At 39.3% G+C, this 1,153,433-nt stretch overlaps 7 protein-coding genes across 22 annotated transcripts; 3 read left to right on the top strand and 4 right to left on the bottom strand.

The window, feature by feature from the left end:
- Positions 1-130,732: 130,732 nt before the first annotated feature.
- On the bottom strand, positions 130,733-147,927 carry TRMT44 (tRNA methyltransferase 44 homolog). Its single transcript, XM_059470989.1, has 11 exons — positions 147,511-147,927; positions 145,219-145,336; positions 144,155-144,374; positions 142,909-142,977; positions 140,611-140,718; positions 139,159-139,230; positions 136,393-136,499; positions 135,573-135,756; positions 134,535-134,925; positions 133,590-133,706; positions 130,733-131,159 (listed from the first exon to the last, which is right to left on the bottom strand). The coding sequence occupies exons 1-11, from the start codon at positions 147,911-147,913 to the stop codon at positions 130,927-130,929; spliced, it is 2,022 nt and encodes a 673-aa protein (XP_059326972.1). The 5' UTR covers positions 147,914-147,927; the 3' UTR covers positions 130,733-130,926.
- ACOX3 (acyl-CoA oxidase 3, pristanoyl) lies at positions 147,835-179,746 on the top strand. Of its 3 annotated transcripts, none has more exons than XM_059470986.1 (18): positions 147,835-148,004; positions 150,207-150,373; positions 151,798-152,031; positions 153,023-153,094; positions 153,832-153,921; positions 154,378-154,521; positions 155,382-155,470; positions 165,101-165,197; positions 165,613-165,795; positions 167,091-167,213; positions 168,849-168,969; positions 169,437-169,556; positions 170,541-170,654; positions 172,008-172,123; positions 174,698-174,872; positions 175,355-175,422; positions 176,095-176,181; positions 179,329-179,746. In XM_059470986.1, exons 2-18 carry the CDS (start codon positions 150,218-150,220, stop codon positions 179,446-179,448), a joined length of 2,109 nt encoding a protein of 702 aa, XP_059326969.1. In that variant the 5' UTR covers positions 147,835-148,004; positions 150,207-150,217; the 3' UTR covers positions 179,449-179,746. The 3 variants fall into 3 exon arrangements, with proteins under 3 accessions (XP_059326969.1, XP_059326970.1, XP_059326971.1); XM_059470987.1 differs by lacking the exon at positions 147,835-148,004 and adding an exon at positions 148,158-148,271; XM_059470988.1 differs by lacking the exon at positions 147,835-148,004 and having other exon boundaries at positions 150,277-150,373; positions 151,803-152,031.
- A 52,796-nt stretch (positions 179,747-232,542) lies between these two features.
- On the bottom strand, positions 232,543-257,877 carry HTRA3 (HtrA serine peptidase 3). The gene is made up of 9 exons (XM_059470957.1): positions 257,159-257,877; positions 249,046-249,145; positions 247,033-247,255; positions 246,210-246,404; positions 243,573-243,605; positions 242,782-242,896; positions 236,470-236,518; positions 234,753-234,848; positions 232,543-233,505 (listed from the first exon to the last, which is right to left on the bottom strand). The coding sequence occupies exons 1-9, from the start codon at positions 257,580-257,582 to the stop codon at positions 233,340-233,342; spliced, it is 1,401 nt and encodes a 466-aa protein (XP_059326940.1). The 5' UTR covers positions 257,583-257,877; the 3' UTR covers positions 232,543-233,339.
- Positions 257,878-288,681: 30,804 nt separating this feature from the next.
- On the bottom strand, positions 288,682-320,649 carry SH3TC1 (SH3 domain and tetratricopeptide repeats 1). Of its 5 annotated transcripts, none has more exons than XM_059471354.1 (18): positions 320,481-320,649; positions 311,420-311,665; positions 309,079-309,153; positions 306,814-306,941; positions 304,270-304,375; positions 303,944-304,087; positions 303,120-303,294; positions 302,730-302,803; positions 301,720-301,915; positions 300,631-300,758; positions 297,965-298,006; positions 294,750-296,435; positions 294,198-294,378; positions 292,214-292,364; positions 291,008-291,130; positions 290,575-290,725; positions 289,498-289,694; positions 288,682-289,278 (listed from the first exon to the last, which is right to left on the bottom strand). In XM_059471354.1, exons 2-18 carry the CDS (start codon positions 311,619-311,621, stop codon positions 289,048-289,050), a joined length of 3,990 nt encoding a protein of 1,329 aa, XP_059327337.1. In that variant the 5' UTR covers positions 311,622-311,665; positions 320,481-320,649; the 3' UTR covers positions 288,682-289,047. The 5 variants fall into 5 exon arrangements, 3 of the variants coding, with proteins under 3 accessions (XP_059327337.1, XP_059327338.1, XP_059327339.1); XM_059471355.1 differs by lacking the exon at positions 320,481-320,649 and adding an exon at positions 316,906-317,034; XR_009418405.1 differs by lacking the exon at positions 288,682-289,278 and having other exon boundaries at positions 289,503-289,694; positions 291,046-291,130.
- Positions 320,650-329,173: 8,524 nt separating this feature from the next.
- On the top strand, positions 329,174-459,655 carry ABLIM2 (actin binding LIM protein family member 2). Of its 9 annotated transcripts, none has more exons than XM_059469939.1 (22): positions 329,174-329,325; positions 365,417-365,560; positions 377,296-377,479; positions 387,377-387,492; positions 391,303-391,429; positions 393,504-393,597; positions 408,789-408,876; positions 411,493-411,551; positions 414,577-414,654; positions 419,229-419,375; positions 421,227-421,259; positions 423,842-423,962; positions 425,648-425,746; positions 431,124-431,225; positions 432,538-432,591; positions 436,079-436,131; positions 436,740-436,872; positions 442,289-442,347; positions 444,286-444,340; positions 445,648-445,712; positions 445,884-445,964; positions 457,908-459,655. In XM_059469939.1, the coding sequence occupies exons 1-22, from the start codon at positions 329,310-329,312 to the stop codon at positions 458,019-458,021; spliced, it is 2,022 nt and encodes a 673-aa protein (XP_059325922.1). In that variant the 5' UTR covers positions 329,174-329,309; the 3' UTR covers positions 458,022-459,655. The 9 variants fall into 9 exon arrangements, with proteins under 9 accessions (XP_059325922.1, XP_059325923.1, XP_059325926.1 ...); XM_059469938.1 differs by lacking the exon at positions 329,174-329,325 and adding an exon at positions 357,629-357,817; XM_059469940.1 differs by lacking the exon at positions 421,227-421,259.
- A 9,948-nt stretch (positions 459,656-469,603) lies between these two features.
- AFAP1 (actin filament associated protein 1) lies at positions 469,604-584,615 on the top strand. 2 transcript variants are annotated; one of them, XM_059469935.1, is made up of 18 exons: positions 469,604-469,742; positions 521,239-521,367; positions 526,414-526,511; positions 540,720-540,828; positions 543,410-543,621; positions 546,638-546,817; positions 556,038-556,130; positions 557,615-557,699; positions 561,312-561,461; positions 564,655-564,866; positions 566,537-566,682; positions 570,119-570,236; positions 571,636-571,893; positions 573,717-573,831; positions 575,085-575,249; positions 575,818-576,008; positions 576,729-576,890; positions 581,239-584,615. In XM_059469935.1, exons 2-18 carry the CDS (start codon positions 521,241-521,243, stop codon positions 581,263-581,265), a joined length of 2,448 nt encoding a protein of 815 aa, XP_059325918.1. In that variant the 5' UTR covers positions 469,604-469,742; positions 521,239-521,240; the 3' UTR covers positions 581,266-584,615. The 2 variants fall into 2 exon arrangements, with proteins under 2 accessions (XP_059325918.1, XP_059325919.1); XM_059469936.1 differs by lacking the exon at positions 571,636-571,893.
- A 5,426-nt stretch (positions 584,616-590,041) lies between these two features.
- Positions 590,042-1,126,270, bottom strand: SORCS2 (sortilin related VPS10 domain containing receptor 2). The gene is made up of 29 exons (XM_059470167.1): positions 1,126,250-1,126,270; positions 1,125,923-1,126,009; positions 952,012-952,079; positions 821,736-821,835; positions 699,345-699,509; positions 694,580-694,653; positions 684,837-684,901; positions 682,283-682,401; positions 679,004-679,093; positions 669,021-669,200; positions 663,711-663,857; positions 662,253-662,355; positions 653,098-653,174; positions 645,988-646,079; positions 644,411-644,518; positions 631,919-632,039; positions 630,510-630,643; positions 629,810-629,938; positions 627,895-628,066; positions 625,289-625,475; positions 621,310-621,443; positions 620,046-620,169; positions 618,223-618,335; positions 616,485-616,610; positions 611,800-611,899; positions 610,193-610,295; positions 601,663-601,820; positions 599,495-599,574; positions 590,042-599,156 (listed from the first exon to the last, which is right to left on the bottom strand). Exons 1-29 carry the CDS (start codon positions 1,126,268-1,126,270, stop codon positions 599,133-599,135), a joined length of 3,201 nt encoding a protein of 1,066 aa, XP_059326150.1. The 3' UTR covers positions 590,042-599,132.
- Between the last annotated feature and the right edge of the window lie 27,163 nt (positions 1,126,271-1,153,433).

Here is a 1,153,433-nt window from a genome sequence, read left to right as displayed (position 1 = left end):
GCTTTGCTGCACTCCCAGTGCAGTGCCCAGCTCCATGGCTTTGCATGTGGCCTGGCCATTTCAGGGCAGCCCTGTCTGCCCTTCAGCAGCCACTTTGCAATGCCCAGTCCCTGTAAGCCTTACTGGAGACAGAGTAGGTTCTCCCAGCCATAAAATGATGCCAAGTCTCTACTCAGCTGCAGACACAGATTCAGACCCTTGCCAGTTTTTAACTGTCCTTATCTCAGTACTTCTCCAGGTGTTGGAAAAAGCTCCAGGCTGTTCTTCTCCAAGGGTAGATGGAGCTACTGCCCAGCCAAATACCATCCCCAGCCTGCATTACAAGGCTTCCCTGAGATCAAAGTGAACAGCAGGACTGAAAATACAAATATGATCGCATTAAGCAATGTGAAGAAAGACTGCTGAGATCAAATCTAGTCCTGCAGTGAGCACGAAGCCTGCCCCATTCAGGGGTTGTGGGATTTCACACAGGTACTCCGCTTACTGCTGGCTGCTGCTCCATGTCTCCAGCAGGGCTGGAGCTGAAGCCACTCCGTGAGCAGAGGCTGTGTGGGCTGAGCACAGAGTGACTTCCTTAGGAGCTACTCCCTGATGCTCTGAAATCAGCAATTTCAGCTTGGACCAGCCATCCATAATAACCACTGCATAGGTGCATCCTGGAGTCACCCTGCTCCATAATTTTATTTAGGATGTGGTTCCAAAGCCAAGTGAGAGAGGAGGGTGGAAAAGTGATGTCTAATTTTGGTCCTTCTGGAAAATACCCTCTCAGTACACAGACTTGCTATTCCCAGTTGATAGGATGAGCTTCTGGGACAAAATACTCAGATTGAGTTGGAATATGGAATATGTTCAAGTAATTACTTGAAAATTATCTTTAGCAGTCGTTTCCTGTTAGGTGCTCTGCATGGAGGCTCTCAGCACCCTGAAGGGAGAAAATCCCCTCTTGTCTCTGGGTGTACCCCCCATCAGCTGATGCTAGCCTAAAACTGCCCCTAGATTTCAATGCCAACATGTTTCCCACCAAGCCTTACTCATTAAAATCTCATCCCTTCTCTTTTTGACCACACTTGAGACACAGAGCTAACAGACAGAAAAGGATACTATTTATAACACATAGTATTGTATGGTTAATTTAAAAATGGCATTTGTCAGCAAAAGCAGTAATTTTTTCAAGATGCTCACACAGGGCTCATGAACAAATAACCCCCAAAATTACAGGCCTATAAACCTCACTTTGACTCAAGTAACTTGACAGTGTTCACTGCAGAACTATTTGGGGATGGCTATTTAAACACAGCAAGCAGTTCATTATCATTTGTGTTTTCCTGCTAAGCTTTCACTCTTTTGTTCAACCCACTTCAGCCCCCGATTGAGACATTCACAAACCTGCCAGGTCACTCCTGCTTATCTTTCCCATGACACCCCCGTCTCCCAACGAGCCCAGGGCCATGTCAGTGCATTTCCACATAAAGCAATTCTTCTGGCTGAGCGGAGGCATTTCCCCCGCGCCTCCTTTCAGGGATGGCCGGCCCCGGTTTCAGCGCAGACAGTGTGACAGATGCAGGGTGCATTTCCCAAGCAGAAAAGAGGTGGAGGCTGCGGGATGAATGTTAAATGTACCATGCTCCCAACATAAAAACAGACCAAACATGCTGACGAGATTTGTACCAACGCTTTACTTTCTCCGCTGGTCAAAGGTTCAGGCACTTATAATAGTTTCCCAAGGCACGTTGACTGTGACAGATTTTAAAGAAGAGACTCCTGAAGGAGTTCAAGGCGTAAATTGAATTACAGTATGCTTGGCCTGCGGTTGCTAGGGAGATCCCAGACCCGAGGAGAAAGTTCCTGGTGATTTTTCACTGTTGTTTGAAGGCTGTGAAATTAAGGCTTTGTGCGGTGCTCACCAAGACAAGGCTGTGCTTGGCGTTCACCACTGACATCAAGCTGGATTGGCCTGGAGGGGGCAAATTTTTATGAAACAGATATGACAAAGCAGCATTTTGATCAAGTCATCGCTCTCTTTTAAAAGGGCCACTCTCACTTTTATTCGCACTGGGTGATGGACATTCCTATTTAAACACTTTCAGCTGCAGAGGCCTGAAGCTCAGAGCAGGATCCCAGGCTGCCCTGAGCTCTGGGAAGGTTAGGGAGTGGGATCAGGGCTTCAGGGCTAATCCCATTACCTCTGGCATGGGTGGAAGCGAATTCCCAGCATTGAATACACCAAACTTTAAGAGAATCCATGTCTGGCACTGGGTTTTGCAGCCTGTGTCTATTTTCAGCTCATTTCATGGGCTTGAGCTTTTGCAGGATTCAGGAGGAATGAATTTTAGCTCTTTGAGGTTACACAGGCAGGGCGGAGCCCTCAGAGAAGACAAGGATTTTTTCCCAGGAGAGCTGGAGGCCAAAAGCTTGGGCAGAGCCACCTGCAATGCCGTGAACACTGTCTTCTGCTTGCACTCAGCCACTCATGACCATCACCTGTGCTTAGACAAGTTTTCCATGGCCTGGAAAGCCACAGAAAGCATTATCAAAGGTCAGCTTTGGCAGCTTTGGTTGCGCCTGCAGAGCAGGTGCTGAAGAAAAGTCAGGGGTAAACAAGTGAGAGGCTGAGATCCCAGGGCCACTCCCAGCAAGCCCAAATGTCCTGGGCTCAGCAGGACATCCTGAAGATTTCTCAGCTCTATATGCAAAGCTGAATGATGTCAAATCATGGATGCAAGATTCTTTCCTGTGACCCTCTCAAAAGGTAACAAAGAGAAGAGGACAAAAATGGAACAGGAGACTTACAGAGCTGAGCCTGCTGCTCCTGCTCTCATGGCAGGGATGCTGTTTGGGAGAAGGACTGACTGTCCATAGATTCAGACTTGTCCTTCCCCTTTCCTTCCCAGGCAGCTTTGTGTCTCCTCATGGCCCTGCACTGTTCCTGGAGCCAAGAGAGCCTTTGCCAGCTGTGGAACACCAGGAGCCTTTTCCTTGGAGAGGAGTCACTTTAGCTGGGAAAGAGTGCCTGCTTAGGGTAAGGTGATGCCACCCAGGGCCACACCTGGATGGTCTGGTAAGGCAGCACTGTGAAACCATCAGACTAGTTGTAATGTCAGATGACTTTGCCCAGCTTAAGCAGCCCCAGTCAGCATAGCAGGTAGCAGCTACAAATACTGGGAAAAGAGTTAGGATGAAAATTAAACAGCAGAATTAAAGTAAATGAGGGATAATTTTAATAAATCTGGCTGGAAAGTTTATTTGCTTCAGTTTCCCCTAAATCGCTTTGTCTCCATCCCCTTACCCCATCCCAGAGGGACTGATGCTGCCCCTTAGCTAACAACCATTTGGCATGTTCTTGGTATTTGAAGCCCAGCTGGACTTGTCTTCATTTTATAAAATAGTGGGGGAACTTTACAAACACAAAAACCCTCCCAGACTGAATCCCTCTACTTCTTTTGTGCTTGCTGTGCACAAAAATGTCATCTCTGTTTGCAGAGAGGAGCTGAGTGAGTTAAGTATGGACGGGGAGAGCTTATGTTCACTCCAGCACTGTTTGCTCTGAAACATTATGAAATGCAGATTAATGTCTTAGCACAAGAAAGTTCAGATGAGATCCTGTGATTATGCCTTCTCAAAAAAAATTTTTTTTTTTAAAAAAACAAATAAAAAACACACTGAACAAAAAATCAAAGAAGGAATCTAGTATGAGAGGGAAAACCCTTCCCTCCCCCAATAATTCCATATTTTGAGAAGTTGAACCTGCAGTAGAAGGAAGAAGGCTTAGTGGAACTGAAGGCAGCGGACAGAGATCTTTCCCTGGATAAAACACAGTGGCACACCGGGAAGCTGCCTCCTGAACACACTCAGGGAAGGCAGAGTTTGGGTTTCACTGAGGTCCTGGCTTGCCAGCACCCTCAGCCCTGCCGTGTTCCTTGTTGCAGTCATTAGCAACTCCAACAGGATGCAATAGACACAATAAACCAGGCATTGTTCTTGACCAAAAATCCAGACTCTCCTGCAGAAGTCACCCCTTGGAACTTGCTGAGGCAAAAGCAGGTGAGTGTGTTCAAATACTGCTTTTGAAAAAATACTTCAGCAGGTCTTCCAGAGAAATCCCCATTTCTGCCTTTCAAGATGCTTCAGGGAAGGTATAGGTTGGATATTAGGAAATTTTTTTTACCGAAAGAATAATAAAGTACTGGAATGGTCTTCCCAGGGAGATGGTAGAATCACCATCTCTGGATGTGTTTAAAAAAAGACTGGACTTGGTGCTATAGTCTGATTGAGAGGTTAGATGATCAACGATCTTAGAGGTTTCTTCCAACCTCATTATTCTGTGATTCTGTGAAATGTAGAGAGTTCTTACCAGGATAGATTGATGTTGATAATGGGAATTTCACCAGCAAATCCATAATCACCATTTTATTTTTTCATCTTTCCATGGCTGTATGCCTTCCTCTGGCTGCAATGTCTCTATCAGCACCAAACCCTATTGAGATGTCTTACACTGCCTCTGAGTTTGCTCCTGAGCCAAGCCTCGTCAGCACTGGTTCCACGTTATCTGCTGCAGATCTCAAAAGTAAGGGTACTTTAAGACCTGTGAGTGGTTAAAACTTTACTGTGGAAGCATACAAAATGATGTTTTTTAGGCAAGTACATATGCATACATATTTATATTTATCTCCCTATGTGTGTATGTTTAAAATTTTAATAATTGAAAATGTTTTGCTTCTTTTTGTTTCTAATCAAAAACCCAGAAAAATGCAGTGAATTTTTCAGGGAAAGTCCTTCCCCAGTCTAACATCTCTACTAATGAGCAGTTCCCAGGCACAGCAGATTCCTCACCTCCAGTGGAGGAAGGCAGCACAGGCAGAGGACAAAGGCAGTGTTGGGGTCTCTAGCTGGTCACTGTGACTCCGAGAAACGTTAAAAAGTCTCTTTTCCCCACCTGGCAGTCAAAAAAGGAGTCAGAGCTCTTTATTTCTCAGTCTCAGGGTTGTTTATTGTTTCTAATCTATAAAATATTTTCTCCTGCCCTGCTGAGGTCAGCTCAGCAGGACAGACAGAGGCAGTGGAGCAGTGCTGTGTCTTTGTACTAAAAACTACATGTACAATATTTACAATTACTTTCCAATACCTATCACCTGTATTAGACTGTAAGCTTCTACTCTAAACTGATCTAAAAGTGCCACCGTCACAGCAGAAGATGGAGGCCAAGAAGAAGAAGGAGAAAGGCTGGACACGCCCAGATCCCTCCATCTTGCCCCCTGAACCCCCATTCTAGAAACCCCAAAATCTACTTTTCCACCCTGTGATAAATTCACTGTCATTCTACTTAAACTGTTGTGGCTTGCAGATCTTCATATAAGGTTGGTAACTTTTTCCATGGGTCATAATCAAACCCACAGGCATCTTGGGCTCTGTGCCAGGGTCTCTGGGCCCCCTGGCAGGGGTCTTGGCTGCTCAGGGCAGCCAGAGGGATGTCCTGGGTCCTGACAAGGCAGGAGCTGCAGTGTGTGGCCAAGAGCCTCCCTGGCACCTCAGGCCCCAGGCCACGCTCACTGTCAGGGCAAGACTTTTCCTGTGAGTGTCACACACTGCTCCAGACACCGTGACCTGCACTGGTTGCTGCTCCTGTAATATCAACTCCTTGGAGGTGAAATGCTGCCCACCTGGCTGCTGCAATCCTCCAGCAAACCTCTGCTTTTGGCCTCCCCCTTGCACAGGTGGAGAGGGATCCCGTTACCTGCCTCTGGGAACGGCTTGTGGCAGAGGTTCTCAGTGGCGCAACACTTTTATCTCTGTTCCATTAATTTCTAATCTGTCCCTTTCCACCCTCTGCTCCCCCTCCCCCCAGTGTAACCCTGGATAGAGAAACAGCTGCAAATACAGAAGGGATGTGCTCTTGTCTCTTAAAAGACAATTCTCATTCAGTTTCTCTTTTAGTTGAGGTGCTGTTGGTAAGTGAGACAGATGCCACTTATTTGTGTTTTCTGATCCAAGGCATGCTGGGGAAAAAGGAATCACTTCCACTCATTCCCACACACACTGGACAAGTGGCAATACCTACAGCTTCATCTCTTTACACACTCCTTAACTCCCATCATTTGTTTTTCCAAATCACTGAGCTAGTCCATGAAAAAAAATAAAGAATACTATACAATGCTCCAGGGTTTCTATATTTTTCCTTTGGGCATCTTTATCTAGAATTTAAAAGCCATTATTAAGTAATGCTTTCATTTTATTTTATGTTTTAAAATAATGAAGGCTAATAAAATTGATTTCCAAAACCATTCAGTTTTAAATGTAATAAATCAAGCTGTAGAGATACTGTGTGCACGTCTGCATATGCCAAATGCAACTCAAATGAATACATTGATGTTTTACACTATTATAAAATGTGGTTTTATATTTTTTAATGCCAGCTTGATTAATTGGTCCCCTAACTGAACATTCAGGCTGCTACTGTGACGAAATGCTTTGTGGGTTGACTGGGCGATGGATTATTGTAAAGAGCTGAATAATTAACTCTATTGGGAGTCTTATATCAGGCACTGGGGCTCCAACCAAGCCATGAGGACTTGCTGTTAGAAATGAACCAAATGCCAGGGGGTAAATTCATACCTGGTGTAATCCACTACTCAGCCCACTGGAGTTACTGCAGGAAGGGGTTTTACTTGTGCCTTATGTTTTCACTTGCAGGGTGCAAAGGTTAAGGCTGTCAGGCCAGGCTGTTTGAAAGTTTAATGAGTAAGTATTATCACTGTTTGCAGAGTCATTCTTCAAATGTTTTCAACATAAAACAGTTTATTAAATGTCTGGCAGACTTTCACTGAGAAATGCCAAGATGTGAATTCTCCCCTTCCTCACTGTTATTTTAATACTTAGCACCTCTGCAAGCAAGGGGAGAGAAAGAGAAGGAAATCCCCAAAATAAATAAAGCCAGATATACAAAATACAGCTGCTTAGAACTCCAGGAGGGATCCAGGCCCCATCATGGAAGTTTGGGAAGGGCTGTGTGGACCAGGAGTCAGTCGGTGTCACCAGCCTGGAAGGGTCACACAGGCTCCACAATAAGGCACCTCCCTACTTCAGATAACCACTGTGAGCTCTGCAGTGGGTCATTCTCCTTCCCATTACCTTTCCCAGCATTTCCCTGACATATTTCAAGCTTAAGGACAGCTCTGGCCTGGCCTGTGTGATGCATTCCCTGAGCTGATGGCACCAATGAAACCAGCCTTGTCCCCACCAAAGGATGGGGATGCTGCATTCTGTACCTGGCATTGCCAAAAAGGCCTTCACAATGATTTCTGAGATGCCAGCAACCTGAACTAGGCACTGGCCCCTCACTGGATAAAGAAAACAAATATTGTTTCCCAGCAACAAGCACTGATTTAAACTTTGAAGAGCTTGTGGAAGAGAGAGAAGATGTCTCTATATCTCTAAATGATTCCCGGAAGGAGAGGAATCCAAAAGACAGAACTGTAATGAAGAACAGTGGGAAGAAATGAAAGAGACCTTGGAGAAGACTGAAATCTATTTCACAGGTGTTGTTTTATTGTGTTGGAGAAGCATTTCTCCTAAAAAAAGAAAAGACAGAATAGCACAGAGACATTTAAAGTTTATGACTGCAGCAGAGTAAAGAACGTGGGCCAGAAACTACACCTAAGTTAAGGCATTGCTCCCAGTGCTGGAAACAAGAAGAGGAGAAAAAGGAGGTGGGATGGATACTTTGGATACCTTGTGCATGCTGTGGAGTGAAGCAACCTGCTCATGATCTCCTGAATGGAGGAGAGGGGCGTTAGTAGGTGATTCCTAGAGAAAATGAGACAGCAGCAATGCTGGGGGCCAGCAGGCAGGAGTGGACAGCCAGGCAGAGCAGAGAAGGCAGCAGGTACAGAATCCCCTCAGTGAGGATCCCACACAATAAAAAACAACCAGATGAGACAGAGATTGGCTCTGTGTCTGCACCACTGTGTCCATGTCCTTCCTGTGGTGTCTCCAGTTCCCAGGATGAAAATCTCAACACAGAGATGTAAATAACTCTTCTGCTCAAGGAGAAGAGGTTTCTCCCTAGATGAGGGGTGCAGAGTGGCCTCAGGGTTTTTTTCATTTGTAATATCTTTGACTTCATGAGGACATAATTCTCCAGGCTGAAGCTCAGCTCCCCAAGGCACTGCTGACATCTGACATGCTGCTGCGCGCTGCAAACTGCACCCAAGGATTGGCATTCCACTAGTGCAAGAATTTGGTCAGAACTCTGGCGTTCAGACAATATGCTAACAAGTACCCTTCCTTTTTAAATGAGAAACATGAGATTGAAGGGTTTTTCCATATATTGGTCCTCCAATGATTTTGTCAGGACCGCTCAGCAAAGAGGGCAAAGTGAGCGCCCCAGGGATTCAAAGATTTGTTTTTGCTTAAAAAAAAAACCAACAAACCACCAAAAACCCAAACCCTTTCAAAATTAAGAAAAAAGCTTCCAGACATAGGAAAGAAGTAATGTGGAACAACATGCATTTCCAGATTTCTGATGCAGCTTTCACTTCTGTGTGGAGCACTGTGTGGCAGCTAGAGCCACACTTTGGAGTGAGTTCTCTTTAAAGGCAAGAGAATTTAAAGGGTGGAGACTTTAAAGGACCCCACTTGGGTGGGGGTCTTAATCTACAGTGTTTGTAGATTAAGACCCCCACCCAAAACTTTACATAATAGCTTGCTGCAGGAGATAAATAAAAATGTACAAGTGAAAGACTGGATGCTACAGGGAGATGTCATTGCTGGGCTCATTGAGAACACAGAGAGTTGGAGCTTTGTAGTAACTTTGCTGGATGCATCTGAGACATAAAAGAAAGCAATGATTTCTCATCCAAAAGAGATGAGAAGAGGAAAAGATGTAAAGGGAGAGACAATTCATATTTCTCAGAAACATGAGTCATTAGGGAAATATCATCTTCCTCTGTGAGAATAAATTATTGTGCAGTAAACATATGCTACTGCTTGTTGTACTGGAAAAAATAGAAAGCATCTACTACTTTTTGTGGTTATCAAGTTAAAATGGATAAGGAAAATGAATCATCTTCATAGCCACTCTTCCAGTTATGTCCTGAAAGCACAGATATCCATATGATGTTCTCAAAATGAAAGAGAAATTTAATTTAGAGGGATTATTTAATAATTCTGCCAATGCCCAAGCAGCAAGAAAGAATGAAGAAGGTAGGATATTTGATTACTTGTCTAGCCTACACCATGCCAGATAGAATATTTTTCCCACAACAAGTCCCCAGGGTCAAAATCTATTGACTTACATTGATGTATGTACAGAGGAAGTCTGAGAGGTACATGGATTTTCTCCCAGATTGTGCATGTCCCATCCCTGGAAGTGTTCAAGGTTGGATGGGGCTCTGAGGATCACAATCTAAGGGGTGGTGTCCCTGCTCAGGGCAGGGAGACTGGAATTAGATGGTCTTTAAGGTCCCTTCCAACCCAAAACATTCTGTGGCATGCACAGGGCTGATAAAGATCACAGGGCACTCTGAATCGCCATCAGGAATGCTGGGAGCCAAGAAAAACCTGGAGGTTTAGCACTTAAGGAGAGCACAGTGCAACTTCTTTTCCTTTCAGTGGATACCACAGATGCACCTTACCTTGAACAGGGAGATTGTTCATTAAAATTTTCCTCAGATTGCAGAAAATACAATAATAATATCTGTCCTTTCATTTTTTTTCTCTACGGGTTAAAATTTTGAGAGGAAAGAAGATATCTAGGGAGATTTATTTCAAATATTAGGGTGGGATGTTCACTTTAACTGAAAGACCCAAACCCCAAAATTATTGCAAATGTTGCCATTAGGAAGGGCATCTAATTCCTGAGGAGTTAAGCACAGACTGCTTGGGAAAATCTGGATTTCCTTGGCTATCAGACTGGTTATCTAAGCAGCATCCAGCCATCATTTAGTAACAACTCAGACACATGAAAGTTGATTGGTGTATATCACATTTTGCCTTCACAATATGCAAATATCTTATATGCAAATATCAAATAAGCATTCATATGTATACATACAAATTACTGTGAGTAACAAGCACAGATGTTTGACTTATAGATTCCCAGGTTGATATGATTATCTCATGTAAATGAACATTATTCAGAGTGTATTCCCCATCCCAAATGTGAAGATTTACATTTGGAGTCACTCTTGTGAAACCAGGGGCCTTTCTCTTATTTACATTCCCTGTAGCCATGAGTGGCACAGAGGAGAGAAAAATGAGATGCAAATCTCAGCTCATTTCACTGCTGTGTGGATGCAAGTGCCACATGCTCTGTTATGTGGAGTGAAAGTGCTCCAACATCATCCTGCCTTATCAGAGCTCCTACAAACACGGGATTTATGAGCTGCACATTAAGGCCCATGATTTATGATCCTTTCTCTGCTCAGGTTTGCTGCTTTGCCCCAGGGACTGTATCTGTGTCCATAGGCACTTTCTAAGATTTCTGTGCACCACCTAAACAAAATGCCCTTTCATGAGGCCAAAAACATCACATCAGGAAAGCAACTGTATTTCTTTCACAACCATTTAAGCTCCCTCAGCTCTCCGAGGCTCAGTAGCAGCTTCTGGAAAATACTTAGCCCTGTGTATAGCAGAGTGATAAATTAATATAGAAATGCTCTTTCAATTTAGAACTGCCCATGTTTCTGTCACTGGCCACAGGGCACCCTGACAGGAGCACAAGGCCTCTCTGTGTCACCATCCTAAATGCAAAGTAGGTAAACTCTGGTGCAGGCTCTTTTCCAGCTATGTAGCAGCTTTTTCCTTTTATTCACTCTTGAAGTGGCATTTTGATGCACTCAATATGTGTTCAGTGCAGTCCAGGAGAAAAAAAAATCAAGGAAATACCAACTCCCACAGGTTCTTCTGTTTTCATGCAATAGCACGCTCTAAATGGACCAAAGAATTAATCAGCATCTGTAGGAGAACTGCACCTCACTCGAGTTTCCTTGGACAGAAATTAAAGAGCTGGCAGAGAAAGGAACCTCTATCATATTTTCACCTACCACTATATGTAAAGTGGGATTTTATTGGCATGTGTGCTGCAGCTCAGACTGTTTCAACAAGGCAACTGGGAAATCAGCATTTTAACATTAATAGCCATTACCACTGCTTTGAAATTGTATCTGTGTTCTGTGGGATGTGCCTGCCATAGACAAAGATGGAAGAAACTCAGAAAAAAAATACATGCTCAGCAGAAAAAAAGATCAGGATAAAGATGGGGTTTTTTTCTGCCACTAAGCTCTGATGCACCTTTTTGGTTGAAAGGGAGAAATATAAATAAATTTATTCTAAAATATGATCATCTATCTGGTCACTAGCCCAGTTTTCCAGTGCCTTATATTTATAGCCTGACTTACAAGCTATTTGTGTCTTTTTCATTAAAAATGCCCCAGCTTCTAGGGGCCAAATCCTTGACTAATAAAAATTACAATGATGATAAAAAGTTAATGATGTGCTCATTTTATTTATAGATTGCACCCCTATTCCCCATCACTTGTTCATTTTGGGCAGCATCCAGAATTGCACTCAGGGACCTAAAATGAAGCTAAAGAAGAGTTTCAGCTCCTGTTCTAATAAGAACAATCCAAACCCAATAATCTGAAAGGATTTAGTTACTTTAATGGCCTTTAGTTTTCTGATGAAAATATTCTTAAGCTGTTTTTTAAGGCAAAGGTGGGTCTAGAGATTGTGTTCTTCTATCTTCACTACCTGAGTGCTGTAACTAATAGTAGTAACAAAAAGGTGAGCAGAGGAGAAAGGACCAAATATCTCTCCACAGAAAACAGGGATCCTGCCACCTGCACTGAAATTATTTGAACTTGGTGCTTGCCCAAAGAAAAATTTCAGACTCTGAATTTTTATTTCATGTAGAGACAAAATGGTAGCCTTTAATTATGAGCTACTTCAGGATTAATGGTTTTTTTCCTTTCTATTAGCTCAGATATTCCCCCACCTACTCCCAGCAAACCTCTAGGCAGTAGAAATGCAGGGTTCACTCAATATCCCATGTTTTATCATTTCCAGGTGCCACAGCTCTAAATACCCAAATGCCTACATTTCCTCTTTAGAAATGCCTGCAGAAACAGGGACCTGAGAAGGTGAGGTCCAGCTCTGCTGCAGAAATCCCAGCCAGATACAAGTTAGCCTGCACTGGTTTAATTTTAACAAATATATAAATAAGCTTTTCCTTCTCTGACAGACTGAAAGCTTTTGTTCTAGTCCAGCAAGGACAAGGAATTCCCACCATTGTTTCATGGTTCCCCCTTCTTTCTTCTTTTCAAGTCCATTTTTCAAAAAGTAATTTTGAAATGTTCTGGGAAATGTAGGGGGTAGTAATGCTAATCTATCATCCTCTTCTGATAACATTTAATTAAAAACCACAGCTATTAGTCATCTGCTACCCCACCACCAGGGCTGACCTGACAATATCCTAACGCACTGGTGAAAGAAAAATGGAGAAGATTCTTTTTCATTTTATTTTATTGTACCAGCAGGGGAGCACAACATATAATTTAAGGGAGGGCAAAGGCAGATTCTTCTGCCAGTTTCTCAGGAAGTTAATCCAGCATTTTTTTAAATGAGGGGTTTTTCTGCTGTTGTTTGTTAAATGTTGTTGGTAAAAAAAAAAATAAATCTAAACCGGGAACAGCTACCATGGAAGAAAGCTCTTATGTGACCAAAGCTGTCATCCTCCCAACAGAACATCTATAACCAATATCTTCAGCCTCTGCAAGGGTTAGACTTTTCCCTCAGTGGAATGGGAAGCCAGGAATTATCAGGTTTAATTGTAAGAGAGAATATTTCTGAGACCAAATTGTTAAGTTGCCCATGGACTGGTGCCATCTAGACTCAGCTTGGCCCATCTGTCTCTTCGAATACTTGAAGATGCCTTTGCTGAACCAGAGTCAAATGGCTGATGATGGAAACAGCTGAATCCTTGAAGACAGGCTCAGTGGTCCCCTCCTGGTGCTGGAACTCCCATTCCTGTCACCCATCCTGCTATCTGGGTCTAGCTTGAGGCTGCTATAAAAAGAAATTCTAGGTTTACTTTTCTCACACAATTGCCAGCCCAGCCCAGTGTTCAGCTTTCAAGAAGAAGCAAAAACAGCCAGCACAGCCTGGCCACAACCACACATCCCCTGGAAGAATCTCCCTGCAATAGCTGGAATGGGAATGGGCAGCTACCTACAATTACTTTCATTATGAATCAAGCTTGGGCTCAGGCTGCTCATTTGTAACCCATCATTAGGAGCAGATTTCACAGCCTGCACTGTCTGAGCCCTCAGCCCTTACAAAAATACAATGGAAGATCCTGACAGAGGCAAAGCCCTTGGTTCTCAAACACTGCACAAAGGTACCAGGCTGAAGTGTGAGGCTCACCTGTGCTTCCCGAATTGCCAGAGGAGCTTCATGAACAGCAGAACTTGGTTTCCTAAGTCTAGCCATCATACAACCAGTGCATGTAAATAAATGTGAGCTCTGAGCAATTCCAGCCTTTCCTTCTCTCTCAGGTGAGGTTTCCCTGATGTGTTCTAAAATCGCGTTCCTGCTACTAATTTCTTCTCTGATGAGAAAATTATGAGGATCTTCTCTACAGAAACATAATTTTAAAGGAAACTTCTAATGATACCTTGATACCGTCACAAACATGTCAAGCATTGGCTGAAGCGAGCAAGAGGATTCAAAAGTTATTAGTGATTAAAAGGGATTCAAAGAGGTAAAAACAGATGAGTTAAATATTAAAAAAATCATCCACAGAAGGGGATGGTGGTGACACTGCAGGGTTTTCCAGGGAGCCAGGAAGAGTATAGTTTTTTGTATTTCTATTTTGACCAAGTCTAAAATCACAGCAACAGACAGCTCAACTTGTGTGAGAGTCATTAACCCACAAACCAAAAAATGCCCTTCTTCCCTCTACTGATGCTGCTGAGAAAGGCAAGATTACAGCAAGAGCACACCTCAGGAATGGGTCTCTGAGCTGGTGTCACACCTTTGGCTCCAGTGCAGACACACTGAAAAGGCTTTGGAGGCTCTGTGGGGTCTTGTCCAGCCCTTGGCATGAGGAGTGCAGGGCAAAGGCAATTCCTGCACTCAAGCACATCAAAATGGGGGCCTTGACTTTGCTTTGTCCCTTTAGGACTCCAAGCTCCTATGAAAACATTTCCACCTGTGGAAAATCTTCCACCAAAGATTTTGTTTAAATGCAAAATACTAAGATTTGAATGTGCAAATTGTTTTCCTGTGTAGAAAAAGACATAATCACACATCTAGCATTTTCAATTTGCAGTCTTCAGCTGTAAGTGCATCAAACCTTTATGGACATGAAGCAAAGGCTTAAAGTTCGCAGATATCCTATTATGGCCACATAATTCTGGCAACATGTTGGTTTTCAGAGATACTTCATTATTATTTAACCAACTCCCAGTCTTAAATGGGAAAAAGGTGAAGAGATGTTCTGTGTTTATTTCTCTTCTTCATTTGTTAGAGTGTGTGGTTTGGTTTGGTTAAGAAAGTAGCTATAATGAGATGAGACCACAGACCACTGGTTAAAGAGCTAAGAATAATCATGCTAATGTTTTATTCATGTGGGAATGTTAATTCAGATGCAGCTGTAATTACAGTGCCATCATCATCTAGTGGCCTGGAAGCACAAATGTTCTTCCTGACATGTGGAATAATGGAAACTAACTCGGTACAAATGCTGCTGACCAATACCCAGACAGAATTTACACTCATCTCATGGCCCCTGGGGTGCTCTTCCAAAAGGCATCAGTCACTGTCACTCACACAAACTGCTGAAGGCAGAGCTGCATTTTTCTCCATCTCCAGGCTTAAAACAGATCACACAGCATCCCAGGATGGAAAACAAATAAACAGGCAGCTAACCTCAAAGTCCTCAGTGACACCACAACAAATGTTGGGAGCAAAATTTGGATGTTGGGGAGGTTTCTTTGTGCCCACCTTTGCTTGGAGAGAGTGTGGTGCTGACAAGGATGCTGGGCAGCAGGAGCTGGGCTTTCACAGCTGTGTGCACTGTCCTGTGGGCAGCCCTGGCACATGGAATCCCTTCTGCTGGATGGCAGGGCTGGAATTTGGCTGCACCTGGTATAACCTCTCCTCCCTTGAGAGCAGCTCTGAGCAGCACAACAGGCAGGAGCTGCTTGGCATCATTCTTTCTCTGCAGCTGATTTTTCATAAATAGCAAGAAAGCAAGGAGCAGAAAATCCTCTATTGTTTGCCCCTGTCTTGGCATTAAACTGAGAATTAAATTAAATTTTACATTAGCCTTCAATATTTTGGAGGATGTACTTCTGCTTTCCTGAAGACCTGGCTTAAACTGTGGCTGAAATCGAGAAGATTCTGTGTAATGAAGAATGTACCAAACTCCAAAATCTCTGTGAAACTTCCTTTTCTCACTGGTGCTGCAAAAAGCTCCTGACAACCATCAGCTTTCTGTCAGGTTTATTTTGTTATAAACCATTTTGAACCAAAACTTTTTAATTTCACATTTACTCTCCATGTCTTAAAAATGCGTGTAGATCATAGCATTTCTGGGAGTGATTTTCTTTTTACTCCATGTCCATGATTCAGTAAAAATTATTAAATTTTTCAACAAAACATACTCACAGTGTTTCAGGGGGGGAAGGTCCAAGTTTTAAATGTTGTGCATCACAAAATTTTGGAGCCAGGCAGAGAGGTCAGGTTTACACTGGAACAGCTTTCAAGAGCTGGTTGAGACCCATCTGCAATTAAAGCACTCCCAGCTGTTTGGAAAAACATATTTTCATTCTACTAGAGATGTCAACATATCTAAATTACGCTCTGTATGTAATGGAAATAGTAATCAAAATTCTAAAATAATAACAATAATCCCAAACCAGAATGTCATCTCAGGAGCATAAAAACAAACAAAACCACCCACAAAAAATGTCCTAAATAAAAAAAAAAAAAAAAAGGATCTGAATTTCTGAAAGTAAAAACAGCATTTTGCAGCAATGGTAAGCCCCAAACAAATTTTTGTTAAAAATGCCACAATTCAGAAAACCTGAGGATGTTGTTTGAAATAGAGTTCCCCAAAGAAAAGCTTGTATGCTCACAACACTCTCTAGTATTTCCTCCACAGGACACCAGCCTGGCACTGCTCCGTGGTCCAGCAGGAACATTTTGATGAGAGGTGTTTCAGCCAGTTTGATGGGGTGTGCAAGGGAAGGGCTCCTCTGTGTATTGGCTGCTCCATTAGTATTTGCTGGTCACCTGCTGTGCCTGGAGACTTTGTTCTTTGGGTGGACAGGAAAGCCATGGTCATTTGGTTGTCACTGCAGATTTTGTGCCTAACAGTTGCAGTGTTTAATTGTCTTAATTTCTCAGGAGTAGAGAGCCAATACTCAATGCATCCAGTCAAAGAAAATAATTATTATAGCTCTTGTCAGTCACAGGGTGTGTCAAATAGGAGCTACGGCTCTCATGGCTCTCCTAAAACTGGTGTTGAGGAGGGGGAGGCAGTAGCTCTGGTCTTTACTGCAAATTAACCACAATGGAGAGCCTCTGGAACAGGCAAAAAATATTATATAACAGGAGGATGTTTAGCTGGGGCCTTGCTATGCAAAGGCAAACATTTTGACTGAATTCTTTCATATGTGCATTCAATAAATTATAATCAGTGTGTTACATTTTTTGGCACAACAAAACTTCTAATTGTGCTTTAGATTTTGTTTAGGTGGAGAACATAGTCCTTCCTTAGAGGCTTCCAGGAGACCCTGAGATGTTCAGTTCTTCTTTCCTTTAGCACTGCTGCCCTCACGTCTCTGTTGAAGGGCATGCACCTCCTTCCCCACATTGCCTTGATCAATACACTGACTCTCTTTCAAAACAGCCTTCCCTACTTTGAGGAAACTCTGATTTCTATTACAAGACCCCAAAGTGTTCAGGAGAATCATACCCCTGGTTATTTCACAGAATCTGAGAACAGTCTGAGTTGGAACAGGCCCAGAAGGATCACCAACGCCACCCCAAGAGTGCAAAGAGATGCAGAAAGTGAGGGATGGCTTGGGGGTAGCCATTTCTGAAGGTAAGCCAGAAGACAGCCCAGGCAAGGGAAATGCAGCTCTGCCTGGGCAGACAAACTCTCATCCATAGCCTAAATATTACCCAGATTTAATGTTTTCTGATTCTTTTGGCAGGTGGGTTGACTGTTCTGATATTTTGAAGGAAGACATGCATGTGAGATCTTGGACCTGATGGTGAGTGCTACACTGTGATCACACTGCGCTAAAACCCAAAAAAAAGGTTCATCTCACCTGCCATCATGGGGAATTAACACTGTCAGGGCAGTTTGAGGGTGAAGAACAGCTCACAAGAGGCACTTGAATGTGAAGTACATCTACTTTTGAGGAAAAGCAATAGCTTCTGTTAGCCTGATATTGGGGACAGCCCATCTGGCATGGTTGGTCAGTGGAGGGGGAAGTGGTCAGGGCACAGCATGGCTTGATAAAGAGCTTGATGCTTTAATGAATGCTGAATAATTATTTTTTCCCTCATTTACCCTTTGGACTTGCAGACCCTAAAATCCTCTTGGTTGTGTTGGATCTTTCCTCAACAACTTTGACTGAACCAGCCAGCATGGACCTTTCTCCTTCCAGACCAATGTGGGACACCCATGCAAAGGCACAGTTAGCTGCTGGGTTTCCAGCAAATCCTTCAGATTGGGAAGGTTCAGATAACAGCTTTAGGCACAAACAGCTCCAGCAGCTCCATTTTTGCTCTTTGAATATACAATGCACTTATGTTGACCTTGCTGATCTAGTGAGAAGAGAAGTGAATTATTTTCTTTTATTTTTTGCTGAGTTTTATGTATCATTATGTCAAAAGGGAAAATTACAGCAGAAGAGAGTCCTGAGCAATATCCAGAGGTACAAAATTCTGTGATTTCAGCTGTTCTACTGCTGGAATTTGCTTCCACGCCTTACACACAAATAGCATCAACCCCCTCATGTAATTCCCCACCCCACATGGGAGCTCAGGTTCCAGATGTACTCAGCTTGGCACAGTTAAGCCCTCACCATTTACTCCTTTCTTGGCTCAAGCAGCTGGGAAGGCCTGGACCTGTCCTTGTCATGAGTCAGAGCATTCACAGGGTTTTCATGTTACATCAAATAACTCTGTAGTGACTCCAGTTTGGTGAGACAAGCTGGGTTCAGAGGAACTCACACCAACAGCTGCACCCTACATGGATGTGCAGCTAGAATAGAACAGAAACTTTCGCCTGGGAAGGACCTACCATGACCATCTAGCCCCACTGACCAGTTCAGGGCTGATCAAAAATTAAATTACTTTATTAAGGGCATTGTCTAAATGCCCCAATTACTGACAGGCCTGGGGCATTGGCCACCTCTTTGGAAAGCCTGTTCCAGTGTTTGACCAGCACCATGGTAAAGAAATGATTCCTAACGCTCAGGCTGAGCCTCCCCTGGTACAGCTTTGAACGATTCCCTCTTGTTACTGCATCCCAGGAAGAAGAGCTCAGCACCTTCCTCTCCACTTGCCCTCCACAGGAAGGTTTAGAGACCAATATACCTATATATATATATATAACTATAACTACAATTAAATAGGCACTTATTTTTTTCAGCACTAGATGGATTTTTTTTTTTGTCCAAATAGAAACATTTCACTCTGACTATTAAAAAATCTTTTATGGCTGTCTATCTCCCAGTGATACCTCCATGCAATGCAAAAAGGTAAGAGCTAGTGATGGGAACTGAAGTAAAAGAGTGAAGGCTGAGCTCTGAGTAGAAGGGCCTGCCTGCAGCATCCCTTTTCTGAGAGCAGGAGGAGAGATATCCTGTGCAATTCAATGTCTACAGTGTCTTGTAAATCTGCCACAAGGAGCTCTGTGTCCCAGTCCCTCACAGCAGCGTCCCAGTCCCTCCCTCAGCATCCCATCATCCCAACTCCTGTAACAAATGATGATCCCATTTCTCTCTCACACCAACAGAGCCAGTGTCAAAATCCTCCTGGCTATTCTCAGGCCCTTTCTACAGAGCTAATGCATTAACACAACTATTTCTTGCTTCTTTCATTTTCCCAATTTCTCTCCTGTTTTTAATTAAACACTCCCTGGTTGTGAAAGTGGGGCAGGGTTTCTTTGCCTTTCTGTAAAAAAGCCCACCAAGAAAGTTTCCTTAATCTCTCACCAGTGTAAAATAAGCTTTCATTATGCCAACGAGAAAGCTTCAAAGTTTTAATTAATTTCTCTGCTTACAGAAGCATAACAATATTAGTCATGTTGGCCTATAAATTGTAGCGACCAGTGTGGATTTTTAATTAAATTAATGTCATTACTTTCAGAGGCATTAAATATATTCCACCACATGTACTATTCACTCAATACTTCTCCTCCTTGACTCCCCCTCAATTCTTTGTGGCCTACATAGGTGGGTTGAAATCTGGGCGCAGCAGAGGAGCTTACCAGCCAACCACTTATAAATCAACAGCCATGTTTGGAAAAGGTATTCTTTCAGAGAGGCAGGACTTATTCATTTACCCTGCAACCCAAATGAAACAAGAAACCACAGGGATATGGGGGTAGTGGAGGAATGAATGTGCCCACATATAAAATACACTCCTTGCTGTCTGTGATTTGTGAAATATTGTACAAACACAACTTTGGTTTGCTATTGTAGCAATTTACTGGTGCTTAATAAAACATTATTTTGTGTGATGATGTCTATAACAATTCATAGGCTCATTTAATCATGGAAATGGAGGGCTCAAAGGAACCTTGAGAGATCAATTACATCCCCTGGTCCTCTCTGGAGCTATAATAAATAATAGCAACACAAGAAGCAAAACCAAAGTGTGTAGAGAGAGTGGGCATGGTTTAGAGTTTGGGCTCCTTCTGTCTTAGAAGTTATCACAGATAAATCGGCCTTGGAAAATAAATTTTCTTATTTGCCACATGCTTTAGTTCAGCTGTAACTCATACCAGATGAATTAAAGCTTGACTAATAATTCTGATGTTCTTCTTACTGAGGTCTTGAGAGTGTGTACTTAATGACTAAAATGTGTTTATTTAAAAATGACATAGCAGAGCCATGACAGCCTTTTGTAAACTCCAACAACCAGTCTGTTTTGCTGCCTGCAGTTCAAATAAAGAAATTGCCTTCCAAAGCAGACAATAACCTTTGGTCTCTGCAGCACATCCCAGAGAAGAAATGACTTTACATTGCATACATACAGCCCCACCACACCATGGACTCATCTAAATCAACAACTGCTGAGCTGTTTTGGTCAGAGGTGCTATGGCCTGATGCAGTTCTTCCAGTAATTTCATACTGGGAGCACAATTTCTTTATGTGTGACTAGCTGTGGCCACATTTCTCTTCACAGAGAAAAGCAAGGCATGACTCCCCAAGAATATTTCTGTTTTTCCTTTCTCTGAGGTTCAGAGAATGTGAAACCTAGAAATATTCTTGGGAAGTGGTGCCTTGCTTTTCTCTGTGAAGAGAAATGTGGCTACAACTGGCTGCTGAGGACACAGGTTTGTGTGTTTGCTGAGCCTGGGGCACGTCCCTGCAAGGGGGGGACCAGTGCTCTGCAGGGGCTGCACTCCTGCCCTCTCCCCACATCTAAAACGTGCAAAAGGAGAACTGTTCCCTGAACCCAAAGGAAAGTGCCAGAAACCACCTGGGGAGGACACAGCCTGTGGACAGAGCCAGGGAGGTCACCAGATCTTGGGTGACTCAGGTCTGTGCCAGTGCAAAATGTGGATGTAGATGTAGAGATGGAAAAGGATGTGGATACAGATACTCATATGCTATCATACCATGGGGGTTTTGTTGTTATAAAAGAATTATGAAGATGACTCCTAATTGTTCCCTTAGCCTGTGTGTCACTAGGCTCCCAGAACCAGCTGAAGTGCTGCATTTCCTCTGTTGGTACATGAGCCCAGCCTGCACTGCCTGGAAGGAGCACTGACAGGGACCCCAGGGTCTCTGGGGAGGAAAGAAAGGCACTCTCCATCCTACAACCAACAGTGTGATGCACCAGCAGCAGTTTTGCTTTCTGTCCAGGCAGAAACAACTCCCCCAAGTCTCCTCCATACTTTATTTCCTGAGCTGGGTTTCTTCCCAGCATCTGGAGGGGACTTAGCTGCTCCAGTCTGTCAGCAAGGAGCCAAGAAACTTTTGCTGACCAAGCCAGCAAAGTGACCACACTCCAGCTCTTCCAGGAGCTAAGCAGGACTCAGAAGTCTTGGGGTAGAAACTTTCTTGTGGATAGGTGTAGGAATTAGAGGGTACTTTAATATTCTCCAGCTCACTGCACATTTAAGCATGATTTGCACTCTTCCCAGCCCAGGTGTATGAGGCTCCTGGCTTTGAAGATCATTTACTGTGATAAGCAAATAAATAAAATATTTGTTCTGGAGAAAGGCTGACAGCTAGTGTAGTAGTGACCTCATCCACCTGAAAGTGCATGAGGAATCAGCTGGGTCTGCCTCTCTCTGTATATTCAGATGTTAAAAACTGGAAAAGCAGCTTCAGCTAGAGAATCCAGGAACAACTTCCCAGCAGGGTAATAGAAAACAGGAACAACTTCTCAGTGAGACAACAGTTCTCACCAGGAGTGAGGTAGGCTCAGACCAGAGCAGTTTCTCTGTTAAACACCCAAGAGGAGTCAAACATTGGGCATGATGGAGAAAGGGGGGTGAAGATAGATTTTTTTTCTTTTTTTTTTGTGAAGCTTTTTCTTTACTTCTGTTTATCTGAGTGAGTGCAACATTTGGGTTTGGGTTTTTGTTTTTTTTAACCTTTCATCGTCTTCCTCAAAGCCAAAATGTCCCCAGAAAATCTTTCAAATTTCAAAAACATTGCTTTAGTGATGAGGCCAAAGGGACCCTAAGCAGAGGACAGGACTTGATTTTCACTGCCTTTTGTCCTGAAATTGCCATGTTACTCTGGCAAAATATCTCTGCACAACAACACTAAGCCATAAATTATCTAGCAATGCTGTGTACAAATCTATGCAGAAGTTTAATGGCAGGACCATGAGGGAAAGGTAGGTTTGCTGAAAGAATCAAACCAACATTCATAAGGCCAAACAAAATCAGGACAGAGCAAGACTTGGTATGGAGTGTGGAGAAACAGCTGCTGACCCAGCCTGTGTGTTACATATCTATCACCTATTGCTGACACACTGTGCGTCATAAAGCACTGCAGAGGTGAAAAAATGTGCTTATCTGTGAGCAGAAGTTCTGGGCTTGCTTGACTCTGAGAACAGCCCTGTGATGGCCATCCTGCTAAAAGAGAGGTGGCCACCATTAGCAGCTCAGGATTCCAGATTTTGACTTGTGTCAAAAATGAAAAAACAGGCACAGAGCTTAAAGGGATGGATTTGCTGGAGTACTGCACCATATTTGAATGGTGATCTTTGAGGCTGTGAATCCTGACATTGCTCTGGTACAGAAGGATGCAATCCAGCAGCAGGTATGGTAGAACTAGGATATATTGTAGTTTTCCCATGGAAATAAGAGTACAACTAAATTATGATTTTCTTTTGGGGAACAAAGCCATTGGCATGGTAGAGGCAAACCATTAACCTCAGCAAAATAAGGCAAAAAACCTAATCCAGTTTAAGCCCACGGACAGCCCATCTCAAGGCACCTACAAACTACAACAAACAGTAAAGTCCCCCTAATGAGAGTTATATTTGCAGAGTTCGGGTCAAATTATAAAACTGTGACCTGGACTTTGGCTGAAACTTCAGAGTTCAGGAGTTTTCATAACAAAGGTTTTACTTCATTTTGACATTGCATGTGAAATGTGAAGCAGGAGATATTCTTGAGAAAATATTGAGTAAAAGAAATGTTTTCCAGACAGACATCAGTTAAAAAAAACCAAACAAACCAGCAAGTATTAATTTTCAGTATTATTTTTCATGTTAAAATATTAAAATTAAATTATTAATTAGTATTCATATTCAGACAGATATAAAAATATGCTAAATGATTAAAAATTAATAAAAATATGCTAAAATGTGCTCAATTTTTTCAAAATAATCTTTAGTACAAACATTTTAGAGAAAGCAAGGACTTTTCATAATACCATTAATTTAAGTGAAAGTTCAAATTCCTGTTGGATAAGGAGGAATGTGAATTGTTGAACTCAGTGGAGAAGCCTTGGTAGATCAGGAAGGATTAGCTGTCTGAAGGGATGTCTGCACTGCAGCACAGAAAGGAATCAGATGAGATTAAGGAAAATTTACCTGCAAGGTCTCGGTTTGAGGGAACAACCATACACTTGTGTCTAACAAGTAGAAAGAAAAAATGGGACTCTAAATTAGGTCAGGTAACATCTGAACGCAAAAATCCTTTCACTCTAACTATTTTTTGGCTGTGCAGATCAGGCAGTATTTTGTTTGGCTGAGTCAAGAGCTGAGATGACTACTGACATAGGAATAAATAAATCAACAGGGGCTTGACACCGTTTTCAGCTTGACCAATTTAACTCAAGACCAGTTGTTCTGAAATTATTCAAGTTCTTTCAACACACAAATGCTAAATGAGATTAGACCTGGGGTGTTCAGCACCAGAGAGGAGCCTCTGTCTGCTAAATATAATGATTCAATCCTTTATGTAACCAGGAGGTAAAGAGGGCCCACAGCTTCATTATGTCCCTGGACAGGAAACAAGGCTCAAAGAAGCAGATCTGGGACTCCTGGTATAAAATGTTGGGCAATAATGAATTGCATCTTTCAGGTGTAGTCATTGGTAACAGCCAGTGGGTTTGAGGTCATTAAAGGAGGCAGTGGAAGAAAAGAGGAGATTTGTGTAGAAAGTTTAGTAACATGATCTCAGATCAGATTAGCTGCTGACACGGAAAATTATCTCCGTGAGCTGCTTTAGATAAGTGGTGAAGGAAATGAAAAAATTCAGAGAGTGTCTGCTGAAAGCCAAGGGTGGCACACCCCCATGCCCTGGTGTAAGAGAGAAGGGAACAGGATTCTGGGCTTCATCTCCAAAGAGCTTTATTTACACAGCACTGGTTACAGCCATAGCCCCATGAAGGCTGTGAGTTTATGGAAACTGGGGCAGTGCAGGTTATAAACGAAAAAGCACTGAGGGCAAGGCTTGTTCCCTCCTCCCAGGTGATATTTTGCAGCCTGATGTTGTGAATTTCATCCATGCCTTGTCAATGTTCTTACACTGCCAGATGATAGGAAGCATCCACATTACAAATGGGAAGCAGGCCCTAAATTCCAGAAATGAGAACTGTGGGGGTTTTTGTTCTGAATGCCACAGTAGTTGGTAATATGGAATTATGTAAATTCATGCTGATTAGAATGATTTGCTGTACATACATATATTCGGAATTTAAGAAATAAAGTATTTGAGGAATCAGGAGGCTGACTTTCCTGAGAGAGCAGAGACTGAGGCTGGGGGAATCCAGTCCCACAGATATTTTACTGGGATGATTTTTTTTTTTCCAGTCTTTCACATGTTTCCCATGTAAGGAACTTTGCCTTTTATCTAAGAAATTGCTTCCATGCTTTTCTTGGTTTTTCCTTGTGTCTTTTTTTACCTAAATTCATCACACAGACATAATACTTTCTTCAAAACACTTAAGAGCAGCAGTGCATTCCATCCAGTGTCTTCTTTGAAATGAGCTGTCACCATTTGCTTTGTGGCATAAAAGTCTGTCTAGGGTGAGCTGTTATCACCTCTGGTTCCTTTCCACTGCTGGCCAGGTCCTCAGCCCTGTACAATGAAATCAATGACCTCTCATCCAGGTTTCTGACCAGCTGTCTCCCCTCAGATCTGTTTTAAAAGAAAAATGTGCCACCAGCACCCACAGACAAACTAATCACCACCAGGAGTCTTTTTGTCCAAGGAATCATCTGCCTTGTGGGGAAAGGGTTTCCCCAACCTACAAAGAAGGTATCTGAGGGTTATGAGGCAGATCAATGTGTTGGTAAATCACAAATTTAGCTGTGCAGAGGCTACACTGAGGAGGCCTTTGCCACAGGGCTCTGGCCTGCAGGAAGGGTTCCCCAGCCTGCCCTAAAAAGGCTGCTATGAGGAGCCTCATATCTGGGGATATGAGCCAAGTATGATAAATACAGTGAGCAGGAGCTGTGGGGAGCCTGGAGGATTAACATGAACAATTCCATTCCATTGCAAATACCCTTAATGACAGAGCAGCATTAGGCCATGCTGAGCTCAGGGCTTTGTGGGACAGGGCAATGACAGCAGGAGCTCAGCTCAGGCTACCTGGGAAAACTTTCTAGGATGGAGATTAGATTGCTGTCCTACCACAGCTACAGGGACAGAGCAGCCACAAAATTTCAGTTTTTTCTGAGTTCCAGGGTTCATGGCTGCCTCATTCTGACCTAACAGTGAGAGAAATTGCCTTTTATTTTAACTTACCACACAGTCTTTTGAGCACCTCCACAACAAAGTAGTGAACAGCTTTCACAGTGTCTCTGCTTACATGAAAAACTTTGAGAGATCAGTAAAAATCATTAAAAACTTAATGATGTTACTGATCCCTCAGTCACTCCAGTGCTCATGCTGAATGCCCCTTTACAGCCTGCTAGTGAACACAAAGGAAATTAAAGTTCACTTGAGCAATTGTGGTTTGTTTGTTTGTTAACAATTAGAAGAATATTTATTTATTAGCTAAAAACTTGGAACATTCAAAAAATCTGAGGCGTTTCTAGGTGTGTGATCATTATGAGGGAAAAGTCAGCTGTGTAAAATAAAACCACAGCATACAGCCAGTTGTTGATAATTATTGCTGTCTGTCAAATAGGGTTCTTGGCACAGGTTTTGCACTCAGGTCAGCACTGCTGTGGTATTAACAAGAATGTTATCTGGGCATACAAAGATACCTCTGCATTTAGGTGGAGCTGTAATTGTTATGACTTCATGAAACAACAAAGATAAGCAAAGATCACTGAGCTCCACTCTAGGTGCAGAAAGCATTCAAACTATTGAAATATTTTTGTGCTCTCCCCTTCTAATTCACGCCAAAAGATGAAGTCTATTTGTCAATGCTTTAGAGGGTTATAAGAGATCTTTCTTCAGTCAGTTTTGCACATCTTTTGCCTAGCCCAGAGACCTAGTGGGAAAGTTCTCTTATCACCACAAAAATAGAAGCTGTCATGCTTGAGAAGAAAAGCTGGCTAGCAGCTGTGAATATGAATGTATTTTTTCATTTAGCTTTTCTGCTTCAAAGTTGAGCATTAAAGGTGTAATGATACTTCCTTTGAGACAGGTTGTGATAAAATTAAAGGGATCACACCTGTATATAGTTAACTGTCACATACACAACAAATCAACCTTCAGTCATGGATGCAGAGCCAGGTCTGCATCACAGATTGAACAGCAAATTGTTCTTCAGTTTTAACACACAATCCTTGAATCCAAGAATTTTGAAATGAGGTCTGTAGCACAGGAGGTCTTGCTCTTATACAGCGAAAATTTAACCAGCTAGTTCTTCACCAAGGTTTCACCATCCCAAGCTAAAAATATGCTTTTCCAGTAACCTGGATCTAGATAAGCTCTTCCTCCAATGTGTTTAAAAGACATCTGAATTGATATTTTTAAAAAATTATTATATGCCTGTATACCTCAAATGTTGTAGGACATTAATTTCAGAAAAAGAGTTTTGGTTAGCACAGTTGTAAGTTGCCTTACTAAAGTTTTCCTTTACCTGTGTGATAAGGTCTCACACCTCACAATCACCGTCCTGGACCTCTCAGCAATGCAAGGAGTGTCATTCTCATATTGCAAAGTGTCCTCTGGTGACCAGGGGTGAAATGAGGCAGCTCTAGCAAGGTCAGCACCATCTCAGGAGGGAGTTACTGTGCCATCAAAGGTCTGGGGGCTAAGGCAGAACCCTGCCCGAAGTTCATTTGGTCTGGGCCTGACCCGCACAATTCTATAGCAACATCAGGGTACTGCACTGCCTAGCATGATTTTCCTCATATTCCTACCAAATTCAAATTTCTGTAGGCCTTTTCAGACATCTAATTTCATTCTTGTTGAAGTTTCTGGGCTACATCATGTAGTTATCAATGCCTTTGTTTTCTTCTAAAAGGCCAGTAAAAACAAAACAAAACAAAACAATAAATATTGAGATAGTGTGACCTAAATGCTAAATTCCAGGATGTTTACTAATTATTTTAGTATCTCTTGAGATACAATCCACTGAGGAGAGGACAGTGTCTGTTGCTGACTTGGGTCAAACTCTAGAAGACTTTTGAAAGCTGCCTGTTAATGACTCACTTCCTTCCATCGAAATGAGGAATTGTAATTGCAGTTGTGCTACAGTGACATGACTTTTAGGTCAAAAATTTAAAGAAGTTAAAACATTGGAACTGCCAGACAAGAGCTCATCCAGACCACTAGAGGAAAATCAAACATTTCTGAGCTCGTGGGGAAAACAATGAACACAACAATATCCTGTTTTTACATGCATTTGATTAAGAAGATGCCCTTACAGAATTCACTAATACTGAGTTCTATAAATCTTGGTAGGCTAGGAGAATTCTGTAGAATGCCAAAAAGCAGTGTCCATATTAAAAATGAGACTGCAGTAAGTCACAACCTACCATCAATGAATACAGCTGGTGCTTCCAAAAATGTTTTCAATACAAGAATAAAAGCTCCTACACTATCTAGTAAACCACAGATCCTAAACCTTTCCTGCATTTGCAGGCATGTCTCAGCTGTAACTCAAAGCAGAAAGCATTGAATTAGTGAAGGAAAATCTGACATTTAAAGTATTTAATAAAAATGGCAGCAAAGCAGAAAGTGGTGAATGATGCCTCATGTGTGAGCTAATTGAGGCTACAAGTTAAAATAGAATCCCTAAATGAGATTCCTGCAAGGAGCAACCAGAAAAAACCAAAACCAACAGAACATTTACAGGGATTTGATACATTTATGGCTAACATTATATAAGGCTGCAGTCCTTGTCAGCTGGAGCTGAACTCTGCTGGAGCACTTCCAGTCCTATAAGCCATGTTCCCATGGTCCAAATTTACTGGAGGATGCATCCCACTTCTTTCCAGTGAAGTTACCCAAAGCCATGTAGGCTCCAGGCTCTGATAAGTGTCTGTGACACAACTTCTCTTCCTGCTGCACTATCTCTTTGAACTGTCCTTTGGCTCAGCATCCTGCCACTGGCTCTGACGGAAAACAAGGAAACCAGACTCTCAATCCATGCATGTCAGTTTGCAGTTTACAGCTACCTGCTGTGAAGGTTCTTCCCCACTCCCAGCCTCAGACAAGGCTCAAGTTTCCCACTGTCATTGTGTTATCATAAATATTCAATGGAAAACACTGATAGTAAATATCCCTGGAAAAAGGAGCTCCTTGTTCCCTGGAATAAGGAGCTAAGGGCCTGTGCAAGGTAACCTCTACCCCTCAGAAACCTGTCCCCAGTTTTCTCCTCTTGTTTTCAGACAGATCTATTTCAACCACAGCTCCACATTTCTTCTTGCTTTGCTTGTTCCAGGGTGTCAGAAGATAAAAAGCTTTGGCACTTTGACATTATATTCAACAGCAAAGTTACCAGAGCACTGTAGTGGTGAGAAAAATTTGATCGCAACCTGCTTGGAAGGATGAGATCAAACACAATGTGATAGTGTTGTAGTAATGGAATAGAATGGTCATAGAGTGTTTGAGAAGATAACTGGAAACACATATCAGCAAGCTTTTTTAAATGAATAGTTGTACTGCTTATCAAATTGCAGTTGGATTATTACTCTGGTGCCACTGCCAGTGCAGTGGTTGGTGCAGTACAAACAAGGGGTGCAAAGACAGCCATGTCCTCAAACAATTTACAACTGGCACAACAAATGTAGGCCCAGAACTGGGTTATGCTGTAAAATGATGGAAGCCAGCAGCAACATGACACAAATAATAATTTAGGGAAATTATCTTTGCTGTTTTGGGGGGTTCTCCTGGATTAAAGGACTGTGTCAAGAAAAGGGTGTTTTTGAATGTGTGACTACAGAAGAGTTCCTCAGGAAATATTGACTAGAAAGTGACAGAGAGCCCAGGAGACCTCAGCACCAGTGGGGCATGTGCTGAATGAAATGCTGAGGGGGCTCTAGAAGGATTCTAGAGATGTAATTCAAGAGACATCTTAAAAGATATTTGTCAATTGCTCCAAGGAGATGCAATTGTGTCCATCCACACACATGTTCAGGAACCAACACAAAGTCAGGAACCACTGCTGTATCCCATAAAAGCTGATTTGTGGTAGGTGGGACTCCTGTCGTCATGGCTAGAAAGACTGAGCATTCCAGGATGCCCATGGGGGCTCTCCAGTGGCCTAAATGCCATTTGGGATACCATTCTGATCCTCTTTGTAGGGTTGTATCTTGGATCAGCTGGACTAAATCCAGAGCAAACCCAAGGAGCTAAACTAATTTTCCTTAGTCAAAGCATCTTGTCAAGCTTAGTAACAGACATAACGAGTTGAAATTTTAATTCCACAGGCAAGAGAATTAATATTTGTCTGGACAAAATCTTTTTATATGCTCCAGATCAGTAGGATTTGGAAGTGACACCGCCACCACTTTCCAATTTCAGGCTGACAGCATATCCCAGTATCATGTCAGAGGAAACAAGAGTATGCTCAGAAAGAGCTCAAATCTCTCGTGCAGAGGAAACTGCTGAAAATAAATGTTAAAACATCAGACACATCTGGACCCAATCCATAAGCAAACTTTCCCTTGAATTTGAACTTGGATTCAAAGAATAGAGGGCGGGGAGGGAAGCTATAAAGCCTCCTGTGATGTGACAAGTGGGGGCTGTTTCATTAAGGTGATGCTGTGCTTTTAATTAGATAGTCATTTCATTTGGCTCTAAAGTGTCAAGTATAATTAATATGACATTGGTAATCATTACTCCATGGTAATCTTGGGAGTTGAAATTTTTTTTTTCATTGTTCAAAGATCACACACTGCTCTGATGGAAGTGGGATGATCCTTTTGCTACCAGTCTGGAAAATCTCTGGTTTCTGTGCTTGTGTCTTGCCCTATTGTCTATATTTTCTTCCTTTACTAAGGAAGGGATTTGCTATCAAAGGTTTTTCAAACTTCTGTGTTGCAATATCCTGATTGCCACAGGAAACCCAAGGATAGGCACAGGCAACCAAGTGTCTGACTATCTACCTAGAGATGCAAACATTTGATTACAGGTGCTGAGTGGCATAACTTTAACATGTGCACACACACAAATACACTGTGGCACCAGCAGGATGCAATATTGTCACTGTAGTGGATCACAGCTGTGCCCACCCCTGCATGGTCATATTGTGGTTAAAAGGAGTTTTCACCTATGATTTTTATACTACATTTTCCTGAAACATGAGTCTTTTCTTTCTTCTCCACAGAAGAAGTCAAATACTGGGTTTTTTTCCCCAATCTCTCCGCATTAATTCAGGCTTTACTCCTTCATCCTTCTGCGCAGATGCCTCCAGCTGTGCAACAAGAACTCACATTTTGGTTTTTATCCAGTATAACATCCTCAGCCACCAAATTAGAACATCATTACTGACCTGGAGACCTTAAAAGCAAGTTTTGCTGTAGTACTTCTCATGCCATTGCCTTCTAATTGCTTAACTTTGTGTGGCTGAGCGTGGAACAGTCAGCAAGCTGTTCCCATCAAGGGGACCCCTGGGTGCGCTCTGTTGTGACCATTGAGGCCCAAACCTCCTCAGAAAACCATGATTTGGGCTTTCTTCCTGGGATATCTCTTGTCCAGCTTCTTAAGGATGTCACTGAGTACAGGCTTCCCACTGTTCTTCCAGTGCTTCATTAACATAAACCCATCTTCAACAGTGTGATGAATCGTAGAGTCCGTGAGATTGCGCAGTGCGGAGCAAGGCAATCGAAGAAACACAGACCTTCCTAAAGGGCTTATTAAACACAAACAACTGTGCCTGGCAGGCAGACCCACACTGTGAGCCAAGGCTTGCTCTCCTGCCCAAGTCCCAGTGTTGTTTTTTCTACCAGGGACCCCAAGGCCTGTGGCCTCTTTGCACAGCCTGCAAGGACATCAAGGGGCTGAGCCCCAGGCTGCTGGCAAGCACGGGATTGCAGCGGCTGCTCGGGCAAGTCAGGCATTTCCTATTTTCTGTAGAGATATGCTAAATCTAAACATTTCAAAACAAATACAAGAACTGAAGCCTCTTCTCCTCGTGGCACAACAGGATGCTCTTCCACTGTTTATCTTGGTTGAGCACAGGAAGCTGTGTTGTAGGGAAGCACTGGTGCAGATACAGCTTGTTAGGGTGTTGTATATTTGCCCAAAATGTCTGGAGAGGATTCAGAGTAATCTGCAGACATTCTTCCAGATAGATGTGTTCCTCAGGCCTGGTGTGAGTCATGGAGCACTGACCTGCTGGGGTTGGAAAGAGATTAAATAATTTACAGTAAAAGCCATTCTGGTCTTTGTAGCTACGTGCACATGCAGACCTGCCTCATCTCAAAGCACCAGAGAGGACTCATGAGATCTTCAAAAATTATGAGAGCTCTGATTATAGCAGGCACTGAGGAGATTGTGGTTCTCCTCAAGGTTCAACAGGACTAAGTGTTTCCATTTGAAGCACAAGATTAGGACCAGAGGGTGCTGCTGTTAGTGCAGGCACAGGCACAGAAGCACGTTCCTCTGATTCAGGAGTAAATTGACTTAGTTATGGTAGCTGAGGCAGGCTATCCTCACCCAGCAAATGTGAATTATTGCCATCCAGCTCAACCCACAGTGGAAGGAGTTTCAGATAAATTACATTCCTTCACATTAGCCATGGAGGGGGAGCATACACCCTGACAGTTACTACATCTCAGCTGACGCCTAAGCCTAAACAGGATTTAAGTTGCAATACAAGTTGTCTGTGGATCTTCCAGCAAGCCAAAGACCCCAAATACCAGCTGCTGGGAGAAATGGTTACTCTCCACTTGCTTATCAATATATCACTGTCACATGTGCCTGAGCCCAACCCAAGCTTAGGCAAGGAGCACAGACCCATGGCATGCACACAGCAGATCCAGAAACTTGCTCCAGACCTACCCCTTCCTGATGCTGGGGCACCAGGACCTGAGGTAGATGAATGTTGCTGCTTTTCACTTGTTCATCATTTTTGCTTAGAAACAAGAGCCAACTGGGCCAGCACCCATGCACTTTAGTAATCTACCTCTGACAGCTCTGAATACTTGAAAGACCTAAAGTTGTGGTGAAGACAGAAGGAAGAAAAACCTACAGACGTCTGATTTCTAACATTTTAAAAGGGTACAGTAAGTTTTGAAGCTCTAGGTTTCTAGGTTCCACAAAATCCTTTTTATCATTAATTCTAACTGGATAGTCTGGTTAGACTATATATTTAAGTCCTGCCCAGTATTTTGGCAGAAGCTTGAGGATAGTTTTCATTTTATCCCAATTAACTCAGACTACCTTAGTTATGGAAAACTGGAAGCCAGCCAAGTTTTCACCACATGAGTTATTTGGTAACTTCAAGAAATAATTTTATTAATAGCTTTTGTGGCTCTGTGTGTGCAACATCTGGGCACATGTAAGTGTTAACAATCACTCAAATTTGCTTCTCTGCTGAAGAAACTGAAACCATCTCAATATGTCCAAACAAGCTCACCTTACTCTTCTATTCCCTTTCCAGTTCTCATACAAACAAGGTCATTATCATTGCCACCGACTCAGAAAAACAAATTAAAACAAAGATGTAGAAAATAGATTAAAAACCACCTCCCTTTCATAATTCAATGCCACAAGAGTCTAAAATAAGCTCATAAATAAGTGTTTGAGGGATTGTTTGTTCTGTTCAAACAACACAATGGTTTTGCGGTACTTCACAATTCTGTCTTGGTATCTTGTTTACCAGGAGATGGCTCTTTTCCTACTCATCAGCTGGGCTAAGAATGGAAAGGAAATAATCCATAATAAAAATTAAGTGTGCTCTCAGCTGCCAAGTACTCTTAAGTTCATCTGGGTCCACCACCTGGATAGCTTGGCTGAGAGCTGTGCCCAAGGTCACATCACTGAAGGTGTGTGGCCAGTGGTGATGCTTTAGAGGGGAAATGATGGTCCCTCTTGATGGCTAACTGTGATGCAAGTCATAGTAGAACCTTCCAACCAATCCTGCAAATTAACAGTATTTTTAAATTAACATTTTCACTACTTAAGAATCCATTAAAAATATTTTCTTTTCAAGACTGAATGCAGGGAATAAGACAAAAATTACTTGCCTAATTAAATGTCCACTTTCAGAGGCCCCTTTATATTTAAGGGAAATAGCAGGAAGACAATTCAAGGTAAAGCTTATCTGAGGGCTCTGAATTCCCACTTGTTCAAACATTCATTTTTCATCAGACTATGCCTTTTATGACTAAAGAAGGTAGTCTGCACATCCCACAGGGGAACAATACTGTGGCTCTCATCATATATTTTCAAACTTCACTGAGACATGCTCTCTTTGCTGGCCTTGCCACAAAAGTGTTTTGACCTTATAAAAATTACCAGCATTAATTATATGACAATGTGTTTATGCCTTCCTCATTATTTTATGAGGACATTGCATTGGGACATCAGGAGAAGGAATTTAATCACAGGGATTTATTAATATATTAAATTAGTTTCCTAGAAGTTCTAGTAATAGTAGAAGTCATAACAATCCCAGACAGTCTGATGGTGCAGTGTCACAAGCACAATACTAATTCTCTGAGATACTGTGGGAAATGACCTTCACCTGGTGGCTTCTCACAACAGCACTGTCAGTGGAATGCTGACTCTTGAGAACACCATACACTCTGCAGAAAATGTATTTGCTCTTTAATGTTAATTCAAACGCAGATTTGGCTGCACTGTCAAGGCTAATGTTGGAGCTTATTAATTTATTCCAACTGGCAAGGGATGGAGCACATTGGTACTGTTTGAACACAGGGCTCACCTTCATCAGCCCAGGCTGTCCCACCTACCTTCAGGATGCCATTTCATCAGTCTCTTAAATATCCTCTCCCTTATTTGTTAGATCCACGTTACTGTCTTCAGTACTAGCTGAAGTGCCTTTCTAAAATGGGCTGAATGGAACATGCCTCCTTCTCCTGAGTGATTTTAAACAAACTTCTGCTGGACACTCTGGGCTCCTCTGCTTAGCAAGATGAAAGCAGAGAACCAAGTTTATGTTTAGAAGTAAAGCACCACAGATAGCATAAAGCTTTCAACTGATGGCTCAGTAGAGAAACTCTTCCACTGTCATGCCCTGCCCATGATGCCCATCTCTGGTGGCTCAGCAGCCAAGTTCTCCTCAGCTCATCTTCTCAGTGATTTCTTCCCATCAGGATATAAATAAACCTCTTAATTTGGGCTGTCCAAGTTCAGCAGTACTTTCCAGTGGTAGGAGGACACAGGCAGAAGATGCTCAGCTTGCTGACACCTTTCAGACACACAGACTGCCATCATGCAGTGAAGGAACTTTCTCTGAGGTGTTACACAGATCTGGTACAGGGGCCCCAAACCCTTGCACTGCACCTCAGAGCAGGGGCAGAGCAGACTCTACTCCCTACCACTTATTCATGCAGAACAGATGCAGTTTTCCCAGCAGGAAGGTTTGTACAAATGGCCCATTCTGCACATAAACTTAATGGTTTGGGGCTCTCTCCGTGCATCCACAGCTGAATGTATGAACTATAGTTCTGTGAAGTTTTCAGTTTGTTTTGGGCTTCTTTAAGATGAAAACAAGATACACACAGTAATTGGGACATGACAGAGACAGCACCATTCCAAAATAAACAGCTTGGGAAAGAGCCTGTAGTCAATCACTATGCCATAAACCACAGGCAAATAAAAGAGGAAGACTAAACAGCAGAAGAGTTTTCTTTCAAATTCTCCTCAGTTTTCTAGCAGTTTCTTTGCCTTGGGATCAGCCAGCCTTGATTTTCTCTCTACTCACAAGCCCCCAGAAGCACCTTTGAGGAATTCCTACAGGGGAGTGTTGACAGAAGTTCAGTCACTATCCGCCTTACTGGGATGTCTTCTCCTCCACAGCAGTTAACCAGCAACGTTGGCTTCCAATACATTCCAATAATAAAATTAGTATTTTATTGCCTCACCTTTTTCCTCAGCAGATTCTCCATTTTTTTCTTTATTTATCTGTGTTTCAAGCACAGTGGGGGTGTGATGATGATGATGATGATGATGATGATAATAATAATAATAATAATAATAATGCTATTATTGCTATTGTTTTATTACATTGGTGAGTGGATTATTATTGTTATCATTATTATTGGTTTTGGTTTTGTTGTTTGTTTGGGTTTGTTTGGTTTTTTTTTTTCCTTCTAAATCCTTGCACAGGATTTAGAAATAATAATAATTTGCCTCCATTCCCTGTGTCTCTAAGTAGGCTCTAAGCTTGCACACAACTGGGTGGTGACCTGTGGCTCCAAAGCCTCCTAACCACAATATACTGTGTTCATAAACAAAGTTCACCGGATGTTCAGCATCCAGCTTGCAGGAAACTCTGCCAAGTCTGTGAGCACTAAATGCTGAACTAATAGTGAACTTTCATAGAGCAGGTCATGTAATAAACTTCCATGAATTACAGATATAAGCTGCTATAAATTGCTCTGCGGCAGGTTCCAAGCAATGTTTTTGCTGTTCTTTCACTAAAGCTGCAGGAAATCCTTAGAAAGAAGAACCAAAAAAGATGTGATCTACCTTCAAAACTTGCAGCCTTGTTGCATAGTTGCTAGCCCATGTCAGTCACACAATGCAAAAAGTAAAGTCACTTTTTGCAATACTGATCCAGGAAAATTTTGTTAATCCTGTACATAAATTGGAACAAAATTTCAGAGTGTAGATATTTCTCTGAAGAAAGGGAAAAAATAGTCAGGATTTTTTTCAACATTCAAGGACCTTGGCCCTAGACCGCAGTTGTCCACCTCCAGCAGGCGTAAGGAGCTCTCAGCTGCTCTGAGTAGCAAGTCAAACAAAGCAACAGATTTGTATAACACCAAGTTATTTTACAAATCCAGCCATGAAATTCCTTGTCCCTTGGGTCTCCCACCCTTTGATCAACCCCAGACTCACAGGAAAGAGCAGCTTTAAAAATTAAGTGAACACAGCCATAAGTTACTCTCTTCTCTTCTTCTGTTCTCTCCTTGCCTTTCCCCACTTTCCTGCCCTAACAGATTTTTTCTGCCAGTGACCTCCACAGATGTTTGCCACTGGGAATGTGACACCCTCCATCCACCTCACTGGGATGTCTACTCCTCCACGTTGGCTTCCAGTACATTCCAGTAATAAAATTAGTGTTTTATTACCAGTATCTTTTCCTGGGAAGCAGTTCTGTGTGCTACAGGCTGATGGATGGAATCCTGCATTCTGATTAAAATCCAGGAATGTGGTACAGGCCAGGAATGTGATACATGGGCATCAACACACAAACCTGCCAATGAGGCAGCTTGGGAAGTTCAGCAGCCTGGGAAGTGATGTAGCTTCTAATTATGATTTCCAAATTTCTTTAGCCTGTTGTCTTGAACTAGTCCATGTAAAATCTTCATTAGGGTTAAGTATTGTGATGTGTAACTTTGAGACACTGATGCCTTTTTCTGAACAAGTCATTAATGCACAGCCCCTCAGGGTGATGAGTTCCCATAGTTTTCACTAATATCAACAGAATTTGAAGGAATTTGATGCTTTCTGCAACATTTATGACTAGGGTCCAACATCTGGAAGAGATGTCCCATCCCAACTATGTGTGATATCAATGGCTCCTGATACTAAAAATTTTCCTGGATAACCAAAAGGAGAAAATCTCAGCACAGCCAAAGGTCTGTTTATCATTTTCCCCTTGCAAATTGCAGCCATACTTTGACTGTGTCTGCTGAAGCCTCTTACCTTTTTTTTCCCCTTGCCTGGTGACACTCACTATCATCTATTATGGGGAACATCATTCGCTCTGTTTCAATTCATGGGACATCCTTCTGTGACAAGTATGAGGCTAAGAAATTTTGTGAAAATACAACCACAATCTGTTGAGGAGGAAAGTTGATATTTGGGAGCCAGAAAGGAGAGAGGACAGAATGTGTTCAGTCAGCAGGTCCCACAGGGACTGAGAGTCCCTTTGAGGAACTCCATCCTGTCTTGTGTCTTTTCCAGGCAATTAATTTTTCAGGAGTTGAAGAGGTTAAAATACCTCTAATAATGAAACAGGTAAAAGGTAATGAAGGTCATGGAAGGTCACAAAAGACCAAAATCCTTTATTTACCCCCTGCAACAGGGCAGGATTTCTCCCCAACAATCAGGTCACAGGCTCCAACCTTCTCCCATGGGAATCACCTCCACAGAAGAAGAGTTGTGTGACTCCCTGCCCTGCCAACTCTTCCCTCTGTGAAGTGAAGAATTGAATGTACCAGCCCATGAGGTACCCACCAAGCATTAGCAAACCCCTTCCATGCTGACCTGTCAACAGGAATCACAAGAACTAACTCTTCCTTTATTCTCACTACACACAGTGTGTGTGTAATGAGAATACAACTGGCATTTTCCAGGCTATAAGACAAATATATTCTTAGAATGAGGTCCATGCACAAAGTATTTAGGCATTAAAGTATGTATAGAGATATAACTCTCTTCTTATTCATTTCTGGAATTGTTGGCAGAAAAACTGCAGTGTTCTTCAGCTGATCTGGAGAAATGAAAGAGTAGTTCACGCAGTCATTACAGAGCAAACTGTGGGTGTTAAATTTCTAGGAAAAATAATAATAAATTGCTAGGAAAGTGTGGAAGAGTGCTTTGAAAGACATAAGTTTCTCATTTTGATATCTCTGCGGTAAAGGCATGGACAGAGGCCCTGGGTATGAATGTGATTTCTCCATGGAAGAGCTGGATCCAGCACTTTGCTCAGGTCTTGGGAAGCAGCAAACACAGGTGTAGGAAGGCACAAAGACTGAACATCAGTCATGGCTGTGCTCTTAGGAGATCTCATTACCATTTAGAAAACAGGACTGCAAGAGGGGAGGAGCAAAGAGCTGGGCTCTAGGTGTGGTAAGTCACATCTTTGCTAACAGGGTCAGAGATAACACATCACATACATCTTTTTATAGGCCTCACACATGTATACAGGTGTGGGATCTCAGCACATCAGTCCTGATGTGCAGAGTCACCGAGATAACCCTTGGGGGGGCTCGGAGGTCCTGGAATGTTGCCAGAAGTGTCTGGTGGCTGGACTTTGATCCTGCACAGGAGACAACACCTGTATGAGGATGGGAGGATCTCACGAGGATGAATGGTGAAGAGATAGGTTAATTATAGTGTGAAACACAGGTTTTAGAATTTTGGTACAGGGGGGCCTAGAGAAGTAAGATGGAGGAATTGGGGCGTGTCCTGTCCTTCTTCTTCTTCTTCTTGGCCTCCATCTTCTGTGGTGGTGGTGGCACTTTGGGATTGGTTCTTACTAAAAGTGCACTGGTTAATAAGGGTGAAAGGTATTGGGGAAAATAGGTAAATATCTTATACGTAGCTTTGGGTATAAAGATAAGTGACCGCCCCGAGAGCCCTCAGTGTGCTCATGGCTGGCGTGCTGTGCAGACCTCTGTCGGGCCAAGAGAAAATCTTGTAGATAAAAAAACTAATAAACACTGAAGACCGAGAAAAAACCTGAAGGCTCTTTTCGTCCTTTGGAGCGCGGGCTGTCCAAGGCCATCCCGAGCCTTTCCAGGCCATAAAAAACAGCCAAGAACAGGACAAGTGGCATCTGCTGTGTGGGCTGCTCCCACCAAGCGGGGGGGTATTAGCCCTGAAGAGCTGAGAGGGCAGCTCCGGATTTGGACGAATTCCCAGGAGAGCACTGATATACAGGCCTGTTCCAGAACTCACTGAAATCACTGGGACCCTCTCCACCGACATCAACAAGCTCCAGATCCAGCCCATAAAGAAGTGCAGCAAGACTGCAGCCATATGGGATTATTTCTGAGCCATAGTAGTAAGAGATATGGCAGAAAAATGTTGGCTTGTTTTTATGTTGGTAAACTTAACAGTCTTGGCAGGTTCAGCAAGAGCCCAGATTCTAAGCTAAACTCTCATCCTCAGAGGTGGCTGCTTAGGGGGAAGACCATGGAGAGGGCAGTGTGGGCAGGCCAGCATTGCTACTGCCTGTTTTCTACCTGTCCTGTGGACATACAGAGCTCTCCATCCACATCTGAAGCCTGAAAGCTAAAAATTCCCTGTGTCCAAACAAACCCATGGGAAAGGACATACTGAGCTAGATAAATTACAGTTATGAAATACAAGTATTTAATTAAATCTTGTCTGGCTGTATTTTGTACCCTTCCAAAAAAAAAAAAAGGAAAAAAAAAGTCCTACTTCAAAACTAATTTGGAACTGACTGCCTATGTTATAATTTATTAGAAACTCTGTTGTCATCACTTCAGTTCATAGAAAGGAAAAATAAGAACAGCAACAGCTTTCATCAGTCCCCATCTAAAAAACAAAAACAACTGCGCTTTAAAGAAAAAAATTAAATACAGTGGTATAGCTAAGTCCAAGTTTGTGGTAACTGCAGGGACGTCAAGCAGGTCAGCCAAGGTGGAGAAAGGTGGGTCAGGTTAGCAGAGGGCAGACGGGTTTCCTGGTGCCCTCCCACTGGTGGCCTGGCAGCCCTGGAGCCCCTCCTGAGCCTCCTTTGGCTCCAGCTGAGACAGGGCATCTCCTGACTCTCTGCCAGCAGCTGCATGCCTGCAGGAAGGTGCACAAAACAGAGGCTGAGGACAATAAAAACGTGTGGGGCAGTTGCAGGGTTGTGCCACAGCGCAGGCTCTTTGAGATGTGATTCATCTGTGACTTGCAGCAAATGCCTTTTGGGATCCTGACTGCTCCCCATCCAGATTCACGACTGAAAGGTAACTCCTCTACTCTCCCATCCGTCCCATCTAGGAATTACAGAAATATAGAGCAATTTGACTTGGAAAGGGCATTTAAAAATTCATCCAGTTCAACCACCCCACCACAGGCTGGGACACCTCCCAGTGGACCAATTTCCTCCAAGTCCCATCCAACCTCACCTTGAACACCTTCAGGAATGAGTCATCCACAGCTTCTCTGGGCAATCTCTTCCAGTGTTTTACACCCTTATTGTAAAAAGAATTCTTCCTTTTATCTAATCTAGATCAACCCTCCTTCAGTTTAAAACCATTACCCCGTGTCCTTGTAAGAAGTTTATTTACATTTCATATTTTTCTCTTAGCAGCCATTTGTTCAGGACATGCAAGAACAGCAGCCAAGGCTTGTGAATGGAAGTTATAACATATTTAAATAATAAGAAAGATGTCAAGGGCAAAAACACACTCTGGCTGTTTCACAAAGTAGTTCCTAAAACCTGCACTGCCCAGCAGATTTTCCTAAGCATCAGACTGACAGCTGAGGGGCAATAGAGGCAGGGCAGCAGGGCTGGTGGCTGTTCTTGCTGTGAAAGGGCAGCTCCATGCCAGGTAACTTTCTTGGAGTGGCTCTCTGGACATTTTCTGCCTGATTTCAGCCAGCTGGTGAACTGTTAAAGAGAAATGTCAGCACACACCATTCCCCCACCAAGGCTCTGCTCAGCTTGAGCTGTGTTAGAAAACCTTGCTCTCGTCTTCCTGTTGAAATGCCATCTCATTTTCAGTCCTTTATCAGTGGCCAGAGTTTATGCAGCTTCGCTTCCTTTCAGAAGCACTGTCATGCATGGTCCCTGTTTCACATGTGTGTGGTCACTAGATGGGTCAATAGATTGTTTATTCAAACCAAATGGTTCACATGTAACAGGATATTCTTCAGTCCCTTGCATGCAAAAATAGCAGTAGAGGTCATGCTGCTTTTACTGTTTCTTTTCTTCTCTGCAAATACCAATGACATTGAGAAGAGCAAAATGGTAGTTTTCAATGATTTTATCTGCACAGGGAGAATGTATTCCCTGTGATGGATACCTAATCCTGAATTTTATTAACCACTTTTCTAAGGCTACCATTTGCAAAACAGATATAGATTGTTATGGCGATCCTGCTCCTTTCCTGTGCAAGGCTGCATGTGTGAGGAACTAGGAGTTTAACTAGATCCTGAGATTTTGAGATGCTTTTAAATATGGAAGCTGTCTCCCAACATTCTGACCTTTTACAAAATATGTAATTTTGGGTCCTACACAAAAATTTTAAGTGAAGATTACTTCTGGTTAAAAAAAACCAAACAACTGTATCCAACTGGAAAAAATACCCACTCTGAAAACTCAAACAAGATTAAGCCTCTTGTTTAAGACACCATATAGATATGATAGCAGAAAGGTTGTGGTGCAAGAAGGTGGTACTCTAAGAGAAGTAAATAGGTAAGAAAGAAGCACCAGGAACCTCCTCTGATAAAGAACAAACGTACAACAGGGTCAGTTGACTCTCACAGAGAGAGAGAAGTGCTAAACCTCAGTCTCCAAGGCCAGTGTACTAACCACAGACAATCCTTCCATATTAAAAAAAGGATTATTTTTTACTATTGGAAGCTGTTCTTTTTATCCTATTGGTGTTTAAGAACTGAATGTTTTGTTAACCATTAATTTTGGATGAGTTTGCCATCTGAAATCTTATAACATTTACAGTAGTTTTTGGAGATTTCCCTTGTTGGACCATTCATACAAATAGATATATCTTATTCGCTCCTTGGCTTCTTTCTGTGTTTGTTTTGGCTACCAGCACACTTACAAGAAGAGTAAGGGAAACCTTTCCAAAAAATTAGCACACTTAGTTATGAGAGAGTTGAAAACTTACCATGCCTTTGCAAAGTGTGAGTGACAGAGAGAATTCCTTTGTTAATTATTTTTCCTAGGCCCAGAGGAAGCAAAATATTTGAGAGAAAAATCCCAAATCTTTTTACCATATCCAAAATACGGTGAAATTGAAACAGGAGAGGGCTGCACACAGTGGTGTAAAGTGCCAGCCTCGTGGGCAGCACCAAAACTCATTCAACACTTGAAAAAAAGATTTTCTTTATTTGGAGGCCAAGCAAAACAGCAATGAATTTCCCCACAGACACACACATTTACTTTGCTTTCATCTGACAAACACAGGTCAGTGTATTTGCATCCGAAATATTTTTTTTAGGAGACTCAGTACTTCTTTTTTACTTTGCTTATGGCAAAACACATGAAAATATCCAGTGGAGGAAAGGTCTAAACAAGTCCAAAGTTCTACTTAAAGCAAAATTGATTTGTAGCCTGTATAGGCATCACATTGGATATTTCATTTATTCATTGTCTCTATGAAGAACATTGTTGGAAGCTGAACTGGGATCTTCTTTACAACACCTATTTCACTTATTTTCCATTGGATATTTGTTTTGTTAGCCCAGATGTCCCACCAGAATTCTTGGGGTGCCTGACTCCATCACTTGTCTCCAAGTCACCAACCAGTTTCTGTATCAGGCTCATGGACATATCTCCTTTGTTACCCTGAAGGCTGAAATCAAAACTGAATGGGATCTGCCCCACAAAACTTCCAGCTGCCTTCTCAGATATTTCATTAAATACACTGGTCCAAACTGTGTTTTGTTGGGAACAGTCTGGGTCAGTTTTGGCGACTTTGGGTTGACTTGGCCTCTTGAGATGAGGTTGCAATGAAAGAATCCTGAGTCATGAGTACATACAGAGTGACCCTCACCATGAGATGTCCTCCCACCCACGGTGCCTCCAATGTCCCACAGTGCCTTAAACCTGCTGCAGGAGCTGGGCCATAGAAAATCTTCTCTTTATCCTGACAGCTAAGCTTTAGTTTAGCAGGACAAATCAGTCACAGTTCTACACAGCCTGTAGGGATTGCTCTTGGCTCATCTCCTTCTGCATTCAAAAGGTTCCAGATGCTGGATAACTGCAGACAAAGGTTTGAACTTCTTCAGACATCTCCTCTGAAATGCCCCAACACTCACCCACCTCCTTGCATAGCTTGTGGCCTTGGTGTTCTGTCCCTAAGGACAGCAAATCTGGCCTTGAAATGAACTTCCAGGAAGCCCTCAAACAATATTGAAGACAAAAACACCCAGTACTTGTGGTCTAGTGTTTACCAAGGGCTTGCCCTTGAGTCCTTGATCTATTCCCACAATGGCTGAGTTTTCCATGCGGTCACCTACCCAAGTTTTACGTGCTCCAAAGCTGCTTTGCTCCTTGGCACAAACAAAATGAGTTTGGTTCATCCTGGGATGGAAAGATGAAAAAATTGAACTGTTTTCAGCCAGGGGAAATCTCACCATCCTCCTCACATGCGAAGTGGGCCTGGAGCATCCCTTCCTCCCTTCAGGTTTGGGTTTAGGACTGCAAGCCCAGCACCAGGGAGTCAGGTTAGATGGAAGCAAACTCTCCACAGGGCATGAATTATCCTTTTTGATTTTAATTTTTGATCTATGAGAAGCCAGCCATAACTTTCTGCATACTCTATCTACGAACGTTACACTGCATGGTTCCCACCAGAAACAGACTCCTTTACCAGTACTTTTAATAAATTTCGGGATCTTTAAATCAAGTCCATATGAATGGTACGTAGAATCTGATCCTCAAATACCCATGTGTATTAATTAACTTCTTATTTTAATAAAAAGAATCCTCATTTAAGCTACGGGAAATTGCAGTGTGTGCATGTATGTGATCCTTGCATCCACACTGCTTTTTTGGATATGTTTACCTTGTACACACACTCATCCAAAATTAAGTTAATGATCCCAGTCTGCCCCTCAGGACTCTGCAGATGGCAGAGACCAGCCATAAACAGTTTCTCTGAGAAAGTACTAGAAATCTCTTGAAAAAGGAGGAAGGATAAAAATATAATTAGGGTAAATATTATTATTCTGTGCTGCAGAAGGAGAGTAAGAGAACAAAAGAAGAAATAGCTCCATTACAGGTTTTTTGCAGGTTACTACCTGCAGCCAGTGAATCTTCTGCAGTTTCCTTTCAAGACAGTTCATCCCCACACTGGTTTATCCCACAGAAAGAAAGGTGCAAAAAAGAAAATAAATGTTGTAATACAGAGGAAATTCCTACAGCAGGAATACTGGTGAGATGACAACTGCTCTTTTCAGCACATCGTTTGGTTTTAGATTGTCCAACTTTTCAAAAAGGGAAAGGGTAGAATTTCCCACCTCATCATGACAATTATAAAGTTAAAATAAATATTTCTCTAAAAATGTGCACACAGAAAACATTTCTTTTGCAGCCTTGAGTTAGTTTGTTTGTTTGTTTAGGGTATTTACTGGTTACAAATGTGAGTCTTCAAGATACCTGAAGCACTATGTAAATCTGTTGCTAAACAGATCAAGAAACCTGTCTGCTTTGATGTGCACAGTAATGTCTAGAGGAAAAAAATAGAAGGCAACTGGATTTGGCTTCTTGACTGTGGCACCCTCATACACAGTCCATCTAATTTAGTCTTTGTTTCATTTTGGAAGCAGGTTCTTCCCAAGCAGTGTAAAGGCAGGTCAAGCTTTGAGGGAGGTCAATAGTTTACAAAATCTCAAATGATGTTTTTTCTTTAAGTATGTTTTATTCTTCAATTTATGAATCAAAGTCCTGGTATTTGCAATGTGGTGGTTAACCTCTATCACCCGCCTTTATGATTGTGAATTCTATGCTGGACCATGAATCCATCATGTTTTATTGAGAAGGAGACAGTCTTGCATTTTAAAATGTGCAATAATGATCTTTGACTTGTCCTTTTGATTTGGGTTAGCTAGCAAAACTGGAGGAATGTTTATGATTAAGGGAACTTATAAATCAGAGAGAAAGGAGACAAATTCGTTGGTTATTGGTTACAGGAACTCTGAACTTCTGAAGCTGTTTTTTAAATTTTTTTTCTTTTAAGTAGTCAAGTAAGATCTATAAGGGTGTCTAAATAAAAAAGACATTTCACATTGTAGATTCACTGAGATAAACCCCATATCTGAATTAGCCACATCAACTTCAGCTTACATTTATCTTCAGGAGAAAGCCTAGTCTTGGCTTGTTTGTTTCTGCACTTATCTCAAGCATCTCTCTTGTATTTGAGCTCTTCTACAGAACATAAACAGAAATCATAAACTACAGAGTGAGCATATAAATCTCCCCTCCCTGTGGAAAAGTCCTCAGCAACTCCTGTACTATGCAGTCTTTAAATTTTCCAACAAGTTTTGTTTGGCTAAAACAACTCTTTCAGAAAGTCATCCAGCTTTAATTTAAGACATTGAGAAATGAAAGGATCTATCAATCTTTCCATGGTTCACTGGAACGGTTAATCAACCTTGCAGTTAGAATGTGCCTTATTTCCAATTTGGAATTGCCTTGTTCTAGCTTCCTGCCCCAAACAGGCAGCACATTCTTCCTGAAGAAAAACAATTAATTACACACTACAGTGAAATCTTCTTTCAACTTTCCTGATAAATTGAAATAAGGAACTTGAGTTCACTGAGGGGCTCACTGCACAGCATTTCCTGCAATCATCAAATCATTTAGGTTTGGGATTTTTGTTTGTTGTTTGGTTGGTTGGTTTGTATTGCGTATTTTTCTCTGCACCTGCTCCAGTGTTCAAGGAGGATTTTGAAAGGGCACACACCACAGCTGGATGAATTTCTCTTCCAGGCTGGGATGGAAATGTAGCACTCCCTAGTGCCATGTGGAGGTTGAGTTATTTTCCAGCATCACTGCCTCCTCCCACACCATGTATGACAGTGGGTGCCATCCTCTACAAATATTGATATTGGGTCTCTGCTCTCACTGACATGGATTTTCCTTAATCTGTTTCATGAATAATCCCAGCTCTCCACCTTTCCTTGGCATTTGCAAGAAGTAGACTCAACAAATAGCAAATAAATGACTTTAAGATAACCTGTTTCCCTCTTTTTTAAAGCACCTCTCTGGAATAACACTTTGAAAAGCTTAGAGATGGGACAGTCTTTGCTGTTCTACTGTGCTGTTTTCTGCAAACACTTTTCACTTTTTCTGCAGCACTTAGGAGCCTCAGCCAAGCACCAGAGCTCCATTTTCTTTCTTTGGGTTGGTGCAGATTTTTGAGATGGAAATTGGGGCTGAGGAGATGAGTCTGTAGTGTGAGCTCTTCCCTGATTTGAGGCTACTCCATTGTAGTACCAGGAAAAGGAAAAGTTAACTTGGTTGTCTGCTTCCAAAGATTTTTCATAGCAAGAGAGACTTCATATGCAGCCACTCAGACTGCCAAGGTGGGATGAATCCCTCCTCTTATCAATTTTGGGTGCCTTTGTGGTAGACGTCAACAACTGAGCTGTCTGTGTATTCACTGGACAGAGAGGCATTTTTAGGGTGTTGTTCATCTAGCCCCTATTGAACATTTCAGTATAATGTGAATCACACCTCCTAAGAGATTCTTTATCTCTGTTAACTATGAAGAATATTCCTGCACATTAACTCACATAAAACCCTCCACAGTCAGGCAAAATTAAGTCCACAAACTCCAACCAGCCCCTGATGAGCAAATAATTTTCTATTTGCACTCAGAAATAATATATTAATTAGGCAAATACTTTGTTTAAACATACTAGTAGCAGAAATGTCAGTCTGATTTCTTTGTCAGTGATAGCAGCAGGGAGAGAAAAAGGAAAAAGAAACCTTCAGACTTGTGCTGTATCCAAACACAGGAGTTCCCCTTTATATCTTGGACATGTCTTAGCAGAGTATCATGTTTTAGGGCTTACACAGACTCAGGTATCGGACATGTGTTCCAGCTTTGTAAAGGGTAATTTGATACGGTGTCAGCCCTGTGTTATCATTCGGCTCACTGGCATGTTAAGCCTCATTCATGTAGAGCTATTGAGGAGAGAGACAAAATCAATATATCTGTACAGTGATGAAGATGCCAAGCCAGAAACTGTGAGCCACTGACATCTGCCTTACAGGGAACTGTTACAGCAAAATGTGTGCCCAGATATTTGGGATATTCAAAGAAAATTGGACATTGTGACTAATAAAACCACAATCAGGAGCAAAAAATATCTACTTCTACTATAATGGTTTTTATGTTTCTCAGCTGGATACAGAAATCCGAAGTGTATCCAGCTCTTGCTGTCTGGAGTGAAATCTGCAGGATCTGGTTTTACTGTAAAGTCCCTCCACCTGCCTGGGCACAGCAGGGCTGAGATTGTGGGGTGGTCAATGGCCAGGGGAAGACAGAAGTGGATTTTCCATCCAACTGCTCCCTTGCAAGGACTTTTATACAGTCTGGACTGTACCCACTCTGTGAAAGTCTGGATGATAAATAACCTGTGAAAGATGCATCCAAGACATCTAAAAAAGCCCTGCAGATATTGGACAGAGATATATCCTATTAATTGTGTCTCTGTCCCATACATGAAAACATTTGCAACCGTAGAATCCCTGACCAAATCCAGCTCACCCTTCCAATACTTGAATGGTGTGAGGACACTCAGAGTCTGGAAACCAAGGTTCTGTTCTTGCCCTTGCCTCAAATTCCTTCCTCCTCTGAGCAGTGCCCTTATTGCCAGCTTCAAACTAACTCGAATGGGAAGCAGCATCCTTTTATCCAGTAGGAGTTCTGCCATTATGTACAAAAATGAAAGATTTCTGTGAACATGTGGGAATGAGTAAACATGACATTATAACCTAAGGGCTCTATGTGGGAGAGCAAGACTGTGATGTTGACATTGCTCAAAAGATCATTTCTGTGTTTTGTGGAATGTAATGTAAAATACTTGAACTCAACATCAAGTGAGTCTTGGAACACTCACCCCACTGGTCAGAGCCAGGCTCATCCATGTTCTCTCTGGTCTCATAAATCTTTTGCTTCTTGCAATAACTCCCCAAGTTAAACATTCATCTCTCCTATTGTAAATGCATGGCCACTGACAAAGGAAGGAATTATGAGGAGGACTCCATCTTATCAGAAGGCTAATTTATTACTTTATTATACTATATTATATTAAAGAATACTATACTATACTAAAGAATATAGAGAGGATACTAATAGAATGCTAAAAAGATAATAATGAAAACTCCTGACTCTTTCCAGAGTCCTGAAACAGCTTGGCCCTGATTGGCCAAAGAATCAAAACAACTCACAGCAGAATCCAATGAAACAATAACCTGTGGGTAAACAATCTCCAAACACATTCCACGTGAGCACAACACAGGAGAAGCAAATGAGATAAATGAGATTAGAATTGTTTTCCTTTTCTCTGAGGCCTCTTGCTGCCTTTCATCTTCCCAGGAGAAAAACTCTGGGTGGAGGAATCATGTTCAGAATATGTGAATGCCACACTCTTCTCCCTCCTGAAAAAGTTACAACCTCAGTGCTATGGAGAGGATTCTTACACCATGAGGAGGACTCTGAAGTGAATGCCACCCTGTCCCATGATGTTCTGACAGAAACATCTCTCCTGTTTCTCTGAGAGAAACAGTCTCTCCTTATTTCTTGAAAGAAAGGACACAGAGGACCCTTTGGGGGAGGATTCAAGGCTGTGTCTTCCAAAGGACAGATAGAATCTTATCAGAATTGTGGACCCAGGCATAAACCCTACAGAAGAGATGTTTAAGGTGCATTCCTGACAGTGTTATTTACTGGGGGTAATTGAGGATCTCTGTCTGGAGAACATGGGTCACAGGCAATGGCTGAGATTCCTTCACTCTGGAATATTGGGCTCAGAATGGTGCCAGTGTCCCTCTGCACCCAGATTTGGACTTCAGGAGCAAAAGCAATTGCCCAACCCATTGGGCTGTTCTCAACAGGCTGGTAATAGGGGCCATTACTGTGCCCACAAATTAGCTTTGCCTTTTTTTCCTGCCAAGCTCAAGGAGCCTTTTGGTACAGACAGCTCTGTCACACTGTACAAAACATTCTTTTATCAGAAAAGAACCCAAGTGTCATTCTTTCCATTGCAAACTCCTTCCTCCCTCTAACCCATCCCTGAAAAAAGGATTCTTACTAGCAATAAAGTGCAAATTCAGTGTAGAAGGTTATTTCTTCTTTTATTCTGCATGAGGGAAAAAAGCCCAAATAATATGGCAAATACATTCCAAAAATAATATGGCAAATTTTCTAGGAGAGCCAAGGGACAACCTGTTCCAGTGAGAAATATAATAATAATAATAATAATAATAATAATAATAATAATAATAATAATAGTAGTAGTAGTAGTAGTAGTAGTAGTAGTAGTAGTAGTAGTAGTAGACAGGTCTCTTAAATTTCTTTTAAAGAGATTGCCTAATATTAGGGTAAATGAAGCAAACTACACTCCAGGGCTGTTTGAGGGGTACTCAACATCCTTTTTTCCTCAGGAAGAGGTTGATTATGGCATCTTTCCAGCCTCAGTGCTACACATGAAGAAGCTTCCCTGTGTGCCACATGTAGAAGAAAATATTTTATAACTTTGAGACAGTTCTCAGCCTCATGCCAGAAAACAAGTTTATCCAGTAAGGAATTAGGGAGACACAAGGTTCATGTAAAGTCTCTTCTGGCCTGTCTCTCCTTAAAAGAAACAAAAAAAAACCACCAAAACCCCTCCCCCCCCAAAAAAAAACACAAATAAAAAAACCCCCAACAACAGCAAAAAAAACAACAAGCAACCCAGTTTTCACAGACAATTTATTTTTCACAGGCATAAACTTTGAGATATATGGGTTTTTTCAAACCAAATTAGTCTAACAAGGACTATATCAGCTCTGATGCTTTGCTGACAAAATTGTGTACAATTACAAGCCAAAGACTTGGTCCAGATGTAGAGCACATGAAAGTTTAAATATATCTGAAACTCTTGGAAAATCAAGACTGTCCTTAAGACTGGCTGAACTGCAGCTCTTCTATTTCTCTGCAGCAGAAACCTAAAATACCAGCCATGAGGTTGTTTTTCCACCTTTAAACTGTGTTTGGATCAAAAATGTTGTTTCACCCTTGTGTACAAAAGGGAGAAGTTGTTGCAGAGAAAGACCCCAGGACAGCTTTCAGCAGCAGGGTGGCTTTTTACTGCACACACAGAACCAAGAGCATTTCACACAGATAAAATGAGCAGAATAGTGAAACTAGTACTCACAAAACCAATCAACTTTTCAGCAGTTTTTAAATTTGAAACAAATATGTGCATTATTTGAGAGGAACTGAAAGAAAAGAAATGGACAAAAAGTTCTTCTCCCTTGAAATAATGAATAAGTAGTGATTTGTCAATAAAGGTTTTTTTCAGTAGAGAGAAAATCCAGGAGGCAGCATTTAACCTGTTTTCTCTCAGGCACCTTCAAAGTCTGTAGAGTAATCCTGAAAACCAGTTGGTAGGCCAGGGCAAAGTGACAGCCTTTGGGGAACCAGCTGATGTTATTGTATGCTCTGCTTCATGGTTTAGAATTAATTGCAACTGGGGGATGGAAAAAAAATCCTGAAGCCTAAAGTGGTTTTGCAAATTCATAAGGAAGTATTTTTCTTTGAATAATAGTGTTATTATAAAGCTATGATCTTTCTATTTTTTAAATGAACCCTTTATTTTCTTTCAAATTTCTGGTACTTGTGGCCAGGGGCTGTCTGGTGCTCTCATCTTGTGGGCAGTTGCTGGCTGGAAGCAGCATAATTTCTGTAATTACCTCTTTCACTGAAACAGTTCTGAGCACTCCAGAAATGCCTTCAAGTATTTGATCATCTGCATCAAAAGTTGGAGGGACAGCTAATGGCTGATGGTTGTTCCTAAATGCTGGAAAAGGCCAAGCTCATTTGAAAACTTCTTTTTAAACATCCCAGTGCATCTTACATTGCCAAAACCAAGTTTGCTGTCTTGTCTGTGCATAACAGAAAATGGTGCTGAGCTTTACTGCCTTGTAAATACTGATGATGAACCTCAGAAAAAGTCAGGTGAAGGTTGCTGCTCTCCACTTTCCACCATAAAACGTTCCCTGTGGAGATTTCTAGAGATTTTTTATGCAAGACTGAATCTCTCCAGCATTCTCCAGGGTAAACAGATAATCTCCTCCTAGCTCTCTAAAAGTGGGGGAACCAGCCAACACCAGGGCTTCCCTCACAGTCCCAGGAAGGGATGAGTAGCTCCAGAAGGAGATTCAGGAACCCCAGATGAGCATCCAGGGCAGGTGGGTGTTTCCCTGTCCTTTGGCAGCACAGGGCCCTGTGTCCCATCCAACACTCATCCCTCATTCAGGTCCAAAATGAGAATTAGCTTAACTCATCTGAGGCAAAACAAGGAGTTTAGGAGGACAAATCCTTAGGTTTGTGTTGGCGATGGAGTCTCAAGGGAAGACGGACAAAAATCCAAATTTTGTATTTACAAGCTGTAGTTCCCAAAGAGAGACTGGGTTGAATCACCTACCACATTATTGGGGTGTTATCTATGGCAAGGGCTGCATCCACAATCTTTTATTCCTAAGAACTTCTTCTTTGGCCACATTATTACAGAGAGTAGCCAAAATTCAAGATTAGTAATCTTGCTATTGGCCTCAACAGAACAAATATTTAATTTCCTTTTTCTTTTCACACTGAGCTGCATGCCAATCTGATTTCTGGCAGAAATACATGTCAAAGGAATTGTTTGTTCTGTGTCCCCCTGGATCACACTCACAGAGCCCAGCTCTGCCCCACATTCCCTGAGATAAGCCCAAGGACAAGGCAGGTCCTATGGCAGCTCTGGAATCACCCGCGTGCAGCTTGGCCAGGGGTGGGCACCAGGCACATCAGCTGGATGCTGCCAGAGAAACCAGAAACTGGATCTTATAGAATTGTTTAGGTTGGAAAAGACCCCTGAGATCAGCAAGTCCAACTGCTCAGCTAGCACTGCCACGTCCATCACTAAACCATGTCCCTAGGAGACACAAATTCTGATTTCTCTTCCCTTCCCTCATGCTGGTTTTGATGCAGTCTGTAGAAGAACTGTTGACATGTTTGATACTCCCATCCCTCCATCAGATCTGGTAGAAGTGAGTTTGAGTTACTGAAAAGGCTAAACCAACAAGCAGGTACCAGCAGACACAATTCACACCTCCCTACAAAACCACACTAAATGGACATATTTGTCATTTACTGAACAGCAGAAAAGAGCTGAGCCCTGCAAAACAGAGAGAAGAAACCACAGGAACCACCACAGAGCTTCGCACTTCTTCCTGAAGTGCTGAGAGCAGCCACTTCCCAGGGATGATTCAGGGGCTCAGGTCAGACCAGCACAGGGCACAGCAGCAGGGGCAGGAGGATCATGTGGTAAAATGAAAAAAACTAATGATTCAAAGTCTTTCAGCTTGGTCATTGGACCGATAGGAAACTTTCCAATAGGAAAACCTAACTTTTTCTCTCACTAATAGATAAAAATTGGAGAAGTGCTTAATATCAACAATAACATTAATTCCTTGCTGAAGTGGTGACCCTGTGAGCTTGGATTGTGGACATTGATCGGAGGAGCTGAGGGACATTTCTGTTTTGTCCTAAGCAAATTTTCCCATCATTAATAATGGATGCAGAAGAGCTGATATCCTGGGTATTTTGCCCTATTTTTTAAGACACGATGCTTGAAATAAACCCTGTTTTAAATGGGAACTTATTCTTTTCTAGGAAAAGCAAATTCTGTTTGCCTGGGTATTCCCTGAAGTAGTACCCAGTGTAGGGCTATTTTCCATCACTGGTTATAAGGGTCAGCCCGAAAAGGCAGCAGAAAGGGTCCTTTTCTGGCCACCTCCCGGCTCTACATAGCACATCAAATGGGTGTTCACAAGAAAAAATATATTTCCTAATTACTTGCTGGGGTCAAAACCAAGAAATAAATATTTTTACAGTTTTAACCTGTGATTGTTCATCCCTTTGGTCCTTGTCTCAAGCAAAGACCACCCTCTCCTGAAGCTTGAAAAGTCTTGTTTTCCCTGATGTTAGGAAACACTGAGACATTCCCATGCACTGCATTTTTTGTATCTCAGCTGTCTGAGCTGTTGATCAATGCTGTCCCTCTGCTGCTCTTGCTCCTTTAAGAGCCCTTGTCCTTGGAAGTCAAATCCAAGAATCTTAATTCAAGTTCTCCGGAGTCTAAAGTGGTGATACACCAATTAACCAAGCAGCACTAATTGGGAGATGGTGCCAAGGCACTCAAAGGAGAGCTGGGGAAGTACATGCCACGAATCAAGACTGTGCTCTCATTCTTTGAGTTGCTGTTAGCTAGAATTAAAAAAAAAACACCAAAAAAAAAAAAAAAAAAAAAAAAAAACACCAAAAAAAAAAAAAAAAAAACAAAAACAAAAAACAAACAAACAAAAAAAAAAAAACCAAAGTAACAAAATCAGTGAAGGGTATTCCTTTTCTCTTTTTACTTGAGAGGCTTAGTTGCTTTTTAAAAAATAACAAAAACAATATACATTTAATATTTTGCATAAAATTACATAAATTCCTTAAGGGTGTGCTTTGCTTCTCCTATAATTTGGTAATCATTACACCTTTAAACAAAAAACAATTAGGACTAGCTTGCCCTGAAGCTGGATCACAAATGATTTTCTAACACCTTACAAGAAAAAACTCAACATTTTCAAAGGAGACATCTATAAATGCCATTTGAATTTCCATTGTCCATCAGTGAAATACTCAAAAAAACATTTCTTTGAGTCATGTCTAAGAGGAAAAAGTAAATATAACTCAAGACTTTCACCTTCCAAAGAAGAATCTACTTTGATTCTCCCCAAATAAATTTTTCCAGAGATTTTTCTGCATGAAAAGAAAATCTTTGTTTCCTTACCTTGCCTTGCCATGCTTTCCCTGTTGAAGCAGGACATTCTTCTCCCATGACAGCAAAATTTACCATTGGAATATGGATTTATTTTTCCAAGCAAACTGAACTTTTTGATGCCACTGAATGTAAAATCTCCTCAGCCTGAGTTCTGAAGTTCCAACACTCTGTCTCAGCTGGACTGGAGAGCCGGAGCACATGGCTGGGCTGTAGAAGAATTAAATCAGGGTGAATCTCTGCTTAACTTTCAGGGACTCCAGCTTCAAATGCCTCAATACAGGGTTTGTGCAGACTAGCCAGACAACTTGCCTTCTGGCTCTGATCTAAAGGTTGAAAAAATCACAAAAGCACAAAAAAAAAAATTATTAGACTCCTGAGATGGCCAAAATTATGGCATTCTTGTCAAATCAGTTTGTGCCATTATTATCCTGACCCCTTGATCTACATATATGAGGTTTTCACTACATCAATCCCAGCTTCTGCAACCTTGATAATTCATGTGAGGGCTATTTTGGGAACCTTTAAAATCTCATACAGGACATGAGGGATTCCATTTTACAGACTAAATTTCCCTTCATTGAAAGAGATCTCTCCCATTAAAAAAAGGATGCACTGCTTAAGGAACATTTAGAAAACTTGTCCCTCAAAGCCGTTGTTGCAGGCAACGTCTGAGAATTGTGAGCACCTACATGAAGGGCATGAACCAACATTGAAGGAACTCTCTGAGATCCTCAAATTAAGGCAGTGGTGAGGATACAGCAACAGCAAGTTGCTAATTGTGAGATGGTTTTGTTTAAATGCCCTGACAGCCCAAGGGGCTAATGGACTGGCTGCCTGTGGCAGGGCAGGGATAGCTTCTCCCTGTCTGGGAGATCACAGTGCTCTGAAATACCCTTCCTTCCTACAGAGATGAAAGGCAGCCTGGATGAACAGCCAATTTATCAGGCATACAGTGCTCAAACATAGCCCATTTATCTCCTTCTAAGTGTTTTGCTTCTCCCACCACTCAGCCCAGTGAGATAAAGTCAGTGGTCAGAGGGATGCTGTGGTAGGTGCAAGAAAGCATTCAATTATCCATTGTGAACATCCCATTCCTCTCCACAGACTGAAGTGGCATTTTTCTAAAATATCATGGAAATCAATAGGATTTATGCACTTACAACATTTCAGGAAAACCCACAGGATGTGTCTGATTTTCTTTTCCTGCGGTATGCCTTCACCTACCACCTTGCTGCCAGTGGGGCTCCTGCTGGTGCACACAGGGGCAGGGAGAGGATCCAGGGCTGCGCTGGGGCTGTGTGTGCATCAAAGGGGAGGTGGATCAGCACATCAGGCTGCAGAACATCAGCACCAAGTTTCTTTGGCCTCCTGGGTGCTGTGCATTGGCAGAGCTGAAAGTTGATACTTTTGGCTTATTGCTAAAGTTGCAACCAAAGTGAGTTTAATTTCACATTTGCTGCTAGGAATGTGCAACTGGCTACTCTGCACTCCAGTGATGAGTGTGCTTAATTGTCCATGTGTCCATTAATGGGGACTTGCATTCATAGCTCACACAGCTGCCTTTGTACATGTATAAAGCCTACATAAAACTGTAGCCACACCTATCCAAAAAAATCTGTGTTTCTAAACAAACATGCATAAGAATAAAAAACAAAATCAGTGCTCACACAGAGAACTGAAAAGATAAATGGTCATGAACAGATAACGTCTTGCTCTATGCATGATGGACGTCAGGAATAAAAAGCTGTTTGCAGCCTTTCCCTTTCTAGCAACGCTCCATGCACTGAAGAACAGTCAGAGGTTTTGCCAATGTTCAGCAGGATGCAAACAGTCCTTCACAGCAGTTTCATACTTATATACACCTGTATGACCTCCATGTCTTTAGAACAGTGTGACATTTCAGACTCTGATAAGGTTGTGTCTCACTGCAGCCCCTAGATACTTTACTGTGTAATCATTTTTTGTTGTATTGGTTAGGACAATTACCTATGCCAAGGTGGGGTGTCTTGTCCTTCCTGATTTGCTCCTTTCGTTTTCCAGCTCCTTTACTTTTTTTTAGAGTTTCTGTCTCTAATTTTTAAAATAATTTTAAATGCCAACACTGTCCTCCATAGAAAATACTACAATTTTCTTCCAAGCCTAGCTAATTTTGGTGTTCTATCTCTTTATATCTGTTCTATATCTTTATATTCTGTTGCCTCAGGAGGCCACTTAGTGCATCCTCCAATTAGAGGGCAAGCCATTTTTATTACTTGTTTTCTGAATAAATACTTCCAGTCCATGTTTACCCAGTGATGGACATTTTCATTTTACCTCTCCTCCCCTGGGCTCCCAGTGATAATGGTGGATTCTGGCATATGCCAGACACTGCTCTCCTTCACCCAAAACCCCTCTTGTTTTCTAACCAAAAAGGGGATAAATTCTTTAACCTGAACAGCCATTGAACATAAGCAGCTGCTATTGTTCATTTTCAATGGAATGACTACACCTCAGCATGAATATTAAAGTCACCATAAAAATAACACAGGGAATAACTGAGGAACTTCCAGTCAAAAAGATTTTGACAGAAATGGGAAGAAAAAACAAAAAAACCACATCCCATACCAGAATATATCTCATCAGGCAAGTCAGAGGAGGCAGACTGACTAAATTAACCCAGACAAAAGAGGCAAGTGGTTGTCCCTTACATTACTAGGTCCTGGTACCACCGTGTTTGGATGCATCCCAAATTTTTGGCTCACTGCAGGCAAGATATCCTCTGCATCTGGTCTCCATTACACAGAAGGCGTCAGGAGGAGGTGAGGTCTGCCATGGCTTCTTATTTGGAGCTCTTGTTGCTTGGTAGTACAAACAGTGGGCTATTAAAAAAGCCAAATGCTGATATTTCCACAGTGCTTGTAACACAAGCTCCAGTTTGCTGCAGTTTGGTCACAGCGGTTTACGCACAGAGCCGCACGCATTTAAATGTAATATTTATTAAACTTACTGCAGTTTATTCTGGGACATGACTACAGCCCAGTTTATTCTGGCTGGGCCTGGGAGCCTGAGTTGGGTTTGGAAGTGCCATGTCCTGCCATGTGCACCCGCAGAGCAGGAGCAATCTGCTCTGAATTAGCAGCCCACTTATTTTATTGTGCTTGGCCTGGCCCTGCTACCCCGCGACCCTGAGCGAGAAAAGAGATAACATGACTGGATAAAACATAAGAATCTTTAGGAATAAGGGAAGAAGTATCAGCCCTCTGAGCCTAACCCCAGCCCAGGGTGTATTTCCTTTGTTTCCTGGATGCCTGTGATAGGTAGGCTGCGGGAGCAGCACTGTGCACCTGTATTTTGGCTGGCAATGAGCTCTTCTTCCCCCACACCAGGGAGCTGCTGGCCCTGCAGGCACAGCACCCGTCACCCACTCAAGGTGCACACTTCCAAAACGGTGTGAAATGCCTCTCTCAGCCTCTCCAGGGCCCCAGAATGCCGCTTTCTGTGGGATACAAACTGAACCAAAGTTGGAGCTAAAATCTTGTAACCATTTTCCACAGGGAATCTGGACATAGTGCCCAGCTGGGAAAAGGCCCTTTTGTATAGATTTGCTGAGTAAAGAAATTGCCTTGGGATGTTCTAAGCACATGTAATTATTATTATTTTTATCATACAAAAGACTCATATTCCATGATAAAAATCCACAATTGTTAACTTGCAATTGAAATTATGCACGTTCATTGGCCTTATTTCCATCAGCTGCAGGAACAGGAACATCCATTTCTTTTTTTTTTTTGTTTGTTTGTTTGTTTGTTTTTTGTTCTTCATAGAAAAAAATCAGTCAAAATCAGGAAAAAAAAATCAATCAAAAATCAGGAAAGATACTTTCCCACAACTATTAACAGGGAACTCTGCACATCATTTCTGATAGTGCAAGTTCTCAGAACAGTGAAGAGAAAGTAAAGGCTGAGGAAGAGAAGAATGGAGAAAAATTATTTGGTTCCAAACCTAAAGGAGAAGTGGCTTTCCTGCCCTTTCAAATTAGCACAAGCCTGCTTAGAATTTTTTCAGTAAAATGAAACAATTGAGAACAGGTTGAGCTAAGCCCTAGATATGTCCATCATCTTGTAGTTAAGCTCATTTAACTCCAGATATTTCACTTTATTGCTTGTGAGGATGTGGGGGACAGGAGCTCATTCCTAAAAGGTTCTGTGCTTCAGAGCCTTCTACTGCTGTTCTTACATAGATCATCTCTTAACACATCAGCACAGGATGCTGGGGATCTCATTTAATAAATTGCTGAAACACTCTTACTTAAGTTTTATTTTAACCTGATTATAATTTGATCAAATTCTCCTTAGCTTCTTTTAGAAAATGGAGTTGTGAAACATTTTCATTTTATTAAAAAAGAAGTTTCTGGTGATACAGAAAATTTCCATTCTGGTTTTGATTTCTTTATTTCTCAGTGGTTTACCCCTTTCCTCCTCACCCTATAAAAATGGAAGCCTTTATCTTAGATCCAATAAGACTCCAAACAAAGCATTTAATATTGTTTTTAATGCCTATGAAATCATATTTCTCACTACATTTTGCAAATAAATCAGAAGGGTCTCAAGAGCAGTTCAGAACAATTTCATTATTTTCTCCATGTCTTTCACTCATATTCTGATGGTGTTGGTGGGAAAATGTGTCCTGCTCTTCATTCTGTTTGTGGAATATAATCAAGGACCCCAAAAACAAAGCACTTAAAAAATGCCACTTCTGCTTAAAGCACACCACCACTTCTGGTTTTAAGTTGAAGAGAAACATTTATTTGGGCATTTAAATCTACTGAGAGCCCCAAAGATTGGGTTTTTTCTCCCCAGATTAGAAATGGCATGTGTGTATTTTCCCTCCTTTTATCTCTTTATCTGCTGCACCTCCAAACACAGTCCAGCAGAGTGGATCCAGCCCCACCAGCCTCAGTGTCCTTCCTGGACAGGGCTGTCATTGGCCAGCTCTCATTGGAGGAATCCTGAAAGGAAAATTCAGGTGACACATCTAATTTTGGGCAGCAACACTGAGACAGGTGTGTGGCACTTGCAGCCACAGCCAGGAAAGAGGATTTCACAGCAATCTGCCACAGGAATGCTGGTCCCTCCCAAGAGCAGGAGGTGTCTGCTCCCATGGGGTCTCTAGGATGATGTAAATATCTATTGGGGATATTTTTGCCCCCAATGAGGGGGAGAGAATGATGCATCTGAGTCCATCTTATCAGAAGGCTAATTAATTACTTTGTTATATTATATTATTCTATATTATATTGCACTATATTACATTACATCTAAACTGAATCTGCCAAGCACTCAACTCTGCACAGAACCTCATGACTGTCAGACCACAGTCCTGACACACACACAAATAGGCCCTGAAAGGCCAAGGAAACAAAACTCCATCACTTTGGGTAAACAGTCTCCATATTGCGTTCTAACTTTTGCACAAACACAGGCACAGCAAATGAGATAAGAATTGTTTTTCCTTTCTCTGAGGTTCAGGGAATGTGAAACCCAGGAATATTCTTGGGAAGAATTGTGCCTTGCATTTCTCTGTGAAGAGAAATGTGGCCACATGTACCTTCTCCTTGTGCTTTTCTAGCATGTTATGTGAGAGGCAGGGCCGGCTCGAGCTAGAAAGGGCAACATAAATGTTACCCAGAGAGCTGGGATGAGCTGCCCTTCCACAAACACTGCTGATTGCCAGCAGCTATCAGCTGGAGATAGCTCTGCCGGGAGAGGTTGCTTCAGCAGCTCTAAACCAGGCTCTCTCTCTCTAAACAGGCTGGTGTTAAAGCATGTAATTTTCTTGTCAGGGGTTCTGTATTTGCTGTAGGCTCACAGGCAGTGCTGCCTCTGTTTGCTCAGCCTTGCTGTCTCCAGTCAAGGGAAGGCCCACCTGAGGGGTGTGGGGTAGGACACATATGGGAGAGCTCCTAAATCCAAGGAGGAGCAAGTGACAACCTTTGCTGTAGTTCTGTGAACATCCTTTCACAGTTCTGGGGTGGAAGAAGTGAGCCCAGTTCTCTGGAAGATCTGGAGGCCCAAGCCCTGCTTCACCACTGTGACCTTGTGAGGTGTTTTAAGGCCAAATCCTCAGCAATGCCCCAGTTCCCATTGCCTTTGTGCATTACAGCCTGGTTTCCTCCAGCTCTCTGCTGGGGTTTTCCCTCCAGTTTCACACCAGAAGAGCTGTATTTCCCTGGTCTCCCCCATTGTAATGCTAACAGGCTGGCTGTTGGAGAGCAGAGGCTGTGCCAGCCAGGGAGGAGGGCCAGCACTGCCCCAGGGAAGGCACAGCAGAGCAGGCTGCATTTGGGGTCTCAGCATAGATATACAGAGATGCTTCTGCCAACAGCAGCACAGGCTGGTGCTCAAGGAAAGCTGCTCTTCCCAAAAAAAAACAAAAAAAACCAAAAAAAACCCCAAAAAACCCCAGGCATTGTTATGTCCCAGGAAGGGGTGAGAGGGGTCTCTCCTGTCCTGGTGTTCTTCAAGTACCAGTTTAAGCTCCATTGCATTCACCAGCAACTTCTGGAAATAATGGGATTTCCTGGAATGTGGACAAAAAGTCCTTGAAATAAAGGGAGCCCTGGAGTGAGGACAGAGGCTGGGGCACCCTGGGATGGAGATGACTCAGTCACAAAGGGCTTTTTGATTATGAGCAAAGCACCCAAGACCAAGTAGTTCCAGGTCCACAAGACTCCAAAATCCCTCAGAGAAGATCCCAGGTGACAAACCATCAGTGTTTGCAGCACACTGGCTTCCCAGCCCTGCACATCCCAGCTTTGCAGCCCAGCTGCTCCCAGGCTGAGGGGCTGCATGAAATTCGCCCTGAGAAGATAACTCTCTCTGGAATTAGGGTATTTTTCTGTTATTTTCTTTTTTAATCACATGGAAAATATTCCCAGCTCACCACCACCTCCGAGCTGTGGCAGCCTCGCCTGAGGCCACCTCTCAAGCCAATGGGGTGACACGGGCTGCAAGGCTGGGAAGACAGTGCTGCCAAGCCTCCTTTGGAAGCAGCCCTTGTCGGTTTTCCCTTTCAAGCTCTTTTGTGGAAAATCCTTAAGGCGCTGAGAAAAAGGCCCTTTCTCAAAACAGCTTTTGCAGGCAGCCTGGGAGAGCAGAGAGCTCAGCCCATGGGAGAGCAGGGAGCTCAGCCCATGGGGGCCAGCAGGCTGCTGGAGGGGGCCACCACTGCCCAGGGCAGGCCTGGGGACAAGGACCAGCCATGAGCAGAGCATGGGCAGGGGTGGGTGATGTCTCAGCCCTCACACAAAGGATTTATTCTTCCTTCTTCCCCAGACGGAGAAGATGTTCCCTTGTCACCCTCAGAATTAGCAGCAGGACTTGCTGGGTTAGGACCCACAGAAAATGTCCCCTGTATTTAACACCTTCCCTGCCTCATTACAGTAGGTGGTTTACACTGATACCCATGGAAGCCCAATGCTTGGCACCCTGGTTAACAGAGCAATTGAATGAGGAGAAGAGCAGCTCACTCTCCCAGATGAAAAATTATCTGCTGTACAAGGTTTGCACCTTCTGCTACCTTTCTTTTTAATGTTAAAACCTAACTTTTTATTTTTTAGGCACAACCAGCATTTAAATGACAAGTTTAGTAATGGTAACTGAAAGTGCCACGATGTCTCTCTGCTTCAGATTCCAGATTGCAACACCTGCTGAGACCAGACTCTGCCAAAACTGTGAGCTCAAATGCTGCAGGATGCTCAGGCTGAGCTCCCTAAACCATCCCAGCTCCATCTATAACCTCTGAGCTTGAATTTAAACCCCATTAAAGACCAAACAGCCTCCCTCTGCCCAACCAAGGTAGCACTTCAAAAGGCTCAGGTGGCAAGAAAATGTATTCAGGCCTCTGAGTTGTTTTATGAAGAGCTTACACTTTTAGCACAGAATCATAAAATGCTTTATAGTCAAATTAATGAATGTGCTATAAATTTGGGAAAGCTGCAGACACCATTCAGATGGAGAAGTAAGCAATACACAGCCTGCTTTAAGTTCCACATTGATTAGAAATAATACAGGAGATACATTTACCTTTACAAGAAGTAAAGGCAGTGAGTATAGCAAAACATGGATAAATGACAGCCCAGCCTAATGCCAGCACAAAGGGCAGTGAAGCACATCCTGCTCTGTGCTGTAGGAATATCAAGGGCACTCTCACCAGCATTCCTTTTTGTTTCAAGGTAGTTAGTGAAGGGGAGGGGAAAAATCAACAGCAATAAATGAGTTGTTGCAACCTGCCCTTTCTGCTCCAGTGATTTCCTGGTTTTGTAAACAGGAAATGCTGCACAACTTGGTGAGGACTGGCTGTGATAATGCTGAAGAGTGATCAGACAGTCAGCCACGAAACCGCGACGCTGTCTGCTGAGGAAAACCCACAAGCTGTCAAGAAAGCTGTGGGATGTTTTGTGACACAATCTGTCAATTATCCAAGGTGAATGCCTTTATAGATGGATTTCTTTTCCTGTGGTAATTCCATGCCTCCTCAGTCTTACAGTAAGCCACCTGGCCAGTGTGAATATGCACGGTAATTTCAAGGTAATATATTATTCTGTATAATAAAAACAAGTCATCTGGTTGTTTTTAGTGAAGTTGTCTAAGCCTGTTCCCATGGGCTTCCCACCTCCCAGGGAGAACTTGAAATCTGCTCTGTTTCATCATCACTTTTGTGTAATTTCCTACTGAGATGAGTGGCACCAAGACAACTTCCAGACGTGGTTATTTGTTCTCCTTGACCTAAGTGACTGCTGTTTTCTAAGTCATTTGCAGTGTCAGTCCTGGGATTTGACACTTGGTCTTCTCCAGTTGGGGATCATAATGTTGTATCTTTCATTCAAGCTCCTTATTAATTTTTTGGAGGCAGTTACAATGGAGCTGTTCCTAAAATTAGTTCCTTACCAACACTTAATTCTGCAAATCAGGCCAATTTCACCAATGTCACATAACTTGATAATTCAGTTTACATCAAGTAAAAAAATTTTCCCTGGACCACCTACCTTAATTCTATACAGTGTTTAACAACAATGACTGCTTGTAGGTTTGGTTTTTCACCCATACCTAAGGATGCTTTAACACACTCTGCTTCCAGCTGTTCCTATAACCTGCAGAGATAGACTGAGAACAGCTTGCAACTCCAAATATTTCCCTCCTTTGAATTCTGTCCATTTTTTCCTTGTTGGTTCCCCCTTCAAAGTAAACAGTTCCATGAAAATTTAAGCAATCTTGAATGAGGTCTTTGCAGTGACCTTATGGCTTAGAAGCAGATGAACCCAGAGCTCATTGGGCAATAATTTCCTATTGTTCATATACAATCTCAGCCTGAAAATGGGATGTGTGTTCCTAAAGCCAGCTTCTGCTCTGGTTGAGCAATGTGTTGTCAGGCCCCTCTTTCAGCAGCTGTCATCTGTAAGCTCAAGCATAAACTCAGATGACCTGAGCAGTTCAGCTCTTCTGGGTTACCAGGAGTCCCACAGCCTAAATAAGGCACCACAAAAATGTCTGAAAGCGAGTCTGGAGATGTCTTGAAGTCTTGTGCCACCTGGAAGGCTGTTGGTCCACCCTTGCTCTCTGTGGAAGTTTGCATTTCCATGTGCCTTATTACATTGCAGCACAGCTGAAGCTTCTAAAATTCTGGGTAAAAGCTCTTCAAATAACACATAAGGTGCTCCTCTTTTATCACCACTGCCCCAGGGATGACCCTGTAGGGCTGTACATCATGGAAGAGCTACTCCTTTACTCCGCCCTTTGCAGAGGAAACTTTTGGGTGGAGAAGAGCAGGACCCAATCCCTGAAGGCAGTGTCCTGAATCAGATCACCATGTTCTGAGAATTCACAGAAACACAGAATCACTGGGTTGGAAGAGACCTGCAAGATCATTGAGTCCAACCCAAGCCCCAACACCTCAACTAAACCCTGGCACCAAGTGCCACATCCAGTCTTTTTTTAAACACATCCAGGGATGGTGACTCCAACACTTCCCCGGGCAGACCATTCCAGAACTTTATCACTGTTGCTGTGAAAACTTCTTTCTAATATCCAACCTATATTTCCCTTGACACAGCTTTAGACTGTGTCCTCTGCTTCTGTCAGAGCTGCCTGGTGAAAGAGACCAACCCCACCTGACTACAGCCACCTTTCAGGAGTTGTAGAGAGTGATAAGGTCATCCCTGAGTCTCCTTTTGTCCAGGCGAAACAATCCCATCTCCCTCAGTCATTCCTCACAGGGCTTGTGTTCCAAGCCCTTCACCAGCCTAATTGCACTTGGTGGTGATCTTTCCACCACCTTCATCTCTCATTTTCATCCAGAGATATTTCCCCACTTCATCAAGGACATGGTAGAGGAGCAGAGAAAAGTGGGGAAACCTGTTGTTGCCAGCACGAAAATTCCAGCCAGTGCCTTTTTGTCACCACTTCCTCCCTAATCCCTGCAGCTCTCCTCCCCTCTGTATTGAGGGGACAACCTTGTGTTTGCAGATGCCAAGGAGCCTCAACGCAAGGAGCAATAACAAGCACATCCCTTTTTTTGGCAGCCTCTGGAGGCTACCTGAGTCCCTTCACAGGGCAGGGCTGGTGAGTGGTGAGCCCAGAGCAAACATCTCAGCACTGAAGCACGTCGAGCTGGGAGGTGTTTGGCTCCCAGTCAGGAGATGAAGCTTCCCAGCAGTGCCTGGACAAACACACTATAGTAAAGCAAGCGATCCTGACGAGGGGGAGAAATGATGCATCTGACTCCATCTCATCAGAGGACTTTATTATACGATATTGTTTTATTCTATATTGCATCTATATTTTATTCTACTTTACAACTAAACTGAATCAGCCAAGCACTCAACTGTAGGAGTGTCGGGGGGTAGGACGGTTGGGACGGATGGAGATGAGAGATCTCTGCAGCCAGGTCTGGCACTTGTGGTTCATTGCAAAGGGCCTGGGTGCAGGGCCCTGCTGGGAGCTGCCAGCCGCAGCTCGGAGCAGGCCCGAGAGAAGAGAGGGGGAGAGAGGATGAGAGGGAGAGAGAGGATGAGAGGATAAGAGAGTAAAAAGGTAAGAGTGAGGTTCCCATTACAATACAATAAATCTTCTTCTGTGTTGAATATTCTAATTCTCACTAGCCAATCTAGTACAAGATACAAATCCTATAGCATTTACATACAGCCTATAAGAATCATTACATCACCATACCGTGTTACATTTTAGCACCTCAAACCTACTCTTTGGACCCCTTCTGGCAAGGTGGTAGGGTCTGCTCTGACCCTCTGCAAGCAGAGGGTATTGTTTCATCAAAAGGGGATTACCTTCAGCTGGCCACACCATTGTTTTCCAGTTGTTCAGTAACTAAGGTATCTCAAAGCTTGCTTTCATTCAATCTCACTTATAGTTTATATATTCTCAAAATCTTTTGCCAAGCAATAATATTTATAAGGCTTTCCTGTTTCATCTTCCCCAACACTCAACTGCACTCAACTGCACAGTCTTGTGACTGTCTGACAGTCTGCACACACACTTGGCCCTGAAAGGCCAAGGAAACAAAACACCATCTCTCTGGGTAAACAGTCTCCACACTGCATTTTATTTTGGCACAACACAGGAGCAGCAAATGAGATTGGAATTGTTTTGTTCATTCTTTTCTCTGCTTCTCCCAGGTTCAGAGAATGTGAATCCCACAAACACCTATCCAGAGCTAGGTGTGCTCCCTCAGGAACACTTCCACAGCCCTGGCTGGATTGACAGTCCTGACATAGCCCTACAGGGCTGGACGAGCTGATAAGGATCTCCAGAGTGTCAGGAAAGAGCCCGAGTGAGTCAGCAGGAAGGTAGGACTGCATACAGGGCCTCTGGCCATGACTTGTTGAACTCTCACCCACCAAGCGAGTGGGAGTGTTTTCTTATTGTTTCTAATGAGTTTTGGATCAAGGTTTTATCACAAGGAAAAGAAAATAAATAATGTCGATTATAAAACGCTCTCCTCCCCGGCTTCAATTTTTAACATGATTTAAGAGCGCCCAAGGGAAAACACTTAATCCCAAACCCGTTTTGGATTTGTATTTTAGGAACGTGCAGGAAAGTTATGTGATGCAGCATGTATTGAGCTCCTGGCAATTCAGAGGCAGACTTTCAAAGGTGGAGTGAAGCTGGGCACATGAATTCCTTCAGCCAGAGCAGGAGAAATACTTGCATGTCCTGTGCACCTCAATGTGGAGTCAACAAGATGTAAGAGAATGTAAGAGAATCTCCTTTTTTCCATAATATGTATGAGAATCCACAGCACAGATTTATCAATGGCAATTACTTAATTCTCTGGAAGTTAACTCAGAGAAATTTCAACACAGGAGTATCGAGGGTGGGGAAATGTGAAATCGTCATGATTCCCAAGAAGCTGTCATGCAATTGCAATTTCAGTCCACCCAAACTGATTGAGATAAATGAATTTCAAATGCAGCCATCTGGTTTAATGGTACAGCCTAAACAAATGACTCGGTGTGCTCCCAGAGCATCAAAGTCAGCAGCCTGTTGGGTGCTGCAAAATTTTATGATGTAAAGAAAATTGAAAACAAAAGCACTCTGGAGATCAAAGATGACCCTGAGGCTGATGGACATCCATATATATATATTTAGCATCCATAGGAAACAGGACCCCAAAGGAGCCAGAGGGCTCATCTGGCCCATCTGCCTTCCCCAGGACAGGGCCTGACTCCCCTGCACTGTCCTGAAAAGCTGCAGAGAAGAAACCCCTTGAAACACTTTGCAAGTGTCTTTGCTCAGCCACAAAGAGCTGTCTTTTCCTCAGTAAGCTTGCTTCAAGGGAATACAACACTCCCTACCCAAAACTCCTGTCTGCACGTGCAAAAATGAATCTTTGTGAGGGGAGGATGCTGCCACACTCTCATTGCTCATCGAGCCCATCTGCAGCAGGAGTGCAATCAGTTCTGCCTCCAACAACACAGGAGACAGAAGGGAACCCCAGCAGTGACCCCAGGTCAGGGGGGAAGGATCAAGTGAAGTAAGCAGATGAGATGACCAATATTAAAAGACACTGAGATGTTATTGTAGTGGTAGAATTACTTAGGAATTCACAGTGACACTGGGAAAGCAGTTGAAATGAGGAGACACTAAATTTGTGATGGGCCCAAATTAAAGCCCAGTGCTGGGGATGAGGAATTCTGCTGCTGCTCTCAGCTGGGTTTGGGTGAAGTGTCCCAGTCTTAGATTAACATGGGGAAATTCAGCTGCACAAGACTGAGATCAGTATGGTAAAAAATTCTTGGTTACAGTGTGCCACATCTTTCGCCGTCCTGAGCTTCAGTGGTTCTGGTCTCCCTAACACTCTGTGGAGTACAAGCTAAAAAATATTTGTGTATTAGCATAATTTTAGCAACATGCTTCATGTGATCCTTGGCAGAAGCAGAGCAAATGAAAACCTCACTGAAACTAGGGACAAAGACCCTATTGACTCCCCCATCATCTGCCTCAAACCACAATTCTTCCCCAGCTATGGGATTCCACAGCACCTCCTGGACTAATGCAGATAGTCCCCTCTTAGAATTTTTATTATTTCTGATGTTTTTTTTCTACACTGACACATGCTATATTGACCAAAAAAAAGAGCTAAAGAGTGTATATTTTTAAATGCCCTATAGGGACAGGCTGTATTTTTTATGTGGAGTTTATGTGGTTTGGATCAAAAATCAATGAGGCAAGTGGTTTTGAAATCAGAAAAATTACTATGTTGCCTTAAAAATTACATCTTTCCCATCTTTAAAAATGTGCTTGTTTCTCTTCATTGTTTTCTAGTTTTTCCCTTCTGAGGGTATAAAAAAAATTGATGTGAGATATAAAGATATATCGTCCCAGAAGGACACTATTTTCTTTGGTTTTTAACTTGGTCTATATTTACCTCTTTGGTGAATATGGGTGAGCACTGAACTCAGCCACAAGTCAGTACAGCTTTATGCTGGCAACTCACTGTAACATGCTTTGAATTAAGTAACTGAAGGTTTTCTTTTATTTCCTGCAATGCAAATTCAGGGGGAAGGAATGGTTAAATCAGAACAATGAAGTTAGTCTGGAACCACTTCAAAAACAAATTAAAATACTTTATGTCAGGAGCACCTTCAAATTCCTTCACTAGCTGCTGACATATTTGCAAACAGAGATGCTATTTTAGGAGGGTGTGATCATAATTCAGCCCAGTAAAGGAAGATATTCCCCATTTCTTAGCATCAGTTACTAACACAGCACAAAATGACAGGATAAGGGCACAGTCAGTTCAAAGGTGCCCCTTTCCTCTGCAGAGAGGTGGGGCAGAGCTGCAGGTAGGGACCTGGCTGCCTTGGGGTTGGCATTTTGAAATCAGCACTGGCAGAAGACAGCCCATCACAGGAGGAGCAGAGCAGCTTACACTGCATGAGGCAGCTGGCACTTGAACAAAAGACCTTGCATTTTGTGGCTGGTGGGAAGAGCACTGGTGTGAAGTGGATGTGTGGTGACTCCAAAAGTTGTGACACAGCTGCCTGCAGTGGCCCTAAGTCCTCCTGTGGTCCAGATCCATCCATCACTGTAGTGCAATCCATTATGGATCCTATGGCATAATCTGGATCACAAGGAGCTCTCAGGATGTTTACCATCAGGTGTTCCATATTAGTGAATCAAGGAAGAGTAGATTTAGATTGGCTATTTGGAATAAATTCTTTACTGTGAGAATGGTGAGGCCCTGGCACAGGCTGCCCAGAGAACCTGAGGATGTCCCATCCCTGCAAGTGTCCATGGCCAGGCTGGATGGGGCTCTGAGCAACCTGGTTTAGTGAAAGATGTCCCTGACCATGGCAGAGGAGCTGGAACTGGATGATATTTAAGGTCCCTTCCAACCCAAACTATTCTGGGATTCTATGACTCTGTGATTTATTTTTTTAATATCATCTTTTATGGCTTATACCTTTGGGCAACTTTTAGTAATTTTTTTCAATGAAGTTGAGATTTTCATGTAATTGTTTACCTGCCATTCCTCAAATTTTAAAGGAAACAACACATGAATGTTGCGTGATTCATAAGAAAGGCATCAGAACTGGCAAACAGATTTCAGACACATCAATCACCCTATCAAATACTGGGATTTATCAGCAAGATCAGGGCACAGCAAGCAGTGACAAACCATGACAAGCAGGAGTTTGGTATGAAAACAGCTCACAACACAAATTCCAAGAAGTAGAGAAATTATATGATGCAAACTCCCTGTTTGTGGTAGTAAACACGTAGCAATCACTTCCATTAGCACTGAAACAGTTTCCAGCCCCAGGAGGACAAAGCACTTGGTAGCTCGATTCATTTCTCCCAAAAAGCTTCAGCCTGCTCCTGCCAAACAGCCCTTGGCTGAACACGGCCCCTGAACAGATACAATCAGAACAGGCCCTTATTGTATCCCAGGGCTGAAAGGCCAGCTCCAGAGATGAAAAGCAATTAATCTTGAATGCCTGTTTGTACAGTAACTCTCCCCCTTCCCACCTCCTGGCTCTGATAAGTGGCTTTGTGTGGAGCAGACAGGAGCACCTTTCACACAGCCCATCAGCCCCACAGTCCCTCCTGGCAGCCCTTGGACCAGGAAAAAGAGTGGTTTAGCATTGAACTCCATGGCCAGGGGCTGGTGGCAGCTGCTGGGGCTGGCCAGGACCTCTACCACTTCCACAGCATGGCCAGCAAGGCAGAGGAAGGCTCCTGGCTCCTTTTCAAGGCCCCAAGATTGCTAATGACAATTCAGACATTGAAGTGGTCCCTGACAGCAGCAGGCAGCTCTCAGGCCAGCAGGTTTCCTCTGTGGCAGTGGGATGCATTTATATTTTAGTATGAGCTGTGCATGTTTCCACATGAGGACAAAAATTGCCCATGGGCACAGAGATACTGAGGGAAGTGTCTTGCAGTCTCAGGTCTGCAACTTCTAAATTTCTCTCCAAAAGCAGATGAGTCTTCTGGGACATCATCATCATCATCATCATCATCATCATCATCATCATCATCATCATCATCATCATCATCATCATCCATCTTCTATACTGTGCCTGCTGCTGCAAGCTTTGGCCAGGGCAGCCACCAGACCTAATCTACTCTTTATCACTGCTCCAGGACCAGTGGGTGGAATTGTTTTTCCTTGTATCTCTCTGCATCCACATTACTTTTGTCAGGATCTCAGGTTTTTGGCTTTACAGGGACAGATCCACCCTAAGGTGTGGCCTCTGGGTATCCAGCAATAGCCTATCATAAGGCAAGAGAGGGAACCACACTAAAAGCATACTTTTTGAGGCTTTTGACCTTCATCACTCTAAGGCTTGGACCCAGGAAGAAAGGAGGGCTGGAATTGGCCTTTGTATGCCTTACACAAGAACGAGAGTTAGAGGTAAGGATTTCATGGCTCAGATTTTCCACAAATATTTCTCATTTCTGAATTCTCTGCATTTTTTCCCAGAGGTCTAATCTGAGTCACCAAATATATGTATCCACAGTCTACATTTGTCTTACAAGTGCCCAGAATAAAAATCCAGTAAGGAGGGCAGAAGACAGTAAAATTAACCAGGGCAGAAGCCCTTTAACCCACCAATCAGACTGCATCTAAAATATTTAAAAGATAATAAATAATATATATCCTTGCTAGGTGAGTTCTCTTTGGCCAATGGAAGGGATGTAAGCAGCACCCTCCTTACAGATTCTGCAAATTCTTCACTTCAGCAATGATAAATATCGATGGGCTTGTGGATTTTTTCACCTTTCTATTTGCTGATGACAAATTTTTGAGGAAGGTCATTTAGCCACCATCTGGATTTAAAGTGATTTGAGTGTGAAATGGATGAAACTTGCTGTTCCTGAGAGTTTACATCTCCAGCTATCATTTGTCTATCATTTATATATATATTTGTATCATTTATATATCATCTCCAGCCAGATTTCTTGCCTCCATATAAAGGAAAGTCAGATGCAATGGTGAGATATTCCAGGTGAGACTCTCTATGGTCTACCTGTCCAAGAAATTGCATTTTGAAAGGGGTTTACAGCCAACCATGGATAGGAATAGTTCTGCCTCTGAATCATGTATTTCCAGTTAGTCCTTCAAGCTGTGTGGTAGAGTCCACTGTTGTCTGAAATCACTTATTTCGTGCCTTTAGACTGAGCCCTCTTGAGCACCACAGAAGCTGTCAGACCTGCATGAGCTGTCAGACTAGCATTCCTCTTCCACAGAGACTGGACACCCCAGGTCTCTGGGGCTTTGTGCCTGGAGATGGCCCTGGCCTTAGCAAGGGAGTGGTCTGTGATGACAGCCTCTCATCAGTTCACAGCCTGGGAGCATGAAGGGAAGGTTCTCACCTCTCTGCTCCTTTCTATTGAAGAGTTTTTAATACCCATCAAAGAAACATGTCTCCTCCTGCTCTACACCGTCCCCAGGACATGCTTTTCCCAGAGGACACTCCCATTTGCATTTTTCTTCTGTTCATATCATTTTTTCAGCAAAACAAAGAAACAAAAACTCAGAAGGCTGCAAAGTCATGTCTGTAAATCTCCTTTCAGGATCAGATTGCTTCCAACAACTTTTTCACTCTGACTTCACTATCTCTGATTCACAGTTCCTGCAGCACTGCTTTGGGCTGGCCTTCAGCAGAGTCACTCCCATGACTGGCTGATAAAACTTCGCTGAAGCCATTGGAACCCAAGTAACCCCAAACCAGAGGAATGGGGGAAATGTGGGGGAAATGGATTCTGCTTCCCTTAGTAGCTGTACATTTTAGGGGGCAGGTGAGCCAGTCTTCCTAAAGCAAGTTTTTTTGCATCTCCTATGGGGAGAGAGAGGAAGGTGCTTAGGAATTCCATGAGGTGAGGGTCTGCCCAGCCAAGAGGGAGCTGGCTTCACTAACTCTGCAGAGACATTTTCACCCAGTGTAGGAGGATCATTCCTCAACATGCCTTAGGCAGGTGGACTGGATTCCTCCACCAGCACTTCAAATGATTGCAGAATTAATTATATGTGTGGCTCCTTCCAGCCAACAAATATTACCAGGAATCACTGAATCCTATTTTATTTCTGTCCCCAAGATACGAATGGGAACTTTTCCACCAGATCTTAAGCGTTTTATATCCCCATAACCACCACTGTTATTTCTCTAAGATTTTGAACTACAACATCACTTGCTGTCAGCTCTCCAAAATTTTACTACCACCTGCAAGCCCCAGCAAATCCCAGCCACAACTGCCTTTCACAACATCTGTCTACGCATCAGTGAAACCTACAGCTTGTAAAGAGCAGATGCAGCTCAGTACAGGCAGATGAGACATCTGAGCAGTGCCCAGGGGCTCTGCCATTTCCAAACTGCCTGGTTTCCCTTTCCAAGAACTTGTCTCTTCTGCACATTCCCTCTGCGTGGGTCGGCTCGGGGATGGATGGCTTCCAGCTCCTGTGGAAAACAAAGGACAGGCACATCTGGCAGAGAAGCTGCCAGACACTCATAAATCATGGCTGATCATGGTGTTGCTGTGTCGTGCCACAAGGATGCCTTTGAAGAGCTGTACCCAGCTAGGATTTGATAAACCCAGCACTGCTTCTGTCCCTCATGAGCAGCAACGGCTGCTTTAGTGCCTCGCAAGAGCTGTGGCTTGCACAGCACGGAATGATCCAGCTTTCCCCATCCTCCCTCCCTTGGGATGGACTTCCCACCAGGCAGGAGAGGTGCTCTCCCCACCCACCGCCATAAAACATGTGAGGTATCAAAAGAAATCAAGACACCAGCCACACCAACAAACACTGGGGCCTTCTGGTGTCTCTGATGCTCATTTTTCTGCTGCTTGGGCAAACAAACCACCCTTGCTCACTGGTTGAAAATCAGTGGCCTATTCTGTAAAATGCTGAAAGAAATGAAATATGTCAACAAGACATTTCCACCACACCTTCTGAGCTGGGACTGTCTCTGTAGAGTCCAAAGGGCTGAAGGCAGGAGGTGGCCCATGTTTAGCACAGACCTTCTGAAGAAGGGACACCTCATCGGCCACCTAAATTTGATCTATACTAGAGAAAGATAAATATATAAATAAATAAATAAATTTCAAGCTTTGCTCTTACAGAAGTATAAAGCTCCATCTGTCTGCCTTTTGTAGATTGATGTCAAAGATTTCTCTTGAAATGGTACTGGTGTTTCTCTGTCTTGTACCCCAACCACATTCTGTGCATGGCTGGTCAAAAATGAGGAAGAATTCAGTGAAAAAATGCACAAGTTCCTCCTGGGTTTTCTTGGAAGGAAATTCAAAATTCATTATAAATGTTGCCAATAATTGGAAATTGGAAATATTGGAATCAGCAGTCACACCCATAGATTTTTCTCTGCCTGAGAAGGAATAATTTTTGTTGTGCATAATGGTGAGAAGAGTGGGTCAATGAAGAGTAAAGAAGAGTCAGGAAATAAAAGATGAATAAATAAAGTTCATTCTCATGATTCAGGCATAGAATCATTTCCATCATTGGAATGGAAACCAACAGATGTGAATCAATATCAACTGCACTAAAAATTTACTGGGTAACTGAGGGACACCATAATCCATTCACCATCATCCTTTGTAGCCTTTAGAAATACATTTTGTTACCCCTTTCCTTACTGAATTTCTCTCTGAAAAATTTATTGATTATAAGATACTCAGGACCTGAAAAATTTAGACATAAACATTTCCTAGGGCTGGGTACTGATGTTGAGACAATCATGATAGCTATGAAACCAGAACATGCACAAAATTCAAGGGCTTTTTGGCAAACAAAATACCTTTTCTTTTTTTTCTGACCCTGGTGTAGCAAGTTCTGAGGTGGTGTGGTCTCTCACTGGCTTTATATCTGTTTTCAGTGGTCTAGTAGTGGCAAAACAGATACAAAATTCAAAGTGTCTGTTCCTTTCATCTCCACCATGTCTCTGCTGATATAACACCATTGATTGCAGAAATGTTTCCCAGAGTTGCATCCAGAGCAGAGAGAACTGGAAATGTTCCACATTTTATCTGAAACAAACAGCTGTCATTATTTCTCTTTACAGCACTTGCCTTTCTCCTAGATTAACACAATAAATGTCATGGGGTGGTGACCCCCAGACCTTCCCTTCACACATGAGTTTTCCACCCCATTTAGCTCCCTGAGTTGTTTATATTTTTATTCACAGTCAGTAAGCAAATATATATGGATAAACTGTATTTTCCTCTGCACCAAGTTGTATTTGAGACATTGGAGTGTTGTACCTTGCCCAAGACAAGGATGTTAAAAATACAGACATTAAGAATGGCTGCTCTGTTCTGGGATACTGAATCCCAGTGCTGCAGCTTTCCAGGTTTTATAGACCATGTGGGATGTGGTTAAGATCAAAGATTTCGACTTTTTCCCCCAAAAAGCCAATAGTGGCAGGTTTCCATAGAGATGTAAGAGAAAATTCTAAAAAAATTTAAAAGTGGAAATCCTCCGGGTTGGATCTGACCCTTGCAGTCACTCCTCTGCTGCAAAGCAAAGTTCTACAGCTTGGCTGAGCAGCACTAGAGGAACCACTCAGCCATATGGTCTAATTATGGCTTTTGTGTGTACTTTCCATGTACAAATGACTTTCAGGATTGCTGTCAGGGACAAGCAGCACACTGCACTGTAGTGGTGCCAGTTGTCATAATTTCATTATGTTTTGTCACAGCTGGCATCCTTCCCAACCATCAGCTCTTTGACTCGGCCGATGGAGCGAGGATCTCGCTTCCACCAAACCCGCGTCTCTGCCTCCAGGCTGGCAGATCAAAGCTTGCAAGCACGACCTGATGGCAGCTCCAGAGGGACAGCTCAGACATAGGGACAAAGACACACAGCTAAGTTTTCTGCAGGGTGGCACATTTTCTGGGCTCACCCTGTGGCATGCAGTGCTGCTGCACACACATGCATCGTCGCAGGAAATGGCCTGCTGGGGCAGCGTGCAAGGCTGCATGTGTGTGCACAAACACACCCTCCACCCTGCTCCTGCAGCTTCAGTGTCCACAATGCCTGACTTTTCAGCTCCTGGAAACAGCTCTGGATGGCTGACAAGAAAGGGGTTTCCATTGGAACATTTTTTAATTATAAGTGCTGATTCCAATCAACTGGCTAATTTGGGACTAATTTTTTTTTTCAATGTGTGGCTTTCACAAAGATATTAAAAAACTGGGCTAAACTTTATTTTTATGCTTTCAAAGGAAACCTTTATACAGTTTTGCTTTCAATGCTTTGCAACAGATGGGGTGATTTATCCTCTGGAGCTGCCTAACTTTAGATGGAGTATGAAAAGAGCTTGTCTTCAAAGTAATTAAGTTAAATTAAATTATTCTCACTTTAAACAGATTAACTGAAATTAAATCTTTCTCACTCTGTAGCTACATTTAGATAATTCTTAAGACATATTAAAGCCTAAACCATAACACGACATATAAACCAGGGCAAGTACTTTGTCACAACCTCTTTTGTAAACAAAATGAAAATTTCATTCAAGTCAGTTAAATGAATATTGGTATTTTGGTTTGCCTGCAGAACAGAAGAATCAGAAGAATCATCTCAGCATGCAGCCCCTTTCTTTCCATGGCTATTGGCTCTGTGCTTCCATGCAATAGAGTACTAGGTAAAAAGGCAAGATTGAAATCCATTTCCTTTAACAGACAAGCCTGACATCTGGTTGTATTTTCCAGAAATTTTTGATCAGTAGGAAAATAAGTTGGAGAAGCCATCAGTATTCTGAACAACTAAAGGTCTTTTCCACTGGGCTGTGTATCTGTAATTAGCTCAGAAGCAAGGAGCTCAGATCTGAGCAGAGATGATGCAGCCAGAAAACTTGCAGTACACATTCCCCATGCAACAAGATCTAACATCTGAAGAGAGAATCAAATTTTTCTGTGAGTGTTGAACTGCAGCAGTTGGTCATGGATGGCCACAGGGCACTGGTCGCATCCAATACTGCACCCTGTACAGCCAGAGACACCTCCCTCCACAATACAAACACAGATTTTTGTGCCTCAACACACAGCATGGGCTCAGACATTTTGCTCCTGGAAGTGGCCCTAAATGTTACAGATGCAAAACTCTCTGCACTGAATTTCTCTGGAGCCAGAGGTTGCTCCCTGTCCTGGGTACCACTGACAGTAGAGATTAACGTTTATTGAGAGGCTGACATCTATCTTCATGGCACATTAAAATAATCTCTCCCTTTCTACTGCTCAGTAAATGGAGAAATCTTTGATGGAAAATAGCATTTAGGATTGATTACACAGTGTCAGTTGGTTGGGATTTTTTTTCTTCATTTTCAAGTACATAGCTTTAAATTCCAAACCAAAGCATCATTTGTGAACAAAAAAAAAAAAAAAAAAAAAAAAAAGTGTTATTCTGTCTGAGGTTCATTTTGAAAATCTGAGAACTTGGTCCTTTCTCCAGCACATGACTTTCAAAATTACTGTGCAACCTAGATTAGTACTTGCATTGTAATAGGATTTTATTTCTCAATGAGAACAGAGAACAGCTGGCAACTGTCCAGCCAGTTCTAATTACTCCTGCTTCATGTGGCTATGGAGGAATTCAAGCCTGCACATCCTATCTGTGCTGTCTGTCATTACCAAAGTTTAATGCCATTTATCTTTCTACTGTTTATTCACAGCCTATGCTCAATAAGCAGCAGTGAGCAGACCGGCAGGAGGAGCGTGTTTCCATTGGCATTCCTTGGGAAGAGTGTTTTGTTATTCAAAGCTTCTGATGCTGTTCTCACTGTTTGTTCTGCTTCAAAGCTGAATTGCCTGACAAGGATTTCTTCTGCTATGTATTACGTGTGTCATTACTCCCCAAAACAAATGCCAGGTTATAAGATATAAAGTAGAAATCCTAATGTGGCCTGTGATACTGCAAAATTCCTCTGCTTTCCTTAGCAATTAAGACTTTTAGGATCCAAGATGGATGGTGTACAGTTTCCTTTCATCTTCATCTCCTTGTTAAATTGTGCATGGAAACAACCTTGCTTCCTGTTCCTCTGTGAAATGAAACATTGATCAACACTCCTCAGTTAACAATTTGTAAATTGTTTCTTAACCTTCAGTAAGGTCCAAGCTTGGGTTTAAAGCACAAGGAAAAGAAAAGCAGAACTCAGCTCAGTTTCTGCCCAAGATATGTCCTCTGATGCAGCCCAAGTCTCTGTACCTGTTTCCAAATGTCTGAAACATGGATAAGTATTAGATCAAGATCAAGGACAAGGAAAACATGAAACTGAGCTTTTCCTGGCTCTTTCCAATGCAGAAACATCAACATTTCAGTGAGATGGCAAGGCTTGAGGCACATCTAAGGCTCACTGATCTCCTAAGACTTGGTAAACTTCAGCTCCCGATGTTGATATGCTGCTCTATGAGCTGTGAAAGAGCTGCTGAGGAAATGTACAGTTCCTTTTCAAACCACAAACTGATCATAAATAAAAGTTTCAGTCTTATAAAAGGCAATTTAAGGATACTGCCTACTGTCTCAGATGCTGTGCAGTAGTTTCTCAAACTGCAAGCCTAAACCATCAGGAGGCTGGAAGAGGAGGGCAAAGTATAGAAAAGGATTAAGAGAGTTATAACACAGTGGCTTATCTAAATTTTCAAGCATTTAATGAGTATTAGTGCATTAATCATTAAAAAACAACAAAAAAAGAGAATAACTTCAGGAGAAGAAAACCCAAGACAAGTAAACAGTAATAGATCTGACTTCATGCCGTTCAGAGAAGTGGGGCAGCTGAGTTCATCATTCGCTGGTTTCCACAGCTCCTGAGTTATGAGACAAATCAGGTGGTGATGGAAACTTCTGAGCTCAAGAGTGATATGTGGAGAGTCCACAATAAGTAGATCCCCTCCTGATAGAAGAACAATCAATGACCACATGAAAATACCAGGTTCTGACACTGTTAGACTTTGGAGCTCCTTGACACTTGGTGCTCTGGAAATCAGACATTTGTCTGGGTTCAAAGAAGCCACTGGGCAAACTCATGGAAGAAGAAGCAACACAGAGATATGAAATACAAAAGGTAATTTGTAGTTAAGCTGCAAACCAGTGATAGGAAGGGAATTATTTTTGACAAGCACACTGTATTTGCAATTTTCATACACTCTTCCCCAAATCAGTAAGACACAGGCTCCTAGCCTGAGAGGATCAGCTCCTCCAACAAATTACAACCTCTTTTTCACCTCTGTACTTCCTCAGAGTGGGGGGGTGAGAGTTTGCATGTCCAGATGGGAATTATCCAGCTCCTGTCCTTCACTCCAAGATGATTACACGAGCAATTAGAGGTATTTAGCAGTTCTTGGGTAGCGTAAAGACTTTCACACATGCAGAGGAAACAGCTGCTGCTGCTCTGGAGGGAAGGAGCAAGATGATGCCAGCAGCAGACAGAGGAGCTGCTGTTGCTAACAAGCAGAGTGCACCTGAGCGAGGACACAGCTGAGCTGCATCCAGAAAGGAACTGAAGGCAGGTGTGTGCCTGGGAGAGGCTGAAGCAGCTCCTGACTGCAAAAACTAAACAAAGGTATTGTTTCATGGAGGAGTTATCACAGGAAAGAGGGGAGGTCTCCGTGCAGGGTCATGTTTTTACTCAGGACCACATCTACAGGAGCTGCTGATCACTGTGAAGTGCCTGAGCCATTGCACATCTTCATTGGACCAGAATTCAGCACAGCAGTATTTAATTTCTGATTTTAGCATGGCCTTTTGGTTTTGTGTCACTGAGTTGCTCAATATTTTGAGGCTACAATTTTCATGGGAGAAAATCAGTTGGAATTTTCATATGAGAAAATCTGCTGGAAAACATGTGGTGTGGTGCTCTGACTACAAAAATTACATGTCCCTTGTACTAAGTTTTGGCTGTCAATATAGGTGCAGTGTCCAGCGCAGCAGGGGCTAAACTTTATTTGGCACTGTTTGCCCCTGCTGCAATAATAAAGCAAATTTCCTAGGTAAATAGCTTCTCATAGTTAGGGTATATTTGGGTGGTTTTTAATTGCCCCTTTCATTTTATTGTGGAAGATGAATTTTAATTGTTTTTTAATATGAATGTGCCTGTAAAAACCAACAGCCTAAGGAATGACAAGCAAATTATACCTATATCTTGTCTATGTTTTAAGCCTTTCTGTTCCCATTTGACAATCTTTGCAAAACCTTTTCCTCCCACACAGGAAAGAGAGGTTTTCAGCTCCTCAGAGGCTCAGGCTTCTCAAGAGCTGTGCACCTGGGTAAGATATAGTTTATATACAGCACATGCATTTCCAGCATCTCCCAGGACCTTTTCCCTGTGGTCATCAGGGATCTCATAAGAAATGTACATGTGCATGCTCTGAGCTGCCAACAGGCTGAGCATGGGGGGAGAGACTTTAAAAGAAATTAAAGTGTTCCTTCAAGAGACCTCAGTCTGACTTTGGGTTACACTGAACTAAATCACAAGGTGCTCCTGCAAAATCACTCCCTGTGAAATGAATCTACAAATTGGAGAAAAAAAATTGGGCCTCCACAACAGTAGACCCTAATGGGTTTAAGAAAATGCAGTGGAATTGTGTTAATGGCCTGCTTGGGCCTCGTGGCTCTGTATGGGAATTCTCTGCAATTCCATCACTCACACTAATGAAGGCACCATATCCCAAACCCTTCTGTAGCCAGAGACTTCTGCCAACCAAGTGTTAGGCTCATCCCAGAGCTAAATTCATAATGTTTTCTTTTTGTTGTTTGCTTGTTTGTTTGGGTTTTTTTCAAGGGAATTGCCTTGAGCTGATCTGATCCTTATCTCATATTGATACCAATTTCTTTCTTCCAGTAAGGTCGCTCCTGGCAGGTGTGGGGTGAGGGAATGCCAAACCAGCTCCTACATGGGTTGGGTGAAATTCCAGGCTCTTGGCACCTGAGAGATTTAGAATCAAGGGAGGCAAAATGTTAGAAATTACATGTTGGAACAGGAAATAAACATCTTGGGTTGTATCCAATCACAAAAATGTCATAGGTAGCTGGTCCATCAGGGAATCAAGGACAAAAACTGAGCCCTGAAGTCCACCAAGTACTGAGATTCTTCATCTATTGCATGAAACAGGAAATTAGCCTTGAGGGAAATTTGCAGAATTATTAACTGTTTTGTTTAGGGGAAAACCTGTTGGATATCTATCCATCTCCTTTGCTGTGTGCTGTTCTTATGCTTGCATGAAAACATTCACGCTGTGGTCATGTCAAGAGCTCAGCTCATCCATTCCCATCTAGTGCAGGATAACATGGTCTGGTAGCTGCTGCAGTCAAGAAGGTATTTTGAAAACTAAAGTAAAAGGCAGCCTGCTCTCCCCACAAGGCTTTCTGTCTGGATTTGCAGACAGATGCTGGAGAAGATGCAGGAAGTTGCCTCTCTGTGTTTCTTTCCCAACTGCCATGTCAAGAGTTGGGGCTTTCCACCCCTGCTCTTGGAGCAGCCTCTTGCCCTGGGAGGAGTCCCCGGCTGTCAGTGGCAATAATCATGCAGAGAAACAGGGCAACATCTGGCCTGATGTTTTACAAGTCATGCATTTTTGCATCGCTCAAGCTGTCAGACAACAGAAGAACAGAGAATCAGCCTACTACAGCCAAAACTCTGCAGTTTCTGTTAAAATGGCTGCATTACAAATAACACTTGGTCATCCTCAAGCAGTCTCTGAGATGTTAATGCTTCATGTAGTTACTTGGAGGAGAACAGGGATAAATCTACTCTTTAGCCTGGGAGGAAACATTAATTGCTATTTCCTGTGGTAAAGCCAGCCTGACTGGGCCCCAAAAGGCTGAGTAACTCAGGAAATATGGTTAATAGTTGTACTGGTGAATGGGCATCGTGGGTGTCATGACATTACCCAAGGCATTTGCCTACCCATATATAACTGTAAAACAATCCCCTAGCAAAAAAACACCCCTTCTTAATATTATTCTGCTTCTCTGCCCATAAAAATGCTATAAGGCTTTTGAATTTGGCCTGCAGAGCAGAGAAAACTGGTAGCAAGTGCCCCAGATAATGGCACATCATTATGCAGACTTTATTTCTCCAAGTATTTTAGAGAGGGTTAGCACAGACAGGGAAATTCAGCTCCATCCCTTCCTTTGGTTGCACAACTCCAGTGACTTGAAGTCAGCTCTCAGCCCTGGGAAAGTGCCTGCTTTAAATGAGTCCAGCAGAGCTTTATTAAGGCTCCATTCATGCTCATTTACTTCATGCAAACTGTCACTATTTGTCAGCAGCTGCTGCTCGTACAGGACGTTCATCAGGTTCAAGTAGGCAGCAAAAAAATGAGTTTCTTCTATCAAATCTGGCTCTTTGAAGCTGTGTGAAACACAGTTGTTGCCACCTCAGGGAGCTTGGAGCAGCCACATCAACATCCTAAAGCTCAGCCAAGCCTGGGGAGGGCTGTGCTGAGGTCCTGCAGGGCCAGTGGTGCTGTTGGTCACAGCAAGGCCATGTCACCTCCTCCAGCCCCACCGGGCACAGCCCCCAGCACTGCTCTGCTCAGCCCCTAATCCCTTCCTGGCCCCAGCAGGTCACCTGCAGCCTCAGTAGGGCTGACCCTGTCCCAGCAAGGAGCTGAAATGCCTCAAAGCAGCAGTGGTTGCTGCAGTAGGTTTCACAGGCTGAGGGTGAGAGACTCAGGGCTGCTGAGGTTTGCTGTGTGCATTTACCCAGAGCTGCTGTGGATGCTCTGTCCCTGAAAAGACTCAAGGACAGGGCTTTGAGCAACCTGGTTTAGTGGAAGATGTCCCTGCCCATGGCAGAGGGGTGGAATGAGATATCTTGAAGGTCCCTTCCAACCCAAATAATTCCGTGATCCTGTTATTGATTACCAGCTTGTTCTGATGTGCCTCTCCGCCGGCTGTTCAATGATCACAGTCAGGGCTCCATTGAGCCAGACTTTATCACCAGGGACAAGATTAAACAACCATTCCTACTTTATTGCTAGCCTTTATCTTCTTTGCCCTGATGACAAAGCAATACTAATATTTTCCTAATAGTACTGCCCAAATACAAGTAAGGTTTGCCAGCCAGACACAAAATTAACATCTCTGTCCCTCCCCATCCACCCAGCTGCCCAATTGCTTCAGCAGCTGTTTCAAAGCCCATGTGGAAGCACAAAGATCCCAGCAGCAAGGGGGTGTAAGGGACTTTAATGTGGAGATGTTTATCTCTGCCTGCATCTACGGAGCATCTCTGGGCCAGGCAGAGCATGGCAGCAGGGAAAGAGGCAGTGTCGGGGGGTCACTGCACTAACTCCTTACAGCACTTCTTAGGATAAAAATGAAATGTGGGATTGATTAGAGTATAAATCTTCCAGCAAAACTGGCCAGAAAGGGAAGCTGTAGCAGATGGGTCCTTAAATTCACCACTGAATCCTGGCTGCTGTGCAGAGCTCATCTCTCAGTTGCTGCCAAGATCCCTGCAGACACCAGGGGCTGTGCAGACCTTACAGGTGTCTGTCTGTCTTCCAGAGCTGACAGAACACTGTGATCTGTGCAGCACAAAAGCATGAATCTCACCCAGCCATTGTGCACCAGTTTCTCCCCTAAGCAAAGCCTTGAATAGGTTCCCAAGGTCAGAATTATTTGGATGGGAGTCCCATAGAGTAAACCCAGAAAATAGAAAAAAAAGGCAAGAGGAACTCTGTCCCTGAATCAATGCTTCTGCAGTTGCCCTGCACAGCATTAACTTGTAGACCAGCAGGCTGCCAGAAGTGACAACTTTCCTAAGAGATTTAAAACCAGAGTTCCTTCTGACAGCTTAATCCCTTGCATGTATATAGCACTTCACATGCCCAAATATTAACTGATTCATGGTTAATTAACTCGTGGTTATAAATTTTCCCTGGCACTTTTTGCAAGACTCAGGATGTAAATGTTAAACCAAGTGTCCCAGGCAAATTGCAGCACTGTAAGAAAAATAATAGAGCAGATCATCACCTGGTCTGGTGCAGTTATGTAGATTTACTCGAGCTCGGGGCCTGACACAATTGCTCTTGAATTCATTACAGCAAACTGCAATGAATGAAGTGCAGAGCTCCTTCCTGTACTGAACTCCAGTAATTAATTCCCTGCTAACATGGGGGACATGGTGTACAACAGAAAGTTCACATTTATTCAGATGAGCATTATGACATTGTCATGGAGGAGCTGAGGAAGACAAGGTGTTTCAAGGCAATGGAATTGATGGAGTATTGCAAAAGATAATCTCTGTATGAAAGCTGATGTTCATAGCACAGCCTACTCCTTTGCCTGAGCAGCACCCAAGCAAAGGGAAATTTTACCCTAAAAGAAACTCTGCAGGGTAGCTCCTTCACCTCTCTGCATTTCCCAGAGCTGGTGAGACATTTCATTAAAGCTCAGGTCAGCTGCCCAGTGGCCTCTGAGAGGGAACACAAACATCCTTAGCTGCCTTCCTGAGAGGGTTGGGAACATACCTCCTTCCTCTTCCATCTTGCTCCATGCTCAAAGTCTTTGGGGGCCCTCAAAAATTTTCCTCAGAGCTAGTTTCCCTTTGAGGAGTGCTAATCCTGGGAAACCAAAATTATAAGGATTCTCAATCCATGATTTTTGACCTGGTGAGGAAAGTTTTCAGAAATATTAGACACCTACATGTGATGGTGTTCACAGAGATCTTAGGTTGAGGGAAGAGATGAGGATCTGACTCCGTGTTTGAGAAGGCTTGATTTTATGATATATATTATATTAAAACTATACTAAAAGAATAGGAGAAAGGATTTTATCAGAAGGTTAGCTAAGAATAGAATAATAAAGAATGATAACAATGTCTCTGTCTCGGACTCTCTGTCTGAGCCAGCTGGACTGTGATTGGCCATTAATTAGAAACAACCACATGAGACCAATCACAGATCCACCTGTTGCATTCCACAGCAGCAGACAACCATTGTTACATTTTGTTCCTGAGGCCTCAGCTTCTCAGAAGGAAAAATCCTAAGGAAAGGATTTTTCATAAAAAATGTCTGCGACACCTACACACAAACAAGCATCTCCTTCTGAGTCTCTGTATGCATATCAGCCACATTTTGGCTTACAGCTCTACACTACTAAGCCTAATATTTAATGAACCTAATAAACATTTTGCGGCAGTTCAGTGGTTTCCCTTCCAAGAAGAACTTGTGGAGGGCTCTGATTAGTACCTCTGGCTGCTCCTGGCATCTAGCCTCTCTGTAGAGTGTTGCTGCACTAAACTTAAAGCCCTTCTTCTGTGGAGAAAAAGCATAAAGAAATATGGTACAAATAATGAATGGTACAGACATCTATACTCTCCAGAAGTGCAAAGGCATAAGTATAAGACAAAACAAAGGCTTTTACAGAAGAAATCCCTTCTTTTTCTGGATGATGTTACTAACCTGAGGAACCTGTTGTGTGATTTTACAAATTAAGGCACAAAGAGATTTGAGGTGGGGAAAAAGGATTCTGATATTTTTATGGCATGAGGAAGCATCTAGCATTCTGAGAAATGAAATTGTATCAGCTAAGTACCAGCTAAGATATGTCAGGAAGAAACACATTGTCAGGGCAGCTTGTTCCATAGGACAGTCCCATGTCAGAGAAAAAGAATTCTTCCTGGGCATGGGAGAAGGGTGAACAAGTCAGGCAAAAGGAATGGAACTGCACTTAAACCACCTAATGGAGCATGTTTGTGTTCTCAAGTGCCCAATGAAGCGTGAGGCCCCAGTGCAGCCTATCAACAAGGGCATTCACAGAACTGCTTCTCTCCAGCCCACAGCTTATTCTCACTTGTAAGAGCTCAATACTTTTGAAATTTCTGCCTTTCAGTTAGGTTTAGTTGAAGTCAGCTTGTGAGTTCCAAACTAGTAAGGGAACAAACCTGCTAAAAACCACACATGTGCACCACCCAACGTGCTGTGTGATGGCACCAGTCCTGTTCTGTCACCACAGTAAGAAGGGATGCAAGCATAGGAACATCACTCCTTTGACCCCTTCCCAAAACTGTGACCCAAATTTACAGTAGCATTTTACACTTGGGTTCCCAGAGGGCATTTGGGGCCGTGTTCAGAACCAGGACCAGGGTGGCAGGCAGGGCCCAGACAGCTTCTGATGTTCCAGGGTACAGGCTGGGAGCACAAGAGAGACACAGGGGCACAAGAGAAACACATTCCCTCTCTCCTTTTGCACATGAGTGTTACTTTAAACAAACAATTTGAAGGTGAGGTGTTGCAGACAACTTTTATAAAAAATCCTTTCCTTAGGATTTTTTCCTCCTGAGAAGCTGACAGGCCTCAGGAACAAAATGTAAATGATGATTATCTGCTGCTGTGGGATGCAACAGGTGGATCTTTGTTTGGCCCATCTTGGACGTTTATAATTAAGGGCCAATTACAGCCCACCTAGCTTGGCTCTCTATCCAAGCCACAAACCTTTGTTATTCATTCCTTTCTATTCTTAGCTTAGCTAGCCTTCTGAGGAGAACTTTTTCTTCTATTCTTTTAGTATAGTTTTAATGTAATATATATCATAAAATAATAAATCAAGCCTTCTCAAACATGGAGTCAAATCCTCGTCTCTTCCCTCAACCTGAGACCCCTGTGAACACCGTCACAGTGAGTGACTTCAGTAACTCCTCAGATCCCTGAGAAGAATATTTTGGCCCTGTGTGCTCAAGGGACAGAGACTGTGGTTGCCAAACCCCAGCACTCCTCTTGCCATGCTGCAGGGACAAACCCCTGAAGCTCCTTCCCCACCACCCTCCCAAACCAGGTGTGCCAGCCTCCACCCCATCCACTGGAGCCATCACTCAGTGATTTGTGATGTACTGAAACGCAGTTTATGTTGCAGAAAGCTCTAATACAGCCCTGGAAAGCAGTTAAGGGAGAGCTGCAGATGAGTGTGAAGGGGTTTGCTCCACAAGCAGATGTCCTCTTGGCAGGGACACCCCCAACCTCTCTGCTCCACCTCGGAGACACGGCCAGGAGAGCGACAGCCCCGCTCCTGAGCAGCCAGGCTGATTTTTATGAGACCTTTCCCCGGAAATAAGAATCATGGTGAGGAGAGGAGATCTTCCCCTGCGGCTGCTGGTGTGGATTATGGAGCTGGCAGCAGCAGGAAGGCATTAAGGAAAGCTCCCAGCAATGGGTGAGTTTTAAAATGAAAGCTGGCTCAGTGTTAATGCACAAGTAATGTGTCCCAGCTGCCTTCAATAAAACAGCCAGCTGAAACTCAGCATCATAATAAACGGAGCAGGGATTTCACAAACATCCTGGCTGCTCAGAAAGAGACTGACTTTTCTTCTCCTTTTTTTTTTTAAAGTATTTTTTTTCCCCTCAGAGCTTGATTAAACATTTCCTGTTTTCAGCTTTCCAGAAAGGTCCTCATGAGCTTTCCCCTGCTGCTCTCATGCTGGCAGCTTCATTTTTCAAGGCTTTCTCCTGGTCCTGGTGTGACATAGAAATGGGAGGATTTGTGTGGACCTGGTGTCTGGGCAAGAAATGCCTCTGCTGCAGCTGCATCCCCGTCATGTTTGATGCCATCCCTGCAGGCACAGGGTGGCACAATGCTGAGGGCAGCCCCATACCTGTGGTCTCACAAGACCCCAGGGAGAAGCCTTATGACCTGTCACTTCCTATTTGCAGACAAGGTGAGGAGAAAGCTGTCCACAGCTGGGAAATAAACCTTGGATTTCTGCTTTTGCTGCTGATCCAGGCAAAGTCACCCTAAGGCTGGACGATCAGAGCTGATTGAAGGTCAATAGCTCACAGAGGAACAAGCCCCTGAAGCAGAACCTGATGAAGCACCTGGGCTGGGTTTCATCCCATTGAACTCAAGCCAGCCAGTGGAGCAAAATAGGCACCTTTGGGAACTATTAATTTGAGTTTCTTTATACTAATTTGATTTTCTTTTAAAAATTAAATTTAAAACATCCTACGAGCATGCAGACATGACCAGGTGCCTCTTACTTGTCCACAGCCAAACCTTGCATGCAGCCCAAGCCTGGAGGAGGGGAGGAGATTCTCCTGGCCATGCCAGTCGTTTTGATCATCCAGGGCCTCTACAGCTCCTTGCACAAACTCCTCTAAATCAGGGAATTGGAAGAAATAATGTGCTTTTTCTCAATTTTTTTCCCTCCAACTCTAAAAACCCATCACAGCTTGTCACCAATGAAGGATGGAGGCAGCCTTGAAATTCTCCCACCCTACCTCTGCCTAGCCAGGGAGCAGGACAAGACTCCTGACCTCCAGCTGAGGTACACTGGCATCTTGCCAGCCTATAAAATCAAGGTTCACCAATTAACTTTCAGTAGTGGAGGTTCTGGCTAGAAGTACTCAGCTCTAATCCCAGATAATGTGTGACAACTTTCAGTGTGCTCATTCCAAGTGTTGAATGGCCTTCAGTGTTTCCTACAGCTCTGTAATATATGCCACAAACTCACAGATCTTTTCTGTGGTACAGAAGAGAGAAAATTCTCAAAATGCTAACTGCAGCAGAAATAGAAACATCTCCTCATCATCTCCTGGTTTTAGTGGTATGTGTCTGAATATCTCTAAAATTCCAGCTTCACCTATTGTTTAGAAATGCCTGTGATTTCTGTGTTGTTTTCTTGACAGCCAGCTAGGAATCCCCTTGTGATTTGGAATTTCACTTCATCTTGCCTTAACTTTCCCCATCTGACAAAGGTGTTGCCAGGATCAATTAATAGTCTAAGGTAGTGATTAATGAGTTGATATTACAAAACATGCCGGATGTTGAGGATTTTTGGGGAAATTTGGAGAGCAGCATTCCTAAGGAGCTTGTCTGAGCTTGACCTGTCTTGATCATAAAATCTTCATGTATTTTCCACAACATGGAAATGTTCTCTCATGTTCACTTTTGGTAAGAGGCTGGTGAATGGTGAGGCCGTCAGTTGATGCTTCTGGCTACCCATAAATTTCTGCAGGATTTGTAACATTCTGAGAGAAGTTCCAAGGAAACAGATTAATTTTCTTTCCCCCGCAGTCTTATTTTACTTTGAATCCTCAGCATTTTCTTTTCCTAAAACAAGGTATCAAAATATCTTGGATGGAATTTTTCAATGCATACTGTGAAACACCTTGCCAAAAAACATTCACTTCAAATGGTATTTGTTTGGAGTACCTGAGTTTTCTTTCAGCCTCAGGAATTCTGCTTAGCACAACTCCATAATGTTTCAAAATGGAAACAAAATGGCATTGAAATTTATCAGCCATATGCAGTGCTTTTTTAGACTTTGTGCATTAATCTTGGTTAACTGAAAATAAGTTTTTCTGGAGTTTTCTCAAATTTTTCTACTTGTGTTAGTTGTTTTTTCTTCTTCTATATGATCTTTTTATCCTCTCAGAAGTTTTCAGAAAGGTTACTTCATGTTGTGATCAGAGTGTATCATTTTTCTTGCCTATTATCAATATTTCTAAAATAAGTGTTAGTGAATTATTTTACATTTTCATGGGTTTTCTTCCAAACACAAATACAGTCATTCTACAGAAGTATTCTAGAACAGCTCATGCTCTTCATGATCCTGTAACCTATGCAATAGACCAACCCTCAAATGTAGGAAAAAGAGGTATTGCAACAAACTGATAAATTTTTTTTGACATCTCTTTATTTCAAAAACATAATGTTCTTTAGGGAAAAGGAAAAAAATAATAAGAAGAAAACCTTCTTTGGAAATTTTCCCTTTCAAAATTTAAAGACAATGCTCTTTCTCACAGTGGGAGCTGCTTCCATTTGAGGACTAAAGAAAATAAATATTTTTCCTGTTTCAAAAAGTATGGTGGAGAAAAGAGTGAACTCAGTATTTGTCTCTATCTTAGTGGTCTTATTACACACAATCAAAATTAAATACAAAATCAAGAATCAGAACTCATCCTCTCCATTTTAATTATGTCACAAGGTATAAGTTATCTTCACAATTGAGAGAGAATTTCTCATGAAAGTAAGTCCTGGACAAAAATGACCTAACCTTAAAATTCAATGCTGTCCCAGAAGGAAAGTTAAGTTTTGCTAAGCTCAAACTTTTAGAGATCTGCCAATCAAGCTTTGCTGCAATCACTGCTTTGCTCTGCAAATTGCCATTGAACTCACTTCTCAGACCTCAGACAAAATTGTCACAGTCATACAGTGTGCACCCCAAACCCAGCCTGCCCAGAACAGGTGGACAAATTGACCTTTTCAACAGTTGAGTCTTTTCATTTTCTGTTTCTAAAGCCTAGAGTTAAATACTGGTCTCAACAAAACAACCTTGAAAGAAGCCTTGGGACAGCACAACCTGTGTCTGCTGCGCAGCCATGATGAAAAGGGAACAAGCCTCTATTGTGCCTGATGCAGCCCCTTCCCCCAGGACTGCTGGTTTGACTCACAAAGCCAGGATAAAGGAAAGAGGCTGTTATTATCCTCTGCCACATCTCCATTTTTTGGGCTGAGAACCAGGGCAGGAGGTGCCATGACTTATTCTTGGGCACACACCCAAAGCCTGTGCCAGCAATGGTATTTAACCCAGCTCTTTGTCCCTGGCCAATGTTTTATCAATAACACCCATTTTTCCCTCCATAGATTTTTTTTTTTTTTCAAACAAATACACATGTTCAGGATATCCCTGCTCTTTTTCCATGGCACATCATCCCTGTCAGCCATTCCTTGGCACCTGCCCAACCAGCGTGGCCATCATTTGTTTGCAGCTTCATCCCTCAGAGCACCATGTCATTGTCACGGTGCCCCACTGACATCAAATGTCCCAGCCAAGATGGAGGCTGGTTGGGTTGTTTTACACATCACCTAAATTACATTTTGGTAAAATAAACCATTGCATAAAGTGAAAACTTTTCTAATACAGTTGACATACAACCAGATTTAGGTACAGCATGTCCTTGGCCGTGGATAAGCAGCTGCTGTTCACACAAGTCATCATTTCTGGGCAGGAGGAGACAACTCCCCATGGCACCAAACCATCATTCTTGGAAGAAAGAGCTATTTGTGATTGGGACAGACAAGCTGCCTTTGCCAGGTTGGAGATGACTCTGGTATGGGCACACCCAGCTCATTCAAAGTGAAGTGTATCAGCATCAATCTCTAGTGGAGACCTGCTTTGGCAGAGCCAGAGATTAAGCTGATGTCTCCCAACCCTGTAATAAATAAAGACAGACATGAGTGTTGTGAGTACTTGATCATTTTGATGATTTAACCAAGTTTTTATTGTAGGAGAGGCTGCTAATTTTAACCCCATCCATATTAATTAATAGTCAAACATGGTTTCTTTCCAGATTCTCCAGCAGTCTAAGTAGAAAACCTCACACATGTTTTCAGGAAATTAGGTGATTGTTTTGAAAATTCCACATTCATTTGTGTTTCTTGTGCCTTTAGGGACAGTGTGTTGGGCTGTGGAGGACAGCCCACCTCCATCAGCAGGGGCAGAAGGCATGGACAAGGCAATGTCCCTCATGTCACCCATATTTAGCCAGGGCCACGGCCTGCCCCAGGAGTACGAGTCATGGGCACTGTACCAGCAACAACAATACCATGGACAGAATCTGGCTTCAATATCTAGGATAAAAACTTCAAGTAGGCCCTCCTGCAGACTCTCAGATTGACTTTACCTGATGTACCTAGCCACAAGGCCTTTTATTTTAATTTCTTTGCATGGTTGCGCACTTCCTAAGAGTTGTGCCAGAAGTGGGAGTAAGGAGACATTTCACACAATGGTGCCCTCAGAGCACTTCCAGCCATCAGCACAAGGGAGGGCAGGAAATCTTACCAGAAGCCCAGTTTTTTCAGAATGGAAGTGTTTGGATAAATACTGACTGCTTTGAGGTTTAACCACTCTGGAGAAAAATGGGGAAAACAGGGATGGAAATGGCCTCTAAGATCATCCAGGCTCATTTGTCTGCCAGGACAGGGTTATGCCTCTTCTCCACTCTCTCCAGCCCTGGCATAAAATTTCTTGCCAAGGAACCAACCTGCTCATTTTGGTAAGGCAGGAGAAGTCCTCATCCTGTCAAGGAGGGCAGTTACTCAAAGCAGGGGTTTTATGCCTTTGAGGCAGCAATTAGTACTGGCAGTCCAGGCTCAGAATCACATCACATGGTTATTTTCTTCTGGAAAAGGATTCATGTTTTATTTGTTTTCTTCTTCATTTTATACCCAAATGAAACCAGTGCCAATTGAACCAAGATGCCTTTTCTATTACTTCACCATTTCCATCTCTTTTCTTTTCCCTCTGCATGTTGCTGGGAAATCATTATCATGTCCTCATGGGGAAAGATTAACACCTCACTTTACTAGCAGTCACCCCAAATTTTCCTTTCTCAATTTTCTCATTGCTCCTGCATGTACCTCCACAAGAGGTACAAGTTGTAAAGAGAGAAACATTCTTTTCCTCCCTGAAAGCAGTCCAAATTAACATTTCCCTTTTGTCTATATAATCCATTGTCCAAAATTTAGGTCAGATTCTCAGCCAGTATAAAGCTCACAAATTCATACTCTCTATAATTTTATGGCAGCTGAGAATTGATGTAAAATGCATCTAAGCAAAAAAAAATTAGCCTCTGTTTTCAGACTGTCCTGGCTACACAAACCAGTCATTTCCATTATTGCTGGAAGAATCCCTCAGGTGGGATGGGCAGAGACTTTCAGAAAACAGGTTATTGTATATATTCATATAATCTTTACACATCTGCAGTAAAACAAGATGTTACTCCATCCAGGCTAAAAAGCTCTAGGTTAAAAGCACAAGTAATCACTCTCTCAGAAATGTGGGTTTTGTCATGACAGCTTTTGTAGCCACATTAATCTTTACAAACTACAAGGCCATTGACACCTTCCAAAAGCATTTCCTGCCCTGCTGTCTCAAATCTCACACAGTTCTGCTTGCAGTGGAAGCCCTGCAATGAGCATGTGCACCAAAAGTTCTGAGGGGTGAATAAGACATACAAGAAATATGGAAGCCAGGAAACATGATGGATAAAACAGGCTGGATTTTCATCGCTGGTGGCCACAACAACAGCCATAGAAAGTGTAACAAGAACGGTGTTTCCAGGAGGATGTGAGGTTATGGATCCAGCAATATCCATAAATGCTCTCCAGTATGACCACAAATTAGCTAAACTGCTCTATTTTCCACACTGCTCAGCTAAACAGCTTAAATTGGACCCTCTCAAAGGCTGAAAGGAATCAATTTCATCCTAAACAATTCCAAGGCCAACCTGACCAAAGCCTTTGATTCATGCCAGTTAAATCAAAAAAAGTCAGTGGTTATTGTTCAATATTCACCAGAGTGAAGAGCAATGGCTGCACTCACCTTGTCCTCCCCCTGCAGAGGTGACTGGGATTGCTCAGGGGTGAGGAGCAATCCCTGGCTCTGCCCCCTGTTCCCAGCTCCATCTCACTGCAGCTCTGCACCTTCTCCTTACCTGGAAGCCATTACCTCCCAGGTCTGCCCTCCCCTTCCAGGGGCCACTCTGCAGAGAATATTGCTGACCAGTTCCTGGTATGTTCTTTCATCTGATGAAAGAGCTTATTTAAACAGAAATCTGAACATTGCTGCTCTGCCAGGCACTGGCTGAAAATATGTTAGTAGATGCTTTGTCATGAGCAAATCCAGACCAGAGTTTCCCTCTAGGTTCCTCGAGTTCCAGTTATGAAGTCCTCAGTTTTCAGCCAGGTAGGTAAAAATGTTTCCCATTTTTACAGATGGGGGAACTGTGGTGGAGCAGAGAGTGTAAGAAACGCGCCCAAGATCAACAATGATATTTTTTTGTGGCAGAGTGAAGAGTCAAGCTCAGATCTCCTGCCATGCAGTGGGGGTACTTTCACCACAACACCGCCCTCCTTCCTTTGCAAGCCTGCTAGAGCTGGGTTAAGGGACAACACTCCAAACCCAGTGGCACCAGCCACCCCACAGAGAGAAAAACAGTGCCCAGGGTCAGCGTCTGGATTGCTAAAATGCGCAAGTGAGACACATCACACACATCCCCTGCAGAAAGACAAGCACATGGTCACGGCTGGAGCTTCCCACCACCATCTAAGGCATGAACAACTAACATTTGTCTGCAAAGAAAACTACAGGGAGCTCATGGAAACCACCTTCAAACGGTCCTGTCATTCAGCTCAGGGCCTGAAAGATCAGACCACCCACTCCAGCACAGGAGTTATGTGCCATGTACCTGGTGATCAGTGGGGAAGGAATTAATTTCACCCAATACGGATGCCTACGAGGTAGAGCTGGCCACCCTCAGGTTCTTCAATAAATTATCTTTAAGGAGACACTTGTCTGACCTACTCTAAAGCTCTATTTTAAGATTAGTTATAACCTGGATATTAAAAAAAAATCCCAGAAAACACAGCCCCAGAGTCTGGCATAGATGAATCTATGCCATGCATCTACTTTTGATCCCATGTATCTCACTCAGCATGAAAAATGGGAATAAACTAAAATTGAAGTAGAATTCTTTCAAAAACCTGTGAATTGATGCTTAGTCCAAAGTGGCTTTATTTGACATACATATGTATTTCATGTGTGTGTAAATGCAGTGTAATTTACACCAAAATATTTGGCCACAGTAGAGAGCTGATAGTTTTCATCATGGGAACTGTTTCCATTATGAAAGATGGAAATTGAGTGGTTTTGACTCAGTCCTGTTTATCAGCAGAGTACGGTCATGTTCTTATTTTTCCCTGGGCATAATGGGAATCAAAAAGTAAAGAGCCTCTCCCTGTCTTCTTGGTCTCTTCTTCTGGTCATGTCTACACCCAAAACATCCTCTTTGTGGTCAGTTGGGGTTATGTGCACAGCTGATTCTGGCAGCTTGGGGCTTTCTGTTACTATCTCCTCTCTCCTTCTCTGGTGTTTCTGGCACATTTGCTTATACATACTCAGAATTCAACTAAAACAATACCCTGACTCCAGATTTGCCTTCTGCTGCCAGTGAAACACCACAGGCAGTAAATCTGGGTTTCTGAAGGGCCTCTGTACAGTTTCTGCTTTGGTAAACAACTTCTGTTACTTAATCTCAGACCTATCTGCCCCGAGTGGAGGATGGCTACAATAGCCAGAAATTCAGTGACATTTTGCAGAAGTAGCCAGACACGGGTGAAACAAGCAGCAGGGTTTGTCCCTTTCAGCTCAGTCCCCTCCTGAGTGATCCTGGACAGACCCTACTTTCAATCCCTTCCTATTTTGCCAGATTTAACTGTGTGGGCTGAAATGTTATGCTCTGAATATCTGCTGCACACTAAAAGTTTTGAGCCAATTTGAGACAAAACATTTCAGGAGATTTCGTGCGCAAGACAAGGGAAAAATACATTCCTTTGCCCACGTTCAGGAAGCTGTTTCACAAAGAGAGAGACTGAGGAAATGTGGTTTCACTCCAACACGCAGGCTGGGCTGGTAACTCAACCCCCCTGCAAGTACCCCTGTTCCCCCCATGTCCTCTGACCTGTTCCCCCTGGACAATGAGCAAAACACACCAGGGCTGTCCTGAGCCACCTGCCTGTGGACAGACTGGCCATGACAAAATTTGGCCTCTTTTCACCTTTTTCAGAGCACTCACATGCATCTCAATTCTCTGCTCAGCCATGAAGTTTCAAAGAACTTGCAGGACCTTGATTCTATTGGAATTCTTCCTTCTTCTCTCAAAATCAGTTTGCAATTAGCCAAGTGATTTAAAAAATGAACACAGATGGGCAGAGGGAACGATCACATCTTTTCACAGCAAAAGAATGATCCTTCTTTTTACAAAGGTTAATATTTTTATTGGACCTTTATTAGTGGCATTACCAACTCTGCTTATAGCCCATTTAATATATATTCTGTGTATTAATGTGTACCTAAACACTGTGGAGAAATGAAAATTCACAAAGAACCTAATCCAAAGCTTTCCAGGCTTCCCTGTGCTGCTTTTGCTAGAAAAACTCTTCCTCTTCCTCTTCCTCTTCCTCTTCCTCTTCCTCTTCCTCTTCCTCTTCCTCTTCCTCTTCCTCTTCCTCTTCCTCTTCCTCTTCCTCTTCCTCTTCCTCCTCCTCCTCCTCCTCCTCCTCCTTCTTCTTCCTCTTCTTCTCTTTTGGTCATCTGACTGCATCTGATCTTTTTCAGCAGTGCATGAAAATGAAAAAGGTCAATGAGAGTCTACTTGAAGAAATGTTATCTAAAATATTAAATGCTTGGTAGGTTAGGAGAGAAATGTTAGTGGTCACTGCCCAGATCAGAACAAGATTTCCTGTGTAAAACACCAGCTAAATGATATCTTTAGGGCACTCACAGAGGACACACCAGTTGAAAAGGATTTTTGACCATTTCTCTGATGTGACCCTTTGGATTCAGTTCAGGTAAATAAAGTGCCATGGAAAATGTGTATTGGGCACTCTTTCCCTTGCACTATTTGTAAGGGATGTCAAGAAGACAACAAATCCCAGCCAGTCATCCAACTAGGCTAATGAGCCACAGAATCACTCTATGCAAACCCATTGTTCTGCACACACTATTTTGGCTGACAAAATACCAGCAAATTAGTGCTGAAACTCTTAGACATCAGAGCTGCAGGGTTATTATCAATTCTTCTTCCACCAGCCCTTCCTCCATGGCAAGAAGGAACACACAGGCAGCCCTTTTCATGTGTCCCAAAGTGTCTGGGATGCCCATTAAAATGAACAATTCATTCTCCTGGTGTTGCATGAAGAAGTCCCCGCTCCTTGGTGACTGCAAAAACTCCCTGAATACAAGAACATGCATGTAATTACCAGCAGCTCTAAGGTTAGCATAAATCAAAGTGAGAAGTCAGCTGCCAGGGGCACTTCAGAAGCAATGCCCACGTCTCAAATGGGGCTGAGCTAAAGCAGCAACCCCATCCAAGTCCCTGAATGGGCCATGCTGGCACAAAGCTACATTATCCCACAAGCTGCACCTGCTTCTGGAGCTGCTCTATCAGCAGCAAACAGAGGTGCCACCTGGCAAGATGGCATTTCCTGAAGCCTGCAGTGACGAGGCAAAAAAACAACAAACTTCCCAACAAGCAGATGGTGCCCACAGAAATGGGAGTTATATGGAGACAACAAAGGGCATTACAGCAACCACTAACAGCTCCCAGCCCTCCCTAAAGTGTCACACACATCCTTAGTGGGTGGTAAAGACAGGCCTAAATTCAGGTGCCTTCCCTCCCAGGAAAAAAGGATCTTGTTTTTCAAGTTCATTGCTCCTCAAACTGTATGAAAAAGATTAGAATCACAAAGACCCACTGAACAGTGTCTGTCCCTCAGCATAAAGACAGCAAAAATTAAAACCCAAGGGCTGACAGTGCTAGAAACAGGCCATCTGCAAAGGGATGTAAATGTGACTGTGCCCCCAAGTCATGGCTTACGGTCTTGGAAAGCTAAAACATGCTGACTGAAAGCACGCAATTAGTGCCAAGAAGAATATAAAGTATGGGGATACAAGCAGTGGGGAGGTGGTCAAATTTGCAAGAAGAAAACAAAAGCTTGTTTATCCCAATGAATTAATTGCAAAACATGGAAGAAACAAACAATCAGAGGTGCCTCTGCCATGGGTTGTTGATTCTGAGGGTGTCCAGCTCCAGTTGCAGCCACCAGTTACAGAACAAAGGGCCTAAAAGGAGAATTGCTTCCTGACACACAAGCATTATGCCTTGAAACATAAGAGTTTATGTCTTTCCCATAGCCATTGTTTACGTAGTGTTTAAAATGTTATTGTTATAATGCTGGATAGTCCTGTGTTCTGCTGAAATATCTCATCCTTTTTCCCATACAGCCAATTATTTCTTCAGTCACGACCCTTGAGATTTCACAATAGTGTTGAAATAGTAATTGCATCTCAAGGATCTGAAAGAGGTTTGCAAGTCATGGACAAGATCCTGTCTCCCTTGTCAGGAGATGCCCCAAGTTCATTCTGGAGCTTCCAAAGGTGCAGTGATCTTGGAGACTGAAGTTACCTTTCCAGCTTAAAAGTCAATATCAGCTCATAGGTGGCAAGATACATCAGAAATCCCTGGACCACCATCCTGAAGAAGCAAACCATTACTTTTCCACTCCTATTAGGGTCATTTCTCTACAGTCCAGTGGGATTCCCTGCCCCACACCAAACACTTGCAGGCTGTGGTTCCAGGTCATTTATGGAGCCAAAACAGTGGCAGACACAGCTCAGCATTGTTCACCTCTTGATCCAATTTCCTGAACTTTAGTAGATCCTTTAGGAATATGGCAAAGGATTGTCTTCCTTTTTTTATGTTCTAGAGAAGGAAAACATCTCAATAGGAAAATCTGGAGCAGCTTCGCCTGTTCCAAAGACTGCAGGTCTATGTTTGTGATGGTGGTGTCTGTTCAGAGGAGTCACCCTCCCTTCCTCAGGCAGGAGCTCTTTTCTCCCTGGTATCGCTTTTGTGCAATTGGAGAGGAGCAAGGAGACCCAGATCCCCTCCCCACGGACCATGTCACATATTTTGCATCTTGGAATATTATTTTTTTGCCCAGTTTGCTTGTAACCCTGAGAAATGCCAAACTGGGGGAAACAATTCCAAAATAAATCTGGAGAGCTGATAGGCTGAGTCTGGGTGAGCAGTGCAGGCAGTGTCACTCTGGTGATGGCTGTGTGCTGTGCAGGGGAGGGACAGTAAACCCCTGCAGTCCAGCACTCTGGTGGCACTTTGTGTTGCCCTTGTCTGATCACTCATTTTCCAGCCCATTCTGGCCACTGGACACTCATTTTGGTTGTGTCTTGTCTTGTCTGGTGTTTGGCTCTGTCCCAGACACAGACACATCTTCCCTGAAACAATACAAGTGAAACATCTGTGCCATCCTCTCCACAGGCATTAGCTAACCCCATCCCACACTCATCTGGATAGAAAACCCAACACTGAAGCATTGCTCTTCCCAAAAGAACACCAAAGTTTTCTGTATCAAATTCCTCCTGGGGAAGTTTCACATCCTTCCAGAACAACTGCAGAGTGCTGAAATCTCAGTCTGACCAGCAGGTGAGCATCTCACCCAGCGTTTGAGATTCTCTTCAGGCAGGGCTAAACTTAAAGGTAGCCTTTGTCTTCTTTTTTTTTTTCCACTTAGGTCATGGTGTTGCTGTGTTGCATGTTCCCACTGTTGCTGTGTTTTAACTGCAGAAGGTTCAGCTGTTAGTCCCTGTTGTGAGACCAGGGTGGGTGACACAGCACAAGTTAACAAAAACAAGAAGCAGAAAGATGCACAAGTGGAGAGATGAAGATGAAAACAAAACAATTCAAACAAGAAGTGCTTGAAATGACAAAAAAAAAAATCAATCCATGCCTGTAGGGAAAAAAAAATAAGACTTAAAGACAGAAAATTTGGCACAAGGGCAAACACAGAATTATCACATTCCCCAAAATGGATCACAATGCCAGATGCAATGCAGAAATAGTTCAAATCCAGAACATGGCTTTCCAGTGCCTATCTATTTCTGGGATAATCAGTACCATGGGGGAAAGGGAAATAGAAACACTATAAAGTTTATCTAAGGGATGGAAACACACCCAGCATACTATGTGAGAGAAGAAAATATGCTATCATCCAGCATGTGTCCTGCAGGAATGGCCACAGGCCCGGGCTGGGATCAAGGTCTGTGGAGCTGAGCTGCCTGAGTGCACATGGAGAAGCTGAAGTGAAAATACTCTCTCACCATCTGCTCTGACATCATCTGAGCAGAACACATAAAGAACTGGTGGTTTAGAGTTTACCCCAGACAACTCAGAAATGATCAAAAAGTCTCCCATAATCCATAAAACAAAACTCAGCAAACATTTTCATGTTTTGCCACCTTCCTTTGAAGTACATAACAGAAGATAAAATGCTTCAGCCTCAGCTGATCTAAAAACTTACTGAGGTCAAGTAAAATGTTCTTATTTGCTACGACTGGAGAATTAGGTTTCTAAAACTTGTTCATCTGCTCCAAAGATGTTGGAAACCAGATATAAAGTGTCTTGCTGGAGTTTTGGGCACAGGCTGTAAGAAAGAAGAGTTTACACTTCACATAATCCAAACAACTGAGCCAGATAGCAAGAGAGAGGGGAAGAGAAACAGAGAGAACACCAGACCAAGATTTCAGGAGTGGCTAACAGCTTTGAGTGCCGTAGCTTGTGCCAACTCCTGACTCTGCTGGCTGGACCTTAACTAAAATTCACTGCCTAAAATTCACTAATCTAAAATTCACTGCCTCTGCTTTTCAGAGCCCAGCTCAAACTGCCTCGATTTTACAGCATCATGACCTCTTTGGAGAAGGAATTGCCTTCCATTCTGAATGGGACACCTTCTATCTATTTAGAGACCAATAACATAGATGTAACTCCAACTTCCCTTGCAGCTGATGAAGAGAAAGAGACTTTCTCAGAAGATCAGCTTTAGCTGACTACTTCATGATATCCCACTCTACAGAAACTGTATTTTCTGTATTGTTTCCTTTGTCTACATCTCTGATGTGGCACCCACCCCATAAACTTCAGCAGTTGGCCACCTTAATCCCAGCCTGTGTGTCCCTGTCTCTATTTCAAGGAGTCCAGATTCCAGTCAGAATCTCAATATACAACAATAACACAAGTAATGTTACATACATCTAAACACCCTGAGAAACTGGGATCATAGCCACCAGTTATTTAGGGACTCAGTTCCTAACCTGCTCCATGGCAGGGAAACCACTGGGAGTCAGGGACCTAAATGCCTCAAGATCCAAATTCCAGACTTACTGGAAGTGGAAGGGCAATGACCTTTACTCACCCTTCAAGGGCTTCAGCAGAGTTGTTGTGGTTTAATGCTCCCTCTAACATCCACTGCTGTTAATCTGCTGACCTCAGGGGTCCTGGGATGCAGCCCACATTTGGGGCAGGATGACAATTGCTCTGTTTCTGGTTCCCAAGAGCCAGCCTATAATCAGAAACTGGCAAACCCCAGAGAGGCCAGTGTGCCATCCAAAAAGTTCACATTAGGGCCAGGAACTGGGATCCAAATCTGCTGAGACCAAGCAGGGTTTCTTACCATGGCAGGGCAGAAAGTGCTGGTAACAAGAGGCATTTTGTGGTGTTTCACTCTGAGCCCCAACTGGAGCCAAGGAGAGCACATACCATCTGCAGATGTACTTTAGAGTGCAATGAACCATTTTTTTTAACTACAAGCTGGAGTGAAAAAAAAAAAAAAAGGCTGGGAAAAGGCTCTGGATTGTCACTTGCATCTATTCAAATATAGCTAGCCAGTCACTAATGACAACCTACATTGAGACATGTCCAAAACACAAACCAACCCTTTGATGGAGGTTTTTAAAAGTCTGAATAATAGAGGTTTGGGTTTGGTTTGGTTTTTTTTCTTCTCCTGTCTTTCTTTTCCCTTCAGTTTTTCAGGGTCCCTGGATCAGAAGCAGGAGTGCCAAGATGCAGGGGGAGCTGCCCATCCTGCCAGGTTCCCTCAAAGCAATGAATGCTGCTATTCTTCCTGTCCCACAGCAGGCTTTCTCCAAGGTCTCTGCCTGCTTTAATGCCCTGCTCTGAGCACGGGCCCCTCCCTGGTGATCAGTGCAAGTCTGCCATGGGCAAACTGGTAGACCTGGAATTAAACATCAGCTTGCAGGGCACAGAGCCCTTCTTGTGCAGCTGACCTGACGTGTTTTGGGGGAATTTAAGCCCTTCAGATTTGCTCGGTGTGTCCAAATAGTCGTTGAAATATTTCTATCTAGATAAAGGAATCTAAAAATTGTCTTTTCACTTTATGAACTTGTCTCGTCTCTTCACACCTTGACTAGCACCTCTCAAACTTCCAGCACAGAGGGACCTTGATTAAAGCTATTGCAGGTTGGGACAATTCACTGCATGCAGGCTTGGATTTTTCTCTCTGCTGACAAATCTTCAGTCCAGCAAGAAAGAAATGGCACGTCTAGAAATACCTGAGGATTTCTCATTTTGCTTTTCATGCTTTGATGGAGGTACAATTCAGGGAAACACAGAATTTCCACATTTTGTGTGAGGGTCCTGGATGTGAGTGGAGCCCAAAGTCATGCTCCTGACAGTGGTTCCACAGGCCCCCAGTGAAATCAGAGAAAGCCAAAATCTTCCCCTTTGTGGGCTTCTAGAGAATGAGGATCGCTTTCAGATCTCACCTGAATTTGGAGGTGGAAACCAGAAGCCAGGCAGACGGGAGGTGTAGGGTGGTCATTGAGAGCCAGCTCTGCCTGTGACTGCCCTGCTGGGATCCTCTTGGAATTTCCACTGCCCAGGCTGTTTTCTGTAATCGTGTGAGGGAACACAAACAGACACAACAGACATCCTGGCTGGCCTGATAAGATTGAGCAAATGCCTAAACATCTTCATTCCAAGAGATACACCAAAATGGCAGAGTTTTTCTTCTCCTTCTTCTTTATACCCCTCCCCTGATTCTGAGTATGAAAAGCTAAACAGAAAGCCTCTGTTATTTCTAGATATTTCTCATTTAAACCTTTTCACTACACTAGCTAGGAAAAGCTGCAAAAGTGCCCTAGATAGTCAGAGATAATTGAGCCACTGAGTGCAGTTCATTGAACCACACTGAGCTAAGGAACCAATTACAGTCTGACCTGCTGAAGAGTCTTTTCATCGCTATCATTTTAATTCCACTCTTCCTTTTAATTAAACAGTTTATTTTCCAGCATAAAGAGGAAATCCCAAAGGCCATTACTTGGGAATTGTCAAGTAATTATTGTCTTGCAAAGTCTATTCCTGGACACTTGAGGAATTATTATAGCTCTATACTATCTAGTGAATGTTTGTAGACCCATTTGTAGAACAATTATAAGTTTCTAGGAAGGTCCTATGGGCCTAAAGAAAGGCCTGCATGGACACCAGATCATTTTCAATCAGTAATAACTGGACTTCAGGCAGATCAGGACTAAGCCTACTGGGTTTTTTCCTGAGAGTAGAGAGCTTTTCTCCTTCAGCTTTCCATACCTGTCAATATCTCATCAAGGATCCTAGCACTTAAAATGGCATTTGGGTAGCTACAATTAATAACACTAACATAAATCATTCTGGTAGATATAAAATTACTCAGGGACTTATAAAAAACTCCCTAAAGCTGGAAAACAATGTTGCACCAGCCAGGTAAAGACTTAGAAATATTGTCCATCCAGCAGATGTTCATCAATTCTGGTCAACATGGTAAATGTGCCTTCTCCTCACATCTAGATGTGGGTAATGGCTGTAAGTTCAGACAAGCAGAGCTTTGGTATAAAAAGCCATTGGAGTCCTGGCAATTCAATGAGAGGTTTTTCATTCCACTCTGTATTGCTTCTATGTGTGTTGTTCTCCTTGCTTTTGGTTAGCACACTTAAAAGAACTGCAGAATAACCTCTGGTTATTAAAATTAATTAAAATTAATTAATTAAGTAAAATTAATCCAGAGGAAGTCAAATGGCTGATGAAGAAAACTGTGCAAGTCTGCCAAGGCAGCAGATCTCCTTGAGCACTGCAAATCAAAATCAAGAATCAAGGAGCTTATTGGGGACAAGAGAGGCATGGCATGAATGAAATCCAAACAAAGGGTACATAGGAACATTTAGGTGTAAAGGGTACACAGGAAAATTTAGGTGTTAGGCACAGGAGACAATAAATCATAGCTGTACTTACATAATTTTGGTAATCCCAAAAGAACTCAAGATTACAGATTATATATGGAGATATTTCCACCTTCCTCAGCCTACATTATGACAAGAGAGAATAAGAGAATCACTGGGACCAGAAGTAGAGAAAAGAATTGCACCCAGCTGAAACTAGGGAAAACCTTGCTACCAAATCATTGAAAAGGGCTGGAAACAATCCCAGGAGTCATGTCCCACATTCAGCCCTGTGGAGAAGGACTTGGGATGCTGGTGGAGGAGATGCTGGACATGACCCAGCACTGGGAGCCCAGAAAGCCAAACATGTCCTGGGCTGCATCAAGAGTTCCATGGGCAGCAGGGGAGGGAGGGAATCCTGCCCCTCTGCTCTGCTCTGGTGAGAGCTCACCTGCAGCGCTGCACCCAGCCCTGGGATCCCCAGCATAACAGGTACCTGTGAGAACAGGTCCACAGGAATACCAGGAAAATTATCAGGGGGCTGGAGCACTTTCCCATAAGGAAAGGCTGAAAGTGTTGGGGTAGTTCAGGCTGGAGCAGAGAAGGCTTCAAGGACCCTTTATTGTGACCTTCCAGTACTTAATGGGGCTTATAAGAAAGGTGGGGACAGAAGTTTCAGCATGGCCTGTTGCAGTAACACAAGAGGTTGTGGTTTTAATCTGACAGAGGGCAGATTTAGACTGGACACAGGGATGATATTTTTCACTGTGAGGGTGATAAAACACTGGAATATGTTGGCCGCAGAGTTAGCTGATAATTAATTCCTGAAAATATTCAACATCGGGTTGAGCGGGGTTCTGGGCAATATAATCCAGTTGAAGGTATCCGTGTTTTAAAGGTCCCTGCCAACCCAAAGCATTCCATAGTTCTATGACATCAAGATTTAATCTATTCCCACAGATCTCCATGGTAGATCCCACAGCTAATCCTGCTGATGCTTCACTGCCTTTCCTACTATTCCTAATGTCTAAATTGTTTTTCTCCTCTAATATATGCTCATTGCTTCCTGTCTTAGCTTCATATAAAGACAATATATGATTAGGAAACCAAACTCTGAGGTCTTCATAGTTCTGAATTCTGGAGTGCCAGACAACCTAGATCTGATTTTTTTTTTTTGGTAGCCACAAGTTAAGCTAAACATGGGATCTAAATGTCTCCACTTGCTCTCAAGGGAATGCAGATCCAGGATCTCAGGCTGGGAGGAAGCAGTCAAGCAACAGAGAAATTTTACTTGTCTTTATTCTAACAGAAGCCACTGTGAAAATGTGAGTAAACTGCACCTTTGATTTTATATTGCCTAAGAGAACAAGAAATACAGACTGGTTCAGAAGTACAAGGCTTCAGTGGAAGGGACAAAATCCTCAGCAAATATATCCCAGGTCCTCAAACAAGAGATTGCTAGCAGGAAAGAGGAGAGGTGGGCAGGTGAGGTGCTGAAGCCTCTCTATGAGGCCTGGGACTTCTCCCAGCTCAGCCAGAACACCCTTTGGCAAATATTTCAGGGCCTCAGAAAAGGTGAGATACCTGCTTAGCCCTCTATAAAGAGTGGAACAGGGGTGGGAAGAAGGCTGCTCCATTCAGCTGCCTCTTGCAGTTCCCTGGCAGAGCCCTGGCCTGGCCCTTCTTGGTCTGTTCTATGATTTGGCTCCATGGATAATGACAGCAAATGACATTTTGATAGCATTTCTAACTTTAGCTTCTTTCTGAGGTCTTGTTGAGAAATCTGCCCTTTTGCTGCTTCACCAGTTCAACTCCTCTGTGAACTATGAACCCCCAAATTATGAAATCACAGACAGTACAAGAGGAAGCTCAGGAACCAGCAGAGGCATTTTGGCTGCCCCAGCAGAGAGCTGTTGAACCAGCAGCTAATCCTTTTAATAATTTCTCACCACTTCATTTACTGATGCAAGCAGAGTGTCTGTGTGGTCACCAGGGTAGGATCTCAGGCTGTGCACTTCAGAGAGCCTGTGAAAACACACTGGGTTAGCCTGCTTAAAACCCCACTTCCAGGCTGGAGAGAGAGAGACAGAGAGACATCCCATGCCATCATCAGGTCATCTATAGTGAAGGAGACAAAAGTGGTAGTTGTGCCTGTCTGGGAAGGTTTGGTGATGAATTCTAACTCACACAAAAACATTCCTCTGTTTTGGTGATGGATGCCCAGCACATAAGTCAAGGCAAAGTTTGCTCTGCTTGTGTAATCCAAACTTCTCAACTTCCGCCTTGTATTTTGGCCTCTGCTTCATCCTCCAAGCTGGGAATGCTCCTTCAGGAATGCAAGAAGACTTGAAATGGTGACAATGGCCCCAGGGCTGCAAGGCTGTGGCTGTGTTGGTCAGATGGGGTGGGTTCACTCAGCTCTTGGGCTGAATTCAGCAGTCACTGAGTCCAGACAAAGTCAGCAGTCACTGAGTCCAGACAAAGCACGAGTCCCAGCTCGACCTCAGCACACAGCCAGGCCGGGAGAAGTGAACCAGGAGGATTTGGAAAGGAGTAAGTGAAGGATGGAACCAGTTCTTCACCTCTGTTTGCAGATGTTGCCACTTCAGTTGATTCATCAGGTACCAGAGCATCTCTCTGGTGTCTGCTCCTCCCACTCCATCACCATGGACAAGTGCATCAGCCAGTTTTTCCCTCCAGCTCCTGCCAGGACTACTAAAATCAGCAAGATGTCCCACCTTTCCACAGTGTCTCAGATATGTCCTCTGGAAAAGTGACAGGACCCTCAGTGCTTTATTGATTCTTCTGCTTCACTTTACCTTTGATACTTCCACTCATGAAAGGAGTTTGGGCAGGGCACAGATTGGGTTCACTCCCCCAGCAGGTGCCTGTCTCTCCCCCTGACCAATACTGAAAGTGTGATGGGCAATTTGGGGCACTTATTGCCCAGGTTTTCTGCCCCACTCCCTCTACAGAGAGGCTGCTGTGCTGCTAAAGCTGCACCCTGAGACTGGGCTGTGTGAACCTGGCCCTTCACCAGCACTGTCTGGAGGATGTGATGCTCCCTCCAGTCTTTGAAATAAGAAAGAAATTTTTGAGCTTCTCTGCAGTGGCCTGCATACCAACCCACTTCACTCCCAGGGCAGTAAAACAGAGCGATCTGCACCTTTCACCTCAGCCCTCTGCTTTTCATTTTCCCCTTTAATCACAAGCAGACTTCAGCTATCAAGTGTGAAAGTTTAGCAGACCCAGAGACCCCTGCAGAGGAGGAGATCCAACCTCAATGGGAAATTCATTTTGTGCCTGCTGATATACCTGATCCCTGGCTTGAAAAGGGGATTTGCTGAATGTTTTACCCTCATAGAGAGAAAGAAAGAGGGAAGATTTACACTCACAGGAAGGTAGTTAAGCAAATACCAGCAGTACTGCAGACAGTCTCCCCCTACTTCAGGAATAAAAAGCACCTTCTGTATGATAAAAAGAAACACAAACCACAAAGAAAAATGTGCATGGTGACTGATTCACCCAGCTCAGTGCCAGCTGACCTCTGCTCATTCTCTGATGTGTTCTGCTTTTGCAAAGCTCCCTGCACTGTGAAAAAAGAATAGCTTCAGCTCCCACAGGATGGGTCCCAGTAGCTTAAAGCCCAGCGGCAGGAGGAGATGAGGGAGGAACAGGTATGCACACTGACTGTAGGTGTGGATTCTCATGAAGGTTTCTCACAGGGGGATCTGTGGGATATTTGGGAAAGGTCTCCAGCTGAAGGATGCACATGGATAGCCAGTGAAACCTCCAAGGGGCAGTGGGTGCCTCAAAGCCAACTCTAATACAAGGAATGAGGCAGAGTGCAGCAGGAGCAGCTCCCCAGGTGGGACAGTCTCTTCTGGAGTTGTTTCCATCACTCTGTGGACTGCTCAGCCTGTCAGGCTGGAGTAGGATGAGGTGTGCATGGAGGAACAGGTCTGCTCTGAATGCACCAGAGCACACTGGGGAAGCCAAAGAAACAGGGAGCAGATTCCTCAATGCCTGAGGGAGGAACAGTTATATTAAAATACTTTTTTTAAAGATTCTTTCACAGCCATCAGTGTCAGCTTTGCTTCCTCCACTCTTATTTATTTTAGTGACTTTATACAGCTCCAAACACTGTTCAGCTGAGCTTGTCCATACACAGAGGATGAAAACACATTGTCAGGGCAAAGCACTTGAGCCCAACCTCCAGCATGCACACCCAGTGCCTGTGAGAGTGGGGGGAGCCGAGGGGCTGTCCTGGAGAAGGCTTGTGTGAGCAAGAATTTGGGGACTCTCCATTCATCCCCCAACCTTCTGGTCCCTTAGGAAAACCTCACAGACAGCAATAGCTGCTACTACTTGTCTCCTCTCACCATGCCTGGCAGCATCCCATGCACTCACCTTTTGAAGTGTGTTCCCAAGGCTGTGTTGGCCATGTCAGTCATCCCCCTCCCCTGGGCTCTTTGAATTTGTTGACAAATTTTTCGTGCTCAGCATACCAATATCTCACTGCCTGCATCCAGCTGAGAAGCCACCTCTCCATTCCTCTTGTTCTTGTAACGTGCACGTTGCTCTGATGCTTGAACTGTTTAATATTTTTGTGCTTGGGGAGCGCACCGAAACTCAAATTGTAGCATGAAAACCAATCTCCAGCAGTGTATCTGTGTGACTTCTATTAATCTCCTCTGAAATGTCTCCCTTCTCTGAACCATTAGTTAACATTAACTGTCCAGAAGTCAGTCAAGATTAGAGTCTTACCATCTTAATACTTATTTTTGCACAAAAGAGCAACTAGTTCTTGGGTATCAAATAGAAAAAATGTAGGAAAAAGAAGGAAGTGACGTGAAAGGGACTTGACACAACCACTTTTCTCACTCTCTGCATCATGGCAGCAATGGGCTCAGGATGTGTGTGAAGCTGCTGTCAGCAGACACAAGCTCCTCAGGATCACTCATTTATCAGATCCATTCTGGCCCTACCACACCTGAGCTGAGGATGAAACCTCCCCATGCACAGGGGATTTTAGAGAATTTTAATTATTCTATGCTGAAGTTTTAGTTATTTTGTGCTTCTTCTAGCATTAAGGTACTTTTGTACCATAATATTGACACCATGGCTACGCAGGCACTGTAGTACATATTGCATTAAAATAACATCACATGGTGCATTTTAATGGGGATCAAGGATGAGAAAAGTTTTAACACTTTGGTAATTCTGTGCCTCAAGTTATTTTGCCATGCAGTGAAACAATCCCACATGAGTCCATATTTTTTCTGTCTGACATTTCCTTCAGTAAAATGGTCCCAACAACCAAAGGGATTGGAACAGACAGGAGTAAGCTCATCCCTGGTGTAGATGGAAAGGATTATTCTAGTAAGCTGAAGTGGTTGGAGTGAGAGGGCATTTCTACTGAATTTGCTGTTCAGGCTAATAAAAGAGCTGAAGCTTCACTTCAGTTGTTGTCAAATTGCACTGTTCCTGTGTGATGTGCAGCTCCCAAGCCAGCACCTCCCCTGCACAGAATGGCACTTGTGACAACTGTGTTTGCCTGCTCCTCTGCAGAGACAAGACAAATGGCTTGTCTGCAGCCAAACAGCTTTGTCACCTGCTGACACCATGGTCATGAGGGGACGCTGCTCTGCCACTTCAGGAAGGCAGGCTGCAGTTTGCTGGGGACAGGGGATGCTGTGGACACCGACATGGAAGGTGTCACCATGAGCCTGAGTTAGGGGCAGAGGCTTGCAGCAGCTATTGCTCCTCCAAAAGAGATTTTCTGACTTGTCTCCTTGACTTGGACACATCACTTTCCCAGCTTTTCCCCCAGATAAGCTGTCCTTGCAGTGGTCATTTCCTCAGGAACCTGAGGAGAGGCTGCTCCCCATCAGCCTGCAGGGGAGGGCCCACACCAGCTGTGCCTTCTGCAGCCACCCCAGTCCCTTCACAGGGCACACACCCAAAACCACTTGCTCAGATTACCACAGGATTCACCCACACATCCCAAATTAGACACACAGGAAGGATGGCAATTTTCAAGAGAATCTGCGTGTGCAAGTGGATTCAAAGTCACTTGGAAATGTCACTTCTCTGGACTTGGGGTGGTGTGAGGCCACAGCCCCCCCAAACATACAAAAATCCTTAAGTTCATGTCCCTCTGTGTCTCCCCATGAACCACATTGTAAATACTGTGCTTATACCTTGCCAGTACCTGGGACTTGTTCTGATACATAACATTTTCCTTTCCAAGGACAAACAACAAACAGGTTTCTAGAGCGCTGGAAATGCTGGGAAATAGTCTGTGCTCAAGATAACAGTCCTCTTGTGTTGAGGGCCAGCCAGCCTAAATTGCTCCCTTGGCCGGGAAACACTCACTGGCACTGGATAGCTCTGATCCTGGAAGAGTGGCAAAAGCAGGGAAATTGCTTTTCCCTGCTTCCCTAGGTAACATCAATGCACCCTAATACCACAGACACCCCCAGACTTATCCCCCTCAGAGGAGCACCTGCACACTCCAAACACAGCAAAGATGCAGAAGTTTGAGTGGGATATCAAGAGCTGGAGATGCCATGGCTCTGTTACATACATGCTATTTGCTGCATGGAGTAAAAGGAGTTTCTGCTGCTGAGTTTCAGAGTCCCTGGCTGATGGGAAAGGCATATGCTGGAGCAAAAGGTCACATCTCAACTTAGTAATTTTTGTGGACATTGAGGCAGAGCAAAAATTAAAGTTTGGACCTCAAACTGGGAATCTCAGGAGGCAGACAGAATAAACCTGCCAAAAAATGCCCATTGCTTGTAAAGCCCAGCCTGGTGTTAATCTCTTGCCAAACAAGGTAGCAATAAATTTACCAGCCATGTTAGTGGAGCTGGGCATCAGGGAGGAGAAGGAGCCAGGGCTGGCGAGCACCTTGCTGGCCAAAGGCAGTGCTCCCTCAGACCTCACTGAATGTGAATTCTGCCACTGTGCAAGGCTTGAAATATCAATGTTTCCTGACATCCCACGCTCCTATTAAAAATAAACCGAAAAGGTTCCCAACAAAGCACCACATTTTATATATGCCAGGAAGAAAATGAATTAAAAATGCATATCTTTGTTTCTTCCTGACAGTATCACATTGATTCAAAGCAACAATCAGCACTCTGCAAAGAGGTGCCTGTAACCACACAAGGAGGAGGAGGTTTTGTTCCCCAGCCTTGGACTATGCTCCCTGACAATCTGGACTTCCACACACATCTCCCTCCCCACCATGGGGAAATCTCAAGGCCTATTTGTGTGCAATGACTCTTGAAGGAAGAAAGCTCTTTAAACCATCCCTGACACTGTGGAAAAACCAGGAAACTTTAATTAAGGGAGCAAAAACAAAAAACCACCCAGAAGGCATTTTTGTACTTACTTTCACTAAGTGCAAAAACGAACTTCACAGGAATTTAATCCCACAGGAATTTCCAATATTTTCGTATTTGTTTCCCTTATGACTGGGGACAAAATGTTGAAATATCAAAGCATTTTCATAGGATGAAATGTTCTGGGAAGCAGCGTTTTTTACGTCATTGTGACGTGCTTCAGGCTTGAACTTGCACCTGGCTGAGCTGCCCAGCCATCCCCATGCCAGTGCCTTGTGGTACCAGGCTCCTTTTCTGACCAACTCAAGACATCCAGGGATTCCCACCCAGCATACATCACCAGGTCCCATGGCACCACATGGAAATACAACAAGGCAGAAAGCAGTAGTGCAGCACAGAATTCCTAATCCAGGCCATGGCCTGGTCCGTGTAGGAGAAGGGGCAATCAGATCTCATTCTGTGAGAGCTGAGCGTGCAGAAATGGTCAACACAGCTGAGCCCAAATGTTTCATTTCAGCACTGTTGGCCTTGTTTATTTTTTAGCATAAATGATGGACAATTCTTAGCCAGCAGTATCAGTTCATTGGTCTGTCAGCACTCCAGGGACATCCCCACCTCACACTGCACCCCTGTTGTCTTCCCTGGGACACAGATGGGGGCAGATGGGGCTGTGGTATCCAGCATTGGGAATGTCTGTCCACATCAGCATGTCCTTGGCCTGGATCCATTCTGGGGGCTGGATCTGCCCATCTATTCTCTCCATCACCATCTTCAAAACATCAGGCTCTCCCACTTAGTCTGTCCTCCTCTGGTGGTCATTTGTCCCAGCCCTGCCCTCAGAGTTTTCTAGAGGAGATCAAGGTCAGAGCAGCAGCCAGAGCCATCAGGAACAAAGTCACCTTTGGAAGGAAGGGGGAAAAGCCTCCTTCTCAACACAGAGCTGTAACAAAAATTCCCAGCAGGACAAGAGCCCTTGTGCCTTTTTTTGCTGGCCAGTCTCAGCATCAGGTTTTCCCTCACCTGAAAAGGATGGCAGAACTGATCGTGAGCTTTAATTTTTCAAACATGTCTGGCCTAAAAACTGCTATTGTACATTTTCCACTTCTGATACTTTCTCACATATTGTTTTGTGCTCTCCAACTGTTGCCTTTCTGGGAATTCAGGTGATGTGTGGCTTTTGCAGGCATTTCTTTGCCTAACTTCATTTTCCCAGACATTTTTGGTATCAAGAAAAATAAGTCCCACTCCACACACACACTTTTTCTTTCAAACCTCAGTTTCTCCTGGAGCAAGTGTGAATCAGTAGCTGGCCAGGACCACACACAGCTCTTCTAATATCCCAGTCTGAAGAACAAGAAGGGGATGGAGGAGACAACCAGCAGACTGTGCAGAAAGGAAGGAGAAGGAATTCAGCCATCAAAAGGAATGGACTGTGCCTGTTGTGGGCTTAATGAACAAAGAGAATTTCTTATGTGCTCCATCAGATCATTTCCACTAAGACATGACAAAGTTTAAGATTCAGACAGTGGAAGATTTTATTTATGAAAAGACTGGGCAAGATGTCTGTTGGAGCAAGTATCAGCTGATATTGATTGGGAGGAGGCCTTTATCTCTCATAACACTACATTAATTCAAACCAGTTCAGATTTCCTCAGACTATGGTGGCAAACTCAGGCTGCTACAAGAACCAGGAGTGTTCATGAGACCAGACTCATCTGACCAGACCTAAATCCCAGAGATAATGTAGCCTGGTGAGAAAGCACCTGAATTATTGATGGGGTAGTTTGTTGATGGTCCCACTGGTATATCATCTGCCATTCAGATGTCTGATCCCACTTCAGTCCAGGACTTCAACCCTTTTGCTTGCCTGAGTACCAAGAAGCCTGAGTCCTGTGTGCAGGAAAAAGCTGGAGCACATGGCTTCTTTCTAGCCAAGCATCAAGGAAATCACAAATCTGCAACTCTCCAGGAACCTTAATAATGCACAACTTAGATAAGCTGGGACAGACCCTGACATTTTGCACCTTCAAATCCATCTGAGAGACCCCCAGTAGGAGCTGATGAGGAGTCACTCCATGTGGGGAATAATTTGCTGGTGACAGAGAAATCAAATAGACTACTTCTGACTCCTGCAACAGCATTAAAAAATATATACTTGTGGCATAAGGTTCAGGGATTTTGTCTCAAAAAAACTCATCTCAGTTTATTTGAAGAAGACACCAGAGATCCAAATGATGCTTCTCAAAGTATGTGGTTCCTAAGGACTGTAGGAATCAGAATTTCCAGATGCAACGTGCCATCACAAACTCCAAGAAAAAATGTCCACACACACTTACAGACAGGGACAAGGACAACTGCATCCTGAGCCACCCTGCCTGCTGGCTGCTGGCTCCAGCTTTGGGGGGATGCCCTTTGGTACCCAGTCATGCAGAGAAGGGTTCCATGCTGGCTTTCACATCAGGTAAAATCCCTCCTGTGGTCTGCTCCCTCGCTACACTTTTCCAGGGTAATTTTGCCTCTCACATTTTTTAGTCTATCCATAACTAAATTTTTTTCTATGCAGTTGTTTCCTATGTCTGCTCCCAGACCTTGCCACCTCCTCTCCTCCGACAATGCTGAGCACCTTCTTTGATACTCCATGCTAAATGAATTCTTGCCCTGGAGACTTAAAAGGGCGCTAGAAAAAATATTTCCTCATATTGTTTTTTGGGACTGCCACTTTTCAGAGGTGCTGCCTCCACCACTGTAGGAAAGGTGAGTCTGAAATGAGGAGCACCTTGCTTGCAGAGGCAACACTGAGAAGGAAGAACAGCACAGATGGAGGAGGAGTGGGGAGACCCCACGGAAATGCTGCCTGATGGTTGAAGGTGGCACCAGTACCTCAAAGCAGCAACTTGCACAGGTCAATGGCAGCATTTGTAAGAAAACCATTTTCCTGTGCATTTATCACCTCTGGGTCCAGAACTGTAGGAGATGGCCACAGTATTACAGCCAAGCAGAACAGAACATTCTCTTATAACTTTAAAAGTGGAGCCCTTTGACTCAAATATCTCTTTATCCTTTATGTCTATATCTATATTTATATATATATTCATTTATTTATTTATATATATTTATATCTATATCATCTGCAAAACTGGAGGTCAGTGTGCAACAGCATCTACTCACAGGTGGGTTCACTCTCTCTGTATCTTCAACAACAAAAAATTTTAAAAAATAAATTCCCAGCACAGGCACACAGAAGTACCAGAACTAATTTTCCAACAGATGCAAGAGACTGTCAGCTAATGTAGGAAATTAAATGTTTAAGGAAATTATAGAATGAAAATATTAACTCTTGAATGGGAGCCAAAAAATACAAATTCTATCATTTATCAAAAAAAACTCCCAAAATGGGCCTGAAATGGTGTGGGGAGAGCTGAATGAAAGGCTATATTCAGGCAGCAGCACTGTTTGGCTTACTTTTTGGACCTTTTCCCTTTATTGATGCTGTTGGGAGGTGCTCATTCCAAAACCTCTAATGCTGCCGTGTTCTGGGATGAGTTACTAAAAGCAGCCATTCTTCCACATATGAAAACATTTGATTATTTGCATGTTCGGTGTCTTTAATGCCTCTTTTGTGCCTCTGTTTTTTTTGTGGGGGGAGAAAGATGAGGGATCTTGAATTTCAGCAGTATTCTGATATAAACTTCCTCTGAGAGAAGGAAGGCAAAGAAGAAAAAGTCTTAGCAAGGCTGAAATGGAGTTGAGGCGGGCATGAATTTGCTTCTTGATTTGCTGGAAGGGTCTGATGAAGGTGTTATTCAGGGCCTGTGCAGTGCTGCCAGCCCCAAAGCAAAGACTCAGCTCTGAAGCTGAAGCATTACCTAGCATTCCTTGAGCCATGTGACAGAAAATGCCCAATCTGAACCGTCCCAAGCCGCTGCTGTGGTGGCACAAATTCCAGCACAGTGCCCAGGACAGATGAAGGGCTCAGAAAGCTGCTCCTCAAGCATCTCCACATAGAAAGGGGGGTACTTTCTGTGTGAGGGGTGAGGGTATGCAGTGCTGGGCATGAATTTGGGGCTGAAAACCTCCTGGCAAGTCAAGTCCAAGCTTCTCTGTGGCCATCTTGGCTCTCTTTTGCATGAGCTAGAAGGTTACAGGAAAGCTGGAGGCACCTGGCCAGCCACAGACATGTTACCAGCATCAGGAAATACTTTAAATACTATCCAAGTGACCTGTGAAACTCATTACTACAGGGCATTACCAGGAGCCTGGGAATAAACAGATCATGGCTTGCTCCTTAGAAACAGTCTGGTGTTGGGGACATCCTCCCCTTCTGTAAATGCAGGCTAGATCTTGGCTAAAACTGCTGCTGAGCTTTGCTGTGGAGAGGGCTAAGAGCTCACAAATGGCCAGTGGAGAAGTGGTAATTCATTATGCCATGGTACTTCAACTGCTTGTGATTTTCCTCCCATACACAACAAACCTAGCAGGAATCCAAAAGAGAATGCCTTGCTATTATGGCTAACAAGATTAGCTAGTCACAAGAGCCAGAATTAAACAAACAACAAAAGAAGATGTTTGGATGAAATAAAGTTCCTCAGTGTTTAAAGCAGTGAATGGGGATTAGGAAGATGTTTCTCTGAAGTGCAGCTATTCCTGAACCCCTGAGGTGTGCTCCATCTCCTTCCAGAGCCTCCAGCCCAGGAGGAATACTGGCATGGGCAAAGCTTCACCTCAGGCAGGCAGGGTCTGCAGGGGACAGCCAAAGGACAGTGCCCTGATGAATCCCACAGTGATCCATGATCACTCCACAGTCTCTCTGCGTCCCATTTTTGACTGACCAGTGCTTGGCCTTGGAGCTCAGGATTTATCTGTCAAGGTGCTCCTGCAGCTCTGAACCATCCCGGTTTTCTCAGTCCCTCTGACTTGCTCATTTTACACTGCTTTTATTGGGGCTTTTATCATCGGAGAACGAAGATCGCAGCTTTGCTTTCCCGGGACAGCAGCACCATCTAGAGCCTCCTGTGACATGTGCAGTCCCCATCTGCCTGCGGGAACACCTTCCAGCCACAGCTGAGAAATACAAGAGACAAAAATAATATGCAGGTGTTAGGGTGGGAAAGAGAATGTGGCAGGCTGAACTACTCTGGGGCTAGTAAAGCTAATGTACAGTCATATACAGCTGGTGTATTGCACTAAAACCAGGGAGGTAGGCTTTGTACTGTTGGAGGCAAAAGGGGGGTGATTTGTAGCTGTAATCTCGTTCTCAGGTAGCACTGTTATGTATTTGGAGAAAAAAAAGCTCTTCAGGGGTGTATGATCCTTGTATACTGCTTCCATGATGTAAAACAGGGAAACAAGTGGGGCAGAGTTGTAAAAGCAGCTGGTGACAGAGCCAGGGCTGCCGCCTGTGGCCAATGCTCTCCATTTCCCAGCCAACAGGGGGGTCATTGCTGCTTTTCCAGAGGCAAACAGACTCTGCCTGCAGCATCCTAAAAACACCCACCCAGCCCAGATGGCACAGTTCCTCCATGCACCTGGGCATGCAGGGCTGCTCTGCAGTGCTTCCAAGGGCCACTCAAGGGGCCAACTTATATCCTGCAGCAGAACACCTTGGGAAATCAAGATGTGCCAGTGGAAGAGTGTCACCACATTTCTCTTCACAGAGAAAAGCAAGGCACATCTTCCCAAGAATATCTCTGGGTTTCACATTCTCTGAACCTCAGAGAAAGAAAAAACAATTCTTATCTCATTTACTGCTCCTGTGTTGTTCTCAAGTGGAATGCATTGTGGAAGATTGTTTACCTGAAGGGAATTGATTATTGGATTCTGGTGTGAGTGTGTTAATTCACTGACCAATTGAACCCAGGTGAGTGTCAGGACTGTGAGCTGACAGTCACGAGATGCTGTGGAGATTCTGTGCAGTTGAGTGCTTGGCAGATTCAGTTTACATGTAATATAGTGTAATATAGTATAGAAGAATATAGTATAATAATCAATTAGCCTTCTGATAAGATGGAGTCCTCCTTGTCATTTTTCTCCTTCATTGGGAGCAAAAATATGCACTATAGAAGAGAGCCTGAGAAACCCAGGTCTCTGGGCCATTCACTTCAGAGCTGGGCTCCATGATCCTTGTGGGTGTTCTCCAACTCAGAATATTCTGTGAAATTCAATAGGAAGGGATTTGTAAGACAAAGCTCTGAGATATTGCTGGCAAGCAGAGTCTGCCCCACGCTCACAGAGGAGAGCAAAAGTGAGAAAAACACTTCTCACATCTATCTTCTGGTATGGGGGAAAACCCTGCCTCAGGACCCATCACTTCAAATTCCCTGGGCTGGCCTCTGAAGGACTTGGATGGACAGGGAACTCAGTACCCTAAACATCAGTGTGGGATAATGTGTGCTTCCCCAAAATGATCTGGAAATGTCATTTCCTCAAATCTGGGTTAGCCAGACTTGAGGTTGGTGCAGGAAAGGATGGTCCTGCATGGCCCCAGTGCTAAAGCCACCACTGAGGAGGTTACATCAGCTGTGCACATCTGCACTGTGGTACACATAGAAACGTGGGAGGAAGAGCTGGGTACACCAGAAAAAATGGAACAGGCTGTCCTAACCTAGCCTCTCTGTTTTTGCGATCAATCTGTGTTTTGTTTTGCTGCTACAGAGGCCATGGAACAGTGAACACAAGGAACAGACAAATTTCTCCCTCTCCTCTGCAGAGAGCAGTACCTGCTCTACTGGCAGCAGCTGAGCCAGGCCCCACCAGCATTCATTGCACAGAGGTTCTGGAGAACAGATTGAACCTTGTGGCTACATCCATCCTAGAATCCCAGCTGGAAAAATAGTTCCAGGAGTGTCCTTGGCCTCCCACAGGATGCTGGGGCACAACAATGCAGCATGGGCCAGGAACTGCTTTTCCAAGAGGTAGCATGGATGGAAACCTTTTCTCCTCCTGAAGAATTGTTTTAATCACTTTAAAAAGTGTTTATTAAAAAAAAAGTGGTTGTATGGAACGTGGTTATATGCAGTAGGATACCCCAGTTGGGTACCCAGGAGCAGCAGGACACAAGTCCCAAAGCCACAACTGCAAAAACCCCTGGCAGGAGGGAACAGAGATTTCCCAGGAGATGCTGATGTGTCTGATCTCCTTCACTGCCTCTCTCCCTGAGTAACAAAGGACTGTATGGGAATAAATCAGCATATTAATGGGATGCTAATTGCAGCTGAATCTGGGATGGACTCAAATTTACACGTTCCTTTAAATTATGAATTCTACAACCCAGTTTGAACTGCAGTTGGAACAATTAATGAGAACAACTACTATTTTAAAGATCAACCATCTTTTCAGTGGCTTTGATATTCATATTAAAATAAAAGTCAGCTAACAGGACAGATCCCCATTTCAACATCACAGCATAAAGCAAAGCACCTCACTTACAGTGCAGTAAGTGTGAAAGTGTGCCTTTTTAACAAGAGGCAGAAATACAATTCTGTTCCCATTTCTCCTTGGCTAAACAACCTGCAGGGATGTGTAACTGGAATTTCAATGCCTGTGTGCAGTGACCACGTTCTTGAAGTGTCTGTAACTACAAGCCCTACATATCAGTAGATAGATAGATAGATAGATAGATAGATAGATAGATAGATAGATAGATAGATAGATAGGCAGACAGAGTGTTTGTGTGTGAGAGTGTTCGTGTGCATATGCTATTTTCTTCCCATTCCTCCCTGTGCAGAGGAGTCAGGGTTATACCTGTAATAACAGGTTATTACCTGTTATCCTATTCCAATTTCCCCAGCCCAGAATGGTTTCACAGTGGGGTTTAAACATCTTTCTTTTCTTTTTAGGTGGCTAAATGAAGTCTAAAATAACTGAAGCATTCCCTCACACCCACAGAGCCCTCAGCCTTGCCTTGCCTCTGCCCCCACTGAAGCCAGTGTGAGTAAACCAGTGTCAAAGACCACTCCCTGGTGGAAGCCTGTCTCAGGAGGGGATGATCTACAGGCACAGTCATGAAGGTTAAATATTTCTCACAGGACTCTCCTGAGGGCAGGAGGAGAGGTGAGATACCAGGTTCTGCATCTTCCCCACCGGATTCCAAGGTCTGCTCATTTTCTCCCTCAGAATAAGTTCCCAGCCCCCACGGTGTCCTGCAGAAGTGAGCTCCAAACACCACACCAGCACTTGTCACTCAGTCCACTACTTTGTATGAATGACCCCCAGCCTTTGGTTATCTAATGCAACCTAGTGTCCAGTCTGCCTTCTCTTGTCAGGCAATTCTCCTGCCAGGAGGTTTTTCCTCCCCTTTATTTTATTATGGTTATGGTCACATTCTCCAGACTGAGGGTGAACCCCACTGGAGACCACTCAAGCCACCTGAGTCTCATCCGCATTATGCCCACGCATGGTATCTGAACCTGCATTAGCTGAGTAGTTCTTGAACTGGAGATATTTCCAGTGACAGAGAACCTGTGATAGTCCTTGGAAATAATGGGATGACGACTCCAGCACTTCCCTAGGCAGCCCATTTCAATGCTTGACCACCGTTTCAGTGAAGAATTTTTTCTTAATACCCAATCTAAACCTCCCCTAGCACAACTGGAATCCATTTCAAACACCAACACACAAAAATATTGTCACATAAGCCTTTGCTGCTGAAGCTTTCCTCATGGCTATTGGCATTTCTGCAAGAGAAAACAACAGTGTGGAAGCCCAGAGCACCAGGAATATTTCTCTGCCCTGACCCTCAGGGGAGCACTGACTCTGACCCTCATTCACGGAGAAAGTTTCCTAGACTTCAAGATAGACTGGAATCCACAAAAAGTGTGAAATAAATTATAGAGAGCAGTGTAGGTGTATCACTTGGGGAGAAATTTAGGGTTTGGGATTTTTACTGATAAGAAATAATAAACACTTGAGTCTGAACAAGAACTACCATCTCAAGTGCCTTCAATACAGACCCAGAGAAACCAACAACTAGTACTGCCACACACCAGGAATACAAACAGGCTCCCATTTAATTTAATGCAGAAGCAGAGCTTTAAACCAATGGCACTATGCAGCATACAAAAAAAACTCAAAAAGCTGAAGATCCTAAAAAAAAATTTAGCCAGCCCCAAGCCTACACAGCAAAGCACCATGGGATTTTATGTCCATATAAACATTTACCAAAGAGGCATAGAAGCAAGTGCCTAAATTATGGTACAGGCCAAGAGAAATATGACAAAAATATGTGAAAGTCAATGGAAACACACTGGGGATGGAGGGCTCATTGGCTGCTCCCTAAGAAATGGTTTCTTGTGTTTTCAAACATGCCTAAGAAGGAGCCAAAGAAAACCTGTGGGTTCTCCTAAAGAAAACCAATGAGAGTAAATGTCTCTCCTTGGTGCTCTCACACAAGAAGAATTTTGCATTCAATGCCCTGGGATAAATTTTTCACATCAGGTGTGTCCTTCACTCTTGGGCCAGCAGATGTCCAGCCAGGCTGCCTCAGGAACCAGCCAGACCCTCCTCCAGGTTGTGTCCAAACAATTCCTAGGTGAAGGTTTTGAAGGAGCTGCTGCTGGGCACAGGAGCAATGGGTCTCTACTGGGCCATAAACTCACCCCAGCTCCTCTGCTCTCCTGGCCAGGCTCAGTGGAGGCACCAGGGGCTATCCTGGAGCTGTGCATCCACTGATGGCTTTGCTGGAGCTCTCACTGCACTCGTGTGGACATTGGGCATTCCCGGGCTTCTCCCAGGTGCATCAACCTGTGTGTATGTGGGATATAATGATGTGGGTCAGACCAGAGGTGCTCTGGGGCAGTGTGCTGGCAACAAAGCAAACCAGTGCCAGAGCTTCTGGGAGTGATTTCTGGAGAAACAAACCCAAACAAAACTAATTTCAGACCAAGGTGGAAGCAAGCACAATGTATGTAATGGGCTGGTGATGGGATAAAGGGGAGCAAACAAAAATGCAATTAATTTACAGCCTCACTGTGATAACAAGCATGTGAATTGAGGCATTGGATAATGATGTTCCCCAGGAATGCAAAAGCTAAAGAGTCATTTGATGAACACTGAAACTCCATCAATGGGAAGAATGAAAAAAGAATACAATGCTTTGGAGTTTGGTTTTATTGCTGAGGGTTTTTGTGGGTTTTTTTTTCACTTGAAACCAAGGAATGAAGGACAGAATAGAGATTTCTGCTCCACAGCTGAGAACTTTGGCATCTACATAGAAACCCGGACGCACAAATGCTTCCTGACTCAAGAGAGAGCTCTCTGTGGGACCCAAGATTTTCAGGAGGAATTACTGCAGACACGAAGCTAGACCTGCAAACAGGAAGGCCATCCAAAATGTCCAGGGAGAGGAAGTGATCCACAAACACTGGAGCTGAGCAAGGACACAGCTTCAAGTAAAGGGAGATTGGGAGTGGGGAAATCATCTATTGCAGGGCAGTGCAGGGATGTAGAAAAATGAAAATATACTTACATTTTGGACACCAGAGCAGGGGGAAAGAGTTGTACTTTGTGTGCCCAGGTAGTCCTACTTGCCAGAAGTCAAGCCAGGAAAAAAAAGCTGATTTTGTGAGTCCTTGGAACCCTCCAGTATAATGCCAGCTGTTTGAGCAGGGCTCAAGGCTGGGTGGAATTAGACAGGGCCAGAGGATGATTTTCCCCTCAATGTAAAGATGCTTTTACTCCAGGACAGGATAAATCAGTGGAGAGGCTGTCCTGAACTGTGGCTCTGAAGTGCTGCCTCCCCCATGGAGCAGAGCAGAGCAGGCTAAACTGGTGTCCCTGGCATCCCAGGCACTGGGATAAGAGCATGCACCCTAAAGAAAAGGTAAATGTGAAGCATCTGAAGGCTGACAGCTTCTTGAACATATCCTCAGAGGTAAATCTCAAAGAGGTGTCACAGAGACAGTCTGGACCCAGCTGAGGTAGTGCTAAGCAGGAGGCCAGCCCCAAACTACTGAAACACCAACCAAGGACCAAAATGGGGAAAGGCATAAGGATAAAACAGCCACCAGCCCCCATGGAGTCAGGTGAGGTGAGGGAAGAACTCTTGGATGGTTCCAGTCCTTTGGTGTAGGAGCGTCGGGGGGTAGGACGGTTGGGACGGATGGAGATGAGAGATCTCTGCAGCCAGGTCTGGCACTTGTGGTTCATTGCAAAGGGCCTGGGTGCAGGGCCCTGCTGGGAGCTGCCAGCCGCAGCTCGGAGCAGGCCCGAGAGAGGAGAGGGGGAGAGAGGATGAGAGGGAGAGAGAGGATGAGAGGACAAGAGAGTAAAAGCGTAAGAGAGCGAGGTTCCCGTTACAATACAATAAATCTTCTTCTGTGTTCGATATTCTATTTCTCACTAACCAATCTAGTACAAGATACAAATCCTATAGCATTTACATACAGTCTACAAGAATCATTACTTACCATACTGTGTTACATTTTAAACCCTAAAAACTACTCTTTGGACCCCTTCTGCCAAGGCAGTAGGGTCTGCTCTGAGCCTTGGACCTGTCTGCAAGCACAAGGTATTGTTTCATCAAAAGGGGATTACCTTCAGCTGGCCACACCATTTTTTTCCAATTGTTCAGTAACTAAGGTATCTCAAAGCTTGCTTTCATTTCAATCTCACTTATAGTTTCTATATTCTCAAAATCTTTTGCCAGGCAATAATATTTATAAGGCTTTCCTGTTTCATCTACCTCAACACTTTGGCTTCATGAATAACACCTAACTCCCCATCACTCCAAACTCCAGTCATGATCCTGTCCAACACAAGTAGCCCAACATCCCAGGAGCTGCTCCTCAGCTCCCCTCCTCCCCTTCCCAGAGGTGTCTTCTCCAGGACACCTCCCAGACCCCCCATTCCAGAGCACACAAGCCCAAAACTGGGCGCCAGTCTCCCAGGGGCCCCAGCTGAGCAGCAGCACTGCAGTGCTCTCCCTGCAGCAGGGTAGCCCAGCCTTTGCCCCTGGTGGCACACACCAGCCCCAGCCCCTGGCACACCTCAGGCAGCCCCTTGCTGGATGGCTCAGAGTGCTTTAAAGCATATTCAGCTTTTAGATTTGACAGTGGCTTGCTATGCACATTACAGTATAAAGGATTTTATTTGTTCCCATTGTTGCAGTGTTTATTTCCCCAAAATCTTTTAATAGTGGGCTTTTGACAAAGTGTTTCCCCAGCAGTGGGAACTACATACACAGCCCAAAGCAAACACTTGCAAGATAAACATCCTTCACATCCCAGGCTGGTCCTAACCCCTTGGAGCTTGCCATTACCTCCCTTGGAGCAATTCAGCACAACTTAATCAAAGTTAAAAATTATATTGTGTGATTTTATTTTTTGTACTTGCTCAGCAAGCTTTTATTGGCAGCTGCTGCCAGGATCTGGGACTCTGCCAAGTTCCCTGGTTATATTGCTCCAGTGTGGACAAACAAAGAAGGCCTATTTAAAAGTTTCTTGGACATAAATAAGGTAAAAACTACAAAATAAAAAACAATGTGTAATTATTTGTTTCCTTTGTGAAGGGCCTCCTTCAGAGTCCTTTGAAATCAGTTCTGGTTTCCACCTACTAAAGTCACCCAAGGGATTAATGTAATATTAATAGGCATTCCTGAACCAGAATGTTACAACCAGAGGCCAAAATACCAACTTAAGCTCATTGCCTTTCCCAGTAACATTTGCCACTTCTAAACAGAACCCAAAAAACTTCATAACTTTGTATTTAAATTATTTAAGCATAATTGCACTAATTCAGAATTCTATAGTAATTAAATATTAAGGCCCCTGTCAACAACGCATGCCTTTAGAAGCCTGTGTTGATGTCCCCAGCTTTGGCATTTCTGCAGGAGTGCTGCCACATTCCCATGTCATTTTGCAGGTAATGATCACTCCTGTGTAAGAGACACTGTGCAAATGTCACCTTGCTAAGGTCACTGCCATGGCTCCTTCAGCAGTTAAAATGTCAGAAACACAAAGGCACTGCTGAATCCAAAGCCTGAAATTCATCCCTTTGCACAGCACAGCCCCTCACCCCATACCCTCTACAAGAGGAAGAGGTGCAGGGAGGACAGGAGAGAGGGAAAAGCAGGGAGAGGGACAGAGAGGTAGAGGAGAGAAGGAGAAAAGAGAGAAAAAAATATCTCCATTTAACAGGGCTATTTGGCAGTATTTTGGAAGCCAAAGTGCCTCCTGTCAACAACACACACAATGTGCTCTTGAAAAACCAGAAAAGTGCATGTAGTTCCTTGGCAATTGGAAATAATAATCAATATAGGAACAAACAGATTTTGGAGCATATGTTTTTGAACTCCCTAGAAACTGCAGCTTTTCTATTTTTTTTTTTTCCAGGTCACCAATTTATTATGCAGAGGCAGTTGCTTGCTAGTGTGCACAGTCCTGAGTCACAATAAAGAATAAGGAAAAAAACCACCCCTCTCTCTCAGCAGAAAAGTCTGACAGCAATAAAGGGCTTAAAAAACAAACTTCTTGTTTCCTCACCAGTGGCTTCAAAAAGGAGATTAGGGAGTACATAAAATCCCTGTTTTGCTTTTCCCTCTCACTCAGCAAGTTTGCATCTGAGAGAGCCTCTTAAAACCCATTTAAGAAGTTCCAAGTTTGAAATTCCAAGTCTAAGTAAAATTCAGGTCATTTGCAAGAATTTCTTGGTCTCTGGAAACATCTGAATTCTCACCTGTAATAGAACGTAGGAGCTGAGGTGTCTGCCTTCTGTGCTGGACCATCATCTTCCCCACCTTGACTGGGGAGGCCCTTGTGCTACCTGTGGACATCAGAAATGTCACCCTGCTCCCAGCTGGGAGCTGCCAGGAGCTGCCTCTGCCCGTGGACAAATTGCACTTTGGGCAGCCTCAGGAACATGGGCACAAGAGCTGGAAACCCTTCCTGCTGCACTTTGGCTTCCTCCACTCCTGGAGACAGAGACAGCCCAGCACCTGCAGTGTCTGTGCCAGGGACATGAGCCAGAGCACACAGGGGCTTGTTCTGTGCCTCATAAAGATGCTGCTGTCTTATTCCAGCAAGGTGGGTTTGCTTCCCCTTATTCCTGTGCAAGGAGATGTTGGCTCTTCCTTGCTTTTGTCAGGATGGATGTGACTTGGGCTAGGGTGAAGGGGAAGAATTGAGACTTTACCTCACAGAGCTCACTATTGCTGAGATGATGTTGGTTTCTGTTGGTGCCAACTCAGTCCCCCAGGTTTTGCAGCGGGAATAAAGCAAGTGGACAGTGCACAGTTTGACAGTCAAGGGAAAACCCCTTGACTCCTTCACACAGCCAGCTGTAGATGGTATGGAAATGCTGCCTTGTAATATACTCTGCCTTGTCTTGATTGTCACAAATTCTCAGTTCAGATCCCTCTCAGCACTCCTATGTGGACCTGGAGACACACTCACTGCTAATCCAGGGACCCACAGCCCTGCCTGGGACACATCAGAGGACCTGGAGCTCAACTTGGCACATCCAGGTAATTTCTCCAGCTGTCTTCATAATGTTTGAAGCCCTTACCTTTATATTCTACTGATTGTTAATCAAACCAAAACAGAAGCTGTAGTTGGTTTTGTGTGCAAGATTGCAGTTGTAAATACTTTCATCAAATACTTCAAAATCTTCTAGATTTCAAAGCCACAAATCAACACAAAATCCCAAAGTCAAAGCCATGAAAATGCAGGCAGGCAATATGCCCGTATTCCCTTGCGGAAAGGATGTTGCATTTTTCTCCTGCTTTTGCATAACCAGGGAGATTGGTTTTGGCATATTTTGGTCCTTTGCACTGCACCTGATATAATCCCGGGCCATTTTCTTAGAGTCATTAAATTTCCCAAATTTTCTTTTTTTCTCCTTCAATTGCAATTCCTTTGATGGTATCTCCATTCCAGCCTGTGTGTAAGTCCTTCTTTTCTATTTTGGCCTTCAGTGGGGATCAATTTTGGCAAGCTTTGCTGCATGTGCCTGCACTTGATGGCGTATGGCCTGCCTGCATTTTGATGGCTTTAACTTTGGGAAAGATATTTTTCTTTTTTTTGTTTTGTTATTAAGTATCCATGCCATTCCCTCATATCTTCCCTGCTAAGTTGTGTCCTCCTCTGTGACTTTTTCCACTGCTTCTGCAACCTCTGTGAGCTTAGTTTTGGCATGTTTTGGTCCTTTGCAATGCTGCTCATTTCCTTACAGCCTATTTTTTGAAGAGACTAAAACTCCCAATTTTGCTGGTTTTTGAGTTTTTATTCAATTGCATTTCATTTGATCCTATCACCTTTCAGAGTGTTTGTAGGCCTTTGTTTTTGGACTCGCAAGATTCCTTTTCCCTTCCTGAAAGGAAATTTCATTTCCTTTCGGGAGTGGCAAAGGAATCTTGCGATTTCAATGGGAACCAATAGAGGACTCTTTGGTGCGTGTCCCTGCGCTTGATGGCATGCCATGCCTTTTGATGGTGGAAAGTAAATGCATTTCTCCTAGGAAGGCTGCACTCTCAAAGGAAAGGAATAAACATGATGTACTGACAAAGACATACATCTTGAAAAGTCTCTGATCTCTCAATATTTTGTACCTTAGAAAAGGGTAAGCAATTTTCCTTTCTTCTCCCGGCTCCTTTTTTCCACTGGATTAGAAACTTCTAACCCTAAACAAAAATCAAAGCAAAGCGAAAAGCTTTAATTTCACAACAGTTGTATCTCTTTGTAGATAATGTAAATTAACAGCAAGCCTACTTCCCTTTTTGCTTATTCATGGCAGGCTTTCCTGAAGGAGTATTTGGATTTTGGTGCAGTGTCTGGCTAGCTGTCAGACAAGTAGCCTGACTGGCAGCTTGAAGGAAGGTGTTTGCTCAGCTTGACAGGTGAATCCAGCTTCAGCAGCCAAGTGCTGCTGCCTTGGCATCCCCCCACAGCCCCCAACATCAGAGCAAGTCTGGCTGCACAGCTCTGAGCCAAGCACAGGAGGGCTCACAGAGAAACTAATGCAGGTGGATCCACTGATCTCCGAACAAAAATTTGCTGTGATGCCCCTGCCACGGAGGGAATCGAAGCTACACTCACCTACTTAGAGCTGCTAAAACCTGTTAAATTAAAATTGCAGAGGGAAGAGAGGAGCTGTCCTGCAATTGCTAAGCAGTTTTCATCTGGTAGTATTGCAAGAGCACCCAGTTAGAACAGGCCTAGAGCAGTGCTCCTGAGAAGGTAAATGAGCACTAACACACACACTGGAGTTGTGTGTTCACTGAAACCTGTGCCAGCACACAGAGCCCACCAGGAAACACTGCCATGGGAGCACAGAGCTGCTGCACCAGCTCCCACAAGAGAAGTGTGCCAATGCCTCAAAGAAAAACTGTAAGATGCTACTCACAGTTTCAGCACAACAGCAGAAAATCTTGATTGTGGAAACTATTCCTTGTGCTAATGTGTCAGCATTACATTCTGCGTGAATTCCCAATTAACCACAATTTTTGTATGAAAATACACTTTCAGTTATATAAAACAAAGTAATGAGCAATAAGAAAACATATTGTCTAACATCAGTTGATGCCAAATGTTTAGACATTTTAGTGGATACCTGCCTCATTATTTGTTTTAGCTGTGACTTGCTAGGATTGTTACAGATTTTATATTTCATCTCTGTTGATTCTCAAATATCTACCATTACTCTGTCCTAAGCAAGGCTATTGATTGCTCAGTCTTGTCTATTTTATAAAATAAAGCAAGATTCTTGTTCATAAAAATATGGTAAGATCTCCAAAGATAAAGAGTTAAGGGAGATGTATCTTACTAGGCTTGAGCTGTGTGTGTGCAAACCTCATGAAGTTCAACAAGTACAGTCTATTCAAACTAGCATTTAAAACTTAAAATCTGAACAAAAAAACCCCAAAACCCACAAGAAGCAGCCTAATTTTATTACAAAGCATAGCTAGAAACCTGTATTTACTGTCAGCAAGCTGTAAGACTTCCTCTAGAAATTGTTCTAAATCTGGGCTAATAATTTGAGTACTGACAGTAATATTGTAAACAGACAACCCAAATAATACACACAGAGAAAATTTTCTGGTTTGAGGTGTATTAAAAAATCAACTGTTCTACTGAGGCTATACATATATATCCCATAAATAACAATATAGTCTTGGAATTTGCTGTCAATTAGAGATGAGCAAATAAATACAATCCTTTACTGATGTTTAAGGGCAAAGGCAAACACATATTTCTTTGTTATTGAATTTAGAATATTTCTTCAGCCTTAATGGGACTGCAGCTAATCTACAGATGGAAAGACAAAATCTCTAAATCCCAGAATTCTTAATTGCAATCTGACATCTAACTTCTCTTTATACTCTCACTCACATGAGATATCTACACAGCAAGTATTTAGCCTCTGTAAAATAGGCTTCAAATAAAGCTGAATTAACTAATGGGTAGTGATGGTAAAAAACTAAAGAGTATAATGACAGCATCACATGAACAATTGAAACTTTATGCTTGAATTCCTTGTGGAGCAAGATTTTTTTATAGAGTTGAGCTGATTCTTACTCCACGTAGTATTTCATCCATTGCCAAAGCTGGATTAATGCCATTTTAAGGCTGTGGATTACATAGGAAGCAACAAGATAGAGAATTTACATAAAACAGAGCCACTTTATGCTTTCAGCAGTTACTTTCACATACAAATGTGGAATTATATACGGTTGGCATTTGGATGCAAAAAATGTTCTCTTCCCATTTCTGCAAATGACAGGGAAGTTTCTGTAATTCCAGGAGACTTGCTGGCTGGCTCTCCACCTGCAAGGATGCCACACATGGCAGGGAACAGCCCTCGCACATCTGTACCAGAGCTGAATGCTGGTGAGTTCAGAAACAAAGCCTATGTGCAACAGCAGCTGTTTCAGTTCTCATAGCATTGCACAAATAAAAATAGTTTTAAAACTAGTTCACTAGTCTTATCATGCATATATTTGCAACTTCAATGAGTCAAGCACATATTTCATTCCTCTTTTAGTGTAAAGAAGGAAAAAAAGCCTCAAAACCAACCTTTTTTTCCAGCTTCTTAACCATGACTTCCTCCAAGCCTACCTAAAAGGCCCCACATGCAAGCTCAGGAAATCTCCCTTTTCAAGTAAACACATCCTACACCAAGGTGCATTATCAGGGTAGACACCTATGACTGGAAAATAACTCAAAGTCTGTTTTTCCTTTTTGCACCATTTGGAAACAATCTCCATCTGGAGACAGCATAAACTTAATTTTACAGGGGTCTCCTCCTCAACAAACACACCAGTATGTTTACCACAATAAATAAGCATCTTGAGATTCTTCTTACTCTGCACATAGCCAAACAAAGGCTAACTCAGGCAACCTCATCCTTTGACCACGCTCAAGTTCACACAATTTCCTCTCTTTTCTCAACTCTTTCCCTCTCAATAGACAAAAACCTTTTCTGATTCTTACAACAGTAACTACTCTATCAGTTGTGTTCCCTTTCTGTGCTGCCCTCTTTCATGGCAGTTCCAGTTTCCTTGGGTTATTCTATTCTTTCCCTTAGTCCAATAACCTTCACTGAACAGCATTCAATGTGCTCCTTTAGGTAATTCACCTCAGGGTACTTCTTTTTTCCTGAAAGGCACAAATTCCGTACTGTCTGTAACACAGCACTGATAAGAGCTGAACTGAGGATGTGATACCCAACACATCACTGCAAACCAGAGCTATGGGAAAGGCTCAGAGCCCACCACAGCTCCTGGCAGTGGTAGGACAGCTACCTGTAGTACTTAGCATATTGGATAACGTGGTACATGATCCATCAGCAAGATGCTGCTGCAATTATCAGGGTCATTGTGATCTAGCAAGTGCTGCTTCTTTCAAGATCAGAAGAAAAATGCAAAGGAAAAAAGGATAATATGCAGCACTTCAGTCAGTTCTTTGGTCCTATCCTGCCAAGAGATTTGGAGCCTGTTTCATCTTCATGCCATGGAGTGCACCCTGCTGCTTGAAGCTAGGGTCCATGGAACTGTTTTGAAAAGTGTTTATGGTGTAATTTTTCATTTTTCCTCTGCTTTGTATTCAATTGTTTCCTTCCTTTCTTGTCCAGATTCTCTGAGGTCTTACAGAGTCCTCACATGGCTTATTCACTCTTAACCCTAGATCTCACTGCACTCACTTTCTGTGTCATTGCACCCACCTCCACATTTCTTCTTTAGCAACTTTCTTCTGTAACCTTCATCTTGCCTTTCTTCAGTAGGTTTTTGCAATCAAAGTCTTGTCTCAGTAGTTCAGATGAGTTTCCACACTATCACTGTACCAAGAACACAAGTCCTTGTCAAAACTTGTACAGCACATATTGAACTTTACAAGTACTTAACAGGTATGAGCTATGACACCAGTTCAATGACTGCCACTGAGTAGTAATTAGGTTCACTGGTAAGTTGATAGAATCATAGAATTGGGAAAGATCTCTAAGGTCATTGACTCCAAGCATTTACCCAGCACTGTCAGTTCACCACCCTGTCCCTAAATGCCACACCTACATGTCTTTTAAACACCTCCAGGTGTGGTAGAGTGATTCCACCCTTTCCCTGGGCAGCCTGTTGCAATGCTTGACAAGTCCTTTGGTTTTTCCTCATATCCAATCTAAACCTCCCCTGGCACAAATTGAAGTAATTTTCTTTCAAGCTGTCGCTTGTTACTTGGGAGTATGATCCCTACCTGGCTACAACCTCCTTTCAGGCTGTAGAGACTAATAAGAGCTCTCTGAGCTTCTTTTTCACCAGACTAACAAGCCTCAGTTTCTCAGTTGCCCCTCACAGGACATATTCTCTACACCCTTCATCAGCTTCAGTATTCTTCTTAGGATGTGCATTTAAAAGTTAAACCTTTTAAAGAACATATTCTACCAAAGGTGCTAAAAGTTGCTCAAGGTGCTAAGTATTCCTTTGATATCTGATACACAGAAACCTCATCATCCTAATATTATTAAACAGATTTTCTACTTTTACTTCTTACTTTGAAAATAAGTAAAGGCCAGGTTGGATGAGGCTTTGAGAAATCTGTGAAAGATGTTCCTGCCCATGGCAGGGGAGTAGATGATCTTTAAGGTTGCTTACAACACAACTCTTTCTATGCATCTATGACAGTGTGGCCTACAAACCCTTAATAACCTACATCTACATCTGAAGACTTCCACAGTAATTTCCCAGAAAATTCTTCTTGCAAACCAATTACTTTGAATCAAAATAAAATGCAAGGAAAGGACTATGAAGGGTATTCTATATTATTACTGCATAGTAATTTGGAAAGGAAGCTATCAAGCCATGAAAGAGTGAAATCTCTCTCATTTCTGATTCCCAGACTCCCAAGAGCCACTATGAATTATAACAAACCATAAATCCTCCTGTTGAGGAACACATTCAGTGCAGGTAGCAAGGTGAGCAGCTGCAGTGTGAACTGCAGGCTGAGCTCTGAGTGGTGGGAGCCCCAGGCAAGAGGCTGAGAAATGCCACCCTCCACATAGGAAAGGGCCTGGGGACCTGTGGCAGCATTGGACACTCAGAGATGAGGCACGAGCTGAGGATCCCCAGACTTTGTGTGCTGAGCCTGTGAGGGTATAAAAACCCAGGGGTTCCTTTGTACAAAGTCCCTCATCAGAGGCAGCAGCTTGAGCTGTTTTGTTGTTGCACAAAGTTTAAATTATTTTAAGGATTGAGACCTGTGCCATGGGAATCCTGGGGCCAGGGAGTGAAGGAACCTTGTCTGACTGTGTGAGCGTGGGGGATGTAGGGAGACAAGCAGGATAACCCTGGGCTCACTGGAGCTGCCTGCTGTGAAGGGGCTTCAGCCCCAGCTCAGGTGCTGCAGGTGTGGCTGCCAGAGTGGCACTCTGGACAGAGAAGTTTCTCTAAGACTCTTTGAAAATGTGGAACAAAACAGGCTAATTTTCAGGGCTTGAAAATGCTGCATCATGTACTTTTGATCTGATTAAGGATCACGAGGAGTTTCCCAGGAAATTAAGTTTTTAAACTTTTCTACTTATATAAATGCAAGCTAGACAAGCTGTATATCCAAAAATATATATGTACTTTACTATACCTATTAGCTGTTAATAAAAAAATAAAGAATTAGAAATACAGGAGAACTTGTAAACCAACTGCAAAATAAGATGCACAGAAATGAGGAAAATCGCTATATATTGTACAGATGTTCACACACTAGGCAGTCCCAAAGTCAATCATAAATTCTCTTATGTACATAAATCTAAACACAAGTTGCAACATTTTATTACTGTATATGTTTTTTTTTCTTAATCATCTGAGACTGCCTTAGCTCCTCAGTCCCATGGGCATATGGGCAAGCTTCAGAAGGTAAAGAACAACCATCAGGATGATGAATGAAAAACCAACAGAGGCGTGTTTTAAATGCTTCAGCTGAAAGGCGCCGCTTCACTTCAGGTTTAGTTTTACTTGGTGGTTTCTCTTTCCTCCAGTCACGAATATGAACTCTCCCATTCAGAACTAAGATTTAAAAACAAACAAAAATCCAGCTGTTAATAGACATCCATAGTAATTATACTGGAAAAAATTGTAGTGACATTCTGTGAATAAAAAACATTCTACAAATGGATCACTCAGGCAAAACCAGATGAGCCATTTGCACAGAAACAGAAAAGTAACAACAAATCACTACAAAGACAATGCAGACACAGTAAAAAGAAGACTTGATTGATTTCCCTGAGAGATGTTTCATTGCGATGCTGAATAGTTTGAGGCACCTTTGCATCATCTTTGTAGACAATTTTTAGCTCATTTTAAATATAGCATTTGGGATCATTGAGAGTAAAATCATCTGAACTTAGATTGCAAGTTCTAACAAAAGAAGTTTTAACTTCAAGAACTGTAATTCTTCCCATGTTTTTAACTTTATGATTCCACATCTAAAATGTGATTACCAGCAAGTGTCTTCTGCTACTTTCACAGTTCACTGACCCAAAAACACACTGCACCAAGGAGATGACAAGTCTAATCCTTCACGTGAACCAGCACTCAGTTATCACTGGTTAATAAGGATTCAGCACTTTGGGTTTTTTAAATTCATTTGCTGTGTTAGGACCATGAACTGCACACATACACACTTGTGAATCTCTGTCAACTCCTTAAATGAGTAAACAAAACAGATGAAAGGAAGTTAGCCAGAGAGGAAGAAAACGACAGATGACAAACAACAGTAAAAATGAAGAGGGAAGAATCTGCCACTTTTAAGTTGCCATGTTCTACTTTCATATACTGCTTCAATCACACCTTCTCTCTCAGACACTTGTAGCTTGGGATAGTTAACCAATACCATTCTGCATTCTGATCATTGCTATTCAAAAAGTGACAAGTCCAGTGGAAGTTGAATATCACACAGTCTGCCCTTGATGAATTAATGTCTCCAGGTTCCCTTGTGATACACAGACAGGTCTGAACTCATACTAAGCCAATCAAGAAGCAATTTCAGCTGAGCTTCCTCACAAAAGAAGAAGAAAAATTAACAGGTATTTATTATCAAACATAATTTTTTCCTAGAAAATCAGTCTTGTATTGGACAAGATACCTGATCTAAAGAAACTGCCACTGATCAATTATTCTAAGACCCACTTTCTGTTTGGTGTGTGTGTACATCCATCCACTTCCATGTTTTAAAAGAAAAAAAAAATCAGTAAAGATGGCAAAAGAGCTGTAGCTATGTTCTTCTCTGTCCTCCTGGGCAGGAGCAATGTCCTTGGAGACCACCAGAAGTTTCTTGTTATGGTGACATGCAACTAAGGGAGCAATCAAGTGGTCTCTCCCCAGGCCCTGTGACATAAATTACTGAGATGGTCTGACTTAATCCCAGTCTTTTCTTCATATGTAATGTGCACACAGCCTCCAAGCCAGTTTAAGATGCTCATTCCATTTACAATGTAACACATTGCAAAACCTATTTCAGCTATTCCTAATGATAGGAAACCAAATTCAGACATATAAAAAACTCCATGTGACCAACTCTTTTTAATGGATGGTAACTCAGGAGGATTCTATCAGCCAAGTGTACACAAATATTTAGTGGATGCTAAACTTGCTTAAGCTGACCACTGGCAACAAACAGGTTGCATACTCAGGATTACTTTCCATGGATTAGTTCATCAGTATTTTACAGGAGACACGGAATTGTTAGGACATAACACATTTTGAAATTTGAAGCAGCTTTAATACTGATAAAACCTTGAACATCTCGTATTACTGCAAAGCTACATTTTAGTTTTGCAAAACTTCACACTCACAAAAAAGCCCCAAAGCACAAATGACACAAAAACACACTGTCACCACACATTACAACAGGGGAAAAAAAAGCCAAACCCAAAAAACTGCTATAAACAAACTCAGCCAGCCATGGAGACTTGCTACTGAGTTCTTTCTGCCATGCTACCACAAACTACACAAACACAAGCTTTATAAACACATCAAGCCTCACAATTACAGGTTCTTAGGGAGGCTGATTTTGCTTCATGTCAGCATTTACACTTTGGGGCTTGGTGTGGTCAGACTAAGCCTCAGCTAAATGCTTTAGTAATATTGCTCTGTATTTGACAGCCTCAAAACCATCAATACTTCATAGGAAGAAACAAGAATAAAAGGTCAAAGAATAGCATCAAATCAGCCACCTAAACTAAAGGCTTGTCTTTTCAGATACAGTCAGTGCAGAACACTTTGCTGATAGATGCCTTACCAATCTCAATTCATAAGAGCTTTACTAACAATATCTTGGAGCAATGGACACAAAGAATATGCAGTTTTCTGCAAAGATACAAAAAGCAGTTAAAAAAACCACCACCACAGTAATTTTTCAGTTAAGTTTAACTGCATATAGAAGAGATAAAATAAATAATTAAGGAGAAGAAAAACCAAAACTCAAAACTCCTTTACCTTCAAATACTTGATGATTGTTCTTGAGTAGTGTCTGCAGGCCTCCATATTCACTTTTCAGCTTTTTTAAAACCTCTTTATCCAAGTGTTCTGCCACTTCTCTCAAGGAAAGGCTTTCTGCAATAAAAAGTGGTAGAATTATTAAAAACTTCTCTATAAAACCTTAATACAATTCAACTTCTATATAAGGTAATGATTATGAGCAGAGTGTCAGAATTATCTACCAGGACTGCAGCAACTTTTTTCTCACAATATGATGTATGGAATATATTTTACATGCATATTGTAAAACAGCAGCTTTCATTTTACAGGACTCAGGTCAGAATTTCCACAGTAAGACACACTTTTTATTTGCTCTGCTTTTTTTACAGTAGCATGTAACCCTCATTGCAATAAGAAGTGTTTATAAGCATGTAGTTACAAGACCCAGTCAGTAACATATGACATACTACAGTGAGTAAATTATAAAAACAGATGGAAGAAAATGGAAAGATGGTAGTAGTCAGATAACTGACTGCTTATACAATTAACAGCAGCTTAACATTCTTTTTGTTCCTAAAACTAAACTAAAAATTCCAAATCTTGTTGTAACCTAATGACACTTTGAAGGACTTCTTACAAACTCTTACAGAAGTATAGCGAATTATTATGTTAATATTCTAAACCATAATATTCTCCCTAAATAGGGTAGAGTTGTGGGTTTAGCTGGGTTTGGTTTAATAAAAATCAATTCTATAATAGTATTTAAGTGTAAACCAGGAAAAAAACTCAAACCAATCTCAAAATATTCTTCTACATGCAATAAAACATAGTGGGAAAAAAGCACCTCTGATTGCTACTGTATTGTTCCCAGTGTTTCCTAAAAATCTATTCAAAAACTTGTAAACTTGCTGGAAAAGACATGTTCTGCCATCTAAAGATAGTGTAAAGGAAAGATAACCTCACCTCCTTGATTCCAAGTATTCATATTTCCACCCTGTTTATCAGAACATGATTTATGGGGGGCTGCATTTAACAGCAAGTTTGCCACATTGAGAACCACTTCATCTACAAAGTCCCGAGGGAGTGAAGCACAATTTCTGACTTGTTCTACTTTTCCTCTGGGTTGAAATCCAGGCATCCAAATTGTACCAGCTGTCTCAGTCTCATCTTCAGGAGGTTCTGAGCCTGCTTCTTTGCACAGACCACCAGAGTGATGCTCATGGTTAAATCCAAGCCTTCTGTCACACGTGGCCACAGCACAGGTCCGACGACTGTTAATAAACTGTGTTATCTGCTCGTCAATCAGAGCACGCTCTGCAGCTGGATAGGTCCTGCTTTTCCCTACAAAACTGACCTATTTTGGCAGAAACAAGTAAATCACCAGCAGAGTCCTGTACTTACACCCAGCCCCACAAACTCCACATGTTTATGCAAGTTTCTCACTACTAAAATAAAATCCAATACCAGCTCAATGCTCAGTAACACCTGAGGGGTTTTTAATTCCAGTCTTTGAATATTGGTGTCCCAGAAGAAATCCAGTAAACAAATCATAATCCATCATGCTATAAAATCACACAGCAAAAATATTGTTCCTGACCCTCAGATTATTTAAAGCTGGACACCTCTTCCCACTCAGAACATTTCAATTTAAATTTCACCGGACAAGAAAAAAAGCAATAAGTACAAAAAAGTAGGACAGGCCGCTAGAAAAATTAAGGCAAAAAATTAGGTTTTAAGTTTTCCATCATATAGAGTGACATAAGAGAAAATCATGAAACATTTCATTTTTTCCTGTTGTTTTTTCTTTTTTATAGGGACTGTACCTATAACATTAAGAGTGTAATTCCCAACAAACAATGAGTATTTTTAATCTCTTTTCAGAGCATATTGTATCAAGTAATGAAGCTGACTATAGTCTTATCTTACAACAATAACAATGAACAAACATCCATACGCTTCAAATAGAGCAGATTTAAGAAAAAAGACAGAGGCCAAAATTACCCTTTTTGTTGATGGAATTCTAAGGCAATCTTCTTCCACATGAAAGCCACATACAAATCCCACTTGGGCAACAAAATCAAGATATTCTCTGTACTGAGTTTTCTTGCATTGTCTTCGGCTGTATTTTCCATGGAAATCAAAGAAGCAGCATGGCAGCACGAAGTAACAACAGGAATAGGAAGACCTACAAGAAGGATAACAAACTGCTGAAGAGTAAGTTACTTCAGAAAACACAAAAAATTTAACAAACAACCTATCAAGTGAAAGCAACAATGGAATTTTTATTAAATACAGAGCTTCATGAAGTAATATTTATAACTTCCTTTTTCAATCAAAAGATTAATTTAGTCACAAATACCATTTCACAAAGTATTTGATGCAGCAACCTACTTTGCCAACTTAGTTTGCAGAAGTAAAACTAAATTACTTTTGCTGGTTGTAAAGAGCACAACAGCATGAGGGAAGGCAGAACCATTAGCTTGTATTTACAAGAAAAAAAAACACAACAAAAGACAATCAACAGCTTCATATAGGAGGAATAAAGAACAGGTTTGGTTTTTGAATTTCAAAAGCAAAATACTGCACTGAATTCTATGAGAAAGTAAATACTGCATCTGCACTTCTCCACAGAAACGCTTTGTAAAAATAATCAACTTGCATCAAAAGCAGCCAGTCTTAAAAGAACAACTGGTGTGGAACCAAAGCTGACAGTTTTTATCAAGCCTACATATGTAATTATGGGTGGGGAATGTTTGGGTTTTTTCTGCCTGTTTGTTTTTTTAATTCCTTCCATCCCACTCCCCTCCCTCTGCAAAAATACCTAGCTGCAATTACAGGTATCCACGGTGTTAATTCATCTGAATGGTTTCCTATGAGCCAGTCAGTGTCTGGAAAGAGATGACTGTCACCTGGAATGATTGTAGCTTCCTAAAAAACAGAACAACACAGCAAGTGAATCCTCTTACAGGTTTCTTTAAAGCATTTTATTTAAAGCACTAAGCAATAATATCAAGTAATACCAGCTGACAAATACAAGGTGAGTGAGCACCACAGACACCAACAATGTTTTCCTCAGTTAGCAATTTTTTATAGCTACAGAGAAGCAATTAAGCAAAAACCACCCACAAAACATGGGTCAGCAAAACAGTAGAATAGCAACTCTGATTAAGATATCTGGCACTTAAATATATATAAACAAAATATCATACACTAAATTATGATTGCTTGCCAATCTCTTTCTATCACTTGTATGCCTGAATTCAGTTTGTCAGAGAGACACTTAATTTGCTGTCTTGCAGCCTGTAGGACTCACACAGCAATTAATTAGAACACAGCTTCATTGTTATTTTCTCCTCCTTCACAGATGCTGCCCAAATCAAATCCTAGTATACAGAACACCACTCTTCACATGCTATCATTCACATATAATAAAACAATAACAAACAAAAGAAACCAAGAGGATGAATTCTTCATGCAGGCTAAATTCAAATGCTCCACACTGGCTATAATGTTTATGCCTCACAAATACATTTTCTCACTTTGAACTAAGTTCAGAAGAGAAAGTACTGAAAGATGTTGACACCATTAAAGTAGCCACTCTTTCCTAAAAATATGCATGAACATTAAAATAATTATTGGGCAAATCTGAAAAAAGTTTTAGATTTGAATTTCCACAGTCCTTTAGGCAAAGTTCTAGAATATAGAAAAGATATGTTCTCTTTAAGTTCTCTTTATAAAGTTCTCTCTAAAAAAACATATCTTTTCTCTTTATATAGAAAAGATATGTTTTAAGAGCTTAGAATTCACATGTACACGTGAATTTCACATGTAAAGAATAAAATAAAACAAAACCACTAATTAGGTAATTTCAGACTATCTTGGTTACTTTCTAAATCCCTCTTAAGGACCAATATGGTGATTGTTCACTTAAAATTGTTCTCTTTAAATACTACAGCTCATTTTTAGATATGTATAAACATTTCTAGATAATGAATGTAACGAGTTTTTTTGGCAGATTACTGGATGTTAAATTACCAAGGCTTTGGTAAGTGTTTTCTTAAGGTTGATTAAACACAATGCTCATACTTTATATTTCAGTTTTGATCATTCAATTTAGGCATAGTATGGATTATCAGTGCCCCACTGCCCATTCTGACAGCCACTCCTAATCACATTTGTATTCACCGTGTCTGACAGCAGTTTGGAAGCACAGAGTGCCACCTGTTACATCCATTTAGGTTGTTAGAACTGTACTGAACCACACAGGTGGCAACATCTACCCTGCAACTCTGCTGTAATTAAAGATCAAACCAAAATTAGCTTCAGGGGTAACAACAGGCCGTGGGCAGGTGCTTTTTCCTTCTGTGGCTCCTGTGGCTACATGAGCCTTGCAAAATCCTTTCACCCTTCCTGTTCCTGGTCTATCTCCTTCCAGCATCAATCATCACTTTCTTCAGCATATATTTTATAGTTTCTTTCTTTCTAGGCAGAAATAGGAACATGTAACACAAAGAGACAATGCTGTTCATCATGATCAGATGTTACTTAGTAGAGTACAACAGGAATGATGGAGCACCACAGATTGATGGTCTGGGTTGCCTGTTGAAGCTTTTCAGGAAGATCTGCTTGCAGACTGCAGTAAAGGAATATGGCAGTTTTGGCAACTTGTACCCAAAATAGCAGGGTGGCAAAGAGAAGGCTACACAACACTGAAATCTGTGACCTCCCATCTGTGAAAACTGAGGTTCTTTCCTAATTTAATGAGCTAGCATCCTCATTGTTGAATGAACAACTCATAATATATTGAATGAACTTTAAATAACATTACTAGAGAATAACTACAGATGGAAAATTATTTTACTGTCTTGGTAGATGACAATTTTGACAGAACAGAGCAAGAAATTTTAGACCTGCAGAACAAAAACCAGGAACACCTCACCTCTCAAGGGCAACTGCTCATTGGCACCACACTTTAATGAGTATCATATTAATAATGCTTGGAATCAAAGTGAATGTTCCTGCATTCAAATTGTTCATAAAAATGATAACATGAAACTTGAAATATAATCCCTTTTGCAGACACATTTTGTTCATTTTTGAAGACTTTTATTGCAATTATTTATGTTGCCTCCTTTGAGGTTCAACAACAATTTTTCCCCCAAATCAGAACATAGTACTAGAAGGTGAGAATCACTTTCAACCAATTATCCCAAATTTTGAGTGGTTTTATTATCTTTTATGAACTAGTGGTGCAAACAAAGCTGCTTAATACTGATCATCTGGTAAACAGAAAGCTTGTTTCATGGTGTGCATGTCTGTACGAAATCATGCCAGTGGTTCTTGGCTGAGAAACAAGCAAGTTGCAAAGATGCAAGGGTACAATACAATATTCTTCTCATACTTTTCTCCCTTTACAACTTACTCCACCTCCAAGGGATATGGCTAGCAGCATAACAAACCCATGGGTCCCTTTAGACAACTGTGTGTAACCAGTATGCTTCCTTACACTTGCATCAATACATCCTGAAACAATGAACAAATGAATAAATGTACAGATCAGTAAGACTGACATACATTTGCATAATACCTCTAAATGTGTCCCTGGTCCATACATGTCCCATATTTTTCTTCTCCTCACATCAATTCCTCTTCCTGGATGCTGAAATATTTGAACAAAAATACTCTTAAGTACTACTTTTTTCAGAAATTTCAAATAGGTTTAGTAAATGTACATAGTAACTTCAAACATTTCATTCATGTTAAAATTTAGACACATAACAAAAGCCAGCTTTGCCATTTCATCTGAATACTTTTATTCCCTTTCTTCCCTTTGAAATATGAAGGGAATAACTAGGAAACCTTAAGAATATATCTGGTTCAATATTTTACCTGGGCACACCTACTGAGACTGTTCTTGAAAATCTCTATCTCTACAAATGTAAAAACAGAGGTGTTGATTTTTGGTTTGTTTGTTTTTAAAACATCAAAGCCTTTCACAAGTTGAGTACTGCAGCATCCACAGAGCTCAAAGAAAAATGCTACTCTAAGCAGTCCCTAGTGGAGAACCACCTTTCAGCTACTGAAACCCAAACAGTTTTTTCCCCCATCTGATTTAAAGGGAAGAGGAAATAGACTGGAAACTAAAACAAGAAATGAAGAATGTGTAGTATTTGAAATCCAAGAATCTCATGCAGAACTAAGAAAAATCAATTACTAAAAAAAGTCTCATAAAACTCTCATACATGATTTTTGGACAGTCAATGTTTGTCAGCGCTGAAGGAATGACTGATTGATTGAAAAATCCACATGGAAAACAGCAGCTTATGTTACACAAAAGTTTTCTGGCCACACAAGAATAGAAACTTTGTCCTAGGAGAACTTGGAACATTTCCCTACTCCCCCACTGATGTCTCCCTAATAAGAGATATTCATTTCCTCTATAAATTTCCCCATGTTGCCCAAAAGTGGAAAATGCAATTTTCTGAAACAGACAGACCCACCTTCAATGGGTTTTGTTTAGTTTCACTGTTCTGTCATTGCTATTTCAGAAACCGTGCCTCAACAAACTGAATTATGCTGTTGCTACATTTTTAACCCAAAAAGTACAGTATGCTGTTAGGCATTTTTAATTAAGAAATCTCAGGACTGCTTTCAAAGATACAGAAAAACATTTTGTGACATCACAAGTAGAATTCAGTTTGGATAAAAATAAGTTCATGAACACATCTTGTGAGAGGTATGTTGAAATTTCACATTCCTTTCTGCATAACTAAAGTACTCCATTACATTTTCTTTTTCCTTTTACTTTCTTACCTGAGAAAAAATAGCCCTCAATTTAAATTAAATACACTAACTAAGATAAATAAATGAATAATCTAATCCTCTGGTAGGATTTTCTGTTAGTAACTAGAGTGACAAAACCCAGTTTTAGCAACATGAATTAATTTATTTTGGCTATTTGCATGCCAAATAAAAGGAAAGCATAACAAGAATACTGACACTAGTTTTTAATAATTATTTTTAAAATCATTCTATTTACCCCTTCGTTGTTTAGAATATGAACCAGCAAACCATTTCCACATCCAAGATCTACAAATGACTGCTTTTTGGTCAATCCTTTTTCTTTTCTCTCTTCTTCCCAAAGAATCTAAGAAGAGTAAACAAAACATATTAGGCTTCTGCTCTCAAGTTTCCCTATAAGAAACCTTATCGAACGTTATTTGAGATGAAAAAGGAAACCTGGAAATGCAGATTTGACAGAAAATGTTCACTGCACTCACAGGTAAAATAAATTTAGAGAAAAAAAAGGAAAACCTAAAAAAACCCCAAAACAAAACAAAAAAAAAACCACCAAAACAGAAACCCACTGTTTATAGAGTGAAAGAAGAATTATTTTGCATAATATCAATAATTTTCTAAATGCTAAGCACATCCTCCACTCTGTTTTGAGTAATCAGGAGTTGAAATTAATCAGGGCTTTACAACTCTGGGCTAGAATGAACATAAATGTAAAATAAATTGCTGAAACAATGGATGCAAGAGCAGAACAGTGGAAAGCAAGGGAAATATCAAGTAAACTTCATCAGTGTCTCTGCAAGAACACCACAGATGCATTTATATCCACTGTATTAAAGAAAGTATTGATGGCAGAGCTGAAAATAAACCCCAAAATATTCTTTGTAATCACTTAGTGATATACTGGTACATGTAACATCCCTTTTACTGAACAAAGCAACAGTGTTACCTAGCAAGGTAACTGCCCCAAATTCTACACCAGCTAAGGGACCCCAAAGCATTTAAGAAATTCTAGTCCCTGATCTGTACATAAGTAGGTACTTTTACACAGATATATAATCCATAATTAATAAGTGGCTGTTTTTCTGCAGAATATGGATTAACCTTCACCATTCTCCAACTCTTTTTTCTTCAATGAGAAGTTAGAGATCACACATTTGTAACTCTGCACTCTGATTTTTCACTATGACTACCAAAAATCTTGAAGAGTACTTAACTATGAAAATAAGTATTTGTAACATTGTCAGTTTTGCTAGAAGGAAAAAAGCTCAAGATAAACACAGTCTGCTAATCTCATGGATTATGGTTTTAGATTGACCAATCATTGCACTGTGGCACTCTAGGCAGTATGCAGAAATCCCTAATTACCTCCTTCACAGATCCTACCTATGCCCCAATTCCTGCAGAGGTTTTCACAACACAACAGCCATGCCCTTGGCCATGCTCCTGCATAGTGAGTGATGTCAATATGATTGGAAAATAAAATGAGGTCACATGCAGATGCCATTAACCCATAAAAACTTTACACTGGACCTACTTTTCCTTAGAAAATCACCTGTGTAATGTACTTCTTAACAATGACTTTCATATACCATCAAATAATACCTGAACATTTTGCAGCAGGTTAGGTAATTAATACCATACTTTAAGTTTTCATTTACATAAGCTGCATATTGAATGACTTTAATAACTCTCTGAAAACTACTGCTATATTAGCCAAAACACAACCACTGTAAACCAACAATTACATGTATAAAAATGCTATCACTCTAGAATTTTCTTGTGGCTACAACTGAACTCCTAATTTTCAACACTGAATATTAAAATGGTGGTAAAAATGGTAAAGATGAGTCTATTATATAGCTCTTTCCACAAGCCAGTATCTAAGGTTGAATGTTAAACACCTAATTAACAAAATTAAATAGTCCTCAATGAGTACTATAAATGAGCTAACTTACTCAGAAATACTGATTTAGGTAAGATGCTACAAGTATAGTTCAAATATAGACATGTTCTTACCATACCCTGGATGGAAAACAAAAATATGTGCCTGCCTTTTAAAAACCTGATGTTTCTAAGAATTGCAGGTGGCAGAATTTACATAGAATCTCCAGCAGATAGATGCTTGAGAAAATTACACCAAGCATTTATCTGCACTTCTAGCATCTGCAGTTGACCTTATTACACTTGAAGATGGGATTTGAGCTGAAATTTTATAGAGAAAAGGCATAGCAGTAAAAAACACTACGTATTTATTTGTTCATAATATCAAATGAACAAGTAATAGAAAAATTTATAAAACAATCAATCCTAATCTCCAATTGATTCAATTTATCACTTCTACAATAGTGTTTTTGACTTTTTCACTAAGAAAGAAATAAATCTTGTGTATGTAGATGACAAATTTCCTGTGAGAGAAGACTGCAGATCTTCATATTTACCAAGAAGTTTTTGTTTACCTCTAAAATTATCTTCTTTAGAGAGGTTCTATTATCATGAAATATAACCTTACAGCATATTATTAGGTAAAGCAGTTCCCTACCAGTAAGTAAGTGGCAATAGCAACATCTTCATAGACAAATTTCTCAGGATCTGTCACTTCAGGCCACACCTTCAGGAAAAAAAAAATAGAATAAAAAAATAGATAAAAATTTATTTTCTGCATCATCTGAAATAACCTTAAAAATGTTGAGACACAGCAATTTGGATATTTATTCACTTCAGTATGTTTCTGGACTTCTGGACAGAACTTCAGGACTTTCTGAACAGATTTTGGACTTTAACCTCATTAAAATATACCCAGAGAACATAAAGACTGTTTGATTCAACCAAACAATAAAGTTTCTATGAATATTTTGGCTCCTCATGTGCAGGTCACAAGTAAACAGCTGCATGTGTTCTGTAACAGACCATGTATCTTTTGCTTAACTTTCTCACAGAAAAAAAAAATCTTATCTACACCTCTGCAACACTGAGAACATGAACATTTGTAAATTTCTTTTCACAAGGAAAAGACATGGAATTATCCTGGCACAACAGAACATGAAGAATCAAAATCTGAAGTAGGAAGATAGAAAGTTGAAGTATTATTCCTAAGTGTTACTTTGTAAACAAAGAATTGAAACAATAACTAAAATGCTCAACAGCAGCAATTCTACTACAGAACTCAAGACTGAATTGTTGCCTTACCCAAAACTCTAATTCTCCTCTGCTTTGTTTCTTCCTGTTAGTACAGAAATATTAACAGTAAAACATTTCAGCATTTTCACTGTATGTTTTACAAAAGCATTGACCAATTTTTTTGCAGCTAGAGCCAAGTTTGCAAGAATACAGACATTACTTCATACAGCACTCTGTTGCTCTTCAGGATCTCCAGGATAAGAAAAAAAAAATTACAACACTGCTCCTCTAATTCAAACACATATTAAGATAGTATCAAAAGGTTTTGGGGAAGGAGGTGTTTTATTTATGCCTTTTAAAATGTGGATTTCTATTTATTCCACTGACCTACTTCTTCCTTTTTATCACAAGTGATACATCCAAAATATCCAAATATTTATTGTGAATTTGGCTTTAAATCCTGCTTTTCCAATTAAGTTTGTGCAAGTACTGAACTGTTGTATTCTCTATATATGCCTAAAAAAAACCCCAAAAGACAAAACCGAAAAACATACATTATAATTAAATTGCTTCTTTAATTAAAAAAAAAAAAATTGAAATAAGCAGCTTCATTACACAAAGAAAAAAAAAATAAGGACAACATTACTGCATTTACTGCTTAAACTTACCTTTACCATCTCTTTGTACTTTTCTTTGAGGTCCTGATAAACCTTGCTGTATTTTGCTACTGAAATGAGTGAGAGTGTACTTTTAAACTCACTAGGTTTTTGCTCCACAGACCATTTAGCCAGTTTGGACAAAAGTTCATTTCCAAGCCATGCTAGTTTGGGGTACACAATTCCATCTGAAAACCAATCTTCTGGAAATGGAGCTACAACAGATACAGACCTTAAAAACAAACAAACAACTTAGTATAAATACAGCATTTCATTATTTCAGCTATCTCAAGGACAGAGAAAACAAGGATGAAGTTGAGAAAATCAGCAGATCAGGGATATAAAACTAGACTGGAGAATAAGTAAATATGTAGAGAAATAACAAACCAATGAAATTACTGAATAATGGAACAGTTTCCTCTGAATTTTGTTAGCTCCCAATTCAAAGATAGTACATAAGAGTCCAGCCTGCATTTAACACAATAAATGAGGACTCACAGATGATGAGCAACCTGACCTCACAAGACAGCCAAACACTACACAATGAAAGTCAACTTTTCAAATTCCTGAAAAATAACAGGCAAAATTAAGAGAAAAATATACCCATTGTCACAACTCATTATTTTCATCATCTCTAACATTATTCAGATTTTATTAGAGCATCCCTGGATGCTCAGGACCAAAGTGACTGGTCCACATTTCAATGACTAAAGCTCAGGCATTTACAGCAACTGTGGTTTGACCCTCCCCTTACTGACACCCACAGACCCTTTCTCACAGCCACTGCTGCAGGCACTGTTACATCCTTGTGATCACAAGAGGCATATTTTTTCTAAATCACACAAAGGTACAGTCAATCTTTACATTCAAAGGTGAAACAAGTTTGTTTTACATTATTCTGGGTATTGTACATGTTTCTTTTTAGAGAACACTGTGCACTCACATCACACCACTACTGTAATTTACTAATCAAGCAGAAAATTATAAAATCTAAATTGCCTACATAGCAATACTAAACCATTGTGTGACTCTTGCAATAACTTCTTGTTTGCTTCCTCTCCTCACCCCACACTTACCATTCCTCATCTTTTATGTGTTTAAGTTGAATTTGATAGATATTGGACTTTTTAACGAGGTATTTTCCTTCACTGTTTTCCTCCAAAGGCAGAAAGGTCACAGTTCCATTGTAAACATCTGAAAAGATATGCAAATAAGGGTTTATTATTCCATGGTGCAGCACCAAAATGAACTTCTGCCTGCAAACCACTGAGGCAAGATCTAAAACAACAGAGAAAGGAGCACAATGCCAGGAATAGATCTGTTTCTTGGTGTTCCTGACTTCTGAAACTACTGGATGATTTGAATTCTCCAAATTTAGCATTCTATGGCATGATGCTCCCAAAATATCAAGGGCTGACCAGGAGTATTCATTTTCATCACACCTATTTTAATAAAGTAAAAACTAAACAATAAGATTTTTCTAGTATATTAATATCCCACAGCAAGTCCAGAGTCCTGGGAAGCAGGTGTATATGCAGTATTACTTCCTCTAAAAATTAAAAAAAATCTTTTTAGCTATTATTTACCCAGGGTGACTTTTTCAGACTAACTTCCTAAGTTCTCAGTTTTGAAAACGTCTTTTTAATTACATCAAAACAAATCTTCTTGCAAGTAAAAATGCTACACTGGCTACATAATCAATTTTCAATAGACTCCAAAATTTTCTGAGTTAGACAAGAAAGAATTAATTAGCAATAGAGTAAATGTTAAGTCTTGCTATCTCATCTCATCCTCAGCAATACCACTTCTAAAATATTTTAATTAAAAATAATTTTAAAACATTAAAAATATAAAAAAAAATAATTTAAATCTCTTAGGCTTTCTCTATGCTCTATAGGTGCAGCTCAGGAGCATCTTCCCTTAGCATCAAAAGAAAAAATAAATCAAAACTGCAACATATAATATTTTTTTTAAAGGCACCTATTTTTTGAAGGCATCAGGTAAGAATCAAAGGCCTCAAGAACATCCCAAGTGTGCCCCATAAATGACTATCAGTCTTTTTGACTTGTAAGTTGAGCTGGACTTCTTTTTCTTTCTGGACTTCTGATTCTTTCCAAAACACTACTACTAGAATTTAATCCATACAACAGCTTTCCAAAATTTATCTAAAAATGGTGTCAAGTTCTACCCTATGCAAGTTTGTTTATATTAGCAGGATTTATTGGGGCATTTTACCATCATACAGAGAAAAATCACCACAAAGCAAAACAAAAACAAACAAAAAACCCTCACACATACAAAAACATTAAAAAAAAACCCAACAAAAACCAACAAATCGAGATTCTTTCTGAATGTGAAAAACACTAATGACTTGTTTTTAAATTTTTAAAAGTTTAATAGTAATAAAATGGTTATAAAAATAGCAGTATAATTAGAGTAATAATAATTTGGATAATCTGGATTAGGACAATATGAGACAACAGAAACAAACGGTTACGGACATCTGGGTACCTTTTTCTGGGCAATCTAAGCCCAAAAAAGGACCCCCGTTAACAGAGGATTAACCCTTAAAAACAATAATTTGTTACATATTTATACACATCATACATGATGCATAAATTCTATTCAAACAAAGGATTTTGTCTGGTCAGCATCAACTTTTTCCTCTTAATCTTAACGGCATCTTCATGTTTGAGAAAAGCAGGAAGAAGTTAATTTCTTCTGATAAAAGAGCAATAAATTCTCTTTCTCTGAAAGATTCAGGTGTCTTGTGGCTGCTATTTCGCTGCGAGTCCTTTCTTCAAAGAAAAGTATCATCTTACATAATATAATTTCTATTTTAACATTATAACTCTATTTAACACATTACTAAAAAATTAATACAGCATAATTTTCTAACATAACACATATAACATTCATTTTAATATTTGTGAAAAGCCAATCATAAAGTACGCATCCTTCACATTAAGCAATACTAAACATGAAGAAAGTCGATACAGACACTCCTACTTGGCCAGGCAGCTGTCACAGCAGCCTGCTCTGTTCAGAAATTCCGCATTTCCCAACACTCCAGTCACCCCTGGCAAAGCTGTCATTAGGCCTGCACTATGAGCGTGGGCAGCAGCTCCTGAGTGCCACAGCTCCCTGGCCTCTCTAATTTGCATGTCAATGCTGAAATTTTAATGCTTCCTGGCGCAACAACGAAAGGTAAAAAATAAACCCTAGGTACACGACAGGGACAAAAGTCCACCGTCGTTCCCACAAACAGGGGGAAAAGTGGGCGTTTCTCTCATGTGCGAGACAATCTCTGAGGGGACAGGTGCGCGACAGCCCCAGCCCCTCACAGCCCCCAGCGCCGCCCCGCTCACCGTGCACCGCCAGCTCCCGGGCCGGGGGCGCGGCGGGGCGGCCCCGGGGCAGCAGCGTCCTCAGCACGGCGCGGAGCTCGCCGGGCCCGCCCCAGGCCACGAGGGGCGGCGGCAGCGCCAGCTGGCCCCGCACCTCCCTCCAGAGCCGGCCCAGCTCCGCGGCCCCCGCCGTTCGCCCCTCCTGCCCGCCGTCGCCCCCGCTTGCCCCCGCAGTGACGATGGAGGGCGATATCTCCCCGCCCTCGCCGAGCGGCACCGTCCCCTCCGCCTGGACAGCGGCGCCGCTCAGTCTCCTGTTGGCCACCTGCGGCTTCTCCAGCCACACGCGCACGGCCGCCCAGAAGCCGCGGGGCAGCGCGGCGCCGCCGGGGTCCCGCACGGCCGCCGTCCCCACCGGCCCCATCCGCCGCCCGCTGCCGCCGCCGCGCCAGGAGGCGGAGCGCGTCGCAGGCTGCTCTCGTCAGTTCCCGAGGCGGAGACGGCGCCGGCCGCAGGTACGTACCGCGTCCCCTGGCCCCCGCCTGTGGCTCTGAGGCTCCGAGTGCCGCAAGAGACCGCTGCGGTGCCGTCCTGCGGCTGAAAACGCGAGGAGCTGCCAGCAGGGCGTGAGGCTGGAGGGTCGTCACGGCATGTGCTGCTCTGTTTAGGGACGGTCTGTGCCGCTGTGACAGCTGCGTGAAAACGCTCCGGAGGGCAAACTCCACACCGGGACGGCTGACTGACACCGGACAGTCAGCCCGGCCCATTAGGGAGACAGCTCGGTACACCATTTTTAGCAAATAACAGCACATTGTGTGGTCTGGGTTTGCCCTGTCTGAGCAGAAGCCGTGCCCCGCCGTGAGTTCGGGCCGCTCGAACAGCGGCCGTGCCGTGAGCCCGCACGGGAAGCGGTTCGTGCCCTGCCCGGGGGTGTCCTGCTCTGGGCCCCTGCCAGCAGCAGATTGCTCGGAAATGCAGAGCCGCTAGAAAAGAAAATAAAGTAAAACACCGGTTATATAATCTCTTAGCCGTGAGGGTACAGTATCATTATTCTTGACAGCTACCAAGTGTCTGAGCTGTGTCATTATTACGTGAGATAGTTGAGGATAGTACCCTGCAAACTGTCCTTTGCCCTCTGATTTGTGACCCGTGTTTGGTGCCCGGGTGTGAATTTGAATTACTAGCAGGAGCGCTTTCCATGGAAAAAGGTTTCCAACCCAACATTTTGCAGTGAAACTGCAGCAGTTCTTTTAAAATTGAAAATAATGTGGTTTTTACTTCCACCTTCAAACACGTTTCAAAATTTCAGAGCAAGGCTGAAATTAACGCTGAAGTTATTCTTTAGGACAGCCCGTTGTTACTTTCTTATTGCAACTACCTGTTTTGGTTTCTTAATTAGGTTTTGAAACTGTTGACTTGGAGCCAAATTATATTAAACCATTGCATGAAGTCAGAAAATTTATAGTATATTTTATGTACAGAACGCTTTTTTAAATTAACTCTTAGGTTTTCTCATTTGGGTAATATTGCTGATTTGCAATGTAGATAAAGTTAGATGCAATAGCTGCAATATTGCAATGTAATTTTTTCTCTTTTATGAGTGAAAAGCCTATTTTCCAATTACAAGTGTAAAGTCTATTACAAGTGTAGTATCTGTTTATTTGGCTGGAGGTTGAAACACTTTCTCAATGTCCTTTTTGTTATTTTTTATTTTCTTTCTTTCCAAACCTGTTCTGAGTACTGGAGCTGCCTGCATCTTCCTAGAACTGATTTGGAAGTCACATGCAGAAATACTATCCTGCTGTTCCCTTCTACTGTGTTTGTACTGTTCAGAGCTAGAGCATGACCTCCATAAAAGAATAAGGTTGAAAGAAAAGAGAGGTATCAAGGAGATATATCAAGATGATGGAGGGGGGAAAGGGGTTGAAAAGGCAGACTGCTGAAGTAGTTTCTGTACTTCATTATATTCAAAGTTTGTAGTGAGCCCTTGGCCAGCCCTGGGCCAGGATGTCCTGCCTGTACCTTTGAGCTGCTTCTTTCAGCCAGTCTTTCGGCTGCCCTGTCCGATGGTTTCTGCTCCCCCCAGGCACAGCAGAGATCTCTGCCGTGTGTGATGGCAGGGATCGCTGGAGTGCCCTGAGCAGCAGAGGGCTCTCCAGCACCAGCTTCTGGAAGCCGCAGAGGATCAGCCTCTATTTCTTTGGGCCAGGTTCTAATGAAAGGCACAATTCTCCTCTCTCTCCCGAACCAGTGCAGTTGTACCTCCTGACAGGGAAATCTTGCAGGGTCTGTGCAGTTCTGTAGTGCTCTTGCCTGACCCATAGATGCACACAAAGTTGCCAGCAGACTTCATGGGGCCTTACTGCATTTGCTGTTTAAGACATGTTATTTTCTCACTTTTATCACCCCCTTTCTTAATACACAATATGGTGATAACCAGTGTTGTCCCTGTTTCATTTTTAGCTCATATTTTAACAACAAAGATGATGTAATTCGTTTACATTGGGTCAAAGGCATTTTTTCTTTTTCTTTGTATCAAGCCAGCTGAATTAGAAAAGGGGAAGGACAAGATTTTAGTTGCCTCTGCAGTGCTGTACTCATACATTTAAACAAATCCATGGATTTAATTAAACAACTCTTTTAATTTCTTTTTATAACTAAAAAGGCGATATCTGTGGTGCTTCAGTTTGTGTTTTATCTTTTCTCATTTGCTGCAGTTTAGCTAACAATGAATCAGAAAGAAATGACTGGCAACCAAAACTCACGGGATAATTTGCTGGCAGATTTCCCTCAAGGCCCCCTTTCCAGATACCGTAAGAAAGCTTCCTTCAACTGGAAGGAGATGGCACTTTTCATAGATGGTGAAGATGTCATCCAGCTGAAGGTAAACTTGGCAAGAATTGTAAGCATGTTTTAATTGTGCAGATATCAGTAGAACTAAGTATGGTTTTTTTTAAAGGGAGTATAGTTAATAATGCTCTGTAAATATGGAGCCTGAAGGAATTTGATTTGCACAGCTAATTTTCAGAACAGAGCTGAATTTTTAAGCAATCTATTCTGCTGTGTCATAAGACATTTAATTACAGAACATCAGTACAGGGGAGAACAGCAGGTGCTACATTTCAGAATTTGAGTGTTCATTTCAAATTGAGAAATAACTATATTCTACCATATTTCTTTACTGTTTGCTTTAAATCATAGATCATGTGATTTTGCAAGGCACTTATGCAGAGCTAAGTTCAAGCCACCATCAAACAGTATTTCTGTCTTACTTTGACCTAATATCCAATGTTCTGTGCTTGCATTAATGTTTATGTGGCATTACAATTGGAGATTAGCATGTGAACCTTGCTGAAAGCTAATCCTACCAAGCAGCACAAGAGATGGTGTGGAAATGCATGACTTGGAGATATAGGAGGAGAAAGAACTAGCTTTCTGAAGGTGGTGTAGATTTAAGTAATCTTGAATCTTCACCATAATTATAAAAATCCTAGCAGGTAGATCAGAGAAATTAGAAAGGCCTGGTTTTGTCTGGCTGGTGTGTGTTACAGCAGAGATAAAACCTGAAGTGTTCTGTGTCTGGAGTTTCAAAGCTGTGTGGGCATGTAGAGATGTTTACACAGAGAAAGGGAATGACTGCCTTTCAAAGGAAAGCACAGAAAGTCTGGGTTTCTTCCTTCTTATTAAGAATTATTAAGAATTATAATACAATTAAGAAGGTGTGGATGTGTTGAAGACACAGGTCTGGGATAAATAATGCCATAATATATTACCTACTACAGAAAGGATCCAAATTACAACGTTAAAAGATGCACAACCCCACATTGAAGGGCTGCATATGGTGGTTCCATTAAATGGAGCCTTTTTTTACTTTCATCTGGGAGCAGAGCAATTGTGGTGGCCTAATGGTTTTAACATCATGGCATATTTCTAACTGACTGTAAGCCCTGGAGTTTTACCTTTATCCTCAGACTGAGGGACTTTTGCCTCTTGGATTCTGCCAGCAGCTTCATGTATTGAGATAGTGAAGCTGCTACACAAAGCAAGTAAGTTTTACCATACTGTTCTTGTAGATTCAGAGTGAATCACTTCATGGTGAAGGAGATGTCATAAAATTTAGCTGCATGAGCTGTATATATGACAGATAATTTAAATATATTTCCAAATTCTCTGGAAATTTTGCTTTTTAAGTTTGTACCTTGCAGCAAACAATTGTAGTTTGAGACCCAGTGTTACTTTGAAGGAAGTTAACAGGTTTTGTTAATGGTTTTAGGTCAATATTCTCATGTCAGTTTTTTCCTCTCCAAGAACAGAATCTTCTCTGCTCTGGAAAATGATCCTCTCTTCGCACATCATCCTGGAGAGGATTTGTGCCGTGAGAGGTACCAGGAGCTGACCTTCCTGCGCTGTAAAAAGCTCTTTGAGTACGAGTTCCTCACTCAGCAAGAAGCGATGGCGGACCCATTAAGGCTCTTTCATATGGTGATCTTTATAGGAATGTATGATTGGTCTCTGTGTCTCAAGTTTTTCTTACATTCTGGTGTAAGTACAGTTCAATGGCTATAGTAGTGTATGTTTGAATTTAAGTAACTTCTAATACCATAATTCTGTTGCTTTGTGCCTATTTTATTAAAACTTGATCTTTTCCTCATCCTTTCTTTTCAAGAATGGTATTAACTGTTTAGAACAGTTAGAGAGCTCTGGGTAATCTTTGTTGTTAAATCCCTGTCTCCACTGGAATCCCACCTGGAAAGTAAAGTTGAACAGTACAGACAGAGATACAGAAAAAAAAAATTTATGCTTTCTTTTGTTTACTCCTCTGCTTCCTCTTTAGGGTAGCCAAAGAACTTGGTTGTTGGTGGCTGTGTGTTTGCTAAAGATTTGCAGGTATCAGAAACTTACCTGCTTGAGCCCCAGTGTCTTACTGAAGGGCAGAATCCAGAAGGGATGGAAAGCAGTTTAAAATTTCTCACTGGCAGCAGTGGCTGAATTCTGTTAATCAGTTGTTTCCCAGATGGGTCTCTCACAAAGAATGCTCAACATAGCTGGTCAAATATTATCAGTTTAATAAATTAATTAATATTACTATTCACACAGCTGGGGACCATCTAGGAATTAGAGTTTTGTTATGTGAATATCTATGTAGGAAAACTGAAGGCAGCTTTCAAATCAGCATTTTTGTTTCATCCTGAAGCACCTACTTTCAGCTCCCAATCTGTTTGCAGTAAAATGAACTAAAATAGTCTTTAAGTTTTCCTTTGCTCAAGGGAATATCACTAAGGACAAATGGAAAGCATTTCTAAGCAATTGCAATGAAGGCTTGAACCAGTTAGAGCTGGGACAAGTTCAGTCATCTGTAAAGGGGCCTTGACATGCAAATCCTGACTTACCTCTCCCAGCTATAGTCTAATTATAGTTTACTATGCAGCCCACTTTCCCTGGTCTCTTTACTGGACATCACTATTAAAAGTCATGTGCAACTTGTGCTTTTCATCACAGGGCACTGATTTAATTCATTATTCTGTTTTTACAGTCATTTGCAGGTTCAATTATGAGTGCTTCTAAGAGACTTGCATACGTTTTGGAACAAGCTTATAGCATGGAGGTAATTTTTTCTAATAATTTGTGAGAAATGGACACTATTACAGCTGTGTTTGCACTATTTGCAGTTTTAGTGTTATTTCTGATCTCTTTACATACCTAGGTACCTCTAAATAGCAAAAGAAAAGGCCATGGAGCAGATTCAAGCATTGAACTCTGACTGTCCTTACTACTAGCTCATAAACCACTTCCTGATATGTTTTTGACTATCTAAGTTAACATGCAGAGAAAATTTGGGAACTTTTCCCTAAAGGCAGTATAGATAACATTACACCAGTTCAGGCTCTGTCCAGAGTCATTTAAGACTATCCTACTAGGATACTCTTAACCTTGATGTGTTGCCATAAAAATTCCCTTCTAATGCTATAAAATGGAAAATGTCTTAATGCCAAAGAAACACCACATGGAGTTCCTTGGGGACTTGGGACCAAGCACTCTGCAGAATAAATGCAGCCTGATACAGAAGGTGCCAATCCTAAACATTTTCTCCAGTCTAGGCCATGTGGGCAGCATTTACTGTCTGGCCAGACCCTCTGATTTTGCAAGATAAATATTTTGATTGCACTTTAACTGAGCCTTGTGCTTCTTTTGTTGCTCTTTATCACTTCCTGTTTTGTTTTAGTTTGGGTTTTTTTGCCAAGTTAGTCTCTAATAGCTGAATTTGAACTCATTTGAAAGCCTTGCTGTTTCAATTAATGTAATAAAGTGGTCTTGAACTGTGCCCTCTGTCTCCTAATTTAGATTTTTGGTTGTTTTGCTCTGACTGAACTCAGCCACGGATCTAACACCAAAGGCTTGCGGACTACAGCCACGTTTGATCCCAGCACTCAGGTTAGTCCTTGCTGCACACTGTCAGCCAGGCTGCCTTTCCATACTAACTGTGTGAGAAGGAGTTGGTCCCTGCACAGGCTTCAGCTCTCACAGCTGAGACAGCTCTCAGTTCTTTACTTGAACTCACAGCTCAGTTTAACCTAAGATCTAGGAAATGCTTCCCAGTCCATTAATCTGCCTTTTTTTTTTAAACTCCTTAAATAAGCAATTAAAAAAGTTGAGTTTCAGTCTTTACAATGAGATAATGAGCTTTTCGAGCTCTAATTTTTTTCCCTTACTACATGTGTTCTCTCTAAAGTTGAACATGATAAGAGAGATTTCAGGTGCTGGAGTGCAGTATAGAATAAATCCTGGCAGTTAATGGATGTTTTCAGAACATTGCCAGGGTGGTGAAAAAAAAATCTGTGACCTGATTTTTATTATTTATATAATTTTCTTTTTATTTGCTCATTACAGGAATTTGTCATCAATACACCTGATTTTGAAGCTGCAAAGTTCTGGGTTGGTAATTTGGGGAAACATGCCACTCATGCAGTTTTGTATGCCCAGCTCTATACTCCTGATGGACAGTGCCAAGGATTGCATCCCTTTATTGTACAGGTAGGGTAGAAATATTGTTAATAATTTTATTCTTTTGAGGAAGAGTGGGTTCCAATTAAAGACTTATTATGCTGTTATTTATACCTGACCAGCAGATTCTTTATTTAATACCTTTGCATTTTATAGGAATTGTAACCAGGATACTTTTTTTAAATGTTCACTGATTTTATGAAGGTTGTAGAGCTGGTTTTATACTCCCAGTTTTCTGCAACACCTTCAGAAAATATAGAAGAGCTGAAAAGTCTCCAGATGATATTGGTACTTGTATAGATAGAACTCATCTGTGTCATATGAAGTCCTGAAACTCTTGTACAGGACTTAAGATGATTTATGTGTGCCAGTGCTTCATGCTGATCTACATGAAATCTGCAAACTTCTACCACAGAAATAATTTTATAGAATTAAAGGCATCAGAAAATATGTAGAAAATATATTGGTGTAGTACAAAACTTGTACATAGTAAAATGTACTAGACTAGCTGCAGACTGAACAAAGTTTATTACAGAATTGTAATATTTCAGAGCTGATTGTTACATAAAAATTCCGATGGTTTCTGCTTTGTCTGTTTCTGAAGGAGGTTTCAGTGGTAATCTGATGAGAGCAGTCATCATTGTTAAGTGATATTTAAAACAGTGATGTAATTAATGTCATATTCCAAATTAATTTTCATTAAAGTATCTGTGTCCTGAATGAGAGGATGCATAAGTACAAGCTATATGCAGGATTATGTGCTTGAAAGAAACAGTCTCTTTATCATTAATATCAGGGTACAAGTTGGGAATATTTTCAACCTTGGAAAAATTCAGTCAATAGCTTTCATTACTCTGTTACTGAAATGTTTTTGTTTCACTTCTGTACAGATTCGAGACACAAAAACTCTCCTACCAATGCCAGGTGTGATGGTAGGAGATGTAGGAAAGAAAATTGGGCTGAATGGGTTGGATAACGGGTAAGTCAATACATTTGAAAGAGAAAACATCCTAGGTTATGTCATACTGCAGTGGTGCAAAGATCCCCTGGATCTATTCTGTCCTTACTCCTGAAATGTTCACTAGTGGTTTAAAATTGTTGATATTTCTGAAAAAAAAACCCAGATTGAAAGATCTTGATTTTCAGTATTTTCTGTCTGAATATTAGCAGCCTTTCAGCCTTTCTCACTCTTTAAAATGTGAAGTGCTCCTGGTATTTTGTGAATATCCCCAGGTAGTCTTGCAGTTACAGACTCTTCAACAATAATAATGGAAAAAAATCTAGTAAGTTCTGGGTAAAGAACTTTAGCAGCTTCTGCACAGATCTGGATGTAAGACTTTAATTATTTTTTCTGTTGATTTCCAGCCCACAGGAAGGCTAATGGTGGTCCCCAGATAAGGTTTATTTTCAGTAAAGATTACGATAAATGAGACTAAAGAGAGAAACTATGTCTCTTGTTTAAACCGTGGGATTTCTAGATTGCAGCCAAGAAATAGAATGCTAGTTATTTTCTTCTGTATTGTGTGTGTACAGTTGAAATAAAATCGTACCTGGCTCCATTTCTTAGTCATGGACTCCAAGGGCCTTTCTGTGTCTGCTTTAATAACCAAAGGTGTTTGATGGGGAGGAGATAAGTGAGAAAACAAAGGTATATTTCTGCATTACAACAGTCATTACGTAAAAGTTATTTAAACTGTTAGATTAGTTACATAGCTCTGTATAAAGACATAAACTTTAAATGGCAAAGAAAGGTTTCACTTCCTTATGCCTCAAATTTAATTCTTTCTGTTGATTCAGTTTGTTACAGATTTTTCTATTGTCCTTCAAAGCAGATCATTGCAGTAAACACAGTATAGACATCTGAAAGTATCCTGGTTTCAAATATTATGGCATTGACTGTATTTCCAGAATGTTGTAGGAATTTTATGGTTATTTAGCTCATTATCATTGATTCTCTGTTTCCTGGAAGAAATAAATTTTAAAGACCTGAAACAACCCAAAATTAATTTGTAGAGGAAAACTGTAAGAAAGACTTGGAAAACAGGGATATTTAAGGTTTGGTGGGTATTTTTTTTCTGCTTCTGCATTACAGACTAGTAGCCACCAGATGGCACAGCAGCATGGGCCTGAGTAATCTAAATGTTAATCAACTTCATATTTCTATAGAAGTATTTAAATTCTGCTGTTCATTCTTATATTGCAATATGGATTTATGTGCAGCACGGGAATGAAGAGTATGCTTGATATGTGACTTTAAATGTACATCATTTTAAATCCTTTTCTCCATTATCTACTGGAAAAAAATAGAGTATTTATTCAAATACAGATAACAACTGATAAAATTTGAAATTATAATCCATAAAATGCTCTTTAAGTGAGATACCAGTGACTCTCTATCTTAATGTCAGATAAAGTCCCTTATCTATCATATGTCATTTCAAGCAGTCATAGAGCATTCCTGTTTACTTTGTATATGTTGTTTTAAGAAAATTATTAGTTCAAACAGTAGTGCCCAAAGAACCCCAGTCATGGATATAGATCTCTTAAATATGCATTAAGATAGTCCCTGCATTAGAAACCTTAAGACAGCACTTGCAGATTAAGAAAGAAGTATGAGGGAGCCCAAGCTTACCCATAGATACCCCTCATTTAGCTAAAAACTCCAGTGTCCTGTGTTCCTAAACTACTTTAGCTGCTTTGTTTTTTGGAGAGGTCTAAGACTGCAGGCAGGCCAACATTGTTGTCAAGAACCAGGGAACCAAGTTTTGTTCTGCAATGTTCCTGCACACACTGAGAAGTCAGAAGTGTCAGGGCTTGGAGATATCAGCTCTCAGAGGCACATGAAGGTCTGGCTGGGGACTGGAGAGGAAGTTCTGCATTTGTGTGCAGAGACAGCAAGCCATGCCACCCTAGAAAATGAACTCTTGGTTGCATGATCTGCAAAATGCCAGGATTCACAGGGAGATATTTCACCACATACACCTTGTCAAGGTATTCTCCTTGTCCATTTAGCAATCTTACACCCTCATTTGTCTCAGAGAAAGCACAGGCTGGTGTAAGTCTCCACTACGTGTGCTGCCAGGTTATTTTGAATGTGTCGGTGAAGTCTGGTTCAGCTACCATGAGCACTTAGTAAATCAGGTCTGTTTCCATGTAGTTACACTCAGGATGTGTGGTCACAGTGGAGATCAGAGTCCGACATCTCTGACAGATGTTTGCTTTTGTTCCTGTGCTTCAAGAAATTTATGCTAATAATTTTCAGTATGGATACAGGGAGTTTAGTTCTTGAATGTTAATGAAGGTCATGGGGAAGAAATTCCAGAGCCTCCTTAGAAAATGCAAGTTTGAAGAAAACAGAGTAGTAAGAAAACAGAGTAGTTGATTGTAGTTGTCCATTCTGGCTTTGAAAAACAGTTATTGTCTTGGGTTATTTGGCTGAAAGCTGGTTTCCTGCTCATGCAGAGTATAATTTTTTTAGTAAGAGAAAGAATGTCAGAAATAATGTGGAAGTTTTTGCAGTGTGAATCCATTTCTAAAATTATCTTTCCAAGTAATTCTCATACTTTCATAATGTGGATGTCCAAAAATCACATGGTGTTTGCAGGTCTTTGTAACTTTAGCTGCCCTGACAAAAAAAGACAAAAACACTGTAAAATATTTTGAAATATTTTTTTTCTCTAGGAAATTTACAATAATTTCTGTAATCAATGCATAAAGGGATAAAAATAGAACTCTATTTTTTCTTATGGAAAGGATAAATTGGGCTTGTGTTTTGTTACTGCAGTTAAATCAGACTGCCACCAGGGGATGTAAATGCTTCAGTCTTTATTTTATAATATTAAAATGTCCACCCGTTGCCAGTGCTCTGGCAGTCTTTGAAATATGCTGCTCACTGAGGACCCAAAATGGTAGTAGCTGAGGGAAAAAAAAAACCTACTGAAAAGATCCCTGAGTATTTGGGATTTCAGGAGCCTTTCAGTAAAATGCGTGACAGGCATAAGGAGTGGAGGGGTGGCACACACATAAAACAAGAGCTGGGCTATGTGTTGATGTGCATTTCTGTTTCCTTCCTTTGATGTGTTTTTTTTTTTTTTGGTGGTGGATTTTTTTTGTTTGTTTGTTTGGGGTTTTTTGAGGGGGCAGGGTGGGGAAGGATGTACCTTGGGTACTGGAACATTGCCCAGATTGCCCATTAACTCAGTGCACATCAGTAAATGACACTGAATTGGTGGTGAACCATTTTCATGTCCAGTTATAACAAGCAGCAAATTTCTGCTTTCCCCTCTCCAGAGATGGAAATGATGCCCAACTGTATCTGCATGAGGAAGAATGAAAATCAGCTATAATTGTATTTCTGAAGTAGTGCTTACCATGCCTCTCTTTGAAAAACATGTTCTGAGCTCATTCAGCTGTGTCCACTGATAACATGTATGCAGTCTGTTAAGCAGATAAAACCCTTTGTAAGGGAAGAACTAGAGAAATGAAATTGTCATTTTACCTTAAGCCTTTGTAGGGGAGGAAAGGGTCTTTCTAGAGGAAGAATTGTTAACTGGATCTAATGATAATTGGGGGCTTGGGAAAACTGATGTGGTTTATTGGCTGTTTAACAGCCTTTCATGTACAATTAAAATGTAATCAATCTTTACACACATACAACACACTGAGATGTTCAGCATATTCTCTAGCAATCAACGAGGCCAAATTTAGTGTTCTGGATACTGAAAACAAAACAGAATGCCCAAGAAGATATGAGTAAAGGGGATTTATTTGATAGAAAAGCAATAAATCGCATAAAAGAATCCTTCTGGGAAGAGGTGGCTCAGAAAGCCCTCACTATAATTCCTTATATATTTACAAAGATGGGATATATCACATGACTTCCAAACCTTTACCAGTTGCATTTAAATGGTTAATTCATACTTTATTTCTTCATTCCTATTTCAGCATTACTGCCAATAGTACATTATGATGCTGCTATTACTAGTTTAAGGACAGAACAATCAGTCTAGTCCTTTTTGTCTTCTACTACTTATCCTCTTAATGCTCATTTAGATTTTGCAACTGTTGCAGTTATTTCACCAGGAAGATAGGAGCTATAATACATGGTTGAAGCCTAAATAGTCTTTGGAACTTCATCTTTTAATCTGGAACAGTAGTTCAGTGAAGATATCCATAATCAGCTTCTTTGGTTATTTGCTTCTACTTCCACACTACCTTTTTCTTTCTGCTTGATGAACATTTATGTAGCTGTAGGGGAACTGGAACTGCATGAAAACTAATGAAAAAACCCTACCAGTTTTTGTAGTCTTCAGTCAGATAATTTGTCAGGTTTGATTCACTGCAAGACCTTAGGAGTGGCTGTTTTGGTACAGGAAAAAGAACAGCGATGTAAGAAATCAAGTCTAAAAATCAGTCCTTCTTCCCAAATAAACAAGCTTGGGCTTGTTTAATATTTTTATTGACTTACAGCCGTTCACCCAAGTATCAAACAGTTGTGATAGCAATAGCAATGAAGTGGCTATAGATGAAAAAAGAATGTTCAAATGCTTGTGCCTGTATTTACGTTATCTGAATACACCATGAACACTTCAGTCCTTGTGAAAAGTGCCACTTTCACAGTTAAAACTGTGTATTTTGCAAACACATCTTGCATGTTTACAGTTTAAGTTAAAGCTGTGCTTTTTGCAGCAGAATCATTGACATTTCCCTGCTTTGCCCTCCTCCTGTCGTTTCTGCAGTCAAAGTTGGACACTATGTGAGTATATACAGTGTTACTGGGCTGTGGTCACATTGCTGCAGAGTGCTGCCTTATGCCCTCATTTTTGTCATGTTCATGTGCCTCAAAATTCTACAGCAATAGCTGCTTCACACTGAAAGGCACTTGATGTGGGTGAAAATGGGGAAATGTAGACTTAAATCTGGTCACACATTTGTTTTTTGATGCACAGAAATACAGCCTCACATCTGCAGTGAACTTCAACCAGCCATTTTTGTTCCTTAGCAGAGCTCTGTCAGCTCTTGACAGCTGCAAGAGTCTGCTCATCCAGAGTTCCTCACAACATGAGCTGGACTGTAAGAACTTAAAGTGAGTGAGTCTTTGTGTGCCTGTGAAGTCCATTAGGTTAGGATTAGGAGGCCTATAAACTATGTTGTTTTATCATTGTTATTGAGCATTACTGTACAGGGCTGCATTCTTACATTACAGCCTTGATTGTAGAAAATAAAACTAAAATACTGCCACACAATTTCACTCTAAGAGTAACTATTCTCAGCTCTAACCTTTCTGTGAGTTCAGTCTAGAATATGTGGCAGTTTTCTTTTCTTCTGCAAGTTTTTAATCAAACCTCTGAAATGTTACTCTTCCCAAGGTTTAGTGTATCCCATAAACAGCCCTGATATCAACTGACTCACAGCCTTCCAATACCATTCACCTGGTTTCTGTTTCTGGCTGGAAGTCTGGCATTAGAGATGATTGCACCATCTCTAAGGTAGTCAGTAACAGAAGCTGGCAGAAAAGGATTTTAGTGAGTCTGAAGTTCACCAAAGCATGTTTGAGCTATTTGTACTATAGGTAACAGTTTATTACTTTAGTACTGGCAAAAGGAGCTTGTAGCTTTTCCAGCTGCTCCTCTTTTATCAGCTTTGCTGCAGACCAGATGAATTACTATTGCGTGATTTAAAGTCAGTGAGATTAACTTAGTTTGAAATGTTCCCTAAACTACTGGCCAAGGAACCCAAACAAGAATGCTGCTATTGGAATGGCACTTTCCTCTGCTCAGCTGCTCTTGGTAGAAATCTATGTGACACAGGTTTTTTTTATCTGTGGTAAAAAATGTGTCTACAGGATGCAAAATTGCACATTGCTGTAGAGGCCTGTGATATCTATTGAAAGTGACAGCTGTCTGTCTGTCTTGCTGAGAGGCCTTAATCCCAGTCACGCTATCTGCTGTGCTGAAGAGGCCCTAAGTAGGGCAGCTTTTAAACCTCTGGTCTTGTCATCACTGTGTGAAATTTAGCCATTTTCCAAACTTGCTGGTACATGATATCCCCATGACTGTGTATACAGTTCCATTATTGTAAGATATTTCTTCAATTCTTTAAGGAGATTTTTCCCCTAAATGCGTTGACAGATGTGAGCCAAGTCCATGCTTCTAGGCTAATAACCATTAAAAATGTGATCATTGACTTCATTAAGTCTTACTATTTATTTTTAATATGTTCCAATATCAAGTTCCAATTGGCCAGTATGTCTAACAATTCCCAATAGCGAAGTTCTTGGAGAAGGAGCATAACAGCAGTTGGCAGCAATCTCACAAAGTCACTTAACCCACCAGTCCTGTGAGGTTCTGCTTTTATTTTCAACACTTGTGCTTATAGGCAAAATATCTTATTCCTTTACACATGGAAATTTGCTGTTGAATTTTTAATTGCTAGTTCTGCTGCTCTGCTTTGCTTCTTAAAGTCTTTGCCATCTGATATGTATATCCATATATTTTTATATAATATTATCTGTAATGGATAATATCAAGGGAAAAAATCTAAACTTTAAAAACCTGTTACTTGAATTCATTTTGATTTTAAGAAAATAAGCTACCATATAATGAGAGCTACCATATAATGAGAGGAAATTCAATATTCTGGTTCACTAGCTGTGGGTGAAGTTATTAAAGAAGGGTGTGCTTGTACTTTTTAATCATAATAATTTTAGGTCATCTTTTATGTGGTACAGAATTAGCTTCCTTATATTTGTGTCAGACAGATTATAATAAAACTTTCTTGAACGTTTTTCACTCTTTCCAACAGAAGACTTCCCTTAGATTTAACTGTTTGGGATTGTATTACAGCAAGTGAAAGTGGATAAAATCGTTTAGGTCATTTTGGGAGCTGTTTTGTTCAGCACACATCTGTCACATGTTTATTATGAGTAGGCTTGGAATTCCTGAAAGTAGGCAATTGGTATGTAGGTTTAGAAAGCAGTAGCTTTCAGTTTGCTTTTTATAAACACTTGAGTCTCAAGCACAGGTCAATATAAAAAAATTTCTACAACTGCACAACTTGGCTTAGTGAATACGCACTACAGTGTAAAACACAACACGTAAGAGGGGATAATTTGCCATTTTATTAATTGTCCTTGTCTCCCAGGTAACAAATGACAGAACAAAAGGAAGTGTCCTCAAGTGCTACCAGGCAAGGTTTAGGTTAGATGCTGGGAAAAATTTCTTCACTGGAAGAGTGTTAAGACATTGAGATGGGCTGCCCAGGGAAAAAAGGTGGAGTCATCATCCCTGGAAGGGTTCAGAAGATGTGTGAATGTCACACTTGGGGACGTGGTTCAGTGGTGAACATAGTACTGCTGGGGAAATGGTTGGACTCTGATATTGAAGGTGTTTTCCAGCCTAATGATTCTATGAATGCTGCCATGAAATCTTACCATTCATCACAATCAAGGCTAAGCATGTTCCAGATATGTATTTGCAGAGAGAAAGCCTAAGAACTGGAGCCCTTTGAAATATGGTCTAATATGTGCCCCAAAGATTGCATCATCTCTCTGTTATGTCAACTCTTCCTATAGTCTGGCTTATAATTCCAGTTTTTATCACCCATTCAATAGCTTTTTAAAATAATATTTCATTGCTTCCTTCCATGCATCCCTTCCTGCTTGGGAGGGATCCTTATAAACATCCATGGAGCTGTCTTAATTTCATCACTCTGATTTTTAAAATTCTCATTTGACTTAATGGCTTGTAAAAAATGATGAGCTGCTGGTGTGCTGTGACTGGCAGGCATCCTGTCAGGGAAATATTCTTCAGTAATTAGTGTCTGCTTCACTGTTTGAACATAGTTGTAGCTTCCTACCTTATGCTTGGATTGTAAGATCCTAGGAGGAAGCACCTTCTTGGAATTCTGTGGGTGGACAGCAACTGTGAAAAATGAGTATAAACTAGAAACCTAAACCTTGCCACACACACACTTCTGTAATTAAAGTAATGAGTAATAATAATTTAAAAGCTCAAGTTCTTTCTAAGGTTCATGCTATTGCTTAAAAATATTGGTTGTTGTACAGTTTTAGTTGTGATTCTTTTTGGGTTTTAGGGAGCAGAGAATGTGAATTTCGCCAAAAGATCTTTCTGGAAAGATATTTTGTAGTTTCAATGATATGAAAAAAAAATTAACATAGATGGAAATCAGATTTTTGGAAAATCTGAATTTGCTTCTATTACTAAGTAGTGTAGTCTCACTGAAATTGGCATTTAACAAAGCATTTATTGGAGTTGTTGAGGCAGCTGGTGCTTGGCTGCCTTGGCTTAGGATAGCACACCTTTCTCTGTGTCTAAGTCTGAAAATACTCTGTATCTCCAAGGCTGAATAAATTCAGTATTCAGATATGTTTCCTTGGAAACAACTCATAATTTAAAAGCACATGCAGCAATGCAGCCCTTATGTAATTTATTAATGTGAAAGACCTGGCTCTCGTGAGCCATATTAAACAGATCAGCCTTTATTGGCAGGAAAAAGGAATTTTCTTTGATTACAAATACAGCTTTTCAAGTGCTATTAGATAGTGAGATATTTGTGAGTGGGGTTGGTACCGCTGCTATTGTGCCAAATTGTGCTGCCCATTTGGATGAAAAAATTCAATCACTTTCTTCCTGAAGAATATGAATACTCAGGACATTCTCCCTATCTTAAGAACTTCCATCCTCATTGCTGCTAGAGTGCTGCAATTTAGAAGGGGTTATGCTGCTCTTCCTTTTCTAAGATACCACATTTCAGGGAATAGAATTCCTAACTTGAGTTTAAACAAAGGAAAATTTTCCTTTCAGTTCCTTCTCAGAGCACTATTTCAGCTATGTCCTTATTTGTATTGCAGTAGAATGAGTGATCCTCACTGGTCTATATTTTAGACTCATAAAAATATATAGTGTCTCTATTCCAAAGCAGTCTCCAGACTGGAATAAACAACACCTCAGTTAAGAATACAGTTCTGCAGAGTTGTTTGAGGCAGGGAATTATTTGGAATGAGAATGGCCCAGTCCTGTTCTAGGTGGCAGAAGGAAGTGGTGCATCTTCCCAAGCCTTTTAACTGCTGAGATTCCAACCTAGCCAACCTAAGTCATGCAGCCTGAGAATTCAGTTCAGCTTTCTGAGGTGTCAGTGAAAGTACCTGTCAAACTGCCTGTGTACAAGGTCTCTGATAAGTAACTTTACTTGTGCCTTCCCTCAACCAGAATACATTACTTATCCTTCCATTCTTTTTTACTTCTTTCCTTACAAAGCTGCTGAAATGGTCTCCTACAGTCAATGAAGGGGGTTTTGTTGGTTTTGTAATCATCATCTTTTTAAAACAAAAGATCAAAAATCAGAAGAGTTATAACAAATAATTTCTCTTCTTGAATTTATTGTACTGCTCTGAGTCTGAAAGTCTTTTTTGTCCCAGGCATACTTCCCTAAAATTGCCTATTTGGCCTGATGGGCTCTGTTTTCAGTTCACTGATATGCCTGAGATAATTTTGCAATCCCCTCTTTCTTGTGACCTTTTTTCTGTAATACAAACACCTCAGACTATGTAGACATAGATTTTATACTGTTTGTGTATTTGTTTAAACAGATTTGCCATGTTCCACAATGTCAGGATACCAAAAGAAAACATCCTGAATATAGCTGGAGATGTCACAGCTGAGGGGAAGTACTCAAGTTCTATCAAGGTATGAAACAAGATCTTGTTTCATTAAATATACAAAGGTATAAGTAGGTTGAGAAACTGTGCAATGGGCCTCTTATGTTAGGAAGACCTGAACTTAAGAAGGCTGTTGGCAATTTCACATGAGGTATGAATGTTGTTTTTTTAATTTAATTTCAGAGATGTCTCAACTCACCTTGCTGACCTTACTGAACTTTGTGGTTTCTGCATGACCCCACTGATCCCAAAGAGTTTAGAGTTTGACTGTGTTCAGGCAAGACTATTCTGAGTCTCACCTGAATGCCTCATCTGAACGAGTCAGGAGACAAAATTGACAAAATTGACAAAATTGCTTCTTCTCATGCTACCAAGTTGCATCTTTGTGGGGGTAAAATGAAATGTTAGCCTCAGCATTCATTCTGTGCCTTCTATTCATTCAGGAGGTTAAAGAACGTTTCAGTGCAGCTCTGGGATCCTTGTCCAGTGGCAGAATTATGATCACAGGACTTTCCACAACCAACTTAAAGCTTGCCTTGGCAATAGCCATTCGCTTCTCAGCAGCTCGCCGTCAGTTTGGACCCACTGAGGATGAAGAAATACCTGTCCTTGAATACCAAACACAGGTAAACACTTTGGAATTCTATCTACAGACTTCTATGTAATGAGACTCACATTCAGAGCTACTGCAGATCACAGTACGGACTCTGAAGTTAGTGAAATTAAAGTTGTCTCTGTGTCACCTGAAGCATCATTCCAGTACAGCTGTGGGGGTTCATTCCAGCTCAAAACCTTCTCCTGGCATGACCAGGCTTTTAGAACAAGTTCTGGAAGAGCAAAACCAAAAAAAAAAAAATTCATGTTTTCTCTGAAGTAGCTGGAAGCATTTGTCTTCTAAAGTAGTAACCTTGTAAGAGAAAGGCTGTCTTACATACACATGCAAAAGTACTGCAGATGTAGAAAGTAGAAAGTAGCATTTGTTTCAAAATATCTGTGCTTCTTTTGTTTCTATGCTGTTTCTCATTTGTAGCCTGTGTGCTTTAAAAGTATAGAACTCAATAACATTCATTGTGGAAAATTCTCAAGCTAATAGTGATTTAAGAGGATTATAACCAAGGTTTACCTGCAGTTGATGCTAATGAGAAACACTTTTTGCTCTGAAAAAAATAAAACAACTGTATGTAGAATAACTGGGAAACCTCAGATCTGCTGAATGACAGAGGTTATTATATAAAAAATAGCGAAAACAAACCTGCCCAGTTGGTCCTTGCAGTGTGGGTGCCTTTTTCCAGGTCGACACTTATCTTGCAATGTTGAAACATTTCTTTGAATTTCTGAAAACTGGTGGAAGGTGCCTTCCTTCCACTATTTCTGGAAAAGCCAGGGTCTGCTTTCCACTGTTCTTTGAGTCTCTCAGTTTCTCCCAGTTTTGGCTTGTTCTGTGTGTTCCGCTTGCTGAAACTCTCATTCCCTTCTTCCTTTACAGCAAAGACTTTCAAGCAGCTTTTCTTTTCCTTCATGAGCCCCATGAAATGGTTACAACCTCTGTATGTTTGTACTGAGGAAACTTATGAATCATGACTGACCCTGACATGCCAGACATTATATAAACACATGGCAAGAGTATGTCTTTGGTCCCCAAAGCTTCAGTGAACTTTTTCCCTGGTTTAAAAGAATGCTTATCACAAATTCATGAAATGTGAGAACTAAAACAATATAACTTGTATAAAGAGAACAATAACCACCTATAACATAATTAAATGTAATTAAATTATATTTTAGGTGGTTGTTGTTCTCTTCTCTATTAAGCAGATTTCCATTTAGAACACAGTAAAAATTAGCGAGTTGGTTCAATATAATAACTATTAAAAACATATATCAATTTGTAATCAAATCAATTTAATTCTTTTTTTTTTTCCAGCAATGGCGTCTTTTACCTTATCTGGCTGCTGCATATGCCTTAGATTATTTCTCAAAGTCCCTGTTTGGGAACTTTGTAGAGTTTTTTGCAGGTGTTCTGGCAAAGGACAGGAATCAGAGACAGGTGAGATGTTTACATATTTCCTCTTCACTGAGTTCTTACTATAATAATCTGGGAATTGTTCAATGGAAGACCAATTTAGAAGTCTTATGCTTTCTTGTGATCAGGAATGATAGAGCAATGTGTCACAAATATAGGGCATTTAAAGTACTGATTGAAGTTGCATTAGAAAAGCATTCAGATTAGTTTTGATGGAGTGATTAAAATTTTATTGATTTCTGTGGGATTGAAGGTTGTGTTCTCTTGCAGAATTTTTTATCATAAATATATTATGATATTGTAAATTCTGCTTATAACTGTTGTAAATGATTATACAGGGAGCACATATCAAAGTGAAAATTTCTGAAAATATCTTAATTCCTGCACAGACTCTCTGAGTCAAACTCTGCACAGACTTGAGTTTGAAATTCAAATTCATGCATTAAAATAAATATTTTTAGTGAAAAAAGTTGACTTCTGAGCCATAGTACTGAATTTTTCATCCACAGTCAGCCCACTGGAAGTCATCCCTTTACAGAAGAAATAGTTTTATCTATGAGTCTCTGTGCAAGGACTGATTCTTATCAAATTAACTGCAGTATTGTGTTTTTACAGCATATAAATTTTATATATTTTTATAACTTTTGGCAATAAAACATTTTAAGGCCTACGTACTGCTGTGTATTGATCAAGTCTTTCTTAAGTCCTCAAGTTTTTTCAGCTAAAGCTCACTAAATAATTTGTACTAATGGTAGTGTAGAGTATTTTAATTTCTCCTCTTTCCACAAAACACAGAAGAATCTATTTGACTCGGGTTTGATATCGGGTTTTTACCTGATACTTCATCTCTAGATGTCTGCAGTGCAGTCACTAATCTTAGGGGAAACAGTGGCTATCAGGAAAAAGTCATGATAGGAAAGAATCTTGCTGTTAAGATTTTTAAGAATGTACTTCTTATGAATTCCTTTTGTTTTACAGGAGATCTTAAAACACACAACATCAATCAGGGAGGTGCTCTTAAATAAGCTTTGGTTGTATCAAGCCCCTATGTCCAGAAACCAGAATTCTAAATGCATTTTCAAAAGAAGGTCAACAGAGTTAGTGTAAATTCAGGCCATTATGATTCTCTGGAGTCTCTGAGGGTGTACATAAAAATTTTCCTCCTCTTTGCAAAACTGATGCTTAAAAGATCAGTGAGAACTGTGTAAGGCAATAAACTTTATAACTATCCTATTGCTGGCTAGGGAGAGAGATACTGCTTATGTCACAGAGGGAATAGAAGCTTTTTCCGGACAGGCCGCCCTCAACCACCTGCTTCTCCGTGTTTGGGAGAGAAAGCTTGGCAGGTGGTGAATTAACTCACTCAGTGCTGTGCCTGCTGGTACAGCTGAGCTAAGATGCACCCATGTGCCCATTACCTGACACAAATTATTGCTGTCTCATGTAGGAAAGTTGGTGCTGAAGGTTCCTCAGTTGTGGCAGGGTTTTTCCGTGTCACCAAAGAATATGCTTTGCACTTACATAGATCTCAGAGACTTTTTTGTCTGTATTGCCAGTTATTGTTCATTATAAAGCAGTACATGCATCTATGGCTTTAGCTGGTCACCAGCTTAATTTCTATGAAAGTTATTCCTCATTTATAATTTGTTTTTCACAAAGGCTGATTTGGGACGTGAGATTCATGCTTTATCTGCTGCCAGCAAATCGCTGGCATCTTGGACTGCTCAGCAGGCAGCCCAGGAGTGCCGAGAAGCTTGTGGAGGGCATGGTTACCTTGCCAGTAAGTTACAGACACTGCATGCACTGATCAGAAAGAGAATGGTTATTTTGATGTGTTCTTTGACTGCTGTTGTGCTGTGATTTCTGAATTTTAGCAATGTGTTTAGAAAGTATTTTATCCTCATATACATATTTTTAAATGTTATTTCATACTTGAAGTCATAAAAAAAATCCCTAAACCCATACAGGATCTGCATCAGCATTTAGACATACTGTACAAGTAATTCAGTCTCAGTTTCAAATCTAAAGATGCAGACTTTATAGATGAAAATTTCTCTTGTAAGTTTAATGCAGCACTTTTCTAAAATCTTTACTGTACAAGGTAATCAGTGAATTTTCAAGCTCATCTGTTTGTAACAGTAGTTTTACTTACAAGAATAGACAGAATTTGTGACAGAATAATTATTTAATCTCTCTTAGCTTCTACTAATATGTTGCAATATACTGAACTGTGCACTTGTTCTTAAGTGAATCGTCTGGGTGAAATCCGAAATGACAATGATCCAAACTGCACATATGAGGGAGATAACAATGTCCTGCTTCAGCAAACCAGCAACTACTTAATGAGCTGGATGAATTGCATAAGAGGTATGTTTTCATTGTGGAATCTTAGTGCACCTAACAGTGTGTGGCTAATGGAATTAGGAGGTATTTTCATACTGAAAGCAATTTACAGTCATTTAATAATTTTGTGGAACATAAATAATGTGCTTCAGACTCCCATCATATGGTACATTCACAATACAGAAATATTTGCTGCAAGAAATATTCTTTCTCCTGTCTTGCAGCAGCTAACTAGATGTTTTGCCATCCCTAATCAGGTTAAGCCATATCTTACTCCCTGAGAAGTGCAGTTTAGTTCAACTGAATTACCTCAGCACTGCATCCTGGTCTGAAGAGCTGTCTATCTACATGGGCAGAGAATCATGGCCTTTGGTTTTAAACTAGAAGATGAGAGATTCAGATTAGATGTTAGGAAGAAATTCTTCTCTGCAAGGGTGATGAGACACTGGCACAAGTTGATTAGAGCAGTTGTGGATGCCCATCCCTGGAACTGCTCAAGGCCAGGCTGGATAGGGCTTGGAGCAACCTGATCTAGTGCCCTTGTCCAGGATGGGAGGGTTAGAACAAGATGATGTTGAAGGTTCCTTCCAGCCCAAACCATTCTATGATTCTGTGACTCTGTATTGGTAAAGTCATCATAAGTCTGTTTATTGTACTTGGAACAGTTCATATCACCTGACTTGGTAGCAATGTCCATCACCACATCTTGGAGTTCTCTAGATTTTGTTTCAGTTTTCCAGCAGTGAGTTTCACTAGCATCTTACAGAGCTGGAGAGCTCAGCAGTTGGAGTTGAATCTTATGGAGAATAATTACAGGCAGTGATGTCAGGTTTTTCCACAGTTGTCTACCAGTCCTCTTTTGGCTGGACCAGGCCATAATAAAATAAGTATTATGGTCTAATTGCATTTGGCCTGTCAAGTGTATGCATGGCTTTGTAATAGGCTTTTAGTTCCAAAAAGTCTGATTTCTTTTCTCATAAATCATTTTTATTTTCTCTGGTATTTCAGATAAAGCTCCTTTTGAATCCCCTTTGGGAACAATAAACTTTTTGCAAGACTACCATCATATTCTTGGCTGGAAATTCACAGCCATTAGTGTTGAAGATTGCATGGACTCCTCAGGTAGGCTTCTGCTGTTATTAGACTGATTCTAGAACTTTAAATTCCTTTCCAATGGAAAGGATCCAGAGATTTGAGATTCAACCTCTGCTGCTTATTAGATATTTGTCATATTTGCTGACATTTCTTGTATTACATGCATTTTTATTTACTAAGAACATAGTTTGCATTTCAAAATACATTCTATTTCCCCCAAATTCATTTCTGGAATGGAGGATAACATCAGATATTATTTTTTCTCTTTTGTTCCCTTAAAATAGCATCTCTGAGTTAGGGTTTTTCGCTACTTTATTGCTGTTTTCTGGTTCTAAGGGGATTGATTGCCACTATCTTCTATCACTAAAATAGCTTATTTTAGAAAACCATACAAGGGATTTACAAGCATGTTGAAAAGGCATGAAGTTCATCTGCTTTTGACAGGTGCTTTTTGTTGTGTAGTGAAAAATTAGTAATGGTGGAAAAAGAGTTTCCTGTAGTTTTCCTGATTTACTCTGCTATAATCAAGTCAAGTATGACATGAGATGCTGTTCCCATTTGTGTATCACTGAGCCCAGATTGGCCCTTGGACACAAAAGTTAAAAAGAATACCAAAACCTAATGAGAGCAACAGCACATGTTCTCTCCTCTCATGCAATACCTACTGAACCAGACCATAGTTAAAAATGTCTGAATCTGTTTCTTGATCCATTCTGTTACAAACTGGACTGTTAATCTAAATGCCTTAATTTAGGCAGCATGTGAACACTGCCTATGCCATAAGGTATCCTCTACATGAAATCTTCAGCTAAGAAATAAGCTGGATTCATGCAAGGACCTCATGCTGAATAACTTTTTACCTTAATAGTTCTAGGCTGCTCTTAGAAATATGACACAATTATGTACAAAGCTAGTCATTTAAATATGATTACATTCAGCCACCAGTGAAAACAGTGTTGCAAGTCACATGCTTCCTGTAATTGTGGAGTGTCTTCTGTTCTTGTATTCTCAGAAGAGACTTTGTACCTTGCAGGCCTAAGTCTTCATATGGGGAAAAAAAAAAGCAGCAAAAAATTTATTTAAGTAAGAAGTGTAAACCGAGCTGTGGATACACCTTGTCTTCCAGCTTGGGATCAGTTTGAAGTAGTGTATAGCCAGACATGATTATGTCTTCAACTGTACCCTCACAATCTGACTGTTGTCCCCAGATATTTATTGTATCTACATTAATGGAAAAAGTGACATGTCAATGGATTGATTAATTGATGGTTTGACTTTTCATCTCAAGTAACAAAATCTGGGGCTGGCAATAGAATTTTCATGTGACTTTTTGCATCAAAACTGTGAATGTTAAAAATTTTGCTTTTTTCTTTTTCATAGTTCCTTTAGCAGCTTATAAATGGTTGGTTTGCTACCTGCTCCGAGAAAGTGACCTAAAAATGAATAAGGAGAAGCAGGCTGGACAAAGTGATTTTGAGGCAAAAAACAACTGTCAGGTAATACTTAAAAATCTTTCTTATTTTATTCATTTCTTTTCATCCAAGTCTTTCAGTTTCTGTTAGTTTTATCTTCTTCTGCCATAAAGTACAATTTCCTGAACCATAAAGCAGCAAGTCAGATAACTAATACTTAATACTTATAAAACTTAATACCTGACCATGTGCATTGCACAGAACATGATAGCATGAGGACAGTTACCATCAGCAGAAATCTTCCAGGATATATTCAGGATATATTTCCCTTCAGAAAAGTTGCAGGCATGTGCTGTGTGATGTCTGCAATTTTGATAGCACAACTTCTGAAGACTAAATCTGTTAGTATTAAATACACTGCAGCATGTGATTATTACTTCTCCATCTGCACTTGTGGCCAAATACATAGTGTAGGAAAGAATCTTGCTCTGGCAGGTAGGTAAACTAGATGACCTAATAGGTCTTTTTCATCTCTAATTCCTATAGTGCAAAGTACTCATGAAAGATACCAGACTGACAGCATTGGAACCTGAAAAGGAAACATTGACAATTTACATATAGCAGATCCACTCTCTTACCAGAGAGTTATAACAGCTAGGAATGGCTTAACTCCAAATTTCAGTATTTATCCCCAAGCTCACCAGATTCCTCTACTACCTCCATGAGAAAAATTGGCTCACATCCAAGGAATGAGCACTTGTCATTTGTCACTGAGAAAGGTCAGTTCCCTGAAGATGGTTGGTGTCATTTACTTTATCTGCAAAGCTAAAAAACAGCAGGAAGGAATAGTCAACATTCAACTCTGCACCTAGAAAGTCCCAGCCCGGCTTCAACAGGGGATGATCTATGTGAAACCACTAATAGGGGGGAGAAAAATCTTTCCTGCTTTTACCCTAGAAGCAGCTTATAGAGAAATTCTTCAGGGTCAAATCCAGACTGGGAATTGCCAGAAACTCCAGGCTGATTGCCTGTCAGTTAGCCAGGTTTTGGTGAAGCTGGTGTTTGGGCCAGTGCATTAGAATGGTGAGCTCAGAAGTATGAAGATTTTCTTATCTATTATATTTAAAATTCAAAGAGGTTCAGGCACACAACTGCTTTTGGGATAGGTGTTGGTATGCTTTAGGTCATTAGTTTTTCTTTTCTACCTACAATTCATTCTCAGGACAGCAGGACTTTTTATTTTAAATGTCATGCCTCAAAAACATTTGAAAATTATTTACAAGCTGTGCTTTGAAGACATATATATATTAGATTTAAAACTTTCTGGGCATGAAGAAACACTTTTCTGTCAGCCCAGTGGTTGACTAATACAAAATATTTGTTCATGCGATGGGGGATCTGGAAGAGATTCCTAGCCTATCCCTAGGTTATTTTGGTTTGGGCTCAGCTTGATAGAAACAGTAGAGAAGTGTAAGCAATGGGAAAGAGGAAAATAGAATTATAGGGGAGAACAATAGGAAAACAATTATTAATGTTTCATTTGGGATGTTAAGATGCATTTCATTCTGACTAGGGAATTAGCATATCTCAAAAATACCTCTAGTAAGGGGTCAGTCCTCCTTAATGCTGCAGAGACTAGAGGATGTGTATTTTGCTGTAAATAATAATTTATAAATGTTTTTGAGCTTGGACGTAAGTGTGCCACTGGGCAGCTGCTGTTTAGAGAGACAGTGATCTTTGGAATATGCTTTCTTTACAGGCTGCAGTGGATCTAAATGCAAGGGTATTGCAAGTATTTAAAAGAAAATAATTAAAACTAATCAACTGATTCTACATGGAAAAAATTAAACACCTAAACCTTAACAAAACAAACTTAAAACAATCATGAGTTACATCATTGCAGCAAGTCAGCCAGGACAGGAATGGCATCATATTCCCCTGCTGTTCACCAGTTAGAATGTTGTCAGTCAGTAATCTATTCCATGGCAGCACATATAGCAAAGCTGAAGTATATAAGTGAAAGAAGTGTTCCTGTGTAAGTACATACAATCACTTAAGGTTATGTACTTTGCATTAACAGTAACTGGTGACTTGTCTTTCTCATCAGATAGTTGGGAAGGACTAGTTGAATAGTTCCTTCAAAACATACTGCAATCTATTGCACTCCATCTACAGAATCCACTCATGCTGACATGATCAGATTTTTGTTTATTATTTGAAGGGACTTTAATAATTTTTCAATAGGAAGATTTGTATCCTCTTTATAAAACTCTGGATCATATTAAATAAATATAAGCCTACCTTTTTCTTCTTAGATTCACGTAGGTTTCTTAGCAATCCTAAAATCAGCAGACCTGATTTTACATTGTCTTCTCTCTCATGTAACTTCTTGATCCCATAAAGCCTGGCTGAAACTGCCAAATTAAACTGGTAATAGGCATCAATCTTACCTCTAATAGGCATTTCATGAGACATTCCATAACTAACCTTTGCACAGACATTGTGGAAAGTGTTTTCTCCTACTGTTAAAATTTCTCCAACTAGATCATCACACTGAATCAGTAGAACTCCACTAACTTCACCAATGCCATTCTGCACAGGCTGAGGGCTGGTTCTTTGTGTTTTGTTCCTCAGTGTTTTTCTCCCCTGTCTCCTCAGGTGTACTACTGTCGGTCTCTGGCTCTGGCTTTCATTGAGCAGACAGCCTTACAGCGCTTCCACGACTACAGCCACGATCCCAGTGTCCCAGCAGCTCTGCAGCCAGTGCTGAGGCATCTCAGTGCTCTCTATGGGCTCTGGTCCTTGAGTAAACACCTGGCTGTGCTCTACCAAGGTGAGGTCAGCTCCCTGAATGTGCTGTGCATGTCACTTTTATAAAAAGTACAAAAAATATTCCCTGGACAGGGCAGAGAATCCTAGTGATGATTTATGTTACAGCATTTTCTTACTGCTTGTTTAATACAGAACAGTCATTCCTGACCAAATTTTCAGGAGCAGGAATCTGCAGTGAAAAATTAACCCGAAAGTCTCTCTCTTACCTCAGAGATGATGGAGAGATAAGAGATTTTGCTGTGATCCAGTGCTTGTGTGACAGGATGAGGGATAGGCAGCAAGATGCTGTAGTGCAGTTCATTCTGCAAAAGGCTCTGCATAGCTTAGATTAAGAGTTCTGTAGTCAGCTCATTAATGAAAGACTATCAGTTCAATTACACAGGTGCAGTTACTTACTCTTGACTACTGAACTCATGAACTTGGCAAAAAGTTCTTAGCAATGTAATCTTAACTAGTATAAGCTTCTCTGTGAATATGTTTAAGGTGGCTATGCTTCGGGGGAACAACCTGGGAAATTTATTCAGGACGCTATTCTGAAGCTCTGTTACAGGGTAAGCCTGTTTATTGTGATTAAATATAGAGTATATAAACACTAAAAATGAGATACATAGCTTACAGTCAGCAGATTATTCTGTACTTCATGGAGTAAGTTAGCATGGTTTCTGAATAATTTTCTGTAAAGTTTAGCAACTCACTCACCCTGAATCTAGTCTTAATTTATTTCAATAAATGGAAAACAATATGTCCTACCAAACAACACCATAGCATTTGTGGCCTTGCAATCTTCATTGGAAAGCCAGTGAAATATTTCAGTGCAGTTCTTTTTATTTAATTTCTGAGTGAGTTTGTGGGGTTTTTTCCTTAACACTAAAGCTTTCTAAACTGCAACATATTCTTTGCAGGTCAGCAAAACTTCAAAGAAGAATCTGGTCATTATATTTTTAAAGTCCAATATGATATGTGTTTATATGTGTAAACAACACCATATTGGTTAAAATGTGTTTAAAACCCCCTATGTAAAGGAGGAAAACATTTGAAATACAGTCTTTTTTGGCAGTTACCATGGGAGTGAAAGAAATTGAAATAAATCTAGGCTACTAATTGTGGATTTCTCTTAAATTATCAAAGCTGGTACTTTATGAAAGTAATTTTTATACTGCTCTGTAGTTCAGCCATAGACAACTGCAGAAGTTGTCAAATGTGTCTCTCTTGGTTTTAAACAGTTGAAAGATGATGCAGTTGCCCTGGTTGATGCCTTTGCTCCTTCTGACTTCATTCTCAATTCTGCCATTGGTAAAGCAAGTGGAGAGGTAAGAAAACCCATTGTAAAATTTGTAACTTTATTCATAAAGAAGATTATTGCCTGTAATTAGCCTTAACATATTCAAGACATTTCACAAGTACAAAAGAAAAGAAAGACAATTTTTCAGTGGAAAATACTACCAGAGTTAAATTGATGTCAGCAGAAGATGAACTTTTTCATTTAGTGGAGATACGCTTCAGTGGGAGACTTGTATTGCTGTATTTTGCTGTTGTGGGCATCTGTGCACTCAAATGATAAAGGGCTGAGAGAAATTTTTTGGTGTAGTTACACAAAGCTAGAGTTAAGAGCATAAGAAGGGCCATACTGGATTCACTTCACAGAATACTCTGTGGCTGACAGGGATGGATGGCCAAAGAGAACACTGGGAAACAGATGAAAAAGTGAGGTGTTCTTTTCCTGATGTCTCAGCTGTTGGCAGTTTAAGAGATGTCTTATGCCACAGGTTCTGTTTGTATCATTCTGTTTAGTAGCCACAGATGTAGCTATTCTCCATTTTCTCCCATCCATTTTCAAATTCAGCTGTCGTTTGGTTTTTATCACATCATCATTTCTACAATTTAATTATGATTGCTGTTAGAAAATACGTCCTAGTCCCAGTCCATATCTATTTACCATCTATGGGAGCCTTTTCATTCCTCTGACAGACCTTGTTTTCCTTCTCTGTGTATTTTCTGCTTCTGCCATATCATTTCTGAAGTGGCATGACCACATCTATAAGCAGGACTCGGGGTGTAGGTGCACCATGGAGTTGGCTACAACAGCTCCTGGTCTCTCCCTTCCTTTTTTTTTTTTTTTTTTTTTTTTTACATATTTCAAGATCTGTCTTTATTCCAAAATCTCAGCAAACCAAAATTCTTGCTTACTGAGCCAAACCTACTCATCAGGGCTGAGCTGTGGGATAACTATTCTGCAGAGACCAGTGTCACAGCACAGTAATTTGGGTTGGTGTGGATGGATGCTGCAGACAATCCCTGGAGCCTGGGGAGCCTGCCAGGATGTTTGACAGGAATGCTGCATCAGACTCCGTGGATTTCAGTGTTTCGTGTAAATTCTTGTCTGAAGTTGCCCCTTGTTCCCATGGTGATCCAGCAATACAGAGGGCAGAACAGATGTTTCTAAGCTGACCTAACACAATGTTTACTTTGTTAGCAGTCTCTACAAATGAGGCAGGAAAGGCTGGCTCTACCTATCCAGCCATCTCCTAGAGGGCTTTAATCATCACTGGAAACTTTGTTTCCATTTCTATGTCGTTTTTTGAGGGTTAAATTAATGCAAGAGGTCATGGGAGGGAAGCTCCAAAAGTAACTCTTCAGAAAAAGAACATAGTTTGTTAGAATGTTAAGAGTATCTGTGTTGGCCAAAAGCCCATTTAACACATTTTTCTGTCCCTAGCAGAAGTTGTGAGCAGATGCTATAGGCAGAAATATAAAATATGGTACAAGTACACAGTGATCCATTCCTAGAATAGTATCCCCTCTCTAGCAGTCACCTGGAGATTTCTTATCAGTAGCTGATAAAGCTGTCATGATGGATTTGGCTGGCTCTTCATTGGGTACCTCTTAGCTCTTGCAAATGCAGAAGCCATAGAGACTTATTAATATTAGATACTAATATTAGGAGTATATGAGAAATGCATGTAGGAATCTAAACAATTCCTTACGTACTTACTTTTTTATAAATTCATTGAATCATCGAGAAAGTAATTTTAATCAGTGCTATTCAACCCATGTTCCATAAAATTCAGGAAGGTTTTCTGAATTGCCTGTAAGTCTGTGATTTTCAACTTGTGTAAATATTTTCAACTGAAATTCACAGAAGGCTGCCAATCCCTCACTCAAAATACTTATTAAGGATCATTGTCTCCTGGCTGTCTATGTTTAATCCTCTATTCAATGATTGCTTTGCACCTTCTAAGAACCAATGCAAACATTTTAGTAAAAATTACAGTATTTTAAAGAATAGATTATCCAAGGATAACAAAAAGGAGAATTTAATTCAGGATAAATTGTGTTGTGCTGCAGTGGAGTGCCTTGCGCTGTAAGCCACAGATCATAGTTAGAGCTGAGGAAAGGTTTCAAATTTTTTTATAGGCAGCTTTAAGCCCTAAAGAATTCAAATTCTCTTTAAATGGAACTTTTGATGGTGTGGATAATTTCTTCATAAGAGTGAATCTTTATTTCTCCATAAAAGTGAATCTTAATCTCAGCCTAAGTCTGTGAAGGTATTGCCACATTTATTTCAGGATTAATTAAGACTTGTTAGACAATATTTAATCAAAATTAGAATGGAATAAGTAGTTAACATTAGCCCATGTAATCAAGGTAAAATATATCAAATATTAAATATATTTCAATATTTATTTAACTCATCCCAGATATTTAGGATCACAGCATCTTTTGATGAAGAAAAATGGCATTTCACTTTACCTCACTGACTACTTTTATACTACATTATTATTTTGTTACACTGTTCTATCTTACTACTGAAAATATATTCTTTCTTTCCTGGTTTTCCTATAAAGTTATTTAAAGTTTTAAGCTTTTGTTAATTATGAATTAACAAATATTGTTAAAATTCTACTTTTGCAAAATTTTCTTCTTTTTAACCCTGCTGCAAAAAAATTACAAATTAGTAAAATGACAAATAAGCAATCTGCTCTTGAGAGAAGAATTTCTTATGCTCAAATCAAACATTTCACACTGGGAAAGAAGTTCTGTTCCTTTCCAGAAGTGTGTTCAAACAAAGATAACAGCAGCTGTCCATGAGTGCTTTCAGACACAGCCCTCAGGTTTGGACAGAACAAAGATTGGCTTAATCTAATCTTGTTTCCAAATTTCTACCTTTGATAGTACAACTCCTGTCAAGTTGAAAACCAGAGATAATAAAGATTTCTGGTTTCCTGCTCTTATGCAAGGATGGTCTAAATGATTTACACAGAAATCTGATGTTTACAGTACTTTGAAATTTTGTGGTTATTGTTCTGTTTGTTCTTGCCTGTACATAATTATTCACATTTGTTATCTAGAAATTCAATTAAAATCTCATTTCAACCAGTAATTTAACTTAATAATTTATCTTGCAGATGTTTTGTTTCTTCTCTGTGCATTAATCCTTTTTTATTATTATTTTACAGTTATACAAAAATATGTGGGGAGAGATCCTTCAAGGCAACAAAGTTCTGAACAGACCTTCATGGTGGGCAGAATTTTGCATGAATAAACCTGTTATAGGCAGGCTGAGGTCAAGATTGTAAATCAAACAGCTTTTAAGAGTCTGGATGGGCCTGAGATGGATACCTTGTGACAAACATCAGGAGGAAATGAGGCCATATGAATGATGAAAATTGAAGGGATTTTCACCAGGAGGTGCCAGTTATTTTAAAACTTTGAAATCAAGTCCAACTTGATCTGAGGGACTGTTAACATAATAATGACAAGATCAAGAGCAACACACCTGCACGCTATACATATTTACTTAATTAAATTTTAAAAAATGAAGATTTATTTTAATCATTGATTTGCAAAGTTTATATTAAAAAGATTTTCCAATCACTCTCTTGTTGATATTTTCATATTACAGAAGGTAAATAATAAAAAAAAAAAAAATTTCCACCAGGGATTATGAATAAGCTGATAAAGGCAAAAAAAAATTAGGACAGTCTGGACAAAACCTGTACTGACTGTGATTATAGTGAGAGAACATTGGGAGAGCATCTTTCCCTCTACTCCCCTGTCCTCAGATTGCAGAGAACCAAGCTGTATTGCTTTTCAGAAGACCAGAAGGGAAGAGGTCAGGACAAGCAATGGTTTCAGTGTCAGCAGAGGCAGGTGTCTGTCCTTGGGGGCACAGGATGACTCTGGGAGCTCGCTGGCTGCCCCAGTTCTGAGGAACCAAACACTAATGTGGCAGTGTGGAAAGATGGCTCTGATTAGTGCCACACCCTGTGTTGTCTCAGCTCAGAAGTGGGAAATTGGAACCAATCACACTGTTAGCTTTGAGCTGAAAGGAATGTTCTTTCAGTAAAGATAACTTCTTAGCCAGACTCAGAGCAGACTTAAATGTTAGTAATTTTACCACGTCAAGTTCAAGGTCAATTAAAAATGATCACCCTCAACACACTTCAGTTTAGAAACAAAAAAGCCAAAGAAAAAGTCTGAAATTCTATGGCTGTTCTTTATAGTCCCATTGGAAAAATGGATAAAAGCTATCCTGTTAAACTGTATTTTTTTTTCCTTAATTTCTTTTTCTTCACCAGATATAGTCAGTGTTGCCTGTGGTTTTTCTGCCTCTATTCTTTCTGCTTTTCTAATGAGGTTCCTTAGCTCAGGATGTCCTGATAGAAGCTCTTTTTCTTGCAATTGAACTGTAGGGAAGTTTAACCTTCTTTGCTGATAAAAACAACCCAGTATAAAGTGTTCATTTTCTTTGAACTGTTTTGGCTCTTTTAATAAAGTCCAATAGGTGGCATCATCCTATGGAATAAAAAATAGATCAATACAGCTAAACACCTATCATTAGATGTTATGGAGTCATGGGGTGTCATGATTATCTTTAGGAATTTTCCATATCAATGGGGCATCCAACAAGTGTCTCAGAAGGAAAGAGGCAGAGCTTGTAATTCCCAGTATCTAATGTGAACACCAGGAACTCTGGCAGTGAAAAAGGCAAATGGAGAAGAGATGCCATGCTGCATTAAATGTAGTAGCATTGATCTGTCAGTCCCCATTCTGCACTATCAATGCTGATCAGCAGCATTGTTCTGCTGTCCTACATGTGTGTGATTTCACCATCACCTCTGAGCTCTCCATAAGTGACTCAGTCTTTTCTTGCCTCCTTCCTCACAGCTGGGAAACAGCTGTGTGTAAATCTTGTGTATAAACTGTAAGTCTGTTTATGAGGCCTTGGTAGCCCAGAAAAAAGCACAAAGGTGTTTGGCATATAACTTAAGCCAGCTTCATCCCAATAAAAAAAAAAAAAAAAAACACAGCAAAAGTGTGTCACAGTAGCAGAGACCTGGAGACCTGGTGAACCACAAGGATACTCACCAAGCACATGACAAGATAAACAGACATCCTGTAAAAATATATCCCTAAGCCCTTCCTGCTAATCTTCTTTATTATGACTATTCTGGCAACAGCCAAACTCCCTGATACAAGCTGTGCCTCTCTCTGATGATAGGGACTGTACAAACTGGCAGGAAAAAGTGCTGTTTGTTCTGAAAAGCTCCTAACTTCAACTAGAGCCAGCACAGCAGAGGCTGCACCAGCAAGGACCTGATTATGGGCAGGCAAAGTGGGGTACTCAGTAAAATAGCACGGTTATGGACCCTAAATATGAAATGTCACAGCCTGCAGTAAGCTTAGAGCCTCATGGGACTGTTGGGTACCTGGCTGATTGCAGGAGTTACAGACCTGAGCACCAAAGCTGAAATAAGTACAAGCACTGTGAGGCCTTGGGCATTCACTCTTTAAAAAATCCTGCATCCCCAGCCACTGGGTGCTGGTGGCTGCTCACCAGGGCTGTTTGCAAGCTCAGTGCAGGTGTTCAGCAGCTGTCAGGATTTGCATGCTGCAGCAAAGTCTGTCGCTCTTTACTCTGACACCCAGTACAAAGCCATGGTGCAGTGAAGGCAGGCTCATTCTGTGGGCCAGAGCCACTCTGCACTCAACATTACCAAAAGTAGTACTTCCTGTATGAATACCTGGGTAACTGTGATCAGGTTTGACTATGAATTTCTGATCTGTATTTTTAGCCAGATCTGTATAATCAAATGAGAAGAATTTCCTCTGAAGTCAACAGCCAAAGGTTCCAGAGATCTTCTATGTCCAGCTTCTCAGAGCAGGAGAATTTGTAGCTTTGAACTTGCAGAGCTGAAGCATGGAAAGAGAGAGATGTCATGAAATTTGGCATCTGGTTATCTACTAAATCATAGGGCAATAATTCAACAACTACCACAAGATGTCATTATTATATGCAGTTTCTTCCTCTTTGTAGAACATTAAATAAAAGAGGCCTCTGGCAGAACAGAGAAGTCATTTCCCTCCCATTTCAAATGCCAAATAAAGTTGGATGTGTCATTTTATCTTGGTTGGGGAGCTCGGTCAAATTCAGTCAAATAGCTCCAGTCCAAAAGAATTTGGCCTCGGGGATCCATCCTTTTAAGCTGCCACGTGAAGGCACCAGAGAGCTGAATCCAAATAGGCCTGGAAGAGCCTTAAAACTGCTTCCCCAGAACCCTGTGCCCTGCTCCTCTCCTGGAGAGTGGCAGTGTTCTGCTTTGTGACCACCTACCTGCCCAGGGTATTTCAAACCAGGTATGTCTTCTGTGTGCTGATGTGACTCAAAGCAAAAAGGTTTTAACAGAAAGACTGAAATTGTTTACGTGTGCTAGAACACTGAATGCACAGGTCTCCCTTGCTGATGTGGCAAGATAAATCCATGAATATTTCACATCACCTTCTCAGGAGTGGTAGTTTCAGGAGGAGTGCTTTCTGGGTCAGGTGGAAGCCGTGCCATGCTTTACATCTGTGGATGTGGATTCAGAAGTGCTTGTTTTGTGCAGGAATGAGTAGACTCATATGCTGCTCTTTCTGTCTGAAAGCCTCCTTCCCACTGTAATTAATGATTTATCACACATTCTGCAGGGATGCAACTTCCTCTTCTGTTTGCCTTTGTTCATATATTTTCTTTACTGAGTTAATGTGTTTTCAAACACAAGTGCTGAGGTCACATCAGCCCATGCTACCAGCATGAGCAGTCTGTCTCTCTGTTCCAGCCATATGGACATCACAGGGTGTCCTTTGCTAGCACCACACCTTCACTGGCCTCAAGGGTTTGTTATTCCCACTTCTCATTAGCCTGAGATCACAGTGAGATCATTTTAGCTCGGTTCAGCGGCCTGAGGAGCAGCACAGGCCAGGGGAGCTGCTGCATGAGGCATCCATGTGATGGTCTGAGCTGAGGCACACGCTGCAGCCAGGTGGGGTCAGCTGGATCCCAGCAGGCTGCACACACCACTGGCACTGGCTACCCAAACACAAAGCTTCCCTCTTATCCAAGAAAGTCAAGTCACAGGTTAATGAGATACAGCAGAGCACTTCACATCAGTTCCTTTCAAGGCAAAGAGAGAGGTAAATGCTGAGAACAGCAGTTCTGCTGACTACCTTGCCTTGTTTTATTCTCAAATGTTTGCAGCCTGGTTGTGATTGTTCAGCATTGCCTCAGCATGAATCTCTCTTGAATAAATTCAAGCTCTATTAGGAGTTTCATCAGTGTCACATAATTTATAATTATTTGTCACATAATAGACTAGTAAGTGCATGGCTAGAAGAATTCCCAGTGTATTTCCTGAAGGCAATTTCCACATTTTTACATTTTTTGTTTGGTCAGTCTTAGTGTAGAGCATCTACTGAGCTTTCCATCAGTCTCCAAAGACACAGCACCATTGGGCATTGCCTGCCTTCACCTGCCCATGTTCTTCCATCCTCCTGCCCTTCCCAACTCATTTCATTTGTCATCGTCTCTCTACTCAGAGCTCTGCTAAATACTTATTTTTGTCAACTTATAAAATATTCATTTTTAGTCTTTGTTTTAAGCAAAGGATATTTTTAAATTACATGTTCTTGGATAAAAAAATGCTTCAATCATAATGTCCATTTTTTCAGAAGGGCAGCATATTTGCCATGGAGTGATAACCAGGAGTTAGAAAACAACCTGGAAGGACCAACATGGATCTGGAGTTTGTCCTGTGGCTGTGACTGGGACATAATTCATGCTTTCCACACGTGATCCGCGGGCCAGGACAGCTTCCAGGGCATCCGGAGGAAAGCCACCATGCTGCCACTGTACTGTAGAGCATATCCTGCACTTACCACCTCCTGACCACTCCACACGGCTTTTGGGGCAGTCTGTCCACAAGCAATGGGCAACCATTGCCTGAGAATGAAACCTCTTTATACAGTGCTTTGGGTTTTTTTTTTTGTAAAATGTAAGAATCAAAACAAAAATGTATAGACAGAGATAATTTTCTATGGCAAAAATATGAGCTTCAATAACAAAATGGTTTATAAAGAAGCAGAAGTATTCAACAAGTGGTTCTGCACTGTATTTATGTGTTCTTATCACTGGGATGTGATGAAATACTTTCCAATCCCTCAGTAACCCAGAAAGCTGTTAAGCAACACATACTATGGTAAGCACTAAAATCAGCAGAGCCATGTAACAAAATGGTGAAGATTTGACTGACCTAAGCACACTCATTTATCTTGTATTTAAGACTATCAAAGAAATTCCACCAGGCTAGAGTCAGCTGTTCTACCAACATTTTAAAAGGACGAAAAGTGACAAACTTGATTCTATGAAAAACAAACTAATGGAAAACCTGAAGGGGGATTAAGTTAATAAAATACATACCATATAGCAATACAAAAAATATCAATCAGAGATTTTACAGAAAATACAGTTTTTCAGACACACCTGATTTAATTCCAGGTATTTCCAAACTCTGATTTTTGCATATATGTGACATGTAACATAGACATTTACCTCTAACACACCATATTTTGTGTCTCATGACACTGAGATGAAGAAAATCAGCATTCTGTCTATCTGCAAACACACTCAGGAAGCCATCAGTGGAGAAATCATTCTCTGTGCTTTAGGGATGTTGTTAAAGATAATCCTAGACCTACCACTGCTTATTATTTTCCTCAGTGAGCTGGAAATAATTTTAAAATCTCTTCTATTAAATTGTGCGTAATTGGTGGACTGGTAAATTAGGTGAGCAGAGATATAACAGATATAATCTGAAATAAGTTTAAGCCAGATTGGTTTTGCTGACCCAAGTGTGCAACATCTCCTTCAAAAATGGAGGGGTAAAGAGAGATTTTGTCATCCTAGGCCAGACAGAGCTGAGGGAAGGTGAATGCTTTTCTCTCTGCTGTATTTGGGAGAGAATTGAAATTTTTCTAAATGACCCAGGAGTGTCATGAGAAGAGTAAGAAAATGCAAGATCATTATAACCTTAATATGATCAGAGAATTGATTCTTGTCCAGTTCTCATGTTGCAAAAGCCAGCTCCAAATGCCAGCCTGCCTGGAAAATGGAAACTGTATTGTGTGTGAGAATTCATCTGTGCCTGCAGGAACCACATGCCAAACTCCTGCTTTCCTTACAGGGCACAAAGTAACAGAAAGGAGCCAGAATACTGAATTCAAAGCCAGAGAAAGGTGTGGTACAACAGGAAACTGAACAAACTCAATGTTTGGCATGTCAAAGAGGAGCTTAAAGTTTGGAGCAATTGCAGTATTATAGGCTTCTCCAAAGTGGAGCAAAATGTATGTCAAAACAAATATAATTTGTGTCTGATCACTGGGGAGAGATTTAAGGGTATGGTTTACTTTGAAGGAGGTTTGTGCACATACACATTATTTAGGATGACCAAACCATGGTCTATGGTTTCGTTACATGCTGTACCAAGATCCTTTAAATCAGAACAGCTGGTGCCACATGAACTGCCCTCCAAAAACATACTTGTCTGAGTGTCATTAAATAATGATTTTTTTTCTAAGCCCACACAAACACTTGGCTTTTTCAATCCAGTTTATCAATGATGAGTGTTTGCAAAGTCCAGAACTGAGCACTGGCTGTGTTTCACTAGTGTGAGGGAGAAGCCAGGAAAAACATATCTCCTGGGGAGTATTCCCAGCTGTAAATTTATTTTTGACACATATAGGATGGAATTGGGTTTCTGTGCTTGTTTTGATCTCCTTACAAGTTCTTATTAAAGGGATGTCTTCCAGCCCTGCAGAAGTGCATAACCTGTTCCAGTCCTAAATCTGTGGGTGAGTCCTGCAGCCAGAAGTGTGGGGCAGTGGGACAAACACACCAGTGCCTCAGACACTCAGCAAGCAGCAGCCCAGTTCTTTGCTCAGTACATAAATATTTGCCTGGTTGCACCATGCTCTAGGGCAGATGAAAACCATGTATTTTTTTCACAGCCATCAGTGGCAATCAGTGCTGTTCATCCAAGGCTCAGCCCATGGCACTCTTTGCTCTCCCTGCTGGGCTCTGCTCCTGTGGCAGCCACCAGGTGATCCTTGGGAGGTGGTGCAGGGCTGCCCTGCTGTATCCCACTGGAGCAGAGGGAACAGGTTCTTACCCTGCACAACCCATCATGGTTACAGAGAGAACATGTCTGCAGGGATTTTCCCTCTCTCTGTTTGGATCACTTTTTGCTTTGGATTTAATTCAAGCAAGTTCTTGAATGGGGAGGAGAGAATTAAAGAAAATTTTACCTTTCTAATGACCAGGTTGTTTTTTTGACAGTAAGGAAGGCAATAGCCGTAGAATTGCTTAGCTATGATTTCTCCTCCTCAGTGTCCAAATTTCTGGTGTCTTCTCATTACACTTCAGTTGTGAGGACAGTTCAACAGCAAAAGCTGGAGTATTTGCAGTTTTATTTCTGTTGCCAGGCTCTCTGTTCATTGTGGGAGGATTCCATATGCAACCAGATATGATTTTTCCTCTGTGTTAAGAAATAGTCCTGGCAGTAAACGGTTTGAGTCATCTTTCTGTTTGCTTGACTTCTCCCATAATAATATTATTCAAATCTTGATTCACCCCCTAATCTCACAAGAGAGGATTTTAGATGTTTAAAGAAAAAAAAAATCTTTTCTTGTTTATTTTTTTTTTTCATTTTGACCTCAGAAAGCTCAGAGTCGAAAGGCTCATATTGTATTTTGCTGTAATTAGGTAGAGAGCAAAAAACATCTTCAGAAAGGCACATTCCTTAGAAGGTTAGTCTGCAACATGATTGATTACAGCTTGTTTCAGTGGGGAGGGATATGGTGGCATCATCATTAGAAGTGAGGTGTGTCTCACCACTTCTCAGAACCATCATTTCACCTCTGAACTAGCAGAGACATTCCCTCATGCGCATTCAAATTCCCATTCAGGGATGCAACCAAGATAAACAATCAGCAGGTCCAGTAAAGACTCACTCATAGATGTTCCCGCATCATAGGAGCTGAAGCAACTCAAGTGTCATATGGTCAAGTGCTATTCGTCCAGACAAGATTAATAGTGGCTGTGTTAGTCCTGAAATATCACATTTTCTTCAATACAGATCCAATGTTAAATTGCAATTAACTTCTTGGAGCAGGCAGGCATAGATATTGTCTTAGAAATCTAATACTTTTTCATCACATGTTTTTGTAGATTCTTGGTGGACTTGTAATGAATGGGAGAGGAAATGACAGCCCAGGGTCCCACCATCCTAAGTGCTGTACACAAACAGATCTCCAAAACACTGCAACTTAGAGAGAAGACGAGAAATTATGCACTTTGAACAAATCAATATGTCAGTGCTGGCTAGCACTAGGTGCAGCAATCTCATTGCTCCATTTGCCATTTTTAGCCAAAATTTTCTAAGGCCTTCCTAATTTGGAAAAGAAGCTTTAGATGAAAAAGAGTAGCCAGTGCTCAGCATGCAGAATGGCATGATGGAGTCTGGAGTAAATATCCTATCAGCAAATACAAGACTTCAAAATTAGGATTACACTATGATGAGTTCTGAAGACCAAGGTTTTACACTTAATGAAGGAATGAAGTAGTGGAGAGACAAAGAAAGCAAGGGGCAGCCAAGCCAAGTCCTGTGCTGAGAGAAAGTGCAAATAATGTCTCATATTGGCATGGAAATTATAAGGACAGAGGTGCATTTTCCAAGGACAGAGAAAAATAAATAATGGGTACATACTTCTATAAGTATGTTTGGCTGTTTGAGAGGGAAGTCAATAGTTTTTACAGAGAAATCAAAAGAAGAGTTTTAAAGTCTAGAGATAGTTTGGACATAAGAACAAGGCTGGCTGATGATAAGCTTTCATCCACATTGGAAATCTCTCCTTGAACCACTGCTTTAAGTAATTACATCTGTTAAAATTTTTCTTCAGTTATTTTTTGCTTCCATATGTATCTAGGCAACACCTGGAATAATATTATTTTCTAAAAACTTCTGAAATGCAGTGGTTCACTGCAACATGCTGCAACATTTCCAGATACAGATTTCATACACACACAGACACACACTTATTTACAAAACTCAGCCCACATGAGTGCATTCAGAAGCAAAACCAAACAATTTTAAGCAGGCTTATGCAAATTATTCTCTTTCTGGTTGCTAATTCTTTCTGTCAGAATTCAGCCCAAAAAAAAGTCTAAATGTAGGTTAGCATGCATATTTTTTTAAGAGTCATAACATTATCACAGTAATCATCTCCTCATGAAAGCATAATGAATGGCAAAGAGATAATAAGAAGCTATTTGTAATATGGCATATTAATTAGAGTCATAATAAAAGTTAATAAAATCATTATATCAAGAGTTACACTGTAAAATGTGGGAAAGGGAATTCTCCTATTACATTCAAGAATTACAGCAGAACTGTGAGCATACTTTACATTTTAAGTCCATACTAAAAAAATTTCGTAAATCTAATTTTTGTAATGAAGTTGCAGATATATTTTTAAGTCACATAGGGGAATTCCTGTTATTTTATCAAGTGCATCTTAAAGAAGATATTACCACTTTAATTACCTCAAGATGTTTAGAGACATTGCCTCTTAATTAAAAATCAGAGGACCTAATGGCAGTGGTATGCCTGACAGCCCAGGGAAATCATTTGTTGATCTGTGGTTGCTATGAGCCTGTTGAGAGCTATAGATTGCCTGTGGATTAACATATAGCTGTGTAAACTATAAATGGTTAGGAAAGCTTGAAGGCTTCATGCAAACTCCATGTCAACACATACACCCTCTCTGATTACTGAGGCAATTAAATGTGGTTTAAATTATTTCATTGTACCGTTTCCACACCTCAAATCCAAACTCTGCCTAAACCCCAAGCCTTGAATTTGTGACCTATGCAAACTCTGCCATGTCTCATGCAGGTTATGATGGGTGTCTATGGCACAGCAGATCAGAGGTTAAACCACACCAAAAAGACCCAAACCCAGTTGTGAATACTCATCAGCAAGCAGTGGTCTCTGAGCCAGGGAGTTTCAGCTCATGAAGCTGAGAGAAGCAGCAGCAGGCAGTGCCCTGAGCATAGGAAGCACCTCCCCAGCACCAGGGAGGCACTGCCTGACCCTGTGCCACAGGAACCTGCAGGCAGAAGAACCAGGGCAACATCCCCATCAAAGTGTCCCCTAGTGGGCCACAGCATAGGACAGGCCATGCTGGTGGGTCACCTGGATTTACTGTTTGGGAAATGTCTTGTTGCTTTGTTTTCTTCTTTGAAAATGTCTTTGTTTACTTGTCTTGAAATGTCATCAGGTATCTGAGTTAAACTGATCAGCAAAGGAATTCCTTTGCAATTCCTTCCTAGCAAAGGAAGGACCTCCCAAATGTCCTTCTGCAAGCACTGAGCAACCCTTATCCTGCTACAGATCTTCCTCATATTGGAAGTTCTACAGGCTCATTGATCTAAAATATGCACTCACATTTGAAAAATCCAGGCACTCACAAGTTAGATGTCTGTACTGAATGGCAGTGGAAGCTTTACCATCACAAGAGGGGTTTTTCAGCATCTTAAAGGAGCTGATGTCTTGGGCTAAGAGTACATAAATTGATAGTTTCTACGACAAGATGCTTTTTTATCCAAGATAAAGATCAAGCACATCTGGAAGATATAATAACTGTGTCTTATAGAGACTACATCAACTATCTTGCTGCCAAAATCTTCTATAAACAGGCACAAAGGGCCAATCTGCTGATTTTCCCAGCTGTCACTGGTTTATTTAAGGGGCTATGTCAGTTTTCAATTATTGTTCAGTTAAGAAAATATTAAATTTATTGTGTAAGTTCTGTGTCAAATTGCCATTGTTGCATGCTATGATTCCTTGAGATTTGAAAAGCTGCATTTCTCTTCTACTTATCTTCTTGGATTGTACATAATTGTTAAATGGTCCCTAAAATCTTTTAGCCATTTCACACACAAATTAAACTTACTTTCATGAAATAATTATAGGAAGAAATCTGCTTAAAGTGGGACAACCATTTGGTGTCCCAATCCAAACTGTCCGGTGCATGTCTTAAATGTACCAATATAAATTTTTACTTTATTTTTGAAGTGCTAAACAAACTCACTGTAATCACATTTCTCAAAAGTTCATGGCATAGCTATGAGGTGAAAATGCAAGAGCACAAGCATAAGCAGGTGAATCTATAGTGAGATTCTATAAGCAAGAAATCTATTGTGAACAGAGAGGTGCAGGAGTTGGTGGCAGGAGGGACTCTGCAGACAGGTGCATCTAGAGCCCTGCTGCTCTCTGCAGCTCCTGAGTCCAGTTCAGGATGGTGAGGAACACCCAGGAGAGTGCAGAATCCACAGCCCCCCTCTGTGGGTAAGGCTGAGCCTTTTTAACCATGCTGCCAGCAAGGAGGTGACTCAGAGGATGCAAGGGCAGCATCCAGCTCCCTTCTCTGCATGACCTGCACTTCCCTGGGAAGTACCTTCACCACTCACTTCGGAATGAAGCAAGTAGCAATCAGACCTGGATGCATCCTGGGGTGTCAGAAGCAAAGCAAAGCTCAGCAGTAGAAGTTTAGGCCTGGTACATGGTTCCCAGCTCCTTCTGTGCTCCACAAAGCCCCCAGCCAAAAATTTCTGTGATGTCCTTGGCTGAAGCTGAGGAGGAGGAGTGTGGTCAGCTGCACCACATCCTCATGACCAGGGCTTCTGACCAGGGCTTCTGACCAGGGCCTCACCAGTTTCTGCAGCTGACAGTTTGTATTATAAGTTTATATTCACCACACTGGACACTTTCTGGGCTTAAAAGGAAAGTTAGTCTGATATTGGGCTGTCCATTTCATTAATCACTTTAATTGCTGCTTGAGAACTTACATTACCAAAGAGATATTAAATGCAGGTAAGTATTAAAAGGGCTGGACTTGTAGCAGCTGGTTTGAAGGGACAGGCAGGAGGTGAAGCATCAGAGATTGTTTTTTGTCTTTATCCTGGAATCAGAGGAAGTGAGAAACTGACACGGCTGTTGCTTCTTTCGCACAAGCATTCTTATTCTTTAGAGAGCTAAAGTAAATAAAGAAGTAGAGAAATGAAGAGACAAATTAAGTTCTACTTGTAATTTACTCCACTAATTAAATGAAGACACAACATTTGGTGATAAAGCTGCACCAGAGAGTTTGTTAGGGATTTTTGTTAGGGATTTACAGCTTGGCTGTGCAGTAGCTGCCTTCAAACTTAGTTGCTCGTGGTCTCAACTAAATTTTATAGTTCTGTCTCCTTAATTTAGGCCCTAATGAACTTTTCCTTTTCCCCAAACTTAATGCTTGACCAGCCTTGTAGATATAAAGAAAGCATGAACACACTGAGAAAGACATGGATGGATAGATAGATAGATAGATAGATAGATAGATAGATAGATAGATAGATAGATAGATAGATAGATAAGGAACAAGCTTTTTACCAAGTACTGGTCAACACCTCTCTGCTTCTTAGTTACATTTTGCTAAAGCAGAACAAATTTTTGGACATGTACAGTACGCTTACAAAAATATTTTTCTACTCTTATCCTTTTTTATAGGCTGGGTCAAGTTAAACATTTGTGAAAAAAGATGATTCAGCTCCTTCATTTACATGGAACTTTTGTAGCTCACCAGAGGTGGAGGACAATTAAATGCTTGACTTATGAGGTCATTCATGAAGGATGATTTGTTTTCCTGGGAATCCAGGGCTATTAGAGGTGATAAGGTCTGGAGAAACTCCAGGACAAAAGGGGGAGACTGCTCCAGCATACAATGGGAGAGGCTCTGATGAGTCAGCACTTCTGAGACAACAGAAAGCCAGAGCACAGCCAGGATGCTGGCAGGGACCTGTCTGAGCAGCAGGTGCACGTTAGTCAGCATCTACCAGGAATATTCACAAAGGCAGTCCCAGTGAACTTCTCTGGGCACAGCCTTAGCTCTTGAACAACTTGAAAATGCTGATTCTGGGACTGGAACACGTAGGTCTTCCTAAAATACAAACCAGGCAGGCTGTAAGGAAAACCTGGGCTGAGTCTGCAGGCTGGACATTGGCCAAAGGGTGCTCAATACACAGGGGTGGAGGGAGACATGTAGGGGAAACAGAAGATTTGATCTTAGATTTTTGCTCTGTGATACCTCATCAAGTGGTGAGCCAAGCAGCCCCCACCTAGACCTACATTCAGCAGGGGATTGGTGTCTGAACCAGCCTCTCCTGGCCTTAGCTATCTATTGAAGGTGCAGCTGAGGTGATCATTTAGAATGCCCTTATAGTCACTGAATAGAAGCAGAGTCTTGCAGGGTACAGCTCATAGCAGCTGTTTCAGAGGTCTGTGGTGGGGTGAGATGAGCCACATTTTCTGCAGACACTAAAAAGTTATTTGTTTCCAGACTGGCATATTTGTTAGGGCACACACCTGTAGGTCTGTTTCACGTGTCCCCAGATCTGCTGCACCCAACCAGCTTCGGTGAGATCCAGAAACGAGCCTGTGAGTACCCACATACAGCTTCTGCCATTTCCAGCCATCACAGGGAGAAAGGAGAGTATCCCACGGATGGAGTGGTGATGGTCCCTTTCCTCCTGAAGCACTGTTACTGAGAAGAAGTATGACCATGAGCAAGAGAGAGAGAAAGAGGACAAGAACCATGACATTTTAGATTAGATAACTTTCTATGTCTCAAGAAATGAAACTTTAGCCAACAACTAAGATTGTTTGGATGGGGGATATTTATTTAAGTCCTACACTGGGTATTGGACACATCAGTCCAACTGCAAGTTCTGAAGGAAACATCCTGTTTATGCAGAGTCTACCACAAGAGGGATGAAGCAATGCTGCTCCTCTTTAAGTGCTGTTGGAGACAGAAGTGAAGAAGGACCACAGCTTGTACCTGCCACTGAAAGGTGCCTTGGCAGGCTCTGAGGTCAAGCCCCAGCTGGTAAACTGAGCAGGTTCAGAAAGGCACCCAGGCCAGCAGGGACAGGGCAGGCTCTGCCACTGAGCTCACCTGTCCTCCAGCTGTCCCTGCCACCCCAGCCCCACTCAGCCAGGAGCCATGCCCAGCAATGCTTCAGTTTTTGTAGGAATTTAACACATGGTGAGAATAGGCAAGAAAAATTTAGGAAGAATTAATGAAATTCAAAATCATACTTTGACCTTTCCCTTAGACAATAACACACAAAAAAAAGATTTAGGCAGGAATTTTCAAAATTTAGCAACCCATGGCAGATTGGCTTATTCTTTAGAAATGCTGAAAAGGAAAATCTCTAATCCATAGAAATGCTCTTAAATTCACTGAGGTCATCAGAGATGGCAAAAGGTAGAGGAGAGTCTTAATAGAGTTCAAAGGTGCCTCAGCTTAAGAGCTGGAAAAATAGCCAGTACTCCAGATGGGAAGCAGATTGAAAAACATTCTTTGTTTATATTTATTTATTCAATTTCATGGTGTCCTTGGTTGCCCAGAGGAGCTACTGAGAGTAGTTTCTACTGTGCTGCTGGTTAGAGTTAGGTTACACACACGTTTAGAAATTCAGCTGTCTGCCACTAATGAATTGTTCAGTGCAGCTTGAGGTAATGATGCAATTAGCAAAAGCAAGCCAAATCTGTCCCAGGTGAAGCTCTACTGATGTCAGTGGCTTTATTTGGGATGATGTGCTTATTCCAGTGTGTGTAGGGACAGTGTGTAAAAAGAAGAGCCTTGAAAAAGGACTTGCATGGACTTTGTTTGTCTTTTCCGATACTGATCCTGCATTACATTGAGTAAAATGTCAAAACACAACATTTGCATTTCTGGGGGCCCACTCACAGGCCCAGTGCAGTAATGCAGGAACCTCATTCAGTGGGTGCCCATGGTGGGAGGAGGTGGGACAAGATGGTCTTTAAGGTCCCTCCCAAACCAGACCATCCTACGATTTATGATTTTCTGATTCTGTTTAATAATTATTTTATATTTGTTATAAAATTTAAAATTTACCCATAAACATGTAAAAAACCAGTTTTTTTCATTTCCCAATAACAGGGTTTCCATTCCCTGCTGACATGCTGCCTTTTTGAATTTGTAAAAGTAAAATAAGTACTTGAAGTCCTTATGTCCAGCTATTCAGGAATCAATCTGCTTCAGAGGAGACCACAGTAAGTGCGTGACAGACAAAATAAGGGTGAATTTTGCCTTCACTCCCCTCCTGATTGGGACACTGTGAAACACAAAGCAATAACCTTTCCACCAATTAAAGATATATTTTATTGCAATGAAGTTACCAGGGCTCCATGACTGTTGCCCCGATAACTAAGAAACAAAATAAAGATTAAAACTGAAAGCACAAACCAGCCATTTCACCCAGGTTTCACAGGAAGTCTGTGTCAGAGCTCCCAAATCATTCTGATTCAGGGTTGCTCAATTATTTTTTTCTGGACTTTGCTGGGAATTGTGTTACTGTCCCCTTGGTAGAAAGTGAAGCCCTGATGCAGGTCTCCCCAGCCAGAAAGCCTCTCCAAGCTGCAAGAGGCACTGGCCTGCATTAGCATGGGAGACATCAACATCTGTGACTGAAAATATCCAAGTGAATCATGTTCCTGGTCAAGATCTTGTCCAGAAATCATCAGCCCTAGTTGGTGTCTTAAATAAAGAGCCATCCTTCCTTCTGTTGCTTTGAAAACAATGAGAGCAAATTTATGACAGGCAGGAAAGTCCACTTGATAGCAACATAAAGAGTACAACAATACCTACAGTCCTCAGCTTTATTATCTCCAAAATATCCAGTGTTTTTTTAAATGAATCTGCTTAAGTGTGACCTCTTAAATGATCTCTGCTAGTGGGTTGTAGCAACAGTTCCCCAGCTGTGCCGTTATTCATAAGTAACCATAGAAATCAAAGTGCTGCCAAGTATGTGCTCTTTGTTTTTTTTAAGGGCTGAAAGATGATGCAGTGATGTCTTTGCCCCTCCTGACTTAATTCTGAACTCACCCCCTGGCAGCCCTGATGGAGAGGTGAAGATGAGACTTGCTGTTATTGGAAAGCTCTGCCATCAGAGAGCTCAGTCAACAATGTCCCTCCTGCTTCTGGGATGATGGTGCATTTTCAAAAGCCCTGCAGCTAGAAATAAGATGTGGTGGGAAGTTATATCCTGTTGTTATTGAGTAATAGCTGTTTTTAATGAATAATATATTTTGTTTATTTCTATTGAGATTGAACTGAAGCAGTGTTGGTATCTTTAGTCAAATAGTTTGCTATGGAAAGAAAAAGTTGTATAAAATCTCTTCTATGGGGACACTTCAAGTTATTTATTATCCCACATTGATCTTCGAGTTTTTCTGGGTAATTTTGTTCTTTGAATGAGATTCTCTGAACTGGCATCTAGGCTTTTCCAGTATCCACAAGAGCAGCACAATTCCAATGGGCAGCGCTAATCCTGTGTTAGGATGGGATTAATGCTCTTTTCCCAGTCTTAGAAGGAGCAATTAGCTGACACCAGCTCCTGTGTTATAGGCAGCTACAGCTGGGTGAGAGGACCACTCATGATGTTTTGCTGCCCATTTACTGGACAATTTAAGAACTAAGAAACCTTGGTGTTTTGCTTTTTATTACCCCAATTTGTTTTTTGCCACACCCTGTACTGCCCACAGCAGGCAGATACCCATGAGCAATGACAACTCAATGTGCTTTTGCTCTTCATTGACTGGGCAACATCTGCCCTGCAGGAAAGGACACAGCTTCCCACCTGTCCAGGAGAATTTAAAGACCATCCAAAATGTGGTGCAGTGATTTCTTCTGGAGCTTTTCAAGGGGGAAATCACAGAAGAGGACTTTCTAGCTTGGCATGGCAGCAATAAATTGTGCACAGCAGACTCATCTGTCTGAGCACTTCTGGCTTGGCATCAGTGTGGAAGTAACTCATGTCTCTCTACAAACACAGTGAAAGAACCACCACCCCAGACCTGTTAATCAAAATTAAACAAAATAATAGATTTGGCAAAAAAAGTTATTATTTCCCTCTGTCACCCTTTGAGGGGTTTACTACTGCCCAGTTTGATTTCACCACAGGAACTTTGTCTAAAGGAAAAAAATCCCTTAAAATCTGACTTATGCTTGCCAGATATTCCATGCTGATGTGTACCAAAAATGTTGGATGATAGAAATGTTTGCAGTCTGAAAAATAAAAAACAAAACCTCTTCATGTTGGTTCAAATAAGGAAATCATACAAATACCATAAAGACAAAACTGCCAACTCCAGAGTGCAAATGAATTTAAAAGTCTATATTTAGCTCCTACTATTTCTGTTACAATTATAAAACATGTCTTGTTAAATACACACCCTCATCTCAAATGCTACACTCAGTGTAGTTACTTGGAGCTCCACAATTCATCTCTATTTTTAGTTTTCTCACAAATAGAGGAATGGCAAAGGACAGCAAGTAAATGATTTAGGCTGATGTTTTGACAGGACCCTCACAGCTGCTGCACTAGGAATTGCTCTGGAAAAAATCCAAACTTGCCCAACTCCTGTTAAACAACTTCTCTTACAAAGTGTCAGTTCTTAAGCAACCCTTTCCCTGCTTTTGGGAAGGGTAGGAGAAAAGGATACATGAATCCTTTCTGGAGCAGAAGGAGTGGATTTTCTAAGTGTGCAAATGGCATTAAATGTTGTTTTGTGGCCATGGATCACTCCTTGAAAGAGAGAGGTTCTTAATTTAAATGCCAGGCCTGGATGTTACCAGGGGCATTAGTCTGTTGGAATTTTTTATCCTGACTGTTTGGATTTTCTTGAAATATTTGTAATTCCCTAATTGCTCATTAGAAACAAAAGTGTTTCCATCTTCTAATAAATGCTAAATTTCTTTCTAGAGTCCATTCAAAATGTTCAGCATATGTTCCATGTGCCCTGTTGCCTGCACAGAGCATTTCAAATTTGCCAACAGCCTGGATTCAGGAGGTGAAAAAGGGAGGGAAAATGCAGAAACATGATTCAGTCCCACTTGTGGTAAATAACAATGGGCTGAAAAGTAGAGGTGTTTATTTTATTTTAAATAGAAAAAAGTGTTAATACTTAACATTTTCAGCAGGTTGTAGAAAAAAGAAATCAAACTGATGGAAGATGTGGATGGGTGGTGGAGATGTGGGGCCAGGCTGTTGACTCTCCCTCAGGCTCACGCCAAGGTGTGAGGGGTCAGGTCTCAGCAAACCCACTGGACACTGTTAGGGGAATTTCTTTGCTTTACCACTCTGTCACACGCATGGTGCTTTTCCAAGCTCAGGGGGAGTGAGACTAAGTCAACACCAATTTGGCTGAATGAGAATTGGCTTATTTGCTTGTTGGAATTAAATGGGCTCTCACAGGATGAAGTTTGGGAAAAGGAAAATTTAAACTGGAATACAATTTACACCACTTAAATGAAGGAGGATGTGAAGCCTTGCCATAAGGAGAGAGGCTGTTTCTTGTGTCCAAAGCCTTTCAAAACTGGACCACACAAAATCCTAAGTACTTCTCCCAGGAGCAATAACCTACTGGTGGAAAGATGGAAGGGATGAAGTAATATGAGACAGATATTAAACCTTCTTTGAGGTACAAGGAGGGAGGTATATATCCTCCACAGAGGGGAAAAGACAGGCAAATGGGTAAAGGCTAACTCCAAAAAAGTCAGCTATAATTGAATAGTAATCTAAGTTTTTAAGTGTGATGTGGAAAACTCTAATTTAGCTGCTGTAAATCTTGGAAGAAGTTACATTTTACTGGTAGCACACTTTCTCTTTAAAGCCTCCCACTTGCACATCCATGGTTGCCTCAATGCAATGGCTTGAGGCAAAGCCCAGCCAGGAGCCCTCCTAGGCTGCAGGAATAATGCAAAATCCCCAAAATAATTTTAAAAAATTAAAAAAAATATAAAATCACCCAACTTCTCTCATTTTTTAGCCCAATTTGTAATCATTAGAATATGACATAAAAGGCCAGTTTTGCCTCAGCCTTCTTTCCCTCCAACTGTCTTTTAAATGCGATCTCTGGGTTGAGCCATTGAAAAGTGTCTGTGCTCAGGACACACGTCCAGATGAGGCCCCTGGGTGGGATGATGGGATGACAGCTGGTCCCAGAGCCCTTGGGGCAGCTGCCAGGCCAGGCTGTGCATGAGGGCTGCAGCGACTGCTGGAGCCTTGTAGCCACATCTCTCTTCACAGACGAAAGCAAGGCACAACTTCCCAAGAATATTTCCAGGATTCACATTCTCTGAACCTCCAAGAAAGGAAAAAAATTCTTATCTCATTTACTGCTCCTGTGTTGTTCACAAGTGGAATGCATCATGGAAGATTTTTACCTGAAGGGAATTGATCATTGGATTCCAGTGTGAGTGTTTTGATTCACTGACCAATTGAATCCAGGTGTGTGTTGGGACTGTTGGCTGACTGTCACCAGATTGTGTGCAGAATTGAGTTGAGTTGAGTGCTACTCTATCAAGAGCTACAGACAGGAGCAGACATAGCATTGTCATATGCTCAAATTCAGTCCCAAACACTAAACTAGTTGATTATGCTGAAATATGTTTACACAAGCTGACTAAAAGGTAGAAGATAAATTTTCATGTCTTTGTGTTTATAATGAGAGTAACATCAGTTTCTTCATGCATGGAAGTTTGAAAGCTGCAATACAGAATAAAAAGTTACCACAAGCGTGAGGATTTTTAAAATTAAATATTTATATCAGGAGATTTTCCAATTTGATTAGAAGGATTTTTGAAAGTAGAATTGGCTTGAAATAGCTGCACATCAAACAGCTTCTCTCTCAAACTAAATTAATGAATAAAATATGAAGTCCTATACAGCACTGTGTGACATACATATGGTTCAATATGAACCATAAAAAATGGCTCAGTTTTTCTCTTCAATGTTAGAGAATATTTAAATACAGAACTATTTTTAAAACATTGAAAACAAAGAGAGGTTTGACACTAGAGCACTTTGCACGGCAATATTTTGCAGCAGCATATCTCTTTAAAATAGCAAGAAAATGAGAAGAGTTTCTAGGAAATATCAAAGACAATGTTAATAAAAGCAACTCAGAAAAAAAAAAAGAAGGAATAAGGGAAAACAAAACTGACAACTTCCTTGTAACCGCAAGCTTTGATTAAATGCTGAATTCACACTTGCAAAGACATTTGTTCTGCAAAGTATAAAATTTACTGCCTGTTCTGAACTGCCTGTGTCCTGTTTTATCAGCATCTGATGTTGCTGACCCCTTGGAAGATATTTGTTTCACACACCCAGTGATGTCTAGTAAGTTCCTTCTCCTAGGAGAGACTGAGTATTCATTTGTTGCAGCGAATTCCCAAAAACCTGCAGTGAGCTGGAAATCATCCTAACTCAGCTGGGTCTTCTCAGAATGACATGCACTGACTGGCTGCAGAAAGATGGACTGAAAATACATAACCTCATCCAATGCTAGGTAGTCCCAAATGTCCTTGGAACAATTTTCCAGTGATTTTTATTCTCCTTAAACTGATATCTCACATTCATGCTATCTCAGAGTGTGAAGTTTGAGCAATATAATGAATCATGGAAGCTGAGGCATTGCAAATACAGACTTACTAAGAGGCTGGAAAAACAGCCCATGAAAAACAGCAGAGCAGCATCTACAGACTTCAATGAACTTTGGCTCAAGCCCTGAAAAGCACTTCCTTCTCCAATGACCAACAAATTAAAAAACAATTAATTAGATTTACTTCTAATTTATGTCCACTTCTAAGAACAGAAGCAAGATCATTTTCTATTTTGAGTGAAATTCCCACTGCTTTAAAAGATGCATTTCTTCATCACTAAGTGCATTCACAGCCAGCTTCCCCTAATTAATAATGGATCATCTAAGTTGAGAATAATGTCATGGATGGACAGGCAACCAGCTTGATCCACAGATAGTTCAGAAATATCTCTGTGTTGCATCTCTTCCCTCTGTATTTTCAATAATTTGGACATGAAACTGTCACTTCTGGTCCTAAATTAACTCCAGAAGATAACTTCTGTTGTAGTACAGAAGTATCACTGGGTTACAATACTCTCTCATAGGATGGTGCTCACCAAGAGCCCAGGTGAGTCCATGCCCAGGCTGTGATCAGAGGGCTGGAGCATGTCTCATGTGAAGGCAGCCTGAGAGAGCTGAAATTGCTCAGCCCAGAGAGGAGAAGGCTCCAGGGAGACCTTAGGGCAGCTTCCAATGCCTTGAGGGGATAAAGGAGAGCTGGAGAGGGGATTTGGCAAGGACATGTAGAGATAGGACAGTTGGGATGGCTTTAAACTGAAAGAGGGGATTGGATTGGATTGGATTGGATTGGATTGGATTGGATTGGATTGGATTGGATTGGATTGGATTGGATTGGATTGGATTGGATTGGATTGGATAAAAGGAAGGAATTCTTCACTGTGAGGGTGGTGAGACACTGGGACAGGTTGCCCAGAGAGGTTGTGGACTCCCCATCCCAATCTGGATATCCAGACCAGTCTGGATGGGGCTCTGAGTAACCTGATCTAGTAGGAGGTGTCCCTGTCCATGGCAAGGGATAGAAACTAGATGATCTTTGAGGTGCCTTCCAACCCAAACCATTCTAGGATTCTATGATTACCCTGAAGCTGGAATTCTGACTATATATAACTGTAATATAATTGAAGGGCCTTAACTGAAGTTTGATGTTGTTGTCATCTTTCCTCTAAAGTACTACAACATCAAGGATTCATCAAAGCATGGAAACATTTGTGTTATCCAAAACCAGCCCAAATAATACATTTCTAAGTTCTCCTGTCAGAAAATCAACATCAAACACTTGGCATGCTTGACACAACTGGTTTTGAAAAGACACCGCAGAAAAAAAATCAAATGTTTCCAATGGCCTCAGTTGGAAGCACGACATCTCTTTAAACACGTTCCCTTAAGGATTATTCCCCAAACACAGGGGAGTAAAGTGATTTATAATTTGTTTACAAAAGAGGGTCAAACCTCTAAACATCAAGGCTGGTGCCATTTTGGTGTATTCTGAAGACCTGAAGGGCTTGGGTTGGCCTGTACAAGAGGCTTCAACTGCAGCTGGTAATGGTATAAACACAGTTGTTCTTAAATACATATGCTTATACTTGTGTAGCTGATTTTGGCCAGGCAAGGAATTATACTGGTAGAACAGTTTTTATTAATATACATTCATAACTGTATCCAAAACAGCATTATGCCAACATATATATACACTGGAAAAATAATAATACTCTTAAGCAATCCCAGCTACATGATTATAGGCACTGCCTCGTCTTCTCAAATGGCTTTTATCCTTCTTCTGAACACTTACTATAAGGATGAAACACATAATAGCGGATTGCTGTCTATCTTTCCTGCAGAACATGTAATGTATAGTCCATTTGACATCTTGAAATAACATTAAGTGAACCAAGAAACCTGAAAGTTAGATTTGGCATGTGACATATTTGTAAATCAGCTTTCCATTGCATCAAATCCTCCATTATTTTTAATAATGAAATCAGTGTTGCAGCCTGTAGCTAAGTAAAACATTCACTTAACATGGCTGAATCTTTTAAATGATTATTCAAGGCAGGAGCTGGTCTGTTATGCTCTTTATGCTGTGCTTAGAAGCCAAGGAAAGTCTCAGTGGAGGGTAAGTCAGTGAGGGCCTTCCCAGAGGGCTCTGGAGGGTTTAGCAGCTATTCTGCAGAGTAGGTGCCATCAGGTGCGTGCATTTAGGAGAATTCCCAGGGGCAGAGCTGACAGAAATGTCCCTCTCCCTCTTGCTTGCTTGTTTCACCCTCAGAAGTATTTTTGCAGATAAAGATGATTCCACAATTATTTTTAATTGTTTGCAAAGACCATTTAGAATTGTATAAAAATTAAGTGTGCATATTTAGTGTAAACCTGTACTTACCATTTTGGAGGGTTATTTTCTAAGGGTTTTTGGAAAATTAGGAAACTCCTGCTGCAGCTGTGAGTACTTTTTATTTAAACATCTGAAATTCCACAGCTATCAGCACATTAGCTTGAGCTTCAGTGACTCGTAAATCTTTCTCAGCATCTTATTTCATGAGGTCTAGTTCAAGCATTAGATGGAAATTGCATTTTGCAGAGACCATATTTGAGTGCATTACTTAAAGAGAAGCAAATGGATTTTCATTTTAGCAGTAGTCCAGGTAAATACTAGCGAGTGTTGAAAAAATGAAGGATCTGGTTTGAGCTGGACAACAGGTTTTTAATAGAAATAAAAGACAGAGATATTTTTTACCATTAGTAATGACATGGAACATCAGAGATATTTTTTACCATTAGTAATGACATGGAACATCAGGGATATCTGAAGATCTGAGACAAGAACACAGTGTCTCAAAATGCACTGAAGGCAGGCACAGCCTTGACACAGCAGCTACCTTGCTAAAAGCTGGTGACGAGGAATCCACCCACCCCAAGAATGCTGTTTGGATTCCCAGTTCTTCAGCCCCACTTTGAACACACCCTGCAGACAATGGCAGGGCTGCTTGCCCATTTTGAAGCTATCGAGTGCAATCTGAGCCTTTTTAGAGCTTTTTAAGCATCCATCTTGGACTGACCTATGATACAGGTAATGGTATACCTAGTTAAGAAACAAGAAAACTCTTTTGATGATGTTCCAGATGGTTTTCATGTGTTTACCACCCAGGCATCCATTTTTTGTGAACCTTAAGGCCATGGCCTATTTGAGCCTGCTGAGAGACTCAATATTTTTCTGCACCACAAGATACTGTGCAGGTGGTTTGGGGCTCCTGCTCAGTGCCATGATCTAAAACTTCCCAAATTTTAGAGAACCTAGGCCAGATCTTCTGCTTTCCATTCCATCATTGTTCTAAGATGGATTGCTTGTCACATCCCTGAAAATGCAAGGGTTTGATACCCTTTCTTAAGACCCAGGGTGACTTTTGCTTTGAATGAGGCCCCAACTTGGCCCAGCAGTTTTCTCACAAATTGAAGATTCAAATCTTCCTCACCACCAAATATCAACACAATTGCAGCACCCATGTAGGCAGAGGAGCCAGGTTTGTATTGCCCATAAACTGGGCACAGTGCCTTACCAGTGAAAACAGAGAGTCTTTTCACCATTTTCCTCCACTACCCAGTGATTTTTATTTAGCAGCTTCTGCACAGCGAAATTATCCATTGAGACACCTCAAGAGAACAAAAGTCAGCCTGAGCCCCAACAACCCTGTGGTTTGGATCCCCTCCTGACAGAGCAGTGGGCACTTAGACATGCACTCATTCTTCTGTGGAAGGTGCTCAGCAAAGGCTGAGGGGAGCTACAGACAGGAGAGGCTTCACTGACCTACATGAAAAAACAATTCCAGGAAAAACATCTGGGCCAAGCTAGACATGGGAAAAATTCTTGTGCATGGAGTGTCTTAATCATTGCATTGTCAAAGACTAGAGATTTTACCTTGCTCTCCCAGATTTTCTCCAGGCAGAACTGGAATACGTCCTGAGAGTGTGGCCCAGGGAACAGGGATGTCATGAGGAAGACTCACAAAATGTGTGGAGCTTAAGAACCCTGAGAGGACTTAGGTACTGATCTGCTATCAGGATTTTGAAAGCAATCCATATTTCCAACACCAGAAATGTAGACATCTAGACATGTTCATTGATGGGAATTCCATTTCTTTGAAAGGTATGAAAAAATCCAAGGATCTATGTTTTGGATTTGAGTACCTTAAGCTCCTTTGCAGACCTTGGCCTTTCCTTTTTATCTCTGACACTGATGTCATTCATGGTTTGTGCATTTTTACAGAGCAAGTGACATAATAGTCTACTACAATCAGTCAATAAAAATCCAAATAGAGCTGCAAAAAGCAAAAGGCTATTTTTTTAAAACCCTAAACAGGAATTGTGTGGTGTTTAATGGACTACCTGCAGTGTAGGGAATTGCTTTGGGCCAGGTAGAAATGGGCTCCGGAAGTCCTGAACGTAGTCAGAGCAAATAGTTTCCAGACAGTGACAAGGTTTTCAGGATTAATAACACAGGTGATGTAGTGTAAATAGGCAGCCTGCAGAGACACCAATCCTCCACTCCTGCTTCCTGAAAATCAGCTCTGGTGATTTTATTGTCTGTGTGACCATTCTTTTCCAGCGAATTCCCAGGCAGATGCTGCTGTCAGCACATTATGTTTCTCAGAATGGACAATAAAAAATCAGACGTGTGACCCAGGCTGTGTAACTGCAGAATGGTAGCCCCTCAATGTCTCCATTTTCACCAGCAACTTGTGCACCCAGTCAGTACCAGCCACGTAAGCTCTAGCACTGACAACACAGAAAAGCCCAGCACATCATCAGAAGACTATGACTATTCTCCTACCTCTCTTATATATTACAGGTTTTTTCAGCATGTCTATTGAGTTAGATTTTTCATGGAAACAGCAGCAAAGGTTTTGGCAGTTGTAGTGTTTTTTCATCATCTGTTAATGCCGTGGGCAGAGCACTCATGCAGCCTGTTAAACACCTATTTCTAGTTGTTTTCTTAGCCGAAGGAATATCAAATTCACACATCCTAGGAATGAGATCTAAACATTGAACTGTTGGAGGATGACTTCATGCACCCTTTTAGACAGCCAGCTTTCACTGGAGTTATAAAAGATTGACTAGGCCAAGAGATAATCCTTCTATTTTCAGTTTAAAGTACTCCTTTATGAGGGCAGACTCACGTTCCAGTCCTTGCGGTAAGACCTGTTTATATATCTTGTCCAATTACTATGGATACTGAAGAAATACCATGCAAAATTCCTACATGCAATAAAATTAGAAGAGTGTGTTTGCTGCTTTCAGGGAAACAACCCAACCCCTAAATTAGAGTGTTGATTTCATTGCTTGTTTTGTCTCATTCATTTTTCCTTGAGTGTGATCAAAACTGAATAGTACCATCGATAGAAAATCTTTTATTCTCAATTTAGTGGGACACATTTGTATTCCACTTCATTTCTGATTTGCCCACAACTTTGTCAGCATAGGAACACACTTTACAGTGTGCACTCATTGTTTTGTAAGACCAGTTAAAAATAACCAAACCAACATCCTCAAAAGCACAACTCTGATGTTATTTGGCTTCCATCTTCTTTTTTGCCAAACTAAATTTTGAGTCTGAAGAAATTTAGTATCAAGCAATGGTTTTAATGTTTAGCTTAATGTTTCACTGAGTTCCTCCTCCTTACTCATGCCCCTTGGGCTATCACTCCTCTTGTTGTTTTCATCTTTAATAAATGCTTTTAGCAGGTTTTCTTCTCTCTCTTAGTCATAATTTGGCAATAAAACCACCTTTTTTTTTGATCTTCCAATTTTTTTTTTACTTACTCATTGATTTCTCATTCAATACAGTTAACTCTTCAAATTCAACATGCATTTCTTTATTTTAATTAAATTATTCAATACCTATCTGAAATTTACATATGAAGCACAAAACCACTCGATTCTGAAACTCTTCAGCATTAAAAGATGTTTTCTTACTTCCTGATTTGTGTTAAAACTTCTTCACTGACACCAAGATTTCAAAATATCTTTAAACAGCTATATATCTCATTCGAAAGAAAATCTGTCGGAGAACATAATTTTACATTTTTCCATATTTAATAGCATTTATTCATCCTGAAAGTACTTCAGTGATGTGACTGCTATGGTCATCTGGACTTTTTATAAATCTCTAGAAAGGTGCTTCCAGACAGTACATCCTTTCTCCTAACTTTGCCCCTTTTTGAGGTATGCTGTTATCTCCTTTTTTTTTCCAAGAAAATTTAGAAAAAGAATACATTCTCAGCTAGTAGGACTTAGACAGATGAAGGTAGGCAAGAAGTCTTCTCGCTCTTCTGTAGATTTTGGCAAGGTCTGACTTTAGTGTTTCTTAGTTTCCATTAACATGATAAATAATGTCTTTTAGTAAAGCTGGGCCTAGCACCAATTCTTGTAATACTTCTTATGTTCATCTTCCCTTCCAAACTGGAACATAGCCATTATCATTAACCTTGATTTATGGTCCCCTGTCTGCTTGCCAGCCTACTTGAAAGTGTAGCTATCCTACTCCTTTTTAACTCATTTCTGAAATGAGATTCCATGCCATGTTATTATAAAGTCCAGATTCAGCAAATATTCTGAATTCCAGCTGTGTATTAATCCTGCCACTCCATTTAACCAGAGATGTCACTTTGAGGAGAGCACAAAGCCCAAGGAGTGTTAGGAATGAGCATTCCCAGCCCAGCAAGAATAGGGAAAATAGTTCTGACAGGTTGAAGAGATGACTCTGGATTTCAGGAATAGTCATATCCCTTTTCAGAGACCTTCTGTTTTATCATTATGCCAAAGAGGCAGCATGAAATTGTCTTTACTAATTTTCCTCAAGAATTCATAACCATGAGCTCCATTCATCTGCATTAATAGAAAAATAGTTCATTTCTATTGTTATTTAGCTGCTAAATACCTTAAGGAAAGTTGGCATTCTGAGGGGGAATTGGTTTAGTATGATCATCCTTGATGTGTTCAATACGGTTCTATTGTGATGTAAGGACTAAAACCTGCTCTTTTTCAAAAGCTTTTTAAAAATAAACTTTGTTCTCAGAGGTCTCACTCTGTAATCATCAGTCAAAGGGGTAATTAAGCTTCTCCATTGCTGAAAATTTGTTTCTCCTTGATTTCTTTCCATCTTTGTCTTTACTGATAAGAGGAGTGGAGGCAAGGCAAATCTGATTCATAAAGGCAGGAATTCTGAATCTAGATAAGGAAAAGCCTCCTCTAAGGCAAACAACCCATTGCCACACAAAAGAGCACCTGAAGAGCGATGCAGGGGCAGAAATTATCTGCAGCAAATGCAATTAGAAATCTCTCATAATTTCTTGAATATAATAAGGAATATAAGTAAGAGTAGCAATAAATTATCTAGCAAACCTTTTATTTAATGGTATTAGTTTCTTCTTCCCCCTGTCCCTGTGAGCATTGTAGTACAGGATAAGCACACTGAGAGACTTTTAGGTGGTGTAAAATACTGTCTACAACTTCTTCAGGAAGGAAAATAATTATCAGAAAAGCTTGAGGCTGGAGAGTTCATTAATTTTCTAGCTTTAATTCTGTAGAATAAACCCCCAACACTGGCAAGAAGTAAAGAGCAACAGTCTCAGTTGCTAACCCCTGGTTCAAAATCTCATCAGACACACTTTGATCCAATAAACTGATTCTTCTGCTGTGACCTTGTAGCTGGTGCTTACGGATGTGTCTGGGCAGTAAGATAACAAAAGCAAGAAAGGAGCCTGAGTAGACAAAATAAATTCCTTTAAAACAACCAAAATTGTTACACAAGAGCATAAGGTGGAAAGAAAAAATGTACATGAAAAAAGACATTAGGAATTCTTAATGAATTCCTAATGAGAGGGTTGGGGATCAGCTGAAATTGGTAAAACAACTTTATATGGTTTCTTTGGGCCTGGGGCATAGCGAGGTGGAAGGGTATCTTTACTGAACATGAAGTGTAAAAGGGAAGGTGGTGTAGCTATGAGAGCTGGGTTACAATTATGGGCATTTCAAGACATTTAATTCTGTTTGCCCCATGGGGTTTTCTTGTTGCTCCCCCACAAATTCTACATGTAAAAAAGGAGGGCTACAGAGAAAACCAACTTTCTCTGCCAAAGAAACCCATTTTGATCCCTGACATTTCATTTTATTCTCCATTTTCTTGCCTACCTCAAATTCAGCATAACCTTTGGAAGACATTAGTGCACCTATTTGTCTGAAACAACTGTGCTCTTTTCTTCTTTGTTTTAATCCTTTTACCAGCTGCTTTCCAGCAACTTAGAAAAAATTTAGGTCTGCTAGATGTTAATTATTACACTGCTTGCCTACTCCCCGCTCCATGTGTGTGCCCTGATCCTGTTCGGCTTCATCATAAAATCACAGCAAACTACACCACAGAGGCAGCATTACTGCAAAAACACTTCTACACACAGAGGTCCTTATCTAGTTATTGCTCAATGCTCTCTCAGGGAAATCAGACTTCAGTGGGAGCAGAGATTTCAGGTCATGAACTGCAGAGCACAGGAACCCCCACGGAAATTTTATGTAGCAGATCAAGGCAGTGAAGCCCCGCCAACACAGTCCTGTGGGAATGCTGACACCACAACTGAGAAGTGTTGACTTCTGCCTCCACTTAGGATATACTGCAAGATCAGAACCTGCATTTATATATCAGCCTAAGGCTGTAAAACCTTTCATGACACTTCAAGTTTGATAAAAACATGTTTGTTACTGTTTTAATATTACTTTTAGCATGATCTTATATATAGACCTAATAGTAGATTTAAGATATCCTGGAGGTGGAGTTGGTAGCACTGCCTACTATTAAACATTACTAACACTTCCACTTACAAGGCTCTGTATTTAACAGCATATAGCTTTGCCAGACCTGAATGGTTTGGGCTGCAGTTTTACATGTAGCTCAGAAAATACAGCCTTAGGCTGAATTTTATTGGCAAGTGTCAGCCAAAATTTTGCAAATGTCCAGCTTTCTTCAAGAACAAAAATGAGAAAATATCTTTTGCAATGTTAAAAGCACACAGATATTTTCTTGGAGAAGCTGGAAGAGTATGCCACAAGACACCTTGGAAACACAGTGAAAATTATACTTTCTTACATGAAGCACGTTTTCACTTCTTTCCACCAAATCTAGGCAAAGTTTTACAAGATAAACTTCTATGATATCATAGATCAAATGGGCTCAGCAGAAACAGCTTCTGGTTTAAAAGCTAAAGAGCACCAGTTCTGTCCTCAGTGAACAGTCCGCATCTTCTCACATCTCCTGTAGTGCTGTATTTCCAACACAGAGTTGGAAATAGGACATCTTCCAGATTTCCTCTCTTTGGGGACAGATTTCTTGGTATAGACACTAAGCAATAAAAATCAAGCTGAAACATGAACTTGCATGGGAGGAAGCACAGAGGAGAAATGGTCTACTAAGGATTGGAGAGGGGGCAAAGACAGACTAGTGAAGGGAAGAACCCTGAAAATGAGTAGATGAAGACTTAAATCTTTTCTGGAGGATAGAAAGTGAGCCTGGATTAATTACTTGGAACAAGAGGCCCAGAAGAATCAATGCAGGCATAGGAACATGTTGGACAAGGTGAGACATGAAGTGACAAGTTGAGAGTCATAACATACTTTTTTTAGCCTGCAATTGATACCCAGCTTCCTAAGCCTCATCCCTTGCTGCTGCCAGATCGTGGCTGTGAAACCCATTGCTGATCTATAATGCATTTTTCTTCTTCACAGCTGGTCTCTATAAATTATGTAAATGTATTTCTGCTATAAATTATTTAACTGCTCGACAGCACCCTGCAATGCTCAGCAATGATATATGATGAAATACTTCTGTTTCTTTTACAAGAAATATGAAATCAGGCCTGGTCAGAAATGGGTGCCGTGGTTTAAGATGACACTGCCATCTAAGCCAGAAATTTGATTTCCTCCAGTGGTTTAACTGTAGCAATGGCTCCATCATCTCTAAATGAAGCCTAAAAATGTCTCTTGGATATTCAGTGTGAATTCTGGAGAGGTTTTGGTGAAAATGCTCAGATCTGACTGATGTTGCACTGAACTTGACAAAGAACATTTGCACAATCTGGTCACCTAACTCATAATTACAGTAATCTCCAGCTAGGACATGACCTAAAGAAATTCGAAAGCTTCATAGCCAAAAAATCATTATTTGGTAGAAAAACAATAAATAGGCAGGCTTTTGTTAATTTATTTAGTACAATGATGATGATACAGTGGGTTTGTGTAAAATGCTACTTGATATCAATGGAAGGCAAATGCTTGTGCTCAAAGATTGGTTTCTTAAGATTTCAGTACCTGATTTTAGTTTCTAGATTTGCCTGTGGCATTTTAAAATATTCTGCATGTGCTGACACATACAATTGCCTAAAATATGAAATATTTCTTGTATATTTTCTTTTTTGTCACATGAGATTTCCTTATTTTAGTTCCTGATCTAAGAAATTTTATTCTGGATACCAGAATTTATATGACCCATAGCTCAGTTCAGTGTTCAGCTCTATTTTTGAAAGCAAAGAAGAAAATTAAAAACCATTCTGGATACTTTTTCTGAATTTGGTATACTGAACCAAAAAAGCACAGATATTTGTTTGTGGTTGGAAAAACTTAAGGTGCCATTGCAGTTCTGTTTCACCTACTGTTGAGGTTAGGAAGAGTCAGTCACAGTTTTTTACACAGTTTAGTTTGGCCTCTGACTTTGTACAGTCACCCCGTGTCACACCAGTGCCAGCAAAGCTACCCATTTCTCTCAGCATCAAACACCAAAAACCCAACTCCATGGAATTAAATTCTTCCCCTTTCTTACAGCAGAAAGGTTGAAGCTTACTTGAGCTAAAGCAGGGTATATTTTGTCTGTGCTCTCCCAGGCTTCCTACAGCAAGGTGACAGAAATGTGACTTGTTAGAATTCTGATCAAGCACTGCTGGTTTAGGATTTTCTTAGAAAATCTTTTCACCTTTCTGAAATGAAAGAAATCTGGGGAGATCAATTTTCAGAAGAAAAAAAATTGTTCCCAAACTTAGGAGCCCTCAGGCTGAATCTCAAAGCAGCGGCTTTAAGATATTTCTTACTGGCTTTGCACTAAGGCCAGACTGAGGAGGTCTGGATTCAGTACTTGGGTTAAATAGAGCAGATTTAGCTCTCTGACAGCTACAGCCAGTGAGGAACTTAGACTGTACACAGAGGACTTTGGTAGAACAAAGGCACCAATACCTCAGGCTGGATGCATCCTGCCCTGTGCCTATCTGAGATAGAGGCAGGAGCCATTCCTCCAGCTTTGCCCAGAGGTCCACTTTAGAGAGAGTGCTAATCTCCACTTAGAGAGATTGCTAATTGCTAATAAGAAGATAGAATACTGTTTGTGTATGCATTACAAGTTTTCCTCCCATGTTCTCTTAAAAAAATTTCAGTGCAGATTTTATCTGCGCTGAGTGGACCAAAACACAAGCTTTCCTCCTCCACACCAGCCACAAGCTGAATACTCGTTCTGGCTCTGTTCCCTCTTGGAACTTGGATTCCTGTTGGCTTGGTGGAGAGGGAGAGCTCCAGCTCTCCCCAGCCCAGCCCAGCCCAGAGCTTTGCTGTCTGCCATGGAAGCACAGCTGAATGCCCCTCATCCAGTGCCTGCCTGGCCCAGCTCCTTGCATAGTAACAGCTTAAAGCATAAGACCCAAAAAACAAGGGAATCACTTCTTTCTTGAGGAGTACTCTTTTTAAAGGAAACCATGAAGCATTATTCTTTCAAAAACCAGATGTAAATCTCTAGCCACAGAAGACCCTCTAAACTCTAAAATGTATGGATACATCATTCTGTCGGCTTGAGTCCAGAGTCTATGCTCTGGAGAGGGATAGTATTCATAACACATAAAACCCCCATTTTTTTTCCTATTGGTTAGGATCAGGCTTCTCCTTGCTTAATACGTGTGTTATGCATTTTCCAAGATGTCCGGTTTTCCCCTTGCTCCTCAAAGGGAGCCCATGTATTTTCATACACACTCAGTCCTTGCACCCAAAGGGTCAATGAATTAAAAATGCTGGTGCATCAAAGTTCTTTCAGGAAAACAACCTATGGGCTAGATCCATATAATTAAATTTCTTGTCTGTAACAAAATTTAGAATCTCAATTTACTTGGCCTATTTGAAACATCCAGACACCAAACACTTACTCTCAAAACAGAAAAAGAATTTATAGTGTGAAAAGCAGAATGTTTACAAAACACATTACAGAATCAAAACACTGATTTTTTTAGATACAGAAATGGAGACATAAAGGCTCTGTATAAAAGAGTAATGGAAAACCACTGGCTGGACTGTTGGACTTTGTGATTCCAAATTAATACTTTCTGATCCAGCCACTGAAGCCACCCAGCATATTCTGATGAAATCTGTGCAAGTGATTTGCCAATATAAGTGGAAGAACTGGCTCAGTCTCTACTTCTTTTTCCTTAGTGTGAATGGGATTACAGAGACAAATATTATCACACACATTGACATTTTCCAGTTATTGTCCAAAGTGTTGCTAATGCCAAGAAACAAAACAAGAAACAAAATTTCTTTTAGGATTCCCTCAACCACATCAGTTATCACTGAGAGGTAGAAGGATATAACCTGAATCTCAAACTCCCTAAGTCATATGGGAATATTTTGCTGGTAGAATAATACAAGGACTACATATTACTGATTGTTTGCCTTTTTCCTACCCTATCTAAGATGTTACTGGCTAGTCAAAAATGCAGAATACTTTGCTAAAAAGATATTTGCTCTTTCTGTGCCATCTAAAGTCCATTATTTACCTGTTGGCTATGAGGAAATGCTAAGACATTTGGGACTGTTCAACCTGGAGAAGAGCAGGCATCAGGGTGAGCTAATTGTGGCCAGGGAGGATTGAGAGAGGCTGCCGTGACAGACCAGGGAGAATGGCTCCAGGCTGCAGGAGAGTAAGCTAAGCTCAGGTGTTTGGAAGAAGTTTTCTGTAATGGTGGCAAGACACTGGGATTGATTGCTCAGAGAAGATGTGGATGCCCCATCCCTGGAAGTGTTCAAAGACACTTTAGAGCTTTGAGTAATCTGGTCCAGTGAAAGGAATCACTGTGTGTGGCAAAGGGGATTGGAAATAGAAGATCTTTACGGCCCCTTCCAACTCAAGTCATTCTACAACGCACTTTATGATCTTTTTGTTCTGAAAACCAAGAGATTACCCACTACCACCAAATCCATTTGTATCACAATCTTTAATCTCATACTATCAAGAAAACTACATGTTCCAAAGTATGAAATCTTAATCATATGGATCAAGAAACAAAAGAAGGCTTAGCCATTCATTAGGCCTACGTATTTTTCGGTTGCCATCAGCTTCAACCTACTACATTGTTGGTTGTTCTGGGTTGTCTTCAAATCTCACTGTGCTTCAACATTCCTCTTCAAATCTTCAGAAATAACACTACTTAGACATATTTAAGGAATATGCATCTAATATATGTCATGCCAATAGATGTCATTAATAAGTATCGAGGCAAAAAAATTAGAATTGCATCATCACACACTTGAGTTATACAAGTTAAAAATCATTTCCCTTTTACACAGTAGAGAATTATAGGAAGGAAAAAAAGATGTCTAACACCTTAAAAAGGGTGAAACAACAATTATTTCACCTCCAATACTTTGGAAGGAAAAATAACACCGCTTCAGTATTGAATATACTCAGTGTTTATGATAAACTATCAACACAAAAAAATCTGTCAGATTCTCTTGCATCATTTTCATCTTTCTGTGCTTGTATTGTTTATATACCCATGGCTTCTCTCTCCCTGACTCAGACATGCATCATCACTATTTCTGGGAAAACATTATTGACATTTTGTCCTTGGGTGTCTGTCACTTGTGGAGGGGGAGGGGTGAGACTATCTAATGCATGGAATGTAGGTCATAAAAAGCTGAGGGCACTCAAGATGTTTTTGAACCAGAAAACAGACTTTACTGGAATGGGAAAATAAGGAATTAGATGGCTTCATGTGATTTAATTTTAGATGCTTTACTGAAACACCCCAGCTGCTCTGCTGGTAGCATATTTTCTGGAGAAAATTAGCTGAGTGTTCTAACAATGGTTCAGTGTTGGCAGGCAAAGTGAGAAAAAGTCAGCAATTAAATGGAATTTCTTTTTTCTCTCTGCAGAAATATTGGGGAACTCAACATTCCTGCAATTCAGCTTGCTCATGCATGGAAGCTGCAAGGTACAAGCTGAAGCTTAGACACTACCTCACCACCTCCAGCCCCATCCAAGGCAATTCGTAAAGAGCACTTCACATCACTGACAAAGGAATTCGGGACAGTTGGAAAGTGCTTCACAAGTTTTTTCCATTCCAATTCTTCATTCTGGGCAATCCTTACCAGACCCTGCTCTGGGTTTTGGCTCTTCTCTACCCAAAGCTGGCCAGAATAATTTCAGTTATATAACATTTGCCAGACACTCCTCTATTCTTCAGCCTGTCTCTTCTCACCACATTACCCAGAGTTCCAATTTGCCTAATAGCATTTTCTCCCCTTCCTACTTTATCAAATTCTCTCCTTGATTGTCATTATCTCTGTGAGAATCTCTACAAATATTTAAAACTCTTTCATATCCCTAACTCCTACTTCAGAGCTCAGAGGTTAACACATAGCACTGCTCTCTCCCTGGTCACTCTTGTAAGGGTACCCAACAACAGTTACAAAGGGAGATATTCATATCTCAGCAATTGGAATCCTATCACAGACATCTTTTATGAAAAATCCTTTCCTTAGGATTTTTTCTCCTGAGAAGCTGTGAGGCCTCAGGAACAAAATGTAACAATGGTTGTCTGCTGCTGTGGAATGCAACAGGTGCATCTGTGATTGGCCCATCTTGATTGTTTCTAATTAATGGCCAATCACAGTCAGCTGGCTCCAAGACAGAAGCTTTTATCATTCTTTCTTTTTCTAGCCTTCTGATGAAACCTGTTCTTCTATTCTTTTAGTATAGTTTTAATGTAATATATATCATTAAATATTAAGCCTCCTGAAACATGGAGTCAGATTCTCGTCTCTTCTGTCATCCTAAGATCCCTGTGAACACGGTCACAGAATCTTTCTTAGGAAGCTCTCATTTCCCATTAAGTCAGTGGAGAATGCTGTTTTATCTAACTTTGGTACAGGTACTAGGCATGGGGAATATCCTTAAACAACTGTAAATACATGACAGAGGCTTTAGAAGCATTCATGTAGGAAACATAATTTTCTTCTAGGAAAGCAGAAGCCTCGCTTTTATGGCTGTGTGTTCCACCTAAGTGGAGTTTCACCTAAGTTTTTGTGGGACTGGGAGGAGTGATGGCTTGCAGGGCACAAAACCACTGCTGTTGATCAATGTTATTGGTCCTTTTGGTATTCTGCTCCCCTCCCTCTGCCCTTACCCAGTGCTGTGGGATGGGCAGGCGTTGGTCACAGCCTGGGCACGATCCTGAGCCCACATCTCACTCATGCCCTGAAGCTGGCCTTGCATGGTTAATCCCTCATAGCCAGGTGGTTACTGAGCATTTTGAAGACTACTGACCCTAGTGATTTCCAAACCAATGTTTATGCAAATGGGAGGCACAGGATGTTTAATGTCTGTCTGCTACACTTCTAGTGCAGTCACCAGAAACCATGTAATCCTCTATCTATTTAATAGCTCGCTTGAGAATAGCAGCCAGATTCCCCTTTCAACAGTTGTGGCCCAGAAAATGCAAGATTACACAACTTCAGTCACTTCTTGACAGCTTACAAGAAAGTAAGTTTAAAAGGTCTTTGTGGGGTTGGAAATTTCTGATTGCAGAAGCCCAATCTTAAATGAAACACCATAAAACACTACTAGGGAATAAAATACATTCTTTCAGAGTTACAGAAAAATGCACATTGCAGGTAATCCTCTAGTTTGTCTGCAAATGTAATAAAGTCCAGGAAAGGAAGCAGTGTAGGAGAGAAATGATGGAGAAGGATCTCTGCAGTGGCAATGAGAAAAAAGACACCACTTGAAAATATATATGATCATAGTCCACTTGATTTTTTACATTAATAGGAAAGAACTAAGAAAAATAAATTTCAAAGTGCCAATTCAAATGTACATAAGTTGTAGTGGATCTAATTAGCCCTCATAAAGACTTGAAGGGAATGGCTGCAAATGGTAGATCAGATCAGAACTTAATCAAAAAGTAGAAAACAAATTTTCATATAAAAATCTCACCTGAAAATAACATATTCACACCGCAGACATTCTGTATTTTCCTGTAATAGCCAAAGCATAAGACAAGAAAAAGTACTAAAATGTCATTTAGTCTGAGAGAAAAAATTTGGGTGGATGCACTGGTTGAACACAATAGAACTCCAGATATGAGTGAGGCTGTCAGGATAAGTTTTCCTGAGTAATTAATTCACAGAGAAGAAAAAATTCAAAGGTAAAGTAATTAGGAATACCTGCACCAAATTGGATAGATGAGTTAAATTAGATGTTTAAATTACTGACAGGGCTGTATTTCATGTGTGCTTTATCACTTGGTTTACTATCAATAAGTAAATGAAACTATTAAAGACAGTACAGAGTGCAAAATAAACCTTGATTAAAGAAACCAAACAACTTTAAATCCAATTTAGCTAAGGCTTAATACTGAAAAGCATCAGAATGTTAACTTCTATCCCAGTCATTCAAAAGAGCCTGAACTGCAATGTTTGAAAATTAACAGACTCCCACAGGAACTCAGAATTTCAATATAGAGTGCTATTGCATGTCTTTTTCCACTTGATCTACTTGATATAAAACTAGTAGACTAAAGGTAGATTGCAAGTGAGTCTGAATTTTAAAAATCTGGATATGCTATTAAATGCAGACAATAAGGAGTAGTAAGCACATGGGGAAAATTCTATACTTCAAGCCATGATTTTTCTTTTCAATAACATTTTTGCAGCTCTGCTCTTTATATAAACCGAGACTCCTTAAGTTCCATCTGCCCCGTTCTGCAATTCTCTGATGATACAGTCTGCAAACCAGCTAAGTACCAAAGCCCTCAATTATTATATAGAAAATATACATTCCAGGCCTTCAAAGCATTTGAAAGCAAAGCCTCTTTCAGCTTTTCCTTGACAAGATCTAGTGAGACAGACACACCAGCTGCTCAGACCTGAAAAATGGCTTTTTGAAACAAAATATTCAAAATGAGACATCAGCACATACAGACTGCCTGAAAATTAGGAATAAATCAGAGCTGTGACACCTGTAGTGGTATTTGTATTATACAGGCAGTACAAGCAACAGGCAGCATCTTGGTTTAAACAATCAATCAGCCATCTCTTTGACTTGGCTCACTATCAGGTGACATAGTTAATGAAAATAAGATCCTGGAAGACCGAAAAATTCTGAAAGTAATAAGATGTTTACAATTAAAACCAAATGATGGCAGATTTTGCCACAGAGTAGATAACTTGCATATCTGAGAATGGCATATGTCATTCCTTGACAGTTTCAATCAATTATATACTCTCTTCTGATAAAAACAAAACCAGATTTTTAAAGCTTTATCTATAGAGACTTTCTGTTTTCCAATGGTTTAATTTGTGAAGGAAAGAGAATTCAGCTTTCCACTGGAGAGGAAGGCAGGTAGGGTGGTGGTGTACGTCTGGGACTCTGGAAAAAGACAGGAAAAGAAAAGTCTTGCCTGGTCAGTATTTCAGTTGCCCTCCATTTTTACATTTTTCCTCCATAATCAGGCTGAAAGCCACTGAGAAGATTTCTCCCTGGCTCCATGCTCTGGAATGAATACAATCACTAGAGCAGGAAGATTGGACTCAGCTCTCATGCTGATACTAATGAGGTTCCTGGTATAATTTCCATACCCCCTCTCAGCTGATGCTATAAATAACAATCAATGCAACCTTACATGCCTAAGTCTTGATAAAGTTTCTGATGGTGCCAAAATATCCTATTTCTCTGCTTGCCAGCTGCTTTCAATAAAGTGCCTTCCATCTTGTGGAGCTGTGTTTGCATTACCCTCCTCCCCCTGAGCTCCTTACAGTGATGCTTACAGTTGGGTCAAACTTTTTCCCCTGTCTTGCCCTTTTGCCTCTGTATAAAAAGTAGGCTCATTATTCTCTGGAGCCACCCACAAAGAAGAAAGGATATGTATATACCACCTCTTTCTAAAAGCATTTCACATTGATTTAAGACTTTCTTCCACTCAGGGCTCACTTGCACTGCTATTAGTGAAAGCTCTCTAAAAATGGCCAGTAACTAATGACAAATAAAAATAAAGTTGAGTGGAAGGAAAAGAGCTCTAAAGCTGACAATTACACAGGGACCTTTTGTCCTAGTCTTATCACAGCTGCATTGACATTGGATAGAGGCAGAGAAGCAGCTGTGGGTTGAAGTTTGGATGTTTCTCAGGATTGATGGCACTTGAGAAACATTTCAATATTGCAATACTGGACCTCTGTATCTAATCTCAGTTAAGACTTATTTCAGATAGCTTCTCAGACCTCAGTGCTCATAATCCAGTCTGGTTTCTGGTTTTTTCCCTTAGGGCAGGAATCACACAGAACTCACAGAACACTGAGTAAGAAAATGCAGTTCTTCCAATTCTTATTTCCTGTACAATTAGACAATGTACTTGTTACAATTTATTAAAGGAATCTGTTCAGAACTTAAAGGTCAACTGGTTTGAATGGAACTAAATTCTTGCCCTGTGTGCAAAGGAAGAAATAGAAGACATGGAAAAAACAACCAACAAACCAAGCAAAAATCCCTGAACCTTTCCATAGTGTGCAAGTTCCAGTAAGTGCAAAAGTGAAGCAATTGCTGTCCCTTCTTCCTTTTAATGAGTAAGCACATGGCTGAGTGCAGCACCTCTGCTGGATGGGCTGGTCTGGCAGGCACTGCTCAGAGCCCACACTGGGATAAGGCCTTGAACAGACCAGGAAAGCCGGGGTGGAGGTGAGGGTTCCCATGCAAGCCCAGCACTGACCCCAGAATTGCCCAGCCCATGACTGCCCACCTTCACTGACTTCTTCTGTGGCCCCACTGTTGCACTCCAGCCTGTTAGAAAATTTTACAGGTGAAGTCTTTTACTATTGATGAGGGAGTAGTTTATAATGTGTATTCCAACACTCTTGCTTATGCATTAAGCCAAATGCCAGGCAGGCAAAAAAAATCTCGGACTAAATTTTTTGGGAAATCTATCAAACCGCAAACCCAGGCTAAGTAAGAGTGAGTGTGTGAGTCAATGCACTTATTTAGAGCTCAGTAGTGCTGGGCTACAGGCTGTGCACACAGGGAGAGGAGTCAGTTGTGGCTCTGAAGCAGTTCCAGTCCGCAGTAGGAAAGGAGACCCAATTCACTGTGGTACATGAAGCAGTAAATGTTTAGTTTTCTAAAGGGAATTTGAATTCATTTATGCCCCAGAAAGGAAAATCCTAATAATAGCCTTATCTGAACTATATCTACTTTATTTGGAACTGGAAAGTAGGGTTGTAAAGGTTATTTTGCGAGATCTGATAACTCTTTACTAAAGGATAGAATTTTATTACTTGCTATTGAGAATTGGATTAAAACAATTATATTGGAGTCTTCTTAAACTTCCATTATTGGTCATACTACCTTCTGTATCACCATAAATGGATTTAGAAAAGTAACTGGAAAAAGATCTGATCTAATTGCAGAAGTAAGTACAGGCTCAAGATTCAAGGCTATGATGTTATGGGTTACTTTTTCAGTTTTCTGCCAAATATTTTATAAGGCATTCTTACAAAAAGCCACCACTAATTGGGAGATTCTCCCAGAGGAACAAAATATCTGCTGTAACAAAACAGTTGCCACAATTTGTAGAGTTAAAAAGAGATATCTGTTCATATTCAATTCCTGTTTGAACAATGAGATAGTGTTGCAAGATATGTCATAAGAATTATTTGTGTATGAAAAAATGTGTCTCCAGGCTATAAGAGGCAAGGGGCAACACTGAATTTGAGTGTTTCTATCAGTACACCCAGCTCCAAAATAAATGTTACAAAACTGGCTTTGGTGTGATTAAATTTTATCTTACTGCTACATCAGTGTTGAAAATATGATTTTGTTAGTTCTGTATTTGTACATCAGAGGTAGACTGACAAACTCTTACAATATCAGAGACTGCAACAAGATTTTTCTATTGCATCTCATTCTAATTATACATTGGATCTGGTATTTTGATTTGAAGGTTATTATTTTGATCCTTGAGATACCCCTCCATTAACCTAAGAAAAAAGCAATGTGTCATCTAGGCTGTTTCTGTGGACTGTGTACCCTGGTTTCTCTTTCAAGTAATTGCAGTTACTTGTGCCTTTATATTTCTCACTTCAACAGCAGCATTGGCCCTGTAGTCTAAAAGCCTTCACCATTCAGTAAATGCTAAACCAACCCTGCACTCAGCACAGGTGAGGTCACATCTCAAGTTCTGTGTCCAGTTCTGGGCCCCTCCCAACAGGAAAGACACTGAGGTGCTGGAGAGCATCCAGAGAAGGACAATGGGGCTGGTGGAGGGTCTAGAGCAGAATTCTGATGAGGAGCAGCTGAGGGAGCTGGGGGCTTTCAGCCTGGAGAAAAGGAGGCTCAGGAGGGACCCCATGGCTCACTGAAACCACTGGAAGGAGGCTGTAGCCAGTGGGGTTCAGCCCCTTCTCCCGCATAACAGGACAAGAGCAGACAGCCTTAAGTGGTGCCACAGGATGTTCAGATTGTATATTAGGAAAAATTTCATCATGGAAAGGGTTATCAAGCACTGGAAGTGGTTACTCAGGGAATCACCGTCCCTGGAGGTACTTAAAGAAAGTGTAGATGTGACATTCAAGGCCTTGGCAGTGCTGGGTTAAGGGCTGGACTCAAGGAAATTGGAGGACTTTTCCAACCTTAGTGATTCTTTGAATCTATGATTAAAATTCAGGGTACATCTAAGCTGGTCTAAAACTCTGATTTGAGGACAACATTTTCTTAGATGTTAAACTTAATCTGTTTTATTTAGCTAAAAAGTGCAGACCATTACATAATCCTATTATTTTTACCAACTCCTTGAGAAGAGCATTAGAGAATAACAGCCAGTGATTGCATAGTCACATTTTTACTGATTACCACAGTAAGGTCAAGTCAGGTGAGGACAGAATGAAAATACATAAAATAGAATAGGATAGCATTGAACAGGAGAGGCCAAGCCAGGCCAGGCAAGGCCAGAACTAGGTTGTCCTCCATTTGATTTGATATATTTATATCTGCTATGTATTTGTAATTTGATTCTGGCAGTGTTTCAAAGGGATCTGAATACTTTTAGCTTTGTTTCTTCAGAAGAAGTCAGCTTAGTAATTTATACAGATCCTAAAACTGGCAGTATATTTTCAACTTGGCTCAAATCCAGGTCACCCCTTAACAGAAAATTATAGCTATTTCATGACAGATGCAAAAGGACTTTGTTGATCTTAGACCAGATCTTAACAGCTTGTAACTTACCACAAAGTCTAGTACCTTGTTTGTACTTGCAATAAATATGGAGGGGATTGACTGGTGTCTGGATTTACTCCCTGCCTTTTTCATATTGCTTCTCAGTGTCACAACTGAAAATGAAGTCCAGCAATATTTATCAGATAATGGGGTTTTTTCCCCAAAAAAATAAAAGCCTATTTTTAGGAAAATATTGGTTTCCATCATGTAAAGAACCTTTTTTATTTACCTGCATTTCATGATAATTGAATGAATAAATCTTGCCTCACTACATCTCTCTCCTGGGATTTAGAATATTTCACATAGATAATAAAAATGTAGCTATTCTTGTTAAAAAGTTAGCATCTTTTTGATTTCTCTGTTCATAAATCCTCCTTTTCTCTGCTTGATATGCAAAGCTTGTCTGCTGCCTTTATTTGGAAAAGTCAACTTGGCAAAAAGCAAAGTCTGGGAGAAGTAAGACAGGGATAAAAAAGATAGAGGTTATTTAATTTGACAACCTGACCTTAGTGGTGAAGCACAGAACACACAGCTCTAGCATGATCCCTAAAGGCTCTTCTGAAGGCTTTAGCAGCAGCAAGGCTCGATGCTTTCTTGCATCTTGAGGTATCAAAGGAAATGGAATAAATCTTGTCTCCTATTTTCCCCCTCAGAACTGGCTTTCTCAGAAGCCTTGCCAGTATCCAAATAGCTGCCTTATGAGTTTATACTGTGTAAAATGCGCAGATTACTTACTTCAAAATTACCTACTACTATATTATTCCATGCCTAAAAATAGGGAAAATCAGACAGCCTGTGCATATTCTGCTTTCTAACAGATTTATAAGGAGTCTGACAGGTAACTTGTAGTTTGTCACTTCTAGCACAACTCAAAACCCTCAGCTGGTTTTCATATTCAAACACCCCAACATCTCCCAAATATTTCAGATCTTCCAGAACCAAACACATTGTTAATGCACAATGATGTTTATGGGGATTTTTCCTGTTCCTACTTGTTGTAATGTTAATTTGTAGGGGGGTGGTAATGGAGGCTGCCTTCAAAAGAACCTGACCCTTTCAGTTTGCTGCGGTTGTGCAGGTAAGATCTGTCAGCACAGAGACAATTTTAGCATTTGGGGTATTTTCCTCCAATCCCTATAAAAATTGGAGAGCATCCTTGTGCTTTAACTTCTCTGAGTTTTGACCCAAGCACCAGTCACTTCCTCTCAGAAGGTAAAAGCAAGTGGAAGATCTTCTGGCAAGGCAGGGATTTATCTTGTTTTGACATATTAGCTTTGAGTTTTTCCCATGGTATGAAGTATGGCCCTAACTTATGAAGGACAAAGAAGAAATTAGCTAAGGGATAGTTTAATTTTATATTTACGATTCTGACTTTTAATTACAAGAACCTTAATACAGTAAGAGAATGTTCTAGTTGAGACTTGACACACAAAGAAAACCTATATAAAACTTAAAAAGAAAACAAAACCAAAAAACCACCAACACTGACTCTTTAAAGGGGAAACAGAGTATGACTTTACCCAGAAAAACATGTTAGAAAATGGGTGGTGACTTATTAGGATTAAAAAATGATTAAAATATAAACTGTGAGCTGAAAAATCAGCCCAAATGAAATGGAAGAAGCTTAGATACAGCACCCTGACTAACTGGCCATGTTGTCTTTAGCCTGCTCAGACACTGCATTCACACATCTATAAAAGCTCATGTTCACAGCCATGAGCGAAAGTTTCAGTGAAGAGACTGGATATCAGAGAGGAGCCAGTGTCCATTTAGACATCTGTCCTCTTGCAGACCACACAGGCCCAGTGAGTTGTGTTATTTTAAATCACATAGAGACAGAATTTGCAATTTGATAGCATGATCTTATTTTCCTGAGTTTTCAGAATGCTTTGTGTTAGCATTACTACCAGTTACATCTAATAGATGCAGGAAGTGAAGTAGAGGAGGAGTTAAACAACCAGTCCACCATCAATCAGCCTGGAACAGATTTAAACTGCAACTCCACTACTTTTCAAGTAAGTTGCAGGAAACTTGTTATCTGTATAAATTCAGGGCTTATTTACCACAGCCACCTCCTCCCTTGCCCTCTTCCTGCCACAAGATTCTCATTCCTGTGAGATTCTCATTTCTGGTCAGATTTTTTTAATGTCTGCTAGCCACAAAATTCATCTGTGATTTCCCTGGTGAACACTTCTGTGATTTTTAGATTCACTTTTATATTAATTTCTACTTTTTGTGTCTTATGTTTGCATAGGCTGCATAGGCACACACAACATGAATGCACCATGTATATTTTGTGGTATATATAACCTGGAACTCATTAGCAGTGTGTGCTGTGTCCTCATCTCTCATAAGACCAGGGCTGCTGTGACCTTGCTACCTATGGCAGATGAAACACAGGTTGGACTGGCAAATCATTGCAGAGATTTAGAGGGATATTTTAATACTGGAAATATGAAAATTCCAGCATGGACCAGATTTCAGTGTTCACCAATATATTAATCATGTGCTCAACTTCAAGCACGTGTTTTCTTTCCCAGATTTTGTAGGATCAGGCCTGGGATTCTGTGGTGTATTTGTGCTGGACCCACAGACAGATAATTTTTAAGTAGACAAAGCTCACGTGCCTGGAACTGAGGGGCAGATGAGTATTAATTTCAGAGATAATAAATCTATCTGTTTGGTCTTTCAGAATTTTAGTTACCTTACACTGTCACTCTCCTGTTTCAGTGTTTACCAAGGCTATTGAGACTTAGCATGGAAAATGAGCAGAGTTATTTTGATTCATTGCTGTAACAGACTATGAACACCTCCTCTGTTTTCAGAAACATTTACCATAGCAGCTGAAAAATGATTTTTCAAAATACTATTGCTACAGCCATGGGATTAGGTCTTGGTTTTAACCCAGAACACTTCCTATAACACTAACACCCCTTCTCTAATTCTCTTAATCTCTGCACACACAAAAGAAAGTTAAATGACCTACAGTGACTCGGTTTTTCTTTTCTGTTTTTAGGGGAAAATTTCAATCTAAACAAAATCTATCCTGGGTAGTACATTATTGTCAATATGACTTCCTATTTGTTGAAATTGGCACAATTAGAGCTGGGGAATTATCAGCGAAAATGAGCTGCTGCTAAACATCACTAAGTATTTAGCCTTAATGTCATGCAGATCTTTCCTATTTTGTATAAATTTAGGTGCTGGACATGAAGCTGTTTCTCAAAATGGTGTGGTTTTTTCTAAAGATGCCTAATATGGAGCAAACTCCACAATTTTAAAATGAGTTTTATACAGCTGCCATTAAAAATTTGAAAAATTTCCTTCTTCTTGCCTTCTTCTGGACATGTTATGTGCCCTGTGATGTAATTTATTTTATTTTATTCCTGTCTGAGCTGTTGATGTGTTTGTAGGAAGATAAATGAACCTCAAAATGTGCCTCTGTAATTAGAAGCATCGAGATGAACCGGAGGGGAATCTTTCCTCTAATAAAGATGTTTACATTCTGGTGCTTTCTCCCCTAAATCAGGACACAAACCAGTGCTGTGGTGTTAGATACTGCCACACACATATAAATTCTGTCTTATGGCCAGTCTCTAGGAAATAAAATACCACCCACAGTGAATCATGTAATCTATAAGGTATTCATGAAATACCACCTACATCTTCTGGAGAATCTGAACCTCAGATCCCATGGGAATGGGACTGTGTAAAGATGCAGTTAAATAAACCTCTGTACCATCCAACCACTCTGAACCACAGCAGGAGCAAGCTGAGCTTCAGGCCAGCATTGCTTTTCTCCTCTCCTTCACTTTCCTCCATGCTAATAATGAAAGCAGGATGGTGGGGAGCTCATTTTTCATTCTTTGACATCCCCTTTCTTGTTTTTCTCTAAAAATAGAAAAGACCACAGAGGCTTGATTTCACAGAGTGTATATCTATCACTGTAAGCCCACACTGCACATGCAAATGAAAATGTGCCAAGAGCTGTTCAAAATCTCTGATTTTTTTAGCTGCATAACTTTCTACTCACTGACCACCTTAAGCTTAAGCATCTCTTTGCATTTACTTCCCAGATCTCATGGACCTAAACAAGATGATGACTGCAGCAATTTTTTTTTGTATATTAGAAGTAAATGTAAACAGGAATCAGTTTTCAGGAGAAAAGAGAACTATATTTTATGCTGATTTGTCACCTGCAGAGTTATGTTCTCAAACAGATGGAGGTGGGTATCAGCAAGCTGGGGGGATGTAACTTCTGCCCAGCTGTTGTAATTAATATCAATTGCTGAAAACTCCCACAGTTACATGCAGAGGCAAAGGTATGCCTGGCCTGCAGCAGTCAGCAGAATTAGAGAAACCCACCCAAATTCCATGGCACACCTTTGTTAGCTGACAAAGGAACTTCCAGGTATCTTTTACAGGGTCTTTCTGTCTTAGTCTTTCATCCCAGAATCTGACTTCATGCCATTAGGGTTGTCAGCATTAGCAATTTACTCTGCTGGGTGAAATTTCATCAGTAATATATAAAATAAATGTTGTGTTATGAAAACACTGCCCATTGAAAAAGTTATATTAGACAAGGTTCACCTCTCTCTTAAGAAAATACTGATTCTATTTAATTACCTACCATGTTTCAAAGCAAAATAATTTCAAACATTTTTCAAATATTGTTTGAATTAAAGGAAAATTTGTAATGCCAACCAGAGCAAAATGTGTAAAGATTAGTATTTTTATTTTCAACACAAATATTAAATTGTTTAAATGGCATAAATAAGCTGTACTAAAGTTTGCTTTATTCTAGAAGGTAGTGGTGATACAGAGAAGTTTGCCAGGCTGCCTTCAGAGGCTGCTCTCTTTCAATTTGCCAGAATTTAGTCATATGTCTTTTTCTGCAGCTGATGCTACAGATGTCTGTGAAGCAACAACAAACAAACAGAACACACAAAAAAACCCCTCAAAACAAAACAAACAACCCTCCTCAAAAAAAAAACATTGCAGCTCCTTCATATAATCTTCAGTTCCTTGGTGGCTTAGCCTTATACAAATAAGATTAAAGACATTGATCAGCAAGAGCTCATAACTTCTCCTTAAAAAATCTCAGAAGCACTCAGAAAATTTACTTCAAAAATAAAACCAACAAAATCAGAGACCATTGTGTACACACATTTTGGGGGAAAACATGCAAAACAATGGTAAATATTCATCATTGCATCTCTCATAACTTTCTCAGATTTTACCCACCGACTTTACTCTTCATATAACATCTGACATCCCAAACCATTGAGAAACTGCAAAGAGTTTTTCAAAACATCAGAACTCCCTTAACCCGCTGCAAAAGTTTCTCTGCTTTTCTCTAAAAGGGGAATTTCACTGTAAGATTTATGGGCCAGAATGGCAATATTTAACCCCAGAGAAGTAACATATTTCAGATGTTGAAGTCTTTCCGCAGGGGCACAACTGGCAGCTTTATGGCCTTAATGTGAGCAATAGCTCATTTTCCAGCAGGATGCACACCTGGCAGTGGGTGACATGCAGGGGCAAACACAGCACTGGGGTCCAACCACAAGGACTTCCAACATGACGGACTTCCAAGCTCAGATGCTTTAATGTACATAGAAAAGGGTTTTGGGAGCATTTCTGCTGGTTGAGGCGTATTTTCCTATGTTCCTTGCATCTGGATTTATAGTCAGGAAAGAAACAGCTTTGGTGGTAAAATGACTAGAAAGACAAGTGTAATTAATGCATTTCAAACACAGATCAGATAACTTTAGGTAGGTGGGCATGTCATGGGGGAGTGAGCTTAAAATCCCAACAAGTCAGGAATCAACATTTTGCTACCTTCAGTAGAAAAACCATTGATCTTGCAGATAAATCCACACAATACCATGAATTACCACATATTACTACACTCTGAAAGTACATTTCTCCCTTTGTCACAGAACTTTATGGCTTACTTCTGTTGGACAAGGAAAAAAGCTGCAACTTTTTTTTCACTTATTCAAAATCAGGATTGAACTTCAGCTAGTAATCACAGGTTAAATCTTCATTATTCTGGATCCATCTTATAATTATAAGGTTATTTACATCCATTGAAAGTCATCTCACCTAACTTGGGATTTGTACAGTGTAGTCATGTACATCAGTTCGGGTTATCTGAGGCCTCTTCAGAGGAAGGAGGTTTTATAGTAAATATTTTAAGGATACAACCTTTTGGGCTTGTTTTGAACCTCTGCTTTCTGAGAGGAGGAAAGCCACTATTTCTTTCCCTTGATGCTAAGGGGCACGTAGACAGGTAGCTCAGATGAAATAACCAGCAGTCTATGTGGCACCAGCCCTGGGGGAGAATTCTTCCTACAGAAGGAGAACAGAGCAGTTGGCACAACTCTTTCACTGCTGCACATCTTCTTGACCAACAAAGATGTCATAAAATCATCATCAAAAGCATTAGCACTGTAGTCTACAGCTTCATGATCTCTCTTTGACATTTAGGATCTCACTCAGAAGACACTTGAAGGCTTTTTATTTTTCTGTTGTGTGTTGGTTCAGTTTTTAGGGTTTGGTTGTGGTTTTGGTTTTTTTTCCCCAAGCTGCTTCAGGGGCTGCAAGAAGCAAAGCATCCTGCCCTACTAATATAGTAATGGGGTAAAAATAATTCTAAGAGTGGAGCACAACTTCAGATGGAGGCAATTGCGAGTCATTGAACTTGGCAGCTGTGCAGCTGCGTCACCAAAACCCTCACACTGCCCAGTTATTTTCTTTGGCCACTGCTGCCTTTAAGAACTTGTTTTTTCCTGACTATGCTTCAGTTGGCTGTTTGTGAAGGCCTGGCTGGTGTTTGTTGAACAAAGAAAGAGCAAGAAGTTGCTTCTGTTATTCTCCAGAGATATTTATAGGGAAAATGCTGTTTAATACTGACATATACTTGCAGTCTCTGGGGAAGAGAGAAAGGGAGGGAAAGAGGAAGGGGGGATGGGATGGGGGAGCACTGTCTGATCTTTCTCCCCAGAAGATAAAAATAAAAAATCAAAAGAGGAAAAACCCAAATATATAATTTCTCTTTTTTTTTTTTTTTGTGGTTGTTTCTGATTGTTGCAAACTGAAGTTTCTCTCCTGTATCCATGTTCTGTTCTCCCTGAGCATAAATTCACTGCTAGTAAATATATCTGCATTTTTGAGTGTAAAAATGCAATAAAGTATTTTCTCTAATGTTTGACAGAAGATAGAGAACTGGACCAACCAACAAGGTCTCCTAAGCAACTACACTTTAAGTGACAGAGGTTCTTCTTTCTGGCTCGTTTTACAGCCCATGGCATCACCTGCAAATTCTTCTATAGCAAAGGTGCAGGAAGCTGTTTTGTTGACACTGACATAGGGAAAGCCTGGATAAAAGACTAAATCTACTATTTACAGAACACCAAAGTTGCAAAAATAACCTGCTACTGTTGGAATAAGGATCAGAATAAACACAGACCTGGAGACCTTCCCTAGGCATGTCCAATTAAATAAAGATTATAGCTAGCCAAGTAAATAAAGCGAATAAAATTAAAAAAAAAAAAACAAGCTCAACACCCTTTTCCTTCCCTTTTAAAGTTTCTTACTAGTTCAGAACAATCCTCCGACTTTAGTCCTGTATGTGGGCACAGAAAGCACACCCATACTGCCCATACACACTGGGGAGCACCCTCAGCCTTGTATGTCTACAAACACCAGCTCCTGCCTGGTGGTGCCTAAACAGAGGCAGCATCTCCCATATCCTGCAGTGTCTTGTGGTTAAATAAACTTCTCATCAACCCACTGCCTGAGTATTTTCCTATGGACTTGAAACGCTCAGCACAGCACTCCAGACTCCAGAGCCTGGGAAGAAAGAAATAAAAATTCCTCCTTCTTCCTTATTTCTGCTAAAACAACAAAGCCTCAAGCAAGAAACAAGCAGTCTAAACAAACTTGAAAGAGTGTGAGGCTGCTCCCTGGGATATATGGAGATATGGAATAGCTGTGCAAAGGGAGAAGAGCAAACAGAGCAGCTGCTGCAGAGGGCAAAACGCAGAGGTGAGAAAGCTCTGTGGCAGATGCTGTGGGGAAGAGCTTTGCACAGAATAGCTGATGCAGAGGCAGCCCCAGGACATGCAGAGAAAGGAGGGACTGTTGGCTGGGGTGTGGTTGGGCTGAACGTACACAACAGCACACAGAGAGCAGGTTGTGCAGGAGAGCTGACTTGCACTGATTTTCTGTGTGGACACTGGGGTTCCCCAGTAATTCATATTTCTGCTGCCTTTTCAAGCCTTTTCAGATCTTCTCAGGGCAAAATTCCTGCAGTGGCAGCAGACACAACTGCTGGACCATGAGAGTGCTCTGGACAACACAGCAGCCGCAGCCTACAAATCACAGCTTGCTGTTACAGAAGAGTAAGTGTAAAATCTTGGCAAACCCCAAGGCTCATGCACACCTTGAGTCCTGTATAGTTCCTTGACAGGTGCTGGATTCCCTTGTTTTTCCTTGTTTGCATACACGAAGTGCCTCTCTCTCTCCTCCCTGTGATGTTTTTTAGCTGGTATCAGAGGTACAAATGTGTTAGAGCACTCATTTAGTGGGGGAACAGAGAGCTACAAAAAAATCCACAATCGGAGCAGCTCTGTCAGGCTCAGGGAAGATGACAAAGTGTGTGGCACATTGACTACAGCCTAAAGGCTCTCTCCCCATTACTGCTTCTTGGGGAGTGACTCTTCTTGGGGAGAGTCACTGATGTTCTGGGATATTACAATCCTGTACTGAGGGTAGAGAGTTATAAGGGGCCATCCCTGCAGAAAGGGGCCTTCAAGTACTTGGCAGCTGTATAGCAGCTGGCCCAGTGTCATGCCCATCTAGTTATAGGAAAGTAAGTAACAGACATACCTTCTTTTCTTTTTTTTCCTCGGGATATGGTTTTCTTTCTGTTGTGTGTTGTTTCATTGTTTCCTGCTCCACCCATACCTTGTCTTCCTAACAGCCACAACCTTTATTTATGGATAGAATTTTATTGTGCATGGTGTGTTCTCATTCCTGTTTTGTACCAAACATTGAGCCTGAAAAGTTGTCATTGCCTTGCTCAGCTTCCCCGTGGGCACACACGAGCAGGACAGGTGAGAGAGAGTTCCCACAGGGCTGAGCAGCAACCACAGGTGACCTTGCTGAGCTGCAGCATGGAAGTGTCCTGAAATACTCATGTCTTTCTTACAGTGACTGGTGGTCTCTCTCTTTCCTTATTTTGCTGATTAGGCCTTGCAGAAATAATGAGGTCAATGACCACTTTGACTTGAAAAAGCTGTAGCTGCCAGTCCAGTTCTTCTGAGAAATCAAGATCACTTACTTTTTTTCCCTAAGAGACACAGCCAGAAACTGCTTACAACAGAAAGACTGCCAGAATATTTTGTTTTAAAGAGACACCACCTGCCATTTTACTTCCTTTTATCCAAGAAACAGAGATATCAAGTTTGGGTCATAAACTTGATGCTAACTGCTGGCATTAGAAGACGCTGACCCTATCTTTGAGTTATTACCCTTTGCAGTTCTGGCTGATGTCAGGGGGACAAGTGGAAATTAATAAAGCCCACTCATATCTCAGCAGATAAGGGTCACACCACCACTGAAATGACACAATGCTCCTGCAGCCAAAGGGAATGACAATGCTTTCTTTCTAAAGAATTTCAGCTGGCCTTTGTAGACTTGTAGGGAGATCTGTGACAGTACAGCAGCACTTGCAGACCACTGAATGTGATGTGTGAGTTCATCAAGGTTTTCAGAAACAGTTTACAAAACCTAGGAACTGCTGGTAGAATGCAATATTTTTTGATGAATAAGGAAATAGCCTTTCTCTCCCCACACACTGAATTCATTAAAAAGCCAAGGCATTTGGCAAGCATCAACAACAGAGTTTTCAATTTTTAATATTGTTGTATCACTTCCAGTCTCTATCCAATCTTGCTGTATTAGGAGTTTTTTGCAATCTATTTCAAAATCAGCAATTTGTTAAATGGAAGACAAAAAGCTTATTTTACAGTAAAAGAAGCTAATCACTCTCTAAAGGGTCTTCTTTAGCAAACAATTCCTTGGCCAAAACCTGAAAAAATAGCAACAAATTCAGAAATACTTCAATTTCTTTTGTATTAATCAATGGTTACAAACAGACACCCCTCACAAACTGTAAAATGTTGGTACTAACATGGTACACACAGATGGATAGGCTTAACTTTGGCCATGAGAGCATCCTTCTGCATGCCACAGCTACCCTGATTTCAGAACACAAGTAGGCTTTTTGCAAGCCTGGATGCTAAGGCATATCTTAACATAAAGGAATTGGAATATTCAACAAGTAACACTGACCATCTTTTGTGGTGTGAAAACAGCTCTTTGTTTAGTGACAGCAGGGGGGTGAAGCCATCATTACAGGCACATCACATTTCTGTGATGGAAAGTAACACTGTTCATATTTAAGAGGAAGGTACCCCATCCACCTCTGAGCTTCAGAGCTGCAGTCCCAGTCAGCCAGCAAGGAGGCAACAGATTGTGCTTTTCCACATGTCTGGCACTGAGCAAACCTGAAGATGCAAGGCTTGTCACACATGAGTGAGCTGGTATAACCAGAAAGTCTAGGCATGATGGCAACCTCAAGGGTACTGCTCCAAAGATAATTTCCTTTTTGCATCCATGTAACAAAGACACAAAAAACAGGTCTGGAAAGCACAGCTTGATGTGAAAAATGCTCCAGATAGAAACATTCCTCTGCCTCTTTGGGAAATGAAGAAATATTCACTAAGGGAGAAGATACTTGTTTGGTTTGGGGTACCCAGGAGATCTGGATTTAGCTCTTTGCAATTTCTCTCCTGGGTTTATTACACAGAAGTCTCACATCCTCTAGCTGTAAAACAGTTACTGTTGTGCTTCCCTTCTGCTTTTCATCACATACAGAGGGAACTGAGGACAACAGGACTCCAACTTGATACTCTCTAGCTGATATCAAAGCACAATTCATAAATATGGAAAAACACAGTGTAAATAAACAACTTGTGTGCAAAGCATTTCTAAACATAGTTTAAATAAGGGCAGAATAATTATATCGTAGGGATGCAAAGGGTTTTCATAACAAAATAAAATACAAATAAAAGGCTGAATCTTCTGTAAGAAAATTTTCTCTTGGGAGATCTTATTCCAGAGACAGAAGAAGCAGAGAAGACATACTTGTTTAAAAAGAGGTTTACATCAACAGATTATTTGTGTAAATTTTAATCTCCTTACAGTAGAAACATACACAGTCAAAGCCAAAAGTAGTGTAACAATTTTACAGCAAAGCTTACCAGTAAAAATGCAAAACAGGTTTGTATCAAATTCTTAAATTGTGCACTTTCTCAAACTTAACTTTGTTCAGCACATCGTTTTGATTTATATATAAGGCATTAATTCTATAAGAATCATTTACTATATTCCAAAAATCGCATGACCTAGGTGTAACACTCTATAGCCTGACACCATTTTTGTTCCTTTCAATATTTACAGATTTCATCTACCTGCATTGACATGGAGCAGAGAAGCACTAAGAACAAGCTTTGCCAATAATAGGTTCACATTGAAAAGTTACATAAAAGGAAAAAAAAGCTCAATTTTGCATTGCAATAACCTGGGTTCTGCTGCAGCCATGATTGTGGTTTGAGAATAATTCTCTCTTTTATATACTTCCTCACTTCCAGTAGTATTTGGATCTTTCCATGTGCAGAACTGAATCTGCCCTGCAGCTACAGGAAGTGGGACCCATTCCTACAAGCTACACAAAATCAGTTTTTCTCCTCCTCCCCAGAACACAGTACTTAAGTTTTTTTTAAATTTAAATCTTCTATAAATGGCATCTTTGAAGTCATTCTAGCTACTATGTACAGAAATGGCTCAGGCAATTAAGTTAGTCCACCTTGTCATTAGTCAACAGGAAGTATAATTACTGTAGCTGTAAAGGAGGTATCTAGTGTTCCAGAATAAGTGAGTTTACTTATGGTGAGAGCTCCCTCAATTCTATTTACATGACAACTTCAGGCTCAATGTTAAATAGCAAGTCATCATTTCCTCTTCGGACTTCAAGTAGTAGAGGTGATTCATTCATCACAGCCTCCTGCAGGTCGCTGGAAGTCACCAAAGGACGCCCATTGACTTTCACAATAATATCTCCATCCTGGATCCCTCCTCTGCAAAGGCAAGAAAAAGGCACTAAGGATGCATTCGATGCAGAGGAAAAGTACAAAGGCTATTCACCCCCTCTTTTGAAAAGGAAATAAATTTTTATTCATTTTAGTCTCCACTGAAGGGAAATTTCAGCCTCCTGATTGTGAAATAACAGGTGGCACTTGCTAAATGCAAAACAAGGCTCAGGTTATTTCACTGAGGATTTTTTCTTAAACAACAAAAAGAATTTTCTGATGTCTTCTACAAACCTACAGCAAATGAGAAAAAGAAAAAAAGGCCTTTATCTGTTACTGATTCACTTTACTCAGTCCATTTGCAAGACCATGCTTTTAGGCCACCGATATGTATTTCAAGAATGGAAAATTAAAATCTCAAAATTTCAAGACAGGGACACCAGCTAAAGTACTGGTAAATTATTTCTCTCTTGCCACTCAAATGTAATCCTGAATAGTTGCTTTTATTACTTTGGTTTTCATCTTCCTAAAATAATTTTAAGAAATATTTTCTTTACTTTGCAACTGTTCTGTCAAACAGCCTCTTCCTTTAAGATTAAGCACTGTCTCAGATAACAGTTCTGACAGTGCCTTACATGAACACTATTCTGTTCCCTGCTTAAACTTAATCCAAGTTTCTGTTCATTAATATTCAACGTACTTCACAAAACTCCTCAAATTAGTTTTCATTGTATTTGGGATGTTCTTTTTATTTGCACACTGTGTTTCATAATGTCATCAAAGGTTGTAGTGAGATGGTGGCAGTCTCTTTTACCAAGTAACAAGTGACAGGACAAGAAGAAATAACCTTAAGTTGTCCAACGGGAAGTTTAGATTGAATAATAGGAAAAATTCCTTCAAAGAAAGGGTTTTCAAACACTGCAAGAGGTTCCCCAGCAAAGGGGTGGTGCCATCATCCCTGGAGGAATTTAAAAGATGTAGAAGTGGCATTTACAGTGCAGGACAGTTTACTAGTGGCCTTGGCAGTTCTGGGTTCATGGTTTGACTTGATGATCATAAAGATCATTTCCAACTTAAACAATTCCATGATTTAAATAGTTCTGAAATGCTTCATTTTTGTAGAGGTGAACAGAATCTTAGTACAAATATTTTAAACATAAAAGCACAATTTTTAATTGTTTAAAATACAAACCAAGCCTGGTATGAGGAAATACTTGAATATAAAAAGAAATATTACCTTCTAGTATCCCTTTGGAGGTTTATTTGTGGTGAAGAAAATAATGTGCTCTACCTACCTATGAGAAGGTGAGTTTGGAACAACTTCGTGTACATAAATTCCACTTCTGACATCAGGAAAATCAGCATTACTGTGCTTCAGTTCCTCCACCAAGCTAAAAGAAGAACAAAGTTATACAGAATATAAATATTCTTATTTATTAAGAATTTTTGTGACAAAAAGTAAACGACTTAATTATTCATTTGCCTGTTGTTTTGTGATGAAAATGTAGGGGATTTGAACTTGGATTAAAACAAATTACATAGATTTTAAGAGAGGCAAAACTCCTTATCTGTGCAAAGCATGCTAAACTTAATGGTCTTGTACCTGCAAGAATCTGACTTTGGCTCTTTGTAGCAGTAGCACAGAGGGCCTTGTTCATGAGGACAAGAACAGAAACACTCTCAGGGACAAAAGGTTTTTCTGCCCAAACACTCATTGCTGGTGACAGGTCAGACATTTGCTAACTTTTTTTGTTTCTATTATTTTGCTACTCATTCTTAATTTGTGTTTATCTAGACCAATTGAGTTTTTGATAACTCCAGAGAGAAGACAGATCAGAGATGGAAACTTCAGTTTCCTCAAGTTGTCATCAGCAATTTTTGTGGATCACTTTCTAAAGAAAGAAGACAGGAACCTCCTGCAAAACAGAGCCTCTACAAACATCCCCTCATTTCAAAGACGGTGACATCATTTCAGGTCTGTGTACAATGTAGGTTAAAACCCATTTCTGGAAAGAAAGCTTTTAAACCAAGGATGGATCACTGGGCTGTCTGCCATGAAAAACTGGGGTCCCAAAGAAGGAAAACAAAGCCAAAATCGCTACATAGCTTCCCTTTATTTGATTTAGTACTGAGGAAGCTAACAATTGAATAACTAAAGCAAACACAACAAAGGAAGTGGTCTTTTTCTGAAAACAGGCCTGCAGACACCTTACATGGCTTCCTTAGATGTTCCAAAAGCAGTAAAATCTCACATCGTGTTCACAATTATGCAGAGAAACATCCTGAGTGTCTCTCCATCAGTGATGTTAATGCCATTACACTGATTCGTTCCAGCTGAGGATCTCACCCTTCAGGGAGGATTGCAGGAGAATAACTCAAGAAAAAAAGATGGCTTTACTACAACCCCAGCTGGAAATTGTCCTGTTTAATTTTGCAGTCTACTGCCACATTGGAAACATGCCTACTGCTGGGAAAGAACATCAGCACAAGAGCCCTCATTTATTATCCAAGAATCTATCTGGGTAACAGCAAGACACAAAGCAATGTAACAGGGAAAAGGGAGTAAAGACCCAGAGGAGGGTGTCCATTTCTGGCTTTTTAACACAGAGACACAAAGCTTTAGTCTGGCACTTTAGCAGCTCTTTTTAGTTAATGGTTAGACACCAAACCTCACACCATATGGCCTCCACTGGCACTGATAAAACACCCTCCATCAGCTGATCTGCCATTGGCACTCAGAGTCACCTGAAAGCACCATTTTGCTTAAATCCCACCTATAACTTGGTGTAACTCCAGATGTCCTTGTCAAGAACTAAAATCAGTATTTAGAGAATTTTCAGGTCTCAGATCATAGATTTCACCTATATAATTTAAATGCCTGCAGATTTCCTAGAAGCCAACGCCCACTTTGGGATCTCTGGGGATTTGTAGAGAAAGATGAATGCATTTCTGAAGCACTGCTGGCCACATCTTGTGTGCATGAACAAACCATTACCTCTCTAAGGTACTTACGCAGGTGTTATTGTCAGCATTCTGATGCCAATGAAACGTTTCTTCCCATCTAAAAGGAACACAGAGGATATTTAAGAAATTTAGGTAAACACTGACAAAAATAACTGCTCTGATGACCCAAAATACCTGAAAATTAAAATGGAATTTATCAGATTTTAACAAAACTAAACAAAATCACACACATCTGTATAAAGTGGGGTTTTTTTATTAGCTTTGGTGTACAGAATGACAATCCCTCTCCCTGCAACTAAGACTAAGAGAGAAAGCTCATTTACACTCTCTAAGAGTTTTTCCTCCAATAAATTACTGTGATTTAGTATCACATAAATTCAGTAAATAGAAAATTTAATAACCAACTAGCATTTAATCTGAAACTGGTCAAGACCATTTCATCATATGATGGTTTCATTAAAATGTAGAAATGAAATCTTAACAAATCTAAATTTCCAATTTTCAGAGAAAGGACAATCAAAAAGTTCACACTCATTATAGTGCAAATGGCTTGTTATTTATACCCCAAAGAATAAAAATCAAGTTTAAAAAAATCCCAAAACATGTAGACCTTTGCCAAAATGGTTACAAAAATACTCAGAGGGCTGGAGCACCTCTGCTATGAAGATGGGCTGACAGAGTGGGGGTTGTCCATCCTAGAGAAGAGAAGGTTCCAGGGACACCTTAATGAGGTCTTTCAGTATTTAAAGAGAGCTTATAAGACAGGACAAAAGGAAATGGCTTCAAACTAAAAGAGGGTAGATTGGCAGTAGGTATCAGGAAGAATTTTTTATTATGAGGGTTGTAGCCCGTTGGAAAATGCTGCCCAGAGAAGTGGTAGATGCCCCAGCTGCCAACGCTCAAGGTCAGGTTGGATGCAATGAAAGGTGTCCCTGATCACTGCAGAGGAGTTGGACTAGGTGACATTTAACGGTCCCTTCCACTCAAAACTATTCTATAATTCTATGATTTGCCAGGATTCTGTGGAATTTTAAATGGTGAGAAATCACTCCTTTAGGAAGAACAACACATTTCTGAAGTTGGCTTTTACTAAGCCAAGATATTGCACAGCTGGCTTATGAAAAAAATGCAGTTTGATGACTTCCTGAAGTGAGTGCTGCAGTACTCAGTCACATCCGCCATGAAACAATATTTCCCTTACTTGTTCCAGCACAATGACTTCACAAGATCTTTGAGTTTCTCCAGCTTCTCAAATGAGGAAAAAGGAGATGCACACAGTCTTCTCTAGCTCTCATTCTTTCCAAGAAAAACACTCCCAAGTAAAAGACTTGGTTCTGAATATTACACTGGGGTAATATTCCCACTGGGGTCACTGAAAATGTTGACTACTAAACATTGGATTTACTACACTCTGAAAAATCTGGCATCCATAACTGTCATCCCTACTTTGCCCTGAAATGCTGGGCTCTCCTCCATTTTAAAGTAAAACTAGCAACATCAAAATCAGCTATAGTAAGAATGTCAAGAAGTTCAATTGCTCAGATTCGAAGTCTGAAGAGCTTTGGGCATGACCATGAACTAGCTCATGGCACTCTTCCACTTTCCATGGCAGAAATGTAATTTTTCACTTTTTAAAAATATTCAGACATGATAACTCTCCCCTCTAAAAACAATTCCCTTGTCCGTGCAATGTATACAGTTAAATTATGAAATTCCGTTCAGTGACAGCATCTGTGATGACACTTTTCTCTTTGCATTAAAAAATTTGATGCTGGTCATTGCCTGTGAGGCAGAAATTTGCAAAAACATGAAGATATTCTGGAGCCTGAGTTAAGAATGTTTACATGATGAAAAATGAAAATGAAAGAAGAGACAAAAGAAATTGACTTGGAAGAAACAGAACTGCAAGAATGAAAAACCACAGGAGAAATGACACTAGTGATAAAAGGAATTATTTCTCTAGTGGCTAAAGACATATGTAAACATAAAGCTTTTGGGAAAAAAAAAAAACAATCTTGCAACTACAGACTTACTCCTAACCAAAATTCTAATTCTACCTTCAACTTTGGGCAGGTCAAAGTATTACTTCACTTCTGTTCACGCACTGAAGTTCAAAAAGGCCTTCAGGCCTCTCTCTGCAGTAGGTTTGTCATACTGCAAACAGCAATTCATACTATAGGAGTAGCAGGCTATTTCATAAAGTAAAACTAAAAACTATGAGCCACAGGTTACTTTAGCAGCAGAGTATACACTCCTCTCTTTCTCCTCTCCAGACATTTTGTGTGTCAGAATACAAGTAAAAAATTCAGTCCTTTTGTTTCATAGAAGTCCATTCCACTGAATTGAACCCAATTCAAACACCAAAAACCAAAGTTTTCAACAATGATTAGTGGGAATATGATTGTCTGTATTTGAAGTATCAGCAGAGACTGAACAGGCACAGACAACCAGGAATGTTTTATCATTCCCAAAGTGTAAGCATGGTGATGTTGGGGCGAAGTCACATCGGCAGAACAGTGTGTGGCACCTGGAACTACCATTGTCATATTACATCTGCTCTGTGAATAGAAAGTCTCAAAACCTGTCATTCTGGCAATTTGTGCAATCATGAAAGAAAAGAAAAAATAATTAGGAGAACTGGAATAAAGTGATGTCATCACAAGGGTGCAGTCCCTCCAGTAGTTAACATATGTTAGAAGAATCAGGTTTAGCAAATGTGAAACCATTGTGGCCTAAAGCTGGAGCACAGCTTAGAAGAGAAAGACTCAAATCTCATTTTTGTAAACACCAGACCAGATTAAACACTGATTCCAGGGGTACAAAGCCAAGCAAACCAACCTCAACCACAAGACTAAACTTAAATCTCCTTAGTAATAATAGAAAGTCACAAGCAGCTGACCCCAAGTATCTAGATGCAGTTCACTATTCCCAGAAATTTCTGTTTCACAGTCAGGAAAGCACTTGCCTTATTGTTAAACTTTATTTATTGATGCTTGCAATAATAGAGATAAAAGCCAGACAGATAAACACCAACTGAAGGCAGAAATGCTTACGACTTATAAACTGTAGCAAAAAGAACTGATAAATCCAAATTAAGGGGTCATGTACTCAAACTTCTATGTCAAACTTCTATGGGCTTGAGTAACTGTGGTGCAAAATTATACTCAATGCAGCTGATTTCAGTGGGGCCAGGATATCATCAGGACTAACCCTTCACTTCTTACTTAAGTGCCAGCTTCTACTTTTCTGATAATTCCTTTTTCACCTAGCTCAATTTGCAGATTACATGAACAGCCCTGAAAGCATTTAAGAAAGGTATTCTGCTGCCTACTAGAAAACATGCAAACAGCTCAAGCCTATAATGCTGGACTCTGTGCAGAGTCCCTTTCATATAAATTGCATGGCTGAATTTAACAGCGGTCTGAATCTACACTCAGCAAGGCTCCTAAGCAACCCTCATGTTTTGTGGTAATTATTATGGATAATAATCATTCAAACACAAAGGTAAGAATATTGATTCAACACAACTAATACAAGGTCCTGGGGATGTAAAATGAGGATTCATGTAAACGAGCTGTTTGGTGTGGCCAATGCAGAACTGCCCCATTTCCCCTTGCCCATCTGAAACAAAGTTTATTCACTTTTCTGCTGACACTTTTAGAGGTTAAGCTGACCTTTAGGATGGATTTTATCTTTATTTTTCTCAAATTGTTGACTAACTGACTTCTTAAGCAGAAGTCATCTTAAAGCATCTAAAGGACTTCCTAGTTTTACTGTTCTGCTCAAGTCTAAACCAGGAATAGAGAGAGCTAAGACCAAAATGGAGAAATTCCTAAAAAAAATTTAAAAAATAAAATCAATCAATGCTTAAGTATGTAGTTAACTTGCAGACATAAACACAGAATACACAGCTGGTTGAAACTGAGATACAGATGGAGACACTTAACTTTATGTAGCAATTTAAGACTTCCTAACTATAAAAGGACATTAACCTTATTACTGGTAACCCCAAAATTAGCAAAGGCTTTCAGACCATTCAAGAGACAAACATCTCTGTGAAGGTTGTGACAAATCTTAGGTCAAAAATACATTAGGTGCTATTGTACATTAAGAATGCATTAGGTAATATAGAATGTACAGAAAACATAACCTGTGCAAATTCTTCATTCAAATTACATCCTCTAATTTTCCCCCACTCTCCACTCCTGTTCTTCAATAGATCAGATATTTGAAGTTATATATAATACATAAGACTTCAAAAAATATATGCCTTCTATATAAAACAGTTACCTGATCAACTGAGATTTGAAAGACTAACGTCCAGCTTATTAAACAACTGAGTATCTACTATGTCAGAATAAATTTGGAAAGAGTGATATCCTAAGGGAATGTTATCATCTTCAGGCAATATGATATTAAGAGCAAAATGGTAATACCCATAAATGTCTTTCTATGACCTAATATTACCATAAGGGAGGATCCCACTGAAACTACTGAAACATAACTGGAAGAAAACATCATAAAAACATTCCTAAAATTCTGCTTACATAAATTCATTATGCCAAAAAATAGCAACTATACAATAAATCGGAGAACTATTACTAAAAGCCTAAAAAATGAAAACTAAGTCCCAAATATGTGGTGAAAATATCTCCTAGAAACTTTCTTTATGCATTAAGGGCTGTAAATGACTTCTCTGCTATAGCAAAATTATAAGATGTACTTTAGAGAAGCAAAAGCAAAAAAATTGGAAAAATAAGTAACAAAATTTCCTGTGCCCCAGGATTTTTGGAGCAGTGACAGTCACATTGACACTAAAAGAAAGTATAAATCTTTTTGATTAGGGAATCATGTGACATGATTAAAAATAAAAATCTGTATGCTACAATCATGGTATAAACTTGAATCTTTCACAGTTTTTTCCTCCATGGCTAAAGCTGTCTCTGAGTCCTTAGCTGCGGAGGTAAAGGTGCCTGAAGGAGCAAGGTGACTGATTTCAGTGGTGACATCTCTGACCTTCACTGAATTTCCAGCCCGTTACCAGGAGATGGTGAGCTCTGCACAAAGCCTGAGTTCATGCCTCTAAGCCAGGCCTGCAGGCTGAGTCATTGCTCCTCCCTGGACTATGACAAGCACTTTGGTTCTAAAGAGTAACATCAATAATGAGACACCTGCTTGTTTTAGAAACCAACGATAAGTTAGTAACCAGGGTGAATACACAAGTTTTTTTGACATGTTGACTGAAACAAAATTATGTCAGCTACTTTGAAATGCACTTCTCAGCATATATTAACAACTTTTCTTCAACTACTCCTCCCCCTCACCTCAAATCAAGAGTGAAAACAATATGATTTGTGGAATTCAGCAAAACACAGATGAGGGGATCCATCAGGTTTGTGATGCTCTCATACAAGCAGATGCATCACTTTAAAACCACTGACTAAGGGAAGTTTCCAAAATAACATTGATCTGAGAAGACAGTGGTTTAGGGAGACAACCCTGGCATCAGAACTGGATGAACTCAGGAGAAGACAAGATTAATAACAAAAAGATTCAAGAGAAGAAGCAGCAGCAGCCAACATTCATGATAAAAGATTAGTAGTAGGGTGTGGACAGATAAATTGGCAAGAGAAAGAGTAAGGAAGGTTTGGCCTGGATGCAGCATTACTAGATCAGATTTGGCTGTGTAGCCTATAGTATGACATCTAGAACAGGGTGACAGATATGGTGCAGGCATGTAAAAAAAGTCTAAAGTACTGCAGTTGTCATTGCCAATATATTTAGATTTATATGCTGTCCAGTGCAGAGGCCTTTCTTTCTGCCTCTCTCCTATCTTCCCACGTATTTCTTCACAAATTAGTAACAGCCTTTCTTCCACCAGGGCCTGAGAATCTGTCACAATATGTGATTATATAGCACTGACATACATGACCATGATAAAATACAGGTCAGCTTCTATGGACTACTTCCCACCTGTAGATGCTTTAAAAGGTTTTTACCTTATTTTCTACAATATACCTTAATTTTTTGCTTGGACAAGAAACAAAAAGACAAAAACTCCTTAAACAAGTGATCATCTGTTCTCAAGATCAGTTGAGACAGTGATGATTCATCCGTGTCCTCACTATTCTCAGAGGCCCTATTTCCCATATTTATACACAGTCTGCTCTTTGGGGGTGTGAATAATAAAAAGTCTCTCCCACTTCTGTGAGATTGTTTTCTATTTCCCAGTCTGTGATGTCCTATAATGGAGAAGGATGCTGCTCCTTTCAGTAATAGGATCCCACACCCATGTCTTTTGGCACTTCACCTGGATCAGGATAATAATTGGAAGATGTCACTGTTTCTTGCAGACCTTACCTTTACTCTGTTTGTCATGTGACTCTGTGAGAAACTGAGTGATACGGTCTGAAGGAATTGCAAAAGAAATTCCAGCTGTGACCTTCAAGGTGTTAATCCCAATCACTTCACCGTCCTGTTGAGAGACAACACCCAATTAAATTTGTTCCTAAGTACAGGATTCAGCTCCCTGCCTAGCATTTTATGTTAAAAGCTGGTGTAAGAAATTCTAGAGTGTTGTAATCACTCAAGAAATAAACGCTACTTATAAGGGAGGATCTGGGCTTTGATTCATGATCCATTTCACATTTAACCGTGATGGCCAGAGAGATTACAGTACAGCGTGTTCATCCAAGGTCCATCCCAACACTCAGCAAGACATTTCCTCTGCCAAGTGGGCAGGGGAGTCACTACTACCACTACAACCACTGCCCCACAACACCAGTGCTGATTTAAAGCAATCTATTTTGAAAGAGTTGTGTGGGGTAGCCAGGTTCCATCTCTGCTGTGCATCCCAGGTTTCACAGTGTGAACTAACAAGCGTAACTGCTCCCTCCAGATCCAATATTCCTCACTGCTAGGTAAATTTTTCTGGGGAAATTGTTGCTCAATGGGGAAATATTCTCCTATGGTGTGTGAACTGAGACCAAATTTGCATATTCTGCATTAGCTACAGGCTATCTGCCTACCATTAGCTAAGTGAATGGAAGCTGGAATGATCCATGAATCTTTCCAAAAGAACATTCTCCCACTAACTTGAAACTAGCTCTTGAAACAAAACCAACCAACCAAACCAAGTCACATGGACTTACCAGATTAACTAGAGGTCCTCCAGAGTTGCCATACTGTAAAAATGACATAAGGGAACAATAAATTAATACTTCACTATTGGAAATGCAATTTCATTACAAACAGTACTGGTTTTGTAAGTAAATGAAAGAGAGGAGGTCATTTCTTAGGCAGTACTGACAGACACATTGATCACAGAAGATTAAAAGTAGGTCTTATCCTACCCCTCCACCCCTCTCATGATTATAGTTGTTTGGTTTTTTTCAGAAGCAGGAATTAAGTTAGGAGCCACTCCAAATAGACAGATGCTGAGTTTAAGACATTGAATAGTTAAAACTAGTATTTTGATTCTTCCAAAGCCTGTCAGAACAACATTTTGAAATAATTAATTGTTATTTAAAGTTATACTTCAGTGAAGTGCTTCTACAATTTTTGTTTCACTCATCACTTTGGTTTGTAATACTGTCAGTCTCTCATTCTCCACTGGAGCAGAATACAGTGGTTTGCATATTTAATCACAGCATATTGCTATGAGGTAGCTACTACATAAGCATTGATTTAGTAACCACAGACACATATGCCTCTCTAGGGAAGGCATAGAGCAGCTCTGGCCAGCCCAAAATTACCTAATACCTAATGGCCCTTAAAAGAAACATGCAACAGGACCACAGGAAATGAGAGTTGGGGAAGTTGCTTGTCCATCTTCAAGCTGGCTCAACAATTTGTTTTTTACTGAGGCCAGAGTTTTAGAGTAGGTTTCCAGCCAAAGAACAGCAAACAGCCAAAAGCAGCAACTTACCACTCAAAAGAAACAAAAGCTAAATGTATGACAGAGAAGTGAGACACAAACTGTTTACACTTAGATAGCACTGGGCAAACCTTATAGATTCTTAGGAGAATAAAATAGACATTAAAATTTATCAAACAGCTTCAAAGTTCAAATTGAACAATTAGATAAGTTCCTTATATTGTATCTCTCCAGTCACCAGAGGCTGCACATGTGATTTTTATGTCTGACTGGCACAAAGAAACCAAAATAATGATTTTTCAGCCTTGCTTAGCACATAGTCTTTCATCCACTTGTCTTCTGCTTGAAGGATGTGAAAGACCTTCAGGACATGCAATACAGCCCCATTTAGAACCTTATGGCCCTGTTTTCTCCTGCCCTATGTTACTGCTGTCCCAGCATTTCTCAAAAGGCAGCTGCACGCACATTCCTGCAGGAAAGTCTTGGCTGAGCCACAGGAATGCTCTGAACAGACCAAACTCTCAAACTCCTCCCATTCTCAGGAGAAAACGAGTGCATTAGCTAAGCACAAAGCATCCTTATGCCAGGGACCATCTTCATGTTTTGCAGTCCCAGATGGCAAAGCAATTCAAACTTAGTGTCATTTTCCTCACCTCATCTGCTACCATTCTTTGGTCCAGCATTATCTGACACACTCTGCTATCCTTGCCTAAACCTGCTCATTAGCTTTGGAAGGCAGCAAATGTCTAAATCCATACACAAGGAAGGAGTCTGAGCTTGAAAAATGAGTACAGGCAAGAAGTCAAGAATCCCATGTTCCAATTCTGTCTCCACCACCAGTTCAGTGTGCGCTCCCAAGTAACCCATCTTGCCTAAGTTTTCCTTATTCTCCTTGCATAGCTGAAGAGAGTAATTCCAACTAAAGGTCTAAGAGAGGTTCAGCTCCTGGGTCACACAAAAGCTTTTTGAAAAAGCTCACTTTTATGTCATATCTTAGCACAAAAAATAATTCTCCTCTTTTTTCCTCCCTACACGATTTCTTTTAACAAGTCTGTGACAATAATGATTTGTGAAGCACTCTGTGTGTGTAAAACACTATTATTTCTTGTTATGACAAATTTGACATTAAAGTCCAACAAACAAATCCTGAAAATATTTTCCTTTCAATGTGTAACAGATTTAAGGTATAAAATTTCAGGCCATTTTCCACCTCAGATATGTGTGCAATGCTCATTTTAGAAGCAGTATAAGCTAAACACATACCCAAGCACTTCACTTAAGCTCTTTGGATCACTCCAAGATGCTCTGAAGGAACATTAATGTATTTATATATAAGATGCAATGCTAGGACCCTTAGCTCCAAACCATACCTCAAACTTTGCTATTTTCCACCTCGATTCTTGTTTTGATTACATGGTGTGCAAAGGGAAAACAAGAACAGCAACAAAAAGCCCCAGTCCTCTCCTTATGTTCTTACCTGGGTGTCCTGTCATTAAACTGAAGCACATACTCTCAATTTAACTAGTCTATCTGCTTCTAAAGGATGGAGATGAAAGAAATTTTGGCTCTATTCTACAGCTTCCTTGACTTGAGGAACTCAGCAGGCAGAGAGAGAAATGTTTTAATTTACTGCTGGTTGATACAACCATGTTGCTGCATGAGATTTACAGAATTCAAAGCATCTGACTTATGCAGCATCCTCACAGACAACCTCAGAGGGAGAACTTTTACTTATCCTTCCCTTCACAACACTGCCTGAACACACCTTACAGACACTGCACAGAGTTTTGAAAAAGAAGAGTTTCACTGATGTTAAACAAAGCTGCTGGATTCATGTCTCAGAGCAGGCACTTCCATGCTGCACAGTGGGGACAGCCTGTGAGGTGGAGCTCATCCCACACCTGGTGCTTACATTAATGATGGCATCTGTCTGGATGTAATCCATGTCCGAGTCCCGCAGGCCCAGCTCTTTGCCGTCTCGCTGAGCCGTGCTCACAATGCCTGTGGTCACAGTGTTCTGTAGGGCAAATGGGCTCCCAATTGCCACCACAAATTCTCCTGGCCTCAGATCAGCTGAGTGTCCCAGTAATAATACTGGTAGTTTTTTCTTAAGTAAACAGAGAGAGAAAGAAATAAGCATTAGTTCATACTTGAAAATATTCTGATTGGAAAGATTAAAAACCAGCAAAAATTAGGAACAAAGACTTTCCATTACATTAATGGAAGAGCCACTCACTATCCTATACCCAAAACTTATGCTGTTTTAAACCATTTTCAAAAACAAACAGCTACGTCCAGTCCCTTGTAATTTCACTGAGAAAAGAAGGGCATCAAAATTTCCCTGTTTTCCAGCAGATTGTTGCATCCTCTTAGAAACAGCACAAACACCAACCACTGACTAACTGTTGACTACCACTCTCTATGCATTATGCCCACCTTGCAGTCCATGCATACTGACACAAAGCTTAAAAAACATTAGCCTGGGTATTTAGGAAAGATAGCATGATGTTGCCACATATTAAATGAGTGGAATTTTTTTCTTCATTTTTTTACAGTTCCTAACACAGAAGACAAAGTAATTTAATTTCAAGATATGAAAAATTCCCAGGCCTGTATTTCAGTACATTGTTCTCCACAGATCTTTCTAAGGAATCCTTAAACATATATTCTAGTCAATCACTTTGTACTAACTGAAACAGCCCAAATTAAGGCATTCTCCTGTTTATGTCACTCACCTTAGGGTGAATCTTTATTGTTGCAATATCAGATTTCTTGTCAATGTCTTTGATGGTTGCTTCATAGGTATCTCCATTCTGGAGCTGTACCTTCAGTTGTTGTCTCCCTGATATTGCATTTGTGCTTGACACCACGTGGGCATTGGTCACAATTAAACCAGAATCAGACATAATAAACCCAGATCCACTGGAAAGGGGGACATTTCGACCAAAGAGAGGGTGCCTGTACAAAAAGCAAGCAATTTTGCGTCATAAGGAAAATCAACTTAAGATTATATTAGACGTCACCACCTTTCACTCTGAGAATCAATTTTTTTTTTCAAAAATTACAAAGAAAGGATCCCTTCCTGAAAATTGTGACTGGTTTTAGTCAGTCAGGGAGACAGGAACTGAGGTTTACAGACAATTAGCAGGATCCTTTTCCTTTGATTTCCAATTCTGTCTTTATGAACTTCATTGCACAGAGGGTAGGTGACAAAAAATGAAGGAGAAGGAGCCCATCTGATCCCACTGGTTACTGATTACATACTGAAAGGGGGAAATAAAGCTAAAAAATTAACTGATCATCTAATGGGAAAAGGGGAAGAAGGAAAGGAACCTTGCAGCTGGACAGAGGCATAAAGGAAGAGATGAGGTTTAAGGAGATCATGAAGCCCAAGTGCAGACAGGAAAAAGCATGTCTCGAAACCAAAATTACTAGGAATGTGAAAGAAAAAATGGAAAACACTAACAATGGGTAAAGCTTGGTGGGAAGCAACATGTGCTGCAAAACAGACCGGTAAAAGAGTTTACAACTGTTCAAGGCATTACAAATTTTCTCTGTGAACAACTGCTGTAATGACCTCATGTTGGGGAATATAAAGTGTCTGCATAGTAAAAGACAAGAAAAGGCCCACAAAGTCTTTCTTCCCAGACATGGTTCCTGGTTAGGATATTATTTGAAAGTCCTGGACTATTTAGCAGTAAACAACTGGAGCCAATCCCAGGAAAAAAAGTAGTATCAAAATTAGCACCCAGCAAGCTGCTAGGCAAACATTTACTTGTAGGGAAAGAAGAAACAATCTTAACTACATATGCAAAGATCTTAAGGATCTTCAGCTGTAACATCCTCTCAAAGGACCAATCACCATGTGCATAAAACTGTGTCTCCTGATATACTTGATTATCTTGATTTTGTAAAATCAAGATAAAGCCTACAAAGAAAAAAAAAGCCTACAAAAATTCTCAAAGAAATACTTATATCTGTGGAAATTGAGAGGACTCTAGAAAGAAAGGTATTCACATAATGGAGTTCATGCAATATTTGCAGTAATTTGTTCTGACAGCAGGCTGTTCTGAGGACTTATTTAAACCTCCCAGGTTGTTTTGACACTCAGTGTTGATCTTGCCACCTCAGGTCCAGCTTCAGCATCCTGAATATTGGTGATGTGCAGGTCAAGAAATTTAGTACATTTCTTTCCTGTCAGGAGCCATTTCTGTGTTTAGATAGGCTACATCTCCTTGACATTCTACCTCTTAATGCTCTTCTTGCCCAAATAAAATCACCTCTCATTCAAAGTTGAAAAAGTAACAACAAGCCATTTTTTTCCAGCTTAGTGTCTGGAAATATATATATATACATATAAATATATATATATATATATATATATATATATATATATATATATACATATTTATATGTATAAATGTGTGTGCATATATATATGTATGTATTTAAACTGAGATAACAAATACAGTCCAAAAAGCAGAACATTTTAGTGAAGGCTGAAGATACCTCCAAAGATGAGATATACTTATTTTAGGGTGGATAGTATATATTGCATATTATTGTAAACCCATTAGAATAGATCTACTGAACAGGAACAAAAACCACAAATGTGTGGTTCTCTGGAGAAATGGGTCTGCTGTAATGTTTTAGAATATTTTTTTGAACCTCAAATTCAAAAGGAAAATTACTACACTGTAGTGTAGATCTTCGTTAAACAATGTAACTAAAAGAATTGAAAGTGTTACCTGAGGAAAAGTTCAATGTGCACAACTGCAGGTGCAATCTTTTCCACCACATCAGCGATGAAGTTGAATTTGTATCTTGGGCTGCTCGACTGTAGGTGACCTATACTAGCAGAAAGAATTGGATATGTTAATAAGACAATACTTTTTTATTAAGTAGGCAAGATGAACCTGACTTGATTTGATCTGTTTGTCCTACCAGAACAGTTTCCAAACAGTACTGGAAAGGGAATCAAAGTCATTAAGATAGTTCAAAACTTACATAGCATTCTGTGTGATCCTGAGAAAATTAAACATCAGCACCACTTAGCTCTACATTCTTTTCTTTGGACATCTATAAGCTCTGTCTTGAGCATTTTTCTGCAGACAACTACTTATTATCCAAGACACACAGGGTCATAAGATAGGTCAGGCTGGAAAGGACCTTAGGAGGTATCTAGTTCTACCTCCTGCTCAAAGCTGCATCACCTGCAAAGGGAAACAGAGTTGGGACTTGCAAAACTCCAAGGATGGACAGTCCAGAAACTTTCTGGGAAACTTTTCCCACTGCTTCACTGTCCCTCATGATGTCTAGGTTTTTCTTACATCAAGACTGAACTTCTTGAGCTCATGTTCCAACTCATGCCCCTTGTCTCTCATCCTCCCATTATGCACCTCTGTATGGATCTGGCACACAGGGAGGCTGCTCTCAGCTCCCCTTGAAGCTTTCTCTTCCCAAGGCTGAACAAGCCCAGTACCCTCAGTTTCTCCTCACAGGAGATACGTCCAGTTTCCTCCAACCACCCTCATGACCTTCTGAACTCACTCCAGTTTGTGCATGCCTTTCCTGTGTACTGAGAGATCCAAAACTGGATGCAGTATTCCAGATGTGGTCTGACAAGTGCTGAGTACCACAGCTGCAGAACTTGGGAGTCACAATTCGAACTTAAGTTCTATTTTTTTTAAAGTAGACACATTAGAACTTGACTTAAATTACAACCTTTGCACCTAAAACTTTTTGCAAATTCACATTTAAAGCTGTCATATGCAGCAGGGCCTAGCAATAGACTACTAGAATGTCTGACAAAAGCCAGTATGGTACTACATTAAACAGCACTATACACAGCATTCATTAAGAGTGAATAAAATAGTGTGAAGTTAAGATCTTAAAGAGGTGGGGGCAAAGCCCACAGCACCCTGGCTTCTAGCACCACAACACCCCAAAGGAATAGCACTGCTTGTGCTAAATGTCATGTTCTCTGCAGTCCCTGATACACAGAGCCATATCACCACACATGTAAAGCATATGTAGGGGATGTATTCCCACACTCAAATAGCATTCTTTTGTGTTCACAGCCTGAAGCTTCAAAATTAACTATGGGATCTACCAAAGGGAGCAAATGAGTTGAAAAAAAAAAACAGGCCAAGAAGATTAGGAATTTCTTCACAGAAGTCTGCAAGTTCTTTATCCTGTTACTGGACATGGGATTTAGTTCTGAATGAAAAGAAACCCTGCTTAAATGTAGCAAGTTAGATTTATGTGATACTGAATAAACAAAAGGAAAAGCTTGGCAGGAATAGGATCAGTCTATTATTTCTATGTACATTCTCATACACTCTGAAGAATCCCTCCAGCCAATTGAATGTTCTTGTTTTAGTGCTTAGTTTAAAAGAGACACAGCAAACAGGAATCACAGAGGACAGTCAAATGTAAGCACAATATACTGGTATTTATTTTGCTTACAAGGCCACTGAAGAGTTATTTTACCTTCAGTTCCCAAGCAGCTTGCCTGATTATGCATTATATCCTTTGAAGTCTACTGACAAGACTTTGAACACTTGCCTACACAGCAAGTGCTCACTGACAGGATACAACATTGCCATCACATTTACCCTAATAGACATGACCACGCATCAGTGAAAGGCGGCTGATGAACTGCACAGAACTGGGGAAAAACTAGGGATGAATGCAGTCTTTCAGTTGGTGTAAATCAGCACAGCTCTGTGTGAATCAGGCCAACTAAATCCATTTGCATCTTCTAAGTGCTCAACTGTTCTGCCCAGGCCAAATGGATGCAGCACTGTACATGGCCACAAGCACAGGAAGATGCTTGTTCAAAAACCTCACTCCTGACTAGCCACCAGGCAAACATCATGGGTGCCAGTGGCTTTCCAGCTAGGATTTGGGGGAGGCAGAGAGAAAGCATCTGAAAGAGGTAGTGAATGCAACATGAAAAAAAGGTGAGGAAAATAAAATGCAGCAATACAGAGAGGAGACTAAAACTGAAACAATGTTTATCTTCTTTTCATACAACAGTAAAAACATTTCTCTGTCTGAGCAGAAGCCCAGAACCTCCCTGCTGGGGTTAGAAGACAAGAACGCTCAAACCTGAAATAAAATTGAAATCTGCACCAATATTAAAGAGAAATCTGAAACAAAGGAGGATCAGGAATAACAGACACTCAGGCTTTGTATGAAAGGAATGTCTGAAGATCTGGTCTGATCAGAGATGAGCTAGTTTTTCTCTTGTCTGGTGGGGACCAAACACTGGTGAAAACTGACTTACAAAGCTGATCTTTCTTGAATAATTTTCTGCAAGCTGGCAGTGATGAGAACCTTTAAACACATTATATATGATGTGCCAGGAACTCAAGCTACAGACGTGGAAGGTATAACTGCACACTTGCATTAACTCAGCACTATTTAAGGGAACTGAAGTGTTGGTCATTATTAACAGCATTTTAGTGCATAGTTATTAAACTGATGGTTTTCATCATAAATCCTCAATATACTCCAAAAGGGAGGAACTGAAGCCTGGGAAACTGAAGAAGGAAGCAACATCCAGCACTGAGTACGTTGTATAATGTCTATATACAGTGAAGAATCTATCCTTTAATGTGCACTAGCTGGTAGACACCAGCTGCTGCTACTGTCCTTACTAAAAGAGAAAGTTAAGTATGTATCTCCCCCCTCCATATTTCTGCTGCCTTGTAGAGCCCCACAGAGCCTCAGATCTCTGCTGCCCTGAGCATGTAACAGCTCTGAGCCCACAGAACCTTTGTGGATTTTGACCCATTGACCCTCTGAGATTTGCCACATAGTTTTTCAAAGGTCTCTCAATTATTTTCCATGTTATTACTGAGTGTTCAGAATCATCTCACACTAACAAAATCTAATTTATCTTGGCAAAAAAACATAATTTAATCCAATTAGCCACGTGTTGCATAACCAAGATTTCAAAGGTGCTGCATCCAGGTTGCATTTGAAATAAAACTAATGTTTTGCTGTATGAGTCCTTAGCTGTCTATGCATTTCTTAGTCAAAAAAAACTAGATTTCCCCAATCTGCTCCATAGCCACAAATCAACCAGATTTTCAGCAGCCCTGAACTTTTAGCCTATCATTTCATCTAAGTGATTAGATCTTCAGGTCTCCAGCTCCCCTTGCAGAACACTTAAAATTCATATTTCAATTTAAGTGCATGGAGCTAAAGATTTTCAGCATATTTTCTAAAATGTGACCTTATGCTTCCAATTTTATGGGCTCCAACTACACTGAATTTAAATGACTAAAGCTGAGTGCCTTTCAGGTAGGAGTAGTCTTATTATCAGTCTAAGATTTTTCCTGGATAGTGGTGTTATCTACAGGCTATGGGTCCATTTAATAGTGGGTTATTTACTTTCTTGCAGAGACAATAGACTCCAATCTCATTAAGACTGCTGGAACCAGGAACAATGCCAACAAATCTGTAGAGTTAACTTAGTATGAAGAGAACTGGAAAAAAATTCAGCAGAAATAATCATTATAATCCCACTGAAGACAATAAAACCAGACCAATTTACATTTGCAAAAGACTGAAGATTTCTGAATATCTGCCAACTTAGTCCCTGTAGAATTAAATCAAATCACATTCACTGCTTTCTTAAAGACAATACATTGTATTAAAATCCACAATTTTATATTCATTAAGAATATGTGAGCCTGGAAAACTCATTCTTTTAAGGTTGTTTCTCCATCCCCCTTTTAAAACCAGCTTCAGAAAAGATCTGTGCATTCAGCAAATTATTATGTCTAAGGGAGGACTGCAACCTGGCAGATCTGATCACCAGGGATAAACACTGTCCCTACTGTGCTTTCATGGAAAGAAATGAAAGACAAATAAAAGATTATAATGTCTCTGCTTAAAAACCAGAAACATCTGCTGGAAGCATAGGTTCATGGGCAGCTTTTCTGATGAATTCAGCATTAAGATCAAGTTGCATAGCTGTGCACTGACCATAAAGCCTTGGTGAGTTTAATGCCACATTATGGTTCAGGCAACTTGTTTATACAATGGATGTCTACCGTGCACAGATGAAAACAATTTGGTGAACCAACACCAAAGTGGCTTTCTTGTGCAATGTAGCAATCACAAGGGCCAGACAGAGACAGACTGGCACAGGCTTTCTAGCACAGACTCCACACTGACTTTGGATGCTTGGTATCCCTCCTTTCCAAGTGACCCTCATGAGGAGATACAACAAGAACAGCCTTTTGCTGTTACTCATCCTTTACAAAGCAGTCAAGTGCTCTATTCTGAATTGTATACCAACTCCTGTACGCTGTCCATCCTCACCTGCAGTAACTCAAAGCAACTCAGGCATAAGGAAAACAACCAGCACAGGAATGTGACCAAAGTTTGTGTTTCCAGCTAATATCTCACAGTACATTTCCCTAAATACAGCTGCAGGCAGCTTTAAGGCTTTGATGGCAATAACACCAGCAGGAGACTTCTATCCCTCACTGGGCCAGCTTCTCAGAAATGCACATAATCATACACTCAGCTGTTCCTCTGTATCTTCAAGGTTATGTACAGGCACAGTCCAAACACGTGTGTGCAATGACTTATGAATTAATTGTGTTTGAAACACTCTCTTAGGAATATGAACTTTTAGGCTCATATCTTTCAAAGATCTGATTGACTTGGGTGAGTCAACATCACAACCCCTTTCTGAGAGTGAATTCATGTTAACAGTGCAGAGTACACTAAATGGTGAGTGTCAAGTCCATCCTCAAAGGTTTTCTCATTAAGCTTTTAATTTTCCTAGTTCCATTGACAAAAGAGCACCAGTATTTAAAAAAAAAATTGCCTCCATGTCTTAGGTAAGAAAATACAAATCTTTTGACATTTGTAAACATCAAAAGAAGGGAAGTTAACTGTACTAAGCTGTACTGACAGATCAAAACCAGTCCTTTGTTCAAGAAACAAGCAGGTTGACTGTCGATGGCAGGTGACCAAGTGAATCCTTGCAGTGACATGTCTGATATCTTAGTTGATTGATACATGGCATTGTTAAACTTACACTTGCTGCCCTGAGAAACAAGGCTCTATAGGAATAGATATTTGATTACAGAGGTTGTCCTCCAAAAGTATTTCTCCCATTACTTACATGCTAGCTTGTAACAGCTTGTTGTTATCACAGTAGGTGACAGAAGGCAGAAAAAATAGCTTGACAATATATTCCCATATATAAAGGTATATACTGTTGAAAAAAGTTTAAAACCCCCCCCAGTATTTGTAGAAGGGAGTTTAAATTGGCACAGGATTTCTGCAGACTGCTCCCACTGGTACCTCTGAGAGGCCCCTGGGCACTGGTACCTTGCAGAGCATCAGTAATGGAGCCCCTGGACCTCCATGCAGTGCACACCCCGTTTAGAACACTGTGTGCAGAACTTGCAATTTGGCATGGTGCCTCTCAACCTCATCCAGGACTTCAACAAGGACAAAAACACTTTAAATTCTGTTAACTTTTCAATTATCACTTAGGAGCCCTGGCCACCTCATTCCTCCCTTCCTTCCTGCATCCTTGTTTCATGTATCCCTATTCACCAGACTGCTGTCACCAGGAAACCACTGCTAGGTTTCTCAGTCTGTCTGGGTTTATCACAGCCAAAATCCAACTCAGCATCAACACAAGCAGCTGAAAAAGGAGAGGAGCAGACATTTCAGGAGCCACTCTAGGTCTGTGCATGTTCTAAATACCGCCTTATTCATACTATATGATGCTTCTGTTATCTGAGATTGTTTTAATATATGGATGGTTAAGTAAAACTGCATTTACTTCATAACTAGCTTATCCCTTCAAATTCTGAGTCATCTGAGGCCAGGCAAGAACAGGAGAAAAAGAAATTTGACAACAATTTTAAACTGTCAAGTTTCTTCCAAGCCTCTCATTACAGCCATTGCAAGTTATCGTTTAAAAGAAACCCAAAACAAACAAAAAAACCCATAATTGAGTTCTATTCCTGGCTCAACCACCAACTCAACCTGACCTTGGGCAAGACACTCGGTTTCTTTGAGCTTCAGTTTGTGCAGCTGTAGAACTGAACAAAAAAAATTAAATCTCAACTGAAAACCAGATGCTTCATCTAAGCTGATGTTTTCTGAGACAAAAAAAAAAATAAAGCCAAAATAAACACTAAAATAGTTGCTTGAAAAAAAAATCTCTTCTGCCTCACAGCTCTAAATTCCTAAGCCTATTAGCATTAGATTCAGGAGGATTCCTTAAAGAAAATGTCACATATACCAAATGCCAAGCACTCAGCAAGCTCTCAGATGCAGGCTAGTTCACTCATTTTGGTTAAACATTTTGATTATTTCACATGGATCAGTTTCAACTAAGTTTTAGGAGTACTAAAGTTAACATTTGCTGATGTGAAAAGGCACAGGCAAAAACAATTTATAACTACAAAATACTGGAGAGATGGAACATTGCAGCTTCAGGCTGGCATCTGAAACAATTCTTGGCTCTGACAAGATACTCTGAAAGGAACTCCAGGAACATCATTTGAATATCCTCCCACTCTGAACTGGCTTAGCCTTTCCAAAGATCAAAATATATATGAAAGGCCCCCTATTCACAGAAAGGCTACAACAGTGCCCCTATTCCCTCTGAACCCTCCCAATCATTTTGGCCAGTTTGCTGTGAATAAACAGGATGGTTAGTGATTTACCTGACATAATGAAAACATTAATGCATGTTTTAAAACTTCATTAAGCATAGCACTTTTCTCTTTTCAGGAACTCTATGGGAAATGCAGCAGAAGCAAAGCCTTTAAAAAATAATATACCAGTAAGTATGTGGAAAGATACTGCCAGCATTAACACTTCCATAAAGAGACACATTTTAATATTAAAAGGAAATTACTAGCTTAAGAGATTACTAAACTTTCCAAAGTTAAATCACCAAGCCTGAAGTTGTGTGTCATAGCATATCACAGGCTCTGAGCAAAGGCCTCGACACTTTATTACAACCACAAGATCATTTGATAGCCTGAATATCAATATTTTACACTATAAAGGAACTTCTCAGGGTTTTTTTTTTTTCCTTACAAGACTTTTTTCCTTGCAAGGGCTCTACAAGACTACAAAACCCTTTGGTGAAGAAAACAAACCAGACAAAAGACTATGTTCTAGGTGGTTTATCTAATATGCAGCGCTTTTCTTGCCCTGATGGGCTTTTAGAGAGAGGCATTTTCTGATTCACCTGTCGGGTCAATTTGGCTAACATCCCAAAATGCCCCAGGGACGGTCCCGGAGCTCAGGTGTTCCCGGGTCCCGCTCTGTTTGTGTGCCGGCACGGGGGATGCCACCAGCACCAACACCGCCACCCAACAGCACTGCCGCCACCGCAGCCGGCGCGGCGAGCGCAGGTGGCACCGGCCGCACGGGAGCGGGCTGGCGCTGCTGCCCTGCCTCCAGAAAGGTTTCTGCCGCTCGCTGCCCTGCCTCCAGAAAGGTTTGTGCCGCTCGCTGCCCTGGCCTGACAGCCGAGCCACCTCCACCCACCTCGCTCCCACCTGGCGAGCGCGCCCGCCTCTTGTCCCGGGAGCGCTGCGAGGCATCATCCACAGCCGTGCTGCTGGTTTGAGGGAACCCTTCCCAAACCCCAGCCCACCCTGAGCATCCGGCAGTTCTGCTGGTCAGAAAGCACCTGAGCATCCATTCCGGATGCCACAGGTGTCATTAGTTTCCACATCCCTGGAGGTTTTTAGAGTACCTACATCCACCCAGTCTTCCCAGGCCACTAAAAATCGTGACTTTCTTTACCCAGGTGTCCCACCCCGCGCCCCGCGGCAGGTCCCACCATGCTCCTACCCGATTCACAGGCTCCCTTCTGGACCTGGGCGATGCCGGGCAGCCCGTGCTGCAGCGCCTTGCGGCTCACCGCCTTCAGCTGGCAGATGTTGTCGTAGGTCCGGCCGTCGCTGCCGCACACCTGGGCGCTGAGCTTGCACTGGCAGACGCCCTTAGCGAAGCGCTTGCCCATGGGGTAGCGGCAGTCGAGGCTGTCCCCGCAGGGCGGGTCCTCCTTGCGGCCGCAGGAGTCCCCCTCGCCCGCGGCGCAGATGAGGCAGCAGCCGCAGCGGTCGGGCACGTACCCGCTGGGGCAGCTGGGGCTGGGGCACGTGGAGACATCGCAGCGGGCCGGGCACTTGGCGCGGCCGTGCTGGAGCTCCGCGGCGTGCGGGCCGGCGCTGAGGGACAGCAGGAGCAGCGGGCTCAGCAGCGACACCCGCATCCTCGGCGGGGACAGCGGCGGCGGAGCGCGGGGTGCGAGCCCGGCCAGCCCCAGGGCAGGAGGCGGGAAGGTGCGATCGCGGCGAGGGAAGGGAAAGGCGGGCTTTATGCACACTCGGGCAGGACGGTGCCGTCTGCCCCGGGCAGCGCTTCTGCGGGCCGAGCGGGACGGAGGAGGGCAGCAGGCCGGAGACAGGGCCGCGGAGTCACGGCCGGCTCGGTCCCCGCAGGACGCGGCGGCTCCCAGGACTCAGCTGGCCGGACTGAGGCGCCGAGCCATGGCACGGAGCGCCGAGGGCAGGCGGAGCGGGAAGCGCTGGGAAGGCGGCGGCAGCGCTGCAGGGTTATATGAGGGACGGGCCCGCCGCCCCCAGCAGCACCGGCAGTTGCCCAGGCTCCACCCCGGGCGGGACGGACGGAGCGGGGAGGGCCGGCTCCCCTCAGCTGGGCGCTGCGGGGCTGAGCCTCCCCGCCCGCCTGCTGGTAAATCACCGCCCCGAACGGGGAGAGCCCGGCGTGAGGACACCAGCGGCTGTGGGTGTCCGACGTGGCATAAACAAAGGCGAATCTGTTACATCTGAGCGGTTGTGATCTCTGTGGGCACAGGGGCAGGGAGCCGGCAACCGCTTTGCCTTCCCTCTTGCTTGTCTTTAATGTCAGCAGTAATAAGGGCGTTTGTCGCCACTGCCACCGAAAGATAATCAAATTTGGCCTCTCTTGGTTGGTCTCAGCTGTAATATTAAACACCGTCTTGGGCACAAATCCCTCTTTGCCGGTGTTAGAGCAGAGACACAAGTAGCTGAACCACGGTGCTTGTAGGCAGTCGCTCTGCAAGGCATCATTGCACATTGCACGAGACACTTTCCAGCTGCCAAAGGGGATCTGCTGGGCTCCACACCGTTATTTGCTTCAACAAAAGATTTGGCAGCTTCTCTAAAATAGTAGTTGGAAGTGTTGCCAAAGCCTTAATATTTGAGGTTTGAGGGTTTTAATCTACTATTACACATATTCAGGAAGACTATCAGGTGGAAGAGTGCATCTGTTGAGCTCTCAACCTCTACAGTCTTTATAACATGCAGAGTAAATCTTGCCCATGCATGCCATCTTTATCAAGAAAATACTCACTTTTGCTCCAAGGTAATCACAACTTTTACTCGACGTAACTTTAAAATTAATTAATCCAAGTACGGGTTGACCTGGCTTTCAAAAAAGTTAAGCTGACTTCAGAAAAAGGATGTCTGACATAGGTCACCCAGAGCCTATACCAAACTTTGGAAGTCTTACTTGCTGGATATGACACATCCAGCCTTGACTTCTTCCTGCAGTTCCCCTTTCCCTCTTATTCACACAAGGGATAAAACTCATGTGGTCCTGCAAGGTACCACCTCAAGCCTTCTGATGGGATCCTGTGAGCTAGGATTAGGTAGGCACAATTCACTGAGCTGCCTCAGGCTGTAGGGTTGGAATCACCATACTGTGTTCTAATTAAGGACCTCTTGAACGCAGTAGTCAGCAGCCAGAATCCCCCATGACACTCAGTGAGTTAGTGTTTTGTGTTCCCTCTGTTATAGGGGCAGAGTTGGTCCAGGCCTGGATTTTCCAAGCAGCAGCAGTCTCACCCATGACAAAAAGAAAGGTATACATCATAGCTAAAGATGTGGCATGTCTTGTGATTTTGCTGTAGTGTACATTTTTCCACACTTTGAAAAGGTAAACTTTACCTAAATGGTTTTATAGTGCACTATCTAAAATATGAAAAATGTCAGTGTTTTGATAAACTTGCCCTTTAAGGAAACAGACTAATAAAAGTGAAAAGTGTTTGGCCTGAAACATGGATCTGAAGGAAACAAGAGCACTGTGTGTAGGTAAGGTGAATATTTTTGTTATTTACAATGACAGTTACAAGGAAGACTTTGGGAAAAATGTTTCAAATTACAAAGTAGTAAATACAAAATAGTCTGTGAGGCACTGTTGTTGCTAGTGTTGGACTACAGACTATTTCATAGTTCTGTTGGATTCCTGTTATTATCTCTGTAGTCACACTTGGAGACTGCAAACAATATAAGAAAACAGGATGAATATCAACAGGTAAACACAGCTAGCTTAATTGTAGAGAATTTGGCATATAAAATGAATTCACAGAATCTTACATAATTAGCTTATCAGTCTGCATCTCGTTCATTTAGGATTAAAAATAAATATAAAAATCTGAAAGGCATTTTTTGCTATCTGATGTCTTGTAGCCAAAATATAACAGATGAAATTATTTGTCTCAGACAAACATAGGTGTAGTATGGGATACTTTCCCCCCCAAAACTCATTATTCCAAAAAAAAGAGAGTGATGCAGATAGTAGGGTTAGGAACAAAAATGAGACTCACAACAAGTATTGGGTGTGTTCCTCTTGGGAACAGTGAGTAGAGTTTCTTGGCTCAATGACACCTTGTTGAACACCTTTCACTAGAATTTGAATTCATTCTGAATTCAAATGTGGAACTAAAAGCTGTTTAAATGATAACTCATTCAGTAACAGTTCTCCATGACTTGGAAATATGAGCATTTCATGGGTTCTGAATCACCTCTGTCTGGTGGAAATGATGCTTTACTGCAGAGCTGGAAGGGAAGGGAGGTGCCTCAAGACGAATCCAAAGCAATGCAACAAATGTTACTGGTGACTCAGTGGGTCTCTGTTTTTTTCTCTTGAGGGCCAACTTGTGGTTTTGCAAGCCCAAAGGACAGCAGAGCATGCAGTTACCATTCAGTCCTTAACTGAATATAAAGACTTAGCTCCAAAACTCACCTACTGCATCCTGAACTCTCCTCTTTTCTTTCTCACAATAGGAAAGAAAATCTTGTTGCCCTTTTATGAAGTTAATTGCCCTTTTGTGCTTGCTTGTTTCCATCTCCTGGCATACATGCAGGGCAGGTCCCTGGCTATTCCCACTTGAGCCTGGCAGCACATGTGTCACCAGAGCCATGGATGCTGGGCTCTTCTGTGCTGGGTAGGCCACACAGCCATGACAGAGAAACAGGGTGGCACATGACATTGCACAGAATTAAAAGTTAAATAATGCTTTAGTGCTCTTCTGGGGATCTAGATGCTGCTGATAATGGAAGTGCCATTTGAATTATATCTAAATCTAAATTTATGAGCCCATAATCATTAAAATGCATACTTAACAGCTCGAGTAGAAGAATATTTTCCGCTCTGTCTTGTCCCAGTCCATACTGGGTAATTATGTGCCATCTCTTTAAATCTCTATGTGTCTCTTAATTATAAAAGTCACAATGCATTCCAATTCACACACAGTCCTAAATCCTATTATTCTAATTAATCTTGGTGTATTCATAAGTCTTGTAAGTTTCTTTGGAGAGAATTTCTATGTTATTCAAATTTCTACTTGTTTCTTTAATATGGTTAAAGATCAGAAACACTCACTGCTGTTACGACCTAACTATACAAATTGTGTAATTAAAAGACCCTCTAACCTTGCCATTGAGGTCTCTAAATTAGGAGCACATGTTTAATATTCATCCTCACTTCCTCGTAGGAGTATTTTGAAAAGAAATCCAAAGCACACTTTAAACTGGAGTAATAAACACTGTTTATTTATCAGATTGTCTGCATCTCATTTCCTGGACTAAACAGCAAAAGTCTGTTTGCACTCCTGACATTGCAAGTCTCACAAGCTGATCCAAGAGAACATCTGTCAGTTTGTTTTCAAGACTGGACGCTGCAGAAGAAAAGAAGAGGTGGGAGAAGAATTAAGACTTTCACAAACACATCAGTTCAAACAAAGTGAGAACTTTCTCAGCTGTCTTCCAGGCAAGCCAGGCAAGCTGTGCCCTAGAAATATACTTTTAAAGAAAAATTTCTTTCTCTTTCCTCCATCCCCTAATAGTAATTGAAAAGCAGAGGTCATTTTTTCTTTTTCATGTTCTGCCTGAAACTGATGCCAATAAATAACCTTTGGAAATGTTAATGAATCCAAAAGTCTGTTCAAGAATGCTCTGAAAGTAAAAAATCCAGAGCTTTTTCTCCTCTAATATGTATTCAGCTATTCTGAACTCATTGCTTTTGGTGCAGAAGAAAAAAGGTAGGTTTTTGGCCCAGAAACAGTATGATCTGAAGGAAATGCCACAGCCTGCTCTCTTCTTCACTCCCTTTCCAGCCAAAAGAACAGTTTGTGTTAGTATGTTTAAGGAGAGGAAATTGAAACTGTTAATAACAGAACTGGCCTAGAAATCATAAGCTATAAATTTTGCCACTGTCTTAACGTGGTTTTTGTAGTTGTGGAAGGGGGAATCGTGTCTCAGACTTTATTCTTAAATTATTCTGCAGTGTATTTTTAAGCAGGTGTTTAGGAACAAAATAAGAGTGTTTTTTATTGGAAAATACTGATTCATAAAAATGAAAGGTTCCAGAGGAAGAAAGCAATAGGATTTGTGTTTTGAAGAGCTGTTTGATGTGTGAGGCTGTTTATAAAGAGACAAGGGTAAGTCAAAATATGTGTTTGAACAGGGAAGAATGGAGAAGGAAAGAAGGAAATAAAAGACCTTTGTTTTTTCCCTCCATGAAATCCAAGTAGCAAAATTTCAGGCTTTTTTTCTGAGCTGTAGGAGACAATTTCAATTCTCTGATCTTTCTGGTCAAGAACAGGGACTTGCCTTTGGTATTGCAGCTAAATATTCTATTTACACTGGCAAATCCAGTTTCTTATATATTTTTAGAAACTTTTGGTTTTTTGCAGAAGCAAAAAGACAGGAAAGATCAAAGCCACCTAGGAGTGCAGGTTTCCTGCTTTGCAGCCCCTTCTCTTTGCTGCACTGCGCATGCTGAAGTGGCTGCTGAGGGGGCTTGAGGGCACTCAGCAGACCTAAGGCAGAGTCACTGCTCAGCAGAATACCAAAGTTTGTAGTTCTTTAAAAATACTGATCTATTGATCCTTACCTCCTGCTGGCCTCCAAAGGGAGAATGGCGACACCAGCTACTATCAGTTTAGTATGGGAAGGACTATCTGAAAGAAAGAGGAATCTCCTTCAAGTCAAACTTTTTTGGTTTCCTCAGACAAGACATGTTGCCAGGCCCATGCTGCATCTGCTCTAGCTCATTGATTTGTGTGTGTGTGTGACTCGAATTTGTGGAACCAGCAGCCACATGGAAATGGTTGTGACTCATAGAAACTCCTTATTCTTGTCATAAATGGTTACTGCGAATTGAAGGAAAACACAAACGTAAATGGGATTTTGCTTCTTTCCGCTCCGTGTGCTGCTTTGCTCTTGAACAACTGCCTAGAACTTCAAATAACTTAATCCCAGCTGATGTATCCCTGTGAATATACATGTCCTGTTCATCAAACAGGACATTGTTGATGAGCAACATCCTGCTCATCAAAAAGGATGCAGTGCATTAAAGGGGACTTAATTTCTAAGGAATGAGTTAAAGGAGTCAGTTTTAGAGATTTTCTACTTGGCTGGGCCAATATGTTCGACCTTAGGATGCTCTTAATGAACTGCCAAAATCAACCTAGAAGAACAGTTCACAGTACAGTGAACATAAAATCACTTTATAAGCCTTCAGAAGACCATAAAGTAATAAACAGATATTACGATTAAGAACATACTTTGTCTCACAAGCCTAATTTCATCTACAATAGAATAATAGGTATTGTAGACTGTGTAAAAGCTGTGGGTGTCACATAATTACATACTAATATTACTAATATCTTTGATCACATTTTTGTAAGCAAACGGTGAAATTAACATCTGGGTAAAACTTCACAATTCACAGCTTCTTGGAATTCTGCTGTCCAAATAGTCATCAGTCCTTTTAAGTCCATCACAAATTATGTTGCATGTTTCCATAGGAACACATTTTGAACACTGTTGTTATGGTTCCTTCAGCTGACTGCAAGACAAAAGAATAGAAAAATCGAAATTTACAATTATTTCTTTAAATGGAGAAGTGTTTCTGGTAAATAAGATGCAATTCAATAAGAGCAGCTGCAGAGTGCTACACTTAGCAGAAGCAATGAGCAAGCCAGTAGTGAAACTGACTGGCTCAGTACACTTCCCATGTAAGTTTGCAAGGCTATGAGAGACCTCACCACCTCACCTCTCCTGTTTCCTCTTTCCTCACTGCTTGTAAGGTCTCAGTTGGAATTCAGTGCCTAGATTTGCATTTCCTGCTTAAAAAGTAGTACATGAATCAGTTGGAGAAAATCCATGAGAGCGTAAAATCATTAGACCTTTAGAAATATGACTTAAAGCTAAGCCTTAGAGACCTGAAATTTTTTAGTCTCGGACAAAAGAAGATAGAAAAAGGACATGACAAGAGTATTCAAATGTGTAAAAGGTTGCTGAAAGAGAGTAACAATCTGTTATTTGTATTCACTGGGATAGCTCAAGAAGAAAAAGACTCAAAATGCCGCTAGGAAATGTTAGGACTGGTACTACAAAGATTGTCTTCAGTGTAAAGTGTATTTTTAAATATAAAGATAGCAAAGAACTGAAACTGAGTTTGTGGACAATATGTGGAATCTCTATTTTTAAGGACCTTGTTAATAAGAAAGCTTATATAGTCTTTGTTCAGAAATTACTCTAGAAAGAACAGATCCTGTTTTGGAAAGGTAGAATTTTGAACTCCCATCCTACTTTATTTCTGATTGTCTCACCATAATGCAGACAATCTGTAGAGGGATAGAATATAAGTAAATAAAGGTAGTATAGAAAGTAATCTTACCCCCTAGAGAGTTGCAGCTGGGTTAATTATGAAAGATTAGGAGCGGGCCTGATTTTTACAGGCCACAGCTGTAGCCAATAAGATGAAGAGTGTTATAAAAGAGTGGGTTGGTTGGTTGAGGGGAGCTGGAGTCAGTGCCTGGAGGAGCTGCCTATGAGAAACATCAAGGAGGTACAAAATTCTGGCAATATGGAACCCTTGTAATGTAATGACAATAGAACTCTTGTGATATAATGACAACAACAATCAGCCTGATTAAATGGTATATGATTGGATAGCAGAAGTCCTTAAATGAGTTCAGGGAGCCCACTCACATTTTCAAGATAAAAGAAAGAAAAAGACTGATTGAAATTGGGGATGAAGGAGGATTCCACTATTCCACTAAGATTCTTGCAGACTTGGAGTTTCAGTAGTGTGATAAAAACACAAGGCAAAACCCAAAGAGAAGTACAGTGGGACTGAAAGTGAAAATGGTTGTACAGCTAGAGTCTCAGTTCTAGGGATGATCAGAGGATAAAGTGCTGAGGGTGGGGGGATCTAAGAGAAATATATAACAGATGGGAGGGTGGGGGAAAGAGAAACATTTCCTCCAGATGGCACGTATTATCTCCTGGAAGGATTGGCAAGATTAGAGAATCTTGCCAAGAGGAGGATATACTGTGAATAGAGCTATACTAACTGTATTACATTAAATTCTGTTCAGCAAATAAGAAAAGACTTCTTTTTAAAACAGTAAATTAGTTACTCTTTTAGAAATGCAGATTCCATGTATTAACCCAACTTGCTCCCTTTGTACTATCGTTATTGGTATCACTCTGCATTCAGTACATAACTATGCATATTTTCTAAAGCATCCCAAAATCAACCTTCTTCAGTTTTCCATTTCTTCCCTAATGTTTTTTTTTCCTTGATACCATCCCATTTTATGTGACTGGCTTTTTCCTTTTTGGCAGAGTAACAAGGTTCAGGGGCCTGCAGATTTTATGAATCTTTTTATGGTGGCTTGGCTTTGTGGAAGGATGGTGTGGATGTGACTGGATGTCAGCCAATCTTTCTGTGACAGGGTCTGCAGGGTGGGTGCCAAGAGGGATGGGGATTGGAAGACTGAAACAGAACTTTAGAATTAATTAGAGAAACAAATATAGAATTAATTCTAGAAATCAAAGTTAAAAGTTTAAATTTATGAAGAAACCTTTCTTCTCTTTAATGCATGAAAGGATAAATTGTTCAATTTAACTTGGAAAGGGTTAGGGTATTTACCATAAAAAGGTGCTTTGCCTAGAGTATATGATGCTTTTCTCATCTTTTTGTTCTAATTAAATGGCCAGTCCAAAGAAAGATTGCAGAAAAAAGGTGGGTTTAGGAGCCTTTCCAGCCTCAGGTTTTCAAACTCGTGAGCCTTTTTCTAGTTATGAATTAAAAAATTAATAGCCTACATTTGTGTGTGTGGGGGGGGGGTGTTTATGGTCTTCTCTTTATAAGCCTGGGAGTTGGGTTTTTGAGCTTCCCTCTGTGAAATGAGAACTGGAAAACTGTTTTCTTATGGAATGGAAAGGCTCAAATTACTGCTGTAGTTCATTTTTGAAGAAAAATACCACAAATTCCAAGATTTGCCCTAAAATTATGAGTTGGAAATTTTAGGTTAAGTCAGAGGCCTAAAACTTAAAGGTAAGTAGAACTACTTCTGAGGAATTAAAGAAAAAGCAACATAAGCACAATGAGGAAAATTATGAAGCAGCCTCAGTTTTCCCTGTGAAGACAGAATGATGGCAGAAGAGAGGAGCTAGCAGAACTCAAAATCTGAATAGGGAGATTGATAGGATGAGGGAAACCATAAAGAGGAGAGCATGGGAACAAGCATGGAGAAGATAAAGTCGGTCCAAAAGTCCAATGTCCTCTCATTTATGGTGACTTAAAACAGGTCCTTGGAACAAAGTAAGGAAAGTGGCACTTCCCATGGTCGATGGTGCTGCTGATTAGGAAGCAGCAGTTTTCTCACATCTACTTTAAACATTACTGTTTTAAACTGGAATTCTCAGCCCAACCATGTGCACGAGAATAGCCGTGAGCGAAAGGGCTGATTGCAGAGGTGGTTGTTACACCTTCTCACCCAAGCTATGGGCGTTTTTATTAGCTCAGCCCTGTGAAATAATTGGCCAGAGCAAGTTAAGAGGACAGGTGCTACTGTTGGTCCAAGCTGTTTGCCACAGGGCTGCATTTGCTTACCCTGGCACGTTTGGTGTGATGTCAGCACACAAAGAATGCTTCTGCAGATAAAACAAATGATTTCATGAGCCTGTTTGTGACAGATGTGTGCAGTGTGAAGAAACATTGTAGCAGAAACTATAGTACTCCTCAAGGTCGTGTTATTCCAGTTTGTTAATCACTTCTCTCTGGTTTGTATCCATGGATGACTATCTGTGAAAACTCACCAGTGCTCACAACAAGGATTTCTGCTTGCCACCCCTTCCACATAGAGGCCTGTTGAAATTCTGTGTATTGTTATCAAAGCTCCACTGAAAGATAGATGAGAACTTTTTCATGTCTGCTTCACACTCCTCTTCTATTTGGAGCCAAGAGCTGCCTTGTACAGGAAATCTCCCACAATGTTTCATGCTGAATAAAATAATGTGTTTCATCAGTATTCTCACAAATTCTTTTATCAGCTTTATCTGAATAAGTTAAAACAATCATGGCTTTTTTTGGTCATGACTGGATAAAAGAAGAATAAATAATAGGGACTCTAAATTAGAGGAATTTGCATAATGAAATTACTGAATCATATTGCTACAGTGAAGTTGGAGCATAAAATATGTTTGGAAATATGCACGTTTTAAGGATATTTTTTAATGTAAGAGAGGAAAAAGAGGAGATGCTTGTCTTCTCTCCACTCCAAAGAACCCAAGGGAATGTATAATTACTGCTATCCCCAGGGCTTCTGTGTGCTGCTGGCCCAGATTTTGGAAAATTTTACTAGTCAAGGAGTCATGCATGCCTGTTTCCTCATCCTTTACTTGTCGTGGAGCAGCTGCATTTCAGAGTTGTTAGGAAAGAGCAGTGACTACATATGGAAGAAAACAAAATTAATGTATCTGTATTTTCAGTTGAGATTAAATCTGAAAATAAGCAAGTAATGTTCATTGTTGCAAGGAAGAACAGGGATTCAAAAATTCCCTCTCTATTGGTGTACAGACTCATAAAGATTTTTTGCAGACAAATCTTTTAACACTGGACATTTTTGGCAGGTTGAGTTGCAAGGACAGTTCTTTTATGGTTCTGCCAATTTCTTGGTGTTCAGGAACAACTGCAGTGAACTACTCAGGTCCCAAATGTGCTTTTCTCCACTGGAGTGCCGTTCAGTCAGGCCAGAGAGCCTCAAAGTTCCAGTCCCACTCTCCCCAGCCCTTCCTGCTGTCCTTAGAGAAGGAAGAAGGCACTGCACCCTTAGTAGGGTTAAGATGAGCTTTAGTTTTCCAAGGCAGTAGATGAGGTGTTTGGTGTTACACAGTGCTACAAAGTTGTGAGCAACTGAGAAGGGACTGACTTCTCACAGCCAGGTGGCTGATAATCCCCAAAACAGGCCAAATGTGACATTGCCAGGTGGGAGTCACTGCAGGAAAGCAAACCCAGGACTGAAATAGCTTCTGCACTGAGGTGTCTGGGTATAATCCCTGACTGTACATTGGCCTGAATCTTCTCTTCAGAAGATCTGAAGGAGATGAAGGCTTAGTCATATTTTATATAGCAGTATAAGGATTGCAAAACTCATCCTGAAAGCAAGGAAAAAAACTGTGTGCCATTCTCACTCAGAGGGTGAGAGAAGCTCCTTCTGGCTCTCCATCTAACCTGTCACTAGTGACTTCCCCAAGTTCTGGAGAGGTTGTCTCATCAGAACTATTTTGTTTGATGGTACCTTTGTCCCTCATCTGGCTTCTTGAAGAATCTCCCTCGTTTCTTCCATTCATCCTGTCTCATTCACCTCCCACATTTAAAGAGGTGACTCTTACACCAGATATCTGATTTGAATGTGATGAACTTAACTCAGTTAAGAGCTGTTCTCAATCCATTCTCCTTCCAACCTGTATTTGGATTGGGAATGCAACCAAGTCTGTCTATTGTATCCAGAGGGTATAACTAACCCAGTGAATTGTAATTATGGTTGTCCCTACATATCATGCTCAGCATTTTGCTTATTCTTATATAAACCTACCTGCTCTTCCTATTGTTTTTCTCCTGTTAAGTGTTCCTCATATATTTCAAAAAACCCTTTTCTATGAAAGCATTTATCATGTTGAAATATTTTTATGTCAACAAATGTGGAGTCATCTGGTATCAATATTTAGTAAATAAGTATGATTTAGCAACACCAAAATGTTTTTTCCCCATTTTTGTCACTCTCTTTTCTTGACGTGCAGAAAGTGCCAACAATCTGTTTTTCTATTGTAGCTAATGTTTTCTTATACATGCTTTTTGATGGCTGTGGTCTAAAAACATCTGCTCATGGACAGGATCACTTGGGATTTTTGTTGCTTTTTGATTTCCACTCCAGTCTTTGGAGTTCAAAAAACACCCACTCACCTGACAGCATCAAAACCAAACCAGAACAAAAGCCCATCTGCTGTGGGTGAATTCCCAATGCACAGCTGACAGCAGAGCTAGAAGGGGCCAAGTCCAATGCAGCTTTAATTTGTAGAGTTCATTTGAATCCAGAGCACACCAGGAGAAATCCTGGCACCTAACACTGAGTGAGGAATGCAGAACTAGACCCACAATGTTCTGGACTTGGCCTTACTAGTGTTATATAACCTGTCCAGGTTATATAACAGGACACTGAGGTCAGTGTCTTCCCCTGTGAAATGTTCAATAAGATCTTTGACCACAGGTTTATCTTTGTCAGCAGTACAGGGCCTCTTTGAAGCACATTGGGCACTTGGTGGGAAGACTGCTGTCTTCTGAATCACTACCACTCTTTCACTGCAGCATCCAGCAGTCCTTTGAGATAACAGCTGCCATCCAGATTCTAGCCATTCTGCAGTGAGCCTGCATTGCTCTACCAGATCTGGAGAGATGATAACCTAAGTTGGTGTAGTGTCTGAGTTGAAAGCACCTCACAATTTCAGAAACCTTTAAATCAATGGCTGATAAGTAGATTCTTTACTATGCAGGCAGGCTAAAATTTCCACAATACACACAACTTCCAGAGTACAAATACAGCTTTCAAGACATAACTAGAGATCAAAGTGAGTTAGCCAGTGGAAAGGTAAAAGTGTATAGGGAACTTAGATGTCATATTAGATAGTCTGTCTCTTCAGTCTGAAAGTTCCCTCTTAGATACCTAAGTCTATGGTCACAATGAAACAGTTTCACAAAATTTGCAGGAAATATAGGAAATTATATTATCTGGAGAGCCATTACAGTTCTCTGAGGAGAGAAAATCCTTATGCATCAACCTGGAGACACGGGCAGAAAAATGAGAACTTCAACTCAGTGGTCGTTATCAAACACAAGACAGAGGCTCTTTGACTTTTTTATTGTTTTGGACTTTGAGTTATAGAACAGCAGAATCTTTAGTTCAAGACAAGCACAACATTTAGTTCATTTCATGAATATCATCCCTTGAATTCAAGGTACAATTAATTTCAAATGTGGTTGTCTACTTTCAGATTAGAGAAATAATTCTGTGCATTGTACTGATATATTAACTCCATTAATATTGAGATTAGCCTGGATACGTGAATTACATGTGGACATGTCCTTTGCAACTACTTATGGCTCAGTCCAATTGCACACATATGGATCTGCTGCCATCTGAGCTGCATTCTATCTGGCCTGCAAAAGGGCACTGGCACTGCAGAAGAGCATAGCTGTCTTATAGACCCCATTTTTCCTGGCAGCCTTGCAAACATCTTGAATATATTAAAGTGCTAAAAACCACAATCTGCACTGATACTTAGAAAGTTGAATTCAGACCTTGAAGTTAGGGGAGAGGAATCACATGCATTGTGTCTTGTTTCATTTGAGAGCTTGAACAGGCTTTAGTTCACCTTTCAAAGAAGACACCCTCAATCTTTCCCTTGGTTTAGATGGGAATCGGGTAAGCTACATAAAGTAGAGACTGAATAGCCCTCCAAACTGACACTATCCAGACTGCATTATTTCATTGCAAATAAAAGCAAAGCTGGTCAGAATCAAAACTTATGCTTATCTAATTGCTGGTTTTTGTCTCAGTCCTCTAGATTGATATCGGCATCCCTGATAAAAGTGGTGCAGTTGATTCTAGATATGTATCCAAGATCCAGATTTTATAATACTGCCAATGAATTTTGATTCAGTTAGTGAGCTCCAGAGCTCTGTAGTGGGAAGTTACTTTGTAGTTCCAGTAAAGGAAAAGCAGGTCTGGCAATTGACAGCTGAGTGTTGGGACAGGGTAGACACCACAGAAGTTACGGTGGAGAAATGTTGTACAGTGCAAAGATGTTGCTGTGATGGGTTCTGATTAACATTTTCAGGAATTTTTGTCAGACACTGAGCATCCACCCTGCTTATCAGATTCAAAGAAATTGGAGAAGGGTCTAGAGCATTCCTAAAGCATGCTGGACAATCCAGCATATCAACTCTCTCACAGCAGTGGAGACATTCCTGGTGACTCCAGCATCAACAGGAGAGGGACTCAAAGCCCACTTCTGCTGCCAGAACTCTCAGAGCAGAAACTCTTTACAAAAAAAAAACCTGTGCATTTATGAGTTGCAATACAATACATGTAATTTTCCTGTTTAAACTTCCTTATGCATATAAAGCTTTGCTTCTTGGCTTGCATGCAGTTGTCCTGTTCTGGCCAAGCTGGATATCGAGCTGCCAGTTCTCTAACAGAGCCCATGACCATCCACACTGTTGGTATCTTCATGCCAAATTTTTTTGATGCATTTGTTTCACTAGGCATCTCATGGACACACAGAGAACAGTGACCATCAGGCATCTTACATTAATTCATTTATTCTAAATTCATGCAAAGACTTGAAGGATATGCTTTTAGAAGGAGACCAATACCTCTTTTCCTTGTAGCTGTTTTTCAAATTTGGCTTCCCTTAGACAGCAGAGAGAACTGAAGAACGTGTGTGGGATTTATGAATTGTCACTAGCAAACTTGTGTTTCATCTTTTCAGCTAGATTTTCACATTTGAAAATAACATCTGCTCCTTCCCTCTTTCTCAGTAAGTCTTTTTAGAAAGAGATTAGATGCAACCATTTTCTAAAATCCCAATATAATGAAACAGCTGAAAGAGAAGCTTAAAAGAAGGCAACTGAAAAAGAAATATATTCCCCACCATGATCATAACTCATAGCTATGTGTTGTGAGAACTCTAACAAGCTAATCCGTCTGGTTTTGGTTTTCAGTCACAGATGAACTAACAGCCCCTCATTTAAGTTACTGCATGGAACCACTGTGAGCTTAAGAAGTATTAGTCATTTTATTTGCATTCAAAGGGTTGTGTTTTTTAAAATGTAAGGAATATCCCTTCCTTTAAGAAAAGAACATATCCTGGATAGCAAGGATTAGCAGAGAGGCAGAAAAATATGTGTTAGCTAAAAATTGATTACATAGACTCATTCGGGTTGGGCAAGGATCCTTCAGTGTCATCAATTCCATTCCACTGCACCAGTATCAAATTGATGATACCACTCAGATTGTGGGATGGAAGAAAGTATAATTTCAGAAAGGAAGAACATAAAATTATTTCAATGTATATGTATGAAATTAAGGACCTTGAACTGTTCTGATCTCTCTCTCCTGTAGAAAACACAAGCAAGATTTGCATTATTTTTCCCAACTTTCCCTTTAATACTCAGAGTTGATATCCATTGATACACATTTTAATTCTAAATATTTGTTCTTTCTTTTCTCTGTTTCTTTCAAGAATGTTACTAAAAGTCCTTCAGGAAATAGTTATCAGCAGATTGCATGATATTTAGAGATTTATGCTTTTGCCATATAGCAAAGAAGGTAGTATAGGGCCTTCAGCTTGTCTGCTTCATTAAGGCTTGTAGCTGTTAATGAAAACTTCTAATTGTGGAAATATGCTTCTATTCAAGGGAAGCCATACCATAAGGAAGCAACTTTGTTCCCTCAACAGGCTTCCTTTTCAAGAACTCACTCAAGTTTGCTGTACTTTTTACACTGCTTCCATTTGGCATTGGGTCAGGCCTCTTCAATGATGAGTTTGAAACCCTCATAGATAGGAGAATATTCTATGCAATAATAATTCAAAGAAATTACCATGCTACAGTGGAGCATAGCAGAAAATTTTGCTGTATTAGGAATTCTACTCTTTCATTTTGGTTTTGACCTAGAAATTATCTGACATGCTATAGACAGATAAATTGTTACCATTTTTTGATTGTATATGTTGTTTGAAATAAGCTCAAGCAGCTGGTTTTCAGTATGTTTTCTAATTTTTTTAATGTTAGTCTCATTATCCCTTACTCCAGCGCTATCACTATAGATTTCATAGGAAGGCAGAGATTATCTTAAAAAAATTTGAAGTACATTATCCTTAACTTACTGGCAATGTGGTCTTCATTTTTCAGAGACTGATAAAGCAGGGCTCAGCTTCAATTCAACACATATCTAAGTCAATATATATCTTGTTTTCCTGCAGCTAGAAAACCAATCAGACAGGGTTACATGACAATACACCCCAGACTCTTACAATGTAGGATATCTTATTTCCCAAAGAACCATAGGGTAACAGTTTTGTTCACAGGAAGCATTTTTAGGACATCGCTGTGTAAGGTCATAGGGAAAGAGTCTTTGTCTTCCTCCCCAAAATGCTCCTGAAAAAAATATTTGTGCATAACTTGGGTCAACAATGTCCAGACTGTTGAATGGAAAGACAGAACAAAACTGAATTTCTGTGGCCAGAAAATTTCTGTGAAAAAGTGCTATGTTCCATGCTACTTCCATGGTACTTATGATGATCATTTTATGGGGTTTTATTTTGGTTTGTTTGGTTGGGTTTTTTTTTTAATTATGTTGTTTTTTACTCATTTAGAAGCTTCAGTATGGTGTGATTTTTTTCTGTGGCCGATCTATCACTAGCTATTTTTTCTAATTCTTTGTAGTTCTGTCACCTTTCTTTTAGACTATAACATTTTAGGGAAGAGGATTATGGTCTTCATTCTGCAGTGATAATTTTGTCTCCACACATGAGAGTATATAGACATATGTGTGAAGGAATTTCTTTTCAGACCTCTGGGAGCCATTTTTGGTTCTCTTTACAGGCTTTGAGGATATGTTCTCTGTGGTGTCTGCTCTGTTACACTTCGGGTAACACTGGTAGAGATCCCAGAAGCTGTTTAGAAGGTTAGAAACTCATTTACACAAGCTGTTATTCTCCCAACCAGCTTCATAATTCTCTTCTACAGAAAAATGGGATTTGTTTTGCTTTCCCTTGGGCTTCATGACATAGGTCAACATTTTCCATGGACAAATAGTATCAGCACTGGTGTCATTTCATAAGTCAAAATGGCTCATAAATCCACAGAAGTTTTTTGTTAGTGAGAGATAAATTTACCTCAGAAATTCATTTTTATGAAAGCCACAGACAAAATATTCTTGAAGTCATCTCCTTTTATATGCATGGTAATAGCCATTTTGCCTCGAGGTGCATTTGGAACTATTGAATTTTCAATTTAAAATTTAATAAAAACACAACTTATTGATCTCACTTCTCTTTCCTCACTACATCTCTAGTCCTATAAAAGAAGAAGAATTCTGCACATTTCTAAACTTAAAAATTATACTAAATATTTCATTTTCCCAGTATTTTATATACTTTACTTTTTTGCCAAAAGGAAAGTAACTTTTAATTTAAAAAAAATAATATTTTAAGAATAATTTCCAATCTGTACTGCTTATAGTAATGGGCTGATTATTCTTAATAACAGGACCAGGACCACATTCTGTCTTATGGCACATAAGGAAGGGCAAACGTGAGGGTGGGAAACCATAGCCTTAGTGTTGTCTTTTCAGTCCACTACTCTCAAGCAAAAATATGGCTGTCCACTGAAATTAAAGTAGTTCAGAAAGAGTGATCAGCATATAGTTATTAGGATCAAGGTCTTGTGACAGGCATATTCTATAAATAACAGCAAACAGAAATAAAAAATGTATGCTGTCATTAAAAAAAATTCTATTGCTAAATTATGTCTAGCACCTGTGGAAGACAGCAGTCATCACCCAGCCTATAAATTTAACATTTTTTGTTCACATAAGCAAGTCTCAGTTCTTGCAGACTTGGTTTTGAGCTTTGCCATTACCTCACTGAAGATTTGTGCTCGCTGGTGTGTTTGTGTTTGTGCTGCAGTGGAAATTTTTTTTTCAGCCAGTATGAGAAGAAAGCCTCCATGTTTTTCAATTTTGAAAATATTATCCTTGGCAATGAAAGTGATAAACTGAGTCACTAAAAATGGTGTACTTTCTAGGGTATATTTCTTGGTTTATACCTGAAATAGCACACCAAACAATTACAACAAATCTCTCAGGTGACAAAATTAGCACAGTAGCATGAGCTCTGCCAATTAACCATGAGAAGGCTCTCATTAATCTGGATTTTTGGAGTTACATAGTGATACAAATAATTTATTGCACATATTACTGATTTGATACTGTGTTATGGTTGCATGCACCTTTATAACTTTTGCAGTGTTACTGGAGAAATACTGTAGTCACTGGAAAAGCAGTTGTGTTCTAGTCTTCAGGGTGCTTGCCTGAGTTTTCATCAACTTCAAACCACAGTGCCCAAAGCTGAAAGGCCAATATAGGACAATCAACAAAGTCAATTAGATGTGTAATGGAAGTTTCCAACACTGGGATCGTTGTGCTTCACACACAAGTGAGACCCAGCAAAAGTAGGTATATGGAAATTGCCCCACTGTTTTACAGGTGGGACTTCCTCTTCCAAAAGAAAACTTTCATTCCAATAAGGACCTGCTTTTGGAACTGCAAAGCCCACATATAAATACTTTAGATAAATACTAAGATATTGTGTAATGGTATCCATCAGTTTGTGGGAAACCACAAATCCAGAGAGGCCCTGTGTGATTTCACAGTCTTACTGACCTTTTTGGAACATTCTGTTACAACTTCCTCCATTTTCTATTACCTCCTCCCCAAAATTAACAGTGCCTGATGATTAGGGAGGGCGACATGTTGCTGTTACTCTTTTTAAAAGACTGATTTACTAAGGAAGTTTGAAACTGCTTTCTGGATTGAGATGTCAATCAAAATAAGCATATCTTGTTAGCATATCTTGTTAACAAAATAAGAATATCTTGTTAGCAGATTCTGATGGGACTTAGATTTGAGGTTTGAGCTATTCATGATATAGAAACAAAGATTATACCTCAGAAAGAACATCAGTCAGGAGAATCCAATGGCCAAAATTATAAGTGTCTATGGGTTTCAGATTGCTTGAAGCAGCTGATAAGCATGAGTTTGGAGTTCTGGAGCTTTGGTTTCAGGTGCTGAGCATCTGACTATTCATCTGTCTAGCTCACACAATAGTACTTCAAAGTATTTTTATTGAGGGCAGTGGACAGAAAAGAGATGTAAGCCAGAAGAAACAAATAACAAAAAGAATTACTGGAAAATATTGTGTCATGCTTCACCCACTATTACATCTGATTCTTCCTGATAAATATTGTAAAATTTTGCAAGTAGCTTCATTTTTCAGTTACCATTACATTCAGCTGAAATAAAAATCTGCATATGAAATAATTCTACCTATAAAAATGTTTTAGTAGTGGAAATGAATTTCTGGGCAGACCAGAACGTGTGGTTGATGTAACATTTCTGTTCTAAATTATGGGTTTATAGTCCAAAATGTTAGTGACAGCTGTTCATTAGCCTACACTCCTCTCAATCTCATTTCCCAGTGGACAGGCACCCATAGCAGAATTATCAGTCTTGGTAAGTAATTGTTTCTGCATCAGCCTGGAGACTAAACTATCCTCCCATAAACTGAGAAAGCCTTTTAGCATCATGTATTTCATGCTGTGCCTGTGCTATGCCTGTACAGATAAAGAAATTATGTCTGTCTCTTTTGTTGTCATATCTACTTTCATTCACAAGCGCTAAGCTTGTCTGAGCACAAGAATAATACAATGGAAAAGTTAAATCTTCCAAAAAGATTTTTTTATTGTTTAGCTTGGGTTTACCAAAGCCCATGCAGTCACTGTAGGATGTGTCATTCCTTACTAAGCATCTATCCAGTGTTTTGGTATAACCACCATTCAAAATCTCTCCTGAGCTCTTCAACCTGATTAAATGCCATGACACAGCTTTGTCGCTGGTCAGAAGCACACTAGCACTGACAGTGCCAAAAATATGGTTACAGACTAAAAAATCTGAAAGAAAACAGGTTTCCCCCATCTCTTGCTCTAGTGATGTAAGCATGGTTTATTCCTACAGAGCACAACCAAGTGAAATAATGCCTTTTTAGTTAGGGGCTTTGACAAATAGACATGAAAGAATCTGAATCACCATCTCCTTTGGCTTCTATCCACTATAGTCTGGGACATTTACAGATGGAAGGCTTTTGATCCCTTCTGCTAAAGCTGGTCTGTTTTGTTAAATTAAATCCTGAAAGCATGCAAATGCAAAGGATCAGATGGATTCCTAGGGATCTAGTGCAACCCTGGTGCCCTTAGGCAGAAATACCTACAGCCAGGACACCAAATATTAAAAAAATATTCATCTAATTTGTTTTTTAAAAGTGCAATGAATGTGACCCTCTGTGTGTGATAGATCTTGGTATTTTAATGAAGTACTCCTTCTATTATGAAAATATACAGTATAAATTGTTTTCCTTTCCCCTGCAGATGAGAGGAGCTATCCTCTTTGTAAAAGGCTTTTACATTGTCAAGCCTGTTATATCTGCCCTCAATCTGTTGTAGACTAAACAAACATTGCTCCATCCACAAAGTTCATATTTTCTAAACTTCTTATTGGTTTTATTGTTCCTAATTGTGCTCTAATTTGTCAACATGTTTCTTCTGTTGAGTTGTGATACAGTCCCAAGATCTCACTGGACAGAAAATAAATTTATCTCCGTTGTCCATGACACTTCTACTGATTTGAAGCTTGCCATTTTTGTACTGCAGCCAAAACGTTTGTTAATGTCTGAGTTGCCACCCATCACAATCCCCATCTGCCTGTTACCCAGTCAGCTATTCCCCTTCCACATCTATTTTCCATAACATAGGCCTTTAACACAAGTTTCCATTCTCAAAGAGGTTTGAATTCTGATCCTACCCTCAATAGTGCATTTAGCATCTTCCAATTTGCCATTAAAAGCAAATTATATACATCCAGATTTCTTCAAAAGAAGGTTGATGTTTGAAATCCTTTCTATTTTGATAGTGTGAAGTCCCAGCTGCTTGTTTTCAAATTCTTTATAAATCACATATTTACATCATGTATTCCTCTAAAAGAGGATGTATGAAGTGACACTGTTTTACAAAATTTGTCATTTATGGCTTCATCCACTGTCCCATTAAAGCACTTATCCTGGGAAGCTCTGATGTGAACTCAAGGACACTTTACCATCATCTTGGTGCTTCCTACTGCCAGTTTTATGCCAGTGGCAGATATTATACCTTTGTTTTATTAAATCCCACTTCTGAGATCCTTGGCTGCTACAGGTTTCTCGAACTATAAGAACAACAGCAATCCAAGAATTGCAAAATTGTTGTCAAATCTAAACTGCAGAGACTTTGTGCTTTTCTGCTGGACTCTATAATAATAAAGAATTCCATGCAAGAGTAGGATCTTGGGATTGAATGAAATTTATATGTTCTTTGGAAAAGGATGTGTGAAATAAATTTGTTACACGATATTTTCTTTTAATAAGTTCAATTATAAATACATAAACCTCCTTCTAAGTCATGATTTGGGCTTCAACAATAATGAAAATTTATTTGCGTGGTGCTTTATTCCAGAGATTTTATTAGTTTGTTTTCATTCATGAAAGATTAATTTAAAGACTGAACATGATTTTAATGCGCAGAAAAGTATGGACCAAATGAAAAATTTTACTTTACTCCACCCAGAAAAGAGCTACACCTCCCCTTACTAGACTGAGAATTTGAAAGGAAGAAAATAGCTTCAGGTTGGTTTCTAATATTCTTTACAATTGGATGAATTTAACCCATTTTGTTTTCCACCATTTACTTAGACGCATTGCCTCAAGATATGGATTATTTCAAACATTGATATTCCACCATGCACTGTAATACAGCATATAGAAAGTAAATGTGATAGTAAAAATCAATACATTCTTCTTTCTTATGCCTCAATTCAGACATTTGCCAAGATTGTGAACACATCTGAGACATTTATACTCAGCTCACTGAACCTATGGATCTGGGGAACTCAAAGGTTGTCTTTGGTGCTTTATTCCATGAGGTCTAACAAGTAATTATCTTTTTATCTTGTATCTTCCATGGTGTCCCAATCTTCCTTGCATTGTATGAAAATAAATTCTTCAGTCAACTTAAGCAAAATAAAAACAGGACTAAAATCTTAACAAGAATTTTATGTTTGCAAAAAATAAAAACTTGAAGAACTTGTGATCTGCAGTAAAGTAATCAAGAAATGGAAAATAGGCATATTATACATAATTTTAATTCTGCAATCTTCCATCTTTTAGTAATTCTTTTGGTACTTTTCTTGTACATTTATTACTTTTTTGATACATGTAACTTTTACTGAGGACTTCCTATGGGAATGTAGCTAATGAATTCTTGTCTCTTATTGGGATGCATATTTTGAGTTACCCATAGCACAGGAGTGAGTTTAATGGCTTTATTATTAGTTGCTATGGCATAACTAAGCAACACCATGACAAAAAATACAAATTTTGAAGATGCAGTGAAGATACTAAAAATTCATTGCTGTTCTGTGCTTGTTCAATGAACAGATTTTTTTTTCTTCTAAAAGAACTGGATGCATAATTTGTCCTAGGGATTAGGGTTGGTTTTTTTGCAATATAGAAATTAAGTCATTAAAAGCAGTGTAGTAACACAGTGTTAGATAAAAAATAATACTAAAAAAGAGGATCTGCAAGTGTCATAAGACTGGTTCTGCTGTGTTGGAATTCTCCAAACTACTTTGACTATAGTGGAGAATATCCCACACACACTGATACTGTAATTAAAGCCTAGATGCATATTAAGTTAGATCATTCCAGTATTTTAAATTACCTGAGTGATATTGAAAATACATATGCTTGCCTAATCAAAACCTTTGTATTAAGGTGTTTCTGCTTTAAGTTAAAATTTCTGAAATAACAAAAGAATGATATAACTTTTGAGAAATAAAAATCATTCCGTTTCCCTTACATTTTCCTGTAATTCAGGAAAACTGAAGGCTTAATTTTAAAATTTCCTGACTCCCCAGTACTGAAAATCAAATGAAGAATCAAATTATCCTGTCATTGATAGTCTCTCATGAAGTATAACTGATAGACTAACTGTGGAAGGTTTATGACAAGATGACAAATTATGGAAGAATCTAAGCAGAAATTGTCCAACTCATAATCCTGAGAAATCTTCCAAATATTAGCTTCATGGAAGAGTAAACAAAGCAGTCAGTAACTTGGCTTAGGAATTTTGGAATGGGAAAAGACTCTAATTACAGAAATATGAATTAGCCAATAAAGGATAATGGATTTTTTCAGAAGAGAAAAAAGTCCTGTAAGGTCTTGAACTATAGGGAAAGTGTGAGATTGGTTTTAAAACATGCACTTGTGATCTTTTTCCAAAATCAGGCCTCTCTAATGGGTCTTATAAACCAGATCCTGTAAAATGTGTTCCACTCTGCAGCCCACTTTCCAGTAGAACGTTTAATATTTTGTAGAGCAGTAAAGGAGAGGGGGAGGTCACTGAAAGGACAAGCAAGAAGGATGTGTAGGAATGCACCAAAACTTTTACATCCTGTGGAGAAGTGCTCCTCACGATTTAGTGCAAACACAAGGATGAGGAAATCTCTCCCGTTCATCCCTGCCCACGTAACCCACTTCTCCAGACTCTCACACGGGAAAACACACACCAGAGCTGCTCCCAGATGGGAGGAAGATCCAGCCTCAGTCCACATTCACTGTTTCCATGATTCCATTCCACTTGAGCCCTTCTGCAGGACCTCAGCATTCAGCTTTCTTCTCCCATGGCAAGGGAATGTTGTGCTAGATATAGACCTTGAGCCAATCTCAAATTCTTAATTTGACCCAGATCTACAGCTTTATTTTAATGGAGCTTGGCTGATTTATGTGAACTGAGAATGTGGCTTATTGTCCAAATCAGAATTCCATGTCTCAGCAACTGAGTAAAATAAAACCTTAACTTGTGAACACAGAGGTCCAAAGGCAGCAATATAAATATTTTTAAATGCTCAAAGTTTATATTAGATTTAACTTGCTATAAACTATATCCAGCATATTTAATACAGGATTATTTTCTAAAAAATAATTTTAAAATAGAACACAGTTCAGAAAAGATCAACAAATACATTTGGGTAATCATGGTATAGATTTTAAAGTAAAGTTGATGAGCACTAAAAAGCAGTTTGCAAAGCTGCAGATACTTGCAAATTAACAAAGAATAAAACCATAGAGAAATGTGCTCAGTGCACTGCTTTTGAATTTTACCCCTTGCCAATTAGAAAGGATGTGTATAACAAAAAGCAGCAAAGCATTCTGAATCCATGTAATTGCTGTAAATATGGGAGAGTGGACATTATGTAGCAGTATCTTCAAAAGCTTTTCCCATGGCTTTTTCCTCATTTTGGGCAGAGGATAAGCCTTTTTCATAATTATCACAACTTTTCTATTATTTTCTCTTAGAAGTCTTGTTGGTTTCTTTGCTTCACCCTTTTCAGGGCACAGCGTGTGCACATGGCAGAGCCTGCTCACCCCTGAAAGATTCAAGTAGATGAATCTTGCTCAGCAGGCACAGAATTTTGGTAACATGCTTCAAAACATCTTTCCTATGCAAGTTAAAATTTTTTAAAAGCTTATGACAGGAATAATTTTGAATAGGAGGAAACACACTGTTAAAAAAAACCCCTTGGCTTTCCTGGCAAATCAGTGTTCCTGGTCACCAAAGCTTAATAGTGAACAGGTAACCCGACTTTTCGCAGTCTAAAATAAACATTGACCAATTAGTACACTTTTCTCTAGACTCATTCTTAGAAATAAGATTGATTTTTTTCCAACTTTAACTGGTATGTGGCAGACACCCAGGAACCAGCAAGAGCAATGAAAAGCCTGGCAGGCATAAAAGTAAAAACGATGTCTAAAAAAGGAAAGCAACAGAGCAAACATAATTGGCCAAAGATGCAATATGAACAACTTTTCTCTGATTTTGTAAAAGTGTGTCATGTTTTTAATGACCCAGAAAGTCACAGATGCGACTTTATACACATTGATCAACTGGTAGGCAGAAAAAGGAAATATTTAACAGTAAAGTGATTCTACATGAAAATTCCACTGTGAAAGAAGAAAAAATGTCAGAAACAATGACATCAATTAAAATTCATTAGAAAAGAACAGATTTATAGGCTAAGATACTCCTTGACACATACCTCCATTTTCTTGAAATTTCCTGTGGTTGCAAATATTTCAAGATTTTAAGAAACCTGTAGTTATCAATAAGTTAAAATAAATGGGCTATCTTGGACAACAAAGAAAGAATAATAAGAATCTAATTATCATTATTTCATGCTGAACAACTTATTTACTCAGCTGTATGTTTGCATGTAAGACTGCTGTTATCTCTGGTATGCAGGAAGAACAGAAAAAAGAACTTTTATACAGTGTATAATTGACAGACCTACAGCAGAGCATAAAAGAAAAACAGTTTTCAGATTACTCAGTAAGCAATTTACTAGTGTTTTCTCTTGAGTTCAATTCATCAGCACCAGAATGCATGATTTTAACTATGTCTTTACACAATGTAAGTCTTGACCAATATGAGACAGATTCAAGATTTAAAGGAATTTGCAGTGCATATCACTTTAATCTACCAAGGAAATAGCTACAGATTTATGCCAAGAATTAAAAAGTCAAAAAGAAATAATTTCAAGAAAATAGCTTCATGGATAGTGTGGATGTATTTATTTCACTACCTGGTGTTTGTACAATTTGGATGTTTCTGTATGGTTAGTACTAATTTTCAGGAAGTTCCACTTAATATGAGGAAAAGCTTCTCTACTGTGTAGGTGACAGAGCACTGGAATAGGTTGCTCAGGGAGGATGTGGAGTCTCCATCACTGGAGATATTCAAGAACTGTCTGGACACAATCCTGTGCAATGTGCTCTCTGTTGACTCTGCTTGCGCAGGAAGGTTGAGCCAGATGCCCCATGTCCAACCTCACCCATTCTGTGATTGTGTGAATAGCAACTCTGAAAACATAAGACAAATCCTGGCCACATTTTACATTTATGCTAAAATCTAAGTCTAAATTAAAGAAGGGAAGACTGAAAAGGGATCTGATCAATGCACACAAAGATCTCAAAGGCAGGTGCCAAGAGGATGGTGCCAGACTATTTACGGTGGTGCCCAGTGACAGGATGAAGAAATGGACATGAAATACTGCACAAGAGCTTCCTCCTCAACATGAGGAAGAACTTCTTTATGCTGAGGATCGCAGAGCACTGGAACAGCTGCCCAGGGAGGTCACAGAGTGTCTCTTTCTGGAGACATTCCAAACCCAGACATGTTCCTATGTAACCTGCTCTAGGTGACCCTGTCTGGCGGGGGATTGGACTGGTGATCTCCAAAGTTCCCTTCCAATCCTACCACTTCTGTGATTCTGTGAATTGGGAGTGAAATTGCCTCAATAAACAACAGGTTGTTGAAGACTAAAGATACTTTTGAAGGATTGTAGATTAAAAGTGATTAATTTACACTTGAATTTTAAGGAAATACAGATGCTTTGCTGCATTGTCACTGAAGAGCAGTGTACCTGGATTTGGAAGGTTTTGTGTGTTATTATATGGATAAGAATTGCTAAAGAAAAATTACAGAAAAATATAGAAAATAACTTAGGGAGTTGGTGTATCACGAGACCTAGGTCCCCAATTCTCCTAAAAACACCCACCCGACCCATTCATGACCAAAGATCAAAGTGTGCAAGGACTCCAGAAAAGGAACCAAGACTAGGATTCACATTCAGTTTCAGTCATTTCTTGGGGGTTCACTTGCACCTCCGAATCCCCATCTGCTTTTGCTCTCTTGGTTTTGATACTACAAAATCCACACTGTTATACTGGCAGTAGATTAAATCTTCTTCTTGAGGGAGAGAAAGAAACAGCTGTGTTTTATCTCAAACACACACCCATGGCATATATTAGGAAAGGCAGGCACACAAAAATATATCTTCATCTTAAGCAAAATGGACCATTGTCCTCCATCCAGGAGGATAATGGTCCATGATTCTTTTTAAAGTCTTTCCCCAGCTTGGGAATGGATTGGATCCTGAAAAGTCTCTGTCAGTGTATAACCTGACTGATAGAACAAAAGTATCTATTACCAGCTCATAGTGTTAAATATAATTCAGAAAGATTCAGAAAGAAACAGTGTTATATTTAGAAAAGCAAAAATGCTCCATTTATTATGCTCATTCCAATTTCCAAAATTTAGATATTTTCTGTGCAATGGTGAAATTTCCTTCTGTTGACTTGGCAAAGAAAGGCTACTTTGAACAGATTTTGTACATCTGCTACATCAGGAAAAACACCTGCTGATAATTTTCGAGAGTTTCCCAGCACGTAACTCTCTAGAGTAATTCAGCATCTAAACAGCATACAAGTTTACATAATATTGTAAGTCAGAGCAATTGTGTTTAATTTGTCTTTTCATTGAAAGATACAATCCCTTTAGTATGTCAGTGCAAAGGCAACTTAACCTGCCACCCAGGGATTAAAATGCCAGATCAAGACAGATATTTGTGAAATTAAACATTTTTCTTACCTTCATTATCTGAAATGGCCAAATGAAGGCACCAAAGCATTAGGAGCAAAATATATAAAGGAAGATTTCCTGAGCACTCAGCAAAGAGTAACACCAGGCAAGCAATTTGTATTAACTGGGAAAGCAGCTATTTATACCAATAACAATAATACGTACCAATATTTTTCGTACAGCTTCAGAAAAAGTTCTTGGTTCCCTAGGTTAGGTATTTTGAATGTCACTGCCTGTACTCTAGCACCAGGCTCATACAAAAAATGCATGGACTGTTGCTCTTGGCAAAAAAAGTAGATGCCAAAGGTTGACCTTACTTAAAAATAATACCAGGAGTTTTGAGCATGTACCTGCATTCAGCAGGTTTCTTCTCTACCACGGTAACCCACACTTGTACAGCAGATTTCCTGTCACAAAATAAATCTGCAGATAGTAGCTCATTGCAAATAACTTTCTCTAGATTGTGGAAAAGTCAGTTAAAGGCGTTTCAAAGTAGCTTAGAATTATTATCTTCCATTCTTTTTACTCCCTGCAAATGCTCTTTTGCTTTCTTAGAGTGTTATTTCCCTTGCAATAGATGCTGACTGGTGAAAGCTCTGTTTTGCTTGCCCTGGTAAAGGGTCTTGACAAGTTTTAGCTCATCCGTTTCTAGAGGGTTTGAGTGAGTCATGGTGTTGTTAGAGCTGTCTTTTGGTTTGTTACAAGAAATTTTAGCTGGATGGGAAGGGTATTGGAGAAAGTGGGACACTTTTCCAAGTTGGTGGATTTCTTTGTTAGCCGGCAGGCAGGAAGGCACTGGTGCGAAGCTGCACATTGCCACCCCGTGGCCAGAGTCGCTCGGCTGACTGCAAAACACGGAGTGCTCACACCTAATTAGAGCTTCAGGGTCCTGGAAAAACGTGAAGGGGGCTCAACTTCTCCAAGCAGGCAAAAGTTGCAAAAATGGGGACATGTAGCCCTGACATCTATTACTCCAAAATTAACTGCTTATCCATGAGAGGGGACAAGACTGCCCTACCTTGCAGAGACACACACAGAACATGCAGAGTTTGGAGTGTCCTTTTATTGAACCAGGAGAGAGGGAGAGGACAGGCCCCTCACTGCTTGAATACAGTACTCTGTATTTTCCTCTTTGGAAACGCAAGCTTCTACAGGAAGACATCGTTTTCAGTAATTAAGTATTCTGTACCATGGTACCATCACTACAATTTCCTTCTGTTCAATCCCATTTAAAAGTGAAGGGGTGATAGTTGGGAACATGTCATTTCTGGATGAGAAAGCACTACAAGCATCTGGCTCTATATCTTACAAAGTTCTGCACATGGAGCTGCTCACAGGCACCAGTTTGTGCCAGTTCAGGAAGCAGAAAATTGTTATTTCAAATCAAGGAGAAATACCTACAGTGTGTCAGTTCCTGCAGAGCTTTTAGCAGCTCAGCAGCACTTTTTGGCTCATTAAGAGCATCAAAACTTGTGATCAGCTACATAACTTATTCTGAGTGGAAGCCTTCTGAATCTTCATACACATCCTATGTCTGTTTTTCATTTATCATTCAAATATCCCATTCCTCACTGTCTTTTCTAACAAATAGACTCTGCAGAGATCTGATTTTATACCCTATCTAGGAGGTATCTAGACTCCAGGCTATGCAGCCTTTTTGCTTCACTATGCTGGAAGAATGTTCTACCAGTTATCTGGCCAAAACCGATCATTTACCTAACAGCTATGGGAAAACAGTTTTATAATAATCAGATTTCCATTCAATAAAGACTTGCACCAGGAAGCTTATCAGGTAAGATTCATCTCGCACACCTCTGGAATTCCATATTGCAGAACATTCTCTGATGCTAAGGAGACTAGGGCCACCTAACAGGTGTCTCCTGCAGGGAAGATGAATCCTACCACTCTTCACTGGATGAACAGGACTTATCAGTATAATCCTTCTATCCAAAGTCAGTTCCTCACAGAACTCAAATTCCAGATTTGCTGTTCAAGTTGATTAATTATATTTGTTATCTCAGAATCATAAAATGATATTGTGCTCCCTGGAGGAAAAGATGTATTTAAAGATCAAACAGGTTTTGAAGAAGCTTTTAAAAATTAAACATGCCACTTATATATATAATTGAAATGCAGTTCTTTGAAATGCTCTGCCTGTGATGTACTTTAACCACATGCAGTAGCAAAACAGAATTCCCACATCACCAGAGCAAGGAGAGAATTCAGATCCTGCCTTTCCAAAAACCAGATACAGTTTTTATACTGCTCTACTGGTTTCAAAGGAATGGTTAAGAAATTCCATGTACTATACACTACCTAAGCACAATTTAACACTAAAGGACTATTAATAATGTAGAACAAGATTGCTATGAAAGCAAAAATTCTGTGGAATCAAGGCAACAAGATGAAGTAGCTGTGCAAGAAAGAAGATGGGCCTTATCAGCAGAATTGAATTCCAGATAAATTGAGCTTCCCTTCCCAGAATACAGAGACAGCCTATGATTGCAGCAATCAAAATCAGCAAGAGGTTATAAATTTAGCTAGTCTGAAAACCAAATGAAATGGAAAATAGAATGTCAAGCACTGAATAGCAAGCTAATGAACAGAGAGCAGCATCCACAACTTTCACAGCTCTGAAGAAATCATACAGGACTGTTTTCATCTTATTACAAAGCTCCCATACCTTCTCAGTGATTTTTCATGGGCAGCTCCTCACAGCTCTGACTCCTTCTTCACAGCACAGTCTACAAACTCCATATCTCTCCTCACAGCACAACCAACAAACTCCAACTCTCTTCTCACCCAGGCAACCCACTCTTTTGTAGCACTCTTCTTCTTATGGGACACAGCTGTGGTCTGTTAAGGGCAGGCCTATTCCTGATCTTTGGTGATTAGCACAGCTTCAGCTCCTCAGGTGTGAGACTACCTTCTGCACTATTTTCTTACATTCTATCCCTCCATACAGGACCTTCTGTTGAGTTTTCAGGTCAAGAGCATGTGGGATAATTAATTTCCCATGCTTAACAGGACAGTATGACACCAGCATGAATCTGTCATCAAGTCATTCCTAAGACACCATTACACTAAAACTTTCAAATTTACTATGTCAGAAGAGAAAACAAGCAAACAAAATGCTTATTATGTAAAAAAGCCTTCTAGAAAAAGCAAATACAAAGTGTTTAATCTAAAATGCCACTTTGCTTTCTGGACCTTGAGCTAAGAGCAGGACCATAGTGAGTTACCGTGACTAGCTCTGTCATCACACTGCTTCAAGGTAATTAAAAGGTCACAGTTATCATGATAGTGGCAATTATCCATTATATAGACCGTGGAAAGACCAAGGATAAAGATGCTCTTCCCCTTTCCCTGGAGAGTATCTCAATTATATCTAGATCTATATATACAGACATGGATATGTAATATACATATAATACATACACACACATATATATATAATATATAATACACACACACACACATATATATATGTTCTCTCTGTGTAGGAAATAAGTAAAACTGACAAAGAATTCTAAAGGTCAAAAAGACAACAAAAATCAAATTCCTGAATGTATATATAGAAAGAATTCAGAGCATGCTCTGAATGACAGATTTTAGAAAAAGAAAGATTGTTAGGCAAAAAACCAAGGCAATAGATTACATAGCTATAGAGTTCTGAAAATAAACAAATGAAGGTGTGTTTTTTACCTTTCCCCAGACCTGACAATATGAACAAACATAATATGTAGCCAACAGCCCCATCTGTTTTCTGAGACTGTACATGCAACTTCCAAAAACATTCATACTTCCTTTCTTTGTAGTATCCATTAAATATAAAACAAATCAGCATTTTCTGTAGAGTTATTGAGAGATTAAAAAGGCATCATCTCAAAATTGACTTCTTTTGTAACTAAAGTAAAATAATAAATTTTTCTAAAAAATATTTAGTTCTATGTAACACAATAAGAAAAGCTGTAATAAGTCATTGCAGACAATAGTGACAGTTCTGAAAAGGGCACTTAAGTTGTCTTTGAGAATAGGGGAGGAAGGCCTTCACATGACCACTGAAATCCACAAAACTACTATTCATATTATGGGAGCCTTCAGTTCTACAAACCAGCTAGTTCTTAGTACAATATGTACGTAAGTTTTTTTGAATTAGAAGATAAAGCTAGTTCCCATAAGTACTGCAGTAGATGAATTTGACAGAAAATGAGGAATGGTGTCTGGGGAACGGGGTCAAACCAATTCTCAAGCCCATCTGACATGCTTGTACAGATGCATTTACTTGATGTCAAAAAATGTAATAAAATTAAGTCAGGCAAAGGAAGCCACAATTCATATTGTGTGGTTTTTCTGCTGTAACACTTTATTAAATATTTTTCATTGCATGTATGCATTAATCATTTTCCAATATCCATCAAGGCAGAAAGATATAGTTAAGAAAATTGTAGTTTAAAAAAAAGAGACTGTTGGGTTTTGGTTTTAGTTCACAGACCGATCCTTAACAAATACAAGACTGTGTATCTTAAAGGCAATGAAATGTAATTCACTGTCATATAGGCTGGTAATTTAGTCTGGGGTGAGGAGCTCAACCTTACAGCACACAGATAATGAGTCATTGAATGCAGCCTGCATCCTCCTACAAAGCCAGTGCAGTATTTCCTTAGGTACTTCTGCAGTAGTTCAGCTGCATTTTCCAAAAATGCTTATGAACTCTTGTAACACCGATCAGGAGCTAAATTTATTCTCCTTACATTCAGCTCTGTTGCAAAGGTTCTTGCCTTTTGGTAGAAGAAGAGAGACATTTCCCTATCCACGAGGAAGTTATGGTAGATCACAGCAAGTCTGGTGTAAATCTTCAGTTGAGCTTTTTTATTGCCCAGGTCCATGGCAGCAGCGAGTGCCAAGTGGTAATAGCCAGCTGCATCAAATGGGTCCTGAAATAAGAGGCTCAAAGATAGTACAACCAGTGCAAGAGGACTGCAGAACTCAGGTTTGTAAGTATTTAATAAATAAGATAGATTCTGAGCTTTTGAGGTTTTTCCCAATTTACTGTTTACATTCCAAACACACAAAACTAGAAAATGGCAAAACCTGATTCTATGAAATATTACTCATTATAAAAATTTGCTACACAAGTTATTAAAATTTCTTACCTTAAGGTCATAGAATATAATATCTCCTAAGATTGAGTACACCTTGACATAATAGAGTGTTTCTTCCTCAAACTCCAGAGGAGAGGAACAGAGGGACAAGGCCTTTAAATAGAAGTGTTCAGCCAGTTCGCAGTGACCCAAATGGTGATGGATGGCTGCCAGGCGATGGTAAGCTATTCTTTCATTTAGCTGATTTCCTAATGAGATAATGTAGAAGTCAGGATATAAGCAAAGAGACAGACTACTCAAATCTATGCTACTTTTTAAAAATTCTATATTGAATTTGCTGAACTGTTATTGAAAAAAAAACCCCAACATATTTGCTTAAGAGATGCATGGTCAAAACCTGGCCTTCAAGAAAAATTCTATGAAATTTCTGAATTTTCTCCCATTGGATTTGACAGTGCCGGGGATTTTAAGAAATATATACATTAAAGATGAATGTAATTATTATAATATATATATACACATATACACACTGCGCATACTTACAAAGAATACAAATGAATTATTATGAAAGAAAACATTAATGGGAATAAAGACTCCCTTGACCATTCCAATATATATTTTACATGAAAATTTATGACAAAATGATCATTTCAGAGTTATCAAAATGGCCTGTCTGTGCTTGTACAGAGGGTTAAGAAGGTTCTTAATCAGTTGAACAGCTACCAAACTTGAACAGTCATTTTGAAACAAGACCTATAATTTCTGATTTTTCCATCTTATGTTGTTCACATTCTGAGCTTTGGGCAAATATGAAAGTACTCTCAAAAGCCTCTTAGGACTATTTTATTAATGAGTATTGTATCTTAGCTCTTAGGAGAGCACCCAGTTTGGACATAAAATTCCAGGTATGATTCTGTAGCCTACCAAAGGTTTTCGATTTGATCCCAAGTTAGAAGAGTAAGAAAGAAATTGCTCATTCTTGAATAGAAGCAAAAAATAGTAATTATAGTAGTGTTATGAAATCCTGGCAAGAACTTACTGAATGCAAAGGAAGAAAACTAAATTTAGAGTTCTGTTGTATTTTTAGAGGTATCACTCATACTCAGCTATAATGGAAATTGTTCTTACCTAATTTTACACTGAGGATGAGAGCTACTCTTGCATATTCCAGACTTTCTTCATAAGCCTTCAGATTCATCAGCAATTCCACCAATTTATTGCATAACCTGAGTTCAGTGGTTTTGTTGCCAGTCTGAACAGCAAGTGGAAGAGCCCTGTCCTGAAACACACGACATCAGCTTAGGTATGGCTGAACCCCAAGATGTGCACTGACAGCTCTCATTTATATTAAATCAAGTAATTTCTGGTTTAATCTTGCTCTTTGCTTAGAACAGTTCTTGCAACCAGAAGTGGATTTGAAACAGGTGATATCTGCTAACACCATGACAAGTACTCACTGGAAGAGTTTGCTGAGAGGTTCATCTTTTGGTTCAGCATTTATAGAATACCTGCTATGGTGGGAGGTACATAACTATCAATGCAGCAGAAAAACTGCACAAACCCTGTAGAAAGTCACTGCTTTCTCCTTTTCCCAAGTACCATTGAAAAATATGTCTCCAGCAGCTTCAAACAATTCCATTCCTAAATTTGGATCTCCTGTGCAAAGAGCAGCATCCTGAGCAACCTGAAAAATAAAAAAAGAATAGGGAAGGAAAGAAAAAAATTAAATCTTGTTTATTCCATGGTTAAAAAAATCATAAGTATTAGCAATTTTAAAAATATATTTTTATTTTCTCTCCTATTATAGTGATGAGAAAGGCTATATTTGATGTGAACATGCCCCTTTTTGGTACCCTGTCTTTGAACAAGCCAATGGCAGGTGCTAAAGAAGAAACAAAAACCTGGTTACATTTTCTGGCAATAGTATCCTGCTATCTTTGTCAGCGCATTACATTCTAAGAACAGCAGTGTATTTGATAGCTGTCATGTAGTAAATTTTAATTAGATCAAACATATCATAGAAATAAATTCAAATTGCAAGTTAGATATTGCTAACAGCAGATTTAAAGGCCTGTAAGCTGATTTCTGTAAATAAATGCAGGTCCACTACTCTGTTCTCATAGATAAATACATCTTGTTAGCAAAAAGGATTTAATGACAGAGCATGCAAAGCAAGAATACCAGGATCCTGAGTTATTGACAGAGAAAAAAAAATGAAAAATGTGCCTTTTACAAAAGGCAAGGTTAAGAATCCTGCTCTGGCTTTGTCTTCTTTAGTTTTCAAATTGCATTCAGTTAATAAAAGTCCTTCTTTCTACTTGAGCACAGAGGTGTGCAGCACACATGCCTCTGCTCTCACACGTGAAAAGACAACATCAACTCCAGCTGGCCCTGTGTCATACTAGGCATGGCCACAGCAGGAAAAATTCAGATGCTGTGGAATGCTTCCTAAAGAAGCTCCTCTGTTTTCCTGGGAATCTGGCCCACAAGCCAGCATGCTAAGGTGATTATTCTCTGTTACCCAGCAGCAGGTAGCATGCCTGTGTCATGTAATTGCAGGAAGGAACACACAGAATTAACAGGAACTAAGAAATGTCACTGCCCAAAATCCTTCCAGAATCAAGCAACAGATTAAAATGGATTAGCAGAGGAAAATGCTGAGACTTTCCCCTTCTCCTGCTGAGCATTACATGAATGGTGGCACTAAATAATCAGAACATGCACAACACTGATACCACATGCATGCCTGTAAGTGTGGACAATGTACCTGAATATAAAGATCCACAAGTTCATTCTGCCTCAGAACATAATAGATCTTTCCTGCCCGGAGCCAAGCATATGCCTCCTTCTCTTTTTTCTGGAGATCTATAAATATTCCAAGGCTTCTTTTGGTATATTCCAGAGCTGACCTGTAGGCCCTGAAACAAGGAAAAGTGCTAATCACAAAAGTTTCTTCAGAATTGCAAATAGTTTTCTTCATAGCAAGAAATGTTGCTGTAAGACATTCTGTTCCCCTATTTAGGGCACAATTATAATTTCTCAGCTATATAACACTAGTAACTAAAGAACTCTTTTTTTTCCTCTTTTGTTCCATCTACATTTCCTGTTAGATTGTTATTATATTGTTATATATACAACGGAATATATATTATTATGTTATTCATACATTTTTCCTATTATATCTTATATTATTTCAAGATGGTTTATATGTATCCTTGCTCTACCTCAAACTTGTGAGAAGTAGAAAAGTCTTTGGTCATCTCTATCATTAATGGATTTTTATCAAAAATATCAAAGAAATCACATCTATTTTTTTTTATAATCTATACATCTGACTTAAGTGTAACTGAGACTAATTAGCAATTGTTGAAAAAAACCCAAGAAACTGGGAAAGATTGGTAGGGCAGAGGAGAATAGGACATGTTATGATCTGTTCTAGAAACACTCAAATTACCAGATTTATTGATGTTGTGGTGCTTTATACCAGACACAGACAACCCAGAAATCTTAAATCTTTCTCCATCTTGTGTTAGACTCCCATCCCTTGACCCAGTGCATTTTCTTCTGAGCACAAGACACAAACGTATTAAAATGGACCATGAGCTGCACAGCTGTGGTGTTGTAAGAGCTGAGTTTCCTCGTTACTCAGGGCAGCTAACACAAGGAATATTGGGGTACTGTGGTTTAACCCCATATTGAGTTGTGCTGTTATCTGGTGGCATGCTAAGGTTATACAGTCTACATCTGGGAGCCAGTCTGGATATACAAATAACATCTACTACAAGCACACAGAGCAGTGGCTTCTCCAGCTAGAGAAGTCCTTCTGCAAATTCCAGGCAGCTTGAAATCTTAACCAACTCCTTTGTCTTCAGTGTCTCCAAAGGATGGTCACCAATTATACCATTAAAGAGCCTTAACAAAGCAAAATAAATTGGGTGACCTACTAAGCATGTTAGATGTTCAGACTACAGGCACTTAAAGCTAAAATAGGTATCTGTTCTCTTTCCCTGACTGAGAAATTTTTTTGCATCCTTACTGAGGCAAGCTTGAAACTATCTGAATCAAAAGTAACTCCTTGAAATACAGCAAGAAAAAAAAAATCAGACAAAGCAGCCTTAAAAAACACTCTAAATATTATTAGAGAAAACGGTTTCCTCAGCACTTGCTACTATAATTTAAGTTGTGCAGTTTGTTATTCAATAGATCAGAGCAAAAATTTGGTATTTGGAAAATAAAAGCAGTATGGAAATTGCAGAAGAGCAAAACTATGTAGGTTTCCACTTTGGTTTGTACTTATGTAAGTTTTGAAAAAAGCCCTTCCTCGAAGAGGAACACTTACATAGAGGCAATTTAATGCCTGACCTGTTTGGAACACGTCCTTTGGTACCTTAAAAAAAAGTCTTGCAAAAATCCTTGAAAACAAATCACCTGATATAGCAATCATCAAGAGCTGCATAACATAATAGGTTTAAAATGTATTTACAAAGATTTTAAAAATAACTTGGTTTCTGAAGTAGTGCTAATCCTTTCAGAACATCTTGTCTCCCTTGAGAGATTACAGTTACTTAAAAAGAAACAAGAAAATTCTCCATTAGCGCTGGACTTTTGAATTCTGATAAAGTGTATTACCAAAGCAGAGAGAGGGGGAAAAAAACAATCAGTCATATTCAGCTTTTGCAGAAAAATTGAGATCCTTTGCAGGATGAAAAGTTAAAATCAGAATGCAAGAAATGTCATTCAACATGTCTTACCTTTCTGTTCCTAAAGACAGATAGAGCTGACTAATAGTTTCTAAAATTTGTCCCTCCAGAACTTTGTTGGACATCTTTCTGGCTAAAGATAGTTGATATTCATTGTAGATGACACACTGAGTCTCATTGGGAGCAACTGTGCTGTAGAAATGACACAGCAGTTTAATTGCTTGCAGCTGACCTAGGAGAATAGATTGGAAAAACAAAAATGAATCTCTGTCTTAAAATGAAAGTGAATTAATTTTAAAATTATTCATTTCCACTGTTTCACAAATTACAGCACAAATCATGAAAGATATAGGAATCTAATGATTTCTAGAATCATCCCACTGCCATTTAATTCACCCCCAAAGTTCACAAATGCTAGAGGTTACTTCAACCTTTGTTTCCAAAATAAAATAGTAATAAAGTCACCTTACCTGCATTAGCTGACTCAATTATGGCAGGAAAAATAAAGTAATATATTAATCTTCTAAATACAGATATAACACATATGTATAACTAACATTCCCAACCAGAGTACATTTTGTGACTGATAAGAGACATACTTACTCTCCAGATGACTTGTCTCCATTGCAACTAAAAAAGCCCATTCATAGTAAAACCTTCCTTTCTCTCTTTCGGTTCCACCAACATAATAACGTCCCAGCTGAAGGAGGACTTGGATAAAATCTTGACCACAGTCCGTAATTGGAAGCTTGGAGAATAGCTTAACTGCCCTTATAAAATAATGTTCTGCCAGCTTGCTGGCTGCTGCATGCAGGCAGAGTGCCCCAAAGTTGGCCAGGGCTATGGCTTGGTTATGGGTCACCTCAGTCTCTTCTGAAAGACGCAGTGCTTTGTAGTAGCTCTCAGCAGCTCCTTTGGTGTTGTTTGTCCTTTTCAAAGCAATGGCAAGCATGTTGTAAGCAATGCCAAGCTGCTGAGGACTGCTCCATGCAGAGCCTACAACAGCATTTAAAATGGCTAAAGCCACTTCATACTGCTTGTAAAGAATGTATAGCCAAGCAAGTGAAACCAAATAGTTGATAGTTTCCTCTGGCCTAGCAGAAGCAGAGTCCAGTGCTTTCATCATGTAAGCAATGGCTTTTCCATACTGTTTGTGGTGGCTGTACAGCTTTGCTAAGCTGAGAAAGATAGTGCTGCACAGTCCTTCCTCCTCATTGGTAAAGACAGAAGAAAGTGCTTGTATGAGGTAAGGTGCAATTTGAGATGGGAATATTTGTCTGAGTTTTCTCAGGCCATATAGTCTGGGAGCATTTTTGATGACTAAATCAATCCTTTTCAGGGAATCCATTAAGGTACTGGAGCTCTGGGGAGAGGTAACCTTTATGCAACTTAGTACAATGTGTGGCAAACACTTTTCATGGTAGGACTCCGCCAGTTTGAAGTAACAGTGGTTGGATAAACTGTTTTGTAAACTCAGGTCATTGAGCAACAGCTGAAATCTTTCCAAGAATGGCAGTGCCTCTTGGTGTTGTTTGCGTGCACTGTAATGTTTTGCCAGCAGAAAGCATGCCCTTGCCTCTGCATATTTATTCTGGCTCAAAATTGTCCTCTTCAGAGCATACTTCAGTATATCTGATTCCAGGTCAGCACTGCAAATGTAGTTGGGAATTCCCATGAGAAGAGATGCAGCCTTGTCAAAAATATGAGTACACTTCTCTTTGTTCTTCTGGGTCAAGTAGATGACTGCTAGATTTGTATAAAGAGCAATCACAAAGTACAAATCACTAAACTCTCCAGCTACTGCTCTCATTGCTTCCTCAAAATACACACGAGCTTGGGAAAACTTCAGCTTTTTGATGCTGAGCCTGCCTAAGAGAAAGCATAGCCTAGCTAGTGCCCAGGACAGACCTGCTTTCTTTGCTGCTTCCCTTGCTAATCTTAAAAAATTAACCAGTTGTTCTTCTTCTGAAAATCCATAAAACATGCTATTTGTAAAGGAATAAGAGGAATTATACAGGCTTTTGAAGTTGCTCTCATACTCTTTCCTATTTAAGAAGAGTAACAATGGCTCAAATATGTCATATGCTTGAGAATCTTCTTGACATATGTGGAAGCAAGGCCCTTCAGGTAGAGGAAATATTTCAGTCTTTGTAGAGCCTGCAGATTCCTTCCCTTCAGCAGCTGGCTCTTCAGTTTGAGTGGCCTCCAAATTCTTGAAGTTCTTCAGCAATTCTTCTATCTTGCCATTCTTGTTAGTGGATCCTGGGCTAGAAGGTGAGCGTGCAATTTCTAAAATTTAAAAATAAATTACAGATCACTTCTTCTTGTATGCATGCACACAAAGGCCTTTGATAGACGAACTAAAACATTTGTCAGTGAAGATGCTGTTACAAAAACATTATGTAAACATACCATGATTTCTTAACAGAATGTCTAGAGAAAAGCCAAAGGTGTAAAAAATAGCAAGGAGGATGGAGAAGTGTGGGAGACTGGAGAAGTGGGAATAAACACAATGTGCCACATGTAAGCAGGTTAGTGATCAGTACACGTGTCTAGCAAGGCCCTGGGCCTGATCCAACACTAATCCAACTCAGCCTTAATTCAAACTGCCTTTTGTCTGTGTATACTCAAAAATACAGTCAGTGTATATTCTCTGTTCTGCCCAAGAAATACAATTCAGACTAGCTGGTAAGCAGAAGGAAATCTAGGAAGATCCAAGGTCTGAAGTGGAGGCTGGATAAGGGGCCTAGGGTCAGGGCATAGTTGGACTTAAGGTGTGAGAGAAATGGGAAACCATACATGCAGAGTAAGGGTATGCCTGTGTCCTGACAGCATGCCCAGGCAGGGCAGCCAGGGCAGGGAGTAGGATTGTGCTGTTTAAGCTGGTCAAGTCTCACCGTGCTTGGGGGTGCCTGCAAAGGTTCTGTTCTCCTGCCCTGTCCTGGCCAGTGTTTTGTGTAATAGGATTTCTTCTATCTATCAAATATCAGCCCTGATTCTCTGCTGGCACAGATTATCTCTCACAAAATTACCAATTCGTGGCAACTGATTTGGCCATTGATCTAAATTGTCCTAGTGACAACATCATTGAATACCTACAAATATAATAAAGGCAGATATGCCATCAATTCTTAATCCTCCCACTGTTTTCCAGGCCAGTTAATAGGGCAGGGATTAGGGATGGAGTATACAGTCATAGTCAGTTCTTAAATTTACAGCTGCAGATCAACAGGAGCTTGTTGAAGTCACAGATTTAGAACTCAATTCTCTTAGAATCTCATTTCTGACACTGCAGCAGAATCACAAATATAAAAATTGTTGTTTAGGAAAATGTTTTACAATATGAGTAATGATAGTGACAGCTTAGCAACAAAATGCTAAAGGGAAATAATTCTGCATTCTCAACTAAATATTTCCTTTGGGAAATCTATTTCTGGGTCAAAGTTTTCTAAAAAAGAAAAAAATCTGCTGGAATTCAAACTCAGCAGTTGCCAGGTGCCCCATAAGCAGTATTTTGCCTTGATAAACAACGTGGAGGGGCTGGGAGATGGTGAATGTGTCACATCAGTGGAAGTCAGTCGTAGAATTTACAGCTGGATAGCAAGTCCAAAGAAAGACATTTGCTATCACTGAAAACCCACAATGTCTTACAGAAAACCTAGTAAGAAGGGGTTAAAGCAAAATCTCAGAAAGCAAACAATGAGACAAAGAAATTAACATGTGAAGAGACATTAGAAGGAGAATAGCTGGCAAAGACATCAAAAATATCAGAAGTCTCATTAATTTTCTGTAAAAATTGTATGTGTATGAAGTATTACCACATTCATGAGCTTTCTGAAATTCAGGTTCTTCTAATTCATCTGTAAGAAAGAAAAGAAATCATCTTAGCTATAGCATCTTGGTCATTTTTCAATTTCAAATCTCCTAAAATAAGGCTATATTTAGTTGATAATTCTTTAAGTCAGAAGAATTTGATAGATCCTGGAAATTTAGAAGAAAATAAATATTCTGACCCAAAGCTAACAGGAGCTTACCCTCCTGCTGACACAATTCACTGCTTGCGCATGGCTATCATCAAGTAGTTACCTCTGCTCAGTAAGGTGGGGAGCACATCACAGTCAGAATTGAAGCCAACCTGTCCTGCAGGAGGGTGGCATTTCTGCTGCATTAAAATACAAGTGGGCAGCAAAGATATGACCATTCTCCACAACCTGCTCATTAAATGAGGTAGCAAGGAGCCCTCAATACTTTTAGTGTGACTCCCAGGGGAATGGAGATAGAGGTGGGAGGGGAAGTTATTTAGGGTTGTTTTAGTAGATGAATGTCGGACTTTTGTAGCCATTGCAATAACAGGTGGGTGAAAAAACATCATTCTTATTTTAGAAAATGTAGCTTGATTCTATAGACATTATAACTATAGATCTAGCTTTACATTTAAACATAGCACATCTGTATAGCATTTAAGAATTACTATTTTGAGTAGCAGATATTTCTCAAAGAACTTAAGTTGTCATGATGCATTTCAGGAATATTTTCACTGTCTTTCATACATTTGATGCAATAGAAATGGTACTGAGGGTAGGAAGGATATATACAAAAGCAGAGGCTCACAGACCTATTTAAGCTCTATTTAAGCTGGTGGAAAGCTACTTTACTAGCCTTTGAGAATGACCTCTCACTGACTGTTTACTTCTGGAAGTCCTTTTTATAAATGCTTTTCTGACTCTGGTGGATGAAAGCCACAGATGTTTACAGTGGTTGTAACTTAATACTCTAAATATTTAATCAGGGAAGTGTTCATAAGTAAATACTTCTCAGTAAATTGATGTAGATGGAAGAATTGAAAATCCATTTAATCAGATCACAAAACAAAATATCAAGTGAATATTGAAAATTATTGCTCTGGATGAGTTATGAGAATCAATTGAGCTGTTTAAGAGAAAAGTGGCAAAGATGATACTATGAGCTTGGGAAGATGCAAAAGAAGGTTACAAATATTAGGGAGGAGATGTAGAGAAAAATGTGCAGCAGCAAAATAGTAGTATGTCCATTAAGTCCATGACATGCTTTAGTACCTTAGAAGTTTGAGCTTTGGTTCCCAGGCTTTTCATTAGGGCACAGGAGGGAGATGTGCAGGCATTTTGCACATTGCCAGGGCAGGTCTGACACACCCTAGTTATTGTTCACACTCACACACACCCTGCTGATTTGCAGAATTAAACCAACATGACTGACTCCAACCTACACTACAGCTCCTTTCAACCTGGAGCCTACACTTCTGTCTCTCAGGATGGCATTAATGGAGATAAAACTTCCTGAGGTATTGGGCAAGCAAATGCATCACCAACAGCCTGTGGTGGAATAAGAAACCACTGCCTCTCCTCAGTTCAGCAAGACTATTACTGATGCCTCAGGTTTTAGCTTTTCTATTTTTCAGATTTTGTACTGCTTTAGTGTGTGGGTCTGGGCTTCATATTAGGGGATAGTAAGCTCTCTTCAGAGAGTAGTGAGACAAAACAATTCCTTCCCTAGCTGGGGGCCAAGGACAACCCATCCAGATCTCAGGCCCAAGAGCATAAACAATGGTGGAGTGAAGAGAGAAAACAAGAAGGATGGGACTTCATGGGCTGGAGCTTTAATTGGGCAATTAACTCCAATATGCTAATGGACCAAAACTTATAAAAGTGTGAGAACCGGTGACTGGTCACCCATTTTGTGACTATTTTGAGTTCACCTGGGGTGTAACCCTGGCTGGGCTCTTGTGCTGCCCAAGGTGAAACTACTGAGGCCTCCTAATAGACATGTACTTTATTCTTTAGCTCCATCCAGTCTCTGTTCTAGGTTGGCCTTCTCCAGGCATCATTACATCACCCTGCCTTGCAGTAAGTATATAAAGGTGAAACCCCAGTTACCCCAATTGCCTATGCACAGCACAGAGAAATAACAGCTGTATCAGAGATTATGTTACCATGACTATGATTTTGCTACTTTTCTATATCTTTGAAAATTAAATCAAGCATGAAGAGGTGTGTGCTTGCATGAGCTGTCAATAATAATTAGGCTGTGCTACCTTTCCCAAGACAAAAAGCCAGCAGTGTTTGGGTGAACATACTGCTTTATACAATGCAGTCATGTGAAATTATAATTTGTAATTCAGTCAAGTAAAAGCTTGGAGATCTGTGCAGCACAATAAGAGTTTTTAAAAGCCTGTTGTTTAAATTCATTCAGGGAAAAGAAAAAAAAATACAAAATATTTACAAATCTTTTGCTGGAAAAAGCCTTGAAACAGCAGAAAAATAGCAAAGATGATATAAAGGATTTTTACATGCCATATCAAAGATCCAATTGATAATGGAGATATTTCAAAATAGGTGTAAATGCTGGCATACCATTGAAGAAATAATTTTATAACTGGGGTACAGGAACTACACCTTGTGAACTACACAATGTACCTTGTACAGTAAAAAGTAAAACTCATACTTACCTATTCTGTACACAGAGCAAACATCTGTGATGGAGGTTTGTTTCAACAAATGTACTACTTCTTCCAAATTTTTTTCTTTTGAAAAAAAGGATAGCTCTTCAGCTTCAAGAAAATCCAGATCTTGCAGTCTAGCAAAGAAAAGAGTGACTTTGAAGGTGCCTGAAAGCAGATTTGGCTTAAGGGGCTCTCTGCATCAGTCACATATGAACTTGTTAGAGAAACTAATACAATCTTTACATTATTGGTTGTGCTGTGCTCAAAATTAGTTTCTGTCAATGTATAAAATATGCATATAAAGTGATAGTAACTATGCTTACAACTAACAGTTTCTGCCATATCAGACTAAGCTTTGTGTCAATGTCATTGGATAGCATTTTACGAGAGTACTTATTAGTGGCATGAGTCTTGAAGGACTTTATGGTATTGATTTTGTAATATAAAGCTTTAAGTTACACATGAAATGGACCTGCAAGCAGCATTTAAGAAGTCCTTGTTTCAGCATGCAAACAGTTCAGGCATATTAATAAGAGCAGCCTATTTACATGGTGCCAATGCATGATGAAATACACCCTTTTTAGACACCAGTCTGCATTATTAGCAACTGTTTGCAAAGGACCCATTAGAAGCAAGTTCAGGCATATAACTAAGGGTACTGGGAAAAAAAAACAGAACTTGGATGCTTTAACATAGATCTTGAGAGACCAGCAAGAGAATACTTTGTGAGGGTAAAGCTGCTTGGATCTTGTGAGCCAAAGAGTAGAAACTGAACCTATATAAGTACAGCAACCTCTTTTCCCTGGAAGAAACTCAGATACAGACTGATAATATTTTGCAATATTTAAGTAGACTTGATATTCCAATTCCTTTGCAGTTTTGACTGATACATGCTATGACAATTCACATACAAGCAACAACACAAAAACCCCAAAACCAACCCAAAAAAACCCCACAACACAAGAAAACCAACCACCAAAAAAAAGAGACCAAAATAAACAGAACCACACCCTGAATTTCATGTTCAGCATTTCAAAACTGAGAGTAGGAAACTAGGTTATTTTTGTTTATGAGAGGTAAATATGTATTACTCACTTATTTCTTGGTAAGTCCAGTTTAACATGACCTGTCTTTACAAAACCTATTTGGTCAGTAAACACATGTCTTCCAAGAAACCACTCCATGCATTCAATGAAGTAGCCAAGGATCTCAATTTTGTCCCCTTCCTGGAAACTCAGCTCTTCTGACACAATACTTTCATAATTCATCACAGCTAGACAGGATCCCATTGCTGTGTAATAAGGAGATAAATATTTGCAGATAAAGTCATTTAACAATAGAAATACACTTAATAGAACAGCAACTCAGCAGAATATATTTAACAAAAGACATTCCTGGAACCTATGAGTTGAATATCTGCTGTGACAAGACTTAAAGCATCCAAACCTCGTTGGTTTGATAATTAGATCTGTAAATAGCATAAAAATCCTCATTTCCCATTAGAAAGCAAAGCCTAAAATAGTCTCACAATTCTAACATAATTCATAATGGAGCAAAAGAAATGTTTTAAGTCCTTACTTTCCCTCTTATAAAGGGCTCTGAACTTGGGCCAGAATAAAGCACTTGAACCAATTTTGAACCAATTAAAATAATTCTTATGGGATAAAGGTGGGTCTATACCACTCAGTACAGTATTAAAACTGAAATCATGGAAGAAAATAAGCCATATTTGCTCTTTAACCTCACACCATCTGTCTAAGTTTTATTTCTCTGGCAGTATGAAAAAAAGCAGCACACATATCAAAGATCCACAATTACATTGGTGTACTTTCTGAGGCATCCTCAACCCAGTCACTCTGTACTACCTTGTGTAGCATTTAGGAGGAAAAAGGAGAAAGACAAGACTTTAGAGTTTGACTCTTTGGAGTTTAATCTTAGACAAATATATAGTCTCACTAATTTTACTGCAAACTAATTTTGAAAGCTGTGTGCCCACTCTAATAAAATGGACAAAAAGTTATTGAACTTTTTAGAGTCTGTTCTAGCAGAAGCATAGAGTAAATTTGGGGTTATTCTAATGTTGATGTTTGAATGAAGTTTCTTACCAACTTTTTTGATTGATTTAGATTCATTTTTATAAGAAAAATCAATGGGATTAGAATACCCTTTAAGAAACCACCTGAAAGCAGAAAAAGAAATTGAAGTTAGCACATGGAACACTTCACTTAATGTTGTGACAGTCATATTTAAAATACATATGAAAACTGAAATGTGTCCCTCCCACAATTAGCTTTCAATTTCAGCACTGCCCATACACTTCAGACACATTTGTGGTTTCATTAATATTAGTAGTAAAAGTACTGCTACTTCAGGAAAACAAACCAAACTGAGAAAGTCTTGCTATTTTTCCCTGCCCCAGGTAGAGGCATCCCAAGGCAGACATGCAGATGTGAATTAGATGTGTATGGAATAGGTAGGTAGAGTCAGGTACCTACTGATGGAAAGGCTCCAAAGGCTCCAGGGAAGCATTAGACCACATGGGCATGTCGCTATCCACAGATCCAGCTGTCACATCTTCAGTAAAAACCCCAGTCTCAAAAGAAGTTGTTTCTTTGTCTGTAACCATCATCTTTCTTATCGTATTATCAGGATATAAAACAAAAAAAGATCCTAAAATAAAAGCAGTTGAGCAGATGTCATTTTATGTAATATTTTAGTGTCATATAAGCCCTAAAACTGGCTTCAAGAGCATCAGTAATAATAATTTAGAAATTGAAAATCTGATCTTTGTCAAGAATTTTCTTGCTGATTGTCAGATATTCATACATTTCTGTCTAGTGTGTCTTTCCTTAGGGGGAAAAAAGTAGAGATGATGTCTTAATGAAGCTCAGAGCCCTCTGCTACCATTCTGCACATTCCTATTGCAGAAATAAATCACCACCTATCCTGACATCCTGTCTCTGGCAGTACCAGCAGGTGATGCTATTTAGGGGAAGCACTGGTAACTGTTTATAATCCTTCTCCTGCACATCCTTCAGAGCCTACAATAATATTAAGCAAGTTGGAATGTACATCACTCCCTAATCCTTTTGTATCCATTTATGCACCAGCTGCACATGAATTTCTTCAATCCCTTCATGATCTCACTGAACCTAATCTGTGTTTGCTCCTTTCTTTTCTCTTTACAATGTGCATTTGGAGTGAGTAAATTTAAACTTCACCTCCATTAAGTACTTGAATAGGTCTTAATGTCTGATTTGGGGATTTTAAATAAAGATTCTTCCCTGAACCTAGCCTTAGCATGTACAGTCTTTCTTACCTTCCTGTACTAGCAGACTTCTGTACATCAAATTTAATGATTTTTCATTTATACAGACTTCAATGCCCGTATCTTCTTCCTCTTGGGAATATAGCCAGAAAGACTGGTCTAGGAATAAATTCTCCATGCAATGATTTATAAAACCTAGGAAAAAGAAAAACCAATTTGTTTTGTTTGCCATTTTAGAGTACTACACAAAAATACAAACTTTCAGAGAGTTAGAGACTACTCTATTATTACTTAATGCACAATGTATAAATCACAAAATTGAGTGCAATTGAACACAAATTAACATGCTGAACTATTGTATAGTGAAGCAACTTTACCCAGGGAGTGGTAGGTTAGAAACTTCCATATTTCTTCAAAAGTCTTAAATGTCACCACTATTAAATCTTGATCACTGTGAATAGACAGGAGTCTGGCAGAAAGCTCCTAAAAATCAAAACAAATACTTTAATTACAATTACACCAGATTTAAGCACAATTTCTCACTAGATTATACTTAAGATTCAAAAAATAAGAATCCAGAATTTTATCTGTAAGAGTTATCTGCTCTTTAACATACACATACAACATACAGGGAGCCAAATTTTAATCTAACTCTTGCTTAGCAATTGTACCAACAGTTTCAGTGAGGTTAATTTACAGAGGAAATAAAGACTACACTGGGTGGGACTGAAGGTTTGTCTAGTTCAGAAATGTCTATGTATAGTCACATGCATAACCATATAGTCAAATATGTCTATATAGGCAAGCATATAGTAGTTCTTTCTAAGAATATCCTCCACACAGAGTGGTTTACAGCACAGGAACTGCCTTTGCCAGACGTGTGGGCATTAATATTAAATAGTGGAAAGGAGCTAATTTGGAGGTTTTTTTAACTTGAAATTTCTCCCTTGATCAGTGTAAATTTTTAGTTTCTACTAAAACTCTCAGAGCTCTGTACACACACAAAAATGCAGCTCCTTTGATGCAACTTTGAACCTGCTTCCTCATATAGTCAGTCTTTATAAAGTTTTTATTTATTAATATTAATTTCCAAGTTTACCATTTTTTGGGTAAAACAAAATACACTAAAGTATAATTTTTCTTTTTTTAAAGATGCAGTAAGATATTTTTATCCTCATTTGTACTGGTCCACATTGCTAGAATAGCATTAAATTACACTTTTTACAAAGATAAGCAAAGATTATTTTAAGTGGTGATGATGAATTTTAAGTTATTCCAGAAATGCTAAGAGGAACAACTACATAAACCTTCAAATAGGTGAAAGAAAACCACATTTTGATGGATTCTAGACAGAGAGGGGTAATATAGAGTCTGGTTGCACTCCAGTTTGTAGCTTAAAAGCAGGGCTCCCCAGTGATGCTGGCTATTGCCTTTCAGGGAAATACAGAGAACTATGTAATTTATGAGACAAGTATCTGAATCACTATCTCAGACAATAAATCAAACTTAAAGCTAACAGATATGATGCTACTGTACCCTTGCTTCCATCATGTTAAAATTGAAATACACTTCAAAAAAATTGAAGGACTAATCAAGAAATTGATTCTAACTCAAGGTAGCAGGGAGGAAATTGTCCCTCAAACCTTTTCTAGAATCTGAGTAAGATGGAGCTGATTCACTGATTTTATGACTGTTACAGCACAATTTTAAAAATCTCTGAATTAATTTTGTAGAACATCCATATTTTTAATTCACAGAATCTGAACACATTAAAATATAAAAGTTCAACCTAGAATTCTTCATCAGGCGTGTCTCATCACTGCTTTGATCTTCTACATGCACCTTTCTACACCAGATTACATATTAATGAGAGCCTGAAATCTATTAATAAATTGCCAACACATGCCAAAGTATGTCAGCCTCAGGGGCTTCATGCACTGCTGAATATCAAAACAACATTCTAACGAAACTTAACATTATCAGTCTTATTTCCTTCAAAGCCTTTTCCAGTCTGTTTCTAATCTAGTCCATTTGTTTGCTCTTTTCCTTTGCCTCCCAATCCCATCTCCCTTCCTCCCTCTCCCTCTAAACACAGCCCAGAGCAGAGAAGCAGAAGTGCAGACTGCTTGCACAGCCACAAGGTCAGCAGCCCAGTTGTAGGGTGGTCACAACACATGAAAAGAAAGTGGTGTAGAAACATGTGTCTGTATTAGTCAAAACCCATAACTAATTAAGATTTCATTAGTTTGGTTTGCTAGTGGAGGAGGCTGGAACCTGTGGCACAGACAAAAAAAAGACACACCAGGGGTTAAATGGTATCTTTTTTTTTCAAGACGAAGGAGGAGACAAACCTATATTGAAAGTAAACCTCCCTGGTTGTAGAGGACAGGTTTCCCATGTACAAAAAAAATTTAAGAGTAATAAAATTTGGCCAACAATCATATGCTATTTGAAGTCATGACCATTTAACCCTAGGAAGTCCAATGCTTAGGCTATTCTCTTTCAGACTTCCTTTTTAGCTTAGCAGTGAGCTTCCCAGGAAATTAGCATGCAAAATAACTCCAGGTGTCTAGAAGCTAAAGTGATGAGTCAATCCAAGGGCAAATTAAAATAAATCAAAGCCCCATTATTTCCCTTGATGGAAATGAAAGCAGAAAATTTTTAAAATAAACTCATTCAATTACTTATTACGGTAAGTTTATTTATTTTATATCAATTTGATGTTCCAGTCTTTTTCAATAATTCAATATTTCTAAAGCCCCTAAATGTTTCTGGGCCATGGGAAACTGGTACTCAAATTCAAACACCCAGCATGTAGATGGAAATAGGACCCAAATACCTTGCAGATTATTTCAGTGACATGGGGGGGGGGGGGGGGGGGTATCTGAATAAATCAAACATTTTCCAAGCAATTGACTTACACTGAAGACAGTCATCACCTCCTTGCTGTCATTTTCCAGAAGACGGAGGTGCCCTCTGAGCTGTCTTTGGAGCCTGGGATCAGGACATCCACTCTCTCTTTTGACCATTGTTAACTTCAAGGAGATATCTGCAGGAGGATATCCATTTTCAGTACTACAAACTTTTTGAATTGGCTTTGGAGAACCAGAAAAAGCCTCAAAACCTTAGAATACACATTAAGACATATTTTCAGCTTCAGAGACAGGCACACAGTACACTGATCTATTGCATGTTTCTTTTACATTTTTGTTATCCTGTACACATAGGAGCCTAGCATGAAACAATTTTGAGAGGCAACTGATATTTATGGATGGAGAAGGAAAAAAAAAAAAGGTAAAAGCAAGTAGATTAGTAATTTGTCAATTTAGACAGCTCTGGGCATTGGAAACATGCTCAGATTTCCAAATATTCCATGCATATCAGAAATCAAAGCAAACAGATACTGCCATCACCAAAAAAAACCCACTTGAACAACAACAAATACTTGAGCAGTCACAACCCTTCATGCTAATTTTAAATTCACAGCATCTGATATGTCACCCCCTCTGCTTCAGAAGGCTTTTATAAATCAAATATTGTAAAAGCTGTTTCTCAACAAAGCTGGTTGAACAGTACCAACCAAGTTAAATGGTCCAACCAAAAGCTCACTTAGATAATTTTCCCAGCACATCTGAAAGCAGCTAGATACCTATTCCCAAGCTCTTGGCATCTGTTTATGAGAAGCTTTTACTACAGCTAAGGATATGAGAAGCTTTTACTACAGCTCCAGCCAGCTTCTCTCACATAAAGAGGATCTTTGATAAAGCTGCTTTTATTCCAAATTAATTTGTTAATTTAGCTCAATAGCAGTAAACCATAAATTTTCAGACACACAGATGGGCACACATAAGCCAATAATACCCAGTCAGGAAGAATTCCAACTGCAAAGTATGTAAATAGGTCACACTCCCAGCAATATGGGACTGTTGTGCATACTAAAATATTCCACCTCCTCTGAGTTTCGCATTCTAGTCTAATATGCTGTATCTTGCTCTGTTTTCAGAGGGCTTCCTATGCATGTCTCCAGTTTTACCATGACTTGCATAAATTACTCATTACTTTAAGGTCAAGAAGTGCATCTAAGAAATATAAACCTGTGTTACTGAATTACAAGTCCTCTCCCTTTAAGCTGTGGTCATATAGTCAATTTTTAGTAGAAAGAACACAAAACAGAGTCTCTGAATGTTGTTCAGATCACTGCTAAAGTGTTGACATTTAAGTGTTGACTGCTAAAGACATTTCATTTTACCTGAAAACATAAAAATATAAAACATGCTGGCACAAGAGAAGACTGACTTTAACATATACACATTCATTTTACTTAACCAAATTGGTTCTGAAGTAGAATATATATATAATAGTAGACACAATCTAACTTTTACAGAAAGTTAATGAAATAATTCTTACATTTAATTAAAACAACAGAAATACAGCTAGTTATGTCAAAAAACCCCTATAATAATGCCTCAGAGATGAAATATGATCTAAAACCCCATTATCATCTCCAGTCTGCTTCTGTGAGAAGCAGTCTGTGAGACCCAAATTCTGTACACAGCAAGACGAGCAGGTACAAAAAGCACAAATAATTTGAGTAGAAATAACCATATGCCTGGGGAAGACTGCCTGCCACTGAAGTGATTTGTCAGGTCAGGCCAGACAGCAGGGAACAGCTCAGTGCTGGCTTTGATGGCACAAGAAGGGCAATGTGCCAAGACCCTCAATTCACAGTGCCTGCCATGAGCCCTCCTGAGGTGAAGCCTGCTGAACCCACTTACTGAAAAACTGCACTCAATTGACACTTCACTGAAAATATAGCATTAAAACAATAAAAAAATACTTGGAAAGGCCACAAACTTAAAAAGATAAGACATTTGAAGGATTGAAAGGCATATGTAAAATAAGCTATGAACTTTTTTATTTGCTTCTCTTTATATTTTTTGTAACCAGTATAATATAGTACATAAATTATTTCTGGTTTTTATAGCAGTTGCTCTGTCTTTTTGTGAGAAATCCTCAACAAATCTTATGCATAAGTTGGTCACTTCACAGCTGCCATGAAATACATTATAAAACTTACAAGACTGCTGACTGCAAATATTGACATAGTTGAGTTATCTCAAAAATAAAAAGTAAGCAGTGAGAAAATCATTATCACATAAAGATAGGATGGGAGAAAAATGCCTTACCAGTTGGAAAATTCTCTGCCTGACTGGGAAGGGTCCTTGAACTGACATTCATGCATTTTTCACTTTGAGAACACTCTATTATGATAAATGAAAGGAATGGTTATGTGCATTTTCTAAGTATACAAAATACTCTGAAAAAAAACCCCAACAAAATACCCCTGCTTTCAAAGCATTTGATGCATCAGATAATTTCTAAGACAGAATAACTATTTTCTCCCCTTCCTGCTATATAATTCCCAAACCCCACAAAAATTATCTGCAGAATATTTCTTTCCTCCTGGACTGGAGGGGGAACTTAAATCTTTATTGCTTCATTTTGATGTGAAACTTCAAGATGGGGAATTGGTAGAAAGAAAGGTTCTCAGGAAGCAATTCTCATTTGGAAGAGAGCAAGGGTCAGACCTAATTTTCTCTTCCCTTACACCTATATTAAAAATGGCTCCCACTGATGCTTCAGTGGAATAAATTGCTATGCCTTGTACCAATTAATACATGGAGAAAAACAACTCTTCATCTGTTATACATGTATGTAATACTTGTGAGGGGATACTGTAAAATCAAGTGATGTGAAGTTTCAGGAAAATATCACAAATAAGGTATGTTTTGTATTAAGAGTAATCTGCCTTTTTTTTAACCCATATTTTTTCCCCTCCTTTGGGGTATTATATGTTTTTGTGCTGATAAAACAACCATTTCCATTCTCTCAAGTCTTCATATTTCTAGGAATAAAAGAGAAATAGATCTTCTGTTTTTTTCTAGAACATTTCTGAGGCATTTTTCATGTATCCCAAGACATTACCCTATGAAGCTCTGCTTTTAAAATAAACCCTGTAATATAGCAGGGCATGGTAATTTCAGTCTTTTCGCATCTTCCCTCAAGTGTATCTATCAATGTTACATGAACAAAGTCATGCAAATAAATAAGGATACATAAAAAGAGTTTTCCCATCTCACAAAGAAAGGAAGCACTAAAAACATGGTCTTTAAGGCCTATTACTATCAGATACTCAAACTATAAATTGAAATCCCCAAACACTTTAGTTTTATAGGGTCTTGGTTGAGTGTTTGACAGAAACTTTGGGGTTGGGGTTTATTTTCTTAATATGGTTTATATGATGTTTGCTTTTAACTAGAAATTCAATAATAAGCTCACCACAGAGCCAGCTGAGTGCGTTTAGGAAATGTTCTTAATTAAGTCCCCCAGATCCTCTGGGACCAGACTTACCTGTAGTTCTGCTTTTTCTGGTTTTAGTCACAATTACAAACAGAAGGTGTCAAAACTTTGACAACATGTTATTATTTTTAAATCATTTAATAGTTGACAAGAACAATAAATTAGCATATGTTTTTGATATGTGAACTATTATCACTATTATTTTGATATTAAAAACTAACTTTTCTTGAAAGGTAGTTATCAAGACATTAACAGCCTTTGCCTTTTCCTAAAAGTCACAGAAATGGATATCAGCAAGCATTTGAATTACTCATCAGTTTAATTTCAAATAATAGTTTGCTGTTAAATTTAAGTGAAAGGGTAAGAGCTATTCAAACTGTATTTCTATGATGTCTAAAGTTTTTAAAGTACTATAATTCAGTTAAAAAACTTAATATTAACTCCTGCTGGGTGGAATGTCTTGCATACTTCTTGGAAAGCTAAAGAGAACCTTTATACTGCCCTGGGATGCTTGTACCTGGTCTTTGATGTCAGAAATGTTGCAGTTGTGAACAGAAAGATATTGTACAAGTCACAGGACATATACTTTTAAATTAAGCAGGTTTTTGTCCATGATTTTTTGAAGTGTTTTCACATTAAGAACACTCTTGAGCCTACTGTAAACTAAGAGCCTGGTAATTGCCACCTTCCTATGTCCCTCCACTCCTCTACCCAAAAGGTCCCTCTGACTTGTATGATTTTACCCCACAAAGTAGATTTTCTTTTGCACAAAGGCAGTAGTACACCTCTGATGAAAAAGGAACTAAAAAACATTAAAATAGAAACTTGGCTTCTGAATCTTACAGATATAACAAAAAGTGCTAGAAAAAGAACTTATATGTCAGTACCCTGGCTCTTGGGTTCTGATAATTTTCATCTCCTCTTATCTTACTAAAAGATAATCCATTTGCCTGCCCCAAGTGAATTTCACTGTAGATTGAATCTATGCAGCATTTCTATGGAGGAAACATAGCTGCTTTTTGTATTCCAAAAGAAGCCCATCTGGGTTCTGTGATTCTGTGAAAAACTCATGAGAGTTCTCAGCTTGTGCACCATTTAAAAAGCACAATAATTCAAGCACAAGAAGCCAGGAGCAGAGGCACCAGGATGTATTGTTTGAGGTCTTACCCATTTGTTCTTGCAGTGTGTCCATCCCAGCTCCATCCCTGAGGGTGCTGATGGCAGCATTGCTCTCCACATGTTTGCAGTCACACCTGCACATTTCCTGCTCTGCTCCTTCCCTCTCCAAATTCCTGTCTTGCTCTCCCTCCAGAGCAGGGACAATGGTGTTAGTGCTGAGCATAGATGTGCCGCCTGCCAAACTCTCCATGATTTGACGTTCCTCACAGTGACACAATTAACATTATCAACAACCTGAAAGGGAAAAAGAAAAATCAATGACATTTTTTTAAAAAGCATCAGAAAAGATGAACGCATTCAAGAGCTGTGCCTCTCCTTCAGGAGTTATTTTTAATTGTAATATGGATTAAAGAATTTTGCTATAGGCTTTTTTAAGAGGAACTGTTGTGTAACACCCAAATTTATCCCAGAAAAAGCTCCTGCAATGAGGTGGCATCATTGCTTTAGGAACAAAGCAACAGACTTGGCTAACAGCAACAATCCAAGGCCTGAAGTGAAATATACTTGTGCCCACTGCTAATTATTTGTTCTTGGCCAGCTATAAAGCAGAGCCTCCCAGGGATAACATCATTCACATCAACAGAGGAATTGCAGGGGAAAAACATCATTTTCTAAAGGTGACAAGAACAGAACAAGTACTGCATGCTGAATTCAAACAACAAAGAGGGTTTATATAAATTCAGCTAAAGAATGAATCCTCCACAGAACCCACTGTGCAGGAAGACAGGCAGCCAAAGAGCCAAGTATTACTTTGCAGCAGAGCAGAAAAAAGAAGCCCTACTGAAGCTAGAGGCTGAGTCTGGCAGCAAGACTCTATTTGACATGATCAGGAAGAAGGAATAGAAATGGTAGTAGAGCACAAGTGGCTGCAAGCTTCCCTGCAGTCCCTGAGGCGAGGCATCCTACAATGCCATTTCTTGGGCACAAGCTACTTGAGGGTCAGGAAGATGCAGCCAGACCACCAGCCAAAGCATCTGCAAAGGATGTGACTCGAGGAGCCAGAACATGCCCACTGATATTTACACCCTTTTCCTCAGTGGGCTTTCACATGTGTCTAAATGATTTCATAAAGGCAAAGGATAGATTTTGCTTTAGGCCTGTCATTTGGATTAAATCTGAATTCCTCTGTGTTTACTCCAGCCATACTCCATTAACAAGCTACATTCATGATGAGTGTCCAAGGTTGCAGTCTTTGGGAAAATTCATCTCATTTTTTTTTCCAACAGAAATTGGTTAAATCTGAAGCTGTAGATGAAAGATGCTCTTCTACTCTGCTAAAGCCTCAGACTAGTACCTGGTCACCTAGGATCCACTTATGATCTGCCTTTACTCTGGTCAAGAAATGTCCCACTTCTCCATCTACCATGCAATGAGGTGTCCCAAAGCACATGGTTCTGGCTTTTTTCTTCACAACCCTGCCTTCCAACACTTCTTGCCCTCCAAGCTTCACATCACAGATCCTTAACCTTGAGCAAACCAAGCACCAACATGAGCAGCACAACCTGCCAGCAGCCTGCCAGGGTAAGCAGGTACCTGGGACAAGGCAGGATCTGTCTGCACAACTTTCCTACTCCTTTACAGTCATTGAAACCTTTGCCCCAGATGAGCACTTCTTGAAAAAACAGTGAACTATATATAGACCTAGGCAAGTTATGCAATTATAGAAAATTAATGAGGTATAATTACAGGTTGGATGACCAGCTCAGAGAATTAAATCATAACCAGATTTACCACAAGTTAATGAAGTATGAAGAAATCTAGGCTGGACTTTGCTTTAATGTTTTCATTGTCCCATTTTGCCATTTATTCAAAAGTACCTATCAGAGTGCTGAAGCTGAATTTCAAAAGATGCTTTTGGTGCTGCATCACAGTTCTCTATATAAAGCTATGTGTAAAAATTCATATATGCACCTACAAAACAGAGGTGGTAACTCAAACACAAGTAATTTTTTTCCCTTCTCTCTCAAAAGAACATTTGAATTGTCATATTTGGTTGACACTGAAAAACTACCTATCAGACTTGATGACCTAGTTATAAATGATTAAAAATACAGGCCTGCCAAGGCCAAACTCACTTTGCCAGGGATCTGTTTTTCCATTCATATAGCTGATCTTTTCCTTGAAGTAATGAGAGTAGCTAACACCATTCTTTTCATTACTGTACCAGGACTTCATGAAATGCATTCCGATTTTCACACTTAGAAATGAAATACTTTTCTGCCTATATTTTGTAAATATTAGTGTGTCCTGATTATGATGATGTAAATATTTTGGTAGTAATGATACTTTGGTTCCTAAAGAGGTTGTTTAAATTACATTGTTCTATGAATCCAAAGCCAGTTGTTATTTTTAGATCAGGATTACTCTTAATCCCAGAAATGAAATTCAGCGTTCAGATTTTTCATTTTTTTTTCCCACAAGCTCCTATCCACAAGCAAAAATACCATCCTGCACAAAACTTAGGAAGAAAACATACTCTGACTGGAATTATTAGAATTCAGCTGAATTGGAGAAGAGATATTGATAAAATTTTTCATCTCTTCTGCATCAGCTTCTGTGGATAAGAGTAACATATATGCAGGTCTGTGAATGAACTTGGAAAGCTTGGTGCTACAAGAGCAAGTTGGACATCTGAACAAATCAAAATGGATATAATCTGTTTAAGAAGATTCATTCATAGAGCATAAGCCAAGGGGAAAAATCAGAATGATTTAAAGAAGAGCAAAACAGGTAAGTCCATATGTATATTTTCTCTGGGTTCTTCCAAGATGCACAGAAGAAAAACTCAAACCTCAAACATTTTTAGCAGTCATGTCCTCCCCTACAGATTTCTTTTCCATTTTTACTGTTTGCCTTACCAACAAACGTCAACCCATGTGGCTTTGTGTAACTACTGAGAACAAAATAGTAAACTTTCCCATAACTAGGACCTTGTCTACCTAGGCCCTTTTGAATGTTTACCTGGCACCTAAATGTATCCTAACTGACACAAATTTGGTCCCAAGCGACAAAGAATTCATAGAAATTTACATTAAATCCCTCTACTTTTATCATTTGCCTTTAACTATCATGTAAGTACCCCAAGACACATAAGCAAAGCTAGAGTATAATTATCCTATTTATTATGCTGATGCTTTCTCAATTATTAAATTGTTCCACCACAAATGAAAGCAGATGAAATGGCAGAGAAACATTCATCTAGTATAAAACAGCTTTAGAGACTACTAAACCTCACTGCTTGAGTCCCTCTCATTATTACAGATTTCTTCATAAACCTACGATGCTAGCAAGTATAATGGTAAATTAGCAACTAAGCATTTGTTGATAGCAACAAATACAAGATTAAGATCTTCAAGAAAATATCTTTAGTGAGATCTAAACATCTTCTAGAGCAAAGATCATCTTCTAGAGTAAAGATCACTCACCATATAAATTTTGTCATCTCTAACTAGTTCTTGCAATCTACATTTATGTGTAGACTATGCATGCTGACTACGCATTTTATTTATAATTTAGAAAAAACCCCTATTTTTCTCATGCTTTTTGAGGTATTTTTGCACCAAAAATTCATATTTGGTGCAGGATGTTGGCCATAAAACTTTCTAATCATCCTTTTCTTCTGAACCCAGAACCAACCTCTACTCAAAAGCCACGCGGCCAAGATGTGGCTGTCCGCACTGCTCAGGGGGAGGCTCGGTTTCTGAGGCAGCAGAGGGAGGAGCAGCAGATGCTGGACAGCTCAACACCTTGGGTGCTCCTGGGTGCTCCGGTGTCCTCCCTGCCCATGGCCCAGTCTCCCTGGGCACTGGGAACGCGTCCAAGCCTCTGTGTGCTGCCCCACACCCTGTCCAGGCTTGTGAGGCTCAGAATGCCACTGCACCTTCTCTGTCCCGTCTCAGGTCACAGCAGGCAGGAAGGGACAGTATCCAACAGCTGTTGGACATCGGGGGGAAATGAGACACTATTTTTGCTTCTGGAAGTTAACCAGAATAATTCCTTTATCATCCCTTTCTGTGTGTTGTTGCTTCCTTTTTGCTCAGTGTTTTCCAAGCCCAGCTAATCAGAAGAAAAACATATAGCTTGAGATTTTCCATGCAGGCTGAGGGTTGTTTTTCTCCCCTGCCTTTATTATTTTTAAGATGTGTTGTGGATGACAGGAACACCAAGTCATTCCCATTTAAAGGGTGTTGAAGGAGAAAACCAATAACACTCACTGAGCCAGATTCTCTTTCTCCCTCTAAAGATATATTTCTGAGACTAGGACCTGGTATACAAAAATGGGCTTTATTCAAACTAGCTGCCTAACACCTGCATGCAATACAATTTTTTTAAATTCATCATCTTCCGTCTAGGAGCCTCAAGAAAATGTACTAATGACTTACTAAGGACATTTCTTGCAACTGTACTACATTAAGTTAATCTAGGTCATTTTCCCAAACTGATGCTAGAGTAGTTATTTTATCCCTTCCTTCCAGTTCCAGCTAACATTTCACATCTTCTGTGTTAGGCTACAAACATCTTAAAGCCAAGATCATTACAAACCTTTACCTTAGAGAGTAAATCACAGATTTGATCTCTATGAAATTCAGTCACAGGTATGAATGTAAGGAAAAAAAAAAACATATTAGGTTCTGTATAGGCAGCAATTTTTATGTATTCCACATAAAGGTAAGCAAACCTATAATCAGGGTTCACAAACTTAGGAATCTGAGTGCTTTCCAAAAATGGAAGATTGACTCCTTTATCACAGAAGTAATTTGAGTTTGGTTAGTAATTCTCAGTAAACAATGTTGCAATAGGTATCATTGTTCCCAGCTGGTCTACAAACAAAACAGCCCTAGCAAGCTTCAGAGAGCCAACAGATACCTTTAAAAGCTTTAGCCCTCTCTATTATTAATTTTCTCTATATCTCAGTAGCACTGAAATATATTTTCCATCCTTAACACAGCTCTAAAAGCACCATACATATAAATTTCCAAGTTTAGATATGGAAAATTGGAGAAAAAAATCCACAATCTCATAACTGCTTAAAAATAAGCTTAAACTCTAGAGATGCTTTAAAATAAAAATCAGATCACTGTTAGAAAACTATAAAAGGCATCTGTGAATCTCAGTACTTCATTCTGAGTGCTAGATGTGACAGAACTTGGCCTGTGGCAGATAATGCAGAGAAATAAAGCAGGAGCTGTTGCTACTGAATCACAGCCCAGCTGACAGCACACTACCTAGAAGAGAGAAACAGAGCAGCACAGAAAATCCCAGCAGGTTCTCATAACTGTGACAGATCACATTTACACATATTTTCCAGTGATTTCATTATGGGCAAACTAAAGAACAGAACACTACTGAAATTACCCATTTAACTGGCTGCAATTCCAACACATTGACAGTAACATAGCCAAATACCAGACCACAAGTACCTAAAGTAAAGCAAAAGAGGGAGATGTAGACACAGAGCCCAGGACTTGCCCTACCTTTTCCAGGTCTGATCCACTGTACCATGCTGGTAAAGAGCAGGCAGGTCCCTGCCTTCCTCAGCTCTGCTCAAAACTGACTCCAGCTCAGCTCTTCCTGTTTGACCTTCTTATCTTTCCTGTTGATTGCACAGCCTGGCTTGGATGTGGCCAGCACACAAAGTTGTCTATTAACCAATACTGTTAATTCCAAAACTTTTTTTCTTTTTTTAGAGAAAGAAACATTCCTGAGAAAGGAGTTGAGCTACTAAAGTTCATTATGCAAAGCAGAAATGTATCCAGTGTGCTAGAAGGTTCATTCACACACTCCAGCTTTTCATAGCAATAATTTATTGTGGCATTTTGCATTGGTGGCTAAAATCTCCAAGGGACACATCCAGGGCATTTTCTTAAAAAACCATTGTTCAGAAAAAAGTTACAAACAATCCTTCAGATAAAGTACAGGACTTTGTCACCGTTTTGCTTTTGACTGCAAAATTAGATTTCTTGCTGTCATTACAGCTGCAAAAACACTGATGAAAAATTTTTTCACAAAAAATTTACACCAATATGCTCAGGTTTAAATGCAGAAGTCTATTATTTAGCAGATCTATGCAGCATTAAATATCAGTCTGGGGAGTTGAGCAAGACTGTTGTGGAATGCACACAGAGTTTATTTTCTGTGTAGCAAGACTGATCCATGTGCCATATCCTAAATGACCCACAAAAGCAGTGGGTTCAAGGTGATGGTCTGTCCCCACTGCACTGCTGCCCTCCTACAGCTCTTACCATCAGGAGTACCAAAACCAGACCCTTCAGGTGCCCCTGAGACCTTAGTTATGACTCCTGCCAGCCCACCTCAAGGAACATGCACTTGAGAGTTGTTTTTAAACATTAGAATCAGGTATTAATTACAAATCATGCTCTCATTTACCCTACTTCATCCCATCACCCCACATAAACAGGAATTAGAAATGCTACTTCACACTGATGGGGCAGTCTGTTCCTGCAGTGTGCTTGGGAACTCTCCATCTTCCCAGAAATTATGCATTTGGAAGGTACTCAAGTAATTGTGTAAATCACAACCAACCAATCATCCCAGAGGGAATTAATTTGATATTGCACTATAATGCAGTACATAAAGCATACCACTTCAGGAGTAATTAATTTATGTAGCTACTGTGCCAACAGCATGAAATACCACATTTCTGTCACCACTTTACTGATTTTCCACGAATTTCATAAATGTCTAACTCTTTTCATCACATTTATTTTATATGTCTATTTAAAGATAATTTTGGTTACATTTTATTACACCATTTCTTCACTGGTATTCCTCTTTTTTTAATGTGATTCAAAATAGCTTTGAAAAAAACCTCAAAGAGTCATCTAAGCCTATATTTTTCCCAATGGATAATAATCTTTCAGTCCCTATTTCTGAGTCCCAATCATTGCAGAATCTACTACTGATTAGTATGTCCCTAAAATCTTAAAAGGTACAACTAACTTTTATTTTAGAATACTGAAATTAGGAGAGATGAACTCACTTCAAGAAACACATAACAAAATAGGACCAACTGAACTCCAGGCTCCTTATCTCCATTTTCTATACTATCCTAAAACAGTTTGGGTTAGAAGGGACCTGTAAAAGTTGTCTTAGCCAACTCCTCCCTGCAATCTTCAACTAGGTCAGAAATCTTCAGCTTCCTCTGTGATTTTACTCTGAAGCCATGCTCCATGGTATTTCATCACACCACAGCCAGTACTTCAATTCTTGGTGGTGTATATGGACATGTAGTTTGGGTGAAAAGAAGAAAAAAAAAAAGTTTTCAATTTTAAAGTAATGACATCAAAAGTTGGCCCCGTATTTCCTGTTGTCTTGTTGGAACAGTACTAATCTGCATTACAAAACTTTAGGTGAATAAACCTTATTGGACAGCTGCTCCCATGAAATAACTCCAGAGACCAATATATTGCAGCAAACAGGAACAAGCAGAGGTAGCACAGATTGGTTTCCACATTAGTAATCACATCCCTTCTACATTCTAATTACTATGAATTGTGCTACCTGTTTCAGGTTTCCTTTTGCTAAAAATCAGGTGCAAAGTTGTTTCTTCTAGCCAATTCTTTAACTAATAAAATCACATGAAGACTTGATGGTCCTGTTTATGTTGAGTTGTCCCTGATTTCTTCAGAATTATTAAAAGAAGCTAACAGGAGGCTGGGGAGGACATCGGGTGTTGATACAAAGCACTTCCTCTAATTGTCTCTCTCAGGCATTGCTTTTCATCATCCTGTTTGTCTGCCCTTCTGCAGCTGCATGTTTTTCTGACCATTTTTTCACTTCAACAGCTTGTTTTACGGAAAACAACACATTTTAATTTTAAGGCTGACTTATACCTTCCAGTATAACTATTATCCCATCACAGCTGGGGATATACCTGTGAAGGAACAGTCCTCTGCCAAAGGGTCTAACTCGTAAAAATATTGAGGCATAACTCATTTGATTATCCACTGGTAAGTGGCAGAAATGCCAGTTTTAGGTGATAAGGGGTATTTCTACACATTTTACTAAGTTCCTGTCTGATTTCTTTTGTCCCAAGTCCAATATATATTAACAAGTATATTGTCCCCTGCTGGAACCCGTCATAAAAATATCCTGTTTGTTGCATGTTTTGCTGACTCTGGTATTCTCCACTATTTACATCCAGCACAGCAAATTCAAAATCACACAAGATACTGACTGCTGTCTTGGCTAAATTACTCTCTGTTGGTTCCTCTTTCAACACCCACAAAAAAGAAATGTAATATTATACAATCTGTATTGCAAAGTAAAAAAAAAAAAAAAAAAAATCAATTGAGCCCCTAGATGTGAAAAACATTCAGCTTGAAGTACTAACTCACAGTGGTGACATTTTAGCTAACTTACCCAGTTATATTAATTCTAGCCAGATTATCAGCATGCATGAATATTAGTTGTGTTATGTGCACGCTATGATTACACACAGCTTCCACAGAAATAGGTTTGGCCACATTTCCTTTTGTTTAGCATGTTATTTCTCCACAGCCACTGCATACAGAACTAGCTAAAGTGCTTTCTGCTGATCTCCTGTCATCTTTGCATCGGCCTGCTTGAAAACCAGATAGCTTTACTTTCCCCCAGGTCTTAAAAAAACACCATCCCAGCTCCATAGCCAGGTTCAGAAAGGAAAAACAGAAAACATGAACAGAAAAACACACTGTCACCCATCTGTAAGGAAATGCTGTCGCCTTCTAGTCTGCAGGAAAATGCTGAGTCAAAGCATCCAGCTGTGACACCACTTCCACAGCTCCTGAGCTATTTACACAGCCCACCAAATAATGGCTGTTTGCTTACAGTTACCCTGCTAATGGGAATATTAAATTGATATTAAATTAATATAGAATATTAAATTAATTGATCTTATATAAAATATAATGTTATTTTATATTATTTAATATTATATTTAATATATATTATATTAATATATATAATAATAAATTAAATAATTAAAATGCTAATAATAGATGTTACTCAACTTGTTATTCCTGAGCACAAGAAGCACCATGGTACACACCTGACAGAGCTTCCTCCCAAGTTCAGCATCTCCCAAGTGCCACTGCTACTCTCTTGAAAACGCTTTTATCTGCAGACCAAAAAGCCGACACCCTCCTAACCAAGGAAGCCCATATTGAAATCTCAGCAGGCAAAAGGGGATGCAGCCATGATTGGATTCACAATTCCATCTCCCACAGCAGAGAAGGAGAAAACTTCTAGAAGAGTCTGATCAGCTCAGAATAAAAATTGTTATTATCACTTAGAATCACTAATCCTTAGATTAATCATTTCATTTCTTTACTTTATGGCTGAGCAGAGTTTATTTTCTGCCCCATAGGAATAACAGCCTCCCAAATCAAGCACAAACTTTGGAGTCCTGTGCAGCACAGAAAACACATGAGTTCTCAATTACCCCAAACCAAACACCCTGAGAGTTTGTATTCACAAGCTTCAGCATAGGAAATGGGCTTTCCCTATTTTGCTTTCATCTTGCAAGTAGAATTAAATTCCTCTTATCTACTGGAATTAACAAACCACTTGGCAAATAAAGCCCCTAAAACATTCAAGTATAAAGAAAATAGGAAATATATGTTGACAGGGAAACAATAATTCTGTTCATCTAAAAGCTTCTAACTATTAAAAGGAGGGAGTAAAAAAATCAGTACGCCAGACAATTTACACTTAAACTCCCACAGAATGTCCTTTTTTTAAAAGGTTTTTTTTTCCCCTTCACAGGATAAATCCTCACCTTTCACAGCATTACAGGAGAAGTGAAGAAAAAATCAGGTGCTTCCTTTTATAATTAGGCAACGGGATTTTTAATTAAAGGTTAACTATTTTCAGCTGCTTGAAATTTTCAGGTAGTTTCCTTATTCTTAAGGAAACCTTCTTATAGGTAGCCAGCAAATAATCATATATCACAATCATATATTGAGTAGAGATTATTTATTATCCTGTTCAAATGGATTTGTTATCTTTTTTCCTTCAGAGGATTCTTTTCACAAGGTCACAGATCCATCAGGGCTGGAAGAAACCTTCAAGAGCATCTAGTCCCACATTAAACATTTAGAAAAAGGCATCACTCAAGGCTTTTTCCTAGAATAAGATTTCTTGCTGAGGTTGTCAGCTTTTCTGCTGTCCTTTAAAGCAGAGAAAACTATGTCAGTATATTTAAAACTGTTTATTCTGTGGAGTGGAGTAGAAAGCCACAGCTCCTTGATCTTAAAAAAGAAGGGGGAGGAGCAGCAGCAATGAATATTTAGTTCTGCTTCAATTCCTTCTGCCTTCCTAGGATTTGCATAAATGTGTACTATTTGAAATGTATTTTTATCTTTCTATGTACATATTCAACTCTTTTCTTTACTAGCATGCCAGAGCACTTCTGCGATGGATAAAAAACTTTCAAGAAAGAAGTACTTACAATCCTTAACCACACACTGAAACACTTAATTTGCAGAACTGAAATTTTACCCATCTGTTTGGTGATTCTGCTTAGTGCTAAAAAGTGCAGGGCCATGGAAATTTATTTATAGGAGCTTGAATATATGTGGAATACAGATATCTCCTGAGCTAGTTTTGGCATTGAGAAAGTAAATTTTTACTTCCTTAGGCATTCAAAAATGGAGAAAAGATGTTTCAATATGGATTCAATAGAAATGAAATCTTGCTTTTGGCTTTCCTAATGCTCTGCGGAAGAACATGCCTGAGGGAATATCTGGAAGACCAAAACCAATAGATAGCCATCAGGATAGAAACAATCACAGAATTTCAATTTATCATCCTATAAGCTCTGTTCCATTCACTAAGTGCAACTTGGTTTACTGTCAGTAGTTTTCCCTTTGACCGAGGTAGCCCAAAAATACTGTCTTCCTATAGTTTGGGACTACCATTTCCAGCCACCAAAATGTCCACTGTAGAAAAAATCCTATAGTGGTACTTCTAACTTCAACAAATTGTCTTCACATAGAACTAGCAAAATATTGGAATTTTTCCAAATTAGTGCTGCCCTCTAGTTGAGACCCGAAGAAGGGTTTACTTGTCCCTTTTTTACAGCTTTATCTGTAGATCTAAGTTATAATTTCTAGTAACATCTTTCCTCTCACATTTATCTTTTTAGACCATTTGGCCACAGGTACCAGAACTAAATATATTAAAAGGTGTTTATAAACATAACAAGCACAACACTTTCTGCTTAGGTATCCAGCCTTGTATGCTTGAGGTCATACTTCTTATAAGAAGAATAAAATCTTTAAAAGGTATAGTCCAAACCTCAGTCTTGAGAAATATGAGGAAAGATTTCTATTTTTCAGGGAAAATCTGAGACAGTGGAACTTTTGGCAATACAGATTTGAAAATCATGAAAACTCCAGCTGCTTCCTGTCCAGAATTTGGCCTTGGAACCATCTTTAAGTTCCATTTATGGACTTTTGATTAAATCAACTGTACTTGCACTGGCAACCGCAGACAATAGTGGTGTTAAGGTGTGAATGTGTGGGGGGATGGTATAAAAAGATTTCTAAGTTTATGCAGCTAAACACAAAAATTTTAATGAGCATAAACATATTTTGGACTCACTCCATTAAATGTCCATTAATTACATTCAGTGATATTTTTTCCACTTTTTCCCACATTTGAAAAAAAATATTGTTTCCATTCCTTCTTTTTTTCCAGTTGACATCTGTGCATACGTCATCCACAATCCCCATGTAAACTTTAAGTCCTCATTTAAGTGGGCTGGGTCCAGGCCATTTCACACAGACTGAGACCTTCCCCTAGTGAAGCCTGGAAAGCAACACTGATAGTCCAGGATGGCTTTGTTGCAGCTGAGGACACAGAGAGGAGCATCAGTCACAGCTGCATTTTCTAGGGCCTGATGTCTCAGGGATGTTCACTGTCAGCGTGGGCTGAAAGTTCCTGCAAACTGTCACACATCTTCCAGGCAAAGCCTCACTTACAGACAGTGCTACACGAGAATTTTATCACCTCAGAAGAGTTTATATTCCGCTGGCATGAGGCTGTGTTGTATGGGGTTTTTTTACATAAGGACAGTGTTAGCTATGTAGTGTAGGATAAGGAATGGGAAATCAGCACACATCAGCCTGGGCTGCAAAACAGAGTTAAATTGAATCAGGGCCATGAATTGCAATATCATCTACTCCAAGGGAGAGGCTGCAGCTTCACATAAAGAGTGGTTTTCCAAGGAGTCACATTTGCAAGGGATCACAATATACTTAATAAGTATTAACCTCTCTGCAACAAAAATGACCTCATTATCCTTCTTGTTTACTACAGAAAGGACAACATTATTTACATGTTTACTGATGTAAGTGTTGATATCAGTGGTTACACACACTGTGTGACATGGCACTGAAATCCTTGCAAGCTTCACCTGCCATTCCCAAACTAAAATTAAATTTTTGCCAATGTTTATTGCAAGTGTAGTGACTTATATATTATTCATGCTTTGTCTTGGCTCTTCCCCAAACCCTTTGCATTTGTATTTCTGCCCATTTCATTGCTGTGACCTTGGAGTTTGTCATCCTTGTGTATGAATTCTATATGGATGCTCATCATTACCTGCTAGACTTCCTGCCACGTGCAGCAGCCTGCAATACCAAAATTTATTTGTTCTGACCAACTTTCCCAAAGCTGACTGCCGACATGAGAGAACAGTCTTTGATTGTCTCACTGTAACAAAGATTCCTTTCATCCTCAGCCATTGCTCCCTTTGATGTTATTTCACGCTTGCTGTTTTCAAAGTTTGCCTGGGAGTTTTATTTGACCTACTGATCATAATGCATTTAGGTTTGTAATGGGTAATGGATATCTAAGTTATAGCTGCTGATGCAGGGTTTATATTCTTCCCATGGTGTGAGAGGAGCTTTGTATAAAAGTTATTGCTGACATCTTCATAGTGCAACTCAGACATCTTAATATAGTGCCATGTTATTATTTCATTACTGCTGCTTCACACTAATTCATTATTTATAAACACGTGTGCTTCTGCCTCAGTGAGTAGCTGGAAATTTATTCCCATACCCAGAATCTCATTTTAAGATCCCAGTCTGTTACTCTTCTGGAACTTAAGATTGCCTTATATTTTATTTACTACCAGTGTCATTCCAATACAGCAAACAGAGTAAGGTGGTGGAGAGGTAACTGCTGTCACTGGTTGCAAACACAAGGATGGCTTATTTTGGCAACTGCCCCAGTACAAGTAGTTCTGTGATATTGTAATTTTAATGTCAAAAAGCTCATACCTCAATATGGAATTAGTCATAAAATTACAGAAGTTCAAGTCTAGTTACTGTAACCCAGGCAAAGTAGCCCAGCCCTGAATTCCTAAGAGATATATGACACCAGAAAAATAAAAGTAGGAATGTTTTTAACACAGAGATGTTTAGGGAGCTTTCGTCAAACAAAAGAGAATCAGTAAAAAACAAAAGAGGGGTCATGATAGCATGTCATTTCAGGTTCTTAATATTCTGTGATACAAAAGAATTTCTATTTTTGAATTAATAGGAAAATGACATATTTCTGTAAATTTATAGAACATGATTGAAGGATAATTTGTCATTTAAAACATAAACATTTAAAAATACATTACTGTAAATTGCAAGATTTCTTTTGTCTTCCAGAAGATTTAACACCCGTCAAAAGACAGCAGCTTAGATTAGACAGCAGATTAGATTGAAAAATCAGCCTATAAAGTAGATCTCAGGTTAAAAGGTAAAAATTACCATAGATTCTTAGGAGCTTAAATTCAGTTTTCAGGACTATACAATAGAACTTAATGGCATGAAATACAGATCTGCACAGTAAGATTCACAAAAGCAGGTCTAATTTATGCAATTTTTTCTGATTTTTTTTTTCCATGACATATCTATTTAGGACAACTTCAGAAGGGTTTCAAAACTAATAGCATAGCTGGCACAAAGTACTTGCTCTTTTAAGTTTCACTCCAAGTTGGTATTTGACCTGAAAATCTCGTGATACTTTATCAGCTTTGAACATAAAGCCAAGGGAAAATTTAACCAGGTTAAGCAGCTGCTTGGATTTGTAGTTTTCTATAGTCTGGATTAGCATGTAAAACACTTCTGGCAAGTGGATGAATAATGGCTTTTTCACCGTTTTTTTTTTTTGTTTTGTTTTGCCTTGTTTGTTTGTTGTTGAACGTTGGTTGGTTGGTTGGTTTTTTATTTGTGTTGGTTTGTTTTGTTGGGGTTTTTTGGAAGACATAAACGTTCTGCTTCATTCCCAGTGCAGAAGTTTTAGTTCCTCTCTCTCTCTTGCTGGACCCTCCGTCATTGAGGTACTTTTAGAATATGACCCCTCTCATATGGCAATGACCTAAAATACTTTCAGACAAATAATCAAATAAAAGTAATAATTTTATTGTCCGGTAAGACCATGACCACCCTGAAGTTGGAAACTTCAGAAATATTAGAAACAATCCTTTTTTCTTGCTTCAGCTGGACCTTTTTTAATGCAAGACACATAATATTGAATTGTTTCTTTACATTTACAGTGCTCAATTTTTTTTTCTTTACATCAAAACATATTCCCTTACCCCAGGGAAGAAACATAAATATATATTCCCTTATGTGAGGAGGATGCATTTCTGATAACTGGGATGGTTACAAATTCAGTAGATAGTGAAGATTTTATTTTCCTGATACAGCTAATACAATAGAGAAAACACAAAGATGTACTAAAGAAAGACATAGAATTTAAATGCATATGGACAGTAAAATGTAAAGTTCTTCCATAAAATTATCCAAATAATACTGGTGGAGATTTTTTAGAAAACATTTCTATGCTAGAAAGTGCATTTGTCTAGCATAACATTTTTCAAGCATTTTCAAAATCAATGCTCTTAGAAGAATTAAGGATGACACTGAGGATGTGAAGGAAGAGACAGGATCATCAGATTTGTCAGGTGCCCATTGAATTCCCAGTAATGACAGAAGTGGTGCAAAGTGCTGACAGGTCAAAGGCTGACTCTTCAGTCTTCTTCACTGCAGCTGAACAAGCTGATTGCTTTCAAAAATGAAAATCAAGAGATGACTGCCCACTAGCCTGAGATTGGTAACAAGAGGCTGAATATTACAGCGCTCCAAAGAGTGTATCTGCCCATTCTCAGGACAGATCATTGTCCTTAAAGGTTTGAGCTACTTATTCTGTGACTTGGTGCTCAGTTTAAATTGTTTAGTATAAGCCTTCTTGGTAACCCTTTCTGGACGGTTTCACTTTGACTGTGAAATTAACAATTTCACCACACTTTTGCTATCAACCCTTTTCAGGCCAGCTTATCATAGAAGAAGATAATTTTTTTTCCGGAGAGCAAGGATAACATCAAATTCAACAGAATTCAGAATAAACTCTGGCAACTATTTTTGCCACAGACCACTCATCCACTGAACTGTGACCTTTTCCCAAGTAATGCTTGTGTCATCTGTGTCTTCCATGATACTGAACTACCTCCAAAAGTCATTGAAGCAGGGTTTTTTCTGGTAAGCTTGGGAAATGTCTTTTTTAGACCTTTCAAGTGCTGATTACTCCCTTACTCACTGGTTGGAGTAAGGAGATCTTATCAGAAGCAGACTGTGATTTTTCCAGGGGTTCACAGGAACTTTTAATCAAGCTTGTGGCAGGTGGCATTACCCTAAACAAGGGGAAATTTGAAATCCATGGCTTGTTTCTCAGTGTTTCCAAAGATCTGGCTCTGTGAGGGCACTTTGAGCAATTGTGTAGTAACCTTGACCTTTAAGTTGTCTCTGTGACTTGTAGGAAAATTTTCCAAAACATCTTGTGGCCCTGGGGTTCCCACTGCAATGAATTTTGAAAGGCTTTAGCATACATTCTCCTTTTGCCACCCAGCAGAAGGGTCAAACTGTCTTTTAGCAGCCTTCAAGCCCAAGGCTGTTTCCTCTTCATTACCTCCAATATGGATTGTACACCCACCACATCCAAGACAAGAGTTCTGTCAAATTTAGCTTTTAAAGCAACACTTATGCATAGCCACAGGGTTACTAACATCAGTCAGAGATTGCCTTGAACTTATGATGATTATTATTTGCAAAGACACTTCATAATTAAAACCAAAGTTGGTAATCAAACAACAAAACTCCAGAACAAATGACAGAAAGTGACAGCAGCATGGTACTGAAGTTGCAAGTCACCCATTTTAAGGAATGACTAACTAGAGTAGGAGTGAAGGGTGGAATCTGATGGAGCAGTGTAAACTCATAAGTGGCACAGAGAAAGTGAAAGGGAAATGTCTGCTTGCTATCTCTTCAAGAATGAGCAGGTATAACGTAAAAATAGCAAACAGCAGGTTCAAAACAACAGCAGATAGTTCTTCACAACAGACAGTTCAGCTGTGAAATTCCCTGCACAGGAGGATGTAGTTGTTTGAGGGGGGCCTGGGTTCCAGCTACAACTGGACAAGACAACAGAAGAAAATCCACAGAAGGTTCTTCTAAACAAAGAATACACATCTGGCTCAGGAAATCCCTCAGCAGATACCCACTGATGGTGGCTGTCAGGAATGGGATGTTACTTGTTTGGATTGTCTGATCCTGTGGCTGTTCAGATTGCAGGTGACAACCTCTGGACATAATCACTGCCATTCTTCCTGATGGCAGTGATTATCTCCAGAGGTTCCCCATGCTCAGCAGACAAATGTCATGAGAGCCATAAGGTACTGCCGTTCTTACACAGGGCCAAGGACCACGATTCTCTATCAAAGTGTGATGTGTAAGCACTGCTACAGAGCTCATCTCTTCAGTTTCAGGTGGAGGCTGGGAAAGCTGTGTAGGTTTTGTGCTTACAACTGTTAATTGAGTTATAACTTTTAGGCAACTGTCAGTGGAACAGAGCAGACTGATATTAATGCAAAGCAAGTCTTCACATCCCTATTTCCTCATGCTGTTACTGTAACCCCAAGCTGCCCTGAGCACAGTCTGAAATCAGCATCAGAGCAGCTGTGCAGTACAGCACGCTTATGCAACCACGCTGGCTGCTATTGTATTTGTTAACACAGATGTTTGTTTCTTAAAAAAACATCCCATCAATTCTCACAGAAACAAAATAGATTTTCAGATAGATGAAATACTGAATAAATCGGTATTTAATAAACAAATGGCTCTAATAGTAATTGTGTGCGCTTGTACTTTCAAATCCAAAGGATCAGTGAAAGTTCACCTGCTCCAGAAAGCATTGCTTTATCCTGCTGAAGGCCCAGACCTGCTGCCAACACCTTCCGTGCGGTGCAGCGCTGCGTGGGAGTCCGGGCTGCGCTGGGGAACAGTGCAAGCATCCTCATGGTCACTGCCGGGCGCTTCGGGGACACGCCGGAGCACATGTGCACCTCACGGCTTTCCCCGGCCATCGTACGAGCCCAGCACCAGCGGGACAGGAAAATGCAGAGGGAGATCTCAGCCGCAGGGCGAGGGAGGCCGGGCGGAGCGGTGGCTGCCGGCAGGTGGGAGCGGGCTGCGGCTGGGGCCGAGACCCGGAGAGAAGTTTCTGCGGGGCGGGGGTGCTGCAGCAGCTCTGCCCGCAGCAGCGGCGGGGCCGGAGCCGCAGCAAGGCACGGAGGGGGATGTAGTCCGCGGGGCTGCCTACACTTCCCAAGGTGCCGCCGTGCCATACTGAGCGGAGCCGTGCCGTGCCGTACCGAGCCGAGCCGAGCGGAGCCGCGGCGGGACTGCGGGTGCCGGCACCTGGCGGCGGGGGCGGAGCGCGGCGCGGCCCCGCTGCGCGGCGGGCGGGGACGGAGCCGGAGCCGGAGCCGGAGCTGGAGCCGCCCGCGGGGCGCGGTGACGGCGGCGGCAGCGGGAGCGCCATGAGCACCGGCACAGGTAGGAGGGCGCGGGGGGCGGCCGGGACCCCCCGGGGCATCTTTGCCGCTGCCCAGCTCGGGTCCGTCTCGTTGCAGCGCGGGGTGCGGGCAGCGGCAGCTGGATAAAAATTGCTCACCTAAAGGCACCCGAAAATACGAGAATCTGTATGTGCGCCTGTGGCGGGGGGAGCTGCCGCAGCCGCGGGCGCTGCCGGAGCCTCGGGCGCTGTCGGGCGGGAGGGGCTGCGGACCCAACGCGGGGCTCCGGCAGAGCCGCCCCCGCCCCGGGCGTCCCCCACAGCCCCGGCCCGCAGCCCGCAGCCCTGGGCATTCCCCGCAGCCCCGGGCGTTCCCCGCAGCCCCGGCCGGAGCCCTCAGGACGGGCTGGAGCGGCCGCGGCCGGGCCGCCCCGGCTCCATCCCTGCCGGTACCCAGCGGCTCGGGCGGCTCGGCGCGGCCCCGCAGCCGAGGTGCGGTGCGGGCGGCATCAGCTGGTGCCCCGGCATCCCGGGTGGGAACACACAGCTTTTCAGACGGGGATATTTGGGTTAAAAACCGGCCTTTTTTGCTGGGTGAGATATTGTGGCGGTAGAGAAGGTGGATGTCAGGGATGTGCCACGGTGCCCAAGCTAGGATTGGCGCCCGGAGGAATCCAGTTGCCCAGGGCAATACAAAACTAATTTATCTTGTGATACATGCAGGATTTGAGAACTGACTTGGAACTGTATTTTTTAGCGATTCAGCATTCATCTGCGTTGAGTGTCGGCGGGGGGTGGTTACTTCAGAGCACAGCCGATTGCAAAATATTACAGTCCTTAAGGCAAATGCAGGATTGTGCACAGAGGAGAGGGGACTGTGGGAGGTGGTTGTGTATTTCGTTTGTGAGGGTAACTGTAGTGCTAAATATACGCTCTACCACAACAACAGGGAGAGGCTGAATAGCTACAATTATGTGGTGACTCTGTATGTCAACATGCTTAATCATACCACATCCTCGCAGCGAGCCAAAGGGGAGCCTGCTGCAAGCAGAGAGGAGAACGAGCTCCCGGTTAGGAGAGTGAGTGACCTGGGTCAGGCACCTGCTGCAGATTGCAGCTGAAAGCCGAGTCTGGCATTTCCTCGTGTTTGTTGATGGTGTAAGTGCTTTCGTGTGTGCTGATTGTCCACGTCCTCACATGGTCTGTGGGTGAAACACGGACTGCCAGCATGCTGGTCTTCTCTCTGGAAGTGCCCAGGCCAAGGCAGGTGTGCAGGTGAGAGCAAGGCATGTGTTGAAGGGTGTTTGAACTAAAATAGAAATCCCTAGTCTGTTTCCTGCCTTTAAAGAGCATCGGGATAATTGACAAGAATGGTAACATCTCCTTTGGCAATGGTGAAATGCTGGTATGGAATCCTCTCCTTGGTCACCTGGCTGTATGTAATGTTGAACTGAAGAACATGAAACACTGAGAAATGTTTAAATTCTATTGTGGTAGAACTGAGCCTGGTAGAGTGCAAATTTTTCTCTCTATAATATTTTAAATGTCAGTTAAATATATTCTGAAGTTATTAGCCCAGTAGAAAAGTTAGTGCAGAAGAGACTTGACACAATTCTATCTCAGTAATTGCTCCAAACACGGTGTAAATTAAATAGCAAAAAAGAACAGTGCCAAGATAAAAATAACATCCTGGGAAAAAAGAGTGGAAAAAAACCCTGAGAGTTCTTAGGTCTAATTTGAAAGAATAACTGGCAGTTTTAGGAGTTTTGGTTTTAAGTATAGGGTTAGCTTTGATCTTTACAGATTTTGATTTTGTGTCTCTGTGGGGGCTATGTAAACAACCTGCAATCAATTCTCATGATAAATTAAATGTGAGGAGCCCATATCTACTCAGTGAAATCAATGGAAATTTTCCATTAACATTGATGGGTCAAGTATTGTACAACAAATTCAGTGCCAGGTTTGTTTAAAATTGCTGTTCCCAAAAGATTTCCACCAAAATTACTATGGAAAGGCTTTAATTCAAAGTCTGCTGTTTACTCTAACAGAAATATATTTCTAGTTCTGCAAAGAAAACAAGGGTGCAGTGGTGTGTTAAAATCAGCCCCACATAAGTTCCAATGAGCTGCTGCATGGTTTGGTAATCTAGGAGAAATTCCCAGTATTTCTCTTACTCTTGAGGTGGAGCAAACAGTTGAGAATCTGCCTTATTACTCCAGAAACTTTTGCTCAGTCTGTGTCCTCTCTTGCACCAAGGCAGCACATCACTCACTGTCTGCATCAAGAGGGTTTCTGGCAGTGCTGTGACACTGCTTTGCCACTTTAACCATAACATTTGGCATTAGATACAGAAATGCTTATATTTGGTAAGGGTGATGTAGTTTGTAATATATTGATAAAGGTAATACAATTTGAAATGGTTCAGTAGTACATGCATTGAGCCATTGTCCTGATGAATGGCTGCAGACTCAGGCTATAATTTTAAATCTAGAAAGCATATGATCACCTGTTATAGTAAGACACAGCTCAGATGCATCATTACGTGTGTTGTAATTAGATTTTTCCACGCATGATTTTCCTCAGCTGCCTTCTATATATACTTACCATTGGTTTTGGCTGAGACTAATTCTAAGAAAGAGCCTATTCACTGATTTTTATACCTTGGAGATTTGCATGAAATGGTTGTGCTTTTAGGATACTAAAGGTACTTTTAAGAGTTTATAATATGGTTTTTCAGTCTAATAATTAAGTTCTTTGCCATCTTGAAACCATAGCAAGAAGAACAGAATAGGTTAAATATTTGAGATTGTGAAAATGAGGTTCTCCTCAATTCCCAGAAATAGGGTAACATGATGTCTATTATTTAAGTGAAAAAAGGGAATCACAGAGCTAATTACATACTAGGTGAGTTATCTTAGATTAGATTAAATTAAATGTCATGACACAAATTCACACAGCTATTTAGTCTTTAAATATTATATTAAAGGGGCAATTTGATTGCATGGATCAGAGAACAGCTAATGGAGTGTCACAGCCCGAATGGAGCCGGAATGTAGTGGCTCTGGTTACAAAAGAGGTTACTCAGGTTGGTCACACAGGGTCCACCTCAGCTTGGAGATGATTAATTCCTTTTCAAAGTTCACATGCGACTATGCTGATAAGGATCCTCCCTAGAGACAAAAGTTATGATTGTTTCAGACTGTGCTATATTTTATACTTAGATACAGAATTTTTCTTTCAGCCCTTCGTTCTGGGCACTGGTAAAAGAGCATTGAATTACTAGACAGGAGCACCAGGAGGTCAGTTTGCTTTGGAGTTTGCCTGCTAATGAACATGCTACCTTATAAGGTGCAATCCTACATGTTTCATAATTAAACAAGAGTAGAACTACTTCATTTCATTGCCATTTTAGCCAGGTTTCCCTGAAAAAACCCAACAACCTCTATTTCCTGATGGTATTTTCTTCCTGAAAATTGGGTTGAATTGCAAAGAGTCTATTTAATTTCTTAGACTGTAAAAATCAGGAAACTGTATCTTGGGATTTGTTAAGGTTTTAGGGAATTCTGTACAGCTCCTAAGAAAATGGTTTCAGCTCAGTGCATGTATCTTTTAAATGGCCGCATGTTCTTGGATGGTAGAAACGCACAGCACAGTTAGGAGAGGGTGAAGTAGGTCAGAAGAGATTCTCAGTGATGTCACATCAGCTGGTAACTCCTGTCTGCAGGACATCCTGTCTCCTGGTGGCCTTCCCATGCTGCCCAGGTGCTGCAGCCCATCTCTGGAAAGGTGAATGGTTCTGCTTAACAGAATCCAGACATTTGGCTTTCTGAGTGACGTCTCCTCCTTGCTCATTTGTCTGTTTGCAGTGCAGCACCTGCCCGGTACTGAGCACCTTTCTGGGCTGGTATGGGCTGGTGTCTGTTCACTTCTGACTGCCCCTGCAGTACCAGGTACAAGCAGTCTGCTTTCAGTTTTGCTCCTCAGGACATTATTGCTTATGTACTTAATCACCAAGAATTATCTTTGACATGAAAACATAGAGTGTCACTGTCATATTTTCTGGAAAAATCCCTTTGCCAGGATTTCTTCTCCTGGGAAGCTGAGAAGCCTCAGAGAAAAAATGAAACCAATAATTATCTGATTGCTTCTCCTGTGTTTTGCTGCTTTGGAATGTGGTTGGATATTGTTTATCCAACATATGAATTGTTTTTACTTAATGACCAATCACAGCCAGTTAGCTGTGCTGGGACTCTGGAAGAGGTCACGAGTTTTTCATTAATATCTTGTTGACCCTTCTGTAAGTATCCTTTCTCTATTCTTTACTACAGCTTTAATATAGCATTCTTTTATATAATATAAGTATATGAAATAATGAATTAGCCTTCTAAGAACATGGAGTCAGATTCATCATTTCCTTCCTGCCATGGGAGACCCCGAAAATACCACAAGAGAGGTCTAAGAAATGTAGAGACAATTGAGAACTACCAGCATGGCTGCTTTTATCTCTCTTCTTCTGTGCAACGGGATGGCCAACATTCAAGAAGAAATGAAGAAATCCTGATTTTAGTTTTGTTCGATTTGACAAACAATTCATCTCTACACAAATTAAGGCTTTAGCAGTGGAAACTCCTCTTTCCTGACTGCTGTTAATTGTAAGCTCACTGCTGCATTTTCCAGTCCTCTGGGGGTTTGCTGGTACCATTAACTCACCTTTGGACCTTGGGTTCTCCAACCAAGCACCCAGCACTCACAGTAAAGAATTAAACACCTTTGTGTTGAAAGGGCTTGTGCTGCATGGGGCTGTTAGAAACAGAGCTCTGTAAGTGCCAGGATGAAAGGGGGCCCAGGCAGCAGAGCTGGGTCTCTGCACAAGCCCAGCATCAGATGGAGGGTGGAGCATGGGCCTTGGAGATTATTGGACAATTTGCTGGCTTGCTCTCTGCATCCTTAAATATAACCTTAAGGCAAACATTTCTGAATTTATATTATTCCCTGTGTCAAGATCCATTAGCAGCATGTCAAGGTCCATAACTGTTACCATCTAAAACACTGGAATGTTTTCTTTCACAGCTTATTAGTTGATGTTCGTGCTCTGAAATCTAGATGGAGTGTTGTTCTGCATGAAGTGTGGTTACTTATTTTTCCATTTCAGATAAGAAATGTGAGATGAATAAAAACTTTGTTCAGTAAATATTTCTGTAGCTTTAGGAGCCGTTTTTTCCCCTTTCTCTTTAAAATCAAATCTTTCTACTGGCATTAATCAAATTGATCATTAACTATATCTTGAAGACTCTCCTGATCTTATGGGACAAATTTCTTGATCTGTAGATGAAAGAAATCAAAGTCTAAGTGCAGGTGGCCGTGAAAAATACAAATTCCTCAATTGCAGGAGATCACTAGTGATGCTTTGAAAATACTTTAATGTTCTTAATTGCAGGCTGGTTTTTTCCTACTTAGAAACTGCTATTTTTAGGTTTAAGTAATGCTGTCATTGTAAAACAGTAACAGATTGCAGTTGCTCCTCATGGTGGATATGAAGAACAAATGTGTAATCTTGGTTGTTACTGCATAGTAGCTGCTCACAAATACAGCATCCAGTTCCTTGGGAAGTTTTTAAGTACCACTTCTGTCAGTTCATTTCTAGCATGAGGCACTGTGATACTTCAGAGGAGCACGAAATATGGTTGTTCGTCTTCCCTTTTGCCAAGTTCATTTGTGCTTCATTGGGAGAAAAATCCCTCACCTGTACAGGTTTATGGAGTGAAATAGCTGGTGTGGTGTACAAAAGGGAGCACTAAGCATTCAGTGCTTGTGTTCCTTCAAGTCTATTTCAGGCAGTGACAAAGTAAGATTGAATTGCTGTCATACTGTTTGTATGGTAAAATTCATGGTGAAGTAGGAGTTAAAGTTTGATGCATATCATATGAAGAACAAGCCACAGAACCTGTTCTGCTTAAGTGTCAGGCAAGAGCTTTTGTCACTTTAAAAAATAGGTCATATACTTCCTTCTCCTCCTAAGTATATGACTTAGAGATTATATGACATACAGTATGTGACTTAGGATAAAGGGAGTTTCAGAAGTGATTCATAAGGCAGTTTACTAGTTGATGTCTAAATATATACTGGGATCTTTGCTGAGCAACTCTGAGTGGGACTGAATGAATGGGCAGCCTTGTATGCAAGGATTCATGTGGAGAGTTCTTGATCAGGGACCACTTTGTATTTTCTTTACTTATTTTGACCTCTGTCAAGAGATTTTACTGAGGTACGTTTATAAATCCTAGACTGCTGTAAATTTTGCAGTTTAAAATGATGTGAATGCCCTAGAAGTCATGAAAAATACTTTTACATTTTCCTATTTGTTTTTGTCTCAGTTGCCTTCATTTGCCTTGCTCTGTTTACATGTTCTTTCCCTCTCTTTTCCTGTTGGTATTCTCAGTATTGGAAACTCAGCTGGAACCTGCAAGTCAAGCAGGCTTTTCTGTTCTTCACTTTGTAAGACCCCACTGAGGATATTTGACTGAGTTCAGCTGGGAAGTTTGGCTTTTTGGGTCTTGTAGAATTTTCTATGATGTTTCCTTTGGCTTTGCAATACCAGCAGCATGAAGGCAATCACCTGGTTACAGTTTTAGATGCAACACAGATACAGAGGATCTAATCTTTAAGGTCACATACACAGTTGTGTACTGATACCAAAGGAAACCATAGAAATGGCTGTGTTGCCACTATTACCCTTGACAAGAAGAAGATGGGAATGGAAAAGAGTTTGCAGCCAAGTGCCTTAGCTGGGACACACACGGGAACAGCTGGGGCTGCGTCTGTCTGTCTGTGCCGTGAGTGTCTGGCACTGGCCCTGGCACCTCACCCTGTGCCTTGCACATATGCTCTCTGTTCTGCTGTCTGTCAACCTGGCTGCAAGTCAGGCTTGCCAATCCAGGGCTTTGCCTGTGCTCTGTCCCTGGGTTTGCTGGGCAGCTCCAGCCCTGCTCAGACCAAGCTCAACCCTGTGCTCTGCTGCTGGCTTCAGGCAGTGACAGGAACATTCCTGGGTGCATGTGATGGGTAAGTACTGGTGATAAGGGTGGAGAGTTGCTTCTCACTGACCTTTCCATGACTAATAGTGTAACTGAGCTGTGATGTTCCCACTCACTTGGTCAGCAGAGTGGACCTGCCAGGATTGGTGCAGTGAGCATGATGGGGGAAGCTGCTGTGTGCTTCCCTTGAGGGGGTGGAAAGCTCTGCTCTATAGATCCACCTGGAAAAGAGAGACAAGACAGAGGGGAACTGAATTGTGTTTTTCAATCCCCCCAATGGGTTGATGAAGGGAAGATGAAGCCAAGCTCCTCTCCCAAGGGCACAGAAAAAGGGCAAGAAGCAACAGTCAGGAGAAGCAGGAGGAGTTCATGCTGGTTGTAAGGAAGAGTGAAATCCCAGTGATCGTGCTTGAACCCAGGAGGGAACCAAGAAGGGTAGCAGAGGGGCTGTGAAGTATCCAGCCTCTGAGATTTCCAAAATTTAATAGGCCAGGTTGCTCCAGCACTTGCCAAACTGAAGATTGGTTTGCAGTCAGCTGGATCTTTGGGCATCTGGTCCAAAGGTTTTGGTGGGTATTTGAAACTGTCCTTACCCATGACTGAAGAGCATCTGTTGTGTTGCTACAGAGATCCAAAGGCAGATTAATCTTGAATGTTTTGTGTGGCCATTTACCAACCAATCTTCCTGGACATGTTTTGATGCCTTGTTCCTGCCTTGGAAAATTTGAGAAAAATTAGTGTCAGCTGTGTGTATGAACATTGGTAAGCTTTCCTGAACCAGACCCCGTGGAGAAACAGGGCTTATGTATCACAGATCTCTTGAACAATTGCCTAAAGATGCAAACCTGTCCTGGGGTTATGTATGTGCAGCTGCAGAGCCCCTCAGCTGGGACAAGGAGTTTGGTGTGAAAATCTTAAAATATCATCACCCATCACTGTGAACTGCAGTGTTTTATCTCTTTGAAACTAGGGCATTTATTTATGTGCCTTTGTACAGAATTAGGTGCAATCATTTCAGCACCTTTGTTCTAATACCCACATGTTTTCATGGTACCAAACTAAGGTAACAAGCATCCACAGATTGCCTTAATGTGTTGTCAGTGAGAGCATAACCAAAGCTTTTCTAGCATCTTCTTTACGTGTGTATGAGCAATGAGACCTTTAGTAATGATAAAACATAATAGATTGTGTTTCAGTTTGCTGACATTTATTGTCATTATTTCATATCATTAGGCTGTCCAGCTTGGATTGAGTGCTTCTGTGGCCCAGTACTTATTTCCAGCTGTGCCCATTGTCCTGACCTGGGAGCTAACAATGACAGTGGCTGTGTCCATCTTGGACATGTTTTTCAAGGCGGTACTAAGGGATCATCACCGCAGATGATGAATTTTAGCTCCTTTTTGGTAGTGTGGCCTAAATTTCATTAAATGCATAAAGCCAGCTTAACAAAGTTCTATTTATATCTTAATAGAGCTGCCCACTGGCTCTGCTGCAGATTTGGTTGTCTAGATTATTAATAGGATTTTACCTAAGACTAAAGCCTAGGTTATGCTGGGAACCCTTAACTTCTGTTACTGCTAAACTTTAGGGTTAAGTCAAATTTCTGGTCTGAAGTCATGTGATACATTTTCAGAAAAACTGCTGAAGCAATAGTCACATTTTGCATTTCTTTCCATAGATCTATAATTTTAACTCGTGATATGTCTGAGTTTTTTCCCAAGGTCAAAGCTGACTTTTGATGGGAACAGCTCAGGCTGTGTCCTGTGAAGTTGATGATGAGATTGATGTTAGGGGTGTGCTGCCAGCTCTGGGGAAATGCTCAGCTGAGCTTTCTGTGTCTTGTCTCTGAAGCACATAAGGTCTACATGGATCTAGAAGCATGCCATAGTCGTGCCTATTTTAGAAGGCAGCAAGCAGCACGAGCTGCAAATTTAAGTTGGCAGGAGAAGCCTGGCTGTTAAGCTGAAGCTGTCAGAAACTGCCACAATGTTGGTTGGATGCTCGATTTACCTGTCCTGCTCAGAATTAGAAAGATGGAGCTTCTCAGGCCCTTTTTAAATACAAGGATAAATAGTATTTTTGGAACTATATAGAAATCCTGTACATTGGATGAATTCCCAGTTTCCATCCTAGTAATTTTGCTATCATACATGTGTTTTGTATGGTCAGTAATTATGTATTTATTACAGTGATGGATGCTTTCAGTATAGCTGTTTGCACCATGGGCATCAAAAAGCACAAATATTTCAGTTCTGCATTCCATCTTTAATTCCAGTTACTTGCATAAACCATTTCTGAGACACTGCCTAAGTTATGGGTCAAACTCAGTTGCTAAACCATCTAATCCTCTCCTACTTTTCTATATGTGGTTGTTTTCACTCATATATCCCAATAGTGAGTTGCTTGCAAAAGCAGAAATGTGTTCTTTCAAGACAATAAAAGGTATTGAACATATCCCTTCTCCTGACAGTCCATTTCTGTGCCAGTTACACTGCATGCTTAGAAAATGCTGTATTGGTTTGCACTTTTTAAATTAAAAAAATAATTTTCTTTTTTCCTCCGGTGAGCCTGAGAATCTGTTTTAAGGAGTTGCACATCCGTTTTTTGAGAGACCTTAGCAGTGGGTAAACAACAAACCTTGACATTTTAAAGGAAGATTCCTACCCTTAGCTTGCCTTGTGGCTCTGTGCTGTGGATCTGAAAGGCAGATCATGTCTCTTGTGCTGGAAGGCAAAGGACTGAAATTTAGATAGCCCCTGTGAATTTTCTAGGGAAATCATTGCAACTGTGCTGTGGAAAAATAATATTACATGGACATTATTTCCACTGCACTGATATTATGGTACCATTAAGAATTAACACTTACTAAAGAGCCAGACTGGTCACAGGCTACCTGGCATTTCATCTTGGCAGCTCTGGAGCAGTGGGGAAGGAGCACTTTGGGTGGGCAGTAGGAGCTGCACATCCACAAATCCATTGGACAAAATGGCTTAAATCACAAACAAATAAATCACCCTATGTCTTCCACTCCTTCCTGTCTCTAGGCTGCTTCCAACATGGCTCTTGAATCTCACTGTCAGTGTTAAAATCTCTTTTCATCAATTTATTTCAACTTTTATTGCATACTTCTTTGTAAGCATCCTGAAATGGTACCTCTTAAAGAAAGCAATAATGCAATAAATATCATGAAAACTTTTAAATACAAATAATGAAATTATTACAATAATTGCTGTTATATCAATATTCCATGAATTTTTTCTGACTGCAGTTTATATCGTTTGCAAACTGTTTGGAGGAGATGTTGTCTTTGGCTTTGTGTCATAGGTAAACAGTTGTACTATTTTTAATCCCAAACTAAAAGACAACATCTTATCTTTAGGAAAATTTTGCCATATTTTGCAGGAACCCCTTCCTTTTTTGGTAGGATGTATGACATTTATATTATCTCATGTCAGAGTTTCTTTTTGGTAGAATTTCATTATGATATGTTGGTGCTCATTTTTTTGTAAATATGTTTAGATTTCTAATAGTGTTTTCTGTCAATTGACTGCAAAGCTCTCACAGGAAGAGGGGATTTACTTGTGTAGAACTGAGAAGAGATTTGTGATTTGTGTTGGGTAGGATTAGTCAAGAGAAGAGGAGTCTGAAATACCAAAGTTTGAATTAAATGTTCCTTCTGTTAGGTCACTCTGACTTTACATGTGTAAGACTTAATACATTTTGGGTTATTTTTGGCACTGGCATGAGTGGCTGACATTTGTCTATAGATGCAAAGAGTGGAAATTGAAAGGTTAATTTTTTTGCCATCTTCCCTAAAGTTTTGAAAGTAATATCTGGTCCTTAGCTTGTCCAGTGGCTCAAGAAGGGAGGGAAGAGTTGGGCTTGAGAAAACCAACTGTAACAAAGCCAGTTTCCTGCTGCTAACTCCATGCCCCTGGCAGCCTAAATATTCCTGCCCTTGATTTTTGTTTCTCTCTGGATCATATCCATGAGGAGATTTCATTTCAAAAAACAACCAAGATTGCGGCTGATGTCATCAGAAAAAACTTCACATGTAAAATACTTAAAAAAAAAATCCTTAGAATCTAACCCTGGAATTTTTTTTAAATTTTTTTGTTTTTACATGGTAGGAAAAAGCAGCATGTGCTGGCACCCAAGCCTTGAGCGTGCAGCCCCACCAAGGAATCTGTGCAGCCTGTCCCAGCACACCCCTGCCAGCAGCTGTCACTGTCACTTGCCAGTTCTTTAAAGCTCTTTAAAGGTGGCATAACGTGGCAAAGAGATAACGTGCAGCTTTCTCCCCTAGAGGCAGGCTTAAGTTAATATTCCCCCAAAGGCCATTGCTATGGGTAAGCACAGCAAAGTGGAAAAGCTCCGGGTTTCTCTGTGCTCACCCATCTCCCTTTCTCAGCTGGGTAGGGAAGCTGGGCTTTGAGGCAACTTTCCAATTTTTCAATTTCTGCAGCTTTCCTCAGTTACAATCACATGGATTCAATATGTATTTTAGAAAATGTTTGTGATCTGTTCCAGGTCACACTGATAGCATGTGTGAGCTTTTGTGACCTGAAGGATGAGTTGTTGGAGTGAAGATTATTTCAGCTCTGAGGGCTGGTACTGAGTGAAAGTTCTTTATTGAGTATGATTGTCTAGATAAAGGGAACCTGCTCCAAGCCACACTCCTCTTCAAAAGACATTGAGACAACCAAGTCCATCTTAAAGCAATCTGGCCAAAGTGCACTGCATTGGTTGTGTCCTGTTGCTCTCTGTTTGGAAGCATCAGATTCCTGTGTTCATTTCTTTGTCTGCAGGTTTTGATAATTTCATCATTGCAGAAGAGTGATGGTATAGTTTATATATAATAATATAATATATTAATTATATTATATTAATTAATTATATATTAATATGCTGCTGGTATAATTTAATTGCTGGAGGAAAGGCATATGCATGATGAGAACAATTCCAAGGAGAGGTGGAGCAGACAGGCCATGTTGGGGGTGTCTGCTGGAGAACTGCGCAGGGTGGTTGAGGAGAAATGTTGCTGAACACACTCCTTCCAGCTTTTTTGTGGTTAGAAGCCTTTTGACACCTCTGCCTGTGTTCCAGAGGTGTCTCACAGTGGGTTGTGCAATGGACCATTGCATTCCCAGTGAGGAGTGGCTGTCTGCCCACCATCAAGTCAGATGAGCCTGCTGTACAGAAAAATGCAGACAAGTGTTTCTTTGCAGGAATTCCTCACTGTCATGCAACATTATCCTTTAACTGGGTTTACAAGCACAGAAGCATGTTTCAGAAGCTGTATTTTTAAAAGTGCACTCCACAGTTTTGATTTTACATTACAATTTAAGCGTTTCATGAGGGTTCTTTGCAGAGCTGTTGACATGTCCCCTCTGCTGAAGCAGCAGCCAGCCCTGCAGTGCCTGTAGGAAAGGCCTGTCACAGTCACAGTGCCCAACCCTGTCACAATGCCCGACCCAAATCAACAGGGTAAGGCACTGGCAAGCTAAATGTGTCTTACCCAGAGCCTCAAGAAACCAGAAGTGCTAATGCAAGGGGTGCTGACTTATCAAAGGGCTGCAGCTACATGCAAGAGGATTATTTTTACTAATACATGCTTAGAGTTTGTCAGGCTAATGAGGCTCTGTAATATCTCTTGTGAATGCACTGAAAAGTTCAGTAGACTTCATATTGCTATTGCAGTTTGAAAGGTGCAGCGTTCATCTTTACAGCTTGGAATTCCTTGTTTGTACTGCTCATCATAATGTTTTAAAAATTATTCTAAAATTGATTCCTTAAAAGTTTTTGAGATGAATAGTCTTCAGGTTCAAGACTAGCTGTACTGTCATGTATAATCCCATTGAATCGTAAGGAACTATGTGTTCATATAAGAAATAAGAAGTAAAACTTCAATCTGTAGTTATTAAAATCTGCTCTTACCTTAGAGTTAAAATTTTAAAGAATATTTTCTGAAAAAGTTTGATTCAAATAAGAAAATTTAGATTTCAGATTTTAATATTATTACTCATTGCAAATACAGCTTTGGTCAGCTTTCTTATGCAGACACACAAATCAAGCTATTATGCCTTAAACTCCCAGAGCCCCATCATTTATGAAATATTGTGCTGCAGATTGTTAATGGAATATATTATTCTGAAAGTTTTATCTGCATCTGTCTTATATAATTTAATGCAAATAAATTGTAGATAAAATATCCTAGGACATGAAATGTTTATTTGTGATAACAGTTCTGTTTATTCAGCTTGAGGAAACTGCAGGTGAAGTTAAGAGTAAGTACACTTAAAAGGAAGCAAGAAAACAGGTTTTAATTATGATTTAAAGTAAAATAAGCAAATAAGTCTAAAATAAAATGATTAAAGATTGCTGTAGGTTGCTGCAGTGGTACATTAACATACTAAACTATTTAGAGTGTGACACATTTTCCACATCAGAATTAAACAAATAGCAGCTTAATACGTTAAGTCATCTCAGCGACATCTGCTCTGTCAGTTGCCTACGGGCTGGAAAATGAAGTGTTATAGCAAAAGATCCACAGACGGATCCAGCAGCTCAGGATTTGCTCTGAGTGCTGGAGGGCTTGGGGCCAATTCTGGGTCCCTTGGCACCAGCCAGGTTGGTGATTTGCCTTTGGCCCCTGCCTGGGTTTGGTACAAGGTGCTCAGCTGTTGGCGTTGTTGCCCCTGTCCCATTTCCCCCACCACAGCCATGAAATCAGTCAGTGGGACAAAGAGGCCATTCCTGCTGTTTCCAAGAGGAATATCACTTACCGAGGGAGTATTTTTTCTCTCTTTTTCTTTTTCCCCCTGCATGTTTTTTCCTTTTTCTTGGAGCTTCAATGATGAGTGAAACTGCCCTATCAGCTCTTTCCAACACCCTGGGAAGGTCCCTTCAAAACTCATGTGGTTGGTGTTCTTTCTCCAAAGTAAGATATTATAGTGTATCTCTAGGACTTCAATAAATACTTATATTTTTAAAAAAATACTATAGTATCGTGAATTTAGAGAGTATACAAGCAGAAGACAAAATCTCATGCATATTCCTGAGATCCATAAATTAGGCCATGTACACGCTCAAGAACATTAAGGGAAAAATCACAAGCAGTGGCATCCATAATCATAAGATGGAACAGAAAGTGGAGCCTCGTTTTTACCATTTGCATTTTGTTTGTGTTGTTCATACTGGAAAGGGATGAGAAGACTTCAGAGAAAGTTAAAAACTTCTAACCTTTTTCTGCAACTATGACAACTAGAACCAAATTAATCTAATAAAAAACTGAAGAACAGATTGCTGTTCAGTCACATATCTCTGAGGGATGGTACTTAATTTAAAACAACAAGTATTTCAAGGCTGTGATAGAACTTTGAGGGCTTAACAATACTTCTTATATTGCAGTCAAAACTCCCAGAGCTCCCATATGGAAGAGTCAGCCAAAATTCACAGTGCAGCCAGATTAGCAGTGTTAATCACTTTGCCTGTTCTTTAAATTGCAAGGAGCCTGGGCAGGGTGTAGAGGCTGGGAACTGTATACCTGTGCAGTAATGCCTGTGATCCTGAGGGTATATTATTAGGTGGGATTGGTATTTATTGTCTCAACAAAATCTCCACTTCTAAGGCGAATTGCAATGTCAAATGTTAAACTTTGTAAGCTGCCTTGGTTTCTTTAAATGTTTATTTTGTGCATAGATTTAAAAACTATTTGGCTGCTCTACTTCTGCTGTGAGTTTTTGGTGGTGGAATCACCATTGTCACAGTGTATCTAGTACTTGGTTTGTAGGGTCATTCCTCAGGTCAGACTGCTGCAAATCTACATATTGTTGTGACTGGTAACACTGTGGGACAATAAATTAATTATGGCATTTATATCTAAAAGAAAGGCATTTATTTACACATTTAAGCATAATATTAGTTTCTATTCTTTTAGAATCCAGTGGTCTAAAGCTACAGATGAGAAATGTTGAGATCTGTTGTTCAGATGAGAAATGTTGACACTCCCTTCAGGGCATTCCAAGCTCCTTTATGGCAGATCCAGGTAGAAGAGTTTTGGGTTGTTACTTAGGATACATGGAAAGTGGCTATGAAAAAAACCCTGTATGGGCAAAATGCTGTGAATTACAGGTGTTCAGCAGCCCTGAACACTGGGTCAGCTTTCAAATGATACAAATATGGGTTTGGAAGGCTAATTTTAATCACCCTGCTTTAAGTATGTGTCCTTGCTCAGCTGTGATGGTGTTCACGTTAGAGAGGGATTTTAGAGAGCTCTGCTTTGCTGCCATGCCAGGGTTCTGGCACTGGGGGAAGCGGAGCAGGGCTGTGGACAGGCTGGATGGGCAGAGGGTGGATGTTCAAGGCGGGTCTGCAGGAGCCAGGCTCCTTTGGAGGCTGAGGGAGAGCATCAGTGTCCCCATGTCCCAGTGCTGGCCTGGAGAGAGGATGGACCCAGGCTCTGCTCAGAGGTGTGGGGCAAAAGGACAGGGCTCAACCCCATGGCAGCTTGCAACATGGCAAATTCTGATTAAGTAGAAGAGGAAACAAAATTCCCAAGAAGACTGTAAAGCACTGGAGCAGGGAAGGTGGCAGCCTTACATCCTTGGGGGTTTGAGATTTGGAAAGGACGAGGCCCTGGGCAACCTGATCTAGTGGGATCTGTGCGGAGGAGGAGGCTGGACTAAGTGACCTCCAGAGGTGCCTTCCAACCTAAATTATTCTGGTTCTAAATATAGTGTGTGGGAGTGCTAAACTTGACTTTGGCATGATTAAAATTACATTTAAAGCTAAAGCAGGACAGCAAGACAATGCTTCTGGGACTCTTATGCAGCACTTCCAAAAAACACAGGCTCACATACATTTCCAGGGGAAGCTCAGTTGTTCTGAAGCACAGTGTTATACCAGAGTTACATGGTGATTTAAAAACCATAGCTGTGCCTCAGAGTGTGTGTGGTGCTTACATGTGCTTTGTAAGAGGTCAGATTTATTTCTGCAGGTCACAAACTGAACAGCTGAATAGATTTGAGGCTCCTAACTCCCATTCTGTGACAGATAATTAAAAGATCTAATCTCTTGTACAGCTGACCTGAGAATAAATTTCTAATAGTCTGTGGATTTGATGCACAGCAGAGTACACAGCTTCTCATTATAATTTAATATGTTGTTAGTACAGCTAGACCAATTTTGATTTAGTGTCTTGATTTAAGTTATTTTTTGAGTGAATGTTAAAAATAAAAAAATTCCTAGATAGGAGAGGTATAATCTCAGTAAGATAAAACTGTCTGTAAAATGATAGCAAAACATACTGAGAAAAAGGAGCTTTTATTTAAAGATAGAGCAATTTAAAGTTAAAAGAAGCAAATTTTATTACATTTTCTAATTATGTCTGTAACTAATCATGCAACCAATAAATGCATTGATATGTGCCAAAGTTGAGGTTTAGCATATAAGTATTAAGTCTTTTGAGTAGGTCTGAGTGTGTTTGAAAGGTTTTGGATTAGTGCTTTAAATAGAATAAATTAAATCTTACTGTGTGAGTAGAATAATAAAATTTAAAATGATTGTTATAATTCTACCTTTGTACAAATGTAGTCTCACTGGTTGAACAGAAAACATACAAAATTAATGGAGAACTCCATCTCAGTTGTTTCAGAGGGATAATAATGAGTTTATTTTCTGTCTTTTTCTAATTCTGGTAATTATTAACAGACCAAATATGGAAGTGGGAAATCTGTCAGTCTGCTGGAGCATCTTTGGGGACTGCTGCTATAGTGGTGGAGAATTGAGCACTTAGGCTGCCTGTCTGGAGGACACAGAGATGACATCCAGCAATTTTCCTTTACCCTTACCTGATGCTAAGTGGAACTCACAGCTGAAATTAACCTAATCAATTTTTAAATAAGTGTTGATTACACCTGTATGGATATAATCACCCTAGCAGACTGTCAGTGATGGAGCTGAAAGCAGGAATTATGTGGCAGATTTGACCTGTAATTAGAAAGAAAGTTCAATAGAGGTTTAAAAGAAGCAAATTATCAAGTGCAGCAGAAAACATTCTTGAACTAGAGGTGCAGGGATTCTGCTGCTTTCTGAAGAGCCATACTGAATGGCCTTGTGTTAGTGGTGTATTTCTCAATCAAGACAATATTATTGCTGTGTGTATAGAAAACCTCCATGATGCCATCTTGCAAAAGAATATTTATTTAAAAATCCTATATTTTTTAGATGACAATTGTAGAATGATACAGTATCACTCATTTTTTTTCCAAATGGTCAGCTAGTCTTTGGGGCACTTTTTATTATTTTGGTTAAGAGGAAGAATTAACAGCAGATATTCCTTGCAAAATAACATTTTCTCAAGAAAATAATATGAAGAAAGGCCTATTTTTTGTGAATAGCAGGGCCCAAGATCAGACAGAGATCTCCTGCTATTTCTCCACTCTAGAGAACCTGTTGTTTTTCTCTTATTATTGAAGATAGTAGTTGGTGGGGTTTGCATTTCCCCTGGTCCTTTTCTTTCCTCAGGACCACTTCTGTGTTGGCTGGCAGTTGCCAGGTGTTTGTATGCAGGGGTTTACTGTTTTACAGATCTTCCCCTAAGAGAGGCAGCTTAGTTCTTTTTTTTTTTTTTTTTTTTTTTTCTTCCTTTGGTTTTCACTTGGTCTGTAAAGTTTTGTAGCTATGAGTCTACATTAAACATACAGTTTGCACATTTATTTAATATTTGGTTATATCCTGAGGTTGCATAATCAGCATCTGGAAGTAAGAGTTTGTAACATTTTGAAAATAATCAGTGAATTTCTTCTTCTAGTGCCTACTTTTAAAGCTAGAGTTTAAATATGTTTCATTTTTATTATGCAATACCACACATTGTTAACTTTTGCTCAAGAGAAATACTTAAACCATTAAATATTATATCTTGCTTTGAATAAAATATATTTGCACATTGTTTCGTATACAGTGTTCTCACAGAGTGATTTTGTTTGGGAGTTACTAACTCTTGTGATAAAATTTGCATTGCTATTGGCAGTAGCACTTCAGGAAACTTCAGCAAACAATGGAAGACTGAAGTGTTACCTGGTCTCTCTATTTGTATAAAGCTCATGTTTACACAGAGGGAAGAACTGAAAACTTGTTCCTTTGAAAATTACATCTGTTATTGAAAAGATGCCATGGTAGACCTACAGTGCTCTGGAAATACGAAGGTGTCTAAAAGCATTGCTGTTATCAACTCAGTGGTGCAATGCAAGGTATTAAAACCTGTCTGCCCCGGGCTCTAGCTGGGTGTCAGAGAGGGAACCTGTGTCAGGATGGGGTCATCCAGCTTGTATGGCTTGGAGCATAAGGGGAAGTTCATTGTTCTGTGCCAGACTGGAATTCAGACCTGAGTTTTCAACTCCATTTCAGCTCAGCATTGGAAGAGGGACTGAAATAGAGATAGCAGAGTTTCTAATGCTTAGTGACACAGCAAATGTTACTAATAGACTCACAAAGAGTTGGGACTGATTTGTGATTGACAGCATGAAAAATGTTGTCAGAATGACTGAGTCTGGAAGCCAGGTCAAATTAAGGATTTCTGCAAGTCATGGTGGCTAATTCAGAGTTTTCTGCTTTTGGTACCTAAGGTCTCATTGGTTGGGTGAGCTAGTTGGTTGTCAGTAGAGAGAAGCATTTCCATAAGATGTCACATTTTCCACAACCCCAGTGACAGTTGTAGCTAAAATTATTACAGTGGTAAGGATTGGATTGCATTAAGGAATTGTTCCTAGTTCTCTGCTTATTTAACATGTTAGCCCTTACTATGTCCTTTTCCTAGCTCTTATGTAAGAAACTCTATTGCTGAGAAAATTCAATTGCATCATATCATTTTTCAAACCCTGAGGAACCCATCAGTCTTTTCATGGAGTTGCATATTGTGCTTTGCATATGAAATTAATGCCCACTGCTTCCAGCTTGATCAGTGTAACTTTATTAGGCTGTGTTTTTCTTAGGCACCTCACTCAGTGCTACAATCACGTCTGTATTTTAAGAGAGCCCCTCAAAAAGCACTTTTTGAAATTCAGGCCTGTTTCTACAGAAACACTATTAAAATGAAGGAGTTTTAAACTCCACATAATGATAGTGCTTAGCAGTGCAGAACAACAAGTCATACAGGAGAGAATGTTGATTTCATTCATTACAAAGCAGAATTGTCTTCTTTAATTCAGTGAGAGCAGGGCTGTCACTCCAAATGATAGAGAGAAGTGGGATGTGGTAGAAAGGATATTTACCATCTGAGTCATCACGTACTTCAGGAGTATTTGGACTGACTCTTTGTTTATTTTCTGTTTTGGAAATAAACGCTGGAAATGTGCTGTGGTAGCATGGACCACTTGTTCTTTCTGTGTGTTGCATTAAACTAAAACCATTATTTTTTTGGGAGCAGAGCAGTGCCAGACTGTGCTCTGCTGCTCCTTTGGTACATGGTCAGCAGTGGAAAGGGTGAACAGAGCTCCCAGGTGTCTCAGTCCTGGAAAACAGTAAGGGAGACTCCCTTCCTCCAGCAACACAGTGGAGGGAATGTTTGAAGAAACTGTGTGCCCAGGAGAAGGGAGATGTCCAGGAGAAGGATTGAAGTTGGGAAAATGAGATGTTAATGGCAGTCAGGGAGGAGCATTTGTGGGAAAATAGAGCTAAATTGTAAATGGACCTGGTAGCAAGTAAATTAGTCATTGGTTGTTACCCTGCTCTGGATGAGCCCAGCACCTCATGGCCATAGCTTGTCCTCTGTTCTTAAACTGTGTGTGGGTTTGGTGGGGCTTCATGTGCTTATTGGGCTCCTCGCTGGCTGTGTATTGACACATCCCTGCACCCCATTGTTCCCCAGATTTGGATGTGCATAATTGTCCTGCTTCTACTCAAAGCCAACTGCCCAAAGAGCAGCTGTCAGTGCCAAGACCAAACCCATATGTGAGCAGCCATGGGGGTAGTGGAAGGGAGCCTGAAATGCTTAAGGTGGGAGTGTTGGGAGTGCAAATCTTAGGATCTTTAGCTGGTCACCATGACTTCAAGAAACGCTAAAAGTCTCTTTTCTCAGCCTGAGCACTTGAAGAATGAGTCAGAGCTCTTCAGTTCTCGGTCTCAAGGTTGTTTATTGTGTCTTATCTATAAAATTCCTTCTCCTGCCCTGCTGAGGTCCGTCCAGCAGGATAGTTCCAGGATCACTGCCTGCCCCCAGGGCAGTGTTATGTCTTTATACTAAAAACTGCGTGTACAATGTTTACAATTACTTTCCAATACCTATCACCTATGTTAGACAGTGAGCTTCTACTCTAAACCAGTCTGTAAACAGTGCCACCATCACAGCAGAAGATGGAGGCCAAGAAGAAGAAGAAGGAGAAAGGCTGGACACGCCCAGATCCCTCCATCTTGCTCCCTGAACTCCCATTCTAGAAATTCCAAAATCTATTTTTCCACCCTGTGATAACTTCACTATTATTCTACTTAAACTGTTGTGGCTTGCTGATCTTCATATAACGTTGGTAACTTGCTCTGCGGGTTATAATCAAAACCACAGGTGTTTTGGGCTCCGTGCCAGGGCTTCTGAGCCCCCTGGCAGGGGTCTTGGCCGTTCTAGACAGCCAGAAAGATGTCCTAAGTTCTGACAATCAAACAGCCTCAGAGCTGGGCAGGCACAAGGAGGGGATGTGCTGGAATGTGTTGTGGCCCAAGCTGGGTCCTGGAAGAGCCATGTCTGTGGTGGCCCAGCAGCCCAAGTCTGGCTCTGGTGGCATCTAGGTCAGGGGACAGCGTCCTGCGTCACTGCCGCCCTAGCAGGTTGTTATTAAGACCCAAATTGGGGGGATTATTGGCAATTGGAGCACTTGCAGCCAGATGAGACTCCTGGTTTCCTTGCCCTTGTGAGGGGGAGGAGGAGGAGTGACCTACATCTGCCCGGGGACTGCCAAGCTCCACATTGCAGTGGCTTGCTAGGGCTCTCTCTTAGGGACAGAGGTAAAGGCTTCTCTTGAGATAGAGAGAAGTAAAGGTTCTCCGTGTTCACCAGGCCTTGGCTACAATTTTAGATTAGTTGTATGTTTTGTGTCGAGTGTGAGGCATTAACCAGCTTCAGTGGCTGGACGGGGAATAGTGTGCTTCAGGATCTCCTGACCACACTGCTGTTCACTGGACACAATAAAGATACCTTGTGTTTCAACCTTGTTGAAATCAGGGGAGAGAGGTTAGTGTGGAATTTTGCATTGGATTTTCATCTGTGCTCCCTGAATTGCATTTCTGTACATTACCTGGGAAAAAATGCTGTGCAATATCTTTCTTTTTACACATAAGAAATTATTTTATCAGATGATGTTGCTGCTTCCCCTTGTGTCTGTAAAAGGTGAATATGAAGCTTCAGAACAAAATATTTATTTTGAACTGAAACCCATTTGCTGTCTGAATGAGGTGGTGGTTTGCAAATTAAGCAACTCAAAACTTGGTCTAAAAGCAAGTTGTACAGATACCTCAGAAATGTTCCTATTGATAATAGAACTGTTAGTTGCAGAACTGTGCAAGAAGTAGCACTGTAGCTGAAGGCTCTGGAGTCTTGTTGGTGTGAATGTAACACATTTCTGCTATGAATGCAGTGTTGGGAGATAATTGATTGCTGAAATTGTGTAGCCTGAATGTGAAAAGGGCGGCAACGTGCTGGTTTGTCTGATGGGGATGAAACAGAATTAGATTTGTATGGGTGTAACTGAATCTAAGAAGAGATTCTTACACTGTGAAAAATTCACCAAAGATAACTAATTTGCACTGTGTGAGGTAGTGTGACTTTTAGCACCAGAACTACAGTAACATCAATATCTATGTAGATCTTAATTAACTCTATGATTGCAATAAAACAAGAACTAATCCCTTTCTAATGCCAAATTAAGCAGAGCAAATAAAACAGGAGTTCAATTTTATATTTCAGAGTAACTATTTTTGACATTTTTTATGCTGTAGACTACAACATAAAATGGGAAGAGCCTTTGCAAATTGTAATTCTTTTAGAAATATATTTCATATACTGGAAAGGTAGTAAATTTTATTCATTAATGATTGGGGGTGATATATTGTGGCTTGTCTAGCAAAATGAACTTTAGCAAAATGAACTGTTGCTTACTATGTTACTTTATCTTGCTTTTGCTTTTTGGTGTTGCTGTAACAAACAGGCATCACTGTTGTTATTATTACTCTGTTTGTACCAGGGAATGGAAAGACAAATGAGCCATGGAAATTCCTTGTACACTGTTTTTCCCCAGTTGCAAACATTTGCTCATTTCCAGGCCAGGGAATGTGCTTGTCCCTCTCTCCCCTTGGAGGATAGAGATGGAGCAGATGCCAGATTGAAGAGTGATGCAGAGCAGGGGTGCACCCAGCAGGTGCTGCAGACCTGGGGGCAGGAAATATCTCCACAGTGACAGTTTCTGGTATTGGGTCACGGCTCTCCAAAAAAGAATGCCCTAAAGATGAGGGGACTGGCAAGAATATGGTTTGGGTAACTGCTGGAGGTGCTAGAAGTGATCATCAGGCAGACAGGGAGGTGCAGAACAGTAATAGATAGAGAATCCAATGATTTTTTTTTTTTTAGTTGATTCTTAAGATTTTGGAGCTGCTTATGGTGGAACTGAGCAATAAAGAATATCCATTCATTTAGACACACTCCAAGAAAAAAAACCTGCTTTGTTTTTTGGTATTAAAGTGAGCTCAGAGACATAATTGCATTTCGGATGTTACTGATGGGAAATTGTAACCTCAGGCAAGGAGGGGAAAAGCTGAACTTTCTGGTTGTGATGAGCCAGCTGCTAAGATCAAAACTTGACAGAATTAGGAAATGAATGCTGATGAAAGTCTTTAACCCAGATCAATAATAGTTTTACTGGTGGACTTTACTGGGAACAGGGTTAAGTGTAACCGCATCACATTTCCAGTGGTGGCTTCTTTTTTGCTTTCAAAACAGCACTCCACATTGTTGACAAATTCCTCAGTGATCATCAACCAAAATGAATGCATTTAAGTAGGATTTGAATGTGACCTGCTGCTTTGCAGCTACATCCCTTCACAGAGAATGGGATTTGGAAAGCAGGCAGAAAAATGTTCTCTGGCATGGTCCCTGTGGGCTGAAGGCAAGGATTAAAGTGCTGGGAGCTGTGTGTGTGAGCAGGACACAGAGAGCTGCAGATGAGGATGTGTCTGAAATCCCCACTCCCCTCTGGGGCAGAATTGCTTCTTCAGGGCTTTTCACTTGGGATTTAAATTCCAGATCCTAAATATGATTTTCAGTGTCTCTCTCCTTTGTAAACCTAAGGAGAGCTATCTGTCCAAACACCAGGTTGGACTTGCAGCTGTTTGAGCCTCTGAGGAAGAGGAATTTGCACCCATGGTTGCTTTTTGTATCTATTGGTGTTAAGCTCACCTTGCCACTTGTTCAGGTGGCCCCAATCTGAAGATGACAGTCAGACTTTTTTGCACAGTGTGGTCTCTGTCTCTGCATGGCCGTCTCTAAACTGTCCTGGGTGTGCCATCACCACAGCTGGACTGAGCTGCAGGGTTTGGAAAGGCATCCCAGGCTTGTGGGATGACTGCGTCCAACAAATGTGACAAGGATTCAGAGAGGTCTCTATGGTCACAGAGTTGTTGTTTCTTGGAAAACAAGGGAGGTAACTCTTCAGATGGAAACTGCTCAGATCTGCAGGGTGACACTGAGTTGAGCCCTTGCTCCCCACACTCACAAAGGACACGAGCACAAACAAGCACGCACAGCTGTTTCCACCACATGTGGAAGCCAAAGGTGCTTTCCCACAGTCAGCCTTGGACAGCTGGGAGGTGGGAAGTGGAAAATCAGCTTGCCCTGCCTTTGGATGTGTCGAGGAGGGGTTTCCAGCCTTGCAGCTTTGGACTTATTTGTGTGGCCCATTCAGGCACATGAGTTCTGTTAGACATTGATCCAGGCCTCTTAAATCTCAAAATGGGACTTCTGGGGGGGTAAGTGTGTCCTTTTTTTTTTTTTGGTTTTTTTTGGTAAGAAACCTTCAAAGTTAAATGTATTGATTCCAATTGAAACACATGAGTGGTTGAATCTTTTTTTTTTTCCTGGATAGCACACAACCCACATTGTCATTTGATAATTTTGTAAGCTAGGTAGCTGGTGATGGAAGAACTATGGCAATGTCTGTGTTACTTTTCAGAAGAGAGCAGTCCAGTGAAGTCCTTTAAGTCTATCGAATTCTTTAGGCAATACTTTTGTTTACTCTCTATTTAAGCACTTGAAATTTCCATTGATTAAAAATCCAAACAATTTAAATGATAATTTTATATATGAACTAAATTATTATTTGCTAATTATTAATAATAATATTAATATTAGTTATTAACCAATATTACAAATAATATTAAATTAAAATTTAGTAATTTATTTCTCTTTTTGTGTGAATGTAGCATCATCCCACATGGAAAAATCTTTCCTTCAAAACCTTCTCCATGCATTAATTTAGTCCTAAAAGAAATACCCAAAAATTATTTTGGCATCTTTGCACTTTGCAAAGTGCCATCTTTCTTGCACCACTCATGATCCCCTAAAGGCCAAAATCACATTGTAATTTAAATCCTCCTGTATTCAAAGATATAAATGAATTTTTCTGATTCTCATGCCTACCATGTGCAATTTTTGGCCACATCAGCTGACTTTTATTGCCTTGTTCTGCTTCTCTGATTTCCCTCCCATAAAATGTGAGTTTTTTCCTGGGTGCTTCTTGTTACAGTACCTTTTCTGTTGCAGCCAGGATGCCATCCCTTAATACAATACATCCCATTATCCTAGCTCACCACCGGGTGTACAGTTTCCCTCCTGCTTTCTGAAGCCTTTTCTGTGAAAAGTCCTTTGTAGTGCCTTTTAGAAACCTTTGATTAACCTTTTGTTAATTACTTGCCCTATCCTTATTACATGACAGGTTTTCTCTGAGCTAAATTGTAGCCTTTGACCTATACTTCAGCAGATCTTTCCTTATCTGAGCTCTGCTCCATTTTACTGGCAGTCCCTGTGAGTTTGATAAAGTCAGCAGAGTCCTGGGCTGGCGGGATCATTCCTGAGGGTGTGACCTGCAGGACCATTGCTGTGCCTCTCATTGCCTCTCTGCTGCTAACCAGACCCTATCCCTTTGTCCTCTGACCTGAGTCACTTTTGCATTCTGAATGTCCCCTCACTTCATTATGGGGCAGTGTTTGGTTTTTTAAAGTTCTCTAAGCATTTTCTTGCACCCTGTTTTTAGGTTTGATACACCACATTTCCCGTTATAGAATCTCTGCTAAAGGCTTTGTAGGGTTTATGTTTGATTTCTGCTCACTCTTTTGGGTGCACACTTTTCTGAAGAATATTGGATGGTGCTTTCATTCTAGTTGGGGGAGCACAGGGGGCTAATGCCAGCTTGGTCTGGATCTAGAGAGAGGTCCCCCCTGGAAAAAGGAGCTGGGAGAGGGAGAAGTTCTGCTTTTGTTCATCCAACTTGCTGGCCAGCAGTCAAGGGCTGTCATCATGGATTTCAGGGCTGAAGAAGCTCATTATTCCCAAGAGATAGCAAGGAGCAGAGCAGGACTCATGACCCAGTTACCTCTGGAGCAAACACAGCTGCCTGCTCCCTGTCAGAGCTCAGAGTGGATCCTCAGTCTGATTTTTCCTGCTTCATAAACATGCAGGATTCACAGAATGACAGAGTGGTTGAGGTTGGAAGGGGCCTGTGGAGTTCATTCAGTCCAAGCTCCCTGCTAGAGCAGGTTCTTGACTTCAGTGCCTTGTACAGGAGCTCACTGTCTCTGCCTGCTTACACGTGTGTCAATTAAAGGTGACTGCACATGGCTTGTTGCCGTGCAGTTAATGACAAGTGTTATGTCTTGCATGGACTTGAGGATGGAGGTGTTTGAGAGCCTGTACTGTGAAAAAAGCTCAAAATAGGCCGAATGAAGTGCAGTGAAGAACAGGAATGGGGTTATTGGAATACCTCAAACTGAACAGGACCCATGAGGATCATCAGGTCTAACTCCTTGTTCCTTGCAGGAACTACCTAAAACTAAACTATAACTAGTCCAGTTACTACTGACATTCAGTTTAGCTTACACTTGGGAAGAGGGCAGTGAGTACAGGAAAAAAGTGTGAGTTAATTAGGAACAGGTCTGAAATCTTTTTAAAATGTCCTTTATAATTCATGATGCCACAGGTTATAAAGATTTTACAGCCAGCTCATCCATTTCAGAGTGGCCTAAATTCTTTGCTGTTTGCAAAGATGTTGGTAACAGCATTGACCTCGGTAATGTAACATTGGAAAAAGCAAACTTGGAAGAAAGGATGGTTGAGAGCACTGCTGTGGCTACCAGGACTTCACTTGAGATTTTAAGAGGAGCCAGGTGTCATGTCCTTTTCTGTAGCAAGGGTTGTGTGCTGTTATTACTGTTAAAACAGTGGAGTTACAGATGTTTGGTCTGTGTTGATGTGAGAAATCAGGTTTAAGCTATATAGGGGAATAGCATATAAGTAAATAAAGGTAGTATAGAAAGTAATCTTATCCCCTGAGGAGTTGCAGCTGGGTTAATTATTAAAGATTAGGAGCAGGCCTCACTTTAACAGGCCACAGCTGTAGCCAATAAGATGAAGCGTGTTATAAAAGATTGGATTGGTTGGCTGAGGGGAACTGGAGTCAGCTGGGTGCTGTGAGGACAAGGAAGAGGCAGTGCTTAGAGGAGATGCCTACAAGGAACATCAAGGAGGTATGAAACTCTGGTAATATGGAACTCTTGTAATGACAGTGGGACTCTTGTGATATAACGACAACAAAGTGACACGGTTTTCTGGATCATTTGCAGCAGGAGGTCTCTGATCTCTGCCTGTGCTGCTGCCGCTGCTGTCCCTTGTCATGCCCATCATGACTCAGCCCATCATGCTAATGAAGGACAATGGCCTCCTGTTTTGTGCCTGTGAAGCCCATGAGTGGTGATGGAGTTTCTCAATAGAAACTCCATCACCACTCATGGGCTTCACAGGCACAAAAGAGAAACACCACGAAAACCCTCTGAGCTCCTCCTTTGCTGTAGCCAAGTGGTGAGACTGCAGGGGAGGCTCAGGGATCACACCTCAAATTGTAAATACAAATCAGTGCACTGTGTGACTGCACTGTGACCATACAATGTTAAAATGCAAGTTACCAAGCATTTAGCCTTGGGAGCCTGGCAAGCAGAGGGAAAAGGCTATGTTAGAGTGAAAGCCTTTTCACTTTTCCTGCCTATTAATTTACATGCCTTCAGAGTGTTGCCATTTAGCAAAGTGCCTTTTGTGTTTCTGCCAAGCTGAAGTAGCCGCTGGGAAAAACTAAGTAGGCCAAATCCTGCAAATATCTGGAGAGCTCAGCCAGGGTGGCTGATGGTGATCCAAAAGAGTGTGAGGATGGATTTGGCTTCATGCAGGCAGCACAGCAATATTGAGCAAAATAAAAAGCTGACATAAGAGTTTCACATTAAAAGCTAGTTACTGCAAGATAATGCATATAGAAGATTTTTTAAAATTGAGTTGTTCATAGTTTTGGTTGAGTGTATAGAACCTGGGATCTTCAGATCTCTGCTCTGGGTCTCAGGCCATGTCAGCTGAGGGCTATTTAAAGTTATAGACCACGTCTGGCATGGCCCAGGGCAGCGGTGTCCTCACCATATAGATTCCTGAAGTTGCAGTACTTATAGAAGTGCTCGTTCTGTTCCCATGCAGTGCTTTAAATAGCTCAACACATCACTGTTATTCCAGTGCTACACATTCCAACTCCATCTGAGCAAGCAGGGGATTTTTGGCTGCCAGGTATCGCACAGTGGGAGCATCTCACTGCTTTCATCCTCTCCTGGGTCCATCAGCGCTGTGCCTTCCTGCACCGGGGGAAGGGATCGCTGTGTTTGGGGCTGTCTAAGGGGGTTCCCTGCTACCTCAGCCTGCGTTTATAATTTACAACAAGGAGTTTGCTGGATTTAGTTCTTTCAGCCTTTCTCCCCAGGTGACCAGCAAGCTGTCCGGGGCTGTGCTGTCACCTGATGCAAACTGGCCCCTTGCCGGCACGTCCCGCATCCGGTCCCCACGGGACAGCGGTGCCACCCCCCATGGACGTGACAATATTTCGGCTTCTGGAGGTCGCTATTTTTGCCCGGCGGTGACGGCGAGGTTGGCCCCGCTCCCGCCTGTGCGGGGGTGCGGCAGGCGCCACCTGACCCGGCTGCGCTGGGTGACTGACACAGCGGTGGTGGCAGCAGTGGGTGACACAGCGGTGGTGGCAGCGGTGGGTGACACAGCGGTGGTGGCAGCAGTGGGTGACACAGCGGTGGTGGCAGCAGTGGGTGACACAGCGGTGGTGGCAGCGCTCGCTGCGGATCCCGCTCCCCGCGGCAGCACCAGCGCTCCTGCGGGAATTGTTCCTCTGGGAGGGAATTAATGCAGGAATGCCCGAAGATACAGGTACAGTGTGGTGACATTCTGGTCAGCCTAGACCTGAAATGACTCCAGTTTTTCACCTGGGGCTGTGGTAACTGAATCACTGATGCTGCCGTGAGAATAGCAGCTCGGTGTTTATCTGGAAACACAGCAGACTGGGAAAAGATGGTTAATTGTAAATTGTGCTTTGTGTTCTTTTATTCATATGAATGGTGATTTGTAAATTATACTGATTCTGGTAGTTAGCTGACAGCTCAATTTGAAAACTTACCTCATTTTTTTAAATTGAGATTGACTTCAGAGTTTATATTAGACTATAATGCAATAATAGCCCCTATTTCTTTATGCAGTTATCTTGGAGCATTTTTTCTAATCCTATCTTATTGCAATCTGCCTGAACATGTACAAAAATAGCCTTTACAATACTGCAGTTGTAATTATTCAAACTCAGCAGAGATTTTTATGAACTGTTTGAATTCAGTAAATATTTTATTATAATAATGAGGGCAGGAGGTTAGCTTATGCTAGGTTTGTTTGTGTGATATGAATTTAGCACAGAGCATATGGTGAGATTTTAAACTCTTGTATGAATACTCGAGCTGTGTTGCACCTCTTGTGCATGGTTTATTCACATCCTGTTGGAAACACCTCTCTTTTGCCTCTGGTCCCAAAAACTCTGTAATTGGTGGTAAAAAGCAGAGGTCAGCTCAGTTGTGCTGTGTGCCTGTCCTGTACCAGCTGTGGGTTTCTGTTTTGATGATGATGAGTAGGAAGTGCTGGAAAAGGGATGCCTTGGAAAGGCACTGTAGGAGTGGTTGCTTTTATGTACTAGAAGCAGGTATACATTTCAAAAAGGGACATGATTCTTCGAGCATTTTACTTTGTATTTTTGGACAGTGTGAAAGAATTAAATTGAGACATAATGATGTAACAATTTATTGAATTTGGTGGATATTTTTTCTTATAATAGAGGAACTAAAGAGAGAAGTAACAGTGCTTTGCTGTAGGAGCCCCCAGAGAGGTTTTGGAAAGAGCAGTGAGCACTCCTTGGGGGATGCCCAGACCCTCTTGGTGCAGAGAAGCACTATTGGCCAAGGGAGTGAGTTTGTGTGCTGGCCTGGGGACACCTCAGCCCTCTGCGTGGTCAGCTGGGTGGCTTAAGGGACCACGTAATATGGACGTTGACAGCAAAACTTCTTTCCCTTTATCCTCCTGATCTTCTGGTTTCTCGTGAGACATACAGAAGAACGGGGCATTTTATCGAGAAGGCACCATAAACCAGGGAAACACATTTGTGAAGTCACTTAACACAAGGCGCTAATCGAGAAACAGGGTAACCCAGGTTGCCATCAGTTACTTAATGTTCTGTTCCAGAACATCTAAAATGTCCACTCCTTAGGCAGGGCTGGGCCAGGGGATTGCTCTGGCTGAGTGGGGTGGGCAGGATGGATGGGAAGAGCTTGTGGAGTTCCCTTTACACAATTACTCTTTTTCTCATCTTTTCTGTGGAACGGACCACTGGGGTCTCAGGCCCCCAGAAGGCTCCATTATGAATCACTGGTTCTTAGGGGAAAAAAACCAACCAACCCTCTTTTCTAAATTGAATGTACAGCTGACATGCATGTAGCTCTCTGATCACTGCATGTATTACTGTATTGTATATTTCTGTGTTATCCTCACATCAGCACAGCTCCTCGTCACTGGATTTTAAACACAGACACGAGACAGGGAGAGAGCAGAGGCCAGCTCTGCAGTGGGAATAATGCTTCACTCGGATATATAGAAGCACTTAAATGCTTCTTTCCTTTGTTTTTATCTGTATGTTTTTAAGTTCAACCCTGAGTGTTTTGACTCAGTTGACACAAGAAGGGTTTGTTAAAACAACAACCTAAACTCCAATCTCTAATTCCAGCAGTGCTTGTGTGCGTCTTTTTAATCCTGCTCCAGGAAGATTGCAAATTTAATTCCCCTCTTGGCTGCTGTGAACCTCACCCTCCCCAATTCACTTGATAGAGCATAACAGCAATCCATAGTTTTGTCCTGTTTCTCAAATCCTTAGTGAGTAAATGGAATTTGGGTCCCATATTTGTTTATTTTGATTTTCAGTAGCCACCTGTAGTTATAGAGTTGAAAGGTTTATGTGTCAATGCAAAGATAATTTGCTGGTAATACCTTCTTGCAGAATAACATCCCTTACCAGTGCTGTGTGGTTTTGGTTCAGAGTTCGAATGTGGCCTTTGCCTTTATTGAAAAAACTGAACATTATTATGAACTAAACAGCTTATAATTACAGTTTAAAATATTGATGTCTAATATTTTTCCACTCAAAAATATGTTTTTATCTCATGAAGCAAAAGGTGGTGTATTTACAGAGGAGCTGTAGTGCTGATAGTTGCTAATGAAAATTGTTGCATCTTTTCTGCTGATGGAGGGTTGCTGTTGCAGGGCAATGATACTTTATTTGTATGAGCCTGAAATGAAAGGCTTGCACTTTTTTATCCCAGCTTCCAGAGCACGATAATAAAAGCATCAGAATAACCCACAGAAAGGAGAGGGAAGGTGCCTCCCCACCCCCCAGGCCCTTTGTTTTTCCTTTCATTGTTGCCTTTAGGCTCTGGTTCTGCACTATCCCTCCAGGAACCTTGGTGAGGAATTACCAAGGAATTACTGCTTTCCCTGCATTGAGAGGTAACTGGGGGGATTGCAAATATTAGGAATAAAATTTATTTTCTCATTAATTTTGTCTCTCCACTCAAATTCCATCTTTCTTTAGGTCATAGTACTCATTAAAATGTCAACATCACAGAAGGACTGGTTGGATGGGGCTTTGAGCAACATAGTGTAGAGGAAGGTGTCCCTCCCAATGCAGGAGGGTTGGAACTAGGTGACCTTTAAAGTCCCTTCCTACCCAAATCATTCAAGGATTCTGAGATTATACTATCAAATTGTGTCATTTGGCCCTCTATCAGTTTGGGCTTCTTTAATTACCAAGAGCAGTAAATCTTTTAAACTGTTTTTTTTTAGAACAGAGTTAAATAATGTGACACAAATGAGTTATGTAGCCTTAACTATGTCTGTATAGTAAACAAAGAAAGTGGATGTCTGTATTATTAAACTTTAAAGTTGAGGTTTGACTCCAGATTAAATGTACATTCTTAAGCATGACACTTCTTAATTTTCACTACTTGATTTCCAAACTCAGGAATGGCTTCTGCGGGCTCCTGTGCAGAGTTGAAACAAAACACAACAAACTGGAAAAAGCATTAGGGCTGTGTCTAATTCTGCAGTTTCTGGACATGTTTCTTCGTCAGGTCTGTAATCTGCCATGAAGGTTTCTCATTTAGCTGTTGGAGAGCCTGATGGCAAACGTGTTTGTTGCCTTCTGCACAGACCAATCCTAGACTGGCGCTTTTGCCACGAGTTTGGTTTCCCTGGGCTGTTTGCTCACAGCAGAGAGGAGGTGACGTTTTCTATCCCAGGCTCCTGAGCAGAGCATGACCAGGGACTTGTGGATCCTCTCCCTTCTGTCACCACCATCAGCTTCTCTTGCTCTGCTTCCAAAGTGTTCCTGTCCCACCTAAATCTTTTCCTTATCTCTGGCACCTTAACCCAGTCCCCAGAGCTGTTAAATCCTGCTTAATCTGGCAATGACACAGGAGCTGGGCTTAGTCAAAGGGATGGATTTTTACCACAAACTGTGGATTTTGGATCCGGTGTACCTGTCACAGTGTTCACCAAGGTCAGGCTGCAGCCTTTGATCCAAATACTTCCAAAAGCAAGGTGCTCTGCTTTCTTTTTCATGTTGAAAACCAATGTATTGTATACTAACCTTTTTTCACCTTTATAAAAAGGTTAAACATTTTGTCTGAAATTTTCCCTGAAGAAATGAGTTTGAGATCATCAAATGTGAGTAATGTTCATGTGAATGGGTAAAGTTTGGCAATGCTCTCAGGCAAATATTGTGATTCTTAGGGATGGTCCTGTGTAGGGCCAAGAGTTGTACTTGGTGATCCCTGTCAGTCCCTTCCAACTCAGGATATTCTGTGAATCTCTAAAAGTTATAAGCACACTGAAAGCACCACTTTACAGCAGCCATAAGGTGTGTAATGCAGCTTTAATAATAAGCAATGCCACTGTCCCTCCTTCCCCATGGTACATGCAGCAAGTGCACCTCTAGAATAAGCAGTATAGAAGTGAGCCTGAGGAGTTTATCTTATCTGACAATTCTTCAGCAAACTGTTGCTGGTTAATGTGCCCCACTTGGTCCAGAGCTAAGCAGAATTATCTGCTGTATAGCCTGGTGGAGACAGTCTGAGTCTTGACATCAGAGATGTGTGAGCACTGGACAGTTGGCAAGAATATTGGCAGTAATGTCCCCAGCAGACAAGTCTTGCACAAAGAAGTCCTGTGGAAACTGTGGGAATTGTTCATTCCTTGCCAGTTTTTGTCCTTGTCAAAAAGTGAGTGCAGTCAGATCCTTTTAGGGTTTAAGGATTAATGAGGACACCTCTGCTGGAGCAGTATGTAGTCTGGGGGAAAGGCAAATTTAGAGGAATCAGGTATTCAGTTGTATTTTGGTTTAGAAAAAGTAGCATAAAGTTAAGAAGGAAATTTCTACAAATTGGGGTAAAATGGAAGTATTTAATTTTTAATGAACTCTTTAGTTAGTTATGATCCGATGAGTAGTCTCAGATCATTACATTCCATCAGTAATTATTTCACTTATTAAATATGTTGATTGTTTCTTCTGCTTCGAAGGCTGATTTTGATACATAAAGACATAAAGGTAGAGTGCTGAAAATTGCCATGTAAACTTATCTCCTTAAATATGGTTTGAAATGTACGTTAAAATGTGAAGTTCCCTAATAGAATTAGTTTCTCAGAATTGTCAGCAGTTGAAATTTCAACCTAAACCATATTATGTGTCAATGTCTTAAAATACAAACTAATATTTGATTAATTATATTATTTTGTTCTGCTAGATGGAAGAGTAAGTGTTTCAAACTGTCTGCAGAAGGACCTCTTTGTAATGATCTCAGAGGCACTGTATTCCCACTGGGGTTTTGTGTGAAGTACTTAGTAGCTCAGTTCTGAACTGACAGAAAAGAAAAATAATTACTTCTTTGTCTGCAGTGTATATTTTAAATATGCTTTGTGTTGCTTCAAAATTAATAGAAAAATTCCAGAAGAAATTTCAAAGAAGAATTTTTAAAAAAAACCCAAACCTAAATATGTTCCTTTTAAAATTTCTTTTATAGCTGAGTTACAGAGTCTTTAATTCCAAACCTTAATTTAGAAACACAAAGGGAAGGAAATGTGTGAAGTCCTGCCCTGTAGCTCTGGATACTGAGCACCAAATAGATCATGGGAAACAATTTTTTCTGATTTCTGTCACATTTTCAGCTTGCAACCATTGCCAGAAACCAAAAAAACCTCAACTTTGCAACAGTTTTCAGTGTTATTCCGCTTTGCAAAAAGTGCAGCATTGGCCTCCCAGGGGCAGGAAAGCAAATAGAAAAGCAGTGTTTTCTCTGGAAATGGGAGGCTGCTGCCACTTTAGGGAAGGGGGTGTTTGGGGGGCAGGGCTCTGGTTCCTCCTGGCCCTGCTCTGCCCTGGGCTGGAATTCCTGAGCCTGGAATTCCTGAGCCGGGTTTCTCTGCCCTGTGGGACTCAGCACAGCGTGAGCTGGCAGCTCTCTGTGCTGGCCGGGCACAGACGCCTCTGGAGGGATGCTGCTCTGAAAGGCTGGAACAGGGCAATAGTTGAGTGAGAGGAAAAGTCAGTTGTTTAATTGTTCCAATCAGAATTTTATATTTCAAATGCGACTGTTTAGGTCCGAATATTCTGGCTCCTTTTAAGTCTTTAATGAAATGTATGCTACAAATTTGATACTTGTTAGCAAATCTGGAGAGAGCAAACCTTTATTTACAGTTGCGCTTTTAGCTGCTATTCTAGTAACTAACTCAGGAAAATATTTTGTTTTGGTTTCTTACAGGGTTGATTCTTTTTCAGGGTGGGTCGTTTGTTTTGGGCAGGTTACAGTACAGAGAGATTCTTGTGTCAAAAGTAAAGTATTGCAAAGTTCAGAGTTTCCTCTCTTTTTATTTGAGGAATAAATCAGACCCTCATAGTAGCCTGAACGATCTGTACTTCATGCTCTGTGTAAGTTTGAGCATCTGCCTTTCTGTAAACTTCCAGTTGCCTGTCATGCTTATATTGTTTTTATTGGAGATATCCTTAATTATAACCAGGCCTTCAGTAATTGCTCCAAAGTTCACAATGCCTTGAGCAGGACTTTTTGACCATCACAGAATGTGTAATTTTAGCAGACAAGGCAAAATGCTAGTGGGTGGTGAATAATGTCATGAGAAGCTCAAGCCCATGTATCTTCTGGGTAAAACAACAAACCCAAACCACTTTAGTTGCAGGAGTAGAAAGTGCTGTTTTGGGTAAAACTTGCAGCAAGCCCCCTGGAAATGTGTGTGGGAGGGAAGCTTATCATCTTACTGAAATACTGACTCCTTCAACTCAGTGGATGTGGAAAGGCCTTTTCTGCTTAAGCCTATTGGCATATGAGACATTGCTCCATCTTGAGTGGTTGGTTGGTGAGTTTATTTTGTAGCTAAAATATAAACAAAATCGCTTTGAAATAAGCAATTCAGCCTTTGAGTAAGCATGCCAGATTACAGAGGAAAATGTCATTAAGTATGTCATTTACTTGAAATGTTTTATATGCTTTCCTGTTATTAGTTCTTCACCCAGGGAAAAAGCCAGATGTGTTGAGTTACGGTGCAGCTCCTGTATAATTAACTGCCTTGATGTTTCCTCTCTTGACTCCTAACTACACTGATAAAATATTGATGCAAGTGCTGCAGCAGGACTTCAAGAATAAGGTCATATCTCACCTGTTCCACATAACACATTGAGATTTCTACTTATCTCATGTTATCAACAGAACAATAAATGCAATTTCTAATTTACATCACAAGATGGCAGCAAATTTTTAATTCACTTAATTTTCACTAACCTAGATTAACCTAACCTCTTGAAATTGTGGTTTCCTTACAAAATGACAGAAAACTTTGGTTAGTGGTCAGATATGCCTGCTATTTACAGGGATGTCAATGTTTAGAAGCTCTACAGCTCTACAGAGCTGTATTTCTGCTTTAAAATCAGTAACAAAAAGGCATTTACTATGAACTTTAAAGATCAGTATCTCATAGTGTAAGAGTTACCAAGTCCCATTGAAGATATTTTGAATAAAAACTATAGCTTTTATCTCTATTATTTGATTTCTTGAAGAGAAAATATGACAAAGCATTTTTTGAAATTCAGGCAGAGGCTCTCAAGACTTGATCATGTGGATTCTTTCTTCTAAAGGGAATTCTGATTTATGTTTGAAGTGTGTCCAGTCAAAAGCTTTCAAAGTTATGAAATAACAGGGTTGGCTTGGCTCAACTCCTTTTGGCAGATCTTTTCTCCTGTGCTGGCCAATCCCAGAAGTCAAAATTTTACTCTGCTTGAGCTGATTTGTCCTAGGTGTTAATTGTCATTGCTTGTAGATCTTACAGAAGATGCATCTATGGCCTTTAAAATGCTCTGCTTTTTGTTTTCTCCTGCAGTTTCACAACCACAGGCTGTACATAGCCAGCTGGAGAAGCCATCCAGTACTGCAATTCTCTGCAACACCTGTGGAAAACCATGCAAAGGAGAAGTTTTGAGAGTTCAGAACAAATATTTCCATATTAAATGCTTTGTTTGCAAAGGTAAGTGTGACTGCTGCTTCCATGAGTAGGGCATTAGCAATGGTGTGTGGCTTAATGACCCTGCAAACTTCTCAAGCATATTTTACAATCCAGTCCATGCCTGAAAAGATTTACTGTGAAATCCCTGACTCCTTATTGTAAGATAATAAGTAACCTAGGTCCCAAAACTGGAGAATGTTTTCAATGGATATAAACTTGTTTTTATCCATATTGGAGTTTACTGTAGATTTGGGATGTCAGGAAGAAGAGCACTTTGGGAGAACAGTGCAGGACTAGGAGAGGATGAACATTTGCAAAGAAACTCAGAGGTTTCCTCTCTCCCAGCTCTCTAATGTTTGCTGTAGGGCACACCATGGCCACATCTGTCCAGGTTCTCTTGTGCTGGACTGTGATCTTTAAATTCCAGTGTGACCCTCTGTGCTTTTCCTTTTTTTGGGGGGAATGACTTGGCTTGCTCCAGGTTGGTGCCTGGTGGTCTAATATTGTCACATGAATAGCAGAAGGATGGTCCCAGGAAAAGGGAATTATCTGATACAACACTCTTTCTGTAGATACTTGCTTGTTTAAGAACCTATCTGGAAGCTGCAAAGATCTAATTTGTTTTAAATGTACAGGTACATAAATGTTAACTGGTGTTTACTAAACAACCTGCTTACTCCATTATTTACCAGTGCTTTTAATAAATGACATTTATTAAACCTTGTAGCCCAGTCTAGAAACATGAGCATGTCTCTGGTTCTAGATGTGTTACTGTAACTATTCCTACTCCTCTTTAGAGGAAATAATAGAAAGAAAACTGTCACTATCTGTTAGCTATACTGATATTTTTTAAAATCCCATGGGATTGAGTACATACTATTAAAAACTGAGGCAATCTTTAATGATTTAGGCAGACAGGACTAAATGTTCAGCTCAATAATTGTGTTCTTTGCAAAACTGCACCACAAGCAAAATAAGCATACTGCATTTTCCTAAACAGCAAAAATATTTTGGTCATCTATTCCAAAGAGATTAGTATTTAAAGCACACCACAGCCCATACATTCATCTTTTAAGTTCTTTTAAAGCCAGCTGTTCTCATGGCAAATTTGACTATTAGATCAGTTTTTCAGACCTATCTCAGGAAAAGAGCAGCTGATCTGTTATTCAAGAGTCTTGTTTCCTACATGAACCAGTAACATTCTGGTATTTACTCTATATTATTATGTTTATGAAGTCCAAGCCCTCTTTATTTTTAATAGATTTTCTATGAGAAGAGACAAATTCTTCAGAGGGAGTAAGACAGAATTGTACATCCAACTTTTTGGTTTTATATGCCATCTGCATTAGATGATGCCAGGTCACCAACAAATGCAGCATGTGGTCACTGAACCGCTTCACTGATCCCAAATTTAGGCAGTGCAGGGGACTTTTTCCCACCCCCATGCAGAGGAAGATGATGAATGCACTGTAGAATTGCATTGCCCCTATCTGTCTGTAAGAGATAAGAAGGAGTTTGTTCTGCTTCTGGCAGATCTTGGATAAAATGAGGAAAAAAATCACAATGTTAACAAGGTAGGTGGGTAGCATCTGTCAGCCACCTGTCAGTCTCTCGGCTGGCACAGGAGTGTCAGAGGTGTGCTAAAACTGCTGCTAGGTGTCAAGGCTCTTGGACTCCTTACTAATCATTTTACTTAGTTTTCCCACATGATTGCTTTGAGGGTTTTCTCTCATGATTTATATGTCTTAATTTCTTTTATCACCTTTCAAGGGTTTCCATCAATTTTTCTGGCATTCTTCTGGTATTTGTTTTTGTTTTCTTTCTGGGCTTTATTTGTTACTTAAGAAGCATAAGTTGCTTTGTAATATGGATTTGCCATATTGTTGGGTGAGAAGAGCTTTGGAACAAGCAGAACACTGAATATACATTTCTCTAGCTACATAAAAGGAGGAAAAGCAGGTTAGGCAAATGTGACTTTGATTTTTAAATTAATGGATGAAGGAATACAGTTCACATGTTAGGATTTAGCAAAAAGATGGTGTTCAGTTCTGATCAGTCAATCTGCTTTCAGCCTTGGAGGAGAGTTTTATGCCAAGACCTCTGCTGTTCATGGGCAGGGTGATGATTCTGGGAATATATTTATCTTTTTGTTGATTTCTCCCTGTGGTGGATTTATTTCAATGCCACTCAGCAATGCAGTTTGTCCTGTCTCGTCTCATGCACCAAAGATAGCGCGTGGAACGAGGTGTGTGTGCAGCATGCAGGACTGTCCAGGACAGATAATCCCATGTGTGGGCTGGCTGCACTGCCCTGCTAAGATGCCTGCCTGCTTGGTTGACTGCCTCTGTGTTAAACCATCTTGTACCCTGCATCAGAAAACATGTAATATTTATAAAGCTGCAGGAAATTTTGATCCCTCTCACAGAATTTATGGATGTACAGTGGTGGAAAATGCAAATTGATACAAATGACAAATGACCATGGTGTGGTGTCTAGGGGTATTTGAGGTCTGTTTGAATGACCTCATCAGTGACAGATGATCTTACACTGGAAAAAGTTACACCTTTTTGAATATGTGTGAAATTTGAAACTAATTCTTTGATAGTTTTGGATAAATTATGAGGTTTCAGAGGGTCAAACACATTGAATTCTGTATTTCTTCCCTTTTTTTTTTTTTTAGGTTAGAAAGGTAGTTTTGTGTATTGCCATACTGCTGTCTGATTATTCATAGAATGGTTTGGGTTGGAAAGAACCTTAAAGATCACCTCATTCCAACTCCCCTGCCATGAGGAAGGACACCTTCAACTCAACCAGGATGCTCAAAGCCCCATCCAGCCTTGGGCACTTCCAGGGGTGGGGCAGCCACAACTCTTCTGGGCAACCTTGTGAATTTCAGAATGGTAACAGCAACTATATAGATGCCTTTTGTATTCAAATTAAATTACATAACCAAGGAAGGTTAGTATAAAGTCACTAATTCCCATGGAGTTCTTCTTATATTCCCCAGATAATGATTCTAAACAATTCCAAGTTTTTAAAAGGCGAACAACTCCTTTATTATTCAAGACTAAGAGACACATCCAGATTAAAAAATTTAACAGCAGTATTGGGAGCATCTGCTGGTTTTGCTCAGTAGCAAAGTATAATAGGACCTAGGGAGGTAAACAGACATTATAAATAAGGTTTGTACTCCTATCTATTAAAATGTGTTATTTCCTGCTCAGCTGCAGGAAATAATCTAATCTGCTAATAAAATTCTGTAGGGAACTTGCCATCTTACCTCACTTCAAATTTTTACTTAATTTTTAATTTAAAATATATCCCATTTTAATCAGGTTTTATAGAAGTACTGTTATAATGAAACTGATATCTTTGATATAGTAAGGCAAAGCTTCGTGGGCTTTGGTTCCCATGTTTGCTAATTCTTTTTTGTTTGTTACCACTGTAATAAAAGTGTCAAGGACTGTAATTAAAAGCACTGCAATAAAATATTTATGACTTAGACTGTCAAACTGAAAAAAAAGTGTTGAATATAAAATACTCTGAGGGTGTCTGTCAGGTCAGAACTGTATTTAATGAAGTGGATGGTATTAGACAAATATTAACTTGGAGCTTGCTTATAGCTGTGCTTGAGTATACCCAGGAGAGAGACAGGTTAGCATAGAATTGTAGATAGGAAGATGCAGGTGCTGTAATTATATTATCTTGGGTAGCCTCTTAGGTCATTGATAAGGATAGAAATTACCCTGTTTTATTTGTATTTAATTTGGGGTATTTTGATAGTATCCTAATATTTTCAGAGTTGCAGTGACCAATTTAAACAGGAGAACCATCTTGCTAAAGAGTGTTCTTTGTACATATGTGAGAAGAACTATAACTCACATCTGTGTCCTTTCCTGGTTTGTCCCCATGAAAGGAAATAAATTTCCAGTCTGAGCCACAGAAGTGAAAACATGACCTATGTGCTATATCTGCTGCATTGTATCTCGTATGTATCTTGTTTTACCCTTAATCAAAATTCTCCTGATTGCTGTCTTGTTATGGGTACAGCACGTGCAGTCTTCCCTGCTGGCACAGCTAGCAGTTGCAAGTGTTAATTTTCATTAGTACTTGCAGCAATACTTCCCATTATTTTTCATGTTTTTTTTTTTTTTAATTAATCTGCTAGAATTTATCACATCTTCACCTTAGAATGGGGTATGTGGTTCTGGGGATTAGTGTTGCTGTGACCCTGCAGTGTCCTGGGAATTGTGAAAAACACCAGATCTGCATATATCACTTCTATACCATTTTCTCAGTAGAACATGCCACAGAACCCAGAGTTATATCATTTATTGGGAAGTCCTCTTAATGAGAAGGGCTAAGACAAAATATTCAGTGAAAATATGAAAAACGTGGAGTAACTTGGCAATAGGAGTTATTTCTTTGTTAGATCAAATGCATTTGCTAGGATATAAATAAGTTCCAAGCTACACTGAGTAATCTGAGGGACTCGCATTTGGACATAGCTATGGGGTTTCACGTTTCAAAATGGGAGTCACTTACGGGAAGCTCATTTGTGAGATTGCCCAGTCCCAGATTTTGCCAGGCAGTAGCAATTTCTGGTATTTCTGCTGCCATGGCCACTGGGGATTAGTGTAGGGACCCGCAACGTGTCCAGCACTTCCTGAGTCCTTCAGGAGTTTGCAATCCCTGATCATATTAACTCAGTCTAACAGGAAACACTGTTTACAGTGTAAAGCTCACCAAGGTTGCAGAGTGTGGTAGGTTTAGGGGTGCCTTACCAATGTCATCTTAGCTTGTAATTTTTTATTTCACTGAAATTGTGATGATGATAATAATGATCACTTTTGCTGGTGCAAAAGTAATTTAATGTATCAGCAAATGGTTCTATGTTGGGATTTTAAAAGCTGAACATTAAAATATTTAATTACTGATTTTCTAAAAACAACTCAACAATTAAAGCACAAACAAATTTTCGTCAGTTAACTAACTTGCACTATCACAAAGCAATGGATAATTTTCCTTTTTTTATAATCATGTTCTTGTTACAACCTTTCTTTGTATTCATTAAGAACTTTCTGCAGCCCCTCACATCCTGGCCATACACATATCAGACCAGCACTCTAGCATATATATATTTCAACCAGAATCTGGTGTATTTAAGAGTATCTTTCATGAATTTAATAAATACATAATATTAGTAAAGCATGGTGAAATGGGAGGAATTATGGTTATGAGTATTGGTAAAGGAATATCTTAATAACATCCAATAGAAAGTAGCTAACTACTCACCAAAGGAGGCCAAACCTCTGTTGCTTCTGTTTTGCAATTTATTTACTCCTTATTTGCATCCTTCCAGTCCATTATAGTTATAGTAGAAAGATAAGTGCTCATTAGAGGATAGGATTTTCAAACCTGTGTAAGCTTTGCAGGCAGTAAAGATACTATTCATATAAAGAAGTTTTGAACATTATACATAGTTTCAATACACATTAGATAATGTCACAGAATTATTACTATTTAAAAAAGCCTGTAAGTCTTTTTAATTACCCAAGTTCTCTTTTGGGGTAAGGTTTTCCCTGTGCAGAAAAAAACAACTCAGTGCAGGGATGCCTTTCTGCAGGGGACTTGCAGACTGTGTGATGCCTTTTCCCTTGAGGACACAGCAGGGATACAGCAGCACTGTGGAGTAGCTACTGGGCATTTCAGTGCATTAAGGTGATGTGATGCCTGTATTGAGACCCAGAGAGAGTTGTTGCCTAAAACTCATCACTGCCACAGTGGTGTTATTCCACCTCCCACTTGCTGCAGCTCATTAACACGAGGCCATCTGCCATATCTGTGAATAGAGCAGGGACTTCATTTGCAAACCTGGAACTGGCACCCAAAGCACTGTTAAAGAAAATCTGAAAATATTTGGTGTTGTTGCTTTGCATGATGGGGTTTCTTTAGGGTTGTGGCTTTTACTGTCTCATTGTTTTTAAAAACCTGTTTTAATTAGTCTGGCTAATGACAGCAGTATTTTATGATAGACACTTAAGTTGTTATTAGGTTTAAAATTGGTTAAAACACATTACTCTTTTTCTTAAATTTCTTTAGCATACTTGTAAATTTTAAATAACCAGATTGAGTTCTTAAAATAAGAAATTAGTATAAATGAGACTTTTTTTCCAGTTTTCCTGGGGATTATTTTGGTAGTTTGAAACAGCCACGTAACTAATGCTGTGAGGACCTTGTTCACCTCTAAGACTACGCTTTTACAGGGCAGCAGCACTGTCTCTGAGCTACTGGAAAACTGTGCTCTCCAGAAGGAAAATGGAAATATATGTTCTAATGAAACATTATTCAATGCGTAGTTCCCATTTATTATAGCATTCAAGGTACATTGTGCCCAGGAAACTTCCAAAACTCTCCTTCATTTTAATTGGTATACTCTAATATTTTGTCAATCTCATAAGAGTATTCTGAATCTCAAAGGGTTTTCCTGCACTGAAGTGTTTACTCCACAAATTAATTTGTGAGCATCATGGCCAGTGTAGCCAGGGAGCTTGTGTAGGCGCTGTACTCTCTATCCTCTATACCTTCATCAGTGCTACATGTGCATGGTGCAGTGTTGCAGGATATGATATATCCCCACAGTTCTCTGTGTCTTTTTCTGCTCCCGAAAGTTGCTGGTGTTCTTCCATCACACTTGTCTGCCTTCCTGCATTTCCTGGTTGGAAGCTGCAGAAGAGACCAGCAGGTCTGTCCAGGACTTTTCTGGGGCTGCATGCTGCTTTTGTTTGCCCTGGATAGTAACAAAATGAGGTGTCATTCAAGTCCTTGAGATAATAGATGGTATTTTGGATATTATTGCTAATACACTGCCAGTGACTGACAGGCTTGAGTGTTCTTGATTTCACAGATGTGTTTGGAAAGACAGTTGATATGATCATTTGTGCACAGAAGAGTGATTGAATTGTATGGTTTGTATACCCCATTGCAAGGTTCCTTCTGTCTTACTGCTGCTCACCTATAGACTGAAGGTTGAGGTGTGAATTAACTGAGATGATATCCCCATGCCAGTATTTGTATGGCCAGCAAACTTGGAGCTGGGAAAGACTTCCCCAAAAGCTTTGTGAAAAGCTTATCTGGACATAGCACACCAGACCATGCAAGGAGGAGTATCAGAGTCACAGCCATCTGCTGGAATGAGCTTAGACTGCTGCACATTAATTGCAGTTCAGTTTGAACTTCAGTCAGAGCTGTAGCAGTGGAAGTTTGCCAGGTGGTTCTGATTCCTTCTCACAGGCATAGGGGCCAGGAGAAATGTTCCACACGTGATCATGGGCTTTTGGATTATGGGACCCCAGGCTTCATTGGTGATGTATGAATACATACAATTTAGCTGCCAAAAGAGAGTAATATCAGCCGTGTACTACGTGTCATTCTTGGGATCGTGGTCAGCCAGCAGCATCCATCTCATGGATGGAGGAAAAATACTAAAGTGGACCTAAAACCATGGTGCTGAGGGAGAAAAATTTTATTTAACTTACGTCAGGCAGAAGATGGGAGGGAAAAATATAGACTTGATATGTGCAGTTGCATGTAAGCAAACCACTTGATTGTCTGGCACGTTGGCAGCAGAACAGCTCTGCTGGGCTGGCCAGACCTGCAGTGCCTGCTGCAGCCTGCTGCAATGTGCAGCAGCACAGAGAGCATGGCATCCCCCAAGCAGCTCAGGACACAGCTGGTTTTTAGGCCCAGCATACAGCCAAAAAATTAATCTAATTTCAGTAGGCTCATTTGCCAGCACAGAAAACAGATGAATTTTATATTTGTGCACTGCAAATGGAGTACTGATGGCATACAGTAGGGGAATAGCAACTTGCTTAAATTGCATTGATTAATTGATTTACTGCTGTTTATTTTTATAAAATCATAGCATAATGAAAGGGACATTTAAAGGTCATCTAGTCCCATCTCCCCTGGAATGGGCAGCGATATCTTCAACCAAATCACTTTGCTCAGGGCTCTGTCCAACCTGACTTTAAATGTTTCCAGAGATGGACCATCTACCATCTCTCTGGACAACCTGTTCCAGTGTCTCACCAGTCTCACTTAAAAAAAAGTCTTCCATATATCCTGTCTAAATTGCACCTATTTTAGCCTTAAAATCATTACCATTATACACTGCATAAATTCCAGTTCTTCAGGTGCTGTTGCAGATGCCGTGCTAGGGAAAAAAGTAGTCAGTTTCTAAACCAGTAGGGGAACCTCTCACATCTATACATGAAGTATTTGACGTCAGGTAACTGCGAACTGTCTTGAAAAGTGGAATTATCCAGCTGTAAGAAATGCCACCCTGAGATACTATCCCTAAAAATGGTGTAGATATTATCCCTCTCAAGTACCATAGCACATCCAGGTACTGACTTGCTCCTAAATATCATAAGAATAAGAGACAAACACTTAGTCACTACTTTAAAAGTCCTCCTAAAGGTTATAACTGCTTAGGAAAAGGCAGTTTTCTTTGCCTTGTATGCAAGGTAATACTGAGACAAGAAGATGAGTTACTCTGTGTTAGTCTCTTCATTAATATAATTACTGTTTTCAGTGCTTTTCTCTCATCACCAAGATGAACTCCAGAATCTGTTGAAAACTGTTTCTGGGTTAAAAATAACCCTTCCTCCAGATACTCCTTTTGGAAGACAAATGCTAGGTGGGAGTGGATGTGACACAATGCTAATTTCCTGTCCTAGGAGAGTAAGATCTGGTAGCTGCCTTCAGATATTCTCCCTAGACTTCCTCCAGCTTTCTCTTCCCAGTTTCTTGTCTCTGCAGCATCATCTCAGGTGGGCAGTGTCTCTGTCCACACAAGTAGCCAGCAAGGGGCACAGCATCTCACCTGAGGGAAGGCCAGTGGGTCTCTTTTCAGAGTTGCTCTGCTCAGCTTCAAACCATGACTGTTTTAATGTTCAAGCCAGTATTTAACTGGAATCCTTATGTTTTTCTCTGGTCAGCTGAATGTCAAGTTAAACTGGATCAGATGGTTCAGAGAGTGAAGGAGCAGGCAAGGGTTTGTGACTCAAGGTGTGGCCTGTAGAGCAGAGCTGGTGGGGATGCTCATTCAGCCACTCTTTGTATAGGAGGAGGCTGAAGTGATGGCAGTGCAGAAGGGACCTGGTGAGAGGATGCTGAGCTCACTTTTATTTTCAAGTCCCAATAACTTGTTTTTCTGCCTCCCTTTAGGAGGGCAGTTTCACTGCAGGGTTTCCTGAGAAGCCAGGATTAAGTGCATTAGTGCAGTCTGCTTTAGTGGCAGCAAAGAGAGGCCAATACCCTCAGGGTGACACAGAGTGCCCCCAAATGCCAAACTGTTGCTGACCCCATGTGCCCCAAGCCTTGCACCAGGCCTCTCTTAGCTGCAGTGAGAGCCTGCCTGGCTTCCATTTGGCCTCTAAATAGAGATTTGCTTGTGTTTATCTCTCATTTTAGCAGGTGAACAGGGACAAAAGTGCAGCGGCAAATAGTTTGTGGCTATGCTATCAAGTGATCTTCCTCTGGTGATGGAAGCCCAGCTGCAGGTCCCTCTGTGATGGTGCACAGCAGAATGTGTTAACCAGTGACTCCAAGTGGCTCTTGTTGCCTTTGTCCAGGTGCACTGCAGTCAGGAGTGCCACAACCAGCATAAAGAAACATATTTAGGGACATAACCCCTCTCTCCTCTTTTCTGAAATGCAGTTATGTCCTTTTATTTTTTTCTTTAATGATCCATTTTACAAGTTCAAACACTGTATGATGCAATTTGGAGCTGCTCTGGGGCATCAGTATCAGCTCAGCATCATCCTGAGTCCATACCTGAGCTCTGCTTCTGTGACACCAGTCGGTAGCTGAAATACATAGGCTGAAAGAAACTCATGATATCCAGCAAGTTGTGCCAGATTTTTGGAAAGTCTGTTCAAAAAGGCTATCCTTCCTAAAAATGAGAGCACGATGAGAAAGAGAAATGCTAAAGCAAATGTGTGAAGCCTGTGAGATAGAGAACATGAACAAATAAATATTTGAATTTATATTCAAATATAAATAATCTAATCCATGTTGTCCATGACACATGCAATAATAATAATTGGAATTATTGGAATTATTTTGAATTATAGGAAAGATTAGAACCCATAGCTGTTCAGTTCTTGACCATACACTAATACAGCTCTAGCATGATTGTTGTTTCCTGACTCCTAGCAGTCAGGGCCATCTCCAGGGAGAATGATGAGCACTGAAATCCCACACAGGGATGAGCCCTCAGAGGGTTCAAGGAGAGCCTTGAGCCCAGGCCTCCTGTACTACAGCTAACAAAGACTATAGAAGAGGGAGGGTGGTTGGGTGTAATTTTGTATGAATGATCTAGATCTCCTCTGCTTGCTTGGGGTTTCTGTTGTCTATGTGTTGCTTTGTGCCTTGGGCATCTCTGTTGGACTATTTTTCTTGTAGTTTAGGAGCAAGATGACTGATTCTGACACTGCAAACAGCTTTGGGTGTGAGTTGCCAGGCTTTACATTTAGAAACCAAAGTGCCTGTGGGCTCTCAGGTACCCAAGTGTAAATCTGAGTCTGGAATTTTACAAGCATGCATACTTCTGCTATTTTGAGACCAAGGCACTGAGCAGCTCTGCGATGTTTAGTACATGCAACCCAAATTTAATAAGCAACATTCCCACTCCTTTTCTGTGGGCTGTATGTGAGTAGTGGCACTGCTGTGGTTCAGCGTGGTTTGACTGTAAACACCATTTGCTGATGGGAACACATTCCCACATGAACATCCCCAGGAGCAGAAGTGTGTAGTAACAAGTGTGGTGCTGTGACTTGCTGTAAAGGAGTAGTCAACACAGCAGCAGAATCACCACTTTGAAGTCCAGTTCTCTTTTAAATCAAGACAAGTCTGTTTTCAAAGATTCTGGCCAATGTGGATGGTGGTTATGTTCTACATGTCTGCTCTTTCTGTGTGACTTCACCAGACCATTGTATCTCTCCTTTCCCATCTTATACTTTCTCAGAACTCCAGCTAGCTCCCTGGTGCAAGGAAGAAAACTCCTGAGCAGTCTCACAAGCCTTTGGTTAATCAACTTTAACCCTTTCCTACAGGTTTAGTTTAAAAAAATAAAAATTGACATTTAGAATTAAAACCTTACTTTTGCCAGGAGCAGATGAACCTGGAGATGCCTCCAGTTCATAGACAATGAGTGGTGTTCATCAGGTAAACATGAGAGGTGCTTTATACTGATTTAACTCGTGAAAACTTGGAGCAGTTGCCATGAGCATCAGCCCCCATGTTTAGAGACAGCACTAGTTAATCCTTTTGCATCAAGGAGAAAATATCAAACACCTGTAATCTGTCAGAGATGTTTCTTTGTGACACTGGTGCTTTAGATTTTAAAGATTTGTACCCTTTATGCATTTCTTTTAACCTGTTACATGTGTTAGATGTTGTATATGGTAACCCTGAACTCAACTCCTACAGACTTTAACTTTGTACTCACAGCTGCTCACTGAGGTTTTTACATTAAGTCCAGGCTATTAGTGTCCAAAATACATGACAGATGTAATTTACTGTAAGAGTAGTGTCTTTCAGATGCACATCTGCTCTGTGACCATAAGCCTATACACTGCAGTGCCTAAGTACTCCACTATGAACCATTCAGATCACAGGCAAAAAGTCAGCCTAATTTTAGAACATTTGTTTCTTGCCTTCTGAGTCTGCCTTTTCTCTTTCTGCAGCTTGTGGATGTGACCTGGCTCAAGGAGGATTTTTTGTGAGACAGGGAGACTACATCTGTACTTTGGACTACCAGAGACTCTATGGCACACGCTGCTTCAGTTGTGATGAATTCATTGAGGGAGAAGTGGTCTCAGCACTGGGCAAAACCTATCACCCAGACTGCTTTGTGTGTGCTGTCTGCAGGTAGGTTTTCTACATGAAGTTGTGTTTCTGATGCCAGAATGCCCTGAATGCCAGGCATTCAAACCTATAGCCTAGAGACAAGGTTTTCTTTCACTCACACCTTAAAAAATTGCAGAATTAAAAAGAAAAAAAAGATCTGTAATTTTGAGTGGCTCCCTTTTTTCCAAATGTGTTTTTCTTTTTTATGTTATCATATGTGTGATGTTTTCAAAGTGCTTTAGAAACTTCCACTGTGTTTGTTGTATGACGTTTTGCACCAAGTCTTGCCTAATTTCTCTGGTGTCTGCTGCTTTGTCATTTGTTGGCCTGAAGGTACAAAGAATTTCAGTGCCAGTGGCTGAATCCTCAGCAGGCTACTACTAAAGCCCAGTGTAGATTAGTGGGATCATTTCCCACATGGGTCACAAACTCAGCAATACGAGGGACTGATGTCATTTTGACCTGCATCCTAATCCTCTATTGTAGAAATTGCACAAACACATCTATTGAGGACTTCATGAAGAAGCTCAAAGTGCACTAAACCTTCAGAAAACACACTTTTTAGCAGTTTGGAATAAATGAAAGTGCTGCCACAGTTTCTCTGGCTAACCCTGAGCTTTGAGGAGTACAAGAAAAGCAGCCCCACCCTGGCAGGGTTTCAGGGCCCAGCAAGGCACTGGTGCAGCACAGCTCAGGTGCTCTGTGTGCAGGTGACTGTGCAGTCCCAAACCAGCATGGCCATGCCACTGTGGCTGTCTGCCAGCCCAGCCTGCCCTGCCCATGGGGCTCAGAAATCCTCCTGTGCTGATGCAGGAGCAGGACCCCAAACCCCAGAGCAGCTGTGGCTCCTGACAGAATCTCAATTAAATAAAGCAATTGCACAAATAATAATAATAGCTGAGGGGAGACTCTGAGTTGGACAAGCCTTTATTAGATTAAATTCTGTCTAAGTTCTGATCTGTTTAATAGGCAATTTTTCCTTTTGGATACTTAAAACAAATGTGGAGAGTAAAGATAACAAAAATCCTAAAATTATTTTCATATTTTATTTTTTCTTTTAATAGTAAAGGAAAAGGACTTCAAGTATATCTCATTAATTAACTGCTGGCTGCACATGCTATTGGCCTGCAGCCTGGCAGTATTACATCTCTTCTAGAGATGAGCAGAACTAATTTTTGGTACCTTTATTCTCAGCACTTGTACCTTCTGTAAAGTGAGGTACTCCTTCAGTTAAGAGAAACAAAAAAAACTGGTTGATGCCATTTTTCTGGCTACACATGCTTGTATCCTCAGTCACACCACAAGAGCTTAGCGGAAATGTATTTAACAATGTATTACTGTACTTAGAAGCTACCCACCTTGGGTTTCAGGCCATTGGAAATACCAACTCCTGCTTTATTTAGTCAATCATAGTTTAGAGCTTGATGATACAGTTTATTGTGTCTCCCTGGAAATTTGGAATAATTTTCCTTGTGACTAAAATATTTATTTTTAAGTACCTAACAATTCAGATGAGTTAAATTGCAGCACTGTGAAATTATTTATGCTGCAAATACAATGTGTGATGAAGATGTGGTAAAGCTTTTAAAAATGAAGTTCCTGATACAATAATACATCATGCAAAAAATAAAATCAGAGATGTTCCCTAACATTCTGTATAACTAAATAGTTGTATGTAATGCTATTTTTGCTGTTTCTAGTCGTTCAGTTGAGACCCAGATCTGCTTCTGTTGCTTTTCTTGGAAGAACACACAAATTCATATTGTCTTCCTCAGAGCCAGCAAATGCCCTGCTGACTAGCAGGATTCAATTAGTGTCTCCCAGGGGGGTTGTAACACTGATTTGTGGTGCAGAGCAGCAGAAGAATCCTGTCATGTGTTTGTATGCTTTAAATCAGCTTCAATTATCCCTGTCATTGCAAGCCAGACATAACCTGTGTTTTTTATGGGAAAGGGTGTCCTATCTAAACATCATCAGCATTTATTTTGAGTGATGTTCTCAGTAAAAATAAGGTTGGTAGGCTGTAAAGACATGTTGTTTAAGCCAAAAGAAAGAACTTGTTTGTTTTTTAAGAAACAGTAATGATAAAATAGGGGGGGGGGGGGAATGGTGTAATGGTGTAAAGCTCTCTACCTTAGTATTTTCCTTGGTGGGGAGAGTCAGGAGAGCCATTTGTGCCCTCATTTTTTACAGATGAGTGAAAACCTGAGATACTGCACCAAGGCACGCTGTCAGTAGTAGTTGCTGGATGATGCCACTGCATTTGGCATTACCTTTTACAGCCAGACTTCAGTGTGGGTGCTGTGTTAGAAATCTAACCTCCAGAATGGTGTGAATTTGAGAAGTGGTGACGGCCTGCCAGTGGGGCTGTTCCCACTCTCATGGAAACCAAGCCAGGCTCTTACCATCCTCAGCATGAAAACACTGGCAGCAGAAGGCATTTTGCACTCATGACACACTTCTCCAGAATGCTGCAGGATCATTAAAATTCTTTTAAATGAACACTTCTGCAGCCCCTATTTCTGTAGCTGCTGAAGTAACACTTCTGAACTGATTCTACATTGCATAGTAAACCAGTGCCAGTAGCAAGTCCTTTTTCCCCCTTATTTTCAGAGAAGATAAGGTTTGAATAGAAACATGTGGGAAGTGTATGGTAGCAGCAGTGGGAAAACCTAGCCAGCAGGAGCAGTGTGGAAGAGTCAGCAATCCAAGCTCAGTTGTCTCCTGGTATTACTACTGTTGGATGCCACATGGCTCAGTGTCACAGGGAGCTGTGGTCCTTGTACCCTCTGCACTGCATTTGTAACCTGCTGCCCTGCTCTGTGAAAAAGCTGGAGTGTCAGGAATCCAGCTCATCCCTGGGCATTTCTTGAGAGTCAGATGCTACTGCCCAGGGCTGCCACAAGCTAAAGTAAAAAAAAAAATAAATTAATTAGTACTCAGAGAAAAACTGGTAGAAGTACAATATGTTGTGCCATCCTATTTGTTTCTCTCTATCTTGTGTTAACCAAGTGGCTCTTAAAAAAAATCAAGTTTCAATGCATGTTTGCTCTGCTGGAATAAAGGTTAAAAACTTAATCCTTTCTTCTTCCAGTGCTGTTCATAGTCTAGTGAAACCTTTTTTCTGCTGTGGTGTTTTGTGATGATAATGCCTAAAACTAGGAATGAGTGGAAGAATAACAACATAAATTGAAAACTTGCAGATTAAATGCTTACTCTGTATTCCCAGGAAGTGGCTGAGCAATCTTCTTATAGCTTCTTTAACTGGAAGGAGCTGTGTCCTCCAGAGGGCTGCCAAAGACATTTCCTTCAAAAGCTTCATGTGTTTGTAAAAGTGAAATAGAAAGAGGAGAAAATTGAGGCTGGCTGTAGCAATAGAAGCTTAATTTTATTAAAATTGTGCACATACTTCTTGCATGGCTGTTGTAGTCAGGACAGTTTGGCTCTTATGTAGGATGGGAAAGGGCAGGACATTGAGTATTTCAGAAATAAATGGGTTGTCATACCTGTAATAATGCTTTAAAAATGGAATTTTCAGGAGATGTCTTAGTGTGTTAACAATTCCTATAGATTTAGTAAGAATATATTAAGATATATGGTCTGTCTAATGTGGCACCTAGAGTACGATTTCTGTTACTTGTGTGCTGCGTGTTCACTGAATACAAAAAACCAGGGATTTGATTTTTATGGGTATTATTGTAATTAGCCTGGTTGGGGGGTTGGTGTTTATCCACCCAGTTGGAGGAGTGTATGTAATAGTTACCCTTTTAGTTTCAGTACTCATGTACTTAAAAGTTGGAAAAAAATTGTGGCATGTAAATGATAAAGAGAGGACAACTTGACCCCTGGGCAGGGGATATAGCACATACATTCTGTATTAATAAGGAAACAGGTTTGTGTTTGCTTTACAGAATTTTTATATTTAAGTCTTTCTGAGATCAGGAAGTTTCTTTTAAAACAGCATCTTGACAAAAGCTGAATATGTGCCATGTAGAGGTGAATAGTATGTGAAGGGGCAAGAGGCAGAAGGGGTTGCCTGCCAAATCCAGATATAAAACCTCTTCCAACCCATTTGTATTTTTACTGTCTTCAAGAAGGTAATTCACTTTGGCCAGGCAGTTGAATATAAAAAAATCAGAAAGCTTAAATTCTTTTCTTTTTTTCAGCAGAAGATCCTACATATATAGCACTGCTACTTCTAGAAAGAACATATATGTAATCCTACATATATAGCACTGCTACTTCTAGAAAGAACATATATGTAATCCTACGTATATAGCACTGCTACTTCTAGAAAGAACTGACATCTTTTGTTTATGTATGTCTTAAGAAGTTAGGATAATACTGAAAATTTAAAGTTCAAATTCAGTTTCTTCTTAAACATAACAGTCATTACAGACTTTTTGAATGTGCTAAACCAGTTTATTTGTTCAAATTTTAATGCTGCTGAATTTGGAAAGGGTTTGGTTTCCACTTAAGCAGTACCTGATGCTTCTTAAGGCATCTCATGAAGTGGTCTTCATCTCACCACCAGTCACCCACTGAACACTTCTAGGTATTGTAGAAACCTACAAGGTGTTGAGCCCACGATTTTGAAATCAGCCTGAGTGTTCTTGGCATTTTGATTCTAAACCAAATGTATCTATCAATAAGTGATTCTTCCTGAACAAAGGGATGGTGGTGTGCTGCTCTTCAGGTTTAGGTCTCCTGCTCTTTGGAGGAAGGGTCTGGAGTGCAAGTCCTGTGAGGAGCAGCTGAGGGTACTGGAGTTGTTTATCTGGAGAAAAGGAGGCTCAGAGAAGGCTCTCTACAGCTGCCTGAAAGGAGGTTGTAGTGAGCTGAGGGTGGGTTACTTCTCCCAGGAAACCAGGACAAATAGGACAAAGGGAGATGTCTTTATATGGTGCCAGAGGAGGTTCAGATAGAATATCAGGACAAGGTTCTTCTTTGAAAAGGGGGTTGAGCATTGGAGCAGGGTGCCCAGGGAAGTGATGGTATCACCGTCTTTGGCAGTCTTCATGAAATCAGTAGACATGTGATGACATGAGCATGGTGGAGTTTGGTCACAAAGATTGGACTTGATGATCTTGAAGGTCTGTTGCAACCTTAGTTATTCTGGGATTCTTTGGCTCTATATGGAACATCCCTATAGCCCTAGAATAATGTAGGATGGAAGGGATTTTTGGTGGTCCAGCCCCTGGCTCAAAGCAAGTCCAGTTTGAGTAGACAGCTGATGGCATTTCTTTAAAAAATTTCCAACAGACTCTCTGAACAGTGTGTTCCAGCATTCAACAAGCTCATGGTAAATTTTTTTCCTTATATTGAGTTGGCATTTCCCATGTTCCAGCTTATTTCTGCTCCCTCTTGTCCTTTCACTCTTTACCTCTGAGAAGAGCATGGATGCAATTTTGTGTGCATGCCATCAGGTAGTTTTAGACAGTAACACAATCTCCCCTGAGCAGGTACATCTGCTGCAGCCCCTGCCTGCCCATGTGTCCTGTGCTGCACTCTGGACCTGACCACCTTCCCTCATGTCCCTCCAGTAAATCTTGTCCTGAGGAGCCCAAAATGGTGCCTGCTGCAGTCTCTTAAATGATGAACAGAGGGAAGATTCACATCCTGTATCACTGCCCAGTGTCCTAAATGATGAACAGAGGGAAGGTCACATCCCTGTACCTGCTGGCTGCACTAATGCCTCCCATGCTGTGGCTGTTCAGTTGCTGTGGGGACACACTGGTGACTCACTGGGACCCCACATCATCTTATGCTTTCCAGCTGATTAACCCCTTGTTGCACTGGTGCATGGGGTTGTTCCTCACTGCTTGCAGCATTTAGCATTTTCCCTCACTAAAATTTGTGTAGGTGGTAGATAGCACTCAATGTCTGCTTTGTATCATCATTTTAATCCACAAGGATTCATCCCTATGGAGCATCTTGAGGGATGTGATCATACCAGGTACAAGTTAGAGCAGAATTTGATCCTGCTGGTCCTTAGGATGCTGTCTGACATTACACCTGACCTGGTGAAACTGCAGCCACCTACTGACATGAATAGCTTTGCTCTCTCAACAGCCTGACCGCAGGCTTAATTTTCATATATCAAATTAAGTTGACTGTTCAGCCACAGAGTCAGATCAGCAATTTAAAGAATAGATGGGCATCCATCTGCTCTGAAAAAAAAAAAACCCAAACATTTTCTTTTGTCCCTCTCAGAAAGCTTGAATGACTTGCCCACAGCTGCATAGATTGAGGTGTGGTGCAGAGAAGGACAAGACCTTTGATATGAGCACAAGACCTTTTGGTATCAGCACACAGCCTGGATTAGGCTGATGGTGATTTGATGTTTTACAATATAGTTTTGTTGGTCACCTCCAGATTTTATTCTGGGTTTGCAAATATTGTAGGCAGGTGGTAAAACAAAATTTGTTGGGAAATTAATCATAGATGTGTTAAAATTCTGCAAGTCATTTGAGAGAGCTGCTTTTAAAATGCTCTTAATTCTCATTTTAAAAATAGATAATCCAACTGTGAAAATCTCACTGAATATTTATTATAGGATAAGTAGCTAATTAAAACCCTGTCCTGGTTTTTGCAATACCTCGCAGTGTTCAGTGGGTGACTGGTGGTAAGATATCATTGTATTTGAAGGCAGATATGCTGCTCTTAGCCTAAAATTCTATATATAGTCCTGCTCACAACTTAGAGAGCTCAGAAACTGAAACCTTGTTAATTGGCTGTTACCACCTTCTGTTGTGCCTTCACTCTTACTGGCACTCAAATGCTTGAGCAGGGCTGCTTGTGAAAGGGAGAGGTCAGCTGGGACAGGAAAACTGACAAATGTGTGGGGAATGAATTCCCAGTGAACAAGACAGTGAAACAAACTTTGAGACTTACTTATAGGTTTAGAAGAGCTGTGAGGGGAGGAAATGTTTGTCTGTACCTTGGAGTGGACAGCTCCAAGGAATATTTCCCTGCAGTTTTTTTAGAACAAGGTGTCTTGCATATTTGGAGAACAATAAAGAATCAAAATTGTTGCTCTTTCCCATTGGAATGGAAAGGCACGGTGATTAGCTACTGAATCATTAGAAAACAGACCAAGTTCAGTATTTTTATTGGCTAGGAAACCCCTAAGTGCTCTCCCATCTAAGGAGGCTCTGTGACTTGCCGTGGTGCTTATGAGCTTTGGCATGTTTGGAGGTGTCAGCTGCCCGCTTCTGTCTTTGTGCCATAGGAAGTGAATATTCCTCTTCTCCTCCTCTACTTTTAACTTATTTCCTTTTAGATTGTCTGATTGCTCAGTCAATGATGAGATGAGCCAATTCAAAGTGGGCACTCCCTGCTTCTACATTAGCTGCTACTTGGTGCATCTGTTTGAGGGGGGCTTCTGTGCTCAGTTGGAAGTTCAGCTGGATCTTTATTAGGTATATCCCTAAGTCAGGAAGATGTATTTATAAGATACACCTCACCTCTCCCTACTGCTCCTTATGTACTGCATACAAGATTGTTCAGTAGTCACAATCATTCTTCAGAGCAGTGAATTGCTCACAGCTCCAGCACATGACCATCCCTGGGATTATTAATGGTGCAAACCCTGCTGTTCAACTGAGACATCTCAGGAGAGCCCAGCTGGGTCATGGGCTGAGCCCAGCCTTGGTGCAGCTGTGCCTTGGAGTGAGAGGTGGTTCTGTGCTGGTGTCAGTGGAGCAGGGTGCTGCTTTTGTGGGAGGTGAATTTGGGGCAGATTACCAGTGGTTATAATAAGTCTGTGTGTATCTGTAAGTCAAGATGAGATCTCTTCCTGAAAACATGCAGGAGATTGGATGCAAGTTCCTGTCTCAGTTCTGGAATGGTTGAAATCCCTTGGCTTGTGTCTTTCCAGGTCAATTAGTAGTGTTAAGTTCTAGGCTTGATTTTTTAATATTGTTTTAAAATGAAAATGTGATTAAATGGTTTCATTCATATTTGCAGTAGAAAACTAGGACAGCATTTGGATTGTATGACTTCATTTTAGAGACAGGTTTTGGTAATTAGTTATGAATTTTTATTATCTATATAGAAGTGTATCACATTTACTAATTTTTATTCAAATGTATGTATGCTCATTTAAATAAGCTTTGGGTTGGTCCACATGACCTTCAGAGCTCCTTTCCAGCCTCAGCTTCTCTATGAGTTCATAAAGCTCTTTTATCATTCTGTGTATTAGAAGTATCTCTGACTTTAAAAAGTACCAAAATCTGTTGCAGACAACAATTGTGACCCAAAAAGATAGCATTGGGAGTTTTTTTGAATGTATAACACAGAAGCTTGCTACTGCTGCAAGACAGGACAGGTTTGCTCATTGGAGTGCCGCTCCACCATGTCCTGCCTGTCTCAATAGAAACAGTGTTGTCTTCCAGTTAGGTTATTGAGTAAAACTAATGGTACAAAATCCTCTTTGGAACAGATGGAAATTTAGACCTCCTGAATTTATAACATGGTATTGGGCCTTGTTGTACCAGAGTCCTACACGGATCATTTAGCTGGGTCAGAGAGTAAGGCAATATAGGAAGGCTGTTTCCATAAAGTATTTTTCCTTACCACAACTTTAGGTAAGTGATAAGGTAGGAAGTTTTTTGACTATAAAAACTTGAGAAAGAGGAAAAAAAAAGGTGAAGTGCAGAATTCATTATCAGATATCAAAAAAGATAATAATACTTACACTCTGTCTCCTCATGATTTTTTAAATTATCACCAGTGGTCCAAAATGGATGGTTGGATGGAAACCAGCACTTAGCTGGTTTCAAATATATTTTAGTAACATTATATAGGAACAAACGACAGCATTGCTTTTTTTCTTTTTCTAAGTAATAAAAAAAGGAATTTAAGCGTAATTCAAGTGTAGACTAAGCATCTCTTAGGCAGTTTAAGGAGCAAAATAATGTTTAAGTTTAGCACAAAGTATCTGTGTAGCTTCTGTAGCAGAGACAACCTCACAATTGGTATGAATTTGATAGCATGTGTGGGAGAATGCCATGAGTTTTAATGAAATGCTAATGAAATAGTGTGGTCAGATGGACTTCACCATGGAGCAGAAGGTGTGTGTTATATTTGTGCCCCATTAAGCCGTATTTTGATAGCTTGGGTAGGGATTTAGTTGGACATGAGCTTTGGGTGGAGTGAAATGTGTTTCTAAATCCTCACCATCCTTTCCTGCATATGAAGTGATTTGTCCATCTGGTTCTCCTAGAGGAAAAGCCTCAGTGGTTTCTGTGCCCAGACAAGGAAGTGCACAGCAGAGAGCTTTTGTTTTAAGAACATTGATTAAAAGGAATGGTTTAATTAAGTGTTAGGAGAGCTGGTTTTGGGTAGGGAAAACAAATAACGTAGATGCCGTGGGGTTCATAACTGGGATAGGTTTTTTCCCTTTGAGAGTTCAATAACATTTGCTTTCTGAGCACATAGATTAAGAGGAAGACTTTGATGTGATAAAAGTTGTGGGGACAAGTGCTGGTTTTTAATGTATAAGAGTCATCACTCTTATGCAGCTATTTAACAACATAAAAGCAGCTGCATTTGCCTCTACTTAACTCCCTGTAATGCCAATTTTATTTTCATTCTGTAACTGATCCTGTTAGTGATGAACTCTGGCTGATACTACATTTCTTAGATACACAACAATTTGGACTTGAGTGCTCACTGTGTTTTTGTAGCTTTAGATATTATTATTTTTCCTAAGAAGCTGTAACCATCTGCATTTGAAGTTGTCTGTTTGATTTGCCCCTTTGATACTTAAGCCTCTAAGTGGCTGGAAAACTGAATGAGAACTGTGCAAGCAGAGACAAAGAAGCCAGAGTATAATCAGTTCCTTTGTGGGAAGATATTTAATTTTGATAGAGGCATGAGACTGTAACCAGTTTGCTTTTGTTTCTGCTGTTGCAGGTTGCCTTTCCCTGCGGGTGACCGGGTAACTTTCAATGGGAAGGAATGCATCTGCCAGAAATGTTCCCTGCCCCCTTCCAGCAGCACTGGCTCCTTCCCTGTACAGAACCTGAGAAGTAAGTATGGATTTCTGCTCTTTTCAGTCAGTGCTTCTTAGTCTGCACAGGTTTAAATAACATAATTTTACACCAGTGTGTACTATTGGAACTTATACTACTCTGCTGCATAAGAGGTGTCATGAAATACAAAGTAGTCACATGAAAAAGTATAGAGTGATTTTTCAATAAAGTCTGATGTTAAAAAGAAGCACAGATGGTGCTATTATAGGATTAACAATACATAGAACCTCTCAAAGATTTGATTAAAATGAACTAAATCAAATTATTTGGAGAAAAACATAATGTATATGCTGATATTTTTGAGAATTTAGTCCAAGTCCATCTGAAATAAAAGCCAGGGTGAGATTTAATGATTTTTAAGTGTTCCAGTTTCAGCTTCAGAAAATATCAGTGTCAGGATTGCATGGCTAAATACCACACAGCAAGGAGTTTCATGTGTGAAGTGGGGAGCATTCACCTTGACCTCAGACTGTTGTGCACTATCAGAAAATACAAACAGTAGGGGAAAGAAATGTGATATTTTCACACCAACTTCTTTGCAGTAAACCATAGAGGGGTGGTGTAGCTCTGAACTCCGTTCCTCTGCTCTTTTGCTTATAAAGTGCTGCCATGCTTTAAGAGTCCACTGCTGACTTCATGTAATTAAACAGCAGCAGCAATGCAATTAAACAGCAAAGACAGAAAAAATTTTAAAGACTGTTACAGCAAGCTGGATTCAGCATGGCTGAGGAGGGGCCCTATGGATTGCTCATCTTCCTGTGTAAGAAATCTAGCCCACTTCTGGGAGAAATTTCTCCTTTTTTTCTGTTTTCTTTTTCCCCCAACATTTCTTCACAGAAGTTTTCACCATCTCATTTCTACAGTTCATCAGTCAAACCTGCTGTGTGGATGCCCTGTGAGATACTCTATGGATCCCTCTTGCTAATGCCACTCTCTTTTGGGGATAGGTTGGCCCCCTCTGTTAGGTGCTTTCTCTTGTCACTTATTCCTGAGATGGATCTGATCCTCCTTGGCCATCTTTGCTGTCTCCTTGTTATATGTGAAAAGTGCCTTTGACTACAATGGACATTATTAGCCTGGTTGAGTACTGACAGGACAAGTTAATTTGATTATCTGTGGCACAGAATCCTTTAATGTATTTACATTCCCTTTCTCTGTGCACACACACACTGGAGAGTTTTTCTTGTCATTGTATTTCCTCAGCTCTCTTGGGTCTGCACTGAGCCTTCCCAGAGCCCAGATACCTGCAAACCTCAGCAAACCCCTTGCCTCAGAGGGAGACAGCACTGGGAGCAAGCACATCTCTGTGGCGAAGCCTGACCCTGGAAAATAGAAGTTTACCTTTTCCCCACATTGCATAGACCAGTGAATGGTGTATCTCCTGGCAAGAGCTTTCTTGGAAAAGATCTTAAAGAGTTACTTTAAATGAGCAACTCTTGTTAGTAGTGCACAAAAACATGACCTCAGGCAAACTTTTTCAAGGAAAGAGTAGTACACTGACCCTCTGTTACACTGGGTTTGTTCCTGTCTCAGAAGTGTCTGATGTGTACCATGTGTGCTCCTCCCCAGCCTGTTTATCTCAGCAGACATCTCCTGGGGACTCACTGAGCTCCCAGCATCACTGCGCCCTCTGACAAGTCCTTCTATTTTCATCCTCCCCTTTTGCTTCTAACCTCCTTCGTGCATTCCATTTGGAAGAAATGAAGAATGTAAAATACTTGCTTTCTGCCTGAGTCCTTGAATTTTTTATTATATAAGTACCTATCTCTCTGTTTTGTTTTGTTTTATAAAACAATAGCTCTGAAAACCTCTTGTGACAGTGTTGATTTTGAGAGAGTACTCAAGGAAGAATATTAACATGGAGCAGCAAATTGATGTGTTCTGCTGAGTTATTGCTTGAAATTAGTTGAGTCACCAAAGGATGCTGCATCCAAGATGGGAAGACAAGGACATGCATCAGTAGGCACTGTTGGCATAGCAACCACAATATTTGTTTGTAATTATCTGGCACTTTACAGAGAAAACAGCAGTAGGGAAAAAAAAAAAGTAACTCACAAAATGCTGCATTTCTGCCCACCCAAGCTTAAACCGAATGAAAGGTGAATGACATTTGAGCACATGATGTTGTGTTCAGTTTGTGAAATAAACCCTCAAGCAGTCGGATTAAATTAGATTTCCAGATTAATCCCCAGTACAGGGGAGATCACAAAAAAATTTCTGATTGCAGTTGAACAACAAATACTGTAGAATACTGCAGGGACTAAAACCAGGCACACACCCAAATGTTCTTTATTATTAGCAAAACTCAAATGTTCTGATCTGTAGTGCACATGCTTTTGTGCTAGGCTTGTTTCCAGGTATTGGTGCTCTGGAGGGTAGCATTAAAGAGCCACGTTATTGCTCCCTCAATGCATTCCAGATCCACTAAAGGAAAATACAAACTGCGCTTTATCATTGTGTGCTCAGAAGTGAAACATTTACAATTTCACTTACACTGTCTCATTAGGGTCATGTAACCAATAAAAATACTGTCTTAAATCAGAAAGTTTTTAAGAAGACTGTTTCAATGCTTTAATAAGATCCTAGGTTGAGAGTTCTTTCTTAATAACTTGATAAATCTTTCTAATGCTTTTCATAGCTTTTTCTTCCATCTAAGACATTGTTATGGGTTTATTTTCTCTCCTGGCATTTCTGAATGCTTAAGTGTCTTTCAGGTTTTATCTTTTCTCTAGAAAATTATTGGTATACCTGAAGAATTCCTAAAAATACTATGTATTTTTCCACTTGAGATGGAAGATATTTTATGGAGCATTAGAAGATTACTGAGATATTGCTACTAGAATCAATTTATCACTGGCATGTATCCCTTTTTCCCACATATTCTACTATTTTAACATTTAGTAAGAAAATCATCCATAGACAGGAAATCTGTAGAGTGAAGACTGAATGAGAGATGGACCTTGTAGGGTGTTAGAGGGTTCATTTGACAACCAGATCCAAATCCCATGTGTACATAACATCTCTGAAGAGGGCAGAAACTGATTGTAGGTTTGGCTTTTGTTAGCTTAGTCAAAAACTTCCATTGTTAAAAAGAAAGGCAACCAAATCCCCAGACAGTCTTGTTCTCAGTTACTCTTGTTACTCTTTCTGGGGAGTAGAACTAGCTTACCTACAACCTGTTGAACCAACACAGACTAACCTCTGTTACCAGTTATTGCATGTTTTGCATGTATTTTTTGTTAGCACCTCTTGAAACTTAATATAAGTGAATTTTTATAGAGAATAAATACATAGACGGCCATCACTTTCACATATTGAAATGTCACTAATGCCTTTTAGGTATTGGTGTGTTTTACTGGGTACAGAAAATTTCATACCAGATTTTCGGCTTGGATTTTTTTCATGGTTGCAAAACAATTTTGAAATAAGTGGAGCTTGCAGATCCCAAGGCAAAGGCTAATATGAAGAATTCTTTTTTTACTCTTTGTCTTTTTTATTTCTTTTATCAGGCAGGTTCATGATGCTTGAAAAATTAATCAGCAAAACATTTTTAAAAACACAGTATAAATGAATTAAAATAAAGCCTAAGTCACTAGGAAATGGAAGTCATCAGCTTTTTTCTTTGAATGATGCATGTGTTGTAGCAATTTCAGATCTTTCCAAGGGCAGCAACACTTGCCATCCATCAGTGAGCAGTGGAGCCCTTGTGAGCTGTTACTGGGGCGCTGATGGATCCTTGTGCTGCTGTAACCAACTGCTGCATGAGCTAAAGGATACGATTCACTCATTTGGGTTTTTCTCTTGCAGATTGTGGTGGCTGTGGTTCAGAAATTAAAAATGGTCAGTCCTTGGTCGCCTTGGACAAACACTGGCATTTGGGCTGCTTTAAGTGCAGTACATGTGGCAAGCTACTGAATGCAGAGTATATCAGCAAGTAAGTAGAGGAGTATTTTCACCTCTTTTAGTCATTCTTTTTTTAATGCCAAATAATTAATTTATCATTGCATTTATTTGCATTGTTAAGATTTAAAGGTAATGCATAATATAGAAATATAATGTATACATTATAATAATATAATTAATGTAATATATAAATGCATATTTCATTACCTTTTATTTATTTATATATATATATTCAGAAGTATATAAGATATTAGAGATTATTGTCTAAATTATTACCTAAGTTGTATTTAGAAAAATAAAATGGAAAAAAGTAGAAGTAACATTTTTCCATTTACCTGGAATGGGACTTGACAAAACAGAGGCAGCAGGTAGAATATGTTTCCAGGACCCAAATGTGTGCCCTTAGTTACCTATGGTTTTGCTCTCTGTGATGCTGTAATGTAAACAGGCAGGTACTGTTCTTTCTGTATGCATTACATAAGAGGAAATGTTAGTCAGAAGTTTGTTAAGGATGTACATGCCATGATTTTGTGCAGCTCCAGACCCTCATGCTGTCAGATTTGACTGAATGTGATGGCAGCACTGAGAAACAGCACAAAGCACAACGCAGACCATGTCCCGTGTCAACACTTTGATCAGGCCAGTGGCATGCAGGCCTTTCACTGGCCAAGGCACCTGGGATTAATTTCTGCTTCAGAGAAGTGTGTTATGTTGGAATTTTCTTAAGCAGCAAAATAACTCAGTCACCAGTGCCCGGAGATGATGGGGTTTCAGAGCCTATGTCCCCCTGACATTCAAAAATTCTTTAGATTTCAATTAATACAAATACAATATTTAATTTCACAGCTTGCACTGGAGAACAATATTTATTAAAAGGGTGTTCTTAAATAAGGTTTTTCATTGTCTCAATGTCGGGCTAATCTGCTGTATTTTAGCACAGTGCTTTTTTTGCTTGTTATTGAATATACCTCCCCCCATAAATTGTAAAGATATAATTACTGCAAAATTGTCTTTTTAAAAAGGCTAAATGCCAAACAAAATAACTCAAGAGAGGAAATATCCTGTCTTTAATTAATTCAATTAATTATTGTGATAACTTCTAGGTTAGTCTCTAAGAAATCCAACTTCCAGGCTATAACATTAATTTCTATGTTTCTCCAGAGAAATGTCTGATAAAATTATGCCTCTGCTGATAAATCTGTCTGTTCATGGGCTGTTTTAGTATAACAAACAAAACATATTTAACTATGTTTAACTTGAACTTTGAAGCATGAGAACAGTCTCCAGTTTCTTCTTAGAGCAATTTATTTTCATTCATCAGTTTAATGGTCTACATGTACAATTTAGTAAAATTATAAAATGCAAAATGAAGAGGTTCTTGTCAGGGCAATAGTCCAAAAGTTCTGGTCTTGTCACTTTGAAATAAAAGCTAAGACTCCAGTTTTTTTTTTTCTTCATATCTCTAAATTGTATCTTAACTCACTGGTGGTGGTGAAATAGCTGCTTCCATCATGCATGAACACACTGCTGCTCAGGCTGAATTCCTGTAGTCATTGCTGGCTTCTGTGGAGCAATTCCCAAGTCGTTTGATCCATGACTGCCTTTAAGCAAGTCCAGTCAAGTGTGCCAGTAGATTTAAATGTTTATCAAAACTTGGTTTACAGACAAGATATTTGAGAAATTGCTCTCTGCAGACTCAGCTAAAGGATTAGGTAATACATATATCAGATAGTACATCAGTTGGATGAATTAGATGATAAGAGGGGAAGAGTAATATGGTGAAATAACTTTCCAGAGAGGGGGAAACACGTGAAAGAAGTTAATGGGTAACATGATTAAACAGGTGGTGTGAGGGTCTCAGAGGCTGAGTGTTACTACAAGGCTGATGGCTGAGTTTAGCAACAAAGGAGAGAAGTGGTCCAAAATATTTGTTCATTACTATTCAGCTTTTTACAACATTAATGACTGCGAGAGAGGCAGGAAAGCCCATAAATACCCTGTGAAGTTGGGTACTTGAAACATTGACACATTTTAGATGCATAATCTCCCAGGGAACTGTAAGCTTACATAAAGCAGCATCTGTACAGCCTGTTGTTCTTCCCTAGGGATGGGGTTCCATATTGTGAAACAGACTACCACGCCAAGTTTGGGATCAGGTGTGACAACTGTGAAAAGTACATCACAGGAAGAGTGCTCGAGGTAAGGAGAACCTGTCATTCAAGCACATCTCAAAGTGTACAAAAAACCCAAAACTCTTTTGGGTTTGGTCCTGTGCTCACAAGTTAATGCCACAGCTTAATGTTACTTTTATTGAATACCAGGAACTCTGTCTGTAATCGGGATTTTTGTTTCTTCTATTAATGATTTGGTAATACACAAACTCCATAAATGGATATTTATGGTACTGGAGAATGTTCAGGGAGCAGAAGTAATAAATGAATGTGTTATCAGGCACGTTTTAAAACTTGCATTAAATTCATTTGCAATGTCTGCTTTTTTTATCTCTTTTATGTTCCTCAAAGATAGGATGAAGCTGTTGAAAAGTAAAATGAATGATTTGAACTGTGTTTTTGCAACCAGAAATGAGCTGTATGGCAGAGATTTTTTTGCACTTGTTGTTCTAAGAAGCCGGAAGTTGTTTAGTGTAGGGTTATGTTTATGCATTATGCAAAAATTTCCATATAACTGACCAAATGTCACAAAATGAATACATTCCTTTGATCAGAATAAAATTTATCCTTGGATTTAAGTGTATTGTTACCCTGTCAGTCATAGATTATCTGCTTTTTCTGTCTGCTTTTTCCTGTGAAGTCCAAGCAGTACTTGGAGTTAGGAAGAGTTGCTCAGTTCACTCTTTTCTCTTCATCAGCTAAGAAAGCCTGGAGAAATCCCAAAGGGCTTCCACCAGAGAAAGATCTGCTTGGAGTCACACAAAGACTTAACTGTCCAAGTGGTGGACAATGATAGCTTGTTAGGAGCTGATGAGCAAGTATCCATACTAGATGGGAATCTGTCTTGGATGGGATGATAGGGTGTTAACATAGGCATGAGAGATTTTTCCAGTAACAAATGTTAGACCTTTCTGAAAGGAGATTTCTAAAAGGGAATTTGAAAGAGTATAAAGACGGTTTTCTCTTTTTTTTTTTTTTTTTTTTTGCACACAGTTGTCTCAACTGGAAGAGGCAAAACAAAAGAAAACGTCTTAAAACCTTCAAAAATGTAAAAGGTGACCATGGAAGCTGTTATATGTTTTCAGAGGTGTCAAGCATTGACACTGAATGAAAGGGAGTAAAAGGGTGAGATTTGAAAGTGAAGGTAATTAAGAGAGGTGAATGCAGAGAGAAGAGTTAAAGCTGTGGCAAATTTGGAGTGCACTTACTCAGAGCAGTTTACAAGGAGTGATTAATGCTGAGACAGGAGAAGGACAGAAGCTCCAGTTTCTGTACTGACTCTTGGCTTCACAATATTTTGTTTTTCTTGCCTTGAAATATGTGGAAGAATGCTCTTTTTATGTGGTAATATTTTACCTGCAGTATGGTTAAAAAATAGCATGTGGTGTGGTATGATTAAGAATTGGGTCCTAACTGTCTCTATGGGTAATTAAAAAAAAAAAAAAGGCCGTAAAGCTCTGCAAAGTAACACCAACTGTGATTTGTGGGACCTGGGAGCACGTGTGACTATGGTTGGTTCTTCTGACTGCTTGGGAAAAGTGTACTGAATAGGAGGACAGTTCCTTGTTTTTATTGTAGATGGGCCAGTAACAAACTTGGGAAAAGCTAATTTTTGAAAGCTATTGTAGGAATTCTACCATGGCAGATTACATATGATGGTTTTGGTCAGTGTGTGTGTATGTGTGTGTGTCCCTCTCCTCTCCATTCCCCAGTGCTGCTCTAAGGACAGCTCTGTACCACTGATCCTCATCTTGCTTTGGGACTGGTTCAGGCTGGGAGCTACTTTCATTGGTCTGTGGCATTTAACTGAGGAAAAAAATACTGATGCAAGATTGCAAAACCTTTAAAAAAAAATAGATGAGGAGAAAGGACTTTGAGCATCTGTAAAAGCACAGATAGTATCATTGTGAAACAGGAAGCATAGATTGAGGTTAGAATGGAGCACGAAATGGATGTGAACAGTTACAAGGACATTTAATGTCTGGACACTTGTTGGAACAACCTGGAAATGTTATGATCTGATTTTTTTTTTCTCTAGAACTGTACAAAACAATTTGTTGGTTTATATGCAACAAAGCTAATCAAGCTTAAGCATGAGTGCATGTCACATATCCTAGCTGACTGTCACAGTAGGTCCTGTTCCTCGTGACATCTCCCAAGATATCTGCTCCCATCCCCTCAGTTTTTCCATGACACATCTCAAGAGCTTTCTGTGCATTCCTGCTGCCTGTTCACAAGGAGTGACTCACACTGTGAGCCTTCTCCCATGGTGATCAGCCTGGGTTTCCACGACTCTTTGGAGCTCTGTAAGGGATCACTGAAACAGCCATTGAGTTTCAGTGTGGACCATGGAAGGCAGCTGGGTGAGGAGGCAAAGCACACACCTTGTTTGAGAACGAAAACAGACAAAAAGTCACAGTCTGAGCAGACAGATTTAAAAGGATGCAGAGGTGTGTCTATAGCTAACATGGTTAAGGCATTTGTTGTTTGAGTGCAGCAGATGGGCTTGTTCTAAAGGCTTGGAACTGGGCTGATCTTTTCTCTCTCTCTCTCTGGTCTTGGTATCAAACTCCATGTCTGTTTTTCCCTAGCGGGCTAATTGATATGTTTGTGTATCTCCTGGTCAGGAGGACAGAGAAAATACAGGGTAGCAATGCCTGTTCTTTGTTGTAGGATGCATTATTAGTGGAGTTGTCTGGAATATTGACGCATTTTTCAAAACATCAGTATTTCTTTTTACCATTTTGAATATTATCTGGGGAAACACAGAAATAATAGGGCAAATTGCTCTTAAATTGGGGGGAAATCTTGACAGCAGTAATTATTAGGCAGGAGAATGCTCTCCCAAGGGAGCTGCTGGAAACTATCACTTTGAAAGTCTTGTAACAAGACTGGACAAGGCCCTGGAAAATCTGTGTTAGGGAACAGTCCTGCAATGACAAAGGGAGGGACTATATGACCTAATAGGATTTTTTCCATCTCTGATTTCTGTGATAATGTCAGGAGGACAGCTGCTTCCAATGTTATTCTGTGACTAGATTTTATAATATTGTCTCCCTTTCCAACACTTGTTCATTTTAAGTGTTTATTCAGCAGAAAGGAAGGGAGTGTCAACTAGTGTGAGTTACTGATAAGTTATAAAATATGGCTGTTTTTGTAGGTCCTCAGCCAAATACAATGATGATTTAGTTACCTAAATTCTTCTCTCAGCCCATTTTCTGAGGGCCAGATTCATTCAATGTAGTAAATGGGCTTAGATACAGGATAGCTTTGTTTATAATTCCTTTCTAGTTTCTTTCTTCCCCTCCAGTCCACCTTGGCTTGCACCCACTCTCCCAGGGAACTTGTACTGGAGAAGCTATAAAAGGGGCTGAGAAGTTCATTTATGGAGATGATAAATTTTATTACTTTTAAAAGCAATGATTTTTCTGTTTTGAGTTTTGTTTTTGTTTTAAACCCTACTCACCAGTGCATTTATGGGCAAGATTTGCTTTGTTTGTGATGCATACAGAACACTCTTAAATGCAAATCAGTCCTCTCCTAGAAGTTGTGTTATTTTATCCCTGACCATATATATTGATAAACCTGCCAACTTAAGTGAGGAGCAGGAAGTTGCTGGAGTTTGCTTTTGTAGTTTGACTTAAAATGCACTGTGACTGAAACCTCTAAGGAGAGAAAGGGTTTACTTCATGCTCATGCTGTATCTCTGCTGCCAATCCTGCAGTAGTTAGCATCATGCAATAGCACACATCTTAAAATAACAAGCCATTGATTTTTATGGCCAGCCATTTCCCTTTTGTCATGTTGCAGTCCATTTCTCTGCACTTAGCACTAAAAATATTTTTCTCCTTTTTTCTATTACAAGCAGTAATTTATTAGTTAAATTTCAACTTGTGCTAATGAGCATATCCTAAAAAAAATTTTTTTTTTTAGTTACTCTATATCTTATGATAATACAGAGCCTGCTTTAAACCCCTTTCATTCAAGAAAACACTTTCCATTTCTTTCCTCATTTTAATGAGTCTTTCAGCTGCATTTTGCTGGGGGAGGCAGAGATGTGTAGTCTGTCTCTCAGTCCTTCCCACATAGCAGGTTGTGTAAAAGGTTTGGAAAGCTGTTGAGGTTCATGACAAAGCTGTGTGACAGCCAATGACTCCTCCTTGTCCTCTCCTGGGAGGCATGTCTGGGTTTCCTTAACATCTGATACTTACAAACATACCTCTCAATTACAGTATCTTTCTATTTTAAAGTGGTCCACATTAAAAGAGTTAAAAAATGCTTTGGATAAGATTGATTTTTTTTTGTTTTCCCCTCCAATTGATGAAATATAATGAGAACTTATAGAGAGTAGTTTTAGTTCCTCTCAACTTTTATTTTACAAAACAGAGTGAACCCAGTTCTCCTCTGCTGGTAAAGTCAGCTAGCTCCAGGCTTTTCTGGTGATGCTGTGGGTTCCTGACTGGAGCCACCTTCTCTCAGATGGATGAACACTGTACTCTAGACAATACCTCAGCACTATCTTGTGCAGTGATAGTAACCTCTTCCACCATCTCTAAAGAAAGTGCTTTCCTGGTGTGTCCCACACTGGTGCAATTTTCTTCTGTGAGTTCTCTTAACATTGACAGCTCATGGCAAGGTGTTGAGACATTACTTTGTGGGGAGAGGTTCTCTTCATCTGCTTTTTCAGCTGGTGGTTTCCTCCATTGTTAGAGGAAGCCTCCTTATCTAGAAATAACCTTCTGAGTATGTTTTAATGGTAAACACAATATAGGCTGTGAGGGGGTCACATTTGCTTGGATAGGCATCTGTGTCCCATCAGTGCCCAAAATGCCCCTCAGGCGTATTTTCAGCACTCAATTTTATCTACAACTGTCCTGTGATTCACAGCTACATGACTGTTGTAAATGTGGCTGCTGAAAATCACAGCAGTTGGAGCCATCATCTTTATGTTTAGTATCTGACATCCTAACACAGCAGCATGGCACACTTCAGTTTATGTGGGGGATGAAAGAGTTAGCATTTTACTTGTTTACATGTATGTGTAAATGTCTAGAAAAACATAATCAATGTATGTTCTTAAAATCTATTAATCACAGCCTTATTTTATTTTGAAATAAGGGAACATATGCAGTGGGCACTAGGCAGGAATGAGACTAGAAATGTCAATAATTTATATGTCAATTAAATGTCAGTTATGACAAAGTCACAGTGACTTACTAATTAAAACATGAATCTTATTTTTCATAGTTTGTGTTTTGCCTTGCCCTAGGGTTGAGCTGATTTTGTTTGCAGCCATATCTACTTTGTAAATCGATTGCCTTTCCCTTTGCAGGAGTCTCGGTATATCAGAGAGACGATACTAATTCTTTAGAGCAGGGAGTACAAATTTCTGCCTGCAGTGTGGAAGAATGGTTCATTCTGCAATGTCTGTTGCCCTGCTGTTTCATTAACAACAGGCCCTACTGATGTGTGAAAGGTGCTTGAGCAGCTTATTACATAGGCATTAATAGTGAAACATGCAATAAAGGCAGCTCTGTGTGCGGGCGTGAAGGGTTCCCTGTGCATGGGCAGCCTGGGGAGGGCTGTCAGAGCAGCAGAAGGATCCAAGAGTCAGTGCTGCCTTCGTTAGAAACTGCTCTCTGCGCTTCTCTCCCTTCAACAGAGAAGAAAGAAAACTGTGGGAAAGACAAATCTAAATAAATCAGCATTAGCTTTTGCAAAAGGAGACCATCCAAGGTAGGAAACATTAACTAGCCCTTTCAGTGCATAATGTTAGCTGAGATGCAAGGCATTCTGCAGCTTGGGAATGGTCTCTGGTTTGGTGCCACTTGCATTTATCTGGGGCTGCTGGCTTGCAAAAGCAGGTTAATCATCAGTGCATTTATCTGAATTTGGCTGCATAAGTGTTGACAGTTGACCTAGACTTTCTGCTTTAAAACAGGCATAATTAAAAATACTATCCAAAAGCAGATAAATAGCTATGCAAATGCTTTTTTTCCTTATCTTTTAGCTTTTTCTGTAGCACAGTTATATTGATCTCGATGAATTTACCTCATCTTTCTCCCACTTTCTGCCTTTCCCTTTTTAGCCACCTCTTCTCTCCAGAAATACAGGTCTATGCCTATCTGTCCTTATTGTCTGAACTGCTACAAACTCACAAATTGTTAATGTGTCAGGAGAAAACTATACATTAAACCAAACTCTTTGTATAGCTTTTACCCTGTAAATAATTTGTTAGGATTATTGAAGAGCACTGAGTGCCATTTGATGATAGCTTAAGACTTATATTTTTACCAAAGGAAGGGTTTCTGCAAACTATTTCTGAATAACATAGAAAAGTTTAGGATTTGAGGGAAACCGATTGATAGAGAAGAAAGAATGACTGTTCCAGGTTTTGTGAGGGGTTTTTTATTTCTTTTCTCAGCTGCTTATTTGCTTTCATGTTGAGAATTCCTCCCACATGTGTGGGGAAAGTCCTCAGCAGTGCTGCTGTGCGTTTGTGCTTGTGTGGGTTTGTGTTAGTTTTAGTGCACAGTGTGATTTTTGAGCCTGGCAGACTCATGGTGCCCATTGCCTTTCCTCACACAAAAATGTAGTACCAGTTAATTGTCTCAGATTATCTGAATTGACTGACTGAAGGATCAAAGGGGTGATTCCAGCAGTCACCCTGATCCTGCTGAGCCTCAGACCCCAGCAGCAGAGTGTGCAGCTACCCTTCCTCCCTAAGCCATGTGTTGCTGTGCTGCTGCATTAACATCCAGTGCCTTTTGCCCTTTGGGTGTTCTTACAGTGTGAAACGTTGCACCTCATGGATATCTTCAGTCCCTCATCCAGTTATTTCATGTATTCCTTCATTCCTGGTGGTGCTCTGACCCACATCAGGGGAATGCTGCTGTTGCACAGCTCTGCAAAGCCCCGGAGCTCCCTTGCCCTGTCAGCAGCACATGCCCTGCCTCCAGCTCTGGCCTGTAACCATGGCAGTGCTGCAGCAGTGGCTGCACTCAGTGACAATTGCTTTTGTTGATAAAGTATCTCCACGATGCTCTGGCCCATGTGAAAACAGCATGTCAGCTAATAGCAGGGAGAGCAGCCTGTGTCTCATTTCTTGTAGCTTTAAGATTTTTTCATCCTATTAACCTTCAGCATTTTTTGTGCTTTTACAAATTTCTTTTTCCTCCCACAAAGTAAGAACTTCTGAATGGTACATTGAACTGGAAATATGTCTGAAAGTAGAAACTTCCTACTTTCAGGAAGGATTATTAATGTCAGTTCTGCATGTGACAGCAGCATTTCCACTCCCGGGTAAATCTAGTGATCCAGAACACAGAATGAGAGACAGCTTCTGTTCTTAGATGTTTACAGCCCAGATCACCACGTTCAGCTTGAAAAGAGCTGTGCTGGCTTCCTCTGATAACTTGGGTTTTTTCTCCAGGGCTGTTCAGTGTTGGTTGAGCTTCATTCTTCCATCTGAAATGGGTGTGCTAAATACACAGCTGCAAAGTTGAAAATTAAGGGGAAAATGTCTGCAAGTCATCTCTCTCCTTCTTCACTCCCTCTCTCCTATCAAGAGTTGGCATAAGTGAGAGCCAGCTGCAGCTTGTCTTGGCCCCTAGGTGGATTTTAAGGAGTGGGAAAAGGAGATTTGTTGAGCAGATGGAAAACAGAAGCCTCTTCCAGTCTCAGTGGGTGGCAAGAAAAATTGCAAAGCTGAGAAGAAAAAGACAAAAGAGGCAGATCACTCACTCCATAACAGAAACAACTGACTGCAAAATCAGTGGTTTTAGGTATGACAGACTGTTTTGATTTACAAGAACGTTTACAAAATTCTGTAGAAAAAGGTGCACTGTTGTCCTCTTCCAGATTTTATCTGATTTTGGCAGGGCTGAATTTGCTCCTGAGCCAGAACTTGTTTGGAGATGTCACAGAATGAGATTACAGTTCTAATAGTGCTAGTTTTCCTTCTATTATTTATTTTTTCTCAATTATCCCCTATATGGCTTTTTAATTACTTTTATTTTATTTTCTCCCACAACCATTAGAAACTTCTTCTTCTGCGAGTTTGGTTTTATAGTAAGTTGTTATCATTCTGAGATAAATGTTCTTGTTGATTTGATTTACACCTTATACCTGAAAGAATAAGGAGTGTGTGGGAAGCAATTAAAATGACTCAAATGTGGGAGGGAATTCTCGAGGCTCTGCAAAGCACAGCAGGATGAGCCAGAACCAAGACAACATGAAATTACTGTACATGTGAGATTGCTAAAGCTCTAGGTAATGCTGCAGGTGTGAGTAGTGAACGTTTCATGTGACTGTTTCTTGGCATCCAGGCGGATGAAAAATTAATCCAGTATGGAGAAGATGAGGAGAATGATTGATATTGAACATTACACTGCATTTACAGCGGTGTAAATCCTGATGAAAATGGTTCATTTGTCCTGGCAGACTGTTGAAGTGAGTCAGTGGTGAGTCAGGTCCACTGTGACTAAGAGAATTAGGGAGAGTTTTTCTCCACAGAATTCTATCTTTAACTTCTGGCTCTCACACTTTTTTTCTGCTCAACACTGTTGTATGACATAAACAATAGACATTTTGCCAAATACCTCTGCCTTTACAATGCTACCTGTCCCTTCAAACCCGGTAGATGATATGACAGCTGTTTACTAACTTCACCATTACTGTGTACAACTATTACTGAGTAATTCTTTGAGTCCTTCTGCATATGCAGGACTCTGGCTTTGCTAGAAATGTGAGTGGAGGTTTTATGTGATTCCACTTAAAGCCTGCTAACTGACTAGAGTGTTATATTCCAAGCACAAAGGGTATTGTCTGAATAGCATCACTCTAATTTGAATATACCCCTTAGAATTCAGTTTATGGAAGCCAGTATAGTCCTTTTAAAGTCCCTCAAGGTGGGTGCAATGGCAGAGTTATCAGTGTGCATCCATTGATAACACTGGATGGTGCAGTGCTGTCCACCTTCTTCATGGTACTCCTGAGAGAAAGACAGGACAAACATCTGAGCCCTAGATTTTACAGCCTTTTGGATTAAATGCACATTTTGCAATGTGGGTTGAAGCACTGGCCAAGAGCAGGAGGGTTGTATTAACATGTGGGAATAAGCAAGAGCAACCCCTGATTGGCTTTGCCTAATTGACTTGATAGAAAAATTTTCTAAGCCAGTTCTGTGCTGTTGGGTCAGAGAATGATTAGATATCTGATGTAGTTATGGGAGCAAGAATTAAAACCTTATCTCAGCCAAAGTCGGGGAACTGCATTTACTAACAGAAATTGGGAATTTGCCTTCATAAATCAATGCAGTGACTGATTAGGCTATTTTACAACAAAATGCTGTATTCATTCAAAAACTTGATTAAATTTCATGAAGATAAATATATGGAGTTCCTTTTTATACCTGTGCTTCATTATCAGTTTCCTGTACATTCCTGGCACCTAAGGAAAATCACAATTCATTCACATAATGGCCTAATATCTTAGTAAAAACAATCACTTGGGGAATGAATGAAGAAGTATAAACAGGATGAATTAAATATCCATTAAAGGAGTTCAATGATTTTCCACCTTTTTTATTTATGCACTCTGAAAAAAAAAATGTTCCCAGTGAAAGTACATGCTCCTCAATGTTGAGTTTAAAATGATAGATAATGAAGCAAGTATGAAATTATAGATAAGGGGAGCAGAACAGAGCCAGCAGTTTTTAAAGGAAGTCTTCCACAGAAATGGCAATGTGATTTTGGTGGAGGAAAACTATGATAGTTGAGGGGGAACACATATCCTGAGGCGATGCTCAGGGAGCTGAACTTGTTCAGCCTAGGAAAAGTGATGGCCTTGATGGGACCTAACTGTGCTGTTCCCATACCTGTAAGGAGGCCCTTGAATATGTGGAGACAAGCACCTTACTGAGGCACATGGTGGGAGGGCAGGAGACAACTGTTATAAATTTAAAGCAGTGAGGTTCTAACTGGATAAAAAGGGAAAAAAATCACTATTAATAACTAAGAATAACTACTCTCTGTTGGAGCAATGTTCTCAGAAGTTGTGCCATGTCCATCCTTGAAGGTTTTCAATATTCAACTGAAAAAAATTACTGGGCAGACTGATCTGAATTGAGTATCAATCCTGCTTTGAGCAGGAGGTTGGATTGGATGAATTATTCTATCATTTTGTGATCGCTTGCACACTTCCTGGCTTTAAACTGAATTCTATTTCTATTGCCTGTACTATGAAGTTTACTGAAGGAATATCAGGGTCCTTTAATGAACAAATGGACTGTCCATATGAATGGACATTAGTCAGGAAATGGAGACAAAATACACAAAAGAGAATAATTTATTGTGTAATCAAAGTTTTACACTTTCACCCATCCCTGCATTGCCGAAGTATTTTTCCCCTTCCCATCCCATACAAACAGTAGCTTCCCTCCACTTAAAAAAGCAACAGAAGTCAAGTCACATGTCTTCTGTAAGATGTTTAATGCTTCATTTCAGATTGAGGAGCTGCCTGATGGGAAGGGTTATTGGCTGTCAGTGGTTTTGTGCTTTATTCTGTTTCCTTTTGCTTGGACAGGTGGTTGTCTGGTGATGACACAGCTCTCCAACAAATTTGTTCCATGTCAAAAGCTTTTAACTAAGAATGCTTTATACCAGTCTTCTGAGGGCTTTGTTTGTGGGTCAGACAGCTGCACCATGCCTTGGCATACCCCTCAGCTCAGTGTTTTGTAGGCTGTTTTTCATTATTTCTATTCAGGGTAGGGTACAGTTAGGACTTGACTTGGGAATTTTTGAAAATGAGGTTGGCAGGATTTGGATCTACTTCAATAGACAACACTTAGTGGTAATGAGGAACTATTATAGCAACTATATTGTATTATACACTCAAAATGGGAAATATGCTTTGATATGATTGAATCATTGCAGCAATTTAACCTTTTGTCACTTCCACGAACTCTTTACTCCCTGCAATAAAATCTGTCAATTACCCCTATGCATTTTGGTAACAAGATAGATTTTTTAAATTGTTATTAATTTTCATTTTTACAGGAAGAAGTTTGCTGATAGCTTTTAATTCTCAGGAAAAGAGTCAGATAGTTGTAAGTTTATCTAGTATATGAAACGATTTTCTGTACTTTCTATCTTCCCTTTACTAATTACTTCGTTGAGTAATGCAATGAGGATGTACTCAGACTTCAGTGATGAATCAGACATCAGAAATCTTGAGTCTTCCTCCCAGGACCCAGCTCACTCTGAGCTTTAGGCTGCTCAGTTTCTCCTGTGTCAATCCATAAGCAATTGTCGTTCATAAACCTCAGTAAAAAATTATATCAATGACACTTCTAGAAACAGCAAGAGACATCAGACAAGCAATGTCATTGTGGTAGAGTTACAGTTATTGTGCATATCATCTTTTATACATTCTACCACTTCATCACTTATGGCAGCCATAGCCAGAAAATGAGCAGAGTTTTTTGCTGAGCTGTCTGCAGTAATGTAATATACTTTTCCTGGGTGATGACAGCTAATTTAAAACTCAAACTTAACTAGTTAAGGCTATTCCTTTTGGTATGAGCTGCTGTAGAGTTTTTTTGCTAGAGCTACATGTTTTCCAGGCCTGGTGATCCTACTGTTCTGAAGATTTTTGAGTAACCCCCCTTACTGTCTCCAAATTGTGCTTTGAACAATGCGATTCACATTTGCCACATCAGCTTAATTCTCCTTTTACTTAGTTCAAGCCCTCTAGTTATGAGAAATGAGAAAAGGTGGCTGTATGTACTTTGTTGCAGAGCTCTCTGGTCCTGCTTTAAGTGAAGATGAGTTTGTCAATGTGCTGTGGGACAGGTTTCAACACTGAAATAGTTTTTGTGCTCAGGGCAAGGACTGCAGAAGGTCTGTGTTGATCAGCCCAAATTCCTTCTCTGCAGAGGAATCCTTCACATTCAAAGGGTTCTCTTGTACCTAAAGGGAAAGAAGTAACTCATAAAACTTTGTCTCAGATTGCTGAGGACTGTTTTGACTCCATTTAAATTGCACACTAAGAGTGCAACGTGGTGATTGTGGGAAGCTGGTTCATGGTCAGTTGAAGAAAAATTAAATTGTTGGTATATGTACTGTGTTATTACTAAGAACACACTTTGCTATTCAGGTTTGAGGTAATCTCAGCTGAAAATTAGTCTTCAAATTGATCTTCACAATAATACTATCTTCACATCTGGATTCCTAGGCACAAAGACCTGGTGCAGTCTTGAAGCAAATGTAGGATATTGAGGAGGTTTTTCCAAAACCATCACTTGAACTGTAAGAGATCTCTCAGAGATGAATGTTGCCTCTTCTGTGCTCTGAGTGTGTTGGTGTTTTATTAAACACTGAGACAACAATCTGTCAAACTAAGCTTTCAAACTGTGCAAGGAAGGAGTAACCATATGGTTAGGCATTTGTTTTCTGCATTGAACTACCTCACATTAATATAAGCAAGAAGAGAAAAAAATGATGAAGCCTTTATTACAAATAAACCAAAACTATATAATATTTGGTGCTCTAAGTTTATAAAATAGCTGGGTTCTGCTGGAACCAATTGTTCATCTGTGAGAGCAAGCCCCTGAAATGGAAGGGACAGGAGAAAGGGGTGCTGGTGAAAGCCTCCTTGGTGTTTACCCAAGGGACTCTATGATTCAGACTCAGGGGCTAGGTTTGAATATAATTTATGATGCCTAATCAGGGTAACTGCATACACATATCAATAAATGCTGTTAGTTAATTCCTGCATCAGCTGCCCAGCCTCGGGGTCAGCTAGCACCTCTCATTTAGAAATATGGTGTGGTCTTTTTTATATACTTCAAAGTGTTGAAGTGTCTGCTATGTCTTGTCTTCTGTGCTTTGATTAGAAGAAGGACCAAAAAAAAATTAAAAGGGGCAACAAAAGTCATTGTCAGCACTTAGACTTATATGAAAATTTTTGAGTTTGTGCCATTTTAATTCAGAGATACTTATGCAAAATCCATTGGAGTTCTCCTGGTGTGATCATCAGCAAAAGAATCACTGTACTTTCTTCCCCTAATTTTTCTATTACAATTGTGTCTGTGTCATAAAAGAGATCTTTCTGTGCCATTCTATACCTAGTTGATATTACTGACTGTGTGAGTTCAGTGAGTGAATTAAAGTTATATATTTGGTTGTTGTGTTAAATTTAGGGAAATAGACTTTGTTCTGTGATGCATCCAGGTTATTTGAGAATCTGTCCTGGCAATTTATTTTAGCAAAGAGGTAATTTAATTCCCTTAGAGATTGTTAGCCTGGGAATTGTATCATCTGTGCTAAATCAGTTGAGTTATTGAGGTTATGCATTCCATTAGCAATGCTTGTGCACTTCCAAGGGAAATTGTATTTCTTTTCAGTTTGATATGCCAAACATAAGTTTGCCTGGTGACAATTAAATACTCTTCTGTGCTTTAACACCTGCACTAGGGCAAGCAATTTTAGACCAGAAGTTTAAGCTCAATGCTGATACTTTGTTGTCTGGTACTTTAAAGGTGTTATCACAGGTAGTAGTGACCATCTTCCATGTCTAAAATTGCAAAGATCACTCTGAAATCTGCACAAATGATAACAAAAAGAGTGAGCTGGAGCAGAGCTGTTTTCAAAATGGCAATTCTGATGCGGTGTGTTGCTCTTTATTGCCAATCTGAAATGCTGCAGCAGGTTTTCAGGAGTGAATCAAGTTAACATTGATGCAATGAAACCAGAGATTCTTTAACCTAGATTTACTGCATTCCTGTGATTGGTACTGTGAATCGCAAAATAGGCCCCCCACACAGATGACATTCTTTAATGTAAATGCTTCTGAAAGCTTTGAAATTCAGTGAATAAGAGCTAGAAAACTCACCTTTGTAGTAACAGGGTTAAATTTCTAGATTGACAGTAGGGGATTTGCAGTGTGAGAGCCTATTTGCATGCTGAATGCAGTGAGGAAATAGTTGATAGTAGTTTCTTAAAGGCATCCTCAATCCGAGCAGCACTTTCAATGTTTTTCAGGTAAGCAAATTATGAGACATTCTACATGGACCAACATTTGCATTTTTTTAACTTCAGGAGAATTTCTACTAAATTCAGGCTTAGCTTAATCTTAAATTAAACCTAGTTTACTTTAGCTCCAAGCTGTAGAGTTACTCGGTCTCCTGGCTTCTATTCCAAGTGGAAGTGGCATTGACCTTAAGCCATTTAAACCATGGACAATTCTGTCTGGCATGGAAGAGTGTGGGGTCAAAGAGGAGAAAGGAGATGCCAGGATCTGGCGTTCAGTTCCTTAATTTCTGTAGGGATTTTGAAGAGTGAGGAGTGTTGGGAGCATGTGCAAGAGCTGCCTTTGGGACTTTGAACTCTGTTTTGTGAGTGCCATCTGAAAGATGGGATGGGAGTGCAGTTTGGAGGGACTGGCCCATGTCGTTCACTCAGCAGAGCAGAACTCCATGAGTGCTGTTAATGTCATTGGCTCAAGCCAACATTGCAGGTAATTGAGAATTTAAATATATGAAAATTGGTAAGTTACTAAGCAGTTCTGAGCAAATTGAGGGCTCGGTCCTGTTCTCATTCCAGTCAATGAAAACAGTGATATTAAATTATTTGGATTAGTCTCTGAACAGATGGCAAAACTCTTGGCCTGTCTGTGTGAGAGTGTGGGTGCACAGTACCCAAAGATGCCTGATCTGGGATTTACTGTCCTATAGGCAGGCTACACTCATTCCTCATGGAACTGTTTTGTACAAGTTACCTGCAAGACACTTGCAAACCAGCTACAAACATTCTTTGCACAGAATGGTTTTTGCTGAGCATTAAGATTATGTATTCAGTTGATGTGTGATGAATTTATGAGTTGCAAATCTGTGCTCAATCTCCCAAATTGCTCCTGCAGGTAAGTCCTAAGCTACCCTGCACTAGGTTTACGGGGAAGATGTGTTCATTGCATAAATTTGTTTCTGTCCTGTAAATTCAGAGACTTAACTTTTGCACATTAGCTTTTCTTGCTTTGTGTAGGCAAGACCGTAATTACATTTTAAAGCATGAATTGTCTAGAACAACAAATCAGCATTGTGGTTGTAGGAGACTGTTGAACTAATTGTCATTAACTAATTAAATTATTCATATTCAAGAGGATGAAAGAAAAACTGCTAAATTGGTCAATATTAATCATCTGTCCCTTCTTTCTGAGCAGGCAGGAGAGAAGCATTATCACCCAACCTGCGCACGATGTGTCAGGTGCAATCAGATGTTTGCAGAAGGAGAAGAAATGTATCTTCAAGGTAAACCAAACAATCAAAAAATAAAACAGTTACACTTGGCTCTCTTGCCCACACCATAGGCTTGCACAGGAGAAATTCAGTATTACAGAAGGAGTTGTGCAATAAAGTATGCAATGGGAAAAAAAGTCATTTAACATAAATATGAGCTGAAATCCTTCATGTGTAGCAACTTCTAGCTCTACTAAAATGATCAAAGAAAACTGCTTACATGGTTAAATACAGGGGAAAACACCAGAAAAAATAAAGGCTTCTGTATGTGTCTTTGACTGGCAGTATCTTTTCAAAGTAAAACAGAAAAGAGAAACTCAGTAGGATGTGGGACTGCACGGCTGGTGTATTATCCTAAAATCACATGCCTGCCCAGAACTGTGTTTACAACTTCTCAATTGTCCATGGTTTTCTAGAAGTATACTTGGAAAATTTTCCTTAAGCTGGAAAAGTTATACTTTATTTAGAACACAGCAGTGGTCTCAGTAAGATCTAATTATGGTTTAGTATTTTATTTTAAATGACACTTTCATTGTCACTTTGGTTTGCAACAAGAGCTAGCTCATTAAAGCACGCAGTGATACTTGTCTATGCTCATGAATTTTCTGTCAGGATCCAGAAAATGCTGCAGTTCTTCCACTTGAAAAGGATCTTAGCTATGCTAAAACCCCATAATTAATCAATGCTTTTAAAAAGTACATCACACTACAAATTTTCTTCTAGATTTCAAACGTTCTGAAAGTTGTTTGCAAGTCAATCTTCTTTTTAAGTTCCATTTGTTGTAAGGGCGGATATTTGTTAGGTTTTGTTCTGATTATTCGTTCAAATAATAGCAAGGTATGCTCAGGTTCTCTTAATTTAGATCCATTTTACTGTATTTTCTGATGCATGGAATGTTTAGACCAGCTCGCTGTCATACCCTTTTTGTCTTCACATGTAGAGCAGTTTCCATCAGAAACTGGTGTTAATGCCATGAAAGATCTATAATCAGTTATTTGGACTGTCTAACCTGTTAAGTAATAAAAAAAAGTTGGAGCTCAGGGTTTTATAATGTGTCCGTGTCCTTCATCCTCTTAATAAACTAATGTAAAGTTTTAGGTGTTGCATGTTCCTTAACAGAAATCTTCAGTGGTCGTCCAACAGGCAGCTGTTGGGTGAAAGGACATTTTTTATTCAGTGTGAAAAAGTTTCCCAGACAGTGTTACTTGGCTAGAGACAGGAGTGGGTAAAAAAAAAATCTAAATGCTTCTTAAATCCATTGGGATAATTTGAAGCAATTTATGGGACAAATGATGGAAACTCAAATCCACTTGTAAGTGGAAGAGAACTTAGCATTAAATTTAAAGGTGCTATAAAAATGTTTCTTAGTCGTTCAGTAACAAAAAATCCCAGTAACTTAGTAAACATAATTTATCTGGTCTGTTCTTATAGGTACTCTTTTACTGCAAGAGTTTGGGTTCATCTGAGTTGTTTTTGTGAAATAAATTCTAATGATCTCCATCTGTCTTCTGGGAAATAGATTCTGTTTCCATCTTGTTTCCAAAATCCACTAGTTAGGAAACTATCAAACTGCTGTGAAAACAAAGCATTTCCAATAACTCTTCTTGATACTCCCCACCCAGTATAAACATTAAGTGTTTATTATGCAGAGGTTCTCAGATTCCAGTTTAGTCAGGCAGAAGTTGTAGTGCACTCACATTGTTCACCTCTGGAGCTTTAATCTGTGGTGTGTCTGAGCTCAGACTGGCAAAAACATAAAGGTTTCTTCTTACTATTAGGACTTGCAAATAATTATTTTATTTTAAATCATTACGCACATTCCATTTCTACTGAACACTATTTTAAGCATCATGTTCAACTTTTTGAAATAGTTTTTTCCTTTGTGGCTAGTGCAAAACTATTAAAGTTTCTGTCTCACACTCATTGTTTACTTTCATTAAGATGCTCATTTCAATACCTGTATGCAAGAAAGAATTGGTTCATTTGGTATCTCCTGCTTCCTCCACGATGGACATTCCCCTGAGTTTATGCAGTTCCTTAGTAGCTAGAAGTGTACTTGGACAAACATGTGAGAAGAACAAGATTGGAGCAGTGAATAAATGATAGACTGGATTTTCAGCTAGAGTTACATGGCACAATGCTGTGTACAATTCCATCCCACCACGGCATGCTGTGTATGAGCCAAGCCTACTACTACAAGAATATGTATTACAGGAGTGTAGGAAATTCTAACTATATATAAAGACAAAATTTACCATGAAACAGAGGCAAAGCCCATCTGGACACAGCCCTGCCTGCTGTAATGGGACCTCCCTGAGCAGGAGGTTGGACTGGTGGAGCTCCAGAGATCCCATATCACGCTCCTTAGGAATCAGATTGTGATGTTGATCTGCCATATTGAGGTACATGTAGCTTTCTGAAGTCTTTTAAATGTCTGTGATGAGGCTCAGTGGGATTGAGGGGCTGTCCTCTTGACCTCTGAAAGTGTCCTGCACTAGCAGGGGAATTAGTCAGTAACCTATGCCTTATAAAACCTTTTAGGAGGGTTTAATAAGTTTCTTATTTTCAACTTTTTTAAGATTGTTATTGTGGAACTGAATTAAGCAGAACTTTAAATTTACTTTGCAGGAACATCCATTTGGCATCCAGTTTGTAGACAGGCTGCAAAGGCTGAAGAAAAAAACAAGGTAAAAAACCTGTATATTTTACCCAATGTTATTTGATTGCCATATTATTCTTATTATTCTCTATCTTTTTTTTTTTTTCTTTTTTTTTTTTTTTGTTTTTTTTTTTTTTGTTTTTTTTTTTTTTTGTTTTTTTTTTCACCAGGCATGGATGGAAGGGTTTGGAAAATTTTCCCTACTGTAATTTTAAATCTTAAATAATGGGAATCCAGTTTGCTAATGAAATGTAATCATGTAATATAAGTACTCTACTTTTAATCAGTGATTAAAACTATAGATAAAGGAGAATGTTGGCTGTTGGCCTAAGAGTTTATATATATATAAACTCTTAGCATATATATATATATATATATATATATATATATATATAAGCTGAATAAGTAAAAATGTGAAAACATGAGTAAGAAAAACTTCTGTCTGATTATGATGTTATCAGTTCATGACCTCTTCTCTTCTCATATGGCTCTGAACTTAAAAGATCAGAGGACTTTATTTGTTTTTACAAAAAAAATTTCCTTGGAGTTTCTGTTTCATTATTTTTTTCTAAAATGTTGGCAAGCCAGCCACAATTTAATTTAATCCCTGGCTTTAAGTACCTCCTTAAGTTGGATGATTGTGCACTTCTCTGTGTGCAAAGGGAAAAGGGAGGGAATTCTGGCAGAAGATTAGCAGATAAATAAGCTGTCCCTAGGAATGAAGAATTAATGATCCTTCTGAAGTGGTGGGAATGAGTTACAACTATCTCATTTAATGTAGAGGCCAAGTGTGGGTTTTTCACTTCTGATGTTCTCTGATGCTCCAAGTGTTACCCTTGGTATCCTTGTTCAAAAAAGCTCTGCTTTGGTTCAAGTCTTGGAGGAAGGCACATGGGACAAGTCAGAACAGCAGGCAGCATCCATAAAAAGATTGTTAAATCTGGTGTGTCAGAAAGTCCAACTTTGACTAAATTACAGCTTGGAAAAAAAAACCAACCTTGTTTGGGCTTTACCCTAAAAGATCTTTGCTGTAGTTTTTGTACCCATGTGTTGAGAAGTGATTGCTTGGTGTTGTTTATGACAAGCCCTGAATATCAAATAATTTTCCTGAGCCTAGCAGTTTTTCTTTTTCCTGGAGTTTTTCCTATTTTCTGATCTTTATGTTCACTATTGAAAAAATAAAACCAGAAGGAAGGATGCCATTTTTAAGAGAGTAATAATGAACTTTTCAACATAACTTGTACAGTCTGGAATGAGATCTACTGCTTGAGAAATTTACTTGCAGTAAATTTACTTGGTCGACCTTGCAGTTTTTTGTTTTTAAGTTATCTGCCTATATATAGATATATGAACAGCATGTAATTAAAGTAGGTGATAAAAGCAAGAGGAGAAAGTGGCAGCGTGCTCCAAAACTTTGGAGATGGAGTGGAGGGGAAAAAGAAGTTGTGAAAGAGAGTGACAGCATAAAGAAAGATGATGGGAGAGTGAGATTTTAAGCAGAAGGGAGGATGCTGGAAAAGACAGGAGAAATCAAAGCAGCAAGGGAAAGTAAGGTTTATAAAAAGGCATATAGGGAAAAGAGGGAGATGGAAGAAGAAAAATGTGTAGTACAGAAAATGAACTAACAGAGGCCATAGAGTCAACAAAGGTGTGAGGTTTTATTGAAAAATCTGGGAGATTATATGGAGCAGGCATGGATGGGGATGCTAAAAGGGGATCATGAAGAGAATAAAGAACATGTGTGAGATGTGGCATGTCTCATATCCAGTTATTTAGCCACGAGTATCTTCCAAGTCCTTCTTCTCCCTTCACCACCCAGTTTGTGGAGGTGCTACTCCACAAGGAATCTCCACAGTAGATTCCCCTGCCAGGTGCAGGACCTTGCCCTTGGCCTTGTTGAGTTTCATGAGGTTTGCATGGCCCCACTTCCCAAGCTTATCAGGATCCCTGTGGATGGCATCCCTTCCCTCCAGCGTGTTGTCCCCACCACAGGGCTGGCTGTCATCTGTAGGTTTGCCAGGGATGTGCTCAATGCCCCGGTCTGGTCATGGAGGGAGATATTAAGCATTCCTGCTCCCTGTAAGGACCCTTGAAGAGCAGCACCTGTTACTGGTTTCCACTTGGGCAATCCAAAGAGGTTACTGGAAATGTGCAAGGCTCATGCTGGGACCTCCAGTGACATTGGTGCCAATGGGAAGCCATGATTGGGCTCTTCCAAGGAAAAAAGGACTCACCTCTTGTCTGTCCTTGGAAAGACCCAGAGCTCCAAGAGAACCTCTGGAGGTCATTTTGTCCAACCCCTCTGCTCAAGCTTGGCTGCCTTGGGGCCAGATGCCCATGACCATGCTCTCAGGACACAGAAAGAAGCCCTAAAGCTTTCTCTGAGAATCCAGAACTGTTATTTGACTTTAACAGGGTTCAAAACATTGGAATAATGTAATTTTCTAAAGTTATTTTTCTCTTCTGCATTGAGTGTCCTGTAGGGACCTCATGAAAGAGAAATATGGTTTGTACATGACATTAGTGTATCAGTGACACTTTCAAGTCATTTACACAAGTTCTGGAAAACTGAAAAATGCTTTAATTATGCAGAAGAGATGTTTAATTATACTGTCTGTCTTAAATGATCCTTTTCCATGTTTCACTGTGAGTAAATGGCGTGGCAGTGTGACATGTCCAGTCACATTGTAGAATGGTTTGATGGCATGAATTTGGAGTAAAAATGTTGCTACTGTATTGTCTTTTAACTGTCTCTGAGAGTGCCCAAAGGCTGTCCTGCCACCCCAGAAATGCTCTGGGCCATTTTGTTCTGAAGAAGGGATAAGAAAGCCATGTGTAAAACAATTCTTGCACTTTTAAAAGTGCACTTTTAAATTGATTGTCTGCAAGTGTTCTTTTATTTTTAACTCCATATTTTGAGCTCTCTATAATATGTCATTTTTGAGTGGTAGAGGTTGAATTAAATTAAATGTCTTGTATGCTTTTTTTAAATAGCTGTTACATTATCTTTGACTCTCCTGTATTTCCTATCTATTTCATTTCTCTTGCCATAGGAAATTAGGACTTCCTCTGAGAGTATTATTTCTGTACCTGCTTCAAGTACATCAGGCTCCCCAAGCCGTGTGATCTATGTGAGTATTTCCCAGTGAAATTTTCTCTGTGGGATGGGAAAACCTCGTCCTTCCTCCTACAATGTAGCACTTTATGTGGAAAGCTAGTGCCTCTAAACCACTGCAGTTGGTGATTCCTCTAAAATGGAATTATTTTCTCAAGTTTAAAATATTTGAGTACTGCATTTAGTGTTACAGAATTGTGGCATTTTTCCTCCTATATTTTGTGGTGTATTTGTAGCACTTACGCTACAGCTAGAGCTGGCTTATACCAAAGCATGCAGAATACCACAGTTCTTTCTGAAAAGAAAAGTTTAAGTAAACAGTACATCCCACAGGTAGATTACAAGCTTAGATTTGAACACAACTTCTTTAAATTGAGCTCCTGAGCCTGTATCTGATTGCTTATGGGAACTCTCATGTGTGTGATTGCAGGACTCTGCCTGTGCCAAATGCGAGTCCCTCACTCAGAGGACCTTTGATGTGTTTATGGTTTATGAAACACTCTGAAAAGCTCATTGAGAGAATTTAAAATAACAAGTATAATAAAATCGTAGGGTTTTTCTTTTTTTCAATACAAGATCAAAATTTCTGTAGTGTAGTGTTCATGGCCAAATTCTCAAGGCTACCCGCAATAGATAAAAAAAATGCAAATGTGGTATGATCCATAGAGATATCTCTTGCAGGGCTTGAGCATTTCCAGGGCTTTTCTTTCTCTTGGCCAAGTATCCTTCAGGTGTGCAGGTCATCCTCATCAGTTAGAGCCATATAGTGAGAAATTTGCTGGAGATGCAATTGACTTCCAGAGAGGTTATTATACCAATATAAAGGGCTTTTATCTCCTACATAGAGACAAGCAAAAGAGTGCTTTGGATACAAACTTGTCTTTTTTCCTCAAATATAAGTTATTTTGAATACAATATGTGCATTTTATCTGAGTAAGATGGAACCTGCAGTGGAACAAGTGCCCCTTCTCTAGATGCTTCTCAGTGATTCTGACTGCTGCTGAATACCAGTGCTATATTACCAGCCAAGAAATGTCATTGTGAAGACAGTTCATTGTGCTGGGAGCCTATTATCATATAAGCATTTTCTTTGGCCAGTTGAGCTCTTTTTTTCAGGCAGGCACCATCTCATTGTGTTTTTAAGCATGAGAATTCTCCTAAGATTTATATGTTTTTAGAGACATTTATCTAACTGCAGGATGACACTGTTTTTATTGATGTTTGTGTTACAACTTTAAACATGCTTCACTGGCTCTTAAAAAGTCAAGGATGAACCTCCATTCTCCTTTTCTGTTTTTGTTTGTTTGTTTGTTTGTTTTTAAAGGCTATCATTAAATCAGTACACAACCCTGATGTTTTTTACTGTAATATACAGCTGGGACTAGGAAAGAATAAAGTTGTCTAGCAATATGAGTCGGTCACAAAAAAAGATTGCCCAGAAGAGTGCTAGTTCTTGTTCTATCTGTCCCATCTCTCACTGCTTAATTGTCAAAACTTGATTTTGATTGATTAATCAATCCTATTTTGGCTTTCACAAACAGGAAAGTAAAAAGAATTAAAAACATGTTAGAGACTTCTATATTATCACAATGGTCCCTTGGCTGTTTTTACATGTGTTTTCTGTTACAGGAGTGTTATGACATACAGACATGCTCAAGATCTGTCTTGTGTGCTTTTGTGGCAGTTTTTTGCCAAACCTAAATTCTTGCTGCCCCTGAAAGGAAGGTCCCACCCGCACATGGCCCTGTCCCTCTCTGCCTGTGCCTTCCCATCCCTCTTTGCTGCTAATACCAGTGTGTATACAGAGATATGCAGTCAAATTTGAGGCCAGACTGAGCTAAACAATAACTTAGGAAAACCTCCAGACAACCAAAGAGGAAAAAAAATTAAAGAAAGAAAAATAAAAAAGCCCAACCGAGCTGTCTACATGACTTCTAATGCTAGTGTAGAAGGCAGAACAGGGTGGGATGGTGCACACAGGGCAGCAGTTTCAGCAGTAGCATAGATCCAGTTATTAAAGTTGTAGTAAAATTGTACCTTACCAGCTGGTGAGCTCTGGGGAGTATTTCATGGACAGAAGAGTTTAGAGAAAACAGTTCCATCTTAGGAACTGTGAGTATGTTGTGGTCAGAGCAGTGCTGAGCATCATCATGGGCACCACCCCATGGCAGGGCAGCTGTGCCTCTGGGCCATGGTGGTGTGGTCACATAGGGAAAGGTGAAAAAAGGGGTTTTTTTGACATAAATGTAAATCTGCCTCATACAGATGGTTTACTAAAACCATATCACTTCTTCTTCATCTACTGATAACAGAATTTGGTGTCTTCTTGCACTGAGAGAGGACACAGGCCAGTGCCTTTTGAAGGTAATGGGCATCTTTTTGTGACCTGTAGGGATGACTTCATTATATCCAGGCTGAAATTTGCCCTACCCCTCGGAGCCCCTAATTAAAAATTTGTTGATTTCTAAATTATGCCATTAAATAAGGTTAAAATAAAAGCCCTGCTTTATAGTTTGCCTTATTTTATTAAGGCAGAATTAGATGCTCCAACCTAATATATCCAACTGGAGGGCTTACATTAGTTTACATAGCTGTGTTATATGTGCTGTCATACAGGGAATAGAAATCACACTATGTTTTTATACAGATCATATTCACAATTATATGTTTGTAAAATTGCATATTCCAAATGAAACAGATACTCTATACTTATATTTAGGGTTTTACCAGAACCCTAAATACCAAATTACTGAAGAAATGGCTTGGAGCCTCTCGGCTGTAATTTGAACTCCATTCGCATAACTGAATGTCGGTGAAACAAATAAAATAAAAATACAGTGTAGACTCAATGTTTGAAGAATTGAGTGTTTAGAAAGCAACTGGATCCCTAAGGTGTTTCTTCATCCAAATTTGCCCACATTGTTATATCTAAACTGAAAGGAATTGCATAACAAGTTAAGTTTTACTTCTCTGACATCTGAAATGTAATGGGAAGTTTTACATCTAGATAGAGAGCCAAAATTACTGTAATTCACATTTAAATATTCCCAATTCTGAACTACTTTGGATTCACCAGAATAATGGCCAAAAACTTGGATACATTAACTGAAATCACAGCCTCTTTGGCCTTCTTTGTAGGTATATTGCTGCCCAAAGTATTTCTGGGACAGATGGGACAGACAGATTCTTTACCTTTGCATTACCTGTCTCTGCATCAGAGCTTCTGCTGCCTTCTCAGCAGGGAGGGACTTACTTTCATTAAGGGGATATTTCATTGCTCTTTAGCTTCGTAAAGGAGCTCCAAAGAGAGTGAGATCTGTAGATGGCTGAAGAATCATGTACTTGGTTAAAACACATTTTTTCATTAGTTTTGAGGATGGAAATATATGATGGTGATGGCACCTTGGTTGTGCTTTCTTATTTAAGAGTAATCTTCCTTCTTTTCATGCAGTTTATTTTTGCACAAATTCATGCATTTTTTTAGAAAAAGAGGTATCTGGAAGTTGTCAGACTAAATTTTTCCTGGATTATTAACCTGATAGAAAACTTCCCTGGAAAATCTATTGAACTTTTCTTAGCTTATACTAAGAAAAAACAGAATTATGGCACACATAAATCCTGGATATTTTTGTATTTTTGCATGTGGAAAACATTATTACAGTTTTATAGATGATCATACTGAGATTTTCTGAGCACAGCAAGATTCACTCATCATTTTGTTGCCATCAAAGAGCTTATCCTTCTGCAAAGCTTGAAGTGGGAATGAGACCATTATGCTGCCCATTTCTCCACTCTCAGTGTGGCCAACTTGTCATCATATCTACAACACAGTATGTGCTGGAGACAGTTTTGGTGCAGTTATCTTAAGGGTAATCTGTGCAAATGTGGCAGCTTGGTAATAAATGACTCTTCTGGAATATGTGTAGTAGGAGGAGAACAGGGACCAGCAGAGTCCTTTCCCTCTGTTGGTTGTGTGAGCCTCATGAGAGGATTTGAACTTTACTTGAGTGGCATCTGTGATCTCCCCCCATGGTGCAAATCCATCATCTGCTGGCTTGTGACCCATAATTAAGGGCTGTTCAGACATAGTCAGGAATGGAGGTGAAGCTGTGGGACACAACTGAATGGGAGAGATCAAAGAGCTGATTAATGCTTTTCAGCATCTGGAGAGTAAGTTCTGGAAATACGTACTTGATTATTCACTACTGCTTACAGCAGGGTAATTCTGCACACCAAAACCACTTCAAAATTCAGTGTGTTTTGTCTAAAAAAAAGACTACAATATCTGTCCCCTATATCTGTTTGTGCATCCAGGAGTAAGTGGGATTATAACCAGGGAATTGGAATGATGCCACACTACTCCTGTTAGCCAAATGCCAGTGACAAGGTAAAGGCAACAGTATATAAAAGAAAACAGCATTAATATTTAGCAGAGTGTAGTAAATACAAGAGATTTAAATGTTCACAAACAAAAAAAAAAGTGATTTATTATGATTATGACTTTCCTACCTACATTTATCTTTCCTTGTCTGATTGCATCCTACTCATATTCTTCCTTATTCTCACTGCTTTCTTTCCTCCTTTTCTTAGGCAAAGCTTGGAGATGAAATTCTTGACTACAGGGACTTGGCTGCTCTTCCTAAAAATAAAGCCATCTATAACATTGACCGCCCAGATATGATCTCCTATTCTCCATATATCAGTTACTCTTCAGATGACAGGCATAGTTACGGGGAGGTACTGAAACATGGGTATTTTTTCACTCTGAGTTTCAGGTTTTATGTACATCATTGAACATGTTGCTTAAGACTATTAACATGTGCATAGCGGGTTTTTTTTTTAATGTAACTTTTATAGCTGTAGTTAATTGAGTCATGTCATCCATTCATTCCCAATGACTTCCAAAAAAAAAAAAAGAGAATAACAACCAAACCCAAGATGTTAATTCCTGTTATTTTCATTTTTTAGTTTGTAAAAATTAAAACATTGCTTTCTATGATCATTTTCTTAAAAAGATGACATGTAATTAAAATATTTTTCCATGGGAGTAGTTCTGCATGCGGTAGGAAACAAGAGCCATTGCTAATTATAATGCAAAAATGAGAAGCAAAGCCAAATGTCTTTCATGATTTTTGTTTTTAAACAAAGTGTACCATGTTATTTTGGTAACAAAACAATGGTATCACTTTCCTGTGTACAAATTTCTTTCAACTGTCCCTTACTTAACTTCATCCTCATGTCATGCATGCACTTCAGCCTTTTCATATGCAGAGCTAATATGATACAGTTTGTGCTAATGAAATCTAATTTGACACAATACTAACATACTAATAACTAATACTAAGTCTGGGCTTTGTGAATCATACTTGTATATAACTCCTGTCATGCAAGTTAGCTTTTCTTCTCTGAATGTACCTGCATTTCATTTGACTTTCTGATTGCTTTTCTACTTTAAGCTAAATTTTTACAAATTAAACCTTTACAATATGTTAGATATGAGCAATATACATACAGTGTAGCATGGAAGTCTGCTTTGTTCTCTCCAGGTGTCAGTAAATGAGCAGAAATAAATGCAATAGTTAATGGTCATGATATTTATAAAAGCCCTAGTCATGCTATCACTTGCACCTTTTACACTGAATCAGTACCACTAAGGTCTCAGTACCACTGTCAGGTGAAGTGCAGTTCCTGTGTTGGATTTTGCAGACTTTCTTCCAAGCCCTCTCTGCACAGTGCTGAACTATGATAGCTCCATTGTAAAGCATTCAAAAATAATTAAATTGTATTTGGTAAAGAGTTTAAATGGTATTCAGGTTTCTGATTTCACAAAATGGAAAGCTGCTGCCTCACCCTGAACCTGTCAAGCATAATCACTTCCTTTCCATGCTGCTGATGGCTGTGGCCCTCCTCAAGTGCCTGGTGACATCCAGGCTTGGCAGAGGTGCCCAGACCAAACATGGACTGTGTTTGCAATCCAACATATTTCCTGGTGCTCCAACTATTTATTATCCTTGATATTACCAGGGGAAAAAAAAAATCCTGTCTCCCAAATTTCAACATCTTGGCTTCTTACCTGCAGCTGCAATACTTTCAGTCTATTTGCTCACCTAACCAAACATAGTGTTTGATTTGGAAAAAAAAAATGAGCAGCAGATTGTCAAATTACATGATGTTTAATTGAAAATAAATAGTGCAGGTATTTTTCTTTCCCTTAAAACTGTCAGTTCTAGTCCTGATTTTGGAGGTCCTTCAATCCAGATTTAATTAGGGTTTGTGTGTAGTTTCAGGCATTTTAACTGGGAGTTCTCTATTGCCCTTCTCTGTGCCACAGGACTGGCCTCACCATACCCCAGGATTCTGTAGCAGAGAAATCATTCAAAGACAAATATGAAGTTATTTATATATTAGTTCTTATGTACTTAATTCAAAACAGATAATTAAAAAAATGCCCTAACTTAATTGACAGGTGTTTTTCCTAACTGTATCATGTGTTATACATGAGTAGTGATATTTTAAGAGTAATTCTTCTCACAAGTAACATCATGCATGAATTTGTATCACTAATTTGTTGTGTGTTGCTGTTTGCAGTCACCTCAGTTGCTCTCTCCAACACCTACTGAGGTAATCCCCAGTGCCTTTGTTCTCCTCTTCTGACCCATTTTGTGATGCATAACCATATTAATAACCAGCAGTGTCTGAAATGTGGGATTTGCCCCTTGCCTCTACAGTGCATGGGGTTTACAATTTATGATTTTCAGAGTGTTACTTGTGTTCAGTATGTGCTCTGCTTCTGGATTGTCATCTGTATGCATCTGTCTCCACTGTCATCCATGTTTCTGCTTTCCAAAATAAAGGTTGTATGGTGGTCACTTCTTCAAGCTCTACTGAATAAATTATATTGGGAAATATGATTCATGTTCACATTTAAAGCTGCCAGTGTGAGCTGATTCAAATTAGTGCTCGGCATAGATTTCTCTTCTTTTATTATTCTCATTTTTTTATTCCACAAATAGTTGAATTACTTATACTATTTGTGTGCACCTACTTTTAAATCATTTGCACATACCTGAACTTCTAGGTCTGTGTATTTTGATGTGCATTAATTAAGTTAGTTATTGTTTCAAGAAACATCACTTTGGAAGCAGTGAAAGCATTTAATGTATTTTCCCAGATAGTAAATTCAATTCGATATCATGGGTCTGGCTATTTTCTCCATTATCCCAATTTTATGCACTGCAAAATTTTGATAATCATGGAGAATTAAGGACTTTAAGAACTGGTTAACAGAGAAGTTAACCAGTAGAGATGTAATTTTTTTGATAATTTAAAAATAAAAGCATGTTTCATGTAATATTTGGTGACATGGACTAGGTTGACTGTTCCTTACAGAGACACAAGGTACACAAAGGTAAGGACTGAAACAATGTGAAAACTTGATGTTTTGTAAGATTATAACAATATCCTTTAAATTCAGTTACCAAACTGCCAATATTAAGTTCCAGAAGAGATACTGGTGTGGAGGTTGGGACTGCCATGATTTGTGTATACTCCCATGTTACCCAGCTTCTCTGTGCTTGCTGTCTCTTTTTAAGGAATCTGTGATCAGGTGCTTGGGCATCATCATCATTTGCAAACTTGTCACCATTTTTGTTGCAGGGATTTTATGTTAGAGGAGAGTTCCACTGTGTCATACAATTGGACGCATCACAGACCATTAGCTGACACTCATATGGTATTTAAATATTACAAGACTTGTAGAGCCATTGCAATACTGCTTGTAATTCTCTCCACAAAGGTTAGAGTGGGTATCACAACATGTGGGTACAGTGGGAAGGAAACATATCGAGCTGGATGTTGAGAGGAGTTGGTGGCAGAATTCCTACAGGACACTGCACACTTGGGAAGGCATCAGTTGTTCTTTTCTTTTTGTAAAACTACTTCTGAACTGGATGTTAAAGCAATAATGCTGCTCGCCACTATACTAAGCTGATTTTCCCCTTTTGAAAATGTGGCTGGTAGTTCTGGGGTGACGTTGAAGGGACGGAGCATATCTTGTCCGCGGGGTAAACCTGAAGATATGAGAATATTGTACATCTCTGTAGAGTCAAGGGAGAGAAGCCAAATTTACTACATTCATCTAAAGATGAATGTATGGACATAATTAAGTTGTTCTGATACGAGTTTGGGAGATGATGGTATGGCTAATAGGATGTATAGTTTGTTTAAATGATGAATGATCCAGTGGGAATCACACAGATTCCTAAAGGCATCCCCATATTCATGATAAGAGACTGACACTTGATACAGTGTAGGATATCTTCACTCTTTTCTGCTGGAACAGGAGAGGGGAAGCATTTTTTTGAGTATGACTTTCCATAAAAGAGCATCTGCAGGTTACATTCATTTGTTTCAATGAACTTAAGCCAATTCTCATGTGTTTTAAAAAAGGGGAAATTTGAATTTTCTTTTATAGCAAGTTTACACAAGTCACTTCCCCATCTATTTCACTCAGTAGTGCTTTTACTGTTAGGAAGACTACTTGCAAGTTGCAGTTGCAGTTTAACTAACTGTTGAAAAATCAGTGGCTTGGAGGGGGTGTACATGGTTTTGACTGGTTGAAGCTGAGGATTTAGTGGGAATTGGATTGCATGAATGGCTCTGCACAATGGTGCAGTATTAATGCTGATGTGTTTATATTGGGTTTCTTAGGCTAATGATCATGTTACAGTGTGGCACACTGGGCAATTTATACACAATCAGTTTCATGATGTAGTGAAACCAGCAAATGCTGATTTTTGTGTTGTCTGCAACCATTATGCGTCTATTCATATGGGTAAAAAGTGACCATAATGCTGTCATGCTGACCTGAGCTCATCTTCCACCCAATTTCATTTGTTCAGGAAATTGCACTGTCCTGAAACAACACTTTTACAGCCCTTTTCAAATTAAATTGTAATTTTAAATTTATGTCTGTGCTGACTTTCCTGGCAACCTGACCATTCTCTGGTACTTGGCAGAGCTCTTTCAGTCACTCTGCAGGTGGAGGTGGTGAAAGCCACCTCATTTCATTAGGATTTCATGGAATCTTAGGACAGCATTGACTCCCATCTACACAGCACAGAAACACATGAGGTGGCACATTCTGCCTGTTTGAAAAGTTGCTTCTCCTCCCTAATAACATGTGTTTTCTCTCTTCCTCCAAGGGCGACCAAGATGACAGATCTTTCAAGCAGTACAGGACATCAAGTCCTAGCTCTGCTGGCTCCCTGGGCTATGGTCGGTACACCCCCACCTCCCATTCTCCTCAGCATTACAGCAGACCAGGTAAAAGCAACCTTACTTATTCTCTAGATTTTTCCATTACTTTGTATTATGTTGTAAGTAGAATTGATTTCAGCAGTCAGGGGTTTAAGGTGGAATAGCAGTTCCTTGCAGGGATTTATTTACAGTGAAAAGCGAGTTCCATGGGGAGAAAGGAAACAGGTGCTTCAGGAATGTGCATCCAAAAAAACAAAACCAGGCATTTACAAAAAATTGATTCTGTGTAGACACAAGATAGGAGGATTTAAGGGACTTAATCTCATCCTGCTTGAAGATGTACACTCATTCCACAGTTCTTCCAAGCTGGGCACAGTAACAGTGAGTGCACAGAACCCAGGAGGGAGATCGAGCGACCTTGTGTTACATTCTTGTACCACAGGGTCATGGTTCATGTCCCCTCTGCACAGTGCAAGAGCTGGAGGAATGACCAATTCTGATGGCTGAATTTTGAAGGCCAAGTTGCTTTAGTTGAGAAGTTTACAAAGTGTTTTTTGCAGCTTTGAGCTGTAATAGCAGCTGTGTTGGTGCTCTGGTCACACAGACAGGAGGGATGATCTCCTTTTGACCTTTGCATGGGAATGCTTTACAAAACCCCATTCATATCTGGGCTCTGTACAGGATTTTATCCTTGGAAATAATTGGTGAAATTGCTCAAAATTAATTGTATTTTTTCTCTACTCCATCATTTAGGTGAAGAACACAGAGCATTTATATTATTTTTTGTTGTCTTTTAATTTCATTGGGGATACGTTATAATTCTAAACTAGTTTGGAAAATGCAAGTTCTTAATCTTTCCAGGGGAAATGAAGATTTTAGAGGTAACAGAAAAAGTTTTTACAGGATTTGAATATTTCTACTACACAAAGTCTTTGACAAAGTGGATATGAGATGGAGTAAAAAAAAAATCTATTAGAGTGACATTAATCTCTGCTGAAGGTCTGGTAGCTGTCACACCTCATCTTAGTAGCACAATGCTAAAGCAAGCAGGAAAGACAAAAGGAATTCCAAATAAAATTGAATGCTTTAAAATTTAGAAGATAATCTTCATAATCACCATTTTTAATAATTGCCACTAATCCTCCAAACGCTGTTATCAGGACATCATTGCAGCAAAGCAGAGATGACTTGAGAGTATTTTTCAAGGTACTTAATCACATATGTAACTTTCAGAGCTCAAATAACTTCAGGATGTTTCTTCTAGTATTTAAATTAGCCATGCACTAGAGTGTCCTGTGCATTGTGAACAAAATCCTGGCAGTGTGCAGCACCAACAGTGAGAACTGGACCCACTCGTGGCACAGTTCTCTGCAGAGACAGAGAGGCTCTTCCCATTTCATTTCATTAGACCCATTATGAGCATTTCTCATTCCCTCTTGCAGCTTTTTAATATGCAGGTTTTCCCCTGAGTGCAGCCATGCCTTTTCTGGAATATTTTCTGATGCCTTACAGTGGTTTGGGTGATGCCCTTTCTGTCTGCAGAAAGCCCCCGTCCCTTGGCTGACCCCATGGTGTGGCCACTGGCATGTTTTTAGCAATAACCAGAGAAAGAGGAAGACTTAAATGTAAACTGTGTGTTTTCTAAGCATCAGGAGGAAAATGTTCCTGAAAAAAAAGGATGGCATTGTAATTTGTGGCTTTCAGTAAGTGAACTAAATAGTTTATTTTCACTTACTCTCTGTTGCCCCCAGCTGGTACTCACAGTCTTGGTACCAGTAGCTGCATCTCCCTGCCCCAACACCCAAGCCTTACATCTACATTCAGACATCATTACATCCCTTTCTTCAAAGGTAAGGTCCAGGAATGCAAAACCGTGCTGTGATAATGTAGATTTATTCAGCTGTGTTTCACTTTTATGTCTGTGCAAGCATGGCTTCCACTTGGATAAAATTTGTCTTAATTTCGTGCAAATGCTTCCTTGATGTACTGTATAAGTTTTACAAACTGAGTGGGTATTGGGTGTTTTATTTTTGCTTTTTCAATGAGTGTTCAGTGTCTTTCAAAGGGTTAGAAGGAAGGAATTTGCTTTTATAATGAAACTGAGGAAGGAAAATATTTAAAACTCTGTTAGTTCTAAAATACCTTTACCCTTTCTGGTGATGCTAAATAGTATAATAAGCTTACACATTTGATACAACATAGGATGATCAGTTATCTAACCTTCCAACCTACATTTAGATATTCTTCATATTATTTTTGGCATTGCCAAAAATTATGACAGCTGGTTACATCAGTGCAGCTACACTGACTCTCAATTAGTCTGTGCTATATCTTACAAAACAGGAACTGAATCTCTTCTCCTTGCCATTAGTTTTTTTGCAGTGGATTTAACTTCCAGCAGCCTCCATGTTGTGAATGAGGCAGTGCTGAGGAATGCCAAGAACCCTTGAGACAAAGGCTTTTTTTTTAGTCAGTTGGTAAATGTCTGAGAGAGAAGGCATTCACCTACCACATTTGTCTTCCCCTGAGTCTGTCTTCTCTAGTAACAATATGAGCTGTGAGGCCACGTGAATGGCGAACACTTTGAATGCCTGTTCCTTGACTCTCATATACTCTCTGATTTAATAAAGTGAAACTGTTGTTCTTGAGGTTGTAACCAGTAAAGAGAAGGGAATGACCCTCTGCAGGAGACAGACTTGCACATCACGTGAATAGCAGGTACTCGTTGCCTTTGGAATAATAACTAATAAATCTTTTTTTGGGCCTTGATGCTCCCTAAAGTCAGCTGAATTTCACTGGGATAAACAGAAACAGAATCAAGCTTGAGACATCCAAATATAATCCTTGAGAGAAAATTTTGGAGGAAGGAGCTAATGAGGTTAAACTGTTTGTTGTTGTTTTAGAGGATACCTGCAAAGCTCCTTTCCACAACCAGAAGCAGTCAGCCTCCCACACATTTCTTGAAGGGCTGGCACAATCCCTGGTATTCTCTGAGGCACTGATTGAACTGTTTTTGTATCTCCCCTCTCATTTTGGATGGTATTATCCAACCTGATGTACTGAGTAATAGAAACTTCTTTGGTGTGCTGCAGCACATGATTTCAGTGTATGGAAAGCCTTTCCTCAAAGTCCTGTTGGCAGCTGCTTGGCAGCACTCCTGTGCAAATGGAATTCTGCTCAGTGCTACCTGCAGTTTCTCAGAGCAGCAGCAATTATTAAGTGCTGCTGTTTGGATGAAGGAGTTGTTAAGTGGTAGCTCCTTGTGCCCAAATAATTACTAGCAATGTGATCAAAATTATAATATTTTGCAATTCTGAGGCACTTTTTTATCAAGGAGTTAAATATTTTGCAGGCAGTACCTTACAGTGCCTCACAGTGTTCCTGTGAGGCAGGTAGGCAGGTGAACATTTTTATAATTTTCCTAAGTAGGTAATCCTGGGCCCTGCCAAGGTTCAATAGATTATTCACTGGTTTACACAGAGTTAATGTCTCTGTCCAAAATAAATCAAAATATTTGCTTCATCCTCTTCAAGGTCTCTAAATTCTGAGTTTCAGAATGTGTTTTTTTCCTTATCTTAAGGAGCCTTTTGATGATGTGGATGTGCTCTTTTTTCCTCTTCAAAGTGGTTAGTGTGGAAAGAGTGGGATTGTAGCAATAGTTGGTTTGTATCCAGACCAGCCTTAATGTTGCCACTTCAGTTTTAAGAAAGTGAAATCTTGCTTATTTAAAAAAAAAATAAGATCCAAAAATAATACACTGCTTTACTATACTAGAAGTATTCTTTTTAAAACCAGCACTCCTCATATGTCATAAAAGAGATTTCCTTACACTTCCAGTAGACAGATACATTACTACCCTAGGGAAATTAAAACAAGCAAAATCTTCCTTTTGATTTCACTGAGTTTGCATCATGTTCTTCCTGAGAATGACAGGGTACATAATTTTTTCCAGTGACAAATATGATTACTTAGTTCCTGTTCTTCCATCAGTGTTCTGCAGTCTAGCTCCCATGAAGTGTAATGGGATGAGCTGTTATTTATCATGAAGGCAGATGATTTGGTTGTGCTCTTTTAAGGATTTTTGTCCTCAAAATAAATTCTGTGACAACCTCACTTCAAGAAAGCTTCACAATTCATGCCACTGCAAGTGATAGGTGTGATATTCCAAGCACCTATGCTTGGTGTAGTAGTTCTTGAGGTGGTGGAGTGAATGTGCTGAGCCCTGCTGAAAAAATGTTTGCTTAAAACATAGTGGGAATTATCTTGCCTTTGTAGTGCAGGAGCACAGCCTCCTTTTTTTGGCTTTGAACACTTGAAAATAATTAGTCATCAAACTTCAGAAAACTTCTTTTAATTTAATGCACGATGGGCAGAGATAATAAAGGGCCCTGTTTTGTGAGTAGGCTTGGACAGCTCCCTCATTCAACCACTGGCATCTGTTTGTTCTTCAGTCCTGAACTTAGACAGCTCTTGCTGTAACTTACTATAAAATTTTCCATCCTCATAGATAAGATAAAAGCTGATTAAGTAGGAGATATAAGCAATATTTTACTTTTCCTTGAAAATGGAGCGTGGTCTGAGCCCTGGTCAGTTGGCTCTACACACACAGGGTTAAAAGTACAGCCTGCCCTGTCAGCAACCAGAAGACACAAGGAAGTTTTTGTGGTTTACACTCAAGTTCAAAGTAAGCCTTCCCAGATTCTTTCCAAGTTAAACAACATGCAGGGCAGAGTTAAAGATTCTGGTTTTTTGCTCTTCACTGATCAGTAGAGAAGATCACAGCCTGTGGCTGCTTATGGCAGAAGGCAAACCCAAAAGTTTAAAAATTGCTCTCTCTGGTAGTTGTCTTTTCTCTGAGAATTTATTTGAAGTTCTTCTTCAGTCTATGCTAAGCAAACCTTGAAAGAAATAGTTTATTGGCAAAGTATCATTTTAGAGATTTAAATTATAGCCTAGCTTAAGTGACTGACTGTAGTTCCTACTCATTAACTTTCTACATGGGTCTTCAGTTTGCTTTATTATTAAACACTTACTTTGGTATGCAGAATGTGAAATACAACTACTCACATGTCTATCTGAATCAGTGGCAGAATGAAAGTTCAAATGTGCATCAGTTTGTGTGAGTGGAGTCCAAGAAGAGCCTTTTCCATAATTTCATCCTTTATTCTTCCATTTTGAGCAAGTTAGAGGTAATGGCTTTGCAAACTGCTCCACACAGATGATCCTTGCACTGAGGCATTTTTAGATTCCCTGTCCCCTGGTACTTGCACTTATATCTGTGTTCCTGCAAGCTTATTCCTCTTAATTAATGCTTCCTCCTGATTCCTTGCTGACACTCTACCCTGTCTGAAGAATGACTTTCTGTGTGTGTACAGTACCAGCACCTTGGGTCACTGCTCAGTGAAGTGATTATTCATGCAAATCATATCTGAATAGAGATTTTAATAATATGCTAATTTTTAAGTAAATGAGAAATTAATACACTGTGGAAATTGCTTGATAACTTTCATTTTCTGTTTAAATTAGAAAAATCCAATAGCAATATCAAATCTGAGTGAAGAGCATTACAAAAATTTTAAGAACTTTGGAGGTGTAATGGACCTTATTTTAGTAGGTATCTACCAGTGCCATTCAGGGTTCTTCTATTTAATAGGGATAGGCAGGAATCTGGGCAGCAAGCAGCAAAGAAAGCGGTAATTCATAAAGGTGGAGTGAAAACCTGTCCCCACTATTTTCCAAGGGCAAAGTAGGAATCAAGAAACTGTCTGGTTTCTTGTCTGAGGACTACTTGCCTTCAAACTCATGGTAATGCACCAGATTCTTAGGAATTCCATAATTTTCTTAACATTTTGGAGAGACCATAGGCCATCAGCAGCTGTAGTTGGGATTTCAGTCTCTCAACATCCCAGATTACACTTTTCCAACGAGAAATCGCTGAGTGGTCACAGCTGAACAGCTTTTGAGGTTTAATTTTTGGTCTACTCTGAACACAACAGACGCAAAAATTAGGATGGATTAGTCAGTGTATTGTCATGAGATAACACAGCACACTGTTCTGACCTTGTCTGTCCTGTCTCTGCTCCCACTGAGCTGGGTGGCACTGTCCCCTTGGCCTCAGTGGTGCATGGCAAGGCTGGCTTTGGCGGCAGTGGGGTGGCCATGCCCCCACTGTGTGTCCGCAGAGACCATCCTCAGGCATGGTCTTGCCAGCTCTGGAAACCCAGCAGCTCTGTGGTTATGAAACATCCCCTTCATGAAGGCGCAACTCATGCCCTGAGCTGCTGCACTTTCTTTACCCCAGAGAAACTTGCTACGCCATCATCATTACCAGCCATTAAATTTCATCCACACTAAAACAATAACAGCAAATTAACAGTCATTTGATGTAAGAATAAATGTCATGTTTGCTTCCAGTTGCTTAACAGTGCTGTAAACTAAAAGGATTTTACAAGTCCCAAAAAAGTAGAGCTTTACTTTTTTGTTTGCCAAGCAGCACTATAATGCCATAGAGTGTGCTTCAGGGAAATAAACCAGGAGGAGATGAATGACACATAATGAGCATTTGAAAAAAGAAGAGGAAAAATGAATAAGGAAAAATCCTATGTGTGTCTTGGAATTTGGTGAAGTGACTATGGCATTATAGATCCATGACTTGATAATCCAACCTTGTTTGCATAAAAATGCTGTGGCATGTTACCTGTGGGGAAAGTTTGCAATTGAAAGCCGAATTTCAACATCTATTTTTGTCACTGATATATGCAGGATTTTTTGACTTAACCATAATGTTTATATTTTTGTCTGGTCCTGCTTTGAGATAATTTAAACACTACTGAATTATGTATTACTAGTTTCAGGGGCAGGCTACGAGCCATAGCATTTAACGTTTAAAACACTTGATCAATAGATTATTCAGTTAAGGCTATGCAAAACACATGGCAAGATTCTGGATGTTCTTATCCTTTGATTTTCTTTTTTAAAGCATCATTAAAAGAGAAGTTTTCACTTCAAAGTGGGGCATCTTAATCTGATATCTATCAGATAGTAATTTTTGATGAGTTGTTAGGAGTCTGAGACAATATAATATGTTGAAAAAGAATGGGTTTTACAAAAACATATATTTGAAACTGTTGGATTAACAAGTCATTCTGAACAAGCTTTTATGCTTGAAATACTCTACTTTGCTTTCCATTTTTCTTTTATCTGCTTTCTTTGCTCTTCCCCTTGGAGGCAGTGAAAGTGGTCGGAGCACTCCAAGCTTATCCATGTACTCTGACAGCAAATCTTCACCTTCTGTCTATCAGCAGGCTCCTAGGCATTTCCATATTCCAGGTAGGCATTAACTGCTTAGCTTTTGATCTTCAATTTCTAGCACTTGTTTGTTCTCTTCTGAATGTAATTTTTTTTTTTTTTTGGCATTGATTTGTGAATTTTGAAGTGCAGAAAGAGAAAATATCTACTAAGTGAATATCTGTTGTTAAACTTCTTCTCAGAAATAAAAGAAAGCTGTGTGCTCGTGTACCTATATGTTAAAAAAAGTTGCTTTACAGAAGGAACGGAATGAAAAATGTTACCAACAGTACAAAGTTACAGCAGCACTGGGTTAGTGGCTGAACTAGATGATCTTAGATGTCTTTTACAGGCTTAATGATTCTAAGATCCTATGATTTATAGTGCCATAACTGCATAGATGTACTGAATTTGTGTGCAGGAGGAATGACTGAAGGGGTTTTTGTTTTTTGGTTGTTGATTTTTCTTTTTCTTATCAGTCTGTTATCTGCATTTAAGTAATAGTAACATAAACTTTAAAAGAAGCTGGAAGACGTGAGAACTGCAGGGGGTTCATTGTGACAATCTCTGTATACGTACTCTACTGTTTTCAAGTTCAGTCAACAAGCACGTTAAAGTTACATCCACACCATTTAGCTTTTTGACTGCTAAACACATCTACATCCTCACTGTAATCCTTTGTTTATTCACATTTAGCTTCTGTGGTTAATGTTTCTGTAAACAGACCACAATTAGGAATTCTATCTGCCACAGTACTGAGTAAATCTGATGTCTGTGATTTGGGAGCCCTAGACTGTGGCTCTGAGTGCTTCCAGAAAATTCCTGGAAGGCCAAGTTAGCTATACAATTCAAAATAAAGACAAATTATAGGATTTCCTAAAAGAATAATTTGTATTTACAGTATAAACATTCATACCTGAACATGTACACTTTATTTATAAATAATGGAGAAAATCCTTTTCCAAGTGTGACAGTTGTAGTAGTCTGCTGTACTCCTATATGAATTTTCAATAGTGGCAAGTGTGCCAGTTTCTTTTTTGCTGATTATGAAGTATATTCTGGTAGTGCAGATGAAACCACCTACATATCACCCAATGGATGCCACTCAAGTTGTCTTAGAGCACTTTGAGGGACTTAGGGGGATTATGTTGCACAGGTAGGTATAAAGGTTTTCGGCATACGATGGATAAAGTTCCATCTTCTTTTAATAACCAGTCAATGGCAAACCACTGAATGAATGCATAGTTTTTGCTGAAGTTTTTGCATTGTTACTGTTGCTGAGAGGAAACCAGCAGTGTGGTCTGAACTTCTTGCTTACTCTTTCATTCTTTCCTTTCTCTTTCCTCTTCCTCAGACACTGGCATAAAAGATAACATCTATAGGAAACCTCCTATCTACAAACAGCATGGTACAGTCTGCTTTTCTCTGTTGCAGTTTTATCTATGTGTCTTTGCAAAAAATAGGTGTTGACTCCCAAATTTGTTTGCTGTAGTCTTTGCATTTCATTATGCCCCTATAACCTCAAATAGAAAAGGAGAAAAAGTGATTTGAAAATTAAATAGCATAAAATAGCACAACATGATGTCGGAGGATACAGTAAGTTCTCCAGAAGTGGGATACTGGTATTTTGATATGTTGTGGTGATTCAGAGCTGCTAATAAGTGCCACACAAAGTGTTGTGCTACACCCTGACTGCTGTTCCATGCCCTGTTTGCCCTCTCCTGCCTCTCTGTGCTGGTCCTCAATATAAATCATTACATGTAACTTCTCAGGCTGAGCAAAAAAAAAAAAGAAAGACAGACAGCTAAAAAAGTTTAATATTATAATGGTGTTTGGAAAAATCATGAACAAATGCAAAGTAACAATCATCCGGTGTAAGTCAGCATAGTTTCACTCATTTACAGAAGCTGATGTTAGGACTCTGATATCCTGTATCCTGTCTGTGCAACTTAATTTTATAGATACTTTTGGTTTCTAAAGAGGATTCTAAGCAACAGCTTTATATTTGCAGGCTGGGCATTTTTATATCAGTTTGCTGTCTGTCAAAGTCTGAATTATGTCAGTTTTGCACTGCTGTATGGAGTTGTCCTTGTAATCACTGAAGTGAGCAGAGAATTAAAGTAGCAAGTCAGCAATCACAATAGGTTAACAAGAATATATGTTTTAAACTTTCTTTTCTAGATTATAGACATTCTGAAAGATTGTGTTTGGAAATAATTTTTTTTTTCCTGACAGAGGACAAAACATAATTTACTCTAACTAAAAAATCCCCAAAAACCATAATATTCCGAAACAACAACAAAAATCAATAAACTTTCCTTCCAATAAAAATAATACTAATGAATATCAAATTTAAAAATATTTATTTTTTTTGTTCTGGAAGGACTCCCAGCCTAAAGCATGAACACATGAGCAGCTGATGATTCAGCTCCTCAAGCTAATGGGACACTGAACTAATTCATGCTGAAAAGGAGCCAGATAACATTCCTTTGTTGAAGAGACCAAGTTTGAACAAACAAGCACAAAAATGTTCTTTAAAACAAGAAGTGCAAGAAGCTCTTCCAAAACGTTTGGTTTAAAAGATTTTAGTTACATCAGCACCCAACAGATTTGCTATAGCCACAGCTTCTGTGTTTCTATTATAAACAACCAACTTCAGAATGAGAAGAAGGTGGGGGAAGAATGGAACATGCAAGAGATCAGGCTCAGAGCTGGGGCTGGAGAGTGAAGAGTGTAGGAGCCTGCATGGTTGTGTGTGTGTGTATTTGTGTTTTAGAAATATTTGAACATTATTCAAAGTTACTAAAAAAGTTTGGAAATCACGTTGGGATTCAGAACAGAGTATCCCTTGTAGTGGTGAAGCCAATGCTTAGTACTGACGAAATTCAGAGAACTTGGATTTATCTGCCAGCAATGTGTTACACGAAGCCTTCTCAGGAACTTGGGAGGGGCTGGCCTTCATGGCCCTCACTGACTTTGGCTGTAAATCCTCTGCATCTCTTTGAAGGCAGATGCTGTCAAGATCTTTTGGAACTTTCTTGAAATTTCTGAATAGAAATCTTGAATCAAGCATGGGGTGTTTTTCCTTTGAAAACATCAATGTCTTGGAACAAAAATAAAATTTACAGAAATGCATCAGATCCTCTATAAGGATTTCTGATTTAATGAGAGCCAGATCTGTTCACATAACCTGGAATAACTTATTGACTTGCAGTTTAGGGTGTGCTCCTAAAATATCTGTGAACCAGGTTTAGGTCCTTCTTGCAGAGTAGGGACTTTATTCATCATCTGTCATATTTGAATATTCTTTCCTATTTTATTCCTCAGAGAAGCAGCTTGCCATCATGGGGAAATACCCTTGTCAGAGTGCTATGAGATAACTGTGAAAACCTTTTTCATAATGCGGTTCACATTTTGTAACCCAGCTTCTTTTTTTTTTTTTTTTTCCCACACTAAATGGAAGTGAGAGGAAGCAGCCAAACCCTCTACAGTTCCAGACTTTCACCTCTAACCTACAGATATTTCCCTTATGGCAATTTGTCATTTTTTATCTACCACCTCCTCAGCAAAACCAGTTAAGGTCTGGATGTGAGCTGTGCAAAGGCACCAGAAATTGCATCAAAATAACACTGAAATACTTTTGGTGGTGGCCTTTTGCCTGTGTTGTTTAGGCACGGGGCAGATCCTCTGCAGACATGATGGCTGGAGAACTGGAGAGGGCAGAGTTTTTCCCAGCTTGCTAGGAGTTTTCCAGCATTTCTAATGGTGCAGTTTAATCTCCTCTCCATCTCTGTCTCTAAGGATCTCATCTGAGCCTTAACTTTTACCTTATTGTACTCTTTCTCTTAATAATAATTACATTTTCTGTCTACATTGCATTGCACAGGGCCATTTTTCTCAGGCACTGCAGACAACCCCCTTTTCACATTAATTTCTCATGGGCTTAAATTTATGCTATGTCCTTCCATTATTCCAGTTTTGCACCATTAAAACTCTCCCAGACTACCCAGAGGGCTACAAAGGCAAGTAGGGCTCAAATTTTAAGAACTTACCTGAAATTGTGTGAAATTTGGCACAAAACTTTGTGTAAGATTCTCAAGTGTAACTTGGTGTCTGGAACAATACCCTGGGAAATAAAAGACAAGGACAAACACATTCAAGGGTTGGGAACTATCTAATGAGGAGCTTTGAGGTTTTCAGTTCTCTTCTCAGGAAGTTGGAAAGTTACAAGGAAATAACCCAATGGTAAAACATCAGCAACTTTTTTTGGGAAACATTCTTTAACAGGACAATATGGGCAGAAGAGGAAAATACAGTCATAAAAATTGGTTGGTCAAGAATTTTGAATTTTAGAGTCTTACACAATCTCTCATGCATATTTTATAAAGAGGCAATGCCAAGTTTTTTCAAAATTTTCTTTACCATGGTTGTCTGCCCTCTTTGGGATCCCAGGAGACCCAGGTGTGCTGACTACAAAATATCTGTGTGACTACTTGTACTTTCATGGTCATTGTAGCACAGAAGGGGGAAGTGGCTTCCCTGTGAGTGGTGGCCTTAGAAATTTGTCCCTAAGTTATGATGTACAATTCTTTTTCCCACCAATCATTCCCCAAAAGTAGTTTATTCCTGAAATGCAAGTTCAAAATCCAGCAGGAATAGATTCTCAAAATTCACAGTATACATGAAGGACGAGGATTACTGTAATACTTTCAAAATTATTTCAGTTAATTATGTGAAACCATAGCTCTATACATCAAATTTTCTGTCAAACTCTGTTTTTTTAAATTGATTTTTCTCCCCTCTTAAAAATATTTGGAACATAACTACAGTCAAAACAGAAGACAAAAAATAAGATGCATTCTGTTCAAATTTTTAAAATTAATTTAATCTTACAGCAGCAAGAAGATCAGAAGGGGAGGATGGAAGCTTGGATCAGGACAGTAAGAAGGTAATGATCAAAAAGAACAAAAGGAAGTATTGATCATTCTTGAAGTAACTGGTTTTTAAAACACATTCATATGTAAAGGTATTCTTTTAAATAATTGAAATAATCATTACTACTTTTAGGTCTTTCCAAAAAGACATAGAAAAGCTTAATCTCTCACCCAAAGAGTTTAGAATGTACATTCTACAGTAAAGAGAAGTAGGGATATTGAGATTAAGAGCAATAAACTATGGATTTTCACTGGGTCTCAATATCTACATTGGTGATTCAGCTAATCCTGCAGACATAGGGTGCATATCAACCTAGAAGAAAAATGTCAAGAGCAGATTAATTATAAGAAAATGACATAGGGCATCTTCTAAAGTGGAGCACAGTGGGCAGCTTCATGAACAGAGAAACTATCCTCAGCCCAGCTGAAAATTAAAAGTTTCTGGTAGCTGTGATGTCTTATTCACCATGTAGTCAGCTTTTGTAATTTGATAAAGGATGGTACGAGCGTCAGTGAGCATTAACAGACACGCAGCTCTCAAGGCATGTGAGACAGCCGAGGTAGGAGAACTGCCTCCAGGTGTTAAATCCTGTATCCTGTAACAGCCTTTTCCTCTCTGCAGCTCAAGAGCAGCTGGCTGATCCTGAAAGGGGATCTGGAGACCAGAACCAACTCCCCGGACTCGGAGACGCGCTCGCTGTCACTCACCGCTGGCAGCGACCGGGCGCAGGAGGGCACGGCCACGCCGTACTGCCGTGAGTGCTGGGGCACCAGGGGGCTGCTGCACCCAGGCACCCAGCTGCTGCACCCAGCTCCCTGTTAGTGCTGCGCCCAGGCACCCAGCTCCCTGTTAGTGCTGCACCCAGCTCCCTGTTAGTGCTGCGCCCAGGCACCCAGCTCCCTGTTAGTGCTGCACCCAGGCACCCAGCTCCCTGTTAGTGCTGCACCCAGCTCCCTGTTAGTGCTGCACCCAGGCACCCAGCTCCCTGTTAGTGCTGCACCCAGGGACTCTGCTCCCTGTTAGTGCTGCACCCAGGCACCCAGCTGCTGCACCCAGCTCCCTGTTAGTGCTGCACCCAGCTCCCTGTTAGTGCTGCACCCAGCTCCCTGTTAGTGCTGCACCCAGGCACCCAGCTGCTGCACCCAGCTCCCTGTTAGTGCTGCACCCAGGGACTCTGCTCCCTGTTAGTGCTGCACCCAGGCACCCAGCTGCTGCACCCAGCTCCCTGTTAGTGCTGAACCCAGGGACCCAGCTCCCTGTTAGTCCTGCAGCCAGGCACCCAGCTCCCTGTTTGTGCTGCACCTAGGCACCCAGCTCCCTGTTAGTGCTGCACCCAGCACCCAGCTCCCTGTTTGTGCTGCACCCAGGGACTCTGCTCCCTGTTAGTGCTGCAGCCCAGCTCACAGCTCCCTGGCTGCCTCTGTGCCTATCTCTGCCATAACTACACCCATCTGTCTGTTGTGCCATGGTTTGTGAGCATTCACTGCCTCCAGACTTTGATGGTGAAACTATTTGTAGTTTCTTATTAGTGAAAGGAGCAGCATTGTGGTGGTGTTTGAGGGTTCCCAGGATGAGGGAAGAGATGTGAATCTTGATTCTGTGTTTCAGAAGGCTGATTTGTTATTTTACTATATATATTATATTAAAAGAAAATGGTACACTAAAACGGTACTAAGGATAGAGAAAGGAGACATCAGAAGGCTAGCAAAGAAAGGAATGAATAATAAAATCTTGTGACTGCTCACAGCCTCGACACAGCTGGCTGTCATTGGTCATCAAGTAAAAACCATTCACATGCTGAGTAAACAGTTCTCCAAATCACATTCCAAAGTAGCAAAACATGGAGAAGCTGAAACTTCCCTGCTTCTCAGGATAAAAGACCCTGGCAAAGGGGTTTTTCATAAAATATATCAGTGACACAGCACTGGCTGTGTAAATGAACTGTTGTCTCTTTGGAGAGCAGAGATTCCTTACCACAAAAACCCACTTCTCATAAAAGTGCCCATTTTTTATATGATACCTATTTTCAGTAGACAGGATGGTAGTGTATCAAGCAGATTTTCCATTTGTGCTAATTATTAGTCCCTGACACAAACTCTGTATTTTGAATATTGATGGAGCCATTCCTTCTCTATCAAGATTTCCTTGCTCCAGAGATTAATTTAGCCTTTTTTTTTTTTTTGTTATCACTCTCAGTTATAAGGTCACAGAAATATTCCAGGTGGGAAAGGGAATAATTCTGTAATTGAATTATTCCCATGCTAGCTGTCAGTACCAAAAGCATGTTCTTCACATTTCTTATTACACATTTCAGCAAGTCAGAAGCATTACTATTGGGCCTGAATTTCACTTTAGAGTTACATACGTGACAAAAAATAAGTTTAGCGAATTCTAAGAAATAACTGGGACATTACTCTCCTTGCCTTCTCCACTTTACCCCATGCTGCAGTAGCAGGTCATCCAGGGTAAGCAAGCTGGGGAAGCAGTTTTCCAAAAGAATGCACCCAATGCAAGGCATGTCTGGCAGCAGGGCTAGGATCTCAGTGTTGTGGGCATTTTGGTAATGTGATAGTTGGCTCCATCAACTTATATTAAGGAAATTATGGCTTAGCTATGCAAGGAAGAGGAAAAACAGATGCTACAAAGTCTGTCACAAGGCTGTAACAAGATAAAGAAGAAAACTTATTTTAGATCATCACCAGTCTCACTGGGCTAGCTTAAAGGAATTTGTTAACTTAATCCTCACTGGAAATCACAAAGGTGTACTGCAGGATTCCCTGTGCAGGGGAAACTGAGTCTGACCATCTAACATCTGATTAACATCTGTAAATCGTAGCCCACAAATGAGCACCTTTGAAACCTTTCATTGTCATACACACATGGGGTATGTCTGGAAGCTTTATGGAGTAGATCTGATGCTCTTCTACACATGTTTTGAGAGACCAGTCCTTAAGTGCAGATTTTCAGCAGGGAGGAGTATGTAGCACACCAAGAACTGTTATACAGGAACAACATATGGGGTTCGTTTTTTCCTCTGAGAATGTTGCTATATCTGTCACTCTGCTATACTGGCACTTCTTTAATATTTTTGATTATCTTGGGAATGTGGAACTGTTAAAACTAGAAATGCAATAGATAATTCACACCTCTCTGTCAGGGTGAATATCCCATTTGTGCCAATATAGGTTCTGTAGTTCATTTTCCATTGCTTTTTATCAGCATTTCTCTGTCCCTCATGAAAGTTGACTCCATTACCCAATTAGCAACTACACAGAAATGACAGAGGAAGTTTTGTCTTCCTGAAATTTATGCCTTTCCTTATGCTTTTATTCACTTACCTGACTGTTTTAATACCTGTGGACATCCTAATTAATTCCTTTTCTATTCAGTGTTTCCCTATTTAGTTCTGAATGTTCATAGTCTGTCATATGCCCCCCATTGGCCACAGAAGAGTAGCATCTCTACCTCTTGCATTTCTGCTTGAGAACTCTGGCTTTCAGCCCCGTCCCGTGGCATAGTCAATGACTATCAGAGAAAATAAACTTTTTAGGCATAGGTTTGGTGCCAAGTGGTTACATACAGAGTGGAGGGAGTTAGCAGGCTGTGAATTGGTAGTGATGTTTCCAGATAAACTGAGCAAAAAGCTCTTCATTTTTCTGTCCAGCCTCTGAGCAAACCAGAGTAGGGTTGTTCTGCTCTAGAAGAAATTTTTCCACATTACATTACTTAAATGCCCAGAAGAACACAACTAACAGCACATCAGTGTGAGGCTTGTGCAATCAACAGGCAGGAGTGGAGCTTGCATCTCCTGACATCCACCTGTGAAAATGGGTCTTGTTTCTGTATATGCAGATGTGTAATAGCTTATCATTTACCATAATTCATGATTTTAAGTGTTGAGTATTTAGGAAGCAGCCATCATCTAGGAAGGCGTGTAACCCTTGCTGTTGATGTGTCCATGATGTGCTGAGAGGCAGCCTCAGCCTGGACGAAGCAGGAGCCGTACCCCTGCAGCGGGTACCTGTTCAAACAGTGTCCAACCACAGAGGAGCGGAGCCGGATCAGCGGCTCTCAGTGCTGTGCTTGGGCCGTTCGGGCTCCGCTCTGCGCTCCGCTGCTCCGGGCGGCCGCGCGGTGTCGCCGGCGCTGCGGCTGCGGCTCCGCCCGCCAGCTCCAGGCCGGCTCCGGGGCAGCTCCGGCTCCGCCCGCCAGCTCCAGGCCGGCTCCGGGGCAGCTCCGGCTCCGCCCGCCAGCTCCAGGCCGGCCCCGGGGCAGCTCCGGCTCCGCCCGCCAGCTCCAGGCCGGCTCCGGGGCAGCTCCGGCTCCGCCCGCCAGCTCCAGGCCGGCCCCGGGGCAGCTCCGGCTCCGCCCGCCAGCTCCAGGCCGGCCCCGGGGCAGCTCCGGCTCCGCCCGCCAGCTCCAGGCCGGCCCCGGGGCAGCTTCGGGCCAGCTCCTGGGCAGCTCCGGCTCAGCCCGGCAGCTCCGAGGCAGCTCCAGGCCAGTTCCTGGGCAGCTTCGGCTCAGCTTGACAGCTCCAGGCCAGCTCCGCGCCCACGTGGCTCTGCTGCCAACTCCTCTTTACCTTGGGGCAATGCTCCTCGGTGACCGAGGGTTATTTAGCGACAGAACAAACCTCACTCGCCCATCTTCTCTGTAGCCAAAAGATTGATCTGCACACTGATGTCCAACATAGCAGCTTTTTCCAGGCAGGAGCAGAGATGGCAGCTTTGTTGCAGATACAGGCATTCTGTTGCACAGGTATTATTTTACTCTTTGCTCTCTGCTGGCGCTACCGTTCACATAACAGGCAATTATAAGGTTTTTGTTTTGTTGTTTTTTCCTCTCTCAAGTATAAGAACTGTAGTTGCCCTTCTCTAATGGTAGGAGGCATTTGGTTTGCAATGCAATGTGAGCCTGTTGCTCCCTGTTTAAGTACATTCAGTGCTTTGAATTTTTTTTCCCATCATGACAGTGATTCACTGGCCTACCCTTACTCCTTTAGCTTTTCGTCCTTGCTCATTGCTGCCCTTTGTGTTCCCTGGATGAAATACTCCTTCAGTGCTCAAGCCCTACCTGGGCTGTCTTTCACCTTTGCTGGGTTCTGAGCACTGACACAGTGCAACTCCCACTGATCCCATTTCTTCTTACCTTGTTCTCTTTTTATTTGGATAGCTGGAGAAACTTTTGCTATTTGTTTTAATATCATTTTCAGTGTTTAGCTCAGCTTGACTTCTGGCAGTTTTCAGTTTATCTCAGCACATTTTGAGCTCTATGCTGATCCATCTTTTGCTTTTTCTTTCTGCATGCTTATTCCTAATAATCTCATTAGGGTATTTATTAATCCAGTGGGGTCTGGATTCCCTTCCTGCATTCCTCTTTGGACAGAGACTGCTAACAATTTTGACAGAAAGAAGTATTGTATATTCAGTTCTTTGAGCCATCTGACTGCTGTAACTCTTTGCACCAGTTTTACATAATGTCCTATACTGGAGTCAGGAATGTTTATTACACGTGTGTTTGTTCTTCTATTGTTTAACTTTTAAACTTTCTTATTAGAGTCATAATACTAAAATTAAGGCATTTCAGTTGTCTCATAATGACCACACTCAGTTTCATCACTGTATCACATCATTTATTCATGGTAACACTACTTTGCCAGTTTTCTCCATCTTAAAACTTTCTTTCATTTGGGTGTATATACTCTGTCTGATTTACTTTATCCACTGCTGTATCTTCATTTCTGCATTTTTCCAAGAGATGTTTTACAGGGAAAAGAAAAAAGTTTTTATTTTTTCAAGTGGTAGGGTATCAACCCATCTTTTTTTAAGAAACAAAACCATAACCCAGAACTCATATAGCACATTCAGAAGTGATGATCTAAGTCCCTTTATTCCCAATTTCAAGTTCTGATTTAACACCAATCTGGAAGGCAGAGATTTCACCCCACAACTCCCTCCACATTGTGCCCCTGGCATGCTGCTCTTTCTAGATATTGCTACACATGTTCATGTGCATGAAATATGGAGAAAAGATGAGCATAGGTCAGTTATATCTCATCTCATTGATAGAATATTTGCATTGATCTTGTAATTGCTGTTTCTGGATGTTTTCTCGGATTCCCTGTTTTAGTAGGCTGTGGAAGATTTAGCTGTATATTATGTCTTTTACAGGATTTCCATATTCTAAGTCTGCTTCTCTACCTGGCTATGGAAAGAATGGCTTACATCAGGTAGGTACACATCTAAATCCATTCTCCAGGGAATAAGGTCTCATAAGCAGACAGCTCAGTAACTAGTTAAAAATCTACACAGTAATAACACTTCAAAGGTGTTTTGGCTGCCAGCCCTGTCTGACAGATTCATTCCCTAAGTGGGTTGCAGTTTGTCTTTCTGCAAGAGTGAGACTGACTGAGGCTTCTCCTTTTAATTGTGTGCATCATGAGCACTGGGAATCTTGATTCTCCTCCCAAAACAAACAAAGATCTAAAATCTGCACAGGCTGCACATACTAGTCATAGGATAGCTTGAATTAATTATAGAGACAGGCCTATAATTAGGCAAGTAATGATCTTAGAGCAAAGGTGGAACACCCCACATCCATTGCATTCCTTGAAATATCTGTTCTGTTTTTTCTAGTGTAAATGTGTGTGTCTGTGGGGTGTGTGTATTCACACACAGCCATTGTAATTTTAAGGCAGGGAGGGATCAATGAAGATTGAATGACAAGGAGCAATCTAGAAAGAAAGTTGTCTAACCAAATTATGATCAGAACGGACTCCAAATTATTTTTTAATCCTTCTTTGCAACTTTTATTAATCTTTATTAAAAAGTAAGCTTTGACAATGTGGCCTGTCTGGCATCTAGCATTATGGATTCTCAGTTCAGGGCTTATACTATTAGGTGAAAAACCACTATGGTTTATAGTAGTGAGCAATACATAGATGCCTGTGCATCTACCTTTTCAAGAATTGATTTGTGTCCAAATTGCATGGAGAGGACCTCGATCAAATTCCCTTCTTACTCCAAAGGAAGATATGAAACCTGCAAAATCATATGAGGAGGATTGAACTTCCCCAGTGACAAGAGTCAAAGTGAGAGTCATTTGGAAGGAGCTATAAGAAAGAAATTATCAAGGAGTGGCTAAATGGATTTTTCAGTAGCTGCTGAAATGTCCATCCCTTTGAGTTAATATTACAGGACTAACTATGTCTGTGTTGCTTCAATACCTGGTTTCTTGAATTCTTCTCTGAAGAAAGGAATGACACTGAAATTTTGTCAAATAACATTTAGAAATTTAAAAGGGTCCATAAAAACGAATCCCACCTGTGAGTCAAGAGGTTTTTCTGACCGTTCAGAATAGGTGTTGCCAGTAACCCGAAGTGAGCAAGGCGCTGGCTGCGCTGGTGAGGCACCAAAGCCATCCCAAGGCTTCCCGAGCCCGGAGCGCTCAGGGTGCCTTGCAGTGTGCTGGGAAAGCAGCAGATGGCAGCGTCTGTCCCTTAGAAAGAGTCCCAAACCTGTATGAGAGTTGAAAAGGTTGCTCATGGTCAAATCCTTGAGGCCAGAATTCCTCTCAGAATGGATGTCCTCTGTTTGGATTGTAGGTTCATTCATACCAGCTTTTGTGGTTTGTTATTTTTAATCAGCCATGCTAGTGCTGCGTAAATAAAACCCCAAAAGCAAGCAAGGAGCCTTGCGGGTTATTGTGGGCATAGCTGTGCACACCATTGATACCCTAGCAGGCAAAAATGAGATTTGGGAAAAAAAAATCATATAATAGTGCTTTTCTGATTTCCTCTACTGTTTTTTGTCATAGCATTTGTCAGCAAAGGAAGAAGACAGTGGTTCAAACAAAGCACAAATATGGTACATGTAGAGTTCTCCCTGGTCAGTGGCATCAGCAGTGTGAAGCAGAAGGCAGAAGGAGAAAAGTTGCAGTGCAGCAGAAGAGATTTGTGATGATGGCAGTAACACATCAGCATGTGACAGTTTCAGTGTTACCTTGCTTACTTGAGCAATTAGGTCAAATTTGATTGAGACTTATTTCTCTTTCTCTCACACAAGGATCTGTATTTGGGTTCTGTGTGTTTCTTTTTTTCTCTCAACAATATTCAGAGTGTGATTTTTGTGTATTTTGCTGTTACATTGCTTCTTTCTTTCTCTGTCAGCCTGAAACTATGGGCCAATATGAAACGGACCAGGATGCAAGCTGGGGGATGAAAGGTACATTTTTTTTGCAATATCATTTCTCCTTGTGTTTTCACCCTTTGAGGATTTTAATTAACATATTGCCATAAAGGTTACTATTCTGAGCTCTTCCTGTAGTTCACATAATAATGACTAGCCAGAGGCACAGCTCAGTGTCATGTTTATCACAGAGAATATTATTTTTTACTTACCCCAACCTAAAGGCTTGAGTCTTGCATCATAGGGTGGTGCAACCAGGCTGAGTCAACAGCAGGATCCTTGATATGTGGCAACAGCTTTGTGGTGTTAGTCTCATATCAAAGACAGGAGGAAATTTAAGATAATCTTTCCTTCAAGTCTACTTGGAAAAAGTCCATTGTGCTTCTTGGTTGTGCTACAGTGTGGTTAAAAAGTGCAGAGTTCAAAATGCAGAATTTATTTGCAGTATTTTCTTTTTTTTACAGTTTTAAGTAATATGGAAGTTGGGTTGGAATTTTCAAAGGAGCTGAAAAATATTATTTCCAAGACACTTTAACTCATTATAAAAATCTTATTCTAATGCTTCACTTCATGACTCTGTGTTAATAAAAATCTTTGTCTCAATGTTTGAATAGGTTAAAGTAAAGGTTTTGAAAAGTAGACTCAATCTCTGATTTTATTTCAGACCATAAAGAGGTCTGTGAAAACATTTTGGCTCTCCTGGTTGTGTTTAATCACCATTGTGAATAGATAACACTGTGTGGTTATATCATATGTAGTCATACACTGACCTAACTACAATTCCCTTGTGCTAGTGTAGATGCAGGAGTCATTGTTACCACATCCTCAAATCATCTTTTCTTCCCTATTGTTATTCCCAGCACAGTCAGCCCAAGTGCAGGGTGTCAGCATCTTGTAATATCGTATTATCTCAGTGGTTTTCATCTGTGTTTCCAAACTGACATGCCTTTAATAATCCATATATTTTAACTATTTTCAGTAAAGAACAATAAGGGCAGGAGTTTTGGATGACAGACTGACTTAACTCTGCACATAAGCCTTCTGTAAAAAGAGATCCCCAATTTTGCCAGACATACTCACCGTGTAACCCAATGGCATTGGGAGATGGATTTTCTGTAATAAGCCTTTGATTTCCAGGACAATTACTTTGGTAATAGACAGTGTTATAGGCTTTTAGGGCATGGGGGTCAAGTTCTCACTATGCATGCAGTTATCCAACAGCTACTGAGAAGGGAGAAATGTAGTAGCATAGCACATTTGTGATGTACCTAAATGTTCATTGTGGTTACACGAAAAAACAGCTATAAATTCTAAACTCTGAACCTGTTCTCATTCTTTTGCAGAATACAAGGTAAGAAGGGCTTTTCCAGCACTGGAAGAACAATCAGATTCAGCACTTCCTAGCAAGGTTACATGGGTTCCTTTCTTTTATTTCATTTTGTTAATTTTTGTCCCAGTGAAATATTTGTCAAATCAGGATGCAAGTATGTACCATTTTTTAGTAAGTTCCTCATACCACCATTTCCATGCAACAGAATTGGATTCAGCTGGAGTTCATATGTTCTTGTCTTTTTAACAGATTTATCCCTATGAAACTCTTATTGTAACAAACCGAGTTCGTGTGAAATTGCCCAAGGATGTGGACAGGACCAGGCTGGAGGTAGGAATGTTTGCTCAACAGTTTTGCAAGTACTTCTTCTGTTTTCTTACTATCCTGCATACCCCTGTGCCTCAGTAATAGCAACAAAGAAGAGAGAAGAATAAGTGAGAACAATGACATTATGTATTGTATTTTTTTTCTCTCAAAAAAGGCAGTATGTAGGCAATTTAACTAAAAAATTACCTAAAACCTGGAAAATGTCTGACCAAATGGTTTTACAGAGATACTGATAAAACCCATCAGTTTTGGATGATTTTACAGGGTATTGGAAGTTCAGGTGGGGAGTGGGAAAATGTGGAGTTTGTTTTGGTTTGAATTCATATAAAAAACATCCTCATAGAATAACCTAAATATTACAAAAAGGCTCAATTCATCCTGAAAATACATGGACCTCTGTTTAGTCTGTTGTCTCATTCAGCCTCTCCTTTGGCTGTGTGATCTGTGGTCACTCTACTACAGCTTTGCTCTACCATCCACATCTCGCTTAAGATGGAGAAATGTAGATATAATTTATCATAACAGAAAGCTGAGTATCCAAAGATCAAATTCTGAAATTGATGTTCAGGCAAAATTCCCAAAGTTGATTTTTTTGACTGATCAATGACAGGACTGAGTAAAAACTCACCTTAAGTAACCTATTTTTCTGTGAACTACTATTAAGAAGAAGAGATAGCTCAACAAAAAAGATGTGATAACAGTACTGGACTTTTAGAAATATTTATATTTTAATAAATTTACTGTATTTTGAACTTGGTAATATGACAAGAAAAGAAGAAGGAAAAAATTACTTTTCAAACAAGAAAAGAAGAAAAACTTTGAAGGAGCAGAAAGTTCCTCTGATTAAAATCAGTTTTTAAAAACAATCATTTACCAGACTTGCATACATATACTATGTTTTGAAATTGGTATTATGCTCTTGAATACTTGAATGTGCTTGTCACTTGATTTCCTTGAGTCAATCAGTGTTGATTTGATTGTAAGGAAACAAAAGCCTCAGTTATGAGCTTTTTTAAGTGTGGTTTATAGCAAGGCATGATAGCAATATTAAAAAGCATGATGAATCTGGAAAAAGGAGCAGGGAGTTGCAGGGATGCTCCTCTGGACACATCCTGTAAAGGATTCTTTCATATGTACATATTTACACACACGTGTGTATGTGTGTGTTAAAGACCAGAGTCTCTGTTTAAACACAGCAGACCAGTCTGAATAGCAAATGCACCTCTAAATTGCTTTGTTAAGACAACACAGAGTTTGCTTTGGATGGACCATGCCTGCCCTGGCTGCCATTATCTGTAACTCATACACCATCCTCAGCTGGGATTGCTGTTTGTTTAACTTTGGAGCTGTTCAGTCTGCCTCACACCAGGTGCAGCACAGGGCCTGTTGGCTCAAGGAGCCCAACCACTTCAAAGATCTCACAGAGGTTTGCAAAAAAGAACAATAAACAAGATCTGCTTCAAACCTGCACCAGAAAAGCAGTGAGGGGACCAGGCCAATCCTGCTGATTGCTGCACTATGCTAAACACATGTGTCTGCAGGAAGGACTCCTTTGTAGACTGTCTTACATTTAATAGAGATTGGTAGTTTGTTAAACAATTAAATTAGCAGAGTTTGAATAGCACTGTAACTACTGTGAAAGCAGAGGCAGTTGCTCATCTACACATTCAAACCATGTGTAGAGTTGAGTGACAGGCACAAACCATTGCCTTCCCTGTCAGCCTCTTCCCCTCATTCCTGAACCTTTCTTTTGTATTACAGAATTCCTGGAAATAAGTAGCTTTGCATAGAAAAGCAGCTTATCATTATTTCCCTTTTGTGGCCAAAGTAGAATATAGTAACTTAATGATTGACTTGTGCACTCAGCAGATTTCAGGCTTGGGCAGGACCCAGGAATCAGGGAGCCCAGGACTATGTGGGTTTTTAGGTTTGCACAGAAGCAGACCAGGCTTAGAAATGTGGATTCAGACTGCTGTCTGTTAGTGGAGGACTCACTTCACATGCCTTGATACCTTGGTATCTCCAAGTTTTTGAGGACAGCACTGGGAATACTGAAAGCATGTACTAAGGTTATATTTCAACCTTTCTTGAGGTCCATTTCACACTTCCTAGATGGTATGATTCAATGCTTGGGGTCTCTAAGAGGCAAGTGCTGTTTCAAATCTGAATTGGTTTCCAGCTGTTGTTCTGTTTTTCATCCTGCACATGCTATGTCACTTGTGAAAGGGCCGATTTCACCTACAGAAATGGTAGCAGTGCTAGGTCCATGTATTATCCAAGCTGTAGAGTGATATATCTAGGAAAATCTCCTAAGAAAAAAAATCCATGTTCTAATACACCAGTTTTATTCTGATTATTTGTGTGGGCTGAAGCCTCACCTTGCTGTTGCTGCTGCAAAGCAGAGCAAGTTCCTGGGCGTGATGGCTGTGGCCAAGGGTACAGGTGGTGTCTGTGAAAGGAGACCCGGAGCTTCTGTGCTTCACGTCAGCTGTCAAGCCTGAAAACAGACTTACTGTGTCTGGTATCAACAAAATATCTCTCTCACTCATGATGTTTCTGGCTTCTTGGTCCAGTTTGGAGCAATAAGGTCAACTAAGTTTGCATGAGGTAGATTTATTTAAGAGCCATCTCACAATTTGTCTTGAAGCAGCCTCCTCTTTGTGAAACAGTTAGTTGTGAACTTTGAATGATCCATCATAGGTGTCATGGAAGGAGCATTATTGTTTGTCTATGAGTCACTCTTCCAAGCAAAGTCTCCTACACTGAGTGTTCCTACCAGGAGAAGTGAACTCAAGTCAATGATATTAGCTCCTGGGGTCAAATTAAGGGAGGCTACAACAAAACCTTGTCTAATGCTCCAGGACAACAGGAGGGTGGGGATTTAATGGGTGGTAGTGTTTTCCTAACTTCACTCCCATTGTGAGTATTTTTTAGATTACACTGTTGTGCAAGAAATTTATTTTAAGGATTATAAAAAATATTTTCCTGTAAAAATGCATATTTTTCTAAGCCCAAGAGGTATCTAGAGATTAGGATGGCTCAACTGGTAATAAATGCATTCAAATAATAGTCATTCTTTCCTCAAAAGTACGTATAACTAAGCATAGAAACACTCAGCATGTTTTTGTTTGCTTGTCTTAACTCAGCAGTGAGACAGAAGTACCCAGCTCCTTGTGCTCTTCCAAGGAGATGTTTTTGCCAACAGTGAAGTAATACATGCAGCACCAAGAACTGGTTATAATGAGTAGCCAGCTGATTTTTAAATACCTTTCTGGCACTTTGGTTTTTGAATAAATAGCCTGGATCTCACTTTTGTATAAGCTGATTAGAAATGCAAGGAGTTTACAGTAGATAAGGATTTGGCCAAGGAATGTTTTTTAGGAGTTTCTCTCTACCACAGTGCTGTTTATTGTAATGTTAGATGAGCAGAGCAGCATTCCCATGAGCTATTCTAACAGGAAAGGGTGAAGAACAAGTTCATTCACACAACAGTGCAAGTTATGTGAACAACCAAGCAGTAACACAGGTGGATTATCCATCCTGGGTGGAGAAGAGGAATTGCACCCTCCCCATGTCTGCAGATAACATGAACTTGAGGGACTGCAGCTGATGCTCAGGTGAGCAGAGCCTCTGTTCAGAGGGAGCTGGCCAGGCTGCAGGAGTGATTGACAGACACTTCATGGAATTCAGTGACGATAAATGCACATCCTTGCACTTGTGACCAAGTAGCACAATTCATCAGGACAAGATGGGGAAGCAGCTCTGAGGAAAAGCACCTGATTATGCTGATGGAGAACAAGCTGAAGATGAACCAGCAGCTCACCTTTGTAGTTGAAGGAATTATAGGGCAGGTCATACCCACCCTGGAGGGTGGCACTGGAAAGCCAAGAGGCAACAGTCATAAGCTGCAGGAAAGGAAATTACAATTAGATTTAAGGGGAATGTTCCTCACTGGAAGAGTAATGCAGTGAACAGGTTGCCCCAGAAGCTGTGGAACCTTTATCCCTGCAGGCATACAGAACTTAGCTGGAAAAGACCTTGAGGAACATGGTCTGTTTTGTCTTTATAGTCTTCATGGTCCTTAAAGTTGACCTTGCTTTGAAGACCTCTGTAAGTCTCTAATTTGCCTAGATTGGTATATTCTGTGAAGATATAGTATAATTACACAACAGGATTATTTGGTCAGTTTGCTGCAATAGCATTTGAAAAAATATAGCAAATTTGGTCTATCTCTGAACTTTTTATCCCTTTTTATTTATTTTTAAAGCAACAGTTAAATATATGTGTTCTGAACCAAACTTCCCCATTTTGGACAACTTAAGTCCTGAGTTTTCAGGACTAAGACATCCCCTTTGGATGGTACACATTGCACATTCCTTACCTGATGCTTCTCAGAGGAAGTTGAGTTTACAGACACTTTCAAATATTTTGCAACCTCTTTTAAGTACTTGAATACCTTTATACTTTGAGGTTTGTGCCCCCAAAAGCATGCATTTGATACTTTTCTCTTAGATTGGATATTGTTTGCCTGTTCTTCAGTCACACAGTGTGGTTCAGTGCACACATTGCACATTCATATTGGTAGCTCATGCGAGCTGCTTGGATTTATTTTTTTTTCCTGCTGCAGTAGCTTTTATCACAGAGTATAAGATTTCTTTTGTGGTCACAGGCTGGTAGTTTTGAAAGCCAATATAGTTATGTTTGGAAACCATGTTGGAAACCATTTGGAAACCATGTTTTCATTTGATTTCCTTATCTTAATGTATCTTAGCTTTTTTTTAGCTGTTCCTTTTGAATGTCAAGGCTTGAAAGCATTATCCATTCATGCCTATCAAATGCAGTAGAAGGTAAATTATTACACTTTTTGTTTGAGCCTGTTCCTTCTTTGTTTAACTGAGACAATTGCTAAGGAAAAAGAACTCTGGAATGTCAAGTAGCAAACTTTCATTTGCCACCTTGTTCTCCTATAAACAGAAATGAGAGATTTAAACATGGGTGTGGTCTTACTTGAACAGAGCACTCACTTTAAATCAAACATGCTCCTGGAACTGCTTGTCTGGATTTGCTTTAGGGATAACATTTTTTCCACTACTTTTCATTCAACAATAACCCTGGGTTCCAGCCATTTGGGCTTCAACAATTTTAGGACTTGTTTCCAGTAACTGAGGCTGAATTTTTAAGAGCCCAAGCTCCTGGATGTCATTCATGCAAGTAGCATTGTGTGTTCCACCTCCTCTGGAGCTCAGATGGGGAAAATGAGAGCAAGACTGGACTGCTGTGTGTTTTTCAGTTTGCAGTTTGGGGCTGGGTTTGAGGTTACAGGCTGACTTCACAATAAAGCTCATAACCTGGGGTGGAAAAGTGTTGGTCACTGACTTCAGCAGAACTATTTCACACTGTTAAACTTGAAAAATACATGGGTGGTGGTTCTCATTCTAGGCATGTGCTTGTGTTGTGATCAGTGATGCATGTTTATATCAGATTTCAAAGCCTTTTACAAAAGAAGCCGTTATAAAATGAAAGTACACATTAGAATTGATGGGATATGATGTGAAAAGTAATTTCTGTGTGAGTGGAAACACTGTAGGAGTGAACAGAGATTAGATATAGAACATTTATATCACAGGTGCACTTAAGTCCAAACTAAGGGAAGCTGCAAAATCTGCTTTAAGAATAAGGTATTTTTTGCCTAAAACAAATGAAATTTTTGAAACTCATTGTCTTCTTTATAATTTCATAATTTATTATGGATGCTAAGTTGGTTTTTTTAATTTATGATTTATTTTCTTAATTATACAGAATTTTTTAGCAGCAATCAGCTGGAGGCAATGCCTTATGTCAATGAAAAAGCTCATTTGAATGACAGGATGGTGGCATAGATTATCATCAGAGATACTCTGTGTGTATGCTATTTAGATAATATGTTCATATACCTGAGAAAAATACATTGTCCCAGATTTTTGTACCTTTATGGATGATTCAGCTGGGCAAAATCCTGGCTGTCCAGTGCTCCCACACAAGATTTTCTGTGTGCCTTGTGATGCTTCCCAGGAGGTTAGAATGGCAGCACCCTGCAGTGGTAGTGTAGAGGGGAATGCAGCTTCTCTAGGAGACTTCATGGTACCCTGAAATTCTGAATGAGAAAAAGCCCCAGATCCAGGAGCCTTGCAGAGGTGCTTGGGGTGACATGGGCATGGGGAAGGGTCTCAGACTCCTTTCCTCACGGCTCATATTTCACTGCTTTCCCTGGGAACCCCTCTGGGCACCCACGTTGCTGCTTGGAGGGGGATCTGCAGCTCCTGCAAGGCTTGGCTGCACAAGGGCTCCACTATTTGTTACCAATAATTGCCCTTACCTGGGGTGACTGCAGGTGCCTTATCCTCTGATCAGCAGAGCTGCCCTAGTGATCCTTTGATACCTTTTAAAGTTCATTAGGTGCAATTCATGCCATTTCTTAACTTTCCCTCCCCAATCACATAATTACTTAATAGTTTCAAATATTTATTGAGCATGAAGCTTAATTAGGCTGTAGATGAGCATAACATTCAATACTCCCTTGGGAATGTGGGGCATGGCTAATTACAGCTTTGTAATTAGCCATGCAGCAGGCTTAGAAGAAACCTCTGAAAAGCCTGCTGAGCCCCAGCAGTGAAACAGAAAGAGGGGTGAAGAGTGCAAACCTTGTGAAAGCAAAATGAGGATTCAAAAGTCAATAGAAAAAAAAATTCCAGCAAATTTTGATTGGCCATCTGAAAGTTTTATTTGGGCTAACCTTGGGAAGCATGAGAGAAGGGAGTGGAAGGGCAGTGAAGAAGACAAAAACTGGAGAAGGGAAGAAGCTATTATCTTCTAAGTGTTGAAATACTTCTACAGTCCTGAGTCTTACTATAGGAAAAGCTTGTGCTCCAACTTGAAGAGCTGAGGCTTGGTTATTTACATGAATGCTCACTTGAATAAGCCTTTCTCAATAAATCCCTGTTTATTTTGAGTATTTCTCATACTGAAATCTCTGGAGAAGATCCTGTAGCTTTTATTTCTGGATTATGTGAATCAGAAGTTGGAAGTGTTGCAAGGATTTTGAATAAAAACGAATTGGAGGAGACAGCTACTTAAAATTTCACTCTGTAGAACAGAGTGCACAGAAGTGCCTCAGAGAGACTGGCTGAAAGAGTCACCACAGATTGAAGCAAAGGCAGTGTGGTGCTCAGCTGTCATTTCCTATTGATACAGCAAAACAAAGAGCAAAAGAGAAACAAACCTGACGTTTTAAATTCCTCTAGGATTTAGGACCTTGTTTTTTCTGGTCTTCAACTCCTCACCTGCTGCCATCCATTGAGTTCTTTCATTGGCTCAATTTTTTTTTTATTTCATGATGAAGTAGGATATCCTCTGAGCTTCCTACATCAGCAGGTTTGCACATGAGGACTCCCATCCAATTACTGACACAGAATAGGGATGCCTGTGAAGCCCCCCCTGGTCACCAGGTACTGCAGGATGGCTGCAGGTGAACTGCAATTTTATCTTCCTGTGACTTATTCATACTAATGCCACATTCCTAAGTGTTGGTGTTGGCTGGGGTCACTTTATTCACAGTGGCTAGTATGGGGCTGTGTTTTGGATTTGTGCTGAACACAGGGTTGATAACATAGAGATGTTTTTTGTTATTGCTGAGCAGAGCTTACACAGAGCCCAAACCCTTTTCTGCTTTCCACCCTCCTCTCTGGCAGGGGAGTTGGAGGTCAGTGGGAGGCTGGGAGGAGACACAGCCAGGACAGGTGACCCAAAGTGACAAATGGGATATTCCAGACCATGTGACATCATGCTCAGTGTATAAGTGGGGGGTGGAGGGAAGGGGGAACATTTGGAGTTTTTGTCTTCCTAAGTAGCTGCTGTGCGTGATGGGCCCTGCTCTCTTGGAGATGGCTGAGATGGCTCTCTTGGACCTGCCTGCCCGTGGGAAGCAGTGAATTAATTCCTTGTTTTGCTTTGCTTGTGTGTGTGGCTTTTTCTTTCGCTATTAAACTGTCTTTATCTCAACACATGAGTTTTCCAGCTTTCAGTCTTCCAATTCTTTCCTTGATCCCAGTAGTGGGGGAGTGAGTGAATGGCTGTGTGGGTTGCCAGCTGCAGTGAAACCATGACACTATGTATTGGTTTTGAGCATCTCTGAATTTCATTGAGAGCTAAATTATTCTTGGGGAAAAGAAATCTCATTGAACTAAATAAAAATTATAACTCTATTTAGAATTATTACTGGCTTTTTAGCAGACCACAGAAATAGAGACAAGCCTCATTAATTGATAGTGAAAAGCACCACTTCTTTCTGAGATAACACTGTGGAGCAAGTATTTGAATGTGCAATTAATTACTTTTGTTCTGAGAGAGTGAAAAATGAGGTCATGTCTGTACTGCTCATTTTCATGTTTGTGTTTCACAGAGGATGAGGATTTTCTGTTCTAGTGGTTGCAATGCAGTGCAGAGGTTTAGCTCAGCCCTTGCTTAGTTCTGTGTATCCTAATAAAAGCCTCAGATTAATACAATGTTATCAAAACAACATGATGCCATAGTCCTTTCTTATTGTAGCAATATCACACTTAACTATATCACAAAAGCTGATATTCTAGTTCTCTGACTATAGCAGTCATCATAGTGAAGAATCATCTTTAAATTGCTTACCTTATCTTTTAGCAAGGTTTTCAGGTAGCACCATGTTAACATCATTATGTAGCTTCCAAAATGACCTCACTGACATGCAGTGAGTTGAGAGTGTGGGCAGAACAGGACCTTCTCTTCTCTCCTCAGTGTCTGCAACGTGCCCAGCCTTGCTGTTGATGCAGAGCAGAGAAGGAGATTGAGTTAAGCTGCCTGAATATGGCCAAACTGTCACAAAGGGAATTAGGAATCCCTTTCTAGCACACTGTAAAACACCCAGACTTCCTATGTAAACAAGGCCAACTCTAGTAAAAAAACAAAAAAGGAATGAGTGTTGCTTTTACTAGTAAGTTTGGCCATTCCTTCCTTTAATAGCCCAGTGATGCATTATTAACATAGCTGGATATTTTAAGCTGATCTATTACTGAAAAAATAAAAAGGAAATTATGTTTTTGGCCTTGTAAAGTATAGCTTCACCCATATTCTCTCATAGCTCAAGATGAATATATTTCATATTCCCTGCTCATAGTTTTCAATTTCCCTTCTTTTGTTTCACTAATGAGAAAAAGGTAACGCTTCAGTTAAGGCAAATTAAAATTCCAGTAGCTGAGAAGAAAGATTAATCAGCCCAGGATTTCTTACTGGTGCATTTTTTCTGCCTTCAGGTTTGGGAAGAGCTCTAGGTTTTAAAGCTTTAAGAAAAGCTGTTAGAAAAGTCCCAACAATAGTGGAGGCAAAATGTAGCATCACATATACATAGAAAAGTGTGACCATAAACTTCTGACACTGGTGCATTCCCCTGGTATTTAGACCCTTCAAATATTTGTAGATATTACCATATTTTACCTTAGTCATCATTTGGCTGAGCTTAGACATACTCAGGCCTTTTAGTGTTTCCTAATAAATCAAACTGCAGCCCATGATTACTTTAGTTGCTTTTATCTGAAGCTTTGCCAGTTTGATGACATCTTTCTGGGACCAAGGTTTTATTCCAAATTTGAAGACAGAACTTAAGTCGTCGCTGCTTCTAGGGTCAGTCCCAAATCTAAAGTCCATGGTGCTAAAGAAGGATATGGTGAAAGCTTCTAAGATGCAGGGACAGCAGCAGGAAATATGTTATACTGGCATTCTCAGAGTTCAGACCAAAGGGAAAATGTTCCCTTCTACCAGAATTATTTTTGCATGTGAAAAAAAGCCTTGATGGAATAAGAAACTGCTAATGTGGAAGTCAGTTTGTGAGTCCTTGAGGTGAGGGTATATGGGGAAGAAAATTAAAAGCAAAGAAACTGTCTACTTGAATGGATGTGGAAATAAGTGAGTTTTTGCTTTTCCCATCTTAGTCACTTTGTCTCTGGGCTGGAAGCTGTCACCTGCTTTTGGACCAGGCAGCACCAAATGAGACCTTCTGTAAGGAGGAACAAATGGTGCTGTTATAAAACAAAACTGAGGTATAAGAGATAGAAAACGATGCAAAGAATGAAGGTGGTGTCATCTGAGCACAGGCAGAGGAGCACAGTGCCCAGCTGATTAATTCTGCCTTGGATAGATGCATGTGGATGGGAAGCTCACTGAGCCTGAGGGCAAAGCAAAAGGATAAATGGCAAAGTACAACATTGGAGAGGGAAGGGGGAATTGCCCAGCTTGTGCTGAGATGGGTGGCAGCTTCATTAGGAGGGGAAGGTGCAGCAAATGTTTGGCACTCTGGAGGAAAAGGGTCATTTAGGGCTTCTTGAGTTCTCTTCCACTGACCTTCAGTACTGGAACAGATCTAATGAGACACCATAACAGTTTCTCATAATATAAAAATTACCTCAGGAAAAGAAAAATGGTGAAAACACAGTCCTTTTAAAGTTTTATGTTATTTTCTATGGTTTTGGAAGATTGGCAAGGTAGCTTTACCTGCAAGGTTATATAGGCTTTCTCATTTTCTGAGTAAGAACTACAGTTTGCCACTGCTTTCTCCTGAGTGAGTCTTAAGTCTTCTCCACAACATAGGAAGTAAAATAAAATATTTCACATCCAGACTTCTTTTTCATCCCTACAGCCTACAGACATGTTCCTTGCTGTGGGAAGTTGCTAAACTTACTTGCATTTGTCCACTGGATTACCAGAAAAATATTCTAAAAAACCAATGCAGAGAGAAGTTATTTTTTCTTTCTGAGCCAAATAGAATTAAATTCTGTCAGTGAGAGATTGTTTCTAGAATACATTTGTCAGATGTTGCTCATTTCCATGTGAAAAATTATCTCCTTTGCTAAATATGCATGGTGTGTTTGTTCCATGCTATGAGCAGGGCTTATGGTGGGTTGCTGTCATTTGTCAAATGAAAAGTGAAGGCTCAGTTCCAAGATCTTAGTCACTGTTGTTCTGAATATGTGGAATCTCAAGGGAAAAAAACAAGTCCTGTTTAAAAAAACCAAGTCTGTCCTTTCTTAAGAAACAAGAACCCATGGTAACCATTCGAAGTAATTATATATAATTACTCCTTACAAACAATTTCTCTAGTTTTCTTGAGTAAATTACATTACAAAGATGAAGTCTTTGTTGGTAAATGGAAAGTGAAATTTTGCTTCTAAATTCATTCACATATTTACCTTTTCTACCTTCTCAGTGTGGATGCTAATAATTGCTAGGGAATTGTTATCCTACCTCCTTCCAGTTCTTTATGTTGGATTTCTTCCCTTTTTCTCATCTCTTTTTTTTTTTTTTTTAATATTATAGCATGAAAACATCAAATAGGAGCGTATTTCTTGACATTTAAAAATCCCCTACTTTATCCAGCCTGAACTTCTGACTAGAGTCTCTCCCCATGGATAAGCACATTTTGGATTTCAGAATTTAGCAGTATGCTCTCTCCTTAGTTACAAGGTTGCTATTAGTGGGCCAGTGTGGTGTCCAGTGCTCTCATTAAAGATCAAGGCAAAACAAATCCAACTCTGAAATTGCATTGTTATCAATCTCTTTAAAGTCCTGGAATAACTTCAATTTGTCTCAGTATGCCCTGTCATCAGACACCCTGGATAAACATACTTTCTCCCAAAAACCATAGCTTCTGTTCAGTTAGAACTATATTGAAAAGATTACATCTTTTTAAAAGTCACTACTGCCATCAATAATTTCATTTCCCAGCTACTCTGAGCTCATTTGGTTTCAATGCAGTCTTTTCCAGAAACAATTTTGGAATTTAAATGCAAACCCTAATGCATTATTTTGTGGTGTGTTTTAAAACTTAGGGCAGAAATATTCCTGTGCACAGACAAGCTTAATGATATCTTTTGTATTTTCATTTTCAAGAGGCATTTGTCCCCTGAAGAGTTCCAGGAAGTCTTCAAAATGAGTATTGAGGAATTTGATCGTCTGGCACTTTGGAAGCGGAATGACCTGAAGAAAAAGGCCCTGCTTTTCTAAACCCTCCCGGATAAAATATGTGCTTAATCAAAACAAAAATAGTCTTGCCAGAACTATCACATGCACTTGCTGTTGAACCATTGTCCAGCTTCATTGTGTTAGTATTTGTCGGGGAAACACAACAGATTAGATGGTAATGTGTTGGGATACAGAGAATTTGCTTATCTTGCATTTCCAGCTGGTTTTGTCAGTAACTCCTGGTCCTACCCAGTTTACAATGTGCAAAAAAATCTAGCTTTAAATTTATTGTTGCTTGCATTCGTTGCTTGATGCAAATGGAAATTCTGAAAGGAAGAGAAAAAAGTGTAGCTGTACACAGGAAATGCATCCAACATTTTGTTCCATTCAGTTTTATAATGCAATTTTTACAAAACCAAGTAAGTAATTATAGAAATTTGCCAGTGGGGGATCAGATGCTGTTAAAAATATGGTAAAAGCCAAAGAAAAGCATATCCGCAAGCAATTACTGCAATTGTTTATCTGTGGTACTTTTTAAGAATGAAAGCAGAAATATGGAAGCACCTTAATTCTACTTCTTATATTTAAACACAGTGTACTCTTTAAAAGATCATATTTGTCTAGAAGGTAACTAGCTATCTTTAATTACAACACCAGAGTTTTTATTTTATTAAGAATATATTGTGACATAAAACAGTTATAATGACTAAAATGTATACAGACCTATAAGATTTAGTTCCATTCATCAGGAAAACTGAAGCCTTATACAAAACTGGTTGAAGAGTGTATTGTGCCAGTTGACTGTTTTCCTGTTAGCCTGGGGTGTTTGAAGAATGGTTTTTTTACATTTCATGCTGATAAAATACCATGTAATCTTAATTACTATGTAGATAGATATATCTATCTATAAAAGAATTATTTTCATTAATATGTGTCCTAAGTGAAGGCATTCTTACTTTCTCAACTTTCCATCTTTACACAGTAAGCCATGAGAACTGTGATGGCATTTGGTAATGGAAATGGAACAGTTCAGCATAAAATGTAACAAAAAAAAGCTTGGTGTGCTCTATCAGTAATACAGACAATTAGAATCAAATCCATAAAACCCTCATGCATTACTATTTGCATGTTTCTGTACAAGTCAATTTGAAAAAAAACTAACTATGTGATACTGGTGCAGTACCTTGAAACTATCTTAAATAACAAGCAAAGCTAACAAAATCTAAGCATTTGATATAAGTGTTAGACCTTAATATCTCTTCCAGCTGAAAGACTGTATTAAATTTAATAGTTTCATTTGGTCAGAGGTATGGTTGCTGACAAAGAATGTTTTAAAGTGAGTTGCTAGTTTTTTGTGATACTAAATGAGCATTACAAAAAGTACATTTTTCAGCCATGTGTCAGTATTCTGCATTTTTACTGCCTTGGATGTTTGTACTCACCTCCTAGTTCACTATGTCTTTTCGCATTTCTTTAAGGTAACTGGTTAATATATGCACTACAACACACTATTTCAACTGACCCAGCATTGGAAAAATCATAGCATTGAACATGCCTTCTTCCAACTAACTTTCAAAGTCCATGCTGTTGGAAATAAATATTTTCTCATTACCTAAATGTTTTGTCTGATGATACAAATGTTTAAAAAAATTCATTAAAACAAAGACATTACTGAATGACTTCGCTAATGTGTGTATAATTTTTTAGATCATATTGCTGCTCTGGATAGGGTCTTCCCATTATGTTAATGTAAATAATATCTAATTTGCATTGTTTGCTCACCGAGGAGAGCATTGAGGGTACCTCTGAATGTCAAGTTACTGTAAAGTTGGTCTTGATTTAAACAATCAAGCAGCTGTCACATCTCAGCAAGCAGAATTTGCTTCACTGGTGATGTACAGAACCACCAGCCTGTGTAGGGAATCATTAACCAGTGTCAAAGGAGAGTTCCCAATCACATGTAGAGAACCCATCCATAATGCACTCCAACCTCAGAGTAGCTTGTTGCATTATTTTGTGAAAACTGGCAGCCCACTGAAGTGGGCCAATCCAAAATGTGACCAGCAGGGTCCATTGCAACTATGAAAAACTAAATCTGGGAGAACAATTGGTTGGAGAACTATGATGAGGAAGTTTGACATTGGCAATGACCACTCTTCTCTAAATTCACACGTCCCTGGGACATCATATGGATTACAGGCATCTTCTCATTGATTAAGAAAATCTCAGGTTGATCAAAGAAATCCATGTATCAGTGCAGATCAGATTCAGTATGGATTTTCATAAATTATTTGAAATTTTCTTAACCACAGCAGCTTTTGTACTGGTATAGGATTCAACCTATGCTGTAAGGAAAAAGTGCATTACTGAGCACCATGGGCAATCAACTGCTCTACTGTTTTGTGCACCAGCAGATGTGTTTGTGAGTGATGGTGAGGATGGTGAGCTCATGTGAGCTGTTTGACCCATTTACACTGTTTTGAGACAGTTCATCTCTTGTAATGTCAAGCCTTTAAAGTGTCTCTTGAAGGTCTTTGTCCTACCTGAGCTAAATCAGGTACAACTCTTGCTTTTCATACCCCCATCTAGAGTTTTTAGCTCACAAGCATCAGTTCTTACCATAATGCCCAACTCTATTAGGAGTTGTCCCCCTTCCTCTTTCTATATTTACAGATTCCTTTATCATTCTGTGCTTCCTTTTATGGTCAGTGAAGAGAAAAAAAACTTCATTCACATCCTAATGTTCAAAATGCAAGATGAATTGCCCTATCATATTGCTGTCCACTGAATATAAAGAAGGCAATGCCTCTGCAGAAGTACACATTGCAGGCTACCTAATCTTGGATGAAATTAATTCTATACCTACAGTCTATTGAGGGAAATAAGCCAGTTTTTACCAATTGGTAGAATACCAGTCTTAAAACCACTGGCAGTTCATAGACCATGTTACCAAATCCCTCTCCAGCAATCAGGAAAATACTTTGAGTTGCACAGATCTCACAAAACTCCCTAACACAGTAATTTTTTATGCTCATTATACTATTCAGTAAACAGGCATGCATTCAATGCCAAACACGCAAAAATGTTTTAGAAGACAGTCAGTTTATCAACTTACGTTCCTACTACCAGCCAAAACCAAAAAGGAATTTTGGCTTCCATACACAAAACCTTTGCTGACTTTAGATGAACAAGTACTCTTGTGTGTCCTTATTTCATTTCCATGAAGTTTGGATGGTCTGTAGGTGTCTGTTCCGAGCAAAGGTGGCACAGCTCGGTAAGCTGTTCGTTTTTTCACGTTATACATGCCAGTGTATCACCCTATATTTAAAGCATCTACTGTCATATGGTGCAGTGACCTATTCAGTTATGCTCTCCAGCCTACCTAAATTCACATTTACAGTATGATATTGTGTGCTGGATTTGGCACCAGCTAAATGTACCAGTGTAAAAGGACCTTAAAGTGAGCAGCATTGTAATTTACTTCACTAAGTTGTCTGTACATCACCTAAACTCCATAAACCATAGTATACCAGAGAATACAAGATTCCTGTTTCTAAAATCTTATCATGTTTTCCCTGTTTAAAAATTGCAAATTTTAACTTCAGGCATGTTGGTTTTTTTTCAGGAACTTTGAGTGTCTAATTAAATGTGGATAGGCTGACATGTGGGTAGTAAATATTCAGGTTTATTTTAATAGGGTTCCATATGCTAATCTTACGTAGGATTATGAAATGGAAAAGGCATTCAGAGTAATGAGATAAGACTTTGCCAGAATGTTCCATCTGATAGTGTGGTCTGGTGTTGGCAGTAAAAAACTGAGTCTCAACAAATCATAGGCTGTTTTTCAGATAATGCTCTTTAGGGTTATTAAGTTACTGTTCTGTAGTCTTGTTTTCAAGGTCATGCTGCCTTTCAGCATTTTTGTAAGTATGGATATGGCTATGAAGCTCAAAAGGATCAATATAGCTCTTGGAGAAACTTATTTTGATATGTATACAAGAAGCAGGGGAATTCTGTCAGAGACTTCATTTTCATTCTTGGATCTCAGCTGTATGTCTCAGCTGCTCATGTCAGCCCTATGTATGACCTAATTCTCACCTCATGTATTTTAAAGAAGACATGTCTCAAACTCAGCAATGAAAGAGACAGCATTTCATCATCACAGTCTTTGAGACAAAGGAATATGTGGGATTTTGTGCTTGCTGAAGGAATATCTTACCAACAATTCCAGCTAGGAAACCAGGCATGCCAGGTTACCATTATAGCTGTCTGAGAAGGCTGGACATTTTTGTCTGACCTTCTGCTATTTCTTCTCCTCATGGTTCAGGGGAGAACTCTGAAACCTGTAATTGCAGAAACAAGAAAATGCATAGTTGTGAGACAGTAGCTGGAATCTAATAACCATCTGAGGCAAGGCTAATTTTACATGGGCAAAAAAGATATGGTCCAGACCAAGAGAGATGCCTGGTCTTACATTCCACATTTTGATTTTAAGAAGCCATCTATTTGACATTTCCCCAGTGTGACCAAGACAGACCAATTATTTTACTAACTTTTTCACATATCTGCAGGAAAATGCTGTTCTGTTATTTGCAGATGAGCTGGATTAGATCCCAGGCACTTCTGTCTGGCACTCAACTCTGGCGAATAATCTTCAGAGTGTCCTTACATTCATATTCTTCTGCCCCTTTGATTTGTGTGTGAGAAAAAGGACAGGATCATTTTATAAGCTTCCTAAGACCTCAACTGACCTTTGACCAATGTGATTACTTGATAGGTTACAGTTGTGGCTACCATTTTTTTCATATATCTTGAGTATCTCAAAAATAAAAAAAAAAAAGATGGCTGTTATTAATATCAGAATGACAGGTGTGACTCTCTTGTACATGTAAATTTATACTGAGGCTTGCATCCCCTCATCATATCCAAGCTGCCTCTGAGGTATGAGTAAATCCTTAAAGGCTCATAGGAGATGCTGGCTCAGGCTTTTGGAGTCTTTGTATCCCTTCTCACTGTTTCTAGTCTGTGAAGAGCCATGTTAGAAAAGGTGGTACTCAGTCAAAGTACATGGCCATGAAAAGCAAGATCTCAGTAGTTTTAACTCCCAGGTGATGAAGCACCCTCAGCAAATTGCAGTTTGTTGTGTTACTGCAGCAGCTTGTTACTCCCTCCTCACAACCACCATCTCTGTGAGTTACAGCTCAGAGAAGTGAGTTCTAAATGCTGCTACTTTTCATGATTTAGGACATTTTTCCTCCTTCCCCTTGGTGTTTGACATCTGTGCCCACAGGTAAGCAGGTGGGTTCCGTGTTTGTGATGCTTGGACAGACGTCTGCAGCACCCAGGCTGTTGGGACAGCCAGTCCTTCCCTACCAGTCTGGACAAGCAGCAGCTCCAGAGGGATCAGGAGGAAACCAAAACCAGGCAAAAGCATCCTGTCCCACACAGGTAAATGTATCCCAATCTGGGCATTAGTGTCCCAGCTATTATGTATTTACCTTTTGTTAGAAGTCTGGATTCCGTTGATTTCTGGTTTTCAGTCTGGTTACATTTGTGTCATGGATGATTTGCTGTTGATCTGTTTTTTCCATTTGCTATCATACATTCTTTTATTACATCCTCTACCTTGTCTATCCACTAAAAATTGCAAAATGTTTATTTCTTTTGAGATTAAAACATTTCCCATTGTACCCTGTGGTCAGGAATGGTCTGGCAGGATAAAGGCTTCCTATTTGCCATTTACATCAAGAACGATATAATTTTTTTTTTTGGGGGGGGGGGGTAGGTGGGGAAGAAGAAAACTGAGAATGTCTTTGACTTTTTTTATTACAAGTCTACATTACATTATGCTGATGCCTTGCTTGACCTAACCTCACTCTTACAAATTGCTGGGGTTTTTTTTCCATTCAAGTGGACCTGATTCTGAACTCTGACATGAGTCATTGTTATTTCTACTGCTATAAATTTTTTTCTATTAACTGATAATTAAGAAAGCACCATGATTGATAGCAGATGAAACAACTGAGGTTGTTAATGGTGTGTCTGAACTTCCTTTCAGTGCTCTGACCTGGAATAATTCATTTGAGGAACAGGGTTAAAATTCATGTGACTTGACAATTTTGCTAGTCAGACTTTAGAAAAAAAATTCTCTCAAGTTATGGTTGTGGAGCATAAACACTTTGAGCTCCCCATTTTTTCCCAATTTTATACTAGACATTTTTCATCTGACAATTAGTTTTTGACAGATGGAAGTGCCAGGAGGACTGTATGAGTTGCTGTATAAGGACCAAATTCTTCAAATTGCATTTCTTTTTCTTAATCCCTTTTTCAGAATGATAACTGATTATTTTTATAGTGCAATCAAAGACTACTGAAATAATTTACTCCATTTTAAATGGCACAGGAGACAAATACAAAATAGAAGCTAAAATTTATCTTTCAATAAGATTCCATTTTTGGCCCAATGTTGCTTGAATTCAAAGAAAGCAGGGGCAAGGAAGCAAGACTTAGAGGAAATCTTCCCCTATTGTATTCCACTTTCATATAAAAATCTAAATTCATAAGAAGCAAAATTAAAAGAATAGGATTTTTTTTCAAGTTAGTAATACCCAAAGGCAGAGCTACTTTACAGAGATTCTGAGGGTTTAATATCCATTTAATAAAAGGATGTTAGCATAGTATTTTGAAAATGTCAGTAACTAAATGCTAATCCCACTGAAATCACTGGCACTCGTACCTGCACAGAGCGAAAGGTCAGGTTATACACAACTTCTTCCAAAACTCAAATCACAAGGAAGGATTGTTTGCCTATGTTTAGTTCAAACAGCAGAATATAAGTAGAAAGTAACTATTTTTACCTGCACAATAAGGTTCTATAAAATGTATATTCTCCTTTTTTTACATGTTCCTTCTTTTGCCCTGATTCAAAATCAAGAACCTAATTTAAGGTACTTACATCTCTGTGAATTTACTTGCAGATGGTTTTGTTACACAGATGACCTATCTGTGTGGAGAGTAAGGAGAGACCTGTGCATTGTAGAAAAGGAGCACAATACCTGCTCTTGAAGTTTCTATAATGCACACTTTTTCAAATTTGCTTTTTGCACAAGGGTGAATGGTATTTCTGCTGTATAAGTCCTTTTGGAACATATATGGACTCAGCACTATAAGATCCCTGAAACAAATTTTTCAAGGGTGTCTCAAATATAATTACTTTTTCCCCCAGTGGACCTGGAAATTATGTGGGACTCAAGAAGAAATAACTCATGATACTCTTTTAAAAATATTTTAAAAATGCTATTAGGTTCTTAATAGATTCTGCTGTAACAGGATCACAGTATATGATAAGCAAGGGCAAAAGACCCTATCTTTGTCAAGAACTTTTTTTCTATTTGTAAAATACATTTTTTCCTAGTCTGTAAATGTCTTGAGTGTCTGAGACAACTTCAGAAACAGTGATGTTTTCCTTACTGAAAAATTATGGTTTCAAAGTAACAGAAGATTTCTGTTCTAAAAAGGCATAACTGGCCTCCTGCTTTTGAAATCCTGACATCATTATGTTTTACTGAAGAGAGTGGCAATTGCTGCAATGTTACTCCATCTCCTGACAGCCCAGATTGCTCAGGATTTTTGCCTGCTTTTCACTCTTCCCTGAGACCATCCATTCCCTCCTGGCAGCACAATATGAGGGCAGGAGTTTGGACACATCAGGAGGCAGCTGATGCTTGCTCCAGGGGCCTGACCTGCCCTGCCTGACACACCAGTGTCACAGGGCAGTGTGGGGTCTCACATGAAGTCAACATTTTGCCAATTCTAGGATTTTTGGGTTTTTTGTCTGCTCAACCCCCCTTCCAAGAAAAAAAAGAAAACAATCCAAAGAGGCAAATTATTTTACAGTCTGATACCAAGTATCAAGAACATACAGGCTTTTCCCCACAGCTTTGATTTCACTTTAATGTACTGAAAATAATGAACATAATCTTGTACAGGCACCTTGAAAGGTCTTACTGAAAAGTATTGAGCAGACTTTCAGGGAATACCAGTCATCACTTAGAGCATCCAATAGGTTTTCTTATACTTTTTCCTCAATAGAATGTTGCTGAGTTTTTGGGGCCTCTTAAACTAGGGAGTTGTCAGGTTATGGACTCAGTCCAAGGCAGATTTGAAGTGGAATTGAGTGTATCTATCTTTAAAAACTGACCCATACTTCTAAATGCCTAAAGTACTGTTTTCCTGCCTTTTTACATTACTTAAGTGAGCCAAATACAAATTGCTTGGAGTACCTTACAAGACGTAAATCACAACAAATGGTTGGAGATTTTTTTCTCATGCCTGTGTTCCTCAGATTTCAACCAATGTTGATTTTCCAAGGGGGGAAACAAAACTTTAAATATGCATAAATAACTCTTTTAAGCACATCCTAAAGATAACAAATATGGTCTGTCATTGTCATGACTTCTCTGTTTCAACACAGCACAGACTATCTGATGGTTAAAGTCCCAGTTTTGTAAACAAGTCTATTTGGATACCTTAGTGCTGGGACTACTTGACTGTTTTGTTTTTCTTTGCTCTGATTATTTTCTTTTCTTTTGTGATACCCAGTGCTAAGAAGATTATAGGAAGATTGGGGATCCCTATGACTAAGCTTCACCAAGTCGTGCCTAAAGCTTGTGAAGATTATTTCTACAGTAATGAAGTTACCCTTGATAGAGTAGAACTTTATAATGAATTATTGAGAATAAAGACAATTTGAAACACTGCATTAATATTTGGTCTTAAAGCTAAAAACTGCTTTTTCAAGCTGGAGGACATGTATTTCAAATAGGGACATTTACAGAGATTTGCTTTCTGCTGCTTTGTGTTAAAAGATGATTAGTTTAAGAAGTTTATTGGGTGCAAAGTATGACATAGAGTTACTGTGGACCTCAGATTTCCTATTAATGATGTGACTTCAGTTTCCCTGCAAGCAATTCCTTAGGAATCACTTGATTTATTTTGATGATATTGTGTTCTAGGTGAATTATATGCTGTTCTTTTTAATTCTATAAAATAGAATTTGTATTTAAGTAGCGTCATTAAAGATTCGTGGGGAAGAAATTCAATTAATCACTAAGTTGTATTTTGCAGCTGAAGTAGCTTATAGAATGCATATGTACAAATGAAAAATTGTGGGAATAATGCCATTTTGAAGTGTAGCATTGTGAAAACTAAAAATCCAAATAAGAAAAAAGGCCTTTTGAGCCCTTCAGCCTGAGAGAGAGCTTGTCCATGAGGAACAGCTTTTGCTGTCTGGTGATTGTCTTTGTGATAGATGACCCATTATTCAGTCCCTGTGGAGTTACCACCACAAGACATGAAGCCTTTACCACTCTCTCCAACAGCCTAAGGACAAACCCTTAAGTTATCTCACTTTCGTATCTGACAGAGGGCACAAAGAGCTTATTTTCTTGCTGGTCTTGCGATGACTTTCTCTGATGTCTGTTTCTCTGCTGATCAGCTTCCTAACTTCTTCAGGACATTTCTGTGGAAGAAATGCTCTCAAGTGTTGCTAGAACCAAGCTCCCTGTTTACAGACCAGAGTGTCTTAGGGCAGGCAGAGGCTGAAGTGTTACTTAATGTGATGTGTGCATTAAAATTAAAAAAACCCAAACAATATAACTAGAGTCAGTAAAGCCAGTAAATAATGGAAGTGCTCACTGCAAGCATACAAATCAATGGTACTGCATGTGCCACAGCTGCCAAGGGCTGTGTTTTACAGCAAAGTACTGGATTGTTCTCCCTAGAGATCATATTTTACAGGTCATGATACAAATTAAATAGCTCAAAGAGAGCAATAGCTGCAAGCAGTTGAACCATGGAGAAGAGGAGTTGTGGTTTAATTTTTTCAAGACCAGCTAAGCACTTTACTATTGCCTGAAAAATCACTACTTCTAAGTACTCCAAGGCTCTTCCCTGCCAACTCTCAACAAGCAGAATACAAAAAGGCAGGTAGGAGCAGGCTGCTGCTGTAATAGCTCATCCAGTAGGCAAGTCCTTCCCTGCCCATACCCAAAGGCACACAAGAAAGAGAACAGCTGAAAGTGAGCTTTGAGGCTAAGTAATACTTGCTGAAAAGGTTGGGCTGTGAATTCAGCTCTCCTATTTTGGGCTACAGAGATCTCATGCATATCCTAAGTGGCCACACAGTGTATATGCTGACTAAATAGAATTTTCCCTGGTCAAACCTGTTATCCTTGGTATGACCTTCTTGGAATGACTGAGGATGATGAAACAGGACAGAAGAGCACATTAAACCTGGCCAGATAAACCTAAATTTTATTAATCAAAATTTAAGGTGCTTAAGAAGTTGCATACTCTATGGCACAAAGTAAGCTACAAGCTCCTACAGAATTATGCGCTTGCATGTCCAATGCTCCCCAAATATTTCTCATAAGAGCACACTTGTGCATCTAGCTGAAGTTAAAGGAGTTTTGACACCCAGCTGGACTAAAGACAGAGTTGCCTTAACTAATGTTCTTCCTTTAGTGACATTCTTCTGTGACCTCAGATTTTCAGTTTCTGTATGGACAGGGAGGAAAAGAAATATATATAAATACAGAATAATAAATATATATATATATAAATATATATATTTGGTTATCTCAAAGTTGGAACATGTTTACTCAGGTTGCCCCTATGTAAGTTTGCCCAGGCTTAGCAATTTTGTTGCAAACTGAAGCCTGCAGGTTTAATCAATATAAGTCTCAGTTTAATCAAAAAATCTCACTTTGATTTAGATCTGGTTTATATTAAGCTAAACTAAGATGACGGAACCAGGTGTTGCGTTTGTGCATGATTTTACACCATTTCAACAAAAGAGCTTAAATTTTAGATAAATGCAGACCTGCTGGTTATGCCCCAAATCCATGTTATTCCTCCACTGCTCAGTGCTCAGGTCACAGCGTCTCCTGGGCAGGAATGGGGAGGGCATGGGCTGCGCTGAGGCTCCCGCTGTGACCTCTCAGTATTCCAGCTTTTACTCGGGGAACAAGCCTCCGGCTCCTGGGAGGCTTTACTCTGGGGCAAGACCCCAAGTTTGATCTGCCAGCATCTGCCTCGCAAGGAGCACTTGGGCTCACCTACCCCGCACCCGGGGCTGCTGCGCACACCGGCCCCATCCTGCCCCATCCTGCCCGGGGCTGCTGCGCACACCGGCCCCATCCTGCCCGGGGGCTGCTGCGCACACCTGCCCCATCCTGTCCCATCCTGCCCGGGGGCTGCTGCGCACACCGGCCCCATCCTGCCCGGGGGCTGCTGCGCACACCTGCCCCATCCTGCCCCATCCTGCCCGGGGGCTGCTGCGCACACCGGCCCCATCCTGCCCCATCCTGCCCGGGGGCTGCTGCGCACACCGGCCCCATCCTGCCCCATCCTGCCCGGGGGCTGCTGCGCACACCTGCCCCATCCTGCCCCATCCTGCCCGGGGGCTGCTGCGCACACCTGCCCCATCCTGCCCGCACCCGGGGCTGCTGCGCCCCCCCGCCTTTGTTCCGCTGGCTCCGCCCCGGCGCTGTCCCCTCCCCGCAGGGCGGGCCCGGCCCGGGGGCGGTGGGAGCGGGCCGCTGCTCCCGCCCCGCTGTCCCCTCCCCGCTGTCCCCTCCCCGCTGTCCCCTGCCGGCGCGGCGCTGGCTGCGCTCCGCGGCAGAGCGGGGCTGCGGGAGGAGCCGCGGGAGGAGCCGCGCTCGGCCGCTTTGTGCCGGCAGCCGCCGCAGGACGGCCGCAAAGGTAGGAGGGCTCCGGGCCCGCTCTCCCTGGGGCAGCATCCCTGCCGAGCTCCGCGGGCGGAGAGAGAGCACAGGAGGGAAAAAGAGGGAGGGGAAGGGCTGGATTCAGAAATGGGCTTTTTCAGCCGCTGCTCCGCTGCTGCTCCCGGCAGCCGTGTGCTAGGAAAGCTGTGGGTTTACTGGGAAAAAAAAGCTAACAAAATAGGAAAAAAAAAAAAAGTCTCGCTCGTTTTCTTGGCCGGGAGCAGCACATGGAAAGAGCTGGAGGGAACCCGGTTATCGGGCTGTGGCGGCCCCTACACCCGGGCTGTGGAAGGGCAGGAGCCCGGCCGAGATCCTCGGGAACGCAGCCCTCTGTCCGCCATCCCGAAACTCGCATCCCTTCCCGGGAAAGGCACCGGCCCCGCAGCCGCGCTGCTGCTTTGTACCGCTGCGAGCTTCCTTATTTCCTGCCTTGTGGGGTGGGCAGAGGTGGTCTCCCCGCAGGCTTGGCCATTTGATCTGTTTCATCACAGCCGAGAAATTGCATCATGTTACAGTCCTGGAGTCAGTCAGGGCACAGGGGAACAGAACCATCTTTCCAGATCCATCCCCTCGGCTTCCCGGGCCGACCCCCTCCTTGATTTCCTGTTGGGCTGAGGAGCAGCCTGCCATTGGAGGCTGGGGGGAACCGCTCACAGCGACGTGGTTCGATTTCTTCCACTGAGAGGTTTTTTGGAAACTCGAGTTTGTCGGTCCTACGCGCGGTATGTGTCTTGTGTGGAGGGCTTAGAGGAAACTTGCCAAAGATTTAGGCGGTAGGAAAATAATGGGCGGCAAAAGAGCCAGATAAACTGCCAAAACCGGGAGTTGCTCCATAAGCTGAAAGCTCTGCAGTGGCAGGAGGTGAGTGGGTTCGGGCAGGCATCCCTCGGCAACCCAGGCATTCACCTGCCCTAAAGGATAGTGCAGCTGAGTAAATGCACACTCTGAAAGGCAAGATAAGGCACATATGAGAAACAGAGAAGTATTTAGCTCATTTCCTCTCTGGATCCTTTATGATAATTTTGATGCAAACACTTGATGTGCCCGTGCCTGTTCTGTTTATTGTATTACTGAAGTTTGCGGCTGTGGTCCAACTATGAAATGATAAATCTCAAAACCAGAGCGATCCAATTAAATCATGTACTTCAGTCTAGGGCTTCTTAAGGCGACAGATTCTGCTGTTCTTTGTGCAGCTCTTTGTTTTGTTCCATGGGGAAAAAAATGTCATGGCACGGCTTGGTTCAGTTCTCAGAGGTATCCATAACAATTAATGATTATTCCATAACTAGTGTCTCACCCTTGCAGGTGCTCTGCTACTGTTCGCTCCAAGTGTTGCGGGGCCACTCTTTTCCTTTCATGAAAATAATAGCGTTGTGAACCTTTTTTTTGTGTGCCTTTCTGAGAATGGTCGGTGCAGGGGCTCAAGGGAGCACTTGGCAGCCAGATGGATCAATCCATCAGTGCTCTCGGGTATGGGCACTTGGTGCCTTTCCGTCATCCCTTGTGCCTCCTGGTGGTTTCCATGGGAAGAACTGCACAATTACTTCCTTGTTTTGAACAAACCATTTTTCCTTTGTAAAAGAAGAGCAAATGCTGTGTTAGAGCAAGAGGGAGAGCATCCTGTCTTAAACCCATGTGGGGCTATAGGGCCCCCCATGGGTTTAAGAAGAATTTGAAATGGATTTGAAAAAGAAGGATCTACAGTTTTCTTTGTGTATCAGCCAGTGATTGCAGTGACAAGCCGGCAAACAGAACAATGAGCAGATACTCACTGCCTTTGGTGATATGTGGCATGTTTGGTGTTTCATAGGAAATTTGTCATCAAAAGTCAAAGTGTTATGTTGTGTTCCTGTGGCTTGGGTAGATTTTTAGATCAAGGGGTTTGGAAGGTCTGTGGGGTTGAAACTGAAGTATTGAAGCAGTGCCAGCGAGGACAGGGTAAAATGCAAGACTTCAATAGATTAACCACTTACACTATTTTAAAATTTTACCATCTTAGTTAAGGATGATTTTTCTTTTTTCTCTCCTGAAGTTCTCAGAGTTGAAAAGATACTGTCTGAAACATAAAGCCCAAAAGCAAATATTGAAGTCTCAGTGAAACAGGCTGTATTTGGTACATGTATGACGAATTGTGCTTATTCCTTTCAGTGGTGCAAAGACAACTTGCTGTATGACCAGGAATTGTATTGCCCTGCTGCTCGCTGCAGTCTCCCTTGTGACATTGCCTCAGGACAAAGAGCCAGCGGCTCAGGGCTGGTTGATGCTATCTGGAGTCGACTGATTTAATTTCCATGCATTTTCAAAAGTTTTGTGTCTGATAGATCAGTCAGGGGGAGTGTGGTATCCAGGAGCCCGCCTGGTTAACTGCTTTGTTCAAAGCTGTGCTCTTTGTTTCCTGAGGAGGGGTCGAGGAGGAAGAGGAGGAGGAAGAGATGTACTTTATTCATTTGCAAATCTCCAGCTGAGGTGGGAGAGTGGGATGCAAGGACTTGCACCTCAAACTCCTGTACAGCCTAGTCTACTCTGTGCTGTTGTGGGTTAGTCATAGTAAAGCATACTGTGGCAATTTTCCAAAAAAATTATGCATCCCTTCCAGGTGTGCTGTTCAACTGGTTTTAGGTGTGAATGACACCTAGCTACTGGTATGGTTCTGACTTCCCGACTCATCACTTCGTTGACAAATAGTGTTTCAGCTGGTGTAGAAAATGTCTGTCTGGCCTGGGCAGGTGACTGGGTTACACACTCGGTAGGTATTATTCCAGATCAATGTACTTCATTGTAATATAAAGTGTTCTTAGGCTCACAGTTGAACTCCTAATAGTGAAACCCAACACAATTAATAGAAATGTGGAAGTCAATCTGAGGACTGCAGGTACAGTGAACTCTTGAGCTTTTAGTGAAGGACTGAAAAAGCCAGATCTTGAATGTGCCCCTCCATCTCTAAAGGTTGTCTAGGAGGAATTTGAGGAATTAGTTTTCCTACTATGAAGCACCCCAAGCTGACCTTAGAGCAATTTAAGTTTTCAAGACCATACAAGATGTCTTTTTGGGGAGTGTCTGCATGAAGCCATACCAGAGCAGTCTGTCAGCACAGAATGAGCAGGTAGGAAGGCATGTGGCTGCAATGGCAGTGACTCTGAGCTCAGAGTGCAGGGGTTGCACCAGCACAGGAGTCTCACTGCACCAACCTGTCCATGCACACACGAAGGTCTGTCTTTTGTAGTGCATCACTGCTCTAAAACACTTTGTGTCTATTCAATTGCTCTTTCTCTACTAGATGATCTTTAAGGTCCCTCCAAACCCAAACTGTTCTATGATACTCTGTGATCAGAAGTTAACTCTTGACTCTCCCGGTCATAAAAGACATGCTGCTGTGAGTAATGGTAATGAACAGTGTTGCAGGATCATAACTTGGGTTTATGCAGTGGGGGATATCTCATAGCAGGTAACAGTCTTTTGGGACATCATCTCTGTTTTCCAGAGATATGGCAAGTAATTAAAACCTGAATGGCAACACTGCCATCAGTTTCCCCTTTGCCATCCTAGCAAAAAGTCAGCCATGGCTCAGTGTGCATAGAAAGGTTTGACTGCCAGAGGTGCCTTAACAGAGCAGTGTCCAAATGAGCTGCTGATGGTTACCTCTCTTAGAGTATGCCTTGGAGAATACAGGAGTCTGTGGAAAGGGTAAATCAATAGCTCTTTTATATTTTGCCAGGGTTCATCAAGAAATCTAGGAAAGAAAACTCCTAAGAGGATTTTTAAAATCAGTTGGGTCTTGTATAGATACTGCTCTTTACTTGTATTGGTATTTTAAAAATTGATTGTTTGTGTTTGGCAGTAAAAGGAGGAAACTGATAGACCTGTGTTTTCTAAATCTCTTTCCTCAACTGGAAAAGGAAAAAAAAATCAATGTATTATTCCTTTTATGGTGACATAGTGGTGGGGTTTTTTAACTGTCTGGGGGATTCCTGCTGCCAAGATCTCTCTGCCATTATGTAGTTTTGAGTTGAGTGATAAAGACTGTCTTTCTCTAAGACAGATGTTGGTAATGGCATTACTGTGCCAAAATCTTTGTGAGTACAAAATGCTGTGTAAAAATATTTCCATCCATTAATAGTGAGTGCCAGAAAGGAGTACACAAGTGGTTTCAAATTTAATCTGTAATGTAGCTGATGTCTCAAAGATAACATCTTACCCCCAAGAAATACAACACTGTATGTGAGGTAATTGCTATGACTTACACTGAATATATATTATTCATTAGGGGACTGTCATTATATCATGCTTGTGAATTCCCCAGAGTCTCTTATCAGTGTCCTCATGACATCTCAACATCTATGGAAAAGATGATTTTGGTGTCCCACTTGAGTGGCTGATACTCTGGCTTGCTACTAGCCACTTGCAGTGAGCATGCTTGCCTTGTTTATTTAAAATGAATAGACTTTGGGAAAGGAGCTTGGTTCATATATTCACATCATCAGAGACAGCACTCCTTCACAGGGAATATGTAGTGGTATGTTATCTCAGTTTTGCAGAAGAGCAAATGGTAAAAGCTCTTTCATGTGCAGCTTTCATGCTAAAACTACTCTGCACTGTCTTCAAAGTATAAAGGCTCAATATTTGGCCAGTTATTGTGGATAGATTTTTTTTGTTTTTGGGTCCATTAAAGGATCTTTAAGTATGTTTTGAAACTTATCTGGTGTCTCATCAGTTACACCTGCTTACGGCAGTCCTGTTAGAAACTGGAAGAGAGGAGAAGGCCAGGTAAGGACGGAATTTCCCTGTTAGTACCAATTAGCGGATCCAGATTTCATTTTCCTGTACCATTTTTTTGCCAGGAGCAGCTGCAAAGGGAGAATTACACCGTGACCTTCACAGCACTTCCTAGTGCCATCATCAATCAGATCTGGCAGGAGCTTTATCACATCTATCAGTGTGGCTCGTAAGCCACATGCTGTCTAGTCTGGGGGAAAAACAAACAAACAATGGGAGCTACTGTAGGGGTTTGTTTAAAATAAAACAACCAGGAGTGAGCTTTTCCCATATGTGCCAGCTTTGTAGGCAGATTTCTGCTTTTGCCGTGTTCTGTTGGGCTGATTAATAAAAGATGACGGTTGTAAAGCAGTGGAAGAGATTTTCACTACATTTCAATGGCACTGGCAACTCATTCACAAATATGTGAATTGCGGCATCAGCATTTCTCAGGCGATGCTTTTCAGTCCCATTCTAACCCTCAGCATTATTTTTACAAAGGAATTTATGTAGTTAGATTAATTCAGGTGTTTCCTACACAGGTAAATGTTACAGAATAAATAAGTGTTTTCAGACCTCTCTGATTCTTATATGAAATAGCATAACTTTCTCAAGTGGTTTGCTATATATATATTTTTGGTGGGATCATGTGTGCCTTTGCAGGCTACTCTAGGTCTCTCCCCGAGGCAAGTTCATAATGTAGCAGCCAAGGGCAGCTGATCAGCTGCAGCATCTCCCTTTTCAGCATGCAAAACATTATTAACACCCTGTAAGTGGCTGATTTGTTTTCTGTTTTGTTGGTTTGTTTTCCTTATTTACCTTGGTCTGATTATTGTTTTTTACTAAAATATAAAACATTTTGTTTCTTACATTTTTTCATTGTTACACCAAGTTCATTACCATTCTCAAATTCCTTTGCTCTTCTTTTCTTGCTTTCCTTTCCTGTGCTTAGTACAGTGACAGTTTGACAGGTTGTCACATTGTGCCTGATTTGCTTTCAGGCACAGTCCTTGCTGACAGGTAGATGGGATAGGAAGAAGAAATGCAGGATTGCTACTGTATGTGTAATTCTAGCTGCTTCATGGTGATATGTTTGTGTGTGTATGTGATATATACAAATGAAGGTGGAGATGTATATAGATAAATATAGATGTATATAGATAAATATAGATAAATAAAGATGTGTAAGTGATCTGTTAGAGCTGCCTTGGTCACGCAGGTTTTTTGAGAAAAATGGCTAATAGATAAATAAATGTACTGTTATACTTTTGAGGAAAAGATTAAGGTCTTGAGCTTCAAGCTGCTAATGTTGATAGCCAGCAGCAGGGTGTGATCTTTAGTTTCTGTAGTTTTTAACCAGCCAGTTCTTGGCAGAAGCCATCTTGGTACCAGATCTGGGCAAGGGAGTTTGAAATGCCATATGAAATGAGCAGGTGCAAGGAAAATGCACATAAAATGTGAAATACACTTAGCAAAAGGCTATCTATTCTATCAGGGAAAAAGAACTGGCTAGCTGGTTATGGAAATAATTACTTCTGTGTTTTTGCTCAGTGTGTGCTGTGTCATTTTGACAGGTTTTATGGCCCCAGGTGCTGCACTGCCCTGGGCAGGGCAGGGGCTGCAGTGCTCGTCCCTGCCCACAGACCAGCCAACCTGAGGGGCAAGGAGCCTGCCCGAAACTGTACTGCCTCTTGTCCATCTTCTGCTTCCAGCAGCCAGGCGCCAGGCACAAACACTTGGGGGAGAGGTTTGAAGAGCCCAAGGCCCTGAGCAGTCCCATTTCAGCAGCAGGATGAGGAGGAGAGGGAAAGCTGCCAGCAGGAGTTGGTCTGAGATGCTGAGTCCTGTGTCACTGTTTGGGGGCTCCTGCTTCAGGAGGATGCAGCAAACCAGGTCAGGCCGAACAAAAAGACATGGTTTCAGGCCTGAAAACAAGGTGGGCAGTAATGAGGAAGACATAAAACAGCAGGAGCTGAAAACAGGAGAGATAATGTAAAAGGCATTAAAATAGGAGATAATGCAAAAGGCAGAGGGATGAGTTAAGGAGCAGGGATTCCAGCAGGGCTGCTCAGTCTCACCAGGGCAGTGGTGGTTGGGAGCTGAGCTGCTCAGGGTCCACTCTGATGCTTTTCTGCTGCTGCATCTTAGCACAGATCAAACAGAAGGAAGCTGCCCCTTGGAGAGTGGGATTTATTCATGTAATGCAGTCCATGCTAGGGAATGGAGTGAAATACTGGATTTGTCACTGGCTGTAAGAGATCAGGCTGAAGAAAGTAAATATCTGAAAATGTTAGGAAGCTCAGTGATTCTAAGCTATGTTAATACACAGCATTATCAAAAGAGTACCTGTTGGAAAATGAAAAGATCTGGTTCTTGGAAGGGAGAAAAAGTATTCAGCGTGAAGAGCTTCTGAGAATATTCAGAACTGTTCTCCTTGCCTGAGCCATGTCTGCACCATGTGTTTGTCATTAGCACCAGGAACAGCTGAGAGTCTCCTTAGAGGGGCAGTGATGGGTGCATGGTGGCTCCTTCAGGAAGAACCTGGAGGCCTGAGAGGAGACAAGGGGCTGGGTCAGGCCACAGCCTTTTGTTTTGAGCTTAACAGGAATGAAGTCCACCCTGAAGAGTCTTGGGGAAAATTCTGGATGAGGGCCAGTATGAATAATGCTGAGTGCAGATGGGTGGGACCCCACCTGGTTACAAAAACAATCCTATTTCCAAGGTTTGCTATTTCTGCTGAAAAAGGGGATATTTAACAAGTAAGGTTTCACTTAAAAGGAAAAAAAAACCAGTTGAGACCTTAAAAAAACAAACCCAAATAAAAAAATCTAAAAATCTCTCACTTCAGAAAATAATGAAAACAAGCCCCCAAACATGCAGACAGCTGAAAGCACACAGCAAAAACCTCAGATAAACAAAACAAGTGTCCTCTGAGGAAAGGAAGAGTTGTTCCCTCTCTGGGAAAATTTGCCTGTTCCTGTGGCTTGTGAACTTTTCATCTTCTCTGGGACTTTCTGCTGTCCTTCGTTTGCTTTTTTCAGCTTCTTGGTCTTCTTTCCCTGGAGCCTAGAAAAGTGTTTATGCAAGCACTAGACTTTAAGTAAATGAATGACGAGTGCTGTTCCTCAGGGCTTGGTTTTGGGACCAGTCTTGTTTAATTTTTTGTCAGTGACAAGGGCAGTGGGATTGAGTGCAGCTCAGCATGCACTGCCCTCTACCCCTGCAGCTTGTGGCCATCAAGACACCTTTCCCCTTGTGACAGCCACATCCTGAGCATTATTCCAGAGCTAATCTGGAGCAAACTGTGTTCAACAAGCCCCAAAAATGTAACAATTAATTTTAGTCTGACTCAAGTTTCCATTAGTCTCCACTTGACTACTATTCCTGTTTGTCTACAATGATTGAGCCTCACAGCCTCTCAACACAGCAATTTCCTTCACATCCCTTTGGATCTTCCTCTTTATTGTTGTTTGCACGACACCGAGTCTCCATTTTGCATGGGTGGAAAATCTTGCTGAGAGCTGTCCCCCCTTTGACCTCATTCTTTTCAGATCTCTCATTTTTCTGTCTTCTTGCTTATAGTCCAACTATGTAACTTTTCAAAGTTGTCTGAGTGTAAAAAATAAGTTGTAGTGAAGGCTTGTCTGAAAACAGTAGCTCTCTCTACAACCCAAGGGCAAGTGGATGTGTGTGTGGAAAGCCCAAATGACTGACTGTCCCAAAGAAGTGACTAAAATACTGGTTAGATTCAGAGGAAAGCAGAAGTTGCCTCGAAGAGGTATGATGTTTGGGGATTTCTAGACTTCTTCAACCCTTTTAAAATCCTTCCAAATTTTTTTTTCTACCACAGTAACATCTTTTAAAGCATTACTAGCATTACTAGCTCTGCTGTTCTTGCACTTGGGATTCCAGTCTGGTTTTGCTCAGCACACCCACAGGCTCTAGGATATAAGTGCAAGCTCAGATTGCCCTGAAGTTTCTTGTACTTTATGGGAGCAAAGGGTGAAATCCATCTTCAAGATTTGGGGTCATTTGGGCTAGGTTTCCTGACATACAGCTCTTACAAGAAACCCAGCTGTTGCGGGGTTTTCTACCAGCTTTAAAGAAAAACTACCAAATAAAGGAAAAGCACTCTGGCAAGTAGGGATCAAAGCTTAGCTTTGTTTGCGTGTGCTTTAAGTAGTCTCAGTCTTTGTACTGACACCAGTTAAGTTGTTCTGCTTCAGGGAGGTAACTTGGAAGCGGCACTTGTGAGCGAATCCAGGCCTTTCCCTGCACATTGCTGTAGGGAAGGGCTGTTTCCTGCTAAGGTCTGAGTGCTTCCCTCTGTGAGATAGCATCTGAAGAACCCAGAGCAAGACCTCCATGTAAATAATGTGAAAATAAAGATGCACGAAGCGATGCTGCTTTCCAAGGTGTGATTGTGGAGCAGTTCTTGGCCAGGAGGCATCACTTGGATGGCCCATCCTCAGCCAGGAGCAAAGCAGGCAGCGCAGCAGGAATGTGCCCTTGCCCAAGCTGTAGTTTGAGCCATGTGTAGACAGCAAAAGAAGCAGGGCCCTTCTAGCAAGTTGTCATCAGTGATTATAAAGCACTTGGTACCTTAGAGCAGCTCTTTGTATGTTAATAACTCATTAAAATCTAATGACTTCATGAAATTGGACAAGCAGTAGGAACTGGAAATGGCAGATGTTCAGGGTGGAAAGGGAAGGGAGAGAAGCATGTAAGAATCCTTTAGCATCTTTTCCATTTATTTGTGTTGCCACTCCTGCTTTTGAAACATAATAAAGTTGTAAGGGTTTTGGTACACTGGTCACCTCTCTCATCAGCCCTGCTGGTGCCTCAGCACTCCTGAGGTTTCAGTGCAAACCCACAATCTTCTCTAATGAAGTGCAAGGAAGGAGGAGAAGCATGTAAGAATCTTCTAGCATCTTTTCCATTTATTTGTGTTGCCACCCCTGCTTTGTAAGTTTTCTTTTTAACTCTTGCAATGCTAATGAGTTCAGGAACACTCCTAAATTCTGGGATAAACAAACTTTTATCTACTTTACCTGGAAACCCTTCTGACATAATGCCAGGTGTTACATCCCTAAGACCTTTTGCCACTCCTAAATTCTGGGATAAACAAGCTTTTACCTACTTTACCTGGAAACCTTTCTGACATAATGCCAGGTGTTACATCCCTAAGACCTTTTGCCAGAGCACCTTTGAACTGTGTTTTGCAGGGGTTGCCTCACCTGCCCCTTGTGCCAAGCAGCCTGCAGCAGACATCTCACCTGATGTTTTACACTGCTTGCATGAATGGTGCCACTCAGTGCTCTGCTCTTTGCTGTTGAAGTTACAGCCTGTGCCCTTCTCCCAGTGAGCCTGCAGAGAAAAGCTGTGCAGGTTTTCTCACTGATGTGGGATGTGCTGAGACCTCCACATGTACCTGCACTCCTCTTTGATTGCCTTCACCAGGGTCAGCCTGGATCGCTTCAGTTCATGCCAAGATAATCCTTCCCCTATCTACTTCAGCTGGATGCAGAACAAAACGTGTGTGTATAATTCCAGAGGGCTCTTACCAGCTCTAGGAGGGGTGGCTCTGTGTGTACCACAGCACTTCATGGGGCTGTTTTGTAATAATCAGTAATAAAGAGCATTTTTGTATAGTTCAGTAATATAAAAGTAATGTTGAGCAACTGCACCTTGTGATGAGAGTTGCCAGGGTTCAGCTACATAAAAGCAGACAAAGGGCATGGCAAGAAGGTTTTTGCTTGGATTGAAGAAATTGTTATTAGAGGCATAATTCTCCAAACTTGTGGTTGTTGGACCATCTGAAGTAAGCCTGCCTAGGAAAACATTTAAGTCCTTTTGCCACTGTTTCTTAAATTAAAGTGAGAATTTCTTCCTGGTGAGATTTTTGTAAGGAGGAAACTTCACATACACCAGTGGAAGTCGTCCAAAGCAGAAGGGGAAAATGCCATTTCAAACTGTTAAGTACAGAATTTATAAAGGCCACCTGGAAAAATAAATGTTCATTGGTTGCTGATTTCGCATGTAAAGTGCATTTTCTTCTGGAATTATTATTTATACTGTAGTAAACCCGATACAGAATTAAATAATTTTATTCAGTTTTTAATTTGGCGTTAGAACCAGCTGATGCCTCTTCCTTCCTGTGCTTCAGAATCAACATTCTTGTCTACAATAATTCTTTGTCTGCCTGTAGGCAAGTGAATTTTTGTCATTGACTAATACCAGAAGGATCAGGGACTTGGGACCCTAATACTGGGACTGCTGGGAAACACTGAACACCAGCAGAGAGGCCTTTGAGTGGAGAGAATTGAGAATTTTCATTGTCTGCTGCCATTATCTTGTTTTACATTCTGCTTGTCTGCCAGCTTGTTACTAGTAAAAAAGATTACTAGAATCTGGGCTTTTGAAAATCCCATTATTTTCCTCTCTTTATCTGATCACACCATGGAATTATGTCACTGAATTAAAATTCTGACTGTGGTAGACTTTGCATCCTGGATGATTAAACATTTTGTCAGCATGAGGTTCCATGGTTTCTAATTTAAGGACCAGAGGGCTGCATCCCTTCTGCTCAGTGTGAGGGCAAGAAATAGCATTGCTAACCTAGCAAAACAACTGTAAAATGTGTATTAAGACTAGCAAGTGGATTCATTTGGCTAGTTTCCCATTGTCCTAGCTTATTTATCTTCCCTGATGGCTTTTTCCTACCTTCTTCATACCTGCATCCATTCTCAGAATCTCTCCAAACAAGAAATATGTATTCTGGATAAAAAATGTGCCACTGCTGTTTTGCCATATAGTTATTATAGGATTTTTACTTGTTAGGTGACATTGGTGTCATCTTCCAGATTAAAAATAGTCACTTCTGAAGGGAAGATTTAGAATGATGTATTGATTGTGACTGATAGCTGCTTTTCCAAGTGATCACCTATCAGCATCTACTCGTACAGGGCACTTAGCAACATAGAATGACCTTAATCTAGCTGCAAGTCCAAAGATGACAATATATCTGCTGGACTTGAAAAACATTAAACTGGTTTGTCTGCACTCTTCACTTGAAAATATCCCACCCCAAAACAACCATATTAGTTATTGTTTATGCTTATGTTTGTCCTTAAGCAGCAGTCTACCCCACACTGGAGATATTTTGGGTCCATGTCTGAATGGTACCCTATCCCCTATATATGATTTTTGCCATCCTTTTTTTTAGCCTTGCCTTACTCTTTGATTGAGTACCCGTGTCTGTTGTTAATTTTCATTTGTGATGAGTTTCGGATAGGGTCAGCATCCTGACAAATTGCTTTAGAAGACAAATGTGAGCAAGTGTCCCCATTGTAAGAAATGAGACCAAGGTGCTCCATCATGGAGATTTTCACTCCCTCAATACAGAATGTTGCTGATGGGAACTTGTTTGGGTCTCCTTTCTTATCAGAAGACCATGGGTAGAAGTTATGTAGGGGATTTAATTACGGATTACTTTCAGATTACTTTCAGATCACTTTCAATGCCTCAGAGACAGAATGCAACTTGACATGTGCCACCAAAGGCAAAGTGAAACAGAGCACAACCAACTTGGACATTGATTAAAGATATGAATGGTTGCAAATAGTAATAAAACTTGTGAAATAAGATGCTTATCTAAATCAGTTGTAGAAGATCAGTAGTGGGATCCAGAGGGGTACGCTGCATTATTCAGTGTACTCTGAGTCTGGAACTAAATTGCTACAGCTGAACTGGTGTTGGTAGGTTAGGAAAAGCAAAGGTACTTAGTGTAGTGCAAGCCCTGCTTATCTGTGGGACATGTGGGAATAGGCTTGCTGTTTGTTCAGACCATTTTCACTGTGTTTGTGATGGCCTGTCACGTTTGCTGTTCTTGATAGATGGGTGTCAGCTATGAGCCAAAATGCTTTCTTTCCATCCTCCCTTTTCTTAAGACAGTGGGATGAAATCTTTCATTTATACATCACATCTGTTATGTTTTTCATGTTTTGAGGCATGGAGAAAAAGACCATGATAAGTCTGTGACAGCAGGAAGTCAAAGTGAAATGAGAATGTATTTTTATCAAGTTATGTTACATTTACTGATTGTGAAGATTAGCACTTGGAAATGTGCTTCTTAGCTGAGGATAAGCAGTTTGTTTTAATCTATTCACATCTAAATTAGTACTCAACTATTGGTACTTGCAAGGCACTACGAAAAGCACTCAGACCATCTGTTGAGAAAATGGGAATATGAAACTGTCATTGTATGTTCACAAATCCTTCCTGTCCCTGGTGCTTTAAGAGCAGCCTCATGTGAATGCTGAGTGAGTCTGAAACTGAGGAGGCTCTGTGGGATCTGCTCTGTGGCTCTCTGTGGTGCCAGTTAATAGGTTCTTCAGAAAATGCAAGTCTAGATATTTCTCTCACTCCGGTTCTCAGCAAAACTGGTTAAGCACTGTTAAAAGATGACCTGAAAATAGTAAATAATAATAGCACAAGTAAATATATGTGAGTATAACATATCACTAAACAACTTTCTGCCTATGTTACTGTAATGAAAAAGCTCTTTTTCACTTTCATTTTAGTAAACATGGGATCAGATTTCTAAATGAAAGGCATGTGAAATCTGATAGGTACTTAGAGTGGGATGCATTCTGCCTGACTTGAGCCACACATGGCAGAGCAGGTCTACAGCTGAGTTCCTTCCCAGCAGACATTCTGTACAATCAGGGGATGCAAACTGGCTTCTCCAGGATGTGATTAATCTGATCTATTCTAGACATCTATTTTAGGAAGACTGAATTTCTCCATTGGCTGTGCATGGAGCCTAGGGCAGGTAGCTGAGATACAAATGATGCTTTGTAAGCACTGGCGTTTAGTCAGAGCAATGGCACTGCTACAGCTCAAATGGCCTGCCTCACCTTTCAACCCTATAAAACGAGTAATTCTTCTAAATTAAAGGAATTTATTTGCAGGCTTAAAACAAGATAATCATTCTTTGCATTTGCATGTAGTGTACTCCTACTCTGGGTTTAGTTAGTGCTTACAAAAAGGGCTGTCACAACATCTTTGCATGGCTGTTTCAGAGCTTTGATGGCTTATCTTTGGAAAGAAACTGGAAATGCAAGAGACAGATTCTCAGTAAATGAGGTTTATGATATAAAATTCTTAGTGGTGCTCTTCTGGGCATTGCTCTATAATTTTAGTTTTCTGATTTATGAGTAGTTTGCCATATTGTTCGCATAGAAAATTATTTGCATACCAAATGTGAGTTCATTCAGCTGTGAGATTTTCATGTAGGCTGCTGCTCTCCATGCTTAACTAATTAAGATGTCCTGCATTTGAGTAACTGAGGTTCTTAATCTTAAGTAAACTAAAACTAATTAGTTTTATTGCCACTGTTTAAAATTTTTAAACAAAAATATAAGTGCCATCAAAATAAAATGTTCTCAAGGCAGGAAAAGAAACTAATTGTGTAGTGGCTTGGAAGGCATCACATTGGAAACTACATATAGAATTTGGGAAATTTTTTTCCTTGTGTCTTTGAAAAAGGTGCACGCTAGAGATTGCAGTTTCTGGGAAGTTGGAGTGTCTGGGTTTAACTGATAATTTACTAAGCCGTTTGAAGATGAATCTTACATTTAAACAATATCAGGAATTTGGGATTTTGATAGGAAGCCCGGGGAGGACCAGTGACTTGGATTTATTTCCAAGACATGATTTTTTTATAAGTATATTTCAGGTTTGGCCAGGAAGTGTAGAAATAGATAATTGAGAAGTATGACTTTCTTCAGCAGAAATCTATATGAAATACTGTATTGTAAGGTGATTTCCTTAAAGGCTGCTTTTTAATCAAACTCAGTTGTTTTGGTTTTTTATTATATACGCTATCATATTGCATGTTGAATACATTTTATATCTTTATCATTCTGAGGTAGTGTAATAGAGCAATAATTTCCATAGAATATTTCCATAGAAAAAATTTAAATAGAGATGACTGGAAACTGAAAACCTGCAACAGCACTCAAATGACTCCAGTGGGAAATGAACACCTGTAAAAGTGGGTTTGCCCACTTTTGAGATGAGATGCAATCAGGCAGAGTTTGTTACACACGTGTCCTTGCATTGAATCCAGTGGAAATGTTCGGAGAGTTAAATATGTTATTTCCATGCCAAAAGTCCCAGTGGAGCTGCAGACCTCTGAAGATGCAGCACCTTGTGAAGCTCCTTCATTTACCCCTAAGGCAGACGGTGCACACAACCCATGTTCTCTGTTTCTTGTTGATACTTGTTTACTGGTATCAGCCTTTGTCCGACTTCTTGTTGCTGTTCAAGTCTTAAAAATAGTTCAAAGACTTAATAATTAGCTTAAGCTATTTTTGTAAGGAATGTAGTTCTTCATCACTGCTGCAGGCTGAATAAGTGCTGGGTTGCTTGTATGGTAGGTGACCTCCCAGAAAGATTCATTAGTGTTTGGAACAGGATGATTATTCCTGTATTGTTTTACCTAAATAGTTTTTGTTGAAAGAAAGAGATAAGTTAAATATTATTAGAAGTTGGAGAAGCAGAGTGTATTTTAGAAAGTGCTGTTCATAAACACATCACATTCACTCAGTGCAGACCACCACGTGGTTGCTGTTTAATTTAGGCAAGTGTCCATTTATGTGTTTTTTACAAAGGCTTGTGATACATTGAGCAGCTGGAGTTTTTGTTAGCTTTCTATATTAACCAGAGAGGTGAGGCAAGGTGGAACTAAATGAGAGCCTTGGTAAATACTTCTCTGCTTTCTTCAAAACTGTATCCAAGATCCCTAGCAAAATACACAAGGTGCTGCAGGTGTTGTTAGGAAGAGATCAGTTTTAAATGTATTTAAACAGTTCTCTTTACCTTTCTGTCCAGAGAATTGCTGATTTCTTTGAAGGTTAAAGACCTTAAATGCAACAAAATGTAAAGGACTGGGCAGGGATTAAGGATTTTAAGTGCAAGGAGCTCTGGAGATGCCTCCCTTTCACTACCTCGATTTAGAAGAAACTGGTTTCTACTAGCAACCATATAGCACATAGATGCTTATACCTCTTCACTTCACTAGGATGTTAACAAATACAACATGGAGTAGGATTTCCTGACTTCAAACTAATTTGTAAATGGTCTTCTCCCCTCCAAAGTAGTGAGGTCTGACATAATCTAGTGAAATGTATTGAAGGTGTAGTTCTGAAATAAAACCACATACTGTTCCACAGGTCTACACTGAGAGAGGCTCTCAGTTGCAAAATGGTGGAAACTTCTAAATTTTTTAATTCAAGCAACCTCATTTGCTGATCACAAACAGATCTGGGGAGAATTGACCTCACCTTCTTTAAAGATGACTAGCTGGTACCCATCACTCCTTTTGTTGCTATTGTGATATTTTACAGAATGTGCTTGTATTTATCTATCTCACTACGTATGTACGTATACATATATATAAATATAAATATTATGTATATTATATATATTTATTTTATATATATGTACATATACATAGAGGTGTATACCAGTTGTTCTTCTTGTGTCAGTGGAGGATGTCTGAGAGAAGCCACGCTGTGAAAGGACACTCCAGTCTCTGTCTCCCTGTAGTGCCTCATCCCTGGCACTGACGTTCCTGTGTGACACACACCCCTGGGTCTCCTCAGGGGACCTGAGGCTTCTCTGCCTAATTTGGGGAAGCTTGCCCTCTTTTACTGCGCCCTGGTGAGGATTTTCAGCTTTTCCTGAGCTGTCGGATTTTGATGTACAAACAGAAACGCTAAGTAAACTAGGTAGTGCTTCCAATGCTGAATTGGTTTAGCTGAGTGTGAGTTGTGGGGTAGAAAAGATACAGGAACTTAAACTCTGTTATGGAGATCACATCATATATAAATACAATACATGCATTTATACATGTATTATATATACAATTTATAGAAATACAGTACATTAACCCATTGCAGGGGAATTGTAAAAGCCTTCAGGAGAGATTTCTTCCTATTGCTTCAGATGCATTTCTATTTTTCTCACGAACTGGAAACAGCAACTGCCTTTCCATACTCCATCCTTAAAAAGTATGGGTTCTTTCTCTTTGTTTGAGTGTCAGGGTTTGTTGTTTTCGGTTTTTTGGGGTGATGGTGGGATTTGGTTTTGTTTTGTTTTTTTGTTTAATGCTTTCATTTGCCATGCTGCTTGTGGATTTCAAAACCTTGCCAGAAGGTATTTTTAAAATTGGTCACTCCTCTTGGTTGTCACACATCAGCACAGATCAAAATACTTGTCAACAATTTTTCCAATAAATATCTTTATTAAATTCATCTTACAATGTGAGCATATGTATGTAGTCTGCTTCACTAGGGGTTGAATAATATGCTTGAATCTACTTCCTAGGAAAAGAGACTGTAGTAGGAATTGTAATGTATTCAATTTCACCTGGAGAACAATGTCCTGACGGTTAAAATACATCAAAGAATTAAATAATTCCCTTTGGAATGTGAGATATGGAGAACTGTGTGCATTCCTCTGTTAAAACCTTTGCTTATCCAGTTGCACTCTCTTCTATTTAATTATCAGGTAGGAGCACAAATCACAAAATATAAAAAGGAAATGGTAGTTACGATAGCCCATTGGATCATTATTTATGTAAGCAAATATAGTCTCTACTGATGTTGTATTTATTGACCTTAAACCAAATTTCAGAAGGCAAAATAAACAATGTCCCTAATGTAACACATGAAAGTCTGCAGGACTGTTTAATTCTTGCAGAATTATTCAGAATGAACTTTCCCACTCTTTGCATGGTTGCCTTGTAGTCCTTAAAAGCACAGTGCTGCATTGTTAGCAGAGGAGATAATGCTTTCCACAGAGCTGCAGGAAAACACCGCTGCTAGGAATGCACTGCCCCAGGGAGGAGAAAGCTAAAGGTGAGCCTGCTTGCAGCTTTGCTTTCTTTTGAAAATGATTATGACATTTAGGCTGTTGGTGACAGTGCCTCTGATAATCCCAGCAGGTTAGAGCGTCTGAGTCTGTTTCACATGAAATACACAGAAGTATTTTGCATATGTTTTTAATAATTACTATTTTTTCCTTCAGATGTTTTTCCTTCAGGTGTTTTTCCTTCAGGTATTCCTATGCAGCCCCAAATTTCTCTGTCTGAATCATGCACGTTTCAAGAAGCTGAGTGTACTGATAATAAAACCAGCCTTGTTTCTGCTGCCACATAGCTACTGAGTCCTTCAGATAAGCAAGGGGAATCCCTCAGGAATAGGGGCTGCTCTCTGAGGAGCTAGGAGGGAGCTGCAGCCTTCCTGCCATGCCCTGAGTGCCTGACCCAGGAGACTGAGATGTTTTCTCCCAGCACTTGTCCTCTGGTAGCTGTCATGCTTCCACCCGCAGCAACATGAGGATAGTTGTAGCTATATATATATATATATATAGCTATGTGTGTGTGTGTATATATATATATATATATATATATATATATATATATATATATATATATATATGTATGTATAGCTATATATATATATGTATAGTTATATATGTATATGTACATGTATAGCTGTATATATATGTATGTACATTTTTATACGCACACATATGTAGGAGTAGACCATGTTCACTGTTACCATTGTGTGACATCTACACCAGAAACTGCTGGTTTTTCACAGTGACTTTAAATCTAAATGTAGGCTGCTGTTACAAGATATGATCCAGCTCATTCTCCCTTCCTTGCTCTTGCCCTGCAGGGACGCCAATAGAGGATCTCACTGGCATGTGGTGAGCTGGCTCCATGCCCTCCTCTGGCTCACCCATGGCCCAAAAATGCTAATTTTGGCCCAAAGGAAGTCATGGAAATGAAGGATCAGGGATGACATCAGGCCCTCTCAGCAGCAGCCTGAGTTAACTTTAACTTTTTGTAAAACCACAACTTTCAGGAAAGGCAGGGATGAAAAAAGAAACCCAGAAATAACCATCTGATCTGAAATACCTACTTGCACACTTGAGTGTGCTTCTTTCACTTGCACAGTCTGCACTGAAAGTCATCTCAGTATCTCAGAAACTGACTCTCCAGTTGTTGTTTTCTCAGTGTTGGTGACCCATTTCAAGGAGAACATCCAGCCTGGCCTGAGGGATAGCAAGTTCTCTAATCAGGAAATAGTAAAGATGAAAGCACCCTGCAAGCATCTTGGAAGGGGAGAAGTAGAGAGGAGGAGCTCCTCTCTATTCCACATCAGCAGGAGTTTTTTATTTACATTTAATTGAACATCTTTTCCTTTCACAGAATATATGGTTTTATCTCATGCCAGTCTAAAAAGAGAAGTAGGAGGGATACCTTTGGAATTTAAGCTCTTAGCAATGTCAGAATTACCTTTTGTCCTAACTTTTCCAGGTTTTTTATTATTTGGATGGTATGTTACAGGTACTCTCCAAATTAAACTGCTACTCCTTGACATGCATCAAAGAGATTCGTTAAGAACTTGATATTTTTCCACTTAAATAGAACTCAACATAATTAGATCTAAATCTTTACTGAGGATCACTAATTTCCTGTGAAAATTTTATTTTATTTGTGTTGAAAATTGTATTGTATAATTGTATATTTTATCACATTTTCTGTGAAAAGTAAGAAGAAAGAAAAGGAGGACCTTAGGACAAGCTCTGCACAGACTTCTTTATTGCTAAGCCTGTCAAACCCTTAGTTAAGAGCTCTGGTGTACCCTTCTTGGCCAGATGAAGTTAATTCTACCCATGCATGGCTGAGCTACTTAGGATTCAGCTGCTGAACTGCTTGGCATTCAAATACTAACAAGAAACAGGGATATTTTGCATTAGCATGACTCTTGCAGGCACAGTGGCTCAGCAGATGAGGCAAGGCTGGTTCAGCTCCCATGCATGGGGACGAGGGAGAGGGATTCCTTGGCAACTGTGCCAAGGTCTGTCCAAGCCCTGAGAGATCCATGTCATTCTGTTGAGGTGAGCTGATTGTGAAGGGCCTGTATAGTGTCTCTTCGTCCTGTCCTTTTGTCTCCTGCCTGAACTTACATAACAATTCAGGTCTGACACAAAGGAGCCAAAATCCCATTATTGCTGCTCCATAAAGAAGTGGCTTTGTCTTGGCCACTTCTTTACAGCCTCCTAGTTTGTCATGTTAGCAGAGCTGTGTTTCCTCATCACAACTTTTTTTAATCATGAAAGGATAAGGTCAGCTGAACTATATATATATGTATTGTCACTGCTAATACTTCAGGCAGACAGAGAGCTATTTCTCTGATTAAAGTGATGTGCAGTAATATCAGGAGGTGTTGGATTATGTCACGTTTTTCCCCCTGTTACTCAAACAGTGCTTGAGCAACTGAAGGTTGTTCCTGGACTCCTAAGCACATCATTTGTATCATCTGCTTGCAAATCCTTCCCTTTCCATCATTCCGCTTTTCATAAAACTGACTGCTAGAACATGAGGGAGGAGTTGGCAACTAGAACATGAGGGAGGAGTTGGCAAGCCTTCTGCAGTATCTTGGCGTGTGGGAAAGGGTCTCTGAACCTGCAGGAAAGCAGTTCCTTCAGACTGCCACCAGCTGGGATGTTTGCAGCTTTTTTGTCATCTTGTCTCATGCCCAGATGACAGAAAGGTTTATTATTCTAGGCAATTAGGGTGAATGTTCCCCACTTGTTTTTTGTTTTTCATCTTTGCTATGATAAATTTGGTGATGAAACCCTGAAGAGCTTTTTTTTTTTTTTTTTTTTGCTTATGCAGAGGCTGAAGGCCAGTAACATTATAAAATGTCATTCCTGGCCTCCCTTACCCATGTGTAAATAATAGAAGTAATTAAAGGTAAAAGTGTTAACATTTCATGTTGTTGCATTACCTACAGCAGTAATCAATTAACTCTGTAAAATAATCAATTAACTGTAAACAATCCAAGGTGTGAGAAGTGGTGGCCACATCTTGGCAAAGGCTGAAGGACTGATGGCAAGCCTTTGCCAGGGTAACAGGCAAACACTTTACTGGAAGTGTTGTCTGCAAGAAATGTCAAATAATCCTCAGGGCCCAAATAACCTTGAGAGGGCCTCATCTAAAGCAGTGTCTCATGTGGGGCACTCTACTTTACGGATAATTTGGACCATGAAAGAGACTTCAGTACAAAAGCAAAAGGAATATTGAAAAGTTCTGAGGCTGCAGCTTGTGAGAGGTTGGGGAAAGGATTTTAGTTGTTTAGCAGAGCTAAAACTGAGGGGAGGCATCATAATAATCTTCAGGTATGTTAAGGCTGCAATAAAAACAGGGTATTTCTCATATATTCTGTGGGTAGAACCAGAGCAAATGATCTTAAGACTCAAAAAAGAAGATTGATATAATGCATGTTAGAAGCACAATTTCTTAGGTTAATAGATTGAAGGTTGGGTTTGATTGCCAGGTAAAAGGTTGGACTGATTTCCCTGAGGAGTGAGATAGCTGGTCTCACCTAGGATGAGAATGATAAACAGCATCACTTCCTCAGTGTTGCTTTCAGCCATATTCTTTGAATGAACAAAAACTATTTATGTTGTGTGGATTCTCCTTTTTAACCCTTTCCCATGCAAAAGATTGATTGTTCCTCATGCTAATGGTTAATAATGTCTAAGCAAAGTAGCAAAGTAAGCTTAAACAATAGTAAAGGACATTTTTCATGAGGGTAGCTTGGATTTCCTGGCTGCTCTCTTCAGTGACCTGACAGCTTGTTTCCCCATCTTAAATACAGTATGATGGTCATACAGTAAATAACTAATGAAAAATAGTTTTGACCTCTTGGAAGCTTTAAATGCTAAAATACCATTGCTTCACTTATTGTCCTGGTTTGAAAAGGAAGTGAGTTTTGGTTTTGTTTTTTTTTTGCATGCTGTGGTCAAACCAATAGGTGCTCAGATTTGAATACTGGCACCTGGTGTGGCCACTGAGGACATGGATACGCCTCTAAGAACACAGTGGGCCCTGCCCAATCTGAGCCTTTGCATAGAGTAGATGGATACAAAGTCCCAGTGGTACATGTCAGAGGTTTGTTAGGGAAGACAGTTTTGATTAATTCTGCCTCGGGTACAGACAAACCCATTTGTGGGGTTGTTTTTGCTCTAGGCCCAAGTTGCGCATGGTGGATAATGCAAAAAGATGGAAGAACATGATGTGTACCCCAGGGAGCATATCTTTCCATGGGGGCGCTGGCATTGTGCCAGTGTCAAACCGTGACACTTATGCTATTCATAGTTCTTCTCTAATCACAGTTTCATGTTCACCCAAAGCTGCTCTTCCATAGAACTTTATATTTGGAATTATTCTGTTCTTCTTTTCTACTTTTATTGCGTTGAAATTCAGTTCTACAGTCATAGCAAAATTGACATGTCCTTCACCTATTCACCCTTGGAAGCAGCTGCAGAATTGGCTGCTTTGTCACCTCTTCTCAACAGCAATACCTTCCCTTTCTCTCCCTCCCCTTTGCCTCTCAAATGGCCAGAATTTGAAAACCATCTGCTGTCAGGCTGGGACGTGCTTTCTATTTCCTTTCAGTTTTTGGTTGCTGGCACCTCTCACTCCCTGATGAGAGCACATCCCTGTCCTGAGTCAGCTCCACTCTCCTGAGAGCCAGCCCGCCTTGCAAAAGGCAGGGTGGTGTAGTGTAGAATTCTCTCTTACTGAAGTCTCCAGGAGAAAAATGTCCAGCTGAGTGTTTAAAGGCGGGAATGTTGGAGAGGCTCTGACAGAGCAGACATCTTCTGGCGCTGCGGTCTGTCCTTCCCTCACCTGCTTCTGCTGTCTCATCCTGCTTCCTCTGATGGCTGCTGCTTTACAAGTGGCTTTAGTACAAAAAGGGTTTTCTTTGAAGTATTGTGGAAATGCCATTTCTAAGAAAATATGTCCTGGAAAAACCCAGCTTTCTTTTTCAGCTCTCTGGGTAGAGCACAGCACCAGTATCTGTGTTTCTCCTCTTCTGGTGTAATATTAAAACTTCCAGTGACTTTTATGGTTCAATTGCCTTTGGCAAACTTCGGTTCTCCATCTTAAACCCACGCACTTGTATAAACATAACTGGCTTCAAGCTATGTCAAATATAATCACTTAGCTACAAAAACAAAAACACCCAGATATAATTGCTAAGATTCCACTTTTTATAAACATTTTAGACTGAAAATGAGAATTTGGAGTGACAATCACACCCCGCTTCCTAGAACCTTTTTTGGTTCTTCCATTCATTTTTCCCTGTTGTCATCCTTTTCTATTCACTAAAAGCACATACTTGCTGCTATGAGCCCCACAGAAATATATTCTGCCTAAATTGTGTCTTAAAAAACACACAGAGACACATGACGATGGGAAATACAAAGCAAAAGCTGAAATATAGCACCACCATTCCTTAAGGAGAGGAATACTGAATATTAAGTGAAATCCTGAAGTTTCTTGTGCTGCTGCCTAAAAGCAGCTTGATATGGGTGGTGAGCATTAAAAACCAAACTATGCTGAGGAAGGAGTGGAGTCAGCAAAACAATTCAAAGAATGCATTGGCTTTATGTTTCTGTTTGAGAGTAAATATTTGTTCTCCATTAGTCAAATAGGAAAAAAAGAAACTAAAAAATCATTTTAAAAAAAGTCATCGTGCTGGCAAAAACAAACCCACAAATGGTGGGGCAGAGGAGATTGCAGGGTTTATTTTGAGGAGGATCTTGGGATATTTTTGAGCAATTCCTCCCTCCCACACAGTGCTCCAAAGCAATGGATCACTTTTGGCTTTGTTTGAAAGTTAAAAATACTAACCAGAAAAAAAAAAAACAAAACAAAACCCAAACAACAAACAACGGCCCTGTGTTTTTTTGAAAACTGACAGTAAAACATGGAAGTGTTGTTCTGTGCAAATGAGGTCAAAACAGCCCCCAGTTCCTGAGCACTACCCAAACTTGAACTCTCTGAAAGGCTCGTGCTGCAAATCAGAAAACGCAGTTGCTCTTTGCATGAACATCACAAGCTGTAATAAGAATTCAGTTTGTGTTATACTTGTCTGTAGTTCTAGCCTTTGGTTTAAAAAACAAAACAAAACAACAAAAAAGCCAAAGCAAAACAAAGAAAAAAAAAACCAACCTAAAACCAAAAAACCCAAAAATCCCAACTGTGCCAGACAAATATTAAGCCGTGTGTTACCTTCCATTAAGCTGCAGCTCTGGGACTGCTGAGGAAGGGCAGATGAACATGAATTAGCTGCTATCCTTTTGCAGGCTTCACTCCTACACTTGCCCAGGTATTGTCTCATTCACTCCCCAAACACACTTCCCAAAACTCTCTGAGCAGAGCTTGGAGCTGCTTTCAGGGTAGGCAAGGAGCTCAACATGAGCTGATAAGGGAAGAGCTGAGAGGGGTCATTGATGAGGGCGGCTGTTCTTGGATGGATGGGGCTGAGCTGCAGAGGAATTCTGACTCTACCTGTGCATTCCCAGAATTTCCTCCGTGTACCGGAAGGCAGACAGTGAACCTATGGAGATGTGCTCCCAGAAGCTCTTGCACAGCCTATCTGGAAAGGCAGGAATTATCTTATGTGTATGTGATAAAAATCCCATACCTGAACTAGGTTAATCCACTGAGCAGATGTTCCTGAAGCAGAAGATATGTTTTATCAAATATTTAAGTATGAGTATCATGGTGGTTGCTTGGTTGATTATATTGAAGGTATTAATTACTGAACAGCCTGTAAATACTTACTTAGTGTAAAAGTCACAGGAAACAGAAAAATTCTGGATAATATTAAAAAAACCCTTGAGAATCTTTTCTAGCTCTTCGTACAACCTGGGTATAAATTCAATTGTAAGTTACATTATTGTCTTCTCAAGTGATAAAAACACTCCAAATTTCAAAGTAAAATAGCTGGATTGTTGAGAATTCCAAAGGTTTGTTTTCTCTGTGGTCCAGTTTGCTCCATTGACAAAGAGAAAAGCGTGTGGTTAATATTACTAGAGAAAGTACACACTTTTATTGATGGAACTGCTTTCATTTACTTGGTTTTGGAATACATGGGTTTACTTAGGGAAAACCCAGATGCAGATGATTAGATGAAAGGGAAAACCACCAAAAACAATAGGATGAGACTGAATCTGTGGAGCCACCATAGTGTATCTGCATATCTGAATCACTGTTTTCTCATAATGAGTAACAGGACCCGGAAACCCTTTAACATATGTTACATTCACAATGAATCGACTCACAGTTTTACTCATATCCTTTTTATACTTTTATAAAACAAAATTTGGATCTGGTTCCAGCAATTTAGAAATGTTTTATGGCAACTGAGTCAAAGAATTTGGCAGGTTTTGCAGTTTGGAAGGCCACTGGAATGTCTTGAAAAAGCCATACTAATATCTTAGTAATAATGAGGTAAAAGTAATAAATTTTTCTTTGTTGCAAAAAGTAGGATTCTAATTTTTATTTGAATAGTTAGAGGATATTCACTCTCTGGGAGATTCCTGTAGGTTTTGTCTTTCAGATGGTAGATTCTCTATAAGGAAGGAGTCATCCATCAGGAACCTTCTGACTTTTTTCTGTATTTGCATGGAGATGAATATTTTGATTTGATATGAAGAAATGGACTGTCCTGTTTTGTTAATATATTTGTTTAGATAAACTTGTTTATAAATAATTGCAAAAATTTGTGGTCTCTTTCCGTATAAAATTGCAAAAACCAGTTATAAATACATATTGATTTTCTAATATCAAGCTTAGGTTTTCAGGGAAGTAACAGATAGACAATTTAGGATAGAGTTTTTGTGTTTAACATAAGGGCCAAGAAGGTACCTAGTGCTCCCTGGAAATTATGAGAGTGTAATAACATCAAAAAATTCTCACCCCTCTTTCTTAAATATTTAAATGTCAGTGAACCACCATGTCAAAATGCTTAATGTGGGCAACATGATTCTGGCATAAATAGCATGATGTTTTTTCTATTAAGTTTGCTGCCTAGCAAAATATGTGTGTGGTTTTTGGCAGTAAGCATTAACAATTCCTAACAATAGAATTTTGTCACTGATGCTTCACTTTTCCAGAAGGACTGGGATAAGAAATAAGTACAAATGGTTAAGGAACTGTTATCTTGCTGCCACAGTATTGTGTTAAGTTTTTTAGGAATATAGCTGGATCTTCTCGTAAATCAGAGTAAAGTAAGGAGTAAATGCATGAAAGTTAACAGAAAACTGTGTGGTTAAAGTCAGGGTCTGATTGTGTTGTGTATTTACTCCATTATGGTGTATTTACTCCATTATGTTAGCTAACATGGCACATGAGGGCCTGTTTGTACGGGAATTGTTGGATCATTTTGTTTGTGCAGAAGTTACGTTGTCAGTGGTTTGGCTCTGGTGTCCTTCCTGAGAATTAGGCTGTGTTAAGTGTTTGTGGTGGTTTGAAGAAGCACCTTGGGAGTCTGACCACTTCCATCAGTAATCAGAGGACTTCACCATATTGCAACATTTGTGAAAAGAAGTGTGTCGGTGTGTCACAGTGTGTCACAGTGGTGAGAGACCTTAAATAAAGTCAACAGTGTCTGTACTGGAAGAACGTGAAGAACCTGAGACTAAGATGTTGCAATCTAAATTTCCAGCCTCTCCTGTCTGATCATTGAGGCCACTGGTTCCTGATTTACAGAGTAATGAAGCTTGAAAACCACCAGGAGCTCAGCAGGGTTATCCCGTATTTGGAGCAGCTTACAGAGCTGGAGTTACACTGAGTTCTTGTCACTAAGGGTCACTCCCTGGCTACCAGCAGAGGAATTATCCTGCTTTGGCTGTCTTAGACCTTGAGACTGAACAAAAACCTTGAGATTTTGATTTTCTTGTTAAGTGGTATCTGTCTGATATGTGTGCCACTGGGACACATATAGGGTGCCTTTGGGGTTTGATATACCTTCCCATGTGCTACTGGCATTAAAATACACTTGTAACTCTGGTCTGCAGGGCAGGTGTCCCATCTGCCAGGGACAGCGGAGGCAGCAGGGACCTGGGCTTCATGGGCAGTGAATGCATATGGGCACAATTATGCAATACAGAGATGTTGTTTCTCATTTGTGTTTTTTTTTTTTAAGTAACAGAACTCTAGGGAAAAACAAGGTTTGCTCATTGTTTTGAGGGACAGCAGGGATAGCATATTAGTATTTTGTCATAAATTGTTAATGCCTTCAGTCCTGTTATGATGATAAATTATTAATTATTCACCATTTTGTACTCTTCTGTATCCTAACATGGGATAGGTAGCTTGTTTCTCACTGGAGCATTAGGAAGGGAATGCATCTTGCAATTTGCAAGACTTTCATGAATTTGAAAGAAATTAAGTTAGGCAAAACAAAAGAGTGGACAATCTTGGACTATCTATTAGTGTTTGAAGAAAGCTGTATTTACTTCAAAATTTGTCATTTAAAATATCTATCAGTAGATCATAATCTCTTCATTTTTTGTTGTATTTTTAGGTTTGATTTCTCCACTTCCGCTGCCATAAAACCAGCAATTACTTTAACTAGCAGTCACATCATGAACAATCTTTAAAGGTTTTTCATATTTCCCAAATACTTTTTTTTTTCTCCTAAAAGCTGTTTACTCATAAATTATTTCCGTGTTTCAATACAGAATGTGAAATAGTTTGTGTGCTTTTTCAGTAGATGCTGAAGAAAAAGAAAGGAAAGTTGGGCCACACAGTCATCATTGGCATTTGTTAGGATTATTATGCTTTATAACAGCTTGCTTTTACTAAATATCTTTTGATTGGCCACCAAGCCTTTCCTGGACTTTGAAATTACATGCATGACTCAACTGTCACATTTTAAAAGATTATAGTAGAAATTCGGAATTGGATTACAAGTTTATGGGTCTTTGACTTCATGGCCATCCTAATTTTTAGACTATTCTTTAAACAAATAAATCTTCTGTTTAGTTCAGACAGATGCCAAATAAATGGCTTCTGCCAACCTGGCTAATTTTTTTCCCTCTTCCTCTCTGAATACAAAAATAAGTATTCTGTTAGTGTTCATTTGAAGGGACACAGTAATTGGATATGTATGTCTATTCATCTTTAGGCTATTAGTTGAAATTCGGCCAACCTCAAAGTCATTACCATGATTGAGGCTGTTTCTAGCTAGTGTGAAATCAGCTGGAAGTCCTATCTAACTATTGATAGGCATCTATAATAAAATGCTTTTGCTGTGACTGATGCAGATAATATATATGTAGTGGGCATAATTAAGTGTATAAATAACAAATTTTGCATTCCTAGGATGTAAAAAGGTTTTTTTTACCTAGGAAAAAAGTTGTCTGAATCATTGTTTGAAGTCTTCTAGTGGAGAATATCTTTTGGAGTTTTCCCTTACATTATTATGCCTGCTGGTCTTTTGGAAATAAGGCTTCAGTTTTCATGACTGAGATGTATTTCAGGTATGGTAGAATAACCTTCAGTATAATTACAATGTCTGTGTGCGGATGAAACCTTGAGATGAATGTAGCTTTGATCCAGAATGGAAGGGATGTAAGAACTGTGTCTCTCCTAACATTAAGATAAGTACTAGAGGCAGATGAGATTAAATGTGGAAAAGCCAACCTGAGCATCTAGTCCTGCAAGTATTGGCACTGTCTTTGTAGCTATAGTAAAGCTTTAGTTCATTTCACACAATTTTGCAATCTTCTGGGTATTAGTATAATGAAAATAATAAAAGTATTGTCAATATGTTGCAACTGTCATCAAAAGACTTGTTCTGCAGATGTGTTTCTTCTGCAGAAAGTTCTCTGTTCATAATTCAGTTAAATGAACTTAAATGTATTAAACTTATAAACACTCCCCACATTTGCTGTTGTAGATGCAAAAAAATGTAGAATTAAATGTCTTTAGAAATTTAAGTTTATTTAACAGGCTGGGATCTTTTACAGCCATAGATCATCTCCCTGGAGCATGGAGTATTTCCTTTTTGAGGGAAGGCTGAGGGAGCTGGGCCTGTTCAGCCTTGAGGATACTGAGGGGAATCTTAAAGGTGCATGCCAATATCTTAAGGACAGGTGTCATGATGGTGGGGTCAGGCTCTTTTCAGTGCTGCCCAGAGACAGGGTAGGGGCAATAGGCACAGGCTGAGCACCCGAAATTCCATCTGAATATGTGGAAAATCTTCTTTATGTTGAGACTGAAAGAGGACTGAAACAGGGAAATAATTTTGTGGTCTCTTCTCTGGAGATGGGCACAACCTGCCTGGGTGCAACCCTGTGCAACCTGCTGCTCTAGGTGATGTGGAGGGATAGAATGTAGGAAAATAGTGCAGAAGGTAGTCTCCCACCTGAGGAGCTGCAGCTGTGCCAATCACCAAAGTTCAGGAACAGGCTTGCCCTTAACAGGCCACAGCTGTGTCCAGTGAGAAGAAGAGTGCTACAAAAGAGTGAGTTAGCTGGGTGAGGAGAGAGCTGGAGTTTGTTGGTTCTGCTGTGAAGTGATTTGGAGTTTCTTGGTTGTGCTGTCAAGCGAGATGCAGTTTGCTGGCTGTACTGTGGAGAAGAAGGAGTCAGTGCTGTGAGGAGCTGTCCCTGAGAAATCACCAAGAGGGTATGGAACTTTGGCAATAAGATGACAACAAGGTGATGCTTCTTGAATTGGACTAGAGGATCTCTAGAGTTCTCTTCCAACCCTAATCATTCTGTAATTCTGTGCCAGAGAGATCTTTTCAGCCAATAAGACTAAAGGAGATGGGGAAAACCTTCATGCAGAGCATCGAGCTCTGTCTCCTTGAGTGAGGAGGAGCAGACAGGGTGATTGGAGAAAAGAATGGGAGTGAATCTGTCAGTATGTGTCCTGCTGTTTGGATGAAAGGACACCTTCCTGCCAGGACATGTACCAGCCTTCTGAGGACCCCAGAGAAGGTCTGAATCTCTGAGTAGCTGAGTCCAGAAGGAGCATGTTCTGAAATGACTAGTCACATGAATTCAGATTATTAGGGCTGTGACTGGTGTATTTTGCTTAATATCTTGTAGGAGCAAACCTTAACAGCTGATAAGGGTGAAAATTCCCCAGGTGTCATCTACCCTGCAGCAAGTTTCCCCAAAACCTCTCAGATCTAATTCTGTTACTGTTTTGAAATGATGCTTTGCACTTTGAGAAAACTTTTTTTTTCCTTTATTTTCCTCAGCAGCTTCATCACTGTCAAAAAAAAGCCAGCACTGACCCTGCAGTTCAAAGGGAGGTTCCAAGGCATGGCTGTGCCTTTGTACATGAAGTGCTCAGAAGGGTTTGTAGGAGAGAGGCTCAGCTTCCAGCAGAGTCGTTTTGTGCCTCAGGAAATGTGACCTGTGCCATCATCAGGTGTGTCGTGCCAAGAGACAGTGGTCTAAAAGTATAAAAGCACTAGCAGGAAGTATTAATGAAAATCTAGAAGTCCCTTTCATGGGAGACAGCTCTGAATTTTCTGTGTTTTAATGTTAGCAAAGCATTCTCTTGAAATAGGATTGACTTTTTGAATATGTAAATGGATTTTGTGATTAAACCTGACTATTGAAAGATTGTATTTTCAACCTCAGAGTAAGGCATTAGCAAGAAGAACAAAAAGCAGTTGGAAATTGAGTTGCTCCAGAGTAATTTTAAAATGAAAGTCAGTAGCCCTGTGGATGACAGCACCTGACTGGATTGGCTTACCAGGGACTTGGTTGGAATCATGATGAATGCACCAGAGCTGGCAGTTGTGCAGCTGCAGGGTGAGATGGCCCTTACTCAAGGAAAAGGAATCCTTCCTGTTGCACTCAATCGAGGTGCACTGCACTTCTAGTTTAATTCTTGATGGGGGAAAAGCCAGAAACCCACAGCAGAAAGTGGGGACAGAGCAGCTCCACCCTTAACAACCCACATTCACACTGGGGTCGGGGCAAGGAATTGCATTTTCTAGCCAGATGTGTCAGAGGAAAAGGATCCAAGTTAACTTTTGTGTTTGCTCTAGGTTCTGCAGGTCTGTTCAGAGGGACATTTCCCACATGTCTGAAAGCAAGAAGGTGTTTTAGCCCTGTTTCTTTTATTACAATTATCTCTGATGTAATGGGGATTGTTTTTCATATAAAACTATATAAAAGTAGTACATTAGGCATTGACACTGTGTCCAAATTGATGTTTTTGTATTATTTAGAACATGTTCCAAGCCAAAGGCAAAATGCCCCCAATTAGCTTAGAAACAATATAACTCAAAGAAAAAAAAATTGCCCCCTGGATAAAATCCAGCTGTGGAAAAAGAGAGAATTAGATTGTCATCCTAACTGGCACCAGCTCCTGCACAGCATTTGGCAGATTACTTAGGTCAGATTTTAGCTGTAGTGTTTATGATTAAGTGAAGAGGCTCTGGTTTCCAAGCAGGTTGATACATAATGATATTTTAACTGATAATAAGGGCCAGTTCTCTCAAAAGTGCTGAAAAATTTGAGCTCTTGGGGATTTTAGAAATGAATCAACTAAATGCATGTGTAGGAAAGTATGTGAAATAATTATGTAAGGACACAGACTTAAGTGTCCTTCTATTAACAAAATTACTTCAAGGAATTCTAATGCCAAAAATTAATTAGGCATTTGAAAAGAATGAAATGCATGGCTGTTAAAAAGACACAAAACAGACTAAAATAACAGCAGTTCATTTTTTCCCTCCAAAAATAAATACCTTGTGTTCATCATAAATACTGCAATTGAGAAGATAGTGCAAGTTACAAAAACTTTTATTTACCTCATTTTGAATAGAATTGGAATTTATTTCTACTTCAGAACAAAAGTTTAGAGGAGAAAAAAAGAAGTTTCCTATTACAGATGATTTTAATTTACTTCTAATAAATCTGACTTGTATTATATTCATTCTTCTGAGCTCTTGTTGGAAACTGCCTGAGCAGAAAGTTCATTTTTCCTGAAAAGTCACACTTCCTCCTGGATGTGAGTAATAACGTGTATGTTTATTTAGTAATTTATTTTTTTTTAAACTAAATAAAAGACCTCTGCAAATGCACAGGGCTGCCAAGAAGTGGATATTTGCTGGTAATTTTTGTGGTAATTTTCCAGGGCATCTTTTTCTAACATAAAACACCGTGTTATTCTGAGGTGTAATAAAATGTTCTTGTGCTTTTAAAGCATTAAAATATGGCTCTGAAGCACTGGCTGTAAATGAGAGGACCTTATCTGAGTGGTGGGACACTTACATTTCTTCTTGATAGAAGACTTCTGAACAGGTCTTTGGTTCTCAGAGGGGATCTCTCACTGCCCCACATGGTGTTTGTGCTTGGCATATTGCAAATCTCCCCTCTTGGTGTGGCAGTTTCTCATGGTCTTGAGGAGAAGAGAGAAGAATGGTTGAGGAGGTGCAAAAGAGCACTGGATCTTCATTGTAGCATTTGGTTCTTGCTGAGGAAATGGCATTTAACCCTCCACTACCTTCTCCTAGTAAGAGTACACCAGGACATAACTCCGTCAGAGCTGACCCTTGGCAGTGATCTGTGTGTTCCATAACTTCCTTTCTCTGGAGTCTCTCACAAGTGCTCAGTTAACAGCAATGTGATGTTGCAAACAGGGAAAGTTCACAATTCTGGGATGGGAGCTCCTTTGCTTCCACCTCGCTTGCTGCTGTGGTGAAGCTGGTGGCTCTGGCACACAGTTCAGCATCTTTTTGTGGAAAGCACACCTGGACAGCTGGATTCCCAGCAGACTATTACATGAATGTTCATCAAAATTATACTTTACCTGCTTTAATGTACCTAAATCCTGCTATAAAGGAGACTTCTGTTTTCAGGAATTCAGCATATTCTTGTACAATGCCAAAATAAATAGGGGGTAAGAGACAGGGATGAAACAGAGCTAATGAGGATTTTGTGCTGAGTGAATGTTTGGACTGTAAACTCTACAGTGGTTTGGGCTGTGTATACACACTTGTGTTCTAAGGAGGCTGATCTCAACACCAGTGTCCAACAATAAATAAGATTTTGCAAAGAGAATAAATAAAATTTTGAGAAAATAGATAAGGCTGCAGGCTGTCCAAAGCTGAAAGGCAGCAGAGAGGCTCATTACGAAGTGCTAAACCTGTAAGAAAACATTAAGATTCAATGCCCTTGGAAAACATGTGTAAATTAGAAAAGAATTTCATGCAATTAAGTGAAACCCAAAATAATAAGCATGTAAACTATGACCCAGACTATTCCTTGAACTCCACTTTGCCCTTGACTTTTCTGCTGATTGACTGGCACCAAGACATGCTCCAGTGTAGGGGCAGAAACAGGAACAATTTGTGATGATGGAATCAAATATTGCTAAGATCCTGCCAAAGCAGATGCAGCCCTTTCCTCCTCTCTGTCCATGTCTGAGTGCACTGTTGCCAGAGATCCAGTTTTCTAACAAATGCTCAAAAAGAGTGTGCCCCATCCCATCTTTTTGGTCACCTTGGCAAAAGCAGACTTCTTGGAAGTTTCTTATTAACTCCTGAGAAACAGATAACCCTGTCTGGCCTGTGTCCTACCCCGTGGACAGAATTACTAGCAAAAGATGCATTCTTTGCATCCTTGATGATATTTTCTGTTTGTACTTTTCAGTTGCATTTTTCAAGTTTCTACCATTCATATTATATCAATTGTTTTCATTGAATTGTGTTTACACTCTTCAAAGTTCTTATGTTATTTAGTTCCTTTGTTTAAGTGGGAAAGACTAGAAGATATATGTTTATTTGTTCATTAGGAAAAACGTCACTATCACTTAGACCACTTAGAAGATTAAACCCTGCCAATGTTCCAGTGACCTGTCCTGTATCCTTCACTCAAAGGAATATACTGTAAATAAGGATAAATAACAATTCCTTATTGTCTTATGCAGGAAGAGTTAGAAATGACTGAACAAATTAGACAGAAGGGCTGGATTGCTTGCTGGCCTTTGGGATCACACTCTGCTTACATTTTACTTCTTGTCATGCTTTCAGATTTCTGTCACTGAGAAACCACTTAACAGTTGGATGGCATACACAAGAATTCTTATGTTGCTTCCATATATGTATTATAAAAGACATAAACAATATTCCTTTTATCTCCAATGACAAGGCCATAAAAAGCCCCAGAGGAGGTATTGTTTACTTCAGTGCACCTCATGGGTGCATGAAGAACCATAAGCGTGCTGCTTAGTCCTCTGGTATCTTTCTCCTAGCCCTCTCATTCTGGAGGAGCAGAGGTGTTGGGGCACAGCTGTTATCTGTCTGCTTCCTAGGCTTTCCGTGCAGGCTCTGTAGCCAGGAGTGTTTATTCTCCAAATAGGTTTCTGAGATGGTATTGAAGCTTCTTGAGGCAAAACTGTTGCCCTGGTGTGTGGCTGAGGTTCTCTGGCTTACCCCTGCATAGGTGCCTGTCCCATTCTCGGCTGTTTTTTATGGCCTGGAAAGGCTCGGGATGGTCTTGGACAGCCCGCGCTCCAAAGGACGAAAAGAGCCTTCAGGTTTTTTCTTGGTCTTCAGTGTTTATTAGATTTTTATCTACAAGATTTTCTCTCGGCCCGACAGAGGTCTGCACAGCACGCCAGCCATGAGCACACTGAGGGCTCTCGGGGCGGTCACTTATCTTTATACCCAAAATTACGTATAAGATATTTACCTATTTTCCCCAATACCTTTCACCCTTATTGACAAGTGCACTTTTAGTAAGAACCAATCCCAAAGTGCCACCACCACCACAAAAGATGGAGGCCAAGAAGAAGAAGGACAGGACACGCCCCAATTCCTCCATCTTACTTCTCTAGACCCCCCTGTACCAAAATTCTAAAACCTGTGTTTCACACTATAATTAACCTATCTCTTCACCATTCATTCCCGTGAGATCCTCCCATCCTCATACAGGTGTTGTCTCCTGTGCAGGATCAAAGTCCAGCCACCAGACACTTCTGGCAACATTCCAGGACCTCCGAGCCCCCAAGGGTTATCTCGGTGACTCTGCACATCAGGACTGATGTGCTGAGATCCCACAGGTGCCCGTGTCTGACTTAGTGCCAGGAGGTGTTTGCTGTGCTGGTCCTCAGCTGCAGAGTCTGCAAATCAGAACACACAGGGCTTGCAAGACACTCCCTGACAAAATGTTTTTGCAAAGTTGATATATATTCTTAAAAATGCCATCTGACTGTGATGATTGCCAAAGAGCAGTGTTTTTAAGGCACCACTGCTGAACCTAAAAGTTATGTCAAGAGCTCAATGAACCCTTTTCTTTTATGTTTTAATTTGAAGCCCTGCTGACAGCACTGCTCCATTGATCTGCTCAATGGATCACTGAACTGTGGCCTCACAGAGCAGGCCTTGGGAAACTGTTACCAGAGCTCCAAAGAGTGATATTATTAGCTTACCATTTGCTACACTTAAGTAGTGCTCCCAAAGGAGCAAGGTACTGGACTGAGTTTGCAGAGTTCTGAATTCACCTCTGTTTTTACCATTTATTTTCGTAGTGGTCTTGGGCAATTGCTTTTCTCCACAGTCACTTAGTTGTTGCTCTTTTAACCTTAGAGAATAATAATTGTTAAAAGGCTTGATGAGAAAGAGAAATCCTCATGTTCCACTTAGATGTTTGAAACTGTGCTTTTATGCCTTGTTTTTTTTATCCATAAAGGGAAGATAGCAACACTCAAACCTGAAGCCTCCTAAACTGGGAGGCTTAATGAATATTCATGCAGTGCTCTGAAGAGTAAGTGCCTAAGAATTTTCCAAATAATAATTACACCTGCTGACTTGTATTCTAAGCCCCCTTCCACCCTTGCTCTTTCATTATTTCAACATATAGTCTCTCAGGGCTGTGGAACTGAGACCGTTGGAATTTAATAATGAACATTTCAGAGTTGTGCATGCGGTCTACTTACATATGATGATAATTTTCACCTATCGCTTTTATTTCTCCATTTTCTTCTTGTTTCAGGCATTTAGGATGAGCTGTTACAGTGGGATGCAGTTTCACTGTAGCCCGTGATGTAATTTTTTGCTAATGTCATTGTGTCAGAGGGTGACACAAGACTGTGCCCTGGCATCTGCAGCCACCAGTGGGGATGATGTGTTGGCATGGTTGAGTATTTTTATTCTGAGGCATTTATTCTTTCTCAGTATGAGAGGTTAAAAAAGGCATCCAAGTAGTTCTAATTAATCCGTGCTGCAAATAATCTCTGGCTTGGCTTGCAATCCAGTCCTCTTCCTCCCTGCTCCCAGACCTAGGTAATCCGTTTGCCTGCAGGCTAGTGCAAGCCAGGAATGTGAGTCTGGGGCCCAGGGTGACCTGTGATTGTCCTTCCAGGCCAGACTGCTTGGGCTGGGGAGTCTGGGTGTCCCTCTGAGGCTGCACCTCCTCCTTGGCAGCGACTCAGCATCCTTCAGCTCCATGTCAGGATAATGAGGTGCGGGGCCCTGGGGCCGCGAGCGCTGCCAGGATGGATCTCAGCCCCTGACTCCTCGCCAGCCTTCTGAGCAACTTTGGCATTGGAGAGGGAGGAGAGGCTGGAAACCAGAAAGTCATGAATGCTTACATGGTTCTGCCATCATCATCATCATCATCATCGTTATTTATTAACATCTGCACATCTGGTCAGGCCATGCTGTGGCTTGTGCAGAGGCAGCTCCTGCCAGTGGGATCTGCCTCTGTTCACAGTCCTGCAAAGTCAGGGAAACCGACACAGTTGTGTTGAAACTTCTTAATAAAATTTAACGTTATAAAAGTTTATAGAATTTACTATTCTGTAGTAAATTCTATAGTATGGTTTCAACAACTTAATAATTTTCTAATGCAAATATTTAATGGTTTGCTTTATAGGAGTTTGGGCTTTTTTAGGATTAACAAGACATTTTTCTTCTTCAATAAGAACTTTCCACTGCATTTAGGTCACATTATTTAGATCCACATTTTCATTACAAATCCAAAGACAAAAATAAACAACACTGTCAAAAAAGGATAAAATTAGTCACATTATCTGGAGAGGGCCACAGCTTGGTTTGGATTTTCAGATATGCTAAGAGTTAGATTATCTCAGCACCCATTGGCACTGGGAGAACTTTACCATTAATGGGAATCATTGGAAAAGGCTTTTTGGATCTGAGATTCCGTCTCAAACATTCAGTGCATGTACACATTCAACATGTATATATTTGGTCTGTAGGGCTAATTTTGTGTTGCAGCACAGCAGTAAGATTGACACCAAATTTGTGGATTTAGAGAATGGCAGAACACAAAATTTTTCCCATTTTTCACTGGTCTCCCCATGAGGGAAGTACCAGGGTGTGCACAGGACTGCCCTAGCATGCAGTGTGGTTGGGACACCAGCCCTCAATGTGTCCTGTCACTCCTTGTGTGGAAACAGGACACAGAGGACAGCATGATTCTTTCCTTGCCCCAGTATTGTCTGATCCTAGCATAAAAGGAATTTCAAAACAGCCTGAGTTTGTGCCTACAGCCCTATGATCCTCATGGAGCATTAGTTTAGGTACAAGTATGTCTGTGGTTGTGTTTCACCATAAAGTTACTCCAGCATGACTGGGTATTGCTCTTAAAAGCTTTATCAGAGCCCTGCTTCAGTCCATCCTGTGGCTGCACAAGCACACATGCCAGCCCAGAGCAGAGGCAGAATTGACAGCCTGGGTTTGGGAAAAGCTGCTTCTTTGGGTGGCAGTGCCAAGTTATGCTCTGTGACAGTCTTTGTGGTACTCAGCCTGCCTCAGTTTCCCATCTGTAAACCACAGAGTGCTGCTTTGTAATCCAAAAGGATGGGAGGAAAATGGAGTTGTCTCCAGTGCCTTGAGAATGAGCATTGCTTTCTAAAAGTTAGGAGATATTTGCTCTCCTGTTTCTCTGACTTGAAAAATTGCAAAGGGTTTTTTTAGAATCCATGCCTTCATCATAATGATTTCTTGATTTAGCTGTTAGTCAGTTTTCATCACTTTGCCATCTGGAATGAAAAGGAAGTGTAAGCAGATTCTGCCTTTCTTCATATTTCTTTTAAGGAAAATAGTGGTAAGAAAAAAAAGTAATAATGAGAAAACAGATTAAATAAGCAAAGAAGACAAAAACCTTACCCCAAGCACACATTTGTATTTTTTCCTATAAACAAGCTATGTAACTGAGACAAATCTTTCTGTTTTTCTTCAAAGAATGCTGTAAGGGTTCATGGATTGTGAATGACCCATCTTCCTCTTGTTTCTCTTCTCATGTTCCTTCCATTTCATCAGGACCACCTGGCTTTTTTGAAGCACCTTTCGGTCATTCTCAAATGCTCCAAAATAAGGGCTTATTTAAATAGTTTATATTTTTCTCCAGGTCTTTTCAGCCTTTTGCCAGTTGTATGTCAATTTTCTGTCTTTGAGGAGGTCAACAAGGTCGCCTGGCATTATTTTATTTCTAATGTATTTATCTGTCCTGAGCCCCTACAAATATGGGGACAGATCTAGAAGGGACTAGGACATGATGGAACATTTTGTCCTTTCTAATGTTTTTTGGGTTTGGGTTTTGGGGTTTTTTCTTTTTAGTTTTAGAACTAAATTAGCTATAGCCATGATTCTCAAACTGTAGCTTAAGAACAAAAATGGTTGCAAACATTCATCTTAGCAGTTCCTTCACTTCATTTTCAAAGTGCTTTAAACAGAAGGGAAATGGTTTGGGCTTTGGTTTTATGTAGATACATAAATTTTTCTAGAATTTCCCTAAAACCTGCTAAAATGGATCTGACTGCTTGCTTTCTTATTGTAAATAATTTCTAAATTGAATGATGAAAAATACATGTAGGGTAAATGCATTTTACTAGGAGGCTTTTAAAAATGTTCAGTTTGATGATGTTCCCAGAAGTTTCTAGTGTGTCTTGCATGGAAAAGAAGAGAGCAGATTGCTATCTCAGATTATTGCCCTTGAAGCCTGTGAAATTAGTTCTTCAATAAAATCAGTGTGTTGCAATTTATGTATAGGAAATGTCTCTTTGAGACTTTCTCTGCATTAAAGGCCACAGAACTAAGATTTGTATGAGAATTGTAACCTCAATAATATGCTTGATTCTTCTCACATTTTGCTTTTCTTCATGCAGTGCAAATCAGATGCAAATAGGAAACTATTAGGAATAAATGATCAAGATGATAAAATGCAATTTCGCTTGTTTTCTTAACAGCCATGAACAGCCACTAGAAATTGGATGGGTAAATGTAATTTATACTTGCAAGACCAGTCCTGAATTTTCTGTACTTCTGCTTGGGAAAGACCTTCTTATGTTCTTTGGAAGAGATGTACTTTATTAGTTTACTTTTTAACTCTGATAAAAATGTATGGGGGAAGGAGAAGGGGAGAGTAAAAGAGCACAGACTAGGAGGAAGAGTCAGTCCAATTTATTTCAGGATCTACAATTTGGTCTCTCTTGATGGAGGACAGATGCTGTCAGATTAGAGGCCACTGTCAGCCTGTTTGAGTTGCAAAGAGGGTTGCATGTGTGGTCTAATAATGATCTAAGGAGGACAGATGTAACATCAGCTTCTGGTTCAAGCAGCCACTGTATTAATTTTCAAGTGAGCAGCAGCAGCAGCAGATGGTGAGATGAGGCAAGGATGCAAATGCTTGCCATGGAGAGCTTTTGTGTTTGTGCAGGGCAGGGCTCAGCCCCTGCCTGGCCAGCCCAGCTGGTCACTGCCAGCCCAGCCAGGAGGGATCCTCAGGGGCTCAGAGCCTGACCCTGGCTCTTTGTGCTCTGAGGCAATGGGATAACTTTTATAGAGAGTCAGCACATTTGTGATAATAACCGAGACCAGCAGATGCATCAGGCTGTGGTTTCCTAGTTAGGTTATGAGTCTGGGAAAAACAAAGCACATCAACTCAGGAAAATGTGCAAACTTGCTACAAACTCTGATTGTTGCTGTTTTGCTTTTTTCCTGAGGGAGGGTGCTGGGTTTTGCCTTTGAGATCTCAGTGGGAGGACATTTGGCAGTGCATCTTCTTTGTGACTCAGGAATATGGGAAAAGCTGGGGAACACCTTTTGGCAAAGGTGGCTAAGCAAACCATCCAGGATCTCATCCAGACAAACAAGGCATTGGATTGATGGCACACCCAGCCCTTGGTGAAGCCCATGTTGATCAGGGCATCCCCTGAGCTGTGACAGAAGTTTGGTGAGGACAAATGGACATGGAGTGAACCTCTGAGTCATAAAGTGTAGTTCCCTCACCAAGTGATATTACTGAAGTGTGCTCAGAGGTAATTTGTACTTGCTGTGTAGTTTGAATATAGGATTTTGTTCTGAACCCAGTGGTCCATTTTTATCTTTATGGTATCCATCAGCTGATATAAGTGGGCAGTCATAGAGAGAATATGCTAAGGATGTAGGTAAAGTGCTTTTCTTCTTCTCTCCTGTGGCCTGATAGGAAGTTTTTAAATGCTTTAACAGTGAGGGGCTGATGTTACTTCTGCTGTTTGGTCTCAGCATTTTTACAAACAATAAATTATCTCCTTGACCTGAAGAAACACAGCCAGACTCAGAGTGAGTGAGAGCCACTGGTAACATTTTGGACATACATCCTCAGAGCTTAGAAATACTTTTAGAATATGGAATAATAGTTTTATTTTTTCCAAATACCACCTCTGTGTTGGAAAGGGCCAGGTGTGAGGGAGAGGATGGAGCTGGCACAGCTGGCCAGGCAGGGCCCATGCTGATGCCAGGGATGTGTTCTGCCAGCTGTCCTGGTCTCCCATCCTCAGAGCTGCATTCTCCCACTGCTGGCAGGAGGAACAGACATCTCACTGTTTGTCTGCCTTGCTCCTTCTGCATTGGAATGAACTTAGTGCCTTTTAGATGTTAATAACTATAACACTTTTTTTTTCCCCTCTCTCTGAACCCATCCTGCTGCTTTGGTTAGTGAAACTGATCAGAAGGACTGGGAGGTTTTTTTACCATGGGAAAACATTTGCAGGGTCTGACCCAAAGGTAGATAAAAACCCAGCTGCATGACGAGACGTGGTGCAACTGTTGGTCAAGGGGAATGTGAGGATTACTGCTGAAGGGAATGCTGAAAGAAAGAGGGATTTCATGGGAGAGAGGGAGGCTGCCTGGCAGGGAAAAGGGAGGCTGTTCCAAACATTTGGGGCAGTCTGACCAGTGGTAAAAAAAAAAAAAAAACAAAAAAAAAAACAGATAATGTCCAGAAAACAGAAAATTATGCAAGGGGAGTGCAAGTCACGGAGGTAAATTTTCCCTGGGATCTTTTAGGTAAGTCTGTCTAGCACAGTCTGTATTCCAAAGAGGTGCAGGGCTGATTGAATAGAAGAGAAAAGGTGGCTGGAGCAGCCTGAGAGAAAGGTGTTGACAGGAGTTTATTACTGCTTCTTAAACATATGTTTTCTGGTTTCATGATCAATTTAGAGCATGTCCACAATTAAAATGAAATCTCTGTGAAATACAAGTATTTGCTGCATGTCCAAGGTTGCAATGGGGCTTATTTGGGCTTTAGTGAAACTGCATGAAGTACACCAGATAAAGACCCAAAGTTTTGAATAAAGGGGTTTTTCCTTTATTTTTTTGTTACAAGGATAATGTTTTGTTAGTTTGTTTTCTGAATATGTCTTGTTTTCTGGCTGATCAGTACCAAAGATGAAAATCCCCATCTATCAGTACTATGGATATTGAAAACAATTCAGCTTTCCAGTTAGTGTATTTCACCTGGTATATTGGAGATACGGTGACAAGTTCTTACATGAGATTTGTGGGGTCTAAATCTAGTCACAAAAATTGTGCCAGAGTGTTTGTGCTGCTCTCTTCAGCATGCTCAGTTTCAAGTCCCATAAATACAGTATTATTGCCCATGTCCTGCCAGGGCAATGAGCCTCCCATGTACTGCTGCCATTATTTAGAACTCCCACTGTCACTTCCAGCATTCCATGCTAGAATATTTAAATGATGAGATTTCTGTATATTTTAAAGGTGGGAAAATGGGATTTTTCTGACAAAATAGCATTTTGAATTCCAGTACAATCCCTCAAGTGGCAACATTTCAGTTGACTTATTGGACCAACTTATTATTAGTATATTCTTTAGCACTTCTTCTTTTCTAACAGATATATGAAAGTGCACTTATTTGAATTGTGGTTCTCCTCTTGTAAGAAAATATAACTTATTTTCAGGGACTTAGGTTTCCATAGCTTTCTGAAATGCACTTTCTGACTTTATCTTCTTTTAGAGAATAACCTTTGGTCAGTTAGTAACAATGGAGACAGAGAAGGGCCCTTGAAGGTTGGTTGCTCTGTGGAGCTCCATTAGCAGGTGTGGGTCCCACTCCTGCTGATCCCTTCCCTGTGCTCAGGGTCTTTGCTGTTGCCCTCCCTTGCAGCAGCCTCTGTCCAAGCCCAGAGGCACCTGGATGGAACCCAGGCTCCCAGCACTCTGTGCTGGCCATGGCAGGGTTCCAAAGGGAGCCTTGGTCTGGCTCATTGGCATGCTGCAGAGCTGTGCTGAGGGCAGCAACTGAGAGGACTAATTTGCCTCAGGCTGGCTGAGCTCAATTTTTTTTTTTTTTTTATTTTATTTTTTATTTTTTATTTATTTTCAGAAACCATAAAATTAAAAGTTTATTTAATTTTCCTGTCTTCCTATTAACCATGAAGGAGAACCAGAAGGAGGAAAAATCAGAGAGACATTGGTGTATTTCAGAGAATTAACCTGAAGGGTAGAGGGAATTGAATTTCCCCATTTTAGAATTACAGCTTTTCTACCTTATTCACTGCTAGCTGAATCCACTGTTGAAAGGCATATATTGCTGTTTTCAATAGAGAATATATTTCATGCATTTATGGATCATGTGTGTCATCTGTATCAATGTGTGTATCTATTAATAGAAATTTTCAAAAGCCTGACAGAAAAAGCACAACATACTTCTCTCCTTGGGGAAAGCATCAGACAATAATCAATGTATGGCAGAAGTTACTCATTGCATAATGAACCCAGCAATGAGAACTGTCATACAAAAAGTGTTGTAGGACAGAAAAAAAGGAGTTCTTTTCCATCTTTGCATCCAAAATGTGAGAGCTTATGGATCTATTCTTATGAAATGCAATATTATCTCATTTCTGGCTCTAATTTAGCTGCACACTGGAAGTCTGGAGCACCAGATTCTCAAAGTGAAAACTGGTCTTCAGCTGTACTGCTCATATGGATGACATGAACAAACTGGACTTGAACAATTTTAAAGTTTGCTTTAAACATGGATAGCAAAATTGTGTTGCTCAATACAGAAATTCCAAATCATAATGTTCAATTCCTACCATTGCCATATTTATATTTCTTTGTCATTGTTTGGCTATTCTGTTTCTCCCTTCCATTAACTTCCCTAATTTACTGTCTCACGTTTCTTCTGGATATGCAATTATTCATAACTTTGAAAGAAGTTCTACCCTAAGAAGGGGTCTGTGTTCAGCTGGGGACACGAGTGAAGAACTCACAGGGGATGCTGCAGTGCTTCTCTTTGTTTTTACTGCCACAGGTCACTTGTTACTGTGGTCTCAGCCTTATCTGAGCCCCATTTCCCCTGGATCTGGAGACAGGCACAGACTTTCACCTCCTACCACAGATTTTCTGTCTTCTTCGTGAGAGGGAAGTGCTTTTCTCCTGTGGATTTGGAGCCTGTTCATTAATTCTGTAGTGGCTGCTTATCTGTGGTGGTTTGGAGGGAGGAGGTGAGATAACGCAGGAGCCAGCAGACAGGACCTGGAATGTCTTGTCCTGATGGACAATATCAGCTGATAACTTTTGGAGGTGGTGAAATGCAAGAAATTCCAGTTTCCTGCTGCAGAGGGATAATGGGAGTCCAAAATGAAAACTGAACCTGAGTGCCCACAGAGAGCACAGAGGCAGGAGGGTGAGACTTTCTCACATCCAGTGAGGGTGAAATCCATGTTCATGTGCTTTACAAAGTGTCTCACATTTAATTTGGGAACAAAAGAAATCTCATATGGAAAACATACTTTTAGATAAAGTCTTGAACAACTTTATAAAAGTCCACTGTAAGTTTATTTAGTTAGTTATCAGCATTTTTTTCTCTTTTTGGTTAGCATATTATGGGTTCTATGTAGTTCTATGTTAAATAAAAAGAAATACCTTTAGCACTAATTATTTTTTCTTCCTTATTTGGTTCTTCCTTTGTTTCTTATTTTTTTTATTTTCTTATAATCTTCCCCTTTTTTATTTCTCCTCTTTTCATTTTTCCTTCTCTGTTTTAGTTCTTTTTTCTTCTATGAGTCAGTGAATTTGCTTAAAAACAGAGATTCCTCTACAAAGTTTATGGCATTGCTTAAACACTGGTCTGCACTTAAAAAAATAAATGCTTTATCCATCCACACTGCTAATGGATTACACCCCAGCATTGCTGTCAATCATTGCATGGCTGTAGGATTTTTGGCATGGCTGAAGGATTCAGTGATGGAGCAAGGTTTTTGGCAGCTCGTTTCTTGTCCAAACATTCCTTAATGCCTTCCCACCTTTTGTTTTATCACCCAGGTATTGAAACAGTAGCATTTGGAGCTCTGATGGCTTTTTTGGAAAGCTGGTTTTGTAAAAGCCAGTTCCTTGAGAGCTGAAGCAGAGAAGGAGAAAGAAGAATACATGTGGATTGTGGGTGAAGTGATCCCCTGAGGTTGATCATAAATATGCATGAGACAGGAGGAGTTTTTAGTAGATTTGTTTTGCCTCTCTTGCCCCAAGCAATCTGGAGAGAATCTTTGTGACAGACCAGGGAGTGCCAAGTTTTAAACAAAATATGGTTTTCTGCCAGTTTTTAGAGGGGTGTAATTATTTTTATGTTAAAACACTCTGATGGAAATCCTTTTATAGGTTTTACTTGCATCATACTGGTTCTTCATCTTTAGGGCTTTATTTACTGTTTAGGGTTCACCCCTTTTTAACACACTACCATTCTTTGCTCTAATGCCATGTATCCCCAGGCTGATCATCTGCACTTTCTGATGCAGGATTTACCATATTATCAGGTAGAATCCATCACACCTTGTACATTATGGTTCTCATTATGTACATTATGGGCAGCAGAGAAGGGTGAGTGCAACCAAGAGAAAACTCATCAAGTGAGAATCTTGTCTCCTCGCTGGTTGTTCCTCAAACAGCAAGAGTTTTTATTTCTTGGGGCAGGGGATTGCAATACAATTTTCAAATATGTCAACTAGTTTCTGGTGGCATATTGAAAAAATTCAAAACTTTTCCTGCTGCTAAATATTCTTACTGCCTGCTTTCAGATTTTGTGTGCTTCTGTGTGAAAATCTTTTCCTGGATAATGATAAAATAGTAATGAAAAGAGTTTTTTTATTAATTGATGGATACAGGATATTTGTAACTGCATTATAGGATTGAGTGAAAGTGCATCAAAGTGATTTTGTAATTTTCTTCGTAAAGATTTTTGTCTCCTTGTGGCTCTGCATTCATTGTAGTATCCCTGATATTTATAGCTTTATAAAAAACAGCCATGGTTTCCTCAGCAGTAGTCTGTTACGAGCTTTTTAATAAAATATTCAAATTACAGCATCCAAAACTAAGGATAGTGGCACTATTTCAAGAGAAATGGATATAAGCATGAAGTTCACATTCTGCTTTTTATCTTAAATGAGAACATACGTCTGGCTTCTACAATGTTGCTTATGTACCAAATACCAGTGAGGTTTTTTTGAAGGACTGGGAGAGTCACTATGTTTTAAGAAGATTTTATACATAGGTTGAAGATTGGCCTCAAATATTACCCATTAATCCAGTCAGATTTGTTTGGGGAAGTGTCCTGTCCCCATGAAACTAGGGCTCAAGATTCTGACATAGATTTTTTTGCTTTCCTGGAAGATGCACTTCCCATAAATACACCTCTCTCCACAGAGAGGTAGTAAGGTGAAAATCTCTGGCCTGTATTGTATACAAAGTCAGATTAGGTGATTTCTTGTAGTGGGTCTCTGTTCTAGCCTTCAACTTCTGCAACTGACAAACCAAACAGAGAACAAAAAACATAAGCACAGAGAAATTTGATTCAGCAATGTTCAAGGAACTGATCAATAGGATCTTCTAAAAAACTGAAGCTCAATTAAAATTCATGTTGCTGTGATAGATTTGTATACTTATGTATTTTCATAAATGCATTTATAACAGACATGCAAGCCTGGAGGTGAAGTTACTCTGTGTGGGAGGTTTGTGCTGTATGGACAAGACAATAATAAATAAACATACTTCCTCTCCTCCTTCCTGGACTTGCATTTCTTTTTCTTTAAAAGTTCACTAGTGTATATTAGTCAGCTGAAAAACTCTTTCAGGTCAGTTTTCCTGTGACAAGGTTAAGAAATACTGTAATTGCTAGGACTGACCAAAAACAATCTGACCATTTTTCTAATGAGCTCATTCTTGTAATTTCTTCTGGTTTAGGCAACCTTGAAATCATGTGTGTGATACAGAACTCTCCCTGCAATTTTTTTCAAATCAACTGGAAGTGAAAACTATATTATTTTAAAGAATGGTTATAAGCTAGTATCTGTAAACATAGATTTGGAATAATTGCATCATTATGCATTTTTATTCCCATTTGGTTTTAGTTCTGGTTTGGAACAAAACCTGCAGTGTGATGTAATTGCCTTCTTCTGATTATTTTTGCCTTGGTGTGTTCTGTTGCTGGCTGGTGTATATAGTTTTTATGTGCTGCCATTTGAAAAAGTTTAAAACTCTTTTGAGAGTTGGTCTTGGAAACCCTTCTGGATTTATCATTGTTTTTTTATTTGTGCATGGCAATTACAGCAGCCCATTAGGGGCCTATAATTCCTATTGAGCATAGAATGGACTTCTCATCATTTAATATGGAATGTGATGTTGTTCCTCGGTCCAGCTAAAATCAGTTTACTGTTGTGATTACCATCCCTGGGCTCCACCCTGCCTTTCACCACCTGCCACTTATCAGTAATTCCTTTGGCAATGAGAATACAGCCAGTACTGTCAAATAAATTGGCCCCTTTTTGAGAGCCTTCTGATTATTATTCTTTCTTTGTGGTGATGTCAGATTTCCAAGGGTAATCTCTCACTGGAGGAGTATGTTTTTCTTTGGTGCTTGCATCACCCACACTTTTTCAGTCTTCATTTAAGAAATAATGATTGCTTACTGAAAATATGTAGATTTTTCTGTTACTCAGTTCCATTTTTTTTTTTTTGGTGAGTGCATCTTCACATTTCTGGGAAGGAGAAAATAAGATTTTTTAATCCAGAAAATCAGCCAAGGACTGACAATAGGGAAACTTGTTTCTTCCTCTGAACATACAAGTTCGTCTTGGAAAAAAGAGTTTTCAGTACTTTATTTTAATGCACTCCATGGCAGTATTTTCTGCTCTTTCCTTAAGCAGCAAAAGTACTAACAGAGGATAGTATGCTTTAGGATATGTGAAAGAGTGTTCTTGCTAGCTGGGAACAATGTTTCCCTTCTTTCTTTTCAGATGTTTGACATCAATGCAGATATGAGGTGAAATTCAGAACTTTCCCCCTTCACACTTCAATGTTTATGATGCTATTAACTCCCACAAAAGAAAATACATCTCTCATTTACTCCTGGTAGAAACAATGTCTAAGTGTTCACATCTAGCATTTTTTAGCAGCTGCTAACAATTTCATTCTGTTGTCACACTAGAATTGTGAATTAGCATTTTTGGCTGCCTGCCTGAAGTCAGTGTGACACACCTGTGAGCTTGGCTGGGCAGGAGCAGCAGTCTGGCCTTGCTCTGTGTTCTGGGTGAGGTGCTGAGCAGCAGTCTGGCCTTGCTCTGTGTTCTGGGTGAGGTGCTGAGCAGCAGTCTGGCCTTGCTCTGTGTTCTGGGTGAGGTGCTGAGCAGCAGTCTGGCCTTGCTCTGTGTTCTGGGTGAGGCGCTGAGCAGCAGTCTGGCCTTGCTCTGTGTTCTGGGTGAGGCACTGAGCAGCAGTCTGGCCTTGCTCTGTGTTCTGGGTGAGGTGCTGAGCATCAGTCTGGCCTTGCTCTGTGTTCCACTGCTGGACCTCTGAGCCTCTGGACAGCTGGCCCAGGGCACATGCAGTGAGTGTCACTGTGCTGCCAGGACAGTGCTTTGGTGTGTTTTCAGGTATTGCCTCACTGGTATCAGGTTCATCTTCCCATCCTTTTATCCATCCTTACCAAAGCTTTGTTTTTAAAATCCTCTGCTGGGCAGTTAAATTGCTGAAAATCTCCTTACCTTTACTGTTTCCCACACCAGTACCTTTGGTGGGCCTGTCACTGTAGGTCGATGGGAAGGGGTCACCAGGGACTGCAGTGCAGATTTCCTCCAAAGCCATAGAGAAAAGCCACATATTTGGTACAGTCAGGAGAGATCAGGACTGGTGCAGCTCCAGAAGTCTCTCCAATTGTGGTTTCCTATCTCTTGTCCTCTTGTTTCCCTGCCTCCTTCCCTGGTAACTCACTGTTTTCATTTCTCATTGTGCAATCCATCTGTTTATATTAGATTATAAGATCCTGAGACAAAGGGTCTGATAATTTTTAATAACTTAACACAGTTGTGTATGCTTTGCATATCAAAGGTATCTGATGCTTTCATCCTTTTTTCCCTTCCTAGAAGTGAAGGTTCTCAGCAAAGAAATGAGGTGACTGTGGCATACAGTATTCTTTGTTGAAGAGGTGAAGGCAGAGCTCCCTTCCAGCCTATTTACAGTTCCCTGCCATAAAGAAATCAGGAAACATGGCATTGCAGAGAAATATCAGTGCAGTAATATATGCAATTACTAATTGCAATTACTAACAATAAATATGTCTGTAGAACTACATGAAAAATACAGATTTCTTGTACTGCATACTGATGAGGTTTCACAATGATTGTCCAGATTGCATGATAATGATAGCTTTTGAAAGCATGTATCATATCAAGTAACTATTAAAATACTCATATATTCTGTAACTAAAATGAACAATATAAATGCATTTTATATTCAGAGCATACTTAAAAGCTGGAGACCACTATACACAGAATGGAGTATACATCTTGTCTCAAGTTTATAATTTGAGAAGAAGATAAGAGCTGATTATTTGGGTATTACTTTTTTCCTTTGGTCATATGGACTTTTTATTTCTCCTAGAGTCTTGTGATCACTTACCACTTTGCAAATCTGAACCTATGCTTTTGTGCTTCAGAAAGCTGTATGCTGTATACATGTTGTTTCATAATTTGAACAACTCTGGAAGTAATAGGGTTGTTGTGAAATACTTTGGATTTCTGACAGATTTCTAGAGAGCTTAGACAGCTACAAATATGATGGCAAAAAAAAAATACCATTGTAGCCATGGGATGTTTTTCATGAGCTACATTGTGAAGCAACACAGACAGTTTTCCTGTCATTTTAAAAACCCTCTTTCTGCCAATATATTGTGAAAATCTTTGGGAAACCTAGTTCCTGAAAATGTTGGCAGTTTATGCAATGGCAGTACTACTGCTCAGTTGAATAAAAGAATATCATCACCAAGAAAAACTTGGGCAGGGTGGAATTATATGTACAAATGAATAGAGTCTTTGAGAAAATTAAGGGTTAAGGGTCTGGAGCACAAGTCTTAAGGAGCAGTATCTAAGGGAGCTGAGATTGTTCAAACTGGAGAAAATGGGATTCTGATTGGCCATTGTCTGCAAGTACCTGAAAGGAGGTTGCAGGGAGGTGGGTGCCAGTTTTTTACCCCAGGTCAAGAGGAAATGTGCTCAGTTTGCACCAGGGGATGTTTAGGTTGGATATTATGAAAAATGTCTTCTGTGAAAAGATGGTCAAACATTGGAACAGGTTCTGCCCAGGAAAGTGGTGAAGTCACTGTCCTTGGTAACCATGTGGATGTGGTGCTTAGGGACAGGGTTTAGTGGTGCACTTGGCTGTGACAGTGTTCACAGGGGTTCTTGGGTGAGGGAAGAGACGAGGATCTGACTCCATGTTTCAGAAGGCTTGATTTATTATTTTATGATATATATTACGTTAAATCTATGCTAAAAGAATAGAAGAAAACGTTTCATCAGAAGGCTAGCTAAGAATAGAATAGGAAGGAATGATAACAAAGGCTTGTGGCTCAGCTCTCTGTCCAAGCCAGCTGACTGTGATTGACCATTAATTACAAACATCCAACATGGGCCAATCACAGATGCACCTGTTGCATTCCACAGCAGCAGACAACCATTGTTTACATTTTGTTCCTGAGGCCTCACAGCTTCTCAGGAGGAAAAATCCTAAGGAAAGGATTTTTCATAAAAGATGGCTGCGACACTTGACAGTGCTGTGGTTGGACTTGACGATCTTAAAAGTCTTTTACAGCCTAAATGATTCTATGAAAATACTTGCCCAAGCATACTTCTTCAGGGATTTCTGTGCTGAGATGTTTTCATGCCCTGGTATTGCTGACTGGCACATCTTCTGTTTGTTGGCTTTTTGAGTTTGTTGGCTTTGCCGGAGCAGTCAGAGCATAGGTACAGTCTCCAAATGCATGGGAAAATCTGCATTTCTTGAAGACAAAAATAGGCCAGGAGTCCCTTGCAGGAGTAGCTGACATCTGTGGGATAAAGCAAATGCACCTCAAACAAGGGTTGTTTAAACATCCTGACACATTCTCAGAATTGGAGAAAAGGATTTCACGTTCACTTGGGTAAACAATTGTATCAGAAAGGTTTTCGGAGTAGGGAAAAGCTGGTAAGGGAGTAAACAGCAAAGAATGTACCTTTTAGAGGTCTGAAAGGGCTTAGCAGCAGTTGCCCAGTTAGGCCTGGAAAAGACTGTAAAAACAAATGCGATTAAGTAGAGAAAAATTTAAGTGGAGGCATTTTGGAATGAGGATACAAAACTATAAATAGTACATCCCCTTAAGCAAAGGGACCAGAGAATCTCAGAATTATGAGAGAACTGAAGCATGAAAGTGTGGTTCAATATCATGGGTTTCCTCAGAAACCTGCTGAAGAGATCATATGATCAGGCTAACAAAAGTGTTTGTGTGTATGGTCTGAGCTACTGCAGTTCTTAGGATGATGCAAGACTTTAGGGATAACTTGAAAGGAAAAAAGGAGAACTGTGCTTATGAAATTCATTGATAAAAAAATTGAGAAGCACTGGGAATAGAGAGAAGAAATGTAATTTTTTCTAGCGTTGGAAAGCTTTGAGATCTGAAATAATAGAATAGGGTGAAATGTGAAATGCACAACATGGAATCTGAGGAGTGATTAAAAAACATGTGAGAGATTGGTAGCTTGTCTTTGGAGATCATAAAAAAGAAAAATCACTGCAAAGAAATGAGTACCTGCTCTTACCGCAGCAAACAGAAGAAAAAAGATGAAGGAAAGATTCATTAAAATAGCAGTGGTGTCTGGAAGCTTTACCAAACCTTAAATTTTTTCTGCTGTTTTGCAGTTTGTTAATGGGAGGGGAACCAGAGTGACACAGATAGAAAAGCCAGGGGCCACTATTCCTGCACATAATTTGTCTGGTGCTGGCTTCATCGTGTGGCATTTGAAAAGATATGTCTTTCAGTTTGGAAATAACTGTTATAAATGCCAGCAGCTCTCACTAATGGATTATTCTGTTGGTTCTTTAATGTATAATAATGTTAAAGTTTCTTTTCATCAGGGACGACCATACATTTTTAAGAAATACTAGAAAAAACTATGAATGTAGATTAATGAGAATTAACTTTTTTTTTCCAATGGGACTTTTCAGAAAAAGTAATTATTTTCTTTTGTCTTTCAGCCATGGAAGAGTTAATAGTTGAGCTGCGCCTGTTTCTTGAACTTCTGGACCATGAATATCTAACTTCCACTGTCAGGGAGAAGAAGGCAGTAATAACTAACATTCTCCTGAGGATACAGTCATCAAAAGGTCAGTACTGGGGTGTGTTTTCTTGCTTGCAGAATGCACAGAATAAGTCTCTGCTCAGTGAAATAACTTTTAAGAGCTGAAGACAAGCCCTAAATTGAAGCAAGACAGAAAGACAGGGTGAAGCCAAAGTGTAACTTGCCTGAATGCTTTGCTTTGTGTCCAGCAGTGAAATACAGCTACAGGCACACTTAGGAATTATTGCCTTGGTAGAAAGTTTTCACTTCTGCTGGCAGAGTGGCTGCTTCATTTAATTTGTGCCAGTAATGGTGTTTGTGAGTTTTGATGCCAGGGAGTGAGTGCTGGCCGCAGCACTGTTTCATCTGTGTCAAATGACCCAAATCCATCAAAAGCCCTGATACTGAGGTGGAGTCTGGTGCTTAACTGATACAGGAGTGCCAAGCCAGAGATAGGAAATGGTTGTCAGAATGTTTGGATTGCATTTTGCAATTAGACTCACTTTCTTGTTTTTTTCCTATCTAAAACCATTTTTGTTGCACAACTTGTCTCCATCAAGATTATGGAACTGAGTGCAGCATAAATGATTCACTGTGTACAGGAACCTTTCCACAGAGCTTTGGTGAGGAACATTCCTCACTATTTTTTCTAACAGTACCCTTACATTTTTTACCACACTTTTCTGTATGCAGTGACATCTGGGTCCTAAGACCTCTGTCTCCACTACATCTGACAGAAGTACTGCCAGTGTAAAACCCCAGTTTAGATTTTTGAAAAATACCAGAGTTTTTTGAAGAAAAATGCCACATTGTGAGCAGCTGTACTTATCTTGATTTGTTTCTTCTCTGGTGCTAGAAAAATGTGGTCTTGTCTGATGCAGTGTTGCCCCCTTATTAAAGAAATTGGTTTTTTTTCTGTGGGATTCAAGTCCATGGAGATCTTTAAAGTAATGATTGTCCTCTTTTCCATTTCAACATTCTTAAAGACCCACCACTATTTCTACCTTACTGAGAGAACGAGGTAGATACCAATTTCTCATATTGTGGAAGAAGTCTTCATGCTCCAAAAGTCTTCATCAAAATATAGCAAACTCCCCAAAAATCTGTAGAGGTGAACCTGCAATTTATGTTTAGAAACATAAATATTTTACCGGCATTCACAATAACCTCAGCAATGCTGGGCTGACACTGCATGTTCTTCTTGCAATCTTTACAACTAGATGTGTTAAGAAAAACATTTGATTTGTTCTAGAAGTCAGGTGTCATTCTTTTGCCAGCTTTGAAAACATGGGGAAAGATTGTCACATTCTTTCTTTTGGGATTGTGGATGGTGTTCCAGGACGAAAAAACCCTTCATTTCACAGTGCTGAGTATGTTTCTGGACTCTAGAGCTCAATTATTTATGCTGTTAAATTGTGGAGTCATGGTTTGGCCTGAGCAGACTTGTGTCCTCCATCAGTTCCTAGGCATGATGTGGGAGTTTGCTTGGGCAAAGATCTGCTCCCTCTAGACAGATGAAAATCACTTTGAGAGTGAGAGGTCTTAACTGTGTGAATATCAATTTCTGTGTGCCAGGGCACCTTCCTGGGTGTGTCCAGTCTATGTCTCTACATGTGGTGACAGATAAGAAGACCCCAGAACCATAGCTTTCCACTAATCAGCACCTACCATTTAGGTTTTAAAGCCTATTAGGCTCTGTAACAAGATCCATTTCATCCAATTACAGGATCCATCCATCACCAAGATCCCTATGAGATCCGTGTTTTAAGTGGTAGGGCTTTGCTCAGTGCAGTTGTTACTGGAACATTTTACTCACCTCTAGTGCCTTCCTTCAAGGAGATCAAATGTAGACATTTCAAAGAAAAGTTGTAAAAGTGATTAAAGGATCCAGAAATACGCCTTCAAATTAACCAAAATGAGGTGTCATAATTAATCTTTATTTAGAAAAGTAGTGACTGAGCACAAGCTCCTAGACTTACACAAGAGTAAGTGCAATGGCTGAGTGCTTGTTTCAAAGTGGAAATAAAGCACCTTTTGAGCATTGGAGCTATGAACTAATGGAAGAACTTAGCAAGAGAACTGCATGCCATTGCTGGCATCTTATCAAAATGGAATGTTTTGCTAAAAGATATGCTCTAGTTCAAACCAGAGTTAAGGAAACCTCGTAGTTCAGTTAAATAACAGATCATAGGACTATGCTTTATATATCTATAAACTTTAGTTTATGTAGTTGAGTGGAATTTAAGCCAGCACGGCCTCTAAAAAAGCATCCAGTTTCTCTCCCCATGCTACTCATGTATTGCCTCTTCCTTTCTGCTAGCACAAACATTATTTGCTTTGTTTTGCTGGTTTAGTCCTAACCAGTGTCACTTCCCTGGTCTGGTTCATCCTAAGGCCACACACATGCTTATGCTGGCTCAAAGGAGAGGTTGGGGCAGGGACAGGAACAAGGCAGGGAAGGAGAGGAACTGCCTCCTTGGGAGCTCTGCCATCACATCCTGGCCTGGAATGTGTGTGGAGCTACCCAGGGAGTCATGTACTTTACTGGAGCCGACCCTGCTCCTTTTTTTATCAGTCATAACATTCAGTACTCCCATCCCTTTGAAACTATTCATCTCTTCATTAAAATTAAAAGCAATAAAAGATGCATAAACCCACAGTACTCTGTAACTAAGATGAGCTATCATTTGGAGTCTGTTTTTCAGATTGTTGTTTTACTCCACCCACACAGCTCCACGAGAGCTCTTGGGTTGCTGGCACAGTTTAAGAGGCTTGAGGACTATGCTGAGTTCAAGCTCTTTAGTTACATTTGCAAAAATCAACAGGGTGAATCCAACAGCATTTTCTGATTGCTATAGAAGACCATGTAAGATCAATGGGGAATGGTGATGATGGATCTGGGAAACTGGGAACTGGCTGGCTTTGTTAGAATGTCTGGAAATGAACAATTATGTTTTTCTTTGTATAGGTGTGAAAATTATAGTGATGGGCTGGAAGTAAAACACTTTAAACTGAGTGAGTTCTTACTTGGGGGATTCTTTAGAAATCTTTTGCCTTGTTTTGTGCCATCTACCCTAAATGAGCACTGTTTTCTTCATCTAATATCTATCAATCAGAGAGAACTGGGCCAGGCAGATGTGTTCTTCAGGTCGTAGCTGCTTGGCCTCAACTTGCCCTGCATCCAAACTAGTGGTTACTCTGAATAGCTGGCAAAACTATAAACCTTATTTTTCTTCCTGAGCCTTGGCATGCCCAGTGGAGTGTAGGTCTGAAGAAAACACTTGGCATTTCATTCTAAAACTCAAGACTTTTTTCTAACAAACAAAGACACAAAGAGTGTATTTTGGAGTAAGAACTGTTGCTGGATTTAGTCATTAAATACGACTGTCAACACTGCCTGTTTTCCTTAACAGGATCTGATGCCCTAAAGCTGTTGTACTCCTTTTGCAGTATACATTGGTAGAAGAAATTAAATGTTAGAGCAGGTTCTTGTTAACGTACACATGAAAACTGGGGAAAATAGTTTTATAGAGTCAATAGTATTTACTTGGAATAGTTTGGGGTTTTTTCAGTAAAAATCCCTTCATATATGACTTCTGGTTGTTATGGAAAGCATGGGAGACTTGGACATGGATGGCAGTCATAATATGGACTCACCACTCATCCTATGTGAAGAGCAATGAGTGAAAGTTACACTGGAAAAAAAGAAAAAAGGAATGTTTCCCAAGACTAATCACTCTCTTGATTTGTAGGAAGAAAGAAGAATCTGTAGTCTTTGGAGACAGTTTAATATATCAGTGTTGTTTTTCAACCTATGACTTCACAGCCAGTGGGACTGGGATATTATGACAAGAAACATTTCATCATTGATTACATTTTTGAGAATTACATGATCTTCACTGAAAGGCATCCATTTGACTGTGTAAATATATATTTTAAAAATGCAACTAAACACTAGGAACTAAATTCCATCTGGGGTTAAGCAGGGTACAATCCATGGACTGAATGTTTGCCAGAACATTGAGGAGATGCACCCTAATCTTCTTTTGATATTTAGAAGAATAAACAATATCCTGTTTCTATGAAGAGAATTCAACTGTGATTTAAATTATTGTGCCAAAAACACAGAGTGAGTCAGTCCTTCCTCTTTTCTCCTGTGAGGGAGATGCAGCAATGGCACAAAGGACCCTCAAAGCAGCTTTCACATTCATTCTTTTCCCTTATCAAATTCACCTGGAAAACTATGAGGTTATTAAAATAAAAAATTAGTAAAAAGGACATGGTGGGAAAATATGCTCAGTGTGCATTTCTGTTAATGGTGAATTGGTTAGGGCAGTGTCCCTCAGCAGTGCTCCAGGCTGGGGTGTCACAGCATCCTGTGCAGCTTAAACTCACACCACAGCTCCCTGATCAGAGGTGGTGGTGGCAGCAGGGTCCCAGGGAACATGGGCAATGTGAGCTTGGCCAAAGAGCTGTCACCATCACTTCCAGAAAAAGCAGGCAGGTAGGAGCTCTTCTTCCACCCTCTTCTCCATTCTTTTGGCATGAAAGATGGTTTGGGCTTGTTTCTCCATGATGGCCTTGCCCATCCAGAATGTGCCATGGAAACAGGTGTTGATCATCTCCATTGCAAAAAGGCAGCTGGTCATGTACTGCCCACAGGCTGTGTTTTATTCACTGTGTGGTGCCACTGGGATGTTTTCAAATGTGGCATATTCCCCCAATAAACGTTTTTATCTGGCAGGCACCTGGCAGCATGTTTGAATGTTGTTCAAGTCTTTGAGTTTGAGATGGATGGGCAGTTCAGAACGATTTCCTGTAATATTTTTTCAGTGTCTGGTATTTGTTGATCCAAACAGCATATATGTCATTATCATATAGAGCAAGTATGTGTTTGTTCTGCTTGAATAAATTCCTGAATTCCCAGCATTCTTCCAGTCCGGCGTCAGTAACTGCACTTGGGAGGTGGGCTGTGATCAGAACTGCATGCCAGATTTCACTGTGTGACAGTCAGACATGGGAGCCACGTGTGGAAAAAATACCCCATTTGCATCCACCAAGGTACTAAGTGATGTTTGTTGCCCTTCCACAGGTTTAGAAATAAAAGAACATGTCCAGAAGCAAGAAGTTGCCAACAGTTTGCCGGCGCCTCCTCAAATGCCTCTGCCAGAAATACCTCAGCAGTGGCTGGTGAGTGTTGTAGTTAATTATATAAATATGTACAAGAGAGAATGCATTTATGGTAAGTCCTAAAAGAAATGGTTACAAGGGAGAAGAGCCTGCAGGTCCAGGGAAATAATTATTCCTCTCACCTCTGCTTTGGTTGAGGTAATTCGGTTCAGCCTGCAGAAGAGACATCAAAAAATTGCTTGTGGTGAGATAAGCTTGGGAATAGGTCACCTACAAAGGCTGTGGAATCGCAGTCCTTGGAGATTTTCAGAATTCTCACGGAAGACTGAGCAACATAGCCTTCATTTCAAAGGTTGACCTGTCCTGTGTTGGAGGTTGGCCTATCCAAGCTCACAGGTCCCAGACAGTTTCTTACACTTTTATTGGTAACATTTCCTGGAGCAAGCCTAACGAGAAGACTCCTTTCAGCAGCTGAAAAATGAAGATACAGAGTTTTAAAATTAAGGAAGAATACTTCCTTTTTTATTAATAAAGACTTTAGACTTTATTCATAAAAAAGGGAGTATTCTTCCTTCATTTCATGGTGTTGCCTTTCCTGCCCAGTCTCTGGGTAGGAAATTCCCTTCAGATCAAGCAGATGCACTGACTCTTAAAGGTGTTTATAGCAAAGATACTGATTGAGGTCTGTAATTCAGTCCTCCAGTTGGGAGCAGCTGTCTTGTTATAGAAAAAAACCTGTAAACAAGTTTCAGTGCTTCTCTTGGAGATACTTTTCAGTAGATATGATGAAGAAAACATTTTCAACATTTTTTTGGAGAAGTGTAAGCATATCGCGGTTTAGCCTGTTGAACTGATACTGATAAAGTATGTATCTCTTTATTCTTGGGTGGGAAATTTTGTGCACAGAGATAAGAACCATCCACGGAGATCCAGGTTCATCAAATCAGGAAGCACAGATGCAGCTTACAGGGCCAGAGGAAATGGATGGCTGATGTTTTGCCTCATTTTAGTGTGGTGTTTTGTTAACACATTTATGCCTGGGCCTGAGGGATATATAAGCATCATATGAACATAAGAACTAATATATGACATGGAACTCCTGGCTAGCCTTTTATAAAATGCTGTGGACTGCAGAAAAAAAACCCAAAAAAACCGCAGCAAACATTTATTGTATGGAATACCTTAATCTTACTTTCTTTCTAAGCAATGCCACCTTTAGGTTTGTGACAGTAGATTAATTATGCATATATTTAATGGATGCAAAAGAAGTGTTATTAATATTCAGTGAAACTTAGAGAATTCATTTCACGGTTAACAGTGCCAGAAACTGATTATTTTTATTTAATGCAAAATACATAGAGCATAAATTACAAGGGAATGAGTTCAGAAGAGGCAGGAAAATTATGCAAAATGAACATGCCTTTGAAATCTAGACTTCAGGTACTTCAGGTTTCATAAACTTGAAACCAACTAAGATCCTCATTCTTTTATATTTGTGTAGGTTCAGTTTGGCTCTGAGGATTCAAGTTGTTTTTCTTAGAACAACCCATCTCCTTTTCCTTTCTCATACACTAATGTGTAAATTCCCCTGAAGTTGGTACAGCTGCAGCAAGTTAAATGGTGTGAAGTATGAATTAGGTCCAGGAGGTCAGCTCTGGTTTTTGCAGTAGTTAATTTTGGATTTTTAGTAACAAAAATATTTCTCTGAGATACTGTGGGAATTACCATGGAAGTTGACACAGTTAGAGCTGCCTGGTCTGCAGTGTGGTGTTCCCTTGTTGAGCCTGGCAGAGTAGAGTTTGGACATGGCCCTCCCTTGTGACCTGCCTGTAACACTGTGGATGTTTTCGCCTCGGTGAATTCATCGAGTTTTTCCGTAGGGTTAGAAGCTGATTTTTGCCAGTGTTTCTGCAATTCTGTTGCTGCTCTCAGGCAGTGGTGGATTTCATCTGCCTTTCAGTGCCACTATGAGATGAGCCAGGAGGTGCCCCAAGCCTCTCATTGTCTTGCAGTACCCAAATACACATTACAAGTGGTGATATTTTAATATGGTATCACATTGTAATTAGTGAAAAAGATGACAGACTGCTGCTGTCCTGCAAAAGACCAGGAGGAATCACAACAAAAAGACAAAACCATCAGCTTTTTGTCCTTTGAACATTGTGGTAAGCTCAGAGCCCAGTCTTACTTTGACGACTTCTCCTGAAGTCACATTGATATAGTGGAATTGGTCACTATATAATTGATAATTTCTTGGAAACTATTGATAATATAATTGATAATTTCTTGGAAATAATTTCACTATTAGGTGTCTCTTTATTAAACCCTTGTTATTATTGATATGTTCAGAGACTGTCATCTTTCTTTTCATACACAGGACATTAGTGACAGTGACCAAGATCTAATCTCTCATCCATCACTGCTCTTGCATGGTGATTTGCAATGCATCCTGAGTCAATGGAGTCCTAAAAATTTGTAGCTGATGCCAAACTCTATGAAAACTGTACATAATTGCAGTGATATAAATACTGAGCTACCTTTCCTTGCCACTTTTCATAGACTGTGTTTTCATAGCTGAGTGGAAAAAATTCCTTGGCCCACCAGAGGCTGGAATATCCTGTTGCTGGTTGCTCTTCTTCACGTGGCAATTTGGAAGTCATTCTCTATGGCACCTGTTTTTGACAGCTATTCAGGACAGAAAGTTTTTTCCACTTGCTAAGTAACATCTAGTGATGGTCTCAGCCTCCAATGAAAACACTTTGTGCTGATGGAGCATAGGAATTTACTGGAGGTGGGAATCAATAACTTCAAATAAACTGTACACTGTTTAAAATCTCTGGGTTTAGCCCATCAGTTATTGAATGTGACGAAAATTAAAGGTTCATTTACACCACTGTTTCTCTTCATGTCACTCAAGGGTTTCTGCATTCAAAAATGTTTAGTCTAAATTGGTGTTTAAGTTTCTACTTATGTAAAGATGTGTGGGTGGGAAGGAATTCAATACTCCTTAAAGTAGTGCCAGGAGCCAGAATTATGTGTGGGCAGGTGCTGTGCAAGGTTTCCTTTGTAAATCTGTAAATAGACCTGCATATTTGCTCAGGCCAAATCTTTTATCGGTTTTGTTATTCATCAGCCCATGAACTAAGAGTATAAAATTCATTTTATTGAGACATACTGTTAATAGTTTAAATGGAGTCTCAAGTTGTTAAAACACATTATAGCCTGGAGAGTTTTCCTGGACTCAGTGGGCTTTGAAGGGACAAAGTTGAGGGACAAAGTTGGGCCTTAGGTATACTCGAATTAAGAAAATCACTAAGCACAGTCTCCTAGTAATTCTCTTTTGTATCCATTTCCTTGGCTGCATCTGGTGTAGCAGACTTTCTGTGAGGTATGGAAAGCTCAAATCCCCTCTTGCTTTAGTCTGTGTGTGCAGCTCCTTTAGCTGGCTGGCAAGTTAAATGCTGCAGATAAAGGATGTGAGGCGTAAGGGCAGCTCTGAGACACCTCTTGTCTGGGTGCTTTACTCTGAGCTTGCCAGCAGGAATGCAGTGCCAGCTCTGAGGCTTTGCTTGGGTCAGCTGCAGAGCAGGAGGTCACTGTGTCAGAAATGGAGTCCTGTTTGATCTTAGTCCTTCTGGATGGGCATACAGAGAATTAACAAAAGGAGGGAAACTTAGACATGATGGGTGCCCACGTGCCTGCCTGCCCTTCATGCACCAGGTCCTGGAGGTCTGTCCATCTCCTCCCCATCCCAAGGGGCAGCTGCTGCACAGCCCAGGCCATTGGCTGGACCTGTTCAGGGATCTGGGGAGACACCCCATGCAAAGAGCTGGTCCAAAATTCTGGTTCCAGCATCTACTTCACCCGTAGAAGGGACTTCATCAGGAAGGCAGATCAGTGAAAAAGCAGGAGGTAGTCCACATATGCTGGATTTGACTTTGCTATCCAGAAGGTGTAGCTGCAAGTGCCACCTTAGGTGGGTCTGCAAGTGGGATTGCCATTCCTTCAACAGAGATCCTAGGCAAAAGCTCCTTTAAGTTCTAAGGAGTCTTTGAAAACTGGTTTTTTATCTCACAGGCAGCTCCAATTGCATAACCTGATCTAAAGCCTACCTGAAAGCCCAGCAGAAAACTTCCACTAAATTACTCTGTGGGTTCCAGGAGCTGGACTTGATGATCTTGGTGGGTCCTTTCTAGCTCAGCATATTCTATGGTTCTATGGTTCCTTCCTGAACCTTCTCACTGCCAGGGTTTGTATTCAGCCTGCCTCACCCACCTCTACATCAGCAGCTGCTTTTTTGGCTTTCCCCTGCTCCTCACAGGCACAAGCACTGCTCCATGATGGGTTTGGAGGAATAACACAGCCAAGGCTCTGTGCATGCTTCAGAGTGCTGCTGGTGGTTTAACACCTGGGATCCCATCATTGCACCATCACCAAGCTGCCTTGAAGAGCATTTTCCACCGGGGCAGTGGTATAATATCTGCTGTGTCCCGCTGCTCAGATGTGCCTGAGGATTCCTGGCATGAATTAGCCGCAGCATGACAGTGACAGAACACTTCTAGCCTCCAAGCATTTGGTTGCCATGTTACATCTGACAGTTGGTGATTTCATTGCTCTGTGCTGTCCAACAAAATCAAACACAAACAGCACACTTAGCTATTTTGCATGATTTTCACAGTGAAATCGAGTGTGTGTTTTGTTTTTCTTGGAATATTGACAATTTAATAATTATTTAACCGCAGCAAATGTTCAGCAAAATTCCAGAACTCTGCAGATATGAATCAAAAGAATGGGTCATCTTCCTCCAACCCACTCCTGCACAATACACATTCACTCTGTAGGAGTGCTTCATATAAATGGGTTTCCTGTTGTGGGGAGATCATTTGACAGCCTCCCTTTCTCTGGCTGCCTGACAGGTAAACTCTTAGATATTTACTGGGAAATGCTGAAATGAGACAGTTTCCTTGGAGAAGAAGAAAAATCACCTGGAAATTGAAAGGATTCTTGAGGTGATATATCACTAATTAAATTAATCATTCTTTGCATAGCAAACAAAAAAGTGACACTTTTAAAGCTTTATCTAAAGTATGCCTTGAGAAAAGTCCCACAACAGAAGCAAGGGGTCCATGTGTCAGGTGGGTATTTGGGAATCTCTGTTTCATCCACTTTTTTTTTTTTTAACACTGAAAAACAATCATTATTCTCCATTTCTCTTTAAAGATGATCTTAAGGCAGTATTAGTTTTCAGGTTCTTTCCTTCTTGGAGCACAGTCAAAAGAAGAGTTGAAAGCCACAAAAATAAATTTAACAAATATTCATTTGTTTCATTCAGAGCTGGCTATACCTTCAGCTTCAACAGGTCTGAGCAAGTTCTTCCATAATGGAGGAACAAGGAAAGAAACCTTTTTAAATTATCAATGCAGTTACTCTTACTGCAGACAATGATACAATATTAACCCTTTCATAAACCAGCTAAAATTTATTCACTAGCACTTAAGTTTCTTTAACCCACTATTTCAGTTTTAAAGTTGTTCCACATAGTTTTTTTAACCCACTGTTTCATTTTTAAAGTTGTTCCGCTGGCAACTGTTCATTGTCAGTCTTTGTCTGTGTGTTTAAGTAGGTCCTTTTCCCTTCACCATGGTATGTGTGCTTCAGATATCCTTTGTAATCCCAATCATATTTCCCCTCAGCTTTCATTTCATTCCACTGTGTATAAGAAAGGCGCTCTCAGTTTCATTCTGAGCTATGGTTCAGTGAATGATATCCCCAAGTATTTCCCCAAGCACCTGCTATAAGGATCATGTACTTTGATCATAAATGACCAGAACAGCAGTCAGTCAGTCAGTCAGTCAGACAGTCTTCTGGACATAGAATCAGAATCATTTAGGTTGGAGAAGACCCTTAAGATCATTGAGTCCAACTCTTTGTCTAAAGCTCCCAGTAAACTGTGTCCCCACATGCCGCATCTGTATGACTTTAAATAGCTCCAGTGGTGGTGACTTCACTGCTTCCCTGGGCAGCCTGTTCAGTGCTCTACCACCCTTCTGGTGAATACATCTCTCCTAATATCTGAGCCTCCTCTGGCATGACTTGAGACTGTGGCATTTGTCCTGTTGCTTGTTACCTGGGAGAAGAGACTGACCCCACCTGGCTACAGGCTCCTTTCAGGTGAGGGACAGGGTCTCTCCTGAGCCTCCTTTGCTCCAGGCTAAACACCCCAGTTCCCTCAGCCTCTAAGACTTGTGTTCCAGACCCTTTCCCAGCTCTGTTGCCCTTCTCTGGACTCACTCCGGCACCTCAGTGTCTTTCTTGTTGTGAGGGGCCCAAAGGGATTTGAGGTGTGACCTCACCAGTGCTGAGTACAGGGTGAAAATCCCTGCCCTGGTCCCGTTGGCCACAACATTGCTGATCCAGGCCAGGTGCCATTGGCCTTCTTGGCCACCTGGGCACACTGGGATTGTGCAATATAATATGTCATAGCATAAGGAATAAGGATGAAGAAATGTATGCCACCTCTTTTTTGTCCAAGCAATATCTTACAGGACCCTCTAGTTGCCGTTTCTGTTTTCCACGGCTGAGGTTGGTGAATTATTGTTGATGATTTATTTCACATTTGCAAATGGTACCACAGAAAGGTTTTAGTTAAAGCAATTACCTTCTCAGTTAATTTATAGTATACCTTTATAGCAATACACATCACCATATTTCAAAACTTTCCTCATGTCTGAGCTGCCAGAATGAGCTGTTCTCAGCTGCCTTTAGTTGGAATTTACATTTAAACTGCATGAGTTAGAGTAGAATTGAACTCTTTTACCAAATTATTTTTATGATCATTGTGAAGCTATTTGCCTTTTTGTCTTTAACTAGATACTGATGATCTTTGACCTTCTTACAAGAAAATTATTAACTTGCTAATGGCACAGATTTTGTAGGATTTTGTCCCACCATTTACTGTCGAATGCTCGGACTTCTGACCTCAGGTTTTCATTTCTTATTTCTATGCTATACCTGTCCATAAAACCCCATCTCTGTGTTGATAGTTAGGGGTCAAATTTTTTTTTTGCTTTCCTTATCATGCTCATTAATGTTATGGGGAAGGAATTAGGCCAGTAAGGACCAAGTCTCCTCTTGTTGTAATTTGATGCAATGCTCAGGCCCTTAGACAATATAGTTCCAGTGGAAATGGCATTGCCTACACTTTTATTACTGTACTGCCTTGTCCTCATTGTCATGTCACACACTTGCATGAGTTTATTTACTTATGGAAGAGAAAGGTGATTTTGTCTTTTCTGGGGCGTACAGACACTTCTTTGAGCACAGTCAGAATAAACAACTCTGAGAGCCCCATGCTGCTTAAAATTCAGATTAATCCTTCTCATGTAATATGTATGAAAGTGTTCCCTAGCATTAATTAAGGCCCAATTCATTTCTTGGTACACACAGACCCTTTGCTTGACAGGAGTCAAGTCTATTGTTTTGTCTGAGTGATGCTTCCAACTGGCTGTGTAATAATCTTTTATTATAAATTATGAATGATACAGAAATACCTTGTTTTTGTTTCTGGCTCATTCGCTTTCACTTTTAATTATTTTGTTAGATCTTCTGTTCTTTCCATTGAGTCAGGAGTTTATTTTCACTCCAGTCTTCCACAGAGTTTGGGTGTAACTCTTTCCAGCTACCTGTCTTTTCAGTGGTGCATTCCATGTTCCAGTCTTTTTGGTTTTATTTACTATCTCAAATAATATGTATGTAATTACATACAGCAGCAAGAACTGAGACAATCTTGTCTGGACACGGACTGAGTGCCATCAGAGGTGCAAGAACCAACAGGGTTTTCTACTCGGTCAGTAGAGTAGAAAACTTGGTCCTCTTCATGGTCATCTTTGCCTTCCTGTTTCTTAGGTGAAGGGGTTATTCAGGTATGTGAGCAGGTGTGTTGTGCCTTTTGAAACAGTAGTTCAGCTCCTGGTGAGGTACAGGTGTAAATGCCAGACAATCTTCAGATCAAACTGTGGAGCCATAGGACGCCCTGATTCATTCTTTAATGCGAGCAAGCCTGTTCAGATCTCTTTCCCATCATCAGGCTGTGCTCTCTGAGGCTGTGATCTGTTTGTAGTCACTGTCTAAGCACTTTTCCAGTGATACCTTTAATTAGGCATTCACCCCCGAGTCAGCAGACACGCTCTCAGACTGTGTCAGATGTTCCTCCACTCCCTGGAGGACAGCGTGCCAAGTGTGTGCCTTCTGTTCCTGACCTTAAACCTGCTCAAATCCCTGTTCAGGATCACCTCCTAAGGAGAAGCTCCACTTGAGCTTATACTCATCCTCTGTCTGGTGATCACTTGCACTTCTTTCCCCCTTGCCCTCATCTGTTCAGCACTGCAGGAGCCGGTGAGTTGTCGGAATTCAGGACATCCCTCTGGCTGTCCTGAATGGCTCGAACCCCTGCCAGGGGGCTTAAGAGGCCTTGGCACAGAGCCCAAGACACCTGTTAGACTTTGATTATGACCCATGGAAAAAATTACCAACCTTATATGAGGATCTGCAAGCCATGAAAGTCTAAGTAGAATAATAGCTTGTTTGTCAGGGGCTGAAAAATAGATTTTTGGGGTTTTTAGAATGGGGGTTCAGGAGGCAAGATGGAGGAATCTGGGCATGTCCAGCCTTTCTCCTTCTTCTTCTTCTTGACCTCCATCTTCTGCTGTGATGGTGACACTTGTGGATTGATTTAAGGTAGAAGCTCACTGTCTAACATAGGTGATAGGTATTGGGAAGTAATTGTAAATATTGTACACGTAGTTTTTAGTATAAAAAGATAACACCACCCTGGGGGCAGGCAGAGTGCCTCTGTCTGACCTGCTGAACAAACCTCAGCAGGCCAGAGAAAGAATTTTGTAGATAAGAAACAGTAAACATCCTTGAGAACGAGAACAAAAGAGCTCTGACATGTTCTTTGACTTCCGGGCTGGGAAAAGAAACTTGTACTTATTTCGGGGTCACTCTGAGCAGCAAAATTCCCTAGAGTGGGTGACCAGTTCTGCTGTTCATGGGATTCAAATTGCTGGGCCTCGCATCATGTCAAAATCTGGTTGTTGGTTTTTCAGGGAATTCCTTCCAGTTTTTCTTCCTGGTAGCACCGGCATTGTGGAGGTGTGTGCTGTAACTGCATGTGCAGTCAGAGATGGTCAGGTGGGACTACACCAACAGCCCATCATGTGGCCCTGTTATCTCCCTTCTGGTGGGACTGACAGGGTTACTCCATTCCAAAAGGTTGAGCTTTATAAGCTGTCTGGTTTTGCTGCCTTTTGTGCTCAGAAGCTGGGAAGGTAAGTTGTTAGACTCCCTTCACATTATTTGGCTCCTGGTTTTTTGGTCTCCAACTGACAAGCTCAGAAATAACAAACTTAGAATAAGAAGCAGAGGTCAAAGGAAGAATATTTCTCAGCTTTTCCTTGTGTACCCTCAGGATAATATTGCACAGCTTAAAGTGATCTTAATGTCCCACAAAGTCAGCACGTTTGTCCTGAATAAACCCAAGGTCCATCCAGGTCCTCAATTGCTGAAAATTAATAGTGAATTCTCTTTAGCAGAACATTGACTTATTTAAGGGCTGTCATACCAAGCACGTGGCAAGTACTAATGCCCAGTTTCCAACCCTTACAGTGTTACAAGAAAAGCCTGGTTGAAATGTATGCTCAGTAATTTTGTATGTCAGTATGTATGTCAGTAATTTTGTGAATTGCATTTTACCCAGTTTGTTGGTTCATCTTGCTTTGTGGGCATCCGTTTCTGCACATTTTAGGGAGTTAGGGATCATAGATGTGTGCTGCTCTTCCCCCTGCCTCCAGGCTGAAGATGCAGTGAGGTTGTGCAGAGGTCAGGTCTAAGCTTGCTCCAGAGCCAATGACATGTGCCTGTCCCAAAGTTTGCTCCTGAGAGCCCAGATCTTGGACATCTCCAGTGTGTGACCCCTTTTCTGTTCTCGTGTTGCCTTCAGCACTGAGGGGCTGTGTATGAGCTGCATCCAGACTGGTGGTTGATGCAATAACACAGCTCCAAGTGTGGCACTTGAGTTGCTGGCAGTGTTTGCCTGCAGCACAGGTTACTGACAGGCTCTGCTGAACTCACTGCTTTGCACTGGAACCTCCACATCCTAAATCATTGCATAAAGGAACGTATTTCTTTCTATTTTTCTATGTAACTCTTCATTGCAGTATAAGGTGATTTTATATCCTCAGGCCTCTATACATTGACATTTATTTTCCTTTGTCTTTCAGACTGCTTTCCATATTGTCACCAGATTATCAGATAGACCATCCATAAAATAAAAATTACTGTCTGTCTTGCTCAGTACCCTTGAGGGTACTGAAGGGGGGAAAAAGGTAGTGTATCTTTTAGGATAAAGGAGGAAATAATTTATTTGTGGTCTGTGGAATACAGGAGGGCAGGCAGAGGGGAAAATCATAATATGCCATTAATTTAAAATGTCCATACAAGTCTGCTTCAGAGTCCAGTAGGATAACAAATTTTACCATTTTGTTTCTTTCTCTTAACAATCAATCCTGTCAGCTGGAATTGGGCATCCCATGCCCAATCCAGTCTCTAATTTCATCAGAGATCTCAACTCTGTAATGATCACCTCATCTGCTTCTTGGTTTCAATTAAAGCAGCTCTCAGTTGGTCTCAAACCCAGGACCTGACAAATGTCTTCATCAGTACTGTTTCATTATTGCTCTTCTTATTGTGGACAACAACACATTACATTTTTGTCCTTTTTCCTCCAAGGAGGTAAAGGTAATGCCAATTTCTCTTCTCGGTTCTTATTCCTGTGACTGAGAGAGGTGGTTTATCTTAAGAGGCAACATTCTCTAGGCTTTTTCTCTGTTGCCTCTCATTAAAACAGAACAAAACAAAACACATGAAAAAGGAGAAATTCATGCTGATGCCTTCCTTGCAGGTTGCCAGGTCTTTCCTCCTGATACCGCTCAAGCTACATATGTTCTGGTCTTCTTGTTATTTAATCTTTTTACAGAATATATAAATAATTTTGTGGAGTTTATGGCCTTTTTATATTTTCAGGTAAACTATAGAAAAGTTATTGGATAAAGACTTAACTCATAATTCATAACTTCATCAAAATTCTTCCACTAAAAATTGCTGAGTGGAAAGAATGAAACTATACAACAAGCAATAGTAAAAACATTAAAGAGCTATAATATTAGTAACTAATACCAGAATGTACACATATATGTTTTTGCATATCTTGGTGGTCAAACTCATAAACTATATAGCTGCCAAAAGATGTAGTTGTTTATGGTACAGATTTGTGATTTTATTTTGCATTTAATCAATTGTGGGGTTTTTTTAATATTAAAGCAGCCTCACTTTTATCAGAAAGAATTTAATGTTGGATGTTTCTGTTTCTCCCTTTTAAAAAAAAATATTTTTTATAATTGTTTTCAACTTCGTTGTGGCAAGCACTGCAAAATGCATTTCAGAGAGGAGGGCCCAGTTAATTCAGCAATGGATTCCATCTGTGTTGACCTTGGCTGCAGAGCCCAGCCCGCCCCAGCTGTATGAAGTAACTGGTGCTCCAGCAGGGTAGGAATCAGACAAGCACCATTTGTGTTTCATTTCCTTTTTTCTTTCTTTCTGAATAACATTTTGTCTAAAAACAAGGATTTTTTTTTCTCCTGATCTTTATTGGGATTTCTCATTTGTCCCGGGATAAAATACAGCTTTGAAACCTTGGTGCTGTGTCAAGTCAAAATTGGAATGACTCAGGACATGTATTCATTTATTTCCTGGGTGAATGAGGTCTAATAATGATAGGAATTTCATATATTATATGCAGGTGATGGAAAAAATGGTTTAAGGCTAGACCAAGAAATTAATTTGTCTAATGGAAAGGGTGGTATGAATGTATATTGCCCCAGGAACAAACTGTGACCCCAGCTAACGAGAACAAGCTTCTCCCCACTTGAGTGAAGCGGGAAAATCAACTCTTTGGAGGCAGTCCTGCTTTTTGTGTTTAGCACTTCAGGCTACACAGAGGTGATATGTGTAGAGCAATTCATAATTGCTGTCAGTTTTCCAATAGTAATGGACATGTAATAATTTTTAATGTCCTTTATGGCTGTTGTATAGCAGCAGCTGACCTTGAAAGACTCATTTATTTTGTCACGATGTGCAGGTTGTCAGTTTGATTTTTTTTCAGCAAAATTACAGGATCACTACACTAAAAGTCATATTTTTTCTTTATTTTGCTTTTTTGACAGATAATTTCTCTAGCAAATCTGGTATGTGAGGAAATCTCATTTGGTTTGCATTATAGGTAACAGTAATTGCCAACTGTAATTTGTAATTTATTGTGCCATAAGAAGTTGGCTGTATCATTTGATAATGGAAGTAACATTAGTGTAAATTTCAGTCTGACCAGGAATTTCTGTGCTCAGTTGTGAACCAGTTCATTGTTTGTGAAAAAGTCTCTCGTTTTATTTGGTGTGCGAAGGTGAGTCCATGCTGGATGAAGGGCAGGGTTAGTCACTAGCTCCTTGCCTTGCTGCACTCTGGGAATGCACAAGCACTTACCTGCAGGGTGGAATAACCTCCTTGATGGGAATTGCACTACAGAGCACTCTAAGGGTGGGACTCATTTAGTGATGGTGTCAAGAATTGGGTGACTGGTGTAGGTGTGTAATCAGCAGTGAGATTTGGAGATGTCTAGCTTTGAAATATTCAAAGATGAATCCAGCCCTGAAAGTGCCCACAGAAGTAATTTCACTGCAGTTAATGGCACATGTTATTAGAGCTCAGGCTCCTCCCAGGTAACTTCAGGTCTGTAGCAAAAGGGGAGCACAGTCCCTGTGGCCTCATCTGTGAGATGTGGAAGAAGGCTCTGCTAGACTGGTCAGCCCACCTGAGGTACAGCCCAGAAGTGTCTCTATCTCTATATCTGACCAGGTTCTCACTTCAGTATCTCCCTTCATTCCCTTAGTTTACACTCAGTCCAGTGCAGACAAACAGCAATGCATCTCTGTCATTCCATTAAAAAAATCTTGAAAAACTTACTGCAGAAATACAACTCTGCTTGCAAGTTTAATTTTTGTAATCATGAAATAAACCACCGGTGCTAAGAAAAGGCTTCAGTATTTTCTATAACACATAAATAGGAAACTAAAAACCTGGGGCAAATATGAATGGGTTCCATAAAATACAGTTGTTTTGGTACTTGTTAAGGAAATAGAACAGTAAAGTCATATGGAAGAAGTCACAGAGTACTACATTTAGTTTGTTATTATATCTACGTACCACCAGTTGGTTAGTTTTAAATTAAAAACAGGTTTATATTTAAAAGAAGCATTTTAGAATTTGACCTATTATTTGACATATTTATTTTATCATGTAATAGTTTATTGATTTTTCCTTGTTTGTAGATCACTTTTCACTATGTAGAAATAGCATTATAAACATTAATATGTATATTAAGAATTGATTTGCCACTGAAGAAACACCTATCATGAAAATATGGTTCAATTTTATGTTCTTAGTCTCTGCCAGCCCAGGCTATTTAACTTTTCTGCAGTGTGCAGCCAAACTGCTGTTTGCTGCTCTAATGTGAATTATTTTAAGTGCAAAATGCTAATAAATTAGCCTTAACACTGTAAAGGGGTCTATGCATAGAAATCTCTTTCCTACATAGACCCATTAGATTTAAATGGAGAACTATATCTTTTCAGCATTTTTACCACTTAATGCCGTTGTAGAGAGAAATTCTTTTAGTGTAGCTGTAGTATTGATCTTGTCATCCTTAGCAATGACAAGTAGGATTCTACAGTGTTTATCATCTCTAAAGAACTCAGTTGGAGGACACGTAAGAAGGTTTTGTTTCCTTATCGTGGCAGAGGTAAAAGTCTGGGCAATAATGATACATTTAAAAATGTGTCAGAATGTTATGAAGCATAATTAAGTTGCTTTACTGCTTCAAGTCTCAACCTTTACTTATTATTGTTTAATTATAATAATATATGAGGAACTTGAGATTTGGACTTTCTTCTCATCTAAAAGACGCTACCTTGCAGAGCATCTAATTGAGCCCTCCAAAGCCTTGCCTTTAGAGATAGTTAACATAAGGAATAGTTACAAGAGCAGGGTTTATGAAGCTGGTTGCATTGGCACTGATCATGAGCAGATGTTCTGTTCATGTTTAATTTAGCACCTTGTTGGTCTGTAATCACTTTTTCTTTTTTTTTTTTGTTCCTTTAGCCACCAGACAATGGGCCTCCACCACTGCCAACCTCCTCCCTTCCTGAAGGCTATTATGAAGAGGCAGTGCCGCTTAGTCCTGGGAAGGCTCCTGAGTACATCACTTCCAGTGAGTAAGATGTTTCCAGGCTGTTTCTGAGCAGTTGGTAATTCCACTGTCCTTCAGCTTTTTTAGTATTTGAGAACTTCATCTCTGTTGGTGCTGTGGCGTTGTGTTGTGAGAGTTACTTTGACAGTTTGGGCCAGTTCTGGTTATCCTCGCTGGCCATGCCTTGGGTTGGTATGCAGAACTGTTTTGGTGTGTGCTGGACTGGTTTGCAGAACTGTTTTGGTGTGTGTTGGACTGGTTTGCAGAACTGTTTTGGTGTGTGCTGGACTGGTTTGCAGAACTGTTTTGGTGTGTATTGGATTGGTTTGCAGAACTGTTTTGGTGTGCTCAAACCAGGCTCCTTTTACAGAAAACTAAATTTGGTTCTCAAGTGAGGAGCACATAAACAGGTTTCAGTAGCTATTGCAGACAGAGGGTCCAAATTAGCCATTAATCTTTTGGACTTATTTGAACCACAGATAATGGGGGCCCTGGACCAGGAGTCCAGAGCTAGATATTGCCCAGACCCCTCTAAATTGATCACACCGTGAATATGGAGGTTTCTGTGCAGGTACTGACCTGCACATCTGCCTGCTGTGCCTCTATTGCACTGAATTGCTTGCTAAAATAGACAAATAAAGGGGGGGGGGGGGGGAAAGGAACAGTTGGAAAGATGTGATTTGCAGCATTTCTGACGGCACATTGTGGAAAGGGATGAATTGGTCACAGCAGCTCCCACAGGCCATGTGTGATGCCCATGGCAGTATTTTGTGCCCACTCCTTCAGGGCAGTAGGCAGAGGGCTGCCTCTGGCTGTCTACCAGAATGTCCTTCTCCAACACCCAAATGCTCTTTTTCACACCCTAATACTTCCCCAAAGAGCTGTGCACTTCAGTGGAGCTGTGCTGAGAGCACCCTGATGAAGCACTGCAATGACTACTGTGACCTTTACACAGGGTCATTTATGTACCATCTTTTTGCTGCTTTTTTATTGGCTGGAGTAATTTATTACTTGTGTAGGGCTGATTTATCACTAATCATTATTTTCTATGGTCCAAAGATTAAAGGCTTATCTTCCCCTGTTTTATAGCCATTTTAATTATTTTAAATTATCTCTCTGTTCTTAAAACATGCATAGGAGTCACCTTAAAACTAAAATACTATTCATCTGTATACTGCACAAACTGATGTTATCTAGCAGCTTTTAATTAACCTAAGAAATTCAAGGTAAGAAAAGAGTTTCATGTGCTGGAAAGCAAATGAAAGAACATATGGACTTAGAAGAGCAGCAGAATCACTCTTCTCTTCATTTCCTCCCTTGAAATGCTGCAGGGTGGTCCTGCTACACCTTGTAACCCAGTGAACTTCTGACTTGGGTTTTGTTAAACAAGAGCCATGCTTAGGCAGAAAACTATTAATAATGCAAATATTAATAGCACTGCTAAAAATCACTTAGGGAAAAAAAAGAAAAAATATGAAGCTGATTTGTTATTGTACTTAAACATTTAAAAAATATTTAGGATATCGGTCTTAAAAGTTCTTTGATAATTCCATAATTCAATTATATGTATGTATGTGTATATATATATATATATACACAGACATTTAAAGCACTGTTAGCGTGACTTGAGATTTCACTCGCTGAGATTTTTTTGTATTTTCTTATGTTCTGAACTTTATCATATCTTAAAAATTGTGTTAAAAGAATTCCTCTCTTCACTGTTAATGAATTTGTTTTTAAATTCAATTGTGCAATTAGTAATACGTCTTCACTCATGCGAAATGTCCACTAAATGCAGTTCTGTGGTAATTCAAATCAGGTACCAAAGTATATTAAAAGATATAACCTTAGCTGTTTGGAGTATTTGAGATGGAGAAGACAATAGAAAAAGTGCTTGAAATAGAAGTGCAAGAATGCATCTGTTGGGATAGATATAATTATTTTAAGTAAACATTCCCATGGAATATTTTTGTAATGTCATTAATAGCAAGGAGACTTACATACCATGTGTCTTACCTGTAAAAGTAAACAAGCACTGAAGAAAATTTCAGAACATAATCATGAAAATGAAATATCTCTAACTTCCCCAAATCCCTCTGGTTGGTTTGTAAATAAGTGATTGCATGTAGATGGCACACAAGAGTGTGTATGAATTACTTGTCTGTATTTGGGAATTATATGAAATGTTGTGGTGGGTAGATCCTGCCCTATAATCTATTCTTATGACCTTTACCATATGGGCTATTTGTTTCTTGATGTGATGTACTAAAGCAAGATGAAGATATTTCTGTGTGAAAGAATTACAGAAAATGAAGCTGTCAAATAATATTTTGAAGATAATGGAACACTATCTAAAATTCTAGCTAGGTATTCCCAGCTTCCTGTTTCATTAAAATTCACAAGGTGTCTGTCTGGGTCTTGGCAAAGTATCTTGTGTTTAATTAATGTATGCATTGATATTACTGAGCGCTGAAACAGTAACTTGTTCTTGGCTGATTTTCCAAAGCTTTCACTTAAAATTAACCTTCTTGAGGTTTTCAGTTATTGCAGTGTGCTTCATGGCTAAGTGTTTTAACCTAACACTTTTACACTTTTATTAAAGATTATGACTCAGATGCCATGAGCAGCTCTTATGAATCCTACGATGAAGAGGAGGAGGATGGAAAGGGGAAGAAAATGAGACATCAGTGGCCTTCTGAGGAAGCCTCTATGGATCTGGTGAAGGATGCCAAAATCTGTGCCTTCCTTCTTAGAAAAAAACGATTTGGGCAATGGACCAAAATACTGTGTGTTATCAAAGAAAACAAACTACTGGTAATTCTTATTTTTATCTAGCTATATTTTCATTGTACCTTTTAAATGATGTATTTATTTTTACAGGAATCTGATTTTTGGAATATATTCTGCAAACAGTGGCCAAGTCTGCAGTAACCTTACCAAAGAGTTCGGTCATGATTTACCCAAGAAGCAGAAAAGCACTGAAATTATAAGTGTATCATTTCACCACTTAGAACTTTGAGTTTTATTTCACTTCAGCTTGAACCCCAGCAGTTCTCTGATATTGGAAAGAACATCTGGCCCATTATCTTCTAAAATATTTAATTTGGAAAAAAATAGTTGCTGAAACTGTAAATCCAGTCTTTCATTCCCTGCGGACAAAAAATCTCATAGGGAGCTCTGTGTGTGAACTGTTGGATCAGACTGCTGGAGAGAAAAGTCCCTTGTTGGACTAAGAATTCACTTGGCAGCATATGCTGTGGTAATGTACACACTTTAAACTAAACCTTTGCCATCTGCTCTGCAGTAATTATGATGCAGTATTCACATGATGCACAGCTGCATTATAAAATGGACAGAAACAAGTGGATGTATTTATTCCTTAAGCAAATCTGTTATGCTTCTTTCTGATTGGAGGCACCAGTGAAAGATTCCATGAATTATCTGCTCACAGATGTATTTTTGTTTTCTGAAAATAGACCTTAATTCAGGGAGGCATTTACCGTGTTTCATTATGAGCAAACTAATGCTTGTATTAATCAATAAGTTGGGGTCCTCGGTACTCCTGCCTTCTGATAGGGTGCTTCCAGCCATTGTACCTAATTACATAACAATTACTGCACTATCCCAAGTGTTAAAAGCTGATTAACAAGTTATAGAACATCTACAATTTAACAAGTTGTAGAACCTCTCTATTCTACAGTGTACAGTGTAGTTTAGGTGTGTTCACTTTCCAAGTACATTTGTGCTTATGGCAGTATAGAAAATAGCAGGATATGACATGGAGGTAAGAGATTTCTGAAAATACAGTTGGAATGAATTTGCTAGTTTGCAGTAGCTTTAATTTTTGTACCCTCCTGTATTTAAATGTTGGAAAAAAAGTTCATTCTGATTCAGCTTTTATTATATTCTTATAATGCCATTATCCTTAATGCACATTTTTATCACCATATATTAGTATCATATCAGATTTCAGGACCAGCTGATAATAGCTTGAAGAAAGGAAGGGAAGAGACAGAGAACCAGATTTTTCCCTGAAGTCATACAGCATTTGTTCTACAATTACATTTATCGTTCCATATAAAAATATGTTATTTTTTATATTTTCATTTCCTTTACCCACATGTGTGGTCCGAAAAGCTTTTTTTTTTTCCTTAGAGGGATCATCTTTCAGTAATTCTATAATGTGGATTAAGAAAATAAAAGTCACAATAAGAGTCTAATGACCAAGTTATGCAAGATTGGTTTATTGTTTGAAGGAGGACTTGGACAGTTAACTTATGAGATATGCAAGTAAAACAAATATGTGTTCTTAGGGATTAGTAATTGCTTGTGTCATAAATGCAGCTGTCATCATAAAACAAAAGTATTTTAATTAGGATTAGACATTAGAAATAACTTTTAGTAGAGAATTACTTTTCACTTAAAGTCCGTTAGGGACTCACATTTCATTTAAAGTCTTTTAATATATACATACTTCAGCTTTAGAAATGTATAATTTTAAATAAAATATTTAGATTAATATAAAAGGAATTACAGGCTGTTTATTGGTTCTTAAAGTGAATAATGTTGTATTTCTTAAAGACTTCATAGCTTGAAAAGTTAGTATTTTTTTAAATGTTGCAAATTAAAAATCTGTGACCAAACTGGAGAAACTTTAGGGTAATGGGCTTTGGAGAGGGAAGGCTTGTCAGTGATCTGCAGAGTCTGGTTTAGAATTGGCTGTATTTGCTCAGCCTAACTTGTAGTGTTTATAACATACTTTCATCAATTGTCTTCCTGACAATTGCATCCTGGCATGAATACTGCTGTGGACATGCAGAAATTCATGTGCTTTTCTCTATTCACATAAATGCTCAGCTGTTCTTTGTATGCTGATACTAGTTAGTCTAGATTGTCAGAGACCCCTTTAGTATCAGATGTCTTTTCAGCCTTAGTGCTTATCTGTATGAGGAAAAGACCAGTTTACATAGGTATATAAAATAACTGGACATTTGTATAGAGAGTTAAACATTGTTCTGCAGTCTTTGGGAGCCTCAGCTGCAGTGATGGGTTGGAAGGAGGGAATGGAGCCTGGGTCTGTAGGACAAGTGATGTAAAGAGGGAGCCCTCTGTCTTCAGATCACCAGTTCCAGCAGAGAACAGGCCATCAGTGACCCAGCAGGAAATGGCTGTGGCTGAGGGTTTTACTGATGAGGGAAGAAATAAATGTAAGTACATCATTGTAGCCAGGAGCTTGCAAAATGAAGTAACTTGGAAATTTGTGCAGGAACTATTAGACTGTATTAACTGAAAAAGTGTGATTTTACCCACTTTCCATGAAGTTTTTTTTTTACTTACCTCAAGCAAATGAGCAGGTGAGTAAAGCATGTGTCAGTGTCTTTGCAATTAAAGTGTGTAGGCACTGATGTAGATTTGCCTTCATGTGCTGGTCTGTGACTGAAGGGCAAGGTAAACATCTGGCCTTTAAAGTTGTTGAGTTACAGGTTTATTCTGCTGCTACATATGAACAGATATCCTAAATCACCCTCTTCCTACCTGATCAAGGTCAAGGTTGAGTCATAAGGATAATGCAGACACACTTAATGCTCTCCATATGATGTACCTGTCCTGCAATAAAAGGCATTTATTATTGTCAGTCTGGAAGTAATTTTGCTTTACAGAGTGGATGAGTTTGCTCTGGCTGAACTCTGTGGTATGTGGTAAAGGGATGTGTAAAATATATTCAAAATTTGATGAATTAAAAATATAGCATTTCTACATAATAAGAGTTTTCCCCCCAAGGTTCAGAAAGATTATATCTAACTCTGGAACTTCCCTTATGTTTATTTAGTGTTACAAAAGCTCCAAGGACCAGCAGCCCCAGATGGAGCTGTTCCTGAATGACTGCAGTATCACCTATATTCCCAAAGACAGCAAAAAGAAGAAGCACGAGCTGAAAATCTCTCACCAGGGAGCAGATGCCCTGGTTCTGGCAGTGCAGAGCAAAGAGCAGGCAGAACAGTGGCTAAAGGTAAGGGGGGATTTCTGACCAGTTTTTCTACCCACAGAGTGTTCACATTGCTCTGTTACTGTCACAAACTGAGACACAGACAGCAACTTCCAGACAAATCCAGACCACTTAAATCCCATCTAATTTGGGACTTCAGAAATACAGACTTTAGGTTCAGGCCTTGAAGCAATTCCTCAGGGTTAACCCAGTGCTGCTGCTGTGATGGTTTTCTCACTAATAGCACAAAAATCTGGTGCAGAGAAGAGAGGTGGCAAATTCCCTTCCATCTTCTTCTCCAGTTCATTTTCCAGAAAGATTTGGTGGTTAGGGCACAGTTTTGGTGAGTGGAAGGTTCAAATTCCCTCAGGTGGAGGTAGCTGGCACCCATATTATTTTTTGGCATGGTGTCACCTTTCTAAAAAGAAGATTCTCTGAGTAGATACCTGGATGGAAAAAAAATCCTTCAGCTTCCTGAAGGCCATTCAAGTTTCCTAATTCTGGTTTAGCAAAGTATCATCTGTTATGGTTTCTCCTGCGAACGCAGACTTCGGAGAAAACAGGATTTTGTCATCTTCCATTCCTCTCTGTTCAATGTCTGCAGACATGGAAAATCCCAAGGCAAGGGCTGCAGTTACAGATCCTAACCAAATTACAAGTATTTATGTTGGATTTGCCAGTCTCAAAGGTGGAGGTCAGTGAAGTAGTGTGGGAAACTATCACTGCAGTTGCAGTAGCAGCTGTTTTAAGACCTTGAAATCCAGCCTTTTAAATACATGTATATGTCTGAAGGCATCAGACTCATCAGGCATTCTCCATGCTGTGCTGTGATCTAACCTTATATGGTACTTATTTTTCTAAGAATAAATTGTATTTCCCCAAATACAATTGAATTAAACACATAGGAATTTCCTGATGGCAGATAGTTTTTCTGCAGAAGAGGGAGACATAAAATGCAGCTTAAACAGTATAAATTCTGCTGTGGGCTAATGTACTAAATGGAAAATTAATCTGTAATTTCCTATTTTGCAATATTTGAATATACCTTTTGGGGGTTTGAGGTTTATGTGTGTTTGGTTTTGACTGTGACTTTGTATCCTGACTTAGAAAATGCTCTATTGTCATTTTAATGGCAATTAATCCAGCCATGTGTTTGTTAGGCTTCTTCTAACATTAATATCTTGTCCTAAGTTTTAAAATCATGCAAGTGTCCCACTAGTTCAGCTAGCAGTTCAAAACCACTGATTGGAATGAAGAGAAGTTCATAAGTCATGTTCCCTTCCAAGGGAATTCCGCTGTAATTAGATCATAGGAACTTCACCCTTATTTCCTGTGTTGTTCTCAATTTAGTAATTCTGAATTCACTGGCATCTATCAGACGTTCTTTCATAAAAATTGTTTTATTTTTTTAAATTGTATATAAAGCATCCCCACACAGGCAGACAGAGCAGTACTAGATTTTTCCATGTCCCAGATGCATTCCTGCTGCTTCAAATTGAGAAGAAAAAGAGGGATTTTGTGCAGTTGCATGTTCACACAGTTGTGTATTCTGTGTGTCTGCAAAGCATTTGGAGACAGTCTGACAGCACTTTATTTAGCTCCTTCATGCTGCAAAGCTCTCTATTCATGAAATCTTTCAAGTACATGGCACTGTACTCAACTTCCAAGTCCTCAGTGCTGCTTCAGCCCTTTGCTTCTGCAGTACAGATCCTTTCCCACAGCTAACCAGAAAAGATCTGTGCAGCTCTTGCAACAGCTCCAGTGTTTTCCAAAAAAAGTACGGCCTTTGGAGAAATAAAATAAGCATTGCTTTCTGTGCTTTTTAAAATACACCAAAATTTAAGGAATTTTAAAAATTATGTAAGCAATTATGTTTGGATCATTGAAGCCTTACTCAAAATTAGCTTCTGAAAATCATGTGTGGCTTTGTGTAGGACATTCTTGCACTATGAAAGAGGTCACTGCTCTAAATCTTGGGAGATTTTAGCTTTCCCAGCCTGTCAGTCAGAGAGCCAGGATCCCTCCCAGTGCTCTGTCCCTTACATGTGATTTCTATAGTTAATAAAATGGAAAGATCCAGAGACTGACAATGAGAAAGAACTCTGCAACCACATTTTTAGAGCATAATATGCCTTCCTGGTCAAAGATACTGCACCAGTGTTTGCCACTTGAGGCAGATTATCACCCAGGAGCAATGGGTTCTCATGAAATCAAATGTAAACTGTCACATTAAAGCTTTACAGTTCATCCTAAAAAGCTCAAAATGTTTTTGGAGACCAGATTGTCCTTTGAAAGCTAAACCAGTTCTTTTTCCAGTTCATGTATATAATCAGTACAGAATATGTTTAAGTAAATAATTTTAAAATATATATTGGAAGACAAATTCTAAATCAATGTAGAATACTTCAGACTTTTTTTTTTTTGTAAAGATGACACCAAAAAAGCCCCAACTGATAAACATAGTGCAAATTGCAGTCTAGACTGGAAACCACAAAGGGAGTTTCAGATTTACCAGCTAACAAATACTTGATGAAAACAGATAGCTGATGTCACCAAAGAGCCTGTCAGGATTTCAGAGGAAGGAGCAAAGCTAGTATAAATGCAGGCTAGAGCTGAGATCATCTCAGTAATATGGTGGGCAACAAAAAGTGATGGAATTTTCCAGACTGGAGTCCTAAAATGTTCCCACAAAAATGTACAAGAAAAAAATGAGTGCAGTTACACACTCTGACCCAAAAATTATCTTTTTCCATGCGTGCTTGAGTGTATGTGCATCTGTGCATTTTGTGGTCAAGTGAGGTCTGAAATTTTCCTGTTTGTCTCAGCACATCCAATAGACTGGTAAAACTACACTTATTTGTCAGCATCCCTGGGAAATGCTGCATTAAAAATAAAAGGACTGGTAAGACCATGACCTTACAAGAAGCTGCTTGTTCAGTGGCTTCGTTTGTACAAATGAATGTACTCTGTGTGCAGAGCCCTCAGACCAGGCCACAGAAAACTGCCCTCAGTATTAGAAATACATGGAAGCCAAAGAAATTGAGGTAACTTGTTGTAGAAGGCTGGTAGAAGAAGGAAGTGGTCACAGTGACTGATCCCAACGCCTTCTCTTCCTCCTAACATTCCTCCTGTAAAAATGTATTTCTGATTTATCGTGCATGAGGTGTAATCTGTCATTCGGAGTACTGGCCTTGATTTTCATTTTTCCCTAACATTAGGCACCCTTAGTTAACTTCTCTTCATTTTCTGGTGCTCTGCCACTGTGCAGCAATCTCTCCAGCTGAGGGTCTGTAACTGAGCAGTGAATCTTCCAGCCACAGGGACATTGCTTCATCTATCGTTTTGACAATGCTCAGCCAGTTCTGAACTTGTCATAATAAGGAGGATATTTTGCCCTGAAGAGAGAATAAAATCATGGTTGGGACTGTATCCAGTCATCCAGAGGCTCTGCAGCATTCCTTGTAGGGCTGTTTAGCTGGTTCACCTACCCAGTTTTTCTCTCTGATTTACTGCGTGTTTTCTCTTATGAAAGTCTATGAAAACATCTCTTTTTTCCACTGTCCTGAGTTTAGTGAAGTTAATCAAGTAACTTCTGACCCACTGTCTTTATGTGGACAATTTTACTGAAGAGTAAACTACTGACAGAGCTGTTCTTTAGCCAGTTTATATCAGCAGAAAATTGGGCTTGTAACTGTAAACACTGTGTGGCTGCTTTTGCTTTCTATGGGAATTTCCAGCTAGAGATCTTCAGCACTTCAAGCATTTCTTTCTTGGCTTATGTAATAACTCCCCAAAGAGGAGTTATTATATAAGTTATTATCTCCATTCTGTAGCTGAGTAGAATCAAGTGCTGAATGGTCAAGCCTTAAAATGGACAAAAAAAAGTGGTTTTGGGGATGCATACTTGGTACTAGTGATTTCCATGCAGTGTTTGTTAATTTGTCATTAACTTAAAGGATGTACTGTGACCCACAGCAGTCAGGCCAGGTTCTTTCTCTACTGCCCATCATCACCAGCAGCAAAGGCTGTGCAAACTAAATGAGACCTCCCAGGAATTGCACCCCTGTTGTCTCAATCAGATGGTTTAAAATACCTCAGTTCAAGTCACAGCAAGGTCAGTCAGTGAGTTTGCATAAGAGCTCTTTAGGGCCTCACCTGCAGAGGGGACAGACCAAACTTCACGTGGGAGTTTTGACCAGTCTGCAGGACTCTGCCAGTGGGCAGAGCTGGAGGATCCCAGCTTGGCTCTGAGCCAGAGTCTGTGTGTGTGTGACCAGCACCATGGAAAACAATACATAATTTAAAAGAACCAGATGTATATGTAAATTTAAAAAGCTCCAACCAAACCACCCACGAGTACAGAACCACAAACATCCTATTTACTTGTCTTCTCAGTGATAATTTTTCTTTGGTGTTTCCTGGCTAAAATCACAAATGCAAGCTGTCACAGTCAGAGCAGAACCCAGGAGGGCTGAGACTTTTCACCACTACATATTATTCCTCCTCTCTCCTACTCACAGCTTTGGATGGAGAATCATTGAAATCACACCTAGCTCAGACTCTTGGCCTAAAGTGCCATGTGCATCACCTCAGCACCCAGGCTGGGGATGCAGCACAGGGCACCTCTGCCTCCTGCCACCCTCCCCAGCCTCTGGGGAGTGCCTCCTCCCTGGGCTCTGCCTGATCCAGCAGCCATAAATGGCAGTGGGCTTCATGGCAGTAATGCAGGAGAAATGATACAGGGCTTGTCTTGGTTGAGTAGGTCAGAAAAGTGTTTCTAAGGGGATGCACAGGCACTAAGGGCAGGCTTATTGACTGCTAGGCTGCCACAATCTCATCCTCACTTTGCTCAGACAAATGGCAGTAAGGCAGAAAGATTAATCTTTCCAGGCTAAGGGATACCTGAGAATAATATTTTCCAATACAGAAGGTAAAGGGGGTTTCTTTTTGAGACTTAAAGCATGTTATTCCCTGTGAGGGGAATAATTTCTGCCTTTCCAGCCTAAGATTTTCCTCTATGTGAACTCCTCGGGGCATTTCTTCTCTGCAAAACACTAACAGGAGTTCTGCTGCTCTCCTAAGGAGGAGAGTATTGACGCTAACATATGAAACAGTCCACAAGAAGGAGAAAATGAGGATTTAGTCATGCCAAAAGGACAGAGAGTCCCAGAAAGTCAGTACTCTTCCAGCAGTGAAAAAGGAGTGTTTCAGGAATGGGAAATACTGACTTACAGCTGGAGCCAAACCCTTTTCCCTGTGCTGTGTTGTACTTAAGCAGATTTCAGCTTTGCCACATTCCTATTTCCAGAGTTAAGTGGCAGAGCCAAGGGACACAGCCCATCCCATTCCCAGCAATTCCAGTATTTGTGAAACATGTGGGCAGAGGGGGACAAGCGGGTGGGTGGGTGGGTGGCTGGATTTTTACCCTGATTACATAAAGTAAAGCAAATGTGCAGCTCACAGCTCAGGCTGTGAGCTTTCTGTCTTGAGCTTGATTATATTAAAAGTGTGAGCTTCTCATGGGAGTTCCCTGAGAGCACAGGATGATACAAATGCTGTAATCACATCCCTGTGGTAGGGAGGCTGTAGCTTGAGCTCATCCATGGTATCCATCAGGAGTGACGTCTGCAGGCTCTTAAGCACAGGACAACTTTGAGTCTTATTCCTTAACAGGTCCCAAAGGGATCAGCCATAAGGAACTATCTACAAATGTACTTTTACTCAGAATTTGTTTGGTTTCTGTGTGGCAGGGACTGGCTGACAAGCAGCTGGCTTTCTGGTTTTACTACAGAGCCACTGCTTTTTTATCTGGAGCTTGGAACTTTAAAGTAGCCAGAAGAATCTAATTTACTTTTTCTGATTTCACATGTAGAATAAATGTCAGGCAAGTATTTTGCCTCCACTCCTGGTGTGTCTTTTAAAATAAGATACAAGAATTACAGAAATGTGTAGGTGTATGCAGATATGAACTTTTTTATAGTAAATATTAGTGCTTCTGTAGTACGATAGTTTTAAAGAAAAAAATATTCCAGACACACCAGTGGCAGAAATTCCACTGACTTCACCCATGGCTCAGGGCAGGGAATCTTTCCAGCTTCCTACCTACAAATATTTCTCCTCTGTGCCTTATGTCACTGCGCTCAATGCTGTACTCTGACTTATATCCTGATCCACCTGGGGATTCAAGGTCTGAAGCCCAAGTCTGATTAGGAGCAGCTAATGCAGCTAGGGCTGTTTGACCTGGAGAAAAGGAGGTTCAGGGGAGACCTTTGTGTTCTCTGCAGCTGTAGCCAGGTGGGGATCAGTCTCTTCTTCCAGGTAACGTGACAGGAAAGGAGAACATGATCTCCAGTCTCACCAGAGCAGGTTTAGTTTGGATATTAGGAAAAATTTCTTCACTGAAAGGAGCAGGCTGCCAAGGAAAGTGGTAGAGTCAGTCCCTGGAGATATTTAAAATACTGTGTACATGTGGTACTTAGGGACATGGTTTAGTGCTGCATTTGGCACTGATGGATTAACAGTTGGACTCTGTCTTAGGGGTCTTTTCCAACTAAATGAGTCTATAATTCTATAAATAAGGAATAATAATACAGGTCAGGTTGCCGAAGCTTTTTCCAGGTCTGCTAATCGTAATATTGTAATGGTAATTGTGGTACTTCAGATTCTTGCTATGGAATAACAAAATATTATTTTAAATGCATTTGGTTTTGAGGCTGTCCAAAGAAATACAGTATCTTCAGTTTTCTGATTACATTTGCTCATAGATTTTAAATATTTGAATAGATAGTCTGTTTATGATGTCAGTTTGATTTACCTGGCAGATCACACTGTGTGTGTGTACATGTAATGTACAAAGGCATTTGTGGTGAAAAAAAGGGAGTTATTTCCTTTCCCTAATGTGTGAGAAAATTTAAGCTAATAATGGAATATTTGCCATTATAAGGTATTCTCAGTGCACCCTTCCACATGATGCCATTTTATTAAAAATAACACTTTTGGGGATTCCTTTTTTTCCCCCTTTCTGTTTTTGGATCTACTGAGATATATTTATTCTTATTTTTAGGCATTTAGTTGCAGTGGATAAAAATTTGCTGAACTTACTCACTCATTCCTCACTCTCACTCACAATTACTTTTTAATGAAAATAGTAATCTTTTGTTTTCATATGGCTCCAGAAGATGGAACATAGAAAAACCTGACAAAAACTTTTCAGCCTTATGATTGAAATTATGCAAGTTGGCAATACTGGTGGAATGTTTTATCCTTCAAATTTTGAGCTGAAGCTATATGCATGTGAAAACCAGATTTTTAATGGCAGCTATCTGCAAACCTAATTACAGAGAGTGCATCCAGGCAACCGTAATATATTAAAGACATTTCATCCTGGTAAGGTGGAGGAGAATGAATTTTGTGCTGTGCATTAAACATAATTATAGTGCACATAGAAGGTGATGAGCAAGTCTTTGCCAGTGAACCTTTAGAACCCAAATGAAGTGTTGGACCCTTGAGTATGCATTTACTTTAGATCCTGCCACCACCTGCCTTTTGACAACGTGTCATTTTTTTAAATCAAAATTTAATTACAGCCCAATTAAGCACTTCAGCTTCTCCTTAAATATGTGGGGTATGATAAGAACCGGATTTACTTGAGTGCATGACTTAGCACATACTATTGAGTTAGTGCTGCCAAATCATTTCCCTCTGTTCTGTCTGTAACTCCCATTACAATCTGCCTTTGCCAAAATTAACTAACTGTGTGGTGTGAGCAGATGCTGAAAACATAAGCCATTGAATCAGGGTCATGCAGGAGACAGAAATGAATGTTCCCAGAAACTGTACAGTCACATTTCCCTCGGAAGAAAATGACAGTGTATTTACACCATACTTAGCACCAGTGATTGATTAAAAAAAAACAGACACATGAAAAAATCTTATGATTTTGGGGAGTTCAGGGCTTTTCTTAACTCTGAGATGCTCTCTCTGCTGCAGATACATCTACATTTTGTGTTACAAAGGACACCAAGTGCCATGAAATGCTGATCTTGTTTCTGGAACAAAATGTAGGGTAGGTCAGACAGTCAGGAAAGGATGCTGAAGTGTTTTGACATTTTAGCTCAGAAATAAAAATGTAGGTACATCTCCCAGCTTTGCTTAGGTTTTTTGTGCGTCATTGACATCATTCTTTTGTTCCTGGGTTCTTCCTCTGTAAAATGGGGTTTTGGTGCTCTTCCTTTCTTTATGGTGTATAATGCTTGTAATTTGTGATGTGCTCCTGAGTTAGCATAAGGGTCTTTGTAAGTCTGTAATAATTTGATTTGTTTCAGCTTCACCCTTAAAGGGAGCTTAAGTGCTGGGAAAGGACTGTTTGGTGCCATCCTTTGCTTTTTAGTAGTTTCCTCATCAAAATTGTTCAGTTTAAAACTCAGCATGAGCTGGGATTGAGAGCCTGTTCTCATCAGCACAAGCAGTTTCAGGATGATAATGGGCTGGTGATAACTTCACAAGAGATAAGACCCTTAGCTTTGGCCATGGGGAATCATCAAGCATCTTTATCATTGTGTATTTTTACATTTATGTAATTTGAGGTCTTTAAGTTCTTCAAATTCCATCAAAATATCAGCAAATTCCCACTTCAAGATTTTTCTTTAACTTTTTAGAATAGAAAGTGCCATTTCCATTTGCTACAAACATATTTACAATTACTTTGACCTTTAACTCTTGAGTTAATGTGCAAATCTAATACAAAAATGCCTCAAAATACCACTGTGCAATATTAACCCTAAGCTTATCAGCACTTCATTAGTTTTCTGATAGCAAAAAAAGAGCATCTGTGAAGTGTGTTATATAAAACTCCTGTCTATTGGCTTGAGGTACCTTGGATTCCATTTTCTCATCATTGTAATGAAATTAGTTTGGTGGTGTCAGCTGAGTTCATATAGCAGAATTAGCTCATGGAAATCAGCAGTGCTATTGGTTTCTTCACTTAGGAGAGCCTTGGAGCTTAGTCTGCTTAGAAACTGAAACCTTCCACCTCTAGACTTCATGTCTCCTTCAGGTCATATATGAGATGACTTAGGGAGGGAGCATGGAGAAGTTGTTGTGGTGTCAGCCTGCCTGACACCTGCCAGCCTAGTAAATGTCTGTGTGGTTCTCCTTCCCATCTCTTTTCACATCCATATATAATTTCTAATCTCTCTGATTTGTATTTTATCAATAATTAATAAGTTTTGCCTTGTCTCCTAAGGTTATAAAAGATGTGTGCAGCAACTGCACGGGAGCTGTAGACTCTGATGGGCCGTTGTCTAGTTCTCCAGTACACAAAGTGGAGCTGGAAAAGGTAAAGTTATCAAAATTAAGAATGCAAAATTTCCTTTGATTACTCAAAGAGACACTGGAAGTAAATCCTTGCTGCCTTGTGTTGCTGTTTCAGGCACACAGAGCCTGTGTTGGTCTGTTTGGATATGTGCACACATCCTGCAGAGCTGAGGTTTCTGCCATGTCAGTTTGTTTGGCCATGAGCAGGGAGCAGCCTGGCTTGGGTCCAGCTTCTCCTCAGCCACAGCAGGGTGCAGATTAATGGGTCTGGTACACGTGCTGAGATGCAGAGATGGTCTCCAACAAATGCAGACAGCAAGCAGGGGTGTCACTCTTGAGGAAGAATGGATGAAGATTATACCAGGGTTTTAAGGGAAAGTCTCTTATTTTGGGGATTTGAGTCCTTGAAGAGCTCCCTGGGCATGCTGAGCTCGCTGTTTTGGCAGACTCCTCCAAGCATTCATGTCTCAGTGGAGAAACTTGGCTACTCACATGTGGTACTTGGCTACTGCACTGCCTTGACTCAGCAGGGTGTAAGAGCAGGAATTAGGGAAGTGAGCAGCTTTGCAGGGAATGATTGGTGCATTACCAGCACCAGTTTAAGCCCCTGCTCCACTGAGGCATCCAGGTGAGCCAATCTCTCTGCAGCCCCTGCTTAAAAATCCCCCTGACAGAGGCTTCATCACGCAGTTCCTGATGGCAAGTGCCACCCCTGTGGCGTGCATGTAATGTACAGAAGTGCCTCACTGCCTGTGGTGTTGTTGCTTTGGTCCTGAGAACTTTTCCAGGACAGCCAGATGCTGTTGTCTTTGTATGTTTGCACACATCTGCACAGTATTGACAAAGCAACTTAAAATGTTAAAAAATATGTTCTTTTTTTCTAAAATACACGCCATGAAAAGGTGCAGTTTATCTGGTCATCCATTCTTTTTTGTGGTGTTCTGCACATATGCTTCATAGCTTCCCCACTTCTGAGTAATGTGATCATCAAAACTGTGCTGTCATAAGCTCTGTCTACTTGAACCCAAACTTCATGCATAACCATTACAGAATAATCAGTGCTAAAAATTTATTTTAAAAGCCTTTCTTACACATATTTAAAGTACTGGAGGACCTTGTAGGAATGCATTATTTTCCAATAAGTTATAATTGCAATTCCAGGTGTGAAACATTTTTAAAGATACTTTAAAAATGCTTTTACCCTACTCATAGCTGATACATGTAATTCTTTATTGCAACATTTGGAGCCTAGAAATACATATGGTGAATTATGAATATTTCACTGATTTTTAATACACTTTCAAATATATACTATTTTATTGTTTCTGTGATTTTTTAAAACCTCTAAAACTGAAGGTTTTGCTATCTCCTAATTCTCTTCCAAGTGAATGAGAGCTTGAAAGTGTGTTTTATTTCATAGTGAGTCTATTTTTGAAGGAATTAATGACATTTGATTTTTATGAAGGTGCAAACACTGTATGTCAGCTGATCTCTTTGCCCCTGCAGAAGTTGTCATTTGAGAGACCAAGCTCAGATGGGGAAGGTGCTGTGGAGAATGGCATCACTACTGTGTGCAATGGTAAAGAGCAAGGTATGTCTGGTGTAAGTGATGTGTGCTGAGAGAAAGGGGAATACCTCACTTTGATCTTTGCAAAAAAGTAAAGTTTTTGAATGGTTTTATTAGGATTCAGTTTAACTTGAAAGCTGAGCTATGTCAAGGAGGATTCCTTCAATTTTGGCAGCATTTGATGTTATTGGACTGGTAAAATCAATATAATTAGTATAAGGAAACTGAATATAGAAATTTTGATTTGGCCTTTTCTGTGTTCAAAAGTACTGGTTTTCAGAGCTTGGGTGACCACTCTAGGCAAATAACAGATTTTTTAGTAACTGTATAGTGACACTATAAGTAGTGGTGTAAAGTTTCTAAGCAAAAAAGCAATCATTAAATAGTAGAAGGAGAGAGCCATGCATATATATATATATATATATATATATATATATATATATATATATATAATTTTTAATATATGTTTGTGTGTGCACAGATACCTTCATATATAAATTATCATATTACATATTATTATTTATATAAAAACATATATAGTCATGCAGTATTAGTGAGCTTTTGAGTACATATCTATAATTTTGCATATGCTACTTTGGAGCCGTGCATTTTCTGTAGTCCTTATAAACCAACAAAGGTAAACCCCAAGTCCAGAGGGAGTTCTGGCCAAGTTATTTCTAATACACTCAACTCTTATGCTCTATTCCCCATCCCCTTCCCTCCTCTACAAAGCAGAAGAAATTCTGTGCCTTTATTCTGTTAGATAAAGCATTTTCCTGCTGCTGTTAGTGAAGGTAACTTGAGCTGCAGAGAGCACAATGTCAATACTGGCCTTGGTGCCAGCACTGTCTCACCTTTTGATCTTGTCCCTTATCTCCTGCCTGGCTCATTTTCCAGCATTTCCTGGCCATATCTCTGAACAGTATGGGACAATGTCATGGTTGCTGGTTTCCTGAAAGTCATGGTACATTTTTACTTTTTTTTTTTTTTTTTCACATTTTAAAATCTTCTGTTAAGCTTTCCTAAAACTCTGAAACCTGTGGAGAATCATCTGTGACCCAAAACCTGTGTTGGTCACGATGTCCAGAAACACCAGGTGGCCCACGTACCCTGCAGAAGGTGTGGTGAAAAGCAACCCAGCTTAGGTGCCTCAAGGAGGGTCATTTAAAGTACCAGTGGCTTCTGAAAATTGACTTTCAATACATGGTAGGAGAAATTAGGGGCATTAATGACTGCAAGAAGACTGAAGTGTGCTTGGTGAAGTTATGCCATGCCTTTTTAAAATGGATAGGAAGTGTTTAAGGGAGTAGATGGGAAGGGAGGTTTCAGTGAATGATCATCTCCAGCTGGCACCAGCCACCAGCCTCTGCTCTGCTCCAAACCAGCTGCTTGCTTTGCTGTGGGGAAGGAAGTGAGAATAAAAGGCTTTTGTGAAAAAAATCACTGGCAATTGGGCAATTAGTATATTCTTTAGACTCAAAAAGATTAAGTCATCAAGGCCTTATTTCTGCTGCCTCTCAGTTCTGCAGGGAAAAAAAAAGTCAGCAATGTGAAGGGAAGACAGGACAGGAAAACAAACACTAGAATGGGCTTATTCCACTGTCTGTTCATGCTTGTGGGAATGATTCCTTTTGGCTTCTGTCTCAGAGAAATGAGATTTTCTGTCTGGCTTTTTTCAATGCTTTTCATGTACCCCTCAACAGCCAGAGTCAGCTTTTGGCTGCTCTTGTGTGGGATGGAAACCTGTGTGAGGGCAGGTGCTGTGCCCCCCAGCGTGACAGTGGTCACAGGGGTTCTTGGATGAGGGAAGAGGCGAGACTGTTGACTCCATATTTCAGAAGGCTATTTTATTATATATATATTACATTATAACTATGCTAAAGAATAGAAGGAAAAGCTTCATCTCAGAAGGCTAGCTAAGCTAACAATAGAAAAGCCAAAAAGAATGATAACAAAAGCCAGCTGTCTCGGACTCTGTCTGAGATAGCTCGGCCTTGATTGGCCATTAATTATAAACATCCAAGATGGACCAATCAAAACTCCACCTGTTGCATTCCACAGCAGCAGATAACCAGTGTTTACATTTTGTCTCTGAGGCCTCTTAGCTTCTCAGAAGGGAAAAAATCCTAAGGAAAGATTTTCATAAAAAGATGTCTGCGACACCCCAGAAAAGGGTTCATGACCTGATGGGAAGGGTGACCTTCCTCCCTCCAACAAGGGAGCCTCATGCATGTTTAGAGAGCACAGTTGTTAGCACCCTTCCCTTGAAACAGATAATTAGACCTGGATGTGTTGGGGTGGGCTGGGGGGCAGCACTTGCAGAGCTGCCTTTCCCCCTCAGCACTGGCAGATTTGTGCAGTCTTGGCCACAGATACAATTTCTAAATAATGTTCCATGATTGCTAACAATTAAACTAAATGATAAATTATCCCATGGTGAGTCCCAAACTGCTTCTCTATTTGCCATGAATTCTTCTTCTCAGCCCATCAGTTCATACACTCATTTCTCATGTGAACATTTTGTCCAATTTTTCCCTCAGTTTGTGCAAGTCCATAACCACTAAGTGTTCCCTAATGCAAAAGGAATTGGTATGTTGGGGATAAAGATAGAACAGCTCAATTAGTAACTATTTAAAATTAATTGTTCATTAAAATCACACATGAGGGCAAGTTGATGGAATTTTTGCTGCCCTGTCAGTTAGCAGAGACTTTTGCTCTGTTGCCAGAATCCAGTTTATGCCACTGAATGCAGTTTTTGAAGCTAATTTTGTTTGTTCTGTTTTTGCAAAGAAAATCTTGGTTTTTTTTCTGAATCTGTTTAGTCTTAGAAACTCTTCTTTAAAAAAAAAATTGGATTTAAATCAGGTAGGCACTTCTAAACACCATATCCATAGTCCTTGCCATATTGCACCCAGCAGCTGAACCTGCTTCAGTTCTCAGAGTGGTAATATTCCTATTATCAAATGAAGATAGTGGAAGCATAGACTGGATGTTAGCAAAATACCTCTTTTAAGCACAGCTTTTTCTTTCCAATGGTCACATAAATGGCCAACTATAGCTATTGAATATTCATACTGATCCCACTAATTTCTTATCAGTTAATTCATAAGTCTTGTCTTTCTAAAATGTCCATTGTGATAAGATCTCTTAATCTAATTGTTCACAGAAGTCATTTTGCTAAGCAAGCATATTCTGTCTTTTTTTGTGTACCTAATTATTGAAATATTTTGAGAAAAATGTTTAGGAACATTGAAGAAAACACTGAGGAAGTGTCTGACTGGATTTTTATTGCTGTGTATATGAGCTAAATTTATATACAGGTACTTCAGTCATACTCCTAAATTAGATGATGACTGCTGTGGAAAGAGACCTGAAGCTTGATTAGATTAAATAAAGTTGGAAGATTGATTTTTGTTTGTATTATCCTTCAGAATGCCGTGATTTTTATAACACAGAGGTTACTGGGTAATATAGTGTTTGTCTCATTGAAATCTGCAACTTTGGTGCAATTGTTTGTCTTTGCTCTTCCTTATGTCTTGCATAGGATTTTTTTGTCTGAACTTCTGTTTTTATTCAGGTTCTCTTCTTGATTGGTGTACACACACTACTAAATACACACTTCTGCTTTCTTAATAGTGAAGAGGAAAAAAAGTTCGAAAACTGAAGCCAAGGGCACTGTGACTAAAGTAACAGGGAAAAAAATAACAAAGATCATTGGTTTAGGAAAGAAAAAGCCATCAACAGATGAACAGACCTCATCAGCTGAAGAAGATGTTCCAACATGTGGTAAGTGGTTTTTTTTCCTTGAGTCTTAAATGCACGTTGCTATTAAAATTTTATAGCATTCTAGCTTAGGAATTTCTCTAAAATTTACTTTTACTGCAATAATTCTTCCCCAGCATTGGAAGGATGCACCCAGACTGCAAGAGGAGTAATCAGGAGTTTGTCATTTGCAAAGAGACTGAAATAATTTGACTTTTAAAATAAAACAGTAACACAGGCTGAGGTATCACTGCTCTTTGCAGAAGTGAGGAAGAGGAGGAAGAAAATTGTGAAAAAGAAGCATAAAGAAACAAGTGCTGTTCTCAAACAGATGGTTATAAAATGAATATAGGCTGAACTATGAAATAAAATGTGGCTACAAAGTAGAAGAAGGTTCTTGGAAAGTGATCAGGTCTTTTATAGTAGATTGTGGTTAAGGTTTTATGGAATAGCAGACAGCAGTCAATTGGCCTCAACCAAAATGATTTGAGTTTAATTATGGGTTCCTAAAGTGGTACATATTGGACAAAATGAAGTAACAAATTTCTAGTAAGCTATTTTAACTCTTAATTTTGCCCATTCCATATGACAGCTGTAGTACACAAGGAAGTGTATAAAATGGCATGCAGAAAATACTTGTGTTTTGTATCATAACTGTTAAGATTTGCTCACAATTTAAGACATTGTTCAATGCACTTAGCTGATGTGCTCACAGCTCTGCTGTTTTATAACAATGCAGTGTACTTATATTCTCCAGTTTATCTTTTGGTGCTCCAGTATTAGGTAACACTTACACATGAATAAGATTGAACTCGCCCTTCACCCAATTCCTTCAAAAGACAAATTCACTTGGAAAGCTTTGAAGCAGTTGCACCAGATTCTGAGTTTGGATTTTACCCTTTAATTGAGTAGAAAAACTTAGGGAAACTCAGAAGTCTGTGATTAGGGAGCAGCTGGCAGAACTGATTGGGGCATGAAGTGTGTTAGATGCCAGCCCAAGGTGGTGGCAGCAGGTCCATGGACCACCAGAGAGAACTTCATCAATTACAGGTGGCTTTCAAGCCACACTTTGGGCATCATTCACATCAGCAAACTTTGATTGAATAAGTGCATGTATATGTGTCTATACATCAGCTAAGTACAAATGTGATTTATTGACCAAAAGAGCAGCTGGGGAAAGTTGTGTCCAGCCAAAGGCATTTTCCAGAGCATCTGGCCTCCATAAGGGCTCAAACTTCCAGGCTCTCGTACTCCATTGATTATTCTGCACTATGTGAGAAGTTAACCACTGCTGTACAATCTAATTCCTCGTATTTCTATCATTAGTTTGGATATGGACATAAATACAGATTCAGCCATTACTATTTGGCTCTACTCAACACCACTTGCAGATTTTTAAGGAAAATATATAAAAGTCTAGCCTTTGGTCATTGCAGGAAGTCTTGGCTAGAAGGAGTTTCTCACCACCAGCAGTTTGGCTCAGTTCAGTGCCCTCTGGGAGGCTGCTCCATAGTTGAAGGTTTTTACACTTTAGAAGGCTCTACCTCCCATGAAGAAAGGGAAAATCCCAACAGGACTGCAGGTGTCACCCAGCTAGTGTAGAAACTAAAACCCACCTGCACTTGCAGTCCTGGCAAAGCTTTTGCCTTCACCACCACTGCTCCTGGAGTGCCTGCACCAAGCTGACGTGCTCATGCCCCAAAGAGGAACACTCTCAAGGCATTTTGGTCAGGTCAGCTTGTGAAGGTTTAAGCAGAGATGTGGGATCCTGTGTAGTTCAACTCTGAGGCAGGAAGTTTTGCATGAGCTTTCCGAAGAGGTGCCCTGGGAGCAGAGGGGAAAAACTGTCTGAAAAAAAGGACTCTCACTCCAAAACAAGCTGTATCTGGCTTGCACGGGAAGGTTTTTTTCATTTCTATGGATTGTAATGTAATGCACAGTGATACAGGGTTTTATTACAGGAGGAGGGAGGAGAGCTGAAGAGTGTGATTATCACAAGGAGCCAAAACCAGAGGATTAAGCACATCCTCATTTTTTATAGCACCTTCCAAGATGTGCACAATCCTGATCTGCTATATCCTGTTGGATCACACTTTGACATTGGAACCATAATGTTGGAAGGAAGAGCTAGAAAAATGAATAATAAGTCATCGCTTTAATGAAAACCAAAGAGAGAGCTCTCCAACAGGATTAAATGAAAATCATGTCTGAGATAGAAGACAGCTTTTTAACCTCACTTCTGGCTTTTGCAAGATATCATTTATTTCCCTCCTAGCCTGTTTGGAAGCAGCAACATGCTGAATTCATGTACCATTTGTAATGTGGAAGCAAAAGTAAAAGGTTTTTGTTTGGTGTTTTTTTTTCCCTCCTATTTCCAAACTCTACTAAGGCAGGAAAAAAGGGCATTGCTTTGATTGTAATGTTTGAGTCTGGAATGATTGTTGCTATGGCACAGAGAAGGAAAACCACAAAACTCTGCCTGTTTAATGATATTATATACCACTATATTGATATAGAGCATGGTAAGAAAACTGGTTGGTTTTAAAAGAAAATTTTTAATGACATTTTAATATGTAAGGATACTGTATCATAATTAGTTCCTGAATTTTAAATCAACATGAATTTTATTTCTATTTGCAAAGGTAACAATCTTTTAAGTTCTGGTTTGCAAGTGCCACAATCCAGATGTGCATTCTTCTTTCTAAATGTAATTAGAACATAGAGCATCAACACTTCCTAGGTCATTTAAACACGGGTTTTGGATGTTACACAAGGTAGCTCCATACATACTTACATACTATGAGCTGTGATTTTCTCAGAAATGTTGGTCAGGCACAGTTACCAAAGTCATTACCCACAGAGAGGCGGAGTGAGCACATTGGCTGTGTATGTTACTCTTTTCATCATCTCCCATTCTTCCTGAAGTCCTGGGGACCTGTGTGCTCCTACACATGCAGCTGTTGCAGGCACTGACACAGAACAGCCATTTGGATCACATATTTATATGCTTTTTCTTGGTTATTGGCACAGTGAAAGTTTTCATTAAAAGAAGCGGGGCAGGGTCATTTACTTGTCTTCCTAAGATCCATCTGGACTTTCTATTAGAAGAGGAACAAGTTACTTAAAGGCTAGCATTACACTGAGAAGTGAGTTTCTTTTTTTCTCCCTTTTCAGAAAAAGTGAGGAGTAAAATATCTCGCATTTCATTTTATTGCAGGATATCTCAACGTGCTCTCTAATAACCGCTGGCGCGAGCGCTGGTGCAGAGTGAAGGACAATAAACTCATTTTCCACAAGGACAGGACAGACCTGAAGACACACATTGTTTCCATCCCACTCCGAGGCTGTGAAGTCATCCTGGGGCTGGATTCGAAGCATCCCCTGACCTTCCGCCTGCTCCGGAACGGGCAGGAGGTGGCTGTGCTTGAGGTACAGTGGCTGTGACTTAGCAACTCACACAAAGTGAATTAGAGAAGCACTTTCATACAGCCTGATGTCTGTCCATTCAAAAAACCAAAATCTTTGGCAGAATCTTACTGCAGACCTGAACAATAAATATTGGAAGGAGGAAAGAAGCAGTAAATGTTGTAGACAAAAAATGTTATGCCAGAATGGGCAGGAGGTCACTGTGCTTGAGGTACAATGAGGTGCAATGTACAATGGCTGTGACTTTTAGCAAAGTAAATTAGAGAAGCACTTTCATACAACCTGTGTCTGTCCATTAAAAAAAAATAAATCTTTGGAATAATATTATTGCAGAGCTGAGCAATAAATGTTGGAAGGAGGGAAGAAGTAGTAAATGATGCAAACAAAGAAAGAACTGAGATTAAATGTAGTTCAGAAATCTTCTCAGTAAAATACTTTTCTCTGCACTGACCTCCCCTTGACCTGGTGCTAGAATATCCCTGCTCCTTCTCTAGGCACACTTTTGTATCAGGGATATAGTCACTTTGGGTAAATAACTTAGCAATAAGTAAATAATGGATCACTGTTGATGAGAGCTCGAAAACTCCTAACTTTCATTTGTCTGCTATTTATGGGAACTCCTTTTGCTCAGTCTGTGTCTGTATTAATACAATTATGCATTTCAGAAAATGCAGCGTGCTAGCAGCGTGGTGTGTCTCTTGATTCTCCTCACATACACACACCTTTGTCTGTGTTAGGTGGGTCAGGCTTTCTACGGGGACTTTATTCATCACCATTTAAAACCTAAAATGAGAAGACACTTAAAGCCAAGTATAATGAGCAGGAAGCAACCTTCTACTTGCAGAAGGACAGGCACTTGGACTACTTTGGGTTTCTGATTACACATCAAGTCTCCTGTCCTTGCAACCAGGCCTGTTACATGGCAGCAGTTCAGAGAACTTGAAAATAGAAAACAGCTCAAGGAACTCTGAAAAGCAGTGAAATATGTAAAAATAAGAAATTTAGAAACCACTATGTTTTTAATGACAAATTGTTGCCTTTCCCCCACTATTTCTATCCAATATTTGTTTTGCTGCTGTTTAACTTCTGAATTGGTGACTTGAAGCAAAATATGAAAAAAACTTCAATTATTTTAATAGCTTTAATGCTTTTACTTGTGTTATCAGGAAGATGAATGGCATCATTTAGACAAATGTAGCAAAATTTTTCAAAAGGTAACATTAAAATCTCTTCACTATTTTGTTCCCTCTTCCCTTTTGTTTCTGTTTAACAGTAACACTTTCTTCTCAGGAGTGTTGCTGTCCAAAAATCCTCCAGCCTAACATAAGAAAATAATTATGTTAAAGCTTTCAATATTCTGTAGTCTAAAATAAGCATTACTTGAATCTAAATCCACTGGCCTTAAATGATTATTTTTTCATCTTTTTAGTGGATTGCCCACTTTGTATTACATCATAAATGATGAGCACATCACTTAGTTAAAGTGCCCTCCTTCTAGCAAAGCAGATTTAATATGAAATCCTGGGGTTTTTAAGAGTTCAGCAGAATGAAACCAGAGCCTCTCGTACCATGTGGTAGCGATTTGTCAACCGAGAAGAATGCGCGTTTTGCAATCATGCTCAGCCCAGTGGCAGAGCCAAGACCTGACCTGTGTTCTTGCCCTCTCCTCACAGGCCTCCTCCTCAGAAGACATGGGCAGATGGATTGGAATTCTGCTGGCAGAAACGGGGTCTTCCACAGACCCGGGGGCTCTGCACTACGACTACATTGACGTGGAAATGACGGCAAGCGTCATCCAGGCTGCCAAGCAGACCTTCTGGTGAGCGTGATCCCAGTGCTGCTCCCAGGGCTCTGGGAATTCACAGCCATGTGTTGGCTCCACTGCCAGCACTGCTTATCAAAATCCACCTCCCCCTTTGCCACATACTGAACTCCTGAAGTGGATCAGCATTGCAGCATGTTAGATGTGTTTGTGATTATTGTGTTGGAATCCTGCTAAGTTCTGTAAGAGATGCAAGGCACTGTGCAACTTTACTCAAAACTTTATGAGTTTTTTTTCAGTAGGTCTCCTTACCAAATGCTATATTTTAATCTTCTATTTTACCTAAAGTCTTAGAGCTATTCCTGGAAGAGAACAAATATTCTGAAATATACAGCTACATAATTCACATTTATTGGCTGTACTTGCTGTACATATAGGGAAATACACAGCATATTGTATGTTATATGCTGCATATATATATATATATATATATATATACTCACAGTATATAGCAAATTTAAATCTTGGACAGTGACATAATCCCTGTTACCTTCTCAAGTTCTTTCTGATTAATTAAAAACTTTATCAAACTCAACCCAGTTCAGTTAATTTCTGGGGTTTAATATAGGAGGTGGAAATTGAGAAAGTGCATAGAGGGTGCAGCATGGAAACTGGTTAAATTGTAAATCAATAGAGTGAATTCCCCATTACAGATCCCGTGCTAAAAGGAGAAATGCGTACTTAGCAGATGCAGTGATTTACATGTTCAAATCATTTGAGGCACTAAATCAGCCCTTGGTGGGAAAAACCATCATTTTTCCTTGGCTAGATGAGGTTTTTATAAACAGGAGTGAAGAAACAGTGGGGACAGGGGGATGCCCTGCTGGAGGTGTTCCCTGTGGTCAGGAAGTGGGTGGCCTGAGAAGACAGCTGGCAAAGGCATCATCCCTCATCCTGCTGCAAGATGACACTCCCTAGACTAATTTGGAATTTGTGTGACTTAATACATTAGAGAATCACACCCCATCTGCCCATCATGAGTTTGAACAGATAGAAAATGAAGGGGGAAAAAAATGGAAACAAGCTTTGGAGTTTTCCAAAAGAGGATCCTATTGCCATTAGCAAGCTTCCAAAAGAAGTTAACAAGGGAAAATGCCCAGCTTCAATGTAAGTCCAGTTTCTGATGGAACTCAAAGTGACTCAGTGTTAACAAAAGACCAGTTTTGTGAAAACCAAATAATTTTGATAGAATTAAAATGCACTTAGCGTTCAGACTTAACGTTAATATTTGTTTAGAAGTTAATAGGGCTCAAAAAGTTTCTCCTGTGTTGACATGTATTTTTGCTTCAGTCAGCATCTAGCAATAACCACATTTAAGAGCAATAGAATGGTAACCTTTTCCCCATGAATTCTGCATGGCTTTCCTTTTCTGCACAAATGTGGTACTAATTGGAGCCAAGTGAAAAAACATATGCAACTAGACCACATGTTAGAAAGCAGTGTCAAACAACTTGCAAAATAGCAGAATTTCCCTGTTAAGAATTAATTAAAATTCATTGGGTGTCTTTAAGAGCCTGTGAGGGCTTGCTGATAAGCAATAGAGTAGCTGTCTGCTGATTTTCAATAACTGCTAGAAAATGAGGAGAAATTACAATGGTACTTAAATGTTAATGAACTGCTACATTTGCGCTTTATAGAATGAATATCAGTATTCCAAATAAAATGCAGTTATCATTAAAGCTTAGTTTATCACTCAGTCACTTTAGATTATTGGTTATCCACTTATTAAGACTGATGCTTTGCAAAACTACCAGCTTCTCATTAACAGTCCCATCAATTTCCTTCACCTAAATCATTAGGTATGGAGGAAAAGCTGAGGAAAAAGTGCTTCCAGGCAAATTTTCTTTCTAGCAGTTTCTGAATACAATTAATTTGCATGGATGCACCTGAAAACATGATTAATGAGGATTATTGAAATAATGATTATGAATTGTTTGCAATTACGGAGATAAATCCTGCCTTCCTTTGGTGGTGGAAGTAGTTACCACAGGTGCATCAGATGCCACTAATGAATATCCCAGTTTTCAGACATGGTTTTTGTATATTGCTGTAATTGGAGCCTCTTCACTAGGAAGAAATAGAGCAACAACTCCAAACTCAGTTCTTCACACCAACCAGAAACATTTGTGTAATGCTCTTCTTTAAGAACAGTAAACAAATGCAGCCCTCTAATAATGACTAACAAGGTATGAGTTATGATAAGGTTAAAAACGTTTTTATCATGGGGTTTTCCTGGGCTTTTTGCTGTTAGTTTGCTTGAAGTAAGAAAAGCTTCTTACTAATGTCTAATGTTTTTTCCATCCCCACACTGCCCTGAAGGGTTCACAGAGAGCTGGGCAGGTTCATCCCTCCTGTGAGCCCAGGTTTCCTGTGGCTCAGGTGAGCCCCAGTTCTCCCTCTGAATGAGAAACTCAAAGGACTCCATGTTATTCCAGAGCCAAAAAGAAAGCAACTGTTGAAACCACAGCATTCCTGAGCTCCTGCCAGCACTACAGAAGACCCTCTCTGCTTTAGCAGTGCTTTATCATATTTTATGAATGTCAGCACAGACTCTGAATAGTTCCATTGTTTGGGATGGAAAACATTGTTTTCCCATTTAAATACACCTGAAACTGTAGGAATGGAATTATTTTGGATCTCACTCTATACCTTATTCAATTCCAGCAGTTGCTACAAAGGAAGACTCACCCTTGGAGTCATTATTAAGCAACAGTGTTGATTGGAACAGGAAAAGGGGGAAAAATTAAAATATTGTATATATGTGTATCCCTTTTGAAGTTTCCAGAGGACTCAGGCCCACCATGTGTAACAGAGCAAGAATGAGCATATAGAGTATTTGCCTGTACAATTACCCATAAAGAGTAGGGAAGCATAGTGCCATAGCCAGCCAAAAGTCCTGATGCAGAAAAGAAGAATTCCCAGGTTTTGAGGAAGTAATTATTCAGGAATTTTTTATAGAAATGTTAACTTGGATTTCATTGAAATTATTTTTTTTTTAAATTTCTGCTGGATTTTATTTTTATTTCTCTTATTTCCTAAGTTTGCAGCCCCTTGGGCATGCATGCACACAGAAACACCTGCTTCTCCCCAGTGCAGACAGCAAGGGAGCGTTTCTGGGACCCTGTCAGGCTGGTGTGTAACAGAGACCAGCAGGTTCCTATGTAAACATGCCACTGAGCAATTACAGCTGTTGCCCTCCTGGCCTTCAAACAGCCATATCCCCACTGCAAGAATGGAGAACAGGAACATATGTTGTGTTCCTGGCTGTAGCAGCAGCGTGTGAGTAGCAAAGAAAGAAAAAACCACCCTGCGGAAAGCGAGAAGCTCCGTGCTTCCAGGCTACATAATCGGGCACAGGGAATATACCACTGTATCATCATTTAGGCGTAGGTCTGAGTGCTGGTTTTCATTATTTTCCCTTTGCATTGTGCAGTTTCATGAACAGGCGGGTGATATCCACGAGCCCGTACCGGGGGAGTGCTGCCAACGGCTACGCCTGCCCCAGCGGGATGGCGCTCCACTACGACGATGTTCCCTGCATCAACGGATCGGTAAGAGCTCAGCCTGCACACAGCAAATGCTTTGCATGTGTTCATTGCCATGTGGGCGTCTGAAAATTGTATTATCTAAAGATCCTCACTGGGCAGTTTCCAGATGAACTCATGGTTTTTTGACTGGGGGTTGCAGACTCCTCTCACACCTATAGAATATAAGGGCATGGGACATATTGTTTACATTAACCTGCATGTGAGCCAATGTGCATTTAGAAAGCAGTTGCCTGTGGTTGATTTGTTGCCAAGTCCTTGAATATAATACTCACTTGAGGAGGTATTTTTTTAGATTAGACTGGAAAGGGCAAAATTAAGGACTCAGTTACACCAGGCACTTTTTGATGTCTGTTGAAAAAACACTGACACCCAAACACTTCTCAGTGCCTGTGGCTGCATTCCTGAGGGTTACAGGTGCTGCTTGTCCCACAGGAGAACCACAGTGCTCACTTCCATCTTCATAAAGTGCAGAGCTGGTCATAGGCAGATGTGTAAGAGGATTTAACATCTAGTGGATGCTCACCTATAGCAATATGGGGTCCTCAGGAAGGTTTGCAGGGGAGCTACAGCCTATGTCAGCTCTTAATTTGGGCTGTTGTATAAAGGCCCCACTAAGGGCGAACTCAAAGGAAATTAATAGTTTCAAAGTGTGAAATTAACTGGACATTGAGTCCTCCAATATGTCAGTAATGTCTAAAAGATGTTAGAAATCCCCTCTTGGGAACAGTGCATGATCACTTGTGTGGAGAGCAGTCTTGACGTAGTTCTTGGATGTGCTCATGTCTTTGTTTGAGTAGTGTACTGCCATGGCCAGGATGGGTTAAGGAAGGATATTTAGCAGTCAGGTGGATTTCTTTTAAGATTAATCAGATGAGCTTCCTATTTTTCTAAAAACTAACAAAAAAAGGAACTATTTTAGTTCTTGTAGCTCAGAATAATAAATCTCCGTCAAATCAAATGTGCAAGCATACCAGCAGCTGATATGCATGGGAAAGACATGTAACCTGAAGAAATTAAAAAAACAGGCTAGAAAAAACTTGGCTTCTGATAACTGCTAGGCTGTATTACTTTTAACAACTCATGTACCAGATGTAATCCCATGGACTCATCTGTGCAAACTGTGAGCATCCCCCTGCTAACACAGTCTGCCTCTGCCCCCTGGGTGCAGTCAGGGTGTTAGGTGTGCTTGTACTCAGGGCTGAGGCGTTGAGCCATGGAATGCAATGCTTGTTTTCCACACAGTATCCTCCCCCCACTTTCTAAATAGTGTCAGTAGTAAGGATGTATGCTCGCTAAGCACTGTGGGCTTGCTGGAGTCCAAAGCATCGCTAATGTTTTAATTTCACTTATGGGGTTCTGCATGGTGCATTGTTCACTAACTGCCGAGGTGTGTGTGTTGCAGTGGGAACCAGAAGATGGCTTTCCTTCTTCTCGTAGCAGGAACATTGGAGAAGAAATGCTTTATGATAACGCAGGCCTGTACGATAACTTGCCGTCTCCAAAAATCTTTGCGCGCTATCCGCCAGCTGACAGGAAAGCCAATAGGTTATCTGCTGACAAACTCTCCTCTAACCATTACAAACACCCTGTCTCATCCAATCTGTCTTCTGCTCAGTCTGTCACTAATACCTCTGCTGTGGGGAGGGGATCTGGCTCGCAGGTACTGTACTGTTTAATACTTAACAAAGCTTTTTATTTGTTCTATTTATCTGGTTGTAATCTCTAGGAACTCTTTAGAGTCCCTTAGTGTTAGCACTGAAGTGCCTGGAGTTTAGTTATGAGCCCACTGCAAATGAAGCAAGTTTGCAAAGGTGTAAATTCCAATGTGGAACTAGTGGTACATGGAAAAGGCTTTGCCAGCATGTTCTTGATGATTTACAGATGGTGAATAATAACAAAAAAATCAATGTGACCTTCCACACCTAACCTGAATGCATGTCGAGCCACCTTTTGGCTCCTCAGGCAGAGATGTTTTAGGAGAAAACCCAAAAAAAGATACGTGACATGTGGCCTGACTGTGACAGCAAATTTGGCTCTTTAGAAATTAGTAAATATTAGTATATATACTTATCTATATATAATGTATACTTTTCTGTATATCATGTATACTTTGGTTATACATTTTATGAATATGCATATGTATAATAACTTGATGCTATATATTTAGTAAATTATGTTGTATATATTCATAAATGACATCTTTATATTACTGCCTGTTATTTTCTTCCCCTAAAAAAAAAAGAGGCTATTTCTCTGCTGCTTTCTGAGGGTGGCTGCAGGCTTTTGTACCTCAAACATGAACCTACAGAGCAGATGAAGTCCTGTGAGCTCAGCATTGTAGCAGATGGGCACAGCCCAGCAGGGGAGCAGGGCAAGCCTTGCTCACAGCCGTGCCAGGAACCTTCTCAGAGCCCTTAGCTGGTCTCTGAAAGGTGGTCATTGGCTTAAACCAATGTATCACAGTGTGAATATATCACAGTGATGCACGGTTTTCAATCTAATCTGACATGGAACAGTTAAGATAAATGTTTCCCTTGTAAAAGGTACCTATCATACTGTGTGTTAACTCACTTAACCCTTACAAAAACTTCATATTGGAATATTGGAATTCAGTGCAATGCATAATTGGAAGTGGACATGAGCAATAAATTACTGCAGCAGCAAGCTTCTCAGTGCATTCCCAATTCAGTCCGCACAAACCTTTGGGAGCAGGAGAACAGAGCATGGCACACATGTGCCCTGTGCTTGGCTGGAGCATCCTCCATGGAGACACTATGAGTAGGACTGGGTTATCTTCCCAGGCTTCAGTTCATTGCTGTGAGCCCTCTAAATGGAAACCCCTTGAACATGCGGTGCTCTGTTCCTGGTAATCTGTTGAGCCTGTCTGGCCATTATGAGAGGGTTTTTTTAAGTAAGAAAAGCTTTTAAGTAGTAGCTAGAAGTTGTATAATGGGAAAATAATATCTTAACTCCTAGCACTTAAAAACATGTAATAATCATATTGTTTCAAAAAAATCCACAAGGATGGCAAGGTCATATAGTAAATAAGAAATAATGTTGAATTTTTTGTGTGGCAAACCCTAGTAGGTTATACTGTGTGAAATTAACTCTGAAAAACTTGTGTTTCAAGAGTCTTTACTGTAAAAAAAAATTAAAATATATACATTTTTTTCTGCCTTGCAGTGGCTTTCTTAATACTGTAAATACCAGGGTTCTAAATGCCTTGGAAACCATGATGCCACCAGAAACAGGGAGTTCATCCCCTTGTTATCCTGTGATTGCTGGCACGGCTCCCGCTGAGCAGGCAGCTCCCAGAGGCATCTCTGGAGGAAGCGCCGTCTCCAGCTCGATCAATGTGCTCTATTAAGGCTCTCTGATGTAGCAGGCAGCTTTCTGTCAAGCTCTGCCCTTGATCAAAGGGTGAAAGTAATGCCAGTGGCACGGGAATAGCTGGAGCCCATTTGTACTTTTGTTTTCAAACAGTTTAAAGGCAAGAAGCCTCCTGTGACTGCTAATGGGATCGCCGGAAAAGCGAGGACTTTAAACAGCCAGCCCAAGAAATCCGAGACGGTTTCCTGTGTGAAGCGCACGGCATCCAGTAAGTGTCTGTCCTCACTGCTGCCTCGCTGGGGAGCCAGGAGGGTGCCCACAAGGGCTCCTGTCTTAGCAGACAAGGTACAGCACCAGTGTGGTTTTGTGAGCTGAGAGGCCGAGGAGGAGATGCCAAGACTGAGCAGGAGATACTTTGGTGACTTAACTCCAGCCACGCCACACGAGAAAAGGGTGCCGGTCATATGGGAGAAGGATAAATATGAAATGTGGACCTGTGGCTGCTGCGAAGTCATGAGGACAGCAGGGAAAAAAAGAAGGATAATGATTCCTCATTTGGAACAGAGAGGAATTCTATCTTCATGTTGGAAAAGGAGGATGAGGAGCTGGTATAGATGTAAGAACATTGTGTTGCTCATAAGTGGACTTATTAATGAAGTCTTATTTAAGAAGCCGTGGATTTAATGGCAACAAGAGAAATTGGTTTAGAGTTTAGGACTAAAGTAAATAGCTTCTAACTGATTAAAACTGGCTTAACAAAACTGGCTTAAAAATTCCTGTTTGTCAGGAATTATTTCATATCATAAAGTGTGCCTTCGGATATGTGACAAAGTGATCTCTTAGCTGACCTATCTTCTTTGAGTCTGCAACTGGAGCAGAGCTGTAGAGGGGGCTGTGATATGAATCAGACCACAAATATATGTCAGCCACAAAATGAAAGCATTTGTATGGGAAATTAAAAAAGAAAAAGAAAGCTGCCGGGCGTCAAAGAAGTGTGAACATCTTTGTATTCTCTTATGTAAGGTGAGAAAAGATGTGCACTGGAAGTAGGAATGAAAGTCAGGCAAAAGGCCAAGCAGGTGGTTTTTCCTCTGACCCTTTCAATTAGAAATGAAGGGTTCATTGCTGGAGAGGAGCCTCCTTTCCATCTTCTGAACTACAGAGAAAGGCAAGGCCATTTTTCAAAACCAGTGTGCTATAAAGTAACTGGTATTTCTCATTTTCCTCATGTAAATATAAAGAACATACTCTATCCCATATCATTGTTATAGCTGTGCTGCAGAACTTGGCAGAAATCATGGACCTTGAGAAAGAGCCAGATGAGGAGGAAGGCCAAACCTTTTCCTCAAACCGTAGAATTATAGAATGGTTTGGGTTGGAAGGGAGCCTTGAAGATCATCCAGTTGCAACACCCTGCCGTGGGGAGCCGTGACATGCTTCATGTCATGTTTAGTCTCAGGGACCAGTTCAGGGTTGTGCTGTTAATTTAAACCCTAATTAGCTACAATCTGATACATGCAGATGCAGAGCAGTACAAATATGGCAAGAATCGTGTGGAGGCAGATGCAAAGAAGTTACAAAGCAAAGAGGAGGAGCTGCTGAAGAAAAAAGAAGCCCTTCGGAACAGGCTGGCCCAGCTCCGGAAAGAAAGGAAAGATCTGCGTGCTGCCATTGAAGTCAATGCTGGTAGGAGGTGCTTTTATGTGCTGAATTCTCACCTGAGAATTAGGCTTAGTTATCCAAACAGCTTTGTATTCTGTGCTGAAGACATGTCACCCTAAACAAGGTTAGGTTTCGATGCTGAGCAGTGCTCTATAATGTCTATATTTGCTTTCTATATAGATAAAAAACATAAAAGATAAAAATACAAATGTGTATGTCCTTATTTTATATATGCATGTGTATCTATACACATACCTAAGGAATTACACTGGTGTGAACTTCAGGTAAGAAGAGCATAGGAATAATTTTTTTGTCACTAGCTAATTATATTTTCATGATACAGAAAAATAAAGAAAACAATACTGATTTGAAACCAGACTAGATATCTAAGAATGTCACTTGATAGAAAGCATTTGATTTATGCTACTAAACTTCTTACTTTCAAGCGTTTTATATAAAGTAACTAATTTTTTTTATGTCACTGATACGTAGAGACCTTGTTTCCTTACTTTTTAGAAAGAAAATAATTTCTCTAAGTGTCATTTTAACATTTTTATTATTGTTGAAATAATAAAATTGCCGTGAATGACAGGCAGGAAGACCCAAGTGATTCTTGAAGACAAGTTAAAGAAGCTGGAAGAGGAATGTAAGCAGAAGGAGGCTGAGCGTGTAAATCTGGAGCTGGAACTGACTGAGGTGAAGGAGAGCCTTAAGAAAGCCTTGGCTGGTGGCATCACACTGGGCTTGGCTATTGAGCCCAAGTCAGGAACATCAAGTCCACAGGTATGCAAAGCCATTGAACATGCAAATCCCAGTTAATGGGCTGGGAGTGCTCAGCCTTCCCAGCTCCAGCAAAAATGAGTAGGAACTGAAAGTATAATGTTTTTTTAAGCCTGAGAAATAAGAGCAGAATTAAATGCCTTTCTGTGTTATTTACATTTCCTGCAGCAGCAGCAGGGAGCAGGTAGATATGGGCAGGATATCACAGGCAGGATATGTTAGGATAATGTGCAAAAAGCCAGCACCTTGTCCTCAGTGATTGTATAAGTGCAGCAACCAAGACATTGCTCCAGCCCAGGGAGATTTAAATGCACCAAATCATCATGCAGTGATGAAGATCTGCTTGTGCTGGTCCCCTGTCAGTTGTGTCACACTCTGCAAGGGCTGCATCTCACACCTTCGGGGTGGAGCTTGTGCTACAGATCTATGTCTGAAGCAGCCATCATAGAAAGATCAGAGAGGGGGATACATCAATTCCTCTGGATTATCCATAGTTGTTTGATCAGACCCATAGCTGTTTAACAGAAAAGAAACTTCAATTTTCATCACAGAACACACATGCACATTGTTTTGTTTCCTGTGTTCTAATCTCCTTTTCATCTAGTCATCATTATGAATATAGTTTCTTTAAAAAAGAGTTCTGCAGTTCTGAATCTAAAGTAGAAAATATTGTACGTGTGACTACTTGGAGGAAACTCAATATAGGCTTTTCTCTCTTTATAGTCTCCAATTTTCAAGCACCGAACTTTGGAAAACTCTCCCATCTCCAGCTGTGATACCAGTGATACTGAGTGCTCCATCCCTGTGAACAGTGCAGCAGCTCTGAAGAGACCTCCCTCATCAAACAACTCTCCATGTCGGGGCCATGTGCTTCGAAAAGCAAAGGTGAGAGCACTCGTGTCTTAATTGTCTTCTTCTGTGCTTTTTCATACTTTCTTACAAAGTCTTATTTAGCCTTAAGAAGAGAATATCTAAGTTATTCATATTACTACATAGTACTGCTGATTTGGAGAACCTTCTGCAGAAGAGTTGGTAAGTAAGTTTGGGAGACCAATTTGACTCTACTCTGATTCCGTGTTTTTCTCTGTTGCTTTTTTTATTTGATTTGCAAAGTAAGTAGTCTGTGGTGTAGACAGTCCATGTGTCCACTACTCTGTATAGCAGAGAAGTGGTTAAAAGAGCACTGTTACAGTGAGTGATTAGAAATGGCACAAGATTGGGTCTGACCTTTTCCAGCCACTGCAAGAACATTATAATTAATGACAATGTGTTGTGCAAGTATCTGCTCAATGTACATTTAAAGTAAAAGTTTAATGACTTCAATTTTGTCTTGCGAGTACCAAGCTGAAATTTGCTGTCTTCTTGTATTGTTACAGTTTTCTAATTTTTGTGGTTTAGTTTAAGTGGGATTTGTATAACCATTCTTCTGGGCTAAATTTGCTGGCAGCATAAACATGTGGGCAACACATAACCAAGGGTGGCAGTAATAGTGCTGGGCCCAAGCTTTTGTTTATTTAGTAGTTCACTGCTAGTTGTAATTATAAACAGCAATAATCATAAACACTTGTCGTTCATGAAGGCTATTTCCTTTTTTCATTGATGTCTTCTGATGGATTTCTTCAAGTAACTTTTGCTACATGTATTCATTGATTATATACATTTCCAGTATCTGAGCATAAGCCTGGAACCTAAATGTAGTAGATACTGAAAAATCAGCATCTCAAAAAATTATTTTATTATTAACTTATCATAATATAATTATTTTTCCTGATACACCATTTGAGACAGCTCTCTCACCCTTATTCTACTCCCTGTGCATGGACATCAACTGCTTTTTCCTGCCAGTTAGCCTGATTCATTTAAATCCAACTAAGAATAATTACACTCAGCATAATAGGTTTTAGTTCTAATCAACTTTGAAGTCTGCAGCTTGTGTTTCAAACCTGAGGAAGGATTTATGTGCTCTAAAGCTTATCTGTGTTTTCCAATTATAGCCTAATTTGTGCCATAACGATATCATCTCTAACTGTACACTTTGTCTTAGATGTGGATGGTAGCTCAGCAATACTCAGGGAGTGTGGTCTAGCAGAGCACAGTGCTTGCAAATGGGTGCATGGATTTGTGCTGGACAGGCACATTAAATCCAGACATCTAATCGTTACAGCTGGAGAAGCCAGGGCATTATAAAAACCTAAATATTTTTGGTGTAAAGAATACCTTCCTGTAGTATATTTTTTATGCTCAGCACATACCATGCAGGAAAAGCCCTCCTGTGTTTGGTGTCGGTGTGCTTTGGATGGCACCATAAGTTGGTCAAGCTTTTTGGCAGAGGAATCTTGGATATAGGATTAGGCTAATCAAAAAGGATATGGAGCAACTAAACATATTTTTCCCATGCTGTGAAAAACAACTCAAAGTATCCAATTCAGCTTGAACAGCTTTTTCCCTAAAACCTCATGCACTAAATATTAAGAGTGAAATTTTGCTGAATTAGATAGTGCAACCCAATCTGTTCCCAGCCCATTGGCAGCCACAGCTGCCATCAGGTGCACATCTGCAGCACGCCCCACGCTCGGGGGTCGCTGTACGTGTGCGGGGGTGGAATTTGGCTCTCAGTTCTTTTGGCCTTTTGCAGCTGTGAGTGAGCCCAGGCCTCGTAGATGTGGCTCAGGAAAGGGTGTCACACATGAGTATCCCAGAGCAGGACTTGGCTCTCCAGGCGTGGATGTCAGTGCAGTTTGTGGGAGTGAAACTGGTCCCACGCCTGTGCTCCCGCTTGTATCTCCAGCAGCTGGCACCTCTCCCAGTGCTATGAGGGAGTTGTATAAATGTTTAAAATATCAGAATATGGTTTTTACTCCTGGTGTGTATTTGAATGCACTGAATGCCTCCCTCCTTGGCCGTTTCCTTGCATGGAGGCCTGTTGCCTGCCAGCCTTGTGTCACGGCCATGCTCACCAGGCAGCAGCGCTGCGCCTGTGCCTCTGTGCCCTGCACGCCTGGGACAGCAGCTTTGGAAGCTCTGCCACCAAAAGCTTTCTCCTCTCAGATGCTCTAACATTAGAAGGAAATACAGAGAGAAGCAGTAAGACAGATCTAGTGTTAAGAAAGAGCAGCAATTTGGGGATTGGCTGTTCAGGACACACATTATACTTACACATACATAATTTGAATTTTTAACTTCGCTTTTTTGCAAGTATCTTTAATTTTTTTTTTTAGAAAGTAATTATGTATATTTTTAAAAAGCCAGAAGGCATTTTAATTGCAATTTTGTCTAATCTGTACTTGGCTAGAAATGGAAACTCCAATTAAAATATGGAAAATAATATTCTGCGTCAGTAGTCCTAGAGAAGTAAAAAGATTCAAATATCCTTTCTGTACAGCAATTATTTAAACATTTCACATATTCATTTAAATATCAAATTAGTTTCTAAAGCCAAATTGTTATGTGTAGCAAGAAAACTGAAATTAGTATTTCTGATTTGGTTTTGAAACTAGTGGGCTGGTGAATGTCAGCATCTTACATCTCACTTGTGTTCAAGGACTGGAGAAGAAAAGGAGCTGTCCCAGTTTCCCAGCTCCCAGTCAGGCTGTCAGTGTTGACTGAGACATTCTTTCCTTGGTGTGAACCTGCAGGAGCAGTGGAAAGAAACAAAAAGTTCCTTTTGCACCTGCAAAAGAAGCTTCTGCTTTCAAGCCTTATTTAACACTTCAAAGAAAATCTCCTCCCAGTTGCTTAGCCAAGGACTTCCTTTATAGCTTTGGTAGCATATCTGTAGAGAACACAGATTTAATAGAGTTTTTAAAGTAATCTAATTTCTACCAGTACTGTGTTTTAACTTTAAAATTACCATAATTTGAAGAGTAAAATGGAATATTTAAAATACACTGAATTTTAGTAAAAGCACCAATTAAATTAAAAAAAAAACCAAACAGAAGTTTTGAAACAAAGTAAATTATTGTCTAATTTTAAACCCATGGATTTTTTTTTTCTTATATTGCTAAAGCAGCCATCAACTGTGACCTTTACTGTTATTTTACAACAGCTGAAGAGGTGTCATGGTCATACAGCTGTTGAGCCAAACTATTGCTCTTACTGCTTTCAGCAGCAGGAACAGCTATTTACATGCATAAGTAATGGATTTCAGTCAGAGCTCTTAAATGTTGTGGAATGAGTGTTAAATTGAGGAATTCAGGTTGGAAGCCAAGTCAGCAGGCTGCCTGCAGAGTGTCTCTTTCTGATGGGTCAGAGAGGAATCTGCAGCCCCCAGTGCCTGGCGAGGAGCAGCTGGGGGGTTCCTCTAAGGGGATTGCTGGAGCCAGAGGCCATCCCTGGGGATCTTCAGTGGCTCCTGATGGCTGAAAGGGTGGGCTTCAGGGAGGGGTGCAGTGTGGATGTCCTGAGGTGAGCCTGTCCTGCTTCAGCCCAGGTGTCATTTGATGGCCACAAGTTTTACTGACCTGGGGGCTCAGCTGTGGCAATCTCATGATTTTCACTTAAGTGGCAGAAGAAATGGCAATACCTTGCTCTGAGACAAGTGACCAAAAGCATTATAGGTTACATCTTTTTGCTGTGGATGGTGTCCTTGTCCTCAGCTAACAGGTGAGGAAACTGAGGCACAGAAAAGTCAAAGCAATTTCTTTAATTTGCCAGGCAATAGCTCAGTTTGGATTATCTATAAGGGAAACAAATGCAATGCAAACAGACTTGTTTCTCTTAACCCTGCCTGTCAGTCTCTCTGCTAAGTTGCTCTTTTTAGTTATAAATTTATGTGTTTGCCATGAGTCTTATAATAAAAAAATTGAAGAGCTGTAAAGCAATCACTTGGTGTCAGCTCTGAGAGATATTGAGGGCTTCCTGCTGTCTTACACCAGTCATTTAGAGAGCCTTGTGTGCTTAAATCAGCCTCTCCCTTACTCAGGGAGAGCTGAGTGCTTTACAGCAGCTGTGGGGTGTCAGTTGCTCCAGAAGTCCCCTCTGCAGAATACAAACATGGCTTGTTTGCACTGCACTAGAAAATATTTTGTACATAGTTGTGGAAGGGTGGATGCTGTGCACAGACTATCAGAACATACTTGTTATCATTCCCTAACTAATTTTTGGGCTGAATCCAGCAAAGTTAATGAAAAAACTGTTATTGAACCCACTTGTGGATTAGCAGATACGATGACATCAGTGAATTATCCTGATTTCTTTTTAACATTTTCTGTATCTTTCTTTTCCCCCTTTCCAGGAATGGGAGATGAAAAATGGAACATAAACATAACAGAGCCAGTCACTTTCTATAAAAGCCTTACCTACTACAGACCAAGACTTAGGCTGCAAAGGACTCACCTGGAAGGTCACATCAAGTGATAAAACATGAGAAGTTTTATAACTCTGTTAAGTTAATGGTAGCTTGGCGCTAATTTGCCTGTATTCCCTCTACTGTATTGCTGTGTAACTACGTGTGCCCCTTTTTATTAGCTGTAACTCCTTGTTTCCAACTTCACTGGTAGAGAAAATGAAAACCAAAAAAACCCAACCATAGGAACTAAAAAGGAGCATAAAGTCACAGTTGCAAGTTTACTTTGCTGAAGCAGCAAAGAGCCAGCAGTGTTAATTCTAGTGCATCAGACAGCTGGAACACTGCTGAAGACTGGTGGGAAATCCTGACTCCTGCAGGTTAAAACTGCCTTTGGAACTGTGCCACAGAGCAGGTCTAACTCATCAGCAGAGGCTTTGCTGGTGGCTGCTCACATGGCAAAGCAAACCTGAAGAAAAGTGCTTGCAGAGGCAGCAGTGCCTGCTCAGCCCAGCAGCTCTGCAGGGCCACAAGGACTCTTTGGTGAAGCGTTTTTGGGTGACTTTTCAGACAGATGCTTTTGTCATGGGGAGATAAAAAGCTGCCAAACTTCGAGACAGATGCATTTTTGTACGTTCTCTTTATTGCTGTTCTGAAGCACCACTCATTTTCAAAGGTCATGTTCTTGAACTATGACTTGTTCCTGATTTTTTTAAAAGGCTAACAGGTATTTTTAGATACTGCTTCTTTTCTATACATTTTAAAGAAGAAAAAGAAAACAATTGAACTTAGTCCTCAACAGAAAAGAGCAACTCAGAATTACTTATGCAGTCAGTCTTGTTTTTTATAATATAGTATTGTTAAACTTGAGGTATAGAACACTGCTGTACTTAGTTTCCTTTGTCTGTTTTCAGACCTCAGCTATTATTTTTGAGGAAGATGGACTGAAAAGGTAATAATTTTCAGACTCTTATAAACAGTTTAACAAATAATTGGGGATTTTCCCAAACAGGGGTCCATTTCTGATTACTAGGAAATAACATCTTGCATTTTAGTCTGTAAAATTACAAAAATCTGTTTGTCTCTTATCAATGTCATTCCTGAGAAATTACATGCAGTAAATTGCCACTGAAGCCCTTCAAAATCTCAAGATTGGTTTTTAAAAATCAGAAGGGGGTTGGAGGAGAATGTATAAATCAGATGGCTTCTTTTAAGTTTTCTCTTTTGTTTTTTTTAGGCCTTTGGAGAGCTTTCAATCATACTCTCAAGATTTTTTTCCTCCTCAACTGTTAGGAGTAGAAAATTAATTTTAAAAATTACCTCAAAATATGAGTAGTGTTTTAATCACAGATGTTAGGGCTGGAGTCTTGATAATTAGTTAAGACTGCAATTAAAATCACAGAAGCTGGCAAGACAGCAGTTATCAAGGATCCCATCCCTTTGTGGCCAAGCCTGCAGATTATCTCTTACCTTTAGGAATGGGTGTGTGCAACTCCTGGGGGGTCCCCTGGGATTCTCAGCTGAGCTGGATGCCAGAGGACTTCCTGCAGGAGCTTGTGGGATTTGAGGGCACAGATCTGTCAGAAAGACCTGACAGCTGCCAGGAGATGGGGCTGTGTCCTGTTCCCAAATGCATTTAGGGCAGGGACCCCGCTGACCTTAGCAGTGTAGAAATGGGCCCAGCATGAGAAAAGGCTCTTTGCTTCTTGGTACAAAGGGCCACAGGAATGCAGATACAGTAGGAAAGCAAGTGTCAGTGTGGTTTTCATTGAAAACACAATTTTTTAATATTAGTTTAGGTCGCTTACTTATTAACTCTCTAACTCGAGGGCACATTCTGTATTCTGTGACTATGGACTAAACAGCATCAAATTCCCATAAATAATAGCAGAAACAAATTTGAAGCAAAAGTAAGTTCATTTAGGCTTTTTATTTCAAATTAAGTTATTTATTTGTATATTTCAATAAATATTTAATTTATATCTGTACATATTTATAATGCAAATTAGGCTTCTAGTCAAGGTTAGCAGTGATGTAACAATTGCCATTAAGAAGTGGTCCCACATGAAGTAATGCAGAGTAGTCAAAAGCCACATCACTTGTCTTGTTTACCCAATGTTGGCATTGTCTCTTTCCACCCCCTTATCCCATGGTTAAAAAAAAGAAAAATTCCTTGGCAAGGACAGGTTTTAATCTACGCCTGAGGTGGATGTGTGTAAATCTCTGCCCGGGCAAATGGAAATTGTGTGGTGCAGCCTTCCTGCAGCACCTGGGCCCCTGTGGTGCCTGCTGCACAGGGGCTGTCCCCTGATCTAAACATCTTCCACTCTTCCTCCAGCAAAGGCTCCACAAAGCCACCACACTTTAGTCTGTTCTGTGTAACAGCCAAGGTTCTGAAAGGAAGAAAACCAAAAAGCTTGGGAAATAACCTCTCTGTAGACCACTCTCAGTGCTGTGAAATGTACTCTGTTGCCTTGAATAGCACTATTGCTGCACAATTTTTATAAAGAGCAACAGAACCTGTATTTTTCACTGTTTTTAGATTCCAGGATCACCAGGCAAACTCGGCCATAGAGCAGCATGACTTTTGTTTGAAAGGAAAACTCCCGTATTTTGAACCATTTCTGTCTTCTAAGAAAATGTTACACTTGTACTTCCTCACCAAATGCCTGTTACTGTACCAGGTGCTTTTTTTAAATTGTTTGTTTTGTTTGGGTTTTTTTTAAACGGGTGATGCCTTTTTTTATAAAATCCCAGTTCATAACTTTGGGGGATCAAGGGTGTTTTTTTAATAAGATGATTGTGGCAATTTGATTTTTCAAATGGAGAATATTAATTTAGTATCAAGTTTTGTTAGACACTTTCAAATTAATTGGCCAAGGGTGTATGTTGTATGATAATGTTCTCATATTAAGAATGTAATTATTTCCTTATTGTATTTTTTAAAAAACAAAATCATATTTAAAAAAAATCTCTGTGAAAAAAAGCATGATAGAAACATGAAAAAAAAGGTTTTGTTTTATTTTTGTTATTGGATATGTTGGCAGTGCCCATTTTAATTGACTGTAAATATAGCCTTTCTACTGTATTTCTCAGTGTATTTAAGTTCTTTCTGACACACATTCATGGACACTTCTGTTAAAAAAAAAAAAACAAAAGTCCAAAATAGACCCACCTTCAAATGTGTGTCTTAGTAGCTTCAACTAACCTTATGCCTTTCTAGTTTATTCTTCAGAAAGTCTTGCAAAGTGTGAAAAAAGACTGGCACCTGGTGGGTGCGACAGATCCGAGACCATTATTAATAAAGTTACCTGTCAAAAAAAGGATTTGCAGTGTTGTTTCTTGGTGTTGGTCAGTTCCAGAGGCACCCTAAGGTGCTGCGGCGGCGCCTCAGCAGCTCTCCCACAATAGTCAGAACTCAGCTGAGAACCATTCTCCCATGCCAGTCAGTTTAAAAATGTTTGGACATTATCATGAGTGTTTTTTGGCATCAGTTGTATCCCCATTTAACTGAGCAGTGACCTCCTGCAACTTGAATGTCCAAGGACTCTCTTGGCAATGGAAATGTGGAATTTGGTGTATTTAGAGCTCATAGCAGCACTTCCTGCTTGCCTGTTGCATCTGCACCAGCTTGCTTAGATGTCAACTCCACTAATAAATTATGCAATATGTAAAACATTAAAAATTACCTCTAAGAAAGGAAAGTGGATTAAAATTAAACTGAGCTGATTACCAGGCTACTTAAAGATGAATGTAGCAATTTCTTGTAGATGACTGACAGATGAGATTGAGAAGTGTTAAGCTGTAATTACTCCTTGCTGCTTTTCTTAGATTTTGCTCTTGCTCCTGTTACACCACAATTATTACCAAATTTATAAAGTAAAAAGCTTAAGTAGAATATACATTTTATTTTCCCAAACTGAGGGAAGCAGTATTCTAAAGTAGTTAATTGGGTTTTTTCCTGTAGTTACAGCCTCCAAGATCATAATGAAGTTTTAATAGGTATGTCCATGTACTGCATAATAACAACTAAAGACAAAAAAGTAAATGAAAACAAACAAAAATTAACTAAAAACACAACAGGAAAAATTAAAAAAAATAAACCTGCTATAATCCTGTGGTCTAAAATGCAGCAAGTATCTCTAGTCTCTGTCTAATTCACAAGACTTGCAGAAGCAAAATGGCAAAAATGAGAAAACCACCTGAACTGCTGGTGTCTCAATTATCTGCATTTGTAGCTATACAACATTATCCAAATGGCTCTGACTGCATAAATAGATAAACTCTATGGGAGATGATACAAGGGCACAGCAATCCCTCCAGACAAGGAAAAATCCTATTCATATTACAGTGAAGTTCAAGGGAAAAACAAAGATAAGGTCATTCCAGTGTGGAAAAAAAAATAATCTTGAGGAGGGGATTGTGTTAACAGGTTATAAAAATGGGGAAAATAGTCCCTGCCGCTAACAGTACAAACACTGAGGGTATCTGAATCAATGATCAGGTTCAAAACAACTGCCCAATTCAGCTGCAGAACTCGTCACAGAATTTTATCGATGCTAAAATCTTATATGGGTCTATAAACAATAAACAAAATTCATGGCAAAAAGTAATTACTTAAAACTATCAAACACAAAGCTTCCTGCTTCAAAACAGAAAAGTCCAGCTCCAGGGAGGCTGGAAGTGTGTTCTGTTGAAGTGTCCTTGTGTGCTTCCCCTGCTCTCTTGACATATTACTACTGATAAATGAAGCTGTTTTCTTTCACAGAAAAATGCTTTTTTTTTTTACACCAGCAGTTACAAAACATTCCCTTCTATAAAGCCATGTATCCTATTCTTTTCAATTTGACTTCTAAAGCAAGAACCTCTCTTTTAAGATCAAGGTAATGCAAAATTATTCCTTCACAATTTATTAGATAACAACAACAAAAAAAATCTTATCAAGGGTGTTCCTGGTCAGTAATCTGATTACAAGGGAATCATTTTCCTATTAGATTTTGCAGAACCAGTAGAGTTGCAGTTACATGGTCCTGAGCTGAACATAAGCTTAATTTCTGGTTTAATTACTAATTTTTAAATAGACTGTTAATTGCCCTCACTGAATTATTCCTTAGAATTTTTACTTCTTTAGTCTGGTTTTGGCATGTATCACTGATTCTGAATTTTTTTTTTTAATCAACTTTTGCTATGATACTGTAATGGCAGGAATGGATCCTTTTATCACTTTCAAAATACACCGTGCAGCATTTGCACTATTTTGCTTCAGCTTTTGAAAACCATGAGGTTTTCAAAAATAAATGTTTCAAATGTACTGTACCAGAGTACAGCACATTTTCTCCACAGCAGCTGGATCCATAAGAAAGCAAAACTTCTTTCAAGGCATAAATCACAAAAAAAAAAAAAAAAAAAAAAAAAAAAAAAAAAAAAAAAAAAAAAAATTGAAAAGAAATCAGTGTCTTACTGGAAAACAAAAACAGGAAAAAATATTGCCTGTTGTTTATGCCTCAAAAGTTTTATTAGAGACATGATTTATGATGATGTTGAAATCAGTTAAGCTTCAAAATAATATAGCAATTAATATGACTTTGATGACGATAGCAAGGGAAACAGAAGTGAAGCAATTATTCTTTCCACAGAAATCAGTTTCTGAAGTAAAGTAGCCCTTCAGGTTAGATATTAGCAAATTTTATTTGGTATCTCATTTATGGGAACAGCTTGGCTGTGTCTGTTCTCACTCCTGACCTTCCAAATCAGGAGCTTTCCTTGGAAAGAACTATTGCAACATCATTAGAAGTAACTTTATAATTTCTGTGAGTTTTGCTGGTATTTATATCAGAGCACTAAATTTGGAAAATGAGATGTTATTTGAGATTCAACAGTCTGCTTTTGTAGAGATAAATTGCCGTTAAAGTCTCAGCTAGCCACAGTATAGGATTAGAGAACCTAAAATGACAAATTTTAGGCAGTGTTTCCCAGCTGGGCTGCACAAGCTTCATTCCTGCATCCAGCCTCACGTTGAGCATGGTGTGCCACAGCGAAGGTCAGACTGCCCACACCACAGGCCCCTCCAGCTGCCAGCTCCTCCAGCAGGCACCCTGGGAAAGTGCTCAGCTAGGGCAGACTGGGAAAATTCAGTTTCATCTCATCTGAATTATTTTTCTTTTTAGTTATCCATCTTTGGATCCTCAAAATATATCCACCCAGTGAATAAATAATCAATTTGTGGTCCTATTAAAACTTCATTGCAGTCTATAAAATTTGTATGGCTAATTAAAAAATCAGTAGATGATAATCCATGTTGCTGTTTTATCCCAGTATGAGGTTTAATAAGACTTCACATTGCACATCTACAACAATTAGAGCACCTCTGTTTTTCCCTGCTGTGGGCAGCAGGCAGTGCAAAGAACATCAAGTGTTTATTCTACCAGTGTCAGACTTTCCTTGGGAAGCACCAAGCTACAGAGCAGCAAGCAGCTCTCAGCAAACCATAAACTCCATTCCAGGCTGAAAATATCAGCTGCACCAAAAGCAGCTCAACTCTAAAGTTTGAAGCAGGAAGGAATGCCCAGGCTGTAGGGATGGAAGGCATCTTCTGACTTTAGAAATTCAGTGACCTTTGCAAAGACAGAGAACACTTGCCAGGACCAGTAGGAGAAAATCTTTAGGACATTAAGGGCAAGACTTCATAAAAATATACTACATAATTCTGCATTTCATTTCCAAAGACTGTAGCAGAGTGAAGTGAATATCATATGTAGCAGCTGGGCATGTCCAGTGGGCATAATTCTGAGAATTTTGGTTTTCCTGGCTTTGTAAATGATTGAATATACTTTGTAGCTTAGTTTTATTTTGAGTCAAGGCCTGATCCTTACACATGGCTACATCTAGTTTAAGGGCTAAATTTGACTTGCAGACCCCTGAATTTTGCAAAGAGAATGCAGCTTCTACAGCACAGGCAACTCCTTAGGAAAACAGTGGGATAAAGGAAGGGCAATTAATGGAAAGAAGAGATTGGAATAAAGGCACGGGCAGGGCAGAACACACATACCTCTGTTCTGTTGATGGCGCTCTCTCACAGGGAGATGAAGGCTGAGCCCTACGGAATTCTTTAGCAGGACAGACATACTCAGCCTCTGATGTTACAGAACAGCCCTGCACGGCTTCTGTCTCACCACAGGATGTCACCCTCCACCAGCTACACTGCAGACACCTCCCAGGAAAAGGCAAAAGGACTTTTCCCTCTTTTCCTAGGAATGGAGTCGAGCTGCAAGGATAGAGGGTGAAGTGGAGTGGCTAAAGAGGAGGAGAATGAAGGTTTGCTGCAGCCTTTGAGCTCAGTGTTGCAGAGCTGAGTCGTTTGCTGCTAAATACAGACACACAAACTCTGAGGACTGGTTAAACCTCCACAAACCCCATGAGAAGCTTTGAAAGAAAAACAAAGCAATCAATAATTTAGAACCAAATTTTATTAAAGAAAAACCTGGAGTGCAGGTTCTCAGGACAAATGCATACCTTTGGATGCAGTGGAGTACACAGGTACGTATACAGTAGTTTGCCTGCTACATGTTTGGAAGCTGAAAGAGACCGTGATAATCTGTACTGAACAGTTCATCACCTTTGTTAAAATTTGCCAAAAATTTGCTTGTGGATTGCTAACAGATACTTGGTTATGTGTGTGCACTACATATTGCACAAGGGTTTTTGATTAAGCTATTACTTGTGCAATTGGATCACAGTTAAGTGTTACGTCAAGCATATTCAAACATATATTTGTCTCCTTTTCTCAAAAACAGCACGTCACTACAAAACTGCCATTAAATGTTACATATTTACAAAAATATACAAATAACACTTTTCCACATTTTTGACAATGCACCAATTATGGATTTATTTCATTCTTCACTTGAGCCCTGTTACTGTATACAAAGAAACCTGCTTAAAGTCAAGGTCACCTGAAACAAAATTAGGAGAAGGCATGTTCTCTGTTTTCACAAATATAGAATGTGCAAAGGCAGAAGGAGAGGGCTGTGTAGCCATGTACGTTAAAGGTAGGGGTTAGAGCATACTGATGACTGCTAAGAACCTTCACATGGAGTGGAATAACCCCCTGGTCAAAAATTAAGCATTTGCTGACCCAGCAGTCATAAGCAGTTAAAAAAATTCAGTTCTACCTTGGTTGTAATTAGCTTACATCTATCCAAAGAACTCCCATGCTAGCAATGGGAATAAAAATTATGGTGAAAATCAATGAGTAACCTGTGAGTAACAGGTGCATTGAGAGGACTGACTTTAGTCCTGCAGTTGCTTTCCAAATCCACTGTGGATGAAATTATTCTGTAACATAAAGCTGAACTGATAATGTCTGTTGAACTGCATGGCCTTAAATGAGGGTAGAATTTGGCCCTGCAATGCTGAATAAACAATGTTCCACATTAACCACAGGGTAGCAACATATGCTCTGTGAATCTTCACAAGACACATATCAAGTCTAGTTTTTATTTTCTAGCCTTTCATATACTTACCAAGAGCTGCAGCACTAATTAGCCCCGAAATATTATTTTGGCTTGGTTTAATTACCATTTATTCCTCTTTTGTTTTCATGGGTAATGCCAGCAAAATCTATATTCGTCTGTCTGTACCTGGATTAAGAGACCTGTGCTGGAACAGCCACAGATGCACTGTAAATAAGCTAGCTTCCATCCTTTGCTCTTAAAAAGGAAAATTCTCCTATTCCAACTCTCACCTCTCAAAATATTCCTCCAATCTAGGATGAAGCAATATTCCTAGTGCTGCTTCATATATACACCAAGTTAATTTCATTTAGGTGAGGAAGGGCAATTCCTGATGCCTCCTAAACCCACACTTGCAATGCACCAGGGTGGTATTCTTTAAAACCACCTTCTGCAAAGAAACTTATCAAAGTGTAATGGAAAGATAAATCACAGATGCTGTACATATTTGTTAAAACAACTGGTAGGTAAAACAAAAAAAGTGGGAGTTTCCCAAAGCACTCTGCCAGATGATCCATTTCCCCACCCTCTTCCAATCTGCTATTCCTCTGTAAACTTCTTGTATTTATTTTTCCTCAGCCACATGGAAGAGGATGAAAATTAGTTAATCACCTTTTAACATCAACCCAGTTTTTTGACAGAATGACAATCAGAGAAAAACAACTCAGACTGGGATCAAGAGAAGATAATTCAAGTATACTTCTCCATTTGATTATGTTTTCCCTCCAGAGCCTTCTGCACTGCAGCAAGCACAACCCATGACTTTACACCCATGAGGAAATAATTCACAGCCTGTCAGTGACAAATGAAAAAAAAGGATCTGTACTCAAAGGCCTGGTGTGTATATGAAATGGAGGAACTCTCTGTTCCTAAAATTAAAATTTCTAGTCACATGTTCAGTAAACTCCAGTCATTGGTGTTTACCCTCAGGAATACTACACCAGCTCCATTCATCTTCTTTAAACATTATAAAATTACAGCTCATACAGGCATTCTAGCAAATTACATTTCAACAGTATAAATGCAAGAGACAGACTCTACAAAATAATTCTTTTCCCTTGTCTCCTAGCTCAGTGCTGTGCTAGGGAGGAACACCATTAGCAAATGACCCCCAATCACCTGGAGCACTCACAGAGGCATCTTGACTCCTAAAGCAACATTTTTTCCATGCATCTCAGGTGGGATGTTGCTGCAAGTCAGATCTGTCTTAAATTATAGGCAGAGATGGTGATAATTTTGCATGTTCCTCGTGCTGCATCAATTTAGACTCATGGTTTAAAGTCTCTGAATGCAACTAACAAAATAAAATAGTTGCCATCATAAATCAAAGTGTCAAGACTTAACCAAAACAAAATCAACAATGTGTAAAACCATACACACTGGTAACACTGACTTTCTCCCTGCTTTTCCTTGTCCTCTTTAGTCCTGTGCTCCCTTCCCTCCACATCTCTCTCACTTACACTCCCTAAGACAGGCTGTACTCTTCCAAGATACCACTGGGCTTTTCAATGATCTTACTCCCATTACATTCTCCAAGCTCCTCCAGCATGATGATTCTGCCAAATATATCTGATGACTTTGCTTAAATTTGTATTTTATGGAACTTGAATCCAAGCCATTTTCCCCACCCTCTAGTAAAGGTTTCATACAGACCCATTCCATAAACCTGTCAAGTCAAATTGCTCCTGACCCTCTATTAACAAAGAATTCTCTTTACTCCACCTATTGTTCATCTTTGGGTTGTAACAATTTCTCGAAAGGCTGTGTCTCAGCATGGGTCTCAGCATTTCCCATACTGAAATACAAATGCAGCCCAGTGGTCTGGCAAGGTGCTCTACCCCTGCTGCAATTCTGTACCTGCCAGCCTGCGAGGTTGGCAAAGCAAGCCAGCCCTTGCTGTGCTCCAGGAAATTCATGGGAACACCATGTCTCAGCCTGTAACCCAAAAGGAGGCAGAGGAAGATATCTGGGAGATAACAGATAACCATCTTTGCCAGTTAAATACATAATATTACTACAGGCCAACAGCAAAACCAACATATACACTGGTGAGAGAGGAAATGCTGGGTTTTATTCTTTCAGGGAGCATAATACCCATCCACATCTCAAACTAGAAGCATGTGCTCTCTGGGATGAACATCTGAGAGAAGTTCTTGAGAAGGAAAAGATAAGAATTCCAGAAAGGTTCAGCGAAAATGGGAGCCAAAATTAAAGCTGAAAGGATTAAAAGATACTGAAGTGGGAAAGAAGCAGGAAGGATGGACTGCAGTGACACAAAGCACAGGGAACCTCATCGACTCAGACAATACAGCAGAGCTTAGAGGAGAGGCAGGGAGGGAGAAGACTGTAATTCTCGTTATCAGCTGGGACACAGTAGGGTGCATATCCAAAGAGAAACACAGACAGAAACATAAAGCAGAACAAAAAGCAAGGAAGAAAAAGTGAAGTGTAGAAAGCTGTCATCTGGAGAAGCCAGGCAAGGCAGAGCCACAAACAGCAGCAATAATGAAAGAGAACAAAAGGGCTACAAAACAGGGGTGGGGGGAAAGGAGGAGAAACAGAAAAGAGTGGAAATTCGGCTTCTCTTTTTTTCTAGTTTCAGAAGCTACTTGGCAAAGATTTGGAAGCATTAAACAATGCAGGTAACTTCAGGAACAGTCACTTTGCTACTTCAGCATATCAGAAGATTAACCCCAAAGACAGGAGTGTATTTACAAGTAAATGGAGTCAATGAATTTGGAAACTTGCTGGGCAGTTTGTTTGTGAAGATATTCTGTAATTTTAACCATTAAAAGGCCCTAATGTGAACCTGAAACATAGAGGTGGTGTTTTACAATATTCTCCTTTGGAATAGTTTTACCATGTTACTGATGTTTGAGGTCACGGTTCCTCTGCACAGTCCTTTCTGTTCAAAATCCATAAAAAGAATATCTCAAAAGCCACATGGATATAAGCCTGCTGTTTTCCTGTATGAGCTGCCCTCATTAAAACTATCTCTTTCACCATTTCAGAAAGATTTCATTTTTAAACTCTTTTAATCAATAGGCAGTGTGAATTAATACTTTCTAAAAAGCGAATAAGCCAATTCATTTGCTTTGATCTGCAAGAGTAGACACTGTCAGAAAGAACTAAATACAAGTATCAAAAGCTGGCTAAAATTAGCAACAAATAACATAGAAACATTAAGACATGTTAAGAAAGTTATTTGGAATGCCTGGCCTTCCTGGTGATTAATATACTCATTATACCATTAAAAACATGTGCAAAAAAGTCATATTATTTAAGCAGTGCCAGGTACTGCTGCTTGTATTATTGCTGCTTAACAGGGCTTTATGTCCACTGTATTGCAAGTAATCAGAGTAAAGATGCAAATTCTACAGAAACTCAGAAATCAAGGCTGATCAAAACAGATGAAGTCTGTGTGAAATGCAAGTGTTGCAAAGAAAAAACATTAAGCAAAATTACTTGTGTAAGGGAAAGAATGCACTCTCTGTCAGGACTAGTAAATGTTCTTCTAAAAGAAAATCAATCTGGAAGGAAGAGAGGCAAAGAGTTTGCAATTAAGAGTATGTATTTTTAGAGATACTACTAAAAAGTATTTAATGTAAACCATAATAGCTCTTTGATAAGGATTTTTTCACACAGCTATATTGTTGTATTTCAGAGTACATATTTCTAACCCTTCCAGTATTTCTTATGTTAGAAACTGCCTTACAGAAGATCATCACAGCTACCAGCATATACACTAGCTGGAAACAGTAATACTGATAAGCTTCACATATTAAAAAAAAAGGGATGAAAAGAATGGAAGCCATACATTGCTCCACAATTCATAGTTTAAGTAATTTGCTACTCCATTTAACAGGAGGAAAAAAGCTGGGACTGAAGACTTACAGAAATGAGATCTCATATTAAAAATCATGAAACTGACTTGCTGTACATATCAATTTCAATGGAAAAATATTCCAAGAGGATGCATTCTTTACCCTCCAGAGCAGCCTGAAGTACCATTACAGGCTCTTCTTATCCCAATAACCCTCTCTGCTTCTGCAATACACTTGAAAAGAAGGAACAAATAGCAACTTTTTCTGCACGACATTCCCATCCAGATTTGGGAAATGGGCTGTTCTAGGCTATCTTTCATCAGCTGGGGACAAGGGCTGGCTTGGCACAGAAGAATACAAATCTGAGAGACCACAGCTTGACATTTCCCAAAGACTGCAGGGTTAGGCTATTAATTGCAAAAGCTAACCAGGGGTCTGACTTATTTGTCACTTTGATGATTATGGTCTAAAAATAAGTCAAAAACATTACAGGAATAAAAATGCAGTTAAATGGCACTGAGAGGGCAAATGCTAAGAAGCTGAAAGGAAATAGAGAACATGAAAATACAAACTTAACATTAAGATGATTGTCTGAGCATACCTCACTTATAGTCAATTAAATGCCATTCTAATGAAAGTTTTAGGCTTTCTCAGACTAGTTCTGGCTATGTGCCAGTCTCTTGAAGAAAGTTGTAGAAGCAGTGTGCAACTGGGACTAAAACAGAGAAAATGAGCCAGGAGGAGCTTTTTGGATGGACTTAAAAGACAAAACAAAATTTTGTATCTCAAAAATCAAGATTTATAAGGGTAAATGCTTATAAATTTTGTCCTGGTGGAAATCCAATATTTTGAGAGAAATGGGCACTTACTTTCATCTAAAATGCTGAAATAAAAATGAATATGGAAACAATATAGTGGTATCAATCAATATACAATAAAACAACTACAATAACTCCAACTGGAAGGAACTGTACAATGAAATAAAATGTTTAGTCTCTCTTTTCCCCTGAAGTCTCATTAATGAAAAAATTACAAAACTTTTTTAATAGGAAACATAGAAAAAAATCTATGACTGAAATTGTCATTGATTATATCTACTTAGAAACATTGACTTGAAATAACACTAGAAATTCAAAACTTATCAGAACCTCTGGTTCATCATCAAAAAGCTACTGCATGTATTTAATTACTTATAAGGATTTTCTTTTTCTCCAACATTTTTTTCAGCATGTATCTGTGTAACAAGGATGGAAATTACTGCAGTTCCATTCTATTGATCTCTATTGAAGATACAGCCTACAGTAGTAGAGTTTTCCCACTAAGAGAAGGTCTCATTGGACTGAAAACACAGCTAACCATGATAATCATGTCAAATGAAACCTGCTTTGCACTAGGAACTACTAACGGCAAAGCAATGATTTGTCTTTCTCTACAGGACAGTTAGCTAACAAATCATCTACTTTATATGAATAAACAGCTCACTCCTCATTACACCAGTCATTGAAAGAAGAAAATGCATCAAGAAGGATTTAATTCAATGAGAATATCATAAAAGAGTTCCAAGAAATTGGATGCGAATTGTGGATAACAACAACATCTCGCCTCAGGCCGTCTGTTTCTTCACAGCCATTTCCACCACCCTCTTCAACAGAGTATAAAAATATACACTGGTTTATATTGCTTATATTATTGAAAAATTAATTAACACTGTGTGCATTTTCCCTAAATGTCCTCTGAGCATTTCTGAGTATTTTATATGGATGGGCTGTTCCAATGGCATATAAAACATTTAATGTCAAAAGCGAAAGCAAAGACAACAGCTGTAAATCTTGATGGTTCTGTTAGAATGCTTCGGATCATGCTGCTTGGAGCACTCTGAAAAGTACATAGTGTTACTGAAATTGCAAATACATCAGATTTTAAAAAGGCCAAAAGATGCCAATGAGGCCAGCACTTTGCCAGTTTGTTTAGATTCAGTATAGCTCAATATCAGTGCTGATAAATATCACTGTACCCATTTTTATAAGGTTTTTGAGCAAATAACAATGCAGAGAAGTGAGTTCACAATACTAGTGTGCAACAGCAAATTCACAGGCAATGTTGCAGTGCTACCACATAACAGTATGTTCCAATAGCAGTGTTTAAATAAAATTACTTTTTTTTTTTTACCAGTGATGCATCTTTTTTGAATTATGCATTTTTTACATTTATACATAATTGCAGCTGGTTTCAATAGAGAACTTTTAAGAACAATGATAATTACAAGTGAAACAAAGAAAGTGAAACCATTAATAATTTATAGTAACAAAATTCTTTTGCTCTGATGATCCTGAACAAACAGTTATGAATTTAGCCTCACAATACCCCTGTGAGGTAGGTAATTACTATCAGTCCCATTTTACAGGTGGGGAAACCAGAGCACATACAAGGCAAGTAAATTGCTCAAAGTCTGGGTACAGAATCCAGGTATCTGACAGTCATCTTCTGTTTCTTAGCCACCACATCACCCTTCCCCACTAAAAAAGATAACTAAAATATGTACAAATACTGCATGTGTGCATGCACACATGTGTGACTAGCACTTGTGCACAGAAGCACCTCTGTGTTTCTGAATATTCATGTGTCAGGATTTTAGATACATATAAAGAATAAAAAGATATTTATTCTTTATATGTATCTAGAGATTTTAGAACTAGCACTAGTGAGTGTTTTTATTTACAGATAAACGAAGACACCATGAATGAGAAAATGGTAATAATACTTTCTCAGTTTTAAAATAATTCATTTAAAAATTATTCTTGCAAGGAAATCAAAGGCTTCCTTTATTATCTGCTGGGTATTATTAATACAGTTATGGCAACACCAACATGTCTTTAGAAAACTGTTTTTAAGACATGACAAACCAACCTCACAGGAGTGCTGTATGAATCAAATTAATAAGCACTGGAAAAAATTATTACAGGTACTAGACTGTGCTAAGTGTTAATTAGAGAACCAAGCAGTTAAATATTCTAAGTTCCAAAAGACTCCTGTGATCAGAGACACAAATCACCCTGAATTGAATGTATCAAAGTAGCTGTTAAAGCATAAATTAGTTGTGTGACCTAGTTCCAACAGAGTCCTTTGCCAGTCAGACTCACCATGTGAGAACAACCCCAAGCAGGAGCTTCCACCCCATTCCTTGTCTATGAAGCTGGTTTGTCACTCACCTGCCCTATACAAAAAATCTATTTCAGATTTATTTCACAGGAACAAGTAAGATGGTCACAATGTTATTTTATTCTCTGCTCCAGCTCATTTCTACTAGAAAAAGCAAGAAGAGCTGGTGAGGAGAGAAAGCCCCTGGTGCAACGATCCCAAGAGTTTCCAATTTATAGCATGTTTTGTATATGCACCTCTCTTCAAGAAACCCAGACTCAGATACATTTAAGACCTTGGATTTCCACAGTCTGGCACACAACAGTCAGCCAGGGCATTGCTTCTCTGTTAATAAGTTTACATGGCACTATACAACTAAATAGGCAGAAATCTTAGAACAATTTTTGTAATTGTTTTCCTGAGCGGTTTGCAAGTGCTTTTCAGAATCTTCACTCTAATTTCTCCACCTAGCTCCTTACAGTAAATTTATAATCTAGATTTTCTTGTGCTTTACTCATACATCCTATGGGGGTTCATGGGAGCCTACAGTACTACACTGAGTTACTACCTCCCAATCCGCTGCTTTTGATGATAATATGCTCTATATTCACAGCTACATGGAAGAATGATTCCAATGCATACACTGATTTTTATTTTTTTTTAAAGACAGTTCTTTTCTATTTGACTAGCCTTCATTATTTTCTGTTTGCATTTCTGGATGATGCACTATCAGTATCCTTCTCAAACAAGGTGGTGTGCGAGCTTGTCACTAGCATCAGTATGACATTCAGTGAGTACAGAGTTATTTATTCTCTATCAAAGGCAAAAAGTGAAGAGATTATATAGGTTTCTGAGAGAAGCATCCTAATCCCAGGCAGCTGTGACACACAGGATGCCAGACATTTAAACTCACCACACAGCACCACACTTGTTTTCCTACCTGGCTAAAATAAACCACAGAGAAAGACAAGAGGAGTGTGGATTCACTGCATCGCCATTCCCTAGGCATGCAGAGGTCAGGACTAGGAAACTCTGACCCAAGTGACAAAACTGGGATTAGGAAACAAGGACCTGACTCACAAACCTTTCTGCAGGCAGCTCCTCCAGAAGCCCTTCCCCTGCTGTCCCTGCAGAAAAAGGGGCCAGTGGTGGTAGGACTGAGAAACACCCCTGGTGATGGGAAGGGAACAGGAAACCCTAAATCCCTTCCCATCATCCCCATGACCCTTTGGATTGTCAAACCAACCCCTGTGGAAAAGGTCAGGTTGGGGTTTGCCCACTGCCACCAGCAAGGGCAAATGCCAGGGGAAATCCCAAACAGGGATGCCCTGGGAAGGAGATGGAAGTGCTACCCAGCCCTTCCCAGAGCAGAGCTCTGACCCACCCAGCACAGCTGCCCTTATAGGAAGTTTTTAAAAAATAACCATAGAAAGAAAACTGTTTAAAAGAGGTATTTACACTCTCTGAAAATTTAAAAAGAGACAGGCCACCAGCCTAGGGTTGAATAGGAGAACTCATCTGGCAGCTGCCATCATCCTAGAGGGGCTCACTCAGGAGAAAAAAAAGAAGAGCAACTAAAATGACTGTCTGCAAGTGAAGGCACCTGGTCTGGAAATAGCATCAAGCTGGTGTTTTTCTTTCACATGGGATGGGATGGGGGGAGATACTGCTGCTGATAGTTTTTCAGGACTTGCTACACTTACAAGAGTATTGTATATTACAAGAAATCCTAATTAACATTTTATTTCCTTTAATCCTCAGAAGGGCCTAAGCCTAAATTTGTTAGATTGTCTCACATGTGTTTAAATTAAGAGCTGGTCTCAACTAGGAGTGCATTTGTCTCTCTCTCAGTCCTTTCCCAGTACAGAAACACTTGGCCTACTAAAAAAATTGTCATTGTGATCAACCATCTTTTCTGGTCTAGTCACTGTGTAAAAATCACCTTTTAAGGCTGAAGACTCCCAGCCTTCCACTGAAAACCTCAATTAAAAATATAATTAAAAAGTTACAGTCAATCATTTTAAAAATAAACATAAAGAAATAGAGCATGTACAGAAAAGAAACAAGGTGGCATTGAAGGTGCCTAGGGCTACAAATTTGCTACCATAGTTTGAGTTTCAGTCGAAATGAGTTCCCAGGCCATCGAGTGAGCACAAGACATGTTATCCTTCGCCCTTGGTTACTGAGGATGGATGCTTTTTCCACAGGACTGATAAGAAATCTCCTCTCCATCAGCATTTACAGCCATGTTTGCAATTTTGGGACATCACCAGGGAAAAATAAAACGGTAGAGTGAAGAGTCTTTCGGGTTTTGTGTTCAGCTGCAAATATCAGCTAACCAGGTAACTGTGCATCTCTCTGGAGTTGATGCTCAAAACCACGCCTGAGTGATTGCCTAGGGGAATACAGAAACAAAAGGCCAACATTAGTGCATTTCAGGTACTCCACAATAAATCCCCCTTTTATTGCAGAGATAAGTAAATTGCATAAGAGAGTGTCTTTATCAAACAACAGGTCAGATGAAGGTTGGTGCAACAGCTCCATGTACCTACAGCACACTTTTGCACAAAGCTTTTGCTCATGGTGGTGGATTTGTGGTGAATTCCTAGTGTTTCTATCCCAGTGACAGCATAAGTTGGTTCTCTTTGTGGCTTATAAAGGTGTAGTTGTCTCGAGGGGTGCAGGTGAGGGAGGAGAATGGAACCTGAGGCGTCCATTCGACATGCCACTGACCTGGGACTGGACACTGACCGGCATCAGCAATAAGGGAACTCTGTAGCTGTTCAAGTTGCCACTTCTCCCAGAAGGAGTCACTGCAAGGTAATGGTGTTGAGGAGTCCCAAGGTGGGGGTTGCGATAAAGTAGGCAACATAAAATATATAGAAAACAAAAAAAGTGGATGGGTGAGTCTGGAAATACTGTACTGTGGAAATTCAAAAGTTATGAGAAGAGAGAGAACAAACAGAAACCCAGGCCTGTAACTCCCTGCTGCGCATGGACATCTCCCAAGAGGGAGGGAGAAAGCTCACCAGAACTAGGAGGGATCTCCATAGCATAGGAACCTTCTGCAAATAATGTAGTAAACCAGAATTTAATATAAAGCAGGGATTATAACATGTTTCATAGTCTAAACCAGATAAAATAGAGTATCATTAATGGGAATATTTTCTTGGCAGTACTGAGCAATACCGGAGCTAGTGGAAAGTATTGCAAATAACAAAAGAGTAGAGCGAGCAGGAGTGTAGTTTTAGGTATTAAATAACATCTTCTGTCTAAAGGCTGTACAGTAGCTGACAAATACAAATGATTATGATCCACAAAAATGAGCTTTTTACACTCTCCTGGAAAGTCTGCTGCTGCAGACAACCTGGCTGAAGCACAAATCACCTCAAAATCACATTCTCATTCTTATGTCATCAAAACATCATATCTTGTACTCTTCAACCAAAACATAATGCTCTGCTCAGATGGAAGATTTTTGTTTCCTCTGAGTAGCAAGTGCAGGGCAAGCAGAGATTAATTCTAAAAGTGTTACAAATCAGGGTAGCATTTCTTTATTAGAGCATCCCAAGCTGTGTTCTTTTAAATAAGCCACAAGGGATCTTCTACCATTAAAAGAAGTTATGCTTTTGTACTAGAGGTGTTTGAATGCTCCACTTTAATAGGCATGTCTGCAAGGACCTTGTTAGCATTCAGCTTCTCCTCTAAAGACCCTGGAGACAAGATGACCAAACAAATTTAACTTAGACTTTGTTTTCCCAGGTTTGTTTTTGGAACTAACTCCGGTAAAGTCAGGGGAGCAGCAAAGGTCGTCTTGCAAAATTATAATGAAAGCAGTGATACTCATACACAAGGTTGTCAGAGAAGAGATAGAAATACACAAAGCAAAGCAAGAGGCTGGATTCTTCCCTTGTGTTCAAAGCTAACACCTCCAAGAACCTAGAAGCACACACAGTTCTGCAAATGAAAATAAAGACATTGACAACAAACAGAAAAGGTGAAACCCAAAATAAAAAAAATCTCTCGTCAGACCAGGTTCTGTCTTGCCCAGGCTACCTCGGGTGCAGCTTCTTCCTTGGGGTTCACAAAGACATTACAATTGCCTTTCACCATCAATCTACTGCTACAAATCCCAAAAGCTTTGGATCATCTGATTTATTTTAACAAATTTCCAGAAATGGAACTGGGTGTTGTTTACATTGTCCTACAGTTTTCAGACTGTGACCTGAAAGAAGTCTGAAGACAATGTATTATAGATCAGAACTCCATGTTGCATTAAAACTAACCACAGGGTGCCAGGATATGCACTTCCACCTGACACTGAAATCATTTGCACTGACATACTCACAGAAAGTTTCCCTCATGGGTTCTTTATAACCACCTCATGAATACTAGAAAATCAACAGCTAAATAAGGAAGACTTATGATACTTCTAATATATGAATAAATTTAGTGTTTCTAATAACAAAAACTTTAAATGCCATTGGAGTATGAGGGCAAAAAAAGCAATGGATCTCCATACAATCCATCTGAAATCACAGAAGCATTGACTCTACAAATCCTTCTGGCCTGAACTCAATTTTCCACTAATTCAGAGGATTACTGAGTAAATTCAACTGTTGCAGATTATATCCCAAATATAATTTATCTCTAAAACTGTCTAAGTCAGTCTCCTGACGTTAAACTACTATGTTTGCACTCATGCTCTATATAGCACATCATCCATACATTAGCCTGTATCTCAAGCAAGCCAAAAGGTGATTGAGATAATCCCTTGTTACTGATGTTACCATTTGCGTCTTTTTGAGACTGAACAGAAAATGAAAAAGAATTAAAATGAAAACAAACATCAATTTAAAATCAACTACTTATGAAAATGTATAAGCTAAAAACGAAGTTACCTCTTGCGTTACCTAGTGTTTGAGAGTCCAGATCATCATCAATAAACTCCTCACCCTGGATGATGTTCTGGGTGTCCTCACTGTGATTAACAGGGCTTGTCATCTCCTGCTCTTTTTCATTGTGCATCTGGGCGTAGACATTTCTGCCTGGCAGTTTCCTAAATGGGACAAGAAGAAAAAATTTTGGGATGGAATTCTTTTGTGTCATACACACACGGGCATCAGAGCAGAGTTTCAGCAGGGCAAAGCTGTTCCAGAACAAAAAATCATCATCACCAATCCAATCCTTCTTTAATTTTGTGATTATAACCTAAATTTACCAACTCTTTGTTCTCTGTAACAGTTTTATATAACTGCCTTATCAGGATCTTCAAACTAACATAATATTTAAGCATCCATTTCTAAGATTAACAGACAATGTTGAAAAAAAATTACTAAAGCCACAGAAAATCTATTTTAAGAATTCAAGCAATAAAAGGGCCCAGTGGATGTTCATTTGTGATCCCAGGTGTCTTCACATACATTAAGCTGGGCTGCAATCATGATCACATCTCCCTGAGCACTGAAGTGTGATAGCATCAGATGGCACTCATAGCCAATCAGGGACAGGGAGAAAAGTCCAGGAAACAGGGAATGGAAAGGAGCAGACTGAAGAGCCAGGAGGCCAGGGCCAAGGGGGAAGGAGTAAGAACATAAACAGGCATCAATAGAAGCACAAGACAGAGGCTGCTTAAGTTTAGCAGGCAGCACTGGAGGAGACAGAGTATAAAGTTTGGACTGGGAACTGATGAATTAAACTCCACAAGAGGCAATAATTCACTCACTCTGACTGGAATCTAGAGAAACAAAAAGCATCTTATTAAATTATCACCCTGGTTGAGACTGAGAGGCTTAAGACTTAATAAAGATAAGGGGTTCTTAACTAGATTAATTTAAATTAGACTTTGTCAACTCAAAGGGAAAAATCAGGGACTGGTAGCTTTGCAGCAGATTTTATGGTTTAAACATTCCTCAAGAGCCATACCCTTTGTGCTGGAGCTGTGCTCACCTGCAGACTGCCTAGGCACATGGGGACATCCTTTCCCAAGCGCCAAGCAGACACTTCAGATAAGGGAGCTGCAGGCTCTAAGCTCCATTTCCTACAGTGCCAGAAGCTGCTTGACAGCTTGAGCAGCATGACAGCAGATCATGGCTGTCAAAGTCTGTGCTTAAAGCCAGATTATTACAGTGGGCAGAAAAGAAAAACAACGAGCAGAAGAGAAAAATCAGGGTTGAACAGCTGTGGTTTCTGTTGAGCCCCTTTAGACAGTGAGAGAATAGAAAAAGTGACATTAATTTTTAGGCATCTCTCTAAAAGGAACCATCTCCTGCTCCATATTACAGCAGCAGTTTAAAATCTGGATAAATATACAGATTATTCTATTTTCTCTAGGCTTTTGAAGAAGATCTGTTTTAAATGCCATTTCACAAGAAGGCGTCTTTAGCAAGGGGCACCATTTTAATTTGAGATAAAAAAACGAACTGCAACAAACTATTCTGAAAAACAACTTCCATTGCATCAAAGTAATGAAAATAAGTGGAATTTACTAAAAAATTAAAGATTACTGAAGATAATCTCTTTCCTTTAATCTGAGCGATCTAAAAGATAAATTGAGTCCTATATATCTACACAAACACACATATCTGTGTAAGAATGTGTATACACACACACACAATTACATCTCTAAATCAAAATTAGGTATTTTATCCCATTATTTATAAGTAGTACAAAACCAAAAGGAAAAGGACAAGGATGGAAAGAAGGTCTGATGACACAATGTTGTGTTATTATGATCACAACAGGTCTGAGGGCTCCTCCAACAAAAACATACTCGTAAAGCCAAGCCCTGCATCACTCTCCTTTCATTATATGGATTTTAAAAAAAGCCTTTTTGCAAGAGGGAAGGACATTCCTCATAACCAAAACAAATACATTAGGTAATTAATTGTGATTTTGTTTCTCTAGGGCCAGTAACTCCAGACTGTTTTTAATGTGTCTGGTAATGAAACTGGTCATGTGGAAAACTATTCTCTCAATCAGACCTGCATCAAACCTGTCAAACTGTTCACTTTCAGTCCACCATCAAAAGCCTAAGGGAAACAAAACCCAGAAGAATGTCTCTGTAACACATCTGCAGAATTAGCACATATGTTTCTACAATAATTATAATAACCTTCTCTGAACTATTTCTGACAGATTGGAAAAGCATCGATGGCATTATCAAAACAATTTTGACATAATAAAAATGTTAAGCATCTCAAAGCCATATGGCACATCAGACCTTTGCAGTTAAGTAAAGGGAGAAGAGCTGCTAGTGTGACTACTGCCTATGAAACCAGGTTAACAAAGTGTGTCCTTTGGTGTAAATCCTGAGGCTTCAACTTGCAGCTCCTGCATGACTTACCAGTTAGAGATACCATTATCAGAACTCATACTAGTAAAGATGTTTGGGGAGAATGAAGAAACCTCTCAAATTCACAACCAACCATTAAATGTATTTTTGCTAAGACCACTTCCTTATGGTTTAGGAATAAAAGGAGAAAAAAAAAAGTGAACTGTTATTTCTCACTCGCCAAAGCCTGCCCAATCCTGCTAAGTGCAGGTCTTTCTGAGGTACTCAGTACTTCCACTCTTTCCTTTGCTTATCACACTTACCTGGAAAAGACTAACATTGAATGGATTGGAGGGAGGAGAATATCACAGGTCTTGAGAAGACATGCACTGTAGGCATTAGACCTTTTATACACTACAGAGATCTCTCTGTGTTTCATGGTGGTTTTACACTCAACCACCCTGAAGGAATGATAGTCCAAGCCTTTTCAAGAGGCATTTTTAACACATGTGCTGGATATTCTGTTTATGGGGGATGACCACACTGTGGGATGAAATAGGATGTGGATACTGGAGCCTTGCTGAAGATGAGCCTGATTCTGGCAATTTTGCTTCTTGAACATGCAGGAAGGAGGCTGCCACCCCTACTCACACAGAGTAAAACTCTAGTGTACCCTGATGTGCTTTGCTCTTCTTCAAGAAGTGGCTAATTTTGAATCCAATGTAACTGTTTGAAGCAGGCAGAGCTGAAATTCTTGGGTCTACATAAAAGACTACTGTGAAAACATGACAAGACATGAAATTTGACCCAAGAGATTTGTATCAGCAATATGAAAATTGAAAGCACATTTAGAAGAACAGACAAGAAGATTATGCAATAGTTTCTTTGGGAGTTTAATTCATCTGCAAAATGCATGTGCTTCACATCCATCACTGGAGACAATTACCTCTTCTGAGCAGCACTCCATGGTTTACATTTTTAGTTCCTTTTGTTTTTCCTGTAGCATTTTATTTCAATCATGAAAAAGGAGAAATATTATGCCTGCTTTGAGGACCATAAAAATACGAGCTAGAGATGTAATTCTGCAGACCACTACTAAAGAACATCACAGCACATGATTCTCACCAAGCTCTCCAGGTCCCACACCTTTAAGAAGCTATTCCAGGAATTACTCTGTTTTCCTTCCTTTATTCACAAAATCTAATCAATCCATACCCCAAACTGTTAGCACTTAGAAATGTTCAGCAGGAAGGAACAGCAGGAGGGGGATGTGATATTGATTCCTACTCATTTAAGCTCTAGTTTATTTGGCTTCAATTCCTTCTTTGTGGAAAAAATATCCATTCGCCTTTATGAAACTTCATTTATTTTCCAAAGGCTTGATTAAAATTCAGTTTATTATAAAAAATATGAAGATATTCACATGGCAAAGAGTATGGAATAATGTAGCATTTTCTTGGAACTTGAATAAAAAATTAATAATAATCCATTAAATAGAATACTTTATTGTGGTGTTGACTTTATTATGTTTGGATAAATGTCCAGATGACTGATTTCTTTGTGCTTTAAGGCACTCCTGATATACTTGCCTCTTTCATTTCTGAAATCTTTTCTCCATGCGATTTGATTTCTGAGGATGTTTTTATAAAATATTATGGAACATTAAATTAGTGCCTGTTTTTTTATCACTAAAAGGCATGGATTGGGACTAAGCTTGCTCTCATGGAACATAAAGTAGTATAAGCAAGGTGGGGAAAAAAGATAGCTTTTCTTCAGAGACTGAAAATGAGATAGTAAGTCAATGAGGCAGAAAGATAACACAGTTCTGCTCCAGATTGTGGAAATGACCCAAGAGGGGGTTCATTTACCAAAATTGGTACCTGATAGTAGCAGGCAAAAAAGGAATACACACAAAATGGGATAAATCTGGGTGAAGACAATTCATGGTGATTTGTGAAAACAATGCATGCAACTTTAAGTAGTAAAGCAGTTTGCAGTAGTTTGCATACAAATTAAAAGGTGAAGATTTTCATGCTCTTTCAGATAATTGAATTTGCTGCAATTAGCCAGGTAAAATGCATAAGCACAAAAAACAGCTATTTGCTCTGGTTTGGCTACTCTAATATCCTGCTATTATACACAAATGAAAAATAAGAAAATTATGATTTCAGATCTTCCTCTAGTAGCATGATGATTACATGGCAGCTTTGATGTGGCTAAAATATAATTTTCCTTTCCTCCACTTTGCCTGGTGCAGACAGTGCTATTTCCCTTCTCTATACTGCTGCCCAGGATCCCACACCATAAAGCTTCTTCTGAGAGGATGAAGAAATCTTTTTCTGGATGGCAGCTTGAAAACCACAAAAAAAAAAAAAAAAAAATACAAACATTGTTTCAAAGGGAATGGAAGAAATGTGTTTTTACTGAACCAAATCTAGTAAAGATGGCATGGTATAAAAAAATATACGCAGATCCCAGATCCACATTAGGAAACAGCCCTGGATTTTTCAAAATGATTTTCCAGCTGCTTCATATTGTTGTGGGCAAAATAAGCAGCTGCAGTCCATTTTACCTGGATGCTTAAACAACTGGAGCATACTAGCGAGTATTGCAACATGTTGTTTGCTTGAGGCACCCACTCTGTGGTGCTTTCCATAGTCAGCAAGTGAGAGCAGAGCAGAGCAGGGCACTGCTTCACTCGTGGCTTGCCCGCCACCCACAGCTGCTGGCAGCTCTGCTCCTCCTGCACAGGCAAGGTTGGTTCACCTGCAAGGAATGACCCCTTGCTCCTTGTTGCCACGCTCAAAATTCCTCCCCTAAACTTTCTAAACCAATAGCTCAGATAAACCAAACAGCTCATTTGTTGAACACCATTAAAATTAGTTTTTAAAAACCCATCACATTTATCATTTGAAATTTACTTGCCCTATACAGAGTAAAAATAGCCCTAATCTGAAGTCCTTATCTACTCTGATCACAAAGGATCAAACCTCTGTGTTTCTGAAAACATTTTGGATTCTTCTTTTTTTTTCCTTTGTTTAAAGCAATGAACCATGGCTTGGGATTGCCACAAGTCACTTGCTGAGCTCTGGGGACTCCAGCACTAGTTTTTATGGAAGTGTCTGGATGCACAAAGAAACCATCAGATAAAGTGGGGGGGTGCATGAATTTCAGGAATGGAGACATGGAAGGATAAACATTTGCAATTTTACACCATGTAAAAACAGAGGGCAGCAGTCTTCCTAGTCATTGCATAAGTATTTGGGATTAGAGCATATAAAATGTGACCTACAGTCGTCCAATCATTAGCTAGACAGCCATAACAGCTCTGGTTATCCAGCAGATCATAAAATTACAGACTTCAGGAACAATTTGGGCATGCTTGGGGACAAGATGTTTCAGCATTCAGAATCCATGGGGCAGTTTGGCCATGTTTTGCCATTTTCTATCAAAGCTGTAGGTCTACAAAAAGGCCTGATATTTTCTCTGCTTTTTTCATCACAAGTCTGAATTCTGTCACTGTAAATAGATGACATGCTCTCGTGTATGAAGCTGTAAGCTCTCTGCCAATCCAGTTTCCATCTTATTTTGCAAGCCAGTTTTTCCATCTTGCATCTTTGCAGGTATCAAACTTAACTTCGAGCCAGCAAAGAGAGAGAAAGCAGCCCAAGACCTGTTCATGCAGTCTCCTGCAAACCACCTGCTTTACATGTGCTCCAAGGCTAGCTGCAGGTCCTCTAGACCCCATTCAGTGTAGTGATAAAACCAAGATCCAAAAAAGTTTCACTGAGGTATGGAAAAAAGGAGTTTTAACCCTTATATTAATCTCCATGAATGACGGGAAGGCACCACCAAATGTCTTCCATCCCCTCCTTAGGTTTGTAAATCATACATCATAATTATGGACAGTATTATCATTTCAACACTTTACACATCTGTAATTTCTCTGTGGAATTAAATAATACTTCTATTTCCCTGAGTTATCCGAGTTACCATAAGCCACAGTAATTCTGAAATTATCACTTAAAATTGAACATTTTTTATTGCCTATGGCATTCTTTCAGCAAATTAATTTTTAATACCCAGGCATATAATAGTGAAAAGTCTCCTTAATGTATTATAACTTGCAACTTTTATATCTATAAAGGACACTCATTTCATAGCCTCAGTCCTTGTGGACCAGTTTGTAAACTTACATACTCACTGTACTGACTTTAAAGGGACTGTACTCCCAACAAACACTCCACAGGGATCCAGCAATGCATCAACCATCTCCATCATCACAGGAAAGATTTTTAAAAAGGATTCAAGATTTTGGTGGGACAGGAGTTCACAGGGAGCCCATGAGGAAAAAGTGATTTTTGAAACACAGCACTGATTAGGTGCTTAATATTGTTTGAAGAAGAAATTGCAAAAGAAGGATGCAATCAAAAAATTGTCAATTTTGAATAGCTTAGCAGTATTATTTAAAAAGGATTCTTTCAAATATCTCAGAAACAGATAAGATACAGACTAAAATTGAAAACTATTGCACGGCCATTCATCAATGCCAACAGCAGTTTTCAAGCTACTGACAAACTTTTGAATAAATCTCACAATAGTCCTCACTTGCATCTAAATAACCCCCAGCCCCCAAATGTAAATGCAAATGATTTTCATGAATTATATACAGAAGTGCAAGAGACATTCAAGCTCACAATTTGGAAATTTTACTGTATTTTCCTCCTTAATAAAAGCTCCACTTATAAAGTAATAGTTCATAGAGCATTTATTTTAGAAAGAACTCAAGAAAGAATATGTTTCTATTCCTTTCTTGAATATTTTATACTACTTCTACAATGCAGTAATTGTGACTGTTATTTAATTGCTCTCATTTAAGAGCTAATAAAAGATATAAATATGATAGCTTTTAAAAGATATCACAAGGAAATTTTATGATCGAAACACAAACAGAAAATCCTCCATTGTATTGCTATTGAAATAATATAATTACATCACATCAACCATTTTTATGTTTTTTCCTTGCTTCAGGCACCTAAAAGAGCAAAATGGATTTTTATTCCATTTTAGACAGGCTGATTCAGTATTCTGTGCTTTGTCCTTTAAAGCAATCAGTCACTATGAACTCTAAAAAACTCAAGTTCTTGAAGAAAAATGGGTTTTTCTCTATTGACATAAAAATCCTTTAGCTAAACAAACTCTTACTTAATGCTAGCTTCATTTACTGCTGTCACAAACTTAATGCTGATAGTAGTTCTATAAACTTGTATTTGTTTTAAATAAAAATCACCCCCTAAAAATGAGGCAAATCAGTATGAATCCTCACTGAGGAAGGACAACAGGAGTGGTGATGATGATGACGATGACGATGATGATGATGATGATGATGATGATGATGATGATGGCTTGTTTCCAGTATGCTCAAACCCAACAGCTTCTGAATGCCCCAGAGATACAGAAATGCCAATAGGATAGACAATGATAACACTGTCCCATGAACAACAACAAATTATTTAAATTACAGAGCAGCTCAGATTAAAATTAATTGCAGTCTACAGACATATCAGACTGTCCAAGGCTGGCATTGCTCAGTTTTGAGAATATCCTTCACAGAAGAAATATTTCCTGCAGAAATATTTCTTCCCTCCACACAGTCCAGTGCCAAGTTAACGCTAATTTCTTTCTGTCAGTCATTTTCCATGACATTGCCTCAGCAATTAAAATGTAATGTGTGCAAAGAGAAGCCCCAGAGCATTACATGCTTTGATAAAACTACTTTTTTAAGCAAATCAGCATTGCAGATGCACTCCCTGTCCCAATAGTTTTAGCTTATTCATAACTGTTAGGAGTAATGAGAAGGGAATTAATCAGGAATGATATTTTAGTTCAGCTATGATTCTTGATGGTATTATTCAGACAAATTGAACAAACTCTCCATAGTTCCTATATTGTTGATATTTATCTTGGATCACAGCAAGTGAAACAAGCAACAGTTCAGTACCTTGATGTCTGAAAAGTTCAGAAAAATATGACTTTTCAAAGGGATGCACTTCTTGCAATTCTTCAAGAAATCTTCTTTATAAATGACAAACTCTGTCTTGCTAATCTATGGATAAATGTAATTATTAAAATGCATCTATTGATTAGGGTTTACTTGCCTTTTGAACTTGTAGAGGATGAAAGCCCCAACAGCAACTAGACAAACAACAAAGAGAACCACAATAGCCCAGTAGCCACTGCCTCCTCCAATTCTCTGAGAGTCTGAAACACAAAATAAAAGAACAGTTTTGCATGTCCCCTTCCACATCATTCACATTCTTGAGCATTCTTTTCTATTTAATTATCAGGTCAAAAACATTGGTTGTTGTTTTTGCAACCTCTTTTTACCCCATCTGGCTTCTTCAGAAAGGCAAAACCACACAATTAGTTAGTGACTTGTTACTGAAGAACAGAGGATGCATTTAAAAAATAGAAAGCAACAAACAGCAAAACCCAAGATCTTGAAGATTTAATTATTTGGGTACTCAGTGGTGGTTTGGGTTTTTTTCAGGGAATCTAAAGTTATCATAGTAAGTGATCACACACCCTAAGTACTTGCTCTGCAAAAGCAGGGCTGTATTAATTTCACAGATGGAGAAACTAAGGCTCTGAACAACAAATGAGCTCATCAAGGTCATGCATTGTTAAAGGCGGAATGAATATGGACTTCTTTCAATCCCTTTTGTGCTGGCAAACAAATGTCAACCCTTTACACCAGACAAGGTACCACAGTGAGACTGTAGCACAGTTCTACATTAGAAACTAGATAAAAGAGCTTTGTTTTCTACAGAGAGATGACAGATAAAATATCACACCATAATTTACAAAAATTGATAATGGCTGGCTAAAGCTGTTCTCCCACAACACAAATTAATAAAGGATATATTATGGGAGATAATACACAAACAAAAATCACAGGACATTCTCATAAAAGATTTAAATCAAAGCTGGGCTTTATGGTTAAAACATCCTTTTAACATCTCCCTGTTTAAAATACACACATACTCTCTTCAACCACTTTCCATCAACAGTGAATCCAGGGAGGCAGGAAATGCCAATTCCCCTTGCCCCCACTCCATTTCCATTTGTTTTAAATAGAGAAAAAACACAATTTATCTCAGGACAGGATTAGTAATGTGGAGATCCTACAGCAACCCTCCCATTAGTTGATCAGAAGATCAGAGATACATGGCAGAGATGCAGCAAGCCTTGTTAGACCCATGTAGTCAGAGCAGCAGTTAATGGCTGATATAAAGGCAAAGAAATTCTGCTTTCTTAGCAGCCAGTGCAACCTAAAGTGCTTTTAGATCACCAGATGAGTTTTTGAAGCCTCGTTGGGTCTTCCTCCAGAACACTGTTTTGTACAGTGGAGGTATTTACTTTATGTTGTGGTTACACAGAAAAAGCAAGAAGCACGTGATACAAATCACAAGATATGACAAAATGCAAACATTAAAAAAAAAATTTGGTTGTGACTGTTAATAACAACCAAATGAAAATGTATGTGTACATATATATACACATATATATACATATATACACATATATACAAAAATAAACATTTGTAAAATAATATAGGCATCTATGTTTATTTATATGTAACGAGTACCAAGTAAATATATACATATGTGTTATATGTACACATACATGATTTTCTCCCTAAATTATCAACACTTGAACAGGCATCCAAAAGTAGGTCCATTGATAGCTTTATTTATATATTTACCTGAACCGGAGTCAGCTAAAGTCACTAAGACCCAGTATCCTCCCCTCAGAAAGAAACTGATGTTGTGTGCATTCAGGGCCTGCTTTATAGCTGTTATTCTCTGAAAATACAACAGATAGAATGTCAGATGTCTGTTCCACTTTGAGACATTCAATGTTTTAAAAAGGAAAACCTCTGGTTCACCTTTAAATGGTGAAAGCACTTGTCAATGATGAGCTGAAATCTAAAAGAAATTCAATATTTAAAAATCAAGCAAAACTCCAGAAGACATAAAAGCTGAAAACATCACAATTTTATAGCCAAATCTTTCTTTTTGATTACCCAAGTCTTTACATTTACCCACTATGAGACAGACAGCAAGCAATTTGCAGATGCTATTGGGTTTACCTGGGCCATAACTCACACAATGCATAATCCATATTAAAAGCCCCCATTCTTCTAACCTATCAGAAGAAAACCTGTGATGCCAACTTTGGATTTTTTGCCATGAAAATTAACTACTACTTAATAATGAACTCCATGTCATAATTTACCTTACCTCCTTACCTAGAATGGAATAAATTCCATTTATTGCTAATTTTTAACAATACTCCATAGAAATAGATATATTCATTCATGTGGAAAAAAAAAATCAGTATTCTCCCATTTTCCTCTAGTGAATAGAGCAAAGTGAAATATGGTCTCTCATATTTTTATGGAGCAGAACCATTAAATATACCCTCACATCCTAACCCCGGATGACAAATTGTCTGAATTATACTTTCTACTTGCTTGTGTCTTCAACATGGTCAATTTTCTAAAAGATCAAAGCTACTTTTATACTCTATGCCTTATAATTTGGGACACGACTTCCCAGAGGATGCCAAATTAGAAATTTACTTTATATCCATGAAACCTTCACAAGTAACTCCTTTTACGATATTATCAATTATGGTGCTCATCTTTGACAAGCTTTTGAAGTATAATGGATAAAAATCCCTGTGGTCCCTCTCATATTATGGACAGGCACTATACAAAAGTTCAAATATCATCATTCTTTTTGAGGAATATCTAACTTCTGAAGCTATTCCACTGACTTTATTAAATTTTTTTTATGTGGGAATGACTCAACGTAATGGTGAAGTAATCATGGCTTCAGTTATTTCACAAGACAATTACAGCAGACAGCTCCTAAGTATTTATCTTTTTGCCTAAAGCCTGAAAAGAAAATGGATATGAAAACTCCACTTAGGAGTTAGGAGTAACTCCTCCTTAGGATTAGGAGGCTTATAAGTGATGCTGCTATCAATGAATAAAATTTCTTTGTATCAATCCAGGGTCATTCATGAGTTCATGGTGTAAAGTGCCAAAGAGACAGCTACTTTAAGTTAATCTGACTTACATCCAGTAAATGAAATTTCTGAGCTCCATAACTTTTGATTCTTCATATTTTCCTGGCAGGTTCATAAGGAACCCAACATTTGGTGTGGTTTTTGCTTAAGTGATTAAGACTTGTTTGATATTTAACTCCCCACTGCTGGATTTGAACCCAAATCTATAGGAACAACATGTCCCCAGGTCCTCAGGTAAAAAATTTGAATCTCATGTGAATCCAGCCAAAGGTTCTGGCTTACTTATTTCACTGAAAGACTAATGTATTTTTCAGTGCTCCTGGGTTTTTTTCCTGTCCCAAGGTATTTTTTGAGCTCCTCTCTAGACTTAAGTGGAAGGTTCATATACCAGCATTTGAATTTTCCATCTTCTTTTTTTATATCCTTTACAATGACAATATTTGAACATGTCAACACAATGGCTCCTGCATTATAAGAATGTAAAAGAATGAAAAATAATGACACTGTTCAAACTCTTACCCACATCTACATCTTGGGTTCTGACTTTCCCTTTTTGCCAAAGCAACTCACTGGGAATTTTCTACTACTGTGAAGTAGTTTGTCTGGATTGAAATCTTCCTCAGAGCCCCTGCCTTCCAGATTATAGTTTAATTATATTTTAATTGACTCTTTCAACTGGACTTATCCCACCTGACATTAGACATGCAGTAGATGTGCATAAATTAAGCAACCAAGTCTTCTCTGGAGTCAATAATTAGAAAGGAAAACTTTTGAAATTTCTCTATTCTTGAAAGCAGGTTAAATCACAGTCAGCTTTTATTTCTCTCTGCATATATTTGAAACAAAAAGGGCTCTTGTCAGAGTGGAATAAAATTTCAGAATTTCCAAAGGGCTCCTCCTACTGCACTGACAGCTTACTTACCATCTTTGTTATTGATTGCTACTTTTATCAGTAATGATTCATATTCTACATGACTAACCTAATAAACAGCATCACATCCCAACACTCCATGTAAAGCACCAATAAAAACTCCAGCAAGCAGCTGTTCCCTGCCTGAGCAAGAAATTATTGCCTTTAATCTTTCTGAAATAATGTAATATTCCCAAATCTAAAAGGTTTTCAGCCAAGAACAAAGAGGTTCTCTTTAAGAAAAGACATTTTATAACTATGCCTAAGTTAAAGGTATCAGGGACACCTCCAAATGTGCAGAAAACATTCTGCATTGCTGGGTTCTCACAAAAGTGTCACAACTCTGACTTTGAGAACTGGCATAAGCAGTGTGACAAAGCACATCTTTTCACTGATTCATGATAAAAATCTTCAAGATTCTCTTCTAGTAACAGAAGGGAATGTAAGGAATCTTTAAACATATGACAACATGAGTATTTTCCTGCTGACTTACCAGAAGCTATTGCTTCTAAGTTTATTTATATAGGATATATTTTCAGGATATTTCTCAAGTCGCAATTGATTCTGATATAACACATTTTATCAAAATTTTTGCCATTCAAGTCTAAAGCAACACATTTATATGCACATACCAATAGCTAAAACAATGTCTATTAGCAGTAATATAAAACCAGAAATGTAGGCAGCTGTCACAAGAAGACTGACTGTACATCTCTACAGCACTGTACTCTAAGAACAGTCAGTGTTGAGATGTGAGACTGGCGTACCTGACTTATCATCACAGCACAGCAAAGGCTGCTGTAATTGCTCCTGTCTCCCTTGTTCCTGCTCCAGCCATGGGTCTGACCTGGTTCATCCTAACAATGTCAGAAATGTACACAAATTCTCCAGATTATACAACTTCTTTCCCCTTCCCCTGCTCCTCTAGCTCCAGAAAACCTTTGCAAGGTCTTACTGGAGAACTAATTACAAAACTGTGTCCTGCTACACTACTGGGACATCCCTACAGCCTCACTGAATGGCAGCTTTTCCAAATCATTTGCAGCATGGGACTGCTCCTCTTTATGCTTTAAAGTAACTCACATGATGTTTCATACACAAACATGAGCACAACCTTGAGACAGCATTGATTTTAACTGATACTCTTTAAGCTGCCTTGAAGCACAGCACTAAAATAGAAATTGAGATTTAAAGGGAGCTAATATGCATAACACTTTGCACTGAAGTAAAATCTTTGTACAACCAAAATAATCTATATCCATTAGTTTCCTTAAATTATTGAACATATCCATTCCCCAATGGCTCAGAATAAGGAATTTCCTATAGAAACTTCACCTTGCTTCCTCAAGAAATGCACATTTTCAAATAATTTTGAAGTGGTAATGTTCCCCTGGCTGAAAGTCTTAGTCCATGAATGTGTCTCTACAAAAGAAACAACCCACAAAAATTAACTATTTCCTGCAACATAATCAAGAATTCAGACTCCCAGGAATTCTCACTGTGATTACATGGGAGAACAGTAAGGGTGCCTGCCAAAAAAGTAGAAAGCTTTGTGTGCTCACACATTTCAATGATAGACACCTGTTCAAGTACTTGGATAACTTCAACATACTCCTTTGGACCTTCCAAAGTACATCTCATGAACTCCAAACACAACCTATTTGGTTTATGTTAATATGAAGAGCTTTGTCTTGCCTACTGCCCCAGCTCTTCAGAGACCATGACCTTGTCTTAGAAAGCTTTAAAATGCCCTTCAAAGTTAAGGACACCTTACACTGATTCTTTCTAACTGGCAGGACATGAACTGCAAGGTACAGGCACAGAGCTAGGATCTGTTTCTTCTCTATCACAGCAAAAGGACAAATATAATAAATTGTATGTGCCAAACGTACAAGTCTTCTGGTTTTCAATGGGCATGAAGTCTCTAAAAATGGAGGAAACATTGTTTGAAAACAACTAGGGAGAAACTAGTGTCTGATTTTCAATCCTGTCTTCACTAAATTTGTTTTTTACCAATTGAAAATGACATTTTCTTACAAGGGCATAAAGTACTTGCTTGATGCTCTTTACATTATGGGTCAATGACTGGGTTTGATTGGACCTGAAATCTAATTTCCTTCTGTAGACAGTGCAGAGACTCTTTGCTCTACTGGATCTTCACAGAATGACAAGTATCACTGCTGTTTCTGTTTAAAAGACAGACCAATATTAAATATTCTTGAGAAACACACTAATACCAGAAAGTAGATTGTGATTGTCTGGACACTGTCAAACACATCAGACATAGCTGCTGTAGCATTCACATGTATCTTGTCAGATAGGAGTGAGATCTTTACACAGACAGGGATCACCTCTTAATTTCATATAAAGGCAATGAGACTACAGCCACTTAGTGCAAAAGAGGATGAAGGCTGTTCTAAGCAGATGTGCATTGCTCTGGTTACCTTATCACTTGTTATGCTTCTCTTCTTTTTTGGCTGATTTGCTGGTAGTAGCACATGCAAGTCAGCAGCTGTGGGCAGACCAGGTTTCACAACTGTCATGAGTGTTTCTTCAGGTATACTGGTCTCCTGTGAAGACAACAGAGGCACACTTTGTGTTTTATATTAAATACATAAGTAACTCCACATATGGCATATAGAATTCATTATTCAGATCCTTAATATCTAAAGGGAATTCCACTAGAAGCTGAAACATGAACAAAGCCAAACATAAATGTACTGAAATGTGAGTTGCTCTTTGGATACTGGAAGACCTAAGTGCTGTTATCACATTAAAGTAATTCAGTGGCATCAAGAAAAGAAGCAAAATGAGGAGGTTTTCAGGTTTTATAAAAACTGCAATGGGTGAGCACTTCTGAGGCAACATAAAAAAAAAATTAAAAGTGGTTTAGGATCCTTTGTGGGCCATTCAGACACAGTGTAGACTTAGAAGTGAATACTCATTACAGCTAACTTTAGCTTTTGAAGGTGGCTTAGGAAGGTGCTTAATGAACAGAGAGAAGTTCTTCAATGCGAGACTAAGAACACTCAGGTTCAGCTCTTGAAATTGTAATGAATACCTTCATTCCCCTGCTGAAAGTCAAGTACATCTCTTTGTAAAATAGTTTGTGCTAATTTGGCTTTTAGTTCTGAATTTCTCCATGTTTTGTACAATGTAGCCACACAATTCTAGTGACCATACCCTAGGCACTTTCCTTGGCCTTCCTCCAAGACATTCTGAAATTCCATTAAATTGTCCATATACTTTGATAAATGTTTCAGTAATTATTAAAATGCAAGAGTTATTTTATAGGGGAGTAAAATATTTTTTGACTGACACTAGTGGAACTCATTATGGAATGAATTTAAGTTGATAAAAGCAAGAAATTAACGTCATTTGATAAAAATCTCAAAGAAAAAAAAGCAGGAAACTCTATAAAGTCAAGAAATTTAGAACCTGATTTGCACAATTGCAAATCCAGGATGAGTAAAATGATTTAAAATTCAAATATTTTATAAACAATATCAAGCTGTACTTCAGTGCTACTACACTCATGAAAGCAGTGTGTGCACCCTCAATTGCTGGCAGGATGTGTGCCTGAAGAGCTCTCGAGCCCAAAGTTTCCATGAGGTGATCTAATGCCACAGCACTAATTCATAGTTTGTATTTGATTTAACGTACAGGATTCATCTGTTCGAAATCCAGATTTCTTTTGTGAACACGCTCTGAAAAACCACTGCATGAATTGAGTGCCTATATATTATATGTAATTTTCAAAGTTACAGAATAAGCATAGGAAATTCTTTCTTTCTGCTTTTTTTTACACAAAGATGATGTCTTTTATATTACTCATTGCTTAGCTTCTAAATCTATCACACTTAAGCTACTTAACTCTTCCTGCTTTGGAGTCATCAGTGTTTGCTAATATGTCTACCCCTAATCCCAGAGAGCAATATTTAGCATTAATTGCCAATTAGGCTGTGTTAGACCTAAACTGTCTGTGTTACAATATCATCGTCAACAGCTTGCACTTAAAAGTGACACTAGGCTCAAACTTGCATGAAATGTGGCTCATGAGGTTCACTTTACTATTTTGCTCTGCCTCCATTTCAAAATACCTTCTAAACGAGAAGGTATTAACTTAACCTTCAAACTTTACAGCTGGTGAGGGAACATTTTATGACCAATCTGAAGGAGCACCTTCGCAAGGAGTCGCGTCACCACCCGCCCGATGTCTTCCCTCCACTCTGGTATGTCAGGGTTGTACATGTCCAGGTCCTTAGAAAACTTCAGAGGAAGAACATGGAAATGATCTATAAAAACAAAAATAAATAGCAAGAAATAAACTAGATTGCAAAAGGGGTTTGATAGAACTAAAAGTCTCTATTTAGCACTTTATGCTGTGCAGCACTGCAGTATCTAGGACCCCTGCTGCTCTCTGTTGTCAGGCATTCCATTTCTTTCTGTATTTTCATCAACACCATCAAAATTGTGCCCAAAGACTAAAGAGAGGAGGAAGAAAAGGAAACAAAGCAGATTCACATACATGCTCTGGGCTCATAATGTTCCAGATAATTTTCCCCTAGCTCAATAAGGGAGTATTGAAAAGAAGTCATTGGTTTCTTTTATTTGAAATTATAATGTACCAATGGATTTTATTCTCACTGAATCATAAGCATGTGGAGGTTTTTCCACTACACATTTCTGTTTTCTGTATAAAATGAATACGTTAGTCCATAAATTAGATACGAAAATAAGAACAGAAATTATATTGCAAAGGCTAACTATTTCCCTCTTTGAAGAAAAAATAAAACAAAGGTACAATATTTCTTTGGATATTGTCAAAAATATCTGAAATACTAGAAATGGGATGACCCTCAGAAAGAAGTCTCTAAAATCTTCCCTTTCTCCCTACAGGATCCTTGGATGAAAACCTAGGGAACTTAATGCAAAGCAGGGATAGAGAACCTCTGGAATGCACAAGTCAAACCTGCTTCCCCTCACTATTTCCAACAGAATTTTATTTAAACATGGCTTTCTTTTTCAAAAGTTTCTTTATTTTCTTGATGGCCAGTATTTTCATGCTCTTGATATCAGGATTGGCAAAAGAAGCACTGGAATGATAAAGCCATTGATGTATTCACACTAAGAGAGTTATACTTCTAAAGATTTCTTAAAAAGCTGGTGCATTTATAAGCGGCAATATATATATTATATCCATTTATCCTTGAAAATGAGAAGGTTCATAAAAGCTCCATTTAGCAAAAATGGAGGTTTTGCCATTATTTCAAAACAGTAAGTATAATAAAAGCAAAAATAACAGAATCTTCTTCAGACAACAGAGATGTATCACGTCTTGTATTGCATGATAGCTGAAGGCTTTTAGCTCTGCATTAAAATAAAAGCTTTTATACTTATTACAATTCCCACATGTGACAGTACAAATACAAATGTAAATAATTTCCCAGCACTGCATTTTCCACAGTATATTCTGCCTTGTCACTACATAATAAAACACAAAAAAGCCACACCAGGACACATTATGGAACAAGAGCTGAAGGGTTATTTGATAATTACAGCAGAGCTATATTTGATCCAAAATCTCAGATAAACATCAAGGTAACAGTGATATATTGTGATGAAAGACAATTATTTGACATGGTTTTCAATGCTGAGAGCAAGAGCATTTTTTTTTTCTTTTTTTTTTTTTTTTTTTTTTTTTTTCAGAGGTATTTAGACTACTTTACTTATAAATTCTGGGAAACCTTCTAGTCACTGGCCAAAATACAACTCAAATACATATAGCATTTGGGAACCACAGTAACATTTAAAATAAGCAAAGGAAAATGTTTGACTGTTGAGCTTTCTGGAGTTATTTAGTGACTTTTCATGCCTCTAATTTTAACAATTAAATCTGGCATTAGATTTAATTTTACAATAGGTTCACTTGTGGTAGGGCTGGTTTTAGACATCCAGTAAAATTACATATGAAACAAAAAAAGGGAAAAAGACTAATGTCTTACCAAAAACATGGACAACTTTTGAGTCCTGAAGCATAGAGCTCCCACAGGAAACTTGCACCGTAACTCTGACATCACCTGTCTCAGCAAACTTTGTCACCAGAAAATTCTCCAATGTAAGCAGTGGCTTTAAAAAAAAACAAAGAAGAGTTGGAAACAGCATTTCAGCAAGAACCATGAGAACAGTGCTGAAAAAGACTGTTGATAAAATATCACCAAAAAAATTTCACATAAAATTTAAATTTTTCAATATTTTATCAAATCGATCAACTACAATTTTCAATAGAGAATTTTTCTTTCCTTGAAAGGATCTTATACAATCAAGCAGCCAGATGAGGAAAATATTTCTTTTAGAGTAATCAGTCAAGTTTTAGGTTTTCAGTCAGATCCCACTAAAATTAATGGAGTCTGAGTGAGACTCAACAATCTCTACAAGATTATATGAAGCAAATCATTTGCCTCAAAAAATGCAGGGTATGTCAGGGTCAAAAGGATTAATGGTGTCAACTTAGAGCACCAGCCCACAGTCACCTCTAATGTGGAGCTGAGATACTCTGCTCCCTGACCACATCCTTAAGAATGACAAAACCCTTCACAAGACCCTCAGCACCTCTTCTTGCAATGGCAAAGTCAATAATGATGAACAGATACAGGCTGGGATTAGGGGAGACAGCACATTCACAAGAAGAAAGTTCACTGCACTTATTTGAAGCATTCCTCTGTCACACTTAGTCTGCCTCATAAAGAAAATATCTGTTATTTTAAAAATGACCTTAAAAGAAATTAACCCAGCTATACAATAAATACTCCCCAGCAGAAATACTTGGATATTTAATGCTCTAGGACAAGTATGTAGACTTTGATCCACAAATTAATAACACTAGATTGTTTGAGCGCTCTCAATGTTTTGATATCCTTTAAGATAACACATTTATTTTTGATATGACAGTTATTTTAGACCCACAGAAAACATTTATCTATACAATGAGAAAAACCCAAACAACCTATACATATATTTGTTCAGCACTTCAATTTACATTACTTGTTATTAGCTTGGAAATGCATAAATCTAAGTTTCATCATTCACCAGTTATGATCCCAAATCCATTCCCCTCTAAAAGTTGGGTTTTTTCCACAGGTAATGAAGTATAAGAAAATGTTGTTTCTCCCCCACAAAGCAAACAGTTTAAAATTTGAAAGAAAGGGAAAACCTTTATTGGAAAGAGATTGAAATTATCTCTTGAAATAATCAAAACCATTTGTGTACCTGAAGATTGTTTCCTATCCACCAGTAGAAAACTGTCAAATTAGGGTTCTTAGGCAGGATGATGGCTGTCAAGTTCACCTCCTGGTTTCTCCCAATGACTGGAACCACTTCTAAATTTAAAGCCTGGAGTGGGGCTGAACAAAGTTCCAAAAACATCACTGAACAAGAATCCATCAATTTATTAACATCTCCTTCCCCAAAAGCCTCCCACCTGTTCACCATAAGGTCCTGAATTCATTTTTCCCTCCCTCCTTTCCTTCCTCTTTTACGTCCATATTGAAATCTATGGACATAATTGGAAAGACTTCATTTCAACTACAAAGCATCCCCCAGATGACCCCAAAACCCCTCAAACCATATCTTAAAGCAATAAGACATATCAACAAAATGGGCTTCTCTCATGGCCCATTTGTTTCATTCATGTCCAATTCCTGACACATAAGCAAATACTCCAGTTAAAAACTGGAAAAGGCAATCTCAGCTTTTTTTTTTCCTTCTTTTTTTAAACTCAGTAACAAAAGATCAAATGAATAGAAATCTAACAAGTCTCAAATTGCTAAGGGATAATCAGAAAACTGAAAAAGAATGCTGCTGACTACTCATTTTCATTATAAAATATCAGCTGTTAGGCTCACATAAAAAATCTCATTAATTCATGCTTTCAAATAGAACTGTACATCAGGGGAGCATTTATTTGCAAATCAAAATAGATAACCTCTGGACTCCAAAATGTGCCTTAGAGTAAGTTTATTCCTTTCTGAACTACTAAAACCATAAACATTACTATTTGTTTAAAAGAAATGCATCATTACAACGGTTTTATCTGCTTGTGTTATGTTTATTAGCGTTGTGCTGTTTCACAGTGTTGAAAGAAAATCTTTCCCTCAGAGGTTTCCCAGTATATCTTTATCAGAATGTCTGAAGGTAAAAGCTTTTTAACAGCACAATGTGGTAACTAGAATTTCTTAACTTCTTCGCCTGCACCAAAAACCTGGGATATGAAACCACTGTAGAGCTCAAAACTCATTCCTCACATAGAATGAATACTAACCATCCATTTCTGCTCCATTCTAAATATCTTTTAACTCATTCAAAGGTTCTTCACTTACATTTAATAGTAATTAACACTGGTCTAAAGTATTTCTCTTATTTTGTATCAGGGAGTGAATCATTGCTGGTTCACTTCTAATTTCACTTTGAGTAAACTGACTGAACTTCTGAGAGCAAGTTGTCCAAAGCCCTTTTCCACTTCACTTCACTTGATCTGTGTGGTGCTTCATCTGAATGTAAAGCGCTATTTTACTCTGCATTTTCTCCAATAACTCTCTAACCACCTAGATGAATTCAAAACTGTTGGGTGCTTTAACAAATTATTTCTTCAGTAGCTTCCAGAGGAGTAAAAATGCTTCTCTGGTGATGGTGTCTTGAAGAAAATCCAGAAATGTTAGGAATTTCATTAAATTTGTTCCTCCTAGAAATATATTTTCCTTCTCGAAGGATCTGAGAAACCTTTTAGCTTCTGCCATAAATCTGTGTTTTCACAAAGGAAACTGATTACTTTGAGATATGGTTTTGTTCCTGAAGAAGATTACTTTCTTTTCCAAAATTTTTAGAGTCCAAGTTGCTTGGTACTTGAATGATGACTGTAATTTCAAGGTTGTTCTTTCTATATATTAAAGAGCTGAGAATAATTACTGCAAATCCTTCTGCTTGTCTCTGTTGCACAATTCCATAATGCATTTGAACAAGCTTCATGGCACCCTTAAGTGTGTACAATTAAGACTGAAGTTATATGATTTCTATTTAACTAAGTTAAAATTTCAATAGTTTCCAAAGTTCCACACTATACAGGTCATGGTTCCATGAAAAATAAAATCCATGCAGCATATGTATTAATGGATGTATGCAGTTCTTCTTTAGTTCTTTTTATTCTGAGTTCTTGGGCCTCTACAGTTGCCTACTCACATTTTTGCTAATTCTAACTTCTAATTTCTCTTGCAGTTCATTAGAAAGTTGTAGATTGTTTAATCTGGATCAGAAAGTATGATTTGCACAACAGGCAAAAATTCTTATAATTGTCCTGCATTACAGAGTATCACATAGCAACCTGGCAGAAGTGGAAAGATTTCCTCTACCATTTGCCTCTGAAAAAATTCCCTGGGAATAATGCATCAGTTGAAGACTGCTGACTCCTGAAAGAAGAACTCTGCAGAGACCCCTGCTTTCATGGTATTCCACAGTGAAAAATGTCCCTTAATGGCTATCAGTGTTTCACTAGAACGTAGAAATTGCAGTTTAATTAGTGCCAACTAATTTCCTCAAATCTTGTAATTTACCTAAAAAATTAAACAGAGCTAATCACGTGGAAAGCATTTACTCAAGCAGGCTGTGTAACACACCTCCATTCTGCCAGTCCCTGTGCAGCATCCAGGGGCAGGCTCAGGAAGGGATCACATGCGCCTCAGTGCCCTGCTGTCTCTGCACTTCTGCACCAAAGCCCCCCTAATGCACCACTCATTTACTTGTGTAAAACAATTCTGCTTTCTGCAGTTTTAAAATCTGCTGCATGAAAGAGAATCTACATATTTTAGTTTTACTGTTTATTCTAACATAGGCCATGCTAAAAGCACACTTTGAGAAAGTCTTCTGCTTTCCATCAGGGCTTGCTATTGCTTGTCATTCTCTGAAGGGTTAGAAGTTATTCTTGGAGAGAAGAATGTCACACAGAGTTTTTTCCTTTTCATTGCTTGTACAGATCTACTATTTCTTTGCCTACTCCACTTCTCAGCACCTAGAAGCTTCTCAAATGTAACAGTAAAGCCCTAAGTAATTTATCTGATTCTCTGGAGTTGTCAAATGATTTAAAAAACAAACACAACAAAGAAACAGATAATGAAACTGAGCTGTAAAATTTGATTCAGATTCTTTCTGCTTGATAATAACAGGAGACTGGTCTTCAGCATGAATGTGTTTGGCTTTGTGTGCTACTCAAAGAAGAACTGGAAACTCTGAACTCAAGGACACACTAGCAAAATACAAAAATATCAGCAGTCACTAGACAAGCTGACATAAAGCAGATGGCTCTGTGCATAACCTGGTATATGGCTCCAGTGATTTTCACTGCTTTGGGTTTAGGATGGAAGGCACACCACTGACAACAGAGGGAAACAGACACCTGGAGAATGCAAGATGAGTATCTTTCCCTTTGATGTTACTAGTTTCTGAATTTTTTTGACGCATCTGAAAACAGGCAATAGCTGTCTTGAATCTCAAAGGAAGAGGAGAAATCAGTTCCACTTTTGAGTTTCCTTCTTCATTTCAGTTATGAGATGACTGAGGTACATTAAGCTTGCAATGGTGCATGATATTCCCTGGGCCATGCTATTCTTTATTTTGTATCTGTTTGATTGGGTTTTTTCAGTCTTAATTAAGGAGAGGAAGAGAAGCGCAAGTCAAGTAATACTGCTGGCAAACATGAAGTTATATCCAAGCACCATTTAAAAATCTGTGACAATTAACTACCTAAAATTTAGATTTAGAACCACTGAGATTTTGACTAATTTTTAGAATCATACAAGAACTCATGTTTCCCAATACGTCTGTTAACTTGCTTTACACTGCACCTGGAAGCTCTACAAAGACCTAGCTCAAAGTATTAAATTTTAGCTGCTAAGGCTGACAAGGGGTGTTGAATCAGGAAGATGGATCAAACCTGAAATTTATACTGAGGCATGTTTATTATTTAAAAGATTAATAAACCATCCTTCTGCCAAATCCAAACAAAAACTGATTCTGACCTCCTACTGGATTAGGTTTACAAGCCTCTGCATTAACAACACACAACACTGCAAGACTGCATGAGGATATTGAAAAAATACGGTCTTTCCTAACTATGACTAGCAATTTTCATTCCTCTTTCATAGCTGACACGAGGTCTGTACACAGTGGCCAAAGTAAGAAAACCAAAGAGCAGATTTACAGTTGACTTGGACGAACACCACAGCCTCGTCATGCCCAGCCACATTCTCAGCCTTGACGGAGACGCGGTAAATCCCGGGATTCTCGTAGCGGTGACGGATGGGCTCTCCAGTCATTGTCAGGTTCACGTATATCGCCTTAAAGCCGTCCCCAAGATCTACCTGGTATTTGGTACTCAATACATCACCCTAAAAGGAAAACACATCCAAGATATCTGCAATGGTCACAACCAAAATAGACAGGACACATGTTTGTAACCTTTTACGGAATCACAACAGCGTTTTCAGCCCCAGCCAGACATCTTCACCCAACTGCGACAGCTGCAGTAAAACCACTACTGCCATGGCAATTACATTAGTGCAACAGAAGCTCTGTGCACTAACAGAGAAAATACCATGTTTAGAGAGCAAGATGCTACCTTAAAATTATATACCCCAGACCACTGGCCAAGTTGTATGGCACAGAAACCATCACTCTTCTCTTAATGCAGCTGGACATTATTTAACATAATGGAGCAGGGCAGCCCCAGGTTCAAAAGTGCTGCTCATGTGATTGTAAGCAACTGAAGATTTAGCAATTTCCTACTCATCACACAAGCTTCTAGCCTTAGCAGTTATAAAGTAAAATTAATTGGCTTAGATGTTCTTCACAGCAGTTTCCAGCCACACCTTCTCACTGTCAACCATGTGGCTTTAAGACCCAAGCTGGGATCTTCACAGAGTTGTAGAGCATTACACTGAGCTACCAGCATGTTAAGAGTTAACATGCTCTAGCACAAAATTTGATGCATGCTTAATAAAGCAGAGTTTGGGAAATGGTTTAAAAGTCCAGTCAAATAATTCTATCATGTCAAATAGCTCATGGAATTTATAATTCATAATACTTCTCTTAAGTGTTCCTTTAAGTGACACTGTGCTCCTAAATTCAGGTGAGACAGAAACCAGCATTGAAAGACAGTAGAGGAAGATTCTCTTAACATTTTATTCTATTAACTTCCCTAGTGTAAAAATGAGGGTGCTTTCTTCAAAATATCAAGGTATTTTGATTTCCTGACCAGTAAAGACAGAGTATGGAGAGATAGCAAAACAGAGACAAAGGGAAAAGGCAGATAAATCTATAAGGAACTGGGACATCCACCTCCATAAAAAATAGAAGATTGTAATGACATTATTTTTTCATATATTCAGCCAACAAAATTTGGGGAAAATTATGACCATGATGGTGTATTTATTTTTTATTATTATTTCTAATGACAGTTGCAAACTGCCTAAATGTACCAGAAGTCTGCTTCCTTTCCTCTCTGATGTCTTGTATTCCTGCACCTAACAACATGCATTCACAGAAACTAACAAATTAATTTTGTTCACCAGAGAAAGTAATATGTTTTGGTCTGCTGTAGTAGAGCTGATTCTTAAACTCAGTAATTGTTACGAATTCTTATTTGATTTTGTCATACAGATTAAGTCCTAAGCAGTGCTCAGAACATTTGAGTTTAAATATTATTCTTAGCCATAGAGGGCACCAAACTGCTATATTTCTTCTAAGTCTGTCTTCCTCTTTGATGTATGGAGCGAAGACTTCACCAAAAGACACAGCAAGGGATTCTCTTCAAGATCCCTTATTTCTGGAGATTTTTGAATAATTTTAAATGTTTTTCATATTGCCACAGAGATTCATTAAAGCTTCAGTAGGAAGAAAGTCAAACTGCCAATCAAAATCATTAAGAGTCCAAATTGTAACCAAATGCTCTAGGCTTACAATAAACATTTCCAAACAAACTTTAAAAAGAGAAGGCAGCAGGACTTGCCACACAAACTGTTGGGGCACTGCATGCACTGGGACAGAGCCTGTGAAGCATTAAGCAGCCCAGTGTTCTGCACGTAACCTTCTTGATTCTATTACAGAAATAAATCCCAAGTGCTTGATTTCTACAGCACAGGTTTGCCAAAATGTGTGAACTTTCTTCAAGTTCTTGCAAACCAGTGGGGTTAGCCAGGATTACAATACTCTGGTAACCTGAGCAGAGCAGTTATAGCTTAATGCTAAAAAACAAGCAAGAGAAAACAAACTCATGGCAAACAATTCATCCAAGAGTTACTCGCTGCTGTTGGTCAGGGCCTTAGGGAATTGTCTCTCAATAAACAGAAAAAAACCTAGTATCTTGGGCAACACAACTAATATATAAAAATACTCTAATGCTGAGCTATTTGCTGATTTCTGTAAGGCTTTGCCTCATTCCTTTCTGAAAGGCTGATTCTCAAAAATATCTAAACCCAAGTATTAAATGTTCTCTCCATTTTTGTTCTTCTCTGATACAGCAGTTGAAATTTTCCGTTCAAGATGACTTTGGTAATCCAGTTACTCTGACTTTCCAAGAAACCACTGCTTTTTCTGATGAGGACAAATCCTACTCTGCGGGTGGAATTTGGAGGTTCACTGAGTTTACTGGCTTATCTTATTCACTTGAAATCACATTTCAATATTTAGAAAGCTATTAATCTTTGCCTCAAGCACAAATTAATCTTCATTCAGCAGCAAAACAGGTAGGAATGAAACTAACCCTAAAATCAGCAATTCAACTTCCACGTAGCCAATGTTCATTACTACCTGCTCTTGTTGGACAATGAAGGTGATGTCTTCCCCAGGCCTTACAGCCAGACTTTCTTCTCTGATGCTGATCTGAAGTCCCTTGGGAGCAATCAATGGACACATATGGTGTGCTAAGTCCTGCTGCAGGTCTACTCCACCTTCACACACATTAGAAACAACTTTCCTGTACCTGCAAAAACAGTAAACAGTGGGCACAGTGAATTGGAGGTAAACAAAAGAATGCCAGCAAAGACACCAAATGCATGTGTGATTGAGGCTACTGCCTTTTCCTTGGGTTCACAAACAGAGAAGACTGCAAATGATCCAAGCCAACTAACAACACAAGTACTCTCATTGAGGGTACTTTCATTGCCTTTACTGGGGAAACCTGCTGAAGAAGGGTGTGGAGCATGGGTGAGAATTTCACTTGCATGCATTAGAAGAGTCTGTGTTTTCCAACTTAGAAACATGCCTGACTAGCCCTCGGGCACCTAGACAGTCTGCTGTTCTCTCCGTCGTCCCCTTTTCTAGCATCCAAGTCTTCAATGCTCTACAGGTCTTGGTTCAAATCCCACAGATTGGGAAGAAATTAGACCAAACAGCTTCTACATTAACCCAGAACTAATTGCTTAACTGTTGCTTCCAAATCTCTTCATTTCTTAAAACACTTAAAGCATTTGTTTAATTCAACTGTACAAAAGAGTGAAAGGACTCACACTTTTAAAGTGCTAATAATGAAATGGTTGGATGTGTACAGTAATTATTTACAGATCACTTTCATACAGGTATGTCATTTTTAAACATCCTTTACAATCAGAGTTACATTTCCTTCTTTTGAATTCCCACTCTATATATCCCAGCTGTCATCCACAACCCAAAAGGCAGCATTTTCCTCTGTAAGGTAAATATACACAGAGACTGAGATTCTATTGCCAGATTGGACATTTCAGCATTTGGTTCTCATCTCCACAACTGACTGTGATGGTGTTATGATAAGCCAGAATAGATGCCAGCTGCAAGTTATTCTCAGCACAGACGTCAGACTACATTGTAGTGTATATTCTATGCAGTATTGTTTATAGTTACTAAAGCTTTTCTTTGATTCTGAGTGTCCCATATGGTCAGGAAAAGAAACTTTTCTCCACAGAACTCCTTACCCTTATGGAAGGGAGAAACCTGGAAATTCTGTGAGATGCTGTCAGTTCCTGAGATGGATCCAAACTGAAAATTACTCTGAACCCAAGAAATGAGCTAAAAGCCTCATGAACATTCCTATCAGAAGTGATAGGAATAGATACAAAATATTACAAAAAAAAAATAGAATTTTGAAAAGACAGCTCACTCTCTTCTCAAATGGATTAGTTTTTAAACTGCTGTGAGCACACAAAGCAATATTTCCCTTTCATCAGTCTGTAGGAAGTTTCTGTTCATGCTCTGTGTCAGAATCAGAACTTTTCCATTTCCCTGTTTTTACAGTTTGCCTAATTTACATTTCATAGAATCATAGATTGGTTCGGGTTGGAAGAGACCTTACAGATTATCTCTATGAATCCCCCTGTCATGGACAGGGACTAGATCATGGACTTCCACTAGATCAGGTTGCTCAAAGCCCCATCCAACCTGGTCTTCAACACATGCAGCGATGAGGAATCCCCAGTTTCTCTGGGCATCCTGTGCCAGTGTCTCACCACTCTCACAGCAAAGAATTTTTTCCTATTATCTAATCCAAACCTCTACTCCTTCAGTTTAAAGCCATTCCCCCTCGTCCTATCACTACGTGTCCTTGTGTAAAGTCCCTCTCCAGCTCCCTCATAGACTCCATTTAAGTATTTAAATGTGAATTTCTTTCAAACTACATTTGAGGCTGCTGCTTGAAATATTCTACCCCTCTCTGGAAGCCTCATCAAGCCCATGAAATGCAAATTCAGCTTACCCAGTGCTGCTGGTGTATGCCTGCCCCAACACACAGTCTTCAGGAGGTGCTTCTGGGTTAAACCAAAAGTCAGCAAAGCATTTGCTGGACTCCAGATTCAGAGGTGCAGAGCGCTCAAACCCGTAATCACTGAAAAACATCAACACCAAACATGTTACTACCCCCACTTCACTCTGCAATCCAGTTTGGGGTGAATGAAACTACATTTTTCAAAGTCAATATATTTTTTCAGTGTTATTCTACTAGATGAACATACAAGTTGATGAAGCCAATTCTGTTCTAATTTCAGTGGGAGTTGTGTACACTTGGGGGAAAAACTGATAGCAATTACTTTGTCAGTTCTGCAAAATTACCTCCCTTGATAAAAAAAGATTTTTTTAAGGTTTCCTTTGACACTCAGACGAACCATTCCATTTGTTTTTTTTTTTTTTTCTTTAAAATTAATTCAATGGTCATTTTTCAAGTCTTGATCAATACAGAAAAACATCAGTATCTGTTCAGTAAGGTGAAACAAATACTTAAACATAGCAACATTTTTAAACAAATGCAAATGTAAAAGAAAGCTGTTATTTAATAACAGGTTTTTCATTTGCTTATACATGGCTATGGGAACAGGGGCAAAAGGAGGAAAATAAACCCATCTCAAATTCTATGTAAATATTTATTAGAAATAAGTCAAAAGACTCAAAGACAGACTCACCATAAGAAATCAGTGTTCACACATTCACAGACTTTGGATGTGAGAGCTGATGTGAAACTTTTCCCTTTAATGCACCAAGATGAAATCTTCCTCTTCCGAAAGCTTCTCTGCTGGCCCATGATGCAACGATCACCCTGAATATCAAAGCACTGGACTTATTGCAACAGAACCTCCACAAACAAACCTTGTGCTGTCCTGAGAAAGGCTGCTCTTGCTGCCAAGACCATAAACTTTATCAACCCTCTGATATCAGATCTATAGGTAGAGAAAAGCCCTCATATTCACTGCTGTCCACCAACATGTCATTACATAGTTGTAACAGAAGCTATATTTCCAGGACACAAATCTGAAGATGCACATGAAAATGCAAGTGCAATTTATGTTTCATGAGTGCCCAACCTGTGTGCAAAGCTCATAATGGCCATTTAAAAATTTCATCTGGCTGAAGATTGCTGAATTTCTCTAAATCATCATATCTCATGTTGGCTGTCAATTTGAAGCACCAACCATGAGGACACGGAATGAACTCTCTCCATACACACTCCACTGGTAAATGGGCATCTAGAAGTACTCTGTCAAAGTCATTTTAGCAGTTTCTAATTTCTGAAAGATATTTCAATGCCAATAACCCAAGATACTGTTACTCTTTAGGTTCAGATCTGTGTAACATTCTTTGTAGACACACAGCAGTCCCAAACAGGAGGTGTAAAATTAGGCATGAGTATTAGAAAAAGAGAGCTGGAGGAAAACTGAGTAGTATGAAAAAAATAAACCAACCCCGGTAGAAGAAGTAAAACATAAAAATCAGAATGAGTATGAATAAATATGATGTGTTCCATTTAATAAAAAATCCCACCACATATTGGTCTCTTTAATCAGTACTTTGTACAGAGAATTTAGCTTCTGAAAAGTGGATTTGGCCAGAGCATCATGATTAGCACAGCCTTAATGCACTATGCAGAAAGGGTATTGCCCAAAACAACTGGACTCCATTACACAATTGGTCCACTGAGATCCTAAATTACTTCTGGAATGGACTTCATTTATGGCAATTTATATATGAGTATGGTATGTGGTCAGGAAGTTGGCAGAACATGACTGCATGTTGAAATTGTTTCAATCAATATTACACACTTCACTTTATGGGACATGCTTCCCAACCCAGCAGGACCACCTATTATTATGGCAGCCCCCCAGCTATAGTTCTGCCTTTTTTGGGACACAGATCACAGTACCAAAGGGAACACAAAATCCTCTCTGATGTTAAACTCCAGCGAAATCAGCATAAGGAGACTAAGCTGTGGGTGTGGCATCCGAATTCAATTTGGAAACATTTTCTTAGCACACAACTCCATATGAATCTGAAAGCTGTGGAAAAATGTTGTCGATTAACATAAAACCATGAATACCTGCAGATTTGTGAGCTCCCAAGACTCATAGTCTTCATCAGTGCACTCCCTGGGGAAGGACGGTCTGAAGTCCACCTTCACCAGTTCCCAGTCTGAACGGTAGCTGATATGTCCAAAGACTCTGAACAAAAGACCAAAAGGAAACTCTTACTGCAAAGAAATACCATAAAGCTGAGATTCAAAATTTCAGTCTTATCTTTTCCTATCCACAGTCTTAGTTCTCTGCTAAAAGGTCCCAGGTTAATTTTTCTTCCACTTTTTTTCCTCTTCTATGTACAATGAGTCTAGTTAGGAAACATTTGTCAATTGTATGAAACTTTACAATGAAGAGATATTACTCATATGTTAAAGGTTTTTTTCCCTAGCAAACTGTCCAGAAATTAAATAGGGAATAATATTTTCTAATTTGGAATAAAAAATTTTGTCTATTATCTTGCTATGTGAAACAGACAGATCTCTCAAATTTTGACAGGAAGCTCAGATCAGGGAGCAGAATCCCAGATCACCAGAGTCAGTTCCCAGCTCTGTTGCTCATTCCTTATGATTTGCAATTTCTTCAGTTGTTTTTCTTGTGGGATTTTGTGTTAATTTCTACAGTCTTCAGATGGCAATGTGCTAGTGTTAAACTCACAGCATTATCATGATATTTGATTAATTTCTAAGGAATACACTACATCTTCACAGTGTGCTGGAGAATTCAGAGTCTCTTCATTTCAGATAGCTCAATGTATAACAAAAACCAGCCACAAATGGTATAATTGGGGGGGGGGGGGGGGGAGAAAAAAAAAGGAAATCTCATTGCTTTAAAAAACAAGCTGCACTTTCAAAGCAGACAACATTTTTAAGTCAGGATCTTTATTTCCAAAACAAAATGGGTACATATGACATCCAGCAACAAATCAGAAAGGATAAAGACTTTTTTTGGGCAAAAGTAAAATGTATTTGTGGTTTGTATCAGCTTATATGACTTACTTGCCAAAGAATTTAAGGTTAATTCTGAAGCCAACAATTTCTGTGCTGTTCATACTGCACAGAGTTCATATTCCAAGCTTTAGTATCATTGTCCAAAGTAATTAATTCCTTTTGCTTTGCCCTCAGTTTAGTCCAAATCCAGGCACAGCAGGAACAGTACAGTTTTACTAAAATCATTCTGCAGTGCCCAGTAATTTCTCTTGTCCTGAATTCCAGGTTCAGATTGGAACTGGAGTGGACCAGAAGTGATTGATTTTCTACAGCACAGAGGCAATACACAAAGCATGCTCCCTGGTAAATGGCTTACAACTCTGAAATCTACCAAAAAGGCTGAAAAACAGTTCACAGAGACTAAAGATGTGCAGTGATTTCCCCCTTTCCTTTCTGATACCTTTGCTTCTCCTCCATAGCAGAGAGCCGTAGATATCAATGGGTTACTGCTCACACTGCTCCCATTATAATGACTGGACAACCCATGCTCACAGGAAACCACACCACAAGCAGTGCAGTTAATTAAACACAAACATAAGCATTTAGTTTGTATTTCTTACTCTTTTCTTTTAAGGCTCTGAGATTAAAGGACTTGGATCATCTAATTCCTTTCCTTCTAAACGTACTTATGGCTCAGAAGTAGAAGCAGTGCACACAAACTAAGAAATGTGGCTCAGTCCACTGGCTGTATGTGCACATAGGTGTGTGGTCCCATTTCTCTCATTGAGACTAAGGGTTTGGTTCTTTTTTCTGGTTCAGCTGGATCCTAAGAGCTGCTGTCACCATATAATCTTATTCACTGGTAGTTACATACTCAATAAAGTGTCTACTTAGGTGGTCTCTTGCTTTTTCCACAATGCTTGTTTCAATATGACTGGGTTTGCTGACAGACATGAAGTGTCTTTTGTATGCAAAATGTCCTGTACCTTTTTTCTAAAATCTTTGTTTCTCCATACAAGGTACTAACAGAAGGCAGACTTCACTATGTGCTTATGCAACTACCTACCTCAGTGATTGCTGCTCCAGGCGTCACAAAACTTCACAAATTTACTACATTTCTTTTATTAACTCATTCATAAAAATATACATGCAAGTGCAAGTAGCCAAGACCTGTTAAAGCTTCACTCCTGCCTCAAGAAAAGTATTTTCCACAGAACAAATGAAATTTCCTCCACTCATGTTAGCTATCTCAGGCAGATTAGTCAAGGAAAGGGGTAGAAAGGAGATGGTGTTTTGAGTTCAAGGCAGAACAGAATAATGACATTCTCCTGAAACATAATCTCTGAACTATTATTAATCATCTTTGAAATCTCAAGAGGATGATTCCAAATAACTATGGCAAGGGAAAGATGTTGCTTATATATACAAATATGCACACACAACCACACATACACAGCTATGTGTGTACATAGAACCAGAGATATAAAAGATCAAAACAGAGCTCAGAGAGTTAGAGATTAATTTTGATATCCACAGAGATACCAAAAAATTATTGAGCTATCCACTTCTAAGCACCTTGGAGATAATTAAAATGATAACAAACAGCTACCACGGATTTATCAAAACCAAATCATGTCAAACTAATGTAATTTTCTCCTTTTACAGGGTAAGTGGCTTAGTGGATAAAGGAAAGAAAAAAAAATGTAGCATATTTTGACCTTTGTTAAAACTGTTACACATTTCTACCTGACATTGTCTCAATGTAAAAAAGAAAACAGTGCAGATAAAATCACTGTGAAGAGGAATGGAAATATATATTGAATCAGAAGAATTCATTTTCAAAAGTTAGTTTTCAAATAAAGAATATTTTGAGATATGTATCACAAAGATATGATGGGTCCACAGTCAATATTTTCATTAAAAATTGTGATCAAATAAGAAAGACAAAAAATTTTGTCGGTAACACACAAGGAAGGGAGTGGACATGATGGAAGAAATGTTCAGAAATCAATATGATGACATACTCCAAAACCAAGCAAAAAGTACTCCTTGGGAAAAAAGAAACCCAAACCCATATCAAAGGTGGAAACAAAATGGAAAATAACTTTCAAATATCAAATAAAACACTTGGGTAATTCTGTGGAATTAAAACAAGAATGAAATGTTGCAAAATAAGGAAGACTAATTCTAGCTAGTATTCAGAACTCAAAAACAGAAGACATGGAGGTAATTATTTTGATAAAATTGGCACTGGTAAAGCCTCTGGAAAAATAATATGTGGAATTTTGGGTTTTATATGCATATTTACAGACCCACTAAAAATGAATTTGAAAAGGGGCAAAATGACTCATAAGCTGCTTAGAAAATGTAACCAATGAAGAATGATTGAAAGAATTGGGTTTTTCACTGGAATAGATAAAGCTGTACAACAAAATGTTTGCAGAGTCTTGTTATAAAGAGCTGTCTTCAAAGAGACCTAGAGGAAGGGCAAGAAAGACCAAGGACAAGGATCAATTTAAAAGATACTGCCACATTATTCTCTAATTCCTTCTCCTCAGTACTGGTGAGTTTACATGTGAAGTGCTGGGTCCAGTTCTGGGCTCCCCAGTACAAGAGAGAGATGGAATGACTGGAGGGAGTCCAGCAAAAGGCTGTGACTGAAGATGACGTTCTCACAGAGCACAGTACCGACACCAGTGTTCCCAACACTCCCTGGCTGAAATAAAATCCTAAAGATTTAAGAAAGTATCCCAATACAGTCACAAACTCCATTAAAAATGCAGACACACAGCTTTGTAACTCCTAGAGAAAATTTTTCAAGGAATGAAGCATTTTACACACATCCATTTTAGCAAACTGTTTGAAAAAAAAAGTCTTAATGATTATTAATGCTGTTGCTGCAGTAGCATGTGTTGCAGACACCTCACATGAGCACATTTAAATCTGCTGCTAAAGATAACTAGAATAAAAAAGAAGTATTTTTCAAAGTAACTAAGGCAGGTATTAAGTAGGATTCAATGGATTAGACAAAAATATGAGCTACAATAAAGCAATACATAACAGCAATCACAATATAATTGCTCAGGTGCAAAATATATGATATTTATGATTAATAAAATAATATTAATGAAAAAACTGAAATGGTGCAGCAAGTGTAACTGATGACTAGAAGATGATATATATCAAGATGATAGCAATTCATAAGCTACTAAAACCTTCCTCTTGATTAACTATATTTCATTAGAAAGCCATCAAATCAATTCTGTTGAAACTATAAAAGATGATGCTGTGATAAATAATTTTTGGAAGAAATTCCAATTACCTTGGAAATTAATTTACTTTTATTTGCAAGGATTTAGGATCCATAATTTTAACTTCAGTGTTTCAGTTGCTGTAACAACTTTGTACATTTGTTCCTAGTTCATTTATGAGCACATAATTTTTTAATTTGATTGCATCATTTGAGGGATAAGACAGTTTAATGCAGTTTTTAAGCTAACTCATTTAAACTATGCTGGAGGATTGCTAGTTATTTCTGTTCCTGATAAAGCTCATAATCAGGCAGAGTTAATTTAACAGAAATTATATGCAATGATAATATTTTCCAGTAAATTCTGTTCAATAGACAAGACCTATTCAATAGAGATTCCTTGCTCAGGTGAGCAGTAGTAGCTGTGTCATCTCCTGTTCCTGTGTTTTGCTTTACTCATGAATACCTGAGAACACTCAAAGACCTCAGCGTGGTGGGAGTGATCCTGCAGGATTTTCCCACCAAGGCCACAAAGGTCACGTGGGGAATTTATTCAGATGTTTAACGTAGCAAATAAAACTGTGCAACTATTGCAGTTGTGCTGAGGACTACAGAGAACAATTGTGTGATGCACAGTCCCTTTGTTTGAAATCAGAAGCCTCTTTCATTCTAGACTCACTGCCTTAATCTCCAAGTGCTGCACTGGCTTTTGCTCTCCTCTGTATGAGTGTGCCATCAGCTGTGATGTTCAGAACAGGACACTGCACAGCGTCTGCACGGTGATGAGCTGCCCTGTTGGCATACTCTGCTAATTTCATTTGCCACTTGGGGGTGGCCTCCAGTTTTTTTGAAAGAGACTTCAAAAGTATAGAGCTACAGATAGTAAAGCCTAGGATTTGAATCAGGGTTAGTTGAGGGCCCCACATACAGGTGAGATGAGCATCTCAAGGGCTCTCTCTTGGATAATATGTCTAAATTCCTCTGGAGAGCACCTAAGAAAAGCTGTCCAAGCATGTACCCAAAATTCTTTACAGAGCTAAACCTCAGTAGCTAACAGTCAGTATATCATCATGGCGGGAAAGGAAATCACACTATGAGAGATGCTAGTTAATTGTTTTAAAAATTCTTTCTATCTCCTTTTAAATGGAAGCAGTCACAGAATTGTCAAAATGTCAGTCACAGAAGGTCAAAAAATTATATTAATGTCTTTTTCCGAATAGGAGGTCTCCTTTCCAGCAGTATTCCTCTCATATGACAAGGAAATAGAATGGTTTTGTATATTTTTTAACTCTCATGTTTTGTATATTTTTTAACTCTCAGACCTCTCTGCTAATTTTTATAAGACTATTGCAATTTCAGATTAAATATTCAATCTACCTTACAGTTCACTAGATATCAAAGACCATTTACATTAAAAAATTAGCATCTTTCTCAGTTATCTTCTACATAAAAGAATTAGTTAGAAGTCTTGTCAATTTATGGTGACTTCAAAGAGCTGAGTCCTTTGCTTCACATAGACCTTTACAGTGAATGATGAAAATATCCTTGAAAAAGCAAATCAATGTGACAATCTTCTTTTTGTTCTGCCTGTTGTGGTTCATATTATTACAGTGTCTTTGAACATAAAGCAAGACCTGCCAAAATCTGTGTAGAAATTACCTAGCTGAGGAGTAAAGTGATGAGATGGTGGCAGGGAAGGATGTTCTTCAGTATAGCCACTGACAACAGGTAGTGTTCTTCTTAACTCACAGGAATAATATTATTATTGAAAGAGTTTCCAAGGGGATTTGGGTAGGCAGAGATAGCCATGAATATGTCCTACAGTTACATTTAAAGCCTATTATTTTCAAAGGAGAAAATGACAAGTGAATCTTTATTAGATGAGCTTTCCTTCCAACAGTTGTCTTTGCTTCCATTACACCATAGTAAAATCAACAAAAACCTAAACAAGTCAGAGGGTTCCTTCTGGTAAAATGGATGCAAGTAACGTGAGATTCAAGCTGCAGTCTGTTACACATCAAGATTATAATTCAGCATATTTTTCTAATTCTCCAGAAGAACATAACAGAGGTCACATTTCAGTGGCCTTCCTAAATTGCAGCTACAGAAATGATGAATGCTTCCATGTGCAAAAGTGGACACCTGCCTACATAAAGCAACTGCACATAAAAAGTGCTTGTGTATACAGGAGATCATGTGCAAATATGCTGAGACATCTATGATTTAAATGCCTTAAACTACAAACACATGCATATACTTAATACACTAAAGAGAAGAGTAGGGTTTCTGGGTTCTGGGTTGGGCTGGTTTTTTTGAGTTTTGGTTGGGGTTGTTTTTTTTTTTTTTGGCTGCCAAAGTGAAAAATGAAGGGAGGAAACAATTTAGTTGAAATTGAACCAAAATATGTTTTTTCATTGTTTCCTGTTCCCATAAGCTAATAATTGCCATTCATTCTTTAATGCCAAAACATCTTGGTTTTAGCTCTTTTGGGGAAAAAAGAATGGAAATGAATGCTTAGGTTCTGAGTAGTGCTGGGGAAAAGCAGAATCAGGGTGTTGCCACTTCAGCCAGGATTTCAGTGGCTCCATGATATTTGTGAATTACATCCAACATTTTTTCCCATCTATTTGATAAATTCCTGTCCAAGAACAACCTTTTAACACGTATGCTGTTTGGAAAACATTGCAGATTTAGTGCCTAGCCTAATGTCTTATGCAGAAGTAAATACAAGGCGGACAGTGAACAAAATTGTTTAAAGAGAAACATATGACACTGTAGAGGATAGATTTTACATAATTCAACTCTCTGTTTTCATCTTACTTAGAGATCAAATTAATCTGGGAGACTTGCAAAATTTTAGGATTCTTTAGCTAATACTCTTCCTACTCATATATTTAAAAAATCTCTCACAATTAGAAATTCTTTATTCAGACTTCACCTAGCAGAGCTGGAGTTAATACACTACAGTCATCTAAATTGTGGTTTCTTCATTTTGAGAGCAAAATATAGTTTGAGGCCCCAACCAAAAGCAAATAAAGTGTTAAAAAAAATTAGTTGTTGTCTAAGTTTGCAATGGTAATTTATTTGAAATAGAAACCAAAAGGGAAGCATAGTTAGAGGATCAAAGCTTCGGACACTCTCTCTGTGAAAAGGGCTTAAAATTACTCAAAACCTATTCTGAATGAAAAATTCTCATCACCTTTTTCTGTCCTCTCCTCCAGAAAATAGGGACAAGGTAATAACACATTCTTACAGAACATGAATTCCTAACTTTTCAGTTCCTCTTACTCACATATATTAACAGATCTGTCCTAAAAATATACTAAATATGGGTTTTAAAGTGACACTGAAAGCACCCTGTTCCTGTGCTTCTGTCTACAATATGAAACTGTAAGGAAAGAAATTTAAAGAACAAACTTTACCCACTAAATTTCTTTTGAGTGAGAGTGAGAGACTGGGGCAGTACCAGGTCTTGACTCCAAAGTCACAACTTGGTGGTGACACTGCAATGCTGTGACTTGCTCTGCTAACATCTGTGTCCACAGAGGGGACAGCAAAAGCATTAGGCTCGCTGCTAAACAGAGATCTGTACATCTGCATTAGCTGATATCTAGATTAGATTGAAACAGAAGAAGCAGTTTGCTTTTCAATGCTTTTTTCACCACATTTCCTCTATCTACTCTCAGATATGTTCCTTCTTAAGCAAAGAGCAGAACAACCATTTCACAACTGAGCAATGATTCTCATTCAAGACATTAACTAGCTGAAAAGAAAACCCAGAATTTGCCTTCAGAAATCAGCTATTCTCCATTGTAATGAGGCTTTCTCTACCTTTATCTACCTCTTATAAGTGTTGCAGTATGAGCAAGTCAGTAGAGAAGAATTCAAAACACAGAGAAGTACCTTCACCTAGTAAGATACTCAGAGGACAGGAAAAGGAATGTCCTGCCATGTGTGACAATAAGGTCTGAAAAAGTACATGTAATGCTGACTGCTACTGACATTGTTAAAGGTGAGGTTGACATTCCTAGCAGAATCAACAGTTACAAAAATCCAGACAGCTCTACCTAATATCTAACGCATATTAACATTAACCTGGTTTTGAGTAAGTTAAAATTAGACTATCTTCCTGTTTCCATGATCACCCAGGAGCCCAAAGGAACACAATGGGCATTCCAGACAGCAAAATATGTATGCAGGAGTTCAGAGATGCCATAAAGTTCCCAGCAGCATCCGAAGTTGTTATTCTGTGAGACAATACAAAAAAATAGCCCTCTGGAAAAAATACAATTACCCACAAGGAAGATTTTAATTCTACCTGACATAAAGAAAAGCAGTTCTTTTATGTAACCTCTTATTGGCCTTTTAAAAGGGGCTATGGTCTGTGGTACCGTATGTTATTGGGCCTACTGGGTTTACACTGCAATCTAAATAATCTGGTTTGGGAAACACTCCCAGAAGCTGAGATGTGATTTAGAAGCATTTCAAACATGTTTGAAACTTTCATTACATTAACTATTTCCTCTGGAGAGGAATATCAATATTTCAGACACACAAAAATTCTTCCTTTTGCACTGAGTCAGGCCATTACTCAATCCAGTATTAGCAAGTAATTTTTGCAACTATAAAATATTGTTCAGTATTGTTCAATGGGATTGCAGTAACTTTCGTTCTTACAAATTTAGAACAAAATAAAACCTACTAGTCCATGCACTATTTTGATGAAAATACACTTGTTGAGAAAATCTCTTAGCAAACCTTACTTATTAATTTAGCAATAAATACTGGATTTGAGCTCCTCATTTAGAGGTTGATTTTTACACAGATCAAGTTCCCTAAAATTTATGAATACTTAATTGCTTATCTTTTCTAAACTCCTAACTAGGTCTCTTTAGAAATGGAAATCTAGACAGATTGAAAACAGAATGAGTCTCCTAAAGTTTTTGAATACTTTACCACTAAAACTCCTAAAAATCTTAACTAAGTCTTTTGCAGAGCACAATGGAATAAAACATATTTTCCTTAGCATTTGTATGTACATATCTTGAATACTGCAGGGGATTTCGATGAATGATTTAGATTAATGTTGACTGACAGATGACAACAGAGTTTTATGAAAACTTTTGACAAGTCAACATTTGGCTTTCCTCTCTGTTTTGGAGAAAACACAAAACTTTCTGAAATGTAGACTTGAGGCAGCCAGGTTCACATTTTCCTGTTTCTTCAGTAAAGTCTACTAGACCACTTCACTTTGGCATGGAAAACAGTAATGAGTGACATTCCTTAGGGGTCAGTATTGGGACTAGTGCTGTTTAACACCTTTGCTGGAACATGGACAGTGGGATCAAGTCCTTCCACAGAAAATCTGCCACTGACACCAAAGTGTGGGGTGCAATCGACACACTGGAGGGAAGGGATGCCATCCAGAGGGACCCTGAAGCCTTGAGCAGCGGGCCTGTGTGAACCTCATAAAGTTCAACATGGCCAAATTCAAGGTCCTGCACCTGGTTTGTGTCAATCCCAAGCACAAATACAGGATGGGTGGAGGAATGAATTAAAAACAGCTCTGATGAGAAGGAGTGGGAGGTTTTGGTTGACAAGAAGTTCAACATGAGCCAGCAGTGTGTGCTCACAGCCCAGAAAGCCAAATTTATCCTGGAATGCATCCAAAGCACTGCAGGCCACAAGGCAAGAGAGAGGATTCTGCCACTCTGCCCACTCTCATGAGACCCCATCCATAGTGCAGCATCCAGCTCTGGGGTCTCCAGCACAAGAAAGATGTGGAGGTGTTGGACCATGTCCAGAGAAGCTGTGGATGCTCCATCCCTGGAAGTGTTCAAGGCCCGGCTGGATGGGGCTTTGAGCAAGTTATTCTAGTAGGTGTCCCTGCCCATGAGAGGAGGGGTAGAACTAAATGTCTCAAAAGTCCTTTCCAACGCAAACCATTCTGTGATTTTATGATTCTGTGATTTTGGATAAATGAGGACAGAACTGGAATTCAAGTGCCAGCCACTTACAAGACCAGTCAATATCCCAGACACCATGCTGGAGAATGAGAAGTCTCTTACACACAGACTGACTTCAGCGGAACCAGGATTTTACCTGAACATCAATTTCAGGACATGTAAAATATTCTTTTGACTCTTTTGTGAATCTATTCTAGAAGCTTTAAATGAAATACTATCTATTCCTTAATTTTGCTGCACATTTTTTCAGTTATTACCTTCCCACTTCAGGATTATGCTATCTCTACCAATTTATGAGGATTTTGACATCATACTCTTTATTCAAAGTCTTTATTCAAGCACATTCCATACCAAAGGAAGAAAATCAAATTCCCGTACTAGGAAAATACATCAGACTAGGTCCTTGGCAATGGATTTGGGGATTCCTCAATTAATTTATTTCCATTACCATTTACAAGGTCATCTTACCATGTTCTACTAGGAAGAAAATTCTTTCTAACAAAATGAAAATATAGAATAGTTGATTTCTGGTTTTTTTTTTTTTTTTCCAGGGAATGTGTATTTCTCAAAAACAACAAATCACTGTAGATTAAGTCAAGCACAATAATTTAGTACAAGAATAGGTTTTCAGGGAAAATGGACTAAGCCAGACAGAACGACAAAAGGTCTTGACATAAAGTCAGACAGAGCACCACCGGGCTGACAACATCACCCTGAAGGGAAAATAGTCAAAAGTAGTGGGAGAGACCAGGAAGTTGGTACAATGGCAACAATGGAACACATACTGCAGGTTTATTCCTCTCATTGTCTTTAGAATCTGGTAGGAAATTTGCATGAATCTTCAGGGCCAGTTTGTGCTATTAAATGTTTGATGCTGTCCATGCTCAGTAAACTTAGCTAAAAAGTAAGGTCCCACAAGCCTGGCATGACACACTAGAGTCAGACTCTTGCTGTGCCTTTGGATATATAAATTCACATTATGCTTTTGTTGTCAGATTGGGCTCATGCACCAAATCTAGCTGCAGCTCCATGTACTTTAGATAGATGATTTTAGACAGGCATTATGTTTTAAAAGAGCTCTTTAGCCCATTCAGCCAGGTATTATAGCACATCTTCACAGAATCACTGTTTTTAATTATACTTAATAAGGAAAGAACCCCAAGCCCAGAGCATACAGTCACCACACATCATTTTATCTGCTATTAAGTACAGTTTGGGATAAGCTTTTGATCCATCTACTTTTACTGAAATCAATGGAAATCCTTCATTCAGAGGCATAAGTGTCTCCATGTGGCATATATTATATCATAAATAAACCTGTATTGAAAAAAGAGAGAGAGATGGGATAATACTGTTCTTTTCAGGTTATAGATGCATAATGGAGGATAAATGGGGCAGTGAAGAAAGAGAGAAACAACCAACAGCCCAAACCCCACATCTGCACAGTGTTATGAACTTGGCACAACCCTTGGAAGTACATTACATACAGTAGGATTTCTGCTTTGCTGAGGGTCCTTTATACACTGGGTTATTAATTTATTTTTCCCTGAGGAAAATGCTACTGGTACATGTCAAAGGCAGCTCTATTTGTAACTCCTGGGAGAAAAAGCTTGTCATGAACACACTGAGCTGAATATAAAGAATCACACAAACTTACAACAGAAGCACACACAACAACCTATTTGCACTCCCCTCTCTGGCTGCAGGCAGCATGTGCCTTTCTCCCCTGCTGGACAGGTGGTTTTTACTCTCAAACACTTCTAAAATACTAGCATTTATCCTAGAGATGGAGAAAAATGTGCAGCTCAGATCCAGATGTCCCTGCTCCTTTGGAAAAACACAGATAAACAGGATAAACAATTCTGAGTTGCAGAATTTGGTTATTTTTAACTCTATTCACAGCATCTGCCTCTGTCACTGCACAAAATAAAAACAAATATTTGATAGCAAAGTGCTTGGTTACATCAAGTACTGCAGTGCTATTTACTAAGACAATACTATAGTTATTTACACAGTGAAGACAATAGATATTTAACATTTTTGATCTGACTAAAAATCTGTAGAAAACAAAAAAACCCAAGAGGAAATAGTTATTTATTCCCCTGCATCTTTCAGATTTGTAAAGCAGTCCTATTATTCCACTCTCCCCAGTGGTAACTTTGCAAGATTTCATTTGAACATTTGAAATACTGCAGTCAGATGATTTCAAAGACAGGTTACATACCAGGGAGCTTCAGACATTATTGTGTCTGTGTGACTGTGAGAAGCAAAAGCCACTGACTCAAGGATCATCTCAAACATGCACAGCTGAAAATCTATGCAAATGCATACAGAGAGAGAGCCCTGAAAACAGAGGTGAAACCAAAACCTTACGTCATGACCAGTGTCTCATCTCCAGGTTCACTAAGTAGTCCATCTACAAAGACAGAAGTGCTGGTAAAATTATGTGTGCTCCAGGTCTGGCCTTCATCTATGCTGAACCTGGAAAAAAGCAGAAAATGCTTTAATTTACAGCTATTGGTACACATAGCAGAATGCACTCTAAAAATCCCCTCACTACTAAAGCTTATGATTTTCATTCACAAAATGGAGTGTGCCTAGACAGTGCATGATATTAATGTGATCTTCTCAGCACCTTATCCAGGGATTCAAATTTTTATGAGAAGGTGTAATAAATTTTCCACAAAAATAAAATTCATCTGGTCGATTAAAAACAGCTTTGTCAACAAATTATCTTGCTACCTTGAAGATTCAAAAGCTAATTAATTCACATTTCATTCTTTCTAGTAGTCTCTGAGCTAAAGGCCTGTTAAGCAGAGGCCAGTGAAACATGAGAGGCCAACTGGTACAACATGGGAGGTGCACTAACTCCAGGCACCAGTACGAGGATGGCCCTTCATGGCTGCTACCATCCACTTAAACATTTGCAAAAGATACTGATGAATCAGCAAAACATATTTCTAATGTGCATCCCAAAGTCTCTTTTTTTCTGTACATTTCCTTCAGGTCTTTTGGACAGTAGGTTAATGATGGCTTTCAGTCCAGATAAAAAAGAGCCTAGGTACAGGTACAGAGCCTAGTTCCTATTCATGTATATAACACAGGTCTGCAAAAATGAGCCAATTCACAAGTGATAAAGATGTCTTTTTATGTCTTTTAATGTCTTTTTTAAGGATGTATTTTTATGCTGAAGATTATAGTTCTGTGTGCCATTACACAAGGTTACCATGTTTTGCTGCACTATCATGCAGTCTAAAACTTGATATTCTATACCAAACTGCTTTGTAACAAACCTTTCCTGCCTTCCAAACTGAGAAGGCCATTTGCTGCACTGTCATCTATGAGAAGATCTATGCACACTGCAGTTACTTTGTGCATGAATATCTCAGATGAGCTGTGATTCTGGCACACCAAATTACACAGCACATAAGCGCAAATAAGTCCTTCACCTGTTGGCTCCCACACTCTACATTAAATTGCTCTTGCCAGAGAAACTCAGGGCTATTTTCCAATTTCCCTATGGCCCTTGGAGAGGACAGAAACTTAACAGTCCCAATGAACTCTCCTGACTGCCCACGTAAGCCACATAAGCAGCACAGGCTGAGCATCACTAACATGCACTGCTGGTGCCAGCCAGCAGCAGATAAACAATTATGCTGAACACAGCTTCTTCTGTATAGTTCCAGAACAGTCTGTTAAGCAAAAAATGCCTACACTGATGCAAGAAAATTTTATTATGATTAATGCATGACGCCATGGTATCTTCAGCACCATGGAGTAATCTTAAAGTAAACATGCAACTGCTTTTTTGTTGACTCAATGAATGTTAAATTAAGTTGACTCCACCTGTGCTTCATACATGATCACAATGAAATGCTTATCTTAAACTCTGAACTTTGCCTGAGGTCTTGAGTACACAACAGCTCTACTCTAATTGACTGTAGAATTACTTGAGTATTTTCAGAGGAATAGAGGTGTCTTTGATAGCCACAATAACTCCACCATGGTCCAAGTACAAGATGTGGTGCTCTTCTTCAAAGACCTACAAGTCAGACAAAAAAAGGCCAGCTAAGCAAATGTACAAAACAGCTGAAATAAAATGAACAAGCAAACAAGAATTAAGAGACTTATGCTTTATAATGTCCACACTTCAAACTGAAAAGAACATAAAAGTCATGTTAAGTCTTATATTTCTCCCAGCTGTAAAAGAAAAGAAAATTAAGAAGCTGAATCAGAAAATGTTCAGGTTCAAATCACAGTCAGATTAAACTGCCTAAAGTGATTTTAGCCCAAGCTTATATTTCTCATAGCATCCATTCTGCATTCCTTCCTATTATATATCACCAAGTGACCCATCACCTTACTTTGGTGTTTGCCTTATTCTGTGTATCCTGCAGAATAAAATGCTTTTCAGTCTAATTCTAAGAAAAAAAGAAAAAGTACTGCTGTCTGTGACTTTCTCACATATTCCCCAGAACCTACAAAACATGAAATAATTGGTGCCAGCATGTTTTCTGCATTTCCAGTGTCAGTGATTTTAATTTCAATTATGTGATGTCCCATGGAGACCACTGTGAGTTTGGAACCAAGATACATGTAATATTGATTTAATGGTACAAAGGATTAAAAAATTCATAAATTATTTTAATTCCTTTTCTAGAGGTTACTAGCAGTACTAAAATAAAAGCACAGGTAGATACCTTTCCTGGTTTACATCTAAAATCTGTTTCAAGACAGGATTTACTTTTGTAATTAACCTCTGTAGTTCATTAAACACAAAACCAAGTGATATGTGAGAATTATACACACTTAGCCTTCATAGACAAACATGCAGTCTCCTGTATGGTTTCACAAAGCAAAGGTGAAAATGATAAAGGTTAGCTTTACTTTGCCTTGTAAATGAAAAAATACTGACAATAGTAATTTATTTTCTTCTTTTGGCAAAATGAAATGCTACATTTAGAGGATTTCTCAGAAAGACTGAGCTGGAGCTGGGGTGAAAATATCTAACAGCACAACACTCACAATTACTTGAAAAATAGGAAGCATTTAATTTGGGTTGAGAACTCAGTCTTCCTCTCATCTAGTAAGAATATATTTTATGGGAATCCTAGGGCTTCAAGTATCTGATCAGTTTTTCAGTGTTGCCAATTTACAGGCAAACCCCTGATATGAGGCATTGATAGTCCAACCTACTCATTCCCCCAGCTGTGTATTTTAGAAGAGAATTCCGTAAAGGACAGACATTAATTTTAGATGTACTTCAAAAGGATGAGATCAGCTGGAGTCAGATAAGCAAGCAGAGTTTTGATCCTCCTCTAAACTTTATTTGACCTTTCCCTCAAACCAAAATGCAACAGGATGTGCTGGGACACTAAGTCTCCCATAGCTTCAGCACCAAAGATAAAGGAAGCTGATACCTGCACCACTTAATGCAAATCAGCCTTTCCCAGAAAAGCACCATGGTAGGTTCTTCATGTAGCATTTTAATAACCCTGCTTTAGCACACTATAAAGCACAGAGGACACGTTAAAGGCATATTAATGCAGTTGTTATTTCATGCTCTTCTTGCACACATTTCAATTTTTTTATAAACAAAATGTATGAAAGCCTTATGAAAATAATTCTTCATCTTCAATACATTGAAAAGAATGAACAGTTTCATGCCTGTTTATCGCAAAGGTAAATATTTATCTCTACTTTCTGGTAAAAAAGCCCAAGACAAACATTTTGCAAAGGATTGAGGCAAAGGTGGTGCCAGCATGAGAGATGAAGTTCAGATCTATGAAGATATGTGAGTTCACAGCAGGCCACGAATTCTAATAAACATCTCTTCATTAGCTAAAGCAGGCAATTAATCTATTCTGATCCTTACTACTAGCCAGCCACTACAGCAAAAGATTTTTATAACCTATTTCTGTAATTTTTTGCGCACGTTTTGTGCTTTATAATCACAATATCAACTCCTATTCTACCCGCTTCCTTTAGCTGTAAATGCTTTTCTTTCAACGTCTGTCCCAACACTGCAGCAGCTATTTCAGGCCAGAATATCTGTTGGAAGAAATTGGGACAGCTCCATGACACCAGTGAGAGCATATTTAAGTGCTCCTAGAAAAATAGATGCCATACAATTTTACTTTGCATTACAGAAGTTGCAAGAATAAACAAAAATTCCTGAGATTACTTTTTTATTTCAAGTGATATCCATTACTAAATTTAAATCTGGAAAAAGAAGCTTTTCTACACAGAATGAGCCATGGCTAGACATCCTCAGGGTTGGAATGCTGGAATTACATCCTATTTTGGTGTGCTTATAAGTGTTACCATCTATCTCCTAAAATGCCTGCAGGAAAACATGTATTCTCACTTAACCAAAGGTTTTCCAAGTTGCTTTGATACACAAGGATTTGACACAGATAAATAATATTCCAACAAAAGACCAGCAGACTAAAGCTCTAGAGATCTAGATTTAGTTCCTAGACATCCAAAAGGCTTTCTCTGTAACCTCATTAGTTTTGCTGAACATTTTGTTGCTGCAAGAGCTACTCTGGTAGCAGATCAAATGTGAAAGGTTTATTATTGCTGACTTCTTCCTTTTATTTATGCCATTTCCTCTGAAATCCAGACCTTTCTCTTACTCTTTGGTGTATAAATACTTTGCTGAATTTCAGGTACAGTGTTGTAACAGATGCTGTTAACATAACAACAGCAACCAGACTTGTGAACAGATACCAGTATTATAATAAAATAAAACCACTCATATGTATACATAAGGTAATCCTTAGCACTTAACAGAGTATCCTAATATTTCATGTTCATTAACACATTTTATTATATTGTTCTCCTGGTGTAACAGACAGAGAAATCTTTCAAATAAACATGAGTTCACCTTAGGCTACATCTTCATGGTCCACTAGGCACTTAACAGTTGGACTTAATGATCTTAAGTGTCTTTTCTAATGATTCTATGACTCTAAGCCTATGTATTTTATGATAATGTCAAGGTGAGATTCCTTTCTTCTACAGTCCAGTTCATGGCATGGATGTTTAAGCTGCTTGCCAATCATCTCCTAAAGCACAACTGCTATTTACAGGGCAATGTTGTACAGTACATTGCCACAATTTTCAGTTTTCTTCAAACAAAAGAGTGATGGTTTCAAGATATACCAACAACCAGCTCAGCTATGCAACAGAAAGTTAGAAGAACAACTGAAAGTAGCACAAGTGGTACTATGGTTGTTTATAATAACAATTCTTGGTTTTGCTCCTAGTATGACCTGACACAGGCAGGATGCAGGAACAACCACAAAACCATGGATGAAATGCAATAATAAATTTATCCCCATTACCTGGCCAACCAGGGGAGCCCTGAAGCAGCACCTGTGCAAAGACATACAAGTGGGGATGCAGACACTGCAGAGCTCAGTGCATGCCAGAGGATCACCCAGCCTGCTGTACTGTAGGGTTTGCACAGACAAATTTACCACTCTGCTTTGGTCTTTGTAGCAGCAGAGCAGGGATCTCAAGCATGTTTGATACTGTGCCTCTATCACAGGCCTATGTTATCTAAACACAGATGTTAGACCTAACACAGAGGTCAAAAAAAATTAATAATATTATATTTGTGGGTTTTGACACCAGCATATCACTTGACTGTATTTACTGTCCACCTCACCAACCTTCTGATTTTTTTCCTGGATATATCTATTTATCACCAGAATTTACTTAATTTCAAAACCTCTTATTTAAGCATTCATTTCTGTCTATGAACTCTGGCTGTGTTTATAGGTAAGTCTTCCTGAACCCTTACATGACCACATCAAATGCAAGCTATGGAAGGTTTGATTCTCAGAGTACATCATTGAATTACAGGATCTTTGACCTTCCCCACAGTCCTGTAATCCACAGTCCTATGAACCAATGCTGCTATTATGTCAATAAAGGTTTAATTAATTCTTTGCACTACAATTTCCCCAAAGTCTCTTATGTTTGCTTTTCTTCATTCTCTCTCTACCCAAGCACAAAATGCTCCTCTCCTCCTCTGTACACAGCTCAGTAACATCATGTGAGCTTGTGAGAAAGGTGCCAGGCCCTCATTAATGACAACCACAAAGACTCCAAGGCTGAGACTTAAACTCAGACAAAGTGTTGTGCCAAAGCACAGGATTTCACCAGCTCACAAGACCTGCAATTTACTGAATTATCTAAATTCCTGTATCACCTGACTGAAGCCTTCTCTTTTGTTGTAAGAACTCCAGCAGAGAAAGGAAATGTGCTGCTGTCCTCTGAAAGAATTGTTTAATTGTGCACAGTGAAGCCATGAAATACATAAAATAATCTACAGTTTCATTCTGATCACAAATATTAGAATTTAGCAAGCTCTTTCAAGGGCTTCAGAAGAGTTTCAATTAACATAGAGCTAGCAATGTTGTTTGCCATTTAGACTGTCACAATGAGGGATCAGTTTGTGGTTGATTTTACAGCATAATTAGGCACCTCAGGGTCAAGTTGTAACATATATAATTTACCTGTGTGTCTCTACAAATAAAAAGCAGTGAAAATATTAATTTGATGTCATTCCTCTTTTCTTCTTATTTTTCATCCCAGAAAAACTATAAAACTTTGGCAAATGCTGACAAGAAATTATGAGAGGCCTCTGAGAAGTATTAAACAACACAGTACCCACTGTAAATCCTGGAAGGCTTTTGCATTTACACACCTATTTATTGTATAGTAGATTTCAAGATGGACTTTGGTATAAAATTTTATCTTTTAAACATCAAAGGACATTATCATTACAAAAATAAACCAACTCTTTTTAAAGTACTCTGCAGAATACTAATGGAACCCTACAACAGCAATATAAGTAACTGTCTGTATTTTTCCCTTTTAACCTCAAATTCCCCAAGCTCAGTCAGTAACACTACTGAGAATATTTTCACACTTAATGGTTTTTAAAAATACCAAAATTTTATTTCAGCTGAACTAACTGAAATTAAATTATTTTTTGAAAACACTTTGGTCCTTTGAGGATGCTTTTTTTAATCCTGGATATCTATTATAAGTAGCATCGATATGATATAGTGTATTGTTTCTATATACATATACAGAGAAAAAAAATACCCCTATGCTGAGTGCATTGAGTTTGCACAGCCAGGTTTTGGTAGCAGGTAAGTCCACTGGGGTGGCTTCTTTGAGACACTTCTAGAGAAGCTTTCCCACATCCTACAGCCAGCTTCAAGATGGACATGCCACTGGTCCACTGACTCAGCTCAAGTTTGAGATATCAGCGACAGCAGTAGCACCTCTGGGATTATGTATTTAAGAAGTGCACAACAGCAACTACAGCAGGAGTGAAGAGGTGAGCATATGAGAGGGGAACAGCCCTGCAGACACCAAGGTCAGTGCACAAGGAGGGCCAGGAGGTGCTCCAAATGCCAGAGCAGAGGTTCCCCTGCAGCCCCTGGAGCAGCCCATGGTGAGGCAGCTGGGCCCTGCAGCCCATGGAGGCCCAGGATGGAGCAGAGATCCACCTGCAGCCCATGGAGGCCCAGGATGGAGCAGAGATCCACCTGCAGCCCATGGAGGCCCAGGATGGAGCAGAGATCCACCTGCAGCCCATGGAGGCCCAGGGTGGAGCAGAGATCCACCTGCAGCCCATGGAGGTTCAGGGTGGAGCAGAGATCCACCTGCAGCCCATGGAGGTCCAGGATGGAGCAGAGATCCACCTGCAGCCCATGGAGGCCCAGGGTGGAGCAGAGATCCACCTGCAGCCCATGGAGGCCCAGGGTGGAGCAGGTGGATGTCTGAAGGAGGCTCTGACTCCACAGGAAGCCAATGCTGGAGCAGGTTTGCTGGTAGGACTTATGATCCCAGAGGACACCCATGCTGGAGCAGCATGCTCCTGAGGGGCTACAGCCTATGGGAAACACCCACTCTGGAGAACTTGCTACAGCCCATGGAAAGGACTCATGTTGGAGAAGTTCATTGAAAGCTGTCTCCTGTGGGAGGAACCCTACACTGGAGCAGGGGTGTAAGGAGTCCTCCCTGTGAGGAGGAAAGAGCAGCAGAGATATGTGTGTTGAACTGACCACAGCCCCCATTCCACATCCCCCTGTGTGGCTCAGGGTGAGGAGGTAGAAAATTAATAAGTTGAGCCCATGATGAAGGGAGAGGTAGGGGGAAGTGGTGTAAGATTTGGGTATATTTCTCACTATCTTACTCTGCTATTAATTGGCAATCAAATAAATTCCCCCCAAGTTGGGTCTGTTTTGCCTGTGATGGTAATTGGTGACCAACCAATTACCCATGAGCTTTTTGTTATATTCTCCCTCCCCTGTCCAGCTGAGGACAGCAGTGACAGAGAGAGATTGGTACCAAGCCAGGGCAAACCCACCACACTGAGACATAGCAGCTTAGGAAACAACACATGAGAAAGGTGAAATGCTTGAACTGACACTAGCCAGTGGAAGAAAAAGCCATCCAGAATTCAAGTAGCATTATGATATCACTGTTCTCTTTTTAACACTTTGGTATTTGTAGTCCCTGAATTTATTAAATCATGCCAAAAGACTTAAAAACTTTTATTATTTTTTGAAAATATCTTTTAACTGTCTCAGTTTCAATGAAGAAAAAGTTTATGCATTAGTAACAGCTTTCAGACTATGAAGCAGAAGAATTTTTGCCCCTGTACCTAAGCTGTGTCTTTTAGCTCAGAATGTTGTACTGCAAGATCTAGTCCAAGTCCACTTCATCATTAGCATAGGAAGATTACTTAAATTATTAAAAACCAAAACAGACACTATGTTTTTTGCATAAGATACTTATAGGATCTTTAAAAAGACCAAACTATTTGAACTTCAGCAGAACCTGACAGCTTGATCAATTTGAGTCCTAGAAAATCACGTTCTTAATCTCTTAGCTTCCAAGCAAACTGGAGATAATAATACCACCTCCTTCAAAAGAGTGAGTATCTAAAGATTAGTTAAGCATTACATAATTCATCACATTTGGTACATTAGAATTATTTCCAGGTTCCTTTGATGATTTATGCCTCCTACCTGACGCCACGTGTTGCCACAGTCAGATGTTATGTACATCTCTTCTTTATACTCAACCAGCTGGGACCCCAGGTTACCTGTCACAAAAGAGGAGAAAACAAGGGTTGCATCCACATGGGCAAGAGAGATTGGATCTAGTCCTGATGCCAGTCTGAGTCAGAAGTTTCCAGGTCAGAGCAAGAACTAAACACAGCAGGCTTACTTCATTTCTGGTAGAACCAGCAAAATCCTTTACAAACACATATGTACAATTTCAAAGTCCTCCTTTTCATTGCTAGGTTGTCCATAGGTGGAAGCAATGAGGCTTGATTCTAATACCAAAATGCAGAAGTGAGACCAACATTTTAGTTTTGTTCCTGCATGCTGAAAATTTATTATGAAACAACATATATTTAAGATGTAAGTATGAAACATCCATAAATTCAGAAGCTTTGACCTTAATAATATTCTGTGAAGTTATTCACATTGTACTCAAACTGTTAAAATGAAATATTTTATCTTTAAAACTTGATGAAGTGGTAGCTAGACTAGAATCTGGTGAAATATGCAACACGAAAAGAGGGTACAGGGCTTTTGAAAAAGAGTAAATACAAAAGAATTGAAAGCAGAATTATTTGATTTACCTAAATATTAAGCAGAAAATTACTGAATATATTGACAAATAGCACTGAGGGGAATTCAGTTAACTGAATTCAAAGTTAAGAGAAGTTTTAAACTTAGGGAAGATGATAGCAGATGCAGTCCCAAGTACAGAGATCTCCATCTTTTAACATGCAGTACTTCAAATAGCAAATTATTAAACCATCAGGCAGCTTAATGTTCTAGGGGAGAATCATGCATGGCACAATATTCCTTTAAAATGATATCCTCCTGGGGATTTAGACTTAAATTTATGGTTTGTATGTTTTCACTGCAGAAATAAGATGAAAATTATCAGATCCTCTTAAGCAGAAGAGATTATGAAAGAAAACACTTGAGATTAGAACAGCACTATGAAATTTCACTTGTGTATTATATAAATAGCTGGTTTTAGACCACTACACCAGATCTGTTTATACAGAGTGTGCTTGCTGAAAGGTTCCCAAGAGGAATGACAGCACCCACTGCCCAAAATACACACTCTATTTAGACCATCAAGGGTGCATGTGCTCCACTCTTTAATAAGATAACTCTACCTCCTTTAATTCTCAATACATCCCAGACAGGACTGGAATACTTATATTGAATCAGGGAATTTATAGGAGTCAGTTAATTCCTTTAAATTGCATCTAACAGTTCAGAAGATGCCACTTCTCATTCTTGGGTTTTTCTTGGGTTTTCATCTTTCCAACACACTCCACATTCCCTCATTTATCACATAATTTAGTAAAGATTTATTTGCTCATAGAATCATAGAATATGTTGACTTGGAAGGGACCCATCACAATCATTGAATCCAACTCCTGGCCCTGCACAGGACATCCCAAGGATCACACCATGAGCCTGAGAGCATTGTCCAGATGCTTCTTGAACTCATGCAGGCATGATGCTGTGACCCTTTCCCTGGGGAGCCTCTTCCAAAGCTCAATCACCTTCTGGGTGAAAAACCTTTTCCTGATATCTAACCTAGACCTCCCATGAATATAAACAAATGAAATAGTTCCAAAAGGAAAGCTGCAGACATTAATTCAGTTATATTTTCTCCCCAAATACAGCTTTAAGATTAATCTGATCACTAGAAGGAGATATGAATGAGAAATTACCTGCTCAGGGCTGAAGGAAGGGAAGGAAGATTTGATAAACTGCATATACAAAATACATTTCTTTTGCTATTCTTACTTTCCTCTGTTATACTTTTCACTGCTGTATCACCTGCAAATGGACATATTCTTGTGCTACTGAAGTTAATCACAGAATGTTTTCTATAGGATAGCTGAAAACAGAAATATTTATCTGCTTGATAGAATCTAACATACTCCCATCAGTCTACACTCTTCTTTACACAGATAACTTTAATAACTGTAGTGTTAGTTTTGCTCCTGAATAAATGTTGTTTATTCTACCTCTTTTCACCACTTACTGAATTCTACTTGCATGAGTAGGTCTTTATTTTGAGCATTGCTAGGGATCTGCTCTTTAAAGAATTCAGTGGTAAATTGCCTTGCTAATGGAAAATTACTCTGCAAACTAAACAGCATCTACTTGTGCTTCATTAAAAAGCCTTTTCTATCCAGCTGATTTAATAATGACATTAGCAACATTGTATTTGCAGCTACGTTAAAAGACAGACATGACTTCTTCTAGTTCTGATTTTACCTTTACTGTCTTTTCTTAGTAAAAGAGCAAAAGGACTTGGTAGGCTCAGTTATAATTCCAGAGACTTTTCATTCTGCCTAAACCACAACTGATGCCAACAGGAACAGAATCTGGGACACTGCTTTGGGAAAAAGGACTTCAGTGATGTTTGACCTTTGAAGAGAAGCCATCAATAGGCTGAGGGTGGAAGGCCAGAAGTGGTGCATGCAGTCCCGCTGACTTTTGACACAATGTTTAATTGTGTAATTAATGAAGGCTGTAATTTTCACTACTTCCAGATTTTTGGGGACACACAGTTATATGACGTAATTTTGTAAACTTTGTAAAACAAAGTCTTCAAGCAGAAAAAACCCCAAACCCATAAAACACTTTTCTGTAAGGAAGGATAAAACTTCTCAGTGCAAGTGAAGTTTTCTCTGTGGGTACCATAGACCATGGCCTGCTGAAAAAGAGCATCAGTGGATTCAGACAGAAAAAGCGGGCAAGGCCAAAAGAAGGAAAGCGGCAGCACCACGGGAGACAGGCAGGCTCCTGCAAAGTGCAGAGGGAAGCACCCAAGCAGCCAAACCTGACATGTGACACACAGAAGGAAACTTCCACAGGAACACATAATGATGCATAAGTTTTATAAGCCACAAAAAAGCCACTCTGAAAGCTGTTAGACTGAAAAAGTAGAACTGGAATAAAACTAAGTCCTTCAAAGATCCAAGAGAACTCCCCCCACTTTTATTAGCAAACCTTTCTATTTAACATGTGTGACAAAAGAGTTATGAGTTTTCTCTATTTAAAAAGTTACATTGTTTTAACTTTATTTTTCAATATGCTAATAAAAAATAACTTCAAAGATTTGGAACATTTTGTTCTTTTTGAGATTTAAAATAAAGTGCATAATTTTAAGCTCTAGCTACCTTGTAGAATGTTGTGTTACTGGATAAACCAGCTAACTTAACACAGTGCATGTAATGGCACCCCATAAACAGCTTTACAACAGCTCCAATTCACATCAAATGAAATGCTAAAAAATCCTGACATTAATAACACTGCAAACAAATAACTACAAAGCCACAGCAGCAGTCAAAGTAGAACTGAGAAATTCTGAACCTTTCCATGACATATCTGATGAGATTCATAAAATATATTTGTGGTAAGTGTGGCACCCAATAACATGTGAGCACAACTGTTATTGTTGTGACCAAGGGACAGGAGAAGATGAGAAACAATTATGCCCAGCCCAAGACTGGAAGCCAACAATGTTTGAGTACAATTCCCACCATGCCCTGAAGTGTTTGGATTGTACCACACCCCCCAAATATCAGTGAGCTACTTTGCCTGGTGGGCCACACCAAAATTTGTGTTTCTTATTACAGTTGTAAATATCTGCAGTAACCCCTCAGGTGTGCCACTACAGCAAATAAACTTTTCTATCATGTTGGTGGGTCTGTGTTAGTTTGTCTGTGTCAAAATCCATCTGGGGAAACGTGCAAATGTAATCTCATACACTGAAGGCAACTCAGGTTCATACTGAAAAAGTAACTGCAACTGGAATGGGGACTCAGCTGCAGGCATGGGCTGTTTTGGGCTGTGGTAGAGTGAATTTCCTTCACAGCACTTGGTACAGAGCTGTGTTTTGGACCTGTACTGAGAAGGTGTTGGTGACAATACAAAGATGTTTTCAGTCCTGCACTGCTTACACAGAGTCAAAGCCTTTTCTGCTCCTCACCCGACTCCAGCAGTGAGGAAGCAGAGGGTGACCAAGGAATTGGAAATTGGCACAGCCAGGATAAATAAGCCCAGCTGACCTGGGAATATTCCAGGCCATGTGTCAGCATGTTCAGCAATAAACTGGGGGAGAGGCTCGTGCAGGGGCATTGCTCAGGGACAGGCTGGGCACCAGGTGTTTGGAGGTAGGCAACTGTTCTCACTTACATCACTTCCTTTTCTTGGATTTCATTTCTCTCTCATTTTTCTTTTAATTTCAATTTATTATTTTTATTTATTTCAAGTTATTTAAGCTGCTCTTATCTCAATCCATGAGTTCCCTCACTCCCAATTCCCTTCCCCCCATCCTCCTGCTGGGGAAGTGAGCAAAGAGCTGTGTGATGCTTAGTTGCTGGCTGGACTTAAACCATGAAAAGGTTTTACTAGCCACAGCTACAAATGGTACCATTCTCATAGGACTTCTGATCTGAGTGCCCTGAAAACTCCTCTGACACAATACAGAGTGTTTACCATCCAGTTTCAGCAAGTTTTGTTTGTAATACAGAAACTTTTCAAATTTGTCTTACAATATTTTGTATTCTTTTTGTGACTAAATTACTCATTTGTGTGTCTTCTCCAATGCCTGGGGGACGATACACACCTGAATTGTCCTTAAACACTCTCCCAAAGGCTTTTGCCAACACAGCCATAACACTCTGCTAGATGGACTCAGCCTGAGTCAGTTTTGCTCTGCTGTTATGTTCTGACACTGCTTCTATTCAGGAAGCAAAAGGAAATATTTTGGCCTGCCTTTTCCAGTTTTTGATTAAGAACAGTAATTTTTCCACTTCTGTTACTTTCATTCTTAGAAACCTTTCCAAAATGTGTTTTGCGATACATGAAATCTTTTGCTTTTTCACTGTCTGAGTAAAGGCTGATTTTAAGTAACTGCATAAAATCATGTGTTCCATCCTAGCAGGGTGGCAGTACCAAAAACTAGAATACAGAGGCACTAACAACTGTTCAACATAGCTTTTTTCTAAGCTTTCTGTACCTCTGCACATGACAGTTTAGCAGCTGGTAGCACAGGGATGTAAAAGAAATCAATGTTTTTCAGTGATGTCTGGTGGCCAGCAAAGCTCTCTGGAAAGGGGTACAGCTGTGAGAAACACAGCTCTCAATATAGATCTCAAGAGGGAAATTTTTGCAGATTCTTACTGGATCACAAAAAATATGGAAGATTACTTCACTTAAAATTTACCATCAATTTACATGTTTCAAGTGCTAGTTATCACTGTGTTTACCCATATTTTTATATGTGACTTTGAACATGTTTACAGTAAGAAGAAATAATCCCCATATGCAATGCTTAGATAATCCTTCTAATATGGAAAATCTTTTCCAATCCTTTAAATTGAGCATACAGGCAGACACCTACTCCAAAAAGAGAGACGTGCCTTGCCTGGATTACTGGTAATTAATACAGTTGTAACATCCCTTGGGCCATGCACAATAAGTTAAAATTTCATGGTTTGCAATCTTGTAGTCACAGTATAGAACAAACATACAATCAATTTGTATTTAAATCTCCCAGACACACAGTTTTGCCTGGCAAGCTGAAGATGTGTTCAGATGAGGGAGTGGGGAATCAGAATTGAGGAATGTGACAAAAATTTAAAGGAATTTTAGGATGTTCACTCCAAAATGTACTGGAAAATGCTCAATCATCTCCCTGTTCCCTTATCCTTTTTTGATAGAGGCATCCTAGTGTGCTACCTCTGTGAAAAATGATAGAAATTCACCACAATGTATGCAATTATATTTGGCCCTGATATGAGAAAAAGTAAACAGAACTTCTCCAGTACTTCCTCAATTTGTGTGAATGTGCAGAATTTACTGCTTGCTTGATTTACCATCTGGATTGGAAGCTAAGCAGGCAATTATTGTAAACTAGCACCTGAAAAAGCTACACTACTCTAAACATTTTTCATAGAAAAGTCCTCAGCAAGTTTATAGTAAAAATTTACACATCAATTGACACACATTTCATAGCTGATGCTGTGAGAAATAGAAGTCGTTGCCAAGATTAAAATGCACAAAAATCAAATGTAAATGCAAAGTCCTATTGCATTTCTTAAAGGGAGCAAAGCAGTTATTTAAAATACCACTCTTGTATGGAGCTACAAAATTTAATATTCTGTCTGAACAATTTTTATATAGACAGAAGTTAAAAATATGAGTTCCTGAGAACTATTTATGCAAGTTTAACAGAGTGGGGTTTCTATTTGTAAACATGAGTTTAAAAGGATGCAATGTTATCATTTTATTAAAGAGGTTAAATTTTCCCAATTTTCTAGGTGGTAAATGCAGTTCACCAGTTAATTATTCCCTTTTTAAAAATTAAAACAATATTCAGTAGTCTCTGATCTCTGATTTTTCCAGCATTTTCCATATCAAAACTTTACTTAAGTCACTGAATAGCTTTTCCATTACCAAAAGCAGCTGTGTTGTATAAGCTTCCCAGAAAGAAGCCAAAATCCACTTTTTAAAGAGATTTTTTTTTTTGTTTTTGATTGATAGGGTTCTTATGCTTAGGAACCATATTTCCAGTTCTTATCCACTTGTCTGCATCACTTGTTTGTTTCTACCCTGTGGTTCCCCTGCCAGGAAAAAAAAATCATATTCTTTAGTGTCCTTTAGTTTTTCAGCTAATGGGGGTTTTCTTGTAAATATTCTCTATTTCCATCAACTGCCAAAGAGATCTTCTTAGCACCTGCTCACTGGTCCTGAAAATTGATTATCAGAATTGTACACAGTCGTATTAATAATGTCACTGTACAGTATTTTGCCAGAGTATTAATAATTCCCTCTCTCTGCTGGCAATTATTTACCTATTTCACACCAAGAATAATTTTGCTTTTTACAGCACAAGGCACTGATGACTCCTAGACATGCTGTGATCAACTGACATTCACAGATTTTATCTCCTTCAGTCATTTCCAGAAGATGTGATCTCCCTAAATCTAACAGTAAAATTCCAATAGTGTGTGATGTGGCCCAAATAATCTGATTCCTGGATCTACTAAGAACCTAATACTTATGTTGATTCAGGATTCTGAATCAACATATAGGATTATCAGTTTCAAGGATCAGGCCAAAGGAAATTCAGGCTCACTCTATGTAAAGAATTTCTGATAAGAAGTGTAAGTTTACAAGGGTATCAAGTTTGCCAGATAAGACTGAACACATGCACTGAATCCAGATGACCTGGGCATTCAAAAAATGTAAATGCAAGTCAAAATCAGAGTTGATTCAGGTCATCTTTTGGCAAGGGGATGCAGTTGCTCTGTAGTATTTTTTAAGGCTCCAAAATAGATCCCTTTGCTCTGTTTTCAGCTACAGAAGTTTTTCTTCTACCAGAAAAAGGACACACTGCACTCTCTTGGACTCAAATTTTTCCCACTTTCCCACCACCTCGCTCAGGGGGTAGGTAGCCAACAGCAAGGTGGCTTGCAACTGAGCAAGGGTGCCTTCTACCATTCCCATTACATTACTGGTTGCTCCACAGGCAAGTCAAATTTAACATATTAGTTCATTTCTTCGTGACATCAGAATGTTATCAAAATCACTCCCTCCTGATCATGTTGAGGAAAGTTGTTGACAAGTTCTCTACCTGGCAGAGTAAGACAATGTCACAGTGATAAATGTCACCCCATTCTAGAAAGGAATTGAGGGCAAAATGCTCTTCTACAACCTGCCCTCCCTAATGTGATCTCAGAAAACAGCACATTTAAAAAACATCTACAAACTCCAAACAAAGAACACAACCCAACATCTCAACAAATATCAGTTCAACACATCAGATTACAGTGCAAACAGAAAGAAAAATGAAATAGAATAATGGACTAATTAAATCTCCCTGATTAATTTGCTAATGGAAGGCATTTAAGCATGATAAGATAAGGCTAAAACTAAGAATCTACATTTTGAGTGCTTTAGTGAAAAAAGAAGATATTTGAAATGGAAGATATTTTTTTAAACATTTGAATTCATGAAGTTTGACCTGAACACATATTAGGAATCTATCTACGAGGGCATTGCACAAATTCTTAGTCTCATTTGTTCCAATAAAAACATAGCAGCATTTCACCAGGTATATCTGTCTCCAGTAAAATACTATGAACTCCCTTTTCATTACAGAAAAACTTGAAGTCTTCAGTTATATTAAAAATTACCAGTACTGGCAGCTGTCGTTCTCTTTAAGCACCAAATATTCTCACCTTGACATTCTTAGGAAACTTTCAACTTAGTAAGCTGTGTGTCAGAGACTAATGTAAGATAAAGTAGAAGCCATTATTCATTAAAAACAGATGCATTTTTATGAAAAGAGAAGCCTACATGTGTGCATTTCACCTAAACATTATCCATAATATAAGAATAAAATAATACAAGTTTAAAATGCTCTCAGTATTGTTAACATTTAGACAATTTTGAAACTAATAAACAGAAGGTTAAATAAAATGAATAGATGGATTACAAAGATACAAAGCAAAACTGAGTTATGTGAATATTTTTCTTGATGAGTGCTCAACACGGCAATGGAATTTCCTTTATTAAATTCCACTTCACACTGACATAACTCCATATGTAAGTTATAATGGAGAAGCCACAACCAGCATTGTTCCCAACACAGCCTCTTTCAATTCCTCTCTCTTTAGGAAGAAAGGAATTAATAAAAATTGCTAGACAAATTATCCAGGCTTAAAGAACAAAGGATTGACCACTGTTTTTCTGGGTTATTCATGATGCTGAAGGGACTGCACATCACTTCCAGAGAAAAAGAATGCAGGACATGTCCTTCAGCCACCACCACACCTCCACATGAATGAGGAAGGTGGTACTGCACATCACAGCAGAGCATGATAGACCCAGGTGACTGATTAAGATCTGATATAGATCTGTGTCTGAGAAGACACAACTCTGGACCTTCCATTAACTTATATATAGAATTTCTTCATCCAAAGATTCCATAAAGGATTATTCTGCAGGAAAGCCTTATTTTGGCAATGTTTTTAGCATGGTATTCTTACAAATCCAAAGACTAGCTCTACAAAGAATCCCTGCCAGATTTCAGGTGTTCAAAAGCAATGCCATGGACTTACCTGCCCCCATGATGAGCCCTGGTGCAGTGTCCTTGGTGTGCACTGTGCCTGACACATAGGGGTTGTCTGCCCACCGCAGATGCAGGTGGAGGTGACAATCAGGCTTGTGGGGGAAGAAGCAGAGAACAGGTTTTAAAAATCACTGCTACCAATGATGCTCCTAGAATAAATGAAAGCCCAGACAGGGAGCAGCTTCAGCAATGTATGTCTTCATAAAGAAAAAGAATGGCTGCTTCCCATGGAGCCAAATTCCAGTCTGAAGTATCAGTCTTCACTTTATATCAAGAGTCTCTGGTGATGTCTGCATAGTGTGTCACTGTCTCAAAAAAATATTTCCAAACTCAATGAAGTCAGCATTATTATACAAACCTCCTTCTGACATAATAATTGCTTAAAAATTTTAACTAACTGCAACAAGTATTGCATGTCTGTTGGTCCCAGGTAAATAGTAAAGTTATTATTAAAAACAACTGTTTGGGCTGAAATGCCTTTTTTAGTAAAAAAGTGGTATGAAAAATAGCATAATGACTTTAGGACACATCATGTCTCCTTGCTAAGCAACTTACTGCTTCTTGCCCTTTGTGCAGTGCACTCAAAGGTCAAATTGTTCACAGCAATGTGACCAGGAGCTTTACCAGGGGCCAGCTCAGCCTGGGAGCTGCTGCCACTGCCATTGTCCCACTCATCTCAGACTGATCTGCACCAGACCCCACAGGCTGGAGCCCTGCAGCACAGCCTTGAACGCTCCAAAAGGGAGCCAGCAGCTCCAGCCCTCCACTTCTGCCATGGGGAGAGGGAGTAAAGCTCTGGCAGTGGCAGGACTACAACACTTATTTTGCCCACCAATGCAGAGCTTTGACTCCCCAGGAGCAGAAAGTCAGTGGGAAAAAATCAGTAAAGCCTTGCAAATAATAAAATACTATGGGCACTTGGGACATCTAAACAAACAGAAATAATATCTTACAAAAAGAAAGGGATATTTTATGCAAGTTACCATGGTATTCATTTTCAAGGAACTGTCAGGAGCTCCCTTTAACAGGGAACCAAAGGTTACCTTGGTTTATTATGAAACAAAAATATGAAGAGATGGAAAGAGAAAAATTATTGGTAATCTGTGTTTGAGTCATGATGTGCCCCATATATCCAGTCACAAATGACTGCCATGATTATTCTGAACTGGGTTGTATGGTTGACACACAAGAAATGTGCCCTCTTTGTGTCAAAGTGATCTCAAATATGAAATGCAGTGCACTAGAAAGCCATGATTCCTCACTCTACATGATGACTGAACTAAGAGCCTATGGAACCACAGCTCATACAATGCAAGCCCATTTCCCTGCTAGTTTGGCTGCTAAACTCAGCACAAAGCTCTTGAGCTGTTGGAACTACTGCACACCCTACCATGCAGGTAATTCTTGCAGACTTTAGAGGGAGGATACTCCAAAAAGAGCCACTTACAGGTTTGCAGTTGGTGGGTTTGCCGTTCATATCGATGTCTGGAGGGTTTAGAAAATCCCAGTCACGGCCTTTGTTGTAGGTTATCAGGGTTGTAACTTTCCCATCAATTTTCTGGTTGGCCAAAAAGACTCCTTTTACACCTCTGACCTGAAGCATAGAGAAGAAAAGCTAACATCCAGCACATACACGTTTTTTTCAACAAGGATTATCCCTGATTAGCTGCTCTTTTGTGGCTCTGAACTGTGTATCTCAGGTAGTTTTTCCTGGAAACTGAAAGTGGATGATACCTTAAAAAAATATGAGGAAGGCAAAAATATAAGAGGAAAGGGAGAAAGGGGGAATGCAATGACAATTACAAACTGATTTTTATTTCTAAATGTATTTAAAAAGCATATGCAGTTCTCTCCATGTCAGAAGGCTAATTAAAATACATGTTTAATATAGCAAAACACATTAATTTATATAGCAAAATATAAAAATTATGGTAGCATGGTCTCACCAATAAAATTTCCCCATTTTCTTTAAATATGGACATCTTTAAAATGCTGTTCTACAAATGATGAAAGCAATTTTTAACAACCATCTAACTTTTAACGTGAATTTCTGTGCCCATATCACACAAATACATTACAATAACACAACACAGAATCATATCCTTTAAAATAACACTGATTTGGGAAGCACTGTTGTCCTTTGCAGGAAATAAATACAGGCAGTTCATCTGAGGAAGACACACTGAGGGCTGAATCACCCTCTCAAGCATCTGAAATGCTTCCACACTCCACCCTTCACCAGTTTAACCTCTGGAGAAAAAAATAATAACAAAAAATGACCCTCTTCTCTTGGCCTGTTATTTTATTTCAAAACAACCTGTATTAGAAAATTACTACAAGTCAAAGTGTCAAAGTTAATGGGTATAATTTTAGAAGCAGCCTGACAGTAATTATAACTTAATATGTTTAGTTCTAGCCCTAACATTTAAATTATTAACATATTAATGTATATTCCACCCATGGGCACAAAATAAGGTCTTCTATTAAAAGTGAAGGTTTCCTTAAGAGTGCTCTTGGTTCCCTTGCCACTATTTATAAGACTTCCTGAATTTTTGGAAAATTCTGGACAACATATATAAACTGATACACATTTCCAGCACAGTACAGTTTGCTTATCTCCTTGGGTGCTGACTCTTAACAAAACTGAACCATTCATTACAAATAAATGCACAAGACAGATAGCTCTTTGAATGATCAGGAATATTTGCCTCCTGATAACATGCTGCACTTCTGAACTTTTCTTTTTCATTTGAAATATTTACTGTTCCTTTCTTTTTCCAACTGCCAGGTCTTAACTCCATTTAACATTCATTTAGCAGAAGTCTGCATTGAAGGTGAAAAGCAGGCATCCCTACTAGCAGGCTACAGATTGGATACTCACTGTTTATAAATACAGGAAGGAACTGATCCAAACCTACAGGGAATGTGAATGTTCTGCTGGTTATGGTAACAGCCTAAAACTTGGAAATATATATAAGTTTATATAAAAAAAATTTGTATAAACATTCAAATACTCTCCTCCCTCACAAGCTCCTTCTTCCTTAAATCCTATGCATATGTGATTGGGTTACCTATCCAGGATGCTGAAAGTTCAGAATCACCTCCAAGTCAAACATACCATAAAAGTCAACTATTTGCAGTGCAGGTGAGAAAAGGAAAGGAGGATAAGAAATTATGAACCTGCTTTCTTTACTTTGAAAGCATTTTAATCTTGCTGAGGATTTTTTACATAGTCTACCTTCAAGAGACAGCTCAGCCTTGAAAAGCCTGGCAGTTTAAATATTTACGTGGGAAGGCAGACTTGGGGTAAAATTTCTGTGCATGTCTTCCTTCCAGGGAACACAATATTAAATATTTAAACAATAATTACATCAGAGACTGCAACTGAGGTTTCCCTCTTCATTTGTGGATGGCAACACCAGTGCTGCATCATGATTATTTTTGTTTCTCCTCTCTTTCCCTTTCCCACCCACTTGTTTAATGAATATTTAATAATTCCATATAATCATCAAATAGGAGTCAGGCTAAAATTTTCTCCATTGTAACTCCCATGTCTAATCTAACCAAGCTCTAGGGTAACTTCTCCTCTCAAGAATATGGTACACAAGTGTTTGAATCTATCAAACATTGAAAGGTTATGAAAACATTTCTTCCAGTGTCTCAGTTAACTTCTCTCACTGCTGCTTTAAAAGATAAAAGCCAACCAGCACTTCACAGCAGTTGCACTTTGAATGAAAGGCATAAACCCTGCTTGAAATAATAAATAGGTTTCAGGCATCTATCTTCAGAGCAAGTTCAGAAATATCATGTTCAGAGTGGTGCATTAATCTAAAACCCAATAACTAACACAAAATTGTGGTGTGTAAAAAATGGCATCTTTACCACATCCCACCCCTGCTGTAGCATTTTCCATTTCATTTGTCCTATGGCCTATACAAATACACACCCGACTCTGTAAATACTGGAAATGAAGTGTGTCTAATCTATCTCATGGATTAGACTGTGATGCCAAGGCACTCAAATTCCTCTGTACATTCTACTCCTTGACTTAGTTCCCTAATCTAAAATTGCAAGATAAGTATCTTTCTATCAAGAAAGGAAAAGATTCACATTAACAGTAAGTTGCTATGGAAAAGAAGACATTTTAACATTGTGCAGTGCTCAGTTACTCTGATGAACAGTCCAGGAACCACTCAAGACAGCCGAACGCGAGGAAATTCAAAGCAGCTTTCTGCTGATTTTTTTGAACTTTGAGCTTAGTTCTCAGAGTACCCATTTTGTTTACAGTTCAGGGGATAGTTGTTCCCCAGTACTCTTAGAAAAGCGCTTTGTACCTTATAAAATTATTTCCTGAGACTTTCTGCTGTGACTTATTAATTGCTCCTTGTTACATTTCTGATATTTCATCTCAACAATATTTAGTTTAGTTGGTAGCAAGAAGCACAGTTCAGATGTCCCACAGTGTTTATTAGCAGCAGTTACTGAAATGTGGAAATTACTGCTATATCATATATGTTTGTGACTAAAATTTAAATATATACAATTTGTTTGGGGAAAAAAGGCATGAAGAAAGTGTACTGCAACTCATGTAGCTCTTATCTACATAAGGAGTCACAGCAGGAACCAATGCAGAGGTATTGCATTAGTATGCCCATTCTGCAAATATATTTATGTCAAATTTGTGAATCCTTCACACTGGCAGCACTTGACACAATTTCAAGGACATGCTCCTTGAATACAGTCACATAATTCAGAGGCATGCTCCTTTTGGACAGTCATTTAGGGTTTAATTTTTTTTTCTTCTCTTCTTTAAACAAGTATTTGTAAATTATTCCCTTTTAGGTGCGCAACATGAGAAGAAATATGGTGCAAAAAAAGATAAAGCATAGAAAAGAAAATTAATACAGACAGGCAGATACCTATTAAAAATTTTATGGTATATGTTCAAGTAAAAGATTATGTGCAGTCAGAAGATAACAAAGATGAACAGCACAAATTTTAAGGAGAATTACATACTGGCAGAAAGAGAAATTTTCCACCACTGAGGACTGTCTCTGTTCTGCACTGAAGGTTCCCCTTCCCAAGATGGGATACTTGCATTAAAATGCTCAAAAGAGAAAACCGAGATTTGATTTAGAAAAACCCACCCTCAAGGGCTGCAATATGTGTTTTATTTATTAGCAATTTTATACTGAGTAAACAACCCACACATTATGAGCACTTGATCCCATTCTAGTAAACAAGATGAGCACTAATTATTTATCATGCAAGCTATCTAGCAGCCATCAGTGCTCTCCTATAAAGCAACTCAATTTCAAAAATAGCTTAAAAGAATTGAATTGTATGGCTCCACGTGTATTGTCCTTATCATGTGTACATTTCCTTTTTAATGTAACCCTACAAATTGATCCAGCACACAATAAACTACAATTGCATTATCTAATATGCCCTCAGCAACATTGGGAAATTATTAAACAATCAGTGTAACTGAATTAAGTTAATAATTCTTGTAGACAAAAGGATAGCATCTCTGTACAACTTATCTGAAATTACATGCTACAGGTGATGCAAGGAGCAGAGATTGCACCTGACTGCTTTTTAGCTTTGCTTGGTCACTGGGGTGCCCAAGAGTAAAATGCTGCAAATTAATGCTATCGATAAATCACCCTGTGGGAACGTGGCTACACACAATGTGTAGCTTCACTCATTAGGAAGCCTCATTTCTAAAAAGGTTGAGTCTAGAAAATAATCACTAGTAATGAGAGACTATTTTGTTTTACCACAGCCATTTAGAAAGAAAAAGCTAAAGAAAGATGGAGGAGATAAGGAGGAAGAAAACACTATCATTTTCCCCCTCCAAGAAGAGTCTAATTACAGCCATTTAACAGTTCTGTCAGTGTGTGCCTTGTATCCAGAATTACTACAAACCTTTGCCAAAGAAGTCTGGTGCACCTTTAAAGTTTTGTTTTTGTTTTTTTTTAAATTAACACCAGGCAAATTACGCGTAATGGGACAAACTGTGTCAGACCAGTTTAATGCTCTGATAATGGCCAGAAAGAACAAAACTAGAGCAAATGTTACATTGAAATTCATTACACTGAAATTCCATTCCCTAAACAGGAATGGAATTGATAACAGCCTCTGATACTCTTCCAAAACACTATAGTCTTTTATTTTGCCAAGTGCACTGATGTTAAAATACAAGATAGATTTGTTCACTGCCGAGTTGGTCTCATAGAAAATGCTGTTGGCACAACATGTACTGAAAGCAAGTGAATTTGCTGTCCAATATCTAATTTTGTTGGCTCTTAGCCTTTCAGAGCTCACACAACCTAGCACAAGGCTTGCAGGATTACTACTTAAAACCCTACTGGCTAAAAGATGTCCAGCTCTTAAGCCAGGAAAAGCACCAGTGACTCACATAGAAGAAAAAAGCTGTACATAGACAGCTGCATAACTTCTTACTTCAAGAATAAATTGTGCTGCCAGATTCACTTTTCAATATCTTAAAGAGAACTTAGTTTTGGATTTGCACATCCATAGAAACCCATCCCAAGAATCTAGTTAGAGTACACAACACATTAGTAGGTCAAGAGGGAAATATATAAGTAGTAACAATGTGCTACAAATAAGACAGAAATCCTAGAATTTCTATTTAAATATAACTGTGAAAATACATTACTTAAAATTAATTATATTCATAATTAAAAAAAAATCCTCCCCACAGACTACACATAATGGGAAATATAAGACCTACCTCCAGAATATCTATCAGGACATTCTCTTCTGGCTGCTTCGTGCTCCGGACATTCTCCAGCAGGATGGAGTAGTAAACACCTTGTGGGTCAGACTGGTACAGGTTGTATGTGTCTGTCTGGTACCACTCCTGTACAGCCACAAACACCTGGTTTTCATCTGTGCTGATTATCTGTAAGTCCTGTAGGAAAATAAGATGCATAATGACTAATTTTTTACAGAATTTCTATTGTACAAACTGTGAGTTGGTCAGGAGTGTTTAATACATCTGAATGTTTAAAAACAATACCCTCCAAAATAATACTAATCAGCATGCCTATCCCAGTGCTCCAAAGTGGTTCCTCACTGCCTTCTGACTGCAGTGCAAACTGCCTTAGTGAAGAAAAAAATCATGAATGTGCAATATCTGTACTCTGCTTTGACTTCAGCAGGAAATGATTTCTTGAAAGGAAAAATAGGGAAAGGAAAATAAAACCCAAGTGACTGACTTTCTAAAATCTGGATAGGAGTCAATGGAAGAATGAAACAAGGTAATCTAAAAAAATAATCTTCAAGTAATAGAGAAATGAAAATCAGGTAAAAAAATAGCATATCACAAAGAGGATCAGATCCATTTTACAGCAGTTCACATGGGATATAGTACTTATCATGCACACAGCTCATGTGCATTGTAATAGATTACATTAATTTGTCTATCTATGTCTACACAACCACTTAAATATTCAACAGTAATAACAGGAGAGTCAATATTCTGCATTCATTTCTCAAGAATTTCAGGCATGGATATTGCTACGTCTTGCTTTCAGTTTTCCCAGCTTCTTCACTCCAAATGTCTCAGACAAAAAAAAAATGCACAGCTGGGGAAAATAATTGAACACTAATATCAAACAGAAGAAATAAATCAGGAAGTAGCAACATTGAACTAAGCTTAGGAAGGAGAACAAAGGGATGTGAGTTGGCAACATGGTTTGGGAGCAAAAAGGCAGAAGATGGGGCTATGTAAGAAATGACATCAGAAATGACAGAGACTGGAAGCTTATAAACTCTTCATGACCTTGGAACTTAACTGGGATATTGCATTCAGTTCTGGTCACCTTATTACTGGAAAAGTACTAAGGCAATGGAGTGAATATTAAATAAAGTTACCAGAATGTCAATACAATATGAATTTAGAATTAATTGGATTAAAAATTAAAAAAAAAAAAAAAAGAAAACAACTTTGTAGAACTCAAGGAATCAAACCAGCTTCATAAGAATCCAGTTAAGACTGAAGAAAGAGTGAGTAACAGAGGAACACTGAGTACTCAGCAAAGCACGGCAGTCACACTGTAGGCAATATGCACAGTGACTGAGACACTTAGATTAAAAAAAAAGACATGTATAGAAGTAAAATAATGCAAAGGAAAGATTTTTAATATGAACAGAGGAGGGTTATTAAATACTAATAGTTTAGCTAAATTTAAAGTATTTTTGCATATGTGACACATCTCAACACAAAGGAATCTAAGTGAAGTTTCCTATCAATGACAGCTCAATGCTGTTTCCAAAGACTCTCATTTGAACTTCGTAGTAAAGTAGATTTTTGTTTAGCATCCCAGGAATAGTTCTCTTTTTCCTTTTTTTTTTTTTTGGGGGGGGGGGTACTGAAAAATTACTCCAAAGCAGAGAGTCTGCCAGAAATGCCAGGAAAACACAGCAATTGATCAGAACAGGTTGTTTTAAAAGTCTCTTTCATGTATAGAATGTTTCATTTCCTGCCTAGAACAGGGGCAACATGAGGATTGGTAGCCCACATTATACTACATGGAAAGTTCCCATGACTATCTGATAATAAGGATGGAAGTAAAGCAGAGTCAAAAAGAATAAAGAAACAATTTTTTTTTAATGTGAAAACCTCTAGAAAACCCTTAATATTCCATGAAGCCAGAAGCTTTCTGCAAAATTAATGACTACATTATTACAACACAACATTTATACAGTGCCACAGAGAAATGCAAACCTCCAGGGAATGTAGGTACGGCACTTTCCCTGCCCCAGTGCTGTCCCACTCCATGCTTTCCCTGGTGAGGTGGCAGTGGCTGCTCAGGTGGCCCTTGGTGGCAGAGGTGAGAGCTGGGGACAGGCTCAGCTCTGGGTCTCCCATCCCAGGCTGGGGTAGGAGCAGCTGAGCCACCAGAAACAACACACAAAGAGCCAAAATGTGCAGTGCACAAGGACAGGGAGATTAATTTTGGGCAGACTGTGGGGGCCATGTGAGGGAAAGAGAGGTTGGACGCAAAAGTTTACTCAGCAAATCAGAGTTCAGTTTCCTCTTGGCAGTGGCTGCCGCTAATAAAGATGTTTGTCCTCTCAGACTGCTGGTTGGCAACTTTGCTGAGGCAAGAGTTTAACATATCCTGGTCTTAGCAAGTGAAATTACCCTTGCACTGCCTTGAACTTTGTTCCTTCCTTTCAGAATTTATGCTTTTAGATTTCCAGTGCAGCCTTACAGCTATTTTCCTTTCAGAATGATTTCTTTTCCATCAAGAAACAAAGCAGTCCTTCAGTTATACTACCTGGCAACAACCCTGTGCAGCATTTCCTGCTTTCTGATACAATCTTCTGGGAAAAGCAATTAACAACAAGAGGAAAACTGCAAATTTCATGCCCAATTCTTCAACTTATCTTTCAAAATCCCAGTTGACATAAACTGCTGAAAATCTAGTTAAAGCCAAATGGTCATGTCACTCTTCTACTATTCCTATACTGAAAGGTGAATTTAAAAAGAAGAAATTAACTGGCAAATACAGGGGATGGATTAAATTCCTTCATTCCAGGTACCCCCCACTGCTCAAGAGGTGAGAAGCACATGGAGAGGGGACATCAGCAAGTATTGCTAGGCAGGACCTACTGTCTGTCACCTAAGAGTTAACCAGAAAGGATGTCCGAGGAAAAAAAAAATCTTGATGGAGAGAATGCACGTTTTTACTGCTTTATCTAATTCATGGACACAGTTACAACCTTAGGCTGTAACCTCAGCAGATCATACAAGAAAAGCATTTATTCTTTTATGATTTCACGCTCGGACTACGGCAATTGCCTTTTGCTGGACCTGCTGCTTTCCCTCTCTACATTCTGCAAACTACTCAAAGTGCCACTGATCACCATCATACATTTTTCTGTAATTATGCTATTCACACACAATTTATTCAAATTAATTTATAAAGACCTTCTTTACTGATGTTAGAGATCTTCAGAGTTTGGAACATTCCTTATTGTCTCTATTCAGATTTTTGTTATCTCCAGGCTGCATTCAGTATTTAAGATCTTGTGGTTTTCTTTCACTTCCAGGCTGAAATGAGAGCCCATGACCTTCCAGATGTCCCAAGGCAGAGCCTTCTCCCCAGTTTGCCATAGCAACCATGCTGTTTCCTCTGTGGTATGTTCATTTCTCCATGGGCATCCCTTCTCTTGTCTCTACTACTTTACTTTTTCCCTCTCAAGTCTGCTGTGCCTCCTCTGCTCTTTCTCTTACTGACCCAAGTATCCGTGCTCTCGCTGTTTTCACTTTCCTCTTTCTCTTTGTTTTTGCAAAGCTTGCCAATGTCAGCTGGTATCAGCCATAGTCTGTAATTCCCAAATACCAGTATTCTTCTTCTATCTCTTCTTAGGTTGTAAGCTTTTGCACAGTTCTGAGGTTCTACGAGCTGCATTGCCCAAAACTTCTTGTTGTTTTGGTTTTTTTTTTTTAAACCTCTAAGCCTCCATGAGATTCCTCTGCTTTGTTTACCAAGGTGCTTCTTGTGCACGTTATTTTGCAAATTCCTTTGTCACAATTTTTCCTTCATCCTTCCCTCTTCACTGAGAAATGTTAGACCACACTAAGCACAGAAATCTGTATATTTATCACTAAAAATCTGTGAAACTACTCATAGGTCCAAAGCAGTGAACCAGCCCATGGAATTAGAATTAAGGACAGCTGGAGATCTGTTGAATCAGAATTACTTTTTCTACAAAAAATGCTAAATGAATCGTGATCAAAGACTTCATATTAAAATTTGGCATGATTAAGTTAGGCATCCAGTGACAGGTCATGTCACTCCTGCTCTCTCAGGGACTTGTAAGCTGCCATGTTTGTACTGCATCAATAGCAGAGAACATAATTAACAAACAAATAACACAAAGAGAGTTTCAAAGTGATACCCAAAATAATTAGGCATTTGCAGAAGGCCAACTTGTTCCAAAAGATGAGCAGCACTTCAAAGAAACTCCATATCACATGGAACAGACACGGTCAGTTAAATCAATGAGTCTGAGGGCGTACATAAAGCATTGAAAGAACTGAATGATCTGGAGCACAGGCACCCAAGAACTCTTCCATCAGGTATACAGACACAATCAAATATTTCTTCCTGTAAACACTGCTTAAAAATTATTTCTTTACTTCTAACACAGAGAGACCAACAGTGTTTCCATAACTAATTCCCTGTTTTTAAGGTAGTCAAGTCTGTTATCACATAAAGCTGAATGAACACCCAATCAAAAGTTGGTCCAAAAAGCCTAAAGCTATTAAACAGAGATGAATGTGGGGCAGTTGTGGATAGCAGGAAAGAAGGAAAGAGGTTTAAAGAAGGAAGGGAAGAGGAATGAGTTTTTTTCATTGTATACAGACACACACCATCTACATTCAGTAACTAACCAGTCTATAAGTCTGCAAATACTTTACAGAATTTTATATTCAAGAAATGTTCAGTATGGTCTACCATATTACTAACTGTGATAAGAAACTGTATGACACAAATAAGTACAATTACAGCCTGAAGACAGAAGGCTACAAAAGATGACAAAGATGGTACAGCCTGTCAGTGCTCCTTAGTCTACAATGTGCTGATAACATAGGAAGTATCATTCAAAATTCTTGGGGTTTAAATCCAACAATTTTTGGTCAGATGCCAAAATTCTGCCCCTTTACAATCTTTTGATGCTGTGGTTGAGCAAAATGTTAACATGAAATAAGCAATGTACTAAACAGAGAATGGTGAGGAGTAAATGTATCAGTAGTGGAACAGATGTAAGGACTCAAGGCTCTATAGTCTCAGTCTTGACCTCCAGATGTACCACATCTATACTCCTGTAATCTCTCAAGCACAGTCAAGGTAACTGGATGGCATATATCCCAAAGATAATCCTCCTAATCTTCCTTGCATGGCTGAGTAAAAAAGTTCATGGAGAGAAATCAATAAGTTGCACAGTGAAGAAAAGAACAGTTCCTTGAATCCTCCTCAGATGGATTTGTACACCCAGCAAGTCAGACAACTGCTATAGCTCAGGTTCACTGGCTGCCGTGGTGACACTGCCTGGGAAAGGAATATTTCCCCTGCAGCAAATGTCACTACCACCTGCATTTGTACTTTCTTCCCTCTTGTTCTTTGCTCAACAGCCATTCCAGTGGACTTACAGAAGAATGGAGCTGCCACTAAAAACTGCTCTTCTGCCTGGTACAGAGGAATAACCTCAGCCAAAGATTCCCAGGGTGGTGAGTGGCAGAGGTGGTGAAGGGGCTTCCCAAGTAGAACAAAAATTATTGGGAGACTAAGAGCCTTGCAAATGAGCTGCCATAGACTCAGTAGTTTGCAATCCAACCATCAGGCAGCCAAATCCTTGGAGAACATCACAAAAAATGGTTGCAGAAATCTTCTACCATTTCTGCTGTTAATGGATAGACCCATTTAAGGTTTGTCATAGATCTAATATTGAATGATACAGACAATTTCAGAAATAAGTCTATGGCTAAAACAGTGTTGTCTATGTTCAGAAGTAAGTCTATGTTAAAACAGTGATTCAGACTGAAGCCAGGAAGAGGTGGGCGTGCTTTGAGGTGACTAGGTGATAATCAAACCAAAAAAATACATGGATCTGATAAAAGGCATCTCTAGGAGATTCATATTGCCATGAATAAAGTACAGACTTCAACCTATTTCTAAGGCAATTGGATTTTTTCTTCTTTTGTTTTTGTTCGCTCTTACCCTATACTTCTATTTATCCTGGTTACCTGAAAAGTTTTACATTATTGCCTATTTCACAAGATAGAAAATAGATACAGAGATTGAAAAAGATGAAAGAAGCTTTCCCCATGCCGTATATTTTCAGAACTAAACTTTCTGAATTGCAGCAGGATATAACAAACAATAGAGCTCTTGCATCATTAAGATTTTGTAGGAGGCATGAATGAAGGCAGAATCAATCAATGCCTTGTATCAGTTCTTAAAGGGAGATCATTATCAATGGGATTTATTTAAGAGAGATGGGAATAGGACTCAGAATAATTAAATTATTCCAAATTGCAATGGTAAAATTGCCCTAATTTGTAGCAATTTCCTTGGTTCGGTCAAAAATTTTGTTAACAATGTTTTTTGCTTAAACTCTCGAAATGAGCTAGTTCTCAGTTTTATTGTTACCCACATCAGAGCATGACTCAAATACCTGAACAAGGACCAGACCCAATGTACTGCTCCCTCTCTCCCTCCTCAAATTGCACTTCTAAAGGAGCAGGCAATCAGGGCTGCAGGAACTTGTGCATACAAGTGTGCTGACAGTCTGGATGGGGCTTTAGCCTGTGCCCCTGGGCAGACTGACCCTCCCAGCTGCGGCAGCTGAACCTCTGCCCCAGGCTGAAAACAGCCCAGGGGGGATTGCTGGATCCCCCTGGGACACTCCTGGATGCCTAACCAGCCAAGCTGACACACAAATGCTGTCCTGCTGCTCTTGGCTTCATTTTGGAATTCACTTCCTAAGAGTTCTTAACTTCTGATCTAGTTTTAGCAGCGCAGAACAAGCAATTTTGATAAAATAGAATACAGTATAAAAACCAGTTCAATTTTAAAACAACAGTTTGAAAACAGTAGTTTGCAAATTCCTCTTCTGTTTTGGGGAGCATACAAACAACCTTTGATATGGTCTCACCAGCCTTTGCTTCCACCTTTCCTGGCAGCAGCCAGCACTTGTCAAATGCAGGAGACAGCTGTGGGATTCCATGCAATGTCAGTATCAAACACAGTGTTACAAAAAGAAAAAGATCTCTCAACAGCACAGAAGAAAGGTTAAAAAAATTATCTGAACCCTGATGGCCCCCAATGGCTCTGCTGTCTGTACACACACAGAGCTATGATGTGTTACAAAAAGGTGATCTCAGAGGCACTGTGGAGCTGGAGCCCAGAAACTTAACAGAGATAAAGCTTGGTTGGAAGCTGCTTTTGGCAGCCTCTCATTCACAAGTAAGAAGGACTGTAAATATGTCCAAAGACACACCATTATTTTCTAGGTTTCTCTTTGGGGATGCATTTGGACAAACACAAACAAAAGCACAAATGAAAATAATATTAAAAAAGAGAATAAATTCCTTGCAGATTTCCAACCTTTTTATATTGAAAGGAAAATGAGACATCAAAACCATTTTCTAACTATTCAGTCTGAAACTACTTATTCTATCTCTACATGCAAAATCATCATGAAAGGAATTTATGCAGCAAAAGAATTGCATCTGAAGAATCCAGCCCAGTTCCATAAGGCTAGAGGTTGCATTTTGGCACAGCTCTCCTGATGTTGTTAGACACAACCTTGACCAGTCTAGAGCATCTTCTGACTTAGATACAGTTTTCCTTCCCTGTATACAATCACTGCTCAAAAATTCTGTACAAAGACTACTTGGAAAGAGATTTTTTGGACACTTTATTTCATGCTTTTGAGAAAAAAGAAATATGAAAAATGAAATATAGCCTGTTATAGTCATGCTTCATCTCCTGGTTAAGCAAAATCTAATATTTAAAACTCTCTGAAACTCAGATCTTTCAAAAGCTATTGGTTTCAATCAATCTTAAAAAACATCCTTTGTAAATTCTTCCATTCTGTTTATCTCAACCACCATAAAAGAAGCAGCTTCAAAGTCACATGTTCTAAATGTACATTTAATGTGTCAGTGTCTTTGCTGATATCCTGTGTCTTTGTAAAGTTCCATGATCCAATTCTACTGCACTTGGATGATTCTCACTGAAATATAGCACTGTGAAAAATTTTAGAGCTGTGTTCATATTTACTTCAGTATGTAAAATTTCTGTTCTAATCTTATGGTACCAAATCACTTAAAAGAAAATGTCTTAGAAAAGGTTAAAATCTTTCATATTCACCATTATTCTAAATGTCTTTCTGGCTTCCAGGCTTTCTTCCTGAAATTTTCAACTCTGTTTTGTGCAGATACCAAAGAAACATCTCCTGGCAGCATTATCAAAATGCTGAAGAGATAATATTTACTTTATTCCTCTTGTTGGGTATTGTCTGAACTAGGAAGAGCAAAAAAACATCCCTTTCAAAATGACATAGTCAACCTGTTCCTAGGTAGCTATAGACTCTATCCAAAAGGAAACCATTAACTTCCAATTTATTTATTCAGTCAGGCCTGGGGTAATCTACTTAGCAAGGAAAAAAAAAAAAAACAAAAACAGAGAAAAATAAACAAAAGCCATATTTTCCAAGGCAAAGAATTGAGCATGCAGCACTATTTCAAACAATCCAGCCTCCATATGACAGAAATGCCAGGGAATTGTGGCTGACACTTTATGAATGTGTCAGAAACTCCTTGTTTACACTCTGCTTCCCTGCCTTGCTCCTTAATTGCTTATTTGTGTCCCAGTGCAGGGTTCAATGGGCTGCAGTCCCTTGAGGTTTCCATGTTTGGCATATTTTAACCTTCAAAACCTGGATATTCTCCTGCTTTTTTCCTGACTACAATTTCCCCTAAGATAGCACAAAGGCTGCCTTGAAAGGCCTGAAAACCACAGAAATAACTTTGTGTTACTGTTGGTCTATATGCCTGTCTCTGACTATACATTTCTTGACAAGATAGAGACATAGATAGATAGATATTTCTGTAGTGTTACTAGGAACATATCCAAGTTTCAGATTCTTGTTCAAACTAATATCTGAGGATTTGATCTGAGATTCTGGTAATATGAAGTGATTTAAAATTACCTCAGATCACCATTTCTACTGGCATAAAAAAAAGTCTAAGATAAAAAAATCTAATATTAGAATGTTTGCTTTATAACAATAACAGCAAAAGGAAATAAATTGTACTCTAATGTCCATCCTTAGATGGGTAATTAATTAAACTAATACAATTCAAGGCATGCAAAGAAAACAAGTTCTCTGCTAAGTAAGTGGCAGAATCACAGAGAATCACATTAAAAGCAGGAACCTCATGAGACTTCCAGATCAGCCTCTTGCTGGGAGCAGGGTGAACTGTAAGGTCAGAGCTAGTTACTGAGGGTTTTATCCAGCTGGAGCTTTCAAACTTCCAAGTTATTTTTCTTCAGGACTGCAGAAGCCTTATAATTGCAAAGTTAGGAAATACACTGTGTGCACCACAAAACAATCAACTGCATCAGTTAGTAATATTTAAATTTCTGTGCTTAATTGCTGATTTACTATGGAAATACAGAAACCCTATCATTAGGAAGATATGGTAGACTGAAGGAACCTCTCACCAAGTCTTGCAATTTCATTGAGCAGTCAAAGTCAGTACTGGGATTCTTTAATGAAATAGAGAAACACCAAGTAGCAAATTTCTCTTCTATTAGTATTCATGCTTATACCAGACAACACCATGTGGAATTAAAAAGTAATTGATTCTTGACAGAACAATTGCTCTCTATCTTTCCATTGCCATTGGGTGTATAGCACTGCCTCATGGAAGCAAAGCTCAAAAACTGTTGCAGTAACTGATGACAAATAAACTGTTGCACATTATTTCCCTCTATGGTTTACAAGTACTACATTAAAGGAATAAAAATAAAAGTGGTATTCAAAATAAAAATAAGGATTCAAAAATCCTTACAAGGAGAACTTTTGATCTCAGAATAATGAGGTTTGAAAAAGAGCAGAACAAAACTAGTTTAGGTAGAAAGAGAAGATGACAAATGCAAAAAGAGAAAGAAAAGCATGCACACTTACTTTTGGCAATGCATATTTTGGCAGCTTCATCTGAACGAAGCCATTTCGACGGTACGACACGTAATACTTGGTCCTGTTTGCTGATGTTGTCTACAGGAAGGAGAAACAGAACTCTATGACAGCTTATGTTAAATCTAAAGAACCTGGGATGGAAAACTGCTTTACATTTAAGCTGTAACTGAAATATGTACCCATTACTTTTAATGCAATGTTCCAAAGTACCAAAAGGAATATTACAGATAAACATCAGTGAAAATTGTCAACTCACAGCCTCACCTGGATTTTCTAATCAAAAATGTAACACCAATGTGCTGGTATATAAATTGGCATAATTCCAACTAAACCTTTGAGCACCACCAGATCATAACAGTAAATAAAACTCAGCCTTTGGCAATATTTAACCTTTTTTTCACATTGAGACTTATCTTCTTTCTTTGACTTGGGAAATCCATTTAAAATATTACCCCAATCCCACTGTTTTTCTCCTAAATTTTTGTGTTTAAAAAGGGAACAAGATTCAAAAGACAGCCTATCCTGAAATAGGAAAACTTGGCTTGGTAAAAATAAAGTTGATATATGACAGCAGGTCCACATGCCTGAATATTTTAAAGGTAACAAAGTATTTAATATTGTATGCAATTTTTTTGTGGTATAAAGAATGTGATGTCTTTAGGAATGTGATTTGTTAAATGATGATGGATCAAACCAAAAACCTCATCATTTGCTTAACTACTGCTAAATGGCAGTCTTACCCATCTGTTCACAGGCTTTTTTTAAATGCATGTTTTAACATCATTCATTTAAATTACTGGAGATGATGCAAGGCAGAGGAAAATTGGACTTGAAGCACATAGTCATGTCAAGCCTCACTGGTATTAAAGGCTGGTCTGTGCTTAAGAACAGTGTTGAAACTTTAATCCTCCTTCTAAAATCACCTCTGAAACTGTCTGACTGTCAGTGCAAATTGGGAAAAAAATGAGTATTAGAAAGTTTCTGATCTTTGTGGATATAAGCATACTAAAGAAATGTGGCTGAGATCTTCCTCTAAGGTGGTAATAATCTCCAAAATAGATTTGGGAAACTGCAGACCTGCAACACTTTGTCTCCCTGCCCCTGGCATTGTTCATATTCCCTGAGCTGTGCAGATGTGAATCACACATCTGCACAGCTCAGGGAATATGAACAATGCCAGGGGCAGGGAGACAGTCTCAAACTCTACTGTCTTTTTGCACAGGGGATTCTGTCCCATCCTCTTTCTGACAGGAATTGCTGTGATATCATGAGTCGTCCTTGGTCTGATTATAACTTATATAACTGTACTTTAGTGTAGTGATAAATGGTTTCAGAAGTATGGTGTTTCTCAAATGTGTGGTTTCCCTGGAACAGGTAAGTGCTGTCCTGCCTCACACCTCTGGGGTGCTGTGCTTCAGATGTGGCTACAGGATTCCAGAGTCACCTTCTATCCTCCAGTAATACAGATATGGCTAACTGCAAACCAATTTAGCAATAAGATTTACATTACATACTGTGGCTTACTGCAGAAAAGTCCAAAGGAAAAACACTAGAGATGTTTCCCTTTTATGTGGAACACATGAACATCTCATCTACTGGCACTGACTTGTCTCAGATCTAGAGAGACCAAACTACCAAAAGCATCATTAAGGAGCAACTGTCTATTACTTATGTGTGCATTTCCACCTTGCACTTCCATTTTGTGCCTGCTGATGTCTGTCATAAAAGGGAGTAACAGCTCAGGATGCAGCTGTACAGAACATCCAGCAAAGCAAAATCCTTGATGAGGAAGCAGCCAGTGTTTTGCTGAGCACAGCAGTCTGGAAGTTTGCATGGTGAGAAGAAGTTCTCAGCATCTACACACTATGAAATGGATTTTTAGACTGTGCCTGGGGGAGCCACAGATAACAGCTTTGAGCAAAATGCATGCCATGAGTGCTAGACCTTATCTGAAAAAGGCTACTTTAGTCCAAAAGTTCTTTCCCAATGCCATTGGGTTTTAGTTTTGGGGGTGATTTTGTCATTGTTGTGGTATTTTATTTTTTTTTTTTTTTGGTTGGTGAACGGGTTTTTGTTGGGCTTTCTTTGGTTTTTTTGTTTGGTTGGGTTTTTTTTTTTAATGTTAATTTTTCTAAGCCATGCAGGTCCTTGAAACCACTATGCCAAATGAGAGCAGATCTTTTGTGACCCTGCTAATTTACAGGTCCTTGGGGAAGAAACAGGCTCAAGGGGGGAAAGTTGGAAAGGAGCCAATCTGGTGCACACTGAGGCACTGGTGGGGAGGTGTATCCATTGCTACAAAATAGCTTTCCTGCAAAAATTAGTAAATAGATAAGCTTTATAGCAAAAAAATCTCATCAAAGTAAGAGGAAAATGACAGCTGAGCACTAAGGAAAGCACAAGCAACTTCCCTAGCAAAATCTAATAAAACAAGAAGGACATAACTGCTCCTTGAGAAGTTTGCAGCTCTGAGAGATTCGAACCACAACCAGTGCCACGCACTTAAAACAATACTTACAAGGGTGCCTGAGCTGTACTGGTGCCACATGGCTGACAAAGTTCCAGCCCATATTTCTGCAGGCAGGTCTTGTAATTTGGGAATGAAACAAGCCCAATGTAATTTGGACCACCACGAGTTGTAGACGTGGCACTTGGGGACATGGTTTAGTGATGGACTTGGCAGTGTTAGGTTTGTGGCTGGACTAGATTTTAAAGGTCTTTTCCAAACTAAATCATCCTATGATTCCATGCTAATTTGCTCCAAGCTCCCCAGCAATGGCCATTTTGCTTCCTAAGAACAGCCATGTTAGCAGTTCTTTCCTGGCAAAACCTCTTCAGAAGAGAATCCATGTGAAGAAGCTGTATAACTATTCTGTCAGTGGCTGTCCTCGGATGTTCTTCCCAGGGAATGGTTCTGTGTTTTGTCCTGGAAAGGACCTAGAAGAGTTTCTAATCACAGGAACACAAGGTTTGCATTTCACGTAACACGCAAGAGTATTTATAAAAAGTAACACAATCCACTAGGAAATTTTCATATAGTTAAAGGGCAACTGGTTGTACAAACTAAAGATGCTTTTTTTTAAAATTTCTTTTTTTGTTTGAACTGATAAAGGAATGCTTTTTTCCATGTAAAAAATCATAAATCATCATTCATTAATTCCACCCTGCTCCTTACAGTGTTGCTGCACTGTTTAGAATTTTATTTTTGAATTCCAAAATGAGCTGTCTCTCCCAAAAATGGCAGAGAAACATGAGGTACATATATACCTGCAGAAATACGTAGTCATCCTGCACAGTCAGGGAATCCCGATCAGTGCTGCCAGCAAATGGGACTGTCATTGTCTTATCAGAACAATTTTGAATCTGGCAAGTGATGTAGCGATAACCTGAGGGAAGAGAGACAGAAACATATGACAGGGCTATCAAGGGAAAAAGAAGCAAGCAGTACTAAATGCTATTCATGTAGGAAAAAGGCTGCCTTTGCCAGGTGAGCTAGTTGTAGAATTATTATATTAAACTCTCATAAAAGACTTTTTCAATCTCCAACATACTGAGAATATATTAACTGCTTACAGTTCAGATTGTTCCCTGGAGGCAGCCTGTTATTATCCAAATTTTGCTGGTCCAGAGAGATTAGGGGTTAGATGAATGAGCCATTCATGGGTGGGGATAATAGAAGGAGCCTCTTTTCTCACTTAACCTATGCACAGAGCTGAATTATTCACTTGGAGATATGGCAGCCTGACACAACATAACTGAAATCAATAGATCAACCCCAGTATAAAATTGTGATGAATGAGAAAAGAATCAGGCTGCATTTAATAGACAGTGTGCAGAATTTTAAAGCCTATTTTCAAAGCTCTGTAAGAATGTTCAGACACACTATTAGCACACTATTGGAACTTGTCTGTTGGGGCAGGATTTCTATATTCAGAGTTAATACCTTGCTGCAAATGCTTAGACTGATTTATAACCAGAGGAGGCTTTGGCCTTTCTCTTCCTCTCCAGTTAGCAAGGACTATCTTCTCTCCCTGGATTCTTAGAACAGCGCCACTGCATCGTTGATACAATCTGCTCTTATCAGAGACAGCAGAGCCAACAATCACTATCTTATACCAGCTGTGACTTAGAGACCTTCCCTGGGACTCTTTAAGACCTTCCCTAAGCTCTTGTACAGCCCATCCTTTGTCACAAGCTTCTGAGCACAAAGCAGTTGAGTGACTTGCCCAAGCACAGTGAGGCAAATGTTATTTACACAATCTTGTGCCCAGATCATTAATGCTACCCATGCTCCAGGTACAGTGTGAGACAGCAAATAATGTATCCCCATGTCCTTCACTACTTTTGCAGGGTGAGGGGAAATGCATCCCACATTTAATGACTTTTTATTAGAGAAGAACAAACCAGTATACTGGATACAATTATTTGTTTTAAAATCTGGATCTGTTTAAGAGGCAGTTAGACTCAATCCAAGTTCTCCAGTTTATGTTCAAATCATCACCACAAGGACATTTGGTGCAGCAATGGACCATTTAAAGTCTTGCAGGTGTTCACAGTTCACAACACAAAAATTACAGTTCATTGTCATATGGGTAGTGCAAAGATGCTGTTTCCACTAAAACCAGTGGCTATGCTTGTATTGACCCTAATTGCATAAAGTCAATTTCTTGAGAATCTAGCCAGGAGATATTTCATGAGAGTTTTTCTTTCTCTGCTTAAAAAAAAAAAAAAAAAAAAAACTAAAAAAAAAAATAAGTATCCCACCAAAAAAAAAAAAAAACAACCAAAAGACAAACCAAAAAACCAAAACAAAACCCCACCAAATCTGAAACAAACAAACAAAAAAGAAGCAACCAACCTACCAAAAAAAACACCCAATAACCAACCAACAAACCAACCAACCAATCACACTCCCCTCCAAAAAAGCTGCTCTAAACCAAAACCAACCAAATGAAAAAAAAAAAAACCAACAAAAACCATCCAAAATGCACCACCAACCAAAACCCCCTTAGCATTCATTCCCTGAAAAATCATCTTACATTGTCTCTAAAGAAAACACCTGATGGAGCTGTCACCACGTCTCATAAACCTCACTGCTAAAAGATTTAGACTTTTTTTCATTCAGCTTTTAACATGATAACTTTGATTTTTTTAATAGGGCTATAATTAAGAAAAGCTGTGGGAACAGAGCAAGTCAAACTGTGCATTCTTTATGGCTCACTTTTAGACTGCACAGGAACTAAGATGATCTGATTCAAGGAATTAAATTATCTTTCAAGAGTATGATAGGGAACAAGCAACTATACAAGCATTTGGAATCATGGTGACTCTTTAAGCTCATTCTGACTACTAATCTGCTTTTCCATTTATTTCCCTTTTGAAGTTTCAAAGTATACTGGATGCTATAACATGAGGAAATTCTGAGAGATGGTGGCTGCTGCACTAGACCTGACACGTGCAATGATTCACATTAATAGACATTTACCCAGCACTAACACTGCATTGCCAGTTTTATTTGCAAATCAGGAAAAACTGTTTGATGTTCAAATGCCAGGATAAATTGCATTATTAATGGACATTATCAATAGAACTTAGCATCTTGACATCAATTCCTCTTAAAGTGAAAAACAAGTAGATTTTAAATTACACTATATTTTTATATAACAGGACAGTTTTGCTGACTACAAATAAACAGAGAAAGAATCTGACTTGCACATTTTCTCTTCTGACTAGTTTTAAAAACAGTCCAAAAAGTACCTCTAAACCAAAGAGAAATAGCTATATACTAGTGTATCAATTGATAACATTTTCATTTGCATACCTCCACTGGGGTCCTGGATTTCCATATGAACTAAATCAAGGTCCCCGTCAACTCCAGCAACAGCCCTGAGAACACAATATAATCAAGTTATGTACAGCCACCTACAGAATAGTAATCATGGGGATGGAAGAAAAGAGAGGATTTCATACCAACCAGCTTTAGAATTCTAGCTGGGAATACAATAAATCCCATTTATAATGTCCTATTACTAACATCTATAAACAACTTATTTTTTTCTACTTTACATTATGCTTTTCTTAAATTTCTTTAGAATCTCTTCTACTAAAAAATGCATATAAATGGAATCAATTGAAAAAAAAAGAGTAGAAATATGCATGAAATTAGGAAAAAACCAACAGAATCATAAATTGATATATACACACATACACACAGAGATATGCACTCACATGCACTGGCAAGCACTATAGCATCTTTTTACAATTATGTTTAACATTTGAGACTATAAAGCAGATTTAATGCTAAAAAAGAGTTAGATTCCTTTCTTATTAGAAATATCTAAAACTTGACACATGGTTTCCATAACAAATTGATATATCTTTGGTTAACATATTCAAGAGAAGAATATATTCTGCTTTGACAAAGAAAGGGAAGAATAATTTTGAGAAAAATATCCTGAGAAAGAAATTCAGTCAGAGTTGATCAAGGTACAGTTTAACTTTGTAAAGGTATAATGGGAATACAGGATGATTTTCTCCCAATATCTCTCATGTCAAATATGCTCAGCCAAAAGATGAGTTTTCTGCCCTCAGGGCTCCCATCCCAGCCTGGCAATGGCAGCCCCAACTGTGCTTCTTTCTGGCCCTTCTATTGCCATCAGTCAGGCAGATTCTGCAGAGCCAGCTTTGGGCTGTCACAACGTGAAGCAGAACCCAGTCCCACTCCCACATCACTTTTCTCAAGGCCCTTCACTGGCAGGGCAAGAGTCACTGAGGCAGAAAATGTGAGCTGAAGACATGCAAAGGAGATCCATTGAGTGATAAAGTGCAGCTGGATGCAGATATTAAAAAGGTCCATTAAGATACTTAAGAGAAGATTATAATTTTGATACAATTATTAACAATCAAATGCCATAAAGCTATACTTAGGACTGAAATTGCATCATTGTTTAATGGTTTTAGTAGCAGTGATTTATGAGGAGTGGTTAAAACTCAGACTCAGTAATGGGTGGCTCCTCAGGAACACAGGCCAGGGGGAAGAAACTGGATGATTTCCACTGCTGCATAACAACCAGAAATAATCACATATGCTGGTTTTCTCTAGTAAGATAAATGATCAGGCCAAAGGGGGAAAGGGAGGGGGAGAGATGAGCCCCCTCCAAGCCATAAGATGTCAGAGAAACTTATAGTGTGATTTTTTTTTTTAGCAAATGCATGGAAAAATCTTGTATTTATTAAGAATTTGATCCCTCAAACACAAACTGTTTCAGCACTTTGGAGGCAACACTTAGGTTAGAGAAGATTTTAGATCCACTGACGTCTCATGAAAATATAAATGAGCAGAGGGAAGGGATCTGTGAACTTTTGTGCTGTATGTGCTGTTATCTATGTTTCTAGATAGCCACAACACAAAATCAAACCTGCTATAACTCTGTAGTCAGCAATTTGAGGGAAGAAAATGTGTGCTGAATATTTTACTTTTAGTCTTGGACCTCAGGCAGCTGAACCAAAGAAACTTTTGGGTTGAATTTTCTGTGCCTGAGCCTGAGTTGCTAATAAACATCAATAATGCAAAGAAAGTTTTTGGGTATTTCTGAAATGATTTCTTGTATCTATAATTTATCACACATGATTTCATAAGCACAGTTTGAGGTATTTGTCAATATCTTTACCTTCTCATCTTTATTTCAACAGCTCAGAATTACAATGATCTCACTTCTACATGCTCCTCCTAACAGCGGCAGCTGACACATGTAGATTCAAATTTTGTTTCCAGTGTAATTTTTCAGAGAAAGAAGTTGTAACTGATCTGTTTTAATGAACACTGCAAAATGAAACTTTCTTACCCAGACTACTTTTCTCCTTTAGACTGTTATTAATTATAATTATTTATTAATTATAAATTACACAGAATATTTCAAAAATATTATTTGTGTTTTTCATTACTCCAATTGTACTGATGAACTCTAGCAGCAGACACTATTTACTCAATGAGGATGTTACACCCTCAAAGGCTACTTTTAAATGTCAGCTATGGAGCAGATTTTCTGAACTCCAAAGTCCCTTTTCCTGGCTTTAAAAACACTTAGGAATAGTCCTTTCTTCTTTTATTGAAAAAAGACCAAATCTCTTACAGCTGCTAAGAAAATCTCCAGAAGAGAGTATAACTAATATTGAGAATTTGAATCTATATCCCTGAAGAATAAACTAATCTCATTTCAGTGGACTCCTCTGCCAACAGCACTTAAAAGATAATACAGTTATTTCACTTGTGCTTAAATCATGAACCAGAGGAAAAGTTGTGTGATGCTCTGCAGGCTAAACACAGAGCAAGGCCCTCTGCTGAGCTTCTGAAAATACCAGGCAGACAAGATGCATACAGGAACCTTATGTGGCCCTCTGAAAAGGAAAGCTCAGTTTCATACTTTTTCATTTTGAGGGAGGAATGTAAGACAAAGTCAGGGTTTTTTTGCAATTTCATTTACAAATGTGCTACTACCACAACATAAATGCATTTTACTGGTGTGAGCATTGTGACCACACATCCATTCACAAGGACAGTTTACTGTTCCCCAGCTGGATTAGGATAGGACTTCTGTCTTATAAAGCACAGATGCAATGGACCCTGATAATCTGAAAGCTTCTTTCTTTTTGGTTGACATTTTAGAATAAGTTCTAATATTTTTTCCCTCCAAATACAACAAGCATTTTCTTATAAACTATCTCTTTTTTTTCTCAATTTCAGTAGTGGTTACTTTTGGTTTGGTTAAAATTCCCCCACACTTCTCAAAGTACTTTGCAATTAAAATGTTCTGACCTCAGCAGTCCGGGACCACTTGTCTGCTTAGAAGTTTTACTTAGGTAAACTCAGGGTTTTCTGGTTGACTTTTTAATCTTTTACATTCAACTGCTGAGTTTTCCAATGAAATTCAGACTAACTTTCAGCTCAGACATGCTTTCCTCTAGGAAAAGAAACATTTCTTGACCAAGTGTACCATGTGGGATAAAGCAAATGCAACACACCAACACTTTAGATCACATAACAGGGTGGTTACAACACTTCAGAATTAAAATATTGCAACTTGACTGCAGGATGGTGTAAATAAAAGCAGCCTCAATATGCTTATTCCCTTTTCTGTGAACACTAACTCCCATTATCTCCCTTGTGCTTGTCTGACACCATGTTGAGCCTCTTGGGAAAAATAGTTCTGCAAAATGTAATTTTAGAAATTTTTTTGAGGGATTAGTTTTCTTATGCATATGAGTTTTTTACACTTTATAGAAGTTCTCCTGAAAGATTAGCTGTTCTATGACCTAGTTCTTCATAAGTTTTGCATTAGTGATTCACCAGGTAATTTCACTGACCTGAACAGCATTATATCAGCATGAAAATGGTGCAAAGGAGGTGACTGCAAAGCTCTTTGTGTTTGTCTTAGTAGGTGTATAAAGGTATATTTCATGGTACAAACATTAGATATTTTGTAGTTTTAAATAACTATACTGAAATTCTAAGAATTTAGAATTTTCTGTTAAAAGTTTTATGAGAGACTTTTGGTATTATTTTAATAACATCTTTTCTTTTATATAACTACCTCTATTTTTCCCTAAATGCCCCAATATTTTCTTCCTCTTGTTCAGTGCAGCATTAGGAAAACACCAATATTGACCTGAAATTTCACAGTTATGCCATATTCATTATTATTATCATGAATACCATGATTCAGTTAATCACCACTGAATGTAATAGTACACATCTCAAAATGTAAATCATAAGCATCAGTCCCTTCAATAATAATTATGATTCAATTTTACTTCAAGCAGGAAACCCTTTGTTTCCAGTAGTCCAGGCTCATTTTGTAGGGGATCAATTGTCTGCAAACACTAATAAGTACAGTCTGCTCTGGACAAATGTCTTCCCTACCTCCAGTGGATCCCTTCATTGTTAAACATTTGATGCAGTTCATTTGGGTGATTATTAATGAAGTGACAACTTCAAACAAGACATCTGAAAACAAAACCAAATCCAGACAACCATGCTTGCTGATGTGCAGGACCCCCCCAAAAAAGGCCATCTGAAAACTTCCCGGATGCCTCAATTTGCTCCTCGCATAATCTTGGAATATAAAGTTTATCCAAAAAGTAACATGTTCCCTGATTTCTAGCAATTGGCTTAATGGCACTGCCATGCTTAGAAAGCAGATCAAAAATATACAAATATTTTCACTAATTAGTTTAAAATGGCATTGACTCTTGGCAAGCTGGTTATTTAGGAAGAAAAACCTATTATTTGATTCATATTGCCTAAAAATAAATCTGCTTAGGACTGATTTGTGTTTCGGGCCTTGCAGCCTTCCCATCTACTTCAAAAGACACACCTTTAATGATTCAGTCAATGCCTTACACAGCCAGCATGTTCTGTTATAGTTTTTTTCCTATGACTAAAAAACGTTTTTCCTGCCATGTTTGTCCAAACAGAAGAGCTACTGTGGTTTTTCCCTGCCTTAGGTTCACCTTGGCTGGCCACAAGATGCTCACAAGCTACTCTCTCTCTGTCCCATCTTAGCAGGACAGAGAGAGAAAATATAATTAAAGCTCAAGAGTGGAGATAAAGACAGGGAGCTCACTCATCAATTACTGTCACAGGTGAAACAGACTTGATTTGGGGAAGAGTAATTTAATTTATTGCTTATGAATAACAGGGTAGAATAATGCCTTACCATGGCCTTCACCACAGGCTGCAGGGGTGTCTCTAACCTGGCACTCAGAGCACTTCTTCCCTCTCCTTCTGCACTGACCTTGGTGTCTGCAATGCTGTTCCTCTCACATATTCTCACACCTGTTGTGCACTTTTTACTCTTTCTTTAATCTCTTATCACAGAGGCACCACCAGCCTCACCCACAGGCTCAGTGTGGCCAGTGGAGAGTTTTCCTTTGAGCTGGCTGGAACTGGCTCTGTCTGACATGAGGGCAGCTCCTGATCTCATCCCACAGAAGCTCTGAACACTCCTGCTACCAAACCTTGCCACATGAACCAGTCACACACTTCATCACAAAGAAACAAAAACAAAACCTTTTTCAAGTGATTAAGTCAAACATAAGAATAACTGCCCATACAGATTCTTGGCTTTACACACAAGTGAAAAATTCAGTGACAAAGGCTCAATGAAATCCTCTTTGCATTTCTCTCCTTCAGGACATAACATGGCTGAAATCCTCTCTTTCACCCGACCCTTGAACAGCCAGGCACCCACTACATTTGACATAAATGGGTACAGCTGTGACTGAGTATCTCTATGGAATTTCATTATGAGAATAGAACTTTGTCCCTGGAGAACAACTGCTTATCGAAATAAACTCATCATTTTTTATTTTTATGTTATTACCTCTCAAGAAAATGGAAGACTTGTAGCTAAAAATAAGAACAGATGCCTATAGCATAGGATCCAAATATCCAAGTGAGTCAAGGATAAAGAATTCCAAAGGCTCTAGATAGTCATAAAAGAAATGTGTTGAGCCTAATTCTCTGGTAATTACCAATTCATTTCTTACCATCCCAGGGTATATTTGTGCTGGTGTAGACAGCTGATTCACAATCTATTCTTTGCTAATGTATTACTGAGACCTATTTTGAGAAATCAAAAGGATTTCTCAATGCTGCATAAGCCTTGGGGACTTGAGAAGAATAGCAGCAGACCTAGAGGAATCCCAAACGCCACCACTCTTTCTTCTTCTCAAGGATTACCACTTAATGCAGCACTTTTCAAAATGGGCTTCACACACAAAAGCAGTTATATACCATCTAATGGGTGGGTGTTTGATGTTTGGCTGGGATAGCTCATATCATTGCATTCCATGCTACAAATGCACCAAGAACTGAAAAAAAATCAGTTATAAAGGATGGGTGCTATAACATCTAAACAGAAATCATCACATTGGGCAAATGCAGTTTGTAGGCACAAGTAAAACTGGTCAAAGCAAGTAAAGTTTCTTAATTTTACAGAAAAAGAAGTTGCTCAAAATTAAAAAAAAATGCTAATTAGTATTTATACAGAAATATAAGATTTACTTTCTATGTGTTGATGCAATTCTTTTTAATTACAGTGTGACAGTATTTTTTGTTAGTTTCAAATCTGCCTCTCATGCTTTTGCTTTATAACTCTTTGGTTTTAGAATAGGGTAGAATAAACTATTTCAGTCGGAAGGTACTGACAGCAACCTTCCAGTCCCACTGCCTGACCTATTTAACACTGACCAAAATTTAAAGCAAGTGGTTGATGGCATTGCCCAAATGCCTCGTAAACACTGACAGGCCTGGGGCATCAACCAGCTCTCTGGGAAGCCTCCTTTGCCTCCTAAAATGCTAGGAGAAGACCAGCTCTTATGAAGGGTTAGCCAGCTTTCTCTTCCAAAAGAATAAATGAATTGAATACAAAAATCAGCTACAATGGTGTGAGAAAAGATCACACCGTATCACAGAAGAAAATATTCTGTGGTCCTAAATTAGAGATGGTTGTACACACTTTCCACTGATGCCAATAATATTTCCATTTCACTATCATGAAAAATCAAATTCCACACATAAAATCTAAAAATATATTTAAGGAAGGATCAAGAACACTTGGAAAGCAAATAAGCCCTTGAAGATGATAGTAATATATTTGCTTATAAATCTATAATATGTTTCTGAACATAAATATTTAGAATACTCAGTCTCGACTGACCTTCCCTTAATATAAATACATAACACATCTATGAAATTAATTGTATTTAGATCTTCATTTCTTTTTGAAAACAGAAAGAAAAGCTTTTTCAGGAAATGCATGAAGATCTGGCTGCTTCTGGAGGCACAGAAAAAATGGTTTCTACAAAGCACAGGAAAATATTATGACTGATAATATTTCTAGTTACCAGACTGAAATAAAAATCTTAGGCTATATTATTAACCTCAGTGGCAAAGATCAAATTGAAATCAAAGAGGAAACATCTGCTAAAGATCTGCCCAGTGAAATGTTCTTGGCACAGGCAACCATGATCAGCAAGAGACATGCCCTCATTTATCATGAGATGTACAATTAGTTTGGCACAATATTTTTAACACATCAGATGTACACTGACAGGAAAACAACACTAGACTTGTCCAATTCTTACATCTGTTGAAAATGACCAAACACTTGTTTCTATCTATCACTCAGAAAATTTGGGTGACAAAGGCCATGAAATACTGGAAAGTCTCACACGACAGACAAACTCCCGCTGGAAAGCAAGCATGTCCAACTCTCCACTCACAGCTCATTCTTTATAAATTGCAAATTTCCATATGAGAAAGAAGTAAAATATAGATCTTTGTTCTATGTAAGTTTATGAGAAGGATAATTTGGTAGTGATGCGCTGAACATCTGCTTCCAAACCCTTGCTGTTGCTGGCTGATACAGTTTTTGAGAGAAATCACTCTGGTGATATAGAAAAGAGAAAAACAACCCCCTAAAAAATATTTCTACTGGTCATAAATGTACAGAATCTTCAAATTTATAATTCTTATTTGTGAGGAATGTAACATTTATGAACAACCATGACTTTGAAGAACTACATTGGAGTTATCCCTATCAAATGATATAAGGAAACATAAGGAAACAGCAAAATACAGACTTAATATTAAACATGCCCTCAAAGACCTTAATCTTTACATACTGAAAACAGAGACAAATTATTTGGGTTGGAGCAAAACTGAGACACATTTCAGTGGCTTTCTGTATTTTTCATAACTTAAGTGTGCTAAGTGTCAGATGAGCAAAAACTCCAATAGAAAAAGTCTGTGAGAGAGAGGCTCCCACTACTATTTCTTACCTGTTATTGACTTGGATGGTTTCCAGACTTTATGCATTTTAAAATGTTTTTATTAAAGACATATAACCACATGCCCTCATGATTTACATCCCATATAATCTCGGTTATAAGGCAGATATGACATTTCTGACACACAGTGCTACTTAAAAACAATCATACCTTTCCACAGGGTATTTAAAAGACCTGCAAAGTGTATGGCCTATGAAACTCCATCTGCTGTGCAGAAATAAGCCGTTCAATAGCTGTCCAAATCTATACTTTGCAGGAGCAGGTAAGCAGAAAGTGTCTGCTCAACTCAACTGTTTCAGCAGATGAAGTTGAGGGCAACTGGAATAAATCAGATATACAACCCAAATACAACCCAACCATAGGCTACTTATATAAAATTATGGGCAATAAGTAGGTTGCAGATTGAAAATGAGGCACTTGGAAGTGTGAAAAATCTTGTGTGTGTTGTGCCCAGGGCTAATGAGGCCAACGGGGCAGCAGGGCAGGTTAGGTCTTGTGCTCCCAGCTCTTTCAGACAGGGTTTGAACCGTCCCTGTGCCCCTGCCCCAGACTCAACCTTCCCCCTGCCTGGCTGCAGCAGCAGCATCAGCACACGTGCAGCATGCCCTTGGCTCACCAAATTATGCTTCGGCAGTGGCCATGTATCTGCAGGCACCATAACACCTCTGTGTGCTTTGCAATCAGTTTGTGCAAGTTTTGTTCTGTTGCTTTTTTTTACCTCAGGTGGGGCCAGGATGAGTATTTTTTTCAACACAAGAGTGAAACAACTGCATGAAAAATTGGGAGGGTCACAGATGAAACCAAGATCAGGCATCTATTGCAATACTGGCAACACCCCCAGCACACCACAAAATTACCACCAAAAGCCAGATATGTTTCCACAGACATATGGAAAACTATACTTTGCACAACTGGCAAGGATCAGAGTCCACTTAGAAGTTCAAAGCCATTTAGGGAACACAAGTGTTTAGTGTAGTATGACTTAAAACTATAATAAAAAAATACGTACTTACACACCAAAATTAAATGTGAAAGGTGGGAGTGTCAAATTGACCAATTTAAAAAATAAAATTAATTGAAACACTATCAAAAGTTTAATTTTTGTTTTAAAGAAGCTATACCATTAAAAAAAATTATCTGTTAAAATAAGGAGAATAACAAATAACTTTTCAAACATTTTGTCAACCTGTTTAAATCACTCCTTAAATACTTTGTGAGACACATATACACAATGTGAGATACCTGCACAACACTTGAGCTGAAAATGAAATAATTAGATATATATGTTCTCAATAAAGTCACATTTTCACCAGTTTCCTTAGTGGTGCAAGTGTATATATGACTCCAGTTAGTAGGTATGTTTCAGCCTCTCTTAAAAAAAAAATTATAGATCTTTCTCCGCAAAAAGACTCCTCTCCTTTCTAAAGATCAATTTCACCTGTAAAATGGAGAGCAATTTCATTCAACATTGCAGCTTTCTTTAAATCTTGGGCTCCACAGATCCAGACCTATAACCCTTCCATGTGCTGATACTCAGCATGATCCCTGGCATGAGTATGACTTTGCAATAGAGGATACAGAAACATTGCCATCATCTGCAAAGGATGCCAAGGCTCACACCATCCCCATCCATACCTCTGTAAACATCTTCTGGATGAGAATTAAATACTTTCTTTGCTCATTTTATTATTTCAAAAATAACAGACTTCTTACCAAAAGAAATGATCTTTAGAAACTCGTTCCTGCAGAAGATTCCATTTTTTCCCCAAGTCAATAGATACATAAATCTAGAAAAGGAGAAAAGAAGGTGAAAAATTAGATTATAGGAAACTGATAATACTGTACATCTTCAAAGACAGGCCCTATATCACTATTAGAAAGACAGATTGTACACAAATTAAAAGAAAAAAATGAAACAAGCCCAAAAACACATTACCAGGAGCTCAGTACCTTGTTTTCCAGAGTAACTGCTTTTCATAGGGAAACTATTTTAAAATATCATCTATAATAAAGAAAATGCTGCAACAATGACTTTTTGTTTACTGTGAAAACACAATTCATTTAGGGTCAGATTTTTTTTTTTTTACCTCAGCATGGTTACACAAGAGGGATGGTAAAAAGTGCACTTCTCCTTCTTCCCATTCATTGACCAAAGAAGAACAAATGTTTCCTTTATGCTTCAAGCCTTAATGCCATCAAAACTAATTAAGCTAGGAAGTCAGTGCATTTAAAACTCTGATAAAATAGGACCAAAATATATTACAGAAATGCTTAAGAGATTTGATGAAAGACGCACTTATGGGTTTGCTCCACAGACACTAATTTGTAACCCACGAGAAGTGGTCCTTCAGCACAGAGGCACAAGGCCTCCAGAGGCCTGGAGGAGAAGGATTCCAGCTCCACCTTCTCCACAAACAGTTCCCCTCTGGCAAAAAAAACCAAATGCTAATGATATGGATGGATATCAAAACTGCAGATGAAAGATGTTCTCCCCCAGAATAATGTGGGATCTAAAATAGCTCTTAATAAATCTCCTTCCTTTAGCATTTGCCTTCAATATGTGTTTCCTCTAGTTAAAATAGGAAGTTTCTGAAAAGACAGATTTAAAGCCCCCCGCTGTCTGCATGCATTTCTTATTTGATCAAAATTACATAAGATGGGTTTTCTCTTGATATATCTAATAAGAGGGATAAAAAGGCAAATAAAACTGTTCTTCTCTGATGTAGAATTCACCAATTCAGTAACTGAATGTTCTGGAGGAAAGTATCTTAAAAGGAGTAGTCAGGAATGTTTGTGTTTTAAAATGATAGGTTCAATGACAAAAGATAAAAAGCCCCCACAGTTCTGTATTATGTTCTATTATAGAAAAACAGCAATATTAATATGCAAAGATAAAGGTTGAGGTAATGCAGCATAAACTCTATGGGTAAATTTACTGAAGTTTGAATTAGAGATAAAAGAGAATTTCCCAGTTATCTGCACTTCACAATAACTGGGCTTCCTTCCATTGCACACTTGATTAAAGTAGACAGACCACAGAGTAGGAAACTACAATCAGAGTGCTCATTGATCCAGTCAATGCACAGAGAGAAATGATTTGGGATCAAAAATTCTTCATCCTCAGATCTAAATGATAGGGCTGTAGAGCCAGGCTCCTGATTTGCTGCTAAATTTTTGCTATTAATTTTATGTGGCTTAGGATTTGCTGCAATCAGGGTATTTTATAACATCCTGTTCTGAGCAACCTCCTTGGGGGGTTGGATGTGGCTGTGAATGAGCTGGACTGGACTGAGCAGGGTGAAGAACCTGAGCTGCTTACTTCTTCAAACACCTGTGACCACAGGCATTGCAGAGAAGACAACCATTGGGTTTACCATTTTTCTAAACTGTCCCTGCTCACTGAGTAACCTCCCTCAGTGGACTGCTTAAATCTGGGAGAGATGATCATTTAATGCACTATCCTAACCCTGTTGTCTGAGCTGCAAAGAAAGCCAAGAATTCAGATGTTCCCAGCAAGAGGGAAGAGAACTGTTTAGGATTAGGGACAACACTGGCACATGAACAAAGTGATATATTTTTGTCATCAGTGAATTTCAGCAGAAAATGAAAGATTCTTGCTCTTTGAACAGAGACACCTGTACAAGAGAAGCCAAAGGCCAAACCAAATCCACCCCCACTTCCCCAAAGCCAAACTATCTGCTCACACACACATTTAAGATCAAAGTCTGGCAGCTTCTGAGTGAACAGTTTGGCCCCTGCAATCTCACTGTTAAGGACAGTGAAGTAGGACTAATGAGGCATATTCAAACTCAAATGAAATTTTAACTGACACAGTATATGAAATATATAAAAAATAACACGGAGATAAAAAATAACTTATGTACACATTGAACTTACTGCATTAAAAAACCCAAGTGATCCATATGTATTTTTTATAGGCACTTATGATAAAACTATTAAATGAGATTAGATAGGATGTGAAAACAGTTATATTAGTAGACAGCTAAAATCTCTGGCTGAAGCAAACAGGTCTAATAGGTCTTATAATTTTGCCTATGCTCACTTGTTCAATAAATATGTGGAGAAGCATTTTAAAAATATTGGAAATATTTTTTTGTTTTGCCATTACTTCATCCTTTCTGCTTCTAAGTGAAAAATTAAATCCATTGCATCCTTGACAATTAAAAAAATAATCTAGAAGCATTTATGTAGGCTCAGCAAATAGATGATTGTTATTCATTATAACTGAGGGGTTGCCAGAAAAAGAGAGTATAGATTTGAGGCAGTAAATGGATTAATCCAACCACATTGACTGGATTTGCATTCATTTATGGTGTCAGCTAGAGTCTAGAGATTTATTTAAACAGAATCTAGGGTTCTGAATGAAAGAACAACGCATATTTTGCAATATGAAATAAGCCCTAAATCGAATCAAAAGTTGTGAAAAAGGCCAAGATGCTCCAGTAGACAAAGAAGCCTTGCTGACTGCTATTTATGAAGGACCTGATTCCTTGCAGTCTCCTTGCAGTCTCTTACAAAGTGCCTTTGTAAGGAATTATTTGAGTAACAGAAGCTAATAGTTCCTCCAGTTTAGAGTTTTAGATTGCATTATATTTTGATACTACCTTTTTTAGGGAAGGTAAAGTTACTTAACTCAAAAACCTAGAGTGTACTGACTCCTCAGGGCAATTTCAGATCAACGCTATCTCTCACGATCATTGATTTTAGTACAGTGACCTTTTCTTGTGTCAAGTTGCAATTTTGATTTTCAACTCCTTCTCTGCAAACATCACTTTATCTTCCTCTCCCTTCTAGACCAAATAGATCAGGTTTCATACAAAACATAAGCAGGTTACTGACCCAGTTATAGTCAAAGGCATCCTTCATTCCTACACATCCAAGGTAAAGATGTAGGACTTGTCAAGGAAGTCTTTATGGTTGACTCTTTTTTGTGTCATTGAAAGCCTGAGAAAAGTATCAGATTACCTAACCCTTCCAGCTACTCCTGCCAAACTATTCCTTACTGAATAATTTTTATAGTTCCTCTTTTATTTTTTTTTTTTTTGGTCCAGTCATATTTTAAGCATGGCAAATAGTAGCTTCACTCCTTTGGGGAGATTATCCAATTATAAAATGCCTGAAAAATCTTCCTAACATGCTTAATTGATCAAAACACAAACCAACTGCTTTACTTTGTACTTCTACCTCCTGCTCTCTTCTGACAAATACTTTTACCCACTTGTTGTGGGCTGGACAACCAGTTCATACCCTTTGGGCTCTTACACTTCATGATTCTGCCACTCTGTAACTACAAAAAATTCAGTAATTATATCTACTGTCAGGAACAAAAGCCAAACTGAAAAAAAATATTTTCATAACAGAGGCTTTTCATTACTTCAGGCTTCCCTGATGCATTTTATTTACATAACATGCATTCAAATTATTTGTAATTGTGCTAGGATTTCAAACCAAACAAAAGTAAAATATTTGGTGTAATTTGTGACTTAGTTTGGTTTGTTATGTTTTTATTCTAGTTCTACCCTTATTTGCAAACCCCTGTAAACATGAATTAGTGTGGGATGAGCTGTTAACTTATATATTCAAAAACATGTCCAAAAGGGTGACTTGGTATAACATCACTGGAATCAGTGCAGTATTTGGCTGCAGTATGTGCAACTTCTCGGGCTAATCTCACCACATAAACAATCACTTTCTGTGAGGCATGATGAGGGTAAAATGGACTGGAGTTTACCAATTTAAGTTTAAAACAGGAGTAATGGTAGAGGCGAGTCAAGGCTGCTACCAGGACTGGAATAACAGAAAGTTTGCAGCTGCAGTTTTGGCACTGTGGAAAAGAGATGAGCTACACACTTAGAGATGGTGTGCACATCCGTCAGTGCTTAGCCCAACCCACCCAGAAAACTGACTTCACAGTTTAACCACAAGAAATCTGAAAGACGGTAAAAATTAACAAACAGTAACAGCTCCTGAATTTGAAAGTGGTACAAAGCCACTATAAGGGAGATCATTATCGTACATTTCTACAGAGTCACTGATTCCACAAATCCTATTCTTCTATGTGAGTGTGTAGCTTGTTTTGTATGAGTTTATTTTATATTCTATGAACAGCCTGTGGAGGCAATATTTCAACTTCATTAACTTGCTACTGTACTATAAATTGTTTATGGTCACTTTCTAGGGAGGAGCATGTTTCATTATTATTTGACTGTATTATGCAGAAGGATAAATATTCCCAACATCCATAACAACTGAAAATGCCAGGACTGAAACTACCATAACCACATAGATTTGGACATCAATTAAATAAATATTTAAATAAATCTAAGAAACCACTACATGATTCGCTTCTGGGCAATTGTTATTTCATAAAACCCAACACTAAGCAGCATGTCAGAATTACTTTATTTAATAGAGCAATTCCTAAATTTCAAAGGAATGCTGTATCTTCAAGCCTTACCTTGCCTTCCTTGGTATAAGCAAGTACTTTATCTTCTTCTTTTGGGTGAAAAAGGAGAGTTTCCACAAAGAAAGCAATGGGTTGTTTCTGGAAAGTGGCTCCTTCATCTGTGCTTATGAAAAGGCTTTGGTCACGGTCATTATGGGAAGAACTTACAAGAATTATCTAAAAGACAAAAACAACAAGAAGCCTTCAGAAGCCTGATTTCTCTGTAACAGAAAACACAGCCTTGTTTTTTTTGTAATAATGTCAGATTTTGTACACATCTTATCTTACATATCAAAATTATGCAGACAAGAAACTCAAATCACCTAAGATAAAAGGATTTTAAGATTTTATTAATCTTCCCTGACCAAACCTGTGAATGTTACATTCTATGACTTCTCTTGGAATCCACACCAAACTGATTATGCTTCTCATCTCTGCTCAGAATGACTGCCTTGGGTTTTGGTGCTAACACAAAGGTCATGAGGCCACATGATAAAATCTCTGGACTAATGAAAAAAAAAAAGAAAAATACTACCAGTAATGACTTATTTTAACATGTTTATATAAATATATCTCTTTATCTAGTGAGGCTACTAAATGAAAAAGCAATCATTGCCATAGCAGAAGAATGACTGAGGAGTAATAACTTTATAATATCTCTCCATTGTTTCATCATCTCCTCTTCCTGACAAATTTTGAATAAAAAGGCAATTCACTTTGACACAGAAGAATACGCCAACAAATCATCTGCATTTCCTTCTCAGGTCCAAACAATGCCTTGACTCAAGATAATATCTTGAGCTGTTTCCTTGGGTGATCTTTATGTTAAGCTTTAAGCAACAAAGAAATTTTCCCCACATAATTTATTTAGAATTTCAGTAATTTCAACTTCTTCACCTTTTGCTATAACATCATAGTTCTAAAACTGCCAATGTGAGGATCCATTTTGATTATTTTTCCAGATCAAAAAAGTCCAGTTGTCATTCAAAAATCTGCCTTTATCAACTGATAGCTTGCAAACAAACTGGATTTTTGAAGTCCAACAGGGCTCTCTCTAGCTCATATTTCAAAAACAATTTTAAAAAATCCTTAATTCAAAATGTATTTAGAATATTCAGCAAATGGTGCAGAAAACACCACAGAATACTGATCGCTGTGATACAGTGACTGTAAATTGCTTACAGAGATAAATGGCAATGATTTATGCAAACAGAATCACAATAATGTGAATACAGAGAAGGAAAGAGATTAACAAAAACAGTACAGTTTTAATGAAGTCACTGTTTTAGAGCAGAGCTGAAGTTAAAATTCTGAAACTTCTAATGAATTATACAGATATGACAGCTGGGCTGAGCTTTTGCTGCAATTGGTCTTGGGGGGAAAACTATAAATTCAACATTTACAGATGCTCCAATTTGACAAGTAACTTAAGCATGTGCACTTTTCCTTGAAGCACATATACAGTGGCACTAATTTCTACGGCTTTCATATACCTCAAATAGGGCACTTACTGAAGTACATTGTTGAACAAGAGAGATAACTACAGATACTTCAGGGTTCATGATCCAGTGCTGAAATCCCACACTAAAGCACATATTAAGGCAAATCTATTCCATTAGCTGCATGACTAGGTCAGCAAGAAGAGCAAAATAATAACCCATTACTTTGTAAAATCTTGTATTTTTTTAATGATATAATTTACCCAAGAGAAAGAAAATTACATTTTTATTGGAAAGTCTCTGTAAATGACACCTTCACAAATGCCTTCTCTTATTTCTATTGTATCCAATGGCTTTCTGTCTCTTGGGCTTTTTGTCCCTTCAGCGTCTGTTTAATTCATTGCTATCTACACTCCACCAGTAGCTGCTGGTGGCCTAGATACAGCATTCAGAGTTTCTTGTGACACACTCATTTTTTAGGTTTTCTGCAGCAGGCATGGCATGAACCTGAAATTGAATGTGGCTGCCATGTGCTGCCCTGTCCCTGTGCCTGCATCTCAAGGGGGAGTGAAGAAGTGTTTATGCCAAGCACAGACATCTGTACTTACTTGCCAGACTCCTGTCTGTGACTTAGGCTTAAAATATCTATTTTCTCTTGGAAATAAATAAATTCAAACTATTTTCCTGCTGAGAGAGGTACATAGTGCTCATTCCTGTTGGTTCGTGACCAGAACATAGAGAGAAGGACCTGCTTCCCAGAAAAGGCATCAACTGCACTAGACCAGAACAGTAATCTCTGGACCACAGAAATACTCCCTTGCCTTTTTTTTTTTTTCCCTGACCCTATAAATCTTACACTTCCAAAGATATCAAAATTATGGCTTCAAAATAATAAAGGAATGAGATGCATAAAATAGGGAGTGGTTTTCACTGTTAATGAGGCTTAAATATAGGCATGGCCAAGCTTCATAATGTGGACTCAACAGCACTGAAATCATAAGAAAAATGTTTGTTATAATGTAATGCAAACACACTGTGATATTTGCTAATGCTGTCCTTCAAAAAATATTATGTATTTTTTGGAGTTAAATCCACTTAAAAACAGCCTAAAGATTGTAGACTTGCAAGCATATATGGCAGGATTGCTAACTATTCTTTTATTCACACACATCATAATTCATTTAAATAATTTTTTTTTAATTTCCCTCAGTGTTGTGATTTATATTTCAATAGTTTAAACTGATCGTTATGTGTCAGACATACAGATTTCCTCCCACAGCTAACACACCGGGTGCTCAGACTTGCCTGCTGGCTAACACTAGTTATTTAGGAAAATACTCCAGAGTAAATATTGTATCCATATTAGATGCTTTCCATAGCAAGTTTTATTTACTTTGTAAGTGGAACAAGTAGCAAAACCCTCCCGCAAGCAGCTGATGAAGGGATGCAACTGGGACATACTGTCTGGAGAGCCAGCTAGCAGTGATGGCTTTCATCAAAATAAACTTCTTCCTTGAATAACTGAGTATTTAAAAACCAGAACAGATTTTAAGCACAGATAAATTTGAGCTCCTTATAAACATTTTCCATATAATTTTTCACTCCTGTGAGATTCTGCTGGTTTTTTTCAATTGTAGCTTTATATTATGTTGTTTATGTCAGACATCAGTACATAATTTCCATCCAGCTAAATAAACCACAATAACATGTGTATACATTCAGGTCTTATGTAAGTCTACAACTGCCAATAGCTACACAGAAGTAAAAAAATATATATATATTTCAAGGAGATAAACAGCCCTATGGATAAACAGCCCTATGGATTGTAAAGACAAAGAGTAAAAATAGTATCTGTTATAGATGAACAAAGGGAAAAGGAAAAAAATCCGATAAAAAAGGAAAATACCACACCATGCCAATATAGGAATTCAACCATTCCAAAACTAAATAAAAGCCATGCTTTTCCTCATTATAGAAAAAGTCAGTGAGGCAGGAGTTAACAGAAAAACCAAACAAATCTGAAAATAACATAATTAAATCCATTTGTTTAATCACTCTTTCAAGACTGATTGGCCAATATGCCTGTCTAACCATTCCTACTATGAGTGGAATCACAATCTGAGCCCCAAAGAATGAAAAGATTCTGATGGTTTAGGCTTCAGTTCTCTGCATATCAGACTTTTTCTTTCACTGTTACCATGAAGATTTGGAATAATCATAGTGATTACTTGGGAGTCTTAACTGTAGATTTGGCAGCAATTCAAAGCTATGCTGCAATTTCAAGTGGCAATAAACAGAGGATATTAACATGCATCATTTGCACTGTGTCTGAAACATAACCCCCCTCCCCTCAGTTTACGTCCAATCAAAATTTAAACTCAAGACAAATTTGATCTTAATCAGCACTTTCTCTAAAACAAGGCAATTTTCTAACATATTACAATTGTGCTGTCTCTTTCAACTGCAGCAACTGATCTTAATTTTAATTGTAGCTTTTATTTTCCTTTCTATTTCTCTTGTGTTACAAAGAACAAAAATAAAAAGTAAAAATGCCCATGATTAATAAATTTCTACACTCACAGCATCCGACTTGCTATAGGAGACTTCTGCAGTAAGTCGTGAGAGATGAGACACTATTTTTTAATTCGATAATACTCCATAAGGTCAGAAATGAAGACACTCCTCAGCATTCCATGCTGACCTTGAAGGAAGAAACCTCCTTTGGGCAGAGTAAGAAATGAAAAAAATATAGAGACTCTTCATTTAAGCCCACAGCAACATGCACTGAGAAGCCAAGCATGGCCAGGAAGAACCTATCCTTTCTCAGCCATCCCCAGTAGGCTGAACTCCCACTGGACATAGAGGATTCATCTCTGGGGATGCAATCCTAAAGAATGCTGGACCCACTCCAGGGAAAAAAACCCTTAATGATATGAACACATAAGCCATCCCCACTGAGGTCAAATAATTTCATAGAACACTTCCAGAGAGGGCTCATCAGCAACTACTCTGAACAATATTCTTGCCAGCATCTCACCACCCTCACAGTAAAGAACTTCTCCCTAATATCCAATCTAAATCTGCCCTCCTTCCCCTTAAAGCCATGAAGAAATGCAGTGCTAATGCCTAGGTGAAGGTGCTTAGCCAAACTGGAGACAAGGTTCTGAGCACAGGCATCACCTGGTGACACCATCACAGAGACCTCTGTGCCTGCACAGCTCTGATGGGAAATGGCCTTTGTGCCAGCAGTGCCAATCTCAGGGCAGCATTCACAGAGCTTCACAGCACTGCAATCACACCCTCAACGTTTTTCAGACTAATTAACTCATCTATTTGTCTTGGGTTTATAATTTATGTTATTCATGTGTTATTAGATACACATGGCTGAGAGGAAGATTACTAAAGCTTCTGGTGCCACTTGTAAATGAGATGTTGCTTCTCAGGCAGCATTCATAAAACACACAAAGTGGACTGCAAAGGGTTATGATTTTTATTTTAGATGGTATGAGAGACCTGATAACTCAAGAGTGTCTAAGTGAGAGTGAAATATAGTCCCTTTACTCTCAGAGTGGTGAAAAACAATACCTAAAAAATCAGCCCAAGGTCATTCCAAGCAGAGAGTAAAATAAAATGGCTCCCAGATAGCAGTTTAATCTTGTAGATTTTCCCAGGAAGATGCATTACAAAATCACTCCTCACAAATGTTAAGTTATGAGTGGATCTAATAAGTCTGTTTCTGTGTCCAACTGAATTGGGTGGAATACATATAGAAAGGAATTTACATACACCCCAGAACAGTATTTTACTTTTCATGTAAAGCATTCACAGCTTCATCTAGAACTGTTATTTTCCCTTGAAGAATCCCTTTTAAGCTGTCACACAGAAGCATTTCAAAACAGCAACTAGTCTCTAGGAGAAACACCATAAGGGAGGGGAAAATGGGAATATTAAGGATGATTCCTGAGAATTATTTGCTACACTAATCACATAATCTCAGGACACAATCAAAGCCCATCTGAAGCTGTCCTGGTGGAGCTAATGGAAAGAATGTATCGTAGTTTCTTCTCCCCTGGGTTGTGGTCAGCTCATTAATCATTTGGAATACCACAACGGGAGGTGCAATATTTTTTGTCTAGTATCAGCAACATATTAGGCACTTTAGGATGTGGAATGAATATTTAGAGGTCAGGATCTTAAAATAAGCTGGTTAGCAACTGGAGCAGTTGGTTATATATGACATACTGAAGAGGGAGTGAACATCAGAGTTAGAACCTTAATAGAAAAATGTGTTCAGAGGAACTGAACAGAGCACAGTTGGCTAACACTGCACCTAAGCAAGCCTGAAATAATATAATCAGATAATAAAAGAAAATAGTTTTGAAATAGATGGCTTTCCTTTAGGGCATTCACCATAGTGAAATCAAGTTTGAGTGTGCTTACATATCATAATAATGAATGCCTGCAGAGAAACAGCTATGGATGTTCTGAGTGGTGTTGATGAACAGAATGAAATTTCTGCCCTGTTAGCAACCTGTATCTAACTAAATCAGTCAGATCTTTTGAACTAAATACCTCAAAGGGGCTGATGATGCCCAGTCTCTAGGGAATAGCAATTACAACTCAGTTCATCAGTCTCTTCACTTAGAGAAGGGTAGGGATACATAAGCTGATCCCAAACCCTCCACAGGAACAAACATCATGCATCTGTAACCTGCTAGAACCAAAACATCATTGCCACTTGACTACCATGACAGTGCAAATTTTCTTGAGAAATGCTCTCTTCAAAAACATTTCAGAGCATGCTGCCAGCCTGAGAATTCAAAAAAACTGGCACACATTAGGCAAATTAGGAATTTCCACCAGATACTGAGAAAGGCATGAATATACCAAAGGTCACAGTAAAAACAGAAGAGTCCTTTGGTCTTCTTGCAAAGTCCAATGTCAGCCTGGCTATTGCTAATTCTTCAGCAAAAGTGATCATTTGATGTATCCCTTGTAGATTCCTACATCCAAAGTGGGCGAAACTTAATGTTGAGATGCTTTGAGGGGTGGTCCCCATATAGGTTTGTTCACATATTCAAAAGTTCGGGTTTAAAGGGTTTAAATCAATGCACTCCAGTGTACCAAGAACTAAATCAGATGGTCTTTTCCAGTATGCTCTAAATCAGCAGTTTGAGAGGGAAATAGCACTGGGAAAGGCATAACACCAATTCTTGTCACAGCAGGGAAATGTTCCCTAAACTGGTTTTATATTGCCTATGAAACAAAAACATTTTTGTGTCTAAGAGGTAAAAAGAAAAAAAGAAAAAAGAAAGAAGAAGAGAAAAAAAGTTATATTAAAAGCAGAAATGGGAAAGTTTCACTCTTTCCCACCAATATTTCCAGAAACATTAGTATTTACTGGAAAAAACATGCAAACACTGACCTTTTTAGCTTAGGCATTCACAGATTAATCGAATTCAAAAGCTTATTTTGTAGACCTCCAACTAAACTGCAAATATTTTCTGCCTCAAGACATCACAGAACAAAAATATAAAACAATGCTTTCCAAACAGGATAATGGATGCACAACAAATGACTGCAGTATGTGATTTGATCTAAATTAATGAAGAAACAGTTCAAACAGTTCCTAGCCACCAGCCATTAATTTGTCAACAGCAAAATCTGCACTAAGCTCAAAGAGAAATTACGTGGATGGTAATTAGTGACAGGGAGAAAACATGAAGGAAAAAAGGCAGTTGTGGTGGCTAAAATTATCACTCATACAGGATTGATCAGGACCTCATCCTCTTCTGTAATAAATAAACACTTCTCTGTCTTAAAAATACTAAAGGTATGCTTTGTGGTCCTTTACTATGAATCTCAGCTCTGTTATAAGGCTGTATAAGAATTTTCTGGGAAGACTATAAAAATGAGCTCTCAAAACATTGCTCCGGGGAATCTCTCTTTGCACAATTTCCCCCCTCCAATCCCAAATACTCATCAGGTGTTTTCACAGGCAAAGGTCTTCCCATAATGCACCCAAGACATCCCAACACCAGCTGAGGCATCAACTTCAAGCACACCTACTCCTCTCTCTCCCAGTTTTATAGAGTACTTTTTATGGAGATCAAGGTAATTAATAACTCTGCCAGAAGTTATGAAGAATAAGTAGAATTTTCCAAACCTGTAGGTAAGAAATGTGTGTGTATGTGTGTGTGAGTGTGAATATACACATTTGCAAACACAAACAAAGTCAAGGAACCAGATGGGCCACCTCCAAAGCTGCTGGGCCACCTCCAAAGCTGCTGAAGCTGCTGACTCTAATCACTGAGAGCTTTGAAAGACTCAGCGACTGGGAGCTCCTGAAGACTGGAAAACAATAAATATGCTGCCTGTTTTAGCATCATCTGCAAAGTGCTTCAGAAGTGTCACACATGTATTTTGCTTTTGCCCATTTTCACACCTAAAGGGGTAGCTGGGACTAGGAAATGAGCTGTTAAAGTTCTTTTCCTTCAGGAAGCTCCTGATCCCTTTTGAAAAGTGTAGGAACTCGCCCGAAAGGAGGTCTGGGTATAGTTAAAGATTGAACAGGTCTTCTCCCCTAGATCAGGAGGGAAAACACAAACCTGGGGGAAAGAGCTGCTCTGAGCAAGTCTTTCATACTTAAGTCACAACAGATTATGTGGGTTTGAAGGAGAAAATGGGAGACAGAAAAAATGGAGAGGAGCAGAGACAAATGCTGGAAAGACAGTAATTATTTTTCACTTGAATTTGGCTATATCTCCATTATGTAGGCTACAAAGCTTAATTATAAAAGCTCTTGCTATTGAAATATTTCCCCTTATCTTTGATATCCAGTCCAAATGGACTGGGAAAAAACCCTTGAAAAGCAGAAAGAAAATGTCTTTTAAAGTAATTTTTGGTCCCATTAGGGTGAATCTCATTAACAGAAAAAGGACTTCACTGAAGAATAGAGCTTTTATATTCAGAAGCATACAGTACTGCTGTGGCTGATTGTAGCAGCACTGCAGATAATAAACCTTTCTCCAATGGGGCTTAGATTTTTTGCAGTTGTAAAATACCCATTTGATATTGAGGTAGGATTTCAGTAAATAGACATACCTGGTAGCTGTTGTCCTAGTTTTCTCTGAGTGTACTTGGGAGTGGTGCTGACTGGTGCTTTTGGAAGAGAATGTTTAAAATATTTTTTCTATTGAAAAGCATATTTTTTTCCATAACTGAAATGTATTGCTGAGAACTTACATCAGATTTACAAGTATGATTCCTGGGGCCCATGAGGTCCTTAGGGGGAGAGAACAGCTCCCTTTGGGGATGCTCCACCTTATGCACATGGTTAAAAATATTTGTTGGGGCAGAGATACCCTCTTTGTTCATTAGTTTTTAGAGCACTCATATGTGTGATTGCAGGAACAAGTCCTGGCCTCATCCCAGTTGAATGCTATTATTACTAAACCTTAGGCAATTCTGCACACATTCTCACACATATGAGAGAGAAAAGTCTGCACATCACCCAAACCAGCTCAGAAATAGAAATAATATGCTCTTGCTCATTTGCTACATTTGAAAAATTTAGGGGCAAGTGTTATTGTTTCTATCTGTTCCTGAGAATGTTTTTGACTCTTTTCCACTACATTTTAATGAGTAGTTTAAAAGTGAATACAGACATGAATAAATGAATGAACAAACGTTTCTACTAATACCCTTTTCTCATTTTACTAGCATTTAATCCTCCTTAAAAGCTTGTAATTAAAACAGGCATTTGTTTGCTTGCTATTTTGTTTGATTTTAACATAATATTTTACTGGAAATGGAAAGTTGATGAGCTTGGCTCCTAGCAGTGTGTTTAGAGACAGAAAACAGTAAGGAAGATTTCAGGAGCTTTCTCTCGTGCCAAGAACATTGCTAGAGATTCAGCTACAAATTATAACTGATATGGAAAAAGAAAATCCAGACAATATTGTTCTTTTCCTTTCTAAGACAAGCAACTACACAGAGCTGTAAAAACATGAGACCAAGGTTAGTCTTGGGGTACAATTCTGATCCCAGTCAGATAGAACTCTGCAACGTGACCATTTTGCAGACCCTGGGACTGATGCCATCTAAAGCAGAATCCAACAAAACATCAGCCTTATCACTGCTTTTGCCCTTACAAGATTTTTGCAGTGGCTCTTGAGGCTGTAACATGAATGTCTTATGAGAGTTTACATTTATCACAGTTTCTCTACATTTCCCATCAATACCAACAAGACGTGAATAAAAATAGGTGTCCTTTGAGTGGCGTTAAAAGATGGGTGCCTGCAGTGTGTGGAAGATAACTTCCCAACACAGCTGATGAGGGACACAGCTAGGGAACATGCCCTGCTGCACCTCCTGTTTAGGAACAGGGAGACTGCTGTGATCACAAAATTATAAGTTTGCTGTCCTTGGAGAAGCATGTATGGCATTTGGAAGAAGGTTGTCATGAGGTTAAGAAGGGAGAAAACTGAAAGGGCCAAAGCCCACCAAGAACTTAATTTGCCTAATGCCATTAAAAAAAAAAAAAATTAGTTTTGGTGGCTTCTCTTGCATGTTTTGGGTTGCAGGTTTTTGTTGTTTTGTTTGAGACTTTTTTGTTGTGGTTGTTGGGTTTTTTTTCCTTGTTGGCATTAGCCCTGTAAATGACACTGTACTTACTTATTTTTATAAAATACTTGCCAGTATAACTGTCCAACACATCTTGTTCTTCACTTCTTATGCTTTAAGCCACTGCAGCCTGGGACCACAGCTAGACATTGATAAAAATGTAAGAATACTTACAGACTTTTTATTGGTTGCATTTCAGATAATGCTCCTAAAAACTTGTAAGCACCATCAAATCACCATAATACAACACAACTAGCTGGGTGGAGGCCAGTGTGAGCAAGCCATAAAGGATGAGACATAAAAAATGAAACACTGGGATATATAAAGAGCCTCTTTCACATAATTAAAAGTTAATTAAAAACTCCCAGTATAATCTATATCCAGAAAAAAATGGCCTTTTGTCATTTCTTCAAGTGAGTTTCCTGAGAGAAGCACTCATCTGAGACTGCAGTCCATTCCAGAAAAGTAAATAGAAATCACAAAATAATCAACAGCCTGTCCCAGGGGGCAAACTAATTTACTAACAGTTCTTGATAATTTATTGCAAGTTAAACAGTTCAGTGACATGCAGGAGAAAAAAAGGGGAGAAAAAAATCTTATTTATTCCCTCGCCTGACAGTGTCTCACAATCAAATCTATCTTGCTTCATCAGCTTTTTCCTAGGCATTTCTTTGAGAGAATTGATAAGTGGACAAGAAAAAGTTTGTAGAGAAATAAACTATAACTTATTTATTGTTACTGAAAATAAAAGGGCTTACAGAACTCCAAAGGTACCAAAAATGGCATATTTACAAAAAAAAAAAAAAACCACACAAAAACCCCCCTCAACCTTCCCCCCCGCCAAAATTAAAAAAACTCAATATCCCACCCAACCAACCTCCCTCAAAAACCAAGAGAAAAGATAAACCTCATTCAAGAAGCAAGATTGTCCAGGGGGATGGCTAGTTTTCCCTAACTGCCTCCAAACAGACCTTCATGATCAGTGAAATAATCTGCCTTGGATAACTAAACAATATATTGTATGTTTATTCAAAGGATCCTAATAAGAATGTTTCAGGAAAAATTACCAAAATAAAAATTACCAAAATTTCTCTGAGTTTTAACTGTATAAATCCATGTGGTGATTTGGCATGCAGAAATAACACTGATGCCAGCATTCATAAACAAAGCAGCAAGAAGACCCCACCATCTAAATTGTGCTCAGCATGCCTGTAGTCCCAGCTAGGTTTTCAAAGGGCTTCAGCACATCCATTTTTCTGTCAGCCTGATTACAAGTTGCCCAGGGCAAGATTCTCTCTCTGTTTCCCATCTGGACAGTGCCGAGCTCAATCATACCTCTGCCTGTAGGTGCAATAATGATAAAAGTAAACAAATACAGCTGCAAAAACCAGACTGGTCACACCCAGTGCTAAGAGCAGCTGAGTGCTTTTTGAAGCATTTTTTTTTTAACCCCAAATGAGAACTTGGTGATTTTTAAAGAAACAATAATTATTTATGGCAAATTGATTCACATGAGCTACACACTGTCCTCATTTCCTCTGTCATATTCAGAAAGCAGCTCCACTAATTTCATTCACTGTACTAGTGGTGTGATTTGCAAACTGCTCAGCATCAGAAATTCCCAGTTGCAGCATGGTTTATGCTTTCCACAATTTTTAGAGAATTTAAATCTATGCCTACAGAGAAGCCTAGGTCTGCTTAGCCTCCTATTCTGAGCATCTTTTCCAAGGTTTATCACTAGGAAGGGTTTTCAGTATCCCCAAGCTACAAATGACTTTACAAAGAGCCGTGGCTGTGGGTGTTAATGAAAGGCTCGCTGTGATCTGGGCTGCTGGAGCAGCTGCAGACAAGGAGAAAGAGAGCAAAAGAGAACAACACAGGTTCATGCCCCAAGAACCTGAAGTGGCACCATGCTAACAGACAATAATCACTGCAAGCAATTGAGAAGCTGAACTGCTCCCCTGGAAAACATGCTGTGACAGAGAAATGTCAGACTGCCAACAGCCAGTTGAAACAGGATGAAACAAGAAGCTGAAGCTATGCTTTTGGAGTGGCCTATTTAATTTCTGTAGAATGCTAAATTCTTGCAAACTCTCAACAACAACATAGCCAACCTGTCAAACCTCAGGTGAGATGTGTTCATCTGGTTCCCATCTCTCTCTCTCAGTGACATTGAGGACTGTCAGGTCCCTCTGCTGAGCAGGGCACAGGATTCTACAGAAATCCAACCAGGTGGGGCAGCTACAGCAGGATGTCAAGATTGTTCTAGTACAAAACAATTGTTTGCTTCTATCTTTTCCACATTCAAATTTACAGTGAGTACACATATTTAGTCTTTCAGTTTTGAGAATTCAATTTGTGAATTCAGATTTACGCCATAGATTCTTACAGAGAATGGAACCTACATCTACTGCAGAAAGACTCTTTGCAAGGAACTGGGACCATAAGTCTGCAATGTAGTGCAGATTTGTTTCCAATTAAGTCTTGTTTAAAATAAAGTAACTTCCCACTGAAAAAAAGTCTGTTTTATACTGAGACACTTTTCAGAAACAGGCAAAAGCTAAATTCTGCAGCCTAGCCCCACATTCACACTATAACTTGATACCACAAGTTGGTTATCTCTGGTTTCTACCAGTAAAATGAACAGTCTTTACATGTCTGCAGAGCTTGGGAAACATTCATGAGATACAGATCATTATTTCAAGTTTGTATTGTCAATAGTGTCCAAGATTTACCATGCTCAGGCTGGGAATTTATATATTTTGCTCCTCCAACTCCCAGGTACATCTTTTGATTTCCCTCCATTATTCATGTCTAAGTGAAACTGCAAGTTGACAAACTATTACTGAAGGAGAAGGAGAAAAAGAAGAAGAAGGAGCAGTGCAGGTTATAGGTAATTTAAATATGCATCTCCATCAAAAGTTGCAGTTAAAGTGATTTCTTCCTGCCCTGTAGCTTTAGAAAAGGAGCAGTATAAAGGCCTCCCTGGGCCTCCCAGGGAAGCACTGATTGTCTGTAGCTCCCATTATGTAGCTCAATAGCAATGGTTGATCCTGTGATACTCTAACTTCCCATGAAAAATGGTTTGGCTTTATGTCAATATTCTGCCTACACTTGCCTTCAGAATTTAGGAATGATTTAAGATTTATTTTAATCTAGTCCCAAATCCTCTGCTATTTTTAATCAAAACAGTCAGCTGTGACCTTTGTTAATCCATACTCACTATGCTAAATATAAGGGGAAAAAACACCTTCAAAAGTTTCAGGGTACTTTTTGCAATGCAGTTATAGTAAAAAAACAATTTGCTGTGGATAGTGTAACATAATGGAAGCTGACAAGGTACAATAACTGTTTCCCAAAGCACACTGCACTCTGCAAACACACATCACAGCAGCAAAAACCACACAGCTTTTCCTCAATAGAAGATCTGTAATAAAATTACATGCTCACAAAGCCTTCCCTCTCAACACAAGGCCCTAAATCTATGCCAACTCTACTGTATGTTGAGATGAGACTCTGCAACCTCTCTGCTGAAGGTTACACTCTAGAAAAGGAACAGCAAAAAGCCCTGCCCTGGTCATAGACCAGAATATTATGATAAATTGCTTTATTGGTAGCTTAAACAAGATTCACCAGGGTATGATTCTTGGAGGCCAATAAAGATGTGCTGTGATGGACAGGCAGCAAAACAAGGCATTAGGGAACCCAGGTTGTATTTGATATTCTCTCAGCAATTCAGTCTAAGACTTGGGGGAGTGTTTACCTCACCTCTCTGAGCTTTATAATACTCATCAACATAATGTAGGTAAATGCTTATGCGCATTGCAGGATTAATGTGATGGAATAAAAATATGCCTTAATATTGAACTGTCCTTTGCTATAAATATCCCTACTTATATTTCTCAAAAAAATAACTACACAGATTCCACCCTCTCTGGGTTTCTTCTCATTTTCTCTGCTGGCATTTTGACCATTTAATACAAAAATTTCATTGCAATGTGCATAGTGTAGATCAAAATAGTAACCACTGAACAAGAAAACAAAAACTATTGTGAAGAAAAATAAACATCTGTACTGTTCAAAGGAGTCCCAAAAGCAGATTTTCCATAAATAAGTGAATCTTCTACTCATTCAACTTCATAGCTCCCTGTAGAAACGACAGAGCAAAATATGAGGACTGTTAAACCTGCTGAAGCTCAGTCTAACAGATGCAAATATTTACTCTGAGAAATAAAATTTCTCGCTATAATATCTGTTTTAATCACATTTGCCAGTGTAAAATTTGTGGCTAAAACAGTGAAGTCCAGATATATTTTGACCTTTCAAAAAACAGAGTTGGAGGTCTATACAGTCCTTCTTCACTTTAATATGGGAGGTATTTTAGAGAAATAACTAATCATTCCTTAAGTAGGGCAAGGCTGCAGAATCAGTCTGCCATGACCATCTGTTGAATTAAAACAATTTGTGATGAGCATCTTGTTTTTCAGAGGTGTGAGAATTCAGGCCTTTGAGCTGGTTTATCCTCCATAGCACACCAGCACTCTGTGACTTTCATATTATCAAGAAGTACTCAATTCAGTGTGAGAAGTTAACACTTGTACTAGCACTGCATTTCCCCCTATCTACCTGTTCTGACCTGAAAGTTAGCCAATATACCTATTTTTAGTTCTAGTAATTACCACTCTTCAGATTCTCACCACCCTGAAAGAAAGACCTGAATCACAGGACTCACCATTATATAAAACATATGAATGGACTGTACTTGAGCTACTCAATAAAAAGGAATCATCACCATTGAGAGTTACCAGTGCTTGTGGATGCTGAGTTCTCTGTCAGTTTATTGGAATTAATGGAATACAGACTAGATACAGTCTGATCACAGAAAGATTCTTAAAAATATTTTTCAAGGAAACATTTGTGCAGAGTCTTGATCTGATGCCTTATTAAAATAAACACAGTTCTGTAGTCTGCAGAGTACAAGAGCACGAATGCCCCTGGCAGATGGCAGAGAAGGCTTGGAGGTTGCTGGCAGTTGTAAACATTCCCTTAGAAATAACCCCAAGAAAGGTTTGTTTTCTGCAAGGACAGCCTTCCTCATCGAGTTAGGGAGTAAAAGGAAAAGCAGAACTACAACACTTATGGAGCCCCACTGGAAATAAATAACTCCATACAGAATTTACAACTATTGCTGAATGACCAGAATTTTTTTTTTCTTCGCAATATCCTTTAAATTATGAATAGCAGTTTGGAAAGCAATAAGTATGTAACATAGATTTCCACCTGAAATTTTAATCTTGTAAAAAGACAAATGGATCAAATGAATGAAAATCAAGTATGACTCTAACATCAAAGTAGCTCTAGTGTGTTCCAATACAAGAGTGAATACATACCACTGAAGAGAAATATGTCAAATAATCCTAAGATTTAAATTATTTTCCCTCTATTTACAGAGCAAATGTATTTACTAGAATAATTTTAAGAACCTTTGAAGAACAGTATTTGGCTGCTTGAAAAATATTAAAAAACCATTAAAATGTGGCATTTGTGCAATCCATGCAGACAAAAACTTCAGGAAATCTTAAAAGTCATGCTGCCTTCTGAATAATCACTGGGAATACCAGCATTACTCACACCACATCACTAGCTAGTCCCCAGTCACAAACAGCTGTAATTAAAGAATTACTGGAAAAATGTGAAAATGTATCTTACTGGGCTACCAAAATTATTTTTTATCACCTCAAGAAATGCATTAAAAAGACCATGACAGTAACAGACAGAATTTTTCTTCCCAATTGATACTCTATACATAAACAACTCAATTTTCACCAAACTGGACCTCCATTTGCCTTGCTTTCAGTAATTATTATAGATATAGTCAGTCTTACATGAGAACAATACAAGTACATTTTTCCTTGTTCATCATCTCTTTACTCTCAAGTCTTAATTATTTAATTACATCTACAGCAGAACTTGCTACATTTTACAGGGACAAACCATTTTACATTTCAATAGTGGCTCTTAGTAATTCAACTCAGCTCCCTGCTATCCAGACACATTTATTTCTTTATCCTTATTACAGTGTTGAATTACACATATCCCAGCATTCAACCAGGAGCAGCACTTCAGGTGCCTTGATCCAACATGACTGAATTACTGATAAGACATTCCTTCCTGAATCAAAAGTCTTTCTTGTCAAAAGCAATCTCCAGTTCCTACAACTTTCTGGTGCTGCTCTTCCATTCTCTCCCTGCTCTTGCACAAGTCTTGATTTCCCCTGGTGGGATACTCATCCTTTTTCAATCCCACTTGTCTTGGTCCTTCCCTGTTAGGTACAACGCTAATGCTCCTGTTCCTTTTAACTTTGATTATCAAACATATCAGCTGTCTGCTCAGAAATAGCCCCAATTAAAAGCAGTGTGATGCTGTATGAAAGTATTTGAAGGGAAGGTGTCAAGAGAATGGAGCCAAACTCTGCTCAGTGGTGCCAACCACTAGGTCAAGAGGCAGTGGGCAGAAACTGATGCACAAGAAATTCCACCTGAATAATGGGAAGAACTTCTTTACTGTGCGGGTGACCAAACACTGGAAGTGTCCAGAGAGCATGTGGAGTCTCCCTTACTGGAGATGTTTAAGAACTGTCTGGACACAAACCTGCTCCATGTGCTCTGGGATGGCCCTGCTGGAGCAGGGAAGTTGGACCAGATGATCCAGTGTGGTCCCTTCCAACCTGACCCATGCTGTGACTCTGTGATCCTGTCTTAGAAGGCTAAAATACAACTGTTGTATCTGAAGAACTTCTGAATACTTCTATAACTCTTTACAAACCACAGCAGCTCAGAAATGTGAACAAAGAGATTCTATCATTTTTACTGTAAAAAGCAAACAGACTGAAGGACAAAGGAAAAATATTACCATTACTCTCCATGTTGTGAACTGATGGAGAAAAACAAAGATCTGCTTTAAAAAAACCTCTTACTACAGTATGTAAACAAAGCCATGGAAAAACACTGAGAATAAAGCAATTCCTTTTGTGACACCATGAATTTTTCAAGTATGTCCAAAATTGTTACTCTAAGCCCTTAAAAATCTGGTCTTAATCTTAGGCACTAAGCAATTTTGATCCTTTCTGTCCTTGCCTACCATTCCCCAAATCTGCTCCCAAAAGAATTCTATAACTGTGAAGTCTATTGCAAAACAGGGTATTAATGCAGTGCATGTTCTGTTTCACTCAAGAACTTAATACATAAAATTGATACTCAATACAAGAATACACATTTCTTAGTTTCAAATATGCATATATTTTATGGCAACTAAAAGCCTGTTCTCAACGTGTGTCATTAATACCAAGCACCTGTAGCACAGAGACACTACTTCAGAACACCACACTAATCTTATGATGAGTATGATGAGTAACAACTCATCCTTTCATTCAGATAAAAAAGAAGTAACAGTTTCTGATCTCAGATTACAGCTGTGATGTTGCTGATGGAAGAATATTCTGTTTAATAGAACGACCTGTGTTACCTTTTGTTAGGGAAGTGTCAACTGTGAAAGGCTTCATTAAGAAGAGAGAACGAATGAGCAAGACAGCAAGGCCCTTTAAGAAAGCTGGGCTGTCAGGTTTTCTCCAAGGAAAGTAACAGTCCTTTCAACACTGCTGTGTGAACTGAATTATATTTGACATTTACTCCAACTCAAACCTACCTAAAAGTTACACAGTCAATCAACATTCATTAGAGTCAAGCAGATTTATTAAAGTGTTTTTCCTCTGTTTTTCTCTTCCTTTCACACCCCCACCTTTACAGATCCTCCATCAGTAACTTTCCAGCACAGCATGATGCAACACAGTCAGCTTTTTACTGAGCTCTGTGCATGGCACACTCTAGCTTAGTGAGCTTTAAGAAGGTGGTGTGTACCTGGGAAACTTCAGAGATAAGTTTAATTGAGGCAGGTATCTCTACTGATACACAGCTGACACAGATGTGCACCACTGCCCTTTAGGGACCTGTCCAAGGCTTTGTGATAGCAACCCTCTGCTATCAGATATTTGCCACCAGGGGTTCCAGGGGAGTTCAAAAGCTCTAACACTTGAGATTCCTATCCTGCCTCCCCAGCTTCTACCGCTTAATCAAGTTTTGATAAGCCATCACTTGTACAGCAGGTTGTGAACTCAGAGATTAGACAACAGAACACACTCAGCTGTGCTCAAAGCATGACAGTGTTGGTCTCAGTGCAGTGAACTGGGCATGTGATAGCATTAAGCCGTGCTCCTGCTCAAATGCAGGGCATGCTTCAGAAGGCCAGGTAACTGAAAAACCTTTTATCTCTCTGTGACATAAAAAAAGACAATAAAACTCTATAAAAATTATGGAAAGTTTTGCTGTGTGTTTTAATATTAACTCTGAGCACCTGATAATGCTCAAATACAGCTGCTATCAGGCTTTCATTTGTTGGAGGAATTGATCTAAAAGGCAGCCTGCAAAACACATGTAAACAGCTGAATCAGTTATGTATTAAACTGTTGACACCAAACAATTTTAAGCAGTCATTTACCATAAAAAGGCAGAGCAATTGCTGCATTTTTCCTAACTATAAAAACCTCACAGTTTCATACCTTTTAAGTCTAGAAAAGGCCACTACAACAGTCTCTCATGGGAGCAACACTGCTGAAACTGCATGTGATAGTAATGTAAATTTCTAGCATCATTTTCACACTGGCATAATTTTACTTGCTTGCTGGATTTTCACCAGATTTAATTACCTCTTTAATATTATGCTGCCTATACTTGTCATATGAAAAACACTGTGATCTAAACTTTCAAAATGGGGCAACTTTATTTCCTATACAGGGTTCACTGAACATGTCTCCTTTTGCAGTAAAATGTAGTTCATGCCAAAAACCAAAACAATCCAAAGATCAAGAGGGGCTGGGGGGAGTAATTCTAACACCATCCTATTCCATATCATATCAAACAAATCCACCATGGGGGGAGGGGCGGGTGTATGAATACTTCAGGTTTTATCAGAAGATATTGGGACACCATTAATATCCAAGTAGCCTCCATTTATTTCTGCCTTAATGGAATAATATTTCAGCTGAAGAAAGGTCATCAGCTGTCAAGAAAGAGCATTAAGCAGATTAGGAATTGCAGAGGCAGTGGTGGCAAATAAATTTGGCTCACAAAGTACTCATGGGCTGTATTTTTTTGCCCAAAGCCTATTTCCAAGTAATTTTCCAGTCCCATCAATTACATCAACAAAGTGAAATACTTTATTTATTCCAGACTTGAAATACCCACTCTTTAAAACAAACAAACAAAAATTTCACAAAAGCTTTACATAGCTCCTTCCTTTAGTCTGTCTCTCAGAAAATGAACTCTGCGCAACCAAAACATTATCTCTGACTTTAGGACAACAACTGGAGGAAAAATAAAATCAGTATGATCACAAACATGTATGGCTGTCAGTTTTCCATCTGAACTGTTCACTAAAAACCTTATCTTGGTTGAAATCCAAAACTGTTCCATTAATTTTAACGGAATTACTTTGGAATTAAACTAGCATGGAGCACAATTTGCACAATTTGCTGCTTAATGACAGTTATTTACAGAAGGGAAGCTGTTTCATGTAATCAGTCAGAGCACCTGCTTTTGTAATCAGCCTGTGGAATCAGACAGATTACATGATTACTACCAAACATTGTGCAGATACATTCTCTAAGAATTCATTGCTACTTCATAATTTTAATCAAGGTGGCAGAAAAAGACCCACTGAAGAAATAAAAATAAGGTTCCATCTCAGCAGATATTAGGAGGATGGAAGAGAAGCATGATGTTGGCCTGAAGCCTGTTTCTGAAACACATTTAAAACTTTTAAACCACATTTTTTCTGCCCAAATTCCATAGAGAAAATCATAATTTGATAACCACCTCATAGGGCTTGAGATCAATCTGCAATCATTTGAGATCATCCCTAATTTTAACACTATTTTATATTAGCAAGGGAAAAAGGAATTGGCAATGGACAGGATTACCCCTCAGACTCATGGTAAAATATGAAGGACTTGTGTGGATTACGAAAATTAAGACACCAAACTCTTCCCTAGATCTGCTAGGAGATTCCACCATTGAATAGAAACTTTTACTAGAAAAAGTCACAAAAAGTATCATTTTGGCACACCCTCCACCAAGTCACTGGGCATTTGTACACTTTTTGTTTCTCTTATTAATTTCTAATTATGTTGTAAAATAGTTTTCTTTAACGACCACACTCAGTAACATATCTGACACCTAACAAAGTGCGAAATAGCATCAATTCAAAAATCTTGCAGACAGTGAAATTTACATTGGATTTGTATAATAACTAGTTCAAAGAAAACAACCGGACTGCATAGCATGAAAAATGCTTCAGCATATTCATTAACAGACTGAAAAATCATTGGAAAAATAAATCTGCAGTCTATTATCCTGATCCACAGCAGCAATACAGAGAAGCAACTAAGACACCTGACTGCCAGGACTCAGTCATAACACTATTATGAATATTTTCAATATGAGAAACTTCAACATTGAATTCCATACCCTGTATATTAAAAAAAAAAGAAGAATATTTGCATCTTGAATGATGCAAATGTATGATTCAAATCCCAAAAATTACAAGTTTCTCTCAGCAGCATGAAAATATCTCTGTGTGATGTTTGAGCCAAATTACATTGCTTAGAAAATTAAGCAAATACAAGTCTTGAAGATTGCTGATTTACAGCACAGGAAAGTTTTTCAGTAAAAAAAGACACTTCGAAAATGTTGGCTATCTTAATCCTTTTAATAAAAACCCTCTAGTTATAAAGAGAACTGAAGAGAATTCTAGCCTTTTTCTCAGTTTGATTATGGACTATGGCAAGGAAATATTATTCTTCTGCACTTTTTTAATGTAAAAAACCTCCAAACCCCAAAACTAAGCAAATGGCAGTTCTCCAAAGGACAGATAAGCTTCCAGCCGTGGAATTCAGCCCAGAAAGACTCAGGTGCTCATCCTTCCAGTGCTGGATGCATTATCTACAATTTATCAGCTCTCCCAATTACCCGGGGATTGAAGAGTTCTTGTAATCATAAACTTGCTAACTCTATTATACTAATGGACATTCTGTCAAGCAGGCTCTCGAAACATTAAGATGAATGACCATTTTGTCAGTGACAGAGTAACCATAATGAATGACTTAATTTTTAAGAAGTTGCATGCATAATTACACATGCAAGTAGATGCAGACATGGGACTGCATCTCATGCACATGTTTACTGAAGCAACAACTGAATTTTCACCATCACCATGGGCATAGGCTAGAGTTTTGTGCTTACAGAGATCAATACACTTCTATACATACATGTTCCAAACTCAAGACTGGTGCTGGAAACAAAGTATAACCTTCAGGCTTAGTGTTTGGAAGAACAGCTAAGAAATCAAGTTACATAGAATAGGAAAGGCTAAGATTAAGATACAATTTCAATGCACATTTGATTGTATACCAATTTTATGTTGATAAAATATAATATGTTTCATCTGAAAGAAAAACAGATGCACAAATATCAAGAAATACAGATAAAATATATTTTCCTTAGTATTTACAACAGAACCTCTTGATTTCCTCTACCAAAAGCACTTCTATGCTGACTACCAACCCATGTAAAACATTGTATGTGTATGATGAAACCACACATCATGTCTTGCTGGAAAGAAATACATAGTGTGTCACCATTTAATCAGGTTGACCAAGCACAATTCTATTTGTTTGGTCAGTCATGCACATACCTGCTCACATGGTTTATGTGTGGCTGTATTTGCAGCGTGCTCTTGGCATCACAATATGTCTTTATTACATTACCAAAAGAAACCAAGTCTTGATGTGCTACCTCAGCATTTATTCCCTCCAAATTTCTATAATTTCCTGCTATTTTTAGCAGAACTTGCTGGAACTCAATATCAGAAAGAAATCATGAAAACATTAATTTTTCTTATTGCCAGATCTTCTGTCTGGTCTAGTGTTAGAGAATCCCTTCTCTACTTCCATCACGGTGAGAGACCTCTTGCAGTATGACCAGATCCAATGAATCCAGCAGGTTTATTCCTGCAGCCAAATGCTGATGTACACAACAAGTAAAGTCACTGAAACTGGGCTCCAACATGTTGTTTGTTCACAGAAAATCCCACTCATTTTCACAGATGTGTTTACTCAGTTCCTAATATTCCAGCACTCCTGTCCCAGAGATATGGACCAGAAATGCTGGAGCTGTAATTGCCAAAACTTACACTGAAGTTTCTTGTGCAACCTTGGCTCAGCATATCAGGTATTCATCACAAATTAGTCTTTGAGCATGCATTCCCTTTGTTCTTGCATATAGTCCCCCATATTTTCTTAATTCCCTGGCAAAAGATCGATATTTACCTTGAAAGACCATTTACTGCCTAATATTAAAACAACCAAGTAGCAGATATGGAAAATTAAAATTCAGTGTAAATTTTACCAAAAGCCAGACAGAACTATAAGGAATTGAAAAGTCCCACATTAGGAAATACTAGGGAACTTTAATGGCAATCACAAATACTTGGATCATCCCTTTGACAGCACATGCAACATGATCCCAGTTTTGCTATCTGTGCATTTTATTTTCTATTGCCATGGGATCTGCTGGCAATAATGTATTGCTATTAATGTGTTACAAAAGATGTCTGATATGATTTGCTTCAAACCCTGCTACCTTGTCTGTACCCCATATTAGCAGGAGGTTTATTTAGGATCTTTTGCTCAGTGTTTTGTACTATACAATTATTAGCTCCATCAGTGTGCAGGGAACCCAGGGAGAGGATTCTTACTTTGTACCACCAAAATCCTTTACCAACTTCTTCACTTCCACTTAATAAAAAAGTAAATTTTTGTCTGCTCATCCCAGCTTTACAGACTATGACATATTACTCCTTTCATATATTTCATGTCTTCCCTATTGGCCCTTTTTACAAACATGTCAGGGTCAGATTACATTTTCAATAAGAAGAACCTGAGTTTAATTTATTACCATGTTTAAAAAGTTCTAGATCTATCATGGCTATCAATATGATGTCATCTCTGGGTTTTGAGGTTTTTTTTGATTGCTTAGTATATAACCTGTTGGACACTGTACATAACAAGCTTCACATTTGGTGAAGCTGTAGGTTGAGAAGACCTATTTCTTTTTTTGCTCCTGTTTGAGTGCTCTTGCCCTAAGATGTGTCCGAGGGGAGGAGGAGCTTTCTGCCCTCTGGTTATATTTGTTCTTTATCATGTTCTTGATGCAGAGCTGGAGGCTGAGGCAGGGAGCACTGTGCTACTTTGTGGGCATTTCTTATTTCAATGGATTTCAGCTATTCTTGTGTTCTAAGTCAGTAGAAGCCTTTAAGTTACAAGCCTCCAGTAATCCAGTTAAATATTGGGAATGTGCTACATAAGCATTAAATGCAATTGTTAATATCTTCCAGGGGCTCCAGACAGCTCAGATTATTCTTAACTGGCCCCCTTGGCGGCACACAGGGCTGTATTACTCATATCTGGAGGGAGATGTGTCCAGTCGACTTTATCCACTGCCAAATATGTTTGTTTATTGCAGCACTTCAGTACATTCCCTAAGCTCTTCTGTTCAATAGCTGGTGGAAGAGGCAGGATTAAAAGGCTGCTTCTCAGCATCTTTGGCTATCTTTACATTTTTCTTCAAAGACATGTATAGGACAGAAGCTACCCCATGGCTTTTAGAAGCAGAGATGATGAGTGATCCTCTTTGGCTGTAAAGCATACCTTGCAGCCGTCCCTGATTTTTACTTCTAAAGTTCACTTCCCTCCTTGATCTCAATTGTAACTTCACTGAAAAACTGAGGCAAGGAAACGTCAGGTTATAAAACAAGGCAACAACCCTTTGGAAACAACATTCTCTTTTTAAAAAAATTCACAACAAAAATGAAGAACTTCATGGCTTAGTGCAAAATTTAACAGTATGTCTGCTTCCAGGCAAAAGCATATTAATAATTTGTTTAAACAATGAATTTTTCTGATGCTACATATTCTTAAGGTACTCTCTACATGGAAGGGTCAGAGAAAGCAAGAAGCCAAACATCTTTAAAGGAACTCACTAAGGGAAAATTAATGTGATGCTTTTTTCCTCTTTTAACATACCCATAGGAACTGTTCTATCAGCCAAGAATACTAACAGGTCTCACTATTCTAAACACAAAATCAGCATGTGACAGCACAAGTTTCCTCTGAATATTCTCTAAGCCCTGCCCTCTCCCATCTTCATCATCCTTCTTTCTTGGCTTCCTCCCCTAAAGGGAATCCTTCAAATTCAAAGGTGGCATATTACAACTGGGAACCCAAATGCAATGGGGTTGCTTTTATTTGACTTTGGAAGTAAAGAACTTACCCGAATGTATCTCATCCCAGGATGTGACCTTATCCATACAGCTGGTCTTTTGACAAATAATAAAATGTTTGCAAGTCTAGAATACCTTAGGTAAGACAAAATCCCCATACTAGCATCATTAGCCTAGATACAGGTAAAAAAAGCCAAAAATGGAAGCATTCACCTTGAATCCCTAATATTTAGCACAATCCAAGAATATCTTACCTATATATTTTTTCAAAGACAGTTACTTCTTTACCAAAGATGCAGTTAATTCTTATTAAAGAATAGAAGGCCATACTCAAGGGGCATGAAACAGTTATCTACTTAGAGGCTGCTGCTCATTAAATTTTTTGGAAGGCTTATTTCAGACAAGATAGATTTATTGGATAAGGAAGATTAAGGAGGCCATTGCTTCTCAATTACCACTAGACACAGCAGAATATATTTGTGGTTCATATGACATGGTCATCTTTGTGTAGATATGTAACTTACCTCAACCTTTCACCCTCCCTTCTGTGCATCTACACTTGGGACTACAGCTGTGTCTAAATTCAATATATTCTCTGGGTAGGGATTGCCTCACATTTTCTATTCACTGCATGAACATTAACTTATTAACCTTCATAAGAGCCATGGGAGATTCATCTGAAACCTATTCAAATCCCACTGGAGGATAGGGGAAGATTCAGCTTTGAATCAGGCTCACATATAAGCAAAGCAAAACATAAGATTCTGTTTAACTTAAGACTACATAACAACCCAAACTTCAGTCAAGGTCAGTTTCATCCTCTCGATTATTTACGGATGTTCCAGCTCCTCTGGCTGTTTAAAACATTCCTGTTCCTTCTGGTTCTGCTTACAACAGCCAGAGTGTTACAGCAAATCACACAGAGAGGACAAAATGTTCGAGTTTCATGAACTTGAGGTTTCATCTCACCATTTTTAATTTTTTTAAAGCAATGCTTATGCTCTGAGAAATGAAGATTTTATCTAAATCATTACTGAAGGGATCAGGGTACTTGGTTTGATTGCAGCATGTTTTAGCCTATGCATTTCTAAAGTTTATGATTGTCAAAGAGCCCAGGATATAATTTTTCTAAGGTATCTAAGCACACCCTTTCCATTGATACATATTCTTGTAAGTAATTTAGTCACCTTAAAAATTATCTTATCTATGGTTAATTATGAGCAATAGAAAAATCAAAAAGTGTGACTCTGCAATTTCTACTGTGATTACTTAATGAAGTTTTTAAAACTCAAAATGAACTTAATAGTTAAATTAATTAATTCCTATGTAAAGGCTTTTTTCTTCCTAGCTATGAGAAGTTAATCACTTATAAAAGGAATAACATAACTGGAAGTGTTTAAAGAAGGTTTTAATGGGTCTTTGAGCCACCTGCTCTACTGGAAGGTGGCCCTGCCTATGGTAGAGGGGTTGAAATTAGATGATCTGAAGGGTGCCTTCTAAACCAAACCATTCTATAATTCTATGATCAAACTTTCAGAAAACTTCTTATATTGCTTAGATATTTGAAGTTGAGATTTGGGATTGCATTTGGGGTTTTTTGTAAATAACCAATGTCAGAAATCCTTAACATAAAAAGAATACCCTTAAATTAAAAACCCAGTTAAACTACAGCCTTTTCTTAAAGGGTACAAAGATATAACATCGATTCTGCTCGCTAAGGCATATGACTTCATGCTAAACATAGTTAAATTTTTCAGCTTCAGTTTGTAAATTCAGCATTTATTTCCAAAATGACCAAATAACTGACACAAAATTCAAAAATCATGAAGGACCCAACCCATTCTGAAATGGACCACCATGACTCTTTCCTTTAAATATTAGTACATAGAAAAAGGAAAAGTTCAATTAGTATGTGCATTAAACTAAATAGTATTGTCCTTGTGTACTTCCCCAAAGCTTTTTTCAGAATTCATGAATCATAACAATTGGACTGGGAGAACCTCAAGTTCAAAAAAAAGGGGGTTCTCTTGAAAACCCTTCCAGCCACCTGGTAGCTGAAATGCTTTAAAATGTTCTAGCAGAACTTACTATCAAACAGAGTCCTCCAGTAAACATAAGCCATGTTACCTAGGGTTTCCCTCCTAAAAAATCAATTATGTAAAACAAAATTTCCAACTAAAGGCCAGGTTTGAAAAAGAAAAAAATATTTGGAGGAATATAAAACACCTTTGCAAGAAGAGCAAAAGAACAGCTTGTCTGTTTCTGCACATTCTTTCTACTACTCTCTTATTTCAACAATTTTTCATTCCCTTCTTGTTCAGTGATGACTGTTTTGGGAAATTTTGAAATTTCTTCAGTAGACAGTTGTACAAGAGGTAAGGGGAACACTGCAGTAAAAATCCTTCTATTGGAAGATCTGTATTTCTGACTCACTGGAAAGAATGTTCCTATTAGAAGGAGCACAAAAAAGCTGACTATAAAGTATAACAGGACTTATTGAAAACTTATATACATTATCTGCAAGCCAAACACTGTATCACAAATACCAATAAAGGCAACTTCCAACCCTGAGCAGCTGGTAAAAAAAAAATTGATTAGTACTTGAATAAATAGATTGATGTCCCCCTGCAAATCCTGGTTTAAGATTTTATACTGTCATGAAGAAAATTATTAATTTGAATGTAACAGAAATTTGGCAGATCGGATGACCTTGACTCACAGTGTGAGAAGCTGTCCTGGAACAAACACAGGATTGCAATTTTAGGCAACAGTTTTGACTTTTAAACTACAGAATTATAGAACCTGCCAGGGTAGAAGGTTCCACTTGATTTAATTTACTTTATTTTGACTTTTCTCACACATCCAAGCTTGTCAAGGAGTGAACCAGATGGTTGCTGTATTATCTGACCACCACAGCTACATGGTACATGGGCATTGCGAAGAATTTCAGCTGGATAACTTTTTTGATGATAAAATTTCATTATATAAAGTGCTTAGGACTTTTCATCTACTGGAATGCAAAACACCATGCACAGCTTTATATTCTCCTTCAGATCTTCTCTATTAATATGGTACTCACTTGAGAGGCTTATCTTTTACAGAAAAACACATTATGCAGCTTCAAGAAATTTGCTAATACTTCTATGTCACATTGGTCAAACTATGATGGGACACAAAAGTGCCAGACTAATAATACAGAATCTCAAAGTAACAGGCTAAATGGAAAGCACTTATGCTAAGCTATCATTTACATAATATTTTTTCATAACTAGTGTAGTTGATATAAATAGGATATTATATTAATGGCAAAACCTCCAACCCTTTAGGGGTGGTCATTTGTATCTTAGCCTGGGCTTGATTTGTGCTTAAGCTAAAAGAGGACACCAGTTCTGGATTCTATTTTCACTTTCCAGTTCAATGACACACACGACATTGAGGTTTTTTCCTCATCTGGTTTTAGCTGGAAAAAGAAGATCACAAAGAAATACAAATTACACCAGATGAGCCCAAGGCGCACTACATGTGATTCACATTTAAAATGTTAAATAGTTTAGATCATACAACTAATGAGAAAAAACTTTTCCAAACTGGTTAGATGTCATTAAGTGGGCTTAAGTCTGGAAACAGACAAGACAACAGACAGGAGAGCAAATGAACATGAGCTACTAAGGCCACAGTCTTCAGAAGAGTTAAGGAGAAGATGCTGCTTTCAAAGAGGAGTAATTGTTTTATATTAGTGCGACTATAAAAGTTACTCATTAAAAAGCAAAATGCACTATATCCAAAATGAAGATTACAGGAGGGGATAAAAAAAATATTTCATTTTTAAACCAACTTCTAGTGCCTGACTTTGCTATACCATTAGTGTTCACTTCTCTATTTCTTCAAATATCAGTGACAATACTGAAGTGAATATTGGAAGAAATGCTGAAGCAGTATTTCACTGGGGTCACAAAATATGTTTAACATGCAAACAGATTTCTTACTTAAAAAGTGGGTCTCACTATAGGTGAAACAAAACCACTTCCAAAAAATATGTCCAGAAACTGGTCACCTACTAGGTGGACTCAAAGCAGGCAAGTAGGCCTAGTGCAATGAGGAATTACAGAAATATGATGGAGAAGGCCATAAGTAGTCTTGCAACTAAAAATGGCCACTGTTCACAGAAATTTAGCCCCAGACAGACTGCATAGTCCCCTTAACCGCATACAAATAAATAGAAATCTGGCTGAAAGTTCATGCTTTCACTTCTTTGGCGAGAAAATACAACAGCTATATGCATCTAGCAATAAATAAATACTGCCCCATTTCCTCAAGCAGCTGCCTCTGGCCACTGAGCAATTCTTATTAAACCCTTTTTTCCCTCTCTTGCCAGCAAGGCAGCACGTTTCAGCAGTACAAACTGCACCCCAGTGACCACAATCCTGCTCCAGGAGCTGTCATTATCTGGGGCTGACTCTGACAGAGAATCACAATGAAGAAGCCTCTTCACTTTCCTGTCTAGTGCACTTCTCTGTAAAGATGATGATGCTGGTGATAATACCTTTCTAATCACAAAAAAGGGGAATGATAAGGGCTGTAAATGATTAATACAACACACTGATATAACATTTAAGTGTAAAGTGTATTTCAGTTATGTCAGCTACAAAAAAAAATAGATCACAATAGCATATTGGAAATTGCAGTAATATTTTTTGCTAATTAGTTGTGCAGAGAGAATGAGGAAACTGGCCTTCCAATACCCATCACTAATGAGACTCAATTTAGGCCTTTTACATAATCTACTTATGAGAGCAAAGAAAATTCCCACCCTGTCTGATAGACATATACTGGGATAAATTTCCCAGAGAGACTTGCCTCAATCATGAAACCAAGCAGAATGTTAAGACTTTGATGTGAAGATGGAGGCTTAAGATGAAAATCACTCTACAAATTAAAAAAAAACTAGCCTTCTAAAATAACAGCTGGAAGAAGTTCTAAAGTCAATACAGAATGAATGATTAATAATGGTGTCTCAGACCAGAACCTAGCCAATGCTTTTCCTGGGCACAATCATTAAGCTTTTGAAAGTGGTTATATGCTCTGAATAAACTTAATTTGAAGTTAATGTGCTAGTTTGCCCTTTAAAAAAAAATTTAAAAAAATACACACATAGGAATGCACCTGTGGACAACTGTGGTTAACTGAATCAGTCCTTTGTGTACAAGTATTAGAAGAAATGTAAGAGTGTGCTTACAATATTATCTTGCAGCATCAATATTTTTGCTAGTCAGATACTATATCTCCATTTTTTACAGAAACAAACCCACCAGTTCCATCAAGATCATAATGAAGCTACTCTTCTTTCTTGGCTATTTAATAAAATAAGTTTGTTTTTAGCCTCAGAACAAAAATACCACAATACATAAATCCACCAATTAGCTACCATGTAATGTGGAAACCCACAGGAAAGGCAGTTTATAGGCAGACAATGTCCTATAAACTTGCAGGATGCTGATTCAAAGTCCTGCACATGCTGGGCAAAAACTAGTCACAGTTTACCAAATATATCCAGCAAGGACAGTTGATGATGTATTTGCTGAAAGATTCCACAAAAGATAGACTGAGCATTGCCAATGATCAAATTTCTACAAAGGGTTTTTTCAACCAGAAATCAAAAAAGTGTATACAATAAGAATAGCTACTATAAAAACCTTGTTTTACACTGGCACCACTGCACACACTTATCTTTTTGCCAAAGTATGTTCCCTTCAGGTACAGACCTGACATGGGACTCAGAGCTGCCAGGGAGGAAAGCAGGAGGATTTCTGCTGGTACTTGCATCTGTAACACCCACATGCCACTACTACTGATTTAAAAACATGCCATTGGTTGTTAAGGTCTAACATGGCAAACAAATTTGAAAGCATATTAAATTTACCTACTTCGTTAACACAAAATTTATCTACAATTTTCAGAAAATCAAATGAACCTGAATCTCATTATTTAATCAACTCTACACATTGTAAGGACCAAACAGAGGACAACACTTTAGGAACCTGCTATGATTTAGAAAACCTTTGTTCATGAAGCAACCTGAATGAAGTCAACCTCAGTGATTTTTATTTAAGATCCCTTGATATATGCACTTTGTGCAAACTTTGATAAGTTGAGGAGTTTTGAATTTTACTGAAGAGATCGATGGGGTTCCTTTTCCTACTGGAACATTACATGAAAGTTGTTTATTGCTATACTTCAGAACAAAAAACTAAGAGTAATATATGAAAGTGTAGAACTAAAATCACTGAGCTAGCTGATCTCAGCTATAGCTGCTAATTAATTGTTATGTTATCCTGCTTGTCAAGTGTTATCTGTATACACACACATCTTTTCTCCATGCCATCCCTGCACGTCCTTGTATATTGTCCTGTACCCTGTGTCACTGTCCAACACCTCCAGAGGAAAGCAAAAACAACACAGCAAATTTAAATTCATTTCTGTTGAACTTTTAGCTGATTAAGGTAAAGGATGACATGATTTGACCTCTCATTAAGAAATGTGAGCAAGTGTTGCTTTTCCAGACAAATTATCAATAACATTTTAATTAAGGTTTGATTGAGCCAAAGCAATTATCACATGGCAGCAGGTAGTGAGCAGCAAAGAGCTCGGGGTATCATTCTTTCCCTGCAAGGGCTGGAAGAAGACAGGGTAATTACTATTGACGAGGCTAATCTTCCAGTTTTCTAACCTCAGGCATGCTCAGAGAGACAAATCCCACTCAGCATTCCTTGTCGACAAATTGGTCATTTACATAAACATGTTTTCTCGCCAACATACGCTATTGTAGTAGATTTCCCAAAGATGGCAGCAGGCCAGACACTTACTTAGCAGCCAATGTTCATGTCTTTTGCATAAACATATGTGCTTTTCTAGCCTTTATATAAAAGTCTGGAGACTAAACCTTACTAAGGGCAAGTGGAGCTTTGGGTCAAAACCTACTGACGAGGGTCCCTGCCTTTGAAGTCACTCCCTATTATCATAACAGCATACAGCTATAGTGCTTTTTCCCCCACTGGATATTTCCTGTCCCCCCAAGGAAACTTTCAAGGCTTTTGGAAATAAAATTACTGTTAGACAGAGCATACACAATTTTTTTACATACTGGTTTAGCTGTCCAGAAGCATTACTTCAACACTGCATCTACATTATCCACACAAAGCAGTAACCCATGGTGTGCCCTGCTCAGGTTGCTTCAGCACAGAGTTTACATTTGTTCTCCAGGTACCAGACTGAAGCTGGGGAATGGTATTATTTCATCCACAGGTTTTATTCATGTGCAGATGCTATATTTAATACTGTTCACCCCCTTGTCTCCCCAAAGATCAGACTGACTCAATTCACAAGGGATGAGACCACCCTGCCAAAATGCCTATCTGCAACAAGACTAATGTAGATTTTTGCAGTAACAATTACTGGTAGTAGTGCCTGCCCACCCAGCTCATGGATATTTCTGTGGTCATCTATATGGTATTGGGAAAAAAAAATAAAATTAGGAAAAAACCCCTTATATCTACCTCTTATTAATTACACGACCTTTCTTTCTTTCTTTCTTTTAAAAATTTTTTTATACTAGGCAAACTCAAATGCTGCAGCATAAACTGAGTGGATACACAAAAATATTGACAGAATGTAGACAGATTTTTTAGAAAGTGACCTCTGTCATGTCCTTCAAACATTTTACAAGCTATCCCTGCTGATGAACAGCTATCCCATCTCACAAGGCTCCATCAGACAAGAAATAGGATATCTAATTATTCTGCATCCATCACTGGAACGATCTAAGCTTGGACTAAGAAATAACCACCGTGACATCTCATTTAATAGTAAATATATTTAAAAGATGATCTTCCTAAAACAGATTTCCTGGTAAAAAAAAACCCAAAACAAAACACAGAAACAAAAAAAAAAAAAAAATCAAACATTTCTGTACATCCAATTTAACATTCTGCAACTTCTCAATTATTTCACAAGGAAATTTGCAAATGCATTTGCAAATTGTGATTACAGTCTTCCAAAGGCTAAAATTCCAATCATCATATGAGGCCTTTTCTGCTTCGCTAAGTACATTTCTCTAAATGTTCCTGACTCTCATTGCAGGTCAGAGGAAATATTGTTAATATTTATCACTTGCACAGTGTCAGAAAGAAACAGTAATGCACTTCCTACAGACAGATGGATGCTATTCTGAAAGGCATAAAATCAAAGTAGGTAAAGAAATAAAAAGAGAATGGATAAAAGCATTCCTAAGCTCAGTACACATTTTGTTGTCTCAACTCTATTTGCTTTGCTTTCCACATTTCTTTGTAAATAAAGTCACAGCCTGACAAAAGGTGGGCAGCAATGTGTACAAACCCTGCAATATACACTCCTCTCTGGTATCATCCATGCTGAGACTAAATGGTGGAACAGCATCCCAGGGCCTTATCTGAATACATTCCCAGGCTGCCTCCTACCTCAAAACCCCTTCTGTTTTATTTCCTACATGGCTAGGGATTTTACCTACACCTTACACCACAAAACCAAAAAAATCACTGAATTTGTTTGTGCTTCCACAAAAGAACTGTAGAATTCACTATGGTGAGCAGTGTAACAAACACTTTGGATACAGGTAGTCCTGCAAGGAGCAGATAGCTGGACTTGACAATCCATATGGGTCCATTGACATCATCTGAGACTCAACAAGTAAAAATGGAAAAAGTAACTAACTGAAAGATGCATTTATTAAAATTCACCGGACAGTTCAATCCCTTTTGTCCTTGAAAAGTTTAGTTACAGCTTGAAGATGACAGCTGTAGATTTCCCTCCAAGGGGTTTCAGAGTTTATCTCAATGTATTCATCATGCATTGATACCTTTGCAAGGCTAAAATGAAGATTACACTTTCTCATATCTGTTGTCAGATACTAATAACATGGATTCAAGTAAGTCTCTAAGGATTTGGTCTGAAACTCTTCACTCTGTGTCCCAGTTCCTTACAGTCTCCTTGTGATGGGGTCAACCAGGGAGGAAAGAATAAAACATTGGCTGTTCACAAACCTTGGGCTGTTACCTCCCTGTTTATCTATTTTTGAGAACAGTCATAAATTTTGACATTATATTACTGCACTAATGAAATCAGAGGGAACCTTCACAATAAATATTGAGTGAGAATTGAGAAACTTTTGCTGTCAGGTTCCCAAGCTGGCCAAGGAAAATATCCCATGAGGTGCTTCAAGGACACCACTGCCCGTAGATCTGTAGGACCACAGGTCAGTGGGGCAGCATCCTGTACTGTGGCCTTAGTCAAAATCTGATTGAAATAACACTGATAAAATTTCCTCTGCCCTGAGCATTGCAAAAAATATTGCTTCATGGGCTGCAAAATTCAAAACCATAGGGAATTATATTCTCTCCCAAACTAAGCATCTCCTCAGTGACAGGCACAGGTAGATGGCTTTATTTACCACACAGCTCCTGGAGCTCCTCATTTACCAACATGGCTGTAATTAACCTTCCCACGAGCACATTGCTGTTGCCATGGGGATCCACCCTGGACATGAAGACAGTTCCGTTCTCTGCTGTGCATGCCAAGGAAAAGTTACAATTCCGAAACTGCGCTGTCATGGAGGGGTGTCAGAGCACAGACAAGAGATGGGACAACTTGGCAAGAGATGGGACAACAGCTCAAGAGAAAAGTCATGACTGATCTAATGAAATGAAGGCCACAGGAGGTGCCAGGGAACCCAGAAAGCCAAGTCATACCAGTTCAAATCACCTTCCTCCCACTTGTCCAGAGTAAGCAATCGCTGCTGAAAATAAATATTTCAAAGCAGGAGAAAAGAGTGCAGGAGAGCACTCTCCTGCATTTCCACATCTAAATTATATCATACTAACAACAAATTAAAAACAAACAAGCAAACAAAAGAATTAGCTCTTTAACCTAATCTACAATAGGCACAGAAACTCAGTTACACTATTTATTTTTAAAATGAATTCAGTAGACCTACCTATTGGAGGAAATAATAATAAAATCTAAACAGAATAGCACCTTTATTAGATAATATTTAGTTTGCACACTACAATTTGCATTATAATCATCACCAACTTTCTTCTCAGAAAGGATTTCTAAAGACCAACATAATGAGATTTACAATTTATTGTATTTGTAATTATACATTACTGTACCAATCTCCAGCATTATTTAAATTTGTCAAATAATATTTATTAGTAGTCTAGGAAGCCTTTAATTCAATAGTAATCTACATTTGTCAAATAAAGAACTAGAATACATTTTGAGTTGCGTTATCTTTTCTTTCATAAAAAATTGAATTTGCATATTCACTGATTTTCAAAATTCAGTGTACATTACATCTTGAGATCATTAACTCCTTTGCATCCTAATACACTATTAATGAAATCAAAAGTAAAAAAGCCAATCCATTTGTAGATATGAGAAGGAATTTCTAACATAAAACATCCTATTGCAATGTAAAAGTATTAATGATGAGTTCCTCAGGTTTCCACAGAAATATTTCATCTGTCCATATTTAGGGAGGTAAAAAAGTATTCAGGCATCCAAAACTCAAATCAGACAAAATTTAGGCAGAGTCCAAACATGAGAGCTACAAAATAATTTTCACTGTAGCACCTCCCACATTTAATGGTCCCTGAGAACTTCTGCTTTCTCCTTGAAAAAAAAAATAAATCCTGGGATGTTTTGAGTTTGCTGTTGTACACTTGCTGACTTTCCTCAGCTCTGTCTGTAAATGCATGCCAGCTCCAGCTCAGACTCACCAAGTCAGACATCTATGAGTCTAAAATTTGTGTTTACTAATCTGGGAGATGTACTCAGCCCATGCCCACAAGCATGGACAGCAAGAAGCCCAAAAAGGGATAAAATGAAGAGCTGAAGACAGCAGAACTGCTCACATTTTCCTAACAGTATGTGATGGCTGAGCACTCTGCCTGGGAAGTGCAAGATCCAATACTACATCTTCACCTGAAAACAACTTACTTATTATTTTAAAGAAGGAGTATAAAATGCATAGAGCAGAGTCAGTCAGAAGCTGCAGCAGGATTTCTGAGCTGTGCTCTCTCCTGACAGACAAAAGCCTATCCCAGGAACACTCCAGGCAGGCCACAGACACATTTTTGCATGCTATCTTTGTTCACATTTTCCTTACAAATGGCTCAAAGGCATTTCCAGGCTTCAATAGCATTAAGCACAATTCAGTTTTGTAGTGGCACCACCAATGGCTGGGAACAGCAGAGGGGGCAGGAGCAGGTTATCAGCATTTCAAGGGCAGCAGAGGCTGGAGGGGCTTGTGTGCGGTGCTGGGATCTGCCTGATCTGGAAGAGCCGGCTCTGAGGGACCAGGATCACTGCTATTTAAGCTGCAGATGGTTGAAGATCTCTTTCTTTCTCTTCTCCCAAACCATGTTTCTTCAGGGATCTCACTGTCTCCCCTTACTTCCTCATGACACTGCTGACAGTCTGCAGCTGCTGCTACACCTTTGTATAATGTCCTGCAGCCCCAGGCAACTGGCTCCTGCTTTGAGCTGGCCAGACAGTCCAGCACACTTCACATCTTGCACACCTGACAGTCCTCATCTGTTTTATAAAGAGCATGTGCTGGAAGGTGGGATTGTGGGCTCCATTCCTGGAGCTGGATATTCAAAGAATAACTGATGATGTACAGCAGTGCTGCAAATCCTCTCCCAGGTCACCTGCAGACCTGCTGGGTGACACAAAAGGCTTCATTCCCTCAAAAGGCTTCATTCCCTCAAAAGTCTTTGAGGGAATGAGGGTGAGGATGCCTCACTGCCCTTTTAGGGCATTCAAAACTTGTTTAAATCAAAATTAAAATTGCTTTTCTGCTTTTTGCTTTTCTTCTGCTAGGGACCTGCTACCATTTTCACTGGGCTGGTCCAGAATTTACAGTACTCAATAGGAAGAACTGTAATGACAACAGTTTCTCTGAGCAAGCAATTTGATATTGACCTCAAAAGTGGCTGATCAGGCTCCCAAACAAACCCCCACACATAAATTTTTTCCCCTCTCAGTACAGAAGAAACCAGCTACAACAAGGAGTTGGGTCTCTGTGCCAAAAATGAAACTGGAAGGAAATATATGATATTTCCATGTTCACAAACACATGAAACACCCAAACCCATGATGGGTCCCATGACCTTGATTACCAAAAGATGACTTTTACTATTAATTATTTTCACGCTTCTGAAGGTTTGAGTACAAAGCCTGTCATAGCTGAAATTTTTATGGTTGGAAGCATTTGTGTATGTCCACTGTGTTTATGTATTAGGCACTGTTAATGTACTCTACCACTAAGTAACTTCTTCAGTTTAAAATCAAAACATCATAATCAATTTTTCCTTTCTTCAAGGCACTGCTGTAGTGGTAATCCAAGAGGGGAGACAAGAGTCTCTATTTCAGAGATCCTCCACTATGTAACTGCTCGAAAGACACGTTGCTATGTCTTACAACTGTTTTTATCCCTTTGAGTACTGAGCAATCCTTTCCCTATTACCAGTTACATCCTTCTGAAATAAAAGTGTTAGAAAGCCCCTGCACTTCAGTTTAATGTTAAAGTTACCATTTGGTCACTGTAACTTTCCAAATTGCAGCAGTTTTTTCCTTTGGGATTTCTATATTCAATCAGATACTTAAAGGAGACACTAAAAAGCCTAGGGAAAACTAGACAGTGAACTATGAACTTTTCTGGGTAACCTTGGACAACTTTTCCTTGTGATTCATCGAATTAATCTGGGGAAGAAAAGAAAAGCCAACAAAAATGCCAAACTTCATTCCCCCCACCCCCCCAAGAAAACACCCACACAAACAAACAAAAAAAAACCCAACACCCCAATAGACCAACAAAAATAAACAAACAAAACCCAAAAAATCCACCCACAACTGTGTAAAACTATTTCAGATCTTGAAGAAAATTGGAGGTGACATGTCATCTGAGCTCACCTTGCAACACTATCCTACTACAAGGCTGAATACATTCCTGAAATTTTGATTTTATAAATTATGTATACTTACACAGCTAGAAGATACAAGTGCAATCTTGAGAAGTCAGAAGTGCCAGCTGGCTAAATCACTATTTTTATTTAAACTTACCTTCTGAACTTAGAAATCACTGTGAAAATTTCAATTAGTGCAAGCTATGGTGTACTAATAAGCTGAGTACAGGAAAATATCCCAGTTTGCAGCTTTGATTGTACTGAATTCATGAGTTTTCCAGGGAAACATCACTAATGTGGCAGCACTGGATGTTTGCTTATCAAAAAGAAATCACTCTAATTAAGAATTCACCCACCTAACACTGCAGCGCCTTTTTTGAAGCCATGTGTGCAGTATCTCTTTGAAAGGTGCAGCAAGAATTTAGAACATCTTAATCTGACCCACTATTCCTCAGTCCAGGACTTGAAAAGGTGTCCTATTTCTGGAAATATTTTTGCTGCTATTTCTTTTCCTTAACTTCTTCATCATGTGGGTTTTAAAAATTTACTGCTTATTTTCTCTTCCTCCAAATGCCATTTTCTATCACTCCCTGCTGTCTTCCCCTGCACTTGTCTGGAGCTCAGAATTGAAACGGATTGTCTGAACTCAGGGCTGTCTCCAGAGGAGTCACCATGATGACAAAATTCAAGAAAATAAAAACATCTGAGTCACTGATTAGTCTGAGGAAAGGGCCAGACAGGACAGGTGGGGAGGAAAGGGAGATGAGCCCATGATTATTTAAACCTCCCAGGTGAGTCACAATGAATAAAACCCTGAGCCCAGCTGAAAACAAGAACTTAGGAATCAAGAATTATATACTTCAGCAAACATATTGACAGTGTTTCCCATAGAAATATTTCTCCTTGAAGCACAACAGAGTTGAAAAGGGACTGTTTCTGAATTGTATTTTACAGTATCTCACTGACAAATACACAGCAACACACCTTCACAATTCACCTGCTTGTCTTCATTTACAAAGATAATCCACAACATGAAGGTATTTTGGGTTCTACTGTTATGTAAAAATGATGGAGACTATTTCTAAAACCAACCACAATTAGGTAGAAATAGACTCCTCAGCCTTGTCAAGAATGACAAGCAGTTGGAAAGAAAGCTTTTGCATAAAGTCACAGGTTGCATTCTTTTTCTCTAAAGGAGCGTCAATGCTGTGCACTGCAATGATGAAGGGGGAAAAGAATAAATGATAAGTTGTCAGGCACTGAGAGGGAGCAGCACTGATTTGGTATAAAGTCAAAAGGCAAAAAAAACAAAACACAAAATGTCTTGGTACAGACGTATAGCTTAGTACTTGATTTTGTCCCAAAATAGACAATTTCCAGACATAACAGCCTAGCAGTACCAGGAAATCACTTTAATAAGTACTTTCTTGTTTGGTTATCACTGACTTATTTTTTCCATTAAAATTATAGATATGCTGTGTAACTGAAATCTCTACAATAAAATTCTATTTAAACATTAAAATAAGTTATTTTAAAACCTAAACAAAATGTCTGCAATGAGCAGGAAATGTCCCTTTCTGAAGAATAGCTGCTAGTATTATTGTTTCATGCTACAGTAGATGTCTTATAACCCTTCTATGTACTATCCAAAGTACTTTTACATTTGAGATATTATATGCCTCATGAATCAGAACATTTTTGTAAGATTTTTCTGATTTAATAATCTAATATTTTAATAATAGTCAAAGCATCTTGCAAACAGTCTGTTTTGCTTACAGGCTCCAGACAAGCTCACTTCAGCTCATCACACTGATGTCAGCCTGTGGTCTGTATTCTACAAAGAAGTTCAATTGACCTTCAGGCCTCAGATTTATTAATCTATGCACTTCCCTTACAAAGCAGCACAACAGCAGTTACAGCTTAATCCAAACTGTTTCACGTTTGAGGGATCTGGACTGATGGGCCAAGGCCAATTTTAAGAGGTTCAACAGGGCCAAATGTTGGCTCCTGCCCTTGGATCCCAACGACCCCAGGCAGCACCAGCCCAGGGCTGGGGCAGAGTGGCTGGAAAAGCCCAGCAGAAAAGGGCCTGGGGGTGCTGGTGACAGCAGCTGAGCATGAGCCAGCTGTGCCCAGGTGGCCAAGATGGCCAATGGCAGCTGGTCTGGAGCAAGACTAGTGTGGCCAGCAGCACCAGGGCAGTGACCACCACTCTCTTCCCCCAGGTAACAAGGGACAGAAGAAAGAGGACATGGCCTCAGAATGCACCAGGGAAGGTTTAAATCTGATATTATGAAAAGATAATCCCACTGAAAGGGTTATCAAGTGTTGGAACATGTTGCCCAGGGAAGCGGAGGAAGCACTGTCCCTGGAAGTGTTTGAATATATAGATGTGGTGCTTGGAGACATGGTTTAGTGGTAGGTCTATAGCTGGATGAAGGTAGGTTTATGGATGATTTTAGAAATCTTTCCCAACCCTAATGATCCTACAATTCTATTATTCTAGGTCTCTTATTCGTCACTAACTGTAAATAGCTGCCTCTACCCCAAAGTGTTTGAGTGTGACCCGATAACTTGGTCAATTCTAGTGGTCAAAAGCTGTCTTCCTCCAAAAAACAAGAGACAATTCTGCCACAATTCATAAGGAACTCTTCTTTCTTTTAATACTCAGCATGAAAATGGTAGGGAACCCTCCTCCCTTTCTCTCAATGTCTTTATTAAGTGGATGTCCCTTAATTTCATTCTTTGAATAGCTTTTTCTCAGACACAAGCATTCTCTTATGAAATTTCCTTTATGTCTGTTATCTCCAGGGATATTCTGCTCTTACCATTCACTTAATATCACTTTTCTTAACCTTTACAAATGAAAAATAAATCCTCCCAATGGTGTGAAAAGCATTAGATTGGGTTGACAGTAAAGACTGCTGTTCAAAACCATTCACAAATTAGCAGGCAACTAATAAATCACAACAGTGTTACAACAGTATGCAGGAGAAATATCCCTGCTTTGGGGGATCAATTTGAAGAAACAGAAATGAATAGCAGAAAATGACCAAAACTTAATGGATTGACAGCCCTATTCTAGAATAAGGGAAGAAAAAGGAAAGTTAAGCCCAGAAGTGGAGATCAGATCCAACATCTAGGGGTGAGAGTGACAGCCATGCTATTACATGATCAAGTCTTAACATTAGTCTTTCCTCAGAAAAGATCCAGAAGAAGAAACTTTCTAAAACTGGTAATTCAGACAAATTTTCAGCCACCTATTTAAGCCATAGTTGGTAAAATCTGAGAAAAAACAAATGAAGAGTAAGAGAGAAGATAGTTCCACCATTAGAACTAGAAAACTGAAACTGAAAACACAATGTTCAGTCAGTTCTCAAGAACTGGACACAAAATTTGGGAAAATGTCCAGTAATGGTGACACAGACAGCTTCAAATGATGAAACAAAGACCATGTTTCAACTGCTTATTCAGTTTCAGATGCAAAACATAGGACAAGCCAGATGTAACTGCCAAGATGTCACGAAAAGTTTATGATTTTCAAATTCTCTATTTTTCCACATCTACTGAAGGAGTTTTAATTCTGCTAACAAAGTTTACTGTCATTTTTGGTCTAACTTTGCCAATTTAATTTTAATAAGAATTTGATACATAAGTATTAACTTAGTTTTCCCAAAGCTTTTTTTTTGTACTTGGGAAATCACCAATTCACAGATTTCTAATGGAAAGGATCACCACCACTCCTGCCCTGGAATCAGCACAGTTAGGACTATGTGATACCACTCACTATTCACAAGTTCAGCTATTTATTCAGCTAGTCTACAATATTTTCCACATTATAGAATAAATCAATAGTTTCAAACCAGGTGCCTCAAGAGGTGAATGTCACAGCCCATTAAAATTTGCATGCAGTATGAAGTTTAAATTGCCTGGCTGAGCATTTCTGGAAAAATACCTCCTCTTACCATATACATAAATTGTAGCCGTGCCACAGTCACATGATATCTCAGTATTTCTTTCAAAAAACAAATGCAGTACTTAAAATTCTTTAAAACATATATATGCAAAACTCCCCCAAATATTCAGCTTTCAGTAAAAAAAAAAAGTCACCTAATTTGTCACAATTTGGATTTCTTTACTATGCTGCAGAAGGATCCAGCCCTGTATGAACTCATGAGCTGCAAGGTGAACCATAGGTAATTGAAAACTCTCATCTAAATGACAAATCCATTAAATACTACTGGAGATTAGTAGTGATTTTTACTCATTTGAGAGGACTACCTCTACAGTTAAAGAAAAAATGCTGGCATTCAGTCTAGATACCTCTCTTGTCTGACTGTCTTAGTCAAATGAAATAAAGATATAAAAATCTCTCCTGGATGTGAAAGAAAAAAAAATAATAATTTGTTTGGTTTGAGAAGAAGGGACTATTGGGTAAAACCCTTAATTGGTGGCATTAGGTAAGGTTTTAGAGCACTGCTATTTGTTGAGAAGCCATCACCAGGATGGATAACTGCATCTGTGAATGAGGGCACATGCTTAGAAGTTCCAATAACAACTCACAGAATCCACTTGAAAATACAGTGGAGAGTGTTAACCTGACAGGACTGAAGCACTTCATCCTCAACTGCCTTCTTAATGGTGTTGGACATTCCAAACACACTCATGGCACATCCCTAGCACCTTTCCTCCTCTCTGCAGCTCCCACAGCCTCAGAGCTGCAGCTGTTGCACACCTACCATCCAGTTCCCCATTCAGTTCTTATTTTCCTGATAAATTATTTGGCTATGCTCAGGTTCTGAATCTTCCTGCTGTTCCCATCTGTCTTCCCTTACCTTCTCTCATCCCCCTTCTCTTATCAAATGCCCAACAGAAAATTTATCAACAGCCAAGTGTAAAAGTATCCCCCTAGCATAGTGATGCATTTTTCCATTGTTCTAATCCATCTGTAAAAATGGTCCATGTTCAGTATATGTCTTGAATCCAGCTGAGATATAAGGGTTAATATCAGGATATTAACCCGATATATTAAGCTATCATCATGGATCCAGACTCCAAGAAATCAAATCACATAACATCCAAATTTCTGCATATCTTTTGCAGATGTGATGTCATACAAGCTGTGTTATTCTCATACCCATAAGGAATTGTAACTCCTTTGACTCCTCTCCAACACACTCCTTTTAATTGAAGCTGGACCTTCTGCCAGTAGGAAAGAGTTGTTAAGAGAGGAGAGTAAATAAAACATCTGTCAATACATCTGAAAGAAGAAAACATTAATATAAGCCAACAGCACAAGACTGCACTCTGGCATTTTTAAGTACATGCCACAAAAGGATCATTTAACACACTGGTCTCAGAGAACTGCCTTTGTAAACTTACTTTTTCATTTTTTAAAAAGGAACAAGATGCAGAAGCCACAGAAAAAAATTCTTCAGTTGAAGAGATTGATTCTCACCAGTAACATTGCTCATGTAAGGCAAAGTCATGATAAGCATTATCAGATTTTGATCACTCTGCAGAAAAAGATTCTTAATGATCTTATGAAGAATCTAACTAAGCTACATTCAGTTATTTTTTATGTTTAATCACCACATATCTAGTACTCAGAACTGAATTCTGTATGTTTATTACAAGTATTAAAGAAGAGAGGAAAATCTACACTGAGGAAAATTTTATAAACTTCAGAGAAAACTATGGATGTATATTTCTAAATACTACTGCCAGTTAAAAAATACATTTTTTCAATTAAAAAGCCACAAAAATAATATTTTCTCTAGAATTTAATTTATATGATAAAACTTTCAGAAGGCCTTCTCTTAATTTTCCTGAGAACACTGACAACAAGAATGGCTAGAGATGTCCTCTGACATACTCACATGTATGCCACATAGAGCCAGATGAGAAAGCAGCACTTACTATCAGAAATCCATCATGTATGTACAAAATACAATGGGGATTTGAGTGTCAAATCTCACAGTGGGGACTTCATCAAAGAAAGAATTACAGCTTTGTGTCTTCTTTGAATAGTGGACCAGGATTTTCTTCAAAGCTTTCAGCGAAATTGACTTCTAACAAGTCACCTTTAATCTTTAAAGTCACAAGAAAAAGGTGCAATTCTTGAGATGTTATAGCCACAAGAGTGAATTCTTTAACCAATTGACCATTTTTATTAACACAATTCAATTTTAACACAACTTCCACTAAACCTAAGCAATTATAAGATCTAAGGATTCCAGGTTTCTCATTACAAGGAGGATAACTCAAGGCTTTGCCTTGAAACAATGCAGTGAACGAGATCTGCTACTGCAACTGCATTTATTCTCCAGTAGAAAACAAAATCTGATGTCACTGTAATGAGACTGATAATACCTTGTTACCACAGAAGAAAGCTTGTGATATGATAAAGGGATTTCCCTGTAGCATAGGATAAATCTGTCTGAACAAAGAAAGATCATCCCTGCTAATCCTGAAGTACACAAATTTAGTGAATTTTGCATTATAAATATGATTGCAAAATATTATAGTAGATTACATTCTCCTTCTCAGAATTTTCACAGCTATTTACTGGTCCTTCACTCCATATGGGAGATCAAAGTCAAGCTGAACTGCTCAGAAGTTTGTCACAACCAGAAATACAGCATCATGTATTAAATAATTTTATATTTATTCAAACACATAGTATTCAACCCTGGCTTTACTAAGACGGCAAAACCCCTGCTTTCAATGGATTTCTAGAAGTGCAATTTCTTTCAGATCTGTAAATAATGACTGACATATAAACAGAAACATTAATGAGCTTTCATGAATATAGTAAAATTTAGTGTGATACAGTGTTAGAGTGATGCTATAAATGGGACAAATTAGTCTGGAGGGGAGAAGGCTCAGGGAGATCTTATCAGCCAGGATATTGACAGTGACATAACAGAGTCAGTGAGCACACACTGAGACACAGGAGGTTTCCTCTGAACATCAGGAATACCTTCTTGCTGAGTGTGTCCAGGTGCCCTCACCTTGCCTGAGGAATGAAAGTTTGTATTTGCCAAAGTCTCAGTGTATTTATCCAAGACTAATTCCAGTACCTTGAAATGTCACCACTGGAGGATACTGCAGGAAAGGCTCGACTACATCCTGCAGATCCATTCAAAATCAGGCAGTCAGTGAAGCAGCACCCATTCAGCTCTTTCTTGCCTCTGAGTCACTCCTGAACAACCCGGGGTGTACCAGCAATTCCTTCACAGCTTCTGATGCACACAGCACTAGCTAAGCTGGTGACAAATTGAATTTTGAAGTAAGTATGTATTTAGAAGATAAGAAATGTGAGAAGTTCCTTCTGGGTTTTAAAATTAAGTCTGTTTTGGATTAGAAGAAAAAAACCTGAGAGTTTGGTTCTCCACTAATATTTAAGTAGGCTAATAGCAAATAGTCTGGCTAATACTGAAATTAGTGAGGTTTTCCTACTGCGATTTCTTTTCCTTTTTTTATTCACTGCTTTAAGCTGTTTTGCAAATATGCTGGAACTACAGCTTTGAATGCCTTTAACAACATAGGAGCCATTGATTTTTGCACCCAGTTCCAAGAGCTGATGAATGTCCTTTTTCCACTTCAGGAGAAGAGAGATGGCAGCTCTTCCATCTGTTGGGACTGAGAATGTTTTTCACTGAAAAACAGCTGGGCCTTTTTTCCTCCTAAGAGAGGAAAACCAGAAGAATTTGGCCATGTAGAAGTTCTTTAATAGACAGTGCTCACATTGAGAGTCTATAGCAACATGGGCTGCTTTCTATAGAGGGTTTGTTTGTGTCCCAGGCACAAGAGCCAAGGGACATGGCAGCATTATTTGCTGAATGTTGCTGTTACTGCAAGATAAATACAGCAATTCTTCTTTTTATCTGTGAAGTGCCTTTCAGATAAACAGTCTGACCTGAAGTCCTTTGCTGTTTAAAAACAAAACCAGAAAAGAGCTCTTTTCCCAACAAAAGCAGAACAAAGCAGAGATGGCTTTGGACCTGATGTTTAAGACCAGCATCTGATAACATCCTAATCAGGGTTAGATTAGCAAGAGGTGGGGGGAAGGAAAAAAAAATTTAAAAGGAAGTTCAAGAAAAATGCCACTGAAGAAATTATGAGACATAGAAACAAGACAATAATAAGGCTGAAATTTTCAGGACCGTTGTTAGGTTCTGCAAAATCAAAGTTCAGTAACAAGCCCTGGCCAAGAAGCAGGAGCCCAGCAGGGCTGGGTTAGGACTGAACTACAACTCTCCAGTGGAAGTGTTGTGCTCTGAGCTGCTGAGTGCTGAAACAACATTTTAGGAGGATAATAATCTGTAAGAAAATTTGTTCTCTATTTCACCTTTGATAGACTAGAAGGTAGAAATGCTTTTGCTCATAAGAATGACAGACCCAGGGAATAGGTTTGCTCCTCTTCCAAGTTCAATGCATATTTAACTACATTACATCCTTGTATTTTCATGTACCAGTAACATAAAACAACTGTTCAAATGGAAACATGTTATTTCCAAGAATCCAACATAAAGATACTAGATATACTAAATGCATCATATGCATCTATTCCCTTAGGTCAAAGAGCTCTCCCTGCTCCCTCTGTATTTCCCCAGCACCAAGTATAGACACTTGCACTTGAAACCTCAGACAGTGGAAGCCTCACTTTATCTCTAGGCTACCTGCTTCAAGGCTTCACCCTCCTTATTGTTAGAAGTTTTTTCTCTGATGTATAACCTAAATCTTCCTTGCTGCAATTCAAGCCTTTTTTTCACTGATCTCCCTGTAAAAGACCAGGGATGCATTCTCTACCTCTTTGCAACAGCCTTTTATATATCTGAAAGCTGTATAATATCGTAGTCCTACCTCTCTACCAAATATATATATTCAAAATCCAATTCCTTCAACCTTTTCTTATTAGGGTTTTGTTTTTCTTAACAGACTTCTGAGGGCTCTTGTTTTTTGCTGAGCTTTTCTAAATTGGTCCATATCCTTTTTGACCTTAGGAGAATCAAGGACTAAAGAATTCTTTCTGATGTTTAACACAATATTCCTGTGTTCCTGTCACACACTCCAGATGGTGTTTGACACCACTGACAAGAGATTGTTTACCTAAGTTCAAGTCAAAATTGACTATTAGTGCACACTTCTTGTATGGCTGACTCCTAAGGAATCATTACCCACCCTCTGCTTGTACAGTTAATTATTCCAGTCTAAATACAAAAGCTTAAATCTGTCCTTTCCACACAGCAAAGCTTATTTTATTTTTCCCATAGTGTTTCAGTAGCAGAATGGCTAAAATGATTTTATATTCACAGGATTCAGACTTTGTCTTCTAAACATCCTTGTATGTTTTATAATGTTTTTGTCATGACCTGAAGAATGAATAAGCAGTCTCTGTCCTTCATTCAAAGTATTTAATGAAAATATAGAATACCAATTGGGCTCCTGAAAAGTCCCATTTGAACTATCTGTTCATTCTGACAGATTTTCTAATGCATAACTATATAGACACCTACAGCTTCTCTCCTATCTATCAAAACTGTTAAGCTGTCAGAATAGAGAAGTAAATTTACAGCACTTTTTTCTTTTCTTGATTAACCTTGGTTTCTTGATTACAGTTATTATGCATAATTATAATCTTCCAGTTGCTTACAATAAAATTATTTATTTCTTCCAATGCTTTTCTAAAAAATTAGTTAAATTGACAATCTTGTAATGCCAAGATTCTTCCTCCTGCCCTTCTTCCCAAAAGGGCATTATGTTTGCCCTTTTCAACCAGGTTTTGCTTAAAAATTATCATGCCACTAAAGGCCAGCCAGTTAAAAAAAACTGGATTATTTCTTGCCTATATGCCTACAGAGCCTCAGTCTGGTAGGGTTTCTCAAAGTATGAGAAACGTTTACCACCAGCATAAAGACCTGCACAAAATGCAGCAGTGGCAGAGTAAAAGTTTGAAGTCCAATGTTTTCCTCTGCCTGGAAGGATTCAAATCCATGTCTCCTATCAAAGCAGCTCCAGATATGAAATTACCTCTCAGGAGGGTGCAGCTGGGAGGAACAGGGATTATGAAGCCTTGCAGCCCTTCTCACAACACCACTCCTGTGTTTTATAGCAAACAGTCTTTGCTTAGTGCAGAAGCTGAGCCATAAGGATCTTCATCACCCCTCTGTATTTTTCCTTTGTCCCTTCTTGTGCCTTACAGGGCACAAGGGGACAGTTTCAGCAGGACAGGAGAGTCAGAGCCCATCATGCTGATGACAGCACTGAACCAGTCTCTTTCACCTCCTAAGCAAATATTCCACTAACACAGGACATTAATATCTTCACAAGTCCCCTCCAAAGTGCAGCTGAAATACTGCTGCCATCTTCCTAGAGTGTGTACCTAATAAGGTTCCAAGCATTATGTGGTCTGTCCAAATTACTACAATTGACAATATTTAAAATAATCAATTATTATGCACAGATATTCTAAAAGTCAATCCTAATACTTGGCAAATCCCTTTAGAACAGTATTTTGTTTCACCCCCAGTGTATTGAATTTATTTACATCAGCAAAACCAAACTCACCTCGCTAGAAAAACACTGATTGAGGCCATACACTTAGAAGTACTGACATAGTCTGTATGCCTGAAAATATCACTGCAAGAATGCTTACTCACTCCTTATATTCACTATAAGAAAAACACTATATTAATTTCCTAATACGTAAAAATACCTCTCTCAATGCACCCATACAAAGTAAGCAGTGATCACATTCAGAAAGCATAGCCTGAGAGGTAGTTAAATGTCAAAAAAAGCACATAACCCTTCCCCCAACAAAAATATCTTTTAATGGTATCTTTTGATCATACTTTTAATTTGCTTCCTAACAGTGACAAAAACCTACTACATTTACATTTTCTTTTAAAAGAAAAAACAAACAAAAAAACTAACAAACCAAACCAAAAAAACCCAAACAAAAAAACCCCACTACAATCAAAACTAGAAGTTTACACTTATCAAAATAAAAGTGTATGGAAGCTATTCATTATCCCTTACTTTAAGATGGACAGAAATAGTACAGGTAGAAGAAGGAAAATAGGCAACATAAACATAGAAATGTACTGTAGCTAAGTAAGAAAATGATAGAAACTACTTTATTATAAGGCACAAAACTTAGAAAATATGCTTGCAAAAGACATGATCACTTATTATAGAACCGTATAACAGCAATGCCTATGGGTGTTCCTCTTATACATGTGGGATTTAGCAGCAAAGAAAATGAATACAAATGAAGCAATAAGAATCCTCTCCAGACTTTGGTTTAGCCCTGCATGCCCTCCTTTGTCATTCCAGCTGATCAATTGGTCTTCATTGTTAGGGAGAACTTATCTTGCTAACATTTGCATGTTTGCAGGCTTATTTGAACTGAAAACCCTTGAAGCAAAAAGCTGACAAGTTTTCTGGAAGTAATCACAACATTTAAATAGCTACAGAATTTATAAATCCAGGACAATTATATGTTCTTTAGGCTGTTTCATCCATTCCTCATGGAAGTCTAATCTAAAAACTTTTTGCTTCAATTCAACAAAAACAAAGTTTCCTCCTAAATCAATCACATCTGTTTTGCAGAAAAGAGAAATGCCTACACTGCAGTTCCCTTAAAATGCTGAAGTTTGTTTAAAATGCCAAAGTTATGTCAGATTCACCACCCTTTCATTAAAAACATACAGTTATTTGTGGGGAAAATAAGAGATCTTGTGAATAGAAAAGTAGATAAATCCTTGTTTATGGATACCTGATGCTGTGGGGCACACTCAGGTGTGCCCCACAGGCCCTACCTGCCCCACTGCCAGGTAGAAAGTGGCAGTGGCTCCAGCCAACTCAAGGGATCTGGGAGCACAGCTGGAGTTGAGCTGATGACTCAATGCTGTGCCAGAGAAACCTCAGTGCCCCTCAAATACCATTCAAAGAAATTGTGTACAAGCAGAACCAGTGGCAGCTCTTCCCTTAGGGCAGATCTCAACAAACTGGTTCTATACCCACTTGTCTCCTAACAGTCTAAAACTCCTGAGAATCTAATATTCAAAGCAAACTGATTTTTCTCTAAGTTTTAAGCAAACACCAACAAGACTTCATCAACTTCATGTCGAAACAGAACCCCAGGCGCACAAAAAGATCCAAGAGAAGGCTTCCACTCAAGGACTGTATGTTCTCCTCTCAGAAAGGAGGAGAAACAAAAGACTACGTGCAAGAGGTTACAGAGCTACAACTCCAAATTCCATTGAATGGAGAAAGTCCCTGGCTTCAGGTAGGGGCAGTAACCCACTGGAGAACAACTAAATGCCTCTGGCACCAGTGTCATGTACTTGTGAGCAGACACAGCTCATTGACAGATTTCCTCAATTTAGCATAGAAGTACCTTTCTTTCAAAAGGATAGTTTACATTCCTGTAGTCTTGACCTCCTTCTCCTTGGACAGAACGTCTGAGCCTTTTCCATTCCATCCACAAGCACCAGACTATCTTCTCCCAAATAGCAGAAGACTAATAGGTCAATATAACTAAATATTGGCTACCCATTTTCTTTCAAGTTTACCCAGTTCTGTTTGGAAGACAATAGTCCAAAAGCTTTCCCAACTTTTCACAGCTTTATGGTCAGTGCAACAAAACATTGATCAACTGCCAATATATTTGTCTCCTTTGTAAGTCTTGGAAAGCACACAGAAGCCTAAGGCTGTAGCTTACCAAGGTAGCTTTACAAGTTCTAATTGGAATTCCTGTTTCCATGCTGGGACCATGTCAGTTCTGCAACTCAGATCTTTGAAGCATCAATGCAAAAGCTATCACCAAGACTCAGCAACCAGTTAAAGAGTGAATTGAGTAGAACACAAACATTTTTACAGGTAGATAAGTAGGTGAAATGTGCAATTTTAATAGCTTCTGCTAGGAAATTAGAACGCATGGTATATATCCCAGCTTCTCTACCAACAGAATTTTTACACTGTCTAATAAGTGCATCAAATGGGAAAAAATGTATCATCTACAGTCTGACTAACCAGAAATTTTCCTTTCTTCTTATTATGAATAATGTTGAAAACAATAAAATAAATTCAAATGTCAGAATCTATTAAAAACTCCTTGCTAGAAGAGGCTTGATTTTTCAGAGGAAGAAATCCATACAGATCTGACTTATTAATGGTTTATTAAAAATTAATTCACGCCAAGAGCACATTAAATGTTCATCTTATTAAAGAAAATATAATGATTTCAGTGCAGATAAAATAAGAAATAGATGCTAAATCTTATTAATGAGATTAATCTTAAACACATATTGTCTAGAAACACCACAAATGAAATGCTAACATGATAACTAAACTATTAAAAAATATTCTCCACAGCTATTTTTAAGTTAAACCAACTTTGAAAGCATTTATTTTTCTGACACTTGATCACTTAGGACCAATAATTTTGATATGATAAAAATAAATTGTTTGGCAAGCTTTGCTTAACCCCACAGTGCACAATTTCTTTAATGAAGTTAACACTATGTTATTCAGGGAATGGGGATTTGAGTTCCAGTCTTGTATTTCTTTTGTGAATATAAATAAATTATTTTTTTAAACTAACTGTAGCTTTCTAAAAGAAGGTTTAAGGAAAAGATTTTGAAAAATGTAAGGCTCTCAGGTAAAATTAACATGCATATAGGGATGTAGGTCAAGGTAGTGTATTAGGACGTATATAAGGATGTTAAAATACTTCTATCAGAAGCAATATAGGGTATAAAAACAAAGTAACCAAAAGGAACAAAATTCTTTTAACAACAAGATTCAAATATGATGCTAAACTAATATTACCAAGAATATTTGTTTTCTCATTGTTACACAGAGGTAAAAGTTGCCTCATAACAGCATTTTTATTCTGATATTTCCAAAAGATCAAAAAAATTCTAGGATTATCATTTAAATGATAAAACATCAGTTAGTACAAGAAAAATCTTATGGTTGGGTAGAGCAGTTGCAATGCTGAAATGTAAGTTTTAGGCAGTTGTGATATGAAATGGTTGTACAGTTTCATATAAAAATCTATAATTTTCTGAAACAAATATGCCTCTTTTTATTTGCATGGACTCTTTCACCCACTACATTAGATGGAAATATAACACCTCAGGGAATAAAATGGATGCAGAAAATGAAATATTTTTCAATTGCAATCATCAAGAAAAATAGCAAATGCCATGCTTTGTACTCAGCAACAATTTATTTCAAACTTTAGGAAAACTGAGGCATTCCCACTCATTGCAAGGTACCTCTCCCTGTTTAAACATATTATAAGGTTTTTCCTGATCTTCTGCTTCACTGTTTTCCAAGTGCTTACAGTACTCCTCAGGTTGGTGTCATCTATAGATTTAATAAGCACATTCTTGACACAAAGGCTTTTTTTTTTACAGTGAAATATTAATAACATTCCCCTATTATAGCTTTTTTAACAGTTTTTTATCCAACTACAATAATTTCTTTAGTTGAAGTCAAAATATGACACCCACTGCCTGTCCTTTACCCACAAGGCTGTTATTCTACACATGATGAACATCAAATTGGTTTGACACATTTTGTTCTTGGCAAATGTATGTTTACCATCCTTTCTCTCCTTTATTTTTCTAGGAGCTTACCTTGAGTGACTTCTTCCAGTATTTTTCCAGTAATTGAAGCAAAGCATGTAAAAAACCTCACTTAATAGCTGAAGTCCTGATAAGAATGGATGTATAAGCTATTAATTTAAAATAAATAACACTTTTAAAAGCTTATTTAATTCAAATTCCATGCAACCTAAAATACCTAGGCTTCCTAATATCAGAATATTTTCTTCTTAGAAATACAGTTGTGACATTTCAAGAGTTGGGAGAAAATGACCTTATTCAAATATTTCACTTATTTAAGCATAGTACAAACATAACACTCAAAAGCCTACTCAGTGTTCAGGGACACAGGTTTCAGCATGCTGTAGCCAATCATTTTTAATTCATTAATGGATTGATTTTACTGAGGTTTATATTAGTGTAGTTTTTACAAAACTCAGGACAGTCTTTGAAGCCCTCGTACAAAAGAAAAGGGACTGAATGTTTATTTTCTGCCCTACAGGAGACCCAACAGCTGTTATCACACCATGGCTTTGAACAGAGGTAAGAAGCAGCTCAGGTGATGCTTTGCATTAGCTGTAACCACTTAAGAGACAGTGCTCACCTTGCTTTCTTTAAAAGATCTCTAAATGGGCTGTACTAAATTGATGTCAGCAGAATTTTTTTACAATAAAATGTTGTGAGGCATGTAACTTCTTCCACATTACTTAAAAACATAGCAAAACACCCAAAACACCCATTCCTTACATGTTTAAGAAACAAAACTAGGGACATCACAAGAAGAAACAGTTTTCAATTTCCTACCTTAGGATCTCCTTGCTCAGCAAGCCCTAAATGCCTGCTTGACAGAAAATGTTTAACACACTCTAGTGCAATTTACTGCAAGGCACCTCATGCTACATTGACCAAACTCCTGCTGCAACTTAGTTCCTAATGCAATCCCATCACATCTTCAGGTGAAGAAAACAAATATCCTGGAGAACATGCTCAATTAGACTGACCCTGAAAATTTTGACATTATTAAATGGCATAACTGCTTGGTCACAACTGGCATTTCCCTTAGTCTTCATTGTGTACACTGTAAAACCATGAAGGCACAACCTTTCTGTTCACTTGAGTAACATTTTCACATATGCAAAGATCTGGCTTATTTTCTATTGACCATGACTAATGTATTGAATTGATACATAACATGCTTAAGTCATGCAGTTTACTACAGACTTACAACTGCAAATAAAAGCTGATAGGTGACTGTCTTCAGTGTAAAACCAGGCAAAGGAGATTATATTTTCAGCAGAAATATCCCTATTCGCAATGAAATTGTGTTTTCCCGGCTAAGCGCTTTAAGAAGATGCATTTCCTTTTCACAGTGCGAGGATTTGATGCTGTGATGGGTATATTAATACCAAGCTGCCAGAAGTGCTTAGTAATCTCCTGTGGGTGCAATCAGCTCTCACTCCCTTCATCCAAAACAGGAAGGAGGAGTGAGATGAGCATTACCCATTTGCCTGCAGAGTAGGAGAGAGAACAATCTTAACAGAGCCAAAGACCTGAAGGGTCTGGGATGTGTCAGAAACTTCCTAATCCAGCCAAGGCTGTGACATGAGGCAGTGCAGAGACAGAGGCAGTAACATACCCTTGCTTTTCTGATAACCAAGATCTTTGTATCCCCACATAAAAAATAAATAATTAAAAATACCAGCATCAAAAGATGAACCAAAGAACTACCTAGGAAGCTCCAAAGTTAACAAGAAGAGGGTTTTCTATAATTCCTGCCATATTCAGAAGCTAAGGCAGCTAAGTAAGGGCTTGGTGGCTCCCTCCACTTGAGATCCAGGTGCCAGAGGCAGGACTTGTACCTAAAAGCCACGTCCAGCTGTGGGTGACAAGAAAAACTGTGCCCTGCAGGTTAACACATATAACCAGGAATGAAAGAGGTGGGGCCAGAATCTTTCCTTGGGTAGAAGAAAACTCAGCCTGTCAGGTACCTCAGAGAGGCAAGTCTTCTTCCACCTAATTCCAAGTGCCTTCCTAAATTTGGAGAGAATTTGCTGCAAATCTCTCCAGGTTGAGAGAGAATAGATGGGTGTTTACATCCCATGGGCAAATTGTCTGTAAATATGTTTGGTGAACTGTTGCAGACAGGTAAAAGATGTTATAAAAGAAAGGTCTTATAAAGTATGGATTAGGCCCTGCTAGTTCAGCTAAGCTAACACCAGCTTGCAAGTTCTCAGACAAAGCAATCATGAGAGTGAGTTCATTAACACAACAAACTATTTCAAGGTGAAAAACAACCTAGTAATAAAATCTGTAATAATAAGGGAGCTGTCTCATGAGAATCAGAAGAAAACTAACTAAAAATACAGAAGTTTATATGCAAAATACCATGTACTGACCAATGAACTAAGCGTGAGTATATTGTCAATCAATAAGATGTGACACCGTGCCTTCTGATAATCCTATAAAATATGACCCACACAATAAAGATTTGGCTTTTCTGCATGAAGAAAATGGAGTCTTGGCTGACTTATTACAACAGTGAACAACTGCTTCTCTCTTTCCATTCATTATTGAGGTAAGAACCTGCACACCTCAGGGCATTTCAATTAAGCATCTGGAATTTACTGGGAGGAGTACAAGCCAGAGTGCCTGACCACAGCCTGCAGGAGAGTCTGGTGAAGAGGTTTCATGGCTGCACATTAGAGCAGAGCATTTGCAGGCAGAGTGAGCTGTTTCTGTGGCCTCAGAGTACTCAGTGGGAAGTGGGGGAAACTGGGTTATGCACCCTGTTTAGTTTATGCATTGGACATTTTACAGCCACCCAATGAAAACAGAAAATGCCCAGAGCAGGGCTCTGAAGTCAGGTCTGAGTCCCCTGACATTGGCAATGGAGCAGCTTGCAAAGGAGACACCACATTCCTGTTACACATTTGTGACTGAGGTGCACGAAGGAGAACAGAGTGGAAGAATTACACTGCAGCTCTTACCTTTTATTAAAGGATAACCAAAAAAACCTCTCCACACACAAAACCTGCCTGGAACACATTTTGTATTGCAATCAGACAAACATTTCATTTCTGGAGCACCATGTGTCCAAGAAAAAAACCAGAAATCTATTAAATAAATGTACTCATCTCATACCTGCAAATGTTAAATGATTTTTTTTCTTGAAATTGCTACACAAAGTGCCACAGATCATCCTCATCTGTTTCCAGCTGTGATCTACTGCTTTAGAGGGATGCATAAAACCTCATGCACCTGGAGATTAGGAGATTTCTATAACTCCAGCTGATCAGCTTGCAAAACCAAAGCTCTACATTTTACATAATTTGTACTTTAAATATAAAGTGTGCATGATGGTTTCACATTCAGTAAATTTTACTGTACTCATTTTCACATTAAAAATATTCTTCATGTTATTTTCAGGTTACTTGTTATGAATTAAGCCTTTCTTAGGGGTGGAAAGGGTGAATCTTGCAAAACAAGCTTGGTGTTCCTGCTATCCTGAAGGCTGCTTCTCACCCCATGTGTCTATTTAATAGGTTAAGTCTCTTTACTGAGACTAGAGAGTACCATAACAATATTAATGACTTAAGAGAAAGAATCAAATGGCTTACAAATAAAATAAAATATTTTTTTTAATGGAGTGGAGGGGGGGGAAAGCTATTTTTTACTTATGTACTTACACTCTTTATCCTTATTTTTAATGCAGCATTGGTGAAATACTACCTTATGGAAGCTGATAGCAAAACTCCCTTGCTCCGTTGGTGAGAACTGTTTGGGAAGATAGGCAATAGAAGGGAGAAAAAAACCCTGAAGTTCTCTAAGTCTGGTGCCTGCTCCTGGAATGTTGTGGTGGAATGAGGTTATGCAGAAAGAAACAGGGATGTGTTAGAGTTAAATGCAATGCTCAGAAAACACAAAAGAAACTGGAATGTTAATGAACCAGAGAGCACAGTTAGAATGCAGAATTAATTTGTAGTCAAGACAAGTGAAGCCTGAAATTTGCTATTGGATTCTGCTACTTGTTGTCTGTAGTCTGTGTTAGGTTCTGAGGCTTGCTTTTTTTCCTCATTCTACTGGGATTTAACATTTAGGAATAAACAAAACTTAAGTATATGAGTCACACTAATGACCCAAGAGTAGAAGGCTTTAAAATTCCTGTTTCTTGGCCAGCTGAGCTCAATTATACTTTTAATTCTTTTGTAGTAAATAAATAAACAGAAAGAAAAGACAATCCTTTAAGTTGAAAAAACAGAGCGTGGACATGATGGAAGAAAAGAATTTCCACATAGTTCCAGGGAAGAAACACACTTGTACAATTCTTCACAAAACTGCAATTTTGGCCCCATTTTGCAGGAATAGCATAGTGGAGCATTCAACAGTACCTGTCTCATTTTTGCAGTGGCACTGCTGGATTGCTTGTTCATGCTAATTTATTTACCTCTTCTTAGCAGCACCAGCATCTTATCTATTATCAGCACTAATTCCCCTTTTCACCTCCCTGGGCTCACTCATAGATGCTTCCACAAAGGTACTGAGATTCTGAATTAAAAGATGCACACTGGCTTCTGCAGGGATATCTGGCCCTTGGAAGCATCAGTATTTTATACCACTGCCACCTTGTTTAGCAACTTAATAGATGTCCTCTGTCACTTTTCTAATAACTTCTCTGCTCTTCTACCACCCTGAATGCATGGGGGTAGGTCCCTTCCTCATGGAACTCTTGTAATTCCTGAGCATGATGAGCTGCCCTCAAGCCCCATTATCCTGAAACACACCTCCTGAAGGTCCTGTCCTGTCCTCTCCAGCTCCAGCTCCTGGCAGCTGATTTACAAACCAAGCACTGCTTTGCTGCCTGGTGTTCAGCTGCTTTTGCTGCAGCCCTACAACCTGTGCCAGGTCCCTCCAGGTATGCAGATCCATTTATTTTGTGATTTTGTCTTCAAGCAGATGGTTCTTCTCTTCTGTCTCACCTGCTGTGTGTGTGCCCAGTGTGCTGGCCATGCTCTGACATCCCTGCTGAACTTGTGCAGTAAGACTCTGAAGATCATAATCTAGTAACCTTAGCTTTTCATCTCCATCCCCAATAATTTCAGCTCACAGTGTAAATGTTTGCTGTCAACTATGATTCACATTTAAAGTAATGGAATGCCCAAAAGAAAAACATGGCCATTACTTTTTATGAGTTGCCCATGTTGAGTGGTACTTGATAATACAGCTCATTTGGACCACTCATTCCTTCTGATTTGCAACAGCAGGAAGGCAAATCAGCTAAAAACCTGGGGAACTAACCTCAGTATGAAGAACTAAGCTGGCATTCTGACAAAAGAAAATGATCTGAAAATGAAAGAAAACCCTTCACAGATTTTTCAAGACTACAGGTACTCTTAATTTCACTAAAAATTCCTGTTTTCTATTCTTAGCAGAGAGCCATGTAACAGTTACTAGGTGAAGAGGAGAAGCTAAGAATGGAAACAGGATAATTTAAGATTATTTTTCATAATGATTTCCTCAATTTTTTTTTTTCAAAAAGAATTGTAAAAAAAAATCTTGGCAACAACCACTTTCACCTAAATATTTAATGCATATTGCTTTCTGAACAAAAGAGAAGTAATGGGAAACTTAAGTCCTGCACTGGGCCTCCTTTATCTGTAAACTTTTATTGAATCTCCATGTTTGCAAACAATAAATAATAATAATAAAACTGAGCATTTTTATAGTTGTTTTCATCCATAAACTCCAAGGTACTCGTTAGTACACTTGTCTAACTATAGCCAATAATTTTCCCTGTTGACTGGTGTGGAATGCTCAATGCAAGTGTAGTCCATTAAAAGGGAAATGAGGAGAAAGATTGTCTTGTGGTTAGTGCCTGTGACTGGGAGTAATAATTCTTCAGTTTTATTTCCCGCTCAGACATTGACTCACAGAATGACCCTGGGCAAGTCACTAAGATGAAGAGAGAAAAAGAGAACGAAGTTTGTACCTTTGATTTAAACACCAGTGTGAAGCTTGATTTCCCTAACTGCCAACTATCTGGAAATTCTCTTTGTGTTAAAACTCTGTCCTAATCCCTTGTTCTAGTATTTGACCCATCTGAAATTCAATCTTCATGAGAAATTGAACTGGTTTAACTGGAACCAATTTCAAATTGATCTCATTAATTTGGTATTAATCTCAACTGTATACATGCTTAAGCAACTAAACTCTCACTTAAGTAACAGGCTTATTTAGTAGAATATCTATCTTATTAAATAAAATTTCAAGTCAGCGATTTTAGAGCTTCTGGATTAGAAGATGACACTGGTTTATCCTGGTTCACACTCAGCTTTCCTCTAAGGCATTTTCTATCCTGCATGTACATTTTGTAGGCACTGTTATGTCATGACTCTCCTCTCACGTGATTCAATTCTGTTCAATATATTACATTGTCAAACCATTATTGTAGATTCCTTTCTTGTACTTTTAACTCAACTTTCACCATTCTGTGACTGCTGAGAAATCTGCTCCCAGTTCCAACTAGCCAATTTTGCAAATGTCTTTGGGGGAAAAAACCCAACAAACCATCAGACTCAGAAAATATTCTAACCAGTAGCACTGGTCTGACAAGATTAGTCTTGATTAATTTACTCTCATATGAACAGTGAAAACTTGTCAACAATTTATGGGTTTTAGATCAAACTGTGATCTCAATGCCGGTTTTCTCAATACAAGGAAAACCAAAGCAAACCCATATGCTAATATGTGATGTTGCTGTGAACCTTTTCTGTGGATCACTAATAAAAGCCAACAGAATATCAATGGCACCTTGTTGAAATTCTCTCTCACACTCTCAGATATAGTAGAGTCTCATGTGCATTTAGCACATTTAAAAGGGAATTCTCATTAGTGTGTACATTTTAGAATCAAATAAATTCTAAATATCAAGATCACATAGATGCTAGATAGCTACAAATAAAACCTTCCTGATGTTCATATATTAACAAAAATTAAGTCAATTTATAAATATTTCAATATAGTGTCTCCATCAATGTACTGCAGTAAGAGAAAAATTTCATGTGCTGATTTGTGGGTACTGGTATACATCCTGATGTGAGAAAGAAATTACCAACTTGTTTTTATTTCAGATCTTCTCACCATCCTCACATTATCTATATAACAAAGTAATTTATTTCTTAATTGGCATGGTACTATCCCCAGTAAAATCAATGGTTTTACTTCATTAATTTTCAAGTCAGCAGAGCCTTCTAAGACATTTAATTTCTTCCATGGAAATTCTTGAGAGTTAGTCAAACTGCAGAAAAAAAATAATACAGAAATGTACGAATTGAAGTATTTCAAGCTACACATTTCTGCCAGGAGGATAAAGAAACTTTGCTTAAAACTACCAGCAGCAAAGAAACATCAGTTCTAAAGAGAGAATACAACTGAATGTCCAGCTGCTCAGCACAGAGGTCAAGAGGGAATGAATATCTGGAATTATGTTATATGGAGAACAAAAATCTTCTACCTCTCTCCATTCTGTGGGTGAAAATTTGCCATTTTTTGTAAATCGGTGAATCAAAATAAAATGTGAAAATCATTATTAGGCTGTGAAAGATTAGAAGAAATTTTGAAAACAGAAAAGAGGAGAAATAGCAGAGGACAGAAAATGGTGGTCAGAAAGGTGTGAGCACCACACAGGGGAAGCAGCAGTAGTAGGGACAGATGAGAGGAGAGAGGCTTGAGATAAAAGAACAGAAAAACTGAAGAGAATTCTGTTTCATAAACTCAAAAGCCTTCATAATCTGTTCAGTGTGTAGCTCTATGAAGGGAAGCAAAGTAGCATATAAATAATTGAACACATTTGTGAATAAAAAAATTGAAAAGAAACCCTTCTGTTACGTTTTCCACAGGAAAAAACACAAGATTATAACATCACAAAAGCATGTTGACAAGAACTTCACCAGGAAAAAAAGCATTGCTTTATAATACTTAATATTCATAAAATCACAGAATAGTTCAGCCTGATATACACATACTGCAATTTTAAAAATAATAACTATCATCCTATTTTCTATCTTTGTTGAGAACAAGTGAATGCTCTTCACCAAATCTGAGCCCTCTCCATCATGTTGATTTCATCCTGAACACATCAACACCTTACTTGCTTTGTAAGAGAGAGGAGGAAAGATCAAAGGAAATATCTGAAACATTAGGAGTAACACCGGGCAACAAGAACGAAAATTAAGTTCAGTGCTTGTAGCTAGGTTTAACAACAACACAGGCACAAAGGGTACAGACATTTTTTTTAAATGGCACATAAATTCCAAGAGGGTATCTCAGGTCCGTATTATTTTACTACTACGTTATTTATTAGTACTGTCATCACACAAAGCCTATAGTAGTTTTATTTCATTTGCATTTTTTGGGTATGTTGCACACTACTCAGGTGGGGACTGGGTCTTTTCCTGTAGCTTCTGTGGCGTAAAGTTTAAATACTTTGTATGATACCATAGGAATGCAAAATTCTAACACAAGTGAACGTGTGAGTCGTGGTTCCTGACCTAGTAGCCATTCTTTCCTAAGCATTTCCAGTGGTTTGCATGCACCTGTGGACTGTAAATGAAAAAATTTTAATTTAAAAATCACCAAAATTGTACATTTATTGCAGGTTTTACCTCTTGTAGTCAGATTTATGAAGGTACTGAAAGCATTCAAATACAAACACACGCTTAAAATGAGCTCCAGCAGTGCCCACAATCATTTAGCTAAACTTTGGTTTTAATCACCAAGTTGTTTAAACATTTATGCAAATTCTACAAGAAGTCTGCCTGCTTCCTCAGGTCCCTTAACTTCTTTATAAACCTAAATCAGGGTCTGCAGTTTTATTCACGTGACATTAAAGCTTCATGAAATCTTAAACACATAAAAGATCTATGCAGAAGGGAGCCAGATCTTATTCCAGAATTTCTGTTGAACTATTTATTTGATTCCTCATTAATGCTATGATAAGGGGGGAAAAAAGAGAGGAGAAAAAAAGGAAGGAAGGAAGGAAGGAAGGAAGGAAGGAAGGAAGGAAGGAAGGAAGGAAGGAAGGAAGGAAGGAAGGAAGGAAGGAAGGAAGGAAGGAAGGAAGGAAGGAAGGAAGGAAGGAAGGAAGGAAGGAAGGAAGGAAGGAAGGAAGGAAGGAAGGAAGGAAGGAAGGAAGGAAGGAAGGAAGGAAGGAAGGAAGGAAGGAAGGAAGGAAGGAAGGAAGGAAGGAAGGAAGGAAGGAAGGAAGGAAGGAAGGAAGGAAGGAAGGAAGGAAGGAAGGAAGGAAGGAAGGAAGGAAGGAAGGAAGGAAGGAAGGAAGGAAGGAAGGAAGGAAGGAAGGAAGGAAGGAAGGAAATTGGTGCAGTTTGTCGGTTCAACACTATCTCAACTTTGTCCAAGATTGACAAGACACCTCATTATACAAGCCAGCATGTGTACAAACTGCATAGGGACACAGAGATGACATTTATAAGCTCTGTGTGAAATTTTCCATGCAAAGCCCAAGGGAAAAGACTATGTTGTTTGCCATGGTTTGGAATGAATTTAGTTCATTTTTAAGCCAATATTGGGTCATGTTGTATGGTAGATTACCTTTTCCTTTCTAATCTAGGTAGCATCTGGTTAATAAACAATTCAAATACACTAGGGATATGGTAGATCACTGAAAAAGAAGCATGGATATAGAAGTGTTCTAATTTATTTAGAGAAAGTTCTCTTAAGGTGAGAAAATGGTAATTACCCCTGCAGCACAGAATCATCAGCATCTATGCTTGAGGAGTTGTAAAAAATCAGTCTAAAAACTGGTTCAATTTACACAGCCAAGAGAGTCCCTACTGCATGGCTCACTGGGGTCCAGACCTAAATGGAGCAAGTGAAAGAAACCAAACATACCTAAGAATTTAGCATTTCTGTTATAGCTGTTTGTCTAATTTAACTACTGCCAAACACCTGTTCCTCTGCCCCTTCCCTGTGCAGCAGTAATTCCAAAGTCAGGGTGATTTAAAGCATTTCCACTTGATTTATACCTGCAATGAGATATCCATTCACACTACCCTTCATTTCTTTCCTTTTCTTTCTTTTTTTTTTTTTTTTTAATAAACAGCAATTTGGTAGTTTTGGAACTAACCTGATTTTACCCCAACAATTCAGAAAGACAAAAAAAGTTCATTCCTCTCTAATGTTGTGCCACAAGACAGACACCTTGAAAGAGCAACTTTTACCAGTCATCTTAGACATTTATTTTAGGACAGGATGCATAATATTTATACTGCAAACAACAACCCAGAAATGTTCCAACCTTTAACATCTGATAGAGAGATTTCTGATGTTTGTGGACTATTAGTTCTAGAAACAGATGTTAAAGCCCTGATTGATATTAAGATCAAGTTTACCTTTTTTTTTAACCTGAAGATATAAAACTCCTCCACCATTTAGTAGACATCCAGATGGCTGAAAATATTCTCAAAGGCCACACAATTAATTGCAGTATATGGTTCATAACAGAGAGCAGACAGTCATTTTATGCGTGCACAGCTAATTCTGAATGCCTTGAAACACCATCATATTCTCATTTAATGAACCTCTCTCCTAATGTTGCCAGTTTGTGATGTCTCCCTTTGGAAAGCAATGAAAAAAAAAATTATCTCCCTTGCAGACAAAGCCAAAGGTGGTAAAGGAATGCTTTGGTCTTCTATTTCAAAGAGAGTAAACAATAATTTTGAAATTTTCATTAATGCCACCATAAACATTTCTATAATTATTTCTGCTGATTCTTGAGACTTAACTATTAAAGGAAGTAAAGGTTTTTAATGATACTTTCACTCCCAAGACTAATTATTTTTTAAAAAATATTGTTGTTGTTATCTTTTAAAGGAAATTAATACAAATTTAGAGTTACAATCACTGGTGCTCCACTGGTGACAACAGAAATATGTTCCATTTTACCTTAAGTTCACACTAAAAGAGACTTGCATTCAGTTTGCACCTCTTGGCACACTGGGCACTAAGATACAGAAATATTCTGCTTTCTCATTGAATCTTTATTAATATAATTTATATTTTAAAACAGCATCAAAAGAAGAAAAAAAGAAATGCATTTTGTGTGCTGTGTAAGTCTAGTGGCTGGTGAACTGGACCAAAGGAACACTAAAACACATGAAAGCAGGCAGATAGTATCCAAAAGCTTCAATATTAAGTGGCCCAAAAAACCCTCAGAAAAACTCTGTGCCAGGGTTCAGTTCCACAGCAATTAGTAACAAGCATTTGAAAAAAGAGAGGCAGATGCTCTGCTGGCTGTACAGCCCACCCCAGGACCGGCCAGTCACTGTGGTACAAAGAGGAGCAGTGACAATTGAAGAGAAGCAGGCTGCTCAGCATCTCCTCATTCCTAACGTTTGCCACAGCACATTTCCTCCCAGCACACCTATGGCAAGCACAGGTTATTACATGGGGTCGTTTTTTACTTCACTTCAACTCAACTTTCATTTAGAAATATATGTCGCCTCAATCTTCATTCTGGAGCATTTCTGCTGTTACAGATGTAAATTTTAAATATTTTATAGATTTAGATACAAACACACTGATTATAGATGACTTCTGATTGCCTGTCAGACAGAATTGATCCACTGTTAATACATGCCTACACTTTAGTACCGGAAAAACCTGGTCAAGTATCCTGAATAGTTAGAGAGTTGTAACCCTACCCTATAACCATCTTTCTCTCCTCCATCTAAGCAGACTTTCTCCTCAGAAACTGTAACACAAAGAGCTGCAATGAACCTGGCTGTTTGTGCTTTAATGCTTGCACTAACCAAGTTCAGTTTAAATATGTATCCACTCTTCTTTCATTTGTCAGCTACAAAATAAATACTACACCTTACAAAGCAATTATATTGAAATATCCATTACTTGCGATAGGAATGCAGAAATACTTAATTTTTTTTTGTATTTTGTTACCTTAAACTATCATTCTTCACTTAATAATGACATGGGTTTAGTACTTAACAATGGAGCATAATAAACAAAAGTACATTAAATACATATTGCTGTGAGAATGGATAAGTTAAGGAATATTCTTCTTCTGATCCTTCTTCTTCCTTACTATTATTATTATTATTATTATTATTATTATTATTATTATTATTATTATTATTATTATTATTATTATTATTATTATTTCCACCTTAGAAAATATGCCTCTGGCAGCACAGAGGTTAAAAAACTTCAAGTAGAAATTCCCACTAATTTTAACAGATATGGATTATGGCCTGGAAAGACAAGCACTGGATTTCAGGGGAGATAACCAGCATTACAACCCATGGAAGTCCAAAGAAACAATACCTCTTCAGGACCCTTGCAAATCCAGGCTTTATTTGCTGTGCATCCACCCCACAAAAGAATTTAAGGAATTTAACTCAAGGCCCCAAATGACAGGTTTGTAATGCACAGAGATAAAGACCTATTGTGCTGGATGGATTTTCAATGGAAGGCACCATTATACCTTTTATCAACAGTATGAAAACATACAAGAAAGAAATATGCACAGAATTGCTGGAGAGACCGCAGAAAAGCAGCTAGGAGGGCCTGTGACAAGGAGGAAACCAGAATCATTTCAGGCAAAAAAAATCTATACTACTGTAACTTTTGTTCTATTTCTGCTGTTTTAAATTTAAGAGTTTGCCAAGAAATGCAGATGGGCTCTGGTCCACAGTGTCCTGGAGAAGGTCACTAAACTTTGCCCAGCCAGAAGAAAATCTTTTTTGGGTTGGTTTAGGAGAGCACAATTATATTGCTTATTCCAGTGCCACAGTAAAACAAAAGAATGCTAAAAAAATTAACACACTTCATCTGCGAGTATCTGATAATTTGCAAAGTCTCTGTTTTAAATCTGTTTTATATTAAAAAAAAAAAAAAAAAAAAAAGTGAATAGAAAGATCATTACTTAGGGGGAGGGGGGGACAAAATTAATTTCAACAAATGGTTCCTAAGATGCTTGGGGGCACAGTTATCCATGGTACACATGTACAGTATCCAACACAGACTTTACAGGTGCTCTCCAGATTTTACTGCAAGCCTGTGAAAAATATTAATCCTCTCAAGGACATCCATTTTCCCAGGGTTTAACAAAATAAATCTAAAAGATGAATGGCCTTTTTTCAAATCAGTCTCAAAATTACAGGGATTCACCAGTATGGCAGTCTCTTTGAAAGTAAGAGAATGCAGCCATAAACAGTTTAATCTCCTGATTTGATGATGTTTTTATACCCTTCACATCAAAACAGAGCAGCTGGTATGCACTAATGAATATGGTCCATGGCTCCCAGCTTTAAACTCCCTCTTGCTCATTCTAAGTCCCATTCTAACCCAATTTGACACTCACAGCAGAAGCAGCTTCTTGGAAATTTTCAGTTGGCAACAATGGTAAGGGTTGGACCAGAGTAAACTGTTCTGAGATAGGGGACCAGAGTAAACTGTTCTGAGATAGGGGAGAGACATGCACACAGCCAAAATGTCATTCCTGATTAGGAAGCGAAAAACTACCATGGTTTAGTTCCAGGCAGTTCCTTTCTTGCTGCTTTCCACCGCCTACCTCATACGTATTTGTCAGACCCATCCGGCAATAGTCTCCACATTCTTTATCCCCATGAGCCACAAATGAATGCAGAAAGCTGCCCTGTTCTCTCTTCACACCAATCCTCTATAGCCCAAACCCCATCCCAGGTTAAGTGACAATAAGGGAATCACACAGCAGAATGTAATGCCACCAAGAGGAGGGGGCAATGAGGCAAGGACAGCAACTCCAGATCTCCTTGGTCAAAAAAAAAAAAAAAGCCCAAAGGAACTTGGAAGGGTTCAAGGAGCCCCTCAATTGCATGTCCTAGTTAAAATAATCCTTGGGCTTTCAGAAAACTTAGTTTTTAACTCAAAGAAATACGACTTGATACAATCAGAGAATTGTAGAATGGTTGAGATTGGAAAAGACCTTCCAGATCACCAAGTCCAGGCATCAACGTAGCACCACCACCATTCATCATTAAACAGATTATCAAGTGGCATAGCCACATGCTTCATTAGCACTTTCAGGAATCATGACTCCAACACTTCTCCCGGGCAGTCTGTTGCAATGCTTTATAACCCTTTCCACGATTTTCCCCCCAATATCTATTCAAAACCCTGTGTAACAGACTACAGCCAGCACAGAAGCAGACTGCATTGCCACATTTCATCCCACAGCTGGAGCAATAACAGGAGCTCTCATATTTGCTAGCTGCTGAAGTAAAAAAACCTCCCTAATATTTGCAACAAATATTTAATGACCTATAAACAGAACTAAATCTAAAACATTACATTGGCTACTAGACACAAGATTGAAGTGAGTGAAATTGGTTTGATAGATCTGGAATTCAGGAAGAAAAAGTACATCACCCTTTAATTCACTTCCTCTTCCTTTGGTTATTCGTACAAGAAAAATGAATTCTCATTCCCTTCCTTAGAGGCTCTATCAATAACATTGCAGACAAACCCAATTAGCATTTAAAGGCTGCAACCTGCTTGAATTGCTTTGAGATTCCTTTGAGCTCATCTCCCAGTCAGACAATATACTGAAACTGATTTAGCCCACTCTTTTTGAAATATCACTGCTATTTTGCTCTTAATATATCACAAACAAAAATACGCCTTCATTCTGACAGAGGGCCACAATGGATTTTGCATAAAGTTGAATAAATGAGAGCAGATGATAACCAAGCAAGATCCAATCTCATGATTTCAAACAGTACATCTATTTTGCATAAACAAATTAACTTTTGGAAAAAAGTCCCTCAAAACCATTTACTTTATACTTGTCTCAAAAGTGGTGAAATCTGAAATCATCCCAAAGCCATGCTGGTCCAGGAGTTCTGAAATTACTTTGAAAACACTCAAAGCTACTCTTGTTTTAGAAGGGGGGATGTTGCACATTATTATAGCTGTAGATGCTTCAATTGCTCCCATATTTATATTTCCAGTTACTTTTTCCAAGGCTGGTAAAACACTAGCCTCAATACCATCTTAAGGAAATGACTGCATGGGTTAATTATACAATGTGTGAATAAATCTTTTCTTCCATCCTTTTTCCCCCTTCCAGTTTCAATCAGTGTTTCCTTGTTCTTCCATTCAAACTTTAAAAATAAAAATACAAATTCACATCCTGATTTTCTTTACTGTAATCACTACTATGGCTAGTTTTAATGTTTCCCTCTTATTCATCTCTCCTTAAATAGTCTAAGGCATTTCAGGCTCTTCATATGATAAATTTTCTCCATAAACACCTATCCAGTGTCTGATGCAGCAATTGGAACCAAACACAGAATTTCAGGTGAGGGTAAAGCACTGATTTTTCTTGGGTTTTAAATAAAATCATAGCCATAGTGTTCTCAGCATTTCCCTCTCCCTCATTGTCACAACTTTTGAGTATTTTTTTATTCCTAGGCAGCTGTTGCACATGGAAGTCTGAATATAGCTGTCTACACTGATGCCAACGTCTGTTTTTGACTGGGTGTGGTCAAGTTAGAACATAAAATTATTTTCTAAATTTAAACATCTGCATGAATATCTAGATCTGAAATAGTTACCCAAGCTTCTCTAGGTAACAAAGAGAAATAAGCATTGTAAGGCACAAATTCAGACATGCATTCTATGAATTGAACTACATCCTAAAAATGCAGTTTCTTCCACCAATTACAATTAACTGAGATATTGACATCTACACCTTAGGCCTGCGGAATCCTACCCAATCAACCATCTTTCATTTTTACAATTCCATCCATTAATATTTTTAATATATTTTTAAAAAAAAGGAAAAAAAGAAAAAACGTAACAAAAAAGCCTAAGAAAGAAAAAAATATCAATAATTATTTTAGGACATTCTCCTCCCAGGCCTGAAGCCAGTTTTGTAAAGTCATCACTATCAAATTAAAGAAGCAGAGGACTACCAGAATGGGTCAACAATGTTTATCTTGATGACAACACTTAAAAATCAATGTTCTTCCATTCATAATTCTCACAGCTTGGTCACATTTTTCCGAAGGACTGTCAAACCATTTTTTCTTTCTCTTTTTAGGAAAAAAGCTTCCAGCTTGAATTACAGAGTTGGATTCTCTGCTACTTTGCTGAGTTGGTTCCATGGTCAGATTTCAGGAGGGCACATAAGACACTCAAAGTGCAAACCAAATTGATCGAGCTTCCCTGAGACAATGTCAATTAAGAATTTCCTTCTCCACTTTTTTTAAATTTCATTCCTATTTATGTCATTGTAGAGAAGTGAAGTTGGGGATGGAAGCAGAGCAAGAAAAGAGGGAAGAGAAGAAAACAACACATGGAGCTGACTTTAAAAAAAAAAATAACAAAAGAAAAGTTCAATCTTTCCCAGTAGAAGTTATTCTATTGGTACAGCACATACAAGAATAGAGGATTTATATTCCACAAAAATAGCATTAAATGCTTTCTGTTAAAAAAAAACAAACAAAACCCCAAAAATCCCAAAACAACATCTTAGAAAGGTCCTGAAAAGAACCCAAATTTAAAGTAAAACTCCAACAGCATCATTGTCATTTTGAGCAAATGTTGAAAGCTAGAGGAAGATTTTGTTTTCTAATGGCAATGACAGCAGCTGCGCTCAAGAGCTGTCCTGGGTTTTCATTTTGCTTGCTTGTTTTCCAATAAAGTAATATTGATTCCCAGTCAGGTGGTACAAAGGGCTGTATAAAATACTCTCTGAGAAAATTACCACAATGTCTTTACTCACCTTCCGCCCTCTCAACTCGATTTAAACAAAGGAGACTTAATGATTCCCCTGCTTGATGCTTTGGAGAATAGGAATGTGCACTTAAAACAGCAACTGCTGTTTGCTTACCAAATCTTTTATCTTAAATGTAGGCACTTTAAGAATATATTGAGATGATTTTTAAAACTATGAAAAAATTTAGAAGCACTTTCTGTATAATGAGACATCAAAGTTTGATGTGGAGTATGGTTTTGCAATAAAATTTCATCCTTTCTCATTTGCATTTCAAATAAACCATTAATATCTTACAAAAGGACTGAGAACTGAGATAAAACATACTTTACACTTTGATATGTTAGCTGTTGTTCACCCCTGTGGCTTCAACTTTTTCTGCTACTAGAGCTACCACAACTTCACACTTTTTAATTTAGCCTTATGCCATCACCAGTGTCTGAAGCCAAAAAAGCTGCCTTGACATGGGTTTCTGAAGACCACAAAAACCTACAGTACAGATGGATTATGGCTTCAAAAGCTTTCAAAAGGGACTTGCAGCTTATTTTTCTCTTTATCCCCATTTAACATCCTCAGCCCCCTTTGCAGCAGGCATCATCTGCTGCTGAACTCCCCATCTGCCTCTTCCTGCAACCTTCTGTAACCTGAAAACAAATTTAAGAGAAAGATTTAAAAAAATCCCATGAATGTCCTAAATGATTAACCTGAGTTTCTTCAGCCAATACTGCCAAGTTTGCAGTTGTATATAATCTATAATCAGGAAGGAGAAAAAAAAAGAGAGGTGGGTGGTGCTTGTTCCCACCATCACCATGTGCTGCAAGAAATCCAAGCAAGTTTGCATCCAAAGAGTCCCAAAGCAGCAGCTGAAAGTTCAGGGCACTAAACCTCCCCGTGAACAACAAGCAGGATCCACAAAACATCTGTTTATTGCCTACCTGCCTTGTTTCAAAAAAGCATTTTTAGGGTTTAAAGATTGAGATTATTCTAGAGATAGCCTGCCTTTGATTCGGTGAGAGGTCATTTCTGGTTTGTGAGCAGCATGGATTCATTCCTGTGAGAGATGCACACCTTAGACATGCTGTAAACAGATAAGAAGGACAAATGCAGCCACACTTCATCCACTTTTCCCAGATGAATGACCTCTGCTCTCCACTGGAAAAGCACAACCTGACTCTCTCATTGCAAATACAGATCGCTGGCACTGCCACCAGAATTTCTGCCAATGTATTTTTATCCAAAGCCAGTTTTATCAGAAATGTATCAGCCAGGAGAATGTGGACTGCAGAGAGCCTCAGCATGCCAGGTACTAGGGGAAACCAAGATTTTTAAAGTGAAACCCACTAGAGCTGTTCACAAGCATCATCTGGGGATGGATATTAAAGGTCGAGTTGGAATAGCATCTCTTTTATTTCTAACTGGGCTTTTTCCATCATATATACCTCCTTAAAGCATACATCTCTAAGATCTTTATCGTGCCAGGTCTTCCTTCCAAAGGAAAATACTTTGGAAAGTTTAAGACACATTCACTTAGCCTGTTTTGAGTATTCAAGCAAAACAGAGAAAGCAGATGTGTCTTTTATTAAAGAAAAAAAGTTCTGTACCTTTCTGCACACTCATCAATCTAACCCTCATACTTTATCTGTAGTTTACTTGTTTTGAGTGCTGACAATATGCTCTGCACTTCATGAGAAGTAATCCCTGCCCCAGAGAATGAGGATGATCTACAGTTTGAAACCACAGTTAGTCCCCACTGAATTAAAAAATGATTATTCATGTGTGTAAAGCTCCATTTATACAAAAAGGAAACATATTTAGAGGTTAAAGGAAGGATGAAAACCATCTCCCTCCACCCCAAACCAAACCAACCAACCATCAAAAGCCACTGGAAACAGCAGACTACTGAGTGAAGAGGGGAAAATCAAAGAGTGCTTCCCACCCCTAAAGAACCCCCTGAGAACGAGTCTGTACCACTGTTCAATTATTCTGCAGCATAATTAGCCCTAAATGTTGATGTTAACAGGACTAATCATATGGATATGGTTTCCCCAGCTGAGTTCAGGTATTTTCAGCAAAACATAAAAAAACTCTTATGGCTGGAGAGCAAGTTTGATTTAAAATTAAAATAAAATTAGAATGAAATTCTAATAAAAATTCATTCTGATCCTTGTAATACAGGACAGCTATACAGTTTTCTGCACACAAAAAAAAAAAAAAAAAAAAGGAAAAAAGGAAAAAGAAAAAGAAAAAGAAAATGCAAAAAAAATCACATTATTACATGTTGTGCATGGAGAAAGTACTCTGAGATCACAAGGGCTACCTTTGGATCAACATTACTCTCATATCAGTTAAGCATTTGGGGTAAAAGGTTTGCATTTGCTTTTTAAAACTGCTTCTTTACCAACTCAAATACATACTGCATCAACATGAAAATTCAGACAATCTCTCATCATGTTTCCAGATGAAATATGTGTCTGCTCTCCTGTTCCAATGGGCTTTGCATCTATGTGATGCTATTCCTAATAATGAATTACTGAATCTCTAAATTAGAGAGATTTAGAAGTTGATGAACAAAAAGGTTCTAAGACAAGTTTCCTTTATTTTCAAATATTTAAGGAAAAAAAAAAGATTAGAAACTGTCATTAATAAAATCACTTCCCCAGTGCATTTTCTCACTTTCTTATTAAAGGTAAATTTAAATTTAAAAAGTCAATACCTTACAGTATCATACCCATTTTTTTCAACCTCTTGTGTATTAATGATATTAATGCAACATAAATTTGAAAGTAGCTTTATTAAGCAAATTTCTGCATTTTTCACTGGATACAGCTATTACAGGCAACTTAATGCCTCTCAACTCTACTAACAGTCATAAAATACTTTGCAGAGAGATTAACATGATTAAAGTATCATCCAGGGAGATTCTGAGCTATGGCTCCATCTGAACTCAAACAAAGGGTTTTTGCTACAGCCAGCATTGTCAGCCTGAAGAGATGCTGCTACATTCAAGTTAGGGGAAAAAAAAAGAAAATCAATATTATTATAAATTAGATGTTTTCTAGAAGTTTGCAGTAATTGAGAGACATATCTTGAGAGACAGATACTCGTTTGTAGACCAAGCCTTTGAGCCACAAGAACAATACTGATAAAACACATAGGTGTGTCAATACTTGAATGAGTAGTCACTAAAAAGGTTACAAGTGCAGCAATTCTAATCCAATTATACAGGCAAAAAAGTCCATAAAATCTATATCAAAAGCTGAAGTCTAAAACTTATTTCCATTCCGCAGTGACAGATGAAAGTGATTTCATCCTTAGAGGTATCTACTGAGTGATACATTTTTTTGCTATCATTTAATAGTCTAGTTATTTAAAATCAATACTCCCACGCATGCTGTCATTCTTCTCCTCCTGTCCCATTCAGGACTGGGGAAGCAAAGAATTCCCTTATGTAATTATAAATCCATTTTAAACAAAATATTGAACCATGTTTTCAAATCTTCTTCCCACTTCATGGCATTTTCAATGTAATTACTTCTAAAACTTCCACAGCTGAATTTAGTTTCCTTACAGAAAAGGCTTGGGAATGCAGAAGAGAAAAGGCTAGAAATGCAGAAGGGGATGAAAACCTGTATTGGATTTCAGCATAATTATCAACAGTCTCCTCTGGTCACACCCACAAGGGGAGTCAAGACACCTTACTTGCCGAAGCAGAATAAACAACCGTGCTTTTTTAGATGCACAAAAGTTTGTGTAACCATCTGCCCTGGCAGGGCTCCCTGAGCCATGCTTGTAAGCAGAATGATGAAAAGACACTTACCTATCATGCCAGCACAGACATATTGATTGCAGGGGTAATAAAGGTAAATGCGCTTATATTTGGTTTCCCTTGGGTCTGTGTTAAATTTTTGGTAGTTTTAAATGATTGTTCTTATTATTTCTTTTTTTAATCCACTCCCTATTCTGAATGTGAAGACTGAGGCATATAGAGTGGAATACAACTCCTGTTGGTACACTGAGAAGGGCAGAAGATCAAGAGTGCACTTAAAGTAAATGACATAAAACTGTAAAAAATACCACCTCCTCCTAGAGATTGTACACTGAGCAAAAGCCTGCAGCTTGATACTGAAAGAAGACTGGAATTGTCAGCTTCCTCTCAAATTAAGCATTTCATTTTGTACAGACCTAAGTGACACAGGTAGTATCAGGGGTTTTTTAAGCTGGAGGAAGGAGTGTGGGAATTGTTATTTGCTGCACTGTATGATCAGCTACACTCCAGGTTAAAGAGCATGACACCTACCAGCTTAAAGCCAAATTGGGCAAAGACACACACTAATACTTGTTCATTGGGTCAGCAAGAAGAGATTTAGAGAGCCAAGAAGGGTAAGTGATAGGACCTGTCTCTACATCCCCTCTTCCATTAATAATCTGGGAGGGCAAAATCCTGAAAGTGGTTTACAAATACCTTTTTATCATACTGATCACCGAGTAAAAAGTTGAAACCCTCCTAGAAGAATGGAGCTTCACAAGTTCTGGTTTGGATTCCCTCTAGTTTAAAGCAGTCCTGTGATCCTGGTATTACATTGCCTGGACAGGTGTTCTTGTCCATAACCCACAGGTATACAGGAATGACCCCATTTGTAACAGCTATAGCAGCCACAGCTCTGCAGCACTGTCAGTACCTGTTAGACATGTGCTAAATACACCTGCTACAGTATTTGCTTGGGAGGCTGAGCAGTGAGTGCAGCTGCAAGATCCACACAGCCTCTGGCACCAGGCATGAGCCAGGACATGCAGCTCAGCTGAGCCTGAGCCACCTCTGGGCTCTCATGGCAGCAAAAGGCACCTCAACTCCAGTGGTGAAAAGAGCTGGACCTCCACGGCTTCCAGCAGTGACATTCTCAGGATTATTCTCCTGCACTTTGATTTCATCAAAATTGTACTTAGGTGCTAAAGTTTGAGCTGGGCTTAGGTAAAAATGATGAGTGTGCTGTGAGAGGCAACAAAGGAATGAGTAGCTGGGAGAGAGGGGTGTCACAGTCACAGAGAGGAGTGTGTCCACTCCTATCTGCTGAAAGAAATGAGAAGATTTAGAAAGTGATGAGAAAGTTGAGCACCCAATATCATGCCCATCCATTGAATCCATCACTTAATAAAGACAATATACAGCAAACATCACATGAAAAAGCTATTAGAGAATTCTATTTGAAGGTTGAAAAAGAGTATGTTGAATCATTCCAGGAGCATCCACATATATTCTTGTACATCTCCTTCTGAACAGGATAATTTACTGTGTGATACATATACTACTGAAGCAGATTTTAATTAAGAATATTCAGTTATAGAAGAGCAAATATTCAATAGTAATCTATTCAGAGAACAATATTAAATTTTACAATATACAATATACAGTTTTTTTAAAATTATATAGTCCAGGAAGCAGTGGCCAGAGGAAGATGCAGATGCTTAACAGGGTTTTTGCAATTTTATGCTCTTCAGATATTCATGTGATTAACCACACTAGTGATGACAGAGGGTTCACATCAATGCCTTTTCTCCATGACAGTAGAGGAATAGATTCTGAGAAAAACTCCTATAGAAAAGTAAATCTCTGCTCCACACTTTTTGCCCTACAATTTTATACAATGCAATCTTCAAAAGGTTCACAGTTCAGTACTTTTCAAAACAAGAGTGGCAGCTTTATGTTTAAGAGCATAAGCATGCTTTTCTTCCATGCATTTCTTAATCCATTTTTAAACCATTGCAAATGTTTGCCATCCACAGACTCATGTACCAACAGTGAAACACACAAAGCAGCTGTAGAAGAAGGAAAGTAGATACACCAGAAAACCCAGATAGACTGTCAAACAAATTCTTCTCTTCCAAATATTAGTTGGATCCACAAAAACATTTCTGACATATTTCCAATATTCAGAAACTCCTCAATATACATTTTATTTATTATTTTTATTGTTTAAAATTATTTCTAATGATTAGTTATGAATCTTGAGCTTACTGGGTAGTTTCACAGATCACACATCTTTACCCTCCTTCCCCCCCAATTATGAGGTATATTGCACACTTTCTAGTGCTCTCGTGGCACATCAGACTTTATCAACTGGTACAAGGCAGAGCTATTTCATCCCTAAATTCCTTTTCCCTCCTGGGCAATTACCAATAGCCTCTGGCAATACATTTTAATATCTCCTCTCCTGTCACTTCAGATGTTCCCTGTGAACAAGAGTGATGGTAGGAGGAACCCTTGACTCAATGCACACAGTAGAAATTTATTCCACTGTCTTTATTGCTTCAAATTGACACCTGACACAATCAAACCAATTGATTATCTTCACTGTGCAACTCTGAAGTGAGGTGCTTACCTTCCTTTGATGGCTATAAAGTCAGTAATTGCTATTTAAGTATTCTCACTCTAAGATGTGATTTTACTGCAAAAAGAACATTATGCAGTACAGTATAGCAGAAAACAAGTAATTATCCTGAACAGCAATTAAGTTCTTCACAAGCTCAAGTTCAAAATCTATTTCATCCATGTTAGGTTAAAAGCATTAAGGAAATTGGTCCAAACTTTCATATCAATTAAAGAGTATTATTTAAAAAGATAAAACAACTTGATTTGCCTTTTGTAGAGGTGTTTCCATAAAGAATGAAGTCCTCTAAAAATTTAGAGGATCAAATATTAAATAAAAAAAGAAAAAAAGAAAACCAGAAGTTATTTTGTTTTGGGTTTTTAATCTCATAATATAACCTTACTTCTGTCAAAACATTTATGATCTTTCAAGATTTTGCCCCAGAAACCCAATGACCTATGGAATCCTTTACTTCCTTCTGCAGATTTAACTATATAAATTTATCTAATGATATTACTGTAAAGCCATGTTATTTTATGGAGGGGCATTTGTTTTCTTTATGCTTTTGTAAAGCCAAACGCTTTCACTGCCAAGACTGCAGCTTCCCATATAAAATGTTTATACCCTTTAAAAAACACTTTATCACATTAGTAAACTTAAATTGGAGCTGTCAGATTTCTTCAAAGTATCCTGAGGAATCTGTCAGCAGCGTGGCCATGTGCATAAATTCTGGCATTTCCTTTCACAGCATATCAAACCCTAGATGGATGAACAATCTGAAACTGTTATGTGTGTGCTGCTGTCTGAAAGAGTTGAGCTGTTTGGTTTAATGGCAGAAAAATGTTCTTCCAGCTGCACTTACATGACATAATCATGATGTACCGTCAGTGGTCACATTTACGGCCTGTGATATAACACCTTTGGATATGTGAAAGCAGCAGGCAGCACACTGCCCATTGCAGCTCCCAGCTCTAAAAGCCACCCCTCAGTCAAACAACAGACACAGCTCTTGTCTAACTCACAGGTCTGCAGCAGCCATCAGCAAGGAGATGCTCAGAACACTTGGTTGGGAGGTTGGTCTTGTCACTAGCCCTTGCTGCCAAATAGTGATTTAGAGGAACCATGCCTGCATTTACTTCTAGAGTAGAATAAATAGCAAAATATGGTCAGCTAAATGCACTAAAATACAACAAACATCTACTGCAATCCCAAATATGTTGTTGACCAAGTTCAGCAAAAAGAAGGCCTTCAAGTGCATCATCTCAAGTACAAGCTAATGCAACCAAAATGGAAATTTAAAAAAAAACAAAAAGAGGAAACAAAAGTTGCCAAATATTACCAAGATTTAAAGGTATTTGCTCTTCTTACAGAGAATTTTGATGAAGGAAACAATACTTCATATACACAGGAAATCTTTGAATAGAGTAACAGAAAACAGCACCTTGTTGTGGGGCTAACAAGTACTGTCTGCTCAAACCAGGTTTAGGCTTTTCATACTCAGGTTGCACTGTTGATCTGGTCTCTCTTCAGTTGGCCTTTACTAAAAGAAACTTATTCAGTCACTTTAAAATTGCCTAGCTGTGGAGAAAACTGCTCTAAGCTGAACCAATCCCTGTTGCCTTTCTTCTTTTTCTTAAACAAACAAACAAAAAACCCCCTCTGTTTTTGCCCTGTATGAAAATTACAAAAATTATTACCAAGTCTTAGGAGAATGTTTAAAAAAATATAATATAATAAAAAATATATAAAAAATATAATAAAGATAATATATAAAAAAATATAATTACATCCTTAGGTATCTTAACTACTATCATACTGAAGTATGTCAAATGCATCCTTTATTAAAACACTTAAAACTGAATTCTCCCACTATCAGTGTTACTTAATTTAATAAGCACTTCCATACAGCTTTAGTGTCTTTAAAAACACTAAGTAAATGAGCAGTTAAGAGAACTGTTACAAAATCTCAGACAATCAAGGGAAGCCTGTGGAGCTGAAATTATTTCTCCAACACTAACGGGAGCTAGAACCCTTGAAAAGCTGCTTGGTTGTCCTTGGGAACTTAATAGCAATTATTGCTCATATTCCAATGACACAATGGAACACCAAGCCTTCCATTTAAATGGCAGCCAGACATCACCTCTGCCATCCCAAATCCTGGGCCAAAACATGTGAACCAATATGGGTGCAGACTGCCATGGTCTATTTCCCAAATAATGGACCACCACATAATGGCTATGGATTAAATTATTTGTACAATTTTGTGTAGTGAATAAAATACATATTTCACATGCCTATTCACAATATCAATAAGCAAGGAAGAGCATGATTTAGTAAATAAATATTTGTTAAATTTGAATTAATTAGGGAACATGCAAAATTGGCAGTTATTCAGTCCTTATATATAAAATGAAGGACATTTATTTTGTACTTCCACATCAAACTTATTTTGAATATGTTTTTATTTTCCCTGACAGATGAGAAAGCCCTCTAGTAATCCTTCAAGAATTATTTTCTTGCAGCAAGACAACATTAATAAATATAACCAAGATGAAAAGCCTAAAAAAATGCATATTAAAAATTGAATTGCATTTACAGAATATAATTTTGAACAGGGTCTAATTTGCACCCATTTAACCTGAATTTCCCTGACCTAATAAAAAATTCAAGCAACCTCCGTTATTCTGCAGTAGCAAAAACAGCACATTGTTCATTAAGGTGAGAGTTTATACTCAAAAGCACAGTAAAAATTGAGTCCTTTGCTCTCCTTACTACATAAAAACTCCTCAGACAAGGTATGTGCAGTCTCTGCTACACACAGTTATGGGATGGCAGCAGAAACATCAGCTATTAACGTCCCCCTCATCTTCTGACTCCTTGAAAAACAACAATTAAGCAATATATAGACAAAGGTACTAACAACTTTTGACTTGCCCCTGGGCTAGGCATGAGTTGCCTCTTTCTGAGCTGTCTTTTCATAATAGCTTCCACATTTTGACTAAGACTTCATTACACACAAATTGACAATAAGAAGGCCTTTTTTATTTAATGAATGCTGATACATGAAAAAAACCCTGATCCCATCAAACCTGTTTTTTCAGTTTTTATATAAAATATGTTTCATCAAGTACTCAGACAGCTCAGATCTATCTCCCAAAGTTAAAAAACAAGTTTTGAGATGTACTTACATCTAATAATTTTCCAGGATGTAGTAATTGTTAGACTACAATTGTGCAAGGAATCAGCAAGTTTATATTTACCTTTATACCCCTCAACTAATTCCGAATACCTTATTTGTATTGTAAAACAAGTCACCTATCACTATGTAAGAAATATATGAAGCTGTAAAACCTAATTTTAAATTACTCTAATGTCTTGGTCCTTTCATAATATCATTGTGCTCGTGCAATGGCAAACTAAACAAATCTTTTGGTTTAAAGAACATCCTGACATGCATTTTAATGCTCCTGAATGTTCTTTGTCATCTGCAATAATAAATTGAGAGCCAGTGCTCAAGGAAATAAAAAAACTTATCTGAAAGGCTGCATTGGCATAAGCAACTTGTAATTGAAACATTAAAGCTTTGAGATGTGAAAAAGTCTTTACAGAGGAAACACTTATGTGTTCTCATTTTATATATATATATATATAAAACACACCCCTTCATCTGCAGTCAAGATCACCCAGCTCTCACTGCTCATTACACAGAAAACTCTAACTCCAGTCCTCCAACTCACAGTATCACAGAACCATTAAGGTGGGAAAAGACCTCCAAGACCATTGAGTGCAACCTTTGACTGACCAGCACCTTGTCAACCAGGCCATGGCGGTAAGTGTCACCTCCAGCCCTCCCTTGGGCAGCTCCAGGGATGGTGACTCCACTTCTGAGGAACTGATCCAGTGCAGGTAGCTCGGTGAGCAGCTGCAGTGGGAGCTGCAGGTTGAGCACCAGGCAGAAGGACATGAAATGCCACCCTTCAAAAACCAAAGGGCTCAGGGACCTGTGGCACCAGCCAGGGGACTGAACACTTAGGGCAGGAGCCAAGGACTCACAGACATTTTGTGCTTAGACTGTGAGAGGTCTTTGTTCAAGGTCCTTCCTTGGAGGTACCAGCTGGAGAGATTATTTTGTTATTGCACCAAGACTAAATTTTAACAACTGAGACATCTGAGACTGTGCTGTGGGAATCCTGGCCTGGCTGGGTGAGTGTGGAGGGTGTAGCTGTGGGGTGGCCTCAGTCCCAGCTCAGGTGGTGTGGGTGTGACTGCCAGAGTGGCTCCTGGATGGCTGGATAGGGAAGTTCCCTAAACACCTCCATCTCTCCGGGCAGTTCATTCCAATGCCTGAACCCATATCTACCTTACAGGTCTTCAGTATACAAAACACAGCCTCAGGCAAATGATACTCGGAGTATTCAGGCCATTTCAGAGTATGCTGGGGTCATTAGAAACATAATTTTTTAAATAATTAATATGTTTACATATAAAAAATGTCTAGACAACATAGATTGAGTATGACTTCACCAGTATTAATTAAGAAAAACATTAGGACAGATAAAGAAGGATGCTGTAATTGGAAGAAGCCACTGAGACAACAAAAAGTGCTAGTTGTTCTTATTTATTCACATAAATATGTAGATGATCTTTGTTCCTCCAGTGACTGCACTGCCTGGTTTATGCTTCCCTTTCTTACCCATTTCTAAGTCACTGCTGGGAAATTTGGCAGCTCTTTCATTCAAAACCTCAAATACACAATTTGCAGATTTTATAAGAACTATGTTGTACTGTCCTTATCCTCCATAACAGAAAAACAGAACAAGGCAGATTTTCTCATACTAACTCCAGCTATCTTCAGTGTAAAGGTACTTGTGTCAGGCCAATGGAAAGAGAGGGCATTATTTTCTGACTCCATCCTTTTCTATGCTGCTTTAATAAATATAAGATATGATAACAAAGACTTTGTATTCAGAACATGCTTTTAAGATTAACCATATTTTTAGGAATTCTTTGTAAACAGAGCTTCTTCCTTTGAAGTTGGATTTGAAAACATTGATAGTGTTTATCCCAGAAGGGAAATAAACAAGAAGATTCATAATTAATGTATCAAAAATAATGAGTTATATTGAGAGGGAACTTTAGCTCTCTGCCTCATGACAGAAGAGTCATTCCACAAAAGTGACTAGTGGTATACTTTAAAAAAAAAGAAACATTAACTCTTTCCTCTTCACTCCTTGTTATGAGATATTGTTATCATAAACAAATTTCTTTTGAGACAGGATATTAAACTAAGCAGATCACATCTATCTACCTTAGATCCACATCTATTAATGTTGGTTTCTTAGCACACAAATACTTTAATAAAGAAGTTCAATAACAATAGTCCATGCACACATTCAGCCAGGGATTAGATTCCAAATCCAGTTATTATAGTTTATTCAGCTAACAAATATTACCTGGCCCATGGCAACCATCAGTGCATACTCCCTTAGATTACAATAAACACAAATAAATGCACTACAGCCTAATACACAGTGTTAAAGATAACTTACATGACTTTGTCAGACACAATATGTGATTGTGCATCTGAGGTGTTAGCACCAAATTCTTCCTTCCCAACTGTAGACATCCAAAGGTAATACTTAAACTGTGTGTATGCCATGGTTTGTGGTCCTTCTACAGTGAGTGAAGGCTCACCCTGGGCTATTCACATCCTAGGTGGAAGGAAATGCACCCTCCAAAGGCCATGCCCTCTCCACAAGGAAAGACTAAGAGTGAGGTTAGGAAGGTAAATCAAAGATAGCTAGGCAGGTTTTGGAATTAAGCTAGAGCCCAATTTTGGAATTAAGCTAGAGCCAAAAAAATGTACTAATCTCATCCTCCCAAACTTTTTTCTTTATGATTAAAATAAACCAAGAAAAACCTGAAAGCTTGCAGCTCCAATGGCTCCATGTTTCTACAAGGCATAAGCCTTTTCCTCATACAAGCTGCTGGCTAATTCTTTGGCTGAAGTCCATCCCTCCTGCTGTTGACTGAGGAATTGATTGTATAAGGATCCCTCTTCCTCAGCACAGACTTGGGTGGCTTGACTTGGATAGCTACTGAGCCTTCATTAAACAGAGATTGTTATTTTGCACAAAAGATGCTGAAAAGCACTTGGATGATTCATTCTGCTACATCAGCTGCCTTCTGGCAAAACTTCCAATGCAAAATGTTGAGCAATTCAGGGATGATACCATCTCAGCCCACTACAGGTATTTCCTGAAGGCCATGTGACCCCAGCTGAAACTGCACTGAATTCACAGAACAAAGTATTGCTCCTTCAAGGAGACAGCACTCAACCTCAGATTACAGACACACTGTGAACTGGCAGCATCACTCCTAAAAACTGTTAATAATTCATTGTCAGCCCCTGGAGAAGAACAAATTAAAAATGCTGCTTGAAATATCATCTTTATTGGCAATACTGGTGAAAAAAAACTTCTTTTCCCTATTCACTGCATGCAAATACACAAAGAAAATGGCCTTCTTTAAATGAAAACAGTTGCTGACATTTTACATTTCTGATTCTACTTTATTTACAGAGCATTCTGATTCTGTCTGCTGGGAAATGACATTTTTTTTCAGCTAACAAAATGAAAATATATAGAAAAAATGGTGGAGCTGGCATTTATAGGAAATACAGCCAGAAAATTACAGAGGACAAATAGCCACTTGTGTTTTCTATAATTACAAAGAAATATGAATTAGAGTTTGAGTTATTGTGTTTTATTTATGATTCTGTTTATGACCTCAAGTATACAATAATAGGTATCTTTTTTAAATCTACTTTTCAAAGCACCAGTTAATACTGACTACCAGAAAGGACATTTTTTGAAATTATAGTCTTAGGAGTGCAATTGTAAGTTTTTAATAAGGTGACTAAAATATTATAGCAATGAATATATGGAAGTATAGATTGATAAAAATAACTAAATAATTATTATCTCTTGTCCAGGAATTACCATAGATATTTATTGTAAGATAAATATCAAAATTATCTCATGAATTTATTTATAGCCTTGAAAATACAGACAGAAAGATGAAATACTAAACTCACAATAGAATTATTCAATCAAATATAGTATATTTCACCCAAAAATAGGATATCAGACTAACAGCATATTCTGGTTAGGCAGCACAATTTGACTAAGAATGCATATTTTTATTCACTACTTCTACAAACTGTCAGCAGATGTAGAAACACAGACTTTATGTTTCCAATGATAGCTGACAGCACAAGTCAAGTAACCAGCTTTGCCTTCCCTGCATGCTTGAAGAACTGTAGTATCATTTATCCACTGCAAAGGTTCACAAAGGCCTGGCAGAGTGAGATTAATATGTTTCTTTATGAGGCAAGCAGTAATGTGTATATCCTTCCTTCTTCTTGAGTAGTGTCTGACTGCAAACCCTTTGTATAATCAGGCTTGATGGGTGTCACTGGAGGCGCAAAGTAAAATAAATGCAAAAATCACGCTTCAGAACAAATGAGGGAATACTAAATCATTGTGGGAGAACTTAGAAAGGATCAGCAATGTTCCTGGTTTTCAATTTACTTTTCCAGCAGAGCATTAGCAGAGCACTGCAGACATCCCCATCCATTTGCTCTGCAGGACCAACAACACCCACCCTGAAAAGCCAAAACACTGTATTCCCAAATTGTTTATATCAAATGCAGAAAAAACCCCTTTCTGCATACTTTCAGATAGACTCTGAAAAGTGAAAGCAACCAACAAATTCAGTCTCCTAGGAGGAGGAAAATCAGTAGTTTTTTTACACACAGGAACTTGGGTACCTCGTTCCCAAGTGACATTTCCATCAGCCTCGTGCAATGGTGCAGCCAGGGTGCAGCAAGGGGAGATGCACTGCTGAGAGTCACAAGTCAGCAACAATCTGAGTGCTGAACCTTGGTAATTCACCCAGGAGTAAAGCAAACCACGAGACACCACAGTTTATATTCTGCTCTCACCATGAAGTGGCATGGATTTGTTAACTTTAGAGGAGTTGATTGGGATTGACTCTGAGCACAACACAGTCCCACATTTGCTGCTCTTTTTTACAAAGCAGCACGTCAGATTCCTTCTGAAAATCCAGCTTTTCTGCAGTTCTTCTGAAAGTGATTCATTTGCTAATACCAACAGTCTCACTGTTTTATCACTTATTAGCTAACCATAGTGTTAAATTTAGCTAACCATAGCCTTAAAGAATTGCAGTCCTTTGGGTACTACATATTTTAAAATGAGGTAATCAGGATGATGAAAAGAGAGCAGCCCAGATTCTTCAATACACACTTCTAAATCAACCCAAGGAGAGCAAAAATTGACAGTTTGAGTTTCTATGAACATGTACAAAGCACACAAGCATATGTTTAGATGCAAATACTCCCTTTCCAAAGCATCCAACAGTTATTTCTTAGTCCTGAAGGCCCAGAAATGACAGGCCTACAACTGTGTCTTTGTTGAGGCATTGAAGAGCTCCTCTAAATAATTTTTAGGTTGAATTCCCCCGCCTTCAAATCATCTTCAGAGTCCTAGAGAATCAAACTCCCAGCAGGTGGCTCAGCTTTAAAATAAAAGGAAGCAGTGACAACCACTTGCTAGAAAATTATTTTTGGTTGTAATTGTAGGGTGGGACTTTCTAAAGCTCTCATTGCTTAGCTTTGCTTCCACAGGCTAAGAAGTGAAGAATGCTATGAACTCCAGCAGGAAGCCAGCAAAACAGCCTTTGACTAGCCAATCTCACCCACAATTACAATTACATATTTTGTAAGCAACTCAAGAAATAGCCAGCTGCTCCAATTAGAGCTTATATAAATGAAGCACCATTTGGGGTTCCTTATCTCCCAGAAATTTGTCACCATCAATGATCACACAGAAAAAAAAAATCAATACAGAATATTAGGTAGGTGGGGCAGAGTATACTTAGCAAGTAAATTTTCTCAAATGTAAAATTTTATAATGTCACAAATCGGTAAGGAAAAAATAAGCCATAGAAATGCTCTAAGAGCTGAAAAGCCAGCTTTACCATGTAAGGCCTCCAAGCTCAATCTGTTCAGCAAGAGCAAACTGTTCTTACTTAAACAAGGACAAGAAGCAAGAAAAGGGAAATGCCAAATTCAATGCTGTATGTATGTGAGGATAAGACAGCTGAAAACTGAAATAAAATGACCTGATGTTGTAGCAGCGAAAACAAACCAATTTTAAAATTCATGGGTTTGTCTTGTCCATGTCCATGAGATTAAGTTACTGGGATAGAATCTTACCCCAGGTCACCAGCCTCAGTTTCCTGTGCAAATAGCACCAGTACTCTGCTTCTGCTCTTTACACATCTAACCTTGCTTTTTCCCACCTCCTTTCAATTGCAGTTCTACTCACTTTTAAATACAGAGATGATTTATTTATTTTTTTTTTTGCTTGTGGCTTCCTGCCAAACACTTCTTCTTTCATGTTCTTGAGCCCTGGCTTTATTAGCCTTGTCTATCAGCATGCCCAGAAGATGCTCTCACGCATGCACCTGACAGACTCTTCCTAACATTTCCTAAAGTACTATCAGCAATGACTTGTCTTTCTTCTTAGTCTGAAGGAATTCTAAGTTTCTCCTCTCTCCTTTAGCCTGTCAGAAGCATTACTTCCCTGGCATTAAACATTCTGCTGAATGATCTAGTGCAATAAGAAGAATTACAAATCTTTGGAAACTTACTTAAATATTCAATAATTTTAAAATATGAAAATTCACCTACACTGATACTTTAAGCTTTTTTCCTGAAGACCTTAATGCCATCTGCAGCTGCTGCTTTTATTAAGATTATAATTAATGCATTTGTATTTTGGAGCAGATTTATATAGTGGTCCAGATGCAATTAGGGTTCAGTTAAAATTTGACATTGGGGATTCCCAAACCCAACACAGTCATTCACTAATGCACAAAATCACTGCTGTCCAATAGATTTGCCTTCCCATCTTGTGCTACTGAGACTTTGAGGAAGATTTTGCAAAGGGTAATATTGGGTTACTTATTTGGTAACAAAGAAGTTCTGGCCACTGACAGGTGATCTAGAAAAGGGACACAGTGGTACCTGCCACAGACCACGAACAGGTAGGGTGGTACACTGACCATTTGGCTGTGCCCCCCATTTGCTCTTATTGCCTTAACAAAAGGACTTTTACATTTTTTTTCCTTCATATTGAAACTCCCATTAGGTGGCTTGTATTTGCCCTACTACTTCAAATCCTACAGGAAATGTCCACCAAATACTCTGCCAGGGAATCCTCTCCATGCCTCCTGAAGTAACACATGCCTTTTACTGAAATTTCTGACACCAATAAATCCTAGTGCTCTTTTCTTACAGAATAGACTATCCTGAGTTGGAAGAGACCCACGAGGATCATTGAGTCCAGCTCCTGGCCCTGCACAGCACCATCCCCCAAGAGTCACTCAATGTTGCCAAAAGTATTGTCCAAGCACTTCCTGCTCTGTCAGCCTTGGTGCTGTGACCACTGCTCTGAGGAGCTGGTTCCAGCGCCCAGCCAGCATCTGGGTGAAGCCTGTCTACACCACGCCTTTTCCTTGCTTCCTAATTCTTCATTTCTGCACATTGGTTCTTATCCAAAACGACAATTTCTACAACCATCCAGATAAACACTCTTAATTCTCTTTAAGACCTACTTTTCCTCTGTGTTAAATATGACTCTGTGTAGCATATCTGAGGTCAGTTTAATCCAACCCTTTTTTTTTCCCTTTTAGAAGATATTTGAAGACATCTGAGAAAAGAAGCTTAAGACATTATAATATCAGCATACACAACAACCCTGCCCTGGTCTGTCTCTTTATTTTTTATCAAATATTTAGATTTAGGTCCCTTCTGATTTATTTTGTAACCAATCAGTAGCAATTTATATCTTCTTAAGGCCTTTACTCATTCCCCACTCCAGGAGCCCAGGTGGTTCAAAATTAGTGGCACAGGGTGGATGCAGGGCAGATCCATGAGCTCCAGAGGGGCATCACTGATACGCTCAGCCACCTCAAGGAAAACTGCAAAGGGATTTTGTTTGAGGAGGCTCTCAGGAGGAATAATAGAACTCTGCTTTTATAATCAGCATGTCCAGTGATCAAGCCCCACCACAGAAACTGCTGATCCGTTTACCAGACTTAACCAACTTGAATATCAATCATGTGCACATTTCTTGAAGAGAGAAAAATTAATATCCTTCAAGTTAAAAAGTTCATTCTTTCATATCACTGTTGCAGAAACTCATATCTTTGCCTGACTTATTACCAAGTAACCTCTTGAATATCCAAGGATATCACTCCCTCACTCACCTCCCTGTACAAGCCTTGAAGGCTTCAGAAATCCCTATTGATCCAATGCTAAGTCCCCTGAATTCATAAGTCAACAGCAGCAGTGGAAACTAGAGCTTGCAGGCCTTACTGCAGAAACCCATCTATCAAAAGCCTGGTAACACACACAAATGTTTTCTCAAAGAATTGTTAATTTGCCTCCCTGCCATCTGTGACATTTTTAAGAGTCAAAAGCCAATGTTGTTTGTATCAATACCCAACTTTCTATTGCCACTGCTCCTCACAAAGGTTCACCATGTAGATCTGCACATTCTGCAGATCTGAATTCCCCTGGATAATGTGTCTCTGCTCTCCCCAGAAGGATTCTAGGTCACATATAGAGCCAATGAAGCTTCTACGACAGAGTGAGAGCTGACAGCTAAAGAACATACCTAAAAATTGCAGATTTTAACAGGTAACATTCTCAATGAAAGCAAAAAAAATCCACCTTTTCTAAAAGAGCCATAGAATCTAAAAATCCTCATCAAGCAGGTAGCACACTGATATTTCCCCTTCAGCAGAAAATACTTGTGTTAAATTGAACAAATGACAATTAACTTGCTCAGAAGTGAGATGATATTCACACCTGCTGCCAAATCTAAGTGGTACCACACTGAAACAGTTCACTGATTATATATTTCAGAAAGCATGTATTGGCTTGCATCTGAGGAAGATGCTCAAGTTCTACAAATACATCCATAATTTTCAGTACTTCCTATGCATTAATAATATTACTTCATAAATACTTCCTTAATCACACTGCAACTTTCATTCAGGGCTAATTCTAAATGAATTCAGTTACTTCAATCATACATTATTGATCCTAGTTTCCTGTCAGAACTACCATCTTTCTCATTATACCCTACTAAAACAATGCCCACCACAGACTGTTAGCTCAAAATTACCTGCAAGTGGTTTTGATCTACAGATACAGTTACCTTTATGAGAAGACCCCTTGCCTATTCATTGTTAGCATCTCTATTTGAGTAACATTAGACACAAAACTGTTATTGTCCCCAGTTTCCCACGTCTGCAGGAAAACCTCCCTAATATTAATACAGCTGTTGTCTTCAAAAACATACTGTACTTCAGTAGAGCCCATCTAAAGCAACACACATCAAACAGTTTCATGCCCAATTAAGCAATAGGAAATGGCCATTGAAAACTATCTAAAATGGTGTCACACACCTAGTTGAGTATTTTCTATTACATTTTCCAAAATAACCTCAACCAAGTTACTATTAGGAAGTGTTAAAAGACACTTCATCAGAGATGGAGCTCAAATCTGTCAAGTGTGTATATTATTCTGAATTTAATTTTTTCCTGAAGGTTGACAGTGCACACACAATTGAGGAAGAACATAGCTTTTCCAAAGACAAAACGCCTGGATTGTAAAGAGATCAGCTGTTAACAAACTCAAAGTTAGAAGAGGTATCCCCAGCTCACTGTGTCCATCTCCAGGCATTCTGCGATCTTGCAGGAAAGGACTCCTCCAGTTCACCTATTTTTCTGTACTGTTGCACCCTCATTACACCAATTTAGTCTGCATCACAGTGCCACAAATCTCAATGCTTTGGGAGGCGCCCAACAATCCCCTTGCTGCAAAGGGATACCAACAGCAACAGATCCAGCCACTCATCTAACATATTCTTAAGAGTAAGAATAACAGCAATTCATACCAGAAGACATGAACAACTGAGCAACCAATAACGTCTAACTATAGTTTCAAGTCATTTTATAATGCATGGCAGAAATGCAGATGGAAATTAGGATTTCCTCATTACTAGTTTTCATTTGTTGTGTCAGAGATAGAAAAAACTCTTCAAACAAAAGTTTTCTTTTTCTAGTATTGATTTAGAAATGCAAACTTAACACATGATTAGATGCTTAAGGTTTTAACAGCAAACACACACAAAGAGGAAGTCAATAATGACAATGAAAGGCCAAATTCTAAATCTTTACTGGCTATTTCTAAAAATCTGCCTCTCAGTGTACATTTCCTCAGTCTCTAAACAAATCTTGTTATAGCCAATCAATTATATAGTTCATCTCTCATTCCAATTTTATGACTTTTCATGGTGAGATGTCATTGGCTTTTTATTAATTTGACAACTAAAATGTACTAAATGCCTATGTTTTATTGCTACAGTGAAAGGAAGCAAGACCTTTCTCACTACTAGATTACCAGTAATTATAACATTTGTATAATTTCTGGGTCTGGCCAACATTGCACAAGACTGCAAAACTACAGCAGCAGTCCTTTCATGTTTTTTTTTTACAAGTCACAGAATTTAAGAATTATGATGGGGAAAAAGCCATTCTTTAAAAGAGAAATTATATACAGTTGAAGAATTTCTCCTTTTCCTATATCACGAGGAACCAGAAGTACAGTTTAATAAACAACTTTTCCTTTTTCCACATACATCTTTTCTTTAATATTTTGCAATATTTCTTTAATATTGTGCAATACACTTGTTCAGTTAGGACACCCAGTCCTTGCAGCGAGTCTGAATAAAGGACAAAGGAGTATGAAAAACTGTTTAAAAACTGCAATATTAAATGAGCCATAAACACTGGATTGTTATATACCAACCCTTGAGTTCAACTTGAGGATAACACAGCATGCAAATTTTAATACAATAAATGGTCTAGCAGGAACCAAGATGAGCAATATTCATTACTGTGACTATAAAATCAAATACAGAAGCAAGCTGGAAACACTGGCCACACACCACTCATATAAAATATATATCCCAAGAGACAAAATATCAGACCAGTGCCAGGAGACTCAAATTATAATTTCTTTTCCCACATTGTAGCCTCTGTGTGATTTCAGGGAAATCACTTAGTTTCAATTTCAAAAGTGAGCACCATAACATTAAGAGAGAGGCAGACAACAGAAAAAAAAAGTCTCTCAATGGTTTGATTATTACTTAATAGAAAAATCTGGGGTTTTGTTTGAAATGAAGGGATAGTTGAATCTGTGATTTAATGTCTGAAATCAATGAGTGCATGAGTTGGGGACAAACATGAACCACTTGGAGTAATGCTTGCCTTGCACTCAATGCAGGGAAGGTAGGTAAGAGCCACCAAGGTCAGGTCTGCTGTCTTCCTACTGCCACGGAGGTGGAAGCTCTCAGATTTTCACTGTTTTTTTTTTATTTATTTATTTAAGTGACTTTACTGTGACCATGGCTGAAATACTGCTCCTGGTTCCTGCCCATTTAAGTAGCTGTTTGCTAACTGAAAGCTTAAAAATCCAATGACCTTTTGTAGTTGCAGCAAGGTGTGTGTTATCCTGTCAATATCTACTCTATCATGAGCTCCATGCTCATTAGTTGACACTAAGCATGATTGCCATAAAGGTGATGTAGCTGAGCTCTAAATGGTACCTGCATTGTCCTATGGGTATTTTTTCCATGGCTATTCTGTAATTAAAGGCTTTATCAAAACCTTTGGGAAATTCACTTATAAAGCAGAGTTTAAAAATTTGAATTGTTCCAAATTACTGTATTTTCGCCCAGCAATTCAGTAGACTGCCAGAAAATGCAGCCAAAAATCTCAGCAATTTTTAGACTGGGAACAGAGATTAGCAACGACCAGTTTATACAACTACTGTGTTCTTTTCAGAGAGCATTAACAGATACTGACCTGTACACAGCTCACGATGGCTGAACAATATGTTATATTCAAAAAAATTCTCCAGAATGCATTTCCTTGCAGCAAAACAGAATGAACTCTGTATTTTACGCTCAACTAAAATGTTGCCAGTTAGACAGCTAAGAGACAAAGCTAAGCTCAGTCAATAGCTCTTTTTGATATGTTATCTGGGTAAGAGTCAAGCCTGCTTTCTACCCTTTCATAGTTAGTTCTTGACATTCTAAGTGTGGCTAAAATAAATCCGCAGCAAATCAACCCAATATAAACATGAGATATCACATAAAGACAGGTCACCTGAAGTCTACAAAGCTCTCCTCTATAAATCAGCTTATTGTTCCAGGCCTTCATTCAAAAAGCAGTGAGAGACAGGTTAAACATGCTGCTGAAGGATGCAGACACAGAGTACATTATAGCTCCATTTCAACCTTTTTTAAAGGTAGTCTGAGGAAGTGCAGTAAACTCAGTAATTTCAGTGAACTATGCTGCATAGATTTAAAAGATTTATTTCTTTCTCCATCCATTTTTCATGTAATTAAACTGCTGTCATGGATCAATGAGCACAGATAACAACTAAAAGTATCACAAGAGCATCCACCAGCAATCTTTTTCATTAAGTACATAACCAAATATTATTTGTTAGGCTGCAACACAAAATGCATCTAAAGGATCTCATTTTTTTTTGAAAACAGAGGAATAGCCAGAACTTGTGACCTTCTAGACATGAGGACATAAAATTAAAGCATTCAGGAGAAAACAAGCAAGTCCTTAATACTGATATGAGGTTTAAATCTAATTTTTAGAGGTAAGGCTCCAACAAAAATATAAACTCAGTTAAAATGATAGCTGTTAGAATTAGGCCCTCAGCAATAATATAATTATAGAGCAAAATAAATTCAAAATCTTTAAGAACAAAAAAAGTAAATATTTCAGATGTGCATAAGCAAATCAATTTTTTGTATTTCAACAAGCAGATACTTCTTTCAAGTCACTGTATGAGTAGGAAGTATCACTTAGGAAGTAGATGAAGAGTAATGAGAGAATGCAGACGAAGTAATGTTTGAGATTTTCAATTCAGCCCTTTGACATTTTATTTATGTTCCTTAAAATAACAGCACTGGTTAACAATAAAAATCTGCTTCTATACTAACAGTGACAAAAAAACCCCATTATAACAACAACAAATATTGCTTCTAAATACTTAATACACAATTATTTTTGTCAGGGGAAAAAAAGAGATCTTTAAGCTCGTTCCCCTGCCAAATTTTGAAGTCTTTAGGAACCTGAACTTTAGCATTCTCTTTTGACTTTGGACCAGTATTAAACCAATTCTTATACAGAACTATCTTATAAAGCTCTTTTTAGTAAAAAAAATGCTTCACTTTGCTTATAGATCCTACATGAACAGCCTTTGCACCTGAAACAGTGACAGTGGAATCACCAGAGAAAGCACAAAGCATCACAGCTACACAGTACAGAAACCAGTGAGTGATGACCTCCATTTAATACAGCTTGTGATTGCTCTATTTCTTCATAAAAGCTAAAGCAATTTCAGTAAAATCTAGAACAGCAATATGTCAGTTTTCAGGCAAACCTGGCTAAAAAAGTATGCATATTTTACACGAACTTGCATATTATTTTACATTTGAATACTAGCAGAATTTAAAAGCATTAGTACCATTGGTATTAATAGCCTTTGCATGCTAAAATCCCAAAAGCAGGACTACTTCCCTTGGTTTCCATTTCTCAATGCTTTATCTCCTAAAAATGTCCCTGTTCCATTGTCCCTGCAAGCATATCTGTACCAGGCAAGAGACCAAGTGAGTTTTAAAAATCTCAAGAAGAGGCACCTTATCCAATTACACCATCCAAAGATATTAACACTTTATCTTTAAATGATTCAGAAACCAAGACAAGGTTAGGACAATGATCTACCATTGACTCATTAACAGCCCCACATCACATCTGCAAATGTGCTCTCAACACACAGTGGCAGAAATGGGTATTCAATTTTGCAGAATGATTGGAAGCTTCATATTCCAGGTGTAAAAAGAGAGTCTCAGTCCTCAATATATATTACATTTCTAATTACCATAAAAATTCTATTCTGCTCTTCTGAAAAGAACTGTAGCTGACAGAGTAATCCCAAAGAGAAATACAATTACTTGTGTTGTATTGTCCTCTCTTCCTTAACAGTTGCTCATTAAGGGGCTTGATGCTAGTGAAAATGGCGTCAACATTCTCCCTTAATGCAAAGCAGTAGCTTTCCAGCCTCTGATTATTTTGACATTTCTACCCGAAACAAAAAGCATTTCAAAGTCTGCACTGTCTGTAAGGGATACAGAGAGTGGACAATATGTTTATTCTTGCATGTTTGCTTTCAAGGTTTATCACTTGGTTCACGTAGGGAGAGATGGGGGAAAAAGCAAAGCATGCCAAGAAATAACAATGGGAATACAAGAAAGGAGCACATGTGCTGATGTATGCTGTTGGAAAACTGCACACTTGGAAAAAAGGGGTATACACAAAACATTGACCCCATCATCTTCCTCACATCCAAAACAGGGTTCAGTCTGGACAGAAAATTGCCATTCCTAGGTGGGAAGGTCTGGCTCTGCTCCCTTTGTATATTATATATAAATTACAGACAATATCTCCCACAGTGTAATGTGCACTGCTGGCCTCCACAACTCTCCATGGAGGTAATTTACAGGAATTTTTGTGACCCTGCACTGACCAGCTTTCTGCAACCACAAGAACCCATGCAGCTGAAAGTCAAACGTGCTGTGGTTCCCATCACAAAGCTGCCACGCTGAGCCGTGCAGGGGAGGACAGAAGAAAGCCTCCCATGGGCTGTGCTCTGCACCAGCCTTGCATCCCTGGACAGCCCCAAACCAGCCTGCTGTACCTGGCTGGCTGCCAGTTTCTCTATGAAATGTTTGGAAATGGTACCAAAATGCTCTGCTGGGAAGTAACAAAGACAAGCTGACAGTGGCAATCAGCAGCAAGTACATGTGCAGGGGTTTTCCTGCTTCACATGCTGGCTCACCCCTTAAAGGCAAGCATTTATGCAGAAAGCAACAAAAGGCTGTCCCCAAGCTTAGTTTCTTTATATTACTGTATTTTCATGTTTCACCATCTTTTTCAGCGTGTTTCCTACTCTCACCCTGTCCTGCTCCTTTGTGCTGTCCTTGATGCTTTCACAGACTTAGATAAGGAAATTGTACAAAAATAAAGCAGTCTTCTGCCACTATTACTAACACCAAACAATACCATATAATTTTTCCTCTAGAGCCTTATTCAATATGAACAAAGGAAATAAAACCCAATCCACAGAATCTAGTATTTTTTAGAATAGTTTTCAAGCTTATCTATACAATTTTATAGAATGAACAGAATTTATCTAATACATTACAGTTATTCCACAGGGAGAGAGAAAAGGGTAAGACAACCCAAGGAAGTAAACAAAATAACTCTGGCAGGATATGCTTAGATCTCACCTTACATCTTCTCCCATACAGAAGGAAACACACAGCCACTGAAGTAAACATTTATTATACTGTAGTTATTACCACCTTATTGATACAATTATAAAACCATTAATTTTAACAAAGCATATGTTTTTTGGAACTTAATTTATATGGAAAAAACTATGATTTCTACAAGGTTACAGTCTTGCAGTGACTATTGTTTATTACTAGATATTTTAATCTTGCTTCCCTAACCAGGATGTCTTACTCAGATTAGACACTGGTGGATGTCAGCTAATTCACACCTCTAAGCCCATAGAAGTGTCACTTGAGAAAAAAATCTCAAAACCAGCAAGTCAAAATGTTCTCACTCTGTCAATGCTACCAAAAAGGGGTCTGGCCCACCAGACACATTTGATTGATAGAAAACTCTGCCACAACAGCATCCTCACCAGCATCCCCTGCTCTCCTCAGATGCAGCTCTCATTGCCACCACTCTTCTCTTGACCTTCCAGTACCCAAATGATCTTGCAGTTGGCCCCACTTTACTTTGCTGCATGGTTCTGCAGACCTGGGTGCCTTCTGTACATCATCTGCTGACAGCTCAAAACTGAGGCACCACTCACCTTCTTCCTAATTAACTTGGGCTAAATTACAGGCTAGTGCAGAAAAAAAGATTCAGTGTGAGAATGACTACTAACATGTAACAAGGAACTGAATACCTGTACTCATATTTATAAAATTTACCTCACTTTTAAAAAACAAAAAGAAAGAAAAGCTGTAACTATGACAATGTAGCTGTTGTATCTATCTCTAGTTATTGTGCTGCAAAGGCCTGCACACATATTTTGTCTGCTTTAGCAAAACAACTCACTGCTCCATCTATTCCTTCAATCTCCAGTTGAGCTTCATTGCCTCTCTCACACTTCTAGCACTGACTTAACTGGTCTCTTTAGTCCTCCCAAGCGCATTAACAAAGCTTCCCATCAAACTATCACCCAAAGTACTATTATTAGTTGAGCTCTAATATAGCACAGAAATGCAGAATGGCTGCAGCTAGAAAAAGCCTATGTAGATGCTAGTTGTCTGACAGCTTCAGGCTTATTTTCAACATGTTAAATAACTCAAAAATGACTCAGGCAGCGATTCACTGACATCAACCCCTGCACAGCTGAGTAAGTAATGTTAAGGCCCTGTAAATGGAAGGAAATCCTATTATGAATGCCAGAAGGGGCATCAGTCTTTTCTTCCAAGCCAGTGCTCCCTGTGAATGAGGGGGACAGTACTAAGAACCAAACACAAAGCCTGATTTCCAGCAGTTACAGTAAAGCAATACATTCTTCCAAGGTGGGGACACCCAGGGAAAAGCTCCAAAAGACTGCTGAAAAATTGACACTTTTAGAGAAAAATCTTAAACATGAAAATCTCTACAGTGCTAGAAACTTAATGGAGGCTACACTGAGTAAACAACATCTGGCTGCTCTGCTTCTTGCAGTTTATGGCTTTTGAAATTTCCTTTTGCCACTTTCTTCATTTCTTCATTCATACTACCAGCCAGCCTGCAGGCAGGAAGAAGCTGGGTTCTACAGCCTTGGTCCTGGGGAGGGAAGGGGGAATGGGGCAGGGGGAAAGGGAGCAAATAAATACACAAAGAGAAACTATTAGTCACTACAAAATGTCCTGCCAGGGAGCGTTTGGGAAATACTGTTATTGAGGTGCACGTAAGCGTAAGCAGATCCTTTCTGTCACTTCAGAGGAAAAAGGGGTGAGGATGAAGGAGGTCTTACAGAAGGGAATATCTGTGCAGAAAGTGCAGTTGGTCTGGGCTAACCAGAAAACAGTAGCTGAACCTCGATGCCAAAGTCTCTCCCCATTCAGAGCCAGGAAATCAAATTCCATTCTCGTTTTATCTTGGCACAGATCTTTTGCTTCAACCTCTGAATTACAGCAGTTTCTGTGATTAGGACTCAGGGCCATTATTTTTGGCCTCTAAAAAAAGACTGCACTAAGCTGAGAGTAACTACGTCTAGTATAAATACAAGTTGAGCAATGGGTAAGTTTTAATTCAGACACATTAATCAAAGAAAATAAACCATTGTAAAAGCATCTGGCAACACACAAATTAGTTAGACTAAATGTCTCACTTCTCACGTAATTGTTTCTTGGGTTGATTAAGGAGGCTTTTCTCCTCTCAACTGTCCTGAAAGGTTTGCATTTTTCTCCCTTCTTTGAATCCCTCTAAGGTATTGCCATAATGAACATTTCTCCTGGAGAATTCTGGATAGATTCAGCATGTTTTTGCTGTGATTTCCATGCGATTTCCATCACATGAGCAGCCTAGTAACACTTGCTGGACTGGAGCACAGTTCAGTGATGTATTAAAAATGAGAATGTTGCCTCTTGTCTCCTCTGTGGCTTCTGCTGTCCCAGGTGGGCAGAGATCAGCCCTGTAACACAGCACTTACCTGTAGGCCACCAAACTGGCCTTTATATTATTTTCCTCATTAGCTGCCCATATATCCCAGGGAGAGCGGTATCTCTTTATGGAGTCACTTGGAAAACAAATAATTACCTTCAGATGGTTATGTTTTACAATGACATCTATTTCTCACAACCAGCCTGACAGAAGCTTTTCCTCCTTACAGAAATTATAAAACAGACTGCTTGTGCCCTTAAAATGACTCTACCCTTGGCCCTTAATACACAAATCTTATTCTTCCAGTGCTCACACCGAGCTTTCCTTCATTTAGTTAAAATGAAAAGTATTTAATTTAAAGATTATCTGAATCATATTAAATAATTCATGTAACTGAAACTAAATAACAGCCATGGTCTAAGTTATACATCAAATCGTGGTGCAGCTTACATGACATAATATCAGAAAACACCATCTTGGAGCAAGGGATACTCAGACTCTCCAATTACTTCCCATTTACCACTAGGGGCCAGCAGTTCTCCTGCTGCTGCTACACCGAGGAGTACCTGCCTGCCTGAAAGAAATTCTGCTCCCTCTTCCACCTGCTAAACCATATTAAAACAGGCTAGAAATTCATATCCACACATCTTACTCAAAAGGAATGTGTATGAGCCTTTGGTCATAAGAAATACTTTATAGAGGGAGAGAGAATAAACTTGGGCCATTATGAATTTAAAGGAGGTACAAGAAAAATAAAAATAGAAGCATTACAATGGGGGAGAACAATAGGGGATTTTTGAGGGGTGGTTATTTTACCCCATTGAAAGATATGAGCCCAAGGAAGGGTGCTAATTGTTTTCACTGGTTTAATGCTGTTTCTGAAATTAGTATCTATGGCCTGAGACACATAATTTAACATTTGGCTACCCTTCCCTCTAGCTGTATCAGGCTACCTAGGGAGCAAAGACACAGTGGATTTGATATCTCATCCCAGCATATGCACTTGGAGACAATCCCTTGCTTTGGAAAATGGCAAGCAGTAATCATATGAAAAAAATTCCCTGTTTAAACATTAAAAAAAAAAATAAAGTTTTAAATGTCTTTACCACGTACTTATTTACTTTTACTTGTTCTGAAGACATAGGAGTAAGCAAGAGCTACTAAACAGCACCTATATTATAGAGCTATTATGTCATGGTGTCAAAATTACAAGGGAAAAACCTCATCTCATCACAGACATTGCATTACTGTAAACAATTACCAGATTATGCAGCTCTGGACAAAACCAGCTTAGCATACTTTTGGGTTCCTCTGGACCTAAATAGCACCCATCTCCTAGGAACTGTGTAATTTAAGAGCACTACAAGAGAACTACTGAAAGAGATTAAGCAATTAATTAAAACTTTTATCTGATACCGAAAAACCAACCAACTTCTAGCTGAGATGAATCTGTGTATAAAGGACAAAGCTTTAGTTATAGTTGTCCTTATTTACAGTTTACCTAAGGAACACACAACCAGGAAAAGATGAGCCCACCAATTTCATCCCCTTACTTCCACCTCTTTGCAAACCCGTGGCTATGACTGCAATGCAGATGCTGCTCACATGGGAATACCTTCACAACACAGTTTCTCCTACAAAATTGGACCTCAATTAAGCACTTCTGCATTGTGCTGTGAAATAAGCACATGTATTTTTGCCTACATTAAGGAGGTTCCATAACAGTGATGGCTGATCCAAGCTAGGAAAACCTTGGCATGGTGCCCCTTCTTGAGAGCTGGGAAACATCGGAGGTGGAAAAAGGTCTCTTCAAAGTCTGAGCAAGGAATCTCTAAGACTAAACCTAGATACTTTCCCCACCTCACAATAAGCAAAACAGCACAGCATGTAGGAAAAACAGCAGTCACATGCTGCCCATCTGCCTCAGAAAAACCCTGAACAGCAGACCCTCAGGTTGATGTGACAAGCAGAGGTCCCCTGAACACAATGCAATTGCATCAGGTTATAGCAGCTGTGAGTCTAGCACAGGCTTTTGCTAACTATTAATAGCTGGTATAATTCTGTTAAAACTTCTCAGCACAGTTCAGCTGCAGGTCAGTCTGTTTTCAAAGAAAACAAAGAAGATAATTCTGGTGAAATGGTTGCCTGAAATACAATAAAATACTCATTAGGAAACTCAGGCTGCTCCTACCCTCAAGAGCATTTATTAACCCTTGTATTAGGTCCCTCAAATCCTTTCTGCTTTCAGTGTAAAACCAGCCCTGTTTTCCCTGCTGCCTCCATTTTGCATTGCCACAGTCGTGTGCTTGTAGCTTCTCCTCACAGTTTTAAGCCAGTAAATGGGTTTCAGCACAACAGACACTCAAGCCCCTGAGTATCAAAATTCTTTAGGGAAAAAAGACATAAGAGAAATCTTTTCCATCTGTTCACCCTCACTGAATCCTTTCCTTCTGTTCGCATGGATTTTCCGTCGACATCAGGCTTGCACCCCCAGCAAGAGAGATGGTCAAGCCATTATATTTACCAAAACAAATTGGGCAAGCTGATGAGAAGAGTTTCTTGTAGCAATATCATTGGGAGAGGACATAGAGGACAAAGGGCTCAGAATCAAGTGTTGCTATCAATGAAACTTTGTTCATGTCAGTAGAGAATCTGTGTACCAGAAGAAAAGAAACTGGGACAGAGTGGCTGTAATTCCTTAGCAGGAAGCCAAATTGAAAAATAACATATCTCTAACAGCGCTACTTACAGAGTCCTTCAGCAAGTATGCCTGGGTCCCATAATTGCAGCATTCTTACAGCAGTAAACAGATTACTAAAAAGCAAGAGCAAGCCTGGGGAAAATGTAATTATAGGAATGGTAGGTCTCATCTAACTATTTTGTGTTATTTAGCACATATTTCCCAAGTAGTAGAAGACCTGCATTTTCAAAGAGAAAAATAACTGCTTTACCAAACCCAGGGAGAAAAAGGCATTTTGAGAGACTTCCCCATCAACATGGAGCACAGAGGTTTGCAGATTTCCAGATAGGCTTGATTAACTACTGCTTTCTCTTGACTGGCATGCAGTTTGCTCAAGAGGCCCAACACTCACACTGAGCCTAGAGTTTTAACGTGCACTGGAGACTTAAAATTCCCGAAATTTGAGGCTTACACGTCTGTCAATGTACAAGAAAAGAGCAGGTACACATTTATAGAGGTAATAACACATAACAGAACTCACAGTTCCAAGCATAGTCTTGGAAACAACAAAAATTATGTTTGTATTCAGAAATAAAACTAAAATCAGTGATAATTACGTCAGGTGGACACACTATAATAATTTCATTTGTTATTGATTTGCAGGTTTGATGTGCTATGTTGAGACAGTTCCTTTTTAAAGTAGCATACTCAGCTTTAAGAATGTGCCCTCTGAAAATCTCAAAACATTTGTTTCACATTATGGTCACTGCTCTGAAGTCTGCAGTGACAGGCTCAGATCCTAAAAGACCTGTTTCTGCTTTTCTGCCAGAGAAAGTCCACCAGCTCACAACAGTGGGGGTGATAGAAGAGATCTGAAGTGATCTGAATCCTTTCCTGTGGCACGTGCAAACTGACTGGTGTGGTTGGATATAGCTGCTAGAAAATAAAGAAAGCTGAGCAATTACAGCTGTTCGTCTCGGGAAAAGAGAATTGTGTCATCAGTAAATCTAACTGAGGTGTATTGATCGAGCCAGCAATGTTGCCTCTTCAGAAACCTGATGAAAATGCCAACACAAAAGCCACCAATAGGTGCTCTACAGTTTATGGGGCAAGCTGAAAGGGGTCACAGGTGTTCTCCACAGAACACTTTGTCTATAGGCATGATGCAGATTCTCATAGATTGTCTGTTTTAAAAAGACTTCACAAAAAAATTCCTATAAAATTCTGCCATTGATAACGTGTGTGCTCAGCCAAACCCCCAGAAGCTCACCCACTAACAGAGAGATTTATGCCTAGGAAACTACACATTGAGAACACTGCCAGTTAATTGGCTCTGCAAGCAATGCCTGATGCTGTCACACACAAAACGTGACCCACCTCAATGGTGTCTAGCTTTCTCTGTATCTTTTTTCCATGAAAAATTACATTCCAGCACCTGACATGCAATTTGGCATGACCTACACAAATTTGTCTAACTTCACTTAAGTGAAAGGTGTAAAGCAGTTTACCTACATAGACACATTGTAAACAAAACTAGATTGAAAAGGTGAAAAAAACAAACATTGATAAACGGCAAATAATGCAATGTATAGAAAAAGAAAAAATTTTGCAGAAGAGTGGGTGGCTGTGGAGAGGGGTGAATACTCCCTGTGCACACTGTGTCTTTCTCTTTCATCAGTGAACTTGCTACAAAAGGAGCTGGCAAACCTTTTGCCTAAAGGGAAACCATAAATAAAGGCATCTGCCCCAGCATTTACTGAATTGCAAACCACAGCTTCAGGCACCCTTAACTCCCACACCAGTGTAGATCACCAGTGCCTCTCAGGTTCAGCTGTCTCCAGTGTGCTGCTAGACTTCAAAACAGGAAGGTTGTTAAGTAAAAAGTCAGCCAAGTGACAAAAGAACCAATATCAATATACATAATGCAACCAAACCAAGTGAACTTGGGTCATCTTGCTTACAACAGCATGGTTTTCCATCCCTGGAGAAACTAAAATGCTCTCAGCCTAAAAAGGCAATGATTCTTGTCTCACTTGAAACAGGACAGGACCAATCTTTTTGTCCCACCAGAGAAGGAGAGGGGAGAAAATGCTGCAACCTTGAAAGGTCTAGTTCAGATGGGAACTGAACAAAAGAGAAAGGATGTCAAGGAAATTATAAATAAATGTTTAAAATGGGTATTCTGGCCAACTGGAGGATTGAACCAACACATTTTTCTACAGTGAGCTGTGTGAAACTGGTGACTTCAAGACTCAGAGGATCTGTTTTAAGGATTTATACTGCAGGTTGCACAGCATTTTCCTTTCTTGTGGTGTCTTTGACTCTGCAATATAAAGCCAGATTATATATAAATGGGCTGACTCACACTGCTCATCTTGTATGAGAAAGAGTTTTATGCAATTTTGAATTTAAGTTAAACAATTAAAAATAAATACACATTAATTAAATCATACTCTGACTGGAAAACACACGAAAGTGAATTCTGAATGGGTGGGGCACTCAGTCACCCCAGAAACCCAGCAGACCTTAGGAGGCCTCCACATGAGACCCCTGCTCAAGCAGTGAAAGAACTGCTTTAAAACTAATTTTTTTAAATCTTGCAAAAATAGCTACTAGATCATATAAAGTATTTTAAATAACAGAAATAACTTCAAGCTACTTGAGTTTACTTCATCAACATCAGACAATGCAGCTGTGATGTAGAACCACATCACTACTTACTGATTCAAATCATTAATTTATCTATAGGTAATGAAATAAACCTTTATTTTGCAGGTTGGATTGGTTATATTACCAGTTCAGTAACAGGCAGGTAGATATGTTCAAGGTATTCTGGGGTAAGGTATCTAGTCTACTGATAAATGGCATTGATTAATCACATAACCAAAAAACAAAACAAAACAAAACAAAACAAAACAAAAAAAAAAAAAAAAAAAAAAAAAAAAACAAAAAAAACACAAAACGAAAACTGAAAAGAATAGTTCCTTTTTAGGAACATATTTAAATTATTGAACAAATACCATGTTCACAGAAAAACAGTTGCCCTTCTATAACAGGCAGTTTTAATGAGTCTATTTCCATAAAAATGCTTGATTTTCAGCTTCAAACCACTCCAGTGCCCTCCTTCAACTCCCTTGCTAGGCATCTGATTAAAAACAAGAATCATGAAATATATTCACAGTTTTATTCATTTGAGTCTTATTCCAGGACTATTCCCTGATATCACTTTTAGCTGTTTCCAATTAAATGCTCTAGGGCTTCCATTGCTGATTAACACACACATGCACACACCTCACACCCCACACTCCATTTCAAAGAACATGGATTGATTTATGGATTGTGATATGGTCTAATACCACTTTAAAAATCTCCTACTTTCTACTGCAATGAGAGTAAACCGAGCCACCTTCACAACAGAGATTATTTGCCACTTCCACAAGAGATGGAGGTTTCATTTCTCTATTCCCTGACTTTCAAATTAGCCATTCACAGCTCCACAAAGGTAAACACACCCAACCCTACACTCTCACCAAAAACTGCTACATCCCTACAGAGCAGGAGCTCCTAGAGCATGAGCGGAACAGCCAGCCTCCTCCACAGCATCCTGGGTGACAAACCTCTCCTGCGGGAAGGATGCTGCATCAGATTCTATTTGAAAGACATACAGAAAAGACATCAGGACTCATTTCACTTAAATCCCTTGGATGTTTTTCCCCTTGAATCATTTGGGGGTTATAACTTTGTCAGAAGAGCTCCTTGAAGGCCAACCTGCTACACTCTCTTTTTAGGAGGGAGGGAGAGGGAGAAGATCTGTCTCTAAGAGCTCTGTGCTGGCCTAAAATCATATTTAAACTCACACACTGGGAAATGAGGCTCTGGGACAGATCCCCAGCACATGATTATCCCTGCAATACAATCCAGCTGCTGTGTCTCCTCTGCATGGTCTAAACATGGACATCTTCCCTGTGTTGCTGGTGCTTTCCATAACAGTAGCTTAAATCCAACTCTTACTATTGGCAGAATTTCAAACCCCTTCACACTACATTTGCCTGAGTTTAAACAGCACTGAACCATGCAGTGAAGATACAGCCCAAATTTCAAACTCTTCCAGAAGAGCCTCCAACGAACAGCTGACCAGAAAGGTAGCAGCAATGTGATACTCCTTTAATTCCTCAAGGAATAACAGGTCAGTGTTTTTTCTCAATCATTACTATAGTCATTACATGTACTACTGTATTTCAAGACTTAACATTGCTCTGATTCACAAGCAATAAAGGAGGGAACAGAAAGGCAGTGGCTGTGCCAGGTCTGCTCTTGGTCTGGTTTGGTTTCTTTTTGGAAGTGTGCAATTGCTGTCAAGGCAATAAACTGCAGAAGGTGTTGCTTCAGGAAAAACCACAGTGGTTTTAGTCCTTTTATCTCAGCAGAGGTCACCCTGAAAACTGCATTGGTGAAACAAAACAAAAGCATGTCTGATGTAATGTGTCTGACTACTGAGAAGGAAAAGCCCCACAAGCTTGAAACAAAGCCTCCAGCAAAAGATTTCTGTGTACCTTGTGACACACACAGCCACCAGCAATTTATAACTTTAAAAAAAAGAGCTAAGAGAAAACTTCAGATAAATTGCATTTTGCTGTAAAACAGAGACTTGATTTGCTTGGAGAAAAAAAACCAAAAAAAACCAACTACTCTTCTTATTTATAAATTAAGATATGGAGAGGTTCCTGTCCCACTCCTCTACTAAAGATTAATTTTTGCACATTCCATCTTATTCCCCAGCTCCCAAAGGCAATTGTGCAAATGCTTAACCTTAAGCACTGCACTGAAGTCAACAGCGTCATCCACTTGCTTGGTGCCAAACATGACCAGATTAAACTTCAGCTGCAGCAGAACACAGAAACCAACCTGAAATTCAGGGTTTAGATGAAACTGTGACCAATGCTCGGTAGGGCGAGGGGATTGCTGAGGCTTTTCTGATGTTCATCTTACAGATATAAAATAACAAAGCAGCAGAACAGGGAGAAGAGCCCAGGATTTGTAGCTTCTCTGTTCCAGACTGAGTCTTTAATTTCTCAGACCCATATGCTAATGGGGTAGTTTGTTAAGCTGTTTCAGTCCTGATCAAGACATTTGAATATAAATCTTTAGATTGTTGCTGAAGCTACTTGAATTAAGCTTGACAAGTAGCACGAAAAACACAGAGTAACAAGTATGTATTAGAGGTCCCTTAAGCCAAGTCCTTACTGATTGTACAGGACATTTGAAGAGCTGAAACCCTAACCAAAAAGACGTGTGGACTCTGTATAAGAAGTATATGTTTAACAGGCAACCTCTCTTAAAAATTTTATTAGGCCAATTTTGAAATTTGCACGACAACACATACTGCAGTCTCTGTGTACAAGCTGCAGGTACTGTTACCTGGCACTAAAACAGGACTTTGAGGCAATAAATAGCAGTCATTTCTAGTGAAGATGATGGGAAGAAATGCTGCCATTGGATCATATTCCTGGAGCTCCTAGAGCCTCACAATTCTTTTTCCATGGTTTTCTAACACAAGCCTAGAATAAGGATATATATTTTCTAAATAATCAAGCTTGGTCTGAGGAGGCAATGGGCAAGGGGTGTTAAGTAGCACCCTTTCATTAGCATTACATTACTACATCATTAGCATTACATTACTACATTACTAATTACAGAACATTATTACTCAATGCAATGATATATCACAGCAACAGTATACAAGATGGCTTGAAATACACAAATATAAAGCAACTTATGCTATTGATGAGGTTAACATTCCTAAGCAAGCAAAGATATTGAAAAGTCAATTTATAGCCATTTAAAAAATATTGTTGCTCAATAGGCAGGCCAAAACTTTCAACTTAGCACTGCATTTTAGCACAAATACTTGTTAAAAACCAAGCGAATACCAGCAACAGTTATTCCTCTCTTTTACTGAAAAATCAATTGTTTGCTGTGGGAAAAACATGAGCAAGGAACATATTTAAATTCCTATTAAAACAAAAAAAAAAAAAAAAGTGCAGAGAATTTTAGTTAGAAAAATGTGGACAAATGGGCTATTCCTTGCAAAGATTTATAGATCAGCTAGAGACTGTTGCCACACCAGACTTAAAACAATTTTACCACAGTAAAGAGGCTCAAGAATACTTTTGTTTGAGCACAGAACTTTTCTAAACATAATGGAGCTCTGCTAACAGCCACCAGCCCTTAAGTGGAAGCCCTTGGAGAGGTATTACCCTGAAAGCCATTTATCTTTTACTTCAATTTGCAAGCAAACACCAACACAGAGAGCCATTAGAGAACAAGTGCTCTCTGGATGCTGAAAATCAATGGAGGAAAATTAAAAATCAACAAAGCTCTCACATACAGCCTCTTAAATGAAATGGCCTGTGATCCAGTCAATCCTAGTTAAGAGGAGAGTAAAATAAAATCTTAATCAAGGATGAGCTTTAGTGACACTTCTTACTATATTTATATTGTATATCATGTACCTCCAACTATAACCCGTGTCATGAGACTATAATCTGCTAATAAATAAAGTCATAGTGCATAAAACAACTAAGAAACTATTTCAACACTCCAGTTCTAATGCCAGACTAAAGGTTGATGCTCCAAGAAGGTTGATAACATATGAGGTGGCACAAGAAACATAGCAGAGGTTTTGTACAATATTTTGATAAATGTTGCTTCACTTACATCCTCAAGAGTAAACTCAGCTAATTTACATTTTATTAAACTTGGGTTAGATCCTGTAGCACCACTGGGAGCAACACACTACCTGTGATGCTCTTCCTTGTTGCTCACAGCCATCGAGAAATCAAAAAAAAAAAGTAGTAAAAATATTGAAAAGATTTGTTTATGCTTTTTAATCTACTAATTACTATCACCCATAAACCAGTCAAACCACTGGTTCTGAGAACATGAATATAAAGATGGCAAAAGAACTCAATGTCATGTGAATTAATCTCTCTGTTACCTTGAAATAAACATGCAACAGCCTGAGGTTTGCCAACAAAATAAAAGATCATTCAGGAAGGCAATTATTAGCCATCCTAATGTGACAATTACCCTAGGATGTAATAGGTATAGCACAAAAAAGTAGTTTTGTCCTACATGCACTGAAATAAACTTTACTGGTTGAATTAATTTTCTCTATTATTTCTGCATAAGGAGAAGGTCAGTGTTTCTACTTTTGGTGATAATTCCTTAACATGGCAACCAGAGAGAAGAAAGGATCTAAGTAAATACTTTCTAATTTCCATTATAAACACAATTTCTGTATGGAAAGAGGAATTCAGAGGTAAAAAATAAACATAAATGAGAGACCTTATACCCAAGGCATGTCTCCCCATTTGCTTACAGCCTGTTCAGCAAATAGAACCAGTAATTCGAAATTAATGCAAAGGATAGGGTAGGAAACTAAGCACAACAGTTTTGACTGAGAACAAGCAAAATGTAAAGATCATGTCTCCAAGTTATCTACCCTTTTGCAATTGCTTCTAGTTGGATGTGCCATGCATGGCACCAGGGTAAGGACTGGTTGGTTTATAACTGTACTAGGTGGACAAGGTGAAGTGATGAAGCTGTTAATTACTCCAGAAGATCAGAACAGTTTGAGCCTTGGATATGGTCTTGGATTTCTGTTAATTTATGTGTCATGGTCCCACCTGAGGCTCTTTGAGGGCATCATCCATAGTTATTAGATATTGTGGAGCTATCCACAGCTTCCAACCAGAAGTTGTGCTTCCAACTTCAGCCAGACAGATCTGGGCAGAGTATGGTTTCTCTTTCCCTGTTCTTTCAGAGAAGAATTAGTGCTTCAGGCTCTTCTGTGAAACTCCTTTTACTCAGCATAATGGAATTACAGATCCAACCAAAGCACATAACGCCTCCACAGACTTCACTGTTATTTCTTTTGTTGGGGCTGTTTTCATCAGCAGCAAATGAAGTCCCTCCTCTTTGCCTGACCTGCTAGAAACATACAGACTTTGAAAACCTTTTCACACACCTTTCATCTTGTACAAGGGCTGTTTTTCAAAGGCTTTGCCAGCTGTTGGGTGCAAAAAGCCTTTAATGATTACCATATTTTCCCTGTTTACTAGTGTGAGTGTGCTAAAAATGTGGGCATCATTGATGTCTTCTACCAGAAAATACAAACTTTAAAGTGCCCAAATGGCCACCTATCTTATAATCATGAGGACAGATGGAATGGCATATCTGAACACAAACACAACAAACTGACGACTACATAAATTTGCAGAACTAACATTTCAAGATAATTGTTTGGCAGTCAAAATGTCTTCAAAAATGATAAAAATGAAAATTTGCAATTTATTCTTCCAGAATAAAGACAGTTTCCACAGGTGACTAACTCAGGAAGTCTTAGATGACGGATTCAATAATTTTTAATAGGTAAGGGAATAGAAACTAAAATACAAACATGAATAGAAGCTAAAATAGAAACTGTAATTTACCTTTTTGTTTCACTTCTGAGGTTAAAATTTCAAGATAGTTGAAATTAGGGTGACAAAGAGAATAGCTCAGGACATCTTTCTTTATTGTAAAGCTCAAGAAAATTTGTAAGAAATCACAGGAGATTTTCTCTGATTATAAAAGGTAAAGATAAAATGGCATTTGCCAAAACCTTGACTTCATTGCCTGCTCTTCCCTAGCAAGGTTCATTTGATTGCAACTTGACTCATCAGATGTTGCTTTAACACCTCCTGAGATGCACAAAGTTGATGTCTATGCTCCCCTGAAGACCAGAACGTATTTTTCAAAGCTCCAGGCTGCCAGCCACACTGCAGTGAAACATATGCTCTCCTGTTACTTCAGATAATAAACAGCTTCTCTTTTGTTCAGCGAATCAGCCACAGAAATAAATTATTTTGTCTCCTGAGACTTCTGAAATGAGTGGGGTCTCTGCAAAAAGGCATCAACTGCATTGTGTTTACTGGGTAATGTACTTCTAACACAAGCCTAGATTATTGCAACCAAGGTATGATAATTCAGCTGGCTTCTGTAGGCAGCAGCTGAAGTAATCAGTTGTGACTCTGCTATTCCCAACAGCAATCCTTATGGAAAGACTATAAATACTGCATACCCACCACTACATGTGATGAACAAACATTGACAATAGACTGTATTCTGAAATGGTCAGTAAGTAACCTCATTCCCATAAGAGAACACCATTTAGGAAGAGATTTTTAGTTTGAGAAAGTATATCCAAGATTACAAAGAGGTCTGGTGACATTATTTTAGAAACTTTGAGTACTGACAGCAGCCACCAGCTCAGCCCCTTGTGGCACTACTGCTCATATATGAAGAGCATTTCATCCAGATAATGGGTTCTTCACACAGAACCAGTCTCACAGCAACCATCATCACACTTATTTAATTTGGAAGCCATCCATCACCATGGTGCACTCATTCCCATCATCCAGATCATTAACATCTTCATCAATGATCTGGATGGGGGATCACAGAATACCAGGTTGGCCGGGACCTCTGGAATCATCTGATCCAACTAGTCCTGGCAAAAGAGTGCACTTTCAGTAAGTTCACAGATAACACCAAGCTGGGCTGGAATGTTGATCTGCCAGAGGGCTGGAAGGCTGTGCAGAGTAATCTGGACAGTCTGGATTGATGGGCCAAGGTAACTCCATGAGGTTTAACAAGGTGAAAGTGCCGGGTCCTGCCTCATGAGCCTTTCATGGGAGTCATGTCCCTGGCACTTAGGGACATGGGTTAGTGGTGGCACTGGCAGCGTTAGGCTTACGATTGGTCTTGATAATCTTAAAGGTCTTTTCCAATAAAATTAATTCTGCAATTTTATGGTACCCAGTGTGAATTGGGGATTCATACCCTGGAGCTGTAGGAAGGGAAGGAGTTTACATAGAGGTTTGACCAAAATAATGCCAGGACATTTATTTGAACAAAGGAAGCAAATAAGACACTCTGAAAGCAGAGCACCAGTTTGAGGTGATTATTGACTAAAACTGCATCTGATGCGCAAATTTTCATCCATGGTACAACTCCCTCAGTTTTCAGTGCTGCAGTAGTTAGCAGTGTCCATGCAAGGCTGCCCAGCCATACAGGCTGAGCTAATGTTGCTGCTACTCCTGGTGTGCCAGGAAAAGCCCCCTCCAGGTCAAGCTGCAATTGGAAGGGTGGGAGGACTAAAAGAGAATTGGGATGAAAATAAGCCGGAATGGAAAGATTGAGGAAGAGACACTAGGGAAACACGGTTTTTTTGAGTTTTCACAAAAGGAAAGTGGGGACAGATTTGCCATTTCCATCAACCCACCACTCTCAGAAGCTGACTAGAGTCACAAGGAATAAAAGCTAACAGGTCAGAACTCCCCAGATTACTATTCCAGTTCTTGCTATCTGAAAAATCAATACTCAAAACACATGAAAGGCCAGATTGCAGCACTGTGCACTGCTAAACAACAAGCCTAGAGGAAAGGTCATCAAACTGGAGTACATCTGATTACCATATAACATACTACCACAGAGCTGGGCAACCCTAAATTGAAGGTTTCCTCCTGATGTTTACAATTCCTTAAGAAATGAAAATAAGCTGGAAACTTTAATCTTCTTAGTGTGCAGCAATCAACATATATTTACTGGATTTAAAAGTAAACTGAAAATTTACTGTGCATTCTTACATTATTCTTAATTTTCCTAAGATCTACCAAAAATGCCTATAGCCTTGAGAACAGACCTTGTTTGGAGATTTCTGGTAAAAGCCACAGTAGATGTCACTGCCAGTTTACAGCTGTAATGCTCTCTGGGATAATTTTGTTAGCTGAAGATGAGGGAAGGCAGGAAGGGGGACTCTTGGCATTCTGTCACTATATCATTTGCTGATTTTTAAATAAACTTATTTGCTATCATGAACACTTAAAAACTTAGACTTAGTCCCTTTTTTTCCTGGGTGATATTCTGAACATGGCTTAAATGCTGTGGCAGTTGACAGAGCAGCGTTAAGGGACAGCAAAGTGCCCAACCTCAAACATTGACAAGCTGCAGTAGTTTCTTTCTCAGAGAGCAGACAAGAGAGATGGTAAAAAAACACCACAAACAAAACACAGCATGCTATCAAAATGCTCAAAAGAGATAAATAACTGGCAATTACCTAAATCATGGACCACTGAACACAAGATAGAAAACCAGAGCCATGTCACCTGTAGACTGTGAGCTTCAGCCTAATGAATTCGCCTCTTAAGATCTTGATTTAAAAAACATGAAGGGAAGAGGAGAATGCCGCTACTGATGAATCAAAAAAAGAGGAAAATACATAAGCAAAGCAGTATCCCTTATAGCTTGGAAGTAAACTCAGAGTTATAAATATTATGTAAGTCAAAAATTTAGCACTTATCAGAGTAAAAATGTGTAAGGTTGGGGCACTTACCAGGCTATTAAAATGTCAAAGCACTTTCAGAAAAAATAAATTTGGACCAGAAAATGCCGAAGTAGCAAAGGCAATGTTTATAATGCATGTTTTAATTCTGACTACTTTCCCAAGCCAAATGCTAATTTTAATTAGGAAAATTTATTATTTTTATAAGCAAACCTTGACATCATTTTAAAGCACTACATTTAAAATGGTGACAACACAAACAAAATATTCCACTTCATCTCATTGATTTTCCTTATCTTAGCACCATGAACACTTTTACAGGCATTTTATTTTAATTTGGAAGTAAAGATATATATTTTTTTTTTCCAGAACTTTTCAGTCTTGGTAAAAATTTCTGATCTTATCCTTATAGAGCCATGTAATAATGGTATTTGACCTGGTGAACGGCTTATACAAGTGTTAATAAAAATTGAATTCTGTGAACTGTGCAGAAACACAGGGGCAATGTTTTCCAACTGAGTATCTAGAATTAAGGTCCTAGGTGTGAATTCAATTCTCTTCTTCATTTCTGAGTATAACTTTTTAAATATGTAGTTCAAATTGCCTCAAACACTTTAGAAAAGCTTTAAAACTCATTATCTTCATGGAGTAACTTTCTACAAAGTTAAGAAATTTGACTTAGAAGTTACATCTTTCATCCTAGACATATTTCATATTAGATAACAGATGAATATTTAATCAAATTATGTGTCTTCACCTATTTCATATATTTTTAAAAAAACAATACAATGTGTAAAAATCTACTTGATCCCTCTTAAAGCTAATTATGATCTTACCATTTAAAATACTTCCTAAATTTTAGTCTTTGATTGTGGAAATAACAAACTTTCTGATTTGTTTTTGGTCATCAAAATATACTTTCATATATTTGACTACTGATATTTATGGTATTGATAGACCTTCCACAAGCCCAAACTTCTCTGTAAATTGGAAATAATGTAAAATATTGTAAATAATTAATATTTTGCTGCAATGAAAAAGGCTCATTTTCATGACTAGTCTTCAAGCTGAGAGACTGGCTTAGATGTGTGGCATATTATTAAATTTCTCTAATTTCTTTCCCATGCAAGTAATTTACATCTTTCTGTTTCCACATCTGTAAAAGGGAAATCTTATAACCTCTCCGGAATTCCCAAAGTTATTAACAGGAGACGCCAAGTCATCCACATGCACATAAAATTCTGAGATCTTATGGCAGAGTGAAGCACACAAGTGGTTTTAATATGGTCCTGCAATGTACCCAGCAATACATTAGTACCTCCTGAATGGAAATTTAGTCCAGAACAGACACTTTTATAGACTTTGTCAGCCTAAGTCAAGTGAAAAGTTACAGCTGGGCCTTGCAATAATATACAGCATGTAAGAGTTTCTAAGGAGCCTTTGCTTTGCAATCCCAAAGCCCGGCAGAAATCCTGCATCCCTGAGACTTACACAGCAAATATGTAAAAAGAATAATATAGACCCAGACTTCCTGCTCCAGTGCTACAGCACTTTGCAGAGCAGAGAAGCATTTCTGAAATCCTCAGCAGCAGCAGGTGAGAGAACCATTGCCTTTCCTGGAGCTTACAGAAAGAACAAAGTGTGAGACACTATTATTCTCATGGACAGACTGGAACTTTAGCCAAACCCCACTAATTTATGCTGGCCAGCACTGCATCCCAAACAAACTGTAAAAGCATTTAAACACTGAGTGATGCAATCTGTGAAAAAAAAATTGTTCATGGGTATGGTTAAATAAAAAAAATCAGGACGCATATTAGCACTAAAAACTACACTAGTGCATTTACTATCTTAAATTGACATGTTTGATTGTTCCCATGGATCCCAGGCTGATTCCTGTAGTCATAGTTACACTGAAAGCACAGCTTTTCTGCAACTTGCAGTCGTCTGTTTTTGGCACCGATTTTTACAAGATAAACACCCACAATCCCCCAGTGCTACCTGACAAACCTCCACCCCACACCCTCCCTGCACAGATTTGTGCTTTCTAAAAGAACAAGAGCATATTAGCCAAATCCAAAAGCCAATTCAAGACCCAGACTGCTAATTTTGTTTAGAGTACTGAGAATAAAATATCTCTAAATTGTAGATCCCGCAATTGCAGCAAAAATTAATCCTGTTCTATTTGGGGCAAAAAGCTGACTTTTCTCATTTCAGGGAGAATAAAAGTATTACTATCATATTCAAATTATTACCTATGTACTGAACCACACATGACTGATAAAAGCTAAGCAATCTTAAAAAATACAGGAACATATTTATAACCATTATTTTCAGCATGCTGCAAATCTTAAAATGCTGTTGAATACTGCAGGGGTGTGACAACAAAAATACCTGATATGTGCATTTGCCTTGAAATGGGTTCATAAAAACACTTAGCACTTATTTAGGGATCATAGGTGATCTAGAGACTTCAGTATTATGGTCTTAAGTTTATAAATAAGGAAACTAAGCCAGAATAATTCTGTACTTTGTGCAAAACCTTACCTTGCAAACTGATCTCAAGGTAGGGTGTCAAATCATGTCATGTCACAGTGGTTTTGCACCAGGCAAATGCAATTACAAGGTATGAGGCAATAGGAAGTCAGGCTTCAAGGAAGCTCAGGCTTGCTCAAGGTCATAGAAACTGATGTCAGGTCTGCTGGCTAACAGCTCCCTGACTGAATCATCCTGCCACCACTGTTGAAGAGATTTGTTTTATGAATGATAGTTAAGGATGTGCCAGCAGATTTTTTATTATTATCATCCCAAGAACACCGTGATTTTTTTAACAGAAACATAGACTATTAGCTACCTTCTTCTAAATAATATTTTTCTTTAGTAATTGCAACTATGAAAGAAAAAGTTTTAATATGGCCCACAATCTATGTGTGAGATGTAGGAAGAAGTAATGCTCAAAAGTCGAAAAAAGAAAAGTGGAAAGAGTTTTGGAAAGAGATTAGGAAATGGAAAAGTGGAAATAGATGATGAAAGGTTACAAAAAAAAAAAAACGCCAAAAGAACAGTGAAGAGAGAAATTCCTGCTAGTCACAAGCTTAAACAAGATTGCAGAAAATCCCTTCTCAAAACCAAATAGGCAATATTAAGGAGAATGCACCATTCATTTCATAGCAATCTTCTGCTATGAAAGGATGGCAGCATTACTCCCACAGATGGAAAAAATCTGTCTCTAGTACAAGCCCCAAAGAGACCACATCAAGAAGGCTTCAGAGATGGCTTAGTTAAATATGAGATTCCAGTTTCCAGGAGAAAGTATCTTTCTCTGACAGAAACACATTGTGTGGAAAAATAAATTAAAATCTTGTTTTATTTTTGCAAGAATTTTTGCTGACTGTGCTCAAACACATGGGTGCAGGCTGCATTAGAATATATTTGCCACACAGGTGCTGCTTTTTCAGTAGACATTTGCTGCTGCAGGGTGCTGGGAAAACTGAGAGTCAGGATTCATTTCAGAATTAGAAATAGGTAAGCAAGCACTTACATTCACCCCTTCTAGTAAATGCCACAAAGAGAGTGGAATAATCAAAGTCACTGTAATGCTTAATTTCCACAATCGTTTACAAATCCTGCTTGTGGCATGACAGGTTGATTGTAGAAGTTGACTGGTTTAACATCAGTTTTACTCCTGCTGGAGCAGATCAGGGGGGCAGCAGGGATTCTCAGGGGGCTGAGCACACTGCCAGCCCTGCAAAATGGCCATGGCCACCATTTAAACCCTGCTCATTTCCACTGTGCTTCCATGCCACCTCTGGGGATAAAAGTCCTGCTGCATCTCTGAGAGATGCTACTGAGAGAGCCAGGGAAGCCTGTGAGGTCAGCACAAGGGAAGTTGAACAGCAGTGGTGAAGAGAAGTAGGATTAGACACATCAGGAGACTGGACAATGCTAGCAGAGCAGGAGGCGTGGATGCTGGGACTCATCCCCCACTCCATCCCTGCAGACGTGAGGAGGAAACACACAGGGCTCCAGGAGATGCAGAAAATCCATCAGCAAGCATGATGAATATGTTTCATCCACACTACATCTTTATTTTCTTGGGGCTGTCTGGGGAATACACCTGCTCACAGTCTTTGCAGACCTCCTGAATGGTACTCATCTCTTGTCAAATACAGTTCAGCAGTTTTCACCTCACCTCCTTAGCACGGACCTCCTCGTTCCTGCCATTAGATTCTGAATTAAGATGAAAGAGTTCCAAATTTCTTCCCTTCTGCAACATGGGGAACATGATACAGCCTCTTGGCATGTTGGGATGTTCAGTAAATAATTAGACAAAAGTAATCTCAATATACAAGATTATTGAAATTTACATAAATAACCTAAATCAGTCACAAAAACCTTGCTTATGCCAGTTCAACAGAAACCTGACTCTGTTCTATAGACTTACCTGTACCCATTTCATCCAAGCAGATTAGGTGATCAGCTAAATACTTACTGAGTACAGTAAGAGGCTTGTTACCAATCCTTTACCATTTTTTAGTTTTAGTTATCTTTTCTCCTGCTTCATCTTGTTAAGATTCAGCACATCTTCCTTTTTTGTTTTATCTGTGACAGAATTCATGCAAATTGAGTAACTTTCTATTCACTCTTCATATGGACACCTTCTCCTTTGGACACTATCCCATATATTATGATTTGCCTCCTTGTTATATTTAATTCTGCAAATTCCATATTGCATCAGAAAATCTTCCAGGATTATATTTGCCTAGAAATGTATAGCCTTAAAAAAAAGATGTTTATGGTACTCAATTATTGATTAGAAGATCTTTGTAGCTTTTGCTAGGATACATTAAATTCTCTGTCATGACACAGAAAAGCCTCATTCAGGTCTCACTTGGGTCTAGAGATCTACTGCAGATAGTTGTGGTTGATTATTTGAGGTTCTTTTCCCCCTTAGTTGTTATCTCAAGCAGAGAAGGATTTCAAAAGTACTTTCAGGTCAATGAGCACATGGGCAGGCTGGACAAGGGAAACAGCCTGTCTACTGTCCTGCTCAGCAAATCCACACCTCCCACCCCCTCCATATTTTTCTCTGGCATATGGCTTAAATTTAGAATTGGGCCTAAGAATCTACATTTTAAAATAATGAGCTTGAAATAACAACCTGGTCTAAATTCTGCAAAAATTTAACTTGCCCTTATTTTTAAACATAGCAAATCAAAATCTCAGATCTTAAACCCCCCTGGCATGGAATATTGTGCATTCCCATGCCCTCTGCCCAGCCACCCCTCAACAGCACATCCACCCCCAGGTGCAGCTTCAGAGCTGCTTTCTGCTGCATGCTCTTGATTGACTGCTCCTATTTCTCCAAGCAATGACCCCTGTTCATCATAATAGCAAATAAAACCTTGCTGAAAATACGATGCTTGGAATCCTTCTCTTTCCAGAATTACTGGGAGGGAAATAGATGTCTCTCAAGAGCAGAATCATATGCACAATGGTCTCTTAACAGTTGCTCGGAGGTCTTTTCCATTTTCACATAAATCTTTTTTATGTTGTACTCCCACCAACTAGTCATTTTATTTTTGGCTTCACTACAGTAAACTTAATTTAACATCACGTCTTTTTGGTAGTTGTTGGTGTGCTTTTATGACTAATGAGTTTTAGACAAGATATTCATAAAAACAGAACAAAAGCATCTATAATGAGCACACTGTAAAGACAGGCCTATTTTTCCACAGAATAATTGTATGCCTGAGCACAAAAGATTGCAAAAGTTGCACATTAGGCTACAAAATCACAGTGGAAGGTCAGTTTCAAAAACTTAAATTGAGATCTCTAAGCATCAAATGAATTCTAGGATAGAAAATAAAGAATGTTCAAGCATGCAGCTATTTAGCTCACACACCTTCTACCTTGATGAGCAATTATCCTACATACCATGGGAACCCTACATGGTCATGGCATTCTGCTGTTCACTTGTATTGTTAGCTAGGTTTGTTGGCTTGCCTGATTTTTGTGGGTTGTTTTCTTTTTTTGGTAATATCAATTGCATCCTTTAATGACAGTGTATTTCAGGTACTGGACTGTAGAATGTTTATTGGTTCCAAGAGAGTAGAATTGACACAAAAATGTCAGAGGCACTTTCAGCTTGCCATGTTTTAGTAGACATGCATTCAAAAGGGTATTCAAAGAAAAATCTGTGATGATCAACAAGATCAAACCATGATCAGCAAGAGCTGGGGATTCCTTCTAGCTTTGCACATACAAGAACAGAATGGAGAAATGCACAGAAAGAGTTTTGATGGAAACAAAACTAAACCTTTCTCTGTCACACTGTAGGAAAATGCATACATAATCTACTGGTTAGGAGAAAGGATATTCTCAAATAGAGCAGTAACACTGCTCCTACCTTCCACTTATTTAAAGGGTTACAAGGAGTTAGAATATGACAATGACATAGGAGTTATATATTTTTTTATGCAGCCCTGTTTACATACAAACTGTGAAAAAGCCCTGGTTTCTCAACCATAGCAGAAATCAGTCCAGCTGGAAAGCTGTCACTCCTACCCTCCATTTAGCCAGTAAATAACTCAAATACTTCTTTAATAGCCAGATCCCAAGCCATTGTTTCATCCACAGCTTAAATTTTCAACAGTTCCACTCTGTTTCTCAAAGCTTTATCCTATTTTTTCCACATACACATAGTCACACCCCATCAAACAGCATCCATCAAATCCTCCCCATATACGTCATGGGCTTGGTAGTGCTGCATGAACCTCTGCTGTGGGCTGTGACTTCAGCTAACAGCTCAATGAAAGCTCTGTTTTAACCTATTGAGTTCCACTTGCATTTAGCAGCTTTGGGGTTGTCAACAAAGCAACTGCTCATCAATTGTGTGTGAATAAAACCTGGGATTCCTGCCCAGGACTGCCTCTCACAGCAATCTACCAACTAGCAAAGTATGGGTGGGGGGGGAAAAAGAAAAAGAGTCAATTATTGGGCATATTTCTGGTAGCATCTAGAATACCTGAACACAAACTGAACAGTCATGGACTTAAGCCTTAAGCAAAATGATGCAGTCAGGTCACATTAGTGCTCTGATGGTGCATCACTGGAAGAAAATGGAATGGTGACACTGCTTATAAGGCAAGAACACATCATGGTAGAGATCTCCACATACAAACTCATATTCTGTAATTTCACAGGGAAATGTTCCTCAAGTAACTACTCATCTTATTGAAAGGAATACCCCTTACCGGACTACTAGTAAAAGTGTTAGATAATTCTGCTCTCTATATTTGGAGATGTTCTACTATGGTCTCTAAGGAAACTGATATTTGAGTAGAATTATTCCTTACAAGTGAATGTAATCATACTGCACTTTGACAAATTCCACAACCAATTGTTCTGCTCTGAAAGACAAATGTCAAAATTATGTAGGACTGCATTTACCTGTAAGTGCTTACAAACATTGCTCAAAATAACTGCATCTTGGGAAGTGCTTTTATAGTTCCGGCAAATACTCTTCTGCAAAGTAGAATTCATACTATTTAAATCATCAGGAGTTAAAATAGTGTATAAAAAAGCCTACATCCTTATTACTATCTTAAGTGTTCTGCCTTGTTTGTCACCTTGTCTTTCATTTTGGAAAAAACATGCAGTTATTGGTTATTGTGACAGCTGGGAAATGTAAGTGTTCAACTCAACTAATAAGTTAGTGTATCACAATCAATACTTGTTTTCTCTTAATATCAAAAGCCTGAATATAAACTGCTTATAGCTGCAGGTTTTCCAAAAGCATATAAATGGAAGGATGGATGCACCAATTGCATTAGCATGAATTAAAATTAAAATATGCACTGGATGTGAGGGGGAAAAAAAAAAAAAAAGAAAATCAGTGTGTTCATTCAACTGCTCCCCAACAACACTACATAAAATCAAACATGTAATTTCTACATCCAACAGCATATATGCTCAAAAAAAGTTAAATATTTTATTGATAATTTAGCTTAGTGAAATTAAATTCTGCTAAATTTTTTCTTCTGTAGAAAGAATTTGCTTTGTTCACCTGATTCCAGATTGACACTATGGAAGTCTTAATCCCATTCTCTATAAACCACAGACATCACACTTCCAAGTCACAAATAAAATGTTGGTTTGAAAAACAGAGAACACAAAGCAAATTATTTCCTGCACATGGTATATGATGGATTTCCTGCACCATTTGATGCTATCAGCATGTGCTAATTACTGAAAAGGAGATAATTGCATAAATTCTGTTGTTTAAAGTGCAGGGACATCCCTTATCACTGCACAACCCCTCAAGACTGCAGAGGGAAAAGCTATTTTATAACACAGATGAATGAAAAAGTGCTTCAAATGGAGAAGTTAGCATCAGAGAGCTTGCATAGCAGAACTCCCCTTCACTAGTCTACAGCTTTCCAAAACCATATCAGTGTCTTTAGCTGCTGGTTTATACTACACTAAAACCAGACAGAATGCAAACAAAATGTTAATGCATCCTTAGGAAGCATAAACTCTTAATTAGAGTGTGACCTTGCCTTTTTCTCTGCTGTTTCATGGCATTTAGGGTGATGATCTATGATCCTACTTGGTCATTTGCAGGTAGGTCAAAATGTTTTCTACTTGTGCAGCTGCTGACTGCAATTTAACTCTGCCTCACAAACAATACAGCCACAGTTCACACCTCCATCCCATCATTTCATCAGAAAGGTCCATTCAGGGCAACAAACAAAGCCCTCTAAAGCTCTATCTTCAGAGATTTGCCATCATTTCTTGTCAAAACTTGGTTTCATAGCTTCAGTCCTCTGGTAACTGCAGCAACACAATTTCTGCATTTGAGTTCTGCTGCCTTCTGCCAGAAAAAGACACAGAGAGAATGAATTTACCACAACTGGCAAAAGATTGTGTGGACACGACCTTGATACAACTCCTTCCAGATTCTTAACTTAGGCCTACAGTACTCACCACAGCTTGTTCATAGAAGGCTATGGCACATTTCCAAAGCAAAATGGAATGTGCCACTTTTTGAATTAATATAGTGAGGTTTATAGATGATTTCCATACTTCCTCCAGCTTATTCAGTCCCCAACATTCCAATATTTTACCTTATAACCTTGTGGGGGTTTTTCTACAATCCTTTTTCCACATAGTACTATGTGAAAAGGGTGCTGCTGTACTTTTTGCTAATGCACTTTTTAATCAACTACATCATTTTCAGTATATCTTAAGAAAATGAAAATTAGAGTCATTCACAGAAAATTTACAGAACTATTTCACATTTACTGTATAAAGCTCACTTAGAAGTCCATTGCTCTCTCTGGTATGATTGCAGCTCACAGAGTGGAGGCAAGTTGAGTGAAAGCCTAAGCCACTCCAAGGAGCTGGTATAGTGGAAGCTATGAACTGTAAAAATTATGTCAGCCTGAGAGCTAGACTGGAGCCTTCTAGCAGTTATTTCATTTAATTGCATTTCAAAACTGACAAACAAATAATCTGTTTGTTTCTTGGTCCATGAGAGCTCTAGCCACACCATCCCAATCAAAGAAGGCAAAGGCTGGGACTGGGAGAATTAAGAACTTGCCATGGTAGAGGAGAACAGGTTTGAGACCATCTAAGGAACCCAAAGGTGCACAGGTCCATGGGACTTGATGAGAGGAATCCACAAGCCCTGAGGGAACTGGTGGATGAAATGAGCCAAGAGCACTGCGGTACTTAATTGCCAGCTGGGGTTAAACCATGACCCATCTCTTTGTATGTCTTTGTAGGAAGCCACAGTTTGATTCTGTTCAAACCCACAACAGTAACAAAGTCAGTTACAGAGATCTCCTTATTCTCATTGAATTCTCACAAAGAACTATGATTTTAACAGTATGAACTGCCTGGAGATACCCATATTTCTCCTTTGGTGTTTTCTTTTTTGTTCGCTTGGTTGGTTTTTGTTTGTTTGGGTTTTTGTTTTTGCTTTTTTTGTTGTGGTTTTTTTTGTTTGTTTGGTTGGTATTTTGGGTTTTTTTTTTTAAATTGTAGAGGGAGAGAGCTTGACCAGATAGCTAATTCTATAGAACTTAAATCAGGTGTGGTTAATACCCTGATGACACTGAGGTGGAAATGATGAGCTTTAAATGTGCAGAATCTGCTCTTCCACAGATAAGAACAATGGCTAAATGAAATTAAATCACAGAACACTTTTTACTTTGTGAAATATTAAAAATCCCCATAAATGTATTTTACCTTTGCTTTCATGTATTTTCCCAGTCACTAAATGCTAAGTGGTAGCATGGGACTACTTATGCTTTAAATTTAAAGTGCACACTCAGTTCCAGTACATGCAATCAGCACTCCAGTTTCCATTTTCAGCACATTTTAAAAGATGTGAACTGGTTGAAGTAAACCCATACCATAATGATCTGAAGTAACATCAAGAACAAGTAAAAACCTAAGACTTCTGCTCAGCTCAGAAAAGGGAGTCAGAGTTCAAAATATTCTACTCCCCCCATTGCAACTGTGCTGAAAGAGACAGATAGGGAGATATGCGTTGTCATCTTGTTTCAAAAGTTCCATACCTTTCCAGTGATTTCTCATGGCCATCTCCTCACAGCACAACCAACAAACTCCAACTCTCTCCTCACCCAGCTAACCCACTATTTTGTAGCACTCTTCTTCTTATTGGACACAGCTGTGGCCTATTAAGGGCAGGTCTGTTCCTGATCTTTGGTGATTAGTACAGCTTCAGCTCCTCAGGTGTGTATCTCTAAGAACTTCAACTTGTGAAATTCAGGAGAATATAGATTTTTCTTAGACAGGATTAAGATGAGGGTTCTTGTGAACACTGGTGTGTTTTTCAGGTTTGAAATTTAGCAGTGATCTTACTGCTGTTTATTTTTTCACACAAATGGCATAATCATATTGTCACTGAACACTTGTGCTTGGGCAGGCTTTGATATTGTAGCTGATTGAGCTGGGAAAGATCCTCCATAGGGCTCTCATCCATCTCATCCTTCTAGCTTTTATTCCAGAAACTGAGATGGGTAAAGATTTTTGGTTTTATTCTTTTGGACTTGAAACCACCAGTAGATTGTATATCTGAAACACATAATCTGAAGCAACTTTGTGCTTGTTGGCAGTTCCACTTTAAGAAACAAAATAATACTTTCTGGCTTTGCAGTAGATTAAAAATATATTACCAATTTCAGACATAGCACAGCTTGGCCACAAAATTACAGTGACAAGTTCAAGAGAAATACAATATGTACTTAATCACCAAGGCAGCCTTACAGATTTCTACTGATTTTTGATTAAGCAAAACAGACAGACAAACACAACAAACACTGTTCTTGCAATCTTCCACTAGAGGCCTCTACTGGAAATCAGTGTTTCTGTATTACACTGGATTTAAAAGGCCCTTATCAAGAGAAAATTCTTATTTCATGAAAGACCCACTGCCACTGTGCTTATGTTTCACATTGCACTCCACAATTCTTGCCATTTAAATCACAGGCACTTTTAAGACATAGAAGTGCTGTTACTGTGATTTTTTGTCCCCATAATAATTGTTCCTTTGCTTCTAATATAACATCCATTGTAAATACACTCAGTGGGTTGATTTTGCTCTCACTTATAAAGTCCACTTAACCTTTCCAGGTTCCAGGAAAAGTGTTTTGTTTCTTAGTAATGATGCAGGAACATTTCTTAAGAAAGCTTAATGGGGAGGAGTTTTTAAAATTTATTTAATTAAGGTTCTACACAGGATAAACATCATAATCAATGACAGCCTGCCCAATCCCTATACTTTATATTAAGGAACATGTTAAGAACCTTGTGTATTAAAGATGAAGAGTTTGAATGTTAGTCCCAGAATCCATTGGGATGTGTGAAAACCCACAGAATTTCATTTTTTCATTTACAGGGAAAACACTATGAAAGTTTGATTTCCAGGAATCATATGAGTCAATGATCTCATAAGGTTCCCATATCCATCAAGGTAATTTTTTTTTCTGTCTGTACTATTCAGGAGCAATAAATATCTCACTTCTGTATGTCACAAATGCACAAAGGTGATCTTCACCATCATGAAAATAAGTTTCCTATATTGTGAAAACCTGTAAAAAACTCTTTACATAGTCCCAGAGTCTCACCTGCACTACAAAAATGGTTTTTCGCCACATACCTTCTTTTTGTTGGTGGAACAAATGTAGAAATTGTCAATAACAGTGGCAATCCCAGGCTGTAGATTCAACTTTGTATATAATGTCCCAAAATCTGAAGACCTGAAAGAAATCAAACATCTGTAAGTGCTCTTTTCTAAAGGCTTCAGCATTGAAACTCTGCAAAGAAAACCCCTGTGCACTAACTGTCCATTTTCAATGCTTCTCTGCTATCCTTTTGCTCTTTTCAGTGTTCATTAGCTACCAAAAGAAACCCACTACTATGAAGAAAATTAAATTCTAGGTTTGAAAAAAATGGCTAGTTCTGTCTGTACTTTGAATTCTCTGCAGTGCTAGTTTGTTTTTTTTCTGTTCAGTGACAGAAGCCTGTCACGTACACCTTTCCATCACCACCCACAAGGTGGAAAAAAGGAGCTATAAAGAGCACAGGCTCATTGGCAAGCACTAACAGTATCTCCTCAGCTATGCAGAAAAAGAAGACTTGACTTCAGAGCTTGCTGTTGCTTAAGAGAAGAATTTGGCCCAAGATCTGGAAGATTCACATTAGACCTCTAGCAGAATTAGTACTGAATAAAGGTATCCCATCCACTCCTCCAGCTCTTTTTCAAAAGATCACTGAATTTTCAATTAAAAAAAGGAAAGTCAGTACTTGGCCATCAGTATGTCACAGAGACATCTCCATGAGTATTTTAAATGTGGGCACTCTGCAGAATTTGTTCCATACTTCTGAAGAGCTGCCAGTGAAAAATGGCACCCGTGCTCTGCAGTTGTATTGCCAATTTCAATTACAAAAGGAACGGACAAGTAAAATGTTAATATAAAGAAATGTTAGAGAAATTCAAAGCAAGTCACACCCAAATTTAAATCACTTTGGATGAAATCTTGCTTGTTCTGTTCAGGATCAAATTGTACCACAGGCCCTCTCCATATTTACAGTTATCCATTTTGCATTTGGAAAGGGACTCAGACACATCTAAGGCACTTGTCCCTTCTTCACCGAGAAGCACACCCTAGGACAGAGAGTTGGTGTGAGAACTTCCACTCTACACACCCTTTTCTCTCCCTGGAATAACAAGCAGGCCTGAAGGTACTCTGTCCTAACTCTGCATCATTCAAACAATTGGGACCACTCAAAAGCTCTCATGTCCAAGCGAACCATGACAAGACTGTCCCACCCAGTGTGACACTGCACTGCCTGTATAGTGATTTCTGCCCTACAGTCCCTTTCTACATTGTTCATTGCTCCCCAGCAAGCTCTGGTGCCTCATGCTCCTCACCCAGGGCAGTCACTGCTGAACTTTGTGGGAGTACAAGAAGAGAGAGCAGAGAAGAACCAAATCCCTGGGTGAGTGTGTACACATTGAGAAGTAGCCCACTGCCAGTGGTTTCCTCCAAGCCATGTGAGGCAGGTTATTCCCTGAAGGGCTGATGCCGACAGAAGGCCACCATGAGCATCCCACCTATGTCCCAGTGTCACCCAGAACGTCACTGAAGTTGGAGGGCATGTTGTATGAAGCCAGAGGCACCTTCTGTGCTTTCACCAATCCAGCCTTCCACAAGATCCAGGAACTTTCAGCTGCTGCCATGGAGCAGCTTTCTACATCTTTGGCATCAGCAGGCATAGTGGGCAGACAGTGATATGCCTGAAACAGGTCCTAAGGAATACCTAGAAAGGTTCATGATTACCTTGCTTTTTTTCCTTCTCCACCAGTTTAGTGGAGTATTTATCCAATACTAATTCTGCTAGAGGTCCAACCCAACTGGTCATAACACTATGACACTCAGGCCTATAAACTATAGGCCTAAAACACTATAAACTCCAGCCTAAAGCTGTGAGTTTAGCCATTTTATAGTGTTATCTGAATAGAATTGATCTGGGATTTTTTTCCCCCCACAATGTTGCTTTCTCTGCAGATATACAGCAATGTATTAGAGAATTAACTGAATCATAGCAATTCGATTTTGACAAATAAATATGTAGATATCAAACACATAAAACTGCAGTGTTCAGCACAGAACTAATTAAAATTCTAAGGGGAATAGGATGGACAGTGCTACACCTAATTTGCCAGTGGTATTTGACAGAAAGAAATTAAAGCAAAGACTTAAAATATCAACTTCAGACAGATGTACTGAAACCATGCAGAACAAGTAGGTATAATGAAAACATAACCTAGTCTATTCTCTTTGAGGGAAGAATATCAGGTCAGTGATTAGCCCAGTAATAACATCCTGAAATAATTCTCTGAACCTTAAAGATGATTCAATTTACATTGCAGAGGCAGTTCCAGGATTAATACAATGGGACCACTGGAGAGTGACACCATGCGAAGGACACCATGGCCACTCTGTCAATGTGTGAAAAGAGTACAGGCAGGAAGCCCAAAAAAGATAAGCAAGTTCCAAGATAAAAAGTTCTAGTCCAAAACTTTCCCTTCTAATTCTCATGACTTATAGATAGAATGCAAAAAATGAATGAAGTTTTAACAGGATGAGAGCACTAAGTATGGTATTTTCAGATAAATGTAATAAAACTATACAGTCAAAAAAATTTTTCAGGTAAAAATTAGCAATTTCAAGGGAAAAAAGAAATCCAGTTCCAGCCTGAGAAAATAGACAACTGTATGTCCTGAAAAGTGCCTAAACAGGAAAAACATGACTGGAAGAAGATCTATGGATCTATAGAGTCAGAATGTATTCTGACTTCCAAATCTTTTTTACTATAGCCCACACTTGAGAGAACCCAGGAATGTCAGCTATTCTTTGAGACATTTATATACAAGAGGACATAGCTCAAGGACATCATTCAAGGCAAGCACTGTGCAAAATAATTGGTTTTCCAAATCTACTATAATGCAGAGAAAACAGGTCACCTCAACTTTTTCACTTAAGATGTAACTTGGAAGTTCCTGACTGGATATAGAAAGAACTAACATTTTGAAGCATGCAGCTAGAACAGAATATCCTTTAATTGCACTACAAAGCTACAGACAGTTGGGGAAGATGAATTCTGTGATCCCATTACACGCCTATTTCAATATATATTTCAACATTTATTTGTACTTGTACAAAATTGAGGAGAGGAGGAGCCCTTTATGGTTTTAATGGAAAGAGGGTACACATGTACCTGATCAGAAGAGTAAAACTTCCTCTCATACCATGGCTTATTTGAAGTGGCAGCACAACAGCACAACTCCATAAACTGGAACAAGATGTGTACAGACTGCCTTTGTAAAGAAGGGTCTGATCTGCAGTTCTAAGTGATCTGGACACAGTCAATCAGAATTTTGGCTTTATGTGAGACATTGCAGGGGAAACAGCAAGCTATACTCAGGCTGCTTCCTGCTGCTGTGTATCCATCTGTGCACTCTAGGTTATAGATTACAAGGGTGTTTCTTCATTGAGCAAAACTCAGTGGAGGATTCACAGGATACACATCTTCCAGTACTCAGGTGACAGAACCATTGGATGGTGGAACAATATGATTACTCACATACTGATGCAGACATCACACAACCTGAGCCAGACAGTTTGTGGCGTTCTTGAAGTCAGGTACATGCTTCTGCTGTAATATGTGTTAGTCTTCTCTTTTTTTTTTTTTTTTTTTTTTTTCCCTTTATGGAAAAAATCAGTTCTCACAGAAAGAACAGCATGTTCAGATAAGAGTCCTCAAAATCATACAATGATATTACAGCACAGACATAATTATCTCTTTTAGCTTAATATCGAAAGCTCAAAAAAATTGGAGGGAAAACGTCCAAGTGGTAAAGAAATGCATTCTCATGAAATAAAACTCCCAAAACCCCCTAAGTTCTGTGCAAATTTAGGTGTCATCCTCAAAAATGTAAATTTTTTAGATTTGGGGTAAAATAAATCTGTGTCTAACATAATTTGGAACAGTACCTAAACATTGGATCTGGATATCTCCCAACAGAAATTTTGAGAAAGAAGAAGAAATTTAGCAGATACTGAAAGAGACATGAACCAAATGTTTGCCTTTCTGAACTTCACTACCATTATAAAGCTCTCCCCTGTGACTCACACCTATGATTCAACATTGCTCATTGTTAGTTGTTTTTCCAGGTTTTATTTACAAGTAGATATTTAAAAATATATAAGAAAAATTAAAATTTAATATAGTAAAATGTTAATTAAGATTCTTAGAGATGAAAGTTGCATTCCCAATCAACTGCAAAAAAAAAATGCTTCCTTCCTTTTCTTTTTAATGAATTGAAGAGACACATTCAAAAGAGAATGGTTGGAACACTTAACACACATGTTCATCAGATTTCCTCTACTTTTTCTTCTTGAAGACTAACTCAAGATTCATTCTAGTCAAATGAGTCATATTGTACAAGCTCCATTAACTTGAAATCCTGGAAGACAACAATGAAGAGGTTTCAAATGACTCTTGGACCACTTAACTGGTGAAACTAAAAAAAGTCTATTTGAAAGAAAAGAATACAAAAGATCTGCTGGTTTAGATAATTGGGAAATTGTTGAAAAAAATGATTCAATTGAGATGCACGTTAGAGAATCAAGGAAGAGTGGATCTGTACATAAAACTCACTCAACTGCTTCCCACTTAATTTTCTCCAGACTCTATTGCAAATGCTGTCTTCCCACCTTCCCCTCCTTTCAGTCAGCAGAACAGTCCAAGATTTACAGCATGAACTTTTAAAATACAGGATAAATTATTTTAGATTCTTGCTCGGTGACAGACTTACATCTAACAGTAGGATTTCCTTTGTGCTCTGGTCCCTCATCTGAATAATAGAGACAACACTCTTGACTACACCTCAAATGTGTGCAAGGAAAACAGATAACTACAGCAGAGTAATGAAGAACTGGCTGACGGAGTATCTAAAACAGATACATCACAGGTTCCAGCTACAAATACCAGGACAAGCCTACTGAAAGGGAAGAAACCAGAGGAACATCATTAAAGAAGCGGAAAACTAACTCATCATCTTCACTTAAATAGCACAGAAGCCTTCAAAGGTTTTTACATGTCCAATGTGGAAATTGCAGAGGCTTTGGTTAGCCTCATAAAATCCTTTCAAACAAAACCAAAAGCCTCAAAAGCCCCAAAGCCCTTTCTTCAGAGAACAAACATATAGTAACATTGAATTCCAACACCCAATTCATATATTGAGGAATTCATGTGGATGAAAGTTTCTTCAAAGACTGTGGAAGTATAGGACCCCTAGCAATCCAATTAACACCCAGCAATCCAATTAACAGATTAATAATCAGCTATCAGTTTTGCTAGAGTATTTTTTGGAAATACCTCTCTCTCTCTACTTTCCAGAAAATTGAGCCTTTTGGAAATTACACATTTTCCCTCACAAAACCAAAAATATAGAAATGCTTCTTCCTTAATCCAGTTTTACACAAAAGAATCAATGGCACAGGCTAGAGGTAACATGAAATATTTTAGCAACTTCATATTTAGGCAATAGAGGGTTTACCTACTTTTCCAAAACCACTAGAGATTAACATATCCTGTTTTCACTTATCAATTATTGATATCATATATTGATCACATATCTGATAACACAGATTTTTTAAAAGCTGTTGGTAATGCCTTTTTAGTTGTAGTGACCTGTTCTGTAATGCCCTGCTGTGTACAGGACATGGTGCAACTTGAAATTTTGTACTCATACAGTTATAGAGACTCCTTCCAATAATTACAAGTGTTAATGATTGTAAATTGCTGACCTCAAAAATTCCATGGGCAGAAAAAATAAAAGAACCCAAAAGACTGCATTTGCATCAAGTGAAGACTCAAGAAGGATCATAAACATCGCATTTTCTAGAACTGGGCTTTTATTCAAAGCTTTAAACATATCCAATTCAACTAGCCACAGTGGAAGGAAAACCAGTCCTCTGTGGCCAACAATAAAAGCCAGGATTACCATGGCAGGTGGCTTTAGGGAGCCAGATATCTCCTCAGGAGCTCTGGCTGCTAATGTCAGAGTGACGAATAAGACATGACCTTATTTCGCAACGCACACAGCCCGGTCCTCTGACACCACATGGTACCAAGCCTGACTGGGCCCCAGACTGGTGTGCCAGGCTACAATCTCCTACCCTGATGTTGCAATTACCTTTGAAGAAAATGTTCTGAGTCCACGTTTTTCAGGAACTACCCTATCTCAGAGCTGTCTAGACCCAATGCTTCGTACAAGTACAGGAACCATTCATGTTTTCTTATGAGACAACATGGATGGTGATAAACAGAGCTCTTTGTACAGATGGGGGTGTTACTTGATAGAGATATGTGAATTATACAATGTGTATTTATGTACAGTATCATTTCTTCCCTTACTAGTATCTTCTGTCATGCATTTATCAGGTACTGGTTTTAGTTAATTGCTTCATCTGCACAATGAACACAACACTCATGCTCAAACTCCAATAGTTAGCAGCATTGTGTCTTTAGTATCTACTACATATCTTCCTGTGCTGTATTTAAACATTCCCACTCTGCATATCTCACTGTATACCATAGCAGTTATCTTTTGCAGCCCTTCATTAGTCCTTCAATATAGCACAAACATCCTGCTCATTAGCCTATAATCACTCTGCTTATCAGTTACATTTTCAAGCTCCTCATTACTTTGCTGCACAGCTGCAACAATTAGCTTTTATATTCTACAGGCTGACAAAACATCACATTAGCTTCTATTAGCTGCAGCCATCTCCTACTCTCTCAGAAAGTGTTAGTTTAGGTTAGACACCTATTCTGAAGCTACTGCCTTGGTGCATTAATTCCATCACCAACAACAGCACTTGCTGACAGCACGTCCTGGAAGGTACAGCCTGTAGCCACGCTCGCACTACACACATCCTTGTGATGAATCCACTCAAGCATGAAACAAGCAGTGTCACAGTGACAAAGCAGACAAGACACAGCCAGCAAGACAGGGTTATGTCTTATTTTTGCAAAAAAGTAAAAGCTCTGGGTTATTTCTTCCTTAGCTTTGCAGCCATGGAAGAGCTGGGGCATGTGCTGGATCATGCTGCCCTTAAGGGGCACCAAGAATTTTTAATTTGCTTGGGGGCAAATTAAAAATTCCCCATTTTCAATTTGCTTGGGGGCAAATTAAAAATTCCCCCACAATCATTCAATCCCAGTCATTTGTTCCTGTTAAAAACAAACTTATTGAAACAATTCACAGTCAAATTAACAGTTTTAAAGTCCTGCTCTTGGATCATTTCAGGAATGCTGTTTACAGTTCCTTCCCACAAACAGTTCCAGTGACCTACATGAGGGAGTAAAAAACAAAAATGAAATTGTGGAAAATAGGGAAAGATCAATTTCTTACCACACTTTCATTACTGAATTTGATGTATTGTGTAACCAGCAGTTAGTATGCAGGCATTTCTCATAAGAAACAGCCCTGTGTAGATTCAGTTTCAGCAGCTGCAAGTCCAGCACTGCATTAGCAAGGAATGGAGTGTATTATGGAGCATTTGAGAGACTTAACTATTTGATTAACTATTCAGTTATTACCTACAAAACAAATTAATATTTCCTACATAGTACTAGCTTCCTTACACCTATTTAGGCAACTATCATTGGAAAAAAAAAAAAGGTTGGGTTTGGTTTTGGTGGCATATTTTTTGTTTGGGGTTTTTTAGTTTAGGAAAAAGAAGTCTTTGTTGCTAAAATGCAATTTTCCAAAATTATGCTAACTAACCATATTGCCAGAAGTGGAACCACACATATATCACTTCCAGTATGATTTCTCCTTTATGAGTGTTGTGAAGGGAAATGAGTAATTACAAAGGAATAATTTCTTATCTCACATATTTGTGTTCTTTGGGGAAAGGAGATGGTTCAAGAATATTTTCTTGAGGTTTGCAAGGAACATTAAAATTTTCCACCATGGAAAAATGCTAGGCATTTCCCATAGCCCAGGCTTTTTATTTAAACCACTAAACACAGCTGAAATATTTCTGAAACAACTTTATTCTCAGTCAGGCAGCTTCTTGGAAGGCAAAAAACATGTTGGGATATATGAGAGAATTTGGCCTTGTGCTTTCTGACCAGAACAGCAAATTTTCTTGTAATCACTGGATAAAACTAGTTGAAATAGGAACATGTATTAAATTAAAAAAGAACTGATAATAATTTAATAAATTGCATATGCACATTCACATGCAATTATCTATTCCTCTAGCAATGGGCTCTGCCAACTATAACAGTCTTCTACCCACTCTTCAATAAGCACAACTTTTCTTTAACTCCAATTGTAGTTTTAGCTTTTCCTGCTGATGTGCTGATCTCCATTTTATGATTGCTGTAGGGGAGGTGAGAGGGAAAATGAACTATATGGCCAGGTGTAGCACTTTATAAAAAGGTAAATGAAGTCAAATGAAGTTTTGTCAGTAATTTGAGTGTGCTATTCTGCACCTGAATCCAAATGCATGGCAAAACTAAGGGAGTAACTGGACATTTTTAAAACAAATAACAATCCTAAACAAGTAAATATAGAAAAATAGACTCTGGAAATGTTATCAGAGACCCACTGTTGCCTGTTGTGAGTTTTCTGGAATGCTTCTCTGAAACTGCAAGTACATATCTGGGATGGAGGCTGGTCAGTGCTCAGATGCAGCTCAAGTTCATCCAAGATGTGAGTTCCCATGTGCCCAGTGTCAAAGGAGTGATTATTTCAAGTTACTAAAATTGCATCAGAACAAAACCTTTACAAGGAATTTTAAAGCATTGTTTTGAATCCCTCTCCTTCAAAAACAGTCCATGTCAAAACAATCATCTGCCTCACCCATGACTGCCACAAACGATTGTCATGATGTGTCTGAATCATGAAAACATTCAGATAGTTAAACAAAATCAGGTTTTCCTAATAGGTTTAAAACCACTGAGTGACTGTGCTGCCTGAGCTGGCAGCGTGCAGAACATGATGGGAAGCTGGTAGGAATGGGAGGAGGCACATCTCAGGTGCTGCATCAATCAGGGGCACCAGGGAATTCAGGTACTCACAACCACTTCAGCAAGGTTTGTTTCTGCTATTTGCTAATCAACCCAACCATAATCCCCTAACAACATTCTACAGTTGCTAAGGGGTTTTATTTACTTATTTATTTATTTTTTAGAGCTTTCAGCAGCCCAATTTCCCTTACAGTCATTCTCCTGTAACTGCAGTGACACCTGTGGAGGGCTGAGCCCATCAGCTGTAGTTTGGCCTCCTGTTGAACTTGGCAAGCCAGCAGCACATAAAGCCCCAGCAGATGTTTCTGCTTTAATAGCAGCTCTTTCAAACCCTTGGCCAGACATAAATCCAAAATAGATCCAGAAAAGAGACAAGCAGTGCCACCATCATGGCTCTTAAAATTAGGAGGCAGAACTAGCCTTTTCTGCAGGACTCTGAGAGACCATTAGCAGCAGAAGGTGTCGGGAAGTGTTCCCATAAATTATGCTGACAGGTTAAGAGGGCCAGCCACAGCAATTGCAGCACATTTTGCACTGTGTCACGGCTTGCTAGGAAACAGAATCCTAAGACAAATACACGCATTTACACAGGAGTTTCCAAACTAAGATCACACTTCATAGAAACAAGTACAGGAAGCAGCCAATTTTATGGCCATTAACACCTCCACATGGACCCATGGTGCCTCCACACCATGTTAATGAACATTCCAAAAATAAAACAGTAAGGCAATGATCCTTGGTAGAAAGGATCTTCTGAATACATGCCTTGCTAGATCTATTTTCTTAAAAGAAAGCTACACTAAGAGTGTATTTACAGCTGCCACTGTGCTTTATGGGAGAGGAGGTTGATATATACCACAGTGACATGCTAATACATCCATTCACTTGGTGATGACTAACTGCCCCTAACAGAAGCCTGGTCCACTGTAAATTACTGACATGTAATTTCAAATGCAAGTTAAAACAACCCCCACAGAATAAGAATAGTTCTCAGCACCCAAAATAACTCAAAGCACTGAAGGAGCTGAAAACTTCAATCACATTCTTGTCTGACATTAAAGGAGACTAGGAAGAGAAAAAAGTGACCCAGTGTCTAAAAAGGAGGTTTTTTTGTAGGAATGAAGGTTATTACCTGTTTTCCTGCTTCCCCTATCACCTACTACTCAAGCTCAGATGGAGATGCCTGTAGCAGATGCAGCTCTGAGGCTGTTGGGGTGTCTGGGAAGAAATAACCCCACACATCAGTATGTACTGGAGGGCAACAGGCTGGAAAGCAGCTTGGCAGAAAAAGCCCCGGAGGTTATGGTGGACATCAAATCAAACCTAAGCCAACAAAGTGCAATTGCATCAAAGGCTGCTTACAGTGTCTCTAGCTGAATCAGGAAGAGCATTTCCAGCAGGCCAAGGGAGGTGAAACCTTCCCACTCAGCAGTGCTGAGATACAGCTGCAGTGATGTGGTGTAGCATTGTGGCCCCTCAGAAGGAGAGGCACAGACATGCTGGAGTACACCCAGCAAAAAGCCACAGAGGTGATTAGAAACTGGAGCATGTATCACAAAGAGCAGGGCTGAGAGAACTGAAAAGGCTCAGGAGAGACCTTATCAATGTATATAAATAATTGATGTGAGTGTATAAAGATGGAGCCAGAATCTTCTTGGCAGTGCTCAGTGACAAGCTAAGAGGCAATGGACAAAAACTGAAATATATCAAACTCTGTTTAAACATAAGAAATTTTTTTCTTTTCTTTTTTTTTTTACCGCAGGCTGCCCATGGGCCTTGACGTATCTCCATCCTTAGAGATACTCAAAAGTCAACTGGATAAGATCTAGATCACTGTGGGCTGGATTCAATGATGTCAAAGAGGTCCCTTCCAACATCACTCAACTTGTGATTCTGCATTTACTGAAAGTTAAATTACATTATTTGACTTTGCTGAAGATACTGTGCATCAAAAGTAATTTTCTGGAGACAACCAACACAATTAAAGCATCACCAAGTCATAGGAGGAATTCACTGCATATTTGCTGGGGAATCCACAACTTCATAAACTAAAACCAAAAGCTTTGTTATTTTGCTTTATGTTCAGCAGAACTGAATTCTGCTTGGAGTGTGCTTGTTCCAAAGAAGTTACTAACTGGCAGCACTGTGGATTAAGCTAACAAAAGAAACCTTCACATTTACTGATAAGAAAAGTGCTTACAACACAGAGCTTGCATAATCTTTGGATGTGAAGTCTGAAATTATAGCTGTATCCCAAACTCTACATTTGAAGTGGCACAAAAGCATTTTATCTAAATGTCATTTTGCAGTCATATAGCGCAGTCTTATTCAACTGCCCAAAGCAGTCAAGCTAAAATAAAGAGAAAAAACCAGATTTGCCCAAGGAAAGCTTTTTTTATCCTTTTCTGCTGTTGTTGGTTCCACTCTAAATGCCCACTTTGGGGAATTTACCCTATGAAAGCTTTGGCAAACCTTTTGGTGTATGCGGTCAAGACTACAGTTCACAGCAAAAGTTCAGCATGACACAACTACTCCACAAATAAATGCACAGATTCCAAATTCTAGCCACTAGTCCCACCAAACATGTTTTATTAAATACCTTTTACACATTACTTGAAAACCAGCTTGATTTTACATCAGTGAATTAAAACTCAACATGCCAGCATTTGGGAAGAGACCAAGATACATTTGCTGTTCTTATTTCCAAATCATTTCCACTTCAGGGCAGTTTTTTCAAAGAAATCCAGACTCCAGCTATCACTGAGAAAAGCAACAGTAAGGTGGTGAGAAGGAGTCACTCAATGCCTACTGCCCTACATCTGTGGAATATCCCATGGAAAACCAGAGTGCTATCTGCTCTCCTTCTCATAAAATCATAGAATCATTCACGTTGGAAAGGACCTCCAGGATTATCAACCAATGAACCATTAACTCAGCACTGCCAAATTCACCACACAAGATACATTTATAAATGTGTATAAATTAAAGTGCATATAAATGTGTATAAATTTAAGTGTAATATAAATATGTGTAAATTTATATGTAAATGTATCTTGAATGCAGACTGGATCAGACTGGATCTCCAGGTATGAATTGTTTTCTTTTTACTGAGACAGACTCTCATTATAATCATATATATATATCTTAAAGACACATATAATTCCTTGATTGCTGAATCACCTGAAGTGCTTTATCATACAGGCATTTTATATTTTTTCTGATTTTTAATATTCTTGCTAATAACAATGAGATATTCAAGTCACAATTTTGTTGTTTTTATATATTTGCTTAGTAGGTAAAGGGAATTTCTTTCTTCCAGAGCCATCTGTCTAACTTTAGACTGTGTCCTACTATTAAAGTGGGAGACTGGCTCTATTTAACATTACCATTTATTAACCTATGTCTAACATTTAACCCCATAGAAAAAGTTCTACAGAAAATTTAGGGAAACGAAAGATAGTGACACATTTTTGGGGCATGCTAAAAAATGCCAAAATCTTTCAGCACATTGAAAGAAAAAACTTACCTAACTTCTGAGCATGTATTTGCCAAATGCATCATCAGTGAATGCAATACTTGAAATAAATAATTTTTAATGCCTGTAAATTACCCTCCATGCATTATCAACACTAAAACATTATAATTCTTAAATTAAACTTAATCATCTTACTTCTTTTAGTTACTTAAATGTGTTCAGTACACATTTAAGTTTAGTTACTTAAAAAGTTGAGACCACTTTAACATAATAGATTTTTGCTATTTCTAATTTTCAGAAGTAATAAACTGCAGAATACTTTCTCCTACAGGAGACAACCATATTTCCAGGCTGCATGTAATGGTTGTTCATCATTAGCTACTATTCCAAGGATACCAAAATGGACATCTTGCACATATATTTTCCCAGATACACTTTCGTCATGTTCTGATCTCTCCTCTTTATTAAGAATTTGCTAGTAAAACTGATTGATAGGTAGTCTTATTGTACGAGGAGAATATGTCATTCAACCCTTTGACCTTGTCTTTACAGTACCAGTCAAGTGTCTTTGAAATTTGTTTACTTCAGGATTTACAAGAGCATTAAAGACGGGATGTCAGCACATCTTGATTTTGAAAAGATCTTATAATAATAATAAATGAGTTTGGACAGTAGGGTCACCTGTAATGTACTTTAAGAAAGAGACACAAATTTCATTCTTCTACTTTATAGTTAAAGACAAGTAAAACCATTAAACTACGGGTTTTTTATTGGTTTGGTTTTGTTTCTTTGGACTGAGGAACATTATGTTTTGAGACCAAGACAGGCCACATTACATGAGATGAAGACAGATGCAAAATACTTTCCAGAAATAGTTCCAGAACCTAAAAAGCTTTTTCTTAGCTCTCACTGAGCAAGCTCTGGGCAAGTGTGAGAAGCAGCCTCAAAGCTGGTTTGCTTTTTCATCATGATGTACAATGTATAGAACTGAATTTTTCTATCACTAACATGAGCCAGCATTTCTGCACTTCAGAGTCACAAAAAGGAGTGTGATGGAGGATGGAAATATTTTCAAGTGCTAATGCTTTCCTTTCTTCATTATCATTATGACATTAAAACACTGCATACGGCAATATTTTTCTTTTGTGTTTCCTAAATATTTGCATTGCTGCATAACTGCATAATTGTCTCAGAAAGAAAAGTGATCTTTTGTTCCAATTTAGAGCAGAGTCCAAAGCTGTGGCTTCGACGCCTGTATGGGCCACTCACTTAAGAGTTGAACTTGATGATCCTTTTGTCCCCCTTCCAAGGGGAGAATAAGAATAAGAATATATTATAAGAATATTCTGTGTGTGAATATAGTTGCACTCTCTTTATTTACCTGCTTGGAAATTCATCTCTTCTACTGCATGAGATTAGTAAGAATAATACAAAATATGTTAATCAGATGACCCATCAAATCCCACAGAAATTGTCCTCTATATAAGTACTGTGCCTCCAGCAACTGACTAATCTAGCATAACAAGGAACAGTCACATCACGTCCCTATTTGCATTGGCCACATATGGGCTAGCAGCAGCTATGTGTGGATAGCATTTTGATTAGCACTTAAAGTTGATAATTATTTTCTTTGTTGTAGTTTTTGGATCTGTCTCAGATTCTTCTAATATTTTGCATATTTTACATAGATAAATAAATATGCATTCAAAACAACTGAGCTTCAGATGTTTCATAGTCCCCCAAATATTACAAAAGGTCAGAGAAACTTTTGGATTTGTCTCAATAAAGCATTAAAATTGAACTAACTGATACTTGCAGCCTCCAAGACACTAAAGGATGTAAATGTGAAGGGTATTACCATACAATCAAAGGAAGTTGTAAACCACTATAAAAAGAAGTAAAATAGGAAGTAGCTTTGAGTCACTTATTCTGTTAAAAATGCAAATTATAAGTAAGGGGTATTAGCTGATGATTGATAAGAAACTTCAAGTGATCCCAAATCTTTAAGTCATTCACGCTGATATTCAAAATGTAATTACTTTCAAACCACACAGTAGAGTTGGATTAATGGAACAAATACTTTAGAAGTAATCCATGAGTCATGCCTACTTATTATTATGAGGTTTGGATTACTTTTCATTTCAGCTCTGTGCCTTTACTAAATAACAACAATAAATAACACCACATTCAGACTCTCACATCTTTACATACATACTGTCAAGTATAAAAGGAAAGAAAAGAAGAATGTTTATGTAAGATTTTTAATGAAATGTCTTAAAGAAAATACAGATTGGATTATGTATATAGTAGGTAGATTTTCCAGGCTTTCATTTTATGCTGTGTGATTGTCTCTTCAAATCTTTAGGAACAGATTTGGAGGAAAAAACACCTTGTCTTTTTTAGTAAATGTGTCAAAAGGCAAAGAATGTGGGCGGGAATTATTTCTGCTGTTCCTCAATCCCTTGAGCAGCAGACACACAAAGGCAGAGTATAATGCAATAGGAAGAGAGAAGCATCTTCCATGCTTGTAGTGAATAAGCAATACTGCAAGGCATACAATTATGAGAGATGTATGTGACTTCATCATTAGAAGACCTAAGGAGAGAAATATGATCTGTTATCCTCTGCTGCCCACCCTACCCCTACTTCCACTTCAAATTCTATGAGCAGGAAAGCAAAATTTGCCTTTGGAGATGGCTGACCTTTAGTAACTGCATTTCCAATTATTATCACAGCACTAATTGCACATACAATCTTTCTTTTCTACTTATTTTTCTTTGCCATCCCCATGACAATAGCATTGTTTTTTGCTACTTTTTCTTCCTATTTCGTTCTTATCTCTTGGTAGTGATTACACAAGACTCAGTGTGTAGCAGAGAAAGGAGAGAGAAATGCATTAGTCCTTACTTTGAAAACTGGACATGCTAGGCACAGATTTAATCTAAATTGCCAGTACAGCATCACTAACAGTACTGATAGCAATGTCAGGCATCCTTGGACAAAGTAGAGAAGGCCTATTTGCATTTGCCTTGGAATTTTCTATTATCTTCTCTTTCAGCCTAAGAACACTTGGTGTCAATTTACTGTCCTGTCTACAGAAAAGAGAAGAAAAAATCCTTAAATATCAAGTATTATGTCTGCAGGCAACTGGTTCCAAAAAATGTTAAATAAGGGGGTCTCTGTCAGAATATTTCAAATATCACTATGCACTGCCAATTGAAAACAACACACCTGCAATGCAGTTCCACAGCTTTGGAAGACCTCACTCACCATTTCACCACCCTAGTTTCCATTATAACTGAGAAAAGGTGAAACTGAGAATGGTGAAATAATTTGCATTTCCTGAAAAGGGTAAATATTCTGCAAAGATGTATAAAGGAAGGGAAGAGATGCTAGGAGCCAGAAAACAATTCATGCTTTAAGACCCCCTTTAAAAAGGCATCTACATAAGTAAATCACTTGGAATCAAGCTCTGTGACTTTTATGTATATGAACACTAAATTCATCTCAATACAGCAATATATCACAGAACACTGTTATTATGTTATTCAGACAAATTACTGTTTACAAAGTATCAATGATAGTTGCTTCAGAATATTTGTAAAGTAATTCTTGACCTGTATCTTGTCCGGCATAAAATGAAATGTTTCCTTATGCCCTGTCACAGATAAATTTAATTTTGCCTGATCAACTTGAGACTTGGAGAACCAGAGTTCTGCCTTGAGTATTTGTGATTATAAATTCTGACTGCCATCCTCAAGAATTCTCTAATGCATAGTTAAAAATCTATTGATTAGGAAAATCCTTTTGCCATTTGCTGAAGTCTATTTGTAGAAGATGAACAAAAGACATGTCTAGACAGGACTGAAATAAATTAATTCTCAAATATGAGCTAATATTCACAGAAAACAATATTCTGTTGCTTGACTCAAGCAGAAGAAGAGACTCAATTAGGCATGTGGCTTCTTTGATGTCCTGTATCCCAGCACAAGACCTGGCTCCCCAGCCTGCTGCCATATGCTTCCTGTTTGAAACCAAATTCTACTGCAATCTCAAACACATTCAAATACAGAGAAGACTTCTGAGGGAAATTTAACTGCCACAATCTTCCTCTGGGTTGCACCTTCTCTGATCCCATGATGGTATTGGCTTGGCAGTTAATCCTCACTTTGGGAGTAATGTTACCATACTGTCGGTCAAATTGCATCCACAGAACAAAACAATGCCAGCTCCTCACCTCAGAATAAACACCTGCAGACAGAAGCAGAGGACCCACACTGGGTCCAGTCTGCCCCTAGAGAACAACAATCAGTTTAGAAACAAAGTGATATGAAAAATGGAATTGGGTCTACATGCCATGAAATACATGGTAACAATTCCTATCAGGGCTGATTCTGTTTATATGCCACACTGAAACTCCCAAATACACCCAGGAGTTTGGAAGAACTTGCAGAAGACAAGATCTAATGAGAGCTGCCCTTCTCAGTTGTGGAGGTTTTTCACAGGAGCCAGAGCTCCTGGTCACCTTGTGCTCATGAGGAAAACCACTTGCTCATCCACAAGTAAATATTCCAGCATTATCCTTCCATTTCTCTGCCACTATCCCTGATGATGCAGAACAACAACACTTTCTAATTTAACAATTCATTCTTGAAAGAGTCCTTCATAATGCAAATGTTAATTCCCTACTGCCCTTCACTACAGACAAGCATTTAGAAATACTGATTTCATCTCAAAATCTGCTTATCCAAGTGGTTAAAAATCATTTCAGTTTAGAACATGTACCCATCCAAAGCAAAAGTTATTTCCATAATCAAAATCACTGTTTCTCCTCCCCAACTTGGGACCATTTCAACACAAGTGTGCAGGGGGAGCAGTTCAAGAGGTTTTTTTTGTTCACTTCATGAACCACTTGTAACAGAACTTCATACCCTTGAGCAAGTCTCTCAATTATTCTCTGTGTACTGCATATGCCTGCAATAATGCTCTCTTGCCTGAGCACTCCCCAGACACACTGCTCCTCTTTTTGGAACTAATAATGACTGAACAGAAGTATAACAGGTAATTTGACTGAACAGAACTGTAAAACAAAAGTGATCTCTGCTGCATGGAGATGAAGAACAATCACCATACCTGTCCCAACAAACCTCTTCACAGAACAAGTGCTTCTTTAGCTGGTCTGCACTTCTTCCTTTCTGGCAGTGTTTTACCCCCAGAAAACTTCAATATCAACCTTGGAATTGCTTGGTTAATATGCTTTGGAATACTTCAGCTTTCATAAAGATTTGATTTCACTATGGAAAAGTTGAAATGCCATCAGTCAGTAGCACAAATATTTCTTCACTCCTCTTCTTCACCTACTTTTAGTGAGTGTTCATATTTGTCTGAAAATGCATGCAGGTGAAAAAGGCTGTACCACGTAAGAGTCATATAAACCAACCTCCAGCTAAGGCCCCGCAGGTATTGCCATGAAGAGTTCTCACATCCTCCAGTAACAGAGGGCTACTCCTTATAGCAAAGACATCAATGGATTTTCTTTTTTTAAAAAATGGATATTGAATCCAGCAATAAAGGGATCTGATTCCAGTGTTCTACCTTTATTATGGAGCTGACATCTGTGTACAATAGCAAATTCATTTACAACTTGGCCCATGGCACAGGGTTGGGAACTAGATTATTTTTAAGGTCCTTTCCAACCCAAGCCATTCTATGATTTTATGAACTTTTAATGAGAATCCAAGAGAGCTAACAGGGCTGTTTTCTGTATTTGACAGCATAAACCCATGAGGAAATGCTGCAACTTGGAACAAACCAGCCTGATAGAAATTGTTCCTTCTTCCAGATCTGCAAGATATTTCAGATAACAAAGAGAACTGAAAATGCATTAGGGCAGAAATGTGAACATATGCAAAGCATGAAAAAGCTAAAGGAACCTTCTTGATTTGAGCATCAGTAATAATTAGCAAATTCCAATTTCTTGCCACAGTGCCTAAAAGAATATTTTGTATACAATATTAAATTTTGTATATAAGTACTGTAAAAATAACTTTCGACTCAGCAAAAGTGTTTCAGTCCTCAATCCTTCCATTACTGAACAGTATATCTAAACACACATTTTCAGCATACCTATAATCCACATTGACAGAGGCACCTCTCAGGATTAAAAACATGTTTTCTCTATGAAAAATGAAACATCCTGGTGGCAGGCAGAACAGCTGCCAACTGCTGGATAACTGGTGAACCACTCACCTCTAGAAAGGATTCCTTCAGGTGTCCCATCCACCTCAAATGCCCCAGGGCACCCTGCCTGCTCTGCCATGCCCACCTCCACCTTGGCAAAGGCAATTACAGGGATACAAGAAACTGAATCCTTTGCCTCTCTCAAATTCCCACCAATTCCTGCTGTAGGCTATTCCTCTCTGTGATAAAGGTGTCTCACTGCTTTTCAATCTGAGTTTATGCCACTTTAAATTTCAGTATCATGCCACATAGAATAGCATAGAGTAACAATGAAACTGAAGGAATGGAGGCGAGTTTTGCTTTATTGCACCATTGCTATGGAAGCTGATAACAAACCCTAATGCCACCCAGGGCAATGTGCCACTGGAGTCAACTTTCTTAATGTGCTTTCAAAATTTCAGAAGATCACAAGAGTTATTCTGATAACTCTGACACTTTTAAAAAAGCTAAAATACTAAAAATATGTTTCATTTACCACCAAGATATCAGAGCAGATAAAAGTGTTTATTTTTAACGTGGCCATAAAAGAATTTTTTCCGAAGGATGACACATAGTGGAAGGAATTGACCACATAGTGGAAGGATCAGAACATCTGATTTTACCCTACCACAGGTACATTTAATAGTTATTGATCAATGTAACAGTATGGATCTGCCTATCACAATAAACTCTAACAATGTTAATTTAATGTTAATTACCTGTAGGCAAAATTTTTCAGGTTTAAAGTATACAAAGCAGTAAGTAGTCCTAAAGCCCAAAATTTCTTTTGTGATAATATCAATTTTCCATTAGAATAAAAGCAAACAAACAAACAAACAAACCCACAGAGAAATGCAGACATCAGGGCTGCAAGTTTTTCAAAAGACACCTACTTAATTTCCATCACTGCCAAGGCAGGTAAATTATACTTTATCCCTAACAGATGTTTGTTTGTACATTTGCTAACCTCCAGTAATGAAGATTTTAAAACTTTCTCAGGCAAACAATCCAAATAGTACAACACTATAAAGTTTTTCCTGTTTCCTAACTCGTGTTTTCTTTGCTGACATGTAAGCCTGCTATTCACCATGTAGCATTATGCATTTAGAGTCTGCATCCTCTTTGCTGGTATTTTTTATTATATTTGATTGACACATTGCTTGGTGACTGCTATTCTTTAAAATGAAACCCCCACATTCTTCTGGTCTTTGTCACAAGTTAATTGTTGGATCTTCTTTCACCCCGATTCTCTTTAGGCTCACTCCCATCTGATGCCCTACAAAAACAAATGGACCAGAAGGACTAATCTGTGTCTTGTACACATAAAATATACATATATTCCAGTGTAAGGTTTGACTTTTCTGCATCACAAAGACAGTACTGAAGTTCAGTTTGTGGTTACTTTTTAAACTCAGGCTTTATTTCTGTAAAATTTCCACTTAATTGATAGCTGTGAAGCTGTCAATTCCTGTTAAAGTGCAAAAGTTTGCCCTTAGACCTATTAATTAATCTCCTCTGGTTTTCCTATCATTTCCTCAGTTTGCCAACATCATACTGAATACCAGTTCTGTCTTCCAAAAATACTTAGAAACGTTTCAGATTCCAAGATATACAGATAAAACATATACACTGTCTATTCCATCAACCAGATCAGTAATAAAAATGGATTGACTCCAAACACAAAGTTGTCAGGAGAATCTCCTTCCTCTCACTTTTCTGTTTTTCCAGTGAAGTTGACTTTGAAGAAGTCTTCAGACCACCACTGCACCTTCTCTGTAGCAGCTTCATTCTATTATTCACCCCTAGATACTGGTTTGCTTTCCATGAGACCATCAAAATCTTTGGACAAAAATAAAGAACTGGATACTCTAAAATTACTTTATTGGAAGTGACCAATTAAAGCAATAAAATGTACATGCCTTTTACTGAACTCACACAGATAATCCCATCATCTTACATGCCAGATTTCCATCAACTTCCAAGCTCAGCATTGGAATATTAACAATTCACATCATAATTCTGGTACTTACAAGTGAAATGTCGTACACAACAGCAAAGGAGATAATGTACTGTAGTCCTTTGCATGCTACCCACAGGAAAAAAAATTTAAAACTACAGCAGCAGGGGATAAAATCTTACTTTTAGACACTAACTTGAGTAGGCCTTGTGACTAGAAATATGTTTGGTGGAGAAATCTGATAGTGGATTATAGAGTTGTCATTTGTAACAAGTGTAATCCCTTATAGTGCAAAGTCAGGAGATTTCAGATTTGGGACTCCAGAGAAATTAGATTCACATGCATGACAGCCTTGTGCCCCTGGCCAAAAGAATTATAGTGTGGGGCATTCAGAAGCCAGTTTTGAACATGATCTGGATGCAGTAGAGTATGTACTTGTGCTAGACCTCCACTCCTCACTGCTCACATTCCAAATACATCACTTTTCTTGTGCTGACTATATTCAAAAGAAATGCCCACAATAATTGCATATATCAATGCCTGTAGAATGGGTAAAAGAATAGTAAGACATTTTGAAAAAAAAAAAAAAAAGACATTTTGAAAGAATAAAAGAGAACAGGTAAAGTTTATCCTAAAACAAAACAGAATAACCTAATATGAAAACAGACCTGAAGAGCTGAATCCACACAGCTTGGGAAACAATGAGTTGCAGAGGATTTTGGCAGAGAAAATTTAACAATGACAGCCAGTACAGTATGACAACTGAACTATAGTTTAACAAAAGGAAACAGCCTCCAATATCAACATGTATAAGTTTCATTGGATGCAAAATAACCAAGCTTCTCCATACTTAAAGCTAAGGTGGTTTATTCAACACTGAAAAGGCATTTCCTCTCAATTTATCTTTGCTGGGAGAGAATTTCCCAGGTTTCCCCAGAGCCAGCAGCACATGCTGAAATGAGAAAGTTTAATCAATTCTAAATACCTCTCAGCTTACTCCTGTACATCTGAGTGAGCGGTGGGGTATTTGTCTCTTGTCTCACAATTAAATAGAAAGGACTTTTTCATATGACATGACAGAAATTTAAAAGTGATTTCTAAGAAGGTGCTTCATAATGCAAATCCAGGTAAAGGCAACATTATTTCTTCCTGTCTAATACTTTAAGGGTGTGTCTGCGACAAAGCAAGCCTAAAACATGTATCTGAACAGTAATGCATTATACTTGATAATATTGTACCATATCCAAAAATCAAAACTAATAGAAAGCATTAATATGAAGCAAACTTAATACATGAGAGAAGGAAATATATCTGCAGTGCATCTTGTGCTAATCTTCTCACAGGATACAACAATGCCCAGATAACACCTTCTGGCAAATAAAATATCATATATATGTATCTACACACACATAAATATGCATGTGGTGTTACACATTTTTATTATAGTTTGGAATTTGGGTAAGTCTATCCATACACACTGGTATTACTGAGATTGTATAATTTCCTCTACTAACATTTCATCTTTCTCACTTTACAATGGTTCCTCCCTGCACAGCTGGGCAGGAAACCATTTTCTTGTAATAAAAAAAATCTTTGAGATTCCATATTGGTATGGTTTGGCTTAGAATGAAAACAAGGGCAAAAGAACAACAAAACAAAAGACCTTTATCAATATATCCACCAGTCCTGTGGGAACCCTTGGTTCAACTTCTCAACCCTGCACTGCCTACACGACCAGAGTCTTGCATTTTCTGAGCTAGGTGTTTGTCTATGTGTGGTCCCATGGAATTTCCAGCCACAAACCAGAAATTTTGGTAAAAGTATTCTTGGTGAAACCAGTACAGGTCTGTAGAAGCTTTATTTCCATAAATGTAAATATGTACATTAAAAAAAAATAAAGATCACCAGCCACTTTCAGGCTGACCCTCAGTTTATGCTCTTACTGAAAGCTGGGGAAAGCACAGAACCAGGAGCAGAGTACACACTCTATCCCAGAGTGACTGTTGGTAAAGTAGAAGTAAAGTCAAATGGGAATGAGTCTGTAACTCAATATTCTGTTTTAATTCAATTCACAGCAACTGACTGATAAGAAATAAATGAATATAATTTTAGATCAATTACTAAAATATTTGAGTTTTAATATAGTCCTTTTTAACTCATGTTTTTATTGTTAGCTGCCAAACCTGTAAAATCTTAATTTATGAGCTTTTTTATTTTAATCACCCTAGCCATCTGTAGCACATCTGTTACTTGCTAGTATACAGTAATTAACTTAAATGTGGACCGGGTACTATCCTGAATCAACAGATATCAAAGCACCTGCTTTGATAAGAGTCACACACCTCTTTATCAGCTATAATAGTTGCTCAGGTTAGAGCTAGATTTAGTATCCATTGCCTAAACATATGTGATCTATCTCTATGTAGTAATTTAAAAGAAAGCCTTTATTTTTTTAAATGTTTTCCATTTTAGTTGCAAAATGGTCTCTCTTAAGCAGACATCTCGTATAAAAAGTCAGGTACTCTGATATTAATATGTATTTGGTTTTAGGTACAAAAAAATGAATGTTTCACATTCACTTAATTAGAAATGTTGTCTCACTGAAATTTTTCTGCTGAGTATGGGGAAAGGGTCCATCTTTGTGGTCTCTGCTGGAGAGAGCACATTTAATGAATTTATTTTAAAAGTTCTCAGAATCTTAATTCATTAGGTCTTTAAATACTCATCATGAACATGCTGAATCCACATAACTACCATTCCAAAATTTGCAGGCAGCCTTGAATTGGTCACATGACTACAGTCATTAGACTTCCCCGCCAACTGGATCTGTCTTTAATTGCATCCTCAGCACAAGTCACTTTTGACAATCCTGTTACATTTTAAACAAGACATAACAGAATCCATCATGAATCTCTGGATAATTACATTTTGTTACCTTAGAGGTCTGTGGCTCCTATAATTAATTGCATTCCTTTTAAAGTCAGCCTAGAAGAGAATGGCTTTCAGCCAAGAAAGTTTTTAAAATGTTCAAAGACTCATTCTGAGGAACAGCAGGTGCTCTTTGTTTTTATTTCTCGGTGCGCTCATGCCAGAGAAGCAGGGTGTTCAATTGCCATGTGTCCACAACCTAATGCTCTCTCCATCTCCATAAAAGAGAGAGATTATTGTACCATTCAGAGCAATACTCCAATAAACACAGTAAGCATTGGACTATTAGGAAGGCTGTTTTGGGAAGTTTTTCTCTTGGGGAAACACGGTTCATAGGTGCCCATGAAAAAAAGTCTGCTACAGTATTTGTGCATCAAACCTTTCATCACACGTGTTACATCCTCACTGAGGGTGCTCAGCCTGTTAGTTCTCAGAACACAAAGCATTTCAATCTGCCTTCCCTGGGCAGCAGGGAGCTCATTAGTACCACCAGCTCACCATCTGTCTCTGAAGGAGGAAGAGACGGAATTAATATATGATGGAGCAGAGAGGAAAAAAAAAGGCAAACAAAAAATGGTAGGGGAGCAGCAGGATGTCATCCAGAATGGCATACAATGTTTCCTTTGAAATAATTTCTCCTTGTCTGCACAAAACATGGAGAATAGTTTGGGTATGGCTATGAAATGTTCACAAAAGCATTTGTAAAGACTGAGTTTTGGTAATTTTAAATACAGTGTTGTTGAAAATCCCCAGGAGATATTCATTAAATACAGCTGAGCACAGGAGAATCCTGTGAAACCTTCCTTAAGCCATTCTGCCTGAAGCCAGGGGCAGACAGCAGCTGAAATAATGCTTTTCTGCTTTGAGGCATAAGGAGAGAAAAGGTAATGCAAGTGAGCAGCTCCTGGTACAGACTGAGGCACATCCTGAAGAATGGCCCTTGTGAGGGGTCAGGGAGAGAGGGGAACAATCATTTATAGCTGGAAAGGGTCACACCTGGCCTGCACACCCAAAATAAAAGCTGCAATCACCCAGCTGTGGAGCAATCTCCTTCCCACTTCAAGTCAGTACAAGTCACTGGGAAAGCAAGAAGAGGCCAGAGAGGGAGAAATTGGGGGTGGAGTAAAGCCACACATGGTCACAGCTAAACCAGAACTGAAATCCCAACTTATTAAGTTCAAGCTCAACCTCAAAGTCAATCATCAAGTGAATCCTGTACCATCTGATCCTTCAGGAATTTTGATAGAAATATTCAGAAAGAGAATGCATCTTGTTGAAAAATCAGAAGTGGCTGCACAAAGCATTTAGGGCTTTGAAACAGTGACATAAATATCAGCCTTACAACTGATCCCACAGACCTCCAGATCAAAGCAGCAACTTCCCAGATGTACAAAGATGAACAGCTCAGATATTAAATGTCCACAATCTGAGCCTCTTTGAATTCTGTTTTCTCTGGCTGTTAACTTCTTTGTCAAGGAAAACACACTACAAGGCAACTAAAATTTTGGAAAAAGATCCAGCCAAATAACACAGAAAACTTAAGTCAGACTGTGGTATTTACACTGTCGTACCTAATCAAATGCTTTGATTTTCAGAATGACTGAAAAGCTGCCAACAGGTATTGTCAGACAGCACCATTTTTTGGAAAAACAACTCACTGATCTACAAGGTACTACAATCAGCTTTCAGGTTTTTAAATTTATTTATTTCAAAGTTGGGTTCTCCTAAAAGGGAAAATATGTCTAGCTATGAATGCCAAAAAATTTTAATGGTGTGACCTCGGTTTTCTGCTGATCATGAACTATGTGGCACTTGTCCAATAAACATAATAGAGTGGGAAAACTAGTAACTGTCTTTTCTTGAAAAAACAAAGTGAGTATGTCATCAGCACACAGAATAAATGCACTTTTGTGCTACTTTCTGGGTCACAGAAACTCTCAAAGCTCACAATATCCTTCTCCTGACTATTTCATACACTTCTATGGGTCTGACATACCTTGACAACACATCTTTGTCATATTTGCAACTTCAAAAGACAAATGTAGTTACAAAAGCAACCCACTATAGCAGCACTTTGGTGAAACCAAATCTTACATCTGAAGAAAAACATGTTAATGACTCAAATCCAGCTCTGTTTTACAATGTGCTTAGCTGGACTAGATCCCTGATTTTCACTGGAACTGCCCCAGAAGTGCAACCAAAGAACCCTTTTTATCATCAGCATAACAAAGAGGTGAGTCCAGTTCACAGCACAAGAGCTCTTACACTTCTTTGAAAAAGTGTCATCCAGATTACTTATGAAAAACATTATCATTTCTGAAGTTCTAATGCCATGATGAGCAGATTATTTGATTGCATTATATTGCTTTCTGTTCCTCATGGACAAAGGTACAACAATGGATAGAGGTGTGTAAACTATTGGATGCAAATCCCTGCCATAGAAGAAAATTCAGAAATACTGATGCCAAGACAGTGAGAAAAGACACAACTGCTAATACAGTATAGAAAACTGGAAATCATGAAAATCATAAGTGTGGGTAAATAGGGAGACATGAGCCAAGTCAGCACAGGAAATATGACTTTGCTTGTTATAAACAGCTATTTGTTTCTTTTGAAGATATTAGCGTGAGGTTTATTCATGTCACTACTGTACACTCAACTTTGGAGGTTTCAGTGTTGATGGCCATCCATAAAAAAATAAATGAATGAATACTGGTCTTCACAATATATTTAACAATCTCAAAATCTCTCAAAATCTGAAATCAATAATCTTAGTGCTACCCAACTAAATTGCCACACTGCCTGCCTCTAACACAAAATGGTTTACATTTTCTAACAAAAGTAGTTGACCATGACAGCTGACAATCATCTAAATCTCTTGTATCTGTTGGCACACAAAGAGCAGCTTTTGTAGTAATTCACAACAACTATGCCCCCAGGATTAGTATTTGGGTTCTGCTCAAGAAGTCTGCTAGGTAACAAACGCCACATGGAAAATTATGTCTGCAAATTAACCTTCTCTTTTCCTTAGCTTTGTTGGATGGTAATTTTGAAGAACGTGGTTGCATTTTTTGAGTAGGGAGTTTGACTAGATTGATGACCTCCAGAGATCCCTTTAAGGACCTGGCAAGCATCCATTCTCTTGAAAAAGAAGAGGAGCATGTGCCAACTCACAATAAACAGTAACCACTGTTGTTGCAGAATTTTATCTGCTGATAAAATCAAGGTGCCCCAAAGCCAGAAATACAACCAGACTCACAAGAAGGAGGAGAGAACAACTGCCAGTCCTGAAGACAGATTTTCTCAAGGAGATTCATACACAAGTTCATGACACATTTTGTTTTGATGACTTTCTAGCAAGCAAATATATATATATATATATATACACACATACACACACTCACACTTTTATACTATTAGCATATTGCTAACTTATCTGGAATAATTTTTCAAAAGAAGGTACTCTCCACTTAACTGGAATTGTGTCAAAGTAGAATCCCTTCTTTTTCTTTGCTTACCTCTTGCCTTGAAGCATTTTTCCAGGGTTTTTATTTATTTATAATCTAGGTAGGCCTCCTAAAGGTTTGGAATATTGTTTGTTCTAACAAATTGCAATCATAATTAATAAATGCACTAAACCTGCTGTCGACCTAACTGATGAGGAAAACTGATGAGGACTGGATCCTAGCAGGGAAGGATTTTTCCCTGCTGTGTCTTTTTTAAAAGAAAAAAAATATCTACTTGTGGTTCAGGACAGAGGTAGTGAAATGAGAGAAATTATGCTGAAATGCTTTAATACTCCAAAGAAGTTTTAAAAGCATAAAATTTTAATTCTAAATTTAATGCAAAATTTAAGTAATGACTGGTATTGAATTAAGCCCTTAGAGATCATTAAAATGGTAATTTGAAAACAGGAGATGATGGTCCTGTTTTATCTATTGCTCCTCTAAGAAACAAACTTCTGCTTGATCTGTGTACTGATGCCCACTACATTCTTGTTAGTGTGTCTTCCTCATGGACATCTACAAGATTTTCCCACAACTATCTAATACTGGTGAGTTTCATGCCAAAGAGGGAGAATTATCTCAAATTTGGTCACTCAGTGCCCTGAATTTTGTTCATGGGGCAATTCACAGTAGCCCTGGGCACTTTGGTGAGGGTAAGAAGAAATATCATAAAACCATCATACAACTACACTCATTTCTAGGGTGAAGAATAAGGAAAACACAAGGGAAAAGGAAACGCAACATGAAAACACAATACACTTTAAAAGGTGTCAAAAATCCTATTCACTAAACGCCCATCACCAACATTGTCAGGATTTTCACCAAACACAGTGCAATAACTAGTCATTAATAGATAATCACAATGAACTTCTAGAATTCTCAATTATGAGGACAGCACACATGTGTTAAATATTTAATTGGAAATAACCAATTACATTAATTAGGGGGACTTTAGGCTGCTGTTCCAGTGGTAATTGTATTTGTCAGGACAGAGAGAGATATACTCCACAATGTCAGTATAATATTCTTCAGAAGAATAAGTATTGATTAAACTTTACTGTGGTTATCTAGTTGTGGCTAGAGGAATTATGGTGCCATTTTCAGTGCAGACGATAAGCAAATGAAGAATATGCCTGTGATAAAAAAATAAAAACAATAAAGCTATTAGGTTCCACGTGATGCTTTAGGAGCTTGCCTGGAGATTTCCCTCAAGTAAAGCTGGGGATACTATTGAAGCCAGTGAATCATAACAACTGCCATAAGAGAATTACCCAGCACACTTTCCTGCTCTGCTAACCTTGCACCCCATGGACAACAAGGTATATGAAACCACCCCCTGGGAAAAACCCTACTTCTCTACTGTGTTGTTATGTAAAAGACTCAGATGGCAATTTACTATTTTCTGTTCCAACTTTTTTTCACTCTTCTTAGCCGCCAAGCCTGTCTGATTTCATTTACCATTAATGATACTTAGCTGAGGGCCATAGAAATTAAACTCTTAAAGGACTCATTTCACCTGGAATTTCCACGATTAAAGGTATGCTTTTGCCAGGGAAACCAGAGCAAGTTTCTGACTTCCCAGTCACACTCCAAAATACAAACTATTTATGTATGCTAAAGCTCCACAGCAATACCTTGCTCAAACTAAACCATTGGGTCAGACAGCAGTGTTTAGCTATCAATATAAATACAGTCCAAGTTCATATGAAAATGATGCAGTCCCCAGCTCCAAATTATTTGGCTATCCAACAGAAAGGTGGCTGAGCAATGTGGTATCTTCATACATCCCAGAATACATGCAGTAAGCAGTGTTAAGTAGAAAGGTTCTGCTGAATTTCTGCCCATGTTATTCAGCACAGTCTATCCCTGCTAAGAATAACTCTGCTCCAGTAACCCAGAAAGTGGAGCAACATCCTCTGCTTTAGCCCTACAGCCAGTCAGCCCACACGGCATTTACTCAGGCTTCTGCTGAATCCCTTTGCTTGGATACTACATTCACAAATGAAATGGGGTAGGGGAAACATGATAGATGTGACAGGAGATAGCACAAAAACAGAGAAAAAATTTAGCAATCCCCCCATAAGAACAAGAAGCATATATAGCAACTATATGTAAGAAAGGAATAAAATTTTAAGAATAAAAATTACCCCATTCAATATAAGTTTTAAAGGTTTTTGCAAGCTGGAGAGAATCCACTTCGAAATTCCTTATTTTGTTAACTTTCCCAACAGCTTTAAGCATTTTTTTCAGTATTATTTCATGGCTAATAAATTATCATTATTTTGAATTGCCTGAAAATCATGAATCAATTTAGTCACAAAGCAGATCTGTTTGATTAAATGTTCTTGTTCCTTACTGCCTCAGTCTTGCAATTTTCCCCATTTGCTTCCTTTATGTCTTTGCCTCTCCTCACATCACCCTGTTGTACTGCCTTTAATATAAAAGATGGCCTTCATTCTCATGTACTATTTAAATTCATCATGTCTGACCTCTTCAAATGCAATGAATGCATAATTAATTTTCATTATAAATTTAGAATACTTCCTCTCTTCTTGCCAGTTCAAGCTTCCTGTAGCTTTCAACAGCTATCTTGTTTTATTTTATATTCCTTATGAAATTCTTTCATGCTGTCTTCCTTTCAAATTTCACTTCACAAACAATTTGACTCTGGTGCACACAGCAGGAACCTGCTCAGAGCCTGATGCAAGAATCACCAGTAAAAGAATGGGTGTTTGGTCCATCATTAAAACACAGACTGTACTGATATGGGTGGAAAAACAGCTGTATGCATCATCCACCCCAGAAAGAGAGGTTTTAGGATTAATATGCAGAGTCCTTACTGATAACAAGTATTTAAGAAATAGATACAGCACAGAGCTAGAAGTATACACTTATTTTGCTTGTTAAATTTTGTGATTACTTCAGCATTTTTCTCTTTTTCATAGTCATTAGGAATGCTCTTACTTTCACATTCTCACAGATTTCTAAAACCCTGATACACAGGCTTTGCTTGGATATTGATTCTCCTCTTAGAAGAGGGTAACAATTCTATGACTAAAATACTGCCAGCTGCAGCTTCAGCTGACAACGGGAACTTAACACAAATTCATGGAGACAGGGTGATCAGCCAGAGACTACAGGAAAGGAGAGCAGCTTGCTCAGGCTGAATTCAGCACCTTCCATGTCAAGGGGACTACCACTTAAGGGAACTTCCTTGCAACTTCACAGCACTAAAAATTAGGAACTTTGCTGAGAAACCATCCGGCTTATCTAATTGATCCAAACAGTTTTGAAATGTATTTCAAGCTGAACAAATTGACTTGTGAAAACTGCAACACTCAGAATGTTGTCCCATGAAGGATATAGAGGTGGAAGACTTATTTCCACCCTGCATTCCCAGTTTGTAGGAAAAGCATAACTGTACACTTCCCCTAGTTTTATGATTTGACTAACTATTTTGGGGGGTTTTCTATGACAACTGCATTAGCTTTAGTTCCTGGATTTCTTCCTTTTTCTGTAAAATAGTCTTTAAAGAAAGGAAAAAGCAAAAAACTTAATAACAGATGACTAGTCATGACTAAAACATCAGAACTCCAAAAGTTCTACTCAATTTAGTTGCCTCTGTAAAAAACAGCATTTAAAGACTGAAGCTTAGTTGGTGCATCAGAGCTACTGTAACTGCATGGGAAAGCTTTCTATATGCAAGTTAAAGTGCTTTTTAACTATTTTGCAGAACAACTATTTCGTTGTTCTGCTTTTTCAGAACAGTCTTCCATCTCTACTAGCTCACAGACTTGAAAAGAGCCCTTTTTCAGAACAGTAAACCGTGAACTGTCTTGGGTTGTTTTGTTAAAGCACTTTTTGTGGCAAGTAAGCAATTTTGTTGACATTTCCATCCTACTGTCCAAATAGATCAAATTTCAACCTATAGGCAAATTCTTGCCAAACGAGGTCCCAGAGACATAACACCAAGGCAGAAAGGTGACACATTAAGAATTGTCAAGAGTGGCAATTGTTGTTTTAATGGATTGTCTTAGGAGGCATGAAGAGTTGAATTTTCCTCTTTACCCATTTAAAAATTAAAAAAAAAAAAAAACCAAAAACCAAAAAAAAAAAAAAAAAAAAAAACAACCAAAAAAGGAAACGGCCTAAAATCTGTGAACTTTACCTTCTGAATATTATTCAGTCAAATTAATGGAAAGTTATCTGCTGTACTGTCTTGGTTTTGGCTGGGGTAGTGTTAATTTTCTTCTTGGAAGATGGCACAGCACAGAATGCTGTGTTTTGGATTTGGGATGAGAATAATGTTGATCACACTCTGATGTTTTGGCTGTTGCTCAGCAGTGCTCACCCCACATCAAGGACTCTTCAAGTGGCTCCTGTCTGCCAGTGAGGAGCTGCACCAGAAGGGTGCCAGCAGGGAGCAGAGCCAGACACCCAACCTGTAAGGTCCAAAGAGATATTCCTCACACAGAGCTTCGTGCTCAGGAAATAACCAGGGAGTTGGCTGGGAGGTGCCAGGCACTGCTGAGGGAGTCTCTGGGCAGTTGGCAGCAGATGGTGAGCAGCTGCAGTGTGCAGTGCTTGTTCTTCATGGGATTCATTTCTATCTCTCTCTTTTTGTTGTCCACCTTTTCAATATAATTATCATTATGAATTTTATTTCAATTATAAATTCTTATCTCAAACCACAGGTTTTACTTGTTTGGTTTTTTTCTCTGATTGTCATCCCCATCCTTCCATGGGAGGAGAAGGTGGAAGGTGTGAGAAATCAGCAGTGCAGTACCTGGCTGATCTGCTGCCTGGGTTAGACCATGACACATGAGCTCCATGTATTGCTGCTCCTATCTGCTATACTTGGATTTAAATAAGCTGTAATAGAGAACTAAACAATACTAAAAGGAAGCAATTGGTACAAATTCCAGAGATTTAAGTAATGCACTGGAGATTATTAAAAAAGAGGAGAAATGGTTATAGCATACAAAGTATCCCATATAATGAATGGACACAATGCCAATCAAAACCCACCCTAAACAAAAGAGCCCTTGAAAAAGTGATACCAGTGGATATTTCTTAACCATGGTCTTGGAAAAGAGCTAACACACTATGTCAACTACAAGCCTGGAGACTATGACTACATGCCAGGAGCACACTTCTATCATTTTCCTGGTTGTATGGAGAGATGGTGAAAAGGGCATATACTCTATGGTTAGATATTGATACAACGATCCTGGAAATTATCCTGGAGAGGAGGAGGAGAAAGGGAAATGCTTGAGTGGAAAGAAGATTTATTGGGTAATTTAATAGGATTTTCTCATCACTAAATTCTATTTTTTTTCTGTACCTAATCACCTTTCTTCTACCTCATTAAATCCAATTTCACTCCATCTTATCTTTCTTTACTCTCTAATTTCATAGACCATCATGTAATTCCTCTCTTGCCAAACAGCATACTTTTTTTGCATCAGTCTTTCCTCATCTACTTTTCCCCACCTTATCATTTAGCTGCCTCATTTCTTCCTGCTCATTATCTCTCTTGCCATAAACATATCACTGCTATAGTGGTGTCCATCCTGTCTTTCTGCAGCCTTATGCACCTCTACTTTGCTTGATTTCTTTGTTTTGGCCAATTTTTTGACTGAGTCATTTTAAATTTCTTCATTTTTCTTATTTCTAGAAACACACATATATAAAAGGATAACATCAGCTATACAATCATTGAATTGTGTTATAGGGAATTGCATCCATGCTCCTGCACACATTGTTAACTATACTGAGGGTTAACTGTACAAGAATAAAAATAAATTTAGTACTTCTACATAGTTTGGATTGATCTGCATTTTACTCATGCCCCTGAATTTCACTCTGTTTCAGCAATGGACATTTCAGTAATTCTGCACATTTTCTGATTTTACACATAATGAGTAAGATTAGTTGAACATTATGTCATCTTGGGAAGATTCAACAATGCATTTGGAGCAGCATTCAGTCTTGCCTGGACTGAAAAGACAGAATCCTATCAAAAAAACATTTCAACACCATCTTTTGCAATTGCTCCCCCACATATTCTTAATGTAAGAAAAATGTATATACACACACAAATCTCCTCCTTAGCCACACTCCACATCTCTCAAGGCTTCAATGGAATAAATAATTCAATGCCACCATCAGTAATTGTTTTTATCACGTCTGAAAGAGACCCTATTCTATCATGAGAGTAGAACCTTTCAATGAGTTAATTATCATCTAAGGCAAAGAAGGGGACTGGGATACTCCCCAAAAGGGCAAGGCCCCAAATAATCAGACACTGTGGGAGGTTTGAGACTCATTCCTGTAATAAATGCACCTGTCTGTAGGAAGCCAGCTTGGTTCAGGTGATTGCATTGCATTGCCATAGGCACAGTGAGCAAATGGAAATCCTCCTAGAAATGGGAGCACAGAAACACTCAAGAAGGACCTGGATAAGTATTGGCTTCATGGCATTTGGGAGGGCTTTACAAAAGGCAAGAAGCAGCCCTGTCAAAGGCCCCAGGTCAGGGATGTGCGGCATACACAAGGGATTATTCTTGTCAGTATGACCAGGATTGAGATGCAGTTTCCAATCCATCTTTGAGCAGTTTGAAGTCAGGTATCATGTCCATCCATCATGTCCTGTAGTGATTCCTCTCTCCAAAAATAAAAAGTATACATGCATTTGTACAATGTGGTCCTGAGGTCCTAAACTGTGATTGCCCTGAGCTGTCCCTGAAGAAAGTCAGCTCCCAGGAGATAACATCCACACACACCGTTCTGCCAGCTCTTCAGGAAACTGTATGTTCCAGCAATCATGCCCAGCGGGATGGGCAACCTAGGAAAGAGAGAATGTACCAACCTCTTCCCTAAATAATTTTTATGAATAAGGGAAAAGATGTTCAGGGGACAACATGACTAGCAATTATTAAGAAACAGATATTGGGTGCCTTGTGATTTTAAACAAAAAAGAACCTAGAAATATCTGATCATGAGCAACAGAATATTTTTAGGAGTATAAGCAGTGTTGTCTGGAGCTGGACCTATTCTCAGTTTACCTTTGGCAATAAGTTAAAATGTAAAATATTAATAGCCACATATTGTCAATGTGCTCATATATTCACAAAGAACAGCTGTAGCCCTCTATATTCACAAACAGAAATTGGCATGAAATATTTGATAATCCCAGTCTCAGAATAAACTCTGTACATCTTTTGCAAGGAGATCCCAAGAAGAACTAATTCTTCTCTGATGCTTCTGATGAAACTACTGGGTAGACAGAGAACTGACTGGAAAGGTGCAAGTTGAAATCATCTGCATAAAACACAGTAACAGGTGAAGCTACAATAAATGTTAGTCAAATTCATAAGTGTAAAAACACAGTGTGTGAATAAATGGGGTTTTGGGACAGGCAAGTCATTCCCACTGCTCTCCTCTTTTTTTCCTGCTAAAAGTGCTCTGTCTGCTTACCTTATTATTTCTTGGCTGTCAGACAAAGATTTGGTACTACCATCCTTGTTAACAGACCATCTCTTTAAAATCAACACCCAAATTCCCTGGTTCTTGTGGACCACATATAAAACAAAGGTGTAGAAAAAAAAACCCCAAATCAATTCCAGCTTGTTCTGTATGGTATTTTCCAGTCAAGGGTCTTAATGTTATGTTTTATAATGTTTAACAATGTATGACTCCATTGGAATCAAGTTAAATAATGAGATGTCAAAAACATATTTCGTTGCATTTATCTAAGTTAGTAAGAAATTCAAAATTCTTTTAATGACAAACTAATATATTTTCATTTGATGTCAAAGGGTCTTTGATGTTATTGTATAAGTGAATGCATCTGTTGCATTAAAATTCTTGTGTAAAGCTACATTCATCATTTGCTTTAGAAAATAACCTCTCAACCATAAAACTGGTTCATCTGGACATTAAAATGCAGAACACCAAGAATAGAAATAGGATGAAGAAATCATTTAGATACAGAGATACAGTAGCAGAACCTCATTCACTGCTATGTTAAAATATACTTGTGCTCAACTTTATTTTTTACTTTTTTATCACTAGCTGCTAGTGCAGTGAACTCAAAAATAAATATTCATTATACTAGAATAATATACACCAAGAAAAGCAATTTATTTTCACATATCTCTGTTCCTGATTTTATCTATATAATGAAGAAAACTTTTGTATTTCAGGGCATAAGTACATAGAGCCTGTGGAAATGAACATACACATGGCATCAGTCAGTTCACTGACAGCTTCTCTGAAGAATGGATTTTGTCTGGGTACAGATTCTAGACTTAGTGGTCTCAGACAAATTCTTATACAGGACCAAGAAGATGGGAATCCACCTCATGAGACATTGAATTGTGATTTTACAGACAGAAAAAAATATTAATTAAATTAATGCAACATCTTTTCTTCAACCTTGGAAAATATTTTGGATTTGGGTCCTGATATGACAGGTCCATATTCAAAATATCACATGAAAGCCCTCTAAGTTTGCCAGGCCTGGATACTGACAGGCAATGAGTGAAAATACAGAAGCAAATGGGTTCTCATTTGTCAAAAGCAGAAGATGATGACAGAATTTTAAAAACACCATTTTAATCTTTTACCGTGCAATTTAGATTTCTTCAAAAAAAAATGTCTTCTATAAAGAAAATGTTAATTAGTGTAAAGTGATATCTTGTCACTGCTTATTTCTAAAAACTTGTGAGCAAAATACCAATGGGGAGAAGGGGAGGGATGAAATTTTCATTCTGCAAGAAGTATCTACTAAATCTACTTTTTTCAGGTCATGCTTTTTCTCCTTTTAAAGCTTCATTCACAGCTGTTCCTATCCTCCTTTTCTCTCAAAGCCCTTTTTTAGCCGCAACATTGAATGTCTCTGGTGCATCAACATTTTAATAACAGTATAGGGCTTGTTACATTTGCTGCTTTCATGCATTCTCTGCAATATTTTAGTATTCAAAAATAGTCATCAATCCCTTCAGGCCTGCTCACAGTCTTAACAGAGAGTGGGGCTGTAAGTATTTAAGGGTGTGAAACTGTCAATTTATTTGAAGAAAATGGATGATAAAACACAATATATGCCATTTGAGGCTCCTTATTTTCCATTAAGAATTTACATGATTACTGAAACAACAAGCCAATCTTCCCCAAACCAAGAGTAATTAAAAACACAAAATCTGTAAGGAATACCAATTTTAAAGACAGGCTTAGATTAATCAAGTCCTTGAAGAAATGGGAGGCGAGATGGCAGAACTGAGGACAATGGTGTTTGCTAAAAGCTGAAGTATTTTGTGATATGAATCTTAATAACCCTGCAGTGTGTCTCATGGACAAGATTAGTCTTCTACAAGTGGAGAGCTGGGAAAATGACAGCAATAACCCTCCTGCTATGGAGGAAAGTTCCGGGTTCAGCAGGTCCTAGTTCTGTCACTAGAGATAGTTCTGTAGTCCCAGATTGTTTAATGTCTCCATTCTCCAGCTTTTCAGCTGTAAATGGGGGTAAAATTTTGGTTTTTCCAAAACAAAACTCCTATTGACCCAATGAGAATACAAAATTAGAGTTGCACACAGACACACACACACAGAATACCTGCACACAATTCCACACTGGCAGAGAGGACTCTGTCTCCAGAGAGAAGCACTTCATATCATTGTATTCCAAGAAATATTACCTAAACAGACATTGCCTTAGCATGTGGCAATCAACATTATTTTCACAGCTAACAGAACTATTGTTCTCAGATTATAGTTCTACTCTACTACACAACCAAAACAATATTAAATTAATTCGTTACATATGGCCATTACTCTCTCCCTCTATAATTGCATTTTCTTACTTTACCTGTACAGAAAATGGTGTGCTTGATTATAAATGGAAAATATTTTGTGTTACCACTCTTGTCAAAAATAATCAAAATGCACCATATTGAAATATTACGCAAAAAGAAAATTAAATGTTAAAAAGGCCAACACAATTTTGCATGTTTTTGTTGCAGATGTAAGTTTTTGAGAATTTTTCTACTTTGTTGATTTCAAAGAGTGGCATTCCTCTTTATTCATGTGTCAATCTATGCTCTTTTCCTTTCTTCAAAACCAACTAGTTTATGTAACAAAGTTTTTCATCCCTGCAGAGATTAAGATTTCACCATTAAGTTTTACAGAATGAAGAACAGCACAAATATTCAGATGACAAGTATCATTTAAAGTTCTGACATTAAAAATCATGCTAACATTTTCAAGTGACCAGACTTTGTAACTCTTCAGCAACAACTGGAATATATCTTAAACTTCTTAGGAAACTCTGATATTTATTCAGTATTTAACTTTTTTTAATGTCTCAAGTTGTATTACCCCATTGATCAAATTGATAGAGGAGACTTCAATTTCCCATTAAATTCAAAAGTAGCAATTACACAACTGTGAAGAAATTTTAGATTACATGTCAGTCAATCTCTGAAGGAAACACAACACGTCAGTCCCTGCATTTCATTTATAAATCATTCAAAATTTCTGTTTTAAAATCTTCTAAATTAAAATTTAGGAGTCGTGCCAACATATATTTTACTAAGATGCTTCTGCTGAGAAAATACCCTGTTTGTTTCCATTGGATTGAGAAAAAGTCATTGTAAGGTAGGTTTTAAATGGCTAAAAAGGGGAATCATGTTCCACAAAGGTTCAAATTAAGAAAACAGAGAAGTGCAACACCCCATCTATTAGTCAGTAATAACATGACTCATTTAGTGACAGGAACATGCTCAGAGCTGCATGCAAAACAAAGACAGGAATGCTGCCCCAAGGCAGCTACAATCACACACAAGACAGGCACATAAGACATCTCAGAGCTGAAGACAACTTTATCTTAAACAGTAAATCATTTTAAGACGACCTAAAATCATTTGTATGACCTATCAGTATCAATCACACATAGGAGATGAATTCTCAGAAAAGGGTAGAGGAGAGTTTATTTCCCCCCTGAATGGAGAAGATCATCCAGGTGTAAATAAGAGATAAAAGTTCAGACTGGATAAAAAAATAACCAACCCAAAAATAAATGATTGAATATGAAGAGCATGCTAAGGAAATAGAAGGTGAGAAATTCAGAAATGTAAACAGCATCAGAGAGCAGCATATAAATGGATGACATTACTTTTGCCAGCAAAGAGATCCAGGGAAAAAGAAAGCAAGCAGTGGGGAGGGCAGCAGGAAGGATACAAAAACAGAGAGGTCAAGGGTACATCCAAAGAAATGGAAATAAGGAAAAGAAGTTCTAGTCTGGGGAACAGAAAAACAATTTTTCAGAATAAGCTACAGGTTAAAAATATTCCCAGAGGCTGAAGGAAGATACTTAAAAATAAATTATTTTTGTATGCAGGTCCTTTCCCTCAGTATTTATTGCCTCAACATAAGACACATCTGTAAATATTGATCCATTGGTATGTTGGGTAATTGAAACTTTAATTTACAGTTATTGCTCCTTTTATTAGAAAGGTCACTTAATCCATGCCAGCTTCTGCTTTCTCTGACATTATTTACACTTGTTTTCAACAGCTGGAGAATATTTTCTGTATGTAGCACACAGAGTAGATTAAGATTTATTGTACATGGGCCTAATAAATTAAAAACCGTGAACAGAGGAGTGTGTAGGTGCTATATTTGCATTTTTATCAAAATTTTATATTTCATATAGAAATGCATATAAGTCTAGCGAGAAAATTAGTAAGTACCTATTACACTTGCACATAAAACAGCTATTGACTGTGCAAGGCTGCTAAAACCATGAAAAAGTCCATTTCATATATGAGAGCACTATTTGCTAAGTGAGAATTATATTGGTTGGATCAGCGGCCAGAATAAATTCAACAAATTAATCTATTCTAAAGATTCTTTTCAATGTCACATCTTTTCTATATCTCCATAAGGTACTGATCTTTCCTGAAGAAAGGAAACTGTGCTGGCAGGACCCTTGCACTGATCACAGCAGCAGCTGTTCTGCTCTTTCTGAGCAAAGAAAAAAGAATACATGTTTTGAAGAAAGGCTGCTTCAAACCTGAGGCCAAGAAAACAGATCCTAAGCCTTATCTCAGGTTGCTGCTAATGAATGAACACAAATTCTCCAGCTCTAAAAGGAAGCTTGAGAAACAAACATCACAGGGCACAGAATCAGCTGAGCTTGAAACTGCAAAAATGCACAAATTCAAAAGTCATTCATTTTTCCAATATGGCTTTCTATAACATGTTTTCTGATATTTCAGTGTTATATTAAACTCCTGCTATTAGCAGACCCTATGCAGGGGTCCTCCTTTTGGGGAGTCTGGAGAAACTCCTGAAGTGACTTACTCTTGAAGAGTTGAGCAGGGGTGCTTTAAACTTCTTCCCCTTCCCAAAAGAAACAGATTTCAAAACCTGTGGATTGTTTTTGGCAGTCACCTGGGGCTGCATGTAAATCCCTGCCCCAAACCCTGTTTTCCTAATTACAGTACTTTCATTAATTTGGAATGAAGGATATTCTAAAGCCAAAAATTAAAATAGAGGCTTCTGATTAAAATCCTTAGAGTAGAAAAAGATACTGAACAGATGAGAACAACTCAGGTAAGAAAAAGTCAGCTTTCCAAAACCAAAAACCTGGCTGAAGTTCATTAATGAAGGTGGGAAGAGTTTCATGTGACTAACAGGATAATGGTTTCAGTTGAATTTTATAAGAAGAGATGAAAATTCGCTGTTAATTGACTTCAGGTGCTTCAGGTTAGGACTTTATGAGTTTTAAGAAAAAGTCAGATGGAGCCAAGGTACAGAAAATAGCAACTGACATTGCATGGTGCACTAGCTGTAGTAAAGCAAGGAAAACCTATGAGCCATTTCTTTTATGAAGGTCCTCCAGAAACTCGTCTGTATCTGGATTTTACCCACATGTTCTTAACTTTAGAAATTCCAGCTGCAGTTGAATTTTATGCAGGTCAATCGCATTTGTATTACAAATGGGTATCTTAGGGCAAAGGTCCTCTGCCAAAAAGCAGGTTTTGGCCAATATTGCCAATTTATTCCTACTTATTTAAGTTCATTAGCTGGAGTAAAACTAAAAAAAGAAGGAAAACATGGCCTTGAATAACTTGGAGCATTTCGTGTTTAGAAAGTTCCTATGCCTGCAATGTCTTTCTAAACCACCACAGCCCATGAGATATTTCACTGTTCTGAAAGTGAGGTGGGAGCTGTGCCTGAGTGTTGACATGAGCCACAGGAACATGGTACATGTTCACAAACTCCCCAGAGTCCTTCCACAGGCATTTTTTTCTCTCAGAAGCTGTTGCAATGAAGATCCATGTTGAAGGATGGGAAAATTTCACAATTACAATTCTCAGCCACTTGTGAGCTGCCTGATTCAGTTATACTGAGAGCATTTTGTGTATTAAAGCAAAGTGCAGTGTAAGAAGCTTAACTCTCATTTCATTTCCATCACACTGTATTGCAAAAGCTCTATGGACCTTGCAGTGAATCATGCTGAGATCCCAAAAGGGTGCAGTTAAAAATTCAGAACCTTAGATGTTTCAGTAAAAAGACAGATTACCTAAAATGCTGTTAATAAATCTAAAATATCAAATAAATGAATATGCTTCACAACTAAAACTAAAAGGATAGCAGAAATATTCCAATATTTGAAGGACACGTTGATGAAAATACTATATATATATTTGGTTGCCAAATAACCAAGGTACTGAACTCTTGCTTGATCTCTCAAATGGAGAAAAGAGTAAAACTATGTCTTAGAAGATCCTACAAGGGGGACATTGATAATGGAATAAAGGAAGCCTTGAAAATGTGTGCTACACTGAGATGTGTAATTAAGACTTCTAATTCTAGCAAGACTTACATCAACAGATGGCTTAAAACCTTAATCCTTTTATCATTTTATGGCATCTATAGCAGACAGCTGGAAGAACCAATGGAGGTGGGAAAACAGAGAGTTCACTGATGAATTAAAGCCCTTCTTCATCATAGTGAGACATAACAGAAGGAATTTGTTAAATTATTACTAGTGTACACACACATATTTAACTGAATTATAACTAAAGATATGTCCATAAGAAAGTAATTCTTGTCTGAGTGACAATCCCAGGACTGAAATTATTTTCTAAAACCTTTTCTCATCTGGGATTATAAACATTTATTCCTTAAAATCATGACCTCTGTATAAATTAGAGCTCTTGTCTGTTGCACAGACGTTTGACCACCCACATTTCATGGACTTTTCCCTTCTCTCCAAGGCAGAGTGAATGTGATTTATATTTTCATTGTTTAAAAGACAGATATGATTTTAGTTCAATTTATGTATTCATTTGAAACTTGACTGTTGTGACTCTAAACCCATGTGCCAATTAGATTAAGGCCGGCAGACTCCTGTAGAGAACAATCATTTCTCCATTCAGAAACCATAAAGTCAGAAATCAGTAACCTGTTTATATATTTTTAAAAGGAACCAAAATTTTAAATATCTACCCCAGTCCTCCCCTAACACTCTAGAGCAGTACTCTCAGTTTATTGCTTTCTAGCTCATCTTTTTATGCATCCCATATTATTAAGTTATTCTTCCTTTCTTGAAAAGAAATACAAATTCAATAAAATGAACAATATTAACTGAAACTGTTGAATGTGACAAAATTGAAATGTTATCACAGGTGACAAATGAATCTCTTCAGACAGAAATTTTTCTTTCTAAGAGCTGAAAAGCAGAACTTCTGTCTTCTAACTACAAAATGATTAGAGCTTCTCTCTCCAAACAATGCAAGGTTTTTAATGAGAGAGAAGTATGAAAAAAATGTACAGTTCATGATATGTGCTATTTAAAAGAAAGTAGAAATTAGCCTTAAAGCAAACTAATTTTTGCGTCAACCTGATTCCTATTGAAACTAATGAGAAATCTCATTTAGGCTTCTAAAAAGGACAGATATATTATAGACTTCAAGGCATTTTTAAAACTGCATCTCCCACAGTTTCAGCAGTCAAGCAAATGGGAATGTCCTTAAACGAGATTAAGTGTAATTGAAAACAAATTAATTATCAAAGCTTTACCAATATACCGACTCATAGAAATTCTTTTCAAATTGCATTCAAATTAATGTGAAATATCAATGTTTCTTACTAAATTATTATAACTGTGGTCTTTAAACTTCCATTCATAATGGACATTTGGGGGATTATGAAAGAGGACCATACACCTCTATCCATGTTCACGGAAAACAGGTTTTCAGGGAAGAAATCCTCCAGGTTTTATTTTCTTCAGAAATTTTCACTTCTCACACCTTTTGAAACTGAAAATTCTACTTAACAGCCATTTAAAACAGAAGAAAAGGAAACAAAATATTTTGAGATGACTTTCTCTGTTGGTTCGTATATGCTCTCACAAACATGACATTTTGCCATCCTTTAAAGCAATTACACTTTTGCAATTATGATCACCTTCTACAGCAGAGGTAGAATAGAAAAAAAATATATATAAGGTAGTCACATTTTTTACACATCTAGCCAACTAAAAAAACCCAAGTATAATTAATTGAAGGGTATATTTTGTGACATGAAATAAGGGAAGTTATCTCTAAAAACAAAAGTGAAAGAAAGTGGTCTTTTCCCATAACCACTGTGTTTGAAATGCAGAGGACACAGCCATCAGGGTTGGGAACTGTCAAAAAATTCTTTTTAATTTGATCCCTAATAGTGATTTCAGAAAACAAAAGAAACCTCCACTAACACTAGAAGGTACAGACCTAATTGTAATACAACTTCTTAACAGCACAGATGTAGAGATGAAGATATTTTATCAGTACAATAGGCTGCACTTGAGATTTACATTACCAGTATCAGCATTACTGAAAATGACTGCATTTTTAACAGGTAATAAGTTAGACAACAGTAAAAAGGTAGAAATGAGAATGGGAAAATGTGAATCAGTGTGAAGAGGTTTTTTTTTTTTTAATTCTACCTATACAGATTAGTAGGACTGAAAGCCTAACAGTACAATGGAGACACAACAAGTTTATATTTAATTTTAAATTTGTATTTATATTTAAATTCTCTGTAGTTTGAAGTTTCTTAATGCCTCACAATTTTGAAGCTTGTTAAGATAATTACAGGTTTAAAAGCAAGTTTATAACTATGTTTCACATCCTTTGATACTGCTTCCTCTTACTGTCCTAGTACAGTGGTACTTCCTTTGAGCATTTCTCTCATATTCTTCAAGTAAAGTTATTCCTAATACCATACTTCCTGGTATGGCACTAGGGGAATTTAATCTTCATAATAAGAGATCTGGGAACTTAGAATTCTGAATCATGTCTGCAAATTTACATTATTCTTAACTTTTCATTTACATCTAAACCAAGGTGAATATTTTATTAATCATTTTATTAATTAAAAAAAAATAGAAACAGAAACAGTTGAAGAGCAGGAGGGGTTCTTTGGATGTTTATATATGATATAGTGAGGAAAAAGTGGTGCAGGTACCTCCCAATATAGGCCTTGAGATGCTTTATAAGAGCCTCTGTTGGTAAGTTTTATCAGGATTATACACACAAGTTTCTGCAAAGGGGAACTCTTGTTATTGTTCTGAATACTTCTACTAAATTCCCTAAAATTGGCCAGCGATAAGGAGACATGAGATCCTACTATACATCTTCCAATATTATACTGGGAACCTCCTGGAGCTGTGAAAAAAGCTTTATGCTTCTCTTTATCCCACAAGACTAGGGTCTGAAATTAAAGGTCAGATCCATTATTTCACATCAGTGCTAAAGGCAGGAGAATTTATTCACTACAGAATTAAAGATTAACCAGATGCTTCACCAGGCATATGACTGTCATAACTTAGCAGACATTATGAGAATGTAGAAATCTGAGAGCACCCTGTAAAAGTTGATGCTATCTTCAGTCTTTTGCTGTACTCCAGAAGGAGGCTGGGAGAGCTGAAATACCAAAGATGGTTTTGTCTTTGTACTTTCAAAGCCAATCTTTTTTGCATCACCCACCTTTGGCTGCCATTGTGGTAGTAAATCAACCATCTGAACAAGGAGAACAAGCAAGGCTCATCTATAGATTTTGACAAGTTGCAAAGCATCACAAAAACCTAAAATTACTTTTTATATATGTAGGATCAATAAAAAAAAATACCTCCCATATTTTCCCTCTTTCTCGTACCTAGATGTGCAAATAGAGCAGTAAAGTATTTCATGTTGTCTAAAAATTCTATACTTCAGGTGTTGCTTCCCTCTCTTTGTTTTGTTTTTCTTTGGCTACTAGACCCATATTGCCTAAATATTTGGCAACTTAGCTGTTGCTCAGACTTTTCATATATTTCCACCTCTAGCCTCCTGCAGGCTAGACACTGAAACAGTGACATCAGTGTGATCTAATTTGTGCCAAAACCCAGTAAGATTATTCTGTAAACAGTCATCTCAGCCTATTTTCAGATGGGTTGCCTATGAAATTCAGTACTGTGCTAGTCTTAGCATGCTTTAAAGACCAAAATTTTAGAAAATGCAATTTAATGCAATTTTATAAACTTAGAAAGACAACCTCTTTCCTCTTAACATTCTTGTTCTCAAGCTCTAACAAGAGCATCATTTCACACTCTCTCCTGCATTCAAATGTGTAAAATCCACTGGGGCCAGACTTTCCTTCAGTTGCCTTATTAAAAACTCCAAGTTACTCTACCAAGCTAAACAGGATGAGGCTGAATTTGTGTCAGGTTAACTGAAAGCATAATCCAGACCTTTAAGATTTTACCCAAAAACTCAATTCAATTTATATTTTGGGAAATGGACTCAACACTACAGTCTTAGCACAGGGGAGAGAGCCTTACACAGTGTGTAACTTGTAATTCCCTTCAGTTCTTGTTGCACCTGTCTTCACTTGTTCTGGAAAAGTGATGTATTTGCTTTCTGCTCCAATAGATGAACAGAGCTGCTTCATCCATAACCTTGTCATTACATTTCCAGCTCTTAGTCACTTCTTGGATACTCCCTCAGGCATTGCAGTTTGTTGCAGAGCATGACCCATTTCCATAATCTGCTCTTTGCACTGCTGTCTCTCTGAATGGGATATGTTCTTCTTTTCTCTGAGAATCTGCAGCAGGTCTCCCATGCATATCCAAAATGTTTGTTCTCGCTTACAAGCTCGATCACTGGCTCGTTCATAATGACACACAAGCACCATTATTCTACCAAACACAAAGGACTTTTGTGACAGTAAAAGGTGTCCCTAGTGATCTAAGGCTGACTCAGCCTTAGATGCAAATGTGTAGACTGTAAAATGATGATAAATTGATTCTGTACCAAAGAATGCACATCAGGCACCTTAATAATCTGTTTTCAAAGGCAATCACTTAGGTCTTCTGCTCATTTTTAGAGACAAACTATTAAATCAAGTAAGAAAGCATTTTTCCCTCCTCAAAAACATGTCAGAAAACATTATGGTTTCTCCTCTGCTCAAGAAAAGCCAGGTCCATGCACACAAATGTGATTTAACAGAGCACCCTTGGCAACTCTTCTCATTTTAGGGCCCAGTTTGCTCTTTCTCCCATGCAATTCTATCAGAGCCACTGCCCAAACTCTTGAAGTCCCTGTGAGCAGGCAAGAGCACACACGTGCAGGGCAACAGACCCCACCTTGCCTCACCAACACAGGGGATCACAGAAACAGTTTGGTCTGGAAACCAGAGCATCAGGGTCTAACATGGCAGTTTTACTCCCAGCTTCTTCTCTTACATGGAACTGGACATCAGTCTTTGTGACACCAAAAGCAGGGTCTATCTGCTGTTTAATTTCTCCTCTCAATTTATCTTCCAGCTCATTAATCCGTTTCCCAGCAACCTGTCCCCAGTTTCTATTCTTACAGGCAATTCTTCTCTGAGCTCCTGCTGGGAGGCATCCATCTTTCAGAGCAGCCAAGCTTTAATTCCTTCTTGTCTTGCTTGAGCTGCATCAATCCTTCTTTTTTTCTGTCCTGAAAATTCAAGACTTGTTCTCAGATTAAGAAAACATTGCTGGAAATGGGACAGCTAACCTGAGTAATGGACACCCTTTCTTAGAGAAAAAGCTTTCAAGTACCTGGAAAAGGAACACCCCATATTCTAGTACAGAAATTGCAACATCTCAATAAACAGAGCCTCATTTAGAATGACAATTCTTCAGAGAACAGAGCAAGTGTTTTCAGTGGCAAAGCACCTTCTAGAATACAAGACCTAAAACCAAAATTACCCCATCTAAAACACTAATGTATATATCATCAAGTTCCTGCATTTTATGCTCTTCATTTATCTAGAAAGCAATTGAACAATTGAGATATTATTAGTTTCAATTCCCACCACAGTGAGAATGTGTATATAAATAAATGGAAACCTCCTTTTAGAGCATTTGCATATACTGCCAATGCACATTTGTAGCCCAACTTCTGTGCTGTTGTTTGCTTTGCTTATGCTAACAGTGGAAAATATTTCCAACAGAAAATGCTGCAGGTCACTTTTTGTACCTGATGCAGAGATAATAAGAGGTTTTTTCATAAAAACTTTACTTTCAGTCCCAGCTCAATTAAGAGATGTGTTTTCTTGGAGCGTGGCGAACAGGAGCGGGCAAACAGGGGTGTGGTGAGTCTCTGGGGAGTATACAAGGCAGTTTGCGCGGCAGTTCACGCAGGCAGGTCAAGCAGGCAGGGTTGCCAGCTTTCTTGCTAGTAAGGACTGCTCTGTGTTGTTTGAGGTCTTTCTGCTGCCTGGTTATTTTTGTGGTGTTTGTCAGTAATGGTTTCTACACGGTCAAAAGCTGTGGCTGGTATAAGTGACCAAGTCGGGCCCTCCAAAAAGGATGTGTCTGTACAGACCCATCTGTGTCCAGAGTGTTTGAGCTTATCGGTGGCAACAGGGAGTGTTGTGGAGGAGTCCTGCCTGCGGTGTGAACAAGTGAATGACCTCCTTTCACTGGTGGCTGAGCTTAGGGAGGAAGTCGAAAGGTTAAGTAGTATCAGGGAAAGTGAAAGGGAAATAGACTGGTGGAGTTCAGCCCTACCATCTTTAAGGGAGGCTTCTGACCAAGAGACTGAGGACTTATATGCCTCCCACTCTCAGGCAACAGAAGGGCACCTGGTAGATGAAGAGGAATGGAAACGGGTCCCCATTCGGGGAGGTAATAGCAAAAAGTCCTCCCCCTCCCCATCATCATCCAGCCAAGTACCACTTCAGAATAGGTATGAGATCCTGGATAGAGAGACCCAACTAGATGATTTAGGAGAGAATTGCCTGCCCAGTGAACCCCCCAATTATGATTCATCTGCAAGACAGATCACTACCTCTAGCATCAAGAAGAAAGGAAGGATAATCGTAGTAGGTGATTCCCTCCTGAAGGGAACTGAGGGCCCCATATGTCGACCAGACCCATCCCACAGGGAAGTCTGTTGCCTCCCTGGGGCCCGGGTACAAAATATCACTGAGAGACTTCCTGGGCTGATTCAGCCCTCTGATTATTACCCACTGCTGATACTCCAGGCTGGCAGTGATGAGATTGAGAAGAGGAGTGTCAAGGCAATTAGAAAGGACTTCAGGGTACTGGGTCAGGTAGTTGATAGGGCAGGAGCACAGGTAGTGTTCTGCTCAGTCCCTTTGGTGGCGGAGGAAAATGATGAAAGAAACAGAAGAATCTGCATCATCAACAAGTGGCTTAAGGGTTGGTGTCATCGGCAAAATTTTGGATTCTTTGATCATGGGGAAACTTTTACAGCATCTTCTCTGCTGGAACCAGATGGGGTACACCTCTCTGTTAAGGGCAAAAGGTTTTTAGCTCATGAACTGGCAGACCTCATTGAGAGAGCTTTAAACTAGGTTTGAAGGGGGAAGGGGAACCAGCTGAGCTATCTGGAAACAGGCCCAAGAATTGCAAGGCTGAGTTAGGGGTGAAGTCAGTAGCCCAGATGAGGTGCATGTATACCAATGCACGCAGCTTGGGCAACAAACAAGAAGAGCTGGAGGCCATGGTGCAACTGCAGAGCTGTGATGTAGTTGCCATCACGGAAACATGGTGGGACGACTCATATAACTGGAGTGCTGCACTGGATGGATACAAGCTCTTCAGGAGAGACAGGAAAGGAAGAAGAGGTGGAGGGGTGGCCCGTTATATTAAGCAAACTTTTGATGCCATCAAAATTGAAACTAAGGAAGATGGAGTTGAATGTCTATGGGTAAGAATAAAGGGGAAGGCCAACAAGGCTGACACCATACTGGGAGTCTGGTATCGTCCACACGACCAGGAAGAAGAGGTAGATCACTTATTCTATAAGCAGCTAGGTAATGTTTCAATATCATCAGCCCTTGTTCTTGTGGGTGACTTCAACCTACCAGACATCTGCTGGGAACTTAATACAGCAATAAAGAGGCAGTCCAGGAAATTCTTAGAATGTATGGAGGACAACTTTTTGTTGCAGCTGATGGGTGAACCCACCAGGGGAGGGACTATGTTAGATCTGCTGTTTGCAAACAGAGATGGGCTGGTGGGAGATGTGGTGGTTGGAGGTCGCTTGGGGCAGAGTGATCACAAAATAATAGAGTTCTCAATATTTGGTGAAGTCAGGAAGAGCACCAGTAAAACTCTTGCACTGGACTTCCAGAGGGCACACTTTGGCCTGTTTAGGAGACTTATTCAGAGCGTCCCTTGGGAAGCAGTCCTAAAAAACAAAGGAGTTCAGGAAGGGTGGGCATACCTCAAAACAGAGATCTTGAGGGCACAGGAACAGACCATCCCTGTGTGCCGAAAGATCAGTCAACGGGGTAAACATCCAGCCTTGGATTTCAGCAAGGCCTTTGACACTGTCTCCCACAGCATACTCCTAGACAAGCTGGCAGCCCGTGGCTTGGACAGGAGCACTCTTTGCTGGGTTCAGAACTGGCTGCATGGCCGGGCCCAGAGAGTGGTGGTGAATGGTGCTGCATCCAGCTGGCGACCAGTCACCAGTGGTGTCCCTCAGGGATCTGTGCTGGGGCCAATTCTGTTTAATATTTTTATTGATGACATGGATGAGGGTTTAGAGTCCTTTATTAGCAAATTTGCAGATGACACTAAGCTGGAAACATGTGTTCATCTGTTAGAGGGACAGAGGGCTTTGCAGAGGGACTTGGAACGGTTGGATGGATGGGCAGAATCTAATGGGATGAAGTTCAATAAGTCCAAGTGCCGAGTCCTGCACTTTGGCCACAATAACCCCCTGCACCGATATAAGCTGGGGACGGTGTGGCTGGACAGTGCTCAGGTGGAAAGGGACCTGGGGGTGCTGGTTGACAGTCAGCTGAACATGAGCCAGCAGTGTGCCCAGGTGGCCAAGAGGGCCAATGGCATCCTGGCCAGTATCAGGAACGGTGTGGCCAGCAGGAGCAGGGAGGTCATTCTTCCCCTGTACTCAGCACTGGTGAGGCCTCACCTGGAGTATTGCGTCCAGTTCTGGGCCCCTCACTTCAGGAGGGATGTTGAGATGTTTGAGAGTGTCCAAAGGAGAGCAATGAGACTGGTGAGGGGCTTGGAACACAAGCCATATGAAGAACGACTGAGGGAGCTGGGGTTGTTCAGCCTGGAGAAAAGGAGACTCAAGGGTGACATTATCACTCACTTCCTGAAGGGTAGCTGTGGTGAGCTGGGGGTCGGTCTCTTTCTCCGGGCAACAACAGACAGAACAAGAGGACACAGTCTCAAGCTGGGCCAAGGGAGATACAGGCTAGAATTAAGGAGGAAGTATTTTACAGAAAGAGTGGTCAAATACTGGAATCATCTACCCAGGGAGGTGATAGAGTCACCATCCCTCGAAGAGTTTAAAAAAAGACTGGATGTGGCACGTGGTGCCATGATCTAGTTGAGGTGTTAGAACATGGGTTGGACTCAATGATCTTAAGGGTCTCTTCCAACCTAGAATTTCTGTGATTCTGTGATTCTTATCAAGTTTCTCTTCTCTGTCCTTGTATCCTTGCACACTCAAGGATTGCTGCCAGATTAGCCAAGCCAGCCCTACTGCTACTGGAATGACTGCAGGGAAGGTGGGTGACGTGACCTCTGGTTGCTTCAGTGCAAGGTACAGCTGCTGCCACATTTTGCTTTCTCATTCTTGTGCTACTACCTATATTTGTTCTGTTTAGGCAGACTCATGCCATATATTTGGAGATGCTTTTATCAGTAACAAGAAGGTTTTGTGTTTTGTTCTGCTTGGATTTTTTAATTTAGAGAATTTTTCCTCCTTTTCTTTTTTTTTTTTCCTTGCTGGTAGTTACTCCAATATAGGACTATGCATACAAAGAAAAGATAACTTGGAGAAGAGTTAGCAGATATGATGAGTAAGGGAAAAAATTGATTTCCCTCTCCAGTACGCCTTTTTTATTACTTCTTTAGGGTTTGAGGCATGAAGTAATTCCCTTATCTGGACAAATATATTTGACCAAAAGTAGTTCAAATAATAGAGGCAGCAAGGAAAGCTCTGCTGAAGAATACAGAGAAGAACTATTGGAGACAATACACCCGGGGAGAAGCTACAAAGGCAGAGAGATGGTGGATGTGGATATCCACAAGAGATGTCATATTGAAAATTTAAAAAAAAAAAAAAGACGACTGAAAAGCAATAGTCTAGTTTGAACCTTTGTGTATTTCCTCTATACTCCAAGGCCTGGACCAATTCCTTCTTTGTTATTGTTGTTCCTATTTCATTAAAGCCTCTGGCCCCACTAGAGATGCCCTGGCTATTTCTGTTCTCAGGCTTGCATCATCCTTTCCCATTTCCTATATGGACAGCCTGAATCCCTTCTACTGTTGAAATTCAGCTACATTTTTGGCAAATAAACTTGGTGGTCAGTTAAGAAGTACCACAGGAAGGTCTGTTGCACATGTGCCAGGGCCACAGGGGACTGTCAGGCTGCACAGGAATAAATACACACTGGAGCATGCCCTGGAACAGGAGCTCCCAGAACACCACTCAGAGGGACCCTGAAGGCACTGGAGACACTGAAATGTGCTGGGGATGCAGCTGGACCTAAGGCTGCCTTTGGCTGCTCCTGCACAGCAAGAAGGATGTAACTTCCCTGTACAAACGCCTCCTGCTATAGATACAGTATCACACAATTCTAAAGCAAAATTTTCTGCATACCCAGGCACTGTAAAGGGATGCAGTCTCTCAGTATTGCACAGCCCTAGCCATCCTTACAATGCAGAGTGACACTAATAACCATAACTAATAGAATTTTTTCCCCTTATATTTAGGTTAAATGATAATCCACCGAGGATATTGGGCATCCAATGCCATGTTTACAAATATAAACTAGTAAAATGCTAACATCATCTACATTAGAGAATACTTTTTTTCACACTTGACTAGTATTAGATGATTCTCTAACCTTGTGTTTAGAACAGTTCATTGCCAGTATCATTTATAACAATGTTACTACAAAAAAACAATACCTGGGGAATTTTAGGGCATGAAATCTCTCCAATACTCCTTAAAAGTTGCAAGGTCATAATTATAACTAAGATGGATGTCCCTGTTTTTATTCATTTATCACAGCAGTCCTATGGAGAAGATTTCTTTACTGTGAATGGCAACCAAAAAAAAAAAAAAAAAGAACAGATGAACCAAAGACCTTGGGAGTTTGACAAAGTACAGGATTCAGTAGCCTGAAACAGCACAGACTGAGCAGGCATGCTGGAGGAGAACAAGTCTGGTCCAGTGCTTGATGGAGTGACTATCACAAGCTCCCTATCTTAATTTTTTTTTTTTTTGCTTGTCTTCCTTTTACTGTTTGCTATAAACCTTTCTGTGCTTGATATTCAGTCACTCTCTTTTCTCCTTCAAAGATGCTTTTTGGGTTTTTTTTGTACAATGTGGAATCAACTTACTCTCATACAATCTGCAAAGAAATTCAATAAAGCCTGCAATTCAAGCTGTGAGTTTTTGAAAAAACACAGAATCAAATATCAACAACACAACTGTGTGCCCCCATCTATTTCATCCTGTGACAGCATCATAAGTTTATTACAGAGGAACTATCTGTAACAGTGGAGACTTGCTTTCAGCTGTAAGCCCCATAAAATATTTTTATAGAAATAAGAGTTAAGTAACTCATCTACCTCTCTACTACAATATAACAAGTGTTTTCCTTCACACATACATTATATCTCCTCAAAATGACAAAATATATGTGACAACTTCAGGATACCTAATTACTAGATCACAAATAAATACATATCCAGCTGAAGGATAGAATATCCTGTAGGCATGAAACATTTCTGTCAATAACTGATTTAAAGCCTTGAAGGACACTATGTAGCAACTAAACCACATATTAATCATATTTATTTGCTTACATGGCACCAATGTATTTCTTAGCACCACCAGCTGAACTGCTGCCATTTCTTTAATCAAAATCTGTTTCTGGCCCATATGAAAATCTGTGGCTCATAAACATAAAGTACATCTTGGGACTATGTCCTTTTCAAATTTTTTAATGTTTATTTAGGATCAAGCCCAGATTTTATTAAGTCTTGGAAAGAGCCTTATTTAGTTTTAAAGTGCTTGTTTAACTCACTGGGCAGTTTGCACTGCCTCAGTCTGAGGCTGCCATGGCTGAAGGCCCTGGCCAAGGCTCAAGACAAAAGTGTGAAGATTTCCATTTCCATCTCCTGCATGAGCCAACAGGGAGCCATCACACTCCAGTCAGACTCATGAGAAACTCTCTATGCTATGTTTCAAAGTGGAACTGTATATTTAAAAGAGAATGAAAGATAAGCCTTGACAGATGTATTTCATTGGAATTAAGTATAATGTAAGAGCATGTGGTAATGAAGAACTGGCTGGGTCCCTTAAGACCCATCTCTAGAATAAGTTTATTCCATCTGATTTTTACAATTAAAAGAAATTGCAGAAAGAAAAAACAAAGCATTATTCAGCTCAAAATACAAATATGCTGAATTAACAAAGTCAAGAGCTAATTGTTACTGGCTGATAGAGCCTCTGCCTACGCAGCAAGCAAGTGATGGAAAAACTCCATTAAAAAACAAACTCTGAACTAATTTAAGACTATAAATGCATTTTTTCTTTGATGAAGATACCTGAGATATTGCTTCTTAACTTTTTCAGATCATAAAGCAAACCACAGAACAATACTCAGATATTTACTATAAGCAATCCCATCCTGAGTTTCTGAACAAAACTTGAAAAGTTATTTACATACTCTCATAGGCTTTCAGACTGTGGTCTCCAGTCTGCTTATGGGTCAGTCAGAGACACATGACAAGCTTCCACAGCTGCTTCAGAAAACAACATTAAATGCTTATTTCTAATTTAAAAAAAATGTTTATATGGCAGCCCAAGTCAGATGCAAAAAGAAAGCAGCCCAAGTCAAATGAAGAGGAAAATACCTTGGAAATACAATTTAAAGCAATACATACAGCAATAATTAAACAACATTACACTGACTCGTGTCACTCTCTTAAATAGCCCCAGTGAAAGCAAGAGGATGACTTTTAATATAAGGTTCAAGTAATATGGTTTTGCAGGTTAATAAAAGAAACATATTCTTCTAGGTAGTCTTTTATAATGATGAAGTTCAAAAGAGATTAAATGACTGTGAAAGGCTTTTTCCCCTTTTCCAAAATTCGTATTCCTCTTTTCAATTTCACTTTGGGTTACACATTTCATACATTCAGTTCATGAATGTGAATGTAATCTTACACTATGGATCATGGCCCCTCTGGAGCAGGGACAAAGGAGTTAAAGGAAGATTGAGAATTGTTAGGCAGCAGTAATCTGCAAGAACTCAGCTCTTCCAAGGTGGAGAAATGAGAGCAGGCTGTGATAAGTGACTACACATGGTTTCACATGCTGGGAAAGTGCTCATCTAATGCAATTGTTTACAACAGCTCAGATCCTCCAAAACATTTGTGTGAGCCAGCAATTACAGATGCATCTCAGCCTTCACATGGTAGAGGAAGTAAGTCAGCGTCAACTCAGGGGGTCACTTCAAAATAAGTAAACCAAAAAGAGGTCAGGAATATCAGTTTAAAATGCCAAGTACTCCGAAGTCTACAATAGGAATTATTCCTGAGCTGTACACAATGATTCAGATTTCTACAAGCACAAGTGACAGGGGCTGAACCTATGGGAGCCAGGCTGCAATTACACACTCACTAGCAGTACTGACTGCAGCAGCTTAACTAATCTTCTCAGTCCCAGCCACTTATTCCTGCCCTCGCATGGCAGGCAGTACTGTGCTTGAGAAAGTGCTTGTGTGCCCAGCTCATGACTGAAAAAGGAAAACTGGTCAAACTGTAAAGCAATTCCATTAGAAAAATAACAACTATTGCTATTACTAGGGTGTAGCAGCACACATGGAGAACCAATGAGACAGCTGAGAGAAGACACTGATCAAGTTATGCTGCTACCACGAGGTTGTTCAGCAGCTACATCCAGCCAGGAAGAGCTGCCATATCTCCCGGAAAAGCTCAACCACATCTTAGGCCAGTGTCCAGGGTGCCCAAATTCCCATGGTTTTTTTCTCAAGAATATAAGAATAAAGAGTAAAAACAAGGATTCCATTGGCCTTCTTGGCCACAAGGGCACTTCTGGCTCATGAAAAACTTGTCCACCATGCAGCCGAAGTCCTTCTTGGCAGAGCTCCCTTCCAGCAGGTCAGGCTCCAGCCTGTGTCTGGGGTTATTCCTCACCAGGTGCAGGACCTGCATTTGCCCTAGTGGAATTTCAGAAGGTTCCTCTCTGCCCATCTCAGAAGCCCATCAAGGTCCCTCTGAAGGGCTGCACAGCCCTCTGGGGTGCTGGTCACTCCTCCCAGCCTTGTGTCACCAGCAAGATTGCTGAGGAAACATCTGCCCCTCCAGCATTGACAAACAAGCTAAAAATACTGGGCCCAGTAGAGAACCCTGGTGGAAATCTAGACCCTGTGCCACTGATCACAACCCTTTGGGATCTATCACTCAGCCAGTTTTCAAACCATCCCACTGTCCAGTCAGCCAGGCCACACTTCTTGAGTTTGCCTATAATAAGAGACAGTGTCAAAAGCCTTGCTAAAGTCAAGGTACACATTATCTACTGCTATCACTTCATCCATCCAGGTAATTTGTAGAGGCAAAATACTCTGTAGGGAGAAAATTTCAACTCTACCTGGCAGTATGTATACATAACAGATACAATTTTGTACTTACTGCTTATTTATTTTCAGTATTGAAAAATAAGTCTGTGACTATGATCTTCTGAAAGACTTCAACCCCGATTCTCTCTCCCTGGATGGGTTGATCTCTCCTTGGTCTCACATTTGTGCTCCAAAAATCAACAGGACACATATCACTTTTCCCAGCAGGAAGTTTTTCTACCAATACAAGGAAAAGTGGCTTTTCATGCATGACATTCCTTTTAAATTGTTTCTCAGAAGCAGGCAAGAAAGCATAACATTTGTGCATTTTGTCTCTTTTCCTCCCTTATCAGGATTTATAATGGAATGAACCTAAAGCAACTACTGAAACACTGGGCTGTGTTTGAATTCATGCAGAGGTAATTTTTCCTGTTTTAAAATAGACAGAATTATCCTTAATTTGTCAAGGTGCAACAAGGCGTGACTGATCTCCAAAAGCCAAGGTCACTAGGGCAAGAACCTCACTGACCAGTGTTTCATTGCAGCACATCAAGTGAAGAGAGCTGGGCAGGCTGGAGATGGTGACCTGGTCCAACTGTGAGTGCAGAGGGTGAGGCAGTGTCCTGGTGATGAGTGCAGACCACAGAGCACAAGGCCAGACAGGCATACCTGGTGTGGCAGCAGAGCTGGAGACAGCTGCACCCATGGTGTGGCTCAGGCCGTGCTGATCCCCACAGAGCTTGGTCATGGCCACCAAAGCCCATGGGTGCCTTCAGGGTGCACAGCTCCAGGAGGAGTGAATGGGTTTTGTTGTCTGATTTTGAATTTAAAACACTGAAAACTAAAGAGATCATGCCTAAGCTCTTCTGAATGCTTTCCTGAGCTGGGTTCTTAACATCCATCTAATCTGGAGGATTCAAGTTGCTTAGCTTTTAGAATATACAATTTTTCAGGGGAAAAAAGGGTATGGATTTTCCTATTGAACATGCTTCTATTTGTTATTGTCAATTCATTATTAACATAATTAGTACAAAATTTCTAAGACTTTGTTCTGAAAATAATCCTTATGTCCATAGGCCCTTAAAAGATAATCATGGGGTATTAGGTAAATACTATCTCTAATCAGAGGAAAAATCTTGCATTAATGCCATTTCACATTTGAAAGTCCATGTTCAACTGCCCTTGAAAGATTCCCCAAGTGACACTGAATCAGTTACACTCCACAGGGACTACAGAATTGGGCCCAATGGCAAATAATAGAAAATAGCTTTGCCACAAGTACAATAGCCAGTTTGCTGTCACCTACTTATACCAGTTTGCCAAATAATCCTTCTCACAAATCTATGCATTATCAGTACGTATTTTTATCTTCACCAAACATGAAGAATTAAAAAAAAAAAAAAAAAAAAAAAAAAAAAAAAAAGAAAAAAAAAAAAAAGAAGCTGAATTCTAGTGTGCTGGGAGTTGCATGCCACCACATATATGCAAAAGCAAGTTTTTTTGAAGTGTTCTTTTGGGGTTTTTTATGTTGCTCTCCAGTTTACTTCTGACATCTCTTAATCCTTAAAGCTTCACCTTTTTTCTTGTGCAACTTTCTGTGCTTTTCTCTAATTGCTAGATCATGATAAAGCCAAGATAGACTTTTGTGCTAAAATTCAGTGTTGATGTGCTTGCTTTTCATTACACCTACCTAAAGTTTCCCAGGAACTATTTGTAGAACAGCTCTCAGTTATTCCTTGTTCCAAATGTGAATAGCTCTTTATGCTCCATCCCACTTTCTCTTGTTGATATGGTTTTTCATCTTTAGAGATGACAGCAGACTTTTTGTGTACTTGTCAACACTTTTTAAAAGTTATAAGCTATCCACACCTATTTCAGGCACAATAGGTGAGACACAAGGTACTTCTTGGGATGTGTAACCTTTCCTGACAATCGATTCCACAAAAATTATTTGTACTTACTTTATTGCTGTCATAAAAGAAATTAAATGTGATGGCATATGGTTATTTTGAAGCAATGTGTTTTAAATGGACTCTTAAGAAGTAATGTTGTACACTAGCCAATCAAATACTTGAATATAATTCCAGATACTCTGCTAATTCTGAATTATAGCCCTCCTTCCTGAATCTTCTTTCAGATCTCATGTCCTTAATATACAATGAAGAGCACTTATGGGAATTGGAAATAAGAGAGTTCATACTTATGGCTGCAATCCATTTTTTTATTAGAAGTAAAAATCAGCCCATCAGTCAAAGAAATACCGTTTCCTATAACAGTTCATGAGGGATGGGATAGAATTTTTCTACTACTTTTGAAATTCATGATAAGATGGGCTCCTTAGTTGAGAAATCCTAAAATCAGAAGTAGCAACCAAGACCAGAGTGATGCTTCAATTTGCAGATAGAGGAATTATAAGTGGTTTGCCTAGTTGAAATCTAACATTCAGGACGAAAGTCTGCTGCTTTATCTTCTCAGAAAATAGTATTAGAGATTCTTTATCTCTAAAGTCAGATATATTACATGCTGTGGGACTGTTTTAAATGCATTTTGTAATATTTAAATCTATAAAGAGCGCATGAATTTAAAAAGATACAAATGAACATCGAACTAAACTAACATGGAATGTCAGTATGACTGTGCATCTGTGTCACTGCATTATCTGTATCCCCCAACCTGAGGCAGACAGCAGAGCAGAGAAGAGGATGATGGTCTTGACACAATGCCTTACAGTGTAGGCAATTATGCTATTGAATATGAAGTCAAAATAACAAATTGCTCATTAAATAATTTTAAGTGATACTTTCCTAGAACATTCTTGTAACAAGATTCAATGCCCCTGTCAAAATTCCATGTCTCCAGTCCTAAAGACTCTGGAAAGCAGATTAATAACTGAAAGTGTAATGCACTGTTATCTTTCATTGTTATCCTTCACTGACAAATGATGAGGTCTCAGATACATAATTTTTAAATCTTTGATTTAAAAAATGATATAATCATGAATGAAACCACTCCACATTTTACTCATGACAATCTGCAAAAAACTGTGCTCATGTTGCTACATGTTGCTACTGGTTTAGTTCTTTGAACATGAGTACTATTGTGAGTATTGGAAGAGATGAAGGATTCTGGTATTAACCTGTATTTATCTGTTTTAGCAGGCCTAACTTGGTTTCTTTGAACTGAATGGCACTCTATAATTATATTTTCCTGCACTGACAAATTTCACCCTTGCAATCCAGGCCCATGGACAGGACCAGATTGCATAATTGCATTGCACTTCTGCAAGGTGTTTGCATCTGCTCTCATTTCAGCTTAAGCCATGTATTTATTTCAATTTAGCTGCAGCTGTGTACGAACACAATGAAGGTAAACTAAATTTAGACACACAAGCAATACAGATATATGTGCTGAAAACTTGTGAGCAGTAACAGCTGTACTCAGGGCCTAGGAATAAATCTATCTAAAAGGGAGACAAAAATCTCATCTCACATTTGTGATGGACTAAGAGCATAGATTTCACTGATAAAAATTGAGCTGATGAGCTGAACCTGTAACACTACCAATATTCAGAGCAGGTTTAAGTCCTCCTAAGATGTAAGCCCTTTAATTAAGGGCCACCATTTGATTAAGGAAGACTGTGCTAAGACAAGACCCCATGTTAATAGTCTTACACCACCAAAATCAAACAGCTGAACTATTCAAGATCACATCACCTGACATTTGTTTGCACAAACAATTTGGCACATGCTTATGAACAATGGATGCTTCTGTGGAGGCAGGATCGTTCATTATAGAGTATGGAGTGAATTATTAATGGAAAATAAATTATTTAATATCAGTGCTTTAAAGTACTGTATGCAAGTTTGGGCACTTATTACAAAAAGGGCATTAATAAATTAGAGAAAATCTGAAGTAGGCAAGCAAAACAATGAACGGGTTGTAAAGACAAAGCCCAGAGGCAAGGGAGTGAAAATGCTTTGTTTATACCTGGCAGGAAAGGTGAGAGTACACCTTTCAAGAAAAATTCCTTCTGGCAAGGGATTATTTACAGTGGGGTAGAGACACCTAAAGGAAGTAACAGATTTAATCTAAAAATGGCCAATATAAAAAAAAGCTAAAAATATTTTTAAAATTACTAATAACATAAACCTAAAGTTAAGAGAAACAGAAGCAGTAACAAAACTGTTAATGGCTTAGAAAAACACAGACATGGAGAGACAGGTATTTCTGATATTCTACTACACTTCACAGAGAAATTCAAGCTACAAAGCCTAGGTTACAATTTAAAAAAAAAAGAAGGAATAATAACCTTAGTAATCATCTGCCACAAGACACTGGGGAGAAGAATCTAAGTGACAAAAGTCTGAAAGGAACAGATCAGACAGTCTGAATCAGTGCCATCCTCAATAAAAGGAGACATGTTGTGAAAGGAGGGGAAAAGCTGGCCACAAAAGGCATTAGAGGGATTCATTCTATTCAAAGACTCATCTGTGCAGCATTTAGAACACCCTGTCAGGTAGCAGCAGGATTTCATGAGTGGGGGAGGTGTAAAACATGCTATCAGAAAATGTACTGGGGCATTAAAATACCAATATGGCTCAATCAGGAGGGGCAGGAAGCTGGGAAACCACCAGGCCACATTCACTTTTGTAATAAATCTTTTTGCTCTGCATACTTTCATGCCTGGTACAGAGAGAAAAGACAAAACCTGCCACTCTCTCACAAATGGTACACCCCTTTGCCTGACTCTAATAATTATTTTCATGAAAATCTTTAGGAGAAAATAAAATTGTATTTATAAAACAGATATGAATTCTTGAGATTACTCTAAATTCAATACCTCTATTAAGGCTCTAGCATTAACCATAAAATATCACTTTCAACAGTGTTACCTTAGCCCATCCTTATCATCGGACAATGAACTTTTGTTTTGGTTTTCTGGACTGCTTTTCCTTTCATCTTTCAGATAAAAATCGTACTATGCTGTTTGTATCATTCTAATATTAAACAGTGCAATCAAAAAGCAACAGTAATGTTTTGGTGTCTCTTCAAGGTGGGACTTGAACCTTGCTCTTCCCCCAGTCTTTATTTACATCAGGAGAAAGTGCCCCACCAGCACAGAGCAGTTTGTAGTTTGCACACTGAGTAAAGAGTGAATGAGTCATTTAATCATGTAACACACCCAATATTTGCTAGAGCAGAAAAAGAAATGTAATATTATCCAGTAAGCCTGTTAGTTGGGTGTCTTGTTACAAAGTAAGTAGGGCTGAAAAATCATTAGAAACACTTAGATAATCCTCAGATTGGCTCAAATTTTCCAGCTGGAGAAAGGTCTTTCCCTATTAAAATAGCCCCAGATATGCATTAGAGCACTGGAGCTGTGAAATGAAATACCCTGAGGCTTCCAGAGCTTCACAGAAGCACTGTACTTACAAATGTTCCAAATATATCAGCTTGGTGACAATGTTCAAGCCCTTTGCCTGGCAGGATGAATTGCTGTTGCCAGAGACAGTTACAAAAGAAATTTTCAAAATATTCCAAAGCATTCTGTATCAGCTGGTTAAGGGAACTTTCTAAAGAAGACATAGAGAAAGGCTGGGAGCTAAAAATCACTGCTCTTTTATAGACTGGTAGAAATGTTAACATTGCTGTTGTATCATGCTCTAAATTTCTAACGGCCAGTGAAATTTATAAAAATTATCTTGTATCCAAAATGTTACAGTGCTGTTGTTGCATTCTGTGGTTGAACTGTACAATATCCTCAAGTCTTTGAGCCAATTGTCTGCTGTGGTGTATACCAACAGCAAACACCCCTTTCTATGAAACATAAGTTACAGTTTGAAGAGTAAAGGACTCTGACATAGGCAGGGGAAAAAACCAATTTTCTAGTTATTTGAGGTCTGGACTAGTCATCCCAGAGGCTGCAGCCAAGCCATGGACTGTAATTTAGACATTTTGCAAAGATTTGAGCATGATATGGTCAATTCATAAAGCCACAAACATACCCACTCTAAATTAGTTCCATTTTTTCAATACAAGAGCTACTGAAATATTTTCTTTGGTGCAAGTCAAGAACCTCATCTGTTAATTCTGCAGACTGTACTTTTTCCCTAGAAGAGGTACGTTGAGCCACATCAAAGGGAAGTGCAAAGTGACTGTGACCATGAGAAGTCCTGCACCAACCATTTTCACTCTCTGACACTAACAGTGCATTTCCACCTTCTTTGCTTCTTCATCCAAAGCTGAAAATAGGCTAAAACCATACAGATATGCAGAGGCATTGCCTCCAGGGCCTGAAGTTTTAGCTATCATGACCCATTTATTATTCTAACACATTTTTCTGTTGTAAAAACATTCCAGAAAATTTACTCTCCCTATTCCTACTCTCTCCATTCAGCTTCCTCGTGTACAGAAGTTTCACAAATGTTTCTTTTCACTGCATGTGAAAAAGTTGAATGCAAAGGAATAGCATAAACATCTGCAGATTTACAATTTTTTTAAAGGATTATTATTATCTTGAATATTGCAACCTGGTAAAAGAAAAAAAATACTTGGCCTTGTTCATTAATAAAACAAGAGACTCCACAGATCTTTAAACAACATTCTACAAATCCATAGTCTTATTGTTATTAAAAGTCTCACATTAAACCTGCTCTACTGACAAATATTGCTTGACAAGGAACAAGTTCAGCTCATTTAAAGACTAGTGATGCCTAGAGCTTGCCATCAACCCCAACTCAAGCACCACTGTAATCCTTCCATTTGTTACAGACTGCTCATAGCCTAATTTACCTAAAGTAAAAAATCAGAAAATTGCATTTCAATTTCATACATTTTCAAAGTAAGTAACTGGTAAATCCAGAACGATACATTCTCCCACTTGTAATGCTTTCAGTCAATGAAGCTGAGGGTCCCAGCAGTGCTGATTGCACAACACCTTTCTACACACTTCTTCGCTTGCAGCAGTGCCACTTGCTCCCAGTGTAGCAATAGTGTAACCAATTTCATGCCAGTGTTGGAAAAATCAGTATGCACAAAGTGTTGGTTCCCTACTGAAAAATTAATTAGTGCTATTTGTATGCATCACTCAACTTTTTGTAACAGTGAACAAGAACTGCATAGCTATTTCCTAAATTTTGCTCTTTTTTGCGCTGTTTTAAAATTCAATAAGCACAAATCACTGGTGTTCTATACAGCTAAACAACAAACTGCTTTGCTATGACTCCTATATTTATTTACCAAATGGAGACACTTATAAGGCAAAGTCCTTTGAATACTAACGCATGTTTCCATAGGTGCTCCCTCCTAATTTTAAGGGTAGTAAAAGAAGTATAACAAAAGAGGAAAAAAAATTATACTGTACTCAAAATTCCTCTACAGTTTCCATATACCTGGAATGTAATTTCAGAATTTGCACTTCAAGCACAGATATGGCTTAACATCTCACACAAAACACCGGACCCCATGTAAAGACATTGAGACAACTGATCTCCATGTGTCTAAGGGGGATTTCAATTTGGGATCATCTGGCATAAAGAGAAGACTGCTGCTAGTACTGACTGAGGAAACTCTTCATAAAGCAGCAGTATTTTTATTTCACAGGTATTAAAAAATAATTCCTGCCTCACTTAGCACTATTAACATTCACAGCATTCCAAGTAGTGAAATAAAATCCTGAATAGCCAAAATAAGCAGCCTTAACAAGTTTCTCAGCAAGCACACAAAACTCCCAGCAGTGAGGTATTTCAATAATGAAATTTAAATACAATACCTAGAAGTACTGTGTATGACTGATTGTTATGTTAACACAACAATAAGACATGAGTTATTTATTTAAGCCTTTAGTAATCCTGTATCATATCACTGATGGTCTTATTCGATTCAAGATCAATCTTAAATGCTTAAGCCTTTCAGGTGGGCTGCTTCTCAGTCTTCATTGCAGCAGGAATGAAGGGCAAAGTAAATGATTAATGGAGCATTTCATTAGTTTTTTTTCATCACAAACTGTGAATAGGAGCTTCCATTTGACTGCCCAATTTCAGCCCATTTGGAAGGAGATGATATTGGCTGGATTGGTTGGGACACATGGTGAGAGGCAATTCACATGCAGTGTGTTTGTGGAGACAGAGCCATCGACCAGAAAAGTAACAGCCACCATTCTTCTACCACCCACTACCTAAAGGCTGAAGTGTCAGCAAAATTAATGTTTGGATAGTCAAGAATTTCCAGTATCTATCTTTTTTCAAACATGCCATTAGAAGGAAATGCTGCAAACATAGTCACACACAAAGCAGATTCAGCTGTCCAGACAGAGGCTACTGCAGTCTTCTAAAGCAATCTCCAGTCTGATCTATATCCACACAAAACCCAAAAAAATTAAAACCCCTCAAATTTGTGAAATTCTGAATATACCAACTTAAAAGTTTGTCCATGAAGGCAGTTAGCAAAGCAAGTATGACTGAAGTTAAATATTCACTAAACACTACATTTGAAACATGCTAATGGCTGAACTGATAACTATATTTTGTAACAAACTAATTCACTACCTGATAGTTGCATGTCTCTTTTCTGAACCTAGAGCTCAGCTAAGCTTTTGGAAGCTAAAAAGTTAAGAGTTAAGCCAAACCTCTGAAGAAATAAAAATTCTACTCTGGCTACAGCAAAATACTAGGAATAATCTGCCTGTGTTCCAGATACAACAGTACTTAAGCAATCAAATCAAAATCAAAAATTAAATAGATGTTAAGATTAATCTGTGGTCCCATATGATTATGGCGGTATTTGCAATTACCAAGGATTAACACTGAGTTAGATATTGGGCTAATTCTAGAGGGTTTCAGGTTTGGATTTCCTCCTTGGCCTCTAAGTGTTACAAACTTTGACACAAACTTCAGGAAGAGAAGAAATGTATGTGCTACATTCTACATGTAAAGCACCAAGTGATATTATCAGCAAAAGTTGATGAACAGCTCTTTTGGAAAAAGGTCTCAAATCTCAGCTCAAATTCAAATGACACTTAAACTCTGTTTTCACTGGCTTCTGGTCCAAACTGGCCAATTGCAAAACTGAAAATCTGCTATTTCGAGGATTTACTCCCCAAACTCCTCCCATCTGCTACCAATCATTCCAAATAGCAGCAGTAAAACCCAGGGGAACATCTGGAACAGTCTTGTGGGCAGAAATACCTAATGAGTATCTCTAGCACTATAGCAACCTTGGCTGGATTCATTTCAAAGTGACTTTTACCAGCAAAGACTAGGCAGGGCTAATTAAGAAATATTAATTCAGGCTTATTATTCTTTCACAAAAGAGGGCTAAGCAAATTCAACTGTATTCAGCTGAGCTGTGAAGCCTGTTTAAAACCTAAACAGAGGACAAAATCTAAGTAATAATTTAATAAAGACTAAAGCAAAGTGATACTCACTCCTTCTGGAATAGGAACTAGCAAAGCATCATTATAATTTTGAAAAAAGCTCAGATGAAATGCTATTACCTGATCAAGAAGGTATCTGCTGAGGGGTACAGAAACACTTCTAAAGAGATCAAAAGAAAGCACATCAAATTCAAACAAATAGTTATAAAACAGAGACCCAAATCAGAGGGGATCCTGTGCCACTTTACAGCCAAATACACCAGAGATGATGTAGGAATGAGATTATCAAATTTGCTAAAGTATTCTTTCACCTCTTTTTTCTGTCAACCAATACATTAAAATACCACTGTAGCAAATGACTAACCAATCTTTATGAGCACCTAACTGGCTTAGCATTAATGTTGTCCCAAACACACTGTTGTTCTCCCCCCCTCCAGTCACCTTTGACAAACCACCCTGCTGTCCTGCTTCTCTATTGCTGCTGCCTTCACTAGATGCACAGGCTGCCCCTATCCCTGCTCCCCTGCCACAAGCCATGGCTCCCCATTTCATAGCAAAACCCTGGGCTAGAAGAGTGAGTCAGATCCAGAAAGTGCTGCAAAAACCCCTGGCTGTCACCTCCTCCTGTGCCCAAGGCTGCCAGCCAGGGCACACCCTGCCCTCTCTCCCTGCAGCCACACCAACATCAGCCCCTGACAGGGGATGGGCGGCCTCTGTCTGGGGTAGGAGAGGGAAAGGAGCTGCCCTTTCTCTACCAGAGGAGTTTCTGATCATTAAATTGCCTGTGCAAATCCAGCCTTAGGATACGTGTTGGATATAATGAGGACTAAGAAACCCAACCCAGCACACAAACACAATACCCCAAGCCTTGCACCTGCTGTCCACTTAAAAATAATTTCAAGGTGTTTGTAGTGGTTTTTCTTATCTTTTTCAAAAAACATACAGCAGTGTGAAGGCAGTGCTGCTGTGTGGCACATGTGCATGCAGATGCTCTATCCTCTAGAAGAGAGGCTGTGTAACAGATTTTGCTCAGATAACTGACTGCACATTCATCTAACCCACATGACCACCCTTTCATATGCAGCTCCATAAAATACATATGCATGTAACAAAGCAAAATACCCACGTTCATTGCACAAGCAACATTATATTCAAAGTCAGATTTCTTTTTCAGAAAGATTAATTTTAATGAACTTACAAATAAAACCAATGAAAGCCAGACAAATTGAAGAGATTAAAGTGTACGATCAAGACAGGCAGGAGAAATTGTGTTGTGAATAATTAATCACAAATCAAAAGTCTTCTGAAGCCAATTATTTTCCTAGGATTCCTTCAATTGTGAATATCCGCTATGGAACGACCTATGCCTTTCTCATTTATGCTTCTTTAAAGCACATTACAGGTACTACTGGTAATATTAAAGATTCCCTTAATTCAGGATTAAATTCCCTGTGGCAGCAGGGATTAGGAGTGGTGGGATTCTTGCTAATTGATAAATCTTACAATTAACTCCTCTGGAGAGATTTTCAGCCATGAAAAATCCATTATTTTTTAAATGTCTACAAAACCATCTGTATTTTGGAATATTCCATCAGTTCCCAGTTACAGGATGGACAGAGGCTGAATGAAATAACTTCATCCAAGTAGAAGGAACATGGATTCATAGAATGGTATTAGTTAGAAAGATCCTTAAAGAACATCTAGTTCCAAACCTCCTGCCCTGGGAAGGGACATCTCCACTTTACCATGCTGCTCAAAGCCCCATCCAACATAGCCTTGAAATCTTCCAGGATAGATGATACTGGAAGGCGCCTAATTCCAGCAGTACAGAGGGGTATTACACACTCCCATGCAAATGCATGGATTTCTACTGCAACCATGCACAATTGTGCTCAGGTTCTCAACAGTAAATTGGGAACTCTGGCCTTTTTTGCATTGCACACTTTCTTTTTAACAGCACACATTTACTTAAGCAATTACTGCCTGCTGTCTTCTGTGTACTAAGCACTTGGACTGCTTTTTTCATCATCAGTACATCTTCAGAAACAAGGTCTCAGCAGAATCTTCTCTCTTTTAATTGCCTAGTTTGATACTTTAGTATTTCAAAGTGCTCCCTGTGTTCTTTAAATATTTAAGGAGGCTACAACCCCTTCATCTTTTGAAAAAGCCAGATTGTCATCCAAAATGCTTTGTTCCAGTCTGGAGCTCCATTGAACTAGAAGCACAAAGTCCATGAAGCTGTCCTGATCTCTCATAAAGTTGCTCCCCTGCCTCTTTCCTCCATTGACAGCATGACTTCCCACCCCTCCTTCCAATGCTCCTTTTACACATGAGAAGCTCTGTTAAGCAAATGATTCATCTTCAGATTTCTCATTGCTCACATCTCTCCTGAAGACCCCCTACTGCCATTCACACTATACTAAAAAAAAATACTAACCACCAAAAAAACCCCCAAAACTTTCTTTTCTAGTAGATTTTTTTTTTGTCCAACATGCTGTGCTTGTATGTGATAGCAGCCCCTTTAACCAACTGCTTTCTCCAGTGGTTCCTTTCAGCCTTTATGCTCTCCAAGGAAGTTTCACTGCTGTATGAACAAAGCACACAGCCCCAACAAAACATATTGGCTAAATACTGAAATGTAGAAAGATGCATTAAGCTGGGCTCTTTTCTCTGTTGCTTTAATTTCTGACATTAGGGGATCTCAGTGGAGGACTGCCCTGAGATGCTTTATAGAATCATGGTAAGGATGTAGGTGAAGCTATTTGATGCTGAGAAAATATGAAAGGAATTCAAGTTAGAAAGGACAGGAAAAAAAGACAGATAAAGACACAAGGACACACAGAAAAAGTATATTTGGGAAGGAAATACAAAGGCAGAGCAGGCAGAGAGATGGGAACAGGAAATGCAAATACTACTCTTAGCAAACCACTGAACATTAGAAGAAAATGTTCATTAGCTAAAAGCCTATTCAAATACTTAGAAAGGTCAGTACAACTTGGATCATCATGTTTTAGCTGTGGGACAAAGCTCACACCCTATCTGTACAGGTTATCTGGTCACTTCTCCTGAGCTGGAAACACACACAGGTGAAATTGAATGTTGTGTAAAAAAACCTGCATCAGTGGATGTGTACGCAAAAAATCTGCTGTGAAATGCATGATTAGGAAAGGATGTGCATGGAACACATTTTGCATTGTTGAAAGTATTGATATCGGATCTACCATTGTTTTCTTTATTTTATTAAAGTACTTATCTCTTGAGTGATCAGTAACTTAGATCCAGGCTTGGTTGGTGAAGAAGCTTACAGCAGCAGCAATTAAACTTTAGATAAACACATAAAGTAGAGTTTGTTTTGCCTTACAGATATAGGGCAAGCATGGGGGAATCTGATGATTTCACAGCATGGCAACACTTTTCAGCAATTCACAAAGCTGCTATCATCAAATCACAAAAACTGCAGCCTTCACAGGTTTCTTTGATTGTTTTCCTGTAATTAAAACACACATTGCACAATATGTTTCCTACACTGTGAAAAAAATTTCACTTCTAGTATCACTTCTGAAGTTTTATTTCACTGCCAAATCTATTTTTTTTCCCAAGTATTTACTGGGGAAAAAGAAAAAAATTCTCACCTTTCAGCCTCTTACAAGTTTCCTGTCTGAAAACACTTCACAGAGAGCAAGCCCAGCTTGCACCCAACTCCCCTTAACAGCAGACCTCAGGAGGCAGCGTGGGAGAAAAAGCAGAGAACAGACATGGAAAACAAGGTAAGGGAGAAAAAGGAAAAGTGGGAGGAAAAGAGCATGTTCAGAAAAGCCTCAGTGCACAGCCTTTCAAGGCCACCAGCCCAGCAAGGAACAGGTTCAAGAGGGCACCACACTGCTTCTGGGAGCACTCCGGGGCCCTGGCTGGGCCAGGGAAGGCCAGAAACAAAAGACGTTTCCTGCTGCTCCCCCAGGCATCACCTGCCCAGCATTCCTACCAACTGCAGCCTTAACAAGCAGCTCTGAGGCAAAACTGGGGATAAAGGAAGACAAAAGGTAATGTGCTGGATTTACTAAACTGTCTTTTTAAAAAGAATATATCATGTGTTCTACCTGTCAGTCCCTGTCCAAAGGAATTATACACACACATAAAAAACATAACAGAGAGAAAACTCATCATGAGCTGTACAATATTTCACAGGTGCTGGAAAGAATTTTTTTTCTGCAATGACCCAGACCAGCTTTACCTCTCTTCCACCCCTCTCCCTTAGCAACTTTCATGCAACTCTTAAGCCTGGTTAGTATCACTCATCTCTGTTTATGAGTGACATGAACTGTCCAGAACTGAGGCACACTGTATATCTGACAGCTGACTGCTGGCTTTGAATAGCAGAACATATTGCCGAGAGTTTCTCCTGCAATTGCATCCTTTAGCACTGACAGTGGCTGAGAAGCTGCTAACACTTTCAGAAGCTTTCAGACCCAATTCACAAACCTCTTGGTGACAGGTCTGAGAGACAGAGGCTGTAGTCTCAGGACCAACTGCTCCATACTGGTTTTAGCAGCCACCTCCTCTGGAAGTGTTGCTCAAGACAAAACCAATAAGAATTAATAACAGAGACAGGTAAGGAAATCCTGAGGGAGACATCCCTTAAAGTGAAGGCTTTGCTTGAGCTAAATCCAGATGAAACACATCTGTGAGGGATGAGCTTGTAGTTAGTTATTGTCATGACTAATATGGAAGTTAAGTGTGATGTTATTATCTTTTGCCTCCTTAGTGTACTTAGAAATCACGGACTGGAACAGAAAGGCACAAAATATCCTGCCTCCCCCAGAAACACAGAATTTTAGAATGCACAATGATGCATCTATTTAGATAGCAGTACTGGCAAAACAATGCAGTATTTACTCCAAAAAATTACTTTTATACAAGCGTTCTGATTAAAACATACCTCCTGTCATGGGAAAGAAGCTACTAAGACAAGAGTCTGTTTATAAAAAGTGAATTAAAATTAGAAATATGAAAAGTCATCAAACATAATAATGGAATCCATTAATCCAATCAGAGATGCCATCTTTCAGAGGCATTGCCAAAACAGGAGGACCCCACCTGAGGATGCACAAGAAACCAGAAGCAGAGAGTAATGACTCAGAAAGCTGACCAAACCCCACAAGGGGTCTTGGCAACAACTACTTGAAGATATCCAAACTCATTTGTCAACCTTTTGCATTTTATCACTCATTAATGGGTGACTCAAATGGAGGGAAAAAAATACGAAGAGTGCAGATGGGCAATGCTCAATATTTGAATAATGGATCATTTCCATTAAGTTGTAAAAAGAATGTAAAATTGCATGGTGATCCATTAATCTGATTTAGTGATGGATAACTAAAATGATGAATATGGATTATATATTTTTAATGAGTGCTACATTTAACAAGCATGAACATTGGTGAGTGTGAACATTAGTGAATGAATAGCAAGGCTTAGAAAGTTTTGGATCTGACAAATATAAGCAGAACTCTTCCTAGCATGCATATTATCAGTATCTTGAGATTAAACAAGATCTATTAGAGCATGTAATTGGTGACAGATAAAGAGATCTTAAGTCATATAAGCAGTTTTCTCTTGCTTGGTGAATATATTTTAGAGTCCATGTTGTACTGCATGGAAATGTATTTGCTGCAGCTAAACTGATATTCCTGTCTTTTACCAGGCTGGCAATGGAAAGAACAATGGAAAATACAAAGGTTGCTCAAATTTTAGTCAAAGTCAATTATTACTTAGGAAAGGAAAGCTCAGGAGAGGCAATGAAGTTGAGACTCAAAGTCCCATTAGAAGACAATCAGATGCCAGGCTGCCCACACCCCGAGTATCAATACTGGAACAGAGACACAAACCTGCACAGCCACACCAAACCAGCCACCCAGCTTGCCCACAGCTGTTGGCTACCACATCTCACTTCCTCCGCAGTATCCCAAGCTGCTCATATCCAAATTCAAGCACGTTATTTTTCATCTATTCATGCACAATGCAATAAAGATTCTTCCTAGTAAAGTTCCACTAGTTCTCTACCCATTTTGTAGCAAACACAAAACTCACTTCACATCAGAATCAATCTGCCTACCAGAGCTCAGGCTTGAGCCTATCCAACAGTGTTCTCTTTCCTTCTTTTTCCCCTTTTGCCGTCTTATATAGCTGCTGCACTCATATGAGCAAGTGAAACACATCATTCTCCTTCTCGAAGTACCTATCCTGTATTAAATAGATAACACCTACAGACAATATCTAGACAGCTCGATGGCTGTACATTGAAAAGATTTTGTTACACTTACAGCTACTATTTCACTTCAGACATTTACCCTTCATCTAGTTTCACTGTTTTTTTGGCATCATGATGCTTGCACATGTACAAGATGGAGATATGAAAGCAATGGCATGAAGCTATACAATGGAAAATGCTTCTTTGAAAAAGAAAGAACCTAGGCAAAAGGTGAAAAACTATTCCCTGTTCCAGACAGAGCACACCAGAAACAGCATCTTGAGTGGAGCCTCTTGAGCAGGATCTCTTGTGGAGCCAGAGATCAAAATCCAGATTTGTTGGCTTTCAGTACCAGGATCTCATCACTTGAGCTCCTCATGCAGCACCTTTTCATAGCAGATGTGCTCAGGGTACTTTGGTTTGCTACAATTGAGGTCTTCAGCCCATCCTTCCTGTAAACATTTCCCATGCATTTTGATCTAAAGTTCCTTTTCCCTATCAGGTACTTCAGTCTGCCCAAAAGATTTTAGTTACAAAAAAAGCAGGACTTGGCTAAATACCATGACAGCTCCAGCTTTCCAATTTTGTTAATTCAACCACTGAGCTCAATATACAACTTTGATGCAGTTCTTTTTTTCACATATCAGTGACTACTCGTCTCAAGAAGATAATTTCCATTTTCTTTAGCACAACTGAGGTTTGTTTCTTTTTCATTTTCCCACCCTAGGAAGAACAGTCTGCCCTGAGCCTCACTGGTAAGCAATTAAAATCTGGAAACTTGCCAGCCTCTGTGGTACTGTGAATTCATTTCCCAAGTACACATGTAATTCTTGGAGCTGAAGTCGAGACAATAAAATGTGTAAAACTTGACTATATTATGACTCCTCACTCAATGTCAAAGCCCCTTTCACACAAAGAAATTGGAGTAAATCAGTCAATAATGAGAAAGTGCAGGCACTAATTATTTTATTACAAATCTGGAAAATATGCATAATTTAATTTTTGGAAATTAAATGTGCTTATGATAGCATAATCATTTTTCAGATGTGACATCAGGAGCACTCCAGTTGCCTTCAATATTTCTCAATAATATACTTATTCTTCACCATTAAAGCTGAACAATATTCTAAATATCTGGACTTCAAAAACACATATTCTATTTGCAACTATCAGTTTGATCCTCTCCAGATACTGCAGAAAAGCCAAAAAACACCAGTGATTGAGGGGAAAGGACATTGTAAAAGCCATGTTTTAAAGGTAGCATAGCCCAGTAAATGCAATTAGCGAACCTTTGCCCTGTATATTGTATGAAATGCAGAAAAACAGCAATAGACTTGCTGGAGGGTTCACAGGAAGGTCACAGCCACAGATGTCAGTGCCCAGCCCAGGCACATTTCACTGGAAGGGAACAGAGTCCCAGCGCCTTATCCCTGTGGATTGAACGTGGATTTGGGAAAGCTTCATGTTTCGGGCTGGAAACAGAAGAAAAAGGGCAGGGGGTGGGGGAGAGAAGGAGGCTCATCAGCCAAACCATATTACATTTCCCACTGCACTCCCACAGCTCAGGCCTTGAAAGAAGCTAATCCTAACAAATCCATGTTATAAATTTTTTCACCTAATTCATACAATCATTTTACTGTTTGTGTATGTGTACATATCCCTCACAAAGATTTAAACTGGTGTGCTTTACATATATTGGAAGATTAACAAAGCTGCTACAGCATGTGGCTTGTTGGAATCAAAGGGAACAGATTTGTTCCAATGTCCTATAACTGTTTTAAAATAAATTCAGCGATTTCACCTGAAATCCTATATGGTGTTCTATGCTATATAGTCATGATTATGACATTAAAGTTAAAGGTCATTCAAGGTTTATTTTCTAGCCTTTGATAAGTGGAGGATTTATTCTCGTGAACCCTTTATATGCCAAAATTTAGCACTGCGTTATTTGGGTTCTACAGTAAATGCAAATGTGTTTCTGAAATGTGCTGGAGTAAAAGAAAATTTAGAACCTAAAAAAATCTTAACACACTTATACAGCAGTGCACAAGAGTAAAAATATTAAAAACAGTCCTCCATTAAATGCTCAGTAATTTTATTAACCTAATCCAAAAATAGCTAATAAGGAATTAATATTCATTCACCAGTGTCTGCATCCTAATTAAGAAAGACTTTTGAATTAACCAATGTATTCTTTTAGGTCAAGGTTCAGCAAAACATAAAAGTACAAGTCTAAATCCATTTCTAGCTGAATAAGTCTGCTTTATGCTTAATCCAAATGGCTAAATCCATTTATTAAAGATCTAAAAGGGGTTTGGAGATGGAAATATATAGAGTGATACCAGTATTCCCTCAAAAAGAGTGACTTAAAAGGCTGAAAGATTATTTTACAAAGATAAAAACTGAGGTAAAATGATAAGCATGCTGTATAACAAAAGCACATGCTACAGAGGGTGGTTGTAATACTTTTTCATTTAATGCAGTACCATGACAAGGTATTCTGAATGAAACAAAGAATGTATCAAATCAAACCTGATCAAGCAAAACAATCTTTTTCGAGCAACTGATGCATAAATTTCCACCTATGTCACGTCACAAAGAAATCAAGTAGAGAAGAATGATATTTAGCTCATAGAATGATATTTAGAAAAATGGGAATTTCTAGAGTTACTGGCAAGTTTTCCATCACATTTTGAAAATCTTCCTGAACCCAATTCTTCAGTGTCTCAGTCAGTTCAGATACCACAGAAACCTCTCAACCCATTCTGCATTTTCCTTTAAGCATTTGGTACTCAGATGTTACACACTGCACTAATTGCATCATTGGTCCCCTAGTAACTATGTGCTACTTGCAGATCAACATACAGATTCTCTTATATCAGCAAGACAAAGTAATTTGGTTACCTGGCAGTATAATGGCACTGTTGAAAATTTTGCCCTTTCACATTCTCTTCTTCTGCTTACCCACGGTCTTTATCTGTTGCTCTTAAACAGCTGACTTTTCTTCCCAGGTGTACCTCTAAAAGAGATTTTTTTTTTTTTTAATGTTTTGTTCTTTTTCCCATTAAAGAACAGCTGCCATTCAGATGTGGGCCACAAATGCACAACAGTCTCCAAGTAATGCACAAAGATCAGTGCTCAGGACAGGTGTGTTCAACTGAAATGTTTGGATTTTGTCATGACAACAGCATGCCTTGCAACCAGCATTAATTACTTCTCCTGAAGTAGATCTGACAGCTTTACTCAGAATACATTCAATCTATAAAATTTCATGCAGCACTGCAGACTGAATACTGATTTTGAAAATTGTAATACCAACAACTCATTTCTCATCAGCTCAGAACCACTTATGGTATGTTTAATATATTTGTTTCATTAAGGTGCCCAACCCTACATAAAAAGGCCAAAGTCACCACTAAGTATATTTTTATTATTACACTTATTTTTTAAAAATTCAGTATTTTTTCTTTTACAAAGCATCACAGTAGTGCAAAGTAATTTTGCCAAAATCACTAGTAGCAGAAAAAAGATTAGTGCTAGCACAGGTCTGAGGACCTGAAGAGTAGGCTATTTTCTCAACAGGGGCTACAAGACAGTCTTTGTTTCCTGCTATATCACTATAAAATGTAATGCCATGAACTTGTGAACAATTTATGTCAGAAAACAATACAGCATCGGACTCCCTTCCTTCAACAGTGAAGGCAGAAGATCCAACAATCAGTGGGGTTATCTTCCAAAATGCAAAAAGCCATTAGTATTAGTCTAATATAGCACAGACCATGGGAAGAAACGTAATCATCTTTTTATTTGAATAAAAATTGAGAATAAGATGACCTGTACTAAATGAAAAAGGAAACTTCAGACACATAATCTCTTCATTATAGCTATTTCCTTTTTAATATAGTTTCTTTTCTTCTGATACGAAGCTTAATTTATAAGCTGTTATTTAAGAAACCGATATAAAGACATTAAGCTATACACTTGATTTACAGCACAATGTTAATTACTAAAATCGTAACAGTAATTTAAACTTGCATATTTTTATAGCTCTAAATACAAATAATTTCTCACAGAAAGAAATGCTATAGTAGCATAATTTTGGTAATGTAAATAAAGAACATTTATACTCACAGAATAAGCTTGACTCAAAAGTGGCAATTCTCATATGGCTGATATCTGTTCAAATATGCTTTATTCTACACAGTCTAATGATTTGAATCCCCTCACAAATGCAAAAATTTCATTATTCTATATTTCCATATCACTTGCGTGAGCCCTGTTTAGTAGTGCTTGATACCATTGCAACTGAACAGTTAAAAACTAATCTACAATTCAAATGCTCACAAAAGCACTGCATGTACTCCTGTTTTTTGTAATACCATACTGAAGACAAGCATTCTTACTTAGCACTGTTGCAAATACGGCTTCTACTCTTCCAAAAAGAAACACAAGAAAAAGTTATGAGAAATAGTCAAAGAAAATTAGTACATAATTCCATAAGCACTCACGCATAAAAACTACCCATCTATTCCCCACCTATTCCCCTTGCTCCTATAAAGGAATCCCATGCAGTGAAAAACATTTGCCTGCATTTGATTGATTTCAGTTCTCAGAGATCAGGACTCACAGGTTACACTTTCACTCTGCCACTGGCCTGTCTGTAACCTAGGGCAAATTACTCAATGTCTTTACATTTTTTTATATGAAAAATGGGGCTACAAATACTTCCTTTAGGAGGGCAGTTACATGGATTATTAATGCTTTCTGAAATGCTCCAAGTTCCTCCAATTAAAAACATTTCATAAATACCACCCAGAGCATAATGCTACAGTGTAACAATTGCAGGCTAGTAGTAAAAATGGAAATTATTATTTTGAGAACAAGGATAATATAATGAAGATTTCAATTACATGTTTAAAAAAGTTCTGTGAAAAGCTTGAAGAATCTAGGCTACTATCATTTATGATACCTTGGTTTCCTAAGTTGCTATAATTCTAAATTCTCTCAAGCATTTAGTCAATAACTGACTGTTCTCAAACTGAACTCAAACTGCAAGTCAAAGAGAATCAAAGCAAACAACATCCCAGACCTCCACCAAAATCAAAGCTCTGTGTTAGGAAAACACATACTGGGTAAATGCAAAGCATGTTTTGATTTTGATCTTCTTTTGTATAGTTTTTAGTCTTAATTTTGTCCATTAGGCAAATTACCGAGACAATCAGAAGGTAGTTGCCCTCAGTGAACTAACAGCAAAACCCCACTACATTTTGGCCATTTTGAAAAACCCCAGAAGCCTGCCATACTAGAGGCAATCTTCAGACTTAATGTCTTCCCGTCCTAAAGAGTTTATTCAAATCTCCCTGGACAGTCCCTTCTTTAGACTCTGCAGGAGCAGATGTTTCAGAGCCCACCTTCTACCCTGACCTTCAAGGATCACCCTTATACCAATGAAACCCTGCTGCTATAGGACCATGAAGAACATTTCTAAGTGCACCTGAGCACAATCCTGAACAAAAGACATTGAAAACTAGACACACAGTAACTCATTGCCCTGTACTCAGGCAAACAGCCAAGCAAAAGTTTTCATTTTAATTTTTCTTCCCCTGATCTAAGAAAAACACCCTCTATATGCATAAAAAATATGACCAAGAGTAAGTACATCACAAAACATTCACAATATCTCACAGAGAATGATATCAAGCATGTGTTCATGCCAGATTTCATGAGGAACACTGAAGTGAGGTTAAAGCCAGCTGTATGAGTCAACATAAAAGTGAACATTTTCCCACTGCTGAATATAATTAATATACCATTATTCTTCCAAGGGAAGGATTTTTCAACCCCAAATTCTAGATTTCACTCTTTTTTATATAGTCTTTTCAATTTTTTTCTAATTCTGCATGATGACAGCGGAGACAATTGAATTGTTACGTTTTCTCATGTTTCTGTATAATGACTAAAGAATTTTGGCTTGCATTTACAAAGTAGATAAAAATCCCCCTCACACCAACAAAAGCGTCACTCTTTTGGGCAGAGACCAAGCCCAGACAATTACAGCCTTAGTCAAATAAATCTTTAAAAGAAGGAATCAGAATACTTCCATTAGTAGAACTTCCTTCTCTGCTGTCTGTAAAACTGCTTTACATCTAATCAAGGAATTTAACAGGTAGTGCAGCTGTCCTAAAATGTTATCTTCTTTTGCAGAAATGCATGAAAATGAAGATCACCTCCAGCACACTGCATAACTCAAAAGCCAATAAAATAACTGCAAAAAAATTGATCCAGAAGCCATCTTTGTATCTAGAGTGATATATTGAAACCAAAAAGAGACAAAGGCACACGATAAATCAATTCATAATCATGCTACACACAGCACTAGAAACATAATCCATATTGTGCTGGTGAGATTGCACTAGAGCCCAGCAGTGCTGGAACATATTTCACCTCTGCTTAGCTTTGTTATCCATCTCCATGAGCACACAATGGCCATCTACAGGTTCCAGAGCCTGACCTCAACCATGTGCACCAGAAGTAAAGAATGGTCATACTTGAACAAGGCATGCTGGTTTCATTCTCTTCACTGGAAAGAAATCTATTGTGTCATGCTGGAATAATCACCCAGAAATTTGGTAATTCAAATTCATTCTTTACTGTTTGAATTAAATTCTTCATTAGCTTATCATGACACTGATGTTCAGTTTTCAAAATTACACATCAGACTTTGCCTGTTTTCAAAATCACACATCAGACTTTGCCTAAACACCATATATATAAAAACTCATGTTTCTTTGAAAGTGTGAGTAAATCACCTTTTCAATTACTTTACAGGTCTGCTTTAACCTATCACATCTATGGATGCTTCTTGGCTTAGCTTTTCTTGTAGAGGTCAAGGAATTAAGAGAAAAATTTGTGGGTTTTTAATATTATTGATAAAAAAGACACTCTAATGCCTTGGCTTCAAATACAGACAAAGAAGCATTTGTCTACATCAGGAAAAAAATACCCTTAAAACTTAGCTTAAGCAGTTGTAAGGAGACAAAGACAATAGAAATTATTAAAAAAAAACAATTATAGAAGTTTTCTAATGTGGCTTAGTCACCTACAGCAGCTGCAGTCACTCACTGTTGTGTTTGTGTTCAAGGTTTTTGTTCACATGCATTTGTACATCCTGTTAGTGGGAATTTAGACCCCTCATGCTTAAAAGAATTGGGCATCTTCTTCTTTAAACATTTTACCTACAAAGTAAAACCTGCCAGATCCATTTAATACCATGTACCTTATGAGAAAGATTAAATGCATCAAATGTAAGTATTCACTAATCAATAGCTTCTTTCCCCTCCCCCCTCAAATATCTTCACCACTTCCCACCCAAGTCTGAGCTATCTACTATCTCTATAAGCTGCATGTTGAATAATAGCTTATCCATCTATATCACCAGAGATTATAGTAACCAACATAAAATCCATTATCTAATTCAACAATCACCACTAAATTCTGCAGCAAGCCATGCCTTTTCTAGATAATGAGACTGAACACTACTTTGATGTTCCTTACAGCCTAATTTACTGAAGATTTGTAGGGCATTTATGAAGTTTTCCCTGCAGAGCTCTGAACTTGCCAAGACCAAAATCAGGAGCAAGGATGTAAATAAAAGAGAGGCAGTTTAACAGTCCACACCAGCTGCTCATTTCTTAGACAAACAGTATTCTTCTACTTTGAAGATACAAAACAACTTCTAAAATGAGGTATGCAGGAGGTATTTTGTTTTGCTATTGAACTTAACCCAGAGAAGAACTGCAGATACATCACTATGAAAACCTGGTTTGTCCTGGTGCACACAAAATTCTTTGATTGTCTAATGAAGAATTAACAATTGGCATTGGACGCTATAAAGGAGGACTGATGATCAACAATGCAGCAATAGTATAGAAGATGAGACAGTGCTGCAGAAGAGAATGAAAAGGGGAAGGGGTGCCATCAAACAATCATGATTATTATAGTAATTTGCTATTAAAGCACATCAGTTCCTTATTATCCGCACTTCTGGCCTTGTGAATCAATAAACACAGTATAGTAGAAGACATTATAAGTTAATGGATGAGCTTTCTCACTCTGAGGGTCAACAACTAAAACATTTCTCAGTTTTGTTCATGGAGAACTTGAGAACAGAGGCTGTTCAGTTCAGAGTAGCTCAGCCCTGAGCTGGCACAGAAAAACTGGCCCAGCAGCAGCTTTGCACTGTTCCTGACCACATTGTTTGCTGCATTTAAACTCACACTTATCATTCAAGGAATGTAGTATCATTAAAAAAAAAAAAAAAAAAAAAAAAAAAAAAGACCAGGCTAGAATAGGACAGGATAGGATTGGATAAAACACATAATTTGGAATAATGCATAGAGAGCAACATATTTCTTGACTAATTTACCACAGCAGTCCATTCACTTATAGCACAGCTGTTTTTCAGTTAATTTACACCACAACAGAGGATAAATATCCCTTTAAAAACATCCAGACAAGCAAGTGCCTTTCCTTTCTGATTCCATATTTTCACAATCTTCAAAAAACTGCTTTCATCAAAAAAGAGAAACACTCTGAGGTAGAAGCAGCAGCAGTTATAGAGCAATAACACTCTTTCCACATTTCAGATCAGGGAGAATGGATTCCTACAGGAACTTTATGGCATGACAGCGGCTTTCCTTGTTACATTTCAGCAATTAATTTTAGAAGCATTTCCTCAGCATCACCCACATGCAAGTAGCCAGTCACACCACTCAATGGGAATAATTTTCTCTCTGCGTTGCAAGCACACACACATTTTAGAGTGTGCTTTAGACCAGAAGAAAACAGGATGAAAACAAGCCTGTTGCACAGTACTTCAGCTTGGAAATAAATGCAATAAATCACTATTTCTCTTATATGTTCTGAGGCAAAAATACAGCTTAGGCCTTTCACCAATTTCTAGAAGAGCTGAAATCAGCAAACTGAGTTTGGCATGCCAGGTTCGGCAAGCAGCCAAATGTGGACAGTGAAGGGAAGGCTGGTGGAATCAAAGGGCTTTTTTATATTTTAAGAATGGTGAGAAAAGGCTGAAAAAAGGTGGTTGGCATCTCATAGAAAAATTCTGAGAATTTTTAACCACCATTCCATAGGAGTCAAGTTCTTTGCACATACCACTAGGATGTAAAGAATTTGTCCTTCCTTCAAACAAACCAACATTTAAAAAAACAACGATGAAGTGTTGTTTAAGGAAGAAGATCAATATATTTCAGATATATATTTCTGAAATGCTAGATATTCAGCTGTGTACCAAATTTTCACCACTAGGTAAATTTAAGCTGTCTCCCAAGCAGTACCTCAAGTTCTCAGTGTACTATAAGCTGCATTCTCTTGTCCTGCCCATGAATAAAATATTATGATATAGTGTGGACCTACCAGTGCAGTATCTTTAAATATTAAAAAATCTTAAACTCCTCTCTAGAGAAAAATATTACCTTTGCTTCCGCAAAATGGATAAAGAGTCTTGTCTTAAATCAAAGCAAATAATTGGCAGAGTTGGGAATGAAGTACTTGGGATACAACTGTATGAGCCAAGCCTTTGTCTTTAAAGAAAAGATAAATCCTCTTGAAAACTGTGATTTGCAAGATGAGCTTTCATTGAGGCAGCACAGCAAAATTCACATGCAGAGAAGAGGATGATAACAAAGTAGGTTATAAAAAAAAGGTGGAGAGTTTTCCAAAAGATATACTCATAGCAGAGGCAGCAGATTCCTATGCCAGTGAGTAATCCTGGATGTGCATAGAACAGACTTCAACCTTACTGGCTCTTTGCAGGTCATCTTCCTCAGTATTTCATCAGAAAGAAGAACTTATGAATAGCTACAGTAATCCTGATGCAACCTGTGGTTCCATGAATCTGAAACTTTGAATGCTGACAGAGGCAGGAGATGTCTCTAAATCTCCAATCTGTGTGTGTTTTCATAGTCTGCCCTAAGCATCCTACATCACTCCTTGCTAGTAAGAAGACACCAGGCTTCAAAAACCCATGTGCTGAATATTTCCAGTTTTGAAAAGGATTTAGGTTTCTTCAGTCACTTAAATATGTTGTGCCTTAGTTTTAAAAAAAACTTTCTATGAAAATGGGCACAATTCAAACAAAGACTGTCATTCTCTTGCACAGTGCTGGCACAAAACTGCACCCACCTCAATTTCTGCTATAAAACTGCACCTACCTCAATTTGTGCTATATAATACCATTTAGGTATTATGACCAGTCAGGGACAGTATCATGAGGACAAAAATTCTGTTATAAGAAACAAGACTACAATCCAGAAAAAGTGCTGAGAATAATTTAAGACACCTTTTAAGATCAAAGTTGTCAGGGCTGTGACCATACCTGCAGTTATTCAATATTACCTTCTGCAAGAATAGCACTAGCTGTATGGCAAATGACTCCAAGAAAGAGAAATTTCTCATGATTTTGAAATTTCTTTTTCATGGGAAAAGGTTACCTTGAGACATCAGAGCAATTTCTGCAGCACAGAAAGTATTTGTTCCATGGTTATCCCTACCTGCATCAGGACTGTGGCATATAAGAAGCCTCAGCTGTTGGGAAATGAAGATGCTACGATACGAAATGTTATGTTTTTGTACAAACACAGGATCACCAAATGACTAGGTTGGAAGAGACCTTCAAGATCATTGAGTCCAACCCATGCCCCAACACCTCAATTAAACCATGGCATCAAGTGCCACATTCAGTCTTTTTTAAACAAGTCCAGGGATGGTGACTCCACCACCTCCTCAGACACACCATTCTACTACTTTATCACTCTTTCTGTAAAAAACTTTCTCCTACTCTCCAAACAATATTTCCCTTGGTGCAACTTCAGACTGTGTCCTCTGGTTTTGTCAGTGCTGCCTGGTGAAAGAGATCATTCCCCACCTGACTACAGCCACCTTTCAGGAAGTTGTAGAAGGTCACCCCTGAGTCTCCTTTTCTCCAGGCTAAACACCCCCAGCTCCCTCAGTGGTTCCTCACAGGGCTTGTGTTCCAAGCCCCTCACCAGCCTCATTGCCTTCTCTGGACGCGCTCAAGCATCTCAACATCCCTCCTAAAATGAGGGCCCAGGACTGGACACAGCACTCAAGGTTTGGCCTCACCAGTGCTGAGTACAGAGGAAGCATGTGCGGCCTGCTCCTGCTGGGCACACTATTTGTGATCCAGGCCAGGAGCCATTGGCCTTCTTGGCCAGCAGGGCACACTGCTGGCTCATGTCCAGCCAGCTGTCACCAGTACCCCCAGGTCCCTTTCTGCCTGGGCACTGTCCAGCCACACTATCCCCAGCCTAGAGCATTGCAGGGGGTTATTGTGGCCAAAATGCTGGACTTGGCACTTGGACTTACTAAGCTTCATCTTGTTAGACTCAGCCCATCCATTCCACTGTTCCATGTCTCTCTGCAGAGCCCTCCTACCTTCCAACAGTTCAATATATGTATCCAGCTTAATTTACCTGCAAATTTACTAATGAAAGACTCAATCCCCTCATCCATGTCATCAATAAAAATATTGAACAGAGCTGGCCCCAGCACAGAGCCCTGAGGGACACCACTGGTGACTGGCCACCAGCTGGATGCAGCACCATTCACTACCACTCTGGGCCCTGCCATGCAGCCAGCTCCGAACCCAGCACAGAGTGCTCCTGTCCAAGCCATGGGCTGCAGCTTTTCCAGGAGTGAACTGTGGGAGACAGTGTCAAAGGCCTTGCTTAAGTCCAGGTACACAACATCCACAGCCCTTCCTGCATCCACCAGGTAGGTCACTTGATCATAAAAGGAGATCAGGTTGGTCAAACATGACCTAAACCCCTAAACTCATGGTGGCTGGGTCTGACACCCTGGGCATCCTGTAAGTGTTGTGTGATGACACTCAATACAAACTGTTCCATAACCTTACCAGGTACTGAGGCCAGGCTAACTGGCCTAAACAGGATCCTCCTTCCCGCTCTTTTTGTGAATTGGCATCACGTTGGCCAGCTTCCAGTCATCTGGAACCTCACCTAAATAACACACTAAATAACAAGCCAAAACATCCATCTAAAAACAAGTGTTCAACGTCATCATCTGCCTCTGTTCAACTTAACATCTGGCTGAATTTTCTAACTGAACTCTGCCTCCCTGCAGAGCTGACAGCATGCATAGTACTCCTGAAACAAAGCCATTTATGCAAAGCTATGGAATATAAAAGTATCTACTCCCAATGCAGATGATACTGTGCTCTCACGTGCCCAACTCCACTCATAGGCAATTTCCTCCTGGAATTCATAGCCACCATCTTCCCATTTCCCTCATGCTCTGCTTGCTTGAACAGCTGTTACCAAAGGCAGCTACTTCTGAGCTATGCAAAACATACATTTTTTGTTTCTGTGTGTTTGGTGAATTTTTTGTTTGTTTTGGTTTGGTTTTTTCTTTTTTCCTGTGAAAGGCCACAAGTGGGAGCCTACCTCAATGTGCATTCTGCCCTACAGCATTTCATCTTCCCCTCCCAGGGATACATCCAGCCACTGACACCCAACCACTTCAACATTTGTACTCTGGCTTCACAGGAAGCAATTTCACAGACCAGGAGTTGTCTCCTCGACTGATCCATTAAGGAATTGCAGAGTGTGTCTGTCTGTGCTGCTCAAGTAGTCTTTGCATTCATAACTGTAAGTGGGGGAAAAGGAAAACATCTCCACAAACTTCAACACATTTGCTTTGCAAGGCCACCATGCTCACACTACTCACAGGCCTCCTTCACGTCTCCCTGCTCTAATAGAAACAGGGATGACATCCTAAGAGTTAAATGAGCAGAACTTTTGGGAAATAGGTGGTGTTAAATTCTATTAAATACAAACCATCTTTTCTGCCTTGTCTGCACATTAAAATGCAAAGTTTCCCATTAAATGCTAGGCTTACTGATAGAAGATTGTTTAGATTTAATCCAGTAAAACAGAATTATTCACCAGCACACTCGTGCAGGTTGTAGACTATACTGGAGGGTATTTTTAGTCCTTGCATGGTTGCCATGTTGCCTAGTATTGTTTAGAATTTGGTCTGTCTGCCATGATCCTTGCTGATCCCTTCACCAACTAACTGTCATCTGAAATGCTGTAAAATCATGTAGACAAACATCAAAGAAATCAAAATAAATAGCAGCCACCACTTGGAGCTCATTTTTGCACACAATTGTGTATGCTTCAGAATTGTGCCTAGAATTCAGATAGACAAATTTCACTTAATCTGTGTCCAATTCATATTTTGTCACAGATAATATGTGTGCATTCACTAGATTATTCATATGTTTTCAAGCCATAAACCTAAGATAAAAAATAATGTGTGACCCTCATCAAGACAAGGACCTGCAACTAAACTGCTAGCATGGCATTAATGGAGAAACAGAGCAACTTTAGGCAAGTTTGCTCACAGTGAACTCATTTTTACATAGCTATATTTTTCTCAAAACTAGCTGTATATAGCACATTGACCTTTTTTCACTATAAGCAGACTTTCTGTAAAGGGGGGAGGCAAAGAAAAGAGCAGAGAAAAACAGAAGCAGATCACAGGTCATTGCAAGAACAGGTTGTATTCTCAGATTTGAACAAAAGTGAGTATCAGCATCAATTTTAAAAGATTAGCTGTATCAGAGGGAGGCCTCAGAAGGCAGTCATTTTCCAGATACATTCTTCCTATTCGTAAGACATCAAAGGACAAAGCCCAACTTTTGTCTTTCTATTTTCACCTTTACTTTTACTTCCTTTTTAAGCAAAAGCTCTCAGTGACAATGCTGGAAGATCAGAAAGATTTAGTCATAATAAAAATCTATATCTATATATGGGCAGACATAATGATAATGTGCAAGGATGTGACACTGACTTCATCCTTTAGGGTCTGAATCCCAAGAACATGAATTTCTTTTTATTAATGGAATAGGGAGGAAGAAGGGAAAGCAGAATCAGAAAGCTAATAAGAAAGAAAATGTGTCAGCTTTTTTCAGTAAACTTAATTCCATGAACACATGTAAATGATACTACACAAAATGCCCAAATAAGGCAGAAAATGCTGAGCTGTAGGAGACATACATTTGATGAGGATTTCCTTGAGGCAAAGTTTTCATGCAGAAGAGCATTTTACTCTTTCACCATTACTGTTGTCTTACAAGGGGCTTTCCAAAAAAACAAAGTTTTCTTTGGGTGTTGTAAATGGACAATGTTTTCTGCACCAGGAGCTAAAGGTCTTCTGCAAGCTGCAAACACTCTGAACTCAGGGCAGGAGCTCCTATCTCACAACCCCCAGAGGACTGGCTTTTCCACCTGACTCTCCACACATCACACCAACTTTCCAAGGTTAACCTGAGCATCACTTGAAATTTTCTTCTTAAAATAATCAGTTATTCATAATGTATTCCAAACATCAAATATAATTTCCTACATTAAATATTCATATCAGAGAGGTTTTCAGTTGTAAGAAATGAATGCTATTTTAAAGGCCCTAAGTCTGCAGTACATAATTTTAAAGAATATAAACATTTCACAAACTGACTAGTATTTATATTGCTCTCAAAGCCTGTGACAAATGTATCATGTATCTGCCAATCTTAACTTTTTACAGCTATTGATTTAGAATTAATTTAGAATTACTACAGATTTAATTATATGCTAAGCAGTCAATGCTGCAAAGCAACACATTATCTGACTGCAGAGACAACTTGGGTCAAATTGGAGCTGGATATTCAATTAGTTTCAGCTTCTTGATGTTTGTGTATGTTTTTTTCCACCCCTACTGAAGTCATGAATGTGTGACTTGCTTATTTAACAGCATTGTGAGTGCGCAAAGTAAGAAAAACCTAGAGAAATAACTATAATTCAAAAAACCGCAAACCACTAGCACATTATAAAGTAGAAGAAAAGCACTCTCAAGCTGTTCTTTTTGCAGAAAAAACTACCCAGACCTTCATACAGGCAGGGGATATAAATATCTCGAGCTAGAACATTCAGACTTGAGGAGCTTATCAGACCCTTGAGCCAGAACCATTCAGTTTGCAGCAATTTGAGCTAAGGCATCCTGAACTGAACTTGTAACTTCCACAACACAATAGATATATAACTCATGGTACACAGAAGTATAATGAGTCAAACTCTTTGAAGAAATCACAGTCTCTCTGTATTAAACCTAATCTTTTCATACTTGGAATATAGCTATAAAATATAGTAATGCTTCTTGTAGAAAATTCAAAATAGTTTGGTATTTTTTTTAAATTTAATTAGGATTTTCCTCTTTTATGAAAGAAAGATTAGTCAAAGCAGAACAACTCTCCTGTTTTTCCAAAAGCCAGGCAATTGCAAAGCAGGCCAGGGAGCCATTAAAGCATTTTCAGATGGACAGCAGGTATATTGAATAACCTTCTTTGCCACACAATCCAGTACAGGCAGTAACAGCAGCAGCCCTCTACATAAAAGAGAGGAGAAACCAGAGATTTTTAGGAAAAAAATGTCTGCATTTCCCTCCGTTCTATAAAGTACATCTGCTAAAGATGCCAAAGGGAGATAACAACAATCTTGTTTAGGGTAGAAGTGAATGTCAGCTCAAGTTTGTGAGTGTCCACTGCTGGACATGCACATGGACAACCGCCTTCCTGCATGCAAGCACCACCTGCTGTGGGAAAATGGCCTCAATTCAAAGATAAGAGTCAGGGATTTACTGCAATTTATGGGAAAGTCTTGTAGCACAATGAAAAATAAAATTTTACAGTGAACTAAAATGATTTGGTCTGCATTTACTTCCATATTTTATTTTAGAACATGTTCAGGTAACTTTGATGGCTTTGAAGATTTAAATAGCAACATGGATAAACTTTTGCACTGCAAATGGAGAAGGATATGATAAATCCTGTCAGGAAAAGCTACAGGGAAAACAGAAAATGTGACAGATGGAGAGGAAATACCGCAAAGTTTAGGTACATGAGGAAGCTGTCCGAGTTGGAAAATCAAGCATATTATTTAGCTAATTATTCCACATCCGAATCTAGGCAATGAAACAATTAACTAAACTTCAAAGAGCTGGTATCCATGCAAGTATAATTTGATTTTTTTTTTAATTTTAGCATCTCAGTGAAATAAATATTTACACCTCTTAATGACTATTCTTGCAGCAAGGCTTTTAAAACCAGAGAAGCAAAGAGTTGCTGGTTTGCACTTCTAACAACTAAAAGAAATTACTGAAGAAAGAGGAGCTTGATTTGTTTTGGGTTTCTTTGCTGCTGTTGTTAGATTTAGGGTGTTTTGTGTTCCTTGGTGATAGTGGTGATGCTTTGTTTTGGGCTTTTCTTTAGAAAAGCTTAGCCACAGGACTAGACTTAACCCAAGGAATAAAATGCAACACATTAAGAGTTGCACAAAGAGTTGTAGAAAGTGACTCATTTATCCATCCATGCACAAGCACTCCAACACCAAAGCACTTACAGTCTAACACAACCCTTTTGTCATTTTCACAGAGAACACAGGACGCAGGGGCAAAAGCTTCTCCTGAACTCTACCAGACAAGGAAGGAGATAAAAATCAATCAGATTTAGAATCATGCAGCTGATGTCTTGTAGTTCCTTTCCATTTTGCACCCATGTCTCAGGTGCTGAATTTTACCACTGACTTCAAATATATCCATTGAGGCAAGAAATGAAACAACGCAGGAGATATTCTGTGCTTGGGGCTGCAAGTACAAAGACAACATTTTACATTCAAGCTTCCAGGAATCTAGTTTTAATTTTTTTTCTTCTGCCTTACCTGTATAACAAAAATGACCCTCTCTGGCAAATCAGAAACTTACTCTTAATAAAATGAGAAACACTATATAGAGCTGTTTTGCCTATATCTATAAGGTTTCCACATCACTGATGCAGGCATTGTTTTCTAAATTTGTTTTTTACTGAGGTAATTAGAATAAATAGGTTTTCCATTTTTCCTCACCTCTTTGGTGCCAATAAGCACTTTAGGGAATTCCTAGCTGGGTTTTATCAGTCAGTTGATCAATCACTTTTCTATTAGAGACACAAACATTGGAGATGTGATTGAAGTACAAGGTTATTTAGTCTTCACACATTCAGTGGCAGCTACAAAACAAAGCAGCCAGCAAAGTGATTAAAGTGATTAAAAAGGGTCAAATAAACCATAAAGAACATTCTTAATTGTATTCATAATAAAGTTATCTTTACCACAGCAGACAAAGCAGCTGTGGCTGCTCTGAGATCTGCAGAGTACTAATGAGCAAGGGAATAAAGCACAGGACTTAGACTCAAAACCTGAAAAGGTGCATGAGATGTACAGAAAACGCTGTGCTAAACACGTCCGATTCTCAAAGATGCAATTATGCTCAGGACATCAAGTCTGCAGTGTCTTAAGTCTCTGCATTCCAAATTCCAGTTTTTATCCCCAGTCCCTCTCTTGGGGCTAACAAGAACATACAGATATGTGAGACTTCTAATTTAAATCGATATTAAAGATGTGCACTCAAATACTGGAAAAAAACCCTGCTGGGAGTATTTGCAAGATGAGCTTTCATGTGCACATCAGCTTCCCTGTGCCCTCTGCTTTCAACTATCAGCCCCTGTTGTTATGCTCCTCTCTGCTTCCTAAAAAAAAAACTCAACTGATGTCCTTTGAGGAGATTTCTTCATCAGCCTCACAAACCCTCCTGCCCACAGCCCTTTGTCCCCATGGCAGCACCCTGAGCCTACCTGAGCTCACTGAACAATAGAGGAGATGGAGAGAAGATCCACCAGAGCCCATCATGAACAGAGCCTGTTCCAGGATGGCCACACTGCCTGTCTTGGGTTCAAACCAGGCATCAACCACTTCAGGGTGGTTGCTTTCTCTCTGCAGAATTTCCTAACTGTAAATCTAAATCTGTGGGGTTACAAAGCTCTTTGCTGCCAAAACACCAAAGACTTTTGAGGGCAGGAAAGTGTCCTTGAGGGCAGGAAAGTGTGTTTTTGAGTGGGTGCCAGAACAGCCCATGGAAGATGCCATAGGGAGCCAATACAATTTAAAAAAACCCAAACCCACAGCTGCTCAAACACTGGGGGAGCAGGGAGTCACAGTAATGCTGCTGCAGCTGTAACACAGAAGGGACAGCAAGCAGGAGATGTAGCACGTGGCAGAACAGCTCACATACCACAGGGCCTGGATAAAAGGTTCTCACTGTACTACTGTGCAAATACCACTGGGCATTGTTAAATGTATGTCATATTTGCAGATACTGGCTGCTGGAATTTGCCAATGGCACTGAGTGTGTGTGCTGGCACAGCAGCTCAGCTTTCCATGGGCTCTGCACCAGCTGATTTTTTCAACTCTGCTGAGAAAAGGAAAGGAAGTCCTAGCAAAGACAAATATTTGGCTTCATACATTCAAAAAACCAGCACATTTGAACCTGATAACTTTCACCCACAATCTGTTTCACATATCTGAATGAGAAACACTTTAAAAAAATATGCTCAACATCAGACTGCGATATTCATGATGATGACTTCACTGTGCTTACCTTGAGCAAATCATCTTCACAAAACAAAATTCTATTTTAAAATTCAAAGCACATATTTTACAGGAAATTGGAAAACCCCAAAGATTCATTTCTCAAAAATTTAAAACAGTAGCTGGCATTAAAACTGAAAACAAACAAAAAGATTAAGTGTAAGTTTTAACAAAATACAAGGATGTCTGTACAAGTAAAAGCTTCTAAATTCTCAAGAAGTCATCATTACTCAGACAAAAACCAGGCCATGAAGTATCATGCTTAAAATGTGACATGGAATTCGCAATGAAAACAGAAAAGAAACCAGAAAATATAAAATACATATGAGAATAAAAGTGAGCATGTGGATGTATAAGGCTGAAGAAAGGTAAGGGAAAGAGCATAAAAATAATAATGGCAAGAAAGATACACCAGATCTGAAGGAAGTGAGTGGCAAAACTGCAAAAGATGATGTAAAGAACAAAAAGTACACAGAAATGCTCTATTTTTTTCCCTGTTCTGCATTCAGAAGGAAGCAGGAGGACGCATTCACCTCATGCAAAGTTGTGGACGCAATAGGAAGTCTGCCACATGTGATAAAGAAGGATGTTAAGCAATATCTGCTAAAATTAAACAATGTTCAAATCAGAAGCCTGGATAACACATACCCCTGAGTGCTAAAAGGGCATGCTGAGGAGCTTCCCTGAATTGCTAATATTATTTTTAAACAAACCTTTGAAAAATTGGGACATTCCAAAGAAAAAGAACTGCCAAAGGAGACCTAATATTTGAACAAGGATAAAAGAGACAGGCCACAGACCTCTAGAACAGTTATTTAGCATTCAGTAAAAGGAGTGATTAATTTGAAATTTCATCAACAAAGAATTAGAGGCTAAAAATCTAATTAATGTCAATCAGTTAGTTTAATGGAAGGCTGGTCTTGTAAAACAAACCTATTGTCTTTTCAGGAGGAGATAACAGGTCTGCTTGACAAAGGCAATTGTATGCTATAGTGCACTTGATTTCTCCATGGCATTTGACTTAGTACCACATGACAACTCAATCAAAAAATGATGACGTGGAATTAACAGAGTGCACTTCAGTTGGATTCAACTGTAGTATAATCACAGGTCTCAAAACGTTCTTGATACCAACAACTCCTCTAGTGGAACGACAAGGAATTCATTCTTCATCTGAAGTTATTTTTATAAAAAATGTCCTGTGTTCACAGTGGTAGGTGAGACAGTTTCTCAGGGTTAGGAAAGAAAACGAGGTGCCTGAGAAAGAAACTGAGTTCTTGCCTACATGGAGAACCTAACAAAATTCATTTTAATAGAACCAAATGCAGGACAGCACAAGGGGAATTCAGAATGGAGTTTTTATGTGCCAAATGGGATGTCCAGAATTGTACTTGACTTGCCTACTTAAGGAATTTAGTTTAGATATTTGTCAAATTTTTTAAATTAAGAGCCTATGCTTCTTACAGAATTACAGAAAAAAATAGACCCTTCCAGAGTTGTATGGCTGAAGGTTATCAGTTGGTCACTGCTATGAGAATCACCCACTTGGGAACTTGAAGAACAGTTTCAGTGGAAGTGAGATTAAAAAAAAAAAAAGTCAAAGGAAAAAGAAGAATGAGAACTTCAGGAAAACTTCTTGAAATACTTTCTTAGTAAAAAGCATCTATTACATTCTTGAGGGGAAAAAATAACTATATAAAGCTTAGACAAACAGAAATCATCCTCATTTTATATTATTTGTGAGCCCTCTGACAGAATACCAGCATAACATCCACAATTTAAGAAACATGTGGAAATACTGGAAAACATTAAAAGGAGGACCACAAAAATTACTCCAGTCTAGAAAACATGATTTATGATCTGAGACTTAAGAAGTACAACATACTGAGATCATCAAAGAGAAGATTATAAGTTGACTTCATCATCTCATAGGTATTTTCACACGTAAAAGCTAACTGATAACAGGATGGAAATAGTTAATCATGCAGACAATGGCATAACTAACTTCCAGTCACTGGATCTCATTAGCAAGTTAAACCTTGAAAGAAGCTTTTGATTACTTTCACAGCCAGGAAAACCAAATTGAAATATTTACCAGGGGATTCTGCATTGCTTGAAGTCTTTAAAAGAAAATTATGCCATCCTTCTAGAATACATTTCTCTTCCTTTTTTTCCCTGCAAAAATTCTCTGCAGTAAGCATACTTTGGACTGAAGAGGATGCTTTGACTTCCAGAGGCAGAAAGACTATAAAAGTAAGACTCCAAACCCTCTGCCTGCTCATTTCTCTTCATTCACAGGTTCTTGCCTTCACTCACAGATTCCTTTCTCTGAAAAAAGTCAGATTTCATTCTCTTCTCCATTAAAAAGACAATTTTACTTAAATACCATATTCTAGGGCTTCCAAAATCACCCATTTCTGAGGTCAGAAGTAACACCTTCTCCCTTTCATGCATCTAACTAGACTTACTCCAAAGGCAGAAGAGAAAGGATTCTATTTAGCTTATTCTACTTCCTTAGAGATTAAACACAATCAAAACTTGAAACTAGGAAAATGGTGCTGTGAACTTTCTTTTCTGATGAACTCATGTAATCATACCTAATAAATTCTCTGTCATTCCAAGAGTATCAGGTACTGGGAGGTTTTGTCATCTCTCCTGCTCTCTGGAATAGTCTCCAGAAGACAAAAGAGCTTTAATCTGAATAAAAGGGTATTTGAGTTTAAAAAAAAAAATCTTTTCTCTGAAGAAAATAAAAACTAAATTCTCTAGTGGTTTCTTTGGGCCTGAAACCCTGTCAAGTAGAGCTTGTATCTTCCACAGTTTTCACAGTGATTGCCAGCATGCCAAGATATAATGTGAAAATAGGTAACAAGTAGCCCTGGTTGAGATTGTAATTGCACTGAAATTATGACAATTAGAAACCAAGAATAAATCTCCAGAAAGATCAGATTGCAGTCTGCATTTTGCATGGGATTTGAGAAACACAGTGTATGTGTCTGTCAGTGAAAGAAGCTGAGTATCCAGCCTAGGGAGTCACATTCCCAGTGCCACAATTGACCCTGAAGCCTCATGTTTCCTAAATGCACAAAACCTGTCACCACGATGCTCTGTAGATGCCTAGAAAAAGCTCCCAGAAAAATCTTTTTGAGAGCACTACACATGAACCTTATAGCAGAGCTAAATGAGGATTTATGCCTCAATCAGATTGCCCATCTATTCTGTGTTCCAGAATACATGGCACAAAGACTGCAATTTGTTCTTACCTGATTAATCTTCACTATTCAGGGCTAGACACAATCCTGTGATACACCAAAAAAAACCCTCAGTGAAAACTCCAGGCAAAAAAAAAAAAATCTTAGTCATCACATGCAAAGTAATATTTCAAAAGAAACAACAAAGAAAATGTGTGCCTTGTTTCTAAGACTAATAAACCACCATTATGAGCAGGAGTCAAGGAGTCACAGATACGACACGTATCTAATTATTTGGTGGCTTCCAGAACCATCTGCTTACTCAATAGGATGCGAATGCTCTGAATAACAGGGAGATATTCTTCATTGCATTTGCACTCAAAAAATTATTCAGCCTCTGTTATGGATGGTCTCCATTATGACTGGATGACCACAAGTCTTAGTCACAGTCCCTCATTTGTCCACAGTGTCATATCATCCATCTGGCATCTTCTAATATTTTCGCCATGCCACCAAGGTGTGCATAACACAGTCTGAACATGAAGTAAGCCTAGTGTTTCAAACACCAAAAAGTTTCAAAGAAATGAGGTAGTCTATTGCTAAGTACTTACTCCTGAAAAGCAGCCCACCTAAACTTGAGAGCCCTTTAAAAAAAAGGATCACAAGGCATAAGGATCCCCAAGAGCCTACTACAGCCTTCCTGGGATTTGAGACCCTGCTCCACATGTCCCTGGGGAACACTCTGTAGCAAGGAAAATACTCGCAGCTCCTCAACTTCCTGAAATCATTGATCTAGAATTTAAGTGTAGTGTGCATATGGCTTCCTTCATTTACACCAGAATATGGCTTTCTTTCCTCAAGCAAATAATTTTCTCAGGTTCAAAAACACACCAGAATGTTTTTATCTTTATCATTGTTAGAAAACACAGCCCAGCTGCCACAGCCATTCTTCTCTCTCCATGTGTTTGAATACACCTCACACACAGTTTCTTTCAGTCAACAAATATTTGTATGGCAGAAAAAGACACTTGACTTCCTTATCTGTTTTGTCCCCAAAAAACATAAGGTTTCTAGTAAAACTCACTGGGCCTTGATCTAGTCCTATTTTAGGAAAAAAAATCAGGTGGGGAAAAGCAGAGAAGGAGCATCGACTCAGGCAGCAAAACCTTCCAAAAGCAAATGAAGTCATCTGTGTTGTTACTGTAAAGAGTCTATAGAGCTGCCAGCCAATTGTTGGTCCAAGAAAGATTATTTTTAATATCAGAACTGTTTCTAAGAAAATGTATATTCCCAAGATCAAATCTAAAGCAACACCATCTGGATTTGGGTCTAGACAACATCCCTGACATTTTACAGTACTTATCAGCACCACAGTTAAGTGTTGCTGACAGGGGCTGTGGAAAGAAATTGGGGCAGGCAAGTTAGGCTGGAAACTTCAGGCTCCTGGGAGCACCCTCTCTTTAGGATCTCTGTTTCAGGCAGGTTCTGCATCCATCCCCAGATCATCATGCTGTTGTCTGAAATGGTTTAATATCTCTGCTGCCACAAGCTGACAGCCTTCACTAAGGCAGAAGGAAAAGCAAAGCAAGCAGCCAATTCACACCAATACTTTGCTAAAGAAATAAATAAAGAGAACTTGTTGCACATACCATGTATCCTTATACTTAGCAGCAACACAAGGTGAGAATTTGCAGGTCCCATACATTGCAGATTCTTTAAGTCCTATTTAACATGAAGGAAAACAAGAAAACAAACCAACAAAAACCCCTCAGAATATCCAGATGTTTCTGAAAAGGCCATTGTTTCTCATTTCACTGCATATGTTACTTCACCATGTGTTGTAAAACTTCATCCAGAAGTTTTACAACACATTTGGTATTAGCTTTTCAGGTCAGCAGTTTTCCAAGCTTAGTGGGCTCAGAGCCTGTAGCATCTCCGCAATTTTTCCAGTTTGGCTTTTTCCAAAGATGGGCCACCATTCAAAATACCCAAGTTCTACCTCAGGGCTGCTCTCCCATTCTGCATTTCCAGCCCTCATTTCTGATTCTGTCCCAAGGCAGGACAAGAGATCAGAAGAAAAAAAAAAAACCTCAAGGTTTGCGTTCAATATTCAAAAGGCATTCTTTGGTTTCCTTTAAGTTTAATTTAATTTTCCAACTTTCCAAAAGGAAGTTCATTTCAGACTTTTCTTTCAGAACAGGTAATTCTTTCCAACTCCTGAGAGAACAAAAGACTGAGTCTCAGGGATGAATCCAGAGAGCACCAGAGTCACTACACTAAAGGTGAGCTCTTTTGCAACACAAGTTTGCCACCAGTTCCATCACAATGCTCTGGACTATTAATTCCCATGGGACATGACTGCAGGTGTCCAGCTCCCTGGCTGGCATCAGGTGCAGCTGTCACACCTGCAGAGCAGGTCACAGGAGGAGGAAGTTCCCAATAAAATCATCCTGCTCTTTCAAATAGCACTGACCTTTCCGTTTTCAGCTCCTACAGGAGACATGAAAGATGCCCAGCCTTCTCCATAACCAGCTGTGTATTTTTTGCCAGGGACATTACATAAAACAGACAATAGAGCCCTTCTGGCTTTATCATGTGCCCAAATCCAACCCACGCCCTCAATGGCCATTCTGTCAGGGCAGGAGGAACAAATGCATGGGCAATCTCTAATGATTAGTGAAATCTACTTGTCCATTTCCTACTATTAGGAGATCAAACAGAAACCTCAGCCTGGATGCATTACAGTCTCATTAAGCTTTAAAGCCAGAATGGAACAAACCATTGCACACAAATTCATTTATTCTTGAAATTCAAGCCAGTCAGTCAGGACAGGAAGGACAAGAAAATAACAGCCTTTTGTAGTGAGTAAATTACAGACAAATGGGTTTACAGTGCAGATGATCTCAGTTTTTAAATCTAGACTCAACTAAACTCCACTAGAAAAAGAGGTTTCATATTTTCCTTTAATGCGTGGAGCATACATTTGCTGATGTACACAAGGAAACTAAAATTTGTTATTATAAGGTTGGAATAAATAAGGTCACATTCTCCCCAAGCCCTCCCCTGCCTACAAACCAAGTAAACAGAAAGATGACATTTAGGAAAGAATGCAAACTGAGCAAGTAATTGCATTTAATAATTACATAGATCAGTAGGAAACTGCACAAGAGAACAGGATTTAGAAGGATATCTTGAATAGCCTACTCCCATTTGGGTTTTGTTAAGCAGACTATATAAAATGTAATATTAAATGTATTAGTATAAGAATGCGTAGACAGTTTTGCAAGCTCAGACCAGTCTCAGAAGGAGAGCTGCTCATCACCCATGACAAACATAAAAATAGAGCTAATATTTCTACAACAAGCACTGCTTTTTAAATCAAAAGAGCCAAAAGATGCAAACTATTAGAAAGTGCTGCTAGTGAATGACTGCTATTCCATTCCACCTCTTCCCATTCAGCATTGAGAAGTAAGAATATTCAAGTACCACTGCATAAGATCAGTAACAAAGAATGAGAAGTTAAAATCTCTTCTGAGGTATCATTCTTAATTAATAACATACATTGTATTAATACATGATGTTCTAATACATAATTAAGTACAAATATGGTACTTAATCTTTAAATAAATAATTTTAAACTTAATTTTTGTTCTATGAATAGAAAAAGAACTTACATATATGTATATAAATTATGTTTTGAAGTAATATTAGCTGGTAAAGAATACATATTAAAACTGGCATATGCTGTTTTAACTTGACTTTTTTCTTAACATTTGGAACACTTCACCTTTATAAACATGAACTTCTACAGTAAATAGGAATACAGCTAAAAATACTGGAGTTTATAATTTTTCTGGGTTCTGCATTTGGGACTGCAGGCAGTATTTGCATGCAACTCACCAGCTATCACAGGGAAGTGTTCTCTACTCAACCTGAAACATCAGACTTGCCAGGTGAATGAAGGAAAACAAGATCCTGCCCCAGATCTGCCTGAGCAAAACCCTACCCATGTGATCCTTACAGTTTTCAGGGAATCCAACAGCATGAATTCAACTGCTTCTTCTCAATCTAAGGATTTTTTGCATGTTTTAAAATATATGTATTTGTGAGTTCATACTTGTATTCTAAAAATTCAGCTTTAGTTTGGCACTCAATAATTTCAGATGTTACACATCTTAGTTACCTTCTTTGGGTTGGTATATATGCTGTTTTTCCATATTTAAACTCACTGAAGGATTTGTTTTGCTCCTAAGTGCTCTATATCGATTGCCCTAAAATCCTTCCTGTTCTTGTTTTATTGTTTGTTTTATTTCCTTCTGATCCTACACAGGGATCTTGAATAATTTTTCCATCAGCTTCCTGGTGTCATTATATCACAAGAGTTCTATTGCCATTACATCGCAAAGGTTCCATATCAGAATTTTGTACCTCCTTGATGTTCCTCGTAGGCAGCTGCTCCAGGCACTGACTCTTCCTTGTCCTCACAGCAGCCACTGACTCCAGTTCCCCTCAACCAACCAACCCACTCTTTGATAAAATTCTTCTTCTTGGCTACAGGTGTGGCCTGTTAAAATCAGGCCTGCTCCTAATCCTTAATAATTGGCTCCGCTGCAACTCTTTAGGGGGTAAGATTACTTGCTATACTACCCTTATTTACCCATGCTGTATCCCCCTACAGCTTCCATACTGTGAACCAAAAACGGCTCGAGGGGAGCTCCACATGCCCACGCTGAGCATGAAGAGCTCTGACACCCTGGGTGGTGGAAAAGCCCCCACCTGGACACTGCACTCCCACAGAAGCGCTCGGTGCCACCATCCAGGGGAGCCCTCGTGGGTTGTGCTGTCTCCCTGTGTGTGACAGTCAGCAGGGAGGATGGCAGCAGGTGGAGCAAGCCGGAGCACGAGCTGTAGCTGGATTGAAGGAGTTCTACAGCCCTGCTGCAAGAGAGCCCATTGGCACAGGAAATACCCGCCCCAGAACCCAACACACCTTGACAGCCCAGCAGCAGGGCACTAGGGAGAGAAGGGAAGGCAAGGATACAGGTCAGCCATGGGAATTATCCTGTTTTTCATACTGTGAAATCTGATGACAAATCTGAGCATCATCCTGAGACTTCAGATAATTATTTTTCCTTTTAAGCGGCCTTTCTTTTCAGACAGGTAATCACCTAAAATATCCCAGCTCTCTTTTTTTTCCTTTATTTAAAGCAATGCAAAAAAACCCAGTCAGTTCATTGCTAGAGTAGGAAAAAACCCTTTAAAAATACCAGCTCTAAAGACAAAAAATGCAAGAAGATAAGCAAAAATAATTCAAAGTTCAGTAACTGAAACCTGTTTCTGAATTCTGGGTGTACAGGATTGACATTGTCTAAAGTTCTCTATGACCCCAAGTATTTACTTCTATGTGTTCTAGTCTTGTATGCAAATATAATTAATTTTAAAAATATATACTTCACAAATAAGTCAGAAGACTTCACTTATTTCTAATGCCACTTGAATTATTATTCCCCACTCTTGAAATGTGATTCTCAATCTAATTCTCATGTTGACTCTAACAACTGGTCTTTCTAAATAGTCCCCACTTCCATTAACAAAAGTTATGAGAATGCTGTATTGCATATGATAAAGTAATTTTACATATTTATGATGTTGAAGTTACACGAGTAAAAGTGGAATCTGAGATTTTATTGATAGCTAATACAATATGCAGTGCTCTGCTTCCAAGAAAATTTGCATTATGACCTGACATTTCTTGGTGTATACATGCAATTCTGGTAAATCATAAGGGAATTGAAAGCACTGACCAAAATTTTCTATTTAATGAGCATGGAACACAGGTTCCCACTGATGATTAATATCCAAATTTTCATCACATTTGAGTGCCTAATTAAATTCACTGATTTGTTCTGATCCTCTAGAGAGAGGAGATCCAAAAGCAAAATCTCAGTCTAGATTTGTTCCATTTCCTTCCTCAAATCCCATCTCTGGGAATTACCAAGGAAAGCACAAATAAACTGCAAGTGACCAGAAAAGCCTCTCTAAAGGAGGAACTGCTTGCATTAATTCACATGCTCCCACTGTAAATTTATCAATCAACATATATATTTAGCTAACCAAGATATCCATGCAATTTTTATTATAAAACATAATAGTCAAGTGAAAAATAAACAAACCACATAGTGGAATTCTGATTCTGTGTGTCAAAACAGGCATTAGAAGTTCTTTAACAGAATGAAAGGGAAGAATATTGCAATGTGGACTTGAAATGAAAAGGCTTCAAAGAATCACACATGGACCCACACAAATAAATTGTGCAGGCCCTGCACATGACTTCTTTGGTTTTAGAGGCAGTTTAACTAATAGCAAGAGATTTTATATTTTCCAGGGAGGCTTTAAAAGTAATCATTGTCTCTGTGTTCTTTGTCCATAACTCTTTTGTGGCAGCCAGCAGAATTTAATTTTCTTCCCTTATTTCAGTAATAAATTTCTTTCAACTTTCTTTTGCCCCAACACAAAAGTAGTATTCAAGTCTAAGAAACAGAAGACTTAACCAAGGCAAAACCCCAGAATTTTAGAGGTTGTCAAATCTGACAATAGTGGAGTCTTTCTCTGGGTTCAAGCTCATGTTCTGAACATTCTTCAGCTCTTAAACACCACATTTTTAAGGTCAGGTCGCTGACTTTTAGGAATTAGAAAGGATGCTTACAAATTGCATTTGGATCCCAGGTTAATTCTTCATCTTGGATCGATCACTACTCAGAAAGAACAAGCACTACAAGAACTTCTGTGAAACACATGTTCAGACAAAAACTTCATTGCCTTTATAGTTCCTTAATTATTTTTTAGATTGTTCATACATAAATACCAGTGGGTATTTATATTTCTATGATATCTTTTCTCAATGATGAACTAAACAGGCTATTCACTTCTTACTGTAACAACTTTTTATGGAATAAGAATTTTACACTTCATTCTATAAAGGATATAAAGCCAGAATATATCAAGTTCTGAATACACAGCAAGTTAATCTATGGAGCATAAAAGTTCAGCTTTCTAAAGCAAAGCATTTTTCTTTCCATCCAGTACTGTATTGCCAAGGGTAGGAAATATTTCATTCTGCTTACAACTTGTACCCTGAGTTCCTGGGTCACTTCTGACTGGCAGTGCCTGATACCTACATTACTGCACAGCTTGGGACAAGAGATACTCTTGGAAAAAATAGTATGGAAAGAAATAGGCAGAAATAATCTCCTCTGTTGTAGCAGGAAAGAGGAAATGGATGATTCCCTGGGGTTTCTTGCAGTGTGAGAACATTCTGCAGCTTTAAAACATTTACTTGAGAAATCAGTATTACTCTGCAGAATAATAGACTCACATGAAAGTTAGTAAATGACAATATGCCAGAGCACTCATCTGAGTGCTCCTGTCAGTGACGGAATCCTTCAAATACTCAGGAAAAATCTTGAACTATAAGAATCTGAAGACTAACAGCTGCACCTCCCAGTCTGGGATCTCAGTTTTCTGTCCTTTAACTTCTCAGCCCTAGTCCCTCATTGGAATAAGTATAAAAACACAAACACCCCCTCCTTACACCATGCCCAGATGAACCTCTACAAAACAGAAATTTAATTAAAACTCATCAGAGCTGATGGAGGCAGACATCTTCAAAGGCATGGACTCAACTAGCTTGTAAGATTGGCTTGTTTTAGTTGGTAGGCAAATGCTGGAAGAGCAGATGGGCTTATTAATACCTGTGTATCTCACCTGTGTGCAAAAGCCCACAACTAACAATGAGAAAAACCAAATTATTATTCCTGGATGTGTTTATTTTCACCCAGGTATTCCTAAGTCACACCCATCACTTTTCAACAAGGTAGAGATATTAAACCATCTAATTGGGCACCAGTGCAACATAGGTCTTCTTACAGACTGTGGGTAACATTAAATACTCCAGCAAGATCCAGGAATGCAATATGAAAGGTTTGAAAAAGTTAGATTCACAAAAGCTACTAACACAATTAGCACTAATTGCCAATCACACACTAGGTGGTAGTGATTCAACAGGCAACAGCCATGGAGGCTGCACTCTCCCTCTGCTAAAGATGGACCTTCCACAGCATGGAGCTGAGAAACAGCTCCTATCATCACCTTCACTGAACCTGTTCTGAAGATAAAAGGCGGCCCTTACTTCCCAACTAGGATTCATATTTCAAAAGCACAAGGTTTTTCTTAAATATTTATCCTTTAGAAGCCATAAGGTATTTCTGAAACACAGTAAGATGTAGTTCCTAACTACAGTCTATCTTCAAAATAATACTAAGGTATATATGTGTAAGAAATTAATAAATTCTGGAGTGCCCCATGAAAATGCAAGTCTGATTTGCAGTTCCACATTATTTCCCTCATCACTTCATATATGCACTTACATGGCCAAACAAAAACCAGCCTGTCTTCACCTAACATGTTCATGAAATTTTGCCATTGTCCAAAAAAAAAAAAACCTCTCCCAAAATCCAGTTGCATTCAAAGTCAAATGTTTGGAGCCAAGTTCTGAAATTCTTGTTTAGGGCACTAAGGTGGTTTAGGTTAAACAACTAAGGTGGTAGGATGCAAACATCCAATAGTTTTTACTTATATGAGTACACCTCAGTGGTTTGATCCCTTTCACATGCACTTCATTAGGGTTAGCTTTACTACAAGGAGAAGAAACAGTACCAAAAGAAGCAATTGTTAGAACATATGCACATGTATAAGGTAAATACCCAGCCCAAAGATGCCTCAGCAATAGTCCCTCACCTGCTGATGGTGAAATTGCCCAAAGCAAAGATCACAGGAGGCTGCACCACAACCTCCAATAGTCATTTCCAGCCAACACACCTGTGAGTCTATGATCCTGCTTCTACAGCTCTCTTACCCCTCCCTGTGAGCTTTAAACTGTGGGTAATTAAGCCTCAGAGGCTGGACCACAAACAAACAAATCTGTTTTCTACTGCCTACAAAGGGGATTCAGATTCATCTGATGTAAAACTTCTGTGCCATGCCATCTCCCCTTAAAGCACCTACATTGGGCCAGGGAGACACCTTTAGCTCAGCTTCATCCTGGCTCCTGCTGCCTCCACTGTGCTCCCTGGCACATGGACAGAGAAGTCTCTCTCTCATCTGGTAGGAGGTGCAGGTCCCCAAGATTTGCAGGCTAAAAATGTAACACTGACAGTTTCAAACATGCTTCTTCAAGGACACAATTCTTTCCAAGGAAAGGCAGCGATAAGAAGAGAAGCTTGAGAATTGTACATGCAGTTCTGGTATTGAATAGAAAGAAATTCAGGAAATTTCACTCCTCTATATACATCAGTTCTGCAACTTAGCCAGGTAACACAGTTATCCTCTGGTGAATTCTCATTTTCAGAGCTCAGGCTTCATTCTAATTTCCATTTCCAAAGGTGAGAATCCTACCTCTGGCCTGCACAGCCAAGGTGACGTCAGATTCCATGCAAGTGGGCAATTCCTGCTGCAATCCTGATTTGGGCTAGATCTTCCCCTTCAGAAGGGTTTATAAAAAGCACTTGGTATATTGTACATGAAACACAGTGAACCTCTTTTTGACCACCAAAGCTCTATATATAAACTTGAAACAAATCCAAGACAAAGGAAAAAAAATCTCCAATGTTATCACCCCTGTAGGAAGGGCCTAGAGAGAGATGGGTCATTTGTTCAAATAATCTCATCTTGAAGAATGGCTTAAGAGTTCAAAATCCTGAGGGGTATTGCAAGAATGAATTTTACTTTTCAGGGAAGACATCAAACCCAGACATTTCTGTGGCAGACATACCAGCATATCCTTTCAGATCCCTCTGAGTATATTTTCCACCTTTTTAGATTCGAAATCTTGAAGCAATACAACAATCTCTCATTTTTTAATTAAGTTTCCTGTAGGCAAGGCTGAAGAAGGAATATCAGTCAGTGTCTCTGAAGTGGGAGCTAGCACAAAACCCCACTAATAGCCCCATTGACCTAACATTCACAGACTTTACCATTCCTAAAATATTTTCCACCAGTCCCGGCAGCAACAAATAACAGGTTTTGATGTTCCTAGTCATGGTACATTATCAGGAAATATACAATCAACTTTCCTTCGAAAAGATTGACTGCTACTGCTCTTCAAAGTTCATCTATGTATTATACTCTCCTGCTTGCACCGCCAGAGTATGCACTGCATATTCTAATAGGACAAAATGGAAATGTTGCACAGCTGCTAATTGTTATTCAAACTCTATTTGGGCTGGTTTGTTTTTTGGGTTTTTTTAAGATAGAAATATTCTCTTAATTGAAGGTGTGTTTGCTGAGAGAAAATAATTGTTATGAAGGCAAAACTGTCTCAAAGGAAAGAAACCCAAGTGGAGTAACAGGATCCACATCAGACAACCATATATAGGAGACTTCATGAAAAGTGCAATTCCTTCTGATACTAGATGCATATTCTTCACAGCCACACTTTACAAGCTACCAAAGATTGAAAAAATGAACTCTAATGATAAACAGCTCTTAAGAAATGTATAGCTGGTCAGGTTTACACCAATTCCTTCCCATATTCTGCTGCTTTTGGTAGATCTTCTCATAGGCAATACATTGAAAACTAAGCATCAGTTATTTCAAATCCAAAAACTTCACAAAGTTTAATGTAATGAGGAAATGTTTTCTAGTAATACCAAACTATTAACGTTGCATGCTGCAATGACATAATGCTAAGTATATTTTCTGCCACTCTAGAAGAGGAGGTACATAAAGCACAAGGTTTATTTTTTTTTAATTTATATCTACAAGAATAATTTTTTAATTTTCTTATTACTTAGTGAGCAAGTTTGGCCTCTACCTCAAGTGTTTTCAAAATGCTAAAACACAACTGTTTTATTTTGACTTTCTTTTAATTTAGCTCTCTAGTAAAAAGAAAAAAAAATTAATTACATTCTGTCCTCAGCTGTGGGGTTATTATACATTGTTTGCATTTGAAACCCACAGGACTCTCAGTGCTTTCAAATCATTGACTTCAGAAAGAATTAAGTCACACTGTTTTTCCCATCAAAAAGTCACTATGACATCCAGATGCAGAACTATGATTCTAAACACAGACATGAGAAGATGTTGACAGTAATTGCTCTTGTATCACTTTGGTTTCCTTTCCATTGAAATGCACAGCTCAGCATTCATGCCTCTCTCAGCCTCTCTATGTAGTCACATGCACACACACACATCCAAAAAACCACATTTAAATAAATGGATAGATCAATATCAAGGTATATAAAGGTAATCATATTCCCAGAAAATAAGGAAAGATAGAAGGAGTTTTTGGTTTGTTGGGGATTGTTTTTGTTCGAAGTTATTTTCTTTTGTTTTCTTTCCCTATAGATGAAAACAACAGCAGTGAAACAACAAGAATATAACATTATATTGAAGGTCCAAAAGTTAAACTTCAGGAACATCCTTGCAATATACACACACTAATTAAAAATATGTAAATATGCCCCTTTTAATGATGAAATTTCAAAGTTACAGATCAGGACTTCATTAAGACATTATTTCGGTCATCCTGCCAAGAAAACTTGCCACCTCACCTCTACTCTTCCTAACGTTTCTAGTTTGCCTCAGGAAAGCCTTGAATGTGCACCTCCATTTTGAGACGCAGAGAAATCCCTTTGCCCGAAGGTTCTCAGCATGCCACTCAGAGTATTTTATGTAGTAAAGTCACAAAAGGAAAATGCATTTCCTAAGTTCCTCCTCCAAGCACAATCCAAATGATGAAGAGCAGCAACAGAGTACTTATATGACCAACAGTTTAAAAATGAAAGTTTCACTCTGCTCTGTGCAGAACAGAGCACATTTACTAGAACTACTCAGGTAATTGATTTCTTCAGGTGGAATTAACATTTTAATTAGAAATTAAGTCATTTTACACTCAAAGGATAACAAGGAAATTATCACATTGTCAGAAACTAAACACAAAGTTTGCAAAATGTACAGTTTATATAATTAATTGATTTACACAAGGTTGCATTTTAGAACAAATCATGCTTTCTCCAAGTAAAGATGTGTATTTAATCATATTTTCAGTAGTATAAATATACAGATATGCCAGTATCAGTCAAGTTATAGTTCACAGTAATATCTTATGCAATTAATCAATGTAATTATATCCCTGCCATGAAAATATAAAAGACTATTTAGATTATGCAAGGGAGGGCTGTAATTTTCCATCTCTTGCTGATTAAATCCCACTTTTCAGTAAGGGTTAAAGTGTGTGTTATCATACCTTCCTACTTATACTTTCCAATGTATTAATTCTTTTTTCTGAAATCAGTTCAGATACCCCTGCTGCCAATCTGTTCAACCAGCAAATGAAGGTGCCACACTAAGCAGTTTCTTTACATAAGAAAAGAGAATCTCCCTGTCCATCTCTTAATCAAGCCAGCCAGGAATTAGTTGAGGAGGACCGTGGTGTCCATTTCTCTTGGATACTTCTTCTCAGAAGGAAAAATCTAGCAACTCACTGAACAAGGCAGGAAGTGATGGCAGCCACCTCCTTATTCCATCCAAACCACTAAAACTGTGGTTATCATCACCTACCTAGGAAAACCTCTGAGTATACAATACACAGGCAGCAATCTTTCCCTATCCAGAATTGTCTGAATGGACTGACAGGAGTGAACCAGACACAAGCATCACCTGAAGGGTGTTTGGAAAAGAGCAATTTAATCTGCTCCTGTTTTCCTCACTCTGTGACTCAGTCACTCCCCTACTGCATTCCTCCTGCCTTCATTACAGGCTCTTGCTCAACAAGGCACCAAGCTGAACTTCACCAATCCCACCTACCCAGAATTGTTCGTGTTCTCTTTTTCTTCCCTCTTTCCCCCTAAATGTATCTTAGATCCAGACCAAGAGAACTGGAGAGAGCTGGTACCTGCTGAACCCTCCACCTTTCCCAGTGGGACTCTTATGATCCACATTCATCCCACCTAACACTGAGCTTACAGAAATCAGTGGGCAGACAAAGGCAACTGCCATGGTCAGGTCAGCACCCCAATCTTCCCAATCATCCTCTGGAGACCTATACTCATCTCCATTAGCAACACATATGTCCTCAGGCAACTACCTACTTAATTTAGGCATTTAAGTTAATGGGAATATCTGGGGCTCACAATCACTTGGTGAATTTAGAAGAGATCTTCCTTTAAAAAATAAAACCTACAAGGAAAAGAGGGAAATGGAGTTAGTTACAATTCTGCTCATTAAAACTTAAATATCTGTATTTTCCTTGTTTTCCTCTTTGTTTCTAGTAGCATTGCTAAATATTTTAGATAGTTTCTGCTTGGCAGAATAAATGGATTCAAGCCCTTACTAATAAGTTCCTCAACTCCAAATTAAGCACGACTGTAAGAAAAGTAGCAAAAAGGGCAATTTAAAATTTATAACCTCCTTAATATTGTGTACAGTCTTGACAAAAACACACAGACAAACCTAAAAAGCATTTAAGTAACTGTGGCCCACTTGCCAAACACAGTAAAGGCACTTCCAGGGAATGATTATTTCTGTTTAATTTCAGCTGTCTGTAGTTTGTGGGGCTTTTCTGACACAGGCAAAGAGGAACTCAGCCAGAAATCTGAAACCTGTTACATTTAGGAACACATTTTTGTGTAGTAACTAGGTGCCTGATGACTTCATGGGAATATCTAAACCTATTTAATATTTGGGAAAACAGTTTGAATGAGTATTTTTACTTCCTGTTTAATTTGCACACTACAGGGAAAAAAAAAAGAAAATTAAAAAAGAAACAGAAACAGTTGCTCTCCAAAAAATCCTATGCATTTCTTAGTCTCTTAGAATACCACATATATAAAATCTAGCATACTATTGCAGAGATATTGCATACTATTGTAAGAGCTATATAATGTCTTTCTATAGCCTTAAGGAAATGCACTCAAAAGCAAATCTTTGAAATGAAGAAGAGGATTTTCGGGTGGCTGAGATTGTGCAACTGCTGAAAGTTGATCGTATCCAAGTAACACCAAGGCAGACTTTCTCCTCCCTCTCCAGGGAATGCCAATATTCCCTGACTGCCAGGGCACAATAGTGAGTGGTACAAGAAGGAACTGAAAAACAGTTTAAAATGCCTGTTCAAACCCTACTTCTCTTCATACCTCCCATATATACAGAGTTTGATAGAAAGTCCATCTTTTCACTCCATCCTTCTCATTGACATAGAAACCACAAATTAATAATAAATAGAACAATACAGTCCCCACAGCACAACAGAAAAAGCACTGAGAAAGTTATTCCTATTTCTACATGCTAAAAGGGTCAAATGTGCCAAAAATGGGAAGGAAAAGAAATTCTGTTTTAAATTGATGCTCTTTCCTCTTCATTGGAAAATGAAAGCATGTCAGTATCCCTCGGTTAAACCAATGACAAAAATACATTACGGAATCCAGTTAGAGCCTAACTTGTAAAGTTTTCCTATATTCAAGTTTTTTTCAATACATGTAAAGTACATGCCCATGAGAAGGGGAAAAAAATCATAATACAGAGCTAGAAATTAGAAATTTAAACTAGGAATTTAATTTAACATGAGCCTTCGTTAAACACTTTCCCCTCTACATTTTACTAAGTTTGCTGGTTTCCAGTTTTAAATACATATGCCTCACAGCAACACTGTAAGTATTTAGATTCACTTGGTTTTAATCTGGAACAAGCATTAGAGCCTGTAACCTGACCTGCTGAATGAAACTGGCCAGAACATTTTGCTCAATACAGCTATGTGAGAGGACAGCAACTCGTCTGACCAATGCACTTCTTTCTAAATACCACCTAGCCTTAGCAGAATCTATCACTTACTCTGACTGGTTTGTTTCAGCATACAATTATGCTTCTAATTAAAAATGTGTTCCTAAATTCTAATTTGAATTTGTCTTGCTTCAATTCCCAGCCATTGCTTTTCATTCATGTCTTTTTCTTGTTAGAGTTTAGAGCTCTGCAGTACTTGCTGTGCTAGAGAGGACAGTGGATTTCTCCACAATGGGCTGCATGTGTGCATGCAGAAACACACAAATACAGATTACCACATCCCCATTACCTGAGAGCAACACCTCTACAAAGTCCAAAAATGTATATGTAGCAGTTGAAATAGGTCCAGTCTAACAGGGTTAAGTCCTCTCTTTTTATAAAGACAGCTTTGCTAATAATAAAAGATAATGATTTTATTCAGCACCTTATCAAAGAAACAGCCCTGACATGAATGTTCATCATTTGAGCACTATGAGTCACTCAATGCCTGCTTCCCTCTCCCTGCTACACTTAGCACATAGCTCCAGGTTGGAGCTTGCCAGGATTAAGGCACTACTGCAATGATATACCCCTAAATAGTCAAGTTGATGTACACAGGCTGACAAAGTAATGATTATTAGTTTAATCATTAATAGTTTTCAATATAAGCATTAATAGTTTTTTGCAGCATTTATTTGCACATTAGTTTTTTTTTCTGCAAAGAAAGAGCAAAAGTATGAAATACTCTCCTAGGAGTTTCCTCCAAATCTTTCTCTTCTTTACAGGTTTTCCCCTCCTACTATCCTCTTTCTCAGACACAGAATAGACCAGATAAAAGCAATGGAGGGACAAGAGGACAAGGCTTCCTCCTTTTCTTTTCTTGGCAGCTCTGATATAAAGACTTGTTCTTGTAACAGGCTCCTCAGCAAGAAAGGACCTTCTGTTGTACAGGAAGGTCACAGGCAGAGTTTCACTACTGCAAAAACAAATAAAAGCTCTTATCTTAAAAATATATGAAATCATATTTGGCAGGGCTTGGAAACCTAATGAAATTCCTAGGAAATGTAATCCACAATTGACGTTAATAAATGCAATTCTTGATCATTTTTCATAGACATGCTGGTCTCCTGTTACTAACATTTCTGCTTATATTTTAAAACACCCTGAAAAAATTGGTGGCAGAGGATGAAGAGAGATCTCTTCACAGATGACAGATGTTTTCCTATAAAGGGGAAGCCATAAGCAAGAGGCACAGACAGTGAAGAGGGGACTCCCAAACATCACTGCTCAAATCCCTGACAGGCAGGATCTACTACAGGCACAGGCAGTAGTGAGAGAAACTACAATCCAGATGACTAAACTGTTTCTAGCCACTAAAATTAACAAATAATGATGTTCTGGAGGTAATGTCCACAAAGCATTAAACAGCAGTTTTATTTTAAATGATGCAAATGATGGCCAAGCATTGGGGTTTAATTGCAAAGCCAGCTGAAAGTGTTGGCTGCCTGGTGGATGCAGTGTGGGAAGCTGCTGCAGCAAACAAGCAAAGCCTGTTTTATTCATGTCTACTATCTCTGTTTTGATTCACCAGAAAAGTCAAAGCATGCTGGTTAGTTTCAACTTGGTTTTATAAAAAACTATATATAACAAAAAAAAAAAAAAAAAAAAAAAGAAAAAAAAAAAAAAAAAAAGAAAAAAAGAGGCTGCCTGGTGACAAATGTACAAAAAACACATGGCCACGGATTTTTCCCAGGGAAGCCACTGGAGTGAGGGAGAAAGACAAAAATTCTTTTATTCTTTTGAGTTAATGATCCTCTTCCCTAAAAAGAAACAGTTCTGCCTCATTTTTGGCATTTCCAGTGTGTAAACTTACAGTCATAACAAAAGAGGAAAATAAAAGAACTCCCAAAAATATATTGATAGCAAAGACATTGTATATATTGTGTATATTGTGATCGCATTTAGCATCAATTGCTTTCTATTTTTTTTAAACAGAAATAATAATGCTGAAAATTCCATTTACTTTCTTACTGAAACTGCAGGTCATTTTAAGCAGTCAGATAAAAAAACCTCTCCTTTAAACAACCATGAAAAAACTAGAAAAGCATACCAAAGGACAAATAAAGCAATGTCCTTCTATATATAAATGTTAGATATTAAAGAAACAAAAGGGGAATACGGAAAAAAAAAAAAACCAGAATAACTGGCAAGGGTACTATCCATCAGAAAAACCTGAAAGCTAAATCTAATAAATGAGTTAAGTGTAGGAAGTGACATGGAACCCCCATGGACTTGAAGTTGATCCCCCAGAGGGTGGGAGCACAGCAGGCAGCATTTAGCATTTCACCACTGGGCTGGCTGATGGGAGCTGTTGAGATTTGCTCCACAAACTCAACGAGCACCAGACCAGGAAACACAGAACTAATGGGAGATTTCAACAACCCCATGTAGATTGCTTAAATGTTGTATCAGGGCACAGTGCCAAGAGGATATTTTCAGAGCAGCTTCGTGAGCAGCTATTCAGGAAACTCTGAGGGGAAGCAACTCTTCACTGGGTCTCAGCAGGGCTGTCAGGCAGTCACTGCAGCCGTGAGCAGCACGGACGTAGATGCAACATCTGTGCATAAGTAAGGAAGCCAAAATATCCACAAGGAAAGGGCTCTTGCACAAAAAGGAGGAAGCTTAGTTAAAAAAAGAGAGAGAGAAAATAGACCCCAAAAAACTAAAGGAATTAATGTAAAAGGTAAAATTTTGGAAACATCTTTCCAAAGGCATAAGACTGAATTAAAGTGGAAGTGCATACCACATAAACTGGAACAAAGATAACAAAAGGCAGGATTGACAAGAAACGTAACTCAGAGAAAGACACACAATTTTAATGAGCTGAATTTGACCTGCTGAAGATAATGGGGGAAAACATCCTCAGAAGAATAACCCTAAAATGCAATAGGCCAAAATAAAAACCTTTGAAACGCAACTTGCAAAAGTTTACACTGTAACAATAAATCTTCTGTCACCCTCCCAAAAGATGCAAAGCCTGCCACAGCAATCTGTGGAACCAATACACGAGCAAGGTGAGAAAAGAGCACCCAGAGACAAAGCCACAGCAGAGAAAGCAAACTAATGTTTTGCATCTCTGTTCATCCCAAAGCTGCTCTGAAAGGTTCCCATGTCAAAGCTCCTCTTCACTGTCACTCTATTAAGAAATGTCTCATAATACAGTGTCAGTGAAAGAAATTTTACACAAATCAATGCTACTCATCTGCCCAGAGCAGATGGTTTTCATCCAAATGTTCTAAAGGAACTCAAGGATGAAATCACTAAGCCATTAATTGCAAAGTGTCTTCTCATTTAAAATAATGTTTGTATTAGAAAAATGAACATTGCAATATGGGTTCCAATTTCTTAAAGGTCTCCAAGAGCAATTCAGAGAGGCACTTCAGGGGACTAAAGTCTGCAAAATAGTAAAAATTATTCCATCTCTGTAATTTGACACACGGAGAAATAAAAGGTACTGAGTGAGAGTCCACATTACTTTGGGAAGGGAATGCATGACCTGTTAATGTCCTCATTTTTTTGACAGAATCAATGAATATATAAAATTAAAACTCAACCAAATTGTCTTCTCCAAGTCTTTCAAAAAGATCCCCTACAAAATGTGCTCAAGAAGCTGCATTGCTAGAGGATAGGAGGACAGGTCTTCATTTGGAGAAATAATTATTTTAAAATCAGGAAACACTAGATTTGATTACTTTTTTGCTATTGAGAAAAGTCCTCAAGGAGACCCACCAGGTTCTTCATCTTTAACCTATCGTAATTATAGAAATTAGGCAGATAGTGACAAAAGTATGCTGATAGCACTGGATCATTCAAAAGAGTAAAACAAAGACCAGCAAATATCAAGTAAGACAGTAAATATGAAAGTTTGTAGATGAATCTCATGATGCTGAGTGACTGGTCACTAAAAAGGGATGCTCTGGCATTACATACAAAATGAAAGCTTTTGAACAAACCCTGAAGGTACTTGAGTTATATGACCCACATGAAAACAGCAACCTGCCATTCAGCAGTGATTAAAAAAACACAACCTCAGAAATATTTAGAACAGGAAGAGGTTTTCTCTAAAGGTTTAGAAACCACCACTATAGCACTGTATTAGCCCCTTCACAGTGCCTTTACCTTTAACATGTTCAACACTGGTGTACTTAAACAAGGACACAAGGGAAGCATAGGAAGTACACCAAAGAGAAACAAGGACAAGCAAAGAAGTGAAATGACTCCTCTTCAAGGATCAGAAACTGTAGTGTCCACAAAATCTAAAGATTACATTATAAAGTGGAGCAGCTGTTTCCTCAAAACCTGTAGTTGTGGGGGGGAAAATGTGAAAAAGGTGCTCCACCATTTTTCAAAATGCCAAGGAGAGTGTTCCTGCAAGAATGAATGTGCTCCCATCTTCTAGAGAGGATAAAAGCAGGAACCAGGGAGCTACGAGCACCTCTACCTCTCCTTCATCCCTGACTGAAGACAGAGAGCTGGGAGTGTTCAGGGGCCCCTTATTCATACACATAAATACATGATGGGGGGGTTTAAGGAAGCTGAGAGACTTTTTTCTGTGATGTCCAATGATGGGACACGGGAAATTGCATATAAATATCTAAAAAAAGACCTTTTAATGTGAAGAGGGTCAAACACCGGTGCAGGTTGCTGGCCCAGACAGGTTTAGAGGCTCCATCCATGAAACTGTTCAAAAACCAGCTGAGCACAGCCCTGGGTTGACAGTGCTGTTAGAAGGACCTTGGACCAGATGATCTTGAGAAATTCCTTGCATCCTTGCAACCTCAATTATTATGTGGTTCTCTGGAAACTATAGACTTCACTACAGACTTCTGTCCTCTTCTGGCAGTTCAGCTGGCCATGAGCAACTGGAAAAGGCAAAGGACTGCTCAGCTCAGTCTCAGTGCTCTGTTGTGACCTAAGGTCATTCCCACTTTCCGAATTATTTTCAGGAAACTATTCTTATTTAAACATGTAAAATGTATCATTTTAAGATGGAATCAATTTATGTTCATGAAGACTACTCAATGTGACTAATATTTTCCAATTTTCCAAAGGTTAAAAAAAAGGAGGAAAGAAGAAAGAACAGCACACACAACTCAGCTTTCTTCTTGCATGGAAGAATCAACAGTAGAGCAAATCACAAATTAAAGCATAAACCTAATATTTGCTTTCTTTCACCTCATCTGATTAGAGCCATTAAATCTGCATCATCCTTAGCTGTGCAATAATTATCACGGAAAGCTTAGCCTGTTAAATTCAATTCTCACATTGCAAAAGCTTTCCAGGGAGAGAGTCTCCTTTTCATATAACTTCCCCAGGATATAAATGGAGGTTATGTCATTTGAGGAATTTATTTTTACTCCTAATCTTCCTTGCAAAGGTGCTTAGAACTGACTTGTAAGAACCTTCCTATCCCAAACCAAAGAATACAGGGCAGAAAACGATGAATTTGTAGCTGAGAACAATTTCAATATTGCTTTGCACTACATCATCCTGACTCTTACCATATTCAATGAGTTTAATGTCACTTTCCCTCACTCCTCATCTGATAGAAAAAAAAAACAGGAGGAAAAAATTAATGGCAAAGAAGGGAATATGTAAGGGAATGAGTTCCTAAAACAATAACCCCCTAAACAGCTTCCTTTGCATGCACAATGTATCTATAGGAGGGGTTTGCAAAACCATATCCTCCAACTGAGATTTCATCTTGATTTATTTTTCCTCTTCCTACCCCTTTATTTTAAATTATAATAATATTCAATCCATCGAAATTTAATAGAGCAATTCAGAACAAAACTTGAATAATTTTTCAAGTTACACAAGACTGCTTATCCAGTACTGATGCCGTGCAAATTGACCATTAAAATATACCAAAAACATACAATCTTCAGTGAAAGAAATGCCCCACATCCAAGCTGACACCATTGCATAACATCTCCACTTAAAGCTAGACAAAACCTTCATTTACATGATTCAGTAACACCATAAATTAGCAAGTCTCCCTCTGAGTACCAAGCCCTTTTCCTAATGAGTACATGGGTAATTTGAGTATTCCTAATTGTTAAATGCTACCTCTAAGGCATTGGGTATTTTGTCTCTTTTTCAGAACTGCTCCTCTAAGCAGAACTGACACAGAAGACACACAAAAGATTCACTCATTTAATGTTTTCATTCATGCAGCTTTTGCTGATAACCTTTCAATCTGAACTACCTTGTTTCCTTTCAATTAATGCTCACTGGGGAAAACATTCCCATTCAAAGTGACAGGATACATGGATGAAGTGTAAAGAAAACAGGAATAATGTCCTTGCCTCTGCTCTCAGAGGGAAATGCAAAAGCCTGAGAGTGCATAGGTACCCAAAGGCACACAGCCCTGGTCTGTACACACTTTGCTAAGACACTTGAGTCAATCAGGCTCTCAGTGAACACCAGGCATGAGTCTGGATGCCCTCGTCCCTCCCTCCCTCCCTATTGCACAAAGGTGAGGATGCCTTCTGACTTCACACAGTCTTTAAAATAATTGACTAACAACATTTCACAGTTTCAAAACAATATTTATGACACTAAACATTAAAGGAGATAAAACTGAACATTGCACTGATGGCCAAAGCTCCAATTTGAATCATCCCCATCTCAAGAGCACATTTCACAGCTGCATTTGTATCAGTTTCCTGGTCCTTCTGCAGCAGCTCCCTACTGGAACATAAATCATCATTGACTCTCTTGGGGCTTCTGATAACTTTAAAAACTTGGCTGTGAGCAACCTCATGGAGATTACCAACTCTCCCAATGCACAGTTGCTGTTATGTACTATCAATTTATAAATGGGATTAAATTTATAAACTAAGTTAATGTTTTTTAAAAAGCATTATTGACAAGTCAGAATGTTATAAAGCTTTTTGTAAAGAACTGTGATAATGTCTTCCATGTACTTATTTTCTTACTTCCCTACTACTCTTTGACCTTCCCTTCACCCAACCAGTAGAAAAACAACTGGAGAATGAACATACCTATCCAACTGAGCAATTACTACCTCCCTTTCTTTTTTAAAGAAACTCACAAAAAATAATTTACAGAGAAATCTGGCTAAGGAACAAGAAGTCAGAAAGGTATTTTTGGTCAAACCAGGTAAGATGGGGAATATCAGCAAGAAAAAACAAATTAATAAATACATCCATCACTTCCCTGAAGCCTGCTGGCTACAGCAAGGGTCATCCAGGGTTGAGCAGAGCAAACAGCAAGCCCTCCTGTAAATTGAACCTTAGATTTAAACAGCCCTTTACCTCCCTTTGATAAGCTAGACATCTCAAGGCTGTGCATCCCTCACATCAGGCCGTTGTCTCCCATGGCTCTATTCCCCTTTTGCTACATGCCCTGATGTACTTGTCATTTATAGAAATGTTCAGCTAATTTATTTAGCACTTGGGCAAAGACAGTGCCCAACTTAACACACATGCTAACAGCTTTGGTTAGTCTTACAGCACTCTTGGTGAATCACATGCTGATTTGAAAATAAAATGAGACCACCAGAAGCCACACCTCATGTGCACCCTACCCCTGACCAAATTCTGAGCAGTGGCCCCACACAGCTGGAGGCAATCCGTTTTCTTACACTCACATTTGGATATTCACATCTTTCAGCAGAGCTGGGACTGATCCATTTGCTTGTTTCCAATATAGAGTTAAGCTGAGGTGTTTTGAGCAAATTGAAAGAAACCATTGCCTTTCTGCAGCTGGCTGTCCTGCTGTCATTCAGCTGTCCAGTAGGACTGAGTTAAGCCTGGTTAACTTAATGGGGGAGCGGGACTCAGTTCAGCACTGAGACTCTTGCCATTTGCTATCAAATGCAGAAGGGAACCAGGAGCCAAGAATCTACTCAAGCCACTTGGCCTCCAGTGTGCCTCCTTCTGCCCATTACACTAAGTGACAAAATGAGTAATAAGGTGTGAGGCTCAACAAAGATCCTTGCTTGTGACAGAGCAATGAATAGATCAGGGAGATGAGAATAAGGGGATCAGCAGATTTAGGTCTAACACACCATTTCTCTCCATTTTGGTGTCCAAACTGATCATTATCAGATGCACAGAGGCAGCCCAAGGCCTTTCAAGTCTACAGTTTTTACTCAGATTAATCTAACCTAAACATATTCAGTATTGCCTTTCTCCCACCCCGAGGAAAATAGCCCAATTTCTGCCTAATTGAAAATTCTTTATGATGCAAAAAAACAAAATTGCTGAGCAAATTTTGTCAAGATGAGAAAGTTGCTGCTGTTGAGCTCGAGCTTAACCCTTTTTCTGCTGCAGGACTTCATCTGTGAAACACATACTCCAGTGATCCAAAAAATGCCTCCTCAGAGGCCACCAAGCAGAGGGAAAAAGGAATAGGAACAGATGATTACTACTTCCAGAACAACATAAGAAATGCACTGCACAGATGTTCAGTCTAAAGAATCACAATTGGTACAATTTTAGGACCTGACTTGTAACCCTTAAAAATCAAGAGCCCCAGTGTTTCCAAAGGTGCTGGCGTGCTTTATGCCAATTCAGCCACTTTATTCTCATGTCCCACATGCATTTGTACCCTAAAACACAGTTTGTTTTCCAGGAGAGAAGATGGAGGGCCACACAGGTTAGCTTGGCCCCAAGGGTAAGACCACACAGCTCACTTCTTCTGGAGTGGCTGTTTTGCAGTAATCAACCTGTGACTTGCTGAAAGGGGAAATCCTGCGCACTGTGAGCACAGCAGCACCAACAGCTGCTGCTTCTCATGGGGATTGTACAGACAGTGCAAAGGAAAATTAAACTGTGGATTTATAACACAGTGAGGAGTTTTGAAAGGAAAACTGGAACAAACCCTGTGTGGTCTAGGCTCTGCCTCAGTGTCATCCCAATATTTTCTTTGTAATGGGCAACACAGTCATTCACTTTGCTTCACTACACACAAGAGAACAGACCAGAGCCTTTTCATAAACTCCATTCCCCATTATCCAGCCAAATGGAACATATTGATTCAAAAAAAGACAGAATCATAACACATAAAAGTTTTGACCCTTTGTTCTTTCATTTCTCTCAGCAAAACACAATTGCAAAACAGCATGTTCAAGGGAACAACTTTCAACAGAACAAGTGCAACCTGGCTCCCTTTTGTTTCCCATCCTCTATTCTGAATGTTCTCATGACAAAGACTGTTTCACTATTTTGTTACATAAATTGAAGCAAATCCATCAGCTTCTCAAAGTTCTGGGGTGGCTACTGTATATTTGGACTTTCAAAGTTAATGTTGGATTTCATTCCATTTCTTTGAATTATTTCTAGTTAACTTGAATTTATCACGTAGTCCACAAAAGAATCCAGCTTTGATGGGAAGATGCCAGGAGACAAGAAATCCACCAAACTGCACCTCTTACAATTACTTCTCAGTTTATAATCACATTTTAAAGCAGTCAGCAGATTTACTCCAGAGATTTCAGGTGTCTAAATTGACCCTTGAAGCACTGTCAATTAACAATATACACATGCAAAAGTATAGATCAAGCTAAAGATGATTCAAAAGTGTCCAAAACCCAAATCCAATAGCAATAAAAACTGCTGTATGAAGTCCACCCTTTGAACAAGACTTTAGATTTACCAATATCCCATAAGTCCTCAAAAAATTTGGCTTGGCACATATTATCAATGGACAGAACGCTCTTCAAACTGAAGGATCATTAAAACAAAAATTCTCCTTCCTTTCCTGGCAAAACCTAATGTTTGTGGTCACATTAATGTTTACCTGTGGTAGACAAATCTTCAAAAGAAAAATGATACTTTAATCTGCCATTCAGTCTGACTAATGCTTTATTTAGAAGAGCCTATTTTACAACCAATTACAGCACATCCTACCTAATTACCTGGGAGTTGCTCTACAACAAAATACAATTCTATTACTAGAAATAATAGGCTTGGCTTTGGTTTGTGGATTACAGCAGCTGCAGCCAAGAGATGTCATAAATTATGTACCAGCAACTAAATAAAAACCTATCAAGAATTCAAAGTGCATAACAAAAATGAGGACAAAAAGTTAATGCTGGCATCCCCACTGTTCTTACACTGAGCGGTTCAGTGCAAACAAGACCAATGTTATCTTTCTGTACAGGTAATGAAGTGACTTGGGTGTCTAAGCAGTTTCTAAAGAATTGAATTTCCCCTGCTAATGATTTCAGCATTTCACACTGATTTTTGCATTCAGATAAATAAGGTAACTATTCTAAACAATTCACCATAGAAGAGTCTATTTTATATTGTGAGAGCAGCAGAAAGGAACTTCCAGAAAACAGATAATCCCAGTTCTGCAAATGGAATGAAAAAAATAATAACAAAAATAATAATAATAAATAAATCTGTGTCACTTCACTGAGGAAAGAGCTCAGCAATGTGAAGCCAGTCCAATGGAGGGTCATTAAGATGCTGGGAACTGGAGCACGCAATGTACGAGGAAAGGCTGAGGGAGCTGGGTTAGGTCATTCTAGGAAATGAGGCTAATGGAGAATCTCATTTCACTCAGCATCTAAAGAGAAGTTTTAAATAAGACAGGGTCAGAGTAGACAGTGAAAAGGCAATAGATGGCAAGCACAAGCTGCAGGATGGGAAATGCCAGCTGACATAACCCATCACAATGACAGCAGCAAAGCATTGCCCAGTAAAGCTGTGAGATTTCTGACCTGGACATTTTTCAGATCTAGTGACCTGATTAACTTCTGCAGCCATTCCTGCTTTGAGCAGGGGTAGTACTTGATTTCCATTGTGCTTCCTTGCAACTAAATCATGCTCTGCATGAATGCAATACAGTAGAAACTTGCCAGCAAAGCAGAGATGTAAGTGACCAACTGCATATCAGAAAACTTACATGCTATTCCCAGCCCAAACAAACATGCTAAAGAAAAATTAAATAATGATCTTTATTATAATAACAGCACTATGTATCTATTCCAAACATGAATAAAAAAAAAAAAACCCAAAACATAAGAATTCAAGTATCTGGATATACCAAGACTTCCAGTTAGCATGGAAATCAAATATAATTTTATATTTAAATATTCACTCGTATTTATTTATTGATGTACCTTACAAATGTTTACAAGGCTTTTGAGAAGCCAGGTTCTATTATCACTTTGAAGATCTTGGAACTCCAACCCTGCTTTTCTCATATCTGGGCACATTAAGAGAGCTCCTCTAACCAGACCTGAAAAGGTAATGCTATGATAGGTCATGGTGTTTTATGAAGTATATTTGTAACATACTTTTCTGGTCTTTGCATAATTAACTTTACTTCCTTCTTCAGTTTTATTTAAAGATGATTCTTGGATGCTTTCCACTCTGGAATACCAACAGATTCTTATATTCATCTGAGGCCACATGGAAAGCTGAGGTATGGGAGTTTTCACTCTAGGCTTCCACACTGTGCCAGAATATATTGCATTTTCACAGTGCAGAGGTTTAATCTTTTACTGGTGCATCCTCCCCACTAGCACTGAGAAATCTGAATTGTACTGAAAACTGCACCAAGAGCTTAAGTATTACGTACCTGAAATCATCATATTTACAAAACTCCATCCCATGTATATTTGGTTCCAAATATTTTTAAATGGAGATTAAAAAGTAAAATATTGTTATTTTTATAATTCTACCTGTCAGGTTGAAGAAAATTAAAATTAATGAAACCTGAAAGACCAGTATTTAGCATAGAAACTGCATAGAAGTAGGGTGAAGGGAGAGAAATCTCAAACTGTAGTCAGTGTACTTCAGAACAGCACAACTTGATTTCTACATTCTATCTCAAAGAGATATTGCAAAATTAGGGACTGGACAGCATATGGTAACAATTAAGATAAAACAATTATAAGTTTCCAAATTCTTGGAGGAGAGTAAAATTTTAAATAATTTTACATTGAAGTCTTCAGAACAGCCAACAATCCTAAGGAAAGATCAGCATTACAGAAAACTGTTCTAAATCACACAGAAAGCAGAACCATATATCCCCTTCCTGCCAGAAAGGAAAGCTTGGAAGCCAGACTATCAAAAGGCTGAATGACATAGATTTTTTTGAACCCAATTGTTAAGTTTCTTGATATTAAGAAAGCATGTTTTACCACATGTCTCTTTACTTGCTTCCCTAGTTTTGCCCAGGCATGGTTGTATTTCACCCTTACTATGATGCCTTTTTATCAAGGGGACTAATTTGAGCTGCATGCACACTCTTCAAGAAAAATAATATTCACTTGGTAGAGAAAGTACATACCAGATTTGAAAAAAAAATTTTTTTTACTCACACAGATGCTTTTCAACAAATAGGTGATAACAAGTACTGCCCCACTCCTGTCCAAAATGACAATTACAGATCCTCTGATAAAAAGTTGGGATAAAATGTATTCACAGGTCAGTGAAATACCTACAGTCTGTCAAAGCAACTGTGAGGAGAAAGCCCTGCCATCAGAAGGATATCAATTCTGGAACAGCCTCAAAAAAACAGGTTTTGAGTTGATATATTAGGCCAAAATACCAAAACTTACTTCACACCTCATCTAAAAAGCAGCTTCTCCATTCTAGACTGAAGCAATCAGGCCCAGAAGAGACAAACCAGTTCTGTGAGAGAGGGAGGATAACAGCTGGCCAAAAAAGGCCACTAGGAGAGAAAAATCAATGAGAAAGTACCCTTTTTGAAGGTTAGCTCAAGAATAGGTTTGAATATGTTGAAACATAGTAACTTGCTATTCCTGTTCTATATGCAAGAGAAGGAAAATACACCGAGGGAGAAATAAGGGGAGCAGGAGGGGACAAACTCAACTTATACATAAACCTCCCCAAAATATTTTTTTTAAATTAGCCTGAACAGAGATTCAATTGACTAATTGCCATATGATCAGTCATCTTTTCAATGAGAGGCTGCAAGGAGAGGCTCAGGAAAAGCCCTGAACTAGCATTCTGTATTTCAGAATGCCCCCCCACCTCAAAAAAAAATCAAGACATTTAAATCTTACTGTAAAATGTATTTCATTTTTGTCATCTACCTACACCCTCAAATTCCTCAGCATGCAAGATTATATTTACATTTTAGAAACTGGCCTGTATTGCTGTATTGAGTTTTAAATTTTCCCTATTCTTACCAAATTAAAGCAGAGAAAGCTGCCTAACAATACAATGATCTTAATAAATAAATTATGTGGGAAATATTGCCTTTGTTATTTTCACACTGAAAAATATATTCCACACTGCAGAGATAATGAGGGTATAAAACATTAACACTACATTTTTCTATACCATTCTGCATAATTAACCATGCAGCTGTTCATTCATTCAGTCCCAACAACCAAATTAATTTGCAATCAGTTCACAGTGGATGCTCTGGAGCAGGCTGCATGTGCTGCAGGAGCAAGTGAAGCTGCTCACATTTCACAGACCACATCAGTGCACAAGGTGCTCAACTCTAAGAGATGCAACAGGGGGTTGCAAAATGATATCTTCAAAGATCAGCTATGAAAAGACACTGTGCCATCAGCTGTCTCATAGGGGAAATATGGGTATTTTCAGATGAGTCTCATGGTGTGTCCATGCTCTTTGATGGACTCCTGTCCTTCTCAGGCTCAAGCCAAAACCTTTAAGGACCTAAACATTAAACATCCATAAACATCACAGCACCTTCCTTTTATTTGTGTTAATGCAGTATTACAGCCCCAGCCCTGATAGGAATCTTACAATCAGTTCTCCAAATTTCCTGTATTCCCAAGAAACAAAAGACCAAGTGAGGAAAGCAGAGTAAGGGCAGATTCTCAAAAAAGACCACAGAATGGGATGGTGGAATGAAGGTGGAACCAGCAGCATCACTGGCTGCTGGGTGGAATGCCACATGTACCTTATCACAAATTCCCTGGCGCCATGACTTCACCCTTTTCAGGTTTAAAAAAAATATCCTATCCCAGGTTTTATACCTCATTCATCATCATGAAAATGCAATGAGAAATGAAACTAGCTGCTTTGATTGTGGTTTCTCATTTATTTCATTTTGCAGAGTGGCAAAGGAAACATTGATATATATATAGATATATATAGAGAGAGAGACAGAGACAGAGAGAAAGAAGAAGAGATGGTGTCATTCCATCTGCCCCAGGTTATGGGCCCTGCACCTCCCTGCTATGCCAGCCTGCTGACAGTGGGAGTTGATGGATGATAATCCAGCAAAGCACCTCTGATTACCAAAAACCTGACAGCTCAACTGTTTTCATATGAACTTAGGACAGAGGAATCATGCCACAGTAAAAGCCCCAAGATTGCTGTTCTCACTTTGCTCACATAGAAGTGTGGATCATGGGCAAAACTTCCATATTTTATGCAGGGAGGGAGGGCAAAAGAAAATCACAAGCCCCATGGATGACTAATGCATAGAAAGACAGCATTTCCTGTTTCTCACCTTAAACCTGTCTGCTGAGGCTGGCAAGAAAGAGGATCATTTCTTGTAGGGGGGCTTTTTCAATAAAATACCATGACAAAATTGAGGAAACACCAGCAAAGCAACTTCTTTAAGCATCCTACTGCTACCAACCTGCATGGGTCTTGGGAAGGAAAGAACAGTTTTGTAACCATCAGTCTCAGCCAAACAGAGTCTACTTAAAATAGAAATCTGTGGTATAATTCCCACTAAGTCTGCTGCACTAGTTAAAGGAATCAGAAATTCGATTACTTAGGCTCAAGTTACTCAAACAAGAGAAAAGGATTCTTAAGCCATTTAAAATAAATGGCTATTCTTTCTCAATAAATTGACTCACTCATTTTGAGTTATATCTTGAAATTACTTAATTCATTTTCCAGAAGGAGGATTAAAGGGGGGGGGGGGGGGGAGGCAGGAATCAACCTGTAAAGCAGCAAAAGTCTCATGCTCCAAGATGTATTTAACATGTTCAGCAGCCATGCTGCAATCACCTTCAATAAGTACAAGTGTACTGCAAGAGCCCTTTCCTAACTACATAAATCACAGCTTTCTAACTGGATCTTAATTTGCATGTCATATATTCTCTATGTGATCACAAGCTAGTGCAGAAACATGTTAACATTCAAAGTCATCATCATTATTCCAAGTTGCTGAAGACATGGAAAAGTAGTTGTAACACAGCACTCTCATCTGCAACCAAGAGATATTTGTGAAGAAATTTGGACAGACTTATTTGGTAGCTTTTACTTGCTTGTAGGATATATTTTTTTCAGTTCAGACCTTCATAAATACTAAGACATCAAAATAATTTTTAAATGCTAATATGGCAACACAAACCAAAAAGTGCCAGCTTCAGCAAAATCCCATGCCTTTGAAAAGGAAAGCCTTTTAAAAGACATCTCTTTCAGAGGAGTCTACAGGTCACAACTCAGAGAACAGTCCCAAATATCCACAGTCAAATTTCATTCCTCTGTTGAAAGGCCAAAAGCTACAGCCAAAACATGGCAGGATGAGTGGAACACCAAGGCACCAACAAGGTTACTGCCAACCCACTGTGCTGGGCTTGGGCTCAGAAAGTCAATGGTGGGTCATGTGTCCCTTAGAGCACACATGGCAACAGCAGCACCCTCTGTGCTCCTGAATCAATTCCACTGCCCATTAAAAACATCAATAATCACCTCTTCAATTCCTTGCACATTCCAAGGTTTGTCAAGATATGTTTATTTAATTTCCTTTACCTTCTACATATTTTTCCTTCTGACACCCATAATAAAACATTGCTGAAATGCTGAAACCCACTACATCCACTTTTTAACTATGGTTTTACAGCACATTTTATATTTCCAAAATAAATTTAAAATAAAGATTTTCCTGCACAATTCAATTCATAATCGCACACTGCTGAGTATTAGCAAGACAATGCAAGTTGCAGCAAAGACAATGAAAGCCTTTGTAATACTATTACATGAATATGCAAATATGATCAAAGAGAGCATAAAAAAAAATCTGTTGTTCAGTAAGAAAAAGAAAATTCTAATTTTACAACTGCCTTTTCAACGCTGACCAAAACCTTTGCTCAGTGGAACAGGTGTAAATAAAGATATAATATGAGCACAAGAGAGCTGCCCAGGTATAATTAAGAACACTCTATTTTGATTGCAGAACTTGCATTACTCACGATGATGCATTAACTAGAGAAGGCACAGCTAGACATTAGATCCCAAGCTGAGTTCACTGGGCTAATAATTAGAAAGCCATTTCTTTTTAGTTTTTGACTTGGAAGGAGAAAATTTGATATGAAAATGACAGACTCAATAACTTCATCCCTTGGGGCCATTTCTACAAAGTCACTTTTCAAAGCAGAGCACAGTATAAGGCCATCTGGAAGTGCAAGTTGTTGCAGAATACAGTTGCTCATTTATTAAACAGTACTTCATACCAAAAATTTCACTGGGGCACTGAACTGTATATTGGGGGGTTTTGTTTTCCTTTTAAAATTAATTTCAGGAAACAGCTGAAATGAATTTCACCTACAAGTCCAAAGATTTTGGAAACAAATGTCCATATTCATTTTCACACATTCTGTGAGCCATCTGGAAATTTTACTTTCCTGAGCCGTATGCTGTTCACTCTATCCACCTTAAAAGAATCTCCTGCTCTTTGTAGTCTGGATTTTTACTTTAGTGTAGGCCTGCACTCTGTCAAATGTCCAAAGCCCCCTGCAGTCACTGTGCCCCAATCCCTCCTGATGGCCAGCAGGCTTGCACAAGTGAGCCTTGTCCTTGAATAGGTGTCTTGTTTGGGTGCAGACAGGAAGAGCTGTGCCACCACAGCCAGTATATTCCTGGCTCCTTGGGATTTGGCAAGCACGATGCTGCCTGGGAGGCTCTCCAGACGGTTCTCACCTCTACCTGCCACCACTGATCTAGACTTTCAACCTCCCACAGCTCTTCAACTTTCCTTCCCCCTCAGGCTGCTTTTGGAGTAAGGACTCCCAGAAATCTCAGCTGGGATATACAAAAATATTTAAGGAGGTGGGGAAGTTTCTTCATTCAGTATTTCTTTAGCAATAACATGGGGCAAAACAACCCAACATCTCTGAAAACAGGGCTACCTAGCATTCATCTAGGGCTACCAACATCTTGGGCTACCCAGCACTCAGCAGGCAAAGCTAAGAGGATCCAACAGTGCAGTTAACATCAAGTAATGTCATTTGTTTTGCTGTGGTGAAGCAGCAACAACATGGTGATGCCATTGGGAACAATGGCAATTACACAGCAAGCCACTTTAGCATTACTCTATCATTACAGCTTGATAATATGCAATAAAAACGTTATTAGCAATCATCTATTATTCATTGCTTAGATCAAGCTAAGAAAGGGAAGGCTGTATGTCTACCAGTAACAGGACTCTGAGCCAGTCTAAGCACAGGGTTGGAGGGTAATTCCATGGCCATAGAGTGCTGAGTCACCGCTGCATAACCTTCAGCAATATTACCATCTCCGTTGGTCCATGTATAAAATTGAATCATAATAATAATCTATATTTCCAATATTATTAGGAGTAATTAACTCAGATAAGTATTACCATTAATTTCATAGTGGTTACTAATTCAAAGTTAAACTATTTCATTGTAAAATTTAATACTTATATCTAAAGTTGCAGGCATTCAACAGATGCAAGGAGTTATCTGAAGTTGTAAAATATGTGCATCTACATATTTCTGCACAAATGGGTCCATAAAGCATATGCAAACACACACTCAACCTAAATGGTCAGTTGGTTTCAGCTCCTTCATATTGCAAATATGGTGGATAAATATGTGTGTGAACTCTGACACAAACAGCTCTAGTATGTAAAGTATCTTGTATGTATGCACAACTTGTTGCAGTAATTTTAGTATTTGAATTCTCAATTTTTTTCAGTATGCTAATGAGCTCTAACATGACAACCAACCTGTATCCCCAATATGTACCACAGTTTGGAAACTCTAAAAGTAGACCTGAAAACAATGCTCTGCTCCTTCTCAAAAAGTAATTTTAGTTTATATTCAGGAGGCAACCAATGTTGTCTATTTATTCCCCTACCTTATTTTGAGTAAAATAATTATACAATTTACACCTTGACAATTACTTAATAAGCAAATTAAGAAAGCATCAGAAGTAGCTGACTAAAGAAGCACAGTCTGGTATTTTTAACTGCATACTTCCATCAGCATTTTATCTTCACCAATTCAGTGCAACCAGACATGGCTGTTACAAGTAAAAACCCTGTTAATAATTTCATTAACAGTACTAGTTTCCCAATTTATTCAACAGTAAAAAATTCTAAAGTAATTCAAATTTAGGTCTCCCAAGCCTGTAACCTGACTTATGTGGGCAGGCATAAGTTACCTACACAAACTGACAATGCTCTGCAGAGGTACAAAAATGCGTCACCAAGATCCACCCACACATCATCTTCACACAGAGTTCCCCCACCTAGGCATGTACCTCTGACTGGTGTTTTTCACCATTTGATCACTCTTCAAAGTCTGACTGCAGCTCCAAAGTCACTAAGAACAAAAAAGGATCACTACATCATCTCTTCTCATTCTTTGTTCCACTAAACAAGGGGGAAAAAATTCTTTGAGTGTGTCATGGTTTAGGCCTGGCAAAGCCAGAGCCCCCATGAAAATACACTTTCCCTGGTGTCTGCTGTGAGATGCGACCAGGAATAAGCAAAGTAGGCTCCAGCTTAAACATAAAGAAAAGTTTATTAACTAAACTACACAAACAATTACTAAACTACACACAAAAGAAAAAGAAAAGAAAACACAAGGAAAATGAAAACCTCACAAAAAACACTCTCCTCCTCCTCCCCCCTAAATTCCCAATACAATACATCCTCCAAAATCACCAGTTCTGGGTCCAACACCACCCTTTAGATTGCTCAAACTTTCAGTTCCTCAAGAGGAGAGGGAGTCCTTCCGTGTGTCGTGGTGGCCTTTTCCGTCCTTGTTCCGGTGCTCTCACCACCGAACAGGGATCAGGGCTGCTTCCAGGGTTGTCTTTTTTTAAGGATGCTTTGTCCAGTTCCAGAAAAGCACAGTATCTCACCTTCTCACCTTTAGGACATCTGTCCCCCCCATATTTTATATACCCCCTGGGGCCGAGGGGTACCCACACTGAATCTTCTTTGGCTCTGGGACATTTCTCCCCCTGGACTCAGTCTCTGTATCACACGGAAACATGGCTCTGTCCATGGCTACACGAAAGAGTCCAGCATAAAATGCCACTCCATCTTCTCCATCTTTCCAACATCTCTCACTCTCTCTCTCTCTGGTCCAGACCTTCATCACTCATCTAGGAAGGGTTAATGTTCTGTAAGGTTTTCATTGTCCAAAAAGGGTTAAAAACTCCTCCAGGCGGCTGGACTCCTGGCTGCCCCCCCCCCCCCCCATCTCCTCAGCCGGGCTGCCTGCTGCCAGCACATGTTTACTAAATTTCAAGGTAACGGCCACAAACACAGGCTGCACTCTCTTGCACTCTCTCTCTCTGTCTGTCTGTCTCCAAGGGGGGGGGGGGGGGGGGGGGGGGGGGGGGAATGGCTGCCCGATGTCTCTTGGGGCTCCTCCACCCTTCCATCCTCCAAGGCCTCCTCACCCCCATCTCTGTCCAGGCCCAGGCCTACCACACGGCTGCCCCTCCCCCGCCCAGCGGCAGCGGCTGGACGGGGGGAGGGAGATCCAACCTCCGTCCCTCGAAGTCCCAAGAGAGCCTCCCAGGGCCGAAGCTCTGCTTTTAACCCCTGTGTGTTCTCGGAGGTGTGTCCAAAACCCACTGGCTATACCAGGCGCCAATATCAAAATCCAAACACCCATTGGTTTGACCACGGCATCCCAGAATTCCTACTTCTTCCTTGTCAAACCACCACAGAGTGATGGGAGAAAAGGAAAGAGATGAAGTGGATATATGTTTTAGAAGATGAAAGATGCAGTTTCAAGTAACAAAATAACTGTTAAACATCAAGGTAGGTTAATTTTTACTGACCAGAAAGAGAAATCAGGATATCAACATTAAAAAATTACCCTAGTCAGAATTGATCAGTTCATAAAACTAGTTTACTTTCACTTAGTGACTAAGTCACATAATGACTTAGATAATATGATTTCTGGTATTATCTAGCCAGGCAACATAGGAACAAAACACTGGGCCAATTCAGGAAATAACTGGAGAGGGTCTGTTACCACTAGGGCACAGAACCAGATTAATGGCATTTCTCTGCTAATAAAAAAAACCCTGTATCATTTTTCACACCTGTTTTATGGCATATTTGCTTGATACAAATAAGAATGCAAAAGAGAATTAAAAAAAATATTGAAAAATATATACATTATACATTCTAGGCAGGCTGCCAACATGAATACAACACCACAGTTCCATCAGCAAACATGGATGAAAAGTGGTGAAGCTCCAACCATTTTACACCGAAGTCCCTTGACTGTAAAGGGACTTCAGCTTCATTCAGTTATTTAGTACAAATACTGAGCTACATCTCAACAGGGAGGGCACTACTTGATACTTTTGCAATAGTTGGTCTGATTTGCACTTTTCCAGCAATTTGTAACTCTTCCAGTTTGACAACTGTCTCTACTTCGTCACAGAGGGCAGAGGTGGAGGAAGGAGGTGAGCCCAGAACATAGCCAGGCATGGATCACCCAGGTAGCACCCCCTGGCCCAAGAGCTCATCTTAAGCACTCACTTCCTTTCAGCTATTCCACCTTGGTTTTAGAAACCACAGAATCATGGAATGGTTTGGTTTGGGTTGGAAGGGACCTGAAAGACCATCTAGTTCCAACATTGCTGCCATGGGCAGGGAACCTCCCACTGGACCGGGCGACTCAGAACCCATCCAGCCGGTCTGGTCAGCAAGTCCCAGCCTCCCTCCCCATCCCTGGCTCAGCAGGTTCTGGCATCATCACATCCAGGAGTGAGCTCCCAAGGGCTCTCTTGACGAAGTGGACAGCCCAGGGCACCCTGATGCCCAGACCCTGGCTGGTCTGTGCCCTGTGAAATTGCAAGACATACCCAAGGAGAGTCCCCCGAGGTCCCATCCCTGCTGCTGCACTAAAGTGGAGCCATGGGCACCCAGCACATCCCGAAAGCCTGACACCACTGAGAGAGAGCCCTGGGGACATCTGTGCCCAGCCCTTGGGGCAGGACCTGACCTGTGCCAGTACCAAAGCATCTGGTACATCTGTTTCTTGTAAGTAAAAAGGCACAATTTCCAGATGATGCACGCTCGTATCAATTTTATTTGAATGCAGTTCACACCAGTTCTTTACACCAGCTGTCAGCAAGGTCTGGATGACCTTGTTTTAAGTGTTTATGTTCTCCAAAGAAAGAAACATTATCTGAAGCCTGGTTTATGTTTATTTTAAAAGACCAAAGAGTTTATTTTGAAGAATCCAACTGAAAATGCTTAAAAGGCTATGATAGATACTCTGAAGTATGAATTGGAAAACTTGAAATATATTGCATATGTTGTAAGGGCCACTGACAAATAACAGAAAAGCAATGTGTGCTTACGCAGTTGGGAGTATCCAAACTGTCATTTGGTTGTCTTATTTGCACAAGATGTTGGACAAAAATTAAAACAGAAACAAACGTGCAATAAATTTTGCATCTTTTAAGTTTAAAGGATAGTTACAAATAAACTGTCACAGCCCTAAAAAGGGCAGTCTCCATTTGATCTTACTCCCTTTCCTGAATAACTCCTTCTTATAACTAGAAATACCCTTATTCTGCATGGTCCACTGGCCCTGGCCAGACTGAGCAATATTCACACACTGGTATGACAACAAGTTGTTACAGAAGCACTGTCACTGAGAAACTCCACACAGCTAAAACAAGGCCACCTCTTTCAAAATAAGTAACAATGCTGTTTTGCAGCATGTCCTGGAAACAGACTTTTCCCACTCCCTATTCCCCTACCCAGTCCTTTTCTTGGATTATCTCTGTAAAGGTCCTTACACTCACAGCTGAAGGTCGAGTCCCCAAACAAGCTCTTGGGGCAGCATGAAGTTTGTACGTACCTAAACCATGAGGTTTTAGATAAACTATTTGTTTCTAGACCAAAAGCTTATGATCTACATTTGAATTTAACTCTCCTGTCCTTTCTACTGCTAGAGATAACCAGCAAAACCAGCAGAGCAAATACTGGTGTAGTATCACATTTATTGATAACAGTGAAATACTTTAGCTTTTCAAATGTACCTGAGGGGTCCATAAAATATTTGTTGTGGAAAATTTTGTGCAATCTGTGCACACACAGGCAACAAGCATATTGGCATCTTAATTCACAAGTATTATGGGAATAAGAATCAGTTTAGAAATTTATTTGGATTACTATTTATTCCCAGGTGTCATAAAACACAATATAACCTTCACTGCTGGTATACTTCATCCAGACAATCCTAACTACTTCCAAAGCAGGATTATTTACTAACCTCAGTACACTACTCAAGCAGCAAGAATTCCCAAAGGACACATCCCAACACAGTAAGCATTTCAAACTTGTTGAGTAAGTTTGATGCACAATTTCTAGGAAAAGGAAAAACATGGCAGCTTGCAAAGTAGCATCAAGAAGTTACCTTGTGTTCTCCATCATCCTTTGTTTCTACTGTTAAAACTCATTTCAAACTCTAATTCAACAACAGGAAATTCATCCAAGAAAGAGAAGGAGTAGGAGCTGATGACAATCTGGATAATCTTACCACAGTAGCATCAGTCAGCTACCAACTCAGCCCAGCAGCAGTCTGGAAAAGGAAGGGATGCATCTATTCCAAGAACGACAGGAGTGAAGATTATAGAAAAAGCAGAGGACTTACCTCCACAAAGAGCTCTCCAGAACTTTCCCCATGTCAGTATGATAATACTTGGTAAGGATCAGGATCACCTAAAAGAAAATTAGAATAAATAGATTTAAATATGTAAACTGATGTAGAAACAGAAACAGACATGGGCAGCATGATTTTGGGAAAAACAAAAGCGAGGCTTCTGAAAACCTGAGAAGTATTTGACCTCATTTTAACTCTTAGAGTTTTGCTTTTGAGCCTGGCTTTTTCATTTCTCTTTCTGGGAAGAGTGATTTCAGCACTTGAAATTTTCTGCAAACCTGGTGACTGTGAAAGATTGCCCATTTCACATAAACAGTGGAGTTGGAATTGTCACATAAATACCACCACCACCACCACCAGACAGTCCTCAAGGAATCTTTATGACTTTCTGATTAGGAAAAAACAACCTGGTTGCTTGTTTAAATTTAGGAGGCAACTCTACAGACACAAATTTTTTTCTAAATCCAAATGTTAAACAATGGTGATTAACTTTGATTATCCAGATTTAAAAAATCAGGGGGAAAAAGAGCTCTGGCCTTCCTCACAAAATCAGCAATGCAACTTTCATAGCTATCACTTTTCATTTCTTGAAGAATCACTTTTTCCCCTTCATGAACCAGCTCTGTGCTCAATAAACTACTCATCTGCATCAGCAACAGCCAACAAAACACACAAGCAAATTTTATCCACAAAACATCTTCATCCTTTGAAAACAGTCAGCAAGAAATATTTTCCATCTGCTCAACAAGTGACAAATTTACTGGTCAAATAACGTAAAGCTGTAGTCCACAAGCAGTGTATCAAGCTCAGTACTATGATTTATGTTTGGATCTTTTACAGGTTTCTTTCATTTGCTGCCAGTCCATATTTGTGGCTCTTAGAGCCACATGCCCATGGCAACCCCAGAGAGGCAGAACAGGCTGGTCCCCTGCACAGCTGGAGGCTTTCTTTAATGTGGGGTCAATACCAGTCTCAAACAGTTTGGGGCAAGCTGTTATTTACCTGGCACTGCTCTGACCACCAGATGAAATCTACAGCAAACAGCAACTGTAGGTGTTCACTTTGATTATTCAGATAATTAAATATGCCAATGATACATTTATGCTGCACTCCTTGTATGCGGGAGATTGTAAGAAAACAGAATTACAGACTGAAGATGTTATCACATGGAAATAATTCAGTGTTTTGCAGAACTGAGGTATAATACCAGTCTCACTCAAGGGTTAGCCAAACCTAATAAACTCACAACACATATTGAGATAAGCAAAAGTGGGAACAATCCATAATTCACAAGTATTATTCACTCCTATTCTCAAAAGAGCCACAACTTACCAGATCACTTTTTTGGGATTTGATTACTTATAAAAATAAAAGTTTTGGCATAAAAAAAGAAAAAAAAATAGGTTACTACAAGACTTACAAAGCAAAGGGAAAGAACCATTTTCTAAAGGAGATTGTATCTGTGGATGAGATTCCTGGCTACAGCCCAAGCATGTTCTACCAGGTCAGCTATTTATTGTATCATCAGTGTCTTAACTACAGCTTTTACTGGTGCTTGCAGTTAAGAAGAAAAAGAAAGAAATTTCACTACTGGGAGCATCTATCGGCTCCAATTATTAAGGAAAAAGTTTCAGAATGTGCCTTTCCGAACAAGTATAATCCCTCTTAAGTCACAAAAACTGATCTGGAATTTATTTTTTTTAAGAGATACAAGAATGCATACTTGGTACATGAAAACAAAAAAGAAAATACCTAAAAATACAAAAGATTATACTTTCTTTCCTTCCATTTATGCAGAAATGGAGGCTGAATCCTGAACTTGGTGAACCAACTTTCTTCATCCCTGTACATCCTAGAATTAGAAATTTTAAAATTCAGATAATTTTCAGCAATGTGTGTTGGAGCCATCCTGCCAGAGGCTAAGCCCAATGTTCCATTCCTGAATTAAACAGGTTAAAATCACACACAGAAAATCCTATGGTGTCATCTTCAGTTTTACCTGCTTTGAGCATAACCTGTATGGATGCATCAACAAAGAACCTTCCAGAAAAGCCATTTTTGTAGCTCAGCATCTGTCAGGAATGTTGAAGACTGCCAGGCTCCTGGTACTGCTGGCTAGCTGCAGTTCATCTGGGCATGCACACACCAAACCAGAAAGGCACTGCTGTTCCACACACCTCAACTGAATGGCTTTCAGGTAACTGCAAACTGCAGTGGGGAGCAGCCATAAGCAGTAAAACATCTTCTTGATGCTGCAGGATTGGTGCTTTAAACTGAGTCAGAGCTCTGAAAAAATATATGTCAATACTTTCCAATCTGACTGGTAAATTAATGTAAAAATTTAAATACCTTATTTTGCACTTTGGAAGTGGAGAGAATGACTTAGTAGGAAAAACAAAGCCATCAGAAGCTATCTCTGAACTCTCTAATAACATTAGCAGATTCCTGTCATGAATTAAGAAGAATGAAGCTGCTGAGGGGCTAACCATCATGTCAACTCTGCCAGTGGATTTCATCCCAGTATCTGAATAATGGAGGCCAGCTATTTAACAGATTTTACAGCACAGTCCTTTTGCATGAGGGCACCTTTTCAAGTGATCCTGAAAACAGGATCCAGGCTGACCATAATGGCAGTTTTTCTAAATTAATAGATAGATCCAAAGAACAGAAAGAATTATTTCACAGTGAAAGCATAAAGGTCTTCAGGATCTCTGGATTCTACCCATCATTTTTAAGAGCAGAAGCCTGTTTCACTAATTTCATTTTAATGAGACTCCATAATTACAAGGATTTTACAGGCTGGATTGAAGCCAGTGGTTCATACACATGGCTCTCTAGTGAAAGTGCTTGGGTGGCCTGTGGTGGGGAGAGACACAGCAGCAACTGAGCAGTGATCAAGGATATGATTCTTAACCACCTCATATTACCATCACTCATGGACAGCAACAACAAATTTAACTTTTTTCTCTTATTATTTTACAGCTAAATTAAATGTAGGCAATGAAGGAGAATTAAGATTTATCAGATTTTTTTACTTTAAGTTGAATTTATAGGATTATCTAGAAATCTCCAGTCCATTCAGACTTCCAGAGACTTGTGAATCCATTTTAAACCATTTAAACTTAAATTCACCCATATTTCTTTGAGTTCCCTCCCAGAGTATGACAATGGAGATGACAACAATGATTACTGTTGTGCTCTAGGGACCTGTGAATATCTGATGGTGCTTCTGGACAAAAATGCTGAAAGGGAAAAAAAGAAAGTGAAAACTTACAGCTTTTATCACAAAATTGATACTCTATAACCTGCTTCTTTACCAAAGCCTTTGGTAAAGGCCTCTCCATAAAGCCAGTATTTCTCTCTATGTGCCATGGTATGGTAGATAAATCCCTTATGAATTCCAAGAATCAAATGCAATGTGCTTTAGAAGTTAGTTTTCCATGGAAGAAATAACTAGCTTCAGTCAACTTCTCTGTGTTGGGCCTTCAGAAATTTCTCTACCTCATCCTCCCCCCTCCTTTTTTGGTGGGGAGAGGGACAGTAGGGTGCACAGATGGAATTTTGATTCTCCCACATCATTCCCCTGCTTCCATAACTTCGTTCCGCCTGTGTGAATTCTCAGTAGCCACAGCTCCAAACTGTTCTTCAAACAAAGGAGTTGAATAAGTTTTGATCCAAAATTCTTTCTGGATATAAAGCTGTCTTCAGGGGTGCACTGGGTTTTCAGTGAATGACAGACCAGAAAAACAAATGGAAAATTCCAGATATTATTACCGGTGAATAATGAAAGTTAGAATGATCTATGTTTATCCCCTCTCCTTTCCCGTTGCTCTCCTCTGAAAATGCTTTGCAGCAAGTCTGGGCTGAAAAGAGAACAACTTCACTTTACAAGACACAATGTGCTTTTAATCATTTCCTAATAAAATTTTGGCTTTAAGAAGCCCATTTTAATCCTCTGTTTTCATCACCATGCAAGCTAAGGGGGCTGAGAAGGGAAAAAGGAATGAATTCTAGATCAATCACCTTTCCTGGTGTTTATATTTTATCTTTCTGTGGAGGATTTGCTAAAGTCGTTTTCTTTTTGATAAACATCAACTTTTGGAAAACTATTTTATTTTTTCCCCATGCTCCCTCCATGATGCTTTTTTTTCATGGACCACTCTTAACAAAGATCTCTCTTTTTCTATCTACATGCAGATTGTTACAGATAAAGTTTTATTTGACCCCTGAAATTTTCGATTTTAGATTTTGGGATATTTTTAATCTATGTACAAGTTTCATAGCAAAAATCTCATACTTTCAAATGCACAATTATAAGTATGATTGCAAGTTTTTGTCTTTTCTCAAGTTTTTAGACAGTGAGAGCATGCTGTAAGTACTTCTGGGCAGCCAGAGCTACCAGGAAAATAAACTCCTCAGACAGATTCAAGTTTCTGCAAACTTTTTAGTATCTGCTTAATTTAATTCATGTGAATGAACCCACTGAAATCCAAAGAAGTGTTTATGAGAGGCACTTAATACCCTGTATGACTGGAACATAAGCTGCTGTTTTGCTCAAGAACAGAGCCTCACTCACCTTTTCAGCTATTTAACTATTCCACTGTACACCACAACTATTTTGGGGAGATCAAGAGGTTCTAGGAACATCCTATTAATTTTTCACTACCACCCCCTGTAATTCCAAAACTTTTTTGACACCTAATAATCAAAAATCTCCCTAACAAATTATAGGCAGCCACCTACTGCTCCAATCCCTCAAGCTATTTCCACTTTTGCAGCAGCAGGCTCTTCAATCATCATGCTAAGAGCAGTGTTAATTTTCACATCTCTTATTTAAAACAAAGACTCTTAAGAGAAAACTAAAATTCAGGAAATTATTAATATGAAGGTACATTACTACAAGGCTATTATATGGACTAACATACTACTCTTAATAACTACATCATAATTTGATTATGCTAGGAAAACTAAACAGAAAAAGGGCATTTAGGTTGACTCTATTGCAGCACTATGATAAAAGGTAAAAAAGCAAACATTTAAACCATTATTTGAGCTATTAAGAATTCACTGTATAAGTTTCTACTCCTCTCTGGTAATAAAGTTCATAAAAGCAATACATGATTTAATATGAAATACTGAAAGAGTTAGATTTCTATTTGTTCCAACTAAATTGTATTGGGAGACGAGAGGACTTACTGTGTATGAAGTCATTGACTATACCAGTGCACTTCTATTAAATATTAGTAATAATTCCATACAGTGAATTAACTCATAATTCAAAGTAAGACACAATAATGACTCAATTCCTGTTCTCTAAGAGGTATTTTCATCCACAAGAGCTGAATAAAAGCAGTGGTTGTGATTGCTTCCAGATTCAAAACCATTTTAAACATAGTACTTCACACATTGACCCTGAAAACATTCATACAGAGAAGTAACTTTAGGTATCAAATAGATTTAATCCACTGTCTAGCACAGAACAGGATTATTCTCTGTTAGCTCTGTACAAACACAGGACAAAAAGAAAATCTACTGCCTTCAGGAGCCTACAGTTCAAGCACAGAACACAAGTCTTCAACATCATCACCATCAACCTTTACCAGCTCATGCCAGATTTTCAATGCAAGCTCCTAAGAAAATTGTTTCTGTGATACCACTCCATATGTATGACACTGTTTATGTATGGGTTAAGCTCCTCATTCCTACCTTTTAATTCTAAATCAACTGACTGATTTCAATCATATTCAACAGAGAAGTAGATAGCCATATGGCTGAAGTAACCATATCAGTTGATATCACAAGTCCATGGCATAGATGCATCTAGAACAGCAATAAACAAAAAACTACAAAAAAATATAAGATTGGGGAAGCTATATAAATAAAGAGGCTTCCCAAATATATTTTCCTATCTTGTAACTCGGGCAGCTGGGCTGTTAGTGCAGTTGTTAGCAGCTGGCTGCTGGATAGGCACAGATTTCTGTGGTACTGCCTGACCCACCCACACAAGAAGAGAGACTGTTATTATATAACTATTAATGATCAGACCCCAAAAATCAAAGTTTATGCAGAACTGGTCAGCCAATGTGGAGGGCTGCTACTTCAACATATTCACATTGCTGCTCCTTTCTAGAACCAGTAGGTGCAGGGCCAAGATTTCTGGGCATGCTGCAGATGCAGAGCTTGCTCAAGCAAATGGGAGGGAACTCAGTCTGAATTATTAGAATCAAATCTGCAGCTGTGGAAACTGTCTAACATTTTAACTAGTTGTTTAATTAAACTTCCTGTTCTTTTTCAAACAGCCTCAAACAATGTCACCTCTGACACAAAAATCTCCAGTTTTCTGTCATTGCCTTTTATTACACAACCAGAGGAATTTTTAGGTTTAAATATTTAACATAGCATTTGATAAGTTCTTAAAACCACATTTGCAAACATGCCAAAAGAATAAATTTTTAAAGCATGAAGCAAGGATATTTGTTTCCTGTCTCTCTAGTCCCCTAACTGTGATTCTTTTTTAAACACGGACTAGCTTTACTTATCTTCCCTACTAATGTATTCTAAATTGAATTAGCAATCCTTCCTGCAGAACCAAACTTATTATGTGAATATTCTTTTTCATTCCAATGAAAGTTCAAGAGGAAGCAGAGTTAACATTGAAAGATGGCATATGTAAAGCATCTTTAATCTCTTCCAAATATTTCAAGAATTCAATATTATAAATAAGCTGTTTACCTCCATCATCACTATTATATAGCTATTCACTACCAGAAAAGAAAAATCAGATTTTAAGTGCAGTTTGTGAAATATCCCCAGTCTCTCATTTAGTGTTACAGTCCAATAGTAAAATATAAAAATTTAAACTGAGCTTCTAATCTGCATCACTAAATGGTTTCTAAAGGCCAGAGCTTTTTTTTTTTTTTAAAGAAAAGCATTTACATATAAAAATAACTATGCTTTTTATTTAAAAAATCATATGGAAATAGCAATAGAGGAGGATACCACAAGCTGGGCAGAGCATTCCTTTGACGCAGGGCTGTTGGCAGACATGCTCATATTGGTTACTCTCCCTCACAGCTGCTCTGTCTTCACCAGAACCACAGGATTAAGTATCATTGTACCAAATAACATCATATTTACCAGAGGTTTCATCAACCTACAATGTCCTCAAAATAACATTTCATTATCTCTGAAATGGCTAATGGTGTTCAAATGAGACCTAATTGTCTATCATAAAAAGGCTTTATAAACACTGTACATGGAAGCAAGGACTTTGATACTTCATGAAGATCAGCCAAAGAACCACACTGTATAATATCCTTCTTCATCATGAATAAGGACTGAAATTTATATTAACTGAATATTAGGTGCCTGAGTTTGTTCTGTATGAATGAGAAAGATAAACATAGGAACATGGTCTACAGAGTGGAACCTGGGCACACTCCTACCTGAAAGGAGTTCTGCCAGGACAAACATGCTAAAGACCAAGGCAGTTCTATTACAGTGACAGAGTGATGCTGATTAATAATTCAGTCAGAAGACCAGAGACAAAGCAGAGGCAGATGCAAAACTTGTTTCACACCTTTTGTGATGTGGAGCATGTGTGTTGTACTAATCAGCATTTACATCGTCAGAGATACTTTAACTCTGCTTATTCTAAAGCTGGAAAATTACACAAAAAAGAGAGTAAGGAGGATTAAATGGAATGGAAAAAAAAATCAGGCTGCCTAGTAAAACAGGAATAACCCAAAACAGATCTGGGGCTGATACCCCAGATACTTTCTAACAGAAGTCCCCTTGTCCCCCAGCTTGATCACCTTTCCAGTGAGGAGTGCCTGGATGCCTCTCCAAACAAGGACCATACTCTCTGCAGTTTCACACAGGGATAGACAAGGCCTAACACCACCCACTTTTCCTGGGTGGAAGTCAGTCTCTCTAGGACTGCCTTTCATTTTAACTGCTTCATCTTACTTATGTTGCTAAAATAATTCATTTCAGAAGCACCAACACACTGCCCCAGCGTAATGTGAGAGGGAACCATTCCCACCCAATGCCAAGCCTGCCTGCTCCCTGCGGCCCCATTCACAATAAATTTGGAACACCTCAAATGGCATTAACAGAATTCAGTTACTGTAAAATACTGGGAATGAGCCCCTTTGAGAAGAAGGATGAAAGCACATTTATCTTCAGCATTATTCCTGAAGCAGCAGAACTTCATATCCGTGCCAATGGAAAGGGTGTAAAGGAGCAGAGGGAACATCCAAGTGGGTTAGGAGACTATTAGAGAGGGCTTGGGAGCAGTTGGGAAAATTGGTCAGGGGCCAAATATGTCAAAGAAAACATTGGAAGCGACTGAGGGAGTGCTGGAAAGTTCTCCACATTCAGTTTGAAGCCAAACCAGGAGATTTCCAATCTGTGAGCACTGAGTTTTTGCCAGCTTTTTGTGTTTCCTCACCCAGCCTCTGCCCTAGGTGTCCATTACTTTAAGAGCCATGGGAACATAAAAAAGCTAAGTGGAATTATACAGCATTATCTGTGAAAAGGAACAGCTCTTTCAGCACATCATTTTGGATCCCTCTCGTCATACAGACACTGTGCTTTAGTTTAACCACTATGAAGTATAATAACATCATCAGTCATCTTAGAGCCAGGTTTCAAATTAGCCTTGCATTCCTATCTTAAATCTCTAATACGTTTTAAATGACCCTCAGATCAAGTAGATACAAGCAGGGAAAGATTGTAGACCCTGATAAATGAGATCTATATTTCTTTATTTTACTCCAGTAAAGACTTAGGTATTCAAAAGATTCTTTAGAGACAGTTTTTGCATGTCAGCATTTAATTGGCTGTACCTAGAGCTGCAAAGCAGTTTCAGTCACAAACCCTTAATGTGAAATTCTCCCCCTTAAAGACTGATGGTTTTCATGGTTGGTCTCTCCCCATGATCACAGATTGGTTTAGAAATATATGCTAAGTACTTCTTTCTTCATGTCATGAGCACTACTGTTTTCTGTCTTCATGGATTTAAGAATAGATCCAATAGTTAAGCAGCACAAGAAGAGGAAGGAAAATATTTTAAATTCATGACTAGAACTCTTCTGAACAGTTACCTCTACACTTACAACTTCTTATGGCTCTTTTCTGTAGAAATGTGGTAATTTCAGTCTTGTGCCCCCTTAACATGATGTTTATTTTACAGTTGAGAAATAGAGACAGATGTATTACCCTGGTTTATCCCAACTTTAGGATAGGAAGAAAGTGAGATATCTCTAGAGATCAGTTTAGATGTGAACTGTTCTTTGGAAGTACTGTGTTTCCTAGTGATTTATCATACTGAGGACCTACACTTCCAGCTTGACCCTCTCAGAAAGTCTGGAGGAATCTCTGTCTTAATAAGCTGCAGGAGAAGTCCAGGCAGAGCAGAAAACATCATATAAAGTGAGAACAAACTGAGAAGCAGGATCAACAGACACATCTAAATTCCATATGCCTAACCCCAAGGATCTTCTTTTCTGATCCATGCTCCCAGACCCAACTCCCACATCTCCCAAAAGCTTTCAGGGTCCCAAGGCCCTTTTCCCTTTTCACTGCTACCCACACCACACCCACATATGGAGCCAGGAGGTCTGCAGTAGTTATGTGCTTCTGTACCACCAATGTCTTGACCTGTAACACAAACTGTCCCAAAAAGGCACAATCTTTCATATGGAAAAAAAATCTTTTTTCCCTTACCTCCTACAAAAACAAAGGAAAGAGTTGAAGAAATTTGTAAAATGTTATATATCATCTCAGAAGGTGTAGCAGACTAAATTTTTTAACTAAAATAAAAACCCCCAACTAATACTAAAAACCCCCATATTTCATTTCTTCAAAATGGTAGGTATGACCATGATATGATTAATTCCAAGGTTCTTTACAACATAACTTTATACTATGAGACAGTTAAAACTTTTGTACAGTGTACATGACATTTATTGTTGTCCTCCATTATATTGAGCATCTCTCTGGAACTATTTATTTTCCAATCATTTTTCCTAATGAGTTTGTTCTATATTTGAATTACAAATGCCTGTCTCTATTTATATTTTATTTCTGAAACTTTAGAGAATAGTCTTCTCTGTTTACCAGTCAACAGTCTTTTTCTTATGGAAATTAACTTATCCCAAAACAAAGAAAAAAATCTGAACCTTTAAATTCTTGCAAATTGTTTTTCCTCAAGTTAGGGTTTTAAGTGATGCCATGACAGAAAGACAGTAATAGCCAGAGCTCAGAAGCCACAGTCCACAACCAACGGCAGCTTTTCAGCTCAATGTTGTCTAGCAAATGGATGTTTTTGTTGCTCCCTCCTCCCCCTTCCATAACCATGCACTTACTTAGAGTCTGACCCAAAGTCTGAACCAATTGGAATCTGGATTGAGCCCATTCTAAACACAGGAAAAATAAATCAGATCTTGAAATTTCTTACGAGAAGAGAAGGGTCCAGTTTTGATGAAACCTGTCTCTCACATTCTGTGCACAGGAAAAACAACCACATTGTATTTTCCACTAAATGCATGTAATTGTACAAATTTTTTACTTTAAATGTCAACTTATAATGGACATGAGACCACTGCAAGAGAATAGCTAGAGCAAAACTTCAAGATGCAAGCTTTTTCACCATACAGTGTGAATTTACACTGCCAGAGGTATCTCTAAATAGACATTTCTGAAGTAAAGTTCACTCAAAAAGTACAAGAGAAAGCAAGCAGAACTACTGGAAATTACCTCAGACCTATTATGTCAATCCCTGATCAACTACACACATTATTTTTTTTTAATACTGTATTTTGCAATAATTTTATAAGATTAGAGGCCACAGGAAAAATGCATCACCCATATGTCTAAAACAACATTCAATTACTTTCATTTCCCCACTTTGGAAGGATAAATAGCTTTTCATCAGTAGAAATTATTTTCCAACCTCTCCCAAGCCCATCATCATCTTAGACAAGGCAGTAGGCCTGTATTTTTCAGAGGCAAATAGAAGGAAAAAGAGGCTTTCAGTGCAGCCCAAGAAATAGCTGCAGAAGATTATTTTGTAGACACAGTAAAATGAATAAAACATCTGTTCAAGACTACTCAGCCACCTCCTGAAGACAGAAGCATGTCAAAACTGACCAAGTTTTAAGGGGGGAAAAAATAACCCAAAAAAACTTCTATTTTCCCTGCCAATTCTTCCATGAATTGTCTTTTTCCAAATAGAAGACCAGTGACATTTCTTCAGGAAACAGAGTGTTAAAAATAAGGAAACTAAAGTTTGTTTAAGCTCAAATTTGACTTTTAATAGTCGTTTGTATGAATGGTCTCAACAAAAATGTTGGGGCATGATATAGGAAAAATAGAGAGCAAAGTGGCTCAGGCTTTCTTTCTGAGACTTAAAATGAGCAAGGACAACAATCACACTAGTTAATTAATAAGTATCCCTATTACTGCTGTGTGAAGAGAGAAATTAAAAATGCTAAAGCCCAACATTGGGAGATTTTAGCTCAGTCCAGGGATTTTCTACCTGTGTTCACAAACTGCCCAGCTCAGAGCACTACCCACAGACACCTAAGCAATTTCTGGGGCATTGATTCCATATCAACAGGGAAAGAAATCAAGCCCCCTCAATATTCCCTGGTCTGGAGACGGTGAAAGAATCTTTAATCTCTGTGACAACAAATTGACAGCAATTCAGCAATTTACCCAATTTTTTCTTTTTTTTTGCAGCTTATCTATCCCTTCCCCAAATCACAACACAAACACTCTGCAGTGCCTTTCTCAGGAAGAAGGCATAATACGTACACCTCTTAACCAGGTGTGCTTATAAACTAAGTTACCAATAGATGATGATCCAAATAAAATTTCCTAAAAGAAAGAAGAGATCCAGTTTATGGACATAAAGGTCAGGGGACTACAGTGAAGTAGAAATTATCCAATATCTGGAAATAATGCAAGTCCTCCAAGAATATAATAAACAGGCAGTAAATGTGCTATCAGAGAAATGTATCACCCAGGAAGGGAGAAACAGATACTCAAACACAAATTCTGTTTCTTGGTTTCTATTTTAATTAAAGCAGTGCCTATTTTCTCAGTGAGTTACGCTATTTGGAGATCTGTCAGTCCGTAAGAATTTTTTACTGCTCAGTGCCTTAAGAAAAACAGAGAAACATGCAGGGTCTCTGGTCACAGTTCAGGCAAGTTTTTGTTTTGGTTTTAGCATCCTGGTAGCTAGGGTTGGCCCTCCTTCCCTTCGTGGTTTTTTTCTTTTTTGTTTTTTTATTTTTTCAGAGCAAAGAACACTAACAGTCTGTGGCTGTGCATGACTGGTTAACACAAAGACAGAGATCTGCAAACTTCAGTCCCAACTCCCCAGCTCCAGAAACAGCATTATGGATGGATAATAAGAAGTGTAATCTGAATTTTGCAAAATGGATTTGTGTCCAAAACCTAGACTAGTTGCTAATTCTTTCTTTTACTTAAAAAGAAAAAAGCAACTTACCTATTCCTCCCCCCACAAATCAATGCATTATAGATACATTTCTCTGGATCTGTCTTTAATTATTAATTACCTTTCAGCTCTGCAGTGACTCTCGGTTATTTCACCCTGATAGACCAGAGAAAAGGGTCCATCCCACTGCAGCTAGAAGAGAGGTAGGAAGATGGACAAAAGCAAAAAGGAGGGGGAAGGTGGGAATTGGCAAGCTTCCACGGCAGTTTGTTTATTTTAGTTTCCAAGATTATGAAAATTTTATTTTCAACACCAAAGGAAAAAGGCAGAAATAAAAAATCAAATAACTGCCTGGAGCTAAATGTTTCCTGCTTAGAATTGAGCTGCAAATCTGTAGAAATAGATATTTCTGCAACTATAACCTTAATTCTAATAGTGTTTGATACAGTGAAATGTATCAGTCCTCATAGCAGGTAATGGGAGATAATGATCACAAAGCCAAATGTTTTCTGGCTAAATTCATAATGAATCCAAGTGGATAAAGGCTACAAAGTGTTACTAGGGTGGCAGGGAAGGTAATGCTTTCCTGAACTAAAAAAGTATTTTTGCTTCCTGGCAGTGGTTCCTTTTTACTGCAAAATGAAGGATTTCTGTACTCAGGCATCTCAGAGAACCTGAAAGGCACATGTAGCTTTTAGATTCTTCAAACTGTATGTTCTAGCTCCTAAGATGTACTTGCAGTTTAACTTACTCTTAAACTGTATTTTGTGTAAGATATGGTGATTTTTCCTGAAGGCTTATGTATCAGAAACATTCTGATTTATTCCAACTGATTAATTTGATATTTTGCTCTTACATTGGGATGGGAAGACAGGGACAAAATCCCCATAATTGAGACTGCCGTGACTCAGGCATAAGGAGAAGATGGTGTCTCTAAGCAATGAGGCAGGAACACTTTTGAACAGTGGAAATGGCCCTCAAAAAGCATGAAACACAATGACATTTCCTAAAAAAGCTCCCTTTAAGAAGTGGTAAGCCAGAGATCTAGATCTTTGTGTACATTACCTCAGGCACTGCCTCAGCTCAGGCTGTGGCTGTCCTCAGCTCCCTGAAAGAACAAAAGTTTGTTGAGGGGTGCACGTGGGCAGGTGCAACTGCAAGAGGAGCCAAGAACATGATCAGGAGAAAAAGGGATCTTCTAGGACCTCCTGTAGACTGATATTCTGTGGTGTCAGGTAATTATCATGTTGCTAGAGATCTGCAGCCATTATAAACACAACCCTCCAGTGAAAGAAGTAAACTGAAGGCATCTCAGATGCTAAATCCAAAGCTAGAAAGGATCATCTAGTCCTCTCTGTCCATTCTCCTCTCCTACACTTCCAGACCCAAATCCATACAAATCAGAAACATACTTTAAGCACATTGCACAAAATGCAGCTATCTATGCTTTAAAAAATATACTGCTCCTACCTCTTCCTCTAGCAATGAGTTCCACATTTATTTATGCAGCCAGGCAAGTAACAATGACTTATTCCTTGAGTAAATTTATCTACCTTCAATATTTATCTACAGGATCATGTCATGTGCTTTTATAGAAGATTAAAAGACCTCTTCTGACAAATATATTTTCCATAAATAAGTACTTACACACAGTAATCACATTGCTTTTTGACCTTTTCTCTTTGATAAGATTAATGACTGGCCTCCCTGCAATTTACCTCACAAAGCTTACTTTTCAGCATCTGGATGATTTTTTGGGGTCATCTCCCTACCCCTCATTCCTTATCTTCAGAATATATTCTCCAGAACTGAGGACATTTCGGAGGTGACAATACCAGATCTGAGCAGCAGCAGCTACCAAAGGCAAAGCCAAGTTGATTTTCTTACTCAATCTTGATATACCCTTTATGGCCAGCCCACAAACACCTTTACAGGAACCTCACCACAAGTTTCCAGGAACAGAGATTCTGGGATAAGCCAGCATAGTTCTGCTATTGGAAAACTAACTTAAAAGAGTTTGTTCTTCTTTCCCTAAAAGTGAAAGCTCACTTGGCAAGTATGCCTAATAAAATCAGGCCATGCAGAGGAGGGACTAAATGAATATACATATACATACAAAAATAATCAGCATTTTTTCAACTACCCCACCAGGTTCTCCCTGAAAATTCAAGAGCTTTCTAAGCCCAGACATTATTCATCTCTCAGACTCCAAAGAGCTAGTTTTAATCTGTCTCCTCTTGCTTACCCTTAGGCTTTGTAGACCTACCCCTACACCTCCAGCAATAATTATTCTAACTAGTCTGTGCTTCCCTGGGCTAATTGCCAGTAGAATTCAATGATTTTCTGCAGAAGAGCAAGCAAGTTTGTCAAGAAAAAGTCTGCAGCTGGAGACAAGGAGAAAAAAAAACGAAAGCAAGAACATCTTCCAGGTTCAGTTCACAAATACATATATAGGAGAATATCAGCATCAAGAACAAACCTCTTGAGGTCTCTTTCCCATCAATTCAGTTGATTTACTCATTGAGGAAGCTACCCCCAAAAACCTTACATTGACTTCAGGGTTGTTAATTCCCAAAGCAGCCTTCCATCCTGAAAGCCTTATATCTTTGCATATGTAGCTTTCCATCTGTCTCCATAAAAGTGAATTTTTTAATTTTCATCTAATCAGCCATTTCAGATTATGTTTGCAACAACCTTCATTATTTTAGCAATTTTTGTGCTATCTACAAACTTAGCAGCAAATTTATGTCACTATCCATACTGGTGATTGAAAATATGGAAATACTGACTGGCACTGGATTCAGAATGAATGCTTAGAAAATAAGTTAATGAGTTTTCAAAAAATTGTGAATTATGTCCCTACTGCTTCCTCAAGGAAGATTTTCCCTCTTTCCTGGCACTTGCCCCAAATGGACTATTCCTGCTTGTGGAAAACATGCTCTGACTTCTGTAGCTGACAGACCTGCCTTGGATCGTAAACACCCAATATCCTTATTTCAACACTAAGACATCATTTGAATTCACAGCTTTTAAGGAAACACCATGTGTTTCAACTGTCATATTTACCCAACACTAAAAAGCCTACCAGGAAAAATAAATTTTATTCTCATAACGCAATGCATTACATTCCTAATTGCAGAACTGGAAACAGTTAAAAACGGAAACTGTTCCCTGCATGACATCATGCTTAGCACTAAAGTGGCTCCAGTGTTCAGGGAGCAATGTGCCAAAAGACACTCTCACTCATCTCTCTGCAACTTGCTTCTTCGTCACATCTCCAGGAAAATGAAGCTTTAGAATTTGTAGTTAATATCAGCACTATAACTGAGCACTCTCTTCTTTCAAACTGGGCTTCTTCCCTGTTTTAGTTGGTTTTCCCCTCAGACATTGAATAAAATGTGCAAAGATCTAAGTAACTAATTCTTCCTTCCATGGTTGCATTCAGCTTCTCATGAGAAATCTGCCATATAAACGACATCCCCTTACAACCAGGTAGGTGTGGGGATCCTCTCTTTGATATTTATCATTCAGGAATTCCCTACAACAGCAACATACACAATCCAGAATACTGTGTCCCTCTTTGGGACCCTGCTGCAACAAAGACTGACAGCCTGGAGCAACTCCAGTAGAGGACCATGATGAGAGAGCTGAAGCACGTGTCAGAAAAGGAAAAGTAAAGTGGCGCCATTTGTCCAGTGAAGAAAACACCAAGGCAGAACCCTCCACTATCTAAAGAAAAGAGAGAGACAGACACTTCCCAGGGTCTGAGAACAAGAGAAATAAAACCACAAGCTGGAGGGTAAATTCCAGGGGGATATAAAAAGAAAAATAACTGCACCCTGAGATTAATTAGGTAGTAGGTCACCCAGTGAGGCTGACAAACCTCTAACCTTGGTGTTCTCAAATTATACCTGAACCAGACAGACCCTTAACAGCTTCACCTCCCTTTTGATATGAGCCCTACCTTGAGCAGGGAGCTGGGCCAGATGACCTCCAGATGTTCCTCCCAACCTCAATTACTCAGCAATTCCATGCCACATGGATGGCTTAAATTAATCTCATGTGCCTTAATATATTATGTGAATATAATATTTTAAGAGTTCTGTTGATCAAATTTCTAAGTCCAAAACTTTACAGGAAGCCAAGTATATTTTAATATCATCGCCACTTTCCTTACTTTTTAACTTTGTAAGGAAAACAATTTTTTCTATCCTTTTAATAATGACTTCATAAAAAATATTTGAATAATTTATAACTTACCAACTTTCTCCCTGCTGCTGCAGTTAGCTGTTATCACTATGATAAGCACACAGTAAAAAGTATTGGTTTTGTTAGATAAAGCAAGTTCAGAATAGGATTGCCACTCAGATTTAAGAATTTCTAACTCAGTTTCTGGGCATAATTCATGGTCGAAGTACAGAGTACATCACTGGGTTTCAGCTCTTCTTTGCCTTTGCTGTTTTCCTATCCTTTTTCATTATCACATTATGGCAACAGTACCACTACAGCTACAATAACCTAAACCCATTGAATAATACTAAGTAGGAATATACTCACTTACTAAGGAGTATGATTAATAACAGCCTCTTCCTCAAAAATTATTTTCTCTAGTATGCCAATGGTTGTACTCAGTTGAGGCTGGATCAGATGATCCACTGGGGTTCCTTCCAACTTTACTCCTTCTGAGATTCTCTAATTTGGTGCCAGTCATTGGACAGGTTGGTGGCAGTGCTGGGAGCAGAGCCAAGGACACCTCCTTTAGCACTAGACCAGCAGCCTTCACACATTTCAATATTTTTTTCCAGTGAGATACTATAACTCATTTCTATATATGGCCACATAAATCAATAAATAACAACAACAAGCTTTAATATTTTGTGATATTAAACATTATGAATTATGAGGTATTTGTTATACATGAGCAAGTATATTTTAAATTGTGATGCTCAGAGTTGAGCTAATAATTTTCCCCAGAGAAGGAACAAGAAAAACTCTCCGTGCTTTTCCAAAACACTGTTATATACACTCTTTGCTAAGGCAGGGCACTATATAACAGTGATACATAAAAGATCTTCCAATATACAGTCTATAAAATATTTCAAAATATTCTTGGTGAAACACTGCACTGCAATATAACACCACATCATAGGTTGTCATTTTGGATGTAAAACTATATGCTGTTGCATTATGCCTTACACTCAAATTCACAGAACTGAAAAGCAAGGGGAGAAAAGTAGTGGCAGGACGGCTCATTTGACAAAGTACCCTGTAGCAACCACATCAATTAAGTTTGCATAGATCTCCAAGTGTGAGGCAGTTAATGAAACACTGATCATTTTCCCCAACTCTAACGTAGACATGTTAATTAAAAATTAGAAGAAATCATCATCATATAAAATGAGCTCACGGAGAGAGAGTATAAAAATACCTACCAGGCAGTGTACGCGAGACTTCTTTTCAACACTAATTAAAATGGATATTTCTGCACATGCAAGTCTACCCAATGAAACGCAAATAATAGTGTGAGTTTAACATTTAATGATTTCTCTGTAAAGGAGAAGACTTTCATTTGGGAATGCTATAATTTACTCTGAGTAAGATCCATTTAATCATCATGTTTACTGCCTTCTTTTTCTGCTCACATTTCCTTTTTCTAGCCAGTCATGCAATTGGCAATTTAAGGTTTAAATTGTGACCACTTAACACTTTATCTATTGCACTTCCCAACCCTCATTTTTATTTTTCTCCTTGTACCACAAGCTAGCTAGCTGAAAATCTTCCCTAGCTGATAAAATGAGTCATTTACAGTCCCAAATGAAACGCTGATGCCTACAGCCTCACCCCGCAGCAGAGCAATCACCCCCGGCAGCGGGGCAAGCTCAGTTCAGCTGCACAGCTGAAAAGGAGAGGGGTCACAGAGAGCTCTGCAGAGCGAGGGTGAGGCCAAGCCAAACACGAAAAAGGAGAAGAGGGAAACTGCTCTGGTGGCACACAGCCTGAACACAGACAATTCGGATCAAGCTCCTCTGATGGTGAATTTTCAACCTCAAGAAGTCTCCTTCACTTAACTCACCATGACCAGAGAATAGATACAATAATTCTTTGTTTTCTTTACACAGTCCTTGATTTGCTAAAACTGCAGTCTCCAAGACAAATGCTTTTTCTCCTGTAAGTAAAGCATTCAGTGGGATCAAACTCTGACACTGACTGAGATCTTAGGGAAATGCACAGTGGTTAGCAAAATTAAAGGATGAAATATCAAGCACTCCATAAATAGCCAGAGCTAGGATTAAAACTACTACATTTTGTCAACTCTTTCTCCAACCTGTCTCTTCCCAACCAGCCCTGGTTCCCAGTCCATGGAAATAATTTACTTCACAAATCAACCTCCCTTGGCTGTGCATTCACAAGCAAAGCTGCTAACTTAGAGGAGCCTATTTTTAGCTAGGGTGCCTGGTTTCCCAGAGCGACCAGGGCTGGAGCTGCAAAGCATTTCTTTCACATCTCCTCCTGCAATGAGGTGCAGCAGCCAGAACGGGCAGCAGGGCTGCTGTGGGTGACAGGATCTGCCCTGAGCACTCACTTGCCTCTAGGATAACATTAACTCCTTTGAACACATTTGTTTCAGTGAAAAATTTAACAGACTGCAAAGAGAAGACTGAATCTCTACCTGACATTCGTAACAAAATGATCACACAAACTTCTTTTTAATAAGATGTACATGAGCAGATGAGCAAGGGGAGATGAGTCACTTCTTTTTTTTGAGCCCAGAGATTTCTGTTAAGCCCATCCTGTCACTGCAGCAGAACTGGAAGGGTTCCAGGCTAGTAGCCCACTATGAAGAAGAAAGAAGATAATGGTGTATTGTGAAAACCACAATGGAGGCTAATGGCCAAATTGTCAACTGCTGTCTTATTCAGTGCTGCTAATTTAAAAAAAAAAAAATTCAAAAGCCACTGCAAAAGTGCTTTTTATTGTTAAACTGCATACAAATACACAGAAAAGAACTCAGAACCTTTCAGAGCAAAAAGACCCATAGCTTAAAGAAAAAACATAAGAGCAATGCAGCTGCAGCAAGTGGCCACAGCTCATTGCAACAAGTGTGGACTTGTTCAGTTGTGTGAGCAACATTTTCCAAGCCTGAATGGTGACTTTCTCGAATACTCATCATAAACTTAAAATGACCCTTCCCCACCACCCTGTGCAGGGTGCTCAAAAGGGACAGAAATCATGACCTTAGAAACATGGAAATACAGACCTCTATTTAACAGGAGGAGTTTAATATATCAGATGTCCCATGGAAGGGACAAGTTCACACAGCTCCCTACTGCACAAGACGTTCCCTCAACTAAAAAAGCTCTAAGTGTGCAGGATTCCCAGGATCTAAATCCCTGCCAGCCAACACTCTGAGACAGCCCAAAGGGGACTCAATTAGGAGGAGCCAAGGCTGTAATTCCAGCACAGAAACCATGATTCAGCAATGCACCCAGGCACATACCAAGTATTCATCAAATAAGGCCTCAACTTTCTAACACTCATTTTCTAAAGGACGACTGTGTTGCTGACCTAGAAAGCAGCAATTTGTTCCATCCCAACTTTTATTCCATTCATACAATGGGATAGAGAATGCCACTGATCAGCTGCAGTTTAGAATTAAAGAAAAAATGCATTGCAAAAAGTGGAGGTTTTATTGGTTTATTTTTAAATTCTGATAATCCTCCTATAAGAGTCAATTCTTTGAATGTGACTGAATTTTACTGTAATAAAGAATAGTCCCATTCTATTGATGATGGAGTAAGATTTGTTTTGTACAGCACAAGAATTTCTATGATCATCTCCTAGGTACCTGTAGCACCTTGGAAGCCCCCAGTATTTCAAATCTATTTATAGTACTAACATATAATTGAATAAGCTGTGATATTGTTTCTGTAAGTATCACTGGTGTCATGGGCTTGTATTTTAAAAAAAATTATTAAAAAAACCACAACAAAATCAAACACTTCATTTCAGCATCTAATTCTCATGACACAAGGATGACTGTTCATGACCAATGAAATTCTGCTTTCAAGAATGTACCAGTGTGAAAGATATGACTTGCAGTTAGGATAAAATTTTTTCCACAAAATCAAAATTGTCTGGTCTGATTCTTATTGTTTTCATTCTCTACAGATTCACTCAGTGTTACAGGAATATCTCCTGTCACATAAATGTGATCACTTATACTGTCCATTGTGATGCATCAGAATAAGTCCACTTAGATCATACATGAATATATAAAAAACCATATACCTTGCTAAGGATGCATTTCTTTATCTAAATCAAATAATTTCACTTCAAACAGAAAATGCTGATAGCTTGAAAATAAAACCTTTAAAACAACATTCAGGATACCTATAGATTATATTTTAAAATAAACTTAAGTAATATTATTTATTTTATTGTTGTAACATCTGGTAACTACAAAGCACTGTAGATCACATTAGAAAAAAATTAAAAGCCTGTTTCCAACAGGACAATGCCAGATATGTTAAAGCAAGAATTCTCCCTTTAGGATTACTTTGCAATAGTAAATAGCACCATTAAATGGAAGCCTTCATCTATTAATCTTTTAAGATGTATTTCTATGTATTTCCTTAAGAAAATTATCTGATAGTTGTTGTAATTTTATTCTGGGAAATTAACTAATTTTGCAAAGAATAAGTCTTCAAATTTACACAAATTATCTGCACCAGTAAGATCTTGCTAAGAACATCAATCTCATAGAGAAGACTTTTCAGCAACTTTTTCTTCAGACTGCAAAATTATCATCTGTTGAAATGATGCTTCATAGCAGCTGATCAGATTTTCAAAGGGAGAGTATTAACTGGCTGTAAACTACCAAACAGCTCTTAAAATTGCACAAATAAGTTGCATGAATTTACAATCAGATTTTCCTCATAAATTGGTATATTATGCACCTCTGCTATTTTTTCTTTTGGTGGAAAGACTTATTTCAAAGCATTCCTTTCTTTCACAGAAACATAGAGAAACCTATATATCTAACACACTGCTAGACTACAAACATCACCATTAAAAAACCAAATCATGTTGCTAATAATGTGAAGGAAAAACTCATTTTACTGTAATCTCCTTCTCCTGAAGTTTAAAAAAAATAAAATAAATAGGAAGAATCCAAAATAATTGTAAAATGTCCTTAAATCTTAGAGATAAGAAATAAAAAGTATTCAGCACTATGTCTGATTGTGCTTCATGTGCAGTTGATTTCATTTAGTGCCATTGCACTGGGACAGCACATGGGTAGCCAGGTTCAGACTGCCCATTTTATATCTAAAACTAAGATGAACAGAACCTGATTGCTGGTTAAGAAGAGCTGCAGCACTCACTGTGTTCAAACCTCTCTCACAGTAAGGTTTCCAAAGCAGTTGAGGAAACACAACCACTCATTTTCTTTCAACATTTCACCAGCAGATTTACATAAATAGCTGTTGAATTGGAGTGAGGCTGTTGTTTGACTCTACTGCAGAGCTACCCCTCGGGCTCCTAAAAAAACAACAAAGCACTGCTTCAGTATTAACTCAGCCTGACAGCTCAAATCTGACAAGCGAATGCTGAAAAGTTAATTTGCTATTGTCAAGCTTTGTGTTGGCTCAGGTATTATCCTCCTGCACCACTCCAGTCACCCCCATGGATCAGGTAACATCTGTCTTCCAGCATCAGGCACAGAGCCAGCATGGATTTCACGCTGCGCTGCCTGGCTAACTTGACAGCAGTGCTCCAGATCACACTTGGTCTGCTGGATGATAAAGGAGCACCTGGTCTGGGATTAACAATCATGGAGCTGGACTCTTATTTCTGATTCACACCAGGCTGGGAGAAGGAACAGTCTCCTGGCGAGGACAGCAGAACAGCATGAGAACCAGCACCTCCCTGCCTGTGGGATCGCACAGCCCAGGACCAGAGGGAAGACAGCACACACAGCCATGCCCAGAGCCTGCAGGAAAACCTTCCCCCACAGCTGTGCACCAAGACAACCTCAGTCACGAGGATCTGAAGGCTGTCAGAGCTCATTCCCTGCTCTGCAACTCCAGTAGTCAGATTTCTCTTACCTAAAGTGGACACGGGGACAAAGAAACAGCCTCACAGCAACTGCTCCACACTGCACAGCCCCAGACGTGGGGAAATTGCTCCCCAGCCCTCCTTGGCTGAGCAGAGGTGTACAGGTGTAATTCTGACCACAGCAGTCTGGGTCACACAGTGCTGCAAAATGCAGGTGTATTTCAGCAGCCATCCAGGTTATTTACCATTCAGTGGAATGTAGTCACATTTCTCTTCACAGAGAAAAGCAAGGCACAATTCTTCCCAAGAATATTTCTGAGATTCACATTCTCTTAACCTTAGAGAAAGGAAAAACAATTCTTATCTTTTTGCTGTGCCTGTGTTTGTGCCAAAGTAGAATGCAATATGGAGATTGTTTACCCAAAGTGATGATGTTTTGTTTCCTTGGCCTTTCAGGGCCAAGTGTGTTTGTGTGTGTGTGTCAGGACTGTGTGACAGTCACGAGATTCTATGCAGTGTGTGCAGAGTTGAGAGCTTGGCAGATTCAGTTTAGATGTAATGTAATATAGATTTAATATAGTATAATAAAGTAATTAATTAGCCTTCTGATAAGATGGAGTCAGATGCATCATTCCTTCCTTCCTTCCTGCAAATACTGTAGTGGAAAACACTTAGATCCTGTCAGTCTGGGATCTCATTCCTGAATCCAATTTAATGGTACTATATGCTGATAAAGATCCCTAACATTTAAATTTCTTTTTTCTAAAAGCCTCCTAAGCAGGGAAAGCAACACTAAATCAATAACAAACTTATATGAACCATGTATGTGTGTAATGGGAGACAGCAGAACCACCACAGGGGATATAGGAAGCAAAGGTTTGGTGTAACTGTGACTGTTGACACTCCTGCTTTCCCTGAGGACCAATTTCATTGCAAAATCTATTAACATTGGCAACAAGCAGAATGCTTATAACAAATGAAATCTAAGTTATTCCTTTTTACAGAGTATTTGAGTAAAATGAATTCCACAACAATTCCTCTATATCTACCCATGACTTGTCCCCCAACAAGAAGTTTCTTGTTTCAACAAGTATCCACCTGCTTTCCATGGTACAGCAAGAGGAGGGTGAACAAGTCACATTAATGCACTGATGAGCTAAGTAGCTTGTTAATATAAAGACTTACTCCTACTATGAAGTTTTTCACATTAGGACTACACAGTTTTTCGCTAACAAGTAAATAAGCTTCACAAAATCTTCCCTACTTACTTTAAACTTAGTACTTTAAAACTTAACTTTACACTTTAAAAATATATACGTCATCACTAGAAAAAAAATTCTAAAAATTGTTCTTGTGACTGCCAGACTCAAATCTTCCCTGTTTCAGAGACAGATGAACTAAAGGAGCATCTCCCTTCTTTATACAATATATACAATTGCAGGACCTGTAATACACAGTCAATGCTTATTTTTCTTCTTTTTAATTTTTTCAGTGAAGGAGAGAAACCTTTTTTACTAGGACTGGTGTGTCATTATTCTTCTGATGGCCCACATTTGCTTTTTTCCCCAACAAACCTAAACAAGAAGCACAACTGTAAATGCTATTATGTAAATGAGATTAGGTGATTAAGCAGATGAGATACTAACACCAAGAAATAATAAACTATAAATATCAAGAGACTCAGAAAGATGTACCAAATATATACAAAATACATTTTAAAATTGTAAGATAAGCTCTAGAATAATGTAGACACAAACCAGAAAATAACAAACTATTAAGAAAATTTGAAAGTTTTCTTACACTAAGAAAGAATGTATCAGATATCTTTGACCTACTGTTAGATAAAGAAGCGTTCTCATTGTCAGAGCACTATTCAACTAGCTGCAAAACAAGCAAATTTTAGTGATTTTCTTCATGCACCACTAAGGAATCATGGTGCTTTTAAAGCAACATAAAATTAAAACCAGATGTATTAAGTGTTCAGGGGATGTTAACAGGAGGTAATGTAGGGGACCTGACATTTGTGCATTTGTGGCAGCCCCACAACTGAGCCTGTGTCTCAGCAGCGCTCCCTCTGAACCCAGCCTGCCCCAGCAGCACTGCCTTCAGCTTTAGAGGCTGAGGGAAGCAGAAAAGAACTCTCCCGTGGAGCACCACAATTCCCTAAAGAGACATCACCATAACCCCCCCAAAACCAGCCAGGTTTTCATTCAGTCTGGTGCCTGAGAAATGTAACTTCTCCGCTCTCTACCCTGCACAATGGTTTCTGTCACACACCAGGACTTCACACACTCAAGCAAAAGCCAATCCTACCCACAAGGGGTCTGCAGAGGGGTCAGAACAACTCACACAGTGACAACCTGGTCACTGTAAAGTCAGGTCAGTGTGACAAAGCTGCAAAATGCTGACAGCTTTGTCACTTGTTCCCAGCCATGGTCAGACTGTTTAAGGTGCCAATTAACTGTCCTGGGTTATGGATGCAGCTCCACACAGAGCACACTAAACTAAGGTTTATTAGCTCAAGCGCAGCAACAACTCATTTTTGCAGCTTCTCACCTAGGTTTTGTCTAGAAGCAGAGCAGAGGTATTTCATGTTCACAACTTGAGCTAATTAGCCTTTACAAAATCCTGGGGGCTTAGAACAGTGGTTCAAGGGTCTTGAAACTGCACTCCAAGCTTATTCTGGAAGACACATTATCCAAAGCCTACACCAGCCTCCCAATACCCTGGGTAATAGAGAAATGACTACAAGCATGATCTCTTGACTTACAATGCAAGGATCTAATCACTACACCCAGTGATGAGAAAGGCCACCTGAGGCCTTTAAAGTGCTACAGTTTCTCAGAAGAGAAAATTAGCTCATACACAGGCACAAATACAACACATGCAGCAGTCCTGAGCTTTGCATCAAGCATTCATTTCCATTATCCAGTTAGACACGGGCAACAATACTGATCAGACACAGCAATTCCAGGGTTAAAATAAAAAAAAGCATGTGTATTCCCAATTCAAGGCTTTGCTTCCATTTCCAAAGTGCTGCATTCAGCTACAGTCTCTGTTTTACCCTCTGTCATCTCTTTCTTGCTGATTTTAATTTATATCGTCTGATATAAATTAAAAGCTCATTAAATTATTTATTGGCCGCTTAGGCACTTTTTCTTTGATTTCCATTCTGTTTATTAAACAGAGGCCACACTCCTGAAAACAGTGTCTGAGCACATCAGAAAATTATAGTAAGCAATAATTAAAAACTACCATGTAACCTTCTCCAAGATTTCTCTTGGCCAGAATTCTGCATGCCACCAAGAATTTTAAGAGCTTTAATAAAACAGCACTTAACTAACCTGCTCAGTGTCTGATTTTTAAAAGGCAAGCAGATGAGGCATTCCTGGTATAGGTAAAATAAGTTGATGAGCTTTGCAGTGCTCTGTATTGCACAGAAATATTACACAAAAACATACAAATGTCCACAGCCCACCATGTGCTATCTCAAACTAGAAAGTGGGGGTAGCCATCTCATACTGCACAGGTCCAACATCCTCCAAAGGACTTCCCCCAGTCAAATGGGGAGAGATGCTTGTGTTGACCTCCTGGGTTTTTGCCTTCATCTGAAGTCAGAGACCACTGATGTTACTATTCCTTTTTGCTTAAACTTGTAACAGCATCACATCATCTGCAATGGGTTCATTGGCTCCCTTGCACCTGAGATACATCACCCAGTCCAGGAAATCCACCTAGATAAATAATATTTACTCTGCTGTTACCTTTCTGCTTTATAACTATTCTGTCTTGCTTGGTAGCCTAGTAACTCTAGCAATGAAAGCCACCATTCTGATAAGATTTTAAAAAAACCCCAAACCTATAAGTTTCAGGGCATGATTCAGCAACTGAGTATACAACTTAAGTCATAAAACTATTTTTCTTTTTCCTTCCCTCTCTACCCCATTCCTCTCAAATACAACAAAAAGTCCCTGGCCTCAGGATTTTTGCCAGGGGTTATACCCTTAAAGTCCTTTCAGAATACAGTCAAATCTCAGTCCCTTCTCTGATGCTGGGAAACAGCATTACTCATCTATGACAGCATGATAACCCTGAATGTTTCCATCAAGTTGACAAAGATGCATAACTTAAATAAAAATTCATGTTCAAATTATCAACAAATGAAAGTTAATGATGGATCAAATTTGGCAGAACTATTCTAACATGTAACACAATTTGGTACCAAGCTATAAGATGTGAAATTTAAGTGATAAATGGTTGCTGGAGACCTTTTCACGATAATTGACATGCTACAGTGCATTAATATTTCTTTCATTAGTATCCATCTGGAGCACTCATCTGTTGGCAGAAGGCCAAGTGCATTGTGTAGAAAATACCCCTACTACAAGAGTCTTCTACTTAAAAGACAAATGCCTTGGGAAACCAAATATTACTCAGATAATATTAAGAGTCTTATTTTTGACCTTGGCTCTCCACTGTCATCTCTTTTTACATCTATGTCATTCATCAAAATGATACTACCACAGACTGAAGTATTTTTTGTTCTAAAGACTTGATTTTTTTTCTGAAACCAGGTATTTTGATATGAGCATGACCTGAGTATCCCCTGCAGATTCCTTCACAGATCAAAAGCACAAAAATATTTTTGAAGGATAGGCTTTTGTAGCAAGTGTCATCTAAGTCCATTGATTATTTTCAGAGTCAATCAGTTACAATTATCATCTTTTTCATCTGTTCTAAGAATTGCAGCTGTCCTCTTCCCTCTTCCTCTACTGTATAAGAAGTCTTGTTACAAAAGAGCAAGGAATCACAGGTTCCTGGAAGCTTCATCCAGGCTGATGCTGCAATGATATTATCTCGTCAACATCTTTCCTTATAATTACTCTATTTGAAAATCAGCATTCACTCTGCATGAGATTCTCGTGCTTGTTTTCAACACAGTCAGCATCATCCACCTTTCAGCTCTATTGGGCACTTCTAGTTTGTCCCAGTGACTTTGGCCATAAGATTCTCCCAATAAATGATTTCAGAAAGTTGTATTTCTCAGAGTCCTGAGAAGACCCATCAGGCTTTATTTGCCATGGTCAGTCTCACCTTGGAGGCCAACCCATGCCCTTCCTATTGCAGAGCCTGCCATCTTCATTTCAGCTCTGCCAGAGTCCTGCCCTGAGCTGTGTCAGAGCTGTGCTTGTTCCCCCGCCCCATACTTAGATCTCCTGCCTTTGTACTTGACTTGATATCTTTCCTGCAACTAGGGAAATGCTCATTCTACATAATTTTTAACCCAGATCAAACTTAAAAGGCAAGAAAAAATTAAAAGCTTACAAATTTCCAGACCCTGGTTGACCTGTTCTTTCTACTTTGTTTCACAATATGCTTCCAGTTTCAGAGAGGTGGTTACAGCACACACTTGCAGCTGAGGTGGAGAAACAGCACCATCATTCAATTAATGTTAAAAAGCTAATAGAAATACCTTTACACCAATCATTGGCAAAAAGTCAAATAAGTACAAAAGAGAAAGAAAAGATAAATCCTGTGGATTCCCCTGAGCCAAAGAAGCCTTGAATTCCCAGCATCAATAAAAAGAACAGAAAAAGAAGAAAGAAATGCAGTTGTCCCTTGTGCCATCATATAGAAGTTAAAAAGCACAAGACCCTTTTCACCCTGCACAATCACAGTTCACTTCTCTTTGAAAAGATCTAAAGATCTTTTGAGAGATTAAAATACATCTATTTTCTGCTATTACAACCACAGGACAGTGATCTTTGTATGGATTTTATGCCCACACACAGGCAGCTGAAAAAGACAGCGATGTGAGCAGCTGCTAACTGAGAACTCTAGCACAAATAAAAAGAAGACAACACCACAGGCTAGGCTTCTGGAGCCACAACAAATAGCTGTTAATGGTGTGGTGCAGGTACTGCTTTAGGACCCACCTGCTGCCAGCCAGCTCAGCCATGGAAATTTCCTTCCTAAGGAAAAGGAGCAGGAGAAGTCAAGTTTTTCCTATCACTAATCCAAAACATTATATATGGATTTCAAGGGAATCATAATAGAATAAATCTGGAGTATCATGGAGAAGAGGGTTTTAGCATAGGAGACTTAATTACTTTTACCACAGAAAGACATTGTTTTCCCCACAAGAAAACAGAACTGAACTAATGGCCTGGGAGAAAAAGCTAAACAAGCAGGCAAGTGGAAATGCAAACCAAGATTATCTTAAATGCACATGGGACAGAATTCAGAAGAGTAGGAATGTTGCTGAACAAACAGCATAAATCCACCACACTAGAGAGCCACTCAAGGGACAAAAAGCAGAAGAGAGCTTAAATTAGAAAGAAAAGGGGGTAGAATAGCACATATAAAAATGAGAAAGACATTCATAAGGAGCTTATTATACATTCCTTCTCAGTTATACAATCACCATTGCCAACCTGCTTAATTCTGTGAAATCATAATTCCTCCTAGGATCCACACACATCCATCTTCTTCATTTCCTGTTTCTCCTTCAGTTTTAGCATGTATTACCTCCTAAAATAGAAATACATCACTTGCTTCCCAGCCACATGGATCTCTTCCTGACTTCCTTGAATGTTTTCTATGCACACCCTCCCCACACAGTTTTTGTCCATTTGGATATCCAATAATCTCATCTGGAATCTGTGCAGTAATGATTTTTTTCCTGCTGCTTAGAAACTCCAGCAGTCTACTCCATCCCACAGATTTTTCAGGAGGTGATCTATATCAGAAACAGCACCATTCACCTGTATGAGTGATTCCTGACCAGAAAGGCATTTAGCAACACAGACCTTTGAACTCAGCCTACTTGGGGCTGCACATCGCCCAAAATGTACCAAATTCTGCATACACTAATGATCAAGGTTACAGTGGCCGTGCTACACCATGGGAATAACCAAATTCAGAGGGACTGAGGTGTCATAATCAACAAGAATGCTGCATTAAAAGACTAATAGGTCAAATGGACACCCATCTCTGATCAGAACAGCCCTCACAGGGATGTACACTGAGAAGGGGAAGCAATACAGAGCAGCACAGTGACAACCCTCCAAAAAGACCCTAAACCTTACAGAAAATTCAACCACCACACAAACTTTGTCAGAGGTAGATAAAGGGAATATTGATCAGCTAACACTGTTTTAGGATTTCTTTCTATTACATGTATCACGGGAACAGCAAACTGTCTCAGTCAGGGCTCAGTCCTCATTAAGTCACCTTATGGAAACCTGGCCCAACGGGACTTCTCATACTGGTTTTCAGTAGCATCATGGCTGACAAGCTGTTTCTCCTAAGTGTTTAAATTTCACTTGGTTGAAGCTGTTCTTGATTTGGTCAAGGTGAAGAGCCTGTGCTACCCCAGCTTAGTGATCCATAAAAAAAATGAATATAAATATTGTAAGGCTTTGATATAGAGCAATGTTCAGTGAGAGTACCAATAAGGCAGCAGGAATCTTCATTAGTCCTATGGGGGAAAGGCATATATTTATTCTGGTTTCCATCACATAGCGGAAAAAAATAGACCAACTTTATAGGAATTCCAGTCCTTGAGTAAGAGCATCTGTAAAATCAAAGAGTGAAATAGGGGAAATGGGTAAAGAAGATTAAAAGGCCCCACGTACCTCTGAAGTACAATAATTTGAGACAGGAAATTGGTATCACTATAGCAACCAACATAGTATCATGAATGGCTGAAAGGAATTTTTAAAGCCTACAGGGTGGGAAACTGGATGTTGGGGACATTAAAGGAACATTTTATTTACAGTTAAGCACTTAAAGAAACAAATCAGTCATACGGTACATTGTATTTCTAATATTTTTTTCCTCAAACTTGGCATTGTGCAGTTTTGTTTCATCTAATTAGTAAGAAGTCTGATTACAGTTCACAGATGGTGAAGTCTTAAACAGGAATACAAAAAGACTACTTTTATTCAGTCAGCATCTTACTTTGGTAAGTCTGCAGGCACAATATCCAGATGTAAATAAAATTTAAAGTGCCAAAATATTTCCCGTGAGGCAATGACTTGCAGTAGCTATCAAGCAACAAAAGCTTTCAGTAATAGGACCAAATTTATATGGAACTGCAGTGGGAGAGTGTGGAAAGATGGCCTGGGGTAAAATTAGAAGAAACTGAGAAGTTGTATTCACATCCTAACAAAAGTTACAACACTATGGAAATTATAGGATAAAATGCAGCTGCTGCTCCCTGGGTGGAATGCATTTGGCAGCTCAAAACCTCTGCCATGATGCTTCCCCACACACAGCACCTGCTAAGCAGGATGAATGCAGGGTGGAGCAGAGCAGGAGCACCACTGCCAGGCTCTTGAAATCTTTGCAGGGAGGGGAACTCTATGGTAGCTGGAAATCACCCAGTGCCTGCCAGCCAGGGGACATGGGGAAGATGTCCTGCTGCTGGGCCAGCAAGTCAGGGCTCAAATTGCTCTCCTCAGATGAACTTGGTTCATTAAAACCTAATTGTAATACTAACACACATGTCCATACCAAAGCTGCCCATCTCCAAGGTACAAACCACCTCTCACTGAGCAGGCACTCTGAATTCATTGACTTTAGGAGCAAAGTCAGAGAACTTTACACCAAGCAGTTACAAAGGTATGCATGACTAGTCACTCAAGCTCACCTAAACAAAGAAATAGTACAAAAGTAAGTTGAGAATGGGGAAAAGTCAGGGAAGATTCCACCATAACTGCTGGGATCAGCTGATGGGCTGAATTCTCCTCTCCCTCATAGGGACATCTATTGGTTAAGAATCCTACTCTGTGGATGCAGAATATTCTTAATGGGGATTAGAGTTTGTCTGTGTATTACTTTGACTATATTTTTGCATTCAGACACTATCACCAGCAATCCTCAAAACTTAACCTGTCACATTTTTGTATTTATAAAGTGTAATTCCATAAGCTGTTGGCATGAGTCCTTCATGGGCATCAGTAGCTGCCAGCAGTGGGCAACAGCCAAACAAGGGGGAGGACCCACAGAGGGGTCTCCCTTTTGCTGTTGGAGTGCCCCTAAGTCAGTCAAAGCCCCTCTGCTCCAGCAGCATGCTCAGCCCTTGTAGAAAGGGCTCTAGAATGGAACACCAAGAGAATGGTCAGGACAAGGGACTCAGCTTTCCTGGGGCACTGACAAACCAAACACTAAGGACTGAAGAAATCTCCCCACACTAAGGATCAAGGAAAACCCCCCTTCTCATGTGACAGATGCATATACAGGTATGTCCTGTGTGCAATGTGTTGGAAATTTCTCTTCCAAACCACCAGGAAGAGAGGCATAATACAATTTCTCCTGTCAATCAAATTCCCAGTTAGCAATGAAAGTCCTATCCAAGAAAACAATGATGACGCTCTAACAACATGCTGGAAGTTCAGAAGTGTTGTGACAAAAAAAAAAAAAAAAAAGAAAATTACTGTATTTCAAATTGTGAGAAAGGATGAAAGCATTCTGAAAGCATGTGAAAATGAATAGGAATGCCAGGCAAGACAGTCAGCATGGTTAGTCTGGTGAACAGACCAACAGAGTATGGAGACCTGCATCTCCTCTGTAGCTGTTCTGTATATTCTGCTCTTGATTTAAGTGGAATTATTTAAAGGCAAAGATTTCCTGAGAAGACAGTGAACCTACTGAAGTTTGGTACAAGCTTGGTTTCAGCTGTCCCCTGAGCTTTACCAGAGCATTAGCTTTCATGATGATACTGCACAATAGGTCTCTTATTAAACCCATAGTGCTAGATGCTGCACAAACTCCAAGCCCAAAAGATCCCCACCCCAAAAGATAAGTCTAGATAAGCCCATATAAAGTGTATATACAGAAGATTTACCAATACTAGAGGACCCTAGAGCCAGAGTGCCTAACCCATGACCTGAAGGAGCATGGAAAACAAATTAATTTCACATATGCAAAAATAACTTGGAATCCCTCAGTTTTTGCTTGGTCAAAAAATGCCCTTTTTCAGTCACAGCAACTTCTGCTGAAATGCCAAGGCTGCCTTTCCATACTGGCTATGAAAGAGGCACCAAAGGCACAGCAGCTCTTGCTCACTGCAGCCACAGGCCCAGGGAAGCCACCACCTGTATGTGCACATGGAGAATAAGAAACATCTATGGATCCAATTGGCAAAATGAGACAGGAGCACCCAAAGAGACTGATGATAGGCTTCTTCCTCATTCTACAAGCAATTACTCCAGCATGTTAATGGTCTGAACAAAACAAAGCACTCTTCTAGAAGACTAATCTCAAAATCAAATATTGAGTCCAGATGTGACATGAAAAAGCAGCATTCACCGGGCCTTCTTAGAATTTTCACCAGCCAAAGAAAGTGCAAACTTGAACAAAAAAATTCTCTAAGACTCTAAACACCAGGATGAGGAGCTAGAGGGAGAATCTCACCAAAACCAAGGAATAATGGAGATTCTTCATAGTAAAGAGCAGAAGGAAGTGATTCAAAAATCCCAGTTTACCTAGAATTCTGCCAATTGTATTTCCCCACGCTTACCAAATGTAGAAAGCTGACAGGATCAGGCAACAGCAGCATTTCCTGCTACAGAAAATATTTTTAATAAGAGAAAATACAGGTTTACAGCTGACAGAAGCTGATTAATTTCTTTGTATGCAACCCTTACAATATTAACAGAATGAAGCCTTTAATTAATATAGTAAGGCTTTAAAAATAAACAAACAAACAAAACCTCCAAAACCAGGGCAGACAATTCAGCTACTGCCAAGAAGATTTTTCAAGAGGCATTCAGATGAGACTTTTGTGAGCTAGGTTTTGTAGCAATTAAGAAAGTCTGAAATGAAGAGGGGAAAAAAGAAGACAGAGAGACTCTCTAAGATCAAAAGCTGGGAAAGAATCTGTGAGAAAAAGTGGTTTTGCAAAAATTGCAGCCATGAGACACATCACATTGTTAAGCTTACAAAACCCAAGACAGCACTGAAATAATTTTCTATTCTCTTGCTTATGGTATTTTCTTGGAGTAGCAAGTATATTTTATTATCATTATGACTAACATGACTGCAACTTGATAATAATAATCATTATCAGAACTCAGGATTCCTGGCAGGAGAAAGCTGCAGAAAGTACTCAGAATCCATTTCAAAACATGTATTTCTTGGCTAAGATGTGGTGAGAAGGATTTGCCCTTTTACTGTCTGAGTTGTCAGAAAATTCATAAGAGCAATAAGAAATTAAGTGCTTCAGTTTTAAAGTGCTGTTTTGATTATTAAAATAGGATAAGTAACCCAGTAGTTTGATCACTACATGTTTACCACACCTGATGCTCTGAATAAATCTGATAGCATGATCATGTTTTAGGACTCCCATAAATACTCCTAATCCCTAAGAATTTTAGGTTATGCAAATGGTGTCTAACTTGCAAGACACCAAACTCCAGAGATAAATGATAATCAAAGTTGTTCCAGCAGGAGCTTGGTATAAGATTAGAGCTTCCAGCTATTCTTTCTCCTGATCACAGAATCACAGCCTGGTTTGGGCTGAAAGGGACCTTAAAGGTCATCTCATTCCAACTCCCCTTCCACGACAACAGGCTGCCCAGAGCCCCATCCAAACTGACCTTGAACACTTCCAGGGATGATTTCCATTTACTTTAACAGAACTCTGCATTTCCACTATAAGTAAACGCAAAGCTTAGTGACCAATCAAGCAATAAGAATTTTTTTAAGAAAAATACCCAAAGAATATTTTTCAAATTTAATCAGCATGCATCTATTTTTACTTCAAATGTCTGAGTCACATTCCATTACTGAAATGAGAATTTTAATAAGGTTTCTATTTTGTTTCTGTCTCATTAGTTTTATTACTAATTGCAATGATTTATATCTATTGTAAATATTACTATAAGGCACACACTTCAGGGTTACATTCAGGCCAAACTGTGATTCAAATCTACATGTTATTATATTTAATTGTGTTTTCTGACACATGGTTCAGCTATCAGATCTACAAGAGATGTGCTACGTCTTGAATTACTTGAACAGAGCTGCTAAAGAATTTAAGTTAAAGATTCTCCTTGCCCCTGGAAACACAGATATGTCCTACCACAGTAAAATCAGTCCCAGCTGCTTACTCTGTACTGCAAGGTGTAGTGGGAGATGCAGAATCTGGACAAGTCATTAGAAATATGAGATAAGACTTTGATCCCTTTTTCTCAGGGGAAGAAGAAAAACGAGGGGAAATTACCTCAGGGTTTTGTGTCTCTGCAATACCCCTCACTCAGAATTTCACAGATGAAAGTTCATCACTTCTGCAACAAGCTTGGCAGAAAGATAGCAAGCTCTAAAGTTAAGAGCCCAGTACAACTGCATTAAGAAGGGAAACTGGGGAAAAACAAGGCCAGCCTTAGCAGGATACTTATTGACAGCATGGACTCTGAGAAGTTGATGTCAACCCTTCCAACCTGCAGACTGAGACTAACCCAAACCAAAATAGTGTTCTCCTTGGCAGTAAGATGACAAAGTTACTCTGGTTTGTCCTTGTAATGACTATCTTTCATTTCCAGCAACTGAATTTCTTTGCCCATGAAAATCCTCAAGAGGTGTGGGTCTTCTGTGTAAGAAAAAAATCTGCACAGCAATTTCTCCAGATACACTCAGAATATGAAAGCTCTATGGCTTTAAGTAAAAACATGAAAAAACCAGCAAGAGGAAATAGCTCTTAAACTTATATCATGTATATTTCTTTTTCTTTTCCCCCAGAAAAGGTACATTCAAAACAAAAACAAAACCAGACGCATACACAAAAAAACCCTAAAAAAACCCACAAAACCAACAACACAGCATGCCAGAAACATTTTCATAAAAGATGTTTTACACACTTGAACTGGATCTCTAGCCAACCTTTATGTCCATTTCAAATATTTCTTTAATATTTCTTTGACTACCATTGGAATACAAAGCTGCTGCTGTACAAATCGCTCTTTTACTTCATGCAACATGAAGCCTAATAAAATCCTCCTCTTAAAGTTTTGCCTCCCAATTAAAAAGAGGGATTAGTGCTCTCAAGCAAAAACCAAGAAACATTTTCTTTGAGTTCCAGATCATGAGATTTGTTTTCTATCTCAAAGGCAGTGGATGCCAATAACCTTGATCCCTGTTGATAAGAACCTGAGAGGAACTTCCATTACAGATATTCCCATCAGAGCATCTTCCTTCACAGGTGAAATGAGAAGCACTGAACGCCAGCAGGAAAAGCTGTTCCTCCTGGGCCAATTGGGATGATAGGAGCAATCAATGCGCACGAGCTGTTTGTATGATTTCAATACTTCTCATTCAAAGGAGTTGAGATCTCCATCCCCTGTGTAGAGGCTGAGTGCACTGAGTGTCTAAAATAAAGCCAACAGGAGGGGGAGGTGTCATTGCATGTGCAGGAAACACTGTGTTCAGCCAGGGAAAAATAATAGCAGCTCTCTATAGACTGCCAAAAACCCTCTCAAAGCTTCCCATTTCACCTAAGTTCTTGCAAATATTACAGTTTCACATCAATAAAATGCAATCAGAAATTTTAAGTGATTCTTCCTCTGTGCGTGTATATACATACATATACACACACATATGCATATATAAAGCCTTACAAGTAAAAAGAAAAAACAAAAATCTTTTGAATTCTACACATGCTTTAAAAATACCTTAACTACCTAATTACTCTGTAAAAGTATCTAAGAACTCAAGGCCATGCAATACTAAGAAAGTGTTTTAAGTCTATTGTTCTAAAGAATAAAAATATATTTAGGACCTACAGCATGTGATGAGTTAAAAAAAAAAAAAAAGAAAAAAGAAACCAAAACAACCAACAAAAGAAACAAAAGAAAAAATCCTGAACAGCTCCTTTGTGTCTGTAAACAAGCAGGCTCTTTGGACCCCTGTCCCATGCTCCCATAGCTTGTGACAGCTTCAAGTCACTGGCCTCTGCCTGCATGAAAGATCTGTTTAAAGAGAACATTCCAAGAGACTGTAAATCACTGGGTAAGGACAACAATGTGTTTTTCTGAACACATGAGCCAGGTCCCCTTGGGAAGATGTTGGCAAACTACATCAAGGGAGAATTTCTATGCAATTGGTGTGGTTTGGGCCTCTGCTAATTCCTACTGCCCACGTTTCCCCCTGTGCTAACCCCACAAAGTGGGACCAGCTTCTGAGCTTAAGAGAAGAGGGATTGCATCAAGATGTGCACTGCTGAAACCATGCTCACATTTGGGGTTTTATTTTCTCTGAATAGATGAGGTTTGCAGGATGCTTTCCTCACAAACAGGAAGCTAAGTGCAAGGCCATGTGCACTGGCAATGCATCCTGAACCAGAGACCTTCTGCCCTCCAAAGCTGAACTACTGCAGGCAGGATGAAGCTTTTCAAGGGTAAATTGCTCTGTGCAAAGCCTCTGGCTGCCAGCGTGTGCCCACTGCTGCAGGGAGATGCTGGCAGGCTGTGCAGACAAGCTGGGTCCTGAAGCAGCAGGAGGCACAGTTCGGTGGGGCCAGAAGCTCATTCAGCCTTGGCACCAAGCCACATTATGATGGCACCTGACAGAATATTGCAGTGATTTTGTTACCTCCATCAGCCTTCTCTCCAAACACCTACTTTGCCTTTGCTGAAGTGCAGAAGTCTTCTGATTTTCTTGTTTTCTGCACTGGGGTTCAGTACAACCCACAAGCACATGGTGCAATTTTACCCTATAACACTCCGTCCATGGCTAGTTTGTTTTTAGGAGTGTAAAAGGTGAGGTGTCTCTTGTTACAAAACTGCATTATAGATCTCATCTGCCTGACACAAGAAGTGCCCTGGGCAATTGCTATTACTGCTAATGATGCAGTTACCACCAACACACATATTTCTGTCCTTGCCTTTCCTGGCTTATTTATCTTGCTCATTCCTGAACCAAAAGTACAGCATTTCCAATTCTATATGGTTAGAGATAGTAAAATAAGGGTGCAGCTGGGCTGGGCTGGGTTGTGACCTCTTTGTATAATGAGGAAATACTGTTATGCTGCCAGAGAACTGTACTACCATGAGGACAAAGATGATTTGGCCCTTTGCCTTTTCATCTCTGCAATATAGACAAATCACATTTTCACCTCCGCAACATAGAGAGATCACATATTTTAATAATATATTTTAAAATATTTTATAAAAAAATATTATTCTTCCCTCTTATTTCTTTTACATTCTGAAATTCTTTACCTTGTCCCTGCCATATTGGCTGTGATAACCAGTATCATCTGCTGCATCACTTCTGGGTGAACTAGAACAGCAAGCCAGCTGCATTTACCAGGTAAAACCATACCTACCCAGCCAAAAAACCTTCCAGATCTGCATCTTAGCATTAAAGCTGGATAGCAATGCAGTGGTTATCTATTACAGTAGATGACACATAGCTGCATCCTAACTATGTCTGAAATTGTAGATTTTTGCATTCAAAAATTCTCATCTTTCAAAATAATCACAAGTGCTGCCAACAGATTCAGATGCAAAAGCATTTTCACAAAAGTAAATTGATCAAATCAAGCACATCTACACTCAGATTTTGGAGCTGTTGTTTCTGCATATGAAAATGCTAAAGAAAAAGCTGCATTGCATCTATAAGAATTTTAAATAGCAATACCAAAACCTGTTGCTTGTGGTTTCTCAGTGAGTCTTAGAGATAGCTGTGCAAGCCTGCAGCTCTTCCAGGGAGGAGAGAAGGCATTTAATACTGGCTTAAACACTGAAAGGGATGGCAAGCCAGAAGACAGACAGGAGAAGTAATTCAGAATGCCTATTTGTATGCACTGCAAATACATTCATGCAGTTTTCCTCGTGCCAGTTGTCTTTAGAGACAGCTCAAGTGAAGTGAAACCAGCTGTGCCAGGCCTGGCAAGGGCATCCCAGCCAGAGTTCTGTGCCCAGATGTAAGACATAAGACATCGTCTGTGGAAAGTCAGTTTGCAAACAATTCCTAAAGGAGCTCCCTAATGCACTGGTGAGCAATGCAAACACACTGCACAAACCTGCAGACTGTGTTGTCTGCAGACCTATAAAATAGATTCCAAATCTGGGTTTTTCCTAAAGATATCAGCTCTAATTCTTAGCCTCAGGGCAACTACTTCACACCAGATGTAACAATTCAAGGAACAACTGCTAGGGAAGTGGATAAAAAAATTGAAAAGGTCCATATGCAAGTGAATTACTGGTGTCACGAGGATCAGATGAGAAAGATCATTTACAAGGCAAGTCCCCCACCAGCTGACATATAGCAATAACATGAAGTCAACAAACACCAGAGATTGAACTGCAGAGTCAAGCAGTGCCAGGGAACTGAGAAGTGGCTGCTGCAGAAGAGTAACCAGCAGCAATTAGCACAGCAGCCTACACAAGATGCTGCCCTGATACCTGCTGGTGTCTGGTACAGACACATGGAGAGGCTGAGCATTCTGAGATGCTGCAGAACCACAGTGTGGTCTGATACAAGGCCTGAAGAAATTCTATGCCAGAGATAAAACTCCTGAACTATGAATGGAGACTTTTTGCCTTTACTTATCCAAAAATTAAGGAATAGTCATAATTCATCACCAGCCTTTGCAACAAGGAAAAATTTACTTGCAATGAAATGAGAAGTCTCTGCTCACTGTATATACACACATACTTTGAAAACTTTCTAATACTGTTGTACTAAAAATAAAGCTCACCCTTGATGACCACATCACAAGACTTCATGGCATATTGACAGAGCAAACTTACTTTTGGGTGGTGTTGAAGGTGGTCCCAGCCAATGTCCCTCCAAAGCAGTCACCTTTCATTCTCAGACTTTTTAGCTTGCTTACTAAGTGATGAAAATGCTTCCTTTGGTGGTCCATAGAAGTTCCGTGTAGCCTAATCAAGCCATGCCCCCCAGGATATTGTTGCAGTAAACCCAGAAGCACATTTTTAAGCTAAAAAGCTCCAGCTGGGACTGCTGTTTCCACCAATTTTTGATGCCAGGTGGACAAAGATAAAGGCTGAGCAAGGGAAACTAGTGCAAGTGATCAGTAAGGACAGCTGGGGAGATTGAAACACAAGGAGAGCAGCTGAAACTAGCTGAATACATGTCTTTCAGTGTACTACTAGAAAAGAAAAGTGCAGTTTAGTCTTCTCTCAGCCTCCAGAAGAGACTAAAAAAGCATTAGATGGTCTTCTGACAGCATAAAGTATAAACAGCCTGAGGAATTAGTGTTGGCTCATCAATATATCTACCAAAGGAAAGCAATGCTGCTGAGCCTGGAATAGTTCAATAGCAGTTCAGCCTACTGATCTAGCTAATAATTTTGCCTCTGTTTGTAGGTTTTGCAGGACTGTGTTCTCAGGAAGGTCACCCCAGTCCAGGGCAGTAGAGGGGTTTTTTGGGGGAGAGCACCATGCAGATACAGTGCAGCTCTCATAGCCCCAGTTATTCAGGTAATGGCTACCAGGTGTGTGTTGCTCTGTGGCAGGTAATTAGATTGTTCTTAGTGATTAAAAACATGGAGGAGTTCATACAACAAAACACGGAGGAGTTAATACAACAAAAACTATCTCAGGTTTCTCTGAAAAGAAGGAGATGAACCATGACACAGGGATGCAGGGAGGAAAGTATGGTAACTTCCCAGCATGTTTCATTCACAGCAGTGGGGTATCAGATATGAAGAACTGGCAGAATAAACCCAGAGCCTCTACTCAGGGAAGTCTTCAAGAAGCTTTTTGCAATAAACTTATGATCTCTTTGCTCTTCCTCATACAAGTGGGCAGGTATACACACCTTCTGCTCATGTGATGGGCTAAAGTATTTGGATTCCTGCTAAGTAATAAAAATAATAGAACTTCTAGTTTTGCTTTCAAATGCTTACTTTAAAATGCAGATACATGAACTCGTGAAAAGAGTCTCTACACCATTAGATGCTACTGCTCCTTTATCTTCAAGGTCTTTGATGTTTATTGTCATGGATGAGGAGTTAAAGAATGTTAATTACTGCTGATACATAGCAGCAACTGCTGCTTCTTGAATTCCAATAAACCCTTTGATATCAGTGTATGAATATTATAGGAGACATTGTCCCATTGAAGTGACTAAAAAAACACTGGCAAAAGAGGAAACCATGTGTAGATCAGCAGGCAAGTTGGACAAATATGCTGCAGAGAAAGCCACCATAACTCTTGTCAACTCTGTCCCTTTTGATGTAGGTCACTTAGGAAAGGCAGAGGCACAACTTCATATCCCCAGCAAAAGGGAAGAGTGGGAATCCTTTGGGGACAAAACAACTGAGGAAGGCATCTGGCACACAGGAATAACTCCATTGTGGCAAGCTGCTCAGAAGCAAACAGAACTTCAGATGGAAGAAAAAAAAATTGAGGATTATTTATAAAATAGATTTCAGCAGTGGCTAAGGAAGAAGAAACAAGTTCTTATCTATATTGACCTGGGAGGAAGGCAGGGCAGAAGAATCTGACTGACACACATTATCTCTCTGTTCTCAGAGGAAAGGGAAACAAGGAGAATGTCCCATATGTTAAAAGTTAAGAGGCTGAAGTCCCTATTACAAGGATCAAGCAATCATAAGTGTTTTAACCACTACATCCACAATGTCTGCAGCTTTTGCCTTTCCTGTCAGCTCTACTGCGGTATTTTTTTCATTTTAACCACGTAACCAAGTGCCTGTAGGTACTGAAGCAGGAGCCCTGTGCTTCTGGCCTGCTCACTTGGGGAAATCTGGTGCACTGCCCACTCACCAGAAGAGAAGTCCTCACCACACCTCAGACCGCTTCTGACCCATAGCTCAAGTGCTGCTGAACACAGCAAGTGCAGAGCCAGAGCCTTATGCCAGCTCCGGAGAAAGGGCAGAGACCTCCTCTCCAGCTGCCTTGCACTTCTAGCAGAGACCACAGGGCTGTGACAGCACAACCATCAGCTCAGGGGCCTGCTGCTGACTTAGCAGTCTCATGTTCTTCCAAATCCAGCTGTCCCTTACACTCCTCAAGCACCCAGGACCCTTTTTTCCTAAGCACTTACTTGCTTTTCTGTCCAAAGTAGCCCAAATCTCCATTATTTATTTGTTCTTCCAATAGGAGTCCCTGAGTTTCCACCAACACCCAGCTGTCAAATACCCACACAACCTGTATGAGCTCAATACACACCACCAGTCTCACAAACCCATTTTTAGAGCCACCCACCTGCCAGTGACTAAGCACTCCATCCACATACAGCTTTCCTGTCAGATGCCTCTCAACTCTCCCACTTCTTTGCAGGAGAGGTCATCGGGTCTCTATTTCTTATACATTTCACAGGGTCTAATGTTTCCCATCCATGCCCTCCATGTACAATATTTAAAGCATGATTCACTGATGAAAGTCCAAATTTTTATTATTAATTCACGTATAAAGAGGTTTTACTTCATAAACTCAGACAGAACAACCTGAATAGTATCTGACAGTAATTTTTTGGCTTTACTTAGCTAAAAAGAAAAAAACCATAATCTTTTTTACTGTGGGTGGATGTGGATGTGTGCTGAAGTGGTATTTTCCCAAAGTAATCTTAACAAGTATAGCATTACAGCTATTTATAAAATTAAATTCTATGGCTGACAGTTTTACTGGGAGCTCAAGGCTTCCTATGATTAAGATCACTTTGCTAGAAGTCAGAAGTTCTATACTTACAAAGTCACAGATGGAAACTGAAGTATAGCACTGAAAAGTATTGATATTCACCACTACTAGCTCAGATTAAAACAGCTAATATGCTTTCCCAAACGTGGACATGTTATCAACAGCAAGAGTCAGTAAAAACAAAACTTTTTTATTCACAAGAGTGAATAAAAAACAAAACTGCATGTACTTCAAGATACAGTAACAGGAATCCCCAATTCCAGGGACAAAAATAATAACATGTCCAGGCTGAAGTTTGCTACATAAACCCATGATAGTATTTAAAACAATCTATGCTTCTGCTCACAAAAATATGTTGAAATTACGGTTATGGAAGTTCAGGTATAATCGTAATTGTTGCATGTTTCCATCATAAACTGAGGCCATGTTCATGACAAACTCCCAACCTTACATTCCCTTCTTGGTCAGCAGGACGTCATGATGCTCTTCTTCACTAAAAACTCATTGAATTATTTAAGCTTGGCTAAAGATCTATATCTGTTCAGAGGCTTTTAGTTTACTTGTTTGCTAGCATTATTTATTGATTTATTTACAACTGAGTATGGGAGGCAGGGGAACACTTTCCCCTATTATTTGTCAGCATCTAATTTTGGCCAGATATAAGTCTGCTGTTGCAAAGTTCGATGTCTATCAGCAGTGCAGCCCTGGCCTACATCCTACACACAATCTACCAATTTGTCTGAGTTTCTAGTGGCTGTCATTAATTAAGAAGGGCAGAGGACAAAGCTGATTATGATAATGACATCAAGGATATTAGAAAGATTCTATGACTTCCAACAAAAGGAAAAAAAAATACATGTAAGTGAAGATCCCTAAAATATGTCCTTAGATAAAATGATCTAAAAAAAAAATCACCTACAAATACTTTTAGTATCTACAATGCTTAGAACATTTGCTATAGTACATATCTGCATGCAAAAAGGAATGATCAAAATTCTTAGACAGCTTTACTGTTTTACTTCATGTAAAACTGGTAAGATGAAGAACAACAAAGCTTTTGTGTTCAGTCATCTATGAACAGAAGTTGTTCCTAGAATTTTATAGGTGTCTGTTTTCAGTACTCATAATTCATGTCCCTTCTAAATATGTAAATCAGAGACTTTATAGATACCTCTCTAGCAAAATCATACTCAGCATATTCTAAAGTGAGAAACCAGAAGCAGCCTATCCTGTCATTCAACCAGCAATCAGCCTGATTTTAAAACACAGAACATAATCTCCCACAGAATTCAGTAGAAAGTGTAAGTTATCAGCATTCAGGTGATCTAAGTTGTTCCTGTTTAGCAACTGAAATTAATTTGAAAATGTTCAACCTGCTGGGCCCAAACCTTGAGTAAATGACTTGTGACTTGAACAACATCTTCCCCAACATAATTAAGAATATTCACTGGTAACAGAGCACTTAACAAGGCACCAGGGGGCCTATATGTAGCCGACAATAGGGAAATTTCAATTATTAAGTTGTAACTTTACAGAACCTACAAGCAATAAGCTTCTGGACACGAAGACCAGCCAAAAAAAAGGCAAGAAGGCAGGGAGAAGATTTTCTGCAAGGGAAGGTATGTGAAGAGATTTTGTTATTCATAAATGGATCATTATTTTAAAGTCAGGAAGTCTCTACTCCATCCTCTGAGCTCTCCTCTTTTAGTCTTCATTATAACCAAGCCTTCGTGCCACATTCTTTTCTATACAAATTGGCAGCAGCCAATGTAATACCAGCACTAACAAAGCACATGTACAGCAGAACATGAACTGCTGGACTTTGTGGTTTGCAGAGCAAAAATATCAAAGGAAGAAATATCCCTGGCAATGAATTCTGCTGCTACTGATTAACAGATAGACAAGCACAGCCTCCCCTCCAGAGATCAGCAGACTTCCACAAAGGCTTTCAGAAAGTTGAAAAACACACCTCAAGGCATAGAGCAAAAATCAAACCTATGTCTGTCCCCTCAAACACCTTCACCTCTGCTGAAGTCCTCTCTACGCCCACCAATGCAATGCATCACTGATTCGCAATACTGTCATAAATGCTGTATACTGAAATTCTGCTATAACTGGAGAAGGAAATGAACCTGGCCTTCGATTTCCCACAGAAAGTAGAAAAACCTTAACTCAAATGTTTGAAGTTGCAGGATAAAAGGTATTTCTAAGGGTATATGGAAAAATCTGTAATAAACAGAGATTGTTATTGTTTATTCTCATATGCAACGTTAACAGAAATCATTAATTACATAGTACACCAAAAATGCCAGTGTTGGGAAATTTAATTTGGCAACCAGAAAACAAGTGTACATTTAGGACAAAGCCTACCATACCCAGCATCTAGCAGTGTCATGCTGAATGCCCTTGTTCTCCCTGACACAATTCTTCAGGGGTCCTTAGTGAAGCACAGGAACAATCCTTCAGTTGCTCTCTTTCCTTCCAGTCTAACAAGAAGTGTTGCCTACACAGAAATACAATACAACACAGGACAAGTATGTATTGCCTAATATCTTGAGTTTTCCATCATGCACCTCCTCTTTTTATTTGTTAAATAGTGCTCCAAAAACTCACTAATACTTGTGAAAAAGTTTTGAAGATGAACATGAGTAGATAGGGATAAGTATTGTTATTATCAAAGAACAAAGCAGAGGTCATCAAGTGTCGAGCAGATTTATTCTGCATGAAAAAAGCTTTACAAATTCTTTCCCATCTCTCTAAAAATTCTTACATATCATGAAAAGATCTTGCAGGAAGGACATACTTCTTGTCAAATTCTTTCAATGCTATTTACTGATACCAAAACATAATACTAAATACAGTTGTGGGGAAGAAAATGTTTTTCTAAGGTTATTCTTCTATTTCAGTCTAGCACAAAACTTCTGCTGAAAATGTACATTTTGAAAATACTGATGGATAGAGACACATGGATCTTACACTGCACTGAGATTTGTGTTTGCTTCTACCAGTCGGTTGATTCTGTTCACAGGTGACATGCATACATACCTCTGCCTCTGACAAAACTGAATTAGACTTGCAGTAGTTGTCACTTTACTACAACATTAAAAACGTGATAAAGCAGCACATCTGTTGAGAAAACATACAGGAAAATGTTCATGCTGCTGCAAAGACCCAAACCATCCAAGTGCAGGATGATTTCTCACTGCAGCAAGACCACATGGATGGGCACGCAAAGAACATCCTAATTTAAGCTGATCTGTAGGCAGGCAGCTCTTCTCCAACAGCAAGGGCTAAAGATTTATCACAATTCCCTGTCAGTTCTTTAAACAGAGAGTAAAATGGTACAGAAACCTGCAAATGCATCTCCTAGCAATGACAGCTAATTACCATTCAGGCTCCAGCCCCTATCCCAGCTGCTCAGGGATAATTACCCCTAATGAAAGTGGTGGTGCAGGCTTCTTGGCTCTGCTAACTTGTCTCCGAATTACAGACGGCCAAAGACATTTGGCATTCAGCACACCTTGCCACAGAGGAACACTATTGATCCTCATGCCACAGCATCACATCCAGACTGAGAAATTCTGTAGTGATAAACATATGATACACTCAAAAGCAGAGGAAAACATCCCTCCACAAGAGCAGACAGTTCCTCTCTGCCAAGACTGTCTGAAATGCAGCCTGCCCACAGGACAGCACAGCTCCTTAACACAAAGCCATCTGGGGAAACAGACAAGCAATGCTCTTATTTACAGAGCATTTACAGATGAGGGTGCTAACAGACACAGCAAGCTTAGGTGTGGTTGGGGCAGACCCTGATCTCTTTGGCCACTTTGGCCATTTACTATTACTCTACAAAACAATTCTCAGTATGGTGAAAACATCATGAGGATTTACTCCAGCTCAAATCTCCCTTCAGCTCTAAATTTGCTTTTTCAGCAAAACATCCAGTGAACATCCTATCACTGGTCACGTTCCTCAGGAATCAGTTCTGGGCCCAGTCTTCTTCTGATGTACTGGATGAGGGGATTTGAGTGTACCCTCAGCAAATTTTCAGACTACACCAAGTTGGGCAGGAATGTTGATCTGCTGGAGGGCAGGAAGGCTCTGCAGAGAGATCTGGACAGGCTGGACTGATGGGCTGAGGTCAATGGCAGTGGGCTCAACAAGGCCAAGTGCTGGATGCTGTGCTTGGGTCACAACAACCCCAGGCAGTGCCACAGGCTGGGGCAGAGTGGCTGAAAAGAAGACTGGTGGAAAAGGACCAGGGGGCACTGGTGACAGTGACTGAACATGGCCAAGAAGGCCAATGGCACCTGGCTTGGATCCAGAACAGCGTGTCCAGCAGGACCAGGGAAGACATTCTACCCTTGCACTCAGCAGTGGTGAGGCCACAACTCAAGTGGTGTGTCCAGTTCTGGGCCTCTCACTGCACTGAGGTGCTGGACTAAGTCCAGAGAAGGGCAGCAGAGCTGGTGAAGAGTCTGGAGCACAAATTCAACAAGGAGTGGCTGAGGGAGCAGGAGTTGTTTAATCTGCAGAAAAAGAGGTCAGGGGAGACCTTATCACCCTTCACAACTACCTGAAAGGACCCTGTAGCCAAGTGAGAATTGGTCTCTTCTCCCAGGCAACTACTGACAGGACAAGAGGTTATAGCCTCAAGCTGTGCCAGGAGATGTTCAGACTGGACATCAGGAGGAAATTGTCCATGGAAAGGGTTGCTAAACATTGAAATGGACTGTCCAGGGAGGTGGTGGAAGTCACTGTCCCTGGGGATGTCCAAGAAACAACTGGAGGTGGCACGCAGCTGACAAGGTGGAGATCAGTCAAAGGTTGGACTCTATGATCCCAGACATCTTTTCTTTTAAGATTCTGTCTTACAATTTCAGCTCTAGAAAAATGGTACCAATATTTCATGGTCAAGATATTTTCATTTGATGGCTTTTCTTTAGATGTGCTACACAGCAATGGCTGCATAATATTTGCCTGAGGTTTTGAGAGGGAATGATTCTCATTTGGTCTAACAGAAACAGTAGGAAAATAATGCTACTCGCCCTCTTTTTCGACACAGCCATAAGCAACACAGATAAACCAACATGAAGATGCAACTTTGCATGACAGAGCTGGGAACTGATAGGGAACATTTACAGAACATTTTTGCAGGGAGCAGCCTCGGGAATTGACAGAACAGAGGAAATATAAAATTTCATCTTGAGTCTTTCAAACAAAATTTACCCTTTTTTCTTTTCTTTTTTAACCTTGAAAATACATACTTAATGACTGCAATACCCACACAGAGCAGAATGATACAGAAATAAGGTACAGAGAAAAAGGAGAAAGAGACACTCTTAGACAAAATGTGAAGCACAGAGGACTGTCAATAATGTGAATTGATGAGCTGGAGAGATGTGAAAAATTTGTTCCAAAGGATAGAAGAAATAAGGAATTTCTCTGGCAACAAGAAGACTTTTTGATTTGCCAAGGAAGTGGCCATCAAGATGAAAGCACAGGAAGCTGGGAAAAGTCACAGAGAAAAATATAAATTGAGAATGTAGAAGATTTGTGGAACCTCTCAATTTTTTTTTATTTTCTTGAATGTGAAAATCATCAGGTCCTATTGTTATTGAGATGATATTTTTGCCTTTAAGTATGAAAAAGAAAAGGAATGAGAAAAGGAATAAGTACTATGATGAACAGCTCTGAACACAAAGTCAATAAAAACAATGGTTGAGAGAATATCCAATCAATACTCAAACATTATAAATAATGTTTTCGACATAATACTACTTACTTTTTTCAGTCTGCATATGATAAGGCTCAGTAATGCTGAAATTTATATTTATTTGGCAGTTACATATTATTGGCTACCTTCTATCCCTGTCTTTGGAAAAATCAAGTATTCCTAGCAGTAGAGACTACAGGAGTCACACAGTTCTTTTGATGCAACAATGCAAGTTCTGCATTCTCCCTGTGTTTGGCTGACAGTTGCAGTAAGAGTTTGCTTAGAGAGATGCCTAGGTTGATAGTCCTCAATTCCACAAAATTTGAATACCACATTGCTAATTTATACTTCACAAACACAGAAATATAATGTGAGACCCTGGAGACTGTAGGTTCCTAGCACAGCTGAATTTTAACATCCTAACTTGTGAGTACCCATTGTCATTTACATGTTTTAAAAATACCTAAGTGATTTGTAATAAAGTTAAATAAAAGCCTTCTGTGCTAAGGCCCAGGACAAAAATGGAAAAAAATTCAGAGCCATTTTTAGTGTTCCTTGCAGTATCTGAATAATAAGTGGTCTCAAAGCACTGGATGACCTCATTAAGAAGTGGCATGGTTAAATTGCAAAACATTTCACTATAAATAGAGCATCTGCAGACAATGTTGTACAACAGAAACTAATTTAAGCCTTAATTCCATAGATCCCTGATATGGTAGGTTTGGCTTTGCTGGAATTTAGGAAATTATGGGAATGCTATTCCAAATCCCACACCTGTGCTTCAGAAGAACACCTTGTGCTTAGAGCATTTCAAGATGTGCACAGACACACACAGGCCTCTTTAGAAACTACTTACTCTGCACTGATAGTACTCCCACTTAAGTCTTTTTCTCTTAACAAAGCTGTCAACTGGCTGATAAAACTTTCTTTGCTGTCCCTTGGAGATTACCAGTTTATCTAAGATTCTTCTCAATTACAGCATAAAAGAACTCTCCAAGTCCTCACACATTCACTCCATCCATCTAACGTGATGCCCCCTCCTCTGCTTGGGAAGGAAAGAGGATTTTTATGCTTGCAGGTTCTGCAACCAGGGTGATATGTGACATTGCCACCCAGTTCTCAATAAAGATCACCCACTCCACTGCACTCAATTTGCTTCCCATCAGCTGTAACAAATGTTCCTTATTTCTCTACTCTTGGGGGGAGAAAAACAACCTTAACTAAATTGGGGCTGCTGGTAGGGAGCCATGAAGTCCAAATAACAAGGAGACAAAATGATTTTTCTTTTAACCTTGTTCCCTCCTACAGCCCTAGCACAAAGGCTGGTGATCTGGGAAGGGAGATGTAACCTGCAGATCTGTGCACTGTGCAGCTGGCAGTGAATCCTCCCTTGAAGCCCTTAGGAAGGTACTTACTGCTTCAGTCACAGCCTTGTCTGATCTGAATGGCAAGGGATGAAAATTAAAGGATCAACAGCATTCAAAATTACCGTCTTCTGTGTCAGCTAAGTGTCAGGCAAGGCAATAGCTCCAGTCCACTTCAATTAGTTTAATTCCCATTTGGAGTGCATCCACCCTCCATCTCAGCAAACAGCTCGGCTGCCTTGTCTCTCTGCCAGACTACTTGGCCTTCTTATGTGATGATATACATGTAGAAGGACAATTTCTAGGATACAAACCACAAGGTACACAGTTTATTTTGCTACGAAAATATCACGGCTTTTTCAAGGATTCTGAACTCCCCCACACAAGTAGATTTGTCCTGTTCTATGACAATACCTGCGCCTAATTTAACACATCATTTTAATTATTGCTAAAAATCAAATAAGCAGCACATTACTTCTCTCTCCTGGGAAAGACTGCAATTTACATCTCTAAAAATAATATAATTCACAGCAAAATTGAAGTCCCAGTGTGTATAATAATTTTCTAAAACATACCCACCACTGTCAATTAACCAAAACCTATCTAAACCATTCTATAATGCACCAGATAATTTAAACACTAAAATAGCCTTTAAAATCCCATAGAATAAATACAATACCTCATCCAAGGGAAAGTGATTATCATTTTCATTTCACTCTTTAGACAGTTCCTAATAGGACCATTCCCCTAATATATGTCCAAAACATCCATTAAGGATAATGAGAACAATGCACATTAATCAAGTGGGAGACTGCATTCACGTTTTCTGGTAGGGACCACACTGTGACCTCCCTTGCCACACAGGTCTAAAACAGTTCAGCTGAGCAGTTCCTCCACACCTTGGCAAATGAAAGCAGACCAGAATCTTGCCCCAGATTCCTAGTATTTACATAATACTAATGAAATAAAATATTTAAGGAAATAGCTTCTTTCAAACCTTGGAAATCTTCATGCCATACAGAGAAATGAAGGAAAATATTGTGACTAGCTGAAGAGAAGAGAATTCATATCTACTGCAAGTTTATATACTAATAGAAGATGTATTTATACACCTGTATTATTTATATCTAGAAATACATCTAGACAACTTACAAAACAGATATGAGTTACTCCACAGCTGCCCATGTGTAGCCCCACATTTACCTCCATAGAGAAAAGCAAAGCACAATTCTTCCCAAGAATATTTCTGAGATTCACATTCTCCGAACCTCAGAGAAAGGAAAACAATTCTTATCATTTGCTGTGCCTGTGTTTGTGCAAAAGTAGAATGCAATATGAAGATTGTTTACCCAAAGTCATGGTGTTTTGTTTCCACGTGTGTTGGGACTGTCGAGTGGCAGTCACAAGATTCAGTGCAGGGTGTGCAGGGCTGAGTGCTTGGCAGATTCCGTTTCAAATGTATAGAATAATATAGTACAACAAAGTAATTAATTAGCCTTCTGATATCAATGGAGTCCTCCTCATCATTCCTCCTTCACTGGGGCCCTGGCAACATTGCTATACTAGTGGCGTCATTCTCCTTAGTGTTCTGAGTTGCAGTATCAATTTAAGCCAGCCTCATCTGTTATAATAGATGCTATTTCCCAAGTTAAAACACACAGCTCCCTGCAAAACAGGCACTGGACAAATGGAACCTGTAAGCAGCAGACTCTCCAATACAATTATAACACTCAGCACTGTGCCATTATCACAACCCATCCATAGCCCAAAGATACCAAGCAGGAATACACCAGCCTAACTGAGCAGGTACCCCTGTGGATGGCTTGTACAGAATCCCTTACACTCAGGGCAGGGAAATTATACAAGGAGCAAGAAATCTTCATCTGGTGTGGGGGAAGTTACTCTTTTTTGCAGGCTGAACCACTCATGTCACCTTTCATTTGTTTAACACAGAAATTGGTACTAGACCTAGCAGACTGTGATGCAATGTTTCATTTGTGGAGCCATGGTGTTAGCAATGGTTCATTGAGACTATTTCTCATAAACTACCATTAAAGTACTCTTTGTAATTATGTGGAGCAATTAAGCATAAATTACCAAAAATTACATTGGGCAAAAACATTTGCATATATTAACTCTGATGACCCCTGTGACTTTACATGGGGAAGAATCTGAAGCTAACCAAAAATATGCCTTGATGAGCAACTTGGAGCTAGGCAGAAAAAAAAAATTAATCCTACTGAATTTAAAATACATTTATTAAAAAATTCATTCTAATCCAGAATCTTTTAAATTATTTACTGAATATCAAAATATACTGAATTAGAAATGCCATTTTAAAGCCTTCTCAATTTGAAACAAAGGCATTACTACACATCTGGCAAAATTCTGCTAGAAATGCTGTTGTCCTGTTACAAACAGCCACTTCTACTGAACAGCAAGGAAGAGAATTTTCTCCTTTTAAAAAACCCTGTTCTGATTATAAGAAAGTTTGTTTCCAGATTTTGAGGGCTTACATACATGTGCCTCCACTGTACAATAATATATGCTCTAAACCATCTGTAGAAAACAACACCAGAAGAATTGTATGTTTCAATGTAAAAACTTACTGAATACATGGAATAATTTCTCTGTCTTCCTTGTCTGTGTTTCCCTGTGTCTATGTTGTCTCTGTCTATATTCAAAAGGGATGAGTGCCATAATTTTAGAATGAAGACATAATATCTAAAAAATAAAGAACAAATGTTTTCTAAAAATTTGTGTAAGTTAAGTACTTCTGATACTTCTTTTTGATACTTTTTTAGGATTCCATTAAAAATACCATCTTTAAAATAAGCTTCCTCTTTCACTTTGAGAGAAGTGAAAGATCAAAAAACAGTACAAGATAAACAATATCATCTACAAACCAAAAAGCACATGTATGTCAAGTAAGTTAAACACCTTAAGCACTAGAGAAAAAGCCAAAGTGGTTTCCTCCTTAAAAAGAGAAATCCTTTTTTGTCCTATACCACCACAGTCAGTGTAAATCTGAAAGATTAATATTAAGCCTATAGTCTTTCCAGTCTCCAAGATAATAAAAATACTTATCTTCAGTCATCAGCATTTTCTTTAAATCCACAGATGATTAAGTACTTTTGTAGAGTCAAAACCATTTCTCAAAAAATAATTATAATCACCAATAATCCTTTTAAGAAATTGCACTGTATCCTCTAGGAAGCCTTTTCCCCTCTCCTGTAAGAACAGCTTCACATAACCAAGCTTCATGTGTCAAGTTACAGGCATCACATAGAAGTGGATCTTACAGTTCCAGCGAGCAATCTACAAAATCCTCACTTTCATGACTAGATTTCATGAAATATTTTCATGTCTTTAGGCTCTCTGTTACTCTCATTTTGATTACAACTGCTGCTATGTTTGTATATTAAATGTACAGGGCTCAGAACATCATCAGAAGAAAACCAGAGCATGAATTTTGCTTTGTTCAAGTGTTTGTTGTGAGCCACGGAGATTTGCATCCAGAGCTTTATCTTGTTGAGAAGATTCTGTGTGTTTCACAGAAAACTGGGTAATAGGTTGATAACAACATGCAATGCCAGTTTTATGACTGATGAGATAATATAGTATGTTCAGAATCAAATTCCATCCCTAGAGACCTCCCATAGCATGCACAGAGTAATTTGGGACAGGCATCATGATTTCTTCAGCTATTTTCCATCCCTCCTAAAAAGAACAGGATTGACAGATGTGAACATTTAACACACTTCAGCTTTTCCTTATGACCTCTGATACAGCCACCCCTGTTCTTTATTATTATAGTTCTATATTATTATTATTATGTGCAGAAACTGTGTGTTGACTGAAAATCATTTGTGGTGGCTTAATTCATGGATGGATTCTATTCTATCCTGCTCTGATCTGTTCTATATCCACAAATAGCTGAAGACATTCAACACCTTTTACCTCTCACTGATTTACCTCCAAGGAGAAGCTACTCAGGAACTGCCAATGTAAGGCTCCAGCTTCTCTCTGATTTATTCCCTTGCTAGAAAGGCAGATCAAGTTTCTAAACACTCAAACACAGGAGTTCCAACAACACAGAGAAAATAAATTCCATCTTTGACCTTTTTTAAACTGCTCTTATAGCATCACTCTGTAAGACTGAATTCATTATTCTACTCAATATATTCCATTCAGTGGCTGCAAGACATTAGCTAGGATTAAAATCAGGTCAGCAGCACTAAGAATATATAGCCCTTTACCCTGAAGAATACAAAGGCACCAAAACACCTCAAAATGGTCAAAACTGATCTGTTTGCTCTGGGATTCAGTATTGTCTGTGGCAAGCTGATAGTCCTCTTTCAGTTCTTCTGAAGAGTAACAATGAACTCCATTTAAAGATCAATATTTATAAAACAACATGATGAGGTCAGGACCGGCTTTAAAGGTGGAAATGACATTACTGTTATTCATGACATGATAATACCCAGGGTCTCTCGGTGTGATATGACATGGAATGGGAGGTAAATGGAGCCATCACATGAAAAAATATTTTAAATATATAGGAGAGAGATAAATACATATGACAGAGAATGGGCCAAAGCCCTAGGGTCACAGCATCTCACATGAGAATTTGAGATTATACAATCGATCAATTTATTTACTCATCTGCCCACAACACCAAATACCTCTTAAATTAGATAATTTTTAAATTAGTTCCTCCCTTGCAGGTAGTATGTCTGTATGTCAGTTGTACATTACACCATCCAGGCAAGTAGGGGCTGCACCTAAAACCTTAATCAATGAGGGCAGAAATAGAGTATTCCCAGTTAGGTTCATCTCCAATCAAGGTGGTTGAACAGTACAAGATCTGTAACACTTTCTCCCCTTCCCCACCTACTCTCTAAATACGGCTATTACATATGGATACCAAATTACAGATGCATTCATATCCCAACTCATTATCTGCATCTATTACTTGCTATTTCAGCAGAAAATCCTCTATCACAAGCACTGCCGCGGTGCTTGCCAGTGGAGTTAGACCTGGAGCACGAGGTCTGCAGAGCGTGCTGAGAACTCAATCTCCAGCAGTCCTAAGCGCTCGCTGGGTGAAGAAACGCATAACTGGCATGGAGTCCCACGATCGGCGCGAGCTCCTTTGGGATCGAGGCGGGTTCATTTGGGATCGAGGCGGGTTTTTTTGGGATGGGCGCGGGCTCCTCCGGGCTCCGGGCAGGCGCCGATCGGGACCGGCGTGTGCCGGCGCCCTCTGCTGGCGGCCAGCGCGCACCACGCGCCGCTCCCCGGAGGTGGGGCCGGGCCCGTCCCGGCTCCAGCGGCCCGCGCCGCCCGGGCAGGTGGAGAGAGGCCTGGCCGCCTCCTCCTCCTGTTGAAGAATTTCCATCATCTTCATGGTTATGCAGTGACAGTCATATCAGTGCGTGACACACAGCAGATATTCACGTGTATTTTGGGGTGAGCTATGCATGTACTGTCCTTCTGAATGTAGCAATCCTGCTGACCCTGTTTTCAGCAATACTTGGCTCCTACTCTGTGCTGTTTTCCGTGGATCCATATCAGTGATGAAAACCAGCACTAGGGAGGCAATCTCGTCTAGGGTCCGGGTAAACTTGCCCTGGACCCCGGGTTCTGCTGGCTGCACCCCTGCCTGGCCCATGACTGCTGGCATGCTGTGCTTACACTGCAGGAGCACCTGGGGACCTCCAGAGCAGGGCAGGGCGAGGGCACTTCTCTGGTGTGAGCCCTTAACAAAAACCTTCCTGAGTAACAACATGCAAAAGAAAAAGGGAATAAATATTTTAATAGGGTGCCAGAAGTACTATGTCATTAATTTGGGTTCCAGTTTCTCCATCTGAAAACCACTTTGAGATGTTCACATGAAAGGTGAGCATGGATTTTTAAACGCTGGTATTACATTATGTGGGAGGTTTTTTGTCACATTTTGCTAGAGTAGCTTTTTTCCCTGGAACAGGTAACACTGAATCTTTCTATAGACTGTGTTTCCATGATGACAAGATACAGAACTGCACAATACCTCAATTAAATGTTTGCTTTACAACTAGCAGGAAAAAAACTACATCTGAAACCTTCATCCTTGGTCGTTATCTCACCCATAGCTGCAAATGATCTCTTTTAAGTGAGATTCAGAGCCAGGACTTCCACATAAGCAATTTGCTACTCAAAGAGAAACTCATTCAGCTGACAGGACCATGAAAACATCAGAAGTTTAAAAAATAAAAACACAAAAATCCCTACAAGTTTTTCTTCTTTGGATTTCACCCCCTGCTTTTTAGCTATGTATGTCCACAGCTCCCTTCCCTTGCCTGCACACACACACAAAACTAGCTGCAACACAAAAATTCAATCCTCAGTATGAGGCTGTCATCACACTAAAATAAAACTGCTCATTTTTAACCGAAGGAAACTTTTTTATGACTTGCTCCTCCAATAAAGCCATCATCCCATGCTAACGAGGTGCTGTGAGATAGCTCACATGGTCCTGCCCAGGCGCTGCTCTTCACCGCAGCAGCAGGAGGAGGCTCAGCAGCTCGACCTGCCTGCTCCCTCATACGCAGGGAGATGTCACCTCCTCCTGACCCCATCCTTTGAGCAAAATTAAGAACCTTTCCACTGGAATGCAGTGCTACAGGCAAACATGCCCTAAGGAAATAAGAAGAGCTATCAAATCAGTAAAGCCTTGCAGGATGAGGCCCTGTCTCTATCTTTCCCTGATTTTCTTTTCCAGTTCTCAAAAGCTGTGTCACTGCCAAACCACAAAACTGCAGCTTCCACATCATTGATGTTCACATGAAGGGGCTTCTGTTTTGTTTAGTGAACTAAAGTGAATACATTTTAAGCTAAATTTTAATTAACCACTTATTTGCACTTACAGTAACATGTTCCTAAACACACGTTGAAGAAATCTCTGCTGCAGTTTCCTTTTATCTATTGATTCCAAATTCTCTCAAGCAGATTCTTAAAAGGTAGCTAAACCTAAAAAGAATAAAATTCTACATTTATTATAACTGCAAAGAATACAATTAAGGGGAATTAGAGAGGTAAAGTGGCATTTCCAATTTTCCTGGTTTTAAGCTGGTAGAGCTCTCTGCAGAAGACTTTGCATCTTCTGCAAAGCCTGTGTATGCATACACACATAATGCAATGGATTTTAATAGAAGAGTTTCTTATTAAACAAGGTCAATTCTCATTACTGTTACAAAGATAATATTATGAAAAAATAGAGTAATATTGGATGTAATATGGTGAAAAACTTAAAACAATGCAATGATCTTTAATAGACCCTGTAACAGTTTCCCATGTGCTGCTTTGGCACAGCCTGCATCTTTTCTGTCACTGTAAGACTGGGAATAGCTACCAATATCCCCACTGGGGGCTACCATCATATGCACCAGCCATGCTTAGCACAGCCTGGAAATAAGACTCCAAAGATTTTACTAAGGGTTGTAAAGAGCTGGTAGGCACAGAGCCCACATAAATGAGCAAGACAGTCCATCTAGCTGATGGACCATGTCTTGTAATCATCCACAAGGAAAGCTGCTGTCTGTCTGCTGTTCAGTCACAGAACTACTACCACTGCTGAGCTTGAATTCTGTCATTCCAACAATCTCATTGGAAATAGGAGATGTATGAAATACCCTGAGTCTGCACTGAAGGATTGCTGCTGTAAAGCCACTGCTCCTCAAAACACCCCTACCCATCCCCTGAACTCTTGCAGTACTAAGTCCATAATTTAGTACAAGTCTAAAATATCACTTTGATCAACCAACATGCCCTGGAGATGTCTTCTCTCAAACAGGCATGCTGAACTGCTTAAACCTGACCTGCATGTGACTGCAAAAATGCACCTGAGAACTACTGATTTATGGAGCTGACTGAAGAACTACTTCCCTTCTAATACAACAGGCAACCACATCTCTGGAGATACCTGTTCTGAGCAAACATTCCCAAATAGTTAAGTATCTCACACACACCTCCTCCAGTCCAATAGTTTGTGGTTCCCACTGGCCCTTTCTTTATTTGGGACCCACAAGTGCAACATATAAACACACTTAAGGATAGGCTAGTGATAGGCTAATTTCCTACCCTTGGGATTGCCCAAACTATTTAATGGGAAAGACCAAACTCAGCTGTATGACTTGCAAGTATCTTATAATGAATGTGTTTAAAAATGACAAGATGGACATCCATAATGCAGCCTAGGACAACAAATCACCTTCTGTCACATAATGAAGGTCAGTCAACTTGGGTTCAGTGGGACTGAGGGTGGCAGCAAGTTTGTAGACATAGATATTTGCATGATGTCTAATACAAAGCCTATGTTCTGTGCCTGCTAATAAATGTGTCCTTGTAAAATCCCTGTGAAGTAGAAAAGTAGTGTTATCCTGATTTTTCACAGATGGAAAATGGAGACACAGAGAAATTAAAGGGGAGAGGCTGTCTCTAGGGTACGCATGACGCAAAACAGCCAAATCTTTATAGGTCAAAACTGCCACTTTGAATTGCACCTAGCAACAGATGGGAAACCAGATTCATTCCATTATGTGTCCTTTTCAGTAAGGAGAGAGAAAATAACCAGTGTAAAAAAAAAATATGGCTTATTTTTGCTATTATTGTTTGTTAAGGACTGCTAGAACAGAATGTGCTGTGGAGGAGATGGAGGGGAAATGATTATTGCAAGGGTAACATTTACCTACAAATCTTGTAATCAAGGAGTCACTTTTTGCACCAGTCTATTCCCAGCAGCTTTAAAATCTCCCAGATGAGTAAAGACATTTGGTCTCTAGCCCAGTGTTCCCTCATAGGAAGTAAAGTAAATAGCGAGCCAGCAAGAAGGGAAAAGCAAGGCTTATCAGGCTGTTGCTGCTCTATCTCATGCTGCCTTCCACAGTTTGCAGGGCACATGAAAAGTAGAATAAATACCCAGTTACATTTTGCTTATCATCTGACACATTTCACAAAAAAACGAAAGGTATCCACTGAGGGTTTTTTCTTTTTAATTCTGTCTGCTGCTGACAGAAGGGGTGCTTAGAATCAGACAGAAAAGATAAAATGGTTTTAAATATGTATATATTTAAGAGGTTATCTCAAAGGAAAAAATATTTTTCTGCTGTGGTTGTCTGCTATCTTAGCCCTGCTTTAAACATTTATCTGATGAAATCACTGCATTCCTCAAAAGAGACGGTTCGTGAGTCCTCAGATTCTTATGGCTAACAAATAATTAAATAGCCCAAACCCTGCACTTTTAACAGTAAAGTGTCTGACTCATGATGCCTAGTGAAAAACCCAGCAGGTCCAGCATGGCCCCCTGCCTGGTGGGGTAATGCAGTCTCCCACAGCAGACAGCAGGACAGGATTTTGGCCAGGTGCTCAGCTCAGGAATCCCACGGCATTTCCAGCAGCCCCTGCAAACAGGATACAGACGGATTCACCGCGGAGCCACGCTGACAGCCTGGACAAGAGGCATTAACATTGCAGAAATTAAAGCAAGATGAATTAAGGACATCAGCTTTTCTTTGGGGTTAGCTGCTTTTATAGACCTTGGGAAAAGCATCAGCTTTTTAAAACTACTTCTAATTTCAGACTGCATGGTTTGAAAGGCTGTTTTTAAAGGTATGGTGGTGACCCCAGTTCAGACAGCAATACAAATGGATGGCTAGTTGCTAATATTTATAGTTCTTTGGCATCCAGGTGTCTCAGAGCATTTTAGAGACACTTGTGAGAGGAATTTCTGGAAACTGTAAATCATATGGGTGATAGCAAACACGAGACATACAGGTACAGAGGATTAAATGACTTCCATGAGGTTGGCTGAACATCTGAAAACCTAAGTCAAGTCCTTTCCACTCCACTTCCATGTGGTTTCATTTCATAGCAATTGAAAAGTCCTGTCCTGCTGTTATTGTTTCACTGATATTTTTATTTAAGCATTTTGTATAGTATAACCTGTCAAAGTGCAAACCTCTAAGAGGAGTACATAATTTCTACATGCACCCAAAATTAGGAGAGAAATTTAAATTTAAAAATAATTAAATTAGATCAATTCAATCTGGAGCAAATCACATAAGGGAAGAAAAATATAACTTGGTATCCATTTACAAACATTCTGGGCAGTGAGTTATGGACAGCTGTCAGACTGGTGGAAAACCCAAGGGATCAACACAAGATGACCACAATAACATCTTGTATCCAAAAGAACCTCTAATTTCAGCCTAGTGTTTGTAAATACAAATGTCACATTAATACATGTGAAGGTCTGCATGTGTTGGAGACACCAACTGCTGATTTGAAGTGCTAGTAATCTTCCACAGTACCTCTTTTCCCTGACAGTGTGAAAAGAGGTGGCTGGTACAACAGCTGCAACTTCAATTACCTGTGAGGACATAATTCCAGATGCATGCTATCTTCAGAGTGAAAAACATAACCCATATCTTGTGCTCCAACCAACCCTGGATTGGACACAAGAAAACTAAAAAATCTGCAAGCTGATGTGAGTGAGATGCAAGGTCAGGTTCCTTCAGAAATACAGGAAGGGAAGGAGGGGGAAAGAGGAAGGGAGGAGGGGAAGATTGTGAACTAGATTGTGAATTTGATTACGAATAACCTACCACTGTGAACTTGATGGAGGTGAGCACTGATAAGCCCCTGTAAGAACTGAAAAGTCTTGAAGTCAGGGATCATAGTTTATCAGAAATGGCAGAAAACCTGCCTGACTGCCTTAGAAGGGGCTTGGCCAAATCCAATTTGATTTCTAACAGGTGCTACAGAGAACCATACAAATTAATTAAAAGACAATGAAGGAAATGATCCCTTAGATTGTATTGAGATCTCTTGTATCCAGTATCAGTTCAGCGTAGCAGCCAGGAAGGGATATGCAGGAAAAACATAAAGGAGAAATTGGGGAAAACTTCTCACAGCATCCAGACTTTTCAAGTGACTGACCCCGTTCTGCTACATCTCACCATGTGGAAAAGATCTAGCACCTTTCCATGTGCCTTTGCCTTGCTTCCCTTCCAGTGGCAGCAACAATCTGAGGCATGGGGGAGAGGGAGGGAAATTGATGTTGACAGAAGGTCCAAAAAGGGCAACTCATGCCTTGAGCACAACTAGTTGAGTGGTTAAATGGGGTAAGATGTACCACACAGGATGTAAAGGGGGATTCTATGCTCTGTACTTCAGACAGGCTAACAGTTCGCTGCCAACCTGAAGACTGATGATTATTAAGAAGAAAACCTCCAACTGTTGACATTATTCATATCCAAGCTTCACTTGTTCCAAGATTATTTTAAGAAACCTCTTGCTGCAAAATGTTCATTATCAGAGATATATGATGTGGCAATAGCACAGGAGTGGAGTTTATAATCCTGCTTCTGTAGCTCAACCCAGCCAAGGCTCTACACAGCTCCAATCCTGCTTGGGAGGAGCTGAAGATGAGCCATGCAGTTGAAGAGTGCACAAAGCACATCTGTATCAGCTTTCCTTTCTCAAAAGCATCTCTCTGGGACAAAACATTAAAAGCACCTGCACAATATAAAGCTGCAGACAGGTAGCTCTGGATATTCACAAAGCCAAAAAGCATCCATATTTTGAGTATATCTCCATAACAATAATTCTAAATACATCACGGTCATGACAATATATATCACCTAACTCACTTATCAAGAAATAACTTCAAAACAATGACTTCAGGTTGATTTGAATGGTTCTGATCCATCTGCAGTGCTAGAAAGTTGTTCAAAATTATGTACTATATAGTTCACTTCTATAAATTGTAAATCCCAAACAAATGTTTAATCATTGTTCCCTTGTATAACCTCTCCTTACTTGTAGCTGATTAAAAAGCAGGGTCCCAAATTGCCTGCTCTTGTAATATCATCCTAGGGAGAAAAAAAATTAAAAATTATAAAATTGCTCCAACACTTTTGGAAATTACATTTTTAAATGCTGCCTGTGAGTGCAAACATGGACAAAACAGAAATAGAGTCAAGTGAAAACAGACAAGCCAGGTCACCAAGAAATAAATTCTCCTTACATTACTATGTAAACATATAATGGAGGGAATCTAACACCTGGAGATCACAATGAAAAGCCTAAGAGAGGTGGAATATAGTCAATGATTTCCAGAATTCAGGCCAAAGAAAGAATGCAACATTTGTTTCTCTGGTGAACAGGTTCTGGAGTTGTCCTTACTTCAGTCCATTAAAAAAACTTGCAATAAAAATACATTTTATGCCTTAAAGCTTGAAGGAATCTATTCAAGAATGGACTTTTTCCAAGTTTGCTCTTATTTAATCAAGTGAAAAATTTCATTTCACTGAAGTTTACTCTGTATGATTTCATCAATGCACAGTAGTAGCAAGTAATTTAAGCATTTCTGTTCTCAGATCTTAATCTTTACGATGTAGTTTTTAAATCAGCCACTTTCCTATTTGGAGGGTAACTAACAACAGAGTGCATTCATTCCATCCTTTCCCAACCAAGCAAAACACTCGCTGGGATTTCCTTTTCAAGCCTGCTAATTGAAAACATTCTGCAGTTTATTAGTCACTATACAGATTATCTGCTGACATGCAAACTCTCACTCATTCCAGACTTGTTAATTAACATGTAATTACTGATCCCACAGAGACTGGACTGCAGGTGTGATGCTCTGGGTCCTGCTCTAATAACCATTCCTCTCAGATGCCGGCACAGATGCAATACACAGCAGTTGTATTTTCCCAGAACACCATCTCACCCTCCCCAAAAGCACTCAGGCTCTGTTTCAGTTTCAGTACTTTTTACTTTTTTTTTTTTACTTTTTTTTCTTTTTTGTCTGGGTTTATTACGTGCAACACCCACCCACAATTTAGCACAGAAAAGTAACAAAAATCTGTGCTCTCCCATCAGCCTGTCTCAGCAGGAGCTGGCCCAGGGCAGCTGTTCTGCATGGTGAATTTGAATGGGAAGACCAAGAGGAAAAGAATGGCAGAGGATGAAGGAGAGAATAGCAAAGAAATAGACAGATATTCCCCATCATTTCTATGACCACCTAAACAATGATCTCACCTACTGGTGTATTCAATGCAAGGCAATTCTCAGTAGTGTCTCTTCTAGAGCACTAATCTCTACATTAAAATACTACCTTCCAATCTATTACTCTTATATGAAGTCTCATGGTACCATAACTATTTCCTTCATGTATTCTTTGGCTAATGGGATGTTCAAGAAGAAACCTTTTTCAAATCCCTTGCCATTGAATTTCTTATAAGGCTTGAAATGTTTCAAAAAGTCTTTGCTCAAGGAAGACAAAATGGTTATCAAATAGTAACAGTGAGAGTATAAAGGCAATGCCGTGGAAAGTTGGGTCAGATGAAATCACCTACAAGTTTATAATTCCTTATTAGCAAGGTTATACTGGTCAAGAACCAAGTCCAGAAGGAATTTTATTAAGCCAAGTACAGTTGTCAGGGATAAGTACATCCAAATTTAAAACAAATAGGGAATTGGACTGTTAAAAGCATGTAGAGTAGGCACATAATTCTATCACTGAAGTCAGAAGTAAAACTGCCCTTGACTGCAACCAATGGGAGCAGACTATATTGACAGTTTTGAAAATGTAATCCTACATATATAGGAATTAAGAACAATTTCTGAATCCCTGGGAAACAATCTCCAATAAAAACATGATCAGAAGTAATAAGAATTCCCACCTCAGATGGACCCTCAAAATTTGCTGCACTGTGGTTCATTATGAACTGAGTATGAGCATAATAAGCAAGCTTTTGATACTGTTTCATTATCCTATTAGAGAAAGCAAAAGATTAAACTGTTCTAAGTATGAGCCACATTCCGTTTGAAAGTTTCATTTACTGGAATTCAACAACAACAAAATCTTTGGAACAAGAACACTGTGCCACTACCAGGACCTTCTGGACCTGCAGGGACTCACCTTTCCATGCATTCATTGTCAATTCACCTTTAACTGCACTGCTAGTTTATGAACCTTTCTGAAAGGAAATGGATAAGAAAGATGGTGCTAGTACAAATTGGTTAGGAGAGGGACTTTTGGAATTAATACTTTTTTTCCCCAAGACACACTGTCTGGAAAGTGGCTGTGCATTTGCATCAGAGGAGAGATCAACTCTGTCTGAAACAAAAGCTCATAATCTGTCAAGAGAAGGAACAGGGAAACTCCTGTGTGATAGATGATTCCAAGATTGTCAGATCTGGGTCAAAATATCAAATCAGAGCAGAAGTAGTTACTTTTATTAAGCATGACACATTTACAACATTAAAGACCAACAATGACTCAATACCCATGGCACTGGTGGAGAAAGCTGTAGCAACATCAGCCTTTCTGCATTTGGAGCAGCAATGGTTCAACCTGCTCTTGCATATGGGCATTAGAGGACACATCTCTTCAAGGCACTGGCTTCAAAGGGACTTGAAAAAATGAAGCAGTAAGATAGGTCACTGCTCAGCTATCATATGGCAGTAATCTTCTGAAACCTTGACAATTCCTAGCAAAATCCAGGTTCAGCCAAGCACTTGGTCTACCATGGTCACTAAGTGATCCTGACCTTGCCAACTTCTCTCTGCTGAGGACTCAGGAAGGGCCTGTTCACAAAGCTCCCATTGGTGACAGATTTAGTACAGGCTCCATGCCAGTATTTCACACAAGTGAATTTGCCAATATAAATGGACACATTATGCCATGTAGGAAACTTTATGTAGTGGAATTTTATAATTCCTACCTTGGCTACAAGGAGGACATTTTATGCAACTCAGTGACTAAAGCAGACTGAAGAGAAAACGAAAGCTCTGAAGAAGGAAAATGCAAGACAGCTGTTCACAAAGTGATGATAGGTGGGAACAAACAGATTTATATAAGCAATGATTATTATTAAGATGAACTGTTCAGCTTGACAGTGGATGTTTTATCTGTAAACTGTTTCACAAAAATTAGTGAAGATATTGCCTACAGAATACAAGTCAGAGCAAAATCCAGCTCTTTAAGAGTTAATGTAATTCTAGGAGACTAAAGCAAATTCTGCTTCTGACCCTGTCCGTGATACATCAGTCTTCATCATTGTGAAGTGGCCTGACCTCTTCCTCCAAGCAGAATGATGAAAGACAGCTACTAAAACTACCCACTTTCAGATCTTGGCTTCTAGAAAAGAGGCAGTTGCCCCTCTTTCTGAGTAAGAAAACACAGAACAGAATTACCACAAAAGGTCACACTCAGCCATATCTGTGAAAGGGTTCAAAGGCTTTTTCGTACCTGGATAACATTGGGAAAGGCTCATCAGGAGACCCACAGCACTGTACAGTGCCACTGAATCTTCCAGGCTCTAGTTTGCTGCTGACAATCCAGGACAATAAAGGGTGAAAGGAAACACATCAGGGGCAGTCCTATTTGTCTTTCCTCTGCTGACACTGTTATTCATAGGTGGGGTCCTGAAAGAGTTCCTTCACACTTCCAGTACAAACACTTACATGGGTTTTTCCTCCCATCTCAATTTACTTTCAAATAATATCCAAATAAGTCATCAGCCTTTTGGAAGGATGCAAAGAGACTGTCTATCAAGAGAATCACATAATGACATTTGCAGCACATACTCTTAAACCTGTGCTTTCCGGTAGTGTCTTGGACCCTTTCTCCTACAGATTGTAATGCTAATATAAAACATATCCCTTGATATGGTTACAACAGAAAGAAAAGGAAAGTACATTTCTGTCTTCTAAAGTAAGGCCAGAGAAAACGTGAGCTAGAAGTGAAACACATCTGGAGGCTCCTCAAGTAAAAATTATTTGTGTAACTGAAAAGAGAACAAAAACTTAGTAAAGGATTGATAAGAAACTACTAGTTCTTTAATATTCTGTCATCTCTTCCTTATTTGTTAACCTCAGAATAAGAAATATGTTATATTGTTTGTGCAGATTTCTTTTCCTGAGATTATATTCAGCTCTGGAAAAGGTGAGGACAACAATGAACTTTTCTCAGTCTAATATTTCAGTTCAGTAATTAATGGGAGAAAGTGAAATCTGGAAAGAAACAAAGAATGAAATCAAAGCCTATCCTTTATCCAGTCTGGGGTTGTTATCTATACTGTTCTTCATAAGACAGCATGGTTTTCATTAATGAGCTACTGTTTCAAGCTCAGTGTTTACATATCACTAAAGTACCACAGAAATCTTTCAGTATTAAATACACAATTCTGACTCATTCCAAGTCTCTTCCCAACTGTGCTCATCAATGCATTCCATGGCAGAGTTCCTTTTGAACTAGCTCAGTCCACAGATGTTATTACAATGTACATGAATGTGATTACAGTAACAATGAATCGAAATTTGCATCAAATGCAATCTCATTAATTGATCATATCCAATTTGAAAATTTAAATACATTCATAAAAATATATTACTAGATGATAGTAAGATTCTAACTTGGCTAATTTTCTAAAAATATCATTCCAGCTTACTACTTCATCTTGATTTTATACATTTTAATTTTAAAAACACATATTACTTAAACTTGGAAAGAAGATTAATCAAAGAAACAGAAAACCTGAGTGTGTTGTCCTAAATTAATGAAGCCTCAAAAGAGTGCTTTAGATTTTTACTTACTTGTTTCCCCAATCACTCAGACAGTCAGGACACCAGAGATGCAGATGGACAGTATGGTAGAGTGACAGCCTGCCATCCTTGGGCTATTAAAAAAGCAGGTGCAAAAGAACATGCCCAGCCACAGCCCTCTGAGCTCCCCTGAAGGGTGTCCAACAGAAGATGGTTGGGTTTGTCTCCTGCAGCTGGTGCAGCATCATGGCCACATCTTTGTGAGGCAAGATAAACGCTTGTGCAAGAAGAACTATACCCAGGTCTTAATGCCTACTTCCTACCACCCATCCAATGGGGAAAACACCAGCGCTCTACAGCAACTTGGTTGTAATTACTGAAATGACTGGATTCAAGTCAATGGAACAATGCCCACAGTCCTGGCATCCTGACTTTTTTAAATGAAAAACAAGTGAAGGAACATACTTCAGGCTGCTTTTTGACACTGCTGGGAAGCAGGTGAGCTTGGAGCATTGTTTCACCTTGCAGAGAGGAATCCAAGACAAAATATTGGCTTTCAACATCTTTTATCTTTTGGAACAACTCAGAGCAAACACTACACCTGTGAATAACAAAACCACTACCAATTACAGAGTTTGCATTTTCACCTGCTGACCTGTATTGTACAGACTTCAGTCCCTGAACTATTGTTTCTAAGTCAAGTCACTGGTTTGTTTTGTACAGCTACACAGATGTGATCACTGTACATGAATACCTCTCCAGAAATCCATCCATTGCAGAATGGGACAGTCCTTAAAATAAATTCCTTTCAAATATGCAGTAATCAGAATCAATTACAGATTAAGTTAATATCTTCAAGATAAACTGAAGGCTTCTTATTAATGTAATAGACTATGGATCATATCCTGAGGGTGCACCTATTTTATTAAAAGCCTAAACACATGGCTTGGTTTACAAAGTGCTGAACCTTTAGCAACTTGCAACGATTTCAAAGCTCAAGATTTTTGAAAAACAGTAAGGTATATAATTTAAACATCTAAACACAAGCTTACTGGAATTTTCAAAGAAAATTCTAATACCTATGTAATTATTTTACAGGCCTTGAGCAGTACCACTGGAAGAATTTTACTAAAGATACTTCATTTACATACTGGTGGCTGTAATCCACTGAGGCATCTTAATGCACCAGGAAAAACACAAACACTTATCCCAGCACACTTCATTATCATCTCAAATTTCCACAACTCTGACATCCTCATGCACTCTCTCAGCCCACAGCCAGGTAATCCCATGGAGCTCAAACCTCTTACACTGAGATTTAAGGTAGATTATGTTGTTGGGCTTTCACTCCTGTACCTCAGCTGATGCAAGGTCATTTATTAAGCTTTAATAAACTGATTACAAGTCTAAGCCCTAAGTTTCTGCTGAAGGTACCAGCAGTTGCTGAGAATCATGGAGTTACAATCACTTAAGAAGTTACCGCTTACCAACAATTCTGTGTGGATACTTCTATGAAACATCCCTAGGGGTGGTTTAAATCAATTTAACTTCCAATTAGTCATTCCACATTCAGTTGTGTCTGTACCCTATACAATGTAATTTCAAACTGCATCATTGAACACCATCCAGTCGCCCTTAAAAAATATATCTGACTCAGGTTTAATTTCCATAAGTAAACATTTAAATGCTAATTAAACTCTTGCAACTGTTTTTTAAGAAATAAACAGTTGTGCATGGAAGACTATGAGTCCATTTAAACACATGTGTATATTTTTCCTCATTCTTAAATAAATTGTAGACTATATTTAGAGTACATTGGATAGCAGAGCTCTAAAATACCTGTTTCACGTAACTTTTTGGATCTTTAACGATTACCAATGATAGTAATTATCAAAGATTCAAACAGCAACTGTACACATTATTCTTTACATTATATTATTGTATATACAACTTACAGGTAAACCTTCATTATACTGATGAAGGAGATGAAAGCTAATCTAGCAAGGAAATGTTGAATTAAATTTAAATATCCTTCAGGAGCTACTATTAATGAATTGCTGTAAAGCTTGTATATAACATGCCATTCCACAATTTCTTAGAATCAGTGAATCGTTTAGGTTTGAAAAGACCTTTAATATTATCCAGTCCAACAATTAATCCAGGTGCTGAAACACCACTTAACTATGTCCCAAAACCCCAGTGGTGCACGTTTTTAAACCCCTTCAGAGATAGTGATTTCACCACTTCTTTGAACTCCCTGTCCCAAATGCTTGACAACCCCTTTTGTAAAAAACCTCCCTTGTGCGATTTGAGGTCATTTCCTCTTGTCCTCCCACTTGCTGCCTGAGAGAAGAGACCAATCCCCACCTGGCCACAACCTCCTTCAGCTATCTTCTCATTGGTGAATTTACATCTATTATTGTTCCAGAAAGAAAAGACCAAACTTAGGAAAATGTAGGCAAATCCATGACCTTCAAAAGAAATGGGAACGCCTGCTCATTTCTTTTATTAGCTGCAAAACCAGAAACATGAAAAGAATTTGGTATGAAGAGCTGTCTGATGCTTGCATGCAGACTATCAAAATACAGTGGCAATGGTTCCTGGCAGCACTCCTCAACAGGATGCTGCAGTGAGCACTGGTAAGAAAAGGTCCATAAGGAAATAGATGAAAGCTGTTTTCTATTGAGCACCTATTTAAACAGCAACTAATGCTTTATCAACACAAATGGCCAGAGTCAAACCTGAAGCTCTCTAGTAGCATCCAAATGCTGCCAAAGGGTAAATGTCAGATTGTCTGTGGTATATTATAAATTATTACAAAACAAAAATCATTGTCATTTAAAAACCTTACTCAGATGGAAAGGAAAATGATAGAACTCTGCACACAATGTAAATAATATATGCTCAATTCTTTGCAGAATTAAGGCATAAAGTTACAGATGTAGAAAGTCCTCAGATTTGATAATATTTAAACAAAGTTTTGAGCTTTTACTCTGTTGTACCTAACCCTATATCTTTAGGGGCCATAATGATGAACTGCAACTGAGTTTACTATTTGAAAATTATTTAAAATGTAATCACTAAAGATTATAATACAACAGCACATATTTCATTATGCTACTCTAGATCCCAGTTGACAGGATATGAAAACAAGACTGCCTGCTTTATCAGAAAAAGCAGAACACCTCCTGGATTTTGGCAGAAGATCAGTCCAGAGTTCTTGGAGCATGAAAGTATTTGCAAAACATCTGCAAGTATCCTATAGACAGCAGATTAAAAAGCCTGACTTTCCCAACTCTCCAGAATCCAATAAAAATTTTGCGTGCTAGAAAAAGAGGAACCAAAATGTGTGTATTATCTAAATAATTTCTATCTCTACTCCAGCTCTGTGGACACTTGCGTCAGTTGTTGGGTCAATATTTCACTGTTCTATGAAATTAGAACCCAAAAGGTTAATGAAAAATTAGAGGGATTCTAGATTCTATGTGGAATCATCTGTGATTCCAGAACATACAATATTGGTGAGGATATGACACAGAGCCCACAGAAAAGGAACAGCTTTCTTTGTGCCTGCACAGCCTGTACCTGTCACTCCAATGTGTGGAGACCTATGGAGAATGTTATTTTCACAAATTATTTAGGAGCCTTGTTTCAGCACTGTCAGAGTTTGCAAAGTAGATGTCCCACATTTCTGAACACTTAAACACAGTTATATGGCATTAAAAGCCAGAATCCGTGTGTGAGAGGAGTGCACAGGCTGCAGTGGCATCAGCAGCAGGGAGCTGTCATCCCACCGCCCTGCTGCAAACACGTCAGGGAGTCAGGGCACGGCAGGATGAGTACTGATGAGTCTGTGTAACACTTCCTTCAAGTGATGGCAACTTAACACACAGGTCCAATCAAAGCCGGCAGCATGCAAAAACAAAATCAAAGCAGGGCCCTTGAGGGACTAAATATAGCTCCAAATCTAAACTTTCTGAGAAATGCTAAGAAAAGATGAAATGTGCAAGAAAACTGACTTATTCTAAAACAGAGTCAAGAGTTACATCTGATCTTTGGACACCTGCCTATCAAGCCACATCTTAACCAACTGCCTCCAGTGGTTTAGCTCATACTTTTCATTTCTCCTTAATACGGCTATTACAGTAACTACTTTCAATTTAAATCTGGCAGTACAAGACATAGTCTGGTGCTATTAAAAATGTATTAAACAGGATTATGTATTAGGTGATTCTACACACCCAGAAAGCATTTGCTGGGAAACTGTGACATTATAGCTTTGCAAACACGGTAGCATGTGCTATGTATAGATGTATACATTCTTGAGCTCCGATGCAAGCACACACTCTGCCATGGCTCATGTAGATATAAATGGATGAGTACCCACCCTGTAAGAGAAAAGGATAAGGTATTTCATCTGTAAGTAAAATAGCAGAAGATCAAATCAAGGAAAGGTGAACAAAGAAAACAAATACATCAGATCAGCAGGGCCGACACATCACTTATCACTTTGAAAGCACTACATTAGGCTGCAACTTCATTTCTTAAAACAGTGAGGAACAGATAGGAGAGCTTTGCAGCAGAGCCCCCACTGCTGTGCCAGCTCTGGCTGAGCAGAGCAGGGGGGCTTTTCCTCACCCCCGAGAGCTTTCCCTCCCTTTCTTTCACAACCTGCCCCCCTGGCACCATATGCCTGCAGGCTTGGTGCTGGATTTGGTCTGGCATTTCTTCTGCCAGGCCTGCTCTGCTCTGATAGGTGCCAGACTGTTGCTGCAGCTGTAGCTGAGGTCTCAGGACATTGTGCACATATGACCAGACTGATGCTAACTGTGGGAGGAAGGAGGAAAAGAGAGAGACTAGAAATCAATGAGTTACTGTACCAAGAAAGAACCAATTATTCAGCAAATCTGCTTTTGCTAATTCTGTCACACAACCTCATTCATTAAAGTTCCATCATTATTTGAATTAACTGTTGCTGTCACAGCAATAATATTCACAATCAGACACTCACATTCTGCAACTACATAGCTTCTATTAGACCCAATTTAGTGATGTCGCCTGCAAGTAATGAACTGGTTTGTAGTTTAATTATAGTGCTTACCAGATAATTTATTAGACAGCAATAAAGTTTAGATTTACTTCTCCTGCAATGCTACTCCATTATTAGATGTATACATGAAGCTGCATTTTGTTCTCAATTACACATGTATAAATCTTGAGAAACTCTACTGAATTAAAAGTTATTTTAAATTGACATGCAGCTACTTTGCATTTGAAAATCTGTAACAAAGCACAGTTTTGTTCCATGTATGTGCATTACTTACAGCACTCCAGGTGGTTACTTTGATAAAGATACAGAACATTTTTGTACTGTTGAAATAAAAGCCAATCCTGTTACAGAAAGTGCTTTTATAATAAGAAATTAAATGAACTAAACATTTAGTGCAAAAAACAGCATTCAGACAATTCCTGCTATATAGACAAAGATGATTAACTAAAAGGAAAACTGCTCTCAAAAAGGTGAATTTATTTTGCCTCAAAACCAACTCAGTGAAATATTAGGAAGCATGTATAAAAATTTGAGCTCAATTAACAGAGATCACAGTAAAAAAAAAGAATTGATTTTTGCAAGCAGATAAGAATAAATACAAAAAAAACCCCATAAGGTAAAGTTGTATTTATTACATTACAATATTATATGGTTTAGCTCTACATAGAACTAAAAGGCTAGATAGGACTCAAACTTCAATTTCATTAAAGCCCAGGCCTGGACAAACTCAGTACTAACAGATACAACTTTTTCTTAATTTTTTTTTTAATACAGCATAGTGGTGGAATTTTATAGTTGCTTTGATCATGTGTAAGTATGTATTAGACTCCTTCACATAGCTGCCTTTTAACTAATCAATGGCATTTAGTAATGAGGACTGTGATTCTGCCCATTTCTCAGCAGTGAAATTTGAGCAGGTGAACTACTGTGAAAGAAAGGAAAATCTTGCATTAGCCTTATAACTCCCTTTCAGATATCTGGCTTTGGGAATGCCACAGAAAACCTGCTTCACTTCTCTATCCATTCTCTATCAGTGAAATGGGGCTTAGAAAACCAACACTTAAATTACATTGTGGGGAGACTTCCGCTGGGGAGGCCACCTTCTATGTGATTCTTAAATAATTCTGGCCTGTTCAATGGCACACCCAGTCATACAAAACAGTTTCATATCTTCAGAGATTTTGCAAAATGTGGGCTCTGTTCCTAGGGATCCAGGTCTTGAGTAGATAAAGATTATGTAAACCCAAATTACTAAATTTCCCTGTGCATTTACACAGTAAGATACTAATGTTTCTTTGTCTAATGCTAATATTTTTATGTTAAGACTGTGAATCCCTTCAGTAACAATGGTTTCTTGGTTCATTTCTGGAACAGACAAGATACTAACTGATGGTGGAACAGGTAAAATCTAATTACAGAAATAGTAAAATGGGTTATTCTGAATGCCACATGACATTTTTTAACGTTGAGAAAACAGAATGAAATACATTAATTTTAAAACTGTAGTCTTTTAAAAACATTACATATTCTTTCCTATGGTTTGCTTTTAGCTCTTAACTTCAATTTTTAATGAACAAGAGATTTTGGCTAGAACACCCCATGAGGTCTCAAAGCCCACAGCAGTTTCCATCATATCAGTAACTTCAGCTCAAGCTGTGAAACTTTTGTCAGAAGAATGACTTTGAAGTTGCTGGATTTCTGTAAGAAGCATGGGTTTGACCTAAAACTAGAATATTTTAGAAAGAATAAGATGAAGAAAAATCCAAATGGTATCCAACCTGTGCCCCAGTCCTTGAAAGTTGAGTTTTATTTCTCAGACATTACTTTTCCTCTGAAACTGGCTTTCTCTTCAAACTAGAGTGCCTTCAAATGGTCTGTGCATCTGCCCACACAAAGGGCTGACTGCCAGTTTAAGGTGTTACCTCGACACAGATTTTTACTCCACAGCATCCTGTATGTATTGAAGTAGCAGTGTGGCCTTGGACAAAACACAAGGAAAGGAAAATTACAGGAAAGAGAATTCTAAAATACTTGGGGGAGGGCAGGGAGGTTGAAGGAAGTATGTAGGTATGAACACATTCACACGAGTACACAAAATCAATATGAACTAATTTACATTTCAAAGCTGTAGCTGATGGGAAACCAAGAAGACTTCTGTCCTGAGGTTTTAAGTCAAAGAGCTAGGGGCTCTTTGCCAAGTCAGATCCAAGTTCACATTTCTGATATATACAAAAGCTCAGGAGCCAAACTCACCAGCAGAAGAAGAAACATCAGCCACACACACATTTTCTGTCTGCATATGCCCCACGCCAAACTTCCAACCTTTTTAACCAAATTCCCATAATTGTGAATGCCATTCCTTGATGTCATATAAAGTGAAAGGAGAATTAATTAAAAAATAGATGAGAAAGAAAGAGAGAAATAAGTATGTAAGGAGGGGAATGAAACAGTTTGTTTTCACCTCTCAGTATCACTCACCCATACACACACACTGAGAAAATGGCAAGGAGGGCACTCGCAGACCACTACATATTGCACTTGTCAAGAAACAGCCAAGTAGCCAAGAAAACCATACCTCTCTTGTATGTGTTATATTTATATATTGATTGTCTGTGTGAAGTGACCACATTGCTTTAGTAGGCTCCAGTCACCAATGACCTGTGTAAAATCAGTTACAAAAATACAGTGATCAAGAAATTGTTGTTTTTTCTTTCTGCACTGAAGACAAATTCTTGTACTTTCTTTACCCAAATCCTCCAGCTCCTGCTACCTCTTTCTTTAGGAAGAGTGGCATTTGTCACAGACAAAAAACACACATTTGGAAATAAAATACCTGGAAAAAGCTGAATAAAGCTGAAAGAATAGCTCCACCATATCAAAATAGCAATACCAACAAATGACACAGGACAAATTAAAAGTACACAGAAAGAAACCAGCATCTTCCCATCACTGCCCCATTGGCATGTCCTTTACCGAGTCTCTGTGTTGTCACCTTATTGCAAAAGTTCCATACCTTCTAAGTGATTTCTCATGGACAGCTCCTCACAGCACTGACTCCTTTTCCTTCACAGCACAACCAACAAGCTCCAACACTCTTCTCACCCAGCTAACCCACTCTTTTGCAGCACTCGTCTTCTCACTGGACACAGCTGTGGCCTGTTAAGGGCAGGCCTGTTCCTGATCTTTGGTGATTGGTACAGCTTCAGCTTCTCAGGTGGGAGACTACCTTCTGCAAGTAGTCTCTTACTTTATTTTCTTACATTCTATTCCTCCACATCTCTGAGTTCTTTCAAACCTCTCCTAAGAGTGCAAGAAAGATTTGGACAATGACACCCATCACCTATGATGTTGCACTGACCCCAGTTCCAAGTTCCTACAGAATTCCAGCAGACCTCAGAAATACTAGTGCTTACTGCTGAGACTAAACCAAATTACAGAATGCCTTGGTTTCAATTTTCTATTCCACCAAAAGTCCCTAGAGCCACAGCTGTCACTGGACTCCCCAGTAATATCCATACACAGGGTTATTATTAAGGGACAGTTAATACCCTTTAATTCATTTTTGGCCTATCTGCAGTTTAAGCTTTATACAAAGTGGCAAAACCAAGAAATACAGTCAAGTTCCACAAATTGAGTTAGAACTTGTTATCTAAAATATTTTGGTAATACAGAGATATCAATGACAAAAATATGTCAGCTTTCAAGATAAACAGGGAAAACAATTCAAGTAAGAAACCAAGATAAGCTCATGCAGCTTTGGATTTTTTGACACCAATCTGTTGATACACATACAAGCTGTAGTTGAGTTACTTAAATATAAGATATTGGTCAATTTTAATACACCATATCCATAGGTTTTGTATTTCTATTTTGTTGGGTTTTTTTTTCTTTTTGGCCCTAACTGTTGGATTTGTTGTCATCTAAGAAATAAAGCTATTTAGTCATAAACATTTATAGCAGCAGCAGCAGAAAAGACCCTCTGTGACTGCTGCATAAAATCTCTATTTTGATTTGAGCCATATTGAATTTAACTATTTTAATGATAACTTCTCTCACCAGGAGGTCACGTTATAACTTTCTCAGCCTGTAGGGAGAGAACACAGCTGAACTGATACATCACCACCAGTTTTCTGCTTCTCTGCTTTATGCTGTAAGGAAGCATCTTCTTTCACACAGCTCTACCTGTTAAATATTGTGCAAGGATGCCACTCATTTGACTGAAAAAATATGCAGCATAAGGCAAGCCTGCACTACAAAACCACTGAATTTAATTGAAGATACTGAATAGCTCTTCAGAGGTTTAGTTGTTTTAATTCAGCTCCTAGTTTTCATTCCCTCATAAAACAGACCAATTCAAGCACATAGCAACTATGTAGCCCACTGTATTCTGCACATAAATTCAGTGAGCTCAATAAAAGGACTCTGGCAAACAAATTTATCAATACTTCAGCAAATCTGGAAGACCACCACCAAAGGCAGCAGTCCTTCTTCTTTCCCATTTGTACACAAGTGCAATGTCATGGATCCAATAGATGTCCATGTGCTTACAAGTCACACAAGGCAATGGCTGGACCAATCCAAGCAAGAAGGTTTGTGGTCCCAGCCTCTACACATTTTTAATCTCTTTTTTCAACAAGTATCCTTTCCTACCTCTCCTCTGAAACTTGAAACAAACAAGTGTGCTTTTGCAACTCTTGCCTGTACCATAAACAAAATATACACCCAAAAACACAAATCAGAACATTACTTACTGCCAAGCTCTCAACAAACACAGAAACAATGACAGTAGATACATAATGATTGTTATTTTCTACTCATACCCTTCATACTAGACATCTGCCAAAAGTTACTTTATTTGCAACATTTAAAATTCTTGAAAAGTCAAAAGCACTTTGGAGACTTCTTACTTCTCTGAGTACTGGATCACAGTATGTGCACACAACTAACTGACAAATGAAAAAAGAAAAAAATTGTTATTTATGCTTGCATAGGATCAAAGGCATATACAGTTAATATTTCTGACAATATCAGGACTATTCCTGAATAACCATCCCATGGAATTGGAGTGGAAAGGAAGGGCTCATATTCAGCTCTTGTACAGAGGCTTGGAAGTATCCCTGGTCCTTCCCAGAGCAGAAGAAAGCATAAACACTGGAAAGACCTGGCTTGAAGTGCTGGCCCAGATGATTTCAGATGAGTCAACATTTCACCCAACATTGAATGTGGGAGATTAATTTTGTAAGCAAACATCAAGCAGCACAAAGCAACTGAAGAAATGCAGATTCAGAATGGGACTGCTGGCAATGGACCTCCAGAGCCTGCAGGACCCCCAGAGAGGTGAAACAGACACTGGCTGCAGCAGAGTGGCACAAATGCTACAGGCTGGCCCCTGCTTCAACACCACAAATGTTTGGGGTTTATTCCTCAATACTGCTACTTTCATTTAAAATCCTTCTGGTAAAAAGCAATAGATTTCCCTTTAGGTTTCTTCCTTCTATGTTGTGAATGGAAGCATATAAAAAGTTTTACTTATACTTTTAATTTCTGATTTTATTTTCTAATGGTCCTTCATTGCCTGTCGGATGTCAGGCTTAGTACAAGATACTGTGCAGTCTGCATCGTGTCCAGGTTCTGCTCATCCCAGCACACCACAGACCTCTCCCAGCTATACCTAATGCAGGGAGAAATTGATTTCAAAACATTTTAAGCTACCACACTTGTTTGTTTGTCTCCATATCCTTCACCTCTGTTCTACTCATTCCTGGTGAACTAGCTCAGCTGGTTAGAGCAAGGGGCTAATAATGCCGAGGAACACGTGGAACACTCAAGGCAGGATTGCTAAGCTGTGACTTCAAAAGCTCATTTAATGTCCTTAAGGTACACACTGTGCATACCTAGATTTCAAAAGACTAATGAGATGGACAAATAAGGTCGACCACAGCAAAAGTTGGAACCTATTCCAAGTGAGGATACCTTGAGTAAGGTGCCAGCCAGAGTTCAGACATCATGCTGCCACAAGCCCTGGGTCACCTCTTTACCCCTGTGTGTCAGTGCAGCAAATAGCTTAAGTGAATTGCATCTAAGAGGGCACACAGCTGTGTAAATCTGCACCCTCTGGGCACAGAGTGCTTCCAGCAGTAAATGCCTGGAGTAAAACAGAGGTGCCTGAAGTACAGGGAAATGAGCTCTACCTTTGTTTGACCTGAGATACTGCTCAGTGCAACTGAAGATCAGAGAGTTCAGGTTTTACCAAACAAGAAACACATTTGACTTGGAGAGCATTATTCAGGATGTCATGGTACTCATTAGGTGTAAATCTACATTAATTCTATAACAGAAGCTGGAATAACACCAGTTTAAAAAAGGCAAGATTTAGAAAAGAATTAGGCAATCCCCTTGGTTTGTTTTGCATGGACTAATTAACAATAATTGCAATCTGCACTAATGAGGCAGGTGTTACCTTAGTGTAAGCAGCAAATAAACAACCTCCTAAGCAATTCTCTGTCTAAACATTAGGTCTTCCTCAAACTTAAAGATACATTCCTTACCAATTTATTTTAATTATCCATAAGCAACAGGGGGGGAAACCACTCACATCTCAGTCATTTAAGTCCAAATTTCACTAGTACACGGATGAGTTACAAAGACCTCCATAATAGAGCTTTGGATGGAAATTCTGAGAAGCTGTTGAATCTAGTGATGCAACAGAGACATTAAATTTACCTCACAAACCATTCAAATCTGGACAGAGACAGATGGAGGAAGGATATCAAATGTTGGTATTTCAGGGGAAAAATTTAAATAGTGAAAACATGATTACAATATCAATTTAGAAAATATAAAATCTACTGAAGTCTTACTTCCTTAGTCCACAGAGGTCTCAAATGCAACTGCTGAAGGATTGATGATACAATTTAATTGTGGAGATATTCTGAATTCATATATTACAAATGTTTATACCCAGCTGCTCTGTACCCCATGAAAAAAGAGCTGAGCTTCATTGTCCATCCACAGGACCTGGCTTCAAATCCTGGCTTCAATTGCTGGCTCCAATTCCACTCCTTTCTGAGACTCTGGGAAAACAATTTAACTCCTAATGGCCCAGTACTAATGCTGAATAATCCTGCACAAACCCTCTGATCTATCACGATTCAACTCATTAATTCTATTGGAGCATGCAAGTTAACCTGATACTACTTTCTGCTCATCCACTGGGATGCAAAAAATTCACCAAACAGTCTCCAGTCTCCTCCCAAGAGCAAGTCTTGAGCAGGCACAGAGTCACAGCCTCAGCTCTACACAACAGCCCTTCTCCTGTCCTTGGAAAGACTTGGAACTCAGCAGACAGCATTGCCCTGCCTGCCCCATCACCCAGGCACAAATCTGGGCAAAGCAGGAGCTGGAGCCAACTGCAGCTGAGCATAGCCTAGAACAGCTCACCATAGCATAAAACAACTGACCATAGCATAAAACAGGTCCCTGTCTTGGTCAGATGGTTGTCTCTATCTCCCTGCTTTACACTGCAAACCTAAAATTACTTTGCTTCATCCTCTGGACAGCCATGATCTGTGTTCTTTAGTGAATGGGAACTACATATCCTAGGCTACTAATCTGTAACACTACCCTGGTTCTTGTCATTCAAAGTGATACAGAGCCAAGAAAAAGTAAGCAAAATTCTTCTGCCATCTCCCCACTTCTTCAGCTACTCCAAACATTAGCTCTGCAGAAGTTCATATAGGTAACACACACACACACACAAGTTCAAAACCTGTGCTTTTACCTTCTGCCTGAATTTGTCATGCTTTGGTTTCCAGCCAAATGTTCTTGCCATGTCTTTGACAACAGGATTGAAGATGCCTCTGCTCTCAAAAATTATTCCCTCTGTGGGTAATTATAGTTGTCACACCATTCAGAAACCTTCTGAACACTCACTTCTACCATAATAATTTAACAAATAAAACTAGTCGGGTTTTACTTTTTCAAAGTAGGTGTTTGTAGACAAAAATTGACTTCTTCATATTAAAAAGAGGGGGAAAATACCAACATTTTGGAAGAGAGGTTGGGAGATTTTGTTACTTGCTTTGACAAACTTATGGTCTCCTTTCTTTCTTTTTTCTGTAGTTGGGTTTTTTCCTTCTTTCCCCAGATCCTTTCACTTCTTGTAGTCAAATCAAAAAGTAGGAGGCAGACAGATTAAAATGGCATTTAAAATTCAAATACTTAATTAAACCCACAAAATGTAAACTTTCTCTTGAAATTTTCAAACTTTTAATAGTACAAAAACTCAAAGCATGAAAGGGTTGCTTTTCTCTTTGTTAAAGCAGCTCTGTATCTGGGCAAGTTACAGTCTCTTGTTAAAATTATACTCTTGAAATTAAAATACATAAACATGTATTTTTGAAGACTTATTCTCCTCTACTGCTTAGCCTCTGAAATGCACTTTGTCTGCTTTCTTTTCTTAATTTTCCTTCTATTTTCATTGCTTCTGATAAAACAGTTCTGCTGTTTCAAGACACAAAGAAAAACATTCAAATGCCACTGAAGGATAAATGTATACAGAAAAACAATCATGAGCACTATAAATTTATTACCTCTAGCTGTATAACAAGATGACCTTATTTACAATATATCATAATCATTGGCTGTTACATAGTGTCCTTTGAAATCTGTTAATTCTGCAGTAATGTCTTAATAATATCAAACTGTGTCTATTACAAAGAACATATATTATCTCATGTATTGAAATAACTTCTCATTACAGCATTTCCTAACTCCTACATCCCCATTTGACAAACATTTAAACAATTTTTACCTCATATTTTAAAGTATGGCTGACAAATGCAGAAGATGAATACTTCCAGGAAAACAGGGGAATAGTAATGAGTATACTTCTTATCTATGACCCTGCATTTTTCTGTTTTCATTGTTCACAGTGCTAATACAGTGCTGCCTCAAAATACAGTTACTGATAGATGCAAATCACTAATAATGGCTCGTTCTTCTTTTCATCTCCTCCCTTAAATCTGAGTATTTTCAAAAATAAATTATACTTTAAATATGAGTAGTATCAGAAAGCCAATCAGGAGAAGAAATCTAGGCTTTATTTTTCCTGTTTCCTCACCCAGAAGTATTGCCAAAATCATAAATAAATTATTGATTTAATTAATTAATTACTTAATTAATAAAATCACTTTCCTGCTATCAGTAACAGGAATAAGTGAGCTTGGTTTTCCAATCAAAATGAAATTTTAAGAACAGAAAGTAGAGGGAGGGAATAAATATGGAAACCCACAAGTAATCACTGAGGTCACCTTCTGAACCACACACTGATTTTTCTGACAACAAACCTACTCTAATCTAGAATAGAGGTTGACAATGATGTTCCTGTGGTCACAATACTCCATTGTATCAGCCAAATTAGTGTTTCTTTTATTCATAATGTCCTTGTGTTTTGCTGTCCAAAGTCACTTAGGTGAATTTACTGAATATATTTTCACAACAGTAGATCAATTGGAAAGGCTTAGGAGCATATAATTATTCCATATCATTGCATTTTACTGCTGTGATAGGACAAATTTATCCAATGGAGGAAAAAAAAAGATCCATTTCAGAGCACAGAAGGTTTATTTCCTTCTATTTCTGTCTTTTTTTTCCCCTAAATGTCCCTGGCTTTTATACTTTCATAAGTAAAATGATTCACTGCAGGAAATGAAGCGTTAGTGCAGCTTCACGACATTTGGAAGCTACAGCTGTTTCAATAACAAGAGTTTTAGCCCTGAATGTACTAGTAGCACTTGGAGCTGAAAGCATCTATTGAGTGAGGAAGGGCTTGACCCTTTGCTCAGTGACTTCAAAGTTGTGAGTCATATGGCCCGAAAAGAATCCCTGAAGTCTTTAGAAATAACAGTGTAACACAACCATTGTGCTACAAATGGCTTCTGTTAAAAAGCACATCTATCATTATGCACCAAACTACATAAATGAGTCTGAAAAATGTAACCACACTTTTCAAAGGCTAAATGCAAAGACATAGAAAGCTGCAGGCCTGGACAGCTCAGTCTCCCTGATGGGAGAGGAGCTGGTTCAGTCCCACTGCCACCTGCAGCACAGGTGGGCTCTGGGCTGTGCTCTCCTCACTAGAACATCCTTTTCTAACATCTGCATGAATTGCTTTGTCACAGGAGAACAGTTAGAAATCACAATTACTAACAACTGTACTGTTTTCCATCTTCTTAGCAAAGATTGCTTCATTTACCAATTAGGGAATACTCTTTCTTTGCCTCTTAACAAACCTTTTATCATACCTTCAGTGGAGCTTCCATCTCTCAGGAGCCTCAGCCAGAGTCAGCAGGCAATGAATGAGTCTCCAAAAAGGAAGGAAATGCCTGCAGGTGTTGCTGATCAACTGTACAAGAGGTAACAGCCACTATGAGCACAATCTCATGTCCAATATAATGAAGGTAAAAGGGGGAAATATATTTTAACTACCTGTATAAAAGATAATTAAGATAGAGGCAAGACCATCTCCATAAACAAAACAAGAGAGAACATATTAAAAAACAAATAAAAAGAGGGAACTAGGAAAAACAGTTGAGAAAATCAATTATCTAGAAAAAAATTAGTAATATTGGTTCCAAAGAAGGAAGTGGTAAATAACTGGAAAGGAGACAAAACAAAGGAGAAAAATACTGCAAGCAGCAATATCAAAGGCAGGAAAACTGCTGTGAAACAGAACAAAGGAGACCCTGGGGAAGAAAGGATGGTAATGAATGCTTACTCAATCCAAGAGCTGTGAACATAAGGTATTGGTCTAAGCAGACAGTACCAATGTTTAAAAAGTATTTATATAAGAAATTAATGAAGAAACATGTTTCCATCCTGAAATCGATGGTTTATGTAACATCTTTATTAGAAATCTGAACAGTTAAAACAGATGTCTGTGGGTCAGCATCACTGATCACAGCATCACTGGGGCTGGACACTGAAACAACCTGAGAAAAAGTCCTAAATCCAAGCAATACAAAAAATTCCAGCAATACAACAAAGGAAAGCCACGGTACTGAAATGCACTCTGGAAAGATTCAATGAATTCACAATCAGCCTTGACTCCTCAGGGAAAGACATCATCTCCTTATGGTCATATGGGCTGCTTGATTAAAATCTTTTGCTCACTATTATGGAAAAGATGCACTTTGATCTGTGAACCAAGTTCCTTTCCAGTGAAGAAAAGCACTGGTTAACTGTATCCTGAAGTACTTGAATTCTAAGAGAACTCGAGTAATTCATGATTCTTCTACGACACATGAATACAAAAGAATGCAGCAAAAACTGTCTTCCTTTAATGGGTTTTTTAATTCAACAAATCCACACCAAAAAAAACCCAAAAGACCCCACTAAAACCCAAAAAACAACAACAAAAAAAATGCAATAAAGCTGAATCAGATATGAAAATCCCTATTTTTTAAATAGGCCATGACTAACAAAATGTTCCCTTAAAAGGACTGGATTGCCAGACATGCAAGGGCCAGATGAAACTGCCTGATAACAGCCCATCCTTAATTTTCCTGCCTGTAATAGACTCTAAAGGGTTAAGTAAATGAGAGTTTTTTTCCTATTCAAAACTCTGTGCAACCTATTTTCTTACCCAGAACATCTCATGCATTGTGTTAGAGCACAATGAAAGTATTCAGAAATTCTTGTGATTCATTCATTTTCTGTCATTGGTTTTAGGCTGCTGGCTAGGAAAGTGTTACTGTGGAATAACACAAGTGCTCTGATTAAAATGACTTTGGGTCTTTAATTCACCTCTTCTGGACTTAGGGTGACACAAGCTGAAGCAGAATCTGGCCTCTTCCACTTCACACATCCTTAAAATAAATCCTTGAAATATGGCTTCATCACCCTTTTCCTCAGATACAGGAGCAATACTGGGTTAGATCATTAATGTCAGAGATTTGCTAAAGCCCAAAGCAATGCAATGATTTTGTCCAGCTGAGAGATTAGGTCTATTGTTCTGTAAGGATCTAAAAGGTGATAAAACTTTCCATTCTGGAAGGATGCTGCTGTCAAATGTGCATCAGCTTCTTCTGATTTAAACATCCATTTGCATTTGAAAAGATTCTAAATTATATGTGTGCTCCACATGCAATGCTTCACAGTAATCAAATAACAGAGCTAAGAATGACAGAGATGCTTGAGTGCTACACATGAGTGCTTATAGTTACTGATACCACAGAGTTACCTATCTGCAATTAAAGATGGTCTAGAAAACTCCTGCAAGCCCCTGTGCCCCCAGAAAAGCTGGGAATAAGCTTATACAGCTGCATGGGCAGGGAAGTGTCTCATGGACAGGCAGCTTGTGGCTCCATCTCAACTCACCAGGCCTCCAACTATGATCTCCTCAGTCTTGCTCCTGGGTGAGGTATCCACATAAAAAAATAATCTGAACTGGAGGCTCTGGCTTGGTTTATTTAGAATATGCCAGGAAAAAAAGAAGAAACTTTCTACAAAAACAAAACTACAGAAGATAGAATTAATTCTTTCCAGGTTTGGATTCAGGCTGATCCAACAAGCCTAGCTTTGTCCCACATCTGTTAGGAGGATGGAAAATTTGCTTACATTTGCCCTCAGGAAGGGCAAATTGTGTATCAGAATGTTGGTTGAGCAAAATAAGGAGTTTGTGTCCAAATTGTTTCTCAGACTGCAGAAATCAAAGCTCTAAAAGATTACGGTATCTCCTTGCTGGAAGACAAAAACTATGTTCTTTAATAAAAGATGCTGTTACAAAGAGGATTTTCTGCTACATACACACATCATTCCAATTTTGATGAAAGTCTCATAAATAAAATTAACAAAACTGTCTCTCTCCCTGGCAGGTCATTTTTTATCATACCCAAATTTCTTAACAAGTAGCAATTACCAAGCCACATTGCCTCTAAGTGCACCCAACAGTCACAGACTACGGGATGACATATTATACCCATGAATACCTCACAATTGAAATACATTTTCCCTATGGGACTACATCACTGCTTGATTTAATTTTTCCTGACATTTGGCCTGGAGCTTCTTTAAAGAAATGAACTTAGGATGGCTTTGCTGACAGCAAAGGACAACCCATGGCTATATACTCAAATCCTACTTAAATCATGCACACTACTCTTTTAAAACACTGATCCTGCATAAATTGTAGGATAGTCACTGGATCTATTAGTCAGAGTTCATCTTCTACTGTTTGAGGATGAGCTATAGGTCCACATAAGCAGTACAAAAGGTCCAGCATAAATCATACAACTGCAAAGGAATAAACAGCTTCACCAGTGACAAATTTATCGATGTGGAAGGAGATATGCCAACTCGTCAGAATCCCTACCAGGGCTTTTTACAGCCTCACTAGTTCTTACTATGAATCATCCAGATTCTGCTTTGGATTGGTTTCTTCTTCCTTTTCCTCCACAACATTCACTAAAAAAATGGTACCTAAAAAGATTCAATTTCAAGAGAGAGAGGCAAATGGAGAACCTTACTGTGAACTGAGGGAAAAGAGGTAAGTTAGGAATTAGAACACTACAGTGTTTCTAATAAATCTCCTGTCTGAAGAGCAGCCAAAAAAGTCTATATTCATTCCCCAATTAGGTTATATATTCCTCTTTAACATTATGAAGCTGTTATTAATGTTATGAAGTTTTGTGTCTCTTCAAATACTAATGTCTATTTTAAGTGACACATTGACAAGTTCAGAGAAGAAAGTGCTCTGGCTTTGATACAGCCACAGTAATACCATCTGTGGACTATTTTCAATGGTTTTGTGACAGTGTCTCATCCTGTGCCTGAGAACCAAACTGTAGCTGTGTCATCTCCACTTCTCCTGGAACCCTTGGCTTCAGTACTGAGGGGAACTGAACATATCATAAGGAGCAAAACTACTTAGGCAAAGCTCTAAGAATTTATTTGTATTTTAATTAACTTATTGTCTCAAAAATACCTAGAAATGGTTCACCAAAAAAGGAAAAACATGGAAAAAATGAAAATTAAGACTGAATTAGGGCTGGTCCCAGTCTCATTCCTCTGAGGACAGTTTTCTCTGAGCTACACAACTTCACCTCACAGTGGTCTAACAATAAATGCTCCTCAGTGCAAACCCATCCAAGGCTGGCATTCCACCAAGACATCAAGAAACTGCCTGTATCCCAACAGGAGCAGAAAGTATTTCATCCATAAGCAGAGTGGTCACCCAGGAAGCAGTGAAACACTGTGACAAATTAAAGCAGGATGAACAGTACTGTTTGTAAATACCATTACACTCTGTGCAGTCTAGGTTTTGTGACTCTCCTTGGACATTTTGAAGCATTTCATCTATAGACGAGTTTTTCAGGCATTTTATAATCTGTTCCACACAATTATCTTTAAACTCAATTTTTTCTCATGCTCTTTTGTTTTGCTCCCAATCCTCTTTTCTCTGCCCTCTAGAGCAGCTTGTCCACCTGCAGCACAGAAGAACACAGGCATGGAATAACCCATTCCTGGGTTAGTTCAGGATTAAACGTGGCAACGGTTGACCAATCTTTGAATACATGAATCTTTGAATAAGTGACTAAATGCTTAAAAGCAGCTTAGATCTGTCCCATGAATAGCAAAACAGAGAAATTGGACACTTTCAAATGCCCACTATTCACATTTTTCATTCTTTCAAATGCACAGACTGTTTATTTGTAGAAACCATGGGACAATATGCTCCAGGATTAAGCCTCAAGAACAATCTCTTTCCTTTTTCATGCATCTACAGGATTGCCAATGTTCTTGTTGTGCCCTGAGCAATCTTTTAGAACATGGAGAAACAATCCCATGCAATTGAGTTCCTGCTTATCACACAAACCTTGGATGAAATGTTCTCACTCAAAACACGAAATTAAATTAATGTAAACTACCATTAAGTAAAGAAATTGAAAGGTTTCTGAGATATAAAGATTGCCTATATGAGCCATTTTTCACACACTGTTGTGAATTTTTGTATCCCCCCACCTTCTAAAATAAGTGGAAAAGTTTCAATTCAATCTTTGAAAATACTTGAATTTGAAGAGGGAAAAAATGCCTTTTAAGCATTCAGGTTTGCACAAAGAACCTAGCCTGAATCCTACTCTCAATAAAAAACAACAGCTCATTCCAGTTTAAATGAACTGACTTCTATTTCAAAAACTCCATTCTTTTTGCTGGGCTCTAACTCTCTGTCCTGTCCCTTGGGCACACCTGATCCATGTCTCCCTTTGCCCGCATTACTCTCAATAATGATGATTTTCGCTCTCCAACACTGTAACTCAATCTCCTCATCTTTCCCTACGTTTCTTTGGCTTGAGGCAGTCAGAATTAAGACAGATTATTTTAAGACCCACATTTTTTCCTAGTTATGTAGCAGACCCTTGGTGTGACCAAAGCATGTCTTACAGCTCTCTGCTTCCATCTCATATATTTAGGAGAGGACGTCAGGCAAGGACAGTCCCTCCATCACAGCTCTTCATGTTCAGTAGAACCATGACCTCATTAAAGAACCCAAATGATAATATTTCCGTGTCAGATTTTAAATTCAGACGTGATTTGGTTTGCAAAATGGTAAGCAGCCATGTAAACTTTTAAATCATGTGTAAGCAGCAATACAAACCTCTACATTGCTAGGGCAGAATAAGATATTTTAGTGCCAACTCTGATCCATTAGATTTTAATTGGCTCCAGCTGGCAGTCCCATAAACTATAATATTTTTTACCTGCAGCTGAGCAGCTGTCCACACAAAGTGAAGAAAAAAATTTCCTACCCAGGAAAAAGAAGAAAATATGTTGCCTGTAACTTCTTCCTTACAGTCTACAAATACAGAACTAAGTATAGCCAGTGTACCTGATTAAACAGCTCCTTCAGAGTTCCTTTATGTCCAAAATCTAAATAACCTCAAAACCTTAAATTCTGCTACGTATTTACACAAAGAGAGTCAGTCATTCAAACACAATTCTTCGAGCAATCTGTATAACAGTGTACAAGTGAGAGAGTTAAATTTAACTCAGAAACTTAATATGAACTCAGAAACAGAAATGATCAGGATTTTCCCAATTCTCAGCCTCTGCTTTACCTGCCTGGCTAGATGCACTATGGGGCAGAGCACCTCACTGCTTCTTGGGGGCAAACTCAACGGGCATTACAGCTCAGACTGGAGAACTCATTGAAGCTTTCCTGCTCAGGTAAAAAAGATTTAGTCCCAGAAATGATGAATTGAATTAGTTCTGCCACTACAACCATGAAGTACAATTTTGGTGAAGTACAGACAACTGTCCACATATTGCCTATGTATGTGTAGATAGACAGATACCAATTACAAACAGTTCACAAAAATTACAGCAGCTTCATCAAATTCTTATCTCATTGTAGTAAATCTAGAGTAACTAGCAAACCAAAGAGAAATTCCAGATTTTCACTAAGAATAAGATGACAGCTCGGTCTGCTAGAGTCCAACTGTACTATTTCCTTTTCCTTCCTTTTTTCACCTTCGAGAATGAACAAGGAGTGGAAAAAACCCAGAATTTTAGTCTGAGCTGCAAATCGAGCCTTTTCAGCAAAAAAGGAAAAAAACTGTATTAGTAGTGTTAGTAGCAGACATAGCACTGTCTCCTGCAATCCACCTCTGTGAGGAGAGGGTGGGAGCTGGCCAAGCCCTTCAGATACACCATAGCATTCCCCAGGAGCTGGCCAAGCCCTTCAGATACACCATAGCATTCCCCAGGAGCTGGCCAAGCCCTTCAGATACACCATAGCATTCCCCAGGAGCCAGGCAAGCCCTTCAGATACACCATAGCATTCCCCAGGAGCTGGGCAAGCCCTTCAGATACACCATAGCATTCCCCAGGAGCTGGGCAAGCCTTTTAGATACACCATAGCATTCCCCAGGAGCTGGGCAAGCCCTTCAGATACACCATAGCACTCCCCAGGAGCTGGGCAAGCCCTTCAGATACACCATAGCACTCCCCAGGAGCTGGGCAAGCCTTTTAGATACACCATAGCATTCCCACGGCCACTGCTGAGCCCCCTCCCAACACAGCAGGACAAGAACAATCCTGCTGAGGTCTGCAGGCACTGCCAATGACCAGCACACAAAGAGCTGCAAAAATCTCTCTTTGCACGCTGACAGGTGTAACACCTGTAAGAGGAATGTCACCAACTCCCCTTTAAAATCTTGAATCTCAAATGGGTGTTGTGTTGTCCCCCTGCTGAGCACACCAGCCCCATTCTCCTGCCTCCCCTGGCCCTGCTCCTCTCCCGACACCACAAAGGTCTGTTGAACCAGAAAAACCACACTGAAACATGAACATCTGTGGGGTGTGCAGGCCTTCAGAGTTTGAAGCTGCAGAGATTTTCCCTGCTCAGGGAGCACCCAGGAGGACGTGAGGCTGAGCTTCCCACCCCACTCAGAAATGAGCAGCCTCTCACTTTGGCATCCTTCCTCCCCACACACGTGCCAGCAATAAAGCAAACAGTCAGAGCTATTTAAAAAATTACTCTAATGATGTAAATTAGACAAACATTAATAAACTCAGCAGGTTATTTCCCTACTGGAAAAACCACCATAGATCAGAACAGCTCTCACATCAGTGATTCATATTGTTATACAAGGCCTGTGTCTGGAAATAAAAGTTCCACATGAGAGTTGCACTGAAAACACCTTATCCGTCAGGATCGCCTTTATTATTTCTGAAGTACAAAGAGGCCAATAAAAGAGCTGTATTAAAACAGGGCCCCTGTTACCAGAGTGCTGTGATTAAATGTTTGACTTACAGTTTACTTTATTAAGTAAAGCAAACACCATCAGCTTTCCAGCTTTCTGAACTTTGAGTCATTTCTTAACATGAGGACTGACCCAAACCTGCTCATGTCCTATAAGCCTGGAAACTGTACATAATGCAATCCTGCAGGTTGTATTTTATCCTACTGTAAATTGTTAGCTGCCTGATTATATAAGGGTTAATTTACCATTAGGGGGATCTCTTAAAGCCAGATAACAGAGAGACTGAAGAATCACAGATTTTGCTCTTGATAAAGAAGGTTTATGCCAGACAGTTACTTCTCATTTTAAAAGAAGAACATAATCTTATATTAAAATTTAATCAAAGAATTCTCAAATTCCTAATATTTTTGGTAATTATGTAATTTCTACATGCGAAATAATAGGTGAGTCTCAAAAGAAGAACACTAAGGAACTACAGATTAACAGATAAAAGACACCAAAGTTAAAGTACTTTCTTCCTACCTCCATACTGGAGAAAAATTTAAGCTTGAAGAGAAGCTCCTCAAACACCTGTAAAAGAATCCACATCAATGGGACTATCAGCATGTCAGTGGTGGCTGAGGCTCCCAAGCACCTGCCAGCAGTGATCCATCTTTCCAAGGCTTTCTCCAAATATAAGGCACAGCTAATCCTGACTTTGGGGTTTTGATGACTATTTTGGCACTTGAGATTTCTCTTTCCCAATGCTATCTTCGGCAATATCTTATTATGAATGATTAATTCTATGCTAGAAACAAAAAACTGTGGAAGCAGACCAAACTACCACTCCAAACACTTCTTTTAAATCTGATGCCAGCAACCAGTACACAATGCTGAACAGCCCTAGACTGTGTTACTTCACAGCCTGGATAACTTTAGACTGCTACAACGAGATCTTTACTGACTTGCTAGAAGAATTTTTGCCTACTGCTTCCTTCACACGTAGACAACTCTATTCAGATATTTAAATTTAAAAGCAGAATCTCACCCTAAGGTCTAGAGGGATGACTCAGGCTCAGGTTTTACTGATGTGTTGTCATCCAAATTTTTCCACCCCAAAGAGAGGAATGCCTTCATGAAGAGTGTGGGGAACTTTGCACCAGAGACAGATTTTACAATTTTCACTTTGTTAAGTCACAAATGTCAGTAGTGTGTGCTGTTCCTTCTTCCTGCAACTTGTAAGTAAAAAAAAGTTTTAGGTAGGTATCTTAGCCATTGTTCCTCACATACAGTTTAGCTGTTCTGTTGCACTGCAGACTGTGAGGCCACAAAGGATTTGAGCATGTCATTTAATCATTCTCCAAAAGACAAGCTGAACAATGTCACATCTTTATCATTGCATATGGCATCACTTACCCTGATAGCTGTAAAAGCAAGAATCACTGTTAGGCATTTAATCCTGTCAGACAGGGATATTAACCTGCTATTTTAGAAGCCATTGCCATCTGATCTGTAGAACTGACAATGATGGCTTCCCAAGGAACAATTCCTTCTGCCAAACCACTGAATGGTACAAATAGCTTTGATGGAAATGGAACTCCAGAGCTGGTCGAGAAAACTTTTGATACAAATGGAATTTCTTTCATTAAAGATACTGTGGGAGGAAAAACAGGCTCTTTAAAACATTCATTAACTTCCTGTAGTACATAACAAGTTCATCTCTTTCCCTCATTTGTAAGCATGCACACATACATTATTCACTTATCTGTGCCTACAAGGATAAAAACAAAGAATGACCTCATGCCACAGTTAATTTCCTAGCAAGGATCTCAACCCCAAAGTACACTTCAAGGGGGAGAAGGTGAATAAACAGAGGATTTTGAGTAACAGATTAGACATTTGCTTGCATAGTAGCTGAGACTAAGCACAACTGCAGGAAGCAACTGGACTCTAGGCTCTGAGCAGAATACAGCCAAAGCAGCTGGACTCAGTTGACAATGACTCTTTCAGACATGAGATGTTTCATTCATATATCACACAATGGCTACATGAGTAATGAACAGATGGGTTTGCTATTCCCACCACTTAGTGGAGCATGAAGTGATGCACTGACAGGTAGGAGAGAGAAGAATTTGAAGCAGGTGTTGTAGTAACACTATGACAGCATACAGTATGTCAAAATGCAGGAGACAAAATAACTAACTAAAATGTATTCAGAGGCTCCAAAATTAGAAGGACTGTTTAGTAGATAAAGTTTTTTAATTATTTTTCAAGCTCAGAGGGCAAAAATTATGATAAGCTAGGACATTTTGGAGTGAATTCTGTAACTAATCCATTCAGGCCTGTATGTCCTTCTGTATTAATGGGTGGGAGACAAGGATCATTTATATATTTGTGCCCTCCAAGCCTGACTGCTGCAGCACACACGGCATGGAACTGAAATCTGGAGAGGTCTAACAGACTCCAGCTGATGTAAGAGGCAGCTGCCCAATTAGTAATGGGTTTGCTGTCTCACAGACACATTGGTGCTCTGGACACTGTACTTGCTGATGAGAGTAAAATGAAAAAAAACAATCCAAAAACCACCAAACAACCACCAGAGTTTTTATCTTCAAATCTGTCCTACTATTTGACTATCAACTGGAACCTCCTGAATTGGTTTTCTGCCATTGTACGATGGTGTCTGGGACTGGAAGCTGATTTGACTTGTAAAGCTAACATAAAGGACTGTTTAAAATCACACCAATTTCTCTTGGATTTAAGTAACATCATACCGAATCTCTCCCAGAAGCCAAAAATTCTCAACTTCAAGTTGTATTTTGTATTCTTTTTAAGTCTTATGAATGACTATTTAAAAATAATTCATTAATTTAGTACTGAAATTTTTTAATATTTTAACAAGGAATGCATACCAGATTTCATTTTTTGCTAAAATATTTTAATAAAATATTAACATTTAATTAGGTATTGCTAACAATTACAAAGTAAATTATTTTTTGTGTTATACTAAAAATGGTGCAGTTTTTGCTGCAACTGTCATAATGTGAGTGAAATAAGAAATAGTTTCTCTTCCAGTCTGTCTCTGTGTGAGAAGCTTTGCTTTGGAGGAGTACACCTCCTCATACATCATTTGTCCTTAGTGTTTTACCCATATTACTTACCTTCTTGGGCTTTTTCTCATCATTTTGGGCAAACACATTGCTAAATGTGTTTGGGATTGACACACCTTCCATTTCCTCTGTGTGAATAAACAGCAGGTCCAAAGCTCAGCAGCCATGCAAAGCTGCTGCTAGTGAGACAGAGCTTGGATCTCCTGTCCCTGTTGCTTCCAAACTTTGTGGTACAATAAAAAAGAGCAGCTGTTAACTTGGAAAGATGAGATGTAATTAATGAGAGCCATAGGCCACTGGGGTGGAACACACATATTTCCATGGAATCTGTGCACAGTCCTGAGTGAGCCCAGTCACTGGGGTGTGGCCTTTGTGTCTTCTCCCCAAGAGGGGAGCACCCTGCAGCTCCTGTCCTGACTGAGGAAAGAGACTGCCATCTACTGAGGCAACCCCTCTGCTGGCAAACACGGAGTTAATGCCATGAAGAGGGGATTCATGCTTAAGGCAAGGAGTTTAGAGAGTTACGCAGACATCAGCTGTTCACACTAACAAAGACTTAATAGGGAGCACTAATTTCAAGTAAATCTTTTTCTTCTCTTCCCTTCCTCCCCAGCTACTTTCCCTTAGTCAACAAACTGATTTTCTAATGGGAATTATTCATTCCATGTATACTCTTGCAACATCTAACCCCTGTAATTCTTTTCTCTGGAGGACAGAGATTTCTGTGCCTGCTGTTTTGCTGCACTGAAGAAGCAAAACAAAAAGGTGGAGTATCTGAAAAAGAAAACAGGAAAGAAGAGTGGAGTGTGGCAAGAAGGAAGGCTCTTGAGTGCTCACAGAGTTCACCAAAACATTTATATGAAACAGTCAGTGGAAAAGATCAAAGAAAATGCAGTAAAACATATAGTGAATAAAAGAACATTGCCACAAACAGCTCATCCCCACTGACAGAGAAGTGTGTTCCTACCATTAGGATACAGCTTAATAAACCTGAGCACTTAAAGCATCTCAAAGCAAAGATGTCAGAGCAATATTAGGTTCCTTCTTGCACCAGGTGCTCTTCATGATCAGCTATTAATATCCATCAGAGTCTACAATGTTCAGGATCTTGCAGGACCCAACTCTAATTGATTAAAAGCCTCAAAACAATGCAATGATGTATTAATTATTGTCTCCAATTGAATCAGAAAAAAAAACTAAGAAATAAAACATTTCAGAAGATACTGCATGCTTCTATATTCCACTAAGATCCACTAATTTTCCTGGAAACCCAGAGAGTTCCTACAGCAAACATAAAGCTGAAACATTCAGTCACGAATGTCAGTATGAATATAAAGTTAATTACAGAAATAGCAAGTGTTGGGTCTCCAGAATGAAAAGCAGAGTTGTGGGTTTACATTAAGAAACTAGGTGGCTTATATAAGCACCTGGCTGTAGAAAAATAAACTCAAAATTTTGTCCATGTGATTTTTCAAATGTCATCCAGCAAGCTGATCTAAAAGCTAGGATAAGAATATATGAATTTTTATTCCTAACCAAAAATCCCATTCCATTCTTCTCACAATGGAAAGTGAGACAAAGGAAGAGGGTAACTATTTTATTCTGGGCTAACTCAATTCCATTTAGCTAACTCTGCCCTGATGGAAATAAAACTTTTCTGCTTTACATCTTCCCAGGGCTGTTACAACAAGCATTACCACATAGTTTCGGCTGACTGCACCTGCTGTTGACAACGTCACTTCCCAACTGTGCAGAGATTTGGAAATGGTTATTAAACACTCATCAAAGAATAAAAACAAAATTGAATCTAAATGGGCTGTGCTGCACTCGATGGAAGAGAGACAGCTGGCAGAGCTGCATTGCACTGAGGCCTTCTGCCAGGCTCCACAAGGAATGTCACCCATCTTCACTGGTGGCACATCAGCTCTAGTGGCAGATTCCCACATTCCAGGTTATCTGCTCAAATCAATTCTCCATACATAGCATGAGATGTCTTCCTTGGTTTGTTTATAACAGGCTGCTGGATATATATTATAATATATATAATACTGAGAAGCACCTGAGAAAAATTTAACCCAGCTGGTTTGTTAAAAAAGTATCAATATCACTGTTCATTTTTTATCTTATGTTCTTTCAGGTGGGACCACTCATTTTCACACATGATTCAAGACAGAAATGCCTAAAATAATTTCCTATACTGTAAACCCTCCAGAAATAAACAATCAGGCTAATGTGAAAGTCTGTAATTTGTTATTATGGCCAACATTTTTATTTTTTTCAATTGTCTCTTGCATAGACACAGAGATGCCACATTCTCCCATCTCCCAGGGAGGCCCTGCCATTGGCAAGGTGCTTTAAAGAGCAGTCTGGGAAGTAGGTACACACATGATGGACCCCATTTCCACCTGCAAATTGCCTTACAGACTAGTTTGAGAAGGTTCCAACACCCAGCTTGACTTGACTACAAAGCCATTACCATTTCTGTCTTGCTGCAGTCATGCATATTTCCAGCCACTTCGAGCAGTGTCTTGCACAATTTGGAGGCAAAGACTCCTAGAGAGATGTGAAGACATTTTCCTGCTCAACTACCATACCTTGTAGGTAAATAACTGATTTCTTCACTGTCCAAACTGTTGAGCTACAAGTGGAGAGGGTGAGGGAGGAAACCTCAGGGGAACAGGTCTGATCTCATTTCTTATCGACGGTTCACTGCTGCCAAATGCAGCCATCAGAGAAAATCCAGCAAACCTTCAACACTTAAAAATGGAAAGACTGAACAACCCCCAGAGAAAAGCTAATGGGATACAGAGCTTTTCACCTCCAGGTCACAAGCTCAAATCTGGCTCCTCTCAGAAGCAAAAAGACTCACAGGCTGCTCCTCAGCTGGGTGGAAGGATGCTCTTCAACCAGCCAAGCCCTCACTGCTAGTCAGCAAGTTCTGAAGAATAATCCACTGCACATCAGTCCTGCTCTGAGCAGAGGCTGAATCTTCTGCCTGCAGAATGTCTTAACATCACAGCCACAGCATATTAGTGTTGAGGATGAGGTAGAAATACACTGCCCAGGATGCTTATTTAAATTTAAACACTTTCATCTTCTGTCATGGTTGACAGTTCCCAATCCAGTGTTATGTACTAAGCTTTTTTTATTCAAGATGTTTTTCTTACTGTTTCTGCTTCATATAAATGGCCTGACAAACCTGTAGCAAGCCTCAGAGGGAAATCAATGGAAAAGAATGCAAATAAAACAGTAGCGAAACTTTTAGGCTACAAAATAATGTTTCTTTCATACAGTAATACTGTGGAACTGCCTCCCACACACTATTATAGATGTCACATATATAAATGGATTAGAGAAATTAGAGAAATGAGTAAGAGTCATAAGGTCTGATTTAATGGGCAATAGAACAGGACTACCGAGACTTGGAACATGTACTAATTCCAACTGAAGTTAAAATTAACATCTCCACCTGCTGTAACAGCACATGGACAGATCTTTTAGTTATAATTTAGTGAAGCCAGTGGAAAAACAAGTACTAAATCCACATCCAAATATCCAGATGCATATTTAGAATCCTAAAATATGCAAGGATTTCTGGAGGTCATAAGATCCAATGCCCTGATGTAAGCAGGGTCAACTACCAAGTCAGAGCAGGCTGTTGTGGGTTGTACCAAGCAAAACAGTGAGGATCCCACAACATGTCTGGACAACTGTTGTAGTGCTTAACTACCAATGGCTTTCATGCTGAAAAGGTTTATACTAATATCTAATGATATCTTTATGTTCTTTATAGAACATAAGCAAAGGATCAAGAATTTTCCTGAACTGCTGCTAGTCCCACCTGAATAGGAAAGAGAGTTTCCAGTCACACCCTATGATGTATTGTATCCTCTCCATTTTTATCTCCTCTTTAACAGGAAAAAATGCAGCAGAAAAAAAAAAAAGGAGGAAAAAAAAAAATCTGCTTTTTTTGACAGCTCAGAATCCATGACACTAACTGCTATGATTGTCTCCAACACCAGAAAGGAAATTCTGTGTAAGCAGTCAACAGTCTTACAGATGGTGAGGCTGTCTGTGGGTATCCTATTCTCTGAGGCATTATATATATATATGTATGTATGTGTTTATATATATAAAATCCCACTAATAGCTAGTCTCTGATTTTTTTTTTTTTTTAATTTTCATTCTGGAGTTCCATTTCCGTTATTCAAAAAAAATCAAAAAAATTATGCCTGAGGAGGTTATTTCCATAATGGCAGAATGTTTTTGGTGACAGCACAGTGTGCTGCAGGTGATGTTACAACATAAAATCTCTGCTATATTAAGTTCATCACAGTAGTCCCTTGGGATACTTTACTGAAATGTATTCTTATGATAAAACTCAAATTTAAAAATAAAAATGACCAGAGCTATATTTAGCCCTCTGTTCTAAGCAGCATAAGGTGCTGTTAGAACTCCACCTCCAATATCTTCAGGAATTTGCTACTTAGCAGTAATTGCCAGCAGAGCATGAACAAGACAAAATACAGTTCTCACAAAGCATCTGATGGGATAAAAAGTGGCATTATTTTCCTTGAACTAGAATCTATTACAGCAATAATGATTTAGATATTCAAATGCTTTCAGCTAACATTCAGATAAGACAGTGGAACATAATGTCAATATTTATGAATACACAAATACATTAAGACAATAGCAACAAGAATTCTCTTCTACTAATTGACTTCTTTTCCATAAAGATAGCATGAACTGCAGTTCTCCTTGACTCATCTCTGACACTAAGATACATGTATTCTCATAAATTCAGTGTTACTGGGGGCAGATGAGGGAATATTTGGGGGGGAAAAGGAGTCAACAAAACATGCTCAGAAATTGTTGAATTTCTGATGAAAGCTTATTCTTTCCAAAATACCTGGTGATTTCACATGCTTAATTTCACAAGGAATACTGAAAGGACTTGTCTTTCAGTAAGTGATAAGGATGTTTTTATGAGGCAACAAGACAAGACATATAAAGTAATTAGTGATTTTTCAAAGAGTAAATTTGCTCCTAAAACACATGCCCAGGAGACTGAGCAATCAATAGAATCACAAAATCATAGAATATTTTGGGCTGGAAGGGACCTTCAAGATCATCTATTCCAGCTCCCCTGTCAAGGGCAGTGACACCTTCCAGTGCACAGCAGGTTGCTCAAAGCCCCATCCAGCCTGGCCCTGAACACTCTCAGGGATGTGGCATCAACAATTCTCTGCTCAGCCTGCTCCAGTGTCTCATCACCCTCACTGTAAAGAATTTCCTCCTAATATCTGACCTAAACCTGCCCTTTTCCAGCTAAAAGCCATTAGCTTTTGTCCTGTCACTACATGCCTATGTCAAAAGTCCTTCCATACCTCTCTTGTAGCCCCCTTTAGGTACTGGAAGCTCTTCCTGGATCCTTCTGTTCTCTAGGCTGAGCAACCCCAACACTCTCAGCCTGTGTTCACAGCAGGGATGCTCCAATCTTCATGTGGCCTCCTCTGGGCTTGCTGCATCAGGTCCCTGTCCCCCCTGTGCTGGAGGCCCCAGAGCTGGATGAGCCCTGCAGGTGGGGTCTCAGCAGAGCAGAGCAGAGGGGCAGAATCCCCTCCCTGCCCTGCTGCCCACTCTGCCTTGGATGCAGCCCAGGACAGCTTTGGCTCTCTGGGCTGGCAGTGCACATGGCCAGCTCATGTTGAGGATTTCATACACCAACACACAATAACATTACTCACTTTTGTAGGACAGGATTGAATGCAATACCTTGCCCAGTGGCAGGTGATGACAGAAGTCAGTGAGACAGCACATAATTACCCAAGCTGGAATTTTGCCCAGATACCCAAGTTAACAACCCAGAACATACATACCACAGATCTTTAATTACCGCCAGTGCTCATGACCTCAGTTTTATGCATCATCTGAAGTGTGCCCTGGGAAATAAGGGAAGTGTCCAGTATATATGACTGAGTGAAAAACAGTAAGGATTTTGGTGATTTTTAGGGAGAAAGGCAAAGCACTGGTTAGAACTGCAGAGATCTCCCTAGGAAGGTAATAGGGATACAAAATCTGATTTTTGTCACAAATGACTTTCAGCTGGCAAGATTTCTTGGAGAAAAAAAAAACCAATATCCCTTTTCTTTCATCAATCAAAGCAAGTTTGATGATGCTGCCTCTTGATTTAATGTTGCTCTACCCAGATATAAAAGGGAATTTCAAATCTACTCTACTATTTAAAGAAACTCTTACTGCCTTAAATCTTTTAGAGAATATACTGATTGCATTACCAAGAGACCAGAAGCACTGGTTTTTAAAGAATTTCTGTTGTTGCCATCTTCACCTGACTGTGATTTTCTATTTTTCATTTTCCTCTGTATTGTGATACTTAGGAACAGTGAATTGTTAGACGCACTCCAGTTGTTGAAAAAGGTTTTATTTCTTCATGTCCCTTAAAAAAACATGTTGAGGCACTCTTTAACATGAGTTAAATTGGTTTATAAAAAATATTGTTTAGAAAACAGCTCTACCAGCGAGATTATGAAAAGCAGAACAAAACCAAGTTTTCCTTTAACATCTACTGTAATTCATCAATGAGCTGGCTACTTCTTTAATTGGACAGAACTTTCTTTGTCACTGCCTGGCTCTTAAAACTATCCATTGCAACAGTACATATATAGTTCTGAATTTACTTTCACATGAGAGTTGGGGAGCAATTGGAAGGAGGAAAAACAACAATGGCTTTAAACTAGTTTAAAACATTTTATTTGGTTTCCAAATTTTAATTCATTCTGACTAGGAAATTGGAAGAATCATTATTATTCATCCAGATTTACTCCTAAGACCTAGAGAGTTTGTTGGCCACAAGACCATCCATTTTATGCATGCTAGAGTTAAGGAGGTACCAAATCAGGCACAGATGCCTGTGTCAGAGCCTGAGCCCCTTCTCTGACACTTTGCTGAATTACACAGACTGCGAGGTAAAACGATGTGTTCATTTCCTTACCTTTTCCTTGTTAATGTGTCATTCTCCAGTCGTTTTCCTCAGTGTATTTTGGCTCCAGCCAGATGACCCATTGTAATTTGCCTGCAAAGTATCACTTGGAAGGTCTCAGATGTTTGGTTTTACTCAGAAATGTGACTACATAAAGATTTCACATTTTTATTGCTATTTTTGTTTTACTCTACTGCCCCTATAGAGTCTCAGGGAAATCTGTTCAGTAGAATAACATGAGCAGGGCATGCTGCTTTCTCATCCTGCAAATCTAACTCAGTGAACAGAGGAGGAACTGGGTTTTATTCTGGCCCACACTTCATCAGCAGGACCATTAATGAAGTTCCAGCATTTTCACCTGCACCACATTAACAGAAACTTGTTTAACACTGCAGTAGCAAAGAACAAAAGTACAGTAGGAACCCACAGTGCTGCTCTGGCACTCACTTTATTCTCCAGTTCTCTTTGAAGGAAGGATTAAATCCACAGCTGAAATAAACATCTCTCTTGGGAATAAAACCCAAACCCACAATCAAAAAAACCTTCAACATACAGAATCCCTCTTTACTGTCTGTGCTAAATCCAGCTTTTCAATAGCATTACTCTGCTGTAAAATCAAATAGGATATCAAAATCACAGTAATTCCTCAAAAACAGCAATTTGTTATTTGTTAGCTGTTTATAATTTGTGCTACTATTCAGAAATACACTCTGTTAAATAAGAAATGGACAATTTTCAGTTTCTGATCTTCCAAACAAGAAATCACACAGTGGCAAATACTCTGACCATCTTCAGGCAAAAGACATTTTAGTAGAGTCTTGGGGTTTTGGGGAGTTATCAGGTTTTTGGTTATGGTTCTTGATGGGGTTTTTTTACCCTATTGCAAACCATGGTATCAGTAAAAGAGCTTTTTTTTTTCCCAAAAAAACAAGTCAAACTTCTTTTTAATAAAGATGCCAAAATACTACCAAGGTTCAAGAAGATATTTGGGATTTTAAAAATGAATGCAGACCTATTATCAAACAATTGACAAAGTTCTCATATGTATGGGCAAAAGGACAGGAAAAAAACCCCAAGAAATGTAAAGTGAAATCACCTATGGGCAAATGAGTTTAAGTGCATGTACAGGCAATTACAGATCAAATAAGCAACGAATAGCAACTGAATTAGTTCCATAATTCTGATACCCTCTTTGGCTTTTGGCACTTATTGGAGGCTTAGAGTTTTGTGAGCATTTTTCCTACTATAAGCCTTAACATCTACAGCAGTGTTCAAAATCCTATTCATTACCAATGCCAAGAATATGAAAGAACATTACCCAGCACACACAGGCAGGAGCCAATTCATCTAAACTCAGCATGAAAATGTGCTGTTACTATTCAAACCAGAGGGCAAAACATGCAATGAGGCACTGCCTGGCCTTTGTTGCTGAAGAGTTGATCAAATTATCAAGTAATACACATCCTGATTTAAAAGAGGGGAGAAAAGACAGTGAACTGAATTTTAGGATGAATAAAAAATAGTCTTCCTTAAAGACTAACACAAACAAAAACTTCAATCATTTTTCTGATTCAGGATTATTAAAACACCTTTGAAAAACAAGGAGAGCAGATAGCAAGCTAGTGCAGCCAGTCAAATCCCTGCCATCTCACTGGAGATCTCTGGGAGCAGTCAGGGCACAGTTAAGGCATGAGCCTCATGGACACACACTCAAAGGAAGCCACGATGGCTCAGCTGATTTACTGGTTAACAACACCTGTGGTGAGTTTGAACCTTCTGAAGAACCATGGTGCAAGGAAAAATGAGACTCAATTCCAGAAAGCCCATTTCCAGAAAGTCATTGGTTAGATACCAACAAAAGAACATGAAATAGCTAAGGCAGCACCAATCCTTCCCTTGTCTTCATGGAGGACTCCTGCATTCACAAAGCAAATTATGGCCTGGGGAAAGAAGTCAATTTTAAATAAATTCATGCATGGTAAAGTCTCCGGAAGATAAAAGCCTACAAAAGGTAATTCAGAATCACAACCTGTTTCTTTTGAAAGAAGTGAACAAGTGTAAAACCTGGCTTCTCAGCACCAAGTTAGCTCATGAATATATCTTGAACACTGACTGCTGCCTAACCACAGGGCCACAGACACACTGAGAGATCTCACAGCAAGAGAAAGACCTCAGAGAGGTGCCAGAAGAACTGAAACAGAAAAGAATAAAAAAAATTATTTTCAGTCTTAATTGACCAGAACATTGTGTAGGATCTGCAATTTTATCCTGATGGACATTTCATGTAGGGAAGTTCCAATCCCAGCTCTGCTCTTGGATCCACCAGACACCACAGTACCTTGCTCTGAGGTTACTCAAAGTTAATCTCAGCTCTGCAACTGGCCCAGTAGCTACAGCACATCACCCAAGCCCCCTGAATTCAGATAATTCACCTATGCAGTACTTAATCAAAATGTATCTCATATATAAATGTTAATCTATGTCCTTAGATGTAGGATAATAATCATATAATTTACATTTACATCACATTTCCATATACCATACATGCTCCTCTCATTGTGCTTTCATTATGTAGTCCTGGTATAAACCTACAGTGTGGCTGGGCAGTGTTTTTAACCTCTCCTTTTAGTATTTAATTCCTCCTGTAATAGCCTTTTACCCTGCAGTTTGCTTAAGATTTTCTTCTTCTTTTTTTCCTCATTTTTTCTGTTCCCCATTACTTGGCAGCCCAAGGGAAGCAGGGTTTGGATTAACTTTCAGGGACTCCATGGAGGAAGTACAAAATATTAAAACTCATCCAGCTCAATACCTATTTCATTTAATGTTCACTGGAATATTTATTGGTCAAGACACTTTGTTAAATGTGAGACTATATGCAAGGGCACTTTATCTAAAAAATAAATCTGATCAGGATAAGGACATGAGTTTGGATGTACACTATACTTATAGGGAATGGTTTTCATGACATGAACATACTTGTCTTCTACAAGCAATTACTTCAATAGCCAAAGACTACAGAAAAATAAAGAGAGCACTTAAAACAGTGAATCACATTTTGTTTTGCAGTTCGTTTTCAAAAATTCACTTGAAAAATAAAAGAACAAACAAAGGAAAGAGGTCAGGGGTAGGGTAATCTGGCTGCACTGGAGGAAAATGCCCATGTTAAGTGCAGTGTTAATCACTGAAGCTTAGTGAATTTTAAAGACAAATGTTAACAGATAATTCATAAAGCAATCAAAACATGTTTTTGCAGCACCCTCTTCCCTTATTTTACTCTCTCTTTGTTACTTTCAAAGAAGGCTATGGAAAATGATTTGGTATAAACAGGGGATTACTTTTCTCTCTCATTGCTCACTCCCCATTTGCTCTGTTTTGACAGTACAGCCCATTATTAAAGCAATAACACAAATACAATTCTGCTTGCTCCACAGTACACAGCAGTCACAGGTACTTTTACTTACTGAAATGGAAGTAGAAAGGGATGAGCAGCAAGGCAGGTCATTTCTAGATTCTGCTTGATTCTCAAAAGCCAGAAGAGGTTATGGAGACAACGTATCTTTTTATGTTCTGCTCTGCATCCCTTTGCAGTGGGGTGGGTCAGATCAGCACCACTCACTGTGCCAAGCCCCAGGGGCAGGAAAGAAAGGAGAGGGTCATGGCACTGCTCTCCTTTCGAGGAGCCATGCACAGGGAATGCAACAACCACGTGCCCACTCTTGGAAGCAGTCTGGTTGTTAACGCTGCCTTTGAAATTCTCTAACTTCACATTAAGCTCCAGCTGAGCTGTAATGCTCCTGCTAAGTCCTAGGAATTCAGAAAATTACTACATTTTCATAAATCATGTAAAGTTCTCAAGTTCTCCCTCCTGCACACAGTCCAGTCTTGAAAACAATAATCACTTTAATTTCCTAGGTTGGGTACAGTTTGTGACAGCTACATAAATCTGTAAGATGTCCACATTGCACTAGATTTACACCACAAGAAATGAGAACAGAATCCAGCCCAACTCTTTGAAGTGTTTTCTGGTGTGTTTCAATTCACTGGACTGCTTTTGATTTTGGATTGCCAGTGCCACAAAGACACAGACAAACCAAAAAAAGTATTTAGCAAAATTTAAATCATAGCAAAATTTCTAAATCTATGCAGAGTTTCATATCACCTTCTTTTCCTTTCATGCTTATTTGATAAATAACATCTACATTTAGGGTTGAGATTTTATGGTCTAAAAATGCAAGTGAATAATTCTACTGATAACAAAAACTATTTTCATTCAGCAAGGTGAACAGGATTTGGCTGAGAATCCCTTGTGGAGGAAGAGGCTGAAGGCAAAGAAAACCAAAAGGAGAAGTGGAACTCCCCAAGGCTCAGTGTTGCTATGTCAGCATCAATGTGGGCACCACTCTGTTTTATTTTACAGAGAGATGTGAACTTTAGCTACATTAGAAGCCAGCTCTATCTACAGCTGTTCTTTGACATCTGAGGCCAGATGGTTCCCAAAAAAGGCTTTTTCAAGACAGTGCAATCCTTACCAAAATGGAAGCTGGTAATGCTAATAGTAGGATAATGTGAGAGAAAGTGCAGTGGTACATGGTAAAGAAAAGCAAAGGTGATAAGAATCAGTTCTCTACTCCATCTATTTGATGCACAGCTGCTGCTTAGCCATCACAGGTTCTAACACATTCCTGCAGTGTAATTCCTATTTTTTTTTAATCACTGGGGTTGTGAAGGCCCAACTTAATTGTTTCTCTCCAGTAAGTACCATTTTGTCTGATTATCACTGATGTTCTGACAACAAGAAAGAAAAACGCATTAACTCCTGACAGAACTGCACTTTCAGAGTTGGCCTCAATATTTGTTTTCTGCTTCTCTCTTGTCCTCTCCATTTCAATTTTGGTTACTTTCATATTCAGCAACACGCTTTACAAAGTTTTGTATCCCCCACTGCTTCCTAACCAAGCCTTGACAGTGTTCATTGCTAATCCAGGAGTTTGCACAAGTCCATAGCACAAGGTCAAGTATAATTATCTTCTCCACTTTTTCCCCCACTCCCTCAAGGCAATAATAGCTTCAGGGAATTAAATACAGGATCAAAAATGAGAACTCTACTCCTATTAATTGACCTGCATTTTCAGAAGCATTACAGGGGAAATGTCAGGGTTTCAGGTGCAGCAGAATAAAGATATTAGCACCTGCTGTCACATGTGAGACTTCCTTGCTCCATTCATACTGTTTGGAGCTCACACAAATTGCCCAGACAGCATTCCTCTAGTTTTGGGCAGAGGCTCTGAGAAGTTTAGGCTACATACCAAATGCAAAGTTATGCCTAGGTGAGCTTTCATTTAACATAAATTTTTCAGTCCAACATTGTTCCAAATACTGTATTTCATCTTTCTCCACATATGTGCAATTCCTTTTCTTCCTTGCACATCCTTCTCCTTACACAGAAAGTCACAAGTCATCTAAAGTTCACTGAGTGCCTTCAAGAAGGCAGAAAGACAAAGCCAATATTCACACTTTTTTCGTGGTTTAAATAAAAAGAAAATTACAAGAGAAACACAGAGAGAAGTAGGAAGAAATTAAGCAAAGGTTGGATTTTCAAGATATGGGTTTCCTTGTTTGCTCTGGAAGCAAGTCGTGCTCCACCAGAAGCATGCTATAATCTATTTCACAGTGCTAGGACTAGAACTCAAAGACTAGCAGCATGTATTAAAGACAGAAATCATTCTTTTTTGTTAAAAATTAAGGGACAAAAAAACCCTAAAAAGACCCTGCAAGCTAAAATTCAGAAAAACATCTTCTATGTTATCTGCAGCCATGGAATGCGGTGTCTTTAGGATATCTCCTCATAGATATCAGCAAATTAGATAAATGTATCAAATTTTCTCCAGATCTGCTGCTGACATATTCTGCCACAGATTGCCTTCTCCTTCTCATCACAGCATGCAAACTCAACATTTTCACAGCACTGAGCTCATCCCCATGAGGACCATCATAAAGCTCTGACACATCATTCTTACCACTGTACTCCCTCCACTGGCTCTCATTCAAGGACACTTGCTTGGCCTCAGCAGGAAGCTTTTGCACTGCCTACGTTGGCACTGCTTGTCTCACTCCAGTATGCTCAAACACTCCTGTACCAGCAACCTCAAACACCTTCTGTCCTGTCACCTGCAACTCTGACACATCCAGCCCTAGAAATGCTGTCTCAGGACCAGCTCAAAAGGTTCCTCTGTCAAATCTACTTCTCTTAGAGGTTAGCAGTTAACTGTGGCCAGACCCTACCTCCTTCTGCTTACCCTTAGGGATTGATTTTTGCCTAGCCAGCCATGGGCCACATCATGGTTGTCATCACAACTTTCCATCCTTTCAAAAGTTTTGAAATATCTTAATTTGATCAAAATCACAAGGTCCCTGAAACATCATTTCTCATTTACCACTATGTGTTTGCACAGTTCTTGGAGCACTATGGACCAGATCTGACTGAGAGTGCCCAGTACAACAAGAGTATAAATACAACCAGTTTGCAGTTTCTGTTCATATTAAGAGTACCAGACAAAATAAACACCATACAAATCTTCTTTATATTCAGCAATTGAGCATGTATTTTCTATTCACTTCAATTCTCACGTAAGCACTCTGAATGACTCCATCCATGCCGAAGACAGAATTCCTGTATATTGCACTTTTCTGCTTTGAGGTTTGTCTCATTCAAACTTAGGATGAGCAGCACTTCTAATTCTGTCCTGTAAGTAAAACAGCCACACCACTGCCCTCTCTGATCTCTTGGCAGAGCCTCCACCCAGGTGTCCCCAGGAGCTGGGGAGGAAAACCACACCAGTAAAATCTCTGTTGGGAAGAGCAGACCCAAAGAGTTGCTGCAGAGGGAATGGCACTGCAGAGGGCTGGGATGCAGGAGGGGGAGGGAGGTTAGTGCCCTTCTCCCACCAATACTGATAAAATATTAGCAGAACAGAAGAGATTTTTACTCTGCAGAATCATCAGACTCAACAAATAATGATTTTCAAGATGGTGAAATTGCTGGACCAAGCCTGCCACAACCTGCATCTGCAGAGGGAAGCCTGGGCATCAGTGTTGCCATCAGCAGCTGTTGTGCACAGCTTTTACTCACAACATGCTTTGCCTGGGATGGGCTATCAGTCCCTTCCCTCTGCAGTCCCCTGGGATACCCGGGGTGCTGGTGTGGAAAGAGTTAAGATAAGGAAAACCATCAAAGCTACAGGGGACTCTTTCAAATTGCTTCTTGTGGGGCAAAACACAAATGTTAAAATACACATTAATTTTCTTCCCCATAGCAGGAGCTTTGCAGATATTGACAACTCTCTCAGGATGAAGCTTACAGCAGCTGCATTAATTTATACTATTGAGCTATAATGCTTTTAATTTATTTTCTAATTTGCTTCACATCCCCAAATTCCCTAAACTGTTTCTGTCTGTTTAATATGAAGGCTAGGCAAGGCCCTACCAGATAAATCCACCTTAAGGCTATCAGAAACCTTTTGTGAAGCAAAAGCATTCTCCTTCCAAAGAGGCCTTTCTTCTGTTCATGAAAAGACTATTAATAACACAATTATTCCTGTTGAAAGAAAAGGCCATAATTAATAGACTCAAGAGCAAAACATCCATCCTACAGGAAAACAGATTTTCTGTTCCTGGAGGCAATATTTTAAATCCAGAGTATTCCTTTGGATTTAGAAGCCGCTAAATCTAGAGAATAATGAAAAATAATAGAGACTGAAAAAAATAAAAAAAAAAGTTGCAGATTTCATGAATAGCTCAGCACTGAAAGCAGAAAATGAGAGGCTACACTTCTTATTTGCCAGCAGTCAATTAGACTTACCTTTCACACCATGGCTTGAACTAAATGATCTGCAAATATATGTTAAACATGCTATACCAAAGCTCAGCATTTGAAGTATATAAGCATATATTTTTAAGGATACAGCTACTTCAGAAGTATTTCCCTTATTTGCAACCTCATTCTGTTAGCTGGTAGCTGAACAAAATATTAACAAGCTTTCTGTGCAGTGCTAGAGGAAAAAGAGCATGGGAAAGAAGGATGAGATAAATGAAGAGCAGAAAGCAGAGTGATAGCAGAATTTTTTGAAAGCTCATGGTCTCCAAACCTTCCCAGCTATTAGCTGACCAGCATCACTCGTACCAGTGATAACCTACCCAATCTCAGCTGTGCTCCAGGAGAACAGTTAGAGTCTACTCCACATCTCACCACCTTAGAAAACACATATTTGCTGGAATTGAGCCCCATTTTGATTTAAAGTGAACCTAATTAAATGGGATGCATGCAGGGAGATAGAGAGACTCATTGACTGGGTAAAGAGTAGGAGCCTGGAGCTGTAGTGATAAAAGTGAAGTACCAGGGGTGTCACCCCAACCAGCTGCAAGTTCATTTCCATTTTGTAATATTTCATTGGCATGACAGCTGCTCGTCTCTTGTGCTTCTAATCAGCTGCAAATGTCTGGGGGGCTGTCATGGGTCCGTTTGTCACCACTGGCTTCTCCTCATTCACACACAGGCATGCCAGCATCTCTGCTTTTATGCCATGTTAATCATAGTGTGGGTTTGGTGTATTGAGTTTTGCTGCTTTCTTGTTGGTTTTTTGTTGTTGTTGTTGTTTGTTGGTTTTTGGTTTGGTTTTTTTGGGGGGTGGCACATGTCCTTTCTCACCCTCTCCCCTCTGCCATGTTCCCACATACCTTTGGCACTGGAGAAAAGATCTCTGTTCCATTTTCTCCCCTATCATGATTTATCTTTACTCTGTCCAATGTTACCCTGTGCAATGTTTTGGTTATCCCACTTCCTACCATTACTACATGCTCATACTAATAAATACTCAGTATCAGAGTTGAGAAGCTACTCTCCTTTTATCTTTACTGTGCTGCTGGAGGAGATTTGTTCACAGTAGACAATGATTCAGCATCTTTCTTTTTCAAAATCACACCAGAGTGTTTGGTGCTGCTCTGCCTGAGCCCCCATTGGGGGTAGTGTGTCACTCAACACTCACTGAATTTGAACAGTGCAAAGTCACATTGGAAACACCACAACTCACTCAGAGTAAAATGCCTAAACCAGTACAAAACACTTCACTTATGTTACAAAAATAAAGTTGCTATTTCTGACAACTGTGACCTTTAAGTGTTCAGTGTACAGAGCCAAAAAAAGGATATTTTGCTGCCACCTTTACAATAAAAGATTTCAATATGTCCTACAGAGTGTCTAAACCCACAGCTTTTGGTGGTGAAACTGCTGTGTCAGTTCACTATTGTGAATTGTACAGAGACACATGCCCACATATAGACATATACACAAGTATACTAAAGGATGCTGTAGCATATGATATTTTAAAGTAAATTATGTAGTTACCTATTACTATACTCCAGTACTATCCCATCAAAACCAAATCAACACAGAGGACAAATGTGCACAAATAACTCTGGGATGACAGAAACTAAGAAACAATCTGAGAGTTGAGGAGGCCTTCTGACAAATTTGGCTTTGAATGTATACTTGGTGAGAACTAGTTGTTTAATAATTATAACGTATTTTGCCTATAAAACCCAATAGCTGTAGATATTTTCAGTCTTTTTCTACAGCAAAGAATCAAAAAACAGTGACTACTGCTGGGTCTGCTCTTGGTTTGGTTGCACCAAAAATTCATGCTTCACTTACAAAATCTCATATGACAACAGCTATCATTAAAATCTGCTTATTCTTTGTGTTGTTTCAGGCTTAATGCACATCCTCTAAAGTGACAGGCTACACAGGCACCCTTCAGGGAAAAATCTGCAGAGTATTATTTCATTTGGATAGCCAGGCCCAAGGTGAAAATACTCATCTGTATAAGCTTGTTAGCTTATAAATCTGCTACCATTTATGACAAGGCTAAAACAGCTCCTTAGAGGAGTTCAAAACATATACCATCAACTCAGGGGACAGCATCTGTCACAGGAAAAGGGAGGTGAAACACATTTTGCATTAATTCAGCACACAGTCCCCACAGAATTCCTTGGCAGAAGCTTTGCTGCCACTGCCCCAGGGGGCAAAATGGCAAAACAAGCATCTCAGGTTTGTGCTGTGCCCTCCATTTCACACACAGAGACACAAATCTGCCATTAACCTCCCCATGCACCTCAACAGAAAGTTGTTGCAACACAAATCTGTGCAGCTGAGCAGCAAACTGCAGTTCAGGACACAAGTGGTCATTGCCTGTGCCTTACATCTGGCAATTCCATCCTTTGCACTTCCAAAGGCAAACCTTTAAGCCCTTTTCCCAAAGCTCCTGGCTACCCCTGCTCTGAAGGATATCCACATTTTCCACTTGCTAGTAAATGCAAGCCAAGCTTTTACAGTTCAGGAGCTCTCTTTCACAGATTTTTTCAGAATTCTGTCTTTTATTAGGCATCTGTGATATTTGCCACAAGGAGGAAAAGGAGGGAAAATATCCACCTAACAGTCCTTGCTAGATTAATTCCTGTAGATTTCTTCTTTCATGGACCTTAGTGAGTTTATATACATATAAATAAAGAGCACTGTTGTTAACAGAATGTTGTTAACATTCTCTATAAAAGAATTAGTCTCTTTTATCTTTTACCCACGGATTGCCAAGACATTCTGATGTCACTAGTTTTCCCACTTCCAATATGAGTGCAACTGACTGCATTGAGGTCAGAGCTTAGCTCACCTCAGCTACATTTAAGACAAGAGAGCTCCTTCAGCTGGCAAAAAAAGATAGAAAGCGACACCCAGGAGAATGAAAAAATCTTTCATTTTGTATTCTAATATTTGGTCATTGGAAGCTGCTTCTCTATGGTGATGCTAATTTGTTTTTTTAAAAATGAGACTCCCCCCTGGGATGAAAATCTCCTCAGAGGTCTCTGGCCTTTTGTTTCAAATTCCTTGTGAAGTCCTTAGGGTTGAAAATGCGGCTGCTTCTTAATACATTCAATTTTCCATGTGTTAGGGTCAGTAATCCAGTCCCATGCAGAGCAGGATCTTCCAGTTGGTTCTGAGCTTCCATGACGACAGTGAGCAGGGAGATAAACATTATGGAGACACACAGAGCCCCCAACAGCAGTACCTCACAAAAACACTACCCAGCCTGCCTTTCCTTCTCTTCTTTTTTCTTTAAATAAATCATCAGTGAATATGTGCCTTGTGGTTATGCTCCTATGAGAAGCCATCTGACAAATCATAATTAAAAACCATCTGAAAAAATCATTCACTACATTTTTTAACATCTGCTTATAAATCCCTTTTAGACTTTCCTACCTATTTTGGGTGCACAGTGTATGTAAAACCCGGCACACAAAGGGAGAAGCGTTCATCTCACGCCACTTTATCTTTGAAGTGCTGATAAGAGGACCTAAAAATGCTAATACATTTGGAAATTCCCCACAGAGCCATAATGAACAGATTTCTGTAAACCTCAGTATTCTGCCAATGTCTCGGGTGAGAGAATTCTTCAGTAAAAGCAGTTTTCTTCCTCATCCATGCTGCATACCTCAGACAACAAGCAAAGTAGAAGAGCAACACTTTACAAAATCTACATTTGTTTTCCCTTTTTGCATGTGTGTATTGAGTTTATACTTTTATATTCATGCAGCCCACCCTGAATTGTCCAGCTGCCATCCTACTGGGCAGGGCAGTTAAAAACCAAGAGCTAAATTAACTTCAGCTCAGTGCAGAGCAGTGGTCCAAACCAAGATAAATGTGAGAGAAAGTGGCTCAGTCTAACCTGAGGGCAGCATGTGACTCCCTAGCAACCACAAGCAGCAGATGGGCTTTTTCCTCTGCCTCTCTCTCTTACAAAGGGTAGCAAAGTTGTCCAGCAATTAAAGCTGCTGGGAGACAAGAACATAAACCATTGATCAAGATGTATATTATTCAAGAAGAATCTTATTCCTTACAGATTCCTCATGGTTATAGCTGTAAAACAGGGAACATGCTCTCCTCCAACCTTTCCAAAATACCAGGAGGTTCATGGACGTAAGGTAAATACACACAATTTTTTTGGAGGAAAAAAGCACAGGTTGGAGAGGGTTTAATGCTCTCAAGGAAACACAATACTAACAACTACACTTGGATGGTAACAAAACAACAAAAAGTTGGAAATAGAATGGCATTTTTCATCAAAAGATGACAAAGGATTGTACAATGGATCTCTGCCTCCTTATCTTTAAGTGAGGACAAGACAGAAAAGATTTGCCAAGGCCACCCACTAAGTGAAAGCTAAGACTAGAAAACTTGACTCTGTTATTAGGTACCAACCATCCTGGGAGAAAGGACCTTGTTCATGTGACCATATCTGACTTGGGCTTAAATACATTTAATTGCCTTCCTAAAATTTTGATGTGCATAAGGCAGTATTTCAGATAGGAGTGGAAGATTAATTAATATAATAAAACAATTTTAAACACAGCACCTTTTGCCCCAAAGAATTTCATAGTGTTAGGAAAACTTTACTTGCAACTTCAAGAAAATGAAGTGGCAGAGGGATATAGCACCAATGTAACTCCTGTGAAAATGTTTGAAAGTGATGGAAGAAAGGTGTCCAAGAAGTCTAAGACAAATTTGCATCATTACAGGATTGTGTGATTTTAGTAATGCACATACTGGCACTTCATATATAGCCACAGTGCAAAAGCTGCCAGATAAAGAAGTTGTGTTAATTTTTTTCCAAATAAGAGAATTTGAGAAATCAGTATTAAGCAAAAAATTCAACACATTTACATGAGACACTTTTGGACAAACACTGAAGTACTGAGAGACTGAAAGAAATATTATTAATTCCAGCCTCTGAGCGGGGCATCTCCTTTCTAGCTCGCATGGAGTTCAACTCCCTTTCCTACAGAATTATTGGGATCAGTATTTTCTGAGCTCTGCTTTGTTTGAGAATGCAGAATTGGGTGTAAGGAGAATAAAATAATATTTAAACACTAAAATTTAAGTGCTGACTCTGATAACATTCCCCAAGTCCTGCTAGAGTGTGTTCCAAAGCACAATGCACTGACCATGTCTACTATGACAGATACAGCATTTTAGGAGCAATAAGATCAGGGCAGGCTTGGCACTTGAAAATCTTTAGCCCTGAGTTCCTGCCCCTCTGGTACTGATTACTGACAGGGGTAGATACAACAAAGATCTACCTAAAAGTCATTTGGGTGCATAAGAGAAAAGACAAGTTCATAAAAAGAATTTTAAAAAATCCATTTGTATCACCTTCTCCTAATCAATTTTAGGTATATTTTGAGATGATATAAATGCCTGAGTAAGGAGCTAGGCACACAGGATGTCTGCTGATTCAGGCTGCATTGCCTCTACTGCATTAAGGCCTTACACAACTGCATAAATGGCCTTGGGATTAGGTCCTGTGGGAAGTGAAAACAAAAGTAACATACTTGAGTGCAAACTAAATCAATAATAGTGAAGCTTTTTATTCCTCTCAGTCAAGAGTCAAATGAAAGACAATCAATACAATTATTGTAACTTCTTCCTGAAAAAGCAACAGATAATCTATTCAGCAGAGTTGGAGGAACCCAAAGCACAGTGCAAAAGATCAGCTCTCTTCATTGTGAGAACAGCAAAGGATGCTCAGTGCTTTTCTAGCCAGTTCTGCCTAACTCACAGGAAATAGAAACAAATGCCAGGTTAGTGCTATTATCATCAGTGGATACTTTCTAAAAGAGACTGCATTCTCCACATCAGTTAAATCTGCACATCAAATGGAAACACTCGCATGCACAAAGCTCAAAACAGATTTTTTGCAGAGTAAAACTTTCATCAATAATTGGTTTTTGCTGCAGGAGAAGAAATGTTCAACAATCCAATTTTTCCATTCCCATTCACAACACCTTCGATTTCTCCAACACCTCCCCATTTTTTTCAATTCACACCTACACCACCCATGCAGAATTCCCTTAGCACCACTGGCAGCTGCACTAACAAGAACTGAGCATCTCACATTATTAGACCTTTTTCTACTACAGGTTCTTTATAGAGACTAAATAGCCTACAAGCCAGACACAGCAATGAAATGTAAACAACCTTGGTAGAGAGAGGGAAAAAACAAAGCACTGAAAAAGGAACTGAAGAGGAAATCCAGGAGTTTTGAACAATCTAAACTGGTGACAATCATAGTGCCTTTGTAGCAGGGATGCTTCATTTTTAAGGCATTCTTCTCAGTAGCACTTTCCCAGCTATAAGAACCACATATATTTCCCCTACAAAGATCTGTCTTTCTAGTCTCAGCCTAGCCAACTGCCCTGACAGTTCTGCAGTATTCAGAGCTGAAAGCACCAATTTAGAAATATCAGCTATGATGTCCCTGCCAGAGAGATTTGCACCTTTTTGTCTTCTTTACAGGTGACTCTGTTTTAGTCCTTCACCTCTCTGTCTAGTACACACAATCATAATGGCAGCAAGAGAATGATTCTTCTGACAGGCTGCTCCAGTATCTTGCTCTTCAGTCCTCCTGTATTACTTTCCAAAAATGTCCTTCTGTTTGCTTCTGATATTATTGTTGTTGTTATGACCCCTCTATGGTTTCTTTTTGGCTCTATCAAAAGGTAGATTTCCCAAAACCATTTTCTCAAGGACTCTGAGGAGAGCACTTCATCCCAATGGCACAGACTTTTGTTCAAACCAATTCCTCTTGCTCTTTTCACTAGAAGTGTCACAGAACAAGTTTTATTTGAGAAGTTTAAATAACTGAAAGCAACAAAGAAAATGCAAAGCTTCCTGGCAAAGGAGTTAATTCAGTTATGCATGTACTTGTACTCATTATTCCCAGCTTTTTACTGTCATTCACAACTCTCAGTTACTCACAATTCTATTTATTAATACAAAGGAGGAAACACTTATCTAGTCAATTCTGGTCCTACAGTGAAACATGCACCTCTTGCTTTGGTAGAATGTCTTCTACTGGCCAGACCATTAAAAAGATTGGAACAGAGATACTTTCTAACACTTCTACTGCCCATGTAATGGATTATTTAGGTATTTACAACTCAAAAAGAAGAAAAAAAAAAGGTAAGAGGGAAAATAAGCAGTAGAAGAAGTAAATGCTAGGACCCAAGTCCTTTTATGAGGCTAAAAACTTGCCCATAATAGCACAGGAAATTTGTGGAAGATAAAGAAATAAGTCTCAGTCTCTCAAGTTTCATAGGCACAAGATAGACTTCCCTTTCTATGAACAGCACAGTTCTGTATGTCCAGTAACAAACGCCTTTTGTGATTCATAATCCATGTTAATATCTTAAACCATCACCTCTAAAAACAGCCTGGAGAACTCTGCTGGTTTGAAGAGCAGTGTAATTAGAAACTAATGTATTAAGTTGGACAAGAGTTAAACCACAGTGGTATAGATCAAAATCCACCAAAACAAAAAAAGTACATTAGAATATTCAGGAAGACTTCACTGCCTTCTTGATAAACAGATATTTTTCATTTGCTCACCATTTTCACATCAAGATCAGAAGTTTGTAGAATTTCTAATGCTCCAGGATATCATTATTAGAGATAGTCCAGGCTTTGTCTTCATCCTTGTACTATTTTTAAAAGAATGTTATTAATGAGGAACAGTGTGTAATTTTGTGCTTGGAAACAGATGAAATCAGAAGTGTGTGTTCCTGTGTTTTAATATGCAATTGGAACAAACCTGTGAATTAGTCACACCGTGCAACATCAGCTGTTGCATTTCTTATAAGAATCTTTCTCCCAAGAATTCAACTGGCTGTTTGATTATGGATAGGTAACTAAAGGGGTTTATCATGGCCCAAAATTTCGACTTTGTGAACCACACCTCAAAGTCTCTTCTCCAATGCCAGGTTTATTTCTGACATACAGTGGATTTTTTGGTTTGTGGTATGTTGGTTGTTTTTAATTTTTTTTAATAACCTAAAGCAAGGCAATTTAATCATCTCTACTTAATAATAATGAATAAAATTTTTAAAATAGCCTGGAATCTCATTAAATATAGGAATAGAATTGTGTGTGGAATTTTATCTTCAACTCAGAGTCAAATTCCACAGATTTTCCTTGCTGAACATTTTTCATGGACTATACCAATACATCTGAACTTCCCTGAAATACAAGAAGCAAGAGAATACAAGAAGGTAGATATCAAACACACAATCTACACATTTTTGAGTAGACTCAAATGTTTTTCTTTATTTTAAACTGGAGAGAAGTTATGCCTTATGCTATCTTGCTTAATTGAAATGAAAACACATTTTGAGACAATGAAAAGACACACAATGTCAGCTTGTATTCTAAAATTGATACAATTAAGCAATTAATTAATGCAATTATAATTCTCTTCAGAAAACATTTCATTGCTGTTTTCTCTAAAACTTCACTATCTCTGAAGGTCTCAGTGTGGATAGGCCCTTCTCTTCCATAATGTCATCTTATGCTTTTTAGAAACAGATATAACAATCCCTCCAAAATGGCAAAAGTAAATAGCAATCTCTAAAGGAAATAAAAAAAAATAGGAGCAGAATGTAGAAATGTTTGTGCAATACAGAACTTGAAAATATTTGCAAATATTTTACTGGTCAAATTTATCTGTATCAAGGTATTAACACAGCTGAAAACATTTAGAGCATTTCTTAACAAGCTGTATTAACACAGTTCTGGTTGCCCAACCAGCACTTCTATTTGCTGTATTATTGAAAGGTGTTTTGAACTGAAGAGCTCTCACAGAGGACAACAAAATGTCCTCAGTGCTGGAGGAGCTCACCTACAATGAAACTGCAAAGGAAGCAAAACCTATGAGCTGCAGAAGAGAGAAGGAAACATCAATGTGGTTCACAAGTAACTAGGTGAAAAGTAAAGATGAAAGAAGGGAAGGATTTGGGTACACCCTAAACTTAGTGCAAAAGGAGAAACCATTTGAATAGCTAGAAAGTGTATAATGATCTCCCTGTAGAAATGACAGCAGATGTGACTCTTCAGACACTTGAAAGTATTGTTTTGTTCTGAAGAGCTTCAAAACAGAACGACACCTTCTCTTACACAGCATCTGCTCCTTGCAAGACACTTGAACAAAATAAAATATTACTACTTTCATTCCTCATAACCTTGTTCTCACTGCACAGTTCCATCACCTTCAGTGAGTGAGATCACTGAAGGCATAATCTAAAAAAAGTAGATTTTTCTTTTCTGATAACAGTCAATGAACCTTCTGCCACAAGCAGCTTATCTCTTACTGGAAATAGATTTAAGCACACACACAGATAAAGAAGGAACATAACTTAATTCTCACATTTCAAAACTGAGTCTATGGGTCTGGCAGAAAAAAAAAGCACAGTTTTTCACTGGTAAACTTAATACTTAAAATATCAACAAGTTGGAACTATAGAACCCCAGAATGTACCAACAAAAGCATTATTTGAGAGAGCAATTTAGAACTAAAGAGCAGTCAAAAGTAACATCCAACATGAGCAAAGAATGTCGAGAAATCCCAGTTCTCAGACAATATCCTCAAGGGTATGAGAGCAGTTACAGCAAGGAGTTCATGGGGAACCAAAACCACCTGCATTCATCACAACAGATCCTTTCAGTGCTGTACCAGCAATTTTCAGGTATGTTGGACCTATACATAAATAAGATGACAGTATTATTATATACTTTTTAGAAAACCAAAATGTTGCCTTAAGATATTTGCTTATGCCTGAAAGCAAGAATACAATTCATAAATAATTCTAGACTAACATTTTAAGCAAGGTGTGATTTATGGCCCATGGCAGGTAATCATAAAGGAACAATTTCTTCTCATATAAAGAGTTTCGAGTAGAATTTGTGATTATGTACATTTACAAGGTTAAGAATACGAGAAAAATTTCAATTTCTTTTAATTTGGACTCCTATTGAAGGAAGTTTATCAATATAAGTCCAATAATCTGGTTTTATATTGAGTAGGTATCAGAGCATAGTCCACAATTAATGCTCTGTTCAAAGAGACCAGTTAAGAGTCACACATTCTGAATTGGAACTTGAGATTCCATTTTGAGTTCCAGAAATGTTTTTATAAATTAAAAAATTAAGAAAAAAATCACAGGAAAACAAAACAAAACAAACAAACAAACAAACAAACAACCACCCAGAAATGTTAGGATCCTAACCTCTGAAAGTACTGATTTTCTTGCCACATTACAAAAGAAATTAAGAGGGAGAAGGTGTTGATGATGATGTTGACATGCTTGAAAATTTAGTCTCAATGCTACTAACAGCATAACCATTAATATAAACCCAAGTGTGCATTTTTATTAAGTTAACCCAAAGTGGAGTCAGGGCTTTCCCGAAGATTCTGATTATATTATAGTGGAATGGAGGAATTCATAAATTAAATGCAAAGCTACTGCTATTTAGTTTTGCAGACAAACCTTATGGGCAATTATTTCTATGAGGATTTGGGGGGGAAGGGGGGGGGGTTGGTTTGGGGTTTTTGGGGCTTTTTTTGCTTTGTTTGTGGGGTTTGGGGTTGGTTTTTTTTTGGGGGGGGGGGTTTGGTTGTTGTTTTTTTTTTTTTACTGCTTTTCATTATTGTTACTGATTATCTGATCCCAAAAGAGGAAGCATGTAGAGAGAAGAATGAAGAGAAATGAATGGGTAGATAATTATACTCTATCAGATGTACTTGAAATCAATCACAATGCAGTGTACTCAGGCTGTTTTCCTGAGTTTTCTGTGCCTATGAAGTGTTCAAGGGGAAACCTCAGTAATGATCCAGCTTTCTAAACATTGATTTTTAACAGTGCTGTCATTCAGCCAATAGAACTCAGGTAAAGACTAAAATGTTTTCCTTTATTTGGGAACCATGTAGGAATTTCTGCAGAAATAAGGTAAAGAAAATAAAAAGGATGGTTGCATGAAGAAGGAAGACTATTCGAAAAAGGAAAAGACAGTATTTCAGGTTTTATTAATGAGGTTTTTAAATGTTGGAAATTTTGCTTGTGGTTTTTGTATATGTGAAGCATTCTCCACCTAGATAGTAATTAGTAGTGTCATCAGTCAGAATATTTCCGTGTCTGTTCACCAGATACATTAACTTAATTCACTGGCTTCCAGTAAGGGGCAATAGTATGTTTATGACTTATCTGTACAATAAAATTAGGGAATTTTTACTAAATTGAAATGAGGAGAAAATAGTCTAGTATTTATTTTCTCATTAAAACTTTCTGTAAATATCTCTAATGTTTATTTCATGTTTATTAGGTGTTTGGACAACAGAATGTGCCACAGGAAAATAATATGTGTGATAACTGACCCACCTCTTTTTGAAATTAAACAATTTGTAATACAAAGCAGAAACTGTAGTGGGCAAAATAAATTTAAAACATTTTCCATTTTAAGGAACCATAAGTAACTCTACATGTAAGTGAAAGACTTTAAAAGAAAATGTTGTTTTTAAAGCACTAGTGGTTTAACTCCAAAAGCAATCATTTTTGGGAAAAGAAGATTCCATTTCAGCAACTGAGTTTGTTTTATCATTTGAATAACCAATAAACTCTAATTGCCTTAACATGTCAATCCAACAACTCAAATTGCTCAGGAAGCTCCTCACTCTAGTGAAAGGTTTGACAGTGCAATGAGTGATACTCTCACAATTTTCAGAGTCTGAAGTTCCAGAATTACAAAACAGATTTTATATCCAGAAGGCTTTCAGGAAGAGATCTTCACTTTCAAGTGCAAACTCTGAACATTTTGCTTGTAAAGATTATTGAACTCAACAGTAATATGATTACTAGAGAAGACTTGTTACATTGGTATAGCTGAGACCAACTTTATATTTGAAAGGTCAAATGTCAGGATGATCAATGTAGTCCATGTAATCCAAATCTAAACAACACATTTACTTCATTTGAGTTCACAAATAAAATTAATTTTGATTTTACACAGGATGACTAGCACCTAGGCACTTCAAGTTCTAATGCAGCGACTCTTTCCATCTTAGCTTCCCCATCTGTAAAACAGGGATCAAATTTACCTTCCTAACTCAGCGGATGTGTGGATTAGCTGGGGAGACTGAAAGCCCTTTGAAGATGAGAAGTGCTCTTCATTATTATCCAATGGCAGCATTCCAATTATAGGCTCTCTCCTTCTTCCTTTAGGAGGTGTCAAACACAATATAACACCCCATGAGTCACAAAGATTAAATATGTCTGATATGACAGGTCTAAGATGGACAGGATATTATCCTAACAAAGTTACATGCAAACATAATTACTCGTTCTCTAATTCATTTCATTCAACCTACAAATGCTGTCAGTCTGCTTTCTGAAATGAAGGACCCCAGAGCTCTGCCATTAAGGGGGTGTTGTTTCTTAAGAGTGTATGTGAAAAAAACCTGTTCTTCCTACTACCTCCACCATGTCAGACCTGTTATTTCATTTTGGTCTAATAAAGACATTGTGAGAATTTCACATTTCTTGGATATCTTGGATTCCTTGATATCTTGGAAGTTTGTTTTTATCCTCAGCACTCTGCCCATCTGCCACACCCTTTCTATTAGTGAATTAATCCTGGATATATTTTCATTTTACTCTAGCAATATGTCGAGTAGAGAAGTCAGGGGCAAATTTTAAAGGCATTTAAGCACCTACAGTAACTGCAGGCTACGAACAGGTTTGTTTTTAAAATTTCATGAGGCCTCTGTCTGAATATTTAAGTAACTAGATGCTCTTAAAAATCTTCTTTTCTTGAAGTCAGAGAAAAAAACATCTAAACAAGAATTCATGTGTTTTAATATCAGCAGGATGCGTCTTCTGCAGAGGTCACAGTCAGCTGATTCTCCAAATTGACTTCCAAAGTAACAAGTACCACTTCATAACAGAAAATTTAAAAAAAAAAAAAAAAAAAGAGAGACTGCCACCAGCAAGGTACATACAGTCTCAAAAAGTCCTGGAGGACAAAGATGCTCATTTCAGAATAACAGGTTCTCTGGCCTAACCAGCACACACGGGGTGTCCTGTTTCTGCAAACCCAGGCAGAGCTGCTGCATCCAGGCTCAGCCCATGGACTGAACACAGCTCCTGCTCTGCTGGGTGTCCCCAGTGCCAGCAGCCCCAGCCTGGCAGCACGGGGCTCACTGCTACCCCCAGCAGCAGCAGCAGAACGGGGACACACGGCCAAGTGTGCTCAGTGACAGACAGGTAAGCTCCATTTTGCAACATAATGAAGGAAGTGAGCCAAATGAGAAGAGTTCCAAAAGCATGTGAATAGGATAAAGAGAACACTGAATTTTTTCTTTGCTTTTTCTCAAAATTTTCATGTCAGGCTAAGCCAAGATGAAAGCATCAGCTGACAATCCTCAGCTAACCTGCTGGAAGTCGAGTTTTACAGGTTAAATTGAATGAGGCCTTTAGAAACCCACTGTATTCCTTATAGCAATCCAACTTTATTAAAGAGTTTTCAAACATACCATAGCTTTGAAATAACAGGTGATGGGCACCTCTAGCTTCTGACCTAGATATTTATCTTAACAGAACTAGGATTTACAAATGCCCGGCAAAAGGTGCTGGTCTTTCTAATCAGTTTAAGCAATAAAGAATGGGATTTTTAAGGCTCACTTTCCAATGAAACTACAGCTGTACCCTTTCATGTGGCTCTGCAGGTCAATCCTACAGCATGTGCACAGGCAGCCAAGACCCCCATTTGCTGCAGCTAGGCACACAAACTCACAGGAGCCTGCTGCCCTTTCAAAAATGGTGAGAAATATAGTATTTTGACTTATTTTAAGCATCGCGGCTATAATGTCAAGGGAATCAATTCCATAGAAAATTCCTCCCCATTGATAAGGACAGCTTGCTAGAGAAATCTGTGCGACAAAGAGATTTCAGTTCTTAGGGAGATGGTTGCATTTTCTGCAGATTAGACCACTTAGGAGTCATCCTTCTCTGTTAATAATCACCAGTTTCTAAAAACTTAAAATTATTTTTAAAACCAGGCTAAATTCTTCTCCATGATTGTCTAAAGACTCAAAAGGATAACAGGTGAAGGGTGAAGGACAGTGTTCACTAGAATTATAATTGCCAAACTGTTTGAAACACATTTTTGCAGAGAAGCACATAGATGCACTTAGAAGTTTGATGTTCAGACACACAATTAATTTTCCATCATCTCATGACAGCAAAGAAAGAGGCTGAGAACTGATTGACAGATTACGCTTCAGAGAAACAGAGGGATATCTGTTTGAGCAACTTAACTTTGTCTTGTCAGTTACTTTGCAAGAGATTGACCTTTTTAATTCCCATGTGAACCTGAAGTTAGAGCAGAAAAGGCTTGCTACACACACTGTACTGATAGCTAGAAACTTTTTTTTTTTTAATACTAGAACACACATTCCTTTATCTTCAATCCCTCAAGGGTGGGGCAGTTTGGCCAAAAGAGACACTGCTGGAACAGCAGCAGCAGCCCTGGGGCTACAGCTGGAGCTGAATGGCCAAGCCAGAGCACAATTCCTCTGCCTGCATCCTTCACACTGCAGTGTGGCTCAGTGAGGCTGGAGATCCAATTTTGCAGCCATCCATCTTGATCTGATCGATGAAAGTACAGTCCCCTACAACTGCAAGTCTCAACAGGCAACGCTGATTTCTGATTTAAGTAACTTCCAGTTCTGACCACCTGAGTCAGTGGCCACATCTTTATATAAAAGACAGCAAAACACTACAACTCCAAAGGCTGGAAATGGAAGACCAAATACAATAATTTCATATCCATATGGGCTTATTTCTATCATTATGTTTTTATTTCTTTAGTGGCTTTAAATATCTTCTGTATCTCAGATAAATGTGCAAGTTAGAATCCTTCTTTGCATAAACTACAAGTTTCTCTATAGCTATGTACACATTAAAGTAATCTTTGCAAATGTCTACACTTTTTAAAAAGCAACAAACACAGCACAAATAATCTGAAAATCTTCCTGTTCCCCTGAAATGCAGGGTGGGTAATTTTCTTTAACCATCTGTCCTGGCCACCTTAAACAAGTCATAATGCCTCCACTCACGTGAAGACAAACTTTTGTGGCATCTCTGCTGCACCAAGCAATAGGTGCTGCACCAAGCAAATGGATTTTCAATACCATGCTAGCTGCCACCATTAATACCCCTTTGCTTGGACTCTTGGATAGAGCTGTCTTGATTTAAGATCTCCCCTTCAGCTCAGCCCTGATCAGAGTAGCATCAGAAACCTGGCAGTATATTTAAAGTTATTCACTGTAATGAAGCCATACCACACACACAGGGACTCTATTGTCAAAGCATAATTGCCACTGCTGTTACACCTTGGGACCTCCAGACTGGATTACTGTATTGATTTTTACATGGAGCAGTTGTGGATCACTTAAAAGTTGCAAGCAATGGAGAAAGCAGCCGTCAACAAGGAACACAACAAATTTTCAGACCATGTATCTGCCCTGTTAACCCTAATACAGCTCAGGATCTTGGTGCTGAGCTATGAAAGGTTAGGTTCAAGCTATTTTGAAGATCACCTTTCTTCCTGAGAGTGTTGTAATGTTAAAGGAAGCCTCCTACTTTTAATTAATAATATCAACAGCAGGACATTTTTATTGAAGCAGATTCAACAGTGGCCTATTGTTTCTGTACAGATCTGATACAGTTTTATCTGTCTATGTTTAGGACAAGGTAGATGACTATGATGACACACACATGGCAAACAGGAACCTACACAAACACATCTCTGCAGTGCATGAATTCTTCTTTTTCATTTCAAAAATATTTTAAAGCCTTATCTTAAATTTGCAAATCCTTTAGCCAGGCTGCCTCTACAATCCCCTCATTTTCCATGGCCTTGCAGGATAGCTCTGCTCTCGAGAAACAATGCAGCTTTGAGTGAAGCAGCAAGGACCACGTATTTTCAATGGCTGGATGCCAAATATTAAAGTCCTTGTCAAAAGAAATTTGCCAAAGACTGATATTTAACTCCAAACATAAACTACATTTTGGGGAAATCTTTCTCTAGGTAAACCATTGATAAAAATCATCCCCACAAGGGGAAAAAAGCATGTTTGAATCCTTGTGAATGCAGAGAAATAAGAGTCTTGATGGGAATGAATACTGATAGTCTTATTTTTTTTAAATAAAGGTTAATAAACATATTAAGATTCATACCTCAGTGGAAACTAAATTGTGTTTCTAAATCTTCATCTATAGATCTTTGAAAGTACTTGGTGTCTGATGTCAGGTGATTCTGTTTTCAGTGCTTTGAAAATCAAACCATGTACTTCAAAGCCCTGGGAGGATTTAAGCAGCAATTTTGAAGAAAAAAACCCCACCTACCCCAAAACCAAACAAACTTTAAAACCTACCTTTCAAATCATATATGACCAAAGAAAGGAAGGATTGCACGATATCTGTATGTCTTAATCCTGGCATGGGTATATTTATTTCTACTGCCTTTGATCAATAAGCAGTAGAAATCCATGCACCTGGGAAGTTAAAACAGAAATCACAGTCTGACTCAGCAGCTTCTCCCACACACAAAGCTGTACTTCTAGAGAGGGTCCTGCTGAGCCAGGATCACATTTAAGGAAGGACTGTCAAACATGGAAGAAGGCTACATAACCAGGAGGAATACATCACTCACAAGAGACTAAGGGAACAGTAGTATTTCCATACTCTATTATAGGGGAGGCACATGGTTTATGTGTGCTTCCATGGGTGGCTTGGATTAATTACGCATAGCACAGTAAAAAATATGAACCATGAAAATTGTAATGGACTGGTATCATTTCTGGCCACTTAGTGGCTTTATGCTCTCAGCACTTTTTCCCACACACTGGAAAACAAACAAGTACAGGTGCAAGCTCCTTGTAAATGGAAACAAGCAAAGCTTCCCTAACAGCTGCTTTATCTCCTTGCTATCTCTGAGATAATACTGCAAACCAAAGCCCTAACTAATCCAACAGCTGTAATAAAAAGGCTGATGTCGTCATTTTTCTAATCACTTCAACAAGGTACATATACACAAAGTGATTATTGCATACACTATTGCTCTCTTTGCTTGCAGAAAACTGATCAGCCCATTGATTACAGCTTTATATTTACAGTCCAACAATGCAAGTATCTTAAGCTTAGAAAGCAACAACCTGGCTGTCTGCTTGGGCAGTACCCTATCAGAAACCAGAATCTACATTAATATCTATGGCTCACTAAAAAATTCCCCCTTTAAAGAACAGCTATGCACTATCTCCACTAAGAAATACAATTCCTTTCTTCTTTGCCCAAGACAGAAGCAGCTGCAATTCCAGGCACAGCCCTTACAGATACACCAGCCCTGTCAGCAAACCCAGCAGGGGCATTATGGTAATTACAGAATTCTGTCCATTGAAGAATAGGGTTATTCTGAATCAACAGGCACCACTGAGTGACCTCCATGTTCCCCAACAAAAGAGAAAAAAGAGAACTGATGCTTATGCTCTGAAACTAGTATTACAAATACCATTTCATTTTTAGCCATATGCCTTTGCATTTGGATGGTACCACATCCCAAATTCCACAAACCACTGTCCTGAAATGCTGTGGGGAACAGCTATGGCTTTGCATTAAGTTCAGCCAGTATCCCACTATGGAACCAGACAATAGAAGTCTGAAGAGCTATTTAAGTAGAAATTGACAATTTATTCTTCAAAAATGTTATGTTTATTTGAGGGTATTGGCAGAATACATGAAACATGTATTAGAGAACAAGAATGTTGTAAAACTCCTGGTGTAACCAAGAGGTAAAACCAGCAAGTGTATATATTTTTTCATTCTGCTACTTGCTATTATATTCCTCCCAGAGAGCAGCTATTATGTGAAGTTGACATTGCAGGTGTGCAGCACAGGTCTCTGCGTTATCAAGGCATTATGAAATTACATAAACCGAATATTTTAATTGAAATAATCAAAATTTACTTACTAGATTTGAAGCCAAATAGCAATAGCTTGGCTTTCCAAGTATGTGTAGCAATCACATCCCAAGTTTGTTAACATATTGCAAGCTTTTGTATAAGCAAGAAATCACAAGGTAAATCAGTTCTCCCCCTTTTGCATTATACAAATCATGTACTCATTCAATACATACCAAATCCTTCTCAAACATCTTGAAGTTTTCTTTCTAAGAATACATCAAGCTACCTAATAGATAAAAATGTCTTTTATAAGCGGATTAAATTCCCAGTGAGGTATATAGAGTTCAGGTACATCACAAAGCAGATCCTTTCAATGAGTTAAGCAAAGCTAGAGAAAACATCAACCCTCACTGAAAGATATTCAACTGTTTGTTTTGCAAAGTTTGCACAGAATTTCTTTAATGTATTTCAAATATTCCTTTTTTAGGAATGAGTTAGTCCTCTAAACTACTGGCTCAAACAATTATATAAATTATTCTTTATATAAATTCATTTTTTCAGCTTAGTTTGCCACCTTGCATATGAATGTATAAAAAGACAAGAAGACAATAAATAACATTGGTACATACAAAAACCAAATAAAATCTCCTACTTCAATCAATCACTGCACTATTACTTGTACAATATAAATTCCTCATTAACAAATTTACAAATAAAAAGCCTGTGCTCTCTGCCTTAAAAGACTGAATGGGTGAAGTTGTCTATGGAAAGGTGTCCTTGCAAGCAGAAATCTCCAGAGTATCCAAAGGGCTGCTGTCAGGCAAGCAATCAACTGGTCATGAACAGAAGCATCCAGCAAAAACATTGCTGCATTGTGAAGCTGCAAAATGAACATTACTGCCATTCCTCAACCTCTGAACACAGGCAGACACAATAGCCTGGAGCTGCCAGAACTCTGGCAAACACTGACAGACACTTGAACTGCACCCACACACAGATCATCCCTGCTCTTCCAGGCAGCTGTGGGTGAGAGAATGGATAATGTCCTGGTGGGAAGGAATGATGGTTTTGTGTTCACTCGGCAGAATCCATGACAGCTGACCCAGAGCAGTGCACGAACAGCAGCTGCAACTGCTCAGGGGATTGCAAAGGAGAGAGACAGGAGAAGGAAGGAGTTAACATAAGAGCAGCCAAAGAGATGATGCACCTAAAAGACTATTCCAGAAAACAGCACTGAAGCCTATGATTAAATCATTAAAATAAAGGCTGAAATACTGAAAACATCATCCTAAAGCTGGAAAAAATCAAAGTAACTTGTTTCCAAATGATGAACACCATGAAACTTTAATTAAAGTTATTAGAAGGTATGAGTGCTTAGCAGTGATACAGATCAGGTCACTTGGTTATTTAAGAGGGAGTGATGAAATCTCATCTATGAGATGGGCTACACATCCCAGATTTGGGGTTGGGAGATTTTCATGGGCCAGGCTGATGCAGAAGTGACACATCTGAGTGCCTTTCCATGTACAGGGGGGAGCTAATCCCCATCTCCTCTGATTCCTCTCCAGGAAAGACAGAGCAATACAAGAAATCCAAAGACTAACAATTTATGCTGACTTAGGGATATACCTTTAGATGTGTCTGGGATTTGAAAATTTTCTTTGCTGTGACTTCATGCATGAGCAAAAGAACTCATTTTTCCAAATCCTTGTAAATCAATAGCTGCCACTAAATATGAAACTATTTCTGAATCTTCATGGTAAATAAAGAATCCATGTCTTATCTAGCCCTCAATATAAAAGGATATCAAATTCTCGAGGTCATATTTAACACTCCCTGCTAGCACACAGTACCATTTGTTAGCTTGTGGATCACAAATAATAACTTATGATATATTAGGGCAGGCAGAGAATAACCCACCTCTGCCAGTTAGACCCAGAAGGCACTCAGAAGTTTATTTTCCTCCTGTGTCTTCCATTCTGAAGACTTGGGAAAATGTGATTCCAGCTGATTCCACTGACTCATATTCCCCACATAAATAGCAATTTAAAAGGCAGAAATGTTAAAAGGCTGCTGTCTGTTGAGCTCAATATATTACATCTGGAGAGAAGGCCATTATGACCTGATAAATTGAAAGAGATAAATCTTAGGTTGTATCCAGATCATGAGAAAAAAATTAATCGTGTAGATGGAAAAGAAAACCATAACGTTATGTTACATTTGCCTCCTCTCCAGGAATATACCTAGAAATGTAAACATTTCAGGAAATAATGTAAACTAATCAGCAACTCGTATATTGTGATTGGAAAGGACTACTCTGTCTCCAAAAAATACTATAATCTGTACATCAAAAGAGAAATGAAAGCTCTGCAAGTTTATGTAGTACTTAAATAATGCTGAACTACAAATGTAATGGCAAATTCAAGACAAAAAAAGTAACCTATTTCTTCAAGGCTGAGAAGTCATGAGGGTCATGACCAGGTGAAATGATCAAAAACTACTCTGCAAGTGTGTCTCCTGAGCTGTACACTTAACACATCACCTGCTTTGCAATGCAACAAGCTAGAGTTATATATTACCTGGGGAAAATGTCCTCTTACATGCTTTCTAAATCTCCTGTGCATTTGTGTGTTAACAGACTCTACACTCTTTTCTACCCTTTTTATCTCATCTATTAACACAGAACAAAGTGTTCTCAGGAATTAGTGTCCTCTTTTTCTTTAAATGATAAAAACTAAGTATGACAGGTAGCAAATTTTACAAGTATTTCATCATAGTGAGCACTACACAGTGTAACACATTCAGGGTAGCACTTAAAAATTCAAAATATCAACTATAAATATAGTCACTAAGCAAACCTTAAGAGTTCCCAGAACTAAAGCTCAGAGCTAATATGTGCTTAATACACTATACAAGTACTGCCAGGCCAAAGTCAGATGACACCTTGAAGTCAGTGAACTCCACAGACAGTGTCATATTAATATCAATGCACATTTGGAAGATATGGGCAGAGCATTTGAAAAGGCTTTTCAGCCCTAGCTGGCACTCTTCTGGCACAAAATCTTAGTTTAACAGATATTGGTGCAAACATAAATTATTAAACTGAACTGTATTCATCTGGGAAGGAAGCTTATTTCTGAGGGGAATACCCACAAAACAGCTCTTAATTCCTGAAAGGAGAAGGTTTCAGTTTCTGGATGGCACTTCCCCTATTCACCTCCAATTGTCCCAAGTAATTTAATTCAGAGGCAGAGCACAGAAGCAGGACTGGAATTACTCTACCACATTAACTTCTGATTAGAGATGAATATAAATTTTGGGAAATGGGCATAGTCAGACCCACAAGACAACCTCCAAGACAAGGGCTGTCATAAAAAAAAAAAGACATTTGCGTCTTTTTTCCACATTCAATAACAATTCTTCTGTTGATTTTGTTTTGTTGTGTTTTTTAATTTAAGGGTATCTCTACTACCTCCAAATATACTTCTTGAGGTGGAGAACAGTATAAGGCATACAGATGCAAGAGCCAGCAACTGGGGAACAGTTACTGTGGTACTTAAAGGGGGCCTGCAGAAGAGCTCAGAGGACTTCTGACAAGGGCAAGGAGGGACAGGACAAGGAAGAATTACTTTAAATTGAAAAAGAAATTCTTTACTGTGATGGTGGTGAGGTTCTGGCACAGGTTGCCCAAAGAAGATGTGGATGTGTGATCCCTGGAAGTGTTTAAGGCCAGGCTGGATGGTGCTTTGGGCTATCTGGTCTAGTGGAAGGTGTACCTGGCTGTAGGAGGAGAGTTGTAACAAGAGATGGTCTTTAAAATCTCTTCCAAACCAAACCATTTTACAGTTCTATAATTCTGTCTTTTCAGTATAGTTTTTAATATTCTCTGCCTCCTGCTGTTTTTCAGGAAGAGAAAAAACCTCAGACTATCACAAATGAAATATCAGCCAACTCTTCAAATGGGTACCCAACATTGGTATGCCTGCAATGCCTTTCTGCTCACAAGCAGACATGAATCTCCTCTGTACCACCATCAAGAGATTTATTATCAAAATAAATACAATAGGGGGAAAAAAAGACTCCCATGATGGTCACCTCATTGTAGCCACTCTTCTGACTCTTGCTCTAAATTCAGCTTAAAGCGCTTCATCCATATCAAGAAAAGCATACTGAAGCCAAAAAGCCTTATAAAACATTTGACACATCATGGTTTTTAAATAATTTTAAAGCATCAAGTTGAAAAACAGATCAAAGGTTGAAAAAGTATCTTTTCTCTTTGAGTCCTCACAGAAACATTTGTACCCCTGCTTGTGAGAGCAGGACAACACCAGATTCATTCCATGAAACTCCAAATCCTGCTGAAGACTAGAAGAGATACCAGCCTCAGTTTCTGGAACAATCATTCAAATCCCAAAACAGGTAAAACATGGTTCATTCTGAACATTTACATTCTCTCAAAATAATCAATTTATGCTTCTATTTAAAAAAAAAAACCAAAACGACACTTCAGATGTCTGCTTCAGTGAGCAAACTCGCCAAATGGAAGAAGGATGGGTCCTCCCCTTGGCATGTTTACATCATTGTAATTAATTCAGGCACTGCATCTCACCAGTTGACAATCTGGTATATTAAATAATTCAATTTCATGGATGGCCCTACGTGGTGCAGTTAGATGCACTTTCCGCTGATACACAACTGTTTGTGAGTTTAACCAAATCTGATCCTTTCTGGATTGCAGGCAGAAGCAATACAGGGAGCAGCAGGGAGCAGTGCTCCTCTCCTTGCACATGCATCAGCATGGGGATGAGCCCAGCTTTACACAAGTGCTTGAGAGTGTTGGGGCAGTGTCCCACTGTAGAAGGCAACTACAGCACTTGCAGTTACTGAGATATCCTGGGCAAAGCAAAGCAGGGTTGGCGGCTGAACTTCAACACATGCAAGCCACCTGCTCAGCTTGTTCCAATAAAAATTTCCTTAATGCTCTCCCAAGGCAGTGTAGGAAGAGATTGTGTCTCACAAGAGAGAAAGGTTTTGAGTATTAGGAGCTGTGTTGCTGTGGTGATGTTGATGATTCACACTCAGTCTGTGGCCTCACACCTAAGTGCCGCGGCACAAACGTCACACGCACGACACCATCAGACTCCTGCAGTCACACTGGAACAGGTTCCAAACCAGCAAGGAACACACACCCACACTCACCTTCACGGGAAGGCAGTGGGACTTAGTCACCTGCTGAAGTGACTTGTTGACTAAAAATGGATTAAAGCCACGTCTGTAATCAAATACATGCTGAAATATTTGGCTGAAGAGGGACATTAATCTGTCTTAAGTGTAACTTGCTTTGCTTCCTTCATCTGCGTAGATTTGTGATGGTGGTAATAGTTTTTACAGATTCATAGAAAGAGGAATAGAGATTTTTCTACCTTTATAACCTCTCCCAGCGTTATTTGGGAGATCTCAGGCTAGACGAGAATATGCAGTAACACAAACCAAAGATCACAAGCAGAGTTTTGCAAAATGCATTAAAATTAGCTTGCATGATTTTATTTTCAAAATAAAACTTATCAAATATAGGAAAGACTTCAATACCACAAAGCAATATTTAATTTGGTTTCCTCAAAATTCATCCAGCAGATGAATATATTACATGGATTTTCATACAGAAAGAAATAAAAATAAGGCTCCAAACACCAATTAGCTGACTCTGATCTTAGTTATTCAGATGTAAATGGGAAGGAACTCTACTGAAGCCACAAGAAAAAGAGCACTGGTATGACCTTAATCTCAGCACACTACACAAACCACAGTCAACATTTGTCAAAGATCAGAGGTTTGAGACTTACCTAGAAGAGCACAAAACCTGGCCTGAAGAATCCAAATTGCAAATCCAAATTGCAGATTATTAAATAAATATGCCAACAAAAGTGCAATAATCTCACTGCTGCCCAGCACAATCATTATTTTGTAGACATTTACAATGGCAAGCAATGGCCTGGAGCTTGCATGCTTAAAATCCAAATGGAACAACAGAAAGCTACAGTTCATTATATTGTATTGTCATTATATTCTATTGTCCACACCTCAAAATAAACACATATTTTCATTCTCGTGCAGTAAAACTTGTTTTGCTTTGTGTGACTTCTATATGAGAAGTATTTGGCAGCACTCTCTATGAACTACCTGGAACAGCCTGCTGTCAAGCAAAGATTTAAGAATCTTTAGGAAGAAGGAAACAGGCAGACACATACAAACCATAACAGTTTTGATTCTGGACTGTTGCCAGTACTCAGCATAGTTTTAGTGTTTAAATACACATTTTTTTCTCTGCATGTAGATTTTACAATGTGTTTCTTACTAGTGGGATCCATATCTCTCACTCAGACATACATGATACAAACAAATGTATATAACCTTCTTCCAGGAGTGAAATGCAAATTGCATTTCACACACAACAAATCCCATGATTATACACAGATGTACTGCACAAGACATTGGTGTTTCAGTCATGTCATATCTGAAAATATTTAGAGAGAGGGGTTTGCATGTGTGCACTCTCCTTTGTTCCCAAGCAGCTAGTTCACTGCTAAGAAATGCTGATGAAATAGATTTTTTATTGATGCTTCATCTAACATACTAGGATGTTTGGTTCACAGTAATTGAATTATCAATTCCTAGCTTCTTTAATATATTAATTTAATAAATGCAAGATATGTACAGCTGATATTTTAAGAAGTTAATTTTCAAACTAAGGCAATGGTGGGATTCTTTAAGAAGATGACCTCTGTTTCAAAAGTCTGGGGATATATAATAAAAAGGCAGCCAACAAAGTAATAAAATATTTTAGATATAGTTGTTTGAATTTAGATAACATAATTTTATTATCAACCTTGGAAAAACTAGGCTGAAAGAAACATTCTCACTAATAAAGAATGTGATTTTATTTCAGGCTAATTTTTTTAAATTTTGATATGTATGTTAGCCAAACCTCCCCTGCACTCTCAGAACTGTCAGCAGTTTTACTTTTAATCATAAGCCATGGAACAAAAAGATAATACAACAGTCACTCCACAACAAAGGTAAACCCATCAATCATTACCATCATCACCTCTGGGTTAGTGTCATCTTTATAAAAATGGAAGAGAAAATGCCAACATCCAAGTTCTTTTAAAGTGAGATAGAGAAGCAAGGTTAGTACAATTGTCTTTTTTTTCTTTTTGAAACTCTTGCCAAGAGATTCAACCTACAGCTCTCCGTGATGGATCTCAAAAGCATTGTCATGTCTTTCTGGAATGATGCTGGCAGGTACAAGTCCTCCAAAAAACCCATCCTCTCATCAGAGGAGAGCCCTACACAGAAACAGGCTGACTAATGGGGAGAGGGAAGTTTGAGAGCTCTCCCTTTTCTTCCTCCCCTCTCTGAAATTGCCTCCCCAGCAGCAGAGCAGGTAGTCCCAAGGCAGAGGATGCAGCGAGGGTCACCAGTCACACAGACACTGCCCATCCTGGTGCAGCTGCAGCAGGAGCTGCCAAAGTTAGCTCAGCCTGGCTGCTTCCAGCACACACTGCTCCAGCTTCTGCCTTTGAAAGCTGAGGCACAAAGCTGGTATCTGACAGCAAAGGTTCTTGTGGCTCTTGTTTCCACAGGCATTACAATGTCATTGCAAATTCAGCTATTAGAGAAGAGATAAATATCTTCAGGGCAAGTAGTGGTTATATTGTCTGCCATAACTTGCTGGTAATCTTCTATTTAAAAGGTCTCTGCTCCTTCTCATCCATGCTAGACCATGACCACCTAGCCACTATCTGAACTCAGTATCACACATTTTGAGGATGAAACTTGTCATCTCACTACACTAGAAGAGAGTGACACATTTTGACACCAATGGTGCTTAAACCATACCAAAACATCAGGGAGAGCCTTTGCATCAGCAGGGAGAGTACCAGCCCCACCAGAGTGACACTGAGAAGATGCTGCCTTGCTTGCAGCAGGGGAACTAGGAAGTAGATTTCCCTTGTCTTCTGCATTAGTCCCAAATCCCAACACAATGATGATAACTGCACTCTGTGCTTCTTCCCTGCAACCATGCAGTATCAGGAGGGATGAGATTAAAACTTGGGCAATGCTGTGTGTAAAAAATACCAAAAAACTTCTGCTGTCTGCAAGGTCTCATATAAGAAATGATAGTTATGAAAACCTGTTCCTGCTGTCTGCTCTTGCTCTCGTGGAGACTCCTGGGTAACTCTACACCACAAGCAGGTAGCAGTGAGGAAGACAAACCAGAAATCTGCTGCTATACAAATGGTGCTTAAGCTGCAACCTGCCAACAGAATCAGTGTGTTTTCACACTGTATCAGACTAACAAGCATGACAGGAAACCTAAAGCACCTAGATACTGCAAACTGATGCAAACCTCCAAACAATCTTAGCCCAAAATGGAATATCAGCAATACAATGAACATTTTCAGTGATCAAGTGATTGACTCAGCACTCTCAGTTGAGCATGGTAGCTGACAGAGTACACTCCCAGTCCTCTGCAATACAAAATAAAACAAAGACATATAAAACCCTTCCACAGCAAGTTTTTAATATATGACCACTTGATTGCTTGCAAGCAGCTCTTCATGTGGGGATGCTTCCTCTGGAATTAGAGGGGATTATTTCAATTTAGTCACAAATTTGGTTTGTCAGTCTAGGAAAAAAAAAAGGAATAAAAAAAAAAAATCACTGTAGAATACAGATATCCCCATAGAGACATATATCAGTAAATCTGGAATTGTTTAAAATCACACTTAATTTTTTCCAGTAAAGCTTTTTACAAGTTGGCCATGTAAAAACAACACAGACTGGACAGCCTGTGAGAAATAAATTATAAGACCTTGAAACATGGTCATAACACAGTGCTCAATCCACCATGGTTCACACTTTCTTATACAATGAGAGTAATTTTTAATACAACTATGGGGTCATCACTGACATTCACAAGAGCTGTGAGTTTTCCCAAAGCATTACCAGACAGCAAAAACAAAGGTTTGGGAGAAAATTCTTTTAACATTGCTGGCATACTTGTACAACAAAATTGGATTTCATGAAGATACTCCTTATTTACGTATCCCACTAAAATTTCATCCTAATGTCATGGAATCAGAGTAATTTTGATGAAACTAACTTAAAAAAGAAAGTCAGATGTTTTTTAGAATGGGAAAAACATGAATTACCCATGCAAGGCAAATAAATTACATCAAACAGTTGTGTGGCACTCAAATAAATCTGCTGAACAAAAGTTTGCAGGAGGCTTTCTACAGGGAAACAAATTGTTTCTAATCCCACCCTTTCTCTCTCTTGTCCATTTATATTCAAGAACTATCCCATAACATTTTATTTGGTAGAAGACAAAATTGTCAAATTATTTTTAAAAATGCTGAAGCAGGACTTTGTCAGTATATTTAGGAATAAATCTCAGAAGTCATACACTGTCTCAGTATTTTTATGCCAATTCTACTGTATTTGTACTGATTTCATTAAGCATTCTAACTGCCAGAATTTAAATGTAAGCAATTCATAACAGAATATTTTGAAATAAAGTAATGCAACACATTAACTAGAACTTCCAGTTACACCGTACAATTTGTCAAATTGCCAACAGAACAACTCATTTGAAAAGACAGATTGTTGCTTATTCTTCAGCTGTCACTTGTGTTACTTCACTTCAGCTCCCTTTGCCTGACACTTGGCGCAGAGTTAGTCAATCATACTGACGGCTACCTGATGAGCTCTGATAAAACCCACAAACAAAACAGAGATTCTGGTGACTCATCCATCAGTCTGGAGAGCAATTTGATACCCCAGATAGTGGCTCCAGGAAAGCAACCCCTGCCAGCCACACATGCCAGCAGATATTAGTGACGCCATCTAGGCATGGCGTCCTCCCCAAGGCTAGGATATTATGGGGATAAATTACTTGGATTTGCTGGATTAAAAAATATCATGAGATTCTGAATCTGTGGACTTTCAAAGTATTTTTACAAACTCTCACTGCTAAGGGTTTCTTTTAATTGTAAGCATTTAAAACAGCTACCTAATATGAAAACAAAAAGAAACCAAAAAAACCAACCCAACCAAAAATCCAAACCAAACCAAGCAACTTTGCAGAGTGTGTAGAGATTCTTTGTACCTGGTCCAAACACCTCTGGAAATCCATCTTCCACCAGGGACTCCACTGAGATCACAACCAATTTTTGTATTAGGTACACAATAATGTACCTACAACACACAATGCAACATGATCATCTTGTCACTCTCCCTTCTCAGTGGCTCGATTTTCCTTTCCTGTGTTTAACTTGGCCATATATTTTCATATCCTGTCTAGAGTTCCACAGGTGGAGCGCAAATAAGACCTTATAAAATGATGCAGTCACAGAAATAAAGAGTACATCCACTGCTGCTTTCCCTCTCCCTTTCATGTGCATCACATACACAGCAATAACCTTCATGCATCTTAAAGCTGCAACTGCTCACTCATGTGTGAAAATGAACCTCAGATTTCTACCAGTGATGAGGACAGAAGCCTAATGGTTTTGTCCAAATTAGCTCTTGAATTGGGTCATATATATTTTAATGAAGTAGAAGCTAATGTGGGAGCTAGATGCTAGATGAGTGCTTGTGATAGCTTTTGTCCTTGGTTTGATTAATTTGGCAATCACAATCATTTACATAAATGGTGAGCACCTTACAGAGGGGCAATCACATCCCAAGGGGGCAGGAGAAAGCACTGTACATTCCATTCATAAAAAGATCTTCCTGTGCAAATAGGTGCCAGGTAATTTCATTCTCTGTCCCTGTGTTCATCATTGACAAAGCAACTCAGGTGGCTCAGGCAGCACTGCAGCAACCAGGACTGCATCCCTGGCCTGGTCACTGAGAGAAACACAATGAGCATCAGGGGAAAAAAGATGGGTAATTTTCCCTCTCATGCTGGTAAATGGGTATGCATGTTCTAGGAAGAATTATAATCTCCTGCAAACACATCCCCAAACAAACATTTAAAATTTTCCCAAGTTTGTCAGCACAGCCTTCTCTCAGTTGTTCCACCCTTCCCAAGCAGCACTGCAACTCAGGATGGCATTCAGAGTTACCCAGTTTATAATCTATTATGAATCTAAATGAAATTAGACAAGCATCAAAATGTTTAAAAATTTCATTTGCACACAGAATTGATGCTGGCTGCAAGTTCTTCCACTGACTGGTATGTTTTTAGATATAAACTCAACTCATTCATCTCAGAGCAGAAGAGAGCAGTAATGCACATCCTGATACTCCTTTCCAGTCATCTTGGCTTAGCACACTGAGAACTTAATTACCCTTCACTGGCTTATGGAAAGCATCCTTTCACATCTTTCTTTCCCATACTGGAAAGCATTTCACCATCACTGAGCAGGAGTAAGCAGGTGCTACCAACCCCATGATTCTTCCAATTTTTCAGGGAAGTCTTTTCTCAAATATTTTTATCTGTTGTATAGGTGAATCAAGACATATTAATAAAAATTATAGGTCTGCCCTGCCTATGAACTTCATGGTTACACTTTCAAGTAGGAAACTTGTGGGACTCCCTTCCAAAAGACATCATGAAAACCACGATTTTACACAGTGTTCAACATGAATTGGGCAGGTACATAAGAGATCCATTGACAGTTACTGTGTAAATGAACCATATCAGGTTCAAGAAATCCCCTGAGCTAAATATTATCTGAAGCTGAGAGAACATTCATGGAAACATCATACAGGCTTGTCCCCTTCTTGCCCCCTGGATCTACTCACTGTGGCCACTGTTGGAGACAGGATATTGGGTTAGATGAAGTCTTTGTCTGAACCAGTACAGCTGTTATTATGCAGAAGCAGTAACATCCATAAGAGTTTACTGTGACAGAACAGATGTGAGGAAATGTTCAAGAAAACAGAGGAGCTGAAAAGTAATTTGGCAAGTAATGTTTTGGCAGCAGTACTGGCTTAAATAGCCTCTTTTCTCCCTGACCTCACCCACTTATTCCCACCACTCCCTTCTTTGTGCTTGTACAGCTGTTTGTGCAGCCACATCGTGAACCAGGCTAGAAAACCATTTGGATGAGACACCTCTCTTCTTTCCTCCCCCTTTTTCTGTAAGTTATTTTTCAGCCAGATCAGTATGCAGATTTAGCTGTGCTGCACAGCTGAACAAATAGTTTGCCACGACTACACAAGAAGCAGCACAAATCAGGAACACGTGTCCAGGGCCAGGACATGTTTATGCTCAGCATAAGCAAAGCTTAAGCAGGACCATCACATCAGTACCAGCAGCCCACAGCCTGAGACTCCCTGGGGCAATGAAAGAAGTGTCTCTGTCCAGGGCAAGAGCCCAGCTTGCTGCCCAGCCACAGCAGCAACTGTGAGGACACTCTGCTCACCTGGTCTAGAAAAGATAGAGTTTCAATACTGATCAGACAGTGAGACAAGTTGTTTGTACAGACACTCCCAAAGAGCATCGTAACTCAGACAAACGTTAAAAGCTCTCCTAGGAGAAATGAGGCCACATTCAAGTTAAAAATGGGACATGGCCAGGTACCTGTAAATCACCTGAGGATGTTCCTGCTAAGCAGAATTACTGTGTCTCTTAAACAGTAGTTATTGAGTGCATTTGGCTTTATTAGTTCTCTGGGCAATTTCCCGATTAGGAACCCCCTGATTAAGTGGAAAAGGATACACTGCCTCTGCATTCTCTATAAACAACATATGGTAGTTTACTACCTAGGCACACACAGAGGCTGAGCAGAACACAAAGCAGAGGAGGGACCTGGGTACTACTAATGCTTTCAGAACACAGGCACTAAATGACAACTTGGCTTCCATCTCCTTGCACAACCCAGTCTGACACCTTTGCCTCACAGTGAACAGGACTAATGCATTAGGAAACAGCAAGGTGCCATGAAAAGCACACACCTTTTCTTTCTTACATACACAGCATTTAAAGGCAGGGATCACTGTGCACATTGCTTTCCTGACAGACTGCCACAATAGGAACCAGCTCCTACCAGAAGTTGCATTTCTTTGATACAGGTGGACCAAAAGAGCAGAATTGAGAATTCAACAGAACTGCCTTAAACGAACAGCAGCAGCTGTTAAACAGTGTGTAAGTGCTGGCAGCCAGATACGGCAGCCCTCGTGACTGAAGGGCTCTGACTGCATACACTGAACTCCTCTCAAACTCCATACACCTGCCTGGATGCTATTTCCCAGGTCAGCTGGAGGAAACCAGCAGAGGCTGCATATGGACAAATTAGTAAATGGGACACTATGGGCAGCTTAAACCCTGCACTTCATTATGTTCAAAACACAAACACATACCAAAGAAGCATCAATCGAAGTATTGATGTTGTCACTCTAAATTGTCTCATCCTGATAAATTCTTTGAAGGTGAAGGAAATAGGTGTATTCCACCAGAAAGGTGATATAATATGACTGTACAGAACCAAAAGAGAAGAAACAGAATTCAGACACAAAAGCTGATTTCTAATAAGCCCCAAAACTAAATTGACTTCACCTCTCTCAACCCTTCAGATGCAACTGTCTCCAGTAGATTCTCCCAACACATACATACCAGCTAAAATTAGGCTCATTATTGTGACTCATCCAAGTGGCTGCCAATCACTTAAGTTAAAAAAAGAAACAATTCCAGCAGTTGTGTACTGCACACAGCCCTGTGCTGCACAAGACACTTGAATCCAAATTGGAGCAAAGCAGCTCCATCACTTCAGAATGAAAAAACAACACAGGCGGTGCATTTCTTAACAGTCAAGGTCCTTTCTGATATATTATTTAAAACTATGAAAAACACAATTGTCTGAGCTGATTCTGCTCAACAGCTGGATTTTGAAAGATTGATCAAGTATGTGATAAAACCATTTACTTGAAGAATGTTTTTCTGGCAATCAGAATGATACTGTCTCTGTATTTGTTCTCCACCCGTTAAAGGAAAAATTGCACCATGATAGTCAAAATAGACAAAACTTTCAGGGTTAACCCAACTACAGGAAAAGCACTGTCACACCTCTGCATCAAAGCAGAGGAAAAATTTGTTTCTGAGCAATTATGTCTGTCTGTATAAACTGGGATCTTCTGCAGTGAAGAACCACACCTTCCAAGAGCAGTGAGCAGTCAGCTCATGTTTAAGTCACTGACAGCAAGAGGCAGTCAGTACTTTTGGACATAAACTCCCTAAAGAATAAATAATAACAGAAGAAATCCAATCAGGCTGCCACTACATTTAAAGACAAAATTCCCATTGAATTCAGCAGGACAAAAGTAGGCTTTGATACACGTTCCACACAAACTGGCATCAGACTTTGGTCTGTCCCCAAAAGGGGCAGAGTTGTGACAGCCCTCATGAAACGGAAGGGAGAGAGATACTAGAATTGAAGACACTTCTGCCTGCAAACAATACTGTATTCACTGGGAACTTCTATTTTAAGATGCACAATCTGGAACATAACTGCAACAAGCTGAAAGCTACAACTTTACATGCTAACATCCCATCTAGTCTTTTAAAGTGTGCCACAGAACTCACTTCCTTTATATTAATATATAGCAAAATTAACACGGCCTTGCCACTGTAAACCCTGAGCAGAAGAATTTAAAAGGAGAGTTCTACACTTTGGTCCCCATGTGATGAAAAGGAATTTAGATCCCAGTGTAGCTGTAAGATGTTCTGTTCTCTACGCCAGAGTTATGTCAAGAAAATGAGATTGGAATGTGGCCCCAAAACTTTACCAAAACAGTGGAAATTATGTTTTTTTCAATCAAATGCTCCAACATTCTGCTCCAACCCATCAAGCCAGCATACTTACGAATCCAGAGTACCACAAAGAAGCCTTTATCTCATCAGTATGACATTGCACATGTCTCTAAGAAGCTGTATAACTACTTATTAAGAAACTGCAGTTCATCTGCTTTGGTAGAGGGTGGATCAAACCAGGCTGTGTTTAACAGCACACTCTTGATATTCAGAAATGTATTAGATTGCTACATGACAACTGCATTATGTTTGAGCAACAGGTTTGAAGAAATCTCCCTCCTTATATTGTAATAATTACTGTCTTTATATATATGCTAGAAAATATCAGTTACTCATTGATCAAAACACTTTGTCCATTATTCCTTCTGCATTCCTCTTCAGCAAGGTAAGCCTTTTTGGGTTAGCTGAACAGAGGAGCAAAAAATTCCAGTGTGTACGTCAAGGCTGACATTCTCAAACTTGGCTGACTTCTGTTACACTCCTAAATCCTCATTTAGTTTTTCAGTAATGCTGCAAACCCCCACACAACATAATGCATAAAGACACAGTGGGAGTTAGCATCTATAAAAATCAGAGCAGTCCTACTTTATGCTTAACTACAAATTTGGATGTCTAACTTCAGCTATCAACATTCAAAAAATGTTGGCCTAAGTCTGCAAAGACATTCAGGCTTAAGGACTGGACATGAACCAGAAGACCTCACTTAGGCCTCTGCCTAACCAAAGCCTTCTCAATGTGCAAATGCAGTTATCTGTGAGCTAGCACAGAACTAAAACAACAGGCAGGGCTGAAGAGAGGTGCTCACAATCTGCGTGAAAAGAATCACGCACAGAAAGCTCTTTTGCTTTCTCTATGGAAGCTTAATAAGCAAGGTCCTGATATGAATACATCCACTTCCCAAAGGCAATCGCATCCAGTTTCTCCAGCAATGACCTTGCAGTGGACATTTTACTCACTTTACTCACTTTACTCAGTGTGTAACTGACATTACACGATGCATCCAAGGCCAGAATTCAAAAGAAAAGAAAGTGCAGTTACCATTTAGCCAATTTTCACTCTGTATTTCATCACCATCCAGAAGGACATTAACAACAACTAATAAAGCTGCAATCTGGGTGCTCTGCAAAGGAGGTGGCTGTGAACAGATGCTGGTTCATAAGCTTGTAAAGTGCTGCTGCCTGACAAGCCTGTCCTGCTCTCCAGGAGGCCAGAGCCACCTGGAGCATCAGGGAAGCCCTGGTGCCTTCCTTTCAGAATGCACAGTGTGCATGTGTGAATCAGCACCCACACCGAGCTGTGCTCCATCTATTGCCAAACCATGGAAAATTCAAAGTGAAAAACCATGGAAAATTCATAGTTCTGCCCACCCCCACTCCATTGTGTTTAGCTGAGGTAGTGCTGTTGTGGGTCATGTTGGATTGCTGTGCTCTCAAGGACATTGGCAAGAGCAGGCCTGAGAAAGTGAGTTAAAAGCTGTGAATTTCTGATATGCCACAGAACGTCCTCACTTCTCGGACTTCAAATTGGATCCACATTGTTTCCCCAGCATGGTCTAATATTTAATATTTCCCAGGCTCCAGAAGGCAGGGTGGGGCCCAGCCCCATGGCAAACTACCCAAAGGCATCACCCTCTGAAGGACCTGAAGTTTAATGCTATCATTCAACAGAGATTCAGGGAAAAGAGGGGAGATCTGTGGATAAAAACAAGAGCACAATGCTTAGTTTGGCTGAACAGTCTTCAATACAGCCTATTTCTCATGAGTATGTGCATGTTAATTAAAAATATTTCATAATCTGGTAGTGTTTTGCTTGAATGGCTTCTGGCAAGCTCTATGAAATGCTTGAGTTTTTAGGGCATAGCAATGTAAAATACTGCAGGTATCAGGTTCAGTACTGAAAGAATCTGACATTAAAAAGGTCAAACAACACAGCTTTAAAAAGACAAGATGGGAGGAATTTAGCAAGAAGAATCAAGTACTTTTCATATTATTTTAAGGTGGTAACATGAGGTTTATTTCTTCAAGAGATGGGATTGTTTCTCAAGGAACTGAGCCAAATCCAACAAAAAGCTAACAAGACACAGACAATAAAGTACTGCTAGTGAGTTTAACAGATGTTTTTCAGCTCACTTAGTTTAACCTGTCCTTGCCTTTGGCAGAAGACTTTTAATTTTAGCAAGACAACTAAGATTTCATAGCAATCCTGAACAAACATTTTAGAAAGAACACAGAAGAAAAATGTTTATGCATACTCTGTGCAAGATGGACACTGGGTACTTCCCTCACCTTCCTCTGTTTGAAGTGAAGGATAAAATTCACAGAGCAGAGTTAAGCCACTACAAACAGCCTTCTGAATACCTTGCCCTTAGTATGTTCCACTGTTTCTCTTTACACTCCCATGGGGTGGTAATTTATTTTATTAAACCAATAGTTTACACTGGAACTAAAACAACTTATTGCAGATATTTCTTAATCAGCTTCATCAAGCTCAAGTGAAAAATATTTAGCTTGTTTAAAGAGATGAAATATTTGCATTTAGTGGATTATTAAGTAGGAACAAAACCATGTTCCTGACGTATCTGGGATTTGATTAATAAGAAATTAAAATGTCTACACTGCATCTTAGCAAAATTCAGAGTTGCTGCATTAATAAAACACTATCATGTAATTAAAGTATGAAGAATATTTTGCTGATTTCAAAATTCCATATTCTATCCTTGTGCTGGGTACACATTAAAGCACAAGATGTATATTGCTTCTCTCCTAAAAGGAAGCAGAAATGGGCAGCTCTAAGAGCTACGTGGTCTGAGCAGCAGAAATGCACAATATTCTCCTGGAAGTTAGAAGTTCCTCCACTGCTAAATGTTTCTTCTGGTGCCAATAAAGGGAGGATGTGTCACAGGGGGAATATCTGCCACTTCAACTGTAATTAAACTTGTTGCTGAGTATGATCCATATAAAAGTAATTCTTGATACACTTCAGCTGGTGGTTATTTCCCCACAGAAAAATGAAGGACATTTCAGTAGGCAGTGATGAAAACATGGGATTGAATACAAGCAGAAAAGAGCCACTTGGATGGGAACAGGCATATTGAAGGTTTTACTCTTTGGAAGCATTTTAGAGAAGGATACAAGAACTTGCCTCCTTGTAAGATTAATCTCAAAAGTCAAAAGCACCTCACCAGTGGTTGAAATTGCATCTTTCCTATGGCTTTTCCCTTATAACTGGTATTTACCACATTACTTATTACTGCAAAATCATTCCTTCATGTACAAAACTTTGCATTTAATTTCTAAGTATAAACCTCTGCCTAATGAAAGGCTGGTGGCTTGGTATCTTTTCCAGGCACAGGTGTGCAGCCAGCTGTGAGCTAACTGTGCATAGATGGAGCCAGAAGAATTCCAGGCATTTAAACTGGAACTAAAATAAGTATTTTGTGCAATTTCAGATGCCTTAGAGTACCACACCTGGCTGATCTAAAAAGACATGTATTTTTAGATCATGTATTTCCCAGGTCCAGTATTAGGCCAATTCCATGCGTATTAATAGGACATGGTGCTTGTAGACTGCCAGAGGGGCACCAGGTCAGTACATTAAACATCTGAGTTGCTAAAAAGTAAAGATTCTGGTAACCAGGGCCATGCAAGTACCCACAATACACAACTATGTGAGGTTAGAGATGATTCACAAAGCATATGAGAAGGAGCTGACTTCTGATCATACACTGCTTTTTCTGGCACAATAGCTCAGATAGGCATTTGGGAAAAGGAGGTGAATAAAACTTGTATTTGGAATTGTTTTGACTGCTTTTGCTTGTACTAATTGCTTTTAAAAGGATTTTGTTTGATTGTTTAGATAGCATTTTAGGAGAGTAAAATTAAGCACTGAGACAGGTCTTTGAACACTTCAAACATTTCCAGAGGGATTTATAGACAAAATCTTTGGTGATCAAGAACAATCCAAATCCTGAATCAAAACGTTAGCCTACTTAGGGCTTTTCATCTCCTTGAGAAACCATGGTCTCTTGAAAGACTTTGGCAGACCTGGCTGGATACTTTGGTACTTAATATGCAACAGCAAGAGCGAACAAGCTTGTGAACAGCCATTAAATCACAATCAAGGACAGAGTCTAATCAAGTCTAAAAAGAGCAACATTAGGTTTGAGCATGCAGTTTGTTATCAGCTGAACATATTAAACCATTAAAAGCATTCACACAGGAATCTGATGAATAATTTCATAGATCGATGATACCAAAATTTGAATATGAATACAAGCCACAAACTCACTCTGGGTTGAAATTCCTGCATCTTTCAGCTACACAGCAGCTCCAGATATAATGCAGGACACAAATGTGATGTTAATAGGAATATTTTACAAAGTAGGCATCAAAACAAGAGATGGAAATAGCTCAAGATTTCAGCTTAAGGGGCTAGCAGTGTGGCACAGGAACTCGAGCTTCAAAACCTGCAAAGGGGGAGCTCATGAAAATTCCCTATCTCCATCAACTGGTTTCCATTCTCCACAGAAAAAAAAATTAATACAAAATAACACCATCATGCTCATTTTAGGGAGATACAGATAGGCAAAGTATGTGTCCACCAGGGGCCACGACAATATATAAAGTCATACTTTATCTATTGAGAGGTGTAATTTGGGAAGCATTCAGAATCTTTCAAAAGTATTAACTCTGACAAGAATATGATGAAGTGCATCTCTTTAGTCCCCTGCACAGAATGATTAAATGAAGCTAGGGAAAAAAAAGGCATCATTGTTTCAAAACAGGAACCTTAAATTAGGCTTCTCAATATTAGATAGATGCAGATTTTCAAAAATGACTGGTGAACTGACTCACACTCATCTCCACTTTAAGCAGCCTTAAGTAGATCTGATTTTTAGGAAGTATTGTGCTCTCAGTCCTTTCAAATGATCCTTTTAAAAAAAACCTCAAAATGGGTATCCAAAAATCTTAAATATTTGAAATAATTAAATAGCTGTAAATATATCATTACAATTAATCACTTCTAAAACACTTGGTTTTGCTATCTTCTTTTTGTTACTGGAGGAGATAGGCTCTTTGTCTTTGTAAGAGTGAAAAAAGCAGAATATCCCTGCTGGAAACAAACCAACAGCCAAGTTCATCTAAATACTCGGAGCATGAATTTTAGAGATTTAATTTTATTCGTACAAATTTGTAAAGTGTTCGCCAAAGCCCATTTTGTGCTATTTGTCCTGAACACACAAAACAAAGATGTTCAGCTCCCTGGCTGGGATGCTCAGACACTCTGGGAAGGAGCAGCAGTAAGAGAGCAGCAGGACCTGGTCCCAGCACCAGCACCCCCAAGTCTGCACTCCCAGCTTCTCACCAATGCCCTGATTGCCAACACATCCACTCTTACTAAGGAAAAGGTAACAAAGCAGCACCAGAGCATTTCAAGGTCCTGAATTTAAAAAATGAAAACCAAAAAGATGCACAAAGAGTGACTGCTCAAAGGAAATGCATTAGTGATGGGACAAAGGGTGACTTTCATACACTCTGACATGTAAGCAGCTAGACACTGAATCAATACACCATAAAAAATTAATTTAGCTGAAAAAAAATCTTCTTGGCTCACCAGATCTTCACAGATTGAAGGTTTCTACTCTTACATAGAAGGGTTCCCATTGGGGAATACAAAGTAGACAGGTAGTGGAAAACTGTTAACAATCCATGGAACTGAGAATATTCAGAGCCCAAAGCCTGACAAAGAAAACAGTTAAGAGAGAAAGAAAAACAGCAGAATGAAAACATAAATACTGTGGCTGCATTGTGTTTCTGCTTGGTTCCACAGTCCTAAGGGGCACACTGAACACTCCAAGGCAAGGGCAGTGAGAACTGGCAGGAGTGTCCAGCACACTGCAGGACTCAGCTAACACAAACCTCAGCTATTGCTATTACATGATTTTATAACATAATCAAGGCACATGCACATATCCAATGCATGTCCAGTGCCTAGTTAAAATGCAAAACATTATTTTGCTTTTGTTTTAACTTGGACCATGATTGGAAAGAGCAGAATCTCAGGTTCCAAAGAAGAGTCACAAGAACTGAGTAGGCTTCAAGAAAAACAAGAACTTCTGATTCCACTTTTGACCTCATCTCAGTGTACTACAATGTACTAAACTTTAGAAAACCTCAAAAATATTACTTTGTATTCCATAGATATAGTGTGTATGTAATTATACTCAATACCCACACCACCACCAGCAGCAGCTGGAGATTAATAAATTAATTTTCAGGGTAACTACGTGTACATAAGGAACCGTTGCTGTTCTAACTTCACAGAGTCAAAGCAGAAGCTCAAGATCCCAGGATTGGTCACTTTGATCTGGTTCCTGTTGATCCAAGACTATGACATCCATCATCAAACACAAAGCAATCTCTCTTACTGTGACTTAAAGGATTCCATTAAAGTCAAGTTTCTAACCAAAATTTCAAAAAATTACATATAAATACTTCCAGGAAAAATGGATACACTTTATGGCACAGTCTAAATTCACACTATCCTGCAGTATTTCCACAGGACAGTAAAAACTCATTCCTAATATCTGGTTTCATTTTCTTTGAAGAAGATGCAGTCCTAATACATCCACACTGTGGATCAATTAATGTGGGCAGTCCTTGTGATACCAGAAGCTTCAGTTTAAATTCATATTTTCTTCTTAATTTGTTGTTTGGGATTTTTGAAAGCAGGTGTTTATAAATTTTACAAGGTGAGAGGCCACTACAGTGAAAACTAAATGTCAACAAAGGTAACTAATATTCAGGCTAGCAAGAAAGACAAGATAGATCTATCCAAAATCACCTCTTCTAGAAAGTCCTGCAATCTTTAGCCAGGGAGATGGTGGATCACTTCATTTGACACAAGTATACACAAAACAACTGCAGACAATAAATCCACTGCTTTAATATCCCCTATCCCCACTTTAACCAATGATCCTTCAAGAAATAAAAGTATAAATAAAGCCTACAACAAGCAGCTGAAGCAGCATCCATGCTCCTGTAGCATCCTGCCTCATCTTGCTTATTCTGCATCTGGCCCCCTTAAACCTCTTTACCCAGCAGCAAAACTCAACCAGAATTTGCTGAGCAGGTCCTTCCAGCCCCATCTATTACTTGGTGAGGAAGAAGCTGGCACTGAACAGAGCTGGATACTTGTCAAAGAGCAAGTTTGCTGAGTGCACACAACACAGCAAATTACAGGCATATTTGCTTTAATTTCATTCTTATGCATTTCCTTAAATCAGAAGGTGGGAAGCACAGCCTTTCTGTATTCAAAGTATTCATATTGGTTCCTAATCATCATTCTAATAAAAGGAAAACAATGAGCCTGAGGAAGGCTTTTCTTGGAGTTTATATGTTCTTAGCCACTCTTTTGGTTACTATTCCACCTTTTCTCATTTAAGCACAGGCTACTTAAAATCTGAAAAATGCACTGCATTTTCATAGGTAGCACAGACAACTATTTCATTATACTTCTGCAAATAAATTCTTTTTTCATTTATGCTATGCAATGTTAAAGAAAGGACAATCAGCTGGCTACTGAATCTAAAATAGTTATTGAGCTTTGTGAAATGATGCAAAGATAGAAAAATGGAGTTAGATGGCAAAAGTAAAAGCCAGACCATCTTCTCTAATTAACATCTCACTAGATTTTTGGTTTCCTGGCAACTTTGTAGTTTCAGCCTTGTCACATGAAAAGCATTTGCTTGATAAAATTTTCAGAAATTCTAATTTGTGAGTAAAACAGATTTTTACAGCAATCAGGAAGAAAAATTAGATCCTGTTTTCTTGTTTATTCAAATGGATTTAAAAAAAAAAGAAAGAAAGGTCCGATAAAATATTATGTCAATGGTATCATTTAGCAAAAACCAACTCCTTATTTCACATGAAAGACCCAGTGGTTCAACCTGGGTATATATAACCCCCTTGGAGAGACTGTAATATGACCTTAATCTGCATGACTGAATCTGACTCTTAGGTTTTGCCAAAAATCTGTACACTCATTTGTGAACACAACATCAAGCATTTAATGTCTCATGCATAAGTACAATAATGAGAAATGTCCTTTCCACTTGGCTGTTAGAAAGCATGTAAACTTCTGAGCAACAACACTAATATAACCAACCTCAAAATATGGCCAGAGACTCTGTTGTCATACAGAAGAAATTAATTCAGTCCTGTTCAGATTTCTGTACTGCACTTCTCAGCACAGCACCTGAGCATGCCTGCACCATAAAATGGCAATAAATCTACTGCAGTCACAGAAAGAGAGTTGGATCCCTGGAGAAAACCCTTCACAGTCTCCCTGTTCCACTTCTGTGCCATATGGCTCAACTCACATCACAATTTAATAAAGGCAAGAATATGTGATCCCTTTGAATCAGACTCTGCATCCAAAAGTTTCCCTCTTGCAATAGGATATAATAGGATGAAAACAAATCTGCTTGAAAAAAACTTCTGGAAAGTGCATGACAGCTCCCAATTTCTTTTTCTCCCCTTTAGCTTTTCCAGGCTTATTCCAGTGAAAGCACAGCATGCCTGGGCCAAGTCCAATGAAAAGGTGCTCTTGGAATCCTGTCAAAGCCCACTTTGTGGTAACCCAGGCACAAACCATCCTGTTAAAAATACTGTGCTCCTAAGATGACTTTGCTAAATACCTCTTCTACCACTAACTAAGTAGCACTAAGAGACATTGAACGTTAGCTTGACAGTGTTATATGGAGCCTTGGTTGTAATCAAAATCTTTTATTTTTCAGAATTGCATTATTAAATGGCCATAAATATCCTACAGGAGCTTTTGAAGCTTTAAGTCCATTAGCCCAGCATATACTATCAATGGTAAAAATATTACCTATCCTTCCAACAGACACAGAATGATGGGTTATTCTCATTTCAGTTATCCCAAGGGCCAAATCTTTACCTTGTTTTGTTCTGTTTCCCAGCTACAAAGAGCAAAACATGCCCTTTCAGTCTGGCTGACTTTCATCAATGATTAAGGGGAGAAAGGGAAAACCTATCAAATCTAAGGGACACACAGCACAAGCCAAAATGTTCCCTCCTCAGTGCTATGCTCAGGCTGGATGAGCCCTCAGTGTCATGGCAGAGCAGCAGCAGCTTTCACAGCACTCTGTCCCAGGGAACTGCCAGAAGCTGAACAAGGCCAGGAATTCAAGGAGGACTGACAAAGAATCCCTTGCTTCTGGCAAGGTAGCAATTCCTGCTCTTGCAGGCAGTTTGGTGCAGAAAACCATTATCTTCCCAAAGGAGAGATAAGATTGAACAGGAGTGCAGAAGGCAGCTTGCTCTTAAAGAGGCCAGAGGAGGAGGGAGTTGCTGCCCCAGCAGAACATAAGCAAAGAGGGATTTCTGTCTTTCTGCAATTTCTTTCTGTGATTTCTGTCTTCCAGCTCACATGTGCCAATGCTCTCCAATTTTATTTTTGCAGCTTTGAGTGTCACCCAACTATGAGCAATCTTTCTGGGGAAAAATAAAAGTATGGAAACTGTTATTTAACATGTAGAATATACAAAGTGGAATCACACAGAAATAATTTTCCAGCTGGCCTTGTTCTCCCATTCATATGATAGTTTTCATATTCTTCTGGAATTCTGTGTATTCAAGCTGCCAGAATACAGATGCTGGCCACTGTAACAGAGCAAACTAACTCAGCGCCATGATTGACCTGCACAAAACACATCCTGTGATAGACACAAAGTTACTTTGAAAAATCCATCAAATATTAGAGAGATTTAAAACATTGTTTCTCCTTCAATGTTTAATTTTCCACTAGTTTTCTTGTTTTCATCTCCTTATTTATTGCAGAAAACTGGATCCTGCATAGTTAGGAAAAATGACATCTTTTCCTTTTCATTTATCCCACACAGCACAGACATTCCAGCTGGTGATTCAGCAGAAAGAAGGTCAATGTACTAATGGAATCAATAAACTTAAGTGTGATGAAGTGACTGCCACTTCAATTACTGTATAAACCGTAAATCATTTTCAAATGCAAGAAATATCCCTCTATCAATAAACTATCTGTTTAAGCAATTGTTTAAAAATCAAAGTGTGATCTTGTAAACATTTTGGAACTCAGGTACATTGTACATCTCACTCATAACTTCTGCCTATTCCTCATTGCTTATTCCTTACTGACTTAGATTCAGTACAGAGTAAAGACTAACTGAAGGAGTATTTACATTTAGAAATTGTGGCAATGATCTCCTGCTCCCCACTTCTACTCCTGAGTCATAACTGGATGCTGTGACATTTCTCCCAAGACTGGGAGCATAGAGTCAAACCTGTGCCCATTCCAAGCCACTGGTGCTGTCTAGACACAGAGAATTTCATCTTTACACAAGCTGCCACCACCATCAGGAACTCTAAAGGCTAATTTTGTGTGTGCTGATACAAACCAATGGCTAAATATTCCTGTTAAGCTCTACATGCTGCATGGCCCTGTATGACATGTCTCTCACTCAGGAAGCAAAGTCACAGGCATTTTTTCTCACCCTGGAAGTTTAAAATATGGTCCCTGATGAAAGGAAGTCTTGTCTACTCAAGTTAACAAAATACCACAGCATGACTTGCTCTTAACAGTCCTCATTCCCCAGTGAAATGTATCACCCACATTCTTTCTCTCTCAAAGCCTGAAAGATTCTCACTGGCACAGAAAAGGAAGAGCAAGAAAATCCAGAGAGACTATTACTGATTAAGTGCTGTATATCCAGTGGCATGAGGATGCACAGCAAGCCTCAGATGCACCAGAAGCTTTTCATCCTGCAGTCCAGGACAGATAGGAGTTATTACACAGAAAGAGATAACCACTGGCAACACTAATTATGTAGCCTGAAGCGGAACATATGTGGGATCACAAACTACTGAAGCATAGATTATTAGACAAGTGGAGCCAATGCTCTGTCTGTAAACTTTTTCTAAAGATCTGCTACACTTCTGCAGGCAAAATAATGGGCATTGACTCTGCTTTTGGTGAACTCTACTTTCCACGTTAGAACTTCAAAACTCTCTTCGAATTTGGGATTCCTCTGTACTTTGTGCCACAGAAATGCATGATAAGAAACTGCTTTTCCCCTGGAGTTTTATCTGGAGAGATTAAAAGCATCAAAATAAAAATGAAATGTAGATTATTCAAATCAAGAAAGAGACTGATTTCAGGGTTGAAAAATCCAACCTGGCTGTAGCAGAGCCAAAGTGGGAAACTGAGTCTGAAGACAACAGCATCACTACTCCCCATCACAAAACTCCCACATCTCTAAATACATTCAACATGAGCCCACACTCCTTCCCAGAGCTAAACTTCCTGACTCCCAAGAGAGGCAGCAGACTTTAAATTGCAACAGCAACTCCCACTGGCCCAATCTCCTTTGCTCCTTGTTTCCAGGTCCCAAATTATTTTCAGAGCCTCTGTTAGGTATGTACACAATTCACCTTTGTTTCTTCCTACAACCAGAACACCATGAGCTCCAAAAACTTCCTGACTGCATTAAAAAACAGTCCAAGCAGTAAAAATGTCAAATCCAGAGCAATCTTTAATATTCAGTGAAACTACTGAATGCCAAATCTTTTACAATGTCTCTTGAAGATCCAAGACCTCTTGCTTCTGGGATGCTAAGCCTTCCTTTAGCACTCTGGCTTTGTACTGTCCTTAGCTAATGAAGTCCTGGACCCTACCAGAGGTAAATCTTATATTACAACTCAAACTGCTTCTTCACAACACAGGTCCCCCAGGACAGCATACATAACTGCTGAAAAAGCTGCACTGACCTCCGAAAACATATTTGGGAAACACACAGTTCCATGCCTTCAGCACTTCAGTTTCCTCACAATTCATGGCAAGCCCTGCAGTTTTCGGTCATCTCATACCTAAACCGATGCCAGCAGCAGCCTGTGAAACCTCCTCAGCTTCCAGTGTAGAACATGCAAGACAGTGACGCATCTTGCTGCACATGAACTGCACCAAAAACTTCACCTCAAATTGTGTGAAGTTCCCAGAGCACTCCTGTGTGCAGAGCAGACACACTCTGCTCACTGGTGTCCCATGTTTCACTGATTATTCCTCAATAGACTTTCCTCAACAATTTCTTTGCCCTGTCAGTAGCAATGGCTTGGTAGAAGCACCAGAAATGCTTCTTCTTTGTTCTCTTCAGCAAGTTATGCACTTCTATTTATCTGAAAAATCAGTTTAATTCTTACAGATGTAAAGCTTAATATTCTGTGGTGGTTTTTTTTTCTTCTGTTCTCTGAATGTCTCTGCAAGAAATTCTGCAGTTCTGAGGGTTTAACCAATGTTTGGTTTTATTTTAATTCTATGTCTGGTCTTGGTAATGCTTAATTTCATATTGCTCTCAGAAGATGTTTTGAATTCATCAGCAGAAAGGGAATTTTCCAATCATCAGTGTTATCAAATCACATTTGTCACTTTTTCTTGTAAACACCCAGAAGGAATTTACTTCACTCAATAAATTCTAGCTATCTGCCTAGAAAGATGCAGGGACACTTAAAAGCTGTGCAGTAATAATAATAAAAGTGAGAATCCTGCCTCTGAACTCCTATGTTTAATGCATTAACATCTGCTGAATATCATTACCTGTTTTACCATAGCATCTATATGCCCTACTCCAAAACCAAAATCTAAGGGACACACAAGGTACTGTTTGAGAAGCACAGATTTCACACTGGTCACATGGGGAAAGTGACAGACAAAAGGGAACGTTCAACCAAAGCAACAGAGGTCATTATTTGTAAACATTTCAATGATTTTCTGTGAAGAAAATAAAGCAGAGGTTAACCTACAAAGTAATTCAAGTGAGACATAAATAAGTATATCTGCATGCACATAAGCTTCTAATTTGAACAGAACTTGGTTTTACTTGAGTACATTGCTTATATAAAATTTACCAAAAATGTCTATAATCCAGAAATGTATTATGAAGCTCATGTAGGTTGAAAAATTAAGGTGTAGAAGGAGATAGAAAGAAAATTCCAGCAGTGCCAGACTAAATAGAAGAAATAAAGAAAAAAAAAAGTCAACCAAACAAACAAACAAAAAAAACAGATTACAGGAGACCAGGAGACTGCCCAGCAGTAAAAGTGAAGTGAGGTAGAGGTGAAAGGAGATGTGAGAGGACATATGCTGTGTGCCCATATGCCAGAAATGAAGAACATCCAGGCAACAGCATGCAAAACCCAATGACACTATGCAAGACTTGAAGTAGATGCACTAATTCAAAGTACAGTTTGCCATGACAAGTAAAAGCCACAGAAATACAAAAATTCCTATTTTTCTAAAAGAATAATTTCCTTATACATTATTTTAGTCAGCAAGAAAAAGAATTAAATTCATGAAGTTTACCAATAAAATGAACAAAACTACCTAGAAGACCACAGTTGGAAGAGTGTGTTCCTGCCAGAGCATCACAGGACTAATGCTGATTAATTGGAAAGAGCCTGGAAGAGCACTGTAAAAATGATGAGCAGTCCAGAAAGCAGCAACAAGCAAGCAACAAGGAAAGGATGAAAAAGTTGAGGGTATTAAATCTAAAGAACACAATACAGAGGAGAAGTCTAATAAAGGTTTTCAGAGATATTAAAGCTTGATGAAAACAGACAGGAAATAAACTTTTCTCCATATGGAGTGGATAAGGAGAGAAGTAAACTGAAGCAAAGCAGATTTAAATCAGACATTAAAGAAAATAGCTTAACTCAGCAGTCCAGGTTCTTTTTATCACAATAAATTCTCTCCAATTCAGTTCTCCACAAACAACTACAGTGAAACCAGCTGGGAGTGTTTGTGTAAGTCTGGAAACACTCTGTAGCTGCTTAAGGCAGCCCTGCTACCCAGACAAACAGGTAGCAAACTGTACATCAAGGAATCTGCTTCACAACACACTGATTCAGCAGTGAAGCCACTCTCCCAACATTCCAGTTTCCATACTGCTTTGGCCACATTTTCTCTGCCCCTTGTCTGTCTCAGATCTATCTCAGGTGTGTCAGCACAGTGGCTGCAGAGCTGTACCAAGCACCAGCACACGTAAAAATAATCTTGGGCTTGGAGGGTTTGTTTTAAGAGGGCTAGAACCAGGGAAAATGCAAACTCAACATACTGCAAAGCATTTAAACCCACCAATAGACAGGTGAACCTCAGCTACTCACATCAATGAATGGGACTTGCATGCCATGCTTGACACTCAGGAACTGCTTCCATCCAAGATCTAGAGTGCAAGCTCTCATCACACAGAACTGCACTGGGATTACACACCCACCACAAACTTACACCTTCTCTGATGGCTTTGCACCACCATGCTCACAGGGCTGTTTCATGCCCTATACAACTCTCCTGAGAACAAATAACTGGCTCTTCAGTAATGAAAGTGGAATGCTACAATGACATATTCTAAAATTAAAATATCAACATTACTTTCTCCTAGACACTCCCAAGGAAATGGCTGAACTTACACTATTTTGCAGTAAATTTCAAAGCAAGTATCTTTTGAAACTAAACATATTATGACCATTAGCAATGCAAATGAAATCCTCATTAAATAAATACATCTATCATAGAATATAAATTAAAATCCCTTTCAAAAATGAAAGCTGTCAAGACAATTATTGAAGTTTATGAAGGCTTTAGCTATAGGCAGAAGGTTGGCTAGCATTATCTAAATATTTAACCTCGTTGCTAGAGTACAATGGTCAATGTTGTACAACACATGTAGACCCCTGAGGCCTTCCAGAATAGAGTTACAGTGATTACAAATCAGGTAGGTTAAATTTGTTGTCTAAGTAGCTCAGCAGTTGACCCTGAAAGTAACTAAATATGAAGGCCCAGTTAATATTAAAGACACACAGATTATGTTACTAATACAGCTCTAGGAAGTGGAACAGGAACAAAAAGCATTGCCCCAAATTGCAATGATAGATTGAAAGATTCAGGAATCAAAACAAGGTCCAACTATGATGAGTTATAAGCTCACTCTCCTAGACCACAGATATCCCTCATTATAACTTGAAGACCTCATGTGGCAATTATTTTAGCTCAAATAAAACTTCTGCAGCACTTCACTGATTACTGATTTGTAATTCTTCTTCAGGAGAAGAAGTCATATTCTTTCACCAACAGTTTAAATTCTAATTATTTCTTTGCTGAACCCTGCAGTGAAACTCATCTCTAGAAGGGGCCATGTGAAAGCACTTCCAATATTTCTGCTGCCCAAAGAGCAATACTCTTCCTTCGCTTCAGTGATTTTCTACTCAACAGGTACAATAGTGAAGTAATGAGCATTATAAAACTTAATACAGTGCCATATATATTTTATGACTCTGTATATCCAGATCAGAGAACATCCAGATTGTTTTTACAGAACTAATGCCAGACACATTTCAAATTATTATGTATGCAATGATTCTAATAAATTTATAACTCTTACCAAACTAAAATTTAAAAAAACATATAGCTGAGAAAAATAATTTTTAAAATACCAAACATTCCTTAAGGAAGTTAAAATTTCCCAAGAATTTTAAAATTATGAGAGAAAATAATATAGATCAAAATGAAATGTGGCTTAATAAGAAGGATTTTTCACTAATGCAAGTATAAGACATTAAAAATCTATGAAAATGAAAAACCTTTCACAATGCTCTACTGTTTGTACAGTACAGCATTTAAAAAGCAATACCAGGGAGGATGTAAAGCCACATAAAAGCTCTGGATAAGGGACTGTAAAATGAGATTCCCTCATATCAGACTAACATCAGAAAAATAACTTCCCTGTGTAGATTGCCACTATTTCCCTTCTGTTTACCTATGGTAACACGATAAATTTCCAAAATATCCAACAATTTAATGATCTTTGATGTTGCCCTTATGACCAAAAGGCGGAACAAGATTTCCATATTTGACATTTAGATATGGAAAGATTCAAGTTACCTGCTCAAGTTTGAACAGAAAGCCTCTGGCAGCCCTGCAAACCAAAACTGGTCCTGAAGCCCAAGAGATTAAAAAACAACTGGACCCTCCTTGTTTGCCATTTCTGCAGGAAAACATCAAGGTGCAACCAGGCAGTCCTCTGTAGAGAAACCACAACTCACCTCAAGTCTGGTTTTGAGACAGAAACTACAGAGACAGAGGCTTCTACTGTTGGCAATCTGAGCAAAAATCTCCTACTTTAGGATCTTACTGAGGAGAAAGATTGGCTATCCATCAGCTCTGGAAATAATAGTTCGAAAAAAGAGCCCAATGTGCAAATATCTTGATTAGAAAGATGTTTGAAGTTTGTTCAACATTGTTAATATCCATCAAACACTATGGTTTTTTTCTTCATTCAATTTCTCCACCTCAACAGGAAACAGCCAGGTGTAATCTCAGAGAATTAGCTCAGTATTGGCCAAGTACAGCAAGAAAGTTCATAGGAGCACAGTTCTCTTGATATTAGTGTCACAGTTAAAGCCAACACGAGTGGACAGGCTTCCCCAGCTCCTGGGGAGGAGTTTTCCAAGGATTGCCCATCCTAGCCTCACTTAGAGAATATACTATGTTTTACTTACACCAATCTGTGTTTTCAAAGAACAGCAGCTCAAACTTTAAATCTGCAAACTATATAGGCAGAGTAAGTGTTTAAGATAAAATATGTTTCTATGTGAAAAGAAAATTGAGAATATACAGACTTGGAAAGCACAAATTTCAACAGATCTTCCATACCTAGTGTGTGCTGGTTTTGGCTGGGGTCATTTTATTCACAGTGCCTGGTATGGGGCTGTGTTTTGGATTTGTGCTGAACACAGGGTTGATAACATAGAGATGTTTTTTGTTATTGCTGAGCAGAGCTTACACAGAGCCCAAACACTTTTCTGCTTTCCACCCTCAACTCTGGCAGGGGAGTTGGAGGTCAGTGGGAGGCTGGGAGGAGACACAGCCAGGACAGGTGACCCAAAGTGACAAATGGGATATTCCAGACCATGTGACATCATGCTCAGTATATAAAGTGAGGCGAAGAAGGAGGAAGGGGTGGGATATTTGGAATGGTGGCATTTGTCTTCACAAGTCACTGTTACCATGGTAGGTCCGGCTGTCCTGGAGGTGGTCGAACACCTGCCTGCACATGGGAATTAGGGTATTAATTTTTTGTTTTTCTTTGTTTGTGTGTGTGGCTCTTGCTTTCCCTATCAAACTGTCTTTATCTTCAACCCACCAGTTTTCTAGCTTTTACCCTTCCACTGGTGGGTGAGTGAGTCAGGGCTGCTTGGGGTTTGGTTGCCAGCTGAGGTGAAAGTCCTTTTTGTTGCCAACTAAGACTGTTGTGGTTTAGGAATGATATTCTCCACTTTGGTACTCCTCTAAAACCACGTGCCCCTCTCCTCCCACCTCCAACTGGAGGCACTCATTGAGGTAAGAACAATTTGCTGGAAATAGCGATGAGAAAAAAAAATTAAATTAACAATAACAGCAACAATATTAATAACAAAATGTAAAAGAAAATAATTTATTCACATATAAAAACTCTCAATAATAGACAATATCAGATGGATCCCTCTACCATGTTTCTTGAACAGAAGGAATTCTCCCCAGAATGGATTCCCTTTTCCCCCACCCCAGCAATGACGAGAGGTGGTATAGAATAACCTCTGTGTCCTAGCCATGCCCCCTTCCTGGATACTGCAAAACAAAAGCTGTCCTGGCTGGAACCAGGACACACAGGAAGGCAGTTTCATACAAGACCTGAAGTCCAGTTTAGAATGAGCACAAACTCTTCAGGAAGAGGGGCCAGCATGCAGCCTGCTAGTGCTGTTACATGCTGCTTTTCTGACCCATGTTTGACAGAATCAGCCTTGCATGCTGCCACCACCCTGAAGAATAACTAGGCTTGTCTAAGACCACGTTTCATAACTAAATCCAGAAACACCTCACCTAAAGAGCAAATATATGATTCAATTATTTTTTGCTTGGACAAACAATTTTTTCCACCTAGTCTATTTCTACAGAACAGGAAATCTATTATTTCCACAGAAAAAGCTGCAGCCTTCCACTCTCACCAGAATATCTCCTTCATATTTAAGAAATCCAATCAGCATTCTCAAAGGCCCTGATTTCAGTGCATGTTGTATGTCTTAATTTTATTTAAAATATCTTCTGGAAACTACTGAGCATCCTCTCCTCCAGTTTCTCCCAGTATGTGTCAGGCATACACAGGAGGGGCCCAGGAATATACTGCAATATCAAATATTACGTGTGGTTGGGTTTAGTTGTGTTAACACAGCACAGCCATCCCAGCTGAATTTGCCTTGAAGATAAAGTATAAGCAGCACTGCTTAGTATGCTTCACAGTTGCCTCTAACAAGGTTTGAATGAAGGACAGAACAAATACAAACAAAATCATCTTACTTCCTATTGCACTTAAATTTTGACAGACTAGAAACTGTCTAAATTCTCCTACTATTTTGTGGTTAAAATAGGAAAATCCAGTCTGCTACAAATGGAGAACAGTCCAATTAAACATATTTATTACTGAAAAATTGTCATCTCTGGAGCTGCCTTGAAGTGTGATGTATCAACAAATTTGCCTGCTAAGGAAGCATCACGTATATAATGACCAAAGTTTGTGACATTATCAAAGACCCTTCAAGAATGAAAAGTGATACAAATTGCTGCAAGCTTTGCTTTCTAAACTTCTGATTGTTCCTGAATATGACACAAATAGAATCAATCTAAACTTACTAATTTTTCCAACATCTGTTAGGATCTCTTAAAGAGTCTGTCCTTGGGGACAATTTGTCACACAAAATGATGACATTTGCACCACGACATGCTGACATTATACTATCCTATTGTCACTATTTGTGACAAACATGGCCCTACAACAACCTTTTGTTAACCTCTCTGATACCATGGACAAGTATTTGACCATGTAGTGCAAACAGAATCAATGACACCTTTGGGACCAAAGCAGAGCAAGTCTGTTCCCTTGTGTAAGCCAATGTCAGCCTGTTTGCTCCTAATTTTACGCTACCAGAAGTGCCACAAGTGCCACATGCTCTGATCCTGCAACACCTCTGAACAAGGACAGCCTGACATACAAGGAGTTAGTTCATTGAAATAGTCAAGCTAAATGAAGCAGTAACAGAACTCTATAGTCAACATCTTTAAGTGGTAATAGGGAAGGATGAACCCAAATTAGCCTTCTAATTATTTTCTCCTTAACTTGACTATTTAAGCAATTACCTAAGTTACACACTATAATGCCCTGAAAATTTTTAGTACTGAACAGACTTGGTTTGCTGCACCACTGTTCGTTCAACAAAAAAAAAAAAAAAAAGCGAAGGAAGAAAACCTTTTATTTCTCCCATGTAGATATAATAATGATGCCTACTTTTGTGTCATTCCTCAGAATTATGAGCATGTGATTCAGAAGCTACAAAAAATTACAAATTGGTGCTGCTTTTGTTGTCAGGATGAGCCTCCTGCTGTTAGCAAAGAGAGATGAGAGCCACCTAATGCTTTGGGGGCTTAAATAGCTGGTAACTAACAGGTGACCACTGTGGTTGCAGCATCAGCCCAAGGATCTGCCCCAAAACACTCTGGAGCTGCTGTGGCCTTGCAGAGCCTTGGGCTCAGTGACACCAGAGGGAGATGCCCTGCTCTGGCAGCTCGGTGAGTGCAGCAGAGCTCGGGACAATGGAACTCCACTACAGGGAGCCTTCTGCTGCAGGGAAGTGATGAGGACTCAGGTCTCGTTTCTCTCTGCTGAATTGATTGCCTGAGCAAGGAGATTGATGCAGAAATCAATTCACTGATGCCAGCTGGTTTCCCTCTACCTGCACTGGTAGTAAGTTGATTGGGATATTAGTTACCTTCAGCTGATGTGTCTTCCATATGTAACAGGCTGACCCTGGTGATGCTGAACACACAGCAGCTAGAAAATTTCAATTAACCAATCCATAGAAAGGAAGGTAGGGAAGTAAGAGAGAGTAAGACAAAGAAAGGTAAAAAACAACAATCCTCAGCTCATGAAAAGAGGCTTGTTTGTTCTAGATAAATGCAATAATATAGAATTTTAGAGTAAATAAAATGAAGAGGAAGAACAGTGTGGAATTCAACAATTAAAATATAATTTTATATATTGGGTTATTACTTATATATAGATATAGATATAGATATAGATATAGATATAGATATAGATATAGATATATATAATTTATATATTGGGTTATTACTTGTTTCTGTTTACTTTTGTCCATTTTGTAGGCTCTTGTACCTCTTTCTTCCCATTACTGTTAGCATTCCATTACCTGTAAGACAAATTAAAGCCAAGGATCCTTCCATAATGGATGAAACTTAAGCCAATGAAATGGTGATGCTTCATTCATAGCTGAGAAATACAATCACAGCCCAGGTTTCCAGAGAGTCTATAGATAGAATGTTTTTACTGACGACCTTCGAAACAATTTTTAAAATTGAAAGAGAGCACTAGTAATCTCTATTTAAAAATGACGAGCTATTTGTAAATAATAATGAGCAAAATTTTCAAAATTCACCTTCAGCACTTCTTAAAATCTAAGAAACTTGATCATGCCTGTTTAATAAACCTTTTAAGCAACTTAAGAGAAAAGGATTGATTTCCATTTCAAAAGAATCACCAATTTTTACTGAACGAAAACCTAGCTTTACTGTGCCATACAAACTTGGAACAAACAAGCAGAATTTCTTGTATGTATCAAAACAACTTTATTATACAGCACACCAGAAGATTAGCTGTTTTAAAGTCAAATGCTGAGACATCAAAGGCATGTTTTCATACATGGAAGGGGTGAGACACTTGAATACTCTCAGGTAAGCTTCCATAAATTAAAAATGAGACTCACTTGTTGATAACAACATACAAAGCATTGGTTATTTACCAAAGGAATAATGGCATGATTTTAAAATTAATCCTGGCATAGATTAAGTTGTCCATTTAATGAACATTTATTCAACTTCAAATAACCAAGGAAAACATTTGGGATACTTAGTGCTTTTTGTATATGACAGCACCATCATCCACACATCTAAAAGGATGCTTTAATAAATTCCAAAGAAACAAAAAGACATCTAAAACTGCTTTTGCCATGCATCTTTCTCTCCAGAAACAGCATTCACTCAAGATAAGTAACACTCTTTAAAGTACTCAAATTGGTGAGAAACTTACAATAGAAAAAAAACATATCATTTGGACATTGTGTTGATAGATCTACTTGTTACTTCATATAATTTTTCTGACTTTAAATACTATTTAAGTCAATAAGAATCAATAAATTGTTTTAAAATTCTAAAATGTAGAGACAAATCCACAAAATATAAATTACTCATAGAATATACCCCAAAATTTTTACTCATTATCTTCATGGAAAGGATAATAGAAATCCAGTACTAGCAAGTACATGAGCTCATCCTCCCTCTCATTTCATGTTTATAAACAAGGTGCTTCTTGCACCTGAGAAGCTTTTATAGTTACCCCTGAGCCACAAAGTGCTGTCTGGTGAAGGATCACAAAATTTTCATCTGAGTCTGATGTTCTTCCCTAAATATCCACAGGTCTAGCCTAGTACAGACATTCTCATGTTCTTCCTAGAAGTCACTCCCATAAGACAGTATCAATTTCATGTTAGATAAAAGCACTCTAAATCTGTTCATCTTCTTTCAGTCCATGAACCTCAGTGACTACACAGCAAGTGCACTTGCATCAGAGAAATAAGCTATGCCAGAAACCAAGACCTTACATGTTTCTGCTTCTGACTCCTGTGTTTTGAGGGCTCTGATGAAGTGACAGCTTGGATATATGAGATTCAAAGTTGCCTCCTGTGACGCTTCAAACCCATTTACTGTCTCTGCTTTCCTCAGATTGTGTTTGTTTCCAAAACAAGCTTCATTCATTTAAATTCCTGCAGTAAGTAACAGCTTGTAAATATTTAATTTCATTTAAAGGAAAAAGAATTCATTGCTTATCAGCTGCAAAAAATAATAATGAGGCATACTTGGCAAAGTCCCACCTCAGAATGACATAATGACATCACCCAAGTATGAGAATGACATGCACTAATATTTGAACTTAACCCAGACAATAAAACCCACAGCAATTGACATTTCAGAAGCTGTGTTTTGCTCACAGTACCTCTTTTATATATTACATCTAACACTGAATAGATTATGATTATTTTCTATTACACTTGGATGATCAACCAAGTCATTTCAAATTCTTATTAGATGGCATGTGCAGATCACTGAGCTGGAAATGGAATTTTGAGTATTTCATTTCTAACTATGATTATTTAAACTCACCTGGAAGCTTAACACAGAAGCAGTGTACTTCATAGTATGTCCCCAGTCCAAAACTAACCCTAGGTAAGTTTAAGGGATCTCTTCCCAGCTTTCAATTTGTGGCATTAGGTGAAATATAACATTCCTGGGCCAGTTTCAAGTAAGATGATGCATTTTGGGGACAGTTGTTTTTTTTAACGTCTGCTATTGCTATGCTCCAGAGCCACAGGTCCTGCCATGAACACAAGATTTCCTTAAGCAATGCCATGGAGTGTGCCCAATTCTACACACAACATGTGACCAAGTGTGAACATCTATTTTCATGGGAATGACAACTCCCAAACTGATGACATGTCAGTGTCACAACTAACCATGGCTTTCAAGATCTTTATTTTTCAGATGGAATGGGGAAGGTGATGCTATTCAAGCCCTCAAGGGTGAGAAAGGTGATTTAATACTGAGAAGGAAATGAAGGGAGACTAACAAAGGAGACACACAAAGGAAGGAGGAAGGAGGAATGAGACATACAAAAAAAAGCAGATGAGGAAGTAACAGAAACAATGGACAGCTGCAGAACTTGCCTGAAGGGGAGCAAAGTTTCTGACTCACTGATACTGACTGTGACAATCAGGTTCACTTAATAAATATAAGTCTCAAAATAAAAGCTTTGTGCAAACCATCCACATACAACAGACTGTGGATCAAAGACTATGAACTCTTTATATTATTCCCTGGCACAGAGTCTATGCCTAAATGTGAATTTCAGTGCTCTCATCTCAATGGGCTCAACTTCTGAGCTACAGACCCCTGTGAAACATCACACTGGGCTGAGCTCTGCTCCCTCAGGGAAGCCTTGATGCACTTCACAAAGTACAGCAATGCAATAACCAGACTTGCTGGCAGTTTCTGCAAACAAGATAAAAATTACATCCTTCTGTAGCTTTACACTCCCATCTTCAGGAACAGTGTCTTCACAGTTAGGAACATCAGAGCCAAGACGTAATCCCTCCCAATAGATGGACATGGATTCAAACAGGAAGTGAAGGAACTTTTCATGCAGCTCCAGTGTTCAAAAAGCATCTCTTGCCTCACAAACACACACAAAAGCACCCTAAACATTCCTGTGTGCCTGCAGACTGATCAAACTAAACCAAGTTCACCCACTGATTAAGAAATTTGTCTTTTATTCAATTCTTATGTTGTAGCAGTTCATGTCAGTTTAAGAAGTGCCTTTCTGCAGTTAACTACACCACAAAAAAAGCAATTTATATTGATAATTTACTAGCTAACAACCCAGTTCTCACATGGATTACATATGGTTGTCTGATATCAGTCATCTCCCTACCAAGGATTTTTAAATCAAGGAATGGAACAGAGGGCACAAGGTGCTTATATAATAAATTTTAAAAATTCTCTCTTAGGGTTTTCCAGGAGCAATGAGATTATTAAAAGGCTCAAAGCCTTCTAAACAAAGCCCACTTTATAAAAAAACATCTGGTTAAAAGCAGTTGGAAGAGGAGGAAGAAAGGTAGGAAGGAAAAGAAGATCTTGTTAGTAGCCCTCAGTGCCCTGCCCAGTAGCCCTTGAGAGAGGCTGCAGGAAGATGAACATATGTATTTCATTATGAACTGAAAACGTGTGCACGGAGCCACAAGTTTTAAGCAAAGGTGCCTGATTCAGCCTACATGAAGGGAATGTGTTCCTTCTGCATCTTACTTCACAGAAGCTGACAGGGTTTCACAGAGCTACAAAATGCTGTTCAGCTGACATGCAACACATTTTTTTGCTTCTCTTCTTTAAAGTGGTTTTAGACAGTGTTAAATAATAGTATCTGTGACCTGAGAGCAATTTAGTACATTGACAGTGGGCTGCTTGTTCAAAAAACATGGACACTTTTGCTCTATCCATACATCATCTTCTCTCTTGCATGTGGTCAGCAGCACCTTGGTGGATGTCACGTACAAGAGAGGAAAGAAGAAACTCTGGATTCTTTCATATTTGTTTTTCCTATCAGGCTGGGAAACTACAAAAAGAAGAGGATCAGATCTCAGCTGACTCCACCAGTATTGGCTTCTCTCACCCAGGGAGAAAGAAAAGCCCAGAACCACCAACAGTAACAGCTTCCCAATTTTCTACCCCAAGCACCAATACAGTTCAGGGCAACCAGAGAGTTCAGTGTCAGTCCTCTGTAATCTGTCACTGGTGCTCAGGACACAGCTTTCAGCATAAATGTTTTGCATAGTTTCTGTTCAGCTTGTACTTCTCAGGGCAAAGAACAAGTTTCAGGACTGCTCTCAAGGCAGATGACACCTTTCCACATACCAGCCATTTTGTGGTTGGGCAACAGGCAGGGAAACACAAGAAACCACTGATTAAATGCAAAACAAATTAGCAAAATAAGAAATGGCCTTTTACATCAAAAGCTGCAACTTTGATGAAGTCCTACTGCCTATGAGGAGGCATCTGTGCTTGGGAAAAGAAAGCTTTTTCTATGCTCTAACTTCATGAAATACAACAATACTGAAGATTCCAAACCCTCATGCACAGCAATTCAATGAGTGCAGGTTACAAGAGTGAAGTGAGAGAGGTCAGAAGAAATGAAGTTCACTTAGCACGTGTGCAGAGCAGTGTAAGACAGCCACATTAATGTGAACCCTCACTGCTCTCAACAGGGCCCCACAAAGTGCTCAGAAAGAGGGAGCAGAGAGGGATCCCTGCCAAAACCAGCTGGGAACTTACAGATAGAAATTTACTGATTCCAACCTGCCATGGAGTAGGATACAGGGGTTTGTTTCTTTAGTTAAGAATCATCAAGATTAGAGCCAGTAAGTACAAACACACACATGCATAGCAGATCCTGATAATCTGATTTTGACTTCCTTTGCCACTGGGAAAACCACTGCAGGTTGAGGTGAGGTGGGCACAAGAGCATCAGTCTTTCTATGACATCCATCTGCTCCAGCAGTCCAATTGCTCTAGCATCACCAGCCAGGTCTGTGGGAATCTCCAGGCATTTGGTGCCACAAATCTCCCCAGAATTCACCTCATGAGCTGTACCAGGCTGATTGTTAGAGCAATGTATATGTGCATGACATCCATTTGGACCCCATTGGGGGTGTGGTAATTGAAGTAAAGATCTCTGCACCAAGAAAAAAGTCCCCTAATCCACCTGTTCCTGTTCACATGCTGCTTTGGTTTGGTTTATTTCTGGTTTTATATCTCATCCATGGAGCCCTTCAAAAGCCATGCATAAATAGAGCTGCCCATACACAAGGGGCTCACGAGTTCCCTCAGGGTTACACTCTTATCTCTACCTACATTAACAGTGGTGCCTCCTTAGGCTGAACACCCAAAACAATTGCTGGGAGCATGAAACAAGAGCTGAGAGAAGCGTATTCTGCTCTCCATAAATGGCAAGACTTAATGAGTGCTGCTGCAGATTTAGATCTGTCAGACTTCACAAACAGTTCCAATCCTCTGAAAAGACCAAGTTACAAGGTATCTTTCTGCTAGCAAACACAGGAAAAATACCTTATTGTACCCCTGGAGGATTTTATGGCAACCTACTACCACTGATACAATTGTGTTTTCAATGAAGAAACAACAATTTCTTCAGACTCAGTCACATTTACCACTGTGAAACAGTGCTGAAAGCTCAAAGAGTGATTCCAACATCCTCCTCTCAGCCTCCAGCTCCATTCCCTTGGGCGCCTGTCTTGCAGTGACAATTGTTGGTGGAGGGAAGCATGGGAATGCATTAATCATAAACAGGCTCTTTTCACCACCTGAGAAAAGCAACATTTCTCCACCATAGCTCAGTTAGGGCGGCCAAGCTGCACATTGGTAAAATTTACAGGTGGAACAGCTCGATTCTCAATCATCATCATCATTATTTATTGGTATTACACAGCACCTAAATGTTACCAACTCAGAACCCCAGCATACATCTTGCTCATACACATGCAGGAATATTGCTCTTTCCCTGGGCACTTGCAGTCCAGGGACCAGACCACAGACAGTTACTGTGATTAAAAAAAAGTGTTTTCACAGAGTGTAGCTTGCCATCTGCTAAAACTTAACCCACTGGCCAGTAAACACGGGTGAACTGCTCCACAGGAGTGAGGACACTCACAGGGGTTGGTGCTCCCAAATATGATGCTGCAACACTCATGCAGCTCTACCGTGCACCAGTGACAAAGAAACAAAGTTCATTAACTGAATGGGGGAAAAAAAACATTAAATACATCTACTTTATCTACTAGAACAAATTTTTAATAGTGTTACTCCATAGAAACCACAAAAAAACAGCTTTTTTTTTGCCAATGAACAAATTAAGTTTCTATGACTTCTTTTAAAAAAAGAAAAAAACAACTATTTGCTTTTCTGTGATTTTCTCTTTAGGAGAACAGATAATCATGATGATGATTAGAAGGATGCCAGAAATTAACAATAATCTCTGTGTGCAAGTACATTTCTAAAAATGTGCCCATCAGATACACAATAGGTGTATCCTGGTATCTAGGTACTGTCCTATCCAGATGGTGCAATTAAAGAGCTAGAAAAAGTGAACTACAAAAGAAAACTTAAAAGGTAAAAAAAATGTTATTCAGAGAAATAATTATTAGTTTACAAGAGCAGAAAAAGTACAAACACTGAGAAAGAAACATAGTTGTTTGATTAAGCTGCTAAACAAAGGCAGAAAAATCATATTAAATACAGTTTAAGTTTCACTGATACTGTTTTTAGTCACATAATTTTAAGACTGTTCAAGGATCTTGAAGTGCCAGAGTCTAGGCATTTAAATTAAACTGGACTACACAATAAAAGGAGCCTTGATCAAAACAAACATCAGAACAAGCAGACAAGTTTGCATGACTTGTGAGAGTCTTTTTATTTCTAATTCCTGGGCTGTACTGTCAAAGGAACAAATGTCACAGATGTGATAGTCCTGCCTCTTTTAGGTGATAACCTAAAAGAGTTACTTTACTTTAATACCGAAGTGCAAAGCTAATTTTTAGACAAAAGCCATCCTAAGAGATGGAGAAGTACTATTATTCTCACCTTGCAGGTAGGAAGCTGCAAAATCATCTATGAAAGGCAAGAGATATTTCAGAAGATACTGGTCAGGTAACTGGCAAAAGTTCTTTGGCACTACTATCCAGCTTCAATTTAATCCTACAGCTGTTGGAACCTCATGCTCTGTCTCTGGCCAAGCCTTAAATTTCCCCCAGGCATCAACTGCACCTCAATTCTTGCTTAGAGCTCACAGAAGTGGTGCCAGGGCTGTGCAGAGCATCACCAGCTCTGCCAGGCTGCAAGGCAGCAGCACCTCAGCATCTCTGCTCTTCCCACAACAGCTCACCCAGGGCTGGTGACACCCAGCAGGATTCATCAGCACATCTCTACTCATCACACTAGAGTCAGCAAGTCCAGCAGATGTACCCAGCTTTCTCAAGCATGTCTCTTAACATTGTCAGGGGTCAAACAGAGACCTTCCCCATCTCCTTCCTACTGCAGAAGTCCAAGCTTAGACTTAATGGCTGGATCATAGAATCACAGAATGGTTTTGTCTGGAAGGGACCATAAAGTTCATCTAGTTCCAATCCCCCTGCCATAGGCACAAAACCTTCCCCTAGACCAGGTATCCCAAAGCCCCATCCAGCCAGGCCTTGGACAGCTCCAGGGATGGGGCACCCACAGCTTCTCCAGGCAACTTTTTCCAGTGTCTCACCGCCCTTGCAGTGGAGAATTTCCTCCTTCCTAAAGAAGTAAAGCACAGCAAAGGATCCCACACATTATTTTTTTAAAAGTGGTTTTGTCATTGGTGATTTGTTAGAGTTTTAAATTATTATTACTGGGACAGGGAGTTGGAGATGGGAATGTTTGGTAAGGAATGTGAGACTTTGAGAATAAAAATTCTGAAGATGTTGCAGGTTATCAAGTTTCATTCTGAGCTACAGCAACAAGTCATATACTGCAGAATAGTTTCAACCTACACTTTCTGCTTTTGCATAAATGAGGTTGAATTTTCAGAACAACAGAAGGATCCACTTGATTGTACTGCCCATTCTCTCTCCTTTATGTCAACAACCTTTGGTCTTAACTGACACAAATATAAAATATTATATTTGGACAGGCAAAGGACTTGGCATAAAAGCTTCTGTAACCTGGGCAGTTTCATGTTTTAAATTCATAATGTGGTCCATACCTTACAAAGCTTCCCATTTTAGCAGAACAATTACTGTTTTTATGAAAATATCATAATTTCCCCTTTCCATTCTTTAAAAAAAGGATCTTCTACTCTATTGAATTTTAATAAAGTCAAAAGGGATGTCCTCAATTCTTTCTCCAAAGATGTATATCAGTAGATTTCTAAGACCATCAGCTTGGGAAGAATGCATTATGTTCCCACAGGGATATGTGAGCTGCTATCCCCAGCCTAAACACATCCCTTATGATTGCTTTGTTTATCATGCACGTGTAATACATCAGCAGTATCACAGGGACAATTTCAATCTGGTCTCTCTCTAAGTGTACATTGCCAAATTTCCCTCTTAGATTTAAACTGAGCCTGTCCCAGTGTCAGCACAGTAATTTTGTTATCATAGTTTGTTCCTAAGCAAGCCAGGTAATGCCAGTCAAACCAGCAAACCAGGTAAAACCAGGTATGGCTGCAGGTTCATGGAGGAGGACTTTGAAGCATGTTTGAAATACATATTTACTAATTAGTTTATATCAATTTTAAGTGTCTACTTAGGGGATGAGAAGAGGTGCTATCTCCCTTTCCTTTAGCAGCTGGAATTTGCTGAGATGAGGATAGAGCTCAGCAGGCAGCAATATGACTTACAGCCAGATGTAATGCTGGTAGAGAGGGAAAACAGAGGCTGGTAGAAGCAAATAGATGAAGTAAGCCAGAAACTTTATACCAATAAAAAAGAAAAAGGAAAAAGAAATTTTAAACTCCTTACTTCAATCAGATTAAAATCATTCTGTTTTCCATGTGGGATTCTGCTGTTCCATTCAAATATGATTATTGGGTTTGGTTTCTGTTTGTTTTTATAATCACACTATCATCTCAAGGAATTTTAAGAAAAACCTTCCCTATGGGAAATCTACTTTTCACTTTGCAATATATCTGCCATTTATCAAAGGTCTGAGCTGTCAGGATTTTTGACCTCATGCTCCCTTTAGTTTCATAAAATGTAGCCTGACTACTCTGCAGAACCACCACCCAAACCTTACCAGAAATAGACTTTAGCCCATGTTTGCATAGATAACTACATTTACCATTACAGATACTGCTACAGTAATGTTGAACTCAATGCTTTTTATAGTTTTCCTCACAACTGCTTGCAACTGAACAAAACAAAAAAACAATTAAATAAAACATCTGCCAGAAGAATACATGTAGTCATCACCAGCCTCTACAAATCATAATGGTGAAACTGTATCAAAAAGAGAAAGTTTCTAAATTAAACAAAGTATCTGTCTATCAAATATAAACAAGTCTGTATCAGCTAAAGTTTTTGTGTGTAGCAATATCTGTAGACATGCAATAAATCTTTCTTTGTGGTAAGTCACTGCTTTTTGGGACTCAAAAAAATTTATGTGCATATTTATATTTATTTTCCATAACAAACATGTTTATGGGGGATCATGACATCAAGTTACTGGACAAATAAGCACCTGCATGGACTTAATATTTTGACAACAAACAAAAAAATTAAATACCAGCACCACGAAACTGCAGACTTGGAAGAAGCTGGCCAAAGTCCTGCTCACACTGCTTTAGCAGTCTGCACACAGCATGAAGAGCAGCCCCTGAATCAAAATCAATTGTGAATACAAGTCTCATTCTCCCCCTATTTCTGCTTTGGCTTTGATTTTTTTTTTTTTTTTAATTGGCTAGTATGAATGCAGAACGGGAATTCTTCAGGAGGGTCAAAAAGAATATAGTTTTGCAAACAAAGTTGCTTATCTAGCACCAAAAAAAAGCTCCTGGAATGACTAAGGTCTCTTCAAAGGAAAAGTAGGATTTTTAAAAGTTGTCATGAATTGACTATTTTTCCCCCAAATCAGAAAGGCTTGCATATTTTTAGTAAATCTAGGCACATGCATATTTAGCTTAACACACCAAGGGCTATTCCTTTAGCATGCCACCTGTATATATCCCAATTCTCAGTGTTATTTATCATTACACGGAGGGCAATTCTTTGCCCTTCCCACAGTACATGGTGTGTTGCACCACCCACCTGCCATGCCTTCAGTTTATGATATTTTAAGACTGGCAGGAAAATTAGTTCCACTTGCATGAGCCTTTGTTTGAAAGTAAGACCACACAACAGCTTTCTGTGGGCAGAGGGGACAGAGAGCAGAAATACTAATTGCAGGAATTCACTACCCAGATACATTCTTGCTGTGACAAGTACAGGCTTTGCAAGACCTACATCACCAGTGATGGTTTTGACTATACATCCCACTGCAAAGAAAGGTTGGGGACATGCTTCTTGTTCGTAGGATTTGTAAATAATTATTAGACTACAAAATAAAGTAACGAGGACACAAAGCTGGAAGCAATTTGCCTATCTCACAGTACAGCTCTCCCTTGACAAAGGAAGGAATTGTATCCTGATCTTCCCAGTGATTCCAGTCCACTTTACAAGCCATGCAACCACATCCTCTGCTTTGCCATCAAAGCCAGCGTTTCTCTAACTCACCAAACTAACAGCATTACAAGAGGATAATAAGTAAATAAGTAAACATCAGACTTCTACAGTACAGAGAAGAGGGAAGAGAGAGGATCAATTTAATTTATAGCCTCCCTAGTTTCTCTCAAGTCATCTCATGCAACCAAAAATCTCACAGCCCTACTACTGCAGCACAGGATGATTTACACAATGGAAATTATTTTTTTAAAACTCCATCTGCACATCAACCTAACTTCTGCCCCTCTCACATTTATGTACTTGCCCTTGATCCACACACGAGTACTCCACGGCAGCACTTTCTATGAGCTGTTCATGCAGGTGAACATCCCTGAGGGATGCAGCTGCCCCCTCTGCTTTTATAGCTATCTATCTCTTCATCATGGAGCTCAAAGGAATAATCCTATTGCATATTTCTTCTTCATTTATTTTACTAGGTGAGGTGTTTAAGAGGATATGTGATCATCTGGAGCTCATCACTGTCAAATTTTCAGCCACAGCTGTAAAGGGTAAAGAAACTAGTTTAGCTCCTTGGTTTACAAAGTGCTGAGTACCTCCAATGAGGTGCCAAATGTGTGTGGTGACACTTTGAGATTGCTGAGTGCCTCCTGAGGTTCACGGCCCGATCCAAAACCCCACTGCAGGAATGACAGCCCTTCCCTTGGCTGCAATGTGCCTGGGACAGAACAGAGTTTTGACACTCAAGCCTGTACTTCCAAGACAAGGAAATACTTGCCACAGATTTAGGAACACAGAATAAGGTGGCAGGTTTGAGAAGCACTGGATCATAGTGTTCCTACCTGCAAACAACCCAGAGTAATCTAAATAAATTCATACATATCTACTTAAAGAAATAGACATTCAAGACTACTTTAAATATGTTTGGGATCAGGTGCTTATTTTCAATTGTTTGAATATAACATACAGACATGCAGCAAAATTCTCTCCAATCCTCTGGAGGCCATCCTTTGAGCTTAACGTATTTCTTCCATTTTTTAAAAAAATAATAATAAAGAAAAAATATTCTAAGAACTGTCTTTACAAATCATTTTTCTCTGGAAGCCTTTGTTAAAATCAGCCCTTCTTCTGGAAGCATGCAATAAAACAAAGCTAACGAACAAGAAAAGAAGCTGAAAAAATGCTGACAGTCATATTGTAGAACATCCAGTGCAAAGACTGGCTGCTTTCATTTGGGTTAAGGCAGCAAAGTCTTTCATTAACAGGTCACTTGTTCAAATACTGTCTTTCCTGACAGTAATCAGCTGATGGCAGGCAGAGTAAGCATCACACTTTGTAAGAAACTTTGCAAAAGTATTTTTTATTGAATGAATAAATAATGCACAGTAGGTCTGCAGGCATTCATGATGACTGTGTCCTTCTGCAATATTGAATTAGTAGATAGTAACTAAGCAAACAAAAAAGAGCTAAGTTGCAGCAAAGACTGTAACCACTTTCATTTCTTCTGACAGTTGCCATTTATCTTTGCTTTTGAAGAGACTATGTGGTAGTATTCTAGTAAGGGAGCTGTAGCATACTGTGAAAAAATAATAACATTTTAGCAATACAAGCCCTCACTGCAGCATCTGTTATTAAATCTTTGCAGAGAGGCGAGGCGAGACCGCTAGTCATAACTGTGGATTAGCAAGGTTCTACTATATTCATTTTAGAGTGCAGAATGCTTTGCATGAAAGCTGTTACTTGCCTTCTATGTCAAAAAGTGAACTTATGCCAACTTTTTAATACTGAATTCTTCAAGGAAGCTGTCCTAACAGCCTGCAAGCACTGTCCACAAAAAACAGCAGCCATCTAACAGCAGAGAAATGGAGGAAGGACAGAATCAGAATAGCTGATGCTGCTGATTTGCAACATTTTCTTTTCATAGAAAATGACCATCATCTTACACTTCCTTCCTGAGGAAATCAAAAACTGCCTTTGAAAGTGTCAAGCTTTATGATGCTGACTTCAACTCTGACACCCGATTATACAAGAGCATTAACATAAGCGCTCAGCATGCTCAGGGAATCACTGCATCCTCATCAGTGGAGCCTTAGTAGCTCACATCCTGGCTGACTCCCTAGCAAAACAGGCAAAAACCCGGGACTTCAGGTCCTAGAGAAAGGATGATAATTCACATACTTATGGGAAGCATAACACACACACTCTGAACTGAGCCAAGTTTAAGTAAACTTTATACTAAATTCACAAAGTTCAAGCAGAGTCGGAGCTTAGCTGAATGTAGTTAAAACACTCAAGAGTTTTCCAGAAACACTAAAATCCTCCAGAAGAAAGCTCATCTTAAGCTTTCATAACGATATTTTCCTGATTATGAAGTTACACAGACAGTGCAAGGTACTGTGTAATATTTACCCATGACGCCCACTGTTATGATATAATGTTTCAGTGAAGAATAAATTAGAAGCAGCAAATCCCTGAAACCACCCGTGCAAATACACAATCATTAATGGATTAATACATAAAGAAGTGAAGACTAGCTGAAACTGAAAATTAGTTTAAAAAATATTAGTGGCATCCACTGTAAGAGTTACTGTCTAAAACAGATAGTAAAGGCAAGACACATTGCTTTAACTGTGAAAAGTTGTGAACACTGATGCTCTAATGCAGTATAACTGGTCCCAGAGCAAGGTTTTTATGCACCGATGTGGCTGTAAAAGCCCCCTCGGAGAGCTGCTGCTATTCCGGACCTTTGCGGGACTTCCCTACGCACCTGCGGCGCCGTCCCGCTCTCTCGCTCCTGCTGCTCACACCACCTCAAGCCCAGAGCTACGTTTTATTTCATCTCCCGTTTGTTTCGGGTTTTTCTTTCCCCGGCGCTTGAGGAGGCAGAGCGCGGCGCGGGGGAGATTACATGGGGATGACTGAATCGCGGTGAATCGATTAAGCCTCGACAATTTAATCTGGGACTTCATGCGGGGCTGGAGGAGATAATCCCCGCACCGCTGTTCGTCCGTGCCTCTCCTTTACCCGGACACAGACCCGGGGGCACGCCGGCCGCACACGGACACCGCCTGGCCGGTCCGGAGCTAAGCCGCCTTCCTCCTCCTCCTCGTCCTCCTCCTCCTCCTGCTCCTCCTCGCAGCGCGGCGCACACCGCGCACCCGGCGCCTCTGCAAGATGCGCGCTCGCAAACTTTCCAAACTTTCTGGGGAAGTGGCGAGGGGTACGCGGGGTCGGCCCGACCAGGGCGGCGCTTCGCCTCCCGGCGGCACCTCACCGTCCGCAGCACCCCGAGCGCTGCCCGCGGGGACTCCCCCGCCCCGGGCCGGCCAGCGGGAGGCGGGAGCAGCGCGCTCCGGCCGCACCGAGCGCAGGTTGCTCCCGCAAGTTGGAAGAGCGAAGCAACGGCAAGGGCAGAGACCCCACAGCCCGCCCGCGCTGCCTCTCGTACTCACGCTGCTGTTCTCGCCCGTCCAGTGCACCATCGCCTGGTTGTGAGACGCGTCCCCTTTCAGCACGAAGGAGGTGCTGATGAGGGAGACCTGCTCCCGGCCGCCCGCCAAGGATGCTCTCCTGGAGCGGCTGCTCTCCGCCGCCGCCCCGCCGCTCCACCGCGGCTCCGGCGGGCTGCGCGCCCCGCGGGTCAGGGCTACGGGGCGCGGGCGGCCGCAGGGCTCCGCGCAGCGCGGCGCGGCGGCGGCGCCCAGCAGCGGCGGCAGCAGCAGCAGCAGCAGCGGCGGCGGCAGCCGGGCAGCCCCGCGCGGAGCGGCAGCGGCGGACACGCGTGGCCCGCCGTGCGCCATGGTGGCTCTCCGGCGTGGTAGTGACAGGCGGGGAGGTGGCGGGGAGGGAGGGAGACACCGCGGCGGAGGGCGGGGGCGGGGGAGGGCTGTAACCGGAGCGGGGCTCAGCGGCAGCGCCGTGCGCGGGGCTGCGCGCCCAGCCGGGGCGGCGCCGCCATCTGCTGGTCCGCGCCGAAACGCCGGGCGGGCTCCGGCAATCACGGACACGGACACGAACACTCGCGCCCCGCGGGAGCCGCGGCGGGCACGGCTCTCCCCCGCCGCTTGCGAACTTTCACCGAAAGCTCCGGGCAGAGCCTTTCCCAGAGCGCCCCAGCAACATTCGCGCAGACGCTCGGCGCGGCTGCGCTGCAGCCCGAGGGGCGCGGGGGGCGAGCACCTAGAGCTGCCTCTCCGGACACCAGGGATGGACGGCCTTGGCTTGGCCCTCCGTCCCAGCAGGCTGCAGTGAACGGTCAGAAGAGGTCTGTGCCAGAAGCTGAGAGCTGAGGAGCAAATGAAGCCCGTGCAAAAATACGATTTCTGTCATTAAGACAAGCGCTTCCATGGGGAAAAGGATCTGTCCATTGTTCTGCCCCTCAGCTCATCGGTGGCACGAGGCTCGTCACCTGCACTGTCCAGAGCCAACTGCTAACCCGGTGTTGTCCACTGTGGGGACGTGTGCCTTCTTGGATCAATTTGGGATTGATCCAAGAAAGGCTCTCCTGGCATGGGCACAGCCAGGAGGGACCATGACTGACCTGCGCAGAGTGGCATCACTCAACTGACAGATGAAGTGATTGAAGAAGATTCAGCTCAACGGACGGGTGAAGTGATGGAAGAAGATTCAGCCACCACAGTTTGGGGGCTCCTGCTGCTTCAGTGCAGTGTGCTGTGTACCTGTGAATAAATTGGGACTTTGCCTCACATGCTGTGACAAGGGCACAGGTTAGAAACTCAAAATAACTGAGGTTGGCAGGGACCTGCAACCTGCTGCTCGGTTGAGGGCCAGCTCTGAAGCTCAAACAACTTCATGGTAAGATAAGGATATGCAGGCCTAAATGTAAGAAAACAAGTTTGAAAGACCATTCACAAAAGTAATGACTCCAGGTATAGGCGCCCAACAAAGGAGATCTGGGCTGGTTAAACCCAAGGTGAGTAAAGTTAATAAACCAGCTTTAGCTGTAATCTGCCTTTACCCTAATGGCCTAGAAAATTAGGATTACAAAGGCTTTTCTAGGAAGATTAATAGAAAAAATAGTATCCACTGGTTTAACTGTACCATTTACAGGGCTGTGATGACTACCACAGTGACCTAAAGTGACCTGGTTATACCAAATTCATGTAAAAACTACTTCCAGCAAGCTATATGACTATGTATTAGCTGCACACCTTCAGTGCTAGGAGACCTATGGTAACCTGCCCTGTTATTACTGTAATAGCTCAAACCAGAAGGCAGTTTCAAATTCAGGATGACTCTCCATTTCAAAAGAAATGCAGAATAAAAGTTAAAATAGTAATTTTTTAAAATTTCATGCACTTTTTCTGCAGCTCCCAATAAAATCCTCTTTCAGAGTTCCAAGCACAGCCCCACATCTCAAAACAACCTCTGTGCAGCCTTCCCCCTTGTTCCTCCAGCACAGTGTCTGAACCAAAAGAAGATATTGCTCCTTATCTAGGACTCTCCAGATGCCAGTTGTGGATATTCTGTTCCAAACACTCTGTCAACAGTAGCCCAGGCAGTGACAGAAACTCAGGTAGGCAGCACCACGGACCCAGGTCACCAATACCTGCCTCTGGGACTGCTGAAGTGCCGTGGATTAAATTCATTTATGAAGTACTTTTTGTGTAAAGAGAAAGTTAATTTTTGGTCTCAGATCTTGATTCTGGAGACAATATCAAAAGCTCAGAAGGCCTAGGAGAAGCTATAGGGAGCTAAGGAACGTGAAACAGGAGTGTGAGACAAGACTGACTTTGAATCCATTTCGTTTTCTCACAGTATCTCATCCCTCTGAAACACTACCCTTGTAAAGCAAAAACCACCTGGGTTTAAGTGAGCAGAAAGTTAATTTTCCAGAAAAAACCCTCCTGACTCCTGTACACTGGTCTCAAGGACAGCTGTGGTCCAACACTTGTTTGAATCACTGCTGCTTGGGCCTGTTCTTTAGGGACACAGAAGGTGGGCAGTGATTCAACAGTTCACAGAAGACACATCGGCATAAAGTGATTCCTGTTGGAATAACAGTTCCACTCTGAGTGAGTCACCTTCTGTCTTTTGCACCTCTGCACAAAGAGGAACAAGAGAAAAATGCAATGCAGAATTATTAAGGAAACATTGACCAACCACAACTGTATCAACCAACATGAAGGGGTCATTTCACCATTGTTAGGAATATAATAATTTTGATTCTTACATCATGCCCTGTCTCCTGTGTAACTGTGGATATTACCCACAGTTTATAGAATAACCTAAAAGTATTCAGAAGAGATGGAAGGGCCCAAGTCCCTACATGTTAAAACTGGCATGCAAAACCTAATACTTCATCTGAATAAATGTGGCTGGACTTTGTCATGCTCATCCATTTTGCATTCACCACTGTGTTTGACAGCTGGGCTCCCAAGAGCAGCAGCAAAGAGATGGTAACATCCACATTCCTAAAAGTCAAGCTCTCTGTATCTGTCAGTTACTGACACTTCCCATAATGAGACTTAAAAAGGAAAAGAAAACCAAGCAGTTGTTGCTGAGCTAATGAAGCCTGGTTTCCTCCAGCCTTGCACCTTATGGTCAGCTGCAAGGTCTGCTCAAGTCTTTCCCCACTGTGACAATATCTTTTCCATGATTTTCACAGGAACCTAGCAAACCCACTAATAAAGTTCTCCTTGTCTGCCCAATCACAAAACTTGCCATTTATTTTTGTATTGCCCCCAGTTCGCCAATTTAGTTGAAATTGTCTTAAGGGTTCAGAAGACTCTGGCCAAGGTGGATGGACAAATCCACAGCCCAATGAATCACTCACTGACAAAGACTAATCAAGCCTTTTATTCTGAGGCAAGTTAATTAAATATTTTACCTAAAGAATGCTAAAGCTGTGAGAAATGGATGTAATTCTTATGTATGAATTGTGAGACTTGAATACATGGGGATGAATCATTCAACCTACAACTATACTTGTCACTAATTGAATCCCTTAGTATCAGGCTTTTAAGAGGTCAAGGATTTAATGGAATCAAAAGTAACTTCTCCATTTTCCTTCCTTTAGAGATTATTATAACCAAGACAGATGTGTGAGCAACACAATGAAATCTTTGCACCATCTCTTGTCTCTGGCACTTAGTGAAGGACATTTGCCTGGCTTCTTCAATGGCTGTTTATATCAACCAGATTAATACATACTTACTGAATACTGCAATCTAATAAATACTTCATATTTAATATATCAGTAAATCACAAAAATAAAATGTATCTCTAGACAAAGGATGCTGTAGAGCCAATACCTATATGGCATTATTTCACTGTGGTGCACACCTAATGACAGTGGAGTTTCAAAATACAAGTATGGAGCAGATTGGATGAAAATGCTAAGATTTCCAAAACTGGAAAAAGAAACTTCATTATATAACTTCCATTAATGCATTCAAAGTCCTGTAGCTAAGTCACCTAAGAGATAAAATTATTTCTTTATTTTGTCCAAAGTCAGGTGACTGCATCACAGGTCAGAGCCCAATTGTCTTAGGTAGGTACTGTACAAAAAGAGAAACAAAGGTTGATCCAGCTTCCATCCACAATGTTTGGTTATGCAAAGGACAATCAAAACAACACACTTCTAGTCCAAAGCATGACCAGAATATTTAATTACTTCTTATTCTGTTGTGACTATTTTAGGTGAAATGCAAACACAAGAGAAGTGCTGCTGATTTTTATGGGCTTGTTAGCATCAAGGTTGACAATAAAGGCAGGAAGCTAACTGACAGACTGGCAAATATAATTTTTTCTAGAGAGCCCAAGCAAGCTAAGCAATGTAAGAGACCAACTCTGATAAGTGAGGAGTTTCAAATCTTGTCTAACTGGAACTTCTTAAGAGGTGCCAAAAGGATGGTTTAGATTTAGTTTAAGAATTCCTAAAACAAAGAGGCTTCCCTAAATGTCTGTAATCTTTTATGTCTCTTATGAACTCTGGCTCAGCAAATACACAGGGGCAGACAAACAGATAAATTACTGAGGATCACAAACCTCTAAGCTCCTCTCATCCCAAAATAGAAACGGCTCAAAAATCCAAGGCAAGTTTTCTCCTGTTAGCAGCAGAATTATTAGAGCTATACTAATAACATTTACTTACATTTTTACTGACTGTCAGATTAGATTAAAAGGCTTCAATTAACCCACTTTATTTTTACCACATCAGTTTCCGATAAAATACTGGAAATATTACAGAAAGCTTCAAATTCTGCTCAGGCAGAAACCAAGATGCAACACTAATACTCCTGTTGTTTGCAAACAAAAATATTGATAACAATTTGTTACATGTTTCACCCTCCCAGCTGCCTTAGCTTGATAAATCAAGATGACTGCAGATGCACAATATGGTGGAAAATCACAGAAGAATTACCCACTTAAGCATGCTCTTCATATATTGTTCTCCTCTTTTAAAGGTTGATTTTAATTAATGTGTCAAGGTGCATTTAGGATACCTTGCTCTATTCATTAGATACAAAACAATTTCCAGTTACATTGTGTTTATGTTGATCGCATCACTACAAGCACAGGGCCCTGCAGGTTTTTTGACAAAATGCTCATGCATGAAAGCAACTTAATCTCATTTATCAAAATGCCCAACTCCAAAACACCTTATGATTCACAATGACCATATCATTAGATAACAACCTAATAAACAGCAAAGCTTTACTTCCTCATTACTCAATTAACAAAACCCAAATGCTTTCTTCTTTCTGAAAATTATTATACATAATGCCATACTCTTATGCCAAACAGCAGAGCTTTTATTTAGCTATGCCTCTGAGGTTCCAAAATAATTTTTATTTGTATACTGCAACTACCAAAAAAAAAACTTTCTATAGTCAACAAATCTAGGTGTCTTAACACTTTTCTCAGTAGTTGCTACATTTGACAGAATAAAAAACAAAGCAGGTGTCAGGTTGTTTTATTCTCATTAATTCATTGATGCATTGCTGTCAGCAGCCAGTCCAGATGCCCACAGAAGAAAGCTTAATTAATAGGTAGCACTCCTTGTCACAAAGAAAAAAACTCTACTTCTGTGGGAAGTTGTGATGTAAAAAAAAGTGAGTAACTGCCTTTGTTCTATGAAGAACTGACTAAGCTACAAAGTACATGTTCAATTATGCTGTTCAAATTTGAACAATATAAAAGAGTGGATTTCAGTATAGTGTATTATCTCTGATTATTCCAGAGAGCTTTCTCCAGGTATGGGTATACTAGCTGGCATGCAGTTATGAGAAAAAATTTGGAAGAGCTGGAAGTGATTTAAGGAAAAACTAAATAGCTTCCAATTTTACCAGTGTCAAGTTAGCAAGCAGCATGTACACAGAAAAAACTGACACAACCACCCCTTGGCCAGTGGCCTGTAAGCAGGCAGTCACTGATTCAATGAAAGTAATTGAGCAGCTCAGCACTTTTACTAGTGAGTAGGTAAACACACATTATAATTTTGTTTAGTTCTAGCTCATAAAATAAAAGGGAAGACAAGTTGTACAATCACTGTCACTGAGAAAACAGGCTGACAATTAATACAAGCTGTCTTGATGTCCTTAGGTTTTATCTTCCATCAATCAAAAGAAAAAAAAAAACAGCTAACCTGTGCACATTTGTTATGCCACAAAGTGGTTTAATCTGAAACAGAAAATAAAAGGTGAAGTGTAATGTTGTGGGGGCTATTGTAAGATTATCTATCTGCAACCTTCATAATTTCTCATCAACAATTAATGAGCAGAGTTCTGAAAACATGGGAGTTGTCTATACCTGAAGAGCTCACAAGAGAACAAAACATTTTTGGTTTATGTGGCCAGCTAGACTATGGGAACTTGGTTTTCCCAGAATAGCTTTCACTCGCGTCTTTTCTGCCCTAAAATTTCATGGAGCTTATTTGGCAAAATATGGAAAGTTGAGAAATATTTGGGTATTTAGACAATCACAATGTGATGTGAAGGATGTAATCCTCAGGTTTACATTCATCTTCATATTTGTCTATTAAGTTCCTTTTATTTCAAATATAATGTTAATGTCCTACCAACCACTTAAATTCTGATCTAATCTTAACAGTAGTTTTATCAGAGTCATTTTATTAAACAGTTTGCTAATACAGTTGCATTTCTGAGAAAATGGTGTGAGAAAAATAAATATTAAGCTCACCGAAAACCAAACCATTCTAAATCCGTCTTTTGCAAAGTGTCCAGAGCTCCAGCTGTAAGATCTGGAGACCACATAAAGGCACCATTTTTCTAGGAGGAGATGTTCCCATCTGGTAGATGTTTAGTGGGAAGTCAGTATGACATGTTTACAGCTACCTCAGTCCCCTTGAACTCTTCATGGAAAGAGCTTAGCAAGGAATGCAGATGTGAGTAGGCTCCAATTCATGGTTAATATGTTTTTTGACCATAGAGCAAATCCTTTCTACTGCAAGCATGCAAGCTCCAGTGGGTGTGGGACTGGGACCTAACTGTGTGGTCTTGCATGCCTTTTCTAAGGGTTGGGGTAGGCTTTTGCTCTGAGTTTTCCAGGGAGTGTGCTAAATTTTGTCTCATGGCTGAGGTCTGCAGATACAGCATTGGCTGGTTCAAAGCCAAACCAAGAAAAATGAGAGGGTTTTCTGCAGAAGACATATTCAGCTAAAACATCATAGAAAACCACGCTATTTTTAAGCTGTGAAATAGATTTACTTAAAGTAACAGCCTTCAGGAGTGTCTTCTTTAAATAATTAACAGAACTGTACATGAATTTTGTTTAGGTGGTACTTTTTTTTTTCTGAGCTGGCTTATTCTTTTTCATATCCTTTTTTTTTCCTTGTTTGCTTGCTATAAAAATTTGCATGGTCTCAGTGAATAGATAGAGATAAGTCTTTCCCCAGAAAAGGAAGTTACTGAAATAACGTAGCACTGTGAAAAATGTGTACTATCAGATGCCAGGGAACCTGACTGCCACACATTTTGGAGAAGATAATTTTCAAAAAAAAAAAGCTGTATGAGTAATACTGAAAATTAAAGTAATAGAAACATAATAGACAACTGGTACCAATTCTCCTCCTACAAACTATTGTTTTTGAAAAGCAAAACAGCTGGAGGGAGATGTTTTATGTAAGTAAAAGGCTGGAGGGCTTTGGAATCACGAACTGGAGAAATACAAAGCACTTCACACTTTCCAAAGCTCCCCTTATCGATTCCATTTCTCCACTTAAGAATTCATTTCCTTGAAGTCACTCTTGCTCTGCATTTGAGCAGTTAAACAAAACCCTACCATATTTTTAACATCTTAAAAATCTTATTTTATGCACAAAACCAGGTTACTTATATCAAGACAACAAAGGTATATATACTATATACCTTTTGTCATTGTCCTATGAACACAGGATGACCCAACTATCCTGAGAAAAACCAGACTGGTACATAAATATCATACTGTTTTGAACAACCCCCTATAAATCCTATCACTGGTACCTCACATAAACACAAAGGATGAAAAGGCGAAGTATTTATGTATCTTTTTTGTTTTCTATGTGGTATTTTCTCTCCAGTCCCAAACATTTGTGGCCTACTATGAAGTTTCCTTTCACCCAGAATCTTGAATGTGTCTAAATGTCTAAAAATGCAGGTAGACATTTTCAATGTTTTTGGTTCCTAGTTTCTAGGAAGATCAATGGGAGCTAAGAGCCCATGTACATTAGAAAATGAATTTGCATTTGGAAATTTGGCATTAGCGGCTGTTTCAGTTTTCTTCAGAATTATCAAGAACAGGGAAGTCTGGCAAACATCTGTGTTTTTTCCATATGCCTGGTACATCATTCTGGTACTTTGAACCTGGCAATCAGCACCATGCGATGCAGTGACAAGTGTCTAGCCTTCTAGAGCAGAGAAGGTCAGAGTCCGGCTAGCTGAGGTTAAGCTGACACCTCGCTGCATAACCTGCCAGCGTCCCTCGGCGTCATAAGGCCTCAGGCTGTGCTGGCTGCGGACTGGATCACTGCTAAACGACGAGAAAGAAGGAGCTGGACACTCGCCGGGGGGGCTAAACAGGTTTATTGGAAAGCCCACGATGTCCCAGCGAATGACCAAGAACAAAGCGTGCTTAGGGGTTTTAAAGGGAAGGAGTGGACCCGGGAGGGGCTTACAGAAGACCAGTAGGGGGAGAAGAGGGGATGAACTTAACACAAATGACATAGTGGAGAGCCCAATAGGTACCAGGTATGGGAGGGGCCCCGGGACCACAGCCAACCACAACCCCCAAAGAGGAGAAGCTTCTGGAATACTGGGTGGAGTGGGGGGTGATTGACTTGGCCCAGGAAGGAGAAAAGGCATACATATAAGGGAAAAAGGGGCGGAGGAATTATATAACCTAACAGATTGACAATAGAACTGGCAGGGCTGTGGCGGGAAAACTGAGGACGGCAGAACCATTTTACACAAAATGGGGGGGAGCAGATACATAAAATGGGGGAGGAATTAAATGAACTTAATGAACACACTACAACAATGTGAGAGGTAAGGAAGAGCAAATGTGTGTCCATGGGAAATAATTCACTTGCCCAGAGGGGCTGTGGACTCTCCACCCCTGGAAGAGTTCAAGACCAGCCTAAAAGGGGCTCTGAGGAACGTGGTGGAAGGATCCCTACACATGACAGGAACTGGATTATCTTTAAGGTCCCTTCCAACCCAAACCATCCAGTGATTCTAATACATAAAGCTGATACAACAGCTTATAGTCACGATATTTTTCATAGAGCTCCAGCTGTAAGGAGTTTACATAAAAGTCTCAGTGCTGGCTTTAGCAAGTGTGACAGTCCTCATGTCTTCAAAGAAAGACTGAAAACACAGAATATATTAATCCTCTATACTCAAGATACTGGAAAACAAAGAAAGAAGGATCAAGAACTTCATGTTAATTTTACATTATTTAAGACATTCTCATGATTTTTCAACATTTTAGTTTTTCGTTCACAGCGCTGTGGCAAAGGGTCTAGCATGATGTTCTCACCATCTTCTGCCTGACTGAACTTGCAAAAGCATTTGGTGGTTGTCACATTGCTGGACTTGAGATGGTTGCTTCTGCTTTTGAAATAATACTTAGAATCATAGAATGCTTTGGGTTGGAAGGGATCTTAAAGATCATCCAGTTTTGACTAGATGCCATGGGCAGGGAACCTTCCACTAGATCAGATTGCTCAAAGCACCATCCAGCCTGGCCTTGGAAAGTCATTTTTATGAAAAAGGAACTTAATCTAAAATTCTTTTTTTCCATCTTTGGTTGATAATTCTGTATCCCTGAACTACAGAAGACAGAACACAAAATCTGGGGAAAATTACATTTGAAACACCTAACAAACAAATCTGCCTAGGGCTCATGAAAGAGAGTTTGAAATCTGAATTTGCATCACCCAAACTGTAAAGATTGACAAAGAAGCAGAGAAGGACTTTCATGTACATTTTAGTGACAACACTACTGCTAAAGTCTCACTCCTCACTCTCATTTCATATACGAACTGAAATACTGAAAATAAATAGTGTTAAAAAAACCCCAATCAAACAGAATGATCATATCTTTTCTTCAAAGACAACTTGCTCAAGAAAAATACAGTAAGCCCACAGATTTGTTTCTGCCATTGTAAAGATTCTGCAGTTTTAGTCTGCTGTAATCAAATAAATTCATCCATCCATAAACTTAACTACTGTAAGTCTTAGTCAAGAAAAGCCATTAAAAATACCTGAATGGCAGAGCAAAAATAACAGTCAGAAAAGCAAATAAACCATCCATAGCTATTTTTATAAGACTGAAACCACCTACACCATACTGTCAAAAATTACTTTTCCCCATGAATTTTAAAACCGTGGCAAAAATAATCACCCTTTGTGCCTATAGTGCAGTGTTTATATGTTTTCTCTTCAGTTTTTGATACAGGCATAAATCATTGTTCCTGCAATTTTCCAGCAGTAGTTCCAGCTCTTGTAGTTTCAGCCTGCATAGAACTGCATGAAAGGATACAAATCTTCTGATCAGGAAGAAAAAAATGTAAAAAAAAGACTTCTCATGGGGTTTCTGTTGTCAGCAGAAAATATTCAGTTGTAGATATCTTGCTACAAAATTTCTCATCTCTAGTTTATTTCTACCACTTTATTTTCAAAGCTCTTTAATTTTCTAGTTTTTCCACTTCAGCTGTATTAGTAGTTATCCCTAGGGATATGAGTATTACTGTAAATCAGGTGCATGCCCAAGTATCCTTCCATGTCCAAAACCAGTCTAATTCTTTGTTCAGCTGTGGAGTATTGCAATGGCTGCTGGACTGCATTAGTTTAATCAGTCACCACAGCAGCATTTCATACAGTGCTTGTCACTGCTAGGTTATAAATTTTGGAGAATGTATTGAATATATTACTGATTTTGCAATTAAAAAAAAAAAAAAAAACTACCAAAAAAACAGTAAAGGAAGATCCTTTACCAAGGCTCACAAATCAGCAGAGACCTTGAACACATATTTAACTCATTTAAATAATGCAAATGGATCTACTGATTTCACTAGGAATCTTCCTTTGCATCCCTTGAAATAAGATATTTTAATGAGTTTTTTAAAAGAGTTTAAACGAGCAAATATTCACTCCAGGTCCATTGCATCCACTGAGCATTAGCATTTCAGAGAAGGATTCACCTCATGGTTGTACTTCCCATACTACTGATGCCTCAATGTAAGCTGTCATGTTGGTCATCTGGACCTTTTATTTACCTTACTTATTTACCTTATTAGCCTTATTCATGCTGTGATCCCTAAACCAGGTTGGAAACCCATTTGTAGCACATTTAAAGGGAGAAGCCACTTAGTAATCTAAGGTATTTAGGTCCTAGAGGGATGACACCTTAGAGACACCTGGATCCCAAGTGTGCCATCAGGTCAACAGACCAGCCAAATTAAAGGATATTTCAGTGTATGGGTTCTGCAGAGGATGCTAATCTAGGACAGGTCATGCAATGCAACAGAAATACTGCTGCTGCCTCTGGCCACCAAACACCTACCAGAGAATAAAAGCAGCCTCTGGCCATTCAGAAGTTTACCACCTCTGACATATACATCAACTTAAATATTGACTTAACAGCTACAGCTATCCATGTATTGTTTCTCCTACTATAAATGTTGGGGGTGACCCTTAGATAGCCTTACTGACATGCAAACCAAGCCTGCAGGGATCTTTTTCAGGTGGCTGTAAGCCTTACACAAGCTCAAGTGGAAGAAAATGTTCCAAGAAAGATTCCATTAAAGCCATAATGCAAATAAGATATGTTTCCTAACTCTTTTTTTTTCCACTATTTTCCATTATTTCCAGTTAGCTAGATATCCTTAGAATCTCTCCAAAAAGTTTAACTCTTTATCTTCATGGATTTATTTTTTATTACCTTAAAGAGTTCTGCCAGTTCCCCATTATTGTCATCTTGCAATTGTGGTTTCCCTGAGTTTTACACATTAAACTAGACTCACACATGGGTTTGTAAGACACAGCCCAACCAGCTCTGCTTAAGCTCAGGTGTGCTGGCCCCAGCTGTCACCCAGGCTGCTGGGCCAGTGCTGCCTTAGCAGCTGAAACTCCCGCAGAGACTGCACCAACTCCTCCCTGAGACATCTCACTGGACACAGGCAGAGATTCACATCCATGTTTGCTTTTTCCTGAGGGAGCTCCCTGGAGTGGCTAGTCAGAATCTCAGTTTTCTTCATAAAAGGTTCCCTGATTATGAATGCTCTGTACTGTTCTTTGTCTTCCTATTTCCTCCAGATCTCCAGAAGATACATATTAGGCATCTGTGCATCCTGTATTACAAGAGGGCCTTGCTTTTCAGCAGCAGAACTTTCATGAGGGTCTGTGCAACTTTCAGAGAATATTATCCCATGGGATTTATTGTTTCCACAAATTTACTTGAGCCAATTTCTAAAGCATTCTGAATCAACATCTTCAAAAAAGTAGAGCAACAGTGTTCAGAGTAAGTTTACTTACAAAACCCAGATTTTGCCATCCAGATTGTGAATGAGACATTTATTACTTAATTAATAAATGCTCCACTTACTTCTGCAGTTAGTTTGACCCTCTAATTTTGTGTTAATTAAATGAACCTACAAAAAGATAACCAAAAAAAAGACAGAAAACAGGTGGAAAGTTTAAGTGTCTCACCTAAAACAAATAAACAAGAAAGAAGATATTTGCAAAGATTTAAGTTGAAAGATCATGAATGTGAATACAATCTCATGAAATATTGCCAAGAGTTGACCCACTAATGACAACAAGATGAGAACACAGTCATTGGTTTAATAGGGAGCAAGAGGAGGCTTTTTAGATAACAATACACCACTCTACTGAGTCAGGGCCAGACTCTGCAGGTAATCAAATACCTCCTGCTGTTCTGATGAGCATCAGTACATCACCTCACCTTCTGTGCAATATCATGCTTTACACTTCTCACAACAGCATCTGCTTCTTTAATATATGTGTGTCACAAGGGTTTGGGTAGGGAATCCCTGGACAATAATATTTTAGAAGAGCTTTCATTGGCTCTATTTATTTTCCAAACATGTGCAGGTGTAAGAGGCAGAAAGGTTTGGCTCTTAATGCTACAACATTCCTCATCTGCACACCTGCACTTCTGGCTGCTCTTCTCATCAGAATGCTGAGAGTTGATAACTGGCACTGCTGTATGATTAATTTTAGTGTTTAACACGTACTAGCTCTATGCATTCACAAAGCTAATCAAAACTAAATAATATGTGGCACTATCCAACTGGCTAAAAACAGAGAAAATTACATCAAATTCTTACCCCCTTTGAAGTCAACAGAGTTAATTGTACCAAACAGCGTATGTGTTGAGCTTAGGCTTGGTTGTGGACTGAGTGCAGCTGTAGGACTGACCAGTACAGAAAGGGCATTCATCTGGCATGTTGTCTGAACATCCCTCTTTCCAAATGCTCAAGGAGCCATGCTGAATGAGATACTTAAAAATAGTCCTCTTCTCACACAAAATTTCAACACAGCATCTGTTATTTTACCATATTCAACAGCAGCAAGGCCATCAATACGCACCAAATCTCTGAAACTCCCACAGGACCCTCCTGTGACAGGCATGTGATACACTGATTCATCTGGCTGGACTGTGGTGCTGAGCTTTCTTTTCAGAGCACTTTTTAGTGCTAAAGAAACCTGTGAATACTTATCTAGATCTAGAGAAGCACTGGGAACACCTTTCTCAGCAATTGTTTCATATGAGAACTGAATTTGTCTCTCTGCTGTTTTTAGTATGCATTTCTCAAAAAGATATCAGTAATCACTCTATTGTCACAACATTTTTGATGAAAAATATTCAAATTAGAATTCACCAGCCATGAATATTTCCCCCCCAGGTTGTACTCCCATGGATTTCTCTAAGAAGCATTCTCCTTTTAAAACCAGGCATTTCTTCCAGGATTAATATGGTGCATTAATTTGTAATTGAGTGCTAGATATTCATCCAAAAAGTAGCTACATCAGGCCAATATGCAAGTATTTCTGTGTAAAATACACTAGAAAGAAATGCAGCATCTCCTATTTTGTTGATGACACATGTTCCCTGTCTCCAGAGGCAATGAGATCACTCCAGACTAGAGCCCAAGCATATCACACAGACATTAGGGATGATTTGGAGAGCAAAGAACTGAAGTTTGAGATTAAAGCTAAAATGGCAGCAAGATCTCATTCTCATCAGCTGAAGAGGTGGCTGAAAGTAAGGGTTTGAAATGCAAAAAGAAATGTTAAGGTGAGGTTTCAGGAAATGTTCCATAAGGTGAACTGGCAACACTTGGAAGAGAATGCCCCTGGTGACTGCAGATCCCTGTGCACCTGTTTAAGCACAGTAGAACAAGGCTTTCTGGAGAATGGCTGAGGTACAGCTGACCCTGGTTCAGAGCCAAGAGGTTCACCAGATGGCATTACCAGCTATATTTTATATGTGCACAGGCTTTATTTTAAACCACAACACCACAAATAGGAATTTAGCCCTCAAAAGAGCACAAGTACTGCGTGATACCTTTGGCTCAGCTTATCCTCTGCCCCTTTTCCACCAGATTTTCCTTTAACTCTTTCAAGCTACAGACCTTCTTGTATTCCTTGGTCTCCTGGCCCATTTGCATACAGATTTTTAAAGCTCTTCTATGCTTTAGGCTTATATTATCATTTAGTTTTCCAGTCACTCTGCTTGCCAGCTTCTTTACCCTCCATTACCTTGTCTGATAGAATTTAGATTGCTTTTCCAGTATCTACTTCACCGAACCATTTAAAAGTCATTCTTAACCACTCTTGTATTATTTCTACAGCAACTTTCATTTATTATTCTCACAACTCCTTACATGTTGTACATACAGGGCTAAGATTACAAGGAAAAAAATATATCTTAGGTAGAAGTTTGTTAGTCATGGAATATTTTGTAGCTTTTTAAAGCAGATGTTTCAACTATCAATAATAACTTTTTATCATGTCATGAGTACAAAAGACTTCCTGTGCACTTCCTGTGAATAAAATACTATGATAGGAAGTGCTTGTTATTAACCTTACTGTGTATTTAGCAATTTATTTAGTATGTTTATTACTGTAGCTGCAGAGAACTGGAGGGTTTTGACATCTTCACTTGAAGATGTGTCTAAGGCACAAGAAAATATAATCTCAATTGTAATAATTATCACTTGATAAAGTAATGGAGAAGGAGCACATACAGTATATGTACATACTTACAGTACATGTGTGGCACATACATGGCAGGTACTGGCTTGTATAATCTGGGGAGGACTTTTGCACACACAACCTAAGGAGCAGCAGTTACACCAAAGAAGCAGCCAGAGGCAGCTGTGGAACTCAGAAAGGAAAAGGCTAAAGAAAGTACAGGTCAAAGAAGTTATCTCCTACGGAACCTGCCATATCCAGTGAAGAAAATTTCACCATTTGGGTGCTCTGAAAATCATTAAAACTAGGAAAAGGTGCATTGGATGAGATTAAGGGGTAAACTCACATCTTCCTGGATGAACTGCACAGCTGATTGTAAGGTAAATGGTCTGTAAAGACCTAGTAAACATCATGACAAGGTATTAAAACATGATTTTCCCCTAGTATGGTCACATTTTTAAAAAAAAAAAAATTGGGAATAGATGCAAACACAGCTATCACTGTTGATACTTTGCCCAGAGAAGTTGTGGATTCCCCATCCTTGGAAGTGTTCAAGGCCAGGTTGGGTGGGGCTCTGATCAATCTGTTCTCATGAAAGGTGTCCCTGCTCGTGGCAGGGGGTGGTGGATAAAGTCCTTTCCAGCCCAAACCATTCAATGATTCCATGAAATTCTGTGCACAGTGCTGATCTTGCCATTTCACAAAGGGTATAACAGAACCTGCAAAGATGATTGAAAGGGAGAAGGGAATGTGCAAACTGAGCAACACTGGTGGGTATGTGAAGAGGCTGGTCAGACTCTTGAGCTTGGCTGGAGGTTGACTGAAGAGGACTACAATATAGTTCTATGAAATAATTGGTAGGGAGAAAGTAGCTCATGAAATTGGCATGCAGAAGGCTAAAACATCTTAAAAGGAACACTTCTTAGTATAATTAAGCTCCACATGAGATGTTGTAGAAGCAGAAGTATAAAGAGAGAGCAGAGACAGGTAATGGCACATTAAGGCATTTGAGCATCATGATACAGATGGAACATCCAGCCAGGTCTGAAAGCCCATGAGCTGCAATTTACAGAAAGGCTGGATGGCACCAGGGAAAGATTATTCAGTATTTGCCCCGTTTCCTTTATTTTTCTCCAACCATCTGTTACTAGATATTGAGAGAAAGTGTTCTATTTATATCCCTCTGCTTTGTTTGTGTCATCAGTTTAACTTTTTAAATGCAAAGTAGCTAAACTATAAAAGGAGAGCACAGCAGCAAGCACACCTTTCTATCCCTTCAGGTACACTCAGATACAAAGCAATAATAACTAAATAACAACAAAGGCATGTGAAATTCAATGGCTGACATGATGGCATTATCAAACTAGCCAGACAACTACCAGGATCTTGTCCAAATGGTATTAATTTCATGACCTTGAATTGACTTTTGCAAGATATTAAGCAAGTCAGCCATGTGAACATCTGGGGCCCGAGAAACTTGGTGCAAAAGCACCAAGCTTGAAGTCTCCCTCTTAAGGAATGTGCTGTTTCAGTGAAGAAAGTGGTGGAAGATTGCTGAATTATAAGAAATCATCATCTAGTCACAGAGGAATTTAGGAAAATGACATGATGTAATGTCTTAGAAATTGTGAGGGTAGAGTGGAGTATGTGTTCTGGACAAACAGGATTAAAGATATAATGGCAAAAACAGAACTGTAGAAAGAAATCTGCATCTGCTAGATAGATTATTATTAGTTACTAGAAATTTTCAGCAGCAATTTTGGTTAAAATTTATTGAACTCTTCCTAATGCACAGTGATGGTAAAATTCTAGTAATGTTCACCAAGAAAAAGGAGCTGCAAACTATTAGGTTTTTAAACATTCGGTTTTAGCCTCATGCAGGATGCCAACTTCAGTTTTAGATATTTTGCTCACACCAATCTCCTCTATATCACCTACTCTCCTAAAGCATTTCATGGCACCTACCTGCTCCTTTGCATTATAATAAGGTGCAAAGTCTATTCCAGGTTGATTGGGCAAAGCCTTGTCACCAACAGACAATACCATAAATTATGGTCTCTACCATATAATTAATATCAATCTGAATAGAATTAAGGTGTAGTTGCTACTTATTAAAATTCTAGCTCTAAGCCATGGAAAACATATATAATTAATTTCATAAAAAGAGAGCAGATTCTACTAAAATCAAATGCCCTCTCATCACAGTCATAGTGAACGTTCTCTTACTTATGGTCTGCATATAACTTTATTTAATTAATTCTCTTTAGTAAAACTTTTATTATCCTAACTCACAACCTCAACATAGAAGTAGTGTTGGAAGCTTTGATTTTACTCTGTTTAATGAGTACTCCTTCTGAAAAATATCTGCTTTGTTGATTCAATTACACCTTCTGAGTATAAAATTCAGAATGTTGCATTCACACTTGGACTGTCAGCTTACAGTTTATTTATGAAGTGCAGTCTATTTCAATAATGAATCAAAACACATTGTTCCAATAAAGCTGAGAAACTGAATTACACAAAAAAGTCATAATGGTTTTGGGTTTTTTAGGTTGTTCAGAAATGGAAAGAGGACATCAAACCCCAAAAATTTCAGTCAGACAAATTTCAGTCAGACAAATGACAAAGTTGTAAAGATTAGGAACAAGGGATCAATATGGTTCCATCTCCTGCAAAAAGTCAGTATTAAATATTTACATTCTGAAAGCATCATGATGTATCTGATTTCTGTGAGTCTGAAAAATGGATCTAACATAAGGATCTGAGTGTTATATCTAAAAGTATGCTCTTAAAATATGTGGGAGGTGATAAGGATTCTTAGGGAGGCTGAGATATCTGCCTTCAGCTTCTTGCAGTGGAAACTCTCCTCTACAAATAAATAAATTAGAATTTTTTTTCAACAGTTTTTAAGGACATTGAGAACATTTACAACTTCAACAGTTATTTCTTGTATATTCAAAAGGTTGTCTAGTTTAAGCAATTGCAGGAAAAGTGTCAAAAAATCCAGTTTTTCTCAGACAAAGCCTTCCAGTTGTAAACTACAATCAAAATAAACCATGTTTTAGTGAGTTCCTCTGGTTTAAAATAGGTACTTCAACAACTACTAGCATTAAGAAAACTCAAGATGGATTGACACTGACGCCTGAACACATTTAAATCAAAGCTATTCCAACACAAACAGGTCACACCTCCCTCACCAGCCAACTTGTTCTCAGAAAACATGCAGGAATATTGTACTTCTACTCCCTTTCAAATTCTGGTGATTTAAGCATAACTATTGGTGAAACCAGACCTGGCTGTGTCTTTCCCTAGCAAAGAGACTGTTATTACTTATTGTCACTAAATGACTCAAAAAAATGTACTGTTGCTGCTCAAAGGACAAAGGAAGCTAAAATCACAAGTGGAACCTCCCTCTGCAAGAACACAGCATTGTCTAGAAAAAGGGGTGGAAGGATTATTTCTAATATCTCAAAATCTGACCCTGAAGGAAGGAGCTTCTTGCTGTTGTGAGAGTGGTTGTGGAGCAAAGTCAGGGCATGGTGCTTCACTCCATCCTCTGTCCCTACACTTGATAAAGGCACTGTGGGTGCCAGGAAAGCAGTGGACCAGGAGGAGCACATAATACTGGCCATAGCATTCAGCAGCATCCCTTCTTTCACATTATGGCTGCATCTGGTACTGCCATTCTTCTTAGGTCAATTTGTAGCATTCTCTTGAATTGTCACTTTCACATCTCTAAATAAAAGCTAATTATTTTCAGCACTTTTAAAATCAGAGGGACAATTCTTGTTGCAATGACACCTACTGAAATCAAAAGCAGCTTTGTTGGAGGTGCACTGTGGAAATACAGCTCCATAAGATCTTGAGATCTTCACACTCCATGAGAAGGATAAGACAAATGTAATAAATAATTCATGTTCCACAAAAACCCACAAAACCAAACAAACAACCAAAACCCAACCAACAAAAAAAAAAACCCCACCTGAAAATGCATTTAAAATTAAAAAAGTTTTACTATAAACTGCAGGTGAACCCTTATTAAAATCCCCATTCCTTGATATAAGGAATAGTAGATTCTGTAATTTATACTCACAAAAGAAGATGTAATCAGCAAAATAGATATATATATAAATTCCCCCCCAATATTTTTATTTTCTTCTTCTAAAAATGCTGGTGAATTGTGAGTTCCATGCAGAATGTATAGCAGCAGAAGTGAGTAGCCTGAAAGCATGAAAACTGCTCAAGTGCTGCAACATGTCTTTACACAGAAGACCACTGAGTGATGTGAAGGCTATGAACAAATCTGACAGTTTGCAGATATATTGAGCAGCAGCAAGACTGCATTAGAATTTTAAAATATCTCACTAGAAAATGTAGCTACAGCATTTGTTGTGCTGTGAGCTAATCCGAAGACAAACTGGCAAAAAACAAGACAAAACTGTTCTAGCTGGCTGATAATGCATCAGCTACAGAAACAATGTAAGGAGGAGAAAAGCAGAAAGAGAGCTGGATTTTGCTTATTCAGTATAGCAAATCAGTCTTTCAGTGTCATGAAAAATTACCAGTTTGGGCATCTGTACTTTGCATAATGAATATGCAAATAATTCATTATGAAAAGAGCACAGAAGGTGAACAGGGTACCTGATGCTATGAGCACTGAAAAAACAAATCCCAGTTTGTGTTGTATGAGGATTATCAATTTAGCCAGGTCCCTCTGTGGACTCAAACCTAAAGACTGGGACAAGGGAATGACACTCCTAACCTCAGCAGGTCTCTCAGTATCAGTGGTTTACTACTTTAGAATTGATTTACCTGATACAGAGATTTTTATCATTGTGCACCTCTGCCACGATGCTTAGATGAAGAGAGCTAACATGTAATTAAGCTAAATGGTTGGGTTTTTTACTTACTCTGGCAAAAATGTGTGCCCGGATACATGCATATGTGTACTCTACACATGGAATGGTCATTTCTTTTGGTTATTTTTATGTTTCTCCATTTCAACCTTAGACTGTAGAAGCCAGACACTTTGCTGTCAGCCTCTTGCAGCAGTAAACAGAGAAAAGCCCTGCTCCTCTGCAGCTCCTCCAAGACAGACAGACATCGACAGTGGTGATCAGGGCCAGACTCCTGAACAACTCAGGACAAGACAGAGCCATGTTGTTCCAGTGAATCTCAGGTGAGCCTTGCATGGACCCACTGCCACAAGGAGGACCACCAGGGATGAATGCTGAATTTGGAAGTAACAATTGAGGATCTGTGGTAAGACCTAGCATGACAGGTTGACTCATGCATTAAGTGAAGATTCTTTTATAACCACAGAGAATGTATCATCAACCCTCAGATTTTTTAATTGCTCTGCAATTGAAAGTTCTGGAAACAATAAATATTTTTTTTTTTCCATCACATCATTCAGCTCTTTAGCTAAATTGTGTGCAATTAATAAGATAGCAGATGTATACTACTAGGCAAAAATATATTTTATTCCTGTATCTAATATATATGCACATATACTAGATATATCAATGTACTATCTATCTACTCTCTGTATGAATCTAAAATGATATGTAACTACGCATACATTGTTAATTTGTGTACCCAGTGTATTGTATCCTTTCACTCTCTGAACACACTGTGTACATTCTTGCCATGAAATGAGATTTTCATACCTATATGCACATCAGGACTCAACCAGATAATAGACTATACACTGTATTGCTCCTCCACAGGCATACATTTTTTGTTCATTTTAAGTTTTGAGGACAAGAGATGTAATTCTCTTCAGATTTTTCTCATCCTGAACTCTCGAACATATCTCAGCATGTTGCTTATTCATGCTAATTGCAGCTAATGAAGCTACAATTCTCAGGCACTGTTGCTTCCCAATCAGGATACATTATCCCTGCTGGATCCTTTGGCCATGGCTGCAGTCACCAGCCCATCTTTAGCTGAGTTTGCTCAGGCTGTTGAAGGAATGATATAACACATTTGTCTGACTCATTGACCCAAGGAGCATGCCTGGATCTATTGGAGCCTGTCCAGAAGAGGGCAATGAAGATGTTCAGAGGACTGGAGCACCTCTGCTGTGAAGACAGGCTAAGAAAGTTGGGGTTATTCAGCCTGGAGAAGATAAAGGTCTGAGGAGATCTCACAGCACCTCCCAATACCCAAGGTGGGGCCTTTAACAGAGCTGGAGAAGCACTTTTGACAAAGGCATGAAGTGATAGCACAAGGGGAAATGGCCTTAAGCAGAAAGAGACAAAGTTTAGATTAGGTATTAGGAAAGAAGTCTTTACTGTAATGGTGGTGAGACACTGGCACAGGTTGCCCAGAGAATGCCCCATCCCTGGAGTGTTCAAGGCAACCAGGCTGGATGGGGCTCTGAGCAACTCAGTCTAGTGGAAGGAGTCCCTGCCCATGGCAGGGGGGGCAGCAGGAGATGATCTTTACCATTCCTTCCAACACAAACCATTCTAGGATTGTATAATTTCTATGAAAACACAGTCATGACATCTCTTTGGGAAGGACAGAAATATCTTTAAGTCCCTGGCTGACAAAAAAAAACAAAAATAGTTCGCTGCCCTTACCCAGGGCCTTCTTAGAATCAATAATGCAGAGCAAGCATCAGTGTCAGCTTTGTCACTCCCTGCCCACCTCTCAAAGACACCTGTACAGGCTCTGGTTCATGCCAGCCTTGGCCTCTTGGTGGAGATTTCCTAAAAACATATCAATTATGAAAAACTTGACAAGAAGACACCACCACAACTTCTGTTCCCATTGGTGAAACTTCTTTTCCATTACCATATCAAAATGCCGTAGAAAGGCATTGTGTGCTTTCACCAGTCCACTCAGCAATCCAACACATGAGGGTTTTAATCCAGACATGGTTCACTATACATTAATCCTGTCTGAATTAATTAGGCACAGATAAATTCTAAATTAATTAGAAGCTTTCAGGAAAGAGACAGGAGCACTACTGTAAACAGATTGAATACAAAAGCTTCTGATCAACACACAACTGCAAATAAAAAGCCAAACTGTGTAGAATTATGGGAGAAGGAGGGGAAAACATGATTACTTGAGATTCTCAGACTTATTTTTTTGTAATGGATCAATGTAAAAAAATACTTTAGTGTTATTTTAGCCATTAGTATGTCTTCAGCTGAAATAGTGCATTTAGTTCTGAGAATCTTACTTTCCTCTATTATCTTTGAAAATAAGTGCTTCAGCAAGATGTCAACAAGAAGAGACATATGATGGACACATATAATCAATGGTGTAGCCACTGTCAGCCAAGGTTTGGTACAGCTTCACTCAAGGAAGTAGTGAAGGCAAAAGGCAGAAGTATTTTGAATACAAAAATTGTCAGTTAACCTCTGAAATTCATCACCAGCAGGCATTAAAAACAAATCTTAAATGTTTATATAAACAGAATGAACATACAATTTTTATAGCAGGATTTAAAAAAAAAAAAACATTTAACTTAATGTTTGGGGGATTTCTCAGTGACAGTCCTTACAGAGGAAGGTCACTGTGTAATTTTAGAAAAGGGTTCCTCAAATCTCACTGTGCAACAGGCCATTGTCAAACCTGGGATACCAGACTAGAGACATGATACTTTGACATACATGGCAATTCTTGTGCTCATATACTCCATTGTTCACTAAAGTGATTGTTCATTTAGACTTGGGTATTGGTTATCTTCAGCAACCTGGCAGAAACATATCAGCAATTTTATCTTTTTTACCCATTGTCAGTCAGTAGGAGGCCCAGAGCTGCATCAACCTGTTTATGGGATTCTATGTTCAAACTGCCTGGAAGACCAGGACAGGATTCACTGATGAGGCAGGACCCTTCTGGCCCTAAATTACTGAATACATACTGTACCCGAAAAGCAAAGTGTTTCAGGATTTTTTCAGACCACAGTCTCCATTCAAGAAAGGCAACATCAGTTATGCTTGAATATCCATCAGCTGGATTCTGCATGCAAGGCACATACATAGAAAGAGCTCTACACCTTCATGTCTGAGCCCACAAAAAGTCATGCAGTGATGCTTGAAAGTGCCCGAGCCACTGGCAAGACATCTGTGCTTATTAAAGAATATAATAGATTCATATTAATTTTTTATTTGATCGGAATTTGAATTTCATATTAGTTACGTTTGTTCAGATTTAGAAGCATCTGTCATCCAAAACCACCAATCAATATTTTATTCATCACAAACCATTTAAATCCATTGTGAAACAACCTGAAGTAACAGCACAGAATTTCAAGCTGCTACAATTAAAAACACAGCTCAGCATTTTAGTCCAAATTAATGATCTTCTGAGGACTTTTGTTTTGTTGTTCATACCCAAAGGACAGCTGCTTTTGTTGGCTCAATTTCCTTATGGTGGTCAGTTTATTTTATGTACTTATAGTTAAAAATAAGGAGAAGGTGTTACAAGGAATAAGAAGACAGAAATACAAAAAAAAGAGGCAAGAGACCATCCATAGTCACAGACTGGTCAAGCACCATGTAACCGAACACAAAGCTGCAGTGGATGGGATTTCCTGCAGAGTAACTTAGCATTTCAATAGAGGGAAGAACATTTCAAATCAGCTTTAACTGCTGAGTAAGCCTTGTGCCACTAAGGAATTACTGCAAGCATAATTGTCAGGCCACTGCCACTGAATCTTTCTCCTGTTTCCCATCTTGTCACAGAAGTTTCTATCTTTGTATAGTGAGACTGTCTGAAAAGTAAAGAAAGCTATGCTGTTGACTTTGAACTACAGGCAATTTGCAGCTATGCTGATTGCCACAGATTTAATGATAATTTGAATTACCATGTAGAAAACCTTAAATAATCATCGCTTTTGTTTTGCAATTGTATTCTTTACTTAGTTAATTTTCATTGTTGGTATGCATTGTTATTTTCTCTGTACTGACAAAAATAAATTAAGAACTTATTTGAGTAATACACAATTGTTTGGACTCTTCAGGGTCTTAGAGTCAGACTCCTGTGAATAGCATCTCTTTTGTTTAAAGTCTGCCTCTTTGTAACTTCTGTCAAAATGAATTAGGATTATAAATTCTGATTCATCCCAAATGTATAACACAGCATTTGGAGCTATTTAATGAAAAGTAAAAATCTTTAGTCTGCTGTATACATGAAGAAAAATGTCAACTAATATTTTCTCTACAAAACTTTCTAATTGATAGGAAAGGCTTTCCTAATCTAAAATTAGCAAACTAATCTGATTTTCTCTTATTTCTGTTGTCACCAAGTGTTTAATTAGTAGATTTGATCATCCTATCAACAGTTTGAGAGAAAACCAACTTTATCTACTCTTTCAGAACAGGTCAGGTTCTCAGCTTAGAATTAAATAATTATTGAACTGAACTATTTGAAAAGTCCAAATGAAGGCAGAATTTTTTGTATTTGAAAAAAAGAACCCAAAAACCCCAACAATAACAACAAAAACCCAAACAAAACAGCAACAACCCAAAGAACAAAAAAAAAAAAAGCCTAAGCTAAACCTGTATTCCAGCCTCAGTAACCAATGGTTTAAAACACTTACTCTGTGACCAGTGTTTTGACAACTGAAAATATTTGCAATATAATAAACCTCTATGGAATAAAAAACTAAAAAGTAACTAGAAGTATATTTTACTAATAACATAAGTTATTATATACTCATGTTTTAAACATAGGGTTTTTTAACACATTTTCAAAAGAAAATAGTTTTAGCTTAAATTTTTAAAATAATTTAAAATTACTTGGTTTTAATTCTAAGTTATCATTACAAGCCAGATTGATATAGAACTTATTAGAATTGATTTTTCATTATCACACAGGTCAAGAAAGAGGAAGAAATACATTTTCATGCAGGTAATAAACATGACCATTTTCCTGGGGCCTCAGCATGTACCTTGTTAGACCTTCTGGGAGTCTGAAGCAGCAAGACATGAGTAGACTAAAATAATAAGCTGGGAAAAAGGAGAGATATGGTGTAAGAGACCAAGGTTCAGCAAAGAGAGACTGCAAGACAAAAAAAATGCTTATAAAGGAAAAAATAAAAAAGCAATATTGAAGACAGAGGAGTCCCAGAAAAGAAAAAAAAAATGGAGCAAATGTCAAGGTGATCAACAGCAGTCAAATATCAAGGCATAATTTCCATGTGGGACTTCATCACAAAATTGTCTGAGTTAGAAGGGCCTCTCAAGGATCACTGAATCCATCTCTCATGTGAATGGCCCACACAGGGTCATTCACAATCCCACAACCCTGGCATTCTCAGCACCATGCTCTGACCAGCTGAGCACACAGCAGGTGCTTGCTGGCTGCTGCACAAAGTGCCAAATGCCCAGGAGATTGATTGTGGTGTGTGTCCGGCTCATACTAAAGACCTTCAAGGTGCTGAGGATAATTCATGCTTTCAGTCATCATTGTTAAGGATTGGGGCATATTTGGTACATACCCACAGCAAATCTTCTGGTTTAGTTTCCTCTGAAAGCAATTTAGGTCATTCAAGCTGCAACTGCTCTATGATGGACGGAAATGCACAGTAAGTGTTGACAACCAGGAGATCTGCCTCAAAAATACTCTTCTGCTTCAGTCTGGGCCGGCAGAGAATCCATCAATGACACATTGGAGCCTGGATCTTCCTTCCACACAGACCATCAGGCTGGTCCTGGCACATACATGTCAAGGCATAGGAGAAAGGGAAGGAACAGCTCTTCATGTACAACACCACACAGAGGCTTAACTCCTAATTTCAGCCACTGTGAGACTGGAGCCCTTCACATGGAGGTTGGATGTTCCTGTTTTGGAACAGGTAACATCCATCCTGACACTTCCTGAACTGATCTCTTGGAAGCCATTTGTACCATTTGTGTGTGTAACTCAATACATTTACACAGTTCCACAGGAGCAAGGGGATAGTAATCTAAAAAAAAAAAAAATCCTCTTTTCTTACATATAGGTAGATGAGGGAATACACAGAAGCAATAACACAATATTGATCTGCACAACAAGCAGCATGCTGCAGGGTGGAAACCAGCAACACAAAATATGGGCTGCACTTACAATAAGGTTTCATTTACAAATATTTTTTAAAGGTTAAATGAGCATAATGTTACAAAGATGGTGCAGATTTCTATATATAAGATTTACATACTAAGGCTGACAATATCATTAGAAAATTTAATCTCTAGTTAAAGGCAATGATCATAAACAACCTACTGGATTGTAATGGCTGATTTCCTTTTACTCAACTATCTGTGAAGTCTTTTATTGACCCTCTGTATGATCCTGACTGTAACTTATGACCACAACATGAATTTCTCTGTTTTTTTGCATCCTATCCACTTGATAATTTCCCTAGGCTAAAAAAAAAAAAAAAAAAAAAAACATTTTAGACAGTGCTTATAAGCAGGTGTTATCAATACACTATGTTATGCTGTTGGAAGGAAACCAAAGTTTATTGCAGTTCTCTATATTAAGCACTTTGTCACTTGGGAAGACAACATTGCTTACAGAAAAAACGTTTCAAAGCAGTTTAAAATTAGTTCTTTCTGCTATTATGGTTTACTGGCGCTCTTTCCTTTCTCTATGTTCCCTTTGGGACAGATGGAGTGAGTAACAGTGAATAAAATGATACAATTGAATTAAATGCAGCAAGCTTCAGCAAGCACAGTTCCTGATCATGCAAGGTGCCAAGTACTCTCAAGTCAAGATAAGGTACTTAGAGCTCTACTCTGAATGAAACAAGCATAAAAGACTAAGTATGAAACTCATTAATATGGAACAGGCACCAAAGAAGGGCACCACTTCCCTTACCTACAGGCCTACTCCTGAATCACTTAAATGGTCAATTACCCAGGTCATCACTGCAATATCAATTCCCATTTTTGACTCCCATAGTCCTATGAAAATCAATGACTATACCATTGGTGCATATTGGTTTTCATGCACCTTGATGCTCTCTTTTCTCAAACTGCTGAAGCCAAAAATTGATATTACAGTACGTTCTTTATAGGAATCCTAATAACGAAATATGCTTTTAATGAGCATGGTCATACCCCATTGTTTTATTTATTTTTTCATAAAGCCAAGTAATGATAAGGGAGTGACTGAGGATAACTCCAAGGGGCACATCCAAAGCAATGCCTGTTTTCATGGCATTTACAAAGAATGGCTTTTCAATTTTACACCACCATTCATATGTGGATCTCAAAGCCCTTGGCAGACACCAATAGTACCTCCCAGTTAATCAAATAATTAAAGGCAGACAGAG

Source organism: Ammospiza nelsoni, chromosome 4 (assembly GCF_027579445.1).
Source record: "Ammospiza nelsoni isolate bAmmNel1 chromosome 4, bAmmNel1.pri, whole genome shotgun sequence".
NCBI lineage: Eukaryota > Metazoa > Chordata > Aves > Passeriformes > Passerellidae > Ammospiza > Ammospiza nelsoni.
Note: the sequence above shows the minus strand (reverse complement) of the source record. Positions and strands in the feature narration are given on the sequence as shown.

Bases quoted from the DNA above. Each gene is read 5' to 3' on its own strand.
- TRMT44 (XM_059470989.1), bottom strand. From the start codon at position 147,913: ATGGGGCCGGTGGGGACGGCGGCCGTGCGGGACCCCGGCGGCGCCGCG. The intron at 142,978-144,154 runs GTAAGTTTAAGC...TTTTTCCTGAAG, and splicing joins AGTACAAAGAGATGGTAAAG to GTGTGGCCTGAAGTGACAGA. The intron at 136,500-139,158 runs GTATTATGCAAA...TCTGTTTTTTAG, and splicing joins GACCAGGGACACATTTAGAG to GAAGCTACAATCATTCCAGG.
- ACOX3 (XM_059470986.1), top strand. From the start codon at position 150,218: ATGAATCAGAAAGAAATGACTGGCAACCAAAACTCACGGGATAATTTG. The intron at 168,970-169,436 runs GTAAGTTACAGA...CTTGTTCTTAAG, and splicing joins AGGGCATGGTTACCTTGCCA to TGAATCGTCTGGGTGAAATC. The intron at 176,182-179,328 runs GTAAGAAAACCC...ATTATTTTACAG, and splicing joins TTGGTAAAGCAAGTGGAGAG to TTATACAAAAATATGTGGGG.
- HTRA3 (XM_059470957.1), bottom strand. From the start codon at position 257,582: ATGCGGGTGTCGCTGCTGAGCCCGCTGCTCCTGCTGTCCCTCAGCGCC. The intron at 246,405-247,032 runs GTGAGTGACATA...TGTTTACTTAAG, and splicing joins CAATAAAGATTCACCCTAAG to AAAAAACTACCAGTATTATT. The intron at 242,897-243,572 runs GTAAGTCCATGT...GTCTCTCAACAG, and splicing joins GAGGACCTCTAGTTAATCTG to GACGGTGAAGTGATTGGGAT.
- SH3TC1 (XM_059471354.1), bottom strand. From the start codon at position 311,621: ATGGAGAGTTTGGCAGGCGGCACATCTATGCTCAGCACTAACACCATT. The intron at 306,942-309,078 runs GTAAGGCATTTT...ATCCTCCTGCAG, and splicing joins GGCAGAGAATTTTCCAACTG to ATATCTCCTTGAAGTTAACA. The intron at 300,759-301,719 runs GTGAGTAATACA...TTTCTTTGCTAG, and splicing joins CTGGACTTACCAAGAAATAA to ACTGCAAGATCTGGATTTTC.
- ABLIM2 (XM_059469939.1), top strand. The intron at 411,552-414,576 runs GTAAAAAACCTG...CTCTTGCCATAG, and splicing joins AGGCTGAAGAAAAAAACAAG to GAAATTAGGACTTCCTCTGA. The intron at 414,655-419,228 runs GTGAGTATTTCC...TCCTTTTCTTAG, and splicing joins CCCCAAGCCGTGTGATCTAT to GCAAAGCTTGGAGATGAAAT.
- AFAP1 (XM_059469935.1), top strand. From the start codon at position 521,241: ATGGAAGAGTTAATAGTTGAGCTGCGCCTGTTTCTTGAACTTCTGGAC. The intron at 557,700-561,311 runs GTATGTCTGGTG...CTTTCTTAATAG, and splicing joins GTGCAATGGTAAAGAGCAAG to TGAAGAGGAAAAAAAGTTCG. The intron at 571,894-573,716 runs GTACTGTACTGT...GTTTTCAAACAG, and splicing joins GGAGGGGATCTGGCTCGCAG to TTTAAAGGCAAGAAGCCTCC.
- SORCS2 (XM_059470167.1), bottom strand. From the start codon at position 1,126,270: ATGGCGCACGGCGGGCCACGC. The intron at 952,080-1,125,922 runs GTGAGTACGAGA...ATTTTCTTTTAG, and splicing joins GGACGGGCGAGAACAGCAGC to GTGATCCTGATCCTTACCAA. The intron at 653,175-662,252 runs GTAAGTCCATGG...CTTTTGTGACAG, and splicing joins AGGGCTCATCATGGGGGCAG to GTAACCTGGGGTCCCAGCTG.